At 44.5% G+C, this 827,459-nt stretch overlaps 3 protein-coding genes and 1 long non-coding RNA gene across 7 annotated transcripts in view; 2 read left to right on the forward strand and 2 right to left on the reverse strand.

Moving 5' to 3' along the window:
* The window catches only part of FAAH2 (fatty acid amide hydrolase 2), a 164,219-nt gene extending 160,620 nt beyond the window's left edge, over positions 1 to 3,599 (reverse strand). The window contains exon 1 of the mRNA XM_040405501.1: positions 3,276 to 3,599. Within this exon, the coding sequence (XP_040261435.1) occupies positions 3,276 to 3,452 (177 nt within the window). The 5' untranslated portion in view covers positions 3,453 to 3,599. The remainder of the gene's footprint in view (positions 1 to 3,275) is intronic.
* A 29,689-nt stretch (positions 3,600 to 33,288) lies between these two features.
* On the forward strand, positions 33,289 to 521,227 carry GABRA3 (gamma-aminobutyric acid type A receptor subunit alpha3). 4 transcript variants are annotated; one of them, XM_040405233.1, is made up of 10 exons: positions 33,289 to 33,762; positions 123,463 to 123,571; positions 199,328 to 199,449; positions 253,512 to 253,603; positions 294,237 to 294,457; positions 295,686 to 295,768; positions 352,178 to 352,321; positions 446,953 to 447,105; positions 513,844 to 514,055; positions 520,370 to 521,227. In XM_040405233.1, exons 2-10 carry the CDS (start codon positions 123,483 to 123,485, stop codon positions 520,679 to 520,681), a joined length of 1,428 nt encoding a protein of 475 aa, XP_040261167.1. In that variant the 5' UTR covers positions 33,289 to 33,762; positions 123,463 to 123,482; the 3' UTR covers positions 520,682 to 521,227. The 4 variants fall into 4 exon arrangements, with proteins under 4 accessions (XP_040261167.1, XP_040261168.1, XP_040261171.1 ...); XM_040405234.1 differs by having other exon boundaries at positions 253,536 to 253,603; XM_040405237.1 differs by lacking the exon at positions 123,463 to 123,571.
* A 59,295-nt stretch (positions 521,228 to 580,522) lies between these two features.
* On the forward strand, positions 580,523 to 699,856 carry LOC120977225 (ras-related GTP-binding protein A). Its single transcript, XM_040405057.1, has 10 exons — positions 580,523 to 580,720; positions 580,890 to 580,933; positions 581,039 to 581,138; positions 581,223 to 581,289; positions 631,876 to 632,098; positions 648,001 to 648,096; positions 648,196 to 648,318; positions 648,400 to 648,491; positions 681,683 to 681,798; positions 699,718 to 699,856. The coding sequence occupies exons 2-10, from the start codon at positions 580,907 to 580,909 to the stop codon at positions 699,813 to 699,815; spliced, it is 942 nt and encodes a 313-aa protein (XP_040260991.1). The 5' UTR covers positions 580,523 to 580,720; positions 580,890 to 580,906; the 3' UTR covers positions 699,816 to 699,856.
* Positions 697,589 to 698,951, reverse strand: LOC120977226. Its single transcript, XR_005773842.1, has 3 exons — positions 698,779 to 698,951; positions 698,230 to 698,232; positions 697,589 to 697,598 (listed from the first exon to the last, which is right to left on the reverse strand). It is a non-coding gene; the product is annotated as an uncharacterized LOC120977226 (long non-coding RNA).
* Positions 699,857 to 827,459: the final 127,603 nt, after the last annotated feature.

The raw sequence follows: 827,459 nt of genomic DNA on the forward strand, positions 1-827,459 counted from the left end.
TCACAACACCAATGTATAACAATGCTGGAAAGGCAATAAAATTTCTGTCTATGGTTTCATTTGCATCCAAGTTCACCTGTATAAAAAATGCGTTATTGCCATAAAATACTTAACAGCTATTTACCACGTTTAATGAAACCGAACAGATATAATACACTGAAATAAAAATATGCAATTACTCAGCAGCAGAATGCTGTTGGGGCTCCGTGCTGGCAATAATAATATATAGAAGCCTAAGTTTTTTGGAGAAAAAAAAGTTTGTTCAAATGAGAAAAAAATAAATGTTCTTGCAGGTGGCTGGTTTTGTAACATAAAACTGCTATGAAGTTCTGCAGCAGATGAAAACTTGTAATGCGGTTAATCTCCTGCCCATAACACCAATGTATAATAGGACAGGCTGTTAAATTTCTGTCTACATAATTTGCATCTAAGTTCACTTGTATAACAATGGCATTATTGCCGTAAAATGCTTGTGCTATAGTGCAATGCATTTAACGCCTTAGTGGCAGCCTGTTTTAGGCCTTAAAGGGAACCTGTCACCTAAAAAATGCATATTAATACCGCCAGCAGTACCTTATTACAGCCTGTAGCATGATTATAAAGGTGTCTGTCTTTTCTGTACAATGCGCCAAAAGTCCAAAATAAGACTTTTATTCAACTGGCCACGCTATGTAAACGATAGTCTTGAAGTCAAGGGGGCAGCGGCTTTCTCGCCTGAAGTCAAGCGTGCCCCGCCCCCTAGCATTTGATTGATAGGAATTCCAATTCCTTCACCACTGGACGCTCAAACGTAGTCTTGCGCTCCGTACAGTATTAGAATGTATTGGCGCCAATGACTTGGAACCAAACTCAAGTTCAGGAAAGTTTGTTTACAGTACAAATTAATTTATGAAGTTATTGTGCGAAGTCTCGCGAGACTTCACGAAGCAATAACTTCGGCTCATCCGAGCCAATACATTCGGAGCTCCGTACAGTATTAAAACTAAGTTTTATGCAAATCAACTTTGGATGTTTCATCCGAAGTCGATTCGCTCATCCCTAAAGAAAATCATAACTCTGAGACCATCCCTTTAAATTTGCTACCTTTAAAGGGGTTATCTGACTCTTTGTAATTGATGACTTATCCAGCATCAAATCGGTGGAGGTACAATACGTGGGACCCATGCCGATCAGCTGTTTGAGAAGACCTCTGCTCTCCTCTGAGCACCACACCTTCTCGCTGCTTACCCTAGGCCAGTGACGTCACAACCATCGGTCACGTGGCCTAGATGCAGTTCAGCCCCATTTACGTAGAATTTTAATGTTAGTTTTATACAGAATTTTTAACTTTTATTTTTTTATTTCACCCCAGATGTCTATAAGAATCAAATATTAGACAATTGACCAGCATCTGAGGAGATAAATGTCTACGAAAGGCATTATCGCTGTTCGCAGACATTAGCCCCGTGTGTCTGCTGTTTAAAACTGAAAAGACCCAACTTCTTCCACACACGTACGGTGGTGGTTGGCTAGGGATTAATGGGGTTATTCAGGAATTTGTTATTATTGAACTATCCATAGTACAGGTCATCAATATCCCATCTCCAAGACCTGTGGTCACTTCACAGGTTACCAAACACAGCACTGTACATTGTATCACTCGGCCTAGGAAAAGGCCTAAGCACTTCGACCTCTTCAAACAGCTGATCAGGAGCTCAGGAGTGGGGCCCTGCTGATCTGATATGGTGACCTATCCTGAGGATAGGTCACCAATAATAAATTCCCGAATAACTCCTTTTAAGGCAAAATTCACACCACCTTCAGGCTTTCCTTCCAGTAGCATTTCAAATGCTCTGCTCCATGTCTTTACAACTGCCATGAACATGCATTTGACTAATGATAAACTATGGACACCTTAGACATTTATGTCAGGAGAATTTACACATTTGTGAATTAGGGTTGTCACAATACCAAAATTTTAATTCGATTTTGATAACACAAAGTATTGCGATACTCGATACCACGCGGAAAAAACAGTGTGCATTCCGCATTTTATGGAATGGCCGGCCTATAATAGAACAGTCCTTTTTAGGACAAGGACTAAAAAATGGAAAATCGGGAGTTTAAAAAAAAAAAAATTCTGTTACGACGTTCACCGCATAGAAGATATTTTTAAATATTTTAATAGTTCTGACTTTTTCGGACATAGCGATAAATAATATATTTTTTATTGTGTTTATATTTTTATATGTAAAATTTGGAAAGGGCGATTTAAACTTAATATTTTGGTGTTTTTTTCACTTTTGCCACCTTAGGGGCTAGAACCCTTGTCCTATTCACCCTAATAGAGCTCTATTAGGGTAAATAGGTCTTCACACTGTCCCTGCTGCCCTGTGCATAGTGCACACAGCAGCAGGGAGATTACCATGGTAACCGATCAGAGCCCTGCGCAATTTCACTGCTGGGGTCCGATCGGAAGCTGCCACTGCACCACCAATAAATATTCTGAGAAGGAGCAGACCACTGCCACCAATGACTATAATACTAGGGGGGGGGGGGGACCTCGCTGCACCACCAATGAACATAATTTATCCCTAAATACAAATGTAGGCTGTGTGATATTAACTCCTCAGGTGCGGCACCTGAGGAGTTAATTGCCGCATTTGGGCAGATTGCTGTGCCCTGTCATAGAGGCCGGGTATGTGATATGGCCGCCGCCTACGTTTGTATTTATGGCTTAATTATATTCACTGGTGGCGCAGTGGCCACAGCCCCTCACCGCTATTCTAACTGGTGGCGCAGTGGCCACAGCCCCTCACCGCTATTCTCATTGGTGGCGCAGTGCCCACAGCCCCTCACCGCTATTCTCATCTATTCTCATTTGTGGCGCAGTGGCCACAGCCCCCCACCGCTATTCTCATTGGTGGCACAGTGGCCACAGCCCCCCACCGCTATTCTCATTGGTGGCGCAGTGGCAGCCACGTCACAGTGGGGAGGGACAGCCTTCCTCCCTCTCCACCGTGCCATGTTCACTGTAGAAGATTTGGAGCTGATTTTGAGGCAGAAACACTCCAAAATCAGCAACAACAAAAAACCTCAGTGTGAGCTAACTGCATAGATTCTGTAGGTCTGCACTGCCTGCAGGGCTATTGGTGGTCTCATACCAGCATAATGTTTGATGTAGATTTTTTTATTTAATGGACTCCCAATGTTAGGACTCCCTCCCATACTTGAGGACGCCCAGCAGCCTTGTCACTGCGGACCTCCTGGGGTGCAGCGGTCACGTGATCTCTCACCTCTCCTCGCCGGATCTTCTTTGCCAGGACAGAGACCGGGGTAAGCAACAAGGGGTCCCGCGGAGGAGACAAGCTGGGGGGCTTCCAAGAGAAGAAGGACATCAGGCGGATGACGGCCAGGAGTAACCTGGAGGACGCCCACAATGCGAAGCCAAGGACGCGGAGAGAAATAGACATTATTGAGAGTCTGCAAGTTGTGACTGAATGAAGCACAGGCTGCAGCGAGGTCGGTGCTGGGCGGGGAGAGCAGGGTCAGGTTTATGACCTTCGCCCAGTTACGCCACACTCCAGAACTCCACACACGGAAGGGGTGAGCGGGGAGGCCATGCTAGTGACTAGGACGGACGCTACGGGAAGAGGCGGAGTGTCGTCACCTGAGGGGCGGGGCCTCACAAGTGCTCATTGGGGCCACATTCATCAGGACTCTCGCAGCTCACGCCACTGTCACATATGGCTAAAGTCATGATCGGCCCTTTAAGACTGTAATAAATGCCCGTCAGTAAGCAGCTTTACAAAAGTGGCACGTCTTTACAAAAAAGTCGCATGTTCTATTAAAAAGTGTCATAAGATAAGCATGGTCCTCACTGGAGTGAAATGGCGCTTTTTTTTGCGACTTTAAATAGTCGCAATAGTAAATCTGTCTAGAGATTCATTTACATAAGAAAACACGCCCACTTTCAGAAAACTGGCGAGCATAGTGCAGAGCAGAAAAAAGTCGAACATTTTTGCGCAGTTTTAGATTGCTTAAAAATTTCTTAAATTAAATGTCCATCCAACCTTTGGTTTGGATATAGTGAAAATCGCTCTTTGGGGTATATGGTAACCCCCAAAAAAATCTCCTCCAAACGGAATAGAAACACAGCTATTAGATACAGTGATTTACTTGTGCGTTTCGGGGTCTGTTATCACCCCTTCCTCAGTGGTGATTACCACTGAGGAAGGGGTGATAACAGACCCCGAAACGCGTTTGGTGCTAGGACCCCCCCCCCCGATGGACATTGACTCTACTTGCTGAAGGACTACATATACCCGGACTAACCCCGTCTCATCGCAGACCCGACGCGCATTCCAATAGGACTTTCTTAGGAGTGTATTACGCTCATTCACAAATTAAGTCCAGCGCGGAAGAAGGAGTCTGTAAATCCACCAAGCGCCGGCTTTTACACTGACGGAGCGGCGCCTGAGAGACAGAGAGGGGAACGGGACTAATTTATGATATCCCTGAATTCAAAGTACCGGCACAGCAGCGGAGCACATCATCACAGCTGAACAGTGAGTAAAGCGGGACGCCGCACAAGTAAATCACTGTATCTAATAGCTGTGTTTCTATTCCGTTTGGAGGAGATTTTTTGGGGGGTTACCATATACCCCAAAGAGCGATTTTCACTATATCCAAACCAAAGGTTGGATGGACATTTAATTTAAGAGACTTTTATCCCCAACAACCAGAGGCTGTCTCATTTTAAAGTGTTTATAATAGAGATTTAGGAGTCTAGTAGTTTTACCATCCGGATTTTATGTTATATTGTTTTAAAGTATTATTGTATGAACTGTCTATATGTTATATCTGCAATAAACTGTGAGGTTCCTATATAAAGAGAGTGCCCAGTATCTTTTTACTATTTTACATTTGAATTAAAGGAAGGGTGATTCCTTTTTACTGAGAGCACCTCCTCCGTGGTTTGCGCCAATCCTGTGCGTCACTTCTTTTTGCTTAAAAACTTGCGACTTTTTCACTCCATTATTCTGACTTGAGCTAATGACAAATCTGGCCCATTGGGTTTAGTCTAGACTGGAGTTGCTCCTGGCAGGTCCTCCCTATAGCAGCTGCCTTCTAGACAGATTACTGCTGACATGACTAGAATGGAGTTGCTGGCAGGACCTACTCATAGAAACGCCATTCTAGTCGTTTCCCTACAGACAGGGCCGCTGCAAGGATTTGGTGACCCCCCCCCCCCCCCCCGCAGCTCACCTGGCCCCGGTCCCATCTGCAGCAGCTGGCCTCTCCTCTGTGTGGTCCCGTTATCTTCGCTCTGCTTCAGACAATCGCTGGTTTGAGGACCGTATTTTTCACCCTATAAGATGCACCGGCCCATAAGACGCACCTAAGTTTTAGAGGAGGATAATAAAATATTTTCCATTACACCTCAGGTCAGACCAGCAATGAGACCCCCAATGTTTATTAGACCTTAGCTCACAGCCCCAATCAGACCCCCAATGTTAATCAGAGCTCAGATCAGACCCCCCATGTCAGCCATCAGCCCCCATTCATTAGCCCCCCATGTCAGCCATCATGCCCCCCATGTCAGTCATCAGCCCCACATGTCACATTTCTCCCCCTCCATGTCACATTTTTCCCCCTCCATGTCACATTTTTCCCCCTCCATGTCACATTTCTCCCCCCTCAAGGCCTCAATGTCACATTTCTCCCCCTCCACGTTACATTTAAGTTAAAGGGGTTCTGCACTTTCATTTAACTGATGATCTATCCTCTGGATAGATCATCAGCTTCTGATCGGCGGGGGTCCGACACCCGGGACCCCCACCCATCAGCTGTTTGAGAAGGCAGTGGCGCTCCAGCAGCGCCGCGGCCTTCTCACTGTTCACCGCCGGGCCGCCGGCCCACTGATGTCACGACTAGTATCAACTAGCGTGGGCGCGGCTAAGCTCCAGTCAAGTGAACAGAGCTTAGCCCCGCCCACGCTAGTTGATACTAGTCGTGACGTCAGTGGGCCGGCGGCCCGGCGGTAAACAGTGAGAAGGCCGCGGCGCTGCTGGAGCGCCGCTGCCTTCTCAAACAGCTGATCGGCGGGGGTCCCGGGTGTCGGACCCCTGCCGATCAGAAGCTGATGATCTATCCAGAGGATAGATCATCAGTTAAATGAAAGTGCAGAACCCCTTTAATAAACATTATGCGCTCTGCTCTTCATGCGTGAGCTCACCTACCACTCCAGTCGGCAGTCTGGCTGGGTGTGACTCACAGACTCACACAATTAGTCACCACCAGAGTTGAGCGGACACCTGGATGTTCGGGTTCGACGAGTTCGGCCGAACTTGAAAAAAAAGTTCGGGTTCGGGACCCGAACTTGACCCCGAACCCCATTAAAGTCAATGGGGACCCGAACTTTTTGGCACTAAAATGGCTCTAAAATAGTCCTGGAAAGGGCTAGAGGGCTGCAAAAGGCATCAAAATGTGCTTAAGAGCATGGCAACTGTTCTGCAAAAAAAGTGTGGATAGGGAAATTACTTAAAATAACATAAAATACAGAAAAATTCAAAATAACTATCTGGATCTAGGAGTAGGAGGTTGAGGAGGCGGTGGATGTGGCAGTGTACGTTGACGTGGCGGTGTAGGTTAAAGCGGCGGTGAAGGAGGAATAGGTAGCCAACACCAAATTTCTGTTATTTTTTATTTTTAAATTGTGGTATCCCCCAAAATATTGGGACATATAACAAAATAAAACTAAGAATAAGTGCACTTGAGTACAAGAATGGATGGTTGAGGCTGGTATAAATGTCTATTCTGCACAAGGTACAGACAAGTCCTGTGGGATCCATGCCCGGTTCATTTTAATAAACGCAAGCTTGTCCACATTGGCTGCGGCCTGTGATAATGCTCTCTGCCGTGCTAAACACACGTTCACACTATACACTGGCTGCAGGGCAGGTCAGCACCTCCAAGGCTGACAAAGCTTTTCCACATTTTGGCCATGCTAACCCTGCCTTCTCAGGTGCTGGCGGTGCCCCAGCTGCGTTGGCGACCTCTTCCTCCTCCTCTGCCTTCGCCTTGTGCTTCCACTGTGCCCCCGCTGTCAGGTGGGAATGCCATCATTAGAGTGTGCTTGTAGTCGCGCATCTTCCGATCAGTAAGATGTTTTCACTAAATTTAGTTCCCTGTCAGCAATGCAGAGCAGGGGTTCATTCATGGCAAAAGGGGGTTCATGTCACCCGGCAATAGAACAGACTATTTTGAGAGATTTAGGCCCCTGTCACCCAGGCACAGCAGGGGTTCATTCACGGCAAAAGGGGGTTCATGTCACCCAGCAATAGAACAGAGGATTTTGAGAGATTTAGGCCCATGTCACCCAGGCACAGAAGGGGTTCATTCACGGCAAAAAGGGTTCTTTTCACCCAGCAATACAACAGAGATTTTGAGAGATTTAGGCCCCTGTCACCCAGGCACAGCAGGGGTTCATTCACGGCAAAAGGTGGTTCATGTCACCCAGCAATAGAACAGAGGATTTTGAGAGATTTAGGCCCCTGTCACCCAGGCACAGCAGGGGTTCATTCACGGCAAAAAAGGGTTCTTGTCGACCAGCATTAGAACAGGATTTTGAGAGAACAAGTCCCATGTCACCCAGGCACAGCAGGGGTTCATTCACGGCAAAAGGGGGTTCTTGTCACCCAGCAATAGAACAGGGGATTTTGAAAGATTTAGGCCCCTGTCACCAAGGCACAGCAGGGGTTCATTCACGGCAAAAGGGGGTTCATGTCACCCAGCAATAGAACAGAGGATTTTGAAAGATTTAGGCCCCTGTCTCCCAGGCACAGCAGGGGTTCATTCACGGCAAAAGGGGGTTCATGTCACCCAGAAATAGAACAGAGGATTTTGAAAGATTTAGGCCCCTGTCACCCAGGCACAGCAGGGGTTTGTATACGCCAAAAATTGTAAAATGTCACCCGACAATTGAAAATAAGATTTTTTTCAATTTAGGGCACTAAAATTGACACTTTTTTGCATTAAAATGGCTCTAAAATAGTCCTTGAAAAGGCTAGAGAGATGTAAAAGGCAGTAACATGTGCTTAAGAGCATGGCAACTGCTCTGCAAACAAATGTGGATAGGGAAATAACTTAAAATACAATTAAATAACTAATAATTGCAAATTATTAACCTGCAACTCAGAGAAGGAGGTGGATATGGAGTCGGAGTTTGAAAAGGCGGTGAACATGGTGTTGTAGGTGGAGGCAGCAATGCAGGAGGAGGAGGTAGCCAACATTGTTTTTTTATTTCTTTATTGGGGTAGGTAGCCCCCAAAATATTGGGACAAATAAAAAGAAGAAAACAAAGAATCATTGCACTTGACTTTAGTAAAAGAATGTATGTTTGATGGTGGTATAAATGTCTATTCTGCACGAGATACAGACAAGTCCTGTGGGATCCAAGCCTGGTTCATTTTAATGAACGTGAGCTTGTCCACATTGGCTGTGGACAGGCGGCTGCGCTTGTCTGTGATAACTCCCCCTGCCGTGCTAAACACACATTCCGATAATACACTGGCTGCAGGGCAGGCCAGCACCTCCAAGGCGTAAAGGGCAAGTTCAGGCCATGTGCCCAATTTGGAGACCCAGAAGTTGAAGGGGGCAGACCCGTCATTCAGTACGTGTAGGCGTGTGCACACATACTGCTCCACCATGTTGGTGAAATCCTGCCTCCTGCTAAGACGTTCCATATCAGCTGGTTGTTGTGGCGTGCTGACAAAGCTTTTCCACATTTCGGCCATGCTAACCCTGCCTTTTGAGGTGCTGGCGGTGCCCCAGCTGCGTTGGCGACCTCTTCCTCGTCCTCTGCCTTCGCCTTGTGCTTCCACTGTGCCCCCGCTGTCAGGTGGGAATGCCACCAGCAGCGCGTCTACCAGCGTGCGCTTGTACTCGCGCATCTTACGATCACGCTCCAGTGATGAAATTAAGGACTGTAGATTGATTGTCCTTGTAACGGGGATCCAACAGCGTGGCCACCCAGTAATCAGCACAAGTTAGAATGTGGGCAACTCGGTGGTCGTTGCGGAGACACTGCAGCATGTAATCGCTCATGTGTGCAAGGCTGCCCAGAGTCAACGAAAAGCTGTCCTCTGTGGGAGTTCTATCGTCTGTGTCCTCTGTATCCCCCCATCCACGCACCAGTGATGGCCATGAGCTGGTCTGGGTGCCACCCTTCTGTGAACATGGTTCCTCCTCCTGCATCTCCTCATCCTCCAGAACTGTGCCCTGGCTGGACAATTGTGTACCTTGGGTTTGTGGGTGCAGGAACCCACCCTCGGAGCCACTTGGGAATGACTGGCCGGAAACCCTACGAAATGATTCCTCTTCCTCCTCCTCCTCCTGTGCCACATCCTCTTCCATCATCGCCATGAGCGTTTTTTCAAGGAGGCATAGAAGTGGGATAGTAACGCTGAGAATGGCGTTATCGGCACTGGCCATGTTGATGGAGTTCTCGAAACAGTGCAACAAGGAACACAGGTCTCGCATGGAGGCCCAGTCATTGGTGGTGAAGTGGTGCTGTTCCGCCGAGCCACTCACCCGTGCGGGTGGTCAGCATGTGCAAGGTGGAGTTCCACCTTGTGGGCACGTCGCATATGGGGTGGTGAGCAGGAAGGCCGAAGTTAGTGAGTCGCTCGGTGGAACTTTATGCACTTTATGCAGCAGCTCTGACATATCGGGGTAAGTTTTAAGGAATCTCTGCACCACCAAATTCAGCACATGCGCCAGGCAAGGGATGTGCGTCAAACCGGCTAGTCCCAGAGCTGCTACGAGATTTCGACCATTATCGCACACCACTAGGCCGGGCTTGAGGCTGACTGGCACAAACCACTCATTGGTCTGTTGTTCAAGGCGTGTCCATGTAACGCACCTAGTTGATCAGTTAGGATCTCAATTGCGGAAGCAATGGACATGCACTATTATCCCACTGCCCTTGTTCTTGGCTGTGGGATTCGCGGTTACTCAGTATGTACCCCAGGCGTCTCTCTCAGTCTTGGGCGGAGAGTTTGGGGTAACAAAATCATTTACCGCTATCCATCTATTTAGTATTACTGCTGGAGAGGAAGGTCTCCCAGTATTACAGGAGTCACAAGTTAGTATAAGCTTGTGCACAGTTCAGAGTTAGTATCTAGTATGCAATAGGTTCAGGGTTAATATATAGCATGTCCTCAGTTTAGTATGTTGTATGCCATAGGTTCAGAGCATGTCCACAGTTTAGTATATAGTATGCAGTAGGTTCAGAACATGTCCACAGTTTAGTATATAGTATGCAGTAGGTTCAGAGTTGGTTTGGGAGTATCGTCTCACACCAGTCAGGAACCACCCCACTCAGAGTTCCAGGACATTAATCAGAGCAGGTAACAGGCATATACTTGCGGTTAGTTGGTCCTGGCTAGGAAGCCAGCAGTGGGGAAGCCAGTGGCAAGAAGGTAGACAGTCCTTCACGCTGTTGTTAGGGATCCAGGTCTGGATATGTGGACAGAGTCCTCAGATGCAGTGGAGCTAGCAGGGTGCGCACTCCATTAGTGGAACACCCTGCTTAGCACCTGTCTTCTATTTAAGGGCCGGACGGTAAGTGGGCGGAGTCACAGGAGGGCCCAGCAGCCACTGCGTTCCACACTGAAGCGCAAGCCAGCGTATCGTCACAGGGAGCCGCTGTGATCCAGGCTGTACTGTTACAGTACCCCCCCCTTAAGGGACCCCTCCGGGGTACCCCACTAGGAGAGGGTCGGTTGGGAAATCTTCTATGGAACAATCTTTGGAGTCTGGGAGCATGAACGTTTTGCACATCTTCCCAAGAGTCATCCTGGGGACCATACCCCTTCCATCTAATGAGATACTGGATCTTCCCCCGTCTTCTTCTGGAATCAATGAGCTGCTCAACTTCAAATTCTTCTTCTCCTTGGACCTCTATCGGAGGCAAGGGTCGAGGATCACTTGATGGGAACGGCCTAGATCTAAACGGCTTCAGTAGTGACACGTGGAATGTGGGATGTACCTGTAATCGCGGAGGAAGGGTGAGTCTCACCGTGTTGGGGTTAATAATCCTTTCTATCGGAAAAGGACCCAGGAATTGTCTTCCCAATTTCTTGGAAGGTACACCCAACCGAAGGTTTTTTGTTGATAACCAAACAGAGTCCCCGACCTGGTAGGGAGGACTTTCTCTCCTACGACGGTCATAGTAACACTTCTGTCTTTCTTTTGCCCGTTGAAGGTTGTCTTTTAGCGTCTTAAGGGTAGTTTGCAAAGTGGTCAGATAATCGTCTGTGGCTGGAACGTTTGTGGGAAGGCTGGTTTGAGGAAGAGACCTAGGGTGAAATCCGTAATTAGCAAAGAATGGAGTATGTAATGTGGAGGAATTCGTAGAATTATTATAGGCGAATTCAGCGAGAGGAAGTAGGCCCTCCCAGTCATCCTGGAGAAATGAGCAGTGACATCTGAGATACTGTTCCAGACACTGATTCACCCTTTCAGTCTGCCCATTAGTTTGGGGGTGATAGGTGGTAGACATTCTGTGGTCGATTTGAAGTCTGGAACAAAGTGCTCTCCAGAATTTGGATACGAATTGCGAACCCCTGTCTGATATGACCTGGCTAGGAATTCCATGTAACTTAATAATATTAGACAGGAATACCACGGCCGTTTCCTTGGAGGAGGGTAACTTCTTGAGGGGCACGAAGTGTGCCATCTTAGTCAGCAAATCCACTACCACCATGATGGTGTTGTTTCCTCTGGAAAGGGGAAGTTCAACTATGAAATCCATCGAGACCCATTCCCAGGGTCTGTTGGCGATGGGAAGACTCATTAGGAGACCATAAGGTCAGTTTCTGTCAGTTTTACATGAGGCACAGGTCTCGCACGTGGAAACGTATTCCTCAATTTGTTTGGTCATCTTTGGCCACCAGAAGTTCCTGCGTATCAGGGTTGTGGTTTTAGCAATGCCGGGATGTCCCGCGAGGGGTAAATCATGGCAAAGTTTGATCACCTGATTGGTGAGGGAGGGTGGTATGTACAGTTGGCTGTCCTTGTAAAGGAGACCCTGTTGGTTCTGCGAAAGACCAGGGGTGGTATTAGCATGGTCATTAATTAGAGCATCCTTGAGCTGGGTTTCCAACGTTATGGTGGCAAGGATGAGTTTCTTCGGTGGAATGATCCATGTGGGGGCCGTGGAGGTGCGAATTTCAGCCAGTCGTGACAAGGCGTCGGCCTTCCCATTTTTTGAGCCTGGTCGGTATGTAATTTGGAAGTTAAACCTGTCAAAAAAAAAAACTACACCGTACTTGACGGCCTGATAATGTTTTATTGGTTTTCAGGTATTGTAGATTACGGTGATCCGTATAAATTGTGATGGGGTGTATTGATCCTTCAAGTAAATGCCTCCAATTTTCCAGGGAGCACTTTATGGCGAGGAGTTCCTTTTCGCCTATGGGGTAATTGAATTCGGCGGTATTTAGCGTCCGGGAGTAGAACCCGATAGGATGTAACGGAGTTGAAAAAGAGCTTCGCTGGGACAGAACAGCTCCTATGGCTGCCTGGGATGCATCTACTTCCAGCACGTAGTGATGGTTCGGATTTGGGAGAGTCAGTATCGGTGCTGTAGTGAACCTGTTCTTTAATAACTCAAACGCTGATTGGGCGTCCTTGGACCAAACGAACTTCGTGTTGACACTAGTTAAGCGGGTTAGTGGTTTAGTGGTAGCGGAGAAATCTTTAATGAATTTCCTATAGAAGTTTGAGAACCCCAGGAACCGTTGAAGAGCTTTCCTGGAATCCGGAATCGGCCAATTTTGGATGCAAGTGATTTTTGAGGGATCCATCTGGATACCTTTGGGTGAAATTATGTATCCGAGGAAGGGAAGAGAGGTAGTCTCGAATACACATTTTTCCTGTTTGACGTATAAGCGATGAACACTTAACCGTGCGAGAACCCAACGGACATGTTTCCTGTGATCGTGTAAGTTATCGGAATACACTAGTATATCATTAAGATAGATGATTACACATACGTCCAGTAGATCCCTAAAGATGTCGTTAATAAAATTTTGGAATGTGGCAGGGGCGTTGCACAACCCGAAGGGCATCACTGTGTACTCGAAGAGACCATACCGAGTGCGGAAAGCTGTCTTCCATTCATCACCTTTTCTGATCCTAATTAAGTTGTATGCGCCTCTCAAATCCAGCTTGGTGTAGATTGTTGCTGTTTGTAATCTTTCTATGAGTTCGGATATTAGTGGCAAGGGGTACCGATTTTTGATTGTTACTTTGTTCAAGGCTCTGTAATCTATAATGGGCCTTAGGCTTGAGTCTTTGTTTCTCACAAAGAACATCCCTGCTACTGCGTTCCACACTGAAGCGCAAGCCAGCGTATCGTCACAGGGAGCCGCTGTGATCCAGTCTGTACTGTTACAGTCCACAGCTCCTGCGCGGTGTGGGGTTTGTCCCCCTAACAGATACGTTTTAAAACTGCCTGCTGTCGTTTACCCCTGCCTGTGCTGAAGTTGGTGGTGAAGGTGTTACGCTGACCGGATGAGGAGCTGGTAGAGGATGAGGAAGCAGAGTAGGAGGAGTAAGCAACAGGAGGCAAACTGAAGCGCCCTGCAATCCTCGGTGGTGGAAGGACATGCGCCAAACTGCTATCTGCCTCAGGCCCAGCCGCCACTGCATTTACCCAGTGTGCTGTTATGGATATATAACGTCCATGACCGTGCTTACTGTTCCACGTATCCGTAGTCAGGTGCACCTTGCCACAGATGGCGTTGCGCAGTGCACACCTGATTTTGTCCCCTACTTGTTTGTGAAGGGAAGGGATGGCTCGCCTTGAAAAGTAGTGGCGGCTGGGCACGACGTACTGTGGGACAGCCACCGCCATAAGGCCTTTAAAACTATCCGTCTCCCCCAGAAGGAATAACAGCATTTCAAAGGCCAGTAATTTAGAAATGCTGGCATTCATGGCTAGGGATCGCGGGTGGGTACGGGGGTACTTTCTCTTCCTCTCCAGCGTTTGGGATATGGAGAGCTGAACGCTTCCATGGGACATTGTGGAGATGCTTGGTGACCCAGGTGTTGGTGTTGCTGGCAGATCCTCTGTTTGCGGGGTGCCAGGTGGCACTGTCACTCCAGAGGTGGATGAAGAGGCCACGACTGCAGCAGAAGAGGAAGCAGGAGGAGCCAGAGACCTTTCTTGGTTTTTGAGGTGTCAACTCCACTGCAGCTCGTGCTTTGCACTTAAATGCCTGGTCATGCAGATTGTGCTCAGGTTGAGAATGTTTATGCCTCGCTTCAGGCTCTGATTGCACAGCGTGCAAACCACTAGTGTCTTGTCGTCAGCACATTGTCTGAAGAACTGCCACGCTAGGGAACTCCTTGGAGCTGGCTTTGGTGTGCTCGGTCCCTTGCTGCGTTGGGCAGCAGGAGGCGTACTGTCTAGAGGACGGCCGCTCCGCTTTTGCACCCTGCTCCCTCTTCTGCTGTGCTGGTGGCTCTGTGCGACCGCCGTCTCTTCCTCCAAACTACATAGGTCACTCGCATGACCTTGATTCCATGTGGGGTCGAGGACCTCATCGTCCTCCACATCATCTTCCACCCAGTCTTGACCCCTGACTTCCTTGTCGGTCTGCACACTTTCGAAAGCCCCAGCAGTTGGCACCTGTGTTTCGTCATCATCCGAGACGCGCTGCTATGATCCTCCCATGTACTCATCTTGAAAGATAAGTGGTTGGGCATCAGTGCACTCAATCTCTTCCACTTCTGGGGCAGGGCTAGGTCTATGGCCCTGGGAAACCCTGCTAACAGAGTCATCAAAAAGCAGAAGAGACTGCTGCATGACTTGGGGCTCAGACTGCTTGGTTGATTTGCAAGGGGGTGAGGTGAAAGACTGATGGACATCGGCTGCAGGTGCCAACTGTGTTCTTTCAGCAGGAGACTGGGTGGGAGACAATGTGAAGGAACTAGATCCACTGTCAGCAACCCAATCTACTATCGCCTGTACTTGTTCAGGCCTCACCATTTGTAGAGCCGCATTAGGCCCGACCAAGTACCGCTGCAGGTTCTGTCGCCTACTCGCACCTGAGGAAGGTGTTTCACTTGTGCGAGTAGCTGGCACAGATCGACCACGTCCTCTCCCTGCAACAGGAGCTCCACCAGCAGCACCACGACCTGGGCCACATCCCTTATTTGACGCTCTCCTCATATTTTTCGAATTTAGGATCTTGCCCTAAATGGGTGTTTAATTAATAGTAGAATAGAACGACAGTATGTAAAGGGTGTATTTCACACAGCCTGAACCAGACTAGGCCTAAATTAAATATTTCTTTGCACAAAATGGCTGTATTTCAAATGGCTGTATTTCAAATGCCTGCATCAAACCCCTGTATGTAGAGGGAGTATCTCACAGGGCCTAAACCAGTGTAGGCCTGAAGTAAATATTTCTTTGCCCAAAATAGCTGTATTTCAAATGGCTGTATTTCAAATCCCTGAATCAAACCCCTGTATGTAGAGGGAGTATCTCACACGGTCTGAACCAGTGTAGGCCTGAAGTAAATATTTCTTTGCCCACAATAGCTGTATTTCAAATGGCTGTATTTCAAATCCCTGAATCAAACCCCTGTATGTAGAGGGGGAATCTCACACGGTCTGAACCAGTGTAGGCCTGAAGTAAATATTTCTTTGCCCAAAATGGTTGTATTTCAAATGGCTGTATTTCAAATCTCTGAATCAAACCCCTGTATGTAGAGGGAGTATCTCACAGGGCCTGAACCAGTGTTAGGCCTCAAGTAAATATTTCTTTGCCCAAAATGTCTGTATTTCAAATGGCTGTATTTCAAATCCCTGAATCAAACCCCTGTATGTAGAGGGGGAAATCTCACACGGTCTGAACCAGTGTAGGCCTGAAGTAAATATTTCTTTGCCCAAAATGGCTGTATTTCAAATGGTTGTATTTCAAATCCCTGAATCAAACCCCGGTATGTAGAGGGAGTATCTTACAGGGCCTGAACCAGTGTAGGCCTCAAGTAAATATTTCTTTGCCCAAAATAGCTGTATTTCAAATGGCTGTATTTCAAATCCCTGAAATAAACCCCTGTATGTAGAAGGAGTATCTCACACGGTCTGAACCAGTGTAGGCCTGTCACTACCAGAGCTTTGAGATGTTCTCACAGCTCTGTTTCTCCACCCCTGTGATGATGTCACTACTAGAGCTTGGAGGAGTTCTCACTGCTCTGTTTCTCCGCCCCTGTGATGAGGTTTTTACTTTCTGTTTCCTTCCTCCCAGCTGTTCCTCCTGCGTTTGATTTCCCTGCCTTTAAATCACCCCTCCTCCTTTTGTAGGGTGTGGATTATATTTCTCATTTGAGTTGTAGCTCTTGCTTGTGTATCTTCACTTGTAAGCTATCATTTCACTGGACCTGTGTTCTGCTGCAGCAAGTACTCCGGATATTGCCAGCTGTCTTTGGATCCATCTTCTCTGCTGCTGCAGCTCCTTCAGCTAAGTGTGCAGACATTGTAGTGTATCTGTTTATTTTCTGACTGGATCTGAGGCGACCACGGTTCCCTCCATATACTGAGCAGGGCACCGGTGGCCGTGCCCCTTCCACTATTGTAGGGGTTACAGTGGTCATCAGTCTTAGGTACGCGGGCATGCCTCGTTCCACCATTTGGATCCGGGCATGTGCTTTAGCAGCATAGGGAGAGCTTTGAGGGTCTGACAGGGGTCACCCTTTATCCTCCCTAGTTTGGGTCCGGTCAGTAGCTCTATTTACTGTGTATGCTCTTGTTGCTCACATACAGCCGTGACATTATAATCCACCAAAACCATCCTTTTTTACATGGATCCGCTTTCTGGCCTGGTTGACCACATGCAGGGTCTTTCTTTGGAGGTAGCGGATCTCCGTCAATCTATGACTCAGCTTCAAGCATTGGGCTCTGCTCCGGCCCATGGAGTCTGTTGTGAGCCAAAGGTCTCACTTCCAGAAACGTTCTCCGGGGGCAGTGAGAATTTTGTTCGCTTCAGAGAGGCATGCAAACTCCATTTTTGCTTGTGTCCCCACTCCTCTGGTAATGAGGAGCAGAGGGTGAGGATTGTCATCTCCCTGCTCAGGGGTAATGCTCAGACTTGGGCTTTTTCGCTGCCATCAGGGGATCCCTCCCTTCGATCCGTGGAAAGATTTTTTGTGGCCCTGGGGCAGATATATGATGACCCGGATCGTGTTGCTCTGGCCGAATCTAACTTACGTTTTTTATGCCAGAACAAACTGTCTGCGGAGCTTTATTGTTCTGAATTTCGGAGATGGGCGGCTGATTCAGGTTGGAATGATGCTGCACTCCGGAGTCAGTTCTGTCATGGTCTCTCAGAGAGATTGAAAGATGCGTTTGCTTTCCATGAGAGACCAACGTCCTTAGAGTCTGCCATGTCATTGGCGGTACGCCTTGACAGGCGTCTAAGAGAAAGAAACGAGACCTCTCTGTCCAGCCATTGTCAGTCTAGGGGCAACGGTGTGGACTCATTCAGTGTGCAGGGGCCTCATCCTGTCTCGCTCCCCTCTGAGGAGGAGCCCATGCAGCTAGGTCGACTTGCCCCTGATAAAAGAGGATTTAGTCCTCAGAGTATGGTGTGTTTTTGTTGTGGGGGCATAGGTCATTTGGCAAATGTTTGTCCGTCTAGGAGATTCTTGAACTGTACTAAGAGCGATAATAAGAGAAAAACCTCAAAAGGTAAATCATCAAACTCTGCTTCATCTGCTACTTTGGGCAAAGTTGATGTAGGAATTGATGCTTTTCCTCTGACCTGCAGTTCCCGTTTTCTCCTGTCTGCCAGGGTGGCGCTAGAGAGCAAAGTCATTTCTTGTGAGATTTTTGACGATAGTGGAGCGGCCGTCAATCTTATTGACACTCAATTTGTAGCCATGCATGGTTTTCAGGTTTGCACATTAGAAAAGGATATACCTGTTTTTGCTATTGACTCTGCTCCACTTTCACAGAGATCTCTGAAGGGCATTGTTCACAATATCCGGCTAGCTGTAGGTGACACTCATGTGGAGGATATATCTTGTTTTGTCCTTAACGGATTGCCTTCTCCTCTAGTTTTGGGGTTACCCTGGCTCACTAGACATAACCCCACTATTGATTGGCAAGGAAGGCAAATAAATGAGTGGAGTGACTTTTGTAGAGAGAATTGTCTCACAGCGACTTTTGCAGAGGTGTCTACTAAGACTGTGCCATCATTTCTCTCTGATTTCTCGGACGTGTTTTCCGAGAGCGGTGTTCAGGAGCTACCTCCTCACCGGGAGTTTGACTGTCCCATTAACCTCATTCCCGGCGCCAAGCTGCCAAAAGCACGCCTCTACAATCTCTCACAACCGGAAAGAATCGCAATGCGAACCTATATCTCCGAGAGTCTCGATAAGGGGCATATTCGTCCCTCAAAATCACCTGTTGCCGCTGGGTTTTTTTTTGTTAAAAAAAAAGATGGCTCTCTGAGACCTTGCCTAGATTTTAGGGAGCTGAACCGTATCACGATTCGCGATCCCTATCCCCTTCCTCTGATCCCGGACCTCTTCAACCAAATTGTTGGGGCCAAGGTTTTTTCCAAATTGGATTTGAGAGGCGCGTACAACCTGGTCAGGGTCAGAGAGGGGGATGAATGGAAAACGGCCTTTAATACCCCTAACGGGCATTTCGAGAATCTCGTTATGCCTTTCGGCCTGATGAATGCTCCGGCCGTCTTTCAGCATTTTGTTAATAGTATTTTCTACCATTTAATGGGGAAATTTGTATTGGTGTATCTTGATGATATTTTGATTTTTTTCCCCTGATGTTCAGACCCATCAGGATCATCTTTTTCAGGTTCTGCAGATTCTGCGGGAAAATAAATTGTACGCCAAGCTGGAGAAATGTCTTTTTATGGTATCGGAGATTCAATTTCTGGGTTTTCTCCTCTCTGCTTCTGGTTTTCGCATGGATCCGGAGAAGGTCCGTGCTGTACTTGAGTGTGAGCTTCCTGAGAATCAGAAGGCATTGATGCGCTTTCTGGGTTTTGCGAACTATTACAGAAAGTTCATTTTGAATTATTCCTCTGTTGTCAAACCCCTCACTGACATGACAAAAAAGGGGGCGGATTTTTCCTCTTGGTCGGAGGAGGCGCTTGCAGCTTTTCCTAAGATTAAAGAGAGTTTTGCGTCTGCTCCCGTCTTGGTGCATCCCGATGTTTCCTTACCTTTTATTGTTGAGGTGGATGCTTCCGAGGTGGGTGTGGGTGCGGTTTTGTCCCAGGGCCCTTCTCCTGCCAAATGGTGACCCTGTGCCTTTTTCTCTAAAAAACTCTCCCCGGCAGAGAAAAACTATGATGTGGGAGATAGGGAGTTGTTGGCCATTAAGTTGGCTTTCGAGGAATGGCGCCATTGGTTGGAGGGGGCCAGGCACCCTATCACCGTTTTTACCGACCATAAGAATCTGGCATACTTGGAGTCGGCCAGGCGTATGAATCCCAGACAGGCCAGATGGTCTCTGTTCTTCTCCAGATTCAATTTTGTTGTTACATTCCGCCCTGGGATCAAAAATGTGAAGGCTGATGCTCTCTCTCGCTGTTTTCCGGGAGGAGGAAACTCAGAGGACCCGGGTCCCATTTTGGCGGAGGGGGTAGTTGTTTCTGCTCTATATTCTGATTTGGAGGCCGAGGTCCAGGCTGCCCAGACTGAGGCACCTGCCCGTTGTCCTTCTGGGAAGTTGTTTGTGCCTCCTGAGCTACGTTACAAACTCTTCAAGGAGCATCATGATACTGTTCTTGCTGGTCACCCCGGGAGTAGAGCCACGGTAGATCTCATTGCTCGGAGATTTTGGTGGCCGGCTCTTCGTAAGTCGGTGGAGGGTTTTGTGGCTGCTTGTGAGACGTGCGCTATCGCTAAGGTCCCTCGTTCACGGCCTTCAGGTTCCCTTCTCCCGTTACCCATACCTTCCCGTCCTTGGACACACCTGTCCATGGACTTTATCACGGATCTTCCTCGTTCCTCAGGGAAGTCGGTGATCCTGGTGGTGGTGGACCGTTTTAGCAAGATGGCTCATTTCGTACCTTTCCCTGGTTTACCCAATGCTAAAACGTTGGCGCAAGCTTTTGTCGACCATATTGTTAAATTGCATGGCATTCCCTCTGATATTATTTCTAATAGAGGCACGCAGTTTGTGTCCAGGTTCTGGAAGGCTTTCTGTTCTCGCCTGGGGGTTCGGCTGTCCTTCTCTTCTGCTTTTCACCCGCAGTCGAATGGTCAGACTGAGCGCCTCAATCAGAATCTGGAGACATATTTGCGCTGTTTTGTGGCAGAGAACCAGGAGGATTGGTGTTCATTTCTCCCTCTTGCTGAGTTTGCTCTGAACAACCGTCGTCAGGAATCTTCTGATAAGTCACCATTCTTTGGTGCATATGGGTTCCATCCGCAGTTTGGGACATTCTCGGGAGGGGCTCTTTCTGGTTTACCTGAGGAGGAGAGATTTTCCTCGTCTTTGTCTACCATTTGGCAAAAGATTCAGAGTAATCTTAGAAAGATGAGTGAGAAGTATAAGCGTGTGGCTGATAAGAGACGTGTGCCTGGTCCGGACCTGAATGTGGGTGATCTGGTGTGGTTGTCTACAAGAAATATTAAACTGAAGGTTCCCTCCTGGAAATTGGGTCCCAAGTTTATTGGGCCTTATAAAATATTGTCAGTCATCAATCCTGTTGCCTTCCGTCTTGATCTTCCACGGGTTTGGAAGATACATAATGTATTTCACAGATCTCTCTTAAAACCATATGTCCAGCCCACGGTACCCTCCTATTTGCCTCCTCCACCGATTTTGGTTGATGGCAATCTGGAGTTTGAGGTTTCCAGAATTGTGGACTCTCGCATTGTCCGCGGTTCTCTTCAGTACCTCGTTCATTGGAAGGGTTATGGTCCTGAGGAGAGGATGTGGGTTCCGGTGTCGGACATTAAAGCCACTCGCCTCATCAGGGCATTTCATAGGGCTCATCCTGAGAAGGTGGGTCCTGGGTGTCCGGAGTCCACCCGTAGAGGGGGGGGTACTGTCACTACCAGAGCTTTGAGACGTTCTCACAGCTCTGTTTCTCCACCCCTGTGATGATGTCACTACTAGAGCTTGGAGGAGTTCTCACTGCTCTGTTTCTCCGCCCCTGTGATGAGGTTTTTACTTTCTGTTTCCTTCCTCCCAGCTGTTCCTCCTGCATTTGATTTCCCTGCCTTTAAATCACCCCTCCTCCTTTTGTAGGGTGTGGATTATATTTCTCATTTGAGTTGTAGCTCTTGCTTGTGTATCTTCACTTGTAAGCTATCATTTCACTGGACCTGTGTTCTGCTGCAGCAAGTACTCCGGATATTGCCAGCTGTCTTTGGATCCATCTTCTCTGCTGCTGCAGCTCCTTCAGCTAAGTGTGCAGACATTGTAGTGTATCTGTTTATTTTCTGACTGGATCTGAGGCGACCACGGTTCCCTCCATATACTGAGCAGGGCATCGGTGGCCGTGCCCCTTCCACTATTGTAGGGGTTGAAGTGGTCATCAGTCTTAGGTACGCGGGCATGCCTCATTCCACCATTTGGATCCAGGCATGTGCTTTAGCAGCATAGGGAGAGCTTTGAGGGTCTGACAGGGGTCACCCTTTATCCTCCCTAGTTTGGGTCCGGTCAGTAGCTCTATTTACTGTGTATGCTCTTGTTGCTCACATACAGCCGTGACAAGGCCTGAATTCAATATTTCTTTGCCCAAAATGGCTGTATTTCAAATGGCTGTATTTCAAATCCCTGAATCAAACCCCTGTATGTAGAGGGAGAATCTCACACGGTCTGAACCAGTGTAGGCCTGAAGTAAATATTTCTTTGCCCAAAATGGTTGTATTTCAAATGGCTGTGTTTCAAATCCCTGAATCAAACCACTGTATGTAGAGGGAGTATCTCACAGGGCATGAACCAGTGTAGGCCTAAATTAAATATTTCTTTGCACAAAATTGCTGTATTTCAAATGGCTGCATTTCAAATGCCTGCATCAAACCCCTGTATGTAGAGGGGGTATCTCACACGGTCTGAACCAGTGTAGGCCTGAAGTAAATATTTCTTTGCCCAAAATGCCTGTATTTCAAATGGCTGTATTTCAAATCCCTGAATTAAACCCCTGTATCTAGAGGGAGTATCTCACACGGTCTGAACCAGTGTAGGACTGAATTCAATATTTCTTTGCCCAAAATGGCTGTATTTCAAATGGCTGTATTTCAAATCCCTGAATCAAACCCCTGTATGTAGAGGGAGTATCTCACAGGGCCTGAACCAGTGTAGACCTGAAGTAAATATTTCTTTGCCCAAAATGGCTGTATTTCAAATGGCTGTATTTCAAATGCCTGATTCAAACCCCTGTATGTAGAGGGGGTATCTCACACGGTCTGAACCAGTGTAGGCCTGAAGTAAATATTTCTTTGTCCAAAATGTCTGTATTTCAAATGGCTGTATTTCAAATGCCTGATTCAAACCCCTGTGTGTAGAAGGGGTATCTCACACAGTCTGAACCAGTGTAGGCCTGAAGTAAATATTTCTTTGCCCAAAATGGCTGTATTTCAAATCCCTGAAGCAAACCCCTGTATGTAGAGGGAGTATCTCACAGGGCCTAAACCAGTGTAGGCCTAAATTAAATATTTCATTGCCCAAAATGGCTGTATTTCAAATGGCTGTATTTCAAATCCCTGAATCAAACCCCTGTATGTATAGGGAGTATCTCAGAGGGCCTGAACCAGTGTAGGCCTGAAGTAAATATTTCTTTGCCCAAAATGGCTGTATTTCAAATGGCTGTATTTCAAATGCCTGATTCAAACCCCTGTATTTAGAGGGAGTATCTCACACGGTCTGAACCAGTGTAGGCCTGAATTCAATATTGGTGCACCAAATGGCTGTATTTAAAATCTCTGAATGTAACCCAAATGTATTAAGGGTGTATCTCACAATAACAACTGCATCAAAGGCTGCCAACTAAATTTTTTGTGCCCAAACAAGTGTTTATTTAACAACTGAATTTGACAGCAGTATATAAGCCTGTAATTTAACACGTGCTGATGCTGCAAGGCCTGAAAATAGTGTTTTTTGTCAAAAAAAAGTGTGTTTTTCAAACCCCAGAAAATGATGGGTGTATTTCTAGCTTAAATTGCACACTGACTAATCCAGATGTTGTAGATTGCCAAAAAAGTCTTTTTTGGTAACAAAATATGAAAGCTGTATAGATTAAACTTGAATTTAACACTTGCAGATCTGGAAAATACTGTTTTTTGAAGAAAAAAAAGTGTGTTTTTCAAACCACAGAAAATGATGGGTGTATTTCTAGCTTAAATTGCACACTGACTAATCCAGATGTTGTATATTGCCAAAAAAGTGTTTTTTTGGTAACAGAATATGAAAGCTGTATATATTAATCCCTTAAGGACTTAGGGCGTACCGGTACGTCCTAAGTTTTAAACGCGATTGCGGCGCCGCGGGGGTTAATCCGAACAGGATGTCCGCTGAAATCATTCAGCGGGCATCCTGTTACAACGCCCGAGGGGGGTCATGTGACCCCCCGTATAGGCAATCGCCGCAAAACCGCAGGTCAATTCAGACCTGCAGTTTGCGGCTTTTACCTGCGGTTGCGGCGGGTGTCGGCGGTGCCATCGGGTCCCCATGCGGCTATGGGGGGGATCCGATGGCATGGAAGGCAGCGCGATGTCTAAGGAAGGGATCGCGCTGCCTTCCGGTGACGAGCCTGTGAGATCCAGCCCCCTGGATCTCACAGGCAGGAAGCTGTATGAGTAATACACACAGTATTACTCATACAGCCAATACATTCCAATACAGAAGTATTGGAATGCATTGTAAAGGAATATAACCCCCAAAGTTCAAGTCTCAAAGTGGGACAAAAAATAAAGTAAAAAAAAAGTTGAAAACATAAAGTTTTCCCCCCCAAAAAATTAAAGTTTCAAGTAAAAATAAACAAAAACGTAATTTTCCCCAAATAAAGTAAAAAAAATTGGTAAAAAATAGGGGACAAAAAAAAGTATACATATTAGGTATGGCCGCGTCCGTATCGACCGGCTCTATAAACATATAACATGACCTAACCCCTCAGATAAACACCGTAAAAAAATAAAAATAAAAACTGCTAAATAAACCATTTTTTTGTCACCTTACATCACAAAAAGTACAACAGCAAGCGATCAAAAAGGCGTTTGCCCACCAAAATAGTACCAATCTAACCGTCACCTCATCCTGCAAAAAATTAGCCCCTACCTGAGACAATCGCCCAAAAAAAAAAAAAAACTTTGGCTCAGAATATGGAGACACTAAAACATCATGGTTTGGGTTGAAAAAAGCTGTTATAGTGTAAAACTTACATAAATAAAAAAAGTATACATATTAGGTATCGCCGCGTCCATATCGACAGACTCTATAAAAATATCACATGACCTATCCCCTCAGATTAACACCGTAAATTTTTTTAAATTAAAACTGTGCTAAATAAACAATTTTTTGTCACCTTACATCACAAAAAGCGATCAAAAAGTCACACACACCCCAAAATAGTGCCAATAAAACCGTCATCTCATTCCGCAAAAATCGTACCCTACCCAAGGTAATCGCCCAAAAACTGAAAAAATTATGGCTCTCAGACTATGGAAACACTAAAACATGATATTTTTTTTTTGCTTCAAAAATGAAATCATTGTGTAAAACTTACATAAATAAAAAAAAAGTATACATATTAGGTATCGCCACGTCCGTATCGACCGGCTCTATAAAAATATCACATGACCTAACCCCTCAGATGAACACTGTAAAAAATTTTAAATTAAAACTGTGCTAAATAAACTATTTTTTGTCACCTTACATCAAAAAAAGTGTAATAGCAAGCGATCAAAAAGTCACACGCACCCCAAAATAGTGCCAATAAAACCGTCATCTCATCCCGCAAAAATCATACCCTACCCAAGGTAATCGCCCAAAAACTGAAAAAATTATGGCTCTCAGACGATGGAAACACTAAAACATGATTTTTTTTTGCTTCAAAAATTAAATCATTGTGTAAAACTTACATAAATAAAAAAAAGTATACATTTTAGGTATTGGCGCGTACGTATCGACCGGCTCTATAAAAATGTCACATGACCTAACCCCTCAGATGAATGTTGTAAATAACAAAAAATAAAAACGGTGCCAAAACAGCTATTTCGTGTTATCTTGCCTCACAAAAAGTGTAATATAGAGCAACCAAAAAATCATATGTACCCTAAACTAGTACCAACAATACTGCCACCCTATCCCGTAGTTTCTAAAATGGGGCCACTTTTTTGGCGTTTCTACTCTAGAGGTGCATCAGGGGGGCTTCAAATGGCATATGGTGTCAAAAAAAACAGTCCAGCAAAATCTGCCTTCGAAAAACCGTATGGCCTTCCTTTCCTTCTGCGCCCTGCCGTGTGCCCGTACAGCTGTTTACGACCACATATGTGGTGTTTCTGTAAACTACAGAATCAGGGCCATACATATTGAGTTTTGTTTGGCTGTTAACCCTTGCTTTGTTACTGGGAAAAATGGATTAAATGGAAAATTTGCCAAAAAATGGAAATTCTGAAATTCCATCTCCATTTGCCAATAACTCTTGTGGAACACCTAAAGGGTTAACGACGTTTGTAAAAATCTAAGGGGTTGGGTCAGCACAACCTGCCTGTAGGTGCAGATCACTATGGCGAAATACATATACAAACGGAAAATGCTAATGTGATCGCACACTACATCCAGCACTCTGCCCTCCATGCTGGATGAGACATTGGTTTATATTTTGGCCAAAGCATAGTAAGCCACTCACCGCGTCAAGGTCGTCTCATGAGTGGTCCCTAACTCTTGTTCCTACCTGTTCATGGGCCATGACAGCCACATAAAATCCAGGGAATGCAGGTCAGCATGCAAGCCAAGTACACTTTGCTTGTAACCCCGTCCGGTGCCATTACAGCTTTCATCGGATCCAGGGATGCAAGTACCAACATGCATGCTGAACCCACCATATACTTCTCCTGGAGCCAGATGGCTAATGGTAGGTTCTATTCAAGCAGACTCAGTTTTATACTGACTTTAAAACCAGCCTCAAGGACAGATTAACTGGTCAGGTGTGCAATGACTCCAAGGAGATCGCCACGCCTCCAATATATACTACAAAGAAAAAAATATTCCGTTTGTATATGTATTTCGCCATAGTGATCTGCACCTACAGGCAGGTTGTGCTGACCCAACCCCTTATATTTTTTTCTTTGTAGTATATATTGGAGGCGTGGCGATCTCCTTGGAGTCATTGCACACCTGACCAGTTAATCTGTCCTTGAGGCTGGTTTTAAAGTCAGTATAAAACTGAGTCTGCTTGAATAGAACCTACCATTAGCCATCTGGCTCCAGGAGAAGTATATGGTGGGTTCAGCATGCATGTTGGTACTTGCATCCCTGGATCCGATGAAAGCTGTAATGGCACCGGACGGGGTTACAAGCAAAGTGTACTTGGCTTGCATGCTGACCTGCATTCCCTGGATTTTATGTGGCTGTCATGGCCCATGAACAGGTAGGAACAAGAGTTAGGGACCACTCATGAGACGACCTTGACGCGGTGAGTGGCTTACTATGCTTTGGCCAAAATATAAACCAATGTCTCATCCAGCATGGAGGGCAGAGTGCTGGATGTAGTGTGCGATCACATTTGCATTTTCCGTTTGTATATGTATTTCGCCATAGTGATCTGCACCTACAGGCAGGTTGTGCTGACCCAACCCCTTACATTTTTTTCTTTGTAGTATATATTGGAGGCGTGGCGATCTCCTTGGAGTCATTGCACACCTGACCAGTTAATCTGTCCTTGAGGCTGGTTTTAAAGTCAGTATAAAACTGAGTCTGCTTGAATAGAACCTACCATTAGCCATCTGGCTCCAGGAGAAGTATATGGTGGGTTCAGCATGCATGTTGGTACTTGCATCCCTGGATCCGATGAAAGCTGTAATGGCACCGGACGGGGTTACAAGCAAAGTGTACTTGGCTTGCATGCTGACCTGCATTCCCTGGATTTTATGTGGCTGTCATGGCCCATGAACAGGTAGGAACAAGAGTTAGGGACCACTCATGAGACGACCTTGACGCGGTGAGTGGCTTACTATGCTTTGGCCAAAATATAAACCAATGTCTCATCCAGCATGGAGGGCAGAGTGCTGGATGTAGTGTGCGATCACATTTGCATTTTCCGTTTGTATATGTATTTCGCCATAGTGATCTGCACCTACAGGCAGGTTGTGCTGACCCAACCCCTTACATTTTTTTCTTTGTAGTATATATTGGAGGCGTGGCGATCTCCTTGGAGTCATTGCACACCTGACCAGTTAATCTGTCCTTGAGGCTGGTTTTAAAGTCAGTATAAAACTGAGTCTGCTTGAATAGAACCTACCATTAGCCATCTGGCTCCAGGAGAAGTATATGGTGGGTTCAGCATGCATGTTGGTACTTGCATCCCTGGATCCGATGAAAGCTGTAATGGCACCGGACGGGGTTACAAGCAAAGTGTACTTGGCTTGCATGCTGACCTGCATTCCCTGGATTTTATGTGGCTGTCATGGCCCATGAACAGGTAGGAACAAGAGTTAGGGACCACTCATGAGACGACCTTGACGCGGTGAGTGGCTTACTATGCTTTGGCCAAAATATAAACCAATGTCTCATCCAGCATGGAGGGCAGAGTGCTGGATGTAGTGTGCGATCACATTTGCATTTTCCGTTTGTATATGTATTTCGCCATAGTGATCTGCACCTACAGGCAGGTTGTGCTGACCCAACCCCTTATATTTTTTTCTTTGTAGTATATATTGGAGGCGTGGCGATCTCCTTGGAGTCATTGCACACCTGACCAGTTAATCTGTCCTTGAGGCTGGTTTTAAAGTCAGTATAAAACTGAGTCTGCTTGAATAGAACCTACCATTAGCCATCTGGCTCCAGGAGAAGTATATGGTGGGTTCAGCATGCATGTTGGTACTTGCATCCCTGGATCCGATGAAAGCTGTAATGGCACCGGACGGGGTTACAAGCAAAGTGTACTTGGCTTGCATGCTGACCTGCATTCCCTGGATTTTATGTGGCTGTCATGGCCCATGAACAGGTAGGAACAAGAGTTAGGGACCACTCATGAGACGACCTTGACGCGGTGAGTGGCTTACTATGCTTTGGCCAAAATATAAACCAATGTCTCATCCAGCATGGAGGGCAGAGTGCTGGATGTAGTGTGCGATCACATTTGCATTTTCCGTTTGTATATGTATTTCGCCATAGTGATCTGCACCTACAGGCAGGTTGTGCTGACCCAACCCCTTATATTTTTTTCTTTGTAGTATATATTGGAGGCGTGGCGATCTCCTTGGAGTCATTGCACACCTGACCAGTTAATCTGTCCTTGAGGCTGGTTTTAAAGTCAGTATAAAACTGAGTCTGCTTGAATAGAACCTACCATTAGCCATCTGGCTCCAGGAGAAGTATATGGTGGGTTCAGCATGCATGTTGGTACTTGCATCCCTGGATCCGATGAAAGCTGTAATGGCACCGGACGGGGTTACAAGCAAAGTGTACTTGGCTTGCATGCTGACCTGCATTCCCTGGATTTTATGTGGCTGTCATGGCCCATGAACAGGTAGGAACAAGAGTTAGGGACCACTCATGAGACGACCTTGACGCGGTGAGTGGCTTACTATGCTTTGGCCAAAATATAAACCAATGTCTCATCCAGCATGGAGGGCAGAGTGCTGGATGTAGTGTGCGATCACATTTGCATTTTCCGTTTGTATATGTATTTCGCCATAGTGATCTGCACCTACAGGCAGGTTGTGCTGACCCAACCCCTTATATTTTTTTCTTTGTAGTATATATTGGAGGCGTGGCGATCTCCTTGGAGTCATTGCACACCTGACCAGTTAATCTGTCCTTGAGGCTGGTTTTAAAGTCAGTATAAAACTGAGTCTGCTTGAATAGAACCTACCATTAGCCATCTGGCTCCAGGAGAAGTATATGGTGGGTTCAGCATGCATGTTGGTACTTGCATCCCTGGATCCGATGAAAGCTGTAATGGCACCGGACGGGGTTACAAGCAAAGTGTACTTGGCTTGCATGCTGACCTGCATTCCCTGGATTTTATGTGGCTGTCATGGCCCATGAACAGGTAGGAACAAGAGTTAGGGACCACTCATGAGACGACCTTGACGCGGTGAGTGGCTTACTATGCTTTGGCCAAAATATAAACCAATGTCTCATCCAGCATGGAGGGCAGAGTGCTGGATGTAGTGTGCGATCACATTTGCATTTTCCGTTTGTATATGTATTTCGCCATAGTGATCTGCACCTACAGGCAGGTTGTGCTGACCCAACCCCTTATATATTTTTTTCTTTGTAGTATATATTGGAGGCGTGGCGATCTCCTTGGAGTCATTGCACACCTGACCAGTTAATCTGTCCTTGAGGCTGGTTTTAAAGTCAGTATAAAACTGAGTCTGCTTGAATAGAACCTACCATTAGCCATCTGGCTCCAGGAGAAGTATATGGTGGGTTCAGCATGCATGTTGGTACTTGCATCCCTGGATCCGATGAAAGCTGTAATGGCACCGGACGGGGTTACAAGCAAAGTGTACTTGGCTTGCATGCTGACCTGCATTCCCTGGATTTTATGTGGCTGTCATGGCCCATGAACAGGTAGGAACAAGAGTTAGGGACCACTCATGAGACGACCTTGACGCGGTGAGTGGCTTACTATGCTTTGGCCAAAATATAAACCAATGTCTCATCCAGCATGGAGGGCAGAGTGCTGGATGTAGTGTGCGATCACATTTGCATTTTCCGTTTGTATATGTATTTCGCCATAGTGATCTGCACCTACAGGCAGGTTGTGCTGACCCAACCCCTTATATATTTTTTTCTTTGTAGTATATATTGGAGGCGTGGCGATCTCCTTGGAGTCATTGCACACCTGACCAGTTAATCTGTCCTTGAGGCTGGTTTTAAAGTCAGTATAAAACTGAGTCTGCTTGAATAGAACCTACCATTAGCCATCTGGCTCCAGGAGAAGTATATGGTGGGTTCAGCATGCATGTTGGTACTTGCATCCCTGGATCCGATGAAAGCTGTAATGGCACCGGACGGGGTTACAAGCAAAGTGTACTTGGCTTGCATGCTGACCTGCATTCCCTGGATTTTATGTGGCTGTCATGGCCCATGAACAGGTAGGAACAAGAGTTAGGGACCACTCATGAGACGACCTTGACGCGGTGAGTGGCTTACTATGCTTTGGCCAAAATATAAACCAATGTCTCATCCAGCATGGAGGGCAGAGTGCTGGATGTAGTGTGCGATCACATTTGCATTTTCCGTTTGTAAAAATCTGTTTTGAATACTTTGAGGGGTGTAGTTTCTTAGATGGGGTCACTTTTATGGAGTTTCTACTCTAGGGTTGCATCAGGGGGACTTCAAATGGGACATGGTGTCAAAAAAAACTGTCCAGCAAAACCTGCCTTCCAAAAACCGTATGGCATTCCTTTCCTTCTGCGCCCTGACGTGTGCCCGTACAGCGGTTTATGACCACATATGGGGTGTTTCTGTAAACTACTGAATCAGGGCCATAAATATTGAGTTTGGTTTGGCTGTTAACCCTTGCTTTGTAACCGGAAAAAAATTATTAAAATGGAAAATCTGCCAAAAAAGTGAAATTTTGAAATTGTATCTCTATTTTCCATTAATTCTTGTGGAACACCTAAAGGGTTAACGACGTTTGTAAAATCAGTTTTGAATACCTTGAGGGGTGTAGTTTCTTAGATGGGGTCACTTTTATGGAGTTTCTACTCTAGGGGTGCATCAGGGGGCTTCAAATGGGACATGGGTGTCAAAAAAACCAGTCCAGCAAAACCTGCCTTCCAAAAACCGTATGGCATTCCTTTACTTCTGCGCCCTGCCGTGTGCCCGTACAGCGGTTTACGACCACATATGGGGTGTTTCTGTAAACTACAGAATCAGGGCCATAAATATTGAGTTTGGTTTGGCTGTTAACCCTTGCTTTGTAACTGGAAAAAAATTATTAAAATGGAAAATCTGCCAAAAAAGTGAAATTTGAAAGGGTTAACAAAGTTTGTGAAATCAGTTTTGAATACCTTGAGGGGTGTAGTTTATATAATGGGGTCATTTTTGGGTGGTTTCTATTATGTAAGCCTCGCAAAGTGACTTCAGACCTGAACTGGTCCCTAAAAATTGGGTTTTTGAAAATTTCTGAAAAATTTCAAGATTTGCTTCTAAACTTCTAAGCCTTGTAACATCCCCAAAAAATAAAATATCATTCCCAAAATAATCCAAACATGAAGTAGAGATATGGGGAATGTAAAGTAATAACTATTTTTGGAGGTATTACTATGTATTATAGAAGTAGAGAAATTGAAACTTGGAAATTTGCAATTTTTTACAAATTTTTGGTAAATTTGGTATTTTTTTTATAAATAAAAATGCATTTTTTTACTTCTTTTTACCAGTGTCATGAAGTACAATATGTGACGAAAAAACTATCTCAGAATGGCCTGGATAAGTCAAAGCGTTTTAAAGTTATTAGCACTTAAAGTGACACTGGTCAGATTTGCAAAAAATGGCCAAGTCCTTAAGGTGAAATAGGGCTGAGTCCTTAAGGGGTTAAACTTGAATTTAACACTTGCAGATCTGGAAAATACTGTTTTTGGGGAAAAAAGTGTGTTTTTCAAACCACAGAAAATGATGGGTGTATTTCTAGCTTAAATTGCACACTGACTAATCAAGATGTTGTAGATTGCCAAAAAAGTCTTTTTTTGGTAACAGAATATGAAAGCTGTATATATTAAACTTGAATTTAACACTTGCAGATCTGGAAAATACAGGTTTTTTTTTTAAAAAAAAAAGGGTTTTTTAAACCCCAGAAAATGATGGGTGTATTTCTAGCTTAAATTGCACACTGACTAATCCAGATGTTGTAGTTTGCAAAAAAAAATGGTGATTTGCAATGTCCCAAAAGCTCAGATGCAGTGCTGGTGCACGGAGCTTGCATAAAATGGCAGCCGCCGCCACCCACCTAACTAACAGAATTATAAAAGTTATTATTTTTTTGGTCAATGGCCTCAGGGCAGGGTGAAACGATTGTGCCCTGCACCCACACAACTATTTGTCTGTAGATCGCTGAGTTAGATTCTCTCCTATTCTCTCCCTGAAATCACAAGTCCAGCAGCATCCTCTCCCGACACTTGTAACAGCAGAGTGACGTGCAACTTATATAGAGCCTGGGTCACATGCTGCTCTGGCCAATCACAGCCATGCCATTAGTAGGCATGGCTGTGATGGCTTCTAAGGTCAGACAGTTAACCGCTTGTTGATTGGCTGCTGTGCAGCCTTTCAAAAAGCGCCAAGAAAGCGCCGAACAACGAACCCGAACTTTTATGGAAATGTTCGGGTCCGGGGTCTAAAAATCTTAAAGTTCGGGTTCGCTCAACCCCAATCATAATCTGCTTTAAAAGCAGACATTCAAATTAAAAAAATTGTGAATTTTTCCAAATTTTCTGTAAATTTGGGAATTTTTTATAAATAAAGGTGAAACATATTGACTCAAATTTACCACTAACATGAAGTACAATATGTCATGAGAAAACAATCTCAGAATGGCTTGGATAAGTAAAAGCGTTCCAAAGTTATTACCACATAAAGTGAAACAAATCACATTTGCAAAATGTGGCTTGGTCCTTATGGTGAAAACTGGCATGATCTTGAAGGGGTTAATAAAGAAATATCCTCAAAACCTCCATTCCTGGACTGCTGTGCAGCGTATCTTTAGACGTATAAGAATATACCTAGCTTTAAAAACAGCCATTCACATATTTAGCCAGTATGTACAAGGTAATCTTACATATTCTAAACGGATGGTATTTTTCAGGATATGTATAAAATCATTTTCCTTTTATTATATTCAGATGACATTTATTTTAGCAGACTGGAGCAGTGGTTCTTTTTATTTGGGTCCCTTTTGTTCATAAGGGATTGACACATGACCTCATTGTGTTTAAATGGTGTATTGAATGTGAGAAATGGCAATAATGGGAACAGAAAGGAGGTGTGATGGAGAAGCAGAAAGAGGAGGGTAGGAGGAGGCTGTCTCTCCCCATCTGATGTCAGCCTGCCCTCCCTCTCTTCCTGCTACATCTGGAAAATGCTTCATTTGACAAAATAGACACAGAGGCCATACTACATAAATCATTTACACGATTTATGTACGGTAAATCTGTACATATACAAAAATGGATATCTAAGGGAATCCTCACAGGTTGTACATTAATAGTCTGCAGCAGAGCTGGAGTTATCTTTGCTATTGCTTTCAAATAAGAGATTCTTTAATTCAACGAAGGATCATTGTGTGGTCAGCTACATGAATCCATGGGAGATAGAATGCATGAGTGGACAGTGATCCTGGGACTGACACCTGCAGAAATCAATGGGAATCTCTACATCATTGAAGCCAAGATAACATTAATCACTGCTGGTCACCGTGGATTTATTGCAGTTAACAAGCACAAGGCTCATGGTGGGATGCATTAGTACTTCAAGAGGTGACAGGTATCCATAGTGGTTAATCTAACCCTCAGAACCAATAGAGCCTAACCAAAAAGGAGTCAACCAACGGAGGTATAATCCTAAATCTATGTAACATTAATATAAACTCACAATTTTGTCTGTGTGTGTATGTATATATATATGTGTATATATATATATATACATACACACACTGTATATATAATATGTGCATGTATTCTTTTGTGTCTACCCTTTCTTGATGTATTTATTACCCTTAATATGAAGATTTACAGTGTTTTGGACTTCAGTGTTGTAGGTGAAGGTCCATGATTATGAGGTGTTTACTGTCTGTGTCTGTGATGTTTCTGACCTTTGTTGTTTGAGTATTTCCTTTGAAGCAACTATCTTATAGATTGTTTTATTGATTATGTGTACACAGACTTATATGCTTAGAAGTGTGGGTACTTGACAGGATGCTGAACATACAAAGTCATATAATGCATTTTTGTCAATCTTCTATTTGTACTGTTGTGTTTGAGGCTACAGCTACATGGTGATGTTTGTTGAGGGATTCCCACTATTGACATGATGTTGCAATGCCCACAAATGAAACCCCATAGGATAAAGCAACATCCGGCACTCCAGCTGTCCTTAAACTACAACTCCCAGAATCCTCCTTTCACTTCAATGGGAGTTACAAAGACAGCCAAGCAAATGTGCATTCTAGGAGTTGTAGTTTCACAGCAGCTGGAGTGCCTAAGGTTGCTTAACCCTGGGCTAGAGCTATACAGCGATCTGGGCCATGGCATGCAACTGAAAATCACACGGAATTGCATTGTGGGTAGTTGCCTTCATGACGGTGCAGTTTAAAAAATCTTTAGTGTTGCATCAACCCATGAGTCACAAAATCTCACCATTCACTTTCACTGTGCTCCAATATAGCGGCACAAAGCTCTACATAAGCAGGCTGTGCGACAAGCAACTCTACACCATCTCCCTTGATGGCGTAGATCTAAGCCATTTTTGCACCAAAAACTGGCATGGAAAATTATAAATGAGCCAGTCCCCTTTTCTTGCCACTTCGGAAAAGTGGTGTGAGCAAGGAAAAGTCGCAGATTTTGTCCCACATCATTGTTTAGAATCATTATCATTTGTAGAAGCCATCCTCTTTTCAACTTCAACTTTTTACAGTTGATGTTTGCTTCCAGAATTTGCTGGAATTTCATTGTATCCATTCTTTCTTCTACCCGTAAAATGTTCCCTGCGCCATTGGCTGCAACATAAAGCCAAAGCATGATTGATCCACCCCCATGCTGAATGGTGGGAGAGGTGTTCTTTTCATGAAATTCTAAAAAAAGTTCTATTTTAACCTTATTGGTCCACCTGACCTGTTTCCAAAATGCATCAGCCTCGTTTAGATTTTCTTTTGCAAAACTTCAGACGCTAAATTTCAAGGGGAGAATGCAGGAGGGGTTTTCTTCTGATGACTCTTCCATGAAGGCCACATGTAGAACTATGTACCACAAGTCCAACATCTGCTAAATCTTCCTGAAGGTTTATTGTAGTCAAGAGTGGGTTCTTATTTGCCTTTCTAACAATCCTCTAAGCAGCTGTCTCAGATTTTTTTCTTCTTCCAGACCTTCTCTTAACCTCCACTGTTCCTATTAGCTGCCATTTCTTAATTATATTTTAAATTGAGGAAATGGCAACCTGAAAATGCTTTGATTAATGGCATTTATCATGTAGAGGAAGTTAATACAAGCCACTTACTAATGTATTGTTATTATCCATATTGCTTCCTTTGCTGGCTGGATTAATTTCCCATCACATTATACACTGCTAGTTTCCATGGTTACAGACCACCCTGAAATCCATCAGTGCTTGCACTCTATACAAAAAAGCACCAACCTTTTTGGTGGCTGGGACAGTGGGAACGCACACAGGCTAGTGCTATTTCTATAGTGCAAGCATAACCACCACTGATGGATTGCAGAGTGGTCGTAACCATGAAAACAAGCAGTCTATAATGTGATGGAAAAATGAATTCAGCCAGCAAAGAAAGCAATATGGATAATAATACATTAGTGAGTGGCTTGTATTAACCTCCTGTACATAAAAGATGCAATTTGCTGAAGTGTTTTCATTTTCAAAGTGTTAGGCAGCTACTTAGAACAGCCCATGGCTGCTGTTTTTTTGGGACAATGTTAGAGATGTGTAAGCATTTATAAAGATTTGAAATTTGCATCACCTGGCCTTTCCTAACAATAATAGAAAAAAAGGGGTTATCCGACAATAACAAATGCTCCCCCATATGCCGGTCCCTTCACACAGATTCTACTTACCTGGCTTCTGGCGACGCTCCTGGTTGGTCCCCACACTGCCGCTTTTCCCTGTGCACGGATGAAAACATCCGGTGGGGGAGTTAGGTGATCAGCCAATGGCAGCTAGTGACGGGGATGAGTCTCCCTAGTGTCACCCGCTATACTAGGGAGGCTCATCGCTGTCTGCCCTTGGCTTCGACCCCCCGGCACCGGATATTTTCATCGAAGCACGGGAAGAAGCCGCTGCGGGGGTGTGGGGACCAGGAGCAGCGCAGGGAGCCACGTAAGTACAATCAGTGTGAGGGGCCCAGCATATGGGGGAGCATTTCTTAGTGTCGGATAACCCCTTTAACCCTAACAGGCTATTTTCGATCTCAGACCTCGGTCAAAGTTATCCGAGCTTCCCATATTTTTGCAAGGTGCTTCTTTCCTTTTTTCACTGTATAATTGTACAAAACCAAACTAATACACTAATATTGCTTGAAATGTTGAAGTGTCGCGATGTGAGGTGGTCGATCCTGACCTCTCCTCTGATTACTCAGTGGTCTCAATATTATACTGTGTTAGACTGAGTCTACCTTTGTGAAAAAGTAATACCTAACTTTTAATTATTATTCTCTTAAAATAAGTGAGACAATATAAGTTAAAATTAGTTAGTACACACTTCCTTTGTTGAAGGGAGTTTTTTTTTTCTTTGTAGTTGTCCCTGTTCAACTCTTATTAAATTGCGTGGGGATCGCCTAACAGGATTCTCTTTACTTGAGTGCTCTACATTCAGCTTACTGACCCCTATCAGCTAGTCTGTAATGGGGGAAAATCTAACAGGCTGTAGTCGGAGCATTCAGTCAAAGAGGGAGAGGGAGAGCAGGGAGAGGGTACAATAACAAAACCAGAGGAAAACGGAGTGAGAACACTACAGGGTACCCAATATGTGCCACTTCAGCATCTATACCTGCACCCTCATACTCAACTTCCTCTTTTTTAGCTCAGGCACCCCTAACAGTACCTTACCAACTAAGGAACAAAGCTCAGGGGGAAACAGAAACGCAGTGATATTAGACAATAAATTTAAAATCATTAATTTATCCTCTCACGAATTGACTTAAAGTGATATATCACTTCTTAACAAAGAACTATCCTATGTCCCTACAATCCACTATGATAGCTTTGAATGGAGTAAGGACATTGCCCTCTTTGTGCGTAAACTCCTGTGGCACAAACATTTTGTCTGCAGGATAAGCAAAAGTGTGATGAATTAAATATCAATGTCCATAATTTAGCGGCAACTAGAATCCTAGTGGAACTTATAGAGGAGGGGGAAAGGGATAGAGCTGAGGGTCCATTCACAACACCGAAATTGAAAAGCACCCAAATGCCACCCCCTTTACCAGACTCTCATATAGCCATCTTCCACAAATTGGTTTCTAGAGATTTAGAACAGATCAGTCCAGAAACTAAAGGTGAAAGTAACCTAAGTAGAGAAGTATAAACGTGAAAAAAAGTATGAACGTGATCAGAACCTGGTAATAAAGCACTAAGACAAAGGGGGAAACGTAGTCCTAATGGACCAGGGGACATACAAAGGAATGTGCCTAGACATTCTAGAAGATAAACAGTCATACAGAGTGTTACCTGGTGATCCAGGCCCGGTCTTTCATGAGGAATTAAAGAATATCTTAATGGGTGGAGTAGAAAATAAACTGATAGACAAATCAGAGTATCACTTTCTAATGCCTCAAAATCCAATCACAGCCACATTCTACTCTTTACCCAAGATTCACAAGGGTACAACGCCACTTAAGGGAGTTTGGGACAAAATGTGGGTATCTACGTTGAAAAACTGATCCGACCATTTGTGGAAGCTCTCCCGTCATATATACGCGGGACGGCTGACCTACTTTTGCGGCTTAATGGCGTATGTATAGATGAGGCAACATTTTTTGCCTCTATAGACGTGGAAGCTCTCTATAGCTCAATTCACCATCATTTGGGCCTAAGGGCTGTGGAGAGCTACTTATCCACTAGAGCTAAGAGACTAGCATTTCATAATGTACACTGCTCAAAAAAACTTAGTCTTAAAGAGATGTTTTGGATATATTACCTTAATACACTAACGCCTTTCGGCCTAAATAAGTCACTTGAATATTTTAATTACTGATGGAGAATTTTTTTTTAGGTATTTTTTTAGGTATCTTTTAATTATTATCAGGCGACTACAGTAATAATATCATTTTTAAATATTCTGTGGTATTTTTATATAGTCTTATCTCATTTTACACATGATGAGTAAACACCTTTTAATAGTGCCAATATTACTAATAATAACATTAGGGGCCAACAGAGATTCAGAAATTTTTATTTATTTTTTATATACACTGCTCAAAAAAAGGGAACACAAAAATAACACATCCTAGATCTGAATTAATTAAATATTCTTCTGAAATACTTTGTTCTTTACATAGTTGAATGTGCTGACAACAAAATCACACAAAAAAAAAAAAAATGGAAATCAAATTTTTCAACCCATGGAGGTCTGGATTTGGAGTCACACTCCAAATTAAAGTGGAAAAACACACTACAGGCTGATCCAACTTTGATGTAATGTCCTTAAAACAAGTCAAAATGAGGCTCAGTAGTGTGTGTGGCCTCCACGTGCCTGTATGACCTCCCTACAATGCCTGTGCATGCTCCTGATGAGGTGGCGGACGGTCTCCTGAGGGATCTCCTCCCAGACCTGGACTAAAAAATCTGCCAACTCCTGGACAGTCTGTGGTGCAACGTGACGTTGGTGGATAGAGCGAGACATGATGTCCCAGATGTGCTCAATTGGATTCAGGTCTGGGGAACGGGCGGGCCAGTCCATAGCATCAATGCCTTCGTCTTGCAGGAACTGCTGACACACTTCAGCCACATGAGGTCTAGCATTGTCTTGCATTAGGAGGAACCCAGGGCCAACCGCACCAGCATATGGTCTCACAAGGGGTCTGAGGATCTCATCTCGGTACCTAATGGCAGTCAGGCTACCTCTGGCAAGCACATGGAGGGCTGTGCGGCCCTCCAAAGAAATGCCACCCCACACCATTACTGACCCAATGCCAAACCGGTCATGCTGGAGGATGTTGCAGGCAGCAGAACGTTCTCCACGGCGTCTCCAGACTCTGTCACGTCTGTCACATGTGCTCAGTGTGAACCTGCTTTCATCTGTGAAGAGCACAGGGCGCCAGTGGCGAATTTGCCAATCTTGGTGTTCTCTGGCAAATGCCAAACGTCCTGCACGGTGTTGGGCTGTAAGCACAACCCCCACCTGTGGACGTCGGGCCCTCATATCACCCTCATGGAGTCTGTTTCTGACCGTTTGAGCAGACACATGCACATTTGTGGCCTGCTGGAGGTCATTTTGCAGGGCTCTGGCAGTGCTCCTCCTGTTCCTCCTTGCACAAAGGCGGAGATAGCGGTCCTGCTGCTGGGTTGTTGCCCTCCTACGGCCTCCTCCACGTCTCCTGATGTACTGGCCTGTCTCCTGGTTGCGCTTCCATGCTCAGGACACTACGCTGACAGACACAGCAAACCTTCTTGCCACAGCTTGCCATTGATGTGCCATCCTGGATAAGCTGTACTACCTGAGCCACTTGTGTGGGTTGTAGACTCCGTCTCATGCTACCACTAGAGTGAAAGCACCGCCAGCATTCAAAAGTGACCAAAACATCAGCCAGGAAGCATAGGAACTGAGAAGTGGTCTGTAGTCACCACCTGCAGAACCACTCCTTTATTGGGGGTGTCTTGCTAATTGCCTATAATTTCCACCTGTTGTCTATCCCATTTGCACAACAGCATGTGAAATTGATTGTCACTCAGTGTTGCTTCCTAAGTGGACAGTTTGATTTCACAGAAGTGTGATTGACTTACATTGTGTTGTTTAAGTGTTCCCTTTATTTTTTTGAGCAGTGTATTTATACTGGATCTTCTGAATTTCAATCTAACCAGAAACTACTTTATTTTCAATGACCGCTATTACCACCAGCTCAGGGGTACAGTGAAGGGCAGTCCCTGTGCGCTGTCTTACACAAATCTATTCCTTGGCTGGTGGAAGGCCAATTACATCTGGTCAGAACAACTAAATAAGTGACATGAAAATATAATCTTATGGCTTAGATTTATAGATGATGTTTTTGTACTATGGAAGGGGACAGAACACTCGTTTTCTGAGTTTGTGAATATCATCAATGAAAATGATGTAGGATTAAGATTCACCTCGGTATGTGATTACACATCTCTCCCCTTCCTGGATGTACTAATTGAGAGAGGCCCTGACAATAACATAATAACGTCTGTGTATCGCAAAACAACTGCGACTAATAGCCTACTTCGGTGGGAAAGTGCACACCCCTACTCTTTACGTAGGGGCATACCTAAAGGCCAGTACCTTAGGTTACATAGAAACTGCTCCAATATGAGCAACTTCAAAATGCAGGCTCGTGATCTAAGGACCAGATTCAGGGACCGAAGATATCCTGATGGAATCCTCAGGTCTGCATTTGAAGCAGCCTGTTTTGAAAAGAGGGACTCTCTTCTTGTACCAAAAAACTAAAATACGGATATAGTAACATCATCTACTAATAAGATCCGAATTATTGGCACTTATGATAATGACAATGTGAAAATTAGACAAACTCTCACAAAATACTGGGATATACTATACTCGGACCATATCCTCAGATTACATTCAGAAAGGAACGAAGTCTGAGAGATAGACTCGTAAGCAGCCATTTTCAGCCCCCAGAAAAAGCAGGGAATTGGCTATCTAGAAGACCACTAGGAACGTTTAAATGTAGCAGATGCGTAGCATGTGGCCAGGTAAACACTACCAAAAAATTTAGGAGCTCACATACAGGGAATGAGTATGAGATCCGGGACTTCATAAATTGTCTGACCACGGGAGTAGTATACCTGGCCCAATGTAGCTGCCCCCTAGATTATGTTGGAAAAACGAAATGGGAATTCAGGCGGCGCATCAGGGACTACATTAATGATATTTCTAATGAGAAGGACACCTCAGTGGCATGGCATATAACCCAGATACATGGGGGTGATGCTACCTGTCTTAAATTTATGGGTATACAAAATATCCCCCAACCAAGGAGGGGGGGAGGGACTGGGACAATAAGATCTTGACGGCCGAGGCAAAATGGATTTTCAGACTGAAATCGGTAACACCAAATGGACTAAATGAGTATCTATCGTACAAGCCTTTTTTTATAACAATAGGATAGAATCGGAATCCAGAAAAAAATTAAGGCCCCGTATGTATATGTCCTTACCCAGTAAATAAAAAACTCTCCCAGATTGAGTAACAATAGGCTGGCCTCTAACTAGAAGAAGGTGATCTTTAACGGGTCACTCCTAGACATGTAAACACATCCCGGATGGAATGTTACAATCAAAGATATGGTGCTATTCTACCCACAGTGTGAGAGATCTTTTGTAAATAAAGTAATTATATTTTAAAAATTCCTGTCCCCCATTTCCGCTTCCCTCCGGTTTGTCCATCTAAAGGAGGGTAAAATACTAGATCTAAGATGAGGGGAGGGACATTCAAGTTGAAGGGATGTGTACATATGACTTTGATTCCCTTCAATAGGAAAAATAATACACATTTTCGAATAGTATTCATTATGCCATGAGGCGGACGCCTAAGGTATAAATAAAAGTTTTATGAAGACAGAAAACTCCTTATTAATGAAATAACTAATCTTCAGTGGTGTGCAGGATCTAAGAATATAGCGATCGTTTGCGATATAGCAATCAACACATCAGCGCTGTCATTATGAAATGAATATGTCAGCGCAGAATAAACAGGAAGCACGCGGAGAGGATTCCGGCCGGGGACGTGTCTATAGGTCCCCATAGCAACCAATCCACCCCCACAGCGCGTCACTTCTTGGAGGCAGGGAGATCGGTGGACGGATCGGGACAGCTAAGTGCTGTATTACCTGACCCGTCCCGCTCTCCAGGATAGGAGGACGCAGCGTGAGGGGATGTTCTGCCAAACCGGATCTCCCCCAATCCTAGAGGATTGGCTAATGAGGTGGTGCGGTCTGGTGAATAAAAGAAGGCATTTTCAAACACCAAGCTGCCACTGCCCTTTATGACTACTGCAGCGCTGCTACTGCACAGATGCTGTAACAAGCACAGATTCCCTCCCTGATGAGCCACTAATCATGGTGAAACGCGTCGGATGGTGTTTCTAGCTGATAGGGAAGGGAGGGATTCCTAGACCAGGCCTGAGATTCCAGCGGCTGGGGGTCGCGCTTCTCAGGGCGAGTGCTCCGACTACAGCCTGTTAGATTTTCTCCCATTACAGACTAGCTGATAGGGGTCAGTAAGCTGAATGTAGAGCACTCAAGTAAAGAGAATCCTGTTAGGCGATCCCCCTGCAATTAAATGAGAGGGGAACAGGGCCAACTACAAAGAAAAAAAACCATCCCTTCAACAAAGGAAGTGTGTACTAAATAATTTTAACTTATATTGTCTCACTTATTTTAAGAGAATAATAAATAAAAGTTACATATTACTTTTTCACAAAGGTAGACTCAGTCTAACATAGTATAAAAATGTTGAAGTGTGTTTCATCTGTAATGTTATGCCTTTTGGAGATCATTTCATCTTCAACGTGCTTAGGCTTCTTTCACACTCTCATTAGGCTTGTGCGGAAGGCTGTTCCAGCAGAGGAACAGCCTGATGGATCCGTTCTAATATTTGCACCCGTGTGCTGGCAGAAGTCCACCCAGCTCCATTCACTATAATGGAGACAGGCTGGAGATGCTGCCGCAACACGGCAAACATGCTGAGAGGCGGCCAGACAAATACCACAGCACGATGTGGTGTTTGTCTGGCTGCTTCTCGCCATGCACTCAGAATGTGCTTGTTACAGCATCTGTGCAGTAGCAGCGCTGCAGTAGTCATAAAGGGCAGTGGCAGCTTGGTGTTTGAAAATTGCTGCTACCCTAAAATGACCAGCAGAAGGTCCATTCATTTGTATGGGAGTTACAGAGATATTTATGGATAGGGGATAAGGCTACTTTCACACTTGCGTTCGGGTGTCCGCTTGTGAGCTCCGTTTGAAGGGGCTCACAAGCGGCTCCGAACGCATCCGTCCAGCCCTAATGCATTCTGAGTGGACGCGGATCCGCTCAGAATGCATCAGTCTGGCAGCGTTCAGCCTCCGCGCCGCTCAGCAAGCGGACACCAGACGGACCCGCTCTGAACGGTAGTGTGAAAGTAGCCTAACTTGGACTTACCAAAATACCCCTTTAAGGCTACTCACACGAATGTGGGTGAATGCACTAGCTCCGCACAAATTTCCATGTAGATTTATGTGCGTTTCTGTAGCATATCTGCACCAAAATCCACAGTCTAATTGCAGTTTTTGGTGCAGATTTGTTGCAGTTTTGCCGCATATCTCACCCTTCCATTGAAAAGGTTTAAATCTACCAAAACTGCAAACATAATTGACATCTTTTTTATTTTGAAATCTGCATGGCAGGTCAATTTTGTCACCGAATAAATCTACATAGTGTACATGGGATTTGTATAATCTTCATACACTTTGCTGGTACTGTAATATGCTGCAGTTTTTCCACATGAGAATAAACACGAAAAAAATAGCACACTTTCCACAATGTGTCCTGATGGCCTAAGAGTCAACATTTCCTTCCCTGCCATTCTACATCCTATTCATAATGTGCACTTTCTTTCTCTGCAGAAGAAGGCACTCATTGGTTATTGCAGCCTCCTGTCCCACAGCGATAGGTTTTATCTGTGTGACAGGCTCCATGCAATAACCAGTAAACATTTTCCCTTACTAGTGGGGAAATAACTCATTGGTTAACCCTTTAATGACGAGGCTTGAAAAGGCATTAATGACACATTTTCGTGATATTTTTAGCTCATGTGGTGGCTTAACGGTTGTAACTACAGATAAGCAAAGTTTTGAAAAACTCAATTCAGCAGCTTTGCCGAAGTTCGCTAAGAAATTTGATTTGTTACGAATTAATTTGTCACAAATCGCTATAAACCAGGTATACCCAGGCCACTCCTCCTAATCATATTCATCACACTTGATAGCCCAATCTCAATGTGAAGGCTTGGAAGTTAACCCTTTCCTGACCACCAATAGTAAATGTACGTTGGCAGCTGGGCATTTAAAAATTGCGCCCGCACCAAACACCATGGCCACTGGGTGTCTGCTGTTTTAAAGAGCAAAGTAAGAGAAAGTGACTGACCAAGTCAAAGAGGTTACACCCCTATGAGAAGCGCCGAAATCCAAAAGTGTTTCAGAGAAAAACAACAAAGTGGTCAAGAGATTATTAGCTAAAATACACTGCTCAAAAAAATAAAGGGAACACTTAAACAACACAATGTAACTTCAAGTCAATCATACTTCTGTGAAATCAAACTGTCCACTTAGGAAGCAACACTGAGTGACAATCAATTTCACATGCTGTTGTGCAAATGAGATAGACAACAGGTGGAAATTATAGGCAATTAGCAAGAACCCCCCCTATAAAGGAGTGGTTCTGCAGGTGGTGACCACAGACCACTTCTCAGTTCCTATGCTTCCTGGCTGTTTTGGTCACTTTTGAATGCTGGCGGTGCTTTCACTCTAGTGGTAGCATGAGACGGAGTCTACAACCCACACAAGTGGCTCAGGTAGTGCAGCTTATCCAGGATGGCACATCAATGCGAGCTGTGGCAAGAAGGTTTGCTGTGTCTGTCAGCGTAGTGTCCAGAGCATGGAGGCGCTACCAGGAGACGGGCCAGTACATCAGGAGACGTGGAGGAGGCCGTAGGAGGGCAACAACCCAGCAGCAGGACCGCTACCTCCGCCTTTGTGCAAGGAGGAACAGGAGGAGCACTGCCAGAGCCCTGCAAAATGACCTCCAGCAGGCCACAAATGTGCATGTGTCTGCTCAAACGGTCAGAAACAGACTCCATGAGGGTGATATGAGGGCCCGACGTTCACAGGTGGGGGTTGTGCTTACAGCCCAACACCGTGCAGGACGTTTGGCATTTGCCAGAGAACACCAAGATTGGCAAATTCGCCACTGGCGCCCTGTGCTCTTCACAGATGAAAGCAGGTTCACACTGAGCACATGTGACAGACGTGACAGAGTCTGGAGACGCCGTGGAGAACGTTCTGCTGCCTGCAACATCCTCCAGCATGACCGGTTTGGCATTGGGTCAGTAATGGTGTGGGGTGGCATTTCTTTGGAGGGCCGCACAGCCCTCCATGTGCTAGCCAGAGGTAGCCTGACTGCCATTAGGTACCGAGATGAGATCCTCAGACCCCTTGTGAGACCATATGCTGGTGCGGTTGGCCATGGGTTCCTCCTAATGCAAGACAATGCTAGACCTCATGTGGCTGAAGTGTGTCAGCAGTTCTTGCAAGACAAAGGCATTGATGCTATGGACTGGCCCGCCCGTTCCCCAGACCTGAATCCAATTGAGCACATCTGGGACATCATGTCTCGCTCTATCCACCAACGTCACGTTGCACCACAGACTGTCCAGGAGTTGGCAGATGCTTTAGTCCAGGTCTGGGAGGAGATCCCTCAGGAGACCGTCCGCCACCTCATCAGGAGCATGCACAGGCATTGTAGGGAGGTCATACAGGCACGTGGAGGCCACACACACTACTGAGCCTCATTTTGACTTGTTTTAAGGACATTACATCAAAGTTGGATCACACCTGTAGTGTGTTTTTCCACTTTAATTTTGAGTGTGACTCCAAATCCAGACCTCTATGGGTTGAAAATTTTGATTTCCATTTTTTTATTTTTGTCTGATTTTGTTGTCAGCACATTCAACTATGTAAAGAACAAAGTATTTCAGAAGAATATTTAATTAATTCAGATCTAGGATGTGTTATTTTTGTGTTCCCTTTTTTTGAGCAGTGTATATAAAAAATAAATAAAAATTTCTTAATCTCTGTTGGCCCCTAATGTTATTATTAGTAATATTGGCACTATTAAAAGGTGTTTACTCATCATGTGTAAAATGAGATAAGACTATATAAAAATACCACAGAATATTTAAAAATGATATTATTACTGTAGTCGCCTGATAATAATTAAAAGATACCTAAAAAAATACCTAAAAAAAAATTCTCCATCAGTAATTAAAATATTCAAGTGACTTATTTAGGCCGAAAGGCGTTAGTGTATTAAGGTAATATATCCAAAACATCTCTTTAAGACTAAGTTGCTGAATGGAGGAAGATACATGTTCCAGAGGAATAATTTTTAGGGTAGCCGAATTGCCCTCATGTTCTAGAGCGAAATGGCGTGATACACTATGGGTAGTAATTTTTCTATTAATGTTGGAGCGATGCTCATTTATGCGCTCCCTTAGGGTTTGGGTGGTACGGCCCACATAGTAAAGACCACAGGGGCACAAGAGTTTTAAAGAGCAGACACCTAGCACTAATGTCCAGGACCGGAGGTAAGGCTGGTTGCAGACTTTTATCCCTTCAGATGCCACGGTCATCCGGGTGTGCTCCAACTCCCCCCAGCAGGGATCAGGGGAGCCTGTATGGAGAAGCCCCTGCCCTTCTGTGTTATGGGCAGTTCAAAATGAACTGCCTTCTAAGGGTACTTTAACACTTGCAGCAGAGGATTCCGGCAGGCAGTTCCATCGCAAAACATATGCAAACTGATGGCATTTGTCAGAAGGATCCGAATGCGGATCCATCTGACAAATGCATTGAAATGCCGGATCCGTCTCTCCGGTGTCATCCGGAAAAACAGATCTGGTATAATTTTTTTTTGCATTTTTTTCACCTATCAGGAGAAGACACATCATTAACAGATGGGAGGAAACCCAATGTTAAATTAACTCCAAGGTAACAACCACCTGTCGATGGAATGGGCTCCAGCAATTCTTCAACACAAGTAGATAGAACACTATTCAGACACACTCAGGGTGCATTTGCAACACAATTGAAAAAACACTAAAAACAAGAGTGGTAGATTAATGTACATACAATTACTAATATTAATAATAATAAATGACATCCTGTCTCCTATTTAAACCTATTGGAAATCTAGTTTCTAGCATAAAAATCCAAAAAGTTTCCCTTGCCAGTAGTTTTTTTCTTATGGTCGCCCACTCTATATGGTTTGAATACCATTTCAATTCTACAGAAGGTGAAAAGGATAAATCACCCCTGTGGACATCATGAAACTGCAGAGGCATTCAGTGCCTTTTCATTATTTGCATCAGATAGATGTTTACGGATCTCGTTTTTAAAGTATTAGTCGTGCATCCGACATACTGCAATTTGCAAGAGGTGCAGCAAATGAGATACACAACATACTTTGTATTGCAATTAATTTACATTTGTCCACATTGAACCTCATTTGCCAAGTTGATGTCCAATCACTCAGAGTGTTCAAGTCAGCTTGTAGTTTATGGACATTTTCCATTGACTGCACAGTTCTACACACAAAAATAGAAATGGTGCTATTAATCTCGTCCTTGATATCATTATTAAATAAATTAAATAATAAAGGGCCCAGCACTGAACCTTGGGTTACACCACTTATTAGGGCCCAGGGCGGACACAGACAGAAGATGGCCCCTGTGCAAAGAATGTGCCTGGGCCCCTCCACCCCAAGCCAAAATCGCAACCTAACCTATTCCGTCCTAACATTACTTATAGCAATACAAAACATACAGGGTAAGACTACTTTCACACCTGCGGCACTATGCTCCGGGCACCGGATCGGCAGCATGCGGTGGTTTGTGTCCCGCTGATTCTCTGCATTTTTGACAGATTTTGGCCGTATCCCTGCCATACCCAGTTATAGTCAATGGGACTGGCAGGCATTCTGTCTGCATCCAGCAGTGCCGGTTACAGTGAATTCCAGCAGGCTGTTCGCTGCTGGAAGAGCCTGCCAGAATCACTAACGCAGATGTGAAAGCAGCCTAATACAGGTCCACATACCTCTTCTATCCAGTGGCGTCTCCTTTGATGTAGATGTTCTCTGTCCTCATCTTCTGCTTTCAGACCAGACCACCATGATGATTTATTTCAGCCATCTCTTCTCTCTGCAAAGTTTGACAAACATTTTAGTTTCCTACTTTTCCATCATCCTCCCACCTTCTGAACGCCCCATCCTGCCACCCTCAATACTGTGCCTGCTGTGCTCCCTATACAAGTTAAACACAGATAGTTCCCCTTCAAAAATTATTGGCACACAACTGTGCCCAGGAAACAGTGTCCCTGACACTAATAGTGTAAACATAATGTTTCCCAAAAATAATTGTGCTAAGCTGATACCATGCCAGGGTGCCCACCAAAGTAACAGTGCTCCCCAAAGTCCCACCAATAGAAATAATTATCTACCAGACAACACAAAGTACTAATAGTGCCCCTACAGTTATAATTTCCCACTGTGTCTCAGAAGTAATAATGCTCCCATAGTGCTCATACTAGTATTCATGTTCCTCATAGTCCTTCAACTGTAATAAAGCCCACCATAATGCCCACGGTAGTAATAATTCTCTTTATAATGTGTTACAGTAAAAATAAAAATGCCCGGTTGTGTGGCAGTATAAAAAATACCTACTCTTAGTGCCCCCTGTAGAGCCAATGTCCCCATAGTGCCTTCATAATGTGTGCCAATGCCCCCTACTGTGTGCCCAAAAAACCCTCTTTGTGCCCCTAGTTGAGACAAGGTCCCCATAGTGCCCTATAATTTGCGCCAGTATAAAATACTCCAATATCGTACCCCAATAGTGCGCCTCCCCTTATCACCATGGTGCCTGACAATGTGCCAGTAAAAAATGCCCCCATAATGTGTGCCAGTATAATTCCCCTATATAATGACCCCAATAGTGCTCCTCTCACCCCTTCTCCATAGTGCTCCCCATGTGTGCCAGAATATAAGATAGGGTCCCCAGTAGATGCCCCATAGTGCTCCCCCCTTCTCCATAGTGCCCCCCATGTCTGCCAGTATATAAGATAGGGCCCCAGAAGATACCCCTATAGTGCTCCTTTCCCCCCTTCTCCATAGTGCCCCCCATGTGTGCCAGTATATAAGATCGGGTCCCCATAGTGCTCCTCCCTCTCCTTAGTGCCCCCATGTGTGCCAGTATATAAGATAGGGCCCCCATATTGCTCCTCCCCCTCCATAGTGCCCCCCATGTCTGCCCGTATATAAAATAGGTAGGCCCCCTGTATGTCAATTGCTCAGAACCCCCCTAATACTAGTTGTTAATTATTTAATCAGGCACTCCCATATGCTCATTCAGACCCCCATATCGATGTGACAGATCCCCATCAGACCTCAGATTAGACTAAAAATAAATAATTAAAACTTACCTCTCCTGCTCTGTTGCTCTCAATGTCTGCCGGGGTGTCCTGATGTGAGTGCCTGCCCTGCTGGTCTCCAACAGCCCGCGCTGAACAGTCACGTGACCTGACTGCATACAGCGTCAGGTCATAGTGCGCGCTGTACGCAGTCAAGCTGGAGGAGACCAGGGAGGAAGCGGAGCCGGAGGGATAAGTAAGAGCCTCTCTCTCTTGCATACTAGAGGGGGCGCATTCATACTAGTGAGCGCTTCCAGAAGCGCTCACTAGTATGAATGGGCCCCCTCACACACTGTGCCCCTGTGCAGCTGAACCGGCTGCACAAGCGATATGTCCGCCCCTGCCACTTATAACCCGGGATCATTCTGAATAGGAATCATTGACCTCAACTCTCTGGAAACGGACCTTCATCCAGTGTTCAATCCGATTACAAAACTATACTTTCCAAGCCAATAGACCTTACTTTACCTATTAAGCGTCTATAAGGGACAGTATCAAAAGCCATTGCAAAATCCAGAAACACTACATCCACAGCTGCCCCTCTGTCGAGACTGCTACTCGCTTCCTCATAAAAACAAATCAGGTTAGTCTGACAACTTCTGTCCTTGGTAAACCCAGGTATGTTATCACTTATAATATTATTTACAGTCACATACTCCTGTATATAGTCCCTTAAGAGTCCTTCAAACATTTTTCCTACAACAGAAGTTAAACTAACTGGTCTATAATTACCTGTGAAGGATCTTGATCCTTTTTTGAATATGGGCACCATGTTTGCCTTGCGCCAATCACTTGGCACTGTACCAGTATCTAGAGAATCTTTAAAAATTATAAACAGGGTCACAACAATGACTGAACTGAGCTCTTTAAGCACTCTTGGGTGTAATCCATCTGGACCCAGATCCTTGTTCACATTTACCCTATTTAACGTGTCTTGGACCATATCTACAGTTAACAAGACAAAAACACAGAAATGAAGTGGCAATTCTGGAGGAGCTGCTCAGCCCCTGACACTGTGGCGTGTCTTTTTATTGGAGGAGCAGCCCCACCGCATGTGGACCGCAATAAGCGACTAACCCCAGCAAAATATGCATACAATGGAGGATGTTGACGCGGTCCACATGCACCACAAGAGCAAACTACACAGAATGTAGCAAATAAACATATGAAACACAGAGAGGAAATGCACCAACAAGAAATGCTACTGACTATACTGGGAAGTCATAAATGCAGGTATTAAAAGCTGAGACTTTCGCCAATATGTTTATTTGCTACATTCTGTGTAGTTTGCTCTTGTGGTGCATGTGGACCGCGTCGACATCCTCCATTGTATGCATATTTTGCTGGGGTTAGTCGCTTATTGCGGTCCACATGCGGTGGGGCTGCTCCTCCAATAAAAAGACACGCCACAGTGTCAGGGGCTGAGCAGCTCCTCCAGAATTGCCACTTCATTTCTGTGTTTTTGTCTTGGTAGATTTGGGTGTGTTTGGACACTCTGTTGCACCTGGTAACCTCCATCACATGGTCTGGTATAGGTGTGGCTCACAGCCTGGCCTCATTCACATTGTATTGCCACAGTATTCATGCTGGGCTTTTGTGTGGAAGCTTGGCTGTGAGCTGAATTATATCACCCCCAGACCGTGTTCACACCATAGTTAGAGCAGCGGCTAGGACCCTCTGCTGTGCTGAGTGACCGTGACGTGGTGCAGTAATGGGCTCCGATATTTTCCTGACTGGAACATATTGGCGAAAGTCTCAGCTTTTAATACCTGCATTTATGACTTCCCAGTATAGTCAGTAGCATTTCTTGTTGGTGCATTTCCTCTCTGTGTTTCACATATCTACAGTTAGCCAAGTGATTATATTACTGGATGTACTAACAGCCCCAGCACCAAAGATATCAGCTCCTTTCTCTTCGTTTGTATATACAGAGCTAAATAAAAAACATTTAATAACTCTGCCTTTTCCTTATCTTCAGTGACTACCCCCCCTTTACCATTATTTAGGATACCTACCTGCTCAGTTCTAGGTTTTTTAGCATTTATATATTTAAAGAATTTTTGGGGATTTGTTTTGCTCTTTTTTGCTACCTGCTGTTCGTTTTGTATTTCTGCTAATTTTATCTCCTTTTTGCAGATTTTATTAAGCCCTTTGTAATCTTCAAATGCTACAGCTAACCCCTCAGATTTGTACTTTTTAAATGCCCTTTTTTTTATGGCTGCAAGTTCGCGGCGGGCACAATTCACTTTAATGGCAGGCAAACCTAAAAAAACCTTCAGCTCATATTTGCAGGCACCAAATACTTAGTAGAAGTGTACAAATAGTCGCACAACATGGACAGTGACATAACAGAGGGGGATCAATGACAAAAATTCCAACAAAAAATATGTATCTTAATCAGGGGACATTTTTATGCGTCTTAAAGGGATATTCTCTGAAATGTGCCCTGCTGGAGCCTAGAATTTTTTTATTTTAGGCCACGGGAGTACATTGATCCAAGTACTATATAGAAAGTATATTATTTGCATATAACAGCCCTGCTTCAATCAGTTTTTTGGGGGGCAACTGGTATATTACACCAGTAGAAATTACTTGTTCCAATTGGTTTGTCACTATCTGTAGCTGATGTAACGTAGCAAAACCGCAAACAAATGCTGCACTACCCAAATGCACTATATAGAAAGTACACTGCTCAAAAAAATAAAGGGAACACAAAAATAACACATCCTAGATCTGAATTAATTAAATATTTTTCTGAAATACTTTGTTCTTTACATAGTTGAATGTGCTGACAACAAAATCACACAAAAATTAAAAAATTTAAATCAAATTTTTCAACCCATGGAGGTCTGGATTTGGAGTCCCACTCAAAATTAAAGTGGAAAAACACACTACAGGCTGATCCAACTTTGATGTAATGTCCTTAAAACAAGTCAAAATAAGGCTCAGTAGTGTGTGTGGCCTCCACGTGCCTGTATGACCTCCCTACAACGCCTGTGCATGCTCCTGATGAGGTGGCGGACGGTCTCCTGGGATCTCCTCCCAGACCTGGACTAAAGCATCTGCCAACTCCTGGACAGTCTGTGGTGCAACGTGACGTTGGTGGATAGAGCGAGACATGATGTCCCAGATGTGCTCAATTGGATTCAGGTATGGGGAACGGGCGGGCCAGTCCATAGCATCAATGGCTACGTCTTGCAGGAACTGCAGACACACTCCAGCCACATGAGGTCTAGCATTGTCTTGCATTAGGAGGAACCCATGGCCAACCGCACCAGCATATGGTCTCACAAGGGGTCTGAGGATCTCATCTCGATACCTAATGGCAGTCAGGCTACCTCTGGCGAGCACATGGAGGGCTGTGCGGCCCTCCAAAGAAATGCCACCCCACACCATTACTGACCCAATGCCAAACCGGTCATGCTGGAGGATGTTGCAGGCAGCAGAACGTTCTCCACGGCGTCTCCAGACTCTGTCACATCTGTCACATGTGCTCAGTGTGAACCTGCTTTTATCTGTGAAGAGCACAGGGCGCCAGTGGCGAATTTGCCAATCTTGGTGTTCTCTGGCAAATGCCAAACGTCCTGCACGGTGTTGGGCTGTAAGCACAACCCCCACCTGTGGACGTCGGGCCCTCATATCACCCTCATGGAGTCTGTTTCTGACCGTTTGAGCAGACACATGCACATTTGTGGCCTGCTGGAGGTCATTTTGCAGGGCTCTGGCAGTGCTCCTCCTGTTCCTCCTTGCACAAAGGCGGAGGTAGCGGTCCTGCTGCTGGGTTGTTGCCCTCCTACGGCCTCCTCTACTTCTCCTGATGCACTGGCCTGTCTCCTGGTAGCGCCTCCATGCTCTGGACACTACGCTGACAGACACAGCAAACCTTCTTGCCACAGCTCGCATTGATGTGCCATCCTGGATAAGCTGCACTACCTGAGCCACTTGTGTGGGTTGTAGACTCCGTCTCATGCTACCACTAGAGTGAAAGCACCGCCAGCATTCAAAAGTGACCAAAACATCAGTCAGGAAGCATAGGAACTGAGAAGTGGTCTGTGGTTACCACCTGCAGAACCACTCCTTTATTGGGGGTGTCTTGCTAATTGCCTATAATTTCCACCTGTTGTCTATCCCATTTGCACAACAGCATGTGAAATTGATTGTCACTCAGTGTTGCTTCCTAAGTGGACAGTTTGATTTTACAGAAGTGTGATTGACTTGGAGTTATATTGTGTTGTTTAAGTGTTCCCTTTATTTTTTTGAGCAATGTATATTGTTTGCATATAACACACCTGCTTCAATCAGTTTTTTTGGGGGGCAACTGGTATATCACACAAGTAGAAATTCATTGTTCCAATGGCGTTTGTCACTTTGTGAGCTTAGGTAACGCAGCTAAACTGCAAACAAATGCTGCACTACCTAAATGCACTATATAGAAAGTATATTATTGGTATATCACACCCCTGCTTCAATCAGGTTTTTGGGGGGCAACTGGTATATCACACTAGTAGAAATTATTTGTTCCAATGTCGTTTGTCACTATCTGTAGCTGAGGTAACGTATAGTATTGATCGCAAATATTCTAATTGCAAATTTTTATCGCAAATATTGGCACTTCGAAAATTCGTGAATATCTAGAACAGGCATCCTCAAACTGCAGCCCTCCAGCTGTTGAAAAACTACAACTCCCAGCATGCCCGAACAGCCTACAGGTATCAGCGTACAGCAAGGTCGTGCACTCCTGACCAGCTTGTCTGCCCCATAGGCTGATTTTAATTAGTGTGAGTATATAGCTTGGCCTGCTCTCCTTCACTCACTGGAAGCCATTTGGCACCAGGAGAGAGATAGTTTGTGGACTATCATTGCAGTCTTTGGTGGCCATTTGGCACCAGGAGAGGTGTGGAGTGAGCCGGGCATGCATGTCGGTACCTGCATTCCTTGGATATAATGGAGGCCATTTTGGCACCAAAAATGACAGAAATTAAAGCAGGCCCAGCATGCATGTGGAACTTACACTCCCTGAATTATATGGTATCCGTCATGGCACATAACAGGTAGAATTTAGTGTTAGGAACCAGTCTTACAGAGATCGCCTTGACGTGCAGCAGACGGGCTCAAATAATTTTGTACAAAATGATTTGCCAAGCACCTCTAACTTATTAGTATAGCACTGGCAATTATTATGCAATTTTGTACTTTATTTGGTTTGCAGAGAGCTGTTGCATTGCATGTTTTGTTTTACATTGTGGGAGTTGTAGTTTTACAACAGCTGGGGGCTGTGGTTTGAGGATGCCTGATCTAGAATATAGTGATATATATTCGTAATCGCGAATATTCTAGATATTTTTTCCAGCAGGAGCCATGATCCCTCACTGCTTCTTGCTTGTGGGCCAATGAGAAGGCTGCAATATCTTTGACTTTCGGAGTAGTGTTGATTGCGAATTTTCGTGTTGCAAATTTTTTTATCGCAAATTTTCTGATTGTCGATTTTCACAATCAAGAGTATAATGACCATAGATCATGAATTCTCGAATTTGGGAATTTATGGCAAATATTCACCCAAAAATTTGCAAAATATCGCAAATTCTAATATTGCCCATGCCGCTCATCACTAGTAATGTAGCAAAACCACAAACAAATGCTGCACTACATAGAAAGTATATTATTGGTATATCACACACCTGCTTCAATCAGTTTTTTTTTTTGGGGGGGGGGGGGCAACTGGTATATCACACCAGTAGAAATTATTTGTTCCAATGGCGTTTGTCACTATCTGTAGCTGAGGTAACGCAGCTAAACCGCAAACAAATGCTGCACTACACAAATGCACTATATAGAAAGTATATTATTGGTATATCAAACCCCTGCCTGAATTCGTTTTTTGGGGGGGCAACTGGTATATCACACCAGTAGAAATAATTTGTTCCAATAGCGTTTGTCACTCTGTGTAGCTGCGGTAACGCAGCAGAACCGCAAACAAATGCTGCACTACCCAAATGCACTATATAGAAAGTATATTATTGGTATATCACACCCCTGCCTCAATCAGTTTTTTTGGAGGGGAAACTGGTATATCACACCAGTAGAAATTATTTGTTCCAATGGCGTTTGTCACTATCTGTAGCTGAGGTAACGCAGCTAAACCGCAAACAAATGCTGCATTACACAAATGCACTATATAGAAAGTATATTATTGGTATATAACACCGCTGCTTCAATAAATTTTTTGGGGGGCAACTGGTATATCACACCAGTAGAAATTATTTGTTCCAATAGCGTTTGTCACTCTGTGTAGCTGCAGTATTGGAGCAGAACCGCACACAAATGCTGCACAATACAAATGCACTATTACACCTATTAGGCTAGGTCTACACGACGACATTTGTCGCGCGACATTTTGTTGCACCAATGTCGCGCGACAATTTTTATAATGGCAGTCTATGGTGTCGCACTGCAACATGCTGCGACTGCGACGCAACAGTCGCAGAAAATCCATCGAGATGGATTTTTCTGCGACTGTTGCGTCGCAGTCGCAGCATGTCGCATGTTGCAGTGCGACACCATAGACTGCCATTATAAAAATTGTCGCGCGACATTGGTGCAACAAAATGTCGCGCGACAAACGTTGCGCCCTATTTGTCGCGCGACAAATGTCGTCGTGTAGACCTAGCCTTAGCTAGCGTTTGATGTCCCTAACAGCCTGTCCCTGCTCCACACAGCAACCTCTCCCTACACTGGCAAAAGACTGAATTTAAAATGGCAGATCAGGTTTATTTATAAGGTAGGGGGTATGTCCATGTGCTGAAACGTCTCAATTGGCTGTCCTGTACCACCTGATGGATGTGTCATGGGTCAAAGTTCTTAAAAATGTAAAAGAATATGGCGCCAGCAGACATCGCCATATGTTCGGCGAACCGTGAACGAGCAAAGTTCGCCGTGAAACGACCGCCGCGCAAACCGCAAGGCCATCTCTACCCATTTATCCTCAGTATTATTATGTGACAGTAGCTTCACCCAGTCTATGCCCTGAAATGCTGCCCTCAACCCAGGGAAATTAGCCTTTTTGAAATTTAGTGTCTTTGCGTCTTATAGTGTAGCGGGAATATAATTATGTTGTGGTCACTTTTACCTAGTGTTTCTCAAACAGTAACATTTCCAACAAGATCTGCATCATTAGAAATTACCAGATCCAACAGAGCATTGCCCCTAGTGGGAGCTTCTACAAATGGCCCATAAAGTGGTTCTGCAGCAAGTTGAGGAATTTTCTCCCCTTTGTGGTTGAGGCAGAATCATGACCCCAGTCAATGTCTGGGAAGTTAAAATCTCCCATTATGACCACTGTACCAGCCCGCTCTATTTGGTTATACAGTTGCGTTTCTTGTAACATTTAGTTTTTATTGAAAAATTTTCATATATAACAGGCATACAAATCATTTATGTCAGTATACATTTCCTTTTCGATGTATACATAAAGCGATAGACATAATATAAAGTACATATCATTAATAATCATGCACAGTATACAGTAAGTATATTTACATGTTATTGTGTACGCATATTGCAATGATATTATATCTTGAAAGACTCTTTATTACTAAGGCTACTTTCACACTAGCGTTCAGAGCGGGTCTGTCTGATGTCTGCTCAGACGGATCCGCTCCTATAATGCAGACGTTTGTATCCGTTCAGAACGGATCCGTCTGCATTATAGTTTAAAAACAATTCGAAGTCTGAAAGTAGCCTGAACGGATCCGTCCAGACTTTACATTGAAAGTCAATGGGGGACGGATCCGTTTGAAGATTGAGCCATATGGTGTCATCTTCAAACGGATCCGCCCCCATTGACTTACATTGTAAGTCTGGACGGATCCGCTTGCCTCCGCACGGCCAGGTGGACACCCGAACGCTGCAAGTAGCGTTCAGGTGTCCGCTCGCTGAGTGGAGCGGAGGCTGAACGCTGCCAGACTGATGCATTCTCAGCGGATCCACGTCCACTGAGAATGCATTAGGGCAGTACGGATGCGTTCGGGGCCGCTTGTGAGCCCCTTCAAACGGAGCTCACGAGCGGACACCCAAACGCAGGTGTGAAAGTAGCCTAAACCAGTAAGGACCGTAGTCTTTATTAACAATCTCGAGACTCAAAGTTAGACTTCTAATAAACGTATCAGTAATAATTATACTTAAATATTCACTCACTTGTAAGATTTAATTGGAAAAATATTAAACCTTAAGATTCACTTTATTATCAACCTAACAAGGACCGTAGTCTTTATTAACAAACTCAGAGTCTGAAAATTAAATCACAATATACATAGCATTAATATTCATGCATGGTATATGAAATATTAAATTCTATATAAATATTGTAAACATGTGTATGCCGTGTGCCCAATAATATATATAACAAAGATAACTGGGGGAGGGTAGGAGAAAACTTAGGGCTAGGGGAGAATCAGTACTCATCAGTATCTATGACTCATAGTATCTATGCTTTAATGTCTAGAGTTGATCAGAGAAGATTTAAGATAAAGTCACTTTTAACAAATGAGTTCCAAAGATCCCATGTTGTATGATAGTGGTGTAACTTGTCCTCTCTCAGTAGTCTCGATTTCTCAAGATTGTGTAGTGTGTGCATTTCTTTCAGCCATTCTGGAATTGAGGGAGGTGATTTCTCTTTCCATAGTCTAGGAATTAGAAGTTTGGCAGCATTAGGAATATGTAGTGTGAGGGGATGTTTGACGTTTGATGAACGGCAGTCGAATACACTAAAGAAGAATAGTCTTGGTGGAATTTCAGCCCGAGTATCGAAAATATGCCCCAGAATAGCAGAAATATTCCTCCAAAACACCTTCATGCATTTGCAGGTCAACCATATGTGTGATAGTGTACCACATTCTTCCTCACATCTCCAACACAAGGGGGACACATTTGGGAACATACGGTGTAATAATACAGGGGTTCTGTACCATCGTGACACCAGTTTAAAATGCATCTCCTGTTTTTTGGGTGATACCGACTTAGATCTGGCATTTAGGATGATATTTCTCGTTTCGGTTTCGTTGAAAGTGATCCCTAACTCAGAAACCCATTTGGAGAGGTAGGAAGGAGATAAGTCCGAATTATTTATTATATTGTATATGGTAGAGATCGGCCTCTTGATTGGAGAGCCGATATTTATACTCTTCTGGATAGTGGTCATAGGCAAAGAGAGGGAGTTATAGGACTCAGAAGCCAAAATGCATCTTTTAAACTGTGTATATTCTTTACTTGTGAAATTTAGGTCTTGAAAGTATACGTTTAAATCGTCTTTCGATATACAGTACAGACCAAAAGTTTGGACACACCTTCTCATTCAAAGAGTTTTCTTTATTGTCATGACTATGAAGGCATCAAAACTATGAATTAACACATGTGGAATTATATACATAACAAACAAGTGTGAAACAACTGAAAATATGTCATATTCTAGGTTCTTCAAAGTAGCCACTTTTTGCTTTGATTACTGCTTTGCACACTCTTGGCATTCTCTTGATAAGCTTCAAGAGGTAGTCCCCTGAAATGGTCTTCCAACAGTCTTGAAGGAGTTCCCAGAGATGCTTAGCACTTGTTGGCCCTTTTGCCTTCACTCTGCGGTCCAGCTCACCCCAAACCATCTCGATTGGGTTCAGATCCGGTGACTGTGGAGGCCAGGTCATCTGGCGCAGCACCCCATCACTCTCCTTCATGGTCAAATAGCCCTTACTTTCAAAGTTTTCCCAATTTTTTCGGCTGACTGACTGACCTTCATTTCATAAAGTAATGATGGCCACTCGTTTTTCTTTACTTAGCTGCTTTTTTCTTGCCATAATACAAATTCTAACAGTCTATTTAGTAGGACTATCAGCTGTATATCCACCTGACTTCTCCTCAACGCAACTGATGGTCCCAACCCCATTTATAAGGCAAGAAATCCCACTTATTAAACCTGACAGGGCACACCTGTGAAGTGAAAACCATTTCAGGGGACTACCTCTTGAAGCTCATCAAGAGAATGCCAAGAGTGTGCAAAGCAGTAATCAAAGCAAAAGGTGGCTACTTTGAAGAACCTAGAATATGACATATTTTCAGTTGTTTCACACTTGTTTGTTATGTATATAATTCCTTATGTGTTAATTCATAGTTTTGATGCCTTCACTGTGAATCTACAATTTTCATAGTCATGAAAATAAAGAAAACTCTTTGAATGAGAAGGTGTGTCCAAACTTTTGGTCTGTACTGTAAATGTACTGTATTTCCACTATATAAGTTCCTAATTGGGGAATTATACAGCTCTGAAGTGTCTTTTTCTTTTACTAATTTCAGTTTAGCCGGGATTAGTGTGCCTATTGGGGTGGTTGCGCAGTATGTTGGTAGAAAGTGAGTTGAGAATATGGAGACACTAAAACATCTTTTTTTTTTTAAATGATATTATTGTGTAAAACTTAAATAAATAAAAAAGTATGCATATTAGGAATTGTCACGTCCGTAACGACCGGCTCTATAAAAATACCACATGACCTTACCCCTCAGGTGAACACTGTAAAAAATGTAAATAAAAAAACTGTGTAAAAAAAAAAAGCCATTTTTTTGTCACGTTACATCACAAAAAGTGTAATAGCAAGCGATCAAGAAGTCATATGCACCCTATAATCAAACTGTCATCTCATCCCGAAAAAAAATGAGCCCCTACACAAGACAGTCGCCCAAAAAGTAAATAAAACTACGGCTTTCAGAATGTGGAGACACTAAAAAATCATTTTATTTTCAAAAATGCTTTATGTAAAACTGAAACAAACAACCCCAAAAAATAGTCATATTTGGTATTGCTGCATCCGTGACAACCTGCTCTATAAAAATACCACATGATCTAACCTGTCAGATGAATGTTGTAAATAACAAAAAATCAAAACGGTGCCAAAACAGCTATTTCTTGTTACCTTGCCTCACAAAAAGTGTAATATAGAGCAACCAAAAATCATATGTACCCTATTGTTTGGCTGTTAACCCTGTTAAAATTAAGTTAAACTGTTGAAGGGTTAAAAATAGTATTCTCAACCATTTTATTTTTATTTTTTTGGGCGATTGTCTTAGGTAGGGGCTCAATTTTTGCGGGATGAGGTGACGGTTAGATTGGTACTATTTTTGCGGGCATACGCCTTTTTAATCACTTGGTGTTGTACTTTTAGTGATGTAAGGTGACAAAAATAGTTTATTTAGCACAGTTTTTTAAATTTATTTTTTACAGTGTTAATCTGAGGGGTTAGGTCATGATGTGATATGTTTATTGAGCCGGTCTATATGGACGCGGCAATACCTAATATCTTTTTTTTTTCCTATTCTTTACAACAACAAAAAATTTACTTTATTTGGGGAAAATGACGTTTTGCTTTTTTTTTACTTGAAAATTTTAATTTTTTGGGGGGAAAACTTGATTTTTTCAAATTTTTTTTCTTTATTTTTTTGTCCCACTTTGGGACTTCAACTTTTGGGGGTCTGATCCCCTTTACAAAGCATTCCAATACTTCTGTATTGAAATGCATTGGCCGTATGAGTAATACAATTTGTATTAGGGCTGTTTCACACGAGCGGATGCCGTGCGTGACATCTGCTCCGTGAATGACAGCCAAGACCCGATGCAGACTGCAGAAGCACGGAGCATTAACATGACTGATAATGCTCCGTGCCTCTCTGTGATCTCTTTACTACGAAATCACAATGAGATAAAGTTGTCACTGTGATTTCGTAGTAAAGAGATCACAGAGAGGCACGGAGCATTATCAGTCATGTTAATGCTCCGTGCTTCTGCTGTCCGCATCGGGTCTTGGCTGTCATTCACGGAGCGGATGTCACGCACGGCATCCGCTCGTGTGAAACAGCCCTTACTCATACAGCTTCCTGCCTGTGAGATCCAGGGGGCTGGATCTCACAGGCTCTCCACCGGCACATGTGCTGACCACAGCACATGAAGGGTTAATGCGCCTGGGTCCAGCTATCAGTGACTGCCAGACCCCTGTCGAGGATCGGGCGGGCTCAGCTCCTGCACGTCATGGGTCCTTAAGGGGTTAACCCAACTGCTGACCTGATAGTCGTGATCTTGCCCTCCTCCTCCCACCTCCATTTCACTGACCCCAGTCAGTGCCTGCACAGTGAGGTCCAAGCCTCTCTCCAGGTCTGCAATGTCTAAGTGTTTTAAGCTGCTTATTTAGATCCAAGATCTGGGCTTCCAAATATGCAACATGATAGCATCTAGTGCAAATGTATTCACCCTCGAATGGCTGTTCAAGGCATGCATACATTGCAGAGGACACACACTTAGTAGCATTGTCCATGGAGCACATGTTTAAATGGGGATGAACAGTAAAAAAGGAAAACAGTAAATACAGTATGACTTAGAATTAGACCCTCTCTGCTGTAGTTGGAGGAGTAGCTATAATCAAGCCAACAACACACAAGGAAAATCTATCAAAGCTTAGTTTCTTGCACCTTGTCTTAAACTCTGGTTCTTTAACTCTACTTATTCACAAGCTCAGGATGAGTTCAGTGGTGCAATTAATAGCAACTGGAAGCACAAGCCACTCCCCTTAACTAAGCAGAGAAAAAAATATAGGTTTAAATGGCAGGACTGCACCTCTATATAACTGAGGCGGATTTCACCGCCAGCGCAGGGGCTAATTAGACCAGCGTCTAAACGCTGGTCTTAATAAATGTGCCCCTATGTACAAATATATAGCCTTCAGTCAGCACTCCACTGTCAAGTGTAGTCATGGCTACAGCCCTTTGTGTCAGACTTGGGGTCCATTTTTGCAGAATGGTGCGAACCCATTAATTTTCAATAAAATGCAAAAAATTAGAGCATGTACTATTCTTGTCCGCAGCCACGGACAAGAATAAGCAGTTCTATCAAAGGGCCGGCCATGTGCGGTCCCCAAAATGCGGAACGCACATGACCGCTGTTCGTGTTTTGCAGATCCGCAATTTACTTGCCGAAAAACTGTTGCGGACGTGTAAATGGATCCTTAAATGTGCATGGCAGAAAAAGACAGACCCACATGCAGCACCATGGTGAGCATTCCGACCAGCCTATCCTTCTCCCATATGCACTCAGCAGCTACCATTTGGTGCAAAAGCTCCCCACATACATTTTTTAGGTAGATTTATGTAATTTATGACGAGAAACATACCTCGTCAATAGATGCCAGCCAATAGAAAACAAAAAGCAGTACTGCTGATCCCAGTGTAAGAATGGCCATAGGAGGAGACAGCAATTGTATTGTGTCCTCCACACTGAGCAAGGACCTTCAGTAGGAGGAGCTCCAGCGCCTGTTCTGCAAAATTGGCTAACTACCGTAGTCTTATTGGGAGGTGCAAAGCTGATTTTGCTACTCTGGGTTGTTTATTTCCCCATATAAATCTCAACATATCAGTCTGAAGCCGTGCAATCAGCCCTTTAGATAATTGGAGTGGAAGACTTATAAAACAATACAGTATTTTAGGGAGGGATAACATTTTAGCCATGTTAATGCGGGCTATCCAAGATAAATGTACTTGAGATATTTTAGCATAATCCTGTTTTAATTCAGCCTGTAGATTGTTCAGATTGATAGGCATGGTTTACTTTACAGAATGAGCTAATTCTACACCTAAGTAAGTAATTGAAGATTCAGCCCATTGGAATGAGTGATTCCGCTGTATTCAGCCTCTGCCAACTTCTGGCACATGGAATGCTAGCACCTTGGTCTTTTTAACATTTAGCTTACACTGCGTGCAGAATTATTAGGCAAATGAGTATTTTGACCACATCATCCTCCTTATGCATGTTGTCTTATTCCAAGCTGTATAGGCTCGAAAGCCTACTACCAATTAAGCATATTAGGTGATGTGCATCTCTGTAATGAGAAGGGGTGTGGTCTAATGACATCAACACCCTATATTAGGTGTGCATAATTATTAGGCAACTTCCTTTCCTTTGGCAAAATGGGTCAAAAGAAGAACTTGACAGGCTCAGAAAAGTAAAAAATAGTGAGATATCTTGCAGAGGGATGCAGCACTCTTAAAACTGCAAAGCTTCTGAAGCGTGATCATCGAACAATCAAGCGTTTCATTCAAAATAGTCAACAGGGTCGCAAGAAGCATGTGGAAAAACCAAGGCGCAAAATAACTGCCCATGAACTGAGAAAAGTCAAGCGTGCAGCTGCCAAGATGCCACTTGCCACCAGTTTGGCCATATTTCAGAGCTGCAACATCACTGGAGTGCCCAAAAGCACAAGGTGTGCAATACTCAGAGACATGGCCAAGGTAAGAAAGGCTGAAAGACGACCCCCACTGAACAAGACACACAAGCTGAAACGTCAAGACTGGGCCAAGAAATATCTCAAGACTGATTTTTCTAAGGTTTTATGGACTGATGAAATGAGAGTGAGTCTTGATGGGCCAGATGGATGGGCCCGTGGCTGGATTGGTAAAGGGCAGAGAGCTCCAGTCCGACTCAGACGCCAGCAAGGTGGAGGTGGAGTACTGGTTTGGGCTGGTATCATCAAAGATGAGCTTGTGGGGCCTTTTCGGGTTGAGGATGGAGTCAAGCTCAACTCCCAGTCCTACTGCCAGTTTCTGGAAGACACCTTCTTCAAGCAGTGGTACAGGAAGAAGTCTGCATCCTTCAAGAAAAACATGATTTTCATGCAGGACAATGCTCCATCACACGCGTCCAAGTACTCCACAGCGTGGCTGGCAAGAAAGGGTATAAAAGAAGAAAATCTAATGACATGGCCTCCTTGTTCACCTGATCTGAACCCCATTGAGAACCTGTGGTCCATCATCAAATGTGAGATTTACAAGGAGGGAAAACAGTACACCTCTCTGAACAGTGTCTGGGAGGCTGTGGTTGCTGCTGCACGCAATGTTGATGGTGAACAGATCAAAACACTGACAGAATCCATGGATGGCAGGCTTTTGAGTGTCCTTGCAAAGAAAGGTGGCTATATTGGTCACTGATTTGTTTTTGTTTTGTTTTTGAATGTCAGAAATGTATATTTGTGAATGTTGAGATGTTATATTGGTTTCACTGGTAAAAATAAATAATTGAAATGGGTATATATTTGTTTTTTGTTAAGTTGCCTAATAATTATGCACAGTAATAGTCACCTGCACACACAGATATCCCCCTAAAATAGCTAAAACTAAAAACAAACTAAAAACTACTTCCATAAATATTCAGCTTTGATATTAATGAGTTTTTTGGGTTCATTGAGAACATGGTTGTTGTTCAATAATAAAATTAATCCTCAAAAATACAACTTGCCTAATAATTCTGCACTCCCTGTATAATATGAGCAGTGTGAGTATGAGTTAAGGATGTGGACCACGGCATCTATGGATTTTTCTGGGTTATTCAGGACAAGGATTACATCGTCAACATAGAGAGATCTCCCGCTGAAATTCCTGTAATCTGTGGACAGGTATTAATCGTCACCACTAAGGGTTCCATGACCACTGCAAACATTAGGGGTGACAGTGGGCACCCCTGATGAGTGCCATTTGTGATTTGGAAGGGATCCGAGAAATATCCAGAGGCCAATACTCTAGCAGAAGGTTTGGAGTATAAACCTATAATAGCTGTAGTAGTATGGGACCGCAGAAGCCCAGCTTTTGAAGGACCTGATCCAAGAACCCCCAGTGCACACTGTCAAATGCTTTTTTGGAATCCAGAGATGTACACACCGTGGGGACCCCGGACCTGTCCGCTAGTTAAATAAGGTTGACCATGTGCCTGGTACCATCCCTACACTGTCTTCCAGGTACAAAACCGACTTGGTCGGAGTCCACTAGAGAGGGTATAAAAATATTAATACGAGAGGCCAGAATTTTGTCATATAATTTTAAGTCTGTGTTTAATAGCGATATAGGGCGAAAGTTTGCGGGTTCAACAGGGGGTTTACCTAGTTTTGGAAGTGTGATAACATAGCTGAGGGAATTACCCCATAGGAAAGGAAATTGTTAAACTGTGCACAAGAAAAGAAAGGAAAAGCCGGCGGCACTGCTGCAATACACCCCAGAACACCCCAAGTGAAACAATACAACCACGGCTCGACAGCTGCTGACATGATCGCGTGGTGCTCAGCATGAGACTCAAGCAAACTTCATAGTACCGGTAATGTAGTAGATGAAAAAGAATGCGGCACTCACCACTGTCATGCGAAAAACTTCAATGCTTTATTGAGCAAGATCCATGAAGATAGGTAGACTGGGGAGCGGGTAAGCCCTTCACTGCTGGTGGGCGGTGACGGCTGTTTCGCGCTGCAACTGGCGCTTCCTCGGACCTCTGTGACGTCCCTGCGCACAGCCGTGCATCAAATAGGCGTCACCCGACCATCGCTATGGTGGCGGCAAGACGCTCCACAGGTGAACAGGGATACAATTAAGACAAAAACAGATACAAACAGACTACGTATGCGCCCATATGAAGCGCAACATTGTACACAAGCAAAAAATGAACAAAGTCCAGGATAGGGGTACGTAAGAGATTTAGACATGAACAGATGGTAATTTTATACCGATAAAAGCATACAGGGTGTATTTAAAGAAACACAGCCATATAATTTTTGTGATTAAGACCATGCAGACCCATGGCATTAGTCCTGATGATCCAGCGCACCTCCCGCTGCAGCAAGAGGCGGTGGCGGTCACCACCCCTAGGGATAGGTCCCACAGCCTCAATACCCGCAAAGGAGAGGTACGACGGATCACCGCCATGGGCCGCATGAACATGTTCCACTAGGTGGGGGGACCCCCGTCCTGTTCTAATGGAGCCCAGGTGTTCTCGCACCCGCTCAAAAAGGGGTCTTATAGTTTTTCCAATATAGAACATGCGACATGTACAAAAAATAACAAACCACAAAGGACGTACGGCAAGTAATGAAATCTGTAACTTTGTGTGTGACCCCTCCAAGATGCAACATCTTGCTCTGTGGATTGTATGAACAAAAAGAGCAAGTGCCACATTTGAAGTTCCCAGGTGGCTTCTTACTTTGTAGCCAATCGAGGTGTCAAGGTCGTCTCACCACGCTGCGGACTAATTTATCTCTAAGGGTGTGGCATTTTTTGAAAGTAACCAATGGTTTTTTGGAGACCAAGTCCCCCAGACTAGTGTCGCCTTTGAGGAGGTCCCAATTGCTTAACACGGCTTGTCTTACAATATCAGCAGCCGGACTGAACTTAAAAGCAAACGCGAATCTATCACTGTCGCGTTCCTTAATCCTATCGTTTAGGAGATTGTGGCGTGTGTAGTGACTTGCGCGGTGTAGGGCATCAAGAACGTCCCTGCGTTGGTAACCCCGCTCTAAGAGTCTCTCTTTTAATTGATGGGCCTGACTAAAATAGCCATCATCGGTGCTATTAATTTTGCGGAGACGGATGAACTGCCCAAAGGGGGCCGCATCCTTAACCGCAGAAGGATGAAAACTAGTCTGGTGGAGCAGCGAGTTGGTCGCAGTCGTCTTACGAAAGCCAGCAGTGGAAAAGACACCCTGCTCGGCGGTGATCCTTACATCCAAAAAATCCAAGGAATCACCGCCGAAGTTCAGTGTGAACCTCATGTTCATATGGTTAGTCCCGTTCAAATGTTGCACAAACTGCTGTCAAACCTCCTCTCTGCCCGACCAGACCAAGAATACATCATCTACATAGCATAGAGATGAATGTATCTCAAGAAGGGGTTCCCCAAGGAAAAGCCGTACATCTCCTCAAATACCGCCAGATACAGGTTAGCGAAAGTGCATGACACGGGTGTGCCCATCGCTTTACCTAGTATCTGGCGGTACCACCGCCGGTCAAATTGAAACACATTATTAGTGAGTATCAAATCCAGTGATTCCTGAATGAATTTGGAGAAGACACTAACCTTGTCAGAACGGCTAAGAGCTATGTTGACGCCCTATAGTCCCAAATCGTGGGGGATCCTGGTATAAAGGCTTTCCACATCCAAAGGACACAAGGTGGAATTCCTCCCGCCACTCAAACTTGTTGAGGGCACGGAGGAAGTCCCCGGTGTCCTTAAGATATGTAGGAGTACCTCTGAGTAGAGGTCTTAGTAACCAGTCAACATACCTATAAAGGGGTTCAGTCACTGACCCGACCCCAGCAACAATGGGTCGCCCAGGAGGTCGAGACAGTGACTTATGTATTTTGGGGACAAAATACCATGTGGGATTTTTTGGGAATTTAGGGCAGAGTTTGTCTGCAATGTTCCTAGGTAAAAATTGGATATCAATTTACTTGTCAAGAAGAGCATGCAACTTGACAAGTATAGAAGGAATGGGATTCTCACTGAGTTTCTCATAGATGTTACTGTCCTCCAGCTGTCTAAATGCCTCTTCCAAATAATAATCCCTGGTCATCAGGACCACATTTCCTCCCTTGTTGGCGGGCTTTATGACCATGTCATCCAAGCCAATAAGCCATTTAAGAGCCAGCCATTCCTCTCGAGTGATATTGGGAGGTGCCACCGGATAAACCAGTGCACATACAGTACAGACCAAAAGTTTGGACACACCTTCTCATTCAAAGAGTTTTCTTTATTTTCATGACTATGAAAATTGTAGATTCACACTGAAGGCATCAAAACTATGAATTAACACATGTGGAATTATATACATAACAAACAAGTGTGAAACAACTGAAAATATGTAATATTCTAGGTTCTTCAAAGTAGCCACCTTTTGCTTTGATTACTGCTTTGCACACTCTTGGCATTCTCTTGATGAGCTTCAAGAGGTAGTCCCCTGAAATGGTTTTCACTTCACAGGTGTGCCCTGTCAGGTTTAATAAGTGGGATTTCTTGCCTTATAAATGGGGTTGGGACCATCAGTTGCGTTGAGGAGAAGTCAGGTGGATACACAGCTGATAGTCCTACTGAATAGACTGTTAGAATTTGTATTATGGCAAGAAAAAAGCAGCTAAGTAAAGAAAAACGAGTGGCCATCATTACTTTATGAAATGAAGGTCAGTCAGTCAGCCGAAAAATTGGGAAAACTTTGAAAGTAAGGGCTATTTGACCATGAAGGAGAGTGATGGGGTGCTGTGCCAGATGACCTGGCCTCCACAGTCACCGGACATGAACCCAATCGAGATGGTTTGGGGTGAGCTGGACCGCAGAGTGAAGGCAAAAGGGCCAACAAGTGCTAAGCATCTCTGGGAACTCCTTCAAGACTGTTGGAAGACCATTTCAGGGGACTACCTCTTGAAGCTCATCAAGAGAATGCCAAGAGTGTGCAAAGCAGTAATCAAAGCAAAAGGTGGCTACTTTGAAGAACCTAGAATATGACATATTTTCAGTTGTTTCCCAATTGTTTGTTATGTATATAATTCCACATGTGTTAATTCATAGTTTTGATGCCTTCATAGTCATGAAAATAAAGAAAACTCTTTGAATGAGAAGGTGTCCAAACTTTTGGTCTGTACTGTACGTCCCTGAGCACTCTTTTATGAAAGAGGTCTATGGCGGAGTCGGCCGGCATGGGAGGGAGAAAAGTGGACCTGATGCCACCCAAAAACCCAATGTGATCTACAAGGGCCGTATCTGGTGTGCTCTCAAAAAGGAAATTGTAATACAGTGCAGCCAGATGAGGGCCTAATTGTGTAGGGAAGGTCTTATAATAGTTGGAGATGAAGCTGTCTGGACCTGGGGCTTTGCCTAGTGGTGTGGCTTTGAGTGCTACAAGGATCTCACTTTCAGATATTGGTGTGTTTAATGATAGTAATTGTTCACTAGTCAAGGAGGGAAGAGTAAGTGGGTCTAAGAAAGCTCTAATGCCTTTTTGAGTGGGTTGCAGGGTGGTGGCATCCTCTCTAACCTTAGACATTCTTCCAGTCCGGGGTAATCTTATCAGGTCTGGAAATGGTTTCCTTGTCGGGATGAATAGGTTTAGGGAGCAGACCCCAGCTATGCAGCCTCTGTGCTGCCTCTTGAGGAGAAATGCAGTCATGTTGTTTTCCTTCATGTGTGATCAGGAGTTTGACAGGGAATCCCCAACGGTAATGGACATGTTGATCACGAAGAATAACTTGGGCAAATTCTCTTCTCTTGGCCAAAGTGGCTGCAGATAAGTCAGGATAAACAGAGATGCCTTTAAATAGAGCTATGGGCGTAGGGTTCAGCCTCAGGGCTCTCAGGAACAGTTCCTTTACTTGGTAAAAGTGAATTTGCGGCACTACATCGAATGGGAATGAAGGGTCCTGACCTTTGGGTTTCGGGATGCGGTGAATATGGTCTATAAGTAGATCCCTTTCGGTCAAATTAGGCACAGCTTCTATAAGGAGGCCTTTAAGGAGAGGTTTCAAGGCCTCGGCGTCTACTGACTCCGGAACCCCACGTAGTCTCACATTGTTTCGCCTGTGGCGGTCCTCTATATCTTGCATCTTGCTCTTAACATCTGCCAGATCTTCTTCAAGTGCCTTGTGGGCATCAATAAGAGCGTTGTGGGATATGGCAAACTCTGCCATCTTTCCTTCCACATGTGAGGTGAATTCACCGAGGCTTTGCAGTTTGCGCCTAAATTCCCTCAGGAGACGCATGATGTCATCTTTGAGGGAGGAAGTAAGCGTGTTCATCATGGAGCGCATAGCACCCTCAGTCAGCGGGGCAGAGGGAGAACCCGAGAGCATAAGATGGTGACGGTCTGCGCCCTGCGAGGTCCCCGTTGAAGAAGCGGGAGAGGGCGCAGGCGGGTGAGCCGAGGCTGGAGGGTCAGAGGCGCCGGGGTTATCAGCCGTTGATCTGGCAAAGAACTCTGAGTTTTTCGGCGCTTGCCTCTTATGCAGTTTACCCATCTCAGGAGTCGCTGGTGACAGTTTAGAGGGTCTCTAAACCTTCTCTTGCGCGTCGTATGTGGGCTGCTTCAGATGCTTGGAGCGGAGATAAGTTATGCGACCGGTGCCATCAGCGTGCAGGCCACGCCCCCGTCCCTCCCATCTTTGGACATCACTCTTTATAGCATATTTTTTAACGTTCGCAAATGGTAAATGGACGTCCATAATTCTTTTATGCCCAGCAATTTACAACGTTTCCTCATGACCTTCGACATGAAAGGGGTTCCCTGGACAAAATCTCTTTAGTTATTCCTATCTCCATTAACTCCTTAGCTATGAGTTTGACAGATGTATGACACAGTGGCACCACCTCCGGGTACCAAGTGGCATAGTCAAAGAAAACTAAGATGTGTTGGTGACCCCTACTGGCCTTAGGTACTGGTCCTACGAGGTCCATAGCGATTCTCTCGAAGGGTACCTCGATAATCGGGAGGGGTACTAGGGGACTGCAGAAGTGTTGCTCGGGGCTAGTTATCTGGCAGGTCGGGCAAGACTTACAAAACCCTTCCACCTCTCTGAACACACTGGGCCAGTAGAACCGCTGCAGTATATGGTCCTGGGTTTTCTGTGGCCCCAGGTGTCCACCTAGAACGTGTTGGTGGGCCAGATCTAGCATCAGCTTACCATATGCCCGTGGCACCAGCAACTTTCTCACCCTGTAGTTGGGTGACCCGAAGCAACAAATCACGGTGAACCACAAAGCACAGAAAATCGACTTGGCTCTGGGTTTTTGTGGTTCCCCATGAACTACTAACACATTCTTTCAGGCCCGGGACAGAGTTTGAGCCTTGTGTTGTACCGTGCAGAAATTATCACCTGAAACATTCAGGTCTGCCAATTCAGTTCTGCCAACTCGTGATGCTCCTGCCATCTGTAAGGCCATTACGTGTTGCAGCAGCAGCTGTTTGTTTCTTGTTGTTGCTTATTAGCCTCCTGCAGTCACTGATTAGCCTCCAAGAGGGCTTTCACTACAGCCTCCATCTTGTCTAATACCAGTGGTGTAAAGTTAGCTGGCTTAATCCAGGACATAAAACAGTGCCCACAAAAATTTTTAAAAATCCAGTTTTGCTTCAGCCTCGCTGCATATGCACAGATCCTCCACCAATGGTGGGGATTGGCTCTTGTAGGCAATGTGAGTGGACGCAGCACAGGGGCACAAAAACAGTTCTTAACCAGAATTTTGTGTTTTATTCAGACTTGGCATGTTTAACAAAAAACAACTTCAACTTAGTTGTCACGGGTGAAGTTTGCAGATAGCTGGAGCTTATGAATAAATGAGCGACTGGCTTGATCCCAAACTAAGGAGCTTATAGGTGAGCCCTATAAAACCCTAAGAGCTCTCCCTGACTGCTATAAACATGCAAGGGTCTCGATGGTAGACGATTGCATGCCCACGTACCTAAGTCTGTGTGACACCTGAAAACCCTATAATAGAGAGGGGACACGACCACCGGCTCCCTGCACTTAATACGGACTGAGTCAGGGTCACCTAGAATCAAGCAAACAAGGAAACACAATAAAGTAAAGGACTTATCTGAGCAAACAGCAGAAGCAGCCTCCAGCAGTGAACTCTTCATCCAGGAAGTAGTATAAACCGCAAAGTGAGGCAGTATGGGAGGGAATATAAAGGAGGACGATTAGTCTAAATAAGTGACACCTGGCAGAAGGAAAGGAGATGAGAAAGTGAAACCAAAACAAAGAACATCATACAAGAGGTAGAGAAGAATGCCTGCCAGACCTTCTCACAGAACTGGCGGTGACATTAGTTTTTTTAAGTCCTGGTGTTCAGTTCACATTGTGCTGCAGCTATTGGTTATAGGTCAAGTACTGGTGTGTGTTCACACCTCGCAGCAGATCCACATAAAGAGTTCAAGTCCTGGATCTCATCAGCCTGTCCTCCCAGACAGGTTGCAAACATACATCCAGTCACAAGCACCTTAACACAGACACCTATTGCACTAGAGCTGGCTTTTTGAAGCCCCGATCGGCATGTGAGATCCGGTCCAGTGCTTATCCTCACCTGGCTGAAATCAGTCTCAGCAGCACATGCTGAGAGGAAAATATCTCCCATCTACCAACCAAACCCGCACAATGTAAAAATCATTGCCTTTTTCTTCCACCGTGCTACATTTTGTATGAGCCTTTACCTTAATTATAGCAACCTCTTCTGGTAATAACAGAGAGTTCATAAGTTCAAGTACAGAGTCTTTATTTTTAATTGGCTGGCCTGCTGATGTAAGAAAATCTCTAGCCTGCTATATGGGTCCATAGTCATGTGCAATACCAAAAGCATACCTCGAGTCTATGTAGATGTTCACCTTCTTCCCCTTGGCCAATTTACACGTCTCAGTGAGTACCTTCAGCTCCGCTTCTTGCACTGACATGTGAGGTGGGAGTGGTTCAGCTATCCCTACCTCATGCTGTGTGACCACTGCATATGCAGTGTGGAATCGGCCGTCCTCTCCCATGAACTTGCATCTACAAAATACTCAAAATCAGGGTTATCAAGGGTGTTTTCATGTACATGATTAAATCCTGACATTGTTTGTTGCATTAATTGTACACGGTCATGGGGATCATGTTCCATCATGTCATTTCGGAGGCTGCCTGTACCTTCTATGCCCCCTTCCCCCATTTCTGAATCTGTGATTGGTAACAAAGTAGCAGGATTCAGAGTAGTACGTCTTTTGAAAGAAATGTTAGTAGGCATGAGGAGTGCACATTAGAGTCTGAGTAGCCTAGCCATAGAAATTTGCTTAGGTTGAACCTGAGTTAATATGCTCTGTATGCCATGAGGTGCTTGTACAATCACCGGGGGGTTGGATTTGGATTTGTATCTTTTTGTGTATCAGTATCATCAAATCATCATATTAGTGTCTCTTTGTGCGTATGTTTGTCTGCGTATTTTAACCACTAGGTGTACCCTGTACCTCCTGGCAAGTTGTCACGAGGGCTTATACAGTGGACACCTCTTTTTTCTTTACTTTTTCTATACATTTTTTGTGCTAGTCATCCGTGGAGGGGCCACTTGGACATCCTTATCTCCTCACCTGTCACCTTATCAGGGTTAGACAGGAGCTTCAGGTTAGGCACGGGGACAGGGAGTCCCCACCATTAGGAGACGTCCCTGGGCTGAGGACCATAGCAGGGTAGTAGTGGTAGGGATATCTTCCCCATCACTTACCCGGTATGTTCTATTAGGCTGTGGCCCACTCGACTGACTATACAGAGGTTTATATTCGTATTTTTTCTCATTAAACCTAGTAATTTATTATTTTGTAGGGTATAGCTGCTGGACTTGTTACAATCACCGGGTAGTCTAACACAATTTCAGAGGCTTTTTCTATCATTGCCTTCACTGCTGCTAATGCTCTGACACAGGAGTGGGCGCCTCTGGCGACAGAGTCTAATCTGGCTGAAAAGTACGCCACTGGCGGTCACCATGTTTCTGCATTTCTGAGCAGAACAACTGTGCGAGGCCGAGGTTAAGCACAGCTTCAATGTATGAAAATTATTCACTGCCTCTTCTATAAGGTGAAATGGGTCAGATGACAGACAATCATACAGAGGCTGCATTAACATGAAGGCATGTCTAGTCCAGGGGCGACAGTATGACACCAGCCCCCAAAACACCTTTAGGCTTTGTGCTTCTTTGGGCACTTGTATCCTTTCAACAGCCTCCTTTATTTCTGGGGTTAGGTAGCAAGCTCCATGGGAGAGGCAGTGTCCTAGAAATGCAACCTTTTTACAAAACTGCAGCTTCTGTTTTAAAGGCTTTACACCCGTTCTGATGTAGGAAAATTGAGATATAGTTGCCTCACAGTAAGTCTCATTGTCTTCAGCGCACAGGAGCAAATCATCCCTGTATTGTAACAGGACTGAGCCGGGCGGTGCAAAGTTTGTAAGGACAGATTGCAGAGCCTGTGTATACATGGTCGGGGAGTTCTGAGCTCCCTGAGACAGGACGGTCCAAGTATACTGGTTACCCTAAAATGTAAAGGCAAACAGATACTGACAGTCTTGATGCAACGGGACACTAAAGAAAGCATTTGCCAAATCTATCACTGTGAAACACGTAGCAGTGGATGGAACTTGTGACAGTAAGGTATGTGGGTTTAGCACTATAGGAGTTTGTAAAACTGTCATCTTGTTAACTTCTCTAAGATCATGAACCATCCTGTAACTGATAAGCTGTCCCTTAACTGGTTTCTTCTTTATTGGGAACAGCGGGGTATTAGCAGGAGATACAGTTTTTATCAATACACCAGCCTGGAGAAAAGCATCAATTTGACTGGCCACTGCTATCTCCTCGGCATGACTGAGAGGGTACTGCTTCACTTGAGGGGGCTGACATCCTGGCTTAAGATGCTCAGTGACCAGAGACTAGTGATGAGTTGCAGGGGCAAAATTAGAATTTGCGATATTTTGCAAATATTTGGTATAATATTTGTCATATATTCGCAAATTTGAGATTATTTTCTTGATTGCGAAAAATCGGCAATGTAATATTCGCATAATGCAAAATACAGGCGTGGGTCACTATAGCTACATTTTTCAAGCTGCTAGACGTTTTCTGAGACTGGAGAAAATGGTTGGCACTGCAGAACATTACAATAGCTTTATATGCAGATAGAGTGCTCCAATATACTTGCGATTGCAAAATCGGCACTAATGATGCAAATATTTTGGCGCAATATGTACAACCTCACATTTTAACAGGTCTGACTACTTATTAGTGATTGGTGCACTAAGTATTGTTGTGAACTTCTGACATCACAGCACTATGTATGTATGTATGTATGTATGTAAGCATACATACAGCACTATGTATGTAGCATGTATGTATGGACAGCAGAACCCATCAGCTACACTATATCACTATCTAACCTACACTGACTATCTCCCACTAACTATCTGTATTTTATATATGCTAACTAACTAACTAACTATCTAATGTAATGACAAAGGAAAGCAGAGAGCACAGCAATAACACTGCTGTCTCTCTCAGATCTGCAAAATACTGCATACAAGGGCTGCTGAGGAGGTTCTTATATAGTAAGGGGTAGGCAACTTTCCTATTGGTTGCTAGGGATGTTGCTAAGCTCAGACAAAGACATTGCAGCCTTCTCATCGGCCCACAAACAAGAAAGGAGGTTACTGATGAAAAAAATTATCTATAATATTCGAAATTAGGAATATATATCACTATATTTTAAACATTCGCAAATTCTCGAAGTGCTGATATTCGCGACTAATATTCACTATTCGAATATTCTCACCCAACGCTACCGGAGACACAGGAAGTTTCCCTTTGTCTGTTTTTGATGTTGCCCATAAATCCTTTGGTACCACCTCAAGAACAGCCTGGTATAGTTCAGTCTTAGGCAAGGTCAGTGTTGCTATTAGGGGACATAATACTTCCTCTGGGGCCCCAAAATCTACACGGGTAGTGCCATCGGAGTAAAAGTGTATGTGGGCTCCCAGAGCTTGCAAAACATCAGTACCTAAAAAAGGTTCTGGCAGGTTTTCTTTAACTAACAATTGGGTAACAACTGTACTGTCTTTTATCTTTAGTTTAACTGGCTCAGATTCACAGACAAAAACAGTTTCTCCTGTGAATCCCACAGCTGGTACATAACAAGGGGTTAACTGATGAAGCTGCAAGATACTCTGGTCTACCACTGTTTTGGCTGCCCCCGTGTCAACCATGAATGGTACTGCCTTTCTGTTTCTGAATATACAACAATCTACCTTGTACAACTTATTTTTTCCATCCCTCAGTTTCAACCTCACAAGCTACTTTTATCCATATATCAACCACTTTTTCACATCTATGATAGTTTATCCAACCAAAATGTGTCCTACTGAATCTATCCCAGACTTCTAGGTTAAGATTCCCATACTTCATCCCTGCCTTCTCTAACACTCTGTCCACATTCTTCAGACCCTCCTAACCTCCTCTTTCCTTAACCAATGTTTTGGCTGTTTTATAACCTTCGGGTATACTGAAATTATTTCACATTGCTCTTCAACTGTACCAGAACAACTATAGAAAGTAACAAAACTCAGATGTCTGTTTCCCCTCAGTTTCCTCAGAGCTTCCTCACTATATCACCTAGTGTACTCTTAATGAGCCTCAGTTTAATCAGACCTTCCTCAATATATCACCTAGTGTACTCTGTTACTGAGATTTCCGTTTCTATAATGTTCTGCAATTTTTCAAACACAGTAAAGAACAAAACAAAACGTATACCGTGACTCCTAAAGCCAGACCAAAAACATAATCAAAGTTACCCATGATCAGAAACTAAACCTAACAATCATAGGTATTTTTAACTTTCAAGGTTCTTTATCAATATGGACTCGACTGTAAAAGGACTTTATGCGTACGTTCCTTCAACAATCCCTCGTGCCAGACAACCGGTCAGGGAATCACAGATATAATGTAAGATAAAGTCTCTTACCTTGTCTTTTATATTTGTCCATCCCGGTCCGGATTATCCAAGTTGTCGGGAGATCAATGAAGTGTCATTTAGTCGTGCCCTTCGTTGGGCGCCGAGTTTTGTTAGGGCAAAACCCACTTCTTCTATAATTGTCGGGGTCCCAATTGAAGCTTTCTTTATGAGCGCTCAGAGAGCTGACCCAGACATACTGCTGAATCAGATTCTTTCCTTTATTGCATACTAGCATACATCTTTATAACCCTACAGATAATCACAGACAAATCTGGCACATCACCAAGGGGGTGGAAATCGAAACTAATGATTTGATTTGTTATTGAAAAAGGCAATACTTCCGCACCATACTAACAGAATTCATAGTAACATAGTACATAACATAGTACATAAGGCCGAAAAAAGACATTTGTCCATCCAGTTCGGCTTGTCATCCTGCAAGTTGATCCAGAGGAATGCAAAAAAAAAAAAAACTGAGGTAGAAGCCAATTTTCCCCACTTATGGGGGGAAAATTCCTTCCCGACTCCAATCAGGCAATTAGAATAATTCCCTGGATCAACTACCCCTCTAGTAGCTATAGCCTGTAATATTATTACACTCCAGAAATTCATCCAAGCCCCTCTTGAATTCTTTTATTGTACTCACCATCACCACCTCCTCAGGCAGAGAGTTCCATAGTCTCACTGCTCTTACCGTAAAGAATCCTTTTCTATGTTTGTGTACAAACCTTCTTTCCTCCAGACGTAGAGGATGTCCCCTCGTCACAGTCCTGGGGATAAATAGATGATGGGATAGATCTCTATACTGACCCCTGATATATTTATACACAGTAATTAGATCTCCCCTCAGTCATCTTTTTTCTAAAGTGAATAACCCTAATTTTGATAATCTTTCAGGTTGCTGTAGTTGCCCCATTCCAGTTATTACATTAGTTGCCCTCCTCTGGACCCTCTCCAGCTCTGCTATGTCTGCCTTGTTCACAGGAGCCCAGAACTGTCCACAGTACTCCATGTGTGGTCTGACTAGCGATTTGTAAAGTGGTAGGACTATGTTCTTATCACGGGCATCTATGCCCCTTTTGATGCAACCCATTATCTTATTGGCCTTGGCAGCAGCTGCCTGACACTGGTTTATGCAGCTTAGTTTTCTGTTTATTAAAATTCCTAGATCCTTTTCCATGTCAGTGTTACCGAGTGTTTTACCATTTAGTATGTACGGGAGACTTGCATTATTCCTTCCCATGTGCATAACTTTACATTTGTCAGTGTTAAACCTCATCTTCCACTTATCTGCCCAAGCCTCCAATCTATCCAGATCCCTCGGTAGTAGTATACTGTCCTCTTCAGTGTTAATTACTTTACACAGTTTAGTGTCATCTGCGAAAATTGATATTTTTCTATGCAAGCCTTCTACAAGATCATTAATAAGTATATTGAAGAGAATTGGGCCCAATACTGACCCATGAGGTACTCCACTAGTGACAGTGACCCAATCTGAGTTTGTATCATTAATAACCACCCTCTGTTTTCTATCACTCAACCAGTTACTTACCCACATAGACATTTTCTCCCAGTCCGAGCATTCTCATTTTATATACTAACCTTTTATGTGGTACAGTGTCAAATTCTTTGGAGAAGTCCAGATATATGACATCCATTGATATGCCGTTGTCAAGTCTAGAACTCACCTCCTCATAGAAATTGATTAAATTAGTTTGGCATGACCGATCACTCATGAAGCCACGCTGATATGGCGTTATGGACAATCATTTAATCCTGTTCTTGTAGTTCAGTGGCGAACATATACCCATTTTTAAAGTGCACCTGCACTGCATATGTGCCAGGGGAAGGGAAAATAATACCGTCTGTGAGTTCAGGGACCCAGGGGGTGACATATCCCCATTTTTTTCTGTAAATAGCCCCCTTGCTGTATTTCTGAGAGTGAAATATAATCAGTTAAATCCTTCTGTTCCATTGTGGTGTGACATATTTAAATTTTTTGTTGTAAAGTACCTCTGAGGCCTGCACATGTGACAGGCAGGCACATGAATTCAGCAAATCCATCTGTTCCATTGTAGGGGTGATATATCAACCATTTTTTATGTAAAAAAACCCTGTGCTTCATTTGAGAGAGTGCAATATAATCTCAGTTAAATCCATCTGTTTCATTTAGGGTTAAAACACTCATTTTTTGGGGGCAATAAAGTACCTTTTTGCCCTGTGCTGCATTCTTGACAGTCCAATAAAACTGCCAAATACTGCAGTTACATTTTTTGTTAAAAAATTCAAATTTTTGTTGCTAGAAAGTACATTTGCGGCCTACGCTGCATTCCTGTCAGTCAAATAAAAGCAGGAAATACCGCTGTTACATTTTTGGGCTTCAAATTCCCATTTTTGGGTGTAAAGTACCTCTGAGGCCTGCACATGTGACAGGCAGGCACATAAATCTAGCAAATCCATCTGTTCCATTGTAGGGGTGACATATCCACCATTTTTTATGTAAAAAAAAAACCTGTGCTTCATTTGTGAGAGTTCAATAGAATCTCAGTTAAATCCATCTGTTTCATTTAGGGTTAAAAAAAAATTGGGGTCAATAAAGTACCTTTTTGCCCTGTGCTGAATTTCTGGTAGTTAAAGAAATACAGTTAAATCCATCTGTTTCATTGTGTGTGAGAAAAAAACTTTTTTGGGCAATAAGGTACCTTTGCTGCCTGCACTGCACAGCAGACCGGGCAATAAGTTTAAAAAATGTGTCTGTTCCATTGTTGGGTGACATTAACCCATTTTGGCTGTCAAAAAACCCCTGCTCTGCATTGTTCACATGGAACTTAATTTAGTAAAAACGTCTGTTACTTCGGTGGGTGACCGCAAAAAATGAGGAGTGCGTCAAACAAGGGATGTGGCCCTTGTCGTGGTGCTGCTGGTGTTGGTGGAGCTCCTGTTGCAGGGAGAGGATGTGGTCAATCTGTGCCAGCTACATGCCCAAGTGAAGCACCTTCCTCAGGTGCGAGTAGGTGACATAACCTTCAGCATTATTTCGTAGGGCCGAATGCGGATCTAGCACAGGAGATAGTAGATTGGGTGGCTGGCAGTGCCTCCAGTTCCTTCACATTGTCTCCCACCCATTCCCCTGTTGAAAGACCAGATTTGGCACCTGCTTCCCATGGCTATCAGTCTTTCTCCTCACCCCCTTGCAAATCAGCCAAGTAGTCTGAGCCCCAAGTCATGCAGCAGTCTCTTCTGCTTTTTGATGACTCTGCTGGCAGGGTTTTCCAGGGCCATCCACATAGCCCTGCCCCTGAAGTGAAAGAGATTGAGTGCACCGATGCCCAACCACTTATGTTTCAGGATGAGTACATAGGAGGACCACCGCAGTACGTCTCGGATGATGACGAAACACAGGTGCCAACTGCTGCGACTTTCTGCAGTGTGCAGACTGACAACGAGGGCAGGAGTGAAGACTGGGTGGAAGATGATGTGGAGAACGATGAGGTCCTCGACCCCACATGGAATCAAGTTCATGCGAGTGACCTGTGTAGTTCGGAGGAAGAGGCAGTGGTCGCACAGAGCCACCAGCGCAGCAAAAGAGGGAGCAGGATGCAAAAGCGGAGCTGCCATCCCCTAGACAGTACGCCTTCTACTGCCCACCACAAAAAGGGACCGAGCACACCAAAGCCAGCTCCAAGGAGTTCCCTGGCGTGGCAGTTCTTCAGACAATGTGCTGATGAAAAGACACGAGTGGTTTGCACGCTGTGCAATCAGAGCCTGAAGCGAGGCATAAACGTTCTAAACCTGAGCACAACCTGCATGACCAGGCATCTAAGTGCAAAGCACGAGCTGCAGTGGAATAAACACCTCAAATACCAAGAAATATCTCTGGCTCCTCCTGCTTCCTCTTCTGCTGCAGTCTCGGCCTCCTCATCCCCCTTTGGAGTGACAGTGGCACCTGCCACCTCGCAAACAGAGGATGTGGCAGCAACGCCACCACCTCGGTCACCAAGCATCTCCACAATGTCCCATGGAAGCGTTTAGCTGTCTATCTCCCAAACACTGGAGCGAAAGAGGAAGTACCCCCCTACCAACCCGCGATCCCTGGCCCTGAATGCCAGCATTTCTAAAGGCCTTGCCTTTGAAATGCTGTCATTCCTTCTGGTGGACACGGACAGTTTTAAGAATCTGATGGTGGTGGCTGTCCCACAGTACATTGTTCCCAGCCGCCACTACTTTTCCATTCGAGCCATCCCTTCCCTGCACAACCAAGTGGGGGACAAAGTCAGGTGTGCACTGCACAATGCCATCTGTGGCAAGGTCCACATAACTACGGATAGGTGGACCAGTAAGCACACTGTGAAAATGCAGTGGCGGCTGGGCCTGAGGCAGATACCAGTTTGGCGCATATCCTTCTACCTTTGAGGATTGCAGGGCATTTCTCTTTGCCTCCTTTTGCTTCCTCCTCCTACTCTGCTTCCTCCTCCTCTACTGCCTCCTCATCGGTTAGCATAACACCTTCACCACCAACTTCGGCACAGCAAGGGGGAAATGACAGCAGGCAGTTTTGAAACTTATCTGTTTGGGGGACAAACCCCACACCGCGCAGGAGCTGTGGACGGGCATGGAACAACAGACCGATGAGTGGTTGGTGCCCGGCCTGGTGGTGTGCGATAATGGACGAAATCTCTTAGCAGCTCTGGGCCTAGTCGGTTTGATGCACATCCCTTGCCTGGCACATGTGCTGAATTTGGTGGTGCCGAAATTCCTAAAAATTACCCAATATGTCAGAGCTGCTGCAGAACATGCGGGCCGTCTGTGCGCGCTTTCGGCGTGCTCACCCTGCTGCTGCTCGCCTGTCACTTCTATGTCTCCTTGAAAATACGCTTCGGGCAATGATGGAAGAGGATGTGGCACAGGAGGAAAAGGGAACATTTACAAGGGTTTCAGGCCAGTCATTCACAAGTGGCTCTGAGGATGGGTTCCTGCACCAACATAGGCGAGGTACATAACTGTCGAGCCAGGGCACAGATCTGGAAGATGACGAGGTGGAGGATGAGGAGGAGGAGATGGAGGAGGAGGAACCGTGTTCACAGCAGGGTGGCACCCAAACTAGCTCATGGGCATCACTGGTGCGTGGCTGGGGGGATACAGAGGACACAGACAATACACCTCCCACAGAGGACAGCTTGTCGTTGCCTCTGGGCAGCCTGGCACACATGAGCGATTACATGCTGCAGTGTCTCTGCAATGACCACCGAGTTGCCCACATACTAACTTGTGCTGATTACTGGGTGGCCATGCTGTTTGATCCCCGTTACAAGGACAACGTACCGTCCTTAATTCCTTAAGTAATTTCCCTATCCACATTTGTTTGCTGAGCACTTGACATGCTCTTAAGCACATTTTGCTGCCTTTTGCAGTGAAATATAATCAGTAAATACAACTTGGACATTGTTTGTGAAAAAAAAACTTTTTTTGCCATAAAGTACCTTTGCGGCCTGCGCTGTATTTGTGTTGGTGAAAGAAAATCTGTTAAATCCATCTGTTTCATTGTTGGTGAAAAAAAATAAAAATCTTTGGCCAGAAATACCTTTGCGGCCTGTGCTGCATATGTGACAGCCAGGCAAATAAATACACTAAATTCATCTGTTGGATTGTAGGGTGACATATTCACAGTTTGGTCTTTCAACTAACCCTGCGGCCTGCACTGCATATGTGACAGCCAGGCCATCTGTTTGCGTGTGGGGTGACATTTCTACGGTTATCAGGCCAGTCAAGTGGCTCGGATGGTGGGTTCCTGCACCAACATAGGCCAGGTACACCATTGTACAGCCAGGGCACATGTGCAAGACACCATTTTTACACCCCTGACACAGAAAGATAATTTATCTGTATGTTCAATCTGTGGCTGACCTTCCTACAGCAATTTTTTGGTGGGCGCAATGCAACATGTAAAATAAATATTAATAATTTAATACTTAATCCGTCTGTTAGTTCGGTGGGCGACAAAACAATTTTTTTGTGAAGTTCACCTCCACCTGCATATGTGCCAGGGACAATAATATAGTTAATCCATCTCTGAGTTCAGGGGTTGACATATTTGCATATCTAGCTGTGTAATACCCCTGCTCTACATAGCGGACAGGGAAATAAATTTCACAAATGCGTCTGTTACATTGCTGGGTGACAAATTCTCATCTTTTGCGCTAGAAAGTACATTTGCAGCCTACGCTGCATTTATGACATTCCAATAAAACCATTAAATACTGATGTTACATTGTTGGTTGAAGAAATAACACTTTTTGTGCTAGAAAGTACATTTGCAGCCTGCGCTGCATTTCTGGCAGTCAAATAAAACCAGTAAATATTGCTGTTACATTGCTGTTTGACAAAAAACATTTTTTTTTTGACAGTGAAGTATTTGTATTCAATTCAACTGTCACACTGTTGTGTGACCTCAAGACATTTTTTCTCTTTATGACACCGGCACATCCTTACTGTCTATGATCTTAATTGTTGACTATTGGCGGTTACATTGTCGCCTGACATAAACCATCTGTTAGTTTCATGTGTAAACGCAAAGAATGAGGAGAGCGTCAAATAAGGAACGTGGCCCTGGTAGTGGTGCTGCTGGTGTTGGTGGAACTCCTGTTGCAGGTAGTGGACGTGGTCGATCTGTGCAAGCTTTACGCCCAAGTGAAACACCTTCCTTCAGCATTATTTGGTAGGGCCGAATGAGGCTCTACGAATTGTGAGGCCAGAACAAGTACAGGCGATAGTAGATTGGGTGGCTGACTGTGCCTCCAGTTCCTTCACATTTTATCCCACCGTGTCCCCTGCTGAAAGCTCAGATTTGGCACCTACAGCCCATGGCCATCTGTCTTTCAACTCACCCCCTTGCAAATCAAGCAAGCAGTCTGAGCCCCAAGTCATGCAGCAGTCTATTATGCTTTTTGATGACTCTGCTGGCAGGGTTTCCGTGGGCCATCCACATAGCCCTGCCCCAGAAGTGGAAGAGATTGAGTGCACTGATGCCCAACCACTTATGTTTCAGGATGAGGACATGGGAAGCAGGGCTGGCGCTTCCATATAGGCAAGTGGGGCAATTTCCCCCGGGCCCCCGAGTCCTTAGGGGCCCCCACCACCCGACACCGGCCGGTCCCGAACCTTTTTTTTTTTGTGAGGCCTTGTGCTGGTGGGGGCCTCGCTCTGGCACCAGTAAGGGAGATATGAACGCTTCCATTGTGGAAGCGTTCATCTCCATAGTCATCTGTATTGCTGTCCTAAGGACAGCGATACAAATGGCTGTGCTGTGGGGCAGGGGAGGGAGGGGAGTCTCCCTTCCCTGTTCCTCTGATAGGCTGCGGGCCTTGTGCCGGCAGCCTATCACAGGCTGGTGCAGGTAGCGCGATGACATCATCGCGCCGCCTGAGCAGTACAGCACGGGACACAGGCCGGAAGAGGCCTGCATCACATCGTTGTGTGATGGAGGTAAGTATAAGTGTTTTTGCTTTTTTTAAATACCGGACTGTTACTGCCACATGGGGGGAGTGGGAGGAACTTGATACTGGCACATGGGGGTGGGGGGTTTGGCACTTGATACTGGCACATGGGGGCATGGAGAGGCACTTGTTACTGGCACATGGGGGGGCATGGAGAGGCACTTGTTACTGGCATATGGGGGGGCATGGAGAGGCACTTGTTACTGGCACATGGGGTGGTGAAGAGAGGCACTTGTTACTGGCATATGGGGGGTGGAAGAGAGGCACTTGATACTGGCACATTATTATGGGGCACTATGGGGCTTCTACTGAGGCCACAAAGAAGGGCTATTTTATATGGGGGGCTCTGTGTGGTACTAGTACTATCTGGGGTATTATCAGTTTCTGCAGTATAGTATTGGGGAGCACAGTGGCACAGTATTGGGGGTAGTAGGATGATTTTTCTAGAAGATGGGAGGATGATAGAAAAGTAGTAAACTAAGATTTGTTTTGTTGTCAAAATGGTGGTCTGGTCTGAAGGTCTGAAAGGAGAAGACGAGGACAGAGAACATCTACATCAAAGGAGACGTCACTGGATGTAAGAGGTATGGGTACTATCAATAGTACACCTATACTAGTCCTTAAACTGACTTTTGTGGACCTATTTGATAGCGTTTTTGTTCCTAACAGTCTGTCCCTGCTCCACACAGCAACCTACACTGACAAAAGACTGAATGTAAAATGGCGGCCAGATCGGGTCTATTTATAAGGTAGGGGGTATGTCCATGTGCTGAAACTTTTCAATTGGCTGTCCTGTACCACCTGATGGATGTGTCATGGGTCAAAGTTCTTCACAATATAAAAGAATATGGCGGGCGCGAATATCGCCATATGTTCGCATGTTCGGCAAATCGCGAACGAGCAAAGTTCGCTGCGAACCGACCGCCGGGCGAACCGCAAGGCCATCACTAGTAAAGAGTGGGTGGAAGATGATGTGGAGGATGATGAGGTACTAGATCCCACATGGAATCAAGGTCATGCGAGTGACGTGTGCAGTTTGGAGGAAGAGGCGGTGGTTGCACAGAGGCACCAGCACAGCAAAAGAGGGAGCAGGGTGCAAAAATATTTCTATGTTTTAATAGTACGGTCGTTTTCGGTTGCAGTGATGTTTATATTTTTTGTTATTTATGTATTTATTTTTGTATTATACAGAAGAGGCGGTGATTGAAACTTTTATATTTTTTATTTTCTATTTATTTTTATTAAATTAACCACGGGAGTATAATGGTCACTAATGAGAACCAAAAAAATGGGTACCCAATTGTAAATATAAAAAATGAACAGAACTGGTGGGTAACCTCAAATAAGAGACTCAACTTTTAATACAACATTAAAAATACCCAAAAGGAGGTGAAAAGGTCGCTCGCCACAGTACAAGACACTTATTACAAATCACTCAATGGTGAAAAAGTACAAAATTGCTATATGTAGTGCCAACAGACCTAAACAGGAGCAAAGAAGTGGGAGGGGAAGGGAGACTGGGTCTCTTTCTCCTATTGATCCCTCCCTATATGTCTACACCTCCTAAATTGCCCCTAGGTGTCCCTACGCTGTGCCATGTGACTGCCCAGTTTCGTCAGAGAAGGGAGCAAGCGAGGGAACTTTGTTGGCACACTAAGGGATATACTATATATGAGCCCACAATAGCAAGCAAAATACAGCTATATCCCAAAAACACACTGCCCCATGCGTTTCATTGGCCTAGGGCCAATTCATCAGGGGACTTGAATAGATGAAGTACAGCAATACAAAGTAGTCAATACATGAAGTGCACAAAGCAAAAAAGTCAAGAGATAAAATGCAAACAGCAGCCAAAATTTAGCTTAGCAGCAGCAGCGGAAGAGGCTCCATCTGATCAAACTAATAGCATAGTCCTCTAGTTTCTTTGAAGCTGATAGTGATCCAGCCGGGCTTGTGGCAGCAGTGTGTGGCAGCGGCACATATGCTAGTGTGCAAATGAGCCTTTTAAAGGCAAACAAATTGCACATAAGTAGCATCCCATCCGGCACATGGCCCGTCACGTGATTAGAAAGCTGTGACCTCAAAGTTACATGTGCCATCACGTGCTCAAACGGGGGCCGGAGCATCAATCACAGAATCGATATAGGGAGTGTCTGTAATACACCAGGCACTCCCCTACAGTGATGCTGCAAGGGGTGGATAATGAAAAAGGAGAGGATGTCAGTTAATTCACAGGCATCCTTGTCAGTTTCTCCAAAGTAGCGCTAAATAAGTTCCAGCGCCAATCCAAACACAAATAGACCAAGGCCGTATAAAGAAACTACTGCCAGGTCTGAATAAAGGCTTAGTATGGCAGGATTACTCAATATAATAGGACAAAATAGTCCTTATAGCAAAGTAAATCAAAGGGATTCCAGTGAGGTGAAACACCAACATTGGACAGCACCACATGGGGAGCACCTGGTGAAGTCAAATGAAACAACCAAAGAGAAGTTGGTCATTTAACCCCTTAGGTTGCATAGTTTTGAGCTCCTTTGCTCCCGTTCAGGTCTGTTGGCACTACAAATAGGAATTTTGAACTTTTTCACCATTGAATGATATGTAATAAGTGTCTTGTACTGTGGCGAGTGACCTTTTCGCCTCCTTTTGGGTATTTTTTATGTTGTATTAAAAGTTAAGTCTTATTTGAGGTTACCCACCAGTTCTGTTAATTTTTTGTATTTACAATTGGGTACCCATTTTTTTGGTTATCATTAGTGACCATTATACTCCCGTGGTTAATTTAATAATTTATACTAGGTTTAAGGTGCATGGCAGGTTTTCTCACAACGGGCCTTGACATAAATCAATGGCTGAGTGAGGCTAGTGAGGTCTTTTTAGAAAGGGTCCTCTCCCCCCAAAAAAGATATACCCCTTCTTTCAATGTAGCTTTCAAAGAGTTAACGAAGGTATATAAGGAGCACACTACTTCCTGGTGGGAGGTTCAGTCCCCGGAGAACTACATTAAACATCAAATAGTTCCCAGGGGCCTCAGAATAACACTCACACCAGCAAGTAGATGTAGAAGCTCGAGTCTAATCAGTAAATGGGAGGAGGAGGCTGACCAAGTGTCTCAGATTTTATCAATAAAGTGAGGGCTTAGTCCATATGTTATGCTTGCATCTATTATTATAGTGCATTATTTTCTGTGACTGTTCAAATAGAAATTAGACAGAAATTTAAACAGGAACCTGAGTTTGCAACTAAGGAATCAGAACTGAAGAGCTCCCTGGAAAAATTTCAGTATCATTTGAAGGAGCGGAAGCACAGACAATTTAATCGTGATCTACAGGACTTCCGCAACAATAGGGTCTATACAACTATTGTTCGGACTCCTAAGCAACAGAATAAAAAACAAGAGTCTGATATCTCCGAAGGAGATAGGAGGAATCGAGGGAGAGGTTGGGCAAAGGGTAGGGGAAGGGGTAGAGGTGGACAAGAAAACAGCAGCCAGAGTTTTTTAGATCAAGGGCTGTCTTACCACCTGCGGGGACGCAACTTGCAGAAACCTCTCCCGACTCATACCTAACCGATACCTCCCATCAATCTAGCCAAGTATAAAATTTGTCCTCTTTCATTTTGCAACCCGCTGAAATGGGGGTCCTAAGTAAGGGTATGTTGTATGTACCCACTCAGGCCTTTAATCTCTTCAATTGGATAAAAGAGCTTTACTTATTTGCTAGAAAACTGAGATATCACAAGCACTTTCAGCTAGTGAATAAAAGGGAAAGCAGGGAAATAGGGTTCCCACAGGACATCCTACTGGATGTACATCTCTTGTATAGCTTAGTGGATAGTGCCCCCCAAGAAGGTAGGGGTCCTTTCACTTCACTGAAGAAAATAAGTACAAGGATGACACCGATAGGGGACCCTTCCTGTAATGATGCATTTGTAAATCAGGTTTCTGCTGATCTTGAAAGACTTTCACTAACTCAGGGGAGACTCAACTGCAGAGGAATCCAGGGCCCTAGGGAACTTGGGAAAAAAAAAAGGAAATAACAATTAAGCCTTCAGATAAAGGTAGTAACATTGTGATATTGGATACCCCACGGTATAGAGCGATGTGTATGGACCTTTTGAGAGATGAGGGAACATATAAAAAGTTGAAGAGTAATCCCACTAAAACATATCGACTAAAACTCATCAATATCCTACGTGAGGCTAAAGGTAATGTACTCATATCAGAAGAAGAGTTTGACTTCCTGAACTGTAAAAGCCCTACAGTGGCTACCTTTTATAGTTTACCTAAAATTCATAAAGGTACCACTAATTTGAAAGGAAGACCAATTGTTTCAGGAGTCAACAGTCTTAGCCAAAACGTGGGTATATACTTCGATGCTGTGTTAGCACCTTTTGTGAAAACCTTACCGTCATACATCAGAGATACGGGTGACCTATTAGCTAGACTGGAGGGGGTCTTTTTGGATAAAGACTCCCTGCTTGGGTCCATTGATGTAGAGGCCCTGTATTCCTTTATCCCACACCATCTTGGTTAAAAGCGGTTGAGTCTTTCCTGAGTACCAGAGGTTGCCAGGTCCAGGCACATAACATTTTCATGTTGCAAATACTTGAGTTTACACTCACTTGCAATTATTCTCTTTTTGACGGCACCTACTTCTACCAGCTCAGGGGCTGTGCGATGGGGAGTCCTTGTGCCCCATCGTACGCTAATCTGTTCCTGGGCTGGTGGGAGAGATGCATAGTCTTTTCTGAACCCCCCACCCACTTACAGTGGATATTATAATGTGGGTGAGATTTATAGACAATATCTTTGTCATTTGGCGGGGGACTAAGGAGGTATTTTGAGATCTGCTAGTCACCCTCAATGCGAACAATAGAAGCCTTGGTTTTACCTTTGAAATTGTATCTAATTCGCTCCCCTTTCTGGATATTTTTATAGAAAAGGGCCGGGGGGGGGGGGGGGAATTTTCAAACCAAGACCTTCGGGAAACCTACATCTACAAACTAATTCTTGAAGTGGGACAGTTATCATCCACAACCCCTCAAAGGGGGTATCCCTGTAGGGCAATACCTGAGAATGAGAAGGAATTGTTCTACATTGAGGGATTTTAAAGAGCAGGCAGCAGATTTAAGCATAAGATTCCATGAATGGGGTTACCCGGATTATATTTTGAGGAAGGCGTACCAGAGAGGCTTAACTAGTGATCGCACGAAACTCCTGCACCCCAAGAAAGATCAGAAGGGGAAATACTTTATTTGTCTGATAGCTACATATGATGGGGTACTGATGAGGTGAGGAAGATAATCTCCAGACATTGGGGTATCCTCAAAGTTGATCCTGACATTAGTGATGTGATAGCGGAGGCACCACAATTCACTTATAGTGTATCAAAGAAGAAAAAGAATACCGCAACAGGAGCCGCACATCTACAAAATTACAATTTATTTAGAAAACAGACGCAACATAAAAAGAATTAAAATCGTTGTATACAACAGGTCTGGGCCATGTAAGCCGTGTATCGGCGCATGCCCATCTGAATCACCACAAATTCATGTATGAACCCCTACATATACATCAGCATATAATAATATAAAGTGCATGAAATCCATCAACAATGAATAAGAATAAGAGTACTTATCATAAAAATGGCATGATGGGGGGTGTCTGTGGCGATCAGAACAGAAGCCCAACGCGTATCGCCAGACTTGCTGGCTTCCTAAGGAGTGCCTGATTTCTAATGACCAATGATCAAATATATATATACAAAGTAATCATATAATAATATGTTGTACCTGTGAACTGATCCCAGGTGGGGAGAGGGGGCGGTGACCACCTCATCGTCCTAGAGAGACAGAGGGGCGCATGGGGAAATCTCCCACGATGCACATATGAGATAATTGTAGAGAGCGGACGGCGTCCGGATGTGCCGTCCGCGCATGCGCCCGTCCAAGCCTGCCCGTGCTGCGTTCCAAAGACCGGATGTAGCAGCACGTGCCGGCTCACAGGGCTCCCACTGCGTGTCAGCAGTCGGAAGTGACGTAGACCACAGGGTATACCGCGGCGGGGAGGGCTGCAGATGCACACAGAGCAAATGAAAGAAGAGAAAAAGAAGAGACAAACTTGCTAGGATGAATGCAACATATAAGTTACAATAGACAGTGGTTCAGAGAAAAGAAATCGGGAGATATGGCCAAAACCACAAGGATGGGAACAAAAGAGAGAAGACAAATGTCAATCCAGAGAAAGACATGGTGTAAGCACAGAATGAAAAAAGAAATAATTTAAAACCCAAAATAAAGTATAATATTTTTGATTATATTTCTTGATACCTATAGTTTGTTGTGTTTATTCATTTTTTATATTTTTATCCTTATTTTTTGTTTTTTATATTATTTTTTATTATTGATTTTTATTTTTTATTTTTTATATAGATTTTAATTTTATTGTATTGATAAGTGCATAAAGGGGCAATATAGATGCCCTGAAGTGGAACCCATATCAAATGTGCACAATTAGATCATGTGCAAAATTAACCACCTGTCAGAAAGACTTGGCCTGTTGATTCGGCTACATGATACCACACCAAAAAGTGTCTAAATAGACATTTTATCATTTTTATCCCTCAATTTTTATTCTCAATCGTCCCCTATTTTTATCTACTTTAGGAATTCTCCCTTTCCCCTTTTTTCGTGATGTATAATATATACCCATTAGTATCCCCAATATTGGTTTCAGACATACGTATTGAAATATTTGATTATTAGTTTATTATTTATAATGAAAAAAAAAAAAAAAAAGGGGGAAGAAAGATAGAGTATCTATATAAAAAAAAAAAGGAATTTGCTCCGTGCCGTAATACACAACACCCCACGCCGTGGTCCCAAAGTCAAAAAGGTCATTCAATTAAATGACATTGCAGGGGGTTCCAGCACCCAGCAATTATCCACATCAGATAATCATGGGACATACAAAAAATAGTCATCACAAGTCCAAGACAAATGAAGAAATCCTCAAGGAAAATCCTCTTAAAAGGTGGTCCAATAAAATTCCATTCGGTGAAGGATAATCAGGTGATTCCCCAAACGAAGTTCAGAGAAAGATAACCCAATCCAGAGTAGAAAATCAAGTGATCACATATAAGTGAACAGCATATATATCTAGAGATACAAAAGAAAAAAGAAAAACAATTAAAAAGGTGAAAGATATCATCTAGCATAAAAGCCTGTGAATAAAAGCTCCTCATTAAGACCCTGTGGGGACAAACAATCGAGATTGTAAATCCATCGGGATTCCGACTTCAACAAACATTGTGCTATACGTGTCCCCCTAATACTAGAAATTATTTTTTCTAAGCCTACCACTTGTAGGTCATTGTACTTACCCCCATGGTGGTCCAAGAAGTGTGAGGCCACAGAAGTAAGAGTCTTCTCCTCGTCAGCCCGGTCCCGGGCGGCCAGGTTAATGTTGGACATGTGTTGCTGGATCCGTTTTCTCAATTCCTGTGAGGTCTGCCCCACATATATTTGCCTACATGGACAGATGATCCCGTACACCACATTTTTCGTGCGACAGTTGATGTAATGCTTTAGGCGTATATGTTCCTCACCATTCATGAAATTATCTTTCCCCAACATGTACGGGCAAACATTACACTGGCCACAGGGATGTGTGCCTTTGAGCTTAATGCCTCTGTTCAATCCCCGTGTAGGGCGCTGGAAATGGCTACAAACAAGCTTGTCTTTGAGTGACGGTGCCTTCCGAGCTATGATTTTCGGTTTTTCATCCATGTGTGGTATCAATCTGTGATCGGAGGTAAGCAGAAACCAATGGCTCTCCAGGATCTTATATAATGCTGGCCACTGATTATTGTAGCGTGTAATTAGATGTACCTTACCGTCCCTAGTTTTTGGTTTTGGGGTAAATAATTGCATCCGGTCAGCATTCTTGGCTTCTTCATAGGATCGAGTGATGAGTCTCCTAGGATACCCCCTTTTTCGGAACCGTGTTGTTAGATCTGCTGAAGCTGTCTTAAAGTCCATTACATTAGTGCAGTTGCGCCGCAGCCTGAGAAACTGCTCTTTTGGGATCCCTCTCTTCATATGAGTTGGGTGGAAGCTTTGATAGTGCAGTACGTTATTGGTGGCCGTACTTTTTCGAAAGAGGGATGTAGTAATCTGCTCATGCTCTTTACGCAACTTTAAATCCAAAAAATCCACCATGTCATCTGATATAGTGTATGTCAAATGGATATTCAAATCATTGATGTTCAATGTATCGATAAACTGGATACAGGTCTCCCTGGAGCCCTGCCAAAAAAACAGGACATCATCAATGTATCGGAACCAACCCACCACGCCCTCACTGAAAGACGGCGATGGGTACACGCAGGTCTCCTCCCACCAACCTAAAAATAGGTTTGCGTAGGAGGGCGCACAGCGTGCACCCATCGCGGTCCCGGACTCCTGCCTATAAAAAATCCGATCAAAAACAAAATAATTATGGTGTAACACAAATTGCAGGAGACTCACCAGGAAGGCGCGGTGGGCCGGCTCCTCCGAGGTTGATTTTTCCAGGAAATAGGTTGTAGCTCTGACACCATCCTTGTGTGCAATGTTTGTATAAAGAGACTCGACGTCGCAGGTTACCAATAAAATATCAGAGGCGATTGGTAGATGTTCCAACATTTCTATCAGATGGAGAGAGTCCCGTACATAGGAGGGTAGTCCTAGAACAATAGGTTGGAGAAAGAAGTCCACATAAGTGCAAGCCTGTTCACACAGACCCCCGATGCCGGCCACAATAGTTGATCGATCAACTATTGAAAACAGCACGAGACATGTTCATCATCACTAAGAAGGAGCATCTGTTTCTAGAGGTGAGTCATCCCATTGTTCCCACATTCTATATGCTCCCTAAAGTGCATAAGGACCTCCGCAACCCCCCGGGTCGACCTATTGTGGCCGGCATCGGGGGTCTGTGTGAACAGGCTTGCACTTATGTGGACTTCTTTCTCCAACCTATTGTTCTAGGACTACCCTCCTATGTACGGGACTCTCTCCATCTGATAGAAATGTTGGAACATCTACCAATCGCCTCTGATATTTTATTGGTAACCTGCGACGTCGAGTCTCTTTATACAAACATTGCACACAAGGATGGTGTCAGAGCTACAACCTATTTCCTGGAAAAATCAACCTCGGAGGAGCCGGCCCACCGCGCCTTCCTGGTGAGTCTCCTGCAATTTGTGTTACACCATAATTATTTTGTTTTTGATTGGATTTTTTATAGGCAGGAGTCCGGGACCGCGATGGGTGCACGCTGTGCGCCCTCCTACGCAAACCTATTTTTAGGTTGGTGGGAGGAGACCTGCGTGTACCCGTCGCCGTCTTTCAGTGAGGGCGTGGTGGGTTGGTTCCGATACATTGATGATGTCCTGTTTTTTTGACAGGGCTCCAGGGAGACCTGTATCCAGTTCATCGATACATTGAACATCAATGATTTGAATATCCATTTGACATACACTATATCAGATGACATGGTGGATTTTTTGGATTTAAAGTTGCGTAAAGAGCATGAGCAGATTACTACAGCCCTCTTTTGAAAAAGTACGGCCACCAATAACCTACTGCACTATCAAAGCTTCCACCCAACTCATATGAAGAGAGGGATCCCAAAAGGGCAGTTTCTCAGGCTGCGGTGCAACTGCACTAATGTAATGGACTTTAAGACAGCTTCAGCAGATCTAACAACACGGTTCCGAAAAAGGGGGTATCCTAGGAGACTCATCACTCGATCCTATGAAGAAGCCAAGAATGCTGACCGGATGCAATTATTTACCCCAAAACCAAAAACTAGGGACGGTAAGGTACATCTAATTACACGCTACAATAATCAGTGGCCAGCATTATATAAGATCCTGGAGAGCCATTGGTTTCTGCTTACCTCCGATCACAGATTGATACCACACATGGATGAAAAACCGAAAATCATAGCTCGGAAGGCACCGTCACTCAAAGACAAGCTTGTTTGTAGCCATTTCCAGCGCCCTACACGGGGATTGAACAGAGGCATTAAGCTCAAAGGCACACATCCCTGTGGCCAGTGTAATGTTTGCCCGTACATGTTGGGGAAAGATAATTTCATGAATGGTGAGGAACATATACGCCTAAAGCATTACATCAACTGTCGCACGAAAAATGTGGTGTACGGGATCATCTGTCCATGTAGGCAAATATATGTGGGGCAGACCTCACAGGAATTGAGAAAACGGATCCAGCAACACATGTCCAACATTAACCTGGCCGCCCGGGACCGGGCTGACGAGGAGAAGACTCTTACTTCTGTGGCCTCACACTTCTTGGACCACCATGGGGGTAAGTACAATGACCTACAAGTGGTAGGCTTAAAAAAAATAATTTCTAGTATTAGGGGGACACGTATAGCACAATGTTTGTTGAAGTCGGAATCCCGATGGATTTACAATCTCGATTGTTTGTCCCCACAGGGTCTTAATGAGGAGCTTTTATTCACAGGCTTTTATGCTAGATGATATCTTTGACCTTTTTAATTGTTTTTCTTTTTTCTTTTGTATCTCTAGATATATATGCTGTTCACTTATATGTGATCACTTGATTTTCTACTCTGGATTGGGTTATCTTTCTCTGCACTTCGTTTGGGGAATCACCTGATTATCCTTCACCGAATGGAATTTTATTGGACCACCTTTTAAGAGGATTTTCCTTGAGGATTTCTTCATTTGTCTTGGACTTGTGATGACTATTTTTTGTATGTCCCATGATTATCTGATGTGGATAGTTGCTGGGTGCTGGAACTCCCTGCAATGTCATTTAATTGAATGACCTTTTTGACTTTGGGACCTCGGCGTGGGGTGTTGTGTATTACGGCACGGAGCAAATTCCTTTTTTTTTTATATAGATACTCTATCTTTCTTCCCCCTTTTTTTTTTTTTTTTTTCATTATAAATAATAAACTAATAATCAAATATTTCAATACGTATGTCTGAAACCAATATTGGGGATACTAATGGGTATATATTATACATCAAGAAAAAAGGGGAAAGGGAGAATTCCTAAAGTAGATAAAAATAGGGGACGATTGAGAATAAAAATTGAGGGATAAAAATGATAAAATGTCTATTTAGACACTTTTTGGTGTGGTATCATGTAGCCGAATCAACAGGCCAAGTCTTTCTGACAGGTGGTTAATTTTGCACATGATCTAATTGTGCACATTTGATATGGGTTCCACTTCAGGGCATCTATATTGCCCCTTTATGCACTTATCAATACAATAAAATTAAAATCTATATAAAAAAATCAAAAATAATAAATAAAAATCAATAATAAAAAATAAAAAATAATATAAAAAACAAAAAATAAGGATAAAAATATAAAAAATGAATAAACACAACAAACTATAGGTATCAAGAAATATAATCAAAAATATTATACTTTATTTTGGGTTTTAAATTATTTCTTTTTTCATTCTGTGCTTACACCATGTCTTTCTCTGGATTGACATTTGTCTTCTCTCTTTTGTTCCCATCCTTGTGGTTTTGGCCATATCTCCCGATTTCTTTTCTCTGATCCACTGTCTATTGTAACTTATATGTTGCATTCATCCTAGCAAGTTTGTCTCTTCTTTTTCTCTTCTTTCATTTGCTCTGTGTGCATCTGCAGCCCTCCCCGCCGCGGTATACCCTGTGGTCTACGTCACTTCCGACTGCTGACACGCAGTGGGAGCCCTGTGAGCCGGCACGTGCTGCTACATCCGGTCTTTGGAACGCAGCACGGGCAGGCTTGGACGGGCGCATGCGCGGACGGCACATCCGGACGCCGTCCGCTCTCTACAATTATCTCATATGTGCATCGTGGGAGATTTCCCCATGCGCCCCTCTGTCTATCACGGTCGGCGTGGCTATCACATACGTGACACAGAGGGAGGGAACGAGGAAGGCCCTGCCCAAGTGAGAGGGAAGGTGGTGACCCCTGACTCACCTTGCGGCTGGCACCTGGCTGCCCTGACGTCCTTAGACGGGTTCCTCACCCGTACGCCGATCACGTGCCTAAAGCCCTGGCTTTCCCTGAGCTGAGCCCTAGATAGTGAACAGGGCGGAACACTAGTCGCACCACTAGCTCTAAGGGAAAACACCAAGGGGAGGACAGACAACACAGACTGAACATATAATCCCAGGTGGGCGACAACAGGAGACAACAATAAGCCCAACAGGGATCCGGAGGGTAGCACTCTGGAACGACAACCAGGATTCACAACTCCAGTGGGTCAGTATAGATGTCCAGGCAGGAAGCTCTATAACTGGCAACTAGAGAAGTGTGAGGGGAGAATATAAGGAGGTTGGGAGTGGCAGACAAGAAACAGCTGAGGAGGAGAAGCTACGGATCCCTGAGTGAGACAAAAAGGATAGCAAGGCAAACACAGAAAACAATCACTAAGAAACAACGTGATCTTTAGATACAGAGCGCGCAGCCACCCGCTGCGACTTCCTGACCCCGGGTAAAACGGAGTCAGACGTGGCTCTTGATACCCTCGTGACAGTACCCCCCCTTTCACGAGGGGCCTCCGGACACTCAGGACCAGGTCTCTCCGGATGAGAGGCATGGAAAGTCTGAATTAACCTGTTGGCGTTTACCTCTGACGCTGGAACCCACATTCTTTCCTCGGGACCGTCACCCCTCCAATGCACCAGATACTGAAGAGAGCGGCGGACCCGACGAGAATCAACAATTCTGGCTATTTGAAACTCCAGATTACCAGCCACAATAACAGGAGGAGGTGGCAGCGGCGATGGTTCTAGAGGTGGAACATACTTCTTGAGTAACGATTTATGGAAGACGTTATGGATCTTAAAAGTCTGAGGTAGCTCCAGGCGAAAAGCCACAGGGTTAATGACGGCTACTATTTTATAGGGACCAATGAACCTAGGACCCAGTTTCCAAGAAGGAACCTTCAACTTAATATTCCTAGTAGACAACCACACATAGTCATTCACTCCTAGGTCCGGACCTGGCGACCGTTTCTTATCGGCCATGCATTTATATTTACCACTCATCTTTTTCAAGTTAACTTGCACCTTCTGCCATACCGATGAAAGAGATGAAGAAAACCTTTCCTCTTCGGGAACCCCAGAAGACCCCCCCTCTTTGAAAGTACAAAATTGGGGATGAAAACCGTATGCACCAAGGAATGGTGACTTGCCAGTGGACTCCTGATAATGATTATTTATGGCAAACTCAGCTAACGGTAAATATGATGACCACAACTCTTGGTTTTCAGACACAAAACACCTTAAATATGTTTCTAGGTTTTGGTTGGTACGCTCAGTCTGTCCATTCGACTGAGGATGGAAAGCTGAGGAAAAGGACAAGTGAACCCCCAAACGGGAACAAAAAGCCTTCCAAAACGTAGAAATAAACTGGGTTCCCCGATCCGAAACCACATCGGAAGGGATCCCGTGAAGCTTCACGATTTCACTGATAAACACCTGAGCAAGAGTTTTAGCATTAGGAAGTGCGGGTAGCGCAATAAAGTGTACCATTTTGCTAAACCTGTCTACTACTACCAAGATAACTGTTTTACCCGCCGACAACGGTAAGTCAGTGATGAAATCCATTGACAGATGTGTCCATGGCCTATTGGGGATGAAAAGTGGCAATAAAGACCCTGCTGGACGTGTATGAGAGACTTTCGCGCGTGCACAAGTAGAACAAGTAGACACGAAATCCATTACATCCTGACGCAACCTTGGCCACCAAAAACGACGAGATAATAGCTCCAAGGTTGCTTTACTACCCGGGTGTCCAGCAAGTGCCGAATTATGATGTTCTTTTAATAATTCAAGACGCAGGTTTAACGGTACAAACAATTTCTCTGAGGGGCAAGAGGCCGGGGCGTCCCCCTGAGCCTCTAACACCTTTCCCTCTAGAACAGAGTGTACAGCAGAGACAACCACTCCTCTTTGTAAAATAGGTACCGGATCACAAACATTACCCCCTCCAGGGAAACTACGAGATAATGCGTCTGCCTTGGTATTTTTTGCCCCAGGACGATAGGTGATTACAAAGTTAAATCTGGTAAAGAATAGCGACCACCTAGCTTGTCTAGGGGTGAGACGCTTAGCCGATTCTAGGTACAGAAGGTTTTTGTGATCCGTAATCACCGTGACGGGGTGGATTGCTCCCTCTAAGAAGTGACGCCACTCTCCAAGCGCCAGTTTAATCCTTCCTAGTCATGTCGGTAAGGGGTTTAACGATCACTGAATAATTTTTAATGAACTTTCTATAGAAATTAGCGAAACCCAAAAACCGTTGTAGGGCTTTAAGGTTCTCAGGACGATCCCAATCTAAAATTGCCTGGACCTTCCCAGGATCCATGCGGAAACCTGAAGCAGATAATAGATATCCCAGGAACTGTAATTCCTGAACGGCGAAGACACATTTTTCAATTTTCGCATATAATTTATTCGTCCGTAGGACCTGCAGTACTTGCCTGACATGCACCTCATGTGTTTTCAGATCAGCCGAATAAATTAAGATATCATCTAGGTATATGACTACAAACCTGCCGATGAGATGACTAAAAATATCATTAACGAAATGTTGGAAGACAGCAGGGGCATTGGTTAGACCGAAAGGCATAACTAGATTTTCATAATGCCCCTCAGGGGTGTTAAAAGCTGTCTTCCACTCATCCCCTTACTTGATACGAATCAGATTGTAGGCCCCCCTAAGATCAAGTTTGGAGAACCACTTAGCACCCGCAATCTGATTAAAAAGGTCAGGAATGAGAGGAAGAGGGTATGGGTCACGGATGGTTATCTGGTTTAACTCACGGAAATCTAAGCAAGGACGCAGGCCCCCATCTTTCTTTTTAACAAAGAAAAACCCTGCAGCCACGGGTGAAGAAGAGGGTCTGATGTGTCCCTTAGCCAGACTCTCGGAGATATAATCTTTCATGGCTTGTCTCTCGGGACCCGAAAGATTATACAACCTGGTCTTGGGTAATTTTGCCCCGGGAATCAGGTTAACCGGGCAATCATAAGGACGATGAGGTGGTAGCTTCTGACAACCCTTTTCAGAAAAAACGTCCTCAAAGTCCGAAATAAATGTAGGTAGGGAAGCTATGGAGGCGATTAAGCAATTGTTATTTAAGCAATTCTCTCTGCAATGCTCACTCCACTCCAATATCTCCCTGGCCTGCCAATCCACCACTGGATTGTGCGCTACCAACCAGGGAAGACCCAATACCACCGGAGAGGGAAGGCCCTCCAGAACGTAACATGAAAGACACTCATTATGGTGGTCCCCTACCCGAAGGTGTAAATTATGAACAATGTGGGTGAGGTTTCTCTGAGACAGAGGAGCAGAATCTATAGCGAATACGGGAATAGGTCTCTGCAGCGTACAGAGAGACAAACCCATAGTGCGGGCAAAATGGGCATCAATCAAGTTTACCCCTGCTCCACTGTCTAGAAAAAAAGAAATAGACTCCGTCTTAACACCAAAAACAATGACTAAGAAACAACGTGATCTTTAGATACAGAGCGCGCAGCCACCCGCTGCGACTTCCTGACCCCGGGTATAACGGAGTCAGACGTGGCTCTTGATACCCTCGTGACACTGTCTCTCTAGGACGATGAGGTGGTCACCGCCCCCTCTCCCCACCTGGGATCTGTTCACAGGTACAACATATTATTATATGATTACTTTGTATATATATATTTGATCATTGGTCATTAGAAATCAGGCACTCCTGAGGAAGCCAGCAAGTCTGGCGATACGCGTTGGGCTTCTGTTCTGATCGCCACAGACACCCCCCATCATGCCATTTTTATGATAAGTACTCTTATTCTTATTCATTGTTGATGGATTTCATGCACTTTATATTATTATATGCTGATGTATATGTGGGGGTTCATACATGAATTTGTGGTGATTCAGATGGGCATGCGCCGATACACGGCTTACATGGCCCAGACCTGTTGTATACAACGATTTTAATTCTTTTTATGTTGCGTCTGTTTTCTAAATAAATTGTAATTTTGTAGATGTGCGGCTCCTGTTGCGGTATTCTTTTTCTTCTTTGATACATTGTACAATTTATACCGTGGGCCGGCACTCCCCCTTTTATATTGTTGGATGTGCCTCTATCTTCTTTGATTACACAATTCACTTATAGGAGAGGACGCAATTTACGTGACCATCTTGTTCACAGCCACTACAATGGGACACCCAGAAATAATGAGGGATGGCTACATCCCGTCCGTGGGTGTTACCGCTGTAGTGGCTGTGTAGCCTGTCCACTCATTATCCAAGGTCGCACCTTCACTAGTAATGTTACACATTAAAAATATACCATCAGAAGTTTCATTAATTGTCGATCGAGAGGAGTGATCTATAGAGGGGTTTGCGACTGTGGAATCGAATATGTGGGTAAAAACACCAGAGAACATCGAAGAAGAGTGGGTGAACACCTGGGGGATATGAGTCATAAAAAAGATACTCCTCTGGCCAAACATGTTGAAATTTTGCATGGATGTGACTTTTCTAAGGTATTGTTCATGGGGATTGAATCCATTCCCCCCCCTTCAAAGAGGTGGCAATTGGAAGAGGAGGGTACTGCAGAGGAAGGCCTGGTGGATTTTTGGGCTCAAAACTATGCAACCTAAGGCCTCCTGCACACGACCGTTGTGTGCACCCGTGGCCGTTGTGCCGTTTTCCGTTTTTTTTCGCGGACCCATTGACTTTCAATGGGTCCGTGGAAAAATCGGAAAAAGCACCGTTTTGCAGCCGCATCCGTGATCCGTGTTTCCTGGCCGTGAAAAAAATATGACCTGTCCTATTTTTTTCACGGCCAACGGTTCATGGACCCATTCAAGTCAATGGGTCCGTGAAAAATCACGGATGCACACAAGATTGTCATCCGCGTTCGTGATCCGTGTCCGTGATCCGTGTCCGTTTTTTCCTATCATTTCAATGGCAAACTTGACTTCGATTTTTTTTTCATTTTTCATGTCCGTGGATCCTCCAAAAATCAAGGAAGACCCACGGACAAAAAAACGGTCACAGATCACGGACCAACGGAACCCCGTTTTGCGGACCGTGAAAAAATACTGTCGTGTGCAGGAGGCCTAAGGGGTAAAATGACCAACTTCTCTTTGGTTGTTTCATTTGACTTCACCAGGTGCTCCCCCTGTGGTGCTGTCCAACGTTGGTGTTTCACCTCACTGGAATCCCTTCTATTTACTTTGCTATAAGGATTGTTTGGTCTTATTATATTGAGTAATTCTGCCATACTAAGCCTTTATTCAGATCTGGCAGTAGTTTATGTATACTGCCTTGGTCTATTTGTGTTTGCATCGGCGCCGGAATTTATTTAGCGCCATTTAGGAGAAACTGACAAGGATGCCTGTGACTTAACTGACATCCTCTCCTTTGTTTATCCGCCCCTTGCAGCATCACTGTAAGGCCTCATGCACACGACCGTTGTGTGCATCAGTGGCCGTTGTGCCGTTTTCTGTTTTTTTTCGCGGACCCATTGACTTTCAATGGGTCCGTGGAAAAATCGGAAAATGCACCGTTTTGCAGCCGAGACCGTGATCCGTGTATCCTGTCCGTCCAAAAAATATGACCTGTCCTATTTTTTTGACGGACAACGGTTCACGGACCCATTCAAGTCAATGGGTCCGTGAAAGAACACGGATGCACACAAGATTGGCATCCGTGTCTGTGATCCGTGGCCGTAGGTTACTTTTATACAGACGGATCCGAAGATCCGTCTGCATAAAAGCTTTTTCAGAGCTGAGTTTTCACTTCGTGAAAACTCAGAACCGACAGTATATTCTAACACAGAGGCGTTCCCATGGTGATGGGGACGCTTCAGGTTAGAATATACTAAAATAACTGTGTACATGACTGCCCCCTGCTGCCTGGCAGGTGCTGCCAGGCAGCAGGGGGCAGCCCCCCCCTTGTAGTTAACACATTGGTGGCCAGTGTGGCCGGCCCCCCCTCCCCCCCTGTAGTTAACTCATTGGTGGCCAGTGCGGCCGCCCCCCCCCCTCCCCTGTAGTTAACTCATTGGTGGCCAGTGGGCCCCCCCTCCCCTGTAGTTAACTCATTGGTGGCCAGTGCGGCCGGCCCCCCTCCCTCCCCAATGGTTAACTCGTTGGTCGCCAGTGGGCCCCCCCCTCCCCTGTAGTTAACTCATTGGTGGCCAGTGCGGCCGGCCCCCCTCCCTCCCCTGTCGTTAACTCGTTGGTGGCCAGTGGGCCCCCCCTCCCTCCCCTGTAGTTAACTCGTTGGTGGCCAGTGGGCCCCCCTCCCTCCCCTGTAGTTAACTCGTTGGTGGCCAGTGGGCCTTCTCCCCTCTCTCCCCCTCCTAATTAAAATCTCCCCCCTATCATTGGTGGCAGCGGAGAGTACCGATCGGAGTCCCAGTTTAATCGCTGGGGCTCCGATCGGTAACCATGGCAACCAGGACGCTACTGCAGTCCCGGTTGCCATGGTTACTTAGCAATTTGTAGAACCATTATACTTACCTGCGAGCTGCGATGTCTGCGTCCGGTCGGGAGCTCCTCCTACTGGTAAGTGACAGGTCCGGCCGGGAGCTCCTCCTACTGGTAAGTGACATGACCTGTCACTTACCAGTAGGAGGAGCTCCCGGCCGGACCTGTCACTTACCAGTAGGAGGAGCTCCCGACCGGATGCAGACATCGCAGCTCGCAGGTAAGTATAATGGTTCTACAAATTGCTAAGTAACCATGGCAACCGGGACTGCAGTAGCGTTCTGGTTGCCATGGTTACCGATCGGAGCCCCAGCGATTAAACTGGGACTCCGATCGGTACTCTCCGCTGCCACCAATGATAGGGGGAGATTTTAATTAGGAGGGGAAGAGAGGGGAGAAGGCCCACTGGCCACCAACGAGTTAACTACAGGGGAGGGAGGGGGGCCCACTGGCCACCAACGAGTTAACTACAGGGGAGGGAGGGGGGCCGGCCGCACTGGCCACCAATGAGTTAACTACAGGGGAGGGGGGGCCCACTGGCCACCAATGTGTTAACTACAGGGGGGAGGGGCTGCCTCCTGCTGCCTGGCAGCACCTGCCAGGCAGCAGGGGGCAGTCATGTACACAGTTCTTTTAGTATATTCTAAACTGAAGCGTCCCCATCACCATGGGAACGCCTCTGTGTTAGAATATACTGTCGGATTTGAGTTTCACGATGTAACTCAAATCCGACGGTATATTCTAACATAGAGGCGTTCCCATGGTGATGGGGACGCTTCAAGTTAAAATATACTATCGGATTGGAGAAAACTCCGATCCGATGGTATATTAACTCCTGACTTTACATTGAAAGTCAATGGGGGACGGATCCGTTTGAAATTGCACCATATTGTGTCAACGTCAAACGGATCTGTCCCCATTGACTTGCATTGTAATTCAGGACGGATCCGTTTGGCTCCGCACGGCCAGGCGGACACCAAAACGACTTTTTTTTCATGTCCGTGGATCCTCCAAAAATCAAGGAAGACCCACGGATGAAAAAACGGTCACGGATCACGGAAAAACGGAACCCCGTTTTGCGGACCGCAAAAAAATACGGTCGTGTGCATGAGGCCTAAGGGTGTGCCTGGTATATTACAGACACTCCCTATATTGATCCTGTGATTGATGCTCCGGCATCCGTTTGATCATGTGATGGCCCATGTGACTGAGGTCACGGCTTTCTAATCACGTGACGGGTCATGTGCTGGATGGGATGCTGCTTATATGCAATTTGTTTGCCTTTAAAAGGCTCATTTGCACACTAGCATATGCACCGCTGCCACAAGCCCGGCTAGATGCCACAAGAAACTAGAGGGCTGTGCTATGAGGATGAAATACTCCATTAGTTTGATCAGATGGAGCCTCTGCCGCTGCTGATAAGCAAAATTTTGGCTGCTTTTTGCATTTTATCTCTTGACTATTTTGCTTTGTGCACTTCATGTATTGACTACTTTGTATTGCTGTACTTCATCTATTCAAGTCCCCTGATGAATTGGCCCTAGGCCAATGAAACACATGGGGCAGTGTGTTTTTGGGATATAGCTGTATTTTGCTTGCTATTGTGGGCTCATTTATAGTATATCCCTTAGTGTGCCAACATAGTTCCCTCGCTTGCTCCCTTCTCTGACGAAACTGGGCAGTCGCATGGCGCAGCGTAGGGACACCTAGGGACAATTTAGGAGGTGTAGACATATAGGGAGGGATCAATAGGAGAAAGAGACCCAGTCTCCCTTCACCTCCCACTCCTTTGCTCCCGTTCAGGTCTGTTGGCACTACATATAGCAATTTTGTACTTTTTCACCATTGAGTGATTTGTAATAAGTGTCTTGTACTGTGGCGAGCGACCTTTTCGCCTCTTTTTGGGTATTTTTAATGTTGTATTAAAAGTTAAGTCTTACTTGAGGTTACCCACCAGTTCTGCTAATTTTTCTATTTATTTTTCAACTTTTTTTTTTACTTTTTTGTTATGATTTTGAAGGTCATATTTAAGCCTACAAAATCCAATTTTTAGTTTTTAATTCTAAACACATATGGATTTTTTACATCCATTTAAATCTCACAATTACTTATTTCTTATAGTATGCTAGCCAAAGTAGGAGTTGCAGCTTAAATGCGAGACCTAGCACATTTAAATCAATTGCCAGCATCCTCATTGGCCGCAGAGGATGCCGGTAATTAACCCAGAAGCGCAATCTCACTTGATCACAGTATCTAAAGGCTTTAATTTCCACGATCGGCATCATTGCCAGTATCGGTAATTAGCCACCGGTCTCTGCTGTTTGAAACAGCAGAGACCCGCTGGCCATGATGCCCGCTGAACGTGAGAGCAGTCCCCATGTTTGCCCATCGTATGCATGGTACTGGTAGCGAAAGGGTTAACGGATATATTTATGTATAATATAATTTAAGCACCCTAAAATGTGTAGTATCAGGCTGCAATTTCACCCCAGAATCAAGGATGAATGGATGTACTTATGTATAAAAAAAATTAAACACCTCCAAAACTTGTAGTATCAGACCACAATTTCACCCCAATTATACAATTAGGGATTCAGATATATTTATACATAGTAACATACTGTAGTTTATAAGGCCGAAAAAAGACATCTGTCCATCCAGTTCGGCCTGTTATCCTGGAAGTTCATCCAGAGAAAGGAAAATAAAACCCTGTGAGGTAGAAGCCAATTTTCCCCAATTAAGGGGGAAAAAATTCCTTCCCGACTCCAATCAGGAAATCAGAATAACTCCCTGAATCAACGACCCATCTCTAGTAGCTATATCCTGTAATATTATTTCACTCCAGAAATACATCCAGGCCCCTATTGAACTCTTTTAGTGAACTCACCATCACCACCTCCTCAGGCAGACAGTTCTATAGTCTCTATATCTCACTGCTCTTACCGTAATGAATCCTCTTCTATGTTTGTATACAAACCTTCTTTCCTCCAGACGCAGAAAATGTCCCCTTGTCACAGTCCTAGGGATAAATAGATGATACTTATGTATAATAAAAAGGGAGTACCCTAAAATCTGTAATATCAAGCCACAATTTCACCCCAATTAGACAATCAAGGATTAACGGATTGAATTATATATAAAAGAACGCCCTAGAAGACCCTAAAATCTGTACTATCCAGGCGCAATTTAACCCCAATAACAGAATCAAGGATTACTGGAATTACTGATGTATCAAACAATGCAAACAACTTAAAATCGATAGTAATAGAGCACTTTTTAACCCCAATTAGTGCAGCAAGGTGTAATAGAATAGCTCCTATTAGCCAGGCTTTACACTGTTCAATTGTTCCCTGCTCTTTCCCTATAGTGTGGATAATGCCTCCCTATTATATCCCTACACTATGAATAATCTTTTCCTAAACTGCTCAATAGTAATTTTTGGTGAATAAAGTCTTTCCTAAACACTTTAAATTATTTTTACCTTTTGACCTCACAGTACAAGTTAACGTTTTAGTATTTAAATTTACTAATTGGTGGTCACTCAGGACCTATTTACGTTTTTGGATCATGTACTGTTTATTAAATTAAAACTTCACTTTTATTTCATATTTTTAATATATATGTAGTATTTTTACACTTAGAACATAACTACTAAACTATAGACGTTAAAGCTCTCAGTGATGCGGTCTTACTCAATTTATTCCTACCTATATGCTCAATGATTCGCTGTTGTAGCTGGCTTGTATCAATGGACTAAACAGCAGAGAGGAAGGTAAGTGGAAACAGGGGGGGAGGGGAGGGAGAGGGTGAGGGGTAGGAACATGTGACGGATAGTGAAGATAAGTGAGGTACTTTATGAATAGCTTAGAGGTGGTGTTGCTGTGTAGTAGCTTTATTATACGCTCCTATATACTCTGGAGCGTTAATCTACTGTGTGATAGATTTACTTCACTTTTGTTTGTAATTGTTGCAGCCTCTGCTGCTCTTATTTTTCCTCCTCCTGCTCAGCTGCTACTCATATTTCTCCTCTTCCCTCTCTAACTGTTATATAACTTGTCCTATGTTGATTCTATTGCTGCCGCCTGCTATATGACTCTGTAGATGTGCCCATATATTTGAGCATACTGCCTCTATTTCACTGCTTGTTGACGAAGTAGAATTCAATCCGAATTTCAGAATTTTTTTCATTTGCACCGAATCCGAATTTCCTCACGCTTCCTAAAATGGCTGCTGCACTTGTGAGGAAATGGAGAAAGGAAGTCTGGGAACGCGGGATCACCCATAATGCCATGCATTCAGCCAGTCAGCTGCCAGCCAGCCCTGTGATGTCACAGCCCTATAAATAGCCTCAGCCATCTTGGACTCTGCCATTTTCCAGTGTACTTAGTGCAGGGATAGACGTCAGCAGGCGCTAGGGAAAGGGCTAGAAAAAACTTCATTGTGCTAAAACACGATTTATAAGTGCAAGGATAGAGTATTCAAGGTGTAGGGAAAGGATAGGGAGGAATCATTCCACAGCATTTATGTTGAACAGGGTTAAGTAGGGGAGGTTACAGCCTGGGTAATAGGGACAATCCTATTACACCTTGCTGCACTGACTGGGGACCCAAATTGCCATTATACTGCTCTGTAATTCCAGCAAACCATTTTTGTTATTGGGCTGTTACAGCCATTAACAGGGTTTATTACAAGGAAATATTTCTATGTCTTATTTGCCCTTGTGCAGAGCAGTTATATGTTCTAAAAATTTTTTTGACTTGTATTAGTCGGAAAAAAGGGCTTATTAGTAGGGATGAGCGAACCCGAACTGTATAGTTCGGGTTCGTACCGAATTTTGGGGTGTCCGTGACACGGACCCGAACCCGAACATTTTCGTAAAAGTCCGTGTTCGGGTTCGGTATTCGGCGCTTTCTTGGCACTTTTTGAAAGGCTGCAAAGCAGCCAATCAACAAGCGTCATACTACTTGGCCCAAGAGGCCATCACAGCCATGCCTACTATTGGCATGGCTGTGATTGGCCAGTGCAGCATGTGACCCAGCCTCTATTTAAGCTGGAGTCACGTAGCGCCGCACGTCACTCTGCTATGATCAGTGTAGGGAGAGGTTGCAGCTGCGACGTTAGGGCGAGATTAGGCAGATTAACTCCTCCAAAAGACTTCATTCTGTGATCGATCTGCAGCTGTGGATCATTGAAGTGCTATTATTGACTTGCTCACTTTTTTGAGGCTGCCCAGAGCGTTTTTAGATCACTTTTTTTCTGGGGTGATCGGCGGCCATTTTGTGACTTGTGGTGCGCCAGCACAAGCTATCACCAAGTGTATTTAACCATCGATAGTGTGGTTATTTTGTGCTATATCCTACATCAGCTGCAGGCTGAGCCTGTGTCACCGAAGTGCATTTAACCATCAACAGTCTGGTTATTTTTTGGCCATATACTACATCAGCTGCAGGCTGAGCCTGTGTCACCCAAGTGCATTTAACCATCAACAGTGTGGTTATTTTTTGGCCATATATTACATCAGGGGCAAGTTGAGCCTGTCACCCAGCGCCTAAAAAATAGACCTGACATTTCTATTCAACCAAATCTGTACTGTTTTAGCTGGTCAAGTTATTTGTAGTGACCTTAAAAGCACACTTTTTTTTCTGGGTTGAAAAACTATTCCCAAATTTGCCATTCTCAAAATAACTAGTTTCTGGTATTTGAGGCCTACTTGAAATCTATCCCAAAAAGGATATCTTACATTGAAGGTGCTGATAGTGTCATTCAGAAAAACCTAAGACACACGCTAGCGTGCAGATAGAAGTCTGATTCTGTGATTAAACCTATACCTGTCACACAGCGCAAAAAAAAACAGGTCTCACATCTCTATTCAACCAAATCTGCACTGTTTTAGCTGGTCAAGTTATTTGTAGTGACCGTAAAAGCACACTTTTTGTTCTGGGTTGAAAAACCATTCCCAAATTTGCCATTCTCAAAATAACTAGTTTCTGGTATTTGAGGCCTACTTGAAATCTATCCCAAAAAGAATATCTTACATTGAAGGTACTGATAGTGTCATTCAGAAAAACCTAAGACACACGCTAGCGTGCTGATAGAAGTCTGATTCTGTGATTAAACCTTAACCTGTCACACAGTGCAAAAAAAAACAGGTCTCACATTTCTATTCAATGGTCTGCCGGGTGTTCACTCCAAGGTCATGGAAGTCACGCCTGCGGCCACCCCGTTCTCCGAGGGATATGTCCTGAAATCCAGCTGAAAGCTGCAGAACATCAGTCGGAGGTCTCTCCACTACTGGCGGGCCTCTCTGGCGCCCTCTTCCCACAAGCAAAGGCTCGGCTGGTGGCTGCTGGGGTCTTTCAATGCGTCTAGGTTCTTGAGCCTCTTGCTCCTGTCCAGGCTGTCCTTGGCTGGGCTGCCCCCTGGCACGTGCTCTTCCGCGGGCTCTGGCTCGTCCACTCATCTTCTATTCCTGAGAGGATATAAACCGCTAATAAGGTCAATCTGCCGCCTAGCAGCTCCGCCGTGGCACAATCACCTCAGAACTCGCACACTGGTGACTTTAGGTATCTTCACTGGTCACTTTGAGCAGAATGATGACATCCGAGTCACGGCACCAAATGTAACCCTCTTTTCCTTGCACCATCTGCGACACCTCCAGCTTTCACACTCACTCGGTCACCAGCTCCTCCAGGCATAAACTCTAAGTGGACTCTAAGGGACGACACTCAGGTCTTCTGTGGTTTAAAGCTTTATTGAGGTGGAGTGCACTTGGCTGGAGCCTGTAATACAACAGGGAAACACTGCCACTATGTGGTATACAGCCAGGTCACCAGCCCACCTATATCATAACAGGCAGTCATTATATTACATTCCCACATACATGTTACAGGATATAGCAAAGCATACAGAAAAATGAACAAGAGAAAATCATTTACAAAGATATTGCAGCAGGGTGACCTGGAATACAGCATGTCTTGCAGCCATTTTAGGAAGAACACATGGCTCTCTAACTGTACATCATCTACTCAGCCTAGCATGTGCTGCAGGGTTTAAAGGCTGCTAAAAAACATACAGTCACCTCTTTACATTCTACAGAACTATTATGGGTATATATTATAACTTTTTACAATAGATAAATGAACTTTAGCTTTAGGGAACTTATACAGAGATCCTACCTCATTCACAGTAAATGTCTGCACTGAGGAGACCAAACCAAGTAGCAGAATACACAGGGGGCTTTCTGAAAGAGTCCACTGTAAAGACTCTGTCTGTTAAAACTTTTCTGTTATCTAATAGCACATTTGAAGAGGTTTATTTAGCATGTCCTGACTCTCTGCTAACAGCTTATGAATATATGGAACTATATTTAACAAGTGATCATTGCTGCAGCTCCTGTATATTGGTATGACCCTATTGCAAACCTGCAGACTGGATATTTGGTGAAACTTCATGTGGTTCATATTGACTGTACTACACCACTGACTTGGTGCCTGGGCCTAAATATGTGACAGTGGCCTGTTCCAGTGGTGGGTGACGTGATGCCTGATTCTCTGCTATGACATGAAGACAGATTCTGTGCTGACATAAGGCCAGATTCTCTGTTACAGGACCTCTCTCCTCTGTCTGGGTGCCGGGGCCTAAATGTGTGACAGTGGCCTGTTCCAGTGGTGGGTGACGTGAAGCCTGATTCTCTGCTATGACATGAAGACTTATTCTGTGCTGACATGAAGCCAGATTCTCTGTTACGCGACCTCTCTCCTCTGTCTGGGTCTAAATATGTGACAGTGGCCTGTTCTAGTGGTGGGTGACGTGATGCCTGATTCTCTGCTATGACATGAAGACAGATTCTGTGCTGACATAAGGCCAGATTCTCTGTTACGGGACCTCTCTCCTCTGCCTGGGTGCCTGGGCCTAAATGTGTGACAGTGGCCTGTTCCAGTGGTGGGTGACGTGATGCCTGATTCTCTGCTATGACACGAAGACAGATTCTGTGCTGACATAAGGCCAGATTCTCTGTTACGGGACCTCTCTCCTCTGCCTGGGCCTAAATGTGTGACAGTGGCCTGTTCCAGTGGTGGGTGACGTGAAGCCTGATTCTCTGCTATGACCTGAAGACTGATTCTGCGCTGACATAAGGCCAGATTCTCTGTTACGGGACCTCTCTCCTCTGCCTGGGTGCCTGGGCCTAAATGTGTGACAGTGGCCTGTTCCAGTGGTGGGTGACGTGAAGCCTGATTCTCTGCTATGACATGAAGACTGATTCTGTGCTGACATGAAGCCAGATTCTCTGCTATGGCATGAAGAGACTGATTCTGTGCTGACATGAAGCCAGATTCTTTGCTATGGCATGAAGAGACTGATTCTCTGCTGACGTGAAGCCAGATTCTCTGCTATGGGACCTCTGTCCAATTGATATTGGGTCATTTTTATTTTTTTTATTTTTTTTAAATTCATTTCCCTATCCACATTTGTTTGCAGGGGATTTACCTACATGTTGCTGCCTTTTGCAGCCCTCTAGCTCTATCCTGGGCTGTTTTACAGCCTTTTTAGTGCCCAAAAGTTTGGGTCCCCATTGACTTCAATGGGGTTCGGGTTCGAACCCGAACATTTCCGGGAAGTTCGGCCGAACTTCTCGAACCCGAACATCCAGGTGTTCGCTCAACTCTACTTATTAGCCATTGTGTGGTGAAGTACTGAAATGACAGCACTTTGTCGTGTATAATGGACAAAATAAATATATATTTGCCGTTCAGCGGTGCAGTTTTATGTTCTAAAGCCTTTTTTGGAATGTACTGTATAAGTGGGAAAAAATAATGTCCTATTTACCGTTCAGCAGTGCAGTTATATGTTTTAAAGCCCCTTTTGTCATGTAATAGTGGCAAAACTAAAATATATTTGCCGTTCAGCGGTGCAGTTACATGTTCTAAATAGTGTTGATCGCAAATAATCGTATTACGAATTTACACAGTACATATCATGTGATCATCCCTCCCTTCTTCTAGCTTGTGGGCCAATGAGAAGGCTTTGTCACTGCTTAGCAACATCCCTAGCAACCAATAGAAAAGCTGCCTACCCCTTACTATATAAGAACCTCCCCAGCAGCTATTTTCTAAAGTTTATTGCAGTTATGAAAGAGACAGCAGTGTCATTGCTGTGCTCTGTACTTGGTTGTATTACATTGGACAGTTAACATATATATAATTCAGATAGTTAATGGGAGATAGTCAGTGTAGGTTAGATTGATCTATAGTGTAGCTGATAGGTTCTGTTGTCCATACATACATGCTACAGACATAGTGCTGTGATGTCACAAGTTGCACATATTGCGAAAAAATATGCGCATCATTAATTGCCAAAAATTCGCAAGCGCAAATATATTGGAGCACTCTATCTGCATATAAAGCTATTCTAATGTTCTGCCAAGCATTTTCTCTAGTCTCAGGAAACTTATACCAGCTTCAAAAATGTAGTATAAGTGACCCACGCCTGTATTTCGCTCGCATTACGAGAATATTACATTGCCGATTTTTGCAATCAAGAATATAATCTTGAATTCTCGAATTATCATATTTGCGAATATATGACGAATATTCTACAAAATATTAGCGAAATATTGCAAATTCCAATATTGCCCCTGCTGCTCATCACTAGTTCTAAAGCCCTTTTTGTCGTGTATTAGTGGCAAAAGAAAAATATATTTGCCGTTCAGCGGTGCAGGTATATGTTCTAAAGCCCTTTTTGTTGTGTATTAGTGGCAAGAGTTAAATATATTTGCCGTTCAGCGGTGCAGTTCTATGTTCTAATGTCCTTTTTGTCGTATAATAGTAACAAAATAAAAATATATTTACCGTTCAGCGGTGCAGTTATATGTTTTAAAGCCCTTTTTGTCATGTAATAGTGGCAAAATAAAATATATTTGCCGTTCAGCGGTGCAGTTATATGTTCTAAAGTCTTTTGTGGTGTGTATGAGTGGAAAAATAAAAATATATTTGCCGTTCAGCAGTGCAGTTATATGTTCTAAAGCCTTTTGTGGCATGTATAAGGAGAATAAAAAATATATATTTGCCGTTCAGCAGTGCAGTTATATGTTCTAAAGCATTTTGTGGCGTATAAGTGGAAAAATAAAATATTTGCCGTTCATTGGTGCAGTTATATGTTCTAAAGCCTTTTGTGGCGTGTATTAGTGGCAAAAGAGAAATATATTTTCCGTTCAGCGGTGCAGTTATATGTTCTAAAGCCAAGAGTCAATGGGTTCGTCAGACACAACCCTTAGTTGGCATGGCCCGGGAGCAGTCCCTGAGCCCTCACCTGTCCTCAACCTGCCTCTGTCCTTTTCTGTTCCCTCAGCCAGAGAAGTATTGTATGCTGTGTGCTCAGCTCCACTATACAGTGAGGACGAGCTACTAGAAGACAGTCAGCAGCTACTGGCAAGACAAGATATGGAGGAGACATCCGCCGCTTCCTCCACTAGGTGGGCAAGTAGTGATGGGGAGAGTTGCGTGGGAGATGGTGTTGCGAGTGGTCAGGCTCCTGACCCAGAGACGATTGAAGAGGACATCAGTGACATGTAGACAGTACTCGATGATGATGTAGCTGATCGCACTTGGGAGCCGGGTGACGAAAGGGCTTCATCATCATCGGGAGAAGACGGTGGCAGCTTGCCCGTGAGGCAGCAGTGGAGCCAGCAAGTCACTGGCATGGCCAGGAGTCAGCAGGGTGGCAGCAGTGGGATGTTGGGAGCCAAGAGCCAAACGTGCCTGGGGTAGACCACCCACTTCGCAGCAGCCTACCTGCAATGGAAGTAGCAGTGCACAGGTTCACGGAGGCAGTGGCGGTAGCAGTCAGTCAGTGCATAGTGTTGGAGGTAAAATCACCTACTCGGCAGTGTGGCAGTTTTTAGTTAAGCCGCCGGAGGAGGTGAACATGGCCATAGGTAGAGTCTGTGGGCAGAAGGTGAAGCGTGGCCAGGGTGTCAATGTTGGCACCACAGCCTTGTGTCAACATATGCAGCGTCACCATAAAGTGGCCTAGGAGAACCGTAGCTCTGATGTGGTGTTCCAGCTTGCTGCAGCAACCGCTGCATCACCCAGTGGCACGCAGCCGATTTCAGGCAGTCAAGGCTCTACCACCTCAGCCGAATGAAACTGTCTCTCCTTCCCATCATCTGCTGGTCCTGATGCTCCTGCTCCTCGACCTCCTACTCCTCGTCAGTCATTTCGTCAGCAATCGATCAACGAAGCGATTGCCAAGAGACACAGAATGCGTGCACGCATCCAACGGTGCAGAAGCTGAATGTGCTTCTGTCAAAGTTGCTGGTGCTGCAGTCCCTCCCTTTCCAAGTGGTGGACTCTGCACCTTTCAGAGAACTGATGGCTTGTGCCGAGCCGAGGTAGCCGTCATTTCTTTGCCAAAAAGGCAGTACCAGCCCTGCACAAATATGTAGAACAGAAGGTGGGCCAGTCATTAAGCCTGTCGGTGTCTGCCAAAGTGCACGACAGCGCCAACCTGTGGAGCTGTAACTAAGGTCAGGTACAGTACATGCCCTTCACGGCCCACTGGGTAAATGTGGTTACTGCACAGCCACACCAGCAACTTGGCCAGGTGACGCCGCTTCCGCCTCCACGTTGCTACGCCGTTGGTCCAGCGACAGTGTCCATCTCTGCCTCCTCATCCTCCACCGTGTCCTCAGCCTCCACTGCAGAGACAATTCACAGTGCCCCTCCAGCATACCACATGTGCAGGGCACGTTGGTGTCACGCTGTTCTTGACCTCGTTTGCCTTGGCGAACGGAGTCACACAGGGGAGGAACTGCTCAGTGTCCTTCAGCAAGAAATTGAATCCTGGCTTTCTCTCCAACAACTCAGAATTGGAAACCATGGTCACCGACAATGGAAAGAACATTGTGTCGGCGCTGCATCTAAGAGGGCTGAGCATAGCACACGTGCTCAATCTGGTTGTCAAGCGGTTCCTGAAGTCCTTCACCCATCTGCAAGACACCTCCACTGTGTCCTCAGCCTCCACTGCACAGACAATTCACAGTGCCCCTTTAGCATACCAAATGTGCAGGGCACGGTGGTGTCACGCTGTTCTTGACCTCGTTTGCCTTGGCAAACTGAGTCACAAAGGGGAGGAACTGCTCCGGGTTCTTCAGCAAAAAATCGAATCCTGGCTTTCTCCCTGACAACTCAAAATTGGAACCATTGTGTCGGCGCTGCATCAAGGACGGCTGAGCCATACGCCCTGCATGGCACATGTGTTTAATCTGGTTGTCAAGCGGTTCCTGAAGTCTTCCACCCATCTGCAAGACATCATAAAAATGGCCAGGAAACTTTGCATGCGTTTCAGCCACTTGTACACCATGAAGCAACCCTCCTTGAGCTGCAGTGGCAGAATGGAATCCCCCAACATAGGCTGATATGCGATGTTTCCATCCTTTGGAATTCCACCCTCCATATGTTGGACCGACTATACGAACAGAGAAAGGCCATAAACGATTTCATGATGATCCAAGCGAACAGGAGTACTCCCCTGTGTAACTTCGATGTCAGCCAGTGGCAGCTCATGCGTGACACCTGCCGTTTTCTCAGGCCCTTTGAGGAAGCCACGTTAATTGTCAGTCGCCAGGACTACGGGACGAACAATGTCATTCCACTGCTTCATGTCCTGGAACAGATGCTGGTAAATCTGGCTGGTCAGGGGACTGGAGACGTGGTGCCTAGATTTCATGGCCACATGAGCCCTGTGGGGGCTGAACTGGAGGAGGACGACATTGGAGTACAAGCAATATGTAGTGAAATCAGGGCCGGTACAAGGCAGGGGCCGAAGGAGCGGGTGCCCTGGGCGCTACAAGGAGGGGGGCGCAGGTGGGCCGGCAAGCCTGAGTGCCGCAAGGCCGCGGCCCTGGTGACAAGTGGGGGCGGCCGCGGCCGGCGGCAGGGCAGAGCAGGAGATGAGCGCTTCCATTGCGGAAGCGCTCATCTCCATAGTCATCTGTATTGCAGTCCTCAGGACTGCAATACAGATGCCTGCGCTGCGGCAGAGGAGGGAGAGGTGTGTCCCCTCCTGTTCCTCTGATAGGCTGCCGGCCTAATGCTGGCAGCCTATCAGAGGCCGGTGCAGGCGGCGCGATGACGTCATCGCGTCGCCTGACTGCCGTATAGCGAGGGACACAGACGGAAGAGGCGGCCTGCATCGCATCACATTGCTGGAGGTAAGTATAAGTTTTTTTAATTTATTTTTTTATTTATATAGGTACAATACTGGGCTGGGCTGGCACATAAGGGGGGACTACTGGGCTGGGCTGGCACATGATAAGGGGGGCTGCCTACTGGGCTGGCACATGATAAGGGGGGACTACTGGGCTGGGCTGGCACATAAGGGGGGCTACTGGGCTGGCACATGATAAGGGGGGACTACTGGGCTGGCACATGATAAGGGGGGCTACTGGCACATGATAAGGGGGGCTACTGGCACATAAGGGGGGCTACTGGCCCATAAGGGGGCTACTGGCACATAAGGGGGGCTATTGGCACATAAGGGGGGCTACTGGCCCATAAGGGGGCTATTGGCAATAAGGGGGGCTACTGGCACATGATATGGGGGGCTACTGGCACATGATATGGGGGCACTCTGGCTACTGGCACATGATATGGGGGCACTCTGGCTACTGGCACATGATATGGGGGGGGGGGCTCTGGCTACTGGCACATGATATGGGGGCACTCTGGCTACTGGCACATGATATGGGGGGCTACTGGCACATGATATGGGGGCACTCTGGCTACTGGCACATGATATGGGGGCACTCTGGCTACTGGCACATGATATGGGGGGGGGGGCTCTGGCTACTGGCACATGATATGGGGGCACTCTGGCTACTGGCACATGATATGGGGGGGGGCTCTGGCTACTGGCACATGATATGGGGGGGGGCTCTGGCTACTGGCACATGATATGGGGGCATCTATGGGGGCACATCTTACTGCAGATTATTTAGGGGCATCTACTGAGGCTAAAAAGAAGATATTTTATATGGGGGGCTCTGTATAGGGGCATTTTATACTGGGACACATTATGGTGGGTACTATGGGGAAGGGGGGAGCACTATGGGGGTCATCTACGGGGGCACTGAGAAGGGGTATTTTATGTTGGCACATTATGGGAACATTAGCTCAACTGGGGGCATTACAAAGGGGTATGTTTTGCATATTATAAGGAGAATTATTACTACTGGGGGGGGCATTATGGTGGGCTTTATTACTCCCTCATGGTATGACCCCCTAGTAGCAGCACCAGCCTCTCCCTGCTCTGCTATTCCTCTGCCCCTTCTCCAAATCCTTATTATGAAATCTTTCTCATTAGGATAAAGCACAACATCAGCTCCGCCGAGCCCCCGGCCAAGTGTTGAAGTGGCGTCCGAGATCCCCAAGGGCCAAGTCAAGTAACTGTAAGTTTTTATGGGGGTTCTACAAAAGAGCTATCGTGGGGCAAAGTTCATATTCGTGTTTACACACGTGTTTTAAAATGAATACTTTCAAAGTCCCACAGTCCTTTGTTCTATTGCTTTAAGTATATTCTTGTTTTGAAACAACATTGATTCTTTCTTAAAAACGGGGGGGGGGGGGGGGGGGCGCAGTTTGCCATCTTCGCCCTGGGCACCAAATGGCCTTGTCCCAGCCCTGAGTGAAATAGGTGGTTTTTATACACGGGTGACAGGAGAGGAGGAGCAGAAGCAGCAATAGGAGCTACAGGTCGATGAGGAAGATGAGGCAGAGGACCCAGACACACCGTGGCAGTATGCAGTAGAGATGGAGGCAGGGAATCCCTCTGAGTCACTTGCACAAATGGCCAGATACATGCTCACTTGCTTGCGTAGTGACAGCCAAATTGTCACCGTTGGGCAGAGGGATGACTTCTGGCTTTCCACCTTGTTGGACCCTCACTAACGGTGCAAAATGGGGGCCTTTTTTACACCCGCTGAGAGGGAGGACAAACTGAGTTACTATAGAGACATCCTATGTAGTCAGTTAGCTGCTGCCTATCTGCACCATCATCCTCTCGCAGGTCTGACAGGGGGGCCCTCTGTGCTCACGTTCCACTGCCATGACTGCTGTGGAGGGGTGGGGTGGCAGGAGCAGTACCAGCTCCTTCAACAGCAGCCTGAGTCCAGAGTTGCTGATGAGCAGCTTTCTTCACCCGCCTAGTGAAGAAACTACTCACCAGCAGCTAGACATAGAGCAGAACCTGAACCATCAAGTGATGGCATACTTGGAGTGCACCCTGCCAGCCATCATTGAAGATCACTCTGTGGTCTCCTCATGCTGCTGCCACCTCCACACTATGTCACCTTGCCACTCTGTGGCCTCCTGATGCTGCTGCCACCTCCACACTATCTCCACCACTAATCCTTACACCAAGTACCACGTACTCCAAGTGTGTTCGTAATCAAATGCTCAACACCACTAAGCCACACCTCCACTCAATATTAATAACAAACATCTTTATTAAGGTCTCATTAAAACATATATGACAATAATTCACTATAAATTTATAATTCACTATATTCATTATAAATTTTAAATTGGATCCCATATGTGGCAACCAGGAGGTCGTCACCAGCAACACAGGTCAGTCCATATACATAAGAGATGATAAAGGAATACACACCCAAATAACCTTAAGTTATTTTAGACCATGGTACTAAAAGGATGCGAATAGCTCTGTGCCCTTTCTCTAGATGGGTTCTCTGGCCTGGGTTTGACCTCTGTGTGTTTTTAATTATTTTTAATTCCTTACTTTTATTACCACATTGTTGTGGTATTTTATCTAGGATATATGTATTTTTTATTTGTGTATTGTGATACTTACCTAGCTGGGTTGGAACCACCAATCTGATCAATTCTTGATTTGCATACTTGCGTGTTTTTCTTTTCTGCCTTTTTCTGTGGTTTACCTATTTCCCGGAGTTGTCTGTGGCAAAGGAGCCTGTATGGCGCATAGACCAGGAATCTGGGGCAAATGGAGTCTGTATGGCCATCAACTTGAGTTGTCTGTGGCAAATGGAGTCTGTATGGCGCATCAACTTGAGTTGTCTGTGGTAAATGGAGTCTGTATGGCGCATCGACATGGAAAGGGGGAGAATTCAAATGGAAAAGAAAAAGGACATAAGGAAAAGGGGAGGAATAAAAGAGAGAGAAAAGAGAACAGATCATGTTCTATTATGCCGGACTTGTGTGTGCTTTGGTGGATCAGACTGATTAGGATAAAGATACTTATGTCTATTGTCACTCAATATAAAAATGTTACAATTTATTTATTTATTTAAAAATGTTTTTTAATACATATGTTATTCACTGTTTATTAAGTTTAACCTTATTTGACAATCATGACACTATATGCTGCATTGGTAATCACTGCTTATTTAGTTTAGTTTAACCCTATGTGATAATCATGACACTATATTGCATTGGTACGATTAATATTCTATTTATATTTACTTTGATATAAGTCATATATATTTTTGTTTCACCTTGTTGCATGTCACTTTTTTTGTTTTTCACCTTGCACGTGTGGGCACTAGCACTTTGTCACTCTCACTGTCATTTATTTGTCAGATTGTTTTTTTATTAATATCATCTTGATTGATATTAGATTATATATTTTACTTATAAATTTATGGTGTGTAATAACAAGTAATAGGCCTGTTGCCCACTGGCAATACAGATAGGTTCCTGGCACATTGGGACAGGTTGCCAGCTTCATTCTACATATTGCAGACTCTCTTGCCCATTTCCAACATGGTGGTATGTGTACTTCCTGTTACCGGGATGTGGCTGATTGTGAGATTGTTTTCATGTGATTGGTGGATATTTAAACCCGGCTGGGGTGCATATGCGACATGCCCCCTGGAGGAAGCAAGAGCGAAACGTACGTCGGGGAAGCGGAGATGGCACACCAGCATTGCGTTTTGTTTTTATCTTGTTGTTTTATTCCTATTTTGTTGTTTCCTGGTGTATTGTGGATCTGCTTTTCCAATCATGCTGCACATGCCAGGGATTTATGGCTGTGAAACCCTGTTACTTATTTATTTGGATGGTCTTACAGTATGTCTGCCTAAACATGTGTACGGAGGAGGGTGGGTTCCTATTTGTTTGTAGGCCCCAACCCTGCTATAGTCAATGACATGTACAGCTATGATGAGGTTCTTATAAATAGGAAAACAACTTAGGTTATTTGGGTGTGTGTTCCTTTATCACGCTCTTATGTATATGGACTGACCGGTATTGCTGGTGATGACCTCCTGGATGCCACATATGGGATCCAATTTAAAATTTATATTGTGAATTATTGTCATATATGTTTTAATGGGACCTTAATAAAGATATTTGTTATTAATATTGAGTGGAGGTGTGGCTTAGTGGTGTTGAGCACCTCCACACTATGTCAACTTGCCACTCTGTGGTCTCCTCATGCTGCTGCCACCTCCACACTATGTCACCTTGCCACTCTGTGGCCTCCTGATGCTGCTTCCACCTTACCACTATGTCATAGGGCCACTCTGTGGACTTCTCATGCTGTTACCACCCTCCCCACTTCATGACTGGGCCACTATTTTGCCTTTCGGCCTGGCTGACATCATCATTTATTTGACCCTTCTTCTGATCTGTCAGAAGGAAGGAAAAATGAGATGCACAACGGATCCTATCTGTGTAGCAGCTGTATGGCCTGTATGGTCCCATCAGAATTGGCTGATTTGTTAGCAAAAAGCAGGAGTGGATACAAAACACAGAAGACATGCAAATATTCCATTCACGTGTCATCTCTGTTTTGGATCCACTCCTGTTTTTTTTGGCATTAGCAATACTGATGGATTACTGACCAAATGCTGACCGAGTGAAGGCGGATGCTCCACAGACAATTTACATTTAATGTGGGTTATTGTTCTAAACGGATCAGAGGAAGGGCAAAATAATCAGTGACGTCAACACAAACTTACTGCTGACACCCTCGCCACTCTATCGGGGGGCTCTACTTGTATAATCGTTTAATAGAACAGATTCCGTAGACATCTATGTGGAATCAGCTGACGACGGTGTAAAAGGAGTGCGCTTCTTCTTGGCGCTAACATCGATCTGTAAGGTTGAGTTCATACTTGAGTTATTTGGTCAGTTTTGGCCCTGTAACTGCTCAAATTAGTGAAGTGTGCAGTGATTCTAAGAGCAATGCCTGTCATCCGCATGTCATACTGACTCACAGCATTATTTTACTACCACAGCAGACTGCTGTGTTACTGAATGGCCAGAAAATAGCAGTTTTTTTTACGCGATTCGGATCGAACCGATTATTTTCAGAAAATTCGGTGAACCAGCCAAATAAAATTTTTGAAACGTCTCTCTGCACTAAGTTCTCTCAAGTGCCCAGGGCGGCATTCAGTGTGTAGGTGCCCAGGCTGCTTTGCCTTCTTTTCACTTTACTCCTCCCCAGCCTCTGCCTTTGCCCGCCCTCCAAGTCCGGACCTATCGATGAGGCAAGAGACTTGGAGGGCGGGCAAAGGCAGAGACTGGGGGGAGTAAAGTGAAAAGAAGGCAGAGCAGCCTGGGCACCTACACACTGAACGCCGCCCCTGGGCACTTGCGAGTGCTCATTTGCATATGAATTAAACTTAGTTTTTCCTGCTGGTGCAAGTCTAAAGAAAAGAACAAAGGTACTGTTACAATCCTGTATAGGTGTGCTACAGAGCCATGTAAGCACTGCATATGGCCATATAGAGGTGACAGACTCCCTTTAACAGTATTTAGCTTCTAGTATATTATACATAGTAACATAGAAAAAAGACATCTGTTCATCCAGTTTGGCCTGTTATCCTGCAAGTTGATCCAGGGGAAGGCAAAAAATCCCCTGTGAGGTAGAAGCCAATTTTCCCCACTTAAAGGATAACTGTCGTATATATATTTTTTTGGAGTATTGGATTGTGGTGATTAATATCACTTTGGTGGCCCAATTTCAACTTTTCACTGTGTATTCAATTACCCCTTAATTCCACATTTTTGTTCCCTGTACTGCCTACTTTTACCTGTGCTTAAAATAGGGTTGCTAGGCATGGTCCGTCTATCTGTTGAAGGACGGAGCACGCAGCGTGCAAGGTCACATTACTGACAGCCAGGGACTGTAAGTAAATGATTAAAGCCAGGTCCTCCCCAGCAGCTGATAACAGTGCCTGGGCTGTGTGCACTTCTCCCTGTCCCTGCGCTTGGCAGACGCTCCCTCACTCAGCAGAGCTGGTCAATGCAGAGTTGAACCAGCGCACAACAGGGAAGGGAGATCTGCCATCTGCTCAGTGTATAAATGAAAGCAACATGTGGTAAGAGGACCCCTTTGTGCTGCAGGAGATTGACCCTTTAGGGGGGAGGGCTCTGGTTACTGACACTTTTGGGGGGCTATTGTTACTGGCTAGTGAGGGCAGTCAGGATTAGCCTCAGGGTGAGGGCAATGGTGGCCATCTTAACTGAATAGGGAAATTGCAGTTTTATGCAGACTGGTTGCTAAGGGCTGAATCTTATTAAATATGGGGTAAGTCAGTCTAATAGTAACTGATTCTGGAATATCATGTTATTAGTAACTACATATATGAAAATTGAAATTAGGGTCTAAATGTGACAGTTATCCTCTAAGGGGAAAAAATTCCTTCCCGACTCCAATCAGAATAACTCCCTGGATCAACGACCCCTCTCTAGTAGCTATAGCCTGTAATATTATTACACTCCAGAAATGCATCCAGGCCCCTCTTGAATTCCTTTATTGTATTCACCATCACCACCTCCTCAGGCAGAGAGTTCCATAGTCTCACTGCTCTTACCGTAAAGAATACTCTAATATGTTTGTGTACAAACCTTCTTTCCTCCAGACGCAGAGGATGTCCCCTCGTCACAGTCCTGGGGATAAATAGATGATGGGAGAGATCTCTGTACTGACCCTAATTTTGATAGTCTTTCAGGGTACTGTAGTCCACCCATTCCAGTTATTACTATATTTCCCAATAGAGTAAATGATCCTTGTAAAACACTGTCCTCACCCCTAACCACCAAGACCAGGCTGTTCGCACTGCCAGACTTCTGTACTATAGCATGCATTACATGGCAGCCTCCTCTCTCTGCCGCTGTGTACTAGTGCTTATTCTGCCACTAAGGCCAGGTTCACATCACATTTTTGCCATCCGTTTAACGTATACAAAAAAAGTATACATTAACGGATGCCTCAGATAACGTACAGTGGCGTTCGTCAACCTAGAGTTCCATTGTAAAAAAAAAATATATATGTTATGTATACATTTTATTACTGGGCTTTGCAGGAGTCAAAAGCGTGGTGCGCTGCATTTTTGTATTTATTATTTACTCATTTATTTTATGCAGTGCTTTACGGACATTAGCATCAAGCTGTCCCCAATGGGGTTCACAATCTAAGGTCCCTATCAGTATGTTTTTGGAGTGTGGATTTGGGGTGTGGTTGCTTTTAGTAAAACATATAAATGATGAACTTTTGGCAAATATACACCCAAGGATATATTGGATGTAATGGATACTACCACTTCTCCAGACACTCTGTCACACAAGGCTATACATCCTCTGTGCAATGCCATACATACTCCATGGGCGTAGGACCACTTATAACAGATGTCTTTGCATGTGTTTTGTAAAGATAATATTATATAATTTGATATTGGAGCATCATAAATATTTTTTGTTTGTTCTCCAGATCTAGCAGATAGCCACCTTATGGCGCATGGGCAGGAAGAGAAATCTTTACTATCACTGGTTGCTCTAGGAGTCCTGCTGCAGTTGTGCTTGCTGTCTCCAGGAAAAGGGTAAGAAGTAAGAAGACAATCACAAACAAATTAAAATAGTGTATCTTTAGTGAACACAACTAAATCATTGGGGCACTCAAATAGTTTAGTCTACTCCACTTTGAGACAACATGTTCATTGATTACAGTACTTAAATGAGGTTAACAATTTGTCACAGTCCCTGTGTCTCAAAGGCGTTGTCCATTTGTTCCTTCTCAGTGTGCTGTCCAGTATCAGTCTCACTATGTGACACTCAGACCACTCACGAGGTCTACTCCACATTCACTACTCTGACAGTAGTGCAGTCTTGTCATTTTAACCCTGACTCCCAAGGACTCACACTACACTACTCCTCACACCATTTAATCCACTTCGTTCACCGTAATCTAGTTTAGGACTGCACTACCAGCCCACATGTCAGACATGCAAAACCAGCATACCTCACTATAATTATCTCTCAAGCTCATAAAGATCCTCATCAATCCCTTAAGGCTCATGAACATGACCTTTGATGTTTTGCGGTCCGCAGATTGCGGATCCACAAAATGTGGACACCAAAACAGACCTATCCTTGTCCATAACGGCTATGTGTACATACTTACATTTAACAGCAATTCTCGTTTTTTTGCGGCCCCACTGAACTGAATGTTTGCCGCAAAAAAAAGGCTCGCCTCCTCAGCACTCCCTCAGTGCGCCTGCGCCGATGACGTCACCGAAAGAGAAGACGTCATCGGCGTAGGCGCACTGAGGGAGTGCTGAGGAGGCGAGCCTCCTTATCTCAGAGCGCCTGCGCCGAATCAACACAGGCGCACGATTTTTGAAATGCTGACAGGGCCAGTCGGAGGAGGAGATCGCGGCTGGCCCTGTCAATCAACAGGAGGAGGGGGCATTTTTTTGCGGCTGCTACCAGCAAGTAGACGCCCTACTTGCTGGTAGACAGGTAATTAGCATATTATAAAAGTAAGTTTTTTGAGATATCTACTGAACGAAAATGATTAATAACATAATGTATAGATATATCGCAGGATAGGGATTATAAGTACACAAAAAAAAAAAGAGTTTAGTGGGGTGACAGAAGCCCTTTAATTCTGAACACAGCTACATCCCCAGTTAAAAGAGGGTGTGCACACTTATGCAACCACATTATTTTAGTTTGTTTTTTTTCTTTCCCCCACCTAAAAGATTTCAGTTTGTTTTTCAATTGAGTGGTACAGTTTATAGGTCACATTAAAGGTGGAAAAAGTTCTGAAATGATTTATTTTTGTCTAATTTTTTTACATCACAGAAACCTGACATTTTAACAGGGGTGTGTAGACTTTTTATATCCACTGTGTGTATATATATATATATATATATATATATATATATATATATATATATATATATATATGTGTGTATGTGTGTGTGTATGTCCGCGATCACTCAAAAACACAACCATCGATTTCAACTAAACTTGGTATACACATCCCTTGCTACCTAGAAAGAAATCTTGTGGGGGTCTCAGCTCTCTAGGATGTACCGTTCCTGAGATATTCCCAAAATATGACCTGCATTAGCCAATACAAGCCTGCAAGTCTTTCACTCATATCCCAACTGCCATACACACGGTCACATGTCCCTTATCAGCCAATAGAAGCTCGCAAGCCCTTACTCTCCACATACAAACAGTTTTACTCCAGGTTTCCATAACAACCCAGCCATTTTTCTTCACTGCTGTAGGTCAGCTTTAGGCTAGGGTTACACGACACATAGGGCACAACTACACTGCTACATGCATCCATCTTGGATGGATTTTTTGCGACTGTCATATTGCAGTCGCAGAATGTTGCAGTGCAACACCATAGCCTATCATTATAAAAATTGTAGCTCGATATATGTACGACAAAATTACATGCGACACATGTCGTCATGTAGCCCTAGCCTAGCCTTAAAGGGGCAGGGCGATGTGTAGGTCACTGTAAAGGGGGCAGGGGCCACTATTAAAGGGGCAGGGCGCTGTGGAAGACACTGTTAAGTTGGCAGGGGCCACAATTAAAGGGGCAGGCCACTGTGGAGGTCACTGTTAAAGGGGTGGGCACTGTGGAGTTCACTGTTAAGGGGGTGTTCACTGTGGAGGCCACTGTTAAGGGTCAGGCCACTATTGAAGGGGCAGCTGCTGTGTAGTCAACTGTTAAGGGGGCGGACACTGTGGAGATCACTGTTAAAGGGGCGTTCACTGTGGAGTTCACTGTTAAAGGGGCGAGCACTGTGGAGGTCACTGTTAAAGGGGCGGGCACTGTGGAGGTCACTGTTAAAGGGGCGGGCACTGTGGAGGTCACTGTTAAAGGGGCGGGCACTGTGGAGGTCACTGTTAAAGGGGCGGGCACTGTGGAGATCCCTGTTAAAGGGGCGGTGTCACAGAAGGTAGGTAAGCGGGGAAATAACCAAACATGGGAAAACAAACAGAATAAACGACTAGGCCCAAAAGCTAGGGAGAAAAGGGTCACCTCCTAGCGATCCCTAAAAGCTTTCCCTAAACTGCTGTGCCTATGTGCATACCCTTAGGGTGGATATGCACATGCCCTTGTGCCTAAACCTGAAAGCCCTGGGCAAACCCTAAGCAGCAGGGAAAAGGGAAGAGGCAACCTGCTTCTTCAAGAAGAAGCAAGCGTCTTCCTAGAGGCCTATAGAACACACAAAGGGAAATAAAGGAGAGGACTTATCTGAGCAGAGCTGGAGCAGACAATCCAACACACATCAAGAGCTCCCAGGAAAGAACTATAACCTGCATAGGCCACTGGGGGGAGAAGGAATAAATAGCCTCGCTAATAATCAACCCAGTACACCTGAGGGAAGGTGGATCCAGCTCAAACCCAAACCAAAACAAAGAGAAGAATCAGACATGTGCAGCCAGCCTGTCAGATCTCCGCACATTCACAGGGCAAGGCGTGACAGGCGGGCACTGTGCAGTTCACTGTTAAAGGGGCAGGGTGCTGTGGGGGGGGTCATTGTTAAGGGGTGAGGGGCTGTAGAGTTCAGTTAAAGGGGCATGGTGCTGTAGAGAGACATAGAATGTGCCGGCAGATAAGAACCATTTGGCCCATCTAGTCTGCCCAATATACTGAATACTATGGATAGCCCCTGGCCCCACCTTATATGAAGGATGGCCTTATGCCTATCCCATGCATGCTTAAACTCATTCACTGTATTTGCAGCTACCACTTCTGCAGGAAGGGTATTCCATGCATCCACTACTCTCTCAGTAAAGTAATACTTCCTGATATTACTTTTAAACCTTTGCCCCTCTAATTTAAAACTATGTCCTTTTGTAGCAGTTTTCTTCTTTTAAATATTCTCTCCTCTTTTACCTTGTTGATTCCCTTTATGTATTTAAAAGTTTCTATCATATCCCCTCTGTCTCATCTTTCTTCCAAGCTATACATGTTAAGGTCCTTTAATCTTTCCTGGTAAGTTTTATCCTGCAATCCATATACCAGTTTAGTAGCTCTTCTCTGAACTCTCTCCAAAATATCAATATCCTTCTGGAGATATGGTCTCCAGTACTGAGCACAATACTCCAAATGAGGTCTCACAAGTGCTCTGTAGAGCGGCATGAGCACCTCTCTCTTTCTACTGGTAATGCCTCTCCCTATACACCCAAGCATTCTGCTAGCATTTCCTGCTGCTCTATGACATTGTCTGCCTACCTTTAAGTCTTCTGAAATAATGACCCCTAAATCCCTTTCCTCAGATACTGAGGTTAGGACTGTATCACTGATTGTATATTCTGATCTTGGGTTTTTACGCCCCAGGTGCATTATCTTGCACTTATCAACATTAAATTTTAGTTGCCAGATTTTTGACCATTCCTCTAGTTTTCCTAAATCCTTTTCCATTTGGTGTATCCCTCCAGGAATATTAACCCTGTTACAAATCTTTGTGTCATCAGCAAAAAGACACACCTTACCATCGAGGCCTTCTGCAATTTCGCTGATAAAGATATTAAACAATATGGGTCCCAGAACAGATCCCTGAGGTACCCCACTGGTAACAAGACCATGGTCTGAATATACTCCATTGACTACAACCCTCTGTTGCCTGTCCCTCAGCCACTGCCTAATCCATTCAACAATATAGGAGTCCAAGCCCAAAGACTGCAATTTATTGATAAGCCTTCTATGTGGGACAGTATCAAAAGCCTTACTAAAGTCTAGATAAGCGATGTCTACTGCACCTCCTCCATCTATTATTTTAGTCACCCAATCAAAAAAATCAATAAGATTAGTTTGACATGATCTCCCTGAAGTAAACCCATACTGTTTTTCATCTTTCAATCCATGGGATTTTAGATGTTCCACAATCCTCTCCTTAAGTATGGTTTCCATTAATTTCCCCACTATTGATGTCAGGCTTACTGGCCTATAGTTGCCCGATTCCTCCCTACTACCTTTCTTGTGAATGGTCACTATGGTGGCAGGGCTGTTTGAAGGAATTTGGGGTCCCAAGCAAAATAGACATGGAGGCCCCCCCCGCCTCCACGCCCTCCCAACCTTACGTGTATGTAATTTATCACTTACCACTATCTTGTTTTTTTTTATCCTCCTCTTCCTTTCTCTTCTTTCTTTTCTGGCTTCCTGAAGCATAATTCCGCTTCATGATGACTGCCGACTCCACAGATCCCCCCCTAAACAGTGCCATACACAGATCCCCCCCTAAACAGTGCCATCCACGGATCCCCCCTAAACAGTGCCATCCACAGATCCCCCTAAACAGTGCCATCCACAGATCCCCCCCCTAAACAGTGCCATCCACAGATCCCCCCTAAACAGTGCCATCCACAGATCCCCCCTCCCCTAAACAGTGCCATCCACAGATCCCCCTCCCCTAAACAGTGCCATCCACAGATCCCCCCCTAAACAGTGCCATCCACAGATCCCCCCTAAACAGTTCCATCCACAGATCCCCCCTAAACAGTGCCATCCACAGATCCCCCCCTAAACAGTGCCATCCACAGATCCCCCCTAAACAGTGCAATCCACAGACCCCCCCCTAAACAGTGCCAACCACAGATCCCCCCCTAAACAATGCCATCCACAGATCCCCCCTAAACAGTGCCATCCACAGATCCCCCCCTAAACACTGCCATCCACAGATCCCCCCCCTCATAACAGTGCCATCCACAGATCCCCCTCCACGCCGCTCACAGCAGTATATTTATAAACTAATCAGTAACTACTTTAACTTTAATAATTGCTCATTGCTGAGCTCTTTACTTGGATTTTTTTGATATCTTACTCTGTCTTAGCTCCTCCGGTAACAGCAGGCAGTGCGGGGGGCGGCGCTCACTCACTGACGTCACGCGCCTGCGCCGCCTAGTGGGAGGAGCAGGCGCGTGACGTCAGTGAGTGAGCGCCGCCCCCCGCACTGCCTGCTGTTACCGGAGGAGCTAAGACAAAGTAAGATATCCAAAAAAATCCAAGTAAAGAGCTCAGCAATGAGCAATTATTAAAGTTAAAGTAGTTACTGATTAGTTTATAAATATACTGCTGTGAGCGGCGTGGCCCTGTATATTCTAACCCCCAGGCAAGCGTCCCTGTCACCATGGGAACGCCTGGGGGTTAGAAAATACTATCGGATCTTCTGAGTTCTCAGTGGCCTGGCTGGAGCCTCCGCAGCCACTGTGTCGGCCCGGCCCTGCGTGCACTCTGCTCTAGTCCTGACTCCTCCCCAGCCAGGCCCGAGCCTCGGACCATGACTCGGGCCTGGCTGCCTGTGTGTAGTGTGTGTGGAAATAAAAAATAAAATAAAATAAAATAAATCGACAGAAGTTTGGGGCCCCGGGCCAGCTCGGGGCCCCAAGCAATTGCTTGTTTTGCCTGTCTGTTAGCGACGGGCCTGTATGGTGGATACTATCGATACTATCGATATCTTTTAACAACACACACAAACATGTGAAAAAGTGAAATAGATGAAATATACCCGTGCAAAGATGGGTCCTTCTGCTAGTAATAATAATAAACTCAAATACTTACTTCCATTCTGCTGTCAGAAATGTGGTGCAGGACACAGACCTCTTCTGCTCTGTGCCCTGAGATATATGAAGCCCTGCTCAGGCAGCGTGATGATGATGAAACGCCACTAATAGGCTACACGCTCTAGGACTAATCCTATTAGAACGAACGGTAGGGCAGGTAGACATCACTTCCATGCCCCATCACAGCATTCAACTGTATCACTGTCCTTAGAACAGCGATACATTTGAATATGCAGAGTTGAGTGTCACGAACTATGGATCCGATCGCTCCGGATCCCACAGCTCTGACGTAGTGGTCTGTGACGGAGTCTGCGCACACACAGAGACCTCACGTGACCGGGGTATTACCATCCGGCTAACACCCCCCCCCCACTACACTTCGGTAACTGCCACCACGTGGGTTCCCGGTCCACGAGCCGACTATCCGGGTCATTCACTATCACACAGATCAGTGGATGAACCGGATATCACTTACTGACCAACCGCAGTCAATCACCCCCAGCTACAATTCCTAAATGCAATTTAACTAACTACCTGGTAACGTCTCTTCAAAGGCAAGGTACGTTGTTCAGCAGCTTAGAATATGGAAGACTTGGCCACTTAGATTTTATAATCTTTAATAAGAGGTAAAAAGCAGTGCATACAAATCTAAGGAAAATGACTATAAATCTACAGAATAATAATAACAATATAAATAATCACGACAGTTCAAATGAAAGGGAAAAAGGTGAAAGAATACTTAGTTTCTCTGGAGGCTTTCAGATGGTCGCTCATATGTCCTTTTTGAATCCTTGCAAACCCAGTTCAGTATGTATCAGGGGAGACCCTCAAAGTTCTTCTGATACAGGGATATGCTGTCAATGTCCAATTAAGTGTCTGGTGATGTTCCATGGGTCTCTCTCCTCTGTCCTTGTGCACAGGTTTTTATGAACTCTGCCATGGGAAGGAGACTTACTCCTGTCAGCCAATGGCAGCAGAGTGACTGTGAAGCCTAGGGATTGGCCTCCAAGGGTTTTATGACCCCCATCAAAGTTCAGTTCCTACAATGAGGATTATACTTAAGCCTGTATCTCCCTGATACATCGGCATATTTTTATACAGAATACATATTTGCGATCCTTATTTATTTACATACAGAATGAGACCACACACGGTAATGCTGGGACCTGTAGTTCTTCTACCACCCATAGGTGAGCTACAGAATCACATCCTCTGGTCATATTTGATACCCAATTAACCACAATACTCTGTAGAGCCTGGATCTGGTGTCAGAAAGGGCATAAGTTGATTCATAACTGAAATATGAAAGTGGACTGGTTTTATGCCCAGAGCTAATTAAGGGCTATTAGCTCTCCTCAAACCAGACCTGGAAATTAATGACGTCACGCTCCAGCCAGGCTTGACAGCGAGCTGATCTTTATCTTATAGGACAGGATGAGCTGGGCCTGGTATGGCCTTTATGACCTTTTATAGCCGGCCTCACAGAGTAGTGGTAATAAAAGTGTCCATCTATATCATACTTGACCCAGGCTTCAGGAAGATGAGAGTTCACTGTTCCTTTACATAGGCCAGAAGCATACAAAATGGCTACCCAGAGGAATTATGTATGTATGCCGGCACACCTCCCTCTTTTAAAAGGTTGCCTGGGGAAATGGCCACAAGCCTATTCTTCAGCAACCCAGCCGTCTCCGGCCGATTCTCCCTGCCGCGACAACCCGTCGGCATTTCCATGTAAACTACCTTTTCTGTGCTGCACGGTGAAGTTGTACTGCTGCAAAATCAGGCTCCATCTCAGCAGTTTCGCATTGTCTCCTGCGAGACGTGCCAACCAGCTGAGGGGATTGTGATCGGTGATCACTGTGAAATTGCGTCCATACAGGTAGTGTTGTAGCTTTTGCAGGGACCACACAATAGCTAAACACTCCTTCTCTATTGTGGAGTAGCTGGTCTCCCTGGCCAGTAACTTACGGCTCAGGTATAGTACAGGATGCTCCTCCCCGGCCTGGTTCACCTGACTCAGGACTGCACCCAGACCAAAGGCGGAAGCATCCGTGTGGACCACAAACTTCCGAGTGAAATCTGGGGCCTGAAGCACAGGAGAACTGGCTAGTGCATCCTTCAGGGCCTGGAAGCCTTGCTCGCATTCCGGCGTCCATGACACCATCCTGGGCAGCTTCTTCTTGGTCAAGTCTGTCAGAGGCTTGGCCAGGGTGCTATAGTTCGGGATGAACTTCCTATAGTACCCGGCCGTTCCCAAGAAAGACATGACCTGTTTCTTGGTGAGGGGTGTTGGCCATCTCGTAATGGCTTCCACCTTCTCTATTTCAGGCCTCAGTGTGCCTCCTCCTACTCTGTGGCCTAAGTAAGTGACCTCATTCATGCCCAGCTGGCACTTGCTAGGCTTAACAGTTAGTCCAGCCGCAGCAAGTTTGTCCAGTACTTGCGACAGGTGCACCAGGTGCTCCTTCCACGTGGCGCTATACACGGCAATGTCGTCTAAATAGGCGACAGCACATTCTTCTAGTCCTTCCAGCAAGTCATTCACAAGCCTTTGAAAGGTGGCTGGCGCATTCTTCATCCCAAACGGCATTACAGTAAATTCATATAAGCCGAAAGGGGTGATGAAGGCCGACTTCTCCTGAGCCTCCGAGGTCAGGGGAATCTGCCAATACCCCCTGCTCAGGTCCATGATTGTCAGGTAGCTGGCTCCTGCCAACTTATCTAACAGTTCATCAATCCTGGGCATGGGGTAAGCATCCGAGGTTGTGATGGCATTCAGTTTCCGATAATCCACACAGAACCTGGTTGTCTGATCTTTCTTCGGGACCAGAACCACCGGTGAGGCCCAAGCACTGTGGGATTTCTGAATGACCCCGAGCTGCTTCATATCCTCGATCTCCCTCCTGAGGTCTGCCTGGACCTCCATTGAGACTCGGTAGGCGGACTGCTTTGTGGGAGCATGTGTACCTGTGTCCACATGATGGACTGCAAGGTGTGTTCTCCCGGGTTTCCCTGTAAAAGTGTCACGGTGAGCCGTCAACACTTCTAAGAGCTGAGATCTCTGCTGGGACGAGAGTTGAGGGTTGAGGGTTAAGTCCACCTCCAACTCTCGAGTGTCAGCTAGCAGATCTAGTAGGGGGTCGGCCTCCTCCCTTTCGGGCAGGCTGCAAACCGGCATAACATGTGGCGTTCTCTCGCGATGCTCCTTGAGCATGTTGACGTGAAACGTCTTCTGTCTTCTACCTCCCTCTCCAAGGCCCACCACATAATTTACCTTACTCAGACGTTTGACAATGGGGTACGGCCCTTCCCATGCAGCTTGCAGTTTGTTTTGCCGCATCGGCAGCAGGACATAGACCTTCTGCCCCTCCTGGTAGATTCTCTCTCGGGCAGTGCGGTTATACCACTGCTTCTGTTTGCTTTGGGCCTGCACCATATTCTCCTGTACCAGACCTACAAGCGACTCCATTTTGTCTCGGAACCTGAGGACATAGTCTACTACAGAGACTCCTGTTCCGGCAACCTTGCCTTCCCAAGACTCTCTGATTAGGTCTAGGGGACCTCTTACTCGTCGCCCATACAGGAGTTCAAAGGGCGAAAACCCGGTTGACTCCTGGGGAACCTCTCTGTAGGCAAATAGCAGGTGAGGTAGATATCGTTCCCAGTCCGTCCCTTGCGCCTCCACGAACGTCTTCAGCATCTGCTTCAACGTCCCGTTGAAGCGCTCACAGAGGCCGTTTGTTTGTGGGTGGTAAGGGCTGGCTACGATATGGTTCACCTGTATTTTCCTACAGAGCCCCTGCATTAGTTCAGACATAAACTGAGGTCCTTGGTCGCTGAGAAGCTCAGCTGGGAACCCCACTCTCGTGAAGATCCCCAGCAGGGCATCCGCAACCTTGTCCGCCCTAATGGAGGATAACGCCACTGCTTCTGGGTAGCGCGTTGCGTAATCCACCAGGGTTAATATGAACCGTTTACCCGAACTGCTGGGGATGGCCAGTGGACCAATGATGTCCACGGCCACCCTCCTGAAGGGTTCATCAATTATCGGTAAGGGATTCAATGGAGCTCGGTGACGGTCTCCTGCTTTGCCAACTCGCTGACAGGTGTCGCAGGACCTGCAGTACTTGGCGACATCTGCCCCGAGGCCAGGCCAGAAAAAATTCTGCATCACCCGGGACTTTGTTTTGGTTACTCCCAGGTGACCAGCTAAGGGGATCTCATGAGCCACTTGCAGTAATTGTTCCCTGAACTGCACAGGTACAATGAGCTGCCTCTTGAGTGGCCCCACCCTACTGTCACTGTGGGAGATGTCCTCCTTATACAGTTTCCCATTGTCCCAACACACTCGGTATTTGTCTCCCTCAGTGGGAGGGCTGGCAGCTAACCCTCTTAGCTGCTCCAAGGTAGGGTCATCTCGCAGGGCCTGCTCAAAGGCGGCACTACAAGTCCCAGCCAGCTGTCCTGTGGCGAACAGGGACAGTGGCTGAGTCTCTGACGCGGTTAAGTCCACGGGGTCCGAACCGGTGGAAGGGGACACTTCCACTTGCTCTTCCCCAATGGAGCGTTCCGCTGCGGCTTTTGCAGCCCTGCGAGTGACGGGCAACACAGGCACAATAATGTCATAACATTTAACATTTGCACAACTTGAATCAGTTAAACACATGTCCGCTACCTGTGTACATACACCCGCCATCCCCTCTACATCTCCTGACGTAGGAGAACTGCTCCCACACACCCCACCTCCCACCTCCCGCGGTCCATCCCCAAGGTTTTCTGATGTTATGCAAACATCCTTGCACAGTACCTCGGTATGTCCAGGGACCTCCATAGGGACGGGTGAGTCCTGTGTGCTTCCAGGGGGCACGTAGCACGAGACCAATCGTCCTAGGTCAGTGCCTAATAAAACATTTGTGGGGATCTCCGCCGAGACTCCCACTTCCCTTACTCCACTCCCAGCCCCCCAATCAAGGAAAACACGAGCTAGGGGAACATTAGGGCTCACCCCCCCAACTCCCGTGATGGTGAGGCTTTTGCCGGGAATAAGGTCTGCGTCATCCACTAGTTCAGGCCGAACTAGTGTGACTTCGGCTCCTGTATCGCGGAAGCCTGTGGTGCACCGGTTGCCCACAGTAACCGACTGTAGGTTGTCTGCGGTGTGTCTTGCAGCTCCATTCACCAACAGCACAGATGATGGGTTGCGGGCAAGCTTGCCAGGGGGTGCTGTCTTCTTCTCCGGGCACGAGTGGCTGAGGTGTCCTGGCTTGCCACACGCATAGCACTTGCGCACATCTGTCGGTGCTGGCTTGACTCCTTCGGGTCTTTGTGCAGGCCTGTGAAAGGGTCGCTGGACCGGAACCGACAAAGCTGGCCGGGAGGAAGAAGCAGATGAAGAGGTTCCTCCCAGGCGGGACAGAGTGTCTTTGAATGCCCGAGTGCTGGGCATGGCGACGTATTCATCGGCTAACTCGGCCGCCTCTCGCGCACTCTTCGGCTTGTGCTCACATACATATTTTTGCACATCTGTGGGGCAATTGGAGACAAACTGTTCTCGGACCATCAGATCCGCCAGGGACTGCTTGGTGTCCTCTGTGAGGGGATCAGACCACTGTTGGAAGGTGGTCTGCAACTTGCCCAGATGGTCCGTAAAAGTATCTGAACCGTAAACGGTAAGTCTCTGGAGTCAGCTGGTACTTGACCAGAATAGCCTTTTTGATGACCGTGTAACTGGTACGCTCTGCTAATGGTAGTCCGACCAGGGCCTCCATAGCTTTGCCCTTCAGTGCGGACATTAGATGTCCCGCCCACTGCGGCTCTGGTACCTGGTACTGCTGGCATGAGGTTTCAAAAGCATGCAGGAAAAGATCAATGTCACAGTTCTCAGACTCCATCACAGGCAGTTTTGGCTTGACCATCAGGGATGCGCCTGTGGATGTAGCCTGCCGGTCGGACCCCTGAAGCTGTACTCGGGCCATCTCCAGTTCATGCCTGCGGATAGCTTCCTGTTCTCGTTCTGCAGCCTCTCGCTCAGCCTTGCGCTCTGCAGCCTCGAGCTCAGCCTTGCGCTCTGCCCGACGTGCCTCCAGCAGCCGAAAATATAAGTCCGGGTTACTGAGCATTAGTTGGTCCAGACCATTTTGGGATGGCATAGAGACAGAGTTATGTCCAGCTAGAGGACTGCAAGCCCCAGCAGGCTGTCCTCCTCCCAGTTCCTCATCCTCATTCTGGAAGGGGTCACCTGGCTCAGGGGCCCCTGAGTGTCCTCCATTCTCTGAATCCTGCAGGGATGACTCTTGACTCCTCCGTGCACATAACTCCTGGATAAGGACAGTCTTATTTTTCCCATATACTTGGATGCCTTTGTGCTCACACAGAGCTGTGATATCAGACACGCTCATGGCGTCATAATTCACGGATTCGGACATTATTGCCAAATAAAAGATAGGACAGAAAACAAGAGAGAGGGGAGGGTACTGTCGTGAATTATTATTCTATCAAAACTAATGCACTGTGCTTCGTCTTCCAGAATTTTCAATCCTTTAGTACAGAGTTATGGACATAACTTCATGCACTAATATTCTAAGCATACAGAATCCCGTAAGCTGCCACCAGAAAATGTCACGAACTATGGATCCGATCGCCCTGGATCCCACAGCTCTGACGTAGTGGTCTGTGACGGAGTCTGCGCACACACAGAGACCTCACGTGACCGGGGTATTACCATCCGGCTAACACCCCCCCCCACTACACTTCGGTAACTGCCACCACGTGGGTTCCCGGTCCACGAGCCGACTATCCGGGTCATTCACTATCACACAGATCAGTGGATGAACCGGATATCACTTACTGACCAACCGCAGTCAATCACCCCCAGCTACAATTCCTAAATGCAATTTAACTAACTACCTGGTAACGTCTCTTCAAAGGCAAGGTACGTTGTTCAGCAGCTTAGAATATGGAAGACTTGGCCACTTAGATTTTATAATCTTTAATAAGAGGTAAAAAGCAGTGCATACAAATCTAAGGAAAATGACTATAAATCTACAGAATAATAATAACAATATAAATAATCACGACAGTTCAAATGAAAGGGAAAAAGGTGAAAGAATACTTAGTTTCTCTGGAGGCTTTCAGATGGTCGCTCATATGTCCTTTTTGAATCCTTGCAAACCCAGTTCAGTATGTATCAGGGGAGACCCTCAAAGTTCTTCTGATACAGGGATATGCTGTCAATGTCCAATTAAGTGTCTGGTGATGTTCCATGGGTCTCTCTCCTCTGTCCTTGTGCACAGATTTTTATGAACTCTGCCATGGGCAGGAGACTTACTCCTGTCAGCCAATGGCAGCAGAGTGACTGTGAAGCCTAGGGATTGGCCTCCAAGGGTTTTATGACCCCCATCAAAGTTCAGTTCCTACAATGAGGATTATACTTAAGCCTGTATCTCCCTGATACATCGGCATATTTTTATACAGAATACATATTTGCGATCCTTATTTATTTACATACAGAATGAGACCACACACGGTAATGCTGGGACCTGTAGTTCTTCTACCACCCATAGGTGAGCTACAGAATCACATCCTCTGGTCATATTTGATACCCAATTAACCACAATACTCTGTAGAGCCTGGATCTGGTGTCAGAAAGGGCATAAGTTGATTCATAACTGAAATATGAAAGTGGACTGGTTTTATGCCCAGAGCTAATTAAGGGCTATTAGCTCTCCTCAAACCAGACCTGGAAATTAATGACGTCACGCTCCAGCCAGGCTTGACAGCGAGCTGATCTTTATCTTATAGGACAGGATGAGCTGGGCCTGGTATGGCCTTTATGACCTTTTATAGCCGGCCTCACAGAGTAGTGGTAATAAAAGTGTCCATCTATATCATACTTGACCCAGGCTTCAGGAAGATGAGAGTTCACTGTTCCTTTACATAGGCCAGAAGCATACAAAATGGCTACCCAGAGGAATTATGTATGTATGCCGGCACATTGAGCACTTACACAATGAAAGCACTCATTGCCCAAGGTTTTTCCTCCGCCCCCACTTGTCCCTGACTGGTGCTGCCTGAGGCAATCGCCTCACCTCGCTTCATTGGCGGTGCACCCCTGAGAATCAGGCAACAATGTAAAGAAAAAGGTAACTGAAAAAGGATACATGGCCATTCAAAAGGATGGAAAAGGTCACAAAATTCACCTTCCTTACAGGTCTGGCTACAAACTTCTCTAACTCCAAGCAAGATCTTCTCATCACAGTAAGGTGTGCTGCAAAGTGTGATTGCAAATTGTGACATATGCAACAGATGAAATCAAAATGACCCTAGTTGGCCCAGAATAAGGTCCCATTCACACGTCCGCAATTTCGTTCCGCAAGGAATTGCGGACCCATTCATTTCTATGGGGCCGCATGATGTGCTGGCCGGATATGGATTTGCGGACCCGCACTTCCGTGTCCACAATTCCGTTCCCCAAAAAAATAGAACATGTCCTATTCTTGTCCGCAATTGCGGACAAGAATAGGCATATTTTATTAGTTCCGGCGATGTGCGGTCCGCAAAATGCAGAACACACATTGCTGGTGTCCGTGTTTTGCAGATCCGCGGATTTGTGGATCCGCAAAACACGCTACGGACGTGTGAATGGACCCTAAATCAATACAAAAAAGAAAATCAATAGCCTAAGGCTATGCAAATTATGTTTATATATCATTTATATAAAATGTAACTTTTATTGTTTCTTCTTTTAAAAAGAAAAAAAAAATGAAAGAAAGCCTTTTCTGTGGTTGAGGCAAACAGCATTTAGTTAGGTAGGTAATTATCCTTATGTGTTTTTTTTCTGGTAAAGGCAGAAATTGCAACCTCTGTACAGGGGAGTATTTACATTCATAATGCCACTATGAGTGTTGAATAGAGAGATTGTGTCTTTTTGTATCTCTCCTCGCAGAAGGCCCAGGCTTCGCATGGGTATATTTTATCTATTTCACTTCATGTTTGTGTGTGTCGTTAAAAGATATCGACAGTATCCCCATAACAGTGACCTCTACAGCACCCTGCCCCTTTAAAAGTGAACCCCACAGTGCCTGCCCCTTTAACAGTGACCTCCACAGTGCCTGCCCCCTTAACAGTGACCTCCACAGTGAACGCCTTTTAATCAGTGACCTCCACAGTGCCTGCCCCTTTAAAAATGACCTCCTCAGTCCCCACACCTTTAACAATGATGTCCACAGTGCCTGTCCCTTTAACAGTGACCTCCACAGTGAATGCCCCTTTATCAATGACCTCCACAGTGCCTGCCACTTTAACAGCGACCTCCACAATAAACGCGCCCTTAACAGTGACCTTCACAGTGCCCGTCCCTTTAACAGTGACCACCACAGTGCCCGCCCCCTTAACAGTGACCTGCACAGTGTATGCCCCTTTAACAGTGACCTCCAGTGACCTTTAATTGTGGCCCCTGCCAACTTAACAGTGTCCTCCACAGTGCCCTACCCCTTTAAGGCTAGGGCTACATGATGACATGTGTCGCACAACATTTTGTCGTACCAATGTCGCGCAACAATTTTCATAATGATAGGCTATGGTGTTGCACTGTGACATTCTGCGACTGCAACACGACAGTCACAAGAAATCCATCCAAGATGGATGCATGTAGCAGTGTAGTTGTACCCTATGTGTCGGGTAGCCCTAGCCTAAAGCTGACCTACGGCAGTGAAGAAAAATGGCTGGGTTGTTATGGAAACCTGGAGTAAAACTGTGTGGATGTGGAGACTAAGGGCTTGCGAGCTTCTATTGACTGATAAGGGACATGTGACCGTGTGTATGGCAGTTGGGATATGAGTGAAAGACTTGCAGGCTTATATTGGCTAATGCAAGTCATATTTTGGGAATATCTCAGGAACGGTACGTCCTAGAGAGCTGAGACCCCCACAAGATTTCTTTCCAGGTAGCAAGGGATGTGTATACCAAGTTTAGTTGAAATCGATCGTTGCGTTTTTGAGTGATCGCGGACATACACACACACATACATAGATACATACTGTAAGGGATTAGCTCTCTTCCGGGGGTCACTCTCACAAGTATCTTCACCAGACACCAAGTTCAAGGTCCAAACTTGAACTTTATTTTCACAGAGCAAACATAAATTAACCCCTTGCCTTTCTGAGCTCTAACTAAACATGAAATATCCCTACCTCACTTAAAGCACCGTTCACACACGGTAATAACATGCGGCTTTTCCAGCCTCTCAGGCTGTAGCAAGTCCAGTACCTTTGGGAGTATGTGGTCTAGCAGTTCTGCCGACTCTGACCTTGCGACCGTCGTTTCCCAGACCTTGTGGAGTCCGCCAAAGTTCAGGATATCACCTAGCCCCGGGCCCCTCAGCCAGCCCGGCTGAGACCACTCTTACAGAGCCTCCAGCAGGACTCTGTTGCACAAGTATTAAGGCAGATTGCCTGGATTTGTGGGAGGGGCTGAGGTCCGCCTCCAGCCTATTTAGGGCACTCCCCTTACCTGGCTCCTGCATCATTGAGGTCTGAGCTTTTGAGAGAGGAGGTCGCTTGTGGAGGGTCTGGAGAGTTGCCTGCGAGTCGCTGAATTTCTGGGAGTTTTTCGTTGCCATCAGTTCTGGATTTGGAGCATTTCGGTTCTATTTTTCCAGCTTTACTCAGGTTCACTGTGGGTCACGTTTTGCCCGTTAAACTGCGAGTCATCCATACGGTGCAGCCGGGGCCTCACGGTTGCCCCCTGTACCGGTTCATTTCATTTCATCATACGCTGCACCAATGTCACTGTTTTCTCGTACAAGTCACCAGTATTTCATTTCTGTCACGCCTTGTTCATGCACAAATTTGTCTACACCGTACCACTATTCCGGTCGGCCCCCTGCGGCAAGCATGCAGTCGTTCCTGGGCAATCCCCCATTTCTGTTCATTTCATTTCACCAAACGCTGCACTAATGTCACAGCTTTCTCGCCCAGGTCACCAGCATTTCATTTCTGCCATGTCTTGTTCATACATAAATTTATCTGCACCGTATCACCACTCCGGTCAACACCCCTGCGGCATGCAGGCAGTGGTTTTCTGAGTCATCCATACGGTACAGCCGGGGCCTCACGGTTGCCCCCTGTACCGGTTCATTCATTTCATCATACGCTGCACCAATGTCACGGTTTCTCATACAAATCACCAGTTTTCATTTCTGTCACGCCTTGTTCATGCGCAATTTGTCCACACCGTACTACGATTCCGGTTAACACCTCTGCAACATGCGGCAATGGTTTCTGGCCTAATCCCCCATTTCTGTTTCATTTCATTTCATGGACGCTGCGCAATGTCACGGATTTCTCACAGTCACCAGCATCTCATTTTGTCATGTCTTGTTCAAGCAATCCCACAGAAACAACACTGCGGTCAGCACCCCTGGGGTTCCAGGCTCGTTCCCCATTTCTTTTTCAGTCCATATCACCCCACAATCACCCACATTCATGCCCCCCCCCTCATGTTCATGTGCACGGCTGCAGGAGCACAAATGCGTATGTGTCATTCATACGGTACAGGCAGGGCCTCACGGTTGCCCCTGTACCGGTTCATTTCATCAATGCGCACCAATATCACGGTTTCATACAAGTCACCAGTATTCATTTCTGTCACACCTGTTTCATGCGTATTTATTCACAAACCGCACCACCATTCCGGTCAACAGCTCTGGCAGCATGCGGCCAATGGTTCCTGGATTAAATCCCCCTTTTCTGTTGTTCTTTTCACACACTGCACCCATGTCACGGCTGCTCGCAGCAATCACCGGCAGCTCATTGCTCATGCCTATTCTGGCGTCTCCCCACAGGACCGTCACTCCGGTCAGCTCCCTGATGGTTCCAGCCCCATTCCCCATTTCTGGTTTATTTCATTTCACCCCTCAACATCCAACATTCATGCCCTCCCCTCCTCGTATTCATGTACACAGCACAGGGGCCAGCTGCGGTACACCCGGCACACCCCCCATTCATTTCAACCTCCACTGGGCTTACCACTGCACAGACATCCCCTCCCCACCGCCTCCTGCCTGTTTTGCCGCTCCTCCTGCCGCGCGGCCGATGGCGCCCGGCCGCGTCCTGGTGCCTGGTCTGCGCATGCGCGGCCGGGGTTCTGCGCATGCGCGGCGATTTCGTCGGCGCATGCGCGGTGTCCCAGCGGCCGTGGGGGGACTCCGGACGAATGGGATCAAAACAAATGGCTTTCATTTTCATATGCTCCAAAATGTTACTCCTTACAAACAATCACATAAACTTCCAAGCATGATCCACATGAGTCACTTAACTTTGCCAACAACGTTCATGGCCCCCCCCCCCCGTGTATTTACGTGCGCAGCTACAGGGGCCAGCGGCGGTGCAACCGGCACACCCCCTATTCATTTCAACCTCCTCTGGGCTGACCGCTGCACAGTCATCCCCTCCCAACCGCCTCCTGCCTGTTTTACCGCTCCTCCTGCCGCGCGGCCGATGGCGCCCGGCCGCGTCCTGGTGCCTGGTCTGCGCATGCGCGGCCGGGGTTCTGCGCATGCGCGGCGATTCCGTCGGCGCATGCGCGGTGTCCCGGCGGCCGTGCGCGCCGCATCTGATGCGGGGGGCCGCCGTCGGACGGCAGGGGGGCCTTCCAGCACGGGACGGCAGGGGGGCCTTCCAGCACGCCCCTCCAAAGTCAAACATCACCCCAGCAGCCCTACACAATAATAATAATAAAAAAAAAACAAAAAAAAAAAACAGGGCGGAGGAGTTATCGTCTGGTTACTAATAAAGGTAATAAAAAAAAAAATAAAAAAAAACAGGGGGGAGGAGTTATTGTCTGGTTACTAATAAAGAAAAAAAAAAAAAAAGGGGGGGGGAAGAGATATCAGCTGGTCACCAAAAAAAAAAAAAATAATTAAAGGACACAGACCAATACGTTCCATTGGATTGCAAAACGCATATTCCCACTTGTGCATGGCCATGCGCCACGCGCTGGTCTCTTCTCACACCAGGCGCAAGCTATCATTTCATGAACAACCGTCATGATCCTCCGGGTCATGCATATGTACCATGTACATTGTCACATTTCATCACACCATTTTATGTCTACCCTCCCCCTTTTTCAGGCGGTCAACCCATATTGTATTTTGCACTACCGTGTATCCGGAGAATTTTTTCTTACCACCAGGTACGTTCACCTGCTCATTTAACAAAAGTCTTCCTTACATTTCGAATGATCCCGTTAGGGTCAGCGTGCTGGCTTTAGGGGCACCATCATCCCACTAGGTTACCCCCTTCTTGGCTTCGCCAGCAGTTAGTGGTCCCGCGAGGCCGACACCCCGCCTCAAACGTACAGAGGCACCCGCCCAACGCGCCACCTCGTTAGTAAGCCGCCTCGCGTGTTGCATAGAGAGGGCCTCACCTGTCACTCCCTTCCCCTAGTCCTGTCTTACAGTCACCGAGAGGCCAACGCTCCTGCCACTACCACAAGTGGCCTCATTAACCCCTCGCGCCAAATCATAGGTAGAGCCTCTCAAGCCGCTTGGCAAATTAGCAGGGCCTCATCTGTCACCATGCAAGTATAATTTTTTCGCCATCCGGCCTAGCTAGCTTGCCAGCACGATCCTGTGTTTCCCCAAGCTAATCAACTGTTTTGTTTTACCATGTCTCTGGAAGGGATAGAGAACTTCTCCCTACCTGGCACCCCTGCTAGATCCGTCACTGCTACCCAGGGAGACGGTCTAGCCGGTCCAGCACCCATCAGATCCTGGACAATCCCGCGCATAACGACGGAGTTAAGGTGACGGCTTGTTCCCTTCCCCGCCACGGCGAGGGGAGCAGAGCTTTTCCGGCTGCTGCGCATGCCAATCGATAACAGGGAGGCAGGGGAAGGACCTAGCCAGTCCAGCACAGGGGATATACATACCATGCTGTCCTCTCTAAATGTCATCCATGTCTAAAGTCAACGCCAGGTTGGAGAGGCTGGAATCGGTCACCGCGACCCTCTCCCTGGCAGGGCCACCACCGGCAGCGTCACCGGCGCAGGCCGGATTGCCAGTGATCACGTCGACCGTTAGCCTGGAGGACCAAGAAGTCAGCCCGGCGCACATAATACCGGAGGAGGAACCTGGGGTACCCGTCGCCACCAAGAAGACAGAAGGGCCAGACACGGTCATCACCTTTCCTGGGTACCCAGTTGGATTCAGCCTCAATGCAAGCCAGTTTGCCATCCGGGAAGATCCAGGACATTCTCGCCCACATAGACAACTACCTTCAACTCAGCACCGGCAGCCGCAAAGAACGGCAGTCCCTGCTGGGCTCCCTGATCTTTGCCATGCGCATCCACCTCAGGGTCGCTCATTTATATCACGGCTCCTGCACCTCTCCCCTTTTTTCCTACACGACTCGCACAGGTTGTCCCTGGATGCCCACGCTGCGGCAGGTCTGGGCATGTGGGGGAGATTTCTGTCCACCTGGAATGGCGGGAGCTTGTTTCTCCCTCAGCCGTCGGACTCTTCCCCCTCTATCTGGTCAGATGCGGCATCTACCACAGGCTTCGCGGCCATTTTTGGGAACGATTGGCTGTGGGGCAGCTGGCCTCCTGCGGTCCGGGGTTTGGAAGGATTCTCCACTGCCTCAGCGCTTTTCAAGATCTGCCCCATCGTGGCGGCTGCCGTAGCGTGGGGTCATTCATGGGCAAACATGTCGGTCCAGTGCTATTCAGACAACCATACGACCTGCCAGTTCATCAACAGGATCGTTCCAAATCTCTCACAATCGTGAGGTTTCTGCGGAGACTTCCTTGGTTGGCCACTTGCAATAATTTCTTCTTACATTGTTTCCATGTCCCGGGTGGTGTGCAATACGGCAGCTGACAATCTGTCTCGCGTCAAATTTCAGGCATTTCATCAAGCTCTCCCATCAGCGTCACCCACGGCCTCCATCACTCCATCATTTCAAACAGCTCATTCTGGATTAGAAGGCATCATGCGGCATAGCCAGTCTTTGTCCCACTTAGCACTATCAGACAATACACATAGAACATACGACAGAGCGTTCACACTATTCAACAGGTTCCTGTTGGAACACAACATCACGCACCCTTTTGTCATGACGTCTCTTCCGGGGTTGGCTTCTTTTGCCACCTCAAACTCAAATGTCATACAACACCATCAAACTATATCTCACCGGCATTTCAACATCATATGCTAATCATACACCCCAATAACATCAGCTTCATGTCCTCGCACCAGATCAAATCCATACTCAGAGGATTCAGGAAACGGAACCCGCACGTCCAGCTCAGAGGCTACCCATAATCAATCATATCTTCAAAGCATTATCCGACTTAATGGACGCCACGCCTCTTGAAACAGATACCAACTCCATCATCAAAACTGCAATTTACTTGGCCTTCTACGGATTCCTGAGTTCCGGGAAATTCACTACAGCCTCCACGACCCAAACCTCACCTTGTCTTCTTGTCGCCCACGTGTCAAAACACATGGTTCACTACATCCTGTCCTTACCTCACTCCAAGAATAGTCAGCACTTACCCGTCAACATTTCATATTACCCCACGCACAACAGATGGTGTCCAGTCAGGGTCCTGGATGCTTACAATCAGCGTCACAAGTTCTACCCTCTCAACCGCTACTTCAACTACATGGTTCGGTACTCACCACCACCTTCATGACCCATGCCGGGTCATCCCTCACACAACTAGGCCTCAACGCAGCCAACTACTCAGGGCATTCCTTTCGCATTGGAGCCACGTTCACGGCCTCCAGTGCCAACATCCTCACTCATGTCATCAGGGAATTGGGGCGCTGGGAGTCATCCGCTTACGCGCAATACATTCCCAATCCAACACAAGAGTTAAGAGTGGCTTTCCGAAACATGTCGGGTCAAGCTATTGATACATCAATTGGCTACAATAAACTGGTTTATTTCCATTTTGCCCTCTTCTTTCTCAGGCCTACCTCATCCTCGGTTTCGGCACACCACAACCGACTGCACTCATTCCCTGCTTTCCCAGGGCTCTTCACTGTACTACCGTAAGCCCCTTACACAAATAATATTTTTTTGACCGATTGTCTTAGTTAGGGTCTCATTTTTTGCAGGATGAGATGACGGTTTGATTGCTACTATTTTGGGGGGCATATGCCTTTTTGATCGCTTGGTGTTGCACTTCATGTGATGTTAGGTGACAAAATTATTATTTTTTTGCACCGTTTTTTTTATTTTTATTTTTTTATTTTGTTCACCTGAGGGGTTAAGTCATGCGATATTTTTATAGAGCTGTTTTTTACAGATGCAGCGATACCTAATATGTCTATTTTTTTTATTTATTTCACTTTAACACAATAATAGCATTTTTGAAACAAAAAAATTATGTTTTAATGTCTCCATGTTCTGAGAGCTATAGTTCTTTTATTTTTTGAACGATTTTCCTATGTAGGGGCTCATTTTTTTTCGGGATGAGGTGACGGTTTTATTGGCTTTTTGATCACTTGGAGTTGCACTTTTTGTTATGTAAGGTGACAAAAATGGCTTTTTTCGACACTGTTTTTTTTTAATGGTGTTTATCGGACGGGGTGGATCATGTGATATATTTATAGAGCCGGTCGTTACGTATGCAGCAATACCAAATATGTCTATTTTATTAAAAAAAAATTCAATTTTTACCATTTTTTTCAATTATTTAATTGGGGAATTATTTTTGTTACATGTGAAACTTCTTTTTTTTTTTTTAAACACTTTATTGTTGATTTCTCCTGTAACTGGGGCTTACATAGTAGTCCCAGTTGCAGGGGAAATACAGCCCCCAGTGCAGGGCTGATCGAGGTCTGTAGAAGACCCGACAGCTCCTGCACTCTCCCGGCCCTAGCGATCACATGACCACCGGGGCGCAGTGATTTAGAAGGCAGGGACACCTGCGAACTGTCCCTGCCTTCTCTCTCGGGTGGCCTGCTGCCACTGACAGATGGACCCCCACTTGGCAGCTGCATGATTAGTGTGCAGCTGCCATCTCTGAATGGATGTTCCAGAACGTCCATTCAGAGATAAACATCCACCCATAGGACGTTAATATCCTATGGGCGGATGTGAAGTGGTTAAAGATGAAGTATGATGGCAGACATTCACAGCAAAATGCACAAACATCCATGTGGCAGAATTTACACATATATGGATATCCTGCAGTTAAAGGGGTATTTCCACAGCGCATTTTCATACTTACCTGCTGCCAGCGCACCGTTCACTTCCTGGATTCTGGCTGGGGGCGGACCTCATCTTGATTGACGCCTTCTCCCGGCTGGGCTGCGTGCTGGACTGAATGCGCATGCCGCCGCGCATGCGCCATGGTGACTTATCCATGGCCAGTATAGTACAGAGCCGGCGTGCGTGTTCGTGGCTCTGTACTATTCTGGCCAGGAAGAAGTCATCATGGCGCATGCGCAGCGGCGTGCGCGTTCAGAACAGCGACCGGCCCAGTCAGGAGAAAAGAAGGAGTCTTCTGCGCAAGCGCGGCCACAGGGGTTCTGGAGAAGAGTGGTGGCCGTAAACAGGGGAGACCGATTGACAACAATGAGGTAAGTGGGGATGAATTTTATCCTAAAGGGTGGGAATTGGTTAATTAAATATATTTACAAAAATGATCACTGTCAAATGATTAACAGATTTAACAGTGATCATTATGATGGGAATACCCCTTTAAGTCAGTCAGAAACAAGACACATGGAGCGCACACCAATTACTCATTGGACACATGTGGCACACAAGAAACTTATACATGGCTCACATGCCACTGATGCATATGTCACATACTGCACATACACCACTGATACATAGAACATACAGCGAGGAACAGAAGTATTTGAACACCTTGCGATTTTGAAAGTTCTCCCACTTAGAAATCATGGAGGGGTCTGAAATTCACATTGTAGAGTCTCTCACTCTGAGAAGCAGAATAAAAATAATAATAATCAGGAAATCACATTTGTTGAACATAAGTATTTGAACACCTAAGAAACAGCAAGAATTCTGGCTCTGAAAGACCTGTTACTGTGCCTTTAAAAAGTCCACCTCTACTCCACTCATTAATCTAACTTAGTAGCACCTGTCTGAGCTCTTTAAAGACACCTGTCCACCCCACATTCAGTCAGACCCCAACTACTACCATGGGAAAGACCAAAGATCTGTCAAAAGACACCAGAGACAAAATTGTGGACGTCCACAAGGCTGGAAAGGGCTACGGGGCAATTGCCAAGCAGCTTAGTGAAAATAGATCAACTGTTAGAGCAATTGTTAGAAAATGGAAGAGGCTAAAGACGACTGTCAGTCTCCCTCGGACTGGGGCTCCATGCAAGATCTCACCTCATGGGGTATCACTGATGATAAGAAAGGTGAGGAATCAGCCCAGAACTACAAGGGAGTAGAGATGTCCCGAACTATTCGCCGGCGAACATCACTTGTTCGCGTTCACCACGGCGGGCGAACATATGCGATGTTCGGTCCTCCCCTATACGTCTTCATTGAGCAAAATTTGACCTTGTACCTCACAGTCAGCAGACACATTCCAGCCAATCAGCATACCCTCCCTCCCAGACCCTCCCACCTCCTATCAAAAAGCAAGGACAGCATCCATCTTAGATTCATTCGGAAGCTGCAGTATTAGTGAGAGGAGGGACAGTGCAGCTGCTGCTGATTTAATAGGGAAATCGTTAGCTAGGCCAGTGTTCTGTGTCCACTCCAGTCCTCAAAGACTCATTTGCTGTAAGGACAGCGTCCTGACAGCACCCCAAAAAGCCCTTTTTAGGGCTAGTACATCAGTCAGCTTTTTTTTTTTCTTCTCTGTAATATAATTGCAGTTGCCTGCCAGTGTGTGTCAGGCCCACAGAGTGTACTGTGCCCACTGCCAGTGCCCACCACTCATATCTGGTGGCACAGTAGCTTGCATTTAAAACAGTAAAAAAAAAAATCTCTGTAATATAATTGCAGTTGCCTGCCAGTGTGTGTCAAGCACCACAGAGTGTACTGTGCCCACTGCCAGTGCCCACCACTCATATCTGGTAAAAAAAAGACAATGCAGCAGCACCCTTCAAATCAGATAAAGTACAACAATGCCATAGTCACAGAGTGTACTGTGCCCACCACTCATATCTGGTGGCACAGTAGCTTGCAGTTAAAACAGTAAAACAATTTTTTCTCTGTAATATAATTGCAGTTGCCTGCCAGTGTGTGTCAGGCCCACAGAGTGTACTGTGCCCACTGCCAGTGCTCACCACTCATATCTGGTGGCACAGTAGCTTGCAGTTAAAACAGTAAAAAAAAAAATCTCTGTAATATAATTGCAGTTGCCTGCCAGTGTGTGTCAGGCCCACAGAGTGTACTGTGCCCACTGCCAGTGCCCACCACTCATATCTGGTGGCACAGTAGCTTGCAGTTAAAACAGTAAAACAATTTTTTCTCTGTAATATAATTGCAGTTGCCTGCCAGTGTGTGTCAGGCCCACAGAGTGTACTGTGCCCACCACTCATATCTGGTGGCACAGTAGCTTGCAGTTAAAACAGTAAAACATTTTTTTCTCTGTAATATAATTGCAGTTGCCTGCCAGTGTGTGTCAGGCCCACAGAGTGTACTGTGCCCACTGCCCACCACTCATATCGGGTGGCACAGTATCTTGCACGCATAGTACCACTAATCTAAAAAAAAAATGACAGGCAGAGGCAGGCCACTCCGCAGGGGCCGTCGTGGTCGTGGTGCTGTGATTTCCTTTGGCCCTAGAATAATGCTTAGTGTTCAGAGGCCACATACCCTGAACTCGAAAAGTTCTGAGGACATAGTTGACTGGCTAACACAGGACACCCAATCTTCTACAGCTTCCGCTCGGAACCTTGACGCACCATCCTCCTCCAGCTCAGCTTCAGGCACCTCTCAAGTTACCACTCGCCCGCCTGCCGCCACCACCAACACTAGCACCACAGCCGCTTCACTTGATCTGTCAGAGGAGTTATTTCTTCCAACTGATGTGTAAATGAGTGATGCGCAACCATTTTTGCCAGAGGATGTAGATAACAGGGATATGTCTCAGTCAGGCAGCATTACACACATGGACATACGGTGTGATGATGATGATGTTGTACCCGCTGCTGCTTCCTTTGCTGAGTTGTCAGATACAAGTGAAGCGGTTGATGATGACGATGTGTCCGTGGATGTCACATGGGTGCCCGCTCGAAGAGAAGAACAGGTGGAAAGTTCAGATGGGGAGACAGAGAGGAGGAGGAGACGAGTTGGAAGCAGGGGGAGGTCGTCGCAAGAAGCTAGTGGCACAGTCAGACAGCATGTATCGGCAGAATTCCGTCATTGCAAAGCTCAGCAGTGTGGCATTTTTTTGTGTGTGTCTGCCTCTGATAACAGCGATGCCGTTTGCAACCTGTGCCAAAAGAAACTTACCTAGGTGGGTGTCAGAAGTCCAACACCCACCTAGGTACAACTGCTTTGCGAAGGCACATGATCTCACATCACAAACGCCTATGGGATCAACACATGATGAGTACAAGCAGCACACAAACTCAAAGCCACCATTCTCCTCCTGGTCCAGCATCTTCAGCCACGTCAACCACTGCTGTCCTCCTTGCCCCCTCTCAACCACCCGCCACTCCGCTTCTCACCTTCAGCAGTTCCTGCTCATCTGCCCACAGTCAGGTGTCTGTCAAGGAAATGTTTGAGTGTAAGAAGCCAATGTCACAGAGTCACCCCCTTGCCCGGCGTCTGAGAGCTGGCTTGTTGGAACTCTTAGCCCGCCAGCTTTTACAATACAAGCTGGTGGAGTCTGAGGCCTTCAAAAAATTTGTTGCTATTGGGTCCCCGGCCGAATTTTTTTTCACTAAAGGCAATCCCCAACCTGTACTCTATTGTGGAAAAGGAAGTCATAGCATGTCTGGCACACAGTGTTGGGGCAAGGGTCCATCTGACCACTGATACCTGGTCTGCAAAGCACGGTCAGGGCAGGTATATCACGTACACTGCGCATTGGGTAAACCTGCTGACGGCTGCCAAGCATGGAATGCATGGCTCTGCAGAGGAGTTGGTGACACCGCCACGACTTGCAGGCAGGCCTGCTGCCACCTCCTCTACTCCTCCTACTCCATCCTCTTCGCTAACCTCCTCGGCTGAGTCCTCTTCTGCTGCTGCGTCTTGCTCCACATCAACTGCACCCCCTCAGCTCCCCAGGGGCTATTCCACATCCCGGATACGACAGTGTCACGCCGTCTTGGGGTTGACTTGCCTGAAAGCAGAGAGTCACACCGGACCAGCACTCCTGTCTGCCCTGAACGCACAGGTGGATCAGTGACTGACCCCGCACCAACTGGAGATCGGCAAAGTGGTGTGTGACAACGGAAGCAATTTGTTGGCAGCATTGAATTTGGGCAAGTTGACACATGTGCCGTGCATGGCACATGTGTTGAATCTGATCGTACAACGCTTTGTGCATAAGTACCCAGGCTTACAGGACGTCCTCAAGCAGGCCAGGAAGGTGTGTGGCCATTTCAGGCGTCCCTACACGGCCATGGCGCACTTTTCAGATATTCAGCGGTGAAACAACATGCCAGTGAGGCGCTTGATTTGTGACAGCCCGACACGTTGGAATTCAACACTCCTAATGTTCGACCGCCTGCTCCAACAAGAAAAAGCCGTCAACGAATATTTGTATGACCGGGGTGCTAGGACAGCCTCTGCGGAGCTGGGTATTTTTTTGCCACGTTACTGGATGCTCATGCGCAATGCCTGTAGGCTCATGCGTCCTTTTGAGGAGGTGACAAACCTAGTCAGTCGCACCGAAGGCATCATCAGCGACATCATCCCATTTTTTTTCTTCCTGGAGCGTGCCCTGCGAAGAGTGCTGGATCAGGCCGTAGATGAGCGTGAAGAGTAATAGTAAGAGTTGTGGTCACCATCACCACCAGAAACAGCCTTATCAGCATCGCTTGCTGGACCTGCGGCAACGCTGGAAGAGGAGTCTGAGGAAGAGGAGTCAGAGGAGGAATGTGGCTTTGAGGAGGAGGAAGACCAACCACAGCAGGCATCCCAGGGTGCTCGTTGTCACCTATCTGGTACCTGTGGTGTACGTGGCTGGGGGGAAGAACAGACCTTCAATGAGATCAGTGAGGACGAGGAACCGGACATGAGTAGCTTGGCATCCAACCTTGTGCAAATGGGGTCTTTCATGCTGTCATGCCTGTTGAGGGACCCTCGTATAAAAAGGCTGAAGGAGAACGACCTGTACTGGGTGGCCATGCTACTAGACCCCCGGTATAAGCAGAAAGTGGCTGAAATGTTACCGAATTACCGGAAGTCGGAAAGGATGCAGCAGTTACAAAACAAGTTAAAAAGTATGCTTTACACAGCGTATAAGGGTGATGTCACAGCACAACGGGAATCTAACAGGGGAAGAGGTGAAAGTAATCCTCCTCCTACCACGACCACGCCGGCAAGGACAGGACACTTTACAGACATGTTGTTGATGGAGGACATGCAGAGCTTTTTAAGTCCTATGCATCGCCACACCCCTTCGGGGTCCACCCTCAAAGAACGACTTGACCGACAGGTAGCAGACTACCTCACCTTAACTGCAGATATCGACACTCTGAGGAGCGATGAACCCCTTGACTACTGGGTGTGCAGGCTTGACCTGTGGCCTGAGCTATCCCAATTTGCGATAGAACTTCTGGCCTGCCCCGCTTCAAGTGTCCTGTCAGAAAGGACCTTCAGCGCAGCAGGAGATATTGTCACTGAGAAGAGAAGTCGCCTATGTCAAAAAAGTCTAGATTACTTCACCTTTATTAAGATGAATGATGCATGGATCCCGAAGGGACTGACAGTGGGGGATGCATTTGACAAAAAAAGGCCTGATGGCTAAAAATCAGGCCTTGGGCTAAAAATGCCTTGGGCTAAAAATGGTCCACACGCTGCTGTATTTAATCTCTGCATGCCGGATGACTTGCGTGACTTCTCCGCCACCAACTAGGGTACAAGCCGCAATGTGTAGCAGCGGCTGCAACAATACCAAATTTTTAAGGCATGTGTACATGCCTAATTTTTGGCCTCTGGTGCTGCACTGTGGCTGCAATAACAAAACAACAAAAAAAGGCACATACATGTGTCAATTCCCCAAATTGGAAGTAAGAGGACCGACCAAGCATCTTTTTCCATCTCCCGGTTCCTAAAATCTATTCCATACACCGGCGTTACTGAACGCTCATGCACAATGGCTGTAGGCTCATGCGTCCTTTTACGGAGGTGACAAACCTGGTCAGTCAAACCCAAGGCAACATCATCGACCTCATCCCATATGCGTTTTTTCTGGAGTGTGCCCTGCGAAGAGTGCTGGATCAGGCCGTAGATGAGCATGAAGAGGAAGAGTTGTGGTCACCATCACCACCAGAAGCAGCCTTGTTGTCGTCGATTGCTGGACCTGCGGCAACACAGAGAGAGGAGTCTGAAGAAGAGGAGTCAGAGGAGGAAGGTGGCTTTGAGGAGGTGGAAGACCAACCACAGCAGGCGTCCCAGGGGGCTTGTTGTCACCTTTTGGCCTTTTGGGGACCCTTGGTGTTGTACGTGGCTGGGTGGAGGAAGAGACCTTCAATGACGTCAGTGAGGACAAGGAACGGGACATGGCTAGATTGGTATCCAACCAAATGGGGAGTTTGCGGTTGTGCAAATGGACTGTTTGCGGTGCGTTAAACGGGGAGTTTGGTCTGTCAGAGTTTGGTCTGTCACTGTGAAGCGGGCGTAACCCTTACACTACCTGATCGATACAACATCATACGTGATCATATACACACACTGGATGTTTTAACCACTTAAGGACCACAGGTTTATACCCCCCTAGTGACCAGGCCCTTTTTTACATATCGGCACTAAACAACTTTTTACGGTTTATTGCTCGGTCATGCAACTTGGCACCCAAATTAATTTTACCTCCTTTTCTTCTCACAAATACAGATTTCTTTTTTTTGGTATTTGATTGCTGCTAAGATTTTTCGTTTTTCCGATATTAATCAAAATAGGGCGCAATTTTCTAAAAAAAAGTGTATTTTTAACATTCTCTGGTTAAATTGTTCAAATATAATTACATTTCTATACAAGTTTGTGTCAGAATTTATTGTGCTACATGTCTTTGATAAAAAAAATCCAATAAGTGTATATTTATTGGTTTGCGCAAAAGTTAAAGCATTTACAAACTATGGTACAAAAATGTGAATTTCCGCATTTTGAAGCAGCTCTGACTTTCTGAGCACCTGTCATGTTTCTTGAGGTGCTAGAATGCCAGGATAGTATAAATACCCCCCAAATGACCCCATTTTAGAAAGAAGACACCCCAAAGTATTCACGGAGGGGCATGGTGAGTTCATGTATGATTTTATTTTTTTTCACAAGTTAGCGGAAAATGACACTTTCTGAGAAAAAAACTATTATAATAAAGTTTCCATTTCTGCTAACTTCTGGCAAAAAATAAATAAAATCTCCCACGGACTCACTATGCCCCTCAGTGAATACCTTGGGGTGTCTACTTTCCGAAATGGGGTCATTTGTGTGTGTTTACTGTTCTGGCATTTTGGGCGGGGCTAAATTGTGAGCAACCCTGTAAAGCCTAAAGGTACTCGTTGGACTTTCGGCCCCTTTACGCACTTAGGCTGCAAAAAAGTGTCACACATGTGGTATCGCCGTACTCAGGAGAAGTAGGGCAATGTGTTTTGGGGTGTATTTTTACATATACCCATGCTGGGTGAGAGAAATATCTCTGTAAATTGACAACTTTGTATAAAAAAAATTAAAAAGTTGTCATTTACAGAGATATTTCTCACACACAGTATGGGTATATGTAAAAATACACCCCAAAACACATTGCCCTACTTCTCCTGAGTACGGCAATACCACATGTGTGACACTTTTTTGCAGCATAGGTGCGCAAAGGGGCCCAAATTCCAATAAGTACTTTTAGGATTTCACAGGGCATTTTTTACGCATTTGGATTCCAAACTACTTCTCACGCTTTAGGGCCCCTAAAATACCAGGGCAGTATAAGTACCCCACAAGTGACCCCATTTTGGAAAGAAGACACCCCAAGGTATTCCGTGAGGGGCATGGCGAGTTCATAGAATTTATTTTTTTTGGCTCAAGTTAGCGGAAATTTTATTTTTTTCATTTATTTTTTTTCTTACAAAGTCTCATATTCCACTAAATTTTACATGAACTCGCCATGCCCCTCACGGAATACCTTGGGGTGTCTCCTTTCCAAAATGGGGTCACTTGTGGGGTATTTATACTGCCCTGGCATTTTAGGGGCCCTAAAGTGTGAGAAGAAGTCTGGAATCCAAATGCCTAAAAATGCCCTCCTAAAAGGTACTCATTGGAATTTGGGCCCCTTTGCGCACCTAGGCTGCAAAAAAGTGTCACACATGTGGTATCGCCGTACTCAGGAGAAGTAGGGCAATGTGTTTTGGGGTGTATTTTTACATATACCCATACTGTGTGTGAGAAATATCTCTGTAAATGACAACTTTTTCCATTTTTTTTATACAAAGTTGTCAATTTACAGAGATATTTCTCTCACCCAGCATGGTTATATGTAAAATTACACCCCAAAACACATTGCCCTACTTCTCCTGAGTACGGCGATACCACATGTGTGACACTTTTTTGCAGCCAAGATGCGCAAAGGGGCCCAAATTCCAATGAGTGCCTTTAGGATTTCACAGGGCATTTTTACGCATTTGGATTCCGTAAGGGGTATGGTGAGTTCATGTAAGATTTTATTTTTTGTCACAAGTTAGTGGAATATGAGACTTTGTAAGAAAAAACAAAAAAACTAAAAAATTAATAAATTTCCACTAACTTGTGCGAAAAAATAAAAATCTTCTATGACAGGGGTGTGGAAATAAAAAAAAAAAACTACTTGTCGAAGGACTAAAGTGGGGGCTCATTCTACTTGTCCCTCATGACCATCTACTTGTCCTGAACTTATACTAACATTATACTGTATGGGGGCGGGGGCCACAAGACGATGTTATACTGTATGGGGCGGGGGCCACAAGGAGATGTTATGCTGTATGGGGCGGGGGCCACGGCCACAAGGAGACGTTATGCTGTATGGGGGCGGGGGCCACAAGGAGACGTTATGCTGTATGGGGGCAGGGCCACAAGGAGATGTCATGCTGTATGGGGCGGGGGCCACAAGGAGACGTTATGCTGTATGGGTGGGGCGGACTGAACGCAAGTGTGCGCACAAGATCAGGCCTGATCGGGCGAACACTGCGTTTTTTGTAGAGCCTATAGAACATGTCCTATTTTTGTCCGCAATTGCGGACAAGAAAAAGCATTTTCTATATAGTTCTGGCAATGTGCGGATCCGCAAAATGCGGAAAACACATTGCCGGTGTCCGTGTTTTGCGGATCCGCGGATCTCTGTGTCCTCTGGTGGTCGATCCAAGCAAAAGGGACCACCAGAGGACCAGGTAGCAGGTATATTAGACGCTGTTAACAAAACAGCGTCTAATATACCTTTCTGATGCATTATTTTAACATCTACAGCCTGCCAGCGAATGATCATCGCTGGCAGACTGTAGTATAACTTACGATTCACGCAGAATCTCGGGTCTCACGAGATGACTCCTATTGCCATTAGTGTGACCTGAGAGAGCCGCCTTTCGGCGTTAGTGTGACGGCAAGCGGTTAAAGCACGTTATTCCAAACATTTTAGGAATGTTAGGTGATTTATGGCCTTTATGGATTAAAACCTGACTCTGTGTCAACTACGTAATTTTCCATGGGAGTTTTGCCATGGATCCCCCTCCGGGATGCCATAGTCCAGGTATTAGTCCCCTTGAAACAACTTTTCCATCACTATTGTGGCCAGAAAGAGTCCCTGTGGGTTTTAAAATTCGCCTTCCTATTGAAGTTAATGGCGGGTCGCCCGATTCGCCGTTCGTGAACACTTGCGGAAGTTCGCCGTTCGCGAACGGAAAATTTTATGTTCGCAACATCTCTACAAGGGAGGAGCTCATCAATAGCATGAAGAGAGCTGGGACCACAGTTTCAAAGGTCACTATCGGTAGAACACTATGCCATCATTGTTTCAAATCATGCATTGCACGGAAGGTTCCCCTGCTCAAGTCATCACAGGACGACTGCACTGTATTAAGGAGAGGATGAATGGGACCATTTATTGCTAGATTTTGAGCAACAACCTCCTTGCCTCAGTCAGAGCATTGAAGAAGGGTCGTGACTGGGTTTTCCAACATGACAACGACCCGAAGCCCACAGCCAGGATAACCAAGGAGTGGCTCCATAAGAAGCATAGCATAGCATAGCCTAGCCAGTCTCCAGACCTAAATCCAATAGAACATCTTTGGAGGGAGCTGAAACTCTGTGTTGCTCAGCGACAGACCCAAAACCTGACAGATCTAGAGGAGATCTGTGTGGAGGAGTGGGCCAAAATCCTAGTTGCATTGTGTGCAAACCTGGTCAAGAACTACAGGAAACGTTTGACCTCTTCTATTGCAAACAAAGGCTTCTGTACTAAATACACTCACCTAAAAAATTATTAGGAACACCATACTAATACGGTGTTGGACCCCCTTTTGCCTTCAGAACTGCCTTAATTCTACGTGGCATTGATTCAACAAGGTGCTGATAGCATTCTTTAGAAATGTTGGCCCATATTGATAGATTAGCATCTTGCAGTTGATGGAGATTTGAGGGATGCACATCCAGGGCACAAAGCTCCCGTTCCACCACATCCCAAAGATGCTCTATTGGGTTGAGATCTGGTGACTGTGTTCAAGAAACCAATTTGAAATGATTCGAGCTTTGTGACATGGTGCATTATCCTGCTGGAAGTAGCCATCAGAGGATGGATACATGTTCTCATTCTGTTTACGCCAAATTCAGACTCATTTGAATGTCTCAACAAAAATCGAGACTCATCAGACCAGGCAACATTTTTCCAGTCTTCAACAGTCCAATTTTGGTGAGCTCGTGCAAATTGTAGCCTCTTTTTCCTATTTGTAGTGGAGATGAGTGGTACCCGGTGGGGTCTTCTGCTGTTGTAGCCCATCCGCCTCAAGGTTGTGCGTGTTGTGGCTTCACAAATGCTTTGCTGCCTACCTCGGTTGTAACGAGTGGTTATTTCAGTCAACGTTGCTCTTCTATCAGCTTGAATCAGTCGGCCCATTCTCCTCTGACCGCTAGCATCCACAAGGCATTTTTGCCCACAGGACTGCCGCATACTGGATGTTTTTCCCTTTTCACACCATTCTTTGTAAACCCTAGAAATGGTTGTGCGTGAAAATCCCAGTAACTGAGCAGATTGTGAAATACTCAGACCAGCCCATCTGGCATCAACAACCATGCCACGCTCAAAATTGCTTAAATCACCTTTCTTTCCCCTTCCGACATTCAGTTTGGAGTTCAGGAGATTGTCTTGACCAGGACCACACCCCTAAATGCATTGAAGCAACTGCCATGTGATTGGTTGACTAGATAATTGCATTAATGAGAAATAGAACAGGTGTTCCTAATAATTCTTTAGGTGAGTGTATTACACAGATTTTAAAATACTTATGTTCAGCAGTGCAAGACAAATACATTCTTTAAAAATCATACAATGTGATTTCCTGAATTATGATTTTTTATTCTGTCTGTCAGAGTGGGAATGCACCTACAATGTGAATTTCAGACCCCTCCATGATTTCTAAGTGGGAGAACTTGCAAAATCGCAGGGTGTTCAAATACTTCTGTTCCTCACTGTATATAGCACACACCAATTACACATAGGAAACACGCAATGCACACACCAAGATATTTATGCCTAACCCTATTAAGTGTAGCACACTTAAAGGGGTTAAAGGGCTTGTCTCATTTCAGCAATTGGCATTTATCATGAAGAGAAAGTTAATACAAGGCACTTACTATTGTATTGCGATTGTCCATATTGACTCTTTTCCATCACATTATACACAGCACGTATCCATGGTTTTGACCACTCTGCAATCCATCAGCGGTGGCCGTGCTTGCACACTATAGGTAAAGGTGTTGGCCTATGTGCACTTCCAGCCTTTCCCTATAGTGTGTAAGTGTAACACCCCAGAGTTGTTACTACATGACTCTACCCCTCTACTATCTTCTAAGAGCCTTTATACTGTCATCTGATGTAATTTACATAATGTCTTCCATAAATGAGCATATAAATCTTTGTTAAATGCAATTGTTCCTGTAATTTGCCTGGTTGTCAGTAGATGGCAGCAACACATTGGCAGGTACAAGTTTAGTGTTTAATATATCTGAGCTGGAATGGATTATTCCAGCTTAGCTCCACCTGTGTGTGGAGAAGTGGGCTGGTCCCACATCCTGCAGCATAGGTGGAGAATGAAGTTAGAGTGAGTGTACCAGCCACCCCTGTTGGGGAAGGCTGTGTGATAGTCTCCAGGAGACCCCCTTCATAGGGAAGACAGCAAGGACCTAGTCTCGGCTGAGACTTGGCCATATACCCAGTCTGAGCACCTTCAGCTCAGCTGGATGAGAAAAGCAGAAATTACAGACAACCTCCAAAGTTCCAGGAAGAAAGCATCCCCTGATAATCCATCTGTGAAATAAGTCCAGAGACCTAGGAGAAGCTATTTCCTCCTCAGCTAGTCTGTCCCAACAAAGCAGAAGGTACCAGATAAGTGCAGAAATTAATCTGGCCACATTTACAGAGCTACCAAGCAGACGTTTTTATCTTGCAAGCTCCACATTTAAAGCAGAAGTATTCATTCCTGCTAATGATTGCAATAACCTGCTGGGAACAAGAGACCAATGCTGTATGCTGTTTGGATGCAAATTATTCCAATTAAAGAAACAGTTGAACTTCATCTAAAGGTCTGGACATCATTTCTTCTTCAAAGTTCCTCTATTACTCCTACTATCACCACACTCAAATTTATTGCAAGTGAGCCAGGAGCCAGGAGTCCGGCCGTACCCAGGTAGGAGACACCATGACTCAACTAACATCAAGCTATAGAGACAATATAGGCCATTACACTACTCTGGCATTCCTAATTTTGGATGTGCGTTATAACACCTTGGAAGGGCCCTGGGATAGTACCCTGCGCATGCTGCAATTGGCGTCACGACAAATACAGGATATATTATCCACCTGACCCGGCCACTGCACTAAAAGTGGCGTCAGCGAACCCGTTCCTGGTCACTGCAAAAAGTGGCATCACGAACAGGATAGAATTGTGTGTCTAACACTGCTGCAAGGCCTAAGAACTGTGTAAAAACCCTAAAAATTGCTTTATTGCTATTATTGTGGTGCAAAAAAGGCGCTAAACCGTGCACGCCAGCACTCCAAGGGTTAATTCGCCATATTTCTGTCATGGCGCCGCTTCTTCATGTCCTTCAGAAGCGGGAAAACACAAAAACGCCCTCTCAGGATTGGTAAAATGCTAACTACGTCCCTCTAGAAGCAGGAAACCTAAATCCTGCCCACTAGGAACTTTGCAATGTGTGCCAAGGGAGTGAAGACTCCTCCTCTCAGGCCCCACCTTCACTTCCTGCATCCAACATCACCGAGGAGCAAAGGAAGATGGCACTCCCCAAGCCGAAGTGGGACGAGATGACAATCAAAAGCGAACCTGTATACGAAAAGTACCCACCAGAGATCCGGGTCTCTCAACTTGTGAGCAAGAAAGGCCCATCAGTGTTTGCTGTGATACCAGAGGCTGCGGATTCCTTTTCAGATGGCGAGACGGCCACCACCCATGGCTTAAAGATGGCCGCCGTTCTCGAGCCTGCTCCCGCAGAAGCCGACGTCAGCTCAGCAGTCCAGGTCCTGGAGGCGCCTACGTCCCAAATGATGTAATCTACCCCTGCGACCGACGTCTCAACACAGCGCGCAAGCCACGACCCCCGCAGAGTCGACGGAGATTCCAGAGGCCACCGTCGATCACCGGAACCAGCCATCTGGTCGCAACAACAAGTCGTAGCCATCCCGCTCCCTGAGGCCCCGTTTCAGCCTGTAGCTGCCCCGGCACCACGCCCGTTGAACCTCGACACCTCTGCTCGGCCCAAGGAGGACCCGCTCCGCACGCCCGTTGGTGCAGCGGAGGCGGCTGCAGTTTCCTCTACTCCACCCAGGAAAGACCTTCCCAGGCCAAGTCATCTCAACCCTAAGGTTCCCCTCAAGATAACCTGCCATGCCCAGAGTCAATAGGAGTACAAAACTGCAGTGGAGGAATGGGTTTAAGAGGTCCTGTAGGCCCCCGGCCCAGTGATCCCAAACTCGCCCGGCGCATTGGGACAGTCCTGTGGTTTTCAGTGGAAAGAGTAGTAGGATTCCTTCAGGACAGCCACAGTGGGGAAGAATTATTTGTGGGCCGCCACTCTGTTAAACGGGCTTACTTGCCCCAGGCCCACCACAACCTTTATGTCGGGGATCAAGTGGAGTACACCCCGATTGCGGCTGGGGTGACCCTCCTGGCCAAACCTCTGTCCCCTGCCATAACCCCCGAAGTCTGACAGGGAAAACCAGGGTCTGATGGATGAGTCAGACGCCTCCCAGCATGTTCAGATGGCCAACTACAGTTCAGGGAACAAGCTCAGCCCAAACCAGAGCCCCTTATCCCTGACCTGGCTGCACCTCCAACACTACGGGTGGGCCAGATGAACAATTCGGTGTTAATTTTAACCCTAGGGTTACCATATGTACTACCCTGGAAACTCCCACAGGCACCCCTGGATTGCCTATCAGAACCTCTTCAGCCAGAGGTTTTTCCTTTTAAAATAATTTTTATTGATATTTACAAGAATAACAAAACAAGAAACATTGTCAAATAAATCAGATGCGTAAATCAATGCGCAACATTGTCTCCATCCAAAAGAAATCATGACAAGTTGAAACAGAAATATGTCACAGCTAGAAAAATGTAGGGGTGAACCGCACTCCTTGATATCAATGTGGTGGGTGCTTGTCTCCAGCATGTAGATCAAATAGATGAAAAAAACAAATAAAAAACTGGAGACAGCACGTCCAAGGTGGTGGAATTTAATCCGGATGGAATTCCACCACCTTGGACGTGCTGTCTCCAGTTTTTTATTTTGTTTTTTTTTCATATATATGTCACAGCTAGAACACTCTTAAATTGTCTCTGTATCTATGACCTATATTCCTATATAACCGTTACAGGAGAAGGGCTGTTGAAACTGTTTTCAAGAGAGGAGACAATCAAGAATCTTTAATTTTAATAAACATACATGTGGAACGTTAAACAATTTTAAACTGGTCAAATCAAGGTAGGGGGAGGGAGATTGGGGGATTGGGGGCCTTGGGGTGTGGGGTCATGAAAACAGGGTGTAAGGTATGTCATTGGGTATATCCGGAGTATACTGAGCTAAAGAATGAAGAGATGTGAGAAGTCATCCACGCCAGTCCAGATGGATTTTCAGTGGTCAGTTTTGAGAGTGTGATTTAAGCCATTAGATCTGAAAGTGAGCTAGAAACACCAGGTTTTGAGTAAACTAGAAGCGGGTTAACTAATCACTGTTCCTGGGTTGTTTGCTATTTAACCAAGGTGCCCAAATTATAGCAAATTTATGATGGCTTCTGAGTTCCCAGTGGGATAGCTCTTCAAGTCTTGCCAGGTCATTAACTTTAATCAACCAATGCGCGTATGTAGGAGCCATTTCTGACTTCCAGTTATTTGCTATAATCAATCTTGCTGAGGCGAACAAGATTCTTATCAGGGCTTTAATATTTGTTGATAACTCCTCAGGTAGTAGAGAAAGTAGTGGTATCTTCGGTTGTTGTTGGAGTTGTTTATCTGTTAGCTTGAATAATGCTTTGATCTGTTTGAATAAGGCACTACAGAATTCTGTCAGTTTAGGGCACGACCACCATACATGGAGGAAATTGCCCACTTGGGTATGACATCTCCAACATCTATCAGTGGTTGTCCCATACATTCTTTTTAATTTGTCGGGAGTGAGGTACCATCTGGTAAGAACCTTGTACACGTTTTCTTGAATTTTGATACATCTTAAGGTAATTTTTGGTACAGCTAATGCGATTTTGATATCCTTCTCTGTAAAGGTAATATTCAAGTCTCTTTCCCACTCCCTGATGTAATATAGGGAGGATGGTATTTCTAGCTCTAATAGGTTGTGGTTGATCCTCGAAAGGATTTTTGTGGGGTATTTGTCCTGGGACAATAATTTCTCAAATGTCTGTTTTTTCCCTTTGTATTGTGCTTTTCTTTACAATATCTTTGATGTATTCATATTGTAATATATTTAGGCAGGGTAGGTGTAGTTTGGACTGTATGTCTGCAAGGTTGTGGAAAGATCCATTTTGGTCTATTAGATCATCTAGACCTACATTTTCCCTTTTTTAATTGGGATGGCAGGGATTGATAGCCTGTATCTGAAGGATGAAAACAGTCCTTTATCTGTAACAGGGGGATGGGAATTTGGAACAGTAGTTTCTAATGTCTGTAATTTTCCAAACCCCTATAGTAGTGTCTACTAGAGATTTGTCAGTGTTTATCAGAGCTAATTTCTCTGGATCTGAGAAGACCAGGGGTCTCAGGGGTAGTTGTGCAATTTCTTTTTCTATTTTTATCCATTGTTTGTGCGAAGGATTCCTAATCCAATCTACCACTCTTGCTTGTTGTACCGTTTTATAAAATCTTAATATTGATGGTAATCCTATTCCTCCACGGGCAAACGGTAGTTTGTAGGATTTTATGTGAGATCCTGGGTTTTATATTACCCCAGATGTAGTTGTAACCTATTTTACGGAATTGTGAGATGAACTTGTTTGGTATCTTAATCGGTAACACTTGAAGAAGGTATGTGATTTTGGGGATGACTATGGAGTTAAAAATGTTCTTGCGACCCAGCCAAGAGATAAAGGTCGGCGACCATGAGCTGAGTAAATCTGGTATCTCTTTCAACAGTGATTGATAGTTTAACTTAAATAAGTGGTCTAAATTGGGGGTGATATTTATACCCAAGAATTTAATAGAGTCCCATCTGAAGGGGGAGTCTGTTTTTAAATCCTTGATCACATGACTGGGTATACTTATCGTACAGCCAATAGAGGCAGGGTACGCCACTGCTATGGGGCCCGCGGCACCAGGGGGCCCGGAGCGCTCGGAAGGCCCCGCCCCCTCCGTTTATTTTAGCTAAGTAGTAAGCAGTACTACTATCGCCTGCGATTTGGATGGGTTTATTTTGTAATTTGATATATAACCAAAGGCTTCAAATAACTTTATTAGTTTAGGAAAGGCTTGTTTTGGGGTTGGTGACTAAGAGGAAAAGATTATCTACATATGCTGCTTGTTTTATTTCTACTTTTTTGCAAATTAGGCCTATTATCTCTGGTGATTGTCTGATCTTCTGAAGTAGGGGTTCTATGGTTAATATGAACAGTATGGGTGAAAGATGGCAACCCTGTCTGGTCCCATTATTAATGTTGACTGCAGATGATAGGATATCATTGATTTTTATATATGCTCTGTATGTTGTATACATAGAGAAGATTGAGTTAATGAATGGTTGGGGAAATCCAAATCTTGATAAGACCATTTGTATAAATGGCCAGGTTACTCGGTCAAAGGCCTTTTCGGCATCTGTGCTCAAAAGGACCAAGGCAATTTTTTGCCTTGGTATTATTTTATATGTATTGTCCTTTCCTTCTCTACCCGTGATGAATCCACACTGGTCTCAGTGGACAATGTCGTGAAGGAGAGGTTTAATTCTGGAGGCTAGAATTTTTGCAAAAATCTTATCGTCTAAATTTTGCAAAGAGATGGGACGATAGTTTGAGCATAAGGTGGGTTATTTTTGTGGTTTGTGTATCAGTGTTATATTCGCGCTTAAAGGGAACCTGTCAGCGGCAAAAGCCATCTCAAACCGCCAGCAGTACCTTCAAGTAGCCAGCAGTGATTTTCTAATGATGATTTTCTTACTGCATTCTGATGAGGCAGAAGCATGAAAAACGTTCTTCTATCCTCCGTCAGCGCTATTTTCCAGTCAGGCTTGAAGTCTCCTTCTTCAAGTTAAGGTAACCGTGCCCCCTTCCCTGCCCCTTCGCTGCGAATAACAGCTGGTTATCGTGCATAAGCGTGGTAAGTCCCAGCGAAGGGGCTGGGAAGGGGGCGCGGTTACCTTGACTTGAAGCAGGGAGGCCGCTGCCCCCTTGACTTCAAGCCTGACAAAATAACGCGGACGGAGGATAAAAGAACGTTTTTCATACTTCTACCTCATCAGAATGCAGTAAGAAACCATCATTAGAAACTCACTGCCGGCTACTTGAAGGTGCTGTCGGTTTGGGATGGCTTTTGCGGCTGACATGCTCCCTTTAAGGTCTGAGGTAGGAAAGGGGCTCCATTTAGTGAGGAGTTAAATACTTTAAGTATATATGGGGATAGTTGTTTCATGTGATGTAAATAAACACAGCACGCGGGATTACTGCACAGGAGCCATGTTGGTAACATAGCATAAAGACAGGAGCAACTGCCACAAATGGAAAACAGTAAACAGGAAGTGGTGCACCAACATAACATCCATAACATCTCCCCCTTTTTTAGTGTTAATAAATTAACATTGTATGTTTTGAAGAGAGATAACAATAATGCATTTGATACTCTATAGGTTAAGTCTCACAGGTGGTTTTGAACATCTGCCACTACGGGTGACGACTTGTCCTTGTAGTTTATTATCCCTCTCGGTAGTTACTGGGCTCTTATCACCTTCTACTGGCATGTCTTGCGCGTGGCTGCTGGTAGATGTACTAGCTTGCTCAGAATTGCCAGTACCATGGTCTGTGGCCCTACCTCTGTGCATTCCTCACAGTCAATGGGCACACGTGTCCCTGTTATACCAAGCGAGACTGGCTTATCAATGAGATATTGTGACGTAGGCTTTTCTGCCACTCGTAAATCCACACGATTGCAACTTTTTTCAAACAAGTACCCATTCTCCAACGACCTGTTCGATCCCCAGGTAAGGGTGTCATACGGATTTGTTCTCCAGTAATCAACTCTGGCAGATCTTTGGCCGATGTATCATATTGAGCCTTTGACATTTGTCTCATAAACTTTAACTTTTCTGTAACACCTTGTACCACACAAGGTTCCAGAAGCTTATTCGCTGCCGGTAAGGAAGTCTTCAGCCTCCTTGACATCAGTCTTTGTGCCGGACTACTATCCATGCCTTCGGTTGGAGTGTTTCTCCAATGCAAAATGGCCTTCCACGAGTCTTTACCATCACTGTGTGCTCTCTTGCATAAGTTCTTAACAATCTTTACAGCTGCTTCAGCTTTGCCATTCGCCTGTGGATGACGTGGTGAGGAAGTAACGTGCTCAAACTCCCATTCCATTGCACATCTTCTAAATTGCAAGCTTGAAAACTGAGGGCCATTATCAGAGATCACTTTATCTGGTTGGCCATAACGGGCAAACTGAGCCTTGCACCGCTTAATTGTGGTTTCAGTGGTCAAATCAGGAAGAAGGTCGATTTCCCAAAAGTCTGAATAGTGGTCAACTAATATCAGGTATTCTTTGCCTGCGTAGTTGAATAAGTCCATACTGATGATCTGCCATGGACGTGTCGGTATCTCATGCGACATCATAGTTTCTTTTTGCTGTCAGTGGGCATATTCATTGCAGATGTGACAATTACTGACAAAATCTTTGATTTCACCTTGCATGTTAGGCCAGTAAAGAGTATCACAAGCTTGTCTGTAGCATGCTTCACCTCCAATGTGGCTAGAGTGTATACGTGATAACATCTCTGCTCTCAGCGATTTAGGCATTATGACCCTTGGGCCTTTGTACAAGATACCATTTTGTACGCTGATCTCATCTCTGAAGGACCAATATTCCCGTAGAGTTGCAGGAATTGCTACTTTATCATCTGGCCATCCACTCAAGACAACAGATTTCAGAGCTTGCAATGTTGCGTCACCGTCAGTGTGTTGTATGAGTTGCTGCAGACGCTGAGCAGTGACATTAAAGGGACACAGACAGCCCCTATAAACATATTTAGTTATTCCTATGCAGTCATAGATTTATTAAAGTGTATTCCAATGATATAAGAGTACCCCCTGTCCGCATTGTAAACCATGAAAAAACGCCCCTTGGGCATAAAGAAATGTGATTGACAGATCAATATAAAGTTGTTTTTACATGGTTTACAATGCGGACAGGGGGTACTCTTATATCATTGGAATACACTTTAATAGATCTATGACTGCATAGGAATAACTAAATATGTTTATAGGGCCTGTCAGTGTCCCTTTAACCCCTTAAGGACCGGGCTCATTTTCACCTTAAGGACCAGGCCATTTTTTGGAAATCTGACCAGTGTCACTTTAAGTGCTCATAACTTTAAAACGCTTTGACTTACCCAGGCCGTTCTGAGATTGTTTTTTCGTCACATATTGTACTTCATGTCACTGCTAAAATTGGGTCAAAAAAGTTAATTTTTTTGCATAAAAAAATACAATTTTTACCAAAAATTTTGAAAAATTAGCAAATTTCAAAGTTTCAGTTTCTCTACTTCTGTAATACATAGTAATACCCCCAAAAATTGTGATGATTTTACATTCCCCATATGTCTACTTCATGTTTGGAGCATTTTGGGAATGATATTTTATTTTTTGGGGATGTTACAAGGCTTAGAAGTTTAGAAGCAAATTTTGAAATTTTCTGAAATCTTCAAAATCCTACTTTTTATGGACCAGTTCAGGTTTGAAGTCACTTTGTGAGGCTTAGATAATAGAAACCTCCCAAAAATGACCCCATTCTAGAAACTACACCCCTCAAGGTATTCAAAACTGTTTTTTCAAACTTTATTAACCCTTTAGGTCTTCCACAAGAGTTAATGGCAGATGGAGAAACAATTTAGAGATTTCTATTTTTTGGAAAATTTTCCAATATAATCAATTTTTTCCAGGAGTAAAACAAGGGTTAACTGCCAAACAACACTCAAAATGGGTTGCCCTGATTCTGTAGTTTGCAAAAACACCCCATATGTGGTCGTAAACTACTGTTTGGCCGAACGGTAGCACATAGAAGGAGGGGAATGTCATATGGGTTTTGGAAGGCAGATTTGGCGGGACTGGTTTTGTTTATACCATGTCCCATTTGAAGCCCCCTGTTGCACCCCTAGAATAGAAATTTCAAAAAAGTGACTCCATCTAAGAAAGTACACCCCTCAAGGTATTCAAAACTGGGTTTACAAACTTTGTTAACCCTTTAGGTGTTCCACAAGAGTTAATGGCAGATGGAGAAACAATTTTGAAATTTCTATTTTTTGGAAAAGTTTCCAATATAATCAATTTTTTCCAGGAGTAAAACAAGGGTTAACTGCCAAACAACACTCAAAATGGGTTGCCCTGATTCTGTAGTTTGCAAAAACACCCCATATGTGGTCGTAAACTACTGTTTGGCCGAACGGTAGCACATAGAAGGAGGGGAACGCCATATGGGTTTTGGAAGGCAGATTTGGCAGGACTGGTTATGTTTATACCATGTCCCATTTGAAGCCCCCTGTTGCACCCCTAGAATAGAAATTTCAAAAAAGTGACTCCATCTAAGAAAGTACACCCCTCAAGGTATTCAAAACTGGGTTTACAAACTTTGTTAACCCTTTAGGTGTTCCACAAGAGTTAATGGCAGATGGAGAAACTATTTAGAAATTTCTATTTTTTGGAAAAGTTTCCAATATAATCAATTTTTTCCAGGAGTAAAACAAGGGTTAACTGCCAAACAACACTCAAAATGGGTTGCCCTGATTCTGTAGTTTGCAAAAACACCCCATATGTGGTCGTAAACTACTGTTTGGCCGAACGGTAGCACATAGAAGGAGGGGAACGCCATATGGGTTTTGGAAGGCAGATTTGGCAGGACTGGTTTTGTTTATACCATGTCCCATTTGAAGCCCCCTGTTGCACCCCTAGAATAGAAATTTCAAAAAAGTGACTCCATCTAAGAAAGTACACCCCTCAAGGTATTCAAAACTGGGTTTACAAACTTTGTTAACCCTTTAGGTGTTCCACAAGAGTTAATGGCAGATGGAGAAACAATTTAGAAATTTCTATTTTTTGGAAAAGTTTCCAATATAATCAATTTTTTCCAGGAGTAAAACAAGGGTTAACTGCCAAACAACACTCAAAATGGGTTGCCCTGATTCTGTAGTTTGCAAAAACACCCCATATGTGGTCGTAAACTACTGTTTGGCTAAACGGCAGGACATAGAAGAAGGGGAATGCCATATGGTTTTTGGAAGGCAGATTTTGCAGGACTGGTTTATTGACACCATGTACCCTTTCAAGCCCCCTGATGCACCCCTAGAGTAGAAACTCCATAAAAGTGACCCCATCTAGGAAACTACGGGATAAGGTGGTTGTTGTTTTGGGACTATTTTAGGGGTAAATTAGATTTTTGGTTGCTCTATATTACTCTTTATGAGGCAATGTAACAAAAAAATTAAATTCTAAAATTGTTTCTACATTTGCTATTTAGTTTTGTGGAACACCTAAAGGGTTAACATAGTTTGTAAAGTAACTTTTGAATACCTTGAGGGGTGTAGTTTCTTAGATGGGGTCACTTTTTTGGAGTTTCTAGTCTAGGCTACATCAGGGGGGGCTTCTAATGGGACATGGTGTCAAAAAAAAAACTGTCCATCAAAATCTGCCTTCCAGAAACCATATGGAGTTCCCTTCGTTCTATGCCCTGCCGTGCGGCTATATAGCCATTTACGACCACATATGGGGTGTTTCTGCAAACTACAGAATCAGGGCCATAAATATTGAGTTTTGTTTGGCTGTTAACCCTTGCTTTATTACCGGCAAAAAGGATTCAAATGGAAATTTTGCCCAAAAATGGGTGTTTTGGCACTGTTTTTATTTTATATTTTTAACACCGTTCATCCGAGGCGTTTGGGCAAAAGTTATTTTTATAGCGACGACTTTTACGCACGCGACGATGCCCAATATGTATGGCTCTCAGACTTTGGAGACACTAAGCAGGCATCCTAAAAACTGCGGCCCTCCAGATGTTGTAAAACTACAATTCCCACCATGCCCTGCTGATGGCTGTAGGTTGTCTGGGCATGCTGGGAGTTATAGTTTTACAACATCTGGAGGGCCGCAGTTTGAGGATGCCTGCACTAAAACTAATATTTTTTGGGGAAAAAAAAAATGTTTCCGTGTCTCCAAAGTCTGAGAGCCATAGTTTTTTATGTTCTCTAGTGGACTGTTGGGGATTATAAAAATTTAGTACTCCATGGAAGTGTGATACTCCCTGAAGCAATCGATAATGCAGAGGCCCGGATGATCGGGGCACGTGTCACACTGAGTGGTGGTGTCCTTCCGTATCCCCCTCTTGTGACACACTCTGCACTTTTTTTGGGTTCGTCCCTTCTTTCCAGTATGGGGGACCACACCTGGAAAGTGTTGGCCAGGGACGATCCGGGAGCCTCCAATTCCCGAGGTACTCCGGCCTGCTCTTTCCTGGTCCGAAAAGATCAGGGCCTTGAGGACTGCCTCATAGAATTGGAGGAATGTCCCTGTGCTGCCAGCGCTTCGGGATAGTACAAAAGAGTTGTACATGGCAACCTGCACCAAGTAGACCGCAACTTTTTTGTACCATGCCCGGGTTTTGCGCATGGCGTTATATGGCTTGAGGACTTGATCAGAGAGATCAACTCCTCCCATATACCGATTGTAGTCGACGATACAATCGGGCTTGAGGACCGTTGCCGCGGTACCTCGCACAGGGACTGGGGTGGTGCTGTTACTGTGGATTGTGGACAGCATAAGGACATCCCTCTTGTCCTTATACCTGACCAGCAACAGGTTTCCACTGGTAAGGGCACGGGTCTCACCCCTGGGGATAGGTACCTGGAGGGGGTAGGCAGGGAGGCCGCGTTGATTTTTCCGCACGGTCCCACAAGCGAACGTGGATCTGGCGGCAAGGGACCTGAACAAGGGGATACTGGTATAAAAGTTGTCCACGTACAAGTGGTAACCGTTATCCAGCAGTGGGTACATAAGGTCCCACACGAGTTTCCCGGTAACACCCAGAGTGGGGGGACATTCTGGGGTTTGAATACGGGAATCTCGCCCCTCGTACACACGAAATTTGTAAGTGTACCCTTAGGTACTCTCACAAATTTTGTATAGCTTCACGCCATACCTCGCCCGCTTTGTGGGAATGTATTGGCGGAAACTGAGTCTCCCCTTGAACGCAACGAGAGACTCATCAACCGCGACCTCCCTTCCAGGTACGTAGGCCTCCATGAATTTGGCCCCAAAGTGATCGATGACCGGCCGTATCTTATACAGCCGGTCATAGGCAGGATCACCTCGGGGTGGACATGCTGCATTATCGGAATAATGCAGACATTTCCGGACGGCCTCAAACCGGGAGCGTGTCATGACCATACTGTACAATGGGGTCTGGTATAGGACGACCCCACTCCAGTATTGCCTGACACTGGGTTTTTGGACTAGACCCATATGCAGCACGAGGCCCCAAAATGTCCTCATGTCGGCTGCACTGACCGGCGTCCAGCCACCGGGTCTAGCCAAAAATGAGCCTGGGTTTTGAGCGACGAACTGTTGGGCGTACAGATTCGTCTGCTCCACCATCAGATTCACCAGTGGGTTACTGAAAAAAAAACTAAAATAGTCAATTTCAGTAAACCCCACTGTGGGAATCTGGATTCCAGGATTGCCAGCAAAATCCGGAATCTCAGGCTCAAAGTCCACTGGGGGACACCAGCTAAGTTCATCGGCAGGGGGCTCCGGTGGACTTATTTGGTGGGCCGGGAAACCAGTACGAACCCCAGGGCGGCTCGTACTAGGGTGGGCCACAGGATCCCTAGCATGTGGGGCCCCTGGCTCCGCCTGGCGGCGTCTCCGCCGCCTTGGTGGCTCATCGTCATCCGATGATGATGAGGAGGATGCGGATGACAAAAGGAACGTGGGGTCATCCTCATCCTCACTGGGGCTCTCAGAGTCGGAGGCAATCTGGGCGTATGCCTCCTCGGCCGAGAACATCCGGCGGGCCATGGGTGTGTGTGCGTGTATGTGTGCGTGTGTGGAAACCTTTATTATATGTGCGTGTGTGTGGGGGCAACGGGTGTTCACGTACTAAAAAAGGCAAAAAAAGAAAGGGCAAGTGTTAGGAAAAAAAAAGTTCAAATTTGCTGATCAGCGCTACAACGCTGATCAGCGGTCGGTGGGGTGGTGCGGTGGTGGGGCGGGCGATGCGCTAACAGTGGACGGACGCTAAAAAGTGCCGGCCAGTCAGCGCACGCAGAAAAAAAAAAAAAGAAAGTCGTGGTGAGGGGAAGGGGGGCTGGTGGGGGGTGGGGGGCTGGTGGGGGTGGGCAAGTGGCAGGGGGGGGTCTGGGGTCTGATGGATGGATCAAAAAAAGTTTTGAAATAAAAGAACTTTTTTTTTTTTTTTTTCTAACTAACTTTTCCCTTCTTTCCCTGCCTAACGGTGCCTCTCCCTCACTGACCCTAACCTACCTGGGTGGCGATGGGTGCAGGAGGGTGATGGATGGCGATTAGGGGGACGCAGGAGCTGGTGCCGAACGGTGCTGCACGGTCAGGGTGCTGGACAGGAAGAGGAGGGGAGAGAAGAGCGCAGGAAGTTTGAATCTCGCGCCTCTCTCCCCTGCTCCAATCAGCACCCTGGACAGCGGCGTTCAGCACCAGGGCCAGCACCGCCTATCCAAATCCTCGGACTGCGATAGGTGGTGTAAAATTACGCCACCGATCGCAGTCTTTTTCCGGTTCATCGGGTCACAGGACACCCGAATGGACCGGAAACGCAGAAAACCGCAGTTCTGAATTGACCTGTGGTTTTCTGCGATCGTCGATACGGGGGGGTCAAATGACCCCCCCTGCATTGTTACGGGATGCCGGCTGAATGATTTCAGCCGGCATCCCGTTCCGATTAACCCCCGCGGCGCCGGAATGCCGATTTTAAGTCAGGACGTACCGGTACGTCCTGTGTCCTTAAGGACTCGGGAAATAGGGCGTACCGGTACGTCCTATGTCCTTAAGGGGTTAAGATAGTCGGCTTGATTGATGTTGGCAAAGAAAATTTGTTCCTGTTGCAGCTGACAATTTGTTTGACGCTCGTACTCACCTCCAGGTGCCACATTATCCAACGTAGCTCTGCTCAAAGCATCGCTGATATACATTGAGGTTGTAATGCTGCAATGTAAGCATCATGCTCTGCAAACACTTGGGAGCACACAAAAGGCGCTTCTTGAATATGGCTATCAGAGGTTTGTGGTCAGTCTCAGCTGTAATGGAGTCCCGCCCATAGAGATAATGATGGAAGCGTTGGCATGCAAATACAATACTTAGACATTCCTTCTCAATCTGAGCATAGTTTCGCTGGTGAAAGAGCTCTGGATGCATATTCAACCGGTTGACCTTCCTGCAAAAGACAACAACCCAGGCCATTTTTGCTAGAGTCACTTTGTATGGCAACAGGCTTAGTGACATCATAGTATTTCAACACTGGTGCAGAGGTGACCAAGCGTTTGATATCCTCTACTGCCTGGTCATGTTTGGGAAGCCAGTGCCAAACCGCATCTCTATCCACAAGTCGTCTTAACGGCTCACACACCTCAGATAAATGTGGCAGGAATTTTGCTAGATATGTAATAAAGCCAATAAATCTCTGTACTGCTTTGGCATCATCAGGCTGTGGCATGTCCACAATGGCTTTAATATTGTCTGGGTCAGCTTTTAAGCCTTGTGAAGACAGGATATGCCCATGGAAATGGACTTCTTGCACCTTGAACTGCAATTTCTTCACGCTAAGCCTCAGCATCACCTGTCTGCAACGATCTAGTAGCGCTATTAACTTTTCGTCATGGTCCCGCTCAGCATCTTCATCAGTGTTGCCACAACCAACTATAAGAATGTCATCAGCTATTGGCTCAATTCCACAAAGCCCACTCAATAGTTCATGTTGTTTACGCTGGAAGACCTCTGGTGCCACGGAAACCCCAAATGGAAGTTTAAGCCATCTCTTTCTGCCCCAAGGAGTCCAGAAAGTGGTCATGTAACTGCTTTTTTCATCTAGTTTGCACTGTAAAAAGGCATCTCTTGCATCAACTAGTGTGAAAATACGCGCTTTTGTAAGTTTGTACAGAATGTCATTGAGCGTAGGCATTAGATTCTGATCTTTTCAGGCTTTCTGATAACCACCATGTTGCTTATCCAATCCGTGGGTTCTGATACTGAGGTTAGATGTCCCTCAGCTTCATACTTGTCCAGTTGTGCTTTGACCTGTGGCTTAATAGCTATTGGTACATTTCGTGGGGCACATTGAACTGGTTGAATAGCAGGGTCAAGTTCAAAGCGCACCTCCCCTGGAACAGATACTACCGGGCCCTCAAATACATCACTGTAGGCATGAAGAATTTGCTGTTTTGTCAGCGGCCTCGTCAGAGATTTCGCTGGCTGATTATCAACATAGTGCAGCTCAGCAGGAATCGTGAACTGCAGCAGTCCCAGGCGCTCACATGTTGAACCAGATAATAGCGGTTTCTGATCAGCTTCCACAATCTCAAAGTGCAATTTGTGCACACAATCTCGTATGCTGCATTTTGTTTGGAAAAGTACCAATGATTCCAATATTTCCCCTGAATACAGCTTTAGTCTAGTGCTGCTAGTCTGAAGGGGTGTTTTGGGTGCCAGTTTTTTATTTTGTACTTTAAACTCATTACATCACATGTTTCACCTGAATCCAGCTGACAAGGTTGGATTATATTATTTAAATTGAGGTTTACAAACCATTTCTTGCCTTTTGTGTTTACAGCACCAATGCATTCTGAGGAGTAAAGCATATCAGTGCTAAACAGTTGTGCTTCCTCAGAATCTGGCACTTGCTGAATTGTGTGTACCGTAGCTTCCTTACTTTCATGTCACGGGAGAGACACACTCTTGCAAAGTGATTTGGCTTACCGCATGCAGTACAGAATTTCCCATATGCAGGGCACTTTTCTTTCACACGTAAATGCAAACTGCCACAATACTTGCATGATGCAGGCTTCTGCTCAGGTGAGTTGTGTGAGCGACTCTTGTGTGGAAACTTGTGCTGCTGTGAAGAGGCTATATTGATAATGTCTGTCATTTTATCCTGCTCCATAGCTTTCATATGCTTGTCAGTAAGTTCTGCGGTGTGACATATCTCAAGCGCTGTTTGCAAATCTAAATCGCATTTCCTCAACAAGTGGCGGCGTGTGTTTTCAATCATGATACCCAGAACCAGTTTATCACGAATAAGTTCATCTCTCAAAGAGCCATACCCACAGCTTGCAGATTCTTCTCTAAGCCGTGTGACAAAATTGTCTGTCGATTCACCGTCTTCTTGCTTGCAGCAGCCAAATATATATCTTTCATATATGACATTTTTAGAAGGCCTGAAGAAAGTTTCTAATGCATCCAGGATGGCTTTGGTGTCATTCTTTTGCTCCTCTGTAAGGTTTCGATTATGCTTGTAAACATGGAGGCATTCACTGCCCATCACCCTCCTCAGAGTGGCTGCCTGCACTGCTGCAGGCTTCTCCTTTAACCCTGTGGCGAGGCAGTAGTCATCAAACTCAGTTTTGAAGGTGTCCCAGTTATCACAAACGCTGCCGCTTACCCTCATTGGCTCAGGTAGCGGAATGCTGTTAGCCGCCATGATGCTGCTATTGCTTGCGTCAAATGCCCAAATCCACGGACAAGAGACACTATCACGCTGCAAGGCTGGCAGGCTCTCAGCGGCAAATGTGCAGAAGCAGCGCAGATCCAGATACTTCTGACACCATATTTCATGTGATGTAAATAAACACAGCACGCGGGATTACTGCACAGGAGCCATGTTGGTAACATAACATAAAGACAGGAGCAACTGCCACAAACGGAAAACTGTAAACAGGTAGTGGTGCACCAACATAACATCCATAACAATAGTGTTTCTGTAAAGGTTTTATAGTACAGTATAATAGCGGAAGGCCATCCGAACCTGTGGATTTTAATGCTATTGACAATTCTTGTTGAGTTATTGATTCACATAGATGAGAAGCCTGTTCCGGTGTGATGGTGGGAAGTTTTAATTGTTATAAAAAGGAAGTGGATAATTTTTCTTTTCTTGCTTTAATTGTTTCTGAATCAGATTCGTTTCAGTTATAGAGGGCTGAGTAGTAGGAGTGGAAGGCTTTAGCAATACCGACATCATCTGTTGATAATTTGTCTCCACATTTGATGGCAGATATCCTAGATTTCCATCTTCGCTGTTTTAGCATAGCGATCATGAATTTGGTGGATTTGTTTCCGTGAGCAAAAAAATTTTGCCTCAAGGATAGATAATACTTTGCAGATTGGACGTTCAGAATATTCTGCAGTTCTTCCCTCAATGATGTCAGTTCTGCCAAGCTTATGGGCTGTTTCTAGTCTGCTAATTGTTTTGTAAAGGGTGTTTGTCTTTTCCTTTCTACTCTTGTTTATGTGGGCTGCTATGGATATGAATTCTCCTCTTATAGTAGCTTTATGTGTTTCCCACAACAGGTGTGGTGTAAATCCTTTAACAAGAATAATTCTTTTAATCACCTCCCGTCCGCCCATTGAATATAAACGTCCGGGAGGTGGTTCTCTATCTCTGAAAGGACGTTTTAAAATGTCCATTCAGAGATCGCAGCTGCACGCTAATTGTGCAGCTGCTGACGGGTTGCCCGCTGTCAGTGACAGCAGGGCAACCCTTAGAGAAGGCAGGGACAGTGCCCAGGTGTCCCTGCCTTCTAGATCGCTGTATACACAGCGCTCACCGAGCCGGAGCCGGGTTAGTGCCGGAGCTGTGAAGTCTTTCAGAGACCTCGATCAGCCCTGCACTGAGGCTGTACAGCGCTGTATTGTGCTGTACAGCCTCTCTGGGGGGTGTATTTCTCCTGTAACTGGGGCAACTATGTCAGCCCCAGTTACAGGAGAAATCAACAGTAAAAAAAAAGTTACGTAATTGTCCCCCAGAGATCTTGTATGACCTTATGGGGGCCGAAAAGTGTAAAATAAAATAAAAATAAATAAAGCAAAAAAAAAAAAGGTTTCACATGTAAAAAAAAAAAAATTCCCCATGTAAAATAGTAACATAGTACATAAGGCCGAAAAAAGACATTTGTCCATCCAGTTCGGCCTGTCATCCTGCAAGTTGATCCAGAGGAAGGCAAAAATAAAAACTGTGAGGTAGAAGCCAATTTTCCCCACTTTAGGGGAATAAAAAATTCCTTTCCGATTCCAATCAGGCAATCAGACTAACTCCCTGGATCAACGACCCCTCTCTAGTAGCTATATCCTGTAATATTATTACGCTCCAGAAATACATCCAGGCCCCTCTTGAATTCCTTTATTGTACTCACCATCACCACCTCCTCAAGCAGAGAGTTCCATAGTCTCACTGCTCTTACCGTAAAGAATCCTTTTCTATGTTTGTGTACAAACCTTCTTTCCTCCAGACACAGAAGATGTCCCCTCGTCACAGTCCTGGGGATAAATAGATGATGGGATAGATCTCTGTACTGACCCCTGATATATTTATACATATTAATTAGATCTCCCCTCAGTCGTCTTTTTTCTAAAGTGAATACCCTCATTTTGATATTCTTTCAGGGTACTGTAGTTGCCCTATTCCAGTTATTACTTTAGTTGCCCTCCTCTGGACCCTCTCCAGCTCTGCTATGTCTGCCTTGTTCACAGGATCCCAGAACTGTACACAGTACTCCATGTGTGGTCTGACTAGCAATTTGTAAAGTTGTAGGACTATGTTCTTATCACGGGCATCTATGCCCCTTCTGATGCAACCCATTATCTTATTGGCCTTGGCAGCAGCTGCTTGACACTGGTTTTTGCAGCTTAGTTTGCGGTTTATTAAAATTCCTAGATCCTTTTCCATGTCAGTGTTACCGAGTGTTTTACCATTTAGTATGTACAGGTGACTTGCATTATTCCTTCCCATGTGCATAACTTTACATTTGTCAGTGTTAAACCTCATCTGCCACTTATCTGCCCAAGCCTCAAATCTATCTAGATCCCTCTGTAGTAGTATACTGTCCTCTTCAGTATTAATTACTTTACACAGTTTAGTGTCATCTGCGAAAATGTATACTTTATTATGCAAGCCTTCTACAAGATCATTAATAAACATATTGAAGAGAATAGGGCCCAATACTGACCCCTGTGGTACCCCACTAGTGACAGTAACCCAATCTGAGTGTGTACCATTAATAACCACCCTCTGTTTTCTATCACTCAACCAGTTACTTACCCACATACAGACATTTTCTCCCAGTCCGAGCATTCTCATTTTATATACTAACCTTTTATCTGGTACAGTGTCAAATGCTTTGGAGAAGTCCAGATATACGACATCCATTGATCCGCCGCTGTCAAGTCTAGAACTTACGATCTTATAGAAACTGATTAAATTAGTTTGGCATGACCGATCCCTCACGAAGCCATGCTGATATGGCGTTATTTGCTTATTTCCGTTGAGATGCTCTAAGATAGCATCTCTCAGAAAACCTTCAAACAGTTTAGGCTACTTTCACACTTGCGCTTGATCGGATCCGTTCTGAACGGATCCGATCATATTAATGCAGACGGAGGCTCCGTTCAGTACGGATCCGTCTGCATTAATAACTTAGAAAAATTTCTAAGTGCGAAATTAGCCTGAGCGGATCCGTTCAGACTTTCAATGTAAAGTCAATGGGGGACGGATCCGCTTGAAGATTGAGCCATATGGTGTCATCTTCAAGCGGATCCGTTCCCATTGACTTACATTGTAAGTCTGGACGGATCCGCACGCCTCCGCACGGCCAGGCGGACACCCGAACGCTGCAAGCAGCGTTCAGCTGTCCGCCTGGCCGTGCGGAGGCGAGCGGAGCGGAGGCTGAACGCCGCCAGACTGATGCAGTCTGAGCGGATCCGCATCCATTCAGACTGCATCAGGGCTGGACGGAAGCGTTCTGCTCCGCTCGTGAGCCCCTTCAAACGGAGCTCACGAGCGGACAGCAGAACGCTAGTGTGAAAGTAGCCTTACCCACAACAGATGTTAAACGTACCGGCCTATAGTTTCCAGCCTCTGTATTTGGACCCTTTTTAAATATTGGCACCACATTTGCCATTCGCCAATCCTGTGGGACATTCCCTGTCAGTATAGAGTCCCCAAATATCAGAAATAAGGGTCTGGCTATGACATTACTTAATTCCCTTAGGATACGGGGGTGTATGCCACCCGGTCCTGGCGATTTGTCTATTTTGATCTTTTTAAGTCGCTGATGTACTTCTTCCTGGGTCAGAGAGGACACGTTTAATGGGGAATTTATTTTTACATTCTGCATGTCATCTGACAGTTTATTTTCCTCAGTGAATACATTGGAGAAAAAAATATTTAACAGCTTTGCTTTCTCCTCGTCGCTCTCTGCGACTCGCCCCTCATTACTCTTTAAAGGGCCGACACCTTCAGATTTATACTTTTTAACATTTATATAATTGAAGAACATTTTAGGGTTAGTTTTACTCTCTTTGGCAATTAATCTCTCGGTCTCTAGTTTAGCCGCTTTTATTAGTTTTTTACATGTTCTATTTTTTTTCCTTATAGTTTTTCCGGGCTTCCGTGCTACCCTCCTGTTTTAGTGATTTATATGCTTTCTTTTTGTCATTTATTGCTTTCTTTACAGTTCTATTTATCCACATTGGTTTCTTTTTGTTCCTTAACCTTTTATTCCCATACGGTATGTACCTCTCACAATGAGATTTTAAGATGCTTTTAAAGATATCCCATTTTGTGGCTGTATTTTTATTTTTGAGGACTTTGTCCCAGTTAGTTAGGCCTATGGCCTCTCTTAGTTGGCTAAATTTAGCTTTTTTTAAGTTTTGTATTTTTGTGCCTCCCTGTCGAAACGCTCTTGAATCATAATTGGAAGGTTATTACTTTATGGTCACTTTTTCCCAGGTGTCCCCCAACCTGCATGTCTGTTGTTCTGTCAGGCCTGTTGGTTAATACTAAGTCCAGTATGTAACCTTGTACATTAACTGCCCAGTCATAGCTATCATCCAGACATGTCTCAGTTATTCCCACTATGTCATAGTTCTCCTCACACATCACTAATTCCAGCTCCCCAGTTTTATTAGTCAGGCTTTTGGCATTAGTATACATACATTTGAGAGGTTTATGTATATTTTTTACCCTACACCTTTCCTTCTGAATAGAGTTGAGCGAACACCTGGATGTTCGGGTTCGAGAAGTTCGGCCGAACCCCATTGAAGTCAAAGGGGACCCGAACTTTTCGGCACTAAAAAGGCTGTAAAATAGCCCAGGTGTCATGGTCTTACCTTCTTGCTGTTCTCCTTCGTTTGACATGTGCTGGCGGCCATCTTGGTTTCTGGGTTTCTTGTAGCCTTCCACCCTGCGGCTCCTCCTTCCCACTGGGAGGAGCTGGATGCCTAGCTCATATATATAGGAGGTCTGTGGCTTCAGTTCCTTGCTTGGTCCTCTTGTGTTCACATGCTTCTAAGACTGCTGCTGCTTCTGGTTCCTGATCCTGGCTTCGTCTGACTACCCTGCTGGTTCCTGATCCTGGCTTCGTCTGACTACCCTGCTGGTTCCTGATCCTGGCTTCGTCTGACTACCCTTCTGGTTCCTGACCTCTGGCTTCGCAAAGACTCTGCTCGGTTTCACCATCTGTTTGGACTTTTGCTTTACAGCTTTATTTTCAATAAAGCCTTCTTATTTTCTCTTATCTCTTGTTGTACGTCTGGTTCATGGTTCCGTGACATTAGGACCAAGCCATGAATTCTGACGGTACAGGGCCATCCTCGCTACCCACGCTGGTTGCCAGACTTGATCAGCAGGATCACTTGTTGGGTCGGTTCGCTGTGGCGTTGCAAACCCTGCTTGAACGCACGGCTCATTTCGCTCCCGTTGCCGATGGGTCGGTTGTCGCTCCTGGGCTCGCTCCTACTGCCGCTCCGGTTGTTGCGCCAGAGTCTACCCCGACACCTGTTGTTGCGCCTGCGGTGTTTCGGGGTATGACCGGTTCTGCCCCTCTTCCACAGCGCTTTGGGGGAGAGCCAACTCAGTGCCGAGGTTTCCTTAACCAGGTGGGCATTTATTTCGAGTTGCTGCCACATGCCTTTCCTACTGAGAGATCAAAGGTGGGCTTCTTGATCTCGCTGCTCTCGGACAAGGCCTTGGCCTGGGCCAGCCCTTTATGGGAGAACAACAATCCGGTGGTTGCCGAGTTTTCCGGTTTTGTTGCTTCTCTTCGGAAGGTATTCGATGTGCCGGCTCGTGCTGCCTCTGCTGCGAAGCTCCTTATGTCCATCAGACAGGGTTCACGATCCGTAGCTGAATACGCCATTGAGTTTCGTACCCTGGCAGCAGAGGTGGGCTGGAATAATGAGGCTCTGGTCGCTGCTTTCTCTCATGGTCTCTCGGATGCCTTGAAGGATGAGGTTGCAGCTAAGGACCTACCAGTTGAGCTCGAGTCTCTTATTTCTTTCCTGATTTTGATTGACACCAGACTCAGGGAGAGACCTTCCTTTAAGGAGAACCTGCGGAGGTCTTCTAACAGATTGGTGCCTACGTTTGCTGTCCCACCCGTGCCTCCCTCTCCTCCCACGCCTCCTGGGGATGACTTGTCTGGGGGTGAACCCATGCAGCTGGGGTTTGCTCGCCTGTCCGAGGGGGAGAGGGCACTCCGGAGACGCGAGGGCCGATGCATGTACTGTGGTCTCGGTGGGCATTTTCGGTTGGCATGTCCGAACCGTCCGGGAAAACGCTCGTACCTGAGATCCTGTCGGGGGCAGATCTTGGGTGGAGTCTCCTCGTCCCCGGTTTCCCGTGTTGACAAACCACTGATCACTGTTGTCCTCTCCTGGGTCGGGGGCTCGGTGACGACCCAGGCGTTGGTGGACTCTGGTGCTGGTGGTTTGTTCATTGATTGTGTGTTCGCTGCCGCCAATTCCATTCCTCTGCAGGCTCGAGGTTCCCCACTGGCTCTTGAGGCGATAGACGGCAGACCCCTTCTGCCGCCACACGTGACTCATGAGACCCTTCCAGTGGGGATAGCCATTGGTGCCGTTCACAGAGAGTCGGTCTGCCTCCAGGTTATTTCGTCTCCACACTACTCGGTGGTCTTGGGGTACCCCTGGCTCCAGAAGCATAATCCGACTTTCGATTGGAGATCGGTCGAGATCCTCTCGTGGTCACCGCAGTGTGGGGCTAGTTGCATCCATGGGCCTGTCAAGTTGCTGTGTACTTCCTCGGACTCTCTGTTGCCTCCTGAATACGAGGAGTACCGGGATGTATTCGATAAGGTGCGCGCGGTTGCCCTACCTCCGCACCGCCCATACGATTGTGCCATAGAGTTACAATCTGGTGCCGTTCCTCCTCGTGGCAAAGTCTATCCACTGTCGGTAGCGGAGAATGAGGCCATGGAGGAGTACGTGAGGGAGGCGCTTTCACGCGGACACATTCGCAAATCTTCGTCCCCGGCAGGGGCTGGATTTTTCTTTGTGAAAAAGAAGGGCGGTGAGTTGAGGCCTTGCATCGATTACAGGGGTCTCAATCGCATCACGATCAAGAACGCTTACCCGATACCCTTGATTTCCGAGCTGTTCGATCGCCTTAAAGGGGCCACGGTCTTTACCAAACTCGACCTGAGGGCGGCATATAACCTGGTAAGGATCAAGGCGGGCGATGAGTGGAAGACCGCGTTTAACACCAGGACCGGTCATTATGAATCCTTGGTTATGCCCTTTGGGTTGTGCAATGCGCCCGCAGTCTTTCAGGAATTCATCAACGATGTTTTCCGTGACCTGTTGCAGCAGTGTGTGGTGGTCTATTTGGATGACATCTTGGTATATTCTGAATCCATGGAGGCCCACATTCTGGATGTCAGACGAGTGTTGCAACGGTTACGAGAGAACAAGCTGTTCGGTAAGCTTGAGAAATGCGAATTTCACCGATCCCAGGTAACCTTCTTAGGTTACATCATTTCCGCTGAGGGGTTCTCCATGGATCCTGAGAAGGTTTCGGCTGTCTTACAGTGGCCCCAGCCCAGTGGTCTTCGTTCCCTGCAGCGCTTTTTGGGCTTCGCCAATTATTATCGGAAGTTCATCAGGGACTTTTCCATGCTGGCCAAGCCTCTCACGGATCTGACCAGGAAGGGCAGTAATTCCCAGGTCTGGCCGCTCGAGGCCATCCGAGCTTTTGAGGCCCTAAAGTCCGCCTTTGTGTCGGCTCCGATTCTGTCGCATCCCAACCCTGGGTTGCCCTTTGTCCTCGAGGTGGACGCGTCTGAGACGGGAGTAGGCGCCCTTCTGTCTCAGCGTAGAATACCAGAGGGTCCTCTGCTTCCTTGTGGGTTTTACTCCCGGAAACTGTCTTCCGCGGAGTGCAACTATCAGATTGGTGACAGGGAGTTATTGGCCATCGTGCAGGCCCTTAAAGAATGGAGGCACTTGCTCGAGGGTTCGGTGGTTCCGGTTCTCATCCTGACGGACCACAAGAATCTGACCTACCTTTCTGAGGCCAAGAGATTGACACCACGTCAGGCCAGATGGGCTCTGTTCTTGTCACGTTTTAATTACGTGGTCTCCTACCTACCCGGTTCCAAGAACATCAGGGCGGATGCCTTATCACGGCAGTACTCAGAGCTGTCCAGGGAGGAGTCGATTCCGACTTCGGTCATACCTCCGAATCAGATCCTGGCCGCCATTCGCACCAGCCTGACCTCTCACCTGGGTGAGCAGATTTTGGCGGCTCAATCTGGTGCTCCCTCTGGGAGACCCAACGGCAGATGTTTTGTGCCTGAGGAGTTGCGCACTCGGTTGTTGCGAACCTACCATAACTCCAAGACCGCGGGGCATCCTGGAAAGAATCAGCTGTCCTGGGCTGTTTCACGTCTGTTCTGGTGGCCTTCCCTACGTTCCGACATCGCCGCATATGTAGCGGCATGCTCCGTTTGTGCCCAGAGTAAGTCCCCTCGGCACCTTCCGTTGGGCCTTCTGCAACCCATAGCCACCGGGGAGCGCCCATGGTCACACCTGGGGATGGATTTCATTGTGGACCTCCCTGCATCCCGAGGCCATACGGTCATTCTCATGATTGTGGATCGGTTTTCCAAAATGTGCCACTGTGTTCCTCTCAAGAAGTTACCCTCTGCACAAGAGTTGGCCACGATTTTTGCCAGGGAGGTCTTCCGGTTGCACGGTTTGCCCAAGGAGATTGTGTCGGATCGGGGGAGTCAGTTTGTGTCCAGGTTCTGGCGCGCCTTTTGCTCCCAGTTGGGGATTCATCTCTCCTTCTCCTCGGCCTACCACCCTCAGTCCAATGGGGCCGCAGAACGATCCAATCAGGCCTTGGAGCAATTCCTTCGTTGCTATGTCTCCGACCACCAAGACAATTGGGTTGACCTCCTGCCTTGGGCTGAGTTTGCCAGGAACACGGCGGTGAACTCTTCCTCTGGGACGTCTCCCTTCATGGCCAATTATGGGTTCCAACCTGCCGTGTTACCGGAGGTATTCTCTCCCCAGGATATTCCGGCTGTGGAGGATCACCTTTCCGTCCTACGTGCTTCTTGGGTACAGATCCAGAAGTCCCTTGAGGTCTCTGCGCAGCGCCAGAGACGCCAGGCTGATCGCAGACGAGCGCCTGCTCCTTCCTACCAGGTCGGAGACCGTGTATGGTTGTCCACCCGCAACCTCAACCTTCGAGTGCCCACTCCCAAGCTGGCGCCTCGCTTTGTTGGTCCCTTCCGAGTGCTTCGCAGGGTAAACCCGGTAGCCTATGCCCTTGCGCTTCCTCCTGGCATGCGGATCTCCAACGTGTTTCATGTCTCCCTGTTGAAGCCACTGGTGTGTAATCGTTTCACTTCCTCGGTTCCTCGGCCTCGTCCGGTCCAAGTGGGCAATCGTGAGGAATATGAGGTGAGCAATATCCTGGACTCACGCCTGGTCCGCGGTCGGTTGCAGTTTTTGGTCCATTGGCGTGGTTATGGTCCAGAGGAGCGTTCCTGGGTTCCCTCCGCAGATGTCCATGCTCCTGCCTTGCTCCGAGCCTTCCACGCACGCTTCCCTCAGAAACCGTTTTGTGCTCCGCGGAGGAGGGGCCCTTGAGGGGGAGGTACTGTCATGGTCTTACCTTCTTGCTGTTCTCCTTCGTTTGACATGTGCTGGCGGCCATCTTGGTTTCTGGGTTTCTTGTAGCCTTCCACCCTGCGGCTCCTCCTTCCCACTGGGAGGAGCTGGATGCCTAGCTCATATATATAGGAGGTCTGTGGCTTCAGTTCCTTGCTTGGTCCTCTTGTGTTCACATGCTTCTAAGACTGCTGCTGCTTCTGGTTCCTGATCCTGGCTTCGTCTGACTACCCTGCTGGTTCCTGATCCTGGCTTCGTCTGACTACCCTGCTGGTTCCTGATCCTGGCTTCGTCTGACTACCCTTCTGGTTCCTGACCTCTGGCTTCGCAAAGACTCTGCTCGGTTTCACCATCTGTTTGGACTTTTGCTTTACAGCTTTATTTTCAATAAAGCCTTCTTATTTTCTCTTATCTCTTGTTGTACGTCTGGTTCATGGTTCCGTGACACCAGGAAAGGGCTAGAGGGCTGCAAAAGGCAGCAAAATGTAGGTAAATCCCCTGCAAACAAATGTGGATAGGGAAATGAATAAAAAAAATAATAATAATAATTAACCAATATCAATTGGAGAGAGGTCCCATAGCAGAGAATCAGGCTTCATGTCACCCACCACTGGAACAGGCCACTGTCAGATATTTAGGCCCCGGCACCCAGACAGAGAAGAGTGGTCCCATAGCAGAGAATCAGGCTTCATGTCACCCACCACTGGAACAGGCCATTGTCAGATATTTAGGCCCCGGCACTCAGACAGAGGAGAGAGGTCCCATCGCAGAGAATCAGGCTTCATGTCATAGCAGAGAATCAGGCTTCATGTCACCCACCATTGGAACAGGCCACTGTCAGATATTTAGGCCCGGCACCCAGACAGAGAAGAGAGGTCCCATAGCAGAGAATCAGGCTTCATGTCATAGCAGAGAATCAGGCTTCATGTCATAGCAGAGAATCAGGCTTCATGTCGCCCACCACTGGAACAGGCCACTGTCAGATATTTAGGCCTCGGCACCCAGACAGAGGAGAGAGGTCCCATAGCAGAGAATCAGGCTTCATGTCACACACACTTGGAACAGGCCAGTTTACGATATTTAGGCCCCTGGCACCCAGATGGAGGAGAGGTTCATTCAACTTTGGGTTGCCCCGCAATATAATGGTAAAATTAAAAAATGAGGATTGAATTTAGAAGTGCCCTGGAGTACAAGAATATATGGTTAAGGGGAGGTAGTTATAAATGTCTAATCTGCACAAGGGATGGACAGGTCCTGTGGGATCCATGCCTGGTTCATTTTTATGAACGTCAGCTTGTCCACATTGGCTGTGGACAGGCGGCTGCGTTTGTCTGTAATGACGCCCCCTGCAGTGCTGAATACACGTTCAGACAAAACGCTGGCCGCCGGGCAGGCCAGCACCTCCAAGGCATAAAAGGCTAGCTCTGGCCACGTGGACAATTTGGAGACCCAGAAGTTGAATGGGGCCGAACCATCAGTCATTACGTGGAGGGGTGTGCACACGTACTGTTCCACCATGTTAGTGAAATGTTGCCTCCTGCTAACACGTTCCGTATCAGGTGGTGGTGCAGTTAGCTGTGACGTGGTGACAAAACTTTTCCACATCTCTGCCATGTTAACCCTGCCCTCAGAGGAGCTGGCCGTGACACAGCTGCGTTGGCGACCTCTTGCTCCTCCTCTGCCTTCGCCTTGGTCTTCCACTTGTTCCCCTGTGACATTTGGGTGGGAATGCTCTCAGTAGCACGTCTACCAACGTGCGCTTGTACTCGCGCATCTTCCTATCACGCTCCAGTGCAGGAAGTAAGGTGGGCACATTGTCTTTGTACCGGGGATCCAGCAGGGTGGCAACCCAGTAGTCCGCACACGTTAAAATGTGGGCAACTCTGCTGTCATTGCGCAGGCACTGCAGCATGTAGTCGCTCATGTGTGCCAGGCTGCCTAGAGGTAAGGACAAGTTGTCCTCTGTGGGAGGCGTATCGTCATCGTCCTCCGCTTCCCCCCAGCCACGCACCAGTGATGGGCCAAAGCTGAGTTGGGTGCCACCCCGCTGTGAACATGCTTCATCCTCATCCTCCTCCACCTCCTACTCTTCCTAGTCCTCCTCGTCCTCCAGTAGTGCCTGGCTGGCCACATTTGTACCTGGCCTCTGCTGTTGCAAAAAACCTCCCTCTGAGTCACTTCTAAGAGACTGGCCTGAAAGTGCTAAAAATTATCCCTCTTCCTCCTCCTCCTGGGCCACCTCCTCTTCCATCATCGCCCTAAGTGTTTTCTCAAGGAGACATAGAAGTGGTATTGTAACGCTGATAACAGCGTCATCGCCACTGGCCATGTTGGTGGAGTACTCGAAACAGCGCAACAGGCCACACAGGTCTCGCATGGAGGCCCAGTCAATGGTGGTGAAGTGGTGCTGTTCCACAGTGCGACTGACCCGTGCGTGCTGCAGCTGAAACTCCACTATGGCCTGCTGCTGCTCGCACAGTCTGTCCAGCATGTGCAAGGTGGAGTTCCACCTGGTGGGCATGTCGCATATGAGGCGGTGAGCGGGAAGGCCGAAGTTACGCTGTAGCGCAGACAAGCGAGCAGCGGCAGGATGTGAACGCCGAAAGCGCGCACAGACGGCCCACACTTTATGCAGCAGCTCTGACATGTCGGGGTAGTTGTGAATGAACTTCTGCACCACCAAATTCAGCACATGCGCCAGGCAAGGGATGTGCGTCAAACCGGCTAGTCCCAGAGCTCCGACGAGATTTCGCCCATTATCGCACACCACCAGGCTGGGCTTGAGGCTCACCAGCAGCAACCACTCGTCGGTCTGTTGTTCAATACCCCGCCACAACTCCTGCGCGGTGTGGGGCCTGTCCCCCAAACATATGAGTTTCAGAATGGCCTGCTCACGTTTACCCCGGGCTGTGCTGAAGTTGGTGGTGAAGGTATGTGGCTGACTGGATGAGCAGGTGGAAGAAGAGGAGGAGGAAGCCGAGTAGGAGGAGGAGGCGGCTACAGGAGGCAAAGAATGTTGCCCTGCGATCCTTGGCGGCGGAAGGACGTGCGCCAAAGAACTCTCCGCCTGGGGCCCAGCCGCCACTACATTTACCCAGTGTGCAGTTAGGGAGATATAGCGTCCCTGGCCGTGCTTACTGGTCCACGTATCTGTCGTTAGGTGGACCTTGCCACAGATGGCGGTGCGCAGTGCACACTTGATTTTATCCGATACTTGGTTGTGCAGGGAAGGCACAGCTCTCTTGGAGAAGTAGTGGCGGCTGGGAACAACATACTGTGGGACAGCAAGCGACATGAGCTGTTTGAAGCTGTCTGTGTCCACCAGCCTGAATGACAGCATTTCATAGGACAGTAGTTTAGAAATGCTGGCATTTAGGGCCAGGGATCGAGGGTGACTAGGTGGGAATTTACGCTTTCTCTCAAATGTTTGTGAGATGGAGAGCTGAACGCTGCCGTGTGACATGGTGGAGATGCTTGGTGACGGACGTGGTGTTGTTGGTGGTACATCCTCTGTTTGCTGGGCGGCAGGTGCCAACGTTCCTCCCGAGGCGGAGGAAGAGGCCGAGGCAGCAGCAGAAGAGGTAGCAGGGGAGCCTGAGTGAGTTCCTTGTTTTTAAGGTGTTTGCATGCAGATGCCTGGTCATGCAGGTTGTGCTAAGGTTCAGAACGTTAATGCCTCGCTTCAGGCTCTGATGGCACAGCGTGCAAACCACTCGGGTCTTGTCATCAGCACATTGTTTGAAGAACTGCCACGCCAGGGAACTCCTTGAAGCTGCATTTGGGGTGCTCGGTCCCAGGTGGCGGTGGCCAGTAGCAGGCGAACTCTCTTGGCGGCGGGTGTTCTGCTTTTGCCTCTTCCTCTGAACTCTGAAAGTCAGTGGCACGACCTTCATTCCATGTGGGGTCTATGACCTCATCGTCCCCTGCATCGTCTTCCACCCAGTCTTCCTCCCTGACCTCCTTTTCAGTCTGCACACTGCAGAAAGACGCAGCAGTTGGCACCTGTGTTTCGTCATCATCATAGACGTGCTGAGGTGGTATTCCCATGTCCTCATCATCAGGAAACATAAGTGGTTGTGCGTCAGTGCATTCTATGTCTTCCCCCGCTGGGGAAGGGCTAGGTGGATGCCCTTGGGAAACCCTGCCAGCAGAGTCTTCAAACAGCATAAGAGACTGCTGCATAACTTGAGGCTCAGACAGTTTCCCTGATATGCATGGGGGTGATGTGACAGACTGATGGGCTTGGTTTTCAGGCGCCATCTATGTGCTTTCTGCAGAAGACTGGGTGGGAGATAATGTGAATGTGCTGGATCCACTGTCGGCCACCCAATTGACTAATGCCTGTACCTGTTTAGGCCTTACCATCCTTAGAACGGCATTGGGCCCCACCAAATATCGCTGTAAATTCTGGCGGGTACTGGGACCTTAGGTAGTTGGTTCACTAGGACGTGTGGCTGTGGCAGAACGGCCACGTCCTCTCCCAGCACCAGAGGGTCCACTAACATCACCACGACCATGTCCGCGTCCCTTACTAGATGTTTTCCTCATTGTTAACGTTCACCACAATAAGAAAAAAATTATTTTGCCCAATTGTCACAGTCGTTACCTCTGCCTGTGACCTTCTGTCTATGCTTTCGCTGCAGCTCTGTTCCTGTGTGTCATTTGTGGTTCTTTATGGGTTAACTCCCCTGTGTTTATTAGGAGTTAATCCTCTGTCTGCTCCATGGGTGTGGCTTCTCTGCTGCACCCATGGAACCTGTATATAAGGCTGAGGTTTCCTCAGTTCTGTGTCAGCTCTCCTGGTGTGTGTTGTCTTGTCCTGTCCTGCTCCTGGTTTGTACTCTCTCTCCCATGCTGCTGACCCATGGGATCCGTGTCTGTCTGTCTGTGCTCTGTGGGTTTCCCTACTTGTTCATTGACGTCCTCTTTCCCGTCTTTCTGTTATCTGTTCTGCCAGTTATGTTTTAGTTACTTTGTGTTTATTCATATGTCTGTGTCCAGCAAGCCCTTGCTGCACCTTTCTTTGCAGCAGAGTGGCATGCGCAAGTCCACAGAGTATACTACTGGTGGAGCAAGTACTTCTCTGCTCATTGTCACTCCTGTTTCCTTGCTATGTATTTTTGCTTGTGTTATTAGTTGCCCTGTTTTGTATTTGCCTGTCTGTTATGTTTGCCTATGTGCCGTCGGTACCTTCTGGTACCTGTTGTCCATTCGTTCCTGCTGTCACTGTCTAGTTCACGCTCCAGAGTGGACCCTGGCAACTTCCTGCGGCAAAGCCTAACCCTACCAGGAGTTGCTTAGTCACGCCCCTCTGGAGTATTACTAGACAGTGGCGCAGTGGGGGTTTTCTCCTACTGTGCTGACGGTACATAGAGCTCTTGTTTTGTCTGTGCTGCCTTCCCTGTTTTTGTTTGTGCAATAAACTCTTGTGTGTCTGTACCTGATTTCTGTTTTTTTATTGCTTGACGACGCGGTGGTCTCTCCTGGGACCTCCAACTCGTGACACCAATGTATTGAATTCAAATTCAGGCCTTTTTTTACAGGCCCCTAACACTATCTGGCTATCTATTTATGTACCGTATTACACTAATACAGGCACAGCAGTAACCACAGATTTAGGGGAATATAAATTGTAGGCCTAGTATTTAGGCCCTAGATGAAAGGTATCCTTTTACGGACAGAATTACACTTGGAGATTCACAGTAGCGTGTGAAAAAATATATAGGATTATGCTTTGAGCACTTGTATTTTAACACTTATTGTAATATACACTTTAACGGAAAGAAATACACTTGTAGATGCACAGTAGAATGTGAAGTTATTGAGGATGACCCTATCAGCACTTGAATTTACACCTTGAGTGTAATATACCCTTTTACGGACAGAAATACACTATGAGATGCACAATAGTGCGTGCAAATTTAAAGGCTTATGCTTTCAGTAATTGTAATTTAACACTTTGTGTAATATACCCTTTTACGGAAAAGAATACACTTGGAGATGCACGCTGAGTGTAATATACCCTTTTACGGACAGATTTACACTTGGCCTGCAACAGCAGAAACCACTGATTTAGGGTATTGCTATTTTGGATATTGAATTTCAACCCAGAACAAAAACTATGCTTTGACGGACACTATAAAACTTGTCCTGCCACAGCTGGAACACCAGATTTAGGGTATTGCTATTTTGGCAATTGAATTTCACCCCAGAATTTTTTTTTTATCCTTTGCCAGACAGCAGACAGTAGTACACTTGGCTAGCCACAGCTGGAACACCAGATTTAGGGGACTGCTATTATTGCAAGTGAATTTCACCCCTCAATAAAATATAGAAAATCCTATCCTGAGTTTCTAGGGGTGACAATAAGCACAGCCAAGCCCCTGATGTAGGATATAGCAAAAAAAATCTAGCTGGCGCACCACAAGACCCAAAATGGCCGCCGATCACCCCAGAAAAAAGTGACAGAAAAACGCTCTGGGCAGCCTAAAAACAGTGAGCAATTAAATAGCAGAAGTTGAATGATTCACAGCTGTAGATCGATCACTTCATTAAGTGTTTTTGCTGAGTTAATCCCTGCCTAATCTTGCCCTAACAGCAGCTGCATCCTCTCCCTACACTAATCAGAGCAGAGTGACATGCGGCGCTACGTGACTCCAGCTTAAATAGAGGCTGGGTCACATGCTGCACTGGCCAATCACAGCCATGGCAATAGTAGGCATGGCTGTGATGGCCTCTTGGGGCAAGTAGTATAACGCTTGTTGATTGGCTGCTTTGCAGGCTTTCAAAATGCGCCATAGAAATCGCCGAACAACGAACCCGAACTCGAATTTTGACGTAAATGTTCGGGTCCGTGTCACGAACACCCCAAAATTCGGTACGAACCCGAACTATACAGTTCGGGTTCGCTCATCCCTACTTCTGAACTGTTCTAGTCCCTCCTTTCATTCCTCCCCAGTCCCACTACCTTGCCCCCGGTGTCTATCTGCACTATCTTCCCCTCCTAGAATGTTATTTTCCTCCCCCCCAGTCCCTAGTTTAAACACTCCTCCAACCTTCTAGCCATCTTTCTCCCCAACACATTTGCCTCTTCCCCATTGAGGTGCAGCCCGTCCATACGATAGAGCCTGTAGCCGATAGAGAAGTCGGCCCAGTTTCCCAGGAACCCAAACCCCTCCTTCCTACACCAGTTCTTGAGCCACTTGTTAATCTCCCTAATCTCCCGCTGCCTTTCATGTGTGGCCCGTGGTACAGGCAGTATTTCGGAAAATGCTACCTTTTGAGGTTCTTGCCCTAAGCTTTTGACCTAAATCCCTGAAATCATTTTTAAGGACTCTCCACCTACCTCTAACTTTGTCATTGGTTCCGATATGGACCATGACCGCTGGATCTTCTCCAGCCCCTCCCAGTAATCTGTCAACCCGATCCGCGATGTGTCGAACTCTAGCTCCAGAAAGACAACACACTGTTCGGCGATCACGGTCTTTGTGACAGATTGCCCTATCTGTTCCCCTAATAATGGAGTCTCCCACTACCAGCACCTGTCTGGCCTTCCCTGCTCTCCTGGTCCCCTGCTTACTGGAGCTAACATTCCCCTGACTGGCAGAGGAAGTGTCCGGCTGCAGCAGTGCTGTCCCTGGACTGACATCCAGGGACAGCATAATTTTCAAATCTGCCAAAGGTGCAAACTTGTTGGGGTGTGTCAGATCAGGGCTAGCCTCCCTGGCACTCTTCCATCTACCCGCTTTCTAACTGTTACCCAGCTATCTCAGTGAGAAAGCATTTTATTTATAATTAGGTATATGTTATTTTTATTTCTTAGTTCTTATTTTTTTTATATTATATCTGTCTATTATTTTTCTAATCTTGAATAATTTACTTTATTTTTTACTATTCTTTAGGTTTTGATATTCTATACAAGAGGGACTGATTTTTTGGGGACAGTATAATAAAAAAAAATACAATAAAGAAAAAGTACCTGCAGTAGAAAATGAAATCTTTTAAAAACTAAGTATCAGAAGGATTATGTGCCTACATGTATTGCATTATATTTTTAAAAAGAGGATAAACAAAGATAAATTGCCCATTTATTGGTTTTATAATTCTTTAAGAGGTGGGTGCTGACCAATGCATTGGGGCTTATTACAAATTGCTGTTTTGTTCTATTCTAAATATTTCTCCCATATTTTTCAAATAAAGGCAGAAAAGGAAAAGCCTTCATTGAGGCCTGTGGAGCTCATTGTGTTGTGTCTGTATATCCACCGGGCCTCATTTTGTAATTATTTTCTATCCAAGTTTCCTCCCCTAGGTTCCAGTTTTACATTTTCAATTCCCCAAAATTTTAAAATACTTGAATTGTTGTCATGAACATATTTAATGTGTATAGAAATTGACATATATTTGTTGATATCGATAGCACTGAGATGTCCTGATATACGACGTCTCAGTTCTTGCATTGTTTTGCTCACGTAAAGTTTGTGGCAGGTGCATGCTGCTATATATATTGTAGGGGATAGTCTCTTATTCGGGGGTCATTCTCACAGACTTCGCCATGGACACCAGATTGAAGTCCAAAAGATGCTTTTATTTTTAAGCACATCAGCACAAAAACAGCAACCAAAACATAAACCTCAGCCGTCTGGCCACTGACTAAACAGTTTTTTCCCTCTCTATCGGGATCTGGGTCTATCACCCAGCTCCTCAAAACACATCACAGTGCTTACCCCCACACATGGTTAGAGGGTCCCGGGTCCCACAGGCCTTGACACAGCCTGCTCCTTTCCAGACTGGGAGAGTCCTGATTGAGGAGCTCAGCCCAGATTTATTAGGGCTCCTCAGCTGGCTGCTAATTAACCTCATTACCAGCCTAGCTGCAGCAGACAATGGGGAAACCCTATTTTCCCAGGCTTTCTAGTTCTCACCCAGCTTGCTCTGGGTGAGATACACCACTTTAATGGCCTTCCTATGGCCTTCTGGCAGCTCCACTGCCACTATATATATATATAAAATCTCCCTGAGTTTTCTTATCTCATACTTTTTTCCATCTCTAGAATTAGTAAAGCTCTGTATCCTTGGAATGTACCTACAAAAAGAACAGCCACAGCAAGGTCTTAAACCTCTAGGTCCCTGTTATGATATACCTGCCACATAAATTATTGGGGCAGGTATATAGAAGACATACATGGGATTGCAATCACACCTTATTTCTTATATTTGTTAACGCCCCTTAACAAAAATAATATTAGGATGACATACACTTTTGAAATACAAGAAAAGGAGATCTATTTTCTGGATCTGAAGATCACGAAATTGGAGGATGGTTACCAGCAGACTGACATTTACAGAACATCACCATCAACCAATGGTTACTTACAGTGGACCAGTTGGAATCCTCCCCCTTTGGAGAAGAGTCTGCCCACTGGACAGTATTTAGTAGCACATCGGAATTGCTCTAATCAGGAATCATTCTTAGCAGAAAGTAATGAATTACTTACTAGATCTCGAGAAAGGGGCTATCCTACACATCTGCTGAACAGAGCTAGAAAAGCCAAACATGATGAACTGCTACAATCTATACCTAGAGAAGAAAATAAAATAATCAGATGTATTAGTACATATAATGGTTATACATAAGAAATGTGTAAAGTCCTCAGAAGACATTGCCACATTTTACAATCAGATAAAGATCTGAAACCAGTTCTAAGCCCTTATCCAAGCATAATGTACCATAGATACCCCAATTTAAAGGATTATTTGGTCCATAGTTTTTACCAAGAAAAAACATCTGCACAGGGAAAGGGTGAAGAGGGATCTAGAAGTTCCTTGCGGTGACTGTTCTTTTTTAAGTACATTCCAAGGATGCAGAGCTTTACTATAGATATGACAACTAATAACCTGCAAAACTCAGGTAGTTATATACGGTATATAGCAGCATGCACCTGACCCAAACTTTATGTGGGCAAAACAATAGAAGAATTGAGACGTTGTATATCAGACCATCTCAGTGCTGCTATCGAGACAAAGATATGTCAATTTCTATACACATTATATATGTTCATGACAACAATTCAAGTATTTTAAAATTTTGGGGAATTGAAAATGTAAAACAAGAACCTAGGGGAGGAAACTTGAATAGATAATTACTACAAAATGAGGCCAGGTGAATATACAGACTCAACAGAATGAGGTCCATAGGCCTCAATGAAGGCTTTTCCTTTTCTGCCTTTATTTGAAAAATATGGGAGAAACATTTAGAATAAAACATTAACAGCAATTTTTAGTAAGCCCCCATGCATTGGTTAGCACCCACCTCTTAAAGAATTATAAAACCAATAAATGGGCAATTTCTCTTTGTTTATCCTCTTTTTAAAAATATGATGCAATACATGTAGGCACATGATGCTTCTGATGAGTTTCAAAAGATTTCATTTTCTACTGTAGGTACTTTTTCTTTATTGTATTTTTCTTTAATTTTACAGTCCCCCAAAAAATCAGGCCCTTTTGTATACAATATCAAAACCTAAATAAAAGCAATAAATAAAGTAAAATATTTAAGATTAGAAAAATAATAGACAGATATACTATTTAAAAAATAATAAATTAAAATAACATATACCCAAAAATAAATAAATAAATAATAGAGTAATTAAAAGGCGTGAAATGGCCATATTGGTAAAATATATAGGAAAATTAAAATAATGGAAACATTTTTGTTCTATTAAATTATTATAAAATATTACCTTTCTGTTTGAGGTAAAAGAAAATACCCTCCTCAGTCAAGAATCAACTAAAAATATTAATAAATAAAAAGCAATTATTTTATCCTTCTTTTTCTTCCCCCCTAAATTTGATTAAAGTATCATATTAAAGATGAGGTAGGTTATCAGTCTTTCCATGTAAAGTATAAATGTGAATACAGGTCTTTGAAATAATAGACAAAATACTAATATAAACATTAGTGCAGATCAGAGGGATAATTGCAGAAAGAATGACAATTAGCAGTGGATTGAAAATAAGTGAATGAGTTTGTTGCAAAAATATAAATAGAGACATACAAAAAGACACAATCTCTCTATTCAACACTCAGAGGCAGTAGGAATGTAAATACTCCCCTGTACAGAGGTTGCAATTTCTGCCTTTACCAGAAAAAACACATAAGGATAATTACCTACCTAACAAAACGTTGTTTGCCTCTTTTAACCACACAAAGAGCTTTCTTTCATAAAAAAAAAGAATAAAAGTTACCGTACATTTTATATAAAATGAGGTCATATGCAACAGATACAACATTTAATGTGACATTATCACAGTCATTTTCTGAAGTAATGTCTCCGAAGTCATGCTCTAAATGATGCTTTCTTGTCTGTATCTGTCAGTAATATGACACCACTTCTTGTCTTATTGACAATATGCTAAGAGACCAAACTGTTGAGGCCACAGATGGTAATTCATATGGGGCATAAGATGGATCATGGTATGTGTGCTTTCCCATGAAGCCATAAACAGTCAGGGTGGATTGGTCTTTGACTATAGGAACCCCCCCCCCCCCCCCCTTCCCTGTACTAGTCAGATAATGACATCATGAGGTCAATCACTCCCAAAAGCTAATTAGTAGCTCAGCATTCTGGGCTTGTCTGTCACTGATGACCTGTTTGCCAGCCTATGGGAACTGTACAGTGCCATGTATACTGTAAGGCTTTAATAATGTTCCATATAGCATGATGTGGCACTCCAAATCTGACTATAGTGACCTATATATGGTTGTGATGCTCCTTGTCTCATTGTAGCACTGTATATGTAATGACTAGGCACCATATAACACCATAGGTAAAATGATGGTGCTCCATATTCAACTGTAAAACTGCATATGAGGGTCAAAGAGCTCTGTCCCATTGTCTTCAAGGAGTATTCCTTAGTATTTTTGCATTGGCTAGACCTCCCACTAATGTGGTTATTGTGGCCGATGGTTTGCTGACTCCTACTTGCTTTGGCACTTGCCTACTGCCAATTTAGAGCCACCTACAATATGATGCTAAGTTTTTTTTCCAGGGACACTAAGAATCCCTATCCGTCCTTGGAAGAAGTTATACAAGATGACTCCCAGTCCTCAGCTGAATTGGTGGGATGTGAATTTATTACTAGGAAATGGAATGCAGATGTACTTGAAAGTTTGTGAAATCTTCAGAAATTTCTATATTTCGGCATAAATGTGCCCTAAAACTACATCAGATTTTCACACAAGTTCTAAAAATAGATAAATATAACCAAATCAAACAAATGAGTTAAAAATATTAGACTTTGTAATTTATTTTTTGAGGTAAAATGATCCAATATCACGTCTGTGGCAAAAAGTATGTGAATGTATGCAAAACAGAGGAAAGATGGGCGGCACAGCTAATGTCCCACATAGGCAAGTGGATTCCAGCGTTACCGAACATACGTGTCACACAGTGTTGCGGTGCTGAAGCCTCCAGAATAGTATAGAAAGTTCATATGCAGATAAAGAATAAAGCAGGCGGCACTCACCATTGTATTTAATAGAAACTCTTTATTTATCCGAGCCTCTATCGGATACAGTGGTGAGTGCTGCCTGCTTTATTCTTTATCTACAAAAAGTATGTGAACCTTTGCTTGCAGTATCTCACATGATTTCTGTGTGCTGCAATAACCGCATCTACACATATAGCCGGTAATTGTTGATTAGTTTTGCACATTGGCTTGGAGGAATCTTAGCCCATTCCTCCGTACAAAACAGCTTTAAGTCTTTTATGTTGGTGGGTTTCCTCCCATGAACTGCTTACTTCAGGTCCTTCCACAACTTTTCTTTTGGATTAAAGTCAAGACTTGGCCATTTCAAAACTATATTCTTCTTTAACCATTCATTGATAGAATGAGTTGTGCGCTTAGGATCTTTGTTTTGTACTGTAGCATGGCCCATGTTCTCTTGAGATTCAGCTCATGAACAGATGTCCTGACATTTTCCTTTAGAATTTGCTGGAATAATTTTGAATTTTATTGTTCCATCAATCTCGGCCCAATGCACCAAAATAATCCCAAATCATGATAAACGTTATCAAACTGCTGACTGGCTGCAATGTTCTTTTTATAGCGTAGTGGCTTTCTCTTTGCAATCCTACTATGTGCACTATCGTTTAATGTCCTCCATTTGGTGGCTTCATTAACATTATCTAATGTGAGAAAGGCCTTAGAGGTTACATTGGGTTACTTTGTGACCTTGCAGACTATTATACACCTTGTTCTTGGCATATTCTTTGTTGGTCAACAACTCCTGGAGAGGGAAATAATGGTCTTGAATTTCCCCTATTTATCAAAATCAGTCTGACTGTGGATTGTGGAGTCTAAACTCTTTAGAGATAATTTTGTAACCTTTTCCAGGTTCATTAACATCAGCAGCTCTTCTTTTGAAATCCTCAAATGTCCTTTGCGCCATGATATACTTCTACAAACACATGTTCTGAATACCAGACTTTGATAGATCACCATTGATTGAAAACACCTCACTGTAGAATTTCACCTTCAAATTATCTGCTAATCCTAAAGGTACTTATACTTTTGCCACTCACTGACAATGTGCTATTGAATCAATGTGCTCAGTAAACAATGAAAGGCTAGTTTCACAATTACGTAGGAAACAGCCTGATGGATTTCTCTGTTTTCAGCATTGGTGGAACCTACAGGGATCAGCCTCCCAAATCTGAGAAACACTAGTGTGAAACTAGCTTTAGTCTAATATGTTTGACTCATTTGTTTTATTTGGCTCTCTTTATCTACTTTTAAGAATTGTGTGAAAATCTGAGGTAGTTTTAGGTCAAATTTATGGAGAAATATAGATAATTGTGAAAGGTTTGGAAGTTTTCAAGCACCACTGTATCTGCCAGGAACTGCAGACAGCCCCAGTTGTGAGGTTTCATGATAAGTTAAGTGGGTTGGACATTCTTTTTGCAGAGAATATTTGTGAATGAGCCACATAAATGTATGTGAAAGTTGGCTTAATCACTAAAACATACACGTGACCAATCCTAAAGGGATTCCCATTAAAAAATAGCTAAGCTGGAGATAAGGGGAAGTTTTATAAAATAATAAAATTATATTTACCTGTTAACCCACCTCCCCTCAATCTAACATCTGTGTTCCCTGTCAGTCGCTGTTTACTAGGATGCAACAATGACATTATTTCATCATGTGACTGCTGAAGCCAAATAATAGCTGCAGTGGTAATGTGTTTATACTGGTGCAGTAGCAAGGAAGCAAATGGGAATTTTAACAGGTATGAGCAGAGTCTTCTGTTATTTTATTCAATTTACTCCCTTTTTCCAAATCTTTGGGAAAATGACAACACTTTTATCATTTATCATTTTATCAATTTAAGTAACTATATGAACGTTTATTAAAACCGTCAAAAGTAATGAGTATAGTGCCATATAATAACACAGTTCTATCATGAAGTTCTGACTTTTATTCTATGGTTTCTCATACAGATTATCACCTAAACATGCTCCTGAAGTTGTTGATGACAGCAAGGACAATATCACCCTATTCACCAGGATCCTGGATCGGCTTCTTGATGGATATGACAACAGATTAAGGCCAGGTCTAGGGGGTAAGTATATTCAATACTGTAAATTTAAAACAGTGATGTGCAACCTTCTCTGGTCCAATGAGTACATTCTTAGACTGAACAAATTCCAAGGGTGGCAATTAGACATGAGCGAAATTTATTCACGGAAAATGTAATAAAAAAACGGCTATTTCCTGGCTGCAGAGAACCTTTATAGTGGTGTAGAACACTGTGCCTTGCAGTAACACGCATAGGGAGTCTGCTCTGGTAGTGAAATAATACTGTGAGTCAGTATGACATGCAGATGACAGGCGTTACTCTTAAAATCACTGCACACTTCACTTATTTGGGCAGTCATGGGGCTAAAACTGACCAAATAACTCAAGTATGAACTCAGACTTTCAGGTCGATGTTAGCGGCAAGTAGAAGCGCACTGCTTTTACACCGTCGTTAGATGATTCCACATAGATGTCTACAGAACCTGTTCTATTAAATCCTTATACAAGTAGAGCCCCCCGACAGAGTGGAGAGGGTGTCAGCAGTAAGTTTGTGTTGAGGTCACTGATTATTTTGCCCTTCCTCTGATCAGTCGGAACAATAACCCACAAAAAACAGATCCTGTCTGTGAAGCATCCGCCTTCACTCAGTCAGCATTTGGTCAGTAATCCATCAGTATTCAATTGTTCCTGCAGTGGAGGCTGAGGACATGGTGGAGAATGAGGAGTTAGAAGCGGACATTGTCGCTGGACCAGCGGCGTGAGAACGTGGAGGCAGAAATGGCGTCTCCTGGCCAAGTTGCTGGTGTAGCTCGGCAGGAACCACATTTACCCAGTGGGCCATAAAGGACATATATTGTCCTTGACCGTAGTTACAGCTACCAACCAATTTTCCAGGTCCCTACAGAAAAATGAAGTTTCCAATCACCCATCAATTTTCCCCAAAAAAGCAGTTTCACAAAAATATTCCCCAACAAATGGCTAATATACGTAATATATGGCTAATATACGTAATTCGGTCCGTACAGCAAAAAGAAGTCTCCAATCACCCATCAATTTTCCCAAAAAAGGCTGTTTCACAAAAAAAATTCTACAATGAATGGCTAATCGAGATAATTCAGTCCTTAAAGCAAAAAGAGGTCTACAATCACCCATCAATTTTCCATAAAAAGGCTGTTTCACAAAGAAATTCCCCAACGAATGGCTAATCAATGTAATTTGGGCCATACAGGAAAAAGGTCTATAATCACCTATCATTTTTCCCAAAAAAGGATGTTTCACAAAAAAATTGCCCAACGAATGGCTAATCGACGTAATCCTGTCCGTACAGCAGAAGGAAGTCTACAATCACCCATCAATTTTCCCAAAAAAGACTGTACCACAAACAAATTTCACCACTGAATGGCTAATCGCCGTAAATTGGTCCATACAGCAAAAATAAGTCTACAATCACCCATCAATTTTCCCAAAAAAGGCTGTATCACAAACAAATTTCACCACTGAATGGCTATAATTTGGTCCGTACAGCAAAAGGAAGTCTACATTCACCCATCAATTTTCACAAAAAAGGCTGTTTCACAAACAAATTTCACCACTGAATGGCTAATCAATGTCATTTGGTCCATACAGCAAAAGGAAGTCTACAATCACCCATCAATTTTCCCCATAAAGGCTGTTTTACAAAATATGTCACCACTAAATGGCTAACACTTAGTGATGGACGAACATTGGCTGGGACGGTTCGCGATCAAATGTTCGTGAACCGAAAGTTTGCGGCAGGCTCCGTTCACTTTAATGGCAGACGAACCGGAAAAACCTTCAGCTCATATTTGCAGCCACCAAATACTTAGTAGAAGTGCACAAATAGTCCCACAACATGGACAGTGACATACTAGAGGTGGATCAATGACAAAAATTCCAACAAAAAATATGTGTCTTAATCAGGGGACATTTTTATGCGTCTTAAAGGGAAATTCTCTTAAATGTGCCCTGTTGCGCTACCTAAATGCACTATATAGAAAGTATATTATTGGTATATACCACCCCTGCTTCAATCACTTTTTTGGGGGGGCAACTGGTATATCACACCAGTAGAAATTATTTGTTCCAATAACGCTTGTCCCTCTATATACCTGCGGTATCGCAGCAGAACCGCACACAACTGCTGCACAATACAAATGCACTATAATATACTTTCTATGTTGGAAAGTATATTATAACATTGTACAAGGAAGGAAGGCAATCCATTAGAATATACATAAAGATAAAAAGTAACCTTTAATAATGTTACTATTAAGGGCTTATTCAAATGGCCGTATGCTATCCGCAAAAATGCGGTTCCGTTTTTTTGCGGATTAGATGCTGACCCATTCACTTCTATGGGGCCCTTTTCTATTCCACAGTTCCGCAAAACGAATGAAACATGTCCTATACTTGTCCGTGAAAATCAGGACATGGCCCCAATGAAGTCTATGGGTCCCCAAAAATACTGAATGCTATCTGTTTTTTTACAGACATGGTGAACTGTCCCAAAAAAACGGATCCACATTTTTGCAGACAGCATACGGCCTGAATGAGGCCGGGTCCATTCGCAGGTCCGTAAGTGTTCTGCAGATCCGCAAATTGTGGATACGCAAAACACAGACATTGGCAATGTGCATTCCGCAATTTGCGGACCGCACATCGCCGGCACTATAATAGAAAATGCCTAATCTTGTCCGCAATTGCGGACAAGAATAGGACATGTTCTATTTTTTTGCAGAAACGGAAGCACGGATGCGGAAGTGCGGATCCGCAAATGCAGATGCGAACAGCACATTCCGGCCCCATTGAAAATAAATGGGTCTGCACCTGTTCCGCAAAATTGCGGAACGGTTGCGGACCCATTCTGCGGACGTGTGAATGGAAAAGATATCCCTCAAAATGAAAATAAATGTAATAATTAAAGTTAAGCAAAAAGCATAGATGTGGTAGGCAATAACAAGTGCTCGGCGGCACCAAATCAGAAACCATATGTCCTACCACAATCCGGAGGGTTCCAGTGCACTTCCATGAATCCCGGAGGGAAAGCAAAAAACATCTATCCCTGCGCTAGATGATGATGTGGTATTGAAGGACAGGGTGGGCAAAGAACTGTCCCTGATATTACCCTACAGGGCGGTGCTATTCTGGCCCTGATAGCCTAACCACAGAGCACCCGCCCTGATAAGAGCGACCCGGTCCGGAACCTTACCCTATATAAAAATGGCCCTAGTATGCCCCTAGCCCTTAAGCCCCTGAATTCCAGGTGATCACTATTTATGTGTTTTTGACTCATTTTAAAAGTATATTATAAGTATATTGCACCCCTCTGTGTATCATACCTATCGATATCACACCTATACCAGTCCTTAAAAGGACTTTTGTGGCCCTATTAGCTAGCGTTTGGTGTCCCTAACAGCCTGTCCCTGCTCCACACAGCAACCTCTCCCTACACTGGCAAAAGACTTAATGTAAAATGGCAGCCAGATCTGGTTTATTCATAAGTTAGGGGGTATGTCCATGTGCTCAAACTTTTTAATTGGCTGTCCTGTACCACCTGATGGATGTGTCATGGGTCAAAGTTCTTCACAATGTAAAAGAATATGGCGGGCGCGAATATCGCCATATGTTCGCATGTTCGGCGAATGCGAACACGCAAAGTTTGCCGCAAAACGACTGGGCGAACCGCATTGGCCATCTCTATTTACAATCACCCATCAATTTTCCCAAAAAAGGCTGAATCACAAACAAATTTCACCACTGAATGGCTAATAGACGTAATTCGGTCCATACATCAAAAGGAAGTCTCCAATCACGCATCAATTTTCCCAAAAAAGGCTGCATCACAAACAAATTTCACCACTAAATGGCTAATCAACGTAATTTGGTCCATACAGCAAAAGGAAGTCTACAATCACCCATCAATTTTCTCGTATACTTTTTCCTATTAATACACCCCCAAAAAATAAATACAGCATTCACAATTCACCACAGCTAATAGGACTTAAGTATCTATCCTATTAATACGCCTTGTAAATGGCTGTAGTACAATAGAACTATTACACGACAAAAAGACCTTTAGAACATATAACTGCACTGCTGAACGGCAAATATATTTTTATTTTGCCACTATTACACTACAAAAAGGGCTTTAGAACATATAACTGCACCGCTGAATGGCAAATATTTTTTCTTTTTCCACTAATGCATGCCACAAAAGGCTTTAGAAGATATAACTGCACCGCTGAATGGCAAATGTATTTTTACTTTTGCCACTAATACACGACAAAAAGGGCTGTAATTTTAGCACTTCACCACACAACGGCTAATAAGCCCTTTTTTCCCACTAATACAAGCACCGCACAAAGGCAAATAAAACGTAGAAATATTAACCCTGTTAATGCCTGTATCAAACAGCACTTGCACCCTAATAAGAGCGGTTTGCTGGAATTACAGAGCTGTATAATGGCAATGACGGATGACTACCCTCCCCTATCCATCGTCCCGGCCCTAATTCAGAACACATTACCGCAGGAGGTATAACAGGAGAGGACTATAACTCCCAGCATGTCTAAGCCATTATTATTTCATATCAGAGCACATTACAGGGGGAGGTATAAGAGGATGGGACTACAACTCCCAGCATATCCAAGCTGTTACTATGTAATATCAGAGTACATTATAAGAGGAGGTATAAGAGGAGAGGACTACAACTCCCAGCATATCCAGGGTGTTGTAATGTACCCTAATATTACATAATAATGGCCTGGTCATGCTGAGAGTTGTAGTCCTCTCTTGTTATACCTCCTCTTGTAATGTACTCAGATATTACATAACAAGCTGGACATGCTGGGAGTTTTAGTCCTCTCCTCATACCTCATCTTGTAATGTACTCTGATATGACATAAGATGAGAGGACTACAACTCCCAGCATTTCCCTAGCACTTACATTGAATCTTTCACTTCTTCCCATGCATCATTGGTCTTCTCCTTCATTACTTTACTGCATAGCTCCGCCTCCTGTTCTGGTCACATGATGGTGAAGTCATCGCAGGTCCTTCATCCCCCTCTTCTCTGCTGAGCTCCGCCTCCTGCACGTGACATCATGTTAGGTCCTACAACTCCAATAGAAGAGTGTTGCTGGTGTCCGGAGCTGTGAGTTTGCAGAGCAGCACTGTGGTAATGACTTGTGTTATGTGTACAGGGAGGGGGCCTTACACTGCATTGTAAAGTGCAGCTTTTCAGCTGTCCGCACGTTTGCTTCCACGGACGTTCAGCTGAACAGCAGCACTGAAGCAGGGGGCCCCTTAGACCATGAGGGCCCTGGGAAATTGCCCAGTTTGCCCCCCCCTAACGCCGGCCCTGGTCATGAATATTGGTGCATTGCACAGCTATGTACACGGCTATAAATTAGACCCGCCTATACTATTGTTGAGGAAATTTTATTATGCGGACATTTTACTTTAGGATGTGTGTGTGTTTTTATAGTTTGTCATCTGTCTCCCTGTGTCTTGGAGAAATGTCTGCTTTTAAGACATGCATATCTGCCTTGTCGGTATACTAGTACCGTATACTGACAATAGCTGTAGCAATGTCTCGCAGATAATTTCAAACCTATGGGAACCAGTAGAATGATCTTTATTAGACACTGATCACCTTTGAGCAGTATTGAATGAGGTCCATGCTGACAGGGATGGGGCGTGTGCATTGTCTGCCTAGCCACATTGATTGCCCCGCCCTGTCCTTTGACATCACTTCCTGCATGTTATAACTTCCTGTATCCTTGTCTTGGGCCAGCCCCTTTTACACCTTTTGTTAGTAAATAAAAGGTGAGCAGACTGGGGAGCGCGGGGGAGTCTCTCAGGATTTTCAAAGAAGATGGTAACACGTGTGTTTGTCTCTGACTGGGGCTGAGAAGAGGGACTCACCTTTTTCCTTACACAAACTTTGATGCGAGCTGATTACAACTATTAATATTTACCACAACACTATGGATGCACAGTAACTCTACAGCTAATAGAATGGATTAGCTGTGACTCTTGGTGCATTGCACAGCTATGTACACGGTGATAAATTGTAGCAAAGTCTGTAGTTCAGCAGTCTCCTACGCTATCCCTCCACTCTCCCTCTCCAATATTGTCCTACACTCTCTGTTGTAGTGAATGAGCATCTTGTCACATCTCTCCCTAGATTCTGCTCACAGGAAAATGCCAGAGACCACCCTGGATCAGGGTTTTATAGGGCTCTGCCTAGCTGTGACATCAGAGGGGGGTGGCTGCAGATTGGCTGGCTGTAAGCCATTATGGGTGATCTCGCATTGCCGGGCTTGTTACCTCTACACTTACTTTCACTTTCTAACATGTGCAGCCGCCATTTTAGGAAAACTGATTTGTTACCACAGAGCGCAAGGAAATTTGGATTTGTTTAGAATCAAAGTTTTCTTAAACTTCAAACCAAATTCTTGTTCTGATGCTTCACTTCACTCAACACTACAGGCAACCCATCTGGACCCGGGCTCTTCTCAGAGAGGGTGATGTGCATAGCTTGCCATATTTATATGAGCAATAAGGAAATATCCTCTGGGATAAACTCAGAAAGGGTTAGATGCTGGAAAAATGTCTAGATTTTAGATAGTTTAGTTTGTTTGTCCTGAAAGGATTCATGTGTAGTGGAATTTGTGATATCAAGAATCTAGTTGCCTATCTCTAAGTTTTTTGAGTCTGGAGCCATGAACAGTAAACTTTCTATGGATATATGCTTTATGAGCTTCCCAAACCATTGGAAAGGGGATCTCCAGTGTAGCACTGATTCAAAAGTAAGAGGCAAGCCTAGAGTTAAAGTCCCGCAGAGTCTCCTCTCTTCCCAAAAGTGCCTCATTGAGATTCCAAAAATATCCCCTCTTCTCATTACCCAAAATGGAAAGATGCAATTTAAGTGGCAAGGGGATATAATCAAGATGCTGGTGATTATTATATGCCTGAGAATAGAAAGTAAAGTCCCTTGTGTCAGGATAGAGTATATGCCATGCTTGCACCAAACGCATGCCAGAAAGGTTTTTTTGGCTGTCAGGCTAAATCAGGAAACAGCTGAACGTGCTGTGGAAAAATCTTGAAGAGGGTTAAAAGTGACTTTAAAAAGTCACCCCCACTAGCAATATGCTCTTCCTAAATGTCCAAAATTGCTTCACTGTGGATAACTTGACAGCCAGGCTACCTGTCTGATATTTGAATCATAAAGGTTTGCAATAGAGACTAAAGTGTTACCCACTAGCCCTTTAAGAAAAAGGAACTTTCCAGTTTCATCTGAATGAACCACCTTTAATGAGAAATGAACCCTTTTTTTTCAGTCATAATAGAAGTCTATGGGCTGCAAAACGGATCTGTCCCGTTTCCGTTATGCAGGAGAGGACTCGCCTGCATAACAGAAATGGGACGGATCCGTTTTGCAGCCCATAGACTTCTATTATGATGGAATGAATAACGGAATGCCTCTAAAGGCATTTCGTTATGCATTCCGTCATAGAATTGCGTTATGGTCTGTGGTAACAGAATCCATAAAGCAATTCCCTTTTACCACCAAACGAAGTGTAAACTAATTTCAAAATATGACATTCGCTCATCTCTAGTTGCTATAAATCCGGTGTAGTGGTATGTTAAATAGTCGGTGATTTTTATCAGGAATCCATTTCTTGTTTTGTGCTGAAGGGTCTGCCTGCTCTGTTGGTTCTGGGTTTACCATGGTTGAGCAAACATAATCCTACCATTGACTGGCATGCGAGAGTATATTGCCGAGAGTTTGGCTAAGGGACATATTAGACTTTCCAAGTCCCCACTGGCAGCAGGGATTTGCTTTGTAAAGAAGAAAGACAGAACTCTTAGGCCATGTCTGGACTTCCGTGAGCTCAATCGGATTACGAGTCCTGACTTGTTTAAACAGATTTTTGGTGCCAAGGTGTTTTCCAAGTTGGTCAGGATCAAGGAAGGGGATGAATGGAAGACGGCGTTTAATACCCCAGAGGGTCATTTTGAGAGTCTGGTCATCCTGTTTGGGCTAACTAATGCTCATGCAGTTTTCCAGCATTTTGTTAATGATATCTTTCATCATCTGTTGTGTATGTGGATGACATACTAATTTATTCTCCAGATATGGAGACTCATCAGGATCGCATGAGACAGGTGTTACAGATCCTGAGAAAGAATAAATTGTATGCTAAGAAGGAGTAGGTTGTATTTTGCTGTTCCGGAAGTGCAATTCCTGGGTTACCTACTCTCATGTTCAGGTTTTCGTATGGATCCTGAAAAGGTCCGTGGTGTATTGGACTAGGATCGACCCAAAAATCTACCTGTCACGCCTTGCCCTGTGAATGTGCAGAGGTCTGTCAGACTTGCTGCACATGTCTGACTTCTCTGTTTGTTTTGGTTTGGGTTTGAGCTGGATCCACCTTCCCTCAGGTGTCCTGGGTTTGATTGTTAGTGAGGCTATTTATCCCTCCTTCCCCCAGTGGCCTGTGTGGGTTATAGTTCTTTCCTGTGAGCGCTGGATGTGTGGTGGATCGTGTGCTCCAGCTCTGCTCTAAGATAAGTCCTCTCCGTTATTTCCCATTGTGTCTTTTATCTAGGCCTCTAGGGAGAGCTTGCTTCCTCCGGGTTTGAAGAAGCAGGTTGCCTCTTCTCTTTTCCCTACAGCTTAGGGTTTGCCCCGGGTGTATAGGTTTAGGCACGAGCCCCTAATGGTGGATATGCACATGGGCACAGTAGTTTAGGGAAAACTTTTAGGGATCGCTAGGAGGTGACCCTTTTCTCCCAGGCTTTTGGGCCTAGTCATTTGTTCTGTTTGTTCTCCTGTGTTTGGTTATTTCCCCGCTCACCTACCTATTGTGACATTATAACCCGCCAAAAAACTGTAATTTCCCTGCTGTTTGCGAATCGGATGCCTTGGTTGATCGCATGCAGGGATTATTGCTGAAGTTTGCTGATCTCCACAGTTCTGTTTTACAGTGTCAGAATGCTCTGGCGTCTGGCGCCATTGGAGGAAATCAGGTCTGCTTAGAGCCTAAAGTTGCTCTCCCTGATAGTGTCACGGATGGTGTACAGGAAACAAGATAATACAATACAAACAATGACTTACTGGACCCACAACTAAGGAACAAAAGGGAGACCCCTGCAATCGACCTGCCGCTCTCCCTTATTGCTCAGCCTATGCGACCACCCCAAAGGTGGATGGGCGCATATCCACGTACCTCGGCTATCTTAGACCTGAAGGCCCTACAATAGTGAGGGGACACGACCACCGGCTCCCTACACAGACACGGAGGGAGTCAGGGTCACCTGGATCCAGAAAACAGAAAATCATAAATACATAAACAGAACTTATCTTGCAGAACTGGGAGCTAGGAACAGCATGCATGCACACACACTCCAGGAAGTTGTATCAGCCGCACACTACTGCCTTATGGGGAGGAATTTAAAGGGAGGTAATCAGTCTGACTGCATGACAGCTGAGATAGACTAACGAGGTGAGGAACAGAAACCAAAACAGAGAAACTCAAGGAGGAGGATCTGGACGGCTCCTGTCAGAGCTTCTCAACTGTCTGGTTGTGACAGATAGGTTCTCAGGGGGTGTTGATGACTTTATTCAGTTCAGGGAGTCCTGCAGGTTGTATTTTCACCTGTGGCTGATTTCATCTGGTTACGAGAATCAAAGAGTGGGGATCATTATATCTCTGCTCAAAGGGGATGCGCAGACCTGGACTTTTTCTCTGACGACCGGTTCACCATCCCTCCAGTCGGTGGATTCATTTTTCAGAGCCTTAGGCTTGATTTATGATGACCCAGACCTGGTCTCTATGGCTGAATCTAAGCTGCACAGTTTGTTACAGGGAGAACTTACTGCAGAGTCATATTGTGCAGAATTTAGAAGATGGGCAACTGACTCGGGGTGGAATGATCCTGCACTCCGGAGTCAGTTTTGCCAGGGGCTATCTGAGAGCTTTTCATGAGTATCCCGATTCATTGGTGACGGCCATGTCTTTGGCAGTGCGGCTTGATAGACGTCTTAGAGAGAGGTATAAGATTCCTCTTGAGCGGGGGGGGGAGGTTCTGTAAGAAAGTGGATGCCATGGTGGCGCTAGACTCAGGAAATTTTAATTTTGTGGTATTTGTTGACAGTGGTGCGGGGGTAAACCTTATTGATTTTCATTTCCTCCAAAATCTTGGTTTTAGAACTAGCACATTAGATAAAGAGATATCGGTGTTTGCAATTCATTCCACCCCTCTCTCACAAAAGAGCCTTACTCATATCGTTCATGACATTCAGTTTAAGGTGGGTGATTCACATGTTGAGTTAATTTATTGTTTTGTTATGAAGGGCTTGCCTGCTCTGATGGTTCTAGGTTTAGCATTGTTGATAAAGCATAACCCTACTATTGACTGGCAAACAAGACAAATCAGTAGCTGGAGTGAATTTTGTACGGACAACTGTCTTTGTGCTTCTATCTCAGGGGTGTCAACTACGGCCCTACCTCAGTTTCTCTCTGATTTTGTGGACGTATTCTCGGAGGGTGGAGATCAGGAGTTGCCCCCCCAATCGAGAATTTGATTGTCCGGTCAATCTCATCCCTGGAGCTAAACTGCCAAAATCTCGGCTATAGAACCTTTCCCAACCAGAAAGAGAAGCTATGCGGAAGTACATTGCCGAGAGTTTGGCAAAGGGACATATTAGGCCATCTAAGTCCCCTGTGGCCGCCGGCTTCTTTTTGTAAAAAAGAAAGACAGATCACTTAGACCGTGTTTAGATTACCGGGAATTGATTCTCATTACGGTCCGTGATCCGTATCCCCTTCCTTTGATTTCTGATCTATTTGATCAAATTGTCGGAGTCAAGGTGTTCTCCAAGTTGTATTTAAGAGGAGCTTATAATCTGATCAGAATTAAGGAAGGAGATGAGTGGAAAATAGCCTTCAATACTCACAAAGGTCATTTTGAGAATCTTGTCATGCCCTTTGGTTTAACTAATGCGCCAGTGGTCTTTCAGCGATTTATCAATGATATTTTCCATCATTTAGTGGGAAGGTTCATTGTTATTTACCTTGATGATATACTAATTTACTCACCCGATTTGGAGACCCATCAGGATCACGTGAGACAGGTGTTGTCGATCCTTCGGGAGAATAAATTGTATGCAAAATTGGAAAAATGTGTATTTGCTGTCCAGGAACTACCATTTTTGGGAAAAATGCTTTCTGACTCTGGCTTTCGTATGGACCCCGAAAAGGTCCGGGCGGTAATAAATGGGACCAGCCTGAGAATCAGAAAGCTCTGATGTGGTTTTTGGGTTTTACCAATTACTACAGAAAATTCATCTTGAATTATTCCACCATTGTAAAACCTTTGACAGATATGACTAAAAAAGGCGCCGACATCTCTGTCTGGTCGTATGAGGCATTACAGGCCTTTTTTGCTATTAAGAAATGTTTTGCATCTGCTCCCATTCTGATGCAACCTGATGTGTCTCAACCGTTCGTCATGGAGGTTGATGCATCAGAAGTGAGGGTCGGAGCAGTTCTGTCGCAGGGTTCTTCCTCTAGCAAATGGCGTCCGTGTGCTTTTTTTTCCAAGAAACTCTCGGCCGCTGAAAGAAATTATGATGTAGGAGATAGAGAATTACTGGCCATCAAATTGGCCTTTGAGTAGAATTAAGCGAACCCGAACTGTAAAGTTCGGGTTCGTACCGAACTTTAGGTTTTTCGGCACCCGGACCTGAACATTTACGTAAAAGTTCGGGTTCGGTGTTCGGCGCTTTCTTGGAGCTTTTTGAAAGGCTGCACAGCAGCCAATCAACAAGCGTCATACTACTTGCCCCAAAAGGCCATCACAGCCATGCCTACTATTGGCATGGCTGTGATTGGCCAACTGCAGCATGTGACCCAGCCTCTATTTAAGCTGGAGTCACGTAGCGCCGCCCGTCACTCTGCTCGGATTAGTGTAGGGAGAGGCTGCAGCTGCTTTGAGGGAGAGATCAGAGAGAAATCTTATGAAGAACTGCTTTTTTACTCAGCGATCTACAGCAAATGAGTTTTGTGGGTGCAGTGCACAATTTTTTTAAGCCTGCCCTGAGCCAACTACTGCTAAAAACGAACTTTTTTTTACTTCAGTTTGTCAATGTCAATACATAGCCATTTTATGTAACGATAGTGCACCAGCACAGGATATCTGCATGTCTGCAAGTCCAGAAATACTGCTTTTTGCTTACTGGGGTGGAAAAAAAAACATCTGTTTCATATGGTGCACATCTAGGATTAGACGTGCATAAGTGAGTGTCACATTTAGCCCAGAAATACAGCTTTTTGCTTACTGGGGTGAAAAAAAAACATCTGTTTCATATAGTGCACATCTAGGATTAGACGTGCATAAGTGAGTGTCACATTTAGGCCAGAAATACAGCTTTTTGCTTACTGGGGTGAAAAAAAACCATCTGTTTCATATAGTGCACATCTAGGATTAGACGTGCATAAGTGAGTGTCACATTTAGGCCAGAAATACTGCTTTTTGCTTACTGGGGTGGAAAAAAAAACATCTGTTTCATATGGTGCACATCTAGGATTAGACGTGCATAAGTGAGTGTCACATTTAGCCCAGAAATACAGCTTTTTGCTTACTGGGGTGAAAAAAAAACATCTGTTTCATATAGTGCACATCTAGGATTAGACGTGCATAAGTGAGTGTCACATTTAGGCCAGAAATACAGCTTTTTGCTTACTGGGGTGAAAAAACCCTTGGATATACTGCACATCTGGGATTAGACGTGCATAAGTGACTGTGAAATTTAGGCCACAAATACGGCTTTCTCATACTGGGGCATACTGGGGTGAAAAAAAAACATCTGTTTCATATAGTGCACATCTAGGATTATAGGTGCATAAGTGAGTGTCACATTTAGGCCAGAAATACAGCTTTTTGCTTACTGGGGTGAAAAAACCCTCTGATATACTTCACATCTGGGATTAGACGTGCATAAGTGACTGTGAAATTTAGGCCACAAATACGGCTTTCTCATACTGGGGCATACTGGGGTGAAAAAAAAACATCTATTTCATATAGTGCACATCTAGGATTAGACGTGCATAGACGTGCATAAGTGAGTGTCAGATTTAGGCCAGAAATACAGCTTTTTGCTTACTGGGGTGAAAAAAAAACATCTGTTTCATATGGTGCACATCTAGGATTAGACGTGCATAAGTGAGTGTCACATTTAGCCCAGAAATACAGCTTTGTGCTTACTGGGGTGAAAAAAAAACATCTGTTGTCATGACTGCTATCCCAGCAGCAGTCGTGTCGCACCAGACGGAGGGGAAGGGGGACTCTTGTCTACGGATGGGAAGTAGAACGGCCACCCCTGACTAACCCTAAGCTGGCACCTGTCTGCCCTGATACCCTAGACGGGGTGTGAACCCGTGCAGCGAGCAGGATGCCTAAACCCTCAGTCACCCTAACAAGACTAGACTGGGGAAAGGCCGATGGGAGCATTAGTCACCATCACTCACATCTAGGAGAACAACAGGGGAAGACAGCAACAAACAAACAATCAACAGCAGAGATAGACTTATCCAGTCACGAGCAGAGAAGGCGATCCCAAACACGACAGTCCACGCCGGACAAGAGCTCCACAGCAACATCGTCAAACGATCTCCTTCAAAGGTCAGAATAGCACTGGAAGTAAAGACTATATCTGGCAATGACTGCAAGTGAAACTGAAACTAATATAGTATCTGGGAGTGGCAGACAGGACTCACCTGAGAAGGATGCCTACAAACTCCCAGTCAGGACAAAAAGGTTCACAAGGCAAAACCCGGATGACATACCCTGAACCACGGAGCAAACTCACAAGCTATCGCGAGTAGCAAGTCGCTGCGACCTTCTCCTCCCAGACCTGTCTGGATCAGTCACAGTCGTGACAGTACCCCCCTTTCTACGAGGGGCCCCCGGACCCTCAAGAGCTATGGGAGCTATGAAAAGCCCAAATGAGTCTGTCCGCTTTTATCTCTGATGCTGGAACCCACATTCTCTCTTCGGAACCATAACCTTTCCAGTGCACCAGGTACTGAAGAGAGCGGCGAACATATCGTGAATCAACAATCTTTTCTACCTGAAACTCAAGACTGCCATCAACAACCACCGGTGGAGGCGGTAGTGGCAATGGTTCAGGAGGTTCTACATATCTCTTAAGCAGAGACCTGTGGAAGACATTATGGATCCTTAGAGTCTGAGGTAGCTCCAGACGAAAAGCCACCGGGTTAATGATCTTAATTACCCTATAAGGACCAATAAATCTCGGACCTAATTTCCACGAGGGAACCTTCAACTTGATATTTCTGGTAGACAACCACACCAAGTCATTCACCCCAAGGTCCGGACCTTCAGAGCGCTTCCTATCAGCCACACGTTGGTACCTACCACCAATTCTCTTCAAACTTTCTTGCACACTCTGCCACACTAAAGAAAGTGAAGACGCAAATCGTTCCTCCTTGGGAATCCCAGACGGCCCCCCCTCACTAAACGTACAAAACGGAGGATGGAAACCATACGCACCAAAAAATGGTGACTTATCGGTAGATTCTTGACGACGATTATTAATGGCAAACTCGGCTAACGGTAAATAAGATGACCATTCCTCCTGATTTTCGGAAACAAAGCATCTCAAATATGTCTCTAGGTTTTGATTGGTACGTTCAGTCTGACCGTTGGACTGTGGATAGAAAGATGAAGAAAACGACAGATGAACCCCTAAACGAGAACAAAAAGCTTTCCAAAATTTAGAAACAAATTGGGTACCACGATCCGAAACAATATCGGAAGGGACCCCGTGAAGCTTCACGATGTGGTCAATAAAAACCTGAGCCAGTGTGTTAGCATTAGGCAATGCGGCAAGAGCAATAAAGTGCACCATTTTACTGAATCTGTCAACAACTACAAGAATAACAGTCTTCCCCGCTGATACTGGTAGATCCGTAATGAAATCCATTGATAGGTGCGTCCAAGGCCTGTTGGGGATGGCCAGAGGTAAAAGACGCCCTGCCGGACGAGTATGATCTACCTTAGAACAAGCACAGGTAGCACTTGCTGACACAAAATTCAACACCTCCTGGAGCCACTTAGGCCACCAGAACCGACGAGACACTAACTCAGAGGTTGCCCTACTACCTGGGTGTCCTGCCAGTGTGGAGTTATGGTGTTCTTTTAGTATCTCCAGGCGTAAATTTTCTGGCACAAACAGTTTACCCGAGGGGCAGGAGGCCGGGGCGTCCCCCTGAGCTTCCAACACCCTCCCCTCCAAACCTGAGTGTAATGCAGAGACCACCACCCCCTTTTGCAAAATGGGCTCTGGTACATCAACATCACCCCCTCCAGGGAAACTTCGGGACAATGCATCCGCCTTAGTATTTTTTGCCCCCGGGCGATAGGTTATTACAAAATTAAACCTAGTAAAAAATAACGACCACCGAGCCTGTCTAGGGGTGAGATGTTTAGCAGACTCCAGATATAATAAGTTTTTGTGATCAGTAATCACCGTGACGGGATGAACCGCCCCCTCCAAAAAATGACGCCACTCCTCAAAAGCCAACTTAATAGCCAAAAGTTCCCTGTTGCCAATATCATAGTTCCTTTCTGCAGTAGACAATTTCTTTGAAAAGAAAGCACACGGACGCCATTCACCAGGGGACGGGCCCTGAGATAGTACCGCTCCCACCCCCACCTCTGATGCATCAACCTCTACAATAAAAGGAAGCGAGACATCTGGCTGTACGAGAATAGGGGCCGAGGTGAATCTCTCCTTCAGAGATGCAAAGGCAGTTTTGGATGCATGTGACCATTTGGAAAAATCGGATCCCTTTCGGGTCATGTCCGTCAGTGGTTTGACCACCAAGGAATAGTTCTTTATAAACTTTCTATAAAAATTGGCAAACCCCAGGAAGCGTTGCAATGCCTTCAGGTTCTCAGGCAGATCCCAGTCCATAATCGCCCAGACTTTCTCTGGATCCATGCGGAAACCTGAATCTGACAACACATACCCCAGAAATGGCAGTTCTTTTACGGCGAACACACATTTCTCTAATTTAGCAAACAATTTGTTGGCCCTTAATATCTGCAGCACTTGTCTCACATGGATCTTATGTGTATCCAGATCCGGGGAATAGACCAGGATGTCATCAAGATATATCACAACAAATCTCCTGATAAGGTGACTAAAAATATCGTTGACAAAATGTTGGAACACCGCAGGCGCATTAGTAAGACCAAACGGCATGACCAGATTTTCATAATGCCCTTCCGGAGTATTAAAAGCCGTTTTCCACTCATCCCCCTCTTTGATGCGAACCAGGTTATAGGCTCCTCTGAGATCCATTTTGGAGAACCATTTAGCACCAGCAACCTGATTAAAGAGGTCGGGAATGAGAGGAAGAGGATAGGGATCTCGGATAGTTATCCGGTTTAATTCCCGGAAATCCAGGCAAGGACGCAGGCCCCCATCTTTCTTTTTAACAAAAAAGAACCCTGCAGCCACGGGTGAAGAAGAGGGTCTGATGTATCCTTTAGCCAAACTCTCCGAAATATAATCTTGCATAGCCTTCCTCTCCGGGCCGGAAAGATTGTATAACCGGGTTTTAGGTAGTTTTGCCCCAGGTAATAGATTAATCAGGCAATCATATGGACGATGAGGTGGTAACCCCTGACAGAAAATCTGAAAGAAAGGCAGGTAAAGATGTTACAGAGAGTGTAGAGCACCTACTACTCAAGCAGTTGTCCTTACAATGTTCACTCCACTCCACAATCTCCCCGGCCTGCCAATCCACCACTGGATTGTGAGTCACCAGCCAGGGAAGCCCCAATACCATAGGAGCCGGAAGACCGTCCAGGACATAACAAGAGATATGCTCTTTATGGAGGTCCCCTACCTGCAGATGGATATTATGGATGATCTGAGTTAACTCTTTCTGAGTAAGAGGGGAGGAGTCGATGGCAAAAACAGGAATAGTTCTGCGTACCGGTTCCAGAGTAAAACCCAGAGCCTGAGCAAACCGTGAATCCACCAAGTTGACCCCCGCCCCACTGTCCAAAAAGACGGAACAGATCTCAGTCTTATTGCCCGCCTCAACGGTAGCGGACAACAAAAACTGAGACATGCGTATGGAGGAAACGAATACGCCCAGACTGTTTTCCTCCGCACAATCTGGGGACTCTAGTTTTCCGGCGGCTCCTTTGTTTGTGGTCTCTTGGGTTCTGAGGGACAAACCTTTACAAAATGACCCCTCCCCCCACAACGAATACAAACCTCTGACCTACGGCGGAACTTAGGAGGATTTACCCGTCTAGTGGCGCCCCCTATTTGCATTGGTTCGACTGGATCATAACAAACCGATCCCTGCCCTATAGAGGCCTCCGTAAAATTTAATAGTCTCTCCCTGAGTCGTCTGTCGATTCTTATGGACAGAGACATAGCAGCCTCAAGAGACCCAGGGACCTCGTATACTGCCAGCGCGTCAGACAACCCCTGGCAGAACTTTTTCAGAATTTTTCAGACAACCCCTGGCAGAACTGACTCCTAAGGGCCGAGTCGTTCCATAACGTATCAGTAGCCCACCTACGGAATTCGGAACAATATAGTTCAGCAGACCGGTTCTCTTGCCGAAGTCTACGTAGCTTAGACTCAGCCAGTGAGACCCTGTCCGGGTCATCATATACGAGACCCAGGGCTTCAAAAAACTCCTCCACTGATCGTAAGGCCGGAGAATCTGATGGTAGGGAGAAAGCCCAAGCCTGCGGATCTCCTTGCAGGAGAGAAATTACAATGCCCACCCGTTGTTCCTCACCGCCGGAGGATCTAGGGCGTAACCTGAAGAACAATTTGCAAGCTTCTCTGAAGGTTACAAATTGGTCTCTCCCTCCTGAGAACCTATCAGGTAAAGCCACTTTTGGCTCAGGAGTACCTTGGTTTCCCGTAGCAACGGTGGAACCCAAGGATTGCTGATGCTGCTGCAGCACTGTTGCTTTTAATCCTGCCACTTCAAGGGATAACCCCTGTAATTGTTTCGCCAAAACCGTAACCGGATCCATAGTGGAACAGAAAAAATACAAAGCAAAACAGCAAGCAAAAAAAAAAAAAAGAAATGTCACTTTTTTTTTTTTTAACCCCTTAAGGACATAGGACGTACCGGTACGCCCTATATCCCGAGTCCTTAAGGACCAAGGATGTACCGGTACGTCCTGACTTAAAATCTGTATTCCGGCGCCCCAGGGGTTAATCGGAGCGGGATTTCGGCTGAAATCATTCAGCCGGCATCCCGTAACAATGCAGGGGGGTCATTTGACCCCCCCGTATCGGCGATCGCAGCAAACCGCAGGTCAATTCAGACCTGCGGTTTGCTGTGCTTTTTGCAGTTTCTGATCCCCGCGGGCCCTGACCGCGGGGATCAGAAACTTTTGAGTGCCTAAAATCAATATTTTTCACCCCCCCCTGCACCCCTGCATGATTTGATGCCGGCGGGGGGGGGTGTCGCAGGCGGTGGGGGCGTTGCGGGAGGCGGGCGGTGCGGCAGGCGGGATCGAGATCCCCCGCCCGCCTCCCCATGAATGATCGTTGGCGTCTAGTGGGTATACCAGGGTGCCAGCACATTGCTGGCACCCTGGTATAAACGGCTGACATCTGTGAAGATGTCAGCCGTTTAACCCTTTCCATACCGCGGTCCGTACGGACCGCTGTATGGAAAAAGTTAACTGTCATCGGTCAGAGAGCTCCCTCCCTCTCCATCGGGGGGCTGCTGTGCCTTTGCAGCCCCCCGATGTAGAGGGAGAGAGCCCCCAGAAAGCCCCCCTCAGCCCTGTGCTTACCCTTCCCCGTCTGCGAAGTTCTGAGCAGACGGGGAAGGTTCCCATGGCAACAGGACGCCTGCTCAGGCGTCCTGCTGTCCATGGTGCTGAACAGATCTGTGCTAAAAGCATAGATCTGTTCAGTGTAAGTAAAATACAGTACAGAACAATATATATTGTTCTGTACTGTATTATACAGACATCAGACCCACTGGATCTTCAAGAACCAAGTGGGTCTGGGTCACAAAAATGTAAAAAAAAGTGAAAAAAGTTAAGATAAAAAAAAAAAAACATTTATCACTGAATAAAAATTAAAAAAATAAAATACACTACACATATTAGGTATCGCCGCGTCCGTAACGACCTGATCTATAAAACGGTCATGTTACTTTCCCCGCACGGTGAACGCCATAAAAATAAAAAAATAAAAACTATGAGAAAATTGAAATTTTGCCCACCTTACTTCCCAAAAAAGGTAATAAAAGTGATCAAAAAAGTTGCATGTACGCCAAAATAGTACCAATCAAACCATCATCTCATCCCGCAAAAAATGAGACCCTACTCAAGATAATCGCCCAAAAACTGAAAAAACTATGGCTCTTAGACTATGGAAACACTAAAACATGATTTTTTTGGTTTCAAAAATGAAATCATTGTGTAAAACTTACATAAATAAAAAAAAAGTATACATATTGGGTATCGCCGCGTCCGTATAGACCGGCTCTATAAAAATATCACATGACCTAACCCCTCAGGTGACCACCGTAAAAAAATAAAAACAAAAACGGTGTAAAAAAAGCCATTTTTTGCCATCTTACGTCACAAAAAGTGTAATAGCGAGCGATCAAAAAGTCATATGCACCCCAAAATAGTGCCAATCAAACCGTCATCTCATCCCGCAAAAAATGAGACCCTACTCAAGATAATCGCCCAAAAACTGAAAAAACTATGGCTCTTAGACTATGGAGACACTAAAACATTTTTTTGGTTTTAAAAATGAAGTTATTGTATAAAACTTACATAAATAAAAAAAATAGTATACATATTAGGTATCGCCGCGTCCGTGACAACCTGCTCTATAAAACTACCACATGAAAAAAACCTGTCAGATGAATGTTGTAAATAACAAAAAAAAAAAACGTGCCAAAAAAGCTATTTCTTGTTACCTTGCTGCACAAAAAGTGTAATATAGAGCAACCAAAAATCATATGTACCCTAAACTAGTACCAACAAAACTGCCACCCTATCCCGTAGTTTCTAAAATGGAGTCACTTTTTTTGGAGTTTCTACTCTAGGGGTGCATCAGGGGGGCTTCAAATGGGACATGGTGTCAAAAAACCAGTCCAGCAAAATCTGCCTTCCAAAAACCGTATGGCATTCCTTTCCTTCTGCGCCCTGCCGTGTGCCCGTACAGCGGTTTACGACCACATATGGGGTGTTTCTGTAAACTACAGAATCAGGGCCATAAATAATGAGTTTTGTTTGGCTGTTAACCCTTGCTTTGTAACTGGAAAAAAAATATTAAAATGGAAAATCTGCCAAAAATGTGAAATTTTGAAATTGTGTCTCTATTTTCCATTAAATCTTGTGCAATACCTAAAGGGTTAACAAAGTTTGTAAAATCAGTTTTGAATAGCTTGAGGGGTGTAGTTTCTTAGATGGGGTCACTTTTATGGAATTTCTAATCTAGGGGTGCATCAGGGGGCTTCAAATGGGACATGGTGTCAAAAAAAACAGTCCAGCAAAACCTGCCTTCCAAAAACCAAACCGCGCACCTTTCACTCTACGCCCTACTGTGTGGCCGTACAGTAGTTTACGGCCACATATGGGGTGTTTCTGTAAACAGCAGAGTCAGGGCAATAAAGATACAGTCTTGTTTGGCTGTTAACCCTTGCTTTGTTAGTGGAAAAAATGGGTTAAAATTGAAAATTAGGCAAAAAAATGAAATTCTCAAATTTCATCCCCATTTGCCAATAACTCTTGTGCAACACCTAAAGGGTTAACGACGTATGTAAAATCAGTTTTGAATACCTTGAGGGGTGTAGTTTCTTAGATGGGGTCACTTTTAGGGAGTTTCTACTCTAGGGGTGCATCAGGGGGGTTCAAATGGGACATGGTGTCAAAAAACCAGTCCATAAAAATCAGCCTTCCAAAAACCAAACGGCGCACCTTTCACTCTACGCCCCGCTGTGTGGCCGTACAGTAGTTTACGGCCACATATTGGGTGTTTCTGTAAACGGCAGAGTCAGGGCAATAAAGATACAGTCTTGTTTGGCTGTTAACCCTTGCTTTGTTAGTAGAAAAAATGGGTTAAAATTAAAAATTAGACAAAAAAATGAAATTCTCAAATTTCCTCCCCATTTGCCAATAACTCTTGTGCAACACCTAAAGGGTTAACAATGTATGCAAAATCAGTTTTGAATACCTTGAGGGGTGTAGTTTCTTATTTGGGGTCATTTTTGGGTGGTTTCTATTATGTAAGCCTCGCAAAGTGACTTCAGACCTGAACTGGTCCCTAAAAATTGAGTTTTTGTAAATTTCAGAAAAATTTCAAGATTTGCTTCTAAACTTCTAAGCCTTGTAACATCCCCAAAAAATAAAATATCAATCCCAAAACAATTCAAACATGAAGTAGACATATGGGGAATGTAAAGTCATCACAATTTTTTGGGGTATTACTATGTATTACAGAAGTAGAGAAACTGAAACTTTGAAATTTGCAAATTTTTCCAAATTTTTGGTAAATTAGGTATTTTTTTGTGCAAAAAAAATATTTTTTTTTACTTCATTTTACCAGTGTCATGAAGTACAATATGTGACGAAAAAACAATCTCAGAACCGCCTGGATAAGTCAAAGCGTTTTAAAGTTATGAGCACTTAAAGTGACACTGGTCAGATTTGCAAAAAATGGCCTGGTCCTTAAGGTGAAAATGAGCCCGGTCCTTAAGGGGTTAAAAGGCCAGATATACTGTCACGACTGCTATCCCAGCAACAGTCGTGTCACACCAGACGGAGGGGAAGGGGGACCCTTATCTACGTATGGGAAGTAGAACGGCCACCCCTGACTAACCCTAAGCTGGCACCTGTCTGCCCTGATACCCTAGACGGGGTGTGAACCCGTGCGGCGAGCAGTATGCCTAAACCCTCAGTCACCCTAACAAGACTAGACTGGGGAAAGGCCGATGGGAGCACTAGTCACCATCACTCACGTCTAGGAAAACAACAGGAGAAGACAGCAACAAACAAACAATCAACAGCAGAGATAGACTTATCCAGTCACGAGCAGAGAAGGCGATCCCAAACACGACAGTCCACGCCGGACAAGAGCTCCACAGCAACACCGTCAAACGATCTCCTTCAAAGGTCAGAATAGCACTGGAAGTAAAGACTATATCTGGCAATGACTGCAATTGAAAATGAAACTAATATAATATCTGGGAGTGGCAGACAGGACTCACCTGAGAAGGATGCCTACAAACTCCCAGTCAGTACAAAAAGGTTCACAAGGCAAAACCCGGATGACATACCCTGAACCACGGAGCAAACTCACAAGCTATCGCGAGTAGCAAGTCGCTGCGACCTTCTCCTCCCAGACCTGTCTGGATCAGTCACAGTTGTGACATCTGTTTCATATAGTGCACATCTAGGATTAGACATGCATAAGTGAGTGTCACATTTAAGCCAGAAATACGGCTTTGTGCTTACTGTGAAATTTAGTCCACAAATACCGCTGTCATATAGAGTTTAAAAAAAAATATTTAGTGCAATACCCTACATCAGGGTATTTATTGGTGGTTAATTATTTTTAACAGACTTAACCACTTTTTACTTTGCTTTGTGAACGCTAACTATGAGGCAAACATCTAATAAGGGACACGGTCATGGTCGTGGTGGTGGTGGTGTTGGTGGAGCCTCTGGTGCAGGGAGAGGACTTGGCCGTTCTGCCACAGCTACACGTCCTACTGAACCTACTACCTCAGGTCCCAGTAGCCGCCAGAATCTACAGCGATATTTAGTCGGGCCTAATGCCGTTCTAAGGATGGTAAGGCCTGAGCAAGTACAGGCGCTAGTCAATTGGGTGGCCGACAGTGGATCCAGCACGTTCACATTATCTCCCACCCAGTCTTCTGCAGAAAGCGCACAGTGGCGCCTGAAACCCATGCCCATCAGTCTGTCACATCACCCCCGTGCATATCGGGGAACCTGTCTGAACCTCATGTCATGCAGCAGTCTCTTATGCTGTTTGAAGACTCTGCTGGCAGGGTTTCCCAAGGGCATCCACCTAGCCCTTCCCCAGGGGTGGAAGACATAGAATGCACTGACGCACAACCACTTATGTTTCCTGATGAGGACATGGGAATACCACCTCAGCACATCTCTGATGATGGCGAAACACAGGTGCCAACTGCGTCGTCTTTCTGCAGTGTGCAGACCGAAAAGGAGGTTAGGGAGGAAGACTGGGTGGAAGACAATGCAGGGGAAAATGAGGTCCTAGACCCCACATGGAATGAAGGTCGTGCCACTGACTTTCAGAGTTCGGAGGAAGAGGCAGTGGTGAGACCGAGCCAACAGCGTAGCAAAAGCGGGAGCAGGGTGCAAAAGCAGAGCAGCCGTCAGCAAAACAGTTCTCCTGCTACTGGCCACCGTCACCAGGGACCGAGCACACCAAAGGCAGCTTCAAGGCATGGCACTTCTTCACACAATGTTCTGATGACAAGACCCGAGTGGTTTGCACGCTGTGCCATCAGAGCCTGAAGCGAGGCATTAACGTTCTGAACCTTAGCACAACCTGCATGACCAGGCATCTACATGCGGACACGGTCTGCAGTGGAGTAAGCACCTTCAAAATCAAGAAAGGGCTCAGGCCCCTCCTGCTCCCTCTTTTGCTGCTGCCTCAGCCTCTTCCTCCGCCTCTGGAGGAACGTTGGCTCCTGCAAACAGAGGATGTGCCACCAACAACACCACCTCCGTCACCAAGCATCTCCACCATGTCACACGGAAGTGTTCAGCTCTACATCTCACAAACCTTTGATAGTAAGCGTAAATTCCCACCTAGCCACCCTCGATCCCTGGCCCTGAATGCCAGCATTTCTAAACTACTGGCCTTTGAAATGCTGTCATTCAGGCTGGTGGAGACGGACAGCTTCAAACAGCTCATGTCGCTTGCTGTCCCACAGTACGTCGTTCCCAGCCGCCACTACTTCTCCAGGAGAGCCGTGCCCTCCCTGCACAACCAAGTATCAGATAAAATCAAGTGTGCACTGCGCAACGCCATCTGTGGCAAGGTCCATCTAACCACAGATACGTGGACCAGTAAGCACGGCCAGGGACGCTATATCTCCCTAACTGCACACTGGGTAAATGTAGTGGCGTCTGGGCCCCAGGCGGAGAGCTGTTTGGCGCACGTCCTTCTGCCGCCAAGGATCGCAGGGCATCATTCTTTGCCTCCTGTTGCCTCCTCTTCCTACTCATCTTCCTCCTCCTCTTCTACCACCTGCTCATCCGGTCAGCGACAGACCTTCACCACCAACTTCAGCACAGCCAGGGGTAAACGTCAGCAGGCCATTCTGAAACTGATGTTTTTGGGGGACAGGCCCCACACCGCGCAGGAGTTGTTGTGGGGTATAGAACAACAGACCGACGACTGGATGCTGCCAGTGAGCCTCAAGCCCGGCCTGGTGGTGTGCGATAATGGGTGAAATCTCGTTGCAGCTCTGGCACTAGCCGGTTGACGCACATCCCTTACCTGGCGCATGTGCTGAATTTGGTGGTGCATAAATCTATTCACAACTACCCCGACATGTGAGCTGCTGCATAAAGTGCGGTCCGTTTGTGCACGCTTCCGGCGTTCTCATCCTGCCGCCGCTCGGCTGTCTGCTCTACAGCGTAAATTCGGCCTTCCCGCTCACCGCCTCATATGCGACGTGCCCACCAGGTGGAACTCCACCTTGCACATGCTGGAGAGACTGTGCGAGCAGCAGCAGGCAATAGTGGAGTTTCAGCTGCAGCACGCACGGGTGAGTCGCAGTGCGGAACAGCACCATTTCACCACCAATGACTGGGCCTCCATGCGAGACCTGTGTGCCCTGTTGCGCTGTTTCGAGTACTCCACCAACATGGCGATGACGTCGTTATCTGCGTTACAATACCACTTCTATGTCTCCTTGAGAAAACACTTACACTCAGTTCACACCTGAGCGTTTTACAGCGCGTACGATCGCGCTGTAAAACGCCCAACGCTCAAACAAGTACTTGAGCGTTTTTTTGGGCGTTTGTCGCGCGTTCCCGTACATAGACTTTCGGGAACGCGCGACAATGTGTGTTCGCTTGTCTCTGTATGCGCGCTTGTAAACGCCCGTACAATCGCGCATACAGAGCGCTCCTTTCAGAATGCTCTGGTGTGAACCCAGCGTTAGGGCGATAATGGAAGAGGGTGTGGCCCAGGACGAGGAGGAGGAAGAGGGGTCATCTCTAACACTTTCAGGCCAGTCTTTTAGAAGTGGCTCAGAAAGAGGATTTTTGCAACAGCAGAGGCCAGGTACAAATTTGGCCAGCCAGGGCCCACTACTGGAGGACGAGGAGGAGGAGGATGAGGAGGAGGAGGAGGATGGGGATGAAGCATGTTCTCAGCGGGGTGGCATCCAACGCAGCTCGGGACCATCACTGGTGCGTGGCTGGGGGGATACGGAGGACGCAGACGATATGCCTCCCACAGAGGACAGCTTGTCCTTACCTCTGGGCAGCCTGGCACACATGAGCGACTACATGCTGCAGTGCCTGCGCAACGACAGCAGAGTTGCCCACATTTTAACGTGTGCTGACTACTGGGTGGCCACCCTTCTGGATCCCCGTTACAAAGACAATGTGCCGTCCTTAATTCCCTCACTGGAGCGTGATCGGAAGATGCGCGACTACAGGCGCACACTGGTAGACGCGCTCCTGAGAGCATTCCCTACTGACGCCGGGGGACAAGTAAAAGCACAAGGCGAAGGCAGGGGAGGAGGAAGAGGTCGCCAACGCAGCTGTGTCAGCGCCAGCACCTCAGAAGGCAGGGTTAGCATGGCCCACATGTGGAAAAGCTTTGTCACCTCGCCGCAACAACCAGCCCCAACTGCTGATATGGAGCGTGTTAGCAGGAGGTAGCCTTTGAACAACATGGTGGAACAGTACCTGTGCACACGACTACACGTACTGACTGATGGTTCTGCCCCATTCAACTTCTGGGTCTCCAAATTGTCCACATGGCCAGAGCTTGCCCTGTATGCCTTGGAGGTGCTGGCCTGCCCTGCAGCCAGTGTACTCTCTGAACGTGTATTTAGCATGGCAGGAGGCGTCATTACAGACAGACGCAGCCGCCTGTCCACAGCCAACGTGGACAAGCTCACGTTCATTAAAATGAACCAGGCCTGGATCCCACAAGACTTGTCTGTACCTCAGCCTCAACCATCCATCCTTGTACTCAAGTGCACTTATTCCTTTTTTTTTTTATATGTCCCAATATTTTGGGGGATACCCCTATGTAAAAATGCTAAATAACACACATCTGTGTTGGCTACCTATTCCTCCTTCGCCGCCACTTCCACCTAGACCGCCACGTGAGCCTACACGGCCACATCCACCCATTCACCGCCTCCTCAACCTCTTCCTCCTACATCATTCCTAATTTTTTATTTTTTTAAGGTCCTTTTATGTTTTTTAAATTCAATTCCCTATCCACGTTTGTTTGCAGAGCATTTGCCATGCTCTTAAGCACATTTTGCTGCCTTTTGCAGCCATCTAGCTCTTTCCAGGGCTATTTTAGAGCCATTTTAGTGGCCAAAAGTTCGGGTCTCCATTGACTTCAAAGGGGTTCGGGGTCAAGTTCGGGTCCCGAACCCGATCTTTTTTTCAAGTTCGGCCGAACCTGCCGAACCCGAACATCCAGGTGTCCGATCAACTCTAATCCTGAATTATTTCACCATTGTCAAACCTTTGACAGATATGACTAGGAAGGTCGCTGACTTCTCTGTCTGGTCAGATGTGGCATTACAGGCTTTTTTCTGCTATTAAGAAATGTTTTGTTTCTGCTCCCGTTCTGATGCAACGTGATGTGTCTCAACCCTTCATTGTGGAGTTTGATGCGTCAGAAGTGGGAGTCGGAGCAGTATTGTCGCAGGGTCCCTCTTCTAGAAAATGGCGCCAGTGTACTTTTTTCTCCAAGAAACTCTCGGCCGCTGAATGAAATTATGATGTTGGGAATAGAGAGTTGTTGGCCATCAAATTGGCCTTTGAAGAGTGGTGTCATTGCCTAGAAGGGGCTACCCATCCGATCACGGTATTTACTGACCATAAGAATCTGGCTTACCTGCAATCTGCTAAGCGATTAAATCCTAGGCAGGCTACATGGTCATTGTTTTTTACCAGGTTCAATTTTGTGGTCACCTATCGCCCTGGGACTAAAAACGTCAAAGCCGATGCGTTGTCACGTAGCTTTCCGGGGGGAAGAGATTCGGAGGATCCCGTTCCGATTTTGGCTGATGGGGTGGTGGTTTCCGCTCTTTACCCCGAGCTGGAGACGGAAGTGTTGGGGGCTCAAGAGGAGGCACCTGATTCTTGTCCTCCAGGCAACTTGTTTGTTCCTTCTGAACTGATATACAAAGTGTTCAAGGAACATCATGATACTGTCCTTGCGGGACATTTTGGAAGTCGATCCACTGTAGATCTTATTTCCCAGAGATTCTGGTGGCCAGGGTTGCGTAAAAGTGTTGAGGGTTATGTAACAGCTTGTGAGACCTGTGTACGCGAGAAAGTGGCTCACACTCGGCCATCAGGATCTCTTCTTCTTTTGTCCATCCTATCTCGTCCTTGGACGCATTTGTCCATGGACTTCATTACTGATTTGCAGAGTTCCTCTAGGAAAACTGTGATTTTTGTGGTAGTGGACCGCTTCAGCAAGATGGCTCACTTTGTACCATTATCAGGTTTGCCCAATGCGAAAACTCTCGCTCAGGTTTTTATTGATAACATTGTGAAATTACATGGCATTCCCTCTGATGTGGTGTCTGATAGGGGGACGCAATTTGTTTCCAGGTTTTGGAGGGAGTTTTGTTCTCATCTGGGTATTGTTGTCTTTCTCTTCAGCTTTTCATCCTCACTCGAATGGTCAAACTGAGCGCACTAACCAAAACCTGGAGACCTATTTGAGGTGTTTTATCGCTGAGAATCAGGATTTGTGGTCCTGCGCTTGTCTTTAGCTCAGTTTGCCTTGAATAACCGTAGGCAGGAATCAACTGATAAGTCACCATTTTTTGGCGCATAAGGATTATCACCCTCAGTTTGTTACTTTTTCTGGGACCGAATCTTCTGGGATAACGGAAGAGGAGAGATTCTTTTCCTCTTTGTCATCCATCTGGCGGAAGATTCAAGTTAATAAAAAAAAAAATGGGTGAAAGATATAAACGGATGGCTGACAAGAGACGTATGACTGGTCCGGACCTGTGTGTGGGTGATTCGGTGTGGTTGTCCACTAAAAACATTAAGCTGAAGGTGTCCTCTTGGAAATTGGGTCCAAAATTTATTGGCCCTTACAAAATCTCGGCATTGTCAATCTGGTGGCGTTTCGTCTGGAACTTCCGCAGGCTTGGAAGATCCATAATGTGTTTCACAGGTCCTTGTTGAAGAAATATGTGGAACCTGCGGAACAATCTCCTTTGCCTCCTCCTCCTGTTTTGGTTGATGGTAATCTGGAGTTTCAGATCTCTAGAATTCTCAACTCAAGTATTCTTCAGGGTACACTTCAGTACCTGGTGCATTGGAGGGGATACGGTCCCGAGGAAAGAATGTGGGTTCCCGCTACTGATGTTAATACTAGCCGCCTTGTCAATACCCGGATAATGTTGGACCTGGTTGTCCGGAGGTCACCCGTAGAGGTACTGTCACGCCCTGCCCTGTGGTTATTCTGAAGAGATCTGTCAGAGTTGCTGCACGTGACTCCATCTGACAGTTTGTTTTGTTGTGGGTTTCAACTGAATCCCACCTCCTCCCAGGTGTTGTTCTTTAGGTAATTGGTGAGGCTATCTATTCCTCCCTCTCCCTATAGCCTTTGCGGGTTATAGTTCTGCCTTGTGTGAGCTCTGGAAGTTTGGTGGATCATCCGCTCCAACACATCTCTAGATAAGTCCTTTTCCCCTTTTCCTTCTGTGTCTGTTTTTACTAGGCCTCTAGGGTGACGCTAGCTCATTCGGTTGTTGAAGGAGCTGGGTGTCTCTTTCCCTCTTCCCTACAGCTGACGGTTTGGTTCAGTGTGTTATAGTCTTAGGTACGTGGGCATGTGCATATCTACCATCGAGATATGCACATGGGCATAGCAGCTTAGGGAAAGTGTTTGAGGGATTGCTTGGAGGTGACCTCTTTGTTCCCTAGCATTTGGGGCCTAGTCAGTTGTTTTGTTTGCCTTATCGTGTTCTGTTTCCTTCCCTTATCTTACCTAATGTGACAATGGTGTTATGAACTCCAAAATTTGGTTTTATGTCACTGACACAATTAACGAACTCTCCTATAACAGTAAGACAGATGCAAAGACGGTGTTTTGAACCCCAATTTTTTTTTTGTCACTGACACAATTAACAAACTGATGAACTCTCCTATAATAGTAAGACAGATGCAAAGGCTGTGTTATGAACCCCCAAAAATGGCCTTATGTCACTGACACAACTAAAAGATTGATCAACTTTCCTATTACAGTTACACGGATGCAACAGTGGACTTCAGGACCCCAAAAATGGTTTCCAACACAATTAACAGACTGATTACTTCTTCTATTACAGTAAAATGGATTAGTAGGCAGTGTTATGAACAACAAAAAATGGCAATATGTCACCCACACAATTAACAGACTGATTAAATTCCCTATTACAGTAAGACGGATGCAAAGGCAGTGTTATTAACCCAAATAAATTGCTTTATGTAACCGACACAATTAACAGACTGATTAAAGGGGTTGTCCAAGTTATTTTTTTTGTTCTTTCTATGTTCCTAACTGGGCAAATGTAACAGCTTTCCAATTAACTCACTTTATCTGCAGTGCCTGGTTTCTCAGATTTCACTGAGGGTCACATGACCTGTGATGTCAGCTTCTCTCCCTGCTCTAATAAAGTTTGTTTACAAGCCTGTAAACGAGACGTCACTGTGCTGGCCACGCCCCCCATCACTGTCGGCTGTCTGCTCTATCCTATGATTTTTAACCCCTTCAGCTGCACAGACTGGGTATTGGGTAGCTGCAGCAGTGACACTTCTGGGCACAGGAGCTGACAGACTACAGAGAGCATTGCACAAGAAGGTAGGGGGAAGATCCTGTGTGTATTAGCAGTGTCATTATACAGCTGGGACTTGTAGTTCTACACTTACAAGTTGCTGTTGATTCTCCCAGCACTCAGGGCACTTCTTGTATCCACTCCCTTAGCAGTGTCATTATACAGCTGGGACTTGTAGTCCTACACATACAACATGCTGCTGAGTCTCCCAGCAAGCAGACATGTCCCTCAGGGCAGCACTTGTATTCACTCCCTTTGCAGAGCAGGGGGAGGGGCAGAGATTGTTTTTATTGCATGTAAACAAAGGGCCAGAAAAGAACCAGGGAAATGAGGAAATATATATATATATTTTTGCATAAAACTTGCTTAGCTTAGTTATATATTGCTGCCCATCAGATTTTCAGTGCTATATTTTTTTTTCATAACTCAGACAGCCTCTTTAACTTTTCTATTACAGTAAGATAGATGCAAAGGTGGACGTGGGAAGCCCAAAAAATGGTTTCGTGTTACCAACACAAATAACAGACTGATTAACTCTCCTATTACAGTAAAACCGATTAATAGGCAGTGTTATAAACAACAAAAAATGGCAATATGTCACCCACACAATTATAGGAATATAAAAAAAAAAGAGGATTAAGGTACAATTGAAGTTTTCTGGTCTTGAAGGTGGACCAGGCAATACAAAAAGAGTACCTGACGTAGAGGCTCGCAGAGGCGCCAAGGGGTGGAGGTGAAATTTCAAATAAGTAGTGTATATAAAAGTTATGCTCGTTTTCAACTATAGAATAGGGTAGGCCGCACAAGTGCTTCGGTGGGTCAAGGGTGTCCTTGCCCACTGTGGAAAGATAGAGGTGGTGTAGAAAGGAAAAAAAAGAGAGGGAAGAACCCTTCACACCCGTTAAAAAGAAAAGGAAACACGTAATAGGCGCCTATTACGGGTTTCCTTTTCTTTTTAACGGGTGTGAAGGGTTCTTCCCTCTCTTTACCCACACAATTAACAGACTGATGAACTCTCCTATTACAGTAAGATAGGTGCAACAGTGGATTTTGGAACCCGAAAAATTTATTTATTTCACCGACACAATTAACAGACTTATGAACTCTCCTATTACTGTAAGAGGGATGCAAAGGTGGTGTTATGAACCATAAAAAATGGCTTTATGTCACCAACACAATTAACAGACTGCTGAACTCTCCTATTATAGAGAGACGGATGCAACAGTGGACTTTTTTACCTCAAAAAATGGTTTTATGTCACCGACACAATTAACAGACTGATTAACTCTTCTATTACAGTAAGTCGGATGTAAAGGCGGTGTTATGAATCCCCAAAAATAGATTTATGTCACTGACACAATCAACAGACTGATTAATTCTCCTATTACAGTAAGGGTCCATTCACACGTCCGTTGTTTCTTTCCTGATCTGTTCCATTTTTTGCGGAACAGATCTGGACCAGTTCTGTACCCATTCATTTTCAATGGGTCCTGAAAAAAAATCAGACATTGATCTGTCCGATTTTTTTCAGGACCCATTGAAAATGAATGGGTACAGAACTGGTCCAGATCTGTTCCGCAAAAAACGGAACAGATCAGGAAAGAAACAACGGACGTGTGAATGGACCCTTAGACGAATGCAACAGTGGGTTTTGGAGTCACAGAAAATGGCTTTATATTTCCAACACAATTAACAGGTCTGATTACCTTTCCTATTACAGTAAGATGGAGGCAAAGGCGGTGTTATGAACTTAAAAAAATGGCTTTATGTCATCGACACAATTAACAAGACTGATTAAATTTCCTATTACAGTAAGACTGATGAAAAGGCAGTGTTATGCACCCCCAAAAATTAGTTTTTGTCACCTACACAACTAACAGACTAATCAAATCTCCTATTACAGTAAGACGGATGCAAAGGTGGTGTTATGAACTTTAAAAAGTGGCTTTATGTCTATGACACAATTAACAGACTAATTAATTTTCCTGGACTCACAGATTGAACATAACCCTGTTCAAGGGACTATAATAGACTGTGGTCATAAAGGTAGGATTCACAGGAACACCACTTCTTCTAAAACATAACCTTTAATGATATACTCTTAAAAAGCCAATGCACCCTTATTACAAATGAAAAGAAAAAAAAGAAAATAATAATATTCAAAACCTCATGCGAGATAACTATTCCATTATCAGATAAATGCAGAAAGATTGGCAAACACGTAGTAGGCCTTGATTGGGGGCAATGTCCCTAGTTCTGGCCCTATTTCTGTCACCCTGCCTGCAAACGGAATAGCCGCCCCGATAGGGGCGATCCCGTGTCTCGGGCCTCCTGATAGCCTTTAGATGATCCTGACACGGGGAAAAAAATTCCAACTTTGTGGAATAGGGCCCTAGGTGAGGACCTAAACTAGTCTAAATATCAAAATAACAAACAAGTACCATGCCCCAGGTGGGGTGACAAGAACCACCCAATAAAGGATATAAAAATAGTAATAGTGCGACAGAATGGAAAGAAGTGTCCGTAAAATTTTTTCCTAATTGGTCCCACTCCCTACGCGTTTTGCCTAGTTGATAACCGGCTCCTCAGGGGACATACCAAACTAAAAGATCTCTATCACCAAAAATAGTCACCAGAACACATAAGAAATATAAAAATCAAAGGTTTTGATTTTTATGATAATTTTTTGATACCCAGATCATCAATAATGTCAGAGATGACCAATAGAATTCACTGCTGAATGTATTATAGCTATAGTTATAGTCCAAAAAGGTGTGTATATATATATATATATATATAGCAAATCGGTATTGCTTATAAGATAGATTAGTAGTCGCTGTTATGAGGGCTGACTACCACAATACACTACTAGATGGATTATAAGTACATTCAGGATTTGCAAATTTATATCACAAAGCCTAGGTCAAAAAGTAAGTTGCCTCACCAATGACCTCTCACTTATTCTGGATAACAATCACATGGCCTCAGAAGTAGTATAGATGTTATTAGACAAGACATTTAATACACCGATCCATAAGTATATAGTTGTCTTAATGTCAATTCAATGCTGACCATATAGCCATGAAAACCAATATGGGATTAGTCATCCCAGACCTGTATTGTACACACAATAAGCCAGTTCACAAGTATAACACACGATATGTGAAGAGGATGCTAGTGGAGCCAGCGATACTTGCGTGCCCAGGAAATGAAGAGGGAAGGAGGGGAGGGGGGGGGGGGGTCCCTTAGATGTCCTCTGATGTCAGATGGCAGTTGCTCTATCTACTTGACATCTCAGCCACAGTCTGCGCTCTGGGACACTGATATCTCTGCACAGACCGCCCCATGACATTGGAGGACATCTAAGGGATCCCCCCCTCCCCTCCTTCCCAATTAATTTCCTGGGCAAGCAAGTATCGCTGGTTCCACTAGCATCCTCTTCACATACCGTGTGTTATACTTGTAAACTGGCTTATTGTGTGTACAATACAGGTCTGGGATGACTAATCCCATATTGGTTTTCATGGCTATATGGTCTGCATTGAATTGACATTCAGACAACTATATACTTATGGATCGGTGTATTAGATGTCTTGTCTAATAACATCTATACTACTTCTGAGGCCATGTGATTGTTATCCAGAATAAGTGAGAGGTCATTGGGGAAGCAATTTACTTTTTGTGATATAAATTTGCACATCCTGAATGTACTTATAATCCATCTAGTAGTGTATTATGGTAGTCATCCCTCATAACAACGACTACTAATCTATCTTAAATGCAATACCGATTTGCTTTATATATATATATATATATATATATATATATACACTGCTCAAAAAAATAAAGGGAACACAAAAATAACACATCCTAGATCTGAATTAATTAAATATTCTTCTGAAATACTTTGTTCTTTACATAGTTGAATGTGCTGACAACAAAATCACACAAAAATAAAAAAATGGAAATCAATTTTTTCAACCCATGGAGGTCTGGATTTGGAGTCACACTCAAAATTAAAGTGGAAAAACACACTACAGGCTGATCCAACTTTGATGTAATGTCCTTAAAACAAGTCAAAATGAGGCTCAGTAGTGTGTGTGGCCTCCACATGCCTGTATGACCTCCCTACAATGCCTGATGAGGTGGCGGACGGTCTCCTGAGGGATCTCCTCCCAGACCTGGACTAAAGCATCTGCCAACTCCTGGACAGTCTGTGGTGCAACGTGACGTTGGTGGATAGAGCGAGACATGATGTCCCAGATGTGCTCAATTGGATTCAGGTCTGGGGAACGGGCGGGCCAGTCCATAGCAACAATGCCTTCGTCTTGCAGGAACTGCTGACACACTCCAGCCACATGAGGTCTAGCATTGTCTTGCATTTGGAGGAACCCAGGGCCAACCGCACCAGCATATGGTCTCACAAGGGGTCTGAGGATCTCATCTCGGTACCTAATGGCAGTCAGGCTACCTCTGGCGAGCACATGGAGGGCTGTGTGGCCCTCCAAAGAAATGCCACCCCACACCATCAATGACCCAATGCCAAACCGGTCATGCTGGAGGATGTTGCAGGCAGCAGAACGTTCTCCACGGCATCTCCAGACTCTGTCACATCTGTCACATGTGCTCAGTGTGAACCTGCTTTCATCTGTGAAGAGCACAGGGCGCCAGAGGCGAATTTGCCAATCTTGGTGTTCTCTGGCAAATGCCAAACGTCCTGCACGGTGTTGGGCTGTAAGCACAACCCCCACCTGTGGACGTCGGGCCCTCATATCGCCCTCATGGAGTCTGTTCCTGACCGTTTGAGCAGACACATGCACATTTGTGGCCTGCTGGAGGTCATTTTGCAGGGCTCTGGCAGTGCTCCTCCTGTTCCTCCTTGCACAAAGGCGGAGGTAGCAGTCCTGCTGCTGGGTTGTTGCCCTCCTACGGCCTCCTCCACGTCTCCTGATGTACTGGCCTGTCTCCTGGTAGCGCCTCCATGCTCTGGACACTACGCTGACAGACACAGCAAACCTTCTTGCCACAGCTCGCATTGATGTGCCATCCTGGATAAGCTGCACTACCTGAGCCACTTGTGTGGGTTGTAGACTCCGTCTCATGCTACCATTAGAGTGAAAGCACCGCCAGCATTCAAAAGTGACCAAAACATCAGCCAGGAAGCATAGGAACTGAGAAGTGGTCTGTGATCACCACCTGCAGAACCATTCCTTTATTGGGGGTGTCTTGCTAATTGCCTATAATTTCCACCTGTTGTCTATCCCATTTGCACAACAGCATGTGAAATTGATTGTCACTCAGTGTTGCTTCCTAAGTGGACAGTTTGATTTCACAGAAGTGTGATTGACTTGGAGTTACATTGTGTTGTTTAAGTGTTCCCTTTATTTTTTTGAGCAGTGTATATACAGTTGCAAGAAAAAGTATGTGAACCCTTTGGAATAATATGGATTTCAGCACAAATTGGTCATAAAATGTGATCTGATCTTCATCTAAGTCACAACAAAAGACAATTACAGTCTGCTTAAACTAATAACACACAAAGAATTAAAATGTTACCATGTTTTTATTGAACACACCATGTAAACATTCACAGTGCAGATGGAAAAAGTATGTGAACCCTTTGATTTAATAACTGGTTGAACCTCCTTTGGCAGCAATAACTTCAACCAAACGTTTCCTGTAGTTGCAGATGAGACGAGCACAACGGTCAGGAGTAATTCTTGACCATTCCTCTTTACAGAACTGTTTCAGTTCAGCAATATTCTTGGGATGTCTGGTGTGAAATCACTTTCTTGAGGTCATGCCACAGCATCTCAATCGGGTTGAGGTCAGGACTCTGACTGGGCCACTCCAGAAGGCGTATTTTCTTCTGTTTAAGCCATTCTGTTGTTGATTTACTTCTATGCTTTGGGTCGTTGTCCTGTTGCAACACCCATCTTCTGTTGAGCTTCAGCTGGTGGACAGATAAGATAAGATTAAGTTCTCCTGCAAAATGTCTTGATAAACTTGGGAAATAATTTTTCCTTCAATGATAGCAATCCGTCCAGGCCCTGACGCAGCAAAGCAGCCCCAAACCATGAGGCCCCCACCACCATACTTCATAGTTGGGATGAGGTTTTGATGTTGGTGTGCTGTGCCTCTTTTTCTCCACACATAGTGTTGTGTGTTTCTTCCAAACAACTCAACTTTGGTTTCATCTGTCCACAGAATATTTTGCCAGTACTGCTGTGGAACATTCAGGTGCTCTTGCGCAAACTGTAAACGTGCAGCAATGTTTTTTGACAGCGGTGGCTTCCTCTGTGGTATCCTCCCATGAAATCCATTCTTGTTTAGTGTTTCACATATCGTAGATTCGCTAACAGGGATGTTAGCATATGCCAGAGACTTTTGTAAGTCTTTAGCTGACACTCTAGGATTTTTCTTCACCTCATTGAGCAGTCTGCGCTGTGCTCTTGCAGTCATCTTTACAGGACGGCCACTCCTAGGGAGAGTAGCAGCAGTACTGAACTTTCTCCATTTATAGACAATTTGTCTTACCGTGGACTGATAAACAGCAAGGCTTTTGGAGATACTTTTATAACCCTTTCCAGCTTTATGCAAGTCAACAATTCTAAATCATAGGTCTTCTGAGAGCTCTCTTGTGTGTGATGCATCATTCACATCAGGCAAAGCTTCTTTTGAAAAGCAAACCCAGAACTGGTGTGTGTTTTTTTTATAGGGCAGGGCAGCTGTAACCAATACCTCCAATCTCATCTCATTGATTGGACTCCAGTTTCCTGACACCTCACTCCAATTAGCTCTTGGAGGTGTCATTAGTCTAGGGGTTCACATACTTTTTCCACCTGCACTGTGAATGTTTTCATTTTGTGTTCAATAAAAACATGGTAGCATTCAATTTTTTGTGTGTTATTAGTTTAAGCAGACTGTGATTGTCTATTGTTGTGACTTAGATGAAGATCAGATCACATTTTCTGACCAATTTGTGCAGAAATCCATATAATTCCAAAGGGTTCACATACTTTTTCTTGCAACTGTATATATATATATATATATATATACAGTACAGACCAAAAGTTTGGACACACCTTCTCATTCAAAGAGTTTTCTTTATTTTCATGACTATGAAGGCATCAAAACTATGAATTAACACATGTGGAATTATATACATAACAAACAAGTGTGAAACAACTGAAAATATGTCATATTCTAGGTTCTTCAAAGTAGCCACCTTTTGCTTTGATTACTGCTTTGCACACTCTTGGCATTCTCTTGATGAGCTTCAAGAGGTAGTCCCCTGAAATGGTCTTCCAACAGTCTTGAAGGAGTTCCCAGAGATGCTTAGCACTTGTTGGCCCTTTTGGCTTCACTCTGCGGTCCAGCTCACCCCAAACCATCTCGATTGGGTTCAGGTCCGGTGACTGTGGAGGCCAGGTCATCTGGCGAAGCACCCCATCACTCTTCTTCATGGTCAAATAGCCCTTACTTTCAAAGTTTTCCCAATTTTTCGACTGACTGACTGACCTTCATTTCTTAAAGTAATGATGGCCACTCGTTTTTCTTTACTTAGCTTCTTTTTTCTTGCCATAATACAAATTCTAACAGTCTATTCAGTAGGACTATCAGCTGTGTATCCACCTGACTTCTCCTCAACGCAACTGATGGTCCCAACCCCATTTATAAGGCAAGAAATCCCACTTATTAAACCTGACAGGGCACACCTGTGAAGTGAAAACCATTTCAGGGGTCTACCTCTTGAAACTCATCAAGAGAATGCCAAGAGTGTGCAAAGCAGTAATCAAAGCAAAAGGTGGTTACTTTGAAGAACCTAGAATATGACATATTTTCAGTTGTTTCACACTTGTTTGTTATGTATATAATTCCACATGTGTTAATTCATAGTTTTGATGCCTTCAGTGTGAATCTACAATTTTCATAGTCATGAAAATAAAGAAAACTCTTTGAATGAGAAGGTGTGTCCAAACTTTCGGTCTGTACTGTATATATATACCGTATTTTTCGCCCCATAAGACGCACTTTTTCCCCCCCCAAAAGTGGGGGAAAAATGCCCCTGCGTCTTATGGGGCGAATGCTGCCATTTTACATGGCAGTCTGTGATGCTGCAGCATCGCAAACTGCGATGTATCAGCTGGAGGGGGGAGGGGGGAGGGGCCAGTGTCATGCAAATGCGGCGGGGCCGGTGAGGTCACTGTACTCCGGCCCGCCGCTCACTCACTGCTTTATTGACTAAACCTTTTATATTAATAACCTCAATTTAAGTTCCGATCCCCAGCCCCATCTGTACTACTTACTAAATGTCCTGTAGCAGGCAGAGCAGGGCGGGCGGCCAGCCGGAACTCACTGATGTCACGTGCCTGCGCCGCCTACTTCATTCATAAAGTAGGCGGCGCAGGCACGTCACGTGACATCAGTGAGTCCCATTTGCATGCCTCCGGCCCCTCATCCCTCCCCCTCCCACATGTTTAGCTCAGGTATATTAGCGCATCTGTGGGTGCCACTATTATGGGGTGGGGGATATGTGGATGGCACTGTTATGGGGTGGGGGATCTGTGGGTGACACATATATAGCAGTGCTATCCACAGAACCACCCCCCATAACAGTGCCATCCACAGATCCCCCTCCATAACAGTGCCATCCACAGATCACCCCCCCATAACAGTGCCATCCACAGATCCCCCCATAACAGTGGCCCCCTCAGATCCCCCCATAACAGTGCCAACCACAGATCCCCCTATAACAGTGCCACCCACAGATCCCCCATAACCGTGCCACCCACAGATCCCCCTATAACAGTGCAATCCACAGATCCCCCATAGTAGTGTCATACACAGACCACCATTAGTTCAAAACCCACCAAAAGCACACCATTTGGTTAAAAAAAAAATTTCCCTATTTTCCTCCTCAAAAACCTAGGTGCGTCTTATGGGCCGGTGCGTCTTATAGGACGAAAAATACGGTACACCTTTTTGGACTGTAACTATAGCTATAATACATTCAGCAGTGCATTCTATTGGTCATCTCTGACATTATTGATGATCTGGGTATCAAAAAATCATAAAAATCAAAACCTTTGATTTTTATATTTCTTCTGTGTTCTGGTGACTATTTTTGGTGATAGAGATCTTTTAGTTTGGTATGTCCCCTGAGCAGCCGGTTATCAACTAGGCCAAATGCGTAGGGACCAATTAGGAAATTTTTTAGGGACACTTCTTTCCATTCTGTTGCACTATTACTATTTTTATATTCTTTATTGGGTGGTTCTTGTCACCCCACCTGGGGCATGGTACTTGTTTGTTATCTTGATATTTAGACTAGTTTAGGTCCTCACCTAGGGCCCTATTCCACATAGTTGGAATTTTTTTTTCCGTGTCAGGGTCATCTAAGGGTTATCAGGGGGCACGAGACACGGGATCACCCCTATCGGGGCGGCTATTCCGTTTGCAGGCAGGGCGACAGAAATAGGGCCAGAACTAGGGAGATTGCCCTCAATCAAGGCCTAGTACGTGTTTGCCAATCTTTCTGCATTTATCTGTTAATGGAATAGTTATCTCGCATGAGGTTTTTAATTTTTTAATTTTTTAATTTTTCTTTTCATTTGTAATAAGGGTGCATTGGCTTTTTAAGAGTATATCTATCATTAAAGGTTATGTTTTAGAAGAAGTGGTGTTCCTGTGAATCCTAATTAATTTTCCTATTACACTTAGGGTACTTTCACACTAGTGGCAGGGGACTCCGGCAGGCTGTTCGAGAGGGTGAAGAGACTGTCGGATCCGTCCTGCTGCTAGTTCACGTGTGGGGGCAGAGTTCCGGGGGCAGCACGGCAGCGCACACCAAGAAGCAGCCGAACTAAAAGTACTGCATGCAGTACTTTTAGTCTGGCCGCCTCTCGGTGTGCGCTGCCGTGTTGCTGCCGGAACTCCGCCCCGCCCCCAATATAGTTAATGGGGATGGAGCGGTAGTCCGGGGGCACACGTGAACTAACGGCAGGACGGATCCGACAGTGGACTTCAGAACCCCCAAAAATGGTCTCATGTTTCCAACACAATTAACAGACTAATTACCTCTTCTACTACAGTAAGACGGATGAAATGGCATTGTTATGAACCCCAAAAAATGGCTAAATGTCACCGACACAATTAAAATGCTGATTAACTCTTCTATTACAGTAAGACAGATACAAAGGCAGTGTTATGAACCTCAAAATATAGGTTTATGTAACCTTCACAATTTAAAAACTGATTAACTTTTCTATTACAGTAAGATGGATGCAACAGTGGAATTGGGAACCCCCCAAAATGGTTTCAGGTTACCAAAACAAGTAACAGACTGATTAACTCTCCTATTACAGTAAGACGGATTGATAGGCAGGGTTATAAACCCCAAAAAATGGCTTTATGTCACCGACACAATTAACAGTCTTATTAACTCTCCTATTACAGTAAGATAGGAGCAACAGTGGATGTTGGAACCCAAAAAAATGGATTTATGTCACCGAGACCATTAACAGACTGATTAACTTTCCTATTACTGTAAGATGGATGCAAAATGGTGTTATGAACTTAAAAAAATAGCTTTATGTCTCCAACACAATTAACAGACTGATTAACTTTCCTATTACAGTGAGACGGATGCAAATGCGGTGTTATAAACCCCTAAAAATGGCCTTATATCACCAACACAATAGACAGACTGATTAACTCTCCTATTACAGTAAGAAGGATAAAAGGTGCACTTTGGAACCCCAAAAAATGGCTTTTTGTTACTGACACAATTAACTGACTGATTAACTCTCTTTTTACAGTAAGACGGATGCACAGGAGGTGTTATGAACCCCCCAAAAAGGCTCTATGTCACCGATATAAAATATTCAAAAAAGTATCTAGGTCCTCCACAGGTGATTATAGACCAGTTAGTTTAACTTCTGTTGTGGGAAAAATGTTTGAAGGACTCTTAAGGGACTATATACAGGAGTATGTGACTGTAAATTATATTATAAGTTATAACCAACATGGGTTTACCAAGGACAGAAGTTGTCATACTAACCCTGATTTGTTTTTATGAGGAGGTGGGTAACCTGGAAAGAGGGGCAGCTGTGGATGTAGTGTTTCTGGATTTTGCAAAGGCTTTTGATACTGTCCCTCATAGTCATAGACGTTTAATAGGTAAAGTAAGGTCTATAGGCTTGGAAAGTATAGTGTGTAATTTGATTGAAAACTGGTTGAAGGACCATGTCCAGAGAGTTGTGGTAAATGATTCCTATTTAGAATGGTCCCGGGTTATAAGTGGTGTACCCCAAGGTTCAGTGCTGGGTCCTCTATTATTAAATTTATTTATTAATGATATCAAGGACAGGATTAATAGCACCATTTCTATTTTTGCAGATGACACTAAGCTATGTAGTACTGTACAGTCTATGGAAGATTTCCATATACTACAAGCTGACTTGAACACTCTGAGTGATTGGGCATCAACTTGGTTAATGAGGTTAAATGTAGATAAATGTAAAGTTATTCATCTTGGTAGTAATCTCTGTGCATCATATGTCCTAGGGCAGTGATGGCTAACCTTGGCACTCCAGCTGTGGTAAAACGACAACTCCCAAGATGCCCCCCTTGCTTGGCTGCTCTCAGAACTCTATAGAAATAAATGGAGCATGCTGGGAGTCGTAGTTTCACCACAGCTGGAGTGCCAAGGTCAGCCATCACTGTCCTAGGGGATGTAACACTGGGGGAGTCACTTGTAGAGAAGAATTTGGGTGTCCTTGTAGATCATAGATTGAATAACAGCATACAATGTCAATCAGCTGCTTCTAAGGCCACCAGGATATTGTCATGTGTTAAACAAGGCATTGACTCGCGGGCAGGTATGTAATACTACCACTTTACAAAGCGTTGGTGCGACCTCATCTGGAATATGCAGTTTAGTTCTGGGCAATAGTCCATAGAAAGGACGCACTGCAGCTGGAAAAAGTACATAGGAGAGCGACTAAACTGATAAGAGGCAATGAGGGTCTTAGTTATGAAGAACGATTAAAAGAATTGAATTTATTTAGTCTTGAGAAGAGACGTCTGTAACGTTCCAATGGGTGTGGACCCGCTGTGCCACTTACCGGTTTGGCTTTGGGCCAAACTTGGGAGCGGAATCTAAGTGTTCCCCAATCCCCTGGTCTTCAACCTTTATCCCGCTCCAGGATGTGGAAGCTGGTCTTAGCTGCAGGAGAGACACCAGGTCGCTACTGCAAGAATGGTCCCGGCTAAGTGGCAGCAACGCCCCGGTGCAAGCACTGGGGATACAGGCAGGTGGAGCGAGCTGTCACTGGATGGAAGAAGCGCAGCACCAGATTCAGATGAAGCAGGGCTGAGTTGGTGATTAAGCAAAGCTGGGGCTGTTAGAACAGCAGAGCTGAATAGCTCAGGTGCAGCAAGTGTAACAAGCTGAACAGCAGACAGAGGTGTGGTCGACAATCCAATCATACACTTTGGAGCAGCAAGGTACAGGAGGATCAGGCAGAGACGAGCTCAGGATACAGGCTAAGGTCGGAAGCAGGATAACACAGGAAAAACAAGCTGAAACCTTCGCTGTAGAAAACTACAATATTGCTCAGGATTCACCGGAAGAGGGAAGCCCTTATAAAGGTGGTGCCTGGCTGGGATTGGAGAGAAGGCGGAATCAGGGGCGTGCACGAACCCTTAAAAAAAACAGGACGCGTGCGGCTGCTACAAAGTTCAACTGAAGCTGTGACCGCCTGCGACAGTGCAGGAAAGCGGGTCCGGAGCCTGCAGCGGAGAGGAGGAGCCTTGTGTGCAGTTTGACTCAGGTATATAGCAGGATGCGCTGCACGCTGGTGGCTGCCAACTGCCATTGTTACAACGTCTAAGAGATTAACCTATACAAATATATGAATATATATCTGTGGAATAGATTTCCTCAGGACATAGCCACAGAATAAACAGTGGACAGTTTTATAAAGGGTTTAGATGAATTCTTAAAAGTAAACAACATTAATGCTTATGAAAACATGTAGTCTCATTTCCTTCTGGCATTCGCATCCCCACCTATCCCTTGGTTGAATTTGATGGACTTATGTCTTTTTTCAACCATATTAACTATGTAACTATGTACACAATTAACAGACAGATCAACTCTCCTATTACATTAAGACGGAAGCAAAGGCTGTGTTATGAAACCCAAAATATTTCTGTTTACCATGGACACAATTAACAGACTGATTAACTATCCTATTACAATAAGATGGATGCAACTGTGGACTTGGAACTCCCAAAAATGGTTTCACATCACCCAAAAAATGGCTTTATGTCACGACACAATTAGCAGACTGATTAACTCTCCTATTACAGTAAGACGGATGCAAATACAGTGTTATAAACCCCAAAAAATGGCTTTATGTCACTGACAAAAGTAACAGACTAATTAACTCTCCTATTGCAGTAAGACGGATGCAATGGTGGACTTTGGAACCTCAAAACAGGATTTATGTCAGACACAATTAACAGACTGATTAACTCTCTCATTACAGTAAGATGAATGCAAAGGTGGTGTTATGAACCCCAAAATATGACTTTATCACCGACACAATTAACAGATTGATTAACTCTCCTATTACAGTAAGAAGGATTAAATGTGGACGATAGAACCTGAAAAACTGTCTTTTTGTCACTGACACATTTAACTGACTGATTAACTCTCCTTTTACAGTAAGACGGATGCACAGGAGGTGTTGTGAACCCCAAATAAAAGGCTTTGTCACCTACACAATTGTGCAGGACCAATGTGGCTCCTGGCTTCCAGGCATAACAGCTGCAGCACAGCATGGCAATGTCTCACCTGGCACGTCAAATAGGTTCTGGGGAGCTTGGGGGGCGCAGCGGAAGAGGCGGTAGCAGTTGAAAAAGCGGAGTCAGCCGAGGAGGAGACGGAGGATGGAGTAAGAGGAGAAGAGGCAGGCCTGCATGCAATCCATGGCGGTAACAACAAATCCACACGGGTGCCACGGAATGCATGCTTGACGGCCGTCAGAAGGTTCACCCAGTGGGCAGTAAAAATTATGTACCTTCCCTGCCCGTGTTTGCTAGACCACATGTCTGTGGTCAGATGTATCTTGACACCGACACTGTGTGCCAGAGATACATTCACTTGCCGCTGAACGTGGCCATATAACTCTGGGATGCCATTCTGGGAGAAATATTTCCTTCTGGGGATCTTCCATTGCGGTGTTCCAATGGCCACAAATTTTCTAAAAGCCTCTGAGTCAACCAGTTTATATGGCAGTAGTTGGCGGGCTAGCAGTTCCGACAAGCCAGCGGTCAGCCGTTAGGCAAGAGGGTTATTCGGCGTCATCATCTCTTTTCGCTTGAACATTTGGGCCACGGATGCCTGCCTTTTGCCAGATGAACATGACGGTGGCACGGTGGAAGGTGGAGTGGAGGACAAATGGGAGAAGAGAGGAGAAGGAGAAGAGGTAGGACGTGGATCGCCGGGAGTGTGGCTTTGTGGGTTCTGACCGCGTTTCTCCCACTGGGCTCAGTGATGGGAGGCCAGGTGCCTTCTTAAGGCGGTCGTCCCTAGGTGAGTGTTGGGCTTACTGCGACTTATACGTTGACAGCACAGGCTGCAGATGGCAACACTATTGTCAGCAGCGGACACGTTAAAAAAAAAACACATTGCTAAGCCCTGTGCTGGTGTCCTGGGAGCACCAGATGTGACCATGCATGGTGGATGGCTCGTTCCAGATACACTAGCAGTCTGCTTTTTGCCTCCTGTGCACTGCGAGTCCTGCCTGCTTCTCCTCCTTCTCCTCTCTATCTGCTGCTCCGTCTCCCCCTCTGAACTCCCCTCGTCTTCCTCTCTTGTGAGCACCCACGTGACATCCATCGACACATCATCATCGTAACCTTCACCGCCACTGAGATTAGAGATCTCAGAGTAGGCAGTAACAGCGGGGACCACCCTCCTTGGGCTGATCTAGGCACTGTCATCAGACTGCTGGGTGGCGACCATTGATACCTCCTCTTCCTGATCCGATGCCAAGAATGGCTGCGCATCGGTAAGGTCTTGGAATGTATGGCAAAATAATTCCTCTGACTCGAGCGGATGGGATATGGTGGCGGTGGTGGTGTCTTTGGGGGTTCACACAGCAGAGAGTGAATAGGGTGCAGATAGAGAGGATCAGGGCTGGTGCAAGGGTTTTTTGACAACACAAGCGAAGCTACATTTTGGGGCCCCCCCGCCCCCCTTCGCAGCTCACCTGGCCCTGGTCCCGTCTGCAGCAGCTGGCTTCTCCTCTGTGTGGTCCTGGTATCTTCTCTCTGCTTCAGACAATCGCTGGTTTGAGGACCGTATTTTTCGCCCTCTAAAACACCGGCCCATAAGACGCACCTAGGTTTTAGAGGAGGATAATAGGAAAAAAATATTTTCCATTAAACCTCAGGTCAGACCAGCAATCAGACCCCCAATGTTAATCAGACCTCAGATCTGACCCCCAATGCCTCAGATCAGCCCCCCATGTCAGCCATCAGTCCCCATCCATCATGCCCCCATGTCAGCCATCATGCCCCCCATGTCAGCAATCATGTCCCCCATGTCAGCCATCATGTCCCCCATGTCAGCCATCATGCCCCCCATGTCAGCCATCATGCCCCCATGTCAGCCATAAGCCCCCTATGTCAGCCATCATGCCCCATGTCACATTTCTCCCCCTTCATGTCAAATCACCCCCCTATATCACATCAGCCCCCATGTCACATTTCTCCCCCTCCATTTTACATTTCTCCCAATCCATATCACATTTCTCCCCCCGTGTCACATTTCTCCCCCTCCATGGCACATCACCCCCTCCTTTTTACATCATTCCCATGACCCCTATTGTGTCACATATCACACCAGTAGAAATTATTTGTTCCAATAGCGTTTGTCACTCTGTGTAGCTGAGGTAACGCAGCAAAACCGCAAACAAATGCTGCACTACCCAAATGTACTATATAGAAAGTATATAATTGAAATATAACACTCTTGCTTCAATTAGTTTTTTTGGGGGGCAACTGGTATATCACACCAGTAGAAATTATTTGTTTCAATAGCGTTTGTCGCTCTGTGTAGCTGAGGTAACGCAGCAAAACCGCAAACAAATGCTGCACTACCCAAATGCACTATATAGAAAGTATATAATTAGTAAATCACACCCCTGCGCCAATAATTTTTTTTTGGGGGGGGGGCAGCGGTTATATCACACCAGTAGAAATTATTTGTTGCAATAGCGTTTGTCACTCTGTGTAGCTGCGGTAACGCAGCAAAACTGCGAACAAATGCTGCACTACCCAAATGCACTATATAGAAAGTATATAATTAGTAAATCACACCCCTGCGCCAATAATTTTTTTTGGGGGGGCAACTGGTATATCACACCAGTAGAAATTATTTGTTCCAATAGCGTTTGTCACTCTGTGTGGCTGCAGTAATGGAGCAAAACTACACACAACTGCTGCACAATATAAATGCACTATAATATACTTTCTATGTTAGAAAGTATATTATAAATATATTACACCCCTCAGTAAGTCACACCTATCGATAGCACACCTATACCAGTCCTTTAAAGGACTTTTGTGGCCCTATTAGCTAGCGTTTGGTGTCCCTAACAGTCTGTCCCTGCTCCTCACAGCAACCTCTTCCTACAATTACAGTAAGACAGATGCAACAGTGGATTTTGGAATCACATAAAATCGCTTTATATTTCCAAAACAATTAACAGACTGATTACCTTTTCTAGTACAGTAAGATGGAAGCAAAGGTGGTGTTATGAACGTAAAAAAAATGGCTTTATATCACTGACACAATTAACAATACTGATTAACTTTCCTATTACCATAAGACTGATGAAAAGGCAGTGTTTATGAACCCCAAAATATGGTTTTATGTCACTGGCAAAATTAACAGACTAATTAACCCTCCTATTACAGTAAGAATGATGCAAAGGCAGTGTTATGCCTTTTGTTACCTACACAATTAACAGACTGATCAACTCTCCTATTACAGTAAGATTGATGCAACGGTGGACTTTGGAACCCCAAAAAATGACTTTTTGTCACCTACACGACTAACAGACTGATCAAATTTCCTATTACTGTAAGACGGATGCAAAAAATGGCTTTATGTCTCGGACACAATTAACAGACTAATTAAATTTCCTATTACAGTTACATGGATGCAACAGTGGACTTCAGAACCCGCAAAAATGATTTCCAACACAATCAGCAGACTGATTACCTCTTCTATTACAGTACGACGGATGAAATTGCATTGTTATGAACCCCAAAAATGGCTTTATGTTACCGGCACAATTAAAATACTGATTAACTCTCCTATTACAGTAAGACGGATGCAATGGTGTTATGTACCCCAAAAAATGGCTTTGTCACCGACAGAATTAACAGACTGAGTAACTTTTCTATTACAGTAATATGGATGCAATGGTGGACTTGGGAACCCCCAAAAATGGTTTCATGTTACCAACACAAGTAACAGACTGATTAACTCTCCTATTACAGTAAGACAGATTAATAGGCAGTGTTATAAACCCCAAAAAATGGCATTATGTCACCGACACAATTAACAGTCTTATTAACTCTCCTATTACAGTAAGATAGGAGCAACAGTGGATGTTGGAACCCAATGAATCCCAAAATTGGCATTATGTCACAGACACAATTAACAGACTGATTAACTCTCCTATTACAGTAAGATAGGTGCAACAGTGGATTTTGGAACCCTAAACAATGGCTTTATGTCTCCAACACAATTAACAGACTGATTAACTTTCCTATTACAGTAAGACGGATGCAAATGTGGTGTTATAAACCCTTAAAAATGGCTTTATATCACTAAAACAATAAACAGACTGATTAACTCTTAATGGTGGACGATAGAACCACAAAAAACTGTCTTTTTGTCACTGACACATTTAACTGACTGATTAACTCTCCTTTTACAGTAAGACGGATGCACAGGAGGTGTTATGAACCCCAATTAAAAGGCTTTGTCACCTACACAATTAACAGATTGATCAACTCTCCTATTACAGTAAGACGGATGCAAAGGATGTGTTATGAAACCCAAAATATTTATTTTTGTCACCGACACAATTAGCAGACTGATTAACTCTTTTATTACAGTAAGACGGATGCAAATGCGATGTTATGAACTCCAAAAAAATGCCTTTATGTCACCAACACAAATTACATTCTGATTTACTCTCTTATTGCAGTAAGACGGATGCAATGGTGGACTTTGGAACCTCAAAACAGGCTTTATGTCACAGACACAATTAACAGACTGATTAACTCTCTCATTACAGTAAGATGAATGCAAAGGTGGTGTTATGAGCCCCAAAGTATGACTTTATCACCGACGCAATTAACAGATTGATTAACTGTCCTATTACAGTAAGACAAATGCAACTGAGGATTTTGGAACTTCCAAAAACAGATTCATGTCACCGACAAAATTAACAGACTTATGAACTCTCCTATTAAAGTAAGATGGATGCAAAGGTGGTGTTATGAACCCCAAAAAATGGCTTTATGTCATCAACACAATTAACAGACTGATAAACTCTCCTATTTCAGTAAGACAGATGCAACTGTGGACTTTTTTAACTTAAAAATTGTTTTATGTCACTGACACAAGTAATAGACTGATTAATCCTCCTATTACAGTAAGTCGGATGCAAAGGTGGTGTTATGAACCCCTAAAAAGTAGATTTATGTCACTGACACAATCAACAGACTGAATAACTCTCCTATTACAGTAAGACGGATGCAACAATGGATTTTGGAACCACATAAAATGGCTTTATATTTCCAAAACAATTAACAGACTGATTACCTTTCCTATTACAGTAAAATTTAGGCAAAGGCGGTGTTATGAAATGTAAAAAATGTCTGTTTTATGTCACCAATAGAATAGAAAATCCCAGCGGCTCAACCTCTCACCTTGGGTGGATAAGGTGCTCACCTAAATGGCCCACCCTCAGGCCCAGATAGGAACGTATATGAAAAAATATATATAGGGGCACACTCAGACTCAAATGGGGGCACTAAATCCGCCAAATAGGTACAATTTATTAAAACATACACATATGAACAATATCAATAAAATAGCGACAATACATAAAATAAAATAAAATAGGCCCTAACAGCCAAGTCCCCTATATATCCTGTACTGGCTGTATATCACTTGTGGAGCAAGTGTTCCGTCTCATGCACCAGTGTATAGCTGCTCCTCAGAGCATCCAGCATAGAATTGATGACAGCTTAATGGTGAGTCCCATGTGCCAATGCACTATATATAAATAGCTGTTGCGCTATAGAGGAACATGCAACAATTCATCCACTGACATCAATGGCTAGCCCGCTGTATAGGCTCAAACGCCAAACATCGTCCAGTTCCCTGTAGCAGCTCGAAATAAGCCTCAGCAGCAGTGCTCAGTGTATGCACAAGTATCAAACAAACTCCTGACCGGAGCTGGGTCTTACCCTTCTTCACTGTGACTCTGCATCGCTGGTTCCAGGCGGCCGCACACCAGCGGCGTCCCACGTGGTGTGCTGAACCTATGCGTGGCATCCCACGTGACCTGGTTACTCTGGAAACCGGATGAAGCTGAAGTGACGTCACTAGTGAGGGACGGCTTTCACCGGATCTGAATATTCCCAATTTTCTTTCTTTATTTATCAAGATATTGTCTCTGCTGGATTAATGAGACACACGCTCACTCCTTACGCCAGACGTGTTTCGAGGTACTGTACCTCTTCCTCAGTGGCCAACTGAGTGAGCGTTTTCCACACTCTTATATAGGGGACTAATACTCCCATAATGCTTCGCTTCCTTCTGCATTACTAAAACTCTGGACTGGAGTAGGATATCCACATTGGCATACATATTCAAACCCTAAGGTGTAGTGGGCCTATATACTCTACAGTGCCCAATTAGATGCTAAAAACCACATAACAATCCAATATATAATATATATGCTAAAATCCATAAAATAATAAAACGTATGAATGTGCTACCATATTTGGAATTGGAAAAAATAGCGCAAATTACACACCAATGTGTCGCATAAGAGCCCCATAGGGAATGGAACGTCCTGGATCCCGGAGAGGTACATGTACAAGGGGAGCTATCTGATAGGGAGGGGAGATCGGAATGTCGATAGACGACCAGACTCCGATGTTCCATCACCACCAGACAACCCCCCAATTCTCACAGGAATCCAAACAACTCCATTTCGGCATTAAGGCCCCTTGGGATTATTGTGTCAAATTCGAAGATCCTTCGTGATTCTTGTCTAGACATGTGCGCTATGTGATTCCCACCTCTCCAAGACTGCCTGACTTTCTCAATCACCATAAATCTTAGACCGGGGGATCACAATTGTGCATCAATTTAAAATGTCTTGACAAGGAATGTGTATCCAAACCCTTCTTGATGTTTGAGATGTGCTCCGCTACCCTTTTTTTGAGGGTTCTTTTAATTCTCCCTATATACTGCTTTCTGCATTTGCATTCAAGCAAGTATATAACATCAGTAGAGTCACATGTCAAACATTCCTGTATATCCAAACTGAAGGAGTTGGATACAGACTCCGCCTGAGTAGTCTTCTTAGAGAAAGTAGTGATCTTACAATTGGCGCATCTACCACACCTAAAGGAGCCTTTTATTGCCAACCAATTATTTTTACTCTGAACCTCATTTTTTATTCTTTTCACGGTTGGGGCTACTTTACCCGCCAAATTTCCTGCTCTCGTATATGTAGTCTTTGGGGCCTCACTTAGAAGGGGACCTATCAATTTATAATTTAGTAAATGGCCCCAATGTCTCTTTATTATTTTTTACATTGCCGTATACTGAGAGTTAAATGGTAAGACCATTCTCAGGGTTTCATCATGTTGTTGAGGGGCACTATCGGAGTAAAATTCCTTCCTTTCCATTTTTTTCACCTTATGCAGTGAATTGTCTATTACCTGCACTGGATAGTCCCTTTCTAGAAACTGTTGTCTCAAACTCTCTGCTTCCTTTTCAAACTTACTATCTTCAGTACAATTCCGTTTCAATCTTCGGAATTGACTGGTAGGGACATTAGTAAGCCAGCGTGGTAAATGACAGCTAGAAAACCTAATGAAACTATTCCTAGTGACTGGTTTGAAGAATGTGTTACAACATAATTTGTCCCCTTGAACACATATCTCCAAATCCAGAAATTCTACCCTTTCTTTACTTGTATTGGGGCTAAACACTAGGTTGCTCTCATTAGTATTGATGTATTTCAGAAAAAGATCCAACGACTCGGGTGTATCTCGTCAGACGAACAAAATGTTGTCGATGTACCTGCGCCATAGCACCAGACTCATCCCCAGCTTGGGCATGATGACCTCTCTTTTCCACTGTGCCAAAAACAAATTGGCATAACTGGAGGCGAATCTGGTGCCCATGGCAGTGCCAGTACGCTGAACATAAAATTCCTGCTCAAACGAAAAATAGTTATGAGTCAGTATGTGTGTTACTCCTTCTAATAAAAACAACAACTGCTCACCAGGCAGATTGTCATCTACCGACAGTTGTTCATGCAACGCCTGCACCCCCTGCGTATGGTTAATCACTGTATACAGAGATCCGATGTCTAGAGTCCCCAAAATCCACTTTTCTTCCCATTTTATCATTTCCAGACATTTTATAATATCTGTAGTGTCTCTGATATAGGATGGCATCCGTCTAACATAAGGTTGCAACCACTGATCTATATACTTCGATAGGTTACAAGAGATGGAGCCTATCCCTGACACTATTGGACGTCCAGGGGGCGACTTCATATCTTTGTGGATTTTGGGGATACAATAGAACGTCGGAATTCTTTTATCTGTATCCAAAATAAATCTAGCTTCCTGAGTGGAAAGGAAGCCTGCTTCCAAACCTTTGTTGCAGTATTTCTCCAGTGTTTTATAATACATATCTGTTGGATCACCCTTTAATTTTTGATAGGTGCTTTTCTCTTCTAGTTGTCTTAGACACTCGTTCACATATGCTTCTGTATTAAGTATGACAACAGCACCCCCCTTATCCACCGGTCTGATGGTAATATCATTAGTTTCCTGCAATGTTTTAATTGCCTTTATTTCATCATTACTTAAATTGGCACTTAACTTGCGACTTTTTATTTTCCTAAGGTCTCGTTCCACACTATTTTTGAACGTAGCCATCTCACTTCTGATTTCCTGTCTAGGATATTTTTTAGATTTGGTTTTTAGACCAGTGTGTGAGTGTTTCTTCACATTCGCTACTATCTCTCTATTTATGGGATTTTTCATATAATACTTCTTCAAACACAAATGCCTGATCAACTTCTCTACCCCCTGGACTATGTTTGGCGTTTGAGCCTATACAGCGGGCTAGCCACTGATGTCAGTGGATGAATTGTTGCATGTTCCTCTATAGCGCAACAGCTATTTATATATAGTGCATTGGCACATGGGACTCACCATTAAGCTGTCATCAATTCTATGCTGGACGGTCTGAGGAGCGGCTAAACACTGGTGCATGAGACAGAACACTTGCTCCACAAGTGATATACAGTCAGTACAGGATATATAGGGGTCTTGGCTGTTAGGGCCTATTTTATTTTATGTATTGTCGCTATTTTATTGATATTGTTCATATGTGTTTGTTTTAATACATTGTACCTATTTGGCGGATTTAGTACCCCCATTTGAGTCTGAGTGTGCCCCCATATATATATTTTCATATATGTTTTATGTCACCGACACAATTAACAAGACTGATTAACATTCCTATTTATAGTAAGACAGATGCAAAGGCTGTGTTATGAACCCCAAAAAATGTCTTTATGTCACCAAAATAATTAACAGACTAATTAACCTTCCTATTACAGTAAGACGGATGCAAAGGCAGTGTTATGCACCCCCAAGAAATTTGTCAATTTCCTTATTTTTTTTATCAGTAATATGCTTAATAGTTTTATCCTCTTCTTGGTCATTTCTTCTTCCTTCAATGATTCAGCAGTATTAATAATATATTTGGCCTTCCCTCAACATCTCCTGCACAGCACACACAGATGCAGACTCTCAGCTCTACTTACAGTACCTCTGCAGTGGCTTCTTTGTAGCTTCTACAAGTTGGAAGGAAGGAGGCTGTGTTGATACTGCCCACCTTGTCTTCCTCCTTTTCTCCTACCCTCAGAGGAAAACTTTTATTAGGAATCCTGCAGCTGGACAGATGCACCAGAGGCCAGTGCAAGCATGACAGCAACCAAAAGGCCTCTTTCACACAAGTGAAATATCTGTCCGGGTCTGATGTGTGAACGCATAGCAATCACGCTGAATCCTGACCCATTCATTTTAGTGGGTCTATGTACATGAAAGTAATCTTCACATATTTCTGCATTCAGGAAAAATGTTCTATATTCTGCGTTTTTCACGCAGTTCTGCTTCGATAGAAGTGAATGGGTTTTGCATGAAAAATGGATTGCATCCGGATGTAATGCGTTTTCCACTGATGGTTGCTAAGAGATGTAGTTTGTAACTATTCAGTAATTTTGCACCCACGTGGAAAAACTGAAACGCTGAACGCAAACGCAGACAAGACTGACTGAGCTTGCGTGCAAAACCATCAGTTTTTTCCTGAACATATCCTAACACAATCCGTATCATTCATGTGAAAAAGGTCTAATAAAAAAGTTTTAAAAAAAAGAACTTGACAACAATTTCTGTAAAACAATTGTTTCTGGTACTTGTAAAAATCAAGGAATGATTTTACAATTACTGTTGTATTTATTTGTCTTATGTTATGTAATGTTTTGTGTGGTTATTTAGCCAATTATTAATAGGTCGGACTATGTTGTTGCTTTTAGATTCAGTGACAGAAGTTAAGACAGAAATATATGTCACCAGTTTTGGCCCAGTGTCTGACACAGATATGGTAAGTGATTCAAGTTCATTTTTTGCATAGTTGACAACCTTTAAAAATATTTTCTAGGGACTTTGATGGGGATGATACTGTTTTTTATTATTCTAGGCCAGACCCCAAAATTATTCCAGAACCGAAAAATTTTGATCCCCAGACTATACCCCACAATTCACCTGACCAGACTTTATAATTCAGACCTTCTGTCATGAATTAAGCCCGACTGGAATGTTAAAGACACATTTCCCTGCAAGCAGGAATATTTATTGCAAAGGCACAAAACACAGTGTGGTTATTGTCACTTAAACAAATGCACAAAGTTTAATAGTTAGTCACCTAAGAGTCATGTAAGAGCTCATCCAAAACGATTGAATTGGTATTAGAGGGTATATTACAGGGCCATTCTTAGTCTCTCTCTTTAAAATGGCACTCCACACACAAATTACTTCCAGGCCCTTCTTGCTGTAAGAATTTGCCAGTCAGAGAACCTGTGTCTGAAGCTGTTGAGGGGCCTTTTAGGTACTAATGCTGACAGCTTGGTGGTGTATTAATGCACCCAGCCTGTAAGTACCCGTTGAAAAACGAATATATATATATACACAATAGCATTACATTAACATATATCATAGGGACCACCTTGAAGCTTCCCCAGGGTAAAATGAGTGTAGTCTTCAGCATCAGCTTTTGTCCAGGACCTCACACAGTTGTTAAATAATTTTGAGAGAGCTTTGGCTGAACAAGGAGCCTTTTCCAGACTGTGTTCCATATTAATGGCAGCCACTGGTACTATAGCTGCTCTTTTCTTTCCCCAATATTGGACAATTGAGAAGTCACCCACAGATAAGCCAAATGATGCACCTTCAAAAGTTGTTCCAGCATCTTTGTTACTTTGCACTCCAGCATTCTAACCAGCTCGATGCTTATACATGGCTGGACAAGAGCACACACTTTGAATGGACTGCTCGGACATGAAAGCTTTTCTAGCATGTACACTAACACCACTCACTCTCCTTTATTGAAATGCCTATGAAACCTATATCTGTTAGGTGCAGTTTAGCTTCCCCTCACTGGTACACCACCAGGGCCTGTAAAATTGACAACCACAGCACACTTGGGTCTCTCCACCACATCAAATTCAACTGTCTTTCTATCACCCACAATGTGCAGTAACTTTTTTGGATTATTTCTCACAATGGTTGTGTAATGAACAAAGATATCATCCCTGCTATCATTGCAATTGATGAAACCATGTCCCTGACAAGCATTGAAGGGGTTATATCACTTCAGCAAATAGCATATATTATGTAGAGAAAGTTAATACAAGGCTCTTACTATTGTATTGTTATTATTCATATTGCTTCCTTTGCTGGCTGGATTAATTTTTTCATTACATTATACATTTCTCGTTTCCATGGTCACTTCATCAAAGGGCATTTATCATGTAGAGAAAGTTAATACAAGCCACTTACTAATGTATTATTATCCATATTGCTTCCTTTGCTGTCAGGATTCATTTTTCATCATGCTTGTATGTTATAGAAAAAAGCAACAGCCTATGTGAGATCCCACGGTCCCAGCCGCCAGAGAGACTAGCACTCCTTCCTATAGTGTGCAAGCACGGCCACCACTGATGGATTTGTAGGGTGATCGTAACCGTAGAAACGAGAAATGTATAATGTGATGGAAAAATTAATCCAGCCAGCAAAGGAGGCAATATGGATAATAATATATTAGTAAGTGGATTGTATTAACTTTCTCTACATGATAAATGCCCCTTGCTGAAATGACAACCCCTTTAAGCCATTTCACAGTTTCATGTGCACTGGAGGCCAGCACTTTTTATTGCTCCCATAAATACAGTTGATGACTTTCTTCTGGCTGTTAGCTTTAGCAGAATTTAATAATTGGCATTCAACTACAGTAGTTGACATAACCTTATGGCACTCCCATGTTAGGTGACCAGGCAGTTTACTCTCCTGCACATCCAATGTCTTGCAGGCAGATTTGGGAAGGGTTGGACTTTACACAATAAGTGGCTATTTCCTCTCATACAGCCCTTACTTCTTTAGCCACGTCCTTTAAAACAGCCTCTACTGAGTTTGGTGAAACATATGGGATGTTTCTAACACAGTTCTTCCTTTCAATGAGGCACAAAGTACAAGAAAACGTTTCTCTTCCTGGATATTGGCCTTTCTTACAACATCCATTAGTGAAGTCGATCCTTTCATGTAGACGTAGTCCTTCAGGGTCATTTTCATAAGACTGGAGACCAGAAATAACATGGTTCTTTAAAGCCTCATTCTCAAATCCGTGAGCAGGTGGTTAGTGATGCATCCGTGAAGCTGTCCGTGAAGGATCCGTGTTGGGTCCGTGTGTCCATTGTTTGCTGTCTGTGTTGCATCCGTGTTTCACTGACACTGAACAGCTGAAAAATAATTTTTAAAGTATCTCTTCCCAATGATCTGTGAAACATGGATGCAACACAGATGGCATCTTTGTTGCATCTGTGGTTTTCACGGACCCATAGACTATAATGGATGCGATGGATCCGTGAACACGGACAAAATAGAGCATGCATCCATGCTAAAAACACTGACCCACGGACCGTGCTAAAGCACTGATGTCTGAATACACACATTAAAATGAATGGGGACGCGTGCTTTCAGTGGAGAACACATACAGCACACGTCGGGGAAACACTGACGTGTAAATGAGGCTTAACATGTGAGCAGGCTCTGGTTCTGCAGCATACCAATCTCTGTTTTGTGGGTAAGTCTCTTCCAGAGACTATGGAGCCCCACTTCAAATTGCTGTAGAGTTTTACCCTTCTTCTGACTTCTGGTGTAATACTTCTTGCATAGATGTAGATGTATAAACATACAGGAGCTCCAAACCCTGGAAGATATGTCCTTAGCTCATTCTCAGACCTTGTGTCAAGACAAACACTTCTGCATAGGCACAGGGCCGGTTCTAGGTGAAATGGGGCCCTGGGGTGAAAAACAATAACCCCCCCCCACATGACACTTACTCAACTTTAACGTCCCCCCCATCACTACAGAAATACAGCGCCCCATACCTCTTACATCCAGTGACGTCTTCTTTGATGTAGATGTTCTCTGTCCTCGTCTTCTCCTTTCAGACCTTCAGACCAGACCACCATTTTGTTACCATTTTCCGTCTCTGCAGTTTGACAACAACAAAAAAATAAATCTTAGTTTACTACTTTTCCATAATCCTCCCATCTTCTGGACAAATCATCCTACTACCCCCAATACTGTGCCACTGTGCTCCCCAATACTATACTGCAGAAACAGATAATGCCCCAGATAATACTAGTACCACACAGAGCCCCCCATATAAAATACTCCTTCTTTGTGGCCTCAGTAGAAGCCCCCATTGTGCCCCATAATATTGTGCCAGTATCAAGTGCCTCTCTTCCACCCCCCATGTGCCAGTATCAAGTGCCTCTCTATGCCCCCCATGTGCTAGTAACAAGTGCTTCTCCATGCCCCCCATGTGCCAGTAACAAGTGCCTCTCTTCCCCCATGTGCCAGTATCAAGTGCCAACCCCGCCATGTGCCAGTATCAAGTTCCAAACCCCCCCATGTGCCAGTATCAAGTGCTAAACCCCGCCATGTGCAAGTATCAAGTGCCAAACCCCCCATGTGCCCGTATCAAGTTCCAACCCCCCCATGTGCCAGTATCAAGTACCAACCCCCCCATGTGCCAGTATCAAGTGCCAAACCCCCCACCCCCATGTGCCAGTATCAAGTTCCTACCGCTCCCCCCATGTGGCAGTAACAGTCCGGTATTAAAAAAAAAACAACACAATACTTACCTCCATCACACAGCGATGCGATGCAGGCCTCTTCCGGCCTTTGTCCCGCGCTGTACGGCTCAGGCGTCATCCTGCACTGGCCTCTGATAGGCTGCGGGCCTTGTGCCGGCAGCCTATCAGAGGAACAGGGAAGGGAGACGCCTCTCCCTCCCCTGCCCCACAGCACAGCCATCTGTATAGTTGTCCTTAGGACGGCGATACAGATGACTATGGAGCGTTCATCGCCCTGTGACCTGCCGCCGCCACCGCGGGCCCCCTTCCCAGAGCGAGGCCCCCACCAGGGCTAGGCCTCACACAAAAAAAAAAAAGGCTCGGGTCCGGCCGGTGTCGGGTGGTGGGCTCGGGGGCCCCTAAGGACTTGGGGGCCCGGGGCCAATTCCCCCCTTGCCTATATGGAAGCGCTGGCCCTGCATAGGCATCACCTTCCAGTAAATTAAAAGCAATGTTAGTCTGGTGTGCAGCAGTATTCTAATACAGTCAGGCTGCAGCCAGCACCCACGCAGCCCAACTGATAAGCTGTGCATTCTGGCAATTAAACTTGGAACATTGGCTAAGGCTGTTGTCATGGTGATGATCCGGATACACTACTTTCAGTCTCCATATCTGAACTGCAGGGATTTGATTGTGTCAATTACACCAAATGTAACATTTGTCATAACTATCACTATTTTAGTATGGGTATGTTACAAAACCACTCAGTCTCCTTCATTTACATGGCACAACTCACACCAACTACCTCCAGCCTTTTCTTGATGACCACTGACCTTACAGAATTACCCAACCAGGAAGCTCATGTTTCCAGCTGCTGAGGGGACTATGAGATACTAATGCTTACAGATTGGTAGTGCACTACAGAAACCAGACAGCATGTACCTGGTGAGAAACAAATATAAATGTGAACACGATAACATATTGACATTTGTCATTCACTCACAGTCCATAAACAACTTGAACATTAATACTCTATTCACAGCTCTGGTTTCTGGGTCTTACTTGCACCATTCACTACTTGCAGGAGGAGAGTTACTACAAATGGTGGTTCCTTTACAGTGAAATGTTCTCTGGTTTCATCACATACTATGCTTCCTCATATTTGGGCTTTTGATCAGGCCGTGTGGTAATGCAGTTGTAACATGTCGAACTGGAAAGGGTGGGGTTGGTGGCAGTGGTGATGGGGGTGTTAGTAGTCCTCAATGTGGTACAACAAGTTCTATTATACATAAATATATCCTTTAATCCCAAATTGTGTAATTGGGGTGAAATTGTGGCCTGATACTACAGATTTTAGGGTACTCACGTTTTATTATACATAAGTAAATCTGTTAATCGTCAACCGTGTCATTGGGGGGAAATTGCAGTTTGATATTACAGATTTTAGGGTGTTTACGTTCTTTTATACATAAGGAAATCCGTTCATCCTTAATTGTGTAATTGTGGTGAAATTGCGGTCTGATACTACAAGTTTTGGGGTGTTCATTTTTTTTATACTGTATATACCTGTTTCCAAAAAATACTGATAGAGGGGATTGACAGTATGTCAATCCCCTCTATCAGTATTTTTTGGAAACAGGTATATACAGTATTAAAAAAATGAACACCCCAAAACTTGTAGTATCAGACCGCAAACGGCTTCCACCAAATATTGATTGCGGCCTGCGATACACTGGCTTCCATCAAATATTGATTATGGGGTTTGATATGCTGTCTTCAAGCAAATACTCATTAAGGAGTTCCATATACCTGCTTCCATAAAATACTGATAGAGGGGATTGATATACCAGCTTCCACCAAATATTGATTGAGGCCTGCAATACACCGGCTTCCACAAATATTGATTAAGGGGTTTGATTTACCAGCTTCCGGCAAATACTCATTAAGGGGTTCTATATACAGTGGGATGCGAAAGTTTGGGCAACCTTGTTAATCGTCATGATTTTCCTGTATAAATCGTTGGTTGTTATGATAAAAAATGTCAGTTAAATATATCATATAGGAGACACACACAGTGATATTTGAGAAGTGAAATGAAGTTTATTGGATTTACAGAAAGTGTGCTATAATTGTTTAAACAAAATTAGGCAGGTGCATAAATTTGGGCACCACAAAAAAGAAATGAAATCAATATTTAGTAGATCCTCCTTTTGCAGAAATTGCAGCCTCTAAACGCTTCCTATGAGAGTCTGGATTCTGGTTGAAGGTATTTTGGACCATTCCTCTTTACAAAACATCTGTAGTTCATTCAGGTTTGATGGCTTCCGAGCATGGACAGCTCTCTTTAAGTCACACCACAGATTTTCAATTATATTCAGGTCTGGGGACTGAGATGGCCATTCCAGAATGTTGTTCTTTTTCCTCTGCATAAATGCCTTAGTGGATTGTGAGCAGTGTTTAGGGTCGTTGTCTTGTTCAAAGATCCAGCCCTGGCACAGCTTCAGCTTTGTCACTGATTCCTTGACATTGGTCTCCAGAATCTGCTGATACTAAGTCGAATCCATGCGTCCCTCAACTTTGACAAGATTCCCAGTCCCTGCACTGGCCACACAGCCCCACAGCATGATGGAACCACCACCATATTTTACTGTAGGTAGCAGGTGTTTTTCTTGGAATGCTGTGTTCTTTTTCCTCCATGCATAACTCCCCTTGTTATGGCCAAATAACTCAATTTTAGTTTCATCAGTCCACAGCGACTTATTCCAAAATGAAGTTGGCTTGCCCAAATGTGCTTTATCCCACCTCAAGCAGCACTTTTTGTGCTGTGGGCGGCGAAAAAGGTTTCCTCTGCATCACTCTCGCATACGGCATCTCCTTGTGTAAAGTGCGCCGAATGGTTGAACGATGCACAGTGACTCCATCTGCAGCAAGATGATGTTGTAGGTCTTTGGTGCTGGTCTGTGGGTTGACTCTGACTGTTCTCACCATTCGTCGCTTCTGTCTATCCGAGATTTTTCTTGGTCTGCCACTTCGAGCCTTAACTTGAACTGAGCCTGTGGTCTTCCATTTCCTCAATATGTTCCTAACTATGGAAACAGACGGCTGAAATCTCTGAGACAGCTTTCTGTATCCTTCCCCTAAACCATGATGGTGAACAATCTGTGTCTTCAGGTCATTTAAGAGTTGTTTTGAGACCCCCATGTTGCTACTCTTCAGAGAAAATTAAAAGAGGAGGGAAACTTACAATTGACACCCTTAAATACTCTTTCTCATAATTGGATTCACCTGTGTATGTAGGTCAGGGGTCACTGAGCTTACCAAGCCAATATGAGTTCCAATAATTAGCACACTTTCTGTAAATCCAATAAACTTCATTTCACTTCTCAAATATCACTGTGTTTGTCTCCTATATGATATATTTAACTGACAATTTTTATCGTAACAACCAACGATTTATACAGGAAAATCATGACAATTAACAAGGTTGCCCAAACTTTCGCATCCCACTGTACCTGTTTCCACAAAATACTGATAGAGGAGATTAATATACCTGCTTCCACAAATACTGCTCTTCTATAGGGACTTTGTCACAGGGTCATTTTGAAAATGACAGACAGAGGAAGAGGCAGGCCATTCCTCAGGGGTGGTAGGGGTCAGGCAGGTGCACAGGCCGGAGCTTAAAGGATAACTGTCATTTATTTTATTTTTTTGAGTATTGGATTGTGGTGATTAATATCTCCTTGGTGGCCCTATTTAAACTTTTCACTGTGTATTCAATTACCCCTTAATTCAACAGTTTAGTTCCCTCTACTGCCTACTTTTACCTCTGCTTAAAATCAGGTTGCTAGGCAGGTCCGTCCTCTGTGTTGAAGGACGGAGGACGCAGAAGCACGCAGCCTGCAAGGTCAGATTACAGACAGCCAGGGACTGTAGGTAAATGATTAAAGCCAGGTCCTCCCCAGCAGCTGATAACAGTGCCTGGGCTGTGTGCACTTCTCCCTGTCCCTGTACTTGGCAGACACTCCCTCACTCAGCAGAGCTGGAGAAGGCAGAGTTGAACCAGCGCACAACAGGGAAAGGAGATCTGCCATCTGCTCAGTGTATAAATGAAAGCAACATGTGGTAAGAGGACCCCTTTGTGCTCCAGGAGATTAACCCTTTAGGGGGAGGGATCTGGTTACTGACACTTTTGGGGGGCTATTGTTACTGGCTAGTGAGGGCAGGCGGGATTAGCCTCAGGGTGAAGGCAGTGGCACCGCCTCCAATTTAGTGAAAATGGGGGCCTTCATGCTCCAGTGTTTGAAGAGGGACCCCTGTATAAAAAGCATAAAGGGAAAGGAACAGTACTGTGTGGCAACATACTTATACCCCCGGTACAAACACAAAATGGTGGACATGTTACCAGCATCACAGAGGGCTGACAGAATGCAGCATTTCCAGGCCTTGCTGCGAGAGATGCTGCATTCTGCTGTTGCGGGCCCTGGCAGAGGAATTTCCACCCACAGAGAAACAGTTGTGGGTACCAATCCAACAGCGCATGCAAGAAGAGGGCGGTTTGAAGATGTGTTGGTCACTTCGGATATGAGATCATTCTTGCAGCCAACCTATCAACAGCCACTCTCAGGATCCAGCCTCAGGGAACGCTTACACAGACAGGTGTCCGACTACATCGAGTTAACAGCTAATGTGGACGCTCTGAGAAGCGAGGAACCCCTGGACTACTGGGTGTGCAGGCTTGACCTGTGGCCAGAGCTGGCACAATTTTCCATGGAACTCTTGGCTTGCCCCTCGTTGAGTGTCCTGTCCGAAAGGACGTTCAGCACAGCAGGGAGAATCGCGAACGATAAGCGCACTCGCCTAGCTCAAATTCAAAAAATTTATGAGGCCTGGATCTCGGATGAATTCAACACTTGTGATGACCACATTTAATTGAATTTCCTCATGCCAGCCCACACATATCCGCCACCACACAAAACAAACAATGGTCCCTGTCTTATGTAAATACAGCGGCATAAAAGGCCTTTTCTGTCCGGTGAATGCCTAATGTTTGGGGTTGTACTCCATTGGCCTGCAATAAAATTGGTATTTAATGACCATCTAATATACCTCCAGCCACATAATCACTTGATCTTTTCTGTACGGTGAATTCCTAATTGTTGGGGCCTCGGAGGAACAATTTTGACGACCACGTGTTATCGAATTTCACCTATTACCATTTGGGGTTTATTCAAGAGGAGGGATTTTGTTAGCCATGTTTTTAATCCAATTTTATATTTTTAGTTCTTTGAAACATATGTATTTGACAAGTATTTGTACTGGCCTACAGTAAAATTGTTATCGATTGACCGGTGTCCGTGAATGTCTAATGTTTGGGGCCTGTACTCTATTGGCCTGCAATAAAATTGGTATTTAATGACCGTCTAATATACCTCCAGCCACATAATCACTTGATCTTTTCTATACGATGAATGCATAATTTTTGGGGCATATAATTTAACTGACAAATAGTAAAATTGTTATACGGTGACCGCCTAATATACCTCCAGCCACATAATTACTTGATCTTTTCTGTCCGGTAAATGCCTAATGTTTGGGACCTGTACTCGACTGGCCTGCAGGAAATTGTTATCCAATGACCGCCTAATATACCTTCAGCCAAATAATCACTTGATCTTTTCTGTCCGGTGAATGCCTAATGTTTGGGGCCTGTACTCCACTGGCCTGCAGTAATTGCAAATGCTTTTTATTGCTGAGTACATTGAAAACATGTGGCAGTTCGTGTGTTAACTTTTTCGACCCGTAGGCCTTCGTCAGACACTGTGCCGCAGTAGGTAACAGGAATGAAGAGAGTGTTGACACCAAGTACAATGGTGCATATAGTACCTGAAGTAAAGGGTGTAAAATATGAACTGAAGGTTTTTCAGGTTCGCCTGCCATTAAAGTTAATGAAGTCCGCCGCGAGCTTGCGGTTCGTGAACATTTGATCGTATTTGCGAATCGTCCCAGCCGATGTTGGTCCATCACTACTCTCCATTTTTTGGAGTTCCAGTGACGTACCGGGCTCTCCATGGGGCTTCCAGGCGGAGGCTGCCGCCCAGCAGTGAGCCCGGTGACGTCACCGGCACTGATGGGAGGGCTTTAGCGCTGCCCTATGCCGTAAAATGGTTAGTGCAACTAAAGCCCGCCCATCAGAGCCGGTGATGTCACCCAACACACTTCTTGGCGGAAGCCTCCGCCCGGCAGTGTGTTATTGTAAATAAAAGAGCCCTTGCCCTGCGCGATACAGCGCAGGGCAAAGGAGAGCATCGGAGCATGATATACTCCGATGCTAACATCAGGAGGGCTGCCTGGGTCAAATTTCTCTTCTTTTAAGGCAGATACTGATATATCATAAAAGAGTTATTACTTTACATTTCCCATATGTCCACTTTCATGTTTGCATTATTTTGTAAATGTAAAAGAAAAATATAATCTCAGTTCACTTCTGCAGCTATTTGTGGTGAAAGCGTTTAGTGTTGTATTTCAGTACAAAAAGAAAAATATATACGCAGTTCACTTCTGCAGTTATATGTGGTGAAAGCGTTTAGTGGCGTATTTCAGTAGAAAAAGAAAAATATATACCCAGTTCACTTCTGCAGCTATATGTGGGTGGTGTAAGTGTTTAGTGACGTATTTCATTACAAAAAGAAAAATATATACGCAGTTCACTTCTGCAGTTATATGTGGCGAAAGTGTTTAGTGACGTATTTCAGTACAAAAAGAAAAATATATTCTCAGTTTACTTCTGCAGTTATATGTGTTGAAAGCGTTTAGTGGCCTATTTTAGTACAAAAAGAAAAAGAAATTTGTCGCTTTTAGGGGTGCTATTAATTTCATTAGTTCAGCTAAAATATGTCAGACAGAGAAGTGCCAGGCCATGCACAGAGGAGTGGCAGAGGCCTAAATGGTGCAGGCAGAGGTCACAGCAGAGTAAGGGGGCGTGGCAGCAGGAGTCGCAGCGAGAAGCCTGAGCTCCCGATGTCATCTAGCAGTTGTGTCTTGACCAGCAACCCAGCTGTTCTTGATTGGTAAATCGGTCATCCACTTTATCCCAAGTGACATCAGACACACCCAGCCAACAGTCGGTGGCTTCCTCACACACAACCCTTTGTTGGCATGGCCTGGGAGCAAGCCCTGTGCCCTCACCTGTCCTTAACCTGCCTCTGTCCTTTTCTGTTCCCTCACCGCGAGAAGTATTATATGCTGTAGGCTCAGCTCACTTTTCAGCGAGGAAGAGCTACTAGAGGACAGTCAGCAGCTACTGCCCAGCCAAGATCTGGAGGAGACATCCACTGCTTCCACCTCTAGGCGGGCAAGTAGTGATGAGGAGAGTGTCGTGGGAGGTCGCGTTGTGAGCGGTCATGCTCCTGACCCAGAGACCGTTAAAAAGGACATCAGTGACGTGCAGACACTACTCGATGATGATGTAGCCGATCGCACTTGGGAGCCGGGTGCAGAAGGGGCTTCATCATCATCAGGAGAAGAGGGTGGCAGCTTTCACGAGAAGCAGCGGTTGAGCCAGCAAAGTGGTAACATGGCTGAGATTTAGCAGGGTGGCAGCAGTGGGAGGTCGGGAGCCAAACGTGCCCGGGGTAGACCACCTGTTTCGCTGCAGCATACCTGCCCGGGAAGTAGTGGTGCAGGGGTTCACAGAGGCAGCGGCGGTAGAAGTCAGTCAGTGCGGACTGTTGGGGGGAAAACCAACTACTCGGCGGTGTGGCAGTTTTTTGTTAAGCCACCGGAAGAGGTTAACATGGCCATATGTAGAATATGTGGGCAGAAGGTGAAGCGTTGCCAAGGTGCCAATGTTGGCACCACGGCCCTGCTTTAAATATATGCAGCGTCACCATAAAGTGGCCTGTGAGAACCATGGCTCCAATGTGGTGGTCCAGCCTGCTTCAGCAACCGCTGCATCACCCAATGGCATGCACCCGGTTTCAGGCAGTCAAGGCTCCACCCCCTCAGCCAAAGAGAGCTGTCTGTCATTCCCATATTCTGCTGGTCTAGATGCTCCTGCTCCTCCTCCTCCTATTCCTCATCAGTCATTACGTCAGCAATCGATCACTGAAGCGATTGCCAAGAGAAATCAGTATGCGTGCACGCATCCAATGGTGCAGAAGCTCAATGTGCTCCTGGCCAATGGTGCTGCAGTCCCTCCCTTTCCAAGTGGTGGACTCTGCACCTTTAAGAGAACTGATGGCTTGTGCCGAGCCAAGGTGGAGAGTCCCAAGCCGTCATTTCTTTGTCAAAAAGGAGGCAGTACCAGCCCTGCACAAATATGTAGAACAGAAGGTGGGCCAGTCCTTGAGGCTGTCGGTGTCTGCCAAAGTGCATGGCAGCGCCGACGTGTGGAGCTGTAACTACGGTCAGGGACAATACATGTCCTTTACAGCTAACTGGGTGAATGTGGTTCCTGCACAGCCACACCAGTACCTGGGCCAGGTGACGCCGCTTCCGCCTCCACGTTCTAACGCCGTTGGTCCTGTGACAATGTCCGCCTCTGCCTCCTCATCCTCCACCGTGTCCTCAGCCTCCACAGCAGGATCAGATCACAGTGCTCCTCCAGCATACCACACGTGCAGGGCACGGCGGTGTCAGGCTGTTCTACACCTCATTTGCCTGGGTGAACTGAGTCACACAGGGGAGGAGCTGCTCCTTGGATTCATCAAGATTTGGAATCCTGGCTTTCTCCGCGACAACTGAAAATCGGAACCATGGTGACCGACAACGGGAAGAACATAGTGTCAGCACTGCATCAAGGAAGGCTGAGCCATGCGCCCTGCATGGCACATGTTTTCAATCTGGTTGTCAAGCGGTTCCTGAAGTCTTCCACTCATCTGCAAGACATCCTAAAAATGGGCAGGAAACTTTTCATGCACTTCAACCACTCGTACACCGCAAAGCACACCCTCCTTGAGCTGCAGCAGCAGAATGGCATCTCCCAACATAGACTGATATGCAATGTTTCCACCCGTTGGAATTCCACCCTCTATATGTTGGACCGATTATACGAACAGAGAAAGTCCATCAACGGTTTCTTGATGATGCAAGCAGATAGGAGTACTCCTCTGTGTAACTTCGATGTCAGCCAGTGGCAGCTCATGTTTGACACCTGCCGTTTGCTCAGGCCTAGTGATGATCGAGCACCAAAGTTCTCGGGTGCTCTGGCCGAACACATCGTAATGCTCAGGTGCTCCACCGAGCACCCGAGTATAATGGAAATCAATGGGAGAACCCGAGCATTAAACCAGGCACCCCCTGCTCTGAAGAGGGGAGGGTGCCTGGTTCATAGGAAAAGGTCAGAAATTGATGGAAACACCACCGAAATGGTTCGGGAACAGCATGGGGAAGATGTCTTGATGCATCTTGGACTCCCAGATCGCTGCTGGGAACCATGTTGTCCGAGTAGTACGCCGCTTTTACAGACGGATAATAATGCGCATAAAACCGAAAAAAAAAAAATCTATTTTAGAGTAAAAAATTGTTAAGAAAATTTCTTTCCTGTATATTTACTTGTATATAAAGTGAAAGTGCTGCCAAAAATTACAAGGAAGAGGTACTCTGATACAACCTGTATATCACATAATGGAGGGCCTCATTCACATTGTGGTACAATAGTTCAGGTAGTGGGACTCCTACACTCATAAAGCCTATTCACTCCAAAAATTACAAGGAACTCCAAAAGACCCTTTGTTACACATAAAGGACAGCATCATACACACCCTTGAAAAATTATGATTGATGGCCTGCTGGTGACCCTCAAAAACATTTGGAGCAAGAGCCTGCTGATCTGACCATCTAAAACATTAGGGGCGAGGGCCTGCTGCCGCATTGGTGACTCTAGAAACCTCTGGGCGATTGCACGTCCCCGTGACGGCGACGATCCATTCGTATGTCTACCCTATCAACTTTCGATGTTCTTTACACTATTAAAAAAATATACTATATCTAGAGTTGAGCAAACACCTGGATGTTCGGGTTCGAGAAGTTCGGCCGAACTTCCCGGAAATGTTCGGGTTCGGGATCCGAACTCGACCCGAACTTCGCCCCGAACTCGAACCCCATTGAAGTCAATGGGGACCCGAACTTTTCGGCACTAAAAAGGCTGTAAAATAGCCCAGGAAAGGGCTAGAGGGCTGCAAAAGGCAGCAAAATGTAGGTAAATCCCCTGCAAACAAATGTGGATAGGGAAATGAATTAAAATAAAATAAATTAAAATTAACCAATATCAATTGGAGAGAGGTCTCATGGCAGAGAATCAGGCTTCATGTCATAGCAGAGAATCAGGCTTCACGTCACCCACCACAGGAACAGGCCATTGTCAGATATTTAGGCCCCGGCACCCAGACAGAGGAGAGAGGTCCCATAGCAGAGAATCAGGGTTCAAGTCATAGCAGAGAATCAGGCTTCATGTCATAGCAGAGAATCAGGCTTCACGTCACCCACCACTGGAACAGGCCATTGTCAGATATTTTTAGGCCCCGGCAGTCAGACAGAGGAGAGAGGTCCCATAGCAGAGAATCAGGCTTCATGTCACCCACCATTGGAACAGGCCATTGTCAGATATTTTTAGGCCCCGACACCCAGACAGAGGAGAGAGGTCCCATAGCAGAGAATCAGGCTTCATGTCATAGCAGAGAATCAGGCTTCAAGTCATAGCAGAGACTCAGGCTTCAAGTCATAGCAGAGAATCAGGCTTCAAGTCATAGCAGAGAATCAGGCTTCATGTCATAGCAGAGAATCAGGCTTCACGTCACCCACCACTGGAACAGGCCATTGTCAGATATTTAGGCCCCGGCACCCAGACAGAGGAGAGAGGTCCCATAGCAGAGAATCAGGCTTCATGGCATAGCAGAGAATCAGGCTTCACGTCACCCACCACTGGAACAGGCCATTGTCAGATATTTAGTCCCCGGCACCCAGACAGAGGAGAGAGGTCCCATAGCAGAGAATCAGGCTTCATGTCATAGCAGAGAATCAGGCTTCAAGTCATAGCAGAGAATCAGGTTTCATGTCATAGCAGAGAATCAGGCTTCACGTCACCCAACACTGGAACAGGCCATTGTCAGATATTTAGGCCCCGGCACCCAGACAGAGGAGAGAGGTCCCATAGCAGAGAATCAGGCTTCATGTCACCCACCACTGGAACAGGCCACTGTCAGATATTTTTAGGCCCCGGCACCCAGACAGAGAAGAGAGGTCCCATAGCAGAGATTCAGGCTTCATGTCATAGCAGAGAATCAGGCTTCAAGTCATAGCAGAGAATCAGGCTTCATGTCATAGCAGAGAATCAGGCTTCACGTCACCCACCACTGGAACAGGCCATTGTCAGATATTTAGGCCCCGGCACCCAGACAGAGGAGAGAGGTACCATAGCAGAGAATCAGGCTTCATGTCACCCACCACTGGAACAGGCCACTGTCAGATATTTTTAGGCCCCGGCACCCAGACAGAGGAGAGAGGTCCCATAGCAGAGATTCAGGCTTCATGTCATAGCAGAGAATCAGGCTTCATGTCACCCAACACTGGAACAGGCCACTGTCAGATATTTTTAGGCCCCGGCACCCAGACAGAGGAGAGGTTCATTTAACTTTGGGTTGCCCCGCAATATAATGGTAAAATGAAAATAAAAAAAGGATTGAATGAGGAAGTTCCCTGGAGTACAATAATATATGGTTAAGGGGAGGTAGTTATAAATGTCTAATCTGCACAAGGGATGGACAGGTCCTGTGGGATCCATGCCTGGTTCATTTTTTTGAACGTCAGCTTGTCCACATTGGCTGTAGACAGGCGGCTGCGTTTGTCTGTAATGACGCCCCCTGCCGTGCTGAATACACGTTCAGACAAAACGCTGGCCGCCGGCCAGGCCAGCACCTCCAAGGCATAAAAGGCTAGCTCTGGCCACGTGGACAATTTGGAGACCCAGAAGTTGAATGGGGCCGAACCATCAGTTTGTACGTGGAGGGGTGTGCACACGTACTGTTCCACCATGTTAGTGAAATGTTGCCTCCTGCTAACACGTTCCGTATCAGGTGGTGGTGCAGTTAGCTGTGGCGTGGTGACAAAACTTTTCCACATCTCTGCCATGCTAACCCTGCCCTCAGAGGAGCTGGCCGTGACACAGCTGCGTTGGCGACCTCTTGAAGCATGTTCACAGCGGGGTGGCACCCAACGCAGCTCGGGCCCATCACTGGTGCGTGGCTGGGGGGAAACGCAGGACGATGACGATACGCCTCCCACAGAGGACAGCTTGTCCTTACCTCTGGGCAGCCTGGCACACATGAGCGACTACATGCTGCAGTGCCTGCGCAACGACAGCAGAGTTGCCCACATTTTAACGTGTGCAGACTACTGGGTTGCGACCCTGCTGGATCCCCGGTACAAAGACAATGTGCCCACCTTACTTCCTGCTCTGGAGCGTGATAGGAAGATGCGCGAGTACAAGCGCACATTGGTAGACGCGCTACTGAGAGCATTCCCAAATGTCACAGGGGAACAAGTGGAAGCCCAAGGCGAAGACCACCTCCTCTTCCATGAGTTTAGTTTAGAAATGCTGGCATTCAGGGCCAGGGATGGAGGGTGGCTAGGTGGGAATTTACGCTTTCTCTCAAATGTTTGTGAGATGGAGAGCTGAACGCTGCCGTGTGACATGGTTGAGATGCTTGGTGACGGAGGTGGTGGTGTTGGTGGTACATCCTCTGTTTGCTGGGCGGCAGGTGCCAACGTTCCTCCAGAGGCGGAGGAAGAGGCCGAGGCGGCAGCAGCAGAAGAGGTAGCAGGGGGAGCCTGAGTGAGTTCCTTGTTTTTAAGGTGTTTACTCCACTGCAGTTCATGCTTTGCATGCAGGTGCCTGGTCATGCAGGTTTTGCTAAGGTTCAGAACATTAATGCCTCGCTTCAGGCTCTGATGGCACAGCGTGCAAACCACTCGGGTCTTGTCGTCAGCACATTGTTTGAAGAACTGCCACGCCAGGGAACTCCTTGAAGCTGCCTTTGGGGTGCTCGGTCCCAGATGGCGGTGGCCAGTAGCAGACGGACTCTCTTGGCGGCGGGTGTTCTGCTTTTGCCCACTGCTCCCTCTTTTGCTACACTGTTGGCTTGGTCTCACCACTGCCTCTTCCTCCGAATTCTGAAAGTCAGTGGCACGACCTTCATTCCATGTGGGGTCTAGGACCTCATCGTCCCCTGCATTGTCTTCCACCCAGTCTTCCTCCCTGACCTCCTGTTCAGTCTGCACACTGCAGAAAGACGCAGCAGTTGGCACCTTTGTTTCGTCATCATCAGAGACGTGCTGAGGTGGTATTCCCATGTCCTCATCATCAGGAAACATAAGTGGTTGTGCGTCAGTGCATTCTATGTCTTCCACTGCTGGGGAAGGGCTAGGTGGATGCCCTTGGGAAACCCTGCCAGCAGAGTCTTCAAACAGCATAAGAGACTGCTGCATAACTTGAGGCTCAGACAGTTTCCCTGATATGCATGGGGGTGATGTGACAGACTGATGGGCTTGGTTTTCATGCGCCATCTGTGCGCTTTCTGCAGAAGACTGGGTGGGAGATAATGTGAACGTGCTGGATCCACTGTCGGCCACCCAATTGACTAATGCCTGTACCTGCTCAGGCCTTACCATCCTTGGAAAGGCATTGGGCCCCACAAAATATCGCTGTAAATTCTGGTGGCTACTGGGACCTGAGGTAGTTGGTTCACTAGGACGTGTAGCTGTGGCAGAACGGCCACGTCCTCTCCCAGCACCAGAGGGTCTACTAACACCACCACGACCATGTCCGTGTCCCTTACTAGATGTTTTCCTCATTGTTACCGTTCACCACAGTAAGAAAAAAATTATTTGGCCCAATGTATTGAATTCAAATTCAGGCCTTTTTTTACAGACACCTAACACTATCTGGCTATCTATTTAGGTACCGTATTACACTAATACAGGCACAGCAGTAATGACAGATTTAGCTGAATATAAATTGTAGGCCTAGTATTTAGGCCCTGGATGACAGGTATACGTTTACGGACAGAATTAAACTTGGAAATGCACGGTAGCGTGTGAAGTTATTGAGGATGACACTATCCGCACCTTCAATCTAATATACCCTTTTATGGATCGATTTAAACTTGGCCTGATACAGCAGAAACCACTGATTTAGGGAATTGCTAAGTTGGGAATTTGTCACGAGGGTGTCAAGAACCACGCCTGACTCCGTTATACCCGGGGTCAGGAAGTCGCAGCGGTTGGCTGCGCGCTCTATGTAAGCTCTATGGTAGCTTTCTGGGTTTGCTTTGCAACCCTTTTTGGCTCACTCAGGGATCCGTAGCTCCTTCTCCTCAGCTGTTCCTTTTCCAGCACTCCCAACCTCCTTATATTCCCCTCTCACACTTCTCTGGCTGCCAGATATAGAGCTTCCTGCCTGGACTTCTATTCTGACCCTCTGGAGCTGTGTTGCTGCGTTCTCTGGTTGTTGGTCCAGAACGGAACCCTCCGGATCCCTGTTGGACCTTTGTGGTCTGCTGTGGTCGCCCACCTGGGTGTATGTGTTTGTCTGTATTGTCTGTCCTCTCCCTGGTGTTTCCCTCTTAGTGTCAGTGGTGCGGACTAGCGATCCCACCGGCCCGTTCACTATCTAGGGCTCATTTTAGGGAAAGCCAGGGTTTAGGCACGTGATCGCCGCACGGGTGAGGAACCCGTCTAGGGACGTCAGGGCAGTCAGGTGCCAGCCGCAAGGTGAGTCAGGGGTCACCACCTTTCCCTCTCCCTTGGGCAGGGCTTTCCCTTTTCCCTCCCTGTGCGTGACGCCGGTCATTACAGAATTGTATTTCAAACCAGAACAAAAACTGTGCTTTGGCGGACACTAAATGAATTGACCAGCCTCAGCAATAAACACAGATTTAGCTGAATATAAATTTTAGGCCTATTATTTAGGCGCTGGATGACAGGTATACGTTTACGGACAGAATTAGACTTGGAAATGCACGGTAGCTTGTGAAGTTATTGAGAATGACCCTATCCGCACCTTCAATCTAATATACCCTTTTATGGATAGATTTAAAGTTGGCCTGATACAGCAGAAACCACTGATTTAGGGAATTGCTAAGTTGGGAATTGTATTTCAAACCAGAACAAAAACTGTGCTTTGGCGGACACTAAATGAATTGACCAGCCTCAGCAATAAACACAGATTTAGCTGAATATAAATTTTAGGCCTATTATTTAGGCGCTGGATGACAGGTATACGTTTACGGACAGAATTAGACTTGGAAATGCACGGTAGCGTGTGAAGTTATTGAGGATGACCCTATCCGCACCTTCAATCTAATATACCCTTTTATGGATAGATTTAAAGTTGGCCTGATACAGCAGAAACCACTGATTTAGGGAATTGCTAAGTTGGGAATTGTATTTCAAACCAGAACAAAAACTGTGCTTTGGCGGACACTAAATGAATTGACCAGCCTCAGCAATAAACACAGATTTAGCTGAATATAAATTTTAGGCCTATTATTTAGGCGCTGGATGACAGGTATACGTTTACGGACAGAATTAGACTTGGAAATGCACGGTAGCGTGTGAAGTTATTGAGGATGACCCTATCCGCACCTTCAATCTAATATACCCTTTTATGGATAGATTTAAAGTTGGCCTGATACAGCAGAAACCACTGATTTAGGGAATTGCTAAGTTGGGAATTGTATTTCAAACCAGAACAAAAACTGTGCTTTGGCGGACACTAAATGAATTGACCAGCCTCAGCAATAAACACAGATTTAGCTGAATATAAATTTTAGGCCTATTATTTAGGCGCTGGATGACAGGTATACGTTTACGGACAGAATTAAACTTGGAAATGCACGGTAGCGTGTGAAGTTATTGAGGATGACACTATCCGCACCTTAAATCTAATATACCTTTTTATGGATCGATTTAAACTTGGCCTGATACAGCAGAAACCACTGATTTAGGGAATTGCTAACTTGGGAATTGTATTTCAACCCAGAACAAAAATATATCCTTTGCCAGACAGCAGACAGTATTACAATTGGCTAGCCACAGCTGAAACACCAGATTTAGGGTACTGCTATTTTGGCAATTGTATTTTACCCCTCAATAAAATAGCAAGCACAGCCAAGACCCTGATGTAGGATATAGCAAAAAAAATAACCACACTATTGATGGTTAAATGGACTTGGTGGCAGCTTGTGCTGGCGCACCACAAGACATAAAGTGGCCGCCGATCACCCAAAAAAAAAGTGACATAAAAACGCTCTGGGCAGCCTAAAAACTGTGAGCAATTAAATAGCAGCAGTTCAATGATCCACAGCTGTTGATCGATCACTGAATTAAGTGTTTTTGCTGAGTTAATCACTGCCTAATCTCGCCTTTACAGCAGCTGCAACCTCTCCCTACACTGATCAGAGCAGAGTGACGTGCGGCGCTACGTGACTCCAGCTTAAATAGAGGCTGGGTCACATGCTGCACTGGCCAATCACAGCCATGCCAATAGTAGGCATGGCTGTGATGGCCTCTTGGGGCAAGTAGTATGACGCTTGTTGATTGGCTGCTTTGCAGCCTTTCAAAAAGCGCCAAGAAAGCGCCGAACACCGAACCCGAACCCGGACTTTTACAAAAATGTTCGGGTTCGGGTCTGTGTCACGGACACCCCAAAATTCGGTACGAACCTGAACTATACAGTTCGGGTTCGCTCATCCCTATCAGTGACCTAATCGTCCACCACTTCCTCTTCCACTTCCTCACTCTGATCATCCTCTTGATTTGTTGACCTAACCACAACCTCAGTGATTGACAACTGTGTCTCATCCTCTTCATCAACCTCTTGAGACAGTAATTGTGGTTGACTCATTGGCAACTTTGTCTCATCATCATCCACCTCATTAAACACTAATTTCCATTCCCCACCATCATGTTCTTGTGACTGTAGATGCTCAAGAGGTTGTGAATCAGGGCACAAGATCTCATCTCCCTATTCAAGCGTGCTTGGCGAGAGGGCCAAATCAAGTAATGGTGATGAAAAGAGCTCCTCGGAATTTCCAAGTGTGGGATCAATTGTTTGGCCAGACTCTCCATGGTGGGAGGAAGGAGGATGAGGCAGAGGATTCTGTTGACCATACTCTTGGCTACTGAGACTGGACTTGGTGGAAGACAGGGTGATGCTTAACCGACTGAAAGCATTATCTGCTGCAATCCAACCGACCACCTGATCGCACTGGTCTAACTTCAAGAGTTTTGTCCTGAGACGCCTTGCAAACTGGGACATGAAGCTACAGGTAAGTATCGTGGATGATTGTTTTTCTTGTGCTCTGGCAGCAGGCACAGTTTCAACGAGCCCAGGGCCATGGCCTCTGCGTGAACCATCAGCATCACAGCCATTTCCGCGTCCCTTAATGCTCGCCTTCTTCATATTAAATGTTATATGCACGCTTGACACACAAGATGTGGCACGGATGTCACAGTTCACAGCAAGCACAGTATATGGAAAAAGGATGGAAAAGGATGGAAAAAGGAAAATAGATTTCAGTTATAATTCTCCAATCTCTGGCCCTGACACACAGAAGGTATTGGACAGATCTCACTAGTCACTGCAGACACCCTCTATATGAAAATTACTGAAAATGATGGAAAAAATATAGTATTTTTCAGTTATATTTCTCCAATCTCTGGCCCTGATACACAGAAGTTATAAAACAGATGTGACTAGTCACTGCAGACACCCTCTATAAGAAAATTATTTAAATTGATGCAAAAAATATCATATTTTTCAGTTATATTTCTCTAATCTCTGGCCCTGACACACAGAAGGTATTGGACAGATGTCACTAGTCACTGCAGACACCCTCTATATAAAAAGTAATGAAAATCATGTAAATCATATATTCATTTTCAGTTATATTTCTCCAATCTCTGGCCCTGACACACAGAAGGTATTGGACAGATGTCACTAGTCACTGCAGACACCCTCTATATAAAAAGTATTGAAAATGATGCAAAAAAATAGTATTTTTCTGTTATATTTCTCTAATCTCTGATTCTGACACACAGAAGGTATAATACAGATGTCACTAGTCACTGCAGACACCCTCTATATGAAAATTATTAAAAATGATGGAAAAAATATAGTATTTTTCAGCTATATTTCTCCAATCTCTGGCCCTGACACACAGAAGGTATTGGACAGCTGTCACTAGTCAATGCAGACACCCTCTATATGATTTTATTTTTAAATGATGCAAAAAATATTGTATTTTTTTGTTATATTTCTCCAATCTCTGGCCCTGACACACAGAAGGTATTGGACAAATGTCACTAGTCACTGCAGACACCCTCTATATGAAAATTATTTAAAATGATGCAAAAAAATTGTATTTTTCAGTTATATTTCTCCAATCTCTGCTCCTGACACACAAAAGGTATAATAAAGATGTCACTAGTAACTGCAGACACCCTCTATATGAAAATATTTAAAATTATGTAAAAAATAGAGTATTTTTCTGTTATATTTCTCCAATCTCTGGTCCTGACACACAGAAGGTATAATACAGATGTCACTAGTCACTGCAGACACCCTCTATATAAAAAGTATTGAAAATTATGGAAAAAATATAGTAATTTTCAGTTATATTTCTCCAATCTCTGGCCCTGACACACAGAAGGTATAAAATAGATGTGACTAGTCACTGCAGACACCCTCTATATGAAAATTATTGAAAATTATGGAAAAATAGATTAATTTTAACTTATATTTCTCCAATCTCTGGCCCTGACACACAGAAGGTATTGGACAGATGTCACTAGTCACTGCAGACACCCTCTATATGAAAATTATTTAAAATGATGCAAAAAATATAGTATTTTTCAGTTATATTTCTCTCATCTCTGGTCCTAACACACAGAAGGTATAATACAGATGTCACTGGTCACTGCAGACACCCTCTATATAAAATGTATTGAAAATGATAGAAAAAAAATAGTCATTTTCAGTTATATTTCTCCAATCTAAGGCCCTGATTCACAGAAAGTATAATACAGATGTCACTAGTCACTGCAGACAACCTCTATATGAAAATTATTGAAAATGATGGAAAAAATATAGTATTTTTCAGTTATATTCCTCTAATCTCTGGCCCTGACACACAGAAGGTGTTGGACAGATGTCACTAGTAACTGCAGACACCCTCTATATGAAAATTATTTAAAATGATGCAAAAAATATAGTATTTTTCAGGTATATTTCTCTAATCTGTGGCCCTGACACACAGAAGATATTAAACAGATGTCACTAGTAACTGCAGATACCCTTTATAGAAAAAGTATTGAAAATAATGGAAAAAATATAGTAATTTTCAGTTACATTTCTCCAATCTCTGGCCCTGATACACAGAAGGTATAATACAGATGTCAGAAATCACTGCTGACACCTTCTATATAAAAAGTAATAAAAATCTCTGGTTCTAATACACAGAAGGTATAAAACAGATGTGACTAGTCACTGCAGAAACCCTCTATATGAAAAATTATTGAAAATGATGGAAAATGTATATTAATTTTAACTTATATTTCTCCAATCTCTGGTCCTGACACACAGAAGGAATAATACAGATGTCACTAGTCACTGCAGACACCTTGTCATGAATGAAGTTGCAAATAGCTGGAACTTATAAATAAACGACCGACTGGCTTGATCCCAAACTAAGGAGCATATAAGTGAGCCCTTTAAAACCCTAAGAGCTCTCCCTGACTGCTATGCACATGCAAGGGTCTCAATGGTAGACGATTGCATGCCCACGTACCTAAGACTGTGTGACTCCTGTAAACCCTATACTAGTGAGGGGACACGACCACCGGCTCCCTGCAATTAATACGGATGGAGTCAGGGTCACCTAGAATCAAGCCAGCAAGGAAACACAATAAAGGAAAATACTTATCTGAGCAAACAGCAGCAGCAGCCTCCAGCAGTGAACACTTCATCCAGGAAGTAGTATAAACCGCAAAGTGAGGCAGTATGGGAGGGACTATAAAGGAAGATGATTAGTCTAAATAAGTGACACCTGGCAGAAGAAAAGGAGATGACAAAGTGAAACCAAAACAAAAAATGTCATACAAGAGGTAGAGAAGAACGTCTGTCAGACCTTCTCACAGAACTGGCAGTGACAGTACCCCTCCCTCTACGGGTGGACTCCGGACACTCAGAGCCCACCTTCTCAGGATGAGACCTATGGAAAGCCCTGATGAGACAAGTGGCCTTAATGTCCGCCACTGGGACCCACATCCTCAGGACCATAACTCTCCCAATGAACGAGGTACTGAATAGAACTGCGGATAATGCGAGAATCCACAATCCTAGAAACCTGATATTCAAGATTACCATCAACAAAAATCGGAGGAGGAGGCAAAGAGGGACCTGTGAAAAACATTATGGATCTTCCAAGTCTGAGGAAGATCAAGACGGAAGGCAACGGGATTGATGACGGACAATATATTGTAAGGCCCAATAAACTTAGGACCCAACTTCCAGGAGGGAACCTTCAGTTTGATATTCTTTGTAGACAACCACACCAAATCACCCACATTCAGGTCCGGACCAGGCACACGTCTCTTATCCGCCACACGCTTATATCTCTCACTCATCCTCTTTAGATTACCCTGAATCTTTTGCCAAATAAATGACAAAGACGAGGAAAATCTCTCCTCATCAGGTAAACCAGAAGACCCCTCTCCAGAGAATGTCCCAAACTGCAGATGAAACCCATATGCACCAAAAAATGGTGACTTATCAGAGGACTCCTGGCAACGATTATTTAAAGCAAACTCAGCAAGGGACAAAAAAGAATACTAATCCTCCTGATTCTCCACCACAAAACAGCGCAGATATGTCTCCAGATTCTGATTGACGCGTTCGGTCTGACCATTCCACTGCGGGTGAAAAGCAGAAGAGAACGACAACCGAACGCAACAACGAGAACAGAAGGCCTTCCAGAACCTGGAAACAAATTGCGTGCCCCTATCAGAAACGATGTCTGAAGGAATGCCATGCAATTTAATAATGTGATCAACAAACGCTTGCGCCAGCGTCTTAGCATTGGGTAACCCAGGAAAGGTAATGAAATGCGCCATTTTGCTAAAACGGTCCACTACCACCAGAATCACAGTCTTCCCCAAGGAACGAGGCAGGTCCGTAATGAAGTCCATCGACAGATGCGTCCAAGGACGGGAAGGAATGGGTAACGGGAGGAGAGAACCCGATGGCCGTGAATGAGGGACCTTGGCACGAGCACAGGTCTCGCAGGCTGCCACAAAACCCTCAACCATTTTACAAAGAGCCGGCCACCAGAATCTCAGAGCAATGAGATCCACTGTGGCTCTACTCCCCGGGTGCCCAGCAAGGACAGTATCGTGGTGCTCCTTAAAAACCTTGTGTCGTAAAGCGAGAGGCACAAACAACCTCCCAGGAGGACAAGATCAGGAGCCTCTGCCTGGGCTGCCTGAACCTCTGCCTGCAAATCAGGATAAAGAGCAGATACGACCAGCCCATCAGCCAAAATGGGACCCAGGTCTTCAAAGTTCCCCCCTCCCGGAAAACACTGTGACAGGGCATCCGCCTTCACATTTTTAACCCCAGGCAGGAACGTAACAACAAAATTAAACCTAGAAAAGAACAAAGACCATCTGGCCTGTCTCGGGTTCAGAGGCTTGGCCGATTCCAAGTAGGCCAGATTCTTATGGTCGGTAAACACGGTAATAGGGTGTCTGGCTCCCTCTAACCAATAGCGCTATTCCTCTAAAGCTAATTTGATGGCCAACAACTCCCTATCTCCCACATCGTAATTTCTCTCTGCAGAGGAGAGTTTCCTTGAGTAAAAGGCACACGGTCGCCATTTGGCAGGAGAGGGACCCTGAGATAAGACCGCAGCCACACCCACCTCAGAAGCATCCACCTCAACAATAAAAGGTAGAGAGACATCAGGTTGTACCAAAATGGGAGCGGAAGCAAAACACTCTTTAATACTAGAAAAGTTTTTAAGCGCATCTACCGACCACGAGGAAAAATCCACCCCCTTTTTAGTCATATCAGTGAGTGGCTTAATAACAGAGGAATAATTCAAAATGAACTTTCTGTTATAATTGGCAAAACCCCAAAACCGCATCAGCGCCTTCTGATTCTCAGGAAGCTCCCAATCAAGCACAGCGCGAACCTTCTCAGGGTCCATCCGAAAACCAGAAGCGGAGAGAAAACCAAGAATTTGAATCTCCGGAACCGTAAACACACATTTTTCCAGTTTAGCGTACAATTTATTCTCCCGCAGAATCAGCAAGACTTGACATAGGTGGTCCCGATGAGTCTTGAAATCAGGAGAAAAATTAAAAATGTCATCCAGATACACCAGTACAAATTTCCCCATTAAATGATGAAAAATGCTGTTCACAAAATGTTGGAAGACGGCCGGAGCATTCATCAAACCAAAGGGCATAACCAAATTCTCGAAATGACCCTCAGGGGTATTGAAGGCCGTCTTCCATTCGTCCCCTTCCCTGACCCTGACTAGGTTGTATGCCCCTCTTAAATCCAACTTAGAAAAAACTTTAGCCCCAACAATCTGGTTAAACAGGTCTGGGATCAGAGGAAGCGGATATGGGTCACGAATCGTGATACGGTTCAGCTCCCTGAAATCCAGACAAGGTCTTAAAGAAGCATCTTTTTCTTAACAAAAAAAAACCCAGGGGCAACAGGTGACTTCGAGGGTCGGATGTGTCCCTTTCTCAGACTCTCAGAGATATAAGTACGCATAGCGACTCTTTCAGGTTGGGAGAGATTGTATAATCGTGATTTTGGCAGCTTGGCGCCTGGGATGAGATTAATAGGGCAGTCGTACTCCCGGTGAGGGGGCAACTCCTGGACACCACTCTCGGAAAACACATCCGAAAATTCAGAGAGAAAAGATCGCACAGTCTTGGTAGAAACCTCTGAAAGAGACGCCGTGAGGCAATTTTCTCTGCAAAACTCACTACAACCATTTATTTGCCTTGCTTGCCAATCAATGGTGGGGTTATGTTTAGTGAGCCAGGGTAGCCCCAACTCTAGAGGAGTAGGTAATCCGCTTAAGATGAAACATGACATATCCTCAACATATGCGTCACCCACAGTCAAACGGATATTGTGAACTATGCCCTTTAACGATCTTTGAGAAAGTGGAGCGGAATCGATAGCAAAAACAGGTATATCCTTTTCCAAAGTGCACACCTGGAAACCATGCGTTGTTGCAAATTGATTATGAATGAGATTGACAGCTGTTCCACTATCTACAAAAATCTCACAAACAATGTTCTTGCTGTCTAGCGCCACCCTGGCAGGTAGGAGAAAATGGGAACTACAAGAAAATGGCAAACCTTCAATTTCTGCATCAACCTTGCCAATAGTAGCAAATGGAAAGTTTCTAGAGGGTTTAGAGTTTTGTTTTTTTAATTAGCCTCAGAAAACTCCATGAATCTCCTAGAGGGGCAAACATTAGTCAAATGATTTATACCCCCACAACAGAAACAAACCCTCCTCTACTATCAGAGGCAAGCAAACCCAGCTGCATGGCCTCCTCCTCAGAGGGGATTGAGACAGACTGAGACCCCTGCGCACTGAATGAGACAGCCCCACTGTCCTTGGGCTGAATATGACAGGAAAGAGTAGTCTCCTCTCTCTCTCTCAGACGCCTGTCAATACGAACAGCTAGAGACACATGGCAGACTCTAACGACGCTGGTCTCTCATGAAAAGCAAATGCATCTTTCAATCTTTCCGAAAGACCATGGCAAAATTGACTTCGGAGAGCAGCATCATTCCAACCAGTGTCAGCTGCCCATCTCCGAAATTCAGAACAATATATCTCTGCGGACTGTTTACCCTGGCATAAAAGACGCAGGTTTAGATTCAGCCAGAACAATACGATCCGGGGCATCATATATCTGCCCCAGGGCTACAAAAAATTCATCCACCTATCGGAGGGGCCATGCCCCCACCGGCAGCAAAAAGGCCCAAGACTGAGCGTTATCCCTGAGCAGCGAAATGATGATCCTCACCCTCTGCTCCTAATCACCAGAGGAATGGGGAAGTAGGCGAAAATGGAGTTTGCAAGCCTCTCTAAAGCGAACAAAATTCTCACTACCCCCGGAGAACGTATCCGGAAGCAAGATCTTAGGCTCGGAACAAACTCCATGAACGCCAGCAGAACCAGTCACCTGAAACTGAGACACAATTTTACGGAGATCTGCTACCTCCAGCGAAAGACCTTGCATGCGGTCAATCAAGGTTTAAACCGGATCCATGCTTAAGATGGTTTAGGCGGTTTATAATGTCACGGATGAAGTTGCAGATAACTGGAACTTATAAATAAACGACCGACTGGCTTGATCCCAAACTAAGGAGCATATAGGTAAACCCTTTAAACCCTAAAAGTTCTCCCTGACTGCTATGCACATGCAAGGGTCTCAATGGTAGACGATTGCATGCCCACGTACCTAATAGTGATGAGCGGCAGGGGTCATATTCGAATTCGCGATATTTCGCGAATATTTTGTAGAATATTCGTCGAATATTCTCAAATTCGAAAATTCACGATTTTTTTAACTCGAAAAATCGGCAAGGTAATGATTGTGTAATATGCGAATTTTCGTAATTCAAATTTTCGGATTCAAATTTTTTATTGCGAATTTTTCAACTTACAATTATTAGACAAAGAAGATTATGGTACTATATTGGCTAAATTGCTCTATATTCGATTTTTTTTCGAATATTTGCTATATTGCTATAACTTCGTTTTTGCGAATATTCGTAATATTCTAAAACAAGAATATATAGCAATATAGCGAATATTCGAAAAAAAACTAATATAGAGCAAAATTTGCAAACACTACTACTCCTAAAGTCAAGTATATTGCAGCCTTTTTATTGGCCCACAAGCTAGAAGCAGGGAGGGATCATGTGTACTGATTTAAAAAAAAAAAAGGGGAAAAAAATTTGAATATTCGAAATTACGAATATATATAACTATATTCAAAATATTCACTAATTTTCGAAGTACCTATATTCGCGATAAAAATTCGAGATTCGAATATTCGTGATCAACACTAGTACCTATGGCTGTGTGACACCTGAAAACCCTATACTAGTGAGGGGACACGACCACCGGCTCCCTGCACTTAATACGGACGGAGTCAGGGTCACCTAGAATCAAGCCAGCAATGAAACACAATAAAGGAAAAGACTTATCTGAGCAAACAGCAGCAGCAGCCTCCAGCAGTGAACACTTCATCCAGGAAGTAGTATAAACCGCAAAGTGAGGCAGTATGGGAGGGAATATAAAGGAAGTCGATTAGTCTAAATAAGTGACACCTGGCCGAAGAAAAGGAGATGACAAAGTGAAACCAAAACAAAGAACATCATACAAGAGGTAGAGAAGAACGTCTGTCAGACCTTCTCACAGAACTGGTGGTGATACACCCTCTATATAAAAAGTATTGAAAATGAAGGAAAAAATATAGTAATTTTCAGTTATATTTCTCCAATATATGGCCCTGATACACAGAAGGTATAATACAGATGTCACTAGTCACTGCAGACACCCTCTATATAAAAATTATTTAAAATGATGCAAAAAATATTGTATTTTTCAGTTATATTTCTCCAATCTCTGTCACTGACACACAGAAGGTATTGGACAGGTGTCACTAGTCACTGCAGACACCCTCTATATAAAAAGTATTGAAAATGATGGAAAAAATATGGTAATTTTTAGTTATATTTCTCTAATTGCTGGCCCTGACACACAAAAGGAATTGGACAGATGTCACTAGTAACTGCAGACACCGTCTATATGAAAATTATTTAAAATGATGCAAAAAATATTGTATTTTTCAGTTATATTTCTCCAATCTCTGTCACTGACACACAGAAGGTATTGGACAGGTGTCACTAGTCACTGCAGACACCCTCTATATAAAAAGTATTGAAAATGATGGAAAAAATATGGTAATTTTCAGTTATATTTCTCCAATTTCTGGCCCTGACACACAGAAGGTATTGGACAAATGTCACTAGTCACTGCAGACACCCTCTATATAAAAAGTATTGAAAATGATGGAAAAAATATGGTAATTTTCAGTTATATTTCTCCAATTTCTGGCCCTGACACACAGAAGGTATTGGACAGCTGTCACTAGTCACTGCAGACACCCTCTATAGGATTTTTTTTTTTAAATGATGCAAAAAATTTTGTATTTTTCAGTTATATTTCTTTAATCTCTGTGTCACGGATGGTGTTGCAGAAAGCTGGAACTTATAAATAAACATCCGACTGGCTTGATCCCAAGCTAAGGAGCATATGGGTGAGCCCTATAAAACCCCTAGGGGTCTCCCTGACTGCTATGCCCATGCAAAGATCTTTATTGTAGACGATTGCATGCCCTCATACCTTATACTATGTGACACCTGAAAACCCTATAATAGTGAGGGGACACAACCACCGGCTCCCTGCACTTAATACGGACGGAGTCAGGGTCACCTACAATCAAGCCAGCAAGAAATACAAATAAAGGAAACAGACTTATCTGAGGAATCAGGAGAAGCAGCCTCCAGCAGTGAACACAATCCAGGAAGAAGTATAAACTGCAAAGTGAGGCAGTATGGGAGGGAATATAAAGGGAGACAATCAGTGCAAATAGATGACAGCTGGGAGAAGGAAAGGAGATGAGAAAGTGAAACCAAAACAAAGAACATCATACAACAGGTAGAGAAGAACGTCTGCCAGATCTTCTCACAGAGCTGGCGGTGACACTCTGGCCCTGACACACAGAAGGTATTAAACAGATGTCACTAGTAACTGCAGACACCCTCTATATGAAAATTATTGAAAATGATGGAAAAAATATAGTAATTTTCATTTATATTTCTCTAATCTCTGGCCCTGGTACACAAAAGGTATAATACAGGTGTCACTAGTCACTGCAGACACCCTCTATATGAAAATTATTGAAAATGATGGAAAAAATATAGTAATTTTCAGTTATATTTCTCCAATCTCTGGCCCTGATACACAGAAGGTATAATACAGATGTCACAAGTCACTGCTGACACCTTCTATATAAAAAGTTATAAAAATGATGGAAAAAATATAGTAATTTTCAGTTATATTTCTCCAATCTCTGGTCCTAACACACAGAAGGAGTTGGACAAATGTCACTAGTAACTGCAGACACCCTTTATATGAAAATTATTGAAAATGATGGAAAAAATATAGTAATTTTCAGTTATATTTCTCCAATTTCTGGCCCTGACACACAGAAGGTATTGGTCAGGTGTCACTAGTCACTGCAGACACCCTCTATATAAAAAGTATTGAAAATGATGGAAAAAATATACCGTATTTTTCGCCCTATAAGACGCACTGGCCTATAAGACGCACCTAGGTTTTTGAGGATGAAAATAAGAAAATAATTTTTTTTAACCCAAATGTGTGCTTTTGGTGGGTTTTGAACTAATGGTGGTCTGTTCATGACACTATTATGGGGGATCTGTGGATGACGCACTGTCATGTTGGGGATCTGTGGATGGCACTGTTGTGGGGGATCTGTGAATGACACTGTTATGGGGGATCTGTGGATGGTACTGTTATGGGGGATCTGTGGATGGTACTGTTATGGGGGATCTGTGGATGGCACTGTTATGGGGGATCTGTGGATGGCATTGTTATGGGGAGGGGGATCTGTTGATGGCACTGTTATGGGGGGGAGCTGCGGATGACACTGCTATATATGTGTCATCCACAGATCCCCCTCATAACAGTGTCCCCCAATACACCGGCCCTCTGCTCACCGAAGTATTTCTAGACCGTAATCCTTAACATGTTAATAAGTTTAACTAAAGCTGCGCTCTCCCCTGTTTCCCTGTATCACCTGTATCAGCATATTCCCTGCAAACAAGCTATGTTCGCAGGGAACTATTCGCCGGCGAATAGTTCGGGACATCTCTATCTCCCACCAGCCCAGGTAGAGATTGGCAAAAGTTGGGGCACACGGGCTCTCCATTGCCACTCCTCTGAGCTCGTGGAAGATCTGTCTATCAAACAGAAAAATATTGTGTAACAAAGGGAATTGTAAAAGGTCCATGAGAAATTGGTTATGTCATTTGAGATGCACCCCTATTGAAGGATGGTGAGTACCGCTCTGCAGTCCATATCATGTCAAATACAGCTGTAGAGGGCCTCAACATCCAAGCTGGAGAGAAATTTGCCCATATCACATTGGATATCATTTAGGCAACCTAAAACGTCCATCGTGTCCCTTGCATAGGAAGGCAGACTGGTCACAAAATGTCTCAAAATCGTATCAACGTATGTGCTGATGTTAGCGGTTAAACTTCCAAAGCTGGACACAATTGGTCTGCCTTTTAAAGACATCCTTTGTGGAACTTGGGCAAACCATAAAAGGCGGCTGTGACTTTGTACACTGGTAAAAGAGCCAGCTCAGTTTTGCTGATAAGATTCAGCACTTGGGCCTTATTCAAAATCACCGATAGTTCATTTTTAAAAAGCGGTGTGGGGTCAGAGTGCAGGTGCCTATATGCTTGTTTATCACTAAGAATCTTTCTACACATATCTTGGTATTGTTCATGCCCTAAAACCACAATGTTGCCCTTTATTGGACGGCTTGATAACGATCGTACTGTCCTGTTGGAGTACTTTAAGAGCCTCTCTTTCCGAGTGTTCTAAATTATCTGCCCCGCACAGATGTAATTCAAGGGAGTGGAGTTTGTTAGTAACGACTGTCACAAAAGTATCTATTGGAGTACTGTCACCAATAGGAGGGAGCTTTTTGGATGGTAAGCGTAAAGTTGTAAATGGACCATCACCTGGATCCCGCTGGCCTTCAGTAAAAAGGTCAGCCAGAATCTGTACATCAGGTAGGTCTTCTTCCTCGATCCCCAGCTCTTCGCATCTTTCTCCATTTAAGTTTGCGAGCGAGGAGGTGGAGATCTTTGACCCATCCAAATGGATCAAATCTCTGGATGGGAACAAAAGAGAGACCCTTCCGGAGAACTTGCATTTCAATCTCGGATAAGGTACGGGATTATAGATTTACTACTTGTAGGTCGTCTTTTTTGGCAGATGAGTACTGTTTGGGGGTCACTTCTTGTTTCTCAACATGTATTGGGACGCAGGAGGGGTATTGTCTAAACCCCCCCTCATCTATCCCTCCTCGCGATCATCTCTGGTCTCCTCTTTACTAATATCCCATGAGTGTCCGCCGCATTATGTCCCCCTGTTATTGTAGCGCTGTCGCGCTTCCCCACGGGGCCTACAGTTGTCTGTGTTTCTCGCAGCCTGTCAGTGCCATACGTGCAATGTTCCGATAGGCTGGGAAAGACATAGCCATGCCCATAGGGGCGGGGTGCAAGTATATTTAATCTCGGCGTCTGCGTGGCCTCGCGCGGCCATTATATCGCCAATGCTCACATCAGAGCAGTCATCACACATGACTGCATCTAGACCTTAGATGTAAATGTTAGGCAGGTGTCCTGTGTAAATGCCGATGCTCACACCAGAGCAACTAGTACACATGATAGTGTCTGAACTTTAGTTGTAATTGCTAGGCAGGTGTTCTGAGATCTGTGGTGCTCCTGATGAAGTGAGATAGTCTTCTATTTCCACAGAAACGCGTCCAGCCGCATATACTGTATTAACCAGCTGGTCATTACTAGTACAAAAAATGGCTGCACAACTTTACACATACAAACAATAGAGCTGAGAAATGGGGATCATTCTAAATTAAAGTGGTATTATACCTACTATAAATGAAAAAATAGAAGCACATTTTGATCAAACTTGTGTCGGGCCCATATACCAGGCATCAAAGTGGCTTCCGCAGACAGGTACTTAAACTAATTTACCACCTCTCTTGGACTTACCTAAGCCTACATTTTCAGGGTAGTGTAGGAACCAGCTACATTTGTACTCTGCTCAGAAGCCCCAGGCAGATGGGCGTTGCTCAGTCTAAAAGAGGTGCTACCCTCAATATATGCTACAAGAAATTTAGACTAGCACATTCATATTCATAGTCACATGTACATATCCATAAAGCAAACATGGTTGATAAAAAAAATGGCTGCACAACTTTACACATACAAACAATAGAGTTGAGAAATGGGGATCATTCTAAATTAAAGTGGTATTATACCTACTATAAATGAAAAAATGGAAGCTCTTAGCGCACATTTTGATCAAACTTATGTCAGGCCCACCTACCAGGCATCAAGGTGGCTTCCGCAGATGGGTATCTAACAGGTGCATATCCATAAAGCAAACATGTTTGATAAAAGAGCTTTCATTTTTTCATTTATAGTAGGTATAATACCACTTTAATTTAGAATGATCCCCATTTCTCAGCTCTATTGTTTGTATGTGTAAAGTTGTGCAGCCATTTTTTTTATCAACCATGTTTGCTTTATTTATGGATATGCACCTATGACTATGAATATGAATGTGTTAGTCTAAATTTTTTGTAGTACCAGGCTGTGTTACGTCAGGAAATGCCATCTGCTATAACCAGCTGGCTATCATAATTACCAGTAGAGATGGCCTTGCGGTTCGCCCGGCAGTTGGTTCGCGGCGAACTTTGCTTGTTCGCTGCTCGCCGAACGGGCGAACATATGGCGATATTCGCGCCCGCCATATTATTTTCCATTGTGAACAACTTTGACCCATGACAAATCCATCAGGTGGTACAGGACAGCCAATTGAGACGTTTCAGCACATGGACATACCCCCTACCTTATAAATAGACCTGATCTGGCTGCCATTTTACATTCAGTCTTTTGCCAGTGTAGTGAGAGGTTGCTGTGTGGAGGAGGGACAGGCTGTTAGTGACACCAAACGCTGGCTAATAGGGCCACAAAAGTCCTTTTAAGGACTGGTATAGGTGTGCCATCGATAGGTGTGACTGACTGAGGAGTGTGATATACTTATAATATACTTTCTAACATAGAAAGTATATTATAGTGCAATTGTATTGTGCAATAGTGATGGACCGTCATCTGCCGGGACGGTTCGCGAACGCGATCAAATGTTCGCGAACCGCAAGTTCGCAGCGGGTCCCATTCATTTTAATGGCAGGCGAACCTGAAAAACCTTCAGCTCATATTTGCAGCCAATAAATAATTACTAGAAGTGCACAAATAGTCCCACAACATGAACAGTGACATACCAGATGTATTATTCGAATTTGCGATCTCCATTCATTATTTTTTTTCAATGCGAAATATCGGCAATATAATTTTCACGTACGCGCATGCGCACACCAGTTATAATTATTTTTTCCAATACCGTTTGTCACTGTGTGTAGCAGAGGGAACGCAGCAAAACAGCAAACAAATGCTGCAGTACCCAAATGCACTATATAGAAAGTATATTATTGGTATATAACACCACGCTTCTATCAGTTTTTTGGGGGGGCGACTGGTATATCACACCAGTTATAATAATTTTTTCTAATTTCATTTGTCACTCTGTGTAGCTGCAGTATTGCTGCAGAACCGCTCACCACTGCTGCACAATACAAATCCACAATAATATGCTTTATATGTTAGAAAGTATATTATAAGTGTATTACACCCCTCTGTACTGCACACCTATCAATAGTACACCTATACCAGTCCTTAAAAGGACTTTTGTTGCCCTATTTACTAGCGTTTTTGTCCCTAACAGTCTGTCCCTGTTCCACACAGCAACCTCTCCCTACACTGACAAAAGACTGAATGTAAAATGGCGGCCAGATAGGGTCTATTTATAAGGTAGGGGGTATGTCCATGTGCTGAAATGTCTCAATTGGCTGTCCTGTACCACCTGATGGATGTGTCATGGGTCAAAGTTCTTCACAATGTAAAAGAATATGGCAGGCACGAATATTGCCATATGTTCGCATGTTCGGCGAATCGCGAACGAGCAAAGTTCGCCGCGAACCGACCGCCGAGCGAACCGTAAGGCCATCACATTGTGCAGCAGTTGTGTGCGGTTCTGCTGCGATACTGCAGCCACACAGATTGCCAAACACTATTGGAACAAATAATTTCTACTGGTGTGATTTACCAGTTGCCCCCCAAAAAAACTGATTGAGGCAGGGGTGTTATATACCAATTATATCCTTTCTATATAGTGCATTTGGGTAGTGCAGCATTTGTTTGCGGTTTAGCTGTGTTACCCCAGCTACACAGAGTGACAAACGCCATTGGAACAAATAATTTCTATTAGTGTGATATACGTACCAGTTGCCACCCAAAAAAATGTATTGAAGCAGGGGTGTTATTTATGCTAAAATCATTTGCAGTAATTTCTTGTGAAAGAGCATAGGGCGGTATTTCAGTAATACACAAAGCATTTAAACGCACTGCACGGTTGCATTCATTTCTGGTGAAAGAGTATAGGGGCTTATTTCATTAAAAAAATAAAAATACATACGCACTGCTGGTGAATTCATATAGTGGCCTATTTCAGTCCAACAAGAAAAATACATTTTCAGTTTACTTCTGCAGTTATTTCTGGTAAAGCCTTTACTGGCGTATAGCAGTAGAAAAAGAAATATATATTCGCCATTCGCTGCTGCACTTATATCTTGAAAAACATTTATTGCCGTATATCAGTAGAAAAATAAAAATATATTCAGCTTTCACTGTTGCAGTTATATGAGGTAAAGCCTTTAGTGGCGTATTTCTGTACAAAAATCAAGATATATTCAGCGTTCAGCTCTGCAGTTATATGTGGGATAGTCCTTTTTGCGGTATGGACTGAAATTCGTTGTGTTAAAATTTTGTATTTACGTTTCACACACTGCGTACTTACGTTACGACATCCATAAGTGCGGCACACCAATTCAGGTGAATACACTATGCACTAACACTGCACAAAAATGAAAAATAATTCACACCAGCCCGCTTCTATCTACGGTATTGCTTACTGAACACTACGGGGACTTTTCTGCAGCACAGAAACCACACGAGGTCTGCATCTCGCTCTTCCAGCGCGGACCTACTTCCTCTGCTACATCCTGTTCACTTCAGAAAAAATCTTGTATTCTGCGTTAAGCACAGCACCGATATGCGCTAAAATCTCTTTTGAAATATTTGGGTGGCAAAAAATCTTGTATTCAGCGTTAAGTGCTGCACTGATATGCGCTAAAATCTCTTTTGAAATATTTGGGTGGCAAAAAATCTTGTATTCAGCGTTAAGCGCTGCACTGATATGCGCTAAAATCTCATTTGAAATATTTTGGTGGAAAAAAAACTTGTATTCGGTGCACTTATATGCGGTAAAAATGTTTGTGAATTATTTAAAAACTAATTTTTTTAAAAATTTCCACCTCCTCCATTAACTTCCTCATCTCTTCATTAACATCGGACACACTAACTTTACCCCCCCCCCCAGCTATATATCTAAGTGGTTCCTGCACCACGTAGGAGCGAATAAAGGTAAATGATACTGCCTGTTGAAGGGAACCAAAGCATGATACCACAATACATTAGATATGACATTTAGCAAGAGTTTAAAGTGCCCACATATAGCACATAGTGGGACACTGCATCAAGATGAATCAGGCATGGATCAGCCAGGATTTCAACACAACAATGCCTGATGCATCAGACTAGATCATCCATGGTGCTACACCAACATTTTGACAAAAGAGACCGTTTTCTTCTGGCTACCTGCCTCAGCTACTATTCTGATGCTGTTACCCGCCTGATGCCAAACATCTAATGCCAAGTGCTCCTTCTTTCACCCACCATCTTCAGCGAGTACTATTATTGTCACCCACCTCCACACTTTCACCTTGGCACTCTGTGGCCTGCTGATGCTGCCATGTCCACGCTATGTCACAGTGCCACTCTGTTGTATCATGCTGCTGCTGCTGCTTGCATCTCCACACTATGTAACCTGGCCACTTGCTGGCCTCCACATACTGCTGCCAACTACATACTCTGTGATTGTGCCACTCGTTGGCCTCCTCATACTGCTGCCACCTTTACACTGTCATTGTGCCACTCTGTGGCCTTCTGATGCTGCCGCCACCTCCAGACTTTGTCATTGGGCCACTGTGTGGTCTCCTCATGCTGCTTCCACCTCACCACTCTGTCATAGGGACACTCTGTGGACTTCATGCTGTTCACACCCTCCCCACTTCATGACTGGGCCCCTATTTTGGCTTACGGCCTGGCTGACATCATCATTTATTTGACCTTTCTTCTGATCTGTCAGAAGGAAGGAAAAATGAGACGCACAACAGATCCTGTCTGTGTAGCAGCTGTAAAGTCCCATCAGAATTGGCTTATGATTTGGTAGACAAAAGCAGGAGTGGGTACAAAACACAGAAGACATGCAAATATTCCATTTTACGTGTTTTAGATCCACTCTTGTTTTTATTGGCATTAGCACTACTGAGCAAATGCTGACCGAGTGAAGGCGGATGCTCCAAAGACGGGATCCATTTTTTGTGGGTTATTGTTGGGTATACTGACGGATTAGGGGAAGGGCAAATTAATCAGTTACGTCAACACAAACTTACTGCTGACACCCTCTCCACTCTGTCAGGGGGGCTCTATTTGTATAATTGGGTAATATAACAGGTTCTGTAGACATCTATGTGGAATCAGCTGACAAAGGTGTAACATCGATCTATAAGGCAGAGTTCATACTTGAGTTATTAGGCCAGGTTTGGCAAATTTAAGTATACTTTCTTATAATTTTAATCAAGTTTTGGTTTAATAAAATTAATGTTAAAATATTTAATAAATTTAATAATAAAAATTAAATGTTGCGTAAGACAGGAGAGAATCGGACAGTCTTCTGTTTGATCAATGACGTAGTGTTGCGATGGAGAAAGCATAAAAAAAAAAAATATTGCTCTCCACCTGGAGCCGAATCCTGTCAAGATTGATGCAAGTGCGGTATTGGCTGCTCATTCAGCAAGATACATCTGGGGGAACCTGCCTGCCATGCTTAGGCCTCTACTAGTGACAGACAATGAGAAGAAGACAAAGCTTGTTCTTTTTTGTACATTGAATGAATAATTTGTGGGGCCTGTACTCCACTGGCCTGCAGTAAAATTGATATCCAATGACCGTCTAATATACCTCCAGCCACATAATCAATTGATGTTTTCTGTCCAGTGAATGCCTAATGTTTGGGGCCTGTACTCCCATGGCCTAAAATAAAAATTTTCAAGGCTCCAGCAGGGCACATTTTTGAGAGTTTCAATTTAAGACGCATAAAAATGGCCTCTGATTAAAATACCGTTTTTTTGTGGGAATTTTTGCCATTGATCCCCCTCTGGTATGTCACTGTCCATGTTGTGGGACGATTTGTGCACTTCTTGTAATTATTTGGTGGCTGCAAATATGAGCTGAAGGTTTTTCAGGTTCACCTGCCATTAAAGTGAATGGGACCCGCCATGAACTTGCGGTTCGCGAACATTTAATCGCGATCGCGAACCGCCCCAGCCGATGTTCGTCCATCATTAATTACCAGGCTGGATAACATTAGGCTGTGAGAGCCACATGCGTTGACCAGCTGGTCATTACTAGTACCAGGCTGGGTTACGTCAGGCAAAGCGATTTACTATAACCAGCTGGCCATTACAATTACCAGGCTGGATAATGCTAGGCTGTGACCTGATTTGACGCCTATATTTTTGTGGTCACCCATTATCTGCTGGTATATATTTTATATTGGCTGGCAGATCTGGGTTCCGCATTTTCTGTCCCTGATTACACATTAGTAGCATTGTTAATTGTAGGCATATATTCTGCTGTTTGGCAGTTTACTACTGGTACAGTGGTATGACTATTGCTGTGACTGATGGTGGCTCTAGATGAGAGTTTCACCACCTTAGTCCTATATATGCCTCTCTAGTGCCTGTGTGTAAGAATTAAGTGGGTTCACACCCCATTATCCTTTTATATTTGAGCACCTAATAAAATTTTTATTTTTATTTTAACGTTCTAGTCAGGCTTTTGAGACATAAATTATTAGGAACGTATACTATCTATTCCTTGTTCTGGTGTTTTTTCCATTAGCTGTAAGCCATAATGATCAACATTAAAAGAAATAAACGCTTGAAATACATAACTCTGTACAGTATGTAATGATTCTATATAATATATGAGTTTCACTTTTTGAATTGAGTTACTGAAATAAAATAACTTTTCAATGATATTCTAATTTATTGAGATGCATCTGTATACGCTATTGTTACACAATTGTAATTGAAGAAAAAAAAACTGAAAAAAACATGCAATAGGTTTAATACGATATATTACATATGTAGAAAACTTCAGATTCATTCTACAGGTGAAACTCTAAAAATTAAAATATCGTGCAAAGTTCATTTATTTAAGTAATGCAACTTAAAAGATGAAACTATCATATGAGATAGACTCATTACATGCAAAGCGAGATATTTCAAGCCTTTATTTGTTAGAATTTGGATGATTATAGCTTATAGCTTATGAAACCCCAAAGTCACAATTTTGAGGTACCCTTTGCTCAGGGGATATGGATTAATTAGCTGACTAGAGTGTGACACTTTGAGCCTAGAATATTGAACCTTTTAACAAAATTCTAATTTTAAGCTGCATTATTGCAATTCCTTTTAATTTGCATTACTGAAATAAATTGACTTTTGCACGATATTCTAATTTTTCGAGTTTCACCTGTATTTTGTTTTACCTGCATGTCATAATATATATATATATTTTTTTTTTATTATTATTATTATTATTATTATTATTATTATTTTATAGGAATATACGATAGATGTGTTCTTTAGACAGAGTTGGCTGGATGAGAGATTGAAATTTGATGGACCAATAAAAACTCTGCCGCTGAATAATCTATTGGCAAGCAAGATTTGGACTCCCGACACCTTCTTTCACAATGGAAAGAAATCTGTGGCACACAACATGACCACACCTAACAAGCTACTGAGACTTACGTACAATGGGACACTACTTTATACCATGAGGTGATTTGTTTTGTACATGCTGTACTGCAGAGCTGCCGATCTGTTTGCATTATGGTTTTCAATTCATAATCTTCCATTATTCATTGTCAATGTTTAATATTAACAAACACATTTTGTACATGTATAGCACATGGTGCTGGCTGGGCTTTAAACTCATGCTATTGTAAATGTATTGTACAGTTGTTACTAGAGATGAGTGAAGTCTTGAAAAATTTGATTTGTCCGATTTGCCGAACTTCCACAAGAAATTTGATTAGTTATGAATTAATTTGTCATAAATTGCTATAAATCAGGTATAACCAAGCCTCTCAGTGTGAAAGCTTGGAAATTAACCCTTTCCCTACTATATTTACATTGGCGGCGGCACATTTAGCGGGCTCTGTGGCCACCAGGCACTAAAATTCACAACTGGTGGTAATGGCGATCTCAGACTTTTAACCCTTCATATACAGTTATCCCATGTCAGCAACAGCCCATTTGGTCACCATATTACATGTGGCATCTAGTTTTCAGGCTCCTGTCCCTTATGGTAATAGACCAGCAGCCATGTTTGATCCATCCACTATGTTTGCCCCATCTGGTTTTAACCCTAATATATTTTGAAAGCAAAATACCATTAGGTTCATAGTATGGAGGGATCCACATGGAATATAATTTCGTTGTACTGCACAGTGACGTAGACTTTGTTTAAAATTTGTCTGAGTGAAGCAGAATAAATTTTTTCTTAACAGAACGTGTGTAACAATTCTACTTTTAGGTGCCAGTAGTCATTTTGCATATATAAAACATTACAGGCTTGAGTGTATGGGCTCCATGGATGTTCTTGCCTCATTCTTCTCATATCCTATGCTATATTTCTTTGTAGGAAAAAATTAGAACTTGATTGATATAATTTTGTAATGAGGAGGGCATACATTGATTCTGTGATTCTGATCTGCAAGCAAACCACTGTTATTTTTCAAGTTCTATTGTTTTATGGCATTATTTAATATTAACTTTAATGAAGTTTGACCATTTGATACTAAATTAGAAATGTCAAAAATGTATTAAAAAGTATTTGAATACTTATAAGTAACTTACCAGTTCTTATAAAATTAAAGTGTCTATGGCCAGCTCTTGATTTTCAAGCACTATACATTGATTAAAAGTATAATAAAATACTATAGTATAATAATTACTGAATGAATAATAAAAAAAACTGAAATATTAGCTTATTTTTTTATTTCAGGCTTACAATTCACGCTGAATGCACAATGCACCTTGAAGATTTCCCCATGGATGTTCACGCCTGTCCACTAAAATTTGGAAGCTGTGAGTATTTTCAAATTTGTACTATTTCTAATATGTAGAATGTGAACAATGAGGGTATAGCCACATAGGACATGACTGTGAACACAGAATTTTCACTGGGGCTTTGATGCATTTCTGCAACAAACTAACAAATTGAATATGGTGTTATGGGTATGCGTCCTTATGAACACTTTTAGATAAATATACAGTCAGGTCCATAAATATTGGGACATCGACACAATTCTAAAATTTTTGGCTCTATACACCACCACAATGGATTTGAAATGAAACGAACAAGATGTGCTTTAACTGCAGACTGTCAGCTTTAATTTGAGGGTATTTACATCAAAATCAGGTGAACGGTGTAGGAATTACAACAGTTTGCATATGTGCCTCCCACTTGTTAAGGAACCAAAAGTAATAGGACAAAATAATAATCATAATTCAAACTTTCACTTTTTAATACTTGGTTGCAAATCCTTTGCAGTCAATCACAGCCTGAAGTCTGGAACGTATAGACATCACCAGATGCTGGGTTTCATCCCTGGTGGTGCTCTGCCAGGCCTATAGTGCAACTGTTTTCAGTTCCTGCTTGTTCTTGGGGCATTTTCCCTTCCGTTTTGACTTCAGCAAGTGAAATGCTCAATCAGATTCAGGTCAGGTGCTCGACTTGACCATAGCATAACATTCCACTTCTTTCCCTTAAAAAACTCTTTGGTTGCTTTTGCAGTATGCTTTGGGTCATTGTCCATCTGCACTGTGAAGCGCCGTCCAATGAGTTCTGAAGCATTTGGCTGAATATGAGCAGATAATATTGCCCGAAACACTTCAGAATTCATCCTGCTGCTTTTGTCAGCAGTCACATCATCAATAAATACAAGAGAACCATTTCTATTGGCAGCCATACATGCCCACGCCATGACACTACCACCACCATGCTTCACTGATGAGGTGGTATGCTTAGGATCATGATAAGTTCCTTTCCTTCTCCATACTCTTCTCTTCCCATCACTCTGGTACAAGTTGATATTGTCTCATCTGTCCATAGGATGTTGTTCCAGAACTGTGAAGGCTTTTCTAGATGTCGTTTGGCAAACTCTAATCTGGCCTTCCTGTTTTTGAGGCTCACCAATGGTTTACATCTTGTGGTGAACCCTCTGTATTCAGTCTGGTGAAGTCTTCTCTTGATTGTTGACTTTGACACACATACACCTACCTCCTAGAGAGTGTTCTTGATCTGGCCAACTGTTGTGAAGGGTGTTTTCTTCACCAGGGAAAGAATTCTTCGGTCATCCACCACAGTTGTTTTTCGTGGTCTTCCGGGTCTTTTGGTGTTGCTGAGCTCACCGGTGCGTTCCTTCTTTTAAAGAATGTTCCAAACAGTTGTTTTGGCCAGGCCTAATGTTTTTGCTATCTCTCGAATGGGTTTGTTTCGTTTTTTCAGCCTAATGATGGCTTGCTTCACTGATAGTGACAGCTCTTTGGGTCTCATCTTGAGAGTTGACAGCAACAGATTCCAAATGCAAATAGCACACATGAAATTAACTCTGGACCTTTTATCTGCTCATTGTAATTGGGATAATGAGGGAATAACACACACCTGGCCATGGAACAGCTGAGAAGCCAATTGTCCCATTACTTTTGGTTCCTTAACAAGTGGGAGGCACATATGCAAACTGTTGTAATTTCTACACCGTTCAACTGATTTGGAATTAAATACCCTCAAATTAAAGCTGACAGTCTGCAGGTAAAGCACATCTTGTTTGTTTCATTTCAAATCCATTGTGGTGGTGTATAGAGCCAAACATGTTAGAATTGTGTCGATGTCCCAATATTTATGGACCTGACTGTATATAAGGAAAGGACGCTAAAACAAAATAACAAAAGCTTTATTATAATGTTTAGATAAAATATAGGGGTGTCTACCCACACTGCACTAAGCAGCTAAATGGAATGTCACTAATTTGTGGGACCAACCATCCTCAAAACCACACTAGTAAAGGTGGAAATGTACTTGAGCAGAATGATCAGTGTGTCCCACAAACTAAAACCCACCAACACTGGGGGCATATCACCAAAAAGTCCTGGGTGTGAACCTGGGTGAGGTACTGTACAAATGGATACCTGGTACCATGTGTAGCACCAGATATCACCTTAAATAACAGTGGATGTCAGCGCGCATAACATCCTCTGCACTGAAACAATACAGGTGCAGGACTGAGACAGAATGAGAGCCGCTGAATTTGACTGGTTATGTCAAAAGCACTGATTCATCTGACACAGTCCTATGTGGTCTATGCTCAACGCGTTTCCAAGCACAAAGGTGCACTTCATCAGGAGCAACATGCACCGTGACTGGAGCCCACAGCCTCTGATGTAGATGTTCACTTGAGGCTGCAACAAGAGGGCAGAGGTAGGGTGACCTGCCTATGGCCGAATTCCTCTAGTGTGAGGCACGGCGTAATCACTGGAACCTACAGGCCTGCCTAAGCCGTCCACCTCTAGATTGAGGGGTAGCGTGCTGGTGTGCAACAAATCGATTATTGCACACCAGCACGCGGTCACCCTACCTCTGCCCTCTTGTTGCAGCCTCAAGTGAACATCTACATCAGAGGCTGTGGGCTCCAGTCACGGCGCATGTTGCTCCCTTTACCAGTGTGGTTTTGAGGATGGTTGGTCCCACAAATTAGTGACGTTCCATTTAGCTGCTTAGTGCAGTGTGGGTAGACACCCTTATATTTTATCTAAACATTATAATAAAGCTTTTGTTATTTTGTTTTAGCGTCCTTTCCTTATATACATTTCTGCAACAAAACTGAAATTGGTGAAATCTGCAGCGGAAATCTGCAATATACAGTAGATTAAAATGCTGCGCTTAGGCCTCTTTCACACGGGCGTCCCGGATTTGCTCCAGATGAGTCGCGCATGCATTGCGGGAAACCTGTACGAGTGCGCACACAATTTCAGTCAGTTTTGACTGCGATTGCGTTGCGTTGTTCAGTTTTTATTGCGTGGGTGCAATGCATTTTGCAGGAGCGTGATCAAAAACTGAATGTGGTACCCAGACCCAAACCCGGACTTCTTCACTGAAGTTTGGGTTTGCGTTAGGTGTTCTGAATATTTTATTATTTTCCCTTATAACATGGTTTTAAGGGAAAATAATATCATTCTTAATACAGAATGCTTACTAAAATGTCGATTGATTGGTTAAAAAATAAAAAAAAACTCACCTTATCCACATGATCGCGCAGCCGGCATCGTCTTCTTTCTTCTTCTTTCAGGACCTGCAAAAGGATCTTTGATGACGTTATCGCGCTCATCACGTGGTGAGCGAGGTGACGTCAGCGCAGGTCCTGCTGAATGAAGATAGAAGATCCTTCTATCTTCCATTAGCAGGACCTGTGCTGACATCACCACACTCACTACTAGTGATAAGCAGCATAGGCAATATTCGAATTAGCGATATTTTGCAAATTTTTGCCCGAATGTTCACCATAAATGAGCAAATTTGAGAATTTGTGATCTCCAGTCATTGTTTACTTGATTGCAAAAATCGGCAATGTAATATATTCACAATAAATTCACAATAAATTTGCGATTAGAATATTCAACACTATTCGCGAATATATAGCACTATCTTCAAAATATTTGCGAATTCTTGAAGTGGCGATATTCACAATTCGAATATTCATGCTCAACACTAATTACGTCACCAAAGGTCCTTTTGCAGGTCCTGAAAGAAGAAGAAAGAAGACGATGCCGGCTGCGCGATCAAGTGGATAAGGTGAGTTAATTTTTTATATTTTTTTAACCGCTCAATCAACATTTTAGTAAGCATTCTGTATTAAGAATGCTATTATTTTTCCTTATAACCATGTAATAAGGAAAATACAGTGAATTTACTTTAATGTGGTCCAGGGTTGCTCATCACTATCATCTCCTAGCAACCATGCGTGAAAATCGCACCACATCTGCACTTGCTTGCGGATGCTTGCAATTTTCACACAGACCCATTCATTTCTATGGGGCCTGCGTTGAGCGAAATACGCAGAATATAGAACATGCTGTGATTTTCACGCAACGCACAAGTGATGTGTGAAAAACATCGCTCATGTACACAGCCCCATTGAAATGAATGGGTCAGGGTTCAGTGCGGGTGCAATGTGTTCACATCACGCATTGCACCCGGGCGGAATTCTCGCCCATGTGAAAGGGGCTTTATAAAATCAGGTCAAGTTTTGTTGAGGAGTAAAATACTGTGAGCTTGGTGCAGAGAAATCCACAATGGCAAATTATGTTCACACATAGCAGATATTTTACAAATCTTTCTCTGTGGATTTGCACGCAGCAAATCTGCAGCATTTTACAGTTAGAGATGTCCCGAACTATTCGCCGGCGAACATCGCTTGTTCGCGTTCGCCGCGGCGGGCGAACATATGCGATGTTCGGTCCGCCCCCTATACGTCTTTATTGAGCAAACTTTGACCCTGTACCTCACAGTCAGCAGACACATTCCAGCCAATCAGCAGCATACCCTCCCTCCCAGACCCTCCCACCTCCTATCAAAAAGCAAGGACAGCATCCATCTTAGATTCATTCTGAAGCTGCAGTGTTAGTGAGAGCAGGGAGAGTGCTGCTGCTGCTGCTGAATTAATAGGGAAATCGTTAGCTAGGCCAGTGTTCTGTGTCTACTCCAGTCCTCAAAGACTCATCTGATCTGCTGTAAGGACAGCGTCCTGAGAGCGCCCCAAAAAGCCCTTTTTAGGGCTAGTAAATCAGTCAGATTTTTATTTTATTTTTTATATATATATATACAGTACAGACCAAAAGTTTGGACACACCTTCTCATTCAAAGAGTTTTCTTTATTTTCATGACTATGAAGGCATCAAAACTATGAATTAACACATGTGGAATTATATACATAACAAACAAGTGTGAAACAACTGAAAATATGTCATATTCTAGGTTCTTCAAAGTAGCCACCTTTTGCTTTGATTACTGCTTTGCACACTCTTGGCATCTCTTGATGAGCTTCAAGAGGTAGTCCCCTGAAATGGTCTTCCAACAGTCTTGAAGGAGTTCCCAGAGATGCTTAGCACTTGTTGGCCCTTTTGCCATCACTCTGCGGTCCAGCTCACCCCAAACCATCTCGATTGGGTTCAGGTCCGGTGACTGTGGAGGCCAGGTCATCTGGCGCAGCACCCCATCACTCTCCTTCATGGTCAAATAGCCCTTACTTTCAAAGTTTTCCCAATTTTTCGACTGACTGACTGACCTTCATTTCTTAAAGTAATGATGGCCACTTGTTTTTCTTTACTTATCTGCTTTTTTCTTGCCATAATACAAATTCTAACAGTCTATTCAGTAGGACTATCAGCTGTGTATCCACCTGACTTCTCCTCAACGCAACTGATGGTCCTAACCCCATTTATAAGGCAAGAAATCCCACTTATTAAACCTGACAGGGCACACCTGTGAAGTGAAAACCATTTCAGGGGACTACCTCTTGAAGCTCATCAAGAGAATGCCAAGAGTGTGCAAAGCAGTAATCAAAGCAAAAGGTGGCTACTTTGAAGAACCTAGAATATGACATATTTTCAGTTGTTTCACACTTGTTTGTTATGTATATAATTTCACATGTGTTAATTCATAGTTTTGATGCCTCCAGTGTGAATCTACAATTTTTATAGTCATGAAAATAAAGAAAACTCTTTGAATGAGAAGGTGTGTCCAAACTTTTGGTCTGTACTGTATATATATTGCAGTTGCCTGCCAGTGTGTGTCAGGCCCACAGAGTGTACTGTGCCCACTGCCAGTGCCCACCACTCATATCTGGTGGCACAGTAGCTTGCAGATAAAAAAGGAATACAATTATTTCTCTGTAATATAATTGCAGTTGCCTGCCAGTGTGTGTCAGGCCCACAGAGTGTACTGTACCCACTGCTAGTGCCCACCACTCATATCTGGTGGCACAGTAGCTGGAAGATAAAAAAGGAATACATTTTTTTCTCTGTAATATAATTGCAGTTGCCTGCCAGTGTGTGTCAGGCCCACAGAGTGTACTGTACCCACTGCCAGTGCCCACCACTCATATCTGGTGGCACACTAGCTTGGAGATAAAAAAAGGAATACCATTTTTTCTCTGTAATAAAATTATTGCAGTTGCCTGACAGTGTGTGTCAGGCCCACAGAGTGTACTGTGCCCACTGCCAGTGCCCACCACAAAAAAAATGCCACACTGCTGAGCTTTGCAATGACGGCATTCTGGTGGTGGCAACAGCATGCGTTGATTGGCGTGCTGTCTGGCTGAACCCGGGTGCCGATACATGCTGTCTGACTGTGCCACTAGCTCCCTTATCTGCAAGCTACTGTGCCATATCTGGTGGCACAGTAGCTTGCAGATAAAAAAGAAATACAATTTTTTCTCTGTAATATAATTGCAGTTGCCTGCCAGTGTGTGTCAGGCCCACAGAGTGTACTGTGCCCACTGCCAGTGCCCACCACTCATATCTGGTGGCACAGTAGCTTGCAGTTAAAACAGTAAAACAATTTTTTCTCTGTAATATAATTGCAGTTGCCTGCCAGTGTGTGTCAGGCCCACAGAGTGTACTGTGCCCACCACTCATATCTGGTGGCACAGTAGCTTGCAGTTAAAACAGTAAAACATTTTTTTTCTGTAATATAATTGCAGTTGCCTGCCAGTGTGTGTCAGGCCCACAGAGTGTACTGTGCCCACTGGTCACCACTCATATCGGGTGGCACAGTAGCTTGCATGCATAGTACCACTAATCTAAAAAAAAATGACAGGCAGAGGCAGGCCACCCCGCAGGGGCCGTCGTTGGTCATGGTGCTGTGATTTCCTTTGGCCCTAGAATAATGCTGAGTGTTCAGAGGCCACGTACCCTGAACTCGAAAAGTTCTGAGGACATAGTTGACTGGCTAACACAGGACACCCAATCTTCTACAGCTTCCACTCGGAACCTTGACGCACCATCCTCCTCCAGCTCAGCTTCGGGCACCTCTCAAGTTACCACTCGCCCGCCTGCCGCCACCACCACCACTACCACCACAGCAGCTTCACTTGATCTGTCAGAGGAGTTATTTACACATCAGTTGAAAGAAATGAGTGATGCGCAACCATTATTGCCAGAGGATGTAGATAACAGGGATATGTATCAGTTAGGCAGCATTACACACATGGATGTACGGTGTGATGATGATGATGATGATGATGATGTTGTACCCGCTGCTACTTCCTTTGCTGAGTTGTCAGATACAAGTGAAGCGGTTGATGATGACGATGTGTCCGTGGATGTCAAGTGGGTGCCCGCTCGAAGAGAAGAAGAACAGGGGGAAAGTTCAGATGGGGAGACAGAGAGGAGGAGGAGACGAGTTGGAAGCAGGGGGAGGTCGTCGCAAAGAGCTAGTGGCACAGTCAGACAGCATGTATCGGCACCCGGGGTCAGCCAGACAGCACGCCAATCAACGCATGCTGTTGCCACCACCAGAATGCCATCATTGCAAAGCTCATCAGTGTGGCATTTTTGTGTGTGTCTGCCTCTGATAACACGATGCCATTTGCCACCTGTGCCAAAAGAAACTGAGTCGTGGGAAGTCCAACACCCACCTAGGTACAACTGCTTTGCGAAGGCACATGATCTCACATCACAAACGCCTATGGGATCAACACATGATGAGTACAAGCAGCACACAAACTCAAAGCCACCATCCTCCTCCTGGTCCAGCATCTTCAGCCACGTCAACCACTGCTGTCCTCCTTGCCCCCTCTCAACTATCCGCCACTCCGCCTCTCGCCTTGAGCAGTTCCTGCTCATCTGCCCACAGTCAGGTGTCTGTCAAGGAAATGTTTGAGCGTAAGAAGCCAATGTCACAGAGTCACCCCCTTGCCCGGCGTCTGACAGCTGGCTTGTCGGAACTCTTAGCCCGCCAGCTTTTACCATACAAGCTGGTGGAGTCTGAGGCCTTCAAAAAATTTTAGCTATTGGGACACCGCAGTGGAAGGTACCCGGCCGAAATTTCTTTTCACAAAAGGCAATCACCAGAGGAGTTGGTGACACCGCCACGACTTGCAGGCAGGCCTGCTGCCACCTCCTACTCCTCCTACTCCATCCTCTTCGCTAACCTCCTCGGCTGAGTCCTCTTCTGCTGCTGCGTCTTGCACTTCAACTGCACCCCCCCAGCTCCCCAGGGGCTATTCCACATCCCAGATACGACAGTGTCATGCCGTCTTGGGGTTGACTTGCCTGAAAGCAGAGAGTCACACCGGACCAGCACTCCTGTCCGCCCTGAATGCACAGGTGGATCAGTGGCTGACTTCGCACCAACTGGAGATCGGCAAAGTGGTGTGTGACAACGGAAGCAATTTGTTGGCGGCATTGAATTTGGGCAAGTTGACACATGTGCCGTGCATGGCACATGTGTGTAATCTGATCGTACAACGCTTTGTGCATAAGTACCCAGGCTTACAGGACTTCCTCAAGCAGGCCAGGAAGGTGTGTGGCCATTTCAGGCGTTCCTACACGGCCATGGCGCACTTTTCAGATATTCAGCGGCAAAACAGCATGCCAGTGAGGCGCTTGATTTGCGACAGCCCGACACGTTGGAATTCAACACTCCTAATGTTCGACCGCCTGCTCCAACAAGAAAAAGCCGTAAATGAGTATTTGTATGACCGGGGTGCTAGGACAGCCTCTGCGGAGCTGGGTATTTTTTTTGCCACGTTACTGGACGCTCATGCGCAATGCCTGTAGGCTCATGCGTCCTTTTGAGGAGGTGACAAACCTAGTCAGTCGCACCGAAGGCACCATCAGCGACATCATCCCATTTGTTTTTTTCCTGGAGCGTGCCCTGCGAAGAGTGCTGGATCAGGCCGTAGATGAGCGTGAAGAGGAAAAGTTGTGGTCACCATCACCACCAGAAACAGCCTTATCAGCATCGCTTGCTGGACCTGCGGCAACGCTGGAAGAGGAGTCTGAGGAGCAATGTGGCTTTAAGGAGGAGGAAGACCAACCTCAACAGGCATCCCAGGGTGCTCATTGTCACCTATCTGGTACCCGTGGTGTTGTACGTGGCTGGGGGGAAGAACAGACCTTCAGTGAGATCAGTGAGGACGAGGAACTGGACATGAGTAGCTCGGCATCCAACCTTGTGCAAATGGGGTCTTTCATGCTGTCGTGCCTGTTGAGGGACCCTCGTATAAAAAGGCTGAAGGAGAACGACCTGTACTGGGTGGCCACGCTACTAGACCCCCGGTATAAGCAGAAAGTGCCTGAAATGTTACCGAATTACCGGAAGTCGGAAAGGATGCAGCAGTTTCAAAACAAGTTAAAAAGTATGCTTTACACAGCGTATAAGGGTGATGTCACAGCACAACGGGAATCTAACAGGGGAAGAGGTGAAAGTAATCCTCCTCCTACCATGACCACACTGGCAAGGACAGGACGCTTTACAGATGTGTTGTTGATGGAGGACATGCAGAGCTTTTTAAGTCCTACGCATCGCCACAGCCCTTCGGGGTCCACCCTCAGAGAACGACTCGACCAATGAACCCCTTGACTACTGGGTGTGCAGGCTTGACCTGTGGCGTGAGCTATCACAATTTGCAATAGAACTTCTGGCCTGCCCCACTTTAAGTGTCCTGTCAGAAAGGACCTTCAGTGCAACAGGAGGTATTGTCACTGAGAAGAGAAGTCGCCTAGGTCAAAAAAAGTCTAGATTACCTCACCTTTATTAAGATGAATGAGGCATGGATCCCGAAGGGACTCACAGTGGGCGATACATTTGACTAAAAAAGGCCTGATGAGATGAGATGCCTTGGGCTAAAAATGGTCCACACGCTGCTGTATTTTATCTCTGCATGCCGGATGATTTGTGTGACCTCTCCGCCACCAACTAGTGTTCAAGCTCCAATGTTTTAGTGCACTTTCTGCCTGGAAAACATAAATTTTTCCGGCCGGTGCTACAGCAGCGGCTGCAACAATACCTAATTTTTCAGGCATCTGTACATGCCTAATTTTTCTGGCCTCTGGTGCTGCTCTGTGGCTGCAAAAACAAAACAAAAAAAAGGCACATACATGTGTCAATTCCCCTTTGTGATCGTTACCTTGTTGTGGTGAAGGGGCTTGCGTATCACAATGAAGCGATGATAAGGTCGTTGCTTCATTGTGAACAGACCAAAAGCGATCGGCTGGATAATTTTGCATAGAAAAAACATTAATTTTCTTTGTGATCATCTAAGGTGATCATTAAAGCCTACTAGGCCAACAATGGGCCCACACTGCAGAATTATTGTTTTCTGGGTCACTTAACTGTCACTGATCTACCTCAGCACGACCATAGGCTTTGAAAAACCACCATCGCCTGCAATTTCCTAAACGTGCGCACGAGCACAGTCATCACTACACCAAGATTGACGCATAGAGGAATAAAATTTATGTCATGAGTGTGTCAACTATTGACAACTCTTTGTGGTTGTCTAAAATCTATTCGATACACGTCCCCTTTTAGGGGACGTAACAGGGATTAAACTGATAGGAATAGTACTACTTAACATACCACTCATATTGGGATTGCACAGTACACTGCACAGCGCACGCGCAGTGCCCCAAATTCGAAGTAAGAGGACCGACCAAGCATCTTTTTCCATCTCCCGGTTCCTAAAATCTATTACATACACCGGCCCCTGATAGGGGACGTAACAGGGATTAAACTGATAGGAATAGTACTACTTAACATACCACTCATATTGGGATTGCACAGTACATTGCACAGCGCACGCGCAGTGCCCCAAATTGGACGTAAGAGGACCAACCAAGCATCTTTTTCCATCTCCCGATTCCTAAAATCTATTCCATACACCGGCCCCTGATAGGGGACAAAACAGAGATTAAACTGGTAAGAACAGATTTTTATTTTATTTTAAAAAAAGAGGACAGCCTCTGCTCATGCACAATGGCTGTAGGATCATGCGTCCTTTTGCGGAGGTGACAAACCTGGTCAGTCAAACCCAAGGCAACATCATCGACTTTATCCCATATGCGTTTTTTCTGGAGCGTGCCCTGCGAAGAGTGCTGGATCAGGCCGTAGATGAGCATGAAGAGGAAGAGTTGTGGTCACCATCACCACCAGAAGCAGCCTTGTCGTCGTTGATTGCTGGACCTGCGGCAACGCAGAGAGAGGAGTCTGAAGAGGAGTCAGAGGAGGAAGGTGGCTTTGAGGAGGTGGAAGACCAACCACAGCAGGCGTCCTAGGGGGCTTGTTGTCACCTTTCGGGGACCCTTAGTGTTGTACATGGCTGGGTGGAGGAAGAGACCTTCAATGACATCAGTGAGGACAAGGAACGGGACATGGCTAGCTTGGTATCCAACCTTGTGCAAATGGGGAGTTTGCGGTTGTGCAAATGGACTGTTTGCGGTTGTTTGCAGTGCGTTAAACGGGGAGTTTGGTCTGTCAGAGTTTGGTCTGTCACTGTGAAGCGGGCGTAACCCTTACACTACCTGATCGATACAACATCATACCTGATGTTTTAAAGCACGTTATTCCAGACAATTTAGGAATGTTAGGTGATTTATGCCCTTTATGGATTAAAACCCGACTCTGCGTCAACTACGTAATTTTCCATGGGAGTTTTGCCATGGATCCCCCTCCGGCATGCCACAGTCCAGGTGTTAGTCCCCTTGAAACAACTTTTCCATCACTATTGTGGCCAGAAAGAGTCCCTGTGGGTCTTAAAATTCACCTGCCTATTGAAGTCTATGGCGGTTCGCCCGGTTCGCCCGTTCGCGAACATTTGCGGAAATTTACGTTCCCCGTTCGCGAGTGGAAAATTTTATGTTCGCGACATCTCTAGAAAAGATGTCATTACTCGGGAATCCAGGAGAACTCCTAGAAATTCTTTCCTCTGGGTAGGAATGAGGTCCGATTTTTCTAGGTTTTACATCCACTCCAGGGAATAAAGCGTGTTTCTGACTACCTGTAAATTGCTGAGAAGGTTTTCCGGAGAATGAGCAGCTATCAGTAATTCGTCCAGATAGGGGATGAACAGGATCTTCTGCTGATGGACATAAGCCGATACTTCCGCCATGACCTTTGTGTACACCCGAGGGGCGGATGAAAGGCCAAATGGAAGTACCTGGAATTGAAGATGAACAAGACGGCTGCCCAGATAGATTGCAAACCTCAAATACTTTTTATGTTCTTTGTAGATGGGGACGTGATAATAGGCGTCGGTCAGGTCGAGGGTCACCATATGGCAGCCTTGATACAACAGGTTGATTGTGGATTTTATTGTTTTCATTTAGAATTTTTTGTAAGAAACATGTCTGTTTAGGTCTCTTAGGTTTATGATTGCCCTGTAGGAGCCATTCGGTTTTTTCACCAGAAAGACAGGTGAATAGAAGCCGATCCCGGGGCACTGCCGCCACTACCTGTTTTAAGAGCAAGGAATGAATTTGCACTTCTAGAAGGGATTTATCTTTTATGCAAAGTCTCCTGTTTATGTAGAATCTTTTTGGTGGAGGGGAAGCGAACTCTATTTTGTACCCCGAGGATATCAGGTCCAAGACCCACGGAGACTTTGCAATTTTTACCAGGCTGGGAGTAACTTTTGGAGTCTTCCTCCCACCGGGCTCCTGGCGTCATTGTCCAAGCTGCTTGGAAGATTTGTCCGGGTTGAGGAGAAACCCTCTTCCTCTGCCTCTGAAGGGTTGCCATGTACCCGAACTTTCATTTTTTCTGTGGTCTGGTCTACCTTTCCTTTGGGAACGAAAGGACCGGCGGTTATGGAAGAATCTGGCTTCTGATGGAAACCCTTTTTTCTTGTCTGAGGCTTTGTCCAAGATATCATCCAAGACAGAGCCAAAGAGTCTGTCTCCTTCGCAGGGGATATTACATAGTTTGTTCTTAGAGGTGTTATCCCCTGACCATGACCTTAGCCATACAGACCTCCTGGCTGAGTTAGCCAAGGTGGTCGATCTGGCTGATAGTTTTACCAGATCAGCAGAGGCGTCCAACAGAAAACTAGTGGCCTGCTTAAGGACAGGAAGGGAGGCTAGAATGTCTTTGGTAGGAGTACCCGCAAGCAGATGCTCTTCTAACTGGGCAAGCCACATTGAAAGGGTCCTGGCCACATACTCAAAGGGAAGTGAGGATTTTTTTGAAATCCTGGCGACTGGGGCATCGACTCGTGGGGTTTTATCCCAGTGGGCTGAGTCTGATTTGCTGAAGGGGTACTTGCTTTTGAAAACCCTGGAGACTCCCGATCTTTCCATTCATTAGCAATTAATTTCTTAAAGGGTTTCTACCACCAGATTTTGACCTAATTAGCTGTCAGACACTAGCGATCTGCTAGTGTCTGCTGTACCTAACCATGCTATTGTAATTCCTTTCTCTGCAGCGGTTACCCTAAAAAACGCAGTTTTATTGGTATACAAATGAGCCTCTAGGTGCTATGGGGGCGTATTTTCAGCACCTAGAGGCTCCGTCCACTCACCATTTCTGCCGCCCAACGCGCTCCAGCCCGCCCCTCTGCTCTAGATTGACAGCCTACTCGCGCCTGCGCCGTGTGCTTCTGTATTCGGCACAGGCGCAGTGACTGTTGGACTGCTCCCTGCGCCGTAATCGGCGCAGGCGCAGTGAAGATGCCGGCGCAGGGAGACAGTCACTGCGCCTGCGCCGAATACAGAAGCACACGGCGCAGGCGTGAGAATTTGGCTGAGATGGAGAGAAGTAGGCTGTCAATCTAGAGCAGAGGGGCGGGCTGGAGCGCGCTGGGCGGCAGAAATGGTGAGTGGACGGAGCCTCTAGGTGCTGAAAAGACGCCCCCATAGCTCCTAGAGGCTCATTTGCATACCAATAAAACTACGTTTTTTAGGGTAACCGCTGCAGAGAAAGGAATTACAATAGCATGGTTAGGTACAGCAGACACTAGCAGATCGCTAGTGTCTGACAGCTAATTAGGTCAAAATCTGGTGGTAGAAACCCTTTAATATTTATATTGTACAGGAAAAACCTGTCTCTTTTTGTCTGCCAGTCCCTTAAACATGTGATCTTGGATAGATTGAGGTTCTTTAGTTTGCTCAATATTCATGGCCGCTCTAACAGTCTCTAGTAAAGAGTCAGTTTCCTCAACTGAACAGAGGGGCCTGCCAAAATTATCAACAGATAAATCCAAATCTGAATCTGAGGATACTTCGCATTCATCCAAATCAAATTCAGATTCTAGAAGAGTCTCTGGAATGGATTTTGAAGTGGAGGGAGCCTGAGGGAGGCTATCCTGGTTTCAATGGCTGAAGAAACTTCTTATTTAATAATGGATCTTAGACTGTCCACTAGAGGCGGTGTTTCCTCTGCCATTACTTTATCTGTGCATTTTTTGCAGACTGTCTTTTTGGAGTGGCCCGCTAGCTGTTTTTTGCAGATGGCACACTTCTTTTTAATAGAGGTTTTCCCTAAGATTTAAAAGAAAAAATTTCCTTTAGGAAGTATTCATAAAGGAAATTTTTCCAGTGAATGGAGCCTTCACCCAGGACAGAGCCCCCAGTGAATTATAAGCGGCAGGGGTGAGGAGAGAGATAACAAAATTACTCCTATTAGGAGGAGGCTTACCGGGCTCAGGGCCTTCGGAGGGTCTGAGGGCAGTTCCGTAGATAGAGACATACTGGTCCCTTCTGGAGCTGTACGACAAGACAGGCGTCCTTCTCTGCCTCAAGGCAGCATTTAGCTATTACTTCCTGGTCACGTGGTACCGCACGCACACTGACGTTGCGCGCGTGCACCCACGTTACCGGATCTTGCGAGACTTCGACCCAAAGCTCTCGTCCTGCCGGCATCCTCCTACGCAGGCCGCAAATGGGGACCGTGTCGCCCGGGGTATCCTGAAGACCGCAGGGATTATACCGAGATGTCGGAAGGGCCTCTCTCTTGCCCCGGGATCCGACACCCTACTGCAGCCCTCCTGACACCCAGCCAGGGAAAAAAAGGTATTAGGCTGCGCGATATAGGTATAGAGCAGGAGGAAACCCTGCTCCGTTCTCCACTTCATCCCAGAGGGACAGGAAACAACTGGAGAAGGAACATGGGAGGAGGCTTTCAAAGGTTGGTTCTCCACGTTGTTTCCTGTCCCTGGGAGGCGGGGTAACCCTCCTCCTGCTTAGTGCCATTGGGGAGGCGCATGGAAAAGTGTGCTTTTTTTCAACCAACACTGTATTAGCAGTATTTAACGGTTTTAGTGGACTGTCAGAAATGCAGCGCAGGCCGCAAATGTACTATCTAGCACAAAAAGTATGCTTTTTTCAACCAACAATGTAACAGCAGTATTTAACGTTTTTTTTTTGGACTGTCAGAAATGCAGCGCAGGCTGCAAATGTACTATCTAGCACAAAAAGTGTGCTTTTTTTCAACCAACAATGTAACAGCAGTATTTAACGTTTTTATTGGACTGTCAGAAATGCAGCGCAGGCCGCAAATGTACTATCTAGCACAAAAAGGGTGTTTTTTTCAAACAACAATATAACTGTAACGGGGTGCCGAAGGCGCACTCTGTCTCCCATCAGCCACAGACCTGCTGCTTGGCTTCGGGAGCGAGGATCTGTGTTTGACCTTGTTCCCAGGGCGGCTTTGCTGATCACTCGGTGCTCGACTGGTCGGTCTGTCGGTCATGTGACGCTGGCCACGTCACATGACCCTCACTCACCACTATAAATGCAGGCAGCCGGCTGGCCACAGGTTGCCTCTTGGTTTTGACCCGGTCCATTCACTATCCGTTATTCGTCTTGTCTGTCCTTCCCGCACGTATCATAAGTTAGGGACTGCCGTCCAGTTGTCCCCTGTCATCAGGACTCGTGAGGCAAGTAGGCAGGGCCAGGGGTGAGGGTGGAGCGCAGTGGTCACTATCCTCCCCCCTGTGTGTGTGTGTACGTGACCATTACAGATTAACAGGCCCAATAACAACTGTATAATGAATCCTCTGGTGGCCCTGACTGACCATGTCTCTAATCTGACGCAGATGGTGCAGGAGCTAGGGGAAAAACTCAGTTCTTTTGAGTTAGGGCAAGGTTCTTCCACTCCTCAGGCGTCCAGTCCGCATTTTGAGCCCCAGATTAAGCTCCCAGAACCCTTTTCTGGAGACCGGAAGAAGTTTCTCTCTTTTAAGGAGAGTTGCAGACTTTACTTCCGTTTGCGCCCCGTGTCCTATGGCCCCGAGAGTCAACGCGTGGGTATTATCATTTCCCGACTACAGGGTGATCCCCAGTACTGGGCGTTCTCTTTACCTGCTGGCGTCAGTTGTTTCACTTCTGTGGAGGGGTTCTTTCAGGCCCTGGGTACCCTCTATGATGAACCAGACAGGGCTCTGGTAGCCGAGACGGCTCTAAAGGCACTGGTTCAGGGCAATCTACCTGCGGAGGATTATTGCACCCAATTCAGAAGGTGGTGTGTCCCCTCAGGATGGAACAAACCAGCCCTGAAGAGTCAGTTCAGGTCAGGTCTGTCTGATAATTTAAAGGATCTTCTGGTCAGTTATCAACTTCCAGAGACCTTAGAGGAGATGATGACCCTTGTTGTCCGACTTGACCGACGGGTTAGAGAGAGACGACAGGAACGACAGTTCTCTTCCCAGATGGTGGTCCAGCCAGAGGCCTATCCCAGAGACAACACTGGGGTCTCTACCGAGGAACCCATGGAGGTTGGCATGACCCGAGGGAATCTTCGCCGCGAACGTGGAGAATGCTTTTACTGTGGATATTATTGGATCAACCAGTGTCCTAAGAAGATCCTCTCTGTCAAGTCTCCTAAGGCAAGACAACCTAAAGACCAGTTATACCCTGATTTTTCTAAATGTAAGCTTTTGGTACCCATTACGATTTCTCTGGGGGTAGATAAATGGCCGTGTAAGGCTTTTATTGATTCTGGCTCAGCGGCCAGCTTTACTGACTCTGAGTACACTGTAAGATTGGGTATTCCAATGTTTGCTTTACCAACTTCTATCCATGTCATGGCTATTGATGCTACTCCTCTTATTGGTGGTACGGTGAGCTCATGTACCTCAGAGATTTCTCTAACCGTGGGTGTGTGCCACTCAGAGAGATGTTCCCTTTTAGTCCTGGAGAACCTACCGTTTGAGGTGGTACTAGAGTTGCCTTGGCTCCGACTACATAACCCCACTATAGATTGGTCCAAGGGGGAGTTGGTGAGATGGGGGCCTAAGTGTGACTCGTGCTTGTCCGTGGTACAGGCTGGGGTCTCAGTAAAGTCTGATACTTTACCCACTGTTGTTAGGCAATATTCTGATGTATTCTCATCCCCAACCCCGGAGGTTCTACCCCCCCCCCCATAGACCTTATGATTGTACTATAGAGCTAGTAGAGGGGGCCAAGTTTCCTAAGGGGCGAATTTATAATTTTTCTATGCCCGAACGCAAGGCCATGGAAGATTATATTAAGGAAAGCCTTGGTAAAGGGCATATTAGACCTTCTGTCTCTCCTATAGAGGCGGGGTTTTTCTTTGTTAAGAAAAAAGATGGTGGTCTTAGGCCATGTATCGATTACCGGAGATTAAATAAAATCACTGTCCAGAATAGATACTCCCTCCCATTGATTCCGGATTTATTTAACCAGGTTCTGGGGGCAACCTGGTTTTCCAAGATTGACCTGAAAGGAGGGAGACGAATCAAGGAGGGAGACGAATGGAATACGGCGTTCAATACTCCGGCAGGTGATGCCTTTTGGACTCAGCAATACCCCAGCTGGTCTGAAACCCGTCACTTGTTACACCTTGCTGTGTGGAATTTTATAACCGCTGAAATAAAGAAGCCACGTATTCACACCTGACCTGAGCTGGACTTCTCCTTCCTTTAAATCGCTTTTGCATCCCCGCATCCAGGTGCGGTGTCCGTGTCCGGAGGGTGTCGTGGAGCAGGTGAGAGCTGCCTTACACCCAAACTATCTGATTGTTACCTGGTTGCGTGCACTCCCTGCGTGGATTTATCCGAATCAGCGTTTTTTTCCCCTTCCCCCCTCCTGTGGAACATGGCACATATATCATTGCACGCAATGGATGATGACATTGAAAGGGTGAGAAAAATGAATGCCATATTTGATGTTCCTAAACAGGAGATGCAAGATGTTCTTAATGTGAAGACGCAAATGTTATCTCTGGAAAAGTTAATGTTGAAGGAACTGCGCAAATGGTGGGACGCCACATCCTTACAAAGATATATGGACAAAAAAAAAGATCCCCCGTGGCCTTAGAATAAAAAAGAAACCCACCACTGTTCACTCAGATTCCTTCACTCTGCAATGGCATGCTATTCTCTCAGATTGTTCCTTGAAACTGATGGAACTGATAGTAAGAAGAAATTAAAAAAGCTCAGGATTTGCTATCAGTACACTCCAACATGCCTGTCTTTGTCGATCTTGACAATCAACTCAAGGACAATCTTAATAAAGTGGAAGAGGACTTAATGCTGTTCAAACAAAACAAATTCAACAGGGACCTGTTGGATTACAACAATGATGCAATATATACATGGGCGGTGGTACTTGGGATCACACCTCGTTCTATCCTGCGGAGATCCCGCTCCAGACATAGACGAATGTCTAAAGTTTCATTCAGTTCAGTCGAACGGGACTCAGTGGAATCTTCACCTGAGTTTGGGAATCCATCCGATGAGAGATAGAACAGCTCGGAGTGCCCTCTACAACCAACTGTCCAACATGACAGACAGTCAAAAAACGAAGGGCAGGTAAGCTGCACAGGAAAAAATCGCCGCTATCCATCCCGCCAGAAGAAATAAAGGTGGACATTCAGATTCTCAATATGTCGGCGTCTATTCTATCATCTGATCAGGTCGGTGTTTTGAAGAAGGGCTTATCATTCTCCCCTACTCACCACTTTGACCTATATCGCACCATTCTGGACGTTAATAGATTTGCCCGCAATCTTACCCTTAAAAAAAAATTCAGGATGGATCTATGAATGATGCCCATGATCTTACTGTTATAACTCCCTTGGTATCAACATCTGAACCATATGTATACAAAGGGTTAACAAATGTATCTTCTGTTGTTTCAACTGCATGTGGTATACCTGGTGATTTGGAGAGTGGGACTTGCAGTGCACCATCCACTACCAGCCGCACCAGTGGGCTGGGTTATGCGGAGCTGATCAGTGGCGTCGCCAGGGGGGGGCCAGAGGGGGCCACGGCCCCCCCTACATCACGCTGTGCCCCCCCATGTGCCCCTCCAACTAAAATGCTCCCCCCCCCAAGTGAGCCGCCGCAGTCGGGTACAGGGAGATGAGCGCTTCCATTGCGCTCATCTCCATAGTAATCTGCCTGTGCTGCGGCGGTGCAGGGGAGGGAGAGGCGTGTCCCTTCCCCTTCCTCTGATAGGCTGCAGGTACTAGGCCGGCAGCTTATCAGAGGCCGGCGCAGGCGGCGCGATGACGTCATCCCGGCGCAGGCGGCGCGATGACGTCATCGCACCGCCTGAGACATACAGCGTGGGACACAGGCCGGAAGAGGCCTGCATCGCATCGCTGACATGGAGGTAAGTATAAGTGTTTTTATTTTTTATTTTTACAATATTTTTACAGGCACAATAAGGGGGGCTCTTGTTACTGGCACATTGGGGGGCTTATTACTGGCACATTGGGGGGGCTTATTACTGGCACATTGGGGGGCTTATTACTGGCACATTGGGGGGCTTATTACTGGTACATTGGGGGGCTTATTACTGGCCCATTGGGGGGCTTATTACTGGCACATTGGGGGGGCTTATTACTGGTACATTGGGGGGGCATATTACTGGCACATTGGGGGGCTTATTACTTGCACATGCTGGGGGGCTTATTACTGGCACATGATGGGGGGCTTATTACTTGCACATGATGGGGGGCTTATTACTGGCACATGATGAGGGGCTTATTACTGGCACGTGATGGGGGGGCTTATTACTGGCACGTGATGGGGGGCTTATTACTGGCACGTGATGGGGGGCTTATTACTGGCACATGATGGGGGCTTATTACTGGCACATGATGGGGGGCTTATTACTGGCACATGATGGGGGGGCTTATTACTGGCACATGATGGGGGGCTCTTATTACTGGCACGTGATGGGGGGCTGGGCTCTTATTACTGGCACGTGATGGGGGGCTGGGCTCTTAAAGCTGGCACGTGATGGGGGCTGGGATTATTACTGGCACATGATGGGGGGCTCTTGTTACTGGCACGTGATGGGGGGCTCTTGTTACTGACACTTGATGGGGTGCACTTATTACTGGCACGTTATTGGGGGCACTTATTACTGGCACATTATTGGTGGGCACTATAGGGGCATCTACTGAGGCCACAAAGAAGGGGTATTTTATATGGGGGCTCTGTACAGTAGCATTTTATACTGGGACACATGGTGGGTACTATGGGGAAGGGGGAGAGGAGTACTATGGAGTCATCTACGGGGGGCACTAAGAAGGGGTATTTTATACTTGCAAATTATGGGGGACACTGAGGGCATCTACTGGGGCACGATATATGGGGCATTTTACACTGGTACATTATGGAGGGCACTAGGAGGAAGGGGGAGAGGAGCACTATGGGGGCATTTACTGGGGGCACTATATATGGGTATTTTATACTGGCACATTATGGGGGCACTATGGGGACATTAGCTCAACTGGGGGCATTGCAAGGGGGTATTTTTTTGCATTGTCACATTATAAGGAGAATTATTTCTACTGGGGGGGCATTATGGTGGGCTTTATTACTCCCCCATGGTATGACCCCCTAGTAGCAGCACCAGCCTCTCCCTGCTCTGTGACCCCTCTGCCCCTTCTCCAAATCCTTATTATGAAATCTTTCTCATTAGGATAAAGCACAACATCAGCTCCGCAGAGCCCCCGGCCAAAGTGTTGAAGTGGCGTCCGAGATCCCCAAGGGCCAAGCCAAGTAATTGTAAGTTTTCATGTGAAATATGTTTATGTTATACACATATAGCCTACACTGTGCCACACAATGTACAGTATACCTCTACACTGTGCCACACAATGTACAGTATACCTCTACACTGTGCCACACAATGTACAGTATACCTCTACACTGTGCCACACAATGTACAGTATACCTCCACATTGTGCCACACAATATACAATCTACACTGTGTAGTCTGTTCTATAAGCACCCTTGTTCTGTGCCGGCGGACAGAAAATAATCTGGAAGTGCCCCTCCCGAGACCAGGCTCTGGATCCGCCACAGTTTAGAAATGTCAAATGTACACTCCTGTTAGAGGCGGGGAGGGAGATCTGTGGATGACACTGTTATGGAGGGGGAAATGGGGATGACACTGTCATGGGGTGGATCTGTGGATGACACATATAGCATAAGATGCTTTATACGGTATGTGGCATCCACAGATCCCCCCATAGCAGTGTCATCCACAGATCCCCCTCCCTATAAAAGTGTCATCCACAGGCAGCTAGGACATGTTGAAATCTGAGTGATTTTTAATAAAAAAATTTAAACCACAGACAGCAGGACTTTTCTTCCCTGTTGCGGTTTTAAGTATTGGGTAAAGTATCTCAGCATTTCTAAGCGTACTTGTGTAAATGTATCGTTGTTATAGCTGCCCCCCCTACTTTTGTCCTGGCCCCCAGTATGCCCCCCAAAAATTTGAGACGCCACTGGAGCTAATCCACTGCAACTCCTTACAAACCATGCTGAACATGGAGCCTGGTTATGTTAACTCTTCAAGTCATTTCAGGACCTCCAATCCAGATTTCTATCCTATACAATCTCGATCTGCAGCACTAGATAAATATCAGGAACTAGTAGAAAAGGATCTATGTTCCCTACATGATACTATACAATCTAACAGTCATTCTAACATGACCTGGGCAGAAAGAGCTGCACTTCGAGATTTAAGGGATAGACAGGATATTATAATAAGAGAAGCCGATAAGGGCGGGGCTGTAATAATTTTGGACAGGGGCTTATACAAACAGCTTGTCACAACTATGCTCCAAGACACCCAGGTGTATACCAACTTATCTGGGGATCCACTCACATCTTTCCAACGTCAAATGAGGAGTATTTTGGAAATGGGAGTGTCATCTGGCTGCCTCAATGATAAAGTTAGGGATTACATTTATGTGGAACATCCAGTGATTCCGATATTTCATGCATTGCCCAAAATCCACAAAAATGTCTTCCCTCCCCCTCTTAGGCCCATTGTAGCTGGAATTGGGTCCTACTCTGAACGGTTTTCAGAGTGGGTAGACTCCCTCCTTCAACCTCTGGTTCATTCCATTCCTGGATTTTTACAGGACTCACGGTCTGTATTACAGGCCTTTGCAGATTTTGAATGGAGGGATAATTTTGTGTGGATTACAGCAGATATAAAATCCCTATATACCAATATTCCACATAATTTGGCCCTTATGTCCCTCAGTTGGTTTTTGGATTGCTACAGTAACTATACCCGGGAACTTAAGGCGTATATCATTTCAGCTGTGGATTTCCTCCTCGGGCACAATTATTTTTTATTTGACAACATTTTTTATTTGCAGTTGTCAGGGGTGTCGATGGGGGCTAAGTTCTCTCCCTCCATAGCCAATATATTTATGGCATGGTGGGAGGGTCGCTTCCTCCTCATCGACACCTCTCCTTTTGTGGATCGCCTGCTCTGGTATGGGCGGTACATCGATGACCTGCTCATGGTATGGTCTGGTGGTGTGGCGTCCATACCAGAGTTGGTCGCTTATTTTAATTCGTGCTTGGATCCAATTCTATTTATTTTTCAGTTCAATACTACAGAAATTCAATTTCTGGATTTGTGCCTGAGGGGCAACTCCACAGCTGGTAGGGTTAATACATCTACGTACCGCAAAGAACTGGCGGGCAATACCACACTATTTGCACGCTCATGCCACCCACCTCATACCATCCGAAATATTCCAAAAGGAGAGCTAATACGGGCACGTCGCAATTGTTCAGATTTTGATATCTACTGTACAATAAGGAAGCCTCTGAGATACAGACTAGGTTGTTGCGCAGGGGATATACACCCGGCAATATACCGTAGAACAAGCTAATAAAATAGTGTCTGATATGGACAGAAACCAGTTAGTATTTCCAAGGCTTCATATGAATCAAACACCTGCCAACCCCCCCAACACTTTGTAACCCAATATAGTCATGAATTTCTGGAAATCTGTAAAATCATGAAGATATATTTTCATATTCTGAATTATGACGGGCAGTGGGCAAATGTGGTGTCGGATGGTATGAGATGCGTGGCTAAAAGAGCCCCTACTATGGGCAATCTAATCAGTCCCAGTTTTTTCATGGAGGTAAAATGTAGACAACCAACTTGGCTTAGTTCTAAAGGCAGTTTCAGATGCGGACATCGCAAATGCATTTGCTGTGATCACATGGTTATTGATAAGGTCTTCAGGTCCACAGTAGATGGTAAAATATTTAATATACGATCGCATATCAATTGCAATTCCAAACATGTGGTATACCTGATTACTTGCGATTTGTGTTCACTGCAATATGTAGGTTGCACAATTAATCCCCTGAAGAATAGGATACGAAAAGACATCTCCGATATACCGCATTACAAGAACCGCAATGTCTCAGCCGCAAGTCTTCATTTTGCGGTTTTGCATGCTGGGGACACATGAGGTTTAAAAGTGCAGGACATAGAGAGGGTTTTCTTACCTCCTAGAGGGGGGGATCATAGAAGGAAACTTCTGAACAGAGAGGCCTTTTGGATTTTCCAATTGGGATCCCGCCAGTCATTAGGTCTCAATAAACGTCATGACCTCATATTGCAATATTAGAAAATGGCTAAAGTGTAGCACTGTCTGTATTATACATATCACATGCGTATCCAATGTTGTGTCCCCTATAGTTAGATATAACTTCATGTTTATCATGTGCTGCATTTTTATGCAGTTATATGTGATACCATTTATGAATGCACTGCTTCCTCCCACGTTTTTTTTATTTAATCATTTAGCCATACTCTGTATGTTGTACTTTTTAACTGAGGATCTGTGGGACCTCCCCCTGGTGCCTCCCTCTCCCAGGTGATCAGCATCAGCTGGTGATCGGACAGGGATTTATCAGGGGGTGCTCCCACAGTATTTTGTGTTTGTCATGAAGAAGGACCCTGATGCTATAGAGGTCTGAAACGCGTCACTTGTTACACCTTGCTGTGTGGAATTTTATAACCGCTGAAATAAAGAAGCCACGTATTCACACCTGACCTGAGCTGGACTTCTTCCTTTAAATCGCTTTTGCATCCCCGCATCCAGGTGCGGTGTCCGTGCCCGGAGGGTGTCGTGGAGCAGGTGAGAGCTGCCTTACACCCAAACTATCTGAATGCCCCAGCTGTGCTCCAAAACTTTATGAATGACATTCTTAGGGAGTTCTTAAGTAAATTTGTTATTGTCTATCTTGACGACATTTTGATATTCTCTCCTGACTTCGAATCCCATGTGTCTCATGTTAAACAAGTATTAGAGGTGTTGAGGGAGAATCAGATATCCGCTAAGCAAGAGAAATGTGTCTTTGGTGTACAGGAGATTCTGTTTCTAGGGCATGTTCTGACTCCTCATGCCTTCAAGATGGATCCTGGTAAGGTACTAGCAATTAAGGAATGGGTAAGACCTTGATCCTTAAAGGCCTTACAGCGGTTCTTAGGTTTTGGCAATTACTATCGTAAATTTATTTTGAACAATAAGTTTTTATTGAGTTTTGTGAAATGTACAAATACAAATAGTACACGCGAATTTAGGTTACTTGTATGACGTATACAAATAGATATACAATAGAATTATCAAAAATAGTGTGATTGATATATGTCAATTGATTACATAAAATATAATAGATTATGTTAACGGTAGCATCAAGTACTAATACTCAAGATTGGTGGGATATTACAACGGGAATCATTAAGCCATATTTCCTATTTAGTTTGAAAGGAGGCTTTGTTGTTTCTGGAAGATGCCCAAAGACCTTCAAACAGACAATTAATATCAAGATCTCTGAGAATCCTCTTAATATTAGGAACATTGTTGTTTTTCCAGGATATAGCAATTTTAGAGCGAATAACTATAATGATATGCATTATAACAGATCTAAGTGTAGTTGGGTAGTCATTAATACCAATAGACAAAAGAGCCAGTCTAGGAGAAAGAGCTATGGGGATAGAGCATAAACCAGAGATGAGGTCAAACGCTTTTTCCCCTAGACTGTGGATTGGGGGGCAATCCCACCACATGTGCATGAAAGTGCCAGAAGCGTGACCACATCTCCAGCAGCTTGAAGAAAGCTCAGGAAATATCTTGTTAAGATTGTAGGGGGTTAGGTACCACCTATATAGAATTTTTCTAGCACCTTCCAGATGTCCAGCGCATTTTGATAATTTAGAGATTGCGGTATAAGCCTCCTTCCATTCTACATCAGAAACATTAGCCCCTAAATCTTCATTCCATTGACTGCTAATGTAAGTTAGGGGGTCAAGGGGGGTTTCCTTTAGTAGTTGGTAGCCTTTTGTTATACCTTTATTTTATCCCTTAGTGGAGTTGAGCCATTCGTATAAAGCTAAATTATCTGGGGAGAGATTGCAATAGATGACGAATCTGGAGGAATTTATAAAGCTCCCTATTTGAAATGCCATATGTATTGTGAATATGAGAGAAGTCGACGAACTTTCCCTCCATCCATAATTGTGAGACTTTTCCCAAGCCAGATTTGGACCAATTTTTAATGTTAAGATTGGGTATAGCTATCTCACATAGTTGCATCGGAGCATTAGAAATGTTGGAGGGAAGTCTTTTTTCGATTCTAGTTAAAGAATACCATATTTAAAATACAGCTTGCAGAGTGACGTAAGGTAGAGAAGGCTTAGTTCCGAATGCTCCTACGGATTGTAGAAGGATACGGATATTTGTAGTACCTAAAGTATAATTTTCTAATAAAACCCATTTCTTGGAAGGGTCTTCAGAAATTAAATATCTGAGCTGGTCAAGAATTTAAGCTAAGTAGTAGTGCTTCACAGAGGGGACATTAAGACCACCCGAAGCTAAAGGTTTATATAGTATGGCTGCTTTTACTCTTTTTTTTTTTTGCCCCAAATGTATTTATTAATTAGGGCTTGAACTTTTTGTAGAAAGTAAAAAGGGACATCAATAGGAACATTTCTGAAAATGTACAATATTTTTGGGAGGACAACCATCTTTATTGCCGCGATTTTGCCTAACCAGGATAGCGAATCTAAACGTACATTATGTAGAGAATTCTTCACTTTATCTAGAAGAGGCCAGTAATTAGCTTGAAAAAGCTTGGAAGAGCGGTATGTTAATAACCCCCAGATAAGTGAGGGAGCCATGGGCCCATGAGAACTGAACATTTTTTGTGATATGTTGTTTATCTCTAGGGGGAAGACCTAAATCGAGCATCTGAGATTTACTAGTGTTAATATTGTAGTAAGAAGCTCTGCCAAATCTAGAGATTATCTCACTTATAGCTGAGAGCGAAGAAGTTGGATTGGTGGTAGTGAGTAAGACATCATCAGCAAAGAGACCAATGCGATAATCTTGGGAGCCGATTTTTAAACCCTGTATATGTGGGGATGATCTAATATGTTCCGCAAAGGGCTCCATTGCAAGAGCAAAAATCAGAGGGGACATGGGGCAACCTTGTCTGGTTCCGTTATTAATATCAAACGGATTAGACAAGAAGCTGGAGGAATATACTGAAGCACTTGGGTTAGAATATAAGGCCATTATCGCTGAGAGATAGAAATCTCCAAACCCGAATTTCTGAAGGGTCATATGAATGTATTTCCAATGAATCCTATCAAACGCCTTCTCCGCGTCCAGGGAAAGGAGCAGAGAAGGCGCCTGAGAGGCACACGTTGCATCTATGAGGTCAATAAATCTCCTGGTTCCATCTGAGGATTGTCTATTTGGGACAAATCCAATCTGGTCGTTGGAGATAAGACTAGGAAGTATGTTAACTAATCTCCCGGCCAAAATTTTAGCGTAAATTTTAATGTCAGAGTTGAGTAAAGAAATTGGCCTAAAGTTAGCCGGAGAGTCTGTGGGTTTACCTGGTTTTGGCAAAGTGACAATGAGGGCACTTAACATATCTTTAGGTATTGAACCTTGAGTGGCCAGAAAGTTGAAGGTTCTAGTTAAGTAAGGAGTCAAGATCGATGAATAAGACTTGTAGTACTCATTTGTAAGGCCGTCCGGGCCAGGGGATTTATTTGGTTTAAGTGATTTGATAGCTTCCAGTACTTCAAGTGCAGAAATCTGTGTGTTAAGAGCTTGACGTTGGATGTTAGATAAGGAAGGGAGAGAAATCTCCTTTAGGAAGTCTTCGATAGTTTCGGTGGTTGGTTGAGAAATTTCTGGAGAGTTCTCTAGATTATATAAGCTGGAGTAGTAGTGTGCGAACTCTTCAGCTATATCTTTAGGGTTAAGAATCTTTTGTCCCTGTTTATTGAGGATGAAGGGGATTTTGGTCCTGATCTCTTTTTTTTTTTATCCTATTAGCCAATAGTTTGGAAGCTTTATTGCCATACCAATAGTGATTTGCCCTATTCTTGTGAAGATGAAATTCGTATTTGTCATGCAGATGAAGGTATAGGAGATGCCTGGCTTTTTTCAGTTTATTCCCAATTTTGGGGTCTAGAGATGTTTTGTATGAATTTTCTAGTTTTTGTATATCCGCAAATAATGAATCTAGGATTTTTGATTTAGATCTTTTTAGGATAGCTGCATGTTTTAAAAAGATACCTCTAATGCAAGCCTTGTGGGCGCTCCATAGTGTGGTGTCTATTACTGAAGAGTTGTCATTAAATTTGAAGTATTCCTTTAAGGAATTCTCAACAGCTAGATAGATTGAGGAGTTTTGTAACAGAGAGTTGTTTAATCTCCAAGGCGATGTTATGTTATTACAATGATTGTCATTTATGGTCAGGGAAATGAAGGCGTGATCAGACCAAGTTATGTTGTTTATAGAGACATTTGTAATTTTTTGTAGAAGCCATTTATTTATTAGTTGTGGATGTGCGAAAAAAAGGTAAAATCTTTTTCATTCGCGTGAAATACACTCCAAGCATCGTATAGACCTTCTTGGAAGAAACAATCCTGAAGAGCAGAATTTTTTGTGGATTGAGGTTGTGAAGGCTGCTTATCAATAGAAGAGCTTGGACATAAGTTAAAATCTCCACATAATAAAAGGGCACCTTGTTTAATTTCTTGTGCTAATTTTATTATGCGTTTGATAAATCTAAGTTGGTTTCTATTGGGGGCATAAATATTCACCAGGGTGTATCTGGAGTTATTAATATCACAAATAATGATGATATATCTGCCATGTTCGTCAATTACTGTATCTATACAACGGAATGATATAGAATTTTTAAAGCCTATAATAACCCCTCCTTTCTTCTTATCAGCTGGAGAGAAAAAAATATGCGGAAAAGAGGGATGGTTAAATCTGTGTGAGTCTACTGCGTTTAAATAGGATTCTTGTATGCATATAATGTCACATTTTTGTTTTCTTGATTCTGACCAAAAGGTAGATCGTTTAAAGGGACTATTAAGTCCTCTGACATTTGCAGACAAGATTTTTAACCCCATAATAACCATAAATGAGTCAGCTCAGAGTTGATTCTTATACCCATGTATTTTGAGTGTAAGACAGATTAGCTGAATACATATTTTTACCATATCTACGATAGTACTTGAAACAAAGCATAGAAGTAAACCTTTTTGTATGAAGGTCAAGACTACTTGAGATTTGAGCGATGAAACCTCGGAAGTAGCCTAAAAAAACAAAAAACAAACTGTAAAAAACTGAAAAAACATTATGGAACTTTCGCAGCCCCGGCTGGGCTGAGTTAAAAAGTCAAGCATTATAATTACTATAGAGAGGCGGGAAAAAAAAAAAAAAACAGTGTGGATCAGGGTTTGAGAACAATAATAAGGGTAATCAAACTCATATAAAAGAGTATGGAACCTCTTAAATAGAAATGTGGTGTATTGATAATTATAGCAATGTCACAGACAGTCACCCGACTTTGAACCATTCCTGGGTCAATGATGACTGCTTCTTTCTCGTGGCGAGATGCTTGGAGATGACACTTTAGAAGAGGTTTTAGCGCCCCCTTGTGGTAGGGAAATATTCCACTTGGAGCAAGCTTCAGCTAAATCCTGAGGAGTGTTTATTACATGAGAAGAGTTCTGGAATCTCACAATCAATTTCACAGGATACCCCCATTTATAGGGGATATTATTATCACGTAAAGTTTTGGTATAAGTTTGTAATTCCCTCCTCCTGGAGAGAGTGGCTGAGGAGACATCTGTGAAGAGAAGTATATTTTGGAACCTCAGGAATTGCGTTGTTGCTTTTTTGTGTTGCTCTCATTAGAGATTCTTTAAGATGAAAAAAATGGATCCTAGCTAGGACATCTCTGGGAGTCGTTGAGGGAAGGGATTTGGGCTTTGGCATTCGATGAGCTCTGTCAATGATCAAGTCTGAGCTAGGAGTATCTGGGAGATATGCCACAATTAAATCAGAAATAAAGTATTGTAACTGGGTGTCCATAATATTCTCAGGAATGTTTCTAAAGCGAATATTGTTCTTTCTGGAACGATCCTCTAAATCAGCTACTTTCAGCTTGATGGCAGCCAGTTCATCTTCAACCGCATTATGGCCATCTACTAGTGAATTGTGAGCAGAGACAAATTCCTCAATTTTTTCTTCAAGGTGAGCAGTTCTCTCACCTATGGAGACTATGTCCGCATGTATAACAGATATGGTTTCTTTAAAGTGACTATAAATTTACCTTTTCAAATCCATAAGCATGTCTTGCATTATGGACACAGAAATGTTGGTTTCTATATGAGGAGCTGGAGAGCCTGTCACACAGGGGGACTTGTTAGGAGATGATTCACTCACCCTTACATGCCTGCCTTTGTCATGCAGAGAGGATGGACTTGCATTGTTGGCGTTCCCAGAAGCTTCCGAAAGAGGAGAGAGAGGGCTCAACTCACATGGGGAGGAGCGCACTGCTGCTTCTGTGCTTTAGAGGCCAGCGCCATCTTGCTTGGAGCCTGATGCTGGCAGGAAAAAGGCTGTCATTTTCTGTGGCGCCGCTCCTCTCTTTTTTCCCCTCATCATCATCAGAGGACACCGCGGGGTTGCAGGGATCAGGGGAGCAAGAGAGGTGGGTGATAGAATACACCACAATGAGCTGCTTTGTGCCGCTTCACGGGGTTCCACACGGAGCTCCTTCACTACACGTCCTCCTTGCCCGGCATCCGGCCACGCCCCCTACTATCGTAAATTTATTATGAATTTTTCTGTAATTGCTAAACCGTTGACCGACCTTACTAAGAAAGGGGCGGATTTGGAGAATTGTTCTACTGAGGCCATTTCTTCATTTGAAAAATTAAAAAAGGCATTCAGTAGCGCTCCCATTCTGATCCAGCCTGATCAGGAGAGACCTTTTATTGTGGAGGTGGATGCATCCGAGGACGGCGCAGGAGCAGTCCTTTCACAAGGTCCTGCTAGCCTCACTAACCTGAGACAGTGTGCCTTCTTCTCCAGGAAATTCTCTCCCACGGAGAGAAACTACGACATAGGGAATAGGGAGCTGCTGGCCATTAAATAAGCATTTGAGGAGTGGAGGCATTTTCTGGAGGGGGCAAGGCATTGTGTAACTGTTGTCACTGACCATAAAAACCTTATGTTTCTCGAGTCTGCTAAGAGGTTGAATCCCCGTCAAGCCAGATGGGCTCTGTTTTTTACTCGTTTTGATCTTTCCATTACGTTCAGGCCGGGAAGTAAAAATGTGAAGGTGGACGCATTAGCTCGGTGCATCCATGCTTTTCAACCTACTGAGGTACCACCTGAATCCATCCTACCAGCAAAAATCTTCATAGCAGCTCTAACCCAGGATATCTCGGCTCGCATTAGGTCTGAACAACATCTGGCACCGGTATCCACCCCAACAGATAAGTTGTTTGTTCCCGTACAATTTTGTCTCCAGCTGTTGGGTGAGTGTCACGATTCTGCCTTTTGTAGACATCTGGGTGTTGAGGGCACTAAGGATCTGGTTTCTAGATCTTATTGGTGGACCACTCTAACTAGGGATGTCAAGTCCTACGTGTCAGCCTGTGAGGTTTGTGCCAGGTCTAAGACACCTAGGACTCGCCCTGCTGGTAACCTACGACCCCTACCCATTCCCAGTAGACCCTGGTCCCATATCTCGATGGACTTTATAACTGACCTACCGCCGGCGGAGGGTAAGACTGTGGTTTGGGTAGTGGTTGATAGGTTTAGCAAGATGGTTCATTTCATTCCCCTGTCTAAACCAAAATTCCCAAATGCTAAAACCCCTTTTATTTTTGTGAAAGAAATTGTTTGATTGCATGCTATCCCGGAAAATATTGTTTCTGACAGGGGTGTGCAGTTTGTGTCCAAATTCTGGAGGGCCTTCTGTCAAAAATGTCAAATTTCATTGTCTTTTTCCTCGGCCTACAACCCTGAGAGTAATGGGCAGACTGAACGCCTTAATCAGTGTGTGGAACAATTCTTGAGGTTGTATGTTGCTGATGAACAGCAATTATGAGTTAAATTTCTTCCATTGGCTAAATTTGCTTTGAATAAACGTGTCAATTCTTCTGCTGGAGTTTCACCTTTCTTTTGTAACCATGGTTTACATCCCCGTTTTCATTCTGGGTCATCCGTCTCCTCCTCTAACCCTGAGGCGGATAGGCTCTCCTCTGAACTGTGCACAGTTTGGGCCCGGGTTCAATCGAACTTAGAAAAGGCTCAAAGTTCTCAGAAACTCAAGGCCGATAGGAGACGTTCAAGGGGGGTGAATATTCAGGTTGGGGATAAGGTATGGTTGTCCTCCAAGAATCTCTCTCTTAAGGTAGATTCTAAAAAGTTTGCTCCTCATTTTATTGGACCATATAAGATCACGGAGGTGATTAACCCGGTATCATTTAGGTTGGAGCTGCCCGAGTCATTCCACATTCATACTATTTTGAACCGGTAGTACCATCAAAAGCCTCGCCTCTGCCGGTTCTTGTTAATTATGCTGTTGAGTATGTGGTGTCTAAAATAGTGCATGTCAGGAAGGTGCGTAATTCCCTGCAGTACCTGATTCACTGGAAGGGGTATGGACCTGTAGAGAGAGATCTTGGGTACCTGCCAGGGAGGTTCATGCTCCTAGACTTGTTCAAAAATTTCATTTAGAACACCCTGAAAGGCCATCGCCTGAAGTCTTGGGTCCGGTGGCCCATCGTAAAAGGGGGGGTACTGTAACGGGGTGCCGAAGGCGCACTCGGTCTCCCATCAGCCGCAGACCTGCTGCTTAGCTTCGGGAGCAAGGATCTGTGTTTGACCGAGTTCCCAGGGCGGCTTTGCTAGCTGGGAGGCTCCCTGCTCCTAGGTCTGCCTTGAGCGCCGAGCTGATCACTCGGTGCTCGACTGGTCGGTCTGTCGACTGGTCGGTCTGTCGGTCATGTGACACTTGCCACGTCACATGACCCTCAGTCCCCACTATAAATGCAGGCAGCCTGCTGGCCACAGGTTGCCTGTTAATTTAGGTTCCTGGCGTTTGTTGGATACCTGTATACTTACCTGATCCTGTTCCCTGACGATCCTTTGCCTGGTCCTCCTGTACTGCGCATCCCTCCTGGTATTTTGACCTCGGCTTCCACCTGACTATTCTTTGCGGACTCCTTTGGTACTTCTCGACTCTCCTGGTATTTATGACCCCGGCTTCTCCTGACCATTCTTTGCTTATCCCTCTGTACTGCATTGTCCTCTTGGTTTAACCCGGTCCATTCACTATCCGTTATTTGTCTTGTCTGTCCTTCCCGCACGTATCCTAAGTTAGGGACTGCCGTCCAGTTGTCCCCTGTCATCAGGACTCGTGAGGCAAGTAGGCAGGGCCAGGGGTGAGGGGGGAGCGCAGTGGTCACAATCCTCCCCCCTGTGTGTGTGTGTACATGACCGTTACAATAACAGCAGTATTTAACGATTTTAGTGGACTGTCAGAAATGCAGCGCAAGCCGCAAATGTACTATCTAGCACAAAAAGGGTGTTTTTTTTCAACCAACACTATAATAGCAGTATTTAACGGTTTTATTGGACTGCCAGAAATGCAGCGCAGGCCGCAAATGTACTTTCTAGCACAAAATGTGAGTTTTTTTCAAACGACAATGTAACAGCAGTATTAAACGGTTTTATTGGACTGTCAGAAATGCAGCTCAGGCTGCAAATGTACTATCTAGCACAAAAAGTGTACTTTTTTCAACCAACACTATAACCGCAGTATTTAACGGTTTTATTGGACTGTCAGAAAGGCAGTGCAGGCCGCAAATGTACTATCTAGCACAAAAAGTGAGTTTTTTGCAAACGACAATGTAACAGCAGTATTAAACGGTTTTATTGGACTGTCAGAAATGCAGCGCAGGCCGCAAATGAACTATCTAGCACAAAAAGTGTGCTTTTTTCAACCAACACTATAACAGCAGTATTTAACGGTTTTGGTGGACTGTCAGAAATGCAGCGCAGGCTGCAAATGTACTATCTAGCACAAAAATGTAGTTTTTTTCAAACAACAATATAACAGCAGTATTAAACGGTTTTGATGGACTGTCAGAAATGCAGCGCAGGCCGCAAATGTACTATCTAGCACAAAAAGTGTGCTTTTTTTCAACCAACAATGCAACAGCAGTATTTAACGGTTTTATTGGACTGTCAGAAATGCAGCGCAGGCTGCAAATGTACTATCTAGCACAAAAAGTTATGTTTTTTTCAACCAACAATGTATTAGCAGTATTTAACGGTTTTATTTGACTGTCAGATATGCAGTGCCGGTGTCCGAAAGAGAAAAAATTGCTTTATGTCACACTAATAAATATGTGACAGACTAATGTAATTGAATTATTTTCACTGGCAGGTATGCACTGCATGCTGAGGGGTATTTTACCACCCAAAAAAGTTAATTTGCCCCCCTGGAATCTAACAGATGGATTTAATGAATAGATTTTCCCTGTCAGATATTAAGCACAGGGGTACTTCACAGAAAAAAATGTGAATATGTCCCCTCCCTGGGGCCCTGAAGTCACAGACGGATTACCTATATTATTTTCCCTTTACCTGGCACATATGCAGTGCAAGTGTCCTTAAAAAATGCCTAGATGTCGCCCACTGAGCTACCAGAACAGGATTAAAGTAATGTCCCTGGCACACATGCAGTTGCAAGTGCACTGCACTTGCAAAAATGGTCGCTGAAGCCCACCTAAAAAACAGACTGATTAAAGCCTTTTTCTCTGTGGCACTGGGCTCAGGGGTACAAAAATGTAGCATAGCACCCACAAAATTAATTGCTGTAGTTTGCAGATTTAACACCAAGAACACCAGATTTGTTTCCTAATCTTTCTCTCACAGCTGCAGCATCCTCTCCCTACACTAGTAAGAGCTGATTTGACGTGCCGCGCTACGTGACTCCAGCTTATATAGAGGCTGGGTCACATGCTGCACTGGCCAATCACAGCCATGCCATTAGTAGGCTTTTACGAAAATGTTCGGGGTCGGGTCCGGGTACAAAAAACCCTAAAGTTTGGTACGAACCCGAACTTTACAGTTCGGGTTCGCTCAACCCTAATAATTAAGGCTTCCATCTTATTGGTATTAAATTACATCTCTTAGTTTACGGCTAATGTAGGAAAAAAGAAAACTGATGCAGAATAAGCCTCCCTGCACTCTCCCTCTCCAATTTACTTCTATTAATCATTTTCAGCAATACTATCTCCAGCGCATAAGCGCTTGCCACATTTCTCCCTATGTTCAATTCACACGACAATGGCAGAGATCATGCGGAATGAGGTTTTTATAGAGTTGTGACAACACAGGGGATGGCTATCTGCGGATTGGCTGAATGCACAGCATTATGGGTGATCTTGTGTTCCTAGGCTTGTCTCCACTACACTTAGTTTCACTTTGTAACATGTGCAGCTGGCATTTTAGGAAAACCAGATTCGTTATTACGAAGTGTGAGAAAAATCTGATTTGTTGCAAATCAAAGTTTTACTAAATTTTGGACTGAATTCAGCTTAGAATGATTACTGAATAGCGATGGTTTTAGCCCTTCGCTATCAAAGCAAAATGGGGGGATGTTTTTCTATTGCCAAGTAAGGCCAAATTACTTTATTACTAGGAAACACTGTCTACGCAGTTTGCCACAGTTTATGGCAAGCAGATGCCTGATGCTCATGTGTCTAAATCCCTTAATGGGCCATGTCGTGCTGAGGACCTTCTTGGACTCTGGCCTTTCCCAGGTGCATACCATTTTACCATTTTCCATGATCCTCTGGACAGGTAGACTGGAACAGTGGCCCAAACTAGCTCTTTGGTCTCTCTTGCCCAGCCTCGAGGGTCATCTCACAGAGGGTTTTTTGTGCAGCAGGAGGCGTTGTGACACCTAAACAGACTGCGAGTTTCCAAAATATCACTTTTGTCAAAATAAATCGAGTCAGGAGGATTTTTACATTCCACCTGCTGAGGATGAATAGATTTGCCCTCATTTATGGTGCCTCATCTTGTCACTGCTGCTACCTGGATGCCTACCATTATGTTCTGTACCACATTGCTGCTACTGCCGCTATCATGCCACTGCCACTGTTTGCCTGCCTACCATCATGTTCCTTATTGTATGGCTGCTGCTGCCAGCATGCCACTGTTGCCGTCGGCCTGCCTACTATCATGTTCCATACTGTATGGCTGCTGACACCATCATGCTGCTGCTGCCACTACTACTACACACATCTACTACCTTGTCTGTTCCATGCTGTGCTGCTACTACTGCCGCTACTGTTGCCACGATTACCATACCCTTACCACATCCACACTGTACTTCTGCTGCACCCAAATAAAAGGAATAATTTTTCCACGGTCATTCAGAATAAGGCACCCTTTCTTCTGACAATTAAAACTTGTGCTTGCCATGTAAAAATATGGGCAGGCAGTCTGCACCCGTTAAGACCAAATTTTGGACACTTGTGCAGAAGGAGCCACTCTTTATTCTGACAATTAAGGCTAGTTTCACACTAGCAGTAAATTCTACCTGTAAAGGAAGATCTTGTCAGAAGACATTGTATCCGGCATAGCCAGAAGAGACCAAAGCACCACTACAATGGGACTTGATGGGGATCTGGCCAGTTTCCGGCATTAGTGCCAGGATTCGGCTGGACAAATACCACTGCAAATAGTGGTTTTTGTCCGGCCATAGTCTGGCACTAAAGCTGTAAAAAGGCTGGATCCCCACCGAGTCCCATTATAGTCAATGGGCTTCAGTGGGGTAAGGTAGTAAGTATCTGGCTATGCCAGATATGATGTCTTCCGCCAGACTGTTCCTCTGCCAGAACAGCTTGCAAGAAGAATTTACCGTTAGTGTGAAACTAGCCTAACACTTGTGCGTGCTATGTATAAATACAGGAAGGCATTATGCCCCTGTTGAGGCATAATTTTTGGACGCTTGTTCAGAAAAGCAATTTTTTAATTGTTTGAATACAGGCAGGCATTTCTGCCCTCATTAATACATCAATTTTGGACGCTCGGTCCCAACAAGCCATTGAGTTTTTCCCCATAACATCTAGAACGCTTCCAAGAGACAATTTTTGAAAGCGTTCTAATTTGAAAAAACATAACACATGCGAATAAAACATGCATTTCCCCATAGCTATATATTGTCACAGCCAGACAGCTGAGAAGCGCTCACAGGAGCTTCTCAGATCCTCCTCCTTGAATTTCTTTGTTTTGGTTTAGTTTCTCATCTCGTTAGTCTATCTCAGCTGTCATGCAGTTGGACTGATTGCTACCCTTTAAGTTCCTCCCCATAATGCAGTAGTGTGCGGCTGATACAACTTCCTGGAGTGTGTGTGCATGCTGTTCCCAGTTCCCAGTTCCCAGTCGTCAGTCGTCTGCAAGATAAGTGCTGTTTATGTATTTATGATTTTGTCTTTTCTGGATCCAGTTGACCCTGACTCCCTCCGTGTCAGTGTAGGGAGCCGGTGGTCGTGTCCCTTCACTATTGTAGGGTCTTCAGGTAATAGATAGCCGAGGAACGTGGATATGCGACCATCCACCTTTGGGGTGTTCGCATAGGCTGAGCAGTGAGGGAGAGCGGCAGGTCTATTGCAGGGGTCTCCCTTTGTTCCTTAGTTGTGGATCCAGAGAGACACTGTTTATATGGTATTGTCTTGTTTCCTGTACACCATCCGTGACATTATCAGCCGCCAAAACCGTCTCAAGCATGGATCCGGTTTCACTTTTGGCTGAACGCTTTCAGGGTCTTTCTTTGGAGGTAGCTGATCTCCGTAAGACTTTTTCTCAGTTTCAAGTGACCGGTTCAGCTTGCGTTCATGGAGTTTGTGCTGAGCCTAAGATCTCGCTCCCGGATACGTTCTCCGGGGGTAGTGAGAATTTTGTGCGTTTTAGAGAGGCTTGCAAACTCCATTTTCGCCTTCTTCCCCATTCTTCTGGTGATGAAGAACGGAGGGTGGGGATCATTATATCGCTGCTCAGGGGTAACGCTCAGTCCTGGGCCTTTTCGCTGCCGGAGGGGGCACGGCCCCTTCGTTCAGTGGATGAATTCTTTTTAGCCCTGGGTCAGATATATGATGATCCGGATTGTATTGCTCTGGCTGAGTCTAGACTACGTCTGTTATGCCAGGGTAAACAATCCGCAGAGATATACTGTTCAGAATTTCGGAAATGGGCAGCAGATACGGGTTGGAATGATGCTGCACTCCGAAGTCAATTTTGCTATGGTCTTTCAGAGGGATTGAAAGATGCATTTGCCTTTCATGAAAGACCTACCTCCTTGGATTCTGCTATGTCTCAGGCTGTTCGTATTGACAGGCGTCTTAGAGAGAGAGGAGAGATCTCTCCTTCCTGTCATACTCAGTCCCGGGACAGTGCAGCGGTCTCATTCTGTGCACAGGGGTCTCAGTCGCTGTCAGCCCCTTCTGAGCAGGAGTCCATGCAGCTGGGGTTGATTGCCTCTGACAATAGAAGATTCAGCCCGCTGGGGAGGGTTTGTTTTTGTTGTGGAGGTATAAATCATCTGGCAAATGTTTGTCCCTCTAGGAGATTCAGGCAGTTTTCTGGGAGTAATAAAGAGACAAAAAGGAAAAAATCTTTTAAAAATGTTCCGTCTGTTACTATTGGCAGGGTTGAGGCGGAAATTGAAGGTTTTCCGTTTGCTTGTAGTTCCCGTTTTGTCCTGCCTGCTAGGGTGGCGCTAGAGAGCAAGAGCATTTTTTGTGAGATTTTTGTGGATAGTGGAGCAGCTGTCAACCTCATTGATAATCAATTTGCAATAACTCATGGTTTCCAGGTATGCACTTTGGGAAAGGATATTCCTGTTTTTGCTATTGATTCAGCTCCACTTTCTCAGAAATCATTAAAGGGCATAGTTCACAATATCCGTTTAATTGTGAGTGATGCTCATGTTGAGGATGTGTCATGTTTCGTCCTTAGCGGTTTGCCTACTCCTCTAGTGTTGGGGCTACCCTGGCTCACTAAACATAACCCCACCATTGATTGGCAAGCGAGGCAAATAAATGGTTGGAGTAACTTTTGCAGAGAGAATTGCCTCATAACATCTGTTTCTGAGGTTTCTACTAAGACTGTACCACCTTTCCTCTCTGAATTTTTGGATGTCTTCTCTGAGAGTGGAGTTCAGGGTTTACCTCCGCACAGGGAGTATGATTGCCCTATTAATCTCATCCCAGGCGCCAAGCTGCCTAAATCTCGTTTATACAATCTCTCCCAACCTGAGAGGGTCGCTATGCGGGCTTATATCTCTGAGAGTCTGAGAAAAGGACACATACGACCCTCGAAGTCACCTGTTGCCGCTGTTTTTTTCTTTGTTAAGAAAAAAGATGGTTCTTTAAGACCTTGTCTGGATTTCAGGGAGCTGAACAGTATCACTATTCGTGATCCTTATCCGCTTCCTCTGATCCCGGACCTGTTTAACCAGGTTGTTGGGGCTAAAGTCTTTTCCAAATTAGACCTAAGAGGGGCATACAACCTGGTTAGGGTCAGAGAAGGAGACGAATGAAAGACGGCTTTCAATACCCCTGAGGGCCATTTTGAGAATTTGGTTATGCCTTTTGGTTTGATGAATGCCCCAGCCGTTTTTCAGCATTTCGTCAACAGAATTTTTTATCATTTAATGGGAAAATTTGTATTAGTGTATTTGGATGACATTTTGATTTTTTCTCCTGATTTCAAGACTCATAAGGAACACTTACGTCAGGTCTTGCTCATCCTGCGGGAGAATAAATTATACGCGAAACTGGAAAAATGTGTGTTTGCGGTTCCAGAAATCCAATTTCTGGGGTTTCTTGTCTCCGCTTCTGGTTTTCGCATGGACCCCGAGAAGGTCCGCGCTGTGCTTGAGTGGGAGCTTCCTGAGAATCAGAAGGCGCTGATGCGTTTTTTGGGCTTTGCCAATTATTACAGGAAATTTATTTTTAATTATTCCTCTGTTGTTAAACCACTCACTGATAGGACCAGAAAGGGGGTAGATTTTTCTTCCTGGTCGGTAGAGGCGCGTAAGGCCTTTTCTAATATCAAGGAGAGTTTTGCTTCCGCTCCCATCCTAGTACAACCTGATATTTCGTTACCCTTCATAGTTGAGGTTGATGCTTCTGAGGTAGGGGTGGGTGCGGTCTTGTCTCAGGGTTCCTCTCCTGCCAAATGGCAACCGTGTGCCTTTTTCTCAAAGAAACTCTCCTCCGCAGAGAGAAATTATGATGTGGGAGATAGGGAATTGTTGGCCATCAAGTTGGCTTTTGAGAAATGGCGCCATTGGCTAGAGGGAGCCAGACACCCTATTACCGTGTTTACTGACCATAAAAATCTGGCCTACTTGGAGTCAGCCAAGTGTCTGAACCCGAGACAGGCCAGATGGTCTTTGTTCTTTTCAAGGTTTAATTTTGTTGTTACATTCCGCCCTGGGGTTAAGAATGTGAAGGCAGATGCCCTGTCACGTTGTTTTCCGGGAGGTGGGAATTTTGAAGACCCGGGTCCCATTTTGGCTGAAGGTGTGGTGGTCTCTGCTCTTTTTCCTGAATTGGAGGCAGAGGTGCAGGCAGCCCAGTCAGAAGCTCCTGATCTTTGTCCTCCTGGGAGGTTGTTTGTGCCTCTCGCTTTGAGAAACAAGATTTTTAAGGAACACCACGACACGGTCCTTGCTGGGCACCCGGGGGCAAGAGCCACACTGGATCTCATCGCTCAGAGATTCTGGTGGCCTGCGCTTCGTAAGTCGGTTGAGGGTTTTGTGGCAGCTTGCGAGACTTGCGCTCGTGCCAAGGTCCCTCATTCACGGCCATCAGGTCCTCTCCTTCCTTTGCCCATTCCTTCCCGTCCTTGGACACATCTGTCCATGGACTTCATAACGGACTTGCCTCGTTCCTCGGGGAAGTCTGTGATTCTGGTGGTGGTGGACCGTTTTAGCAAAATGGTGCATTTTATCCCTTTTCCTGGTTTGCCCAATGCTAAGACGCTGGCGCAGGCATTTATTGACCACATTGTCAAATTGCATGGGATTCCTTCAGACATAGTCTCTGATAGGGGCACGCAGTTTGTTTCCAGATTCTGGAAGGCTTTCTGTTCTCGCTTGGGGGTTCGGTTGTCATTCTCTTCTGCTTTCCATCCGCAGTCGAATGGCCAGACAGAGCGCGTCAATCAGAATCTGGAGACATATCTGCGCTGTTTTGTGGCGGAGAATCAGGAGGATTGGTGTTCTTTTTTGTCCCTTGCTGAGTTTGCTTTAAATAACCGTCGTCAGGAGTCCTCTGATAAGTCACCATTTTTTGGTGCATATGGGTTCCATCCGCAGTTTGGGACTTTCTCGGGAGAGGGCTCTTCTGGTTTGCCTGATGAGGACAGATTCTCCTCGTCTTTGTCATCTATTTGGCAAAAGATTCAGGATAATCTAAAGAGCATGAGTGAGAGATATAAGCGTGTGGCGGATAAGAGACGTGTGCCCGGTCCGGACCTGAATGTTGGTGATCTGGTGTGGTTGTCTACCAAGAATATCAAATTGAAGGTTCCCTCCTGGAAGTTGGGTCCTAGGTTTATTGGGCCTTACAAGATCCTGTCTGTCATCAATCCTGTTGCCTACCGTCTTGATCTTCTTCAGACTTGGAAGATCCATAATGTTTTTCATAAGTCCTTATTGAAACCTTATGTTCAACCTATTGTACCCTCGCCTTTGCCTCCTCCTCCGATTATGGTTGATGGAAATCTTGAATTTCAGGTCTCTAGGATTGTGGATTCTCGTCTTGTCCGCGGTTCCCTCCAGTACCTCGTTCATTGGGAGGGTTATGGTCCTGAGGAGAGGATGTGGGTCCCAGTGACGGACATTAAGGCCTCTCGTCTCATCAGGGCTTTCCATAGGTCCCATCCTGAGAAGGTGGGCTCTGAGTGTCCGGAGTCCACTCCTAGAGGGAGGGGTACTGTCACAGCCAGACAGCTGAGAAGCGCTCACAGGAGCTTCTCAGATCCTCCTCCTTGAATTTCTTTGTTTTGGTTTAGTTTCTCATCTCGTTAGTCTATCTCAGCTGTCATGCAGTTGGACTGATTGCTACCCTTTAAGTTCCTCCCCATAATGCAGTAGTGTGCGGCTGATACAACTTCCTGGAGTGTGTGTGCATGCTGTTCCCAGTTCCCAGTTCCCAGTCCACAGTCGTCAGTCGTCTGCAAGATAAGTGCTGTTTATGTATTTATGATTTTGTCTTTTCTGGATCCAGGTGACCCTGACTCCCTCCGTGTCAGTGTAGGGAGCCGGTGGTCGTGTCCCTTCACTATTGTAGGGTCTTCAGGTAATAGATAGCCGAGGAACGTGGATATGCGGCCATCCACCTTTGGGGTGTTCGCATAGGCTGAGCAGTGAGGGAGAGCGGCAGGTCTATTGCAGGGGTCTCCCTTTGTTCCTTAGTTGTGGATCCAGAGAGACACTGTTTATATGGTATTGTCTTGTTTCCTGTACACCATCCGTGACATATATATGTCATTGTCATTGACATTATTTGCCATTGCTGTCATGCTGTCACTACGTTAAAGAGCTTGAGGGGGGGGGGGAGAAGGAGCAAAAATGTGTAAAAAATTAAAAAGAGATAAAATTTTTCCCTAAAAAATCCTAGGAGATGTTATATACCAATTTGAATACAATTTTTGGGAAATTTGATAAATCGGACTGAAATTTCAAGAAATTTGCTTATCCTTAGTTAAAACACTAGAACTAGAGTTCTGATTACCAGAACTGGTACTGTGCGTTGCCGTTCCGTAGCAGGTAAAATGTCTTCACAACTATTTAGCTCTTTCATATAGGGTGCTACAAAAGCTGGGTAACACAGAGAGGAGGATTGGAGTGGTAGTTGGCATGGTACTCATGGTGGCTCCTTACAGAACTTCAGTGCCTTGTGTGCCAGGAAAGGTGATCAGGATCACAATTAACAGCAGCGAGACAGATTAACCCCTTAAGGACTCAGCCCTATTTCACCTTAAGGACTTGGCCATTTTTTGCAAATCTGACCAGTGTCACTTTAAGTGCTGATAACTTTAAAATGCCTTTACTTTCCCAGGCCGTTCTGAGATAGTTTTTTCGTCACATTTTATACTTCATGACACTGCCAAAATTGGCATAAAATTTTTTAAAAATTACCAAACATTTGGAAAAATTAGCAAATTTCCAAGTTTCAATTTCTCTACTTCTATAATACATAGTAATAACTCCAAAAATAGTTATTACTTTACATTCCCCATATGTCTACTTCATGTTTGGATCATTTTGGGAATGATATTTTATTTTTTGGGGATGTTACAAGGCTTAGAAGTTTAGAAGCAAATCTTGACATTTTTCAGAAATTTAAAAAAACCCAATTTTTAGGGACCAGTTCAGGTCTGAAGTCACTTTGCAAGGCTTACATAATAGAAACCACCCAAAAATGACCCCATTCTATAAACTACACCCCTCAAGGTATTCAAAACTGATTTTACAAACTTTGTTAATCCTTTAGGTGTTCCACAAGAATTAATGGAAAATAGAGATACAATTTCAAAATTTCACTTTTTTGGCAGATTTTCCATTTTAATATTTTTTTTCCAGTTACAAAGCAAGGGTTAACAGCCAAACCAAACTCAATATTTATGGCCCTGATTCTGTAGTTTACAGAAACACCCTATATGTGGTCGTAAACTACTGTACGGGCACACGGCAGGGCGCAGAAGGAAAGGAATGCCAAACGGTTTTTGGAAGGCAGATTTTGCTGGACTGTTTTTTTTTACACCATGTCCCATTTGAAGCCCCCCTGATGCACCCCTAGAGTAGAAACTCCATAAAAGTGACCCCATCTAAGAAACTACACCCCTCAAGGTATTCAAAACAGATTTTACAAACGTCATTAACCCTTTAGGTGTTCCACAAGAATTAATGGAAAATAGAGATACAATTTCAAAATTTAACTTTTTTGGCAGATTTTCCATTTTAATAATTTTTTTCCAGTTACAAAGCAAGGGTTAACAGCCAAACCAAACTCAATATTTATGGCCCTGATTCTGTAGTTTACAGAAACACCCCATATGTGGTCGTAAACAGCTGTACGGGCACACGTCAGGGCGCAGAAGGAAAGGAATGCCATACAGTTTTCGGAAGGCAGACTTTGCTGGACTGTTTTTTTTGACACCATGTCCAATTTGAAGCCCCCCTGATGCACCCCTAGAGTAGAAATTCCAAAAAAGTGGTCCCATTTTAGAAACTACGGGATAGGGTGTATTGTTGGTACTAGTTTAGGGTACATATGATTTTTGGTTGCTCTATATTACACTTTTTGTGAGGCAAGGTAACAAGAAATAGCTGTTTTGGCACCATTTTTATTTTTTGTTATTTACAACATTCATCTGACAGGTTAGATCATGTGATATTTTTATAGACCAGGTTGTCACAGATGAGGCGATACCTAATATATATACTTTTTTTTTATTTATGTAAGTTTTACACAATGATTTCTTTTTTGAAGCAAAAAAAATCATGTTTTAGTGTTTACATAGTCTGAGAGCCATATTATTTTCAGTTTTTGGGCGATTATCTTGGGTAGGGTATGATTTTTGCGGGATGAGATGACGGTTTTAGTGGCACTATTTTGGGGTGCATATGACTTTTTGATCGCTTGCTATTACACTTTTTGTGATGTAAGGTGACAAAAAATTGTTTATTTAGCACAGTTTTTTTTTTTTTTACGCTGTTCATCTGAGGGGTTAGGTCATGTGATATTTTTATAGAGCCGGTCGATACGAACGCGGCGATACCAAATATGTATACTTTTTATTTATTTATGTAAGTTTTACACAATAACAACATTTTTAAAACAAAAAAAATTATGTTTTAGTGTCTCCATATTCTGAGCCATAGTTTTTTTTATTTTTTGGGCGATTGTCTCAGATAGGGGCTAATTTTTTGCAGGATGAGGTGACGGTTAGATTGGTACTATTTTGGTGGCCAAACACCTTTTTGATCGCTTGCTTGATGTAAGGTGACAAAAAAATTGTTTATTTAGCACAGTTATTATTTTTTACGGTGTTCATCTGAGGGGTTAGGTCATGTGATATTTTTATAGAGCCGGTCGATACGGACGCGGCAATACCTAATATGTATACTTTTTTTCCCCCTATTTTTTACTGATATTTTTTTACTTTATTTGGGGAAAATGACGTTTTTGTTTATTTTTACTTGAAACTTTAAATTTTTGGGGGGGAAAACTTTACTTTTTCAACTTTTTTTTTCACTTTCTTTTTTGTCCCACTTTGGGACTTGAACTTTTTGGGGTCTAATCCTTTACAATGCATTCCAATACTTCTGTATTGGAATGCATTGGCTGTATGAGTAATACTGTGTGTATTACTCATACAGCTTCTCGCCTGTGAGATCCAGGGAGGTGGATCTCACAGGCTCTTCACCTTCCTTAGGCATCGCTCTGCCTTCCATGCCATCGGGTCCCCCCTACAGCCGCATGGGGACCCAATTGCACCGCCGACTACCGCCGCCCGCACAATAAAAAGCCGCAAACCGCAGGTCTGAATTGACCTGCGGTTTGCGGCGTTCGCCGACACAGGGGGGTCACGGGACCCCCCCGCACATTTAGCCGTGGTGCCTGCTCAATGACTTGAGCAGGCACCGTGTTCTGATCACCGGCCGCCGGGCGGCGGTGATTGAAACAACACATGACGTACCAGTACGTCATGGGTCCCTAAGGGGTTAATGACCTATGGCATATCGTGTATGCTACGATCGGGTTTTAGTTACTGCATTATGACACTCACAGTATGTCATGAAATCGCAGCGCATAGCCTGGCTATGAGCTGAGCGCTGCGATTGGCCAGCGCTACAGCATAGGAGAAAGAGATGCCGGCAGGTTCCCCTGGGTGGAGCCTAACTATGAACATACCGGAGGCTATAACCGGAGAACGGAGCGGCGCCCGGGGATAACAGTAAGTGCAGGGGGATCCCTGGGCGCCGCTCTACACGTCTGTATAGTCAGTTTAGATACTTTATTCTGGTGAAAGGTCCTCTTTAAATTAAAATACATATGATTATGATAAATAAAAAAAAAGACTTGGAGGAGAAGATGAGACGCAGGTCACAGTAGTGAGCCAGACCTACATATAGGGGAATACAGCACCACATACCTATTACATCCAGTGACATCTCCTATCATGTAGATCTTCTCTTTCCTCTTCTCCTCCGTTTGACCCAGAACGCTATGACAAATTCTTTCAGCCGCACCTCGTCTCTACAGAGTATGTTACACAAACACGTTAGATGTCTCATAATTGGGGTAATTTATCAAACTGGTATAAAGTAGAACTGGCTTAGGTGCCCATAACAACCAATTAGATTCCACCTTTTTATTTTTCAAAGGAGCTGTCAAAAATGAAAGGTGGAATCTGTTGCTATGGGTAACTAACCCATTTCTGCTTTACACCAGTTTTATAAATTACCCCAAAGGTCCCTATAGTGTCTACAGCAATTATAATGTCCCCTAGAGTGCACCAGTAATAACACCATATATTGTGCTCCAGGTAATAATGCCTGTATAGTGTCCCCAAAAATAATGTCCCCTAATAGCAACGCCCCCACACTACCCTATATAGTAATTTCCCCCACACTGCTCCATATAGTAATTTCCCCCACACTGCCCCCACATAGTAATTTCCCCCCACACTGCCCCGATATAGTAATTTCCCCCACAAACTCCCAATATAGTAATTTCCTACACACACTCCCAATATAGTAATTTTACCCACACTTCACCCATATAGTAATTTCCCCCCCCCCCACTGCTCCATACAGTAATTTCTTCCACACTGCCTCCCATGTAGTAATTCCCCCCACACTGTTCCCCATGTAGTAGTTTTCCCCCACAAAGTAATTTGCCCCCACAGTGCCCCCAATTAAGTAATTTCCCCCCCTGTCCCTGTGGTAATATGTCCTCCTCTGCAGGCTAATACTTACCTGTGTCCGGAATGGTGAGGCAGGCGCGCGCACATCAAAACCCTGTGCGCGATGACATCATCACACACACTACGCGATGACGCCACCATGCACGCCGCGCAGGCTTTTACCACCACATAGGCCTCAGGCCTACTAGACTTGAAGCCTATGGCGGTGATAGGCGGCGGGGCAGGGAACTATGTGCTCCTGTGCCCCGCCACAGTATGTGGGCGTTCGGGTCAGCGTTGGGCCCCCCCACAATGCCGGGCCCGAGGCTGCCGACCCGAATGTCCCTATTATAATCCGCCACTACCAAGAGGGACCAGCAAAGTGTCAGCTGTAACATATAGCTGCCACTCTGCTGCTATGGTTGATATCGGTGCTGGCACCTATATCAGCTGTATAACCCCTTCCATGCTGCAGTCTGTAGGGTCCGCTGTATGGAAGGGTTTAACAGAGAGAGAGCTCTCTCCCTCTCCATAGGGCCGCTGCGCTACTGTGGCAGCGTCCCGATGGTTTGAAGGGTTAACAGAGGGAGGGAGCTCCCTCCCCCATTGAGCAGCTGCAGTGTCCCAATAGTTACCATGGAAACTGGTCATCTGCACAGGCATCCAGGCTTGCCATGGTATCTAAGCCTGACAGAATCCTGCAAGAGGCAGGATCCTGATCAGACTTAGTGTAAAGTCACAATACACTGCAGTACACTATGCAGTGTATAAAAATGTATTGATGAGCCATCAGACCCACTGGATCTTCAAGAACCAAGTAGGTCTGGGTACAAAAAGTGTTCAAAAGTGTACAAAATAATCTTTTTCCTATATCTGCGCATTTATAATTGGTTAAAAAAAAAAGGTATTGCCGCATCTGTAACGACCTGATCTATAAAAGGATTGTTACTTTTCCTGTACGGTGAATACCATGAAAAAAAAAAATAAACTATGATGAAATTGCAATTTTGCCCAACTCACTTCCAAAAAATGGTATAAAAAGTCATCAAAAAAGTCAAACCGTCACCTCATGCCGCAAAAAATTAGCCCCTATATGAGACAATGTAACATGTAATAAATAAACCTTTATTTATAATAAAAAAATTCTAAATTCACAGAAAAGTTGTCATTTTCAAAATTTGAATTTCTCAGCTTTTAAGGCAAATTTACCACTAACAGGAAGTACAAGGTGTCACAAGAAAACAATTTTAGAATGGCTTGGATAATTAAAAGCATTCAAAAGTTATTACCACATAAAGTGACACATCTCAGATTTTCAGAATTCAGCCTGGTCACAAAGTTGCAAAACGGCCTGGTCATTAAGGGGTTAAAGAGGGGTGGTCCGATCAACCCTCTCTATGAAATAATTCCGGATTTTACTAGTTTTACGACGTAAAGTCATGATTTTATTAAAGACACGGAGGCTTCGTATTGAATTCTCTTTCTTTACTGGAATTATAGCAGCAAACAAAACAGGAAGAGAAAACTAGTGACCTAGGAAACAGGCCACTCCCTTATTACAGCCGGTATACAGGGAGTGCAGAATTATTAGGCAAGTTGTATTTTTGAGGATTAATTTTATTATTGAACAACAACCATGTTCTCAATGAACCCAAAAAACTCATTAATATCAAAGCGGAATATTTTTGGAAGTAGTTTTTAGTTTGTTTTTAGTTTTAGCTATTTTAGGGGGATATCTGTGTGTGCAGGTGACTATTACTGTGCATAATTATTAGGCAACTTAACAAAAAACAAATATATACCCATTTCAATTATTTATTTTTACCAGTGAAACCAATATAACATCTCAACATTCACAAATATACATTTCTGACATTCAAAAACAAAACAAAAACAAATCAGTGACCAATATAGCCACCTTTCTTTGCAAGGACACTCAAAAGCCTGCCATCCATGGATTCTGTCAGTGTTTTGATCTTACCATCAACATTGCGTGCAGCAGCAACCACAGCCTCCCAGACACTGTTCAGAGAGGTGTACTGTTTTCCCTCCTTGTAAATCTCACATTTGATGATGGACCACAGGTTCTCAATGGGGTTCAGATCAGGTGAACAAGGAGGCCATGTCATTAGATTTTCTTTTTTTATACCCTTTCTTGCCAGCCACGCTGTGGAGTACTTGGACGCGTGTGATGGAGCATTGTCCTGCATGAAAATCATGTTTTTCTTGAAGGATGCAGACTTCTTCATGTACCACTGCTTGAAGAAGGTGTCTTCCAGAAACTGGCAGTAGGACTGGGAGTTGAGCTTGACTCCATCCTCAACCCGAAAAGGCCCCACAAGCTCATCTTTGATGATACCAGCCCAAACCAGTACTCCACCTCCACCTTGCTGGCGTCTGAGTCGGACTGGAGCTCTCTGCCCTTTACCAATCCAGCCACGGGCCCATCCATCTGGCCCATCAAGACTCACTCTCATTTCATCAGTCCATAAAACCTTAGAAAAATCAGTCTTGAGATATTTCTTGGCCCAGTCTTGACGTTTCAGCTTGTGTGTCTTGTTCAGTGGTGGTCGTCTTTCAGCCTTTCTTACCTTGGCCATGTCTCTGAGTATTGCACACCTTGTGCTTTTGGGCACTCCAGTGATGTTGCAGCTCTGAAATATGGCCAAACTGGTGGCAAGTGGCATCTTGGCAGCTGCACGCTTGACTTTTCTCAGTTCATGGGCAGTTATTTTGCGCCTTGGTTTTTCCACACGCTTCTTGCGACCCTGTTGACTATTTTCAATGAAACGCTTGATTGTTCGATGATCACGCTTCAGAAGCTTTGCAATTTTAAGAGTGCTGCATCCCTCTGCAAGATATCTCACTATTTTTAATTTTTTTGAGCCTGTCAAGTCCTTCTTTTGACCCATTTTGCCAAAGGAAAGGAAGTTGCCTAATAATTATGCACACCTAATATAGGGTGTTGATGTCATTAGACCACACCCTTCTCATTACAGAGATGCACATCACCTAATATGCTTAATTGGTAGTAGGCTTTCGAGCCTATACAGCTTGGAGTAAGACAACATGCATAAAGAGGATGATGTGGTCAAAATACTCATTTGCCTAATAATTCTGCACGCAGTGTAATAACCAGCAACTCCTGATGATCCTCCTCTTTCTTTGCAATCATGCCCAGCGAACAGGCTGATAACGAACTGGAACTGCGGAACTCCAAATGAACGCCCCACAGGAACTGGAACCAACTGAAACTGGAACTTGAAGCCACAATGTAACCTCCGAACTGTAAACATCTCAGTGTCCGAACAGTACGAGCGGGAATCCTGGCCGTCTGATCACTGAAGAATCAACCTGAAAGGAAAGAAGAAGAAAGACATGCCAACATCAATGCCACCCTAGTAACAAAGGGAGAAGATCCTATACAGCTGGAGAACATATGCCATATGATAACATAAGCCACATCCCCTGATAGCCCATACCTACCTACTTCGAGTGGAACTTGAGCGGGAGTTAGAAAAACCGGGAGGGTCAATACTCCGTGTCTTTAAAAAAATCATGACTTTACGTTGTAAAACTAGTAAAATCCACAATTTTATGTCCGACACGGAGGCTTCGTATTGCAAGTTCAAAGCTGCATGACCACCGAGGAGAAAACGTGAGGAGACGGGTGAAAGTAGAAGTCCCGAAAGGTAGATTCACGCGACCAGTCGGCTGCCTTCAAGATGTCTTGCAATCGTGCCCCCGAAACCAACATCGAAGTGGCAGACGCACTACGAGTGGAATGTGCAGTAAAGATGGAAGTGTCCACCCCCGCAAGTGATAGTACCCATTTGACCCAGCGCGCTAAAGTGGCTCTAGACACTGGAGCAAAAGGAGAGCAAAATGAAAGAAAAAGATTGGGAGAGGCAGAAGATCGATAGACCGCCGTCCTTGCCTCGTATTCGCGCAGTCAGGAGACCGGACACAAGGCCGGCCTACTCGGGAAGCTCGGATAAGAGACCGAACGAGACGCAGTCTTGTTGCGTCTAGAGATCTCAAAGGTCACCCCTTCTTCCGTAAAGGACCTGGCAGAAAAATCTAAGGCCTGTACATCGGAGACACGTTTACAGGACACCAGACACAAAAGGGACACTAACTTAGACAACAGTTGGCACAGGGAGAGATCCGCGTTCGAGGGCCAGGAAGAAAAAAGGGACAGAACGCAGGAAACGTCCCAGGTAGCCGCATACCTAGGCCTAGGAGGACGTGCAAGGTGAGAACCCTTAAGTAGACGGCATACCAAAGGGTGTTGCCCTGCTGGGCAACCACTGAAACCTTGGTGAGCCGATGAGACGGCTGATCTATAAACGTTAATGGTGCGATAAGCCCGACTGGCCTTGAATAAGGATGTCAAGAACTGAAGAATGGCCGTCACAGGGGCTGAAACGGGATCCAAGTCCCGTCCCATGCACCAACTAGCCCAAACTTTCCATGCGGACCTATATGCGCGTCTAGTGCCGGGGGCCCAGGAGTTAGCCAATAAGCGTCGAGATCGGAAGGCCCTGGAAATCCCAAGGGTCCCCGAAATCCTCCACGCTAACAGGGGTAACGAGCCCTCCAGAAGAAGAGGGTGAGACTGATCGAGGGGCCCCGACAAGAGATCCGGAAGGGCCAGTAACAGCCTGGGGATATCCACCATCAACTCCAGGAGCTGGGGAAACCACACTTGAGACCCCCAAAACGGGGTCAGCAGAACCAGCTCGGCACCTTGGCATCTGACCTGAAGAAGGACTCTGGGAATTAGGGCAAACGGGGGGAACGCGTATAGCAACGTGGTGGACCAATCCTGGAGCAACGCGTCTACTGCCTCCGCTGTGGGATCCGGACACCAGCTGTAAAAGCGTGGAAGTTGGGCGTTGAGCCGGGAAGCAAAGAGGTTGATGGCAAAGGGACCCCAAAGTGAAGATATCGCGGAGAAAACCTCCACCTTCAACTTCCAGTCGCTGCTGTCCGACCAGTGACGAGAACTCCAGTCCGCCTGGATATTGTGGAGGCCGGGGATATAGTGCGCCTGGACAAGCAGATTCCTGGAAAAACTGTTATTCCAGAAATCCTTCGCCAGTCGAGCCAGCAATGCGGAACGAGTGCCACCCATGTGGTTGACATAGTGTACAGCGGACACATTTTCCATGCAGAGTCGAATGCAAGCATTTACGGTGTTGTTCGTGAAGCTCCGGATTGCAAAGGAGCTGGCCAGGAGTTCGAGGGCATTGATATGGAGACAAGACTCCTCTACTGACCAGAGGCCTCCTGTGGATACTCCGTTGCAGTGGGCTCCCCAACCTGACGAGGCTGGAATCGGAGTCCACCGTGAGATCCGGTTGGGACCCGAAGATGGCTCTGCCGTTCCAGGCCGACAGATTGTGTATCCACCACGTCAACTCGTCCCGTGTCTACGCATCCAGAGACACCATATCCGAATACGAGATGCCTCTGCGAAGATGGGCTATCTTCAGGCGCTGGAGAGCCCGATAATGAAGGGGGGCTGGGAAGACCGCCTGAATGGAGGATGAAAGAAGGCCAATGATGCGGGCCAGGTGGCGTAGCGACAATTGGCGGTGTGTCAACGCCCGCCGTAACTCCCTGCAAATCGAGCGCACCTTCATCAACGGGAGACTAAGGGATTCCGTTTCCGAATCCACTAGTAAGCCGAGAAACTCCATACGTCTGGACGGGGACTGACTGGATTTCTCCAGATTGAGGAGGAAACCTAGTCGCAAGAGGAGATCTATTGTCCATTGAATGTGTGACAGCAGTGTCTCCCGACCCTGGGCCATAAAGAGGATATCGTCCAGGTAAATGATCAACCGGACACCCCTGCTCTGCAGCCAGGACACCACTGGGCACATCAGCTTGGTGAAGCACCAAGGAGCCAAGGAGAGGCCTAAAGGAAGGCAGGTGAAACGCCAGGTTTCGGTGTTCCAGAGAAACCTGAGGAGGTCCCTGGAAAATTCTGCAACCCGCGACGTCAAATATGCGTCTTGGAGGTCCAATTTGGCCATCCAATCGGCGGGAAGGAGAAGATCCCGCATGAGGTGAATGCCCTCCATTTTAAAATGCCGGTAACGAACGAGGGCATTTAAAGCACAGAGGTTGATCACCGGTCGCATCTGGCCGCCCTTCTTTTCTACTAAGAAGATGTTGCTCAAGACCCCCGGTGAAGGGGTGGGGGCCCGTTCTATGGCCCCTTTGAGGAACAGAGCAGAGAGCTCTTCTTCGACCAAGGCGCGGTCAGACGCAGATAAAATCATTGGGTGGGGGGGAATACGGTCCGGGGTGTCCACAAGCTCTATTTGGAAACCTCTGACAGTGGAGAGGACCCACCTGTCCGAGGTGATGGCCTATGGAAAAAACAATGGAGTCTGCCCCCTACGGATGGATTGGAAGAAACATGAGGAAAATGTAGGCTTACCGTATGTACGTCTTGCGCCGGGAGTTTCTATAAAGCCTCAGGAGAGCCAGGGTCTTCCGTGGGCCGGGAAGAAGGGGGATTGATGGCGCGTCTCCTGGAAGGACGACCCATGGAACCCAGTAGACTGGGTAAAGGAGCCTCGGCCCATGTTACGGGTCTGGTTGGTGTACCGGCCAGACAGACACCCCCTGATACTGCCGGCCCTGGTAGAGACCCGGCCCTGAAAAACTCTCCGCATGGAGGATTGCGCCTTGTTGAGGGCTGTGAAGGCCCCCACGAAGCGCCCTAACTCCTTGATAAAAGAGTCTCCAAACAGGAGCCCCTGGTCGTCTTTGCCCGGTTCTGTGAGGGCGAGGTTCGCCAATTTTGGCTCGATCTTAAAGAGAATGGCTTTTCGCCGTTCGATAGATAGGGAAGTGTTGACGCTTCCAGCAATGCAAATTGCTCTCTGCACCCAACCCCTGAGTTCCTCAGGGTCAACTTGCTTGTCCTCAGCTCTGGCGGACTCGGCCAAATCAAAAAGTTTAGCTTATCTTGGCATGCCTTCAAGGCGGAATCCAATCCCTTACAGGGGTTCCATCCTAGATAAGCTAAGAATTGCGTCATCTTTGGATCCACCGTAGGGGTCTCACAAACTTTATTAGGGATTAAGGTTCTAGGACACTCCGTTTTTAGTTTGTTACGGGCCACTTTGCTAAGCGGGTGGCGGACCCAGGTCTCCAGGTATTTGGATACATGGTCTGCTGGGAGCCATTCGGCGGACCTTGGTTGGTGCAAGTCATCCGGGTTGAATAAAGGATCCCCAAAGGGGTCCGCGATCGCGCCTTCCGCAGTAGCTGGGGGATTGTTGGAGATGCCCAAAGGGAGAACCTTAGGTGGTGTCGAGGTAGAAGGACCCGGGTCCTGCATCTCCATACCGTCCTCGAAATCATGAGCGGACTCATCCTCAGCCTCCTCACCTGACCCGATTTCTGAGTCGGAGTCACTCTCAGGGTGTGCTCTAGCACATTTCCATTGCCTCGCCCGTTCTGCCTGGCGAGGTAAGGCTCTTTTGCGTGAATGCAACACGCTATCCATAGGGTGAGAAACTTCACCAATCACATGAGTTCTGGAGGCCTGAGAGTCATGATGGGACTGATCATTAGAAGGGGGCTCGGACCGTGCTGGGCGTGCAGGATGTGCTGTGCCCTGGGCACCAGTAGAATGCACCAAAAGAGCCTTTGAGAGGGTGTGGGAAATGGTCGCAGATACAGAGCCCATGGCCGAGGCAATGACTTCTGCCACTGACTTCTGGAAAGCCGAGGGATCGTTACTAATTGGGCCAGAGGGAATAGGGGATAGCTGGTGAGTAGTCACATGAGCCTGATGGGGGTCAGTGTCCCCCGAGGGGTGAGATGGGGTGGTAGGATTAGTCATGGTGGGTGTCACAAAACCCAGAGTATACGACCTGGGATGGCCTGGATATAAAAAAAATGTGGACAGAGAGGGACGAGAAAAAAACCCTTAGGGCACAGAGAGAGCGCAGCAGGGATCGGGATCTCCGGAGCTCGGCAGCTATGAGCGGCGTGCACCAGTGTTAAGATGGCCGCCGAAGTCACACGAGAATTGCAGCGCTAGGAGAAGGGAGCAAGAAGCTCTCGCCTCCGAGATCTCACAAGAGTTCCGACGCCATGGCCAGAGAGGGAAAGAGAATGCCGTGGGATGTGCGACACAGGCGGGGAAGAGGAGCGGAACAAAAGCTCAGCGAGGCGAGCGGGACAAGTAGGGAGAGGAAAGAAAGTAATAGATAAAAGAGGGGGTAAGGAACCGAGACAACTCAGTACCAAGATCACTAAACCCCAGAGTACAAACCCCAGAGTAACGGCATATACTTATCTCTATTCTCTTCCTGAGCAGCAAAGAAAGAGGAGGATCGTCAGGAGTTGCTGGTTATTATACCGGCTGTAATAAGGGAGTGGCCTGCTTCCTAGGTCACTAGTTTTCTCTTCCTGTTTTGTTTGCTGCTATAATTTCAGTAAAGAAAGAGAAAGAAATACGAAGCCTCCGTGTCGGACATAAAATTAAAAGCTCAGCAAGGCACAAAATTGTTACAATCACTCCACCTCAAAATGTATATATTCTAGTTACTAATACAGATAGTTGCTTAAGTACATGTAGAAAGTTCTAGTGACGGTGATGCACAGAGATTACAGCATATGCATTAAATAAAAGAAAAATCTACTAATAAGTTTATTGAACTCCTATGAAATTTTCTAAGATATATGGTATATTAGTGTTAGGTACCTTGATGCCTGGTAGATGGGCCCGACACATGTTTGATCAAAAATGTGTGCAAAGAGTTTCTATTTTTCCATTTATAGTAGGTATAATACCACTTTAATTTAGAATGATCCCCATTGCTCAGCTCTATTGTTTATATGTGAAATGTTGTGCAGCCATTTTTTTTTAATCAATTATGTATATTTATAATATAAGTAATTTAAAGGGGTTGCCTGCTTTTTTCATATTGATGGCCTATCCTTAGGATAAGTCATCAATATCAGATCGGCAGAGGGCCGACTCCCGGCACCCCCGATAAGCAGTTTTAAGAGACTGCAGTGCTTGTATGAGAGCTGCCTTCTCTTCATTGTTTACCTACAGGTGTTATTACAACTGCTCTGCCTCTATTCACTTCAATGGGATGGTATTGTCCTATTTACTTGAACAGGAACATTGAAGTTAATGAGACAGTGGTGTTGTAATTACACCTGCTCGCCGCACAAGCACTGCAGTCTGATTGCTAATCGGCGGCGGTGCCGGGAGTTGGACGCTCACTAATCTGATATTGGTGACCTATCCTGAGGGTAAATCATCAATTTAAAAAAGAGGACAATCCCTTTAATTCTTGAAAGTTCCTTTAAAGGGAACCTGTTGCCAGAAAATTCACAGTTAAACCAGACACAATGACTTGTAGGACTAGCTCAGCAAAATGTAATGATTCCTTTTGCTTAGAGACCAGTTTCTTCAATCTGGAAAAATTCTTTTAATCCATATTCAAATAAGCAGTTAAATGTACCAAGGGTGGATCCAAGCCACTCTGCTGCTCCCTGTACCTTTTCTTCTCCACATTCCTCTGCCAACTCCTTCCTTTCCTTCTTGATTGACAGAGTTAGGTGACATACCTATGCGGGAACCTGGACCTGTCAATTTAAAACTAGAAAGAGGTGCAGGCAGATGAAGCGGGGAGGGGGGGATTTGTGAGAGTGCACAGAGTTGGTTGGGTCCACCCTCAGACCCCACACTTACCTGTTTATCTGTACAAGTACTGAATTTTTTATTTCTTTAGTACTTATATCTTTAAGAACATTTGTTTTACTTGTACTTTGTCTTATAATTAGATGATCATCATAGCTTTTTCTTCCGCAGATGCTTATCCCAGTACTGAAGTAGTTTATGCATGGACCAATGGTTCTGATAAATCTGTTGCTGTTGCTCCAGATGGCTCTAGACTCAATCAATATGACCTATTAGGCTTAGTAGTAGGAACTGAAACAATCCGTTCAAGCACAGGTACGTCAAAATGATGAATGTAGTTTTTATGATTTACAGTTACAAATGTACCCAGGTAAGTATTTTATCTAAATATATGTAAAATGTATGTGTTGTCCTTGAAAAGGGGCCATGCTTATTTCTGCAAAGTTAAAAACACTAATTCACTCCAGGGATATAAAACACATATGAACATCTACTCACACACCTTCCATCCATGAGGGTGTGGATATTTCTTTAGACTGGCACCTGGTGGTGGATCCACCAAAATTTTGAAGAGGGGCCAGCCTCTACATAACTTCAGTGAATCCTTCTCCTCTTCTAAATGTAAGACAGCTTCCTAGCTGTCTTACATTTAGATAATTTTCTACACCTAAAACAGGCATAGAAAATGGTAAATGAGATGCCACGCCCACTTTTTTTAGACATGGTGTGAGAGGGGCGAAATCGCAGATTGTGGTGCAAAGGACCTTAGGAGCGCTGTCCAGCACTGCTAAGGGTTAGAACGGAAGTACAGATGTGGACAGCACACGGTGTGCTGTCTGCATATTTTGCGACCCCCTTGAAATGAATGGGTCCGCATCTCATCTGTAAAGATGAGTAATGGATGTGGATAGAAATATATGGTCATGTAAATGGGCCCTAAGTGCAACACAAGTACTGACATTCCAAACATCACAAGAACATGCTACATCCTAAAAAATTATAAATGTAAGGTATTCGTTTGGCCAAAATATGCAAGTGAATGCCTACATTAAAATAAAAAAAAGTTCACAAACAAGGACATTAAAATTACAACACATCAATGAAAAAAAACTATACTTCCTGTTACAATGTTAAAAACACTAGTTTGCAAGCAATCTCCAAAGATATAGGATGGAGACTGCACAGGTGCAAAACATTGATAATTATCCACTCGCACATCTTCTATGCATGAGGAGAGTGGATTTTTTATATTCTATGGGAACAGCTCCTCTAAGTGCACCAGTATTGACATACTTAACGTTACTAGACCTCTTTATGTAACCCCTGCAGATAAAGCAGTGGGTCTAGTGGATGCTGTGGCTGTCAATTACAAGCAGGGAATCACAGCAGCAGGCATTAGTGATGAATTTTCTGAAGTGAAGTGGACTACAAATCCCATGAGCACTTGCTCCACTCAGAAGCGAATAGCAGGGGACCCAGGGCGAAAGGCTAAGTGTCGGGATTCGAACCAGTGACCAGCCATGTCCCAGGCAGTAGCTCTAGCCACTAGACAACCAATCCTTCTGGACATTTCCTTCTACTGAACTCTTTGATCTACCTTGTTCCAGCCTTGCCTTGTTAATCTCTGTGATTCCTTGCACCTGCTACTTCCTCTTTATAAGCCCAGCCTCTTGCACCAGATCCCTGCTGGTTATTGTTCTTCTGGACTTGATCCTGCTGCATCTACTGCTGTTCCTCTGCTGCTACTACTACCAACTTGACTGCTGCCGACCTTGGAATTGTCCCCGACTACTCTTCTGCTTGTCCCTACCAACTGAACTGCTTCCACCGTTCCCGATCCGGATTGTCTGACCACGCTCACTGCCGCCTGCCCTGACCCACCGCCTGCTAACCGATTACGCCTCTGTCTGACTTCCTGCAACTACAACCTGCCTGCGGTCCTTGCCACTGGGCTCCACCTCCAGCCAGCTATCCTCTGACTCAGGTGAGCCTGTAGGATTGTAACACTAAGGAAGCAAGAGCAACAGGAGCCCTCTTAGAGACAGCAGCATAGATAGCAGATAGAGAGACTGAGAGATTTCCACAGACAGAAGTGTGCCCTGTTTCTGTGCAGATATTACAGCACATGTGATTGCTGTATGAGAAGCGAAAGATCAGCTGCTGCATTAACCCTACAGCACAGCCGAGAGAGCTCCTTTGATTCCTGCGTCAGAAGACAAAGCTTAGCTGCTGCATTATCCCTACAGCCAAGCCTGCATCCCAGGAGGATCTTGCCCCTGACTCCATTGTTGTCCAAGCTTCTGAATGCTGCAGCCTCCAGATGGTTCCTGCGCAGGACAATCAACCGCATTAGCGTGCCAACATTGTCTGCAACCGGGAACCAATGTTCAGGTTAATTGCTAGACAGTAGAGTATAGTAAGCTGAGTGCTAGGAGTAGAAAGCTCGGAAGTGCATACTGTATTTATCTTTCAAAGCGGAGTGTTTGTGATCACCATCACTGCTTACTGTTACAGATAGCCCATCCCCCTTCACCAGGGGTATTTCCTACACAGAATTGCAATCTGTGCTTTGTTCCTTTTATTGCATTATCTTTGTTTTTCATCATTGTTCAACCTTTCCCAAATAAATCTGTTGATCAGTTAACTCCTTCCTGGGGATAGTGTGTACTGAGCTGGTCGGGGGTTTCCCAAGTCAGCCCCTGGCAGAAGAGGAATACTCTCCTGCTATCCTATAGAGCTCCAGGCAAGATTTGGGTGGAGGCACTGCATCATAGTGAGGTTAGAACCACCATATACCCAGCTCATCGAGGGTTACCCGAGGGGGTGTTAGTGTAGGCACTGCTGAGATTGACAGAAACTCACACCATGGAAACTTTAACCGAGAGAGAGGTGTACATGTGGTGTGAACAGACAAGCACTGCTGCACAGAAGTATAGTTTTGCAGTGTGTGGGGAACTCCTCAATATGTCTGATGATGACATACAGTACTGCAGATTGTGAATGGGCTTCATTGGATTGTCCACCCTAAAGTGGTTGACTGCAAAATGAAGAGGGGGAGCAAGTGTGGGGATCCCAACCATGCCGCTCACCAGTGCCCGAAGAAGTGGAGTTCAAAGGGGTCTGTATTTAGTCCCTATCCGAAGGGCAGGCTGTTGGAAACGAAAAAGGGAGCCAGTAGAGTCCTGTACTGGCCCCCATCAACCTTGAATTCATACTCCACTACCCCTGCTGAAGGCCAGGTGCCAGCCTGCATCAATGATCAACCCTGCAACGTGTTGTTGGATAGCGGATCTCAAATCTCCATCATCGTTGAGAAATGATACAATAACACCTATCAGAAGTGCCTATACAGCCCTTATCTGGGCTCTTAGTTTGGGGACTGAGTGAACATACGGTAGTTACCTATACCGAGGATATGTGTCTGTTATGCTACGGTTCCCAAAAGCAATTGCAGGAGTCGATAAGGAGATACCTGTCATAGCCTTAGTCTGCCCTGAGACCGAAGCTGACTCGAGATCAGTGCCTGTAATAGTGAGTACAAATGCAAACATCTTCTATACACTAGTACAGTGGTGCCGAGAACTTGGGGGTTACAATTATTCTCAGACTCTCGCCATTCACTTAGCCTGTCTAGCTGCTTATGTGATAAAGAACGATGCAAAGAGAAGGGAGCTCCTCCGGGAATATCTGGATCCCTGCTTTGAAGGTAGTGACCTGACAGAGGAAGAAAAGCAGTCACTAGTAGCAGGCATGATGGAACATGGTGCTGCTTTCTAATTGGGAGATTGGGACTTGGGCCTGGCACAAGGAGTCGAGCATCGCATCCATATGAATGATGAGAAGCCTTTCCCAGAGAGATCCTGAAGGCTAGCTCCGGCAGACATTGAAGATGTCAGGCAGCACCTAAGAGGCTTGCTGGACACTGGAGTCAAAGAGCCCATATGCTTCTCCCACAGTAATCGCTCGGAAGAAGAATGGAGATATCCGACTGTTTGTGGATTACCGGACTCTGAACAAACGCACTGTCCCTGACCAATATACAGTATGCAATTGCGACGTTTCAACTTATAATAGTCTTTATCAAGCTTGATAAAGACTATTATAAGTCGAAACGTTGCAATTGTATGCTGCTTCGCTAAATAAATACACCCAATTTTTTTGCAAAATGGAAGAGTGCTGCAGATTCCTTTAATTTACCAAGGGACCCTTAGCCTGGATCTCGATCTGCGAGCACCATGTCTGGACCTCAATTATTGGTACCGGATGCAATTGGACTTTTCTCTATGGTGGGGTATGTAGTGCTGCTTTCTATGATGTTTACAATATACAGTATGGTGCCCAGGATTGATGAAGCTATGGATTCCTTACAGGGAAGCCAGTCCTATACTGTGTTGGATCTCCAGAGTGGCTACTACCAGATACCCATGAGTAAAGAGGGTATCAAGTTATCCCTCGGCAAATTTCAGTTCTGCCAGAAGGCTGTGAAATATGTAGGACACATTGTCAGCAGTGGAGAAACAAGTGTAATGCACCCTAACTAGGCATGTATAAAGGATCTTACACATAGAATCACATAGTGACATGGGAGTATATGACATAAGATGAAGTACAGCATACAGGCATAATATATGACTAGAGTTGAGCGGACACCTGGATGTTCGGGTTCGACGGGTTCGGCCGAACTTTACAAAAAAGTTTGAGTTTGGATCCCAAACTTACCCAAACTTGACCCCGAACCCGAACCCCAATGAAGTCAATGGGGACCCGAACTTTTGAGCACTAAAATGGCTCTAAATATGTCATGGAAAGGGCTAGAGGGCTGCAAAAAATGTGGATAGAGATATGACTTAAAATAACATAAAATACGTAAAAATAAAAAAATTATAATCTTGATCTAGGAGGACGAGGTCCATATGGAGTAGGAGTTTGAAAAGGCAGTGGATGTGGCGGTGTAGGTGGAAGCTGCAGTGGAGGAGGAGAAGGTAGCCTAAACTGCTTTTTGGCTTTAAATTAGGGTACACCCCAAAACATTGGGAAATATAACCTGTGATAACCCTCTCCAGTCGTGCTAAACACACGTTCAGTCAATACACTGGCTGCAGGGCAGGCCAGCACCTCCAATGCGTAAAGGGCAAGCTCAGGCCATGTGCCCAATTTGGAGACCCATAGGTTGCAGGGGCAGACCCATCAGTCAGTTCGTGTAGGCGTGTGCAGGCGTGTGCATACATACTGCCCCACCATGTCGCACGTCCCTGTGATGTTCATGATCCAATTGGATATCTGCTCTATCAACTTTCGATGTTCTTTTCTGCGCCTACCATGTTGATCATGGTTAGAGGCGAATCAGGGTTCCACGCCGGAGAGGGAGCGTGAGAAAGGGATAGCACATCCAAGGGAGATCAATTGATGAAATTTTATTGGGATTGAGCGGAAATGTGGGACAAATTATTAAAGCAGAAGAATTGAAGGAAAGGAGGGGGTGCTCGGCAATTACCCACTCCCGACTCGGGGAGGTAGTGACGATAAATAACAATACAGGACTCTTAAGACGTTAGACAGGAGAGGCCCTGCTATCCATTTGGATATCTTCTCTATCAACTTTCGATGTTCTTTTCGGAGCCTATCATGTTGATCACAGTTATCGGCGAATCAGGGTTCCACGCCGGAAAGGGGGCGTGAGAAAAAGAGACCACATCCAAGGGAGGTTAATTGTTTGAAATTAAATATGATCGAGCAGAAAAGTGGGACAAATTATTGAAGCACGAATGTGGGACAAGTTGTTAAAGTTTAAGCATTGAATGAAAGGAGGGGGCGCGCATCAATTAAAGAAGAATTTTTTTAAATTTATTTCCCTGTCACCTATGCAGAGCAGGGGTTTAATCATGGCAAAAATGGTCAAATGTCACCCAATAATGTAACAGACAAATTAGTGAAATGTTTCTACCTGTCTACTAGGTATAGCAGGGGTATATCACAGCCAAAGATTGGTGAATTTCACCCGAAAATGTAACAGACAAATTAGTGAATATTTTTACCTGTCTACTGAGTATAGCAGTGGTATATCACACCCAAAAATTGGTAATTTCACCCGAAAATGCAACAGAAAAATTAGTGAAATGTTTTTATCTTTTTACTAGGTACAGCCGGGGTATATCACACCCAAAAATTGGTGAATTTCACCCGAATATGTAACAGACAAATTAGTGAAATGTTACCTGTCTACTAGGTAGAGCAGGGATATATCACACCTTAAAAATTTGTGAATTTCACCCAAATATGTAACAGACAAATTAATTAATTAATTATTTTTAACCTGTCTACTAGGTATAGCAGTGGTATATCATAGTAACATACAGTCGTGGCCAAAAGTTTTGAGAATGACACAAATATTAGTTTTCACAAAGTTTGCTGCTAAACTGCTTTTAGATCTTTGTTTCAGTTGTTTCTCTGATGTAGTGAAATCTAATTACATGCACTTCATACGTTTCAAAGGCTTTTATCGACAATTACATGACATTTATGCAAAGAGTCAGTATTTGCAGTATTGGCCCTTCTTTTTCAGGACCTCTGCAATTCGACTGGGCATGCTCTCAATCAACTTCTGGGCCAATTCCTGACTGATAGCAACCCATTCTTTCATAATCACTTCTTGGAGTTTGTCAGAATTAGTGGGTTTTTGTTTGTCCACCCGCCTCTTGAGTTTCCAGGCCATGGACCCAAAATGTCAACGTTTTGGTCTCCAAGCCCCTTAGTTATCACTTTTGCTTTATGGCACGGTGCTCCATCGTGCTGGAAAATGCATTGTTCTTCACCAAACTATTGTTGGATTGTTGGAAGAAGTTGCTGTTGGAGGGTGTTTTGGTACCATTCTTTATTCATGGCTGTGTTTTGGGGCAAAATTGTGAGTGAGCCCACTCCCTTGGATGAGAAGAAACCCCACACATGAATGGTCTCAGGAGGCTTTACTGTTGGCATGACATAGGACTGATGGTAGCGCTCACCTTTTCTTCTCCGAACAAGCCTTTTTCCAGATGCCCCAAACAATCGGAAAGAGGCTTCATCTGAGAATATGACTTTGCCCCAGTCCTCAGCAGTCCATTCACCATACTTTCTGCAGAAGATCAATCTGTCCCTGATGTTGTTTTTGGAGAGAAGTGGCTTCTTTGCTGCCCTTCTTGACACCAGGCCATCTTCCAAAAGTCTTCGCCTCACTGTGCGTGCAGATGCGCTCACACCTGCCTGCTGCCATTCCTGAGCAAGCTCTGCACTGGTGGCACTCCGATCCTGCAGATGAATCCTCTTTAGGAGACGATTCTGGCGCTTTCTGGACTTTCTTGGACGCCCTGAAGCCTCCTTAACAAGAATTGAACCTCTTTCCTTGAAGTTCTTGATGATCCTATAAATTGTTGATTGAGGTGCAATCTTAGTAGCCACAATATCCTTGCCTGTGAAGCCATTTTTATGCAACGCAATGATGGCTGCACGCGTTTCTTTGCAGGTCACCATGGTTAACAATGGAAGAACAATGATTTCAAGCATCACCCTCCTTTTAACATGTCAAGTCTGCCATTTTAACCCAATCAGCCTGACATAATGATCTCCAGCCTTGTGCTCGTCAACAATCTCACCTGAGTTAATAAGACGATTACTGAAATGATCTCAGCAGGTCCTTTAATGACAGCAATGAAATGTAGTGGAAAGGTTTTTTTTTGGGATTAAGTTAATTTTCATGGCAAAGAAGGACTATGCAATTCATCTGATCACTCTTCATAACATTCTGGAGTATATGCAAATTGCTATTATAAAAACTTAAGCAGCAACTTTTCCAATTTCCAATATTTATGTAATTCTCAAAACATTTGGCCACGACTGTAGAAACATAGTACATAAGGCCGAAAAAAAGACATTTGTCCATCCAGTTCGGCATGTTATCCTGCAAGTTGATCCAGAGGAAGGCAAAAAAAAAAAAAAACCTGTGAGGTAGAAGCCAATTTTCCCCACTTTAGGGGAACAAAAAATTCCTTCCCGACTCCAATCAGGCAATCAGAATAACTCCCTGGATCAACGACCCCTCTCTAGTAGCTATAGCCTGTAATATTATTACGCTCCAGAAATACATCCAGGCCCCTCTTGAATTCCTTTATTGTACTCACCATCACCACCTCCTCAGGCAGAGAGTTACATAGTCTCACTGCTCTTACCGTAAAGAATCCTTTTCTGTGTTTGTGTACAAACCTTCTTTCCTCCAGACGCAGAGGATGTCCCCTTGTCACAGTCACAGTCCTGGGGATAAATAGATAATGGGATAGATCTCTGTACTGACCCCTGATATATTTGTACATATTAATTAGATCTCCCCTCACTCGTCTTTTTTCTAAAGTGAATAACCCTAATTTTTATAATCTTTCAGGGTACTGTAGTTGCCCCATTCCAGTTATTACTTTAGTTGCACTCCTCTGGACCTTCTCCAGCTCTGCTATGTCAGCCTTGTTTACAGAAGCCCAGAACTGTACACAGTACTCCATGTGTGGTCTGACTAGCGATTTGTAAAGTGGTAGGACTATGTTCTTATCACGGGCATCGATGCCCCTTCTGATGCAACCCATTATCTTATTGGCCTTGGCAGCAGCTGCCTGACACTGTTTTTTGCAGCTTAGTTTGCTGTTTATTAAAATTCCTATATCCTTTTCTATGTCAGTGTTACCGAGAGTTTTATCATTTAGTATGTACGGGTGACTTGCATTATTCCTTGCATTCCTTGCATGTGCATAACTTTACATTTGTCAGTGTTAAACCTCATCTGCCACTTATCTGCCCAAGCCTCCAATCTTTCCAGATCCCTCTGTAGTAGTATACTGTCCTCTTCAGTGTAAATTACTTTACACAGTTTAGTGTCATCTGCGAAAATTGATACTTTACTATGCAAGCCTTCTGCCAGATCATTAATAAATATATTGAAGAGAATAGGGCCCAATTCTGACCCCTGAGGTACCCCACTAGTGACAGTGACCCAATCTGAGTGTGTACCGTTAATAACCACCCTCTGTTTTCTATCATTCAGCCAGTTACTTACCCACATACAGACGTTTTCTCCCAGTCCGAGCATTCTCATTTTATATACTAACCTTTTATGTGGTACAGTGTCAAATGCTTTGATTCGCCGCTGTCAAGTCTAGAACTTACCTCCTCATAGAAACTGATTAAATTAGTTTGGCATGACGATCCCTCACGAAGCCATGCTGATATGGCGTTATTTGCTTATTTCCGTTGAGATGCTCTAAGATAGCATCTCTCAGAAAACCTTCAGTTTACCCACAACAGATGTTAAACTTACCGGCCTATAGTTTCCAGGCTCTGTTTTTGGACCCTTTTTGAATATTGGCACCACATTTGCCATGCACCAATCCTGTGGGACATTCCCTGTCAGTATAGAGTCTGCAAATATCAGAAATAAGGGTCTGGCTATGACATTACTTAATTCCCTTAGGATACGGGGGTGTATGCCATCCGGTCCGGGCGATTGGTCCATTTTAATCTTTTTAAGTCGCTGATGTACTTCTTCCTGGGTCAGACAGGACATTTTTAATGGGGAATTTATTTTTACATTCTGCATGTCATCTGACAGTTTATTTTCCTCAGTGAATAAATTGGAGAAAAAAATATTTAACAGCTTTGCTTTCTCCTCGTCGCTCTCTGCGACTCCCCCCTCATTACTCATTATGGGTCGACACCTTCAGATTTATACTTTTTAACATTTATATAATTGAAGAACATTTTAGGGTTAGTTTTACTCTTTTTGGCAATTAATCTCTCGGTCTCTAGTTTGGGCGCTTTTATTTGTTTTTTACATGTTCTATTTTTTTCCTTATAGTTTTCCAGTGCTTCCGTGCTACCCTCCTGTTTTAGTGATTTATATGCTTTCTTTTTGTCATTTATTGCTTTCTTTACAGTTCTATTTATCCACATTGGTTTCTTTTTGTTCCTTAACCTTTTATTCCCATACAGTATGTACCTCTCACAATGAGATTTTAGGATGTTTTTAAAGATATCCCATTTTGTGGCTGTATTTTTATTTTTGAGGACTTTGTCCCAGTTAGTTATGCCTATGGCCTCTCTTAGTTGGCTAAATTTAGCTTTTTTGAAGTTTGGTATTTTTGTTCCTCCCTGTAGAAACGCTCTTTTGAATGATAATTGGAAGGTTATTACTTTATGGTCACTATTTCCCAGGTGTCCACCAACCTGCACGTCTGTTGTTCTGTCAGGCCTATTGGTTAATACTAAGTCCAGTATGGCCGTCCCTCTAGTCGGGTCCTGAACCTGTTGGGAGAGGTATTGTCTTTGGTTATTGCCAAGAACCTGTTTCCCTTATGAGATGTACAAGTTTCAGTTTCCCAGTCTATATCTGGGTAGTTGAAGTCCCCCATAATAACCACACCCAAAAATTGGTGAATTTCAACTGAAAATGCAAGAGACAAATTAGTTAAATGTTTTTACCTGTTTACTAGGTACAGCCGGGGTATATCACACCCAAAAATTGGTGAATTTACCCGAAAATATAACAGACAAATTAGTGAAATTACATAAAATAGGTACAAATAAAAAAAAAAATTATGAGGTGGAGGTCCATATGGAGTAGGAGTTTGAGTAGGCGGTGGACGTAGCGGTGTAGGTAGAAGCGGCGGTGGAGGAGGACGAGGTAGCCAACACTGGTTTTTGGTTTTAATTTTTTATTATTTTTATTAGGGTACACTCCAAAAGAGTGTGAAATATCAAAAATACAACAATGAGCAATTTCGTTGTGGTATAACAATGGCTGGTTAAAGGGCTTCTGTCACCCCACTAAAGTCATTAATATTTTTTTGGCTACTTAAATTCCTTATACTGTGATATATCAATATATAGTGCTATTACCCATTTTCGATCAGTAGTTTCTTCAAAAAACTGACTTTTATAATATGTAAATTACCTCTCTACCAGCAAGTAGGGCGGCTACTTGCTGGTAGCAGCCGCATCCTCCTATCATAAAGACGCCCCCTCCTCATGTTGATTGACAGTGCCAGCGAACGCGCTCGTCCTCTGACTGGCCCTGTCTGCGTTCAAAATCTCGCGCCTGCGCTGTACCGGTCTTCAGTCGGCGCAGGCGCACTGAGAGGAGGACTCTCGCTCGGCCGCTCCATCCTCAATGCGCCGGCGCCGATGACGTCACATGTACACCCGGAAGAGAAGACGCCGGCATCGCTTGAAGGAGGCGGAGAGTCTGGTGACGTCGCTGGATGCTTGAATCAGGTAAGTATTTACCTAATAAGCATGCTGCCACAAAAACCACCAATGAAATGGGATTAAATAATTTTATAAAAATGGTAATTATAAACACTATACCACCAACGAATATTAATAATAAGCACCGACTTACATGTGACGTCATAGGCGCAGGCGCATTGAGGATGGAGCAGCCGAGCGAGCGTCCTCCTCTCAATGCGCCTGCGCCGACTGAAGACCAGTACGGCGCAGGAGCGAGATTTTGAACGCAGACAGGGCCAGTCAGAGGACGAGCGCGTTCGCTGGCCCTGTCAATCAACATGAGAAGGGGGCGTCTCTATGAAAGGAGGATGGAGCTCCTACCAGCAAGTAGCCACCCTACTTGCTGGTAGAGAGGTAATTTACATATTATAAAAGTCAGTTTTTTGAAGAAACTACTGAACAAAAATGAATAAGAGCATTATATATTGATATATCGCAGTTTAAGGAATTTAAGTAGCCAAAAAAAAAAAATTTACTTTAGTGGGTTGACAGAAGCCCTTTAAGGCCGGTATACATGTGTATTCTGCACAAGGTACGGACAAGTCCTGTGGGATCCATGCCGGGTTTATTTTACTGAACGTGAGCTTGTCCAAATTGGCTGTGGACAGGCGGCTGCGCTTGTCTGTGATAACGCCCCCTGCAGTGCTAAACACACTTTAAGACAATACACTAGCTGCAGGGCAGGTAAGTACCTCCAAGGTGTAAAGAGCAAGCTCAGGCCATGTGCCCAATTTAGAAACCCAGAAGTTGAAGGGGGCTGACCCGTCATTAAGTACGTGTAGGCGTGTGCACACATACTGCTCCACCATGTTAGCTGGTGGTGCTGGCTGTTGTGGCGTGCTGACAAAGCTTTTCCACATGTCGGCCATGATAACCCTGCCTTCTGAGGTGCTGGTGGTGCCCCAGCTGCGTTGGCGACCTCCTCCTTTGCCTTTGCCTTGTGCTTCCCCTGTGCCCCCGCTGTCAGGTGGGAATGCCACCAGCAGCACGTCTACCACCGTGCGCTTGTACTTGCGCATCTTACAATCACGCTCCAGTGACGGAATTAATGACAGTACGCTGTCCTTGTAACGGGGATCCAGCAGCGTGGCCACCCAGTAATCAGCACAAGTTAGAATGTGAGCAACTCGGCGGTCGTTGCGGAGACACTGCAGCATGTAATCGCTCATGTGTGCCAGGCTGCCCAGAGGCAACGAAAAGCTGTCCTCTGTGGGAGGTGTATCGTCTGTGTCCTCTGTATCCTCACAGCCACACACCAGTGATGGCCATCAGCTGGTTTGGGTGCCACCCAGGGCCGTCTTTGCCGCAGGACAAAAGGGGCAGCTGCCCCGGGCCCAGTTGCTCCTGGGGGCCCAAGGGAGCTCCGTTTCCCGACTCCAATTCACTAGTCCAGGGGCGACGCTAGGTTAAAACATTCGGGGCCTGGGCCCCTGATGTTTTGTCCAAGGCCCCGAATGTCCTGCCCTGCCTGCTAGATACAACTGTATTGCCGTACACAGAACGGCAATACAATTGAATCTGACTGGGAAGAGGTGAAGGACCTGTGGTGACATCACAGGTCATGTGATCAGCAAAACAGGCTGTGATAGGATGACCTGGATGATGTCACCATCATGTGACCACTGCAGGATTGGACCGGAGTGAAGAGGAGAAGGAGCCTGGTAAGTAAAGGGAGAGGCAAAGCAATGCTGGGAGTTGTAGTTATTTAACTAGGATGTATGTTATGTATGTGTATGGGCTGAAGGGAGGGATGTTATTGACATGGAACTGTGTGCTTGAGGTGGCTGGGGGAGGGAGTGATGTTATTTACATGGGACTGTATGTTGAAAGTGGATGGTGGGGGGGAATGATGTTTATGTACATGGGACTTAATGTTTAGGCTACGTTCACACTTGGGTTTGGGGATCCGCTTGTGAGATCAGTTTCAAGGCTATCACAAGCAGCCCCAAATGCATCAGTTTAACCCCAATGCATTCTGAATGGATGCGGATCCATTCAGAATGCATTCGTTCGGCTCCGTGCGGCCCCCGTTCCGTTTTGGAGGCGGACCCCAAAATGCTGCAAGCAGCGTTTTTGTGTCCGCATGGCCTTGCGGAGCCAAACGGATCCGTCCTGACTTACAATGTAAGTAAATGGGGACGGATCCCTTTGCATTGACACAAAATGGTGCAATTGTAAACGGATCCGTCCCCCATTGACTTTCAATGTAAGTCAGGACAGATCCGTATTGGGACTTAGAAATTCAAATCTAATACAAATGAATCGGTCCTGAACGGATGCATTCGTTTGTATTATCGGTGCGGATCCGTCCTGGACAAGTACAGGACAGATCCGCACGAAGTGTGAAAGTAGCCTTAGGGTCCATTCACACGTCCGTTTTTTCTTTCCTGATCTGTTCCGTTTTTTGCGGAACAGATCTGGACCAGATCTGGACCCATTCATTTTCAATGGGTCCTGGAAAAAATCGGACAGCACAATGTGTGCTGTCCGTTTCCGTTGTTCCGTTCCGCATGTCCGTTTAAATATAAAACATGTCCTATTCTTTTCCGCAAAATTCGGATCCTGGTACAATACAAAGTCAATGGATCCGCAAAAAACGGAAGACATTCGGATGTCATTACATATGTCATCCGTTTTATGCGGATTCCGTTCCTGGAAATTACATTTTAATTTTTATTTATATTTTTTTTTTCAAAGAAATCCAAACAACTTTATTTGCTTATTGAAATTTATACATGTTTCCGTTTTTTGCGGATCCGCAAAAAACGGATGACATACGGATGACATACGGAAACATTTTCAGGAACAACGGATCCGCAAAAAACGGACCGAAAATCGGGATATAGAAAAATACTGACGTGTGAATGTAGCCTTAGGGGGTGATGTTTACATGGGATTGTGCGTTGGAGGCGGCTGGGGAGGAGGTGATGTTATTTACATGGGACTATATGGTGGAGGGAGGATTATAACTGCAGGGGGCCCTACAGATCCAGGGGACATTATAGGCAGTCTTATTACTACTGGGGGCTCTATAGGAGGGTCTTATAGATCCGCCTTTTTTCTACTAAGCGCACTATGGGGGCCTTATTACTACTGAGGGGTCTGTAGGGAGCTTTATTACCACTGGGGGAACAATAGGGGGCCTTATTTCTACTGGGGACTCTGTGAGGGTATTATTAATATGGGAGGGCTCTTCTAATAATGGGGGCATTGTTGAGGAGCATTATCACGGTTGGGGCAGTGTTACTAATGAGGGCATTCTAGAAGGGAATTACTATTAGTGGGACTATGAGGAGCACTATTACTATGGGGGGCAGTAATGTTTTTTCAGGATAGTATTTGGGGGTATTGGGGGGGGGGGCAGGGGTGTAACTAAAGGCTCATGGGCTTCGGTGCAAGAGTTCAGCTTGGGCCCCCCTTCCCTCAGTGCTTTGTGTGTCTTATGCGGCAAGAGTGTCTTTGGGCCCCTTCATGCTCCTGGGCCCGGTAGCGACTGCTACCTCTGCACCCCCTATAGCTACACCCCTGGGGGGGGGGGGGCACAGCAAGCAGCAGGATAACACTGTGGGGACTCCAGTTGGGGGATAATGATAGCATGTGAGGAAGCTAAGATGTCCGTGTGTCACACTCTGCAGAGACGAGGCGGCTGAGAGAAGTTGTCCAGACCGAGTGGAGAAGATGATGACAGAGAAGATGATGACAGAGAAGATGATGACAGAGAGGAGACGTCACCTGGAGGCCCTGGACGTGACAGGTAAGTGCTGCTGTATAGCAAGTACAGCAAAGTGCGGGAGGGTGGGGAAGGGCAGGATCCAGGGGGCCGAAGTAAATTCTTGCCCAGGGTCCAATCAATATTAAAGACGGCCCTGGTACCACCCTGCTGTGAACATGGTTCCTCCTCCTCCATCTCCTCCCCATCCTCCACCTCGTCATCCTCCAGAACTGTGCCCTGGCTGGACAATTGTGTACCTGGTGTTTGTGGGTGCAGATGTGTGACCCAGATGGTGGTGTTGCTGGCAGATCCTCTGTTTGCGGGGTGGCAGGTGGCACTGTCTCTCCAGAGGTGGATGAAGAGGTCGGGACTGCAGCAAAAGAGGAAGCAGGAGGAGCCAGAGACCTTTCTTGGTTTTTGAGGTGTCTACTCCACTGCAGCTCGTGCTTTGCACTTAGATGCCTGGTCATGCAGGTTGTGCTCAGATTGAGAACGTTTATGCCTCGCTTCAGACTCTGATTGCACAGCATGCAAACCACTCGTGTCTTGTCGTCAGCACATTGTCTGAAGAACTGCCACGCCAGGGAACTCCTTAGAGCTGGCTTTGGTGTGCTCGGTCCCTTGCTGCGTTGGGCAATAGCAGGGGTACTGTCTAGGAGATGGCCGCTCCGCTTTTGCACCCTGCTCCCTCTTCTGCTGTGTTGGTGGCTCTGTGCGACCACCGCCTCTTCCTCCGAACTACACAGCTCACTCGCATAACCTTGATTCCATGTGGGGTCAAGGACCTCATCGTCCTCCACATTATCTTCCACCCAGTCTTCACTCCTGCCCTCCTTGTCGGTCTTCACACTTTCGAAAGCCACAGCAGTTGGCACATGTGTTTCGTCATCATCCGAGACGTGCTGCGATGGTCCTCCCATGAAACATAAGTGGTTGGGCATCGGTGCACTCAATCTCTTCCACTTCTGGGGCAGGGCTATGTGGATAGCCCTGGGAAACAGTGCTAACCGCTGCATGACTTGGGGCTCAGACTGCTTGGCTGATTTGCAAAGGGGTGAGTTGAAAGACTGATGGACATCGGCTGCAGGAGACAACTCTGATCTTTCAGCAGGAGACTGGTTGGGAGACAATGTGAAGGAAATAGAGGCACTGTCAGCAACCCAATCTACGATCGCCTGTACTTGTTCTGGCCTCACCATTCGTAGAGACGCATTTGGCCCGACCAAATACTGCTGCAGGTTCTGTCGCCTACTCGCACCTGAAGAAGGTGTTTCACTTGTGCGTGTAGCTGGCACAGATCGACCACGTCCTCTCCCTGCAACAGGAGCTCCACCAGCAGCACCACAACCGGGGCCACGTCCCTTATTTGATGCTCTCCTCATATTTCTCAAATTTAGGATCTTGCCCTAAATGGGTGATTTTTTAATAGCAGAATAGAACCACAATATCTAAAGGGTGTATCTCACACGTACAGATGTAGATTAGGCCGCAATTTGAGATTTTTGCCCAAAATGGGTGTTTTTTAAATAGCAGAATAGAACCACAGTATCTAAAGGGTGTATCTCACAATGACATATGCAGCAAAGGCTGCAATATTAAGTATTTTGCTGAAAAAGGGTGTTTTTTTTACTAACAGAATACGACAGAAGTATATAATGCTTGAATTTCACACAAGCAGATGCAGCAAGGGCTGTAAAATTTTATATTTTGCCCAAAAAGGGTGTTTTTTTAACCCAGAAAATTATAGCTGTATTTCTAGCTTAAATTGCACACTGACTAATGCGGCAGAGGCCCAAGATGAAGGTTATTGCCAAAAATGGGTGTTTTTTCAAAGCCAGAAAATTATTGAAGTATTTCAAACTTGTTTTTGACAATCACACATGCAGCAAAGGCTGCAATATTAAGTATTTTGCCCAAAAAGTGTGTTTTTTTACTAACAGAATATGAAGTCTGTATATAACGCTTGAATTTCACACGTGCAGATGCAGCAAGGGCTGTAAAATTGTGTATTTTGCCCAAAAAAGTTTTTTTTTAACCCCATTAAGACCAGGCTCATTTTCACCTTAAGGACCAGGCCATTTTTTGCAAATCTGACCAGTGTCACTCTATGTGTGAATAACTTTAAAACGCTTTTACTTATCCAGACCATACAATTTCAAAATTTCACTTTTTTGGCAGATTTCCCATTTTAATAATTTTTTTCCAGTTACAAAGCAAGGGTTAATAGCCAAACAAAACTCAATATTTATGGCCCCGATTCTGTAGTTTGCAGAAACACCCCATATGTGGTCATAAACTGCTGTACGGGCACACGGCAGGGCACAAAAGGAAAGGAATGCCATACGGTTCTTGGAAGGCAGATTTTGCTGGACTGGTTTTTCGACAACATGTCCCATTTTAAGCACCCCTGATGCACCCCTAGAGTAGAAACTCCAGAAAAGTGACCCCATTTTAGAAATTACGTGATAGGGTGGCAGTTTTGTTGGTACTATTTTAGGGTACATATGATTTTTGGTTGCTCTATATTACACTTTTTTGAGGCAAGGTAACAAGAAATAGCTGTTTTGGCACTGTTTTTATTTTTTGTTATTTACAACATTCATCTGACAGGTTAGATCATGTGGTATTTTTATAAAGCAGGTTGTCGCGGACGCGACAATATCAAATATGACTTTTTTTGGTTGTTTGTTTCAGTTTTACATAACAAAGCATTATTTTTTTTTAAATGATTCTTTAGTGTCTCCACATTCTGAAAGCCATAGTTTCATTTATTTTTGGTCAACTGTCTTGTGTAGGGGCTCATTTATTTTGGGATAAGATGACGGTTTGATTAGCACTATTTTGGGGTGCGTATGACTTTTTGATCGCTTGCTATTACACTTTTTGTGATGTAAGGTGACAAAAAAAGGCTTTTTTTACACCGTTTCTTTTTGCGGTGTTCATCTGAGGGGTTAGGTCATGTGATATGTTTATAGAGCAAGTCGATACGGACGCGGCGATACCTAATATGTCTACTTTATTTAGGGAAAATGACATTTTATTTTATTTTACTTGAAACTTTTAATTTTTGAGGGGGAAAACTTTATTTTTTCAACTTTTTTTTTCACTTTTTTTTGTCCCACTTTGAGACTTCAAAGTTTTTGGGTCTCATCCCCTTTACAATGAATTCCAATACGTCTGTATTGGAATCCATTGGCTGTATGAGTAATACAGTGTGTATTACTCATACAGCTTCCTGCCTGTGAGATCCAGGGGGCTGGATCTCACAGGCTCTTCACCGGAAGGCAGCCCCGATGCCTAAGGAAGGCATCGCGCTGCCTTACCTGCTATCGGATCCCCGTCACTGCAGCACGGGGACCCGATGGCACTGCCGATCCCCGCCGGAACGACCCGTAAACGCCGCAAACCGCAGGTCTGAATTGACCTGCGGTTTGCGGCAATCGCCGATACGGGGGGGGGGTCACAGAACCCTTCCGCACATTGTCCCAGGGTGCCTGCTGACTTATTTCAGCAGGCACCCAGTTCCGATCACCGCTCGCCTATACACAAAATTAAGTTGGATGCTCAATGCGTAATTTTACTTGCATTGCGCATCCAACTTTTAGCGCGGTCTAGATGACCGTGATTTTCACATCCGACAGTACATTCTAGCATGTAGGCGTTCCCATGGTGATGGCGACACTCCATGCGCACGTGAAATCGGCACTCGGCAGACGCGCCAACGTGCACTGACTGGAGCGGGCAAGGAGCACGGAGTCCCCCAGACATGTAAAAAAGAACTGCTTTTGGGAAGTGGGAACAACTTTAAAAAAAATAAAAAAATAAAAATGAATATTTAAATTAGCAAATATATTGCACTATATTCTAAATATTCGTGAATTAGCAAAGTGCTGATATTTGACATTAAAATTCGCTAATCTAATATTCGTGCTCAACACTACATCTGGTGCCTTTGCTGCATTTGTCACAGTGAAATACAAGCTTGAAATACTGCAGTTACATTGTTGGTTGGCAACATTTTTTGGGACCGTGTAGTACCTGTATAAAATTTGCCTGTCACACTGTTGTGTGACCTCAATAAATTTTTCCTCTTTATGATTACGGCACTGTCTTACTCTCAGTGAACTTAATTGTTGACTATTGGCGGTTACATTGTCGCCTGACAAAAACCATCTGTTAGTTTGGTGGGTGAACGCAAAGAATGAGGAGAGCGTCAAATAAGGGATGTGGCCCCGGTCGTGGTGCTGCTGGTGGAACTCCTGTTGCAGGGAGAGGACGTGGTCGATCTGTGCCAGCTACACGCACAAGTGAAACACCTTCCTCAGGTGCGAGTAGGCCTCCAGTTCCTTCACATTGTCTCCCACCCAGTCTCCTGCTGAAAGATCAGAGTTGGCACCTGCAGCCCATGTCCATCAGTCTTTCACCTCACCCCCTTGCAATCAGCCAAGCAGTCTGAGCCCCAAGTCATGGAGCAGTCTCTTCTGCTTTTTGATGACTCTGCTAGCAGGGTTTCCCAGGGCCATCCTCATAGCCCTGCCCCAAAAGTAGAAGCGATGCCCAACCACTTATGTTTCAGGAGGAGTACATGTGAGGACCACCGCAGCACGTCTCGGATGATGACGAAACACAGGTGCCAATTGCTGTGGCTTTCAAAAGTGTGCAGACCGACAAGGAGGGCAGGGGTGAAGACTGGGTGAAAGATGATGTGGAGGACAATGAGGTACTTGACCCCACATGGAATCAAGGTCATGCGAGTGAAATGTGTAGTTCGGAGGAAGAGGCGGTGGTCGCACAGAGCCACCAACACAGCAGAAGAGGGAGCAGGGTGCAAAAGCGGAGAGGCCGTCCCCTATACAGTACTCATGCTACTGCCCACCGCAGCAAGGGACCGAGCACACCAAAGCCAGCTCTAAGGAGTTCCCTAGCGTGGCAGTTCTTCAGACAATGTGCTGATGACAAGACACGAGTAGTTTGCACGCTGTGCAATCAGAGCCTGAAGCGAGGCATAAACGTTCTCAACCTGAGCACAACCTGCATGACCAGGCATCTAAGTGCAAAGCACGAGCTGCAGTGGAGTAGACACCTCAAAAACAAAGAAAGTGTCACGACTGTGACTGATCCAGACAGGTCTGGGAGGAGAAGGTCGCAGCGACTTGCTACTCGCGATAGCTTGTGAGTTTGCTCCGTGGTTCAGGGTATGTCATCTGGGTTTTGCCTTGTGAACCTTTTTGTCCTGACTGGGAGTTTGTAGGCATCCTTCTCAGGTGAGTCCTGTCTGCCACTCCCAGCTACTATATTAGTTTCACTTTCACTTGCAGTCATTGCCAGATATAGTCCTTACTTCCAGTTCTATTCTGACCTTTGAAGGAGATCGTTTGATGGTGTTGCTGTGGAGCTCTTGTCCGGCGTGGACTGTCGTGATTGGGATCGCCTTCTCTGCTCGTGACTGGATAAGTCTATCTCTGATATAGTTTGTTTGTTGCTGTCTTCCCCTGCTGTTCTCCTAGACATGAGTGATGGTGACTAGTGCTCCCATCGGCCTTTCCCCACTCTAGGCCTTTTTAGGGTGACTGAGGGTTTAGGCATCTTGCTCGCCGCACGGGTTCACACCCCGTCTAGGGTATCAGGGCAGACAGGTGCCAGCTTAGGGTTAGTCAGGGGTGGCCATACTATTCCCATCCGTAGATAAGGGTCCCCCTTCCCCTCCGTCTGGTGCGACACGACTGCTGCTGGGGTAGCGGTCGTGACAGTATATCTGGCCTTTTAAAAAAAAAAAAAAAAGCTGTTTTGCTTTGTATTTTTCTGTTCCACTATGGATCCGGTTACGGTTTTGGCAAAACAATTACAGGGATTATCCCTTGAAGTGGCAGGATTAAAAGCAACAGTGCTGCAGCAGCAGCAGCCATCCTTGGGTTCCACCGTTGCTACGGGAAACCAAGGTACTCCTGAGCCAAAAGTGGCTTTACCTGATAGGTTCTCAGGAGGGAGAGACCAATTTGTAACCTTCGGAGAAGCTTGCAAATTGTTCTTCAGGTTACGCCCTAGATCCTCCGGCGGTGAGGAACAACGGGTGGGTATTGTAATTTCTCTCCTGCAAGGAGATCCGCAGGCTTGGGCTTTCTCCCTACCATCAGACTCTCTGGCCTTACGATCAGTGGAGGAGTTTTTTGAAGCCCTGGGTCTCGTATATGATGACCCGGACAGGGTCTCACTGGCTGAGTCTAAGCTACGTAGACTTCGGCAAGAGAACCGGTCTGCTGAACTATATTGTTCCGAATTCCGTAGGTGGGCTACTGATACGTTATGGAACGACTCGGCCCTTAGGAGTCAGTTCTTCCAGGGGTTGTCTGAAAAATTAAAAGACGCGCTGGCGGTATACGAGGTCCCTGGGTCTCTGGAGGCTGCTATGTCTCTGTCCATAAGAATCGACAGACGACTCAGGGAGAGACTATTAAATTTTATGGAGGCCTCTATAGGGCAGGGATCGGTTTGTTATGATCCAGTCGAACCAATGCAAATAGGGGGCGCCCCTAGACGGGTGAATCCTCCTAAGTTACGCTGTAGGTCAGAGGTTTGTTTTCATTGTGGGGGGAGGGGTCATTTTGTAAAGGTTTGTCCCTCAGAACCCAAGAGACCACAAACAAAGGAGCCGCCGGGAAAACTAGAGTCCCCAGATTGTGCGGAGGATAACAGTCTGGGCGTATTCGTTTCCTCCATACGCATGTCTCAGTTTTTGTTGTCCGCTACCGTTGAGGCGGGCAATAAGACTGAGATCTGTTCCGTCTTTTTGGACAGTGGGGCGGGGGTCAACTTGGTGGATTCACGGTTTGCTCAGGCTCTGGGTTTTACTCCAGAACCGATACGCAGAACTATTCCTGTTTTTGCCATCGACTCTTCCCCTCTTACTCAGAAAGAGTTAACTCAGATCATTCATAATATCCATCTGCAGGTAGGGTGTCATGGTCTTACCTTCTTGCTGTTCTCCTTCGTTTGACATGTGCTGGCGGCCATCTTGGTTTCTGGGTTTCTTGTAGCCTTCCACCCTGCGGCTCCTCCTTCCCACTGGGAGGAGCTGGATGCCTAGCTCATATATATAGGAGGTCTGTGGCTTCAGTTCCTTGCTTGGTCCTCTTGTGTACACATGCTTCTAAGACTGCTGCTGCTTCTGGTTCCTGATCCTGGCTTCGTCTGACTACCCTGCTGGTTCCTGATCCTGGCTTCGTCTGACTACCCTTCTGGTTCCTGACCTCTGGCTTCGCAAAGACTCTGCTCGGTTTCACCATCCGTTTGGACTTTTGCTTTACAGCTTTATTTTCAATAAAGCCTTCTTATTTTCTCTTATCTCTTGTTGTACGTCTGGTTCATGGTTCCGTGACATAGGGGACCTCCATAAAGAGCATATCTCGTGTTATGTCCTGGACGGTCTTCCGGCTCCTATGGTATTGGGGCTTCGCTGGCTGGTGACTCACAATCCAGTGGTGGATTGGCAGGCCGGGGAGATTGTGGAGTGGAGTGAACATTGTAAGGACAACTGCTTGAGTAGTAGGTGCTCTACACTCTCTTTAACATCTTTACCTGCCTTTCTGTCAGATTTTATGGATGTGTTCTCTGAGAAGGGTTGTCAGGGGTTACCACCTCATCGTCCATATGATTGCCCGATTAATCTACTACCTGGGGCCAAACTACCTAAAACCCGGTTATACAATCTTTCCGGCCCAGAGAGGAAGGCTATGAAAGATTATACACTGCTCAAAAAAATAAAGGGAACACAAAAATAACACATCCTAGATCTGAGTTAATTAAATATTCTTCTGAAATACTTTGTTCTTTACATAGTTGAATGTGCTGACAACAAAATCACACAAAAATTAAAAAATGCAAATCAAATTTTTCAACCCATGGAGGTCTGGATTTGGAGTCACACTCAAAATTAAAGTGGAAAAACACACTACAGGCTGATCCAACTTTGATGTAATGTCCTTAAAACAAGTCAAAATGAGGCTCAGTAGTGTGTGTGGCCTCCACATGCCTGTATGACCTCCCTACAACGCCTGTGCATGCTCCTGATGAGGTGGCGGACGGTCTCCTGAGGGATCTCCTCCCAGACCTGGACTAAAGCATCTGCCAACTCCTGGACAGTCTGTGGTGCAACGTGACGTTGGTGGATAGAGAGAGACATGATGTGCCAGATGTGCTCAATTGGATTCAGGTCTGGGGAACGGGCGGGCCAGTCCATAGCATCAATGCCTTCGTCTTGCAGGAACTGCTGACACACTCCAGCCACATGAGGTCTAGCATTGTCTTGCATTAGGAGGAACCCAGGGCCAACCGCACCAGCATATGGTCTCACAAGGGGTCTGAGGATCTCATCTCGGTACCTAATGGCAGTCAGGCTACCTCTGGCGAGCACATGGAGGGCTGTGCGGCCCTCCAAAGAAATGCCACCCCACACCATTACTGACCCAATGCCAAACCGGTCATGCTGGAGGATGTTGCAGGCAGCAGAACGTTCTCCACGGCGTCTCCAGACTCTGTCACGTCTGTCACATGTGCTCAGTGTGAACCTGCTTTCATCTGTTAAGAGCACAGGGCACCAGTGGCGAATTTGCCAATCTTGGTGTTCTCTGGCAAATGCCAAACGACCTGCACGGTGTTGGGCTGTAAGCACAACCCCCACCTGTGGACGTCGGGCCCTCATATCACCCTTATGGAGTCTGTTTCTGACCGTTTGAGCAGACACATGCACATTTGTGGCCTGCTGGAGGTCATTTTGCAGGGCTCTGTCAGTGCTCCTCCTGTTCCTCCTTGCACAAAGGAGGAGGTAGCGGTCCTGCTGCTGGGTTGTTGCCCTCCTACGGCCTCCTCCACGTCTCCTGATGTACTGGCCTGTCTCCTGGTAGCGCCTCCATGCTCTGGACCGCTGACAGACACAGCAAACCTTCTTGCCACAGCTCGCATTGATGTGCCATCCTGGATAAGCTGCACTACCTGAGCCACTTGTGTGGGTTGTAGACTCCGTCTCATGCTACCACTAGAGTGAAAGCACCACCAGCATTCAAAAGTGACCAAAACATCAGCCAGGAAGCATAGGAACTGAGAAATGGTCTGTGGTCACCACCTGCAGAACCACTCCTTTATTGGGGGTGTCTTGCTAATTGCCTATAATTTCCACCTGTTGTCTATCCCATTTGCACAACAGCATGTGAAATTGATTGTCACTCAGTGTTGCTTCCTAAGTGGACAGTTTGATTTCACAGAAGTGTGATTGACTTGGAGTTACATTGTGTTGTTTAAGTGTTCCCTTTATTTTTTTGAGCAGTGTATTTCGGAGAGTTTGGCTAAGGGACACATCAGACCCTCTTCTTCACCTGTGGCTGCAGGGTTCTTTTTCGTTAAAAAGAAAGATGGGGGCCTACGTCCTTGCCTGGATTTCCGGGAATTAAACCGGATAGTTATCCGAGATCCCTATCCTCTTCCTCTCATTCCCGACCTCTTTAATCAGGTTGCTGGTGCTAAATGGTTCTCCAAAATGGATCTCAGAGGAGCCTATAACCTGGTTCGCATCAAAGAGGGGGATGAGTGGAAGACGGCTTTTAATACTCCGGAAGGGCATTATGAAAATCTGGTCATGCCATTTGGTCTTACTAATGCGCCTGCGGTATTCCAACATTTTGTCAACAATATTTTTAGTCACCTTATCGGGAGATTTGTTGTGATATATCTTGATGACATCCTGGTCTATTCCCCGGATCTGGATACACATAAGATCCATGTGAGACAAGTGCTGCAGATATTAAGGGCCAACAAATTGTTTGCTAAGTTAGAAAAATGTGTGTTCGCCGTAAAAGAACTGCCATTTCTGTGGTATGTGTTGTCAGAATCAGGTTTCCGCATGGATCCAGAGAAAGTCCGGGCGATTATCGACTGGGATCTGCCTGAGAACCTGAAGGCATTGCAACACTTCCTGGGGTTTGTCAATTTTTATAGAAAGTTTATAAAAAACTATTCCTTGGTGGTCAAACCACTGACGGACATGACCCGAAAGGGATCCGATTTTTCCAAATGGTCACATGCAGCCAAAACTGCCTTTGCATCTCTGAAGGAGAGATTCACCTCGGCCCCTATTCTCGTACAGCCAGATGTCTCGCTTCCTTTTATTGTAGAGGTTGACGCATCAGAGGTGGGGGTGGGAGCGGTACTATCTCAGGGCCGTCCCCTGGTGAATGGCGTCCGTGTGCTTTCTTTTCGAAGAAATTGTCTACTGCAGAAAGGAACTATGATATTGGCAACAGGGAACTTTTGGCTATTAAGTTGGTTTTGAGGAGTGGCGTCATTTTTTGGAGGGGGCGGTTCATCCCGTCACGGTGATTACTGATCACAAAAACTTATTATATCTGGAGTCTGCTAAACGTCTCACCTCTAGACAGGCTCGGTGGTCGTTATTTTTTACTAGGTTTAATTTTGTAATAGCCTATCGCCCGGGGGCAAAAAATACTAAGGCGGATGCATTGTCTCGAAGTTTTCCTGGAGGGGGTGATGTTGAGGTACCAGAGCCCATTTTGAAAAAGGGGGTGGTGGTCTCTGCATTACACTCAGGTTTAGAGGGGATGGTGTTGGAAGCTCAGGGGGACGCCCCGGCCTCCTGCCCCTCGGGTAAACTGTGCCAGAAAATTTACGACTGGATATACTAAAAGAACACCATAACTTCACACTGGCAGGACACCCAGGTAGTAGGGCAACCTCTGAGTCAGTGTCTCGTCGGTTCTGGTGGCCTAAATGGCGCCAGGAGGTGTTGAATTTTGTGTCTGCATGTGCTACCTGTGCTCGTTCTAAGGTAGATCATACTCGTCCGGCAGGGCGTCTTTTACCTCTGGCCATCCCCAACAGGCCTTGGACGCACCTGTCAATGGATTTCATTACGGATCTACCAGTATCAGCGGGGAAGACTGTTATTCTTGTAGTTGTTGACAGATTCAGTAAAATGGTGCACTTTATTGCTCTTGCCGCATTGCCTAATGCTAACACACTGGCTCAGGTTTTTATTGACCACATCGTGAAGCTTCACGGGGTCCCTTCCGATATTGTTTCGGATCGTGGTACCCAATTCGTTTCTAAATTTTGGAAAGCTTTTTGTTCTCGTTTAGGGGTTCATCTGTCGTTTTCTTCATCTTTCCATCCACAGTCCAACGGTCAGACTGAACGTACCAATCAAAACCTAGAGACATATTTGAGATGCTTTGTTTCCGAAAATCAGGAGGAATGGTCATCTTATTTACCGTTAGCCGAGTTTGCCATTAATAATCGTCGTCAAGAATCCACCGATAAGTCACCATTTTTTGGTGCGTATGGTTTTCATCCTCAGTTTTGTACGTTTTAGTGAGGGGAAACCGTCTGGGATTCCCGAGGAGGAACGATTTGCGTCTTCACTTTCTTCAGTGTGGCAGAGTGTGCAAGAAAGTTTGAAGAGAATTGGTGGTAGATACAAACGTGCGGCTGATAGGAAGCGCTCTGAAGGTCCGGACCTTGGGGTGAATGACTTGGTGTGGTTGTCTACCAGAAATATCAAGTTGAAGGTTCCCTCGTGGAAATTAGGTCCGAGATTTATTGGTCCTTATAGGGTAATTAAGATCATTAACCCGGTGGCTTTTCATCTGGAGCTACCTCAGACTCTAAGGATCCATAATGTCTTCCACAGATCTCTGCTTAAGAGATATGTAGAACCTCCTGAACCATTGCCACTACCGCCTCCACCGGTGGTTGTTGATGGCAGTCTTGAGTTTCAGGTAGAAAAGATTGTTGATTCACGATATGTTCGCCGCTCTCTTCAGTACCTGGTGCACTGGAAAGGTTATGGTTCCGAAGAGAGAATGTGGGTTCCAGCATCAGAGATAAAAGCGGACAGACTCATTCGGGCTTTTCATAGCTCCCATCCGGAGAGGCCTGGTCTTGAGGGTCCAGGGGCCCCTCGTAGAAAGGGGGGTACTGTCACGACTGTGACTGATCCAGACAGGTCTGGGAGGAGAAGGTCGCAGCGACTTGCTACTCGCGATAGCTTGTGAGTTTGCTCCGTGGTTCAGGGTATGTCATCTGGGTTTTGCCTTGTGAACCTTTTTGTCCTGACTGGGAGTTTGTAGGCATCCTTCTCAGGTGAGTCCTGTCTGCCACTCCCAGCTACTATATTAGTTTCACTTTCACTTGCAGTCATTGTCAGATATAGTCCTTACTTCCAGTTCTATTCTGACCTTTGAAGGAGATCGTTTGATGGTGTTGCTGTGGAGCTCTTGTCCGGCGTGGACTGTCGTGATTGGGATCGCCTTCTCTGCTCGTGACTGGATAAGTCTATCTCTGATATAGTTTGTTTGTTGCTGTCTTCCCCTGCTGTTCTCCTAGACATGAGTGATGGTGACTAGTGCTCCCATCAGCCTTTCCCCACTCTAGGCCTTTTTGGGGTGACTGAGGGTTTAGGCATCCTGCTCGCCGCACGGGTTCACACCCCGTCTAGGGTATCAGGGCAGACAGGTGCCAGCTTAGGGTTAGTCAGGGGTGGCCATACTATTCCCATCCGTAGATAAGGGTCCCCCTTCCCCTCCGTCTGGTGCGACACGACTGCTGCTGGGGTAGCGGTCGTGACAGAAAGGTCTCTGGTCCAGCTGCTTCCTCTTCTGCTGCAGTCTCAGGGTCTTCATCCACCTCTGGAGTGACAGTGGCACCTGCCACCCCGCAAACAGAGGATCTGCCAGCAACGCCACCAACTGGGTCACCAAGCATCTCCACAATGTCCCATGGAAGCGTTCAACTCTCTATCTCCTAAACACTAGAGCGAAAGAGTAAGTACCCCCTACCCACCCGCGATCCCTGGCCCTGAATGCCAGCATTTCAAAATTACTGGCCTTTAAAATGCAGTCATTCCGTCTGGTAAAGACGGAGAGCTTTAAAAGCCTTATGGCGGTGACTGTCCCACAGTACGTCTTGCCCAGCCGCCACTACTTTTCCAGGCGAGCCATCCCTTCCCTGCACAACCAAGTTGGGGAAAAAATCAGATGTGCACTGCGCAATGCCATCTGTGGCAAGGTCCACCTAACTACGGATACGTGGACCAGTAAGAACAGTCAGGGACGTTATATGTTCCTAACAGCACACTGGGTAAATGCAGTGGTGGCTTGGCCTGAGGCGGATAGCAGTTTGGCGCATGTCCTTCCACCACCGAGGATTGCCTCCTGTTGCTTCCTCCTCCTACTCCGCTTCCTCATCCTCTACCGCTTCCTCATCCGGTCAACATCTTCACCACCAACTTCAGCACAGCCAGGGGTAAACAACAGCAGGCAGTTTTAAAACTTATCTGTTTGGGGGACAAAACCCACACCATGCAGGAGCTGTGGACGGGCATGGAACAACAGACCGATGAGTGGTTGGTGCCAGTGAGCCTCGAGCACGGCCTGGTGGTGTGCGATAATGGCGAAATCTCGTAGCAGTGCCAATGACGCTGTTCTCAGCGTTACTACCACTTCTATGCCTCCTTGAAAAAACGCTTCGGGCGATGATGGAAGAGGATGTGGCACAGGAGGAGGAGGAAGAGGAATTATTTCATAGGGTTTTAGGCCAGTCTGTCACGGATGTAGTAGGGGAGAACACCAAAAGACAATCAAGAAGGAAGGGGAAAGACACTAGGCCTCACCGCTAGGGAAGGAAAAGTCACCACCTATAAAACCCTGCTCCTGGCCCTAACTCCTATCCTTATGGGCACCTCTCGATGGTAGAGATACCCATACACAGGAACCTAGAAAACCCTGGTGACCCTCAGATGCCCTAAAGATAATGACAGGGCAGAGACCACTCATTCCTTCCCTGGTGAAGGAACTAGCGTCTCGCTGAGGCCTAGTAAACAACCGGCGGGGGGATACAAAAGACAACAAGCGGAACACTTAACTTTAGAGGATGATGGATGAACAGGACTTCAACACGAACCACACTCCAGCTCTTCCAAGACCAAATGAAAGTATATCACAAGCAAGGAGTGATGGGAAAAGTCAGACTAAATAGTGTGAGGTAAAGGTCACATGATCCACACCTGAACAGGAGGTGTGGACATACCAGCAACACACAGACAAAGTGAAACCGAAAGAGGCTGTCAGATCACTAATGCGTAGATAATCTTTCAGACCTTCTGAGACCGGTCCCAGATGTGACACAGTCATTCACAAGTGGCTCCGAGAGTGGGTTCCGGCACCCACAAACGTCAGGTGCACAATTGTCCAGCTAGGGCAAAGTTCTGGAGAATGAAGAGGTGGAGGATGAAGAGGAGGAGATGGAGGAGTAGGAACCGTGTTCACAGCAGGGTGGCACCCAAACCAGCTGATGGCCATCACTGGTGCGTGGCTGGGGGGATACATAGGACACAAACGATACACCTCCCACAGAGGACAGCTTTTCGTTGCCTCTGGGCCGCCTGGCACATGAGCGATTACATGCTGCAGTGTCTCCGCAACGACCGCCGAGTTGCCCACATTCTAACTTGAGCTGATTACTGGGTGGCCACGCTGCTGGATCCCCGTTACAAGGACAACGTACCGTCCTTAATTCCATCACTGGAGCCTGATCGTAAGATGCGCGAATACCAGCGCACGCTGGTAGACGCTTTGCTGGTGGCACAGTAGAAGCACAAGGCGAAGGCAGAGGAGGAGGAAGAGGTCGCCAATGCAGCTGGGGCACCACCAGCACCTCAGAAGGCAGGGTTAGCATGGCCGAAATGTGGAAAAGCTTTGTCAGCACACCACAACAACCAGCACCACCAGCGGATATGGAACGTCTTAACAGGAGGCAGCATTTCAGCAACATGGTGGAGCGTGTGTTTAGCACGGCAGGGGGCGTTATCACAGACAAACGCAGCCGCCTATCCACAGCCAATATGGACAAGCTCACGTTCATTAAAAAGTACCAGGCATGGATCCCACAGGGCTTTTCCGTACCCTGTGCAGAATAGACATGTATACCGGCCTTACCCAGCCATTGTTATATTACAGCGCAATTGCTCATTGTTGTATTTTTGTTATTTCCCACTCTTTTGGGTGTACCCTAATTTAAACAAAAAAAACAAAAAAAAAAAAACAACTGTGTTGGCTACCTCGTCCTCCTCCACCACCACTTCCACCAACACAGCTATGTCTACCGCCTTCCTCAACCTCCTACTCCATATGGAACTCCACCTCATACATCAACATTTTTTTGTTGTTAATTTTTACGTATTTTATTTTATTTTAATTCATTTCACTAATTTGTCTGATACATTGTTGGGTTTTATATCCCAAATTTTTGGCTGTGATATACCCCTGCTCTACCTAGTGTACAGGTTAATAAATTTCACTAATTTGTCTGTTACATTGTCGAGTGAAATTCACCAATTTTTGCTGTGATATACTCCTGCTCTACCTAGTGGACAGGTTAATAAATTTCACTAATTTGTCTGTTACATTGTCTGGTAAAATTCACCATTTTTTGGCTGTGATATACCCCTGCTCTACCAAGGAAACAGGGTAATACATTTCAATAATTTCTCTGTTACATAGTTGGGTGACATTCACCAATTTTTGGCTGTGATATACCCCTGCTTTACCTAGTAGACAGGTTAATAAATTTCACTAATTTGTCTGTTACATTGTTGAGTGAAATTCACCAATTTTTGGCTATGATATACCCCTGCTCTACCTAGTAGACAGGTTAATACATTTTATTAAGTTATCTGTTACATTGTTGGGTGAAATTAACCAATCTTTGGCTGTGATATACCCCTGCTTTACCTAGTAGACAGGTCAATACATTTCACTAATTTGTCTGTTACATTGTCGGATGAAATTTGCCAATTTTTGGCCGTCATATACCCCTGCTCTACCTAGTAGACAGTTTAATAAAGTTCACTAATTTGTCTGTTACATTGTCGGGTAATATTCACCAATTTTTGGATGTGATATACCCCTGTTCTACCTAGTGGACAGGCTAATAAATTTCACTAATTTGTCTGTTACATTGTCGGGTGAAATTCGCCAATTTATGGCTGTCATATACCCCTACTCTACCTATGAAACACAGAGAGAGAATGCACCAAACAGAAATGCTACTGACTATGCTGGGAAGTCATAAATGCAGGTATTAAAAGCTGAGACTTTCGCCAATATATTCCAGTCAGGAAAATATCGGAGCCCATCATGCACCACGTCACGGTCACTCAGCATGGCAGAGGGTCCTACCACTGCTCTAACTATGGTGTGAACAAGGTCTGAGGGTGATGTAATCAAGCTCACAGCCAAGCTTCCACACAACCGCCCAGCAAGAATACTGGTGCAATGTGAACAAAGCCATACTGTGAGCCACACCCATATCAGACCATGTGATGGAGGTTAACAGGTGCAAAAGAGTGTTAGAATGCCAGGTAAAGGCACACACACTAAATATCAAACAAGACAGAAACACAGAAAATATAGTGGCAATTCTGGAGGAGCTGCTCAACCCCTAACACTGTGGCGTGTCTTTCATTGGGGGAGCAGCCCGACCGCATGTGGAACGCAGTAATCGACTATCCCCAGCAAAATATGCATACAATGGAGGATGTCGGCGCGGTCCACATGCACCACAAGAGCAAACTACACAGAATGTAGCAAATAATCATATGAAACACAGAGAGAGAATGCACCAAACAGAAATGCTACTGACTATACTGGCATTCCAACACTCTTTTGGTCATGTCACTTACCAGTAGGAGGAGCTCCCGGCCGGACGCAAACATCACAGCTCGCATGTAAGTATAATGGTTCTACAAATTGCTAAGTAACCATGGCAACCGGGACTGCAGTAGCGTCCTGGTTGCCATGGTTACCGATCGGAGCCCCAGCGATTAAACTGGGACTCCGATCGGTACACTCCGCTGCCACCAATGATAGGGGGGAGATTTTAATTAGGAGGGGGAGGGAGGGGAGAAGGCCCACTGGCCACCAACGAGTTAACTACAGGGGAGGGAGGGGGGGCCCACTGGCCACCAACGATTTAACTACAGGGGAGGGAGAAGGGGCCCATTGGCCACCAACGAGTTAACTACAGGGGAGGGAGGGGGGCCGGACGCACTGGCCACCAACGAGTTAACTACAGGGGAGGGAGGGGGGCCCACTGGCCACCAATGAGTTAACTACAGGGGAGGGAGGGGGGGGCCGGCCGCACTGGCCACCAATGTGTTAACTACAGGGGGGGGGGAACTGCCCCCTGCTGCCTGGCAGCACCTGCCAGGCAGCAGGGGGCAGTCATGTACACAGTTCTTTTAGTATATTCTAACCTGAAGCGTCCCCATCACCATGGGAACGCCTCTGTGTTAGAATATACTGTCGGTTCTGAGTTTTCACGAAGTGAAAACTCAGCTATGAAAAAGCTTTTATGCAGATGGATCTTTGGATCCGTCTGTATAAAAACTAACCTACGGACACGGATGCCAATCTTGTGTGCATCCGTGTTCTTTCACGGACCCATTGACTTGAATGGGTCCTTGAACCGTTGTCCGTCAAAAAAATAGGACAGGTCATATTTTTTTGACGGACAGGATACACGGATCACGGTCTCGGCTGCAAAACGGTGCATTTTCCGATTTTTCCACGGACCCATTGAAAATCAATGGGTCCGCGAAAAAAAACGGAAAACGGCACAACGGCCACGAATGCACACAACGGTTGTGTGCATGAGGCCTAAGGCTGAGGTTTCCTCAGTTCTGGGTCAGCTCTCCTGGTGTGTGTTGTCTTGTCCTGCTCCTGGTTTGTACTCTTTCTCCCATGCTGCTGACCCATGGGATCCGTGTCTGTCTGTCTGTGCTCTGTGGGTTTCCTACTTGTTCTTTCCCATCCTCTTTGACGTCCTCTTTCCTGTCTTTCTGTTATCTGTTCTGTCAGTTATGTTTTAGTTACTTTGTGTGTATTCATATGTCTCGGTTCAGCAAGCGCCTAGCTGCAGAGTACTATGCGCAAGGCCACGCAGTATACCACTGGTGGAGCAAGTCCTTCTCTGCTCATTGTCACTCCTGTTTCCTTGCTATGTATTTCTGCTTGTGTTATTAGTTGCCCTGTTTTGTATTTGCCTGTCTGTTATGTTTGCCTATGTGCCGTCGGTACCTTCTGGTACCTGTTGTCCATTCGTTCCTGCTGTCACTGTCTAGTTCATGCTCCAGAGTGGACCCTGGCAACTTCCTGCGGCAAAGTCTAACCCTACCATCTAGGGCTCTAGTGAATACCAGGAGTTGCTTAGTCACGCCCCTCTGACGGTACATAGAGCTCATGTTTTGTCTGTGCTGCCTTCCCTGGTTTTGGTTTGTGCAATAAACTCTTGTGTGTCTGTACCTGATTTCTGTTTGTTTATTGCTTGACGACGCGGTGGTCTCTCCTGGGACCTCCAACTCGTGACAGGTATATCACAGCCAAAAATTGGTAAATGTCCCCCGACAATGTAACAGAAAAATTTGTGAAATTTATTAACCTGTCTACTAGGTAGAGCAGGGGTATATCACAGCCACAAAATTGGTGAATGTCACCCGACTATGTAACAGAAAAATTTGTGAAATTTATTAACCTGTCTACTAGGTAGAGCAGGGGTATATCACAGCCAAAAATTGGTGAATTTCACCCGACAATATAACAGACAAATTAGGGAAATTTGTTTACCTGTCTACTAAGTAGAGCAGGGGTATATCACAGCCAAAAATTGGTGAATTTCACCCGACAATATAACAGACAAATTAGTGAAATTTATTAACCTGTCTACTAAGTAGAGCAGGGGTATATCATAGCCAAAAATTGGTGAATTTCACCCGAAAATGTAACAGACAATTTAGTGAAATTTGATAACCTGTCTACTAGGTAGAGCAGGGGTATATCACAGCCTAAAATTGGTGAATTTCACCCAAACATATAAAAGACAAATTAGTGAAATTTGTTTACCTGTCTACTAGGTAGAGCAGGGGTATATCACAGCCAAAAATTTGTAAATTTCACCCGAAAATGTAACAGACAAATTAGTGAAATTTGTTTAACTGTCTACTAGATAAAGCAGGGGTATATCACAGACAAAAATTAGTGAATGTCTCCCAACTATGTAACAGAAATATTAGTGAAATTTATTAACCTGTCAACTAGGTAGAGCCGGGGTATATTACAGCCAAAAATTGGTGAATGTAAACTGACAATGTCAATGTATAATCGAGAGAAAAGAAAAAATCAGCGGCACTCACCAAACGCAGGTTTTCAACATATCATTACTTTATTGTGACAATAGGTACATGCTTTTTTTCAGGGCTGGGGCGGACAAGCCTTTCACTAGAAACAAAAACCGCCTAAGCGGTGTATGGCAGCGACGGCCGTTTCGCACTGTGTGTGCTTCTTCCGGCTACCTTAGATGATGTGCACAGGTGAGCCTGCCTATTTAAAAGGGAGCGTGAAGATTAACCCTATATGGGCTAGATTATCCTCAATCGCTGTTAAGGGCAACACCTGTGTACGTGTGCAACTGAACTTCAATCAAGAAACAAATAGCACATTTTAAATAAATACACTGAGATCATTTCGATTATTCAGACCTAGGGGTCCCATGGCATCTGTGCGAATTATCCATCGCGCTTCTTTTTGTAGGAGGAGGCGATGTCTGTCGCCTCCTTGTTTCAATTGTGGAACCACCTCAATTCCAGCAAAACGCAGGCACTTTTTGTTGCCCCCGTGTTTTTGCCATACATGGTCTATTAGACGTGGGCAACCTTTTTTAGTTTTGATGGAATTGAGGTGTTCACGGAACCTCTCCAGCATGGGTCTTACTGTCTTTCCTATGTAAAATGCCCCACATTCGCATTTGACAATGTACACGACATATGCGGTTTTGCATGTGCAAAATTGTTTCATTCTGTGCAATACATTCCCAATGGACAAAATCTTGTCCCGGAGCATGTAACCACAGAAACAACAATCCCCGCATCTGTGATTCCCTGAGGGCTTTTTAATATTTAGCCACTGGTTTGGAGACTGTTCACACTTCATGCGGCTGCCTACTAGTTGGTCTCTAAGGGTATGTGTTTTCCTAAAAGTGATGAGTGGTTTTCTAGCTGTAAATTTATCTAGACATTTCTCACTTTTTAATAGATCCCAATTGTTGTAGATGATTTTTTTGATTGCATCTGTCATAGGGCTGTATTTAAACACAAATACATATCTACTTTCCTTCTCAGGCTCCTATCTCTGATGTAGTAGCTCCCTTTGTGTATTCGTACCTGCCCTCCTAAGCGCCTCATCTAACATTCTCAATTCTCAATCTTGTCTCATGTACCCTTCATTACAACTATTGATGTGTCTTAATCGCGTAAATTGTCCATATGGTATGGCCTCCTTTACGCTACGTGGATGGAAACTCTCATGGTGTAGAAGGGAGTTTGAAGCAGTGGGTTTGCGAAAACCCTCTGTCATGACTTCGCCATCTCGAATAATGACACGAACATCGAGAAATTCCAAAGTCTCACCCACAAAATTCAAGGTGAAAAACATGTTCATGTCATTTTCGCGATTTAAATATGTCACAAAATCTTCGCATGCTGCCTGACTTCCCCTCCACACCATGAAGACATCATTCACGTAGCGTAAGAAGATCTGGATGTTTGCCAGAAAGTGTTTGATTGGGGCAAGAGGAGACAACGTAGAAGAAGACCACAAAGAAAGAATAAAACGGACTTCTGGACAACTGACTCGAACTCGAGCGCTTCGGATAATCCGAATGCACAGACCGAAAAAGCATCAAAAAACTCTGCAAGAGGAGAACAAGGAGCGGCGGACGGAGAAGGAACAAGCAGAGTTCGAAAATCATTGAGAAGCAAGAAACAAGTGTCCTGGAAGCAATAACAGAGACTGACCTTGTAGATGATGATGATTTAGTCATCAATTTGTCTGGTATCGAATTGCCCCCGGACTGCACCTCGGCCCTCAACCGAGGACTGGGGTTCAGTCTAGTTGAGCAATTTGACCGGACTACCTTTGAGATAGAATTATATAAGTCCATCAGAAAAATGTATCTTCACAAAACATTCCATGATGCCCCGGTGTTCTCTGCCCCACCGAGACAGGGCGAGATCCCTGTGACGGTTGGGCATGAAAGCGAGATGCTCAAAACAATGTTTGAGTCTGAGATCGCATGTCTAGGGATCCTAGTAAACAGAGATCTCGCTGAATGTAGAGAGGGAGAAGAGAAACTGGAAAGATTCATAGGTGGGATTAAGTCAACATATTGCCCCCCTATGCCGGCAGGCGCTGGTATTGACACCTTTTATAAAAGAATACTTCGAGATGTCAAAGCACTAGTATACCCCCGGTCCCCGTTCAATGTTAGCCTAGGGGAATCCGAGGCTATACGGTGGTTACGTGATCACCCTGACATTGTAGTTAAACCTGCCGACAAGGGGGGCAATATCGTTTTAATGTCCCGTGAGTATTATAAATCAGAGGCCCTGAGACAACTCGAGGACATAGGTACATATCAGAAACTACATAATGACCCAGTCCCTACCCTGCAACGGCAACTGAGAGATTTGTTGCAAAAATACATTGACCTTGGCTTCATCGCTAGTAATAGTATGGACAGGCTTTTACCAACATTTCCCAAAAAACCATCCTGGTATTTTTTGCCAAAGGTACATAAGTCACCGACTCGACCCCTATAGTGGCGGGGATCGGGTCGGTGACTGAACCTTTGTCGAAGTACCTTGATTGGCTTCTGAGACCAGCCATGAAAAAATCGGTGACCTATCTGAAGGACACCAAGGATTTTCTTCTGGCACTGGAGGACCTCCAGTGGCAGGAGGATTGGAACCTGGTGTCATTGGATGTAGAAAGCCTATATACCCGCATTCCCCAGCGGAGGGGAGTAGGGGCGGTCGTGGATATGTTGGCATCGACTAATAAAGATGGGACTTATGTCCAATTTATAGAGGAGGCACTGTTGTTTGTGTTAAGAAACAATGTTTTCAGGTTTGGTCAACAATGGTATCGGCAGGTGCACGGCACGGCGATGGGGACGCCAGTGTCGTGCACCTTTGCCAATATATACCTTAATGACCTGGAAAACAAATATGTATTCAGCACGAAGAACCCCTTTCTGGCAAACATCCAGATCTTCTGTCGGATTATCCGAAGCGCTCGAGTTCGAGTCAGTTGTCCAGAAGTCCGTTTTATTCTTTCTTTGTGGTCTTCTTCTACGTTGTCTCCTCTTGCCCCAGTCAAACACTTTCTGGCAAACATCCAGATCTTCTTACGCTACGTGGATGATGTCTTCATGGTGTGGAGGGGAAGTCAGGCAGCATGCAAAGATTTTGTGACGTATTTAAATCGCGAAAATGACATGAACATGTTTTTCACCTTGAATTTTGTGGGTGAGACTTTGGAATTTCTCGATGTTCATGTCATTATTCGAGATGGCGAAGTAATGACAGAGGGTTTTCGCAAACCCACTGCTTCAAACTCCCTTCTACACCATGAGAGTTTCCATCCACGTAGCGTAAAGGAGGACATACCATATGGACAATTTACGCGATTAAGACACATCAATAGTTCTAATGAAGGGTACATGAGACAAGCCACAGAACTAAAAAATCGCTTAGCGAAGAGGGAGTATCCATTGAGAATGTTAGATGAGGCGCTTAGGAGGGCAGGTACGAATACACAAAGGGAGCTACTACATCAGAGATAGGAGGCTGAGAAGGAAAGTAGATATGTATTTGTGTTTAAATACAGCCCTATGACAGATGCAATCAAAAAAATCATCTACAACAATTGGGATCTATTAAAAAATGAGAAATGTCTAGATAAATTTACAGCTAGAAAACCACTCATCACTTTTAGGAAAACACATACCCTTAGAGACCAACTAGTAGGCAGCCGCATGAAGTGTGAACAGTCTCCAAACCAGTGGCTAAATATTAAAAAGCCCTCAGGGAATCACAGATGCGGGGATTGTTCTTTCTGTGGTTACATGCTCCGGGACAAAATTTTGTCCATTGGGAATGTATTGCACAGAATGAAACAATTTTGCACATGCAAAACCGCATATATCGTGTACATTGTCAAATGCGAATGTGGGGCATTTTACATTGGCAAGACAGTAAGACCCATGCTGGAGAGGTTCCGTGAACACCTCAATTCCATCAAAACTAAAAAAGGTTGCCCACGTCTAATAGACCATGTATGGCAAAAACACGGGGGCAAAAAAAGTGCCTGCGTTTTGCTGGAATTGAGGTGGTTCCACAATTGAAACAAGGAGGCGACAGACATCGCCTCCTCCTACAAAAAGAAGCGCGATGGATAATTCGCACAGATGCCATGGGACCCCTATGTCTGAATGATCGAAATGATCTCAGTGTATTTATTTAAAATGTGCTATTTGTTTCTTGATTGAAGTTCAGTTGCGTACACAGGTGTTGCTCTTACCAGCGATTGAGGATAATCTAGCCCATATAGGGTTAATCTTCACGCTCCCTCTTAAATAGGCAGGCTCACCTGTGCACGTCATCTAAGGTAGCCGGAAGAAGCACACACAGTGCAAAACGGCCGTCGCTGCCATACACCGCTTAGGCGGTTTTTGTTTCTAGTGAAAGGCTTGTCCGCCCCAGCCCTGAAAAAAAGCAGGTTTTCAACATATCATCACTTTATTGTGACAATAGGTACATTGTCACAATAAAGTGATGATATGTTGAAAACCTGCGTTTGGTGAGTGCCGCTTATTTTTTATTTTCTCTTGATTATACATTGATATTCGCTATTGAAGAGCAGGCACCTCCGTATATACGCCTAAGATTACCCGACATACACAGAGGACAGCAATATTGTGTTATTTAATTCAGCGATCCAAGGGAGTGTGCCATCTGAACTTTCTCTATTTGCGGTGATTGTAAACTGACAATGTAACAGAAAAATGAGTGAAATTTATTAACCTGTCTACTAGGTACAGCAGGGGTATATCATAGCCAAAAGTTTGTGAATTTCACCCGAAAATGTAACAGACAGTTTAGTGAAATGACATCAAATAAAAAACATACAAATTAAAAAAAATTATCTTGATGTATGAGGTGGAGGTCCATATGTAGTAGGAGGTTAAGGAGACGGTGGACGTAGCAGTGTAGGTGGAAGTGGCGCTGGAGGAGGACGAGGTAGCCAACACAGTTTTTTTGTTTTAATTTTTAATTTTTATTTTTATTAGGGTACAACCCAAAAGAGTTGGAAATATCAAAAATACAACAATGACCAATTGCGCTGTAGCATAACAATGGCTGGGTAAGGCCGGTATACATGTCTATTCTGCATCAGGTACGGACAAATCCTGTGGGATATATGCCTGGTTCATTTTAATGAACGTGAGCTTGTCCACATTGGCTGTGGACAGGCGGCTGCGCTGGTCTGTGATAACGCCCTCTTCAGACAACGCCCCGTTCAGATAATACACTGGCTGCAGGCCAGCACCTCCAAGACGTAAAGGGCAAGCTCAGGCCATGTGCCCAATTTGGAGACCCAGAAGTTGCAGGGGGCAGACCCGTCATTCAGTATGTGTAGGCGTGTGCACACATACTGCTCCACCATGTTGCTGAAATGCTGCCTCCTACTAAGACGTTCCATATCAGCTGGTGGTGCTGGTTCTTGTGACGTGCTGACAAAGCTTTTCCACATTTCGGCCAGGCTAACCCTGCCTTCTGAGGTGCTGGTGGAGCCCCAGCTGCATTCGCGACCTCTTCCTCCTGCTCTGCCATCACCTTGTGCTTCCACTGTGTCCCCGCTGTCAGGTACTTGTACTCGCGCATCTTACGATCACGCTCCAGTGACGGAATTAAAGACGGTACATTATCCTTGTAACGGGGATCCAGCAGCGTGGCCACCCAGTAATCAGCACAAGTTGTGGGCAACTCCATCTCCTCCTCCTCATCCTCCACCTCATCATCCTCCAGAATTGTGCCCTGGCTGGACAATTGTGTACCTGGTGTTTGTGGGTGCAGAAACCAACCCTCTGAGCCACTTGTGAATGACTGGCCGGAAACCCTATGAAATGATCCCTCTTCCTCCTCCTCCTCCTGTGCCACATCATCGCCCGAACCGTTTTTTCAAGGAGGCATAGAAGTGGGATAGTAATGCTGAGAACGGCGTTATCGGCACTGGCCATGTTGGTTGAGTACTCGAAACAGCGCAACAAGAAACACAGGTCTCGCATGGAGGCCCAGACATTGTTGGTGAAGTGGTGCTGTTCCGCAGAGCGACTCACACGTGCGTGCTGCAGCTGAAACTCCACTATCACCTGCTGCTGCTCGAACAGTCTGGCCAGCATGTGCAAGGTGGAGTTCCACCTTGTGGGCACGTCACATATGAGGCGGTGAGCGGGAAGGCTGAAGTTACGCTACAGCGCTGACAGGTGAGCAGCAGCAGGGTGAGAACGCCGAAAACACGCACAGACGGCCCACACTTTCTGCAGCAGCTCTGACATATCGGGGTAATTTTTAAGGAACCACTGCACCACCAAATTCAGCACATGTGCCAGGCAAGGGATATGCATCAAACCGGCTAGTCTCAGAGCTGCTATGGGATTTCGCTCATTATCGCACACCACCAGGCCGGGCTTGAGGCTCACTGGCACCAACCACTCATCGGTCTGTTGTTCCATGCCCGTCCACAGCTCCTGCGCGGTGTGGGGTTTGTCCCCCAAACAGATACGTTTTAAAACTGCCTGTTGTCGTTTACCCCTGGCTGTGCTGAAGTTGGTGGTTGAAGGTGTTACGCTGACCGGATGAGGAGGCGGTAGAGGATGAGGAAGCGGAGTAGGAGGAGGAAGCAACAGGAGGCAAACTGAAGCACCCTGAAATCCTCGGTGGTGGAAGGACATGCGCCAAACTGCTATCCGCCTCAGGCCCAGCCGCCACTGCATTTACCCAGTGTGCTGTTAGGGAGATATAACGTCCCTGACCGTGCTTACTGGTCCATGTATCCGTAGTTAGGTGGGCCTTGCCACAGATGGCGTTGAGCAGTGCACACCTGATTTTGTCCCCCACTTGGTTGTGCAGAGAAGGGATAGCTCGTCTGGAAAAGTAGTGGCGGCTGGGCACGACGTACTGTGGGACAGCCACCGCCATAAGGCTTTTAAAACTCTCTGTCTCCACCAGACTGAAAGACATCATTTCAAAGGACAGTAATTTTGAAATGCTGGCATTCAGGGCCAGGGATTGTGGGTGGGTAGGGGGGGTACTTCCTCTTCCGCTCCAGTGTTTGGGAGATGGAGAGCTTAACGCTTCCATGGTACATTGTGGAGACCCAGGTGGTGGTGTTGTGGCAGATCCTCTGTTTGCGGGGTGGCAGGTGCCACTGTCACTCCAGAGGTGGATGAAGAGGCCAAGACTGCAGCAGAAGAGGAAGCAGGAGGACCAGAGACCTTTCTTTGTTTTTGAGGTTTCTACTCCACTGCAGCTCGTGCTTTGCACTTAGATGCCTGGGCATGCAGGTTGTGCTCAGGTTGAGAACGTTTATACCTCGCTTCAGGCTCTGATTGCACATGCAGAACTGCCACGCCAGGGAACTCCTTGGAGCTGGCTTTGGTGTGCTCGGTCCCTTGCTGCGGTGGGCAGTAGCAGGCGTACTGTATAGGGGACAGCCGCTCCGCTTTTTCACCCTGCTCCCTCTTCTGCTGTGTTGGTGGCTCTGTGCAACCACCGCCTCTTCCTCCGAACTACGCAGGTCACTCACATTACCTTGATTCCATGTGGGGTCGAGGACCTCATTGTCCTCCACATCACCTTCCACCCAGTCTTCACCCCTGTCCTCCTTGTCGGACTGCACAATTTCGAAAGCCACAGCAGTTGGCACCTGTGTTTCGCCATCATCCGAGACGTGCTGCGGTGGTCCTCCCATGTACTCATCTTGAAACTTAAGTGGTTGGGCATCAGTGCACTCAATCTCTGCCACTTCTGGGGCAGGGCTATGTGGATGGCCCTGGGAAACCCTGCTAGCAAAGTCTTCAAATAGCAGAAGAGACTGCTGCATGACTTGGGGCTCAGACTGCTTGGCTAATTTGCAAGGGGGTGAGGTGAAAGACTGATGGACATCGGCTGCAGGTGCTAACTCTGATCTTTCACCAGGAGACTGGGTGCGAGACAATGTGAAGGAATTGGAGGCACTGTCAGCAACCCAGTCTACTATCTCCTGTACTCGTTCTGGCCTCACCATTCGTAGAGCCGCATTAGGCCCGACCAAATACTGTTGAAAGTTCTGTCGCCTACTCGCACCTGAGGAAGGTGTTTCACTTGTGAGTGTAGCTGGCACAGATCGACAATGTCCTCTCCCTGCAACAGGAGCTCCACCAGCAGCACCACGACCGGGGCCACGTCCCTTATTTGACGCTCTCCTCATTCTCCGCACATTTTGGATCTTGCCCAAAATGGGTGTTAGAACACCAGTATCTAACTCGTGTATTTCACACTGACAGATGCAGCCAAGGCGGCAAATTTTGTATTTTGCCCAAAAGGGGTGTTTTTTAAACCCAGAATATTATTGCAGTATTTCAAGCTTGTATCTCACACTGACAGATTCAACCAAGGCCGCAAATTTAGTATTTGGCCCAAAATGGGTGTTTTTTTAATATCAGAATAGAACACCAGTATCTAACGCGTGAATTTAACACTGACAGATGCAGCCAAGGCCGCAAATTTAGTATTTTGCCCAAAATGGGTCATTTTTTAAACCCAGAATATTATTGCAGTATTTCAAGCTTGTATCTCACACTGACAGATGCAGCCAAGGCCGCACATTTAGTATTTGGCCCAAAATGGGTGTTTTTTTTTATATCAGAATAGAAGACCAGTATCTAACGCATGTATTTCACACTGATAGATGCAGCCAAGGCCGCAAATTTAGCATTTTGCCCAAAATGGGTGTTTTTTTAAACCCAGAATGTTATTGCAGTATTTCTAGCTTGTATGTCACACTAACAAATGCAGCATAGGCCCCAGATGTAGGATATTGCCAAAAATTGGTGTTTTTTTAAACCCAGAGAATTATGGCAGTATTGCAAGCTTGTATTTCACATTGACAAATGTGCAAATGCCCCAGATGGAGGGTATTGCCCAAAATGGGTGTTTTTTTTAAACCCAAAATGTTATTGCAGTATTTCTAGCTTGTATGTCACACTAACAAAGGCAGCATAGGCCGCACATTTAGTACTTGGCCCAAAATGGGTGTTTTTTTATTAACAGAATAGAACACCAGTATCTAACGCGTGTATTTCACACTGACAGATGCAGCCAAGGCTGCAAATTAAGTATTTTGCCCAAAATGGGTGTTTTTTTAATAACAGAATAGAACACCAGTATCTAACATGTGTATTTCACACTGACAGATGCAGCAAAGGCAGAAAATTTTGTATTTCGCCCAAAATGGGTGTTTTTTTTATATCGGAATAGAAGACCAGTATCTAAAGCGTGTATTTCACACTGATAGATGCAGCCAAGGCTCCAAATTTAGCATTTTGCCCAAAATGGGTGTTTTTTTAAACCCAGAATGTTATTGCAGTATTTCTAGCTTGTCTGTCACACTAACAAGTGCAGCATAGGCCCCAGATGTAGGTGTCACGACTGTGACTGATCCAGACAGGTCTGGGAGGAGACGGTCGCAGCGACTTGCTACTCGCGATAGCTTGTGAGTTTGCTCCGTGGTTCAGGGTATGTCATCTGGGTTTTGCCTTGTGAACCTTTTTGTCCTGACTGGGAGTTTGTAGGCATCCTTCTCAGGTGAGTCCTGTCTGCCACTCCCAGCTACTATATTAGTTTCACTTTCACTTGCAGTCATTGCCAGATATAGTCCTTACTTCCAGTTCTATTCTGACCTTTGAAGGAGATCGTTTGATGGTGTTGCTGTGGAGCTCTTGTCCGGCGTGGACTGTCGTGATTGGGATCGCCTTCTCTGCTCGTGACTGGATAAGTCTATCTCTGATATAGTTTGTTTGTTGCTGTCTTCCCCTGCTGTTCTCCTAGACATGAGTGATGGTGACTAGTGCTCCCATCGGCCTTTCCCCACTCTAGGCTTGTTAGGGTGACTGAGGGTTTTAGGCATCCTGCTCGCCGCACGGGTTCACACCCCGTCTAGGGTATCAGGGCAGACAGGTGCCAGCTTAGGGTTAGTCAGGGGTGGCCATACTATTCCCATCCGTAGATAAGGGTCCCCCTTCCCCTCCGTCTGGTGCGACACAACTGCTGCTGGGGTAGCGGTCGTGACAGTATATCTGGCCTTTTAAAAAAAAATTAAAAATGTGACATTTCTTTTTTTTTTTTTTTTTTGCTTGCTGTTTTGCTATGTATTTTTCTGTTCCACTATGGATCCGGTTACGGTTTTGGCGAAACAATTACAGGGATTATCCCTTGAAGTGGCAGGATTAAAAGCAACAGTGCGGCAGCAGCAGCAGCCATCCTTGGGTTCCACCGTTGCTACGGGAAACCAAGGTACTCCTGAGCCAAAAGTGGCTTTACCTGATAGGTTCTCAGGAGGGAGAGACCAATTTGTAACCTTCAGAGAAGCTTGCAAATTGTTCTTCAGGTTACGCCCTAGATCCTCCGGCGGTGAGGAACAACGGGTGGGTATTGTAATTTCTCTCCTGCAAGGAGATCCGCAGGCTTGGGCTTTCTCCCTACCATCAGACTCTCTGGCCTTACGATCAGTGGAGGAGTTTTTTGAAGCCCTGGGTCTCGTATATGATGACCCGGACAGGGTCTCACTGGCTGAGTCTAAGCTACGTAGACTTCGGCAAGAGAACCGGTCTGCTGAACTATATTGTTCCGAATTCCATAGGTGGGCTACTGATACGTTATGGAACGACTCGGCCCTTAGGAGTCAGTTCTTCCAGGGGTTGTCTGAAAAATTAAAAGACGCGCTGGCGGTATACGAGGTCCCTGGGTCTCTGGAGGCTGCTATGTCTCTGTCCATAAGAATCGACAGACGACTCAGGGAGAGACTATTAAATTTTACGGAGGCCTCTATAGGGCAGGGACCGGTTTGTTATGATCCAGTCAAACCAATGCAAATAGGGGGCGCCACTAGACGGGTGAATCCTCCTAAGTTCCGCTGTAGGTCAGAGGTTTGTTTTCGTTGTGGGGGGAGGGGTCATTTTGTAAAGGTTTGTCCCTCAGAACCCAAGAGACCACAAACAAAGGAGCCGCTGGGAAAACTAGAGTCCCCAGATTGTGCGGAGGATAACAGTCTGGGCGTATTCGTTTCCTCCATACGCATGTCTCAGTTTTTGTTGTCCGCTACCGTTGAGGCGGGCAATAAGACTGAGATCTGTTCCGTCTTTTTGGACAGTGGGGCGGGGGTCAACTTGGTGGATTCACGGTTTGCTCAGGCTCTGGGTTTTACTCCAGAACCGATAAGCAGAACTATTCCTGTTTTTGCCATCGACTCCTCCCCTCTTACTCAGAAAGAGTTAACTCAGATCATTCATAATATCCATCTGCAGGTAGGGGACCTCCATAAAGAGCATATCTCGTGTTATGTCCTGGACGGTCTTCCGGCTCCTATGGTATTGGGGCTTCGCTGGCTGGTGACTCACAATCCAGTGGTGGATTGGCAGGCCGGGGAGATTGTGGAGTGGAGTGAACATTGTAAGGACAACTGCTTGAGTAGTAGGTGCTCTACACTCTCTGTAACATCTTTACCTGCCTTTCTGTCAGATTTTATGGATGTGTTCTCTGAGAAGGGTTGTCAGGGGTTACCACCTCATCGTCCATATGATTGCCCGATTAATCTACTACCTGGGGCCAAACTACCTAAAACCCGGTTATACAATCTTTCCGGCACGGAGAGGAAGGCTATGAAAGATTATATTTCGGAGAGTTTGGCTAAGGGACACATCAGACCCTCTTCTTCACCTGTGGCTGCAGGGTTCTTTTTCATTAAAAAGAAAGATGGGGGCCTACGTCCTTGCCTGGATTTACGGGAATTAAACCGGATAACTATCCGAGATCCCTATCCTCTTCCTCTCATTCCCGACCTCTTTAATCAGGTTGCTGGTGCTAAATGGTTCTCCAAAATGGATCTCAGAGGAGCCTATAACCTGGTTCGCATCAAAGAGGGGGATGAGTGGAAGACGGCTTTTAATACTCCGGAAGGGCATTATGAAAATCTGGTCATGCCATTTGGTCTTACTAATGCGCCTGCGGTATTCCAACATTTTGTCAACGATATTTTTAGTCACTTTATCGGGAGATTTGTTGTGATATATCTTGATGACATCCTGGTCTATTCCCCGGATCTGGATACACATAAGATCCATGTGAGACAAGTGCTGCAGATATTAAGGGCCAACAAATTGTTTGCTAAGTTAGAAAAATGTGTGTTCGCCGTAAAAGAACTGCCATTTCTGGGATATGTGTTGTCAGATTCAGGTTTCCGCATGGATCCAGAGAAAGTCCGGGCGATTATAGACTGGGATCTGCCTGAGAACCTGAAGGCATTGCAACGCTTCCTGAGGTTTGCCAATTTTTATAGAAAGTTTATAAAAAACTATTCCTTGGTGGTCAAACCACTGACGGACATGACCCGAAAGGGATCCGATTTTTCCAAATGGTCACATGCAGCCAAAACTGCCTTTGCATCTCTGAAGGAGAGATTCACCTCGGCCCCTATTCTCGTACAGCCAGATGTCTCGCTTCCTTTTATTGTAGAGGTTGACGCATCAGAGGTGGGGGTGGGAGCGGTACTATCTCAGGGCCCGTCCCCTGGTGAATGGCGTCCGTGTGCTTTCTTTTCGAAGAAATTGTCTACTGCAGAAAGGAACTATGATATTGGCAACAGGGAACTTTTGGCTATTAAGTTGGCTTTTGAGGAGTGGCGCCATTTTTTGGAGGGGGCGGTTCATCCCGTCACGGTGATTACTGATCACAAAAACGTATTATATCTGGAGTCTGCTAAACGTCTCACCCCTAGACAGGCTCGGTGGTCGTTATTTTTTACTAGGTTTAATTTTGTAATATATAAAAATAAATAAATAAGTCTCAAAAGTACGTTGCTTGGTGGTGTCGCAGGTCCCGACGGTGAAGTGGGTACAGTTCACACAGATAAAAGTGTTTCTTTGGATAGGACCGCGCTACCTCTGGAATCACAGAGAATCCACAATCGAAGCCAGCAAGATATTCACAAGCATGGGGAAGCAAACAGGCCAGTCAAAACCTCTCCTCCTCTCCTTTCCAGGCTTCTATGGAACACCAAAATTGCATCCAATAGTGAAGTACCGTCATGCAAGTCGGAGTAAAAACGGTTTTATTATACTCACAATGCACACGTATAAACAAGCAGTATACAATGGATCAAATCACCTTAATTTTGTAATAACCTATCGCCCGGGGGCAAAAAATACTAAGGCGGATGCATTGTCTCGAAGTTTTCCTGGAGGGGGTGATGTTGAGGTACCAGAGCCCATTTTGCAAAAGGGGGTGGTGGTCTCTGCATTACACTCAGGTTTAGAGGGGAGGGTGTTGGAAGCTCAGGGGGACGCCCCGGCCTCCTGCCCCTCGGGTAAACTGTTTGTGCCAGAAAATTTACGACTGGAGATACTAAAAGAACACCATAACTCCACAATGGCAGGACACCCAGGTAGTAGGGCAACCTCTGAGTTAGTGTCTCGTCGGTTCTGGTGGCCTAAATGGCGCCAGGAGGTGTTGAATTTTGTGTCAGTATGTGCTACCTGTGCTCGTTCTAAGGTAGATCATACTCGTCCGGCAGGGCGTCTTTTACCTCTGGCCATCCCCAACAGGCCTTGGACGAACCTGTCAATGGATTTCATTACGGATCTACCAGTATCAGCGGGGAAGACTGTTATTCTTGTAGTTGTTGACAGATTCAGTAAAATGGTGCACTTTATTGCTCTTGCCGCATTGCCTAATGCTAACACACTGGCTCAGGTTTTTATTGACCACATCGTGAAGCTTCACGGGGTCCCTTCCGATATTGTTTCGGATCGTGGTACCCAATTCGTTTCTAAATTTTGGAAAGCTTTTTGTTCTCGTTTAGGGGTTCATCTGTCGTTTTCTTCATCTTTCCATCCACAGTCCAACGGTCAGACTGAACGTACCAATCAAAACCTAGAGACATATTTGAGATGATTTGTTTCCGAAAATCAGGAGGAATGGTCATCTTATTTACCGTTAGCCGAGTTTGCCATTAATAATCGTCGTCAAGAATCCACCGATAAGTCACCATTTTTTGGTGCGTATGGTTTCCATCCTCAGTTTTGTACGTTTAGTGAGGGGGGGCCGTCTGGGATTCCCGAGGAGGAACAATTGGCGTCTTCACTTTCTTCAGTGTGGCAGAGTGTGCAAGAAAGTTTGAAGAGAATTGGTGGTAGATACAAACGTGCGGCTGATAGGAAGCGCTCTGAAGGTCCGGACCTTGGGGTGAATGACTTGGTGTGGTTGTCTACCAGAAATATCAAGTTGAAGGTTCCCTCGTGGAAATTAGGTCCGAGATTTATTGGTCCTTATAGGGTAATTAAGATCATTAACCCGGTGGCTTTTCGTCTGGAGCTACCTCAGACTCTAAGGATCCATAATGTCTTCCACAGATCTCTGCTTAAGAGATATGTAGAACCTCCTGAACCATTGCCACTACCGCCTCCACCGGTGGTTGTTGATGGCAGTCTTGAGTTTCAGGTAGAAAAGATTGTTGATTCACGATATGTTCGCCGCTCTCTTCAGTACCTGGTGCACTGGAAAGGTTATGGTTCCGAAGAGAGAATGTGGGTTCCAGCATCAGAGATAAAAGCGGACAGACTCATTCGGGCTTTTCATAGCTCCCATCCGGAGAGGCCTGGTCTTGAGGGTCCAGGGGCCCCTCGTAGAAAGGGGGGTACTGTCACGACTGTGACTGATCCAGACAGGTCTGGGAGGAGAAGGTCGCAGCGACTTGCTACTCGCGATAGCTTGTGAGTTTGCTTCGTGGTTCAGGGTATGTCATCTGGGTTTTGCCTTGTGAACCTTTTTGTCCTGACTGGGAGTTTGTAGGCATCCTTCTCAGGTGAGTCCTGTCTGCCACTCCCAGCTACTATATTAGTTTCACTTTCACTTGCAGTCATTGCCAGATATAGTCCTTACTTCCAGTTCTATTCTGACCTTTGAAGGAGATCGTTTGATGGTGTTGCTGTGGAGCTCTTGTCCGGCGTGGACTGTCGTGATTGGGATAGCCTTCTCTGCTCGTGACTGGATAAGTCTATCTCTGATATAGTTTGTTTGTTGCTGTCTTCCCCTGCTGTTCTCCTAGACATGAGTGATGGTGACTAGTGCTCCCATCGGCCTTTCCCCACTCTAGGCTTGTTAGGGTGACTGAGGGTTTTAGGCATCCTGCTCGCCGCACGGGTTCACACCCCGTCTAGGGTATCAGGGCAGACAGGTGCCAGCTTAGGGTTAGTCAGGGGTGGACATACTATTCCCATCCGTAGATAAGGGTCCCCCTTCCCCTCCGTCTGGTGCGACACGACTGCTGCTGGGGTAGCGGTCGTGACAGTAGGATATTGCAAAAAATGGGTGTTTTTTTAAACCCAGAAAATTATTGTAGTATTGCAAGCTTGTATTTCACACTGACAAATGTGCAAAGGCCCCAGATGTAGGGTATTGACAAAAATGGGTGTTTTTTTAAACCCAGAAAATTATTGAAGTATTTCAAGCTTGTCTTTCACATTGTCAAATGCTGCAAAGGCACCAGATGTAGGGTATTGCCAAAAATGGGTGTTTTTTAAACCCAGATTCAGTGGGGGTTAATGTACTAGATAAGTACAGATGCGGCAACTTCTTGGTGAAAAACACGACTTCACTGGATGTTGATATTATTAGTATTTTATTTGATGATAAGTGACAACGTGTTTCGGGGTACTTCTGACCCCTTTGTCAAGTCTGAAAAACATACCAAAAGAACATGTACAAAGAGTACGACAATATGTGTATGGAGGTCTTAGAGAAAAGAGTAAAAATAATAATGGTAATGATGGCGGAGTGCCGTCTATATGACATAAAATACAGGGTGGGCCATTTATATGGATACACCTTAATAAAATGGGAATGGTTGGTGATATTAACTTCCTGTTTGTGGCACATTAGTATATGTGAGGGGGGAAACTTTTCAAGATGGGTGGTGACCATGGTGGCCATTTTGAAGTCGGCCATTTTGAATCCAACTTTTGTTTTGTCAATAGGAAGAGGGTCATGTGACACATCAAACTTATTGGGAATTTCACACGAAAAACAATGGTGTGCTTGGTTTTAACATAACTTTATTCTTTCATGAGTTATTTACAAGTTTCTCTTTGTTTACAGCCATTGACATGTCGCCGAGGTTAACACGTGAGGATCGGATAGAAATTGTGTTGATGTCTGGTGAACGCAGTAACCGGGTTATTGCAGCAGATTTCAATGCAAGACACCCTACGAGCCACCCATCTCCCATGCTACAGTTAGCAAACTGCTTGCTAAGTTTCGTGAAACTGGTTCAGTGTTGGATTTGCCAAAATGTGTACGCATGAAATCTGTCTCTAATGAAGAAACATCAGTGGCTGTCCTAGCTTCATTCAGCAAGAGCCGACAGCGTAGCTCTCGCCGCATGTCACTGGAGAGTGGCATTAGTCGAACAGCCCTTCGGCGGATATTAGCTACTCACAAATGGCACCCTTACAAACTCCAGCTACTGCAGCATCTCAACGAGGATGACCCAGATCGGCGCACTGAATTTGCAGAATGGGCAAAACAAAAATTGGAACAGGACCCTCAGTTTACGCAGAAGATTTTGTTCAGTGATGAGGCAAACTTTTATGTGAATGATGAAGTTAACAAACAAAACCATCGCTATTGGCTATCTGACACTAACCCACATTGGATAGATCCCTCCAAGACTGTTGGAACAAAAAAATTGATGGTATGGTGTGGTATATGGGGTACAAAGATTGTGGGGCCATTCTTCATCAATAGAAACCTCAAGGCCACTGGATATGCAAAATTGCTACATGATGATGTGTTTCCCTCTTTATGCACTGAAGCTGGCACGTTCCCTGAGTTTTTCCAGCAAGATGGTGCACCACCACATTATGGGTGTCAGGTCCGAGCATTCCTAGATGAACAGTTTCCTGGAAAGTGGATTGGTCGTCGTGGGCCAGTTGAATGGCCCCCAACGTCTCCCGATCTGACCCCCTTAGACTTTTATCTTTAGGGTCATCTGAAGGCAATTGTCTATGCTGTGAAGATACGAGATGTGCAGCACCTCAAACTACAGATACTGGAAGCCTGTGCTAGCATTTCTCCTGTGGTGTTGCTATCAGTGTGTTAAGAGTGGGATAAGAGGGTTGCATTGACAATCCAACACAATGGGCAGCACATTGAACACATTTTATAAGTGGTCAGAAACTTGTAATTAACTCATGAAAGAATAAAGTTACGTTAAAACCAAGCACACCATAGTTTTTCTTGTGAAATTCCCAATAAGTTTGATGTGTCACATGACCCTCTTCCTATTGAAAAAACTAAAGTTGGATTCAAAATGGCCAACTTCAAAATGACCACCATGGTCACCACCCATCTTGAAAAGTTTCCCCCCTCACATATACTAATGTGCCACAAACAGGAAGTTAATATCACCAACCATTCCCATTTTATTAAGGTGTATCCATATAAATGGCCCAACCTGTTGAATGGACAATCAAGAATATATGGGTATAAACATCCATAGGGATAGAAATATAAATATATTGTTATGTGAAGAGAAAACACGTAAAGGTATATAAAAAATATAAATAAAAACACCATTTGTCTAAAATACTCAGGAAAAATTCCTGTTGAAGATGAATCACGTCCAGTGACATTTGTAAAAATTATATATATGGGTATAAATATATTTATATATACACTGCTCAAAAGAATAAAGGGAACACTTAAACAACACAATGTAACTCCAAGTCAATTACACTTCTGTGAAATCAAACTGTCCACTTAGGAAGCAACACTGAGTGACAATCAATTTCACATGCTGTTGTGCAAATGGGATAGACAACAGGTGGAAATTATAGGCAATTAGCAAGACACCCCCAATAAAAGAGTGGTTCTGCAGGTGGTGAGCACAGACCACTTCTCAGTTCCTATGCTTCCTGGCTGATGTTTTGGTCACTTTTGAATGCTGGCGGTGCTTTCACTCTAGTGGTAGCATGAGACGGAGTCTACAACCCACACAAGTGGCTCAGGTAGTGCAGCTTATCCAGGATGGCACATCAATGCGAGCTGTGGCAAGAAGGTTTGCTGTGTCTGTCAGCGTAGTGTCCAGAGCATGGAGGCGCTACCAGGAGACAGGCCAGTACATCAGGAGACGTGGAGGAGGCCGTAGGAGGGCAACAACCCAGCAGCAGGACCGCTACCTCCACCTTTGTGCAAGGAGGAACAGGAGGAGCACTGCCAGAGCCCTGCAAAATGACCTCCAGCAGGCCACAAATGTGCATGTGTCTGCTCAAACGGTCAGAAACAGACTCCATAAGGGTGATATGAGGTCCCGACGTCCACAGGTGGGGGTTGTGCTTACAGCCCAACACCGTGCAGGACGTTTGGCATTTGCCAGAGAACACCAAGATTGGCAAATTCGCCACTGGCGCCCTGTGCTCTTCACAGATGAAAGCAGGTTCACACTGAGCACATGTGACAGACGTGACAGAGTCTGGAGATGCCGTGGAGAACGTTCTGCTGCCTGCAACATCCTCCAGCATGACCGGTTTGGCATTGGGTCAGTAATGGTGTGGGGTGGCATTTCTTTGGAGGGCCGCACAGCCCTCCATGTGCTCGCCAGAGGTAGCCTGACTGCCATTAGGTACCGAGATGAGATCCTCAGACCCCTTGTGAGACCTTATGCTGGTGCGGTTGGCCCTGGGTTCCTCCTAATGCAAGACAATGCTAGAACTCATGTGGCTGGAGTGTGTCAGCAGTTCCTGCAAGACGAAGGCATTGATGCTATGGACTGGCCCGCCCGTTCCCCAGACCTGAATCCAATTGAGCACATCTGGGACATCATGTCTCGCTCTATCCACCAACGTGACGTTGCACCACAAACTGTCCAGAAGTTGGCAGATGCTTTAGTCCAGGTCTGGGAGGAGATCCCTCAGGAGACCGTCTGCCACCTCATCAGGAGCATGCACAGGCGTTGTAGGGAGGTCATACAGGCACGTGGAGGCCACACACACTACTGAGCCTCATTTTGACTTGTTTTAAGGACATTACATCAAAGTTGGATCAGCCTGTAGTGTGTTTTTCCACTTTAATTTTGAGTGTGACTCCAAATCCAGACCTCCATGGGTTAAAAAATTTGATTTCCATTTTTTTATTTTTGTGTGATTTTGTTGTCAGCACATTCAACTATGTAAAGAACAAAGTATTTCAGAAGAATATTTAAATATTTCAGATCTAGGATGTGTAATTTTTGTGTTCCCTTTATTTTTTTGAGCAGTGTATATCAAAAATGCTAAAAATAATTATGATATATAATATAACATAATATAATATAATATATAACATAATATAATACATAATATGTAAGATATATGGAATCACTTATACATACCAGAGGTTATTGTGATATTTAATAAACCGTAAGTTTTTGTGATCGTTAAAGCACCTATTTGATGAGAAGGATAATTGATCAATAATTGGTTGGCTCCAGAGGCGGTATGGTTTAAGTTATAATGTAGTATGTTGGTATATATATACAGTTGCAAGAAAAAGTATGAGAACCCTTTCATCTACTGTAAGTCACAACAATAGACAATCACAGTCTGCTTAAACTAATAACACACAAAGAATTAAATATTACCATGTTTCTATTGAACACACCATGTAAACATTCACAGTGCAGGTGGAAAAAGTATGTGAACCCTTGGATTTAATAACTGGTTGAACCTCCTTTGGCAGCAATAACTTCAACCAAACGTTTCCTGTAGTTGCAGATCAGACGTGCACAACGATCGGGAGTAATTCTTGACCATTCCTCTTTACAGAACTGTTTCAGTTCAGCAATATTCTTGGGATGTCTGGTGTGAATCGCTTTCTTGAGGTCATGCCACAGCATCTCAATCAGGTTGAGGTCAGGACTCTGACTGGGCCACTCAAAAAGGTGCATTTTCTTCTGTTTAAGCCATTCTGTTGTTGATTTACTTCTATGCTTTGGGTCGTTGTCCTGTTGCAACACCCATCTTCTGTTGAGCTTCAGCTTGTGGACAGATGGCCTTAAGTTCTCCTGCAAAATGTCTTGATAAACTTGGGAATTCATTTTTCCTTCGATGATAGCTATCCGTCCAGGCCCTGACGCAGAAAAGCAGCCCCAAACCATGTGTCACTACCAGAGCTTTGGGACGTTCTCACAGCTCTGTTTCTCCACCCCTGTGATGATGTCACTACTAGAGCTGGGAGGAGTTTTCTGTTTCCTTTCTCCCAGCTGCGTTTGATTTCCCTGCCTTTATATTCCCCCTCCTCCTTTTGTAGGTGTGGATTATATTTCTCATTTGGGTTGTAGCTCTTGCTTGAGTATCTTCCCTTGTATGCTATCCTTTCACTGGACCTGTGTTCTGCTGCAGCAAGTACTCCGGATATTGCCAGCCTGTCTTTGGATCCGTCTTCACTGCGGCTGCAGCCCCGTCAGCTAAGTGTGCAGACATTGTTGTGTATCTGTGTGTTTTCTGACTGGATCCGAGGCGACCACGGTTCCCTCCATATACTGAGCAGGGCACCGGTGGCCGTGCCCCTTCCACTATTGTAGGGGTTACAGTGGTCATCAGTCTTAGGTACGCGGGCATGCCTCCTTCCACCATTTGGATCCGGGCATGGGCTTAGCAGCATAGGGAAAGCTTTCGAGGGTCTGACAGGGGTCACCCTTTATCCTCCCTAGTTTGGGTCCGGTCAGTGGCTCTATTCTCTGTGCATGCTCTTGTTGCTCACATACAGCCGTGACATTATAATCCACCAAAACCGTCTTTTTTTACATGGATCCGCTTTCTGGCCTGGTTGACCGCATGCAGGGTCTTTCTTTGGAGGTAGCGGATCTCCGTCAATCTATGACTCAGCTTCAAGCATTGGGCTCTGCTCCGGCCCATGGAGTCTGTTGCGAGCCAAAGGTCTCACTTCCGGAGACGTTCTCCGGGGGCAGTGAGAGTTTTGTTCGCTTCAGAGAGGCATGCAAACTCCATTTTTGCTTGTGTCCACATTCCTGGTAATCAGGAGCAGAGGGTGAGGATTGTCATCTCCCTGCTCAGGGGTAATGCTCAGACTTGGGCTTTTTCGCTGCCATCAGGGGATCCCTCCCTTCGATCCGTGGAAGGATTTTTTGTGGCCCTGGGACAGATATATGATGACCCGGATCGTGTTGCTCTGGCCGAATCTAACTTACGTTTTTTATGCCAGAGCAAACTGTCTGCGGAGCTTTATTGTTCTGAATTTCGGAGATGGGCAGCTGATTCAGGTTGGAATGATGCTGCACTCCGGAGTCAGTTCTGTCATGGTCTCTCAGAGAGATTGAAAGATGCGTTTGCTTTCCATGAGAGACCAACGTCCTTAGAGTCTGCCATGTCATTGGCGGTACGCCTTGACAGGCGTCTAAGAGAAAGAAACGAGACCTCTCTGTCCAGCCATTGTCAGTCTAGGGGCAGTGGTGCGGACTCATTCAGTGTGCAGGGGCCTCATCCTGTCTCGCTCCCCTCTGAGGAGGAGCCCATGCAGCTAGGTCGACTTGCCCCTGATAAAAGAGGATTTAGTCCTCAGAGTATGGTGTGTTTTTGTTGTGGGGGCATAGGTCATTTGGCAAATGTTTGTCCGTCTAGGAGATTCTTGAACTGTACTAAGAGCGATAATAAGAGAATAACCTCAAAAGGTAAATCATCAAACTCTGCTTCATCTGCTGCTTTGGGAAAAGTTGATGTAGGAATTGATGCTTTTCCTCTGACCTGCAGTTCCAGTTTTCTCCTGTCTGCCAGGGTGGCGCTAGAGAGCAAAGTCATTTCTTGTGAGATTTTTGTTGATAGTGGAGCGGCCGTCAATCTTATTGACACTCAATTTGTAGCCATGCATGGTTTTCAGGTTTGCACATTAGAAAAGGATATACCTGTTTTTTCTATTGACTCTGCTCCACTCTCACAGAGATCTCTGAAGGGCATTGTTCACAATATCCGGTTAGCTGTAGGTGACACTCATGTGGAGGATATATCTTGTTTTGTCCTTAACGGATTGCCTTCTCCTCTAGTTTTGGGGTTACCCTGGCTCACTAGACATAACCCCACTATTGATTGGCAAGGAAGGCAAATAAATGAGTGGAGTGACTTTTGTAGAGAGAATTGTCTTACAGCGACTTTTGCAGAGGTGTCTACTAAAACTGTGCCATCATTTCTCTCTGATTTCTCGGACGTGTTTTCCGAGAGCGGTGTTCAGGAGCTACCTCCTCACCGGGAGTTTGACTGTCCCATTAACCTCATTCCCGGCGCCAAGCTGCCAAAAGCTCGCCTTTACAATCTCTCACAACCGGAAAGAATCGCAATGCAAACCTATATCTCCGAGAGTCTCGATAAGGGGCATATTCGTCCCTCAAAATCACCTGTTGCCGCTGGGTTTTTTTTTGTTGAAAAAAAAGATGGCTCTCTGAGACCTTGCCTAGATTTTAGGGAGCTGAACCGTATCACGATTCGCGATCCCTATCCACTTCCTCTGATCCCGGACCTCTTCAACCAAATTGTTGGGGCCAAGGTTTTTTCCAAATTGGATTTGAGAGGCGCGTACAACCTGGTCAGGGTCAGAGAGGGGGATGAATGGAAAACGGCCTTTAATACCCCTAACGGGCATTTCGAGAATCTCGTTATGCCTTTCGGCCTGATGAATGCTCCGGCCGTCTTTCAGCATTTTGTTAACAGTATTTTCTACCATTTAATGGGGAAATTTGTATTGGTGTATCTTGATGATATTTAGATTTTTTCCTCTGATGTTCAGACCCATCAGGATCATCTTTTTCAGGTTCTGCAGATTCTGCGGGAAAATAAATTGTACGCCAAGCTGGAGAAATGTGTTTTTATGGTATCGGAGATTTAATTTCTGGGTTTTCTCCTCTCTGCTTCTGGTTTTCGCATGGATCCGGAGAAGGTCCGTGCTGTACTTGAGTGGGAGCTGCCTGAGAATCAGAAGGCATTGATGCACTTTCTGGGTTTTGCAAACTATTACAGAAAGTTCATTTTGAATTATTCCTCTGTTGTCAAACCCCTCACTGACATGACAAAAAAGGGGGCGGATTTTTCCTCTTGGTCGGAGGAGGCGCTTGCAGCTTTTTCTAAGATTAAAGAGAGTTTTGCATCTGCTCCCGTCTTGGTGCATCCCGATGTTTCCTTACCTTTTATTGTTGAGGTGGATGCTTCTGAGGTGGGTGTGGGTGCGGTTTTGTCCCAGGGCCCTTCTCCTGCCAAATGGCGACCCTGTGCCTTTTTCTCTAAAAAACTCTCCCCGGCAGAGAAAAACTATGATGTGGGAGATAGGGAGTTGTTGGCCATCAAGTTGGCTTTCGAGGAATGGCGCCATTGGTTGGAGGGGGCCAGGCACCCTATCACCGTTTTTACCGACCATAAGAATCTGGCATACTTGGAGTCGGCCAGGCGTATGAATCCGAGACAGGCCAGATGGTCTCTGTTCTTCTCCAGATTCAATTTTGTCGTCACATTCCGCCCTGGGATCAAAAATGTGAAGGCTGATGCTCTCTCTCGCTGTTTTCCGGGAGGAGGAAACTCAGAGGACCCGGGTCCCATTTTGGCGGAGGGGGTAGTTGTTTCTGCTCTATATTCTGATTTGGAGGCCGAGGTCCAGGCTGCCCAGACTGAGGCACCTGCCCGTTGTCCTTCTGGGAAGTTGTTTGTGCCTCCTGAGCTACGTCACAAACTCTTCAAGGAGCATCATGATACTGTTCTTGCTGGTCACCCCGGGAGTAGAGCCACGGTAGATCTCATTGCTCTGAGATTTTGGTGGCCGGCTCTTCGTAAGTCGGTTGAGGGTTTTGCGGCTGCTTGTGAGACGTGCGCTCGCGCTAAGGTCCCTCGTTCACGGCCTTCAGGTTCCCTTCTCCCGTTACCCATACCTTCCCGTCCTTGGACACACCTGTCCATGGACTTTATCACGGATCTTCCTCGTTCCTCAGGGAAGTCGGTAAACCTGGTGGTGGCTGACCGTTTTAGCAAGATGGCTCATTTCGTACCTTTCCCTGGTTTACCCAATGCTAAAACGTTGGCGCAAGCTTTTGTCGACCATATTGTTAAATTGCATGGCATTCCCTCTGATATTGTTTCCAATAGAGGCACGCAGTTTGTGTCCAGGTTCTGGAAGGCTTTCTGTTCTCGCCTGGGGGTTCGGCTGTCCTTCTCTTCTGCTTTTCACCCGCAGTCGAATGGTCAGACTGAGCGCCTCAATCAGAATCTGGAGACATATTTGCGCTGTTTCGTGGCAGAGAACCAGGAGGATTGGTGTTCATTTCTCCCTCTTGCTGAGTTTGCTCTGAACAACCGTCGTCAGGAATTGTAAAATAATAAACTAACATTTTTTATCAGGCTAGGGTTATTTTAGAGGACCATGCAAGGGCAGCACTTGTGTTGAAGTGTCAATTTTGACAGGTTGAGACGACAATAGCATTTGGGAAGGTTAGGAATTCTCCTACTTCAGCATATTATTATTAGCTTTACAAATAAGGTATACATAGAAAACCATGATGCAAGGGAATTTACTTGTTAACCATATATGTCTGTTAGAATGGTAAATTTAGGATACAATGTAACTCAATGGAGGGTCAGACTATAAAGAAAGCTTCATCTTTTACTAGAGCAGAGCATTCTTGCACGGACACCTGTTGCTCTCTCACACACACACACAGATTCACACATACACGTTATTTTGGGGAAATAAGCTTTTTCACTTATTTTAACTGTTTAATTGCTTGCTTGTAACCTTTCAAGACTTATTGCTGTGCTATATTTTTCTCTTTCTAAACTTTGTAACTTTCTTTTTATGAGAATTAAATCCTTCTAATTTTATCTTTCATCACGAACTTTGCACATTTTGTTGGGCTCCTTCTAAAGCATTTCTTGAAAAATAGAGTAATGCAGGACGTTATTCTACAGGAATCTTCTGATAAGTCGCCATTCTTTGGTGCATATGGGTTCCATCCGCAGTTTGGGACATTCTCGGGAGGGGCTCTTTCTGGTTTACCTGAGGAGGAGAGATTTTCCTCGTCTTTGTCTACCATTTGGCAAAATATTCAGAGTAATCTTAGAAAGATGAGTGAGAAGTATAAGCGTGTGGCTGATAAGAGACGTGTGCCTGGTCCGGACCTGAGTGTGGGTGATCTGGTGTGGTTGTCTACAAGAAATATTAAACTGAAGGTTCCCTCCTGGAAATTGGGTCCCAAGTTTATTGGGCCTTATAAAATCTTGTCAGTCATCAATCCTGTTGCCTTCCGTCTTGATCTTCCACGGGTTTGGAAGATACATAATGTATTTCACAGATCTCTCTTAAAACCATATGTCCAGCCCACGGTACCCTCCTCTTTGCCTCCTCCTCCGATTTTGGTTGATGGCAATCTGGAGTTTGAGGTTTCCAGAATTGTGGACTCTCGCATTGTCCGCAGTTCTCTCCAGTACCTCGTTCATTGGAAGGGTTATGGTCCTGAGGAGAGGATGTGGGTTCCGGTGTCGGACATTAAAGCCACTCGCCTCATCAGGGCATTTCATAGGGCTCATCCTGAGTAGGTGGGTCCTGGGTGTCCGGAGTCCACCCGTAGAGGGGGGGGGGTACTGTCACTACCAGAGCTTTGGGACGTTCTCACAGCTCTGTTTCTCCACCCCTGTGATGATGTCACTACTAGAGCTGGGAGGAGTTTTCTGTTTCCTTCCTCCCAGCTGCGTTTGATTTCCCTGCCTTTATATTCCCCCTCCTCCTTTTGTAGGTGTGGATTATATTTCTCATTTGGGTTGTAGCTCTTGCTTGAGTATCTTCCCTTGTATGCTATCCTTTCACTGGACCTGTGTTCTGCTGCAGCAAGTACTCCGGATATTGCCAGCCTGTCTTTGGATCCGTCTTCACTGCGGCTGCAGCCCCGTCAGCTAAGTGTGCAGACATTGTTGTGTATCTGTGTGTTTTCTGACTGGATCCGAGGCGACCACGGTTCCCTCCATATACTGAGCAGGGCACCGGTGGCCGTGCCCCTTCCACTATTGTAGGGGTTACAGTGGTCATCAGTCTTAGGTACGCGGGCATGCCTCCTTCCACCATTTGGATCCGGGCATGGGCTTAGCAGCATAGGGAAAGCTTTCGAGGGTCTGACAGGGGTCACCCTTTATCCTCCCTAGTTTGGGTCCGGTCAGTGGCTCTATTCTCTGTGCATGCTCTTGTTGCTCACATACAGCCATGACACCATGATGCCCCCACCACCATACTTCACAGTTGGGATGAGGTTTTGATGTTGGTGTGCTGTGCCTCTTTTTATCAACACATAGTGTTCTGTGTTTCTTCCAAACAACTCAACTTTGTTTTCATCTGTCCACAGAATATTTTGCCAGTACTGCTGTGAAACATCCAGGTGCTCTTGTGCAAACTGTAAATGTGCAGCAATGTTTTTTTTGGACATCAGTGGCTTCCTCTGTGATATCCTCCCATGAAATTCATTCTTGTTTAGTGTTTTACGTATCGTAGATTCGCTAACAGGGATGTTAGCATATGCCAGAGACTTTTGTAAGTCTTTAGCTGACACTCTAGGATTCTTCTTCACCTCATTGAGCAGTCTGCGCTGTGCTCTTGCAGTCATCTTTACAGGATGGCCACTCCTAGGGAGAGTAGCAGCAGTGCTGAACTTTCTCCTCTTATAGACAATTTGTCTTACCGTGGACTGATGAACAGCAAGGCTTTTGGAGATACTTTTATAACCCTTTCCAGCTTTATGCAAGTCAACAATTCTTAATCGTAGGTCTTCTGAAAGCTCTTTTGTGCGAGGCATCATTCACATCAGGCAATGCTTCTTGTGAAAAGCAATCCCAGAACTGGTGTGTGTTTTTTATAGGGCAGGGCAGCTGTAACCAACACCTCCAATCTCATCTCATTGATTGGACTCCAGTTGGCTGACACCTCACTCCAATTAGCTCTTGGAGATGTAATTAGTCTAGGGGTTTACATAGGTTTTCCACCTGTGAATGTTTACATGGTGTGTTCAATAAAAACATGGTAACATTTAATTCTTTGTGTGTTAGTAGTTTAGGCATACTGTGATTGTCTATTGTTGTGACTTAGATGAAGATCAGATCACATTTTATGACCAATTTGTGCAGAAATCCATATCATTCCAAAGGGTTCACATATTTTTTCATGCAATTGTATATGTGTATATATATGATAGGTGAAAGGTATGGGGTTGGGTATGTACAAAAAGGTCATATGGCTGTGAATGGTACTTTTATAGAGTGTAGATTATATGGAACCGCGTGTGTCCATATGCCTTTGCATACGTAGTTCTAAGTTGCATGATTAGGTGGTGGTTACTCTGAAGGTCCATCGCTTAATTTAGCAAAAAGCGTGGGGCATGGAAAAATGGTAATATCCCAGGAGTAACGTGAGTTACTTGTTATATTAATGATAGATTAGATTGGCTAAGTGATCGGAAAGGGTCTGAGTTTGTAAAAGTGGTTAGGGTACATGGATATGTGGATGACAGGGAGAGAAGAAAGATGGTTACCTGGTGTCAGCGATGCGAGCGGCGCGGCTGGTGCCTCAGCAAATGAGGAGAACGCTGACTTGTCCAGCGCGCTCTCTCCGATGTACAAGATAAGGGGGAGTGTGAGAGGAGCGGCGCTCTATTGGAGGAGAGTCCGTGGAGGGGCGGGGCTAAAGGAGCGGTCTGTGCGGCTAGCAGGGGAAAGTGTTGCGCTGATGTGGAGAGCATGAGGGGTGGTGGGAAGATCGATGGGATTATGGTGGGGATGAATGAGAGATGCGGTCTGTGATGATTAAATCAGTAGGGCATGCTAATGAGCTAATGGATGCATGGAGGGGGGGAGGGAAAAGGGGGAAGGAATCTATGGGATGATGAAATTGTGTGGTAGGAGAAATGTTGTAGAGGTGGTGGGAGAACGGAATGGGTGAGTATGATGATGGTCGGACTTATAGGTGGGTGGGGTGATGCGGGGTGGGAATGTGAGTTGGTAGAGATCGGTAGGTGGAATGAATGGGGGGTGTGGGGGGAAGATAAAGAAGGGGTCCGCTTGTAGAATGGGCCAGTGTTTGTTGAGGATATTCCGCAGGGTGTTATGATTGATGTTGTATTAGTAAAGTTGGATTTTAAGTTTTCTGTGGTTTTTAGTTCGGACTGTTCGGTTTTTCTTGAGGGGAGGCAATCTTCCTGAGTTTGTCCCTGTGCCCGTTGGTAGGCTGCTTCTATGATTTTACTCTGGTACCCTTTGGTTTGGAATCTCCTTTTAATAATCTGTCTCTGATGTCTGAAGTCAACATCGTTTGTACAATTTCTACGGATACGCTTGAATTGGCTGAATGGGATGTTGTTTTTCCATTTTTTATGGTGCGCACTTTGGTAGTCCAGATAACTGTTGCCATCTACTTTCTTAAAGAAAGTTTTCATTTCTATGGTTTTATTTTTCCAATAGAGGACTAGGTCTAAATATTCTATGATTGTTTTGGAGTGATTAGCTGTAAAGGTGAGGTTGTAGTTGTTATTGTTCAGATGAGAGGTGAAATTATGGGCATAGTCCAGGCTTCCGTCCCAAATTAATAGCAAGTCATTAATGTATCGCCTTTAAAATATCACCTTATTGCGCCATGGGTGTTCACTGTAAATGAATTTTTCCTCAAATGACCCCATATATAAATTTGCAAAGCTCGGCACGAAACGCGTACCCATTGCGGTCAATTTCGTTTGTTTATATATTTTATTTTCAAACGTAAAGGTGTTATGATTCAGGATGAAGTTTATTGCATCCAATATAAATTGGTTTTGTGATGTGGGTAGAGTACTATCTTGCTGTAGAAAGTGCTGTATGGTATTTATTCCTGCTGTGTGTGGGATGTTTGAATATAATGCTGAGACATCCATTGTAGTCCACATGTAGGAGTCCTTCCATTCTATTTCCTTAAGGCGGGAAATAAGACTAGCTGAATCCTTTAAATGTGATGGTAGTCTAATTACATATTTTTGTAATAGAATGTCTATGTAATGCGACAAATTACAAGTTAAGGAGGATATGCCGGAGATAATTGGTCTCCCTGGTGGATTAGTTATGGATTTATGTACCTTAGGTAGGTGATAGAATAAACCTAGGTTCGGGTGATCCACTATGATATATTCCTTTTCTTTTTTTGATTGTATTTGTTGCTAATTTCTTTGCTAATTTCTTTGTGTCATCTTTCAGTGGATTCTCTTTCAGAATTTGATAATACTCTTTATCTCACAGGATTTATGTGCTTCAGCCAGATAATCGCTTCTATCTTGTATTACAATGCCACCTCCTTTGTCTGCATTTCTGATGGTAATGGACTTATTAGTCATGAGGTCCTTTAGGGCATTTTTTTCTTTTTTACTGAGGTTGTTGGGAATACTCATGTTTTTATTGATAGTCCTGAGATCTTTAGTGACAAGGGCAGAGAACGTTTCAATGTGGCTGCCTCTGTGGTATATGGGGTTAAAGGTAGATTTTGGTTTTAGTCCCATGTTGATGGCGTTTAGTGTCCCGTCGGAAGTTGTTGGGACATTCTCTGATGTGGTTTGTGGTACGATTTTCGGTTTTAGTGCTTGGATTTAAAAATGTCGATTTAGAGTTAATTTCCGAATGAATGTGTTTAAATCCACAAAAAGTTCGAATTCATTAAATTTCCCTGTGGGGCAGAAGGAGAGGCCTTTCTGTAATAGATTGGTCTCTACGTTACTGAGTGAATGTGAAGATAGATTAAAAATTCGGACTAAACCATCTTCTTGTTTCTTTTGGGGCTCACAGTGTTCATCTCCGTTTTCTTCGGCATTTGTGTTCCTATTAAGTCTCGATTTTCCTCCCCGTCGTCCTCTTCTAAACTGATTCTTCTTTTTAGTCCCCTGTGTGGGGCTGGGCGGAAGAAGTCTGTGATCATCGTGGTCCCTGATGGTTGCCGTAGGGCATAAGTTGCTTCAGGGGTCAGGGCCCCGGGTAAGGGTAAAAAAGGCTGTTGGTCAGTAAGATCTGGATCATCCTGGGTACTGGTGTTGTGAATAGTGATGAGAGAATCTTCGAAAAGTACAGAAAGATTGTCAGTAACTGCTGTTTTGCTCGCATCTGGTAACGATGTGGTGGAAACCATGGGTAGAGTAGGAGTGGGTGGCCGCAGTCCAGCGGATGTAGCCAATCCAAAGTTGGTGGGGGGAAAATTGAGATGATCAGTGGATTGGTGATCAATCTCTAATAGGGAAGGCAAGGTGGAATGGTTGCTTGGAGTGGGCCACTGGAGGGATGATGGTCGGGAACCTGAGGGATGATGGGTCTGTGATTGGGCATAGTGGGAGCGCTGGGAAAAGAGGTATGGTGTGATGTGGTATGTGCTAGAGAGAAGGGGCCTGGGTGCCCGTCTGGAAATTTGAAGGAGGGTTTCTTCCTATTGCTATTAAGGAAGCTGTTCCTCTGTTGGGATATATTGGGGGTGTGTCGATCGGAAAGAACGTCTGAAAGGTGGATCGGAATTGGGCAAATGATTGTGTGGTAATGATGCTCTAGTGGAATGTTTGGGTGCCTGGGCTGCGTGGGTCACAGACAGACTTATAGATCCTGAGTAATCAGTAGTATCTGGGTTGGTTGGTCGGTTAAGCCAAAATTTTATGTTATTTGTGTGGTAGTTGGTTCTATCCCTATTTAGTTTGGTGGATTTGGTTTCTATCGTTTCTTTTTCACATTGAAGAACCCTAGTAGTGATGAGCCGATCAAACTTAATAAAGTCATTGTGTGTTGTGTATTGAGCGAGGTTGGGCTACTGTCACCGCCAGCTCTCTGAGAAGCTCTGGCAGACGTTCTTCTGTACCTCTTGCATGATGTTCTTTGTTTTGGTTTCACTTTGTCATCTCTTTTCCTTTTCTCAGCTGTTATCTATTTACACTGATTGCCTCCCTTTATATTCCCTCCCATACTTCCTCACTTTGCGGTTTATACTACTTCCTGGATTGTGTTCACTGCTAGATGCTGCAACTGCTGGTTCCTCAGATAAGTCTGTTCCTTTATTTGTGTTTCCGTGCTGGCTTGATTCTAGGTGACCCTGACTCCCTCCGTATTAAGTGCAGGGAGCCGGTGGTCGTGTCCCCTCACTATTATAGGGTTTTCGGGTGTCACACAGTCTAGGTACGAGGGCATGCAATTATCTATCATAAAGATAGGGGTTTTATAGGGCTCACCCATATGTTCCTTAGTTTGGGATCAAGTCAGTCGGATGTTTATTTATAACTTCCAGTTTTCTGCAACACCATCCGTGACATTATAGACCGCCAAAACCGTCTTAAGCATGGATCCGGTTTCAGCCTTGATTGACCGCATGCAGGGTCTTTCACTGGAGGTAGCAGATCTCCTGTCACGGGGTTCCGAAGGTGCACTCGGTCCCCCATTGCCCGCAGAACTGTTGCTTAGCTTTTGGAATGAGGTTCTGTGTTTGACCTCATTCCCAGGGCGGCTTTACTAGCTGGGTGGCTCCTTGCTCCTAAGTCTGCCTTGAGCGCCGAGCTGATCACTCGGTGCTCGACTGGTTGGTCTGTCGGTCATGTGACGCTGGCCACGTCACATGACCCTCACTCCCCACTATAAATACAGGCAGCCTGCTGGCTACAGGTTGCCTGTTAATTTCTAGGTTCCTGGTATTTGTTGGACTGCTGAATACTTACCTGATCCTGTTCCTTGACCATCCTTTTGCCTGATCCTCCTGTACTGCGCATCCGTCCTGGTATTGTGACCTCGGCTCCCACCTGACTACTCTCTTAGGACTCCTCTTGTACTTCTCTGCTCTCCTGGTATTTATGACCCCGGCTTCTCCTGACAATTCTCTGCTTGCTCCATTTGTACTTTGCAGCTTTCCTGGTATTGACTCGGTCCGTTCACGTCCTGTTGTTTGTCTGTCTGTCATCCCTGCACTTACTCCAAGTTAGGGATTGCCGTCCAGTTGTCCCCTGTCATTAGGACTCGCGAGGCAAGTAGGCAGGGCCAGGGGTAAGGGTGGAGCGCAGTGGTCACTTCCCTTCCCCCTGTGTGTGTGTGTACGCGACCGTTACATCTCCGTATTGATCAGAATTTCAGAGATGGGTAGCTGATACTGGTTGGAATGATGCTGTACTCCGAAGTCAATTTTGTCATGGTCTTTCAGAGGGATTGAAAGATGCATTTGCCTTTCATGAGAGACCTGCCTCGTTGGAGTCTTCCATGTCTCGAGCTGTTCGTATTGACAGGCATCTTAGAGAGAGAGGAGAGATCACTCCTTCCTGTCATATTCAGTCCAAGGACAGTGGGGCGGTCTCATTCAGTGCGCAGGGGCCTCAGTCTCTCTCAATACCCTCTGAGCAGGAGGCCATGCAGCTGGGTTTGCTTGCCTCTGATAGAGGATTCAGCTCTCAGAGGAGGGTTTGTTTCTGTTGTGGAGGTATAAATCATTTGGCAAATGTTTGCCCCTCTAGGAGATTCAGGGAGTTTTCTGAGGGTAATAAAGAAACAAAAAGAAAAAACCCTCTAAAAACTTTCCATCTGTTACTATTGGCAAGGTTGATGGGGAAATTGAAGGTTTGCCGTTTGCTTGTAGTTCCCGTTTTGTCCTACCTGCCAGGGTGGCGCTAGATAGCAAGAACATTGTTTGTGAGATTTTTGTAGATAGTGGAGCAGCTGTCAATCTCATTGATAATCAATTTGCTATAGCACATGGTTTCCAGGTATGCACTTTGGGAAAGGATATACCTGTTTTTGCTATCGATTCCGCTCCACTTTCTCAAAAATCGTAAAAGGGCATAGTTCACAATATCCGTTTGACTGTGGGTAACGCTCATGTTGAGGATATGTCATGTTTCGTCCTAAGTGGATTACCTACTCCTCTAGTGTTGGGGCTACCCTGGCTCACTAAACGTAACCCCACCATTGATTGGCAAGCAAGGCAAATAAATGGTTGGAGTAACTTTTGCAGAGAGAATTGCCTCACGGCGTCTCTTTCAGAGGTTTCTACCAAGACTGTACCATCTTTTCTCCCTGAATTTTCGGATGTGTTTTCAGAGAGTGGTGTCCAGGAGTTGCCCCCTCACCGGGAGTACTATTGCCCTATTAATCTCATCCCAGGCGCCAAACTGCCAAAATCACGTTTATACAATCTCTCCCAACCTGAAAGGGTTGCTATGCGTACTTATATCTCTGAGAGCCTGAGAAAGGGACACATCCGACCCTCGAAGTCACCTGTTGCTGCTGGGTTTTTTTTTTGTTAAGAAAAAAGATGGTTCTTTAAGACCATGTCTGGATTTCAGGGAGCTGAACTGTATCACAATTCGTGACCCCTATCCGCTTCCTCTGATCCCGGACCTGTTTAACCAGATTGTTGGGGCTAAAGTTTTTTCTAAGTTGGATTTAAGAGGGGCATACAACCTAGTCAGGGTCAGGGAAGGGGACGAATGGAAGACGGCCTTCAATACTCCTGAGGGCCATTTCGAGAATTTGGTTATGCCCTTTGGTTTGATGAATGCTCCAGCCGTCTTCCAACATTTTGTGAACAGCATTTTTTATCATTTAATGGGGAAATTTGTACTGGTGTATCTAGATGACATTTAGATTTTTTCTCCTGATTTCAAAACTCATAGGAACCACCTACGTCAGGTCTTGCTCATTCTGCGGGAGAATAAATTGTACGCTAAACTGGAAAAATGTGTGTTTGCGGTTCCAGAAATTCAATTTCTGGGTTTTCTTCTCTCCGCTTCTGGTTTTCGCATGGACCCTGAGAAGGTCCGCGCTGTGCTTGATTGGGAACTTCCTGAGAATCAGAAGGCGCTGATGCGTTTTTTTGGGTTTTGCCAATTATTACAGGAAGTTCATTTTGAATTATTCCTCTGTTGTTAAGCCACTCACTGATATGACTAAAAAGGGGGTAGACTTTTCCTCCTGGTCGGTAGATGCGCTTAAGGCCTTTTCTAGTATCAAAGAGAGTTTTGCTTCCGCTCCCATCTTGGTACAACCTGATGTCTCTCTGCCTTTCATTGTTGAGGTGGACGCCTCTGAGGTGGGTGTGGGTGCGGTCTTGTCTCAGGGTCCCTCTCCTGCCAAATGGCGACCGTGTGCCTTTTTCTCAAGGAAACTCTCCCCCGCAGAGAGAAATTACGATGTGGGAGATAGGGAGTTGTTGGCCATCAAATTAGCTTTTGAGGAATGGCGTCATTGGCTAGAGGGAGCCAGACACCCTATTACCGTGTTTACCGACCAGAAGAATCTGGCCTACTTTGAATCAGCCAAGCGTCTGAACCCGAGACAGGCCACATGGTCTTTATTCTTTTCTAGGTTTAATTTTGTTGCCACGTTCCGCCCTGGGGTTAAAAATGTGAAGGCTGATGCCCTGTCACGTTGTTTTCCGGGAGCGGGGAACTTTGAAGACCCGGGTCCCATTTTGGCTGACGGGGTGGTCGTCTCTGCTCTTTATCCTGATTTGGAGGCAGAGGTTCAGGCAGCCCAGGCAGAGGCTCCTGATCTTTGTCCTCCTGGGAGGTTGTTTGTGCCTCTCGCTTTACGACACAAGGTTTTTAAGGAGCACCACGATACTGTCCTTGCTGGGCACCCGGGGAGTAGAGCCACAGTGGATCTCATTGCTCGGAGATTCTGGTGGCCGGCTCTTCGTAAGACAGTTGAAGGTTTTGTGGCAGCCTGCGAGACCTGCGCTCGTGCCAAGGTCCCTCATTCACGGCCATCGGGTTCTCTCCTCCCGTTACCCATTCCTTCCCGTCCTTGGACGCATCTGTCCATGGACTTCATTACGGACCTGCCTCGTTCCTCGGGGAAGACTGTGATTCTGGTAGTAGTGGACCGTTTTAGCAAAATGCCACATTTCATTCCCTTTCCTGGGTTACCCAATGCTAAAACGCTGGCGCAAGCATTTGTTGATCACATTGTCAAATTGCATGGCATTCCTTCAGACATAGTTACTGATAGGGGCACGCAGTTTGTTTCCAGATTCTGGAAGGCTTTCTGTTCTCGCTTGGGGGTTCGGTTGTCGTTCTCTTCTGCTTTTCACCCGCAGCCGAATGGCCAGACCGAACGCGTCAATCACAATCTTGAGACATATCTGCGCTGTTTTGTGGCAGAGAATCAGGAGGATTGGTGTTCTTTTTTGTCCCTTGCTGAGTTTTCTTTAAATAACCGTCGCCAGGAGTCCTCGGATAAGTCACCATTTTTTGGTGCATATGGGTTTCATCCGCAGTTTGGGACATTCTCTGGAGAGGGGTCTTCTGGTTTACCTGATGAGGAGAGAGTTTCCTCGTCTTTGTCATTTATTTGGCAAAAGATTCAGGGTAATCTGAAGAGGATGAGTGAGAGATATAAGCGTGTGGCGGATAAGAGACGTGTGCCTGGTCCGGACCTGAATGTGGGTGATCTGGTGTGGTTGTCTACAAAGAATATCAAACTGAAGGTTCCCTCCTGGAAGTTTATTGGGCCTTACAAGATCTTGTCCATCATCAATCCCGTTGCCTTCCGTCTTGATCTTCCTCAGACTTGGAAGATCCATAATGTTTTTCACAGGTCCCTATTAAAACCGTATGTCCAACCCACTGTACCCTCCTTTTTGCCTCCTCCTCCGATTGTTGTTGATGGTAATCTTGAATTTCAGGTCTCTAGGATTGTGGATTCTCGCATTATCCGCGGTTCTCTCCAGTATCTCATTCATTGGGAGGGTTATAGTCCTGAGGAGAGGATGTGGGTCCCAGTGGCGGACATTAAGGCCACTCGTCTTATCAGGGCTTTCCATAGGTCTCATCCTGAGAAGGTGGGCTCTGAGTGTCCGGAGTCCACTCGTAGAGGGAGGGGTACTGTCACCGCCAGCTCTCTGAGAAACTCTGGCAGACGTTCTTCTGTACCTCTTGCATGATGTTCTTTGTTTTGGGTTCACTTTGTCATCTCTTTTCCTTCTCCCAGCTGTCATCTATTTACACTGATTGCCTCCCTTTATATTCCCTCCCATACTGCCTCACTTTGCAGTTTATACTACTTCCTGGATTGTGTTCACTGCTAGATGCTGCAACTGCTGGTTCCTCAGATAAGTCTTTTCCTTTATTTGTGTTTACGTGCTGGCTTGATTTCTAGGTGACCCTGACTCCCTCCGTATTAAGTGCAGGGAGCCGGTGGTCGTGTCCCCTCACTATTATAGGGTTTTCAGGTGTCACACAGTTTAGGTACGAGGGCATGCAATTATCTATCATAAAGATCTTTGCATGGGCAGAGCAGTCAGGGAGAGCTCTAGGGGTTTTATAAGGCTCACCCATATGTTCCTTAGTTTGGGATCAAGTCAGTCGGATGTTTATTTATACCTTCAGTTTTCTGCAACACCATCCGTGACAGCTACTTGTTCATCTATCCGTGTTTTTAGCGTGTTACATAATTGTTTACGTTTGTTGTGTAGCCTCTCAAGCATGCCACGTGCACATGATAGCATATATTCGTCCCTTTCTTTGGAAAAGATGGGGTCATTTCTGAAAGTACTTTCAAATCTTAATCTTAGGCCTCTAGGGATGAAATTTTCTTTAAGATATATTTCCAGTAATATCCAGTCCATATGATGCTGGATCTCTTCCTTCAGGAGCTTCTCTAATCCAAAGAATAGATGCAGTAGGTCTTTAGTTCCATTCATGACTCCGTTCGGGGGCCTTCAGAGGGTTGTAGTTGTTCATTTCTGCTTTCGCCATCTTGTTTCTTTGTCCAAGTTGATACCAATATGGTGCGCTGCTGTATTCTTTTCGTGCAGTAGTCTATAATGAGATTTTTGTAGACGTTGGTGTTTGGTGGAAAAGGATGAGACCTAGAGCTGCTGTATTCCCAGACCAACGGTGTTGGTCTTAGTCCTGAAGAATTTTCAGGAAAATACGGTACGTGTGGCGAGAGAGGGAGAGGCGCTCATAGGGTATTGAGAGTTTAAAAGGGTAATTTAAAACAAAAAAATGGCAAGTTGTCAATTTTTTGTGCTCACCTTTTTAAGTGTTGCATCAAAGGGCACACTATTCGTGCTGTTGGTAGGTCGGTGCTGCCGGTACCTTTCAATCCTCGCAAGTGGAGTCGCCTGATCTCCAGAGGAGTGATGTGATATTCAGTGGGGAGACATGTACTAGATAAGTACAGATGCGGTACCTTCTTGGCGAAAAACACGACTTCACTGGATGTTGGTATTATTAGAGAACAACAGTCACAGGAAACACATAGATTTGCGTTCACTTTTAGTGATCCTATGTGATGGGAAGTGCCCTATATAGTGAGATACCCACTCAGTGTACATAAGCATACACGAACAAAGGATAAACTGAGACTAGACGGGTATAGTAGAAAAAATATATACATATACTTTATTAAACAATACATAAAAAATTCATATTTTAATTGGGTGATATATCACATCAGATAAAAAGGTGGACTACACCTGAGAGGACATAACATGATTACAGACATACAAATAAGGGGGGCGATGAGGTCAATACCCAGCTATACCTCAGCTAAGGTTCACAAGTAGCTAGAAAAAGTGCAAGTGCATATCTCAAAGCTTGTAACATATAAATACATATACAGGACCTGTTTCACATACAGAAATGTTCTCTACATATATCACAAATATCCACAAATAATGCTGATATACACGCATGTATCTCCACTGCCAGTGCATCAAATTAGGACATACATGTATATAGTGCACGGACCCAACCCCTCATGAGAAGAGGGACTAGTGCCTATAATTCAGCAAAGAAAATGTGCACATTGTGAAGAATATATAAACGGAGTCCCATAAAGATGCATGAACGTGCATGAGCATGCCGCCTCAGGGGCAGATAGAAATAACTACTAATGCCCCAAATATGGAACAGTGCAGGGAAATGCACATACAAATATAAGCACCCTAGAATCAACTGAATGACTATATCAAAGAAAAATGCAATCAAAGCATCAAAAATAAAAAAAGAGATAGCTGAATCATGCTGCAGAACCATTAGCTAGCAAAGCAAAAAGTAGCCTCTCACTATAGCATTACGTACCCATATAATAAAGACAGTCCAAACTCAGGAGAGCCACGTACCCCGACGCGCGTTTCGGCTAGGATGCCTTCTTCTGGGGGATGTGGCTCAACCTGCAATGTGTCTGTATTTAAAACGCCTAGCTCACCTGTATTCAACCAAAATTAAGATTGGATCTGCAGACTGCTGCGTCTGCCCTTGATGACATCACTGGTTAGGAAAGGGGGTGGGGTGTGCGCCCGGCCGCCCGGTGGCCAATCGAGCGGCAGCGCACACAGTACCACCTCATGACGCGGCGGGTCACGTGATGGCCAGTCACGTGATCGGCCGCGTCATGCACCAGGAAGGTCCTTGAACCATGGAGCAGGGATTAGCCTGCATCACAAAGGTCCTTGACCCGAACAATAGTAGTAGCTATATCGCAGCAGTTTCTCCTATCATAACATGCATAGAAGAGGGAAGGGAGAAAAAGAGAGAAATAAGAAAAATAAATAAGAAATACATATATAAATAATAATGAATAATAATAAATAAATAGAATGTAGATAATGAATAGAAAGAGGGGATAGAGCGAAGTAAAGCCAAACAGGAAGAATGAGATACCACAATACAAGTTGACACAATGAAGTGAATTTTAAAGGTATAGACCAATAGATATATACCGGTGTATGTCCAATGAACGTGCATTGAAACATAATTACCGTGCAGTATATATTGCAAGAAAAAAGGGGGGGACATAAACTATTGTATAGTGTAATAAGTGAACATATAAAGAGGATAATGTTACATATAAGTAGTGAACACTAAGTACGTTAATAGATATGATTGTGAACCTAAAAATGATGGAAAATAAAATAGAAATAAAATATATGTAAAAAAGTGAATCAACATATAAAGACATATAGTGTAATTAATAGTGCAAAATATACTATAGAATGTATCTCATCTCCAAACAGCTAAACAGCCCTATTCCTTATTGCACGTCCACACAGTAATAGCAGCATTCAATTCAAATAGGACGGAGGGCATTCGATATACTCTCTTCCTCTTCTTCTCTTTTTTCTCCCTTCCGGGAAATTGGCGCCAGAGGTCACCGAGGATGGGAATAACGACACATATATACAATAGAAGGAAATGAGCTAGGTATATAAAGAATAAAAAGAGAATTATTAACTCAAAAACACCAAGACAGAAATGAGCACAATAGATAAATAATGAAAATAATTATAATGACACTAACATAAAAACGTAATAATAATTATAATAAAATTAAAAATGGTGGCATTGGCACTCAGAGAAAAGGAGCAAAACCGCAGACATCATTGAGACCCCTTGGTTGTATTGTGTCGAGGGTCCAGATCCATCTTGTCTCACGCTGAGCAAGCATTTTCATAACATTCCCCCCTCTAATTCCCACATTCACGTGGTCAATACCACGTATTTTCAAGAGAGATGGATTACCTTGATGGAATTTCTTAAAATGCTTTGGGATTTGTTTCAAATTGCCTAACTCGACCACATCTTTGGCTTTCACTATATCTTGTATTTGTGTTCCCTCACTCTAATTTTTAGTTCCCTGGTAGTGAGACCAACATAGATTTTTTTGGCATGGACAAGTTGCATAATACACCACTGCTTTGGTGGTGCAGGTGATAGTGTGTCTGATTTGGTATATTTTGGTCTGCGCTGAGTTACTGAAATCCGTGGCCTTCTCTATATTTGGACACGCTACGCATCTGCCACATGGGGAACAGCCCCATTTTGGTTGCCTGGAACCAAAGATGACATTTGTAAAAATTATATATATGGGTATAAATATATATACAGTCAGGTCCATAAATATTGGGACATCGACACAAGTCTAACATTTTTGGCTCTATACACCACCACAATGGATTTGAAATGAAACGAACAAGATGTGCTTTAACTGCAGACTGTCAGCTTTAATTTGAGGGTATTTGCATCCAAATCAGGTGAACGGTGCAGGAATTACAATAGTTTGCATATGTGCCTCCCACTTGTTAAGGAACCAAAAGTAATGGGACAAAATAATAATCATAATTCAAACTTTCACTTTTTAATACTTGGTTGCAAATCCTTTGCAGTCAATCACAGCCTGAAGTCTGGAAAGCATAGACATCACCAGACGCTGGGTTTCATCCCTGGTGGTGCTCTGCCAGGCCTAAACTGCAACTGTTTTAAGTTCCTGCTTGTTCTTGGGGAATTTTCCCTTCCGTTTTGTCTTCAGCAAGTGAAATGCATGCTAAATCGGATCCAGGTCAGGTGATCGACTTGGCCAAAGCATAACATTCCACTTCATTCCCTTAAAAAACTCTTTGGTTGCTTTTGCAGTATGCTTTGGGTCGTAGTCCATCTGCACTGTGAAGCGCCGTCCAATGAGTTCTGAAGCATTTGGCTGAATATGAGCAGATAATATTGCCCGAAACAATTCAGAAATCATCCTGCTGCTTTTGTCAGCAGTCACATCATCAATAAATACAAGAGAACCAGTTCTATTGGCAGCCATACATGCCCACGCCATGACACTACCACCACCATGCTTCACTGATGAGGTGGTATGCTTAGGATCATGAGCAGTTCCTTTCCTTCTCCATACTCTTCTCTTCCCATCACTCTGGTACAAGTTGATATTGTCTCATCTGTCCATAGGATGTTGTTCCAGAACTGTGAAGGCTTTTCTAGATGTCGTTTGGCAAACTCTAATCTGGGCTTCCTGTTTTTGAGGCTCACCAATGGTTTACATCTTGTGGTGAACCCTCTGTATTCAGTCTGGTGAAGTCTTCTCTTGATTGTTGACTTTGACACACATACACCTACCTCCTAGAGAGTGTTCTTGATCTGGCCAACTGTTGTGAAGGGTGTTTTCTTCACCAGGGAAAGAATTCTTCGGTCATCCACCACAGTTGTTTTTCGTGATCTTCCAGGTCTTTTGGTGTTGCTGAGCTCACCGGTGCGTTCCTTCTTTTAAAGAATGTTCCAAACAGTTGTTTTGGCCAAACCTAATGTTTTTGCTATCTCTCTGATGGGTTTGTTTGGTTTTTTCAGCCTAATGATGGCTTGCTTCACTGATAGTGACAGCTCTTTGGGTCTCATCTTGAGAGTTGACAGCAACAGATTCCAAATGCAAATAGCACACATGAAATTAACTCTGGATCTTTTATCTGCTCATTGTAATTGGGATAATGAGCGAATAACACACGCCTGGCCATGGAACAGCTGAGAAGCCAATTGTCCTATTACTTTTTGTTCCTTAACAAGTGGGAGGCAGATATGCAAACTGTTGTAATTCCTACACCGTTCACCTGATTTGGATGTAAATACCCTCAAATTAAAGCTGACAGTCTGCAGGTAAAGCACATCTTGTTCGTTTCATTTCAAATCCATTGTGGTGGTGTATAGAGCCAAACATGTTAGAATTGAGTCGATGTCCCAATATTTATGGACCTGACTGTGTGTATATATATATATATATATATATATATATAAATAAAATGATATAAAATATATGATATATAATATAACATAATATAATATATAACATAATATAATACATAATATGTAAGCTATATGGAATCACTTATACATACCAGAGGTTATTGTGATCGTTAATAAACCATAGGTTTTTGTGATCGTTAAAGCACCTATTTGATGGGAAGGATAATTGATCGATAATTGATCAATAATTGGTTGGCTCCAGAGGCGGTATGGTTTAAGTCATAATGTAGTATGATGGTATATATATATATATATATATATATATATATGTATATATATGATAGGTAAAAGGTTTGGGGTTGGGGATGTACAAAAAGGCCATAAGGCTGTGAATGGTACTTTATAGAGTGTAGATTATATGGACGCGCGTGTGTCCATATGCCTTTGCATACGTAGTTCTAAGTTGCATGATTAGGTGGTGGTTACTCTGAAGGTCCATCGCTTAATTTAGCAAAAAGCGTGGGGCATGGAAAAATGGTAATATCTCAGGAGTAACGTGAGTTACTTGATATATTAATAATAGATTTGATTGGCTAAGTGATCGGAAAGGGTCTGAGTTTGTAAAAGTGGTTAGGGTACATGGATATGTGGATGACAGGGAGAGAAGAAAGATGGTTACCTGGTGTCAGCGATGCGAGCGTCGTGGCTTGTGCCTCAGCAACACGAGGAGAACGCTGACTTGTCCAGCGCGCTCTCTCCGATGTACAAGATAAGGGGGAGTGTGAGAGGATCGGCGCTCTATTGGAGGAGAGTCCGTGGAGGGGCGGGGCTAAAGCAGCGGTCCGCGCGGCTAGCAGGGGAAAGTGTTGCGCTGAGGTGGAGAGCATGAGAAGTGCCATTCATAGCTATATGGCCTTTTTGTACATCCCCAACCCCATATCTTTCACCTATCATATACACTGCTCAAAAAAATAAAGGGAACACAAAAATAACACATCCTAGATCTGAATTAATTAAATATTCTTCTGAAATACTTTGTTCTTTACATAGTTGAATGTGCTGACAACAAAATCACACAAAAATAAAAAAAAATGGAAATCAAATTTTTCAGCCCATGGAGGTCTGGATTTGGAGTCACACTCAAAATTAAAGTGGAAAAACACACTACAGGCTGATCCAACTTTGATGTAATGTCCTTAAAACAAGTCAAAATGAGGCTCAGTAGTGTGTGTGGCCTCCACGTGCCTGTATGACCTCCCTACAACGCCTGTGCATGCTCCTGATGAGGTGGTGGACGGTCTCCTGAGGGATCTCCTCCCAGACCTGGACTAAAGCATCTACCAACTCCTGGACAGTCTGTGGTGCAACGTGACGTTGGTGGATAGAGCGAGACATGATGTCCCAGATGTGCTCAATTGGATTCAGGTCTGGGGAACGGGCGGGCCTGTCCATAGCATCAATGCCTTCGTCTTGCAGGAACTGCTGACACACTCCAGCCACATGAGGTCAAGCATTGTCTTGCATTAGGAGGAACCCAGGGCCAACCGCACCAGCATATGGTCTCACAAGGGGTCTGAGGATCTCATCCCGGTACCTAATGGCAGTCAGGCTATCTCTGGCGAGCACATGGAGGGCTGTGCGGCTCTCCAAAGAAATGTCACCCCACACCATTACTGACCCAATGCCAAACCGGTCATGCTGGAGGATGCTGCAGGCAGCAGAACGTTGTCCACGGCATCTCAAGACTCTGTCACGTCTGTCACATGTGCTCAGTGTGAACCTGCTTTCATCTGTGAAGAGCACAGGGCACCAGTGGCGAATTTGCCAATCTTGGTGTTCTCTGGCAAATGCCAAACTTCCTGCACGGTGTTGGGCTGTAAGCACAACCCCCACCTGTGGACGTCGGGCCCTCATATCACCCTCATGGAGTCTGTTTCTGACCGTTTGAGCAGACATGCACATTTGTGGCCTGCTGGAGGTCATTTTGGAGGGCTCTGGCAGTGATCCTCCTGTTCCTCCTTGCACAAAGGCGGAGGTAGCGGTCCTGCTGCTGGGTTGTTGCCCTCCTACGGCCTCCTCCACGTCTCCTGATTTACTGGCCTGTCTCCTGGTAGCGCCTCCATGCTCTGGACACTACGCTGACAGACACAGCAAACCTTCTTGCCACAGCTCGCATTGATGTGCCATCCTGGATAAGCTGCACTACCTGAGCCACTTGTGTGGGTTGTAGACTCCGTCTCATGCTACCACTAGAGTGAAAGCACCGCCAGCATTCAAGAGTCACCAAAACATCAGCCAGGAAGCATAAAAAAAGAGAAGTGGCCTGTGGTCACCACCTGCAGAACCACTCCTTTATTGGGGGTGTCTTGCTAATTGACTATAATTTCCACCTGTTGTCTATCCCATTTGCACAACAGCATGTGAAATTTATTGTCACTCAGTGTTGCTTCCTAAGTGGACAGTTTGATTTCACAGAAGTGTGATTGACTTGGAGTTACATTGTGTTGTTTAAGTTTTCTCTTTATTTTTTTGAGCAGTGTATATGCACACACATATATATATATATATATATATATATATACCATCATACTACATTATGGCTTAAACCATACCACCTCTGGAGCCAACCAATTATTGATCAATTATCCTTCTCATCAAATAGGTGTTTTAACGATCACAAAAATCTATGGTTTATTAACGATCACAATAACCTCTGGTATGTATAAGTGATTCCATATACAGTACAGACCAAAAGTTTGGACACACCTTCTCATTCAAAGAGTTTTCTTTATTTTCATGACTATGAAGGCATCAAAACTATGAATTAACACGTGGAATTATATACATAACAAACAAGTGTGAAACAACTGAAAATATGTCATATTCTAGGTTCTTCAAAGTAGCCACCTTTTACTTTGATTACTGCTTTGCACACTCTTGGCATTCTCTTGATGAGCTTCAAGAGGTAGTCCCCTGAAATGGTCTTCCAACAGTCTTGAAGGAGTTCCCAGAGATGCTTAGCACTTGTTGGCCCTTTTGCCTTCACTCTGCAGTCCAGCTCACCCCAAACCATCTCGATTGGGTTCAGGTCCGGTGACTGTGGAGGCCAGGTCATCTGGCGCAGCACCCCATCACTCTCCTTCATGGTCAAATAGCCCTTACTTTCAAAGTTTTCCCAATTTTTCGGCTGACTGACTGACCTTAATTTCTTAAAGTAATGATGGCCACTCGTTTTTCTTTACTTAGCTGCTTTTTTCTTGCCATAATACAAATTAGAGTCTATTCAGTAGGACTATCAGCTGTGTATCCACCTGACTTCTCCTCAACGCAACTAAGGGTCCCAACCCCATTTATAAGGCAAGAAATCCCACTTATTAAACCTGACAGGGCACACCTGTGAAGTGAAGTGAAAACCATTTCAGGGGCTTACCTCTTGAAGCTCATCAAGAGAATGCTAAGAGTGTGCAAAGCAGTAATCAAAGCAAAAGGTGGCTACTTTGAAGAACCTAGAATATGACATATTTTCAGTTGTTTCACACTTGTTTGTTATGTATATAATTCCACATGTGTTAATTCATAGTTTTGATGCCTTCAATGTGAATCTACAATTTTCATAGTCATGAAAATAAAGAAAACTCTTTGAATGAGAAGGTGTGTCCAAACTTTTGGTCTGTACTGTATCTTACATATTATGTATTATATTATGTTATATACACTGCTCAAAAAAATAAAGGGAACACTTAAACAACACAATGTAACTCCAAGTCAATCACACTTCTGTGAAATCAAACTGTCCACTTAGGAAGCAACACTGAGTGACAATCAATTTCACATGCTGTTGTGCAAATGGGATAGACAGCAGGTGGAAATTATAGGCAATTAGCAAGACACCCCCAATAAAGGAGTGGTTCTGCAGGTGGTGACCACAGACCAATTCTCAGTTCCTATGCTTCCCGGCTGATGTTTTGGTCACTTTTGAATGCTGGCGGTGCTTTCACTCTAGTGGTAGCATGAGACGGAGTCTACAACCCACACAAGTGGCTCAGGTAGTGCAGCTTATCCAGGATGGCACATCAATGCGAGCTGTGTCAAGAAGGTTTGCTGTGTCTGTCAGCGTAGTGTCCAGAGCATGGAGGCGCTACCAGGAGACAGGCCAGTACATCAGGAGACGCGGAAAAGGCCGTAGGAGGGCAACAACACAGCAGCAGGACCGCTACCTCCGCCTTTGTGCAAGGAGGAACAGCAGGAGCACTGCCAGAGTCCTGCAAAATGACCTCCAGCAGGCCACAAATGTGCATGTGTCTGCTCAAACGGTCAGAAACAGACTCCATGAGGGTGATATGAGGGCCCGACGTCCACAGGTGGGGGTTGTACTTACAGCCCAACACCGTGCAGGACGTTTGGCATTTGCCAGAGAACACCAAGATTGGCAAATTCGCCACTGGCGCCCTGTGCTCTTCACAGATGAAAGTAGGTTCACACTGAGCACATGTGACAGACGTGACAGAGTCTTGAGACGCCGTAGAGAACGTTCTGCTGCCTGCAACATCCTCCAGCATGACCGGTTTGGCATTGGGTCAGTAATGGTGTGGGGTGGCATTTCTTTGGAGGGCCGCACAGCCCTCCATGTGCTCGCCAGAGGTAGCCTGACTGCCATTAGGTACCGAGATGAGATCCTCAGACCCCTTGTGAGACCATATGCTGGTGCGGTTGGCCCTGGGTTCCTCCTAATGCAAGACAATGCTAGACCTCATGTGGCTGGAGTGTGTCAGCAGTTCCTGCAAGACGAAGGCATTGATGCTATGGACTGGCCCGCCCGTTCCCCAGACCTGAATCCAATTGAGCACATCTGAGACATCATGTCTCGCTCTATACACCAACGTCACGTTGCACCACAGATTGTCCAGGAGTTGGCAGATGCTTTAGTCCAGGTCTGGGAGGAGATCCCTCAGGAGACCGTCCGCCACCTCATCAGGAGCATGCACAGGCGTTGTAGGGAGGTCATACAGGCACATGGAGGCCACACACACTACTGAGCCTCATTTTGACTTGTTTTAAGGATATTACATCAAAGTTGGATCAGCCTGTAGTGTGTTTTTCCACTTTAATTTTGAGTGTGACTCCAAATCCAGACCTCCATGGGTTGAAAAATTTGATTTCTATTTTTTTATTTTTGTGTGATTTTGTTGTCAGCACATTCAACTATGTAAAGAACAAAGTATTTCAGAAGAATATTTAATTAATTCAGATCTAGGATGTGTTATTTTTGTGTTCCCTTTATTTTTTTGAGCAGTGTATTATATTATGTTATATTATATCATATATTTTTTTATCATTTACAAATGTCACTGGTTGCGATTCATCTACAACAGGACTTTTTCCGGAGTATTTTAGACAAATGGGGTTTTAATAAAAAAAAATTTATATACCTGTACATGTTTTCTCTTTATATAACAATAGGTTTATATTTCTATCCCTATGGATGTTTATACCCATATATTCTTGATTGTCCATTCCATTTTATGTCATACAGATGGCACTCCGCCGTCATTACTATTATTATTTTTACTCTTTTCTCTAAGACCTCCATACGCATATTGTCGTACTCTTTGTACATGTTCTTCTGGTATCTTTTTTAGACTTGACAAAGGGGTCAGAAGTACCCCGAAACACGTTGTCACTTATCATCAAATAAAATACTAATAATATCAACATCCAGTGAAGTCGTGTTTTTCACCAAGAAGTTGCCGCATCTGTACTTATCTAGTACATTAACCCCCACTGAATTTGCAGCTTTTGTCAATGTGAAAGACAAGCTTGAAATACTTCAATAATTTTCTGGGTTAAAAAAAACACCCATTTTTGGCAATACCCTACATCTGGTGCCTTTGCAGCATTTGACAATGTGAAAGACAAGCTTGAAATACTTCAATAATTTTCTGGGTTTAAAAAAACACCCATTTTTGGCAATACCCTACATCTGGGGCCTTTGCAGCATTTGTCAGTGTGAAATACAAGCTTGCAATACTTAAATAATTTTCTGGGTTTAAAAAAACACCCATTTTTGGCAATACCCTACATCTGGAGCCTTTGCAGCATTTGCGGTACGTGTGGCGAGAGAGGGAGAGGCGCTTATAGGGTATTGAGAGTTTAAAAGGGTAATTTAAAACAAATAGATGGCAGGTTGTCAATTTTTTGTGCTCACCTTTTTAAGTGTTGCATCAAAGGGCACACAATTCGTGCTGGTGGTAGGTCAGTGCTGCCGGTACCTTTCAATCCTCGCAAGTGGAGTAGCCTGATCTCCAGAGGAGTGATGTGATATTCAGTGGGGTGACATGTGACAACGCGTTTCGGGGGACTTGACAAAGGGGTCAGAAGTACCCCGAAACGCGTTGTCACTTATCATCAAATAAAATATTAATAATACCAACATCCAGTGAAGTCGTGTTTTGCGCCAAGGAGGTACCGCATCTGTACTTATCTAGTACATGTCACCCCACTGAATATCACATCACTCCTCTGGAGATCAGGCTACTCCACTTGCGAGGATTGAAAGGTACCGGCAGCACTGACCTACCACCAGCACGAATTGTGTGCCCTTTGATGCAACACTTAAAAAGGTGAGCACAAAAAATTAACAACCTGCCATCTATTTGTTTTAAATTACCCTTTTAAACTCTCAATACCCTATAAGCGCCTCTCCCTCTCTCGCCACACGTACCGCAAATGCTGCAAAGGCTCCAGATGTAGGGTATTGCCAAAAATGGGTGTTTTTTTAAACCCAGAAAATTATTGAAGTATTTCAAGCTTGTCTTTCACATTGTCAAATGCTGCAAAGGCACCAGATGTAGGGTATTGCCAAAAATGGGTGTTTTTTTAAACCCAGAAAATTATTGAAGTATTTCAAGCTTGTCTTTCACATTGTCAAATGCTGCAAAGGCACCAGATGTAGGGTATTGCCAAAAATGGGTGTTTTTTTTAACCCAGAAAATTATTGAAGTATTTCAAGCTTGTCTTTCACATTGACAAATGCTGCAGATTCAGTGGGGGTTAATGTACTAGATAAGTACAGATGCGGCAACTTCTTGGTGAAAAACACGACTTCACTGGATGTTGATATTATTAGTATTTTATTTGATGATAAGTGACAACGTGTTTCGGGGTACTTCTGACCCCTTTGTCAAGTCTAAAAAACATACCAGAAGAACATGTACAAAGAGTACGACAATATGTGTATGGAGGTCTTAGAGAAAAGAGTAAAAATAATAATGCTACAAAGAAAAAAATAGGGGGTTGGGTCAGCACAACCTGTATGTGGTGCAGATCACTATGGCGAAATACATATACAAACGGAAAATGCAAATGTGATCGCACACTACATCCAGCACTCTGCCCTCCATGCTGGATGAGACATTGGTTTGTATTTTGGCCAAAGCATAGTAAGCCACTCACCGCGTCAAGGTCGTCTCATGAGTGGTCCCTAACTCTTGTTCCTACCTGTTCATGGGCCACGACAGCCACATAAAATCCAGGGAATGCAGGTCAGCATGCAAGCCAAGTACACTTTGCTTGTAACCCCGTCCGGTGCCATTACAGCTTTCATCGGATCCAGGGATGCAAGTACCAACATGCATGCTGAACCCACCATATACTTCTCCTGGAGCCAGATGGCTAATGGTAGGTTCTATACAAGCAGACTCAGTTTTATACTGACTTTAAAACCAGCCTCAAGGACAGATTAACTGGTCAGGTGTGCAATGACTCCAAGGAGATCGCCACGCCTCCAATATATACTACAAAGAAAAAAATAGGGGGTTGGGTCAGCACAACCTGTATGTGGTGCAGATCACTATGGCGAAATACATATACAAACGGAAAATGCAAATGTGATCGCACACTACATCCAGCACTCTGCCCTCCATGCTGGATGAGACATTGGTTTATATTTTGGCCAAAGCATAGTAAGCCACTCACCGCGTCAAGGTCGTCTCATGAGTGGTCCCTAACTCTTGTTCCTACCTGTTCATGGGCCACGACAGCCACATAAAATCCAGGGAATGCAGGTCAGCATGCAAGCCAAGTACACTTTGCTTGTAACCCCGTCCGGTGCCATTACAGCTTTCATCGGATCCAGGGATGCAAGTACCAACATGCATGCTGAACCCACTATAAACCAATGTCTCATCCAGCATGGAGGGCAGAGTGCTGGATGTAGTGTGCGATCACATTTGCATTTTCCGTTTGTATATGTATTTCGCCATAGTGATCTGCACCACATACAGGTTGTGCTGACCCAACCCCCTATTTTTTTCTTTGTAGTATATATTGGAGGCGTGGCGATCTCCTTGGAGTCATTGCACACCTGACCAGTTAATCTGTCCTTGAGGCTGGTTTTAAAGTCAGTATAAAACTGAGTCTGCTTGTATAGAACCTACCATTAGCCATCTGGCTCCAGGAGAAGTATATGGTGGGTTCAGCATGCATGTTGACGCGGTGAGTGGCTTACTATGCTTTGGCCAAAATACAAACCAATGTCTCATCCAGCATGGAGGGCAGAGTGCTGGATGTAGTGTGCGATCACATTTGCATTTTCCGTTTGTATATGTATTTCGCCATAGTGATCTGCACCACATACAGGTTGTGCTGACCCAACCCCCTATTTTTTTCTTTGTAGTATATATTGGAGGCGTGGCGATCTCCTTGGAGTCATTGCACACCTGACCAGTTAATCTGTCCTTGAGGCTGGTTTTAAAGTCAGTATAAAACTGAGTCTGCTTGTATAGAACCTACCATTAGCCATCTGGCTCCAGGAGAAGTATATGGTGGGTTCAGCATGCATGTTGGTACTTGCATCCCTGGATCCGATGAAAGCTGTAATGGCACCGGACGGGGTTACAAGCAAAGTGTACTTGGCTTGCATGCTGACCTGCATTCCCTGGATTTTATGTGGCTGTCGTGGCCCATGAACAGGTAGGAACAAGAGTTAGGGACCACTCATGAGACGACCTTGACGCGGTGAGTGGCTTACTATGCTTTGGCCAAAATACAAACCAATGTCTCATCCAGCATGGAGGGCAGAGTGCTGGATGTAGTGTGCGATCACATTTGCATTTTCCGTTTGTATATGTATTTCGCCATAGTGATCTGCACCACATACAGGTTGTGCTGACCCAACCCCCTATTTTTTTCTTTGTAGTATATATTGGAGGCGTGGCGATCTCCTTGGAGTCATTGCACACCTGACCAGTTAATCTGTCCTTGAGGCTGGTTTTAAAGTCAGTATAAAACTGAGTCTGCTTGTATAGAACCTACCATTAGCCATCTGGCTCCAGGAGAAGTATATGGTGGGTTCAGCATGCATGTTGGTACTTGCATCCCTGGATCCGATGAAAGCTGTAATGGCACCGGACGGGGTTACAAGCAAAGTGTACTTGGCTTGCATGCTGACCTGCATTCCCTGGATTTTATGTGGCTGTCGTGGCCCATGAACAGGTAGGAACAAGAGTTAGGGACCACTCATGAGACGACCTTGACGCGGTGAGTGGCTTACTATGCTTTGGCCAAAATATAAACCAATGTCTCATCCAGCATGGAGGGCAGAGTGCTGGATGTAGTGTGCGATCACATTTGCATTTTCCGTTTGTATATGTATTTCGCCATAGTGATCTGCACCACATACAGGTTGTGCTGACCCAACCCCCTATTTTTTTCTTTGTAGTATATATTGGAGGCGTGGCGATCTCCTTGGAGTCATTGCACACCTGACCAGTTAATCTGTCCTTGAGGCTGGTTTTAAAGTCAGTATAAAACTGAGTCTGCTTGTATAGAACCTACCATTAGCCATCTGGCTCCAGGAGAAGTATATGGTGGGTTCAGCATGCATGTTGGTACTTGCATCCCTGGATCCGATGAAAGCTGTAATGGCACCGGACGGGGTTACAAGCAAAGTGTACTTGGCTTGCATGCTGACCTGCATTCCCTGGATTTTATGTGGCTGTCGTGGCCCATGAACAGGTAGGAACAAGAGTTAGGGACCACTCATGAGACGACCTTGACGCGGTGAGTGGCTTACTATGCTTTGGCCAAAATATAAACCAATGTCTCATCCAGCATGGAGGGCAGAGTGCTGGATGTAGTGTGCGATCACATTTGCATTTTCCGTTTGTATATGTATTTCGCCATAGTGATCTGCACCACATACAGGTTGTGCTGACCCAACCCCCTATTTTTTTCTTTGTAGTATATATTGGAGGCGTGGCGATCTCCTTGGAGTCATTGCACACCTGACCAGTTAATCTGTCCTTGAGGCTGGTTTTAAAGTCAGTATAAAACTGAGTCTGCTTGTATAGAACCTACCATTAGCCATCTGGCTCCAGGAGAAGTATATGGTGGGTTCAGCATGCATGTTGGTACTTGCATCCCTGGATCCGATGAAAGCTGTAATGGCACCGGACGGGGTTACAAGCAAAGTGTACTTGGCTTGCATGCTGACCTGCATTCCCTGGATTTTATGTGGCTGTCGTGGCCCATGAACAGGTAGGAACAAGAGTTAGGGACCACTCATGAGACGACCTTGACGCGGTGAGTGGCTTACTATGCTTTGGCCAAAATATAAACCAATGTCTCATCCAGCATGGAGGGCAGAGTGCTGGATGTAGTGTGCGATCACATTTGCATTTTCCGTTTGTATATGTATTTCGCCATAGTGATCTGCACCACATACAGGTTGTGCTGACCCAACCCCCTATTTTTTTCTTTGTAGTATATATTGGAGGCGTGGCGATCTCCTTGGAGTCATTGCACACCTGACCAGTTAATCTGTCCTTGAGGCTGGTTTTAAAGTCAGTATAAAACTGAGTCTGCTTGTATAGAACCTACCATTAGCCATCTGGCTCCAGGAGAAGTATATGGTGGGTTCAGCATGCATGTTGGTACTTGCATCCCTGGATCCGATGAAAGCTGTAATGGCACCGGACGGGGTTACAAGCAAAGTGTACTTGGCTTGCATGCTGACCTGCATTCCCTGGATTTTATGTGGCTGTCGTGGCCCATGAACAGGTAGGAACAAGAGTTAGGGACCACTCATGAGACGACCTTGACGCGGTGAGTGGCTTACTATGCTTTGGCCAAAATATAAACCAATGTCTCATCCAGCATGGAGGGCAGAGTGCTGGATGTAGTGTGCGATCACATTTGCATTTTCCGTTTGTATATGTATTTCGCCATAGTGATCTGCACCACATACAGGTTGTGCTGACCCAACCCCCTATTTTTTTCTTTGTAGTATATATTGGAGGCGTGGCGATCTCCTTGGAGTCATTGCACACCTGACCAGTTAATCTGTCCTTGAGGCTGGTTTTAAAGTCAGTATAAAACTGAGTCTGCTTGTATAGAACCTACCATTAGCCATCTGGCTCCAGGAGAAGTATATGGTGGGTTCAGCATGCATGTTGGTACTTGCATCCCTGGATCCGATGAAAGCTGTAATGGCACCGGACGGGGTTACAAGCAAAGTGTACTTGGCTTGCATGCTGACCTGCATTCCCTGGATTTTATGTGGCTGTCGTGGCCCATGAACAGGTAGGAACAAGAGTTAGGGACCACTCATGAGACGACCTTGACGCGGTGAGTGGCTTACTATGCTTTGGCCAAAATATAAACCAATGTCTCATCCAGCATGGAGGGCAGAGTGCTGGATGTAGTGTGCGATCACATTTGCATTTTCCGTTTGTATATGTATTTCGCCATAGTGATCTGCACCACATACAGGTTGTGCTGACCCAACCCCCTATTTTTTTCTTTGTAGTATATATTGGAGGCGTGGCGATCTCCTTGGAGTCATTGCACACCTGACCAGTTAATCTGTCCTTGAGGCTGGTTTTAAAGTCAGTATAAAACTGAGTCTGCTTGTATAGAACCTACCATTAGCCATCTGGCTCCAGGAGAAGTATATGGTGGGTTCAGCATGCATGTTGGTACTTGCATCCCTGGATCCGATGAAAGCTGTAATGGCACCGGACGGGGTTACAAGCAAAGTGTACTTGGCTTGCATGCTGACCTGCATTCCCTGGATTTTATGTGGCTGTCGTGGCCCATGAACAGGTAGGAACAAGAGTTAGGGACCACTCATGAGACGACCTTGACGCGGTGAGTGGCTTACTATGCTTTGGCCAAAATATAAACCAATGTCTCATCCAGCATGGAGGGCAGAGTGCTGGATGTAGTGTGCGATCACATTTGCATTTTCCGTTTAAAAATAATAATGGTTGGGTCAATGCGCGGGGGGGTCAATTCAGACCTGCGGTTTGCGGCTTTTACATGTTGCGGCGGGCAGCAGTGCCATCGGGTACCAATGCGGCTGTAGGGGGGACCCGATGGCATGGAAGGCAGCGCGATGCCTTCCTTAGGCATCGGCGCTGCCTTCCGGTGATGAGCCTGTGAGATCCAGCCCCCTGTATCTCACAGGCAGGAAGCTGTATGAATAATACACAATGTATTACTCATACAGCCAATGCATTCCAATACAGAAGTATTGGAATCCATTGTAAAAGGGATTAGACCCCCAAAAGTTGAAGTCCCAAAGTGGGACAAAAAATAAAGTAAAAAAAAGTTGAAAATATAAAGTTTTCCCCCACAAAAATTAAAAGTTTCAAGTAAAAATAAAGAAAAACGTCATTTTCCCCAAATAAAGTTAAAAAAAATTGGTAACAAATAGGAAAAAAATAAATAAAGTAGACATATTAGGTATTGCCGCATCCATATCGACCGGCTCTATAAACATATCATATGACCTAACCCCTCAGATGAACACCAAAATCTACAGTGTGAAGTCAAATCTACAACCTCAGATAGTGAAGGAAGACTAATAGAAATACTACTAGACTCACCGTCGGGACCTCTTACAATATACAATATCTACGCACACAACACTGCCCAACAAGGTTTGTACCGTAGATTAGAGACGGCAACACTACTAGAAGGGAAGGGTCAATTGGTGATAGTAGGTGATTGTAATAGAGTTCATGATGAGAGGGAGGATAGGTGCCACCTATCCCCTAGACCAGTGATGGTGAACCTTTTACAGACTGAGTGCCGAAACTGCAACCCAAAACCCACTTATTTATCGCAAAGTGCCAACACGGCAATTTAACCTGAATACCCATATAGTATATCTTCCATGTACTTTATCATTTAGCTATAATATCCTTCCTACATTCAGTGCGCTGTCTGTGCTGTTTATAGTGCACCCTGCGCTGATGAATGGCAGGAAAGGTCTAAGGCATATTGGTACACCATAGACTTTCTCCAGGGTACGGGTGCCCACAGAGAGGGCTCTGAGTGCCACCTCTGGCACCAGTGCCATAGGTTCACCACCACTGCCCTAGACTGTGTCCTAACCCGAAGGGGGCACACACACTATTTCCTTTTCTCCAAACCACAGGACTGATCGATGTCTGGAGACATATTCATCAGGCGGAAAGAGGATACTCCCACTTTTCACACGTCCACTCTTCGCTGTCAAGACTAGACTGAAAGTCCTCAATGCTACCGTGTCAGACTTAGTGATATCAGACCATGCCCCCAAGGGTACAGACTATATATGGCGGTTGCCGCATCACCTTATGAGGGATGATGAATTTGTAGATAGACTAAGGGGGTGGTGGTGGGAGTTTTCTCAGGATAACGAGCCCCATAAACAGGACCCTAGCCTGTTCTGGGATCTGGCTAAAGCGGTATTGAAGGGACATATTGTAGCCTACTCAACAGGGAAGAAAAAAGATGTCAATAACAAATATGAAGAAGCTGTCAAAGTCCTGAGGGAAGCATACACGACCTATGTACATGACCGCACAGAAGCCAATAAATTACTTTGGATGACAGCCAAGCATACTTTTGGTTCCCCAAACCACTACTGCATGGAAAGGAAAGCTAAGTGGTTTGGGGAACGTAAGAAAGTGGAGCTATTTAGATATGGGAACAAGGCAGGCAAGCTACTGTCCAATTTATATAGACCATTCTCACATCGCTCCCAACTTTATCCCTTTAACCCGGATGGGTTCTATAAGGGACTATCAGGTGAAATCATACCAACATTAAACCTCTATTCAATAACATCCTGAAAAGGAGTGGATTACCAGTCTCGGGGAAAATGGCCTACATCAAAATTCTCCCTAAACAGGCTAAAGATTTGACTCAACCAGGGTCTTTTAGACCAATATCTCTTATAAATCAGGACATAAAGATACTGTCAAAATTACTAGCCAATAGATTGGCTGAAGTCTTGCCAGATCTGATAGGCCCGCATCAAGTTGGCCGCGTACTGGCGGCACAGGATGGACTAAACATCGGGGGGCGCAAGGGCAACCCAGCACTCCTAACATTGGATGTCGAGAAGGCCTTTGATAATGTTAGTTGGGCCTGGTTGGAAGATGTTATGGGCTTTAGAAGCACTTTTTGAAACTATTTGAAAGCCATTTACAATGATCCCCAGGTGAAAGTCTATTCCGCAGGTTTCTTATCAGACAAAATAGATCTCAGGAAAGGAACCAGACAAGGGTGCCCTTTATCCCCCTTGTTATTTAACATAGCCCTAGAACCCCTGATTCAACTCTTATTACAGACCGAGTTATATGATGGGATTAAGGTGGGCAGAACGGAGATCAAACTGGCATGCTTTGCCAATAATTTACTACTATATTTACAGTCTCCAGAAAAACATTTAAAGCAGGGTTTGGACAGTCTCCAGAAAAACATTTAAAGCAGGTCTTAGACATTTTAGAGCACTGTGTGCAAATGTGTCAGAGAGCCAGAAACTGTTCCTCCACCCTGTGCGGCCAGATACTAGCCACCAATATGAGGTAGAAGTGAGGCAAAACTATATGACTTACTTGGGGATAAAGATTGGGCGGACCTCACAATCTCTTTATTCACTCAACTATCCCCCTCTCATCCAAAAAATAGAAAGAGAATCAGAAAAATGGAAAGACTTACCCCTATTCCTTAAAGGGAGAGCCCACCTCATAAAAATGGTCAGTTTCGCGAGGCTCCTATACCCCCTACAAACAATCCCACTGTTATTAAAACATTCTGATATTAAAAGGGTGCAATCGGCATTTACAACTTTTCTTTGGAAAAAGAAAAGACCCTGCATATCTTATGACAAGCTGACCTTACTAAGATGGGAAGGGGGCCTTCAACTACCGAACATAGGCCATTACAATTTAGCAGCCTTATTTAGGCATGTTAAAGACTGGGTATCGGGCACATCGTATTATTCAGAAAACCAACTAGAACAAGAACTAGTGACCCCGTGGGATCTTACGGCGATATTACACACCAGATTTAAGGATATCCCATCCCACATAAAACAATCAGTACTACTAAGGGAAACAAAACAGAATATAATGTCATGGGAAGACTTCCATACCAAGTACGGGGTTACCTCGTCCCATTTCCTTCCCTTTTACCAGGTACGCTCCTACTGCAAGGCACAGGCGGAGAAGTTGGGAGATCCAGACAGACTGGCTTGGTTTGGAGCCTTACTAGGTCTAAACAAATCCATACTTTGGGGCTTGTTGCAAGAACTTTTTCTACCTGGGAAAAGGGAATTAAATGTACCGCACCTGGCAAAATTAATGAGGAACAGTTTCGAACACATTCGTAAAGCTATATATAACGAACAATGGAGGGAAACCCAACTGAGAATCATGCATAAGACTACTTATGCTTTTGACCTGACATACTGGGATGCGCCAGTTCATTACTTAAGACATTGCCCTAAATGTTCATTAGCTAGAGCAGGACTCTTACATGGTCTGTGGGATTGCCCGAACATACAGCCTATTTGGAATCAAGCTATTGCACATATTCGGCCCGTATGGGGAGTGGAAGTGGCACTCAACCCACAACAATGCATTTTTCAAGGTATCCCATTTGACCAAGCTGACAAAACGGGAGTAGGGGTGGCTGAGAAGGGGTTAAGAAATCCATTTTAAGACATTGGCTACAAAAAGATATCCCCACATGGGATGAGGTAATCGGAACCATGAGGCAAATGTTACATGGAGAGACTGGAGCTAGAACGACACAAAGAACAGTCGACAGCCAAGTTCATTAAAAAATGGAGAAAGTTTATTGAAACTAATATATCGGAGGGGGAAATCAGAGAGTTAATGTCTCCATTCCAGCATACAAAATGGTACCTAGAAGCCCAATTAAAGGGCACATTGGGAAAGCTACAAATACGAGATACTTAGATTGTGTCACTAACACCTCAATGTGGAATAAATAAAAATACTACAAACTATTGTTATATCTATCAGATGGCAAATAAGGATGGTGGGGGGGTTGGGGAGGGAATCTGTTATGTCATTGAGGAAGTTTAAAAAAAAGAAAAATTCTTCAGGACATATTGACAATAGATGCTGTATCATATGAAAATTGTTTGCATCTCTTTGTGCAAGTGATGTATGCTCCTCTTAATAGTTGTCTTGAACCCAATAAAAAAAAGGTAAAAAATAAACTAAAAATGAACCCTCTTCTATGTTTATGTACAAACCTTCTTTCCTAGAGGCGCAGAGGATGTCCCCTTGTCACAGTCCTGGGGATAAATAGATGATGGGATAGATCTCTGTACTGACCCCTGATATATTTATACATAGTAATAAAATATCCCCTCAGTTGTCTTTTTTCTAAAGTGAATAACCCTAATATTGATAATCTTTCCAGGAACTGTAATTCCTTCATTCCCATAATTACTTTAGTTGCCCTCCTCTGAACCCTCTCCAGCTCTGCTATGTCTGCCTTGTTCACAGGAGCTCAGAACTGTACACAGTACTCCATGTGTGGTCTGACCAGTGATTTGTAAAGTGGTAGGACTATATTCAGTTGGTTCCTAAATGCAAAATCGTGTAACTTTTTAAATAATCTTCATAATTTTTTTTTCGATAATTGTTCTGCTAGTCTGCTTGACTTTCTCAAACAGTTGTTGTTCTAGTGCTTATAGCATAGATCTGATAGCATGCTGTACTGGGCAGTGTTGAGTCTCTCTGCTCTCCTCTTCTTTCCTGATAGCAGCAGGGAGCAAGAGGAGGATGTACATGGTGGATCAGGCTATGGAAACGCCTCCAAGCATTTAGGACATACAGATCACATAAGTTGTACTGAAACAGAGGTGTTTAGATTGGGGCAAAGCACACATGGGAAGGGGATGAATCACACAGGCTATGTAATTGTGTATAAAGAGAATAGAGCACACATGGCAGTTGGTGCTGTGGTATGGAGGAGGAAAGCACACACTCTTCAGCTTCAATGTCTGTCAGCAGAAGGGGGTTTGTAGAAAGGAAAATACATACACGGATGAGAAAAGTCTGAAATTAGGAGCAGTTTAGAATGAAAGAATCAATGAATGAATTAAGATTGCAATCTGAAACATAATGCAACTTTAGCAAATACTATATGTAAAAGAAAAGAGTGTTTTCATTTTCCATTTCAAAATGTACATAGCCTTTAATGATATCTAGTAAAATAAATTTTGGTACAGAACAGAGAGTTGTGTATTAATGCTTTCAATCTTGTTTGTACCACCATCTGTATCTTTTACTTTGTTTTGTTTAACATAACATATTGTATATATAATAATTACTTTTATTAGCCAGCTAGGGACCCTACAACCCAATGGATTGAACATTGAATTTGATTTAAAACCGTGTATATTATAAAGTGTTCTCACCGTTGGAGTCGATCGGCTGGTCTCTACCTGGCCTCTTTAGGACCTTGAGTGACATCATTTTGGCCTGACGGTTCCATTGGATAGTAGTGTCTCGTGATGTGGACGTCGGGTGGAGGCGGGGTCGAGAACACCTGACTGACACCTCGGGAGTGGGTGAAGAACACATGAGTGACGCTCCAGGAGTGAGTGGAAAATAAAGGAATAACGTCCCAGGAGTGGGCGGAGCCCAGGGGATGATATTGGTAATGTTGGGTTGAACTTTAACCATGCATATTATAAAGTGTTCTCACCGGTGGTGTCGATCGGCTGTTCTCTACCTGGCCTCTCAAGGACCTTTGAGTGACGTCATGTTGGTCTGACTGTTTCATTGGACAATGGTGTCCCGTGACGTGGACGTCAGGGGTGGAGGCGGGGTTGAGAACACCTGATTGACGCTACAGGAGTGGGTGGATAACATCGTATGTCACTCCGAGAGTGGGTGGAGAACACAGGTACAACGTCCCAGGAGTGGGCGGAGCCCAGGGGACGGTATTATTATTATTATTAATATTGCAATTTAAGCTGATATTATTTAGGTATGATGTGGATTAGTGATTTCTGTAAGGACGCTGAAGATATGCATTGAATACATGTAATGGCGGTAACCCGAAAGGGTATATATGTATAGATGAATTGGTAATAGGGAGAGAAAATTCTCTCTTAAGTTTATTTTAATGTTTTAGATGTGATTGTATTAGAGGATCACTGATTGTGATTTTATTATGTATGATTTGTAAATGTTGTTCCTGGAATTTTGGGATATTGTTCGGAACTACACCGGCTTGTGTAATGAGACCAGCTGGGCTATTTAAAAGGCTTGACTGCAAGCATGCGCAGTTATCGCCCCTGAAGAAGCAAGGCAGCGAAACCCGGGTCGGGCAGGAACGTGACGACTGATTTATATTTTATGCCTTTTGTCTACCGACTTTTGTGAGTAGAATAAAACCGTTTTAAAAAAGATTGCAAGAGGGTGCTTCACTATCCTGCCTATCTCCTTTTATCCCTGCAGAGGAGGAGGTCAGGAGCGGACCCTGTGGGTGTCGAGGAGAGGGGCTTATACCCTCTTGCTATCCACTGTTGACCGGGAGACATAGTCTCTAGCAGCGCGGTTCCAAAACCCTGTGTAATGAATGAATTAAGATTGCAATCTGAAACATAATGCAACTTTAGCAAATACTATATGTAAAAGAAAAGAGTGTTTTCATTTTCCATTTCAAAATGTACATAGCCTTTAATGATATCTAGTAAAATAAATTTTGGTACAGAACAGAGAGTTGTGTATTAATGCTTTCAATCTTGTTTGTACCACCATCTGTATCTTTTACTTTGTTTTGTTTAACATAACATATTGTATATATAATAATTACTTTTATTAGTTATTTTTATTTTTGCCTCTTAGGTGAATACATTGTTATGACAACACACTTCCACTTAAAGCGTAAGATTGGATACTTTGTCATTCAAACATACCTACCATGCATAATGACAGTTATCTTGTCCCAAGTGTCATTCTGGCTGAACAGGGAGTCGGTGCCAGCTAGAACTGTGTTTGGTGAGTCAACAAATTCTATTACGATATATATATATCTTTTTATAATTGGAAATTAGGATTATACTGTATACTATAAAGTTCCTGTCCCTAGACACATTATGAATAGAGTTGAGCGGACACCTGGATGTTCGGGTTCGGCCGAACTTGAAAAAAAAAGTTCTGGTTCGGGACCCGAACTTGACCCGAACTTGACCCCGAACCCCAAACCCAACCCCATTCAAGTCAATAGGGACCCGAACTTTTGGCCACTAAAATGGCTCTAAAATAGTCCTGGAAAGGGCTAGAGGGCTGCAAAAAGCAAACAAATGTGGATAGGGAAATGACTTAAAATAACATAAAATACAGAAAAATTAAAAATAAAGATCTGGATCTAGGAGTAGGAGGTTGAGGAGGCGGTGGATGTGGCGGTGTAGGTTGACATGGCGGTGTAGGTGGAAGCGGCGGTGAAGGAGGAAAAGGTAGCCAACACTGATTTGTGTTATTTTTTATATTTAAATTGGGGTATCCCCCAAAATATTGGGACATATAAACAAAATAAAACAAAGAATAAGTGCACATGAGTACAAGAATGGATGGTTGAGGCTGGTATAAATGTCTATTCTGCACAAGGTACGGACAAGTCCTGTGGGATCCATGCCTGGTTCATTTTAATAAACATAAGCTTGTCCACATTGGATGCGGCCTGTGATAATGCTCTCTGCCGTGCTAAACACACGTTCACACTATACACTGGCTGCAGGGCTGGTTAGCACCTCCAAGGCTGACGAAGCTTTTACACATTTGGGCCATGCTAACCCTGCCTTCTCAGGTGCTGGAGGTGCCCCAGCTGCATTGGTGACCTCTTCCTCCTCCTCTGCCTTCGCCTTGTGCTTCCACTGTGCCCCCGCTGTCAGGTGGGAATGCCATCAGCAGCTTGTAGTCGCGCATCTTCCAATCAGTAACAGATGTTTCCACAAAATTGAGTTCCCTGTCAGCAATGCAGAGCAGGGGTTCATTCACGGCAAAAAGGGGTTCATGTCACCCAGCAATAGAACAGACGATTTTGAGAGAACGAGGCCCATGTCACCCAAGCACAGCAGGGGTTCATTCACGGCAAAAGGGGGTTCATGTCACCCAGCAATAGAACAGACGATTTTGAGAGATTTAGGCCCCTGTCACCCAGGCACAGCAGGGGTTCATTCACAGCAAAAGGGGGTTCATGTCACCCAGCAATAGAACAGACGATTTTGAGAGATTTAGGTCCCTGTCAGCCAGGCACAGCAGGGGTTCATTCACGGCAAAAGGGGGTTCATGTCACCCAGCAATAGAACAGACGATTTTGAGAGATTTAGGCCCATGTCAACCAGGCACAGCAGGGGTTCATTCATGGCAAAAGGGGGTTCATGTCACCCAGCAATAGAACAGACGATTTTGAGAGATTTAGGCCCCTGTCAACCAGGCACAGCAGGGGTTCATTCACGGGAAAAGGGGGTTCATGTCACCCAGCAATAGAACAGACGATTTTGATAGATTCAGGCCCATGTCAACCAGGCACAGCAGGGGTTCATTCACGGCAAAAGGGGGTTCATGTCACCCAGCAATAGAACAGACGATTTTGAGAGATTTAGGCCTTTGTCACCCAGGCACAGCAGGGGTTCATTCACGGCAAAAGGGGGTTCATGTCACCCAGCAATAGAACAGACGATTTTGAGAGATTTAGGCCCCTGTCAACCAGGCACAACAGGGGTTCATTCACGGCAAAAGGGGGTTCATGTCACCCAGCAATAGAACAGACGATTTTGAGAGATTTAGGCCCATGTCGCACAGACGGCCCGCACTTTACGCAGCAGCTCTGACATGTCGGGGTAGTTGTGAATGAATTTCTGCACCACCAAATTCAGCACATGCGCCAGGCAAGGGATGTGCGTCAAACCGGCTAGTCCCAGAGCTGCAACGAGATTTCGCCCATTATCGCACACCACCAGGCCGGGCTTGAGGCTCACTGGCAGCAACCACTCGTTGGTCTGTTGTTCTATACCCCGCCACAACTCCTGCGCGGTGTGGGGCCTGTCCCCCAAACACATCAGTTTCAGAACGGCCTGCTGACGTTTACCCCTGGCTGTGCTGAAGTTGGTGGTGAAGGTCTGTCGCTGACCGGATAAGGAGGTGGTAGAAGAGGAGGAGGAAACTGAGTAGGAAGAGGAGGCAACAGGAGGCAAAGAATGATGCCCTGCGATCCTTGGCGGCGTAAGGACGTGCGCCAAACAGCTCTCTGCCTGGGGCCCAGCCGCCACTACATTTACCCAGTGTGCAGTTAGGGAGATATAGCGTCCCTGGCCGTGCTTACTGGTCCACGTATCTGTGGTTAGGTGGACCTTGCCACAGATGGCGTTGCTTAGTGCACACTTGATTTTATCCGATACTTGGTTGTGCAGGGAGGGCACAGCTCTCCTGGAGAAGTAGTGGCGGCTGCGAACGACGTACTGTGGGACAGCAAGCGACATGAACTGTTTGAAGCTGTCTGTCTCCACCAGCCTGAACGACAGCATTTCAAAGGACAGTAGTTTAGAAATGCTGGCATTCAGGGCCAGCGATCGAGGGTGGCTACGTGGGAATTTACGCTTTCTCTCAAATGTTTGTGAGATGGAGAGCTGAACGCTTCCGTGTGACATGGTGGAGATGCTTGGTGACGGAGGTGGGGTTGTTGGTGGCACATCCTCTGTTTGCTGGGCGGCAGGTGCCAACGTTCCTCCAGAGGCGGAGGAAGAGGCCAAGGCAGCAGCAGAAGAGGGAGCAGGAGGGGCCGAGCCCTTTCTTGGCTTTGAAGGTGCTTACTCCACTGCAGCCCGTGTCTCGCATGTAGATGCCTGGTCATGAAGGTTGTGCTAAGGTTCAGAACGTTAATGCCTCGCTTCAGGCTCTGATGACACAGCGTGCAAACCACTCAGGTCTTGTCGTCAGCACATTGTGTGAAGAAGTGCCATGCCAGGGAACTCCTTGATGCTGCCTTTGGTGTGCTCGGTCCCTGGTGGTGGTGGCCAGTAGCAGGCAAACTGTTTCGGCGACGGCTGCTCTGCTTTTGCACTTTGCTCCCGCTTTTTCTACGCTGTTGGCTCGGTCTCACCACTGCCTCTTCCTCCGAACTCTGAAAGCCAGTGGCACGACCCTTATTCCATGTGGGGTCTAGGACCTCATCGTCCCCTGCATCATCTTCCACCCAGTCTTCCTCCCTGACCTCCTTTTCGGTCTGCACACTGCCGAAAGACGACACAGTTGGCACCTGTGTTTCGTCATCATCAGAGACGTGCTGAGGTGGTATTCCCATGTCCTCATCAGGAAACATAAGTGGTTGTGTGTCAGTGCATTCTATGTCTTCCACCCCTGGGGAAGGGCTAGGTGGATGCCCTTGGGAAACCCTGCCAGCAGAGTCTTTAAACAGCATAAGAGACTGCTGCATGACTTGAGGCTCAGACAGGTTCCCCGATATGCACGGGGGTGATGTGACAGACTGATGGGCATGGGTTTCAGGTGCCACCTGTGCGCTTTCTGCAGAAGACTGGGTGGGAGATAATGTGAACGTGCTGGATCCACTGTCGGCCACCCAATTGACTAGCGCCTGTACTTGCTCAAGCCTTACCATCCTTAGAACGGAATTAGGCCCGACCAAATATCGCTGTCGATTCTGGCGGCTACTGGGAGCTAAGGTAGTAGGTTCAGTAGGACGTGTAGCTGTGGCAGAACGGCCACGTCCTCTCCCTGCACCAGAGGCTCCACCAACACCACCACCGCGACCATGACCGCGTCCCTTATTAGATGTTTGCCTCATAGTTAGCGTTCACAAAGCAAAGTAAAAAGTGGTTAAGTATGTTAAAAATAATTAACCGCCAATATAAACCCTGATGTAGGGTATTGCACTTTTAACTCTATATGACAGCGGTATTTGTGGCCTAAATGTGACAGTCACCTATGCACGTGTAATCAAAGATGACCAGTATATGAACAAACGTTTTATTTAAACCGCAGTAACCTAATGGCCGTATTTGTGACCTAAATGTAACTGTAATCAATGCACGTTTAATCAAAAATGACCAGTATATGAACAAACGTTTTTTTAAACCGCAGTAACCAAATAGCCGTATTTGTGGTCTAAATGTGACTGTAATCAATGCACGTGTAATCAAAGATGACCAGTATATGAACAAACGTTTTTTTTAAACCGCAGTAACCAAATGGCCGTATTTGTGGCCTAAATGTGACTGTCACCTATGCACGTGTAATCAAAGATGACCAGTATATGAACAAACTGTATTTTTTAAACCGCAGTAACCAAATGGCCGTATTTGCGGCCTAAATGTGACTGTAATCAATGCACGTTTAATCAAAAATGACCAGTATATGAACAAAGTTTTTTTTAAACCGCAGTAACGAAATGGCCGTATTTGTGGCCTAAATGTGACTGTCACCTATGCACGTGTATTTAAAGATGACCAGTATATGAACAAACGTTTTTTTTAAACTGCAGTAACCTAATGGCCGTATTTGTGGCCTAAATGTGACTGTCACCTATGCACGTGTAATCAAAGTTTTTTTAAGCACAGTCAGCAAAAAAGCTGTATTTCTGGACTAGCAGACATGCAGATAGATAGTGCTGGTGCACTATCATTGCATAAAATGGCTGCCGATTAGGTATTGATAGTGACAAACTGAAGTAAAAAAAAGTTCGTTTTCAGCAGAAGTTGGCTCAGTGCAGGCTTAAAAAAATTGTGCACTGCAGCCACAAAACACATTGGATTTAGATTGCTGAGTAAAAAGGCAGTTCTTCTTAATATTTCTCCCTGATCTCTCCCTGACAGCAGCTGCAGCCTCTCCCTACACTAATGAGAGCAGAGTGACTGGCGGCGCTACGTGACTCCAGCTTAAATAGAGGCTGGGTCACATGCTGCAGTTGGCCAATCACAGCCATGCCAATAGTAGGCATGGCTGTGATGGCTTCTAAGGGCACACAGTTAAACGCTTGTTGATTGGCTGCTGTGCAGCCTTTCAAAAAGCGCCAAGAAAGCGCCGAGCGCCGAACACCGAACCCGAACTTTTACGTAAATGTTCGGGTTCGGGTCCCGAAAAAGCTAAAGTTTGGTACGAACCCGAACTTTACAGTTCGGGTTCGCTCAACTCTAATTATGAAGAGAAACATTAGAATTCTCAGTCACAGGCTTTAACACAAAGAGGGATTATGGAATCTAATTATAAAACCAGGGAAGTCACGTAACTCATCTAGGCATACTATATGCATAAATATGCACAGGATATAGCAATTTAGATGGTTATACAAATAGGCGCACAATCCAGCACTTTTAATGATTAGCAAGCAAAATGTGGTTAAGAGCATGGCAAGTGCTCTGCAAACAAATGTGGATGTGGAAATGACTTAAAATAACATAAAATACGTAAAAATAAAAAATAATAATCTTGATCTTGGAGGACGAGGTCCATATGGAGTAGGAGGTTGTAACCCTCCAACGGATGTGGACCCGCTGTGCCACTTACCGGTTTGGCTTTGGGCCCAACTTGGGAGAGGAATCTAAGTGTTCCCCTGGTCTTCACCCTTTATCCCGCTCCAAGATGCAGAAGCTGGTCTTAGCTGCAGGGGAGACACCAGGTCGCTACACAAGAGTGGTCCCGGTTAAGTGGCAGCTGGCCGAGCAGGCCAGAACGCCCCGGTACAAACACTGGGGATACAGGCAGGTGGAGAGAGCTGTCGCTGGATGGAAGAAGCACAGCAACAGAGCCAGATGAAGCAGAGCTGAGTTAGTGATTAAGCAGAGCTGGAGCTGAATAGCTAAGGTGCAGCAGGTGTAACGAGCTGAACAGCAGACAGAGGCGTAGTCGACAATCCGAATCATACACTTGAGAGCAGCGAGGTACAGGAGGATTAGGCAGAAATGAGGTCAGGATACAGGCTAAGGTCAAGCAGGATGACAACACAGGAACTACGAGCTGGAACCTTCGCTGTAGAGAACTAGAATATTGCTCAGGCATCACAGGAAGGGGGAAGCCCCTTATAAAGGTGGTGCCTGGCCGGGATTTGAGAGAAGGCGGAATCAAGGGGTGTGTACGAACCCTTAAAGAAACAGGACGCGTGCGGCTCCTACAAGGTGCAACTGAAGCCATCGCCGCCTGCGACAGTGCAGGAAAGCGGGTCCGGAGCCTGCAGCAGAGAAGAGGAGCCTTGTGTGCAGTTCGACTGAGGTACACAGCAGGATGCGCTGCCATTGTTACAGAGGTTGAGGAGGCGGTGGATGTGGCGGTGTAGGTGGAAGCGGCGGTGGAGGATGAGGACGTAGCCTACACTGCTTTTTGGTTTTATTTTTATTTTTTTATTTTATTAGTTTAAATTAGGGTATACCCCAAAACATTGGGAAATATAACCTGTTATATCCCCCTCCAGCCGTGCTAAAAAAACGTTCAGACAATACACTGGCTGCAGGGCAGGCCAGCACCTCCAAGGCGTAAAGGGCAAGCTCAGGCCATATGCCCAATTTGTAGACCCAGAAGTTGAAAGGGGCAGACCCATCAGTCAGTACATGTAGGCGTGTGCACACATACTGCTCCACCATGTTGCACATCCCCGTGATGTCCATGATCCAATTGGATATCTTCTCTATCAACTTTCGATGTTCTTTTCTGCGCCTACCATGTTGATCATGGATAGCGGCGAATCAGCATGGGTATATGTAAAATGACACCCCAAAACACATTGCCCAACTTCTCCTGAGTATGGCGATACCACATGTGTGACACTTTTTTGCAGCCTAGGTGGGCAAAGGGGCCCACATTCCAAAGAGCACCTTTCGGATTTCACCGGCCATTTTTTACAGATTTTGATTTCAAACTACTTACCACACATTTGGGCCCCTAGAATGCCAGGGCAGTATAACTACCCCACAAGTGACCCCATTTTGGAAAGAAGACACCCCAAGGTATTCGCTGATGGGCATAGTGAGTTCATAGAAGTTTTTATTTTTTGTCACAAGTTAGTGGAATATGAGACTTTGTAAGAAAAAAATAAATAAATAAAAAATAATTTTCCGCTAACTTGTGACAAAAAATAAAAAGTTCTATGAACTCACTATGCCCATCAGCGAATACCTTAGGGTGTCTACTTTCCGAAATGGGGTCATTTGTGGGGTGTTTGTACTGTCTGGGCATTGTAGAACCTCAGGAAACATGACAGGTGCTCAGAAAGTCAGAGCTGCTTCAAAAAGCGGAAATTCACATTTTTGTACCATAGTTTGTAAACGCTATAACTTTTACCCAAACCATTTTTTTTTTTACCCAAACATTTTTTTTTTATCAAAGACATGTAGAACAATAAATTTGCAAAATTTTACAACTGAAAGTGAAAAATGTCATTTTTTTGCAAAAAAATCGTTAAATTTCGATTAATAACAAAAAAAAGTAAAAATGTCAGCAGCAATGAAATACCACCAAATGAAATCTCTATTAGTGAGAAGAAAAGGAGGTAAAATTAATTTGGGTGGTAAGTTGCATGACCGAGCAATAAACGGTGAAAGTAGGGTAGGTCAGAAGTGTAAAAAGTGGCCTGGTCATTAAGGGTGTTTAAGCTAGGGGGGCTGAAGTGGTTAAAGACTAATTTTAGAAATTTAAGTCCCTGTCACCTATGCAGAGCTGGGGATTTTCATCACCAGAAATGGGTTAATGTCACCCACCAATGGAACAGATGATTTTTAAAAATTTCGGTCCCTGTCACCTATGCAGAGCAGGGATTTATTCACTGCAAAAAATTTAAAATGTCACCCAAGAATGTAACAGAAAAATTTGTGAAATTTATGAACCTGTCTACTAGGTAGAGCAGGGGTATATCACAGCCAAAAATTGGTGAATGTCACCTGACAATGTAACAGAAAAAATTGTGAAATTTATTAACCTGTCAACTAGGTAGAGCAGGGGTATATCACAGCCACAAATTAATGAATGTCACTCGAAAATGTAACGGACAAATTAATGAAATTTGTTTACCTGTCTACTAGGTAGAACAGGGGTATATCACAGGCAAAAATTGGTGAATGTCACTCGAAAATGTAACAGACAAATTAGTGAAATTTGTACCGGATATCACAGCCAAAAATTGGTGAATTTCACCAGAAAATGTAACAAATTTGTGAAATTTGTTTACCTGTCTACTAGGTAGAGCGGGGTATATCACAGCCAAATATTGGTGAATGTCACCTGAAAATGGAACAGACAAATTTGTGAAACTTGTTTACCTGTCTACTAGGTAGAGCAGGAGTATATCACAGCCAAAAATTGGTGAATTTCACCCGACAAATTAGTGAAATGACATAAATCAAAATAAAATCCGTACAAAAAAAAAATAAAAATCTTGATGTATGAGGTGGAGGTCCATATGAGTAGGAGGTTGAGGAGGCGGAGGACATAGTGGTGTAGGTGGAAGCAGCGTTGGAGGAGGAGGTAGCCAACACTGTTTTTTAGTTTTTACTATTATTATTTTTTTACTAGGGTACACCCCAAAAGAGTGTGAAATATCAAAAATACGACAATGAGCAATTGCGTTGTAGTATAATAATGTCTGGGTAAGGCCGGTATACATGTCTATTCTGCACAAGGTACAGACAAGTCCTATGGGATCCATGCCTGGTTCATTTTAATGAACGTGAGCTTGTCCACAATGGCTGTAGACAGGTGGCTGCGCATGTCTGTGATAACGCCCCCAGCCCCTCCAAGGTGTAAAGGGCAAGCTCAGGCCATGTGCCCAATTTGGAGACCCAGAAGTTGAAGGGGGCAGGCCCATCATTCACTACGTGTAGGCGTGTGCACACATACTGCTCCACCATGTTGGTGAAATGCTGCCTCCTGCTAAGACGTTCCATATCAGCTGGTGGTGCTGGTTGTTGTGGCATGCTGACAAAGCTTTTCCACATTTCGGTCATGCTAACCCTGCCTTCTGAGGTGCTGGTGGTGCCCCAGCTGCGTTAGCGACCTCTTCCTCCTCCTCTGCCTTTTCATTGTGCTTCCACTGTGCCCCCGCTGTGAGGTGGGAATGTCACCAGCAGCGCGTCTACCAGTGTGCGCTTGTACTCGCGCATCTTACGATCACGCTCCAGTGACGGAATTAAGGACGGTACGTTGTCCTTGTAACGGGGATCCAACGTGGCCACCCAGTAATCAGCACAAGTTAGAATGTCGGCGGTCATTGCGGAGACACTGCAGCATGTAATCGCTCATGTGTGCCAGGCTGCTCAGAGGCAACGAAAAGCTGTCTTCTGTTGGAGGTGTATCGTCTGTGTCCTCTGTATCCCCCCAGCCACACACCAGTGATGGCCATGAGCTGGCTTGGGTGCCACCCTGCTGTGAACAAGGTTCCTCCTCCTCCATCTCCTCCTCCTCATCATCCTCCAGAACTGTGCCCTGGCTGGACAATTGTGTACCTGGCGTTTGTGGGTGCAGGAATCCACCCTATGAGCCACTTGTGAATGACTGGCCGGAAACCATATGAAATTATCCCTCTTCCTCCTCCTCCTTCTGTGCCACATCCTCTTCCATCATAGCCCGAAGCGTTTTTTAAAGGAGGCATAGAAGTAGGATAGTAACGCTGAGAACGGCGTTATCGGCACTGGCCATGTTGGTGGAGTACTCAAAACAGCGCAACAAGGAACACAGGTCTCGCATGGAGGCCCAGTCATTGGTGGTGAAGTGGTTCTGTTCCGCAGAGCGACCTGTGCGTGCTGCAGCTGAAACTCCACTATCGCCTGCTGCTGCTCGCAAAATCTGGCCAGCATGTGCAAGGTTGAGTTCCACCTTGTGGGCACGTCGCATATGAGGCGGTGAGGGGGAAGGCCGAAGTTACGCTGCAGCACTGACAGGCGAGCAGCCGCAGGGTGAAAACGCCGAAAGCGCGCACAAACGGCCTGCACTTTCGGCAGCAGCTCTGACATATCGGGGTAATTTTTAAGGAACCTCTGCACCAAAATCAGCACATGTGCCAGGCAAGGGATGTGCTTCAAACCGGCTAGTCCCAGAGCTGCTACGAGATTTCTCCCATTATCGCACACCATCAGGCCGGGCTTGAGGCTCACTGGCACCATCCACTCATCGGTCTGTTGTTCCATGCCCGTCCACAGCTCCTGCACAGTGTAGTGTTTGCCCCCAAACAGATAAGTTTTAAAACTGCCTGCTGTCGTTTACCCCTGGCTGTGCTGAAGTTGGTGGTGAAGGTGTTATTGTCCTGTTCTCACAACATGTACCCCTGGGGTCTATATGCAGTTCAACAGGCAGATATCAACATTCTACTAGTTAATAAGATAAGACTTGTTTCTGTAATCTGTAGTTTTATTAACCGGCAATAGATAAGGTAAACTATAAGAAAAAATGAACATACAAGAACTGAATGTACAGCACAATGTACACAAAGCTTATAAGAAAACATTAATTAATCCCTTACCGACGATGCTTTAGTAAAGAGACACATAATGTGCAGCTGCTCCTTCCAAGAGGTGAAGGAAAATGGAAGAAGGTGCCTGTCTCTATCCCACAAAGCCCTGCGATCAGGAAGTCAGGTGACCTAATGAATATGCATAGTTTATAACAAGGCAGACAATGCGCTTACAGCTAAAGGTCACTAGATTGCGCTGTAGGCACACATATGAACACAGAAACTAAACAGATAACAAAAACTATGCAATGGTTACTGAAGAGAAGACAGTACAGTTACGCTGAACGGATGAAGATCCGGTAGAGGATGAGGAAGCGGAGTAGGAAGAGGAAGCAACAGAAGGCAAACTGAAGCGCCCTGCAATCCTCAGTGGTGGAAGGACATGCGCCAAACTGCTATCTGCCTCAGGCCCAGCCGCCTCTGCATTTACCCAGTGTGCTGTTAGGGAGATATAACGTTCCTGACCGTGCTTACTGGTCCACGTATCCGTAGTGAGGTGCACCTTGCCACAGATGGCGTTGCGCAGTGCACACCTGATTTTGTCCCCCACTTGGTTGTGCAGAAAAAGGATGGCTCGCCTCGAAAAGTAGTGGTGGCTGGGAACAACATACTGTGGGACAGCCACCACCATAAGGCTTTTAAAACTCTCCGTCTCCACCTGACGGAATGACAGCATTTCAAAGGCCAGTAATTTTGAAATGCTGGCATTCAGGGCCAGGGATTGCGGGTGGGTATGGGGGTACTTCCTCTTCCGCTCCAGTGTTTGGGAGATGGAGAGCTGAACGCTTCGGTGGGACATTGTGGAGATGCTTGGTGACCCAGATGGTGGTGTTGCTGGCAGATCCTCTGTTTGCGGGGTGGCAGATGGCACTGTCACTCCAGAGGTGGATGAAGAGGCCGAGACTGCAGCAGAAGAGGAAGCAGGAGGAGCCAGAGACCTTTCTTTGTTTTTGAGGTGTCTAATCCACTGCAGCTCGTGCTTTGCACTTAGATGCCTGGTCATGCAGGTTGTGCTCAGGTTGAACGTTTATGCCTCGCTTCAGGCTCTGATTGCACAGCGTGCAAACCACTTGTGTCTTGTCGTCAGCACATTGTCTTAAGAACTGCCTCGCCAGGGAACTCCTTGGAGCTGGCTTTGGTGTGCTCGATCCCTTGCTGCGTTGGGCAGTAGCAGGCACCCTACTCCCTCTTCTGCTGTGCTGGTGGCTCTGTGGGACCACTGCCTCTTCCTCCGAACTACACAGTTATTATAACTGAAATACTCAATAACAATGAGAAAATCATATGTGAGCACAAACTCAATAGATCCGATAAACAAGAACACACATGTTTATAGATCACAAAAATATTTTATTAATTCGTCACATAAAGGACCAAAAAAGGTAGACAATGGTAAATGTAATGAATAACAGCAGTGATATGGCGGCACTGCGGATCAGCGCCCCACCTCGGTCACACAAAGTGGATATATCCCCCCTAAGCACACCTGAGTGAGCTAAGTAGCTATATCGAGATAAGTTATCTCATCCACAGGCCAGGGGAAGCATGGGCTTAAGTAATAATACAGGTGTTAGCATGCCAGCCGAATCATAAGTGTAAATGGACGCAGTGTATGGATAGCATATCCACAACCACGGATATAGTAGAATGCCACATGCATACAGCACATAAAGGGTCACAACCGGCATGTAAAACACAAATATAAGATAGAATGAAGGGGAACCAACCTTGGGACCTTGGTGAGCGCACCCCTGACGCGCGTTTCGCTCAGCTTCTTCAAAAGGGTCACTCTTATGACCTTGATTCCATGTGGGGTCGAGAACCTCATCGTCCTCCACATCATCTTCCACCCAGTCTTCACCCCTGCCCTCCTTGTCAGTCTGCACACTTTAGAAAGCTACAGCAGTTGGCACCTGTGTTTCGTCATCATCCGAGACGTGCTGCGATGGTCCTCCCATGAAACATAAGTGGTTGGGCATCGGTGCACTCAATCTCTTCCACTTCTGACGAAGCCTACGTGGCGAAACACGTGTAAAGGTTGAGGCACTTGGGGATCCATTGTCACCAATGAGCAGCAACAACATGGGTATGTAACGTGAGACTCTGTGTGGGTTGGACGGGCGGCATTAGTTACTATTACAGCAATCATCAGTCACACTATCATATAGCCGCTGTCCTATTATCCACCTGGGTCTTTCATGGGGGATGCTAGGACAGATTGGATGGTATTTTCCATGGTCGTGGGGATAGATATTGGCGCCTCCCATTACTCCACTGTCATCTGCCCCCCATAACTGTTGTAACCTTGACTGCTCGGGGTTCAACTTTCCTCAAGTGTGATTCTCCACATTGTTGAGCCCCATCTAGAGGCTTGTTTCTTCTTGTCCTATCCCTTTTGACTTGACCTGTATTGATTGTGCTATGGAATTTAATAAAATATATATTTTTTATCAATAACATACTTGCTTTTTTGGTGTCTGCACACTTTAGAAAGCCACAGCAGTTGGTACCTGTGTTTCGTCATCATCCGAGAGGTGCTGCGGTGGTCCTCCCATGTACTCATCTTAAATCATAAGTGGTTCGGCATCAGTGCACTCAATCTCTTCTACTTCTGGGGCAGGGCTAGGTGGATGGCCCTGGGAAACAGTGCTAGCAGAGTCATCAAAAAGCAGAAGAGACTGCTGCATGACTTGGGGCTCAGACTGCTTGGCTGATTTGCAAGGGGGTGAGGTGAAAGACTGATGGACATCGGCTGCAGGTGCCAACTCGGATCTTTTAGCAGGAGCCTGGGTGGGAGACAATGTAAAGGAACTGGAGGCACTGCCAGCAACCCAATCTACTATAGCCTGTACTTGTTCTGGCCTCACCATTTGTAGAGCCGCATTAGGCCCGCCCAAATTCCGCTGATGGTTCTGTCGCCTACTCGCACATGAGGAAGGTGTTTCACTTGTGCGTGTAGCTGGCACAGATCGACTACGTCCTCTCCCTGCAACAGGAGCTCCACAAGCAGCACCACGACCAGGGCCACGTCCCTTATTTGACGCTCTCATATTTCTCAAATTTAGGATCTTGCCCACAATGGGTGTTTTTTTAATAACAGAATAGAACAACAGTATCTAAAGGGTGTATCTCACAATGACAGATGCAGCAAAGGCTGCAAAATTACGTTTTTTGCCCAAAATGGGTGTTTTTATAATAGCAGAATAGAACAACAGTATCTAAAGGGTGTATCTCACACTGACAGATGCAGCAAGGGCTACTATATTAAGTACTTTGCCCAAAATGAGTATTTTTTTGATAACAGATTATGGCAGCAGTATATAAGGCTTGAATTTAACACTGACAGATGCAGACAAGGCCGTAAATTAAGTATTTTGCCAAAAAAGGGTGTTTTTTTAATAGCAGAATAGAACACCAGTATCTAACGCTTGTATCTCACAATGACAAATGCAGCAAGGGCTGCAATATTAAGTACTTTGCCCAAAATTAGTGTTTTTTTAAACCCAGAATATTATTGCTGTATTTCAAGATTGTACCTCACACTGACAGATGCAGACAAGGCTGCAAATTAAGTATTTTGCCCAAAATGGGTGCTTTTTTAAAATAACAGAATAGCACAGCAGTATCTAAAGCGTGTACCTCACACTGACAGATGCAGATGAGGCTGCAAATTAAGTATTTTGCCCAAAATGGGTGTTTTTTTTATAACAGAATAGCACAGCAGTATCTAAAGCGTGTATCTCATACTGACAGATGCAGACAAGGCCGCAAATTAAGTATTTTGCCCAAAATGGGTGTTTTTTTAATAACAGAATATGACAGCAGTATATAACGCTTGAATTTCACACTGACAGATGCGGCAAGGGCTGTAAAATGTAGTATTTTGTCCATAAATGGTGTTTTTTAAAACCCAGAAAATTATTGCTGTATTTCTAACTCAAATTGCACACTGACTAATGCGGCAGAGGCCTCAGATGGAGGGTATTGCCAAAAAGGGTGTTTTTTTAAAACCCAGAAAATTTTTGCTGTATTTCTAGCTTAAATTGCACACTGACTAATGCTGCAAAGGCCGGGGTCTTTCCAAAAATGGGTGATTTTTTTAAACCCAGAATATAATTGCAGTAGCTCCAGCTTCTATTTGACTGTCACAAATGCACATATGCTATGCTGTTGCACAGAACTTGCATAAAATGGCTGCCGCCACCGACCACCTAATTAACAGATGGATAAAAGTTTTTTTTCTGGGTCACTGGGCTCAGGGCAGGGTAAAAAGATTGTGCACTGCACCCACAAAACAAAATCTAGGTAGATCGCTGAGTTAACAAGCACTTCTGATTAAAGATTCTGTCCTATTCTCTCCCTCACAGCAGCAGCATCCTATCCCTACACTAAACAGAACAGAGAGATGTGCAGCGCTACGTGACTCCAGCTTATATAGAGGCTGGGTCACATGCTGCACTGGCCAATCACAGCCATGCCATTAGTAGGCATGGCTGTGATGGCTTCTAAGGGCACACGAGTTAAACGCTTGTTGATCGGCTGCTCTGCAGCCTTTCAAAAAGCGCCATTAACTCGCCGAACACCGAACCCAAACTCAAACTTTTACTGAAATGTTCGGGTTCGAGTCCGGGGTCCAAAAATCCTAAAGTTCAGTACGAACCCAAACTTTACAGTTCGGGTTCGCTCAACACTACTTATCACCTTTTTTCACTGACTGAGCTAATTTCTCTCCTGCCTGTGCTTTAGAAGCTCTTATAACTTGCTTGGCCTTTCTCTGCCTAATCTTATAAATTTCCCTGTCATCCTCGTTTTTTTTTTTTATAATTACTAAATGCTATCTTTTTGTTTTTTAATGATTTTGGCCACTTCTGCTGAGTACAACAGTGGCCTCTTCCTTTTTTGATTAACTATACTTTCACAGTGTGACGGATGCAAATTAGATGTTTTGCACCCCCAAAAATGTGTGTCTCCAACAGAATTAACAGACTGATTTACTATGGTATTTGTGTGTGACCAATGCAAAGGAGTTGTTTTGCGCCCCATAAAATGGGTTTGTCACAAACAGAATTAACAGACTGATTCAGGTGCAGACATATCGCCCTCCCTTCCCTCTTCCAGGGTAACCTGGTCCCCTTGGGGTGGAAGGGGCGGGGGGCTGATTAGGATTTACTGTGAATCTGCTGCCCGTTCTGCCTATAATCCATAGCTGAAAGACCTGCGATGACATCATAGTCATGTGATCTTTTCAAAACTGGAAGTGGTGGTAGGACCTGTGATGAGGTCCCCATCATGTGACCAGTGCAGAAAAAGGCAGTGCTCAGCAGTGGAGACCTGTGATGCCATAGTTGCCTCTAGATTGGAGTTGCTCCTGGCAGTAAATTGCGGTCCCCAATGCACGGAAAGGCCGAACAACGGCCATGTTCAATGAGCCCTAAGGCCTTATTCACACAAATGTGTGCCGGCTGTCTCCGTGCTGTGGACTGTAATTTGCACCATCTGTTTACCCACCATCTGCAGATGAAGACCAATTTACTTTAATGCAGTCCGTCGTCCGCATCTAGGTTTCGCAATGCAAAAAAGTAACACATGCACTACTTATTTGCGTTGTGAAAGCACGGACAGAAATCCCATGGAAACACTCCGTAGTGCATCTGTGGGTTTTCAATCTGTGCCTCCGTTCTGGACCCATTGAAGTGGCATGGCCATTGCTGTTTTTGTGGTTTGCAAATTGCAGCTCTACAAAATCCAGATACCAGACGTGTGCATTCCACAGGAGGTAGTTGCTACAGGGAGGTCCTACATAAAGCACCTCCAATCAAGCTGGTTCACTACTGAAATGACTGGCACGGATTTGCTAAAGGGAGGTCCATCGATTCTGTGCAGGTGGTAGTTGCTATACGGCGGTCCTCCATACAGCAACTCCATTCTAACTGGTTCAGTACTGAAATGACTAGAACGGAGTTGCTGAAGGGAGGTTCATCAATTCTGGGCAGGTGGTAGTTGCTACAGGGAATCCCTCCATACAGCAACTCCAATCTAGCTGGTTCAGTACAGAAATGACTGGCACAGAGTTGCTGAAGGGAGGTTCATCAATTCTGGGCAGGTGGTAGTTACTACAGGGAGGTCCGCCATACAGTAACTACTGTAACGGCATACAAGGAAATGCTCCAAACTCCGAACGGAACCTCACGAATAGCTGCTAGCAGACAAATAGGAAACACACCCAAGTGGCTTACACTCCTAGCAATCAGTCTCTAACAGCATACATTGAATCCCCCCAAGAACGAGACCAAGCTCTGTGTTGAGGGTAAAGCAGTGGACAGCCAGAGCTGTGTGTTTATTGTTCTTATACACATTCTTGCACATTAGTACCACCCACAGGGTTTTGTAAAACAACCAGTAAACACGTACAATACACTCAGACACTCCCACACAAAATCCTCCCCTCTGCCTGTGATACAATTACCTTACACAATGGGTTAATGTAATTATCACAGGCAGGAGAATACACAGTTTTACAGAGTCTTCTGTCCTGGAGACAACCGAGGAGTAATTCAATTATCTCTCAGGACAAAGGGAAATCGCCAATACACACGTGGGGACAATAGGACAGAAATCACTATTCAAATATACAATGTCACAACCATTACAGTAAACATAGACATTTAACATATCCCCAGATAGCTTCGGTCTGAGTGCATTCAATTATTAGGTGAATGGCACTCAGACTACACGAATACAATTCAATTGCCATGGAGTTTAAGTTTAGCATGGGCTGATGAGAGGGCCCATAATCCGGGGGCAAGAGGCTGGCAACCAGGCTTCTCCAGCACCCAGTGGCGAGGTTGGTTTTGCCACAAGTAGTCAAGGCTGAAGCTCAGCCTGCGTTTGTGGGAGGGGCGAAGGAGGCCTATTTAGCGCCGCCTCACGCTCTCATCACGGACGCCGCGCTCTCACGTGACGTCTCTTCACTTCCGGGTTCAGTGCCGATGCTGCCGCTCTACCTTCGCTGCTGCTCGTTCCTGCCTCTGGTCTGAATTTCTCTACCCTCCCGAACCGCGCTCCCCTGGTAAGCTAAGCGGCGCCTTGAGCTGCTCCCCATCCTGGGAGCCTCGGCGCCGCGCTCTTCCACGTTCCACGTGTCTGCATGCTGGCCCCAGCTCCCACACTGGTCTCCAGGCAACGCCGACGCTCAGGTCCCCATCACTGGGAAACCCGACAGCCAGCATGATTTTAGCATCCAGCACATTTAGGCTCTGCCATAGCACCTGCATCCAACCAACCCTGGTCACCCCTCTTGAGATCACATGACCAAAACTCTTCACATACCATACTCTCAGTCTGGGCACACTTCATTCAGCCAATCCATACCCAGCAATCCATGCAGCAGATTCATGTCAATTTTTTGTCTTGCTTTAGGTTCATTCACGCTATTGTCTGCCACGCAGCAGATTCATGTCAATTTTCTGTCTTTTCTTTAGGTTCATTCACGCTATTGTCTGCCACGCAGTAGATTGATGTCAATTTTGTCTTTTCTTTAGGTTCATTCACGCTATTGTCTGCCACGCAGCAGATTCATGTCAATTTTCTGTCTTTTCTTTAGGTTCATTCACGCTATTGTCTGCCACGCAGTAGATTGATGTCAATTTTGTCTTTTCTTTAGGTTCATTCACGCTATTGTCTGCCACGCAGCAGATTCATGTCAATTTTCTTTAGGTTCATTCACGCTATTGTCTGCCACGCAGCAGATTCATGTCAATTTTCTGTTTTTTCTTTAGGTTCATCCATGCTCTATTGTCTGCCACGCAGCAGGTTCATGTCAATTTTCTTTAGGTTCATTCACGCTATTGTCTGCCACGCAGCAGATTCATGTCAATTTTCTGTCTTTTCTTTAGGTTCATTCACGCTCTATTGTCTGCCACGCAGCAGATTCATGTCAATTTTCTGTCTTTTCTTTAGGTTCATTCACGCTATTGTCTGCCACGCAGCAGATTCATGTCAATTTTCTGTTTTTTCTTTAGGTTCATCCATGCTCTATTGTCTGCCACGCAGCAGGTTCATGTCAATTTTCTTTAGGTTCATTCACGCTATTGTCTGCCACGCAGCAGATTCATGTCAATTTTCTGTCTTTTCTTTAGGTTCATTCACGCTCTATTGTCTGCCACGCAGCAGATTCATGTCAATTTTCTTTAGGTTCAATCACGCTTTTGTCTGCCACGCAGCAGATTCATGTCAATTTTCTGTCTTTTCTTTAGGTTCATTCACGCTATTGTCTGCCACGCAGCAGATTCATGTCAATTTTCTGTCTTTTCTTTAGATTCATTCACGCTATTGTCTGCCACGCAGCAGATTCATGTCAATTTTTTGTCTTGCTCTGGGTTCATTCACGCTATTGTCTGCCACGCAGCAGATTTATGTAAATTTTTCTATCTCATTTAATGTTTTATTCACGTAATCATCTGCCACGCAGCAGATGCTCTTTTCGGTCTCGTTTCTTTCCCTGACACGCATCAGGTTTCAGTTGTGGTCTGCCACGTAGCAGTCCATGTTAGTTTTCCTGACACGCATCAGGTTCATCCACCGCCCTGACACGCATCAGGGACAGGTTCTCACGTCTCATTTGCACTTCCTGACACGCATCAGGTGCTGTCACGGTCCTGCCACGCAGCAGGTGCATCGGTCGCTCTATTTGCTCGGCCCGTTCTAACCTAGTTGCCCCTGATGCGACTCAGGGGCTTCGCCTCTAGCCACGTAGCTAGTTCACGGGTTCCGGCCGCCCGCAAGGCATCAGGTCATTCAGGGGCGCCTCACAGGTGTCAGGCACAGTCAAGCTTGACCCAGCTTCCGCTCCCTGATTCACGTCAGGTTCTACTTTTCTTCTGCTTATCTCAAACCTCACCCCATGTTTCTAGGGTCACTCCGGAGGTCTGTCTGGTTCAAAGTTCGCTAGGCGAATTCCTCAAGGTACCAATCCTAGGCCATCTTTTTCATCCAGGTCACTTCCGTTTACGATTTCATCCGCCAAGTCCAGGTAAGTTTGGTTCCACTACTTCATCCCTTAGGATCAGGCCGGCATCTGCAGGTCACCTTTCCTTCAGGTAGTCTAGGCCAGCTCGTCAGGTAGGTCAGGCCTCTTAACCTCTTCCTGGTAACGGATTTCGGTCACTCTTCGGTGTCATTCAGAGGGTTTCACGGATTCACTCGCTGGTGTCAGGTGGCTCTATCACCCTTCTTACCTTCCATTCTTCATTCCACAGCATGATGTCCCATGCATCTGATATCGCCGAGACCCGCTCTATTCCGGAATCGCCCGGCTCGGCCCATGGAAGCACTCTTTCATTTAGGCAATGGACCATTCCGAAACTTATGACCGAACTAACCAGGAGAGGCATCCGCTATCCTGCCTCAGCCCGCAAAGCTGAGTTGTACAGGCTACTGACGGCGGAGCCTATCTCAGCGGCAGAAGATAAGGTGTCCCTGTCCACGATCCAGACAGCGCTGGCCCAGCTTCATTCCACTATCAACACTCTCACCAGTTCAGTGTCCGACATGCAGACCAGGTTGCTGGTGGTGGAAACCAGACCATCAATTTCGAGCACTCCCACCTCTCCGGTTCCAGGCCCGTCCGCCATTCATGCCCCAACCCCGAGTCAGGCTCCCAGCTCCTTCACCATTTCCCCATCACACTTCGTTCCCGATAACATCCGGAAGGACATTTTGTCAGGTAAAGACATTAACTTGGCTTCCATACTTATTTCTACCCACGATTCCGACGAGAACAGGACCATTGCATGTGGAGACGTATCAGTGGTTCTCAAGTCCATAGACGCCCGGTTGCATAAAAAGCTCTCCATTCCAGAGTTCGTGCTGGCCTTCAGCCTTTTCCGAGACATCCTATGCTCTGCCCAACCGCACCGCAGGGAGAAACTCGACACCTACCTCTACAGGGTCACTGATTTGGGACACAAGTATGGAGGTCACGCATTTTACGATTATCATCGCTCGTTCTCCGCCAAAGCCGCTGCTGCTCTGTCCCAGTTCCAGCACATCACGGATTGGTCCACACTAGACATGGAGCTCTTCTGCAGGCACTTTGCGGGCCTCAAAGCTCCCACTTGTGCCAATTGCCAGTCCATCTTGCATTACTCCGACTGGTGTCCCAATTCAGGGGCCCTGGCCCAAGGCAGACCCTCGGCTTTCCCTTCCGGGTCTTCGAGTTCAGGGCAGAACACAGACAAATGGGGCAGGCCCATAGTGTTTTTGGGCAGAAGTCAGGTTTGTAACAACTTCAACTGGTCTGATTGCTATTTCGCAAAATGCAAGGCTTTGCATGTTTGCACCATTTGTTTCAGGGCCCATCCCCAGTCGTCCTGTCCGCAAAGGTCATCAAAACAGCTATGACTAGCTGGAGTCAATGTTGATCTACTAGCCGCCCTCCTGCTGCATCACCACGATCCCGCTTTCGTGCAGTTTTTGGTCTCCGGTTTTTCACAGGGGTTCCATACAGGGCTAGTTTCCTCCCCGCAAACAACTTGGGAGGGTCCCAATCTCCGTTCCGCCTTGGCAGATCCTGAATCAGTGGACTCCCTCATCCAGTCTAAGATCAGTAAGGGTTTCCTCCTGGGTCCATTCGTAGTTCCCCCCTTTGACATCTGGAGGGTCAACCCCATTGGCCTGGTCACAAAAAAAAATTCAAATAAAAAAAGACTGATATTCGACCTTTCTGCTCCTCATGCTTCCAGCACACCTAGTTTAAATTCACTCATCCCTTCAGAAGACTTCTCTATGCGGTACTCCTCCTTGGACGAAGCCATTCGGTTGATCCTCCAGCTGGGGTCAGGTGCGTGGCTTTCCAAGGCGGACATTGCCGACGCCTTCAAACTTCTTCCAGTTTCACCCCATTTATGGAAATTCTACGGAATCAAGTGGAGGGAACGGTACTATTTCTCAGACAGACTGACGTTTGGATCAAAGAGCAGTCCCTGGCTCTTTGATCAATTGGCCACAGCTCTCCACTGGGTCTTGGTCAACCACGGCGGATGCTCCAGGGTCATCCATTATCTTGATGACTTCCTGTTGATCGAGACCGCAGATCAAGCACCCAATCAGCTCCAGGTACTTCTCGACTTGTTCTCAAAACTGAACGTCCCGATTGCCCCAGCAAAAGTTGAAGGTCCATCTTCAGTCATAACATTCCTGGGGATCATCTTGGATACTGGTAAGATGGAAGCCAGATTGCCCGACGAAAAACTCCTAAAAATCCAAGATTCCATCAGGAGGTCTGTCGCGGCCAGGACCCTCACCAAGGTCGAACTCCAGTCGATTCTGGGAATGTTAAATTTTGCCTCCAAGATCATGCCCCAGGGGCGGGCATTCATCTCCAGATTGCTGCAACTTTTACCTGCTGCCTCGGATCAGGACTCCTTGATCCACCTCGACGCCGCTGCAACGGCCGATCTCCACATGTGGCACCATTTCCTGTCCAGCTGGAATGGCATCTCCCTCTTCGTCCCTTCCTGGGATGATAATTCTCCCACCGTGTTTTCCGACGCAGCAGGTTCAATAGGGTTTGCAGCCATTTTCAACAACCACTGGTTCGCGGGTCCCTGGCCGCCTCAGATTTCTTCCATCCAGAGTTCCATCAAATCCTCTCCACTGTTAGAAATCTATCCCATCGTGGCAGCTGCCCAGACCTGGGGGGAGATCTGGTGGAACAAGCCTGTCGTCTTCGTCACGGACAATCAGGCAGTGGTAGAAATCCTCAGCAAAGGTCGCTTCTCTTCCCCACAAATCATGCCCTTTGTCCGCAGATTAGTATGCCTTGCCTTAAAATACAATTTTCATTTTTCATGCAGGTTCATACAGGGTTCAGCAAACACAGCAGCTGATGCCCTCTCCCGTTTCAACTTCCCGGTTTTCTTTCAGGTGATGCCAGACGCAGATCTATCAGGGGTCCCTCCACCCGCCGTCGAGACACTGATGATGGATTGAGCAAACATGTCAGAACAGCTAAGTCACTCATCCATAACTCCTTATCCCTCAATACAGCCAGGAACTACAAGACAGGGTGGGAAACCTTCACACAATTCTCCCTCAGACACCCACAAGAACATCTGGACCAAACAACTTATGTCATGGCATTCCTGGCTTATTGTCACACAGACCTTCACCTATCTTTCAGCACCATCAAATTATACCTTGCAGGGGTACAACATTTCCTCACTTTAGATTTCCCAGGCAGCCAGTCCATATTTTCTTCTCAGGCCATTAAATCCACCCTCAGAGGGATCCAAAAGAGCAGCAACAAGCCGGAGTCCCGCAGGAAACCAGTCACCGGGGCAATGTTCAGGGCTTTTTCCACCTCCCTAGACAACGATCCTTTCGGGCCATACAAAAGCATAGTGATCAAAGCAGCCATGTATCTCTGTTTCTACGGGTTCTTACGGCCCGGGGAATTCACCAGCTCTCCCGGACACGCAGGCCCCACTTCAGACCAGCTGGTCTGGCAGCAGATGCATTGCACCCTTTCTCTCCCTTCCACCAAAACTTCTCAAGTGGGACCACCAGTCAAAATTATCTACTTCCAGACCTTCAATGAATGGTGCCCGGTTGCCGTGTTCAAAAAGCTTCTCGCCATCTCAAAGGTTTCCACGCCAGGCAGCCCTCTCTTTCCCTTCAACTCCAAATTTCTCACGGCTTCACAGTTCATCCATCATATCAGAACTTTAGCTTCCGGACTAGGGTTCGACGCCAAGGCCATCTCGGGACATTCATTTCGCATAGGCGCGGCTTCCGCAGCATCAAGTCACGGGGTCCCAGCACACGTCATCCAGAAGATGGGCAGATGGCAATCCTCCTGCTTCACGCATTACATCCCTAGTCCGCGAGCCGAGATCGCCAAAGCCTTCACCAGCTTAGCTCTATGAGTTCCACCTTTATATTTCCTACCCGTTGACTTTTGCCCCTCATTTAGCTCGCACCTGGCCATGGCTTCCCGCACACCCCAGCCATCTATAGTTGACAGTCATGTCATCCCTTCCCCCTCGGTTCTTCTTCTCAGTCTCCCACCGTAGCCAGGACCACAAGTAGTCAAGGCTGAAGCTCAGCCTGCGTTTGTGGGAGGGGCGAAGGAGGCCTATTTAGCGCCGCCTCACGCTCTCATCACGGACGCCGCGCTCTCACCCCTCCCACCCTTCCCCTTCTTCACCTCTCTCACCATCAGGCATGCCCCTCATTTAGCTCGCACCCGGCCATGGCTTCCTGCACACCCCAGCCATCTATAGTTGACAGTCATGTCATCCCTTCCCCCTCGGTTCTTCTTCTCAGTCTCCCACCGTAGCCAGGACCACAACTACAATCTAGCTGGTTCAGTACAGAAATGATTGGAACGGAGTTGCAGTAGGGAGGTTCATCAATTCTGGGCAGGTGGTAGTTGCTACAGGGAAGTTCTCCATACAGCAACTCCATTCTAGCTGGTTCAATACTGAAATGACTAGAATGGAGTAGCTGAAGGGAGATTCTTCAATTCTGGTCAGGTGGTAGTTACTACAGTTAGGTCCCCCATACAGCAACTCCAATCTAGCTGGTTTAGTACAGAGATGATTGGAACAGAGTTGCTGAAGGGAGGTTAATCAATTCTGGGCAGGTGGTAGTTGCTACAGGGAAGTCCTCCATACAGCAACTCCATTCTAGCTGGTTCAGTACTGAAATGATTGGCACAGAGTTGCTGAAGGGAGGTTCATCAATTCTCGGCAGGTGGTAGTTGCTACAGGGAGGTCCTCCACACAGCAACTCCAATCTAGCTGGTTCAGTACAGAAATGTTTGGAACGGAGTTGCAGAAGGGAGGTTCATCAATTCTGGGCAGGTGGTAGTTGCTACAGGGAAGTCCTCCATACAGCAACTCCAATCTAGCTGGTTCAGTACTGAAATGACTGGCACGGAGTTGCTGAAGGGAGGTTCATCAATTCTCGATAGGTGGTAGTTGCTACAGGGAAGTCCTCCATACAGCAACTCCAATCTAGCTGGTTCAGTACTGAAATGACTGGAACGGAGTTGCTGAAGGGAGGTTCATCAATTCTGGGCAGGTGGTAGTTGCTACAGGGAAGTCCTCCATACAGCAACTCCATTCTAGCTGGTTCAGTACTGAAATTACTAGAACAGAGTTGCTGAAGGGAGGTTCATCATTTCTGGTCAGGTGGTAGTTGCTACAGGGAATCCCTCCATACAGCAACATCAATCTAGCTGGTTCACTACTGAAAGGACTAGAACGGAGTTGCTGAAGGGAGGTTCATCAGTTTTGGGCAGGCGGTAGTTGCTACAGGTAGGTCCCCCATACAGCAGCTCCAATCTAGCTGGTTCACTGCTGAAATTACTGGAACGGAGTTGCTGAAGGGAGGTTCATCACTTCTGGGCAGATGGTAGTTGTTATAGGGAGGTCTTCCTTACAGCACCTCCATTCTAGCTGGTGACTACTAAACTGACTAAAATTGAGTTGCTTCAGGGAGGTTCTATATGCCAGTGCTATAAAAAGTCCCTTCCATACATCTCCTTTGTTAACCATCCATTCAGCATTTGAGCCACAATCTAAGGGCAGCTATAATTTATTTTTGGAAAATAAGTTTTGGGGTGGGTTGTTAATTTTCCTCGCCAGCCAGAAACTTGCATTGTAATGTTTTTCAACATCTGTGAATGGCATCTTCGCTCCAGCAGTCTGGTAGGAGTTAGACTCCGATCACATAAGCAGTCTGGTAGGAGGTAAGCCTCATTCACACATCAGTGTTTCACGGATGTGTGCTGTACGTGTTCTCCACTGACAGCACACGTCCCCATTCATTTTAATGTGTGGATTCAGACATCAGTGTTTTAGCACTGTCAGTGGGTCCGTGTTTCAGTACAAATAAATGCTTTATTTTGTCCTTGTTCACAGATCCATCACATCTATTATAGTCTATGGGTTTGTGAAAACCACAAATGCAATACGGATGCCATCCGTGTTTCACGGATCATTAAGAAGAGATGCTTTGAAAACTATTTTTCAGCTGTTCAGTGTCAGTGAAACACGGATGCAACACAGACAGCAAAAATCGGACACACAGACCCAGCACGGATCCTTCACAGGCAGCTTCACGGATAAATAGAACTGTCAGTCTCCTCTCAGAAGAGTCTTCTTTCTTTTGGAGGAAACCAACATCAGCGCTTGCGCAGTGCAGGTCTCAGTAGGGAGAGCCCTAAGAGAACAACCGTACATGCCTGTAACGGTCGCGTACACACACACACAGGGGGGAGGGAAGTGACCACTGCGCTCCACCCTTACCCCTGGCCCTGCCTACTTGCCTCGCGAGTCCTAATGACAGGGGACAACTGGACGGCAATCCCTAACTTGGAATAAGTGCAGGAATGACAGACAGACAAACAGGACATGAACGGACCGAGTCAATACCAGGAAAGCTACAAAGTACAAATGGAGCAAGCAGAGAATTGTCAGGAGAAGCCAGGGTCATAAATACCAGGAGAGACGTGAAGTACAAAAGGAGTCAGCAGAGGATCGTCAGGAGGAGGCCGGGGTCAAATACCAGGAGAGCAGCAAAGTACACTAGGAGCAGGCAGAGGATCGTCAGGAATTCAGCAGGAGGTAAGTACGCCAGGAAAGACCAAATCACAGGTGGAACCTAAATTAACAGGCAACCTGTGGCCAGCAGGCTGCCTGTATTTATAGTGGGGAGTGAGGGTCATGTGACGTGGCCAGTGTCACATGACCGACAGACCAACCAGTCGAGCACCGAGTGATCAGCTCGGCGCTCAAGGCAGACTAGGAGCAGGGCGCCACCCAGCTAGTAAAGCCGCCCTGGGAATGAGGTCAAACACAGATCCTCATTCCCAAAGCTAAGCAACAGTTCTGCGGGCAATGGGGGACCGAGTGCACCTTCGGAACCCCGTTACAATGCCCCAATGAATCTCACTGATGCAAGCACAAGATTTCAGGGCTGCGCTTCTGAACAATGAGGATGCATTACCCTGTCAATCAGACCATGAGGGTAATGGCGATGTGGGGGTAGAGGAAAGGGTGCTCCGCGGGGCTAGGCATGCCTCCCAGGGCTGTGAGCACCTCATTTGCAAAATGAAAGATTTTGCTCCAACCACACATGAGATTGCAGTAACATAGGGCTCATTTAATTCACTTTGATCAACCCTACTAGGTAATATGTAAAGTAAAGAAATCTGTCGTCAAGATCTTGGACTATGAAGTGCAGCAATACGTGAGTAGTACTGCATATAAGGATTACAGATCACCAGTTTTTTTTTTATGCTCCCTATTATGCCACTGAGCGCTCAAATGTGCCCTGAAATACACACCCTGGACTGCCATGCCTTGCTAATCAAGAGGACTCCTGTTAGGGGTAGCACAGCGGTCTGGACTCTGTATTTCAGTGCAGCTCTGAGCACTGACAGCCAAGGAACCAAGGATAGTAGGAAAATAAACACCTGGACTCCTTCTTTGCAGGACTCCTCATATATTACTGCAGATAACAGTCCAAGACCGCGGTGACAGATTTCTTTTAGGGGGAGGCGCTCTTGGAAGAGGGAAAGTTTTAATTATATTAGGTAACGCTACATTGCATTGCCATGGGTTACATATAGTACAATTAGGTGACATTCTCTTTAATACGGTTGATCATGGTGGCATTCTCTTTAAAAGGGTTGATCCTGCAGAAAGCTGCTCTTTAACAGTATAAATCTTTAAACTGAAGCCACTTTTTAAATTAAATTACTAACAGTGAAAATAATATTACTACCACAGGAGGAGGGGGACAATGCTGGCCTTATAGTACTGGGGGAGGCATTATAATACAGGAGTGGAAGCTGGGGCTGCTATAAGAAATATGATTATTGTCAATATTAATATTAAACAAGATAATTATATTGAGAAATAAAAATACTCCCACGTGAGTTCTAGGGGACGGTCAGCAAAGAAAGCACACCAACAAAAAGTTTATATTGAAAAAAAAAAGAAAATATATTATAGGAACCAACCAAAGAAAAAAAAAAAACAATAACCCCATTGAAAAATGAGAGAACACTCATATAAAATATATATAGTTTATTAAGACAAAAATAATAAATATAGAATAACATGAAGGCACAAGGAAAAAAGGGGATGGGACGCCCCGTATAGCGGGACCGTGAACACCCACCCTCACATATACCAGAATAACAAGGAAAAAGTGTCATAAAACACTAAGTGTAGAACCGCATATTAATGGGAGAACTGTAGATTCGCCCAGAGTAACATATAAGCATATGTATTGCACACATGTAAAAGATCAATAAGGTCACACATAACAGACTTGCCCACCACTGGTAACATTAGTGGCCATCACGTAAATACAGACAGCCAAATCACATCACTGAATGCGGGTGAAACAAGAGTGGTATGCGTAAGCAATAACACTACAATAACATACTAGACATGTATAAAGCAAGACATAAGTTACCCATGATATGCGGGAACACAGGGTGTATGACCAGAGCTGCACCTCAACGCAGAAAGGCTTCGACAGAGTCAATTGCGCAACACTAATATTGATAAGACACAAATAAACCAATTACCATAACATAAAAGAAAACCATGTAAAGCAATGAAACAGATATTTAACAAACTATAACCCAGACTATATATGTGGGACAGAAACACAATTAAATCACAAAACTATTTCACAAATTCCTGGCCAAAAGAATCCTAGACATAAATCATAAAATCAAAACCTGTTAACCATAACAATATTACACAGTCTAATAACAATGCATAATAACCATTCAGTAATGTACAGTTGTGGCCAAAAGTTTTGAGAATTACATAAATATCGGAAATTGCTGCTTAAGTTTTTATAATAGCAATTTGCATATACTCCAGAATGTTATGAAGAGTGATCAGATGAATTGCATAGTCCTTCTTTGCCATGAAAATTATCTTAATCCCAAAAAAAACCTTTCCACTGCATTTCATTGCTGTCATTAAAGGACCTGCTGAGATCATTTCAGTAATCGTCTTGTTAACTCAGGTGAGAATGTTGACGAGCACAAGGCTGGAGATCATTATGTCAGGCTGATTGGGTTAAAATGGCAGACTTGACATGTTAAAAGGAGGGTGATCCTTGAAATCTATAATTTGCAGAATGGAGTGGCTCTACCACTCCGTAGGATAGAGAGGTGCTCAATATCTAAGTGCGAAAACACCAAAGGGTTATAATTTATATAATAATGGAGATATGGCACTCAATATCTGGAAAATTGCTCAAAACAAATCACTTTATTGATGTAATAATCGTATTAAAATAATTAAAATGTTGTACAAGATACGTATATTGCACAAAAATTATTTTTATTACAAGATACGTATATTGCACAAAAATTAAATAACATAAGGATAAAACGTCACAGATGACGATACAATAAAAGATCACTCAAGGTATATATGTATACACGTCAGACAGCAAATGGGTACTTTCTCATATTCTGATTGATTCACCACAGAAAATTTAATTAAATTGTCGGCAATATAACACTGTATATGCTATTTACCGATAATTCCATGAGAATTTATCGATGAGAATTAATCGAGAGTCACCATTATTTCGATATGATATAATAGTCAATTTTCATTACTGGAATATAATCGTAGGCTTTTCGGATTAGTTATGAACTGTTGTTTCGATTATTTAGGAAAATCACAGTAATTCTTATGTCACAGTTCTTTAAACTTATCGAATTAAAGTTCGGGAGTTATTAGCTCTAGGTTGCGTCCCACCTATTTTCGAGCTATCTTATTCCCTTACCTCCAACTTCTTAGTGTGGCTTGTTTAATCGCCGATTCCTCAGCGTCCCACGTGTTCAGTTTCTCCTTGCTTTCGATTAAGTTGAAAATGGGAGTGTATCACTACAAGGAGTTTTCAAGCATGAACTCACATGTAGGACGAGTTGATCACTTAGGAAGTTATTGATAAGGAGGTATAACTGTAGATGTCCTTGCGTACGCCAAAAATGGTGGTAATGTGGGGTCCAGATTCCTCCCAGACGCGTTTCGAAGTCCCAAGGGGTGCTGACTTCTTCCTCAGTGGAAGAAGTTTTCACAAAGTTTCACCATTCTTTATTCATGGCTGTGTTTTTGGCCAAAATTGTGAGTGAGCCCACTCCTTTGGATGAGAAGCAACCCCACACATGAGTGGTCTCAGGATGCTTTACTGTTGGCATGACACAGGACTGATGGTAGCACTCACCTTTTCTTCTCCGGACAAGCCTTTTTCCAGATGCCCCAAACAATCGGAAAGAGGCTTCATCAGAGAATATGACTTTGCCCCAGTCCTCAGAAGTCCATTCACCATACTTTCTGCAGAAGATCAATCTGTCCCTGATTTTTTTTTGGAGAGAAGTGGCTTGAAGGAAGATGCTGCCCTTCTTGACACCAGGCCATCTTCCAAAAGTCTTCGCCTCACTGTGCGTGCAGATGCGCTCACACCTGCCTGCTGCCATTCCTGAGCAAGCTCTGCACTGGTGGCACTCCGATCCCGCAGCTGAATCCTCTTTAGGAGACGATCCTGACGCTTGCTGGACTTTCTTGGACGCCCTGAAGCCTTCTTAACAAGAATTGAACCTCTTTCCTTGAAGTTCTTGATTATCCTATAAATTGTTGATTGAGGTGCAATCTTAGTAGCCACAATATCCTTGCCTGTGAAGCCATTTTTATGCAACGCAATGATGGCTGCACGCGTTTCTTTGCAGGTCACCATGGTTAACAATGGAAGAACAATGATTTCAAGCATCACCCTCCTTTTAACATGTCAAATCTGCCATTTTAACCCAATCAGCCTGACATAATGATCTCCAGCCTTGTGCTCGTCAACATTCTCACCTGAGTTAACAAGACGATGTCACGACTGTGACTGATCCAGACAGGTCTGGGAGGAGAAGGTTGCAGCGACTTGCTACTCGCGATAGCTTGTGAGTTTGCTCCGTGGTTCAGGGTATGTCATCTGGGTTTTGCCTTGTGAACCTTTTTGTCCTGACTGGGAGTTTGTAGGCATCCTTCTCAGGTGAGTCCTGTCTGCCACTCCCAGCTACTATATTAGTTTCAGTTTCACTTGAAGTCATTGCCAGATATAGTCCTTACTTCCAGTGCTACTCTGACCTTAGAAGGAGATCGTTTGATGGTGTTGCTGTGGAGCTCTTGTCCGGCGTGGACTGTCGTGTTTGGGATCGCCTTCTCTGCTCGTGACTGGATAAGTCTATCTCTGCTGTTGTTTGTTTGTTGCTGTCTTCCCCTGTTGTTTTCCTAGACGTGAGTGATGGTGACTAGCGCTCCCATCGGCCTTTCCCCAGTCCAGTCTTGTTAGGGCGACTGAGGGTTTAGGCATCCTGCTCGCCGCACGGGTTCACACCCCGTCTAGGGTATCAGGGCAGACAGGTGCAAGCTTAGGGTTAGTCAGGGGTGGCCATTCTATTTCCCATCTGTAGATAAGGGTCCCCCTTCCCCTCCGTCTGGTGCGACACGACTGCTGCTGGGCTAGCGGTCGTGACAGTATATCTGGCCTTTTAAAAAAAAAAAAAAAAAAAAAAAAAATGTGACATTTCTTTCTTTTTTTTTTTGCTTGCTTTTTTGCTTTGTATTTTGTCTGTTCCACTATGGATCCGGTTTCGGTTTTGGCGAAACAATTACAGGGGTTATCCCTTGAAGTGGCAGGATTAAAAGCAACAGTGCTGCAGCAGCAATCCTTGGGTTCCACCGTTGCTACGGGAAACCAAGGTACTCCTGAGCCAAAAGTGGCTTTACCTGATCAGGAGGGAGAGACCAATTTGTAACCATCAGAGAAGCTTGCAAATTGTTCTTCAGGTTACGCCCTAGATCCTCCGCCGGTAAGGAACAACGGGTGGGCATTGTAATTTCTCTCCTGCAAGGAGATCCGCAGGCTTGGGCTTTCTCCCTACCATCAGACTCTCCGGCCTTACGATCAGTGGAGGAGTTTTTTGAAGCCCTGGGTCTCGTATATGATGACCCGGACAGGGTCTCACTGGCTGAGTCTAAGCTACGTAGACTTCGGCAAGAGAACCGGTCTGCTGAACTATATTGTTCCGAATTCCGTAGGTGGGCTACTGATACGTTATGGAACGACTTGGCCCTTAGGAGTCAGTTCTGCCAGGGGGTTGTCTGAAAAATTTAAAGACGCGCTGGCGGTATACGAGGTCCCTGGGTCTCTTGAGGCTGCTATGTCTCTGTCCATAAGAATCGACAGACGGCTCAGGGAGAGACTATTAAATTTTACGGAGGCCTCTATAGGGCAGGGATCGGTCTGTTATGGTCCAGTCGAACCAATGCAAATAGGGGGCGCCACTAGACGGGTGAATCCTCCTAAGTTCCGCCGTAGGTCAGAGGTTTGTTTTCGTTGTGGGGGGAGGGGTCATTTTGTAAAGGTTTGTCCCTCAGAACCCAAGAGACCACAAACAAAGGAGCCGCCAGAAAACTAGAGTCCCCAGATTGTGCGGAGGAGAACAGTCTGGGCGTATTCGTTTCCTCCATACGCATGTCTCAGTTTTTGTTGTCCGCTACCGTTGAGGCGGGCAATAAAACTGAGATCTGTTCCGTCTTTTTGGACAGTGGGGCGGGGGTCAACTTGGTGGATTCACGGTTTGCTCAGGCTCTGGGTTTTACTCCGGAACCGGTATGCAGAACTATTCCTGTTTTTGCCATCGACTCCTCCCCTCTTACTCAGAGAGAGTTAACTCAGATCATCCATAATATCCATCTGCAGGTAGGGGACCTCCATAAAGAGCATATCTCTTGTTATGTCCTGGACGGTCTTCCGGCTCCTATGGTATTGGGGCTTCCCTGGCTGGTGACTCACAATCCAGTGGTGGATTGGCAGGCGGGGGAGATTGTGGAGTGGAGTGAACATTGTAAGGACAACTGCTTGAGTAGTAGGTGCTCTACACTCTCTGCAACATCTTTACCTGCCTTTCTGTCAGATTTTATGGATGTGTTCTTTGAGAAGGGTTGTCAGGGGTTACCACCTCATCGTCCATATGATTGCCCGATTAATCTATTACCTGGGGCAAAACTACCTAAAACCCGGTTATACAATCTTTCCGGCCCGGAGAGGAAGGCTATGAAAGATTATATTTCGGAGAGTTTGGCTAAGGGACACATCAGACCCTCTTCTTCACCTGTGGCTGCAGGGTTCTTTTTCGTTAAAAAGAAAGATGGGGCCTACGTCCTTGCCTGGATTTCCGGGAATTAAACCGGATAACTATCAGAGATCCCTATCCTCTTCCTCTCATTCCCGACCTCTTTAATCAGGTTGCTGGTGCTAAATGGTTCTCCAAAATGGATCTCAGAGGAGCCTATAACCTGGTTCGCATCAAAGAGGGGGATGAGTGGAAGACGGCTTTTAATACTCCGGAAGGGCATTATGAAAATCTGGTCATGCCATTTGGTCTTACTAATGCGCCTGCGGTATTCCAACATTTTGTCAACGATATTTTTAGTCACCTTATCGGGAGATTTGTTGTGATATATCTTGATGACAACCTGGTCTATTCCCCGGATCTGGATACACATAAGATCCATGTGAGACAAGTGCTGCAGATATTAAGGGCCAACAAATTGTTTGCTAAGTTAGAAAAATGTGTGTTCGCCGTAAAAGAACTGCCATTTCTGGGGTATGTGTTGTCAGATTCAGGTTTCCGCATGGATCCAGAGAAAAGTCCGGGCGATTATAGACTGGGATCTGCCTGAGAACCTGAAGGCATTGCAACGCTTCCTGGGGTTTGCTAATTTTTATAGAAAGTTTATAAAGAACTATTCCTTGGTGGTCAAACCACTGACGGACATGACCCGAAAGGGATCCGATTTTTCCAAATGGTCACATGCAGCCAAAACTGCCTTTGCATCTCTGAAGGAGAGATTCACCTCGGCCCCTATTCTCGTACAGCCAGATGTCTCACTTCCTTTTATTGTAGAGGTTGACGCATCAGAGGTGGTGGTGGGAGCGGTACTATCTCAGGGCCCGTCCCCTGGTGAATGGCGTCCGTGTGCTTTCTTTTCGAAGAAATTGTCTACTGCAGAAAGGAACTATGATATTGGCAACAGGGAACTTTTGGCTATTAAGTTGGCTTTTGAGGAGTGGCGTCATTTTTTGGAGGGGGCGGTTCATCCCGTCACGGTGATTACTGATCACAAAAACTTATTATATCTGGAGTCTGCTAAACGTCTCACCCCTAGACAGGCTCGGTGGTCGTTATTTTTTACTAGGTTTAATTTTGTAATAACCTATTGCCCGGGGGCAAAAAATACTAAGGCGGATGCATTGTCTCGAAGTTTTCCTGGAGGGGGTGATGTTGAGGTACCAGAGTCCATTTTGCAAAAGGGGGTGGTGGTCTCTGCATTACACTCAGGTTTGGAGGGGAGGGTGTTGGAAGCTCAGGGGGACGCCCCGGCCTTCTGCCCCTCGGGTAAACTGTTTGTGCCAGAAAATTTACGACTGGAGATACTAAAAGAACACCATAACTTCACACTGGCAGGACACCCAGGTAGTAGGGCAACCTCTGAGTTAGTGTCTCGTCGGTTCTGGTAGCCTAAATGGCGCCAGGAGGTGTTGAATTTTGTGTCTGCATGTGCTACCTGTGCTCGTTCTAAGGTAGATCATACTCGTCCGGCAGGGCGTCTTTTACCTCTGGCCATCCCCAACAGGCCTTGGACGCACCTGTCAATGGATTTCATTACGGATCTACCAGTATCAGCGGGGAAGACTGTTATTCTTGTAGTTGTTGACAGATTCAGTAAAATGGTGCACTTTATTGCTCTTGCCGCATTGCCTAATGCTAACACACTGGCTCAGGTTTTTATTGACCACATCGTGAAGCTTCACGGGGTCCCTTCCGATATTGTTTCGGATCGTGGTACCCAATTCGTTTCTAAATTTTGGAAAGCTTTTTGTTCTCGTTTAGGGGTTCATCTGTCGTTTTCTTCATCTTTCCATCCACAGTCCAACGGTCAGACTGAACGTACCAATCAAAACCTAGAGACATATTTGAGATGCTTTGTTTCCGAAAATCAGGAGGATGATCATCTTATTTACCGTTAGCCGAGTTTGCCATTAATAATCGTCGTCAAGAATCCACCGATAAGTCACCATTTTTTGGTGCGTATGGTTTCCATCCTCAGTTTTGTACGTTTAGTGAGGGGGGGGCCGTCTGGGATTCCCGAGGAGGAACGATTTGCGTCTTCATTTTCTTCAGTGTGGCAGAGTGTGCAAGAAAGTTTGAAGAGAATTGGTGGTAGATACAAACGTGCGGCTGATAGGAAGCGCTCTGAAGGTCCGGACCTTGGGGTGAATGACTTGGTGTGGTTGTCTACCAGAAATATCAAGTTGAAGGTTCCCTCGTGGAAATTAGGTCTGAGATTTATTGGTCCTTATAGGGTAATTAAGATCATTAACCCGGTGGCTTTTCGTCTGGAGCTACCTCAGACTTTAAAGATCCATAATGTCTTCCACAGATCTCTGCTTAAGAGATATGTAGAACCTCCTGAACCTTTGCCACTACCGCCTCCACCGGTGGTTGTTGATGGCAGTCTTGAGTTTCAGGTAGAAAAGATTGTTGATTCACGATATGTTCGCCGCTCTCTTCAGTACCTGGTGCACTGGAAAGGTTATGGTTCCGAAGAGAGAATGTGGGTTCCAGCATCAGAGATAAAAGCGGACAGACTCATTCAGGCTTTTCATAGCTCTCATCCGGAGAGGCCTGGTCTTGAGGGTCCAGGGGCCCCTCGTAGAAAGGGGGGTACTGTCACGACTGTGACTGATCCAGACAGGTCTGGGAGGAGAAGGTCGCAGCGACTTGCTACTCGCGATAGCTTGTGACTTTGCTCCGTGGTTCAGGGTATGTCATCTGGGTTTTGCCTTGTGAACCTTTTTGTCCTGACTGGGAGTATGTAGGCATCCTTCTCAGGTGAGTCCTGTCTGCCACTCCCAGCTACTATATTAGTTTCAGTTTCACTTGCAGTCATTGCCAGATATAGTCCTTACTTCCAGTGCTACTCTGACCTTGGAAGGAGATTGTTTGATGGTGTTGCTGTGGAGCTCTTGTCCGGCGTGGACTGTCGTGTTTGGGATCGCCTTCTCTGCTCGTGACTGGATAAGTCTATCTCTGCTGTTGTTTGTTTGTTGCTGTCTTCCCCTGTTGTTCTCCTAGACGTGAGTGATGGTGACTAGCGCTCCCATCGGTCTTTCCCCAGTCCAGTCTTGTTAGGGCGACTGAGGGTTTAGGCATACTGCTCGTCGCACGGGTTCACACCCCGTCTAGGGTATCAGGGCAGACAGGTGCCAGCTTAGGGTTAGTCAGGGGTGGCCATTCTATTTCCCATCCGTAGATAAGGGTCCCCCTTCCCCTCCATCTGGTGCGACACGACTGCTGCTGGGCTAGCGGTCGTGACAGACGATTACTGAAATGATCTCAGCAGGTCCTTTAATGACAGCAATGAAATGCAGTGGAAAGTTTTTTTTTGGGATTAAGTTAATTTTCATGGCAAAGAAGGACTATGCAATTCATCTGATCACTCTTCATAACATTCTGGAGTATATGCAAATTGCTATTATAAAAACTTAAGCAGCAACTTTTCCAATTTCCAATATTTATGTAATTCTCAAAACTTTTGGCCACGACTGTACTCTAAGGTACGTCCGCTCTCATCTGGGGATGAGAGTCAAAGAGTGGGTATTATCATGTCGTTGCTTAAAGGGGACGCTCAGTCTTGGGCTTTTTCTCTACCATTAATTTTTCAGAGCTCTAGGTATTATCTACGATGACCCAGATCAGATCTCCCTGGCCGATGACCAAGTTACTTGGTTTACAGCAGGGAGAATGTTCTGCGGAGATCTATTGCTCTGAATTTAGGAGATGGGCTACGGATACGGAGTGGAATGATCCAGCTCTCCGTAGCCAATTCTGTCAAAAGACGCGTTGGCCTTTCAAGAAAATCCTGAGACATTGGAAGCCAGTATGTCCCTTGCTTTACGTATGGATAGACGCTTGAGAGAGAAATATAAAGGTCCCTCACTCTCAGGACGAACTACCATATAATGTGGAGGCTTCCTGTGACACCTTTGGTGGAGAGACTCCTGAGTTAATGCCTGGTGACGAACCTATGCAGTTAGGGGGAGCTACCCCTGGGCCTGCTTGCAAGAGTTTTAGTCATAAGACGGGAGTATGTTTTTTCTGTGGAAAAAGGGGACATTTTGTTAATGTTTGTCCTTACGTTCAGCGTCAAGGTGAAAACAAAAAAAAAAACGTTTAATTCCCATCTTACTCTTGGTGGTGTGGGTGGGGAGTCAGAGAACTTACTTTTGCCATTTACTGGTGGTACTCGATTTCTCCTGTCTGCCGAGGTGGTGCTAGAGTCCAAAACTGTGGGAATTGAGGTGTTTATTGACAGTGGGGCAGGGGTTAACCTAGTTGATGGTCAGTTAATCCGTATGCATGGGTTAACAACAAGTGCATTAGAGAAAAATATTTTGGTGCACCACTTACTCAGAAATGTTTGTCACAGATGGTGCAGAGTGGGTGATTTTCATCAGGAATCCATTTCGTGTTTTGTGCTGGAGGGTCTGCCTGCTCCGTTGGTTCTGGGTTTACCATGGCTGAGCAAACATAATCCTACCATTGACTGGCAAGCAAGACAGATTCTCGATTGGAGTGATTATTGCATAGACAACTGTCTTAATACATCTCTTTCTGTCTTGACCACTAAAGCTGTTCCCTCTTTTATTTCTGATTTTTCTAATGTATTTTCTGAGAGTGGATGTCAGGGTTTAGACAAAAAAAATCACAGAAAACAAAAAACAAAGATAAAAACATCCTGCATGGTATGATACATAAATATGTGGATGTCCCTGGCCACATTTACAAAAAAATCACAGAAAAAAAAGATAATAATGTACTAACAAAATAGATGCAAGCATTATATATGGACCAAACCCTCACTCTGATGTAATAAAATCTGAGACTCTTAGGCCCCTTTCACACGAGCTGGAATATCGTGCGGGTGCAATGCGTGAGGTGAACGCATTGCACCCGCACTGAATCCTGACCCATTCACTTCAATGGGGCTGTGTACATGAGCAGTGATTTTCACGCATCACTGGTGCGTTGAGTGAAAATCGCAGCAAGCTCTATATTGTGCGTTTTTCACGCAACGCAGGCCTCATAGAAGTGAATGGGGCTGAGTGAAAATCGCAAGCAAGTGCGGATGCGGTGTAATTTTCACGCATGGTTGCTAGGAGACGATCGGGATGGGGACCCAATCTTTATTATTTTCTCTTAATAATAGAATTCTTAATACAGAATTGCTTTGTAAAATAGTGATGGAGGGGTTAAAAAAAAAACAACTATTAATAAACTCACCTTAATCCACTTGAACGATCAGCCTGGCATGTCTTCTTTCTTTTTTGATGAAAAGGACCTGTGGTGACGTCACTGCGCTCATGAACCATGTAATGAGCTCAGTGACATCATCAAAGGTCCTTAAGCCAGGTCCTGAAGAAAGTAGAAAGAAGAGGAGATCCGCTACACGATCAAGTGGATGGGGCGAGTTAAATTTGTTTATTATTTTTAACCCCTCAATGGACATTTTACTAAGCATTCTGTATTAAGAATGCTATTATTTTCCCTTATAACCATGTTATAAGGGAAAATAATAAAATCTGCAGAACACCTAACCCAAACCCAAACTTCTGGGTACCAAACATGCCGATTTTTCTCACGCGCGTGCAAAATGCATTAAAACGCTTTGCACTCACGCTGAAAAATCGCGCATTTTCCCGCAATGCACCCCAAATTGTCCGGCCCTCACACACGACGCTCGTGTGAAAGAGGCCTTAGCCAATATATTTTGATCAAAACACATCTGTGCCCAGCTACCCAGCGCCAAGGTGGTCTTAGGTCAGACGGGTCCTACGCTAAACCTACGTACGCCGTTGAGCTTCTATGTTCAGGAGCACAGACTCCGCACATATCAAGGCGGTCTGTTTGATAGGAAGGGCAAAAGTGCTTGGGAATGCTACTCCCAAGATAAAATAGGAGCACATTCACACTTGAAGCTGCCACTGGAAACTTATTTAAGATGTTTTGTCTCGGTGAACCAGGAGGAGTGGTCTTCATTTTTGTCTTTAGCCGAGTTTGCCATAAATAACAGTAGACAGGAGTCCACTGATAAGTCGCCATTTTTGGGGCATATGGGTTCCATTCGTAATTTGGCACATTTTCTGGTACGGAGACTTCTGGTATACCTGAAGAGGAACGATTTTCCACTTCTTTGTCATCTATTTGGCAGAAAATTCTAAATAATCTAAAAAAATGGACAACAAGTATAAACGTAAAAGAGACGTATGAATGGTCTGAACCTGAGAGTGGGTGAATCTGTATGGCTGTCCACAAGAAACATTAAGTTGAAAGTACCTTCTTGGAAGTTGGGTCCAAGGTTAATTTGTCCATATAAATCATTACCATTATTAACCCGGCAGCCTTTCGTCTTGAACTTCCTCAGGCTTTGGACATTATCTAGGCATAGCTACTGTGAAGGGGACACATATCTGGACATAACTACTGTGAGGGACACATATCTGGGCATAACTACTGTGAAGGGCGCACATATCTGGACATAACTACTATGAAGGGGGCACATATCTGGACATAACTATTGTGAAGGGGGCACATATCTGGACATAACTATTGTGAAAGGGGCACATATCTGGGCATAACTACTGTGAAGGTGGCACATATCTAGACATAACTATTGTGAAGAGGAGCATATATGGCATAGCTACTGTGAAGGGGTCACATATTTCAACATAACTACTGTGAGGGAGGACATATTTGGGCATAACTACTGTGAAGGGGGCACATATCTGGGCATAGCTACAGAGAAAGGGGCACATATCTGGGCATAACTACTGTGAAGGGGAACAGATCTGGGCATAACTGCTGTGAAGGGGGCACATCTCTGGGCATAACTGCTGTGAAGTGGGCATCTCTGGACATAACTACTGTAAAGGGGGCACATCTGGACATAGCCACTGTGAATGGGGGCACAATGTGGGCATTACTAGTATGTGCAGGTACAAAGGGGGAATAATTACTATGTGTAAGCATTAAGGGGACTGGTTGTGTATAGTTATGCTTTAACTCCATAAGGACACAGCCATATTTCACCTTAAGTACCAGGCCATTTTTTGCAAATCTGACCAGTGTCATTTTAAGAGGTGATAACTTTAAAACGCTTGGACTTATCCAGGCCATTCTGAGACAGTTTTTTCGTCACATATTGTACTTCAAGACACTGGTAAAATAAAGTCCAAAAAATTCATTTTTATTTATAAAAAATACCAAATTAACAAAAATTTTGGAAAAAATTGCAAATTTACAAGTTTCAATTTCTCTACTCCCATAATACATAGTAATATCTCCAAAAATAGTTATTACTTTACATTCCCCATATGTCTACTTCATGTTTGGATCATTTTGGGAATGACATTTTAGTTACAAGGCTTAGAAGTTTAGAAGCAAATCTTGAAATTTTTCCGAAATTTTCAAAAAAACACTTTTTAGGGACCAGTTTAGGTCTGAAGTCACTTTGTGAGGCTTACATAATATAAACCACCAAAAAATGACCCTATTCTAGAAACTACAGTCGTGGCCAAAAGTTTTGAGAATTACATAAATATTGGAAATTGGAAAAGTTGCTGCTTAAGTTTTTATAATAGCAATTTGCATATACTCTGGAATGTTATGAAGAGTGATCAGATGAATTGCATAGTCCTTCTTTGCCATGAAAATTAACTTAATCCCAAAAAACCTTTCCACTGCATTTCATTGCTGTCATTAAAGGACCTGCTGAGATAATTTCAGTAATCGTCTTGTTAACTCAGGTGAGAATGTTGACGAGCACAAGGTTGGAGATCATTATGTCAGGTTGATTGGGTTAAAATGGCAGACTTGACATGTTAAAAGGAGGGTGATGCTTGAAATCATTGTTCTTCCATTGTTAACCATGGTGACCTGCAAAGAAACGCGTGCAGCCATCATTGCGTTGCATAAAAATGGCTTCACAGGCAAGGATATTGTGGCTACTAAGATTGCACCTCAATCAACAATTTATAGGATCATCAAGAACTTCAAGGAAAGAGGTTCAATTCTTGTTAAGAAGGCTTCAGGGCATCCAAGAAAGTCCAGCAAGCGCCAGGATCGTCTCCTAAAGAGGATTCAGCTGCGGGATCGGAGTGCTACCAGTGCAGAGCTTGCTCAGGAATGGCAGCAAGCAGGTGTGAGCGCATCTGCACGCACAGTGAGGCGAAGACTTTTGGAAGATGGCCTGGTGTCAAGAAGGGCAGCAAAGAAGCCACTTCTCTCCAAAAAAAACTTCTGCAGAAAGTATGGTGAATGGACTGCTGAGGACTGGGGCAAAGTTATATTCTCCGATGATGCCTCTTTCCGATTGTTTGGGGCATCTGAAAAAAAGGCTTGTCCGGAGAAGAAAAGGTGAGCGCTACCATCAGTCCTGTGTCATGCCAACAGTAAAGCATCCTGAGACCATTCATGTGTGGGGTTGCTTCTCATCCAAGGGAGTGGGCTCACTCACAATTTTGCCCAAAAACACAGCCATGAATAAAGAATGGTACCAAAACACCCTCCAACAGCAACTTCTTCCAACAATCCAACAACAGTTTGGTGAAGAACAATGCATTTTCCAGCACGATGGAGCACCGTGCCATAAGGCAAAAGTGATAACTAAGTGGCTCGGGGACCAAATCGTTGACTTTTGGGTCCATGACCTGGAAAGTCCCCAGATCTTAATCCCATTGAGAACTTGTGGTTAATCCTCAAGAGGCGGGTGGACAAACAAAAACCCACTAATTCTGACAAACTCCAAGAAGTGATTATGAAAGAATGGGTTGCTATCAGTCAGGAATTGGCCCAGAAGTTGATTGAGAGCATGCCCAGTCGAATTGCAGAGGTCCTGAAAAAGTAGGGCCAACACTGCAAATACTGACTCTTTGCATAAATGTCATGTAATTGTCGATAAAAGCCTTTGAAACGTATGAAGTGCATGTAATTATATTTCACTACATCACAGAAACAACTGAAACAAAGATCTAAAAGCAGTTTAGCAGCAAACTTTGTGAAAACTAATATTTGTGTCATTCTCAAAACTTTTGGCCACGACTGTACACCCTTCAAGGTATTTAAAACTGAATTTACAAATGTCATTAACCCTTTAGGTTTTCCACAAGAATTAATGACAAATGGAGATAAAATTTCAGAATTTCAATTTTTTGGAAAATTTTCCATTTTAATCCATTTTCTCCAGTAACAAAGCAAGGGTTAACAGCCAAACAAAATGCTACATTTATTGCCCCAATTCTGTAGTTTGCAGAAACAACCCATATGTGGCCGTAAACTACTGTACGGGCACACAGTGGGGCGTAGAGGGAAAGGTGCGCAGTTTAGTTTTTGGGAGGCAGATTTTGCTGGACCGGTTTATTTACACCATGTCCCATTTTAAGCCCCCCTGATGCACCCCTAGAGTAGAAACTCCATAAAAGTGACCCCTATCTAAGAAATTTCACCCCTCAAGGTATTCAAAACTGATTTTACTAACTTTGTTAACCCTTTAGGTGTTGCACAAGAGTTATTGGCAAATGGAGATGGAAAATTTGCCCAAAAAATTAAATTCTCAAGAAACTCCATAAAAGTGACCCCATTTTGGAATCTACGGGATAAGGTGGCAGTTTTGTTGGGACTATTTTTGGGGTACATATTATTTTTGGTTTATCTATATTACATTTTTGTGAGGCAAGGTTACCAAAAATAGAAATTCTGAAATTTCATCTCCATTTGCCATAAACTGTTGAGGATCACCTAAAGGGTTAATAAAGTTAGTAAAATTGGTTTTAAATACCTTGAGGGGTGTAGTTTCTTAGATGGGGTCGCTTTTATGGAGTTTCTACTCTAGGGGTGCATCAGGGGGGGCTTCAAATGGGACATGATGCAAAAAAAAAGGCCATCAAAATCTGCCGGGGTACACAGTGATTAGTGAGATTACCTAATACAAGTATATCGATATTGCATAAGGACACAAAGCCTCTTTCACCTGGGGGCAAACAGCCAAAGTACGGCTGGGACTGTACATGACGTATTGGCATAATAGAATACCGCAAATTGGATGGACAATCTGAATGTCATTTTAAGGGATATTACCTAAAGGAAAAGATGTATAGTATCTAATCTACCATCTGTTTGGATATAATATATGACACATAGAAACCTCTATAATAATGATATTATCTGTGATGCTGGCAACGGTGTAGGTCAGTTTAAGGAAACCGCTCTGTCTGAACAAACTGCAATCCAACGAGTCACCCCCACAGGGGAGATACGGATGCAGTGAGTCCGACTCAGCGGATCCGGAACTTGGTATACCTTTGCCTGTGTGATTATAGAACCATTCTTGCATATGACTTTTTGATCGCTTTATATTACAATTTTTGTGATGTAAGGTGACAAAAATACCTTTTTTTTGCACCGTTTTTATTTTATTATTTTGACCGTGTTCATCTGAGGGGTTAGGTCATGGGGTATTTTTATAGAGAAGATTCTTACGGACGCGGCGTACCTAATATGTCTACTTTTTAAATTTATTTTATTTTTACAAAATAATATTTTAGAAATTTTTTTTTGTTTGTTTTAGTGTCTCAAGTCTGAGAACCATATTTTTTTATGCTATTGTCAGTGGCTAAATTGGGATATAAATTTTGGAAGTGTGGTACTCCCTGAAGCAACTAATAATGCAGAGGCCCGGATGATCGGGGCACGTGTCACACTGAGTAGTGGTATCCTTCCGTGTCCCCCTCCTGTGACACACTCTGCACCTTTTTTGGGTCCGTCCCTTCTTTCCAGTATGGGGGACCACACCTGGAAAGTGTTGGCCAGGGACGATCTGGGCGCCTCCAGTTCCCGAGGTACTCCGGCCTGCTCTTTCCCGGTCAGTAAAGATCAGGTCCTTGAGGACTGCCTCATAGAACTAAAGGAATGTCCCTGTGTTGCCAGCGCTTCGGGACAGCACAAAAGAGTTGTACAAGGCAACCTGTACCAAGTAGACCGCAACTTTTTTGTACCATGCCTGGGTTTTGCGCATGGCGCTTTATGGCTTGAGGACTTGATCAGAGAGATCAAGTCCTCCCATATACAGATTGTAGTCGATGATACAATCGGGCTTGAGGACCGTTGCCGCGTACCTCGCACAGGGACAGGGGTGATGCCGTTACCATAAATTGTGGACAAGGACATCCCTCTTGTCCTTATATCTGACCAGCAACAGGTTTCCACTGGTAAGGGCACAGGTCTCACCCCTGGGGATAGGTACCTGGAGGGGGTGGGTAGGGAGGCCACATTGATTTTTCCGCACGGTCCCACAAGCGGACGTGGATCTGGCGGCGAGGGACTGGAACAAGGGGATACTAGTATAAAAGTTATCCACGTACAGGTGGTAACCCTTATCTAGCAGTGGGTGCATAAGGTCTCACACAAGTTTCCCGCTAACACTCAGAGTGGGGGGACATACGGGAATATCGCCCCTCCTACACACTAAACTTGTAAGTGTACCGTGAGGTACTCTCACAAAGTTTGTACAGCTTCACACCATACCTCACCCGCTTAGAGGGAACATACTGGTGGAAAAGGAGTCTCACCTTGAAAGCGATGAGAGACTCATCAACCGCGACCTCCCTTCCAGGTACATAGGCCTGTACAAATTTAGCCCCAAAGTGATCGATGACTGGCCTGATTTTGTACAGGCGGTCATAGGCAGGATCACCTTGGGGGGGACATGCTGCATTATCTGAATAATGCAGGCATTTCCGGATGGCCTCAAACCGGGAGCGTGTCATGGCCGTACTGTAAAGTGGGGTCTGGTAGAGGACGTCCCCACTCCAGTAATGCCTGACACTAGGTTTCTTGACTAGGCCCATGTGCAGCACGAGGCCCCAAAACGTCCACGTGCACTGACCGGAGTCCAGCCACTGGGCCTAGCCAAAAAGGAGTCCGGGTGTTGAGCAACCAACTGTTGGGCGTACAGGTTTGTTTGCTCCACCATTAGATTTACAAAGTGGTCACTGAAAAAAAGACTAAAGTAGTCGTATTCAGTGAAGCCCACTGTGGAAATCTGGATTCCTGCCTGGCCAACAAAATCAGGAATCACAGGCTCAAAATGCTCTGGGTGGACCGGCAGGGGGCTCCGGTGGATTTAACTGGTGGGCTGGAAAACTAGTAGGAGCCCCAAAGCTGCTCGTACTAGTGTGGGCCACAGGGTCCCTAGCATGGCGGTCCCCTTGCTCCACCTGGCGGCGTCTCCGCCGCCTTGGGGGCTCATCATCATCGCAGATGACAAAAGGAAAGTGGGGTCATCCTCGTCCTCACTGGGGCTGTCGGACTCGGAGGCAAGCTGGGCGTATGCCTCCTTGGCCGAGAACATCCGGCGGGCCATAGGGGAGTGTGTGTGTGCGTGCGTGGAAAACTTTATTTGGTGTGCGTGTGTGTGAACTCACCCTAAACCTAACAGACAAAAAAAAAGGGCAAAAAATTCAAGAAAAAAATAAATAAATTCAAAATTGTTGATCAGCGGTGGGGTGTGCGATGCGCTAACAGTGGCTGGACGCTAAGAGTGCCGGCCACAGTCAGCATACGCACAAAAAAAAAACTGCTTGCGCCCAAAAAAAAGGGGGGGCAGGAAAGCAAGCTGCAGCACCCCTGGGGGGGTCTAAGGTCACACAGCTGTGCTGTGGACCCCAGACACCCAATTTAGGGTGATGCAACAAAAATGTGTTTTTGTTTTTTTCACTAACTTTCCCTGAATATCCCTGCCTAACCTAACCTTTCCCTAACCTTTCCCTAAATACCTGGGTGGTGCTGGGGGTGCTGGGGCACAGATGGGGGTGCTGGCTGGAGATCCGCGTGCAGCGCTCCTCTATCCTCGGCTCCCGAAAACAAAAGGAGGAGGAGAGGAGCGCTGTGGTAATTTGAATGACCCGCCCGCCCTAGCCGACCAATGAGAGCGATCCTGAGAGGTGATGTCACCATCACCTCTCAGGATCGCAGGATGGTGATTGGTGGTGTATTATCACACCACGATCACCATCCTGTTCTGGGTTATCGGGTCCCCAGAGACCCGAATAACCCGGAAAAGCAGCAAACCGCAGGTCTGAATTGACCTGCGGTTTGCTGCGATCGCCGACATGGGGGGGGGGGGGGGGTCACAGGACTGAGCCAAGGTGCCTGCTCAATGATTTGAGCAGGCACCGGGTTCCGATCACCGCCCACCGGGGCGGCGGTGATCAGAACTATACATGACGTACCGGTACGTCATGTGTCCTTAAGTACCGGGACAACATGCCGTACCGATGCGTCATGTAACCCGAACAGGTTAAGCAAGAGATAGAGGCGTGGCCTAGTATGAAAAAATATATATATATACATACTGTAAACATATTAACCCATATTAACCCCTTAAGGACCCTGCCATTTTTCGGCTTAAGGACCAGGCCATTTTTAGCAAATCTGACATGTATAATTTTATGTGGTGATAACTTTAAAACGCTTTTACTTATCCAAGCCATTCTGAGATTGTTTTCTCGTCACATATAGTACTTCATGACAGTGGTAAATATGAGTCAAAATATTTCATTTTTATTTATAAAAAATAAATAAATTTACCAAAAATATGGAAAAATTCGCAAATTTGCAAATTTCAATTTCTCTACTTTTATAATAGATAGTAATACCTACAAAAATAGTTACTTTACATTCCCCATATGTCTACTTCATATTTGGATCATTTTGAAAATTACATTTTATTTTTTTGGGACGTTTGAAGTTTAGAAGCAAATCTTAAAATTAAAGGGGTTGTCCGAGTTATGAAAAAAAATAATATAGCACTGAAAATCTGATATATAACTGAGCTAAGCAAGTTTTATGCCAAAAAAAAAATAATTTTTCCTCATTTCCCTGGTTCTTTTCTGGCCCTTTGTTTACCTGCAATAAAAACAATCTCTGCCCCTCCCCCTGCTCTGCTAAGGGAGTGGATACAAGTGCTGCTCTGAGTGACATGTCTGCCTGCTAGGAGACTCTGCAGCATGTTGTATGTGTAGGACTACAAGTCCCAGCTGTACAATGACACTGCTAAGGGAGTGAATACAAGAGCTGCCCTTAGTGCTGGGAGACTCTGCAGCATGTTGTATGTGTAGGACTACAAGTACCACCTGTATAATGACACTGCTAATACACACAGGATCTTCCCCCTACCTTCTTGTGCAATGCGCTCTCTAGTCTGTCATTTCCCTGCAGGCAGGCAGTCTCCTCACTGCCTGCAGAGCTGTGCAGCTGAAGGGGTTAAGATTCCTAGGATAGAGCACACAGCCGGCAGTGGAGGGGGCGTGGCCAGCACAGTGACGTTTCGTTTACAGGCTTCTAAACAACCTTTATCAGATGTAGGGAGAGAAGCTGACATCACATGTGACCCTCAGTGAAATCTGAGAAACCAGCCACCGGAGATAAAGTGAGTGAATTGGAAAGCTGTTACATTTGCTTAGTTAGGAACATAGAGAGAGCAAAAAAATAACTCGGATAACCCCTTTAAGAAAATTTCCAAAACCCAATTTTTTCAGAACCAGTTGTCACGATCAGTGTGTGGGGAAGGGGGGGGGGGCAGGAACTCCACACTGAAAACAGGAGGGAAGGGGAACAGTAACTGGACCTGGAAACTAGGGAAGAAACAGGTCATCTCCTAGACAACCCTAATCCGGGCCCTGACTACCTACCAATATGAATAGACCTTGAAGGTAGGAATATTCATATGCAGGATACCTAGGCCCTGATTTCCCTATAAGGCCCTGAAATAAGTTTAGGACCAGAGACAACCCATTCCTCCCCAGATGGATGAATGGAAGTCTCTGTCTTAGGCCCAGATACAACAAAAAGGAATATAACAAATACAAACAAACACGACACTTAACTTCTGTAGAGATGGAAGAACAGGAACACCAGAGACGACCTCACACCAGCTCAGCCAAACCCAAATGAAGCTATCTACCGCATAGTCAGAAGGGTGGGGTCAGACTATAAAGGGTAGAAGTGATGACCACTGAGAAACAGCTGAGAAAAGGAAAATGGTCAATAACCTTATCAACACTGAATAAAGAGAAATCAAGGAGGCTGTTAAATTCCTCCACGCTCAGCCAGTCTCTGATCTCCTGACACCAGTCACCTGAGGTAACTGTGACAGTACCCCCCTTCTACGGGTGACCGCCGGGCACCCAGGACCAACCTTATCAGGATGGGCTCTGTGAAAGGCCTTCACTAGACGATTCGCATTAACATCGGCCGCTGGAACCCACATCCTCTCCTCTGGTCCGTAACCCTTCCAGTGGACGAGATAATGGAGGGATCTACAGAGAACTCGGGAGTCCACAATCCTGCTGATTTAAAATTCTAAATTACCGTCCACCATGACAGGAGCGGGAGGCAAGGAAGACGGCTCAACAGGTTTGACACATTTCTTCAACAGCGACTTATGAAATACGTTATGAATTTTTTAAAGCCTGAGGAAGTTCAAGAGGGTTAACTATGGCAGTGATCTTATATGGACCAAAAAATATTGGGCCCAACTTCCAAGAAGGTACCTTAAGCTTAATGTTTATTGTGGACAGCCACACAGAATCACCCACTCTCAGGTCCCGACCATTCATACATCTGTCAGCCACACGCTTATACCTGTTGCCCATCTTTTTCAGGTTATTTAGAATTTTCCGCCAAATCGAAGACAAAGAGGAAAATCGTTCCTCCTCAGGAATACCAGAAGTCTGAGAACCAGAAAATGTGCCAAACTGCAGATGGAATCCATATGCCCCAAAAAACTGTGATTTATCAGTGGACTCCTATCTACGGTTATTAATGGCAAACTCAGTTAACGACAAGAATAAAGACCACTCCTCCTGGTTCTCCGAAACAAAAAATCTCAAGTAGGTCTCGAGATTCTGATTGGTGCGCTCTGTCTGTCCGTTCGACTGAGGATGAAAAACCAAAGTAAAAGGACAATTAAACCCCCAGTTGAGTATAGAACGCTTTCCAGAATCTGGAAACAAACTGAGTCCCCCGATCAGACACCACATCAGATGGAATGCCATGTAGTTTCACAATGTTATCGACAAACACCTGTGCAAGCCAGAAGCCAGGTGGAAAGCCAGAAGAAGCGCACATACGCGCGAAACGGCTGTTGCTTATGCTGTGTTTGCACCTTATGCACCCCCTCCTGCTATGGATTAAAGCGTACCTTTCTACAACCGGTGAGTGCCGCTCGTTTTGTTTTTCTTCTTTGAAGATATTCCTGCATATTCACTGCTGCTTAGGCTAAGCACCACCGCAAGGCATCACTCCTCGGTATCGTCTTCCTGATAAACTATAGGTCTGGTGTAGTGCCACTGATTCACTTTTTCTATATCTAGATAACACCTGTGCAAGAGTTTTGGCATTAGTTAGAGCAGGCAATGCTATAAAATGCGCAATTTTGCTAAACCAATCAACTACCACCAGGATCATGTTTTTTCCCGAAGAATTTGGTAAATCCGTGATAAAGTCCATGGACAAATGCATCTGGATGGGATGGGTAACAGAAGAAGAGGTCCAGAAGGCCAAGTATGTGTCACCTTAGCACGAGCACAGGTACAACAGGCTGACTCATAGTCCTCAACACACTTACGCTGCCCCGGCCACCAAAATCTGCGCAACATGAGATCAACAGTGGATCTACTCCCAGGGTGTCAAGCCAAGACAGTACAGTGATGTTCCTCAAATGCCTTGAGATGTAAGTCTGAAGGAACAAACAATTTCCCTGGAGGTGCATCCTCTTGGGCCTCCAACACCTTAGCCTTAAGATCAGGATATAAGGCAGATATAACTGGGTAGGACTAGGATCTTTAGAATCACCACCCCCAGGAAAGCTGCGCGACAAAGCATTTTGTGGGTAATGTTTGTGGCACGATTGTTGGTGTGCACACACTTAGCACTATGTGTTGTTTTTGTATCCTTTTATTATAGTATCCAATAAACGTTAAGTTTTAGATTGAACTACCTCCGGTCCTTTCAAACGATAAAGCATCCGCTTTGACGTTCTTAACCCCAGGGCCGTAGGTGACAATGAAGTTAAATCTGGTGAAAAACAGCGACCATCTGGCCTGCCTTGGATTCAGTCGTTTAGTCGATTCAAGGTAAGCCAGATTTTTGTGATCCGTAATTACCGTAATAGGATGAATTGCTCCTTCCAACCAATGGTGCCATTCTTCAAAAGCCAACTTAATGGCCAGCAATTCCCTTTTACATACGTCATAATTTCTTTCAGCAGTCGAGAGTCTTTTAGAGAAATAAGCAAATGGGCGCCATTTAATAGGTGAAGGACCTTGCGACAAAACTGCTCCCACCCGTACCTTGGATACGCAAACCTACGATGAATGGCTGAGACACGTCCGGTTGCACCAGAATAGGGGCTGAAGCAAAACAGTCCTTCACAGCAGAAAAGGCTTGTAATGCCGCCTCAGACCAAACAGAGAAATCGACTTCCTTCCTAGTCATGTCTGTTTAAAGTTTAACCACAGTTGAATAGTTCAAGATGAATTTACGGTAGTAGTTGGTGAATCCCAAAAACCGCATAAGTGCTTTCAAATTTTCGGGTCGATCCCAGTCCAACACCGCATGGACTTTCTTGGGATCCATACGAAAACCTAAGGATGAGAGCAGGTAACCCAGGAATTGCACTTCCTGAACAGCAAAAACACATTTTTCCATCTTCGCATACAATTTATTCTCTCTTAGGATCTGTAACACCTGTCTCACATGATCCTGATGAGTCTCCATGTCTGGAGAATAAATTAGTATGTCATCCAGATATACAACAACAAATCTCCCCACCAGATGATGAAAGACGTCATTGATAAAGTGTTGAAAAACCGCTGGAGCATTGGTTAACCCAAAAGGCATGACCAGATTCTCAAAATGACCCTCAGGGGTATTAAAGGCCGTCTTCCATTCGTCCCCCTCTTTGATCCTTACCAAATTATATGCCCCCTTAGATCCAATTTAGATAACACCTTGGCACCAACAATTTGATTAAACAAATCCAGAATCAAAGGAAGGGGGTAAGGATCACGGACGGAAATACGGTTGAGCTTACAGAAGTCCAGACATGGTCTAAGGGTACCATCTTTTTTTTTTACAACGAAAAGCCCAGCAGCCACTGGAGATTTGGATGGTCTGATATGACCCTTCGCCAAGCTCTCGTGATATACTCTCGCATAGCCTTTCTTTTGGGCTCTGAAAGACTATACAACCGAGATTTGGGCAGTTTAGCTCCAGGAATAAGATTGACGATATAATCATACTCCCGATGTGGGGGTAACTCCTGGTTACCACTCTCAGAAAACACATCAGAAAATTCGGAAATGAACGAGGGTACAGTTTTAGTGCTGACCACCGAGAAAGACGCATTGAGACAGTTGTCCATGCAAAAATCACTCCAATCGAGAATCTGTCTCGCTTGCCAGTCACCCACTCTCAAATGGATGTCATTTACCACCTGCGCAAGGGACTTTTGGGTAATAGGTATAGAATCAATTGCAAAGACAGAAATGCTTTTTTCTAGTGCATTAGTAGTTGTAGAAATATTAATAGTAGAAATCCGCTCTCATCAGACTTTGTGTAAGGAAAGGTAAAAATCTCAACCGTAGTCATAGTCAGACAAAGGTGTTTTCATGTTCAGTTCTGCTCCTCCCGCCCAGTCTGTACACTTTTATTGTTTACTCACAAAAGGTGTAACAATAGAAAAGGGGCTGACCCATCACCTGACCACTTACTTCATGTAACAAGGATGCAGGAAGTGATGACATACAGGAAGTGATGACATAGGAAGACAAGACACCATCATTTAGAATAACATAGCCAGCTAACAAACACATGTATCCTATAACAACTGGAGTGAACTTTATCCAGCCTTGCTCAGTGATCAATGCCAGATAAAGTTACTATGATCCTCATGCATGTTTATTTACAGGACAACGTCATTATCTCCAGCGGATGATCAGGCGCACTAGAGACAACCAACGCACGTTCCTTTCATATATTGTTCTCTTAACAAAGGAATCCACGCCAAGCCAATAAATCTGCGTCTTGCGCGGGGGCCCTAGCCGGCGTCCATACATCAGCCAACAAAACACTGCTCTGCTGAACACATCAGTCCCCCCCGGCCCACAGCCCAGTGCTTAGTACATGGACCATCCGCCAACGGAGATCTCTGCGCCCAGCAGTGGTGACAGGACATACACAGGAAGATATCCACTCCAATGGTTTACCCTGACACTGAGAGACATGATGACAATACACAATATATTAGAAACACATCCTAATAAAATTTCCACAACATAGTCAACCCATGAATACGAACAAACTGTCCATTAATAAGGTTAACCCCAGCCCCACTGTTGATAAATACCTCAATTTCCACATTTTGGAGACAGGAGAAATCAGGTACTACCAGTAAATGACAAAAGTAAGTTTTCTTGCTCACCACCCACACCACCAATAGTAATTTGGGGATTAAGCGTTTTTCTTTTGTTTACATCTTGACGTCGAATGTACCGACAAATATTTACAAAATGTCTCTTTTTTCCACAACAAAAACAGGCTCCCTTCATATAACCAGAGCTCTTACCAGCAGTCACAAGCATAGGCTCCTCACAAGGCGTAATCACAGGTGTCTCTTTACCATAAGTGTCAAAGGAAGCTGCCACCTTATTTGACAGTGCGTCCTAAGGGTGAGGACCCTTAGATTTCCCTCTCAGGCGTCTATCCAGACGTACAGCAAGGGACATAGCTGCTTTCAATGACTCAGGTTTTTCATGAATGGCCAACGCGTCCTGCAGCCTCTCAGATAGACCCTGACAGAACTGACTACGGAGAGCAGTATCATTCCACTCCGGATCCGTAGCCCATCTCCTAAATTCAGAGCAATAGTTTTCCGCTGAGCGCTCTTTCTGCTGTAAACCACGTAACTTGGTCTCAGCCTGAGAGATCCGATCCGGGTAATCATAAATAAGACCCAAGGCTCTAAAAAATGAATCTACTGACTGGAGAGACAGTGATCCGGTCGGCAGAGACAAAGCCCAAGACTGTGCATCATCCTTAAGCAAAGAAATGATCATACCCACACGTTGACACTCATCCCCAGAAGAGTATGGACTCAGCCTAAAGTACAACTTACACGATTCCCTGAACCGAATGAAATTGTCACTACCCCCAGAAAATCTGTCCAGGAGGGCAACCTTAGGTTCAGTGCAGGCCTGGTACCCACCATCGGAACCAGCCGTCTGTGGTCTCTGAATCTGTAAGACTGTCGCGCCTAGGTCAGCTACCTCCAATGACAGTCCCTGCAGATGTTTGACCAGTGCAGACATAGGATCCATAGCTGCACTGACCTGAACGAAATGGCGGTTTTTAGGACAGTAGATAATGACGCGATCAGTGTGGGGAGGAAACTCCACACTGAAAACAGGAGGTAAGGGGAACAGTAACTGGGCCTGGAAACTAGGGAAGAAACAGGTCACCTCCTAGACAACCCTAATCCGGGCCCTGACTACCTATCAATATGAATAGACCTTGAAGGTAGGAATATTCATATGCAGGATACCTAGGCCCTGATTTCCCTATAAAGCCCTGGAATAAGTTTAGGACCAGAGACAACCCATTCCTCCCCAGATGGACAAATGGCCAAGGGATAGAGAAAGGCGCTCATAGTGTGAGTATGTCTGATACGTGGAATGTCCACAATTAGAAATGGTTTGCTCACCTATTGGGGTGCAACCATAATGAAGGTTAAAATAAAGATGGTTAACGATTGGTGCATCCTGGACTCGTCCGATCACCTTGGGTGGGAGCCACCCCACCACTCGGGTGGAACTGTAGAAACGGAAGGGCGTTGGACCATATAGGTCGAACATAAGGACAGTGAAAGACGCACTTTCACAACTGGTTGTTTTAACAGTTTGCAGTTTATTCGTAGACAACGCGTTTTGGGGTACCACTGACCACTTTATCAAGTCTAAAAAATACATGTCAATGATAAAAATTATATATGCAAAACACACAGGGCTGTGTGTCTGAGAGTATGATCAAATAAAACAATGTATCATATATACATATAAATTTATACATGCAGCTGTGCAAATGCTAGTAACATACAAGACAGATAAATTTGGGTAATAGGAAACCAATGGTATAAAAACTGGGTGAGGGGGTGTGGAAAGGGAGGATTTGCTGTGGTCAATAATATGACCTTGTTGGAATTTGCATAAAAACGAATTGATAGCAAAATATTTTAAATGTGGTCCGGCTCCCCCCCCCCCCCCATTCTTCACCAAGCAACTGACATGTAGCCACCCGCTACACTCATACGATTCTGTCTTCCTCCCATGCTGCTTCACAAGCAGCTGTCTTAGCCCTGCCCCACCTCGGATGCTCCTCCAATGAGCGCGAACATGTCAGTCTCCTCACTTCTCTTCAATCGCAGCAGGGAGAGCACGCGCTATGCTAGTCAGCGTTCTCCACGTGCTGCAGAACACCAGCCGCGCCATCCGCTCTGCTGACCACCCTCAGGTAAATGGGATCCTTCTTCTTCTATTATTCCTCATTATCAGTATCCATATATAATTATATTGAGACACTCCCCACCACCAACACCACTATCCCCTGTCAATAAATTATTACTATGATTATACATACTATTATATTTTGGTGCCCCTCAGGGACATTGGTGCGTTTATGTATACCCATATATGCATACACATATGAATCTGTGCCTCTCATGGACATGAGTCTGCAGTTTTTTATACTTTTATACAATTAGATATTTATATATTTATACACTTATATACTCATATTTATACGCAAACTTTTATACTATATATTATATGAATTTTTTATATTTCTATATATATACATATACTACTTTCCTTCCTTCCTTTCTTTTTATGATCTATATATCATATGAAATTCATTTAAAATATTTTGCTATCAATTAGTTTTTATGCAAATTCCAACAAGGTCTTATTATTGACCACAGCAAATCCTCCCTTTCCACACCTCCTCACCCAGTTTTTATACCATTGGTTTCCTATTACCCAAATTTATCTGTCTTGTATGTTAGTAGCATTTTCACAGCTGCATTTATAAATTTATATGTATATATGATACATTGTTTTATTTGATCATACTCTCAAACGCACAGCCCTGTGTGTTTTGCATATGTAATTTTTATAATTGACATGTATTTTTTAGACTTGATAAAGGGGTCAGTGGTACCCCGAAACGCATTGTCTACGAATAAACTGCAAACTGTTAAAACAACCGGTTGTGAAAGTGTGCCTTTCACTGTCCTTATGTTCGAACTACATGGTCCAGCACCCTTCCGTTTCTACAGATGGACAAATGGAAGTCTCTGTCTCAGGCCCAGATACAACAAAATGGAATATAACAAATACAAACAAACACGACACTTAACTTCTGTAGAGATGGAAGAACAGGAACACCAGAGATGACCTCACACCAGCTCAGCCAAACCCAAATGAAGCTATCTACTGCATAGTCAGAAGGGTGGGGTCAGACTATAAACTGTAGAAGTGATGACCACTGAGAAACAGCTGAAAAAAGGGAAGTGGTCATTAACCCTATCAACACTGTATAAAGAGAAATCAAGGAGGCTGTTAGTTTCCTCCACACTCAGCCAGTCTCTCTGATCTCCTGACACAAGTCACCTGAGTGATCGTGACACCAGTTCAGTTATGAAGTCACTTTCTGGGGCTTACATATTAGAAACCACCCATAAATCACATTTTAGAAACTACACTCCTCAAGCTATTCAAAACTGATTTGATAAATGTTGTTAACCCTTTAGGTGCCCCATGAGAATTAAAGGAAAATGGGAATAAAATTTCTAAATTTCACTTTTTTTTTTAGCAGATTTTAAATTTCTATCTATTTCTTCTGCAACACATCAAGGGTTAACAGCCAAACAAAACTCAAACTCTATTACCCTGAATCTAGAGTTTACAGAAACACCCCATATGTGCTCAAATTTAGATTTATAGGCGCACAGCAGGCTTCAGAGTGGAAGGAGCACCATATGGCTTTTGGATGGGAGCTATGTTGCATATGAAGGTACCCTGAGGTGGCCCTACAGTGGAAACACCCAAAAAGTGACCCCATTCCGGAAATGACACACCTCAAGGAATATTTCAAAGTGTGTAGTAAGCACTTTGACCCATTAAGCATTTCACAGAATTAGGAAACGCTTGGCTGTGAAAATGAATTTTTTTTTATTTTTTCCAGAAAAAGTTGCTTTACATTCACATTTTTCACTTTCACAAGGGGTAACAAGACAAAATGTACCCCACATTTTGGTACCCATTCCCCCCGAATACGCCAACAACCAAATACAGTGGATATAAAAAGTCTACACACCTCTGTTAAAATGTTAGGTTTCTGTGATGTAAAAAAAGAGACAAAGATAAATCATTTCACAACTTTTTCCACCTTTAATGTGACCTATAAACTGTACCACTCAATAGAAAAACAAACTGAAATCTTTTAGGTGGACGGAAGAAAACAAAAAAAATTAAATAATGTGGTTGCATAAGTGCGCACACTCTCTTATAACTGGGGATGTAGCTGTGTTCAGAAATAAGCAATCACATTCAAAATCATGTTAAATAGGAGTCAGCACACACCTGCCATCATTTAAAGTGCCTCTGATTAACCCCAAATAAAGTTCAGCTGCTCTAGTTGGTCTTTCCTGAAATTTTCTTAGTCGCATCCCACAGCAAAAGCCATGGTCCACAGAGAGCTTCCAAAGCATCAGAGGGATCTCATTGTTAAAAGGTATCAGTCAGGAGAAGGGTACAAAAGAATTTCCAAGGCATTAGATATACTATGGAACACAGTGAAGACAGTCATCATCAAGTGGAGAAAATATGGCACAACAGTGACATTACCAAGAACTGGACGTCCCTCCAAAGTTGATGAAAAGACGAGAAGAAAACTTGTCTGGGAGGCTACCAAGAGGCCTACAGCAACATTAAAGGAGCTGCAAGAATATCTGGCAAGTACTGGCTGTGTGGTACATGTGACAACTATCTCCCGTATTCTTCATATGTCTGGGCTATGGGGTAGAGTGGCAAGACTAAAGCCTTTTGTTACGAAGAAAAACATCCAAGCCAGGCTACATTTTGCAAAAACACATCTGAAGTCTCCCAAAAGCATGTGGGAAAAGGTGTTATGGTCTGATGAAACCAAGGTTGAACTTTTAGGCCATAATTCCAAAAGCTATGTTTGGCGCAAAAACAACACTGCACATCACCAAAAGAACACAATACCAACAGTCAAGCATGGTGGGGGCAGCATCATGCTTTGCGGCTGTTTTTCTTCAGCTGGAACTGGGGCCTTAGTTAAGCTAGAGGGAATAATGAACAGTTTCAAATACCAGTCAATATTGGCACAAAACCTTCAGGCTTCTGCTAGAAAGCTGAACATGAAGAGGAACTTCATCTTTCAGTATGACAACAACCCAAAGCATACAGCCAAATCAACAAAGGAATCGCTTCACCAGAAGAAGATTAAAGTTTTGGTATGGCCCAGCCAGAGCCCAGACCTGAATCCGAATTAAAATCTGTGGGGTGATCTGAAGAGGGCTGTGCACAGGAGATGCCCTCGCAATCTGACAGATTTGGAGTGTTTTTGCAAAGAAGAGTGGGGAAAATGTGCTATGCTGATAGACTCATACCCAAAAAGACTGAGTGCTGTAATAAAATCAGTTTGTTTTTCAATTGAGTTGTACAGTTTATAGGTCACATTAAAGGTGGGAAAAGTTCTGAAAAATGATTTATCTTTGTCTATTTTTTTACATCACAGAAACCTGACATTTTAACAGGGGTGTGTAGACTTTTTATATCCACTGTATGTGCTCAAAACATGATGTATGGGCGCACAGCAGGCTTCAGAGTGGAAGGGGCACCATATGGCTTTTGGAGAGCGGATTTAGCTGGAATGGTAATTGGGAGCTACAGGTGAAACTCAAAAAATTAGAATATTGTGCAAGAGTCCATTTATTTCAGTAATGTAAATTAAAAGAAATTGCATTAATGCAGCTTAAAATTAGAATTTTGTGAAAAGATTCAATATTCTAGGCTCTAAGTGTCACACTCTAGTCAGCTAATTAATCCATACCCTCTGAGCAAAGGGTACCTCAAAATTGTGACTTTGGGGTTTCATAAGCTATAAGCCATAATCATCCAAATTATAACAAATAAAGGCTTAAAATATCTCGCTTTGCATGTAATGAGTTTATCTCATGTTAGTTTCACCTTTTAAGTTGCATTACTAAAATAAATGAACTTTGCACAATATTCTAATTTTTAGAGTTTCACCTGTATGTTGCATATGAAGGCACCCTTAGGTGACTTCATATGGAAACCCCCAAAAAGTCACTGCATTCCGGAAATTACACCCACATTTTGTTACCCATTCACCCCGAATACACCAACACCCCATATGTGCTCATAAAATGATGTATAGAGGCGCACAGCAGGGCTCTAGATTCAAAGTGCAGAATATGGTTTTTGCAGGCCTGAATTGGCAGACATGGACCCCATTTTGGAAAGAGCACCCACGTACAAACATTTTAAGGGGTAGAAAGGGTACTTTTCAACAAATAGGTGTATCACAGAAGGCAGAAACACTTGTTAAAGCATTTCAAAGCACACATTTGTAAAAATGAAAACGACCCTAATTTTTCACTTTCACAAGGGGTTAAAGGAGAAAATGCACTCCAGTATATGTTACCCATTTTCTCCCCATTCAGGAAACACCCCATATGTGCTTTTAGCCTGCTGTATGGGCACACAGCAGGAAAACAGCTAAATGTGAATTTGGCTGGCTTGAATTGGCAGCCATGGGTTTTAGGTGCCATGTTGCATTAAAAAATTTCCTGAGGTCCCCAGAAATTTAAAACCCCAAGAAGTGACCCCATTTTGGAAAGAACACCCTCATACGAACATTTTAAGGGGTAGAAAGGGCACTTTTGACCTAACAGTTGTCTCACAGAAAAGAATATGTAGTAGTTGGTGAAAAGTGGATATGTAAGATATACGGACTAAATAAGAGATATAAGGTGGTAAAACTACATTTGTACATCATGGATGAAATTTAATTAATACTTCATGGATGTGTGGTAGATTCTGAAACACTCCTGCATGCACAGGCCAGGTTTTTCAGGGCAGATTTCGCAGTGGTAAATGGTGTCTTTCCTTATCCCCCTGCATCTTTTTTGAGTCCTTCCCTTCCTTGCTGTATGGGGGACTTGACCTGGAAAATGTTGCCCTGGTATGACATGGGCACCATGATTTACAGAAGTACTGGGACCCTCCCTGGCCTGGTTTGAAAGATTAGGGCCTTGATAACCACCACTTGGAACTGAGGGGAAATTCCTGTGTGGCCTGCAGATTAAAATAACACATATGCATTGCACATTGCCATCTGTACAATATGTATGGCCAGCTTTTTGTACCACACTTTCGTTTTTAATGTGGCACTGTAGGGGTTCAGAAGTTGATTTGAAAGATCCATCCCTCCCATGTGCCTGTTGTAGTTTAGGATACAAACTGGTTTGGGGACAGTGGTAGTGGTACCACATACAGGGGCAGGGAGCTGGCGTTGGTGTGAATGGTGGTCAGTACAAGGATATCCCTCTTGTACTTAACCACCAGCATGTTCTCACGGAGGAGAGCCCTACTTTCACCCATTCTCAGTGGTTGCCCTACTAGGGATCTAGGGAGGCCTCTCTGATTTTTACGCACTGTGCCGCAAACCACAGTACCGCTGGCAGTTAGGGACGTGAATAGGGGTATGCTGGTATAGTTATCCACATAGAGGTGGCAACCCTTATCCAGCAGTGGGTGGAGTAATTCCCACACTTTTCCTACTAACTCCTAGGACATTCTGGGGGTTCTATCCGGGAATCTTTCCCTTCATAAATGTGGAATTTGTGGGTGTACACGGAGCTACTCTCACAAAGTTTGCATAACTTTTTGCTATACCTTGCCCGTTATCTAGGCAGGTACTGGCATAATCTAATCCTCCCTTTGAAGAGTAATAGGGACTCATCTACACAGACATTTTTATCTGGGTTGTACGTACACCTCAGCAAACTTGGTGTTAAAGTGGTCAATGACAGGCCTAACTTTGAACAGACAGTCAAATGTTGGGTCGTTTTGGGGTGGGCACTGTGAATTGTCATTGTAGTGTAGGAATTTCCTAATTGACTCAAATCGCTTCTGGGTCATGATGTTACTGTAAATTGGAGTCTGGTAGAAAATGTCCAAACTCCAATATTGCCCGTATGCAGCACGAGTCCCCAAAACTTCATCATCTCTGCTGCACTTACTGGGGTCCAACCTAGGGGTCTAGCATATGGTGATGTAGGGTTCTGATCAATGAATTGTTGGGCGTATATATTGGTTTGGGCCACCATTAAATTTAAGTGGGTCTTACGGTACATCAAAATAGCACACTTGATATCTTCAACAGCAAAAACTGATAATGTCATTGATGTTACTCATGGTTTGTAGAGATCTCCGCGTTTTAGTAGAGATGTTTGGCTCCTGAGGATAGTGGATGATGATCTGAGGTATATTATTAACAGGAAGAAAAAAAGACCGGAATATACGGACACAAAAGGGTCCACCTTTTTTACTTTATTTATTGGAGTGCTGGCTCATCTTTGGATACATATTATCTCACATTGACTGCTGAGCCTGCGGTTTTGAAGATTTTGCACCCGTGGTCTATTGGACTAGTGCTGCTGTTTGATTTTTTGTATATATATATATATATATATATGTGTATATATATATATATATATATATATATATATATATAAAACTACCACTAACTGTAGGTCTTTTTTTCGCACATGTAAAAAATAAATGAAAAAATGAGCACAGATCGTGCGTGCGTGCAAAAACTGTAGTATAAAAATTCACTACAGTGCCAAAAAAGACCAAAGACCAAAAAAAGCACACGGACCAAATGGCGTCCGTAAAAAAAAAGGACGGGGTGGAATTTGGGAATGGACAGGGACGGAGGGTGGTTTAGGGATCTGGAACAGATGCAAATGAAAAAAAAAAATCAGTGCAGCAATTCTAGATGTTCTTCTTTTCTTCTGCAGGAAAGGGTTATATCGCAGTGGTGGTGCACCACAAGTCCCAGCAAGCCACAAACAGCACAGAAAGGCACAGAACTTCTCTGCATGCAGTCACCAGCTAGAATGGCTGCATGCAGGGAAGTTCTGCCCTTTCCTGTGCAGCTATAGCGCTGCCATTGGCTGGAGCGTTGCTCCAGCCAATCCTAGCGCCGGCAGGGGACCCAAAACAACAGTGTCCCATGCCTCACCTCGGAGGTGACCGGTGCTGACCAGTTCAGCACCAGCCACCTTCCCCCAACGCTCCCCGATGCCTGTAACAGCTTCCTGCGCTGTGATGTGCCGCTCTTCATTGACAAGCCAATCGCAGCGCTTGGAGCTGCAAGCGGGCGGTGCAGCACCTTGGTGCCCTTACCCGGCATGGCTGCCTGCCGATAAGAGCAGCCATTTTGCCGCGATTCCGCACCGATCGTTCCCCAGAGCCTCGCGGACCTTGCGCCGCGGGTCCTAATGGGGTTAACAAGATGTTTTTTATTTGCACATATATGTTTATATTTGTATGTGTGGTTTGGTGGGGGGGCAGGTACATTCCTTGTACAGGGGTCATCTGCTGTCTGTGTCTACCCCTGGACTGATTATCTATACTATTACAGTGTGACAGATGATAGGAGGTTTTTTGCGCCCCAAAAAATGGGTTTATGTTACCGACAGAATTGATGGACTGATTAAGTATTGTATTTCTGTGTGACGGATGCAAAAGAGGTGTTTTGCAAACCAAAAAATGGGTTTGTAACCGACAGAAATAACAGACTGATTAACTATATTATTACAGTGTGACGAATGCAAAAGAGGAGTTTTGCACCCTAAAAAATGGGTTTATGTCACCCACAGAAATACCAGACTGATTAATAGTGATGAGTGGCATAGGCAATATTCGAATTTGCAATATTTCACGAATTTTTGGCCGAATATTTGCCATAAATTTGCAAATTCAAGAATCCGTGATCTCCAGTCATTGTTTACTTGATTGCGAAAATCGGCAATGTAATAAATTCACAATTAGAATATTCAACACTATTTGAGAATACGAATATATAGTACTATATTCTAAATATTCACGAATTCTCGAAGTGGCGATATTCACAATTAAAAGTTGCTATTCGAATATTCGCGCTCAACACTACTGATTAACTATACTATTACAGTGTGACCGATACAAAGGAGATGTTTTGTACCCCCCAAAATGGGATCATGTCACCCACAGAATTAACAGACTGATTAACAATTGTATTACAGTGTAATGGATGCAAAGGAGGTATTTTGCGCCCCAAAAACATGGGTTTATGTCACCCCCAGAAATAGCAGACTGATTACCGTATTTTTTGCCATATAAGACGCACCGGCCCATAAGACGCACCTAGGTTTTTGAGGAGGAAAATAAGAAAACAAAATATTTTGAAGCAAAAGGTGTGCTTTTGAACTAATGGTGGTCTGTGGATGACACTATTATGGGGGATCTGTGGACGACGCACTGTTATGGAGGGGATTTGTGGATGGCGCACTGTTATGGGGGCTCTGTGGATGGCACTGTTATGGGGGATCTGTGGATAGCAATGCTATGGGGATCTGTGGATGGCAATGCTATGGGGATCTGTGGATGGCAATGTTATGGGGAATGGTGGATGGCACTGTTATGGGGGATCTGTGGATGGCACTGTTAAGCGGCCCTGCCTGCCTGCTATGGGAGTTTGAAGTTAGTACACAGAGGATTGCAGAGGATTGCTATAGTTTAATTCCTACATTAATGCCATACGTATGAATACTACAGTGAGCGGGGCCCGGTGTAATAGAATACCGTGACTGCACCAGGCCCCGCTGCCATTACAACACCAGATGCTGGCCCCCAGCCTCTCCTCCCTACCCACTCAAACAATGCAGGCTGCGCTGTGCAGCATCGCGGCCGGCGGTGTATCAGTGTTAGCAGCGTTAGCATTCGCCCCATAAGACGCACTGCCATTTCCACCCCACTTTTGGGGGGAAAAAGTGCATCTTATAGGACGAAAAATACGGTAACTATACTATTACAGTGTGACAGATACAAAGTAGGTGTTTTGCAAGGCCAAAAATGGGTTTATGTCACCCACAGAATTAACAGACTAATTATTTATACTATTACAGCGGACGGATGCGAAGGAGGTGTCATGCACCCCAAAAAATGGTTTTATATCACCGACAGAATTAACAGACTGATTAACTTTTGTATTTCTGTGTGACGGATGCAAAAGAGGTGTTTTGCAACCCAAAAAATGGGTTTGTCACGCACAGAATTAACAGACTGATTAACTCTTCTATTTCTGTTTGATGGATGCAAAGGAGGTGTTTTGCACCCCCACAAATGGGTTTATGTCACCCACAGAAATAATAGACTGATTAACTATACTATTACAATGTGACGGATGCAAAGGAGGTGTTTTCCAACCCAAAATATTGGTTTATGTCACGGACATAATGAACAGACTGATTAACAGCACGAATTAAAAGCACGATTAAGTATTGTATTTCTAAGTCAGTGGTGTAAAGGAGATGTATTGCACACACCAAAAATGCCCCCACAGACTTAGCCAAATTAAAAGCCTAACACTGTTCCTCACTGCAGCAGCATCCTGTCCCTTCTCTAGTTAGAGCAGAATGGCGGCGCAGCATGTGATCCGGCATTTATGCTTTCAAGGTAACATGCTACATCGTACAGTTACAGCCATGCCAATACTAGGTCTGTGTTCGTGTTCAGGTACCCGGACACCTTAATGTTTGGTACGAGCCCGAACATTATGGACTGGGTTCATTTATCTCTAAGCAAAACTTCATTAACTAATAATAATTTTAAAAAGTGATAACAAAAAGATATAAAAATTCTGACTCCTATGAGACCTCAGAGTGTCATATACCAATTTCCAGGACAATTGGGGCATATTTGATTCATGTAGAATTGATTCAGACAAGAATCAAATTTGTTCGATTGTACACGAAACGAATTTCACGAAGTTCACTCAACTCGGATTAAATAATTTTCTCTCCTGGGTTATTGGTACCCTCGGGTCTAGTTCTATTTGGCCATTATCACAATGGGGGTCATGTATGATGCTGAAATACACCTATATTAGGCGCATTTCAGGCGCAGATTGCGACTTCTCCCCGTTCATGACAGGTCTAAAAAAGTGTGCGTGGGCCCATCTCATTTACAGTTTTCTACGCCTGTTTCAGGCATAGAAAAAGGTTTAAATGTAAGACAGAAAGGAAGCTGTCTTACATTTAGAACTTGTAGAGGATCTGCCGAAGTTATGAAGAGGCTAGCGCCTCTTTATAACTTCAGTGAATCCACCTCCAGCTTAGGGGTTTAATAAAACGCTGGTTTTAATAAATGTGCCCCTGTGTTTTTAAATAAGCAACTCTTCTTGCATGTTGGATTCCTAGTTGGATGAAGGTGGAATTTTCCCCCAAGAAAGCACACCACAACCTAAACTGATGCATACTTTACCTGTTGGGATAAACATTTTGCAGCTTTGTTTGTTTTAATATTTTAATAATTGAAAAGAAATCCTGAAATTTAGCAGTTTTCATAATGGCCACAAGGCATCACAATAGGCTAAAACTTCCAGTTATCTAAAGATGACATTTTAACACTCATCTGACAGACAAGATTTCAATGTAAAGTAACTCTGATATATAGGTAAAACAGGGTCATGCCATTTTATAACAGGTGATGTGGTTGACGCTATGGAGGCTGGTCACCATCGTGGCCTGCTATTTGCTGACCCCCCCCCATTGCCGAATGTTTTGATCCATGTAACGGGGAAATGCATTGGCGGCCATGCAGGGATCTGGAAGGATGCGGGTTTCGGGGACCAGGCAAAGCTACTTTTACTCCTGCGTTAGGCCTCATGCACATGACCGGTTTTTTTTGCGGTCCGCAAAACGGATTTCCGTTGTTCCGTGTTCCGTGACCATTTTTTCTTCTGTGGGTCTTCCTTGATTTTTGGAGGATCCACGGACATGAAAAAAAAGTCGTTTTGGTGTCCGCCTGGCCGTGCGGAGCCAAACGGATCCGTCCTGACTTACAATGCAAGACAATGGGGACAGATCCGTTTGACGTTGACACAATATGGTGCAATTGCAAATGGATCTGTCCCCCATTGACTTTCAATGTAAAGTCAGGAGTCCCTATTATACCATCGGATCAGAGTTTTCTCCAATCCGATGGTATATTTTAACTTGAAGCGTCCCCATCACCATGGGAACGCCTCTATGTTAGAATATACCATCGGATTTGAGTTAGATCGTGAAACTCAGATCCGACAGTATATTCTAACACAGAGGCGTTCCCATGGTGATGGGGACGCTTCAGGTTAGAATATACTAAAAGAACTGTGTACATGACTGCCCCCTGCTGCCTGGCAGGTGCTGCCAGGCAGCAGGGGGCAGACCCCCACCCCTCCCCGTATTTAACTCATTGGTGGCCAGTGCGGCCGGCCCCCCTCCCTCCCTTGTATTTAACACATTGGTGGCCAGTGCGGCCGGCCCCCCTCCCTGCCTTGTATTTAACACATTGGTGGCCAGTGCGGCCGGCCCCCCCTCCCTCCCCTGTATTTAACACATTGGTGGCCAGTGCGGCTGGCCCCCCCTCCCCCCTAATAAAAATGACCGACCCCCCCATCATTGGTGGCAGCGGAGAGTTCCGATCGGAGTCCCAGTTTAATTGCTGGGACTCCGATCGGTAACCATGGCAACCAGGACGCTACTGCAGTCCTGGCTGCCATGGTTACTTAGCAATTTTAGAAGCATTATACTTACCTGCGATGTCTGTGACCGGCCGGGCGCTCCTCCTACTGGTAAGTGAAAGGTCTGTGCTATAAGCAATGCGCCGCACAGACCTTTCACTGGTCTTGAATGGGTCCGTGAACTGTTGTCCGTCAAAAAAATAGGACAGGTCATATTTTTTTGAAGGACAGGAAACACAGATCACGGATGCGGCTGCAAAACGGTGCATTTTCCGATTTTTCCACGGACCCATTGAAAGTCAATGGGTCCGCGAAAAAAAAAAACGGAAAACGGAACAACGGCCGCGGATGCACACAACGGTCGTGTGCATGAGGCCTAAGGTGCAGATCTGTCTTGTATCTGCACAGACGGATCGGCACCGATAATGCAAACGCTTGTATCTGTTCAGAACGGATCCCTTTGCATTACCATGAAAAAAAAAATGGATACGTTTTGACTTACACTGAAAGTCAATGGGAGGCGGATCCGTTTTCAATTGCACCATATTGTGTCAGTGAAAACGAATCCGTCCCCATTGACTTACATTGTAAGTCAGGACGGATCCGTTTGGCTCTGCATCGTCAGGCGGACTTCAAAACGCTGCAAGCAGCGTTTTGGTGTCCGCCTCCAGAGCGAAATAGAGGCTGAACAGAGCCAAATTGATGCATTCTGGACAGATCCTTATCCATTCAGAATACATTAGGGCTAAACTGATCCGTTTTGTGCCGCTTGTGAGAGCCCTGAAACGGATCTCACAAGCGGACCCAGAAACGGCAGTGTGAAAGTAGCCTAAGTATTGTCTGTAGGAGGGGCCCGGGCATTGTGGGAGGGTATTTCTACTATTGGATAACCCCTTTAAGTAGGACTGAACTGAAATAGCAAAGACATTCCATAGACATGAGTGATGCTGTTTTTGGAAAATAAATACATTTTTTTTCTTATATATGCAACCCCTCTTAATTGTGTAGCATTGTATTAGTGTCGATTGTAGGACTGATATCCATTATTATTTTTGCCTAGCAAAATATTTGACATCTTTTTCACAGTAATGTTACATAGTTTGTCTGATTGCTTATCTTTCCTCTTTAGGGGTCACAACTGTTTTGACAATGACAACGTTAAGTATTAGTGCACGGAACTCTCTGCCCAAGGTTGCTTATGCCACTGCAATGGATTGGTTTATGGCAGTGTGCTATGCTTTTGTCTTCTCAGCACTTATTGAATTTGCTACAGTCAATTACTTCACCAAAAGAGGATGGGCCTGGGATGGCAAAAGAGCTCAGGAAGGTCAAACCTTTAAGGTGAGTTAACATGAATCCAATAATTCAGCTACAGATTCTTTGCACAATTATCCCTTTGATACTTCCTGCCCTGTACTCTTAAAGGGGTAGTCCTATCTGGATATTTATGACATATTGACAGGATATGCCATAACTGGCACTTCACTGGACAAATCTGGGACTTGCCCCTATCTCAAGAGTAACAAATACAGCTTTCTCTCCAATAACTGCTATGAGACTTTCTAAACTAGCCAAGTGAGCACCCTTGGCTATTTTTGGAAGTCTCAAAGAAATGAATTGAGAAAGCTTGTGCATACATGGCTTGCTCTCAATTCATTAATTAAAACAGGCTTCGTTCAACTGTAGAACAAAAAATGGCGCACCATAGGGTAATATAGTCTTGAATAGAAAATAAGTAGTATCTCCAAAAATGGAGGCTCACCTGGTGGAGTTGTGCTAGATTAGGCACAACTCTAATGTAGACATGTATCAGGTTGGCAAAAGCCCCTCACGGCGGATGGTATGCAGCCCAGGATAAATACTTCTGATCAGGGAAGCCTGGAATCCCTCAGAAAGCCAGTAGTTCAGTATAGAATAGGAATGTCCCACCGTGCAAAAACCACCCAGTGGTTGGGTTAGATTAGGGGTTCTTTTTATTGAGCAAGCGGTACAACGCGTTTCGGGGATATACCCCTTCTTCAGGTACAAATGACTTGCATACATAAAAGCAAATTGCATACATTTAAATACATTTTAAAAAACCGCCAAAAACAAAGGGGGAGGGAAGGGGGTGGGTAAGTGGGCAGTGCTGGGAAAGTTCTCAGAGCTTGCAAAGAATGAAAGTGTGCAAAAAACAGAAAATTTCTTATTTCTAGTTTCCCTTTGAGTCTACAGCAATAAAATCGGGCCTCTGAGTGGTGCGATCTCTAATTCTTAATATATTCATAATAGTACTAGCTCTGAGGTGCCTGTGTGGGCTCAGGACCTGGGAGTGTCATGTGAGCCGATCAGACCGCTCACATGACCTATTGTGCAGCACGTGACCTCCGTCATCTGGAAACAGTAGAGAGAGTGTGGCCGCGTCAGATAACGGCCGGCCATGTGATCGGGCGGCTGCACACGTCACCCCCGTCTCCTAGCAACCAAATGCTATGGCTGCATCAGATCTGGGGAGTGTGAAGTCTGCTCGGAGGAGGGAGGTTCGTCCATTCTTACCGCACTGAAGGAAATTTCCTCAGGGACGCTGATTACAAAGAATCCATTGTACAATTCTGTGACTATAAATAAATATCATTGTGCTGTAGGATACAATACAATCGATAAGAAATAATACTAGTACTAGCTGTTTCAAGAAATACAGTAATCATCATATACAGTAAAGGATATTTTGGGTACAGAAAAGATAAATGTAATACATTGATACAATAAAATTGGTGAAGTGTAAAACGATGCAATAATTTATGTAGTATAAAATGGGTAAATATCAAAAAGAGACATTAAAAAATGTATTAAAATTAATTAAGAGATATATGAAAATATGGTATAGAATAATGATGGAGATAAAATCCAGTGAACCTATTGGTACTGGATAAATAAATACTATATGTGGAAAAGGATATTATGAAAAAATAAATAAAAATTAAGGTAATATTAATGGACTGTCTGATGGTATAATACTATATCAAATCGAAAGACTCTATGTGGATGTCTTGAAATGGGCATATTATGGGGAAGGTATAAGGGACATCATATGTACTCAATGGTAGTATTGGATGGTGGCATTATAAAGGGGGGGCATTCAAAGGGGGTGAAGATAAATATTATAGCGGGAGTACAATGGGAGAAGGGGAATTCATAAATTAATTTCAAAGGCTTCATTGAGGCCATAAGAATTAAGGCAGTTCAGTTTATATATCCAGAACATCTCGCGTTTTCTGAGTCTGGGTAACGTTATATCCGTTTGATCGGACTTGTTCAATCGGAGTGATCGTAAACCCGAAAAAGGAGCCTTGGTGGTGGATAGTAGCATGTCTAGAGACGCTGTGTTGAAGGAACTTTTTCTTAACATTGGATCTATGCTTGTTGAGTCGATTGTGCAAGGTTTGTATTGTGCGCCCCACATAGTGAAGGTTACATGGGCATGTGATGAGGTAAATAATCTTCGTTGATCAGCAGTTCAGTTCGTCCTTAATTACAAAAGATTCATCATTTGCGCCTGTGAAAGATGTGGTGATGTTTAGGGATTTGCAGCACAAGCATCTCAATTGATTTGCTTGGGGCTAATAGATTTCAGTGTTCTTGCTCTTCTAAAAATTAAAGAGGGTTCTTTGGTCAGTTCTGTATTCAAAAAAGGGTCCTTTTTCAGAATATACCAGTGTCTGGACAGGAATCTCCGGATATCCGTATGGTTGCTATTATAAGTAGTTAAAAAATTGGTGTTGCTACTTTTCTTGTCATTTTGTCTTTTAGTTCCTAATAAACATTCTGACTGTGTGAATGATTTGGCTTTATTAAAGGCTGCGTCTACAATATCATTTGGGTAGCCCTTTTGTAGGAATCTGGATCGAATTACCCCGCTTTGTGTGATGAAGTCATCATCTTTGGAGCAATTGCGCCTGATTCGCTTGAATTGGCTAAAAGGAATGTTTTTCTTCCATTTTTTAAAATGTTCGCTTGAATATTCCAAGTAACTATTGCAGTCCACTTTTTAAAAAAATGTTCGTGTGTTGACTGTTCCATTGTTTGTACTTAGTTCTAAATCAAGATATTCTGCTGTAAACTTATCGCTTGTGCCTGAAAAGGTTATGCCCCAGTTAGTGGAGTTAAGATGTTCGATAAAACTATTTATTGTTAAAAGATCCCCTTCCCAAATCAGGATCAGGTCGTCAATATAACGATGGTAAAATATTATGTTTTGTGCCCAATACTTTGATTTATAAATAAAAGCATCCTCAAAAGCCCCCATAAAAAGATTAGCAAAACTGGGTGCAAATCGCGTGCCCATCGCGGTCCCTTTTGTCTCTAAAAACAGGGTATCTTCAGAGTAAGAATAAAATTAATGCTCCTTAGAATAAAATCAATCTGTTCTGATGGTAATTGATCATCAATATCTAGAAATCCCTTTACACAATTGATGCCCAAATCGTGCTGAATATTTAAATAGAGCGATGTAACATCCTACAGCACAATGATATTTATTTATAGTCACAGAATTGTACAATGGATTCTTTGTAATCAGCGTCCCTGAGGAAATTTCCTTCAGTGCGATAAGAATGGACGAACCTCCCTCCTCCGAGCAGACTTCACACTCCCCAGATCTGACGCAGCCATAGCATTTGGTTGCTAAGAGACGGGGGTGACGTGTGCAGCCGCCCGATCACATGGCCGGCCGTTATCTGACGCGGCCACACTCTCTCTACTGTTTCCAGATGACGGAGGTCACGTGCTGCACAATAGGTCATGTGAGCGGTCTGATCGGCTCACATGACTCTCCCAGGTCCTGCGCCCACACAGTCACCTCGGAGCTAGTACTTTTATGAATATATTAAGAATTAGAGATCGCACCACTCAGAGGCCCGATTTTATTGCTGTAGACTCAAAGGGAAACTAGAAATAAGAAATTTTCAGTTTTTTGCACACTTTCATTCTTTGCAAGCTCTGAGAACTTTCCCAGCACTGCTCACTTACCCACCCCCTTCCCGCCCCCTTTGTTTTTGGCGTTTTTTTAAAATGTATTTAAATGTATGCAATTTGCTTTTATGTATGCAAGTCATTTGTACCTGAAGAAGGGGTATATCCCCAAAACGCGTTATACCGCTTGCTCAATAAAAATAACCCCTAATCCAATCCAAACACTGGGTGTTTTTTGCGCCGTGGAACATTCCTATTCTATACTGCTCTCAATTCATGGCAGGGCCCCTTCTCGAGATAAGCCATTTATGGCATATCCTATCAATTTGTCATAAATGTCAAGATGGGACAATCCCTTTAACATTGGGATGCAGTGTGTGGTTCCTTATCAACTACCACATCAATTAGGCTGTGAATGTTGATGTAAACTGTCAATTTCTATATATCCGTGACAAGGCAAAATTTTGAGAGTACAGTTCAGGAAGTAAGTAAAGCATTTTTATATAAAATAGGTGTAGAATAAGTAAAAGCCAATATTGTGCATGCATAATCTGTTGTAGGGCTGCAACAATTACTCGATTAAATCGAGTAACTTGACACAAAAAATCCTCAAAGCAAATTTTTTGCATCGAGGATTTGTTTGTGTCATGTGACCACGGAGCGTGAGTGAAGCTCTTGTTATTATTTACGCTCCGTGGTCCCCTACCAGTCTGCACCGTGCTGTATCCTGACACATCGTCAGGGCATAGTGCACTTAACGTGCACTATGAACTGACTGTGTGTGACGTCAGGACAAAGTTGTGGAGTGTCGGCAGCGCCCCTACAGGAAAGGTAAGTACTGACGCTGGGGATTGATAGAAGTGGAGGGCATGGAGGACTGATGGTGTGGGGTGGGGACTGATGGAGTAGGGGGGGACTGATAGCACAGAGTACTGATGACATGGGGGTGATGGCACAGAGAACTGATGGCATGGGGGTGATGGCACAGAGAACTGATGGTATGGGGGTGATGGCACAGAGAACTGATGGTATGGGGGTGATGGCACAGAGAACTGATGGTATGGGGGTGATGGCACAGAGAACTGTTGGCATGGGGGGTGATGGTACAGAGAACTGATGGCATGGGGGATGATGGAACAGAGAACTTATGGCATGGGGGTGATAGCACAGAGGACTGACATGGGAGGAAGATAGCACAGTACTGATCCCATGGGGGGGCTGATGCCACAGTACTGATGACATGGGGGTGATGGCACAAAGTACTGATGGCATGTGGGGTGATGGCACAAAGGACTGATGGCATGGTGGGTGATAGCACAGTACTGATGGCATGGGGGCAAATGGCACACTACTGGGTGGGCTTATGACACAGTACTGATGGCATGGGGTGGTGGCACAGAGGACTGATGGCACTGGGGGAAGCTGATGGCATGGGGGGGATTGATGGCATGGAGGGGACTGATGTCGCTGAGGACTGATGGCAGGTGGGTCTGCTGATGGCACGGGGAGGGGGCTGATGAGTTTTTATAAAGGAAAACAACCTTTTAATTCGTTTTTTCTTATTAGAGCACTTGACTAATAGTTGGATTAATCGATAGAATACTTGATTACTAAAATAATAGATAGATGCAGTCCTAATCAGTTGAATGCTAGAAAAGAGAGTGGTCTACTCCTAAATATTTTTTCTCCTGCCTAGTCGTACATTGTTCAGGGGTTTCAAAGTAGGAAAGAGATGGCAAATCACCCACAAATAGCTGCTGTCACCCAACACAAGAAGGAGCTTGCTGTCTATGTATTTATAATGCTTTCAATTACTTCAGTGGGAGTTGCATAAATAGTTATGCATTGACTGCATTGAAGCAGCTTTACACAGCAATAATTCTGTCATTTAATTCCATGGCTGTCGGGGGCTATGTTGCAACTATTTATGTGGGACACTATTATCAGTATTATTTATTGATGATGCTCTGCTGTCATTATTCATGGGGAGCACTTTGCTGGCACTGTATTAATGTGAGCATATTACCAGCTGTTACATACTATGGGGGAATTTTTTAAGACTGGTATCTGTAATGCCAGTTTTCACCTAGTTTTCAGTGGCATGAGATGTACCATGTTTATATAGAGGCATAAGTTTCTTAATTTTTTGTAGTAATTTTAGTATACAGTAGTTCTGTGTGTCAGGGTCTGCAATTCTGCAATATACAGCAGCTAGGAGCTCTCTCAAATTTCGGGTGTAATTTGAGCCATTTTAAATCTGTCGGGCCTTGTAGCCACATTTTCCAGTCCACACCCCTACCCACTTTATTAGAAAAGTAGCAAAATTGGTATTGAAAGGGCAAAAAATGTTAAAATTTTTGTATACACTCGGGCTTGTACAAACATTTTTGACTTTTCTATTCCAGTTTTATGGAATAGAACGTTTAATAAATGACAATATGACACCCTATGACAATAGATTGTAAGTAGTAGTCATAAGGCTGCTGTAGTTGCTGCTGAACTGAACATAAGGCCAAATACCATATTGTAATATTAAAATAATGAATACATGTCTGTATTGCAGATTTTTTATTTTTTTGTAGGACACTCTGTATTTTGAATACCACCCTCCTTGTCTAGTTTTTATTATTGAGGATTCTAATCAGTGGTCATAGTTTATATTATATTTAGTTCATATCAATAATAAGATTGTATTATTTTCCTAGATAAAAGAACCTATAATCTTGGCGAAAAAATCCAACACAACGTACAACATTGTGGGAACAACTTATATGCTCAATATCAAGGAGCCAGCCTTGGCAGCAATTACAAAGAATGCAACTCTGCCTCTACCCCATCTCTCATCTCCACATCCTGAGCTAAAACATCTTGATGGGAAAAAAACTTATAACAGTGTCAGTCGCATTGATAAAATTTCTCGCATTGTCTTCCCTGTCCTTTTTGCCATCTTTAACCTGGTGTACTGGGCTACATATGTTAACCGAGAATCAGCAATCAAGGGAATGATACCAAAATAATGATGTAATTCATTTAAGTAGACTACCTTACCTGTTTTCTAACAAGTATTATCTGTTGTTGACTGGCTTTTGTATGGGTTTCAGATGTCTAATTTCTCTCATTCTTTCTATTTGCTCACTGTGATTTTTACCCTAGAGGGGTAATTTTCTTGTTTTTAAGGATAAACTACTGTAGCCCTAAATGTTTGACATTATAGTTGATGTAATTGTGTTCAGCCCATGGTTTAGTATACAGTATGTATACACAAACTGCTATATCCCTTAGGCTTTTTTCAAATGGCCCTATTTTTTAACTGAAGTGGTTTGTCCAAACCACAACCAATAAATTACACACTGAGAGCTTCAAGAGCTTCCTGGTGCGACCCAAACCAATCTCAGACTGCACCATAAAATAAGCATAGGCCTATTTTGACTCAAAACTCAGATCTCACATTCCACATAAGTGTGACTGATTTTATTATAATGGGGTCCATTTGCTATCCAAGTTTAGTCCATGCAGACTAAGACAGCACAGGGATGGGCAAATTGCCAGTTTTAATGGAGTCTTACTAATACAGCTCATTTATAATATCACGTTATCCATTCTTGGCTAAAAGTATAATCAGATTATTATTTGTAGCTCCCCTTTTCAACAGTAATATTTATGATACTGTATTTCCTGGATAAACTGTGATCTTTTATTTCTACTTGAATTAATTTTAATATGCTTGAAAGTGGTTACATAGTTGATTTCTACATGTTTTCATAAGCATTAATGTTGTTTACTTTTAAGAATTCATCTAAACCCTTTTTAAAACTGTCCAATGTTTCTGCTGTGACCACGTCCTAAGGAAGTCTATTCCACAGAGTCACAGTTCTTACAGTAAAGAAGCTTTGACGCTTCTGGAGACTGAACTTTTTCATCTCCAGTCGGAGGCAGTGCCCCTTTGTCTTTTGAGGGCATTTTACATGGAACAGTTTTTCACCGTATTTTTTTATATATTTGTATCGGTTAATCATGTCATTCCCTAGACGTCTCTTCTCAAGACTAAATAAATTCAATTCTTTTAATCTTTCTTCATAACTAAGACCCTCCATGCCCCTTATCAATTTAGTCGCTCTCCTCTGTACTTTTTCCAGCTGCAGGGCGTCCTTTCTATGGACGTGCCCAGAACTGAACTGCATATTGCAGATGAGGCCGTACCAACGCTTTGTTCAGTCGTAATAGTACATCCTTCCCCTGCAAGTCCATGCCTCGTTTAATGCATGACATTATCCTGGTGGCCTTAGAATATAATGCTTAAAAGTATGTGAACCCTTAACCCCTTAGGGACCGGGCTCATTTTCACCTTAAGGACCAGGCCATTTTTTGCAAATCTGACCAGTGTCACTTTAAGTAGTGATAACTTTAAAACGCTTTGACTTATCCAGGCCATTCTGAGATTGTTTTTTCATCACATATTGTACTTCATGACACTGGTAAAATGAAGTAAAAAATATTCATTTTTATTTATAAAAAAATACCAAATTTGCCAAACATTTTGAAAATTTAGCAAATTTCCAAGTATCAATTTCTCTACTTCTATAATACATAGTAATACCTACAAAAATAGTTATTACTTTACATTCCCCATAGGTCTACTTCATGTTTGGATCATTTTGGGAATGACATTTTATTTTTGGGGGACGTTACAAGGCTTAGAAGTTTAGAAGTAAATCTTGAAATTTTCAAAAACCAACTTTTTAAGAACCAGTTCAGGTCTGAAGTCACTTTGTGAGGCTTACATAATGGAAGCCACCCAAAAATTACCCCATTCTAGAAACTACACCCCTCAAGTTATTCAAAACTGATTTTACAAACGAATTAATGGAAAATAGAGATACAATTTCAAAATTTCACTTTTTTGGCAGATTTTCCATTTTAATATTTTTTTTCCAGTTACAAAGCAAGGGTTAACAGCCAAACAAAACAATATTTATGGCCTTAATTCTGTAGTTTACAGAAACACCCCATATGTGGTCGTAAACTGCTGTACGTGCACATGGCAGGGCGCAGAAGGAAAGGAATGCCATATGGTTTTTGGAAGGCAGATTTTGCAGGACGTTTTTTTTTTACACCATGTCCCATTTGAAGCCCCCCTGATGCACCCCTAGAGTAGAAACTCCATAAAAGTGACCCCATCTAAGAAACTACACCCCTCAAGGTATTCAAAACATATTTTACAAACGTTGTTAACCCTTTAGGTGTTCCACAAGAATTAATGAAAAATAGAGATACAATTTCAAAATTTCACTTTTTGGCAGATTTTCCATTTAAATTTTTTTTTTTTTCCAGTTACAAAGCAAGGGTAAACAGCCAATCAAAACTCAATATTTATGGCCCTGATTCTGTAGTTTACAGAAACACCCCATATGTGGTTGTAAACTGCTGAAGGAAAGGAATGCCATACGGTTTTATGGAAGGCAGATTTTGCTGGACTGTTTTTTTTGACACCATGTCCCATTTGAAGCCCCCCTGATGCACCCCTAGAGTAGAAACTCCAAAAAAGTTACCCCATTTTAGAAACTACGGGATAGGGTAGAAGTTTTGTTATTACTAGTTTAGGGTACATATGAATTTTGGTTGCTCTATATTACACTATTTGTGAGGCAAGGTAACAAGAAATAGCTGTTTTGGCACCGTTTTTATTTTTTATTTATAACATTCATCTGACAGGTTAGATCATGTGGTATTTTTATAGAGCAGGTTGTCACGGACGCGGCAATACCTAATATGTCTAAAAAATAATAATTTATGTAAGTTTTACACAATGATTTCATTTTTGAAACAAAAAAAATAATGTTTTAGTGTCTCCATAGTCTTAAAGAGCCATAGTTTTTTCAGTTTTTGGGCGATTATCTTAGGTAGAGTATGATTTTTGCGGGATGATATGACGGTTTGATTGGCACTATTTTGGGGTGCGTATGACTTTTTTATCGCTTGCTATTACACTTTTTGTGATGTAAGATGACAAAAAAATGGCTTTTTTGACAGCGTTTTTTTTTTTTTTTTTTTACGGTGTTCACCTGAAAGGTTAGGTCATGTGATATTTTTATAGAGCCGGTCGATTCGGACGCGGCGATACCTAATATGTATACTTTTTCATTTATTTATGTAAGTTTTACACAATGATTTCATTTTTGAAACTAAAACAATCATGATTTAGTCACGGTAATGTAGAAAGGAACAAGACAGCGGCACTCACCCGTGTGGAAAATCAGCAACTTTATTATTCGGATGCTACATCAGGCAGGGGGCGGACAATTCAAAACACACGCATTGATCAGCTCCTCGTGTATTCAGCCGGAGCAGTGGTGCCGCCCCCTATCTTATTCGTTACATTGTAATCATGTTTTAGTGTCTCCATAGTCTGAGAGCCATAGTTTTTTCAGTTTTTGGGCGATTATTTTAGTTAGGGTCTCATTTTTTGCGGGATGAGATGACAGTTTGATTAGCACTATTTGGGGCGCATATGACTTTTTGATCGCTTGCTATTACACTTTTTGTGATTTAGGATCACAAAAAATTGCTTTTTTTTTGCACAGTTTTTTTTATTTTTATTTTTACGGTGTTCATCTGAGGGGTTAGGTCATGTGATATTTTTATAGAGCCGGTCGATACGGATGCGGCGATACCTAATATGTACAGTCGTGGCCAAAAGTTTTGAGAATTACATAAATATTGGAAATTGGAAAAGTTGCTGCTTAAGTTTTTATAATAGCAATTTGCATATACTCCAGAATGTTATGAAGAGTGATCAGATGAATTGCATAGTCCTTCTTTGCCATGAAAATTAACTTAATCCCAAAAAAAACTTTCCACTGTATTTCATTGCTGTCATTAAAGGACCTGCTGAGATCATTTCAGTAATCGTCTTGTTAACTCAGGTGAGAATGTTGACGAGCACAAGGCTGGAGATCATTATGTCAGGCTGATTGGGTTAAAATGGCAGACTTGACATGTTAAAAGGAGGGTGATGCTTGAAATCATTGTTCTTCCATTGTTAACCATGGTGACCTGCAAAGAAACGCGTGCAGCCATCATTGCGTTGCATAAAAATGGCTTCACAGGCAAGGATATTGTGGCTACTAAGATTGCACCTCAATTAACAATTTATAGGATCATCAAGAACTTCAAGGAAAGAGGTTCAATTCTTGTTAAGAAGGCTTCAGGGCATCCAAGAAAGTCCAGCAAGCGCCAGGATCGTCTCCTAAAGAGGATTCAACTGCGGGATCGGAGTGCCACCAGTGCAGAGCTTGCTCAGGAATGGCAGCAGGCAGGTGTGAGCGCATCTGCACGCACAGTGAGGCGAAGACTTTTGGAAGATGGCCTGGTGTCAAGAAGGGCAGCAAAGAAGCCACTTCTCTCCAAAAAAAACATCAGGGACAGATTGATCTTCTGCAGAAAGTATGGTGAATGGACTGCTGAGGACTGGGGCAAAGTCATATTCTCAGATGAAGCCTCTTTCCGATTGTTTGGGGCATCTGGAAAAAGGCTTGTCCGAAGAAGAAAATGTGAGCGCTACCATCAGTCCTATGTCATGCCAACAGTAAAGCATCCTGAGACCATTCATGTGTGGGGTTGCTTCTCATCCAAGGGAGTGGGCTCACTCACAATTTTGCCCAAAAACACAGCCATGAATAAAGAATGGTACCAAAACACCCTCCAACAGCAACTTCTTCCAACAATCCAACAACAGTTTGGTGAAGAACAATGCATTTTCCAGCACGATGGAGCACCGTGCCATAAGGCAAAAGTGATAGCTAAGTGGCTCGGGGACCAAAACGTTGACATTTTGGGTCCATGGCCTGGAAAGTCCCCAGATCCTAATCCCATTGAGAACTTGTGGTCAATCCTCAAGAGGCGGGTGGACAAACAAAAACCCACTAATTCTGACAAACTCCAAGAAGTGATTATGAAAGAATGGGTTGCTATCAGTCAGGAATTGGCCCAGAAGTTGATTGAGAGCATGCCCAGTCGAATTGCAGAGGTCCTGAAAAAGAAGGGCCAACACTGCAAATACTGACTCTTTGCATAAATGTCATGTAATTGTCGATAAAAGCCTTTGAAACATTGTAATTATATTTCACTACATCACAGAAACAACTGAAACAAAGATCTAAAAGCAGTTTAGCAGCAAACTTTGTGAAAACTAATATTTGTGTCATTCTCAAAACTATTGGTCACGACTGTATACTTTTTTTTAATTTACTTAAGTTTTACACAATAACAGCTTTTTTAAAACAAAAAAAATGATGTTTTAGTGTCTCCATATTCTGAGCCATAGTTTTTTTATTTTTTGGGCGATTGTCCATACACCTTTTTGATCGCTTACTGTTGTACTTTTTGTGATGTAAGGTGACAAAAAAATTGTTTATTTAGCACAGTTTTTATTTTTATTTTTTTACTTAATTTTTTGTCCCACTTTGGGACTTCAACTTCTGGGGGTCTAATCCCTTTTACAATGCATTCCAATACTTCTGTATTGGAATGCATTGGCTGTATGAGTCAGGCTACTTTCACACTAGCGTTGTTTGAATCCGGCGTTCAATTCCGTCACCGGAACTGCCCGCCGGATCCGGAAAAACGTGTGAAAACGGATTACATTTGAATTCTAATCAGGATTTTGATCACAATGAAAAAATGCATTGGAAAAAACGGATCCCCACAGTATACAGCCCCCCACAGTATAAAGCACCCCACAATATACAGTATACAGCACCCCTACAGCCGCATGGGGACCCGATGGCACCGCCGATCGCCGCCACATAAGGTAAAAGCCGCAAACCGCAGGTCAATTCAGACGATCGCCGACACGGGGGGGGGTCACGGGACCCCCCCTCGCATTTAGCCAAGGTGCCTGCTCAATGATTTGAGCAGGCACCTTGCTCCGATCACCGCCCGCCGCGCGGCGGTGATCGGAAAAACACAGGGTGTACAGGTACGCCGTGTCCTTGAGTACCAGGACATCAGGGCGTGCCTGTACGCCCTGTGTGCTTAAGAGGTTAAGCATGTTCTAAATTTCTGCATAAATTTGACCTAAAACTATATCAGATTTTCACACAAGTCCTAAAAGTATATAGAGATAACCACATCAAACAAATGAACCAAAAATATTAGACTTTATACCATGATAGACTAGAACTATGATAGATAATAATTGAACAATGAGGCTAATACCACCGTTAGGATAAGGTTTTGTATGTTAGAATGTAGTGTTCTTCTTTCACAAAACAAAACACTTCTAATTTAAACCAATCGGTCCTATTTTGATCTCATCCAACCAAACAACACTGTTCTAATAATCTTCTGGCTTATCTAGGTAACCTTTATCAAACTGCAGATAGACAGCAATGTTGGTTTTGGGGAGCAGCAGCTTTCTCCTTGCAATCCTGCCATGCACACCACTGTTGTTCAGTGTCATCCTCATGGTGGACTAATGAATATTAACATTATCTGATGTGAGAAAGGCGTATAGTTACGTAGAGATTACCTTGTGTTCCTCTGTGGCCTCGCAGACATTACATGCCTTGCACTTGGAGTAATCTCCTTGGGAGGGTAATAATGGTCTTGAATTCCATCCATTTATACACAATCTGTCTTACTGTAGATTGGTGGTATCCAAATTCTTTAGAGATGGTTTTGTAACCTGTGCAGGCTGATGAGCATCAACAACTCTTCGTCTGATGTCCTCAGAATTCTCCTTTGTCGGTGCCATGACACCCTTCCCCAAACATGTTTTATGAAGTATCTGTAAAGAATAAATCAAGGCAACTGGACATACTGTAGATTTCTTGAAAACGTTTCAGTCGTTCTTCCAATGAGCTTTCTCAATTCTGAGTTACTGTACAAAAATTCTCTGGGAATAAATATGTAACTGAATCAACATCTGGTAATTATACCCAGCATGGGGTCAGAGGTCATTATACCCAGCATGGGGTCAAAGGTGTTGATTCCATTATCCTAATTGGAGTCAGTAGGTGATAATGACCTCCCAGAAAAAGGTGTCAAGACAGCATTGTATGTGGCAGACAATAGATGTCTAACCCCCCCGCCTCTATTCAAGCTTGGCTTCTCCATTTTTACGTAGATGGCCTCCTTCACACCTCGTTTGTACCAATCGGCCTCCTTATCCAAAACACGTACTTGACTGTCTTCAAAGGTGTGACCTGTTTCTTTTAGATGTAAGTAAGGGCCCTTTCACACTTGCGTTCTTTTCTTCCGGCATAGAGTTCCGTCGTCGGGGCTCTATGCCGGAAGAATCCTGATCAGTTTTATCCTAATGCAATCTGAATGGAGAGAAATCCGTTCAGGATGCATCAGGATGTCTTCAGTTCCGGACCGGAAAGTTTTTTGGCCGGAGAAAATACTGCAGAATGCTGCGCTTTTTGCTCCGGCCAAAAATCCTGAACACTTGCCGCAAGGCCGGATCCGGAATTAATGCCCATTGAAAGGCATTAATCCGGATCCGGCCTTAAGCTAAACGTCGTTCCGGCGCATTACCGGATCCGACGTTTAGCTTTTTCTGAATGGTTACCATGGCTGCCAAGACGCTAAAGTCCTGACAGCCATGGTAAAGTGTAGTGGGGAGCAGTATACTTACCGTCCGTGCGGCTCCCGGGGCGCTTCAGAGTGACGTCAGGGCGCCCCACGCGCATGGATGACGTGATCGCATGGACACGTCATCCATGCGCATGGGGCGCTCTGACGTCATTCTGGAGCGCCCCGGGAGCCGCACGGACGGTAAGTATACTGCTCCCCCGCTCCCCACTACTACTATGGCAACCAGGACTTTAATAGGGTCCTGGCTGCCATAGTAACACTGAACGCATTTTGAAGACGGATCCGGCGTGTAATTCCGGCAAATGGAGTACACGCCGGATCCGGACAATGCAAGTGTGAAAGAGCCCTAAACGGCTGAATCTTGACCAGAGGTTTTGGCTCTTCTATGCTGAGCCATACACTGATGTAGTCGTTTTGTTTCGCCGATATACAGTTCTGAGCATTCCTCATGAATAGAGGCAGGGGGTTTAGACATCTATTGTCTGCCACATACAATGCTGTCTTGACACCTTTTTCTGGGAGGTCATTATCACCTACTGACTCCAATTAGGATAATGGAATCAACACCTTTGACCCCATGTTGGGTATAATGACCTCTGACCCCATGCTGGGTATAATTACCAGATTTTGATTCGGTTACATATTTATTCCCAGAGAATTCTTGTACAGTCACTCAGAATTGAGAAAGCTCGTTGGAATAACGAGTGAAACATTTTCAACAAATCTACAGTAAGTCCAGTTGCCTTGATTTATTCTTTACAGATATACCATGACCTGGATAAATGAGAACATTCACAGACATGTTTTATGAAGGTCAGACTTTGTTACACCCCTGTTCTTGAAATAAAAACACACCACCCACTCACACCTGACTGTTATTCCATTGACTGAGAACACCTGAATCTAATTTAGAAACATAGAAACATAGAATGTGTCGGCAGATAAGAACCATTTGGCCCATCTAGTCTGCCCAATATATCTGAATCCTATTAATAGTCCCTGGCCCTATCTTATATGAAGGATAGCCTTATGCCTATCCCATGCATGCTTAAACCCCTTCACTGTATTTGCAGCTACCACTTCTGCAGGAAGGCTATTCCATGCATCCACTACTCTCTCAGTAAAGTAATACTTCCTTATATTACTTTTAAACCTTTGCCCCTCTAATTTAAAACTGTGTTCTCTTGTGGTAGTTTTTCTTCTTTTAAATATGCTCTCCTCCTTTACCGAGTTGATTCCCTTTATGTATTTAAAAGTTTCTATCATATCCCCTCTGTCTCTTCTTTCTTCCAAGCTATACATGTTAAGGTCCTTTAACCTTTCCTGGTAAGTTTTATCCTGCAATCCATGTACTAGCTTAGTAGCTCTTCTCTGAACTCTCTCTAGAGTATCTATATCCTTCTGGAGATATGGCCTCCAGTACTGCGCACAATACTCCAAGTGAGGTCTCACCAGTGTTCTGTACAGCGGCATAAGCACTTCACTCTTTCTACTGCTTATACCTCTCCCTATACATCCAAGCATTCTGCTGGCATTTCGTGCTGCTCTATTACATTGTCTTCCCACCTTTAAGTCTTCTGAAATAATTACTCCTAAATCCCTTTCCTCAGATACTGAGGTCAGGACTGTGTCAAATATTCTATATTCTGCCCTTGGGTTTTTACGCCCCAGGTGCATTATCTTGCACTTATCCACATTAAATTTCAGTTGCCAGAGTTCTGACCATTCTTCTAGTTTTCCTAAATCCTTTTCCATTTGGCGTTTCCCTCCAGGAACATCAACCCTGTTACATATCTTTGTGTCATCAGCAAAAAGACAAACCTTACCATCGAGGCCTTTTGCAATATCACTTATGAAGATATTAAACAAAATTGGTCCCAGTACAGATCCCTGTGGATAATTTGAGCTTCAAACCTGCTAATCCTAAAGGTTCACATACCTTTGCCACTCACAGACATGTGATATTGGATAATTTCCGCAACAAATACAGTAAATGACCAATTGTAATATTTTTGACTCATTTTGTTTAATTTGATTATGTTTATCTGCTTTTAGAACTTGTGTAAAAATCTGATGTAGTTTTAGGTCAAATTTATGCAGGAATATAGAAAATTCTGAAGGGTTTACAAACGATCGAACACCACTGTATGTTTAAAACTGATAAGAATGCTGCTCAGAAAAAAAAAAATGCAATACTCACTTCACAGACCTTTCATTGCTCTCATACTAAAGTTGTCTGGCCATCTGTTCTCACGATTTCCTGATCCAGCAATGATTTCCCAACACAGGGGCATATAACCACTACAGCCACAAGCTGTAGAAGGTTACTACTGTAGCCAGTGATTAGCTGCAAGACTCACATTTCCTGAACCAGGAAGCAGAAAGTGGCAGGGGACCAGAGTGCATCATTATGGGATCGGCAGAAGATCCGTGAGGTGAGTAGTTTATTTTTTTGCATTTGAGAATAGCTTTCTAATAAAAAAAATTTGCCTGAAAAGCCCTTTAAATCCCAGTATTATTCTACTCTAAGAATGACATTATTTCAATCTCTCCACTTCTGCTCTTTAAAGAGCAGAGTAATCCTTGTTTTGAGGTGAGATCATGATCTGTACTGTACTTAAGCCAGGTTGCTATTTCAAATGTCTGGTCTATACAGGGCCGTCTTTGATATTGATTGGACCCTGGGCAAAAATTTACTTGGGCCCCCTGGATCCCGCCTTCCCACACCCTTGCATGCAATCACGGCCTCCACCACAACACACACACAAAAAATCCACACACCTAGTAGAGTATAGTGAATTACTGTAAATACTTCCAGTTCTGAAGACTCCAGCGGCTCAGGATCAGTGCTCTGGGCAGCTGGGCTCCGGGCTGGAAGTCGACACTGCTCTGCTCGGCTCACCCTAGCGTTACAGTGTACCCCACCACCCCACAGTATGCAGTATAGCACCCTATAGTATACAGCACCCCACAGTATGCAGTATAGCACCCTATAGTATGCAGCAACCCACATTATATAGTAGAGCAGTATAGCACCCCACAGTATACAGTATACAGGATCCCACAGTATACAGCACCCCACAGTATATAGTAGAGCAGTATAGCACCCCACAGTATACAGCACCTCACAGTATACTGTATACAGCACCCTAAACTATACACTATATAGCACCCCACAGTATACAGCCCCCCACAGTATACAGCACAGCAGTATAGCACTCCACAATATACAGCACCTCACGGTATACAGCACCTCACAGTATACAGCACCCCAAACTATACAGAATACCGCACCTCACAGTATACAGTAGAGCAGTATAGCATCCCACAATATACAGTATACAGCACCCCAAACTATACAGAATACAGCACCTCACAGTATACAGCACCCCATAGTATACAGCCCCCCACAGTATAAAGCACCCCACAATATACAGTATACAGCACCCCACAGTATACAGAACCCCATAGTATACAGTAGAGCAGTAAAGCACCCCACAGTATACAGCACCCCACAGTATACAGCACCCCAAAATATACAGCCCCCCACAGTATACAGCACCCCACAGTATACAGTAGAGCAGTATAGCACCCCACAGTATACAGAACCCCACAGTATACAGCCCCCCACATTATACAACACCCCATAGTATACGGTAGAGTAGTATAGCACCCCACAGTATACAGTAGCTTACAGTATATTAGCATAACAGTCCATGTCACCTTTTCCTGATGTAATCTTCACACAAAAAAGCTCCACAATTAAGGCAAACTTCTCCTGCAGCAACACTCCTGGTAGAAAGGACCTTTGATTACCTCATAGCCATGTGACCACTAATATTGCTAAGTTACTGGTCACATGGTGATGATGTCATCTAAGGTCCTTTCTCCTAAGAGAATCACAGCTCTCACAGTACGCTGCCTGGAGTGGCGGCAGGCATGGCATGGCAGCACCACCCTGTGTAGCTGACAGCCTGACACCTGGGGCAGTGGCTAGCAGGGCTCAAGAGGGAGCTGCCTTGGACCGCCCAGGAGCAACTAGGCCCGGGTCAGCTGCCCCTTTTGAGCCTTGTTAAAGCCGGCCCTGGGTCTATACATTATTACATCCTACAAACTTCAGGTTCAGAGATAATGATCAGCACAAATGCTTTCTTTTTCTGCAAACCAAATCTGAAACTCTGACCAGGAGCCGAGCATTATCTCGATAAAAAACTATTTCTGTCCAATCTGTGTAAATACCCATCTGACCAATGATTTTTCTGAAAATCTGTCAGATAATCTCTTAGACAGGCAGATTATGCAGGCGATTGTCGGGAAGGAAGAGTTCCTTCCCAGCAATCGCCTGCTCGTTTAACTGACGAGACAGCTGCTATTACATGCAGTGACCCACTCCAGAGTACGGGAAGGAGCGACTGCTAATGCCATCGCTCATTCCCATACTGAATCATTGTTTGTTGGCAGTAGATTGTGATTAGACAGCACAATCTGCTGCCGGCTATGATTTTTAAACCTGTTGAAAGATTGGGATTGTCAATCGGCGGCAGTATTACACTGCTAGATCATTGCTAATAAGTGTTCATACAAATCTGCCAGTCTAAATACACCTTTACTCCTCTCTCACCTCTGAGAATACAAAAACACCTGCAAGCTTGGTTTGGCTGAATGTACAGTATATGTGGCAGTAAACAAACAATTCTTTTTCAAGTATTTGAATAGTTTAGAGCAAGGGTGCACAACCTTTTCTGGTTATGGGCCACCTTGTCAGCCTGAACCATTTGCAAGGGCCGAAAATAAAATTTAAAGGGTTAATAGCAACTGAAATACTATGTTTACGGCATATTGAACATACAGTATATATCAGAAATGTCTAGTTACACTTCCAGGATTGCCATCTAATGGAAGAATACATGAAAGATGCATGTGAGCAGCCACAAGACCTAGACATACATTTCTATTACCAGTGGGTTGGGGGCCGCACACAATGGTATTGAGGGCCGCATGTGGCCCCCGGCCCACAGATTGTACACCCCTGGTTTAGAGCAATGCATTGTTTACATGTGCTGGTGTATGCGTACAGTATGTCACCTTTTATTTAAAGCGAACTCATTGTTATGAGTTTATTATAAATTTGTTGCATTTATGGAGTACTCTATGTTTTCTCATCGCTCATCACAATCACTGACATGCTGCTGTGTATACATGCATAAATAGCAGTCTGCTATTCACCATCCCAAAGACTGGATAGTGGTAGGAAGTACACTTTTCTTATGAATACACTGTGTCATGAACCAGTAGATGTGAACCTACTGTGCAACGTGACCAACCTCCTCTAAGGGCGTTGTCTAAGTGAACCTCTCATTCTTCACAGTACCCCTGATGGTGGGGATAGTCTTTCCGGGAGAACACCATGTCGCTACCTCTTAAAAAGGATTGGCACGCGAGTCAGATGGTCCAGGCCTCGTGTGTCAGAGGTACTGTTTTAGTCAGCAGACCGAGTCGTAACCAGGAGTTACAGGGCAGAACCGAAACATGAGGCAGAGGTGAAGTCAAACAGGCAATGGATCAGGGCAGGCAGCACAGGTACAGGTCAGGCACAGCAACAGGAGAGTCGAGACAGAGCAGGCAAGGATCAAACAAGTAGTGGAGTCTAGAAACACAAGCATGGGTCAGGTATACAGGAACAACAGCACAGACAATAGCAACCTTTGCAGGGCACAAGGACGTTTTGATGCTCAGGCACCTGGAAAGGGGGATGGACCACTTATATAGGTGCAAGAGATCAACATGGTCACATGTACTAAGCCCATAAATCACAATAAGTGATGTGCTCAGGCCCTTAAGGAAGTGCTACAGGGAACAAGCTGGAAAGCATGCTATGCCCAGGGCTGGAAGGAAACCATGGAGTGGATTCCAAGAAGGGAATTGCCTGCAAGGACAGAGTCCAGGACTGCGCCAATGAATGGGGAATCACTGGCATCCGAACATTGAGCCCAGGACTGTGGCGATAAGTAGGAGAACATCGGCAGTCAGTAACCATTGTTACAGTAACCCCCCTTACAGCCCCTCTTCTTAAGTCCAAGATGAGATAAGAACCTTTTTAGCAAATTCAGAGCATGGATGTTCAACTCTGGTTCCCAAGACCTCTCCTCAGGACCAAAGCCTTTCCAGTCCACAAGATAGTAGGACTTCTTGCCATGCTTCTTGATGCCCAGGATTAGAGATGAGCGAATTTCCGCTTATTCACACTTCGTTTGTTGGTAAAAGGTGAATTGCGTCATGGATTCCGTTTCCACGGACCATTACGCAAAGTCCTCTCCTGCATAACGGAAATGGGACAGATCAGTTTCGCAGCCCATAGACTCCTATTATGACGGAATGAATAACGGAATGCCTCTAAAGGCATTCCATTATGCATTCCGTCATAGAATTGCTTTAAGGTCTGTGGTAATTCATAACGCAATTCATCTTTTACCAACAAACGAAGTGTGAACGAATTAAAAAATATGAAATTCGCTCATCTCTACCCAGGATGTCTTTGACTTCAAATACATTGTCAGAATTTCCAGACACCAGAGATTTAGGAGATGGAACAGTAGAGAAGCGATTTAGAACTATGGCTTTCAGCAAGAACATGTGAAAGGCATTAGAAATCCACATAGAGAGAGGCAGATGTAACTTATATCTGACTTCATTAATCCTCTTCAATACCTAGGGGCATATTTCAAACTGGGAACCCTTAAGCAGATATTTTTAGAGGAGAGCCATAGCCATATTAGAAAAACCCAGAAACCGCTGTATGGCAAGAAGACCCTGAGGGCGGGGCCACTTCAACACTGCATACAACTTCCCTGTATCCATCTGCAAACCAGTATCAGAGATGATGTACCCCAAGAATGGTACAGAAGATTTCCCAAAGATGCACTTTTCAACCTTGGCATATAAACTATTCCCTCCTTAAACTATGTAATACTAACCGCACAAGATTTGGATGAAAGGTCAAATCTGGAAAATAGATCAGTATATCGTCCAAGTACACTATTATGCAGACATTGAGCAGGTCCCAGAAGATGTATTTTATAAACCCCTGGAATACCACAGGAGCATTGCATAGTAACAGTCACAGGTGTAAAGTGGTCTTCCACTCATCGCTCTCTTGAATGTAGATGAGGTTGTATGCACCGTGCAGGTCTAATTTTGTGAATTTAGCTCTCTGGATCCTGTCAAAGTATTCAGATGGTATTGATTCTTGACCGTGACCTTATTCAGACTTCGATAGTCGATACAGGGCTGTAAGGATCCATCTTTTTTCTGTACAAAGAAGAACCCAGCACTGGCTGGCAAAGTAGATTTCCAGATAAACCCCCTAGTGAGATTCTCCTTGATGTATTCAGACATTGCTTGGGTCTTGGGGAGTGAGAGTGGGTAGACTCGACCACAAGGAAGAGTGACACCAGGCAGAAGGTTAATTGGACAATCATAAGAACGGTGAGGAGGCAGGGTCTCAGCCTCTTTCTTGCTGAAGACGTCCACAAAACTGGCATATTGTGGAGGAAGCCCAGGCAGGTCTTTGGGTACTAGAAGCGAGGAAGCAGGTTGGACTTCCGATAAACATGTGGACCGACATGAGGATCCCCAACATAGGATCTGACCAGAGTACCAGTCCAGGACAAGAGTGTGCTGACAGGGAAGACCAAGAATAACAGGATTCATGGAAGCTGGCAGCACATAGTCTACTTTCACACTCGCGCTTTGGCTTTCCGTTTGTGAGATCCATTCAGGGCTCTCACAAGCGGTCCAAAACAGATCAGGAAAAGGATCTGCTCAGAATGCATCAGTTTGCATCAGTTCAGTCTCCATTCTGCTTTGGAGACGGACACCAAAACGCTGCTTGCAGCGTTTTGGTGTCCGTCTGATGAAACTGAGCCAAACTGATCCGTCCTGGCACATAATGTAAGTTAATGGGGATGGATCCGTTTTCACAGACACAATCTGGTACAATAAAAAAAGGATCAGTCCTCCATTGACTTTCAATGGTGTTCAAGACGGATCAGTCTTGGCTATGTTAAAAATAATACAAACAGATCCGTTCTGAACGGATGCAGATGGTTGTATTATCTGAACGGATCCGTCCATGACGGATCCACACAAAACACGAGTATGAAAGTAGCCATAGAAGGAGATCATCTTTGAATGCAGAAGCCATATTTGCAACTTAAGGGACAGAGTAACAAATAGAACAGGTTCGGGAAGTGGCAGCCGATTTACTAAAGCCACTGACAGAGGGCTTTCTAGATGGATGGTAGGGAGCCGGTACTGATGGACCAGAGCCGCCTGATCAATGAAGTTACCGGCTGATCCAGAGTCCAAGAATGCAGACAGAGTAACTCCCTAGTAAGAAAGAGTCACTGGAACTGAAAGTTCACCTTTTCTTGAACCAACTCTCCCACTGGTCCTAGATACTGGTGTTTTCTGGCTTCTGTGGACAGTTATGCAAGAAGTGGGCCTTTCCTCCACACTAGTGGCACTCAAATCCGGGAACTCCCAGGTACGGGAACTGCAGGAGTAGCAGCAGCGACTGGCGACCATGCAGTAGTTGGAGGGTAGATGGCATCGAGGCTAGTGTTGAGCGAGCATGCTAGGCTGAACTGCTGTTGGGCTCGAGCATCGCTATGCTCGGCACATCGGAGTGCTCGTCCGAATACGGTGGGTGCTCGAGTACAATTTAATACAATGAAAGTCAATGGGAGACCCGAGCATCAAACCAGGAACTCCCTGCTCTGAAGAAGAGAGGGTGTCTGGTTCACAAAAAAAGGTTAGAAATTGATGGAAACCCCATCAAAATGGTTTGGAAACAGCATTAAGAGGATGGCTGGATGCGTCTTGGACTTCTATTATCTACGACATGCAATAGACAACCACACAAAGGCTATATGCCAAAAGCCAGGTAAATGCAAGCCATCAATCTATTCATAAGACATATAATTTTATGTAGATGCGGACGCTTCTACATCGGAAAAACTATCCGCTGCTTATTTGAAAGATTCCGCGAACACCTAAACTCCTTAAAAACAGGAAAGGGTGTTCCGCGGTTAATAGATCATGTGAACAGGGCACATAGTGGAAATCCCAATGTGCTGACTTTTGCTGGCCTTGAAGTAGTTAACCGCACTGAAAGAGGTGGTGACAGAGAAAGGGAGCTTCTGAGAAGAGAAACTATATGGATCCTACGCACGGATGCATTGGGTCCGCTGGGACTAAATGAAAAAATAGATATGAGCGTATTTTTGTAATGAACCACTCTTGCTTATTGTATTTTCGTATTTTGATTTGTTCTTATTGGTTTATGTATGTTCACATATGCACCTTACATCATTGAAGAGGTCCCGCCTGACTGTAATCCCTGCCCTCCCTCTTGAGAGGCCAGGTGTTGATTACTTAGTAATCAAGCAAATTACTGCGATGATGCGGCTTCCTGTGAACTATAAGAAGGTGCCGTGACCTCTTCAGTGTTGGAAAGCCAGAAGAAGCGCATACACGCGCGAAACGGCTGTTGCTTACTTGCTGCTGTATCTGCAACCCTTGCACCCCCCTCCTGCCATGGAATAAAGTTACCTGCCTATCAACGGTGAGTGCCGCTCGTTTCGTTTTCTTTTTCTTTTTATCATATATGCTCACTGCAGCTACAAGCTGAGCACCTCCGTGAGGCACCACTCCTCGGCAGTCGCATCCTGACAATTTTAGGTTTGGTGTAGTGCCACTGGTTATCTGCTCTACATTTTACATGAACTTTTTGAACTTTGCTCCTTATTGGCTCCGGTAGAGCACACACGCAACCTACTCATATGGATCAAATTGGTTCTGTACCAAATATGATGGACAGTAGTAATGGAAGGCAGAGAGGGGGCAGACGCATATTTCTTGCAGTGCAACCAAAAAGATATTTACGAAATACTCAGCACAAAAGCTCTGGAGGGAAAAGTGATACAAATGGCTGCAAAAGAAGTCCGTATTTATTGGACAGTCAGCTCGCTTAAATCCTACCAGGAAAGCAAAAGAGTGCCAAGAGGTTTAAGAATTTTTAAGGAAATATCCCAGTTCCAAGAGGACCCACTTTTTGTCACTGAATGGCATCGGATCCACCAGGAATTTTCCCTCACCATTATGGACACAGTGCTAAAACAAAACGAGAAAGAATACGCTAAAATAACAACTGAATTACAGAAAGCAAAGACCGTTTTGGCATCCCGCCATACTGACAGCCAATCGCAAGCCTTTTTGAAACGAATGGATAAAAAACTGACCATAATACAAAATAGCATAAAAGAAAATAAACGTGACAAGTTTTTACGTGATAAGCTAGATTACGACGCAGGCAAAATGTTCAACTGGGGGAACAGACAACAGACAAGGATACGTCCAAAAAGAAGGAAGAGCGACTACTGGACATCAGATTCGGACTCTAGTGCCCATGATGATACCGACAACTCTTCTATGGACATGAGCCCTTTAGACAGGGCACTAGAAGGGGAAGAGGGAATAGTAAGAAACAAAAACAAAAATATAGGGAAGCAAGGTTACAAACGCAAACAGGTATCCTGGAAACGATAGAGGAGGAACCTGTCAGTGAGGAGACCCTGGTGGTTAATTTGTCCGGGATCGAATTGCCCCGGGACTGTGAACGCGTGCTCAATAAGGGCCTCAATTACAGTCTCACGGAACAGTTCGATCCAGTACAATTCGAGATAGACCTATTTAAAGCCACCAGAAAACTTAACCTTAAAAGAATATATGAGAACCCTATAGCTCCCAAAATACCTCCTATCCACCTTGAAGGGGAACGACCTATGAGTATCGGCCCTCTAGGTTTCAGCATCAATGCTAACTTTAGCGATGAGGAAATCTCTTGCCTTGAGGCCTTGACAGATTCCGTGTTGAGGGATCAGGCACAGGATATTGAATGCTCTGCGTTCACAGGGGGCATTCGCTCCACCTATTGTCCCCCCTTGCCCGCCGGCTCTAGCATTGACCTCTTCCAGCAAAGAGTGTTGGAAGAGGTTAAGGCCTTGGTATATCCCCGTGCTGAAAATAATCTCACAGATGCAGAGAAAAAAGCCTTAAAGTGGCTGAAAAATAGAGAGGATCTAGTGGTGAAGCCGGCGGACAAGGGGGGTAATATAGTGATACTGAGCAAGTCTTACTATGTTTCTGAAGCACTTAGACAATTGGATGACAGACAGGTGTATGAGAAATTGTGTACTGATCCCACTTGGAAAATCCAAAATATTCTGCGCAGGTTTTTACATACATACGTAGAGAAAAATGTAGTATCACGCCAGCAGGCAGAAAAACTGCTTCCGACTTTTCCGAGATGCCCCACCTGGTATTTTTTGCCTAAAATACACAAGTCACTGACCCGGCCCCCTGGGCGACCTATTGTCTCTGGGACTGGGTCAGTGACCGAACCGGTGTCCAGGTACATAGACTGGCTTTTGAGACCTATTGTTAAGATGATACCCTCACATTTGAGGGACACGTCGGACCTCCTCCGGTCACTGACCGATATTCAGTGGCAGGGGGAGTTCCGACTCGTGTCCCTCGATGTAGAGAGTCTCTATACCCGGATCCCTCAGGATAAGGGCATTGAGGCAGTGATGGAAGTCCTACTGAATACAGATAGAAGTGAGGACTTCAAGATGTTCATCACGGAAGGCCTGAAACTAATTCTCACTAACAATGCCTTTATGTTCGGAGATTCCTGGTATAAACAAAGGGTCGGTACCGCGATGGGGACCCCAGTGGCGTGTACTTTTGCCAATCTGTACCTGGCTCGGTTCGAAGACCGTTTTGTGTACTCAAGTTCTAATCCATTTCTGAAATATATGCATGCCTATTACAGATTCGTGGATGATGTTTTCATCATATGGTCCAGCGACGAGGCACATTTCCGGGCTTTCGTGCATTACTTGAATACACAGAATGACATGAACATGCGATTTACTTACCAGTTTGGGGGCAATAAAATCGAGTTTCTGGATGTAGTGGTATCAGTGGTGGAGGGGGAGTTGGTGACGGAAGGTTTTCGCAAGCCGACCGCCGCCAACTCCCTCCTCCATTTCTCCAGCTATCACCCAAGCACAGTAAAACAATCAGTGCCATATGGCCAATTCAGAAGACTTGCGCGTATAAATACCACCTCAATGAGTTATGATAAACAGGCGCAGGATCTGCGCGTTAGGCTGAGACGTAGAGGGTATCCCCCAGACTTGTTGAATCAAGCTATGACAAAAGCGTCACAAGTACATCAGACAGAAGTAAGGGAGGGTAAACCCTCAATAAAAGGGCCCCCACCCTTCGCCTTTTCCTTTAAATTCAGTCCTATGGCCGATAAGATAAAACAGGTCATAAAGAAAAATTGGAGTATCCTAGTGAGGGACGATTCCCTAAAACAATTGAAAGATATGAAACCAGTGATAGCATTTAGAAGATGCCATACTATACGCGATCAAGTGGTAACTAGCCATTTCAGAAAAAAACGTCTCACATGGCTGTCTGAACAGAGACCAAAAGGGAATAAGAGTTGCAGAAGCTGTTCCTTCTGCAGCTTCAATTCCCAACTACAAGTGATCTCTGTTGCAGGGATAGAACATAGGGTTTTTCCACTTATTACCTGCCGCAGCAAATTTGTGGTTTATATAATTTTATGTAGATGCGGACGCTTCTACATCGGAAAAACTATCCGCTGCTTATTTGAAAGATTCCGCGAACACCTAAACTCCTTAAAAACAGGAAAGGGTGTTCCGCGGTTAATAGATCATGTGAACAGGGCACATAGTGGAAATCCCAATGTGCTGACTTTTGCTGGCCTTGAAGTAGTTAACCGCACTGAAAGAGGTGGTGACAGAGAAAGGGAGCTTCTGAGAAGAGAAACTATATGGATCCTACGCACGGATGCATTGGGTCCGCTGGGACTAAATGAAAAAATAGATATGAGCGTATTTTTGTAATGAACCACTCTTGCGTATTGTATTTTCGTATTTTGATTTGTTCTTATTGGTTTATGTATGTTCACATATGCACCTTACATCATTGAAGAGGTCCCGCCTGACTGTAATCCCTGCCCTCCCTCTTGAGAGGCCAGGTGTTGATTACTTAGTAATCAAGCAAATTACTGCGATGATGCGGCTTCCTGTGCACTATGAGAAGGTGCCGTGACCTCTTCAGTGTTGGAAAGCCAGAAGAAGCGCATACACGCGCGAAACGGCTGTTGCTTACTTGCTGCTGTATCTGCAACCCTTGCACCCCCCTCCTGCCATGGAATAAAGTTACCTGCCTATCAACGGTGAGTGCCGCTCGTTTCTTTTTCTTTCTATTCATAAGACAGATAACAGGCTTAGTCAGCATACCTTACAATGGCAGCCTTGTGCACTATGAGACATTCCAAACCAGCTCTCATCTGACTGAGAGCCAGTAAGCCTCAAAGTTACTTCAGATCTGTTGGGTGGCTTGGGTGGACCTGCGCACCTAGATAAATATCATTAGGGTGAGAAAAAGTTTTCTGATTGTCCTAACATAATATTCAACAACCTTTCCATACAGTTTTGTCATGTAAAAACTAATCTGCATAAACATGGGCATATGGGAAAGACATGCAAATGAGCAGAATCTGCCTTGTTTTTTAGCTGAAAAACCATTTGCATGGAAAATTCGTGATCTACACTACTATTTGTCACCCTAATGATATTTATCTATGTGCGCAGGTCCACCCAAGCCATCCAACAGATCTGAAGTAACTGAGAGCTGAGTAAGATGAGAGCTGGTTTGCAATGTCTCATAGTGCAATGGGATGCCATTGTAAGGTATGCTGACTAAGTCTGTTATCTGTCTCATGAATAGATTGCACATACCTGGCTTTTGGCATATAGCATATAGCCTTTGTGTGGTTGTCTATTGTATGTCATAGATAATGGAAGTCCAAGACGCATCCAGCTATCCTCTTAATGCTGTTTCCGAACCATTTTGATGGGGTTTCCATCCATTTTTAACCTTTTTTTGTGAACCAGACACCCTCTTCTCTTCCAAGCAGGGGGTGCCTGGGGTTCTCCCATTGACTTTCATGGTGCTCGGTAGAGCACACGAGCATACCGATGTGTTCGGCCAGAGCACACGAGCACTTTGGTGCTCGATCAACACTAATCGAGGCGAGCAGTGACATTATGTACAAACAGCATCTCATATAACAATTCCTGTACAGCAGGCTTGATGAGACCAGCGGGGTCCATGGCCAGAACGTAATGTCACGAACCAGCAGGTGTGAAACCATTGTGCCCCGTGACCAACCTTCTCTAGGGGCAATGTCTAAGGGAACCCCTCGTTTTTCACAGTACCCCTGATGGTGGGGATAGACTTTCCAAGGGGAACACAGGTCGCTACTTCTTGAGGAGGATTGGCACACAAGGCAGCTCGTCCAGACAGACCAGGGGGTACCAGTGCAAGGTACCAGAGGTACAGTCGTAGTCAGTAGGCCAAATCATAACTAGGGGCAACATTGCTGAACCGAAGGATGAGGCAGAGGCAAAGTCAAACAAGTAATGGGTCAGGGCAGGCGGCATAGGCACTGATGAAGCAATCTGAGTCAGCAACAGGTGAGTTGAGACAGAAGAGGATTCCAGGAAAGATGATGCCTGCAAAGATAGAGCCCAGGACTACAGCGATGAACGGGGAATCCATGGCAGCTGATCACCACTGAACATGGAGCCTGGGACTGCGACTGTAAGTAGGGGAACATTGGCGGTCAGCAACCACTGTTATACACTGGACTCATTCTTTCAGCTGTTCAGTTAGCCAAATTTAATAATCTGCTCTCCTGACATATCTATTTTAGTAAATACTTGCATTCCCCATGCAATAACAATTCTGGAGCATATTTTCTTATAAATTGTATGTTGTGAATTCCCTTACTTATTTCTACTATATGTTTATGAATAAACTAGCAGTATGACCCGGCTTCGCTCTGGTATATTTCATCTATTGCATTTAATGTTTGTGTGTCAACAAACTGAAAAATGGTGGCTCACTTCAGGCAGGGTTCTGGAGTAGGTGCTGCTAACCCAATGTAGAGGAACACCCAACCTCTAATGGTAATTGGTAGAATAATTAAAGGTAAAGGGCGAGCACTCAGCAATTGGACCACAATGATATGAATAAAATTTATTAAATCACAATAATACAACGCGTGTATAATAACTAAAAATCTACAATAACATATAAAATCTGTAGACATAAAATACTAAATATCACAAGTGAAGGTAAATGGTGATGAAAGTCCCTTAGTGTCCAAAATGACTAATGTATAGGCAATATGAGCCGCAGGTAGCTGCACTTGATTTCCAGTACGCACACTGAAGTTACTGGTAGTAGCAAATTCTAGCGTGCTGTTGCTATATTGTCGAATCCAATGCGCATAAGAATGTATCAATTGGATTGTAGACCAAGAAGTCTGATGCGCAAACTAAAGCTGCTAGGAGTAGCTAATTCCTATGCGCTACTGATATGCTTCCAAGTCCAATGCGCCTAGCGATGAAGTGATAGGCTCTTGCGCACTAGTGGTTGGCAAACAAATTCCTGCTTGCGTAACAACACGTGTCCTATATGGAGTTTTGTATAATGGATATACACGCTTATTCAAATGGTTAGTCCGTCACATAAAGGTTTCGACCGAAGTCTTCCTACCTTCCCATCGGTACGTCTCACAATTGCCTCTATAGACGTGCCATATAGATGAGCGGCATGGAACGCTCCCGGTCTCTCACTTTTGGTTCCTGTCGTAGGTTGGTCCCAGATCTCGCGGTGTTGTAAGCGTGATCTGTATCCGGACGTCGGAGAGCGGAGGTTCAATAGTTTCTATGCTCTGCGTGTTAAATATCCAAATTCATCTGTTAGGATGTAGTTTGCATGGCCATGCATTAGGTGCGGAGGTGCTGTTTCAACAGGTGTGCGGCCCAGACGCGTTTCGGGAGTCCTTCTCCCTTCGTCAGTGGTACAGCATCACCTGTAAGCCTCCGCCTTTTATATCGTAGATAAGCACCAAAACCTGGATCGCTGGATTCACTTAGAACATTGAGAAATCGCATGCGTTTTTGTTGTGCGGTTTCAATGCGTTTTTTTTTGGGGGGTATGCGTTTTTTCCTGGAATGGCTTCCTTATTGCATTCTATAAAGCTGGTATACACCCGATTTATTCTTACTCATTGCCTATATAAATAATCAGCTAATGTTGTAAATCTCATACTATAGCAATACCATGATGTTAAAATACTATCATTTTTAAGATTTTTATGTATCTTCAGCATAAAATCAAAATGGAATATCTATATACTATCTAGATCTATATGCATATAGGTATAATTAGTCATTTATAGCTGCATTATTATAGGACATCAACAAAATATATAATATAATATAAAGTATATATATTGTATAACATCTGAATTAGTACATAATAAAAACCATATGGTAAGTCACCAACTGTGGTGGCAATATAAACCTGTATTAATATGAATAAAAACGAATCTAATACTAATACAATACATAAAATGATACTATTTGTAGATAATGATAAAATGTATAAAAATAAGAGGTTGAGAGACTGTTTCAAAATTCCCAATCTGGTTTTGTTAGAGATGTACAGATATGGGGATCTGACTATATTGGGTTATGATGTATAAGACTGGCTGCCCTTTGATTATGACTAATTATACCTATATGCATATAGATCTAGATAGTATATAGATATTCCATTTTGATTTTATGCTGAAGATACATAAAAATCTTAAAAATGATAGTATTTTAACATCATGGTATTGCTATAGTATGAGATTTACAACATTAGCTGATTATTTATATAGGCAATGAGTAAGAATAAATCGGGTGTATACCAGCTTTATAGAATGCAATAAGGAAGCCATTCCAGGAAAAAACGCATACCCCCCAAAAAAAAACGCATTGAAACCGCACAACAAAAACGCATGCGATTTCTCAATGTTCTAAGTGAATCCAGCGATCCAGGTTTTGGTGCTTATCTACGATATAAAAGGCGGAGGCTTACAGGTGATGCTGTACCACTGACGAAGGGAGAAGGACTCCCGAAACGCGTCTGGGCCGCACACCTGTTGAAACAGCACCTCCGCACCTAATGCATGGCCATGCAAACTACATCCTAACAGATGAATTTGGATATTTAACACGCAGAGCATAGAAACTATTGAACCTCCGCTCTCCGACGTCCGGATACAGATCACGCTTACAACACCGCGAGATCTGGGACCAACCTACGACAGGAACCAAAAGTGAGAGACCGGGAGCGTTCCATGCCGCTCATCTATATGGCACGTCTATAGAGGCAATTGTGAGACGTACCGATGGGAAGGTAGGAAGACTTCGGTCGAAACCTTTATGTGACGGACTAACCATTTGAATAAGCGTGTATATCCATTATACAAAACTCCATATAGGACACGTGTTGTTACGCAAGCAGGAATTTGTTTGCCAACCACTAGTGCGCAAGAGCCTATCACTTCATCGCTAGGCGCATTGGACTTGGAAGCATATCAGTAGCGCATAGGAATTAGCTACTCCTAGCAGCTTTAGTTTGCGCATCAGACTTCTTGGTCTACAATCCAATTGATACATTCTTATGCGCATTGGATTCGACAATATAGCAACAGCACGCTAGAATTTGCTACTACCAGTAACTTCAGTGTGCGTACTGGAAATCAAGTGCAGCTACCTGCGGCTCAAATTGCCTATACATTAGTCATTTTGGACACTAAGGGACTTTCATCACCATTTACCTTCACTTGTGATATTTAGTATTTTATGTCTACAGATTTTATATGTTATTGTAGATTTTTAGTTATTATACACGCGTTGTATTATTGTGATTTAATAAATTTTATTCATATCATTGTGGTCCAATTGCTGAGTGCTCGCCCTTTACCTTTAATTAATGTTTGTGTGTGTTGTTAAAAGACAGTATCCCCTATAACAGTGACATCTACAGTACCCCACCCCCTTAACAGTGACCTCCACAGCCCCCCACCCCTTAATATTGATCCCCCCACAGTGCCCTGCCTCCTTAAAATGGGACCTCCACAGCTACCCACCCCCTTACCTTTGACCTTCACAGCACCCTGCCTCTTTAACAGTGAGTTCCACAGCACCCCGACCCCTTGACAGTGACCTCCACAGGGGCCTGCTCCCTTAACTTTCACTTCTACAGCACCCGCCCCTTAACACTGACCGAAGGTTACAGTCCTCTTAACTATGACTTCCACCATTCCTGGCCCCCTTAACAGAGACCTCCACAGTGACTGCCCCTTTAACAGTGACTGCCTCAGTACCATTCTCCCTTAACAGTGACCTCACAGTACCCTGCTGCCTTAACAGTGACCTCACAGTACCCCGCTGCCCCTTTAATAGTGGCCTCCACAGTCCCCTCCTCCCTTAACAGTGATCTCCAAAGTGCCCACCCCTTTAACAGTGACCTCCACAGCGGCCTGCCCCTTAACAGTAACATCCGCAGCACCCTCCCCTTTAACAGTGACCTCCAAAGTGGCCGCCCTTTTATTAGTGACCTTCACAGTACCCCGTCTCCTTAACAGGGATTTCCACAATAACCCACCCCCTTAACAGTGAACTCCACAGCAGCTGCCCCTTTAATAGTGACCTCCACAGGCCCCCGCCCCTCAACAGTAACCTTCACAGTGCCCGGCTCATAAACAGTGACCTCCACAGTGGTCGGCCCTTTATTTGTGACCTCCAGAGTACCCCGTCTCGTTAACAGTGATTTCCACAATAACCACCCCCTTAACAGTGACCTCCACAGAGCTCCATTCCCTTAAAATGTGATCTCCATAACACCCCTTTTCAGTGACCTCTACAGCACCCCGCCCCTTAACACTGACCTATGAATAGCAGAACGTCCCCTTAACTGTGACCTCCACAGCAGCCTGCCCCCTTAACTGTGACCTCCACAGCACTCCGCTTCCTTAACAGTGTCATCCACAGCGCCCTGACCCTTTAAAGTTGAAAAATGGCTGGGTTGTTAGGGAAACCTGGTGTAAAACTGTGTGTATGTGGAGACTAAGGGATTGCAAGCTTTGCTGTGACCGTGTGTATGGCAGTTGGGATATGAGGAGAAAGACCTGTAGGCTTCTATTGGCTAATGTAAGTCATGTGATGGTGCCATATTTAATTATTTTTATATCTCAGGAACAGTATGTGCTAGAGAGCTGAGACCTGGTCTAAAACTTTTGCGGACACCTAATGTACCTGTGTGCCAAATTTCGTGATTGTAAATGCGAATGTGCCTTTAGCAGACATACATATATACATACACTCAGCTTTATATAATAGATTGCAAATTGAGTGTTACCATTTTCTACTGTCATAGGGGTGTGTCTCTGTACAATCTGCCACTGTCAGCAATGATTTGACAGTCCGAAGAAAAGATGCTCCAGAATTGTTATTTCATGTGGAATACAATTATTTACCAAAACAGACATCTCAGCTTTGGTGGCATGTCTTCTTTAACCCCTTCAGGACCGGGCTCATTTTCACCTTAAGGACCAGGCCATTTTTTGGAAATCTGACCAGTGTCACTTTAAGTGCTAATAACTTTAAAACGCTTTGACTTATCCAGGCCATTCTGAGACTGTTTTTTCGTCACATATTGTACTTCATGACACTGGTAAAATGAAGTCAAAAAAATTATTTTTTTTGCACAAAAAAATACCTAATTTACCAAAAATTTGGAAAAATTTGCAAATTTCAAAGTTTCAGTTTCTCTACTTCTGTAATACATAGTAATACCCCAAAAAATTGTGATGACTTTACATTCCCCATATGTCTACTTCATGCTTGAATTGTTTTGGGAATGATATTTTATTTTTTGGGGATGTTATAAGGCTTAGAAGTTTAGAAGCAAATCTTGAAATTTTTCCGAAATTTACAAAAACTCAATTTTTAGCGACCAGTTCAGGTCTGAAGTCACTTTGCGAGGCTTACATAATAGAAACCACCCAAAAATGACCCCATCTAAGAAACTACACCCCTCAAGGTATTCAAAACTGATTTTGCATACATTGTTAACCCTTTAGGTGTTGCACAAGAATTATTGGCAAATGGGGAGGAAATTTGAGAATTTCATTTTTTTGTCTAATTTTTCATTTTAACCCATTTTTTCCACTAACAAAGCAAGGGTTAACAGCCAAACAAGACTGTATCTTTATTGCCCTGACTCTGCCGTTTACAAAAACACCCAATATGTGGCCGTAAACTGCTGTACGGCCACACAGCGGGGCGTAGAGGGAAAGGTGCGCCGTTTGGTTTTTGGAAGGCTGATTTTTATGGACTGGTTTATTTACACCATGTCCCATTTGAAGCCCCCTGATGCACCCCTAGAGTAGAAACTCCCGAATAAGTGACCCCATCTAAGAAACTACACCCCTCAAGGTATTCAAAACTGATTTTACATACATCATTAACCCTTTAGGTGTTGCACAAGAGTTATTGGCAAATGGAGATGAAATTTGAGAATTTCATTTTTTTGCCTAATTTTCAATTTTAACCCATTTTTTCCACTAACAAAGCAAGGGTTAACAGCCAAACAAGACTGTATCTTTATTGCCCTGACTCTGATGTTCACAGAAACACCCCATATGTGGCCGTAAACTACTGTATGGCCACACAGCGGGGCGTAGAGTGAAAGGTGCGCCGTTTGGTTTCTGGAGGGCTAATTTTGCTGGACTGTTTTTTTTACACCATGTCCCATTTGAAGCCCCCCTGATGCACCCCTAGAGTAGAAACTCCATAAAAGTGACCCCATCTAAGAAACTACACCCCTCAAGGTATTCAAAACTGATTTTACAAACTTTGTTAACCCTTTAGGTGTTGCACAAGATTTAATGGAAAATAGAGACACAATTTCAAAATTTCACATTTTTGGCAGATTTTCCATTTTAATATTTTTTTTCCAGTTACAAAGCAAGGGTTAACAGCCAAACAAAACTCATTATTTATGGCCCTGATTCTGTAGTTTACAGAAGCACCCCATATGTGGTCGTAAACCGCTGTACGGGCACACGGCAGGGCGCAGAAGGAAAGGAATGCCATACGGTTTTTGGAAGGCAGGTTTTGCTGGACTGTTTTTTTTTACACCATGTCCCATTTGAAGCCCCCCTGATGCACCCCTAGAGTAGAAACTCCATAAAAGTGACGCCATCTAAGAAACTACACCCCTCAAGGTATTCAAAACTGATTTTAGAAACGTTGTTAACCCTTTAGGTGTTCCACAAGAATAAATGGAAAATAGAGATTAAATTTCAAAATTTCACTTTTTCGGCAGATTTTCCATTTTAATATTTTTTTTCCAGTAACAAAGCAAGGGTTAACAGCCAAACAAAACTCTTTATTTATGGCCCTGATTCTGTAGTTTACAGAAACACCCCATATGTGGTCGTAAACTGCTGTACGGGCACGCGGCAGGGTGCAGAAGGAAAGGAATGCCATATGGTTTCTGGAAGGCAGATTTTGCTGGATTGTTTTTAGACACCATGTCCCATTTAAAGCCCCCTGATGCACCCCTAGGTTAGAAACTCCAAAAAAGTGGCCCCATTTTGGAAACTACGGGATAAGGTGGCAGTTTTGTTGGTACTATTTTAGGGTACATATGATTTTTGGTTGCTCTATATTACACTTTTTTGTGAGGCAAAGTAACAAAAAATAGAAATTCAGAAATTTCATCTCCATTTGCCATTAACTCTTGTGGAACACTTAAAGGGTTAACAAAGTTTGTAAAATCAGTTTTGAATACCTTGAGGGGTGTAGTTTCCAAAATGGGGTCATTTTTTGGAGTTTATACTCTAGGGGTGCATCGGGGGGGCTTCAAATGGGACATGGTGTCAAAAAACCAGTCCAGCAAAAACTGCCTTCCAAAAACCATATGGCGCTCCTTTCCTTCTGCGCCCTGCCGTGTGGCCATACAGCAGTTTACGACCACATATGGGGCATTTCTATAAACTAAAGAATCAGGGCAATAAATATTGAGTTTTGTTTGGCTGTTAACCCTTGCTTTGTTATGGGAAAAAATGAATTAAAATGGAAAATTTGCCAAAAAATAGCTGTTTTGGCACTGTTTTTATTTTTTATTATTTACAACGTTCATCTGACAGGTTAGATCATGTGCTATTTTTATAGAGCAGGTTCTTACGGACGTGACGATACCTAATATGTATACTTTTTTATTTATTTAGATTTTACACAATAATATCATTTTTGACACAAAAAAAAAACATGTTTTAGTGTCTCCATAGTCTGAGAGCCATAGTTTTTTCAGTTTTTTGGCGATTGTCTCAGGTTGGGTATCATTTTTGCGGGATGAGATGACGGTTAGATTGGTACTATTTTGGGGTGCACATGACGTTTTGATCGCTTGCTATTACACTTTTTGTGATGTAAGGTAACAAAAAAATAGCTTTTTTGACACCGTTTTTATTTAATTTTTTTTACAGTGTTCACCTGAGGGGTTAGGTCATGTGGTATTTTTATAGATCAGGTTCTTACGGACATGGCAATACCTAATATGTCTACCTTTTTATAATTTATCAGGGTTTTACACAATAATATTTTTGAAACAAAAAAAAAATCATGTTTTAGTATCTCCATAGTCTGAGACCCATAGTTTTTTTATTTTTTGGGCCATTGTCTCATGTAAGGGCTCATTTTTTGCGGGATGAGGTGACGGTTTGATTGGTACTTTTTTGGCGTACATGCGACTTTTTTGATCACTTTTATTACCTTTTTTGGGAAGTAAGGTGGGCAAAATTTCAATTTCCTCATAGTTTTTATTTTTTTATTTTTATGGCGTTCACCGTGCGGGGAAAGTAACATGACTGTTTTATAGATCAGGTCGTTACGGACGCGGCGATACCTAATATGTGTAGTGTATTTATTTATTTTTTTTCTTATTCAGTGATAAATGTGTTTTTTTGAAACTTTACTTTTTTCACTTTTTTTTACTTTTTTTTTGACCCAGACTTCCTTGGTTCTTGAAGATCCAGTGGGTCTGATGTCTGTATAATACAGTACAGAACAATATATATTGTTCTGTACTGTATTTTACACTTGTCTGAACAGATCTATGCTTTCAGCACAGATCTGTTCAGCACCATGGACAGCAGGACGCCTGAGAGGCGTCCTGTTGCCATGGGAACCTTCCCCGTCTGCTCAGTACTGGTCAGAACTGCGCAGACGGGGAAGGGTAAGTACAGGGCTGAGGGGGGCTCTCTGGGGGCTCTCTCCCTCTCCCATCGGGGGGCTGCAAAGGCACAGCAGCCCCCCGATGGGAGAGGGAGGGAGCTCCCTGCGCTGTTAACCTTTTCCATACAGCGGTCCGTACGGACCGCTGTATGGAAAGGGTTAAACGGCTGACATCGCATAGCAGATGTCAGCCGTTTATACCAGGGTGCCAGCAATGTGCTGGCACCCTGGTATAACCACTTACCACCAACGATCATTGAAAGGGAGGCGGGCGGGGGATCGCGATCCCGCCTGCCGCACCGCCCGCCTCCCGCACCTTACCGCACCGCCTGCGACACCCCCCCTGCACCACCCGCCCACATATCATCATTCAGGGGTGCAGGGGGGGGTGAAAAATCTTTATTTTGGGCATACTAAAGTTTCTGATCCCCGCGGTCAGGGACCGCGGCGATCAGAAACCGCAGAAAGCGCTACAAACCACAGGTCTGAATTGACCTGCGGTTTGCAGCGATTGCCGACATGGGGGGGTCACAGGACCCCCCTCGGCATTGACCTAAGGTGCCCGGCTGTGTGTGACAGCCGGGATCTCAGCGCTGTCACCATGTCTGCAGACATGGTGACAGTTTATGCCATGACGTGTATACTCATCATGGCGCGCTAAGTAGCAGTGCTCCATGACGAGTATACTCGTCATAGGTGGGGAATATTTTCACACTTTCTCCTTCTCTGATCGCTTCCCTGACAGGAATTGGGGCGATCAGAGAAGGAGAAGCACATAGTCCCTCCCTAACCCCCCCTTACCTGCCCCGATGCGCTGTGATTGGTCCCTCTGCAGTAATGGACCAATCACAGCGATCGCGGGCGGGTCAGAGCTCCAATACAGCTCCTGCCGGCTTCTCTGGTTGCCTAGCAACCCCAGCACGCCGGCTTCACTGAAGCTTCAGCGCTTCGCTCCCTGTGCTGACAGTGAAACCCGATCACGTACATGCACGTGGGAATGCGGTGAGGCACCACATTCCCCCACGTACATGTACGTGATGTTGCGTGAAGGGGTTAAGATAGCTCATATAAACTTATTTTGTTTGCTACACTATTACTGTCAGCCAACAAATTGACCTTAGCTGCAGAATAAAGTACAGAATAAATCTATTAATCGATTATGGGGAGAATACATGACAACCTGCTTTCATGTGTACATATTTTGTATCCTCAATTTTTATAAAAAAAATCCTTAGCTTGCACTTTATTCACGTTTTTTTTTTCTATGCCACTTAGTTTTATTATGCTTTCCATGGTGAATACATAGTTTTACTTGACAGTTATTAAAATTTCTTCCTGATTTCTTGACATTCAGTCACATTTATGCACTGTCCTCTTATGGATGATCACCAAACTTGATAAGATACAGTAAAATTCCATTAATCTGGTTCATAAATTATTATTCTAAACTGAGATTCGCATTCCCACCTATCCCTTGGTTGAACTTGATGGATGTCTTTTTTCAACCGTATTAACTGTGTAACTGTGAGATTAAAGGCTTATTCACAAGGGCCAATGTTTATGGCTAGAGATGAGTGAAGTTTTCAAAATTCGATTTGGACGTTTGAATTTTTCCAAAAAATTTGATTTGATACAAATTAATTTGTCATGAAGCACGTTATCAATCAGCTATTTCCCAGCCTGCAGGGAGAGTGTATCCCGGTGTTCATCACTGTGCATTGCAGAAATATGCATAGCTAGTCCATTGTGGTAGTGAAACAGTTACAGGCAGGTACAGGCGTCACTCTTAGACTCAGTTCACAATTCACTTAATTTCGTCAGTTATGGGTCAAAAACCGACCAAGCAACTGAAGTGTGAATTCAGCCTTACAGGTCGATGTTAGCATCAGGTATAATGTAATGTTAACAATGCAGTGGCCCAAGATTCTATTATACAGTGAAAGAGTGGTCTCCTTTTACTTCGTCTGCTGATTCCACATACATTGCAAGAGAGCCTGTTCTTTTACACACTGATACAAGTAGTGGCCACATGACAGAGTGGAGAGGTTGACAGCAATAATTTTGTGTTGACTTATTTTTCCCATCCTATGACCCATCAGAAGAACAAACCAAAAAAAAAGGATCCGGCCATTTGAGCATCTGCCTTCACACTGTCATTATTTGGTCAGAAATTAATCAGTATTGGTAAGGCCAAAAAAAACAGGAGTGGGTCCAAAACAGAGATGATACATGATAGGAATATTTGCATGTCTTCTGTATTTTGGACCCACTCCAATTTTTGGCTTTCAAATCATGATCAAATCCTGATGCAAAATACTGACTGTAATAGAGGCATCGTGCTCAATTTGCATGAGTTTTCGCCATTTGCCTCGGAAATCGTTTTATTCAGATGGATGAGAAGTTCTGCATGTAGGACTTTTATGGCCGCTAACACAAAGTTAGTATTTGGTCCGTTTTTTGCATCAGTATTTGATCAGTAATGTTAAAGAAAAAACAGTAGTGGGTCCAAAGCAGACATAACATGTGATGGAAATATTTGCATGCTTTCTGTGTTTTGGACCCACTCCTGCTTGTGGCTTTCAAATCAAGATCAAATCCTGATGCAAAATACCTACTGTGTGATAGAGGCCTTATGGATGCTCTGAAGACAGTATCCGTTTTATTTTCATTTTTCGGTTCTTCTGACAGATGAGAAGAAGGGTAAAATAAATGGTTATGTCAACAAAGCCAAAGAATGGTGAGGGTGGCAACAGCATGAGGAGTCAACATAGTGTCCCATTCACATAGTGGGGAGGGTGGCAACAGCATGATGAGTCAACATAATGGGAAGGGTGGCAACAGCATGAGGAGTCAACATAGTGTCCCAGTCACATAGTGGGGAGGGTGGCAACAGCATGAGGAGTCAACATAGTGGCTCAGTCACATAGTGGGGAGGGTGTCAACGGCATGAGGAGTCAACATAGTGGTCCAGTTACAGAATGATGATGAGCATGGCAACAGCAATAGGAGTCAACACAGTGGCCCAGTCACAGAGTGGGGAGGGTGGCAACAGCATGAGTAGTCAATATAGTGGCCCAGTCACAGAGTGGGAAGGCGGGGGGCAACAGCAGTGGCAGTACCAGCACAAGATGGTGGGTTGCAGTAAGAGAAGATGGCAACAGAGGCAGCCAGTGTGTGGCATCAGGTGGGTGGCAGCATCAGAATAGTGACTGTTGTGGCAGCACACTGAAGTCAGAACATTACTGCCAGAATGATCTAGACTGATACATCAGCGACTGGTGTGTGAAAATCCTGGCTGATCCACACCTAATTAATATTTATAAAGGTTAATCTCTCAAGATTTCCTGTTGAAAGGCAAGTTCTTTTTGGGGTAACTATGCCGCCCGTCGCATTAAACACCCACTCTGATGCCACACTACCGTCCGTGAAGGAAAGCTTGCTCAGGTCAAACTTGGCCAGTTGTGGCCACTAATCAAGTTTATTTGCGCAGTAGCTCAGGGGATCTTAAATGTGGGGTGGAAGGGTGCAGTCGAAGTATGCCACCACCTGCTGGTTCAGGTTCTGCTCCATATCCTGCGCTGGGTGGTTTCTTCCATAGGCGGCTGAATAAAAGTGCTTATTAGAGACTCAAGAGTTAGGTTGCTGCTAATGGAGCTGGTGCTCCAGCAGTCATGGCAGTGGAGCATCAGCGCAGTGGGTCCCCCCGGTCAGACCGTCGTGAGATTGGGTGATGGCTAGAGATGAGTGAATCAGACAAAGTTGATGTAGTGGAATTCGATCCGAATTTCAGGAAAAATTTGATTCATCCTGAAGTTGAATTTCCTTGCGCTTCATGGTAACGAATTGCATTCTTTAGAAATGGCTGCTGCACATGCTACAAAGTGAAAGTAAGAAGCCTGGGAACGAGGGAGCACACACAATGCCATGTGCAACGGGCTGCCTCCCCCCCAGGGCCCCTCTATTGCTACCCAGGTGTAGTAGGAATGTCGAGTGGTGTAGAGTGGCCTAAATGTCTCTTTATGTGTGTCACGGTGCATCTAACTGGATACTGCTGGACCCCAGGCTTTGGCTCTGAAGCAATAAAAAGGGGGAATAACCGAGGGATTGGAAAGAATAAATTGAGTCCAGACCTTGAGATGAAGTTCAACAGCAGCTTTACTTTGAATAAATGTTTCTTCCAACAGTTTACAGGCTTTGTCTTGGTTCCAGCAGGCTTTAGCATTAAACTGGCAGGCAAACTCAACTCTGCTTTATCTTTCTCTCACTCTGCTGTACTGACAAGCTGACTTGGTAACTTTGATTCTTCTTTATACTGCACTACTCTCTGTAGTTGGACTTATGTTTCAGCCAAGGAACTAATCTCCTGGCTCCTGAGGCTTCTATGCTTCAGCCTCCCTGGCCAGCAGAGCTTAAGGTGCTCTGGCTGGCGTGGGCATGTCCAGCAGAGACGTGCCCCTGCACACCCTTCCCCTTGCTGGGGGTAAAACAAAACTGACTCTAACTGGTCCCCACCCTTCCTGCAGGAAGTAGGACTAGCCCACCTCTCTCCAGAGGGGGGTTAGAATGGAATGGAGAGCCCCATTCCACCTCAGTACAGCTCTGCCGTGTTTGCTGCCACCTGCTGGTAAACCAGGCACATTACATGTCATAAACAGTTACATAACAAGATTATCAATGCACAATATGGAGAGGACCTGGAACAAAACACATAAGATGAAATTCAGATTAGCCCATTAGAGATAGTAGCAGGGTGCAGGAGTGGTAACACCACTCTGGGGTGTTACACATGCAGACAGCCAATCAGCAGATATCCAGCCCCTGTGATGTCACAGCCCTATAAAAAGCCTCCTCATGTCTGGTCTCTGCTCCATTTTACAGCAAACTTAGTGCAGGGAGAGACGTTACAGGCACTAGGGACAGTGTTTACGAAAGCCTTTATTAAAAAAAAAAAAAAAAAAATTGATTGAGAGCTGTTCAGGGAAATATTATTCATAGTGTAGGGAAAGGATAGGGAGGCATGATCCACACTGAAAGGAAAGAGCAGGGACCAATAGGAGAGTGTAAAGCATGGGTAATATGAGCTATTCTGTTACACCATGCTGCACTAATTGGGGTTAAAAAGTGATTACTCAAGATTTTAGGTTGTTTTAAACAGTAATTGCAGTAATCCATTCCTAGCATCTGTTATTGGGCTGAAAGTGCTGTCTGATACATCCAGTTTTGGGGTGCATTTATTTTAAAAATAAAAAGGTACGTCCATTCATCTTGCTTTTGGGGTGAATTTGTGGCCTGATATAACCAGTTTTGGGGTGTGTTTATTTCATATATAAAAGTATTTCCATTCGTCCTTGCTTCTGGGGTAAATTTGCAGCCTGATACAAACAGTTTTGAGGTGTATTTATTTTAAATATATAAAAGGATGTCCAGTCACCCTTGCTTTTGGGGTGAATTGAAACAACCCGTTTTTGGGTGTATTTAGTTGATATATAACAACTTCCATTCACCCATGACCTGTACTGAAAGTGCTGTCTGATACACCACAAAACTGGTTGTATTTAATTTATATATGAGTACATCCATTCCTCCTTGATTCTGGTGTGAACTTGCATTCTGATACAAACTATTTAGTATTTAGTTTATATACACTGCTCAAAAAAATAAAGGGAACACTTAAACAACACAATGTAACTCCAAGTCAATCACACTTCTGTGAAATCAAACTGTCCAGTTAGGAAGCAACACTGAGTGACAATCAATTTCACATGCTGTTGTGCAAATGGGATAGACAACAGGTGGAAATTATAGGCAATTAGCAAAACCCCCCTAAATAAAGGAGTGGTTCTGCAGGTGGTGACCACAGACCACTTCTCAGTTCCTATGCTTCCTGGCTGATGTTTTGGTCACTTTTGAATGCTGGCGGTGCTTTCACTCTAGTGGTAGCATGAGACGGAGTCTACAACCCACACAAGTGGCTCAGGTAGTGCAGCTTATCCAGGATGGCACATCAATGCGAGCTGTGGCAAGAAGGTTTGCTGTGTCTGTCAGCGTAGTGTCCAGAGCATGGAGGCGCTACCAGGAGACAGGCCAGTACATCAGGAGACGTGGAGGAGGCCGTAGGAGGGCAACAACCCAGCAGCAGGACCGCTACCTCCGCCTTTGTGCAAGGAGGAACAGAAGGAGAACTGCCAGAGCCCTGCAAAATGACCTCCAGCAGGCCACAAATGTGCATGTGTCTGCTCAAACGGTCAGAAACAGACTCCATGAGGGTGATATGAGGGCCCGACGTCCACAGGCGGGGGTTGTGCTTACAGCCCAACACCGTGCAGGACGTTTGGCATTTGCCAGAGAACTCCAAGATTGGCAAATTCGCCACTGGCGCCCTGTGCTCTTCACAGATGAAAGCAGGTTCACACTGAGCACATGTGACAGACGTGCCAGAGTCTGGAGACGCCGTGGAGAACGTTCTGCTGCCTGCAACATCCTCCAGCATGACCGGTTTGGCATTGGGTCAGTAATGGTGTGGGGTGGCATTTCTTTGGAGGGCCGCACAGCCCTCCATGTGCTTGCCAGAGGTAGCCTGACTGCCATTAGGTACCGAGATGAGATCCTCAGACCCCTTGTGAGACCATATGCTGGTGCGGTTGGCCCTGGGTTCCTCCTAATGCAAGACAATGCTAGACCTCATGTGGCTGGAGTGTGTCAGCAGTTCCTGCAAGACGAAGACATTGATGCTATGGACTGGCCCGCCCGTTCCCCAGACCTGAATCCAATTGAGCACATCTGGGACATCATGTCTCGCTCTATCCACCAACGTCACGTTGCACCACAGACTGTCCAGGAGTTGGCAGATGCTTTAGTCCAGGTCTGGGAGGAGATCCCTCAGGACACCGTCCGCCACCTCATCAGGAGCATGCACAGGCATTGTAGGGAGGTCATACAGGCACGTGGAGGCCACACACACTACTGAGCCTCATTTTGACTTGTTTTAAGGACATTACATCAAAGTTGGATCAGCCTGTAGTGTGTTTTTCCACTTTAATTTTGAGTGTGACTCCAAATCCAGACCTCCATGGGTTAAAAAATGTGATTTCCATTTTTTTATTTTTGTGTGATTTTGTTGTCAGCACATTCAACTATGTAAAGAACAAAGTATTTCAGAAGAATATTTAATTAATTTAGATCTAGGATGTGTTGTTTTTGTGTTCCCTTTATTTTTTTGAGCAGTGTATAAATATTTGCGGTCTGGCATGCTGCACGGGTGAAGAAAGCACGCTCCTTGGCTTAAGAAGAAGAAAAAAAAAAAAACTAGAGGTGATCACACCATAAAGGTTGAGAACAGATAATAGATTTTTTGCTGGGGATAGCCGTTTGCTGCGGTCCACATGCGGTGGGGCTGCTCCCCCAATGAAAAACACGCTACAATGTTTGGGGTTTGAGCAGTTCCCCCATATTTGCCACGATATTTCTGTGATTTTGTTTTGTTTTATATGTAGTGTATGTGCCTTTACCTGGCATTTAAACACTCCTTTGCACCTGGTAACTTCCATCACATGGTCTGATATGGGTGTGGCTTACAGTCTGGCTTTGTTCACATTGCACTAGTTGTCCTGCTAGGCGGTTGTGTGGAAGCTTGGCTGTGAGCTGGATTTCATCACCTTCAGACCTTGTTCACACCATAGTTAGCGTAGTGGTAGGACCCCTTGCCATGCTGAGTGACCGTGACGTGGTGCATGATGGGCTCCGATATTTTCCTGACAGGAATATATTGGCAAAAGTCTCAGCTTTTAATATCTGTATTTATGACTAGCCAGTATAGTCAGTGTCATATGCATTTTTTTCAGTGATTTATTTGAGAACAGATAACCCAAAAGGGTCAGCCTCCGATGCTGCCATTCGCTTAAGCAGAAAACTTTTCCTACTCAGATATATGGTGTAATGGAAAGATCTGCACCTGTTCTATGTTTTTTACCCAAACCCGGGTGAAGAGGGGGCTTTATCATCATCAGAAGAGAGTGCCAGCTTGCGCGTGAGGCAGCAGCTGAGCCAGCAGGGTGGTAGCGTGGCCGTAAGTCAGCAGGGTGGCACCAGTGTGAGATCTGTAGCCAAATGTGCTACCTGCTACGCAGGAGCCTGCCGTCTGGAAAGAAGTAGCGGTGCACGGGTTTACGGAGGCAGTGGTAGCAGTTAGCATGGAGTGGTGGGGGAAAATTGCCATACTTGGCGGCGTAGGAATTTTTCATCAAGTCGCCGAAGGACGAACAGCATGGCCCACTCTGTGACTGGGCGACTGTGTTGACGACTCATGCAATTCATACCCTCACCATTCTGTGACTGGGCCACTGTCTTGACGCCTCATGCTGTTGCCACCTCACCACTCGGTCATGGTGGCACTACTTGTTTCAGGGTGTAACAGAACAGGTTCTGTAGAAATCTATGTGGAATCAGCTGACGACAGTGTAAAAGGAGTGCGCTTCTTCTTGATGCTAACATTGACCTGTATGGCTGAGTTCACACTTGAGTTATTTGGTCAGTTTTGGCCCTGTAACTGACCAAATAACATAAATGAAGTGTGAAGTGATTCTAAGAGTGACGCCTGTCATTTGCAGTTTTACTAGCACAGCGGACTCCCTAAGCATGTTTCTGCAGTGCACAGTGTTCTACACCACTATACAGGCTCTCAGCAGCCAGGAAATAGCTGTTTTTTTTAACATGATTTGTCACTAATAAATTCAGATCAAATCTTTTTTGGGGAATTCGGTGAACCGTCCGAATCAAATTTTTTGGAAATTCGCTCATCTCTAATGGTGGCGCACATAAGCAGTGACCTACTGACTACAAAGGATGTCTCAATGGTAGTTCTGTTTTTCATCCCTCTCAGAATGAGTATAAAAGGCCCCCATTTTGACCCGTAGTGAGGGTCTAACATTATGGAGAGCCAGTCATCCCTCTGCCGAATGAGGATAATGTGACTGTCACTACACAAGCAACTCATCATGCATCTGGCCATTTGCACAATGGAATCAGAGAGACTCCCTGTCTCCATCTCTATTGCATACTGCCACAGTCTGTCGGGGTCATCTGCCTGGTCTTCCTTATCGCCCTTCAGCTCCTCATGATCCTCCTGTCGCTTGGGCAAATAAACCACCTATTTCTGGTTAATGACCTCCTCCTCTGCCAATTCAGCTTCTACAGGGCTGAGGTGGCCGTGAAATGTAGGCGCCACGTCTAATGTCCCCTGGCCAGCAAAATTTATAAGCCTCTGCTCCAGGACGTAAAGGAGTGGAATTACTATTATTCACCCCAATTTGAGAATAAATGCGTAATATAATTGCTTATCTATTAAACAAGGTGAGCACCACAATAACAGTTATATTACACAACTTATTCACCCCAATTTGAGAATAAAATTTTTATAGAATTGCTTATCTATTAAACAAGGTGGGCATCGTTCAATTAGATAGCTATGCAATGCTCAGTTCACTGTAAAATGGCAGAGACTGGGCAGGATAAGGCTTTTTATAGGGCTGTGACATCACAGTGGCTATCTATCTGTTGATTGGCTGGTTGCACAGCATTATGGGTGATGTCTCGTTCCCTTGCTTCCAGCAACATACACGCTGTGGCTCCTGCTAGCAGCTGATTGGTAGGGGTGCTGAGAGTTGGATCCCCACCAATGTGATATTAGTGACCTACCCTGAAGATTGGGAATCAATATCAAAGTCCTTTTAAAAACAAAATGTGCTGGAGTATTAAAATTTGCAGGCCTCTCAATAACATTGTCTGGCCAAAAATAAACCTACGAGTTGGGATAGATATGAGCTATAATTTGCACCAGTTTCTAGTTTAAACTAATGTAAATGTGTTAGGCCTTTAGGGAAGTTTTTTAATAACTAGTTTGGTGAGTATACCTAGTTTGTAACAAAAATGTATTGCATTAACAAAGCAGTTTAGGCAAGATGCGAGGTCTCCTTAAAGAGACCAGCTGTGTATGGAAACTTATTGGAAGTGCTCTATGGGAAAATAATATGCAAAGAGGTCTCTCCTAAGGAAAGAGAACCACTGCACTAGTGCCACCTTGTGTCGTTTTAACAAGCCTTGGGACACGACAAGCCAAAATAGCCAAGCCTAATATCCATTTGTAGACAGCTGTTTCAGGATGTTTGTCCCTCATCAGGCTTGTTAAAAGATTGGACTTTCACTCATAGGGAGCCACTTCCACAAGGAGGTGCTAGCAATATGGTTCTCTTTCCTTGGGAGATACCTCTTTGCATAATTTTTTTCCATGGAGTACTTCCAATAAGTTTCCATACACAGCTCTTCTCTATAAGGAGACATAGCACTCTGCCTAAGCTGCATCCAAAGAATCGCAGTGCAGAATCCTACTCTGTATTGACATGGGTCAAGCACTCTAAAACAGCTATGTATGGATAGATGTTTGGCTTGGATATTTTTCCTTGTTGTGTCCAAGGCTTGTTAACAAGTTGGACTTTGACTCATATGATGCCACCTCCATAAATTGGCACTGGTGAGATGGTTCTTTTTTCCTTGAGAGATACCTCTTTCCATATGAACAAGGAAAGATTTATATATTTGAAAAATAACTTACCTTGATAAAGACTGCAAATTACAAAGTGTGTGACATATTTGTGTGCCTCTGGTTTGTCATTAGATCAGAACAGTGTTGTCTGATTTCAAAAATTGTTTCCGAAGTGTATATAATATGTGTTAGTGAGAACCTGCTGGTAAAAAAAAAAAAAAAAAAGTATGCATCATTTTCCTATGTGCTGCAAATTTTACACTTTTTGTATGACATGACTGTACTCAAGCGCATCCTATAGTTATTTTACAATAGAAAATAAACTAGTTAGTAAATGCCACCCACTATTTTTTGTCTCTCACTCTCTTTATTTCCCATATCCTTGTTCTCTCCTGAAGTGTGTTGTTAAAGGTAACAATTATGAAAATGTAATACAAAGGAAACTGTCTCTGGTTTAATTCCTTAAATTGCATTAGAAAGTTGGTTGGAGCTAGCCATGGAGAGAGTCGGATACAACTCTCCTAAACCCCCAACACTCTACAAGAATCCATCGCCATCAGTCCACAAAGACTTTGAACACAGGAATCAATTGAACCATCACTAAATACATCTTACAATACAATCGTGTTCATCGGCTCACCTTGCCTCTTCACAAGGACCCGGTGCTCACTCCACGGATTCACCCAAATCTGGTAAAAAAAAGTGCAAAGTAATATAGTAACTGGAGGGCACTCAATTACCAGAGAACATCAAAGCAGGATGTCAGTAATCCCAATTTATTACCTAAAATAGTGACAGAACTAAAACCGTACTCACATATATCTAAAAACATGCAACTAAAAACATGCACATATAGCAAAATCTACTGCACAATGAAATGTCCACACAATCCGTGTAGGGCTGCAGTGTCCGTATGCAACTCAGGTCAGGTGTATGACCGCATGTATGCAGATTCAATTTGTGTGCAAACTCAGCAAGCAGTATAGGTCAAATGTTCAACCAATATAGTCTTGTCCAAAACTTTATACAAGCCCCATAGGGCAAAGTACATTACCCCTCCTGCCTCCCCTTGATCTTGCTCCAGCCACTTGGACTCAGGTCTATTACGCGGCGTCCCACGTGACCTGGCTGCGTCCCACGTGATACACGTAGCTGTTGTAAGGCTGGTCAGTGCGCTGGGTCCTAAGGTCCGGACCGTATGGTTGTATCCGCACTGGAGATCACTCCCTGGGGGTCCGAGGGGTATGGTGACTTTTGGTAATGTCACCTCAGAGTTCCAATGAAAAGTCCTGTGCTGTCATGAACCAAACCGGACGCGTTTCGGGGATCAAGCCCCTTCCTCAGCGGCAATGACATTACCGCTGAGGAAGGGGCTTGATCCCCGAAACGCGTCCGGTTCAGGACCCGACTAGAGGGATGGCCATACTGGACTTAGTATTAACCAATAAGCCTGACAGAACAACAGACGTGCAGATTGGGGGACACCTGGGAAATAGTGACCATAAAGTAATAACCTTCCAATTATCATTCAAAAGAGCATTTCTACAGGGAGGAACAAAAATACCAAACTTCGAAAAAGCTAAATTTAGCCAACTAAGAGAGGCCATAGGCCTAACTAACTGGGACAAAGGCCTCAAAAATAAAAATACAGCCACACAATGGGATATCTTTAAAAGCATCCTAAAATCTCATTGTGAGAGGTACATACCGTATGGGAATAAAAGGTTAAGGAACAAAAAGAAACCAATGTGGATAAATAGAACTGCAAAGAAAGCAATAAATGACAAAAAGAAAGCATATAAAATCACTAAAACAGGAGGGTAGCGAGGAAGCATTAAAAAAACTATGAGGAAAAAAATAGAACATGTAAAAAACAAATAAAAGCGGCCAAACTAGAGACTGAGAGATTAATTGCCAAAGAGAGTAAAACTAACCCTAAAATGCTCTTCAATTATATAAATGTTAAAAAGTATAAATCTGAAGGTGTCGGCCCTTTAAAGAGTAATGAGGGGGGAGTCGCAGAGTGACGAGGATGAAATGCTGAATGTAAAAATGCCGAAATGTGCATAATAGAAGGAGGGGAGGTTTCTCCCTTCCTTCTATCATGCATAATTATCTCCAGCATCGCTGGAGATAATTAAAACAAAGGACTCAGATTCTGTTGAATCTGAGTTCTTTGTAGTCATCAGGATGACCGGACCTTTGTCCGGTCATTCTGATGCAATCAACCAGATTGCATCAGTGTGAATGCTTGGGGCACATTTACACCGATGCACCTGATTTCAGGCACATGTATTGGGGCCTGGATATGGGGGATATATCCTATAAGGATATACATAGGGGGCATATATCATATAAGGGGGCACATATATAAAAAGGGACCTATAAGGGGGCACATATTTCCCATTGCGACCACAATGAGCCCCTGTCGGCCACTAAGCGCAGATGTGCGCAGATCCTGGGCACATCTGCGCACATCATTCTATAAAGTGGCAGTTAATGCATGCATATATATCATACATGCATGCACGTGTTTGCATGCATATATGTATATATATGCATACGTCTCAACCCTTCCTCAACAGGTCACAGTAAAAGCAGTGTTTAGGAGATACGATCACAGTATTAGCAGTGTTTAGGAGATACGGTATAAGCAGTGTTTAGGAGATACGGTCACAGTGTAAGCGATGTTTAGGAGATACGGTCACAGTGTAAGCAGTGTTTAGGAGATACGGTATAAGCAGTATTTAGGAGATACGGTCACAGTAAAAGCAGTGTTTAGGAGATACGGTCACAGTGTAAGCAGTGTTTAGGAGATCCAGTATAAGCAGTATTTAGGAGACACGGTCACAGTGTAAGCAGTGTTTAGGAGATACGGTATAAGCAGTATTTAGGAGACACGGTCACAGTGTAAGCAGTGTTTAGGAGATACGGTATAAGCAGTATTTAGGAGATACGGTCACAGTGTAAGAAGTGTTTAGGAGATACGGTATAAGCAGTATTTAGGAGATACGGTCACAGTAAAAGCAGTGTTTAGGAGATACGGTCACAGTATAAGCAGTGTTTAGGAGATACGGTATAAGTAGTGTTTAGTAAATACAGTATAAGCAGTGTTTAGGAGATAAGGTCACAGTGTAAGCAGTGTTTAGGAGATAAGGTCACAGTGTAAGCAGTGTTTAGGAGATACGGTCACAGTATAAGCAGTGTTTAGGAGATACGGTATAAGTAGTGTTTAGTAAATACGGTATAAGCAGTGTGTAGGAGACACAGAGGCGGAGATTGCTGAGCTCAGTCTGGTGCTAGCAGCTGCAGTGATCAGACGTGCCTGGGTGGAGTTCCTGCATCCCAGCTTGTGCTCCAGGGTGATTCACCAGCTTTTCCCCTGTAGAGCCACCTGTCTTCCAGGGAGTTTTACCAGCTACTCCCAGTCCAGGCCCTGCCTCTCCCTAGGGAGTTGGTGGGGTCTTGAACCATGGTGTCCAAGACGAGGACCCCTGCTCTCCGGTCAGGGTCGGGGGGGAGCAGGGGGTCCAGGCAACCGGCCCTGAGCGGAAGTGGGGTCAAGAAACCTGGTGATAACAGCCAGGTCCCCCATGAAGACCCAAGAAGGAAAGGTGAAGTCCCTGCGGAGGCTATGGAGGTGTCGTCCCAGGTAGGTTGGGGGTCCCGGTGGGAGGGAGAGTCCACCGCGACCTACAGCTCCCGGGTAGCAGCCCACCTACAAAAGTATAAGGAGCTGGGGCGACACCTCAAAGCTCAGAGAAATGAGCTAAAGCTTGAAAGAATTAAAGCAAACAATACCTCCAGCAGAAAGAGACTCCCTATTGCGGAGAGGATCAGGGACCTAAAGGTAGTGATTGAAGCTGCCGAGGTGGAAAAGGAGAAGCTGCTTAATGAAAGCGGTCCTTTCAAAGAAGAGCTGGAAAATGAGGACCGCTTCATGGAAATGGAGAGGAAAGGGGAGCAGTGGTGAGGGCAGTGATAGTGAGGCAGATACCCCAAAACCCGGTGAGGTAACTGGGTCCAGGGTGAAAGCCCAGCCTGAGCCTGCCCCTGCACCCCCTGAATTCCGGGAGCCGTTGCAGAGCCTGGAGTGCAGAAGTGGGATACCAGCTGAATAAGTTGGATTACCTCCATCTGACGACAGCGCCTCCTATGCAAGCGACTTCAGCGAGGAAGAAAGCGGGAGCGGTGGGGGTCTGATGGAACAGATCCGGCTGCTGGAATCCCCTATGGAGTTCAAAGATTTTGCCTTTGGCGACAAATTATTGAAAGACAGAGAAGGGAAGAAAAAGAACAAAGACCAAAAATTTGAAGTTCGCTATGTATATGTTCCTGTGGCTCCCTCTGTGCGGGCTGAAAAGTCAGTGCAGGGTGAGCCGCAGGTTGGTCCTCTGGGTCCCGCTGTCATGGCGGGGTCTGGTGCAGGAAAGATGGCGCAGGACGCCGGTCTTGCCGGCAATAGAGGCGGGGCTAGCTGCGGTGCTGGCCAGTTGGGAGCCCCTGGCGCTGTGGGCTGCTCTCCTGTGGGAGGGGGGAGTGGCTTGGTGCTGGGGTCCGCTCCCATGGAAAAAGTGTCCCCATCCGCTGCCTCGGTGAGCGCTTGTGGCGTGGAGCTGAGGCGGTACGGCGGGGACGCTGCGCCTCCCACACATGGGCGGAGTCTAAAGGTCCTGGAGATGGAGACGGGAGGCGGTGTAGTGAGCGCGGCTGGGGGCGTGCCTGGGGATGCTCCCGGCGATGCTCCCTTGTCTGGGGGCGGAGCTGGGGGTGTGTCCGGGGACGCGCCCAAGCGGCAGCGCACAGTGGCGGCGGGAGTGGCGGCAGCAGGAGAAGCGGGGACTGGTGTAGCTGGGAGCAGTGGTTCTACAGCGCACCAGTTCCCCATTAAAATTAAAATAAAAAAGATAAAGAATGTTAAGAGGGCCAAAAAGGCTAAGAGATTAAAAGCGGGGTTTGTATCCCCCAGTGCCGTGGCCGAATACATAAAGACCGGGTTTATTTCAAGCGCTGGAAAGGGGGAGGTAATGGTAACCAGCGCCCAAGTATTGAGGGAGGCCGGCAGCGATAACAAAGTTATGGACAACAAAGTAATGACTATGAATGCTGTAATGAATTCCGTAATGGAAGTCTCTGCTGGCCCAGCGGTTTGTTCGCGGGAGGCGGCTCCTGGAAAAGGGGTTGCTCCTAGCGGACAAACGTGTGATGGGTCTCTGGCTGCTGGGGCTGGGGGGGCTATGGAGGTGGGGGTCGGTGGGACACCGGTGGCTGGAGTAGCTGCTGGTGCGCCTGTTAAACCGGCCGGTGCCTCCGTGGCCTCTCGGGCTTCTGGGGTCAGTGGCCAAAAGAGTGTGGGGGAGTGTGTTAGGGCTGCGGGCCCGGTCTCTGGTGGTGGGGTGAATGCGGGGGGGGCGATCGGACGCTGAGAAAGCGGCTGCGGGCCCCCGTGTGGCCCCTCCGGGGGACGGGTGCAGTATCTGCGTTAGGCATGGTGGGGGAGGGGGGGGCTTGCTCGGCTGCCCCTCCCGCGTCTGTGGCGCCTGGCAGAAGTTATGCCAGTGTGGCTGCGGCCGTGGGGGGGGGAGGGGCTGTCCTCGTTGGCTTCCTCGCTCTCACAGTCCGGTGATGGTGACTTGCAGCGGCGACTGCTGGAGGCCCTCAAAAAGGGGGAGAGCTCCATCACTGTAGAGCAGTGGTTCTCAACCTTTCTAAAGCCGTGACCCCTTAATACAGTTTCTCATGTTGTGGTGACCCCCAACCATTAAATTTTTTTCCTTGCTACGTCATAACTAATTTTGCTACTGTTAGGGTCCATTCACACGTCCGTTGTTTCTTTCCTGATCTGTTCCGTTTTTTGCGGAACAGATCTGGATCCATTCATTTTCAATGGGTCCTGAAAAAAAATCAGACTGATGACCCACCAAAAACACGCACAGACACCAATACACCAAATGTTAATTCAAATACACAAGTATTCATTCATAACCACAGAACTTTAGCATAAATACAAAATATTTGTAAAACAAATAAATAATTTAAAAATAAATAATAAACAACAAATACCCCCTAAAAAATAAATCAGTGGTGTGCAAAGTACCCCTCAAATAAATAAATCAGTGGTGCTTCAAGTCCCCCCCCAAATAAATAAATCAGAAGTGCTCAGGGTCCCCCAAATAAATAAATCAGCGGGGCTTCAGGTCTCCCCCAAATAAATAAATCAGTGGTGCTCAGGGTACCCCCAAATAAATAAATCAGTGGTGCATCAGGTTTCCCCCAAATAAATAAATCAATGGTGCTCAGGGTCCCCCAAATAAATAAATCAGTGGTGCTCAGGGTACCCCCAAATAAATAAATCAGTGGTGCATCAGGTCTCCCCCAAATAAAGAAATCAGCGGTGCTCAGGGTACCCCCAAATAAATAAATCAGTGGTGCTCAGGGTCCCCCAAATAAATAAATCAGAAGTGCTCAGGGTCCCCCAAATAAATAAATCAATGGTGCTCAGGGTCCCCCAAATAAATAAATCAGAAGTGTTCAGGGTCCCCCAAATAAATAAATCAGCGGTGCTTCAGGTCACCCCCCAAATAAATAAATTAATGGTGCTCAGGGTCCCCCAAATAAATAAATCAGAAGTGTTCAGGGTCCCCCAAATAAATAAATCAGCGGTGCTGGTCCGCCCAAATAAATTAAGCCTTTCTAAGCCAAATAATTAAAATAAAATTAGCCAGGCTCAATTAAATCATTGGTGGCAGTGGTGCTCAGCGGCGGTGTCATTAACGAAAAAACTCGGACCTCAGCAGACAGGCAGCCCGACTTACCTGTCCAGACGTCAGGCTCCTTCAAGCACAGGCAGTGATAGGACATAACTTCCTGTGCGCGAAGATAAGGGGCCGCTGCCGTTGTGCGGGCGACCCACAATAGGAAGCCTCAGGCGACCCCCCGGAAAGGGCCGATCGACCCCTAGGTTGAGAACTGCTGCTGTAGAGGGAAAGAAGGTTGATCTGTCATTCTGGTTCAACAGACATGGCGTGAGGGCTTTCCGAGAGCAGAATGGGGGCGAGACCTCCTGGCCGTCACCTACAACCGGCCCTGGGGTCAGACGGAATGTGGTCTGTCTCAAGTGGAGTAGCGATGAAGCTTGCCCTACAAGAAAGAGGGTGGCGGAGCTCCTGCTTGGGATGGGTTTCAAGGCGACTGACATCTTTGCCTTGATCCATCCGTACGGCTCCAAGGAGTTCGACGTCAGCTTTGTCCGGCCGGAGGGGCTGGAGCTCTTCTGGTCCGGGTATGAGCTGGCGAAGAACATGCCGGACTGGCGCGGTTTCCTTGCGAAAGCAATAACCCGTCAGAGTGAGGTCAAGAGAGTGACCGTTTTGACCTGTAACGAGTCGCTCTCTTGTGTTGACATCATGACCTGGATGGGCAGGTATGGAGAGATCCAGGGGGTTCCATCCAAGAACCTGGACGAGTTTGGCATTTGGTTGGGCGCCTGGACGTTTAACATCAAACTCAAGCGTCTGGGGAGTACGGTTTCCCACATTCCATCATCTGCCTTTATCGGGCGTGACAGGATTTTGGTTTTCTACAGGGGGCAGCCTAAGCTCTGTCACAAGTGCGGCAGCCCCTAACACTTCAGCGCCAGCTGCCAAGTGCAGAAGTGCGCGCTGTGTGGGGGGGACCGGTCATCTAGCTGCATCTTGTGGGGAGATTAGATGCAACCTGTGCGGGGAACTCGGTCACCCTTTCAGTCGTTGTCCTCTCTCTGAGGTCAATGCGGCCCGAGCTCACGCAGGAGCGGGCCGGGAGGTCCCTTCGGCTGAGGCGGGTGCTGGCGGAGACAGCAGAGTTCAGGGGTCGGTGAAGAACAAAGATGGTCCGTCCCGGCAGAGGGAGAGGCGCCAGGCGGAGAGGGAGCGGGAGGAACCCCGTCCTGGGGTGATGCCTGCCCCTTCACAAGCGGCTGCCCCTCCTGCATCGGAGACCCTAGGGGACAGGGAGCTGAATGAGGAGAACGAAAGACTAGAGCGTGCCGAGGGGACTCTGTCCTCGCACTATGAAAGCGCCGCAGAGGATAGCGGGACGGAGTCCAAAATAATTAGACGGAAACGCCGTACTAAGAAAAGACCTGGTTCGACCAAAGTAGCCAGGGAGGGCCTAACTGACTCCCCTCTGGAGCTCTCCAACCGGTTTCTCACCTTGGATGAGACCTCCGCCTCCTCTTCTTCTGGGGAGGAGGTTGAAGGTGGGAGACCGGGGGCGAAGGAGGGAAGGCCTTCAGGAGGCCCCGCGCCCCCCTCTGGTGGGAATGTAAGGTCCTCAGGAGGGGTGGCAAAACCGTGCCCTGAGACCGAGGAAGCCAGGGGTGGTGCGTGGGGGGAGGCGGTGGTGACAAATGAGATGGACACCACCGTCTCCCTCAAGAGGGGTCGTGCCGCCTTAGAAGACAGCCCCGGGAGAGGGAGGGTTGGGAAGAAGGCCGTCTAACTCGATCACTCTCTATGGCGGCACCCGCTCTGCTGACACTGGCGACCATTAATGTCGCCAGCATTAAGTCGGATGCGGCTCGTTTCGCGGCCTTTGATTTTCTCAGCCGAATTGGGGCTGACATTTTGTTTTTGCAAGAGACCAGGCTGCCAGATTTGGCGGCGATTCACAAAGCCAGGAGGGAGTGGAGATCAGGGCCCTCCTACTGGTCTCTTGCGGCCGAGCCGTATAGCGGAGTGGCGGTCCTTTTTACCGCACCGGTAGAAAGCCGACGAGTGATCGAGTTGGAAATGGGGAGGTGTTTGATCCTGGATGTCCTCATGAAGGGACAAGAACTGCGCCTAATTAACATCTATGGGCCCCAGACCAAACGGGACAGGAAAAGTCTCTTTATGAGGATCAAGCCTTTTCTTTTTACGAGTCGGCAAGTGGTCTTTGGAGGGGATTTCAACACGATCACGAGGTCCCAGGATAGGGGAGGCGCCAGAGACCGGCTGGCTTACGATAGCATCTCTTTGAATAGCGTAGCTAGCGAGGCTCGCCTGGTGGATGTCCACATCAGGCATACCCCAGGCCACGGGGGTTTCACTTATTATAGAGGAAGTCAGACTAGGTCTAGAATAGACAGGTTTTATTTAAAGGAGGAGGCTATCTTCTCGCCCTTAAGGGTCGTAGAGGTAGAATTCTCCGATCACTGTCTGATTATGTTTTCTTTGAATATTTCAGAGTCCCCCCAAATGGGAAGAGGTTACTGGAAGCTGAATTCGGGAATCCTGGAGGAAGCGGAGGTGAGACAATCCTTTGAGGACTTCCTTCAGAGTCAGGTAACTTTGCTGGATCTCTGTGATACTAAGTCAGAGTGGTGGGAGATATTCAAAGATCGGGCGGCAAAGTTCTTCCGCCAGCTCTCGAGCCTCAGGTCCCTGGACAGGTACCGCCTGTATCAGGGTCCAGGGCCGGACTGGCCTGCCGGGATACCGGGAAATTTCCCGGTGGGCCGGCAAGCCTGAGTGCCGCAAGGCCGCGGCCCTGGTGACAAGTGGGGGCGGCCGCGGCCGGCGGCAGGGCAGAGCAGGAGATGAGCGCTTCCATTGCGGAAGCGCTCATCTCCATAGTCATCTGTATTGCCGTCCTCAGGACGGCAATACAGATGCCTGTGCTGCGGCAGAGGAGGGAGAGGTGTGTCCCCTCCTGTTCCTCTGATAGGCTGCCGGCCTAGTGCTGGCAGCCTATCAGAGGCCGGTGCAGGCGGCGCGATGACGTCATCGCGTCGCCTGACTGCCGTATAGCGAGGGACACAGACGGAAGAGGCGGCCTGCATCGCATCACATTGCTGGAGGTAAGTATAAGTTTTTATTTTTTATTTTTTTTAATTTTTATTTATATAGGTACAATACTGGGCTGGGCTGGCACATGATAAGGGGGGCTACTGGGCTGGCACATAAGGGGGGGCTACTGGGCTGGCACATAAGGGGGGACTACTGGGCTGGCACATGATAAGGGGGGACTACTGGGCTGGGCTGGCACATAAGGGGGGCTACTGGGCTGGCACATGATAAGGGGGGACTACTGGGCTGGGCTGGCACATAAGGGGGGCTACTGGGCTGGCACATGATAAGGGGGGACTACTGGGCTGGGCTGGCACATAAGGGGGGCTACTGGGCTGGCACATGATAAGGGGGGACTACTGGGCTGGCACATGATAAGGGGGGCTACTGGCACATGATAAGGGGGGCTACTGACACATGATAAGGGGGGCTACTGCCCATAAGGGGGACTACTGGCACATAAGGGGGGCTATTGGCACATAAGGGGGGCTATTGGCACATAAGGGGGGCTACTGGCCCATAAGGGGGCTATTGGCAATAAGGGGGGCTACTGGCACATGATATGGGGGGCTACTGGCACATGATATGGGGGCACTCTGGCTACTGGCACATGATATGGGGGCACTCTGGCTACTGGCACATGATATGGGGGGGGGGCTCTGGCTACTGGCACATGATATGGGGGCACTCTGGCTACTGGCACATGATATGGGGGCACTCTGGCTACTGGCACATGATATGGGGGGGGGGGCTCTGGCTACTGGCACATGATATGGGGGGGGGCTCTGGCTACTGGCACATGATATGGGGGGGGGCTCTGGCTACTGGCACATGATATGGGGGGCTCTGGCTACTGGCACATGATATGGGGGGCTCTGGCTACTGGCACATGATATGGGGGGCTCTGGCTACTGGCACATGATGGTGGGGGGGCTCTTATTACTGGCACATGATTGGGGGCATCTATGGGGGCACATCTTACTGCAGATTATTGGGGGGCACTATAGGGGCATCTACTGAGGCTAAAAAGAAGATATTTTATATGGGGGGCTCTGTATAGGGGCATTTTATACTGGGACACATTATGGTGGGTACTATGGGGAAGGGGGGAGCACTATGGGGGTCATCTACGGGGGCACTGAGAAGGGGTATTTTATGTTGGCACATTATGGGAACATTAGCTCAACTGGGGGCATTACAAAGGGGTATGTTTTGCATATTATAAGGAGAATTATTACTACTGGGGGGGGCATTATGGTGGGCTTTATTACTCCCCCATGGTATGACCCCCTAGTAGCAGCACCATCCTTTCCCTGCTCTGCTATCCCTCTGTCCCGTCTCCAAATCCTTATTATGAAATCTTTCTCATTAGGATAAAGCACAACATCAGCTCCGCCGAGCCCCCGGCCAAGTGTTGAAGTGGTGTCCGAGATCCCCAAGGGCCAAGTCAAGTAACTGTAAGTTTTTATGGGGGTTCTACAAAAGAGCTATCGTGGGGCAAAGTTCATATTCGTGTTTACACACGTGTTTTAAAATGAATGCTTTCTCCTATTATAAACAAGTAAATAATGACGCAATGCTGTGGGGCTGGTGTGCAACTTTTTCCAGGGCTGGTTTTTATCCCCAGTCCGGCCCTGTCAGGGTCTGAGGAGGAAACTCGAGCGTCTGGTCTCGACTGGAGGTAGCCGCGAGGATATCTCCAGGGTGAAATCTTTGCTCAAGGGGTGCCAGTACGATAGGCACACAACTTTGGTTTTTGAGAGGGACTTCGGGAAGTACCGCTCGCCCGACCCTTACAGAAACTGCAAGATGTCAGTGAGTAGTAAGTTGGTGACGGGACTGGTCGATAGTACGGGATCTCTGAACAGGTCCAGATCGGGGATCCTGGAAGTCGTCAGATCCTTCTACTCGCGCCTCTTGGGAAAGAAGGATCTGGATCGGGACAAGATGTCGGCTTTCTTGGCTGACATCGCCCCTGAGTCGGGAGCTCACCTCTCTTTTGATGTTTTGGTGGAAGAGATCAGGAAGGAGGAAGTAATCCTGGCGGTGGAAGGGTTAGCTCTGTAGAAGTCGCCAGGCCCGGATGGCTTAACATCCGAGTTTTATAAGGCCTTTAAGGACTCTTTATGTCCCCTCTTGACTGAGGTATTCAATGAGTGTCTATCCTCGGGCGCTCTGCCAAAGTCAATGAGGAGGCCAGCCCTGATCCTTCTGTCAAAGGGTAAAGATCCGAGCCGTATTGAGAACTGGCGTCCCATAGCGCTTCTCAATACGGACAGAAAGATTCTGGCCAAGATACTGTTCAATCGGTTGGTGAAATTTGCACCCCAGCTCCTTTCGGTGGCCCAGCATTGCTCGGTTCCAGGCCGCAGTACTCTTAGTGCTGTGCTCGGTGTCCGAGAGGCAGTGGAGCGGAGTAGAGCGGGTCACTGGAAGGGGTACATGCTGTCCTTAGATCAGGCAAAGGCGTTTGATCGGGTGAACCACGAGTACCTCTGGTCGGTCCTTCTGAAGTACGGCCTGCCGGGGGGGTTTGTTGATTGGTTAAAGATCTTGTACGCGGGGGCGGAGAGTTTACCGCTTGTGAACGGTTGGTCTGGCTACTCTTTCGAGGTTGGGTCTGGCGTTCGTCAGGGTTGTCCTTTGAGCCCGCTTTTATACGTGTTTGCGATCGATCCCTTTCTTAAGAGGATCGATCGTGGTCCGTTGGCGGGAGTCGGGATGGATCCGGCAGCGCCGGAAGCCGCTCTGAGGGCAGTAGCGTACGCCGACGATGTCACCATTTTCGTGTCCTCGAGAGGGGAGGCGGAGTACGTGATGTCTGAGGTGGACAGCTACTCGGAGGCATCCGGGTCCATGATCAATCGGGATAAGTGCGAGAGTCTCTGGCTGGGAGGGGGTGATCCAGTTTTCGATCTCCCGGACACCCTTCCGGGGCCCCAGTTGTCAGCAAAAGTTCTAGGCATCCATTTCGGCCACGGGGATTATCCCACCCAAAATTGGGACGACAGGCTCAAGATCGCCGCTCAGAAGGTCGGCCAGTGGAAGGGTTGGTCTTTGACCCTCAGGGAAAGGGTGAATCTGATCAAGACTTACCTTCTCCCTTTGCTTATCTATTTGGGTAGCGTGTGTATCTTGCCAGAGCCTCTCTGGACTCGGGTTTATAGCCTGTTCTTCCAGCTTTTATGGGGGAATAGGCTGAACCTGATCAAGAGAGAGGTGACTTATCGCACGAGGAGACTAGGGGGGTTATCTATGGTCAACCCCGTGGTGTTTCTCGTGAACACCTTTGTTAAGATCAATTTGGCAAACCTCTGGATGGAGAGGGCTCCTCCGTGGATAGTCTCCTGCAGGGGGTGGTTTCGGCCTTTCTTCCAGGAATGGGAGACAGGAGGGCGAGTGAAGGACTTGCGTACTCCTCACGGATATCTTCCGGCTTATGTCACCCCGATTCTGAAGGTGATCCGCCGGTGGGGTTTGGAGGTGAGGGAAATCAGGACTCTGTCAAGGAGATCCCTTGACGAGAGGGTCTTGTTGTCCCACTTTCAGAAGCCCCTGGCCCTGAAGGATTGCCCAAGCCGGGATCTAGACAAGGGGTTACAGTTGCTAAATTCTGCAAGGATCCCCTTGAAGTTTTGGGACTTGGCTTGGCGCTGCTTTCACGGGAGGCTGTATGTAAGGGACAACCTGAAGTACAGGAACTCTGAGGAAAGGGGTTGTCCCCGGGAGGAGTGCGGCTCCATACTGGAAAGTATGGAGCACTTCCTGCTTCATTGTCCTTTTAATACAGAGGTGTATGAACGGGTGGGAGCTTCCATTGGCTGGCCAAGGCTAGCCAGCCTCTCCTATGCGGAGTGGGCCTACGGAGTGTTCAGAGACCTGGGAAGGAGGGACCCGTGCACAAGTTTTTTAGTTAGCATAGTGGTTAGGTTCTACACGTGGAACGCACTGTGTTTAGTTTCTACGCAGCAGAAAGTCCTCCCGGTGGACGAGGTTTGTAGGAACATCTTGGGTGGCCCGGTGAAGGTGCGTTCTCTTGAGTATGAGAGACTGGGTACCAGTAGGGCCTCTCTCCTCTGGAGAGGCTTTGCTTTTGATGTACCGTAAGTCTAGTCGTACTGTTCCTGGTGGTGGGCTGACGCTTCCACACTAGATTTTTGTTTTGTAGTAAGTTGAGGTTTTTGAAAAAGGCTTGCAAAGACCGAACTTGGGCCTTCGGGAGTTTGTTATGTAGTTACGTGAGTTATGTTTGCTAGAGGAGGGAAAGTTGGGATTAGTTAGGTTGGGTGGGTGAGGAAGGGGGGGATAATTTTATGTGTCCTTTTGTGTTTTGAGTGGGAGGCCTGCATCTAGCCCTGGACTATGCGGACATGGGAGGACATGGGGCGAGGGGCTAGATGTGGGTGGTGAAGGAAGGGCTGGCCTTGGACTATGCGGACATGATAGAGACATGAGGCGAAGGTCAGCCCTGGGTGTCGGGTGATGGGTAAAAGGATAGTGTGAGTAGGGATAGAATAGGTTAGGTTGGTGATTTTTTCTATAAATAGGTGACGGGAGAAAAAGGAAAAAAAAAAAAAAAAATAAATAAAAAAGAAAAATATATAAATAATTATGTATATATTTGGCAAAGTCGCCTTGTTGTTGTTTTTTTTGGGCAAAGGTCGCCTTTATTTATTTAGTTACTTTATTGATTTATTTATGTTTTTGTTTGTTATTTTCTGTTCATCATATACTTTTCTGTTTATGACGATTAGTCCTATTTTTTTGGGGGTTTTACAGCCGGGCGGCCAGGTAAGTTTTATAGTTATAAGGTTAGTTGTTAAGTTTGATATGTTGTTGGGGCATGAATGTGAGTGTGGATGTATGTGGCTGGGCCAGTAATAACATTGTTTTATGAGTATTGTTTTATTTGAAATTGTTTTATTTTGTAAAGTTTTGTACTTTTATAATAAAAAGAGTAGCAGTGTGTAGGAAATACGGTCAGAGTGTAAGCAGTGTTTAGGAGATACGGTCACAGTATAAGCAGTGTTTAGGAGATACGGTCACAGTATAAGCAGTGATTAGGAGATACGGTCACAGTATAAGCAGCGTTTAGGAGATACGGTCACAGTATAAGCGATGTTTAGGAGATACGGTCACGGCGTAAGCAGTGTGTAGGAGATACGGTCACAGTGTAAGCAGTGTTTAGGAGATACGGTCATGTTGTAAGCTGTGTATAGAAGTTAACAAAGTTAATATTTTATTGAATCAAGAACATGATAAAAAGACACATATACAATTGATGCCAAGGACAGGGGAGGGGGAGCAGGGAAGGAGAGAAGAAGCGCCACCCTGGATGACCACAAGGTCACAAAATACATAAACATATAAATGATAATAGTGGAATCATGATGGTATATAGGGTACAGTGACCAGCTCATGAACCATATACAGAACGCGCGTTGGGGTAGCGCCATCCTGGTTCTCTGTGTCCACATTAGGTCCATTTTGAGGTGAGTGTTTGATCATTGTTTCCCTCCCACGGCTCTTGTGCCGCCAATGCTGAGACCCCTCACTTGGCGCTATCATTATTTTGCTGGCCTTATATTATTCTCATATTGCACTCTGGTCAGCACACTATGCACCACTGCCGTGGTTGGTTCTCTCATTGATCCTTACCTCACCTCATATCATTATTTATATATTTTCTGTATATGGTTCATGAGCTGGTCACTGTACCCTATATACCATCATGATTCCACTATTATCATTTATATGTTTATGTATTTTGTGACCTTGTGGTCATCCAGGGTGGCGCTTCTTCTCTCCTTCCCTGCTCCCCCTCCCCTGTCCTTGGCATCAATTGTATATGTGTCTTTTTATCATGTTCTTGATTCAATAAAATATTAACTTTGTTATTATTATCATTTTTGGTACTTTGAGCTTCTTTTCTTTCGTCTTCTACCATTGTACTCGGAGCTTGTACCGAGTTATTTCCTTTTCGGATGTCCCAGTACATCTACACTGAGTAGGCACTGTCCCTCAACTGTGTCTGGTACATCCGGGGTCTCTCTCCTTTCTTCTTCTGTGTATAGAAGTTACGGTCACAGTGTAAGCGGTGTTTAGGAGATACGGTCATGTTGTAAGCTGTGTGTAGAAGATACTGTCGTTCAATATTCCATTGTCACAGTATTTATGGTTACCTTATAAGTATTACAATCATTCACATTGGTTGAATTGGCACATGGCTACACATGTGAGCAGTAACGCCACGTCAAGGCTTCAATCCTTGTAACTGACCAGTCACACACACCATACTTTTCATTCATACGCATTTGGTATTCCAGATGTTTTGGACTACACCTCCCATAATGCTTTGCCAGCATTATGGGAGATCTAATTCTCAGCATCTGGACTGCCTAAGGTTGCCTACCTCTAAACTGGCAGTGATCACAGTACATAATGTTACAGTAGGTGTGCAAACAAGAGCAGCTTGTCACGTGTCAGATGCCCCTTCAATACTTATAAATTCAATACTCCACCCAGGACGCGGGCCTCAAACATGGGCTTCTTCATTCCACTTCATGTACTACGTGTTCCATAGGAGAACATGCTTGTCAGAGTTGTGAAGCACAGATTCCCATCTAACGCATAGCCCCCAAAAATAATACACTGCCCCCCCACATGTAACGCACAGCCCCCATCTAATACACTGCCCCCCAACATCTAACGCACAGGCCACCCCAATATACTTCACAGACCCCCAATCTACTGCACAGAGCACCCCAATATATAGCACAGACACCCCCCAATATACTGCGTCGACCCCCTCAAAATATACTGTGCAGACAGCCTCCCATATACTACGCAGCCAGCCCCCAATATACTGTGTAGACCCCCCAAAATATACTGCGCAGACAGCCCCCCATATACTGCGCAGACAGCCCCCATATACTGCGCAGACAGCACCCCATATACTGCGCAGACAGCACCCCATATACTGCGCAGACACCCCCCAAAATATACTGCGCAGACACCCTCAATATACTGAGCAGACACCCCCAATATACTGCGCAGACCTCCCCAAAATATACTGTGCAGACACCCCCAATATACTGCGCAGACAGCACCCCATTTACTGCACAGATAGCCCCCCATATACTGTGCAGACAGCCCTCCATATACTGTGCAGACAGCCCCCCCTATACTGCGCAGACAGCCCCCAATATACTGCGTAGGCCCCCCAAAATATACTGCGCAGACAGCACCCCATATAATGCACAGATCCCCCAATATGGTGTGCGCAGACAGCCCACCATATACTGCGCAGACCCCACATGTCTTAGAGTGTTGGGAGCAGGGAGAGACTGACCTAATAGAACAGTCAGGATGCTCCAGATGATCAGACCCCGCGCTTGCGCAGTGAGTGGTAGGGATATTTAATAGAACATGTTTGGTATGACAGATCTCCGTGTCTGCCGAGCGCGCGCGCACTGGCCCATAATTTTTCCCTTACCCTGTAACGCTGCTGAGGCTCCCGGCGCATGCGCAGTGTCGGCCGTTGTCCTGCTGAGAAGTTGCTTCTCACAAACTCAGCCATGAAATGTCCCTACCATGTTGTTGTGCGCCTGCGCAACACCGGTGTTCTGCCAGATTCTTATATCTTGCCATAATGCTATACCCGGAAGTGACGCAGCCGCACAGGAATCAGCTTAAGGAGAGTGTGTGTGGATCGCGCAGATCCACTGGATTCGTAAAAATAATTTCACCGCCGCGGGAGAAGCACCTACTTCATTTGCATGTGTGAAACCGCACCTACTTTATTTGCATGCGCAAAACCATACACTGCACGTGCGCACTCAGGGGTAGGTAGATTTTTTGTGAAAAATGTTCCAGCAGATCTCCCTACCCCTGAGTGCGCACATAGCAGAGCTGTGTGCAGGATATTGGGGACACCCATAGCACACACACCCTCCTCAAGCTGATTCCTGTGCGGCCGCGTCACTTCCGGGTATAGCATTCTGGCAAGGTATAGGAATCTGGCAGAAAACCAGTGTTCTGCCAGATTCCTATACCTTGGCAGAACGCTATACCGGATGTGACCCGGATGCTTAGGAATCAACTGGAGGAGGGTGTGTGGGAGAAGGACTTCATGCATGAAACAGTACACCGCGCGTGCGCAGTTAGGGGTAGGTAGATTTTCCAGCACAAAATGTTCCATCTGCTCTCCCTACCCCTGAGTGCACACGTGCGCACAAATCATTAGGAGCAGTTCATCCTTACCACAGAGCTGAGTGCAGAATATCGAGGTCACCACATAGCAGAGCTGAGTGCGGGATATTGGGGAACAGCGCTTATGTGGTGACCCCAATATCACGCACTCAGCTCTGCTATGTGGTGACCTCGATATTCTGCACTCAGCTCTGGTAAGGATGAACTGCTCCTGATGATTTGTGTGCACTCAGGGGTAGGGAAATCTGATGGAACATTTTGTGCTGGATAATCTACCTACCCCTAAGTGCGCACGCGCGGTGTACGGTCTGAAGTCCTTCTCCCGCACACCCTCCACCAGCTGATTCCCGTGCGCCCGCGTCACTTGCGGTACAGGAATCTGGCAGAACACCATCCCTCATGAAGCTCTGGTACGCCAGGTCTGCTTGCATGCGCTCATACACACAGCCCCTCCTCCTTACACAAGCTCCTGGTCATGTGACCATGAAGGAGCATGTGACCAGCGATGTCACGAACCTCCTTCTAAGTTCTCCATTCTAGCATCTACCATTTGCTGCTGACAGGGTTAGGGAAGCAGGGTGCGAGGTAGGTGTTGTTTGGGCCGTAACTCCACATACTGGAAGAAGGCAGCCCGCCTGTTTATAAGGATATGTTTAGTGGATGGCAGCAGAGGCCTGGCTGGTATACAGGTGTGCCAATCTCAGCTGCCTTGATGTAGATTGTCGTTCAATGATGTTTTTTTTTCTTTGTGCAGATATCTTTGGTTGTGTGATGCCTAGTACAGCCATGAAAAAAAAGGTAATTTACTGCCCAAATGTGAGCATTGCTCTCTGAGGTTGATGCAGAGTCCAGCAGAATGACTGTCTAGTAAGTGCATTGGTTAAGATGTTGCTATTCTCCCAGGTCCTACTGATGGGAAAGAGCGGCTCGGGAAAGACCAGCATGAGATCCATCATCTTTGCAAATTACATTGCACGAGACACGCGTCGTTTGGGTGCAACTAGTAAGACCTAATTCAATGACTACAATACCTCTAAGTGCATTCATCTTTCTGCAGTTCTGCCATTTGTGCTTCTTTCTCTTGCAGTTGATGTTGAGCACTCTCATGTCCGATTTCTGGGCAACTTAGTGCTGAATCTATGGGATTGTGGAGGGTAAGTTTCTTTTTGTTACTATATACCATATTTTCGCCCTATAGGATACACCTGCCCATAAGATGTGCCTAGGTTTTAGAGGGTAAAAAGTAGTGTTTTTTCTGAACCCTTTTTACGGCGCTGAAAACATGAGGCAAATTCTCATAAAATATTTTATGCTTTTATTGTCCTGATGAAGAGGGCTGTGCGCCCTTGAATCGCGTTGGCAAAAGAATAAATAGCTACTTTCCTTTTTTTAAAAATATTTTATGAGAATTTTCCTCCTGTTTTCAGCGCCGTAAAAAGAGTTCAATAAAACCACTACTTTTTATCTTCATACTTATTTCTCTTGCCACACCTGGGGCAGAGAAAAAGGAACCTTGGCAGCAGTACAGGACCCCGCACGTTGGACGGGAGAATACCAGCATAAGCATTTTACAGTTGTTGTGGCTCCACACAACAACATATGGTAAGCGCTTCTTGTATATAGTGCAATAAGACCGTAAATACAGCCACACACACGAGGCGCGGCCTCCTGTCTCTTTTCTCTCCTTTCTTTTAGGTTTTAGAGGGGGGACAATAAGAAAGACATATTTTTCATTAGACCTCAGGTCAGACCACCAATCGGACCCCCAATGTTAATCAGATCTCAGCTCACAGTCCCAATCAGACCCCCCAATGGATAAGACCCTCAATCAGACCTTATTAACATTGGGGGTCTGATCTAACACCTCAGATCAGACCCCAATGTAAATGACCCCAAATCAGACTTCAGATCAGACCCTCAATGTTATGAAGACCCCAAGAAGACCTCAGCTCAGACCCCAATGTGAATGACCCCCAATCAGACCTCAGATAAGACCCCCAATATAAATAAGACCCACCCATGCCTCAGAGCAAAGAAAAAAAAGATTACCTCTCCTGCTCTGGACACCACCGGTCCTAGGATCCAGCTCTCTGCCGTGCACTGTGCTGTCACCCGATGCGCAGTGTTGGGTCACAGAGCGCCCTCTGCCACAGCACAGCAAGCGGCCGAGGAACAGGAAGCGGTGAGTACAGCGCCCGGGGAGCGCTGCATTCACCACTTTCCAGTCCTCTAGTAATAATGGAAGCGCTCATTAGTATTCGCCCCATAGGATGCAATGACATTTCTCCCCACCGAGTTGTCGTACTCCACATACCAACCGCTTAGATCAACACCTTCTGGCAGTAGCTAGACTCCTCATAGCCTCAAATTGGAAATCGAGTATAGTGCCTAATGTCCCACAATGGATGGCTCGCTGCGATCAGGTGTACCGGTTGGAACAAATAGCGCATTGGGAGATCAATAATACCCCTCTATTTGACAAGGTGTGGGGGTCTTTGAAGAAATTTCGAGACTTTACTTAAAAAAGGAAAAGGGAAACAGGATGGCCTTATGCCATGCCTACCATTCACTGGAGGATCTATTCGAATCATCACTTTTTAACAATACCCAAGCAGATTAAAATTGACGGTAGACCACGCAGTTGATAGGAAGTCACTATCTGTCGCTTGATGATGTTATTTATTGCTTTATAAAATTACTGAAAAATGTCTATGTAAATGTCTGATTCCATGTCGCATTGTGCGTGTGCACATTTTGATGTAACTCGTATGTCCAAGATGATGACATTCTCAATTTTATTCACAATAAAATATTTTACAAACTAAACTAAAAAACATGAAGCTAGACACACATGAAGCTAGGCTACTTGTAGCTGCAAATACAGTGAAGGAGTTTAAAGGATAACTGTCACATATATATATTTATATTATTATTATTATTTTTTTTTTTTTTCAATATTGTATTTTGGTGATTAACCCTTTCATGACCAATGGTCATTGATGCCCTAGTGTCCAGGTCAAAATTTACAAATCTGACATGCGTCAGTTTATGTGGTAATAGCTTTGGAACACTTTTACTTATCCAGGCCATTCTTAGATTGTTTTCTCGTGACACATTGTACTTCATGATAGTCATTTATTTGAGTAAAAATATTTCACCTTTTATTTATGAAAAAATCCCAAATTTACCAAACATTTTGAAAAATTCTCAATTTTCCAAATTTCTATTTTCTCTGCTTCTAAAACAGAAAGTGATACCTAATAAAATATTTATTACTTAACATTCCCCATATGTCTACTTTATGTTGGCATCATTTTGGAAATGTCATTTTATTTTTTTAGGACGTTAGAAGGCTTAGAAGTTTAGAAGCAATTCTTAAAATTTTTAAGAAAATTTCCAAAACCCACTTTTTAAGGACCAGTTCAGGTCTGAAATCACTTTGTGGGGCCTACATAGTGGATACCCCCATAAATGACCCCATTGTAGAAACTACACCCCTCAAGTTACTCAAAACTGATTTTACAAACTTTGTTAACCCTTTAGGCGTTCCACAAGAATTAAAGGAAAATGGAGATGAAATTTCAAAATTTCACATTTTTGGCAGATTTTCCATTTATTAAATTTTTTTCTTTAACACATTGAGGGTTAACAGCCAAACAAAACTCAATATTTATTACCCTGATTCCGCGGTTTACAGAAACACCCCACATGAGGTCGTAAACTGCTGTACGGCAGGGCGCAGAGGGAAAGGAATGCCATAAGGTTTTTGGAAGGCAGATTTTGCTGGATTGGTTTTCTGAACGCCATATGTTTTTTATTTTTTTGCCGATCGTCTTGTGCAGGGGCTAGTTTTTTGCAGAAAGTGTTGAGGTTTTTATTGGTACCATTTTTGGGTACATAGGATTTTTTGATCATTCATTATTACACTTTATGGGACAAGGTGACCCAAAAATTGGCTGTTTTGGAACAGTTTTCATTTATTTATTTTTATAGCGTTCATCTGAGGAGTTAGATCATGTGATAGTTTTATAGAGCAGATCGTTACGGACGTGGCAATACGTAATATGTATACTTTTTCTTATTTATTTAAGTTTTACATAATAATAGCATTTCTGAAACCCAAAAAATGTTTGTGTCTCTATAGTCTGAGAGCCATAGCTTTTTTATTTTTTGTGCGATTGTCTTAAATAGGGTATCATTTTTTTGTGGGATGAGGTGACGGTTTGATTGGTACTATTTTAGTGGTCATAAGCTTTTTTGATTGCTTGCTGTTGTACTTTTTGTGATGTAAGGTGACAAAAAAAGCTATTTTTTTTTTTTTTGTGTTTTTTAAATTTTTTTTATGGTGTTTATCAGACAGGGTCTATCATGTGACATATTTATAGAGACTGTCGTTACGGACGCGGTGACACCTAATATGTATTTTATTTTTTCATTTTTTTTTATAGGAAAAGGCAATTTCTTTTTTACATTTTTATTATTTTCACTTTCTTTTTTTATCAAGTCCCTCTTGGATCATGAAGATCCAGTGGGGCTGATGGTTGTACTATACTTTGCAATGCTCTTGCATTGCAAAGTATAATACTATTAGATGCCCTGTAGGTGGCAACAGCATGCCCTGTAGGTGGCTTTTGCAAAGCGTCCGGTTGCCATGGCAACCATCGGGTGCTGCAATCACAGCGCTGCAGCCCCGATGGTTGAGAGAGGGAGCTCCCTCTATTAATCCCATGTATGCCGCAACCGCGGCATCTATGGGGTTACAGGAGAGTGTCAGCATAGAGCTGACACTCGCTGCTGATGGCGGCGGCTCAGGAATGGGGATCGGGGGCAGCGCTGGAAAGGGGGGGCGTCAGGGGGGTACGGCCGCCAACATTGAGGGAGGCTGGGGCAGGAGGGGCGGGTGATAATGCATGGGGCGGGGGCAGACAGCATCAGGGCAGCTGCCTTTAGGAGATGAGCGCAGGAGCAGAAGAGCTGCAGGCGGACACAAGGGGGGCTTGGAGGGGCACAGATCGGGGGGAAGGGGTATTACGAGGACACTATCTGATTTTAGGCTGTGATCTGCAGAGCGCAGATCAGAGCCTGAAACCGGTATCTTTTCACTGTCGCGATCTGATTGGTTAGTCTGCACAGACTAACTAATCGGATCGATTGTCGGCAAGGGGCCACTCTGATTGGTCCCTTGCCGACATTACTGGACTGAAGCTGTCCGTGACAGCAGCAGGATAGGGGCAGAAGCTTTAATCCAAGCGCTTTGCAGCACTTGGATTAAAGAGCTGGTTTGACGTTTATAGACGTGATAGCTGCACGGGGCATGTGCAAATATCACGTATATAAACGGATTGCAGTTGGGAAGGGGTTAATATCACCTTGTTTGCCATGTTTTAACTTTTGGCTCTTCAGTAAATAACTCCTAAAAACCACATTTATGTCCCCAGTATATGCTATTCTTACCTAAGATTAAAATCGGGTTGCTATGACTCATCCGTCTTCCAATTGTGCTCAGATGGAAGACGAAGGACGCTCAAGGAGGCCGTCCTCCTGTGTGCGTGCGCGTTCATGTTGCTGGCCGGAAATGACATGTGAACGGTGGCTCCACCCTGAGTGCGGTAGTTGTGCAGATCCCTGTCACGCCCACTTTGCCATCATCTGATTCTAGCAGTAGACCTGTCGCGCCTCCTCCGGTTCCTTCTGGTGAGGTGTGCGGGCTTCTTGCAGTCTGGTGAAGTGACAGGCTGGACGTGAGAGCGGTGGGCGGCCGGGAGTCACGTGTCAGGTGATGAGGCCTGGGTGATGCCCCTGATCCTGTGCTGCGGCACCGGCCGAGAGGAGGGGGAGGAGGTTTGCAGTAGCTGCACCTGCCTGCTCTGTGTTTGTATTCAGGAGCGGGCAGAGCCGCTGTGTGTTGCCATGGAGACACAATGCGTCCTCCTGTCTAGAAATCTCTGTGGAATTGGCAGGATGATGTCCGGCCGAGCGGCCCCTGTCATGGCTACAGGCGGTCTAGTAACTGTCATGTGCGACGTTTACTGTTGTGTGGGGTAGATGAGTCGCAGATGCTGATGTCATACAAGTGCAGCAGTAGGGTGACGGTAAGTGATCGCTGCCCTGTGCTTGTTGGTACTTATGCAGTCACTTACCAGAAAGCAGGAGTGAATATGATGATGGAGAATTTATTTTATTTTGACCCTCTAGCAGTCCTGCCCTCTAGTGACGTCCCGCAGCACAGCGTCTCCTGACGAGTCTTGCCACAACTGTATATAAGTACAGGTACCCGGCCAAAGTAATGTAAATAAAATAAAACTGAAACACCTGCATCTGAATAAAAACAAAGCCCCAAATTATAAGTCATTGATGTCTCACTCTCCCTAATATATATATATATATATATATATATACATATATATACACACAGTACAGACCAAAAGTTTGGACACACCTTCTCATTCAAAGAGTTTTCTTTATTTTCATGACTATGAAAATTGTAGATTCACATTGAAGGCATCAAAACAATGAATTAACACATGTGGAATTATATACATAACAAACAAGTGTGAAACAACTGAAAATATGTCATATACTAGGTTCTTCAAAGTAGCCACCTTTTGCTTTGATTACTGCTTTGCACACTCTTGGCATTCTCTTGATGAGCTTCAAGAGGTAGTCCCCTGAAATGGTTTTCACTTCACAGGTGTGCCCTGTCAGGTTTAATAAGTGGGATTTCTTGCTTTATAAATGGGGTTGGGACCGTCAGGTGGATACACAGCTTCTAGTCCTACTGAATAGACTGTTTGTTAGAATTTGTATTATGGTAAGAAAAAAGCAGCTAAGTAAAGAAAAACGAGTGGCCATCATTACTTTAAGAAATGAAGGTCAGTCAGTCAGCCGAAAAATTGGGAAAACTTTGAAAGTAAGAGCTATTTGACCATGAAGGAGAGTGATGGGGTGCTGCGCCAGATGACCTGGCCTCCACAGTCACCGGACCTGAACCCAATCAAGATGGTTTGGGGTGAGCTGGACCGCAGAGTGAAGGCAAAAGGGCCAACAAGTGCTAAGCATCTCTGGGAACTCCTTCAAGACTGTTGGAAGACAGGGGACTACCTCTTGAAGCTCATCAAGAGAATGCCAAGAGTGTGCAAAGCAGTAATCAAAGCAAAAGGTGGCTACTTTGAAGAACCTAGAATATGACATATTTTCAGTTGTTTCACACTTGTTTGTTATGTATATAATTCCACATGTGTTAATTCATAGTTTTGATGCCTTCATAGTCATGAAAATAAAGAAAACTCTTTGAATGAGAAGGCGTGTCCAAACTTTTGGTCTGTACTGTATGTTTTCAATAAGTTCTTCCTAGCCATCCAAGACATAAAGGGAGCATTCAAATCTCTCAATTGTTGATTGATATTAGACAGGATTGTGGGGTAGTTTACTTGATAAAGCATATTGGGGTCTTTGTGAATATTTACACCTAAATAGTGGATATGGGAATCAGCCCATTAAAAAGGGTAATCCTTTGCTAAATCCGTTTTAATCTTGTTAGAAACATTAATTCCCATGGCCGTACATTTAGAGAGGTTTATCTTAAAGTTCGATAAATAGCCTGAACTTAAAAATTTGACTGCTGTATTTGACTTTTAGGGCTGTTTCACACGAGCGGATGCTGTGATTTCGTAGTAAAGAGGTCACAGAGAGGCACAGAGCATTATCAGTCATGTTAATGCTCCGTGCCTCTGCAGTCTGCATCGGGTCTTGGCACTCTTTCACGGAGCGGATGCCACGCACGGCATCCGCTCGTGTGAAACAGCCCTTAGGGGTAAGTTGCAGAAATTGCGCTTCAATTTAAAAAAAATCTAGACCGCTGTATTTTTGCAGCACAAAATGGCGCCTGCACTATATATATTACATATACACTGCTCAAAAAAATAAAGGGAACACTTAAACAACACAATGTAACTCCAAGTCAATCACACTTCTGTGAAATCAAACTGTCCACTTAGGAAGCAACACTGAGTGACAATCAATTTCACATGCTGTTGTGCAAATGGGATAGACAACAGGTGGAAATGATAGGCAATTAGCAAGATACCCCCAATAAAGGAGTGGTTCTGCAGGTGGTGACCACAGACCACATCTCAGTTCCTATGCTTCCTGGCTGATGTTTTGGTCACTTTTGAATGCTGGCGGTGCTTTCACTCTAGTGGTAGCATGAGACGGAGTCTACAACCCACACAAGTGGCTCAGGTAGTGCAGCTTATCCAGGATGGCACATCAATGCGAGCTGTGGCAAGAAGGTTTGCGTAGTGTCCAGAGCATGGAGGCGCTACCAGGAGACAGGCCAGTACATCAGGAGACGTGGAGGAGGCCGTAGGAGGGCAACAACCCAGCAGCAGGACCGCTACCTCCGCCTTTGTGCAAGGAGGAACAGGAGGAGCACTGCCAGAGAACTGCAAAATGACCTCCAGCAGGCCACAAATGTGCATGTGTCTGCTCAAACGGTCAGAAACAGACTCCATGAGGGTGATATGAGGGCCCGACGTCCACAGGTGGGGGTTGTGCTTACAACCCAACACCGTGCAGGACGTTTGGCATTTGCCAGAGAACACCAAGATTGGCAAATTCGCCACTTCTGCCCAGTGCTCTTCACAGATGAAAGCAGGTTCACACCGAGCACATGTGACAGACGTGACAGAGTCTGGAGGCGCTGTGGAGAACGTTCTGCTGCCTGCAACATCCTCCAGCATGACCGGTTTGGCATTGGGTCAGTAATGGTGTGGGGTGGCATTTCTTTGGAGGGCCGCACAGCCCTCCATGTGCTCGCCAGAGGTAGCCTGACTGCCATTAGGTACCGAGATGAGATCCTCGGACCCCTTGTGAGACCATATGCTGGTGTGGTTGGCCCTGGGTTCCTCCTAATGCAAGACAATGCTAGACCTCATGTGGCTGAAGTGTGTCAGCAGTTCCTGCAAGACGAAGGCATTGATGCTATGGACTGGCCCGCCCGTTCCCCAAACCTGAATCCAATTGAGCACATCTGGGACATTATGTCTCGCTCTATCCACCAACGTCACGTTGCACCACAGACTGTCCAGGAGTTGGCAGATGCTTTAGTCCAGGTCTGGGTGGAGATCCCCCAGGAGACCGTCCGCCACCTCATCAGGAGCATGCACAGGCATTGTAGGGAGGTCATACAGGCACGTGGAGGCCACACACACTACTGAGCCTCATTTTGACTTGTTTTAAGGACATTACATCAAAGTTGGATCAGCCTGTAGTGTGTTTTTCCACTTTAATTTTGAGTGTGACTCCAAATCCAGACCTCCATGGGTTGAAAAATTTGATTTCCATATTTTTATTTTTGTGTGATTTTGTTGTCAGCACATTCAACTATGTAAAGAACAAAGTATTTCAGAAGAATATTTAATTAATTCAGATCTAGGATGTGTTATTTTTGTGTTCCCTTTATTTTTTTGAGCAGTGTATATTCGAGAGGTTGAAAAGGTCATATGAACGTATTATTAGGTATTTAGAATTAATGTTGAAATTGTTATGTGGTACAACAGTGCCACCTAGAGGTAGATGGACGATATTATATTATTTTATAACTTGTTTTCTCCAGTATATCAAGGGTTAAGATTACATCATAGTAATATTAACCCTTTCCCGACTGCAATCTGTATATATACGTGATAGCTGCACATGCCCCGTGCAGCTATCACGTCTATAAACGTCAAGACAGTTCTTTAATCCAAGCGCTGCAAAGCGCTTGGATTAAAGCTTCTGCCCCCGCACTGCTGCTGTCACGGACAGCATACAGTTCAGTAATGCCGGCAAGGGACCAATCAGAGTGGCCCCTTGCCCACAATCGATCCGATTGGTTAGTCTGTGCAGACTAACCAATCGGATCGCGGCAGTGGAAAAAATGCCGGTTTCAGGCTCTGATCTGCGCTCTGCAGATCACAGCCTGAAATCAGGTAGTGTCTCTGTGGCCCCCAATCTGTGCCCCCTTCCTGTGCCCCCCGATCTGTGCTCCTCCAACACCCCCCTGTGCGCGCCTGCCCCTGATGAAGTAGTTTCCCCGCCCGATCCATATTTATGTAGTCCCTCCCTGATGCGGTCCGCCCCATGCTGTCTCCCCGCCCCTCCTGCCCCAGCCTCCCTCACCCTCAAGGTTAGCCGCCGTACCCCAATACAACCCCCCCCCCCCCCCATTCCAGCGCTGCCCCCGATCCGGTGCCCCCGCTGTGTGTGATGGCGGCGGCTCCATTCCTGAGCCGCCGCCATCAGCAGCGAGTGTCAGCTCTATGCTGACACTCTGCTGTAACCCCATAGATGCTGCGGTTGCAGCATCCATGGGGTTAATAGAGGGAGGGAGCTCCCTCTCTGAACCATCGGGGCTGCAGCGCTGATAGCAGCGCCCGATGGTTGCCATGGCAACCGGACGCTTTGCAAAGGCGTCCGGTTGCCATGGCAAAGGCATCTGGTGCTGCCACCTACAGGGCATCTAATAGTATTATACTTTGCAATGCAAGAGCATTGCAAAGTATAGTACAGCCATCAGCCCCATTGGATCTTCATGATCCAAGAGGGACTTGATAAAAAAGGAAAGTGAAAATAATAAAAATGAAAAATAAATAAATAAAAATGTAAATTAAAAAAAGATATTGCCTTTTCCTATAAAAAAAATAAAAAAATAAAATACACATATTAGGTGTCACCGCGTCCGTAACGACCGTCTCTATAAATATATCACATGATAGACCCAGTCCGATAAACACTATTAAAAAAAACTGTGCCAAAAAAAGCTATTTTTGTCACCTTACATCACAAATAGTGCAACAGCAAGCGATAAAAAAGGCTTATGACCTCCAAAATAGTACCAATTAAACCGTCACCTCATCCCGCAAAACATGATACCCTATTTAAGACAATCGCCCAAAAATTATAAAAGCTATGGCTCTCAGACTATGGAGACACTAAAACATAATTTTTTTGGTTTCAGAAATGCTATTATTGTGTAAAACTTAAATAAATAAGAAAAAGTATACATATTAGGTATTGCCACGTCCGTAACGATCTTCTCTATTAAACTATCACATGACCTAACTCCTCAGATGAACGCTGTAAAAATAAATAAATGAAAGCTGTTCCAAAACAGCCAATTTTTTGGTCACCTTGCCATATAAAGTGTAATAATGAATGATCAAAAAATCCTATGTACCCAAAAATGGTACCAATTAAAACCTCAACACTTTCTGCAAAAAACGAGCCCTTGCACAAGACGATCGGCAGAAAAATAAAAAACATATGGCGTTCAGAAAACCAATCCAGCAAAATCTGCCTTCCAAAAACCGTATGGCATTCCTTTCCTTCTGCGCCCTGCCGTGTGCCCGTACAGCAGTTTACGACCACATGTGGGGTGTTTCTGTAAACCGCGGAATCAGGGTAATAAATATTGAGTTTTGTTTGGCTGTTAACCCTCAATGTGTTAAATAAAAAAATGCAATAAAATGGAAAATCTGCCAAAAATGTGAAATTTTGAAATTTCATCTCCATTTTCCTTTAATTCTTGTGGAACACCTAAAGGGTTAAAAAAAAGTTTGTAAAATCAGTTTTGAGTAACTTGAGGGGTGTAGTTTTTGCAATGGGGTCATTTATGGTGGTATCCACTATGTAGGCCCCACAAAGTGACTTCAGACCTGAACTGGTCCTTATAAAGTGGGTTTTGGAAATTTTCTTAATTTTAAGAATTGCTTCTAAACTTCTAAGCCTTCTAACGTCCTAAAAAAATAAAATGACATTTCCAAAATGATGCCAACATAAAGTAGACATATGGGAAATGTTAAGTAATAAATATTTTATTAGATATGATTTTCTGTTTTAGAAGCAGAGAAATTAAAATTTGTAAAATTGTGAATTTTTCAAAATTTTGGGTACATTTTGGATTTTTTCATAAATAAAGGTGAAATATATTGACTCAAATATATGACTATCATGAAGTACAATATGTCACGAGAAAACAATCTCAGAATGGTTTGGATAAGTAAAAGTGTTCCAAAGCTATTACCACATAAAGTGACGCATGTCAGATTTGTAAATTTTGACCTGGACATTAGGGCATCAATGACCCTTGGTCACGAAAGGGTTAACATATGTTACACCCTCCTCAGTTGATTGGGAGATAATAATCCCGGAGGTGGTAACGTAAGATATCAGGGAGGATAAGTATTGCTGGAGAGGAACATAGATGGAGATCAAACCATCAGATCAAAACCATCAGATCATAAGAAAGGATATCAAAAACTTGAATTATATTTTGACTACTAGAGAACTCCTAAGAACTGGTGTCATCCGAAACTCTGCCCATCCTTGACTTGGTAACGTATGTTATACTCTTTGCTTGTGATATTAATAAGATATTCCTCTCAGCATATAGTCAAGAGTTCCCATACTGTGGGAACATATAGCGTTAAACACCTCCCTAAAATGCTAGTTGTCCTCTTAGCAAAGATGCATATTGCTAATGGGAGATTAGACATTGTCTGAGTAGAGGAAAAACTCTGGGAAATTATATTTCCATAGTCCGATTGCCGAGTATGATATAATATCATATTAATATCATTTATATTTTTGATTGTCATAGGCTGTGACAGAGTCAAGGGACAACATTTATTGTTCTTGTATTAATCTATATTTTTGTCATGTTATAACCTGTTGGTAAACAGAAAATCCTGAGTTTCTCTTGATGTATTAATTATTGGTCTGTTTGATAGAGATATAGCATTTATATCTTATCTTATGTAATTTTAAATAATTCTGTGCTGGTGAGAAACTGATAGTGGGTTACACCACCATCTAGTGGTAGTTTGTTGGTACCGATTTGTCTATCCATTGATCTTATGTCTGTTTTATTTTTGTGTTCCCTTTATTTTTTTGAGCAGTGTAGTACAGGTGTCATTTTGACCAGATAGCAGCCTAATTTTTTTTTGTTCAGAATGTTACATATTTAGTTCTTTATTTGGCATTAATGGCAGCCAAGCTCATCCCAGGGGGGTCCAGAGAGGGGTTCACCCAGCTTTCACTCTCCCTGCCTCTTTCTTCGCAACTGTCCCTGCCTTTGTCCCTTTCTCAGCCTCAGATCAGACCCCCACAGCCTCAGATCATACCCTCCCCAGCCTTAGATCAGACCCTCAGCCTCAGATCAGAGCCGCATCAAAACCCCTAGCCTCAGATCAGACCCTCATCAGACCCCTCAGCCTCATATCAGACCCTCCCCACCCTCCATTAGCCTCATATCAGACATTTTAAAATAGATAAACTTACCTCTCCAGCTACGGACGGCGCTGCCTCTTTGCAGATTCACTTACCCTCTCTGGTCTTCTTTCCGACGCGCTGTACTGTGACCTGACCGCGCACAGCGTCAGGTCATAGTGTGCGTCTACATGCACTACGTCCTGACACTGCATGTGTCAGGACACAGTGCACGGCTGGAAGAAGGCCAGGGAAGGTAAGGACAGACTGTGCAGTTCTGACCTTCCTGTGCCTCACACATGCGAATGACCGCTTCCATAATGGTAGCAGTCATTAGCATTTTTCCAATATGTTCTGGCCTGGGGCCACATGAAATGATCCCGTGGGCCCTCATACGGCTCCCAGGCTGGAGGTTCCCCACCCCTGATCGAGGGGAAGCGGTAAGGGTTTCCTCAACCTAGGAAATACTTCCTAACTACAACGGAAAAGCCAATTATGCCAGAAGTTGGGTGGGGGAAGATTAAAAGAATATTTTCAGGCCTGGCAAAAAATTTCAAATTAGGCCGAATGCACACAGCTGTGGAACACGGACGTGAGCGGTCCGTGGTATCCCGGCCTGGCATCCTGCTGACAGCAGGAGCGCACGCTATCATTGGTTGCTATGACGCCGTGCGCTTCGTGCCGCCACTGCACTACAGTAATACACTCGTATAGATCATACGAGTGTATTATTGTAGTGCAGCGGCGGCATGAAGCGCACGGCGTCATAGCAAGCAACCAATGACGCTGTGCGCTCCTGCTATCAGCAGGATGCCAGGCCGGGATACCACGGACCGCTCATGTCCGCGTTCCACGGCCTTGTGCATTCAGCCTTAGTCCTGGATTTTCCTCCCTCCTTCAGAAAAGTTCATAGTAAGCAAACCGCTAAATGTCAGATATCGACAGACACTTCAAGATCAAGTGTTGCTTTTCTAACAGAAAGGTGCAATAAAGGTTGTCCCAAATTAAAAATGGGGTCTAGGATTTTACTTACCCGTCTTCTTAGTGAAGAAACCGAACAGCACGTTCTGGGCAATAATCAATTTAAAAACTCTAATCCAGAACGTTCAATAAAAAATTTTAAAAAATGGAGACAGTAAAGTCAACAAAATCTTTTGACGTAGGATTGTTACATGGTAACACTGGACTTGGCCAACGCCTACTACCATATCCCTATTCACGAGTCACATCAAAAATTTGTGAGGTTTTCCCTCTTCATAGACGGAAGTGTTTGCCACTTTCAGTTTCAGGTTCTCCCTTTCAGGCTAGCATCAGCGCCGAGAATAATTATGAAGATAATGGCAGAGGTGTCATTCCATCTGCATTAAAAAGTAATTGTACTGATTCCATATTTGGGCTATTACCTTATAGCAGCAAACACAAAGGAAGATCTCCTAGACCAACTAAGGATAGTTCATCAATCTTTGAGGAAATTAGGTTGGAGATCTGACTTGTCTAGGTTTATTACCAAACTGAGCATAAGAAAAAAAAATTAAGGTGTTCTCCTAGACTATTACAGTCTAACCTCCTTCCTACCAGAAGAAAAACAACAAAGATAGTGCAAAAGATTTCTCTGATTAGGAAATCCAGGCTGGTCTCAATCCGGGACATTATGGCAGTGTTATGGCTCATGTCCTCTATTATCCCAGTGGTGAAGTGGTCTCAGACCCACTCAAGACCGCTTCAGTCCTTTTTACTAAAGAAAAAAAAAAAAGGGACGGAAATATTTTTTGGGGGAAAAAAGACAGAATTACGCTCTCAGATAAAGTTATTTCTGATGTGGTCATTGATGAAAAAGAAGCTGACCCTCTAAGGTGTGCAGTGGAGACAGACAAAGGTGGGAGTGCTCATTCTCCTCAAACGATGTTTCAGGGCAGGTGGGATTCCTCTACAGTCCAAGCATCATCAAATGTAAGAGAACTTTCAGCAGTTTGGGAGGCCTTCAGGGCCCTCCTCCCAGAAATCAAAGAAAGTGTTCTCAGACAATATCACGACTGACATATTTAAACAAGCAAGGGGTACATGGAGTCGTACTTAGAAACGGTGTCAGCGAATGTATTCTCTTGGGCAAAAAAAAAATCTTGCCTCAGTTTTCAGCAGTTCTCCTAAAAGGAGAAGAAAACCAGATTGCAGACTTCCTGAGCAGGAACCCCCTAGGACAGTGATGGTGAACCTTTTAGAGACCAAATGCCCAAACTGCAACCCAAAACCCACTTATTTATTGCAAAGGCGAACATGGCAATTTAACCTGAATGGCAATATAGTATATCTTCCATGTACTTTATCATTTAGCTATAATAGCCTGCCTGCATTCAATGCGCTGCCTGTGCCTTTCATAGCGTACCCTGCGCTGATGAATGGCAGGAAAAGTCTAAGGCATATTGGTATACCATAGACTTTTTCCACGGGGCGGGTGGCCACAGAGAGGGCTCTGAGTGCCGCCTCTGGCACCCGTGCCATAGGTTCGCCACCACTGCCCTAGGAGAAGGAGATGGTGCCTGAATCACAAAATCTTAAAGCAGATCACGGAGCGATGGGTCTACCCTGTGTTAGACCTATTTGCAGACAGGTAAACAATCGGATAGAAGTGTTTTGTTCCCTATCCTACAGAGACCAACCACTGTTCGTGGATGTCTTTTCTCGATCTTGGCCGGAGGGGATTCTGTTAGCTTTTCCTCCATTTTCTCTGATTCTTAACCACCTCAGCCCCCAGTGCTTAAACACCCTGAAAGACCAGGCCACTTTTTACACTTCTGACCTACACTACTTTCACCGTTTATTGCTCGGTCATGCAACTTACCACCCAAATGAATTTTACCTCCTTTTCTTCTCACTAATAGAGCTTTCATTTGGTGGTATTTCATTGCTGCTGACATTTTTACTTTTTTTTGTTATTAATCGAAATTTAACGATTTTTTTGCAAAAAAATGAAATTTTTCACTTTCAGTTGTAAAATTTTGCAAAAAAAACGAGATCCATATATAAATTTTGCTCTAAATTTATTGTTCTACATGTCTTTGATAAAAAAAAAATGTTTGGGTAAAAAAAAAAATGGTTTGGGTAAAAGTTATAGCGTTTACAAACTATGGTACAAAAATGTGAATTTCCGCTTTTTGAAGCAGCTCTGACTTTCTGAGCACCTGTCATGTTTCCTGAGGTTCTACAATGCCCAGACAGTACAAACACCCCACAAATGACCCCATTTCGGAAAGTAGACACCCTAAGGTATTCGCTGATGGGCATAGTGAGTTCATAGAACTTTTTATTTTTTGTCACAAGTTAGCGGAAAATGATGATTTTTTTTATTTATTTTTTTCTTACAAAGTCTCATATTCCGCTAACTTGTGACAAAAAATAAAAAGTTCTATGAACTCACTATGCCCATCACGAAATACCTTGGGGTCTCTTCTTTCCAAAATGGGGTCACTTGTGGGGTAATTAGACTGCCCTGGCATTCTAGGGGCCCAAATGTGTGGTAAGGAGTTTGAAATCAAATTCTGTAAAAAATGACCAGTGAAATCCGAAAGGTGCTCTTTGGAATATGGGCCCCTTTGCCCACCTAGGCTGCAAAAAAGTGTCACACATCTGGTATCTCTGTATTCAGGAGAAGTTGAGGAATGTGTTTTGGGGTGTCTTTTTACATATACCCATGCTGGGTGAGATAAATATCTTGGTCAAATGCCAACTTTGTATAAAAAAATGGGAAAAGTTGTCTTTTGCCAAGATATTTCTCTCACCCAGCATGGGTATATGTAAAATGACACCCCAAAACACATTCCCCAACTTCTCCTGAGTACGGAGATACCAGATGTGTGACACTTTTTTGCAGCCTAGGTGGGCAAAGGGGCCCATATTCCAAAGAGCACCTTTCGGATTTCACTGGTCATTTTTTACAGAATTTGATTTCAAACTCCTTACCACACATTTGGGCCCCTAGAATGCCAGGGCAGTATAACTACCCCACAAGTGACCCCATTTTGGAAAGAAGAGACCCCAAGGTATTCGCTGATGGGCATAGTGAGTTCATGGAAGTTTTTATTTTTTGTCACAAGTTAGTGGAATATGAGACTTTGTATGAAAAAAAAAATAAAAATAAAAAATCATTTCCCACCAACTTGTGACAAAAAATAAAAAATTCTAGGAACTCGCCATGCCCCTCACGGAATACCTTGGGGTGTCTTCTTTCCAAAATGGGGTCACTTGTGGGGTAGTTATACTGCCCTGGCATTTTCCAGGGGCCCTAATGTGTGGTAAGTAGGTAAATGACCTGTGAAATCCGAAAGGTGCTCTTTGGAATATGGGCCCCTTTGCCCACCTAGGCTGCAAAAAAGTGTCACACATCTGGTATCTCCGTACTCAGGAGAAGTTGGGGAATGTGTTTTGGGGTGTCATTTTACATATACCCATGCTGGGTGAGAGAAATATCTTGGCAAAAGACAACTTTTCCCATTTTTTTATACAAAGTTGGCATTTGACCAAGATATTTATCTCACCCAGCATGGGTATATGTAAAATGACACCCCAAAACACATTTCCCAACTTCTCCTGAATACGGCGATACCAGATGTGTGACACTTTTTTGCAGCCTAGATGCGCAAAGGTGCCCAAATTCCTTTTAGGAGGGTATTTTTAGACATTTGGATACCAGACTTCTTCTCACGCTTTGGGGCCCCTAGAATGCCAGGGCAGTATAAATACCCCACATGTGACCCCATTTTGGAAAGAAGACACCCCAAGGTATTCAATGAGGGGCATGGCGAGTTCATAGAAATTTATTTTTTTTTGGCACAAGTTAGCGGAAATTGATATTTTTTATTTTTTTCTCACAAAGTCTCCCTTTCCGCTAACTTGGGACAAAAATGTCAATCTTTCATGGACTCAATATGCCCCTCACGGAATACCTGGGGGTGTCTTCTTTCCGAAATGGGGTCACATGTGGGGTATTTATACTGCCCTGGCATTCTAGGGGCCCTAAAGCGTGAGAAGAAGTCTGGAATATAAATGTCTAAAAAATTTTACGCATTTGGATTCCGTGAGGGGTATGGTGAGTTCATGTGAGATTTTATTTTTTGACACAAGTTAGTGAAATATGAGACTTTGTAAGAAAAAAAAAAAAAAATTCCGCTAACTTGGGCCAAAAAAATGTTTGAATGGAGCCTTACAGAGGGTGATCAATGACAGGGGTGGTGATCAATGACAGGGGTGGTGATCAATGACAGGGGTGGTGATCAATGACAGGGGGGTGATCAGAGAGTCTATATGGGGTGATCACCCCCCTGTCATTGATCACCCCCCTGTAAGGCTCCATTCAGATGTCCGTATGTGTTTTGCGGATCCGGTCCATGTATCCGTGGATCCGTAAAAATCGTACGGACATCTGAATGCAGCATGACAGGGGGGGGTGATCAATGACAGGGGAGGGGTCAGGGAGTCTATATGGGGTGATCACCCCCCCTGGAAGGCTCCAGGGAGACGCCTGTATGTGTTTTGCGGATCCGATCCATCTATCAGTGGATCCGTAAAAATCAAGCGGACATCTGAATGGAGCTTTACAGGGGGTTGATCAATGACAGGGGGGTAATCAATGACAGGGGGGTGATCAGGGAGTCTATATGGGGTGATAACCACAGTCATTGATCACGCCCCTGTAAGGCTTCATTCAGACGTCCGTATGCGTTTTGCGGATCCGATCCATCTATCAGTGGATCCGTAAAAATCATGCGGACATCTGAATGGAGCTTTACAGGGGGTTGATCAATGACAGGGGTGTAATCAATGACAGGGGGGTGATCAGGGGTGATCAAGGGTGAATAAGGGGTTAATAAGTGACAGGGGGGGTGTAGTGTAGTGGTGCTTGGTGCAACATATTTACTGAGCTACCTGTGTCCTCTGGTGGTCGATCCAAACAAAGGGGACCACCAGAGGACCAGGTAGCAGGTATATTAGACCCTGTTATCAAAACAGCGTCTAATATACCTGTTAGGGGTTAAAAAAAAACACATCTCCAGCCTGCCAGCGAACGATCGCCGCTGGCAGGCTGGAGATCCACTCTCTTACCTTCCGTTCCTGTGAACGCGCGCGCCTGTGTGCGCGCGTTCACAGGAAATCTCGCGTCTCGCGAGAGGACGCGCCGGAGCGTCCACCCAGAAGAGCAGGGCCGCCGCAAAGACGCAATCCTGCGTACGGCGGTCCTGAGGAGGTTAATAAAGACCATGGAAGAAGGAACTCAGGTGATCCTCATAGCTCGTTTTTGTCTAAAAAGGTCATGCTTTTTGCTACTCCTAAGGCTACATGCACACGACCGTATGTGTTTTGCGGTCCGCAAATTGCGGATCCGCAAAAAAAAAACGGATGACGTTCCGTATGGCATCCGTTTTTTTTAGCAGATCCGTTTTTTTAGTAGATCCATTGTAATAATGCCTATCCTTGTCCGCAAACTAGAAAAAAATAGGACATGCACTATTTTTTTTGAGGAGCAATGGAACGGACATACTGATGCGGACAGCACACTGTGTGCTGTCCGCGTTTTTTTTGCGAACCCATTGAAATGAATGGGTCCACATCCTATCCGCAAAAAAAACGGATCGGACACGGAAACAAAATACGGTCGTGTGCATGAGGCCTAAGACTGTTAGCATAGAAATTCTGAACACTTCTATCAGTACCCGATCTCCTACAACAGGCATCCTCAAACTGCGGCCCTCCAGCTGTTGCAAAACTACAACTCCCAGCATGCCCGAACAGCCTACAGGTATCAGCCTACAGCAGGGCATTGTGGGAGTTGTAGTTTTACAACAGCTGGAGGGCCGCAGTTTGAGGATGCCTGTCCTACAACGATCTGCCATCCGAACAGCACAGAGCTCTGTCTGACGGCCTGGAGCAGGGGTGGCCAACCTTACACACACAAAGAGCCAGAAAAAAAACAACGTATGACTGCCAGGAGCCACAAGCTATACATTTACACAAATATTTGTGCACACGACAGTATTACTGCAATTGAGTTTTCAAACATTTAAAAGTGTATTTAAACCACCTTTCCAACCTGTAATGTAGACAACTTTAGTGAGACTTCTGGCAATCTTTGTTTTTCACAATGTGTTTTAACTCTGGCTTGTATTCAATCGTTGCTACTCGAGGCAATTCTTTAAGGCTACTTTCACACTAGCGCTAACGTTTTTCGGTATTGAGTTCTGTCATAGGGGCTCAATACCGGAAAAAACGCTTCAGTTTTGTCCCCATTCATTGTCAATGGGGACAAAACTGAACAGAACGGAATGCTCCAAAATACATTCCGTTCAGTGGGTTTCCCAGACCGGAGAGAAAAGCGCAGCATGCTGCGGTTTTCTTTCCGTCCTGGGATGCGGAGCAAGACCGATCCCCCAATGCAAGTCAATGGGGACGGATCAGTTTTCTCTGGCACAATATGCCACAATAAAATAACGGATCTGTCCCCCATTGACTTTCAATGGAGTTCATGACTGATCCGTCCTTGCTATGTTAAAAATTATGTTAAAGATAATACAACCGGATCCGTTCAAACGGATGCAGACGGTTTTATTATCAGTAATGTGAAACAAAAGGGTAAGTTGTAGCAGCTCTCACCTCTGATCACCTGCATGAAGCACGGAAAGAAAATGGCTTGAACCCAGCCATACTTGATGTGTCCGAAAACAAAGAGGTTGATTCCAGCTTTTAACGTATAAAAATGTGTTCTTTATTCGGCTTGCATAGTTTAAGATCCAACAAATATCACATGGAGAGACACAAAGTGATTGTGACGCGTTTCGGGCTGTAGTATTGAGCCCTTCTTCAAGACAATACATAGTGTGCTAAAAACAGGTACTTATATACAACACAGGAGGGTTCCTCCTCCTTCTCTAATTGGATGGAGGTTGCGTCCCAGGCCCAGGTGTTCCAGGATTAGGAGATCCTCCTTTCGGTATTATCAGTAATGGAATAGTTTTTGCTGGACCCTGCCGGATCCAGCAAAAACGCTAGTGTGAAAGTAGCCTAACGTGTGTCAGTAAGAATCATCAGTAAGTAATCATCTCAATTTGAGGAGTTGCTTTATCTGTCACCAGCGAGGGTTTCAAGCAAATTATGTGAAATGGTACTTTGGGGGTCACTTACTATTAATGTGAGGCACATGGGGTCCAGTCCAAAAGCATGTGCCCAGCCTGACATTAAAAATAAATTACCCCCATCATGTTTAAAACATGGCAGTGGCAAGATTGGGGTTAATGAGTCACCTTAACCCCAATCTTACTGGCTGCCTGATACATGTTTTTTGCCTGTCTTTATTTTGAGGCAGACTAATCACTCTTGCACTGTGTGGGGGTGGGGTACCTGCTATGCTGGCTGATCAGTGCACTCATGCACACTGACTCTGTGGCTCGGGCTGACACTGAGAACAGGACACTCAGGAGGAGGTGGTTGTTGTTCACCGAGCTCACTAGCTCAGACAGCGCAGCAATTTATTCCCTCCCCCATCCCTCCTCCTGCTTTAATTAGCTGCCCATTCATTGGTGGCAGTGGTGCGGGCAGCTTCAGAGCCCGTTCTTTTCATTAGGCTCAGCGGCAGCCGTGTCAATGGAGGGAGGTACTCCCTCCTTCTCCACTGTCTGGCTGGAGAGAACATAGCGCGCGGCACACGCCATGTTCTCTTATAAGAGGAGATACTAGGCTGTGCAGAAACGCAGCCTAGATAGTAAGAGCTGGCCGGGCCCCTCCCCTGTGAGCCGCAAATGAAGGAGCAAGGAGCCGCATGCGGCTCGCGAGCCTCGGGTTGGCCACCCCTGGCCTGGAGACTGAATGGGCTATCCTAAGAAGCAAGGGTTTGTCTGAACTGGTAATATCTACTATTATGTTTAGTAAGCTGGTAACTTCTAAAGTTTATCTTAGAGCAAGGAAAGCCTTTTTAGATTTTGCTAAAGATAGGTGGATCCTTCTATGCCTATTGATACAACAGTCATTCTAGAATTCCTACAAGCAGGGGTCTAAAATTAAGTACTATTAAGGGGTAAATTTCAGGCATAAGTGTCTTTCTGGAGTCCAAGTTAGATGATTTAGAATTACTTAAAAGGTTAATTAAGGGAGCTAGTAGACTTCAGCCCATGGTTAGATTCTCTGTTTCTCCTTGTAATTTAAACCTGGTCCTATCTACATTAATGGTCTCTCTTTGAGACCGTCACCCAGATTCCAATAAAATTATTAATTTTTAAAATTGCTTTCTTAGTAGCCATAACTACAGCAAATAGAGTAGGAGAGATTCCGGCCTTTTCTGGCAAGGTCCCATACCTAATGATTAAAAAAAAGAATCCTTCTCCAACATTCTGCCTTTTTTTCAAAGTTCCATTGCCAGCAAGCTGTGTCACTCCCTTCCTTTTGCTCCCAAAAGGGATCTAAGGAAGAAGTCAGTTTCCACAATTTAGATGTCCGCAGATGCGTTCTTACCTACCTTGATGCCAGAAAGCAATTTCAGAAGTCTTATCGATTCTTCATTCAATTCTTTTGCTCAAATAGAGGACAAGCGGCTACAAAAACATCAATTGCCAGATGGATAAAATCAACTATTGCTTTATGTTACCAGACCAAAAACATGGCTCCACCAGAAGGTATAAAAGCCTGTTCAATGTCAACATCCTGGGCCGAGTCTTTTTCTGTTTCATTACAGGAAATTTGTAAGGCAGCAACTTGGTCCTCTCCATCAGTTTTCTTTAAGTTGGATGTTCTTGAAAATCGTGACTTTGCGCGTAAATTGCTTTCTGCTCTGGCCCCTCTCTAGTCGGTTCTCCCCTGTTAATCCTCCTGCTGAGTGCTGTTGTGGAGGCATGGGGAAAAGATGACAATTTCTTACTGGAAATTGGATTTTCCTTTAGCCTCGACAACGGCACCTTCCCAACTTTTTATTTTTTTCAAGAATTCTTTTGTCCATGAATGCATTGTTTGAAGTTTTTAATATTTATATATACAGTGATTTGCAAAAGTATTCACCCCCTTGACTGTCTTTTGTATTTTGTTACATTACAGCCTTAAGTTTAATGTTTTGTTAATCTGAATTTGATGTGATGGATCAGAGCACAATAGTCTAATTTGGTGAAGTGAAATGAGAAAAATATATAAATAAATCTATTGTTTAGAGATAGAAAACAGAAAATTGACATGTGCGTATGTATTCACCCCTTTTGTTAGGAAGCCCATAAAAAGCTCTGGTGCAACCAATTACCTTCAGAAGTCACATAATTAGTGAAATGATGTCACCTGTGTGCAATCTAAGTGTCACATGATCTGTCATTACATATACACACCTTTTTTCAAAGGCCCCAGAGGCTGCAGCACCTAAGCAAGAGGCATCACTATATGGAAATATATCTAAAAGTTATATTAGGATAACAAGTTCAGCGGCACTACATAATCTTTTGTTTCTGGCTCACCAGCCTGTCAGACAGGAGGCCACCAAGAATGTCTCCTTGTAGTGAAGTTCATGCACACTTTTAAAATGGGTACATACTTGTGAGCTTAGTTGTGGCCAACATAAGGCCGGGTCAAAGATAAAACAGGGTGATATTTGTGGCAAAAAACATGCTCTTTTAGATGTGTAATTTTTTATCTTTTTTTTTTATTAATCTCATTTGAGATTTCCACCCAAATAGTAGCAAAAATATGAAATGTAATTTTTGTCTAATCATATCTTGTCTTCAAATTGGTTGGAAAGCTTGTGTATGTGACCTTAAGATATATTGCATAGGCCATAACTCCTGGCAAAATTACAGCCTAATCGGACATGCATGTCAGGAGCAGTGGGCAGTCAAAGTAGGCCCTTAACGGTCATTTGTAAGTTTTTTGGCCTATTTTGATGGCATGTAAAAATTGAGTCAAGCCTTCTTAACCTCCTCAGGACCGCCGTACGCAGGATTGCGTCTTTGCGGCGGCCCTGCTCTTCTGGGTGGACGCGCCGGCGCGTCCTCTCGCGAGACGCGAGATTTCCTGTGAACGCGCGTACACAGGAACGGAAGGTAAGAGAGTGGATCTCCAGCCTGCCAGCGGCGATCGTTCGCTGACAGGCTGGAGATGTGTTTTTTTTAACCCCTAACAGGTATATTAGACGCTGTTTTGATAACAGCGTCTAATATACCTGCTACCTGGTCCTCTGGTGGTCCCCTTTGTTTGGATCGACCACCAGAGGACACAGGTAGCTCAGTAAATATGTTGCACCAAGCACCACTACACTACACCCCCCCCCCCCTGTCACTTATTAACCCCTTATTCACCCTTGATCACCCCTGATCACCCCATATAGACTCCCTGATCACCCCCCTGTCATTGATTACCCCCCTGTCATTGATCACACCGCTGTAAAGCTCCATTCAGATGTCCGCATGATTTTTACGGATCCACTGATAGATGGATCGGATCCGCAAAACACATACAGGCGTCTCCCTGTCATTGATTACCCCCCTGTCATTGATCACACCGCTGTAAAGCTCCATTCAGATGTCCGCATGATTTTTACGGATCCACTGATAGATGGATCGGATCCGCAAAACACATACAGGCGTCTGAATGAAGCCTTACAGGGGCGTGATCAATGACTGTGGTTATCACCCCATATAGACTCCCTGATCACCCCCCTGTCATTGATTACCCCCCTGTCATTGATTACCCCCCTGTCATTGATCAACCCCCTGTAAAGCTCCATTCAGATGTCCGCATGATTTTTACGGATCCACTGATAGATGGATTGGATCCGCAAAACGCATACGGACGTCTGAATGAAGCCTTACAGGGGCGTGATCAATGACTGTGGTTATCACCCCATATAGACTCCCTGATCACACCCCTGTCATTGATTACACCCCTGTCATTGATCAACCCCCTGTAAAGCTCCATTCAGACGTCCGCATGATTTTTTACGGATCCACTGATAGATGGATCGGATCCGCAAAACACATACAGGCGTCTCCCTGGAGCCTTCCAGGGGGGGTGATCACCCCATATAGACTCCCTGATCACCCCCCTGTCATTGATCACCCCCCCCTGTCATGCTGCATTCAGATGTCCGTATGATTTTTACGGATCCACGGATACATGGATCGGATCCGCAAAACACATACGGACATCTGAATGGAGCCTTATAGGGGGGTGATCAATGACAGGGGGGTGATCACCCCATATTGACTCTCTGATCACCCCCCTGTCATTGATCACCCCCCTGTCATTGACCACCCCCCTGTAAGGCTCCATTCAGACATTTTTTTGGCCCAAGTTAGCGGAAATTATTATTTTTTTTCTTACAAAGTCTCATATTCCACTAACTTGTGTCAAAAAATTTAATCTCACATGAACTCACCATACCCCTCACGGAATCCAAATGCGTAAAATTTTTTAGACATTTATATTCCAGACTTCTCACGCTTTAGGGCCCCTAGAATGCCAGGGCAGTATAAATACCCCACATGTGACCCCATTTCGGAAAGAAGACACCCCAAGGTATTCCGTGAGGGGCATATTGAGTCCATGAAAGATTTAAATTTTTGTCCCAAGTTAGCGGAAAGGGAGACTTTGTGAGAAAAAAAAATAAAATATCAATTTCTGCTAACTTGTGCCAAAAAAAAAAAAAATTCTATGAACTCACCATGCCCCTCATTGAATACCTTGGGGTGTCTTCTTTCCAAAACGGGGTCACATGTGGGGTATTTATACTGCCCTGGCATTCTAGGGGTCCTAAAGCGTGAGAAGAAGTCTGGGATCCAAATGTCTAAAAATGCCCTCATAAAATGAATGTGGGCCCCTTTGCGCATCTAGGCTGCAAAAAAGTGTCACATGTGGTATCGCCGTACTCAGGAGAAGTTGGGGAATGTGTTTTGTGGTGTCATTTTACATATACCCATGCTGGGTGAGATAAATATCTTGGTCAAATGCCAACTTTGTATAAAAAAATGGGAAAAGTTGTCTTTTGCCGAGATATTTCTTTCACCCAGCATGGGTATATGTAAAAAGACAGCCCAAAACACATTTCCCAACTTCTCCTGAATACGGCGATACCACATGTGTGACACTTTTTTGCAGCCTAGGTGGGCAAAGGGGCCCACATTCCAAAGAGCACCTTTAGGATTTCACAGGTCATTTACCTACTTACCACACATTAGGGCCCCTGGAAAATGCCAGGGCAGTATAACTACCCCACAAGTGACCCCATTTTGGAAAGAAGACACCCCAAGGTATTCCGTGAGGGGCATGGCGAGTTCCTAGAATTTTTTATTTTTTGTCACAAGTTAGTGGAAAATGATGATTTTTATTTTTTTTATTTTTTTTCATACAAAGTCTCATATTCCACTAACTTGTGACAAAAAATAAAAACTTCCATGAACTCACTATGCCCATCAGCGAATACCTTGGGGTCTCTTCTTTCCAAAATGGGGTCACTTGTGGGGTAGTTATACTGCCCTGGCATTCTAGGGGCCCAAATGTGTGGTAAGGAGTTTGAAATCAAATTCTGTAAAAAATGACCAGTGAAATCCGAAAGGTGCTCTTTGGAATATGGGCCCCTTTGCCCACCTAGGCTGCAAAAAAGTGTCACACATCTGGTATCTCCGTACTCAGGAGAAGTTGGGGAATGTGTTTTGGGGTGTCATTTTACATATACCCATGCTGGGTGAGAGAAATATCTTGGCAAAAGACAACTTTTCCCATTTTTTTATACAAAGTTGGCATTTGACCAAGATATTTATCTCACCCAGCATGGGTATATGTAAAAAGACACCCCAAAACACATTCCTCAACTTCTCCTGAATACAGAGATACCAGATGTGTGACACTTTTTTGCAGCCTAGGTGGGCAAAGGGGCCCATATTCCAAAGAGCACCTTTCGGATTTCACTGGTCATTTTTTACAGAATTTGATTTCAAACTCCTTACCACACATTTGGGCCCCTAGAATGCCAGGGCAGTATAACTACCCCACAAGTGACTCCATTTTGGAAAGAAGAGACCCCAAGGTATTTCGTGATGGGCATAGTGAGTTCATAGAACTTTTTATTTTTTGTCACAAGTTAGTGGAATATGAGACTTTGTAAGAAAAAAAAAAAAAAAATCATCATTTTCCGCTAACTTGTGACAAAAAATAAAAAGTTCTATGAACTCACTATGCCCATCAGCGAATACCTTAGGGTGTGTACTTTCCGAAATGGGGTCATTTGTCGGGTGTTTGTACTGTCTGGGCATTGTAGAACCTCAGGAAACATGATAGGTGCTCAGAAAGTCAGAGCTGCTTCAAAAAGCGGAAATTCACATTTTTGTACCATAGTTTGTAAACGCTATAACTTTTACCCAAACCATTTTTTTTTTACCCAAACATTTTTTTTTATCAGACATGTAGAACAATAAATTTAGAGCAAAATTTATATATGTATCTCGTTTTTTTTGCAAAATTTTACAACTGAAAGTGAAAAATGTCATTTTTTTGCAAAAAAATCGTTAAATTTCGATTAATAACAAAAAAAGTAAAAATGTCAGCAGCAATGAAATACCACCAAATGAAAGCTCTATTAGTGAGAAGAAAAGGAGGTAAAATTAATTTGGGTGGTAAGTTGCATGACCGAGCAATAAACGGTGAAAGTAGTGTAGGTCAGAAGTGTAAAAAGTGGCCTGGTCTTTCAGGGTGTTTAAGCCCTGGGGGCTGAAGTGGTTAAGGCACCAAACTTTGCAGGACTAAGACTGAGCCTAAGTAGTTTTACTAACCTGCAAAATTTCTGCCTCATAGCTTAACTACTTAAGATACTGTGCCTTGACAAAGTTGCCACTTTGGGTTACGCAGCAAGCAGCGCATTACAGCTGGTCCATCATCAGCTGCCTGAAACTCTGGAACCAACAGAGGCCCAGATGAAAAATTTTGTAAGATTTCATTTAGGACCCTAGGGAACATCTGTGCAAAATTTTATTCAATTTGGAGAGGGTTGGATTTTTAGGTTGGTCCACTTGACATGTGTTGACAACTGTAGAGGCTCTGGGGTGAAATAATAAATGGAACCCCCAAGAAGTGACCCCATTTTGGAAACTCCACCCCACAAAATATTAAGTGGTGCAGTTAGCATTTTGACATAATAGGTATTTTGCATAAAGATGTGCATAGGACCATGCAAAATGAAAATTGAAATTTTTCCATAGCTATGGCATTTCAGTGCCCAACAGGTGCCATCTGAGACACACCATGCCCCTTTAATTGTTAGTAAGTTTCTACTAGATATGGAAATGCCATTAACATGAAGGTAAACAGCAGGGCTCTGAAGGGAAGAAGCATAATTTGGCTTTTGGAGGGCAGATTCTGCTAGAATCGTTTTCGGGCACTACATCACAATTGCAGTGCCCCTGAGATTTCCACAGATATGGCATTTCATTGACCAATATGTTGTGCCCAGCTGATGCCATCTGAGACACACCTCATCCCTTAAATTGTCAAGTGGCTGCTACTGGGTATGGAAATGCCATAAATGTGGACATTTACTTGCTGTTTGCCTACACTGCTCAGTGCCCTAGGCTGCCTGGATGCCAGACACAGCCCCTGTACTTTGTGGGTTAAAACTGGGCTTGTATCACATGCCCTGTGTATAAAAGAGGGCTTATTTTTCACACAATGGGCACAACATAGTGGGCATTGAAATGGCACAGTTGCAGAAAAATTGCAGTTTTCACTTTGCACCACCTGCTGTGCATTACTTTTTGTAAAACACCTGTGTGGTCAAAATGCTCATTACACCCTTTAAATAATACCTTGAGGGGTGTAGTCAAAATGGGATTACTTCTCAGGAGTTTCATTCATTATTTCATCCCAGAGCCTTTACAGTTGTCAGTACAAGCTGCGTAAGTCACCACACTGGGTGTCAAATGTGCATGATGCTCAGGAGTATAACTCCTGAGTCCAGTCAAATGATTAGGCCACATGTAGGGTGTTAAAGGGGTTATCTGCTTATTCTATATTGATTACCTATCCTCAGGATAAGTCACCAATATCAGATTGGCGGGAGCCCAACTGACGGTACCCTTGCCATAAAATAAATAAATATTGGGCGCTGATATACCGTATTTTTCACCCCATAAGACGCACCCCCCCCCCTCCAAAAGTGGGGGAAAAGTGCCCCTGCGTCTTATTGGGCAAATGCTGGCAATTTACATCGCAGTCTGCGATGTATTAGTGAGGAGGGACTGTAGTAGGCGGGGAGAGCGGCGGGGCCGTGCAGGCACTGTACTCTGGCCCTGCAGCTCAGTATGTACTGTATTATACGTAGTGTTAATCATCAGATCTAAACTAAATAATAATGATGCGCTCCCCATGTGCTTACCGGTACGCACATGTCACGGTCCTGTAGTAAGCACTAGCAGCTAGCAGGCAGGCCGGGCGGCAGTAACTTACGGAGGTCACGTGCCTGCTCCGCCTACTTCATTCATAAACACTACGTATAATACAGTACATACTGAGCTGCGGGGCCAGAGTACAGTGCCTGCACGGCCCTGCCGCTCTCCCAGCCTACTACAGTCCCTCTCTAGGAATCTGTGAATGGGATAATGATGGGGGGATCTGTGGATGGCATTATGATGGAGGGGGTCTGTGGATGGGACTGTTATGGGGGGATCTGTGGATGACACATATAGCAGTGTCATCCACACATCCACCACCCCATAACAGTGCCATCCACAGATCCACCACCCCATAACAGTGCCATCCACAGACCCCCCCCCATCATAATGCCATCCACAGATCCCCTCCCACCATCATAATGCCATCCACAGATCCCCTCCCACCATCATAATGCCATCCACAGATCCCCCCCCCATCATAATGCCATCCACAGATTCCCCCCCCACCATCATAATGCCATCCACAGATCCCCCACCCCATAACAGTGCATCATCCACAGATCCCCCATAGTAGTGTCACACACAGACCGCCATTAGTTTAAACCCACCAAAAGGACACCTTTTTGGTTAAAAATATTTTTTTTCTTATTTTCCTCCTCAAAAACCTAGTGCGTCTTATAGGGCGAAAAATACAGTAGTATATCTGTGGGAAAATTGCAATTTTTACTTTGTACCATCTACTGTACATTTCTTTTTGCTAAACACCTGAAGGGTCAAAATGCTCATTACACCATTTAATGAGATCTGTGGTTTCTAAAATAGGGTTACTTCTTGTTTTTTGTTTTTACCTCAGAGCCTCTCCATTTGGTGGGACAGTACTGTATAAATCGCCAAACTATGCCTCAAATGCAGATTTTGAATGCTTTTTTTCTTCTGCAGTGTGCCTAAACAGCATTTTATGACCACATAGGGGGTGTTGTCGTACTCGAGAAGAATTGTGTAACAAAGTTTAGGGGACTTTTCATTTTCACAAGTGGTAAAACTACATACAGTGGATATAAAAAGTCTACACATCCCTGTTAAAATGCCAGGTTTCTGTCATCTAAAACAATCAGACCAAGAATAATAATTTCAGAACTTTTTCCATCCTTCAATGTCACTTATAATCTGTACAATTTAATTAAAAAACAAACTGAAATATTTTAAGTTGGAAAAATAAAGAACTAAAATAATGTGGCTGCATAAATATGCACACCCTTAATCTAATACTTTTGTTAAAGCAACCTTTGAATTTATGACTGCATTCAATCTTTTTGGCTAGGAGTCTCTCACCATGACACCATGATTGACTTGGCAATCTTTGCCCACTCTTCCTTGCAAAAGTACTTCAAATTTGTTTTATTGTGATGGCATCTCCTTGTATAGCCCTCTTTTCATTTATATTCAGGTCCGGGCTAAGGCTGACCCATTCCAAAACTTTGATCTTCTGGCAAATCCATTATTTTCTTTTGTTGATGTGGATGTATTTTTCAGGTCATTGTTGTGCTGAAGGGTTAAATTCCTCTTCAGCTTTTTACCAGAGGTCTAAAGGTTTTGCTGCAGAATCGACTGATAATGGGTTCACTGTGGGTATGGTCCAAACACCATTTGGAATTATGGCCAAAAAGTTGAACCCTGGTCTCTTGTCCCACATGCTTTTGGCAGACTTGAGATATGTTTTGGTAAAACATAGCCAGGCTTGTTTATCTTTGTAAGAAAAAGCTTCTGTCTTACCACCTTACCCAACAGCCCAGACATATGAGGAATAAGGGAGCTTTTCACATGCAGTACACACTCAGTACAGAACAGGAATTCCCATAGCGTCTTTACTGTTGATGTTCGCCTCCTGGGCCAATTTTATTGTCTTTTTATTAATTTTTGAGGGATGTCCAGTTCTTGGTAATGTTGCTGTTCCAAATTTTATTTATTTTTTGATGACCATCTTCACTGTGTTCCATGGTATCTAATGCCTTGTCCTGACTGACACTTTTCAACAGTGAGATCCCTTTGATGTGCTGTAAGCTGTTTACGAACTATGGCTTTTGTTGTAAGAGGCTAGAGCATGGCCACACGGCCAGGTTTCTGCATGCAGTTTTGGAATCCAAAAAAGAGGTTTATCTGCCCTGTATACTTTCTCTCCTTTTTTATGATTCACTCATGATATTGGCATCCAAAACTGAACGGTAGAAGCCTGACTGACTGGGCCGTACCCTAAATGCAACGAAAATATCAGGAAAATCCTACTAGAACAGCTGAACTTTGTGGGGTTAAATCAGAATAACTTTAAATAATGGAGACTGTGTACTGACTATTTTTTTATGACTTTAAATGTGATTGGCTAATTCTGAACACAAACCACATCCCCAATTATAACAGTGTTCACACTTATGCAATCATATTTATTTTAGTTTGTATTTTTACGTCCCCCTCTAAATGATTTCGAGTTTTTCATTAGAGTTGTACAGATTATGGGTCACATTATGGTGGAAATAAATAGCAAATAATTTGTCTGTTTGGTCTTATTTATTTGACACACAAAAAATATGGCATTTTAACAGGGGTGTTAGACTTTATTTATTTTTTTCTTTATACTTGACATTTTTCATTTAAGGTCCCCAATTTCTGTGAAACACTTTTAGGGTCAAGCCAGTCACTATACCCCTAGTGTAAGATAAATTCCTTGAAGGGTTTAGTTTCCAAAATAGGGTCACTTTTGTGGTTTTCTGCTGTGCTGTTACCTCAAGGGCTCTGTAAATTGACATGGCAGCTGAGAACCATTCCAGCAAAATATGCACTCCTAAAGCCAAATGGCTCTCCCTCCCTTCTGAGCCTGTGGTGTGCCCATACAGCAGTTTATGACCACATATGGGTATTACTATATTCAGGGAAAATGGGTAACAACTTTTTTTTCCCCCCCCCCTGTTATCTCTTGTGAAAATCAAAAAAATGTGGGGCTAAAGCAAGCATTTTTTTTTGGAAGAAATATATACCGTATTTTTCGCCCTATAAGACGCACCGGCCTATAAGACGCACCTAGGTTTTTGAGGAGGAAAATAAGAAATTTTTTTTTTTTAACCAAAAGGTGTGCTTTTGGTGGGTTTGAATTAATGGTGGTCTGTGCATGACACTATTATGGGGGATCTGTGGATGGCACTGTTATGGGCATCTATGGATGGTACTGTTATGGGGTGGGGATCTGTGGATGGCATTGTTATGGGGTGGGGGATCTGTGGATGACACTGTTATGTCATCCACAGATCCCCCTCATAACAGTGTCCCCCAATACACGGCCCTCTGCTCACCGCAGTATTTATAAACATTAATCCTTATCCTGTTAAAAGTGTTAACTCACTCACTGACGTCGCACACCTGCTTTCATTCATAAAGTGGGAAGAGCAGAGGCGCTCAACGTCAGTGAGCGACGTTACTGCTGCCGTCCGCTCTGCGTGCTATGGAAGCTTGTTCGTAAGTGCTGTACGGATACAGGGAACAGGGAGAGCGGCAGCGTTAGTTAAACTTAATAACAGGATAAGGATTAATGTTTATAAATACTGCAGTGAGCGGTGGGGCCCAGTGTAAGAGTACAGTGACTGCATCGGGCCCCACCCCTAGTTCCTGACTTCAGCCTATCCTCTCTCTCGCTCATACATCGCAGTCTGCGATGCTGCAGACTGTGATGTAAAATGGAAACATTCGCCCTATAAGACGCAGGGCATTTCCCCCCCACTTTTGTGTCTTATGGGGGCGAAAAATACAGTGTATATATATTTTATTCTATGAAGTACCTGTTGGGTCACTGTGACGGTCTGAATGTGAGTTATAGGTCTGTCATTCCCATGAAATAATATCTCCAAGAATCCACAGAGTAAAATATTGCCTGGTGTTGGCATAATCCACACAGGAGCCAAAGCTTCATGCTGGAACAAAACACGTTTTTTGGAAAACAAGGGCATTCAATTTAAACAGCATCAAACTCCTCCTCTGAGCCAGCAAGACAATGGAGTTTTGGAAACTCAATTTACAAAACAGGAGCTTGGTTACATGGCTTACAAGCTATCACTGTGTCTTTTCCAAGACAATGGCCAAAAGTGTTATCTTGTGTGTACACATGTCCTTGATACACAATGTCCGTTGTTAGGAGCAGGTATCCACAGGGATTAAGTAGCAGGGAGTTAAAATAACCGAACGGTTACTGGGGAGTTCTTCAGTCACCATGCTCACAACAACCATCGATAAATTCCTTGAGGGATTTAGTTTCGAAATGGGGACAATTCTGGGGGTTTCGACAGTAGGCGTACCTCAGGTTCTCTTAAAATGTGACATGGCACCCAAAAACCATACCAGCAAAATCTTCCCTCTAGTAGCCAAATGTGCTCCTGCCCTTCCAAGAAGAAAATGGGTAACACATTTTGGGGTGTATATATATTCTCCTGTTACTCATTGTGAAAATGAAAAATCTTGAGCTAAAGTGTTTCTAAAGTATTTGTAACACCTGTTGGGTCAAAGTGCTAACTACACCCCTTAAAAAATTCTTTCCAAGAAGTTTAAAAAATGGGGCCACTTTTTGGGGGTTTCCATTGTAGAGGGTACTTCAGGGTCTCTTCAAATGCGACATAGCGGCCAAAAAACATTTCAGAAAAATCTTCCCTCCCAAAGCCATATAGCTCTTTTTCCCTTCTGTGTCCTGCGGTGTGCCTATATAGCAGTTTATGAGCACATGTGGGGTGTCGCCATGTTAACGAGAAAATGTATAAGAAATCATTGGGAGTGATTAGGGGCAGAGCTTGGATGCTTGAGCTCCAGCTCCATAAGCCCGTGTTCCATAGCCAACTTCGCTGCTATGGTGAAAATTGGCAAAGAGAAGTCTGCTGACCTGATGGAGACCCCTAAAAAGAAATGAGGTTAGTCTGAAATAGATTAAATCATTAGAGTCAGTGTTATTAAGGACTCAGATATGGACTTCGATGAACAATGTGCAGTTGCGCCAGACCGCTGTCTGAGTATCTTAAAAAGGACAGTAGATCAAGCTCTTGCTCCAGTTCTAAAAACTTGTGGACATAAAACATGAAATGCTACACATTGAGAATAGGGTTGCGGCAACTGAAAGCTTCCCTCATCTCCTTTGGTGGTGCAGTGAAGCAGAAGATTGCCGCGCAAGATGAGTCTTGAACATGGCGCACATATTAATTGGAATAAATAAAAACTAAAGTCGCAGGAAAAATATCTGCATTAAAGGCCTGCACTGAGGAGAATGGAGAAGACCTGCGGGACATTGCAAGAAGCTATTTTTGGTGCTGCTGGGTCAAGAACGGGGAGAAACTATTACAATAGAAAGGGTCCCATAGATCTCTTCAACCAACACCTAAACAGGGGAACCCCCCTAGGGATGTCATTTGTGGCTTACTCAGCTATGTGGCCACTGCCGCATTACTTAAAGCTGCAAGAGATCGGGGTGAGCTGGAGCTAAATAGAGCACAAGTTCTATTTTTCCAGGATCTGGCATCCTCAACACTTACTAAAAAGCGACTGCTCCCCCCGCTAAGGCTCCTTTCACACGGGCGAGAATTCAGTGCGGGTGCAATGCGGGAGGTGAACGCATTGCACCCACACTGAATCGGGACCCATTCAATTCAATGGGGCCGTGCAGATGAGCGGTGATTTTCACGCATCACTTGTGTGTTGCGTGAAAATCGCAGCATGTTTTATATTCTGCTTTTTCATGCAATGCAGACCCCATAGAAATGAATGGGGCTGTGTGAAATTCGCATAGCATCCGGAAGCAAGTGCGGATGCAATGAAATTTTCACTCATGGTTGCTAGGAGATGATGACTTTTATCAATTTACTGTATTATTTTCCCTTATAACATGGTTATAAAGGGAAATAATAGCATTTTTAATACAGAATACTTACTAAAATGTTGCTTGATGGGTAAAAAAATAATAAAAAAATGAAGTCGCCTCATCCACTTGATCGCGCAGCTGGCTTCGTCGTCTTTCTTCTTCTTTGAGGATCCTTCTATCTTCATTTAGCAGGTCTGCGCTGACGTCGCCTCGCCTCCACCACGTGGTGAGCGCGATTACTTCATCAAAGGTCCTTTTGCAGGTACTGAAAGCAGACTATGCCGGCTGCGCGATCAAGCGATGAGGTGAGTACATAATATATATAAATATATATATATTATTTATTTTTAACCCCTCAAGCAACATTTTTGTAAGCATTCTGTATTAAGAATGCTATTATTTTCCCTTATAACCATGTTATAAGGGAAAATATTAACATCTACACAACACCGAACCCAAACCCGAACTTCAGTGAAGAAGTTCGGGTCTGGGTACACATTCAGTTTTTTATCACACGTGTGCAAAATGCATTGCACTCGCGCAAAAAAAAAACTGACTGAAATTGCGTGTGCACTTGTGCGGGTTTCCCGCAATGCAACCGGCACGCATCCTGTGCAAACTCGGGACGCCCGTCTGAAAGAGGCCTAACTGAACATTTGAAACAATGCAAGATTATGTACAGATGGCTATTCCTGTTCAGGATCACATTTGTGGTTGATGGCCAAAGAAGTGTAGTTAGGACCCCAGCAGATTTACTGCTAGGTTTGAGCCTCTTAAACATGGTGCCACTGGATATTCCATCTTGGCTAACGTTGCCCAGTTCCCCGGATCAGTGGCCAGCTCTGCCGTATTAAGAGAAGTGGAATGCAGTCTCCAGTCAGAAGAATAGGAGGACTAAGGCATCATCTGACCATTATGTAGACTGAATATGTGGACTTGGAAGGTTGAGAGCTTATGGTAGTGAGTGAATGCACCCTGGTCCTGCCCACAGAACAAGATCCTAGTGGGGCAGGTTAAGTAGACCAAGGTTCTCAGTCTTTCAAGCCCTTTGTTGTTGGTTGGCTGGAAGTTCTAGAGAATTGGCTCAAGGCTCGTGTATGCCACCTTAAAACACTAATCTTTATTCAGATGCCGTAACAAGTTAATAGTTCTGTTTAATTGTCTGTTGGTGATTTGTTGGACATAGGTCAGGAAACCACCGTTCAGGAAAATGACTTGGAGTCATGTTTTCTACTTCCCCATCATATGGAGGGTTCACTGTCGTGAGAGTTATGTATGCCTATCGGTATTGTTCTGAATACTCTTTCCATTTACCTTCCCCTTTCAGCTCCTATCTTTCCTGGGAGGCTTTTTCTTTTACCTTTTATTCGTTATTGTTTTGTTTGTCTTTATTTTATGGCTGAAGGTGGGGGTGAGGGTTTCTGCTGGAAACAGTGCTCGTGTCATCATACGCTAGTGTTAGGGTAACATCTTTTAATGTTAGTTTTTGCGGGGTGTTCATACACCTTTCTCAGGTGATATCCATGTTGAGGAGGGCTAAAACGGGCATTTGTTTCCTTCAGGAAACTCCTTTTCAGAACAGACTGTATTCCTAAGATGCCACGCTCCTTTTTTCATACTTGGTTTCATAGCACCTACAACAGTGCCTCTAGAGTTGTTAGCATTGCTATTGGGAAGACACTGGATATTGGTCATTTATACACCAAGAATCCTGTATTGACCTGGAAGGACGTTTTATTGTAGTTAAAGGGGTGGTGGGCACAGTGAAAATATCCCTAGCGAACCTACATGTACCAAAAAAAAAAAGCAAGTCCCATGGCTGATTAATACTCTGCAGAAATTTAACGTCTTTGCTGAAGGGATGCGAATTCTGGGCGTTGACTTTAATGTAGATCTGCACCCAGTACTAGACTCTTCAACCAGGCTTTCAGTGCACTCGGAAAGGTCTTTAGGTCGTCTTCATAAGGCCATTAAAGAGTCTTGTTTAATAGACACATGGAGACTGCTGAACCCATCCTCAAAAGACTATTCTTATTTTTCAGCAGTACACAACTTCCATCGTATTGATTATGTTTTTGTTTAAGACCATCATTTAGATATGGTACAGGGGACAGAAATTGGCCCCATTACAATCTCTGATCACTCTGAAGTATCAGTTTTACATCTTTTTTACAATCTACCGGAGAGGCATTGGACCTGGCGGTTGAATGATACTGATGGATAGAGAGTCAGACTTTAAAGCCATTCAGAATAAATTGTCCCTTTTCTTTAAAGTAAATGATTCTCCTGACCTGTCATCTACTATAATCTGGAAGGCCCATAAAGCGGTTGTGAGGGGAGGAATTTATAGCTTTGAGCAGTAGGGTTAAGAAAGAGAGGCAGAAACACCCCATTCACTAATACAGGTCCTTCTCAAAAAATTAGCATATTGTGATAAAGTTCATTATTTTCTGTAATGTAATGATAAACATTAGACTTTCATATATTTTAGATTCATTACACACAACTGAAATAGTTCAAGTAGTTTTCTTGTTTTAATATTGATGATTTTGCATACAGCTCATGAAAACCCAAAATTCCTATCTCAAAAATTAGCATATCATGAAAAGGTTCTCTAAACAAGCTATTAACCTAATCATCTGAATCAACTAATTAATTCTAAACACTGCAAAAGATTCCTGAGGCTTTTAAAAACTCCCAGCCTGGTTCATTACTCAAAACCACAATCATGGGTAAGACTTGCCGACCTGACTGCTGTCCAGAAGGCCATCATTGACACCCTCAAGCAAGAGGGTAAGACACAGAAAGAAATTTCTGAACGAATAGGCTGTTCCCAGAGTGCTGTATCAAGGCACCTCAGTGGGAAGGAAAAAATGTGGCAGAAAACGCTGCACAACGAGAAGAGGTGACCGGACCCTGAGGAAGATTGTGGAGAAGGACCGATTCCAGACCTTGGGGGACCTGCGGAAGCAGTGGACTGAGTCTGCAGTAGAAACATCAAGAGCCACCGTGTACAGGCGTGTTCAGGAAATGGGCTACAGGTGCCGCATTCCCCAGGTCAAGCCACTTTTGAACCAGAAACAGCGGCAGAAGCGCCTGACCTGGGCTACAGAGAAGCTTTTTTTCGGATGAAAGCAAATTTTGCATGTCATTTGGAAATCAAGGTGCCAGAGTCTGGAGGAAGACTGTGGAGAGGGAAATGCCAAAATGCCTGAAGTCCAGTGTCAAGTACCCACAGTCAGTGATGGTCTGGGGTGCCATGTCAGCTGCTGGTGTTGGTCCACTGTGTTTTATCAAGGGCAGGGTCAATGCAGCTAGCTATCAGGAGATTTTGGAGCACTTCATGCTTCCATCTGCTGAAAAGCTTTATGGAGATGAAGATTTCATTTTTCAGCACGACCTGGCACCTGCTCACAGTGCCAAAACCACTGGTAAATGGTTTATTGACCATGGTATTACTGTGCTCAATTGGCCTGCCAACTCTCCTGACCTGAACCCCATAGAGAATCTGTGGGATATTGGGAAGAGAAAGTTTAGAGACGCAAGACCCAACACTCTGGATTAGCTTAAGGCCGCTATCGAAGCATTCCTGGGCCTCCATAACACCTCAGCAGTGCCACAGGCTGATTGCCTCCATGCCATGCTGCATTGAAGCAGTCATTTCTGCAAAAGGATTCCCGACCAAGTATTGAGTGCATAACTGAACTTATTATTTGAAGGTTGATTTTTTTTTTTTTTTGTATTAAAAACACTTTTTTCTTTTATTGGTCGGATGAAATATGCACATTTTTTGAGATAGGAATTTTGGGTTTTCATGAGCTGTATGCCAAAATCATCAATATTAAAACAAGAAAAGGCTTGAACTACTTCAGTTGTGTGTAATGAATCTAAAATATATGAAAGTCTAATGTTTATCAGTACATTACAGAAAATAATGAACTTTATCACAATATGCTAATTTTTTGAGAAGGACCTGTATACCAAATAGCTGCCATGGAAAAGACTTCATAAGCAATCGAAGGCTAGATTGGTACATGAGGATCTAGGTAAATTACGTTAACAGCACAAGGACCATCTTAATATTCAACATGCCAAATCTTATCAGTATGCCAAGTTTAGATGATAAGCACATGGTGATAAAGGCAATCGTATGATGTCTTATCTCATTAAGGCCCCTTAACCACCTCAGCCCCCAGTGCTTAAAGGGTTTCTGTCACCCCGCAAAACTCATTATTTTTTTTTTGGATAGTTAGATTCCTCATAGTGCGATATAGCAGAATATAATGCTCTTGCTTACTTTCATGCGGCCGATTCTTTATAAAACGAACTTTTATAATATGTAAATGAGGGCTCTACCAGCAAGTAGGGCATCTACTTGCTGGTAGCTGCTGCAGAAATCCGCCCCCTCGCCGTGTTGATTGACAGGGCCAGCCGTGATCTCCTCCTCCGGCCGGCCCTGTCAGTAGTTTAAAAAATCGCGCGCCTCGCGTCATTCGGCGCAGGCGCTCTGAGATGAGGAGGCTCGTCTCCTCAGCACTCCCTCAGTGCGCCTGCGCGATGACTTCTCTTTCGGTGATGTAATCGGCGCAGGCGCACTGAGGGAGTGCTGAGGATACGAGCCTCCTCATCTCAGAGCGCCTGCGCCGAATGACGCGAGGCGCGCGATTTTTGAATTACTGACAGGGCCGGCCGGAGGAGGAGATCACGGCTGGCCCTGTCAATCAACACGGCGAGGGGGCGGATTTCTGCAGCAGCTACCAGCAAGTAGACGCCCTACTTGCTGGTAGAGCCCTCATTTACATATTATAAAAGTTCGTTTTATAAAGAATCGGCCGCATGAAAGTAAGTAAGAGCATTATATTCTGCTATATCGCACTATGAGGAATCTAACTATCCCAAAAAAAAAAAATGAGTTTTGCGGGGTGACAGAAACCCTTTAAACACCCTGAAAGACCAGGCCACTTTTTACACTTCTGACCTACACTACTTTCACCGTTTATTGCTCGGTCATGCAACTTACCACCCAAATGAATTTTACCTCCTTTTCTTCTCACTAATAGAGCTTTCATTTGGTGGTATTTCATTGCTGCTGACATTTTTACTTTTTTTGTTATTAATCGAAATGTAACGATTTTTTTGCAAAAAAAATGACATTTTTCACTTTCAGTTGTAAAATTTTGCAAAAAAAAACGAGATCCATATATAAATTTTGCTCTAAATTTATTGTTCTACATGTCTTTGATAAAAAAAAAAATGTTTGGGTAAAAAAAAAAAAATGGTTTGGGTAAAAGTTATAGGCGTTTACAAACTATGGTACAAAAATGTGAATTTCCGCTTTTTGAAGCAGCTCTGACTTTCTGAGCACCTGTCATGTTTCCTGAGGTTCTACAATGCCCAGACAGTACAAACACCCCACAAATGACCCCATTTCGGAAAGTAGACACCCTAAGGTATTCGCTGATGGGCATAGTGAGTTCATAGAACTTTTTATTTTTTGTCACAAGTTAGCGGAAAATGATGATTTTTTTGGGGGGGGGAATTTTTTTCTTACAAAGTCTCATATTCCACTAACTTGTGACAAAAAATAAAAAGTTCTATGAACTCACTATGCCCATCAGCGAATACCTTGGGGTCTCTTCTTTCCAAAATGGGTCACTTGTGGGGTAGTTATACTGCCCTGGCATTCTAGGGGCCCAAATGTGTGGTAAGGAGTTTGAAATCAAATTCTGTAATAAATGACCAGTGAAATCCGAAAGGTGCTCTTTGGAATATGGGCCCCTTTGCCCACCTAGGCTGCAAAAAAGTGTCACACATCTGGTATCTCCGTATTCAGGAGAAGTTGGGGAATGTGTTTTGGGGTGTCATTTTACATATACCCATGCTGGGTGAGATAAATATCTTGGTCAAATGCCACTTTGTATAAAAAAATGGGAAAAGTTGTCTTTTGCCAAGATATTTCTCTCACCCAGCATGGGTATATGTAAAATGACACCCCAAAACACATTCCCCAACTTCTCCTGAATACGGAGATACCAGATGTGTGACACTTTTTTGCAGCCTAGGTGGGCAAAGGGGCCCATATTCCAAAGAGCACCTTTCGGATTTCACTGGTCATTTATTACAGAATTTGATTTCAAACTCCTTACCACACATTTGGGCCCCTAGAATGCCAGGGCAGTCTAACTACCCCACAAGTGACCCCATTTTGGAAAGAAGACACCCCAAGGTATTCGCTGATGGGCATAGTGAGTTCATGGAAGTTTTTTATTTTTTGTCACAAGTTAGTGGAATATGAGACTTTGTATGAAAAAAAAAAAAATAAAATCATCATTTTCCACTAACTTGTGATAAAAAAAAATAAAAAATTCTAGGAACTTGCCATGCCCCTCACGGAATACCTTGGGGTGTCTTCTTCCAAAATGGGGTCACTTGTGGGGTAGTTATACTGCCCTGGCATTCTAGGGGCCCAAATGTGTGGTAAGGAGTTTGAAATCAAATTCTGTAAAAAATGACCAGTGAATTCCGAAAGGTGCTCTTTGGAATATGGGCCCCTTTGCCCACCTAGGCTGCAAAAAAGTGTCACACATCTGGTATCTCCGTATTCAGGAGAAGTTGGGGAATGTGTTTTGGGGTGTCATTTTACATATACCCATGCTGGGTGAGAGAAATATCTTGGCATAAGACAGCTTTTCCCATTTTTTTATACAAAGTTGGCATTTGACCAAGATATTTATCTCACCCAGCATGGGTATATGTAAAACGACACCCTAAAACACATTCCCCAACTTCTCCTGAATACGGAGATACCACATTTGTGACACTTTTTTGCAGCCTAGGTGGGCAAAGGGGCCCAAATTCCTTTTAGGAGGGCATTTTTAGACATTTGGATACCAGACTTCTTCTCACGCTTTGGGGCCCCTAAAATGCCAGGGCAGTATAAATACCCCACATGTGACCCCATTTTGGAAAGAAGACACCCCAAGGTATTCAATGAGGGGCATGGCGAGTTCATAGAAACAAAAAAATTTTGCCACAAGTTAGCGGAAATTGATTTTTTGGATTTTTTTCTCACAAAGTCTCCCTTTCCGCTAACTTGGGACAAAAATTTCAATCTTTCATGGACTCAATAAGCCCCTCAGCAAATACCTTGGGGTGTCTTCTTTCCAAATGGGGTCATTTGTGGGGTGTTTGTACTGCCCTGGCATTTGAGGGTCTCCGCAATCATTACATGTATGCCCAGCATTAGGAGTTTCTGCTATTCTCCTTATATTGAGCATACGGGTAATGAGATTTTTTTTTTCCGTTCAGCCTCTGGGCTGAAAGAAAAAAATGAACGGCACAGATTTCTTCATTCGCATCGATCAATGTGGATGAAAAAATCTCTGCCAAAAAAAGAAAAAGGAGGGGAAAGGCGTCTGCCAGGACATATGAGCGCCGCCGAACATCCATACCCACTTAGCTCGTATGCCCTGGCAAACCAAATTTCTCCATTCACATCAATCGATGTGGATGAATAAATCATTGCCGGGATTTTTTTTTTTTTTATATACAAAGTGTTTGCCAAAGTATATGAACACCGCCACCTCCTCAGCTCATATGCCTCGGCAAACGTATCTTTTACTTAATTAACTGTTGAACAGAACATAGAAACTTTTTTTTTTACTTTTTTAACTGAACGTTTAACTTTTTTACTTACCGGTAATTTTTTTTTTTGTTTAGTTTTTTTTACCTTTTATAGAACAAACCTCTCCTTCCCCATGGGACAATGTGCAAAGCGCAAATCGCCCAAAGATGTGGCGAAGTACGTTATGCACTTTATCCCAGGTGAAAGGAGAGGTTTGCAGCAGCTGTGAGTAAAAGGGCCCTAATAGCCCTGTGTGCCTGTCCTGTGAGATGCAATCCCTATGCTAGGTGTACCTGTGTGTGGTACTTCCGGAAACAGTCACCAAAGCATAGGGCAGGGTGGTCAGGACAGTCAGGACAGAAATAGCGGGTGTCACGCCTTATTCCACTCCTGCTACAGACACGACATTTTTTTCGGGGTGGCGGTTGGGTTGAGGTACCAGCAACGACACTGGGGAAATGTCGCTCGTGTAGACGGCTAACTACACTGGTGGATGGGGCCACGGAACCTCCTGGATACAGGAGGTTCTCGATGATCTCTTCCTGGAATTTGAGGAAGGATCCTGTTCTTCCAGCCTTACTGTAGAGAACAAAACTATTATATGCAGCCAATTGAATTAAATATACAGACACCTTCTTATACCAGCGTCTGGTTCTGCAGGAAACTAAATAGGGAGCCAACATCTGGTCATTGAAGTCCACCCCTCCAATGAGCGCATTATAGTCGTGGACTGAGGGGCTTTTCAATGACACGGGTTGCCCTTTGAATTTGGATTGTCGTGTCTGCGTGAATGGAGGAGAGCATGTAAACGTCACGCTTGTCTCTCCATTTCACCGCGAGCAGTTCTTCATTACACAAGGCAGCCCTCTCCCCCCTTGCAAGACGGGTGGTAACGAGCCGTTGGGGGAAGCCCACGCGACTAGTTCGCGCGGTGCCACAGGCGCAAATCCGTTCTAGAAACAAATGCCTAAAGAGGGCCACACTTGTGTAAAAATTGTCCACATAAAGATGGTACTCCTTGCCGAATAAGGGTGACACCAAGTCCCAGACTGTCTTCCCACTGCTCCCCAGGTAGTCAGGGCAACCGACCGGCTCCAGGGTCTGATCTTTTCCCTCATAGATCCGAAATTTGTGGGTATAGCCTGTGGCCCTTTTCACAGAGCTTATACAATTTGACCCCATACCGGGCACGCTTGCTTGGGATGTATTGTTTGAAGCCAAGACGCCCGGTAAAATGTATTAGGGACTCGTCTACGCAGATGTTTTGCTCGGGGGTATACAAATCTGCAAATTTCTGGTTGAAATGGTCTATGAGGGGCCGAATTTTGTGGAGCCAGTCAAAAGCTGGGTGGCCTCTGGGATGGAAGGTGGTGTTGTCGCTAAAATGCAGAAAACGCAGGATGGTCTCAAATCGTGTCCTGGACATAGCAGCAGAGAACATGGGCATGTGATGAATTGGGTTCGTGGACCAATATGACCGCAATTCATGCTTTTTAGTTAGACCCATGTTGAGGAGAAGGCCCAGAAAAATTTTAAGTTCGGAAACTTGGACTGGTTTACACCGGAAAGACTGGGCATAAGAGCTTCCCGGGTTGGCGGATATAAATTGTGTGGCATACTGATTTGTTTCTGCCAGGATTAAGTCCAAGAGTTCCGCAGTGAAGAACAGCTCAAAAAATCCGAGGGCCGAACCGATATGAGCCGTCTCAACCCGAACTCCAAACTGGGCGGTGAAAGGGGGAACTACTGGTGCGGCTGAAGTTGGTGACTGCCAATCAGGGTATGCCAGCACCTCAGGGATTCTAGGGGCTCTACAGGCCTGTCTGCGACGGGGTAACTACTGCACGTGCCACCGTACCAGCTTCAACTGCCCTTCTGGTGCTCGCCACGTCACCATGTTGTACGGCAGTGCTGGTACTAGGTCCAGGAAGGGCTGCGCTGCTGGTGTATGCCTCACCACGTGATCCGGCAGCGACAGCCCCACTCTGCTGCTCTGAAACGGATCCTGCATAACCTGTGGTCTAGCGACACGGGGCCGGGTACGCCTGGTTCTATCAGGGACCTCCACCTCCTCGTCCGAACTTTGGGTCAGAGAGCCACTGCTTTCCACAGGTTCATATTCTGACCCGCTAGATTCGTCAGATGAGGGTTCCCACTCCTCATCCGACTGGGTCAGAATCCTGTAGGCCTCTTCAGAAGAATACCCCCTGTTTGCCATTTGGACTACTAAATTTAGGGGTATTCCCTGAGACTACCCAAGAAAAAAAGCAAACCTGTCTTACAAAGGGGAGGCTAGCGAAGTACCAGAGGCCGCTGCTGTTGATAAAAAATATCAAAACTGATTTTTTTATCGCCGCAGTGCGTGTAAAGTGAATGTGCAGTGATCAAAAAACAACATTTTTTTTGTCACTGCGGTGGGGCGGGCGTGGGTGAACGCACGTGTGGGCGACCGATCAGGCCTGATCGGGCAAACACTGCGTTTTGGGTGGAGGGCGAACTAAAGTGACACTAATACTATTATAGATCTGACCGTGATCAGTTTTGATCACTTACAGATACTATAAAAGTACAAATGCTGATTTAGCGATACGCTAATCAGCGAATAAAAGTGACTGCGGTGCGGTGGGCTGGGCGCTAACTGACGCTAACTACCTAACCAAGGGGCCTAAACTATCCCTAAAACCTATCAGCCAATACTAGTGAAAAAAAAAAAGTGACAGTTTACACTGATCACTTTTTGTCTTTCACTAAGTGATTGACGGGGCGATCAAGGGGTTAATTCGGGTGATGGGGGTGATGGAGGGTGATCTGGGGCTAAGGTGTAGTGTTGGTGGGTACTCACAGTGATCTCTGCTGGATCCAACCGACGAAAAGGACCAGCAGAGGAGCAGAGAAGCCATATAACAGATCATATTTACTAATATGATCTGTTATCTGGCTTCTGATTTGATTTTTTGAAAATCGCCAGCCTGCCAGCCAATGATCGTTGCTGGCAGGCTGGTGACGAAATACTTCTTTAACTTTAACAATGGGCAAGGGGACTTAAAAGTTAACTTTAAAAAAGTAAAGTGAAAGTTCAAATCGATACCCTTTCCTTTAAATATAAAAACACTTAACAAAAAATAAAAATAAACATCATGGGCATCGCCTTGTGCGAAAATGCCCATACAATTAAAGTATAACAATATTAATGGCTTACGGCAAATGGCGTAACGCAGAAAAAAATAAAAACTGCCAATTTGCCATTTTTTTTCACTTCAACTACCCAATAATGTTTTTTTATAAAAAGCGATAAAGTCGCACACCCTTCAAATTGGTATCACTGAAAAGAGGAGATCGTCCCGCAAAAAATGAGCCCTCATACGGCCCTGTACACATGACTACAAGAAAGTTATAGGAGTCAAAATATAGATATAAAAACATTTTTTTTCCCCTCAAAGGTCTTAAAAAAAAATCCGTATTAAAACAGAAAAATTATACAAGTGTGGTATCGTTGTAACCATACTGACCTGGAGAATGAAGGTAACAGGTCAATTTTACCGCATAGTATACAGTGTAAATAAAATAAATAAATAAATAACCTTTTATCAGAATTGCGTTTTTTTTTCCCCAATTCTACCCCATTTGGAATTTGTTCCCCACTTCCTACTACATGGTATGCAACCGTAAATGGTGCCATTAGAAAGTACAATGTGTCCCGAAAAAAAATAAGCCCTCACAAGGCTATGTGAATGGAAAAATAAAAAAGTTAGGACTGTGGGAAGGCAGGGAGTGAAAAACGAAAACGCAAAAATGGAAAATCCCAAGCTCCTGAAGTGGTTAAAAAGATGAGGAAAATTACATATGTTAACTTCATCTCGGTGGGGTGCTGTTAGGGTCTCCATCCATTGCTAAGGATATTGCTAGAGACTTTATACAACTTATATACGGTAGCTTAGATGGTGACAATCAGGGAGAAGCTTTGAGATAGTGTCCTTTCTGCAATCTATTAAACGGCCTAGGTTACCCATTGCAGACTGCAACACATTGCTGATTCCGATTACCTCAGAAGAAATTATAGGTCTCATTAAGTCCCAGTGGGCAAGAGCCCTGGGCCTGATGGCCTTCCAGCCTACTACTATAAAAAGTATATGCCGATTCTGATTCCACACCTTACAAAATGGTGTACGGCACTGTTCCAAGGCACACCCTTACCTAAACAAACACTAGAGGCTATTATAACCATCTTGCCCTAAGGAGGGTAAAGATCTGGAACAGTGTGAAAGCTATCGCCCCATTTCACTATTGAAGCTCTGGGCTAAGCTTTTAGCCAAAAGATTAACCCCCTTTCTTTGCAAGTTGATTCACTCGGAACAAGCTGGCTTTGTGCCAGGGAGAGAAGGGAACACAACTCATACAGAGTGATACATGCTATTCACTATGCTAGAGATAGAGGAGTGCCTCTAGTCATCTAGGCACTGATGCTGAGAAGGCTTTTGACCAAATGAATTGGTCCTTTTATGCAGAGTGTCTTAGATTATTTTGGTTTCTCCCCAGTTTTTATTCAGGCTATTATGTCTATATATATATATATATATATATATATATAATTAGTCCCAGCGCCAGAGTTAGGGTGAATGGTATTCTGTCTGGTTCACTAGATATTCATAATGGCACTAGGCATAACAGGCCATTACGAATCACCCAGGTATTGAGGGCCTGAGGGTTGCTGATCAGGTGCATGATATAGCAGCTACTTATTGCTACTGATTACTAACCCCTCTCAGGCTTTTCCCCATACCTTTACTTTATTTGAGACCTTTGGGAAGATTCCTAACTTTAACGTTAACTACATCCAATCAGAAGCCCTTAATATTTCAGTCCCAGAAAGTGTTATCACTTCTTTAAATAGAGCAAAGGGGTGTAATGGGGACACCCCTTTGCTCGGTTTTCCTTTCTTTGAGGGATATCTGGCTTTCACTGTGTTGAAGACCCATAACTGGGGCTCCACAGTTATTTTGCATATTACTGTTTCCCAGGGAGCTTTGCACTTTGGATTGCTGTGTCGAGACTCTTAAATGAGGCCCCACAGTGTTTTCTGTAGCTGGTCTCCCTAAGATCAGCCATTGTTTTGTTTGTGTAGTCTCCAAGGCATTGCTCCCGGTTAGCCAGAATCCTACTCCACACTGATGAGGGGCAACACCCCGAAACGGCTGTCTGTGGACGGATAACTGGCTTGGGTCTTCCCCGTCACAGCCTTAAAGCTTGTAAAACAGCGGGATCTTGACATGGGGGCCACTTTAATATGGTGGATTTGGTGATCTCTGTAATGGGGACACCCCTTTGCTCGGTTTTCCTTCTTTTGAGGGACATCTGGCTTTCACTGTGTTGAAGACCCATAACTGGGGCTCCACAGTTATTTTGCATATTACTGTTTCCCAGGGAGCTTTGCACTTTCCATTGCTGTGTTGAGACTCTTAAATGAGGCTCCACAGTGTTTTCTGTAGCTGGTCTCCCTAAGATCAGCTATTGTTTTGTTTGCATAAGAAGGGTAAGGTTGGTTCTGATGTGGTCCGGTCCCTGATTGGGATGTTCATACAGGATGTTCTTGTATTGGGTAAGCTCATTCTGTTCATACATAGTGTTCACTCAATGTATGTCGTGTGAACATGATGGTACTACTAGTCATATTGTGAATGAACCAAAGTTATGCACAGGACTTCACTTTTTCTTCAGTAATGTACTTATGCTATGGACGGCAGACAGGTGGGGTGGGTTTAAACATCCACTTTGGCTACAATGTTTTACCTCATCCACCCTTGCCACTATTTTTATTTTATTGTATTTTATTTAAAGTATCCCCCTCTTAACTTGGTCGTTTGTTTTCTTCATATCTACATTGCATATGTCACATATTTCATTTATGTCAGTATGCATTATGGTACATACATTGTAATGTTCATGTGATGCTAAGGTGTACTGTACTTTTCTGTATAAATCTTTTTATTGGAAAGTAATCATTGGGGTGCATTTTCTTGTGTTATCCCTTGAGAAAATGAAAAAATTGAGTCTAAAGCAGCATTGAGTTGTAACAAAATAAAAATTCAATTATTTGACAAGTGTTTACAAATTCTATGAAATGCCTGTTGGGTCAAAGTGCTCACTGAAACCTTAAAAAAATTCCTTGAGGGGTGTAATCGATATTGCAGTTTGTTTTCCTGTTAATTCTTGCTGTTTTTACCGTTTTTAACATCACATATAGTGGTCCCTCAAGATACCAAAACCTCGGGATACCGAAACATTTAACCCCTTTTCTCCCTTTACTCAATAAAAGAACAGTACAGCTTTGTGTGTGTTATTAGTTTGTGTTAGATTTCTATAGTAATCAATGCAGGTTCCATATAATTCCACTTGGTTCAATTACTTTTTCTTGCAACTATGAATTAGAGCAGTTGGTAGGGTGGCCTTTATGACAACTTGTACTATGGGGCTGATTTGCATCTGTCAATATAGCCACCACTGAGGTGAATACTATTTACAACACTGTTAATATTCACAAAGTTCACGCGTGCTGCCACAATAGGTTGCTGAAAACTAGGGATCGACCGATTATCGGTTTTACCGATATTATCGGCCGATATTCAGTATTTTGACAGTTATCGGTATCTGCATCTATTTTGCCGATATTCCGATAACGTATGGGGAACACAGATCGCGCTGACAGCGCTCTCCGTGTTCCCGCAGCAGCACAGGGAGAGCAGGAAGCAGTGTCTCACTCCCCCCTGTGCTGCTGCCGCTGCCGCCAATGAGAGGAAGGAGGACAAGAGAAGGGGAGGGGCTGTGGCCACCGCTCCACCAATGAAGATAAGTCTTTCATTAATTCATATACAGGAGGCGGGAGTTGGCTGCAGAATCACATAGCCGGCTCCCGACCTCTATGAGCGGTAGCTGCGATCTGCGGTAGTTAACCCCTTAGGTGCGGTAGTTAACCCCTTAGAATTAATGAGAGATTTCTCTTCATTGGTGGCGCAGTGCGCCCCCCCAAGCCCCCCAGTATTAATCATTGGTGGCGCAGTGCGGCCCCCACCCCCATCCCAGTATTAAAAACGTTGGTGGCGCAGTGCGCCCCCCACCCCCATCCCAGTATTAATTATTGGTGGCAGTGGCCACAGGATCCCCTCTCCCCTCCTCTTCCGATCGTAGCCCCAGCAGTGTAATCCTGGGGCTCCGATCGGTTACCATGGCAGCCAGGATGCTACTGAAGCCCTGGCTGCCATGTTCAGCTCCATGCTGCTGTGTGCACAAAGCACAGAGCAGCAGGGACAGTGTGAGCTCCTATTCACCCTGATAGAGATCTATCAGGGTGAATAGGACAAGGGCTCTAGTCCCTAAGGGGGCTAAAAGTTAGTAAAATACACGTTAACAATAAACATATTAATTTTCAGCAGATTTGTGTAGGAAATAATTTTTTTTCAAAAATGAAAATTCCCAGAATATCGGTATAAATTATCGGCTATCGGCCTGAAAGTTCACAAATTATCGGTATCGGCCCTAAAAAATCAATATCGGTCGATCCCTACTGAAAACCTCTATACTTCCCCACCTCGATGGAGCAGCCGCTGCTGGGTTGCTAAATAGCTGAGTATTCTGTCGTGACTCAGTAAATGATTAACACCGTTTGAAAGCACAAGAGCTTCCCGCGCTGGGCAGATGAAACAACAGTACTCACAGGCTTCCGTACCAGAGTGTGATATCACATAGGAAGGCTTCTATTAACTATCCGTAAGCTTTCCCGCGTGCGCTAGCTGCCGGCCGGAGCTGCGCAATCGCAAAGGGTTGAAGCAGAAGATGCTGAGGAGACACACTATCTTCGGAGAAAAAAAGAAAACAACTTTGGAGAAATGCATATACGCTCTCTATATAGGAATGGATACAATTATTTTTTTTGCTGACTCTCGCATTATGTAAATTACTGTTTCATCTGCCCAGTGCGGGAAGCTCTTGTGCTTTCAAACTGTATTTACAACACTGTTTTGTACTGTATTATAAGAAAGTAGACCTGTAAAAATGCTTCTGAATATAATTTCAAGCACTTTTCCTCTTTCGCCATCCCTTTTCCATATGCTTTTTAAATAATGGTCAACTGCTGTGTTGTTTGTTTTATAATAAGAGTTATTCCACAGGGGTATCATGTAATTAGCATACATAACTAATGGTTAACTATAGTTATGACATTATTTTTCAACAATTCCCATTTTTTTTTATGCTATTTTTGTTTTGCTTTTGTTTCCATTTTTTTTTCTGCTGTGAAAAAATGATATTTTTTTCATATCTTAGTATTTGGAAAACGTGATTAATTAAAGGGCTCGCCAGTGTTTCTTTTTGGTTTGTTTGTCTATTGTCTATAAACTGTCTATAGTGTTTTTGAAAAATGTCATGTAACAAAAATCCTCACATTTTGTTTTTGCACTTTGTGCAGTGTGGCTTTCTGCCACAAGATGTTGACTTGACGGTGAGAAGGGCAGATTATATCTGAATTTATATACTGTAAGTGTTACCACAATGTGGATACTTTCACATTTTGCTTCTATAACATTTTTTTTCTTTAAATCAACAGTCAGGATACATTTATGGAGAACTATTTTACCAGTCAACGTGACAACATATTCCGCAATGTTGAAGTCCTCATCTATGTCTTTGATGTTGAGAGTAGAGAGCTGGAGAAGGACATGCATTATTATCAGTCTTGTTTGGAAGCCATTCTCCAGAACTCCCCTGATGCAAAGGTCTTTTGCTTGGTTCACAAGATGGATTTGGTACAAGAAGACCAAAGAGACTTGGTTAGTAGAAAGGCTATTATATAAATGCATATATTACCGGTAGTTTTGTTAAATGCAGATGGATCATCATAAACAGCTAGGAGTAAAAGGAGGGAGATGAGACTTCATTGACACTGCAGTTTTGATGCACATTTTTAATGTGTATTATTTATTTTTTTAGCCCAAACTGATATTAGAACACACAAAAACTGTGTCCAACTGCACTGATTGAATAGAGCTTAAATATTTTTTTTTATTTTTTTTACGCACTCCCGCTAGCTATACCTGTGAAAAAATCCCTACTCAACTGCTCATTCCATCATAACTGGTCTTCTGGTTCCCATCTGTCCACTTCCTCTCAGATGGTTAATGAGGCATGAAGCTGAGTTCGGCTTAGTATTTTGATACAGTAATTCATGTGAATAAACGGTGATACGTGGGTACACCCACAAGTTCTGGGTTTACGAAGGGAGTGACACCCAGGTTGAAACCACAGAATGACCCCCTACCATCCTAGGAGTTAGTGGGAAAATAGTGTGGGACTTTCTGCACCGACTGGTTACCCATATTCTCCTGACACTCCATACCGTATGTGCTTGTTTCCTGCTGTATGGGCACACAGCAGACATGGATTTCAGGTGCCATGTTGCATGTATAAAAAAAATCCTGAGGTCACTAAACAATAGAAAACCCCAAGACGTGACCTCACTTTGGAAACGGCACACCTGTATGGACATTTTAAGCGGTGGCAAGGGCATGTCTGACCAGACACATGCTTTCCAGAAATTAGTATGTAGTTGTTGGTGAAAAGTGAATATGTAATCTGTGTGGACTATATAAGAAAGTAATAATGTGGAAAAATTAAAGGGAGCATAAAGGATAAAATTAATATTGCATGGATGTCTGGTAAACTGTGAAGCAATCCTTTATGCAGCCCTTTATCCTTTATGCACAAGAGAGGTTTTGCAGGTTTCCCCTATTTGAACACATCCTGCATCTTTTTTGGGTCCTTCCGTTCCTTGTTGTTTGCTTGACTTTATCAAGAATATGTTTACCTGGTACAATATGGGCAGCGCTGATTTTAAATGTAAGATAGCTTCCTTGCTGTCTTACATTTAGACCATTTTCTATGCCTAAACCATTCGTAGAAAATGATGAATGAGACGGACTTGCTGGCCATCCTCCAGGCCACTTTTTTAGTCCTGACGTAAGCGGGGAAGAAGTCGCAGATTCTGCCACACAATGGCGTGCAACAGAATCTGCTCCAGATATACGCCACAAAAGTGGCGTATATCTGGTCATAAATCACCCCCAAAATATCAAAATTATGCCAACATAACGTAGAAATCCGGGGAATGTTAAGTGATAACTATTTTTATGAGTTATCACTATAGAGGTTTGAAAGAAGGTCACGGTCAAGAATCGATACCCTCTTCTGCTAATCTCTGGACTCTTTGACAGGATTTGGGGAGCTATGGTCTTTACAAAATTAGACCTGCGTGGTGCATACAACCTTATCTGCATTCGCAAGGGCGATGAGTGGAAGACCGCTTTTAACACCTGTGACTGTCACTACGAGAATCCCTTCATGCCCTTTGGTCTGTGCAATGCTCCCACTGCATTCCAGGAGGTGGTAAACAACATCTTCCGGGATCTGCTCTGTGTGCATGATATTGTACCTGGACGATTTATGGATCTATTCTCCAGATTTGACCTCTCACCATAGGCATGTACGTTTAATATTACAGCGGTTGAGAGAGAATAGACTTTATGCCAAACTCGAGAAATGCATTTTTGAGAAGTCTTCTTTACCATTTCTCGAATACATCATCTCTGATGCCGGCCTGCAGATGGTATCTGAAAAACTGAATGCAGTAATGGACTGGCCCCGCCTTCAGCATCTTCACGCCATACAGCGATTTCTAGGTTTTGCAAATTTTTATTGCCAGTTCATTCCTAATTTGTCATCTCTTACATCCCCGATCTCTGTCCTTACTAAGAAAGTGGTGAACGCCAGAGCCTGGACTCCTGAGGCTGAGTCCTTTGCTTCTCCACCTGTTCTGTATCATCAAGTTGTCTCCAGCCAATTCTTTTTAGAAGTGGACGCCTCCTCCATAGGAGCCTGTGCTGTTTTACTACAGAAAGGTTCCAAGGGCGGGATGTTTACCTGTGAATTTTTCTCAAAGCTCTTTCAATAGCTGAGAGGAATTAATGTATAGGAGATAGAGAGCTGCTGGCCATAAAACTAGCCTTGGAGTGGCGTTAACTATTGGAGGGGGCACTGCATCTAGTGATAATCTTCACTGACCACAAGAACCTTACGTATCTGCAGACGGCCCAGCGTCAGAACCAACGCCAAGCCAGATGGGCACTCTTCTTCTCCCGTTTTAATTTGGAGCTTCACTTTCGCCTGGCCGAGAAGAATATCAAGGCAGATGCTCTGTCTTGGTCATTTGATTTCTCCAACCAGCAGGAGGAGCCCCAGTACATTTTAGATCCTGCTCTCTTGATCACAGTGGCACCTGTCCTGGTCAAAGACATCCCTCCCGGGAAGACATTGGTGCCATCTGCCAAGATAGAACATATTCTAGCTTGGAAGCTCACAACTCCACACTGGCTGGTCACACAGGGATCTGCAATACCTTTGAACTTTTGGTTCCAAAGCCCCAAAATGTAATCCAAGATGAGAGAAAATGAAGATGTAAGCTATCGATTAATACCTGAAGTACATCCTGCAGTATTCGCAAAATCCCAAACCTATTGTCCCGGTCATTATTTAACACATTATTAAGAGGCAGTATGATCAGTCCCAGCAGGCACACTTTCCATAGGTGTATCCAGCTTTGCTTCTGGGGTCAGGATCCTTTTGCAGTGGCTAGCATGAATCCAAGTGTACTTCAACTGAAATTTCACAGAGATGGTGGTAGCCAGCTGAACCTGAGCTGGTTCACTGTTGCTGGGCTCCAAGGTCATACCCAGTCTCCTGGTTTCAAATTGTGTGTTCCCTGCATGCAATTGGGATCTGGAGTGAAACATAGAAACATAGAATGTGTCGGCAGATAAGAACCATTTGGCCCATCTAGTCTGCCCAATATACTGAATACTATGAATAGCCCCTGGCCCGATCTTATATGAAGATGGCCTTATGCCTATCCCATGCATGCTTAAACTCCTTCACTGTATTTGCATCTACCACTTCTGCAGGAAGGCTATTCCATGCATCCACTACTCTCAGTAAAGGAATACTTCCTGATATTACTTTTAAACCTTTGCCCCTCTAATTTAAAACTATGTCCTCTTGTAGCAGTTTTTCTTCTTTTAAATATTCTCTTCTCCTCTTTTACCTTGTTGATTCCCTTTATGTATTTAAAAGTTTCTATCTCATCCCCTCTGTCTCGACTTTCTTCCAAGCTATACATGTTAAGGTCCTTTAACCTTTCCTGGTAAGTTTTGTCCTGCAATCCATGTACCAGTTTAGTAGCTCTTCTCTGAACTCTCTCCAAAGTATCAGTATCCTTCTGGAGATATGGCCTCCAGTACTGCGCACAATACTCCAAATGAGGTCTCACTAGTGCTCTGTAGAGCGGCATGAGCACCTCCCTCTTTCTACTAGTAATGCCTCTCCCTATACACCCAAGCATTCTGCTAGCATTTCCTGCTGCTCTATGACATTGTCTGCCTACCTTTTAAGTCTTCTGAAATAATGACCCCTAAATCCCTTTCCTCAGATACTGAGTTAGGACTGTATCACTGATTTTATATTCTGCTCTTGGGTTTTTACGCCCCAGGTGCATTATCTTGCACTTATCAACATTAAAGGGGTATTCCCATCTTCCTCATCCTATTTTATTAAATTGTATACTCCCCAGTGAACTGTTTCCAAAATGTCATTTAAAAAAAACTACTCTTCTCTGTAAAATCTTCCTTTTCAAATTCATTGTTGATCTGCGCTGCCCATGTATACGGCCGCCGCTCGCCGGCCACATCCATGGGCCGTGCTTGCGCAGATCTTTCCTTGGTGATACAGTGGCTGGCCTCCATCCTATCCGGGAGCGCGCACGTCGCCGGCTGGCCGCACACGCGTTGATCTATTTTCCTTTGAGCCGCGTCTAAAATAGAGCTGCGCATGCGCGGCTCCAACGCAGAACAAAGAAAGATAGTTTAGCGTATGCGCGGCCGCCCGAACAGTTCGTGGGAGGAAGAGACGTCCGGACAGAGTTGGAGAGCCAGCGGAGGACCGGGACACAACTTCAGATGGGGTGAGTGTTTTGTTTACATGCACCACCAATTCCTCCAACGATTGGGGGCTGATGGAGGCACCTGGGGGGGCTGATGGAGGCACCTGGGGGGGCTGATGGATGTAGCAGAGCTGTATATGCTGCTGTTCTGCCATAGTTCTAATGGGGAAGGGAATAGACAGATGTAGCAGAGCTGTATATGTGGCGGGTCAGCATCAATGCTGGTGGAAGAGATAAACTAATGTAGCAGAGCTGAATACGCTGCTGTTCTGACACAGTGCTGGTTTTAGAGATAAACAGACAGATGTAGCAGAGCTGTATATGAAGCTTTTCAGACACAGTGCTAGTGGGGGAGTAGAATAAAAATGTAGCAGGGCTGTATAGGAAGCCATTTAGCCAAAGTGATGATAGGGGACTGGAGAAGACACATGTAGCTGAGCTGTATATGCATCTATAAAGATACATAGTGTAAGGTTTATACATAACAAGAGTACAGCTGTAATGGAAATAAATCTGCATCAGTGCTGGTGGGTGGGGGTTGGTCTAGCTTTTGAGCTAATGTATAATATGGAATTATAGTTTTTGATGCACAGAATGGGTTTGTAAAAGATCAGACTGAGATTTTGTGTGTAAAATTGTGCATTGAAGCCACGTGTTACTGTACACTGATCTCACTTCACATGGCTCTCTGATGATTCCCCAGCAGGGGGAGGATCCTCACAGACACTGCAGGCTGCCAGACTGATGAGTCATACTCTTCACATGAACTAGCACGCAAGGACTGAGTTCTCAGTGTGATGTCATAAGGAGGTGTGGCCGGCCTTCACTCTAGCTGCCTAAGCCCGCCCAGCCTTAGCTGCAGGAAACCAGGAAGTGAATTCTGCTGTAACTGCAGCTCAGGCTGATTTAGCAAGATGGGAATACCCCTTTAAATTTTAGTTGCCAGATTTTTGACCATTCCTCTAGTATTCCTAAATCCTTTTCCATTTGGTGTTTCCCTCCAGGAACATCAACCCTGTTAGAAATCTTTGTGTCATCAGCAAAAAGACACACCTTACCATCGAGGCCTTCTACCATTTTGATGATAAAGATATTAAACAATATGGAACAGAACAGATCCCTGAGGTACCCCACTGGTAACAAGACCATGGTCTGAATATACTCCATTGACTACAACCCTCTGTTGTCTGTCCCTTAGCCACTGCCTAATCCATTCAACAATATGGGAGTCCAAGCACAAAGACTGCAATTTTTTGATAAGCCTTCTATGTGGGACAGTATCAAAAGCCTTACTAAAGTCTAGATACGCGATGTCTACTGTACCTCCGCCATCTATTATTTTAGTCACCCAATCAAAAAATCATTAAGATTAGTTTGACATGATCTCCCTGAAGTAAACCCATGCTGTTTTTCATCTTTCAATCCATGGGATTTTAGATGTTCCACAATCCTCTCCTTAAGTATGGTTTCCATTATTTTCCCCACTATTGATGTCAGGCTTACTGGCCTATAGTTGCCTGATTCTTCCCTACTACCTTTATTGTGAATGGGCACAACATTTGATCATTTTCAATCTACTGGAACGACTCCTGTTACCAGTGATTGGTTAAATAAATCTGTTAATGGTTTTGCTAGTTCACCGCTAAGCTCTTTTAATAGCTTTGGGTGTATCCCATCAGGCCCCTGTGACTTATTTGTATTAATTTTAGACAGCTGACTTAGAACCTCTTCCTCTGTAAAGACAAATGCATCAAAATATTAATTAGTCTTCCTTCCTAACTGAGGTCTTTTTCCTTCATTTTCCTTTGTAAAAACGGAACAGAAGTATTCTATTGAGGCAGTCAGCTAGTTCTTTATCTTCTTCCATATACCTTCCTTCTTTTGTTTTTAATTTGGTAATTCTATGCTTTTTAGTTTCCTTTATTCATTTATGTATCTGAAGAATGTCTTATCGCCTTTTTTCACTGACTGAGCTAATTTCTCTTCTGCCTGTGCTTTAGAAGCTCTTATAACTTGTTTGGCATCTCGCTGCCTAATCTTATAAATTTGCCTGTCATCCTCGTTTTTTTTTTTTTTATAATTACTAAATGCGTGGGAGAATGAACACTTTTTATGAGTTTCAGTTAGATGCTTTTGTGGTCCCTGTATGTACTGAGACAGTAAACCACAGTCTGGTATTTCATATGGCGACAGTTTCTCCTTTCCCCTAGGGGTGACTTGGACTGAGTACAAAGCACTAGATAGACACTACACCCAGGGTAACTATTTTCTCCATGTATTATTGAATTTTTCATTTCAGAGTGCTGTTTAAGTGTTCCACCCTGCCACTACTTTGTAGGTGGTAGGGCAAGTGGAATGCTTGTTCTTATCCCTATAGTTGCCATAATCTCTCTCATGAGTTCACCTGAAAAATTGGTGCCCATATCGCTTTCTATGGTCTGTGGAATCCCTACAAACCACTTCACTCATCAACTTTTTGGCTTTGGTTTTAGCAGTTGCCTTGGTCACTGGCCAGGCTTCAGGCCATTCCGAGAACAAGTCTACACAGACCAGAACATATTCTTAAGTACCCACCTTAGATGTCACGGTAGGTGAGGGAAGGGAAGCAAACCAAATACAACAAAAGCAACAACACACCAGGCTAGGCCCCAAAGCTAGGGAACAGGGAAAGGTCACCACCTGACAATCCCTGAGTCTTTCCCTGACTGCTGACAACATGAGCAAATCCTAAAGGTGGAAGTGCTCATGCGCTAGAACCTAAGCCTAGCTGAAACTGTAACAAACCCTCAGCTAGGGAGCTGGAGAAAAGACAACCGGTTCCTAGCGCTTGGTGCAGGAACCAGCGTCTTCCTGAGGCCTAGCCATAACAAACAACAAAACGGAAGGAATAGGACAGAGCTTAAGATGGACGGGGAGCAGGAGATCCACCAAACACCAGCTGAGAACTCCAGAAACAAATATAAAATGCAAGGGCTATAGTGAGAGGCGGGTATAAATAGCACCACTAATAACTTATGAGCAGAACCTGTGGGGAGGTGGGATCCTGCCCAAAACCACAACAAAGAGAATCAGAACAATCTGTCAGATAGACTCACGTGTAGCGAGTCTGTCAGATCTTCTCAGGCCTCTCACAGGGCAGGGCGTAACATTAGGTAGCTATATGTAGTCCACCTGCACTCTCTGGAACAGGTAATATTGTCTCAGGGTGCACTTCCTAGGTAGGCTTCCAGGGTTATGCCTTGCACTTGTACCAGACTGTTCCCTGTACAAATGTTGCATCCGGATTCTGAAACCCCAGGGCAATTCAGTTTTTTAAGTCTATGGCACACATTCCTCACTTGGAGTTGTAGACCACTGAATGGGACAGGCAGCCATCATGGGAAATAAACAACGGGGCAGGCAGACCTTAGTGTGTACATGCCACAACTCTCCTTATCCTTGTATGGCACCTCCCTTCATTCATACCTTTTTCTCAAAAAGGGATGTCTGGCTCTGGAGGTCTATGGCAGTTGTAAGTCTACTGGAGGCATGGCCGATGGGGCAGCCACCATTAAGGGGAGTAATGTTACCTTTTTGGCCGTGTGTATCAACCAGAGCTTCAAAGGTTTGCTTTTTGGCTGGTGTTGACACCTTCACCACGGCAGGTAATATCAGTAGTTCAATAGCTGTCATACAGCCTCAGGATTCTTTATAGGCCTACCTGCAGAGGTCAAGTAGTTGCTGCTCCGTCAGGCTTCAAAGTCATGTGCTACACTAAACGCATACCACAAGTCTGTATAGATGTTAACTTTTTTTTCCCTTACCCGCATTACTCAATGCAATGAGTGCTTTCAACTCCACCTCTTGTGCTGATCAACTAGAAGGGAGTGGTTTCTGTATTACCACCTCACCACTATTTTGGGCTACAGCATACCTGATGGCAAATCTTCCTTGGTCATTGTTCCATCATCTGGAGCCATCTACAAAATACTCAGCAGAAGATTAGTGAGTGGTACATCAGTAATTTATTGCTAAGCCATTTGTTTTCATGTCCATCAGTGCTTGACAATCATATTCATGTGTCATGTCAGATGCACACAGGCAAATGTTTTGTGCTTGTGTGCAATCTGCTACCTGAAAAAAAATAATTTTTTTTATATATATATATATATATATATATATATATATATATATATATATATATATATATCCATAGAAAAGGTCAGGCAGCACTCCTTTTTTCTGTTATATGGTGCCCGCGGTGGTCCCTCGACCCAGGACAAATAAACAAATAAAGAAAGTCCGCAGCACTCCTTGAAGTAAAAAAATGTGCAATTTATTCACACATGTCAGAAAAATGACAACGTTTCAGTTCTCTCACAGAACCTTTCTCAAGTCAAGACTTGAGAAAGGTTCTGTGAGAGAACTGAAACGTTGTCATTTTTCTGACATGTGTGAATAAATTGCACATTCTTTTACTTCAAGGAGTGCTGCGGACTTTCTTTATTTTTATATATATATATATATATATATATATATATACACACTCACCTAAAGAATTATTAGGAACACCTGTTTTATTTCTCATTAATGCAATTATCTAGTCAACCAGTCACATGGCAGTTGCTTCAATGCATTTAGGGGTGTGGTCCTGGTCAAGACAATCTCCTGAACTCCAAACTGAATGTCAGAATGGGAAAGAAAGGTGATTTAAGCAATTTTGAGCGTGGCATGGTTGTTGGTGCCAGACGGGCCAGTCTGAGTATTTCACAATCTGCTCAGTTACTTGGATTTTCACGCACAACCATTTCTAGGGTTTACAAAGAATGGTGTGAAAAGGGAAAAACATCCAGTATGCGGCAGTCCTGTGGGCAAAAATGCCTTGTGGATGCTAGAGGTCAGAGGAGAATGGGCCGACTGATTCAAGCTGATAGAAGAGCAACGTTGACTGAAATAACCACTCGTTACAACCGAGGTATGCAGCAAAGCATTTGTGAAGCCTCAACACGCACAACCTTGAGGCGGATGGGCTACAACAGCAGAAGACCCCACCGGGTACCACTCATCTCCACTACAAATAGGAAAAAGAGGCTACAATTTGCACGAGCTCACCCAAAATTGGACTGTTGAAGACTGGAAAAATGTTGCCTGGTCTGATGAGTCTCGATTTCTGTAGAGACATTCAAATGGTAGAGTCCGAATTTGGAGGTAAAACAGAATGAGAACATGTATCCATCATGCCTTGTTACCACTGTGCAGGCTGGTGGTGGTGGTGTAATGCTGTGGGGGATGTTTTCTGGGCACACTTTAGGCCCCTTAGTGCCAATTGGCCATCGTTTAAATGCCACGGTCTACCTGAGCATTGTTTCTGACCATGTCCATCCCTTCATGACCACCATGTACCCATCCTCTGATGGCTACTTCCAGCAGGATAATGCACCATGTCACAAAGCTCGAATAATTTGAAATTGGTTTCTTGAACATGACGATGAGTTCACTGTATTAAAATGGCCCCCACAGTCACCAGATCTCAACCCAATAGAGCATCTTTGGGATGTGGTGGAACGGGAGCTTCGTGCCCTGGATGTGCATCCCTCAAATCTCCATCAACTGCAAGATGCTATCCTATCAATATGGGCCAACATTTCTAAAGAATGCTATGCACCTTGTTGAATCAATGCCATGTAGAATTAAGGCAGTTCTGAAGGCAAATTAATTCTTTAGGTGAGTGTGTGTGTGTGTGTGTGTGTGTGTGTGTATATATATATATATATATATATATATATATTACTGCTCAAAAAAATAAAGGGAACGCAAAAATAACACATCCTAGATCTGAATTAATTAAATATTTTTCTGAAATACTTTGTTCTTTACATAGTTGAATGTGCTGACAACAAAATCACACACAAAAAAAAAAAAAAATGGGAATCAAATTTTTTTAACCCATGGAGGTCTGGATTTGGAGTCACACTCAAAATTAAAGTGGAAAAACACACTACAGGCTGATCCAACTTTGATGTAATGTAATGTCCTTAAAACAAGTCAAAATGAGGCTCAGTAGTGTGTGTGGCCTCCACGTGCCTGTATGACCTCCCTACAACGCCTGTACATGCTCCTGATGAGGTGGCGGACTGTCTCCTGAGGGATCTCCTCCCAGACCTGGACTAAAGCATCTGCCAACTCCTGGACAGTCTGTGGTGCAACGTGACGTTGGTGGATAGAGTGATACATGATGTCCCAGATGTGCTCAATTGGATTCAGGTCTGGGGAACGGGCGGGCCAGTCCATAGCATCAATGCCTTCGTCTTGCAGGAACTGCTGACACACTCCAGCCACATGAGGTCTAGCATTGTCTTGCATTAGGAGGAACCCAGGGCCAACCGCACCAGCATATGGTCTCACAAGGGGTCTGAGGATCTCATCTCGGTACCTAATGGCAGTCAGGCTACCTCTGGCGAGCACATGGAAGGCTGTGCAGCCCTCCAAAGAAATGCCACCCCACACCATTACTGACCCAATGCCAAAACGGTCATGCTGGAGGATGTTGCAGGCAGCAGAACGTTCTCCACGGCGTCTCCAGACTCTGTCACATCTGTCACATGTGCTCAGTGTGAACCTGCTTTCATCTGTGAAGAGCACAGGGCGCCAGTGGCGAATTTGCCAATCTTGGTGTTCTCTGGCAAATGCCAAACGTCCTGCACGGTGTTGGGCTGTGAGCACAACCCCCACCTGTGGACGTCGGGCCCTCATATCACTCTCATGGAGTCTGTTTCTGACCGTTTGAGCAGACACATGCACATTTGTGGCCTGCTGGAGGTCATTTTGCAGGGCTCTGGCAGTGCTCCTTCTGTTCCTCCTTGCACAAAGGCGGAGGTAGCGGTCCTGCTGCTGGGTTGTTGCCCTCCTACGCCCTCCTCCACGTCTCCTGATGTACTGGCCTGTCTCCTGGTAGCGCCTCCATGCTCTGGACACTACGCTGACAGACACAGCAAACCTTCTTGCCACAGTTCGCATTGATGTGCCATCCTGGATAAGCTGCACTACCTGAGCCACTTGTGTGGGTTGTAGACTCCGTCTCATGCTACCACTAGAGTGAAAGCACCGCCAGCATTCAAATGTGACCAAAACATCAGCCAGGAAGCATAGGAACTGAGAAGTGGTCTGTGGTTACCACCTGCAGAACCACTCCTTTATTGGGGGTGTCTTGCTAATTACCTATAATTTCCACCTGTTGTCTATCTCATTTGCACAACAGCATGTGAAATTGATTGTCACTCAGTGTTGCTTCCTAAGTGGACAGTTTGATTTCACAGAAGTGTGATTGACTTGGAGTTACATTGTGTTGTTTAAGTGTTCCCTTTATTTTTTTGAGCAGTGTGTGTGTATATATATATATATATATATATATATATTTCACTTTATAAGATGACCTGATGATAACACGCACCTAGGGTTTAGAGAAGGAAAATAAGAAGAAAAAAAATGTCATCATACCTCAAATAAGACCCCCATATCAGATTCTCACATCAAATCTCCATATCCGATTCTCAAATCAGACCCTCATATCAGATTTTCAGATCAGATCCTATCAGACCCCCATATCAGATCCTCAGAGTACACCCCCTTTGAAAAGTAAGATTTTAATGAATATCTCATTGAACACAATAACAACATCCCACATTTTTACAAAACTGAGTTTCATAGAATGTGTTTAACCCATGACATGAAAGTAAGGTTAATAATATAACTTACATTCCCTAACTCAGAAACAGCATAGCTTCTGTGCTATGCTTTTTCCGTATCTCTCATGCACCTCAATGGGAGCTACTGAAACAGTGAGTGTGACGAGGGTACTCCAAATAGAGACCCCTTTTTAAATACACACTCGCAGGCTTAGGCTACTTTCACACTAGCGTTCGGGTGTCCGCTCGTGCGCTCCGTTTGAAGGGGCTCACGAGCGGCCCCGAACGCATCCGTCTGGCCCCAATGCATTCTCAGTGGAGGCGGATCCACTGAGAATGCATCCGCCTGCCAGCGCTCAGCCTCCGCTCAGTGAGCGGACACCTGAACGCTGCTTGCAGCGTTCGGGTGTCCGCCTGGCCGTGCGGAGGTGAGCGGATCCGTCCACACTTACAATGTAAGTCAATGGGGACGGATCCGCTTGAAGATGACACTATATGGCTCAATCTTCAAGCGGATCCGTTCCCCATTGACTTTCAATGTAAAGTCTGAACGGATCCGCTCAGGCTACTTTCAGACTTAGAAAATTTTCTAAGTAATAATGCAGACGGATCCGTTCTGAACGGATGCAAACGTCTGCATTATCGGAGCGGATCCATCTGATGAAACATCAGACGGATCCGCTCCGAACGCTAGTGTGAAAGTAGCCTTAGAGGCCCCCTTTATTCTACCGTTAAAAGAGAAATATTCCCTTGCTTGGAGCTGTGTCCTAGTAATTTTAAATTACACTTCCCCGTCATAAAGATAAGGATGGGAGCTTCAAAAGCACCCCTGCCGAGGCTCATCGTAAAATACTGGATCCTGGGATAACATTAGCCAGACATTTTGACTACAGTCACAGCAGGGAAACGGAGAGAGCTGGGAAAACGACCTATTGAACCTTTGAGGGACTCAAACATAGTCATTTTTCATATCTCTAGTCGTAGGCATATTCTGCACTGGCTAAGGCCGAATTCAACCTCCGTGGACCAGTGCGATCATGGAGATATCAAACAGTATGTTCTTGTGCCCTTAGAAGGCTGAAAAGCCAGCTTTAAGCCGTTCTGGAGAACCAGAAGCCCCAGCAGAGTCAAGTTTGGTCTTGTTAGACTTGTAAAATCATAAGGGTCATTAATACCTGAATGTCATAGCTGTATTTAGTGGTTCCACAGAACTGTGGGCTCAGCCAGAATAAGGACATTCTGGGCTGACCTTAGCTGGGTCATAAACCTTGCTGACACCTTCTCGATCCTGCCCACACGTTCGTACCATTGGTGGGCAGAATTGCTGGCACCTCCTGTTTTAGAACTTTTATTAGATGCTGTCAGGGCATCGTATGGCAACCGTGCCTTGCCTTAACACCTGGATTTGTATCGCATTCTGAATGTCAGTGCTCAGGGTCCACTGATATTATACCCATCGGATTGCACAACGGCTTCAAGGACTGAAACATAGGAACTTAAGTAAACTTAAGAATTACTATTACCTTGAATTATTATTATCTAGAATAGTCATTTTTCTGTAAATGTATATATGCACAGTTTTTCCGTTTAACTTTCATTAAAAGATTGAAAAATCTTATTTGCGAAGTCTTCCGTGTTTTAACCAAAGGAATTAACGAATCCTGTCTCTGAAGAGAGTAACGTTACCATTTTGTGTGAGAAAGGTCATTGTGATTGTTGCTTGGCTGAACGATTGCAATCGGTCAGCAAGCGGTACCTGGTTCATTACCTGCTCTGCGTGTCTGTTCGTGTGCCGTTAAAACTCTTGGTGGCAGTATACTGAATTGTATCTATAAAGGGTTAACCGGAAGTTAACCACCCCTTGTCATGTGCGGTATCTGTCTGCGTACAGATACGTTCGTGACAGTGAGCGCCGGAGTCTTCTGCTGTTTCCTGACTAGCTGGTGGTTGGGACTATGTCTCATCTCTCCTTACTAATGGCGAGATGAAACAACCCCTTTAAGGACAGCAGCAAGACTTCTAGGCATGCAATGAACAAGTTGACGACATATAGCAACATCTGTCTTTTTCTATTCTTCAAGAACTATCTCTTTTAGAGCCTGGATGCTGGTTGGAGAGCTCAACATGTCTCTTCAGAATTCTCCATAGGTGTTTGGGTTTAGATTTGGAGACATACTTTGCTACTGAATCACTTCCACCATGTACTTCTTCATAAATGCAACTGTGGCCTTAGATGTGTGTGGTTTGATCACTGTCATGTTGGAAAAGTGCAGTACATACCGTCAGGTCCATAAATATTGGGACATCGACACAATTCTAAAATTTTGGGCTCTATACACCACCACAATGGATTTGAAATGAAACAAACCAGATGTGCTTTAACTGCAGACTAATACCAGTAATGGATGAAACTAGTCTGGTGGTTCCAAACCAACTGAATGGGTCCAACCGGACGTGATTCAAAGAAAGAGAACACTATAGTAGGCGCCACTCCCAAGAGTATGGAGGAGATAGGTGTGGTAAGTAATACCCCCTTATACCAGATGATGATGATACAAAATTATCTCCTAAGAGGAGGTTGGTAATTCTGAAAGTTAAAGTACTCACTTCACAGGGGGGGTAGTCACAGGATAAAGCTCAAGACACCCGTGACTAACTGCCCCCCTAGCCAGGATCGCATATCAGATGGTGTCAATTGATGGCAGCCAATGACAAGGCTTCTGATCAAATGCAGTTTATTTCAGTAGAAAATATGAATATCCCTGGGATAGGAAGATGGTACGGATCAGGGATCTCAAACTTCTGCAAATGAACAAAAAATCACTGATCGTTGTAGCAGTTCCAGACAATCTTACTTTCACAGGACCGCATTATGGCTGAAGCGATTACTCGATTAAATAATCAACACAAAAAAATCCTCAATGCAATCCTTGGATCATGAGTTATACGCTTGCTATTACTCACCACTCCATGGTCTCCCACCAGCTGGCACCGTGCTGCACTGTATCCTGACGTACACACATCATCAGGATGTAGTTCACGTAAGCTCGCACTATGGCCTGACATTGGGGGGGGGACTGATGGGATGGAGGGGGCTCAAAGCGCTGAGGACTAATGGCATTGGGGGGGGGGGCTGAGTTTTTATAAAGGAAAACATTGTTTTAATTTGTTTTTTCTTGATTAATCGTTGGATTACTAAAATAATCTATAGCTACAGTCCTAGACCACAGTACAGTCGCTGTGTTGGTGCAACAGTCCCAGCCAACTAACACAACACAGAGGACATGAAGAACCTACTTGCACGAGGTCACCAACTAGAATGAATGAAGAAAGATTCGTCCTGTTCCCTCTGCCTCTCTAGTGTTGTCATTGGTTGGTATAGCGTACCAGCCAATCGTAGTGTTAACAGAGGACGCCAAACACTAGTGTCCTCTGTCCATCCGTGGGGGTGATTTGGTGCTGTCCAGTCAACCCTGTCAGAGCCAACCTGCAGCTCCCTCACTGGCTTTTACAGTGAGGAAGCTGTTATTGGCTTGTCTGCGTTGTCGCATTGGTTTGGAAGGAGTTATAGGGATTATCCCATGATTATTGTAAAAAAATAATAATCCAGTAAAGTATAGTACATGACAATCTCTAACAAATCTAGAAACCGCTATAGACCTCACTTGGATCCAGAGATCTCATTCATTGTTCCAATTGTTCTGCTAGATTTATTTCAAACTGTCGGCTCAGGAGGTATGTCATTTCACAGGGGATGGGAGCTGTCTTTTCTGCTGCAGCTGGTGGAAGGAAGGATGGAACTGAGCATGTGTTTCCACCTCAGTGTGGTTGACAGAAATAGAACGAATGGCAGGTGGATCTATACAGATTTCATTGAATCACTCAGTGACTTTACAATTTTTTTTTATTACATGCAATTACAAAAGTATTCAGATCCAGGCGCTGGCTTCATAACTGTAAGATATTTTTCGTGGGACAATGAGCATTGTTTGCTGACATTGTTTACATATTTTGTTTGTAGATATTTAAAGAACGAGAAGAGGATTTAAGGCGCCTTTCCCGACCCCTTGACTGTTCCTGTTTTAGGACATCCATTTGGGATGAGACATTATACAAGGTATTTGATGCTTTCCTTGTTTCTTCTTTGGAGGCACATTTTAGGATCTTAGCCTTTATATAGTTTCCTCTTGTGTATACTTTCTGTATTTGTTTTCAGGCCTGGTCCAGCATTGTTTACCAGCTCATTCCTAATGTCCAGCAGCTTGAATCCAACTTGCGTAACTTTGCCCAGATTATTGAGGCAGATGAAGTTCTATTATTTGAGAGGGCAACATTTTTGGTGAGTATTTAACAAAGTGCCGGGTTTACCCCACTCTGGATATTTTGGGCATGGTTAAAATTTTAGGACTTTGTTTTTCAGGTTATTTCTCATTATCAATGTAAAGAGCAAAGGGACATTCACCGATTTGAGAAGATTAGTAATATTATAAAGCAATTTAAACTAAGCTGCAGGTAAGATAGAAATTATATTTTTCAAATCTTGTCCTTAGTTTTCAGTTAATTTCATCTATTTACTATTTAGAAGATTATAATCACAGTTGCCGGAAGTAGATTTGTTGTTTATGAAGTCCAGCAGACCCTTTGGATATTTTCATTGAAAGAGGAATTACAGTCAAAATAATCTCTCATTTTATTGATGCTTGTGAAATGATGGCATTGGAGAGGTATCTTAACCCCTTCAAGACCAAACTAGTTTGTACCTTCAGGACCAAGCCACATTTTGCAAATCTGACATCTAATAACTTTGGAACGGTTTTTCCATAGCATCATCACGACGGCATAGGAGATTGACCCCTGACCTCTGTAGGGGCAGGAACAGAGAAAGGTTAAATACCCCCCTCCCACCACCAACACCAGTGTTTCCTGTCCCTACAGAGGACAGGGCAGAGAAAGGTCTCCCTGTATGCAGGGAGATGAAGCTAGGCAAGGACTTCTTTTTTTTTATTGTCTTTACCTGAGAAAATCGCTGGCATCCTGCCATGGCGTTCCCCTGCCCTGGCGTTCCCCTGCCCTCCCGCGGTCCCAGTAGTAACGCTGGGCAGGGGTGTGTGGGGTATACTCGCTCCGGTTGTATCCGGGGCCTGGTCCCAGGGCGACGGCTCCCTCCTGGCCTACTGAGCCTTCAGCAGAATTGCGCGCCCGGCGCTTGAGGCGCATATGTGTGACGTAGGCGGCGTTCGGTGTCCGGCCCAGCTCACAGCCGAGGCCTCGACATTCGGTGGATGCTCCTGAGAAGTCTGGAGCCCCTCACCTGTGTCTCTGGTACTGAGAGGGCAAAAGCATCCGACCACGATGTCTGGGACAGAGGCACGATCTCCTAAGGAGTCTGAATTACCGCTGCCACCATCCGTGAGTCCCCTCTGGGGGTGTTTTGCTTGGTCAGGGAGTCTGCTGGTCCCCCTCTCCTGCAAAAAGAAAGGGGGGGGGGGAGAGAATATTTGATCCCCCTGGTTAAGGTTTATGTTGGTCTTATCTGCTTAACACTAAAGATAATGCTATGGGTCTCCTCTCTATCTCTTGAGAGGTCCAGTTTTGTGCAAATGTTACATTTGGGAGTTTTTTCACAGCTTTGGCTCCAGTGTACACCTCTCTGGATTCTCTTCCCCCCCCCCCCCCCCCCCCCTTCCTCTATCCTCTCAATTTCCTCTGACCATCCCCTTATGGCTACCTTCTCCTCCTTTCAGGTGTCCAAAGAAACTTAAAAAAAGATCAAGAGATCCCTCAGATGTATCTCCTGTAATGGCAAACTTCCAGACAGTTATCCCAAGAAGCTTTGCAAAAACTGTATTTTAAATATTGTACGTGATGAAGCACCCTCTCTGAAAGAAGAACTTAAATTTATGATACAGGAGGAAATTCGTTCATCCCTAGCCCACCTATCTGCTAATCTCCCCCGATTTACCGCAACCCAAGAGGAAGCGTGCTAGGTCACCTTCCTCTTCGGACTCTGAGGCCATAGCGGACGAGAGTGTCCACTCAGCCAAGTTATGGGAAGAGAGGGAAAGAGTCTCCGATTTGGACTCTGTGGATAGTGGCCGCAGATTCTATTTTTCTATGGAAGATATGTCCGACCTACTAAGAGCGGTCAGATCCACAATGGGTGTGGAGGAAGTACAACGCACCCATTCTGTACAGGAAGAAATATTTTAGAGGGTTGAGAGTTAAAAAAAACACGTGTGTTTCCCATAAACAAGAGTATTAGAGAAATGGTTCTGGAGGAATGGGCAGACCCTGAAAGACGTCTGGGAGTCTCTACTTCCTTTAAAAATAGGTTGCTATTTGATCCTGAGGAATCCAAGATCTTCAGTGAGATCCCCAAGATAGATGTTCAGGTTGCTAAGGTGAACAAAAAGACATCCCTCCCATTTGAGGATGCCTCCCAACTCATAGAGTCCATGGATCGCAAAGCCGACAGCCTCCTCAGGAAATCTTGGGAGGCTGCCATGTTTAATATTAAAACTAACATTGCGGCTACCTCCGTCGCTAGATCCATGTTTCTTTGGCTGGGAGAATTAGAAGACCTTATAAAAAATAAAACGCCTATGGAAGAAATCCTCAATTCCTTTCCACTCTTAAAATCTGCTACTGCTTTCCTGGCGGTCGCCTCGGCTGAGTCAGTCCGATTCTCCGCCAGAGATGCGGCACTTTCCAACTCGGCCAGACGGGCACTCTGTATGAAGTGCTGGTCCGGGGACAAGACTTCAAAATTAAAACTTTGCTCTATACCCTTTCCAAGGAGTACATTTTCGGCCCAGTCCTAGATAAAATTTTAGAAAAAGCCGCTGACAAAAAGAAAGGGTTTCCGGAAGATCGTCTCTTCAGGCGCCGATTTCCCTTTCGCTCTTCCTCCGGTCAAGAGAAAAGCTACAGGGGGAAGGGAAAGTCAGGACGCTGGAGTTACCCCAAAGGGGGAAGAGGGAAAGGTCAATCCTCCTCCCACCAGAAACCATCAGACAAGCAATGACGCCAGAGTGGGGGGAAGGCTCTCAAGTTTCCTTGCAGAATGGGAATCAATTTCCCAGAATCCCTGGGTCTCCAGAATAGTCGGTACAGGTTATCAAATAGAGTGGTCTTCAAAACCTCCAAACAAATTTTCGCTAACACGATTCCAACCCAACCTGTGGCAGGGAGTCCAAAATCTTTATCTGATGAATGTAATCACCCCAGTTCCACCTCCAGAAAGAGGCCGGGGATACTATTCAACATTATTCCTAGTCAGGAAAAAAGAAGGCACATTTCGAACAATCATCAACCTGAAACCTTTAAACAAATTTATTCTTTACTGGAAATTCAGGATGGAAACCCCCTGCATCTACGATACCACTCTTAAGCAAAGACATCTTCATGTGTACAATAGACCTGCTAGACGCTTACTACCATATTCCTATTCACGCCGATTCACAGAATTTTCTCCGGTTTGCAATCCAGGATGTAACTGGGAAAATTCATCATTATTAGTTCAAGGCCCTCCCCTTCGGGATATCATTGGCCCCGAGGATCTTTACCAAGGTGGTGGTAGAGATGGTTGCCTTCGTCAGGAGAAAGGGACTTATGGTAGTACCCTACTTGGACCACTTTCTCTTGATCAGCGAAGGTCTTTATCAGATCAATTCAGATCTGAAAAATATTCTCTCCATCCTAAACAACCTTGGGTGGATTATAAACGAAAACAAGTCCGTCCTCACCCCCTCAAGAAAAGTCAGTTTTCTGGGCATGATTCTGGACTCCCGAAGGCAAGCGGTTTTCCTACCTCAAGACAAGATCTCGACCCTTCAGCAAAAAATCTAATCCTTTCAGAGGAAAAGGTCATGCTCAATCAGGGATGCAATGAGTCTGCTAGGTCTGTTAACATCCTGTATTCCGGCAGTTCCCTGGTGCCAGATTCTTTTCAGACCTCTTCAGTCTTGGATCCTGGGCGTCTGGAACAGGCGTCAATCCTCCCTGGACCATCGAGTAATCCTACCAATTCGGGTACTTCAGTCTCTAAACTGGTGGAAGAACCACGAAAACGTATCCAAAGGGACTCCCTGGCAGAAAACTCCCCTAATACAAATAGTAACGGACGCAAGTCTGTCCAGCTGGGGCGCAAAGGTAGGAGATCATCTCTTTCAGGGCACCTGGCCACAATCTATCAAATCCCAGTCGTCAAACTTCAGGGAACTGAGAACAGTTTGGGAAGCCTTGAAAGCAGCAGAGGGAATACTATGTCTTCGCCATATAAGAGTACTTTCAGACAACACTACTGCCATCGCTGATCTCTCCCATCAAGGGGGAACGCGGTCAACAACTCTTCAGACGCTGACAACGAAATTTTCTCATGGGCAGAGAAGAAAAGTGGCCTCCATCTCTGCAATTCATCTGAGGATTCAGGTGAATCGGGAAGCGGATTTCCTCAGCCGCCACAAGATCGATCATACGGAATGGTACCTAAGCTCCGAGATATTCAGATTGGTGGTAGAAAAGTGGGGGATGCCCGACGTGGATCTATTCGCCACCAGGGTAAACTCAAAGGTGGAGACATTCTGTTCCTTAAACCCCAGGGACAGACTTCATGCCTTAGACGCCTTCGCCATCCGTTGGCATTGGAAGCTATGCCATGCCTTCCCTCAGCTTCCTTTAATTCCGAAGGTAATCCATAAAATTCACCAGGACAAGGCCGCAGTAATCGTGATCGCTCCCCTATGGCCGAAGAGGAGCTGGTTCGCATCTCTCCAGAGATACTCCCTCCAGGATCCCTGGCCCCTTCCTATGCGGCAGGATCTACTCAATCAGGGTCTGGTTCTACACCCAAACCCACAGCTTCTGAAATTAGCAGCATGGATCCTGAGACCCAGACTCTAAAACAACAGGGCTTATCAGACAAAGTTATAACTACCTTGAAAGCCTCCAGGAAGAAAGTAACATCCGCAATCTACCTTAAAATCTGGAAGTGCTTCTTTTCCTGGAGTGGCGACAAATCTCCACACCTGCATAGACCCAACATTCAAAGAATCCTGGATTTCCTGCAACAGGGTCTCGACCTGGGGCTTAGACCCTCTACCCTGAAGGTCCAAATCTCAGCCCTAAGTTGTTTTTTTTGACCAAGATATAGCTAGTCATCGTTGGGTCAGAAGATTCATTAAAGCAGCTACCAGACTTTGTCCAACAATCACCTCCCGTGTACCCTCCTGGGATTTTAAATATTGTCCTTACGGGTCTCACTCTACCACCATTTGAACCCATTACCGATTGTCCAATAAAATTATTGTCCCTAAAGATCGCCTTCCTAATTGCAATAACCTCGGCCCACAGATTAGGCGAGTTGTAGGCTCTATCCGTTAGGGAACCCTACCTTCGTGTCCTAGATGATACCGAAAAGTTCAGAAAATCTGACAACTTACTAGTACTCTTTGGAGGAAAGTACAAGGGCCAGAAAACCTCCCGATCTTCTATAGCTAGATGGATGGATCAAGGAAACCATTTACCTGTGTTACCAAATTCAAAATCTTCCGTGTCCAGTCAACATTAGGGCCCATTCCACTAGGGCCATGTCTTCCTCTCAGGCAGAGCAAGCTGGCGCCTCCCTGGAAGAAATATGTCGAGCTGCCACTTGGTCCAGCATCTATACATTTATAAAACACTACCGCCTGGATCTTTCCAGATCCTCTGATCTGTCCTTTGGGCAGAAAGTCCTCCAGGCCGTAGCTCCCCCTTAACTGATATATTTTGTATATCTCCTTGTATGCCGTCGTGATGATGCTATGGAAAAACCAGAATTAGACTTACCGGTAATTCTATTTCCATGAGATCATCACGACGGCACATTATTCCCTCCCTACATATATTTTAATTTTTTTTACTTTTGGAGGGTCTCCAGAAGGTATAAAGTAATACCTTCTCCACAGTTTTTTGTCACCATCAGGTAGTTTGTGTGATTTTGGAAACACTGGTGTTGGTGGTGGGAGGGGGGTATTTAACCTTTCTCTGTTCCTGCCCCTACAGAGGTCAGGGGTCAATCTCCTTGTATGCCGTTGTGATGATCTCATGGAAACAGAATTACCGGTAAGTCTAATTCCGGTTTTTCTTATCCAAGTTATTCTGAGATTGTTTTCTCGTGACACATTGTAATCCATGTTAGTGATAAATTCGAGTCAATATGTTTTACTTTTATTTATAAAAAAAAATCCAAAATTGGCAATTTTTATCTAAATTTTAATTCCTCTGGTTCTCTGACAGATAGTGGTACCTCACAAAATAGTTATTACTTTGCATTCTCCATATGTCTACTTCATGTTTGGATCATTTTGTAAATGACATATTCCTTTTTTGGAACGTTAGAAGGCTTAGAAGTTTAGAAGCAAATCTTGACATTTTTCTCAAAATTTCCAAAACCCACTTTTTAAGGACCAGTTCAAGTCTAAAGTCACTTTGTGAGGCTTACATAATAGAAACCACCCATAAATGGACCAATCTTAGAAACCACACCCCTCAAGGTATTCAAAACTGATTTTACAAACTTTATTTTTTAAAACTCTTTAAGGCCCCTTCCGCGCGGGTGCAATGCGTGAAGTGAACGCATTGCACCCGCACTGAATCCGGATTCATTAATTTCTATGGGGCTGTGCACATGAGCGGTGCTTTTCACGCATCACTTGTGCGTTGTGTGAAAATCGCAGCAAGCTCTATTTTGTGAAGTTTTCACGCAACGCAGGCCCCATAGAAGTGAATGGAGCTGCGTGAAAATCGCAAGCATCCGCAAGCAAGTGCGGATGCGGTGCGATTTTCACGCACGGTTGCTAGGAGACTATCGGGATGGAGACCCAATCATTATTATTTTCCCTTATAACATGGTTATAAGGAAAATAATAGCATTCTTAATACAGAATTCATAGTACAATAGGGCTGGAGGGGTTTAAAAAAATAAAAAATAATTGAACTCACCTTATTCCACTTGTTCGTGCAGCCGGCATCTCTTCTGTCTTCATCTGTGAGGAAAAGGACCTTTGATGACGTCACTGCGATCATCATATGGTCCGTCACATGATCCATCACCATGGTAAAAGATCATGTAATGGACCATGTGATGAGCGCAGTGACGTCATCAAAGGTCCTATTCCTCAAAGAACAAGACAGAAGAGATGTCGGCTGCGCGAACAAGTGGATTAAGGTGAGTTAAATTATTTTTTCTTTTATTAAACCCCTCCAGCCCTATTGTACTATGCATTCTGTATTCAGAATGCTATTATTTTCCCTTATAACCATGTTATAAGGGAAAATTAATACAATCTACACAACCTTGAACCCAAACCTGAACTTCTGTGAAGAAATTCGGGTCTGGGTACCACATTCAGTTTTTTATTGGGTACCTACTCGCGCGGGTTTGCCGCAACGCATCCAGACCTTATCCGAACACGCTCGTGTGAAAGAGGCCTAAGTGGTCCACCAGAATTAAAGGAAAATGGAGGTGAATTTTAAAAATTTAATTTTTTTTTGCAGATTTTTCCATTTAGATCCATTTTTCCTGCAACCCATGCTGGCTCTAAATGGAAAAATCTACAAAAAAAATACATTTTTTAAAATAAACCTCAATATGATTCTTAAGCTTACAGAAACAACCCATATGTGGTCATAAAGTTCCATATGGGTGCACAGCGGGGCTCAGAATGGGAGGAACACTGTGTGGCTTTTGGAGGGCAGATTTTGCTGGAATAATTTTCATGCACCATGTCGCATTTGAAGACACCCTGATCCACCCCAACAGTGAAAAAAAAATAAAAATGACCCCATTATGGAAAATACACCCCCCAAGATATTTTTCAAGGGGTGCACTGAGCACTTTGGCCCAATAGCCGTTTCATAGAATTTAGAAACACTTGGCAGCGAAAATGAAAAATGTCATATTTTACAAGAATATCTCACTTTAGGCCCACATTTTTTCATTTTAACAAGGGGTATCAGGAGATAATGCACCCCATAATCTGGTAACCATTTTCTGCTGAATACGGCAACACCCCATATGTGCTTGTAAAGTGCTGTATCAGAACACAGTGGTGCTCAGAATGGGAGGAACACAGTGTGGCTTTTGGAGGGCAGATTTTGCTTTATTAATTTTCAGGCACCATGTCATATTTGAAGACCTCAAAACGAGGCTCTAGGGGTGCCACAACATAAAAGTAAATTGAAGAAATGCCATATTTAATAAAATGACTCCCTTCAATGTATTTATCTAGGGGTATAATGAGAATTTTCAAGGTGTTTTTTTTTTTTTTTTGGGGGGGGGGAGCTATTATTGTATTGCCAAATTGAAAAATGCTAAGCTGAAAATATATTCCCATGGATTATTTAAGAAATGAATGAAATGAACTTAATGGATATCAGTGGAGGTGTGAAACTTGAAAGCACTCTCCAATGCAGAGGCCCGGTTTAGAGAGGCAGGTCTGACAGTAGTGAGTGGTGTCTTTCCTAATCCCTCTAACTGAGCAAACTCAACACCTTTTTTGGGGTCTCCTTTTTTTTTTTTCTGTGGGGGGGAAAGTACTCCAGGGAAATGCTGCCCATGTATTATTCTTGAGACCCCAGAAGCACCGCTGACTGAAATACTGCCCTCCCCTTCCTGAACGCCAAAAATAAAAAAATGTATTATTTTTTTCCTGAAATTCCAAGAAAGTCCCCGCATGACCAGCTGTTTTATGGATGACAAAGGCATTATATAGTGACACTTGGGTTAGGTACACAGCTAATTTTTTGTACCACACCTTTGAATTTCTTAAAGCACTGTAGGGCTGTAGTACCTAGTCTGAAAGATCCACTCCACCCATGAACTGGTTGTAATCCTGGTTACACATAGGGTAGGCTTGGTGGTCTGCTCTGTGGTTCCTCGGACTGGGACTGGGGTGGACTGATTTGCATGGATGGTAGTTAACACAAGAACATCCCGTTTGTCCTTGAATTTTAGCAACATCAAATTTTCTGAGCAAACAGCCCTGCCTTCCCCGCGACTCACTGTCTGGTCTATAAAGAATTTAGGGAGCCCTTTTTGGTTTTGCCTAATTGTGCCTATGCCACTGGCAGCAAGGCACTTCAGGAGAGGGACACTATTGTAAAAGTTGTCCAAATATAGATGGTATCCGTGGTCGAACAGGGCGTGGACTAAATCCCATACTATCTTCCCACTTATACCCAGAACCGGGGGACAATCGGGCGGCTCAATTTTTTTATCTTTTCCCTCGTAAATACAAAAGCGCACTGTATACCCGGACGCACTTTCACAGGCCTTATACAACTTCACGCCATACCTAGCTCTTTTATTGGGCAGGTACTGACGGAAATGTAATCGGCCTTTGAAATGGACCAATGATTCATCCACTGAGAGACATTTTTGAGGGGTATATGCTTGACCAAATTTGGAATTTGTAGTGGTCAACCACTGGCCTAATTTTAAAGAGTCTGTCATAACGGTGATCGCTTGGGGGTGGGCATTCATTATTATTGTTGAAGTGTAGAAATCTTTGAATAGCCTCGAAATGGGCCCGGGGCATGGTAAGACAGTAAAGAAGGGTGTGATATAGAATATCTTTGTTCCAATACGAACGTATTTTTTTTTTTTTTATAATGCCCATGCTTAGGAGAAGTCCCCAAAACTTATTTTTTATTTCAGTCGTGTCAGTAGGGGTCCATTTGTAGAGCTTTGAAATATAACTGTCTGGATGGGAGGCAATAAATTCCTCTGCATAAATATTTGTTTGTTCTGCCATAAAGTTGATTAGGTCATCAGTGAAGAATCAGTGAAATTAGTTTTTTTCCAATTAAACCTGTGGTATCTACATTGATTTTTGGAGTGGCTGTAAATTCAGGCACCTGGTGTACATAGTTATTTGTGGGGATCCATGAAGAGTCACTTGTATGGGGCTGCGACTGCGCATTACCCCTAGGACGCCTACAAGGGGGTTTATCATTAGATGAATCATTTGAGGAAGATGAAATCTAAAATGTCACTTCATCTCCACTGTTGGAGTCAGTGTCCTCAAAAAGCACGGCATATGCCTCTTCAGCAGTGAAAAGCCATTTAGTCATTTTAAACTAACGTAGAGTATTTATTTTATTTTTTGGGGGGGGGGCTTTTTTTTTTTTTTTGACTGGCTGCTGATGGAGGATCATGTGGCAAATCACCTCCATGTGATGTATTTTCCATTCAAACACAACAGGACAAGTGGAAATAGCGTCTGTGCTTAGTATTGCACTCACCCTCATTCGCGTCATTTGGCCTAGGAAAAGCATCGAACGCCGGTGCCTTCTCAAACAGCTGACTGGTTGTTAGACCACTGATCAGATACTGATTATCTATCCAAAGGATAGGTCATCAGTATTTATATCTCTTAGAAATCTCCTTTTAACCCCTTAATGACCAACATCGTACATGTACGTCATTGGCTGCAAGGGTGTGTATATGAAGTTGGCTCAGAAGTTTAGCCCATTCCATATACAGCAGGTGCCAGTGGTCAGCAGCCCAGATCTAAGATTGCAGTGTCCAAAATATTCAGTTATGACATTATTTATCACTCTTATCACTTGTAGTTGCTACTGTAAAATAAAATCCCAATACCAGAATTGTTATTTTTTGATTTACCTCACCTTCCTAATAATTAAAAAAAAAATCTACAGTTGCAAAAAAAAGTATGTGAACCCTTTGGAATGATATGGATTTCTGCACAAATTGGTCATAAAATGTGATCTGATCTTCATCTAAGTCACAATAGACAATCACAGTCTGCTTAAACCAATAACACACAAAGAATTAAATGTTACTATGTTTTTATTGAACACACCATGTAAACATTCACAGTGCAGGTGGAAAAAGTATGTGAACCCTTGGATTTAATAACTGGTTGAACCTCCTTTGGCAGCGATAACTTCAACCAAACGTTTCCTGTAGTTGCAGATCAGACGTGCACAACGGTCAGGAGTAATTCTTGACCATTCCTCTTTACAGAACTGTTTCAGTTCAGCAATATTCTTGGGATGCCTGGTGTGAATCGCTTTTTTGAGGTCATGCCACAGCATCTCAATCGGGTTGAGGTCAGGACTCTGACTGGGCCACTCCAGAAGGCGTATTTTCTTCTGTTTAAGCCATTCTTTTGTTGATTTACTTCTATTCTTTGGGTCGTTGTCCTGTTGCAACACCCATCTTCTATTGAGCTTCAGCTGGTGGACAGTTGGCCTTAAGTTCTCCTGCAAAATGTCTTGATAAACTTGGGAATTCATTTTTCCTTTGATGATAGCAATCCGTCCATGCCCTGATGCAGCAAAGCAGCCCCAAACCATGATGCCCCCACCACCATACTTCACAGTTGGGATGAGGTTTTGATGTTGGTGTGCTGTGCCTCTTTTTCTCTACACATAGTTTGGTGTGTTTCTTCCAAACAACTCAACTTTGGTTTCATCTGTCCACAGAATATTTTGCCAGTACTGCCGTGGAACATCCAGGTATTCTTGTGCAAACAGTAAACGTGCAGCAATGTTTTTTTGGACAGCAGTTGCTTCCTCTGTGGTATCCTCCCATGAAATCTATTCTTGTTTAGTGTTTTACGTATCGTAGATTCGCTAACAGGGATGATGCATATGCCAGAGACTTTTGTAAGTCTTTAGCTGACACTCTAGGATTCTTCTTCACCTCATTGAGCAGTCTGCGCTGTGCTCTTGCAGTCATCTTTACAGGACGGCCACTCCTAGGGAGAGTAGCAGCAGTGCTGAACTTTCTCCATTTATAGACAATTTGTCTTACCATGGACTGATAAACAGCAAGGCTTTTGGAGATACTTTTATAACCCTTTCCAGCTTTATGCAAGTCAACAGTTCTTAATCGTAGGTCTTCTGAAAGCTCTTTTGTGCGAGGCATCATTCACATCAGGCAATGCTTCTTGTGAAAAGCAAACCCAGAACTGGTGTGTGTTTTTTATAGGGCAGGGCAGCTGTAACCAACACCTCCAATCTCATCTCATTGATTGGACTCCAGTTGGCTGACACCTCACTCCAATTAGCTCTTGGAGATGTCATTAGTCTAGGGGTTCACATACGTTTTTCCACCTGCACTGTGAATGTTTACATGGTGTGTTCAATAAAAACATGGTAACATTTAATTATTTGTGTTATTAGTTTAAGCAGACTGTGATTGTCTATTGTTGTGACTTAGATGAAGATCAGATCACATTTTATGACCAATTTGTGCAGAAATCCATATCATTCTAAAGGGTTCATATACTTTTTCTTGCAACTGTGTGTGTATATGTATGTATGTATGTATGTATGTGTGTATATATATATATATATATATATATATATATATATATATATATTTGGTATTGTCATTAATTGTACTGACTTGAAGAATAAGTGGGGTCATTTATCAAACTGGTTTAACCACCTCAGCCCCCAGTGCTTAAACACCCTGAAAGACCAGGCCACTTTTTACACTTCTGACCTACACTACTTTCACCGTTTATTGCTTGGTCATGCAACTTACCACCCAAATGAATTTTACCTCCTTTTCTTCTCACTAATAGAGCTTTCATTTGGTGGTATTTCATTGCTGCTGACATTTTTACTTTTTTTGTTATTAATCAAAATTTAACGATTTTTTTGCAAAAAAATGACATTTTTCACTTTCAGTTGTAAAATTTTGCAAAAAAAACGAGATCCATATAGAAATTTTGCTCTAAATTTATTGTTCTACATGTCTTTGATAAAAAAAAAATGTTTGGGTAAAAAAAAAATGGTTTGGGTAAAAGTTATAGCGTTTACAAACTATGGTACAAAAATGTGAATTTCCGCTTTTTGAAGCAGCTCTGACTTTCTGAGCACCTGTCATGTTTCCTGAGGTTCTACAATGTCCAGACAGTACAAACACCCCACAAATGACCCCATTTCGGAAAGTACACACCCTAAGGTATTCGCTGATGGGCATAGTGAGTTCATAGAACTTTTTATTTTTTGTCACAAGTTAGCGGAAAATGATGATTTTTTTTTTTTTTTTTCTTACAAAGTCTCATATTCCACTAACTTGTGACAAAAAATAAAAAGTTCTATGAACTCACTATGCCCATCACAAAATACCTTGGGGTCTCTTCTTTCCAAAATGGGGTCACTTGTGGGGTAGTTATACTGCCCTGGCATTCTAGGGGCCCAAATGTGTGGTAAGGAGTTTGAAATCAAATTCTGTAAAAAATGACCAGTGAAATCCGAAAGGTGCTCTTTGGAATATGGGCCCCTTTGCCCACCTAGGCTGCAAAAAAGTGTCACACATCTGGTATCTCTGTATTCAGGAGAAGTTGAGGAATGTGTTTTGGGGTGTCTTTTTACATATACCCATGCTGGGTGAGATAAATATCTTGGTCAAATGCCAACTTTGTATAAAAAAATGGGAAAAGTTGTCTTTTGCCAAGATATTTCTCTCACCCAGCATAGGTATATGTAAAATGACACCCCAAAACACCCCAAAATAAAAAAAAATCATCATTTTCCACTAACTTGTGACAAAAAATAAAAAATTCTAGGAACTCGCCATGCCCCTCACGGAATACCTTGGGGTGTCTTCTTTCCAAAATGGGGTCACTTGTGGGGTAGTTATACTGCCCTGGCATTTTCCAGGGGCCCTAATGTGTGGTAAGTAGGTATATGACCTGTGAAATCCTAAAGGTGCTCTTTGGAATGTGGGCCCCTTTGCCCACCTAGGCTGCAAAAAAGTGTCACACATGTGGTATCGCCGTACTCGGGAGAAGTTGGGCAATGTGTTTTGGGGTGTCTTTTTACATATACCCATGCTGGGTGAAAGAAATATCTCGGCAAAAGACAACTTTTCCCATTTTTTTATACAAAGTTGGCATTTGACCAAGATATTTATCTCACCCAGCATGGGTATATGTAAAATGACACCCCAAAACACATTCCCCAACTTCTCCTGAGTACGGCGATACCACATGTGTGACACTTTTTTGCAGCCTAGATGCGCAAAGGGGCCCACATTCATTTTATGAGGGCATTTTTAGACATTTGGATCTTGGACTTCTTCTCACGCTTTAGGACCCCTAGAATGCCAGGGCAGTATAACTACCCCACATGTGACCCCATTTTGGAAAGAAGACACCCCAAGGTATTCAATGAGGGGCATGACGAGTTCATAGAAATTTTATTTTTTTGGGCACAAGTTAGCAGAAATTGATATTTTTTTTTTTTTTCTCACAAAGTCTCCCTTTCCGCTAACTTGGGACAAAAATTTCAATCTTTCATGGACTCAATATGCCCCTCACGGAATACCTTGGGGTGTCTTCTTTCCGAAATGGGGTCACATGTGGGGTATTTATACTGCCCTGGCATTCTAGGGGCCCTAAAGCGTGAGAAGAAGTCTGGAATATAAATGTCTAAAAAATTTTACGCATTTGGATTCCGTGAGGGGTATGGTGAGTTCATGTGAGATTTTATTTTTTGACACAAGTTAGTGGAATATGAGACTTTGTAAGAAAAAAAATAATAATTTCCGCTAACTTGGGCCCAAAAAATGTCTGAATGGAGCCTTACAGGGGGGGTGATCAATGACAGGGGGGTGATCAGAGAGTCTTTATGGGGTGATCACCCCCCTGTCATTGATCACCCCCCTGTAAGGCTCCATTCAGATGTCCGTATGTGTTTTGCGGATCCGATCCATGTATCCGTGGATCCGTAAAAATCATACGGACATCTGAATGCAGCATGACAGGGGGGGGTGATCAATGACAGGGGGGGGTGATCAATGACAGGGGGATGATCAGGGAGTCTATATGGGGTGATCACCCCCCCTGGAAGGCTCCAGGGAGACGCCTGTATGTGTTTTGCGGATCCGATCCATCTATCAGTGGATCCGTAAAAATCATGCGGACATCTGAATGGAGCTTTACAGGGGGTTGATCAATGACAGGGGTGTAATCAATGACAGGGGGGTGATCAGGGAGTCTATATGGGGTGATCACCACAGTCATTGATCACGCCCCTGTAAGGCTTCATTCAGACGCCCGTATGCGTTTTGCGGATCCGATCCATTTATCAGTGGATCCGTAAAAATCATGCGGACATCTGAATGGAGCTTTACAGGGGGTTGATCAATGACAGGGGTGTAATCAATGACAGGGGGGTGATCAGGGAGTCTATATGGGGTGATCACCACAGTCATTGATCACGCCCCTGTAAGGCTTCATTCAGACGCCCGTATGCGTTTTGCGGATCCGATCCATCTATCAGTGGATCCGTAAAAATCATGCGGACATCTGAATGGAGCTTTACTGGGGGTTGATCAATGACAGGGGTGTAATCAATGACAGGGGGGTGATCAGGGAGTCTATATGGGGTGATCACCACAGTCATTGATCACGCCCCTGTAAGGCTTCATTCAGACGCCCGTATGCGTTTTGCGGATCCGATCCATCTATCAGTGGATCCGTAAAAATCATGCGGACATCTGAGCTACCTGTGTCCTCTGGTGGTCGATCCAAACAAAGGGGACCACCAGAGGACCAGGTAGCAGGTATATTAGACGCTGTTATCAAAACAGCGTCTAATATACCTGTTAGGGGTTAAAAAAAACACATCTCCAGCCTGCCAGCGAACGATCGCCGCTGGCAGGCTGGAGATCCACTCTCTTACCTTCCGTTCCTGTGAACGCGCGCGCCTGTGTGCGCGCGTTCACAGGAAATCTCGCGTCTCGCGAGAGGACGCGCCTGGCTTAGTTGCCCATAGCAGTATATGAAAAGTATTAAAGGGTATCTTGCAGCAGATTTGTATCTATGAAACTGTCTGACCTGTTGCCTGTGCTTGGCAGCAGAATGCATCTGTGTTGGTCCCATGTTGATATGTGGCCACATTACTAAGAAATATTATGTTTTAATATATGCAAATTACCCTCTAGGAACAAAAGGGGCGTTGCTGTTACACACAATGGCTCAGCTTTCTCTGCAACTCCTGTGCCCTCTGCACTTCAGAGCCAGATATGATGATGCTTTCACTGCCTGGCCCTGCCAAAGTGCAGAATATTCATCAGTTGCAGAAAGAGTAGAACCTCAAGTCTAGAACTATCGGCAACTCCCCCGGTAATCCCAGAGACTCATTTGCATATGCTAAAACATAATATATGTCAGTACAGTATCCTGCCATAACTTAAGTCCAGTGACTTAGGTGATGTATTTTCTGTAGTGGTTCAATATACCTTTTTTATCAATTTGTCCCAGACCAGAAATCACCAACTCTTGGTAACAACTCGCATTTGCAGTACTTGCCAGCCTTATGTTTTTGGTCCCACAGATGGTGCCCACCACAGGTAGTGCCCCCCCAAATAATCCCACAGTGCACACAAAAATAATACCAGGTGCAGAAAGTGACTTCTGTTTGCAGACTGAGACATTCACAAGAGAAATGAAGGCAGAGTATGTAGCAAACACATCAATGGATGTATTTCCAGTACATGACTCATTAGCCTAACACTAAGAATTATTGTAATAATGGGGATCCGGAAGCCCACCAGAGTACCAGAGGATCCTTTGGGAGCCCAAGATCTGTCAGTAATGGATCTCTAATAAAATAGGGCCTTTTAAAGGGGTTTTCCCATCTCAGACAATGGGGGCATATCGCTAGGACCTGCACCTACACTGAAAGCGGAGTCCTCAAAGTTATGGAGGGCGCGCTGCGCATGCGCAGCCACCCTCCATTCATATCTATGGGGCCGCCAAAAATAGGCGAGCGCTGGCTCGGGTTTTTCTGTCAGCCCTATAGAAATGAATGGGCGCGGGGAGAGCGTTTCGTGGCCGGAGCCCGGAAAACCCGGGGTCCTCCAGCCACCACCTTCCCTGCTTCGTTCTCTGTGTAGGTTCGGGTCCCACAGGTGGGATCTGCACCTATCAGACAATGGGGGCATATCCTAGCGATGTGCCCTCATTGTCTCAGATGGGGATACCCATCTGAGTGTTTATAATGTCAGAGAGCAGAGATAAGGAGCTTTCAGCTCCCCAACTGATGGAAAAGAGAGAAGATCCACATGCTAGTAGAGCATCTCAACTATGTAAATAAAAAAAGGCTCTATTTTTTAATAAGGACCAATTGAAAAAAAATGATTTTTTGCTCAAAATTAGTACAATGCCCCCAAAGGTGTACATAGCCTTTTAACCCATAGAGGATCCTCGCCGTACATGTACGGCGCTGGTGGATGTGACTTAAGGAACAGCGCCGTACATGGACCAGGAGCTGCACCTGCCCGATCAGCAGCACGGACCCAGCAGCCACTGACCCCTTTTATGCTGCGGTCAAAGCTGACCGCAGAGTGCAGAGGGTTTGCGGAGGGTACTGGTGCCCTCCGCATCTCCATCGGGTCCCCGCACTTCCATAGGCATCGGGGCTTGCCTTCTACGGAAGCCTGTGAGATCCAGCCCCTTAGGCTGGGTCTCACAGGCAAGCTGTCAGCATAAAAGCTGACAGTCAATGCATTACAATACAGGATGTATTGTAATGCATTGTAGAGGGGATCAGGCCCCAGAAGTTGAAGTCCCAGAGTGGGACAAAAATAAAGTTTAAAAAAAAAAAAGTGTTTTTCATAATAAAACAAAGTTACATTTCAAGTAAAAAAAAAAAATATAACAATTTCCAAAATAAAATACATAAAATAATGAAAACCAGACATATTGGGTATTGCCGCGTCCGTAATGACTGGCTCTATAAAAAAATATCACATGATCCACCCTCTCACCTGAATGCAGTAGAAAAAATAAAAACTGTGCTAAAACAATCTTTTTTTTTTTTTGTCACCTTACATCACAAAATGTGCAACACCAAGCGATCAAAAAGGCGTATGCCCCCCAAAATAGTACCAATCAAACTAACACCTTATCCCGCAAAAAAAAAAGCCCCTACATAAAACAATCGGGCTCTCAGAATATGGAGACACTAAAACATTTTTTTTTTTTTGTTTAAAAAATGCTTTTATTGTGTTAAAAGTGAAAAAATAAAATAGACATATCAGGTATTGCCATGTCTGTAACAACCAGGTCTATTAAAATATCACATGACTTAACACCTCAGATGAACACCATAAAAAAATAAACTGTCAAAAAAGCCATTTTTTTTGCACCTTAAATCACAAAAAGTGTAATACCAAACGATTAAAAAGTCATACACACCCCAAAATAGTACCAATCAAACTGTCATCGTGCTAAAAATTAGACCCTACATAAGACACCCAAAAAATACAACTATGGCTTTCAGAATACAGAGACACTAAAACAACATTTTTTTGTAAAAAAATAAAAAAATGCTTTTATTATGTAAAACTTAAATAAATAAAAAGTATACATATTGGGTATTGCCGCTTGCGTAACAACCTGCTGGATAAAAATATCACATGAACTAACCCCTCATGTGAACACCGTAAAAACAATAAAAACTTTTTAAAAAGCCATTTTTACTCACCTTACATCACAAAAGTGTAATACCAAGTGATTAAAAAGTCATATGCACCCTAAAATAGTACCAATCAAACCAACATCTCATACCGAAAAAAATGAGCCCCTACATAAGACCATTGCCCAGAAACGAAAAAAAACTATGGCTTTCAGAATATGGAGACACTAAAAAATCATTTTTTATAATTATTTTCAAAAATTCTTTATTATGTAAAACTGAAACAAACAACCAAAAGTCATATTTGGTATTGTCGCATCCATAACAACCTGCTCTATAAAAAATAGCACATGATCTAACCTGTCAGATGAACATTGTAAATAACAAAAAATTTAAATGGTGCAAAAACTGCATTTTTTTGGGTCACCTTGCCTCGCAAAAAGTGTAATATAGAGCAACCAAAAATCATATGTACCCTAAAAAAGTATCAACAAAACTGCCACCTTATCCTGTAGTTTCCAAAATGGGGACCCTTTTTTTTATGAGTTTCTACTCTAGGGTGCATCATGGGGTCTTCAAATGTGACATGGCAACTTAAAATTATCCCAGTGAAATCTGCCCTCCAAAAACCATATGGCGTTCCTTTCCTTCTGCGCCCTGCTGTGCACCCGTACAGCAGTTTACAACTACGTATGGAGTGTTTCTGTAAGCTACAGAATCAGGGTAATACATATTGTGTTTTGTTTGGCTGTTAACCCTTTGTTACTGGAAAAAATGGATTAAAATGGAAAATCTGCCAAACAAAAAGTGAAATTCTGAAATTTCATCTACATTTTCCTTTAATTCTTGTGGAACACCTAAAGGGTTATCAAAGTTTGTAAAATCAGTTTTGAATGCCTTGAGGGGTGTAGCTTCTAAAATGGGGCCATTTATGGGTGGTTTCTATTATGTAAGCCCCACAAAGTGACTTCAGACCTGAACTGGTACTCAACTCTGATTAGCGGAGAATGCTATCTTTCCATCCCGATTCTGTTGTCCTAATAGCTAACTAACCATCATTCACTTGTGTTGCACCTTTGATTGATCATATGCAGTGCCTTAAAAAAGTATTCATACCCGTTGAACTTTTCCACATTTTTTTCTTGTTAGAGCCACAAACTTAAAGGGAACCTGTCACCAGTTTTATGGTGTCCTAACTAAGGGCAACATAAATAAGTGATTGATTCTCTTAGCACAATGCTGGGTCACTTTCTTTAATTAACCCAGTCAATCTGCCAAAATCTTTTATTGAAAAGCTCCAGCTGATAATGATGAGTCATGAATATTCATGAGCTCCTGACTCTCCCCGCCCACCTGCTGCTGAATGACAGTTTGTTTCCATATGAACCAGCAGGGGAGTGGCTATAGCTCTGAATTAAATATACGCTGGACTCAATGACATCACGCCGGACTCAAATCAGCTCATTAGCATGCGGCATCTTTGTGTGTATATTATGAGATAACCATCTGTCACACCAGTAAGTGAATACATCTAAGGTACTTTTTAGTAGTTAATGATTGTATATAATTAGTTAGATTATAATCAAATATCCACATGACAGGTTCCCTTTAAATGTACTTTTGGGGATTTTATGTGAAAGACCAACACAAAGTAGCAAGTATGTGTAAAGTGAAAAGAAAAAAAATTATTGTCTGAAAAGTGTAGTGTGCGTTGTATTCAGCCCCCTGAGTCAATACTTTGTAGGACCACCTTTCACTGCAATTACAGTTGCAAGTCTTTTGGGGTATTTCCCTACCAGCTTTACACATCTAGAGGTTGAAATTTTTGCTCATTCTTTTTTACAAAATAGCTCAAGCTCAGTCCGATTGGATGGAGAGCATCTGTGAACAGCAATTTTCAAGTCTTGCCATAGATTCTCAATGAGATTTAGCACTGGACTTTGAGTGCGCCATTCTAACACATGCAAATGCTTTTATCTAAACCATTCCATTGTAGCTCTGGCTGTATGTTTAGCGTTGTCTGCTGGAAGGTGAACCTCTGCCCCAGTCTTAAGTCTTTTGCAATCTCTACCAAGTTTTCCTCCATGATTGTGCTGTATTTAGCTCCATCTATCTTCTTATCAACTCTAACCTGCTTCCCTGTCCTTGCTGAAGAAAAGCATCCCCACAGCATGATGTTGCCTCCACCATGTTTCACGGTGGGGACGGTGTCTTTAAGTTGATGTGCAGTGTTAGTTTTCCACCACACATTGCGTTTTACATTTAGGCCAAAAAGTTAAACTTTGGTCTCATCTGACCAGAGCACCTTCTTCCACATGTTTGCTGTGTCTCCTACATGGCTTGTGGCAAACTACAAACTGGACCTCTTATGGCTTTCTTCCTGCCAATCTTCCATAAAGGCCAGATTTGTGGAGTACACAACTAATAGTTGTCCTGTGGAAAGATTCTCCCACCTGAGCTGTGGAACTCTACAGCTCTTCAAGAGTGACCATGGGCCTCTTGGCCGCTTCTCTAATTAGTGCTCTGTCAGATTGCCTATGCTGTCAGATTAGGCAGAAGGCTATGTTTTTTTAGGTTTGCAGTTGTTGCATACGCCTTCCTTTTTTGGATGATTGATTAAACAGTGCCCTGTGAGATGTTCAGAGCTTGGGATATTTTCTTATAACCTAACCCTGCTTTACACATCTCCACAACTTTATCCCTATCCTGTATGGTGTGTTCCTTGGTTTTCATGATGCAGTTTGATCACTAATGTTTACAAAGAAACCCCTTAGGCCTTCACAGAACAGCTATAGTTATACTGAGAATAAATTATACACAGGCAGACTCTATTTACTAATTAGGTGACTTCTGAAGGCAATTGGTCACACTGGATTTTATTTAGGGCTATCAGAGTACAGGGGGTTCAATCCAAATGCACTCCACACTTTTCAGATTTTTATTTATAAAAAAAAAAGTATTTTCTTTTCACTTCACACATACTTGCTACTTTGTGTTGGTGTATCACATAAAATCCCAATAAAATACATTTAAAGGGGTTATCTCCCCCCCCCCCCCCCCTTAATGCCCGGGCCCCTCATATAGCTTATACTTACCCCGCTCCATGGCACCTGCCACCTAAAAAAAGGTGGAAAAGATTATGGGGTGTGAATACTTTTTCAGGGCACTGTATATCTGGAGTGGCCTTATCTGCAGCAGAGTCCAGCATACTTACTGTGACCCAGTGTAAATGGATTTCGTGCGCATACTGTGATGTACAAGTGACAGGATGGAGCAGGGAGGCTGGATAGTGGAGAGAAGGATTCAATAAACTGGCAGGGCATGGGCTGGCCGCTATGCATCATGAGAAAGTGAGGTAGACAAGGCAAAGGATGTTGGGAGTGTGATGTGGTGGTGGAAAATTCAGACTAAAAAGTGGATGACGTAAATTAAATTATTTTTTTCTCACAGGCTCAGATTATTTTTTTATTGACTTGTATTTAAAAAAAAAAAATGTATTTCTTTTATTTTTTTAAGTGAGGGTTAATCTAAGTATCGTAACTATTAGTAAACATGAAGCAGACTCTTAAAGTAGAACTCCCGGCAACATTTTCTTTCTCTGACCTGCTAGAAAGTGATGTTATGTGACCAACTCTCTGATCTCCAACTGACAAAGGACAGGAAGTCAGTTACTTCTGTATTCATTCTTATGAGACTGAGAGTGAGGCTCCCATTTGAATACATAGAGAAACTTACTTCCTGTCCACACATAAGATACTGTGTCAGTTGGAGAGTCTGATTGCTGGTCACGTGACACATGTGAGAAGCATAAGGGAGGTATAACTCACAAATACAGCCACTGGTAAGAAAATTACATTCACCACAAACTACATCATGTACCTTTCTAGCAGGTCAAAGAATAAAATTTTTGGCAGGAGTTCTTTAACCTGATGGGGACACAGGGCGTACCTGTACGCCCTGATGTCCTGGTACTTAAGGACACAGGGCGTACAGGTACGTCCTGTGTAGTTCCGATCACCGCCGCGCGGCCGACGGTGATCGGAACTTAGTGCCTGCTGAAATCAATCAGCAGGCACCCTGGGTCAATGCCAAGGGGGGTCATATGATCACCCCCCTACCTCCCCATCACCCACTGCTCTGTTGTAGCAGTGATTGATGGTTATTATGGCAACCGGACGCCTTCACATGCTTCCTGCTGTTCATGGTGCTGATCAGACTTCTGCTAAAGGCAGAAGTCTGATCAGACTTCGTAAAGTGAAAATACAGTACACTATATAGTGTACTGTACTATATTATAAAGACATCAGACCCACTGGATCTTCAAGAACCAAGTAGGTCAGGGTCAAAAAAAAAATATAAATGTTGACATATTAGGTATCGGCGCGTCCGTAAGAACCTCCTCTATAAAAATACCACATGACCTAAACCCTGAGGTGAACACCGTAAAAAGAAAAGTCAAAAAAGCAATTTTTTGTCACCTTACGTCACAAAAAGTGTAATAGCAAGCGATCAAAAAGTCGTATGCCCCCCAAAATAGTGCCAATCTAACCGTCACCTCATCCAGCAAAAATGATACCCTACCTAAGACAATCGCCCAAAAACTGAAAAAACTATGACTCTCAGACTATGGAGACACTAAAACATGTCTCAAAAATGATATTATTGTGTAAAACTTAAAAAAATGAAAGTATACATATTAGGTATCGCCACGTCCGTAAGGACCGGCTCTATAAAAGAATCACATGACATAACCCCTCATGTGAACACTGTCCAAAAAATTCAATTAAAACTGTGCTAAAAAAAAACATTTGTTTTGTCACCTTACGTCACTAAAAGTGCAACACCAAGCAATCAAAAAGGCGTATGCCCTCCACAATGGTGCCAATAAAGGAACGCCATATGTTTTTTGGAAGGCAGTTTTGCTGGACTGTTTTTTTGACACCATGTCCCATTTGAAGCCCCCTATGATGCACCCCTAGAGTAGAAACTCCAAAAAGTGACCCCATTTAAGAAACTATACCCCTCAAGGTATTCAAAACAGATTTTACAAACTTTGTTAACCCTTTAACCACCTCAGCCCCCAGTGCTTAAACACCCTGAAAGACCAGGCCACTTTTTACACTTCTGACCTACACTACTTTCACCGTTTATTGCTCGGTCATGCAACTTACCACCCAAATGAATTTTACCTCCTTTTCTTCTCACTAATAGAGCTTTCATTTGGTGGTATTTCATTGCTGCTGACATTTTTACTTTTTTGTTATTAATCGAAATTTAACAATTTTTTTGCAAAAAAATGACATTTTTCACTTTCAGTTGTAAAATTTTGCAAAAAAAACGAGATCCATATATAAATTTTGCTCTAAATTTATTGTTCTACATGTCTTTGAAAAAAAAAAAATGTTTGGGTAAAAGTTATAGCGTTTACAAACTATGGTACAAAAATGTGAATTTCCGCTTTTTGAAGCAGCTCTGACTTTCTGAGCACCTGTCATGTTTCCTGAGGTTCTACAATGCCCAGACAGTACAAACACCCCACAAATGACCCCATTTCGGAAAGTACACACCCTAAGGTATTCGCTGATGGGCATAGTGAGTTCATAGAACTTTTTATTTTTTGTCACAAGTTAGCGGAAAATGATGATTTTTTTTATTTATTTTCTTACAAAGTCTCATATTCCACTAACTTGTGACAAAAAATAAAAAGTTCTATGAACTCACTATGCCCATCACGAAATACCTTGGGGTCTCTTCTTTCCAAAATGGGGTCACTTGTGGGGTAGTTATACTGCCCTGGCATTCTAGGGGCCCAAATGTGTGGTAAGGAGTTTGAAATCAAATTCTGTAAAAAATGACCAGTGAAATCCGAAAGGTGCTCTTTGGAATATGGGCCCCTTTGCCCACCTAGGCTGCAAAAAAGTGTCACACATCTGGTATCTCCGTATTCAGGAGAAGTTGGGGAATGTGTTTGGGGGTGTCTTTTTACATATACCCATGCTGGGTGAGATAAATATCTTGGTCAAATGCCAACTTTGTATAAAAAAAATGGGAAAAGTTGTCTTTTACCAAGATATTTCTCTCACCCAGCATGGGTATATGTAAAATGACACCCCAAAACACATTCCCCACCTTCTCCTGAGTACGGAGATACCAGATGTGTGACACTTTTTTGCAGCCTAGGTGGGCAAAGGGGCCCATATTCCAAAGAGCACCTTTCGGATTTCACTGGTCATTTTTTACAGAATTTGATTTCAAACTCCTTACCACACATTTGGGCCCCTAGAATGCCAGGGCAGTATAACTACCCCACAAGTGACCCCATTTTGGAAAGAAGACACCCCAAGGTATTCCGTGAGGGGCGTGGCGAGTTCCTAGAATTTTTTATTTTTTGTCACAAGTTAGTGGAAAATGATGATTTTTTATTTTATTTTATTTTATTTTTTTTCATACAAAGTCTCATATTCCACTAACTTGTGACAAAAAATAAAAACTTCCATGAACTCGCCATGCCCATCAGCGAATACCTTGGGGTCTCTTCTTTCCAAAATGGGGTCACTTGTGGGGTAGTTATACTGCCCTGGCATTCTAGGGGCCCAAATGTGTGGTAAGGAGTTTGAAATCAAATTCTGTAAAAAATGACCAGTGAAATCCGAAAGGTGCTCTTTGGAATATGGGCCCCTTTGCCCACCTAGGCTGCAAAAAAGTGTCACACATCTGGTATCTCCGTATTCAGTAGAAGTTGGGGAATGTGTTTTGGGGTGTCATTTTACATATACCCATGCTGGGTGAGAGAAATATCTTGGCAAAAGACAACTTTTCCCATTTTTTTATACAAAGTTGGCGTTTGACCAAGATATTTATCTCACCCAGCATGGGTACATGTAAAAAGACACCCCAAAACACATTCCCCAACTTCTCCTGAATACGGAGATACCACATGTGTGACACTTTTTTGCAGCCTAGGTGGGCAAAGGTGCCCAAATTCCTTTTAGGAGGGCATTTTTAGACATTTGGATACCAGACTTCTTCTCACGCTTTGGGGCCCCTAAAATGCCAGGGCAGTATAAATACCCCACATGTGACCCTATTTTGGAAAGAAGACACCCCAAGGTATTCAATGAAGGGCATGGCGAGTTCATAGAAAAAAAAAAATTTTGGCACAAGTTAGCGGAAATTGATTTTTTTAGATTTTTTTCTCACAAAGTCTCCCTTTCCGCTAACTTGGGACAAAAATTTCAATCTTTCATGGACTCAATATGCCCCTCAGCGAATACCTTGGGGTGTCTTCTTTCCAAAATGGTGTTATTTGTGGGGTGTTTGTACTGCCCTGGCATTTGAGGGTCTCCGCAATCATTACATGTATGCCCAGCATTAGGAGTTTCTGCTATTCTCCTTATATTGAGCATACAGGTAATGAGATTTTTTTTTTTCCGTTCAGCCTCTGGGCTGAAAGAAAAAAATGAACCGCACAGATTTCTTCATTCGCATTGATCAATGTGGATGAAAAAATCTCTGCCAAAAAAAGAATAAGGAGGGGAAAGGCGTCTGCCAGGACATAGGAGCTCCGCCCAACATCCATACCCACTTAGCTCGTATGCCCTGGCAAACCAGATTTCTCCATTCACATCAATCGATGTGGATGAATAAATCATTGCCGGGATTTTTTTTTTTATATATACAAAGTGTTTGCCAAAGTATATGAACACCGCCACCTCCTCAGCTCATATGCCTCGGCAAACGTATCTTTTACTGCAGAGGAGAAATCTCGTCTTGCAGCGCCGCATACACCGACTTGCGTGTAATCTGACAGCAGCGCAATGCTTCTGTCCGAATGCACATCAGTGCTGCAGCTAGTCGATCGGTTGTTCCACCTGGAAGGTAAAAAAAACAAAACAAAAAAGAAAAAACCAGGCCGCAACGCAATAAATTTATTAACTGTTGAACAGAACATAGAAACTTTTTTTTTACTTTTTTAACTGAACGTTTAACTTTTTTACTTACCGGTAATTTTTTTTTTGTTTAGTTTTTTTTACCTTTATAGAACAAACCTCTCCTTCCCCATGGGACAATGTGCAAAGCGCAAATCGCCCAAAGATGTGGCGAAATACGTTATGCACTTTATCCCAGGTGAAAGGAGAGGTTTGCAGCAGCTGTGAGTAAAAGGGCCCTAATAGCCCTGTGTGCCTGTCCTGTGAGATGCAATCCCTATGCTAGGTGTACCTGTGTGTGGTACTTCCGGAAACACTCACCAAAGCATAGGGCAGGGTGGTCAGGACAGAAATAGCGGGTGTCACGCCTTATTCCACTCCTGCTACAGACACGACATCTTTTTCGGGGTGACGGTTGGGTTGAGGTACCAGCAACGACACTGGGGAAATGTCGCTCGTGTAGACGGCTAACTACACTGGTGGATGGGGCCACGGAACCTCCTGGATAAAGGAGGTTCTCGATGATCTCTTCCTGGAATTTGAGGAAGGATCGTGTTCTCCCAGCCTTACTGTAGAGAACAAAACTATTATACAGCGCCAATTGAATTAAATATACAGACACCTTCTTATACCAGTGTCTGGTTCTGCGGGAAACTAAATACGGAGACAACATCTGGTCATTGAAGTCCACCCCTCCCATGAGCGCATTATAGTCGTGGACACAGAGGGGCTTTTCAATGACACGGGTTGCTCGCTCAATTTGGATTGTCGTGTCTGCGTGAATGGAGGAGAGCATGTAAACGTCACGCTTGTCTCTCCATTTCACCGCGAGCAGTTCTTCGTTACACAAGGCAGCCCTCTCCCCCCTTGCAAGACGGGTGGTTACAAGCCGTTGGGGGATGCCCACGCGGTGCCACAGGCGCAAATCCGTTCTAGAAACAAATGCCTAAAGAAGGCCACACTTGTGTAGAAATTGTCCACATAAAGATGGTACCCCTTGCCGAATAAGGGTGACGCCAAGTCCCAGACTGTCTTCCCACTGCTCCCCAGGTAGTCAGGGCAACCGACCGGCTCCAGGGTCTGATCTTTTCCCTCATAGATCCGAAATTTGTGGGTATAGCCTGTGGCCCTTTCACAGAGCTCATACAATTTGACCCCATACCGGGTACGCTTGCTTGGGATGTATTGTTTGAAGCCAAGGCGCCCGGTAAAATGTATTAGGGACTCGTCTACGCAGATGTTTTGCTCGGGGGTATACAAATCTGCAAATTTCTGGTTGAAATGGTCTATGAGGGGCCGAATTTTGTGGAGCCGGTCAAAAGCTGGGTGGCCTCTGGGACGGGAGGTGGTGTTGTCGCTAAAATGCAGGAAACGGAGGATGGCCTCAAATCGTGCCCTGGACATAGCAGCAGAGAACATGGGCATGTGATGAATCGGGTTCGTGGACCAATATGACCGCAATTCATGCTTTTTTGTCAGGCCCATGTTGAGGAGAAGGCCCAAAAAAATTTTAAGTTCGGAAACTTGGACTGGTTTCCACCGGAAAGGCTGGGCATAAAAGCTTCCGGGGTTGGCGGATATAAATTGTGTGGCATACCGGTTTGTCTCTGCCACGACTAAGTCCAAGAGCTCCGCAGTCAAGAACAGCTCAAAAAATCCCAGGGCCGAACCGATTTGAGCCGTCTCAACCCGAACTCCAGACTGGGCGGTGAAAGGGGGAACTACAGGTGCGGCTGAAGTTGGTGACTGCCAATCAGGGTTTGCCAGCACCTCAGGGATTCTAGGGGCTCTACGGGCCTGTCTGTGCGGTGGCTGCGACGGGGTAACTACTGCACGTGCCACCGTACCAGCTTCAACTGCCCTTCTGGTGCTCGCCACATCACCATGTTGTACGGCAGTGCTGGTACTAGGTCCAGGGAGGGCTGCGCTGCTGGTGTATGCCTCACCACGTGATCCGGCAGCGACAGCCCCACTCTGCTGCTCTTGAAGCGGATCCTGCATAACCTGTGGTCTAGCGACACGGGGCCTGGTACGCCTGGTGCTATCAGGGACCTCCACCTCCTCGTCCGAACTTTGGGTCAGAGAGCCACTGCTTCCACAGGTTCATATTCTGACCCGCTAGATTCGTCAGATGAGGGTTCCCACTCCTCATCCGACTGGGTCAGAATCCTGTAGGCCTCTTCAGAAGAATACCCCGTTTGACATTTTGGACTACTAAATTTAGGGGTATTCCCTGAGACTACCCAAGAAAAAAAGCAAGCCTGTCTTACAAAGGGGAGGCTAGCGAAGTACCGGAGGCTGCTGCGGTTGATAAAAAATATCAAAACAGATTTTTTTTTATCGCCGCAGTGCGTGTAAAATGAATGTGCAGTGATCAAAAAAATATATATTTTTTGTCACTGCGGTGGGGCGGGCGTGGGTGAACGCACGTGTGGGCGACCGTTCAGGCCTGATCGGGCAAACACTGCGTTTTGGGTGGAGGGCGAGCTAAGGTGACACTAATACAATTATAGATCTGACCGTGATCAGTTTTGATCACTTACAGATACTATAAAAGTACAAATGCTGATTAGCGATACGCTAATCAGCGAATAAAAGTGACTGCGGTGCGGTGGGCTGGGCGCTAACTGACGCTAACTACCTAACCAAGGGGCCTAAACTATCCCTAAAACCTAACAGCCAATACTAGTGGAAAAAAAAAAGTGACAGTTTACACTGATAACTTTTTTTCCTTTCACTAGTGATTGACAGGGGCGATCAAAGGGGTGATCAAAGGGTTAATTGGGGTGCAGGGGGGTGATCTGGGGCTAAAGTGTACTGTTTGGTGTACTCACAGTTCAGTCTGCTACTCTGCTGGATCCAACCGACGAAAAGGACCAGCAGAGGAGCATACAAGCCATATAACAGATCAGATTTACTAATATGATCTGTTATATGACTTGTGATTGGATTTTTTGAAAATCGCCAGCCTGCCAGCCAATGATCGTTGCTGGCAGGCTGGTGACGAACTTGTTCTTTAAATTTTGCCGGCCCGCGATGCGCATGCGCGGGCCGGCTTTGAGCGAAATCTCTCATCTCGCGAGATGACGCGTATATGCGTGACTGTGCGCAGCGCTGCCACCTCCGGAACGCGATCCTGCGTTTGGCGGTCCGGAGGTGGTTAAGTGTTCCACAAAAGTTAATGGCAAATGGAGACGAAATTCAGAATCATCTGCCCGCCCCCTCTCTCAGGATAGCCGAGCAGTTTGCAGAGTGTCAGCACATTGCTGACACTCTGCTCGAAACGCTTGACATCTCTGCTGGCACAGATGTCATGCGTTTAACCCCTTCCATGCCGTGGTCGGGACCGCTGTATGGAAAAGGTTAAGAGGGAGGGAGCTCCCTCCCTCTCTCATCGGGGGCTGCTGTGCCTTTTGAGTCCCCAATGGGAGAGGGAGGGGGCCCCCCTCCCTCCCCATAACCCACTGCTCTGCTGTGGCAGCGAGTGATGGTTACCATGGCAACCGGACGCCTTCACAGGCGTCCGGCTGTCCATGGTACTGATCAGAGGCTGTCCATGGTGCTGATTAGACTTCTGCTAAAGGCAGAAGTCTAATCAGACTTTGTAAAGTGAAAATACAATACAGTACAATATATAGTGTACTGTACTGTATTATACAGACATCAGACCCACTGGATTTTCAAGAACCAAGTTGCTCTGGGTCAAAAAAAAAGTAAAATAGAAAAATAAGTAAAAATCAAAAAACACATTTATCACTGATTTAAAAATGAAAAAAAAAAATCCCTACACATGTTTGATATCACCGCGTCCGTAACGACCTGATCTATAAAACGGTCATGTTACTTTACCTGAACGGTGAACGCCATAAAAAATAAAAAACTATGATGAAATTGAAATTTTACCCACCTTACTTCCCAAAAAAGGTAATAAAAGTGATCAAAAAAGTCGTATGTACGCCAAAATAGTACCAATCAAACCGTCACCTCATCCCGCAAAAAGTTAGACCCTACCTAAGATAATCGCCCAAAAACTGAAAAAACTATGGCTCTCAGAATATGGAGACACTAAAACATGATTTTTTTGTTTTGAAATAATTGTGTAAAACTTATATAAATAAAAAAAAGTTTACATATTGGGTATCGCCGCGTCCATAATAACCTGCTCTATAAAAATATCACATGACCTAACCCCTCAGATGAATACCGTAAAATAAAAAATAAATATACGGTGTAAAAAAAGCAATTTTTTGTCACCTTGCATCACAAAAAGTGTAATGGCAAGCGATCAAAAAGTCATACGTACCCAAAATTAGTGCCAATCAAACCGTCATCTCATCCCGCAAAAATCATACCCTACCCAATATATTTGCCCAAAAACTGAAAAAAATATGGCTCTCAGACTATGGAGACACTAAAACATAATTTTTTTTGTTTCAAAAATGAAATCATTGTGTAAAACTTACATAAATAAAAAAAATAGTATACATATTAGGTATCGCCGCGTCCGTGACAACCTGCTCTATAAAAATATTACATGATCTAACCTGTCAGATGAATGTTGAGAATAACAAAAAATAAAAACGGTGCCAAAACAGCTATTTCTTGTTACCTTGCCTCACAAAAAGTGTAATATAGAGCAACCAAAAATCATATGTACCCTAAACTAGTACCAACAATACTGCCACCCTATCCCGTAGTTTCTAAAATGGGGTCACTTTTTTGGAGTTTCTACTCTAGGGGTGCATCAGGGGGGCTTCAAATGGGACATGGTGTCAAAAAAACCAGTCCAGCAAAATCTGCCTTCCAAAACCTTATGGCATTCCTTTCCTTCTGCACCCTGCCGTGTGCCCGTACAGTGGTTTACGACCACATATGGGGTGTTTCTGTAAACTACAGAATCAGAGCCATAAATATTGAGTTTTGTTTGGCTGTTAACCCTTGCTTTGTAACTGGGAAAAAAAAAATTAAAATAGAAAATCTGCCAAAAAGTGAAATTTTTTAATTGTATCTCTATTTTCCATTAAATCTTGTGGAACACCTAAAGGGTTAACAAAGTTTGTAAAATCAGTTTTGAATACCTTGAGGGGTCTAGTTTCTTAGATGGGGTCACTTTTATGGAGTTTCTACTCTAGGGGTGCATCAGGGGAGCTTCAAATGGGACATGGTGTCAAAAAAAAACAGTCCAGCAAAATCTGCCTTACAAAAACCATACGGCGCACCTTTCCCTCTACGCCCTACTGTGTGCCCGTACAGTAGTTTACGGCCACATATGGGGTGTTTCTGCAAACTACAGAATCGGGGCAATATATATAGTATTTTGTTTGGCTGTTAACACTTGCTTTGTTACTGGAAAAAATGGATTAAAATGGAAAATTTGCCAAAAAATCTAAATTCAGAAATTGGATCTCTATTTTCCATTAACTCTTGTGGAACACCTAAAGGGTTAACGATGTTTGTAAAATCAGTTTTGAATACCTTGAGGGGTGTCGTTTCTAGTTTTTGGGTGGTTTCTATTATGTAAGCCTCACAAAGTGACTTCAGACCTGAACTGGTCCCTAAAAAGTGGGTTTTTGAAAATTTCAGAAAAATTTCAAGATTTGCTTCTAAACTTCTAAGCCTTGTAACATCCTCCAAAAATAAAAAATCATTTCCAAATTGATCCAAACATTAAGTAGATATATGGGGAATGTAAAGTAATAACTATTTTTTGTAGGTATTACTATGTATTATAGAAGTAGAGAAATTGAAACTTGGAAATTTGCAATTTTTAAAAAAATTTTGGTAAATTTGGTATTTTTTTATAAATAAAAATGAATTTTTTCTAACTTTTATTTTACCAGTGTCATGAAGTACAATATGTGACGAAAAAACTATCTCAGAATGGCCTGGATAAGTCAAAGCGTTTTAAAGTTATCACCACATAAAGTGACACTGGTCAGATTTGCAAAAAAATTGCCTGGTCCTTAAGGTGAAATATGGCTGTGTCCTAAAGGGGTTAAAATGGGACATGGTGTAAAAATTTTTAAAAAGGCTATCAAAATCTGCCTTCCAGAAACCATATGGGGTTCCTTTCCTTGTGCGCCCTGCCATTTGGTCATACAGTAGTTTAAGACCATATATGGGGTGTTTCTGTAAACTACAGAATCAGGGCCATAAATATTGAGTTTTGTTTGGCTGTTAATCCTTTGTTTGGCTGTTACTGGAAAAAATGGATTAAAATGGAAAATCTGCCAAAAAAATCGAAATTCTTAAATGTTATCTCCATTTGCCATTAACTGTTGTGGAACACCTAAAGGGTTGACGACGTTTCTAAAATCAGTTTTGAATACCTTGAGGGGTGTAGTTTCTAGATTAGGGGTCATTTTTGGGTGGTTTCGATTATGTAAGCCTCACAAAGTGACTTCAGACCTGAACTGGTCCTTTTTAAAAAGTGGGTTTTTTGAAAATTTCTGAAAAATTTTAAGATTTGCTTTTAAACTTCTAAGCCTTGTAACGTCCCCAAAAAATAAAATGTCATTCCCAAAATGATCCTAATATGAAGTAGACATATGGGGAATGTAAAGTAATATCAATTTTTGTAGGAATTACTATGTATTATAGAAGTAGAGAAATTGAAACTTTTTGGTAAATTTTGTATTTTTTTTTATAAATTAAAAATGAAATTTTTTTACTCCATTTTACCAGTGTCATGAAGTACAATATGTGACGAAAAAACTATCTCAGAATGACCTGGATAAGTCAAAGCGTTTTAAAGTTATCACCACATAAAGTGACACTGGTCAGATTTGCAAAAAATGGCCTGGTCCTTAAGTTGAAAATGAGCCCGGTCCCTAAGGGGTTAAAGGGGTTTTCTTACTGTTTTATACTAATGACCAATCCTCAATATAGGTCATCGGTATGTCATCTGATTGACACCCGGGAACCCTGCTCATCAGCTGTTTTAGGAGGCCATGGCACTCAAGTGAGCGCCACTGCCTTCTCACCGCTTGCTCTAATTCAGTGACGTCATGTTCATCAGTCACTAGGCCTATGCACAACTCAGTCCTATTTAAGTGAATGGGGATGAGCTGTAATACAAAGCACAGCTGCTATACTATACAGCTTGGTAAGCTGTGAAGGGGCCACAGCATTCATCAGAGCATTGCAGTCTCTTCAAACAGCTGGTCGTCAGTCATCCCAGGTGTCGGACCCACATGGATCAGATACTGCTAACCTATCCTAAGAAAGGACATCAGTATAAAACAGTTGGAAAATCCCTTTAATATGCACAATCTGTTAGATATCGCATAAGTTCTCACTGCTTGTCATAGCTTTCTTTATTCTTCACAGTAAGTTGGCTGCATCCTTTCAGAGCATGGAGGTTCGGAATTCCAACTTTGCTGCTTTCATAGATATTTTCACATCCAACACCTATGTCATGGTTGTAATGTCTGACCCCTCAATTCGTAAGTTTTTATATTCCAAATACTCCTGCTAGAAGGCCTCACTTGCAGAACCTTGCTACTATAGATGTAGTTATGAATTGGACTTTTTATTTCTTCATACTATATGAAGTTTTTGTTCCTTGTAACATAGTTTTATGTGTTTTCCATGTTTGTATTCAATGTAACATACAGTTTTGTAGTCGCTTATTCTAGGAACATTTCCTAAATACCTCTTTAAGCACAATTGCTGCTGATAAAAATGGAAAAACTGGGATGTAGGACACCCCTTTGATCATGTTGCATTGAAAACCCATGGCACAGTTGGGTACCTAGTTTGCACCTAGTATTTGCAGACATTCTAGGGTCCATTGAAAGGCCATATCCTCTGTTGTTAGGTCATACCTAAATATCCCCTAACAACTTTCAGTATAGTTCTAACACTTGCCAGTACATTCTAGTTTAAAAGTAAAGATCAAATTTTTAAATTTCAATTTGGGGGGAAAAGGGAAGAAAAATTAATACAATTAATCAAGCTTAGATGCTTTGGTTAAATGCGACCATGTCATCTAGGTGGTTAGATGAGGGGGTCGGATGGGATGGAATACTGAACAAGAGAAACATAATACATTGCATTAAATATTATTAAATCGATTGAATGTTTAAGTCCACTTGTGGCACAAATAAAACATTAAGACATTTTAAGTGTAAAAAATCATATTTTTATCAATAAAATAGTCTTCATTACAGACAGACTGAAAAATACAAAAACTGTATTGCTGCATCCATAATTACCTATTTTATAAAGACACGGTGGCAGAATGTTTTTTTTTTTTGCTCTTTCCAACTACCAAAAATGGTGTTAAAGGGGTTGTCTCACTTCAGCAATCATAATAGGTGCTTTTTCCTATAGTGTGCAAATACGGCAACTGCTGCTGGATTGCAGGGAGGTCGTAACCATGGAAACGAGCAGTGTATAATTTGATGGAAAAACAAATCCAGCCAGCAAAGGAAGCAGTATGGACAATCACAATACATTAGTAAGTGTCTTGTATAGGGCTGCAACGATTAATCGACTTTAACGATAATATCCGATAACTGGATTCGTTGTCGACGAATCCAGTTATCGAATAATCGCCAATTTGTTACTATGCGAGTGGGCAATTTACTTTAAATCAGCGCATCTTTATTTTACCTTACAATGAAGCTCCAGTAACAGGCAGAGCAAGCGGCGGCGTAACGTCACTTACTCGCGTGACACGCCTGCTTCATTCATAAAGAGGGCGGAGCAGGTGTGTCACGTGAGTGACGTTACGCCGCCGCCCGCTCTGCCTGTTACCGGAGCTTCATTGTAAGGTAATAAAGATGTGCGGAGTAAAAGTTACTGCCAGAATAGTCTTCTGTGAGCAGCGGGGCCGGGGCTGTTATGGGAGGGGGATCTTTGGATGGTACTGCTATGTGGAGGGCAATCTGTGGATCGCACTGTTATGGGGATTGGGTTATGTGCACTGTTATGGGGATTGGGTTATGTGCACTGTTATGGGGAGGGGGATATGTGCACTATTATGGGGAGGGGGATATGTGCACTGTTATGGGGAGGGGGATCTGTGGATGACACTTATAGCATAAGATGCTATATAGTAGGGATGTCCCGATACCTGGCATTTGCACGAGTACATGTACTCGTGCAAATGTCCCCGATACCACTGCCGATACCTGTGCGCCGCTTCTATGTGTCTGTGTCCGTCCGTGGCCCCTGCATCTCGCACAGCAAATACAGCTTCAGAGGCAGCAGCAGGCAGTGTAATAGGAGCCTACAGTGGAAGCTAGCTCCGCCCCGCCCTCCAACCAATCAGAGGCAACCAGCACTGACTCACAGCACAGGGAGCGTAGTGCAGGGACTCAGAGAATCGTCTGACAGTTTATTAGTTAAAAGAATCCAATGAGTCACAGACCGTGTCACCGAGTCCCTACCAGACTTCCTGCTCTGCGGCTCCCTGTAAGTCCGTCCGGGGGGAAGGGGGGGCATTATTAGCATAGCATGTAGTGGAGCTGTGTGTGTACAGGGTGCATGTAGCAGAGCAGAAAGTCTGGGGTGACACAGTCTCTGACTCATTCGATTCGTTTTAACTAATAAACTCTCAGACGATTCTCTGAGTCCCTGCAATAACTATAATTACATCACAGTCTGCTCCACTGCATTCACTGCAGCAGAGCTGTGTTTGCCAGGAGCGAGTCCCTCTAAAGGTGATAGTGTCTGTCTTCTATGGCCCTGGTCCTTCCCTTCCTGCAAGCTGCACATTGATCTCTAAAAGCAGGCATTAGGGCAAGAAGAAATATACATTACTGTATGATGGCCACAAGACTATTATACTGAGGAGGGAGGGCTTTAAAAATTGTTGTCCTGACTCCTTACAGTATAACGTCTCCTTGTGGCTGCCACCATACAGTATAACGTCTCCTTGTGGCTGCCCCCATACAGTATAACGTCTCCTTGTGGCTGCCCCCATACAGTATAACGTCTCCTTGTGGCTGCCCCCATACAGTATAACCTCTCCTTGTGGCTGCCCCCATACAGTATAACCTCTCCTTGTGGCTGCCCCCATACAGTGTAACGTCTCCTTGTGGCCGCCATACAGTATAACGTCTCCTTGTGGCCCCCTACAGTGTAACGTCTCCTTGTGGCCCCCATACAGTATAACGTCTCCTTGTGGCTGCCCCCATACAGTATAACCTCTCCTTGTGGCTGCCCCATACAGTAGAACGTCTTCTTGTGGCTGCCCCCATACAGTATAACGTCTCCTTGTGGCTGCCCCCATACAGTATAACGTCTCCTTGTAGCTGCCCCCATACAGTGTAACGTCCCCTCGTGGCCCCCATACAGTATAACGTCTCCTTGTAGCTGCCCCCATACAGTATAACGTCTCCTTGTGGCTGCCCCCATACAGTGTAACGTCTCCTTGTAGCTGCCCCCATACAGTATAACGTCTCCTTGTGGCTGCCCCCATACAGTATAACGTCTCCTTGTGGCTGCCCCCATACAGTGTAACGTCTCCTTGTGGCTGCCCCCATACAGTATAACGTCTCCTTGTGGCTGCCCCATACAGTATAATGTCTCCTTGGAATGTTATAGTTCTGTTTTTGGGCCTTTTGGTTGGTCAGTGGTCAGAAAATACGTGTGTGTATTTTATTGTTAAAATTAGTATCGGTAATTGGTATCGGTGAGTACTTAAATAAAAGTATCGGTACTCGTACTCAGTCTTAAAAAAATGGTATCGGGACATCCCTACTATATAGTGTAATCTATAGATCCCCCCCCCCCCCCATATCGGTGTCATCCACAGATGCCCCTCCCCATAACGGTACAATCCACAGATGCCCCTCCCCATAACAGTGCCATCCACAGATCCCCCTCCCCATAACAGTGCCATCCACAGATCCCCCTCCCCATAACAGCGCCATCCACAGATCCCCCTCCCCATAACAGCGCCATCCACAGATCCCCCTCCCCATAACAGCGCCATCCACAGATCCCCCTTCCCATAACAGCGCCATCCACAGATCCCCCTCCCCATAACAGCGCCATCCACAGATCCCCCTCCCCATAACAGCGCCATCCACAGATCCCCCTCCCCATAACAGCGCCATCCACAGATACCCCCCCATAACAGTGCAATCCACAGATCCCCCCCCCCATAACAGTGCCATCCACAATTTGTTTTAATATGGCCTTTGAACATAGTTTTCCAAGTAAAATCGTATAAACCCCTTTTTTTTTGTCATTTTGGTGTTCCAAATTTTCCCGATTAATCGATTAAATTATCGACAACAAATCGATTATTCAAATAATTGTTAACTGCAGCCCTAGGCTTGTATTAACTTTCTCTAATACAGGGAGTGCAGAATTATTAGGCAAGTTGTATTTTTGAGGATTAATTTTATTATTGAACAACAACCATGTTCTCAATGAACCCAAAAAACTCATTAATATCAAAGCTGAATATTTTTGGGAGTAGTTTTTAGTTTGTTTTTAGTTTTAGCTATTTTAGGGGGATATCTGTGTGTGCAGGTGACTATTACTGTGCATAATTATTAGGCAACTTAACAAAAAACAAATATATACCCATTCCAATTATTTATTTTTACCAGTGAAACCAATATAACATCTCAACATTCACAAATATACATTTCTGACATTCAAAAACAAAACAAAAACAAATCAGTGACCAATATAGCCACCTTTCTTTGCAAGGACACTCAAAAGCCTGCCATCCATGGATTCTGTCAGTGTTTTGATCTGTTCACATCAACATTGCGTGCAGCAGCAACCACAGCCTCCCAGACACTGTTCAGAGAGGTGTACTGTTTTCCCTCCTTGTAAATCTCACATTTGATGATGGACCACAGGTTCTCAATGGGGTTCAGATCAGGTGAACAAGGAGGCCATGTCATTAGATTTTCTTCTTTTATACCCTTTCTTGCCAGCCACGCTGTGGAGTACTTGGACGCGTGTGATGGAGCATTGTCCTGCATGAAAATCATGTTTTTCTTGAAGGATGCAGACTTCTTCCTGTACCACTGCTTGAAGAAGGTGTCTTCCAGAAACTGGCAGTAGGACTGGGAGTTGAGCTTGACTCCATCCTCAACCCAAAAAGGCCCCACAAGCTCATCTTTGATGATACCAGCCCAAACCAGTACTCCACCTCCACCTTGCTGGCGTCTGAGTCGGACTGGAGCTCTCTGCCCTTTACCAATCCAGCCACGGGCCCATCCATCTGGCCCATCAAGACTCACTCTCATTTCATCAGTCCATAAAACCTTAGAAAAATCAGTCTTGAGATATTTCTTGGCCCAGTCTTGACGTTTCAGCTTGTGTGTCTTGTTCAGTGGTGGTCGTCTTTCAGCCTTTCTTACCTTGGCCATGTCTCTGAGTATTGCACACCTTGTGCTTTTGGGCACTCCAGTGATGTTGCAGCTCTGAAATATGGCCAAACTGGTGGCAAGTGGCATCTTGGCAGCTGCACGCTTGACTTTTCTCAGTTCATGGGCAGTTATTTTGCGCCTTGGTTTTTCCACACGCTTCTTGCGACCCTGTTGACTATTTTGAATGAAACGCTTGATTGTTCGATGATCACGCTTCAGAAGCTTTGCAATTTTAAGAGTGCTGCATCCCTCTGCAAGATATCTCACTATTTTTGACTTTTCTGAGCCTGTCAAGTCCTTCTTTTGACCCATTTTGCCAAAGGAAAGGAAGTTGCCTAATAATTATGCACACCTAATATAGGGTGTTGATGTCATTAGACCACACCCATTCTCATTACAGAGATGCACATCACCTAATATGCTTAATTGGTAGTAGGCTTTCGAGCCTATACAGCTTGGAGTAAGACAACATGCATAAAGAGGATGATGTGGTCAAAATACTCATTTGCCTAATAATTCTGCACGCAGTGTAAATGCCACTTGCTGATGTGAGACAACCCCTTTAAAAAAAAAAATGGTATGTGCTCCATAGTGGTACCAATAGGTCAGCCTGCAAAAAATCTCTATCAAATAAAAAATAATTAGCCTACAAAAAATCGCTATCAATTATTAAATAAGGCGAATGGCTTAACGGAAAAAGGGTCAAAATAGCCGATTCACTATTTTTTTCATCACTTCTCTTACCCCAAAAAATGTAATAAAATGTGATCAAAAAGTGATGCACACTGCAAAATGGTATCAATAAAAACTTCAGATCTTCCCACAGAAAATGAGCACACAGCTCCGTAGATATAACTATAAAAGTTATAGGGGTCAGAATATGGTGATGTATAAAAAAGATATATATTTTTTTTTTTCTAAGTTTTAATAAATTTTTACACTATTTAGACATAAAAAACCTATACATATGTGGTATCATTGTAATGGTACTGACCCAGAGAATGAAGGGCACAGGTCAGTTTTGCTACAAAGGGAACGCCATAGGGACAAAACCCGTAAAACGGTGAAGGAATTGCATTTTTTTTTCCATTTCCACCCAATTTTGAATTTTCCTACTTCCCAGTGATTGACCATCTTCCTTCCATGTCTGTGCATAGTGAGACCGCTATATATCACTGATGGAACCACCTCTTTTGCTTTAAAGCCCAGAATGAACAGAAATTTAAATGTATAAAATACAAGTTTACTGAATCTTTCCACATAAAACTACATATCAATCTGCTCAGTTCCTCCTGCTCTATAACACACTGCCTGTAGCTCAAACATGGGTACCAGGAGTCCTTATAGTGCGCCCTGTACTGTCCCAAGTCTTAACAGAGCCCCCCTATAGTGCCCCCAGACCTTAAAGTGGTCCCCTGTAGTGCTTCTCTCTCATAGGCTAGGTCCGAGGCCTATGAGTGGTACGGTTCTGGTGGGTCCTAGGCGGCGCAATGACGAAGCTGGCAGGTTGACGTCAATGCAAGCTCTTGAGAAGCTGGGAATCGTTGCTGGTGGGAAATATTTTTTTTTTTTTTTCTCTCACTTTTCCACTGGGCAGCATGGGGGGCACTATAAGGACTCTTGACACTACAGGGGGGAACTTGGAAGTTAATATTTGAGCAATATATGGTGTGGTATGGTTAACGGATTTATGCAGTGAACTTAGTTCTGTTACCATAGTTATATTACTGTATGTACCGTATATGTCTGTGTAGTAGTTTTGGTTCTGGTACTGTATCTTTGTAGTTAACCATATCTATACAGTGTGCTTAGTTCTGTTACCGTATATACAGTCTATATAATAATCTTGGTTCTGGTATCATATCTATGTAGTAATCTTGGTTCTATTACCATATCTATGCTGTGAGCTTATTTCTGTTACCATGGTTATATCAATATATATGTCTGTGTAGTAGGTTTGGTTGTGGTACCGTATCTTTCTAGCAATCTTGGTTCTGTTACCGTATCTACTTATTTGTTTTGTTTCGTTTCTAGTATTGTATCTATGTAGTAATCTTTGTTCTGTTACCATATCTATACAGTGTGCTTAGTTCTGTTACTGTATCTATATAGTAATCTAAGCACACTATCATATCTATACAGTGTGCTTAGTTCTGTTACTGTATCTATATAGTAATCTAAGCACACTATCATATCTATACAGTGTGCTTAGTTCTGTTACTGTATCTATATAGTAATCTAAGCACACTATCATATCTATACAGTGTGCTTAGTTCTGTTACTGTATCTATATAGTAATCTTGGTTCTAGTATCATATCTATGTATTCATTTTTGTTCTATTACCGTATCTATGCTGTGAGCTTAGTTCTGTTACAATATGCACACAGTCAAGTCACATTATTACGACCACCAGATATCTGCGGGACAGCAGCTAGAGGGCTGGAAGTGACTGAATAAGGTCTTAGTATGTTGTCATAGGTATCTTGAACCATGCTGACTGCAGTGCATCCCACAGCTGCTGGAGGGTGCGTGGGGAGGATCTGTAGAGTTTACACAATAATCATTGTGGCCTCACAAATGTAAATTTGGGTTCAAGTCTGGGGAATTGGGGAGCCAGGGTAGTACTTGTACTTGCCTTAATTTGATGAAGCAGAAAATGTGGTTCATCAGAGAAGGCAACCCTTTACTATTTAGTGGAGGTTCAATTCAGATAGTGCCACGAAAATTGAAGTGTTTTATGCCGATGCAACTTTGTTTTTGCTTCGGAGTCCCATATGTAGTAGGGTTCGCTGAACGGTTGTTTTAGACACATGTCTTGTAGCCCCCTGGTTCATTTTGCCATGAGCTGCTCAACTGTAGTGTGTCGGTCCACGCTTGTGTACCTTCATAACAGATGTTCACCTCTCACTTCAATTTAACATGTTCCACAATTTCCACATCGCTTATTCGCAATGTTGCCATTTGTCTGCTCAATGCAGTTTCACAACAGCAGCATGCGAACAGTTAACATACTGCACAGTTTAAAGGGAACCTGTCATTTAGGCTGACCTCACTGAAGGCAGCATAAAATAGTGACAGAAATGCTGATTTCAGCAGTTTGTCACTCATGAGCTAAAAGTAAGCAGTTGCTGAGAACCAGCCTCATAAACATTGAAGCACAGTCCATGAAAAGAGTCAAATCTACTTGAGAAGAGTCCTGGTTATTCATAATCTCCTGCTCTCTCACCTATCTGCTGATGATTGGCAGTTCTCTCCTAGAGAGAAAGGGAGAAAACTAGGTAGAAGACTGTCAGTCATCAGCAGGTGGGCAGGGAGAGCAGGAATTCATGAATAACCAGGGCTCTTAGGTGGCTATGACTCTTTTCCAGGCCCAGTCTGTAGTGATTGTGATGTTGGTTCTCGGCAACAACTTACTTTTAACTTATAAATGACAGACCGCTGAAATCAACTCGCCTGTCTCTACTTTATACTGCCGTTAGTATGGGCAGCATAAAGTTGATGACAGGTTCCCTTTAAGAAATACTGTGACCCATGGCCCGAAAATCAATAATCCTCCCTTTTTACAACTCTGATAAGACGCTCTTTTTATCCATGACTTCAACGAGGGATATGTGAGCAGACAGCTTATCACACAGCTTATGTACCCACCAAGCCAGCTCACGACACGTGACTTCCTTCATGAGCTACATGCTGCCGACAGTCAGAAGTGGTCATGATAATGTCACTCGACTGTGTATACAGTATGTAATCTTTGTTCTGGTCCTGTCAAGATAGCTCCCGCCCACACACTGTCTGTGCTGCACAACATGCTCTTCAGGATATTCAGCAGCTGCCCTGGCTAGCTCAATCACCAGATCTCTTCCCCAATCCAGAATAACGGACTTGATGTGGCGATGGATCTCTCATGCACAGCAACCAACAACCTCTTTGGCTGAACTTCGGGTCAAAGTTGAAAGAGCTTGGAGTGACATACTGCAGGAGCAGCATCTGTATGATCATTACCATGCCAAAGTGGCGCAGCTTGTATCACAACAAGGGGAGATGCAACCTCGTATTAATGTGTCCCTGCCTCAACATATACCCTGCTGCAAAACCCAAAATAATTGGTGCACCATCTTGACCAAGCACCACTAGCCGTTTAAACTTTGTCAATCTCGTCTCAATCGCATAAAGACTACCAGGTGTTCTTTTTTTTCATTTTTGCTAGTGTAAATTTTGTATCTCCATACAAATCGACTCGCAGAATAAAATTAACATGTAATTATACTACATGGTGAAAGCCATATAAAAAAAAGAGGATTGCTGTTTTCAACCTTCATCCCCCAAAAAATAGAATAATAGGTTATCAAAAATGTATATGTTACCTAAATTAATAATGCAAAAGACAATGCCAGAATTCCGTTTCTTTTTTAATTCTCTACAGAAAGAATGAATAAAAGTTACTCACAATATACAGTACAGACCAAAAGTTTGGACAGACCTTCTCATTCAAAGAGTTTTCTTTATTTTCATGACTATGAAAATTGTAGATTCACACTGAAGGCATCAAAACTATGAATTAACACATGTGGAATTATATACATAACAAACAAGTGTGAAACAACTGAAAATATGTCATATTCTAGGTTCTTCAAAGTAGCCACCTTTTGCTTTGATTACTGCTTTGCACACTCTTGGCATTCTCTTGATGAGCTTCAAGAGGTAGTCCCCTGAAATGGTTTTCACTTCACAGGTGTGCCCTGTCAGGTTTAATAAGTGGGATTTCTTGCCTTATAAATGGGGTTGGGACCATCAGTTGCGTTGAGGAGAAGTCAGGTGGATACACAGCTGATAGTCCTACTGAATAGACTGTTAGCTGCTTTTTTCTTGCCATAAAACAAATTCTAAGTAAAGAAAAACGAGTGGCCATCATTACTTTAAGAAATGAAGGTCAGTCAGTCAGCCGAAAAATTTGGAAAACTTTGAAAGTAAGGGCTATTTGACCATGAAGGAGAGTGATGGGGTGCTGCGCCAGATGACCTGGCCTCCACAGTCACCGGACCTGAACCCAATCGAGATGGTTTGGGGTGAGCTGGACCGCAGAGTGAAGGCAAAAGGGCCAACAAGTGCTAAGCATCTCTGGGAACTCCTTCAAGACTGTTGGAAGACCATTTCAGGTGTCTACCTCTTGAAGCTCATCAAGAGAATGCCATGAGTGTGCAAAGCAGTAATCAAAGCAAAAGGTGGCTACTTTGAAGAACCTAGAATATGACATATTTTCAGTTGTTTCACACTTGTTTGTTATGTATATAATTCCACATGTGTTAATTCATAGTTTTGATGCCTTCATAGTCATGAAAATAAAGAAAACTCTTTGAATGAGAAGGTGTGTCCAAACTTTTGGTCTGTACTGTATGTACCCCAAAAATGGTGCCACTGAAAATTACAACTCATCCAGTGTAAGAATAAAAAATGTACAGCCCTTGGAATGTGACAATGAGAAATTTTGCTTTGTCCTAAAGACCCAAAATAGGCCAGTCTTAAATGGGCTAAAAAAAAGATAATGTATAGCTGCCATATGAGAGAAACTGCATTCGTTTTTGTTTATGCTGCTTTTACAGTGTGTTGTACTTCACTTTCTTCTGTTACTGCTTTATAAATGTTAAAGGGGTTTTCAGAGGCTGCATAAGTCATCAATATCTGATCGTGGGGGTACAACCCCTGGAACCCATGCCGATCTCCTGTTTGAGAAGGCATTGGCGCTCGCAGTATCACTGCGGCCTTCGCGAAGCTTAGTCTAGGCCATGTGATGTCATGTTCATCAGTCACATGGCCTAGGTGCAGCTCAGCCCAATTGAAGTCAATGAAGCTGAGCTGCAGAGAGAAGGCTGCGGCGCTACTGCGAGCGCCGGTGTCTTCTTAAACAGCTGATCGGCGGGGGCCCCTGGTGTTCTACCCCCACGATTAGATACTGATGGCCTCTAGAGGATCGGTCATCAGTAGTAAAGTCTCTGAAAACTGTTTTTACGAAGCTTTGCCTTTTTTGGGGGGATTTGCAATAATTGTTTTTGCATTTGAGGGTTTACCATACTCCAGTCTATAAACACTGTTGCAATGAAAAAAAAAATAAATATATATATATATATATATGTGTGTGTGTATGCAATGCCTTGAAAAAGTATTCACCCCCTTTACTTTTTTCGTATTTTGTTACGTTACAGCCTTAAATGCAATGTTTTATTAATTTGAATTTTATGAGATTTTATGGGATCAGAGCACAATAGTCTAAGTTGGTGAAGTGAAATGAGAAAAATATATAAATAAATCTATTGTTTAGAGATAGAAAACAGAAAATCGGCATGTGCATATGTATTCACCCCTTTTTTAGGAAGCCCATAAAAAGCTCTGGTGCAACCAATTACCTTCAGAAGTCACATAATTAGTGAAATGATGTCACCTGTGTGCAATCTAAGTGTCACATTTGAATCCAGGGGAAGCAAAACGGGCTGGTTTTGAGAGCTCCATTTATATAATCAGGAATATAACGTGAGTTTGCACATCGCGTGTTTGATTTAAGTGTGTGTTTGTAGAAAAGTGCGACTTTAGGTTAAGTGACTTCAGATTCAGGAACTTTAGTGGGGGGCTGCAGTAAATCAGTTTCTTATTACTGCACTATATCGTATTTTTCTCTTTCTTGCGTAATCCTCATCTAGTATGTGTTCCATAATTGATAGCGCAGTCCAGTGCACATCTTGTCTGATGTATGCAGTCCTGGAACAGCCGTTTGAGGGTGCATATAATTGTTCAAAATGTGAGCAAATTACCCGTTTGGAATCACAAATTGAGTATCTAAACAGGCGCGTTTCAACACTGAGAGGAGTTGACAATTTGGAAAAGAGTTTGCTGCTCACTGAGCAAGCACTCTATGGGGTAGATGAGGGGGAGGGTGAAAGCGAGAAGGCTGAGGAAAGTGAGGTAGCTAGTTGGGTAACAGTTATAAAGTGGGGTAGAGAGAAGAGTGCCAGGGAGACTAGCCGTGATCTGTCACACCCCAACAAGTTTGCACGGTTGGCAGATGAGGGGGATGTCGGTTCAGGGACAGCATTGCTGCAGCCGGACACTTCCTCTGCCAGTCAGGGGAATGTCAGCTCCAGTAATCAGGGGACCGGGAGAGCAGGGCAGGCCAGACAGGTGCTGGTAGTGGGAGACTATTATTAGGGGTACAGAAAGGGCAATCTGTCACAAAGACCGTGATCGTCAAACAGTGTGTTGTCTTCCTGGTGCTAGAGTTCGATACATCGTGGATCGGGTTGACAGATTACTGGGAGGGTCTGGAGAAGAACCAGCGGTCATGGTCCATATCGGAAGCAATGACAAAGTTAGAGGAAAGTGGAGAGTCCTTAAAAATGATTTTAGGGATTTCGGTCTAAAGCTTAGGGCACGGACCACAAAGGTAGTGTTTTCCAAAATGCTGCCTGTACCACGAGCCACACAAGAAAGGCAGCAGGAGATTAGGGAGGTTAACAAGTGGCTTAAGAACTGGTGTAGGAAGGAGTGGTTTGGGTTCCTGGAGAACTGGGCCGACTTCTCTCTCGGCTACAGGCTCTATCGTAGGGATGGGCTGCACCTCAATGGTGAAGATGCAGCTGTGTTGGGGAGAAGATGGCTAGAAAGTTGGAGGAGTGTTTAAACTAGGGACTGGGGGGGAGGGTAATTACGTTATAGGATGGGAAGATAGTGCAGATAGAGATGGGGGCAAGGTAGTGGGACTGGGGGAGGAATGGAAGGAGAGACTAGAACAGTAAAGAAGGAAAGGTGTAGGGTAAAAAAAATATACATAAACCTCTTAATTGTATATATACTAATACCAGAAGCCTGACTAATAAAACTGGGGAACTGGAATTAGTGATGTGTGAGGAGGACTATGACATAGTGGGAATAACTGAGACATGGCTGGATGATAGCTATGACTGGGCAGTCAATGTACAAGGTTACAGTCTGTTTAGAAAGGATCGTCAAAACCAGAGAGGGGGAGGGGTCTGTCTTTATGTAAAGTCCTGTCTAAAACCCACAGTCCGAGAAGATATAAGTGACGGACATGAACATGTGGAGTCACTGTGGGTTGAAATACATGGAGGCAAAAATAATAATAAATTACTAATAGTTTATTATAAACCACCTAATATACCAGAGTCCACAGAAAATCTATTACTAAACAAGATAGACGAGGCAGCAAATTATAATGAGGTGGTTATTATGCGGGACTTCAACTACCCAGATATAGACTGGGAGCCTGAAAGCTGTACATCTCATAAAGGAAACAGGTTCTTGGGATAACCAAAGACAATTACCTTACCTAACTGGTTCAGGACCCGACTAGAGGGACGGCCATACTGGACTTAGTATTAACCAATAGACCTGACCGAACAACAGATGTGCAGGTCGGTGGACACCTGGGAAATGGTGACCATAAAGTAATAACCTTCCAATTTTCCTTCAAACGAGCGTATCTACAGGAAGGAACAAAAATACCAAACTTCAAAAAAGCTAAATTTAGCCAACTAAGAGAGGCCATAGGCCTAACTAACTGGGACAAAGTCCTCAAAAATAAAGATACCGCCATAAAATAGTATATTTTTAAAAGCATCCTGAAATCTAATTGTGAGAGGTACTGTACATACCTTATAGGAATAAAGGGTTAAGGAACAAGAAGAAACCAATGTGGATAAATAGAACTGGAAAGAAAGTAATAAATGACAAAAAGAAAGCATTTAAATCCCTAACACAGGAGGGTAGCGAGGAAGCACTGAAAAACTATAAGGAAAAAAAATAGAATATGTAAAAAAAAAACTAATAAAAGCCGCCAAACTAGAGACCGAGAGATTAATTGCCAAAGAGAGAAAAACTAACCCTAAAATGTTTTTAAATTATATAAATGGTAAAAAGTATAAATCTGAAGGTGTCGGCCCCCTACAGAGCAATGAGGGGGAAGTTGCAGACAGCGACGAGGAGAAAGCAAAGCTATTGAATATTTTTTTTTCCATTGTATTCACTGAAGAAAATAAACTGTCAGATGAAATGCAGAATGTAAAAGTAAATTCCCTATTAAAAGTGACCTGTCTGACCCAGGAAGAAGTATAACAGTGACTTAAAAAGATTAAAATAGACAATTCGCCAGAACCAGATGGCATACACCCCTGTGTCCTAAGATAATTAAGTAATGTCATAGCCAGACCCTTATTTCTGATATTTACAGACTCTATACTGACAGGGAGTGTTCCACAGGATTGGCGAATAGAAAATGTGGTGCCAATATTCAAAAAGGGTGCAAATTATAGGTTGGTAAGTTTAACATCTGTTGTGGATAAACTGTTTGAAGGTTTTCTAAGAGATGCTATCTTGGAGGATCTCAATGAAAACAAGCAAATAACGCCATATCAGCATGGCTTAGTTAGAGATCGGTAATGTCAAACTAATTTAATCAGTTTCTATGAGGAGGTAAGTTCTAGACTTGACAGTGGTGAATCAATGGATGTCATATATCTGGACTTCTACAAAGCATTTGACACTGTACCACATAAAAGGTTAGTATATAAAATGAGAATGCTCGGACTGGGAGAAAACGTCTGTATGTGGGTAAGTAACTGGCTTAATGATAGAAAACAGAGGGTGGTTATTAATGGTACATGGGGCAACTACAGTATCCTGAAAGATTATCTACATTAGGGTTATTCACTGTGGAAAAAAGACAACGGAGGGGAGATCTAATTACTATGTATAACTATATCAGAGGACAGTACAGAGATCTCTCCCATCATCATTTTATCCCCAGGACTGTTATTGTGACTAGGGGACACCTTCTGCGTCTGGAGGAAAGAAGGTTTGTACAGAAACATAGAAAAGGATTCTTTACGGTAAGAGCAGTGAGACTATGGAACTCTCTGCCTGAGGAGGTGGTGATGGTGAGTACAATAAAGGAATTCAAGAGGGGCTTGGATGAATTTCTGGTGTGTAATAATTTTACAGGCTATAGCTACTAGAGAGGGGTCGTTGATCCAGGGAGTCATTCTGATTGGAAAATTGGCTGGTACCTCACAGTTTTTTGTTTTTGTTTTGTTTTTTGCCTTCCTCTGGATCAACTTGAAGGATAACATGCCGAACTGGATGGACAAATGTCTTTTTTCGTCCTTATATACTATGTTACTATGTTTCATGATCTGTCATTACATATACACACCTTTTTTGAAAGGCAACACCTAAGCAAGAGGCATCACTAACCAAACACTGCCAATAAGACCAAGGAACTGTCTAAACAAGTAAGGGACAATGTTGTTGAGAAGTACAAGTCAGGGTTAGGTTATAAAAAAAAAATATCAAAATCTTTTATAATCCCATCAAATCTATCATAACCAAATGGAAAGAACATGGCACAACAGCAAACCAGCCAAGAGACGGCCGCCCACCAAAACTCATGGACCTGGCAAAGAGGGCATATTTCCGAGTGGCAGCACAGAGACCTAAGGTAACCCTGGAGGAGCTGCAGAGTCCTTCAGCAGAGACTGGAGTATCTGTACATAGGACTACAATAAGCCGTACGCTCCTTAGAGTTGGACTTTATGGCAGAGTGGCCAGAGGAAAGCCATTACTTTCAGCTAAAAACAAAAAGGCACATTGTGAGTTTGTGAAAAGGCATGTGGGAGATTCCCCAAATGTATGGAGGAAAGTGCTCTGGTCTGATGAGACTAACATTGAACTTATCGGCCACATAACCCAAAGACCACCATCCCCACAGTGAAACATGGTGGTGGCAGCATCATGCTGTGGGGATGTTTTTTAGCAGCTGGGACTGGGAAAGATGGATGGTGCTAAATACAGGGATAATCTTGAGCAAAACCTGTACCACTCTGTGTGTGATTTGAGGCTAGGACGGAGGTTCACCTTCCAGCAGGGCAATGACCCCAAACACACTGCTAAAGCAACACTTCAGTGGTTTAAGAGGGAACATGTAAATGTGTTGGAATGGCCTTGTGAAAGCCCAGATCTCGATCCAATAGAAAATCTGTGGTCAGACTTAAAGATTGCTGTTCACAAGCGCAAACCATCCAACTTGAAAGAGCTGAAGCAGTTTTGCAAGAGGGAATGGGCAAAAATCCCAGTGGTAAGATGTGGCAAGCTCATAGAGACTTATCCAAAGCGAATTGGAGCTGTGATTGCTGCAAAAGGTAGCTCTACAAAGTATTGACTTTAGGGGGGTTAATAGTTATGCACATTGACTTTTTCTGTTATTGTGTCCTATTGGTTGTTTACTTCACAATAAAAAATAAAAATAAATTCAAAGTTTTGGGCATATTGTGTAAATTAAATGATGTAAATCCTAAAACAATCCATTTAATTCCAGGTTGTGAGGCACCAAAATACGAAAAAAGTCAAGGGGTTGAATACTTTTGTAAGGCACTGTGTGTCTGTGTGTGTGTGTGTCTGTGTGTGTGTGTGTGTGTGTGTGTGTGTGTGTGTGTGTATATATACAGTACAGACCAAAAGTTTGGACACACCTTCTCATTCAAAGAGTTTTCTTTATTTTCATGACTATGAAAATTGTAGATTCACACTGAAGGCATCAAAACTATGAATTAACACATGTGGAATTATATACATAACAAAAAAGTGTGAAACAACTGAAAATATGTCATATTCTAGGTTCTTCAAAGTAGCCACCTTTTGCTTTGATTACTGCTTTGCACACTCTTGGCATTCTCTTGATGAGATTCAAGAGGTAGTCACCTGAAATGGTTTTCACTTCACAGGTGTGCCCTGTCAGGTTTAATAAGTGGGATTTCTTGCCTTATAAATGGGGTTGGGACCATCAGTTGCATTGTGAAGAAGTCAGGTGGACAGACAGCTGATAGTCCTACTGAATAGACTGTTAGAATTTGTATTATGGCAAGAAACAAGCAGCTAAGTAAAGAACAATGAGTGGCCATCATTACTTTAAGAAATGAAGGTCAGTCAGTCCGAAAAATTGGGAAAACTTTTTGAAAGTGTCCCCAAGTGCAGTCACAAAAACCATCAAGCGCTACAAAGAAACTGGCTCACATGCGGACCGCCGGTGATACTGTTGGGGATTTATTCAAAATTGAAGGCATACTGAACCAGCATGGCTACCACAGCATCTTGCAGCGGCATGCTATTCAATCCGGTTTGCGTTTAGTTGGACCATCATTTATTTTTCAACAAGACAATGACCCCAAACACACCTCCAGGCTGTGTAAGGGCTATTTGACCATGAAGGAGAGTGATGGCGTGCTGCGCCAGATGACCTGGCCTCCACAGTCACCGGACCTGAACCCAATCGAGCAGAGTGAAGGCAAAAGGGCCAACAAGTGCTAAGCATCTCTGGGAACTCCTTCAAGACTGTTGGAAGACCATTTCAGGGGACTACCTCTTGAAGCTCATCAAGAGAATGCCAAGAGTGTGCAAAGCAGTAATCAAAGCAAAAGGTGGCTACTTTGAAGAACCTAGAATATGACATATTTTCAGTTGTTTCACACGTTTTTGTTATGTATATAATTCCACATGTGTTAATTCATAAATTCATAGTTTTGATGCCTTCAGTGTGAATCTACAATTTTCATAGTCATGAAAATAAAGAAAACTCTTTGAATGAGGTGTGTCCAAACTTTTGGTCTGTACTGTGTGTGTGTGTGTGTGTATGTATGTGTGTATATATATATATATATATATATATATATATATATAAAAAATTTTTGGTGGTATAGTCGTGTATTTTATCAGATGTGCTTTGATATAGAGCAGGGATGCTCAACCTGCGGCCCTCCAGCTGTTGTTGTAAAATTACAACTCCCACAATGCCCTTCTGTAGGATGATTGCTGTAGGCTGTCAGGGAATGATGGGAGTTGTAGTTTTGCAACAGCTGGAGGGCCGCAGGTGGAGCATGCCTGATATAGAGGATAAGAACAGTCTTGTTAGCATCATTTAGGATATTCCTTATTGTAACATTGTTCCATTCTATCTTCAACAGCCTCAGCAGCGACTTTAATAAATATACGGAATGCAAGAAAACACTTTGAGAAGCTGGAGCGTGTGGATGGTCCTAAGCACAGTCTCCTCATGCGCTGAGACATCTGTCAGAGGTCATTAAAGGGAACCTGTCACCTCCAAAAACCATCCCAAGCCGCCAGCAGTACCTGATAGTAGTCCTGAAACAGTGGAGAATTGTCCCACTCCCAGGTTTCCCAGCGCTTAGTCGCATCTCGTCTTCGTAGCGGCAACATGGGACAACCCCTTTAAAGTGAACCTGTCACCTCCAAAAACCGTCCCCAGCCGCCAGCAGTACCTGGGAGTAGCCCGCAGTGTGTTTCTAATGATCATTTTCGTTCAGCAGTCAGATGTGGTAAAAGCTCTGAAAACGTTCTTTTATTTCCTGCCCGTGATGCTTGAAGTCAAGGGGGCAGCGGTGACCTTGCTTCAAGTCAAGGTAACCACGCCCCCTTCCCTGCCCCTTCGCTGTGACTGACAACCGGCAGTTCAGCTGGCTTTGCCGAACTCTCTGCATAAGCGCTGTCAGTCACAGCGAAGGGGCAGGGATGGGGGCGTGATTACCTTGACTTGAAGCAAGGTCACCGCTGCCCCCTTGACTTCAAGCATCACGGGCAGGAAATAAAAGAACGTTTTCAGAGCTTTTACCACATCTGACTGCTGAACGAAAATTATCATTAGAAACACACTGCGGGCTACTCCCAGGTACTGCTGGCGGCTGGGGATGGTTTTTGGAGGTGACAGGTTCACTTTAAAGGGGTTGTCCCATGTTGCCACTACGAAGACGAGATACGACTAAGCGCTGGGAAACCTGGGAGCGGGACAATTCTCCACTGTTTCAGTAGCTCCCATTGCAGTGCATGGGAGCTACGGAAACAGCATAGCACAGCAAGCTATGTTGTTTCCAAGTTAGGGAAACCGCATAGCTTGCTGTGCTATGCTGTTTCCATAGCTCCGATGCACTGTAATGGCAGCTACTGAAGCATCGGAGTGCCAGCTCGCACCACTGTTTCTTGTCACTGGTGGTTGGCGCTTAGTCCCACCTTGCTTTAGTAATGGAGAGATGAGACAACTCCTTTTAATTCTGGCACCATTTACTAATGACCCTTCTGATCACGGTTTACCATTTTTATTTAGTGTACTGTCCATCTGAAGTTTACATCTATTTCACTTACCGTACATCCTATACAGTGAATTTTATGATGAAAAATATATCACTGGTGTGACAAAGTAGAGAAAGGCTGTAGACCTAACAAAATAGTAAACATTGGTAAGTTCAGCACAAGTTGGATCATAAAATTAAAATGCTGATATGTTCCCATATGTGTACACCAATGTGTTAACTTGTAGGAGATCACAATCTAGGCTGAAATGTTTTGTAACATTCAGAGAGTGGATAGTGTTAACTTTGAAGTCATGCCTTAGTACAGGTATGCTTAACCTGCGGCCCTCCAGCTGTTGCAGAACTACAACTCCCAGCATTCATGAACAGCCTACAGCTATCAGCCAGCCCACAGCAGGGCATTGTGGGAGTTGTAGTTTTACAACAGCTGGAGGGCTGCAGGTTGAGCATGCCTGCCTTAGTGTATTGTGACCTTACCAGATGTGGCTGTGATAAGAATGCATATACTAAACATATAATTCAAAAATTTTTTACGATATCCTATATTGTAAAACTGGCATTTTTGGCTAGTTATTGATTAGAGTTGGTCTAAGATGTAATCAGTTTGAATTCTGTGTATTTTTATGCTTCGGAATAAAATATTTGTGCTTAAAACTTAACTGAAACAGAATTTTTTCTTCATGAATTAACCCCTTCCTGAACAATAACGTAATAGTATTCATAGCAGCAGGTGACTTCCCGCAATTTAACGTACTATTACGCCATGCTGATTGGGCGGGCACCTCATCCCGCCAAAAAATGAGGCCCTACATAAGACGGTTGCCTAAAGAATTAAAAAATATATATATATGGTTCTCAGAATATGGAGACACTAAAACATAATTATTTTTTTGTTTCAAAAAATGCTTTTATTGTGTAAAACTTAAATAAACTAAAAAAAAGTATATATTTTCCCCGGCGCCTCCACAACGGCATTCCCAGGAGGGTGTCCCCGCCTCCAGGACAGGAAACAACGAGGAAGCACAGGATTTAAGGAGCCTCCTCCCCTTACCTTACCAGTCGTTTCCTGTCCTCGGACGTGCGTGGAAGCCACTCCTGGGATTATCCAAGAATTTAGATACCGCACCAGACCACCAGTCTTTTCCCTGTGGTTCAGGAGGGCTGGTGCAGGGATTGGGGGCTCCAGGGACGCATTGCCTCCCTTCCTCGATCCTGCGGAGTAAGTCCTGATCTCAGGCATCCCCGGGCTTGCGAGTCCGCCGGAACTCGCGCGGGATCGGGCATTGTGACGTCACCGGAACGAGATCTCCTTGGGCAAGAGATTCTCGCGGGAAGACGGCTCCTGCGCGCGGCGGGAAATTTAAAAGGAGCTCACATCCATTACCGCCGCCGATCTGCAGAGATGCCTTCCAGCGACAGAGAATCGTCAAAGCGCTCCGGTGATCCCGCTGTTTCGGCCCTAAGCCCGGTAAGCCTCCTCCCAGGGGGAGTTATCCCTATGCTTTATATGTTTCCACATAGATATATAGGGTTAAGGAGTCCTGACCTCTCCTCCCCCTTCACGCTGGGTGTCTGTAATGTTACTATACTGACCCCTCACCACCCTTACTCTGGGTCCCTCCTTTGTCCTATACAAAGTTTGTTTTATTCCCTTTAGGACAGTGAGTCCAGAAAGCTTAAACCCAAAGGGGATTCGGGGCGCAAAAAGTGTGGTGGTTGCCGTAAAGGCTTGGTGTCTGATCCAAAAAAGACCCTTTGCCCCAGATGTATTGAAAGAGTCATCTCAGAAGAATCCCCTTCCTTTGTGGAGTCCATGCGAACCCTTATTAGAGAAGAAATTAAGGCTGCGGCTGATTCCAGACAATTGGCGCTTTCCCCTGGGCCTTCCTCCCGTTCCCTAAATCTGGAAATATCAGACCAAGTGGATCTGGATGAAGGGGAGTTACTGGATGATCAGGTCTCCTTATCCTCTGAGGAGGCTGCAGGGAGGCCTATGTACAATCCCTACTGAAAGATATCAAATCTACCCTAAATTTGGAGGATGTGAAAGAGACTCAGTCCCTTCACGATCAGATTTTTCAGGGGTTGGGGGAAAAAAAGAAGAGATCCTTCCCCATCCACAATAATATTAAAGCCCTTATTTCCAGGGAATGGAGGGATCCTGATAAAAGGTGGACTGTATCAGCCGCCTTCAAGCGCAAATACCCCTTTTCAGAGTCCGACTTTGATTTGTGGGACAAAACTCCCAAAATAGATGCCCCGGTGGCCTGTATTTCAAAGAAATCCTCGCTGCCCTTTGAGGATATGGGTCTCCTGAAAGATCCGATGGACAAAAAATGCGAAAATCTATTAAGGAAATCCTGGGAGACAAATACTGCAATGTTGCGCCCCAGCATAGCGTCCACTTGTACGGCCAGAACCCTCTCAGTGTGGCTAGATCAGCTAGAGAGCAATCTGTCAGGGGGTACGTCCAGAGAGGAAATCTTGAACTCCCTTCCCACCCTAAAGAGAGCATCAAATTATCTAGCGGATGCCTCGGCCGACTTGGTTAAGCTCTCTGCAAGAAGCAGTGCTTTAGCCAATGCGACCCGTAGGGCGGTATGGCTCCGTTCCTGGACGGGGGACGCAGGATCTAAGAACCGCCTATGCTCCATCCCATGTGAGGGAGATAGGTTATTTGGCTCCGCTCTTGACGATATTCTGGAGAAGGCCTCCGACAGAAAAAAAAAGGGTTCCCATCTGATGATCGGTACTATCACCAGAGGCGTTCCTTTCAAAATCAAAAAAGGTCTAGAGCGGATCAAAGTAAAAAGGATGGATCAAAAAGATGGCAACCTTCTAGAGGTAGAGGAAGGGGATACCTTTTTAAGCCAGAGGCCTCTACCCGCCCTACCCAGTGACATGCTGATCCAGGTAGGAGGCAGACTAAAACAATTCTCCTCCGCCTGGCAAGAAATTTATGCCTCCCCTTGGGTCACTCGTACCATAAGAGAAGGCCTAAAGCTAGAGTTTTTCCCCACCCCCAAAACATTTTTTTATCAACCAAATACAGCAGCCCGACAAACAGGCGTCCTTAGAGTCAGAGATAACTACGTTACTCCTCAAAGGAGTCCTCATCCCTGTACCAGAAGAACAACACGGCGAAGGATTCTATTCCCCTATATTTTTGATTAAAAAAACAAACGGCTCCTTTCGCCTAATAATAAATTTAAAGTCCTTAAACAAATCCATCATTTACAAGAGATTCAAAATGGAGACCATAAAATCTACCACACAGATCCTTCCGCAGGACTGCTTTATGGCCACTGTCGACCTTCAGGACGCTTATTACCACGTCCCAATATACCACAGGCATCAGTGTTTTCTAAGGATTGCAATTTATTATCAAGGAAAATTGTCCCATTTTCAGTTCACAGCCCTTCCTTTCGGCCTATCCTCTGCTCCCAGAGTTTTTTCAAAAATGTCAGAAGTCACAAAATTTCTTCACCTTCAGGGGGTACAGATCGTTCCATACCTGGACGAATTTCTGGTGTTTGCGGAGTCGCGCCAACTTCTACAATCACGCCTCAAGCAAATCTAGGGTGGATAATAAATCCCAAAAAATCTGACCTTATCCCCAATCAGGAAAAGGTATTTTTAGGGGTGCTGTTGGACTCAAGGCGTCTAATGTCTTTCCTTGCTCAGGACAAACAATCTCACTTAATCCAAACAGTGTCTCTTTTTTCCAGCAGGGATCGGTCCTCGATAAGAGACATCATGGCTGTACTGGGGCTGCTAACGGCCGCAATCCCGTCAGTAAGGTGGGCCCAAAGTCACACAAGAGCCCTTCAGGCCTTTCTCCTATCCTCATGGGACGGAAAGAACTCATCTCTAGACAGAAAAATTCACGTTCCCAGACAGGTAAAACAGTCACTAACTTGGTGGAGAATAAAGGGAAACCTGAGCGTAGGGGTTCACTGGCGCCCAAAAGATGTTATGGTCATTACAACAGACGCCAGCAACTCAGGGTGGGGAGGCCATTCCTAGGGATCAGTAGTTCAGGGATCCTGGGAAAAAAACATGCAGGACGCCTCCTCAAATTTAAAAGAACTGTCAGCTGTCCACAGAGTTCTCCTTTCCCTTTTCAAAACTGCCTCCCCAAAGCACGTAAAAATATTGACGGACAACACTACAGTTGTGGCGTACGTAAAAAAAAAAACAAGGGGGAACCAGAAGTCACTCACTGGCGGAAGTATCAAAAAGCATTTTCTGTTGGGCAAAAAGAAACCTTCTGTCCCTTTCGGCGTTACATATCAAGGGGGAAAAGAACGTGGTGGCCGATTATCTCAGTCGACATCTCATAAGAGAAACCGAATGGTCCCTAAATCACCACGTTTTCAGCCAGATCTGCCAGATGTGGGGGACCCCAGTGTTAGATCTGTTTGCCACCAAAAGCAACAGGCAGGTCACAAAATTCTGTTCCCTCTCGCAAAAAGATCATCCGGTATGGCTAGACGCCCTCTCCCGGCCGTGGCCAAAACAGCTCCTTTATGTCTTCCCTCCATTCAGTCTCACTCCAAGAGTCCTAGTAAAAACTCAGGAAGAGAGGGTCCATGTAATTATGGTGGCCCCCTTCTGGCCAAGAAGGGCTTGGTTTCCACTCCTGCTCAAACTATCAGCCGGAGTTTATTGGACACTGCCGTCAAACCCAGACCTACTCCACCAGGGACCAATAAATCATCCCAGTGTAAAGCAACTCAGTTTGACGGCCTGGAATCTGAACGCCTCCTGCTAAAACGGAAAGGCCTGTCAGATGAGGTTATTTTCACGATGCTAAAAAGCAGGAAACCCATAACTTCCCGGATCTACTTGAGAACCTGGAATGCCTTTTTGGGAAGTGTGGATTTTCCTGATGTTCCTCAGGTCCTCCAGTTCCTGCAAGCTGGGTTGGAAAAAGGCCTCCGCCCGTCAACTCTAAAAGTACAAATCTCCGCGCTCAGCGCCTTCTTGGACGTAAAACTGACAGATTCCCCTCTGATCAAACGTTTTTTGAAGGGGGCAGTAAGAACTTCCTTCTTCCCCCGTCCGGTGGTTCCTCCCTGGGACTTGGGACTAGTTCTGATAATATCTCTCTAAGGCTCCTCACCATTTAGTTGCCATAACCTCTGCCAGAAGAGTTGGGAAAATTCAAGCATTTTCTTGCAAGCCTCCCTATCTTACAATTCTGGATGATCGTATAATCCTCAGGCACTGTCCTGCCTTTCTCCCAAAGGTGGTATCCAGATTTCATCAGGAACAGGAAGTCTCCCTACCTTTGTTTTTTCAGTCTCCATCTACTGACTCAGAGGGAACTCTTCATAATCTGGACGTCAGGAGATCAGTCCTTTCTTACCTACAGGCCACTAAGCCGCTAAGAAAATCAGACCGCCTCTTTCTGCAATTTCAGGGCCCTAATAAGGGGCAAGCGGCTAGCAAATCAACCATAGCTAGATGGATTAGGAACGTAATATCCTCTGCCTACGTTACCAAGAACTGTCAGCCACCAGAGGTATTGAGGGCTCATTCTACAAGGGCAGTGGCCTCATCCTGGGCAGAGACGAAAGCAGTCCCTCTGGAACAAATCTGCAAGGCCGCCACATGGGCCAACCCTATGACTTTTTTCAGGCACTCTAAGCTAGATGTAGTAAGGGATCAGGACTTGTCCTTTGGTCGTAAAGTTCTATCTGCTATAGCCCCCCCTGATATTTGATTACTCTGTTAGTCCTCCTGGGAATGCCGTTGTGGAGGCGCCGGGGAAAAGGGTAAATTACTCTTACCGGTAATTGGATTTTCCAATAGCCTCCACAACAGCACTGGTTTCCCTCCCAAATTTTGAATGTAGACGAATGATGTAATTTGTTTACTATAATATATAATTTTTTCTGCATCACTTCTGTGTCCTCTCTTATTGACTGGTAAGGTAAGGGGAGGAGGCTCCTTAAATCCTGTGCTTCCTCGTTGTTTCCTGTCCTGGAGGCGGGGACACCCTCCTGGGAATGCCGTTGGGGAGGCTATTGGAAAATCCAATTACCGGTATGAGTAATTTACCCTATTTGGTATTGCCACGTCCGTAACGACCTGCTCTATAAAAATATCAATGACCGAATACCTCAGGTAAACGCCATAAAAAATAAAATAAAAACTGTGCCAAAACAACCAATTTTTTGTTACCTTTCTCCATAAAGTGTAATATTGAATGCTGATTAACTGCTTCTTGATAGAAAATATACATACTATTACTATAAACTGTTAACTGCCTGAATAAAGTAGTGAGTGTATAGCAATAACGCCAGCCTATCTGTACAGTTCTTAAGGCTTACTTAGTACATTTAGTAACACGCACACTGCACACCTCTGATGGCGTGCGTGCAGCACATTGGAGCCTCCGGCACCCTGAGGGCTGTAGTGCGGGCGATGACCGCGCTGTTTAAATGGAGTACTCTCCTCCCACTGAGTGGCCAAGCCTCCAGACCAGGAGCCAATGAGGCGTGATCATAGAGATTACCACGCCTCCTCCTGTCATTCTTCTTTCGCTCTCGGCATCGGGGATAGTGTATTATCGTGATCTCCGCTTCATTGGGTTCACGTAAGTTTTAGGGGACATGAAGTCTACTCAATCACATCCCATATGTTATGTATATCCACATTATGGACCACAGTGAGGGATGCAGTACCAAACTTCAAACATTGCTGAATACGGGGACATCGAGGCACTCAGTGCTCTGGTCCTCACTGTCCCTATCCACTGGCACTATAATGCAATCTATGATGGTGCAATATATGGTACACATATCAAAGTCCTTGTGCATAAGGATGCATAGATGTTCAATTAAACGCGTACAGCCTACACTTAAAAAGTATCTATCCAAAGACGGGGATCCCAGACCCATATCTCTCCAAAGTTAATAGTTGAGATTTGAAGAGTATCATCACAATTGATAAAGGATGGACACACGAGTCAAATAATTTTATATTATTCGATAAAACACGCAAATGAAATCGAGTCATTTAGACCCTTAGGTTTTATTGTGTCCAGAGTAAATATCCATTGGGCCTCTTTTCTCAGGAGTAGAGTGTCAATATCGCCCCCTCTAGGTGGTACTCTCACATGCTCCACACCCTGGAATGTTACACAGTTCCTCCTTGTGGGGTGGTGAGCCGCAACATGTTGTCCAATAGGGGTTCCCCTATGCGTATTCTAAACTTACGCTTGGTTTTTTCCAAGTACTGTAAAGTACACCACTCCCACTGTTCTACAGTTAATGAAGGACTTAATGTCAAAACTGCGTCCCGTGACCCCCTTTCTGAATGGCCTTACAGGCCACACAACTGCCACACTTGTTTAAGGGTCGTCTTCGGGTACCCTCTTCCTAAAAATCTTCTTTGGAGATCTTTGGAGATCATTAGCTGATTCCTTGAAATCGGACCACTGGAAGCAGTTCCGTCTAGCCCTCAAATACTGCCCCTTCGGAATGCCTCTCTTGAGTGGGTGCGGATGCCCGCTATCCCACCTCAAAAGGGCATTGGTAGCAGTGGCCTTCCGAAATATTTTAGTTCTCAGTCTCCCAGAGGAATCAATTTCAATAGACAGATCCAGAAACGTGAATTGTTTCTCATCAATCTCTGATGTGAACAAAAGCCCCAAGGTGTTGTCATTTAGTCTGGACACAAAGTCCATACATTTACTCTTTGTTCTCTTCCATAATATCAGTATGTCATCTATGAACCTCATCCATAATAAATTGGATGAGGTCCATACTTCCATTTCCTCACTGAACACCGTCTCCCTTTCCCACTAGCCCAGGTAGAGGTTGGCGAAAGTCGGGGCACAGGGACTGCCCATCGCCACCCCCCTGAGCTGGTGGTAAATGGCACGATCAAACATGAACACATTCCGATGTAGGATAAAGTTCAGGAGTGTCACTATCAGTTCGTTATGCTCCCTGAGGTGAGAACCCCTTTCTGTCTGGAACACCTGTACAGCCTCACATCCCTGTTGGTGTGCGATTGAGCTGTACAGGGCCTCGACATCTAAACTGGCGAGGAGGGTATCATTTTCACATTGGATGTCATTCAATCTTCTCAAGACATCCATTGAATTCCTCACATAGGAAGGCAAGCTGGTGACAAAGGGCCTCAGAATCTTGTCCACATAAACGCTAATCCTTTCAGTGAGACCACCTATCCCTAACACTATCGGCCTCCCTTTGAGGGGAGTAGTGCCCTTATGTATTATGTAGTGTCTGGTATGCTGGTAATAAGTAGGCAGATTTACTTATCAGGTTGCGTTTCTTTGCCCCATTTAGGATTTCATTTAGCTCCCTTTCTCAATGTCTCAAGGGGATTATGATCCAATCTGGCATAGCAGGTCCTGTCGTCTAAGATTCTTTTGCACATACCCACATAGCTAGCAACATCCAAAATCACGATGTTGCCGCCCTTGATTACAATTTGTGAATCCCTCTGTAATGAGTCCAGAGCTATCTGTTTCTGCTCTGTCATATTACGTGGGTATGGATTATGAACGTACAATGATTTAATCTTGTCCTTAACAACAGTGAGGAATACATCAAGGGGAAAAAATTCCACCACTGTGGGGTATTTTTTAGATGGCACTTTTAAATCTGTAAAGGGACCCTCACTTATCCCTCTTTGTCCCTCCTCACGGAGATCAGCTAGTACCTTAACATCTGAAAGTTCCCCCTGATCAATGCCAAGTTTAGCGCATTGTTCTCTATCATGTATGCGGAAGAACATTTTCCATTTCAATTTCCTGATAAATTGATATCTTTGACCCGAATGAATGGGTTAAAGTTGCAGTCTGGAACAAATGACAGTCCTTTACTGAGGACTCCCATCTCAGCACCGCTAAGGACGCGATGCGTCACAAGATGCAGTTTTCACTAATTTTCTCTCCTGTTTCTGAGTGGGTACTCTATAGTCTGTTCGGGGGTCCCTATTGTCTGTGGGGTGGTCCCTAAAAAACCTCCCCGATATCCTCTCTCACTGCTGCCACGACCACAACTGCGACCCCTACTACCACCACCTCTGCCTCTGTTTTTGAAACTCGTTTGATACTCTGAGGATGATAAATCAGTCTCACTCTCTGTGAGGTTCTTTGTTTGTCTACTACCTGCAAATTCAAGGATCTTGCCCTCTCTAAAATCCCTGCTGTCTCTAACAAACTGGTTGTGTTTTCTCTCCTTCAGATATCCTGTAAATCTCTCAACCGATTGTTTTAAAAGTGTTTCTCTTTTAGTCAAATCTGCCAGAGGGGAAAATTTATTGGCCACCTCTATACATTCTTGTAGCTCTATTGTGTTTTTTGTAAGTAACTCTTTTTCCTCCTCTAGCAGAAATTTCATTAGTCGGAGTGAGGAATCAACAGATTCCTTCTCCCATTTTTTCATTAATGCCTCAGATTTGAGCCTGATGTTGGGTAGGATAGAATTTTTGAGGCCCCTCGGTACTATTTTATTTTTGAGATCAGTGTCCAAGGTTTGCACCTCCCACCACGAGCGTACCTGGTTTTTATACACCGTGTGGGGAGCTCTTGCTCCGATAAGACTTCTTTGGGGTTCCCCAACCATGTATCTGAAGAGATGTCCCCAGAAAGAAAACCCGCCATCACACTAAATTATATTGAAAACTGATTAACTTCTTCTTGATAGAAAATAGACGTACTATTACTGTAAACTAATTTCATTTGCGTGAATTTATTTGACTTGTGTGTTCATCCTCTATCAATTGTAGAGATACCCTTCAAATCTCAACTATTAACTTTGGATAGATATGGGTCTGGGATCCCCCTGTCCTTGGATAGATACCTTTTAAGTGTAGGCTGTACACGTTTAATTGAACATCTATGCGTCCTTCTGCGTGAGCACTTTGATATGTGTACCATATATTGCACCATCATAGATTGCATTATAGTGCCAGTGGATAGGGACAGTGAGGACCAAAGCACTGGGTGCCTCGATGTCCCCGTATTCAGCAATGTTTGAACTTTGGTACTGCATCCCTCACTGTGGTCCATAATATGGATATACATAACATATGGGATGCAATTGAGTAGGCTTCATGTCCCCTAAAACTTACGTGAACCCAATGAAGCGGAGATCACGATAATAGACTATACCCGATGCTGAGAGCGAAAGAAGGACAGGAGGAGGCGTGGTAATCTCTATCATCGCGCCTCATTGGCTCCTGGTCTGGAGGCTTGGCCACTGAGTGGGAGGAGAGTTCTCCATTTAAAAAGCGGGCATCGCCCGCACTACGGCCCTCATAGTGCCGAAGACTCTAATGTGCTGCGCCCACGCAATCAGAGGCGTACAGCATGTGTTACTGAATGTACTAAGTCAGCCTTAAGAATTGTACAGATAGGCTGGCGTTATTGCTACACTCATCACTAGAGTGTTGTAGTATTACATCTGAGTCAGCGCTAAAGATAGTACAGATAGGCTAGCGCTATCGCTACAGACTCACCACTAGAGTGTTGTAGCAATACATCTTAACTAGACTGTGTATGGTATTTTTTGCTCCTGAGGAAATACCAATTAATATCAGCAGGGAAACTCGTCGAGAAACACAATGCACCTACTTATGTTCAGTGTCAAGAGACTAATGATATTTGCAGAGCCGCTGTTTTAGTTGAGGGACAGTGTATTCAGCAATCACCAGTGGTCGTGTCCTTTGCTACAGTGTATGTAGCGGGGCTAATGGATGAGTAAGGACAGACCATACGGAGTGACTGAGTTAGGACTAAACTACTGTACCTCACTAATCCTATGGGCTTTATGTAGCTCCCATAACAAAATAGGGAGACGTTTTTGTGGCGGTGTGAGTTGAGGAGATAGTATTTATACAGATTTTCTATGCTCCTGCTCACACCACTAGCCTGTTAGATTTGGTGGAGAACCTATTTTTAATAATATATCTAATAAAAATGTTTTTAACGTACTTTATTCAGGCAGTTAACTATCAAAAAATCGGATGTACCTAAAAATTGTACCAATAAAAACTTCAACTCTTCCTGTGAAAAACGAGCGACTGCAGAAGATGATCGACAAAAAAATATGGCTTTCTAAAAATGGAGACTAAAAACAAATAAAATAAAAAAAATCCTTTATTATGTAAAACAAACAGAAAAGTATACATATTTGATATTGTCACTTCCGTAAAATATGTAATAAATAAAAAATAAAAACTGCTAGAACATTCATTTTTTGGTTACCTTGCCTCACAAAAAGCGTAATATATAGAGCAATAAAAAATCATATGTACCCCACATAGTATAAATAAAACTGTTACCTTATCTCGTAGTTTCCAAAATGGGGTCACTTTTTGGTAGTTTCTACTTTTAGGGCGCATCAGGGGGGCTTCTAATAGGACATGGTGTCTAAAAACCAGTCCAGCAAAATATGCCTTCCAAAAACCATGCGGCACTCATTTCCTTCTGTGCCTTGCCGTTTGCCCTTACATCAGTATACCACCACATGTGGGGTGTTTCTGTAAACTGCAGAATCGTTAATAGATATAGAGTTTTGTTTGACTGTTAACCCTTGCTGTATTACAGGAAAAAAATGGATTAAAATGAAAATATGCCAAAAAAGTTAAATTTTGAAATTTCATCTGCATTTTCCTTTAATTCCGGTGGAATACCTATAGGGTTAACAAAGTTTGTAAAATCAGTTTTGAATAACTTGAGGGGGTGTAGTTTCTAAAATGGGGTCATTTATGGGTGGTTTCTACTATGTAAGCCCCACAAAGTGACTTCATAACTGAACTGGTCCTTAAAAAGTGGGTTTGGGAAATTTTCAAAAAAATGTGCTTCTAAAATTTTAAACCTTTTAACGTCCTAAAAAAAAATTCTATGACATTTTCAAAATTATGACAACATAAAGTAGACATATGGGGAAAGTTAAGTAATAAATATTTTGAGGTATCACTTTCTGTTTTAGAAGCAGAGAAAAGGACATTTGGAAAATTGCTAATTTTTCCAATTTTTTTTGTAAATTTTGGATTTTTTTCATGGGGCGTGGCAAGGGTGGGGAAGGGGCGTGGTTGGCCCCAACAAATTTATCTTCATTTACACCAGAAATTGACGCCAGAAATCAACGGTAGCTATGAGCTATCATAGATTTCTGTTTAGGCGCACAGACTGCCGGAGTATGCGGCTAATTTAAGATGAGGCATGCACCTTGTACTAAATTAGGAGAATTCGCTGGCAGCGCGGGGGTTATTTATTTTTTCTTCTTTCTCCAGGGTGTTGACCAGGTGAGTAATTAGGGTGAGGCTGTCGAATTAGGAGAAGTTAAATAGCCAGCCTTAAGGGCATTTCAGCTGGTTTGAGAGCTGCATTTATACAATCAGGCAAATAACACGAGTTAGTGAGCGTTCGCGTGTTTGAGTTCCAGTGTGTGTTTGTATTGAGTGTGTGACTTTAGATTACGTGACTTCAGATTCAGGGACTTTAGGAAGGGACTACAGTAAGTTAGATTCTTATCACTGCACTATATTGTATTTTTCTCTTTTCTTGCGTAATCCCCACTTAGTATGTGTTCCATTATTGACAGCGCAGTCCAGTGCACATCTTTTCTAATGTATGCAGTCCTGGAACAGCCATTTGAGGGTGCATATCTTTGTTCCAAATGTGAGCAAATTGCCCATTTGGAATCGCGCATCGAGTATCTACTGTAAACGGGTGAATTTCAACACTGAGAAGCGTTGCCAATTTGGAAAAGAGTTTGTTGCTCACTAAGCAAACGCTCTATGGGGTAGATGTGGGGGAGGGTGGTAGCGAGGAGGCTCAGGAAAGTGAGGTAGCTAGCTGGGTAACAGAAAACGGGATAGAGGGAAGAGTGCCAGGGAGGCTAGCCCTAATCTGACACACCCCAATAAGTTTGCACGGTTGGCAGATGAGGGGAGTGTCAGTTCAGGGAGAGCACTGCTGCAGCCAGACACTTCATCTGCCAGTCAGGGGAATATCAGCTCCAGTAAGCAGGGAACCAGGAGAGCAAGGCAGGCCAGACAGGTGCTGGTAGTGGGAAACTCAATTATTAGGGGTACAGATAGGGCAATCTGTCACAAAGACCGGGATCGTCGAACGGTTTGTTTTCTTCTTGGCGCTAGAGTTCGATACATTGCGGATCGGGTTGACAGATTACTGGGAGGGGCTGGAGAAGATACAGTGGTCATGGTCCATATTGGAACCAATGACAAAGTTAGAAGTAGGTGGAGCGTCCTTAAATATTATTTTAGGGATTTAGGTCAAAAGCTTAGGGCATGGACCTCAAAGGTAATATTTTCCAAATTACTACCAATGCCACGAGCCACACAAGAAAGGCAGCTGGAGATTAGGGAGGTTAACAATTGGCTTAAGAACTGGAGTAGGAAGGAGAGGTTTGGGTTCCTGGAGAACTGGGCCGACTTCTCTGGCTACAGGCTCTATCGTAGGGATGGACTGCACCTCAATGGGGAAGGGGCAGCTGTGTTGGGGGAGAAGATGGCTGTAAGGTTGGAGGAGTGTTTAAACTAGGGACTGGGGGCGAGCGTAATTACGTTATAGGATGGGAAGATAGTGCAGAGAGAGACCGGGGGAAAGGTAATGGGACTGAGGAAGAAATCGAAGGAGGGACTAGAACAGCTCAGAAGGAAAAATGTAGTGTACAAAATATACATAAACCTCTTAAATGCATGTATACTAATGCCAGAAGCCTGACTAATAAAACTGGGGAACTGGAATTAGTGATGTGTGAGGAGGACTATGACATAGTGGGTATAACTGAGACATGGCTGGATGATAGCTGTGACTGGGCTGTTAATGTTCAGGGTTACAGTCTGTTTAGAATGGATCGCTAAAACCAGAGAGGTTTACCTTTATGTAAAGTCCTGTCTAAAGCCCACACTCCGGGAAGATATAAGTGAGGGACATGAACATGTGGAGTCACTGTGGGTAGAAATACATGGAGGCAAAAACAATAATAAATTACTAATAGGAGTTTATTATAAACCACCTAATATACCAGAGTCCACAGAAAATCTGCTTCTAAACGAGATAGACAAGGCAGCAAATCATAATGAGGTGGTTAGTATGGGGGACTTCAACTATCCAGATATAGACTGGGAAACTTGTATATCTCATAAAGGAAACAGGTTCTTGGCAATAACCAAAGACAATTACCTTTCCCAACTGGTTCAGAACCCGACTAGATGGCCATACTGGACTTAGTATTAACAAATAGACCTGACAGAACAACAGATGTTCAGGTCGGGGGACACCTGGGAAATAGTGACCATAAAGTAGTAACCTTCCAATTATCATTCAAAAGAGTGTTTCTACAGGGAGGAACAAAAATACCAAACTTCAAAAAAGCCAATTTTAGGCCTAACTAACTTGGACAAAGTCCTCAAAAATAAAAATACAGCCACAAAATGGGATATTTTTAAAAGCATCCTAAAATTGTGAGATGTTATTACCGTATGGGAATAAAAGGTTAAGGAACAAGAAAAAAACTATGTGGATAAATAGAACTGTAAAGAAAGCAATAAATGACAAAAAGAAAGCATTTAAATTACTAAAACAGGAGGATAGCGAGGAAGCACTGAAACTATAAGGAAAAAAATAGAATATGTAAAAAACTAATAAGAGTAAACTGTTTGTTTGAATATTTTTTAAGAGATGCTATCTGAGTACCTCAATGAAAATAAGCAAATAACGCCATATCAGCATGGCTTTATGAGAGATCGGTCATGTCAAACTAATTTAATCAGTTTCTATGAGCAGTTAAGTTCTAGATATGACAGCGGCGAATCAATGGATGTCGTATATCTGGACTTCTCTAAAGCATTTGACACTGTACCACATAAAAGGTTAGTATATAAAATGACAATGCTCGGACTGGGAGAAAATGATTGTATGTGGGTAAGTAACTGGCTCAGTGATAGAAAACAGAGGGTGGGTATTAACGGTACACACTCAGATTGGGTCACTAGTGGAGTACCTCAGGGGTCAGTATTGGGCCCTTTCCTCTTCAATATATTTATTAATGATCTTGTAGAAGGCTTGCACAGTAAAATATAAATTTTTGCAGATTACACTAAACTGTGTAAAGTAATTAACACTGAAGACAGTATACTACTACAGATGGATCTGGATAGATTGGAGGCTTGGGCAGATAAGTGGCAGATGAGGTTTAACACTGACAAATGTAAGGTTATGCACATGGGAAGGAATAATTCAAGTCACCCGTACATACTAAATGGTAAAACACTGGGTAACACTGACATGGAAAAGGACCTAGGAATTTTCAGTGAACAGCAAAGCTGTAAAACCAGTGTTAGGCAGCTGCTGCCAAGGCCAATAAGATATTGGGTTGCATCAAAAGGGGCATATATGCCTGTGATAAGAACATAGTCCTGCCACTTTTTCAAATCACTAGTCAGACCACACATGGAGTACTGTGTACAGTTCTGGGCTCCTGTGAACAATGCAGACATAGCAGAGCTGGAGAGGGTACAGAGGAGGGCAACTAAAGTAATAACTGGAATGGGGGGACTACTGTACCCTGAAAGATTATCAACAATAGGGTTATTCACTTTAGAAAAAAGACGGCTGAGGGGAGATCTAATTGCTATGTATAAATGTATCAGGGGTCAGTACAGAGATCTCTCCCATCTATTTATCCCCAGGACTGTGACATCTGGAGGAAAGAAGGTTTGTACACAAACATAGAAGAGGATTCTTTACGGTAAGAGTAGTGAGACTATGGAACTCTCTGCCTGAGGGGATGGTGATAGTGAGTAAACTAAAAGAGTTCAAGAGGGGCCTGGATGTATTTCTGGAGTGTAGTAATATTACAGGCTATAGCTATTAGAGATGGGTTGTTGATCCAGGGAGTTATTCTGATTGCCTGATTGGAGTCAGGAAGGAATTTTGTTTCACCTTAAGTGGGGAAAATTGGCTTCTACCTCAGTTTTTTTTTTGTGCCTTCCTCTGGATCAACTTGCAGGATAAAAGGCCGAACTGGATGGACAAATGTCTTTTTTTAGGCCTTATATACTATGTTACTATGATTGTTTTACAAAGCGGTCCAGCCACATATGTACTAAATAGAGTTGTGCAGGCCGAGCTTTCAATTCAGAATAAGGGCTCATGCACATGAACGTGTGCGGCCCGTGCCCATATTGTGGCCCGCAAACAGCAATGGGCTGGCAATCTGCTAGAAGGAAGCCCACGAAGCACTCTGTAGTGATTTCAGTCCATGCATCCGCACTGCAAAAAAATTTACATGTTTTATTTTTTTTGCGGAATGGACTGATTCTTCAAAAGGCAAGCACACGGGCAGTGCCTGTGCATTGGTGCTGTAATTTACATAAGCCCTAAGGTTTTGATGGAAGGGGGGTAAATGGGAAAGAGTCAGATTAGTTAACATGATAAGCCTGCCTAAAAAGATTTGTTTTCCTTTTCCTCCTCCATGATGGCAACTCGTGGGTTAAATTGACAAGTTCACTGTGGATCTTATTGTGTCTGATTTTTGGTGAATGCCACACCCTATTCTTCAGGTGTTGCTTGTTGGTGATTTGCCTTTTCCATAAGTAGCCGCTTCTCACTCTTGGAGTTTATAGATTGTCTCTGGTCCTAACCTCATTCCAGTGCCTTATAGGGATATAAGTGCCTAGGTATACAGCGTATGAATATTCCTGCCTTCAAGGTCTGTTTATATTGATAGGTAGTTAGGGCCCGGATTAGGGTTGTTTAGGTGGTGACCTGTTTCTTCCCTAGTTTCCAGGCCCAGTTACTGTTCCCCTTCCCTCCTGTGTTTAGTGTGGAGTTTCCCCCCCCCCCCCCCCACACACACACTGATCGTGACAGTTACTATAAGAGAGACCTAAACAGCCCTAAAAAAGCAAACCTGAGGCCAATGTGTACCTGGTCCGTGGCATGGCACTCTGCTTTCTGAACGGACGCACATGTGTGATAGAGTGTGGCTCATATGTAAGAGCTGCACGGCTGCCTTCCTTCTGATGGGCACTGGAGCAAGGAAACCACGTGTAGGGCCGGACACTCATAGAGTTAATCCAGTCCCTTATCTCCTCCTCTATCTGCCATTGGCAGCGCTGGCAGTTACATCAGGAGGGGGCCTAGTAGAGGTGGCCATGGATATGCCGGATGATCTCCTCCAACGTATGGGAGGCCCGGAGCCAGGGGGCGTCCTTTGAAGCTGGGAAGCGCGCAGTTCATGGCGGATGTTGCCCTGTGATCTGGGGTCTGGAAGTAGGACTATTTATATGGGTCTAAGGCATTCCTCCCTCCTGCCATCAGTCACGTCTGAACTGGGGGAAGGGATGGAAACCTCTCAATGCTCCACAGTTGTGAGTATTACACCCTTAGAGATTGCCAGCGTCTTTTGGGGGTTAATCTAATCTAAGTTCTACTATTGTCTCTTTTGCTTTGCTGCATGTATGTTAGAGTGAGAAAGAGAGCTCTCATAAACCTAAACCTGCTCCTAAAACCTTGAAATGTACTATGTGTTTAGCCAAAATTACATAATCTGATGATACTAAAATCTCTAAAAAATAACTTGTAATTTAGCCAAGGACTTAGTGCCGTCTTTAAAAGAGGAATTAAGGGATGTCATCAGGAAAGAGATGCGTTTAGTATTGTCTAAAATATATGCATCTGAACCATCATACTCTAAGCACAGTGTGTAAAACAGTATCTTCAGATAGGTGAGCGAAGCTGGCCCCCCTTCAATCAGCACAAACAAAAACTCCAGTGTGTTTCTTTAGTGCTACGTTTGTGCTGTTTTGTGCCGCAAAAATTAACATTAGTGCTGCTTTTATTTTAAAGATAATAGCAACTGTTTGTTTCAACATGATGACATCACCAGCCCCCCTACAACAGCAAAAAGACATGAAACTTGCTGGATGGTTAGTGCTACGTTTGTGCTGGTTTGTGCCGTTTAAATCTCTATTCTACCTCCTTTCGTTTTTCGAGTTATTAACCATTTATTAAAAGGTCACCAAAGGTCACCCAGCCCCCCATCACAGCCAAAAGACACAAAACTGGGCCAGTTGGTTAGTGCTACGTTTGTGCCGTTTAAATCTCCATTCTACCTCCTTTCGTTTTCGAGTTATTAACCATTTATTGAAAGGTCACCAAAGGTCACTCAGCCCCCCATCACAGCCAAAAGACACAAAACTGGGCCAGTTGCTTAGTGCTACGTTTGTGCCGTTTAAATCTACATTCTACCTCATTTCGTTTTCGAGTTATTAACCATTTATTGAAAGGTCACCAAAGGTCACCTAGCCCCCCATCACAGCCAAAAGACACTGAACTTGGCTGGTTGGTTAGTGCTACGTTTGTGCTGGTTTGTACTGTAGAAATTAACATTTGTGCTGGTTTTATTTGTAAGATAATAGCAAAACCGGGCTGGTTGGTTAGTGCTGCATTTGTGCTGTAAAAATGATCATTTGTGCTGCTTAATTTTATGAACTCCATTAACAAGGCTGAAGCATACTAACTTTACACAGGTAGTAAGACAAGTTAATGTGGACTGACATCACTTGAATAGTAAAATGTGTCTCAAACATTTATATTCTACAAATCATTTTACAAACTAAAGATCATAAAGTTTTCATGAAAATCAATGACAAATAAAGAACAAATAAACCCAAACATAGAGATATCCATATTAAGTCCTGATTTTTTCGCAGTCTTCATTAAACGGTAACTGCACTTGTCCATGGGAAGTGCATAAAAAAGTAGATTATCTCAAGCTAAAACCTTTGCTACCTACGCTTAACAAATAGTAACTTGGAACTACAAGCAGCTAATAATACAAAATCACCTGCACTCCATACAGTGTACAGACCTTGAGTAAGAGGTTGGTGCTTGAAGTGACAACATGGATGGCGCTGTGTCCGTCAAACAGCCAACATTTGGGGGCCATGCAGGGTCCCTTCTTCTGGGCGACATAGTGACCGTCACTATGTTGGCCAAAAGAAGGGACCCTGCATGGCCCCGAAATGTTGGCTGTTTGATGTATGTGTCAATTTAATAAAAAGTGCTTTACTTCTGGCACATATTGTCCAGTGCTGGTGTCTTCTATTGTGGACTACAAGCAGCTACCTCTTGTGTACAGAACAGTATGGGGGCAGATCTTGGTATGTGAATTTACCACTGCCATACCATTTGTCAAATCCTCATATTTTTCCCATGCGTAATCAGACCTTTTACAGTAGGCTATGTAATGGCCTAGAGAGCTTCTGGTAGCTGGTTGGCAAAATGCAACAACAGCTCTTAAAGTGAACCTGTTCTCATTTAATTCAAGGTAGGCTGGAAATTCAGAGAGTTCTGCTTCAAGAAATCTTTCTTGTGAACCTCTGCTTCATGTTTCACAAGCTGCCCAGAGTCCTATGTCAGTGTCAATCCAAAGGTGCTGTCCTGTTTTGAAGGTGTGTCCTACTGTACCATTACAAAGAACATTTCCAGAAACTGAAGGGTCAAAAAACTGCATTTCCACGGGTGTATGTTGCACATCATGGATGCGTGACAGGCATTTTGAAGGTGGTAAGTTAATGTGTTTGTTGACTGCATCTTGTAGAGCTGAAACTCCTCTGGATTTTAATGTGTCTTGGTCAACTGATACACATGCAATATTTCTTGATGCTCCAACATGTCGTGAACATGCTTCTGAAGAACATTTGCTCTCAGCCACTATACTGGGCACTGTTGAGAACACATTTGAAATTATTGATGATATGTTGCACTCAGCTTTAACCAGCTGGAGTCCTGCTTTTATTTGTTCTGCTCCAAATATGTCCCTTAGGATTTTACCTCTCAGCATGTAAATTTCTTTTTGTACACCTTTTTCTGCCATGGCTTTCACAAGCTGAAAACATTCTACATTGCTTATTTCTTGAGTCACATAATTACTGTAGGATGTGCTGTCACAAAAGGCACTACAAAGGCACTGACAAAATGCATCAAATGCACATGTTTTTGACTCTCACTGTGTATCCGCACACCTTTACAGGTTGCAGGTCTCTGATGTTGCCATTCCTTATTAAACCTAATTTTGCCTTTTTCATTGAGACTGATGTGTCTGCATGCAACCACTCTGTACAAGGGGAAAGGTATGTACTCCTTCGTTTTTTTGGAGAAATAGCAAGTCCTCTCCAATTCTCTACAACCTTATCATCTTCTGGGTAAAGGGACTCCTTATTTTCTATACCGATTTCAGCTATGACCGTATCATCACAAACTGTGTGTGGTAACACCGGGGAAATATTGTCTTTTGCAGCTGATATTCCTTCTAAGTGATGGATAAGAAACTTGTCGACTCGCATTGGCAAAGTTTCATGTTTCAGAACAGAGTGCTTCAAGTTCTTAAACTCCGCTTCAACACTAGCAGAACTTGCTGTGACATTAAAAGTTTTGAAGAATGGAACCAATATTCCAGTCCAGAGTGGCAGGTAACAACAAAGCCATGTGATATAAGGAACAATTTCAGGTAAAAAATGTAAGTTGTCTCTATCACCATTGTCAGCAGCTAACAACTTGCATTCATTACACAAGTGGACTACCCATTGCTTTAATTCTGTTGAGCATGCATCAAGTTTTTCTTTTGGTTTTAGGATGTCAGTTTCATCTTCAGACTCTTCAGCGGGCAAATTGACACATCCTTCAGCGATTCTTTTTTTCAGGAAGATTTTGCATGACTCTGACATTAGTGGCTTTCCCATTTCATCACAGCCTTCGGCTTCACTTAAAGCAACTACAAAAATGGCCTTGATGAGATCTTTGGCATCAGCAAGGGATACCGATGTGATGAGTTGTGCTACAGCCCTTATGTAAAATTCTTTGACTCTTCTGCCTTTTTTTCTCAGACATTCCCACCTGGTGACTAGCTTGATGCAATGTGCAACATCAACTCGAACAAAACAAGGAGGCAGTTTGGAAGATTCCTTTTGCATCAACACTCCAAAGCAATGGTTTATGTACGTCACAAGGGAATGGTGTAAAAGCTCTCACAATGGCACCAAGTAAAGCCAGTGAAAAATCACATACTGTTTCTTTTGGCAGAGGAGCACCTGCACGTTTCCATTCCGTTAGCCAATATGAAATTGCATTTATGTCATGCTTTTCAGACAGCAGTTGAACTACTGGGACCTTCATGGATTCCTCCATACTTCCAGGTATCAGTACGCCTTCATACAAAAAAATGTGTCCAGACACACCTTGTGGACGTTTCAGTTTTTTGACAAGGGAACCTGTGGCATCAAAGGCAACAACACTGGAATGCTGTTTAGACTGTGTTTTGTACACATACATTTGTGATGTTGACCAATAATAAACAAACAATTTGTCAAGTCCAATGTCATGCACACTGCCGTAATAGGGCGATGAATATTTCATGTGAAGGACAGATATAAGTGGGTCTTTGTCAAAAACTTCACGATTTCTTTGTTCTTGTTTAACTTTTCTCAAAACTGACAAATTATGTAAATGGCCTGGCTCAGGGTCCCCTACATCCATAAGCCGTAGAGCTTCAGATGCACGCCATATATTTGGATCCTTCTTGCCCTCACACATTTCACTGGAAATTTGAACACGCATATCCCCTGACAGCATTCTTTTTGATTTCCCAGAGTGAAGATGTTCACATTTGTTATATATTTTGCAGTTCAATGTTAATGGTTCATCATTGTTAGGTTTTTTGCCACAGTGAACAAAGAGTCCTGCCTTACATTCTTTGCATGATCCATGAATTGTTATGTAGTTTTCTCCTGATGGGAACACCTTTGCCCTCTTAAAGACCCATGTACATGGATATTTTTTGGAAAACCAGATGGCTTCATTGATTACATGAGTCCATGCACCACTTCTAAGGACCTCATAGTTCCGGCCTATGAAATACTTGCTGTCCTTGCAACGGTAAGTTACAGGCTCAGGAACAACTTGTTTCCACTTCTCAGGAGACAGGACTACAAATTTTTCTCTATCCTCAGGTAGCTCACTGTTGTGCTCAGAGTTAGAGGTGCTCTCATCAGTTTCATCTAATAATTTCTGGTCAGGGTCCTGTTTTGTCTGCACACATTCCAAGCCAAGCTTCTGGTACAAATTATATCTATTTAATTTAACTAATGTTTAAAGAGCCTTGGAGGATATATCACCTTTCAGATATTTACTTAGTTCCTCCCACACCTTGGCTGATGGCATAGCAATTTTGCCATCTTTAACAATTTCTAATTTTCTCTCTGCAATGATTCTAACAATCTCTTCCCTGGAAAACTTTGGTACCCTGGGCATCTGTAAAACAATATGAATATACAGGGAGTGCAGAATTATTAGGCAAGTTGTATTTTTGAGGATTAATTTTATTATTGAACAACAACCATGTTCTCAATGAACCCAAAAAACTCATTAATATTAAAGCTGAATATTTTTGGAAGTAGTTTTTAGTTTGTTTTTAGTTTTAGCTATTTTAGGGGGATATCTGTGTGTGCAGGTGACTATTACTGTGCATAATTATTAGGCAACTTAACAAAAAACAAATATATACCCATTTCAATTATTTATTTTTACCAGTGAAACCAATATAACATCTCAACATTCACAAATATACATTTCTGACATTCAAAAACAAAACAAAAACAAATCAGTGACCAATATAGCCACCTTTCTTTGCAAGGACACTCAAAAGCCTGCCATCCATGGATTCTGTCAGTGTTTTGATCTGTTCACCATCAACATTGCGTGCAGCAGCAACCACAGCCTCCCAGACACTGTTCAGAGAGGTGTACTGTTTTCCCTCCTTGTAAATCTCACATTTGATGATGGACCACAGGTTCTCAATGGGGTTCAGATCAGGTGAACAAGGAGGCCATGTCATTAGATTTTCTTCTTTTATACCCTTTCTTGCCAGCCACGCTGTGGAGTACTTGGACGCGTGTGATGGAGCATTGTCCTGCATGAAAATCATGTTTTTCTTGAAGGATGCAGACTTCTTCCTGTACCACTGCTTGAAGAAGGTGTCTTCCAGAAACTGGCAGTAGGACTGGGAGTTGAGCTTGACTCCATCCTCAACCCGAAAAGGCCCCACAAGCTCATCTTTGATGATACCAGCCCAAACCAGTACTCCACCTCCACCTTGCTGGCGTCTGAGTCGGACTGGAGCTCTCTGCCCTTTACCAATCCAGCCACGGGCCCATCCATCTGGCCCATCAAGACTCACTCTCATTTCATCAGTCCATAAAACCTTAGAAAAATCAGTCTTGAGATATTTCTTGGCCCAGTCTTGACGTTTCAGCTTGTGTGTCTTGTTCAGTGGTGGTCGTCTTTCAGCCTTTCTTACCTTGGCCATGTCTCTGAGTATTGCACACCTTGCGCTTTTGGGCACTCCAGTGATGTTGCAGCTCTGAAATATGGCCAAACTGGTGGCAAGTGGCATCTTGGCAGCTTCACGCTTGACTTTTCTCAGTTCATGGGCAGTTATTTTGCGCCTTGGTTTTTCCACACGCTTCTAGCGACCCTGTTGACTATTTTGAATGAAACGCTTGATTGTTCGATGATCACGCTTCAGAAGCTTTGAAATTTTAAGAGTGCTGCATCCCTCTGCAAGATATCTCACTATTTTTGACTTTTCTGAGCCTGTCAAGTCCTTCTTTTGACCCATTTTGCCAAAGGAAAGGAAGTTGCCTAATAATTATGCACACCTAATATAGGGTGTTGATGTCATTAGACCACACCCCTTCTCATTACAGAGATGCACATCACCTAATATGCTTAATTGGTAGTAGGCTTTCGAGCCTATACAGCTTGGAGTAAGACAACATGCATAAAGAGGATGATGTGGTCAAAATACTCATTTGCCTAATAGTTCTGCACGCAGTGTAAAATTATGTGACTTTGCTTGGATACATCTATTAAATTAAAAATCCATTGTGTTTCATTTGTGCAGGTTCTCTGTCAAATTAGCCAACACATTGAACGTTTTAGTCAGCTGCAATCTGCGCATGTGCAGTACAGCTGTTTGAAGATTCTGATGAAATATAATATCCAGGGAGGCCTCCAGCATCCTCAAAGTTGAGAGGATCAAGACAGTGTCATGACAGGCCCCCGGAAAGCAGCCACCTAGCCACCTCCTAGCATGCAAAGTATAAAAAGGGGGAGGGGTACAGTTCTGCATTCACCCTGTCTTAGTTCCCTCAACTTTAGAGGCCTCCGTAGACATCATATTCTGTAAAAAGAAAATCCCAACCAGTGCATGCACAGTAGAGCAACTTGGGATTAGTTTTAGAGATATTGTGCATTATATTTTAGATCATGTCACCTCAACCCCTGCCCACTTTGCAACCCATGGTTTTAAATTTGTGAATGAATGTACCATTCCTTTGTGCGACCTTTATGTCTTAAAAAATATTTGTGCCAGTTTGGTTTTGGCGATATTACATTTTAATATTTTCACCCCTACCTTATACCGCATGTATAAGTAAAAGCTACAAGTGCTTCAAGCGTATACTTAAAGGGGAACTATGGGCCAATGTGTTTTGCCCAAAGCTCTCTTCAGGGTCATAGGAAAACATAAACTAAGGTCCTCTGGTGACCCGAAACTCAGTATATAGCAGTCTATTGCCCAGTATATGCTGAGATCCAGTGGCGGAACTACCAGGGTCGTAGCATTCGTCGTCGTGAACGGGCCCTTGCGTTCCGCCATTAGGGCACTTGAGGAGGGGGGGCCCAGGAAAGAAAAACGGGCCCCGACCATGACAGTGGAGTAACAATCAGGGGGCACGATGGAGCAGCTTCTCCGAGCGCAAATGGTAGACAAAAGAGCAGGAGGGGGTCGAAACGGTCGCCAGCAGTGAAGGAGGCTGGCCGGTAGAGGACACGTCCGCGAGGACCCAGCAGCAGCCGTCCTGATATTACAGTGAGACTCGTCTGCATGTTCCCAGCTGCTGTCCCCTACATTTTTTTCTTTTCTTTTTTTCTTTTCTTTTTTTCTTATCCTGCTTGAGTTTCCTTCAGCTGGGAGAACAAGAGGACCGTGACAGGTGAGATAAGTGCTTTTCATTATAGAATATGGAAAAGAACATGGCTAAATTTGGAACTGAGTATATTCTATTCCACTTTCTATAATGGCATTGCATTACTAGAAAACTACAAGTCGGCAGTTCAGCTGGGACTTGTAGTTCCCTGAATGATAGAAGGCTGTTTTAATTACTGTCCTCATGAAAGTACAAGTAATACAATGTCATTATAGAAGAATATAGTTGACCTTCAAAATTACTGTACTTTAATGCTATTGTATTACTAGTATTTTCATGAGGAATTAATTAAAACAGTCTTCTATCATACAGGGGACTACAAATCCCAGCATACACTCACTGTCTTGTACAACTCTCACATATCACCCAGTGAACTACTACAGGGGGGTTGCATGCTGGAACTTGCAGTTCCCTGGGTGATTTATATGTGGGGGTGTACAAGGACAATGAGGGCAAGATGGGACTTGTAGTTCCCTGGTTGATGTGCAGGGGTGTACAGGGACATTGAAGGTATGCTGGTTGTAGTTGAACTAAAAGTCCCAGCATGATTTCATTGTTATATCCCCAGGGGCCTGGAAAGGTAGAAGAGGGCCCAGCCCAGGAACCACTGAGGCCATGACATTGCCTCCTGGGACCACAGCTCCCAGCAGGCTAATGCTCCGCTGCATATAGTGGGTGGGGGGGGTTTAGTGGGGATACCTTCATGGCTTCTTGCAGCGGGGTCCAGGCTAGAATTTGCAATTACAGTTCTCTTTTGAGTGAATAGGCCAGTCATAGTGACAGTAAATAGGTTCCAAGGCTGGTAACTGTAATCCCTGCACGTTGCGGACCATTATAGGACATGTGACATGTTCTATCCTCTGTGGGATATATGGATGCGGGAAGCATGACTTCTATGTGCTTTCTGCATCTATATGTCCGTTCTACACAAGATGGAAAATGTGACATATCCTATGCTTCTCTATAAAATGCGGACTGCAGACCCACTTCAGTCAATGGGTCTGCAAAAATATATATGGATCGCATCCATATCTTTCCGATCTGCGGACCACAAAATACATTTAGATCTTGTGAATGTAGACTCAGTGTGAGGGTAAAGGCTCATTCACATGACTGAATGAGTGGTTACGCATCCATTCTGCAATTTGGCGGAATGGGTGCAAACCCATTCATTTCAATGGGGCCGCGTTAGATGCAGACAGCACACAGTGTGCTGATCACAACCACTGTTCCATTCCACAGCCCCGCAAAAATATAGAGCATGTCCTAAAATAAGCATTTCTATAATTGGCCGCCAGTTCTGTTCTACAAATTGTGGAAGGCACATGGGCGGCATCCGTGTTTTGCGGATCCACGATTCGAGGACTGCAAAACACAGCATGGTTGTGTGAATGCGTCCTAATGGACAGTCACAGGAGGGCCAGAGGAGGACAGGGGTGATGGGTGGGATAAAAAAATAACATACCAAGTCAAGTTCAGCATCAGGCTGGGACAGTGGGCACACAGGCAGACTCCAGTCATCACTTGCTTCCTCCTAATTGCTGGCTAGACGGGAGGCGGAGCTACCTACCGACACAGCGAAGTGGCTCAAGCACAGGCCTGGCTCAGCTCATTTAAAACTCCTCATGATGCTGCCCTAGTGTCCACACCAGGAGGCAGCGCATCCTAGATACAGACTGTAACGGATCCGCTTCCGTTAATGGACGCTTCCTAGCTTGCGCCGAGGACCACAAGCACCGCACTGGACACCACAACCACCGTCGCTTAACTGGAGCCGCGCCGTCTTCCTTCCACCCTGAATGAACCTCCAGCATTCAGGACCGTGTGGGAAAGATCTCTCCTCCAGGGAATATGCAGAGCATAGCAATCCCCAGCGTGATGCAGCAATTCCCTCCAATAACGAGACAAGGCTGCGTTTTGATGGGTTAGAAAAACATGAACTGAGCATGAACTCTTTATTGAGGGCTACCCGCCCGTATTTATGCAGGTCCCCACAATGCATCATGGTTTCCTCCTCTCTGCCCTAGAGACACCCGAAGACAATTCAATTATCTCCTAGGACAAAGGGAGACCACCAATACACATGTGGGAACAATAGGAGAGGAATCACCACCCGAATACACAAAATCCTCCCTTCTGTCTGGGATATAATTATGGATTAACATAACCATCACAGACAGTAAAAATACAGTTTTTAAACATACACTGCAACTTTAAAACCATACATTCCATCTCCATAAAAATTACAGATTTAAATTCTGCATACATCAAACATAAACACTTCCAAAAATCACACAAATCCCTCCAGCGGATCAAAAGTTTAGTGGAAGTCCTTTATGACCGACCGCAAGCACAACTTCCTGCCCAAAACAGTTCCATAGATTTGGGCTGTGCGGTCGGTCAATTCCATGCAGAAAAATGACTAAGTCCCATCTTCAAACGGGACTTAGTCTCTGGAGCTGAAAGTTCAGTATGGCAGAAGGTAAGGGTCAGCGGCGTTCGTGTATCCGCGCATCCGATTCCAGCTCCACAGAATCCCCAGCATACACCGCTGACCGCGTTCGGTCCCACCAACAGTCCAGACATGCGGCACAGTTCTGTCACTGTTCCTGAAGGGCAACATGTCCCGGGGCCATAGTCGTAGGGCAGGAGGCTAGCCATAAGTCCTCTACAATGCCCAGTGGCAAATGGCAGTTTGTCACACAGACTAAAGTTAGATAGTGAAACACAGGTTGCCAGGGGGCCCCTTCCACATGCTGGATGAAGTAATGAACGGTGAAGCGGCCCTGCTTCACCATTACAATCAGTTGTCTGTGCGTCCTATGGACGCAAAAACAGCTGAGCTGGAGGGCCCCTGTGCAGCTGAACCGGCTGCACAGGCGGTATGTCCACGCCTGGATTTCTGTATGTTGCTACACAGACTTTCAATTCTGACTAACACAGAACCAGAACACATTTTATTAACATGGTTGCATCACTGAGAAACACAACAAAAGCAAAAGAGGGTTAAACTTCAATTACCTTGATTTACCCTGTATTCTCTCAGGTAGCAGTCAAAATATCTAGTATGCAGTTACTTAAGCTGTATTACTGCCTTCCACCAGGGTGCTGTGTGCAGTGCTTACAGAGCCGAGGAAAGAGGAGGAGTATTAGCAAAAGACAATCTAAGCTGAGTATGGAGTATAGCAAGGAATAACTGCCTCCACCAGGGTGTTAGGGGTGCTAATAAACACAACATAAGTAATCAAACACATCTGGCTAGTCAGGACTTTTGCTTTTTGCAATATCCATAATGTTTTAATAGCATAATAATGTTAATATTTTCACTTTCGGTTTGCGCTCTGACTCCCCCGTCTGGCCAATAGGGGAGCAGAAGCCTACCTGCAGCTGCCTGGGTCTCTATGAATGAAACCCAGGCTGCTGCATAGTATTTCCTATGAAGCCATAGCCTGTAATAGAGCTCCATAGGAAATATGCCATTTTCTCATATATTCCAATGCTAGTGCTATGGCCATCTAATATGGCATCATATTAAAAAACAAAACAATTGCTATTATCTTACAAATAAAACCAGCACAAATGTTAATTTCTACAGCACAAACGTAGCACTAACCACCCAGTCCAGTTTTGTGTCTTTTGGCTGAGTGACCTTTGGTGACCTTTCAATAAATGGATAATAACTCGAAAACGAAAGGAGGTAGAATGGAGATTTAAATGGCACAAACCAGCACAAACGTAGCACTAACCAACCGGCCCAGTTTTTTGTCTTTTGGCTGGGTGACCTTTTGTGACCTTTCAATAAATGGTTAATAACTCGAAAACGAAAGGAGATAGAATGGAGATTTAAACGGCACAAACCAGCACAAACGTAGCACTAACCATCCAGCAAGTTTCATGTCTTTTTGCTGTTGTAGGGGGGCTGGTGATGTCATCATGTTGAAACAAACAGTTGCTATTATCTTTAAAATAAAAGCAGCACAAATGTAAATTTTTGCGGCACAAAACAGCACAAAAGTAGCCCTAAAGAAACACACTGGAGTTTTTGTATGTGCTGATTGAAGGGGGGCCAGCTTCGCTCAGCTTCTTCAGATTCCTGTTCGGTTTCCTCTGATTCTGAGGATTTTTCAGAAGAGAGCGAATCAAATGATTCAGACACAAAGTTGAAAAATACCTTTTTTTTCCTCTGACGATACTAAGGAATTGGTTAAAGCAGTGAGAGCAACAATTAATTTAACTGATGAAAAGGTCATAAGAACAGTTCATGATGAAATGTTTAGTGGACTGAAACCAAAAAGAAGGAAAGTTTTTCCTATTCACAAAAATCTCCACTCCCTGATTAAGAGGAAGGTTCCTTATAGGAAACTATTTATTCCTAAAACTATCAGACGCACGTTAACCTTTGATAAGGAAGTGGAAAAAGTGCTGCTAGATTGTCCAAAAAATTGACGTCTGCTTGTCAAAGTTGGTAAAAATAGCCAATGCTCTTCCCTTTTAAGATATGGGCATATTAAAAGTCCCAATGGACAAAAAATTTATATTTGTTTGAAAATGTATTGGGAATCGGCAATTGCACTTTTTAAACCTAAAAAGTCTGTGTCCATATCTAACCCCTTAAGGACATTGCCATTTTTCACCTTAAGGACCAGGCCAAATTTTGGAAATCTGATGTGTCACTTTGTGTTAATAACTTTGGAATACTTTTACTTATCCAAGCCATTCTAAGATTGTTTTCTCGTTGACACATTGTACTTCATGATCATGGTAAATTTGACCCAATATAAATCACCTTTATTTATATTTAAAAAAATCAAAAATTTTCAGAAAGTTTGGAAAAATTTAAAATGTGATTTATTTTTTAAGCTTTTAAGGCTGAATGCACACGGCCGTTTTCCGCGGCCGTGAACGGTCCTGCTGTCCACAGGAATCCAGGCCGGCATACCACGGACCGTTCACGGCCGCGGAACACGGCCGTGTGCATTCGACCTAAGGCAGATTGTGATACCTCACAAAATAGTCATTATTTTACATTTCCGGCTTACATAACAGAAACCACCCATTTTAGAAACTACACCCCTTAAGTTATTCAAAACAGATTTTACAAACTTTGTCAACCCTTTTAGATGTTCCTCAAGAATTAAAGAAAAATGTAGATAACATATCTAAATCTCACTTCTTTTGGCAAATTTTCAATTTTAATCAATGTTTTTCTGTAACACAGCAAGGGTTAACAGCCAAACAACACTCAAAATCTATTACCCTGATTCTGTAGTTTACATAAACATCCCACATATGGTGGTAAACTGCTGTATGGGCGCAGAAGGACAGGAGTGCCATATGGTTATTGGAGAGCAGATTTTGCTGGACTGCTTTTTAGACACCATGTCCCATTTGAAACCCCCTGATACACCCCTACAGTAGAAACAACTAAAAAGTGACCCCATTTTGGGGTCAGGATAAGGTGACCGTTTTATTGATACTATTTTGTGGTACATTCCATTTTTAATCGCTTTATATTACACTTTTTGTGAGGTAAGGTTAGCAAAAATGGCTGTTCTGGCAGTTTTTATTTTTTTGTTTTTTACAATGTTCATATGCTCTATTTTTATAGAGCAAGTTGTTACAGATGTGACAATATAAAATATGTCAATTTTTGTTTTTCAGTTTTACATAAAGTATTTTTTTTTAAATCATGTTTTTGTGTCTCCATTTTCTGAAACTAGCCACTGAGAAAATGAAAGTATGTATCACTGCCTGAAAGGATACTAAAAGAAAAATAATAAATCTTTATTAAAGGTAATTTAAAACTCAAAAATTGAAAGGGTGCCCTCAATATTGCAGGCATTGCCTCCCAAAAATGCTGTGTATGTGTCAGGGGAGGATAAACCACTAAAGAGCATTTATCCAGCCCCACGTGGTAAATTAGGCACAGTATTGACACAGAACAGTCAATGACGGGGGTAAAAACATATATTCCCCTTATTTACTGGTTGTCGTCATAGACCAGGGATGGCTCTCCAGCTGTTGTAAAACTACAATTCCCACCATGCCTTGCTGTAGGCTGATAGCTGTAGGCAGTCTGTGCATGTTGGGAGTTGTAGTTTTGCAACAGCTGGGGAGTCGCAGGTTGGCCATCCCTGTCATAGTCGGTATGGAGGCATAAAATAAATTGTATGTGGAACAGCAGTAGTGATTTCCCAAATTGGGCAATCAGTCTGCTCCACATATATATTTTCTGAAGCAGGGGTCAAAAATAATCTCCACAGGTGTCTCTCAAAATGCCCTTGGCTATATTACTAATACACTTCCTGGTGTTAAAGAGCTTTTAATCAATATGCTTCCTATCTAAGCTCAACGCATTTTGCCAGATTAGTTCTGGCTCATCAAGAGCTGATCGAGGCTTCCGGCACAGTTATGGGCAAACCAGTGCCCGACATGCAGCCTCCCTCTGTCAGCGGGGGCTGTGCTGCTCTACTCCAATCGCCCCTTGCTACTTTATTGTTGCCACACATCATTAGTTGTGGACGCTCTACCTCTGTCTCTAGTGTGCTCTGTCTCTATTAATCTTGAAGAATCTAAAGAAAGTCATACGATTCAGGACCAGATGTTAAGGGGGTTAGAAGATTTTTAAAAAGGCGCGTGTTCCTGGTCCATGATAACATAAAAAACCTCATTTCTGAAGAGTGGAAAGACCCAGAAAAGAGATCGGGGGTCTCAATTTTTTTTAAATGCCCTTGGCTATATTACGAATACACTTCCTAGTGTTAAAGAGCTCTTAATCAATATGCTTCCTATCTAAGCTCAACGCTTTTCGCCAGATTAGTTCTGGCTCATCAGGATTCTTTAAGATTAATAGTAGCCCTAATGGTCTTAAGAAGTGATTCAGTCTCCCGATTCATCTTCAAAAGAGGCAGAGTCAGATTCTGAAGAATTTTCTCTCTCATCAAAATCCAATTCCATATGCATTTCTAGATTTGGCAAAGTGGCCATTCTAGCTTCTATGGCCGAGCTAACCTCCTCTTTTATCAAAGTTTTCAGCTGCGCCCACGTGACCAGTTATCGCGAGACTCCGTCCCTCCAGGAGACATGCAATGTCTGCATACCTTCCTCCCATAGCCCCTGCAGGAGCGTAATAGCCCTAATAGAACTAATCTGGCGAAACACTATGAGTTTAGATGGGAAGCATATTGATTAAGAGCTCTTTAACAGGGTCGCTTTATTCTTTAAATTATCCACCCATTATCCAAAAGATCAAGGGAGACTTACAGAGGTGGATAAAATCCCCACTGTCCTTGGGGGGTAGAATACAATTAATAAAAATGATGTGCACTCCAAAGCTCCTATATCCGATGCAAACGATCCCCATCTTGATCAAACACATGGATATATTGGATCTAGAATCTGCATTCAAGACTTCTGGGATAGACAAATGTCTTTTAATGAAATGCAGAATTGATTTCCACAAGTCAAACCACAACACATTCTGGCACATGCTCAGTTGATGAGCTTTCTCAGACCTAGAGTGAAAAACATGAGTGGGGAGTTCTCTGTCAATGCTTTTGATCGTTTAGTGGGAGATGGTTCCAAAAAAAGATCACTTTCAGATATCTATTACGAGTTGCGGGATAGCGAGCAAAAGTGTCTGGCAGACAATGTTTTTTCCCATTGGAAAAAAATATTCCCCTCACTAGACGCAGATACTTTAGTAATTCAGGGATGGAATATAGTCAATAAAGTGATAATTAACCAAGTTTGGAGAGAATCTCATTTTAGATTTATTCATAAAGCCATTTATGGGTTCCAGTTCTCTTCTCCCCTTCTGTCCTCTGATAGATTAACTAGATGCCCTAAATGTCATTTGGACAAATCTGATCTGAGCCATGGAGTATGGTCCTGTCCAGCCGCTCGGAAATTTTGGAGGTTAGTCAAATCTCAGATTAAAGATTATGTGAAAATCTCAATACCTTTGTCTCCTGACTTAATGCTTTTCCATGCCCAGGCAAATGGGACCAATGTTCGTCCAGTTATTCACATCTTACTACTGGCAGCCAAACGCTGTATTTTCAAGCACTGGCTCAAACCTCAACTGCCATCAATGACAGAGGTTCTTAACCATGCTAAGCTTTGCCTGGATATGGAGAGAATTGAAGCGGAACAAATGGGAGAGCGATTTATAAACTCTTTTTTCAAGAGATGGGAGTTTTTTATAGGAGTGGTATATTCAGATAGGGACATGCGCACTTTAATGACCCCATTCATTCTTTCAGAGTGGTACTTGAAGAAAAAATTAAACCAAACTCTGGGGAGACTTCAGATTGATTGAAAACAATGTTGGTGCACTAGAGAAGTAGAGAGAGAGGGAGGGAGGGGGTAGAATGTTTTCCCAGTCAGGGAGGAAGGGTGGGGGGAGGGTAGGGGAATTGTATTGTATTGTTTATAAATATCTTGCATACACTTTGATTGAACGATTTGTATTTGTATTATACAATTGTCTTGATGAAAATAATTTGGAAACTTAATAAAAATTATATTTCAAGAGCTCTTTAACAGTAGGCAATTAGAGCATTTTGAGAGCCAGGAGTTGGCCTCACTTGTGGAGATTATTTTTGACCCCCGCTTGAGAAAATATATATGTGGAGCCTCCGTACCATCTATGACTACAACCACTAAATAAGAGGAATGTATATTTTTACCCCTGTCATTGATGGTTCTGTGTCAATACTGTGCCTAATTTACCACGTGGGGCTGAATAAATGCTCGTTTGTAGTTTATCCTCCCCTGACACATGCACAGCATTTTTAGGGAGGCATTTCCTGCAAGATTGAGGGAACCCTGCCCATTTTTGTTTTAAATGACCTTTAATAAAGATTTAATGTTTTTCTTTTAGTATCCTTTCAGGCAGTGACATTTTCCATTTTCTGAAAGCCATATTTTTTTTTAATGTTTCTGCAAATCGTCTTGTGTAGGGGCTCGTTCTTTTGCGGAAAGAGTTGATGTTTTCTTTTATTGGTACCAATTTTGGTTATATAAGATATTTTGATCATTCAGTATTACACATTATGTAAAAATTGGTTGTTTTGGCACAGTTTTTATTTTTATTTTTTTGACAGCATTTACTTTAGTGGGTAGATCATGTGATATTTTTATAGAACAGGTTGTTATGGACGTGACAATACCTAATATGTATACTTTTCCCTTTCATCCTCCATGACTGCATTACCATGAGATATGACCCGCCTCCAACCAGGTAGGGACAGGAAGAATAAATTTGACCCTCTTCCGGCTCCTCCTGAGTGTCTTCCTGTCCCTTCCAGGTGGGAGACAAATTTTTTCTCATGGCAAATGCTGTGGGACCGCGTCTGTGGAGGCAGACAGATGCGGCTGCTTTTAACTTTATGGCTTGGCCACATGAGGGAAGCAGCCCGTTCCCTAGTTGGGTACCTGAGGTGCAGGAGGGTCTTTTAGATGCCGGGCATCTGCTCCTTATCTCCCGCTCTCCGCGTCGGGCAAGGGATTCCATGTGGAGACCGGACACTCAGCGAGTCCCTCTGGTCATGTGTACGCCCTCTGCCGCAATCCGATAGATTAGCCTCTCGCGGTGACGTCGCAGGGAGACACCCTGCATTCCATGTGCGTTCCAGCGGCGTACAGCCAAGCAATGGTGCGTGGAGTGGGCGGAGCTTAATTGGAGCACTGATCAAGGTGGAAATCGCATGTGCCTGTCAGCATGTCTAAACTGGGGACTGACTCAATGGAGACAACTCTGGGGCCGACTGTTGTAAGTTACTGTGCCTTGTGGAGATGCTGGTTATAATTTTTACCTAACCTAACCCGCTTATTGCCTCTTCCTTCTCCCTGTATGCATGTAGAGTGATAAAGATAGTGCTCAGAGAGCTAAAACAATTACTAAACCTAGGAAATGTGTGATTTTTACTTTAAAATTAACCGGAGTCCTGCACAAAGAAACTTTGCAAAAAATGTACTTCTAACATGGCAAAACATTTATTTCCCTCTATTAGAGAAGAACTAAGAGACGTAATCAGACAGGAAATGTGTTTGGCCTTAACTGAAAGTCCTGTATCTGTACCCGGTCCCTCTACATCTAGACGCAGGGACCCTAAAATGGTCAGCTCAGATTTTTTTTCCTCAGACTCTGAACAGGACTCAAATTTTGAGTCTCGGGACAGACGATTCCTCTGTGTCTGATACTGAATTTTAAATATTTTTTTTCTTCTGAAGATGCTAAGAAATTAATTAAAGCAATTAGAGCGACCATGAACCTCTCAGATGAGAAGGTACAAAGGTCGGTTCAGGACGAAATGTTTAGTGATTAATATATACAGGTTACAAAATACAAAGTTCACATAGACTTACAAATACTGTACTTAGGCCCTATGTAAGATAAGACCCTAAAGTAAAAAACCCACTCTGTGACTCAGTGTACATAAATACACCTATACCGAAAATAAACTGAGACTAAACAGGTTTAACATAAAAAAATATATAATAAACTATATATATATATAGTCAGTCTGTAAAAGTGGCGTACAACTTGGACAACATGGTTCCCAGCAGCGATATTGGTGTCCAAGATGCATCCAGACATGGTCCCCCTGCTGTTCCTGATCGATTTCAGATGTGTTTCCATCACTTTCAGACCTTTTCCTATGGTCCAGGCACCCTCCCCTCATCCGAGCAGTGGGTGCCTGGTTGTCTCCCATTGACTTACATTATACTCGGGTGCTCGGCCGAGCGCACGAATATTGCAATGTGTTCGGACCGAAAACCTGAACACTTTGGTGTTCGCTCATCACTAATTAGGACGTGTTGGGCATGTTTTGACAACTGTTTACTATTGTCGCAGCTGCTCGTACATTAAACTGACTATGTATCGTAAGACATGTATAAACATTGTTGACTTCTAAATTTGGTAGGTGTTTGTACAAATTGCTGGACAGCTGGCGTTTTAGAAGATAGATACGTGTTATTGGCACCCGGGAAAGTTGGGTGCCGCAATTAGCTATTAGTACATAACATAGTACATAAGGCCGAAAAAAGACATTTGTCCATCCAGTTCGGCCTGTCATCCTACAAGTTGATCCAGAGGAAGGCAAAAAAAAAACTGTGAGGTAGAAGCCAATTTTCCTCACTTTAGGGGAATAAAAAATTCCTTCCCGACTCCAATCAGGCAATCAGAATAACTCCCTGGATCAACGACCCCTCTCTAGTAGCTATAGCCTGTAATATTATTACACTCCAGAAATACATCCAGGCCCCTCTTGAATTCCTTTATTGTACTCACCATCACCACCTCCTCAGGCAGAGAGTTCCATAGTCTCACTGCTCTTACCGTAAAGAACCCTTTTCTATGTTTGTGTACAAACCTTCTTTCCTCCAAACGCAGAGGATGTCCCCTCGTCACAGTCACAGTCCTGGGGATAAATAGATGATGGGATAGATCTCTGTACTGCCCCCTGATATATTTATACATAGTAATTAGATCTCCCCTCAGTCGTCTTTTTTCTAACGTGAATAACCCTAATTTTGATAATCTTTCAGGGTACTGTAGTTGCCCCATTCCAGTTATTACTTTAGTTGCCCTCCTCTGGACCCTCTCCAGCTCTGCTATGTCTGCCTTGTTCACAGGAGCCCAGAACTGTACACAGTACTCCATGTGTGGTCTGACCAGTGATTTGTTAATATTTATAAATGCTACATATCTGTGTTAGATAGATATGCTACATATCTGTGATAGATGCGGCTATGAAATAGGACAAAATGGGAAGACAGAATCGGCACCCGGGAAAGTTGTGTGCTTTGGCTGAGGCTGCTTCTGTTGTTTCTGCAGCAGCTGCTGCATGTTTGATGGACCAAAGGCCAAATCTGTATGAAGACGCTAAGGACAAATATAGTTCAACGTGTTATCGGCACCCGGGAAAGTTGGGTGCCGCAAATAGCTATTGTTAATGTTTATAAATGATACATATCTTTGTTAGATGTGGTGATCAAATATTTTATTAAATCATGTACTCCATCGATTTTATTAAACACGATCGTATATAAGTAAAGATAATTTCCTAACTAGACAAAATGATTTCGCCACTCTTAAATAACGTCTGAGGACATGTCCGAACATACCCTGCGTCGTTAGAAACTAGATAGTTGACACCCGGGAAAGTTGGGTGCTTTGTGATAGTCTGTTTTTAATTATTTTATTATTAAAGATTGTAAGAGTTTGATAAGCTTTTAATAGGTTCGTACAGTTTTTAATAGATTCATACGGCTTTTAATAGATTCATACGGCTTTTAATAGTCATACAGCTTTTAATAGATTCATGCAAATATTTATAGATTCATACAGCTTTTAATAGATTCATGAACCTTTCAATAGTATTTTGTTTTTAAAGATATTAAAACCTAAATTGCTGATGTAATATCAGATCTAACAGAATAAAAGGGCCATTGAATGGGCGGTATTTAGGCATGGTTTGGGAGGGACTGGGAGTGGTTGTGGGCAGGGTTATGGGCGGGAAAAGGGGCGTGTAGACCTGTCACTTTTGATTTGACGAGAACAGTAGCCCTATATATTTTAGGGTTTTGGTTAATTTCAACACAAATGTTTAAAGAGGTCTTAAGACTGTATTTGGTTAAACTGGTTTAAATGTGACTTTGTGTGTTTTTTGCCAAAATTTTTATTTCCTCTTCCAACAGATTTCTTGCAACCGGAAATTCCTTTGCCTCGTTGCATTTTGAATTTTTATTGGGGAAGTCGACAATTGCTAAAATTTAAGTTGGAGACATGTGATATTTTGGAAACACTATGGGAATCAGTCCTGCCCACACCTACATGGAAGAAGTGGCTGGAGATTGCCTATGGTTTCCAGGAATCCACACATTTTCCAAACTGCATTGAGGCTCTAGATGGGAAACATGTTCGTGTGAAGAAGCCACCCAACTCTGGTTCCTGATACTACAATTACAAACATTATTTTTAGTAGAGTTATTGGCTGTTGCGGAGAGCCCATATAGTTTTGTAGTTGTAGACATCGGAGCCTATGGAAGTGCTGCTGATGCTCGCATCTTCAGCTCTTCGAAAATGGGTCGGCGGCTTCTGAACAACCAGCTAAATCTACCAGAGCCATGTCTACTTCCTGGATCTTTGGGCCCACCAGCACCATTTGTTTTTGTGGCTGACAAGGGCTTTGGCCTGAGTCAGAATGTGTTGCGCCCATTTGCTCGTTGTGGGTTAAACACAAAGAGGCACATATTTAACTACAGACTCAGCAGAGCACCACTTTACGTTGAATGTGCTTGTGGCATGCTGACTGCCAAGTAGTGAGTTTTGTTAACTTCCATGCAATTTGCCCCCCAAAATGTTTAGGCTGTGATTAAAACCTGTGTGATTTTACATAATTTTTCAAGGACCTATGATGCTACAAGCAACCTTGATGAAAAGTCCACATTGCAAATGCATCCATACCTTCTGTTTTCCACTCTACTACCAGACCTGGGAACGCTAGACTTCGTAGTCTTGATTTTTTTTGCTGATTATTTTATGTCTCCACAGTGAGGCGTTTCATGGCAATGTGAATGTATTTCAAGTGGTCGTTAATTACAAAATATGTGGTGTAATTGTGCTTGTTTGCCTTTTTTTGTTTTGGTTAGGGTCTCGCAAGATAATGGGGACCCTTGTCGTGGGTTGCGAGCTTAAAAGTACTTTGTCCAAAATAAACTAGGGCTTGGAAATCCAGTCTATTTTGGTCAAAGTGCCAACTAATACCTCATTCATCATGTAGCTTTGTATTGCAAATAAATTAAAAATAAAGTCACTCCGTTTTCCCAAACCATTCACATATGACATGATTGTGTTTTTTTAAGTATACTTTAAGGCACTATAAGGCCCCTTTCACCCGGGCGAGTATTCTGCGAGTATTCCTCACGCATTGCACCCGCACTAAATCCTGACCCATTCATTTCAATGGGGCTGAGTACATGAGCGATGTTTTTCACGCATCACTTGTGCGTTGCGTGAAAATTTCAGCATGTTCTATATTCTGCGGTTTTCACGCAATGCAGGTCCCATAGAAATGAATGGGGCTGCTTGAAAATCGCATAGCATCCACAAGCAAGTGTGGATGCAATGCGATTTTCACGGATGGTTACTAAGGAGATGAGGGATGAGCGACCCGGGACCCCATTTACTTTATTTTCCATTATAACATAGTTATAATGGAAAATAATAGCATTCTTTAACCACCTCCGGACCGCCGAACGCAGCGACGCGTCCTGGAGGTGGTTGATTGATTCCTCCTGGACGCATATACGCATCCTCTCGCGAGACGTGAGATCTCCTGTGAACGCGCGCACACAGGCGCGCGCGTTCACAGGATCGGAAGGTAAGCGAGTGGATCTCCAGCCTGCCAGCGGCGATCGTTCGCTGGCAGGCTGGAGATGCGATTTTTTTAACCCCTAACAGGTATATTAGATGCTGTTTTGATAACAGCGTCTAATATACCTGCTACCTGGTCCTCTGGTGGTCCCTTTTGTTTGGATCGACCACCAGAGGACACAGGTAGCTCAGTAATATGTAGCACCAAGCACCACACTACACTACACCCCCCCTGTCACTTATTAACCCCTGATCACCCCATATAGACTCCCTGATCACCCCCCTGTCATTGATCACCCCCCTGTAAGGCTCCATTCAGACGTCCGTATGATTTTTACGGCTCCACTGATACATGGATCGGATCCGCAAAACACATACGGACATCTGAATGGAGCCTTACAAGGGGGTGATCAATGACGGGGGTGATCACCCCATATAGACTCCCTGATCACCCCCCTGTCATTGATCACCCCCCTGTAAGGCTCCATTCAGACGTCCGTATGATTTTTACGGATCCACTGATACATGGATCGGATCCGCAAAACACATACGGACATCTGAATGCAGCCTTACAGGGGGGTGATCAATGACAGGGGGGTGATCACCCCATATAAACTCCCTGATCACCCCCCTGTCATTGATCACCCCCCTGTCATTGCTCACCCCCCTGTAAGGCTGCATTCAGATGTCCGTATGTTTTTTACGGATACATGGATCGGATCCGCAAAACACATACGGACATCTGAATGCAGCCTTACAGGAGGGTGATCAATGACAGGGGGGTGATCACCCCATATAGACTCCCTGATCACCCCCCTGTCATTGATCACCCCCCTGTAAGGCTGCATTCAGATGTCCGTATGTTTTTTACGGATCCACGGATACATGGATCGGATCCGCAAAACATATACGGACATCTGAATGCAGCCTTACAGGGGGGTGATCAATGACAGGGGGTGATCACCCCATATAGACTCCCTGATCACCCCCTGTCATTGCTCACCCCCTGTAAGGCTGCATTCAGATGTCCGTATATTTTTTACGGATCCACGGATACATGGATCGGATCCGCAAAACACATACGGACATCTGAATGGAGCCTTACAGGGGGGTGATCAATGACAGGGGGTGATCACCCCATATAGACTCCCTGATCACCCCCCTGTCATTGCTCACCCCCCTGTAAGGCTGCATTCAGATGTCCGTATATTTTTTACGGATCCACGGATACATGGATCGGATCCGCAAAACACATACGGACATCTGAATGCAGCCTTACAGGGGGGTGATCAATGACAGGGGGGTGATCACCCCATATAGACTCCCTGATCACCCCCCTGTCATTGATCACCCCCCTGTCATTGCTCACCCCCCTGTAAGGCTGCATTCAGATGTCCGTATATTTTTTACGGATCCACGGATACATGGATCGGATCCGCAAAACACATACGGACATCTGAATGCAGCCTTACAGGGGGGTGATCAATGACAGGAGGGTGATCACCCCATATAGACTCCCTGATCACCCCCCTGTCATTGATCACCCCCCTGTCATTGCTCACCCCCCTGTAAGGCTGCATTCAGATGTCCGTATGTTTTTTACGGATCCACGGATACATGGATCGGATCCGCAAAACACATACGGACATCTGAATGCAGCCTTACAGGGGGGTGATCAATGACAGGGGGGTGATCACCCCATATAGACTCCCTGATCACCCCCCTGTCATTGATCACCCCCCTGTCATTGATCACCCCCCTGTAAGGCTCCATTCAGACATTTTTTTGGCCCAAGTTAGCGCAAATATTTTTTTTTTTCTTACAAAGTCTCATATTCCACTAACTTGTGTCAAAAAATTAAATCTCACATGAACTCACCATACCCCTCACGGAATCCAAATGCGTAAATTTTTTTAGACATTTATATTCCAGACTTCTACTCACACTTTAGGGCCCCTAAAATGCCAGGGCAGTATAAATACCCCACATGTGACCCCATTTCGGAAAGAAGACACCCCAAGGTATTCGTTGAGGGGCATATTGAGTCCATGAAAGATTGAAATTTTTGTCCCAAGTTAGCGGAAAGGGAGACTTTGTGAGAAAAAAAAAAATCAATTTCCGCTAACTTGTGCCCTAAAGCGTGAGAAGAAGTCTGGGATCCAAATGTCTAAAAATGCCCTCATAAAAGGAATGTGGGCCCCTTTGCGCATCTAGGCTGCAAAAAAGTGTCACACATCTGGTATCGCCGTACTCAGGAGAAGTTGGGCAATGTGTTTTGGGGTGTCATTTTACATATACCCATGCTGGGTGAGATAAATATCTTGGTCAAATGCCAACTTTGTATAAAAAATGGGAAAAGTTGTCTTTTGCCGAGATATTTCTCTCACCCAGCATGAGTATATGTAAAAAGACACCCCAAAACACATTGCCCAACTTCTCCTGAATACGGCGATACCCCATGTGTGACACTTTTTTGCAGCCTAGGTGGGCAAAGGGGCCCACATTCCAAAGAGCACCTTTAGGATTTCACAGGTCATTTACCTACTTACCACACATTAGGGCCCCTAGAATGCCAGAGCAGTATAACTACCCCACAAGTGACCCCATTTTGGAAAGAAGACACCCCAAGGTATTCCGTGAGGGGCATGGCGAGTTCCTAGAATTTTTTCTTTTTTGTCACAAGTTAGGGGAAAATGATGATTATTTTTATTTTTTTCTTACAAAGTCTCATATTCCACTAACTTGTGACAAAAAATAAAAACTTCCATGAACTCACTATGCCCATCACGAAATACCTTGGGGTGTCTTCTTTCCAAAATGGGGTCACTTGTGGGGTAGTTATACTGCCCTGGCATTTTAGGGGCCCGAATGCGTGAGAAGTGGTTTGAAATCAAAATCTGTAAAAAATGGCCGGTGAAATCCGAAAGGTGCTCTTTGGAATGTGGGCCCCTTTGCCCACCTAGGCTGCAAAGAAGTGTCACACATCTGGTATCACCGTACTCAGGAGAAGTTGGGCAATGTGTTTTGGGGTGTCTTTTTACATATACCCATGCTGGGTGAGAGAAATATCTTGGCAAAAGACAACTTTTCCCATTTTTTTATACAAAGTTGGCATTTGACCAAGATATTTATCTCACCCAGCATGGGTATATGTAAAATGACACCCCAAAACACATTGCCCAACTTCTCCTGAGTACGGTGATACCAGATGTGTGACACTTTTTTGCAGCCTAGGTGGGCAAAGGGGCCCACATTCCAAAGAGCACCTTTCGGATTTCACCGGCCATTTTTTACAGATTTTGATTTCAAACTACTTCTCAAGCATTCGGGCCCCTAAAATGCCAGGGCAGTATAACTACCCCACAAGTGACCCCATTTTGGAAAGAAGACACCCCCAGGTATTTCGTGATGGGCATAGTGAGTTCATGGAAGTTTTTATTTTTTGTCACAAGTTAGTGGAATATGAGACTTTGTAAGAAAAAAATAAATAAAAAATAAATCATCATTTTCCGCTAACTTGTGACAAAAAATAAAAAATTCTAGGAACTCGCCATGCCCATCACGGAATACCTTGGGGTGTCTTCTTTCCAAAATGGGGTCACTTGTGGGGTAGTTATACTGCCCTGGCATTCTAGGGGCCCGAATGTGTGGTAAGTAGTTTGAAATCAAAATCTGTAAAAAATGACCTGTGAAATCCTAAAGGTGCTCTTTGGAATGTGGGCCCCTTTGCCCACCTAGGCTGCAAAAAAGTGTCACACATCTGGTATCACCGTACTCAGGAGAAGTTGGGCAATGTGATTTGGGGTGTCATTTTACATATACCCATGCTGGGTGAGATAAATATCTTGGTCAAATGCCAACTTTGTATAAAAAAATGGGAAAAGTTGTCTTTTGCCAAGATATTTCTCTCACCCAGCATGGGTATATGTAAAAAGACACCCCAAAACACATTGCCCAACTTCTCCTGAGTACGGTGATACCAGATGTGTGACACTTCTTTGCAGCCTAGGTGGGCAAAGGGGCCCACATTCCAAAGAGCACCTTTCGGATTTCACCGGCCATTTTTTACAGATTTTGATTTCAAACTACTTCGCACGCATTTGGGCCCCTAAAATGCCAGGGCAGTATAACTACCCCACAAGTGACCCCATTTTGGAAAGAAGACACCCCAAGGTATTTCGTGATGGGCATAGTGAGTTCATGGAAGTTTTTATTTTTTGTCACAAGTTAGTGGAATATGAGACTTTGTAAGAAAAAAATTAAAATAATCATCATTTTCCCCTAACTTGTGACAAAAAAAGAAAAAGTTCTATGAACTCACTATGCCCATAAGCGAATACCTTAGGGTGTCTACTTTCCGAAATGGGGTCATTTGTGGGGTTTTTCTACTGTCTGGGCATTGTAGAACCTCAGGAAACATGACAGGTGCTCAGAAAGTCAGAGCTGCTTCAAAAAGCGGAAATTCACATTTCTGTACCATAGTTTGTAAACGCTATAACTTTTACCCAAACCATTTTTTTTTTTTACCCAAACATTTTTTTTTTTTATCAAAGACATGTAGAACAATACATTTAGAGAAAAATGTATATATGGATGTCGTTTTTTTTTGCAAAATTTTACAACTGAAAGTGAGAAATTTCATTTTTTTGCAAAAAAATCGTTAAATTTTGATTAATAACAAAAAAAAGTAAAAATGTCAGCAGCAATGAAATACCACCAAATGAAAGCTCTATTAGTCAGAAGAAAAGGAGGTAAAATTCATTTGGGTGGTAAGTTGCATGACCGAGCAATAAATGATGAAAGTAGTGTAGGTCAGAAGTGTAAAAAGTGGCCTGGTCATTAAGGGTGTTTAAGCTAGGGGGGCTGAGGTGGTTAATATAGAATGCAAAGTCAAATGTCAATTGAGGGTTAAAAATAATAAAAACATTACTCACCTCATCCACGTGGTGAGCGGGATGACGTCAGTGAAGGTCCTTTTGCGGGTCCTGCAAGAAGAACAAAGAAGAGGATCCCGGCTGCGCAATCTAGTGGATGGGGTGAGTTATTATTTTCTAACCCTCAATTGACATTTGACTTTACATTCTGTATTAAAGAATGCTTAATTTTCCATTATAACCATAGTATAATGGAAAATAATAAAATCTACAGAACACCGAACCCAAGCCCGAACTTCAGTGAAGAAGTCCAGGTTCGGGTCTGGGTAACACATTCAGTTTTTTCTCACACGCGTGCAAAACGCATTGCACTCGCGCGAAAAAAAAAAATGAAGAACGGAACACAATCGCAGTCATAACTGACTGAACTTGCTTTCCTATTCGCCTGGGTTTCCCGCAATGCACCCTAAACGCATCACCCGTGATGCCCGTGTGAAAGAGGCCTAAGATTAGCATTAGTTAGAACTATGTATTTTACATATCTAAGAAATAATCCCTTTACAAATTGGAAGCTTTAATGAGTGAAGTCATGGACTTTACTACACTATTGGATTTGTATTATTCCACATAGCAGTCTTGTCCCCTGCTGAAATGGGCAGTCTTGTTTTTCCACAAAATCATCCCTATAAACAGCACTTTCCAGCCGAGAGTGGCATGGCCATCACTGCTAAAAGCGGAATTAGGCACCTATGTTAATCTAGCAAAGGCTTGCCTGTTAGCACCAGTCTAACATAAGATCTTGTCCTGCATGATGATGCACAGGCAAAGAGTGAATAATGCATATCTAAACTTGGTATAGGTCAGCACTACGTTGAAAAATGAGTAATGAAATGAATGCATGTGTTTTTGGCAAACTACACAACTTATTTTTTATTTTTTCAAACCACTAAAATCCAGAAGTGAGAGTACAGATATTTAACTTAACAAACATAGTGCCATAAGAAGGGCCCTATTACCTGTGTTCCCAAAAAGACTTTTGCCTTGGTGAACACAGGCAATGGGAGTCAGTTTAGTTACCACTTATTAGTTGCCATTAACTTGGTTAATTCAAATATTAGAGATGATTATGTTTACTGGAAATAGTAAATACAGATTGTTACTCACTTACCCCAAATCAATGTTACATTTTGGAAAAATACAGGCCATGGACATGGACTGGTATGAATATAATGCGTTCCAATGCTTTATTTGTAAAAATAAAAATAGAAATCAGCCAGAAAATGTAAAAGCAAAATGTCAACATGTACATGTTGTCTGATAATGAAGTGAAGAAACAAGATTAGTGCGCAATTTGCACTTTCCCATCCAAAAAAGTAAAACCATCATAACAACTACAACATAAAGGTATTCACTCATATAAATCATCATATACACTTCCAACACCAGTGGCGTGATGAACAGTGCTGAAAGAAAGAGTGCTGAGTGCCTTGACTGTGTTGTGTTGTGAGGGGGATTAAGATTTTCACCAAAGTGGCAGGGTCCAGGTGCAGGGGGAACATAATGTTCCTGCAGCCAGTATTGTGTGCCGTAATAATTAACATTTGCATTATAAGGATTATAAGGCACATCATACGACATAGGCCTATAGTAAGTAGAGATGAGCGAATTTCTAAAAAATTTGCTTCGATCTGAATTAATCCGTGACGAATCGCATAAAAAAAATGTCTATTTCCGGGCTGCATAGAGCCTTTATATGGGTGTAGAACACTGTGCAGTAACATGCATAGGGAGTGTGCTGGGGTAGTGAAATAATACTGTCAGTCAGTATGACATGCAGATGACAGGCGTTGCTATTAGAATCACTGCACACTTCACTTATATGGGCAGTCACGGGGCCAAAACCGACCAAATAACTCAAGTATTAACCTTACAGGTCGATGTTAGCTTAAAAAAGAAGCACACTCCTTTTACACCCTTGTCAGCTGATTCTACATAGATGTACAGAACCTGTTCTATTAAATGCTTATACAAGTAGAGGCCCCCCCGACAGAGTAGAGAGGGTGTCAGCAGTAAGTTTGCGTCACTGTTTATTTTGCCCTTCCTCTGATCCATCAGAACAATAACCCCAAAAAAACGGATCCTGTGTGGAGCATCCGCCTTTACTCGCTCAGCATTTGTTCAATAATCCATCAGTATTGCTAAAGCGCAAAATAATAATGTAATATTGTAAAATCCGGTGTCTCCATAATAAATCTGCAGAGTGAGGGCCCTGTGTGGCTTTTACACACTTTCAAAATAATCCTTCAGTGGGGCGAATAGATGCTGGATGACCAGGACGCTCCATGACCTTCCAAAGAGCTGCTGAAACGTCCGTATCATTTCTGAAACGTCCGTATAGTGCATGGGGGATCCAAAGACCCTCCCCATCTCCGTGCACCACAGGATGCCCTCCTTTCTTTCTCCATCGCAACACCACGTCGTTGAATAAACAGAAGACTGGCCGATTCTCTCCTGTCGTAGACAAAATTGTATTTTGTAATGTATTAAACATTTTATTATTAAATAAATAAAATAAAATATGGATGCCCTCCTTTCCATTTCCATGATGACTGGGAACCCGTGATGTTTTCACTGGAAGAAGAGACCGGGGCCTCGTTGGTTGGTTTGAATCTTGACTAACTTTGCGACTCTTCTGGGCTCCAAGCTATCTTGAAGCTTTGACTTCTCATTGTCTGTAGCTACTGGAGGCCTGTTCATGCCAGACAGGTTTTCCCCAGAAGTATCTTGGTCGATAAGCAGCCAATACCGCACTTGCAGCAATCTTGACAGGATTCGTCTCCAGCTGAAGAGGAATCGTTTTCATGGCATGCTTTCTCCATCGCACCACCACGTCGTTGAATAAACAGAAGACTGGCGGACTGTAATTTTTATTACTAAATTCATTAAATATTTAAATTAATTATTATAAATAATTATTAAATTGAACCAAAACTTGATTCAAATTATAAGAAAGTATGCTTAAATTCGACAAAACTGACCTAATAACTCAAGTATGAACTCAGCCTTACAGATCCATGTTAGTGTCAAGAAGATGCGCACTCCTTTTACACCCTCGTCAGCTGATTCTACATAGATGTCTACAGAACATGTTCTATTAAACACTAATACAAGTAGAGCCCCCTGACAGAGTAGAGAGGGTGTCAGCAGAAAGTTTGTATTAACGTCACTGAATAATTTGCCCTTCATAACAATAACCCACAAAATACGGACTCATTTAGGACTGTGACCTACGCATCATTATTTATCCTGCAGGCAATTGCGGTCACCAGCTGTTATAGAGGCTATACTGGGACTCGGATCATTTTATAGTTTTATTGTTGCTGTTTTTCTGCCGATTTGATTGTTATCATAAAGTTGTTCTTAGACATCTACTGGCCTAGTGCTGTCTATTGTTCCTGAATTTGGAGTGCCCCTCATTTATTTTTCCATTTGTACTTCTCTTTGACGGTTGAGGTGGACCGTGTGGTGAGCACCCTCATCCATTTGGCCTATAGGAGCAGCCGCTATTTTCTTATTCAATCAGAATAACTCCCTGGATCAACGACCCCTCTCTAGTAGCTATAGCCTGTAATATTACGCTTCAGAAATACATCCAGGCCCCTCTTGAATTCCTTTATTGTACTCACCATCACCACCTCCTCAGGCAGAGAGTTCCATAGTCTCACTGCTCTTACCGTAAAAAATCCTCTTCTATGTTTGTGTACAAATCTTCTTTCCTCCAGACGCAGAGGATGTCCCCTCGTCACAGTCCTAGGGATAAATAGATGATGGGATAGATCACTGTACTGACCCCTGATATATTTATACATAGTAATTAGATAATTCGATCTCCCCTCATTTGCCTAATAATCCATCAGTATTGCTAATGCAAAAAAAAACAAAAAACAGGAGTGGATCTAAAACAGAGATGACACGTGAATGGAATATTTGCATGTCTTCTGTGTTTTGTACCCACTCCTGCTATTAGCTACCAAATCATAAGCCAATTCTGATGGGCCCATACAGGCCTTATAGCTGCTACAGACAGGATCCTTTGTGTGTCTTATTTTTCCTTCCTTTTGACAGATCAGAAGAAAGGTCAAATAAATCATATAAATCATGATGTCAGCCAGGCCAAAAGGCAAAATAATGACCCAGTCATGAAGTGGGGAGGGGTAACAGCATTAGAAGTCCACAGAGTGGACCTATGACATAGTGGTGAGGTGGAATCAGCATGAAGAGACAACAGAGTGGCCCAATGACAGGATCTGGAGTTGGCAGCAGTATGGGGAGGCCACAGAGTGGCACAATGATGTGGTGGCATCAGGAGAAAGCCACCGAGTGACACAACTACAGTCTGGAGGTGGCAGCAGCATGAGTAGGCCACAGAGTGGCACAACGACCGAGTCTGGAGGTGGCAGCAGCATGAGTAGGCCACAGAGTGGCACAACGACTAAGTCTGGAGGTGGCAGCAGCATGAGTAGGCCACAGAGTGGCACAATGACTGAGCCTGGAGGTGGCAGCAGCATGAATAGGCCACAGAGTGGCACAATGACCGAGTCTGGAGGTGGCGGCAGCAGCATGAGTAGGCCACAGAGTGGCAAGGTGACATAGTGTGGACATGGCAGCAGCATTCGGAGACCACAGAGTGGCAAAGTGACATATTTTGGAGGTGGCGGCAGCATTCGGAGACCACAGAGTGGCAAGGTGACATAGTGTGGAGATAAAAAGGAAGGGGGGGGGTAGGGTGTGTAGACACTCCCAATCCCCCTCCAAGTGGACCCTGGAAATAGCGCCAATCCAAACAGCAGGTGATAAAAAAAAGGGAGGTGGGGGGTTGGGCTAGGTCACAGAAGGTGGCAGGATATGTTGTGGAGAATATAGGGCAATGAAAAACAATAGGAAGCAATAAAAAACAATAATAATAAACAATAAAAAAAAAACATAAAAAAATGGTGTGTATTAAAAAGATGGGTGAGGGACAGGGAGAAGGGGAAGAACATAAAATTAAAAAGTATTGGAGATAAAATGTGTATTACTTAAAATCACTTTAAATTGGTGAAACACTAAAAAACGCTGCCTGAGTGGCGAATAGATGCACAGGTGAATACACTTCGGTGTAAGTCTGCACAATAAGATGTTACTCACTTCACGGGGGGGGGGAAGTTTACTCGGATAAGCATAATACATCGGTAAACCAATACCCCCCCCCCCCAGCCAGGTTTGCCTCTAGATGGTGAAAGATGAGGGCAGCCACAGTAAGGAAGCTTCTGTTCAAATTTATTTTATTAGTTTTAAAAGCCGGCTCAACACGTTTCGGGACAATGTCCCTTCATCAGGAGTAGTATTACTTGCAATGTGAATGGTCGGGCTATTTATGGCCTGGGTGATGGCCTAATTGGCTGAAGGAAGCTGGAAAAAGCGCCAAAAACGAGGGGGGTGGTTAAAAAAGGCGCCAAAAGGTGAGGGAGCGTGTTGGTAAGCTTAGTACCTTTACCTGTTGTGACGTCAGGGCTCAGGGTGGGCGGTAGCGATGTGGGTAGGTGGTGGTGAGTCCGGTGCGCGTTTCAAGCCTACTGCGCATGACCGGAAGTGGCGTCAGCGGACGCTGCGTTCCAGGGTGGAATGCAAAAACCAAAAGTGGCGCCGCGGCCGTCCGGATCGGGCCAAGGGGTGTTAGATCTGTTTTGTGGATGGCTGTGTCAAGCTGGTGGGGACTTGATGTTGGCTCGTACGGGAAAGTGGTGTTTTTATTTGGATGTTTGTTGGGGGATTATGCATGGATGTTGTCTGTGTTCTCATTGGGCCAGAGTGCGGTGATGTCATCTGTGGGGGTGGAGTTGTGTGCGGTGGGGGTGTGGTGGGATGATGGCTCGTGGGGGAAGATAAAGAAAGCAAGAAGAGCAAAGAAGTCAGATCGATTGTTTTTGTTCTTTAATGGAGGGGAATCAATATTAATCTATATTCAAATAATATGGGAGCTTTACTGTATTTTGGGGAGAAAATTATAAGGTGTGACGGGGGTTGGTGTAGACAGAGGATGGGTGTGTGTAAGGTTGTGCATATGATTGTACAAATGGTGTCGTACAGAAAATGGCAGTGTGAGGTTGTAAATTGTTGGATACCTAAAGAGGGGAAGTAGTGTGTGTATGTAAATGCAAATGAGTAATAAAGAGTATGTCGACAGTATATATAAAGATGTTAAAAAATGTGTTAAAGAACGGTGTTGAAAAGTATACAGTACAGACCAAAAGTTTGGACACACCTTCTCATTCAAAGAGTTTTCTCATTCAAAGAGCATCAAAACTATGAATTAACACATGTGGAATTATATACATAACAAACAAGTGTGAAACAACTGAAAATGTCATATTCTAGGTTCTTCAAAGTAGCCACCTTTTGCTTTGGTTACTGCTTTGCACACTCTTGGCATTTTCTTGATGAGCTTCAAGAGGTAGTCCCCTGAAATGGTCTTCCAACAGTCTTGAAGGAGTTCCCAGAGATGCTTAGCACTTGTTGGCCCTTTTGCCTTCACTCTGAGGTCCAGTTCACCCCAAACCATCTTGATTGGGTTCAGGTCCCATGACTGTGAAGGCCAGGTCATCTGGCGCAGCACCCCATCACTCTCCTTCATGGTCAAATAGCCCTTACTTTCAAAGTTTTCCCAATTTTTCGGCTGACTGACTGACCTTCATTTCTTAAAGGGACTCTGTCACCACTTTCTAACCCCCCCTTTTAAAAGTATTGTTCTCTCCATGGCGCCCTTGTGATTACAAAGGTGTTGTTATAACATAAATTCGCCGTCTCGTTTTGATAAAAATACCTTTTATCTAACCTGTCAATCTTGTGGATAAGGTGCCCAGGGCGTTTCTGAAGGTCTGAAGCTGCCGCCCGCCGCCGCCGCCGTTGGTGCCCAGCTCCTCCCCTGATCCTTTCAGCGCCCCCTGAATGTAAAGAAATCCGCCTCCGGCTCTCGCTCAGTGCCCCCTTCTCCTTTTCAAAGATCCCGCGCGTGCGCACAGGCCTGTGCCTGATGCGCCCGTGCGGACATTTAGAATCAGCCTCATTGAGCGAAGTGCGCATGCGCGCACTTCGCTCAACCTCCTCATAAGACGAGCACTGCAGCCAGCCACTCAGAGCCTGCGGCTCCATACAGCGCTTGGCAGGTTCTGAGTGGCTGGCTGCAGTGCTCGTCTTATGAGGAGGTTGAGCGAAGTGCGCGCATGCGCACTTCGCTCAATGAGGCTGATTCTAAATGTCCGCACGGGCGCATCAGGCACAGGCCTGTGCGCACGCGCGGGATCTTTGAAAAGGAGGAGGGGGCACTGAGCGAGAGCCGGAGGCGGATTTCTTTACATTCAGGCGGCGCTGAAAGGATCAGGGGAGGAGCTGGGCACCAACGGCGGCGGGCGGCAGCTTCAGACCTTCAGAAACGCCCTGGGCACCTTATCCACAAGATTGACAGGTTAGATAAAAGGTATTTTTATCAAAACGAGACGGCGAATTTGTTATAACAACACCTTTGTAATCACAAGGGCGCCATGGAGAGAACAATACTTTTAAAAGGGGGGGTTAGAAAGTGGTGACAGAGTCCCTTTAAAGTAATGATGGCCACTCGTTTTTCTTTACTTAGCTGCTTTTTTCTTGCCATAATACAAATTCTAACAGTCTATTCAGTAGGACTATCAGCTGTGTATCCACCTGACTTCTCCTCAACGCAACTGATGGTCCCAACCCCATTTATAAGGCAAGAAATCCCACTTATTAAACCTGACAGGGCACACCTGTGAAGTGAAAACCATTTCAGGGGACTACCTCTTGAAGCTCATCAAGAGCATGCCAAGAGTGTGCAAAGCAGTAATCAAAGCAAAAGGTGGCTACTTTGAAGAACCTAGAATATGACATATTTTCAGTTGTTTCACACTTGTTTGTTATGTATATAATTCCACAAGTGTTAATTCATAGTTTTGATGCCTTCAGTGTGAATCTACAATTTTCATAGTCATGAAAATAAAGAAAACTCTTTGAATGAGAAGGTGTGTCCAAACTTTTGGTCTGTACTGTATGTTAATGAAAAGATGTTCAGAAATGTGTTCAAGAACGGTGTTAAAATGTATATATATTAAAAAATATATATATAAAAAATATATATGTGAAGCAATAATAAAAGTGTCTGTACAACAATATTGTTGGGAGGGAGGGGGGCTGATGTGTTGTTGATTGTTGGAGGTCCAATGTTGTGTCGATGGACCAAGGTGACGATTAATAATTGGTATGTTCGAGCATTTCGTTGAGGCCGAAGGGAGTGAGGGTGTTAAGGCGATAGATCCAGAACATCTCTTTTTGACAGAGATGCTGGAATGACGATGTTACTTGTTCCAGGGGGGTTACTCTAAGGCCGGTGGGGTTGCCTTCATGTACTAGAGAGAAGTGTCATTATATGCTGTGTTTTTGGATCTTCCTGGTGATGTTGGATCAGTGTTCGTTCATACGTTCGCGGAGGGTTTGTGTGGTGCGGCCGACGTAATAGTTGGTGCAGGGGCATTGGAGCAGATATATTATGTTTCTGCTGCCGCAGTTCATAGATTGTTTAGGGTCTTAGTGTTCCTATGGGTTGTGGAAGAGCAATTTTTTCATCTGTTAATGTGTAGATCATGTGGCAGCATTTGCACTTCCGGACGCCACATTTAAATGAACCCCTTGGTTCTGTCTGTATGTTGTGGTTTGTGGGCATGGTGGAGTTTTGGATTTTTGGGCAGGATGGGGCTAACAGATTTTTGAGGGGTTTTGCCCTGTGGAAGGTTAGTTTTGGTTGTGTGGGTATTGTTTTTCCTAAAATCGGGTCTTTGAGTAATACGGGCCAGTGTTTTTTTGTGAGAATTTATCGGATAAATTTGTGGTTATGGTTGTATCGAGTTATTAGATCGAGTTTGAATTGTGTTTGTTTGGGGGGCTGAGTGGTATTCTTTGGTTGTAAACTCATTTTTTGATAAATTTTTGAGATCCTTTGTCGATGAATATTTTACTGAGGGTATCTAGTTGTTGGTGCATGGTGGTGTTGTCTGTGCAGTTGCGTCTAATTCTTTTCATTTGGCTGAACGGTATGTTTGTCTTCCATTTGTGGTAGTGGCTGCTTTTGAAGTCCAGCAAACTGTTAGCATCTACTTTTTTGAAGTGTGTACGTGTGGAAATGGTGTTATTGCTGCTGATGAAGTGTAGGTCGAGGAAAATGACCTCTGTGGGATGGGACTCCGAAGTGAAGTGTAGGTTCCATTTATTTTGGTTTAGTTTTTGGATGTATGTGCAAAGGTCAATGTTGTCTCCCTGCCAGATTAAAATAATATTGTCGATGTATCTTTTGTAAAAAAACGACATTGGAGTGGTTACGTATGTTAAGTTCGGATTCAAAAGCTCCCATGAAAAGGTTGGCATATGATGGTGCAAATTTGGTGCCCATGGCTGTTCCTTTTACCTGAATATAAAATTTGTTATTGTATAAGAAGTAGTTGTGACATAGGATGAAATCAATGGATTCAAGGATAAACTCTTTTTGTGGGGTGGGCATCAGGGTGTCAGTTTCTAAAAATTGTGCGGTAGCCTTGAGGCCTAATAAATGTACGATATTGCTGTACAGGGCTGTGACGTCTAGTGTGGGCCAGGTGTAATTGCTCTGCCAGGAGATGCCCTCTAGGTTTTGGATGAGGTCGGATGAGTATTTTAAGTAGGAAGGAAGGGTGATGACATACCTTTGGAGGATGCCGTCGATGTATCCGGATAGATTTGATGTTAGGGAGTCTATACCAGAGATTATGGGTCTGCCGGGCGGATCTGTGAGGGATTTGTGTATCTATGAACTGCGGCAGCAGAAACATAATATATCTGCTCCAATGCCCCTGCACCAACTATTACGTCGGCCGCACCACACAAACCCTCCTCGAACGTATGAACGAACACCGATCCAACATCACCAGGAAGATCCAAACACACAGCATATCACGACACTTCTCTCTAGTACATGAAGGTAACCCCACCGACCTTAGAGTAACCCCCCTGGAACAAGTAACATCGTCATTCCAGCATCTCTGTCAAAAAGAGATGTTCTGGATCTATCGCCTTAACACCCTCACTCCCTTCGGCTTTAACGAAATGCTCTAACATACCAATTATTAATCGTCACCTTGGTCCATCGACACAACATTGGACCTCCAACAATCAACAACACGTCAGATCAAGGCGCCACGTCTCCTGTCCCCTGACCAGCCATTGTTACCAGCATCTGTTCCAGGACATGAAGCAATGGAATGACGTTGTTCATTCCATAGTCCTGGCGACTGACAAATAACGTGGCCTCCTCAAAGGGTCTGAGCAAACCGCAGGTGTCACGCATGAGCAGCGACTGGCTGACATTGAAGTTACACAGTGGAGTACTCCTATCCGCTTGCATCATCAAGAAATCGTTGATGGCCTTTCTCTATTCGTATAGTCGGTCCAACATATGGAGGGGGGAATTCCAACGGGTGGAAACGTCGCATATCAGCCTATGTTGGGGGATGCTGTTCTGCCGCTGCAGCTCAAGAAGGTTGTGCTTTGCGGTGTACGAGTGGCTGAAGTGCATGCAAAGTTTCCTGGCCATTTTGGGTGGAAGACTTCAGGAACCGCTTGACAACCAGATTGAACACATGTGTCATGCAGGGCGCATGGCTCAGCCTTCTTTGACGCAGAGCAGACACCATGTTCTTCCCGTTGTCAGTCAGCATGGTTCCAATATTCAGTTGTCACGGAGAAAGCCAGGATTCGATATCTTGATGCATCACACGGAGCAATTGCTCGCCAAGGCAAACCAGGTGCAGAACAGCGTGACACCGCCGAGCCCTGCATATTTGATATGTTGGAGGGGCACTGTGATTTGTCCCTGCAGTGGAGAATGAGGTAGAGGCGGACATTGTTGCAAGACCAACGGCGTGACAACGTGGAGGTGGAAGCGGCGTGACCTGGCCAAGTTGCTGGTGTGGTTGTGCAGGAACCACATTTACCCAGTGGGCCATAAAGTACATGTATTGTCCCTGACCGTAGTTACAGCGCCACACGTTGGCACTGCCGTGCACTTTGGCAACACCGACAGGCTCTAGGACTGGCCCACCTTCTGTTCTACATGTGTGTGCAGGGCTGGTACTGCCTTTTTCGCAAGGAAATGATGGCTTGGGACTTTCCACCTCGGCTAGGCACAAGCTATCAGTTCTTTGAAAAGTGCAGAGTCCACCACTTGTAAAGGGACTGAAGCACCAGCAACTTGGAAAGGAGCACGTTCAGCTTCTGCGCTTCACAAAAAACTGCCACACCGCCGCTGCCTCTGTGAACCCCTGCACCACTCCTTTCCGGGCAGGTAGGCTACTGCAAAGCGGGTGTTCTACCTCATGCCCGTTTGGCTCCCGACCTCCCACTGCTGACTCCCAGCCACGTTAGCGACTTGCTGGCTCACGGGCAAGCTGCCTCCCTCTTCTGATGATGATGAAGCCCCTTCTTCACCCGGCTCCCAAGTGCGATTGGCTTCATCATCATCGAGTAGTGTCTGCACATCACTGATGTCCAACTCAACGGTCTCTGACCACTCGCAACACCACCTCCCATACCACTCTCCTCATCACAACTTGCCTGCCTTGCGGAGGAAGCGGCAGATGTCTCCTCCAGATCTTGGCTGGGCAGTAGCTGCTGACTGTCCTCTAGTAGCTCTTCCTTGCTGAAATGTGGAGCAGAGTCTACAGCAGCGGTCAGCAACCTTCGGCACTCCAGATGTGTTGAAACTACAACTCCCAGCATGCTCCATTCACTTCTATGGGAGTTCTCAAAATAGCTAAGCAAGTGTGCATGCTGGGAGTCGTAGTTTCACCACAGCTGGAGTGCCGAAGGTTGCTGATCCCTGGTCTACAGCATATAATACTTCTCGCGGTGAGGGAACTGAAAAGGACAGAGGCAGGTGAGGGCAGAGGGCCTGCTCCCGGGCCATGCCAACTAAGGGTTGTGTCTGATGAACCCACCGACTGCTGGCTGGGGGTGTCTGATGTCACTTGGGATGACATGAATGACCGAGTTAACAAATCAAGAACCGCTGGGTTGCTGGTCAAGACACGACCGCTAGATGACAATGGGAGCTCAGGTCTCTTGCTGCGACTCCTGCTGCCACGACCCCTTACTCTGATGCGATCTCTGCTTCCACCAGAAACATCCCGGCCTCTGCCACTCATCTGTGGATGGCCTGACACTTCTCTGGCTGACATACTTGTAGCTGAACTAAACAAATTAAACGGAAATTAAAACACCCCTAAAAGCAACGAATATATTTTTCTTTTTGTACTGAAATAGGCCACTAAATTATTTCTGCGCAAATAACAGCAAATGTAAACTGTGTATATATTTTTCATGTTGTACTGAAATAGGCCACTAAATTATTTCTGCGCAAATAACACCAAATGCGAACTGCGCGTATTTTTCAATTTTTCTCTAGAAATATGACAAGAAATGCTTATAGCGCAAATTACACCAAATGTGAACAGTGTCTATTTTTCTCGTATTGTACTGAACTGACAATAAATGTTTGTACCGCAAATAACACCAAATGTGAACAGCATCTATTTTTCTCATATTGTACTGAACTGACAATAAATGTTTTTAGCGCAAATAACACTAAATGTGAACTGCATGTATTTTTCTCTAGAAATATGACAAGAAACGCTTATAGCGCAAATAACACCAAATGTGAACAGCATCTATTTTTCTCGTATTGTGCTAAACTGACAAATGTTTTTTGCGCAAATAACACCAAATCTGAATAGCGTTTATTTTTCTCATATTGTACTAAACTGACAATACATGTTTTTAGTGCAAATAACACCAAATGAGAACAGCGTCTATTTTTCTCGTATTGTACTATAATAGGGCACTAACCTCTTTCACCATATGTAGCTGCAGAAGTGAACAGAGTATATATTTATCTTTTTCCACAGATATAAGCCGCTAAAGGCTTTTCAACATAACACTTGCACCCCTACAACAAATTGCTGGAATGACAGAGCTGTATAATGGCTATTTGGATCCCCAAATAATCTTTGCCTGCACTTGTAAATCGTATTTTTTTCCCAATGATGTTTTCTCTTTTACCCTCCCTAGCCCCTGCAACGTCTGTCCCTGTGAAATGATTCTTCCATATCCTTATTGTGCACTTATAAACCGCTTTTTTCCACCTCATCACCACGACGGCCACTAGGAGATTGACCCCTGACCTCTGTAGGGGCAGGAACAGAGAGAGGGTTTAAATCCCCCCCTCCCACCACCAGCACCAGTGTTTCCTGTCCCTACAGAGGACAGGGGCAGAGAGAGTCTCCCTGTGGGGAGATGAAGATGATGAACGTCGTAACACCTTACCTGGTGTTCCCCCTGCCCTCCTGCGGTCTTCGTACTAATGCTGGGCAGGGGTGAAGGAGGGAGGCCTCGCTCCATTATGATATGTGAGCCTGCTCCCGGGCCGCAATCTCCCGCCGGTCCTCCGTGGCTGTAGCCGGGTGCGCGCCTAAGCGCTTCAGGTAAAGCGGCAGACCGTTCCGGTGGATGGGAGGAGGTGATGTCGTTAGGATGCGTCTCCATTTCAAAACTTCGGCGCCAGCAATACAAGTGCCGAACGTCTCAGCGGTGTGTGTGAGTGAGCGTGCCGTCATGTCGACCGAGCCCCGCTCCCCTGGAGACCCTTCCGTGCCACCTGCCGTAAGTTCCCCTGTGGGGAAGCGCTTATTGCCCTGTTACTTCTTTTTATAGACACTGTACCAGGTTGCTTGTTCCTCCTCCTCCACCTCTCTGGCTTGGGGCTTTCAGGCTCTATATCCCCGCGTGTATTTAACATGGCTGATTGGGGTTATTCTTCCAGGTCCCTAAGGAGGCTCAGAAAAAAGTCAGGAAGCCAGCTGTGTGTCCTGCCTTAAACGTCTTCCGGACAACTACCGCAAGAGATTATGCAAAGACTGTATCTCTAGCGTTATTTCTGAAGAACAGCCTTCCTTTTTTGACGAGTTGAGATCTATGATACACGAGGAAGTAAAATCCTCCTTATCCCAAATTTCCTCCTTACCCAGGGACCCGCCTCCACCTAAAAAATGGAGGGGACCATCTCCTTCTTTATCAGATTCAGAGGAGATAGCGGAAAATGCTTCATCCTACAGAGCCTGGGAGGATGAGGAGGCATCCTCTGATATTGAGACTTCCGAATTAGATAGGAAATTTTGTTTTTCCTTGGACGAGATGACAGACCTACTAAGGGCAGTCCGGACCACCATAGGGGTAGAAGAAGCCCCAAAAGCCCACTCCGTACAGGATGAGATGTTCGGGAGACTCCGGGTTAAAAAAAACTGGGTTTTTTCCGATCAACGAAAACATACGAGATATGGTGCTTGATGAATGGTCCAATCCAGAGAAGCGCTTGGGGGTGTCCAGGTCCTTCAGGAATCATCTATTGTTTGACCTTAAAGAGGGAAAAATTTTCAATAAAAATCGATATTCAAGTGGCAAAAGTCAATAAAAAGACTGCCTTGCCCTTCGAGGACGCCTCCCAGTTACGCGACCCCATGGATAGGATGGCGGATAGTCTTTTAAAAAAAATTTGGGAAGCCGCTATGTTTAATTTAAAAGCAAATATCGCTGCCACCTCAGTGTCAAGGTCCATGGGGTTGTGGCTAAAAGAATTGGAGTCTCACATTAGGGACAACACTCCTAGGGAAGAAATCTTAAGGTCCCTCCCCTTACTGAAGTCCACCACGGCATTCATGGCAGATGCCTCGGCAGAATCTGTCATATTTGCTGCTAAAGACGCCGACCTCTCCAACGCGGCCCGCCGGGCTCTGTGGATGAAGAGCTGGTCAGGAGACAACACTACAAAAATGAAATTATGCTCCATTCCGTTCTCGGGGGAATATGTCTTCGGCCCTGTCCTGGACCGTATCTTAGAGAAGGCTGCGGACAAGAAAAAGGGCTTCCCAGAGGAGAGACCCTATAAAAGGAAATATCCCTTTCGTGCCCCCACCAGCCAGAACAAATCTTATAGGGATAAGGGGAAGTCAGGACGCTGGAGCTATCCGAAAGGGGGCATGGGTAGAAATAACCCTTCCTCCTCTCAAAACAAATCCTCGGATAAACAATGACGCCAGAGTCGGGGGGGAGATTGAAGAATTTTCTGGCTCCTTGGGAGTCCATTACCCCGAACCCTTGGGTCCGGGACATCATAAAATTCGGATACCGAATCAAACTTTCTTCATCTCCCCCAGACCGCTTCATTGTTACCAACCCAAGCTCCCCCAACGTACGCAAGAAGATTCTGCAGGGAATTCAGAGCCTTCTGGAAATGGACGTGATAGTACAGGTTCCATCAACTCAGCTAGGACAGGGGTTCTACTTGAATCTTTTCCTGGTAGAGAAGAAAGAAGGCTTGTTCCGGACTATTATAAATTTAAAGGCCCTGAACAAATTCATAATATATCGAAAATTCAGGATGGAATCCCTAAGGTCCCTGATTCCTTTAATAGGGAGAGATGCTCTGATGTGTTCAGTAAATCTTCGGGACGCTTACTACCACGTCCCAATCCATCCAGACTCTCAAAAGTTTTTGAGATTTGCCATCCAACACCACAGGGGGGTAACCTGTCACTTCCAGTTTACGGCCCTTCCCTTTGGGATATCATCTGCTCCCAGAGTCTTCACAAAACTGGTGGTCGAAATGGTGGCCTTCCTGAGGCGCAAGGGACTGGTGATTATACCATACCTGGACGATTTCCTCCTGATTGGAAATTCAGAACAGACTTACTAACCTTCCTGTCTCTCATCCAAGATCTAGGGTGGTTGGTGAACCAGAAGAAATCAAATCTTGTACCTTCCAGCACAATCCAGTTTTTGGGGGTCGTCCTGGATTCTCGGGTTCAACATACCTTTCTCCCACCAGACAAGGTCAGAAACCTCCAGTTGAAGGTCCGACGGTTTCAGAGCAGGAGGTCTTGTCCCATAAGGGAAGCCATGAGTCTTCTAGGTCTTCTCTCGTCCTGCATTCCGTCTGTCCCATGGAGCCAATCCCACTTCCGATCTCTCCAGTCATGGATTCTCAGAATTTGGAACAGGCAGCAGTCTTCTTTGGATTACAAAGTTCTGATCCCTCCAGCGGTGAAGACCTCCTTAGACTGGTGGAAGAGCACAAACAACCTGTCCTTAGGAATTCCCTGGGAGAAGACTCCCTACATTCAAATGCTTACAGACGCAAGCGAAAAAGGATGGGGAGCGAAAGTGGGAGATCATTTCTTTCAGGGTTCCTGGATGCCAACAACCCGCTCTCAATCTTCCAACTTCAGAGAACTGGAAGCGGTTTGGAAAGATCTGAAAGCCGCAGAATCCCTTCCCGTGGGCCGGCATGTAAAAATTATTTCCGACAATACTACGACGGTAGTATACCTCTCTCACCAGGGAGGGACGAGATCGGAGAAGCTGATGTCTGTGGCAAGGAAGATCTTCAATTGGGCGGAGTCCCACGTAAGATCCATCTCCGTGATTCACTAGAAAGGAGTACTGAACATGGAAGCAGACTATCTCAGTCGCCAGTTAATAGACCACACCGAATGGTCTCTAAATCAGTTTCTAGTAGAAAGATGGGCCACTCCACAAGTGGACCTGTTCGCCTCCAAGAGGAACACAAAGGTATCAACATTCTGTTCATTGAACCCACAGAGCTGGTTCCTTTCCTTAAAAAAAACCTGTCAATAGAGGACCCATGGCCTCTTCCTTCCAGGAGGGACCTGCTTCATCAAGGGCCAATCTTACACCCAAACCTGAGTTTCCTCAAGTTATCAGCTTGGATCCTGAGGTCCAGAGGTTGAAATCACAGGGGCTTTCCGACCGAGTAATATCTACCCTGAAAGCGAGTAGGAAGAATGTTACCTTCTCGATCTATCTAAAGATTTGGAGGAGGTTCTGTTCCTGGATCGGTAACCCTGCCCCAAATTTAGAGCCGCCCAATTTTCAGAAAATCTTGGACTTCCTCCAGCAGGGTCTCGAATTAGGTCTTAGACCTTCCACCTTTTAGGTACAGGTCTTGGCCCTAGCTTGTTTCTTCGATCAAGAGCTAGCCAATCACCGCTGGATCAAAAGATTTAAGAAAGCAGCTTCTCGGCTACGCCCTTCTCTAAAATCTCGGATCCCCAACTGGGACCTCAATACAGTGCTCACAGGCCTAACACTTGCCCCCTTTGAGCCCCTGTCAAGTTGTTCCACCAAACATCTATTTCTAAAGACCGCGTTTTTTGGTCGCCATCACGTCCGCAAGAAGGCTAGGCGAAATTCAAGCTCTATCAATACAAGAACCCTATCTCTGGATCACCGATGATAGAATTATTTTTAAGTGAGATCCCGGGTTTATTTCTAAAGTAGTATCCGATTTCCACCGAAACCAGGAGATAGTTTTGCCTTCCTTTTGTGGTAATCCCTCTAATGATAGAGAATCTAGTTTCCACTCACTAGATGTAAGACGCTCGGTCTTACGGTGTCTTGAAGTTTCAAAAGGATTCCGTAAAACAAACAACCTGTTTGTCTTGTTCTCAGGTAAGAATAAGGGTCTAAAAGCTTCTAGGTCTTCCCTAGCATGATGGATTAAAGATTCCATTTCTATCTGTTATGAGATCCAGGGCCTTCCTTGCCCCTCAAATCTAAGAGCTCATTCTACCTGAGCTATGTCCTCCTCCCAGGCTGAGCAGGCGGAGCTTCTCTTGTGGACATCTGTAAAGCTGCTACTTGGTCCAACATTTACACCTTTACGAAACATTATAGACTAGACCTATCTAGTTCAGACTTGTCTTTTGGACGTAAAGTCCTTCAGGCGGTCGTCGTCCCCCCTAAATTATAATTTTTTATATCTCCTAGTGGCCGTCGTGGTGATGAGGTGGAAAGCCGGAATTAGACTTACCGGTAATTCAGTTTCCACGAGATCACCACGACGGCACATATATTCCCTACCCTTTATTTAGTCTTTAGTTGGGAGGTTATGAAGGAATAACCTCTCGATTTTATAAAAAAAAATTCTCACCACCTATTTTCTGTCTCTGTAATTTTGGACACACTGGTGCTGGTGGTGGGATTTAAACCCTCTCTCTGTTCCTGCCCCTACAGAGGTCAGGGGTCAATCTCCTAGTGGCCGTCGTGGTGATCTCGTGGAAACTGAATTACCGGTAAGTCTAATTCCGGCTTTTTTCACATTGATGTTTTTTTTTATCACTCTCCCTAGCGCCTGAAACGTCTGTCTTTGCACTTAGATGATGTGAAATGATTCCTCCCTATCCTTATCGTGAACTTATAAAACGCTTTTTTTTTCACAATGAGGTTTTCTTTCACTCTCCCTAGCGCCTGCATAAACGTCTGTCCCTGAACAAAGTACGATGGTGAATGGCAGAAACTAAGATGGCCACCGTATTTATAGGGCTGTGACATCACTGGGCTGGCTGGCTCCTGATTGGCTGCATGCATGGCATTATGGGTCATCCCACCTTCCCAGAGTTACTTCATACGTGTAGCCGCCATTTTAGCCTCCATGTTAGGAAAAATTGCGATTCGTTACCAAATTCGCATTTGTTCAGAATCAAATTTTTCCTGAAATTCTGAACGAATTTGAATTCATCAGCTTCGATTCGCTCATCTCTAATAGTAAGGTCTGGAAGGTGGAGGGGGGGCATTGGACAGGTAAAGCAGCTGCTGCCCCTGCTTCTTATGGGGCGAAAACTAATGAGCTCTTCCTTTATGGAAGTGCTCATTAGTACCAGAGGACCAGGAAGCAGTGAAGGCTCTGTAGTCACCGCTTCCTGGTCCTCGGTTGTCGGCTGTGCACAGCGTGAGGGCGCTCTGTGTGTGCTGGTTCACAGCACAGCCGACAGCAGGAGGAAGAAGAGCACAGGCGGTGAGGAGCAGTGGCATCCAGGAGCAGGAGAGGTAGTGGTTTGATTATTTTATTAAACGAGAGGCAATAAGAGCTGATCTGAGACGTTGGGGGCTAACATGACAGGCAATGGGGGCTAACATGACAGGCAATGGGGGCCAATATGAGAGGCAAAATGGGCTACTGAGGGCTGATATGAGGCAATGGGGTCTACTGGGGGCTGATACGAGGCAATGGAGGCTGCTGGGTGCCAATATGAGAGGCAATGGGGGCTACTGAGGGTTGATATGAGGCAATGGGGGCTGCTGGGGATTATGAGAGTCAATGGGGTCTACTGGGGGCTGATATGAGCCAATAGGGGCTGCTGGAGGCCAATATGAGAGGCAATGGGTCTGAGGTCTTGTTGGGGGTCTTATTAACCCTTTCATGACCAAGGGTCATTGATGCCCCAGTGTCCAGGTCAAATTTTATAAAACTGACGTGTCACTTTATGTGGTAATAACTTTGGAACACTTATTTATCCAAGCCATTCTGAGATTTTCTCGTGACACATTGTACTTCATGATAGTCATAAATTTGAGTCAATATATTTCACCTTTATTTATGAAAAAATCACAAATTTACCAAAAAGTTAGAAAAATTAGCAATTTTCAAAATTTCAATTTCTCTGCTTTTAAAACAAAGTGATACCTCATAAAATATTTATTACTTAACATTTCCCATATGTCTACTTTATGTTGGCATCATTTTGAAAATGTCATTTTATTTTTTGGGGATGTTACAAGGCTTAGAAGTTTAGAAGCAATTCTTAAAATTTTTAAGAAAATTTCTAAAACCCACTTTTTAAGGACCAGTTCAGGTCTGAAGTCACTTTGTGGGGATTACATAGTGGATACCCCCATAAACGACCCCATTGTAGAAACTACACCCCTCAAGTTACTCAAACCTGATTTTACAAACTTTGTTAACCCTTTAGGTGTTCCACAAGAATTAAAGGAAAATGGAGAATACATTTCAAAATTTCACTTTTTTGGCAGATTTTCCATTTTATTACATTTTTTTCTTTAACACATCGAGGGTTAACAGCCAAACAAAACTCAATATTTATTACCCTGATTCTGCGGTTTACAGAAACACCCCACATGTGATCGTAAACTGCTGTACGGGCACACGGCAGGGCGCAGAAGAAAAGGAACACCGTATGGTTTTTGGAAGGCAGGTTTTGCTGGACTGGTTTTTAGATGCCATGTCCCATTTAAAGCCCCCCTGATGCACCCATCTAATAGAAACTCCCAAAAAGTGACCCTATTTTGGAAACTGGGGGATAAGGTGCCAGATTTATTGGTACTATTTATGGGGGCATATGCCTTTTTGATCGCTTGGTGTTGCACTTTTTGTGATGTAAGGTGAAAAAAATTGCTGTTTTTCTTTTTTACGGTGTTCACCTGAGGGGTTAGGTCATGTGATATTTTTATCGAGCATGTTGTTACGGACGCGCCAATACCTAATATGTACACTTTTTTTTTTTTTTCACTTTAACACAATAATGGCATATTTGAAAAAAAAAATATGATGTTTTAGTGTCTCCGTGTTCTGAGAGCTATATTTTATTTTTTTTTGAGCGACTTTCTTATGTAGGGTCTTATTTTTTGCGGGATGAGGTGACGGTTTTATTGGTACCATTTTGTGGAACATATGCCTTTTTGATCGCTCGGTGTTGCACTTTTTGTGGTGTAAGGTGACAAAAATGGCTTTTTTGACAGTTTTATTTTTTATGGTGTTTATCGTACGGGGTCGATCATGTGATATATTTATAAAGACTGTCGTTACGGACGCGGTGATACCTAATATGTCTAGTTTTTTATAGGAAAAGGCAATTTATTTTTTTTAATTACATTTTTATTTATTTATTTATTTTTACTTTTATTATTTTAACTTTTTTTTTATCAAGTCCCACTTGGATCTTGAAGATCCAGTGGGGCTGATGGCTGTATTATACTTTGCAATGCTTTTGCATTGCAAAGTACAATATTATCAAAAGTCCTGTAGATGGCAACACCGGGCGCTTTTGCAAAGCGTCCGATTGCCATGGCAACCATCGGGCGCTGCAATCACAGCGCAGAAGCCCCGATGGTTGAGAGAGGGAGCCCCCTCCCTCTATTAACCCCATGGATGCCGCTACCGCGGCATCTAAGGGGTTACAGCAGAGTGTCCACATACAGCTGACACTCGCTGCTGATGTCGGCGGCTCAGGAATGGAGCCGCTGACATCAAATAAAGCAGGGGGACCGCATCGGGGGCAGAAGGCACAGATAGGGGGCAGCGCTGTAAAGGGGGGGCATGGCCAGCAGGAGGGGGCACATTTGGGGGTCTCATGCATGGGGGGGAGGAAGCGGACCGCATCAGAGGTACAAAAAATGGATGGGGGGGCGTGGATCGCATCGGAGGCCGGGCTTACAGGAGGGGTGGGGAGGTTGAAGGTGCACAGGAAGGGGGCAAAGATCGGGGGCACAGATGGGGGGGTTTCATAACACATTACCTGATTTCAGGCTCTGATCTGCAGAGCGCAGATCAGAGCCTGAAACCGGCATTTTAACACTGCCGCGATCCGATTGTTTAGTCTGCACAGACTAACCAATCGGATCGATTGCCGGGAAGGGGCCACTCTGATTGGTCCCTTGCAGGCATTACTGCACTTTATGCTGTCCGTGACAGCAGCAGTGCAGGGGCAGAAGCTTTAATCCAAGCGCTTTGCAGCACTTGGATTAAAGAGCTGGCTTGACGTCTATACACGGGGTATGTGCAGCTATCACGTATATATACAGATTGCGGTCGGGAAGGGGTTAACATTGGGGGTCTGATTGGGGTTGTGAGCTGAGGTCTAATGAAAAATATTTTTTTTCTTATTGTCCTCCTCTAAAACCTAGGTGCGTTTTATAGGGTGAAAAGACACACTCCACAGAAGAATTTCCTCTTCTACATCAGTTAGACAGATGCAAAAGGGGTTTTCTTAATTAAAAATGTATTTTATTTTTAAAAAAATTTTCCCCATTACTGTAGGCCCCCAAACATTGGGAAATGGCAAAGAGAACGCACAAAGTGAGCTGGACTATAACAATGACTGGGGGGAGGGGTAGAGCGGCTGTCCCAGATGGACCGAGAAAGACGGCATGCTTTGGCAACAGGACGTACGTGTGAGGAAAAGGCGTGGCCAAAAATGGGCGTGCACCAGGTGGGTGGTGTTATGCACATTGGGAACCTGAAAAAGGAGCATTTTGGTGAGGGCAGGGCGGCAGATGGATGATCTCCCTGTTTTGTTAGAGCGACATGCCTCCTGGAATAGGGCTGGGGCATGGAGGCTGTCGCCTTGAGAAGTGTTCTGCTTTGGCGAACAGTGGCCTCGGCGGCAAACCCTTTTCAGGTTATCTGTTCTTGGCTTTTATGGTGTGATTTTAGAGGAGATACTACATTGCTGAGATCGCTTCTCGGCCTTTAGGTCCCTTGTGTCTGGATGGACTGATCTTCCCACTGCTCTACACTGCAGGGGAGGTAGGACTTGTGGTTTTTATGTGTAACCCATATACTAAAGTGGATGACATTGTCCTATTTCTGTAAAAGTATTGATCAGAGATTAAATATGGGCAGAAAATGGAGAACTCTGAGGATCTCTGGACAGGGAAACATCTGTTCTTTGTAATATTTAAAGGAGACCCCGAAGAGATTCAAGGGTTGAATCATCCACCTTCTTCATTTTTGATTGGGAGAGATATAGGCTATTTATGCTACAATGGAATGCCTCAATACTGCAGAAAATGTAGATCCTTTGGCCACACACGAGACCTGCCAGATTGATGTGGCCTTTCTCAGGAATTGTGGGAGCAGTAAACACTCAACCATGGATTGTGTTAATGATGACATGTGTAATGTCTGTGGAAAAGAGGGCCATGTGTTCAGGAATTGCCCTGAGTGGAAAAAAGCTGGGCAGATATTGTGGCTATGAAGGAAACTTCAGAGACTCCTCCAACACCTGAGACTAGCTCCAGAGTTCTGCCTGGCCCTGGGAAACCTGCTGTGAGGGCTGCTGGGAAATATGCAGATGAGCCTTTGACTAGAAATTGTGAGGAAAGTTAAATCTGCACCAGTGCTTAAAGGGGCTGTGGAGGCAATTGCGGCATAGTCAGATATGCCATCAGACATGGAGCAATCTCCTGAAGTTATTAATACCTGCACCTGCTAAATCTCCTCAAAATAAACCTTATCCTCCTCAGGGCTGGGGTGAGGCAATGGAGCTGGAGGAACCTAGAAAAAGGAGGAATCAAAAACTGACAAGGCTCAAAGTAAAAAAATTCTGGAATTGGGATCCTATTTAAAAATAAGGACATTAAAATAACAATAACTTTTGTTGAAATCACTCCTGGAAGAGCGCTCCTGGGAGAGACTTGAGGATTGTAAATATCTATGCCTCTTCACTGGTTAAAGAGAGGGTGCAATTGTTGGAGGACATCCAGGTTTTTCTCCCAGTGTCCTCCCCTTTGATCCTGGGGGGAGATCTAAACTGCATAATGCCGGAGGAACAGCTAAATCCAGAGTGGATAAAACCAGGAAACAACTAAACGATCTAACTATGGACTTCAGATTAAAAGATGTATAGAAAGATCTACATCCTTCTGAACCTGGATATACATGGCAAAATAGCCTTTACAAATCCCGGATAGATTACCTTTTTATGATGTGATTCCATCCAGAGAAAGGCAATGTATCTTGAAGACAATATCTTCTCTGATCATAAACTTTGAGGCCTCCTACAGCTCCCTGCAATCTCCAAAGGAAAATAGGTGTGGGGGCTGAATACCTCCATACTTGAAAAAGAAAAAATAAGAACAGATTTTTTGTTGTTTTACGCTAATCTAAGGAATCCATAAGGGACTTTGAGTCTATATTATGTTGGTGGGAATATACTAAGACACAAATAAAGCAATTCTTTCTTAAAGGATGCATTCAAGCAGCAAGAGAGAAAAGAGAATGGTACAAAAAACTACTTACCAAATTGCAAACCTGCTATAGGAAGTGGGAGTTGAAATGGATGACCAAATCCTGAAAATAAAGAAATACATCCATAAAGCAATACAAGGCAAAGGGAAATACGTTATCTACAGTGATAAGGTTGAATATCTTGAGCAAAATGAAACCTGTTCTCGCATCTTTTTTTAGAAAAAAGCAACTGATCTTAAAGAACCAATAAGTTATAACCGAACTAGAAGGAGAAAAGCAAATTGATGGTATGTTACAAAAAACTAATGTTTTCTACCAAGATCTCTTTAATGAGAAGAAAATAGACCCTTTCTTTCAGGATAATGTCCTAAATGCCCTGGACTTAACTTTGGATGAATCCGACCAGAACCTCTTATCAAGTAAGCTGAGAATGGAAGAGCTTCTGAGTGCAATTAAGAGCTTCGCCAGGGATAAGACTCTGGGGATCCGTCGGACTCCCTGTGGAATTCTACTTGAAGGGAACCTGTCACCTGGATTTTGGGTATAGAGCTGAGGACATGGGTTGCTAGATGGCCGCTAGCACATACGCAATACCCAGTCCCCATAGCTCTGTGTGCTTTTATTGTGTAAAAAACCGATTTGATAAATATGCAAATTAACCTGAGATGAGTCAGAGCTGGAAAATATGACTCTTCTCTGGTCACACAAGTAAGAGATGACTCTTTTATGTTAATTTGCATAAAAGGCGGGAAGTACAAAAATGCATAATACTTATTGAATTCGTCTGCAAATGAAATTAAAAGTGTAATTTATATGTTTAGGGTAACACAATGAACATTTAGAAACGCTCAGTGAGGGTAGCATAGTAGAGGTGACAGGTTCCCTTTAACTTTCCTTTAAGCTATCAAGAGTGACCTGTTCCCGGTGTTTGAAGAAGCTTTTAAGAGTGAATTACTGCTAGCTTCCTGAAGGAGTGGTATTGTCACTCTCTTATAGAAAAAAAGAGACAGAAGCCATCTGGAAAATTGGAGGCCTATCACCTTGCTGAACCTCAATTAGAAAAGCATGTCGAAAATGATTGTAAATAGACTGAAAGTGGTGCTTAAAAAAGTGAATCACCCAGATCAAGTCTGCGCTGTTCCAGGAAGATGGATATGGGCTAACCTAAATATAGTTCGGGAGGCAATATGGTACCAGAAAAATAGACAACAAAATCTGTCAATTTTAAGTTTGGACTTTCAAAAGGCTTTCGACAAGGTCTTTATATGGTCAGTTTTAAGAATAATGAACCTTCCTGAAGTTTTTATCCAACAAATTGCACTTTTGTACAGAGAATGTTTTAGAAGAGTTTTAGCCAACAGAGTTTTTTTTTGTTATTAATAATTTCTATTGAACATAAATTTTTCCATACAGAATGACCAGTCAAAAAAAATTATAATTTTCAGTTCCTTAACCCCTTAAGGGCTGGGCCATTTTTCACCTTAAGGACCAGGCCATTTTTTGCAAATCTGACATGTCACTTTATGTGATGATAACTTTAAAACGCTTTTACTTATCCAGGCCATTCTGAGATTGTTTTCTCATCACATAATGTACTTCATGACAGTGGTAAAATTGAGTAAAAAAAATACATTTTTATTTATTAAAAAAAATCCAAATATACAAAAAATTTAGAAAAATCTTCAAATTTCCAAATTTCTATTTCTCTACTTTTATAAAAGATAGTAATACCTCAAAAAATAGTTATTACTTTACATTCCCCATATGTCTACTTCATGTTTGGATCATTTTGTGAATGCCATTTTATTTTTTTGGGACTATACAAGGCTTAGAAGTTTAGAAGCAAATCTTGAAATAAAAAAATAAAATAAAATAAAAATTACTTTTTCAGGACCAGTTCAGGTCTGAAGTCACTTTGTGAGACTTACATAATAGAAACTGATAGGAAATCTCAACGTCCCACTTGGTACCCCTGGTACCGAACTTCTAGTATCGGCTTGGTTTGAGTCTTGTTCTGACGTCAGGAGAGCGCTTCACTCAGTACGAAATAATAGACGCAATGATGTACTGAATGAACGCTCTAAAGTTTATTATTATTTTTTTTTTAATTGTTTATTTTATTGATTTTTTGTCAATGAAAAAATAATACAGATACATTGTCTCATTGCATATTCGTGAGAAGCAATACAGGTACAATGTTATATTGCATAACGTCAATTTCAAAAATGTACATTAGTGTACAAAACATACATTTTGCATCTGAAGCCAATAGACGCATTGAGAGCAGAAACAACGAAAAGACATAGGACAATTACAACGACACGACACATAAGGGAAAATAAAGGGAGGGAAAAAAAAATAAACTGATATTCAGAGGTCTTTTATTGTAAGTGAACAAAAGCGTTATCCCATGCTTGCCAGGTCTTTGTAAATCTATCGACTGAGTTAGTAATGCATGCAGTTAAGTATTCCATTTTCCTAACTTCCCCCACACTATGTATGAGGTCCATTCGGGTAGGCGCGTCTGCCCTCAACCAAAACCTCGCAATTAGGCGCCTGGCCGCCGTTAACACCTGAAGGACCAAAAGGAGGAATTGTTTCTTTAATGACATTTTTGGCATATTCAATAAGTAAAAAAAAAGGTGTAAAAGGAAAATGAATTGCGAGGAGTTGAAAAAAGACAGACTCCACCATTCTCCAAAAGGGCACAATCACAGGACATTCCCAGAAAATGTGAAGGTGAGTCCCCTCATCTGTCATACACCTCCAACATCTATCAGAGATATCTTGGCTAAAGTGTTTTAATAACTGTGGGGTATGATACCAAAACATAAGCACTTTATATGTGTTTTCCCTATATGTGACACATGAAGACGACTTCGCTGCTCGTTCCCATATCTGTTTCCATTCTGCATGTGCTATAGGATGGCCTAGAATTACTTCCCATTTAGTCATGTAGGAGTGAGTAACAGAGGAGGATGATAGGATAAGGTAAATGTCTGAAATGAGACCCTTCGTTGTAACAGTCATCTTACATAGTTTCTCAAATGGTGTAGGGGTTGACACCTTCATTGAGTGAAAGAGGTCCGAAAAAAAATGGCAAATCTGCATATATTGATATCTAGAAGACTCCGGCAATTGATGCAAGGACCGTACCTCATCAAATGAAAAAAAAAAAACAGAGACCTATAGTTTACAACATCCGCAAATCTGAACAGTTTCTTGGGAAACCATGTTTTAAGAAAAGCTGTGTGCGTTCCCATCTTAAATAGTGGATTATACAGAAAGGAGATCATAGAAGGTTTTTCCGATGCAAGTGAAAACAGTCTGTTACATCTCAACCATATGTTACATGTAAAAGACATGGGGCCTAATAGCTCAGGTCTAAGTGAAGGTTGCAGGGAATACCAAATGAGTGAATTCGGATGTACAGGGGCTATCCACAACTTCTCTATTTCCAACCATCTGGAGTACGCATACAAATTGGACCAGGCTGGCAGTCTTCTAAGGTGTGTAGCCCAGTAATATTTTTTAATATTTGGAACTGCCAATCCACCCTGAGTTTTGGGTGACATTAAAATTGAGCAAGCTATGCGATGCCTCTTTCCATTCCAGATGAACCTGAATATACACGATTGAAAATCACGTAGCTCCTTCTCAGGAACAGGAATTGGGAGAGTTTCAAACAAATACAGCAATTTAGGCAAGATATTCATCTTAACTGATGCTATACGGCCCAATAAGGAAATGGGAAAAGGCATCCATTTAATCAGTAAGGTTTTGAGTTCTCGGAACATAGATGGAAAATTTTGAGCATACAACGAGGAATAAGTAGGGGTTAAATTGACCCCCAAATACCTCAGGGACGTTTCCGTCCATTGAAAATTAAAGCTGGATTTTAAGGTGGTCAAATTATCAGGGGATAGGTTAAGGGGGAGAGCCTCCGTTTTTGTGGCATTAATTTTATAACCGGACAATCTACCATAAGTCTCTAGTAATTTAAAGAGGTTGGGGAGCGAAATATGCAAGTCAGTTAATGTTAGCAGGATATCATCAGCGAATAGTGAAAGTTTGAATTCAACTGCATTCACTTTAATCCCGTGGATATCAGGGTGAGAACGTATGGCCGCCACCAGGGGTTCTATGCATAGAACGAAAAGCAAAGGGGATAGCGGACATCCCTGTCGCGTACCATTTTTTATAGGAAAAGGCAAAGAATGAGCATGCTTCATTTTCACTATCGCTGTAGGTTGGGCATATAAAACATGGAGGGCTGTAAGGAAGGGGCCTTTCAAACCAAAAGCCTCCATGGCAGAGAACATAAAAGGCCACCCTAAGCGATCAAACGCTTTCTCTGCGTCAAGACTTAGCAACAAAGCCGAGTCTCTGCGCTTATTCGTGATGTCAATTAAATCAATGGTCCGCCTTGTATTATCTCCGCCTTGTCGGTTTCGGACAAAGCCCACTTGATCCTTATGGATCAGTTGGGGTAACCAGTCTGAAAGTCGGTTAGCCAAAGTTTTCGTGAAAATTTTCAAATCCGAATTAAGAAGTGCAATGGGCCTATAATTTCCACAGTCTAGGGGATCTTTACCCGGTTTAGGTATTAAAGTTATATAGGAGTGTGACATTGAAGTGGGTATTGGGGACCCTTGTAAGAAAGAGTTGAACAATAGTGTCATATGTGGCAGAAGAATATCGGAAAATGTTGCGTAATAAATGTATGGTAGACCATCTGGCCCAGGGGCTTTATTATTGGGCAATTGTTTCAGTACTACCTGTAATTCCTCTACAGTAATAGGAGCGTTTAATGAGGCAAGAGCTTCTCCAGACAACTGAGGAAGATTACATTTAGAAAGAAAGGAATCCAGGAGGAGTTTACTTCGCCCCGGGTCAGACGGGAGTTGTTGAGGGATAGAGTAAAGCGCCTTGTAATAATCCTGAAATAAGTTGGAGATGACCTCTGGATCATACACTATTGCCCCATCACCTCGCCTCATTGCAGTCGGAGTGTTTATAGTGCCAGACTCGCGAAGCTGTCGAGCCAAAAGGGTATGTGGCTTGTTCCCCCACATACACTGCGTGCAGAATTATTAGGCAAATGAGTATTTTGACCACATCATCCTCTTTATGCATGTTGTCTTACTCAAAGCTGTATAGGCTCGAAAGCCTACTACCAATTAAGCATATTAGGTGATGTGCATCTCTGTAATGAGAAGGGGTGTGGTCTAATGACATCAACACCCTATATTAGGTGTGCATAATTATTAGGCAACTTCCTTTCCTTTGGCAAAATGGGTCAAAAGAAGGACTTGACAGGCTCAGAAAAGTCAAAAATAGTGAGATATCTTGCAGAGGGATGCAGCACTCTTAAAATTGCAAAGCTTCTGAAGCGTGATCATCGAACAATCAAGCGTTTCATTCAAAATAGTCAACAGGGTCGCAAGAAGCGTGTGGAAAAACCAAGGCGCAAAATAACTGCCCATGAACTGAGAAAAGTCAAGCGTGCAGCTGCCAAGATGCCACTTGCCACCAGTTTGGCCATATTTCAGAGCTGCAACATCACTGGAGTGCCCAAAAGCACAAGGTGTGCAATACTCAGAGACATGGCCAAGGTAAGAAAGGCTGAAAGACGACCACCACTGAACAAGACACACAAGCTGAAACGTCAAGACTGGGCCAAGAAATATCTCAAGACTGATTTTTCTAAGGTTTTATGGACTGATGAAATGAGAGTGAGTCTTGATGGGCCAGATGGATGGGCCCGTGGCTGGATTGGTAAAGGGCAGAGAGCTCCAGTCCGACTCAGACGCCAGCAAGGTGGAGGTGGAGTACTGGTTTGGGCTGGTATCATCAAAGATGAGCTTGTGGGGCCTTTTCGGGTTGAGGATGGAGTCAAGCTCAACTCCCAGTCCTACTGCCAGTTTCTGGAAGACACCTTCTTCAAGCAGTGGTACAGGAAGAAGTCTGCATCCTTCAAGAAAAACATGATTTTCATGCAGGACAATGCTCCATCACACGCGTCCAAGTACTCCACAGCGTGGCTGGCAAGAAAGGGTATAAAAGAAGAAAATCTAATGACATGGCCTCCTTGTTCACCTGATCTGAACCCCATTGAGAACCTGTGGTCCATCATCAAATGTGAGATTTACAAGGAGGGAAAACAGTACACCTCTCTGAACAGTGTCTGGGAGGCTGTGGTTGCTGCTGCACGCAATGTTGAACAGATCAAAACACTGACAGAATCCATGGATGGCAGGCTTTTGAGTGTCCTTGCAAAGAAAGGTGGCTATATTGGTCACTGATTTGTTTTTGTTTTGTTTTTGAATGTCAGAAATGTATATTTGTGAATGTTGAGATGTTATATTGGTTTCACTGGTAAAAATAAATAATTGAAATGGGTATATATTTGTTTTTTGTTAAGTTGCCTAATAATTATGCACAGTAATAGTCACCTGCACACACAGATATCCCCCTAAAATAGCTAAAACTAAAAACAAACTAAAAACTACTTCCAAAAATATTCAGCTTTGATATTAATGAGTTTTTTGGTTTCATTGAGAACATGGTTGTTCAATAATAAAATTAATCCTCAAAAATACAACTTGCCTAATAATTCTGCACTCCCTGTATAAAATCTTTGTCGCGAGTATAATAATTTTTTCTCCGTTTTATAAAACATTAGTTTTATATATATATATATATATATATATATATATATATATATATATAAAAAATATATGGACATCTGAATGCAGCCTTACAGGGGGGTGAGCAATGACAGGGGGGTGATCAGGGAGTCTATATGGGGTGATCATCCCCCTGTCATTGATCACCCCCCTGTAAGGCTGCATTCAGATGTCCGTATGTGTTTTGCGGATCCGATCCATGTATCAGTGGATCCGTAAAAATCATACGGACGTCTGAATGGAGCCTTACAGGGGGGGTGATCAATGACAGGGGGGTGATCAATGACAGGGGGGTGATCAGGGGTGATCAGGGGATAATAAGGGGTTAATAAGTGACGGGGGGGTGTAGTGTAGTGTGGTGCTTGGTGCTACATATTACTGAGCTACCTGTGTCCTCTGGTGGTCGATCCAAACAAAAGGGACCAGGTAGCAGGTATATTAGACGCTGTTATCAAAACAGCGTCTAATATACCTGTTAGAGGTTAAAAAAATCGCATCTCCAGCCTGCCTGCGTAATGCAGACCTCCGCAACACAGTAAAACAACAATACAATGTTCTTATAACTCTATGCAAATAGTCAACTTCAGTCCGTACACTTACCACCCGGACATCAGTATCCTTATATCAACTCTAATATTCTTATACTCTAAACAATTTAAAAAGAGTCAAACCAAGCTCCATCCTTGTCTCCCTGGGACAATATTTTCTAGTGCGCACTATATTTTCTCTGTGTGATCCTCACGGCGGACTCCCGGAGTCCCCGGGTCACTTCTCCCCAGACTCCCGGAGTCTGTTCCCTGTATCCCTGATACAGTAGTTATATTAGAAGTTTTGGGTTCTACTTACTAGATCAAGACGTGGTCCTCGGATCGGCCAGAGGACAATAACAGATGTTTTTCTTACCGGACCCGAGGATGACCTTCTCGATCCTGGACGAGCCCCCAAACTGATAGGAAATCTCAACGTCCCACTTGGTACTCCTGGTACCGAACTTCTAGTATCGGCTTGGTTTGAGTCTTGTTCTGACGTCAGGAGAGCGCTTCACTCAGTAGGAAATAACAGACACAGCAATGATGTACTGAATGAACGCTCTAAAGTTTATTATTAGTACACACAGATTATATAGAGGGGTTCATGCCCCCATATTAGCATATCGACGTAAGTTATTTATTCAACCTATCATAAATCAACATGTTCTATTCTACAGGCAAATAGAGCAAAGAGTGGAACTTCCATATTTGGGGGAAACATCTGGGCGTAGTGCCAAAGCGATAAGATTCATTTTACAGAGAACAGAAACTGATACACAAACAAAGAAGCTTCTACATGTTGTATAACATGGATTCCCTTCAAATCCCCTCTTAGAACCTTTAGTGTATCACACTACATGGTTCTTTCCTTTCTTGTCCCTTTTCTCTCTATATGATGTTAGATAATTTTTATACCCTTCTGGGCTTCGATCCTCCTGGGATAAGAGAGTTTGATATAATTAAATATTAGAGATCCCCTTTTCAAGCATTCGTCTCACACAAGGAATAACACACAATGCTACTTCACCTATTACTATTGGTTAGTAAACTCAATAAAGTCATCAAGGCCATTGCAATCTTAATCAAAAACAGGGGGAGAGGATCTTCATGTTGGAGGTCAGGGCTGTCTGCCCCCGTTAGTACCTCTGGGCCTCGTTGGAGGTCAGGGCTGTCTGCCCCCGTTTTAGCCTCCTCTCTTGCTCTCACAAGCTTCACTCAGGTGACGTGTATCCACGTTGCAGATTGTTCAGTCAGCACGGCTGTTCTGGTCACTGCGACCACGGTAGTAGGTGGGCCATATACGAAATCACCTTGAGCTCTTCCTTTCTTCAGTGTTTCGACCACCACCTCATCCCCCACCCTGTATGGGTGGGTGGGTTCCTGTGGAAGAGAGGGAGACTTACAATCAACTTTTTCCTCAGTTTTATTAAGTACCTGTATCAATTTGGTGACATATTCCTCTCTTATTAAATCAAGGTCCCCTTCCTGTACTATCATTGGGCGTCTGGCCCAGGGGGTGGGGAAAGGTCTTCCCATGAGTATCTCAAATGGTGATAACCCTAACTTCTTATTAGGTGTCATCCTTATTTCTGCAAGTATTATTATTTAGGGTCTCTTTCCATTTTTCAAAGGTACCTGCAGTGGCCTTCCTCAATTTATCTTTAATTGTCCTGTTCATGCGTTCCACTATTCCTGAGCTCTGTGGGTGATATGGAATGTGAAATTTCCATTCTATCTGTAGTAATTTAGCAATTTCCTTGTTGAGTTTGGAGGTGAATGCTGGCCCTTGGTCAGATTCAATCATCAGAGGGCATCCCCACCTAGGAATAATTTGTTGGGTAAGTATTCTTGCTGTTGTTTTAGCATCCTCTGATTTGGTGGGGAATACTTCAGGCCATCTGGAGAACATGTCAACAATCACCAAGGCATATTCCTGTCTACCATGAGTCTTGGGAATATGCGTGAGTCTACCTGTAGGTGGGTGAATGGAGTAGTGGGATAGTCAAGGTGTTGATGGGCTACCTTCAGGGGGTTGTTGGGGTTGTTCCTCTAACATGTAATGGACCTGTGTACATATTCTGTTACTAACTTTCTAACGTCAGTAATGTAAAAATTTTGACTCAATAATGACTGAGTTGTTTGTATGCTGTTATGTCATACTCCATGGAAATGTGCTATAAAGATGGAAGCACTGTGTTGGGGAATGCATGGCTTCCCCTCTTTGCAGACTAATCCTGTCTTAGGATTTTTCTGCAATACTGGATAACACCAGTCTTGCCGTTCCTGTTCAGTGGCATGCCTTTGAAGATCAGTAACCATTTACAACATCTCAGGGGTTGGAGGTGCCAGACATGGCATCTCCCAATGGTTACACGGACCTGTGGGGTTGCATTTGGCCACTCGTTTCGCCACCTTATCTGCCAGCGCATTGCCCTGTGAGACATGATCCTTGCCATTGGTGTGTGCCTTGCAGTGGACAATTGCTAATTGTGAGGGTAGTCTGATGGCTTCAAGTAGATCTGTGACCAACTGTGAGTGTGAGATGCGCTTACCATCTGCTGCCGTGAATCCTCTTCTCTGCCAAATCATACCATGGTATCACACTATTCCATGTGTGTACCTACTATCAGTATAGATGGTGACAGGTCTGTCAGCATGTAGAATACATGCTCTAGTGAGTGCAATGAGCTCAGCTGCCTGTGCAGACTGGAATTTTATGGGTTTCGCCTCTAGGACGACATCTGGGAGCATAACAATGGCGTAGCCTATACAGTAATTGGTGTCATTTGGTCTGGTGCATGACCCGTCCACAAAAACTTCTGGAGCTCCTTCAATGGGTGTGTCTTGGAGAAGTTTCATGTTCTAGGACCTGTAAACAGTCATGTGTGTCTGCGAGGCAATCTTCTTGTCCTTTAAGGCCTAAGAGAGCATTCAGTATTGGTGCTGGACCTGAGGTGTGGGAAGCATATTTGATTTCGAGTGAGGGATCACTGAGTAGTATTACCTCATATCCTGAAAGCCTCTGTGCAGACATGTGTTGAGTGTGGATGCCCTTGAGTAGGCCTACAACATTGAGTGGTGTGCAAAATGGTGTAATGTTCCATTGTGAAAGGAGTTGCCAACTCTACCATCATAGCACAGGCTGCAAGAGAACGCAGACATGCCGGCATTCCTTGGACAGAGGTTGGCATTACCTTCGAGAAAAATGCACATGGGCGCAACTTGCCTCCATGTTCTTGTGTCAGTACGCCCACCATGGTTTTACAGTTTTGTCGTGCAAACATGTGGAAGGGCAGTTTGTAGTCAGGGAGGCCCAATCCTGGACTTGACATTAATAAACATTTCAAATAATCAAATGCATTGTACTTTCTGAAGACCACCTTATCAATTCTGGTTTTTCCTCCAGTGTTGAGTAGGAACAGTCGGGGATCCATTGTCTGCAATAGTTAATCATACCAAGGAAGGACAGCATTTCCTTCTTGGAGTGCGGGGTAACCAGGCCCGCCACAGACTGGACTCTCTCCGGACTGATCCTCCTTTCTCCCTTTGCGAGGACAAATCCCAAGTATTCAACTTGCTTTTTACACCATTGCATTTTCCCTAATGACACTTTGTGTCCACATTCAAACAACCATTGTCCTCAATGTTGGCCTCCACTGACATACTGCATAACAGTAAATCATCCACATATTGCAACAACACGGAACCTTGGGGGGATGCCATGGTTTTAAAGTAATTTGGAGGACGATGCTGAACACCACAGGTGAATCAGCATATCCTTGGGGCATCCTGCCCCAGGTCAATTGTCGTCCTTCGAAGGAAATAGCAAAAAGTAGTCTGGTCCGCTTGTCAACTGGGATAGAAAAGAATGCATTTTTCAGATCTAGCACACTGAAACAAACAGCGTCTGCTGGGATGGCAGATAGTAGTTGAGTGATGTCAGGTACAACAGGGGCTATAGGCACAATGATGTTGTTGGTGGCCCTTAAATCCTGTACAAAGCGAACTGAACCATCTGCTTTTGCCACAGGATTTATGGGAGTGCTGAAGGGTGAAATCACCTCTTCTAAAATGCCCTTCTTTAAAAATGTCTCAATCATTGGCCTTAAGCCCTCAATTTTCTCTGTGGACAACGGGTATTGTTTCTGGAACACTGAGATGACACCTGGTTTTACAGTAGCTTTGTAAGGTGTGCAATCTATGAGCCCCGTGTCATATTCATTTGAGGACCATAATGCAGGGTAAATGTTGTTAAGTTCTGGGTGGTCCTGTATGTTTGTAAGAATCAGTGGCACGGGTGTAGAGATTGGAATGAGATCTAAGTGTCCTTTTATGCCCTGATTCTTTGCTGATACCTGCAAGTCAAGCTTAATGAACAAATGTCTCCCTAACAGGCTGACTAGGCAATCTGGTATAATGCTGAATACATGATCTGTGATGTGTTCCCTGTCCATGGTCTCGAGTGGTATTAAGTCAGTTTTGTAAGTTTTTGTCAATACCCCATTAATTCCCATAGAGGCCTCAGATTTTCTCAATGGTCCTTTGTACAAATCCTTACTTAACACACTTGAGGTTGCACCGCTATCTACCATAAAACCTACTCTCCTTCCTCCCACTCTGTCATCTAAGTCCACCCCTTTTAGTCGGACGCTGTGGTCCTCCTTCTGTCCATCAGTAGTGTCCCAGCTGTCCATGAGAACAGAGCTCTGATGTTAAGCACAACACTTAACATGTAACACGTAACTTCAAACATTGAAACAAACAGATCTGAAAATACAGACATGAACACACAAAGGCCCCATAAGAAACTTTTCATTGACCTTAATAAAAAAAAAAAATTACAGCTCAATCAACACTGTTGGCACCAATAAAAACCAAAAATATTCCAAGAAAAATAAAATAAAATTCTCAATGCGCATATTATATGAAAACAAATATCGTACTCCATACACATTCACATTTTCACGTACTCCTTTTCACAAACAGCTCATAACCATGCCCTTATACATAAAATATGAATTGCATACACAGCTCTGCTAAAAACATCCATCAGTCTTCACACATTTTCGACTCAACTGAATCATTTATGTCATCCAACCCAGCCACGTAGTTTTCTTTGTTTCATCCCAAAACTTGCAGCACAGACAAACACAGCTTTCCTGGAAACAGATAGCCACACCACACCCAGAATTGCTGATGGTCTATGTCGCTGTTGTGCTGTGTTTTCCAATCTCTTCTGGTCTTCACTCTGTGATTAATCAACTCTTATGAGAAGACAATATACATCTTATAATCCTACAGTAATTTTGTTAAACCCAAATCATCTTATATGCCAGGTGGTCTTAGTTAGTGTTGCACATATATAATAATTCTTGTTAAAAGCTGGATTCCCACATTACACTGCTTGGGAAAGAAGAAAGAAAATTTTTAAACAATTCTTCGTCTTGTATAATGTTATTACACATGTAACATCACTTATTCTGCATGATTCCCTTCCCCCCCCTTTTTCTTTGCCTGCTTCTCTTATCTCAGGAATGTTTTTCTGTTAAGGCAGGGAAAGTGAATTAGCCCACCACAGAACGTTCAACCGTCTTAAATATTCCTCAAACTTTTACAGATACTGCACCAGACAATACTGTGTCTTCTCACTCTCTGGAAAGTAGAACTACTTCAACAGAGATATCTTTCTAACACCTTTGTGTTTCTGTGGCTCACACTAGGTACAATACTTATCTATTAACTGACCATCTTTTACTGCTCTAATCTCTAATGTTAGGGCTATGGATCTTCCCTATTTAACCACCTCAGCCCCCCTAGCTTAAACACCCTTAATGACCAGGCCACTTTTTACACTTCTGACCTACACTACTTTCATCATTTATTGCTCGGTCATGCAAATTACCACCCAAATGAATTTTACCTCCTTTTCTTCTCATTAATAGAGCTTTCATTTGGTGGTATTTCATTGCTGCTGACATTTTTACTTTTTTTGTTATTAATCGAAATTTAACGATTTTTTTGCAAAAAAATGACATTTTTCACTTTCAGTTGTAAAATTTTGCAAAAAAACGACATCCATATATAAATTTTTCTCTAAATTTATTGTTCTACATGTCTTTGATAAAAAAAAATGTTTGGGTAAAAAAAAATGGTTTGGGTAAAAGTTATAGCGTTTACAAACTATGGTACAAAAATGTGAATTTCCGCTTTTTGAAGCAGCTCTGACTTTCTGAGCACCTGTCATGTTTCCTGAGGTTCTACAATGGCCAGACAGTACAAACACCCCACAAATGACCCCATTTTGGAAAGTAGACACCCTAAGGTATTCGCTGATGGGCATAGTGAGTTCATAGAACTTTTTATTTTTTGTCACAAGTTAGCGGAAAATGATGATTTTTTTTTTTTTTCTTACAAAGTCTCATATTCCACTAACTTGTGACAAAAAAATAAAAACTTCTATGAACTCACTATGCCCATCAGCGAATACCTTGGGGTGTCTTCTTTACAAAATGGGGTCACTTGTGGGGTAGTTATACTGCCCTGGCATTCTAGGGGCCCTAATGTGTGGTAAGTAGTTTGAAATCAAAATCTGTAAAAAATGGCCGGTGAAATCCAAAAGGTGCTCTTTGGAATGTGGGCCCCTTTGCCCACCTAGGCTGCAAAAAAGTGTCACACATGTTTTCACCTTTTGAATTATTATATGCTCGGCACCCTCGGGGGTTACTCGATGTGGCAAAGGAAACCTGGGAAAATGAGACTACCCCATATAAGAGTGTAGTGGAACACATTGCACAAATGCAAGAGAGGATATCTAATGTCATGCCCATAGTAAAAGAACATATTCTGAGGGCTCAAGATAACCAAGCTCGAGTGTATAACAGGGCAGCCAAGGTTAGGCAGTTCAGTCCAGGGGACCGAGTGCTAGTTTTAGTACCCACAGTTGAAAGCAAATTCCTAGCTATGTGGCTGGGGCCTTATGAGGTGGTTGAGAAAGTTGGGGAAGTTAACTACAAAGTTCACCAGCCTGGGAAAAGAAAACCTATCCAGTTGTATCATGTGAACTTGTTAAAACCGTGGAAAGATCGAAACTCCCTGGAAATGACTTGTTTGGTGGTAGAGGCTAAAACTAACAGTCAGGATGTCACAATTGCGGAGACCCTCTCCAAATCCTAAAAACAGCAATGCAAGGAACTGCTACAACAGAATAGGGATTTGTTCTCAGATTTGCCAGGTCTCACTAATTGTATTGAGCATGAGATTCGAACAAAACCACATGTTCGGGTAAACATAAAACCCTATAGAATCCCTGAGGCTCGTAAGGAAGTAATATCACAAGAGATCAAAAGGATGTTAGAGCTAGGAGTGATTGAGGAGTCCCAAAGTGGGTGGTCCAGTCCAATAGTTTTGGTACCAAAACCATCTGGGGAATGGCGGTTCTGTAATGATTACAGAAAACTCAATGAGGCTTCGGAGTTCGATGCCTACCCTATGCCAAGAGTAGACGAACTCATTGAGAGGTTAGGTCCAGCACGGTATATTACTACGTTAGACCTAACAAAAGGGTATTGGCAGATCCCTCTATCAAAGGATGCTAAAGAAAAGACTGCCTTTTCCACACCTGAAGTGTGTTACCAGTATGTAAGGATGCCATTCGGTTTACAAGGTGCCCCAGCTACGTTTCAAAGGGCTATGGACAGGATCTTAGGCCCTCACAAAAAGTATGCAGCTGCATACCTGGACGATATCGTCATCTTTAGCCCAGATTGGGAGAGTCACCTGGGTAAAGTTCGAGCCATACTAGATTCCCTAAGAACAACTGGATTCACCATAAACCCCAAAAAATGTGCCATGGGTATGGAAGAGGCCAGATATCTCGGGTATGTAGTAGGGAGAGGTCTAATTAAACCCCAGATTAACAAAGTGGAAGCAATTCAAACGTGGCCACGTCCACTTACAAAAAAAAATATAAAAGCTTTCTTGGGAATAGTGGGCTATTACAGACGATTTGTACCGAATTTTGCTACGATAGCTGCCCCGCTAACGGAGTTTACAAAAGGTACAAAGTCAGTCATGGCTAGATGGACCCCGGAAGCTGAACAGGCATTTAACAAGCTTAAGCTACGGTTGGGCCAGCAGACAGTATTAGTGGCCCCAGATTTTAGTAAGGAATTCATAGTGCAGACAGATGCCTCAGAGGTAGGTCTAGGCGCTGTGATGTCCCAAGAGGTTAGGGGGGGAAGAACACCCGGTGTTATACCTGAGCCGAAAACTTACCCCCTGCGAAAAAAAATATTCTATTGTGGAAAAAGAATGTTTGGCAATAAAGTGGGCATTGGACTCCCTTAGATATTATCTACTGGGTAGGAGGTTCAGGTTAGTTTCAGATCATGCACCACTAAAGTGGATGTCTGAGAAAAAGGGGAGTAATGCCAGAGTAACAAGATGGTTTCTGACGTTACAGGATTTCAGTTTTTATATAGAACACAGGCCCGGGAAGTTGCATGGGAATGCCGACGCCTTATCAAGGGTACATTGTTTGATGGTAACAGGTGCCCAGCCCCTCGGCTTTAGGCAGAGGGGGAGGGTATGTAGTAACCTAGAGGGGAGAATCGTGGATGGTCAGTACGTCTCACTGAGAATGTATGCCTCAGTGATATAATTCCCGGAAATAAGTATACCAGTAACATTAGGTTGCTGGAAGGTTTTCGTTAAAGTGGATTTTGGGTTCGGGTTTTAGGAGTGACCAGAGAGCTTGGGTGGGACAGGTCACTCCCGTACTCCATCCAGGGTTTTCCTACTGTGTGGTTAAAAAGGGTGTGGGAATCTCAGCTGAGGAGATCAAGTGTGCACAGGCTAACTAAAGCTGAACAAGCTAAGAGGGAGGACTTGGTTTCTGAAAGACCCCAGAGAGTGGTGAGACCATATTGTTGTTACCTGATTTGGACTGAACACAGAATGTGGGACTTTATGTTATGCAATATTTGTGGGCTGAAGAAAGCTTAAAGCTAAAGTTTGGACATGTTTACCTTTGTTTGCTGAAATAAACACTGCCTGTGGTAAAGAGTGAACTGACACGCGTGTATGTGTGCACAGTGACGGAGTTAAAACCCCCACAATATATATATATACACACACATAATTAGATGAACTAACCTGGGTCGGAGTCTGTAAACCACTGAGGTTGGAGAGAGGCTCCACCTTTTTATTCTGCAGGTTTCCTGTCCCTGGGAGCGGATCCTCTCTCTGTGGTGCTGTCGTGGGGTCTGGAAAATCTGATTACCAGTAAGTGTAATCATCATTTTTCCTAGTATGCCTTTAACAGGCAGGAAAGATAGTATGTTGAGAATTTGGTATTGGAGGTGTGAGTGTAGAGCGCTGGTTCAGTTTTGGGCTAAGGCAGCAAAAAGGCTAGGTGCACCCCTGGGCGTTCAAACACAAACATAGGTACAAGGGCTCTACTACATAACATGATGCGGCATCACCGGATTCAGTGGGAAGGTAGAACCATATAAGACTATATAAGAATTGAAAATTCACAGCGAAATTGAAACTATAAGGCCGCTGCACAAAGAATCGAGATACATAGAATATACAGCAATGCGAAGGTGGGTGAGTCTTTATACACCACGAGGGACGCAGAAAGCGCCTTTAAATACTTCCAGCAATCCAGCCATAGGCTGGGGAGACAGAGGGCGTGTACACGCTGCCTCACAAGGGAGGAGAGACACACCCATGCAAGCCCTAACAACCAGTACAGCACTTAAGCAGGAAGTAAGCTCTGGCATGAAGCACAGCTATAACAGTTAAAGGATAACTGTCACATTTACACCCTAATTTCAATTTTTATATATGTAGTTACTAATAACATGATATTCCAGAATCAGTTACTATTAGACTGACTTACCCCATATTTAATAAGATTCAATTCAGTTAAGATGGCCGCCACTGCCCTCACCCTGAGGCTAATCCCGCCTGCCCTCACTAGCCAGTAACAATAGCCCCCCAAAATTGTCAGTAACCAGATCCCTCCCCCTAAAGGGTTAATCTCCTGCAGCACAAAGGGGTCCTCTTACCACATGTTGCTTTCATTTATACACTGAGCAGATGGCAGATCTCCCTTCCCTGTTGTGCGCTGGTTCAACTCTGCCTTCTCCAGCTCTGCTGAGTGAGGGAGTGTCTGCCAAGTACAGGGACAGGGAGAAGTGCACACAGCCCAGGCACTGTTATCAGCTGCTGGGGAGGACCTGGCTTTAATCATTTACTTACAGTCCCTGGCTGTCAGTAATGTGAGCCTGCACGGCCTGCTTCTGCGTGCTCCGTCCTTCAACACATAGACGGACCATGCCTAGCAACCCTATTTTAAGCACAGGTAAAAGTAGACAGTACAGGGAACAAAAATGTGGAATTAAGGGGTAATCGAATACACAGTGAAAAGTTTAAATAGGGCCACCAAGGTGATATTAATCACCACAATCCAATACTCCCAACAAAAAAAAAATCTGACAGTTATACTTTAACCACCTCAGCTCCCCTCCCTTAAACACCCTTAATGACCAGGCCACTTTTTACACTTCTGACCTACACTACTTTCACCGTTTATTGCTCGGTCATGCAACTTACCACCCAAATTAATTTTACCTCCTTTTCTTCTCACTAATAGAGCTTTCATTTGGTGATATTTCATTGCTGCTGACATTTTTACTTTTTTTGTTATTAATCGAAATTTAATTTTTTTTGCAAAAGAATGACATTTTTCACTTTCAGTTGTAAAATTTTGCAAAAAAAAACGACATCCATATATAATTTTTTCTCTAAATTTATTGTTCTACATGTCTTTGATAAAAAAAAATGTTTGGGTAAAAAAAAAATGGTTTGGGTAAAAGTTATAGCCGAGAAATATCTTGGCAAAAGACAACTTTTCCCATTTTTTTATACAAAGTTGGCATTTGACCAAGATATTTATCTCACCCAGCATGGGTATATGTAAAATGACACCCCAAAACACATTGCCCATCTTCTCCTGAGTACGGAGATACCACACGTGTGACACTTTTTTGCAGCCTAGGTGGGCAAAGGGGCCCACATTCCAAAGAGCACCTTTCGGTTTTCACCGGCCATTTTTTACACATTTTGATTTCAAACTACTTACCACACATTAGGGCCCCTAGAATGCCAGGGCAGTATAACTACCCCACAAGTGGCCCCATTTTGGAAAGAAGACACCCCAAGGTATTCGCTGATGGGCATAGTGAGTTCATGGAAGTTTTTATTTTTTGTCACAAGTTAGTGGACTATGAGACTTTGTAAGAAAAAATAAATAAAAAAATAATCATTTTCCGCTAACTTGTGTCAAAAAATAAAAAATTCGAGGAACTTGCCGTGCCCCTCACGGAATACCTTGGGGTGTCTTCTTTCCAAAATGGGGTCACTTGTGGGGTAGTTATACTGCCCTGGAATTCTAGGGGCCCTAATGTGTGGTAAGGAGTTTGAAATCAAAATCTGTAAAAAATGGCCGGTGAAATCCGAAAGGTGCTCTTTGGAATGTGGGCCCCTTTGCCCACCTAGGCTGCAAAAAAGTGTTACACATGTGGTATCTCCGTACTCAGGAGAAGTTGGGCAATGTGTTTTGGGGTGTCATTTTACATATACCCATGCTGGGTGAGATAAATATCTTGGCAAAAGACAACTTTTCCCATTTTTTTTATACAAAGTTGGCATTTGACCAATATATTTATCTCACCCAGCATGGGTATATGTAAAATGACACCCCAAAACACATTGCCCAACTTCTCCTGAGTACGGAGATACCACATGTGTGACACTTTTCTGCAGCCTAGATGCGCAAAGGGGCCCACATTCCTTTTAGGAGGGCATTTTTAGACATTTGGATACCAGACTTCTTCTCACGCTTTGGGGCCCCTAAAATGCCAGGGCAGTATAAATACCCCACATGTGACCCCATTTTGGAAAGAAGACACCCCAAGGTATTCAATGAGAGGCATAGCGAGTCATAGAATTTTTTTTTTTTTGGCACAAGTTAGCGGAAATTGATTTTTTTTTTTCTCACAAAGACTCCCTTTCCGCTAACTTGGGACAAAAATTTCAATCTTTCATGGACTCAATATGCCCCTCAGTGAATACCTTGGGGTGTCTTCTTTCCAAAAGGGGGTCATTTGTGGGGTGTTTGTACTGCCCTGGCATTTGAGGGTCTCCGTAATCATTACATGTATGGCCAGCATTAGGAGTTTCTGCTATTCTCCTTATATTGAGCATACGGGTAATGAGATATTTTTTTTTCGTTCAGCCTCAGGGCTGAAAGAAACAATGAACGGCACAGATTTCTTCATTCGCATCGATCAATGTGGATGAAAAAATCTCTGCCCAAAAAAAAAAAAGGAGGGGAAAGGCGTCTGCCAGGACATAGGAGCTCCGCCCAACATCCATACCCACTTAGCCCGTATGCCCTGGCAAACCAGATTTATCCATTCACATCAATCGATGTGGATGAATAAATCATTGCCGGGATTTTTTATTATTTTTTAATATACAAAGTGTTTGCCAAAGTATATGAACACCACCGCCTCCTCAGCTCATATGCCTCGGCAAACGTATCTTTTACTGTAGAGGAGAAATCTCGTCTTGCAGCGCCACATACACCGACTTTTGTGTAATCTGACAGCAGCGCAATGCTTCTGTCAGAATGCACATCAGTGCTGCAGCTAGTCGATCGGTTGGTCCACCTGGAAGGTAAAAAAAAAAAGAAAAAACCAGGCCGCAACGCAATAAATTTATTAACTTTATAATAACTTTTGAACATAACATATAAACTTTATTGAACTGAACGTTAACTTTTTTTTGCTTACCGTTTTTTTTTTTTTACCTTTATAGGACAAACCTCTCCTTCCCCATGGGACAATGTGCAAAGCGCAAATCGCCCAAAGATGTGGCGAAGTACATTATGCACTTTATCCCAGGTGAAAGGAGAGGTTTGCAGCAGCTGTGAGAGAAAGGGCCCTAATAGCCCTGTGTACCTGTCCTGTGAGATGCAATCCCTATGCTAAGTGTACCTGTGTGTGGTACTTCCGGAAACACTCCCCTAAGCATAGGGCAGGGTGGTCAGGGCAGTCAGGACAGAAATAGCGGGTGTCACGCCTTATTTTACTCCTGCTACAGACACAACATTTTTTTCGGGGTGACGGTTGGGTTGAGGTACCATCAACGACATTGGGGAAATGTCGCTCGTGTAGACGGCTCACTACACTGGTGGTTGGGGCCACGGAACCTCCTGGATACAGGAGGTTCTCGATGATCTCTTCCTGAAATTTGAGGAAGGATCCTGTTCTCCCAGCCTTACTGTAGAGAACAAAACTATTATAGGCAGCCAATTGAATTAAATATACAGACACCTTCTTATACCAGCGTCTGGTGCATCGGGAAACTAAATAGGGAGCCAACATCTGGTCATTGAAGTCCACCCCTCCCATGAGCGCATTATAGTCGTGGACTGAGAGGGGCTTTTCAATGACACGGGTTGCCCGTTCAATTTGTATTGTCGTGTCTGCGTGAATGGAGGAGAGCATGTAAACGTCACGCTTGTCTCTCCATTTCACCGCGAGCAGTTCTTCGTTACACAAGGCAGCCCTCTCCCCCCTTGCAAGACGGGTGGTAACGAGCCGTTGGGGGAAGCCCTGGCGACTAGGTCGCACGGTGCCACAGCAGCCAATCTGTTCTAGGAACAAATGCCTGAAGAGGGGCACACTTGTGTAAAAATTGTCCACATAAAGATGGTACCCCTTGCCAAATAAGGGTGACACCAAGTCCCAGACTGTCTTCCCACTGCTCCCCAGGTAGTCAGGGCAACCGACCGGCTCCAGGGTCTGATCTTTTCCCTCATAGATCCGAAATTTGTGGGTATAGCCTGTGGCCCTTTCACAGAGCTTATACAATTTGACCCCATACCGGGCGCGCTTGCTTGGGATGTATTGTTTGAAGCTAAGGCGCCCGGTAAAATGTATTAGGGACTCGTCTATGCAGATGTTTTGCTCAGGGGTATACAAATCTGCAAATTTCTGGTTGAAGTGGTCTAAGAGGGGCCAAATTTTGTGGAGCCGGTCAAAAGCTGGGTGGCCTCTGGGACGAGAGGTGTTGTTGTCGCTAAAGTGCAGGAAACGCAGGATGGTCTCAAAACGTGTCCTGGACATAGCAGCAGAGAACATGGGCATGTGAGGAATCGGGTTCGTGGACCAATATGACTGCAATTCATGCTTTTTGGTTAGACCCATGTTGAGGAGAAGGCCCAGAAAAATTTTAATTTCGGAAACTTGGACTGGTTTCCACCGGAAAGGCTGGGCATAAAAGCTTCCCGGGTTGGCGGATATAAATTGAGTGGCATACCGATTTGTTTCTGCCACGACTAAGTCCCAGAGCTCCGCAGTCAAGAACAGCTCAAAAAATCCCAGGGCCGAACCGATCTGAGCTGTCTCAACCCGAACTCCAGACTGGGCGGTGAAAGGGGGAACTAATGGTGCGGCTGAAGTTGGTGACTGCCAATCAGGATTTGCCAGCACCTCAGGGACTCTAGGGGCTCTACGGGCCTGTCTTTGCGGTGGCTGTGACGGGGTAACTATTGCACATGCCACCGTACCAGCTTCAACTGCCCTTCTGGTGCTACTTCACCATGTTGTACGGCAGTGCTGGTACTAGGTCCAGGATGGGCTGCGCTGCTGGTGTATGCCTCACCACGTAATCCGACAGCGCCAGCCCCACTCTGCTGCCCTTGAAACGGATCCTGCACAACCTGTGGTCTAGCGACACGGGGCCGGGTACGCCTGGTGCTATCAGGGACCTCAACCTCCTCGTCCGAACTTTGGGTCAGACTGCCACTGCTTTCTACGGGTTCATATTCTGACCCGCTAGATTCGTTAGATGAGGGTTCCCATTTGTCATCCGACTGGGTCAGAATCCTGTAGGCCTCTTTAGAAGAATACCCCCTGTTTGACATTTGGACTACTAAATTTAGGGGTATTCCCTGAGACTACCCAAGAAAAAAAGCAAGCCTGTCTTACAAATGGGAGGCTAGCGAAGTACCGGAGGCCACTGCGATTGATAAAAAATATCAAAACTGATTTTTTTTTATCGCCGCAGTGCTTGTAAAGTGATTGTGCAGTGATCAAAAATAAATAAATTTTTTGTCACTGCGGTGGGGCGGGCGTGGGTGAACGCACGTGTGGGCGACCGATCAGGCCTGATCGGGCAAACACTGAGTTTTGGGTGGAGGGCGAGCTAAGGTGACACTAATACAATTATAGATCTGACTGTGATCAGTTTTGATCACTTACAGATACTATAAAAGTACAAATGCTGATTAGCGATACGCTAATCAGCGAATAAGTGACTGCGGTGCGGTGGGCTGGGCGCTAACCGACGCTAACTACCTAACCAAGGGACCTAAACTATCAGTCAATACCAGTGAAAAAAAAAAAGTGACAGTTTACACTGATCACTTTTTTCCCTTTCACTAGGTGATTGACAGGGGGCGATCAAGGGGTTAATTGGGGTGATGGAGGGTGATCTGGGGCTAAGTGTGGTGTTTGGTGGGTACTCACAGTGATGTGTGCTCCTCTGCTGGAACCAACTGACGAAAAGGACCAGCAGAGGAGCAGAGAAGCCATTTAACACCTTATATTTATAAATATAAGGTGTTAGATGGCTTCTGATTCGATTTTTTAAAAATCAGCAACCTGCCAGCAACGATCATTGGCTGGCAGGTTGCTGACGAAATACTCCTCGAACTTTTGCCGGCCCGCGATGCGCATGCGCGGGCCGGCTCTGACCGAAATCTCGCGTCTCGTGAGAGGACGCGTATATGCGTCCAGGAGGAATCAATCGACCACCTCCAGGACGCGTCGCTGCGTTCGGCGGTCCGGAGGTGGTTAAGCTACCTGCTGCCCACGCTTGTCAGCACGGCATGGCAGCAGGAGGGAAAGAGGGAGCCCAGCGCCTGTGCCCGCGGGTAGGGGCAGCAGCGCCGGCATGGACTGCTGGGCTAACAGATAATACCACGTTAAGCTACAAATTTAACCCCAGGCTTCAAAATATTGTCTAAAGTGTTATCGTATTAGAGATGAGCAAAGTTTTCAAAAACTTGATTCGGCCGCTTTGCAGAATTTCCCTAAGAAATTCGCTTCATGATGAATTAATTCTTCCAAAGCATGTTAAATCAGGTCTATCTCGGCCTGCAGTTAAACTTTAAGGAGACTTTATCATGGTGTATATCACTATGCATTGCAGAAACTTGTATAGCTTGTCATTTTTGGTATCAAAACAGTTACTGTGCGTCAGAATAACAGGCATGTCACATATACTCTTCTTGTTCATGCTTCGTGCAACTGTGCACCACTTCAGGAGCTGTGTCCCAATAACGTTAATGGAACAAAATAAGGACATGGAGGCAGCGCCAATAAAGTAGTGGAGAAAAAAAAGTCTATTATTCCGTGTTGTGGCAGTACAAAAACATGCTTTTGATATCCTTCTGTTAGCTGTAGAATGACTGTGCATTACTATGAGGCCGAATGCACACGGCCGTGTTCCGCGGCCGAGAGCGGTCCGTGGAATGCCGGGCTGGATTCCTGTTCAGAGCAGGAGCGCACGGCGTCATTGGTTGCTATGACGCCGTGCGCTTCATGCCGCTGCTGCACTACAGTAATACACTATATTCTTTTACATTGCGAAGAACTTTAACCAATGACACATCCATCAGGTGGTACAGGACAGCCAATTAAAAAGTTTCAGCACATGGACATACCCCCTACCATATAAATAGACCCTATCTGGCCGCCATTTTACATTCAGTCTTTTGTCAGTGTAGGGAAAGGTTGCTGTGTGGAGCAGGGACAGACTGTTAGGGACAAAAATGCTATCAAATAGGTCCAGAATTATAACTGGTGTGATATACCAGTCGACCCCCCCAAAAAATTGATAGAAGCGGGGTGTTATATACCAATAATATACTTTCTTTATACTGCATTTGGGTACTGCAGCATCTGTTTGCGGTTTTGCTGCGTTCCCTCAGCTAAACATAGTTACAAACGGTATTGGAAAAAATAATTATAACTGGTGTGATATACCAGTCGCCCCCCCAAAAAACTGATAGAAGCGGGATGTATACCAATAATATACTTTCTATATAGTGCATTTGGGTAGTTCAGCATTTGTTTGCTGTTTTGCTGCATTCCCTCTGCTACACACAGTGACAAACGGTATTGGAAAAAATTATTATAACTGGTGTGCGCATGCGCGCATGTGAAAATTATATTGCCGATATTTCGCATTAAAAAAAAATAATGAATGGAGATCGCAAATTCAAAAAATACATCTGGTATGTCACTGTTCATGTTGTGGGACTATTTGTGCACTTCTAGTAACTATTTCCTGGCTGCAAATATGAGCTGAAGGTTTTTGATCGCGTTCGCGAACTGTCCCGGCAGATGTTCTTCCATCACTAGTGGTCAGTGATGCCTCCGTGAAGGATCCATGTTTGGTCCGTGTGTCCATTTTTTGATGTCCGTGTGTCATCTGTGTTTCACTGACACTGCACAGCTGAAAAATAGTTTTCAGAGCATCTATTCCTAATGATCCATGAAACACGAATGGCATCCGTGTTGCATCCGCGATTTTCACAGGCCCATAGACTATAATGGGCGTGATGGATGGTGAACATGGACAAAATAGAGCATGCCTCTGTGCTAAAAACACGGACCCATAGACTGTGGTTAAAGGGCTTCTGTCACCCCCCTAAAGTATTTTTTATTTTTTTTGACTCCTTAAAATCCTTATGCTGCGATTTATCAATATATAGTGCTCTTACTCATTTTTGTTCAGTAGTTTCTTCAAAAAACAGGGCGGATACTTGCTGGTAGCAGCCGCATCCTCCTTTCATAATGACACCCCCTCCTCATGTTGATTGACAGGGCCAGCGAACGCGCTTGTCGTCTGGCTGGCCCTTTCTGTGGTCAAAATATCGCGCCTGCGCCGTACCGGTCTTCAGTCGGCGCAGGCGCACTGAGAGGAGGAAGCTCACTCGGCCGCTCCTTCCTCAATGCGCCTGCGCCGATGACATCACATCTACACCCGGCGCAGGGGCACTGAGGAAGGAGCGGCCGAGCGAGCGTCTTCCTATCAGTGCGCCTGTGCCAACTAAAGACCGGTACGGCGAAGGCGCGAGATATAAAACGCAGACAGGGCCAGCCAGAGGACGAGCGCGTTCGCTGGCCCTGTCAATCGACATGAGGAGGGGGCGTCATTATGAAAGGAGGATGCGGCTGCTACCAGCAAGTATCCGCCCTACTTGCTGGTAGAGAGGTAATTTACATATTATAAAAGTCAGTTTTTTTTAAGAATCTACTGAACGAAAATGAGTAAGAGCCCTATATATTGATAAATCGCAGCATAAGGATTTTAAGGAGCCAAAAATAAAAAAAATACTTTAGGGGGGTGACAGAAGCCTTTTAAAATGAATGGGGACTAGGGATGAGCGAACCCGAACTGTATAGTTCGGGTTCGTACCGAATTTTGGGGTGTCCGTGACACGGACCCGAACCCGAACATTTTCGTAAAAGTCCGTGTTCGGGTTCGGTATTCGGCGCTTTCTTGGCGCTTTTTGAAAGGCTGCAAAGCAGCCAATCAACAAGCGTCATACTACTTGGCCCAAGAGGCCATCACAGCCTTGCCTACTATTGGCATGGCTGTGATTGGCCAGTGCAGCATGTGACCCAGCCTCTATTTAAGCTGGAGTCACGTAGCGCCGCACGTCACTCTGCTATGATCAGTGTAGGGAGAGGTTGCAGCTGCGACGTTAGGGCGAGATTAGGCAGATTAACTCCTCCAAAAGACTTCATTCTGTGATCGATCTGCAGCTGTGGATCATTGAAGTGCTATTATTGACTTGCTCACTTTTTTGAGGCTGCCCAGAGCGTTTTTAGATCACTTTTTTTCTGGAGTGATCGGCGGCCATTTTGTGACTTGTGGTGCGCCAGCACAAGCTATCACCAAGTGTATTTAACCATCGATAGTGTGGTTATTTTGTGCTATATCCTACATCAACTGCAGGCTGAGCCTGTGTCACCGAAGTGCATTTAACCATCAACAGTCTGGTTATTTTTTGGCCATATACTACATCAGCTGCAGGCTGAGCCTGTGTCACCCAAGTGCATTTAACCATCAACAGTCTGATTATTTTTTGGCCATATACTACATCTGGTGCAGGCTGAGCCTGTGTCACCCAAGTGCATTTAACCATCAACAGTGTGGTTATTTTTTGGCCATATATTACATCAGGGGCAAGTTGAGCCTGTCACCCAGCGCCTAAAAAATAGACCTGACATTTCTATTCAACCAAATCTGTACTGTTTTAGCTGGTCAAGTTATTTGTAGTGACCGTAAAAGCACACTTTTTTTTCTGGGTTGAAAAACTATTCCCAAATTTGCCATTCTCAAAATAACTAGTTTCTGGTATTTGAGGCCTACTTGAAATCTATCCCAAAAAGGATATCTTACATTGAAGGTACTGATAGTGTCATTCAGAAAAACCTAAGACACATGCTACCGTGCAGATAGAAGTCTGATTCTGAGATTAAACCTTAACCTGTCACACAGTGCAAAAAAAAACAGGTCTCACATTTCTATTCAAGCAAATCTGTACTGTTTTAGCTGGTCAAGTTATTTGTAGTGACCGTAAAAGCACACTTTTTGTTCTGGGTTGAAAAACCATTCCCAAATTTGCCATTCTCAAAATAACTAGTTTCTGGTATTTGAGGCCTACTTGAAATCTATCCCAAAAGGAATATCTTACATTGAAGGTACTGATAGTGTCATTCAGAAAAACCTAAGACACACGCTAGCGTGCAGATAGAAGTCTGATTCTGAGATTAAACCTTAACCTGTCACACAGTGCAAAAAAAAACAGGTCTCACATTTCTATTCAAGCAAATCTGTACTGTTTTATCTGGTCAAGTTATTTGTAGCGACCGTAAAAGCCCTATTTTTTTTCTGGGTTGAAAAACTATTCCCAAATTTGCCATTCTCAAAATAACTAGTTTCTGGTATTTGAGGCCTACTTGAAATCTATCCCAAAAAGGATATCTTACATTGAAGGTACTGATAGTGTCATTCAGAAAAACCTAAGACACATGCTACCGTGCAGATAGAAGTCTGATTCTGAGATTAAACCTTAACCTGTCACACAGTGCAAAAAAAAACAGGTCTCACATTTCTATTCAAGCAAATTTGTACTGTTTTAGCTGGTCAAGTTATTTGTAGCGACCGTAAAAGCCCTATGTTTTTTCTGGGTTTAAAAACTATTCCCAAATTTTCCATTCTCAAAATAACTAGTTTCTGGTATTTGAGGCCTACTTGAAATCTATCCCAAAAAGGATATCTTACATTGAAGGTACTGATAGTGTCATTCAGAAAAACCTAAGACACACGCTACCGTGCAGATAGAAGTCTGATTCTGAGATTAAACCTTAACCTGTCACACAGTGCAAAAAAAAACAGGTCTCACATTTCTATTCAAGCAAATCTGTACTGTTTTATCTGGTCAAGTTATTTGTAGCGACCGTAAAAGCCCTATTTTTTTTCTGGGTTGAAAAACTATTCCCAAATTTGCCATTCTCAAAATAACTAGTTTCTGGTATTTGAGGCCTACTTGAAATCTATCCCAAAAAGGATATCTTACATTGAAGGTACTGATAGTGTCATTCAGAAAAACCTAAGACACATGCTACCGTGCAGATAGAAGTCTGATTCTGAGATTAAACCTTAACCTGTCACACAGTGCAAAAAAAAACAGGTCTCACATTTCTATTCAAGCAAATTTGTACTGTTTTAGCTGGTCAAGTTATTTGTAGCGACCGTAAAAGCCCTATGTTTTTTCTGGGTTGAAAAACTATTCCCAAATTTGCCATTCTCAAAATAACTAGTTTCTGGTATTTGAGGCCTACTTGAAATCTATCCCAAAAAGGATATCTTACATTGAAGGTACTGATAGTGTCATTCAGAAAAACCTAAGACACACGCTACCGTGCAGATAGAAGTCTGATTCTGAGATTAAACCTTAACCTGTCACACAGTGCAAAAAAAAACAGGTCTCACATTTCTATTCAATGGTCTGCCGGGTGTTCACTCCAAGGTCATGGAAGTCACGCCTGCGGCCACCCCGTTCTCCGAGGGATATGTCCTGAAATCCAGCTGAAAGCTGCAGAACATCAGTCGGAGGTCTCTCCACTACTGGCGGGCCTCTCTGGCGCCCTCTTCCCACAAGCAAAGGCTCGGCTGGTGGCTGCTGGGGTCTTTCAATGCGTCTAGGTTCTTGAGCCTCTTGCTCCTGTCCAGGCTGTCCTTGGCTGGGCTGCCCCCTGGCACGTGCTCTTCCGCGGGCTCTGGCTCGTCCACTCATCTTCTATTCCTGAGAGGATATAAACCGCTAATAAGGTCAATCTGCAGCCTAGCAGCTCCACCGTGGCACAATCACCTCAGAACTCGCACACTGGTGACTTTAGGTATCTTCACTGGTCACTTTGAGCAGAATGATGACATCCGAGTCACGGCACCAAATGTAACCCTCTTTTCCTTGCACCATCTGCGACACCTCCAGCTTTCACACTCACTCGGTCACCAGCTCCTCCAGGCATAAACTCTAAGTGGACTCTAAGGGACGACACTCAGGTCTTCTGTGGTTTAAAGCTTTATTGAGGTGGAGTGCACTTGGCTGGAGCCTGTAATACAACAGGGAAACACTGCCACTATGTGGTATACAGCCAGGTCACCAGCCCACCTATATCATAACAGGCAGTCATTATATTACATTCCCACATACATGTTACAGGATATAACAAAGCATACAGAAAAATGAACAAGAGAAAATCATTTACAAAGATATTGCAGCAGGGTGACCTGGAATACAGCATGTCTTGCAGCCATTTTAGGAAGAACAGATGGCTCTCTAACTGTACATCATCTACTCAGCCTAGCATGTGCTGCAGGGTTTAAAGGCTGCTAAAAAACATAGTCACCTCTTTACATTCTACAGAACTATTATGGGTATATATTATAACTTTTTACAATAGATAAATGAACTTTAGCTTTAGAGAACTTAGACAGAGATCCTACCTCCTTCACAGTAAATGTCTGCACTGAGGAGACCAAACCAAGTAGCAGAATACACAGGGGGCTTTCTGGAAGAGTCCACTGTAAAGACTCTGTCTGTTAAAACTTTTCTGTTATCTAATAGCACATTTGAAGAGGTTTATTTAGCATGTCCTGACTCTCTGCTAACAGCTTATGAATATATGGAACTATATTTAACAAGTGATCATTGCTGCAGCTCCTGTATATTGGTATGACCCTATTGCAAACCTGCAGACTGGATATTTGGTGAAACTTCATGTGGTTCATATCGACTGTACTACACCACTGACTTGGTGCCTGGGCCTAAATATGTGACAGTGTCCTGTTCCAGTGGTGGGTGACGTGATGCCTGATTCTCTGCTATGACATGAAGACAGATTCTGTGCTGACATAAGGCCAGATTCTCTGTTACAGGACCTCTCTCCTCTGTCTGGGTGCCGGGGCCTAAATGTGTGACAGTGGCCTGTTCCAGTGGTGGGTGACGTGAAGCCTGATTCTCTGCTATGACATTAAGACTGATTCTGCGCTGACATAAGGCCAGATTCTCTGTTACGGGACCTTTCTCCTCTGCCTGGGTGCCTGGGCCTAAATGTGTGACAGTGGCCTGTTCCAGTGGTGGGTGACGTGATGCCTGATTCTCTGCTATGACATGAAGACAGATTCTGTGCTGACATAAGGCCATATTCTCTGTTACAGGACCTCTCTCCTCTGTCTGGGTGCCGGGGCCTAAATGTGTGACAGTGGCCTGTTCCAGTGGTGGGTGACGTGAAGCCTGATTCTCTGCTATGACATGAAGACTGATTCTGCGCTGACATAAGGCCAGATTCTCTGTTACGGGACCTTTCTCCTCTGCCTGGGTGCCTGGGCCTAAATGTGTGACAGTGGCCTGTTCCAGTGGTGGGTGACGTGATGCCTGATTCTCTGCTATGACATGAAGACAGATTCTGTGCTGACATAAGGCCAGATTCTCTGTTACGGGACCTCTCTCCTCTGCCTGGGTGCCTGGGCCTAAATGTGTGACAGTGGCCTGTTCCAGTGGTGGGTGACGTGAAGCCTGATTCTCTGCTATGACATGAAGACAGATTCTGTGCTGACATAAGGCCAGATTCTCTGTTACGGGACCTCTCTCCTCTGCCTGGGTGCCTGGGCCTAAATGTGTGACAGTGGCCTGTTCCAGTGGTGGGTGACATGAAGCCTGATTCTCTGCTATGACATGAAGACAGATTCTGTGCTGACATAAGGCCAGATTCTCTGTTACAGGACATCTCTCCTCTGTCTGGGTGCCGGGGCCTAAATGTGTGACAGTGGCCTGTACCAGTGGTGGGTGACGTGATGCCTGATTCTCTGCTATGACATGAAGACAGATTCTGTGCTGACATAAGGCCAGATTCTCTGTTACGGGACCTCTCTCCTCTGCCTGGGTGCCTGGGCCTAAATGTGTGACAGTGGCCTGTTCCAGTGGTGGGTGACGTGATGCCTGATTCTCTGCTATGACATGAAGACAGATTCTGTGCTGACATAAGGCCAGATTCTCTGTTACAGGACCTCTCTCCTCTGTCTGGGTGCCGGGGCCTAAATGTGTGACAGTGGCCTGTTCCAGTGGTGGGTGACGTGATGCCTGATTCTCTGCTATGACATGAAGACAGATTCTGTGCTGACATAAGGCCAGATTCTCTGTTACGGGACCTCTCTCCTCTGCCTGGGTGCCTGGTCCTAAATGTGTGACAGTGGCCTGTTCCAGTGGTGGGTGACGTGAAGCCTGATTCTCTGCTATGACATGAAGACAGATTCTGTGCTGACATAAGGCCAGATTCTCTGTTACAGGACCTCTCTCCTCTGTCTGGGTGCCGGGGCCTAAATGTGTGACAGTGGCCTGTTCCAGTGGTGGGTGACGTGAAGCCTGATTCTCTGCTATGACATGAAGACTTATTCTGTGCTGACATGAAGTCAGATTCTCTGTTACGCGACCTCTCTCCTCTGCCTGGGTGCCTGGGCCTAAATATGTGACAGTGGCCTGTTCTAGTGGTGGGTGACGTGATGCCTGATTCTCTGCTATGACATGAAGACAGATTCTGTGCTGACATAAGGCCAGATTCTCTGTTACGGGACCTCTCTCCTCTGCCTGGGCCTAAATGTGTGACAGTGGCCTGTTCCAGTGGTGGGTGACGTGAAGCCTGATTCTCTGCTATGACATGAAGACTGATTCTGCGCTGACATAAGGCCAGATTCTCTGTTACGGGACCTCTCTCCTCCGCCTGGGTGCCTGGGCCTAAATGTGTGACAGTGGCCTGTTCCAGTGGTGGGTGACGTGATGCCTGATTCTCTGCTATGACATGAAGACAGATTCTGTGCTGACATAAGGCCAGATTCTCTGTTACGGGACCTCTCTCCTCTGCCTGGGCCTAAATGTGTGACAGTGGCCTGTTCCAGTGGTGGGTGACGTGAAGCCTGATTCTCTGCTATGACATGAAGACTGATTCTGCGCTGACATAAGGCCAGATTCTGTGTTACGGGACCTCTCTCCTCTGCCTGGGTGCCTGGGCCTAAATGTGTGACAGTGGCCTGTTCCAGTGGTGGGTGACGTGATGCCTGATTCTCTGCTATGACATGAAGACAGATTCTGTGCTGACATAAGGCCATATTCTCTGTTACAGGACCTCTCTCCTCTGTCTGGGTGCCGGGGCCTAAATGTGTGACAGTGGCCTGTTCCAGTGGTGGGTGACGTGATGCCTGATTCTCTGCTATGACATGAAGACAGATTCTGTGCTGACATAAGGCCAGATTCTCTGTTACGGGACCTCTCTCCTCTGCCTGGGTGCCTGGGCCTAAATGTGTGACAGTGGCCTGTTCCAGTGGTGGGTGACGTGAAGCCTGATTCTCTGCTATGACATGAAGACAGATTCTGTGCTGACATGAAGCCAGATTCTCTGCTATGGCATGAAGAGACTGATTCTCTGCTGACGTGAAGCCAGATTCTCTGCTATGGGACCTCTGTCCAATTGATATTGGGTCATTTTTATTTTTTGAAATTTTTTTAAAATTCATTTCCCTATCCACATTTGTTTGCAGGGGATTTACCTACATGTTGCTGCCTTTTGCAGCCCTCTAGCTCTTTCCTGGGCTGTTTTACAGCCTTTTTAGTGCCCAAAAGTTCGGGTCCCCATGGACTTCAATGGGGTTCGGGTTGGGGACGAAGTTCGGGTCGGGTTCGGATCCCGAACCCGAACATTTCCGGGAAGTTCGGCCGAACTTCTCGAACCCGAACATCCAGGTGTTCGCTCAACTCTAATGGGGACGTGTGCTGTCCATGGAGAACACATACAGCACACGTACGTGGAACACTGACATGTGAATGAGACCTAAGTGATGGAAATAACTGACCAAATAACTGAAGTGGGAACTCAGCTTTACAGGTCAGTTAGTGTCAGCTCTAATTTATCGCCGTGGACTTAACCGTGCAGTGGCCCAAGATTCATATAGTAGTCCCATGACAGCGGGGAGGGTGTCAACAGTAGGGCAGTGTTCGCATCGTTGTTTATTTTTCCGTTCTTCTGATCCATCAGAAGAACAACCCCAAAAAAGGGGATCCTGTATTTTGAGTATCTACCTTCAAACCGTCAGTATTTGGTCAGCATTTGATCAATATTTGTAAGGCAAAAACAGGAGTGGGTCCAAAACAGAGATAAAATTTGATGGAAATACTTGTTCTGTGTTTTGCACCTTCTCCTGTTTTTGACTTCCATCAAATCCGGATGTAAAATACTGACCGTATGATAGAGGCCTCATGCTCAATATGCATGAGTTTTGGCCATTTGGACTCATTTTTTATTTTATTTTTCTGTTCATCTGATGGATTAGAAGAACAGAAAAATAAATGGTGATGTCAACACTGCCAAACAGGGACACTAGTGTCCCCGTAACAGACCGATGGTCACAATAGTGGCTCTAGAACAGAGTGGTGAGGGTGGCAACAGCATAAAGAGTCACAATAGTGGCCCCGGAACAGAGTGGTGAGGGTGGCAATAGCATGAGGAGTCACAATAGTGGCCCCGGAATAAAGTGGGGAGGCGAGCAACAGCAGTAGCAGATTACAGTAGAAGCAGATGGTGGTAGAGGCAGCAGGCGTGTGGCATCAGGAGGATGGCAGCATCAGAATAGTGACAGCAGCAATTGGCCAGAAGTAATGGTCCATTTGTCACAATGTTCCAGTGTGGCAGCACACTACAGTCAGATCATTACTGCCAAAATGATCTAGTCTGTTGCATCAGACACCAGTGTCTAGAAATCCAGGTTGATCCAGGGAAAGGAGGGGGCGCGCTGCAATTACCCACTCCCGAGTTGGGGAGGTAGTGACGATAAATACCAATACAGGACTCTTAAGATGCCCTGTTATTGGAATGAGTAATAAAAAATTACAGGGAATGTCACTGCGTTATTTTGGATTAGGAAACGTTATACAGGAGAGGCCTGCTGCCACTTTGTTGACTCTAGATAACTTCTGCCTGATCGCACGTCCCCGTGACATCCACGATCCAATTGGATATCTTCCCTATCAACTTTTGATGTTCTTTTATGCGCCTACCATGGTGATCATGGGTAATAGGGAATCAGGGTTCCATGCCGGAGAGGGAGCCTGAAAAAGGGATAGCACATTCAAGAAAGGTCGATGGCTGAAATCTGATCAGGTGGAAATGTGGGACAAGTTATTCAATTAAATTCAGCACATGCGCCAGGCAAGGGATGTGCGTCAAACCGGCTAGGCCCAGAGCTGCTACAAGATTTTGCCCATTATCGCACACCACCAGGCCAGGCTTGAGGCTCACTGGCACCAACCACTCATCGGTCTGTTGTTCCATGACCGTCCACAGCTCCTGCACGGTGTGGAGTTTGTGTCACGAGGGTATCGAGAATCACGCCTGACTCCGTTATACCCGGGGTCAGGAAGTCGCAGCGGTTGGCTGCACGCTCTATTTAAGATAGGGCTGTTTTCCTTATGGTAGCTTTCTGGGTTTGCTTTGCAAACCCTTTTGGCTCACTCAGGGATCCGTAGCTCCTTCTCCTCAGCTGTTCCTTGTCCAGCACTCCCAAACCTCCTTATATTCCTCTCTCACACTTCTCTGGTTGCCAGAGATAGAACTTCCTGCCTGGACATCTATTCTGACCTTCTGGAGCTGTGTTGCTGCGTTCTCTGGTAGTTGGTCCAGAACGCTACCCTCCGGATCCCTGTTGGACCTTTGTGGTCTATTGTGATCGCCCACCTGGGTGTATGTGTTTGTCTGTCCTCTCCCTGGTGTTTCCCTCTTAGTGATAGTGGTGCGGACTAGCGATCCCACCGACCCGTTCACTATCTAGGGCTCATTTTAGGGAAAGCCAGGGTTTAGGCACGTGATCGCCGCACGGGTGAGGAACCCGTCTAGGGACGTCAGGGCAGTCAGGTGCCAGCCGCAAAGTGAGTTAGGGGTCACCACCTTTCCCTCTCCCTTGGGCAGGGCTTTCCCTTTTATCCTCCCTGTGTGTGACGTCGGTCATTACAGTTTGTCCCCCAAACAGATAAGTTTCAAAACTGCCTGCTGTCGTTTCCCCCTTGCTGTGCTGAAATTGGTGGTGAAGGTGTTACGCTGACCGGATGAGGAGGCGGTAGAGGATGAGGAAGCGGAGTAGGAGGAGGAAGCAACAGGAGGCAAACTGAAGGCCCTGCAATCCTCGGTGGTGGAAGGACATGCACCAAACTGCTATCCGCCTCAGTCCCAGCCGCCACTGCATTTACCCAGTGTGCTGTTATTGAGATATAACGTCCCTGACCATGCTTACTGGTCCACGTATCCATAGTTAGGTGGACCATGCCACAGATGGCGTTGCGCAATGCACACCTTATTTTATCCCCCACTTGGTTGTGCAGGGAAGGGATGGATCATCTGGAAAAGTAGTGGCGGCTGGAAACGACGTACTGTGGGACAGCCACCGCCATAAGGCTTTTAAAACTCTCCGTCTCCACCAGATGGAATGACAGCATTTCAAAGGCCAGTAATTTTGAAATGCTGGCATTCAGGGCCAGGGATCGCGGGTGAGTTTGGGAGATGGAGAGCTGAACGCTTCCGTGGGACAATGTAGCGATGCTTGGTGACCCAGGTGTTGCTGGCAGATCCTCTATTTGCAGGGTGGCAGTTGGCACTGTCACTCCAGAGGTGGATGAAGAGGCAGAGACTGCAGCAGAAGAGGAAGCAGGAGGAGCCAGAGACCTTTCTTGGTTTTTGAGGTGTCTACTCCACTGCAGCTCGTGCTTTGCACTTAGATGCCTGGTCATGCAGGTTGTGCTCAGGTTGAGAACGTTTATGCCTCGCTTCAGGCTCTGATTGCACAGCGTGCAAACCACTCGTGTCTTGTCGTCAGCACATTGTCTGAAGAACTGCCACACCAGGGAACTCCTTGGAGCTGGCTTTGGTGTGCTCAGTCCCTAGGTGAGGTGGGCAGTAGCAGGTGTACTGTCTAGGGGACGGCCGATCCGCTTTTGCACCCTGCTCCCTCTTCTGCTGTGCTGGTGGCTCTGTGCGACCACCGCCTCTTCCTCCGAACTACCCAGGTCACTCGCATGACCTCAATTCCATGTGGGGTCGAGGACCTCATCGTCCTCCACCCAGTCTTCACCCCTGCCCTCATTGTCGGTCTGCACACTGCAGAAAGACATAGCAGTTGGCACCTGTGTTTCGTCATCATCCGAGACGTGTTGCGGTGGTCCTCCCATATACTCATCTTGAAACATAAGTGGTTGGGCATCGGTGCACTCAATCTCTTCTACTTCTGGGGCAGGGCTAGGTGGATGGCCCTGGGAAACCCTGCTAGCAGAGTCATCAAAAAGCAGAAGAGACTGCTGCATGACTTGGGGCTCAGACTGCTTGGCTGATTTGCAAGGGGGTGAGGTGAAAGACTGATGGACATCGGCTGCAGGTGCCAACTCTGATCTTTCAGCAGGAAACTGGGTGGGAGACAATGTAAAGGAACTGGAGGCACGACCAGCAACCTGATCTACTATCGCCGGTACTTGTTCTGGCCTCACTATTCGTAGAGCTGCATTAGGCCCGACCAAATACCACTGAAGGTTCTGTCGCCTACTCGCACCTAGGGAAGGTGTTTTACTTGTGCATGTAGCTGGCACAGATCAACCACGTCCTCTCCCTGCAACAGGAGCTCCACCAGCAGCACCACGGCCGGGGCCACGTCCCTTATTTGACACTCTCCTCATATTTCTCAAATTTAGGATCTTGCCCAAAATGGGTGTTTATTTAATACCAGAATAGCATAGCAGTATGTAAAGGGTGTATCTCACAATGACAGATAGAAACATAGAAACATAGAATGTGTCGGCAGATAAGAACCATTTGGCCCATCTAGTCTGCTCAATATATCTGAATTCTATGAATAGTCCCTGGCCCTATCTTATATGAAGGATAGCCTTATGCCTATCCCATGCATGCTTAAACCCCTTCACTGTATTTGCAGCTACCACTTCTGCAGGAAGGCTATTCCATGCATCCACTACTCTCTCAGTAAAGTAATACTTCCTTATATTACTTTTAAACCTTTGCCCCTCTAATTTAAAACTGTGTCCTCTTGTGGTAGTTTTTCTTCTTTTAACCCCTTAAGGACTTAGGACGTATCGGTACGGCATGGATCCCAAGTCCTTAAGGACCCATGACGTTCCGGTACGTCATAACTTGAAATCTGTATTCCGGCGCCCGAGGGGTTAATCGGAACGGGATTTCGGCTGAAATCATTCAGCCGGCATCCCGTAACAATGCAGGGGGGGGTCATTTGACCCCCACGCATCGGCGATCGCAGAAAACCGCAGGTCAATTCAGACCTGCGGTTTGCTGCGCTTTGTGCAGAAGCTTTAGTGTCCCTCAAATATATATTTTACATCCCCCCCTGCACCCCTGCATGATTTTTTGCCGGCGGGTGGTGCAGGGGGGGAGTTGTGGGCGGTGGGGGCGGTGCGGCAGGCGGGATCGCGATCCCCCGCCCGCCTCCCCTTGTATAATCGTTGGTGTCTAGTGGGTATACCAGGGTGCCAGCACATTGCTGGCACCCTGGTATAAACGGCTGACATCGATGATGCGATGTCAGCCGTTTAACCCTTTCCATACAGCGGTCCGTACGGACCGCTGTATGGAAAAAGTTAACAGTAAGAGGGAGCTCCCTCCCTCTCCCATCGGGGGGCTGCTGTGCCTTTGCAGCCCCCCGATGGAGAGGGAGAGAGCCCCCAGACAGCCCCCCGACAGATCCCCTCCTTACCCTTCCCCGTCTGCGCAGTTCTGAGCAGACGGGGAAGGTTCCCATGGCAACAGGACGCCTCTCAGGCATCCTGCTGTCCATGGTGCTGAACAGATCTGTGCTGAAAGGCAGAGATCTGTTCAGACAAAGTGTAAGTAAAATACAGTACAGAACAATATATATTGTTCTGTACTGTATTATACAGACATCAGACCCACTGGATCTTCAAGAACCAAGTGGGTCTGGGTCAAAAAAAAGTGAAAAAAAGTGAAAAAAAAGTAAAAATCCAAAAACACATTTATCACTGATTAAAAATGAAAAAAATAAAATTCCCTACACATGTTTGGTATCGCCGCGTCCGTAACGACCTGATCTATAAAACGGTCATGTTACTTTCCCCGCACGGTGAACGCCATAAAAATAAAAAAATAAAAACTATTAGGAAATTGAAATTTTGCCCACCTTACTTCCCAAAAAAGGTAATAAAAGTGATCAAAAAAGTCGCATGTACGCCAAAATAGTACTAATCAAACCGTCATCTCATCCCGCAAAAATCATACCCTACCCAAGATAATCGTCCAAAAACTGAAAAAACTATGGCTCTTAGACTATGGAAACACTAAAACATGATTCTTTTGGTTTCAAAAATGAAATCATTGTGTAAAACTTAAATAAATAAATAAAAAGTATACATATTAGGTATTGCCGCGTCCGTATCGACCGGCTCTATAAAAATATCACATGACCTAACCCCTCAGGTGACCACCGTAAAAAAATAAAAATAAAAACGGTGTAAAAAAAGCAATTTTTTGTCATCTTACGTCACAAAAAGTGTAATAGCAAGTGATCAAAAAGTCATATGCACGCCAAAATAGTGCCACTCAAACCGTCATCTCATCCCGCAAAAAATGAGACCCTACTTAAGATAATCGCCCAAAAACTGAAAAAACTATGGCTCTTAGACTATGGAGACACTAAAACATTTTTTTTGTTTTAAAAATGAAATCATTGTGTAAAACTTACATAAATAAAAAAAATTGTATACATATTAGGTATCGCCGCGTCCGTGACAACCTGCTCTATAAAATTACCACATGATCTAACCTGTCAGATGAATGTTGTAAATAACAAAAAAAAAAAACGTGCCAAAAAATCTATTTCTTGTTTCCTTGCCGCACAAAAAAGTGTAATATAGAGCAACCAAAAATCATATGTACCCTAAACTAGTACCAACAAAACTGCCACCCTATCCCGTAGTTTCTAAAATGGGGTCACTTTTTTGGAGTTTCTACTCTAGGGGTGCATCAGGGGGGCTTCAAATGGGACATGGTGTCAAAAAAACCAGTCCAGCAAAATCTGCCTTCCAAAAACCGTATGGCATTCCTTTCCTTCTGCGCCCTGCCGTGTGCCCGTACAGCGGTTTACGACCACATATGGGGTGTTTCTGTAAACTACAGAATCAGGGCCATAAATAATGAGTTTTGTTTGGCTGTTAACCCTTGCTTTGTAACTGGAAAAAAAAATATTAAAATGGAAAATCTGCCAAAAAAGTGAAATTTTGAAATTGTATCTCTATTTTCCATTAAATCTTATGCAACACCTAAAGGGTTAACAAAGTTTGTAAAATCAGTTTTGAATACCTTGAGGGGTGTAGTTTCTTAGATGGGGTCACTTTTATGGAGTTTCTACTCTAGGGGTGCATCAGGGGGGCTTCAAATGGGACATGGTGTCAAAAAACCAGTCCAGCAAAATCTGGCTTCCAAAAACCATACGGCGCACCTTTCCCTCTACGCCCTACTGTGTGCCCGTACAGTAGTTTACAGCCACATATGGGGTGTTTCTGTAAACTACAGAATCAGGGCCATAAATAATGAGTTTTGTTTGGCTGTTAACCCTTGCTTTGTAACTGGAAAAAAAATATTAAAATGGAAAATCTGCCAAAAAAGTGAAATTTTGAAATTGTATCTCTATTTTCCATTAAATCTTGTGCAACACCTAAAGGGTTAACAAAGTTTGTAAAATCAGTTTTGAATACCTTGAGGGGTGTAGTTTCTTAGATGGGGTCACTTTTATGGAGTTTCTACTCTAGGGGTGCATCAGGGGGGCTTCAAATGGGACATGGTGTCAAAAAAACAGTCCAGCAAAATCTGGCTTCCAAAAACCATACGGCGCACCTTTCACTCTGCGCCCCGCTGTGTGCCCGTACAGTAGTTTACGGTCACATATGGAGTGTTTCTGTAAACGGCAGAGTCAGGGCAATAAAGATACAGTCTTGTTTGGCTGTTAACCCTTGCTTTGTTAGTGGAAAAAATGGGTTAAAATGGAAAATTAGGCAAAAAAAAGAAATTCGCAAATTTCATCCCCATTTGCCAATAACTCTTGTGCAACACCTAAAGTGTTAACGAAGTTTGTAAAATCAGTTTTGAATACCTTGAGGGGTGTAGTTTATAGAATGGGGTCATTTTTGGGCGGTTTCTATTATGTAAGCCTCGCAAAGTGACTTCAGACCTGTAGTGATCCCTAAAAATTGGGTTTTTGTAAATTTCTGAAAAATTTCAAGATTTGCTTCTAAACTTCTAAGCCTTATAACATTCCCAAAAAATAAAATATCAATCCCAAAATGCTACAAACATGAAGTAGACATATGGGGAATGTAAAGTAATCACAATTTTTGGGGGTATTACTATGTATTACTGAAGTAGAGAAACTGAAAGTTTGAAATTTGCTAATTTTTCTAAATTTTTGGTAAATATGGTATTTTTTTATGCAAAAAAATTAACTTTTTTGACCCAATTTTAGCAGTGTCATGAAGTACAATATGTGACGAAAAAACAATCTCAGAACGGCCTGGATAAGTCAATGCGTTTTAAAGTTATGAGCACTTAAAGTGACACTGGTCAGATTTGCAAAAAATGGCCAAGTCCTTAAGGTGAAATAGGGCTGAGTCCTTAAGGGGTTAAATATGCTCTCCTCCTTTACTGAGTTGATTCCCTTTATGTATTTAAAAGTTTCTATCATATCCCCTCTGTCTCTTCTTTCTTCCAAGCTATACATATTAAGGTCCTTTAACCTTTCCTGGTAAGTTTTATCCTGCAATCCATGTACTAGTTTAGTAGCTCTTCTCTGAACTCTCTCTAGAGTATCTATATCCTTCTGGAGATATGGCCTCCAGTACTGCGCACAATACTCCAAGTGAGGTCTCACCAGTGTTCTGTACAGCGGCATAAGCACTTCACTCTTTCTACTGCTTATACCTCTCCCTATACATCCAAGTATTCTGCTGGCATTTCGTGCTGCTCTATTACATTGTCTTCCCACCTTTAAGTCTTCTGAAATAATTACTCCTAAATCCCTTTCCTCAGATACTGAGGTCAGGACTGTGTCAAATATTCTATATTCTGCCCTTGGGTTTTTACGCCCCAGGTGCATTATCTTGCACTTATCCACATTAAATTTCAGTTGCCAGAGTTCTGACCATTCTTCTAGTTTTCCTAAATCCTTTTCCATTTGTCGTTTCCCTCCAGGAACATCAACCCTGTTACATATCTTTGTGTCATCAGCAAAAAGACAAACCTTACCATCGAGGCCTTTTGCAATATCACTTATGAAGATATTAAACAAAATTGGTCCCAGTACAGATCCCTGTGGAACCCCACTGGTAACATGACCTTGTTTTGAATGTTCTCCATTGACTACAACCCTCTGTTGTCTGTCACTCAGCCACTGCCTAATCCACTCAACAATATGGGAGTCCATGCTCAATGACTGCAGTTTATTGATAAGTCTTCTATGTGGGACAGTGTCAAAAGCCTTGCTAAAATCTAGATATGCGATGTCTACTGCACCTCCACCGTCTATTATTTTAGTCACCCAGTCAAAAAAATCTATAAGATTTGTTTGACATGATCTCCCTGAAGTAAACCCATGTTGTTTTTCATCTTGCAATCCATGGGATTTTAGATGTTCCACAATCCTATCCTTTAATAGGGTTTCCATTAATTTGCCTAATATTGATGTCAGACTCACTGGTCTATAGTTGCTCGATTCCTCCCTACTACCTTTCTTGTGAATGGGCACGACATTTGCCAATTTCCAATCTTCCGGGACGACTCCTATTACTAATGATTGGTTAAATAAATCTGTTAACGGTTTTGCCAGCTCACCACTAAGCTCTTTTAATAATTTTGGGTGTATCTCATCAGGCCCCTGTGACTTATTTGTCTTCACCTCAAGACAGAAAACTTAGAACATCTTCCTCTGTAAAGATACATGCATCAAACGATTTATTAGTCATCCTTTCTAGTGGAGGTCCTTCTCCTTTTTCTTTTGTAAAAACTGAACAGAAGTATTCATTAAGGCAGTCGGCTAGCCCTTTATTCTCTTCTACATACCTTCCGTCCTTTGTTTTTAATTTAGTTATTCCTTGTTTTAATTTCCTTTTTTCATTTATATATCTGAAGAATGTCTTATCCCCTTTTTTCATAGACTGAGCTAGTTTTTCTTCTGCCTGCGCTTTAGAAGTTCTTATAACTTGCTTGGCCTCTCTCTGCCTAATCTTGTAGATTTCCTTATCTTCATTGCTCTGGGTTTTTTTATAATTACAAAATGCTAGCTTTTTATTTTTAATGATTTGGGCCACTTCTGCTGAGTACCACAGTGGTCTCTTCCTTTTTTTGCTTTTACTGACAAGTCTAATGCAATTTTCTGTTGCCTTCAATAATGCACCTTTTAAGTAGTCCCATTTCTCCTGGACTCCATGTAATCCGTTCCAGTCTGATAAGGACTCATTTATGACTAATTTCATTTTTGAAAAGTCTGTTTTTCTAAAGTCTAAAACTTTTGTTTTTGTGTGGTGGGACTCTTTCACAGTTCTTATATTAAACCACACTGACTGGTGATCACTAGATCCCAAGGTTTCGCCTACAATGACATCATATACCGAATCCCCATTTGTGAATACCAAATCCAAAATGGCCTCCCTCCGGGTTGGCTCCTCAACCACTTGTTGTAGAGATAACCCCAGTAGGGAATTTAGAATATCTGTACTCCTGGTAGAACTTGCTATTTTGGTTTTCCAGTTTATATCTGGAAGATTGAAATCTCCCATAATGATAACTTCTCCTTTCATTGTCATTTTAGCTATTTCTTCAACTAGTAGATCATCTAGTTCTTTAACTTGACCAGGTGGTCTATATATCACACCTACACGAGTTACTGCATGGTTAGCAAACTGCAACGTAACCCAAACTGACTCTATGTTGGCCTCACCAACTTGTATTAGGTTAGATTTAATGCTATCTTTCACATACAGGGCCACTCCTCCTCCTTTCTTGCCTTCTCTGTCTCTTCTGTATAAAGAGTACCCTGGTATGGTTATGTCCCAGTCATTTCTTTCATTAAACCATGTCTCCGTAACAGCCACTAAATCTACATTCTCAGATGCCATTATTGACCCAAGTTCATTGATTTTTTTACCTAAACTGCGAGCATTTGTAGACAGGACTCTGAGCTTATCATTTCTTAACCTCTGTGCTTCTGACCTGTTCTGGCATTGTTTCGGGGGGCAATTGGACTCTTTTATTTTCACTCTTTTGCCCCCCCTTCCTAGTTTAAATACTCTTTCGCAAATTCTTGGAGTTGTTCACTAAGTACATTTGTTCCTTTGAGAGAAAGATGCAAACCATCTGCAGCAAAATAAAAAAATTTGCCCAGAATGTGTGTTTTTTTAATACCAAAATAGCACAGCAGTATCTGTATCTCACACATACAGATGCAGACAAGGCTGCAAATTAAGTATTTTACACAAAATGTGTTTTTTTAATAACAGGATATGACAGCAATATATAACGCTTGAATTTCACACGTACAGATGCAGCAAGGGCTATAAAATTAAGTATTTTGCCCAAAAAGGGTGTTTTTTAAAACGCGGAAAATTATAGCTGTATTTCTAGCTTAAAGTGCATACTGACTAATGCGGCAGAGGCCCAAGATGGAGGGTATTGCCAAAAATGGGTGTTTTTTAAAACCCAGAAAATTATTGCTGTATTTATAGCTTAAATTGACAAATGCTGCAAAGGCACCAGATGTAGGATATTGCCAAAAATGGGTGTTTTTTTTAAACCCAGATTATTATTGCAGTATTTCAAGCTTGGATTTGAATGTCACAAAAGCACAGATGCTGTGCTGGTGCACTGAGCTTGCCTAAAATGGCTGCCGCCGCCGATCTAATTAACAGACGGATAAAAGTTATTTTTCTCTGTCACAGGGCTCAGGGCAGGGTAAAAAGATTGTGCACTGCACCCACAAAACTAAATCTATGTAGATCGCTGAGTTAACAAGCACTTCAGATTAAAGATTCTTTCCTATTCTCTCCCTCACAGCAGCAGAATCCTATCCCTACACTAAGCAAAGCAGAATGACATGCAGCGCTACATGACTCCAGCTTATATAGAGGCTGGGTCACATGCTGCACTGGCCAATCGTAGGCATGGCTGTGATGGCTTCTAAGGGCACAGAGTTAAATGCTTGTTGATTGGCTGCTCTGCAGCCTTTCAAAAAGTGCCAATAAATCGGCGAACACCGAACCCGAACTTTACTGAAATGTTTGGGTTCGGGTCCGGGGTCCAAAAATTCTAAAGTTCGGTACAACCCTAATGGTGAATCAATATCACATTCCTGTATGCCTGCTAAAGAATCCCCTGCTGGTGACAGCCGTCAGTGGACAAGTGTTGACAGAGCCAGTGCTTTTAGTCACTGAGCCATTGGAACTGAGTGTTACATGTTGAGAAGATTATGTACTACCAGAAAAGTCTCAAGATGTCATAAGCAACCATTAAACCATAAAAAAAGACCATTACACATAGTCAGAATAAACCAGTTGAACTTTATTTATTTTTGGTACTTAAATGGCCGCGATGCTTATTATGTTTTTCAATGAATTATGGATGTATTGAAAAACAGTAAACCAATTAACCTTTAACCGATCAATTCAATCAAATCAATAACAGTCAGTCCACTCAGAGAGTGACTTAACCCCCGTCAATAAGCAAGCGACTAAATTAAAAAAGAGGGAAGGGAGGGAGGGATCTGAATATTTAACTTACGTGAATGCGCCAGTGACGATGTTTTCTTCTTTTATAGGTTCTGGAAGCCCGTTGGGAGATTCTCCAATCAGCAGTCTGGAAGACCCCGAGATCAAGCTGGTGCCTGGGATCAATCCAAACGCTTATCATCAGGTAAGGAATATTATAGTGAGTGCCATAACTTGGAGGTTGCCATGACATCATGGCTCCCCTAAAGTTATACACATGTGGTTCGCTCCATTCTCTCTTACTGGGTGTCACGGACGTTCCCATGGCAGGTACCAGGAGATCGGAGAGACTGGCAACTCGTGGGTTAAATTGACAAGTTTACTGTGGATATTATTGTGTCTGTTTTGGTGAATGTCACACCCCTTACTTCAGGTGTTGCTTGTTGGTAAGCTACCTTTCCCATAAGTAGCAGCTACTCACTCTTGGAGGTGCGGTTTATAGATTTTCTTCCTGCCTTCTAACTAGCTGGTCGGTTGTACTCTGTGGTGCGTCTTGTCTGTTCTTATTGTTTTGTGTTTGTGATATTCCCTGTTTTTGTATCTGGGCCTGAGACAGAGACTTCCATTCCTCCATCTGGGGAGGAATGGGTTGTCTCTGGTCCTAACCTCATTCCAGTGCCTTATAGGGATATAATATTCCTACCTTCAAGGTCTATTCATATTGATAGGTAGTTAGGGCCCGAATTAGGGTTGTTTAGGAGGTGACCTGTTTCTTCCCTAGTTTCCAGGCCCAGTTACTGTTCCCTTTCCCTCCTGTGTTTAGTGTGGAGTTTTTCCCCCACACTGATCGTGACATTATAAACCGCCGAATAACCGTCATTTTGTTGTCTGTATCAGTTCAGTCATGGATGTTATCGCTGCACTGACCGGACAGCTGCAGGGGCTGTCTCTGGAGGTGGATGACCTCCGCACAACCGTCTCACAGATGCAGAGACCACTGTTGGCTGATACTAGTAGTGGTTAGCTGACCTGTCCTGAACCTAAAGTTGCTCTGCCGGATAGTTTCTATGGGGGAGTGATAATTTTATTTGGTTCAGGGAAGCATGCAAATAGTACTTTAAGTTGCGTCCACACTCATCTGGGGACAAGAGCCAGAGAGTGGGTGTGATTATTTTGTTGCTTAAAGGGGACTTCCAGTCTTGGGCTTTTTCTCTGCCGACCGGATCACAGTCTCTCCGATCAGTAGATGCATTTTTCTGAGCTTTAGGTCTAATCTATGATGACCCGGACCGAAAATTCCTGGCCAAGACTAAAAATGTTTTTCTTCAATTGTCTTTTTATTGAAAGATGTGTAAACAGACATGTAATAATAACATTTCTTTTACATGTTTTTCAAGTAAGTAAAAGTAACAGAAGGATGGCATATCCAAAGAATATATGAACCTCAGTATAATATAAGCAAAAAAAAAAAGGGAGGTCGGTATCACCTCAGTAGTAAGGGCTCTTTCACACCTGCGTTCTTGTCTTCCGGCATAGAGTTCCGTCGAGTTCCTGATCAGGATTATCCCCATGCATTCTGAATAAAGTGAAATCCGTTCAGGATGCATCAGGATGTCTTCAGTTCCGGAACGGAACGTTTTTTGGCCGGAGAAAATACCGCAGCATGCTGCGCTTTTTGCTCCGGCCAAAAATCCGGAACACTTGCCGCAATGCCGGATCCGGAATTAATGCCCATTGAAAGGCATTGATCCTTAAGCTAAACGTCGTTTCGGCGCATTGCCGGAGCCGACATTTAGCTTTTTCTGAATGGTTACCATGGCTGCCGGGACGCTAAAGTCCTGGCAGCCATGGTAAAGTGTAGCGGGGAGCAGCATACTTACCGTCCGTGCGGCTCCCCGGGCGCTCCAGAGTGACGTCAGGACGCCCCAAGCGCATGGATCATGTGATCGCATTGGACACGTCATCCATGCGCATGGGGCGCTCTGACGTCATTCTGGAGCGCCCCGGGAGCCGCACGGACTGTAAGTATACCGCTCCCCACTACTACTATGGCAACCAGGACTTTAATAGCGTCCTGGGTGCCATAGTAACACTGAAAGCATTTTGAAGACGGTTCCGTCTTCAAATGCTTTCAGTACACTTGCGTTTTTCCGGATCCGGAGTGTAATTCCGGCAAGTGGAGTACATGCCGGATCCGGACAACGCAAGTGTGAAAGAGCCCTTAAGTCCTGAGAACAGCAACATAACCAGAACCATCAGCATTTGGTGAGAAAGAAAATGGTAGAACAGGACATAAAATTAAGACAAAAGGGGGAAGACAAACCTCAACAGGACAAGACACGAATAGGGAAAGATGGGCTGGTAAAGGAGATCCACTATGAGGAATACAGCTGCGGGGCCGTATACGTATCCCAAGGCTGCCAGGTCTTGTCAAATCTGGTCACCTGATCCGTCATAAGCGCCGTTAAGTACTCCATACGTCTAACCTCCATGGTACTATCAGTAAGGTCAGTGCTCAAGGGTCTGGCTTGGCGTTTCCAAAAGCCAGCTATCAAGCGTCTAGCTGCTGTCAATACACGGAGCACCAGTATAAGGACATGTTTTTTTAACACCAGAGGGGGCATGTTCAACAGGTACCTATATGGATCCAGTGGGAAATCTAATTCCGTCAACTGTGCCAAGAGCCTCCGAGTGTCTTCCCAAAATGGTACTATAAGGGGACACGACCGGAAGATATGAAACAGAGATCCAACCTCCGACTCACATCTCCAGCATCTATCCGAGATCGTAGGGTTCAAGTTTCTGAGCAATTGGGGGGTGTGATACCAAAGCATCAGAATTTTATGAGTTCTCCCTGTGCGTGGCACAGGAAGAAGTCAGGGCTGTCCGCCTCCAAATTAATTTCCATGCCTCCGGAGAGATCTCTCGCCCCAGGAACGTCTCCCATTTGGACATACAAGGATGTCTGGTAATAGCCAGCGGGGATGGGGAGGAAAGAATCACATATATCTCAGATATCAGTCCCCTAGTGGAGTCAGAAAGCTTGCATAATTTCTCCACAGTCGTTGGGGTAGACACTTGGGCAGCACGGAACAGCGTATTAAAATTTTTTTGTATTTGCGAATGTTGGTACCTAGCACCCTCCGGCAAATTATATGTGGTCTTGAGAGTGTCAAAGGGGATTATCTGGAGCGATCTATAATCCACAATGTCCACAAACCTATATAATTTATTAGTGAACCAGGTTTTAATAAAAAACGCTTCAATACCAGGCGGAAACAATGGATTAAACAGAAAGGGCACCAGAGAGGATTTGTCAGACACTAAGGGAAATCGTCTCTTACACTTCTGCCAAACGTCATATGTGTGATGCATAGGCCCTAGTAGCTGCGGTAATTGATTAGCGGATAGTTGGGACCATAATAATGCGTTTGGATGTATGGGCGCAATCCAGAGCTTCTCCAACTCCACCCATCGGGAATAGGCACAAAGATTCGTCCAAGCAGGGATACGCCTTAGGTGCGTGGCCCAGTAATATTTGAGAACATCTGGTAGCCCAAGTCCGCCCTGAGTTTTGAGGGCCGCCAAGACACCAAGTGATATTCTATGTCTTTTGCCATTCCAGACAAACCGGAGGATAGAAGCCTGGAGCGCCCTCAACTCTCGTCCTGGAACAGGAATCGGCAAAGTTTCCACTAAATACCAAAATTTAGGGAGTATGGACATTTTAATTGTCGCTATTCGGCCAAAGAGCGAGAGAGGAAGGGGCATCCACTTATTCATAAGGGATTTAAGCTCTGTGAAGAGAGGCAGGAAGTTATGGGCATACAGGGACTTATATGTTTTAGTTAGATGCACCCCCAGATATTTCAAGGTCTCGTCTTGCCAACGAAACCTAAAAGTACTACGGAAGTGAGTTAGCATGTCCCCCGGTATATGTAGGGGAAGAGCTTCAGTTTTAGTTGTGTTCACCTTGTAGCCTGATAGTTTGCCGTAATGTTCTAAAAGTTGGGTAAAGTGACCGGTAAATTTGTCAGCGTTAAGAGAATGTCATCGGCAAAGAGGGACACCTTGTACTCCACCCGATTAACTATCACCCCCTGTATATCTGGATGGGTCCGAATGGCCGCTGCTAAAGGCTCAATACAAAGCACAAAGAGGAGGGGAGACAGCGGGCAGCCCTGCCTAGAGCCATTATAGATAGGTATCGTTCCCGAATGAACATGAGTCGTTTTGATAACCGCCGTGGGACTAGTATAAAGTGCCCGTAAGTCATTGACAAAAGGGCCCTCGAATCCAAAACTCCTCAATGCAGAGAACATGAAAGGCCAACTCAGGCGATCAAAGGCCTTTTCTGCATCAAGACTTAGCAGCAAGGCTGGTTGCCCAGTCTTATTAATTACATCTATCAGATCTATTGTTCTCCTCGTATTGTCGCCGCCTTGTCTATTGAGGACAAAGCCCACCTGATCTTTATGGATCAATTGTGGGAGCCAAAGAGAAAGCCGGTGTGCCAACAGTTTGGTAAAAATTTTCAAATCAGAGTTGAGGAGAGCAATAGGCCGATAGTTAGAACAATCTAATTGATCTCTACCCGTTTTGGGGATAAGGGTTATGTACGACTGCAACATTGAAGCTGGTATTGGGTCTCCTTTCAGGAAGGAATTAAAAAGGGAGACCATATGTGGGAGGAGGATAGTCGAGAACGTCTTAAAATAGAGGTAAGGAAGACCACCTGGCCCAGGGGATTTACGGTTAGGGAGCTTAGTAATTACTTTCTTAATCTCTTCATCCATGATCTGTGCATTGAGAGCATCCAAAGCGTTTTTCGGTAATTTGGGGAGATCACAGGAATGTAAGAATGAGGAGAATAACTTTTGACGCTACAGGGGGTTGGTGGAGATTTGTTGTGGTAGAGAGTACAAGGCTTCATAGTATTTCTGGAAGAGGCCCATAATCGCTTTGGGGTCGTATGTCATGGTCCCATCAGGTTGGCGCATCTCTGTCGGAGCCCCTGTAACATTGGAGTCCCGCAGCTGGAGCGCCAATATGGTATGTGGTTTATTGCCCCATACGTAAAAGCGCTGCCGGGAATATAAAAGTAGTTTGTCCGTCTTTGCCAATGCCAAGTCCCTCAATCGAGCCCGAAGGAGGACTATACGTCTTAGCAGGTGTCGCGATCCACATGTCACCAGTTGACGTTCTAGGGCTTTCAACTGCTCAGAAATGGCAGTTTGTTGCAGGGCACAGTCTTTTTTAAGTCTAGAGCCAAGTGCTATACAATTGCCCCTAAAGACCGCTTTGTGGGCTTCCCACATCGTAGATATAGAGGAAACCGAATTTGAATTAAGAGTGAAGTACTCTGAGAGGTGGTCAACAAGCTCTTACCTGGTGGCTGGGGTAGTCAAAAGGGCGTCATTCATACGTCAGTGGCAAACCTTAGCATGCGTTCCGTTAGTTTTCAAAGAAATATATATCGGAGCATGATCGGACCACGTGATAGTCCCGACATCTGCATCCGTTAATAATCTAAGGGTGGGGACATTGCCAAAAAAATAATCAATACGAGAGTGCGCAGAGTGTGGGTGGGAGTAGAAGGTGAAAGCCCTCGCCGAAGGGTAATTTATAGGTCATACAATGCAAACTTTCTGACTAACCGTCTAAAGAGACGAGAAGTTCGACACTGAGTCTGAGGTACCCTCCTCCCCTTCATGGGTAAGCGGTCCAAAGATTCAGAGAACACAACATTGAAGTCACCCCCTACTATCAGGGCTGCCGGAAGGTAGCAGGAGAGTTTCAAAAAAACCTTATTGAGAAAAGGTATCTGTGCAGAATTTGGAGCATAAAGGTTACATAAAATCATGGGTGTACCCTGAAAAGAGGTCTTAAGAATGATATATCTGCCATGTGGATCAGACACACACTCTTCTACCTGTAATGGGCAGTTAGCAGACAATAAAATGGCCACTCCCGCCACCTTCCTTCCACTGGAGGCAGTGTAGACTCGAGGGAATGCTTTAGCAGCAAATTTAAACGTACCTTCTGCATCAAAGTGGGTCTCTTGGAGAAAGACCACATCCACTCTATGAGAGCGACACTCCGTCAAAGCCAGTCTGGGCCAAGACTAAATTACGTGGCCTGCGTCAGGGAGAGCGTTTGGCGGATATCTATTGTCCGAATTTAGGAGGTGGGCTATGGATACTGAGTGGAGCGATTCAGCTCTCTGTAGCCAGTTTTGCCAGGGATTATCTGAAAAGGCTGACGGTTTGGCCTTTAATGAGAATCCTGAGTCTTTGGAAGCCGCTATGTCTTTGGCTGTACGTATTGCTAGACGCCTAAGAGAGAGATCTAAGAGCCCACCCTCTCAGGATGTTCTATTACATAATGTACCGTATTCCTTTGTCTCTTTGGGTGAAGAGACTCCTGAGCTTATACCTGAGGATGAACCCATGCAATTAGGGGGAGTGACTCCGGGACCTGCTTGCAAAAGTAGGAGTCGCGAGAAGGGAGTATGTTTTTTCTGCGGTCAAAGGGGACATTTTGTCAATATATGTCCAAGCATTCAGCGGCAAAAATAGAAACAAAAAGGGGCGTCTAAATCCCATCTGACTATTGGAGGTGTGAGTGGGGAGTCAGAGAATGTGCATTTGTCCTTTGTTGGTAGTACCCGATTTCTCCTGACTGCCGAGGTTGCGCTAGAGTCAAAAACTGTGGGAATTGAAGTATTTATCAACAGCGGTGTCGGGGTGAATCTGATTGATGCTCAGTTTGTCCGCATGCACGGGTTATCACAAAGTACATTTAAAAAAGACATTCTTGTATTTGCTATTGATTCTGCCCCTCTTACTCAGAGGTGCTTGTCGCAAGTTTTGGATGATATCAGATTAAGAGTGGGTGACTTTCATCAAGAAGTTATCTCGTCTTGGAAGGTCTCCCTGCACCTATAGTTCTGGGTTTACCAAGGCTTGCCAAGCATAATCCTACTATCGATTGGCAAGCTAGGCAGATTCTGGATTGGGGGGACTATTTCATTGATAATTGTCTCAATACATCCCTCTTACCCTCTTTTATATCCGAGTTTGCCAATGTGTTTTCTGAGTGGATGTCAGGATTTACCTTCCCATCGGGAATATGATTGCCCTGTCATTCTTATTCCCGGGGCTAAATTGCCTAAATCTAGATTGTATAGTGTTTCTGAACCTTAAAGGCAGGCCATGAGAGAAAATATTGCCGAGAGTTTGAAGAAAGGGCACATAAGACCTTCCAACTCTATCGGCTACAGGCTCTATCGTAGGGACGGGCTGCACCTCAATGGGGAAGGGGCAGCTGTGTTGGGGAGAAAGATGGCTAGAAGGTTGGCGGAGTGTTTAAACTAGGGACTGGGGGGGGAGGGTAATTACGTTACAGGATGGGAAGATAGTGCAGATAGAGACCGGGGGCAAGGTAGTGGGACTGGGGGAGGAATGGAAGGAGGGACTAGAACAGTTCAGAAGGAAAGGTGTAGGGTAAAAAATATACATAAACCTCTCAAATGTATGTATACTAATGCTAGAAGCCTGACTAATAAAACTGGGGAACTGGAATTAGTGATGTGTGAGGAGGACTATGACATAGTGGGAATAACTGAGACATGGCTGGGTGATAGCTATGACTGGGCAGTTAATGTACAAGGTTACAGTCTGTTTAGAAAGGATCGTCAAAACCAGAGAGGGGGAGGGGTCTGCCTTTATGTAAAGTCCTGTCTAAAGCCCACACTCCGGGAAGATATAAGTGAGGGACGTGAACATGTGGAGTCACTGTGGGTAGCAATACATGGAGCTAAAAACAATAATAAATTACTAATAGGAGTTTATTATAAACCACCTAATATACCAGAGTCCACAGAAAATCTACTACTAAATGAGATAGACGAGGCGGCAAATCATAATGAGGTGGTTATTATGGGGGACTTCAACTACCCAGATATAGACTAGGAAACTGAAACTTGTATATCTCATAAAGGAAACAGGTTCTTGGCAATAACCAAAGACAATTACCTCTGCCAACTGGTTCAGGACCCGACTAGAGGGACGGCCATACTGAACCAAGTATTAACCAATAGACCTGACAGAACAACAGACATGCAGGACGGGGGACACCTGGGAAATAGTGACCATAAAGTAATAACCTTCCAATGATCATTCAAAAGAGCGTTTCTACAGGGAGGAACAAAAATACCAGACTTCAAAAAAGCTAAATTTAGCCAACTAAGAGAGACAAAGTCCTCAAAAAAAATCAAAATAAAAATACAGCCACAAAATGGGATATCTTTAAAAACATCCTAAAATCTCTATGTGAGAGGTACATACCGTATGGGAATAAAAGGTTAAGGAACAAAAAGAAACCAATGTGGATAAATAGAACTGTAAAGAAAGCAATAAATCACAAAAAGAAAGCATATAAATCACAAAACAGGAGGGTAGCACGGAAGCACTGAAAAACTATAAGGAAAAAAATAGAACATGTAAAAAACTAATAAAAGCGGCCAAACTAGAGACCGAGAGATTAATTGCAAAAGAGAGTAAAACTAACCCTAAAATGTTCTTCAATTATATAAATGTTAAGTATAAATCTGAAGGTGTCGGCCCTTTAACCACCTCAGCCCCCATGGCTTAAACACCCTGAAAGACCAGGCCACTTTTTACACTTCTGCACTACACTACTTTCACCGTTTATTGCTCGGTCATGCAACTTACCACCCAAATGAATTTTACCTCCTTTTCTTCTCACTAATAGAGCTTTCATTTGGTGGTATTTCATTGCTGCTGACATTTTTACTTTTTTTGTTATTAATCGAAATTTAACGATTTTTTTGCAAAAAAATAACATTTTTCACTTTCAGTTGTAAAATTTTGCAAAAAAAAACGACATCCATATATAAATTTTGCTCTAAATTTATTGTTCTACATGTCTTTGATAAAAATAAAATGTTTGGGTAAAGAAAAAATGGTTTGGGTAAAAGTTATAGCGTTTACAAACTATGGTACAAAAATGTGAATTTCCGCTTTTTGAAGCAGCTCTGACTTTCTGAGCACCAGTCATGTTTCCTGAGGTTCTACAATGGCCAGACAGTACAAACACCCCACAAATGACCCCATTTCGGAAAGTAGACACCCTAAGGTATTCGCTGATGGGCATAGTGAGTTCATAGAACTTTTTATTTTTTGTCACAAGTTAGCGGAAAATGATGATTTTTTTTTATTTTATTTTTTTTCTTACAAAGTCTCATATTCCACTAACTTGTGACAAAAAATAAAAACTTCCATGAACTCACTATGCCCATCAGCGAATACCTTGGGATGTCTTCTTTCCAAAATGGGGTCACTTGTGGGGTAGTTATACTGCCCTGGCATTCTAGGGGCCCAAATGTGTGGTAAGGAGTTTGAAATCAAATTCTGTAATAAATGGCCAGTGAAATCCGAAAGGTGCTCTTTGGAATATGGGCCCCTTTGCCCACCTAGGCTGCAAAAAGTGTCACACATGTGGTATCTCCGTACTCAGGAGAAGTAGGGGAATGTGTTTTGGGGTGCCATTTTACATATACCCATGCTGGGTGAGAGAAATATCTTGGCAAAAGACAACTTTGTATAAAAAAATGGTAAAAGTTGTCTTTTGCCAAGATATTTCTCTCACCCAGCATGGGTATATGTAAAATGACACCCCAAAACACATTCCCCAACTTCTCCTGAATACGGAGATACCACATGTGTGACACTTTTTTGCAGCCTAGGTGGGCAAAGGGGCCCACATTCCAAAGAGCACCTTTCGGATTTCACTGGTCATTTTTTACAGAATTTGATTTCAAACTCCTTACCACACATTTGGGCCCCTAGAATGCCAGGGCAGTATAACTACCCCACAAGTGACCCCATTTTGGAAAGAAGACACCCCAAGGTATTCGCTGATGGGCATAGTGAGTTCATGGAAGTTTTTATTTTTTGTCACAAGTTAGTGGAATATGAGACTTTGTAAGAAAAAATAAAAATAAAAAAAAATCATCATTTTCCACTAACTTGTGACAAAAAATAAAAAATTCTAGGAACTCGCCATGCCCCTCACGGAATACCTTGGGGTGTCTTCTTTCCAAAATGGGGTCACTTGTGGGGTAGTTATACTGCCCTGGCATTTTCCAGGGGCCCTAATGTGTGGTAAGTAGGTAAATGACCTGTGAAATCCTAAAGGTGCTCTTTGGAATATGGGCCCCTTTGCCCACCTAGGCTGCAAAAAAGTGTCACACATGTGGTATCGCTGTATTCAGGAGAAGTTGGGGAATGTGTTTTGGGGTGTCTTTTTACATATACCCATGCTGGGTGAGAGAAATATCTTGGCAAAAGACAACTTTTCCCATTTTTTTTATACAAAGTTGGCATTTGACCAAGATATTTCTCTCACCCAGCATGGGTATATGTAAAATGACACCCCAAAACACATTCCCCAACTTCTCCTGAGTACGGCGATACCAGATGTGTGACACTTTTTTGCAGCCTAGATGCGCAAAGGTGCCCAAATTCCTTTTAGGAGGGCATTTTTAGACATTTGGATACCAGACTTCTTCTCACGCTTTGGGGCCCCTAGAATGCCAGGGCAGTATAAATACCCCACATGTGACCCCATTTTGGAAAGAAGACACCCCAAGGTATTCAATGCGGGGCATGGCGAGTTCATAGAAATTTTTTTTTTTTGGCACAAGTTAGCGGAAATTGATATTTTTTATTTTTTTCTCACAAAGTCTCCCTTTCCGCTAACTTGGGACAAAAATTTCAATCTTTCATGGACTCAATATGCCCCTCACGGAATACCTGGGGGTGTCTTCTTTCCGAAATGGGGTCACATGTGGGGTATTTATACTGCCCTGGCATTCTAGGGGCCCTAAAGCGTGAGAAGAAGTCTGGAATATAAATGTCTAAAAATTTTTACGCATTTGGATTCCGTGAGGGGTATGGTGAGTTCATGTGAGATTTAATTTTTTGACACAAGTTAGTGGAATATGAGACTTTGTAAGAAAAAAAAAAAAAATTCCGCTAACTTGGGCCAAAAAAATGTCTGAATGGAGCCTTACAGAGGGTGATCAATGACAGGGGGGTGATCAATGACAGGGGTGGTGATCAATGACAGGGGGGTGATCAGAGAGTCTATATGGGGTGATCACCCCCCTGTCATTGATCACCCCCCTGTAAGGCTCCATTCAGATGTCCGTATGTATTTTGCGGATCCGATCCATGTATCCGTGGATCCGTAAAAATCATACGGACATCTGAATGCAGCATGACAGGGGGGGGGTGATCAATGACAGGGGGGGGTGATCAATGACAGGGGGGTGATCAGGGAGTCTATATGGGGTGATCACCCCCCCTGGAAGGCTCCAGGGAGATGCCTGTATGTGTTTTGCGGATCCGATCCATCTATCAGTGGATCCGTAAAAATCATGCGGACATCTGAATGGAGCTTTACAGGGGGTTGATCAATGACAGGGGTGTAATCAATGACAGGGGGGTGATCAGGGAGTCTATATGGGGTGATAACCACAGTCATTGATCACGCCCCTGTAAGGCTTCATTCAGACGTCCGTATGCGTTTTGCGGATCCGATCCATCTATCAGTGGATCTGTAAAAATCATGCGGACATCTGAATGGAGCTTTACAGGGGGTTGATCAATGACAGGGGTGTAATCAATGACAGGGGGGTGATCAGGGAGTCTATATGGGGTGATAACCACAGTCATTGATCACGCCCCTGCAAGGCTTCATTCAGACGTGCGTATGCGTTTTGCGGATCCGATCCATCTATCAGTGGATCCGTAAAAATCATGCGGACATCTGAATGGAGCTTTACAGGGGGTTGATCAATGACAGGGGGGTAATCAATGACAGGGGGGTAATCAATGACAGGGGGGTGATCAGGGAGTCTATATGGGGTGATCAGGGGTGATCAAGGGTGAATAAGGGGTTAATAAGTGACGGGGGGGGGGGGGGGGTGTAGTGTAGTGGTGCTTGGTGCAACATATTACTGAGCTACCTGTGTCCTCTGGTGGTCGATCCAAACAAAGGGGACCACCAGAGGACCAGGTACCAGGTATATTAGACGCTGTTATCAAAACAGCGTCTAATATACCTGTTAGGGGTTAAAAAAAACACATCTCCAGCCTGCCAGCGAACGATCGCCGCTGGCAGGCTGGAGATCAACTCTCTTACCTTCCGTTCCTGTGAGCGCGCGCGCCTGTGTGCGCGCGTTCACAGGAAATCTCGCGTCTCGCGAGATGACGCACGGATGCGTCCAGGAGGAATGAATCAACCACCTTCCGGACGCATCCGTGCGTTAGGCGGTCGGGAGGTGGTTAAAGAGCAATGAGGGGGGAGTCGCAGAGAGCGACGAGGAGAAAGCAAAGCTGTTAAATATTTTTTTCTCCAATGTATTCACTGAGGAAAATAAACTGTCAGATGAAATGCTGAATGTAAATATAAATTCCCCATTAAAAGTGTCCTCTCTGACCCAGGAAGAAGTACAACAGTGACTTAAAAAGATCAAAATAGAGAAATCGCCAGGACCGGATGGCATACACCCCCGTATCCTAAGGCCCCTTTCACACGGGCGAGTATTCCGCGCAGATGCGATGCGTGAGTTGAACGCATTGCACCCGCACTGAATACCGACCCATTCATTTCTATGGGGCTGTGCACACGAGCTGTGATTTTCACGCATCACTTGTGCGTTGAGTGAAAATCACAGCATGCTCTATATTCTGCGTTTTTCACGCAACGCAGGCCCCATAGAAGTGAATGGGGTTGCGTGAAAATCACAGCATGCTCCTCTTTGTGCGTTTTTCACGTAATGCAGGCCCCATAGAAATTAATGGGGTTGCGAGAAAATCGCAAGCAAGTGCGGATGTGGTGCGATTTTCACGCACGGTTGCTAGGTGACGATTGGGATGGGGACCCGATCATTATTATTTCCCCTTATAACATGGTTATAAGGGAAAATAATAGCATTCTGAATACAGAATGCACAGTAAAATAGGGCTGGAGGGGTTAAAAAATATATATATAAAAATTTAACTCACCTTAATCCACTTGTTCGCGCAGCCCGGCATCTCTTCTGTCTTCATCTGTGAACAATAGGACCTTTGATGACGTCACTACGCTCATCACATGATCCATGTGATGGACCATGTGATGAACGCAGTGACGTCATCAAAGGTCCTATTGCTCACTGATGAAGACAGAAGAGAAGCCGGGCTGCGCGAACAAGTGGATTAAGGTGAGTTAAATTTTTTATTTATTTTTTAACCCCTCCAGCGCTATTGTACTATGCATTCTGTATTCAGAATGCTATTATTTTCCCTTATAACCATGTTATAAGGGGAAATAATGCAATCTACACTACAACTAACCCAAACCTGAACTTCTGTGAAGAAGTTCGGGTCTGGGTACCACAGTCGGTTTTTTATCACGCGCGTGCAAAACACATTGCACCCGCGCGATAAAAACTGAACATCGGAACGAAATCGCAGTCAAAACTGACTGCAATTGCGTACCTACTCGCGCGGGTTTGCCGCAAT

Source organism: Bufo bufo, chromosome 8 (genome assembly GCF_905171765.1).
Source record: "Bufo bufo chromosome 8, aBufBuf1.1, whole genome shotgun sequence".
NCBI classification, from domain to species: Eukaryota; Metazoa; Chordata; class Amphibia; order Anura; family Bufonidae; genus Bufo; species Bufo bufo.

What these genes read in the sequence shown, in the direction of transcription:
- GABRA3 (XM_040405233.1), top strand. Translation starts at nt 123,483, where the DNA reads ATGGCGCATGGGCAGGAAGAGAAATCTTTACTATCACTGGTTGCTCTA. An exon ending in ATTAAGGCCAGGTCTAGGGG is followed by an intron (nt 199,450 to 253,511) that starts GTAAGTATATTC and finishes AATTATTAATAG; the next exon opens with GTCGGACTATGTTGTTGCTT. An exon ending in AGGAAGGTCAAACCTTTAAG is followed by an intron (nt 514,056 to 520,369) that starts GTGAGTTAACAT and finishes TTATTTTCCTAG; the next exon opens with ATAAAAGAACCTATAATCTT.
- LOC120977225 (XM_040405057.1), top strand. Translation starts at nt 580,907, where the DNA reads ATGCCTAGTACAGCCATGAAAAAAAAG. An exon ending in GCGTCGTTTGGGTGCAACTA is followed by an intron (nt 581,139 to 581,222) that starts GTAAGACCTAAT and finishes TTTCTCTTGCAG; the next exon opens with TTGATGTTGAGCACTCTCAT. An exon ending in AATCTATGGGATTGTGGAGG is followed by an intron (nt 581,290 to 631,875) that starts GTAAGTTTCTTT and finishes TTAAATCAACAG; the next exon opens with TCAGGATACATTTATGGAGA.